The 1,057,254-nt window shown below is 32.8% G+C and overlaps 19 protein-coding genes, 7 long non-coding RNA genes and 1 other non-coding gene across 42 annotated transcripts; 10 read left to right on the forward strand and 17 right to left on the reverse strand.

Moving 5' to 3' along the window:
* Positions 1–21,743: 21,743 nt before the first annotated feature.
* LOC138184155 (uncharacterized) lies at positions 21,744–380,713 on the forward strand. 3 transcript variants are annotated; one of them, XR_011174265.1, is made up of 8 exons: positions 21,744–22,102; positions 61,077–61,172; positions 349,445–349,522; positions 361,995–362,176; positions 365,925–366,123; positions 368,481–368,587; positions 371,944–372,190; positions 372,266–380,713. XR_011174265.1 is itself a non-coding variant. In XM_069121862.1 (7 exons), the coding sequence occupies exons 2-7, from the start codon at positions 61,130–61,132 to the stop codon at positions 372,067–372,069; spliced, it is 735 nt and encodes a 244-aa protein (XP_068977963.1). In that variant the 5' UTR covers positions 21,744–22,102; positions 61,077–61,129; the 3' UTR covers positions 372,070–380,713. The 3 variants fall into 3 exon arrangements, 1 of the variants encoding a protein (XP_068977963.1); XR_011174266.1 differs by having other exon boundaries at positions 349,448–349,522; XM_069121862.1 differs by having other exon boundaries at positions 371,944–380,713.
* On the forward strand, positions 48,271–51,072 carry LOC138179902 (uncharacterized). Its single transcript, XR_011173158.1, has 2 exons — positions 48,271–49,109; positions 49,185–51,072. It is a non-coding gene; the product is annotated as an uncharacterized LOC138179902 (long non-coding RNA).
* LOC138183892 (golgin subfamily A member 6-like protein 25) lies at positions 108,016–251,072 on the reverse strand. Of its 2 annotated transcripts, none has more exons than XM_069121376.1 (5): positions 250,751–251,072; positions 128,458–128,717; positions 121,399–123,901; positions 117,623–117,785; positions 108,016–113,098 (listed from the first exon to the last, which is right to left on the reverse strand). In XM_069121376.1, the coding sequence occupies exons 2-5, from the start codon at positions 128,711–128,713 to the stop codon at positions 112,829–112,831; spliced, it is 3,192 nt and encodes a 1,063-aa protein (XP_068977477.1). In that variant the 5' UTR covers positions 128,714–128,717; positions 250,751–251,072; the 3' UTR covers positions 108,016–112,828. The 2 variants fall into 2 exon arrangements, with proteins under 2 accessions (XP_068977477.1, XP_068977485.1); XM_069121384.1 differs by lacking the exon at positions 250,751–251,072 and adding an exon at positions 131,884–132,174.
* An 820-nt stretch (positions 380,714–381,533) lies between the features above and the next one.
* LOC138184136 (dnaJ homolog subfamily C member 8) lies at positions 381,534–384,661 on the forward strand. Its single transcript, XM_069121838.1, has 6 exons — positions 381,534–381,657; positions 382,006–382,164; positions 382,244–382,310; positions 382,372–382,466; positions 382,549–382,688; positions 382,772–384,661. Exons 1-6 carry the CDS (start codon positions 381,580–381,582, stop codon positions 383,004–383,006), a joined length of 774 nt encoding a protein of 257 aa, XP_068977939.1. The 5' UTR covers positions 381,534–381,579; the 3' UTR covers positions 383,007–384,661.
* Positions 384,662–388,566: 3,905 nt separating this feature from the next.
* Positions 388,567–485,404, forward strand: LOC138183786 (uncharacterized). 3 transcript variants are annotated; one of them, XM_069121187.1, is made up of 18 exons: positions 388,567–389,049; positions 408,907–409,146; positions 410,445–410,569; positions 413,181–413,823; positions 414,631–415,429; positions 415,610–415,687; positions 417,052–417,254; positions 418,053–418,288; positions 433,825–434,246; positions 437,402–443,126; positions 444,124–444,534; positions 475,806–475,960; positions 476,667–476,854; positions 478,034–478,136; positions 478,246–478,407; positions 480,107–480,339; positions 481,880–482,091; positions 483,150–485,404. In XM_069121187.1, exons 1-18 carry the CDS (start codon positions 388,985–388,987, stop codon positions 483,302–483,304), a joined length of 10,155 nt encoding a protein of 3,384 aa, XP_068977288.1. In that variant the 5' UTR covers positions 388,567–388,984; the 3' UTR covers positions 483,305–485,404. The 3 variants fall into 3 exon arrangements, with proteins under 3 accessions (XP_068977288.1, XP_068977268.1, XP_068977278.1); XM_069121167.1 differs by lacking the exon at positions 388,567–389,049 and adding an exon at positions 406,104–406,318; XM_069121177.1 differs by lacking the exon at positions 388,567–389,049 and adding an exon at positions 406,104–406,318 and having other exon boundaries at positions 444,136–444,534.
* Positions 399,118–399,929, reverse strand: LOC138184222 (uncharacterized). Its single transcript, XR_011174290.1, has 2 exons — positions 399,696–399,929; positions 399,118–399,270 (listed from the first exon to the last, which is right to left on the reverse strand). It is a non-coding gene; the product is annotated as an uncharacterized LOC138184222 (long non-coding RNA).
* LOC138184229 (uncharacterized) lies at positions 452,507–454,496 on the reverse strand. Its single transcript, XR_011174291.1, has 3 exons — positions 453,651–454,496; positions 453,278–453,392; positions 452,507–453,192 (listed from the first exon to the last, which is right to left on the reverse strand). It is a non-coding gene; the product is annotated as an uncharacterized LOC138184229 (long non-coding RNA).
* On the reverse strand, positions 477,680–480,111 carry LOC138184232 (uncharacterized). The gene is made up of 2 exons (XR_011174293.1): positions 478,617–480,111; positions 477,680–478,582 (listed from the first exon to the last, which is right to left on the reverse strand). It is a non-coding gene; the product is annotated as an uncharacterized LOC138184232 (long non-coding RNA).
* Positions 485,347–490,519, reverse strand: LOC138184146 (leucine-rich melanocyte differentiation-associated protein). Its single transcript, XM_069121846.1, has 4 exons — positions 490,341–490,519; positions 490,016–490,243; positions 486,342–486,720; positions 485,347–485,764 (listed from the first exon to the last, which is right to left on the reverse strand). Exons 1-4 carry the CDS (start codon positions 490,398–490,400, stop codon positions 485,685–485,687), a joined length of 747 nt encoding a protein of 248 aa, XP_068977947.1. The 5' UTR covers positions 490,401–490,519; the 3' UTR covers positions 485,347–485,684.
* Positions 490,041–566,907, forward strand: Cad96Ca (tyrosine kinase receptor Cad96Ca). 4 transcript variants are annotated; one of them, XM_069121491.1, is made up of 9 exons: positions 490,041–490,142; positions 496,928–497,051; positions 550,755–551,005; positions 553,006–553,121; positions 556,174–556,573; positions 557,960–558,133; positions 559,348–559,698; positions 562,803–563,108; positions 565,869–566,907. In XM_069121491.1, exons 2-9 carry the CDS (start codon positions 497,006–497,008, stop codon positions 566,103–566,105), a joined length of 1,881 nt encoding a protein of 626 aa, XP_068977592.1. In that variant the 5' UTR covers positions 490,041–490,142; positions 496,928–497,005; the 3' UTR covers positions 566,106–566,907. The 4 variants fall into 4 exon arrangements, with proteins under 4 accessions (XP_068977592.1, XP_068977609.1, XP_068977600.1 ...); XM_069121499.1 differs by lacking the exon at positions 490,041–490,142 and adding an exon at positions 496,826–496,844; XM_069121508.1 differs by lacking the exon at positions 496,928–497,051.
* TRNAP-AGG (transfer RNA proline (anticodon AGG)) lies at positions 490,525–490,596 on the forward strand. The gene has a single exon. It is a non-coding gene; the product is annotated as a tRNA-Pro (tRNA).
* Positions 490,973–493,817, reverse strand: LOC138184076 (non-homologous end-joining factor 1). Of its 3 annotated transcripts, none has more exons than XM_069121756.1 (5): positions 493,332–493,817; positions 492,895–493,213; positions 492,664–492,820; positions 492,345–492,577; positions 490,973–491,671 (listed from the first exon to the last, which is right to left on the reverse strand). In XM_069121756.1, exons 1-5 carry the CDS (start codon positions 493,569–493,571, stop codon positions 491,490–491,492), a joined length of 1,131 nt encoding a protein of 376 aa, XP_068977857.1. In that variant the 5' UTR covers positions 493,572–493,817; the 3' UTR covers positions 490,973–491,489. The 3 variants fall into 3 exon arrangements, 2 of the variants coding, with proteins under 2 accessions (XP_068977857.1, XP_068977848.1); XM_069121747.1 differs by having other exon boundaries at positions 490,975–491,671; positions 492,345–492,580; XR_011174241.1 differs by having other exon boundaries at positions 491,536–491,671; positions 491,753–492,580.
* On the reverse strand, positions 493,943–496,488 carry LOC138184060 (uncharacterized). Of its 3 annotated transcripts, none has more exons than XM_069121740.1 (6): positions 495,941–496,488; positions 495,436–495,722; positions 495,070–495,316; positions 494,663–494,840; positions 494,208–494,596; positions 493,943–494,130 (listed from the first exon to the last, which is right to left on the reverse strand). In XM_069121740.1, exons 1-6 carry the CDS (start codon positions 496,025–496,027, stop codon positions 494,005–494,007), a joined length of 1,314 nt encoding a protein of 437 aa, XP_068977841.1. In that variant the 5' UTR covers positions 496,028–496,488; the 3' UTR covers positions 493,943–494,004. The 3 variants fall into 3 exon arrangements, with proteins under 3 accessions (XP_068977841.1, XP_068977835.1, XP_068977828.1); XM_069121734.1 differs by having other exon boundaries at positions 495,436–495,813; positions 495,941–496,487; XM_069121727.1 differs by having other exon boundaries at positions 494,208–494,840; positions 495,436–495,813; positions 495,941–496,487.
* A 4,885-nt stretch (positions 566,908–571,792) lies between the features above and the next one.
* Positions 571,793–573,902, forward strand: qm (geranylgeranyl pyrophosphate synthase quemao). Its single transcript, XM_069121801.1, has 7 exons — positions 571,793–572,009; positions 572,146–572,300; positions 572,457–572,601; positions 572,690–572,810; positions 572,884–573,023; positions 573,084–573,186; positions 573,260–573,902. The coding sequence occupies exons 1-7, from the start codon at positions 571,953–571,955 to the stop codon at positions 573,463–573,465; spliced, it is 927 nt and encodes a 308-aa protein (XP_068977902.1). The 5' UTR covers positions 571,793–571,952; the 3' UTR covers positions 573,466–573,902.
* A 2,783-nt stretch (positions 573,903–576,685) lies between these two features.
* Positions 576,686–930,293, reverse strand: LOC138184168 (uncharacterized). Its single transcript, XM_069121905.1, has 6 exons — positions 929,879–930,293; positions 616,031–616,091; positions 593,316–593,387; positions 587,531–587,670; positions 586,332–586,483; positions 576,686–577,628 (listed from the first exon to the last, which is right to left on the reverse strand). The coding sequence occupies exons 1-6, from the start codon at positions 930,000–930,002 to the stop codon at positions 577,557–577,559; spliced, it is 621 nt and encodes a 206-aa protein (XP_068978006.1). The 5' UTR covers positions 930,003–930,293; the 3' UTR covers positions 576,686–577,556.
* LOC138184032 (uncharacterized) lies at positions 642,248–647,367 on the reverse strand. Its single transcript, XM_069121676.1, has 3 exons — positions 647,328–647,367; positions 645,836–647,223; positions 642,248–642,348 (listed from the first exon to the last, which is right to left on the reverse strand). The coding sequence occupies exon 2, from the start codon at positions 647,185–647,187 to the stop codon at positions 645,841–645,843; it is 1,347 nt and encodes a 448-aa protein (XP_068977777.1). The 5' UTR covers positions 647,188–647,223; positions 647,328–647,367; the 3' UTR covers positions 642,248–642,348; positions 645,836–645,840.
* LOC138179012 (uncharacterized) lies at positions 657,007–662,126 on the reverse strand. The gene is made up of 3 exons (XM_069111418.1): positions 662,087–662,126; positions 660,595–661,982; positions 657,007–657,107 (listed from the first exon to the last, which is right to left on the reverse strand). The coding sequence occupies exon 2, from the start codon at positions 661,944–661,946 to the stop codon at positions 660,600–660,602; it is 1,347 nt and encodes a 448-aa protein (XP_068967519.1). The 5' UTR covers positions 661,947–661,982; positions 662,087–662,126; the 3' UTR covers positions 657,007–657,107; positions 660,595–660,599.
* Positions 671,766–676,885, reverse strand: LOC138179021 (uncharacterized). Its single transcript, XM_069111431.1, has 3 exons — positions 676,846–676,885; positions 675,354–676,741; positions 671,766–671,866 (listed from the first exon to the last, which is right to left on the reverse strand). The coding sequence occupies exon 2, from the start codon at positions 676,703–676,705 to the stop codon at positions 675,359–675,361; it is 1,347 nt and encodes a 448-aa protein (XP_068967532.1). The 5' UTR covers positions 676,706–676,741; positions 676,846–676,885; the 3' UTR covers positions 671,766–671,866; positions 675,354–675,358.
* Positions 708,459–710,220, forward strand: LOC138184214 (uncharacterized). Its single transcript, XR_011174287.1, has 2 exons — positions 708,459–710,051; positions 710,130–710,220. It is a non-coding gene; the product is annotated as an uncharacterized LOC138184214 (long non-coding RNA).
* On the reverse strand, positions 712,156–716,287 carry cutlet (chromosome transmission fidelity protein 18 homolog). Of its 2 annotated transcripts, XM_069121459.1 has the most exons (11): positions 715,834–716,282; positions 715,354–715,617; positions 715,154–715,289; positions 714,883–715,072; positions 714,361–714,785; positions 714,048–714,290; positions 713,627–713,967; positions 713,313–713,554; positions 712,957–713,219; positions 712,607–712,892; positions 712,156–712,528 (listed from the first exon to the last, which is right to left on the reverse strand). In XM_069121459.1, exons 1-11 carry the CDS (start codon positions 715,913–715,915, stop codon positions 712,352–712,354), a joined length of 2,649 nt encoding a protein of 882 aa, XP_068977560.1. In that variant the 5' UTR covers positions 715,916–716,282; the 3' UTR covers positions 712,156–712,351. The 2 variants fall into 2 exon arrangements, with proteins under 2 accessions (XP_068977560.1, XP_068977570.1); XM_069121469.1 differs by lacking the exon at positions 712,156–712,528 and having other exon boundaries at positions 712,717–712,875; positions 715,834–716,287.
* LOC138179465 (uncharacterized) lies at positions 764,414–767,863 on the reverse strand. The gene is made up of 3 exons (XR_011173060.1): positions 767,337–767,863; positions 767,095–767,211; positions 764,414–764,591 (listed from the first exon to the last, which is right to left on the reverse strand). It is a non-coding gene; the product is annotated as an uncharacterized LOC138179465 (long non-coding RNA).
* LOC138179082 (uncharacterized) lies at positions 777,903–783,022 on the reverse strand. The gene is made up of 3 exons (XM_069111523.1): positions 782,983–783,022; positions 781,491–782,878; positions 777,903–778,003 (listed from the first exon to the last, which is right to left on the reverse strand). The coding sequence occupies exon 2, from the start codon at positions 782,840–782,842 to the stop codon at positions 781,496–781,498; it is 1,347 nt and encodes a 448-aa protein (XP_068967624.1). The 5' UTR covers positions 782,843–782,878; positions 782,983–783,022; the 3' UTR covers positions 777,903–778,003; positions 781,491–781,495.
* Positions 930,294–930,571: 278 nt separating the features above from the next.
* Positions 930,572–933,060, reverse strand: LOC138184130 (uncharacterized; the record flags this gene model as incomplete). Its single annotated transcript, XM_069121825.1, has 5 exons — positions 930,572–931,464; positions 931,534–931,690; positions 931,780–932,015; positions 932,091–932,419; positions 932,569–933,060. Coding segments are annotated over 5 exons (1,464 nt in total), but the record flags the coding sequence as incomplete, so codon positions are not given.
* A 1,823-nt stretch (positions 933,061–934,883) lies between these two features.
* Positions 934,884–939,628, forward strand: LOC138184206 (uncharacterized). The gene is made up of 2 exons (XR_011174286.1): positions 934,884–935,018; positions 939,301–939,628. It is a non-coding gene; the product is annotated as an uncharacterized LOC138184206 (long non-coding RNA).
* A 727-nt stretch (positions 939,629–940,355) lies between these two features.
* On the reverse strand, positions 940,356–946,211 carry LOC138183886 (breast cancer type 2 susceptibility protein homolog). Its single transcript, XM_069121363.1, has 13 exons — positions 946,160–946,211; positions 944,676–946,087; positions 944,439–944,585; positions 944,280–944,368; positions 943,971–944,204; positions 943,744–943,894; positions 943,458–943,664; positions 943,173–943,383; positions 942,903–943,096; positions 942,558–942,817; positions 942,296–942,479; positions 941,951–942,226; positions 940,356–941,851 (listed from the first exon to the last, which is right to left on the reverse strand). Exons 1-13 carry the CDS (start codon positions 946,182–946,184, stop codon positions 941,474–941,476), a joined length of 3,768 nt encoding a protein of 1,255 aa, XP_068977464.1. The 5' UTR covers positions 946,185–946,211; the 3' UTR covers positions 940,356–941,473.
* Positions 946,212–946,906: 695 nt separating this feature from the next.
* On the forward strand, positions 946,907–949,916 carry Polr1F (RNA polymerase I subunit F). 2 transcript variants are annotated; one of them, XM_069110007.1, is made up of 4 exons: positions 946,907–947,260; positions 947,428–947,570; positions 947,631–947,835; positions 947,918–949,916. In XM_069110007.1, the coding sequence occupies exons 1-4, from the start codon at positions 947,070–947,072 to the stop codon at positions 949,485–949,487; spliced, it is 2,109 nt and encodes a 702-aa protein (XP_068966108.1). In that variant the 5' UTR covers positions 946,907–947,069; the 3' UTR covers positions 949,488–949,916. The 2 variants fall into 2 exon arrangements, with proteins under 2 accessions (XP_068966108.1, XP_068966118.1); XM_069110017.1 differs by having other exon boundaries at positions 946,920–947,260; positions 947,640–947,835.
* An 837-nt stretch (positions 949,917–950,753) lies between these two features.
* On the reverse strand, positions 950,754–1,040,931 carry cyc (basic helix-loop-helix ARNT-like protein cyc). Of its 2 annotated transcripts, XM_069121400.1 has the most exons (15): positions 1,040,553–1,040,931; positions 1,031,204–1,031,687; positions 1,011,276–1,011,710; positions 1,003,520–1,003,591; positions 992,893–993,130; positions 975,844–975,936; positions 974,286–974,403; positions 966,163–966,345; positions 961,764–962,004; positions 959,461–959,599; positions 957,595–957,713; positions 957,419–957,501; positions 955,962–956,122; positions 953,965–954,112; positions 950,754–953,438 (listed from the first exon to the last, which is right to left on the reverse strand). In XM_069121400.1, the coding sequence occupies exons 1-15, from the start codon at positions 1,040,566–1,040,568 to the stop codon at positions 953,254–953,256; spliced, it is 2,715 nt and encodes a 904-aa protein (XP_068977501.1). In that variant the 5' UTR covers positions 1,040,569–1,040,931; the 3' UTR covers positions 950,754–953,253. The 2 variants fall into 2 exon arrangements, with proteins under 2 accessions (XP_068977501.1, XP_068977510.1); XM_069121409.1 differs by lacking the exons at positions 950,754–953,438; positions 953,965–954,112; positions 955,962–956,122 and adding an exon at positions 957,104–957,311.
* Positions 1,040,932–1,057,254: the final 16,323 nt, after the last annotated feature.

Below are 1,057,254 nucleotides of genomic sequence, written 5' to 3' on the forward strand. Positions count from 1 at the left end.
TTTGTTTATTTGTCTCATCACGATGACATGCAAAATTACTCGTAATTCGTTTGCGTGGCTCCAAATAAGTAAGGACCGAAAGGAAAAAAGGGAAAAATGACGGACAGCTAAGATAATAAAATGAGCGACGAATGGACAAGACGTCTTTGCCGACGTTTCGCCGTACGTACACGATCTCTTTCCCTATAGAAGTAACCTCATGTGCACGAAGGCGCATATTATACATATATAAATAAATATAGATATAAGTATATTATATATAAATAAGTAAATATAAATATACAATGATACATGAATATGAGAAAACGAAGGACACACAATATTATTGTATATGTAACTAAAATATTTAAGAGAAACTGTGCGCGGATATCGCTACGAATTCTATGTTGCGATATATATGTATGATATTTATATATATAACAGTAATTATATATATAATGTTATATATATATATATATAGAACACATCATACATGTATATGATATTATACAAGGATAAAATATATTGAACATATTCTATAGAATATTGTACGTTTGCTAATGTTATGTATAGTATACAAAAGGAAAAATATATATAATTACGTGTATAATTATATATATATATATATATAATCTCTGCCTATATATATATATATATAGGCAAAGAGATAAGTACATAGGTTATGTATAAGATATAGGTACAATTAACGTTAAGTAAAATGCTACAAGTAGATATGTCTAAAAGAAGGATAAAGTTTTTAGTCAGATGGTTAGGAATCGAAGTTGACACGACGACGAAAGCTTATTCTGCGTGGCTTCTTTTAAATTTGTCGCGTCATCTTACAATAGAGGAACAGAACGGATAACACGTTGGTGCTTTTCGATAGGTGAACGTTTCCTTTTCGTTTCTTTCATCTTTTCTATTTCTTTTTTGTTATGTATTTTTTTTGTCTGCAAAACTGTAATCGTTAAATCGACGTGCTATTTAGATAAACGGGACTGACAGTATCATACACCGGCACTGTTCTTCACAGACAGGCATTTCATGCTTTTAGTAAAATATTAAACAAATTTTCCTATAAATCAGTGTAGACGATACGAAGATGTACGAGTACTTCGAAAATCGAGCATATTTGATCGAATAACCTTAATCGTACAATTCGTAAGAGGATTCCTATCGATCGTATCAACGTTACTTGGTTAAGATATATTTCCATCACTGTCATCCGAAATGTATGCATTTTTTGACAGTATCAGCCCGACGAATTAAAGGGTCCTGTACGATGTTCCTCGAGGATTGCGATAATCTTGTAGGCTGGTAAAAAAGAAGTGCGTGAGTCGAGATCAGTGTCTTTTACTATTGAAGAGCTTAGGTGAATTTAGTAGACTTTAATCGTCCGACGATCAAACGATACAAGAGCAGATCTTCGAAACGTCGAAGATCGCTATTAAATAGCTTTCAAAGTCTGTAAAGTACATGGTGGCTACATGTTAAGGGTATCTCGAGTACTGTAGTGAAGAAGAAAGTCAATTTTATCAACAAATATGATTAAGTCTAGGGTAACCTTTGCGTGTATGTATAAAACCAATAGCAGACCCCGTTCGACTGAAAAACACGTTTGCTATGGGGCTGGGTGACAAACGAGGTAAACCACTAACGACGACTGATCAATAATTTTTGCTACTTTGAGTTTATGCTCGTAACCATGCTTATATCATTTTAAGTTCAGATTTATTCATTATTAAGCGATTGGATTGGATGTTATAGTTAAAAAAAATAAAATCCGTGTTTGTCTATTAATTATTTTTTATTTTTACTCAGAATTTCTTTAACCAATTTTAAGCAATTAGGTAGTTCAAAAATGTTTTATTCTTTAGATGATTATGAGTTGGTTATAATATAGTAAACAATCGTCGTACATGAAATATTTATTATTTTTCAATAATTAGAAAATTTGATGTTCTTTAAGTTAGTAACTGAAATTAAATTATTTGTAACCATATATCTGGAATATAATGAATAAAAATTATAATATTAAATAGTTTGTCTCATACGAATAATTTTTGTTATATTGCAGCAAAAAAATACAAATTGATTTTAAACCATACATTAGCAACATGAACATCAACCGATAAAAGTGTCTTCAGTTTACTTGAATTAATTATGATTGCATCATTAGTACAAAAACCAGTCGATAAACTTTTTATTTTGTTGTACATATTGTTATAGAATGGATGTTATATAACAATTTTACACTTTGAATATTGCAGGTTATTGAAGTCGAATGACTTTTCTTTCTTGTATTACCAATAACGTCTCACTTTTTTTCGATATAAATACAGAACCTTACCGTAACTTCTACCCATTGATTGATATTGTTAGAAATTCGAATCTGAGATTATTTTCTATAAGATCTGTTTATACAGACAAAAATATAAAAATCTAAAGAAACGGTCAACGAACATGAATTTCGTGATCGAAAATAACCTATTTAATTATTACTTTAATTACGTGGTTAACATCAATAGGCGACCAAGGATGTCCAAGGATTCTTCATTCGATTATATATTATGTGTAATATGTAATATATATAGAAACTGCCATTTACTAAGTGCAATACGTATGTACAAAATGGAAGAGTCAGTCGACGTTTCGGTGTTACTATACTCGAGAGTCACCGATGGCACCGGTTTCCTTCTTCTGAGGGAGAACAGCGAAAAACGAGCTTCACCTACTGGCGTAAATATGTACGAAGCTAATCGTAAGTGTTCATAAAGTAATTACGGGAGGAGCTAATCTTATCGAGAAAACGATACGTGTGACTGAGAAACAGTTACTGTTTAATGGGAGGAACGCACGTTTCGGTTACAGTGGCGTATACAATGAGCCTCCAACGTGAAAGAAATGGAGAACATCAGTGAAAGTAGTTTGACATTGGGATCCAGAATGTTCGTAAAGTTATAATAAAGTTCATTATAACCTACCGCCAAATACCCCTAAATTATTTTTCTCATCTCGTCTAATAGCATTTCGCATATCACCTTACAAACAGTAAACTTGGTTTTATATTTTGAAATTGGAAATTAACACTTTCAGACTAATAATTTTCATGTATACTTTAGATTCTTTAAAGCTATACAAAAAAGTTGTATTTTTCAACTAAACATAAAATTTTGTTACGATTGTATTGTAGATGTTTTTTAAGAATTTTACCAAGAATATACTTGTAGGATTTTGAAATGTCCAATTTCAGTCGAATTTCTACTGTACTTTATATCAAAAATGAAGTCTTGATGTTCTGAAATTACAAACAACCGATTTCTATTAAATTTAAATTTTTTGATTAACATTTTTAAATATCAAATCTCATTATTGATAATTTTAAGTACACAACCGCATTATTGTAAAATAAAATGATGCTTCTGTATTAAGTTCATACACGTTAGGAATGTCCACAAGTAAGATATCGTACTGCGTAATAGCATTAAAGAATTGCTATAGCATTAAAGAAGAATGTCACGACCGATTTAAAAATAAAATTAATTATAGAAAATATTTCTACACTAGTTATGCATACACTAGTTGTGCAAGACATTCTAGATTCCAGTGTTAAGATGATTCTACCTGTACAGATTTCACAGGATAAACGTGTTCGTTCGTAGAATACCAATATCGCAAACGTTGCGCTTTATGCTCGGTCGAGAAGTCAAGTTTTCTTCGGCGATGAAGTCTGAACTACAAACCACGAAAAAAGCGTTCCTATTGAAAGAAATGTTTCCGAACGCTGTAAACTCCGCACGCAAAAATTAGTCAAAAACTACACGAAATTCTAGCTCGTATATCCGTCCACTGAATGTAGAATTTTGATTCGTTGGATTGAATATCGCGTCATTGCAATGCAGGACTATCAAACACAACATTAACATGTCGGCAATTCTAACAAAAATATTCTAATTTAATTTTATCGAGATGTAATTCAAGCTTCGTTATAACTTTGCAATTGAAAAAAAATTTAGTGCTTAATTTCCGGTTAAATCTTTGTGGTATGCGTGTTGTACATGTTCAATTTAGAATGTTGTTTACAAATATTTATGCAATTTGTTGCATATGTTTTATCTGCGATATATATATATATATCATTATCTTTTATTCCTTCCTCGTCTTTATAACTTCTTTATTTCTTTTCGTATTAATGTTACATCCTCCTTTAATATTTAACTGCCATATGTAAAAAAATATGTTGAATTATTATATTACATAACTAATAAATGGTTTGAAAGACTTACTGAAAATATCAGGAGTAAAAATATGTTCCTAAAAAGCACAACTTAATATTAGACTAAAGTCGTATAAAATAGCAGCAAAACATTTATAAACATTTAGGGATATCTAAAACATTTATACTGATGGTTCTTCATTGAACTCTATCGTTCACAATCTTTTATTATACAATTTTATTTTCAAGTAATAAATATCAGGGGTAAGTTTCTACAACTGTGATTATACTTGAATTATATGCTTTTCGTAGTTATATTACATCTTTATATAAATTATATAAATTCGAATATAGTATATTGAAAACAGTTTAAATTCGCTGAGTGACTTAATAAACAAGTGAGAAATGAATTTAAAGATATCCATATCTTTATAAATATATAATTCGTATTTCATACCACAAAGGTTTAGATATTACTCTGCAATAAAGAAACGTTTGTTTCATCATTTGACTCATGCTGATCAACTCTATGGATGAAATGCATAGAAAAATCCCGACTATAAACATTATTTTTAAAACATTACTTCGATATATGTTTCGCCAGATAAATATATTGATAAAAATGGAATATTTTTTATTTTTAAGATATTGGGTACTATGTAATTATTTATCTCTGCAATGAAGTTGAGAGTTTCATAAAAAGTGAAGTTGTGGGAAAGTTGATCAGTTTGACGTGCAAAAGGCTCATCTCTAGTAACATTTTTAAGCTTTCGAATATTGAGTTGAACTGATCGATCGTAGTCCTTACGCAAGATGCAATCGTTCCACGCGATTCGAGGCCGAGAATGACCATCGATGACGCAAACCGCGACGACGCTTGTGGAACGACCCTTAAAGAGACGAACCCAAGTATGTACTTTCCTCCACCGCGATTCGGCACACGTAAGCGAAGCGTTTGCTTAGTGAAATATCTTAGATAAATATGTTACTATCTAGAGGTATATTGAAATATTATATTATGTAGTCAATGTTAATAGCGCGATGGACAGCAACGTATAGAAGAGAAAGAGAGAAACGAATGCGAGTGAGAGAAAACAAGAGAGAAAGTATAAGAGCAAAACCAAACGAAAAATATTTCGAAATGATAAAATAGATCCTACTGAAAAATAATTTACGCTTAAACTCGTCAACAAATTTTCTCTCGTTTCTAGCACACGATGTAATTGCAACCCGAAATGTTCTTTCTTTTCTACACCACGAAGATACATAACGTGCATTTGTCCTCTTAGCGCAAGTTGATTAACCGATCGATTTCATCGTCGGGGTTAGCGAAAATAATCTTAAAAATGCGATCAGTACATTTAGTTAAAATGTTTTGTCTAGCATTTATTCGTCTTTTACTATATCGCACATGTATTACAAAAATATTACAACTTAAAATAATTCAGTCTTGCGCTAGAAAACCATCAAAATCATGAACGAGAGATGTCGCGGACAAGGAATGGAAAATTGCAGAAATAATATTTAACCATTGTCTGCTGTCCTTTTTGTCTTTTTGCATAATGACTCCTTAAACATTATGTGTTTAGTTAATAATTTTTTTGTAAACTTCCAAACTTGTTCGAGTTGTGTCGATTTTGAAATGCATGTGCCATATGTTAAAATATTTGAAGATCAATATATTTTTTGCCTCTTTAGTAAAAATATATGTATATTCTGCATACTGTTGCGGAATAATAACTAAGTATTTTAAATTGAATGAAAAAAAAACAAAGGCGAAAAGAACAAAAAGATATAAAACTTTAGCTTTCTCAGGTGTATCGTAATGGTAGATAGACATTTTAACTAAGAAGGGCAAACTATGCGTCTTATGAAGAAAGAATAGGAAAATCCGATAATCCTCTTCATGAGCGACTTTTCGAGCTTTTTTCGAAACATCCCGGTTCGTTTGACCCGCTGCAATTATGGATGTAGACGAATATCGTGCGTGTGATCGCGATAAAAATCGCGAAAGCGACGTCAGTCGATTCTGCGCTTAACGTTACGTATATGTCAATCGAATCACGATAATTTCTGTTAATAAAACTCATTAGCGATGCACAAAGCGTGAGTGTGTAAAAAGAAGAGAGAACAAGAATATGTGTGAATGAGAATGAGAGAGATAATCGTTAGGAACGTGGCTTTCTCATAGCGACGGTGTCCATTTCCTTTCATTCACGCGAGAATGCCCCTTGTTTTACAAAGCAATGTTACCGCAACAAGTCGTACGATCAGTGATTGTAATTCCTTGTAGCCCTATAGCATTATTATTTTTCTTTTCTTTTTTTTTGTTTCTTTTCTATCTTCTTCGTCGTTTCCTTCCTTCTTCCTTTTTTGTTTGCAGATTATGCGCGAGTAAGCACAAACATTTGAAAGAAGCTATATAAGATATGTAGACACATACTTGAAACTTGAGTTATATATTTAACACGAATACTATTTAATATATGATTCAAGCTTATAATAAACGGGTTGTATAGAAATATCGTTATTGTTGTTGTTAATGTATCTTTTCACTCCCGATTCCTTTTGTCTCATTCTTGATATAATTTGTCAAGACGAGGTTTTCTAACAGTAGAACTGCTGACCTGCAATACGTATAATTTCGTCTCGATATATTCATCACGCTCGAGACTGATCAGTTGTTCGTTACATTTTATAACGAGTCACATATACATTGTACATATATCTAAATATTCTACTATATACAGATAATTATAGTTAGAATGATAGGATGAAAATAAATAGTTATATATAATTATGTTTTTATTTCAACAAAAGTCAATATTAATTTCATCAAAAGCACTTGCATGTTTGCAGTAATCGTAAAAGAAAAGAATACGATGCGTTTGGTAGTTCTAATATTAACCTGTTTCTAATATGATGCTCTGTTTGTCGCATAGGCAGTATTCCAGAATTCATAGGTCCTTGCAGAAAGATTCAGGAATTTATAAGTGATTAAAGGAATTTTTTTTAATTATTTTTGTGCATTAGAATTATTATTTAATCTGAAGAATAGTTAAGATACATTAGTTAATTATTATTAATACGCAGAACATTTCATGGAAGGTGCTTTCCAGGTTATTATAAAATTAAAAATTGCAGTAATTTAACAGATTCCTTCTTATCGTTTATGTGTAAACTTGAGGTTGCTTCTTTTACAATTCTCAATAAAATTCGTTTTTTTTTTCAACAATAACAATTAAAAAGGTAAGAATCTTCGAATTTTATTAGAAGATTTAAAATTTATAAGATACAATAATTTAATACTGATATAATACTAGCTGATAATTGTGTTACTATTAATTAATTCTTTTAAATTAATATCTGTAACAATGAACGTGTTATAATCGATTTTAATAATGTTTTATAACAATTTTACATTTTTATATAAATTCCTCGCCTTTGATATAGAATTACCGTTATCTGACTATTCATGAATAAATTTTTAGATATTTATTAACTCGAGTTAGTTGTTTCTTCATAGTTTGTAACAGATTAGAAGAGTTTAGTGATTGAGAATAATTTTTCATTCAATAACATAAAAAATATGTCATTTCTCAGGTATTGCGTTGCCAACTAAGTGATTGCGGATTTTATCATTAGATGGTAATGGTACTTGCCAACCCAATAATTGTGATTTATAATAAAATTGAACAGTAGAAACAGCAATTTATGCCGACAGGACTTGAATTCTTCAGATGCTTTTCAGTCGTATCAACTTGCAAAAAATAAATTCTTCACTATAATTTCATGTTTATGTGGATACATACAGACTTTAATATATATAATATATGACTATTTTTATAGTATACTGGATAGATTAATTATGTATTATCTATATATTATATTCTCTATATATTAATTACCTATATCCTTCATGAAAATTGAACAATATCTAGGATAATACGTACATATGCATCAGAAGCTTTATATTATAAATATATTTATAACTTTGGCGTAAAATTCAGTATACAGGATGTCTCAGTTGAAGGAGACGATCTAAATATCTCCTTTGTTTTTCATGACATGAAAAATATTTGTGGCACAATTTGGATGGTTTCAACAGAGAAATACGCTGGAAGATAAATTTCTTTTGTTAGGTCATCTTTTCTTAATTTTTTCAAGGTCGTTGGTCTTTTTTATTTAAGAAACGTGTATTTTTTTTATTACATCTTATAGCGGAATAAATAATAGCTTTGGGCATTTTCTATTTTGTACTTGAACAACTACCCGCGAATAATGAGCCAGGCAACCATTATAGTGGTATCACCCGTCCAGGGTACATATTCCTGTATTGAAACCATTCAAATTATGCCATAAACATTTTTCATAGCATGAAAAATAAAGGAAACATTTAGGTGGCCTCCTTCAGTTCAGACACCCTGTATACTTGGTAATATTTATATCTTAAGTGTTGGAACGAAAGTAGCAAAAAAAATTTAAATTTTATAAACAACATTCTTCAAATATTTTGTTAAAGCTTCATCGGAAATATATTATAATTGTACCATGTGAATATTCGATCGTGTGAATTGGTTTTGAATAAAAAATATATTAATTATGATTGTTTATAATTTTGTTTTTAAAGATATAATTTTCATCTTTCTAATTAAATCTTGAACGCATAAAATACTCTAATGAAAATTGCAGTTCTAATTAGACTTATTACTAATTACTGTTATTGATTACTTATTGTATCGTTTTCTATCATAAGCTACAATTAATGCAGAAAATTGAAAAGGATAACTATTAACGTTAATGACATAAATACATTGCCGTAATACCTATTCATATTTCACTCGTAATAAATATATAACAATAAATCTTTGAACAAATTAAAATAAATTTTAGAATATAAAATAAAAAAAGTACAAGATTTTTACAAAAGTTATGAAATTAAGATATCATCGAACATTTTAGGGTTTTCCCTAAAAAGCTTATTAAACTATATAGAATTAGATTAAGTATTAAATTATAAACTTTGCCACTCGTTATTCTATATTTAGAAAATAAAGAAACCAAAAAGGAAATCACGGGAGATAAGAGGAAAAATAAAAATGACACGTACGCTCGGTATCGAGTGTAGACAAGCATAAGATTTCTATTTCTTGGAAAGCAGGATACGCCGGAGTTATGTTCAAAACTTTGAAGATTTCTCGCGACTTTCAAAATCTTTAAAGATCTTTGCGTTTCTGGTAATATTCGGAACGATCTTAAAACTTTCCGAATCGCCGATTTGCTCGAAAACTTTATTCTCACTTCTCTCTTTATTGTGCCTGATTTCGACGATCGGGAACCAACTGGGTACTAAACAGACATCGTTTGGACTAGGTTTAGCAGTGATAATTATCTATGACTTCCCCGATTTACTGATGATACAGTATTGCTGAATCATATAAGGATATGTACGTCTGTGGATATTTTAAAGCATATACAGAAGATGAAGATTTTTGTTGTTAATAATAAAAACTAAGAATATTAGAAATAAAAATTAAATGTCTAAAATTCTTTAACGTCATTCCAATTTGAAAGTGGGTAACCAATACGAAAACAGATTTTTGGAAATATGTTCTTAGAAACGTCTCGAATATTCTTGTCACATCTGCTTGTACCATGCTTGTACAGATGAAAAATAAATGTCTAAGGAGATAATATTTAATTTCCAGATAATATGATTTGATTCGTTGCATTAACTTCTATTTGTTTTTTATGTCAATTTAATGTGTTTGGATAAATATAGAGCGGTATGAAGAATGAGATTAATCATATATTTAAATTTATAGGAAGTTCATTTTCATTTTTAATAAAGGACTGTTGGTTTTCCAGTATTGTATCCATTTGATACAAAAGGTACAGGATAAAGTAATAAAGCAACAAAGTGATATAAGTTGGGACAATGAGGAATGAACGAGGATTAATGAATATCAAAGAAAGCTAAATGCTGTAGTTTTCTAACCATACTAAGTGTTAACACTTAGCCAATCGCGTGCGCCACAGCGAGCTATACGTTTCCACTGCGCTCGGACAAGCCAACCTATCCACCGCGCATTTTTCCAGTATCGAGGACTAATATACACTACTTAAAAAACAAAGAAGTCTAAAAATTATTCAAGTGGTCAATTATATTTTGCAGTAATGATTTTATTTAACGATTTCACATATTGTTTATACAAAACATCAAATTAAAAGTATATATTAAAAGTATAAAAAAATATAGGTAAAATTATAAACATTAAAGATGACTAATGATAAATAACACGATTTAAACGAGAAACTAAAAATTCTTAATGCATTTTTATATTTTTTTACAATGTGGTATCGTTCGATTATAACTTTATTTAGTCATAACTGATAGTATAACTTTTTAATTAACTTTAACACCACTAGATCGGTGTATTTTATTATATACTGTACTTCATAAAAGCAGAAAAAGTGGCGCAATTAATTGGGAACAATTCCAGGTAAACTGCTCACATAACTAATAATAACAAAAAAAGAAAAAAAAAGGAAAACGCGTTGCAAAAGTTAAAAAGGAAGATCTCCCCGTTCGATCACGCAACGATGTACTTCACAGAGGAGAGATTGGCTAAGTGTTAAGTTTAAACAGCAAAATATGCTATACAATATACAAGATTACTACAAAATATACAATATTTTCCATATTAATTTCAAACAAAATGCGTAAGCGTCTTTCTTAGGAGTAAACTTCAAATTATTAAATTAATAAATTATTCGCATATAATGTATTCTGGTCTTTCAACTTACGCTTTTACGAAGAATGTAGTTCAATAATAATACACGTAATTAAATTTTATTAAATAATTAAATATGTAATTAGTAATTAGTATAAAGCAGTAGCGATATGGTCGGCTTTGTAGCTCGGACGTTCGGTATCGGATCAGCAAAGGTGTTTGATGACCGATACCGCACTACCACGTGCATTTCCATCGGAGTGCACGTGGATGCACCGACGAAGACACGGCAGCGAATCAGTTTGTACAGTCATACGATAAAGTTGGAAAGTACAAATAATGTAAATAATGTATTGATATTAATTAATAATTATCTTGAATGTTATCAGGTCAACTATTACAATTTTCGAGATCCTCACGAATGTGTGAATTTTGTTCAAAAAGATAGTGAGATGAAGCAGGAAATAGATAGCAGCAGTAGCTCCCTTCTACACGCGTATATTTAGTTGGAAAATCGTTAATCATTGTCAAGGGGGAAAGAATAGTGCATTGTGGTATCAAACGAAAGGAAGGTAAGAGGTTTCGTAGGGTGGAGAGACAGGAAGGAAGACTTAAAATGGAACTCTTAAGTGCAAATGTACTTCTCTTTTTTCATTTCTCGCTACCATAAGAAAAATTCATCACAGATTCTTTTGCATAGTACTCTTTGATGGTAGTAACAATAAAATTACTACATACATATTACATTAATTGATTTTATAAAACACGTATTGTCACAAATTTGCATAATTTGCTTCAAATCGCTGTTCGAAATATTTTCAGTCGAGTTAGATTGATATATGTATATACTAGATGTCCATACTACTGATTCTCAATTTCTTTCGTAAGTAGCAAATTTGTCAAAAAATAAAAAAATAAGGTTCTTCTATTTTTTATACATAGTACGACCATCTGAATAAATTTCTTTTAATATATTATAATTTTTGCATAATAATGAGAGTATGAATATTTTTGGATTGATATACATTTTTTACGTTATACTATCTATTTTCTAAATCCATGATATGTACATATAATTGTATCAAAATACTTTAGAATTATGTATCTTTAAGTCGACGCTACTTTCGTCCAAAGAATATTTCACTATTGTACATTCTCACAGTATGCTCGTGCATTGCAGACGTGGACATGGAAAATATGCTAATAAACGGATTTAACACATGTAACGCATACAAATTGAAAATTAATCACGACTTATGTTAATTAAATTCATGTTTTGTTTCCATGCACAAATGATTAATACAGCTAGATTTTTTTTTTTTCTTAACTAACTTATACAAATTTTATACTCATCATACTCTTTAAAGGTTAGTGCATACATATTGTGTGTCAATTTTAATTACATGCATTTGAAATTAGAATATTATATTTATTTTGAAATAAAAGAATAAGTATATAAATATATATGCACTTTTTTATAACATCAATACTTAATTAAATTTAAGTTAGCAGAGTATGAATTGTTTGTAATTATGATGACTATACATCTTTCGTATGTCACAGTATGAATTAACCTTTTGTGTAAATCAGAAACAGTTCTAGTTCAATAGTAAAAAATTTAAATATCGATAAAACACAGTTTCCATATTTCATTCCTTTTTACGTAACTTACGATATTAAGTAACTTACGATCCGTTATTAAAATCTCTACTTTCATTCTATATCTTATTGCACACTTTTAATTGAAAGTCTCTGTTACTAGTTTAATACTTATCACTTGAATTTCGAAATTCGAAATATTAACGAAATTATCAGTTTCCAAATAAAATATTTGAAATCGTAAAGCATTGTACAGTACGATAACATTCTATAACGAGAAGAGTTTCTCTGAACGATGCCAAAAAATCGATAACATTCGTAATTTTTTTTAATAGAATGAAAAAAGATATTAATCCCTTCGCAGTCGCAGACATGACTTTTTGAGTTTTTATCTTCTCTAAGTGTTTAAAGGAAACATCACAATTCGAAGTCGTTTATTTGATGATTTGGATAAGATCTCTCGTTTACTCTGTATTTAATCATTTAACAATACTGACAGGATATTATGCCTATACCTACATTAATAATACACGGAAAAAGCAGTCTGTACTTCTAACAAAATCTTTTTATGTAATTTTTCTTTTACTTGGAATACTTCAAAAATTGTATTTTAAAAATGATGCTACGTTACAATACCGACATAATTATTTCTTTATTTTCATAATACAATCTATAATACAATTCATAATACAAATCTCATAATGTTTTGTTCGATGTTGTTTTGTAATCGTGAAAATCATTTCTACAGAAAAACATCGAAATTTTAAGCGAAATTATAATTTTTTACGAGATTTCTTTTCTAGATAATAAAAATTTTTTCCGATATAAAATGTCCCGTCAATAAACCAGGAACGATGTCTTCGCTTAATTCAAGAAAAATATTTCTCTTTTGGTGTAAACAAGTAACATATCGTAAAGAATCAAATACCTATGTATTATAGTATTAGTAAAATGCGTAGGATATGTTTTTATTGTATATTGTACTTGCTGAATGTTGATGCGAGTAAAAATTTATCTAAGATTAGAAATAATCTACACTATTGGTGTATTTACTATAGTAAAATGTTCTATTAAGCTTGTTTATACGTATATTGCAAGTTTACCTGAGGCAGGGAGTATATGCAATAATGAAAATGAAAAGTAGCGACTTGATACCACAATATCTCATCCGAAATATGAAATAAATGTCAAACTTCGTTAAATAAACGACTTCTTGACGATATCTCATTCAAAGTATTAGATAGGTAAAAATCAATTTGCCACATATCTCGTTCCTTCCCGCTTTATCTTATCTTTGTCGATATAAAAAAATTACGACTCTCTGTTCTCTCAAAATGAATTTTTCTCTTTATAATGACCTTATTGGCATTTTTAGCATAAAATTTTATTACTGTCTCCTTTTTCCATGATACGCACATGATGTTACTTTATCTTTATTAGCACTTCTGACCGCAAATTCTAATTTCTTTTCTTCAAAACCATCATATCATATATTTAAATATGTGCACATAGCTTAATCCTTAAATTCCAGTGCTAAATTTGTTTTAATATCGGCTTTTTTTACAGATACACTACAGTGGCAAGCGTATAAATATGAAAACAGTTACTTGTAAAATGAATTAATTGTACTATAAAAAGTTTTATTTCTATCTTTTTTCATAATATATGCTAAAATTTAGAATATTTATGATATAGAATTTTTTTTCAATAACATAACATCTAAAAATACATTCCTTGTAGTTTGAATCACTATAAATATACAATGGAACAACTTCCATATTTGTATTCCGTGTAATAATTGAAAAGTTTACTGGAAAAAAAGCTATAAAACAAAATGATAAATTGAGTAAATTGCATCGAAAGCTCTAGTTTTAACTTCTCAATATTAGCTATGTTTGAAATGACAAGTACATATAATGGTTGTTAAGAAAGTTATCTTTTTACTTATGGAATAACTAAAAATGTCATAATAAATCAATTATTCGACTAAAATATTTGTCACAGACAATTTTTAAATGATTCTCAAATTCAACCTGATTAAATTGAATGTATTATAAGCATTTTGCTATATGTTTGCCACTATACATATGTAGAACGTAAATCGACATTTTTTACAATATTAGTTTACATCTATTAAATTAATGATACTCCTGCTTTTCATTAACATAATTTAATTCCCTCGGCATTTATTTACATAATGTCTACTAACAACAAGGGTTTGACGAAATACAGACCACCTTATGATATCATGAAACAAACGCAAATAACGAGGCTTTACAACGAGAAAAAGTCTAATCCAAGAACTGCAAGATTTTCTTCGATTTAATTAGACGCGTAAAATAGTGTTATGATTCGCGGACTAATAGCGACATGCGTGTGCCACGACAATATGGTTCTCTCGTCCATGGAAAGATTCTTAATTAAATTCTCGTTGCTTTCTCAACCAAGCCACTGCAACTCCATCTGAGTTTTTTCATTCACCGTGTCGGGTTCGGAGTATTCAGAAAGGTCTCCATCCCCGTGTTACCTCGGCCTCTGTCTTGTTCCACGCTTTACCAATCCCTTTTCAGCCCTTAGAAACCCTCCTTCGTTCCACCGAGCCGGACCAAGCAACTCGAGATTGCGTTTGGCCTTCTTGAGTATCGTTGTAGCGAGCTTTATTCTAATCTGCCATCCCCTTCAGTCGCAAAACAATTAAGGGCCACCGTCTCGCGGTTCGGTTTTTCTCGTTTTTCGCTGCTGCTCTGTTTCTCTTCGTCGTTCTTTCTATCGCAATTCCCGTTCCATGCCCCTGGCTACCTTGTTCAGGCTATTGAACGTGGAAACTGTATTAACCATTGATATCCGTGATAACTGGCGATACCGCGCACTGAACGATTCTCTTTGAGGAAGATTTAATTGTTATGTATCGTTTCCTCTTTTTCCAGCTTCCAATGGCTTGCTTTTTTAATCTGTTCAGTGACGTTTCGAGTACAGGGGACGTTTGTTGTTTTGTTCGATGTTAGATATTTTTGATGAATACTGCTGAGAGGTAAATTGAGTTTAACACGTTCGCTCTTGATCATATTTTTAATTTACTATGCTAAACGTTAATAAATAATCTTTATACAAAATCTGTTCATTCAATCACGTTGTCATTTTCAACAATGTTTTATTTAATTCAGTCTGAATTTTTTAAATAAAGTTTAGATCAAGAAATTACATACCAACACACTATTAGCTCATTAATTTTCTATAATTTTTACGAATAAGTAAATTGTCATAAATATATACCTTTTTTATAATTTATTTCTATGTTTTAGATTATTATCTTACATAAATATAAAATTCCAATCACTTCAAATCGTTTCTCAAATAATCTGCATAAATTATTACGTTGTATACGAAACCTTTTGGATATCCTAGCACCTAATACTTAGAAACGGGGGTGTATAACTGTTATAAAAGCATATGTCGACTTGGATTTCAGATGTATACTGTATATAGAACGTTTCAATCGAAATAAATATGTGCTTGAAAGTAGAAATAATAGCTTCCATACAATAGAATTCTAGGATTGTTGTAATAAGCAGATAATATTATGTCGGGTTTTATTAACGAAGATAAGATTTAATGTTTAAAGTGTTGAACCGTCCAAATTGACGAAGAATGAAATGCATCAATCAGTTAACTTCTCGCATGATAAAAAATTTCAATGTAACAAAATTACAAAGTTAAAAGCTGTCCCCTTTCTTAGAAATATTTTTTAATTAGATTCATTATTCAAATCACAAATGTATTGTAAAAAGGTAGATTACACATAGAGTATACAGATTGAAAATTTATTTTTAACATTGCACTGTAAGCATTAATTAGAATTTCGTACAATTTGAAAGAGAAAACGAATAAGCAAAATTTTAATGAATTCTCATTTTAAAAAAATGTAACATTTAATAAAGGAAAATTTATAAAAGTCATAATAAACACGCTATCTGTTACCTTTTTCTTTTAAACAGCAGAATGTTCTGCTTCAAAAATTTGAATCCTATATGTAGTCCATGTTTCATTTATATAGAGAAACTTTTAAAATTCTTCACTTACTTCTAAGCATGATTGATATTCTATAATGTAACATATTCGGAAAATTCAATTTTCAGTAATAAAGAACGGTTAATTCTATTTCATTGTCGTTTGTTTCAACTAAGTGATTTTAAAAATGTATGTTTTGAAGATGGTAACATTATTGATTAAATAGTAATGAAAAGTACAGGTGATTCACATTTAATTAGAAATTCAATATCAAGGAAAATGTATTATACGTATATGTAAACATCAGTCTTCATGATTATCATACTTCATGTGTATTTGTCTTACATCTCATCTTTAAGAAGAAAATTTCATAGTCATCTGTAATTATTAGTATTTGAATCATTAATTTAAAATTATACAGTGGTTATATTGAATAATTATAATTTATTATAATACTTTAGTAATACATTATATTGAAGCATAGCATATTGTAATTAATTACTATCTATAATGAATAATAAGATTCGACTAATTTTTATTTTATTTTTATACTCGTTTTAAATAAATATACAACAACCAAAAAATCTTATTACTGTACTCAGCATAACTACTCTAAAGGCGATACAAATGCATAATTTTTTATTCATAATTTATAAGGGAATAAAATAAAAAAACGAATGAAGGACGTGGAGGGATTAAACAATGACAAAAATAAATGAATTGCTAATTTTAATATTAAAATATGTTTTGGACATACATAAATTAAAATGTCTACTGATCTTTAATCACGAATTAATCTTGTAGAATGACCTCGTTATTATTTTACTCGTATATATGCGGTTATATATGTGATAGTATGTAGCTGGTAATTTTTAATTTTGCCCCTAAATTGTAGGTCGTTAAATTTGTCTTGACGTCAACTATAATGCTGTGAAGTCCAAATACATATAATGCCATTTAAGAAAGTCAAGACAACCTTGATTTTTTGTTAAAAAAAAGTATTTTTCTTTTTTTTGACACGTTTCTAATATCCAAATATGACAACTAACATTTGTTCACAATATTTCTTTAAAAGGTTATACCAGAAATCGGAAATGCCAGGAAGATGGTGGTTAATTTTAGAGAATACACCCTGTATATCATATAAACTTCAAATTATATATTTAAATCTTTGTCAATAGTATATTAAAATTAGATAAAATTAGAATTATAATTCGTCGGTATGTTATCTCTCCTAAATACGATCGCTGAAATCAATCACAATAATTTCTTTATCAATTTAGACTGGAGAGTACGCAAGAACCTTTTCTAACTTATATAGAGTTTGACAACTAAACGAGCTGAGAATGATGCAATTCTTAAATAACAAAATTGTTTCACAACATTTGATTATTTCTATTCTACGTATTAACTTTTAGAAACTAGAAATTAAAGAATAAGCAAGCGTTCACAGACTCTTGAGCATAGCAGACGCACCTACTAACAGTTTAACACATTTGTATAAACGGCGATATGTGTTATTAACAGCTTGCAAATAAGCAATACTGGAGTGGTTTAATTCAATTCAACATTTAAACAAGAAAAATCCTTCTAAAGATCATCAGGATACAAATTAGTCGTCTACTATCCATTTCTCATCGTCAACAGTAATTCAAACTTGGAAACAGCAGGCGAGACTCGCGAATGATTACGAAGGCGGAAGTCAGGCGAATGAAGTCGAAAAAATATTTTAAGCGTGGGAAGGAAATCAGAGATGTATTGAGACAAACATGTGAGCATTTTATTTTTGAACTGGTTCTAAACACCTGTAAAGTGTGTAATGATAGTAAACGAAGAGCTGGCACACGCAAATATTATTTCGGAAGAAGACGTTTAACTAACTCAAAAAGCGTATCTAGCCTTGCCTTCTGCGGAGAAAGAATATCAATATGCATAAGGGTCTGAGGGGTATCTGGCGCCCGAAACTCTTTCCTAGCCGGATACTTCGTTCGTTCGCAAGCTATAACAAGCTATGAATTATGAATTGTACCAGAACGAGGGTTTCGTTTCTCTGTGTGTGCTCTCTTCTACTCCTCTTACGACTGTCCAATTTAACAGACGACCCGTACTCGTACGAAAATCAACAAATATTGTTCTTGCTACAGTTATAACTGGTGGCTCGTTATTACGTAAATATTTTGCACCGTGAAACTGTAATTAAAGATCTATTAAATCAGCTCACGCTGGACTAATTACATTGAAATTGCCGCCGCCACGCATCCCCACCCTTGAAATACCGTCGAATCAGTGAATACGGAAAACTTCTCGTCAGTAGCTTCATCCTTCTTTTCATTTCTCTCTTCCTGTTTTCTTTTCTTTCCGTGCCTCTCTTTTTCTCTTCTTCGTTTACTACTTTTTTTGTCGATTAGTTCACGCGAAAATCAGTAATTTTCCCGTTTTATGCATATATATGTATTTATGTATACGAATATAATTCTTCGATTGAGAAACGGTTTTTATACCAAATTTGGAAAAGAAGAAAGGTATCTCAATTGGACACGTATTTTCTTTTTTTTTTTTTTTTTGTGTGTGTGTATGTTCACCGATTTCTTCGAAATAACTTGACCAATCGATATGATTCCTTTTACATCTCGTAGAACATGTTCTCCCGCTGGTCCTGTTACCATATCTTTTCTACACAAGTCCAATTTTTATGCTTTTTCATCGACTACTCAGGATTGGGTTGAGCTATCAGGATGAAACATTTTGCATCTTCTAGGAGTAGTCCACCAATCGGTCCCGTTCGCAAAATTTTTTCTCGTTTCCTCATTCTTAACTGTTGTTATTGCAAATTCATCGATTTCATTTCATTATATCTGTGTCTTCTCTACAAATTTATCGCTGGTAGCGATGAAATTCGGCAGTTTCTTTACAAGATTGCTTCTGGAAATCTACATCGTCCGTTTTTATACGTAGGCTCGTCGCTCGAAGATCGTTTGACCCGTGTAGTTTTAAGCATATTTAGGTCGTTTCGTTACACATTGGTTGTAGACTTCAGCTGTTTCTTTGCAAAAGAAATCTTAATCTTTACATTTCTGCAAGTTGTTCTCTCGTCGTGCAGTTTATTGGAAATTTTGTGCGGTTCTACATCAAATATAGCTAGGCCGTATAAATTTCTCACACACCTAAGAGCGACATAAATTTTTCCCTTTGCAAAATTTTTTCTTCTGCTAAGGTCAATTACACCTCTATTTAGTATATGATGTATAGTGTCCCTTATAATTTATATACGGTTACTGCCCAGCTTACGATAATTAACGACATTCTTCGTTCAACGTCTTTATAACCTTCCGTCGCTAAAAAAGGTTGCTATTGCTGAAGATATCGGAATGTACCCATCGATATTTTTTAACAATTGCATTAAAATATATGAAATAAAAGATCTTTTGTCAAAAAAAATATTAACGACTTTGGAAAGCGCTAAAAAGTATCAAATAATTTCTATTTTATTTGTATTTTATTTAGACACATACATATGGAACATCGATTAGATTACCTTCTCGAAGGCGGCAGAAAATTAAAAATACTACTAATGTATAGTCTATTTTATTTGTAATTATATAACATCAGTAATAGTAGCGATTGTATCTTAAGTTAGTAGTGTATATAAATGTACATTGTATATTTAATTCCATTAATCTGTACACTATTAATACATTCAGCGTAGTTTATATCTGCACGGATACAAGCGGCACTTTCAATTTGGCCACTATTAAAACATGTTTTTAGTGACTTCGTGTTACAATATATTGCAATTTAATGCAATTACATGTAAATTCGTTGAGAATTAAATAATATAAATGTAAACAAGCTGATTGGAAAAATTCGAAGTGCGTTTGACAATACAAACATTAAAGTATGGTTTACATGTGACTGAAATAAAAGATTATTTTGAATGAAATGTAAAATTGAAACAAATAGGTACTGTTTCTAGACAGAAGGCAACAGAAAAAGTGTAATTTTTAATGAAAAAATTTTAGACAATATAGTCGTCAGACAATGTTACTTAAATAATTGAATAGGAGCAACATATGTGTGTATCAGTAGTGATATTAAACTAAAATCTTGATCTTTATTGTAGAGCTAATAAATTATTATTTAAAGAATAATAAAAAATTTAATATATAATTTATAATATATAATTTATATAATATATATTATATAATATATATTTATAATATATAATTTATATAATATATATTATATAATATATATTTATAATATATAATTTATAAATTTAATATATTTTGAATACATATAATACATATAATATATTGATGTTATATAAAATCATATATATATATCACTGTTCAAAAGTATTCAGATACTGACAAAATGTAGTTTAAAGCAAAAAATTACGGATAAATCAAACTGCTATATATATTTTACTTTTTATAATCGTTGCAGCAACATATAATAGAATATTACAACAAAAAATGTAAATTAATTTTGAAACCCGATGGCAATAATAAAATTGCAGCTTACAATTATAAAAATTTAAAAAAATACTTAGCTTTTTATTTACTAAATCTGCTTATAAAATCTCCTTATAAAAAGTTATGTGACATTACATTAACTTTTACATAAAGTTCTTACATTGTACATTTATTATTTTCCGAAGTACATGAGATTCTTAATACTGATTCTAGGAAGCTTAATAAATCGGTACATATATGCATATATATCATACCTATATGAGAATATGTTTTTTTAAATTATACCAACTGTATGGAAATTAAACAAGTATGATTGCCAGACTAATATGATTTCGACCATGCTTTCCGAAATTACTACAGTCACTTATAATTCCAACAGGTGAATGAGATGTAGGAAGTTGTAATGATCTGATGATAAACATTTAAAGTACGCATCGATACAGAAGAAAACACTCTCTGTCACATCGACTTCGACTAAAATAGAAATCTGTCTGTCGATAATGCAGAATTCTATCTCTGCAACAATCGATACTTTTGTATCTACTTTCATTTTTGCACAGATTTCACTGTGATTTTTCTTTCACACTTTCTCATATATCTACAATCGGTAAAACTGTAATTTCTTAGAGCGAACGACTGGCGTCTCTGATCGAGAAATATTAAGCGCAGGAGCCAGGGGCACGATTGTCCTCACGGGTTGCTAGTCAGCAGGAGTTTAGTCGGTGCCGGTCCCGAAACGCGTTCACGTCTGGACATTCTACGGGACACAATATCTAAAATGGCAACAAATATGTACATTTGATAGGGCAGTCTATTCGAGGAGAAATCCGATTCTGTTCGACCAGAACAATACGGCATGATGAACGGCTGACGAGGTATAATACGCGGCATGAACGGATAGTCGAGGGACCGGTGGTTGTCAGTTCATTCCTTAAAATTCCGAAACGAGTTCAGCTTCTCGGGGGTGTGATATCGCTTTCCGTTTAACCAACTTGCCATATACGGCTGTTACCTGCGCGAAATAGACGTGGTGTGTGGGAAGTTAGGCATTCCAATGGCACGCCCGTGACCAATGGTTCCACAGGATAGAGGTAAGCAATAAGTTGTTCACGTCGACTCCTTCGTCCTTTTTCACGCCACTTTTCTATACAGCACGCGCCAATCATTGTCACCGATTGGTGACAAATTTTGATTGAACTGTGTTTTTTCAAGAATCCACCGATTAATTGATAGTACGGTAGAATTTGCCTTTATATCGAAACTTTTGTTATTACTTGTAAGATTCAACAATGGTCAACGAATCTATAAGAAGTCTATAATTATTGAAAAACAAAGATAACATGCTTGTATTTTATTTAGAAATTGAATTTTGTAAGTTGAATTCGTTTATATCGAGATGTTTTGGTGCTATTGGTAACATTCCACGCTGATAAATGAATCTTGTGAAGGCTATAATTATTTTAAAGTGGGACAACATCTTAGTATTTTATTGAGAAAGTAAGCTTGATAGATCGAATTTTATAAAATGAAATTGCCTATTACGTTTGTATCAAAATATTCGTTGCCTCATATCGATAAGACTTAACAGTAATGAACAAATCTATCAGAAGTTCGTAATTATTTACAAAATATGCTTGCATTCGATTTAGCACGCGAAGTTTGCGAAAATACTTGTGTTGAAATTGTTTATCGTTTTTGTATCAAAATGTTTACCCTGATGTGATTTAACAATAATGAATATATATGAATCTGTATCTATTAAAAAAGAAACAACATGCTTGTTTAGAAAATAAGTTTTGTGAAAGATTTCTACGAAAATGATTTTATATAAATGGAGTTTATGGGCAAGTCTATTTTAGAAAACTTTTCTTCACGTTCTTACTCATATATATTGTACCATCAGTACTCCTTTCGAAATATTTAGATCTATGATTGAAAATATTGTCGGAGAATGTATGTTATGGAAAATTTTATAGTGTTTATCGCATTTAATAAAAGGATTAGAACTTATTAAGGGAATCGAATCGATAGTAACTTTGATCCCTCTTTGACTTACTCTGTTCGTCATTAAATTCCTCGTGGACATTGATCCAAGAATTGCAAGTAATCTCATAGTAAGATGAAAATTGACTGAATTAGTTCTAGACTGGATAATGTAGAAATCCTGCAATTAAAATTACAAGTTCGATAACTGCTCTTATCCAGCTCATTTCAATTAATCACTTATAGCAAATTGGATTTTCAATTTCACCAGATAAAGATGAAATGATATTCCTAAAACCATGTATACATTTCAAATACTTTTTATTAATGTAATTTTTCGTTAACAATTAAAAAATTTTTATAAAAATTAATTTCTAGCATTTAAAATTAAAATTATGAATAAATTTGAAAAATTTAGTTTATTAAATTTCGATATGAATATTAATTTTAGTGACGTTACTACATATGTATGTTTAATAAACATTCATCTTCAAAAATATTATATAATTCTTTAATATGACACGTTCATTAAGTGCGAAACCGGATCTTACTTTGAGGTAGACTACCTGTTTTCTGGTTAGACGGATACATCTATTTTCATCTTTGAATTACAGTTCTCTTTACTTAGTTTTTATAAGCGCTTAGTATATTAATTGCAGTAATGAATATTTTAAATAATTTTTCCTTGGATAAATTTTATAAAGTACTGGAATATTTTCCTTTAAAATATGAAAGGAAATATTAACTGATATGTTTAAATAAAATTTATGTAACGTATAATAAAAATGTCATTAACATAAATAAAGTTTGTAATTGTCAGAGAATCATTATTTTTACGCTTCTGTTTAAAAAATTAACAAGTTAGCACCGTTTATGAAATTATTTATTAATTAATTAATAAAGTATTATAATACATATTCATTATGAAACTCAAAAAATTACAAATTATAATTAAAGTTATGATAATTATTAATAAAATAGTATAACATAAATTTAGTTATTTATATTAAGTTTGGTGAAATAATTAGCTTTCTCCGAATGGGTGCTCCGTAGATTGTTGCTTTACAATTCTGGGACTATTTGCTTTATTTGAGTCTTTCCCTACTTGTGCACAGTGGGATTTCCATAACATTACTTTTAGAGTGTTATATTATTATTTCAAACTGATTCATTTAATTATAGTTTTCCATGAAGTCATATTATTATTTCAAAATAATTTTAGTCAATTGTTTGCGTTAAACAAATTTCAAAACGCAGTATACCCTATACTTGTAAAAATTTCATAAAAGCCGTCTAATCATCAACTTTCGTAGTACTATTACGTGTAAATTTATTTATGAATCACTATATACAGGGTGGTTGGTAACTGGTGGTACAAGCGGAAAGGAGGTGGTTTTTATTTTTTTTTTTTTTTTATTTTTCCATCGAGACAGCGATGTACAGTGAGATCCGTTATAACGTACCGCACGTGTACCGAGCGAAAATTCAAAGTCGATTTTCTCGAAAACAAAGCCTCAAACGAAAAATTTTTATTCTATATTTTCGACATATTTTTTCGCGTAGAATCACCCCCTTTCCGCTTGTACCACCAGTTACCAACCACCCTGTATATAACATTCATATTTCTACTGACTGATGTGATGAAAACAGTGCTCTATATTAATAAGTTATTTGGAGCATCTTTGCAGGCTTCAAAGAAAGTAATATCGCCATAATCTTATAAATTTGCTTTTATATTTTTAGTCTCTTTTAATTTAGGAGAAATTCAAAATAAAGGAGCCACTTCTGATTTCGGTAGTTCTTTAATATGTTGTCAAAGTATATATGCTTTAATTTATTTTATCCGATCATAATTCATTCATTTTTAACACTTTGACTGCTACGTCGAAATCACATGTTTCGCTCAGGACGCCACAGTGTTTTAACACAGTGTACCGTTAGATGCAAGATTTCTTCTGATTTTTTATTTATTAATGTTCTAATAAAAACGTTTAATCGTTCAATGGGACACTTCTTATTTCAAAATATATTCTATTTATCGGTTATATTCAAAATGCCCTAACTGAATTTTCATTCAATTTTTACAATTGTAAGATGCTCAAGCGCTCCGGTCACCAATGACCACGGTAGCGTCACAGGAGAAACCGTGGCCGGTCATATATGACCAACGTGGCAGTTAAAGTGTTAAGCAATAACACTAAAATTTTTTTAACTATAGCACTGTTTCTGAATATTAGAATTATCATATCAACCATAGGAATAACAGAAATCAAAATAAACATCAATGAAAGTAAAAAACAAATAATCAATAGTAACATAATTTGCTACGATCTCGTTAATCATAATGATTTTACTACAAGTAGGAGAGTTATAAAAATAATAAAATTTATCATACAAATATTAAGAAAAGACACCAACACTGAGAGACAACAACCAAGACAAGCAAAGAAAGAAATTATTCGAGTACTTCAATACTACCATAACTTGATATAATCTTGTCAATTATATTACCTTCAATCTTTACAAATTCTCACCAAAAACATTGGATAGTTCAGGAAGTTGCTAATGGCATTTAGAAGATATTTCATTAAATTTACTATATCTGTATGTAAGTATTCAACTTTTTATCGTGAAAGAATATTTTGTATCTATTTCTCATTGAAATGTATCTTCATCCTCATTGAAAAGATCTTTCTTTCAAATATCATCAAATATATCATATATAAATATATTAAATAAAATCGTCTGATCGGAGACACTCTAAATATTCTGAACAGTCCATTACAAAGCTACACTGGCTCTCATAACCAGCCGGGTACCTTAGCCGACTTATAGCAACAATAAAAATGTATAAAGTAGTGAAAAAATGGCTAAAACTAATATTTATCATCTTGCTATATACTCGGCTAATAATTAATTTTAATATTTGTTTAAGCATTAGTCAACAGTAAATTAAAATTGTGAATGTAGTTTTTATTCAAATTTCTTAAATATTACTGTTCGAACTAACGATAGTCTTTTCATGGGCTTAGGAGGACCTTTTTTATCTGATCTATATTGTCTGGAAGAACAGATATGTATTAGTCGGTCAAAACGGTCATGCAGTTTTTCACATGTAAATAAAAAGCGATTTTTTTAATAAAAGGGAATATTTTTATTCAATATTGTATTGTCATTTTGATTTATAATCTTCTCGCATTTTTCGAACAGTGTCAAAATCACATGTTTATAAAAATCCCCATCTTCCCCGCAAAATTGAATATTGCCACACGAACTTACTGGCCAACCTAATAATTTAGTGCTAAAGTACTTTTGGAGAATACTTTGTTACAAATCTCGTTGAAAAGTGTTGAAAATGACAACGTGAGTTCGTGCTCGCCATCCATATGCAGATGCGTTAGTTATAAGAAATAGTAACTAGAAGATAGTCCTAGTTACAATCGATAGATTTAATCGATAGGCTTAAGATGCTTTTTTGTTTTTATCCCTAGTTTTTGTAAGCGCGTGCAATAAAGGTTTTTTTTATCTCAGAACAGTGTGATAGATTTATCTATTCAATAAAATAATAACTATTGTGATCCTACCTCTGAGTATAGAAATAACAACAAAAAGTTATATTATAAGTTAATTTTTTGCAAATATTAATTTTTTATATATATTAATTTTTACTGCATATTTAATAATCCTTTAAATAATCTTTTACCATATCATAATAATAAAATAATAGTATAAACACATAATTTTCATCCGCAGTTCTGTAATTAGGTTATATCTTGTCAAAAATAAGTGTATAGATGTTCGGATACTTTTGATTGATAGCGCATCATCGAAAAAATGATTCCATTTCTACAAAAGCACCTTGCAGAATATCACCTAGGTATTTTCATCCCGAAAATCTTCGACTACCTATAGTACGGTTTTCACCGTATTACTTCGAAACAGAAGTTCGACATTATTTTTGCAAGGGCACTACATAGATTCATTTCAGACGGGACACGCGTCACAAAGTTTCTTATGAGGATTTTTTAAAAATTCAAGACAGACCGTAGGTGGGACAAGAATACATATATGTGTAGCGCAAATAACTACGTAACCAGACGCGATCTAGGAGAGCAGTGAATTTATGAATTCTCGTCCAACGTAATTTGCTTGAACCGTGAATAAAGACCGTAATTTACGGCAGGGAGATTGTTATCCTATTCTCTCTTGATATTATGCAGAAATTTTTGTAGCAAGGCGCTCTAAGGTTGCCATAGTTCGCGCGTTGTTGCCTGGTTCATTCGAGTTTGAACGAGACTTATACATTGTCGGAGATAAATCACTTTTTTCGGAGGAAAAATCCTGTGATATATGGGCAACAATAGAGCATTAATGCTTAGACTGTACACCGCGCAAGAATTGAAAGAAAAGCTTGAAATACGAGTATGACATTGGTTGTTTGGATTCTTGTAATTCAGTTGTTGGTGTAATTTATCGGCTATTTTCATGCATTTTGTATAACTTACTTCGGAACAGTCTTCGAAAATGCAAAATATTTATTGAAATTCTTATTCTAATTCTCGATATTTTGCAGATCATTGCATAAATTTTGTGATTCAAGGAAAAAGATTTACTGTGTAAACTTCACAGATATTGTATCAATTGTAAAAGATTTCTTGCCAAAAAAATATTATCGACTTCAAAATATATATATTTTCAGTAATTATTATAAGCAATAATTTCTATTTTATTTGTATTTTACGTAGACACATATGCAGCAAAGATTACATATTTACTTACTAAACAGCATATTAAATGTATCACAATCTTTTTCAAGGCGGCGCAAAATGTCGTAAAGTGCTTCTGGTATAACAATGCTTATGCACCACACTATAATATTTAAACTCGTTTATATTTATGTATATTATTCAAATTTCAACAAATTCATACCTAACTGCATTAAATTATGATGTATTGTAATACAGTCACCAAGAGCATGTCTTAGTAATGGCCAAATTGAAAACTTTTGCTTATATCCGTACTGATACAAATTGCGGTCAATGTAGTAATAGTGCGCATGTTATCTTAATTATACAGGGTGGTTGGTAACTGGTGGTACAAGCGGAAAGGGGGTGATTCTACGCGAAAAAAGAAGTCGAAAATATAGAATAAAAATTTTTCGTTTGAGGCTTTGTTTTCGAGGAAATCGACTTTGAATTTTCGCTCGGTACGCGTGCGGTACGTTATAACGGATCTCACTGTAGATCGTTGTCTCGATGGAAAAATTAAAAAAAAAATTTAAGAAAAGATTTTTAATCTATATTTTCGACTTCTTTTTTCGCGTAGAATCACCCCCTTTCCGCTTGTTCCAGCAGATACCAACCACCCTATTTATACATTAAACTTGTCTCTAACTTAAGATACAACCGTTACAATTACTGATGCTATACCATTAGAAATGGAAATAAGCTATAAATTAATAATATTTTTAATTTTGCGCCGTCTTCGAAAAGGTTGTAATATATTTAATATGCTGTTTAGTAAGTGATAAGTGACCTTAGCCGTTATCGCATATGTATTCAAATAAAATATAAATCAGATAGAAATTATTTCATATCTTTTAGCGCATTTCCAAGTCGTAAAAATCTTTTTGGCTATAAATCTTCCATTATCTTTTATTTTACATTTTTTATTATAGTGATCAATATTACAGGGTCAGCATAAAATAATCTTCATTGTCGTTAAAAAAACTTCATTTCTTAATTCTCATTAGGCTGCTCGCATGCGAATGAGGAATAAACCAGCTGTACTCAGTCACATATTATACCTCGAACAGTGATACAGAAGGATATTTCTATAACTTAATATTGTGTCATATACCATCTCGCACTGGAAGTAGACTTATGCTTGAAAACGAATCTAAAGGACATTATTTGTTGCGGCGGTAACGCGAATTGAAGCCTATATTGAGAAACAACCGTCACAACAACAAACAACAACAAACCGTCGAACAATTCGCTTATGTACAGCTAATTATTGAGGCAGTTTTGAATTAAGTACATAAAGAAGGAGTAATTGCGAAGGACTGTTGCATTCAATAACGTTAGCGGGGCGTGCACAATTTATTTTTTTTTTTTTTGCATGACTTATTTATAGTCGTATCAACTACGAGGTCATTAATGACTACTTAAGGCTATACACTATACCAGATATATCATTATGGTACTAGCGTTACACGGGTTCTAGTACTCTAGGATAGCACCAAGACACTACTAATCTAATGTTTTAGTACGTACTCCGAGAGTAAGCAACAATTTAGTACGATTTAGGACATGTGTGCCCTACAGCTTAAGGTACACTGCGAACTACCAGAGACTTCGCTGTAATGAGGACATACAATTCCGAATAAATCAAGTTGCAGAGGTGCCGGTTCCTTCAGGGTTCAAACCGGATACTTCTCAGTTGATCGCGAGTTATGTTGTAATGAAACATATTAATTTCTGATGGTTTGATAAATGATTCTATGGGAATCATAGAGAAATTTACACGGTCAGTACTTAAAAGAGATCAGCTGAAAGAGGGAAAATTGACGCACTCAGTACTTCTAAAATTTAATGATGAATCTATTGGAATCAGATTCAAAGATATCGGTAGCTACATTCCGAAATCTCCAGTAACAGCAATACTTCAAGTGTGAAGACATTGTGTAACACAGCAGGTAATGGAGACGTTAAGCGAAAAATGTTACAGCTCCTCCTAAGCTGAAATATTATTAAGTAACTATATACATTAATTACAAGGAACTATACTAAATAGAGCCTTAATTGATCCTGGCGAAGATAATTTTGTAGAGGTTCAAATTTACGTCGCTCTTAATCGTGAGAAGTTTAGACGATTTAACCATATCCGACTTAGTACCAAACAAAATTCTCAATAAACTGCATGGCGATACAACACTTGCAGTAATATAAAGATTTCTTTCGCGAAGACACAACTGAGATTGGTCTTCCTACGACCAATGTGTAAAGACACAATCTAGCTATACTTGAAACGAGGATTTAGTAATAAGAAAACACGAATCAAATCAGCTTTGAGCGACAAGTCTATGTACGGGAACGGATGGATTACGCTTCCTATACGGAGGAATCGAAAAAAGTTACTATTTCTACATGATGTAAAAGGTTTGATCCCGATAGCTTAATCCAATCGAGAGCAATCGACGAACATGCATAAAAATTAGATTTTTGCAAAGAAAGATAGTGTGCAAAAAAACAAATATAAAAATATTTTATAACTGTATATGCATGATAGATACAAAAAGAATGAAGATGAAAAGAATGAGAAATAAAAAAGAAGAATATACGCATCGAATTGAGACACATTCCTCCTTTTTCGAAGTCGGCATAAAAATGATAGATCTCTGCCTCTAATAGTTCCACACCAAAGTAATGAAGGTGATGAAAGTTAAACAGATAAAAAGTTAAACATCTAAAAAGGAAACATTAGATAAGAGATCTTATAACATTAACAATACCATTCACTATACATGTGTGATATATCAAACTAATTTTTTCTAAATTAGAAAGGTTCTATCTTTAAGAAATCAAATTCTTTAAATATATATGTAAACTATTATTTTTTGAATTATGCTATCAAATCAATAAAAAAAACATTACGACTTTTAACATGCCAAAAATACACTTTACCATTTTTATTGATATTATGGTATTTACATACAGCTGATAATTAATGAAACTTTTACAAATTACTTCTTATTTGTTTCGAAATTAACAAAATAGATATATTTAGGAGAAACGACAGAAAATCAATTCAAATGACTAAAGATTAGTTATTAATTTTCATTAAAACGATAGAAGCTACTTGTGATTTTTTGTTCCATGTCACAGTAACAGTGTATTAAATGAAAAATTGTGCAATTTTCCAAGCCGTAATTCACGTCGTAAAATTTTTATCTATGAATTTCTGTAATGTAATAAGTGTTCGATATGTAACGTATGCGGGACGCGATATTAGCTATTGAGAAAAATGAGAAGGCATTGAATATCGTGCTCCAGGGACAGCAAACTGGAAAGCCATTCTTCTTTTTTCGCTATTCGCTAGATTACCGGATATACTACGTCCTCATTTTTAAAAGTATGCATAAAAGACTATTATTATTTCTCTTTTCTGATAGAAAAGATCCGTTCGAGAACATATTCACCGTATTTGATTCCAGAGTTCTTTTTTATAAACAAACAATCTTTTATTTTCTAACTATTGTTCGAAGTCATTTATCATTTTACATCAATAAAGTAATCTGAGAATAGTCTGATAAATCCAATTTAATGTAATATATACAAGTGGCATCTGTTATTTGCCTCTACAGGTCATCCTACTCCAAGCATTAGTGCAGATCATAATATTAAAATTTACATTGATTCTCTTAGTACTTTTTTGTTTCCATGAATCTAACCCCAACCTAACCCCAAATACAAATATAGCAACTAAGTTTTGTATTCTCATAATTAAGAGAAAATATAACGAATTTACGCAAAAATCCGCAAATAATGTACGATAGTTTAGGATTTTTCTGAATTCCATCACATGGGAATATCAAACAACGAAAAAACCGATGTCCTGGTTAAAACAACAACTATAGAACAAATTGATAACTATATTTGTATTTCATTTACTGATTTTCGTGAACCATTTAAGTACGAATGTAATTAGAGTACGAAGAAGTGTATAAAAACTCAGGGATACATAACAGGCAAAGAATAAATCCAAGATTATTTTGAAGACGATAATAAACCATGGTTCGCAATAAACTCTCATGAGAGTTTGGCGTCACAATTAATTGACGTAAGTCAGATCATTACAATCTTTTTGCGTTTCATTCGCACGTTGAAATTATAAGTGATATAAAATGCAGTTACAACTTCGGAAAGTAGGATTTAAACTATAATCTGGCAATATCTCTTGTTTAATTCCTATAGAGCTGATTCAATGAAGGATTTAAGAAAATATAAACTGTACTCGTTACCGAACATGAAGCTTTTACTTTATGAACTAGATATTAAAGCTCGTCCTCGTGTATACTTTTTTCTTAAAAAATGTAATTTCTAAATATAAATTTTCTGTACAGTTAGTGTCTAAAATCTCATGTATCGGGAAATGGTAAACTGTAAGAACTGTATGTAAAACCTAATGTAACTGTATAAAAAGAGGTACGAAGATAGAAAGATGTAGCACGATAATGTGCACACACAACGAAATCTATTACGTGGTAAATTTATGAAGGAAATAAACATATACAGTTATTCACATTAATATCCGGACACAGCACTATCTCTGTATTTGCTATTTTATATGACAAGAGATGATTTAAATACCGCCTTATTTATTCTACGAAAATATGAACCATTTATTGTAGCTTGAAAATACATTTTACTCTCGTGTCACACTACTATTCTATCAATTCTTTAAAACAGTTCGAACTATATAAAATAGATTTACTTTGTATAATTAATGCCAGAAGAAATTAACAGAATGTAGAATAGATACATCAGATACAACACTTACCCATCGACAAACAAATTTTTGAATGTCTCTTTTGTGAAGAGATAATCAGCAGATTTTGATTAGGAAAACAACAGTTCCATCTTCATATTAGTGACAAATAAATTACAAATGTTTATGCAAATTCGTATTTTTATTAATATAACTAGAAAAAATAGAATCTAAATGAAAATTTAACTCTAAATAAATTTAAATATTATAACGAGTACATCAAGTACTTTATATACCTTTTAATATTATGTGTAATCTGTTCATTTTTGCATATTTTAATGTCCCATAAATGCATAAAAATCCGTAGTCTACCGATAAATATCTACTAATTTTTTTGATGAAAACTTTTATCTTAAAGTAATTTAATACATTTTACTATAAAAAATTTCTAGAATCATTTCTTCAAAATTTGTTTGCAAAATGAGATTTTTATGATATTCTTTTCAACAAATATTCATTTGTGTCCTTCTAAAACGTCTTCGATATTCTTCTGTTGGAAATAGTGTGTAGAATTTTTATTCGATCTTTTGAAAAACTCATAATTTATCTTTACGCTTCGCCATACGAAACGTAATACCGTTCCCCTTTTTATACGCGAAACTCTACAATTTACATTAATTTCCGAGTATTCCAAGAATAGAGCGCAACCTCTTGAAAAAACATGACTCTACTTTGAATTCATTCGATCGAGCTTCTAAGGGAATTAGTAACGTTGTTACTGATGAATGAAAATTACTTCAATAACAAAGGAGAAGAGAAAGCTTTGTATTTTGTTAAACGAAAAAACCTTGTTTTCTAGGAAAAGTTCAATTACTTCTGTACTACCTTTCAAGATGCAAATGTAAACAATTGAATATTTTATGATTTGTTGTTGTTTCGCAAAATGAAATTTCTCAAAAAGGAACAAGTAACGACTATTAAGCACTATTTTCTGTACAACAATTTGGAAGAAATATATAAAGTATATTTATATACACGATGGGGCAATAACTTTAATCACCTTGAGTATTCGTTTCTTTTAAAGATATGGAAAATATTTGTCTATAGAAGTTGTATGACACAGAGGAAACTATAATATTGCAGTAGTAATTTTTTTTATAGCTGGAGAACTTTAAGGAGCATTTCTGTAAATTGCATGTTGTACTTTGCTATTTCCGAGAGAGTAGAGAATGTTTAGACGATTTACAATTTACAGAACGACCCTAACAAAAGATCATTCGACAATAAATAAAAGATGTTCGACAAACTGCCTGCTTGCATTAATGCAACTCTCACATTGTCGGATTTCTCAAACCTTGCACTTGTTATCATTTCCGCATTGATTATTTTTAATATTTATTATATGTTTAAAATGGCTATTCATGGTGTATACTAATTCTCAAAAAAATATATGTTTGCAGTAAATATTTTGCAATTTCTATATAATGTACAGGATGTAAAGAAGATAAGTGAAAGAGGATTGTATAGATTCTACATCTTCGGATTGGTGGATATTTGTAAAAAAAATTTTGTGCAAAACCAACCTTGACATTAAAATTCAAGGTTCAATCTATTTATTGCAACGTATTTAACTCATCACGAAGAACGGAACTCTTAAAGAAACTAGGATGGTAAATAACCTTTCTCTCGGAAAAAGAATACTAAACTTTTAATAATTCTTTATTAAACGAGCTTTATTTACAATATGTCTATATCTATATATTTATATTTATTTTTAATAAAAGAAGTTATTTCTTTTATACATATTTAATAACATATTTAATAAAAGAAATAATTGATGAAGTAGCAGGAACTTACAGATATATCAGAATACAGTAATAATAGAAGACTCTTACGTGTATAAAAATGATTTTCAACTAAGTTAACAATTTGGTGATCAAGAATTAATATTGCGACATTTAAATCCATATCAAACATTAGACAAGGCTCAGCATTCCTAAAGAAAAACAGATTAATTGTCGTCCTTGCTCGTGCATGTTTCCTAATGAGCTTACATATTAGGTCGTCCGAAAAGTTTCTCTCGTTTAATGGATGCACAACATTTTTCATTTTATACCGTTTTATCGAATTACGTATGATCCATTTTGTTCTATCAAAATAAAGATCACATCGTTCGACAGATTAGGTTTCATGTTTGTATAAAGATGCGTTGTTGTAAAAGAAAGACACTTTTCGGACAACCTAATAAAATAGGTCGTCGACAGCGCAGCGAATACGAAAGGAAACTTATAACTTTCTAAAATTCGCCGCGTTCATGTACTCCAAATAGCTATATTGTCACTCCACGAAATTTTTGTTATTGGATACTACTTAATTTACAATTATGCTTTTCGGACCATATAATGAATGCAGTAGCAATGCAATGCAACAAGAAAAATGCAATGAAGAAAGGAACAAAGAAAGGGAGAAATGTAACACATAATGACAAGTTTATTAACCTGTATCAATAGAGCTACTTTTCTTGCACCTGACTACAAAATGTAAACGCATTGTTAATGAAGCCAATTATTAAAACTTTAACATTCTTTTGGAGGAGGAGTCAATTGCGACCCATAGTTCCTTTGAGACCTTTGCTCCTCGTGGTGAGTAGAATAAATTGCAATAAAAATTATGTTAGCCTTGAAAATCATGTCCAAGGTCAATTTTGCACGAACTTTTTTTACAAATCTCCTTCAGCCTACAACTTTAAAAAATAAATTTAAAAAATTGCAGAAAAGCAACTTTCTAAATTATTCTACATTACATACTATGAAAATCATTTTTTGCAGAAAATTAATTGTTGCTACTTTCTTTAAATATTTAGAAAAATATCCATTATTGGAGTACATAAGAGTTACACTCTTAATTTTTTTCACATAATTCCGTGAATTTATCATCTATTTCTAAAATCATTATATCAAGATACTCTTTTAGACATCAAATAATAAAATGAATTAATTTTTTTACAAATAATAAATAACTATTATGCAGATAAAATATTGGATTGAAATGAATTTAATCGGATAACAATTTTAGATAAATATTTGTTGGAAACAATTCGAATGGTCACAATTCTGTTTCCGATATCTTCAATTTATTCCGCAAGGAGCACTGCGTGTGTATGCGGATGTTCGAAAAGTGAAAACCGACCAATTCCAACCATTAGATAATGGACGTCCACTGCTCATTAAGGCTTTTCCAGGCACCGCGATGCGTCCGTCACACCGTGCCGTGAAAAAAGCTTTCCCGATCGGCTTCTTCGCTAGGGCTGCGTCAGCTAGGTAAAGCCCGGGTGGAACGAGCGCAAAGGGCTCTTGGTATAGATCGCCTCGTTAAAGAGAGTTTGGAACACGAATGCAATCACGGGATTGACTGGGAAAAAATCCTTCTCGATCCAGCTAGGAATTTTCGTGTGTGTACGCGCGTGCCTCCCTATTGAGAAAGGCACATAAACGTGTGGAACGTGAGAATGCCGACCGTTGATCTGGTTAGGTCGTCACCATCGAGAATTTCACAATTTCCGAACGAATCCAATAATTTCCTCGTTTCAGAGGAGCGGGTTCGTTCACATACAAAGTATTGGTTACGTCGGAGAACTCGATCAACTTAACGATGATAAAATGGATTTAAATTGTACCTCATTCACATGCACGCAAGACTCGAGAATATGTTGGGCACCATGAAGGAAATGGCTGACGGAAAGAATATTTTCGATAATGCGTTTTGGGGTTGATTATGAGAAAATATTTGAAGAGATTTGATGGTTAGGTGTGGTGATGGAAAAAAGGAATATGTGATTTGGAGTTTGTCCTTTTTCCTGATAAGTAATGTATGCATGCAAGTAAAGTTTTTTCGTTTGTATTTGGGTTTTGTTAAAGAATTTAAATTTTTGTATAAATATTTATAGATTTACTATACTAAGGTATAACCTTGATTTAATGAAATTTAAATGAGAGTTAAATTAGTTTATTGATTTTAGAAGTGTATTAAGTACTCAATTTAATAACTTATCATTTGAATTTAAAGCCAGTTTGCAATATGCTGCTAACACTCGATAATATTTAATGAATAACCTAATTAAAGTAATGGAATTATTTAACTAACGAAAGATACTGGAATTAATTAATAATATTACTTTAGCTAATTTTAATGTAAAACATTATTTAACAAAAAGTAATTAAAAACTAATGACAAAGTACTATGTAAAGCTAAATAATCAATAAGTGTATTACATAATATCAATAATATTATCATACACAGGACATTTCCTTCAATCTTGATATTTCATTTAACTTTCCAATTTTATAAAACTTACAACCAAAGATAAACAACCAAAAATAAAATTGCTTTAATATTTAGCATTTGTTTTAAATACTTCTATACTGTCGAGATCAGTGCTTTTGCAAAGTCTTTTACGTTTCTTCATTATGTTTTTTGTTGTTATACGTACAAATTATCTGATAAAAAATGACAATAAATGTAATGATATAAAATGGCAGGGCTTAGTCTTTTGGAGTGAATAACTTACCGGACTATTTTACGATAAAAATTATGTTACTGGTTTTCATTGAAATTACGAATTCTCAGTAATTTCAGGATAAATTTATTTTACTAGTCATGCGATAATATACTCAAAGCTTCTTATAGATAATTTCATAATTATGTTTCCTCGTGTAGATATTTTTTCTTCTATGTATATTTTATATTTATTCTATTTATGTATATTTGTATATCTGTATGTGTAGTATGTGTATATTTATGTTATATGCGTATTATTAATAATAAATATGGAAGCTTATAGTTACATTCTTTGCAAGTATTTATTTCTAATAATATCTAATAAGCACAAGATATAGTAAAATTAAACATATTATATGTGTAGTATGTGTATATTTATGTTATATGCGTATTATTAATAATAAATATGGAAGCTTATAGTTACATTCTTTGCAAGTATTTATTTCTAATAATATCTAATAAGCACAAGATATAGTAAAATTAAACATATTATATTCTTTGTTTACCACGTATTAGAGAAAAGGAATTATGAATGTTGAATTAGACTAAAAAGTAAAATAATTCTATTTATAATTCCGAGCCATATAACAAAATATTTTACTTTAAATCGCTTATAATTAGATATTTATAATTGGATATTAATAATTTCAAATTATATATCCAACATGAGCGACAAAAAGAAATTAAGATAGTTCGAATGCATAAAACTAGTAAAATTTTAATTATTAATATTTTGAACAATTCTATTAAACACAAATAAATTTTATATGTATTCTTTATCATTGGTATTTATCTGTTATAAAGTAAAATAACACTCATTACTTGAAATTTCCGATTTTTGCTGCAAAAGAATTCTCTAGTCTTAGGCTATTTTGCGTAATAGTTTAATCACTAAAAGAAAAATATTTAAATTAAAAAGACAACTCTATCCGTGAAGAGGAAAATTAAATGTTCGACGTTACTCGTATCATCGCACCGCCAATCGATCAATTTTTGCCCACATGAAACTACGCACTTGCCCACCGAAAATTTCTGTGGAGAAAAAGCAACAAAAAGAAGAGTAAAAAGAAAACACCCAATAGCCATCCATCTAACCGAAGAGGCGTCCGCGGCTCGTTTTCAACTGGCATCGACGACACAACAGGCACACAGAAGTGCAGGACATATATTGAAACCCAGAATAACTGGTAAAAAAATCGTGTCAACGATCAGCGCGATGAAGCACCTGAATTAACCGCAGTTTAGTGTTTACCGAGCCCTCAACAATGTCTAGCGAGCAGGCAATCGATAGAGGAACGTGCGAAAAAAGCTTTCGGGCCGCTTTTATCGACGAGTTTGACGAGGTGTGCACATATCGTCGAACGATGATCGGTAAAAGCAACATAAAGGCTGCGGCATTTCATCTATGCAGTGGATTGAAAATTACAGTGATGTAAGTCAGAATTTTAAAGATTTGAATCTAATTATGTATTTCAACTTTTAAAAATATCATCCCTTTATTTTTTTATTGAAGGAATTGGAATCTCCATATAGAGATTACTATGCAATACAGTGTACATTACACAGTTTAAAACAAATTACAAGTACGGTTAGAATCTGTACATAATTTTCTTATACTATTAAGCTACAGTTTTTTAAAAACGAATAACTAAGATTGCACTATCGTTATAGTATCGTAAGTAACATAGTTATTTATAGTATACGTATAGTATAGTGAGGTTGCACACTAAAATACTAAACAATGATGAGAAAAAGGTCAATCTCTGCAGTTGTTTAATTAATTTAGGTTTCCTATTTATTTATTACAAATATTTATTACAGCTGTACAAGTGTCTACAATGCCTGATATGTAGATGAACTCACAAAAGTGTTCAAATACTTGTTACATAAAACTTTTATGAATATATTATGTGTGTCGTACAAAACTCTCTGAAATTTTGCGCTGTGAAGCGGCCGATCAGCATTTGATTGCTTATGAATCGTCACTTTGTTGAATAAGAATCGCAATACAGACAATTTCGCTATCAATTGAAAAGGAACTGCTTACAACACTTTTAAGTGTTTATCACTTCTCTCTCCAGTCCCATGTGATATCAAACGTTCGAAGGTTCATGTTTCTTTATATGCTTCGGGTTTGAGTTTCGCCCGAACATTAGCATTTTTTCTCATTTCCATATGTCTTCTTTCTGTTTTCAGGTTATTGAGATTTAACGAATATATTCAATTATTCTTTGCACCAACGCAGGAAGTTACAAATTAAGCTTAAGCGATATGAACGACGCTATGACCCTTCCCTTGAACCCGTATACTTACTTGACTGTTTTCACTTCAAATTTTATTTTCATTTTTCCGAAACCGTTACTAATTGGTGCGTACCTAGCTTAGTTTAAAGATATGAAAGGAGCATAGAAATAGGCATTTATTCATCGCAAATCTATACTAAGTACAAGCATCGACATGATACTGTAGAATTGAAGAATAATTATACGAGAGTTCACCAAACTAACATACGCCTTACTTATTTTGGCTTCACCCTCTTCCGTTATTATCTCAAACCAAGAGAAATTCATGGGACCTAACATTTTGTAAAGTGATGCAGCAGTCAAGTGCTGGCTTTTGTCACGTAAATTTTTAAGGGTTGGTTGATGAAATAAAATAGCTGAGTCGTAACACAACTATTAACTTTGTTTCAATTGAACTTTATTATGAATTCAGCAAGCATAATGTAATACACACTGAATTAACATAAATCACAATTCACTCCAACCACGTTATGTAACACTTAGTACGCGACTGTTATAAGGGTAGAGACCGGTAAAGATATGTTGACTATTCCGAGGGTACAGAATAAGTAAGTTTTACTGACGATACTGTGTCTGAGGAAGACTAGGGGTGGGTGTGTCTAAGGACACGGGACTATCGGATTTGTTGATGACAATTTTGGTTAAGGAAGTGAGGGTAGTAGACATCGTCTCCGATTGGATAATAAGACAGTTGGTGGACCAGGAAGGGTTTTAGCCGCCCTCATGAGAAAGTTGCTAACGGAACATACCAGACGTGAGGAAAACCTACTTTCCGTGTTAACCCATAATAAACAATAAACGTAAAAGGAAATCTAAGAAATCTGGTCTCTGATGTGTATTGGCGTTACACTTTCTTCGATACTCCTATTTACGATAACGCCTGATTAACTAGATATAAGGATCTTTTTTGCATCAAGGTCAAGTGCTCTAAAACAGTTCTATGTGCAAGTGAATAAATACCTCAATGATTTAACGTCTAAATATCCGAATGTAATAAATCTGCAGAAGATCCGCTATACTTGCTGCATCTTCGTAATATGATCAAATTCTTCAACAATTGTACTAGATCGTCTACTGATCCACTATATTACAAATCAGTATTCTTAATAAATTCGATATATACTAACAGTTCCCGTTTTGACAAAGGCAACGGGTGTGTTGTTGTATATCAAGATAAAATTTTTAAATACAGTCTGGATGATACACGTTCAATTTTTTCTGCGAGGTGTATGCAGTAAGATCCACTCACCAAATCATTAAAATTGAAATTGAAATTGCTGATGCGAACAAATATTAAACTTTAATATTAAACTTAAATTAAATATTATACTCGCAGACTCTAAAAGCGTAACTAAAAGCATGAAAAATCAAATAATCAGTGAATCAATAATACAAAAAATTCATAACAGATTTCCTCTGGAAAAATAACAAAAAAGTCACACTAAGTTGGATCCTATACCATATGGGCCTTATAGGTAACAAAACCGCAGATAAAATAGCTAAAAATGCTTCAACCATACCCTTTCAAAGTACTTTAATTTTATACGGAGACTTCAAAAGTTTTTTGATTAACAAAATAATTAGAAAATGGAATGATTATTGGAAAGTTCATACATCTTGAAAGATTTTCATGGTAAGGAGCAATATTCATGAAAACGTTCTATCAGCTCAATTAAACAGACGAAACCAAACAATCCTTACTCGCTTAAGAATTGGCTATTGGTGGCCATCTGATGTCGCAGAATAAGTGTAACGAATTTAACATGAATATCACAAGCAACCATGTTCTCGGAGACTGTTCACCTTTAAATCTCACACGAAAAAGCTCTCGGGGGCAAAAAAGATTTAATAGCAATAGTTTCACTCATCAACGATATACGTGTTACATATATCTGAGAAACTATATTAAAATAATAAACTCAACTATGTTTCAAAATAACTAACTAGCAAGTATATAGTTGCTAATGAACTAAGATGTTAATGCTACTTCAAATTTCTAAATAAAAAAAAGAGTATACTCAAGTGTAAATCACTGATTTTAATGATACATATTTCACTGAATCTTTGTTGTAGTTTCCAAAGAAGGAATTCATCTACAATATCTAAACAACTTCGAAAAAATATTATGTTGTTTACAAATATAAACTTAAAATTTTGTAGAGAGTATAAGAAGACGCATTAATTAATACATAAAAAATATAAAATTTTATTTTTAAAAATACCGATGACATTGAAATTTCATAACAAGATGATCTTGAGAAAAAGTTTATTCTACAATTTTATATCCTAAGTTTAGTCTTAAAAATAGTGTAACAATAAAATAATGCAACTTAAAGTAGTATAACTTTGCCCTCAGGATGTTTTTGTAAAGTTATAAAAAAATGGAGATGTTTAGGTGTTCTGATTTAGATGTTGCAGTTTATACAGTTGGCGCAGTTGAATTGGTTCTTTTTTTTTCTCTTTCATCATTCTCCGCCAGAAACGAACGTAATATGTGTAGGAAAAAGCCTCAACTTCTTGCCGGTTACTCGCTGAAGCGATATTTTATTCGCGAAAATTTGATATTCTGAGTGTGGTCGGCGAGAAACACTTTCATACGTGCATGAAATTCGATGTAAGTCTGAATTTTTCAGGTGATAGTGAATGTCGCTAAATGAACCAAGAAAAGTTTATAATGTTGAAAAATTAGACAGCGGTATTCATCTATGGTTCGTTCATCCTTACGACCATCTAATTATTATATTCATTTCATGGTGATCATTGAGAATAAATGAGTGCAGATCAGGTTTATGATATGGTTAATGTATTAAATACGATAAGTAATATTTCGAACCGCGTCTTATCTAACAGTTAAAGGACGCTGTTATTAAATTGTTTCTTTAGTTTAGATGGAACAAAAATGTGTTATGTTATGCTTACGAAAGTTATCTCAATGACTATTACATACGTATGGTTTCTTTAAGGTGAATAAAATTCCATTTAATTTTAAGTTGTGAAACAAATAAATATATTTAACTGGCAAGATTGGTTTAAGAACGGAGTTAACTATTATAAATAATATATTATTACTTTTTTAAGGTTGTACCGACCTGTAGAAATCATTAGTACTCAACCACTTTGTAATAAAAGTATATCGTATTATTAAGTATCTACAATAAAAGTACAAAAGAAGTACAAGAAATTTGGTCCGTAATGTACGTTTTGCTCGAATCTACTGTATGGTAGCGATGTGTTAAAAGATAGACATAACAAATTGTAGGTTTATATATATATTAGTGACAACGTATTTTCTTAATATTATGACAGATTATTTAACCTGATCTGCCGTTATTTAATCTTACCATAATTTATAACTAAACTAAGGACTCTGTAAAGACCTTGGCAAGGTGCTTGAGTGAATGTTCAAAAGTCGATAGCCAGTGATTCGAACAGTCGAGCTATGAGGTATCAATGATATAACTATTTAAAAGATGCGTGACATAGTTTACTAGTAGATAGTTTACTTGATGGTAAACGACCTGACGTCGCATTGCGAAAGGTAGAGACTTTGTCCGAAGGATCTGTATAAAAGATGGAGTATAGAAGGCACTGATACCTTTTTGATAAGGAGGCTATAAGGAATCGCATGATATCAAGAAAACTCAAAAGAGTACAGTCGCTTTATAAGAAGATCTAATATACAAAATAAAATTGAAGACTCTTAAAACCACGTAGTACACAAAAAATTTTGATTGGGCTACTATAATAGAATAGTCTAAAGTAATCACGTTACATGGTCTATCCTGTATAACAATTGAATATCGAACAAAGTTTCGAACACGATAATAACTAACTAGTTTCGCGAACACTAGAAAAACAATATTTTATATACATTGACTACATATACCTTTCATGAAAGTTTTAATTAAAAGTGTGTTTTATAACTGGATCAAACTAAATAAACATGGTACAAATATGACTTTTTACAGTACTTTAATGATTGTCTGTATAATGTATCTAATAATTCTTCCAAGACTCCAAATGCAAATACATATGTATATACAACTAAATATTCTTTTAAGACTAACATTAATTTTTCAACTTATTATATTAATTTAAATGACTAAAACTAGTTGATTTGCAATTTCTTTGTACATCAAAATTACTAAAGCAAGGCCAAGATCCGAAAAAAGAGGATACATTGGGAAATGTTGCACAAAAAGAGGCTATTGTAAAAGATTTAAAAGAAGGTTATAAACAAACACGTGTTTGGAATTCACTTGCAAATATTGTTTTTCGTTGTATCCTATATAGGGACTTAACATACATAGAAATTAAATTAATTAAGATTTTATACTTTTGAATTGCTTTAAATTGATACAAAATGGTAAATACTGAAAAGGCGAATGTACTATCAAAACAAAATGACATTGTACATGTATAACAATTTTCAATTTCAGCAAGATTTGAATAGATTTCGGTCAACGTTTTACATCTAGGAGTGGTCAGGAAACAAACACGAACTGACGCGAATATTATGATGAGAAGTAACATATGTTGTACCGTCTCCTTAACAACATTTCTTAAGCGTAGCCGAACGTGATATGAATAGTACTGAAGTTCGTCCTCGAAGAAAATACGTGTCGTGCGTGAAAAGTTTGCGCGGAGATGTACGAATCTCGCGAAATCTCGAGAAGCGATGAATTCCATTTTTCTCATATGTCCCCGCGGAGACGATGTGGCGCAACGTGCTGATGTGTACGCAAATTCGCTAGGTATATCTGAAGATGTTACTGAATATCTAGTAAGAATATCTGGATAAAGAGACTTCTGCTCACTTTAGATACCTATTTAAAAATGGATGAAGTTTTAACATTGTTTTCAATTCAAAAAATCGTCCTTCACTTCTTCATCTTTAGACAAATTTCAATACTTGTAGAAATTTTTGATGAATATGTTATGTGTTTTATGCAAAGAGACATAGCAATTATAATTATATGGGTAAAGTTAGGAACAAATCTGTAGATACAGCTATATAGAAGTTAGAAGATATTTAGCATAAATATATGAAGGGTTCACGAGGGAAAGGAGAAATGTTAAGATTTGGCATTTCTCAGAACACGGAAATTTATATCAAAGTAAAACATAATTTTATTTTTCATTTTATTAGGCATCATCTTTAACTTTTACTTATAATTTTAAGTAATATATAACATGTTAAACTACAAAATGAAAATCATTTCCTTATTATACATCTCAATTTTCTATAGCTGCTGTAAGACTTTAATTTGCAATACAACATAACCAGTGATAAAGGGCACATACAGGAGCATACTCAAAATTCATTAAAATTGACATTCTCCTTTTTTTCCCCTGAATCCGTCATACTTATACTTATTCTAAGTATTTTAGCAAACCAATAATCCATTAATTAATAATTAACTAATATGCAGTATGACCATCTTGAACAGTTATATACAGGGTGGTTGGTAACTGGTGATACAAGCGGAAAGGGGGTGATTCTACGCGAAAAAAGAAGTTGAAAATATAGAATAAAAATTTTTCGTTTGAGGCTTTGTTTTCGAGAAAATCGACTTTGAATTTTCGATCGGGACGCGTGCACTTTATCACGACTCGTTATAACGGATCTCACTGTAGATCGTTGTCTCGATGGAAAAATTTAAAAAAAAAAAATTAAAAAAAGATTTTTATTCTATGTTTTTGACTTCTTTTTTCGCGTAAAGTCACCCCCTTTCCAATTGTACCACCAGTTACCAACCACCCTATATATTATTACATATAACAATTTCTATGTAAAATATAGTTATTTATATATATATTAATTTTTATTCAGTAATTAATTTCTTATTAAATATGTTTGCAATAAATGTCTTGTACCTTCTATATACATTTTCAGATCGATTGCAAATTTTACCAATATGCTCGCGATACACTTCTCGTCACAATCGTGCCTCATTACAATGCTAATGAAATTTCGAAATGCTTTGTATAATATGCAGCAAATATTTTTGTGAGCCTCTGTATATAGATATTATACAATAGAAAGAATGAGTATAGATAGAGGAAAAGTAAGTAGAAAAAGTATACGTAATATTAAATGAACTTGTATTTATAATATTCTTAGGTAAATGGTGAATTTATATAGTAAACGATATAAATGTCAAGAAAATTATATTTTTAAATTGAAAAGAATATTTCATTAGTAATAAAGGAAAAAAATTATGAGTGATGGAATAATTTACTTTAATGTTAAAGGATATAAAAAATAGAGCTATGATTATAAGTGTCATGTAGATTGCAGCCGTAAAAGATGAAAGTATAAACAAATAAATAAATTTAACTAGTTTGATATATTTTTCATCATTTATTATTCCTCCTCTAAATCTATAAAAATGGTAGATATTTAAACTCGATAACGCTTGAAAAATACATATATAATGTTATTTGCTAAATTACTGGGTTATTTTATTTCTATTGAAAATAATTACTTTTGATATTTTGTTTACAATTTCGACTATCCAGTTATCTGTTGCTGAGTTTATTTAACTACAATTATAACAGGTTGATAAATTCTTTATTAGTATATGTTGTTAACAGCCTGTATGGCCACAATTTATATATATATTATATATATATTATTTTATTATAACAGGTTGATAAATTCTTTATTAGTATATATTGTTAACAGCCTGTATGGCCACAATTTTAGTAAGAACTAGGAATCCTTTAGAAAATATCTGCTACTTACAGTTTACTAGACCAACTTCAACAGGATTATAAATTCTTAGTGAAGATTCACTACTGAAAATTCATGTCATCAAAATTTCAAGAGGATTACAAATTCTTTATGAACATACAGTAACTCACGGAAGCATTTGAATATTTAATGTAAAAACCTTTTTTGATATACAAAATATTTTGAAATTTCGTTGGCATTGTAATGGAACACGATAATTATAAATTCTTTCGCTACATCCTCCGTAAACAACGCCAGTGCTCAGGAAGACAACATATCAAAAGTGTACACATTTTATTTTATCGGTTTTATCTTGGTTATTTCGAATCACTTTGTGAAGAGCGAAGTCTATAAAAAAATATTAAAATAAGAAAACAATATACAAAATTGGAAAAATTAGTAGTCATACCTTCACCTTCATGTTTGGGTACAGCAAAATGACAACTGGTCCGGAATCGTTATCGGGATGGAAAACCGGGCATATTTATAACTTTGCAGGCCACTGTCTCTGCTGAGGTAGCGTTACCCGTCGGAGCGCTAGGGCCTGGAGCTCGAACGGAGGAGACACTGCAAAAATTATTTTTTTTTTTTTTTAACGTGGAGGAAATCTTCATAGACACCTTACTACCCTTGTGCAGACGGGCAGAAGGTAGTGCCGGATTCTTACCGGCTAAAACCTCCACGGACGGGACACGGTAGACAGTGCGCGAGAGTCGATCGCGTCGGCGGGCCCCTGTGTGCTTAACACCAAAGCACATTTAACCAAGTACTTCCAGAAAGTACACCCACAACACACGCAAGGGAGGGGCTGGCCGCTTGCCTGTAGTATATTAATTACTTTTAAGAGAAATTTTGTTTTTTCCGTCCTTTTTTTGAGTACGCCATGCCGAGGATTCGAACTCGCGATGCGTCGTCTTCAGTACTGGGCTTTAACGAGCTTAGCTGGCTGTCCCGCCTTACCAGATTGTCATAGTTCTTTTGCAATTTCAACCCATACTGCTTTTTTTCTCATTATCACTATATGTTTTATTTTACTGATCATATAAAGAAGTATTTCTAACAAGTTCAGTAAGTTTTTCAGAATCCAACATTAGTGTTCCTTTACTGTCACAATTCTGTCCAAACTGAATCGAAACATATGCACAAAGTCAGCACCGATACGTTTCGACGCCAGTACTGATGCGTTCTATGTTCGAAAAAGTATTCTTCGCGAGAATGCATTAAAAAATATTTGTCTGATTGGTGCTGAACGGATAGGTTCATAGTACGATTAGTTCATGTTAAATAACCATTGTTTTCTGTTTAATCCATTTATTATTAACTAACTACTTATTATATTTACGATACTACAATATACAGGGTGGTTGGTAACTGGTGGTACAAGCGGAAAGGGGGTGATTCTACTCGAAAAAAGAAGTCGAAAATATAGAATAAAAATTTTTCGTTTGAGGCTTTGTTTTCGACAAAATCGACTTTGGATTTTCGTTCGGTACGCGTGCACTTTATCACGTCTCGTTATAACGGATATCACTATAGATCGTTGTCTCCACCTAACCACGAGTTACCAACCACCCTGTATTATTATAGTACCATGGATGAGGAGCCTGGGGGTGTTGTGCGGATTATAAACAAGTGGTTGCTGAGCATGTACGTAGTGAGGCTAAGAAAAAAGACAAGGAGTTGCTAGGGGACAATAAACGAATTAATAGCAGTACGAGTTGAGATGTCAGAGAGTGCGGATTGCATTGATGAGAGTCGTCGATTAATTACTTAGTTGTGTTAATTATTATACGTTTACTGCGATTAGTTCATGTTTAACAAACATTATTTTCTGTTCAATTAACACCTGTTCAATCTACTTATCATTAATAAACTAATTATAGTAGTTACGATACTACATTATTAAACTGCAAGTACACGTAAGCGTCGCTAAGTTAGGAAACTCACACGCGCTCTCGATAAAACGTTTTCGAACCTTAAAGAACTCGTTAAACAAAAATCCGAGTAAATAGCAACATTATATAACATTCATGCGCAAATACGAACAACTATAACATATGATGAAGGTCGATCGCGACTCACTGTTCAAAGGATATTATCTTCCACATCACGTGGTGCGTAAAGTTAATAATTTAACCATGAAAATTCGGCTAGTCTTTGACGCATCCCCCAAAAGAAACTCTGGAATATCGCTAAATGTTCATGGTTGTTACCACGATCCAATCTCTTTGCGATAACCATACGTTTTCGCAAATATAACCTCGTTTTGATTGCCAAAATCGTGAAAATGTACTTGGGAATAAAACTTGTGCATGAAGACCGAAAATACCACAAAATATTGTGACGCGAGGAACCCAAGATTCAATTTCCACGTGCTTTCTAAATACAGTCACGCACAGAACCGCGACCGCACTATACTTAGCTATTAAATCGGTTCATCAGGTCGCTGACGCCAAAGAAACATGGTATCCTAAAACCGTGGCAGTATACAAATCAGATTTTTGTGTAGACAACTTCAAAGAAGCTTGCGATTTACACGACCAACTCACCGAACTCATCTGGAGAAGCGGTTTCGAATTGCGACAATGGTCGTCTAATGATTCATACGTAGTATCGTCGATTATCATTCCATGCGAAGACACACACATACCTATCACGTTAGACGAGGCAACAAAGATTCTTGGACTGTATTGGAATCACTCGATTACGGGTCATATGTAACAAATCGTTCAAGCAATTAACGAAACGGATCATTTCAGCACGAATTGCGTAACTGTTTGATTCGCTGAGACTTCTAGATCCCTTCATAGCAAAGACCAAGCTCTTTATGCAACAACTCTGGCAATTGAAAATCGATTGGGCCGAATCAATTCCAATCGCACCATACACCGTATGGAAATTATTTGAATTGCAATTAATTGCCATTGAACGGATCTCCGTCCCACATCGCATCCTCTTGGACAGATCAACAAGAATTGAAATTCACCCCATATGGCGCGTGCTTGTATCTGCATGTCGTCGGTTCCGCAGGTAATCACGTAATACGTTTAATATGTTTCAAATCACGCGTCGCTCGTCTTAAGACTTAACCGCTTTCACACTTAGGACTGTGCGCTGCGATGTTGCTAACGATGTTGCATTAGTTCCTCTTCGCGGTGCTCAAGCTCGACATTGACGCAAGTACCTTTTGGACGAATTCAATGATGATGCTTCATTGAATGAACATTTTACCTCATACTATAAAAGCTTTTGTTGTTAGTGAAATTCAACGGTTAACTCGCAAAATCACATGGCGCGACGTATTATCTTCTGATAATCCTTCACTCTGTCTATCGTGAAGCACAGAACTGCATAGTTTAATTGTTAACCCACTGTAGTATTGTGGTTCGCGATGATTATGCGAGGGAAAAAATGCATGACCAGTTACGATATGATTGCCTGTCGAAGTCGAAGTACCCGAACATCGATTCGTATTGAGCTTTATGGCACAAATTACTGATACCGTCGAGTTTCTGAAGCGTTTCTTGTCTGTAAGTAGATTCGAAACACTATCGCATACTATCTCCCGTTTTGTCACAACGCAAGACCCAATGAGAAACGAACCGATCCACTAACACCTTAATGTAGCTCTTTACACGATAGAAGTAATCCTTCGATCGGTATAAAGAGTAACATTTGTCATTGAATTGCGCAAGCTTGCAGCAAAGATGATATCCTATCAAGAGACACTAATCGCTCTCAACCTGTTCATCGACGAACGGGGACTTTTACGAGTCGGCGATAGAATAACAAACTTAACGGTCACTTACGATAACAAACATCCAATCTTGTTGTCTGCTAAATACCATCTCGAAACACTAATCATTCGAGATTCACGCAGGTATTCGGACAATCTTAAACGTCGTGCGACTACAGTACTAGTCGATCAATGCGATACAAACGGTAAAAATTTGTATTCACACATGCGTTATATGTTACCGTGCGAAACCAAATATATCAATGTATCAAATGAGCGACATTCCAAAATATCGTGTGTGGTTGAATTACCTGTTTCTTGCGACTGACATCGACTATGGCGGTTCGTTATTTATTAAACAGCGAATCAAGCGCAACATAAAGCGTATAAAGGTTTTCGCAGTTATATTTGCATGTTGAACTTCAAAGACCACCAACTTAGTAAGCGCCTTAACAACCAAAACCTTCTTAGCAGTGTTAAAAAGATTTTTCGGCGCGTGACGAGGCCACTAACTTATATTCGAACAACGCAGAAACGTTCGTAGGAACCGACTGCCAAATTCGAGTCATAAATATTACGGTTACACGTTTCTCCGCGTACAATCATGTCGATCATGCTCACATCACATTTCATTTGATATTTCAGCCTTTCTCGCGCATCGCATTTCTATGGCTTATGGGGGGGGGGGGGCAGCGGTGAAGTCCACGAAAAAACATTAAATACGTGTGATAGGAAAAACAGTATTATCATACGAATCCTGTATTATCAAGCGATACTCAACTCGCGACTCTTCACTGCGTTATCGTCTGATGCGACCAATCTGACTCACAACTCGACATTTTTTAATTGGTGACTTAATCGCTAGTATGCCTGAAGTAGTAGACGTTACAACACTTCTCATATCTCGTTTGTTAATATGGCAACACGCCCAGCAAATGCGTCAACATTTTTGGACTCGCTGGCACAAAAAATGCCTTAGTAGTTTCGCAATCCGTAGGAAATGGCACGTCAATACTACCATCACAATTAAGTAGGGTTCATTGGTGATCCTCCGAGAAAACAATGTTTCACATATACTCTGGCCGCTGGGACGAAGCGCCAACATACATCCAGGCACAGACAACATCTCACGAACACCGTCAAGATATCCAGCGGAGCGCACAAGCGAAGCACCAACACACAGCTATCTGCTATCGCTTGAATCAGATGTAACATAACCGCACTAATATCAATATAATCCTGTACATAGCGTTCAAACCATTGTAAATATTGTAATTCTAAAAACCTTTTGTACATAAAACAATTTCGTATAGCATCGACTTTATCGACATTGCATGTATTGACCACGTCTGGTCAAGTGAGTGACATGTTGCAGCGCAACAATACGATTATAAAGCCATCGAATTGGAAATAGTTTAAGATTTGACGACTGCCTATAATCAAAGAAAATCCAATGATGCGGAAGTTTTTACAATCAGCATGCACTTTTTTCCTTTCCTTAAACTCGGCGCGCTTTCTTATTTTATTGTCTGTGAACTGATCATCGGATACGCGAACACTGCGCGTTGTCGCCTCAGGATGGCGACCTGACGTAACCGATACGTAATAGAGGTTGGACTTTATTCTTCTTCGAAACGTACATTCACCAATTAAGTAATTGAGAGAATAAGTATTCTCTCTACAAAATGCCAAGTCAGGAAATTCGAATGGCCCCTCGCCCCTCCCCCATCAACTTGCCTAGCTTTAACCATTTCTTCTACCATCAGCCTGTAGTAGAACTACAACAAATAAACATGCATTTCTGCTGATCCTAGTTTTTTTTTAATAGTCCTTACGCTTCAAGGAGACTTGATAGCATTAAATTGCACGTTCGAAGATAGTTCACGTGAACGATCTCTCATAATGGAACAATTACTTAAAATGAATAATCAAAATTTGAAAATTTAAGAAAGACAATGTTTTCTTGAAGATGCCCTTTTTTCAATTAAATGAGGGAGAATTTGTAAAATATCAAGCTTAAAAAATATTAATAAAAATAAAATTACTAAAAATACTAACACTATTTGAATCTCCATAAAGAAATTATTTTTTCAATACATTATATATTTATTATAAAACTTTATTATAAAAACATTTATATCTTATTTAACAATTATCTCAATAACATGTCTGCTTTATGTTAAATTATACTGTACAATTCCTCTAGTCCTATAAGGTATACATTTATCTTATAACAAATAAGTTTAGTTAAATAATTTTTTGCATAAAATTATAAATATTAGGCTACGAAATTAACTATTTAAAATTTAAAAAGGTTAAATTTTATTTCTTACGTGAATATAATCGTGAAGGACTTACTAAATAGTACCTAATATTGGAAAACAATTACGATACAACTTAGAAATAATAAAAATTTTCTGCAAAGAAAATATTATCGACTTCAAAGAAATATAAAGTATAAATAAAAAGCACGAATAAGGAATAAATAAAAATATAATTTGGACAGTGATAGAGAAGAATATTTCTGTAACTTAATATTGTGTCATATACCATTTTGCAGTGGAAGTATACGTATACTCAAAAATGAATCCGCAGAACAATGTTTGCTGCGGTGGTAACATGAGTTGAAATGTATATTGAGAAACGTAACCGTCGAGTAATTTGCTTGTGCACAGCAAATTATTAAAGCAGCACTCGCCCAGACAGCTGCTTTGAATGCACTACACGAAGAAGGAGTAATTGTGGAGGACTGTTGCATTCAATAACGTTAACTGATAAACGGCACAATGGCAATCGTAAAGAAATTTATATGGTTACTTCAAAGAGATTAGCTGGAAGAGAGGAGAATCGTTAAACTCAGTATTTTTAAAATTAACGACGAATCCATTGGAAGCAGGTTCAAGGATACCAATCGCTACATTCCGATACTCTCAATAGTAGCAACATCTCAGGCAACGAAAGGTAATGGAAATATTGAGCGAAGATTGTTACCGTTTATCCTAAACTGGACAGCAACCGTACGTGAAGTACAAGGGGCTACGTTAAATAGAACTGTAATTAATCTTATCAAAGACAATTTTTGCATAGTACGACGCTCTTAGTTGTGTGAAATGTATAGATGGCCTAGCCATATCTGATTTAGGACTAAACAAAATTGTTACTAAACAGCATGATGAAAGAGTACTTACAGAAATGCAAAGATTACGAAGACTTTTTTCGTAAGAAACAGCCGAGGTCTACTTCCTATGACCAATGTGTAAAGACACAACGCAATTATATTTGAAACGAGGAATTACTAACAAAAGAAACAGACGAAGTACTCTACCAACTACACAGACAATTTTGTAAAGAAAGTGCCCAATCCCACCGCTTCCAGCGACTAGTTTGCGAAGAAAAAATCAGACACGGTGAAATGACCTTATTATTGATCTATTAATTGATCAATGGGAGAATATACTCTACACGATGTAAAAAGAATTATCTCGATATCAGTGTAACTTGTAGAACAGTCACTGAACACACGCAAATGGAATTGGTGAGCAACAAATTCTTTGTAATAGCAATAGTTAACAATGAATAAATTGGAAAAATTGTGGAAACGGAACCACTCGTTGAAATATCCCTAAAGATGGAAAAGATCTCATTCCGATAGCTTAATCCAATTCAAATTAATATGAATTATGAATATACATAAAAATTGGATTTTTGAAAAAAAAAAAAAGGTTTACAATGAACACAGCGAAAAAATTATTTAACAGGACCAGCGAGAGAACATATCCTATAAAATGCAAAAGGAATCATCCCGATTGATCAAGCTGTTACACAAAAATTGGCAAACATACGTTAGAAAAAGAAATATGTGTATATGTGTACATATATACTATATTCATTGAACTGGAATACTTCCCTCTTTTTTGAAGTCGCTAGAAAAATAGAATATCCAAAGCACTATCTATAGTTAGTGCAAACGATAGAGATATTATAACGATCAGTATCAAAGTGAACCAATACAAGTTCGTTTGCAGAGTACACTATTCAAAAAAATCAAGAGAACTTGAAAACGGTATTGGTTTCTGTCCTTTTACGGTTTATGTTTCCCTGAACATCCACTACCGAGTTAGAATTGATTTTAAACTAAAGTTATAGCTTGCAGTATTATGTTTCGTCATCGTATTTGATTGCGTGATATATTAATAATTTCTTTAAACTCGTTGTTTTTAGAATAATGGAGGCATCGTAGATAAAAGTGAAACGTGCAAAACTGTAAACATTGTTTCAAAACACAATTATTATAAAATATTATGTACATTATTAATGTTAATGAAAATGAACTATTACATTTCGTTAATCAGACGTAGCTTGTAGTTACTGTTACCTAATCTTTACCGATCACTTGAAAAATTAGTCGTAGTATCGCCTTTTACATAAAATCACCCCTCTTGTCTTAATCGAAAAAGGGGATCGACTGAATCGTGGCGTCGATTACCAAATCGTAACGGCAATTTACGACTCTTGTTAGCGCGATCTACCGCAAACGCATCTCTCCGCAAACGGTCGAACAAAATGTGAATATTTTTTGATGAGGGAATACGAAAACTCTTTAGCAGATGGACAAAGTGTATTGAAAAGTTGGGCGATTATAGAGCGCAATATGATGTTATGTCTCTTTTGAAAATTGCTTAAAATAAGCTCTAAAACGACGGTGCAGATAATTTTTATCTTACCTTCGTAAAATAATGTTCTATCCTGGGAAGAGAAAAATTAATTATACAGTAAAATAAGCAACAGGACTCCTCATTTAATCTCATTTTAAAAGATAAATAACTTACTTTTTTGCTTTCCCTTCACTTTAGAACTGCTTTCAATTATTGGTGAAACTGTAGAAACGCTGCCTACCCTCCTATTTCAATGATTTTTGGGTACCTTGTAAAAATCGATATTTTTAACAACTTCCTCCTATATAGAGATATTCGCAGAGAGCTACCGGTACTGTATTATTACCTATAGTTGTGCGTCTATATTAGTATATGCATCCGTATTGGTTGCCGGCCGTTTATCTTTTATTTATAAACGAGGGTCGAGCAAGCTTAAAGACACCCCGTGTATAACGTGCATATGCGAGATTGTAAGAGTCTGTTACAACTTATAATTTAATTAAATTAGAATATCATCAATATATTGGATTCTGGGTTTGGAATAGTTCTTTCAATCCGATCGCCGTGAATTGGCCGGCAACGCTACCGTAAAATAGGAACAATTATTGTTTTCATAAAATAATATCAATTATTCATTCGTCTACCATTTTTATAATTAATTTGTTATTATTTTACGCAAGTGTCGAGAGCCGCCTTGTGATGTGCAAATGCGGCTTGTAAATTGAAAGACCTGCACGAGACTGTTCACTGAGCGGTCATTAACTAAAACCATACTTCACTTCACGAATGCTTGGAGTTTATAGTTCAAGATCTCGCACTGGATTGTCAACTGATTATTACGACCGATGGACCGATTCTTTCTCGATGAATGTTTGAAGATGTTGACGAGTCGGTAAATGTGGATGGGTCTGTTCTCTCCGAATGCTGAGAGATTTTAAAACAGTTATTTACTCCACGTCTAGTAGAGAAGATGTTAACGATTCAAAGGTACGGATGAGACTCAGCTAATTGAATTTTCGAATAGTCTTCGAATGATTGAACGAGACTGATTCTATAATTGGTGTTCATGCTTGAACGTCTCAAATGACTATTGGACGTCATATTGGAATCGGAAGCGCTTCCAACAAGATTCGAAACGGAAGTCCAGAAGTATGCACGCCAATTGGTTGTCACCGAACGCAAGATAAATGGTGAACCCGTGCGCTCGAACCGCGAGAGGTCCTTGGCGGAAAGCGCCTAAACGATACCTGAAGGAGCGTGAGGCTTCGATATAAATTACATAAGGATCATGATAATTGCTTCCGTTGGCCCTCGCCCAATCGGACTATTACAAGCTGCTGAATTACCCTTCAGAAATAATTGCATTTATGACGCACTCGATCATAAAATCGAAAAATAAAAATACTGCTACTAATGTTGAAAGGAATCATATAAACATAAATCATTATGATCAAAATGATATGATGAAGATAAATAAATAATTGCCCAGACAAAAAATCTAAGATCTGTTATTTTTCAATTTGTTGTTCCATGATAAAAAAGATTCGCTTAAATGTTTATAATGAATGTTAGAATGAATGTTTATGCATTTATTGTATCTTTAAATGTGCAAAAATATACGCATATAATTTATAAAATATTTAAAATAAGGTTATAATATTTAAAAGTATTTAGCTTCTATTTCCTCAGTTATATTCATAAAAATTCGAAATTATATAAATATATCTATTTACAATTATACAAGCAGTTATTCGTCAGATCGAAGATGCAAATATATTGTAAAGGAAACATTGTGCATTCTTCTTCATTCTACATTCGCACCATAGCACTTCAAACAGTGATGACACGATTAGATCGATCAACATCTTTTGGTACTTTTGACTTTCCATCTTACGAGTCTGTAGTCGTTAACAATTTCCGGCGTCGATGACTGATAATGACATGCACGTAAGCGCTATGACGAATATCGATTTCCAATCGTAGCACTGATGAGTTCCTCGAGAAAATGTGCAAGCCTGGCCAATTTCCGTGCCAAATTCCACGCATCGTGCACGATTTTCCCGCGATTTCCGTCAATTTACGTTTCCTATGAATGCTACGAGCTCCATAAAGCCAATTAACTTGAAAACAAAACACATATTATGTCCCTCCTATAACAATATCATATCTCGAATAATTTGTTTGATACTTGATATTGTTTTATAAGAGTTGAAGAGTTTTTGTTGAAAGAGCCCACAAAATAAAACTTATGTTATAAATGTATTTTTTGTATTTGATATTAGAAATGCAAAAAATCTTCTTTTTATGCGGCAAAGAAATTATTATTTTCTGAATAATTCATTCTAAATACATATTTATTATATTACATTTTCAAAGTGTTACTCATGAATTCGAAATATAAATGAATTAAAGATAAAAATGGAAAGTAAGTCATGAACATACGAGAATATTTCGAAAGATAAGAGTATATAGCTAAATACAAACAAATATGAACATACAGCGTTGTATGTTCTCACAGTATTTTTAAGTGAGATTTAACCGCGTTTTTCTGGAAAACTTTCTTTTGGTTTCCTTTGGCAATATACATTCAAAAAATAAATTGTATACTGTATGCATAATCTCCACTCAGTTAAAACTTTTAAACGGGTCTTAAATTCTTAAATTTTATGCATGTTCTTGAAAGATTTAACACAAAAAAGTTTTCTACGTGTACAATTCCTGATCCAAAATTGAGCAAGAAGCATTAAAATGTGTTTTATCGGCGCGACCCTGTGTCTCTTCAAATTATAAAACTAATAAAAATCCTTGACTGCTACATTTGTGTTTTTAAAAGTAAATATTTCATATTTATTGTAAATGTAGGGTAGTCTACTTTTCTCAAAAGCTTACACAAAACTTTTCATATCATAGTTTTAGTTTAAATGAATGAAATCCTAGAACATAAAATTAATTTTTTCTTCTACAACAATAAAATACAATTAAATAACAAAATACATGCATGTATAATGATGGGTAGTAAAAAGTTAATAAACTATAATTAAATAATTATTAAGAGATAAATGAAAGAGATAAAGAATAATAGAGCGAGATAAATGAAAAATCATTTTAAGCAGAGATACATTTCCAAACAATGTTCTTTTTTAGTCTTCCGGAATAAAGAAGTTCTATCTCCATTCTTGACTTTTCGTTTACTTTATTGATGAAGTTTGCTGCACGCTCATTTTGCTGCGAGAATTACAAAATTGTTAAACTTTAATGAATCGTAAAAAAAAGGTCTAAAATATTTTCATAATTGAAAATTTATAGAGATTCTATTCATAGAATTCATACAACATTCAGTTTGTGGACTCTATTTGAAAATATTATTTATGAAGACAACAAGGAAAAGCAATAAATTATATCTTTCGTCTTTTATAGCAGAATACTTTTAAAATTACTGTCAACAAGTTGATAAAACATATTATTAAAATATTTTTCTTTCATCTAATTCAATATTTTGAGGTGAATGTGTGATAGGTATTGAAGGAATTGACTTGAATTTGTTTAACAATAAATATTTATTAACAACTATATTCGATGAGTACACTTGGCGTAAAACTCGCGGTTATTAATTTCAATTCGCGATTACAAGTTCGAACTCAGGTAGATACGATTCGATATGCGCTACGAGTTCGGACGATGATTGCCTGAGATGTCGAGCGATTCGGATCAGTGATTGCTGCCAACTACCAACTATCAATTCGGACAGGCGTCTCGCGACTGACTTTCCATCACGATGGTGCTGCATAGGAAAAACTATCGTGGGGTGTGTCTAAGGATACGAGATCATCGGATTCGTTGAGGAAAGCGTTGGTTCGGAAAGTGAGGGAAATGGACGTCGCTGTTAATTGGCTAAATTTTGAGTCGTTGGTTGGAAAAGGATACTAACCACCCTTGAGAGAAAGTTGCTAGCAGGAAGCGTCGTACGTGGGGAAAGCAAATTTGTAGTATCTTCCCGTAGTGGATGGTAGGTATAGGGACTGTTGAGACAAACACTATTTGTTCCTTTGGAGGGCCTTAGCTAAATAAATCCTAAGATTTATAGCGGATCCTTAAGTTAGCTGAAAATATTTTGGAAGTATGCATCGACATCTGGCAATTATCTTGTTCGAAAAAAACGATCAAGAAAGCGAACTTTCCTGCCCGCGCGCGTGGTGTAATGAATTCTTGAGTCCCCTTCGCTTTGTTCGTTTTGGACACCAGGCGGTATTATTACGTCGCGCTTTTCGGTGCTATGGTGTTCAATGTTTGTTGCGGGGAAGGAAATTTTCGTTCCCTTATCCGTAACGAAGAAGCGGCGGGATCCCAAGCCGTCGTTATCTGCCGCATCTACGGACGGCTGATCTCGTTTCCCGACTTCCAAGTGCATGGAAAACGACAGCCCCTCGCGCGTTCTCCGAACGTTGCATGGTAGAAACAAAGACGTCTTGCTGCGGCGGATCTCGGGAGCGCGAACGGCGATGGTATCGCGTACGCGAGCGTGATCGTGGTCGTGGTCGACGATGGTTATCGATGCTCAACGCTTCTATCTGTGCCTGCATCTGTGACATTCGCTCGCTCAACACATTGACTGTGGTGGCCAACGATTCGTTTGTTCCAGCGTTTTGCGCTGGTGGATCCATTACCGTTGTTATTCGGGCGGTGCGCTGATAATCCTCTCCGAATTCTTCAGCGATCAGGTCCGCTTGCCGCAATAACCTTCTCGGGTCCGAGTCGTCGACTTCGGCAAGGATACGCCTGATGCGGACCGGTAATTGGTTCCTCCACAGCCTGAGGATAAAATCATCGGGCGTGGAGGGGTTGGAGAGTTTTTTTTGGTAATACTGGGATGGCTTTCTATCGCCCATCTCTTCGCTTTCCAGCAACTTCTTTACCCGTGTCGTGACCGTATCGGTTAGTATGCGAATGAGCGCGTGTTTCAGTGTTTCATAGCGTCCCGTGTCTGGCGGGTTCATCATAAGGTCTTCGACGTCCTGTAGCTGTTGATCGTTGAGGCATTTGGCTAGCATCACGTACCTTATGTTGTCGTCCGAAATCCGCGCTGCCTTGAATTGCCTCTCCAGTAGGGCGAACCATGCCGTCGTGTTCGTAGGCAGCAGTGGACACATGCTGACCACCTGACTGGCTAAAGTTCCCTGATTATTATTTTCCATTGCGAAACGCACTTAAAATCGGTGATTGAAATGTTGATAGCACTATCACAGTCACCTCTTTCACTATATATCACGTTAAATCACGTCGGGTGGTTACCAATTTGAGGTGAATGTGTGATAGGTATTGAAGAAACACTCGAATTTGTTTAACAATAAATATTTATTAACAACTATATTCGATGAGTACACTTGGCGTAAAACTCGCGGTTATTAATTTCAATTCGCGATTACAAGTTCGAACTCAGGTAGATACGATTCGATATGCGCTACGAGTTCGGACGATGATTGCCTGAGATGTCGAGCGATTCGGATCAGTGATTGCTGCCAACTACCAACTATCAATTCGGACAGGCGTCTCGCGACTGACTTTCCATCACGATGGTGCTGCATAGGAAAAACTATCGTGGGGTGTGTCTAAGAATACGAGATCATCGGATTCATTGAGGAAAGCGTTGGTTCGGAAAGTGAGGGAAATGGACGTCGCTGTTAATTGGCTAAATTTTGAGTCGTTGGTTGGAAAAGGATGCTAACCACTCCTGAGAATAAGTTGCTAGCAGGAAGCGTCGTACGTAGGGAAAGCAGATTTCCAGTATCTTCCCGTAGTGGGTAGTAGGTATAGGGACTGTTGAAACAAAGACTTCCTTTGGAGGGCCTTAGCTAAGTAAATCCTAAGATTTAAAGCGGGTCCTTAGGTTAGCTGAAAATATTTTGGAAGAATGTATCGACATGTGGCAATCGTCTTGTCCGAAGGATAGGGTCTTTGTGTAGCGAGCCACGAGACAGAAACCGTTGGAAAGTTTGCTGTCGAGTGCCGCTACAATTTTTTGGCTGTCATAACACTACTGAAAATTCTCACTGCGAGAATTGATTGTAAATTTAATAAATAAAAAAAGAAAAAAAATAACACTAGCTATATAATTAATTTTTATTTTATAACTCCATGAATATATATATATATTTATCTATTTACATAAAAATTATATCCAGACATTACAGATTATTCCTACTTTTAACTATGCCGTACTAAAGTACTTCTTTTTAACCATAGCATAACATAAAGATTGAAAGATTCTTCATAAATAAATCTTTATACATCTTCTCAATGCATATTTTTAATGTATTATTTAACGAATGATCGTTCTGTAAATCCTAAAATTTCTTTTACTGACTATACCTTTGTGGAGACCAATTCTTACCCCCCCCCCCCCCCCCCGTTCTGGCATTCTGAGACAAATTGAATCAGGACCAGTTTGTGCGAAAGTACATACACAAAATAACGAAATGATGAAACATACGTATGTCACATTGCTTTTATAAGGCTCTTGTGTGTCAAGAACACAACATGGCTTGTATCGTGTAGGTACGGGCAAAACACGTAATAATTAAATGCACTTACATTATAATTGAATTTCAGGCGGGAGACGAAGAAAACGGTTCTCACCTTAGGGGTTAGAGGGAGAAGAAAATATGGGTAAAGGAGACAAGAGGGGTATCGCGCAGCGTAGCGATGGTGAGTACTTGTTTAATGTTAATTAAGTGATAACGGAGTGCAATTTTCGTACTTTAATGATTGTGCCTGCAGTTTCAATACCATATTTTTAATATCTAGCCTTATACAGAACCTCGATATCTATCACGATTATCTTTCTCGTAATAAATTTTACGAAAACACTAGATAAACTGTCGAATAAGTACCTTTTCACCGATTTCGATGCCCTTGAAATATATTGTCAAGATCATCATTTTGGATAATTTTTTCCTATATATATAATGGATGCTCAGTCTTGGTTTCCGAGTTGTAAACAAAAGAATAATTAACCTTTGCGATCGCATTAATTTTATACGAAGGTGACATACTGATGGTAATATTAATTTTCATTGAACGAACAGTAATACGTGAAAGTGGGTATAATGGGAGATTATAAATAATAAACCGAATTAATTATTTTTTAAACTTTATCTATACGTAACATTATAATATAGTTTTATTTTATATAAAAATTATATTTCATACAAAAATTATATTTTATACTGTTCCATCGTATATCTTTCATAATTTTGTCCAATGTGAAGTCATAATTTTTGAGAACATGTATTGCAAAAATAATTAGTTTGGTGTCTTCCTTCCTTAATTTTTCGGTTGGAACGCATCAACAATCTTTGCTCTTAATATCTTTATAGTGGCGTAATATACAGTTTGCCATTAATCCTTCCCTCTTTATTTGAAAACGATTGTCTTCCTGGTTTTCATTATTTTCTTCTATTTCACAGTTACTCCAAAATTCTAATTGCGTCACTCATCTCTATATGAACTGTATCACTTTCAGAATCACTGCCAAAAGTATTTTCAAAACAAATCAAAATAAAATTCATTTTCACTACTTTCAATTTCACGTTTTCCGCAAATTTTCTTTTTGTCATTTCAGAGTATTGTTTACCAGATATTCTAAAAGACGAAAATTTTTAATTACGCTCAACGAAACTTATATAGTCTTATCAAGAATCTATGTATCTCTGAAACGGTCGATTTGCTGTAATATGCAATCAAAATAATTGTTTGCTTTAGTGACTGAGAGCAAACATACGACCGCAAAGAGTTAAACTATTATCGTCTTTATCGTAATCTAGACTAAATTGAATTCATTTATATAAATTTCATTATTCTTTATTAATAGCATATTTTAATACATTTCTTTTATCCCTTGGATGGTCCTTGATGATCATTCATGATTAATAAAATCTGTTCGAACAACCACTACGTATTGGAGGCTAGAATTACCGTGCTTTACTTTTGTGCTAAACTATGGAATCTAAAATATGACAGAGTAGCGACTAACTATGAGTGATGGTCGACTACTACAATTAATGACATTAATTGAAGAATAACTATGAGATTTATTCCTAAAGGCAACCAATCCTCAGTTACCTTTTTCAGTGCGTCCGTAATGCAATATGTCCTTAGCGCGGGGGTGTAAAAGTTGGTCACTGGTGAATGGAAATTTAACAATAGTGTGACAGATGCTACCAGATCAAACAATCGGCACTTTGAAGTACCGAGATTTTTTGAGGTATGATTGTATAATATTTGATAAACTTAAACGGAATAATAACTGATCTCTAATAAATGGAATTTCACTAAAAGTACTAAATCACGAATGAACTAAAGATCTACGATGTTTGGCCGTATCATAAAGTCACCCCATTGCGTTTCCTAGTAATATTTCATTGTAATTGTTAGAATAATTTTGATAATTTACAGGAACTGCAGTTCTATTTTAAGTATAAATGAGAAACATAGATATACAGAGTAAAACTTTCATAAATTAATACATTGTACGAAAATACAGAATGACTTTCACAAATTAATATATACGTTTTATCCTTATTTAGAATATATCTACGATTGAACTCAGTTTCCAGAATCAGCCTCTTTAATATACTTAAAACACTAACTAATTATAATCAATATTTGAAAAGATGTTAATGCGCTTTTTTGTTATTGTTAAATATTTCTATAACAACGTGTATTAAAACTTTCGAGTAAAATAGTAATAATCAAATAATAGTCGAAAGTGCATCATTAATGAAATATATGCACGAATATAAATAATTACATGAAATAGAGCGAAAAGTTCTATGAATGCGAAATAAGTTTGACAGTGACAAATATCATTAACTTATAGTTGTACTTACTGTGGGAAAATGAATCAACACCGAAATGCTTGAGACTGCTTCTATTAGTTCTCTTACATAAATAATAGACATATTGTTATACTAAAACATATAGTTTGACTTCTGTGTAATAATCTTTTGCGTCCTTTATAATAATTTAACCAGTACAAAATTTGATAATATATTTTCAATGAAGGTGATACTTTAATTTTACTATTTTATAGTAAAATATTTAAGTGATTATAAATCGTAAATAATTATTTTTACATGCATTCTTTTAATAGATAGATATAACAATAAAGTTCGTACAAAATATACACTAAGTAACATACATTAGAAATGTATATGAAATACACAAAATGAGGATACAGATATTTCTAATATTGTACGTTATTTAACATAAGCCTTTAATGAATTATTCAAATGAATTAAACTTTACGTTTAGGAAAGTCATTCAAACCTTAAAATATTTTTCCATTTCTATTTCTATTATAAAAGAACTACATATAAGAACATTAATCTCGAGAATTAATATTCTTTGGAATTTTAAATTACTTAAGATTTAAAACAAAATGATTTTTTGTGATAAAACTAGCCAATCTTAAATTTTTTAGTGACAGTGCACTGCCAGTAAGTAATCCATTTATTACATTTAAATTTTACTGTATAAAGATGTCGAAAGAAACACTATTTATTATATTTTATCTTTTTGCAAACATTGCTGGTGTTTGCAAAATTTTGTTTCCAAATGGGATTTTTTCCTGCTAGATATGAGCAGTGTTCGAAGAATCTATTTTGATCTTTAAAGCGCTACAGTAAATATTCCGCATGTAGATACATACGTTTATGGATAATATCAAGAATAGGAAAGAAATTCTTCTTCCACTTTGGGAACTGTTACTTTAATGAATGTTTTAGTAATAAAATTCAGAGAAATAAAATATTCTTTAACAGAAGGAGAATTATGGTTTAACGCTGAATACAAAAGTGCATAATAGTATTATTTTTAAATGGCTGTAGCCATTTCACTTATATTATTTGAACATAGCATGATCAAAATTATATTATTTTTTACTGTTTAATTATATATTTAACACAACACACACTGCACATTTAATAATTTTTCTTTTTATACGTGGGGAAATCCTCGTGGACACCCCCCCCCCGCCCGCTCTTCTGCGAAGCGGTGGGGTAGTGTCGAACTTTACCGACTAAAACCCCACGGGGGACCGCCTGACGTTCACCTGGGATGCCCCGGGACCTCTTTCGAATTACTGCCACAGCACTCCTGCGTCTTCTCCTGTCTGAGGAAGTCGTTCTTTGGTTAGTTCGGGCATTGGGAAGGACCATCCCTCTCAACGCCATCCCCTGGACCGTCGTGCGAGTCTGAGGAGATCCACACCCTCCTCGACGTGTCGGCCCCCATGACCATTTAGGCGCGGAACCCTGCAAGGGTGGGATGTTCTCACCCTCTTCCGCTCTGTTCGTTCCTTTACGAGCATTACGCCTTCGCAATATGAGCGGACTGCGAGGAACTCTTCTTGCCCCCTCAGCATCGCTTTCACAGCTGACGAGAGGTCTAATCTCTCGCCAATCGCTAACCGTAGAATACGACGTGGGGTCTTCCACGCCGGACAAAATTTCAACGTGTGCTGGGCCGTGTCCTCGCCCTCACCACAGTGATGACAGGTGTTCGTCACCTCTCTTCCGATTTTCTGCAGGTATTCCCCGAATACTCCATGTCCTGTGAGCACCTGCGTGATCCGGAAGGACAGCGGAAGCCCTCCGCGGTCTTTCCAAGCCTCCCAGTTTGGCAGAACCGATCTAACGGCCTGGTGGCCACGGACCTGGTTTTCGGCGAGTAGGTCGGAGCGCCACCGCTTCCACACCTCTCGTCTAGCTTCCCCCCGAACGTCTTAAGCCGCCTGAGCTTAGGCCCCTCTGGTTGTACATTTAATAACTGCACATTTTTCGTTATTAGTGTCATTTCTTCTACAATTCCAATTTCTATGATGCGCATTTGAAATCACCTATTAAAATTGTATAATTCTTTTTATCAATGTTATCGATCATTTCATCACCTTATGTGTAATTTATAAAAGTGTCATTTCTAGTGCACTGTAGCATATAATAAAATCAATTATATATTTTTGTATTTTCATGTAATTTGTACTTCTTATTTTCAAAATCTAGAGAAGCGGTTTTTAATTTCATCTATTCATTTTTTAGAAACTATAACCTGACAATTTAAGAAAAGAATGAATGTACAATTCACTTTAACTGTGTTTTATAACTGAGGAAGTACAATGTATCGCAAAATAATTTCTTAATAAATCATATGATATATTATACAATTTTATTTTATGATTATTATATAAAACTAAAAATAAATTTTATAATTATATTATATAATTATATAATTCTTCTATAAATTACTTTTAAAAAATTGCATTTTTAGTTAAATATGGAACAGTTTAAATTAAATAGGATTATTCAATGGTAGACAAGTGTAGAAACCAATTCAATACGACGATAGAGGACAAAGCATTCGTTATTCATCGTATGTGCATTATAAATTGCACAATATGAGCTAGCAACAGATTTCAGTTCTAAAGAGAAGTAACTGGTAGTAAATAGAAGAGAAATCAGTACCACAGTTTGGAATCATTGCAAAAGTTTTACTTTCGATATGTCAGAAACATTTGTTGCAGTTCCAATGCGATGTTATCTCTGCTAATGAATGCAAAGCGAGTTCGTGTAAGTATATAGGACCTACAAATGCACATGTTTGTACATGTACGTATTTATTTATACATTCTCATCGCGAATTGTCTTCCATAGAACATTGGTGACCCATTTGAATTTCAAGCTGAAAAATGATTTATTTCTTACGTGTATTAGGTGACAGTTTCAAAAGATCGCTTTAGAGGGACGCCGTTTACGTGAAAAATGTACATGATTGGAAAATTGTACAGCGTACATTTTACATTTTTAATGTTTTATGAAAGTTGGTTTAGCTGAATTATTTCTGAAAACTTTATCGGGATGGAGATATTTAATTGCAAACAAAACAAAATTTTTAGGGACTTCTAGAAAGCAGAAATTGAATGTCTTATTTTTGTTTATATTCACGCAGCATCGAGTAATTTCCCATTATGCAAGTATGTATATGTATGTATTAAATTGCTTCTATTTTAATGTAAGTTGTTGCTTAAACGATTATGCTCTAATAGAATTGCTACTACTTTTACAAATATTATACTTATATATTATATAGTGTACACGTGCGCGAGCATGTGTCCAATATCGATGACAGTGTGTTATGCTTGTTACCCACTGAATTAACCTTTGGTAACTGATCCTTGAGAAGGAGTTGTGGTTGAATGCGCGATGAACAATCAACAACACCAAAAATTGTATTCAAAAGATGAGAAAGTTTTCGAATTGTCTCCGACTTGTGAGACGAGATTTATGAATAATTGTTACAAAGGAATATACGATACGATACGATTGCTGCGACGCGATGTACAAATGATTATTACGAACGGTTAACAATACACTACTCTGCAAACGCGCGTCAATGCTTCTTGCAATTGAAAGACCCGCACGAGATTATTCACTAATTGTTCACTGACTAAAAGGATATTTCACGAATGCTTGGAGATACTGCTTATAGTTGGAGATATAACACAGGATTGTCAATTGGTGTAAAACCTCGTTCTCTAAAATAACCTCTTGATTGCTAAAGTGAGCGTTATAAATGATCCACAAAAATCCTCACGTTTTTATTTCTTCGGCGAAACATATTGTCAGTAACAATATTGTATTATATACAGTAGTTACGGAAAGTATTTCGTACTCCTTATTTTCCTTATTTTCTAACGAAATGTTCTTTTAGCAACATCTCAATCTTACATCTCAATCTCACAGTATCAATTTTTTGTAGTCATGAAAATATTACTAAATGACACAAAATTTAATATACTTGAAAGTAATTAATCAGTATATAAATTCTATAATAAATACAGTGATGCAGAAATGTTTTCTGTAGCCTGTGCATTGTTACTATTATATACAGTTATTAATTAGTAGTGAACGTAGTAGTTCTTAGTTGTAGTGTTATTATTAACTCGAAATTTGTATTCAGAACAAGGTAGAAAAACTTTCCTTACAGTATTTTTTTAATCAATGTTCGGATAACCCAGCTATTTACTTATACAAATTGTTTAATTAACATATTCTCCAATGCTTGGTAGAATTTAGTAGAAAAACATTCTATCATTTCAATATTCGAAGATCAAATTGATCGAGAAGTTTTTTTTAAACTACACAAACAATTGGCTTTAACATGGAATTATTCACTGATTTCAAATAAGTTTTCTAAAATCGTTCAAAATTATACTTAGTGCAATGCAATGGAAAAGATAAAATAAGAAAATTAAATTATTTCAGTATTCTTGCTATATAGAACAGAACGCTGGAGGTATATCAGTTGACCGATAACCGTGAATATTTTGAATCTCCACACAAAAGATAAAGTGAGCTTTATTAAAGTCTTAGAATATAAGATGGGCTGAATTGATTAAGTAAGTTATGTAAGTTGAGAATATAAGAAGACATAAGTACATATTTTCACATACATATTATAATTTAGGTGTTTGAATTTAAGAATTCCTGTTAATTTAGGTTTCTGATAATCTGAACTTTAGATGTAACTTATATGTATACACTATTAGCTATAAATTTGAGATCATATATTTTTCAAGTATATGTTTCATGAATCTTAAGGATTGAACCAAAAAAACCAGCCATTGTCAGGATTTTGTTCCGTTACATAAAAAATCATCTCCTTTCTGAATGCAACACGATTTTGGAATCACTTCATATACCTATGTACATATGTATATAAATACGCACAGTGGCTCACGAAGTATTTGAATACTGTACATAAAAAGATTTTGTATCCATGTAAATTTTGAAACCAATCTGAAAATGTATACAGAAATTACAAGATATTTGCTGCAGATATATATTGAGTAAAAAATTAGTGGACAACATGAGTAGCCATTTAAAGCATATTATATATAATATAATACGTAGCTGTAACGTCAATTTATATCAGAGGCCGGACGTGTGCAGGTTTCACCGCGTACCCTCAATTACCCCAGGGACCCACCATAAACTTAAACCTTTAAGTTTATTATTTCTGTAACTGTTATCTGTTTATGGATGGTCCTTGAAACAGCCCTTAGGGTCCTTACTAATTACGGGGAAAGTAGGTAGTCACCTAATGGAAAAAACCCAATACTTGACTAACGAAAAAGCTGGTTTTCCCCATAAACAATATTATCTACTAGCCACGTTGGTAGGAGGCTTTCTCCTTCTATCTTCATTTATTAACATGGCCTATGACCAATTGGCATCGTGGATCGTTACCCTCACTTTTCCTAACGGAAGGTGCGAACAACGAATCCGCGTTGTTAATTAAAAGGGGCACACCCACACCGAGCTTTCCTCCGTAATGAGACGAGAACACCTAGGGAGAAATAGACAAAACCCTCGAACAGTGAACATCTCTTCGATCAGTGTAAACCTGTGCTGTGCTAGAAAGTAAAGACACTAGTTGTGTTACGACTCAGCCATTTTGTTTCATCAACCTACCCTTCAGTTTACGTAACATTTTGGCGATCCGTGCCAGGACCCATCAACTTTAATAAAACGGAATTACGCATTTTTACGAATTTACGGGCTACGGTCAACTTTGAAGATTGAGGATCAGCGAACCACTGCAACAGAGCAAACACTTTTGACGTTTTGACAAAGGAACACCGCAACGGAACGTTTCCTACGGGCTAAACGATCAAGGTGAGCAAACTCTGGATTTTTTTGTCAAATACAGAACGAGAAGAGACAGTACGATAATAATGGCAATGCGACAAAAGGATAAAACCGAGACTGTTAACACCGTATCAACTAGTAGTGGGATAGACCCAACAGTTAAGGCTATATTAGAGACTGTCACACAACAAATTAGCATACTCACACGACGTATTGACGAAATTGAACACGCAGCAATCGAAAGAGAAAAAAGACTCACAGCAGAGATCGCACGAATGAGGAATAATTTAGCAAGAATACAAATGGGAGATGTATCAGAAGCCAGTTCCCTAGTAACCATAGATGAAGTAAGTCACACTGCTAAAGATCAATCAGATCTTTCTCCTCCTCCAATACCTCAGACACCATCTCAATCATCCGAGGACAGAATTTTTCCTAAACGTTTTACGCGACCGAAGGTTAAAGCTAAAGACGCACTAAAATGTATTTCGACACTAAACGGAGAAAATGATGTAGGGGTAGAGGAATTTATCCATGAAATACAAGAAATAAGAATAACGTGCAGCGAACAAACATTGTTATTAAAAATGATTAAAACAAAGAAAATTGTGGGAAAAGCCGCAATGGCAATCCGCAATATCCGTATTACCGAATTCGAAACCCTGTACGAAGCGTTGAGACGTAACGTAGCTACTCAAGCATCAGTGAGAGAACACCAAGACGAACTAAGAGAAATAAGGCAAGGATTAACGGAAAGTGTGCAAAGCTACAGCATCAGATTTCGAAGTGCTTTTAATAAACTCCAGTACAGCATTGCCAACGAGTATAAAAATGATGAACTAACTCGACGAATGATGAACAATCAACTATACATGGACTCTGTGACCGACTATTTAAGAGGCCTTCATCAAGAAATAGGGCTGGTACTAATGGCTAATCCCCCCCCAAATATCATCGAAGCAGAAAAAAAAGCAATGAATATGGAAAAATACGTTCGCGAACACAACGCTCGCAGACGGATGACACAACAAACAACCGCCCCACCATCTTATTGTAACCAGACATCTCATCCAGTAAGTAACCGCCTTGCTATTACAAATAATATGTATAATGAAACTCCACGCACACGAAACTTTCAACCAAGAACGAACAATTTTACAAAGTTTGGGAACCAACCATTAAGCGAAAGGACACAAATGAAATGTTCCAAATGCAATCAATTGGGACACCTTCCCAATCAATGTCAAAATTTTCAAATACCGCCTCAAAGAAAAGCCCCTCTAGGAATAGATCATATTCAGGAACGATTACCCACAATACTACTACAATTACCAGGACGACGAGGATTGCGATTTCTCGTTAGCACTGGAGCAGGAGTCAACTTGCTTAAACGAGGATGCTACCCAGGAAGGACAATAATACCAGACACAAAGAAATTCTCCATGGGACATTCCAAATACGAATCTAACTCCAAAGTCAAGTTGAATTTTTTGAACAAACAGATAGACTTTTCATTGGTAGACGATAATTTCCCTATTCTAGAAGATGGCATATTAGGCTTACCCGGTTTAAATCAATACCAATTCGAACTCTCCAATAAAACTTTGAAATTAGATGATAACATCCTTCTGCTACAGCTAGAATAAATCCTCGCACCAGGAGAAACCGTTCAAAAAGTTGTATACCTCGAAGGAAAGCCAACGCCAGTATGCTTTATCAATGGTGGTAAGTCCTCAGTTCAAGTTTCTAACATTATTGAAAATACAAACACCGTTAATTAAAAAGGGCACACCCACACTGAGCTTTCCTCCGTAATGAGACGAGGACACCTAGGAAGAAATAGACAAAACCCTCGAACAGTGAACATCTCTCTGATCAATGTAAACCTGTGCTGTGCTAGAATAAAAAGACAGTAGTTGTGTTACGACTCAGCTATTTTATTTCATCAACCTACCCTTAAGTTTACGTGACATAGCCACGGTCACGCGATGAACGTTTTTCCTTAACAGTAGAAGTACCAATATTGAGGAACACACGCTGTATTAACAAACAAGCCCCGGGGCAGGAGCAATAACGGCTCTACGCAGGTCTGCCTAGTAACGGCGCCTGGAATTTTGTTGATAACCCCGGTCAATATGCAATTGACAAATGTGATCGTGTCAGTCTTTTATTCTTGTGATCACCTTGGAGATTTTACACACAACGTCTGGTCAATCGGTCAGAATAATACCGAGCGTCACAGCTAACGTCTCTTTGTGTTTCAAAATATATTCTATTGAACAAAGAGTTTTCCCCGTTGACCGTGGATTCGTTATTGAACCTAAGAACATTGTCTTTACATTAAGAGTGTCTAATTACCACGATTAATTGTTAAACCCTGTTAAATCAACACTTGTACATATAATTGTAAATATAATCTCCATTGAACAACTACGATGGTTTGTCCTAATGAAGATACGCAACGCGGCCCAAAGACTAACGCCAACCCGACAAACCCGACAAATATGTTATAAGTAATGTCAATAATTATATAATTAGTTAGTAAATATAATTGGTCAACGTAAATTGGCAAGTTTGCTCCTCATGATAAGTAGAATACAATGCAAGCGGAAGAGATTTGACCTTAAAATTCAAGGTTCAGATTCATTTTGAGGTAATTTTTTTTTACAAATGGCAACCGACCTAGAGGCGTAGAATTCCGCTGTGGTGGTCATGATATTTATCTTTTATACACCCTGTACATATATAACATATATAAAGTGGTTCACAAACGTGTTTGGAAGAACATTTGAACACACCTTTTATGAATGTATTATATTAGGTTGTCCGGAAAGTGTCTTTTTGTCACAAACGTGTTTTTTACGACAGTGCACCTTCATACAAACGAGAAACCAAGTCTGTGAAATGTCGCAGTGTTTATCTCAACAGAACAAAATGGATCGTACGAAATTCGACAAAATAATATAAAACAAAGTCGTTGTGTGTCTATTATTTCCTCATAAAAGGAAAGAAACTTTTCCGACAACCTAATATATATTATACGAAACATTTTCAAATTTCATTGAGATTCTACTCAGGTCCAACTATCATATATTAATATTACTAATGTTTAAAATAAATCTGAAAATACATATAGATAAACTATTACGGCTTATTAGAATAGAAGACATTTAGTGTAAATATATATATATATGTCGGGTTTACATTGGAATTAGGGTTAGGGGCGTGAAACGAATCTTCGTTTGGATTACACATTGTCGATAAGCAATAGAGAAGACATTGACTAGTGCAGATACGATTATTATAGAATTGGACAAGTAACCGTGGTAATTAGATACTCGAGAAACTAATGACAATGATCCTAGGTTCAATAACGAATCCACGGTCGACGGGATGATGGATGAACGTGCCCACAAAATCTAAGTCGGACTCTTTGTTAAAACGTGGAATATCCACCGAGCGTACAGACGCTAAGTAAGTCCCTAATACGATCTCGCGAGAGAATGACTTTTCGTCGCGATGATGCTGCAGAGGAAAACTATGATGGGGTGAGTCTAAGGACACGAGATCATCGGATTCGTCGAGGATAGTCTTCGTTCAGAAAGTAAGGGAAATTGACGTTGCTGCTAATTGGTCAATCTCCATATCGGTGTTTAGAAAAAGATGCTAGCCGCCCTTCAGGGAAAGTTGCTAGTGGGAGACGTCGTTCGTTGAAAAATAGGTCTCCTCTATCTTCTCGTAGTTGGGACAAAGACTGTTTGTTTGAAGGACTTTAGTTAGTTAAATCTTAAGATTTATAACGGGTCCTCAGGCTAGCTGAACATGTACTGCGGAGACGCATTGACATCTGGCAATTATCTTACTCGAAGAATAGAGTCTGCGTGTGACGAGTCACGGGACAGAGACCGTTGGAATATTTACTGTCGCGTGTCGCCAGAAATATTTCTTTTAAGGAGAGCTATAGAATTACTTCATACGTTTGTTAGACAAAGCGTTCATCCCGTGACCGCGGCTACGTTCGGCGACTGGTCTCGAGTCCAAGCTCATTATCATAAATCTTGAACGTAATCTAGATTACGGTGTTAAGGGATTTTCCCGGGGTTCCAAAGGGAAGGCTCCGATGTCCTTTCATCTCCGACATATATATATGTCTATTTCATAGAGAACACAAAAATATCCAAGTTGCATTTATCCATTATATTAATGGATATATTATCTCATATATTATTTCTGTATATTAATAAGGCTATTCATTGTTTGGAGAAAATATCTTCTAACTTCCAAATATGTACATTTTCAGATTAGTTTCAAATCTTATCAATAATCGTGACAGTTGTGTCTCATTACAGGTTTAATAGAAGTTCAAAATATTTCATACAATATATACGATGTGCATATAAATGTTTTCTTTTGAAAATTCAAGATGTTTTATATAATACACACAATACATATGTAAATGTTTTGTATGATAAGTGTTCAAATACTTTAGTTAGCTTCTGTACACGGCGAAGCATAAAAGCGTTCTATCGCGCAAATTGGAGCATCGTGATAGCGCGTATTAGCGGTTAATACCTCACCACCGACTTATCTGGGATGTATGTATATACGTCGAGCAAATTGCATCGTCGAGGAACAGACGAAAGGGTCGCTTGCATATTTGCAGTCACTCCTCATATGTCGCGTCGTTTCCTGCCACTCGCCGTTCTGTTTCGTTTGTTTGCCTGTCTCTATTTACAGCAAATGGTCCGATTTCTTACGGCAGCCGCGACGCGAGTAAAGCCGATCCTGCATTGCGTGTACACAAGGATGAACAGGGGAGCGTCGTATAGGGCTCCCGGACTTTTCGAGCTCCGAAATGTGGATTCATCGCTTTTCAGATTCGATTTCGTTACGCGTCATAAGTTTCACGTGAGAACAAGGAGTCACCACCAGAATTTTGCGGAAAGAAATAAAATTTTGAATTTAATTCTGATAAGGATTATTAATGTTATTATTTTTTAGCATTTCCACAATGAAAACATTTTCTAAACACAATTCTAATAAAATATATTTATATATTTTCTTTTTCTTTTTTGTAATCTGTATCAGAAATTTGTAGATCTTAACTTGTTCGAACTTTATGAATTATGAAACAAAGAATGTTTCTTCTACTAGAGACTAATTAGATACAAAAATATCAATCATTTATCAACTAATTGTGAGAACGCTTTAAAAAGTAGGCGGTATATTTGAAAGAAAGAAATATTTGATTTAATCGAAAGTCAAAACAATCTTTATATAGGGTAAAAGATAGTTAGAAATATTTGTGGAGGACTTGTGTAGGATGGTTGATGGTGAGATTTATTATGAAACCGTCAAGTATATCTAAAATGATAAATAAATTAGTACAGATAATGTCCGCAAAGACGCTACTAACGGATTCGCTAAGACAGTGTATAAGTCGCGAAATAAGATCGGTAATAACTCGTTCATAACTGACAGACACTCGGTAGACACTCGTAGATACTGAAATCCTTACGATCGCGTCCGTCTATTTATACTGGTTGGGGGAGAGCCGAAAAATTTGAATTCGAGTTCGCTCGACGGTTGCACGTAGCGGTGACATTGTTTTGCACGGAGTTTATTTATTATTACATTATGTGTATCGTAACAATACTGATACTCCGAGGCAAAATAACAACATGATTTGAATTGTCCTCAAGCTCATGTGCCGCTACATATTTAATCTGTAATTGAAGAGCATTTTCTTAAATTCTAATTACTGTTTCCAAGAAATGACTTTATTTGTTCATTTAGCTTAAGTACTATTATACCACTGTAAGTGATGCTAAAGGAAAATATTCTCTCTTAACTAACACGTCTTATTATTAGATTCGCTTTGGTTAGTTCAATAAAAATTTATCTCTATTTCTTCCTACACCTACAATGAAAGAAGATTAATTTGTTGAGTTTCTACCAAAACATACCTTTTCATTACATCTATAGATAATTACAATAAGTTCTAACTTATATGAATAGACAAAGAACTTGATTTATTACAAATTATGAACATTTTATGAACAATTATAAAAGCACATGACTATTTTCTAAAGTTGGGGATAATCACTAATATTTTTTTTAATTTGCGCATATTTGAAATACGTTATGCGGACACATATGAAATCATGTATTTCATATTATATTACATGAATATGTATACTCATATACATTCATAGGTATATAATAAGTTTTATTATTAATAATAGAAAGAGATGAAAGATATTTTAAAATCACATGTAGTCTAACAAAGCGATTAAATATTCATTTTTTATTCGATGTTATTTTTCAAATATGCTTTTATGTAGAAGTATACGTGTTGGACTAATCAATAATGAAAGGAAGAAAAATGTGATAATTAGCACTTAAGAACCTGTTCTTTTGTTCGTGATTTTGTCGCGAATGTAAATGCCAGATACTTATCCTGGACTTATCCTTCAGCGTTTTAGAGCAAGACAAGAAAAATCTTAATCCAACGAGGACACGGCTTATGCTCGATAGACATTCTATGAGTGTTGTTGGTCCATATAATAGCGAAGTACAGTTTTTGTAAATTTGTAGTTTCGCTTATTTCTTGTTTTAATAATGAAACCTTTTCATATAGGAATATTTTATTACATATAAATATTTTATCTATAAGTTTTTGAGAAGTGCATGCAGCATTTAGTAAAGAATAAAAATAGCGAATTTTTAATCTTTGTGAATAATTTAATTTAATTATCAATAAAAAAGTTAATAATTTACAGTTTAATGTCATAAACTTCATATAAGTTAATAAATTATAACTTATTTTACATAATTTTAAATAGAAAATTATATTTGGTTCATAAGAAAATTTGGTTTTAAGTTTTCAAACTTTGACCCTTTATACAACCTTGGTACGCTTGAAATAACAATTCAGTTTGTTCTGTTTATCTTAATATTGTCATTTTATAATGCTGGTAAGTATTCTTTTGTTTTTACTGTTAATTTATCTTCACTTTGTCAAGCCGAGTACTGTATTTCTTATTAAAAAGTAATATACTATATTTTTAAATTTATATTTATGTTTTATTTATATTTTATTTATATTTTAAAATATTATATTTTTATTAAAAAATATTTATACTTTAATTAAAAGACTTTTGTATGTACCTGTCATAAAAATTTAAGTTCTAAGATTCTTAAATAAGAGTATACTTATTGATATGTTACCAGATTTAATATAAAATATATGTATATAAAGCTACAATGATATTCTTGATAAAACATCGGTTTATACGGAAACAAGCGACAAGCACCGAATGACGTAGATTTTGCGCCATTCCCAACTGTTTTTTTTTCTTTTTATAACGTTTATTGACCAGTAGATGAGTATTACATTTGTATGTTGCTCACAATAAACAATGGACTTCGATTGTGGGGTGGTTTAGGCAAAGGTACCGATACGTGACGGTACGACATAGCCATACAGTGTTTTGTATGTCGGAATTACATTTTTTAGTGTTATAAATATATAACTTAAATTTAAGTCGCTATAGAGCGGTGTTTATATACGATATTGTTTTTTTCTTCCTATATCTGTCCTGAAAACCTGGTCGCAAAAACAGGACAGTTCCCATTCCGAACTGTTTGTAGCTGATAGTGACATTGACCGATATCCATTAAATTTTCAGCACATATTCTGTAATTGATATAAATTTTCAAAATGTGTCGTTTAAGATTTCGTTAGAAGCATAGGTGAAAAAGTTAAATAAAGCGACCTTTACTTTTTTCTTCATGATTGCGAGCAATTGCAACTTAAAAAAAAATGTGTCTTACTCAAACTAATCCTCCTAACTTTTCGCAGAAACCCAAATCATTTGGTTCAATTTTAAAAACATTATTTAATTCCAAAGCATGTTGCAACAGTTTTGGAAGTTACTGTAAGTATTTAGTCTCAAAGTATCTTATTTCATAAAGAAACTTTTAGTATATAAACATTAAAAAATTTCTATGAGCATAGTTAATATTAAATTGCATGATATTTTTGTATTATCCGAAGAATATAACGACAATAAATTCATACTGAGAGTTATTTGTTTGAATAAATGTTGTGATTATAGATTGTAAAACTCTTCTTGTAGAACATATAGATATTTACATCTGTATTTTAAAATGTTATATGACATTAATATTCGAAGTAAAAAACCTTGTTAATTGTATGTCAACCAATACAGTATTGTGTGATTTACTAGAGCTTTTTAGTGAATGTGAGACCAATAATGATAACGCTGGCTTATCCAATAAAAAGGTAGGATATGTCACGATATATAAATAATATACAGAGTGGTTGGTAACTGGTGGTACAAGCGGAAAGGGGGTGATTCTGCACGAAAAAAGAAGTCGAAAATATAGAATAAAAATTTTTCGTTTGAGGCTTTGTTTTGGAGAAAATCGACTTTGAATTTTCGCTCGGTACGCGTGCAGTACGTTATAACGGATCTCACTGTAGATCGTTGTCTCGATGGAAAAATTAAAAAAAAATTAAAAAAGAATTTTTGTTCTATATTTTCGACTTCTTTTTTCGCGTAGAATCACACCTTTTCCGCTTGTACCACCAGTTACCAACCACCCTGTATATAACAAGTATATATAACTTTTTCGCTTGAAAAAAAGGACAGACTACGAAATGGTCCCAATTCACAGCGAAGAAATAATAAATGAATGCGAAAGAACTATTAAGATGACGGTATATGTAGCATTTGGTGCTTTCAAAACCAAAAAGGATAGATAACGAGCCATGCTCTGATGTGATATAGAAGACACAAGCGTCTTACAAAAGCCACACGCATTTAACCGAGCAAAGAAAGATGCTACGTCCCAAAATTTAATTGAGTTAGTAGGTTCAACTCGATAATCCTATTCACAAAAAGAACAAAGTACCAGACTCAGCAAAAACTATTCATAGGGGAAACTAAATAAAAATTCGTTAACATCACTATACGTGGACTCATACTAGACGGTAAACTTACCTGTATTCAACATATGAAGTACGTGAAAGAATCCTGCGTGAAGAAATTGAATATTATTTAAATACAAGCTAACAACAACTGAGACTTAACAAGAAAATTCTTCTAAAAACATACAGAGTATTAATAAGATCAAACATCGACTACGGCTCGACCATATACAATTCAACTAACCTACATATGATACAAATAATAGAGCTAATACGCAACACGGGACAAAGGATAGCCACAGATGCGTACTATGCGTGCCCAGTAAGCGACATTTTGTGCGAAACTAATGCAACTGATCTTAAAATCAAGAAGAAAGTTCTTAAGCGAAAATATGCTTTGAAAATCGCCTCTATCTCAAATAATACCAGCATCAATTATATTTTCTCATATAGATAAGTATAGAAAACTGTACAACAGAAATTCGAATTACAATTCCCATTTCATATTAAACTTAACAATATTCCGCAACTACTCATAATGGGAACGCGACCAACCATTGAACAAAATCAAACAAAAATAACTCCCTGTACTATTAACATCCCTGTACTACCATACATCAACTTTGCTGATTTCCCCAGGGGTCAAAAAAACAGAACAAAATACAATATCAGATTCCTAGAATTAAATATTACTAATGCTCACTAAAACCAATTGTACACCAACGCGTTGAAATCAGATTCACGAGTAGGATATGCCGTTATCATAAATGATAAAATAACAAATTCTCCCTAAATTGACACTGATATTCACCGCTGAAGCGTATATCATATTGGAAGTACTGAAACTTGCACTCGCTAGAAACCTACAAAATCGTGCCATCTACTTGAACTCCATGAGTATAATCAAAGCTTAAATAACCACAAGTAACAAAAAGTATGAAATTACAACATACATATAAAAGACCAATACAGAACTATCTCTCAACAACAACGTGAATATAAACATTATCTGAAATTCAGGCCGAGGAAAAAGTCGATGTCGCAGCCAAAGAAGTTATTATCCCTCTCACAGACTGAATCAACGATCCCACTTGCATGTCAAGATTGTATGAATTATATAAAAATGATCATGAAAGAAGAATGAAATAAAGCTTGGAACACAATCAAAAGAACAAAAATTCGCAATGTGATTCAACATTTCAATCAATACGTACCATGTAGGAATATGAATGGAAAAGAAAGGACTGTGATTTCCCAGTTGAAGACTGGGCACACTAAATTAACGTCCGACTACCTAATGAAAAAATTAGATCTCCTCGTTACAACATATGCCAATACCAAACATTAACAACGGACCACATACTATATGTATGAATGTAAAGGAATAGAACAACAAAGACAGAAATACAACAAATAGGCGGATACAGTTCTAACGTCACAGGGTCACGGAAGGAATACAATAAGCTACCTTAAAAAAACAAATGCAGTTCCTTGTAATACGAATTTCGCGTTATATGAATACAAGAGCGCAAAAAACTGTAACTAAATAAATATGTAGTCTTTTTTTAATATAACAAAACAATATGCGTTTCACAATACACACTGTAAACAACCCCTTCTTATCGCACAAGAGTTAATGCAAAACTGTGCTTCGATTCAATACAAAGGTGCACATATTTTCATATCAGAAACGAGTCATTTCCAGCAACTTCTTAATCGCGTTATACGAGGGCAATGGCGCAATTTTTAGTTCATGTTATAGGACCAGCAGACCTCACAAAGGACACAACCTAACAAACACGAAGGTGGTATCCCACTGGGGGTAGCCACCCACATGATAATCTAACAGCTAAAAAATTCTACCAAATGTCCAAACTGGACAAATTGTGAATGTAAACAATTAAATAAAAAAAAATGTTATAGGAGTACCGCGTTATAGAGGTTCAATTGCATATACTACAAAATATAACCTATCTAGACGTAACATCCTCGCTAATAACCTCGCAGTCAATGCGACGTAAAACGCAGAAGAAAAAAGAGGGGAAACATTGCTATATACCTAAACATAAATCTCGTTGTATTTATATAAAACTTTATATTAGAATGTATAATAAACAGCATTTCTTATTTTTATCTGAAAGAATATCTTCTTTGAATAAATTTATTTGATTCACACACACATACAAGTTTTATAAAATTCACTTAGTCTTTTGCGTATATGTCCTAAGTATATTTATTATTTCTTTGTTTTTACTTACTAAATCATTTGAAGAAATAAATAATTAAATTTGTTAAAATATAAAAGACTAATTTTGAGATATTAAGAACTTTGTCTTTGAGATATTAAGACTTTGAGAGATATGAAAATGTTTTATGATTCCTTATAAAACATGAACTACTAATGAAGATATACATATATGTCGAAGATGAAAAGACATCGGAGCCTTCCCTTTAGAACTTCGGGAAAATCCCTTAACACCGTAATCTAAATTCTACCATAGGCGCAATTAAACGATTGTCGTCATTCAATCCGATTGTATTTGTTCGAGATTTGTGATGAGAGGCTTGGGCTCGAGGCGACAACCAGTTGCCGAACGTAGCCGCGGTCAAGGGATGAACGTTTTGTCTAACAAAGGTATGGAATAATAGTATAGCTCTCCATAAAAAGAAATTAAGAATTAAGAAGAAATAGTCGTAGCGGTACTCGACAGTAAACATTCCAACGGTTTCTGTCCCGTGGCTCGCCACACACAAACCCTATTCTTCAGGTAAGATGATTACCAGATGTCGATGAGACATCTCCACAGTACATGTGCAGCTAGCCTGAGGACCCGTTATAAGTCTTAAGATTTAGTTAACTAAGGTCCTTCAAACAGACAAACAGTCTTTGTCCCAACTACGGGAAGATAGGGGAAATTTATTTTTTACGCGAACGACGCTTAGCAACTTTCTCCAAGGGCGGTTAGCATCCTTCTCTGACCGCCAACATGGAAATTGACCAATTAGCAGTAACGTCAATTTCCCTCACTTTCCGGACGAAGGCTTTTTTCCACGAATCCGATGACCTCGTGCCCTTAGACACACCCCATCATAGTGACGCTCTACAGCGTCACCGTGACGGACACTCACTCTCTCGTACGAATTCATCAACGATTCAAGTAACGTTTTTGCCAGCAGTGATTACTCCACGTTGTAACATAGAGTCGAACTTAGACTCTGACGAAAAGTAAATTCGCTATCCCGTTGACCGCGGATTCGTTATCGAACCTGAGACCACACGTCATTAGTGTCTAATCACCGCGGTTACTCGATAACTTTGTAATACTTACGATTGTGCTAATAAACATTACCTCTATTGTATAACAACAATGACTAATCCTACTGAAAGTTCCTTAAACGCCTCTAACCTTATTCTTGACGTGAACCCGACATATATATATCGGAGATGAAAGGAAAGCCGAAGCCGTTCCTTGGAAATTTTGGGAACATCCTCTAGTACTCTAGCCTGGATTTTATCATAGCTGTAATTGTTCGAGATTTGTGATAGCGAGATTGGGTTCGAGGTGACAATTGGTCGCCGAACGTAGCGACGGTCACGGGATGTACGTTTTGCCTAACGGAGGTCTGGAGTGGTTGTATGGGTTTTCTGAGAAATGTGGTTGTGGCGGCATGCGGCCTCGGGAGCGGGCCTAGCCACGTGTGATACAATGGGTCATACATTGTATTACTAATCAAACTCCAGGCAGAAACTGCCTAACAACGGCGTTTGGAACTTTCTCGATGCTTCCAACGAGTCTGCCTAGCAACGGCGTTTGAAACCTCCTCGATGCTTCCAAACGGGTATAGAAAAACAAATGCAATCGTACAGCGAGAAAAATCTCCACGAGGCTGGCATTCTTGCGACTGCTTTGGAGAGTGACACGTCGAGTTTTCAACCATCGTATTTCTGTGCTTAAGATCAGTCTACGCTTAGTAAAGAGTTATCCCGTTGGCCGTGGATTCGTTTGAACTCAAAAATATTGTTAATAGCGTTTATTAAACTTATTGTTCGTAAATCATACTATTCATTGAACTTACTATTCGTTAAACTTATTATTCATTAGACTTATTATTTGTTAGACTTATTATTCGTTCAACTTATTATCCACTAACTTATTATTTGTTAAGCTTATTATTCACTAGACTTATTATTTGTTAATCTTTGTAGTAGACTTGTGTATACGTGTAAATATAATCTCGGTTGTGTAAAACAATGGTTAATTCACGTGAAGAGTTGTTACGCGCCCAAAATTCCAACCATAACCCGACATATATAATTTTTAAATTATATGATAATATCAAGCACAGATTATCTATCGAATGAGAGGACAGTTATCATCAAAATTTTCATTCAAACAACGTCCTCGAAGTTTAAAAAATACAATCTTTCCTATAAACAAACTTTTAATTATCCTGAAATCTTTTATAACATACGATTAGGTCGCTTAATTTTCAAATATTCATGTTCATTCGCAGACACGATAGGACACAGAATAATAAAAAATATATGTTTCAATAAAATATTTCAAAATTAACTTAAACAAAACTGTCGTGATTTTCTATGATTTAACAATATCACTTAGAAGTTGAACATTTTCCAAGATATAACATGAAGAAAGTAGAAAATATAGAACGTGAGACAAAGACATCGTAACTGACATTATCACGCGTAAAGCCCCAAAAAAGAGAGCAAGAAAAGAAATTGTATCTAATGGTTAGAGACACAGCAGAAGTTAGAAGAAACGTAGGGAGAACGAAGATGAACCGAAATTGAATGTACATATGTATATCGAGGTAGACAAGGAAAGATAAATCTTTGCAGATACTAAATAGATGATACGTCTAAACCCACCTATCTTGTCGATGCCTTATTGAGATATTCGCAAAAACTTCGAGAGAACGTTACTACCCAACTACTGTTAATTGTACTAAATTCTTCAAGGGATGAATTTAATCACATCCTATCACGCCTATAATAAAAAGTCATATCATAAAAAGTAATAATAAAAAGTCAAGCTGGAATGTCCGATGGACTTTTACATACTTAAATTAATATGTATTTCTTTCACCCGATCTTCTTGCTGACTTTGTGTAATAACATATTGCAATTTAATGTGATTTGACATAAATTTGTTGAGATTTGAATAATAAAACAATAAACGAGTTGAAATTTTTTACTATGTTAGAGGCATTTTACGGCATTTTGCGCGGCTTTCGAGAAGATTGTAATATATAGTATTTAGTATGCTATTTAGCAAGTAAATGGGTAATCTAACTGTTGTTGCATATGTATCTAAATAAAATACAAATGAAATAGAAATTGTTTTATACTTTTTAGCGTTTTTCGAAATCGGTAATATTTCTTTGCCATAAAATCTTTTATTTCATTGTCATGTTTATATATATTTTCAAATCTACCAGGTTATTCCTATATTTAACTATGCTGTGATAAAATATTTTCTTTTATTCAAGAGATATAAAAATAAAAAAATCAATACGAATAAACTTATCATTTTCTCCTTGTGGTCTACATAATATTGTAGCTTTAATAATATTATATGCGATTGACATTGGTTGCAATCGATGTAATGTACCTACGAAGCAGCGCAACAGCTGGTTAGTCAGGTCGGTGAGAGATTCGTTTATCTTGGCTTGTTATAAATCCATATCTACTAGAGAGTTAAACTAAATATAAATGCATCAGTCACGTTGCCTGTGACTGTATGGTATTATGCAATACTCGTATACACATGTTATTGTAAATTTTTGTTCAATACCCAGTATAATTGCGATTGGAATATATAGGAAATTAGATATCTTTAGTTTTACAACATATTGGCGAACTTGATTTTATCTTGGCATTCTTGTAATTAGTAATGATAAACAACTGGAATACTGATTCCTTATAATATTATATTGAATATCAATAAAGCAATTAAAAATAAACAGACAAAAGAGTTCCTTTTATAGTATAATTAAAGTTATTGTATGAACGCAAATTACAATTTAATGCAATTATGAAACTAAATTTTTTATCTACGTCTGACTTTGAATGTCGGTTATTTAATTTTTCATTGTTACAAAATGTAAAAAATGTTTCAAGAAAATATGTACAGTAGCGGACAAAAGTTTAGGACGATGATTTGTAAACCGGATTACAAACATCTTATACGCATATTGTTCTTCTACTCGGTTTGTTTCTTTGGAATAACATAGCTGTATGTTTGACCTTCGTAACCTCAGACCGTAAATTGTCAAATACAAACAATGTAGGAGTTACAACAGTTACCGCTATAGATAGTTACCGCTTAGCACTTGTAAACGGTGGACATTAGTTTAAGACGATCTGTGTAAAATGTAAATATGAGTACAGTTTTCGAACATTTTGATTCTGAAATGTCAAAATCATTGTTTAGTGTACCTTTTATTGCTTAAAATTCATTTAGATAGGAACAGACTATGGGTAAATCAAAGAATTTACTTGAAAACGGAAGGGAACAAATCGTAAGGCTGCGGAAGCAAAGTAAAACCTTCACCGAAATAGCAAATATAGTGAACAGGTCAGAAACGGCTTATAAGCAAGCTTGGTATAAATTTTTAAAGGCAGGCATGTATTGCGATCTACTGAAAAACGGAAGACCACGGAAAACAACGCCGAAAATGAATCGCCGGATTCATCGATTGAGCGAAAAGGATCGTTTTCGTAGTGCAAATAATATTGCTGCGGAGATAAACTACAAAAACGATACACAAATTAGTGCTAGAACTGTTAGAAGGTTATGAGGTGGTATGTCGTGATAGGTGTGTTAGAAATACTCAACTGTTTAACGAACAATAGTTTATTAAAAACAATTTAACAGAAGAGTCAACAAATAACAATTAACAGATACGATCAACAAATAACTATTAACGGTTAACAACTAACAATTGACACCGGAAGTTCAATCGACGCGTTTGCTACGGAGTGGCACTGAAGACTTTATTGTAATATCGGGATATATATTAAAGATGTAATTTTTCCCGATTAATTATAATTTATTAATAATGGATTAAAAATACAGATATTAGACAGAAAAAACGATGTTTGATTAACAGGAAAACTAAATGCAACGCTCGTATTTACATCAAATAACTTGACAACTATTTGGTAACTCTCTCTCTCTCTCTCTCTCTCACTGGCAACTCTAATACTCGACAACACTCACAACTCAACTCTAACGACTCTATGCTTCGACGTCTCGATCAACTCTCACGACTCTACTCTTCGACGTCTCGATCAATTCTCACGACTCTACTCTTCGACGTCTCGATCAATTCTGATCCTAGCAACACACTCGCTTTTCGACTCGCACACTCTGACCTCTCGGTCATCGCTCCTTGAACCCGAAACCGTCCTTTTTGTTCTAACGCTGTTTATCGTTTTTCCGCATACCTCTGCAAGAACTAGGTCACTTTAGTCACATAGGCGCTCTTAGATGTAAAGAAACCACAAAAAGACGACGTACACGGTGTTTTCTAATTTCAGCCGATGTCCAATCAAAGCTATTCTACGATATTACAATCGGCCTTTCCTGACAATCACATCTGCCCTCAGATGTGCTCATCATCGCCGCTCGTATTTTCATCACTATCGTCAGCATTTCACCACTTCATGTGATCAGCTGTCGTGGAAGTTGTACGTGGCCCTTCGTGCTCCCCCTCTCGCTGCACTATGTATCGGTCATTACGCAGGACTTTTATCACCCGATACGGTCCAAGAAACTTCGGATGCAGCTTTAGCCCGGGACCCCTCTGCATCCTCTCGATTGCCACTAGATCTCCCGTCTTGTATGTTGTCGCCTTCTTGCGTCTCTTGTTAAACGCCCTTCGCCGACAAGAGGTCGGATTGATAGCTCGCCTTCGCACTACCTCAAATTTTTCCGTAGCCGCCTCATTCTCGCTTTTCATTCACTTCTTAGAATTCGCGCTAGAACTTGTTTGTTCGTTTCTACAATTCGCACGATACTCTGTATATCCTACGAAAACTTCATCGCAACCGTCCGTGTCGTTTCCACCCGACGCTACCGCGGTTATGTTCCTCGCAACCGATTCATCTAATAAAATTTTGCTCATTACAACGGTGCCCTCGAGACAAGCACTCATGGGAACTACAACTGCCGTACATTCTCTACTATTCTTCTCGATAAGAACATGAAGAGATCCGTTCCTTTTTTCAACTACGATCGAGTTTGCAAAGTCAGATTGAGACTGATCTATTACTTCGTCTTGCTGTATTTCTATATCTACTTTAAACACCTCTGGGAGTCTATTGCAATCTTTTTCCTCTACTTTACGAATAGAAGCATTTCCTTCCTTTATGTTTAATTCGACAGTATCCAAGAAGTCTGTGCCAATTATCAACGAGTGTGGCATATCTGAAATTACATGTATCGTTATATCGTACGACTCATTATCTATAATAATGTTCCTCGAAAATTTCCCGAGCGTAAAATTCCTTCCGAAACCGACACCGCGAAATCCAACGATTTCCCGACTTAATCTGGGCGCTCCGATTTTCACATGCTGATCTGCTCGCATTAGAGTCAGCTCACTACCGGTGTCTATCAACGCGCTCAATTCGAAATTTCCGATCTTAACGTCTTTACCACGCTTCGTCGGTAATAATCGAAACACACTACCAACTTCTTTAAGGGACTCGCCCAAATTGTCGCATTTTGATGCGATGTGTCCGTACTCCCTACATTTGAAGCATTTAGGTCCTCTCGACTTGCTCGGACACTCCGCACACATGTGCTCCGCATCACCGCAATTGTAGCATCGCGCCTTCCTCGCATCTCCAGATCGACCGGGTTCCTTGTTCCTCTCGGTTTCGGACAGCTTCGCCACCGGCTTTAACCTGCTACTCTTTGGCTCCTCAAATTTCGTCCTCACCTCCATATCTCTTTTTATCGCTTCGTAGCGCCTGAAACGCTCTTTTAACTGCTCAATATTTCTGGCTCCGTATAGCACAGTCTTGTTCGCGACCTCGTCGGGAATGCCTTGAATAATGTAGTCTATCAAGGATTGCGTATCAACCCTTCCTTGTTTTGCGATCCCGCACATGTGATACATATATTGTTGCAGACTCTCATCTGCTTTCTTTTTCCTATGGGATAACTCGCGATGTATCTGTTGGTCGCTTACTACATTTTCAAACTCATTCCTCAACGCCTTTTTTAGCTTTGCCCAGGACTTCGCGCATCGTTCTTGTCGTACGAAGGCCTGAGCGGAGCCTGCGAGTAATTTCTTAGCATAGGCCACCATGTGGGCGTCCGACCAACCCCACACTTCTGCCATTTCCTCGAAGTCTTCCACCCACTGATTTACACTCAGCAGATCATCCCCGCTGAATTTCTCTAATGAGCCTTCTACGTCTTTAAGACTCAACATCGAACCGACGCATACCTTCTGGTGATACTCATCGCGGTCCTGATACACCGCTCGCGTGCCTCGCCTGTATTCTCGCGCGCCTCGTTTATCGTCCTCGCCTTCACTTTCGTCGGAGCTCTCTTCTTCCGACGATACATCGTTTCCTTCTAGGGCCGCCTGCAGCCGCGCGCGTAGTTCGGATTTTCTTCCCGTTACCTTCAACCCCAAGCTAACGAGACGCGCTCTCAGCTCTTTCATCCTCAGCTTCTCGAGGTCTTCCTCTTCACCCGACAATCGTTCGTCTTCAACGTTTGCCATTTTACTCTATTCTTTTTCTACTCCCGCACAAATAGCTCCGTTAAATCGTGTCGTTCTCTGTCTTATTCAATCCCGGACGAGCCCCCACTTGTAATATCGGAATATATATTAAAGATGTAATTTTTCCCGATTAATTATAATTTATTAATAATGGATTGAAAATACAGATATTAGTTAGACAGAAAAAACGATGTTTGATTAACAGGAAAATTAAATGCAACGTTCGTATTTACATCAAATAACTTGACAACTATTTGGTAACTCTCTCTCTCTCTCTCTCACTAGCAACTCTAACACTCGACAACACTCACAACTCAACTCTAACGACTCTATGCTTCGACGTCTCGATCAACTCTCACGACTCTACTCTTCGACGTCTCGATCAACTCTCACGACTCTACTCTTCGACGTCTCGATCAACTCTCACGACTCTACTCTTCGACGTCTCGATCAACTCTGATCCTAGCAACACACTCGCTTTTCGACTCGTACCTTGAATCCGAAACCGTCCTTTTTGTTCTAACGCTGTTTATCGTTTTTCCACATACCTCTGCAAGAACTAGGTCACTTTAGTCACATAGGCGCTCTTAGATGTAAACAAACCACAAAAAGACGACGTACACGGTGTTTTCTAATTTCAGCCGATCTCCAATCAAAGCTATTCTACGATATTACATTATTATTTAACGGCTCAAGACAGACTGCCTGTCCTTTTGTTCCGGATCAAACGAATTCTTCCCTTCGTTGCCCATCGATATCTCCCACTAGCGTGCGTTCATTAGATGTGCCGCCGTGGCTGGCACGTGAATGCTCTTCCGAGAATTCGGCGGAAATAGTGTGAAGATATCGATGGCACGTTGGGCACGTCGGTGTTGCGCTTTGACGGCGCTTTGTATCCGGAGCCGTCGGAAAGTTCCGTGGCCCGTGCCGCCACAGTTAGAAGACTAACTTAAGAGGGTGAAAACTCCAAAAGAAACCGCTGCTGAGTTCTAGGAATCGAAAAAGACGACTTGCATTTGCTAAGCTCGTAAGCATTGGACACATGAAGATTGGCAAAAGGTATTGTTTTCAGACGAATCGAAATTCAATCGCGTTTCTTCTGACGGGATACGGTATGTTAGACGTCGAATCGGCAAAAGTTTGAAAACACAATGCATTTTAAAAACTCTTAAACACGGTGGTGGAAACGTTATGATGTGGGCGTGTTTTTCTCGAGGCGGCCCTGGTCCGATATGTCGTATCAATGGAATTATGAACCGTTTTCGATACGCGGACATACTCAAGAACGCAATATTGCCTTTTGCACGCAACAATATGAGTGATGATATTATTCTTCAAAATGATAATGATCCGAAGCACACGACTCGGGTGAAACAATTCTTTGAAGAAGAAAATATTACCGTGCTGCCGTGACCGTCGCAATCGCCAGATATTAATTCAATCGAGAATTTGTGGAGCATCATAGAAAAGGCAGTACAAGGTTATAAACCGAAAAATTTAAATGAACTTTACAATTGAAACAGATTAGAGTGATATCACGGTAGATCAATGTAAAACATTAATAGATTCTATGCCAAGAAGATATACCGAAGTGATAAGAAATAACGGATATTGGACAAAATATTGAATTTAAACTAAAATTGTATATATTTTCTTACCAAAAATTAAAACTTTTTATGTAGTCTTGAACGTTTTACCGACGAAATATTATACAGATTTCGTTCCTTTTTTATAACTTAGCTACTGAGCAAAATATCAAAATGAAATTTTTTTTGTAGGAGTAGAAACAAATGTCCAATTAGTTAATACCAAAAGTAGAATACTGTATTTATATTTTTTATGGAAAGTAAATCAATTATTTATTTTTTCCATTTCGTCTTAATCTTTTATCCGCTACTGTAAAATAAACCTCACGGTACATAAATCGTGTTGACGATAGTAATTCATAATCTCTATGTATGCATTCTACTATAGACATAACCTACTTATTTACCATATCTTATACTATATTAAAAGTGTATTCGTAATTTTGTATGCTACACTTTTATGAATTATAAGGCATAGAATATTTATATTAGAGTATTATGAAGTTTAAATTATTTGTACAATTATTCTCGTATGTAAATATTTTTGAAAAGAAGTAAATGATGTAAACTTTGTAGTGGTACAATTAGTGAAAGAGTAACGTTTAGTGCAGAGATGTTGATTGATCTGTAGTCGTAGATCCAGTAAAGTTCGGTGATGATGCTGTTGCAGAGAAAAACTCTTGCTGGGTGTTGGTCGCCCCACCATCGGTTTCTTACAGGTCAAAATCCCGGGAAACATGGATAAACCCACGTTTCTCCACTTTTTATCTGATGGAGCAATAACCATAAGGAACATCTTGACTCGAAGATGTTCTATATACCACTTAACGGTCAAATCGAAATGCTTAGTTTTTGACAATTTCTTATGATTATTACGGTCCAACTAATTATCTTGACGGAGCGAGTGACCGTCTCGGCCGAGGGATAGATTCCGGGCTACGCAGAGTCACCGGACGAAACAATAGGTGTGTTTAGAAACAAAATATTACTGTAAATAAGACCTTATATTCATTATAGAACTTCGATTACTTTGACGCTTTCTTCAGTCTCAAAATTTGTATTCAACCAATTTTTTATAAAGTGTGCCCCTTCTTCATGTAAATCAGATGGTTACGCTGATAGTTCTCCACAAAATTAAAACCAACTATTTAACATAATTCAAAACCTCAGACGTTAATCATTTTATTTAAGTTCATTTTAGTAAATTAAGTCATTAACTTAATCATTGACTAGACTGCGGATATTTATGCAAACTCGTATTTTTATGAATATAATAAAGAGATGCGGTCTAAATAAAAAATTGTCCTATATACTAGCGATAGTATAGAGAGTATACTTAAAAAATATTTTATATATCTTTGCAGATGATGTGCATTCTGTATATTTGTTTATCTTTAAATTCTCCATAAATGCATACAAATTCACAGTTTCATCACTTCTAATATATTGTTAGAGAATAAATAAATTAAGTAATGTTACTACAATAGTAAAACTGTTAATGTGTAAGACACATTGAAATAAGTTTCTATGAACAAAACAGAATATGTCTAAAAGAAATATTTAACCGTTAACACTAATAAAACGTTTCAGTTCTAAAAATACTGAAACTGCATGACAATAATGATATAATTTATCGGCCGTCTATCACTAACAACTGATCACCGCATTTGACACAATTCAATCTTCTTTACAATTAAATATCACTGACGATAATACTCATCAAAACAATGAACCATTGATCACTGCATCCGATCTTTGACGAATTATTACATATAAAAATCAAATGACCTAACGAGTCCGATTACAGAAAACAAATCGTAAAAAAATAGGCAGCTGAATCATCGCCGGGTTATTTTCTTTAATTGTCATCATAAGGAAAAAGTGATAGTGTAGAAGGCATTTTCGGTAGTAAGAACAATGTGGTTGATTGGACAGGAAACGCTCTCGAGTCCTTCGTCCATGAATGTCCTCGTTATCGACTGATGCCTTTACGGAGGAAGAAAGCGAGCAAAGGGACGTCAGAGAGATGCAAATACCGGAAGTTAGTCGGATGTGACGGCGATTTTAGTTGCTGTTGCGAACGCTTGAGCTCTTTTTTTGTTTCCGAGCGTTGCAATGAGAATACGAAGAAACTTCTGTCATTTCACGGTGATTGATAAAACGCATTATCCTTTGACAGGACATTTTTTCTTTCGTTCCAGACTGCCTGAAGTTGCATAAGTTTCCCGTGGTGAACCGATGAGGAGCGCTTTTTTTAAATCGCGCCATACTTTTGCACAATGGTTTGCGGAAAGATATTTTGTAACCAAAATTAGACATATTTTTCTATCGATCTTTTTTCAATATAAATTTAGTTTCTCTGATATAATTCAACTACTGAACTTTATTAACAAAACACAATTATCGTTCATAAAAAAAAAAACAAACTGCATAGCTGAAATTAAAAGCATTTTTACATACTTTTAGACTTGAAACATTCACGATAGTCGGATAACATTATAATAGTTTTTGGGACAATCGTGTTTGCATTTTGCACTTGCACTTTGCGCGAACGTTTCGTAGACATTGCAGACTTCTTCCTCAGGGCAGACATCGAACTGGGGGTTTGAGACTAATTGTCCATTTATACTGAGCGATGTCACGATTGGCTGATCAAACTGATAGCTCAACTTGGACGTTTAAACTGCATGCTCAACCCGTAAGATCTAACGGGAAGTCGTTTAATTTGATTGGCCAATCGAATTAAACAGGCAGGAGGATAGGCTGCCAAATTGTTGATGTAATACCCACTGTTTCTGTTCAAGTTGCTCCAATGTCTCAAAATTTCGATTGCTTTGCGACCATTCGAATGATCATTGTTTTCGCGAAGTATATGGAGTGATCTATCTGGATATGGCGTTCTGCCAGGATAGATTGACTGAAATGTTTCAAGCGAATTTTGGTCTGACGTTCCTTCATTCTTTGACCATTCTTCCGATTCCTTCTATCTTTTAAATATTTGGAGCGTGAAGAGGGAGTTTCTTGTTTTCGGGATTGCGCAGGATTTCACTTATTTTGGTGGTCCTAGCGTGTTGTTGTAAATGAGGAAATCAAGGAAATGCAGCTTCCCGTTTCGTTTGACTTTCATGGTGAGTTTTATATGTATGTTGTGTGTTTAGATAGTTTAACTTTTTAATTTGATTGCTCAACTGAATTAAACAACTTCCGGTTAGATCTTCGGAGTTAAGTCATTAATTTGATCAACCAACACAAAACATGATTCAGCATAAATGCAGACAATGAGATCTGTAACTTTCAGTTTCAGGTCTACCCTGAAAAAGTAAGCTACAATGACTGTGAAATGTTGGTGCAAAGTTTGCACTTTGCGAGGTGCAAACAGGATTGCTCTCGAGAAACAAATATGGGATTTTTACATACATTGATTTTTTCAACATTTTTACGGATGAAGAACATCTAGACTCCACTCTTTAAATTCCTTGAAGAAAAACGTCTTTCATTTTAAAATATTCATATACATATATTCTAAGTAATACGGCACAGTTGCGGTTGTGCTGGATAACACGTAGGCCAGGATACGATCCGTGGTAAACTTCCGGAGCGTATTGTTCTCGGAAACCATGAAGTGTTACTTTCTCATACACACACAATAAACTGTTGATCCATAGACTTTCGAGATTTTCGCGATATACAGGGTGGTTGGTAACTGGTGGTACAAGCGGAAAGGGGGTGATTCTACGCGAAAAAAGAAGTCGAAAATATAGAATAAAAATTTTTTGTTTGAGGCTTTGTTTTCGAGAAAATCGACTTTGAATTTTCGTTCGGTACGCGTGCACTTTATCACGTCTCGTTATAACGGATCTCACTATAGATCGTTGTCTCCACCTAACCACGAGTTACCAACCACCCTGTATTATTATAGTACCATGGATGAGGAGCCTGGGGGTGTTGTGCGGATTATAAACAAGTGGTTGCTGAGCATGTACGTAGTGAGGCTAAGAAAAAAGACAAGGAGTTGCTAGGGGACAATAAACGAATTAATAGCAGTACGAGTTGAGATGTCAGAGAGTGCGGATTGCATTGATGAGAGTCGTCGATTAATTACTTAGTTGTGTTAATTATTATACGTTTACTGCGATTAGTTCATGTTTAACAAACATTATTTTCTGTTCAATTAACACCTGTTCAATCTACTTATCATTAATAAACTAATTATAGTAGTTACGATACTACATTATTAAACTGCAAGTACACGTAAGCGTCGCTAAGTTAGGAAACTCACACGCGCTCTCGATAAAACGTTTTCGAACCTTAAAGAACTCGTTAAACAAAAATCCGAGTAAATAGCAACATTATATAACATTCATGCGCAAATACGAACAGCTAGAAAATATGATGAAGGTCGATCGCGACTCACTGTTCAAAGGATATTATCTTCCACATCACGTGGTGCGTAAAGTTAATAATTTAACTATGAAAATTCGGCTAGTCTTTGACGCATCGCCCAAAAGAAACTCTGGAATATCGCTAAATGTTTATGGTCGTTACCACGATCCAATCTCTTTGCGATAACCATACGTTTTCGCAAATATAACCTCGTTTTGATTGCCAAAATCGTGAAAATGTACTTGGGAATAAAACTTGTGTATGAAGACCGAAAATACCACAAAATATTGTGACGCGAGGGACCCAAGATTCAATTTCCACGTGCTTTCTAAATACAGTCACGCACAGAACCGCGACCGCACTATACTTAGCTATTAAATCGGTTCATCAGCTCGCTGACGCCAAAGAAACATGGTATCCTAAAACCGTGGCAGTATACAAATCAGATTTTTGTGTAGACAACTTCAAAGAAGCTTGCGATTTACACGACCAACTCACCGAACTCATCTGGAGAAGCGGTTTCGAATTGCGACAATGGTCGTCTAATGATTCATACGTAGTATCGTCGATTATCATTTCATGCGAAGACACACACATACCTATCACGTTAGACGAGGCAACAAAGATTCTTGGACTGTATTGGAATCACTCGATTACGGGTCATATGTAACAAATCGTTCAAGCAATTAACGAAACGGATCATTTCAGCACGAATTGCGTAACTGTTTGATTCGCTGAGACTTCTAGATCCCTTCATAGCAAAGACCAAGCTCTTTATGCAACAACTCTGGCAATTGAAAATCGATTGGGCCGAATCAATTCCAATCGCACCATACACCGTATGGAAATTATTTGAATTGCAATTAATTGCCATTGAACGGATCTCCGTCCCACATCGCATCCTCTTGGACAGATCAACAAGAATTGAAATTCACCCCATATGGCGCGTGCTTGTATCTGCACGTCGTCGGTTCCGCTCGGTACGCGTACACTTTTCACGTCTTGTTATAACGGATCTCACTGTAGATCGTTGTCTCGATGGAAAAATTAAAAAAATAAAAAAAAAAAATTTTTGTTACATTTTTATTCTTCGACTTGTTTTTTCGCGTAGAGTCACCCCCTTTTCGCTTGTACCACCAGTTACCAACCACCCTGTATAATGGGCCAAAATATCATGCTATTCGGGCAGAAAGAACAGAATGTTACGAAAAGTGTCAGTGTGCTGCTTTGAATCGCGTTCGTTAAGAGCCGGTATAGTGAGGTAGGACTACAGTTTTAATCGAGCAAACATCAACCCAGAATCCGCGAGTCGATGTAAATTCTATGCGGAAACTTTTTAAGTTACTTTACTCCCGCATTGGCAGTGGATTAAAACCGACCAATCAGACTTTAAGGAAACACACATTACATTCACTTATTCGAGACACATATACACTTCTAACAATTTTTTAACTACTCACTTTGATTACTTACTAATATTCAAGCTCGCAATACTATACACCATAGTTGAACGTATCTACATAATACGACTTTATCGTTTGAGTCATATCAACTTTCATTAACCAAGTCACGATGTCCTTACTAACATTTCTTGCGATTCTCTGATTTTACATCGGATTCGTTCGCACATCTTAATCCAAAGGAAATCTCTGCAGTGAGTCTCTGGTCTCGTGTCGAGTTCATCCATGCAAACTAAACTCTTCCTGCGACTGCCTAATTTTGCATCAGGTTCGTTCGCATTCCCCAGGTCCCTGATTTCGCAAAAGGTCCCGTCTGTATTTTCCCCAAGCTTCTGACAGCTACCCAACTATAGATCGGGTTCGTCTGTGCTGTTTTCCAACCTCCCAGCAGCTCCTCGACTTCATATTGAATTCGTCTATACCGTCTTTCCCAGTGACTCCTTAATTTTGCATCGTGTTCGTTTATGCGTTTCAACTTTCTGCGGTTCCCTGATTTCGCACCAGATTCATCCGCATACTGATCAACACACCGCAATCGTATTCCACAAAATTACCATCGCCGAGCTTTCGCGCTGCTCAAAGTCTTGGTTTATAACAACATAAATCGACATTATGCATGCATCAACATCTAGTTTATAAAAGTTAATACCAACAATAAGTAAGATTCACACAATGAAAACATCTCACTCGCAGCAATCTATCTCTAATTGAAAGTCGCTCTTGAAGCTGTATAACCTACTATACTGTGTAGGCTGTACAAACTATATGTTAAAATTCATACAGAACGTTGCATTTAAATATGCATGCTCGTGTTAACAATTCGTCTTTCACACAAAAGCAAATTTGAAATTCAATATGTTGTCAAATAAATTACATGTCAAAACTATCCTCGCATTTGGTTGTGGAACTAAATATATATTTTTGTTACACTCTCTATCATTTAAAAAATGTTAGAAACATTATTTATATATAAACAAGTATTAATTATGTATAATTAACATAATATTGCTCGTCCTTCAAAAACTTTCGAAACCTACTATGACCTATTTTCAAAAAGCTCCAAAAGGTTTTTGTCTTTTTATTTTTTTCAACTATCAAATAATATCAAAATTAAAAATCAGCAAACACAGAATTATTGTATATTATCTTCGTAATATTTCATGGGATTATAGAATGATCTGAAAAGAGAAGTATGTGAGGATTTTGAAACTCAAAGTTTTGGAAATCAACAAAATTTTTTTTCAAGTGTCAAAGTTGAAAAATTAAATTTTGACCATAAAATACATTCTAATAGACCACTGTGCGCTGCTGACCAAACTCCACAAACTTGACTAGTTTTGGTAATTTCATGAAAACGACACCGCCGCTCGATGTACCGTAGTTTCTGTGCAAATTCGGTAATTATGCCACGGAGGGATACATTTATGAACTGTGGGGTTATCGTCGCGGAGTATTGCTCCGCAATTAGTATGTCAGAAACGCAACGTGCTGAATGAAACGAGATACCCAACTGCAGACAATAGTTTATCGAGCGGATAAGGCGAAGCTTAGGTAAAGAGATTGGATATTACTATATTGAGATACTTTGTCATATATAGAACGCCATAGTTTGGAATTTTTGCGGTATTTTCCATTTCCAAATCTTAAATCTTAAATGTAAGTTTTTAACATATTCTTCAAATAGTTTTAAGCTTCAATTATTAGCAAAATTAATATTGTAGAAAGAAACTGCTTCATTCTGATATGTTCTTTATATTAAGATTCAATCCCATTTTTTACCAAACTAAAAATTCCCGTTCTTTATTTTATGTTTGAGAAAAGTATAAAAGTACCATTGTTGATAAACGCGAGTTTCCACCTTAAGATTAGATATGCCAACATTTTTCTTAAAACATTTATAACAGGAGTGAGTTTGGGACATGGAACCTCGAAGATCGCAGCGGAGTTAATGTGTAATGGCTATTCAAATGTAGGAATGTAGTATAGTGTAATATCGTGGACGGGTTGCCTGGGAGATGTCGGGTTTGTGTTGTCAACGTTGTCATGGAGTGTTGTCAGCGTTGTCATGAAGTATTGTCAGCATATTTAAAACAGAACCGTTATAACAAAGTTAGTGAGTGACGAATAATGACTGCGTTAAGATAAGTTAGCGGAACATCAGACGATATTGTAACAAACATACCGTTATCACTACCTACTAGCACTATACCATTTTCTACAAATTGGGGGCTTAGCCGGGATCAGATCGTGTTAGTATTAAATTTTCCGGTGCGCGGTGTGATAAAAGACGATAACGTTGACCGTTGAACTTGAAGTAGTGTATCGTTTGAAGAATAGTGTCGAAAAAATAAAAATGGCCAATGTTGAAGACGGACAATTGTCAAGTGAAGAAAATTTGACGCTGGAAGAAGTAAGGAGTAAGCTCTGAAAGATGAATTTACCAATATCTAGTGCGAGATCAGTGTTGATTCCCAGGCTGAATCGAGTGTGTAGTGTTGAACAATCGAATCCTAAGGGATCAACAAGCGGTGAAGGGTCGACGGACCAGCGAGGCTCAGGAACCGCGCAGAGAGCTAAGCGCGATCGAGTCAAAGACGAAAATCTCGAGAAGCTGAAGGCAAAAGAGCTGAGAGCGCGCCTCGCTAGTTTGGGGCTAGAAACGACGGGGAAAAAACTGAACTATGTGCACGGCTACAAGCGGCCATGGATGAAAACAATACGTCGTTGGAAGAAGAAAGTGAGGACGAAAGTGAGGTTGAAGACGTAAGAGAACGCAGGCGAAGCACACGAGGTGTGCGCCAAGATTGTGACAAATACTGTCTTAAAGCACAGGTTGGTTCAACATTGAGTTTTAAGGACGTCGAGGACGCATTAGAAACATTCAGTAGTAACAAAAGTGAAAATGTCGATGGATGGTTCGAGTCGTTCGAAGAAATTGCAGACATGTGCATGTGGTCAAAAGCACAGAAGGAAATTTATGCGCGAAAACTGTTGAGAGGATCAACAAGGATATTTGTGAGTTTCGAATGCCATGATAGGACTTGGCATGAGTTGAAGCTGAGATAATGAGTTAATTAAAGAATTCTAAAAAAAAAATTAATAGTCGGCAAGTACACAAGAGAATCAAGAAAACGAAAAGAAGAAGCGTTGAAGCATGCTTGGCTTACATGTACCGCATGTTCGACATAGCTAGCCATGTGGATATGGAAGAGGAAGCAAAGGTAGAATATATCATAGACGGAATAATAGACGAAGAGAGTAATAAGTCTATACTACACAGCGCTACATCTGTCAAAGGGCTAAGGAAAAGATTAGTTATCTACGAAGAATAAAAGTGTCGCAAAAGAAAGTCGACTGCGAAGCCGGTCAAAACCGAAAACAACGAGTACAGTCAATCTGGAAATGTAGTGAAGGATAAAAGATGTTATAATTGCGGTGATAAAGAACATGTCAGTGCAGATTGTCCGAACAACTCGAAAGGCCCTAAGTGTTTTAAATGCAGGGGCTACGGACACATCGCAGAGAAGTGTAGCAACCTGAGTGAGTCCGCTAAAGAGGTTTGTAGTGCGTGGAGATTGTTACAGACGAAGCGTGGTAAAGACGTTAAGATCGGAGAATTCGAATTGCCTGCGCTAATAGACACCGGTAGCGAATTGACTTTAATGCGAGTGGATCAGTATGTTGAAAATTGGAGCGCCTAAATGAGATCAGGAAATTGTTAAATTTTGCATTATTGGGTCCGAAAGAAATTGTACACTCGGAGAATTTTCGACGAATGTTCTGATAGACGATGAGTCGTACGTTATAACGGTACATGTAGTTTCAGATACCTTGATGCAACATTCATTTATTATTGGCGCAGACTTCCTGAATACCGTCGAAGTAAACATAAAGAAAGGAAACGTTTCTATTCGTAAAGTAGAGAACAAAGGTTATAATAGACTGTCGGATGGAGACGACACGGACGGTTGCGATGAGGTTTTCGTAGAATTTACAGAGTGTCATGCGAATTGTACAGTCGAACAAACAAGACCTAGCACGAGTACGTCAGAAAGATGCGACGGTGCAACGTCTGAAGGTTCCTTAATATCTTCGAGCGTGATTCCGAAGATGGATGCAAATGAAGTAGCAGCCAAATCGAAGGAGTTTCGAATCGGTGACAAGATCATTCAAGTTTGTAAACGTAGACTGTGTGATGAAGAGCTAGGTAACACGTGGGACGATATTCTCGTGCGCAGTCGAAGCGACTCAGAAGTATCGACGCTGGAACAAGGGAAAACGGTTGATGTCTGCGATTCCATAAATGTCGTGCGACAGCAAATCCCTTCCAAGTGTAAGATAGTTGATACCTTGATGAAAGATGGCGAGAATAAGAGTCCTAAGGAGCGAGATCAGTCGCGCATAAAAGCAAAGAGAAGAATCGGGTAGATTCAGGCTGAAAACAGATGGGCGTTTAACAAGAGACGCAAGAAGGCGACAACATACAAAACGGGTGATCTAGTGGCGACCAAAAGGGCCAAAGCTTCGCTCGAAATTCCTTGGGCCGTACCGCGTGGTGAAAGTTTTAGGAAATGACCGTTACATGGTGCAGCGAGAAGGCGAACACGAGGGGCCGCAAACGACCTCCACGGCGGCTGATCATATGAAGTGTAACAATGATAGATGCGGAGTCAGTGGCAGATGGAACTGCTCTGTTACCATGCAACGTGGAACCGCACAGCCCCTGGAGACAAACTGCATCTAGTTATTTGGTACAAGGAGGAGGCAGACGCACCGATATACAGATCGCTACCAGGATCGCTAACATTCCAAGAAGTATTGTTAATGCAGGAAGGCCGAAGCGGTTTGATTGATCGAGTGCGTAAGGCCCAAGAAGAGGATCGGGAGGATCCCGTGACGTGACTGTCACCCGAAGCAACCATAGAAAGACTAGGGCGCGAGCGAAATCAATGATGATGAGTACATCTGAGGTCAAATGCATTTGTCAAAATGGCCGAATGTAGGATAGTGTAGTATCGTGGACGGATTGCCTGGGAGATATTGGGTGTGTATTGTTAACGTTATCATGGAGAGTTGTCAGCGTATTTAAAAAAGAACCGTTGTAACGAAATGAGTGAGTGACGAATAGTGACTGCGTAAACATAGGTTGACGGAGCATCAAACGATAATCATACCGTTTCCTACAGAAATTATATAATAGATGAATTATATAGTAGATGAAAGACATATAGACAAATTCTATTTTACAAAATCAAATAGTTGCACTGATTCTTTAAATAAGGAGTAAATCAAAGCTAAAACATGTTATATGTAGTTTTGATTTGTATTTTAGGATTTTACTATATTTAATCAATTTATTCGGTGAGTAAGTTTGATATCTCAACAATTAAAAAAATATATGAAATAACTGCTCAACAGTAAATATAAACAAAAAATTGAGAAATTACATCTTGCGCATGTTACAAATGTTTTTAAGAATTACATTCCATTTATATAACTGACATTTAACTAACTTACGTAGTTAATTATAGTTTAGGAAGTGTTGCTTTCTTGTTTATATTTATAGTTATAAAAATAGGTTTGTTCTAAAATATTCTCCATTCGTTTTATCTACATATGTGAATTAATGTAAAGGGTTTAAAGCGCTATTTTTATATAACTTATCATATGCTCTACATCGTGTCATATAGCTTCTTACAATTAAATTATTTTTTTTATGGTTAAATAAATTAATAAATTAAATTAATAATAATAAAATACCCTGAGGAAAATTAAAGTAATCATTAATAATAGATACTAATATTAATATGTAATATATAATAATATTTGTATTAATATACAGGGTGAGTTCAACTCATGAGTTTTAAACTGAAATATTTTCCATGCTATTAATTACAGTGAGTAACTTTAATATTCAGACACAACAAAATTTTTATTTTGATGCACTATAATTTTGTTCATAATGAAAAAAAACGTAAATGGTTCGGTATAATATTTAGGCATTGTGTCTAGTTATCAATAATATAAATTTTATTTACATAACAAAATTTGTTAAATAATACGTATTAAATGAAACAAAGTCTAATTTTAACGTTACTTTAATTCGGACACTTTGAAATATAAGTAATATCTTTTTAATTGTTATATCTTACAAATGATTTAATACCTTATAGCGATCTTGAATAATAACTTTCTTCAAACATTGGGCATATTACAAATGATTTTTTTCAGGTATTCGGTGTTAATATTATTCTATTTTTCCTTTGATCGCTGTTTCAAAACTTCTTTTGACGTAATTGTTTTTTTTTTCTAATTCGTCGTTCTAGTTCCCATAGGTTTTCAATCAGTTTCATATCCGGTGGTTGAGGTGGAGGGTATAACAATTTTGGACTGTTATACAATAAGTATTCCTGTACAATACGGACCTTATGTTTATGATCGTTGTCTTAGCAGTACTTAAAAGTATTAACAATGCCCATTTTCATTGCACTTTTGCGTAAATTATTTTTTAAAATGTTTAAATATTTATTTTTGTAAATAATGCTATCAATAAAAACTAATTCGCCCGTTCGAAATGTAGAAATACAGCCTCACATAAACATGTTTCCATCATCGTATTTTACAGTGGGTTTCATATTTTTAAATTTAAATTCTTCATTCTCCTTTCGCCATATTATTCGCCCATCTGAACCAAAAACTTTAAATTTACTTTCACCGCTAAAACTTACATCATTCCACCATGTATCTTCTTTTAGAACAAACTCTCGTGTATGATTTAATCTTTCATTTCTATTTGCTTTGTTTACAAATGACTTTATCCGAGCAACTCTTCTGTTGTAACTGTTAAAGTTATAATATGTTTTATAAAATACAGAATTTATATAGCAGAATAACTATCTTATACGTAACAGAATAACTTGGAGTATTAATGTACACCGCTCTATACTCTTATACATCTCAAACAGGAATGAATTTGTCTTATTGCACATTCATTCATTCGACACATACGCGATACACGTCTCATGGCGTTTTCCTTTTGTCTTCTTCTCTTTCATTCCTCGCTCGTACAATACACATGTACACACATCTATTTTCTAACAGTAACCACGTTTTTTCAGTGTTCTGCTTATGGTTTGAGGCTGCACTTTCTTCTTGTTTATACGACCTTTTCATTAGCATTATGAAAAATTATGAGCTGGTGTATATTACAACTGGTATTAATTTTTCATGCCATTATAAAATGTGAATTATACGAATATCGAAACGCAGCTGATGCTACGAGGCTTGATATGGTATAGTATTTACATACCGACTAGCATGTTTGTAAACAAAGATAGCGAATTCCCCAGTACAAAGTATCCTGAAAGTTGCTGCATCTCTGAATCCGAATACTAAAGTAATGTTAAAATCAGACCTTGTTTCATTTAAAACATATTATTTACCAAATGTTGCAAGTTATGGAGATAAAATTTATACTATTTGTTAACTGGGCACGGTGTCTTAATGTGATATCTGACCATATATGGTTTTTTTGTTGTAAACGAAATTATAGTGGGGCAAAATTAAAATTTGGTGGTATCCGCATATTAAAATGTTTCAAATAAAATTTAGTTGACTTCAAATAGGATATGTATTGATGTTATTAGTTTTTATGTATATGGGCACGTAAAGATCATGTGGAAGTCAACTTTGTCATAGTAGTCATTTAGTATATTAATCGATGTACATAGCTCGAGATTCTCTATAAAAAATCATTAATCTACCTATGTCGAAAAGTTATTGATTTAATAGATATTTTAACTTTCAGTTTGTAAAATTTACCACATAAAAGACAAGGAAAACAAATATAAAAGTAGTACTTTACGTCTTTCCACTCAACTTTTATATGAAACATTTTCCGATATAATCGATAGTATCCAAAATATTTCAGCTTAAACTCTTAAGTAACTCACCCTGTATAATATATAATAATAAGTACTTGCTTTAAAGTGGCAGGTTTTAGTACATATATGACATATAATATATAATATGTATAATAATATGTTCATCCATTAGTATATATTGAGTGATTTTTTGATTAATATTTTTTACTCAAGTAATAATTGGAAATTACGTATTTGTGTATGGACTCGAATATTTTATAAGCAAAGAAATAACTACCACTTGTAAAACGAGTATACGAGCATTAAAAAATCTAGCCAGTTTAAGTAAAATAAACTTTAAAAATTAAAAATAGAATTTACTAAAATTTCATAGATAACGAAAATTTGTATAAAAGAAAACTGTAAACCTTAATGGAATAATTGCTACAAAATTGAACTAATATTTTTAAATATTTCTAGATAAATAAATTTCATTTAATGAAAGAAAACAATTCGAAATGTTCAATACATTAAAACTCAAAAAATACAAAATTTATATGAATATTTACACCTATGTTGATAGTAATACTGCTAAAAATTTTCTTTGTTATATATCGTAAAATTTGTGACAGGTATCAAATTTTTTATATTATGTTAGAAGGAAAATTTACGGATTTAAATGATCTATTTTCATACAATTATAATTCCTGATTAATTTTCAATTTTTACATAATACTAGAATTTCTATTCTACTAATAAAATCTCTAAATATTTTACTTTCTTAATGTCCTGATAGCTCTTGTATAATATTACATTGTACTATAATAATTATATTATTTATTATTTAATATTGTATTAAGATTAAAGCGAGAAAGTCAATTGATTCTGTTAACAGATACATAATTAAAATCCTGAATACATTTGAATTTGATTTAGGATTGTAATCAGGATGTAACAAATCTACTAAAGTAGGAAGTGAAATGACAAATTGAACAGAAATCGAGTTATCAGTTATCCAGTACAACGGTCTCACTCACAATGATTTTAGAACGTATTGGGTGGGTCAAAGGAAACAAATTCTTCTCTTTGAGTTGCCGGTCACGTTGCTTTTCAATAGGCAATGCCCATTTTATGTCCGGTGAGGTGCGAGATTATTCTACTCACTCGAAAAGAGATGATTTAAGAACTTACACACTGAGCACCTCTCTGGCACCATTTTCGTGTTTTCTACTGAGCAGAAGAATAGTTGATTTTTAAAAAGCTATTTTTCCTCTCCATAGGAAAACGGAAGAATATATTCTACACGAAGTGCATACTGCATCTATAGTGAGTTCAGATTACCTCGCAACGCTCAAATATCTCGAAAAATATGAATTATAGCGAAATGATGTTTCAAAGAAAAATTGTATGATATCAATGGAAGCCTTCGAAACATCTTGTGAAGGTAATGTTAACATTTTTAAATGAAAACCTGCATCTTCTGTGTTACAACCGTTCGCGGAGAGACGCGGTCGCGAGGAAAACGTGTCAGCGAGAAGCGTAAATTCTCACTACGATTCTAATAATCGACGCCGCGAATCAGTCGTTCTCCTGTTTCGATTAAGATAACAGAGGTAGTTCAATGAGTTTAACACTAAATTAACAGGGCTAATATAAAACTTGTATATTTAACAATATTTAAGATTATATAATGAACACGTCACAATTTATGTACTGATGATACAATTGGTTTGTTACAATAATTCGACTCGACTTTATGATATTTCTTGATGTATTCGTTAGACTAAGCGACTTTAATTTTAATCGTCTGAACCTCTCGAAGCATTCCGTTTGAATCCTCAAATGATACTGATTGCCCTTCGACTTTTTCTTTGTCTTCTCTGGGAGACGACCCCCACTACGCTCGAGTCACGCCACCGTTCGCGCCTATGACACGATTCCAGTTTCTTTGTGTAGATGAAATAACGGACCGAAGGCGAATCGACGTTTCTAGAACTCGCTGCTTGATGAGAACTATACGCTTGTCGCTAGATTGTATATATTTCGCCGGTCATATAAGACGATCTGTCTATGACATTGTAGTACCACGAACGACGGTTAGAGCACGGCCTCGTGGCGTAACAAGCAAACTCCGAAAATGTTCACTGTAGTAAAATGTGTATAATCATAATCATATTCATCAATTTGCATATAGAGAATTATTTGACCTGTTCTACCAATTCTTTTTAATGCTTTTTAATACCTTTTTTTAAATGTATTCAAATGTCTAAAAATTCATCTACAAATTATTCAGTTTAGAATAAATTCCTTTTATAAATATTCCTGAAATATAATCTAGTAATACTACTAGTAATACTAGTAATACTTATCGGATCCAGCGATTACAGTGGAAATTCAATAAGGCTAGTTTAGTTCAATAACTGACAACTTTTCGTTTTATGTACATATGTAGTTCAAATTCAAACACCACACGATGGTAATTAACAAGGAGAAGCATTCTCATGTTGGAACAACACAAAATTTGTTACCTCATTACTGAAGTTACGGAACTTCCTCTATCTATCTTCAGAACACTATAAATAAAAAGATTAATGTTGTATCTTAATAATTTATCTTAATAATAACTAATAATTTTATAGTAGGGTAATAAATGTCTACAATTGAGTACTTTATACTTAAACACGTTGTAATACTGAAACTAAGATATCTTCAAAATCAATTTTTACATAAATAATTTAATATATCTTTATAGAAAATTATTAATTGCGTTAATTAATACTGCTTCTAGTATTGTTTTGACACATGAGATATAGAATATAAAAAAAGGTCTGATAAACAATTAAGTAACACAAAGCATCACGAGTAAATTTAATTAACTTTAGACAACGAATAATGTTTAAAGTTTTGTGAGTCACCTGTTGTCCGGAAAGTTCGTGCCGATTTTCGGTAGGTGGCGTTAAAACAAGTCATATATTCTGAAATGTAATATGTATGTAAAATGTATGTAATGTAAATGTAGAGGTGTACATACTCTAAAAGGTAATATTTCAAATACCTTTAGAAAAAAGTTAGGATACATTAATTCTTGTTAGTTTTATGTACTCTTAAATATGAAAGGAAACAAAGTGCACTATAGGCACTTGGTGCTTTTCTTTTACCAAAAAGGCAGAAATACCATACAAGCAGCAAACAAGATATACGCTGTTTATGGTGACGATGGTATAGCTAAAAGAACTGTGCGGGTTTGCTACGTTTAAAGCTGGTGATTTCAATCTTGAAAGTCAAGAACGCCCGGGTAGGCCCTCCACTACTGATGAAGATCGGTGTTGCGAATTCTTAACTAAGTGATCGGTTGATATCGCAAACCGTGAACGCTATTAACGCTCAAGGTGGAGGTACATTAAAGAAACAGAGTACTGTTATGTTTAGTTGATTTATTTGCACTGTTTAATATAACACGAAGAGTAAGACTGTCTGATAAGAGTAAGACTGTTTGAAGGCTGGTTGAAGAAGACTGGTCCCTTGAAGCGCCTGGTCCTTGCAGGGGGTGTCCTTCTCACCATGGTTTCTGTGTGATGGGAATCTATTCCTTCCAATCTTGTAACTGTGTACACTCGTGGCGCTTCTCCTCTGGTATTGCTGATTGATACTAGATATTCACTTTATAGCGGACCCATCAAGCACTTAGAATGTCAATTAGCCTCTTGATGAGGTCCGCATTGTAAAGTTCACAATTTGGGAGGTAGGAAATTCGGATTTTTCCAAAAAAGGCAGATGTGCTGTCCGAGTCGTAAACTGACGACCACTTCAAATCCCGAACAATCGGATCAGAGTACTCATCGAGAATAACCCACGCTGTACGGCACGTGAATTAGCAGAAATGAAATATGAAAATGCACCATCCACGGGCATTTTGTGAAGCTTGGCTATATAAACCGTTTTGATGTATGCGTTCTCCACGATTTATCGGAATAAAATCTGATGGACCACGTTTCCATTTGCAGCTCGCTCTATAAACGCAACGAGAAGACACCATTTTTTAAGCAAGTAGTGAGGGGGGATGAAAGATAGATTATTTACAATAATGTTGAGCGGGGAAGATCTTGAGAAAAGCGGAATGAATCACCTTGAACCATCCCAAAAGCCGGTCTTCGTTCGAAGAAAGTCTTGCTTTGCGTTTGATGGAACTGGAAAGGATCTCTGTATTATGAACTTCTACCAGGTAACCAGACGATAAATTCGGAAAAGTATTGCTTGTAATTAGTCGATTTTAAGACAGTAATTAAACAGAAACGTCCAGAACTAGCGAATCGGAAAACGTCATGTTTCATCAAGACAATGCGCGGCCTCATATGTTTTTGACTACTCGACAAAAACTGTTGGAGCTTGGTTGGAATGTGCTACCCCATCCGCGGTATTCATCAGACATGTAGCCTCATATTTACAGCTATTGAGATCATTACAAAATTCCCTTAATAGCAAAAGCTTTAACTGTTTGGTCGACATGAAAAATCATATCGAAAAGTTTTTTGCCGAAAAACCTGAGAGGTTTTGGAAGGATGGAATATTCAAGTTGCGTGAAAAATGAAGAAAGGTTGTTAAAACAAAATGGCACCTATATAATTCAATAAATGTGTATCGAAATTTGAGTATGTTTCGTTTGAATTTTCCTTAAAAATCGGAACAAACTTTCCTGACAAACCAATACTATTCCAGAATACCATTTGAGGGATACATTAAAAAATATTTATATATATTTAAATACGAAATTCTGTAACATGAATCATTCTGTGGATTGGTGTAAGGCGTAAAAATAAGAAATTACATTAAATTGAGTTAGACATTCATATTTATAAAGAATTATATTATAAAGTTAAATGTTAAATATGTTACAGCGAGCTAAGAATCTCTATAATCTTCTCACCAGTTCAAGCACGTATTATTACGTAGAAAAATATCGATCTTATCGTTGCTAGCGCTCTAAAATATTAATCAGAACAAGAAATATTAATATTCGCTTAACCATCTACAGTTGCAATCAACTAAAGTTTCCTGACGCTATTGTCACGTAATACATTAGCAAAATCTAATATATTGTATTTCCTTTGGGCGAACAAGTGCATACTGTACATATACACACACATGAAGAGTGAGGAAAAAACAAGGAAAATTGTTGAGAATAATCGATTATTAATACAGTAGAACCTCGATTATTGGAACATTGATTAATGAGAAATTAGAAGATAGTTCCTTGTAAGAAAGAATAGAAGAAAAGCATAAGAAGTGAAGGAAATTATTGCATTTTTATTCTAATGTTTTTATCTCGTCTGTGTTTGTTTGGTATTAATATGTATAAAATAGTTCAAAATAGATAATCTTTTCTCATATGAAAATAAAATTATCCTTCTTCTGTACTTTCACTTCGTAAGTGAAGAAACAAGAGGAATGATGAATTTAGCTATGCATATAAAATGTATCTACAATAGAAATAACAAAAATAAGTAAAAATAATTATTTTAAAATATTTAAATTTGTTCTTGTAGTTGAACACTGCAGAGTATTGGAACAAAATAAAAATGTCAATTTATACTGTTATTAAAATATGTTATTTGATACTATAGCCAGCAATTGTATTAATTTTTAAATACTTTATTTTCCGTTCACTCCTTACGCGTGAGACCTTCTGAACTTTTGAAGTTCACTACTGAGGAAATATAGATAAAGTAAATATAAATAAAGATAAAACTCATACTTTAATCGAGGTACTGCATATTTTAGAAAAATATTGTTGTGCATAAAATTTACAACAGAAACTTTTCAAAGAAAAAGAGAATATAAACAATTTTGCTCCTATTCGATTAATATAAACAAATAACAAGACTAAACATATAAAGATAATAATTCATTGTGTATCATGTTTTTCTTTTACCTTTGAAATAGCAACAGTACGTCACTCTTCAGTGCGACGTCTCACTTATAATTACTGGACACCGGATGTGTAACTAATAATATATAATAATATATGATAATCACTATTATATTGAGTTGCCAAAACAAATATCTGCTTAAATTTAATCTTTTTAATTGTTTTCATAAGAATTTGAATTTGCATAGATATTCGTAGTCTAATAATGAATCTACATAATTCTCTAATCTCATTTGTCACAAAATGCATTATATGTATATTGGAAGACTATTAAATAAATAGTTTTCCAAACCTTATTATTCTCTTTACTCTTCATATTCCTTTCAGTATTTCCATTCGTTTCGAAAGAGCTTTCGTTTTGATTCGCTATAATACTCGTGCATGTTCGGTTATATTATACAGATAAATATGTTACTATGCTATAGCAAATTAAGAGCCTATCTATTATATCACATGTGAGAAAGCTGCGATAATATAGCTCGACGACTACGTACAAGAGGAAAACAGCAAAGGACTTAACAGTTAATAACTTTACGTTCGTTAAACGAGAAGCGAACATGCTTAATTGCGCGTGCGTCTACTATGCGAACAGATGTCGCATTTTTCTTCCCTCTTTCCCTCTCTCTTTCCTCTCTCTTTTCTCTCTTCTTTTTCTCTCTCATTCATACATTCACTCTACCTCTCATACTTTCTTTATATCTATATTTTTACATGCTAACCGACTCGGCACTGAAATTGGCGATTGTCCAATTCTAAACGATCAGTTACTCTCTGTTGAATATTGGCTCCCTCTCAAAATTGTATCGCGTTCTGTAAAGCATAGCGATTCCTGTTTCGTTTGATCCTTCTGTGGCGAGTCTGGAAACGATTTAATGGTCCCAGTATTGCTTATTTCGCATAAAACGTTAATTCGCTGAACGAGGTATTTTCATTAACCCATTAAAGACCAATGTTGCATTACTGCAACGTTTTATTTGACATTCTCTTCAGTTTATGTTATCAAATTATCAAAATTATCAAAAGACATTGTAGCTCTCAAAGAAAATTCCAAGGATTCCCTTAATATATTTTTCATCATTATTTTAATAAATAAATGATCTCATAAAATGTAATTTTATAAAATGCAACAGGATTAATGTATTTATAGTATTATTATTAAGTTTTGTGAAAACTTAATGATAAATAATAGAGTACATTATATTCATACAGATGTAGATTATATAATTATGAAATATATTATATAATTCGTTTCAGCTTGGATTTATAAAGTTTAATATTGTCTTACTGAAAAAGGAAACCTGTTTTATTAACGAATTTTTTATGTTTGTCCGTAATTCTCTTTAGTATCTAACTAAGGGCAGTATTTTTTGGAATATTTTATTATTTGATAGAATTTTATAATAAAAACGCTGCACATTTTCATTACACACTTTCCATATGGATTCTACAATTTTATAAAAAGCAAAATTGATGTATTTTGTATCACTACGATAAAGGAATATTTGTCAATTATAAAAAATCCTTTTTCTACCTCCGATTTGAATAATGGGTTTCTGTAATATATTATATCTATTACTTTAATATATTCTTTGTGTAATTCTCTTGATAGCACAAAAATTTACTTTATATGCACATCTGGTTACTAGTAATGTTGTGCTTACTGAACTTTTATATATTATTTAATTTTTTGATCTTTAATGGGTTACGAAACGTTTCATAGTTTTCGTTAGACCTGGTAAGTATTCCCAGCAAACACTCCAACGCTATGTCCTATAATTAAAAATCGCTGAAGATTTTGTTTTTAATTTTTAATTGCGAGAAAAATTTCTAAGTGGCGTTTGAAACTCTATATAGATGTTTCAAGTTTTCTCCGCAAAACGAAGTAATGAGAAGAGAAAAATGTCATATAAACATAGATGTTCATGAAAGCTTCATTAAAAAATTATTAAAGAAATATAAAATAACAATCGACTGACTGCTTGTTTGATAAAGGAGAGAAACAGATTAGTGATATTCATGTACTTGATATTTTCACTTTTATTTCACTATTTCTAAATAAAAATGCAAAAACAAAATTTTTTATATTGACAATTTTTTCTAATTTTCTCTCAATTTCAGTCAATGCATTATGAATTCTATACATTAGTTTCTGAATTAATTCCACTAATTACTAATTCCTGTCATAGAAAATATGTTTTTAAATTCCATGTAAGTAGAATTATGTATGTAATCTACTGATCTACTGATTTTGGGTTAGGTTGATAGCAAGAATAACGTTCGTTTAATTACCAGATTTAAACAATTAAAGAAAAATTGGTTATTACTTTGTATTTCAGTTATAACTTTTTAATAAATATTTATGAGCTATAGATTCTATAAAACTTTTTACTTAGTTTCCCTTATAGAATATATTATACAGATTTGTTTTGTTTAGAAACCTGGGACATCCTTATTTCTCTCTGTGCTTTTATATTTTACGTTTGGAGCTTTTGCAAAGAATCATTTGTACCTAATACAATATTACACTATTTTTTGTTATTAAACTTAACTTGGAACAATTGCAATACTCAGAAAATATATTTGAAGTGATTGCAACCATCGCAAAATTTCTGATCCATCGATTTCACAAGAACACAGTGCACGATTTCGAAACTCTTGGCGCATTTGTTCGCTTTGTTATATTTAAAAAGGCTATCATGCATCGTTAACGACGATCTAAAGAAGCGAATAGAAAAATACCGAATCTATAATATAACTATAGGTAGGATTTACGATCTAAGAATACGAGAACAACGAAGAACAGGCTCTTCTTGCAATGTGCTACGAGTTATCTCATATTGAATAATTGAGTGGATCGAAAAAGCTGAATATTCTAATATAATTATAAACATAAATTTTGTATATATTCATATATTTGATAGAAGTGTATATTAGTGTATATGTTAATACACATCAGTACATATATTAATGTACATTGAACATGTTAACATATTTGACAAACTTAAGAAATATGAAATTGCCAATTTGGTCAAATGAAATAAAATAATTTGTTTTTTATGAAGGTACCTTTGTAAAATTAAATTTTCATATCAATAGATTTGGAGGAAGTTTTATATCATTCAGAATTTGAAAAACAGTTCGGTATAATTGACGATATTTTGTTTTACTATAATTATAATTGCAATTAATTATAATACGATATTCTGTAAATTTAGTTTTAAAAATTCTCAAATTTTCTAACAGTAATAATCATCTAAATGTTCAACTCAAACTTATTTCCAAAAGATTTGTTCATCCACTATTTTCATTTGCAGGTATAACCGTAAATTTAGACTAGGAAGAACAAACTTTATTTTATAAAAAATATTCTACGTATTGAATTTATCATGAACTTCCTAAGCCAATGGTATTATAAAAAAACTAAAATGAAAGGAAATGTATCTATTATCAATTAAAGCTAAAGTATCTATAATTATCAATATACCTATTATTTACCAACTATTAAGATTTATTATGTATTCGAAATTTCCATCAATAGGATCTTTTTATGTAATTAATCCTGCATATAAGTTGTTATTAATTATTCGATCCACTCACAGTAATTCCCTTCAGTTTCTTAAAAAACTAGAGACAATTTCTTGTAATCGATGCTCAAAAGATATTTGGATGATCCATAAAACCTTGGAACTTGGCACATTCCATATTCCACGTGTTTCCATTAATAAAAATCCTCTTCCTCGAGCTGAGCGTAAAATTTCGCCACCTGCTCCTTAGCGGCTTGTATAATGGAACCTTTGCATGGGTTAGGGTCCCAGTTAATGCCCGGACAACCCATGGATTCGAAACAGGTAACTAGACGATTGGTTTTTGACGGACAGCATTGAACGACCGCCCAAACACAGGGTGAAGGACTTTGTGCAGGTGGCTGTCGAGTTGGTGGCGCTGGAAAGTTTGGCACTTTCACTCCTTCTTGATACGGATTAAGTCGCTGTGAAGAAATAGAAATCTCAAGTAGATTTATGTACTGAATATATCACTTATCAGACTGCGGATTTTTATACATTCATCAAAAATTTAAAGGGACAAAATGCACAGAATGCATATAGTATACAAAAAATATATAAAATTTTCAAAATATAGTACTCGTTATTATATTATCGTTATTGTGGGAAAGACAAATCTTTGTATAGATTATATTTATTCATTCGTATTCATAAAAGTGGAAATTTGAATATAAATAAAATACGCATTCGTAGCATGAAAAGATGTATAAAAAAATATGCAGAAATATATTAAGTACCTAGTCAAGTAGAGTACTCGTTATAATTTATAGTAGAAAGCACGAATCTCTATTTAAGTCTTATTTCTTTAATTGTGTCCATAAAAATATAAGTTTGCATAAAAATCCGTACTCTGACCATCAATAATGTTTTAATTTGAATTATATCGAATTTAAATCTTGAATTTTAATAAAAATCGAGGATGTTTGGTAGGAACAAAAAAGACTTTCGTTGTGGATAATAATTAGTGGTAATCAAAAAACATTCACCACAGATAATGGTTATCAGTAAAAGTAACATCTGTCACCAACACTGTTTGTCAATAAATAAAAAGAAGTTTCATTATCGATAATGATTATTCGCATCTAAAAATAATTTCTATCATCGATATAGGTTATTACAGGTAAGCAAAAAATAAATGACTATTTATAACGATTATTCATAGCCGAAATCATTTAAACTAAGATATGAATTCTTATATTATATTTTAATTTTTTATATTTTTTTAGTTTGGGTTATAGTAGCTACGCTGCTATACTGTTTCTGTCAGGTAGATTCATATATTTTTTTATTTTATAAGCCGACCTATTTCTATTGAAAAATGTTCCGCATTATCCTATTTAATATCGATGTAATCAAAATAGAATATATGGATAAAATTAGCTTTAAGTAGAATAGAACTATAGATTACGAAAGTAATATTTTGCTTCATGATTACTCATTGATACTTACTCGTTGTTAAGACTTTGACGTGTTTATATCAGCGGATTGTTTCTTAATTTACTAATCGGTAATTAAAAATATAATTAAAATAGAAATATTGTGCAATTAATAAAACAAAAGTACATATAAAGTTATATTTCGCATCCAGTAGTTAAACATATTGAAACAATAAATTTAGCTATATTTAGACATATACAGTATAAGAAGAGATAACTGTATAAATTATAATCACTGTCCATTAATATATCTTGGTTTGTTCTTATATTTGAATAATTACTTATTCTTACCGATAACTCTGCATACTTTTGATATAATAATGTAATAAGTTATGTGAATGTGTTTATTTTCAACTATATAATTGACCATGGAAATTAATCTTCTAAACACATTAATTAATCCATTAAATTTTTTATGGAAATGTGGTAGATAAAAATAATGTTTCTAACATATTGCTCTTATAAATTATTATAGTTTTATATAATTTTAACCCCACTGCATATTAAATAAAACAAGTAACTTTAAAGGATATAACGAGCAATTTTAATATAGAAATTAGAAATATAATATTGTATCTCTTCATCATCTATATCATCTATGTTAACCATTTCGACAAATATTTACAAAAAACGGAGTTACTCACGATTTCGATACTTCCTTAATATGTTGTCAAAATCACCACCCTGAATTGTGTTCTGAAGGTTTTAATGCGGAGTATGTGTAGTATATGTATAGTACAGTATGTATAGTATAATCAAATACGTGGGCGTGGGACGGGTCTGTCCCTTATACATTAAATTTAGATTTGGGTTAGCTTAGATCTTTTTCTGGATGGGAATGCAGAGAAAAGTCTTTTGTCCACGATTTTACTTCATAATAGATATCATTTTATAATAACGAAATTAAATACAACGTTCGAGTACAATGATCTTTCAGTATTGACTATGAGTCAGCTTTTCTATTCAAATGTCATAAGAAGTCAATTTTGTTGGGGTCATAAGAAACATCAATAGCACAGGCTTCAGTAAGGAAGATAGATAACAGCATTCGATTTACTATATACTTTATCAAATGCAAATGGTGCCCGAAAAATTATATACTTTTTAATAAACGTTTTTCGAAAATAACGTTTTCAATAAAAGGCAAACACCAATTAAAATCTTTAGAACACTGCTCAGGGTGATGACCTTGATAAGATACTAAAAGATTATCGAGATCGGAGATGATTCCATTTTGAAAATACTACCATTTTTATTAACCAATCTAATAAACCGTTTCTATTTAGAGAATTTATGTACTTAGAAAGAAAATGCCCATTCACCTTCCGAGCGAAATTTTAGTTATACATATATGTTATTATACATTACATACATTGCATTATATACGTTACAAGCATAACTTTATATCCGTGCAATGTAATATTCTTTTAATTCTTTATTGATAATGAATAGCTTCAGTGTTTAATTTATAACTAACACATAATTAATTGCTACCGTTACAACAATTGGGAGAATACAAATATTCTACTATAAATTAGTACTTGCATGGAAGTCATATTGGATGCGGAATTACTCCACGTTTAACGATAGCAAGCTCCCATTACCAATCGATATCAACGATAATGATGCTCGTTTCGAAAGCCTACATATGTAGATATTAGATATGCAGATATTAGATATAACAGAAATGTACCGTTTCGGTTTCATTTCTCCGAAAACGACATGTTACAGAATTTTTGTGGAGTTATGAAAACTGGATTTTGAATTAAACTTTTATGGACATGATTATACCTGGAAATTATTGGCGCGTGAATTCGCAGAAATTCTCCTTTCAAAGCAACAGTTCATCATTTGATATATATTCGTCAATTCCATTAAAAATGAAGGTTACATGTGAAAAATATAATAATGATTTTCTAATTTCGCTATTTGATGAATTAAAAATATACACAGTTTAATATGAAATAGTTAAACTAAATAGATGAAAATAAGTGATAAATACATGATGTTTTATAATTAATAAGTAGTTTTAGCTTAATAAATATCAGTCTGCATAATTAACTAATGTTATTAATATTTTTTAAATGTTCAATAGAATGATACGAATCAGATGTTAGTCCCAAAACCATAGAACAAGATGTTTCTGATATAAATCTGTTCTAATCGCCTACATCCTTCAAATATAACAGAACATTTCTATTGATATTCTCAAGTACTCATAAATATAATTTCTATAATTAAGAAATCTAATCTTTCACTCAATTTTATTAAATTAAAAATTATATATAATATTCATATGTAATAGTTAAAATATTAAATAAAACATTGCTAAGATTCCATTTCCATTACATTCTCATTTCATAATTGTGTAAGAAATTAATATCAATCTCGATTCAAATATAACATAATATATCAATAAATTTATTAATACAACATTCAATGACATCATTTTTGTCAATGTTAAATTTATTCTTAAACAAAACATTCGTGTATAGTTACAATTTAGAAAATTACTCTACAAATTCATAATATTTAACTATAAAATTAACCTGTACAGGTTAACAAAATATGTAGAGGATATCTAATGGGACGATTCTAGATATTAAAACGCTAAAAGAAGTTCATATATAGACATTTTGTCTGAGGTTTATTTTTCAAGTTTTTTACTAAAAACTAGTTAATAAAATACTAGTTAATAAAACAACTAACGAACCTTCCTCTATCTCACTAATATTTTATATATCTCACTGTAAGATCCACAAACCAAAACAAATGACAATAGGATATCGGCTGCTTGTAACTTAAAAGTTAGCCTTAAATAATATTTTTGTAAATTTTTTCATTATTTTGATGCCTAGAATAGACATCAAATGTTACGTCCCTCGTATGTTTTATAACAGCCTACATAAATAAAATTTTGAACCTGAAATAAATCTTCAATCTGTCGCTTTAGTATTACCTAACAATACCGAAATATTTAAGATATATAAAACTAGTGAGTTTCATGCATTAAAATTTATTTTCTAATATCTATTAGAAGAATTCGCACGAAACCCGTATTCTCATTAAATTAACACATTTGGCAACCGTTCCATATTTTACTAATTTTCAAAATATCGCTAATTGTCTACAGAGAAAATATTTTAAAGTTTCTTAGTAAAATTAATTAGTTAGCTAAACAATGTGTTATCTCCTTATTTGTTACTATTATTTCTTTAACTATTATTTTACCTGTTATAGTTCATCAAAAGTAGAAATCGGCTTTACTTTTTTCATTGGTTATTTCGGATAAAATGTACATGAAAATGAAATGGATCGTCCGCGATACACATCCAAAGCATGTAATGTCTAAATTCGTCTTTATGGACATATATCATACATGTACGAGCGCGCCAGGATAATGCAGAACAATTATCGAAAGTCGACGATCGGAACGGTTTAATTCGAAAGCTTGGAACAATCGCGCGCTGGAACGTTTGAATTGGAACACATTTGTAGAAAGAGAAGGCTCACCATGTCGATATCGAAACCCGTTCTCGATAACATGTTAGGTACCACGGGTTGGACTATTATGCTTGCGCTCACAGGCAACGCGTTCAGCCTGGCCTCTTCCTGCCGTCTCCGATGCTCTTTCATGACCCTGTCGCGTTCCTCCTTCTCCCTTGCTTCCTTTGCTCTGTGTAGGATAAAGAGACACGTTATATTATCAACATAGACCGAAAGAGGAAGCTCATTGTGCACGGTGCGACCGGCCTGTTTGTTTCATTAACGTCGCTCGACTTGCAGCGCGTTAACTCGCAGCCTACTAGCATGTTTCGCACGGACGAAATTTTGAGACAGTATTCTCGTTGAATATTTATCTTGTCGGTAGTCGCAGCCGCGACGACACGTAATGAATCTTACGAGACGCAATAACTGCCGCGAAATTGTGTCATCTTTTCAAGCTGCTATCTTTCAAAACCAATCTCGATGCATATAAGTGATGCCACGTCGCGTTGTTGCAATTTTATTGCACATTTTACGTTTTCTTTATGTTTGCAGTAAAGGAGATATTCGTGTGTTTTATCGCTAGAAATACAAAGTTATTGAATTGTACAGTATCGTTGGTGCGAAATTGCAACGACGCACAGTGATTTAAACTGTTAACTGGGGAAGACAAAGTCATTCGAATTGCAAATCTCTTGGCCACATTAATTTTTTTATTTGGAGGTTTCTTATCTCTATATATGTGGTTTAATTTCTATTGGAAATAAATTACATCATGCTTACATTCGTAAACACTAAAACCACCAGCTAAATTAATTTGTCTTTATTACTTTTTAATTTCATAATTAAAAGAACAATATAACTCTGATTAAGGAACGATTCAGTTAATACATTTAAATGGTTATTTAACTCGAAAAAGGTCATCAGATTTTATGCCAATTAAGTTCGTTTGCTTGAGATTCAGATGTTTGATATGAGATGTTTGTTAAATAGATCATTATCTATTCAAATTACTTTTATTTCAATAATATATAAATCGTTACTTTTATTTAAATAATTTTTACAGATAAATAGAAACATTATAATAAAGAATCTTTGATGATATAGAAATTTAAAGCAATAAGGAATGGAAGATGTAGTAGAAAAATGATTAAAATTATGATTTTTTCGCAATTAAACAGCCATTTTAAAATTCCGTATGATGTGACGTCGCGTATTCATCTGCCGTTAATTGTAAATTGTAAGTAGCATACAGACCGGGATCCGATCACTGTATTCTATTAGTTGACTGACTACCATCGAACTATATTTCAGTAACTAAGTTATGTTGTCAAGTTATTTTAAACTAATTACATTTAATATACAATGATTTCCTTTGCTATTAATAAGACATTAATTTTAGGCTTCAGACTTTTGCAATATTTATCAGGTGAAATATTTGTGGCTTCTCAAGTTTCGATCGTGTTTTGAAACTTTCATTCAGATCTGTTTTGAAAAAATGAACCGGGGTGTTCAAGAAATGCCAGAACAAAGCGCAACGTACTATTAAAAACGCAATCGAAATCTGATAAATTATGTCGAGACATTAGTCCTTTCAGGAACGATGATACTAACCTTATAACATTATTACACAATTATTACATTTTAGTGGATATATGTATTTTTATAGCATTTATATGCTAATTAATTAGATTTGAGTATATTAAATTTCGTATCAATAATACTTTCGAATGATAAAGATGTTATATGTACTATAAAAATGTAGAACATAATGGAAAAATGTTTCATTGGAAAATAAGGATATGTGCTTTATACAACCATTTATGTAAGCAATGTTACTGTATGCAAGTATATAAAAAAAGTGTTTGATTTAATTATTGAAATTAATAAAGTATAATATTACTATAATTAATAATATTTAATATAATTAATAACATTAATATACTAATTAGTAAAATACAAGATAACAAGAAAAAACAGATGTAATGTTTTTATACTGGTAATGTTAAAATATTTCTTAGTATCTATATACAAAGGAGTTAAATTAAAAAAAGGAGAATGTACATATTCTTTGCATTTCTCAATGTGCACAACTCAATTCAACCCATTTAATGACTAAAGAATTCAGAATTTGCACATACAATGTATTTTCCTGATCTGTTATAGACCACTTTACACACGCGAGGTTGTTTGCAAGAGTTCTAAGCAAATAGCAAATACTACTGCGTGTCGTGTTAGGTCGTTACTATAATGGATAATGGGACGATTGTTGAGGTGCACATATTATTGTGTTCTATTTTGCATTAGAAATTAGAAAATTGTTTCATCGTCTACACTGGTAATTTTGCAAATTGTTATTGAATATTTCATTTTCAACTATGATTAACTTATGAATGCAATGTAAATATATTAAATCGAGTAATAAGTTTTTTCGTGTGTATTTTAAAGGGCGTGAATATGATACATCATAAATTATAACTGGAAAGAACATCGATTTAAAACATTTAGATTTTCAAAAGAATGGTAAATCGACTTGTAATTTAAATTACATGAAAATATTAATATAGCATAGTCTGTATATGAAAATGCTATTGATTAATTTTAAGAGGAATTGAGCTAAAGATGTAAAATGTCTGTATAATATTTTCTTACTATATTTATATTGGTAGTTTTGTCTAAAAATAAGATTTATCTAGAATTTATTATGAATTAAATTTAGATAAATTAGGATCTCCGTAAAAGCTAGATTAGTTATTACGAAGGAAATATTTGCATCAAAAATTATTTGATATAAAAATTATGTATGTTGTAATTATAAATATAAAATGTATACATAGTAACAAAGACAATGACTGTTATATTAAAAATCGTAGATGTGGACTTGGTTACATTGTTAAAGCTACAATAAAAGTGATAGAAAGATAACTATTTTAGCAGGAAGAATGATATATGACGGCGAAAACATTTTGAAACTTTAGTTTTAAAGGCTATAGGGTGGCCGTGGTGTCATAAATATTAGCAAGAGGACCAATGTGACGCAACTTGCGAGTTCTGTCTGGGGTATTTATCGCTTAAAAAAATCTATTGCGTCACAAAATATTCTTGATAGAGTTTAGTAACTCAGAATGTGATGTTTATAAAGACAATAAATTAGGACGTATCTTATTTTCCGCACTATGTGTGAATATCACGAAAGATTAAAGCTACAAAATAATTTATTTTAAATTTTTAAAAATTCTAAAAGAGATTTTATATATATATATAAACCCTTAACTCTACATATATAATATAAATTCTATATCTATAATAAAAGTTTAGAAGAGAATTTTTAATTTTTGCGAATTTATCTATATCTAAATATGTTATTCCATATTTCTATTTTTTTCTGATGTTGTGTAATTTTGACTTGAGTTTATTTCACATACATATTAATTTTATTTATTGCCAGATTTCTAGTATCAATATTTAAAATTGTTTCCCAAAGTTTCACTTGATTATCTTAGTTATTTCTCTGAACGGAATGATTACAACATAATAGTTAAAGATTTTAATCAAGATCAAAAACAAGAATCTCAAAAGTTCACCGAAATCAAAAATATTTCTAATAATATTTTTGCATACTAAATTCACTAATGTGATCATACTTAATAAAATAATTCTTATAAAAAAGGTCGGATGTCCTAATAAATAAACCTGTTGAATTAATACAATTTACCAATTCGTCATATTATAATCTAATATCTAATCGCTAAATTTCTGACTATCTTTCTCTTCGTTCATTTCATTACTTAATATCCTCTTACCTTCGCCTTTCAGCTTCCAGTTGCCTTTTCTCTTGCTCCTGTCTTTGTCTTTCCATAGCTCTCCTGGAGTCATTCAAAAGTAAATTGGCTGGAATAAGACTCGTGTCGTGTCTATCTCTATGCCCGTCGAATCGCCTACGAGCCGCATGGCTTGGTCTCGTCCTTTCAGCTTGATTTCTTCTGATCTCCGCTTCCCGCAGCTCTTTCGTATTTCTCTCCGCTTCTAACATCGTTGCTTCTTTCCTCCTTCGTTCCTCCTCGTATTTTCTCGATTGTATTCTTCTAACCTCTGCTTCTCGCCTCAAAGCTTCTCTCCTCAGCTGCTCTTGTTGCTGTCTCTGTCGCTCGCGGATTTCTTCCTCTTCGATCGCTTTTCTTCTCGCATCATCGTAAGCTCGTGGATCGATATTTGTCGGTGCTGATGGACCATGGTTTCTTCTACCGGTCTCTGGGCCTGGATATCTCGGCCGATTATATTGTCTAGCTTCTTCTAATTTCCTTCTATACTCCATCCAGTTTTTATCAGATGATTCGCTTTCTTCCGGAATACGCACTGGTTGATTTCTTCGAATGTAATCCTGTAACTTACGTTCTTCTTCGAGTCTTCGTCGCTCCTTCTCCTGCTTCCATCTATCCGCTTCTTCTCTTTGTCGATCTATTGATTTGTTTAAGTTAATCGGTCGATTACGTTGAATATACCCATCTAATTTCTGCTGATGTTCTTTTTCCTGTTGTTCTCTTATTCGTCTTTCTGTTTCTGGATTGTATAGTTTATTTGCGTTCGGACTATTTCGCGGAGAGTACAACAAATTAGATGGTTCGTTTCTGTCTTGCTGATGTCTTTTTCTCTGTTCTTCTTCCTCTTGTTTGCGTTTCAACGTCCACTCTCTTCTCCTTTCTTCTAAGCTTTTTCTATCCTGTTCTTGCTGCTGCTGCCTTCGCTTCATCTCTTCCACCCACCTATTCTGCTCTCTCCTACGTGATTCTTCTTCCTGTAATCTTCGTTGACGTTCTTCTTCTCTTAGACGATTTTCTTCTCGTCTTCTTATTTCCTCTGCTTGCTGCCGTTCTCTTTCTCTTCTTGACTCTTCTTCCTGTAAACGTCGTCTTTGTTCTTCCTCCAGATGCCACCTGTTTGACTGCTGCAATCGCCACCTCCTTTCTTCTTCTTCTCTCTCTCTCTGCTCCAACACTTTCTCGTATTCGTTCCTGATATTTTCTATGTCAGTATTTGTTTGATTCTTGATATAATTTCGTTTCTGCGCTTCCTGCTGTCTTCTCCATTCCTCTGCTCTTTTTCTTCGTTCTTCTTCCTGTTTCCTCCTCTCCTCTTCTCTTCTTCTTTCCGCATAATTCATTTTTCGTCGCTGATTCATTGTCTGCAGCTCATCGCTAGTCGCTACCCCTTCGTCCTCTCCGAAACCCCAAAGACGTTTAGTACGTTTCCCGTTTTTGTTATCCAACTGTTCAACGTCAGAATCTTCGAACCACAATATCTTACGACGATGATTATCTCTCAACGTCTCGTCAACGACGGACCTCGTCACACGGTAGTCGTCTCGCTTTCCTTTATTAAAATGCGAAACCTCGGCAGTCACCTTCCTTTCTTCCGTCTTTCGATTTTTTTGGTCATCCGACAAGATGGTCGACTCATTGCTCACGCTAGACTTGCCTAAGTCTCCACGAACAGGTAATTTCTCGGTGCGTCCTTTGTCCTTGTGAAAATCCGAATGAATAGTCGCGTCCATGTCGCCTCTACTCTGCTTGATCCTCTTCGTGGTAGTCTCCAATTTCTTTAGCTTCAGCAGCTCGTCCATCTCTTCATAATCTTCCTCGCCAGACAGCTCATAGTCCAGGTTTAAGGATATCGGAGTTACATCCGTCCACGGATCCACCTCCTTAGGATTCTTATCTTTACCGGGGGAGTCTATCGATCTTTTTTCTCTGCTGTGATCAGGTGCTTCCAATCCCTCACAACCCACCTGTAACTCTGGCACTCCTCCTATACTAAATGGGTCCGTATTTGCTGGAATCTCTGTACTAAAGTCATCGAACGAGTTGGACTGTTTGTGAAGTATATTCAAACTAGTAGCTTTGTATTCGGGCGTTTTAGACTTCCAATTCACGTAGCTGGTCTTTTTAGGTGCTTTGCTTTTCCCTTTCGATGGGAATCTCGTGACAGGCGTGGGGCTCAACAGAGGCTTCACCCGGAATACGTCCAATTTGTATATTTCTACGGAGCCTGGTCCTTGATCTTGGAACGTGTCGTCGGCTACAAAAGGGTCCTCCAATTCGGACGGAGGAGACAGCTCACGCGGCGCTGATTCGAGATCTTTTGAGTCTCTACTATCAGCTTTTTCATCCGTGAACTCTTGACCGGCAAAATTACGCGGCTGCTTATCTTCGACTAAAGGTGAAAAATTGTCACCGGAACTATTCTTTGATCGGCGGAGCAGCAAGTCATTTTTGAGATACTCGGTCCCGTGGGATTGTCTCTGGGAGCCTGGAATGTTGATGTATGAGTAAACGAGGGTTATTGTGAAATGAGGTTACGTTTAGTCGCGGATGGTCTGGCTTGTGATCAGGTTAGTGGGGAAGTCTTGGCATCCTTAAATTTTGACATAACAGGTCTATTAAGCTATTTAATATAGCTTGCGTTTTGTAAATGTAAGAATCTCATAAATTAAATGTAACCGTAAAAGAGAAAAGACACGTAACGTGATATATGACAGTAACTTAAGACTTTTCAAGAAAAAATATATAAAGAAACAAATAGAAGTGTATTTAGAAAAATAAATTCTCATATTCTTCTATAACTATAAGCACAACTTGAACATTATAATAAGTGAAGAGTATTGGAGTCCTATTATATTTTAGTAATAAAAAATTGTCTATAAATGTGAATGCTTAAATATTTTATTTTTATACACAGTGATAAGACAAAGGGATCAAAAATTTGAGATTAAATGATACTCTTCAGATTCAAAGGAATAAGTGTTACTCTATATTTTCTGTCTTAATTTGTCCGTGTTAATTAAAAAGCACGAGAAGACAATTAATTGAAAAACAAATTATTTATAGTTTTGAATATGTTAATTTTTAGATACATGTTTATTACGTCCTGTTTCTTCTATTTGGAAAATACTATCTACCTTTAAAGTTTTAAACTTTATTCTCATTACTTTGTACACTATAGAAGAATAGAGTGATAATAGTAGTACAATCCGATGTGATTGTATATGAAAAAATAAGTCAAAGCAAAAGAAAAAAATGCATCGTTCGAAATTCAGTTTTCTAGAAAATGGAGTTTGAAATTTTGTCAAGTATACTTTAACTTGGCTAATTATCGATTGAATATGAAGCAATTGGCGGGTTATTCTACATGCAAAAATAAGTAAAAATGTGGAATAAATTTGTTCCATGTAAGGCTTCATTTTGAAGAAAATAGAGTTTGAACATGACAGTTAAGAATTGGCATTTTCCGCGTATAATAAATTTTCAAATTTAATTTCCGCGAAGACAAAGTATCTTATGAAAAAATTATATTGTACATTGTTTACCTCTCTTTCCACGTAGAATAACATCCTGTTAATTATTTTATTTATTCCTGTTCAGTCCGAAATTAGTCATATTCAAATATACTCGACAAATTTGCAATATCGATTTTCTCGAAAATAAAGCCCTCTATAGTAAAATTCATTATTTTGCCACTGCTATTTCCACTCATCCTCTATGCATATAATGTATATTAAGAAATATATAACAAATTTAAAAAATTAAAAGTCATTTGGAGTAAAATTCATATTTAATATACAGTATGTTCATAATAATAGTAATAATAACTATATTTTAAGAAATTTTAAAATGAAATGGAAATAATAATTTTAAAAAACCAAATATTTCATTAAATTTCCCCATTAATTAGGTGAAACATGTCAACCTTGCTTAAAATTTGAAAGTACATTTTAAATTAAAGTCAATAATGAATTCAGATGAGTGTTTCAAATCATTTTAGATTAAGTCAAGTGACCTAATTAATCACAGTAAGAATAGAAAGTAATATTCTAAAAAATATTTCAAGTCATGTAGATTGATGTTTTCTAGTAGTTGTTTCAGGGATTAAATAATGTTAAATTGAAATTATAATGTACTAAATAGCAATTTTACATTATTATTTGTAAATGATGTGACAATTAGATTTCAAATCGAACGTGCAGTAAACAGATACTCGGCTGTACACCTGGCTCGAAGTTAAATCACTCTGTGGAAAATCTAGATGGTGTGTCATTTTAAGATTTTATATTTACTGTCTTCACTGTTGGTTTAGAATAACTACGGATATTCACGTTTTAAACTGTTCTCATTAAAATTGACTTCAGAGTTGGTAAACGTACTTCCAAAATAAATGAAATTTACGCTTACGTTTCAAGATTATTAATGAAATAAAAGTATTTTATGGTTAGCGAAAGCTTAACGCAATGTTTACCATAAATATTTCATTGTATTTTTAAAAATAATTACAAGCCGTTAAATTTTATAATAGCGTAATAATAACATTAGTAGTAGTAAAAATAAAAAAAGGATTCAGAAATAAAAAATTTGATTCAATAATAAATATTAATCGCTAGATTTAGTACAAGATTAACAGAAGTAAAAGTTCATAATATTTTTAAAAATAAATTTTGGCTTAATATTGAAATGTTAATAAGTGATTCTGTTCTATAAGAAATTACAAAACATTTTTTAAACTATTATCTTGAAAAATTTTGTTTAATCGTAAATTACTACTGTATCGTAAAAGTGTTACAATTCTCTCCAAATCAGTGACATTTATAAGAACGTTTTTCATTAAAATTCATATTTTTAATCACTTTTTACCTTATTAGAAATAGAAGAAAATTATAAAAAAGCTATTTGTACGAGCCTTTTTCAGAAATTTCAGTCCAAATTTTAGTTCCATAAATAAAAGTCACCTAATTCATTACGCTATATAGCCTCCAATGCACGTTTAATAAAATAAATTAAACAGTGTTAGCCCCTTAACCTACGATTTACGTTCGAGAATTTTGGGCCGAAAACGTAAACAAGCTATTATACAGGGTGGTTGGTAACTGGTGGTACAAGCGGAAAGAGGGTGATTCTACGCGAAAAAGGAAGTCGAAAATATAGAATAAAAATTTTTCGTTTGAGGCTTTGTTTTCGAGAAAATCGACTTTGAATTTTCGCTCGGTACGCGTGCGGTACGTTATAACGGATCTCACTGTAGATCGTTGTCTCGATGGAAAAATTAAAAAAAAAAGATTAAAAAAACAATTTTATTCTATATTTTCGACTTCTTTTTTCGCGTAGAATCACTCCCTCTCCGCTTGTAGCACCAGTTACCAACCACCCTGTATATTATATTTGGCCCGATCATCGTACTACGGACTATGCCCGTAATATTTACGTTTGGTCCGGTCATCTACTACGAGCCATGCCCGTAATATTTACGTTTGACCCGATCATCGTACTACGGGCTATACCCGTAGTTGTAGGTTAAGGGGTTAATTTTGTATATTATTATGAATTTAAAATACTAATGAAACTTGATGTTAGACTTATCCATGGAAATGTTCAGCGAATAACCGATTGAAATTGCTTCGTTTACATCGTTGCGTGCTTAATAATATAGTGACTTTTATTTATTTGATGTATTTGCAGCGATTGAAACAGGAAAACGATGATTATTTAATTAGAGCTTAATGTAGTAATGTAATACAACTAAAACAACTAAAGTCACTATAATTCTGAGGCTCGTCTAGGATTTCCCATCCTTTCCGGCCCGTCAGCACTTTCACTGTTTTATCTGAACTGTAGTTCATCGGGATTTTCCCAAACGGTTTACCACGATGTTACAATAATAACAAAACTGCAAAAAATATCAGAAATGAATTAAAACTGTAAACTTAATATTGAAGTCTTGATACATGACTTCGTTTCACCAGATCTAACAAAATTTTTGTGATCTTCAAGAACGAATAATTAATTTATAATAAATATTTTAAGAAAATTATACTTTTTGCCAAATAAATGACGTTTATACGAAAGTTTTTTGTCGAAGCAAAGAAATGAATAGCTCGTCACTCGCCTCTTGTTATACAAATATCATACATAAAGATATTCAAACGCGCACATTTAAAAATTAAATCGAAATAATGACGCTGTAAATGTTCATGCATGCATAAGGAATTTAAAAGTACAAAAATGCATGCAATGCGCATAATTTATAAAAATACGTAATAATGAAGATAAATCATTATTAGTCAGATTACTGGTGTTTATACAATTATGGGAAATTTAAATGTACAAAAATATATATAATGCAATAATATACAAAACTATAGAAAATATCTAAGATTGATTGCTGCTCATATTTAAAAGATGAAAACATACCTAAATATTTATAGGTTTCATTTCCTTAGGTGTATCCAAAAGATATGAATTTACATAGATATTTGTAGTGTAATTATAATGCTTAGTAATTATAATATTTTTTTATTGCGAATACATTCTTAAAAATATAAAATTGCAAAACATTAAGGTCCTAAGGTAATTACTTGTTCAATCTACAGATATTCCCCAACTGTCGTAGTAAGAGAAAAAAAAAAAAGAAATAAAAAGAAAACGACGTTTCTATAAAATCCATATCCACGAGACAACGATCTTAGTAATACCCAATTACAATCGAAATTATCGATATAAATTAGACGACGCGCAACATAATGTTGCGGCAAAGAGGCTCGACTTTTATTCCAGCGTTGAACGGTGTCAAGTAATCGCGGTTCTGATTAACTTGCATCGCGCTTATCTGAATCATACCGTAAGAGAACTTCATTATGCGTCCCTGACGTTTGATTCTCAGGGGCCGTTATATCAGAAACGAGCATGTTAACCAGAACGACATATTCCCCTGGCGTCAAGGTCACTGCTCTGTTTCTGCCATGCAGGGAACGAAGAGAGAGGGAAAAAGCCCAGACAGTGACAGAATTAAATTGCTGATGTAACGAATGCCAAACGTACCATTAGTGGTGTTTGTCGAGATCAACCTTCGCGGGCCGATCGAAAGGTCGAACGACTGATTCTCGCCAGGATTCTGATCCTTCCAGTTCGGTTGGCCCTCGACTCTTCGATAAACTTGGTGTTGCTGGTACTGCGGGGGCAAAGGGGTGTATTGATCGAGGGTAAGGCGGGAGGGATAGTGGCTAACTGTCCCCACCACATTCACGTACACCGCCAGCCAGACCGTGGCCAGAACCACCGTCACTCCTGGCTGCATCCTCCTACAATCAAACGAATATGTTTTTCGTTATATTTCTTTTTTTATTCAAATACTCGCAAAACGATCGACGTCCTCTTTTCTTTTTCACTCTTTCATTCTTGTTCTCTCCAGAGAGAGTAGAGCAGAGTTGTGTATTATACGCATTATTTCGAACAATTATTTACCTACGATAATTATTTTTCGTAATAAAAACTTATCATTTGTAAAAGACATTGTAACAACTATTTGTCCACACAATTCACTATTATTTATTCGAATAGTGATATACGAAGAATAATATATTTATAACATATTTGTTTTCTTTGTATTGCTGTTCGTTTTTACGAGTATCTGTATATGGATACATTCCGTACATAATAATCGGAGACAAAAATAAGTGGACACGTAATGGAAATAGGTATCAATGAAATTCCGTTACGTACAACTTGTTTGCACAAAAATGTTGATGTTAATTATTTAGATACTAAATAACCTATGTACTATAAAGATATATAATAAATAGAATTTAAGTGTATAATATTAGTTAATTTTTTTGATTGATACTTACTTCTACTACCTATGCACTTATCATTCCTTACATAAACTTTCTATTTTAATATTTGAAAAGGCAGAACGACGATTGAACAATAAAACTTGTGATATGGTATATTAAAATTTTTATCTGAATAAATTCTAATACGAATATGTAAGTTATTCGAATATATCTATTTAGATAATTTTGTCATATATGGTCTTTTAATCGATCAGATATTTATTCATTACTGCGAATAAGATTTCGTTCCTTATTTTTATTCGTTATCTGTTATCGAAATAAAATCTTACTCAGTTTTGCACTAGAGACACACGAGATAGTTCGATTCATATTGTTCGCTATCGCTCTAACAAACGCGGTGAACCGAGTTGGAAACGAGGACATTCTCGTATTTTTACTACGATTTCCCGGTTCGCGAGAAGGGAACGGTTTAAACGTTTCTGTCTTCTGAAGACCGTATTACGCTCAGTTCTCTTCCGCTTCGAGAATTCTGTATCCGCGCGAACGAAACGTGTGAGCAGTTGAGCACTTTGCATGCGATGAAAATTCTTATTAGGTATTCGTGTCACGTCAAAGGAGCATTTCGGCTATTTCTGAAGAACCTCAGGCTTGATCGGTTTAATGACTGCGATATCATACGACAGCGTCACTGAATTTTGATCGGACGCAAAATGATATATATTTTCCACACATCTTTTTTCTTCTTTGTTTTCTATTGTTTCTTTTCTCTTTCTTTCTTTAGATATAAGTTAGATTATGACTTGAATGAAAGGATAATAAATTAGGTAATGGGTTTGTAGAAAGATTTATCTACAAGTATATTGATTTTTATGCTTGAAGAGATTGATTAACATGTTGGAGGTAGGCGAGTTTTATAAAGCTCGCAAAGGGATCGATTATCGCGTTTGCACGTCCTATAACACTCGATTGTAGTGGTAATTAAAAGTTAATTGGCTATTCTGTGGCCGTTGCGATTAGTTATTAAACGGGCGAACAACCTTCCGAGCGAAAATAGGGGATATTCGTTGCAGTGCGAGAGACTGTTCTTTTAGGTATAAACGTTGTAAGTTACGATGTATAAACTCAAATCGAGATAATATTACATGTATATAAAATATACGTGCAGGCGTACGCGTGTATGTATAACTCACTAAAAGCAAAATTAATAATAATAAATTAAAACAAACTTATTTTGTGAATATTAGAATATTATGTTTAATCTAAGATAAATATATATTTTATTGAAATATGATATAATTACTATGATTATTGAAATATTAGGTTATTAAAGATTTTAGAAATATTGAAATATTATTTACGACATATAGCGTAATGTTTATAATAAGTTTGGAGCTGTTGTTCATCTACCTTTATTAATAAATATATTTAAATTTCTTAACCAACAATATTTAGTGAAAACATATATGTATAACATATAAAATGGGTAGATAGAGCGTATAAGTAATTATAAAAATTATGTTACTATTGTACTTTCGTGGACATAAGATGTGATAAATAATGTTGATATTTATTCCATAATTTTATTATTTCATTTATCTAACATAAAATTAATCTATTTAGATTTATATAAAATTTATAAAATTATTTTAAATAATATCAGTTATTATTATGTGCAAAAAATTCAAAGCTTCTAATTGAGCATGATAAATTTTATTTTTAATCTAATATTAATGATTATTGTATAATTTAATTAGTAATGTAATAATATTATATAATAATTACAATTATTATATTAAAAATGAAATAAGACCGAATGAGTTTGGAAATTCATAAAAATTTAATGGAAATGTTTTGAAAATTGCAACAAGCTCTGCTCGTTTCTATCAGAATAAAAAATGTTGAATAAATGTATAATATACTGAATGTCTATTTTATCGGGAAATTTTAAAATTTTATCTATAATTTAAAAAATTATATATTTGCGTCCGAGACTTTCCCTGGGTTATTTATAATGAATGAATAATCATGAGCTGGTAATAGCTAAAATAAATTAGTTGAAAATAATATGAAACATTTTATTCATTACCGATTTATTCTGATATAACTTAGAATATCATTTATAAAGTGCTATTTAACACTTTTTATTATTAATTATATAAAATATCATTTATAGACTGCAAGTATTTGTGCAAATTAATATTTTTACAAGTACAATTACAAAATCGAGCTCAAGCAGAAATTTATTTTACTTACCAAATATTACAACGAGCACTTTACTTTAGATATTTTATATATTTTTATACATTATCTCATTATGTAAAATTTAGCATATTCAAATTTTCCATAAATGTATAAATATCCGCACTCTAATCATTTACTGTAACGCATTACTCGAACATATTAAACCATCAAACACATAACATGTATTTGTACATTATTTTCCATTAATCACTTCTCGAAATCGACGATTAACAAAAATCCAAAAAGTTCTTCTCTCACAACATAAACAAACAAGAAACTTGTTACCCCTCTCGTACCAAAGAATCTGTTTCACAGATTCAACCACCACTTAATTTCGGCAATTTCACGAACTTCATGCCAGGAATGACAATGATCGTGCGTATACCAGACACCATGACCTTTCTTATGACTTGTGTTTCGATCGGTTTCATACCGGGTAACGAGATCACATTCGTCGGTGCACACGAACGCCAGCTATCGATTTCGGAACACTCGATTGCCTCTCGAAGAAACCGTGCGCTCCACGGTACCTCTTCTCTTGGGTAGGGTTCTCCTCTTGTCGCTTCTATCCTCGGGTTGCTTTAGTTGAAATTCTCCGCTTTGTACGCTCGGGGGCTAAATCTCTCCTACTGGCCGGTGGAAAGAGAAGCAACAATTGGCTCTCGACGCGTTCGAGGTGAAGGCGCAGAGGGATCAAGTGATCTTGACATACTGTCGCTGCCAGGTCGAAGTGGCTAAACTTAACGCTGGCCCGACTGCCTGTTGGCTAGCGACGTGGCGACCCTCACGCGAAATCGCGCGTATACAATGCTATACTTCCGGATAGTGACGTCAGATTCGCGAAGCCCGCTCTGGGGTCACTGGCAATTTCAAGTAATTGTGGAGACGTTTTGTCATCGACGCCAGGAATGCCTTCTACGACGGTACGACGCAACTACTTTAAAACCGATGTCTGACTGCGAAAATGTTATGCGATGCTATGGAGACCGATATCGACTAGTACTTAACTATTCGAATTAGTATATCCTTTTTTATCCGTTACGAGATGCCTTGTATAGTTTATAGATGATTGAAGAGTGTGCATTGCAAACAACAATAAGGAGGCAGCTCCAATACTTAAATTGTATTTATTGAAAGAGGAAAGAAGGCATATATTTCATATTCAAAAGTACAAAAGTTTATTACTATATGTATATAATAGAATAATTTTTTATTAAATGATAGCCGTAGGAGATCAACTACTAGATAATTTCACTTATAAAAACAAAATGAACGCATTTAAAGATTGAGTGCATGAAATTATAAATGTTATCAAATGGTTTTAATCTTTTTATTACAAAACATACATCTTCCTTTATAAAATCCATTAACAATTAACTGTAAATACCATTTTAGATTTTAAACTCTCACGACGTTTATTAGATGACATATTTATAGTTCCGGTTTTGATCGTATTTTTAATAGTACGTTGTGTTCTGATTCGTAAACATTCCTATTGGAAACACGATTAAAACCCGAAGAATCACAGATAGGTCATGTAAGTATCGTCTTTTACATGAAGCGAAAACTCGACCGCTAAATGATGTTCTTTAAAATAATAGAGATTACTAATTTTTATATACATATAGTAAGCAACATCCTAATTGAGAATTCTTAAAAATCGTTCTATTTCTTCTTATATACTATGGTATTCATCCCAAAAAGCATAGTGATTAACTCTTAAGAATGCCATAGAACGCCTTCCTTAGTGCAATACATACTGCGTGGCAGGTCACAAAGATCGAGTATTTTACTAAGGGGAATTTTGTTGGTAGAGTTTTCGTCAACCTGGTGGATGCCTAAGAATATACATATAGCCAATGGAAGAGATATGTATAGTCATAAAATCGGTTAGACGATAAAGTTTATATTTTTGAGATGGTAATTTCGGAGATATGTAATGCCTAACAAACCAATTATTACAATACTGTTATTGCTTTCCTTGTTTGTTTTTATTTGTTCTGCACACTTTGTCTAAGGGTAATAAGTACGATTTTTTAACAGAATATTATACTTTACTGAAATTTTACATTAAATAAAAACGTAAAATGTTCCCAATTACTTAGAGATCTAAAAAAACATGTTTCACACTTTGTTCCGATTGCCGCTTCTCTTCATAGTTTGGCAGTGTAGGGATTTGATATTTTATTCCAGCGAATATCAATTTAATATTGTGTTTCGTTTTTTATATTTAATACGTTCATTACCATCATCACATATGTGTTATAAATGTGTTTTAAGATTAATTTATATTTAATTCCAAGCTGCAAAATGCATTAATATATGTATAACTAATATGCTTAGTTTTAAAAAAAGCTCAAATTTTTCTCAGACATTTGTCGTTTATAATAGAAATATATTGTAGTATTAAATATATTATATAAAAATACAGTAGAAAAAAGTATTAACAGTACAGTAGAGTAGGAAGAAGAATGTGTTCACAAAATTTTATATAAATTACAATTTTGAAAGCAAGTTCTCAAAATACACCCATCGAAGCCGCAGCTTAATGTCTAATTTTTAGCCTCACTATATCGTTTCCATCGACTATGTCTTATTGGAACATTTATATTTAGTCTTCTACACATGTTTGTATTTTTAAATCATCTCATTTTGTTCTATTAGTATACTGGGAATCTTTGTACAAATTCATATCTTTAAAGAATAATTCAAGAAATCAAATCCTTACAGAAAATTATTTTATCCCCTAAATATTATAACAAGCATTTTATTTTGCATATATTGTACTAACACACATTTTCGCACATATATATTTGCATATTTAAATGTCCTATAAGTATGTAAACATCTGCAATCTATTTGTTAATACAGTATATTACTACGCCGAATAGGAAACAACCTATTTATAACGATTATCAATTCATAAATTTTATTCCACGTAATCAAACAAAATTCTGTTTACCAATGGATGGCTCTATGTATATATCTTGGAATAAATGAGAAACGTGGAATTAATTTATCGCAAACCACTGCGAGTTTTGTTTATTCAAGGTTATTGAAAGGGGAATCCCCAGAGTTTGTTTCCTGTGGCTTAGCTAAACAATGATTGTATGTGTATATTCATTACACAGAGATAATACTAACGAGAGGAAAGTAAAAAAGAGAAGGGGAAAAGACTAGAATGCCAGAATAAAAGAGCAAGAAAAGGACAAAGATCCCGTCTTGAAATCTAAAAACATTGATCCATTGTTCTGCCAAGGACAAAAATGATTGAACAATACACGGAGACGTTATTTAGACGCAGTTATGAATGCAGTTATTTAACACATCGTCGACCTCGCGGATTGGACCTGATTATATGCTAGCTATTGCACATTTTTTGTAAGCAATGTGTAATAACATTTTTAAATTTAAACATTCATATATCTTATACTTTATATTTTATTTCTATTTATATTACGCTTGATATATGACTTATATACAAGATACATGAAAGTAAAACTACATTACACAGTTCAGTATTTTGTTAAAGTATGATAACACGTATGCATATGCATTTATAGAAAATTTGAAGGTGCAAAATATATAAAATATTCAAAATATAGTACTTGTTATAGATAATAGAAATATTTGTATACATATAAATAGAACAAATCTTTGTACCGAGTCTACTTCTTTATTTGTGTTCATAAACACGTAAAGTATAAATATCCGCAGTCTAGTAATAATATTCTTCTTCTTCTTTTTTTTTTTTTTTTTTTGTAACAGTCACCGATTTCCTTTTTAACGCTTTTTGTTTAAAAATAATAATTTTTACAATTGTATCTTTAGGTAATTATACATTTTCTTTAAGTTAAATTAATGAAGCTAAATTTTTTTCGGAATGAAAAATGCCTCATTTAATTCAAGATATTAGACTTCAACTTGGACCCTAGATTTAAGCCCAAGACTTACATTTTGAAAGATTATTTCTTAAATATAGGAAGTTTACTTTCGTAATAATATTTCAATCAAACTTTTAAAATGGCTTAGCGTTGGAGACATCTTTCTATTTTTTCTCCCATGGCGAGGAAACTGTTTGTTTACATGAAATTATGTATTTATAAGCATATTTTTTAATATATCTCCCTATTAAAGCTCAACACTGCTATGACCTTGCAATCATTCTTCCAATAATCGTCGCTTATAACTTAAGCGTAATAAATTTAGGGAAGCAGATGTGTTGCTTTAAAAAACTTTTCGCCATAAATCTTACGGCCAGTTAACCAAGCAGTACTGTTTTGATGAGCGAAGCTGAAAACCAAGAGATTTAGAGCAGAAAGTATTTTGTAGCAGCAAAGGGATCTTGACGGCGACGTGAGATTGATTAGAAACAAAGTTCCTCGAGTGTAGAAGATAATTTTCCTTTGTGTTATTATTCATCAGAATTGTGTAAGATGATGATGAAATGGAACTGCGGTGAGAAATTCGACAGGAGGGCGGAAATGAGTCTTTCATGAAATATAGTCTAAATTTATACCGACTAAATTGATGGTGTGGTCTTAAACAAAGAGATGAAAAATGTTTGAACAATTAAACGAATTTAATACTTATTTTATACGAACTTTAAATGTATATTGTTCTGAAAAAAGAAATTTATCTAAAAGACTTTCATCTATAAATTTAGAAAAGTCTATTTATAGTCCCGAAAAGTATGAATGATACGAAAAAATGTTCCAAACAAAAATTTTATATCAAGGGGGACATACCTATACTCTCGTCTATTTGATCCTGCGATAGTTTGGAGCCTGTGACAATAATGTTAAAATTTTTTAAGGGGAACTTACAATTTTACAACATATATTTCTGTAACTAATAGTGAAGCATTTTCGAACACTATAGGCTTGCATCTTTCACATCATCTATTATGGAGATATGAACCTTTATGTTTGACATGCCGCATGCCGCGTTGTAGCCTTCATAATGATTATCAATTACCATTTGCGAGGACATCGTTTAAGTTAATATTTCAACATCGTTTAAATTCTGTTATATAATGAAAGAATAAATATTCGGTACATATTTCCGTTATTTTGTATCACGTTCATTTAATGTATTGCGAATATGTATAATATAATTACTATTTTGAAACATGGTAGTCGAGAATAAAAGTATCTTATTATTTACTCTATTTTGTGGTGTACTTTAAAGCTTTGCTGGATAAGGATTTATATACGAACCTATATAAAATTTTAATATTTAATTCTAATCTTTATAAGAAATTTTTATCACATTTTACAATTTTTATTGCTATTTTAATGAAAATGAAGAATTTTATCATAAACTTGTAGATATCATTGCAATTACTAACATATAATGATCGTTAAATGAGTTTTAATGATATTTAAAAAATCATAAGAAGATCGTTAAAAATCAGATCTAATCAAAATATAATTTTTCTTTTATAATTATTTCAAATGATGCTAAATTTAACGTGTTTTATTATAGATTATATTTTTAATCGCATCACTTTCAATAAAAGCATGACTGGAATCTTTTTTAAATATTTCAATCATGAGCTCCATAATGTGCTACCTTATTAGACACACTCTTCCGGATGTCTACTCAAGAGCAATTAATCACTGTCGGTAGAATTTTTGTAACTTGAAAAGAAAGTTTGGACAACATAATTCCTTCATTGGTCGCTTCTTGCAGGCTAGGATTACATTATCAACACGCACAATCGGAAATAAAGCATCCAAATTCCAGTAAAGGTCCAAGTCCCTTCACATTAGTAGTTAATGAACCAAAAAATAAGACGCAAAAGATAAAGTAAAATATTAACAAATATCTGGATTTAAAGATGTTTATTAAATAGATGATATTTATAAATATGAAATTTGGCAAAGGACAGGTATTGAGGCATGAACAAACATAATTTTATAATATTCTTGTCTTCTATAATGATATTGTAATACATTTTTCATAAAGAAAGTTACTAAACTAAAATTGAGTAAAAGATAAAGTAAAATTCGCTGTAATTTTATAATCTGCGTTATAATTAATATTTCATATTTGTATGTCGGAGATGAAAGAACACCGGAGCCTCTGGAATTTTGGATAATCCCGCAACATTGTAATCTAGAATCTACTATGACTGTAATTAAACAATTGTAGTTATTCAATCCGATTGTAATTGTTCGAGATTAGTGATAGTGAGCTTGGGCTCGAGGCGACAGCCAGTCGCCGAACGTAGCCGTGGTCACGGGATGGACGCTTTGTCTAACAAAGGTATAGAGTAATTCTATAGCTCTCCTTAAAAGAAATATTTGTGGCGGTACGCGACAGTAAACATTCGAACGGTTTCTATCCCGTAGCTCGCCACACGCAGACCCTATTCTTCTAGTAAGATGATTGCCAGATGTCGATGCGTCTCCACAGTACATGATCAGCTAGCCCGAGGGCCGTTATAAACACTAAGATCTAGTTACCTAAAGTCCTTCAAACAAACAGTCTTTGTCCCAACTACGAGAAGATAGAGGAGACCTATTTTTCAACGAACGACGTCTCCCACTAGCAACTTCTCCTCGAGGGCGGCTAGCATCTTTTTCTAACCACCGATATGGAGATTGACCAATTAGTAGCAACGCCAATTTCTCTCACCTTCTGAACGAAGGCTATCCTCGACGAATCCGATGATCTCGTGTCCTTAGACACATCTCATTATAGTTTTCCTCAGTGGCATCATCGGGACGGAAATTCATTCTCTCTCGCAATCTCATCGACTAAAGAGTAACGTCTTTACGATCAGTAATTATTCAGACTTAGATTTTGTGAGAACGTTCATCTATCATCCCGTTGACCGCGGATTCGTTATCGAACCTGAGACCATTGTCACTAGTGTCGCGAGCGCCTAATCGCCGTGTTTGATTGTCAAATCTGTATTATCCATACTTGTGTTAATAAACCGTACCTTTGTTATACCGCAACGATGGCTAATTTCAACGAAGATTCACCAAACACCCACAACTCTATCCACAACGCCACTCCGACGTGTATATTTGCTTATTTTTTATTATTTATTAGTTTCCATAAAAACGTTTCTGAAATTTGACAGATAGAAGGATTATAACAAATAATCGTTCGTAATTTTATAAAGTTTGAATATTCATGACTTAATTACGATTAAATTCGAAGTAATCATTTTAACAGTAAAAGATGATGTAACACAATGATAACAAGTAATACCAATAACAAATTTAAATAGTAGTATTTCAATAAAGTCTAGATATAAAGTTTAATAAAGATAGAAGTCAATAAATAAACTGAATATGACACAAAATAAATAGACACATAGGTAACTAATAGCGTAATTAAGAACATTCCACAAATTTTATGTATATCATTTGTTTCTTTGTATGTTCCATATCATATCAATAATTGGATAAAAAAGGTCTAAAATTCTCTAAAATTCTCTAAAACGTTTAAAATAAATAAAAAAGTTATAAATGAATAACATAAAATACTCGTTCATCACAAATAATACACACAGTTCGGTAGGAAAACAAGATGTTGTGAGTGATAAATGAGTTTACTATGACAATTTGTTATACAACATATGAACTTGTTCTTTGAAGATAGATTAATATATATTTTTAATAAAAGTAATGTAAATAATTTACGTATCTTGGATTACCGCTACACCAAGTTGCGCGACATCTCGATTTTTCCTTCTTCTTTTGGTGTCCCACTCGTAATTATCTTCAACTTTAACGGTACAGAAGTTAAGAGGTTTTAATTTTTGCTGGGAGAAATGCAAGATGGAATTGAAATACGCGGCTGACACGGCAAAATTATCAGCTGGAAAAGAGCCACTTGATATATAAGCTTATAATTATATATAGAAAAAGAAGTTCCTTGCAAATGAGTGCCCAGAACAACAGCAATATACACGTCGATGCATGTTTATACATTAGTTCGGAGAATTTTGAATTAATGTAATAGATGAAATTTCTTCATTGATATTGGTTAGATGTAAAGCAATTATTGGCGTATCCTGTTTCATTTCTTTTATTGAAAATAACAGGAACATTAAACATCTTAATAACATTATCTTAAATACTAATATTATTTTAATGGGTTAATACAATTACGTTTATAGAAAATTAAGACCTTTAGATTTTTAAAACTATTCTTTACAAATTTTTACATTCGTAGGTAAGTTAACTAAACATTGCGCTTCTAAATCATCGCATAGATTCTACAGCAATTGAAACCAAAATTACTTTCCAAATATATTTCATTTCAACTAATTTTCCTTACGATGAGGAAATTGTATATTACAAAAGAAGATACCCAAAAATTGAAGCGAAACACAATCTCGTTACAAATATTATACAGCACAGCTATAACACTATTCGCTACCAGTTAATTTGCGACCACAAACGAACTATTGAGATTAGGATGATTGATGCAGAAAGAAAAAAGCGCAGCCACAACGCTTAGGACGAAGATAATTAAAACAGGTAGTCACCATAACTCCAGAGATTAAGAAATCTTTGTCAAGCTAATTAGTTGTCTCAGCATGTCGCAATGTTGTGTATAATTGAAAATACTAGTTGAGAGAAGTGAAAAGGAAGAAGGCAGAGCAACTACGAACGCAAATTTAAATCGTACAAATTGTCGCGGTCGAAGAAATTAAAGTTACTTTTAAACATAAAAGACGATTCGGTTCAATCATAGCCACCCAGAAGCTTTTTCTCTTTTCTTTCTATCTTTAGTTTCCCTATCTTCGAAACCTTTTTCTCCCGTCGCTTTCTCCTCAATTGTCTTCCATCTTGCTTTTAGCGTGCCTCGTGGCAACGAGATGGAATATTACGATCGAGGATAAACGATAATGGGCGATCATATTATTACGAATACTTCGAAATTACTACTTATTTGAAGTCTAATTACAAATAAAATTCAAGATGCACTCTAAATGAGACCTCTTTTTATTATAAAACATATTATTACATTTTTAATAACATATGACAATTATATTTAAAATCTTTACAATTTCCAAAGAATATACAGACTGCTCGATGCAACAAATGATTTCAAGAGTAATACATTTACAGAGTCATATTTTTTTTACAAGTCCAGTTTGTTTCAGAATTGCATTAATTCTTTTAATAGAGATGCATATTTCTGTGAATAATAAAAAAGTATTGAGATGAAGTGGAGAAAAGTGATTAGTTTAAATGGTGTTTTATCTTTAATTTTGTAGAAGTTATCGTATGCAAAACGAGGAAAGACAAAGGGTGATACTCTATAATGAAACTTCTTCTGAATATACCATGTGTGTTATATGTATCAGCAATTCTATATGATAAAATGTAGAATTGAGTTGTAAAATCATTTTCGGCGTACATGAAAACGTATGACAACAAATTCACCAATGAATAAGAAAAATGATGTTATTATAGCAAATTTATAAGAATCTTACTAAATTATCGAATATAATCAGATTTCAAACCGAATAATGACTCTTAAAGATTTTGATAGTGTCCTAATAATTATTTAGGTTTACTCGTTATTGATGTTATTACACTATCCAGGGGTCCTAATACTTATCGTCACTCTGGTTCTTAACTGTTCTGAGTTCATTTAAAAAAGAAAATATCTTATTAACATAAAAAATACAAATTCATGATAATATGAAAATTTTACGTAGTAAGCAACAAATATTCAATTTTTTTTAATCCTAACTCCACACAATAGTATTAAATTTCATAAAGCTTAAACTCACTTTTCCAATTTATAAACTAGTGAAAAGGAAACAGTTAAGAATAAAGCATCGTTATAAAGAAAGCGTATACAAAGTCTGATATATGTACGTACGTACATTAAATACGTGAAGAAGAATATATTTTGTACATCTCACTATTATCGAAATCATAATATTACTGAACATGCAAAATATGTAATATCTTCATCCTACGTGTTCATAATAATTTGTTTACTCGCTGTATCTTTTCAGACCGAGACCCAAAGCAGAAAATTGATAAATTCGTGCTTGTTATAAGGTCGTGTTGTAAAAATCGACTTTGGATCGTGATTAATTCCGATACTGATTTACACGCGTGTCCGTAAGCGACGATGGAAAGGGATCAGCGATTATTGAGCAAGTGTCAATTGAATGATTGAATTCTGTAACAAGTAGCTAGCTTTGTATTTATTGAGTGAGATTTGCAGTTAATCGAATTATGTAAACGTAACACTTTCGCATTTGAAATATGAAGGTATGTGACCAATTGAAAATCTTTTGTGATATAAAAATGTTGGCTTTTGTAGGAGTTTCAAATTCTAAGAGTTCGTTGGTATAAGTATTGGAAAATATAGTAGAAGGTTAGTTATCTCTTTGGAACATAGTGAGATAAAAAGTAACTCGCCTTTTTAGTATTTATATATGCACAGCGGCTTTTAATATATCCCACCGACTTCGTGTTGTAATAAATCTGACTAATACAAAAAATATGTATATACTAATTCGGTCAGTATGTGTTCATAATTCACCTAGAGCGGTTTTAATCTTAAATAAAATTTCTGTACAATTAGTCTTTTTTTGTTTTAAAATCCTATGCCCCAAGGAGTTATTGAAATTAATTATAATACACGCTGTTCGAAAAAGCAATTTTTTCCTTATAATCAAATAACTTTGTTTTCATATGAGGAAATATTATCTATTTCGTAATACTTTATAAATATTATCTAATATTAAGCAGGAGTAAAAGGTTTCGGATAAAAATGCAATAATATCTTTCACCTTCTATTCTCGTTTCCCAATTTTTGTTACAAGGCACTACATATCTCTAATTTTTCGATTAATCAGTGGTCCATTAATCGATGTTTTGATAATTGCAATTCCACTATAATTAAAAGATATGTATATATAAAAAGTTTTCACATGCAAGCTGAACAAAGAATGGAAAATAAACATATGGGAAATAGGCTACACGTGAGAATAGAGAAAAGAATTTTTCATAATGACCTCATTGAATACTTAATTTATATAAAAATCGAAATTTTAGCATGATATCATACAAATATATGTTATTTTAATATAATTCTTCGAATATATACAATATTCAAAAAAAGTATAATTCAAGTATATTTCTGTAGCGGCACATGAATTAGAAGTCAATTCAAATCATGTTGTTGTTTTGCCTCGGAGTATCAAGATCGTTAGAATACACATAATGTAAGAATAAATAAACTTCGAGCAAAACAATGTCGCCGCTACGTGCAACCGTCGAACAAAGACGAATTTGAATTTTTCGACTCTCCCCTGAGCAGTATAAATAAGCGGACGCGATCGCAAGGAAATGAGTTACAGTCGATTATACGACTTATACACTGTCTCAGTGAACTGGTTAGTACGAGTGTCTTTGCGAGCATTATCTGTATACTACTTTATCATTTTAAATATATTCGACGGTTTCAACAACGAACAACCTCGTCCATTAACACGTTGACTGCCACGACACCCGTATTTTTGCGAAGGATCGTCGTAGGTATTTGAAAAGATATTCCATAATAATAAATTGTTACTTAATAATTAATTATAATAATAGTTGAATTGTTATAAAATAAAAATACGAAAATGGTTTATTAAAAAAATTATTTAGAATGTAAAACTTTAAAGCATTCTATACATAGCTGAGGTTGGTCGGGACAATTTGGACAATAAGTTGTTTTCTTCAAATTCTTTTGTGCCTTTGTTCGGTCCATTCGACTTCTTTTATTTGCATAACATAGTTTGCATGCGCGTCTAATGCATCTTCCGGAATCATTTTTCCGAACGGCAATATTATGCTGATTCCGTCGAAGACAAGGATTTTTTGTATTTTCAGACAACCTTAATAATTTTGCAACTAATAATTGTCTAAATATTCTAATATCTATATTTTTTCTTGTTGCAATTTTGTAAACCGTCAAAGCGTTTACAACAGATATTCCCAGAAAGAATCGAATGCCAAGTTTTCTGTACCATTTGATTCCTTTTCTAATTGTGGTGGCATAAGAAACCATTTGGTCGGAATAATCCATACCACACTTTCCTTCGTTATATTCAACAACAACCAGTGGTTTTAATGTTGCGAACAAATGAAACGAAAGATCACTCTTGAGACCACTTGAGCGATTCGTATTACTAAAATATCGATGGGAACACCTAGCAGAGAACGCTTGATACTGCTGTACGCGTGGTCTGACGGAGATTTCTTTGAAAACACGCGTGGCAGTCAACGTGTTAAACCTCACCGACCAATCGCCCTCTACACATAAACTTCTACAAATTGGTAACCCCGACGTGAGTTGAACATGACTAAACAATCTCTACATTGGTGACATCGACGTATGAAAAGTGAACATTCATAATGACCAGTAGCAACAGACAACTTCGTACAGAATTCGCAGACTCAAACGGTTCAAGACTACACTAGGAGTTCGAGAACGAAGAAATTGGCGATAGAACGCTGTCTTAATTCTATACGGATCTGAGGAAGCTTGCCGCCTCGTCAGCCTTCGACGACTTAGTGCTGGCGACCTGGAAGAAACACCTCCCAGCGAATACTCAACATGTACTAACTGCGCTGAGGATAACGGAAACGCCCCGATCAAGGTGGCCGACAACATCCACGGAAGGCACCCGGAAGCCGGAAGCACCCGAATCGCAACAGCTCAGCCCCTGTTACTTCCATGCAACGTTCCAGGGCCGCGCGAAGAAGTGCCGTTCCCCAGGCACCTGGAATCAAAAACGGAACCTACCACCACGACGAACACGAAACGACGTTTCACGGTGGCGGACGTTAGCATGCCTTTCATCGGCGTGGACTTCTTAAGCCACTACGGGTTACTGGTCGATCCTCGAAATCGACGCCACAGCGACAAGACCAGCAACCTATCGACAACACGGCACACGGACACGACAGAGGCTATATCGAGCAAAGCAATCGTCAGTGAGTCGACGTATCACCGACTTCTCGTCGAATTTTCGGACGCGACTCGTCCACTCGTTCAGTAGCAACAAAATACGACAGTGCCGTACTTCATATCGAAAACCACGCCAGGCCCTTCCATCTTCAACGAACCTCGACGTCTCGTCTCCGCTCGACGCGAGCAGTTGAAGGCGAGATTTGAGACGCTGACCGAGCAAGGAGTGATGTGGCCAGTGTATAGTCCATGGGCATCACCTCTGCACGTCATACCAAAGAAGAACGGAGGCCTACGACACCGCAGCGACCGTGTGTTGAACGCCTGCATCGTACCGACAGGTATCCACCGCCGCATATCGAAGATGTCGCGCAACATCTGCACGGGTTTGACAACAAGCGGCCGACGTTTTACCCCGCATCGAAACGACAAATCCGCAGATGTCGAACTTTCACAACCGCATACGAAAACGACGAGCGAAGTCGTACGACCGTATGTACAACAAAAGAACAAAAAACTTTGTAAACCGATTTCAACAAATATAAAAACGTTATCACTGGTAGGGGGGAGGGGTGATATAACGGCACATAAGTTACAATTCAAATCATGTTGTTGTTTTGCCTCGGAGTATCAAGATCGTTAGAATACACGTAATGTAAGAATAAATAAACTCTGAGCAGAACAATGTCGCCGCTACGTGCAACCGTCGAACAAAGACGAATTTGAATTTTCCGACTCTCCCTTGAGCAGTATAAATAATATCCGCGATCTAATTAACGAGTCATTAGCGATTCTATTTTACGACTTATACACTGTCTTAGCGAATCGGTTAGTACGAGCGTCTTTGCGAACATTATCTGTATACTAATTTATCGTTTTAAATATATTCAACGGTTTCAACAACGAGCAATCTCGTCCATTAAACCAACCATCCTCTACACATAAACCTCTACATTTCTTTAAAACTTAACTCGGTGAAAATATTGTAATACTTTTTAATGTCATTTAATTCGAAATATTGTTCCAAACATTTTATATAAATTACGAAATTAGCTATTTAAGTATTTTTAATTAAGTTTATTATATAAAACAGTACATATCTTCATAAATATAAGCTATATCTATACTAAAAAATTGTTTATGTTGAAGTGGTCACCACTTATAAGAAAACTCTACATCTGGTCTTTTTAGTTTCTCAAGCACTGAAGCCATCGACAGCGCGTAGACAAAAGACTGCGACGAAGTCAGACCACAAACAGTAGACAAGCGACGTTGGCTTCGGCGTTTTTCAGTTATTGGGTAACACAGCTAGCGTGCGGATCTAGACCAGCTCAAATTGTATTCTTACTTATAATTACATTTATATTTAAATATATTTTCTGCCTTACAATTTATCCACTAGTTTTCTCTACATCGAAGGTTATACATCGAATAACCTCAACAGTTTAACTTTGAATAAAGCTTTCAAGAGTTAATATTTATTAAGAAACGTTTCAATATTATGTAAAATTGATCGTAACAATATAGAATCTACATACAAATATCAAAAAGGCATATTTTATACATCATCATTTCTATACCAAAGCAACCATTAGTAAACTATCGATCTATAAAATTAAATTCTCTTTGCAGCAAGGTACCAACAAATATCAAGAGTATCTGATAAAATATTACCTTATTTTCATATGATGTATATGCTCTCAGGAGTCACGTTAGGTATAAAGCTCTCTGATTTTAACATTTCTTGAAATTCAGATCTTAAAATTCTGTAGTAAGTATGTGTATCTTTAGATTATCTACAGAATATATTGGAATTTTTCCTTATTGCAAATGTGACAAAAATATAGTTCTATGGCAATCTTAAAAAAATTGATACCCATCACTAATCATTTTCTGAATCTAGCCAGTGTTCAAACATCTTAACAATTATTGCACTTTCCTCTTTTTTTAGATAAATAATAATATATGGCTATTGTTATATATATAATTTATATATTATAATTGGACTGCCAATGTTTATATACTAATTGCAATATGCAAAAGTATGTATATGTATAAAAATGTATTACAGAACAAAATGGAACAAGTCCATTTTTACGATTTTTCTGATTTTAACGTGATTTAGTAGGTAAAAAGGAGAATAATATGTCAAATATAAGAAAGTAAGAAGTTTAAGAATAGTTGAAAAATACATGATCTTTTGCAAAAGAACCAACCATATTTCTGATATTAAAACAATTGATACTTTTGGAATGTTTAGGACGATAAAGAATAGTTTTAAAAGTTGCCTCAAAATGTGCCTTGCTTATTTCTAAATTACTGTTTTAGTTTAAATGTGCAAATAAAATTGTTTATTTCATAACGTGACTTATATATATTTCAAATTCTTCTCCTGTTCGCTTCATAGGATGTATACAGGTTACAGTAATCGTTATAGTATTTAGCAGTTGAAAGATATCTGAATTTAGGTTCTATTTCCTTAGTTACGTTTACAAAAATATGCATTTACATAAAAATCCATAGTCTACTCTTAACTTTATTAATAACTTTTTCCATTTCATATTTCACAATCCTGAATTTTTATGAAATATCTATTTACACTAAATAACTGACTAAACAATTAAAAAATTAGAAAATTATGGAAAATTAAAAAATTTCAATTGTACAGAATGCACATAATATGCAAAAATGTATAATGTATACAAATTATAAATATATACAATATACCTATGTGTATAATATATACAAATTATAATACGTAGGTCGTTATAATATTTAGTAAGCGAAACAAATCACAACTTAAGTTATATTTCTTTAATTATGCTCAGAAAAACATTAATTTACATAAAAATCCGCAGTCTTGTTTTATATTATTTTAATTTGTTCCAATCTCACTCTCATTAAAAGTAATAACCAAAAACACTTTGAATACTTAAGGAAACTTCTAGCGTACATTTAGAATGAAAGACGACACATATCAAGGACTTTTTCATAGCTTTTCCAAAATAAAAAATTGTTAATAACAAAAATTTAATAAACAATAATAAAACAAAAAAAATGCAATGGGATCTGAAACGATTTAAAAGATGCAGTGAGATTAATAACTTTAACTATTTCATATTTTACATTTCTAAATTTGTATGTCTTGTTCATTCATAATTGAACTATACAAAAACATCTCATACTAAGTCAGTATTAAAGTACCAGAAGAAAAATATTCTACTTTATAATGCTTCTGTGTAGGTGGATTATCTTAAAAAACAAAGAAAAAAAAGAACGGGGCAGTATTTTACGTTTCCTAGAATGCGAAGAATTCAAAGTCCTCCCTATGTATTTTCATAATATATGATCGAATTGGTTCGTGACCTACGGGATACGCATATAAATCTCATAGTCAACGAGCATTGGAATAATAATACTCACGGGTCTGATAATAAAAAACGGCACGATAAACTATATCGTTCTGTCATGCGCTCTTATCGATCGAATCCGTCTCTGCCTGACTTTTCAGAGATAACGTACTGAAATGTTGAAATGTCGTTTCGCACGAATCCTGTTGCCAGAATATACAAGATGGCACCAACGGGGAACGAGTTTTTCTTTCGTTTTATTTTATCACGAACACGACGTTTTTGTTACTATTTATGACAAATAGTCGAGCTATCGAGAGTCATTCGAATACAGAAACATTTTTTCGACGCGGAGTGATTTTGATCTTGCATTGAATATTCGCAAACGATATCAGCCTCGGCTCCTGTGTGAAAGTATTTGATAATCAATGTACAAAAAAAAAAAAAATATAAAATATAGTGTGGCTATAAGTTTATCGCTTTTCATTCTTTATCGAGATTGTTAATTCCTTGTAACTTTATGTAAATGTGCATTTTGTTACATCCTATTTTAATACATTTGTATTCTGTCATCTAATTTTTTCAGAAGAATTTAAACACGCATCTTTTCTTAGTTTGGCTCAGTAATGTTTCAACTTCGAACAATTTTCCTTCTGGTCATAATAAATCGTTTTTGAAAGATTAATGAAACGTATCGCTGCTTGGCATTAATAGTGGCACAACTCAAAATATTTCAAATTTGCTTTTACCGAATGGAGGATCTATATTATGTTCCTAATTTTATCCTGTAAAACAGCATATTTATGATTCCATTTGTTTTGTTTCAGAGGGCAGTTATATTAATAGGGCCTGTACCTACTTAGTATTTTCAAAAATGTAAATTTATGATCGATGATTTATTTATGATTTATGAGCGATGTATGAATCCTATTTTTTAGAAGCTCTTATGAAATGTCGATAATTATTAGGAAGAGTGGCGACTTTACCGATTTCAATGATCCTGAAATATGTTATCAACATCAGCATTCTGAATAACTTTTTTCTATACATATAACCGTCGCTTGGTCTTTGCAAAATATTCGCAAAAAACTTCAATTAAATTCAAGTTACGATTACAGTTCACTCTGGTGTTGGCAGCCGCATTTTTATATATTCAAACCTAAACTTAACTCATTCACGAGAGAGATAACTATTTTTAATATTGTATAAATATAAGAAAAATCAATAGCTTATAGGTTGAGCCAGAGTAATAACAGGCCACCATTAAGCGCTTGGCAATGTTAGCCTGAAACAATTTTCGATGAATCGATTAATATACGAGATGTGGCATTTTATTCTAATTTTCAATTGCTCGAGAGTGTAACAATTATATCTATCGTCATTGATAACTTATTTATAGAAAAAGATTTATAAAATAAAATGTTAAATAATATATATGGGCAATATTAAACATAAATTGCTTCATAATTCGAAAACTAAAGCCGAACGGCTATTATATGTATAGGAAACAGGTGTGCATAATATTGACGATATATTTCAAGATCACTGAAATCGGTGAAATCGTCGCCATTCTCAATGTAATAGCCGAAATTCCATTTGCCAAATATTGTATTTAAAGTTTACAGAATTTCTTATTTATAGATATATTTTACGCATACTCTAATGATTTTCATTATGTTTTACAAGATTTTTATGTATGGTTAATTATGCTTCGTATAATTTCCTTTCGCAATAAAATAAATTTAATCTTTTACAGTGAAAAACTTGAAAATAAATTCTTTTCTTGTCTCTTTCTTTGTAGATTAAAATATATTGTAATTTTTGTAATTTCCGTATATACTTTGAGACATATTGTCACAATGAAATTTATTAACCCCTTGGCCTATAACTACGAGCGGGACTCGTGGTAAAGAATTTGTGCCATAAACGGAACCCACGAGTCTGACTCGTGGTAATTTACAAATTGCTAGTGATTCATTATCCACTTTGAAATGATAAATTTTATACGACATTTCATAAGAGGTTATAAAAAATAGGATTCATATATCGCTGTTTGGCATTGATAATGACACAACATAAAAATGTAAATTTTATAGGAAAGGCTTAATAAAATTTACATTTTTGAAAATACTAAGTAGGTACAGACCATATTAATATAACTGCCCTCTGAAACAAAACGAATGGAATCATAAATATGCTGTTTTGCACGATAAAATTAGGAACATAATGTAAATCCTCTATTCGGTAAAAGCAATGATCATTGTTCTTCTTAACTGATCAATTGATCATGATTACGCCTTAGATGTTTTGAAAATACTATTTGTCCTCAAACGTTGTTTATTATTTCACAATTCCTTTTGTAGCCCCTAAATATACATGTATAAGAAGTATACATTTTGCGCCAGTTCGAGCACACGGCTGAACAGATGAATGGCACGACGCGCGACCGAACTTCTTGCTTACTATGGCTCGCGCGATCGGCAGATAGCGCGTAGGCCAAGGGGTTAAGAAGTAGTATATCTTAATTGAACAATTTTTACACAAAAGAATTTATGTATGAGGATTTGGACTGTGGAAAATAGAAGAGTAGCTTGAACAGGCAAATTGATGGCGATATGCTGCCTGTTCGGTAATTCGTATATAACAACTTATACATACATATATTCTACGTTCAAGAATTTCTGATCACATGGTCGGATAATCGGGAGTCAGCGCCTCAACGCGACGCGGCGTCCTAATCGGTATCTGGATAATCAACGTTCCACTGTAATTACACGTTAATTGAACGAAGAGATATCGTCGTACGATCATATGAGAAGATGACATATTAATTGATGTACTACTGTTCGTTTGAAATCACATATTACTTCCGCAAATTGTCGAAGTTAACTATTTCCTCTCATAATGATTCACATTCGCTAGGTTTTGTATTGTTTTTGTAACAGGTGTTCGGATTCATTTTAGTTTTCTGCCAAAGGTAAATAATATTTTAATTCATTATTTAAGTTCATAATTAATCATCTCTACAATTTGTAACGTTTTTGTGTTTCGCGTTTTATAGAATTAAAAGTGATCTGATATACATGTAGCTGTATTATTATACTGTTCAACAAATTTTTATTTTTTCCCGATTTTGTAATCTTCATTAGGTGATTCTTGTAGGTTGACTTTTGTGAGCTAAACACGAATCTGCAAACCGTTTTTTCTTAGACCCCACAGTTTTCGAAAAAATCAATTTTGCGAAAAAGCGAAAAGGCTTGGCAAAATACGTGGCGGCGGCAATAGGCGGCAATAGGCTGCTCGTGTTTGGCGACGAGGCATCCACCAACATTGAGTACTGACAACAGTTAACAAGAATCGCCTATTGAAGACTGCGAAATTAAATATTAATGTTGAACAATATTATTAAACTAGAAACAGTATCTTTTAATTCTTTTAATTGAGGATGAAAAACTAGTAATGAAGTAGTCGAGAAATTAAAATGAAAGTTCTAAATTTAAAATCAAAGTTAAAATTCATTGTTGTCCGTTGAAGTAAGTTCCAGTGAGGATATGTAGTATTTAATTTTGCGATAACATGATGTTTAACAGTATAAATACTAAAGTTTAAAAGGTAAACGTTAAATCTGAAGATCATAAACATGTCCAAAAAAGATACTACGTAAATATTTTTTAGATAAATATCATTATTAGATAAATGATCTCTCTTTAAACATTTACAAATACCCCACGCTATTTGAATAAGTAATAAGTAATTATTAACAATAAAAGAATCGTATAGGAAGACTTGTAGTATTTTATATAATTACAAGTTTCACGAGAAAAAGAGAAACGTGTATGAAGCATTAGCCCGAATTTGAAGCATAAGATGACCGCATGTGTGAATCTGCTCATGATATCCCGATTCATAATCGAGTTAGAACCTTCCGAAAATGCGAATCGTTTCCTAATCGGTGGAATATGATTACATATAGGCAGTGTTTTCCACAACGACCTAATTCGATTACTCATAACTACATACAAGAAGATATACAGAATTAAGTTTAATTATTATTCCAGTGAAGGAGCAACGGGACGGGCGCTTGATTGAGGTAACGATTACACTTTCGTAATAAATCGATTTTTATTTGATCACGTACATAAGTATATTGTGATGTTCATAGACATACGACTTTAATATTAGTTTCTTCTCCATAAAAGATAACTCGAAGAAGAACTTTTATTGAAATATTAGAAATGCTAAGATTTTTAAAACAAACCAATCTTCCTCAAAATTTAGAACACTCATACTATGACTTCAATTGAAAATGAAAGATAATACATGAAGTTGAAGTTTTACTTGAAAAATGACAACATAATATAGTACCATAAAATCAAATTCGTTTGCATGAAATAAATAATTAAAGAAAAATAACGCTATCGAAGGTTACTGGTTTGTACTGACACGACAGTCAAGCAGGATGTACTTGCTAACGGAGCGATTAGTGTTGAAACTAATTGAAGGTTGACGATGGTCGAGGGCGAGATAAAAAGTGTCACCTAATTAACGTGAACGGTAGCAACGTCGCTAATCGGTAGACTAGTTTGTGGCCGAACTAAGAGAGATTACTTATTAATGACGGATGATCTGCATAAGCTAATTCACCATATAATAAGGAGGTACTTCATAAGGAGAGTAATGGTTTCATTCATTTGATAACGTAATTGTCGGTGAGCTTCGTGACGAGCAAATAAAGGATTGTATTGTTGGGTGTCCCTTTTTACGAATTCACTGATGGAATAGACAAACGAACCAACGCTAAGAAAATTAACTCGATCGTACGATATTTCTCCATTAAACTATGCCGCGATGTGGTAAGCAAGAATTAATCAGAAATATTAAGATAAATTGTTAGTAATTGTAATAGTTACAAAGTTTTTCCAAATTGATCATTTACAGTAGTATCAACTACTTTAATGGAGACTACAAATTTTTATGAATTTTTGTGAATTTTAAACGTCAGAAATGTACGGAATGGGCATAATATGCAATATATGAAAATATATATAAAATATAAAAAATACATATATAAAATATCCAAAGTGAAAACCATTCATTATAACATTTAATGGAATTTAGTCGATGAAACAAATCCCTATGATTCTTTAGCCGTATTTATAAAAACTTGTGTATAAAACCCGCTATCTAGAATCACAATCGCGTATAAAAGTTCATTATCAGTTAGAATTATAATTGACTTTTCTGATTTTTAGGACAAATTAGTTTGATTTCAAAATTTTTTACAAGTATAGTGTTCGAATACATTTTTTACAGTATCTTTTATATAAGAGAAATTAATATTAAGGTATAACCTAATAGTAACATATTTGTGATAGTGTATCTTTCAATATTAAGATAGTTTGAGTTACTTCTTGCTAAGCACTTAGTTTAATAAGATTATGAATATTTTAAGATTTTCACAAGAATGTCTTATGAATTAAAATAGATTTCATCATTATCATTTTACTTATAAAAGTGTACAAGTGGAGAAATATAAAGACATTAAATATAAAAATATTAAAATTAATCAAAATTATTCATCTGAATTTTTATTTTCATAAAAAATTGTAGCATAATGTTGTTTAATTTCACTTTATATGATATAGCATCATACAACTGTTTGCATTAATATGAACTCAACCAAACCGAAACGTTAAGTAGCTATTCGTAAATATACAGACTTAGGCGTATATTAATGTATTAAGTTTTATAGTAAAAATAAGTGTCAAAGATATTCAAATATTAAAAATATATTGTGGACGCCTGTGTCTTGATAGAAAATTTAAATATACAAAAATGTACAAAATATCCAAACAAAGTACTCATTGTAATACTTTTAGAGTCAAACTTAGAGGGAAATTTCCTATTTGGATTGTACTTCTTCAGTTATATTCATAAAACTGTAAATTTGCATAAACATATGCGCAATTTAATTATACTTGTACATATAAAAATGTATATTCTATATATAAAAATACACTGAAAATACATATTGTGAAAATAATGAAGTCAAAATATTGAACATACTAAATATAAAACTGTCAATAATCATCAATCTAACGAAATCTATAAATAGTATATAATTAAATAATACTAAACAAGTTCATCAACTCTAGAAATAGGCAATAGAAAATTTCGAATGAAGCTAAATTTTATCTCGAAATACGATGTATGCATCATTATTTCATTATAGTGTGAGGCTTTCGCGAAAATGGACCCTTAAATTTAGATAAAATATCAGCAGTGAAAGTAGCGAGATTGTAATACACGAAGGGACATATAGACGGATTTTAAAAGTATCAAATGAAATTTGATTGGATCTTCATGAGAAAATATTCGGAGCATTCTATTAATTTTCTGTTATCTGGTAAATGATACACGATACAGAGAGAGCAAAATGTTATATCGGAAAAACAAAAAAATTACACTGCTGCCAGTCGCCTAGGAAGGCAAAAGAAATTTTCTTCGTTTGAATAAAAGAAAGTAAGGGAAGTAAACTGCATTGGGACAGCAATTTAGTACGTATTAAATTTTTATTATACAAATAAACATAGTTTTAATAAGAATGAAATATTTGTCAAGATCAGAGTGTTGTGAAGGGAAGCAATGAATTTTTTTTTAGTACCTTATACTTTAGATTGAAAAATATAAGAATACGTTTTTAGATGTTATTAAAAATTAAAATAAGCAAATAAATTGAGCAGTTTAATTATGAATTTTTATATTGGAAATTAGTAAGTATATTTGAAAGTACTTGTGTATGATAATAGTGGTGCTGTAATTTTTTATAATTTAAATTCGGCGATGATTTTATTTTACTTCATAAAATTAAAAACAGTTTTATTTTTTTCCTTTTGTATAATGTTTGTAAAATACAAAAGCAGTAAACTGCATAATGAATTAATTAAAAACTTATTATCGTTTAGTAAATGGTGGAAGATATAATATAAAGAAGCAAATATTGCCATAAGTTATATCGGGTGTACTGCACCACGGGTTTTCGGGTACAAATTCCAATATAAGAACATTTCAAAAACTTGTGTTTTCAATAGGAACTCAAGATCGCCTTGACTTTTTTAAACGACACTACGTATTTTAACTTCATATTGTTGTAGTTGATGTTAAGAAGAGTTTAACGACTTACTATTCTGACCCTGAATTTAGCCTGAATCTTGAAATGTCGGTTTAATCGAGGAAAATCTTACTGTTAAAAATTATTTCATTTCGATAAAATCACAGATTTCAAAATGGCCAGCCTTAATAAGAAAAATGCTAATTATACCCACATTACAAAAGGAGCATAAACAGCGTACAGAAATAAATATGCCTTGTGTTGTTTCTTATATCTTCAACCACCCGGAGACACCTTTCGAGGACAGTAAATTAAACTCTCCCTTTTCTTCACAAAACATTGCCCGTTAAAACAACACCGCAGAGTACCTAACAAAATAATGCGAACAGGCGTGGACCGAAAGCCCGCAACCAGTATAGGTGGGAGAGTTGACGTGCGACGAAACCGCGCCTAATGCAATCTCACATCCTCTCTCTCACATCCGAGGATTTCGGTTTCAAAGTACATACACATATATACATATACACCCTCTCCTTTATAAGTATTAAAACACGTACAGAAAATGAAGTTATCCTCAAGAATAATTAGAAAATTATTTAAGAATTGTTATCTAGTTTGAAACTTATATAAAAATACTATAAATCTTAAGATAACTTAATACTAGTAACTAATAATTAATCTTAAGATCACTATAAAATCTTAAAATAAATAATTCATACATTACAATATAATAAAAATGTGTATTGAGTAATATTTATAATAAAAACCTGACCCGTATGGATGGACCACTTAAATAATGCCATCTAAATATCTCTTCGAATGGTGATGATGCAGAAAATACCTTAAACGTAATGTGAACGGTATCAAAGGACTAATATTCGGCAAAAATATCTTTTTCTAAGGTTACTTTCTTCCGAAATTCTCAAAGTCATTGGTTTTTTGCACACGATTATATATATTTTTTATTGCATCGAGTAGCTTATCATAAAATACCTTCAAATATAAACAATAATATGACCTTGAAATTATTTTGGACTTCGAAAATTTAAGTTTTACGTGAAATTTATATCTATCGAGATTGCAGGTTTTGGCCAGAAAGCGATAAGGAGGAACCTGTCAATATCAATAAATATGTTTACTATCACAATCCTAATAATCCTTAAGAGTTTAAAATCCTGATCATTTTCAATTTGTTAATGTGTCCATGTAACATTCATAATGAATTAGTCATTACCCTCACTCTGCAATCTCGGTAGATATAAATTTCACGTAAAACTTTAATTGTCAGAATCTAAGATCATTTCAAGGTCATATTACTGTACATATTTGAACATGTTTTATGTTTCCCACAAAGGGTATTAAGGTACTCGGTCTAAAAGTGATTAGTTTAAAAGATATTTTAGCTTTAATATCGTAAAACTTATCGTATGAAAGACAAGGGAAACAAAAACAGAAAAATACTACGCTATCTTTCCTTGTCATATACACAAGTACATATATTTACATTAAGTCTATTTTGTGATTTCTATATATGTACATTTTTCGATTCGTTTCAAACTTGACGAATATCATCGTGATAGTCGAGTCTCATAACAATGTTAATAAAATTTCAAAATGTTTTGTACTATACACATAGTATATACATAAAAGATATGTAACCAAAGGGTGTCATAATACTTATGAATGAAAGTGTACATAGCATTGCTGACGATGAGGACAGTGTTATGCGAACGCGATTCAAGGTGGAAATTGAAATGCACGGAGATCAGTAGCGCGCTTAGAATGGAGGTCACGCGTGGCTAGGACGATGCAGCCGCAAATTATAGGATGATTATAAATTAATGCATTAGTATCAGGACGTGGCAGGCGTCAGAGGTGCGAGTGTCTGGCGACGTTATCACGTTAGTCGCGAGCGAGCGAGCAAAATAATTAGAACGAGCCGGTTTGTGTGTATATACTACATAGATGTAAGAGGGCTGAGAAAAGCCTATTTCCGACTAAACGGATAACCCCTGGGGTATTAATCGCTGGCGAGTAGGTAAACGATGCTGCTTAAGGTGACGGGATGATGCGACGTTGAATCTGAGAGATGATTCGCAATTTCTTTAAAATTGACCTTAATCCGCGTCCGTCTCCGCGCTGACCTCTTCTGCGCGCGTGTTAATTAAATTTGCGCGAATAGTCGATCTACTGAACGACTGGCAGTCCGAGGATAGGATGGAGTGGTTTCAATTATTGAATTGTGTCATTTTTATTTTCTGGGATACATAACTGTGATTTTTTAAACATAAGTTGTCAGTAAACATTGCTCGAACAATTCTTAATCGATCGATGATAATTTAAATAATTCTTAATTCATATTCATTGTGACATTAAAAAACATTGGATAAATTCTTAAAACGTTTATGGAAAGAGATATAATTTTTATACATTTTTAGATATTTAAACAAAGATTTTTTGGCTCTAAAAAAATAACGTTTGAATAGAAAAGTGTTATCAAGCCTGCATTCAGAATTATGAAACTTTATACATTTATTATTTTAAGATATTCAAACCTTTATTTATTTAAATTTAAGAGTTACAAGACTTTTTAAATAGTTAGTTCTGCTAAGGTATTTAAAAACTTTATACGTTAATCTGAAAAAAATGTATATTCAATCATTACATTCATTAATCTTTCTCGATTTCTATTAGGAAAGTAGTTTCTTGACTTAAAATCCCAAACACGCTGGTATTAAATCATTTAATGTTTAAAATGTAACTTTTGAAAACATTGATTTTTGGAAAATTTCAATTTCAATGTTATATACATATAGTTCGTTCCTTCATGTACATTCTAATATTACATTGGTGAAATGTTTTTTGAAAATTCAAGTATACATAAGAACACATGGGTAGGTAAGCTTTAAATTTCGTTTAAAAAATAGTAGAAGTTAATTTTACATTGAAAGTATTGTTTTAGAATCTATGTTGATGAAAGTGAAGACACTTTTTGCTTTCCTCGGTGAGTGCTGCAAGTCCTTTAAGTATCAGACTCTCATTTTATCACCCTGTACAGATTTAGCATATCAATGTAATTAATTTAGTATAAAATGTATTTGACAAATTTTAAACATTGTAATTCAATATTGATTTATTTAATTCAAGACTAATTTTTTTATGGAAAATAAACCACGAGGAAAGTTGAAAAAAATTACCGGAAATAAAGTTTTAAGATAGATACGATGATATTTGTGATTTGGCATACACAAAAGGAATAAAGAGAATAGACATATGAGTTCCGCATGATAACCATTATGCATAAATATAAAATATTAGAATTAAGTAATTGTTGAAAGAAATATATCCAATTATTATTTTAAAATTACTTTAGTAAAGTATATAATATTTTAACTCTTAAAGACTATTATGAGTAAAAGTTTATTTCTATATGTAAAGTCACCTTTTGTCAATTATTTAGTCCAATCCAATCTGGAATTAGCCATGTTGAAATATAATTAGCTATGTTGACAAATTTTCAAATTCGATTTTCTCGGAAACTAATCGTCGGTTGACAAAATTTTATTGCATATTTCCTTCGTATTTTTTGACAAGGAATCCTCTTCTATCCGCTTGACATGTTATTCAGCCGCATTTTGTATTTACATATGGCTAAAAATGTGCGTAAAAAGAAGAGTTATAGTCGCATTCTGTTGCCTTTCTTTATTAATTATCAACACAAATATAATAATATATTTAACGATAGTATTTTATAGTTTGTAATTCTCCAAGGTATGATATCTCTCGAAGCATAAAATAATGGTAGTGAAGCCCTCGAATTTGAAGACTTTTAAACGCCTTCGTAGTGGAGTCCTCTAGTGTAAATAATTAAATAAAAAAATTATTGAAGCTAAACAAACGCAATTCAATGTTTTATTATTCTATGAATAATAATAAAATAACAGTACGATAGTATTATTATCGGACGATAATATTAAAACAAAATTCACATGGGATGAAATTTCACCCATAAAAATCTTATTTAAGAAAAAAACGATATTTCATATGCGCAGATCCAATATTTTTCTAAAAATAATAAAAAATTTCATATCCAAATTTCCGAATCCTTCAACATTATTCCCTAAAATCACAGAATCCATCAAAGGATTCACATATAGCAGACTTCCTCCTTAATTCCACAAAAACGTATACATCTCAAACATGTCGAACCAGCCTCTTTTCCAACCAGGCATCACTCCCACAAGTAACAGTAAGCGAAAGCAGATTTAGGAAAATTCGATCGCACGCTGTGAATTTCTTCCGAGCAGATAACAAGAAATACTGGTGACGAAGTGTAACGGAAATTGCGCGACGATCGTTTAATATTCGATGGACTTTCAGCGATCTTTCTGTGGAAGATGACGACTCATTCGAAGGAGGGAAGAGGCAAAGAGAAAATCTCGTTATAGTGATGGGGCACGTTTTACGACTCAACGGAGTTGAACTGCTCCCGGAGTTTCGCAGTCAAAAGCAGCGAAATCGTTTTATTACCTCGGTCGAAAGCTCCTTGCCGCAATGTTTACGAGGACGAAAAGCACGTTGCACTTGCAAAGGTCTTTGCAATGGTGGTAGAAGTTCCGTTTAGCTTCGAAACAATCGTCACGAGACTGTTCTTACTCTACGTGCTCCTTTAGCACGGCTTGCTCGAATGACCACATTGCTATTTATGGGGTCACACGATCGTTTTTTGAACGACAGTTTGCGCATTGTCATGCTGGTTTTTATTACAAATCGTCAAAAGGAAATCGATATAGAAAAAGATATATATAGATATCGAAAAAGATTTATGTGAACATTTGGAGGTTTATTGCAGCGGTAACAAGTTTTAGTAGAAATTTAGTAAAGAGAATTTCAATTGAATTTGATTTTTGTTCTGCAATGGAAGCAAAAAGAGAAATAGACTGAAATTGTCTATAGAATGTTGTAGGAATATTGGGAAGAATGCCGACTGTAAATGCATGATATAAAATTAATTCGAATATAATTATAAGTTTTAGGGAAGCGAGCAAGTATAATAAATATCCGTTTTGAAATAGATGATGCAAATTAGGATGAAAATTTTTAATCAAAGAAAAGATTATCTGAATCAATACATTTTTTATAACTATTGTTTTGAGTTATTGATAATGAATATAATAAATAATAATATGAATAAATATAATAATATGAATAAATTTCGTAATAAACGTATAAATAAGTACGATATTTTTTAAAACGAATATTCTTAATCAAAGAAGAAATTGTCTGAATCAATTTATTTTTATATAATAATTGTAGTAGATTGCTGTGATCTTTAAAAACATTTTTAGTCAAGGTAAAATCATTTAAATTTTAACACATTTTTTTTAATTGTATAATTTTGTTGATTTTAGTTTTGTAAAAATAAGATATCCTTTGCATTTCATGGAAGTTTGGTCATTTTCATATTTATAAAGAAAAATAGCCTAAAAATTGCATAACCAGGTATATGTAATTGTATGTTACTGTAATAAATAATAAACCAGTAATAGTTCTTAACGCTTAAGACAGTAACGAACTTACTGAACTTGTTAAACTTTAATTTCTAATTATCGATTATCATATCATTAATCACAGTTACCTATTTTCTTTCAGTCGATAGTATTTTCATATCTTGTAACAGATACAATATTCTTTTTCTTAGACTGCGGATCCCATCAGCTGTCCTTTCTTTCGATATGCATATTAATATTTATGAATACCTCTAGAGTCGCAAGAAATCTTGTCAGGAATTTTATTTTCATCAAAGAAATAAAGACAGTTGTAGTACATTATACATTTTAGCTCTTGGTTTTAAAAATATTATCGCTGTATAGTTTCTTCGAAAAATTTTACTAATTTTAATTCCTAATTTTTAATGTTTACAAATGTGACAAAACATTTCTTAATTATCTCCTACAATTAAAAAAGAGAAACAGATATTATAAATACACAATCCATACGGTTTTACATACATATATGTAAATATGACTTTACAGATAAAAATAAAAATATATGCATGTAAAAATGGATTCTTTCTTCTCGTATGAGACATGAGAAGAAAAATCTTTTCTTTTTTTTCATCACTTTCCTATTTTGTGTTATTTGTAAAGTTCTACGATGCAGAAGTCTTATGATTCATTTTTATCGAATTTTATAGTATACTTGATGTCAACTCCCATAACTTAGAATTGTCCCTGTCAATACAAATAACATTTATGCTATTGTCATTACCTCCTCAGAGCATAATATGATCTTGGTATTTTTTGCGCATTAGAATTATCTATTTCATGAAATGACAAAATTTATTACTTAGATTCAAATTTTTTAAAATGTTTTGTTGAAAAAGAAACAAATAAATTCTTTTGTAAGATTATGGTTAAAATAACCTGTAAAGTTTTCAGCATAGGTTCTCACCATACTAATGAAACAAAATTTATGGAGGAGATCCGTGCAGTACTGACCGCTCTAAGTATTTTTATTATATCTTAGACAAGAATAACTAAAAATCAAAATTTAAAAAGTCGGTTTATAGTACAAATGGAACTTAATAAAAGAAGAGAAGTTCATTTTGTGAAATTCAATAACAAGAATTGATCATTTGCAAGACTAGAAACGTTGTAATTTGTAGGAAGCCAAAAATTGTCATCCGGTACTGACCAATTATTTAATTAGTAGGTTTTTCAGCCTAAATGATTAATAATATTAAAAAACACATTTAGATGCTGGATACACATTTCTATTTAAATTTTATTTTTATATATACCACAAGTAAAATAATTGATATCTCGTGTCCAGCTTTTACATTCGACATTTTTGTAACATTGAAAGCTTCAGTGGATTGTCTCTGGATTATTTTGTTTTCGAGAAGTAGCTTCGAAGTTGCATTCATGTTATTCTCTGTCTCTTGCTTTTTTCTACTTTGAAATTTCAGTCGTTTTTCTACGGGGAAGGTAGACGGAAGATTAAATAAAAATATTTTAATTTAATTGTAGTTGCCAACAGATTTAATTTACAGATAAAAAAAATGTCGTCTGTACTGATCGACAGCGGATTGATCGTTATTATTGACAGTTGAATATTTTAAATTGTTACGTACATAATATACAAAGAAAATCACAAAACTGGGGCTGGTCACTACACTTAATAGATAATATATAATATAGTATATTATATATAGTATATATAGCAAAAAAAATCATTTACTTACTTGAGAAACAAAATATTAGCTCTAGAAAATAATTTTTAACACTCGAAATGTCAACGTATACGTGTCATAACAGAACAGAACAGCGAAAACAATGAAATAAGCAATATGATTCCGAAATATGTTATACAGAATCATTATATTATTTGTTTATTCAAATCAAAATACTAAAAAAAAAACCAGAACTAATTTTGGTCGGTATTGTAATAAAAATTTCTCATTTGTTCGTTAAATACATTACCATTCTGTTAGTAGTAATGCTTCAAATTCAAAGAAACCACAAAATCAAATGGTCCGACTTTATCTATGCATTACAATATTTATAGAACCAATTTAATTTCTAATAACTTTCAGTTAAAGATAACTGACATTACTATACTATTATACTTAATAAAACAAACATATCCAATAGTTAAATAGTCTTAACTAATTTTAGTGTTGCATAATTTTCCAATAAAAAGAGGTTTTTACTTTATGTATCAAATCTTGCAGCCTGTCCTCGCACGTACCGTTTTCCTAAAAGACGTAATTTTTTCATATGAATTTGTACAATTGACACTTAAGACCTCATGTATGTATATCGAGAAATAGTAAACCTACAATGTAAATATTTTACATAAGAGTTAACGTAAAACGATTTAATTTTTTATGAGATTTTTTCTTGTGAACTTAATAAAAAAATCCAAGTACAATTTCCTTAATAAGTTTAAAATAATTAAGAAACAAAAAATTTCTCATTTCTCCTAACACAATAATTCTTCACCATATTTATCAGGATATTTACTGTTTTTGGGAAATAGAAATCAATTTATTCTAAGAAATTTAAAATCATAGTAGGGAAACTATCTTAGTAGAGGAAACACATAATTCACGTTTTAACGTATAGACATATATGGGAAAATTGCATGAACGTCACAGGCGTTCGTAAATGTGATTCGTCAGCCTCGCTCGTGCGTGTGAATGAAAGTAAAAGAAAACGACCGGCAGGATATTCGAGACACGAGTAGACAGCAGATCTAGATTCGAGAGGTATTTCTCATGATAATGGTAGATAAGGCGTTCGATTCGCGCGACGTTCCTTCTAATGGGAATTCCAGGAACGTCGTATGGAAATTCGTAAATCGGAATTTCCATCCGAGCAACTAATACGACAGTGTAGTATTAACGCATTTTATTTTTCTGTTGTAATGTATTGCCGTTTTCTCGATGAGTTAATTTCTAAAACTACAGTTAATAATTAAGTAATTGATTATACGAAACTATTAGATATGTGAAAAATCTGTAAAAGATGAATTTAAATTGAATTTTTCACAGCATTTTATAAAATTAAGATAGCAGAGATGGTATCAATTATATTATATTTAATTATTTTTATTTAACGTCGCATCGACTAGTGGGTTTATTGGTGGCTAGAAACAATCTCTAGTACTCTAGTGTCTTAGTACTTAGAATAAATAACAATGCATTTTTGTAAATGGTTGAACATGAGAGACGTGCAGTTTGAGGTGGATTCTGAACCATCAGAACTTCGCTGGATCAAGCGCAGTACAACTATGAATGAATCAAGTGGCAGAAATCAAGTGGCAAAAATCAACCGTGAACAGGATTTGAACTATGGATCCTTTGGTCACGAATTCGAGTTCCTGTCAACTGAGGCACTGCGGTTCCATCTGGATTGTGTTATAATTAGTGCATATATTTAAAACCAATGAATCAAAGAATATTTGTAAAAGATATTTGATATCGGACAAATTTTCCAGACGTTACATAAAAGTTCAAATCGAATGTATTATAGTATTTTTCAATTACTCGATATACGTTAAATGTCAATTTCAAAAGTTGACATCAATTTTGATGTCAAAAAATTACATCTACTGCGGAAGATAAAAAAGATTTTAGCCAAAGTAATGGATTTTATTCGCCGGAAACATTATTAGAAAATAAGAAAAATTCTATTTAGGGCGATCATCATTAATAATATCATCGATTTCTTTTGTGTGTGTGTGTGTGTGTGTGTGTGTGTGTGTGTTTGCCAAATTCAAAGCAGAGACAAACAATAGTAACGTAAAAGAATAACTGTTTCTATATATTTGCAATTATACCACGTCCGTCATGCTCATTGGGGGCCGACCTTAAATAAAAAGCGGTTGGCTCGACAATTTCCCACAAATTTTATTTTGCCCCCCTGCATCTAAATACAAATTCGATTGATTAATTGTTTGTTACTAGTTACTAGTGTTCACTATTCATTGTGACCTGTCGACGACCGGTAATCCGCTGTAGATTCGCTTTGTTTCCGCGGAACTTCTCGAATTAAGCGTCATTGTAATTTTATGAAATCACTGACAACGCTTTCTATCTTCATGATAGAACGAACTCTTCGAAGATCTGGCGTTGTTCATCAAAACTTCAACGACTGTTTGAGAAAGGCGTTCTTACCTTCACCCTTCTCACAGTCCAGTGATTAGTGGAATTGGTCAATTTACATGACCGCTCAGAAGTATTCAGACATTTACTTATTTTGTACAAAATATATTTTAATTACAACATTGCAAATTGCAATAATTTTATTTTTTATGATCATCATAGTTGCATATAATTGCAATATATTTACTATAAACATTACGGCATGGATAACCATCTTAAGCATATAATAAGTGTCAAAAGTGATTCTACTGAATATTGCGCCTTATTATTTTAATGAATAATTGACTATTTAAATACTTTCATAACCTTTACAAAATAATATCTACTTGTTTTAAATATCTTGTAGCTTCTATATGCATTTTCAGGTTCGTTTCAAATTTTAATGATGTAATCATAGTCGATTGTCATTAGAATAATGCTAATAAAATTTTTTAATGTTTCATCAATACATATTTGTAAAAAGTTTCTATAAGTGTTCAATATTTTCTTGACCTACTATACTATGATATGAAATACGAAAATTAATAGTATAAATAAATATAAATTAATGTAAATGCAAGAATCGGCTAACACAATGATCGAGAAACGCGGCGAAAATAGAAAATATTTCCATAATTTTATATTATATAAAAACTTTAATAACGATTTTCTTACTTTTATTATACAACGATTTTTTTTATTAGATAATTTTTAATTTACAACTGACCTATAGATCATTTAGTAAATCTGATACGTCAGTATAACGTGCGAGAAGGTACTACCTATTAATAGTCCTTCAGGAATAGACTTATTGTAATCAATTAATTATTTAATATTGAATCCGTGGACTTTTGTGCAAGCGGGGCAAGGGAGGGGAATGATAAGGTTGAACAGAGTGTTAAAAAGAAAGATTCGTGTACTTTGTCTTTTTCTAGCCGCCTGTATTCTGGTGGGTCGTTGGCTAATATATATGTCTACAACATACTGTAATGTACTAATATGATTATATCTTCCTACTTGAACTGTTTTGTATAATTCACTCTCTTTTGGACTAATAAGCGACGAAGCCCATTATACACAATTAATGAAATATTATGTAATATTTTACATTATTTAATCTACAATTTCAAATAAGATTTCATATCATTTTCCACAAGTGTCTTAATATTTATTAGTATGGATATATATTTATAATCTTCAATATAATCTAATGTAGTTTTATAGAGAGTTATAGGAATTAGGCTGTATTTAAACGACTTCATAGAGCTCGATCAATTAGAATGAATTAGACAAGGAACTAGTATCCGAATAAGTTCATGGTCACTGTATAACCGTATCTGAGATCAAGTACGTTTGAACGTCACTCATTGCAATTTGTAAAGATTTATGTTTATAACTGAGTAGTTTATTACGAGGGTAAATACCATCGTGATGAATGAATTTATTTACGAATTGTTCAGCTGGTATCGTCATTATTGGCGTGATTATCCACTAAATGAAAATTGATTGGGAATTTCAGATAATATATTAGTATTTCACGAGGTCATAGGCAATAAATTCTTGTTGAATTTGAATATTGTAAATCACTTGTATAATCTTGTTTTATCTATGTACCTGCTTGGGGTTAAGTATATTTCTATATTATTAGTTTATTATAATATCCAATACATTTAGTATAAGTTCGTATTCAGAAAAAAACATAATTTGTTGAAAACAAAAAGTAGATTGCTAAAATCATGAAAAATTCATAAAAGTGATAAAAGTCATTTTTGAATGACCTCAAAAAGTTTATTGATCACTTTGACCAACTTCAATACCGCTATAGAAGGAAATTCTTATCCACTGTTGAAAGTCGTCAGTAGCACAAAATATTTTTGCTCTTGTAAAGAGCTTTTTTTTTTACCGGTGGAGAGTTTATTTACAAGTATATACGAGTGGTACAAGGTGAGATTACGCGAGTTTTAACTGGCGAGTGTGGAACGTGTGTGATTTTATTCGCATCGAAGCAGAGTTCTAGTGTTTTTTATTCGGATAACTGACCACATAAGGAAGCGATTGGTCAGAGTAAAAAATATTTTAAGAGTAAGGTTAAGTCATGGAGGAGAAGATTCCTCAAAGTCGATTACCTTTTGGTTAATTTGTATGTTTACTTATACAAATTCGACAAGGCACCTCCGTAGCAACCAGCGGGCCGTATAGACAAAGCTAAAGGTTTTATAACCTTGACCTTTCGTCGTGATCGGCACGTTCGAGCAACTGCCGCCTCTAGGAAATTCCTTCTTGGTGTGGGCTAATTGATAAGTATGGCGGAGCGCAAGGGTATTGGAATCTGCGATTATTTGTCAGGAACCACGCACTCGATCGCAGCCTACGTTATTATCAATAGTATAGTATAATATAGGATTTTCGCTATATTCGATTATTTACAGAAACGCAACGTGCTACACTCTTGTATTTCGTGGACATAGTCGTGTATATGCTCGTATATTGGTAACTACTATATTTTGAACCAATCAACGATAATTCGTTATAATTCATTATGAATTAATTGATACATGTCAAATATATTTCAATATTATACTTTGTCTTTCGTAAAAATTTTTATCTATATACATTTTACATATCATTAATTATTAATTCATGAAATGTAAATACATTTTATATATATAGAACCGATTATCCAAAATACAGATATACATATGTTCAATATACATTATTCAATGTACGTTATAATTCTCTTTCAATACAGTAAAAATTATAATAGTAGAAAATAAAAAACAATAACAATGAAAATTAGATAAATATATATGATGAATTATATAATTTAATATTTATATAATATTTTAATATTTTAATATTTACATTAAGTTATTGAAGTGTTTCTACTAAATCTCTAGTTATGATTTCTATCTCTATAAATCATTTCTAAAAAAATGCAGTTTCTGCATCTTTACTATAAACTTTACTCAGTTAGCTAAAATGAAATCATTTTTTCATTTGAAATTTTATTTAACTTTTTTAAGATCGTATCCTGTATTAATTTGAATTATCAAAGATTAACTAGCACACTATTAATAATAAGGTATTGATCATCACTTCCATGTGTGAAAATAATGGTTTTTACGCTTATAAAGCAAAATAAATGAATCTAAATCTATCATATAAAATGGCAATAACTCTGCAAATGATGTCAAGTAGTGGATTACATGAACATTTATCTTATCTAACATCCACGACCATGACAGGCACTAATAATTATATTAGTTAAGTATATTTAAGTATATATTATTATTTAATTATATTATTTAATTATATTATATAATATTTCACGATGTAGTTGTTTTTTGCATGGCCTCAGTACTTTATTTGAACATTCGTAATAGAATGAGTGTAGGAACGAGTCAGTTGCATTCTAATTTACTGCACCGAGTTGTCGAGAGCAGGAAGCCATATCGTACATTAAAATAATTAGCAGTTAAAGTAATTAGCCGTTGGTAAGTTAGTGAATGGAACGACACGCCTTATTTTTTTGTAGGAGGGCGTAATCTTTTGTTCATGATCAACGAAGTATCACTCGAGAACGGTCTGCTAATATTTTAAGAAACCGCATCACTTAGATTTCGATTAAACCGAAGCTAATGGAATAACTATTGACTCAAACATTTAAGCACTTAGTGCATAGAAAATCAAGATGATTACAAATTACGCAGATAGTACTTATGGAATAAGTTTACGTGAAAAAGTATATAAAATTACATTATATATCTTACATGACTTATTATAGAAACTTATTATAGAAATTTATTATTCATAATTTTTAATTTATGTTTCATACCTAAATTGATATACGTTAATTATACACGTAGCGAATGTATTAGAAACGTTGACGTAAATACGAATTTCGCGAGTTTCTTTTATCGAAAGAATATTTCTATTTAACTAATATGACCTCTTTCAACGTAGAAACACAATTTGTACTTGCGAAAAGATATGAAACCCACATCAATCTTGAGACATTTTCAAGAAAAATTATCGAACTAATTTCAACGCGGTTCTAACGAGCTCCGTTAATAACAACGCCAGAGACGCTGTATTCTTTCAGCCTTAAATGTCTTAAATAACGACGTAGAAAACTTTAAATAAGTTTACGATGAGACACCGCACGACTTCTGAAATTAGCTCCCTAACAGTAATTAGCTTTAAACAAAAAGAGTTTCTATGCCAGGTAACCGTGCGAGCTCGAAGTAAAGAAAAACACAAAGTACATATAACATGGTATAATAAAACTTCATTTTAATATATTTTTTTATTTTTAAATGTTGATTCAGTTAGCAATTCATTATAAAAAACGATTAGTTTTGAATATTAAAATTATATTGTATTGGAATCAATTTTATATTAATTTCCAAATAAATTTTATAATATTTATTGAGTTTGTAGTTATCTGTAAACGGTCCATAAATCAATTAATATTTTCAATATTAAGATTATACAAAATATTATGTTGAATTACTTTGTTTCCAGTTAATGAATTTATTACTATCAAAATTTGTAGGAAATACATTGAATATTGTAAATTTATCTTGGGTATATTTGTACGTGTCTACTTTTTATAGATAAATGAGCTTTTAATTATTTATAAAACATTAATTAATTCATTAATTTTGCAGAACTAAATTTATTCTGAATATTCTATTGAAATCTCTTGTCGTTAATTGTTTAATATATAATAAATGAGGGCTAAATATGTGTTTGGGTGTATCTTGTTTAATAAAATATTTTTATTGTTTTCTAAAATATGAATTGTGCATTATGTTTCATATTTTACATAGAAAAGTACAACGTATTTGCTTTGATTTATATGCTATTGTACGCATATTATATAACAATAAATTCATGTATGCAGTTGTAACGATAATAATAGCATCGAAATTACGTACAATTAACATGCATAATATCACTAGAGGAAAAATGTAGAAGCTTAACGGTGAATAGTATGAAGTTAAAAAATATTAACGTTCTATTAATTATTATGTGGTTTTGGTTACAAATACTCATAAAAAAAATAAATGGAATTTCGTTCTTATTCATTATACAATTGTAAAGAGATATTATACAGGGTGGTTGGTAACTAGTGGTACAAGCGGAAAGGGGGTGACTCTACGCGAAAAAAGAAGTCGAAAATATAAAATAAAAATTTTTCGTTTGAGGCTTTGTTTTCAAGAAAATCGACTTTGAATTTTCGCTCGATACGCGTGCACTTTATCACGTCTCGTTATAACGGATTTCACTGTAGATTTTTAAAAAAATTAAAAAAAATTTTTTATTCTATATTTTCGACTTCTTTTTTCGCGTAGAATCACCCCCTTTCCGCTTGTACCACCAGTTACAAACCACCCTGTATATTTTGATACAAAATGTCTGAACCGTCCAAACAGAGATTTCATCCATTACGATCTAACATTTTCATTTCTTGAATGAGCCCATTCAAGAAATCATCATTCAAAAACTTATCCCCTCTATGTAGAAAAAAAGGAAAATGCAAGAAAACATAAACAGTGAAAAAATATAAAGAGTAAAGAGAGGGTAATTGTACGAAATAGACGGTGGAAACTGACATCACGAAACATCAGTGAACTTGTTTGTTTCCTATTATTCGAAGGCAACACTCGTGCGTCTATGAACCTCTATAACGTTAAAATAACGGGGTATAGAGTAGCCATAAATGTAAATAGGTTCCGAAGTCACTGTCAACAATTACTAGCCGATCTCATTTTGCTGTGTCACGCACGGTACACGAACCGGCTGCGTGTATGCATATTGGGATGGTTATGTACCATCCAGGAACAGAAATCCATAGTTCAAGCTATTGGCTTATTGCGAACTTCCTCTATATCCGGTGGAATTGATGCTAACGGAATGGTTTTATTATTCATTCGTTTTCTTTATGTAATTCATTCTTCGATTAAATAAAAATTGTGCGAATAAGTTTGTGACCCGCTATACATATGCAACTATAATTGTAATTCATTTGCTTTTTATACCTATAATTAAATTTTCATAATTGGTAATATTATATTGAATTCTCATATACAACGCACTGAAAGTATAAAATAATTCTTTATTTACAATAAAACATAGAGATATTTCCTTCATTATTAGTTCTATAATAGTTTAATAAATATAATATATTTGCTATATTAAATCGTTATTTCACATCAATATTTTACATAATTGAAATGATATAGATTTAAATATTTAAATAAAATACTTAAAATATAATTATTTATTTATTTCTTTGTTGAACATTTGAAACCTCAAGAGGTTTATAGAAAATGATAACTGTTGTGTTTGTGTATTAAGTGCAATATTATAAAATATTCAATTTTTTTATTTCATATCTGACCTTGTCTGACTTTGGTGGTCATACTGTACATGTTTAAATTCGTCTTGACAGTTGCTTTCATAACACACAAGAAGTATTCTATTTAGAAAATATGAATGTCATCTTCATATCTCAAGAAACATTGTAAAAATAAAAAATTTGCGTACGCTATCATGTTCCCCATAAAAAACATTGAAAATTTCCCCTTTTTCACTTTTATCGAATGCTTACCATTTTTCGAGAAAAATGCTGGTACAGTATACCGCGAGCAGTTTGTATAATAACAACTTTAACTTAGAACTAATATTTATTATCTAACAGCGAACAACGTTACATTTCATCAAATTATTTAAAAATTACGAACATTTGTTATTATAATGACAAGTATAAATGTGCAATACGAATATTTTAACACTGAAAATCGTTCATATGTAGGTATAGAAAATTTGTGAAATAAGACTTCTCTGAATTCCTATGATTAATATTTGACAAAAGCTACATTCCATTTCATAATTCTAAATATAACATACAACTTCCATGAACAGTAATAGCTTTAATGATCATGAATAGTAATCATTTTAAATTATATATTGTAAGTAATGATAAACTCAACTCATTCAGATCGTTCATCAATTCGTATCATTAATAACGTAATTAATGATTTAAAAAGTAATATTATAGTATAATATACTGCTGAAATTAGTTATAGTATTGATATTATGAACGGTCCAATTGTACTAATTAACTAAACAGAAGCGACGAGATCCTATAAGGTTTAGTAGATTAAATAAAGATACATTTGTAACCTTTATGACAATTAAAAAAAGAATGCAAGCACAAAAGGTGGGTATAAAAACCAAAATGACATGAGAAGTGTCTCTCTGACTATTTTTGGCAATATAATAATAAGTATATAAGCAATGAAGGAAAGAAAGTTAAATGAATATAATTTATTATAGAGTAAAATAAAGTGACTCCTTGCAACTGATCCTCTTTTTTTTTTTATTTAATTCTTTACATTCACAATTTGTCCAATTTGGATATTTGGTAGAATTTTTTAGCTGTTTGATTATCATGTAAGTGGCTACCCCCAGCGGGAATACCATCTTCGTGTTTGTTAGGTTGTGTCCTTTGTGATCAACTGATTCTTGTTCATACTTTTTCTCTTTCAACCTTGACCTTCACACAACTTTCCTTCTTCTTTTATTCTAAAGCATTCATGTATACTCCCTTCCTTTTCGTCTTAATTACTGGCTCAATTATCTCTGTTGTTTGAGCATGGCAGTAAAGGAGAAACTGCTGAATAAATCACATAAATTGTACATTTATTGCCTTGAATGAATGATGAATATTCTGACCTTTTTATAACACTACGTGACACTAGACTAGGCTTTGTACAGTAGTTTAACTAGAAATATCGCTTGTTTAACGTTCAGTGAAAAATGTTTACAACTGAAAATACACCAAGGACACTTGCTTTCAATACATCCATTGATTTTAACAACAGAATAATTTGGATTATGTTCCAGTGTTTATGCCACAACGTTCGATTTATAGTATTACAATCAACTTGTTATTTCTGTTCTTAGATATTTCAAATGTTACAACATGCAAGTTGTACTATAAACTTCTTTTCGATAATTTGTTGATCTATTATTAAATTTAAATTTAAAAAAATATGAAGTGTTACAAAATTCTTCTCACTAACTAATATTTAAAGAGGCTGTGAATATATCATATTATGTCTACAGCGGTTGAAATTAAATCAATTTGTTATCGTAAGCTTTCCCGCATGTGATATGGGTACTAATATTACGCTGCTATTATCTTACTTATTATTGATGCACAATTACATTTTTTCTATTAAAATTTCTATTAAATTTCTATTAAATTTCTATTAAAAAATAGTATTAATTACAATATTGTAAAATATGCAAATAAACGTATTATTAAAAATTATTCTTGTCACTAGCAAAGCGAGTTTTCCACATTACTATTTTTTTATCTTTATGCACCGACATGCGCAATAGCAGGTTTTCTTATCAGATTAATAGCATTCGCTCAGCAACTGCCACGCTTGTTTATCATAGTAAAAAGACGTTGAGATATGTTGGTTTAATGTGAAAAGTAGCTGGAACTCGCGACATCGTCATAGTAACACGGGAGAACTCACATGAATTTAGCTTCACGATGCTAAAATCACTCATTCACAATTACTCACAATCATTTGTAATAGAAATCAATAGCATTTGTATTGTAGTAGTAACCGTGCATGGATTAGAAATCAAGTTGTGTTAATTCGAATTAGGTCGCATTTATTCTCACTGTTCAATTTCTTGAAGTCCTCAGGTTGAGGAGTAACCGTAGTAAAATATAACCTGCATCCATCTGGAGGAAATGTATTTTATAACGGTGAAAGAATTATCCAAATTGGTTGAATAGTTTCTGAGATTATCTTGAACACAGATATACCTACATACGTACGGACCTCCCCTCTCTACAATATTAGTAGTGGAAGATGAGAGAAACACGAACATTAAAAATAAAATTTAAATAAAAACCAAATTACAGGTAATGATCACTTTTTAGTGTTTAAATATTTCTCTTTGGATCTTCTACAAACAAGGTAAAATAACAAATTATAGAAATTATCATAAAAACATAGAACTTTTACATGATAACAGAGACGTTACTGTCCATAATTGTCGAAAGCCTTTCGAATAATAGCAGTCGGTTATTTGGGTAATTACGGACAATACGAAGTAATTAAAAATGAGGTTCATTTATTATCATAAATATCACTAATATTTGTAGAACTGGCGCCAGTGCAGTCTTTATATGTCTATTTTAAATATGTGATGCATATTATTCAATCCTCCCTTGGAGGGGAAATATATTTCATTCATTGAAAAATATGCAGAAATATTCCTCTTTTTTCATTATTTTCCTCTATATCCTTCAAATTTTTCATAACCTTTTTTCTCTTAGTTTTTGGTTTCTACTCTATTGGTTTATTTTCTTTCTTTTTAGCTTGATTTATTACATATTTCCTTTTCTTCCTTCCCTTTTAATAATTTTTATTGGGTGGATTTTGTTGGCGTTAAAATTTCTAAGTGCTTCTTCCTTCTAAATACTTTTTTGGTTTCTATTACGGGAGTATCCATTATACCTTTCAACGCAATACTTTTGTGTCGTTTATTTTGATCGAAACAGAATTATTTTAACTACTGTCTACTATCATTGCAATGTCTATTATCAGCTGACTATCGAATTTATTTAGGATATAAGTGACTGCTGAAACGAAATCTGACATTGTTTCTTTAAATTTAGAATTCGTTGTGTCGGAAACCAGCTCCCTAGATTTGTCACCGTCAAATGAATAATTTATATAAATTTCCACATAAATAATGAGGCAAAACCAAATGTCAGTTATTATATGCAATATGCAAATTAATATAACTTAAAAAAGAACGATTGACTCAGAAAATATTCTTGAAAACATAAAAAAAGTACATATAACATTATTTTAAATCAAATAATAACGTATTGAAACTAAATTTGGCATGATATTTTTGCTTACAAAGTTATAATACGAAAATACAACGATAAAAGTATTTTTTAAAAATTGTCGAATATATATTTCGTGACTTACCTTGAAATGTACACATAACCTATCACCGAGAATATTTTTCTATTACTGAATGAATTGAGTTAGTTCGCGAGCTACAACGGCGGAGAGAGATCGCGAATATCATTTGGGGGACGTCCTGATTTATTCGACGTCTTTTATCATTTGTAACTTGTCATAGAAATACTTTCACAAAAGTTTAGTCACGAACTAGACGAGCTAATTTCGTAATTTATGTGTTGAATATATTATAAAATTAATAATAACATAAGTGTGCGTAATACACACATTCTAATAGATATGAAATAATGCGGTATTTTAGATACGATTGATTCTTTAAATAATTAATACTTTCGTTTAATTCATATAAATACAAATAATTTTGTATTTAATGTATTGTACAATTATAACAATCATATATTCAGTTAAGATATAACATCCTTATACGTATTACAATAATTAACAATTACTTCGTTGTACGAAATAAACAGTATTTGTTTTTAGTGTATTCTTTTAATAAATGAAATTTCCGCCTCAATTTCTTAATTTTATATTCTTATGACAATTGAATGCAAGATTTCACGTGAAACTTTTCAGACCTCTTGGCGAAGTTTAATGTTACTAATATTGTAAATCTTAGAACAGATGATTAAAATTATATTTTGAACTAGAAAATATTCAGTGGATTTAATACATGTCATACACACATTATTTTTACATTAATTACTTCTAAAATTTCCGTACGCTGTCCATCTAAATACAATACTAACTTTGAAATAAAGTTTGTCGAATAAACAAAATACAAATTTCATTATGGCAATAAATAAAGCTTTTGTAATCAATTTGTTTCTTTGCAAAATGTTCGTTTATTATTAAATAGGATATTCATTGTTCTCGAACATGTCTGGAAAACATTAATTACTTGTTTACTCGATTATTATTTACTATCAAACGCAAATACTAGCAACATAATTTTTATTGGGTCTCATTGACATTTCAGTGAATTACTTACATAACTATCCATTGAAATAGACCTTTAATTGTTACTGAAATAAATATAAGACAATTCACATCGAGCTGCTGAGCCGTCCAGACATATTTACATTGCTAATCGTAAGTGCCATACGATATAGAGCGACAACGTGCTAGTAAGTACTCACATACACGAGTGATTTTTAATACTTTTTAGTGAATCTTAACGTCAGGGTTAATAGCAATGTGGTCATGCCACCTGCGGAGGCAGGGTATGATCGACTACTGCAGTAAATAAATCCAAGCCAGAAACGAAGACGGTAGACATATTTCTGAGCACAGAAGTTTTGGAACTAACGTCACCAATGTTGGATCTAACTAAAGTCACTACAATCGAAAATACTCAAAACAATAGTCAACGCCCCATGGTATGTCAGAAACGAGAATATACGCAAAGACCTACAAATACCAATGATCAAGGAAGAAATCGGCAGATACGCAAAAAGATAAAAAAAAAAAAAAAAAAAAAATGGCAACACATCCAAACCAGCTGGCTGCTGAAATGAGCAAAACCTGTATAAAAAAAAGACTAAAAAGTAAACATCCCACTGACCTTGCTAAAAAAATAAAATAGGCAAATTCGAAAATGGTAACCCGCTGAAGGTAGTCATCCACATGCTATTTAGCAATAAGGTTAGAAAAATTTACCAAATGTCCCGCTGGACAAATTGTAAAACACAAATTAAAAAAAAGCAATGTTGGATCCAAAATATATATGTCGGAGATGAGGGGACATCGGGGCCTTTCTTTTGGAATTTTTGAGAAGATCCCCAATTCTTTAGTCTAGACTATTTATTATAGCTTTATTTACTGAAATGATAAAAGTTAGAAATAGTTGTTATGATTCAATCCTATTATGTTTGCCCGAGATTTGTGACGGTGGGCTTGGGCTCGAGGTGATACAACTGGTCGCCGAATGTAGCCACGGTCACGGGATAAACGTTTTTACCTAACAGAGAAGTGTCAATATTGTAGAACACACGTTGTATTAACAATCAAACCACGGGCAGGAGCAATGTCAGCTCTACGCGGGTCTGCCTAGCAACGGCGGCTGGAATTTTGTTGGTATCCCCGGCCAATATGCAACGGACAAACGCGATCGTAAGAAGAGGAAAATTTCCATCAGTCTTTTATTTTTGCGATCACCTTGGAGAATTTGCACATCGTCTTTACGTGCATTATTATACCGAGCGTCAAACGTTACTTTGTGCTTCAAAATATATTCTACGTTTAACAAAGAGTTACCCTGTTGACCGTGAATTCGTTATTGGACCTAAGAACATTGTCACTAACATCTCGAATGTTTAATCACCACGGTTATTTGTCAAACTTTGTAAAAATCAATATTTATACCAGTAAATATAATCTCTATTGTACAACAACGATGGCTAATCCGAATGAAGATTCGTTACACACCTACCTAAAGCTAACCCGACATATATATATAAAGGGAGAGGAAGAAAGAGTTTATGGAATTCCCTAGAGTGGGAAAAAATATTATAGAAGGCGTTAAAAGGCTGACGTTGTGAGTTTCTCTGGTTTTCGTCTCGACCAGGAGTTGTACCACATATGTCCAAGTCAAAGGCGTCTGTTCTTAAGCAATAGTTGTAAAAACGACCTTGACTACGTAACGGCTTAACACGACACATGTGGCTCCCAAATTCAAGGAAAGGCCAGAATACAACACCGAAAACACAGAGATTCTTGAAAAGTCTAACTCAATACCAACTTACGCATGGGTAATAATAAGTAACACATAATCAAGTAAAAAAGCAGTTATTTTAGCTGAATCTCCAAAATTTGCATCTGTATATACCTTGACAGTAAACAGATCTATCAACTCCTGTCAAGTAGGCAACAGAATCGGAATTCCTAGTGTAAAAACTACTCCGCATCACCCTCCCGATCATGTCGCTAGTAACCATGCTAATGCTATTTACATTAAATATTAATAGAAAAAGAAGATATATATATATAGCTTACTGAAAGTTATTTATTTACCATATGATATACATAAAAACTTACACTAATTCTGTATATTTTTAATAAATCTAGAAAAATATTCATTCATTACATATAGATATCTGCAAATATTCATTGGAATAAATACAGCGGAAGAAAACTTTACTAACTCCAATGAAGTTTAAGATAAAATAATTGATGGTGAGTTAGACACAGCAGATAGCAAAATCCTATTTATATATATCCTATTTGTCCTATTTATCCCAAAATCCTATTTATATATATTTTCATCCTAAGATTCACTATAAGTTCAATATACAATGTTTTATAAAGTCAAATAAATGGCGCATTAACCTTTCAAGAAAAACGTAATTCATTCAATTTTCCCTCTTTTTTTCGTTGTGTGATTTATATTCACATTGCGCTCGTAATACATGTACTTCGTTACTAAATGACATGAAATGAAAGTACGGCATTACCATAGGCACGAGTTATTGCAGTTTAATACCTTAATTTGGAGAACGACTTTGTAGTTGGAAATTTTGCGCAAAACCAAAAATTAGAACTTAAACGTAATTCATATAAAAAAATTTACATTTTGTTTCTTCAGTACAGCATTTTTGCCATTAAAGATTTTCGGATAAACGTTTTATAACGTAACTTTAATGAGTTATTTCCACAATATTTATTAATATATCATATGCTAGTACATCTATTTGTATCATATAGATTACAGTTAATGTTAATATGGATTAATTTAATATATATATTAATTCTATTTCATCTATTTTATGTATCTATTTTTGATCGTACAAATTTTTCAAGTAAAGTGATTAATTTTAAAATTAATTTATTTATAAATTAAATTAGTTCTATGATAATAAATCCTAGTGATCTTTACAAGAAAGAGATTTTACAATTTATAACACGAAAGTTTCAAATACTTCGTTCACATTGTTTAATTCATTGCAATTGAAAATAAGATTTATTGTCGTCGATGAATTTATTCCAGTATTTTATGAGCAGCTGATATTTATTCCTAAATTAGTATTTGTAAATAATTCACTACGTACACGCTTATTATTACAATAGTATGGACTTTATAAAATTAAACAAAATTAACTTAAATAAAAATCGGATAAAATTATAACTTAAGCGTAATTCATATCAAGAAAGATTTACATTTTGCGTTTTCAATACAGCATTTTTTCTATTAAATAAAAAGTGTTCGTGTACTTTTATCATCTTTTTAACATAACTATGATGTCGTAGCAAGAAAAATTGTGTCATTTCAGTCACTTTGTACCACTGATTAGTCAAACATTTGGTATGAATTTTTTCAATTAAAAGTTTTAATTAAATTTGCCGCTCTAATACCGTTGTAAAATTTCCTGGCGCATACAACACCTTCCATTGATCTTCGTCTTCCCGCTAGTCAATCAGTTTTATTACATTTTTTCTACCTCGTTATACGCTTGCTGGAATTCCAGAGTGCGAAGTATATTACACAGTACAATTTTAGCTTCCATAATATCGTAATGCTATAATATTGGCCTCTAATATGAAATTTTTGCATATTTGAAGGAACGTTATTTTCAATTTTTTAGGAAATTGAAATTAAAACCTTAAGATTAAAGTCTTAGCCTATAATGACTCATAATTGAAAGGCTCTTAACAAATTACTTTAGCACAATGAAAATTAATTTTACGATAAATAGAAAACCTAATATGATATGTTACCTCTTGGCTATTAAATAGTGTAGGAACTAAATTGATTTAATAAAAGATATACACATATAGTATACAGCTTAGTGTGATATGTATTACGCATAAAACAATTTTTTGATTAAAAGTATATATTCTCGTCGTTCAATTTATTCTTATGATCTTGCATTCGTATATTTACATACAATAAATATACTAATGTAAAAATCAATTGAGATCAAAGAAATATACAGGGTGGTTGGTAACTGGTGGTACAAGCGGAAAGGGGGTGATTCTACTTGAAAAAAGAAGTCGAAAATATAGAATAAAAATTTTTCGTTTGAGGCTTTGTTTTCGAGAAAATCGATTTTGAACTTTCGCTCGGTACGCGTGCACTTTATCACGTCTCGTTATAATGGATCTCACTGTAGATCGTTGTCTCGATGGAAAAATTAAAAAAAAAAAATTTTTTTTAATTTTATTCCATATTTTCGACTTCTTTTTTCGCGTAGAATCACCCCCTTTCCGCTTGTACCACCAGTTACCAACCACCCTGTATAATCAATATATTGAGTTTAGGCTCTGACTAGATCTTTCGATCTGGCCGCTTCGCGGTGGCTGTCGCCGTTGCGTGAAGTAACAACAAATTAGTTACTAGAATATAATAGACGAGTGAACAATTGATATCATTTTACAAAATAAAACCTCGCGGTGACCAGTTTGAAAAATGTAACCTACACCTATACTCAATATATTGATGTTATTCTCTTTTAATCGAGTTATAAATTATAACGAATATTTCGTGCAGCCTCGTATGTTCAATTGTGCACGTTAAGCGCACCCGACCTTCGTTTATAAACAGGAGTCAAGCAACCGCAACCAATACTGACGCATACGTTGCCTCACATGTGCAACTATAAACAGAAATACACTGCATTGGTATCGGTAATTGTTAGCGAATATTTTGGAAACTAAAGGTGATCACAGCCTGTTACATATGGATGGATGGGAAAAATTGTTCAAAATATTGAGGAGCTTTATGACATATTCAAAAAGCATCGAAGTCGGATGGGACGGAATGTTTCAAGAAGTTCATCGATATCCATTGTGAATATCATGCCCATTATACCGAAACAAATATTGTAGGTATCTATGATCACCCAATAGCAGACTAGATTTATATACACGATGTCTCAATTTTTCCGACCATACGTTGTCGGTATATTTTATAAGTCAGGATAAGAAAAAAATGTCATATAAACATGTATCATTGGAAGCAGTATTAAAGAATTATAATAAAGAACAAAAAGCATATACGAAATGGGCGGTAATGAACATGTGTTACTACGGTACAAAGTAGGAACAAATCAGAAATATTTACATCTAGTAATACAGTCAGAAGGTATAATACTTCTACAACTATATCTAACTCCATTTCAAAATGTTCACCATTTCTGTCAATACAAAATTGACTGTGGCAAAAAATTAAGTTTATTACTCTTTGAAGTCGTCGTTTAATGCTCGTTGAAATTAAAGTCGTAGAAATATTATGATAGCTTCTGACTACTATTGAACATAAATATTCCTGATTTATTCATACTTTAATTATTACATTTGTTTATTACATGTTATATTATAACATATTTCATTTGTTACATTTACTCCGTAACAACGCACGTTCGTTATCGCTCATTTCGTATACAAAAATTCATTCGTTAATCACTTCTTTTGTTTTTAAATTGGCTAGCCTCACTATTATTATATCAAATAATCATTGAAATGTTTGTGAAATATTTGATGCTTTTTAAACATTGACATATTTAATATTTAATCATTGATCACTTGTTTCTAAGGAAAGTATGGACTTTAATTTCATTAGAATATTCTGACAGAAAATTTTAAAAGTTGTAGCATTTGAGTATTTGCAATTGTAAGATGTTATAACATAATGATGTAATAAATGAAACTACTAAATAACCTGTGAAACTATTCATTTGTGGTAGTGACAAAAATACACATGACCAAAATTAGCATCAATAGAAACAATACATCATCGATATAGCATCCATAACATCAATAAATATTTCTAAATGAAAGACATTCAGTAACATCGATTATCTTTATAGCTTCAATCGCGGTTATGTATATATGTATTATTTTTTATTATCTTTCCCCGTTTTAACATCCTGCACGGACTTCACGCACGCAAACAATGTACTTAATCGATGAACTAAATTATTCAAAGTTTCGCGTGACAGGTAATAATAATGTTTTGCTGTTTCTTCGTCGAAGTATCTCGCAATCGGACTTTCTGACAGTCACTGATTCGAAAATTGACAAATGGATCACATTGATCTTCAATCTTCCGATCAAATATCAAACATATTTTGGCGACAACAAAATGACAATTACTAATGTAAAGCTACTTGACAAGGGAAAATGTTTATTAATTCGCTAACAATAACAGTTTAATGTAATGATTTATTTACAATCTTTTCCCATCAATTTATATTATCGAATTCTGTTTGTTTTTTAATATTATATTTATTATTATGGGAAGGGATCCTAAGCATTTACTGAATACTTTTCTCATCACTATTTCTTCTTCCATTTAGATCTTACAATTTTATGAAGTTCGAAAAACTGGAGGTTTATACCACGGCGATAAACTATTCTTTATTTAAATCAGAATAATGGAAACTTTTTCGGATCTTCGGTTTGCAATAAATCTCTATAAACTATCTATTATTTGAATAAACATTTTACACTTTAAAAAATCAAATTAAAACTGATTCATGTCATATACTATATGTATATAGGCATTTACATTCTTAATATTTAATTAATTTATAAATAATAAATAATTTAAAATAATTTATATTTTATTTATTTTACAATTTTATAGCATCTAGAATTTAGTTGTTTAAATTGCTCTCTTCCAAAATTTTCAACAAAATTTGTATCCTTTCTTAGTAACGTGATGAACAAAAGAAGTTTTTAAATTTTATTAGATTACTATAAGGTAGTCCCAAATTTAAAAATCACAAGTCATGGAAATAAATAACGATGTACTCTTGTATATATGTGCGTATATCAAAATATATCTATAATTGTTAAAAAAAAATGTTAATCCGTCCGCAAAATATTCGAATTATTAAACATGTATGATATGTATGTCCGTTCTGAACCAGTTAAAAAATGACTTCCTCCAGAAGATAGATATTTAAAAGCGTCTGGTACGGAACATATTTATAGAGCTCGATTTCACCAGATATACATGTCGTATACTATTAATTACAAGATAATTGTATATAAAAATACACTGACATAAAAATTATGAACGATAAAAGAATCTTATTACAAAATAGGATGCGATGTGAAAACATATGCAAGAATATTTCATTATGATAACAACTTTGTTAATTAGTATTATGAATGATTAAGAGGGAAAGAGATTTTTCCATATTAATTTCAGTTAATAACAGTTAATGATACAAAACATGGTATTTGAAAGAAAACTTCAAAATCTTATTCTTGCCTTAATTGTAAGATGTTATACAGATTCCTACCTTAGAAACTTGATGATATTTATTATCGGCCACGAATATTTTAACACTAGAACTGTCAAAGTAATCAAAAGAAGTCATTCATAATATCTCATAGAAATTGTATAGATTCACAGTGCTATGTTTTATAGAATTTCATAAGTACTAACAAATATTTATTTATTCATTTATTTATTAATAAATAAATTTTAATAACATTTTAGATACAAACTTTTAATCTGTTTAAGTATATATATAAAGCCATATTTCTTTCCTGCATTGTGTACTGTTTTATAAGCTTTCATTTCATAAGCTTTATTCTTATTATATCAGTAATTCTAGTAATAAATTAACTTATATTTATAAAATGTCCAAATCATGTTACTCAAAGAATCGTGAAACAAACGCGGGCCGAGAATATTAAACAAAACGTAAAAGCGTAAGGTTATCAAAATTATTAAACTTGCCATAAGCCATTGAATTCTCGTGTTTCTCGCGTTCTTGGTCGTCTATGAATGCAATATATCATCGAAATCGAGGTTGACGTGTTCCATTTGTTACTAAGAAATTACGCGGGTTCCATATCCTTTTCAATAATGCGATGATTTACAGCACCAGTAAGTTGTACCAGGCAAGTAGGCGAGAATAAAAAAAGATTAGGATTCACAGAAAAGATTGGAAAATTCACGGTAGAAAATGTAAATTTTCTTGTGTACAAACTGCGTGCAATTTGCTTGTAATTAAAATAAATCTCAATTGAAACACGACGTCCTTTAACACACAGTCAAGCAAGATGCATATTCTAACAGAAAAGACTTTTATGGTACTCATGAAGCAACCATGTTATGACCATTTCTTGAGAATATTCGTATCTTAATATTTGAAAATTATATTGGAAAATTATATTTGAATTATGTGAGTAATTTGTTATTTTATGTGATGTATATATATTTACGATTAGCTTAATAAAATATCATTTGTTTGCTGGAGAATTGATATAGCATAAAAATCATCAATTTTAACATATCTACAGAAATTATCTTCACATATGAGCCATGTACTAACAACAAGCAAGAAGTACGATTAAATAAAATTATACTGTTTTCCAAGAACAATGTTACAATTTAAGATCTTTCTTAAGATATGCTTCTAATATTTTTATTTCCACATAAACAAGATTTTATTACAGACTCAAAACCTAAACTCTTTAACCTAGAATATAGAAGAAAAGTTTATTACATTGTTAAATGGTTGAGATATTAATAATTTTCTATTTCAAGCATTGATTTCTTGAAAAACTTAATTTCCTTATTTATGTCACTGCTCTAGCAAACCGACAACATCAGAAGGACTTTATTTTATTTTATAGGATCAAATATTTCCGATATTTTGCTAGGAAGCGTGATCATTAATTTCTATGAATGTTTATTGAGTTTATATTGTGAAATAGATTCTATAGGAAAAGTACATACTTGCTATAATAAGGAACAAACACATTTTTAGATTTAAGAAGTTATTTCATCTTTTTAAAGTAATATAATTTATTATTAATTTTACATTTATCATATCTATGGAAGAAATATTTTATATTTAGAACAATAATTGTGTTCAATACAGATAGAGAATATCGAAGCTCAAATTTCTTCAAACTTAAATTTATAACAATTAACACGCGTATATTTCTCAAACAACAATACTATAATAAAATTTTTAAATATCCAAATTTTCAAAATTAGAAGAATATCTAGAAAACAATAGAAAGCATAAAATACTCATTAATCCACGTATCCCAATATAAGCAATTTTTCAAAATATTAAATCGCGCGTTTGTTTCTCATATATGCGGTTATGAAACAAGATAAAAGATATAGTTTTATCCAAATCCAAATATCGAAATATACCTAAATCAAAGCAAACGGGATAGAATTACAAACATTCAAACGAATCTATACAAAAAATATTTTAAATTTTATTTATTTTAACATTCAGATAAATCGCAAAATAATTATCATATGTATCGTAAAATTGTATCAAAATGAAATGAAACGAAACATTATGGTAACCTTAAAGCTGCAACAACACGTAGAATACACACAATATGCAGAGTAAAATACAAGTGTAATAAATCTTTATTTAGATTCCATCTTTTATGTTCGCAAGTATATAAATGTGCATAGGTATTTGTACACTGCTAGTGTACTAGTCATTCACTGCTAGTCATTTCATACGGTCACATTATACTACACGACTACACAATAGTTCTCAGAAAGAAATTTAAAAATTTGGAATAATTTACTATTCTATAAGCTCTTTAAATTTATTTTCCAAAAAATTTTGATAATTTGACTCACAATGTAATGTAACAATACAAATATAAAATTAACATTAAATATTCTTAGATATGTGTATAATATGTATGTTGGAATTTGAACCTACTGCTCACTTCTCATGTCACCTTGTGATTTCGTTTTCACAATGCTATTTTTACTTCGTTGACATATTCACATCGGCTTATCTATCGGATGGATATATTGTACTCTCTTTTTTCATTACGATTATTATAAATACTATCTATTAGATGCTATTACCATGTGTGTTAAATGTGTTTTACATTAATTATTTCCAAACAATCCTGCGCCTCTAACAATATACATATATAATTATTATCTTTTTCTTTGAGGAATTTATTACTACAAAACTCTGAATTATTTCAGCTTATTAAAAATCATTAACCATTGGATCTAGTTATATCCCCAATTATCTTTTATCACCAAAATTTATCACACTAAATGTAGATTAAAATAATTAATTTTCTATTTTTTCTATTCATCAATGTAAAACACTCAATTATTTCAAATTCCCCGAACAAAATTTAGATCGAAAGCCACAGTAAACCATGTTAGGAACTGAAGCTTTCCATCGTCAATTTGCTAGCCGCTATTTACCCTTAGCTTGAACTAATGAAATTGTGACGATAGGTTGGAACCAAAAAAATAAGCGGTTATAAATCGGCTAGCAATTACTTTTTCACGTCGGGATTGTCAGTGAAGCGAGAGGGAATCGACAGATATTACGATCTCGTTTGATCGAATCGAGGGTCATCACGCGATCAGTCGTAAGTAAAATGATAAAAAATGGAAATCGCGATAACGAAGGCAAGAAAAGAAAACTTGGAGAAAATCCAAGGCGTTTAGCCAAAACAGACGAAAGACAGAAAAATAAAGAGTGGAAAATAAGGAAGAAAAAAGTTCGAGGAGTAGATGGATTAGTTTTGTTATTTTTTAATTAGAAATAAGTTGGGTCAGAAATATGAGATAAATTGATTTTATGCAAATTGAGTTAAATTTTATGATAGCTTGACTACGCGTTCATTTTCAATAATATCAGAGCGAGATAATGAGTACAGTGTGATTGATATGAATGTGCTGCTCTGAACAAAAAGATAAATATATTGTACATACATCAATCGTAAAAGGAGAGGAAAAAATGAAGAATATTTATTTTTACTAATTTGATGTTACAAAGAAATTAACAGAAATGTGTTTAGAAGAACAAATTTCAATAAGAGTAGAAGATGACACGGAACATTTTATTTTAAAAATAAACGTGTATTATACACACGTTCATGAAAGTATTCGAAATATACATAAATATCTTTCATACGTAACATTTTGAAATTTCATTAGCAATCTTATAACATTCGACTATCGTGAGCATATTGGTAAAATTTGAAATAAATCTGAAAATGTAGAATAAAGATATTTAGCACAAATGTATATTTCGCAGAAATCGTGAAATTGTTTAAACGTATAATTATCCATTACGTTAATAAACCTACAAATTTAGTGAGACCATATTTAATATTTATCTATTACCTATTATTAACGCTGTATAATAATTTTTTACTAAATATATGTTTGCAACAAACATCTTGTGATCTCTATATACGTTTTCAGATTAGTTTTAAATTTTACCAATCATGATAATCTTGCCTCATTACGTTGTTAATGAAATTTTCCAAATTGTTCTATAACATACACAATATACACGTGAAAAATTTCTATGATAGGTGTTCAGAATATTTTCATCAGTCACTGTAGTATCTTCCAAAATTGAAAAAAGAAGTGTTGCTTCATATTTTCTGTCTTTATTTTTGTCTTACCTATCATACTTAATGCTGCGTATATGCAACATTATATATACTTTAGCAAGTTATCGATTAATTAAAAGACAAATGTATTTATTTTTAGTAAAACTGGTCCCAAATTTTTTATTTTATTATATCTTTTTTACAAACCCACTAAGTTTTGTATAAAAATAAATGAGAAAGACCGACCTCATTGGTAAAACTGATTTATGGCAAATCTTCGACACGTGTCGATTTCAGAGGGATAAGAACATGCGTATTTTTATGATTGCTTTTTAATGACTGTGGAACATTGCTGTTGTATAACACATCAGTTGAGATTAATGGCTAGAAGGCGATACAGTGAACAGCTTTATTTAAATAGCTGTGCAGTTTAATTCCTGTACGATGATATAGTATTATATGTTTTAGATTCAATGTTATAGGATTTTTATTTAAAATGCATTTTATTAATATTGAAATAGAGGTTTAACAAGATGAACTAATTCTAAAATTATAAACGACAGTTACTGAAAAATAATAAAGTTAATTCTTCTAATTTGACAAATGATATAGTAAATAGCAAGGTGTAATGTAATTATTTTTTAAAGGAAAAAGACAAATACTTTATTCTACAAAATACAGCTCCCTTTAATCTCATAAAAAGTTCTGACGAGTACTTTTGTCTTATAAGGACTAATAAGATACTTTCTTCCTTTTGAAACGGAGAGAAACTTTTGAAACTACTCGTAAACGAGATCAGAGATATTTATTTTAACAGATTTATATTAGCAGATATAAATGACTATCAACATAATAATAAATAATAAGAGGAAAGATAATTATAACCGTATGATATGATGTCACTTGCATTTTATAGAAAATAGTCAGTTTAGATTAGATTTTTTCATCGAATAACTAATTAATAAAAATGTAATCTATAATATATCTAAAAATTCGTATTATAAGTACTATTTCATCTAGAAAGTCAAAGTAAAAACTTAATTGTGTTATATGCATATTATAGCTAACTACATTCCGAGTTAACTCAATCAGATAAATAGTTCAACGTGAGGAATTCTAATAATATTTAGATACATGCGAAATGTATTTCAAAGATGAGGGTATGATTAAATCAGAATTGTGTTTAAATATTCATTAAAATATAATCTCATAAAGCCATTACCAAATACAAAAGCAAAAAAGCAAGCATAAGAACAAAATTTAGAAAATGTTTAAAGAATTAATATTTAAGAAAATAAAAAGGAAAAACTTATATGAACCATGTGAACCCGGTTTTCTTTATTAAATCAAATAAAATATTTCAATAATAATAGTAATACCTCTCATTAAAATAATAAAACACCAAAAGTTTAGAAAAATTTTAAAAATTTTACAGAAAACATCTTCCCATTAAGCTCTTAATCTTCGTTCTAATGAACAACTACTACCGTAAAACCGAGACAAGCCTGGCGGATATTTCAAAGAATTCGTTCGATAACGTGTAACGAAAAATCGAGAAAAACGAAGGAAAAACAATCACGTGATAAAGCGCGTCACTTGCAGCAAAAAGCAAAAAGAAGTTACAAAAGCAAACGCGTGCATGGCGTATGGCGTATGATGAAAAAAAACACGTCCTCATACACTTGGTCGCTTTTAACTTTTTCTAACGTTGGAAGAACAATGTTAAAGTTGCGGCGCAATTTATGTTCAGCCCAAAGGAAACAAGAGGAACGATTTGTTATTATATGCTCGATGCAAAAAACGTAATAACAAGGATGAAAAACTTGACATGTTAACGACAGAAAGAAAAAAAGTATTTCACTAGATGTTTCAGTCTTTTCTTGTCGCATATAAATTTATATTCTAATAAAATTCTATTCGTTGTGAACAAATGCGTAATAACGCATAAAGAAACATACAAACTGCATATAAACTATGCCATATACATGTACGTATACGCGATAATAGTAGTATAAGCAGGCAAGAGGTGATTCTACGTGAAAAAATATGTCGAAAATATACAAGGAAATTCTTTCGTATGACCCCTCATTTTTGAGAAAATTGAGTTTGAAAATTTGTGAAACACTTTAACTTGACTAAGTAGCGATTATACAGGGTGGTTGGTGATTGGTGGTACAAGCGGAAAGGGGGTGATTCTACGCGAAAAAAGAAGTCGAAAATATAGAGTAAAAATTTTTCGTTTGAGGCTTTGTTTTCGAGAAAATCGAGTTTGAATTTTCGCTCGGTACGCGTGCACTTTATCACGTCTCGTTATAACGGATCTCACTGTAGATCGTTGTCCCGATGGAAAAATTGAAAAAAAAAAAGAATTAAAAAAAAATGTTCATTCTATATTTTCGACTTCTTTTTTCGCGTAGAATCACCCCCTTTCTGCTTGTAGCACCAGTTACCAACCACCCTGTACATAGAAAGTTATAACACATGTGAAAACAAATCAAAAATGTAAAATAAAATTTTTTTGTTTGTTTCATTTTCAAGAAAATGAACATCTTTAATTACGAACTGGTATGGGCATGATACATTCTCAAATTTATTTTTCTCAAAAATGAAGCATCCTATGACAAAATTTTATTCTACATTTTTTACTTGTTTTCAAATGTAACTTAACCCCTGTTGATTATTTACTCTTGCTCAGTCCGGATTTAGTCAAGTTAAGATATATTTGTAGATTCTTTAAAGTCGGATTTCTACAACAAGAAACTTCGGATGAAGAAATGTTATACCACATCTTTTTTTCTCATTTTTTCACGCAGAATCACCCGCGCCCGGTTGTGCTACGACCATCACGTCACCCTGTATGTATATTATGCCACACAAATGACAAATTGGGGAGTTTGAACCAATAAGGATATAGCTTTAATATCTATCAAATGTAGAGATTAAAATTCAATGATTCTAAATCTATTATTTACTTGTTTTGTGTCTCGACCAGTCTTAGTTTTTCACTTTTAACTAAAAAGCGAAAATAACAGTTATTAATGTTTTTCGATATTATATCCATGCTCCGTTTTAGAAATGTTAAGGTCGATACTTTAAGATCCAAAAAAAGTAAGAAAATACTTCAATTTAAAATTTACTTACATTCCGTGACGAAACTATAAAACGCTAGATTATAAAATCATACACACCTGTGTTGTAAGAAAGAAATTTTCCTTCCTGTATACAAAGGCTTATTGTTTGCTTCAAGAAGATTTCTTCCACGAAGAGTTGTCATTTACGGTGCCAGCACTTATAAAAATAAGTATTATACATATATATGTATGTATATATGAAAACATCCACTGCAGGTATTTTTCATAAAAAGAAATTAATTTATAAACGTTACTTTTAACCTTTATTGATACTGGGCATTCTCACTCTTATCTTGTACAGGAACGAACTGTTTTATACTACCGGTACAAATACAAAGTATTGTACTTTTCAAAGCATATTTTTAATCTATACTGTTGAATATCTGTCCTACAGAATATGCTACTTGTCTAGTTAATATCCCCAAAGAATTGTCAATAATGTCTAGTTCCCGGAACTTTACGGTCCATGACAAAACACCTACTTATTTTTTGACTTGCAAAATAAGCTTTCATTGCGTTCGTAGTATGCGTACTTGAGTTGTCATGTCGAAAACTAAAGTTTCGTTTAGCTATGCTATCTGCATATTTTAATAGTTGTTCATTATGTATGTTTTACTATTCATTTTAATTGAGACAATCTACGTGTCTATTTTTCCGAGATACCCGATTGCCGCGCAAATTATATTACGATCACCTACCATCTACTTTTGGTTTTATAGTATGATTTATTCTTTTCTTAAACATCTGCTCCTTTCTGCCCCATCGAAAATAAGACATTTTTTAATTAAAAAATAACTCTTTATACGGTCCATTCCTTAGCAAATTTTAACCCTCTTCCTTCATAACGACTGTTTATTTGCTGCTTTTATAACATCTTACGTCCTTTTGAATGTTTGTAAACATTTATTATTCCTTAAATTATTCTAACACTAGCTTCAGCTGCTATTTGTTTTGCAATTGGACGTGCTATGAGATTACACGGCTTTCCGATGAATTGGTGGCTCTTGGGCGATTAACGCAATGTTTCTTAATGTAATTTGCACTATATTCTAAATAATTATACACTACACACCGACTTCTTCTTAATATTTCAGAAATATTTCAGAAATCAGTCGAATAATTTTTATTTTTTACATTATTAGTTAAATTAATTTCAATTTCGTTTGGCTTTCTTCCCTGGGACATTTTATATAAACAAAAATATAACACGATAATTATTATTTTTAATATTATACGCTTAATATTACGTATTTGACATCGAAACGCACACTGATCACTCTACCTGTTTGAAAGAAGCTGTCATATCATAGTTTTGTCGTAGCTACAAGAACATGACATGGAACTACACAGAGTAATATACCATACAAAGAACACACTAACTTTAGTGAAATACAGTTTCTTATTATATTGTTACATGTCTTACAGTTTTGTCATGGATTGTATAACTGCTTTAATGTAAAGGCATTAAATTTATTTCTATACCTAAATTGTTTTTATTGGAAGAGGAAGAAATGTATATTTAAAAGATTTATATTTAAAGAATGTAAAAGTTTATTATCTTTAATTGACTTTGAGTTGGTCTCCTTTGGTTTATCCAAATTACTGGAAAGTGAAGTTGTCTTCTTGTTACAGCAATGCCTTCAATTATCATCGGTTATCCAAAATATTATTCAAAATGTGTAAGAATAACCAGGTATATATAGCATTATTTAGTTTATTAGTATAGCATATCGAAGAAAATCATCTATAACTTGCATGAAGTCAAATAATAACAAATACCATGGTAACATGCAGGTCAAAATGGATCAAAATCATAATTAATATACGGGACACATATACATAGACAAGAAGAAAATTAATTTTGTTATACTGTATTGATGAGATTATTATTATGGCATTCAATATACGAGTTTTTTTATAGTTATTTAATGTTTCAAATGAAATAATCATACTTAAAGGTTTAAATAATTTCTTAATCATTTCCCGGATTTATTTAGGTTTTCTTAAGTGTTTTAATACTTATAAACGGGGATATAAGTATATAACACCTCAATGTTGAATAAACTTTATTGTTAGAATTGCATTTCGCTTTTAAATTTTACAACAAGAATGAAGAATATTGGATGTTTTGTATAGTATTATGTAATTCGATGACCTGAGTTGTTTTGCATAATTAATATTATTAGTGACATTTCATAAATTATGTATTGTGAGTTATTAGTAGATACTAATAAATTTTCTTGTATAATAGTAACAAACCCGGTAATAACGAATGAATGAAATTTTACAAATTATAAATTACCTGATTATTTCATACGACATAAAATTGCAAAATTATAAAAGGGAAGCCTGTCTCTACATGTATAACTTCTAACGTGTCGATTCATTAATATTATTGATCGACAAATTGCTGTGCAAGAGAACCCAGGGATTACAGATACTAGTAAGACATGCTTAAAAATATTATAAAAAGACATGAAAGTGAAAGTTGAGGATAAAAACGTTGGGCTATAGTTATTACATAGTTCTATGAGAGCGTTCGATAACGTGCAGAAGGAACAACATATGGTATGTGAAATAACAATATTTCGCACTTGTCACACCGAGATGCCATCGAAATTCAATCTGCTGTTCGAACGAACAACGCCTGGAAATCGAGTTTGCGGCTGAACGATGGTAGCAAAACACTATAACGCGACAATCAAACGGGTGAAGAAAAAGGAACGGCGGAAAACGAGGGGAGGACCTTTCCTGGAATAGAACGTCGTCGTTCTTTTATAGTACTTGAGTTAGTTACTAAAGCTGAAATATTTTCTTTATAAATGAACCGAACATATAGTGTCCGAAAATTTTTCCAATACCGACGTTGTTTTGGATTATGGGAAAAATTCTTTTTTATTAATCGTTAAAAATAGAAATATATTTTTGAAATGCTTTTATAAAAGAAGAGGCAATACGCTAAAATTTAAAGGGTATGAATCTATGAAATCTGTAGTATATTATACATATCACACTCTTGATTAAAAATGTGAAGGACAATCTTAGTTCTTTCTATTTCGAAAGAATCCAAAGAACGTTTCGAAAAAATCTAAAAACCTGGTGGGAAATAGTCATAAAACATGAAACGGTATCCGTGATAACGGCATTTATAATACATATACTATGTATCGACGTTTTGTAATTTGTTAATTAATTAATTAATTACAAGCAATTTTCACAAATATGTTTATCAACAAGATTGTCAACAAGGCTACAATTATCCTTGATAATCAAGAGTACTACAATTAAGAAATTGTTATATCTGATATACTTCAAACATCCCTTATCTTCTTCCCGACAAATCTGTCTATGGCTTTTACTAATTTCATAAAGCAATAAAATTTAATTGAGTTACTTAAATAATTATATAAACATCCTATACACGTAAAAAACTCCATAAAACAATTATAATTAAAATTACTTATACATATACAATTAGAAACTTAGATTATACATTGCATATAGATCATAAATTAATTAAAATGTCATATACAATCATAAATACCTTGAATGAGTATGTTAAATTTAAAACACTATCCTGTCGGTTAAATTTTGTCGTTAAATTAGCCGTTGCTTGTATGTAATAAATCATTCAATCTAAAATAACTGAAATTGACTAGTTTGCTCTACTGACACAAATGTGTAAGGACGACGTTTACAGGAAAGTATCAATCTTGATCACTTAAGTCAAGCTATGCCAACCAACCTTTATGTTACATTATTATTTGTGTCAATTTTTCATAACATAATTCAATTCTCAATCAACACTATCAACTCCGTATCAAATTACGTGAGTTAAATATTAAAAAATCAATTAATGGCTATCGAATATTTTTACTAGAAATAGAAAATCTATCTTTTAAGTATGTATACAAAAGATAAACATATGTAATCTTTGTGTGTTCAATCATTTTCTACTATAAAAAAAATCACTCTTGTAGAACGAAATATTGTTAAAGATTGACTACTATATTCATTTTTTATTATTTTTTAACATAATATCACTTGCATAATTTCATGTTTAATTTCTAATTTCTTCAATTCTAAATTTTAACTTTCCGAATTATTGAAATATGTATTCAAATCTTATTTTGTGGAATATTTTAACGAAAAATTACTTAATTCCTTGACTATTTAATTATTTTTTATTCTATATAACAGTCGTTTATTGAAGACTTAAACAATTTGAATTTGCTATTAATTAATTTATAAATAATTTATTGTTAATCAATTCCTATTTTCCAAATAAATACAAGATTTTGAGTACTAATTTACTATCCATATATTATCCTTTATGCGAACTTCTGATATTTACAAATTCTATTTTTTCGATATTTGTCGATCATTATCAATTTTATATATTATGTTGAATCCCTTCCTCTTGAATTTTTGCAATAAAATTATATTATTTATTTATTATTATTATATATAATTATAGTATGTTACTTATTCGATTTACTATTGTTCAAAATCAAAGAGTTCGTCGGTTGCCAAACGTCTCAATCAGTACCTATAATCAATTAATATCTATTAATTTAATGACAGAAATACACAACGTAATTGAAATGACACGATCGTGATTTCCATTTTCAATTTGCCTCGAAAAAGCAACATCTGTCGAACACTTGGATGAAGAAATAGATGAAAATGAAAAGGAGCAGTTCTCGATTCATATGCTTTTATAAGCGAGAATGATCGTTTCGCGCAAAATTATTATCATAAGGTTGTCACGTTCAACAGGCTATTAATTACACGTTTCATCGCAGTTCCCTCAGTGAAAAAGAGAAGGGTATGAGAAAGTGAGACTGATCTTAACAAGACGTCTACAAGGAGGCTTGCTTCTTGCTCCACTAATTTGCCTCTCTGGCAATTCCCTTTGAGACCAGTTTCGCCCGGTCATTCGTCTGTCCGTTCGAATTTCCACTTAAATTGGCTGACTGCCGCGGTAAATCTTCGCGCTTCAACCTAGAATTCTAATTTTCAGATGAGCCCGATTCGAGTTCTGACTAATTTGTCGGCTGCTTGATGATTGGACTACGTTAAAGCCAGTTCCGGTTACGAGAAAAAATTGACTATCGGTACAATTTGATGTCAGTGAAGGTTTTATCAACATCGAATCTGGTGTCAGAGAGTTTCGCATTATCAAGTTGTCAAGTCGTTGTTAATGAGAATCAATTAATTAGATAGATACGAAATGTGGTTCTTGAAATGGCAATGATGGTAAAGAAAATAACTTTAATATTCGGAGACTATGCAATTATTAGTTCGATGCATCGTAATTATGTTCGCAATGAAAAGAAAATTTTAATTGTAAACTGTATTACTATATATGGTCTAGTTAAGAATAGCATAAATATTGTTTATATGCATAATGAGTAATATATTAAGTGTTATTCGTGTAATGAATTTATTGACTATTACAGGTAAATAAAACTTTCATAGCTCTTAGTAGTCGAAAAAATAAAGTGTTAATAGCCTGTGAAGTATATATTTTACTATTACCACAGTTTTCTTAGATCCATTTTATATACATCACATTTTTGTAATACTTGAAATTTTATAAAGTTCTGGAAAAATTCTAAATTACTTACTAACACTTCTATTTCGTTATGCAAATTTTAAACTAAGTAAAAGGTTTTTTTAAATATAAATCGAAATATTTTTAAGAAATTCAAAAGTGAAATTTCATTGGATATTAAATGGATGTATTAATACTATGGGCACTTAATTTCGTATAAAACTCTAAACTATTAATAAAAATAAATTTCTAACAGTTAAAAGCAATAAATCGACAACAAGAAATTCCGGTAATTATTTAAAAAGCCGATGTGTTCTCGATTTCGATGATTTTCTAATATGTTATAAAAATCAACAGTTTTAACAACTTTTCTCTATACATGTTACCGCCGGACTCTCTCAGTTTTCGAGATATTCGTAAAAAAATGTTGGTATCACTACAGTGAATTTTGTCTATAATTGTACATTTACGACAACGCATGCATCAGTATTGATTACCGACCGCCGGCTTAACCCAAACCTAATTTTTATCTTTTGTTTATAGCTCATGTAAACGGAGATTAAGCGAGGCGACAAACGTATCGGCTATGCTTGTGGCTATATTGTAGATAGACACATATGGGTAGAATTTATTATAGTGGTACCGGCAGTTTTTTACTAATATTTTGAAAATTAAGAGAATGCGGCAATAACGTGTATCAGGAAAATTTGTCAAAGATGTCGATTTTTACAACATATTTAAAAATCATGGAAATGGAGAACGCATCTGCTTTTTACATAATTGGCCAGTTAATAATACCTTAACAATGATTTAACTGAAACTATCCATTAACTTACGTATGTAAAAAAATATTCACCCTTCGCGCTATTCGCTCTTTTTCACAGAAACTGGCCATTGAACCTTTCAAGTCCATAAATCTAAAATAATTATTTTCTTCTATCTGCCCGGTAACATCGTGTAACCTCTCTAGTTGAACGACTTACGAAAGCAAATCTTCGTCATGTGCTATCTCGACTGACATAAAATGAGTGGCGCGGCATTAACCCTGGCTGAAACTGCACGAGTAGCGTATGCAAAATAGAACATTAGCATGATGTGCCAGAACACTACATATACTTTGCATGGTCTGCTATTCCTCTCATATCTGGATTCTCTGTCTCTCGCTGCCAATGCGTTACTCTAGTCTAGGGCACTATTATGCAATGACACCGTTCCAGGGACATCAGTCCCTTTGGTAACAGTGGGCTGTTAGCTCGTAAATGCGCGTGTAAACACGCATCGAGGATTCTCGATTTTCTGAGGAGTTCATTTGTGGTGTGGGTCAATCAAACAACGTTTCTTGAAAAAGATTTCTCGTTCATGTTCTTTTCTTCTTTCAAAATGGGAATGAGTATTTGTCACACTCGTGGAAACTAGTTCACCGGTGGTTCACGATGTCTTTTTGTTTCTGATATTTAGGTGCTTGTTACGTCACTTTCGATATCTTATCCTCAGGTAATTTAGTTTATCTAGTTAATTCAGTCTAATTAAACTTTATCTAGTTAATTATTAGGAAGTAAATTATTATAGTTTCACTGTTATATTTACTATTAGTTATAGTATATTAGTTATAGTTGCACTGGTATATTTACTATTTATAAATATTTTTGTTGAATTAAGTTACAAAAAGTACTTCTTTTTAATAAGTGAAATTGCATGGAAGCAATGAACATAAAGAATATGTAACCAAAAGAAACACAAGAATGCGATCCATAATAAGTAAACACATACCTAGTCGTTAGAATATGTGAACATTCATAAAAAGTGAAGGGAATATTAATAAAATAATAGTTATCTAATGAATATTGTTGAATTAAAATAAATGAAGATATAGGAGCAAAATTAATATTTCTAACCTAAAATTTTAGCTTATACAGGTCATGTTAAAGATCCAATACAACTCAATAAAAAATTAATAGAAGATAAAATTGAGATTAATATATTAACTTAATATAAAAATATGTGAAAAAATATTCGATAAAAAAATTATATACTCTATTTTGTAATTAGTTATTTTGAAGTATAACTTAATGATTGCATTTGATCTTACATATTGCAATGCGAATGTATTTAAATATATTATAGATTACTACAGTTAATAAATTATATCATTATAATTGTATTATATATAGATAATGCTATATATAATGCTAGATTTTACCTAATATACCCCATAATATGAATTAAAGTTAATTACATTTGAACTTCCCCGTTATTATCTTATTATCGACTATCTTATTATCTAAATATGTTACAGAATGATATATATATATATCATTAGATTAGCAATAAAAAAATTTTTTTAATCGTAATATTGACGCTATTTCTTGAACTCGTTTAATGAATTCACTCAACCTTGAAGGACTTGTAAACAAACGTGACGCGAACACTGTTTCTAATCAGAGACTTTGATAGAAATCTAACAACCGTGCTTTGTTGCAAAGTTTCTTTCCATACTGTAGAAATTGTACTAGATATCTCGTCACTCTATTTGTTGCGCAAATTGTATCTAGTACACAGCACATATGAAAGAAATATCACGTAAATAGCAATCTATATAACTAATACATTTATTTCAACTGCGCGGTATATTTTTATCGTTACTTGATATAAAATTGATATTATGTAGATTATTCTTATGATGTACATATAATAACATAGGAGAGACATAGTATACTAATTGTTAGACTTAAGTAGAAAACACTTTAAAACCATAAAATAGTAATAAAACTGAAGGACAAAGTATATATGATTAAAGAAATTAAAATTCAGATGCTTTAACGTAGAAACAGAAAGTAATTCAATACAGTATACCATATTATGTTAAAAAATTAGTACAACTTAGTAGCAGATAGAATATGAGACATAAGTACCTAATTAAAAAGATATTACTATAATATTACGTGTATAACATATTTCATCTTTTACCATCATTAGTGATATTATTCTTCTTGAAATATCATCAGTAATATAATCATATAATACTATTTGCTTCATACTACTTCTCCTTCACTCTTTATCCCTACTATTCCTTTTTAAAATAGACAGTGTAAGGGATTCCATTATCTGATTAATATATTAATTTATTAATCCAAATCTATCATATAAACTTTCAATGATTCATTTGTATCATTTTGTACATAACAATTTGTCAAACAGTTTAATTATGATCACATCTCCCATTCTCCAATCCATTATTTTTCAAATAAGTAATCTTAAATCTTTGAACGTTAATATATCTCAATTACAAAGTGAAGAAATGAACGGTTAAATTTGCGTATGAAAATATTCAGCATGAAAAAAAGTATTCAGTCCTTACGCTGTGTTGCCGTAATAGCTGCACTGGTTACGTGTCAATAAACGGCGATTCAGAAGCAATTGCTTGTAAGGTAAAGCGTTTCTAAGCGATCTAAGTCGTAGACAACGATAACACGTCGTGCACTTGCACTTTTTAACGCCAACGCATTGTCTGGCTCGTGCATACGCATCGTGCGCCATCGAGATTCAAAGCACGTGGTAATGATATTTGAATGCCAATGGATTGATAGATCGATCACTTGTGCAACATTGACACGAAAATAAATTGGCCAACTGGCGAATGAAAATGGAGATGTACGCATAATAAATTCTCCTGTGATTGTTCCTATAATCATCATCTGTCTATTAAATAAATACAAACGTACAACAAGATATTAATTAACATCATGCCATGAGATGGCTCGTCGACTGCTCCGCTATGTTCTAAAATTCCAGTACGTCCTTGTGACGATTCTAGCTGGATACCGGCTGATTGGCTGATACTCAACAATTCCAATTACCAATCAGCGTATCTAACCAATGTCGTCCTTAACATGCCTTTCTCCGAAAAGGATAGGTACCAACATGGAATCGACGAAATTAAGCACCGTTACGAAATGTACTTCAGGTTCTACTTTTCGATTATTAAACTGTTACAATCAAATTTATCTTTCGGAAACTCCTGGTTCATGTAAAAGTTTTTACGATATTTGGAGCGAGAGACACGGATTTCTGAAAACGCTAGCGATCACATCGGATCATTTCAACTACCTTTTCCAGAATGTTCTTTGACGAGAATAAATGGGAATGTACTTTGATAAGACACTATATGAGAATGCTACATTCAAAAATAGCTTCACTTCATTATTGTGTCATATGTGGTAATAACGATGGCATCAATAATTCGAAATAAACTACGTATCATAACGTAAAACAATTGAGAATTGTTTTCGGTATTTATTTTTGTCTAAATACTTTTGGCAAACTGTAAAACGTTACTTTAATTCTTAAGTAGATGAATACAGTTGTTGCAAAAAGTATTTGTACGGATTCCTCTATTATAAAACTATTTCTTTCTGAAGTTATACGTTTCGTTCTTATAATGTAACATTTTTGTAATTATATGAAAATACTATTAAGTGATACGCAAAGTAATATACTTCAACCTAAATAATTCGTTCATAAATGCTAGAGTAATGATAAATGTTACTGTAAATCATGTTTCTTAGAGAAGTTTAAATTATTATTTTATTATCAAAATGTAGTAGAGAATTTGAATAATTAGGCTTTAATAGTTCTATTATTAAATATTTTAATTGTAAAAAAAATTTGACAAACAAATATATTTCCCTGAATAAAATAGTATATTAAGTTTTATAACACAATAACTTGATACATAAATAAGATAGTCAAATAATCGGAAAAACTATTCGTTTATGGCAATGTCTATAATACAGATATTTGTAATTAAAGATTGTGATCGACATATTTTTCTAATCATACTACCAAGTGGCGACATCCGACCGCAAAGGATTAAAATTTCTACGATTAGTAGATAATAATATGATGGTTTGAGTTCAATATAATGTTGATTTATTTATTAAATTTCTCTATCGTACAATGACAGAATTTTCATGCTCTATGAACAAAAATTTTTAAGATTTAGTAGATAGTATATAAATTTTAATTTAGATATTTCAGTATGGTAAACTTACATCAGAAAGAATTTTTTATCATACTGCCCAAAGTTTACTTCTACTATAACAGGTTTTGTTAGGAAATCCTACATTATCTCTGCATATGCAGTTACGTATGACACATAGTATTGTGATATTCTTAAAGCTATAAAATTCTTTCATGTTTAGTAACTTTACCTTGAATGTAATATTTAAACTGATAATTCAATATAATATCATAATTCAAGGTGAAGTTACTAAACATGAAAGAATTTTATAGCTTTAAGAATATCACAATACTATGTGTCATACGTAAGTGCATATCCAGAGATAATGTAGGACTTCCTAACAAAACGTGTTATAGTGAAGTAAATTTTGCGCAACATGGTAAAAGCTTCTATAGAGTTACCGTTCTAACAAATACTGTGTTAAAGATTTAAAGTACGAATTAACGTTATTGGCTTTTCATTCGATGCAATAATTAAAGGAACACTATTAAGCATTAATGAACAGGTCCAAGGGGACCGACCTTTTTCTAAATCACCAAATATTACATTATCGGATATTTATTTATCAAGAACTTTAGAAAAAGTTGTCGAATAAAAATGAATACGTGTTAGAGATTAATGTACAGTATTCGTAATGCATTTATTAAAATAAAAGAAATTTTCTACCTTTTAATCGTTCATCGCTACATTAATAATAGTAAAATATCTCATCCTGCTGCAGTGCAAGAAATATTCTCTCCACATGTACTACTCTATATATACAGGGTGGTTGGTAACTGGTGGTACAAGCGGAAAAGGGGCGATTCTACGCGAAAAAAGAAGTCAAAAATATAGAATAAAAATTTTTTTGTTTTAATTTTTTTTTTTTTAATTTTTCCATCGAGACAACGATCTACAGTGAGATCCGTTATAACGTACCGCACGCGTACCGAGCGAAAATTCAAAGTCGATTTTCTCGAAAACAAAGCCTCAAACGAAAGATTTGTATTCCATATTTTCGACTTCTTTTTTCGCGTAGAATCACCCCCTTTCCGCTTGTACCACCAGTTACCAACCACCTTGTATATAATAGACAGCAATACACAATATCATTGAATTTCATTTAGAGGCAATTTCAATTAGGGGCAATTTAAAAACTAGTTGATCAGTACAAGAATTACTAGATTACCTAAAATGTTCCAAATTATATAGTAATTTATAATCGTAGCTTTTAATTTGTATGCATTGCCAACAGCTTTTGCAAGCAGATACTATAACTATAGACGATTGAAGAAAAAAAGAAATTTCTAATATGATAGATACAATGTTTTATCTATTTCAATTTTCTATTCGTAAGAATGACCAATAATTTCAAATAAAGTCAAGGAAAATATCACAAATCATAATTTCTACGCTATATCAGATAAAAAGCAATCTATTATTATTTCATATTTATGATATAACATTTAACAAAATATTCATAAACCTATATTGGCACTATTTAGCGGCAAAAGCCTATAGAATATCCCGTATAGTATACACAAATACATACAACGCAATTTGATTTAATAATAGAAATTATCCTATGAAGCAACTTATACAGATTGATACAAAAGGAGATAATTTTAATAATGCCACAATTTTCCATTAATTTTATTAATTGGACTAAACCTCAATGTCCATAATTAAAAACAAACATATATACTAATGTGTAGGTAGCGCAAAAATATAATTTCGCTTATGAGCGAGATCAAAATATCTAACGCTAACAATAACAAAGCATATACAGATTTTAGTACATTAAAATTGTGACTTCATAGAAGAAAAATTTAGTATATAATATTCCATTGTAGTAATCAATTACTTTACTAACATATTTAACAAAATATAAGTAATAATAAAGTAAAGTATTAACATACATAATAAACTAGACACAATAAATACGTAACTACATTTGCAAGATTTAATGCACTAAAATCTGTTCATCCTCTAGGAAAGTGGTAGTGGGACAAATATCGGAGTCAGTACAATCTCGTTCGTTCGATACCAGTTAATTATCCGGAATTACGTAACGCGAGGAATTCTGATCGATACTAGGACGAATTTTGGGGCATTTGCTAAAACCAGACAGCCGAGAACGAGGAAAATAATCGAATTATACGGACAAGCACGCTTCAGAGTGACCGTTTAATTCAGTCGTTACAGTGTTCCGATATATATCGTACACGAGAAAACGTGTACCTATTCAAATTCATTACTTTTGTACCGATTTCAAGAGCATAAATTACAATGAGATTCGTTCTTAATCGCGAAAAATTAGGATAAATTCATGACGCGAATGAATTCGCCACAAGTAAGTCGTTGTAACTCATGAATGTGGATATTTAAATTATCATATGTATTTATACAGAATCTTCGAACGCCAGGCTTGATTTCATGATAAATCGCCATGACATAGAAGGGTTGAATGTTGGGATTGAATGTTTATGAATTATTTTATTCTAAGTAAAACGTGGATTAAAATATTTGTCTCTAAAACGCGTACATCAATAACCAAGAACAAGATTTATAAAGTTTGACTGAATTTGGTAAATTGAAATATTTTGCATACTCTGCAATACAATTTTATTACCGAACCATTTTTTCTAAAATGTATAAGACGAAATTTTTTATGATAATCATATCTATACATACAGTGAACGGAACAAAGAACGAAACAAAGTGAACATAAGAATATTGTTTGAATTATTTATTGTAAATGGGAACTTCTGAATTAAAATCAAAAGGTTAATTGAATAATTGTATATCGAAACATTTTTCATATTTAGTGATCCAATTTTTATTTTAGATAAAAATCTTTCCAAAAACCCCGTTAAACGAAATTTATATACAAAATAAAAAAATAAAAAAAGAGATCGAAAGTTCTAAATGCAAATATTTTTTAACAAGATCATTTTCAGTGATACAAGTTTTAACAATTATTTATCGCTGAGAAAGATATATATATCTCTATTTTGAAAATTGAAGCGTCGTTATAACAAAATAATTCATTAATAGAAAATTGTGGTACCAAAGCAACCAAAGCTTTATTGAAATAGTATTAAAAATAGCCTTCGACATATAAAAATTACTTTAAGTAATCAAATTGATGGTTTCTTATTTGATAAGAAAATTTGAAATAACATGATATGTAAATCAATGTATTAAATTTGTAATTGAAAATTGTAACATATTTTTGCAATGTTAAAAAATATCTCAAGTTTGAGCAGAAAATATTGTTGATATATTGGTGTATTGTTGGTATTGTCAAGAATCAATGTGGTTCTAAGATCAAGAGAAAGTCACTTCCATATCTTTAAGTGACGCAATTTGTTGAATGGAATGATAAAAGTCACTGACACAAATTCAAGTTATTAAATATTATTTTATACGTAATTTTATACAAGGACAACCACATGTAGGCCAACAAAAATTTCATAAAGATATCAAACTTCAATAGATTAAAGAATATCTCTATTTATGCCAACTTGACCTACACTGATATCAAATTATTACATTATATTACATACCTACATATCCAGTCAGTCACAAAAATCTAAATAAATCTTTCAAATTTGAAATATTATAACTATGATATTAACTTCAGAAATTTTGTTTTTCATTAAATTTTGTATTGATTGTGTTTATGCATATTATTTTTCTTTCAACTATATTATCACTTATTTCTTTATATTCTATTCCTCTTAGTTCTTTATTTAAACCCGTTATTATTCCCCCTTTTGCTCTTCCTTTTTTCCTTACTCTCATTGCTGTCCTGCATTTCCAGTCGAATTCTTTGGGTAGTCTATATTTTAATTTTTCCCATTTGCCTTCCTCTATCCATGTTTCCGTGAGTCCGATCACGTCGAATGTCTTCAGATATTCCCACACCTCGTTGTCCTTATTTATTAGCCCCGCTACATTCCAGAAGCACATTTTCATCCCCTTTGTAGCCCCCCTTTTCTCCTTTTTTCATTTTTCTTCCCCTCTCTTTCTTTCTTTCTCCAGCCTCTCTTCATTTTTGTTCCACCTGTACCATTTGTTTTCTATTTTTAATTTCTTGTATCCTATCTTTACATATTCGCCCTTTACCCTTCTTTCTCTGACTACCCTTCTTCTGTGTTGCTGTACCTCCCTTTCTTTTTATGGACTGACTATATATAATATGATAATTATATTAAAATGATTGAGAGAAATGCAAGTTTAATAAAAGTAATTAATGAACGAATTACGAATTACACGAAAATTGCTACAATTTTAACTAGAGAGTCATGGATTCAATGAAAGTCTATTTTAATTACATTGCAAATTTAATGAAACGTGTTACATACTGCCATCCGCATACCGCGGTCCTGTTTCGTATAATTAAAATGTCACTGCGGCTTGCTGACGGGTGAAACGAGTTTATATGTATTCCTTTATATTAACAAATCGCAAGGAAAAATCCACGTATGGAAATGAAATAATTCGCCGAATGGTAATGGGGAACGCATAAGCTTGATTTCTTCTCCGTTGCAGTTTATTCATGATTCATTCATAACATCAAGGCAAAACAATTTCCTTCTGAATGGAAGAATATCACATTTTTCAATAAACCGCCTTTTCTTATTGAGAACAAATATAAATTTAACATAGAAAATGTCGTTATATTCGACGTGTGGATGTTTCAGCTATATTTAGATAAGTAACAACAGTGACGTTGATATATAGTAGTTATAATATACATAAAGAGAGTTTGTGTTAAACTCTATTAATATATGAAATAATTTGCAAGAATAAAGTTTTTCTACTTTTTTATTTAAGAAAGGTTAAATATTTTATGTATATTACTAAATAACATGTTACTTTACTTTCTTCTTCCAAAATTTAATGATAATTTGAAAGTAATCTTAAATGAATATCTTTTCTTCTTTTACTATAAGATTATTTTTTTGATATTAAATACAGGACTTAAATGATTTGTAAATAAAAGTCTTTATTTTTCCTGGATATTAATATCAAGATAGATTACAATTAAATTTCACAAAATATTTAAGATTTATAAATACATATATTACATTTCAGTATATTTTATATGGGAAAAAAAAGGATTTGAATTATTAGAAATGTAATCTCATTTAATTTTATTAACTTAATTCTATTTTGATTAATTTTATACCTTCATAATCCAGGAAAAATACTTAATTTCTCATAAGACTTAATATTTCATTCTTTATGTAAATTCAATCAGATTAAACATAAATATAAATTCATACAGTAAGCAGAACTATATGAACATATGCTAGAAAGTATCAAACTATAACGGTGAAAAATTTTAATTTATTTAATATTATACATATATTTCCTAATCCTACAAATACTATTTGCAAATTATGTATTAACACTGATTAAACACAACATTACCCCTCTGGATCTCAATTTATATCGTATACTTTCAAATTATTGCGTATTAAAGGAACAAATTAATTATAACGTTTATATTGCTCCCTTATATGCTTTAATTCATCTATAAGTCAAACTAACATAGTTTGCATTACATCCTAGTTCTATTAAATCGTTCATTTAATCATCCAAAATTCCATTAAATCTATCCATAATTTTCAAATAATATTTCACAGTTTAATTACATTGTATTTTAATATTTTAGACCTCAGAAATTCACTTTTATTTAAATATTCGTTAACGTAGAAATAAATAGGATGAAAGAAGCTTATTGAAGAAAGAAGCTATACTATAGTAATACCCACATATTTATTTTTTAATTGATTATTTAGTCAATAATTTGTTATACAACATTTATTAAAAATATAGGTACTGTTTGGCATTTTTTCATGAAGTTATTATCAAGCTCCCCTTTTTTATATAATATCCCATATTGTTCCGTTTGAAGAAACAAAAACTGCAAGTATTTACATAAGTGACTTTATGACGCACGTTTTCACAGACAAGAAGCTATTTTTGAGTCGGTTCTTCAGCACTTAAAATGATTTTTGTCAGCTGTATCAACGTTTTTAATTTTTCTATCGTGTTTTCATTAAACGAGCACAAAGCGTAAAGCAGTTGTGGAGGATTAGTCGTTGTTAGGTTGAACGAAATAACGAGAGCAAAATATTATCGCAGTCCGTCAGTTATATTTTGAATAAATAAATAAATAAATTATTTACAGACGAATTTTGAGTCGTTGGTACAAATATAAGTTGCGGAATAAATCACTGTGGATCACTTTGGTACTCGTTTATAGTCTTTGACGCTCTTCGATATTGTTCGAAAACTCCTTCGCTCACGATCGCGTTCGTTTATTTATACTGGTCGGGGGACAACCAGAAAATTTGAATTTGTCTACGTTTGACGGTTGTATGTAGCGGCGACACTGTTTTGCCCGGAGTTTATTTCTTCTTACATACCTGTAACCTTACGGTTTTGATACTCCGAGGCAAAACAACAACAGGATTTGAATTGTCCTGACCCGTGTGCCGCTACACAGTTATTTCTGAAAGATCAGATAGAACGGTCTAACTAATCGAAGATCACACGGAGGAATTTCTACCACTTTTATCTAATTGAATCGAAGTCTCACAGAGACCATAACTATTATGACCAAATTAAAAAAATTGTAACTTAAGAAATGATATCTTAGTAAAATGATTTTGATTAGGATTACCCATTATAGACGATTAAAATCTTTTTTGGTTGCTTGTAACTACACGGTATTAATGACGGAAATTTGTTTTTAGTTTCGAATAATTATAACCAACGGTAAAAACACTTTTTGACTGTAGATAACCGGTATTGGTAATGAGAATTATAAAAGTTTTAACATTCGTTCATACCTATTAGAACAATTACTTGACATTTATATTATATCGACGTCCACCATATCTTGCTTCAAATTTCAATCAGAAAGTTTGAAATAAATTAGATAGGAAGTTTAGAGGAAATTATTGAAAATTTGCTCGTGAAGTCATTTATAAAATGAACACAACCAACGAAATATACTACATATAACGAAATATCTAATATTACAAATGTCAAGATTACTTAAAATCTATCAATGATGGAAAGAGAAAAATGCAGATAGGAAAAGCTTCTTTTATTTACAGTTGATGAAATTTTTATTATAGTATGGAATATATAGATTCCTAATTTTTCAATATTCCAAACAAAATAAATAGACTTCTAATAACTTTTCGTTTTATGTTGGTTTCCATAAGTATCCTAATATACAAGATATTCGGTTACAAGTGTAAACAAATTTAAGGGGTGATTTTTAAAGTTAAAATAAGATGAAAATCACGTATTAAAAAATTGCACTTTTGGCTTCGTTTTTTAATTATTGACAATTAAAAATTAGCCAAAATATCCTTGCACGCGAGCAGACTTCCTTACACGAACGAAGGTAAGTCAGCCTAAGCAGCGGGGTGCACAGGGATCCTCAAATCGAACGATACGTAGGCAGTAGCTTACTTCATACAAATCATAGAGAACATATGTCATTACTTCCACACTAGTCAATCTTAGTATTGGTGAAAAGTCTTCGGTAAAACAAATCTCCAACAGCTAGATCGACTACTGACAGATATCAGAATCAAACCGCAACAACCAAACAAAACGATATTTCAAGCGTCAAAGTCTTCATCTGGAATTCATCACTAAACCTATCATCTCTCTCACAGTATTTGTCAACACGTCAAGAAACTTGCAGGCCTCGAACAATATCAGAGCGATTCCCTTCCGCCCGGTAAGATTAAATTGTTGGAAAATTTAGCAGGGCATGGTTCTCGAACGGCGCATCACCCTTCATCATATCAGACGAGTTTCATAGAAACTCTTGCAACTATCTCCGGCACGAAACCACAGCTGGCCAACTTCTTCGAGCGACTTGGATAAACTGATCTGATTGCGTGCAACGATGGCTACGCGTGAATTTCCATTAGGGTGATTGATATCCATTCAGGAAATGATAACCATGTTAATAACCGTGGAGCGAGCGGCTGACACAGTCGCTGAAATCGTGTACTATGTTAATTGCAGTTCCGCAACACGATCTGTTCCAAGCGAAAATTCAGACTATCGATTTCTTGCATCGAGATCGATCACCATTTGGCTGCTTCTCGTAAGCAATCCAAGCGATCAGATAACTAGACACGAGGATGTGGCACGTATGAGTCGATGTTCCATAACATCTGACGTCAACTTGGGTGTCGATCGAATACCACCGTTGTTCGTTTTATCTTGAACCTTTCGAGATTGTATTTAGATAGAGGCACGTTCCAGCCTTTAAGCGTTAGCCATTTAGAAGTCACAACATAGGTGCAGATATTTTACAACGATGTCAGATCTTCATCGTCAGGTGAAGAGATATGAAGAAGGCGGGAAGATGTGAATATACTTTGCATTATTAAGTTTTGAAATGGGAATATATTACATCTCTATTCTGAAAAAGATTAGCTAAACATTTCGTCTTTATTTATTTACCTACTAAGTAAATGGAATAAATACATCCTTAGATTATAAAATTATGATTCACACCCTATCACCGATAAATCATAGAACACTTATTACTTTTAAACTTAAACTTTAATGGAGTGAACCCGTAATAAAATCGTCAAAATGTTATATAATATAATTTAATTCTTCTAGCATAAATATCAATTCATTTTGTATTTACATACAACATCCATATATGCTACCCTGAGTATGTATACTAAATGTACAATATGTTTACATTCCGCAGTCAGATAGAAAGTTCAAAATGTTTATTAATTATTTTAGCAGTTATAATAAATGTTCGAAATTCCTTCGTTTCGCAAGAATGAAGAGTCCATTTGTCGAACTCTTTCGAATATTCCTGATGTTACAGAAGTGCATCTTGGGTACAGGGACAGAGATTACCTACTGATTATTATAAAATGCATTACACTTTGTATATTTTACATATGTTTTCATATTGTGTGTATTTTTCAAATTTCCTATAAATGTGTAAAAATCCGCAGTCTGCTTATAACTTTTCAATAATGTATTTCAATAAAGTATGGAACATAAATTTATATGAATTTTTTTACCTCTTTAACTTCGTTAACACGTAATATGTTTTACTTTGACCTTTGCAGACACCCTGTATATGTAAATATACCACACCTAAACATATTGTAAATAATGAAATTTAACATCATTTTGCAAGAGAACAGTTGAGTTACGAATAAAGCAATTAAAACATTCTTGAAACAAACAGTTGAACGTAGTAAGAGTGTAGTAAAAATTCAGTCGGGCGTCTGAAAAATGTGGATTTCAAACTTATTAAGTAATATCCTCTCTTGAATCTTTCAAGATTGTATTTAGAATGCGGCATAACATTCAACAGAGGCGTGTTCTACAATATTTACGCGTTTAGAGCTGAGGCATTCCAGCTGAACTGCACCAACGTAGACATATTTATAAACCAATATACGTATAAACGTATGAATAATAAGTATATATTACTATAATGTACACGTTATTTATTTATGAAAGCGAATACTTTCTAAGATTTTTTGTTCTATTTAAACGTGACTTAAATCAACAAAACCTTTTTCTTTTCGTTTCACCAGATTTGAACTAGTAGTTGAACAAACAACGAGCTCCAACTAAGTTTTACAGAGACATCGTTTTCAATTTTCGTCTTATTCTGTGGTGTTTTATTCCGCGTGCTTCTGTTTTCGGTGTGTCACAGGCCAAGGTTTTTTCACTTAATCAAGTAAACCTGTGCTTGGCGAAGCAACAGCTATCGAGTGGAAAGGTTTCAAAAAGAACCGAGCAACTGAAGACAAATAAGAACACAGCTGGGCCGTCGAATATTATTAAGGGAATTAACTTTGATCCAGCCGAAATTTTGCAATGGCCTTAATTCGATGAAGTTGTACGAGTTGAACGAGCTGCTTAGAGACATCATGGAAAAAAGAGTTGTTTGTTGTCATTGGTTGTTCGGTAATTGCTCTGATTAAAATCGACCGAGAAATCATGCTTTCCTTATCATGCCTTCTTTAGCGCATTACTTTCCCAAGATTCTTTTTGAATAACCATTACAATTAGACTAACAATAATAATACAAATAAATAATATTTCCATTCGAATTTTGTTCGTGATTGGTCATAAATAGTGATTTCGTTTATAAGATAGATCTTTATAATACTGATTTGATACTGATTTAATAATAATTAATTTTTTAAATTATTGAACTTGTTTCTCAAGAAACAACTAACGATACAAAAATGTATTCATTTTATTGATCGACCCTGACACGTGAATGTTGATGTAGATCCTCGCATATGAATGCTGTTCAATCAATATTAATCTATTTCTACTTGTACTTGTAATTCATGTATGATTTGTAATGTATACACTGTGTGTAAACAGTTATGTTAAGAATTATAAACGAGTGGGATTTATTTTGTAATTTCTTAATCAAAACAATATCATTACATAATTTCTAAGAATACATTGTACATGTGCACTACTTAACATATGATAGAATAAATTAAACAAATTTGTGTACTTTGTTTAAAATTTATATTAAGAAAAAACAGAAGACAAGTACACAAAAGTGGTTATTGCTAAATTTATATTTGAAATCAATTGAAGTATCTAGTAGCATAAATAAAAGTAAAAGCACACCATATTTAAGAAATAAAGCTGACCTGCTTTATCTTATTAACCTTTTTTGACAGAACAAAAGTATTACTATCAGACCGTGATCCTCATAACTAAACTTTTGTAGAAGACAATTATAGGAAATATTAAGTGTAACACAAATTTTAAGTGTGAAAAATTAGACGAAGTATCTTATACATTAATAAAATTGATGTAAGTTAAATGAATTTTTCAAAATGTTCGAATAATATTTCTTGGAGATTTTACTTAATCTTTATGTTCAAAAAGTTAAAGACAAACTTTATTTTGTAATTTTACATGAAATTGTTAACAAGAAATTTAGGTTTAATATAAAATTAATTATTTTCGTGAAAATTTCTTTAAAAAGAATTTTTTATTTTATTTTGCAAGGATTAATAATTAGAATAAATTGCAACATTTCCCAGTCAATATTTGTTACGATTAGTATGGAGAATTTATCAAATATCCTTTTCTTAAGAAGTAGTACTTTTATTTTTAACATTTGTTTTTCAGGAATTTAATAAATATAAACTCAATTTCGAATGTCAGTACACTTTTTTATTTTTGAATTTTTACTCACTTCGTTTATTTTAAAATTAAAAATAATTGAAAGCTCTTGCAAATTTCACAAAAGTATTCTGTTCAAAATAGTAAAATGTTCACAGTAAAATGAAATTTAATTATACGAGCAATATAAATGATTTGTATTTTTTCTTTCAATTTTTTTGCATGTCATTAATGTACTTAACCAGTCAAAAATCTAAAGTCCCTTTGAATATATACATGTCGGAGTCAGGTTGGACTTTCGGGGCGTTCGATGATCCTTCACTTACTTTACCATCGCGGATGTAGCGAATGTTGATTGGTACGAATGTGGACACTACAAGAGGCTATGAGTAATAGCAGCGATAGGATGGTCGAGATGATGGTGACAACGAGTTCAGGTTCGATAACGAATCCACGGTCCACGGGATGACGAGTACCAGCGTGATACATGATGCGGATAACTGTCTTAATAACTTAATCAGCAATGCGCCCAACAACTAACTAACTAACGATCTGCGTAACTCACACCTGCTCCAAATGAAACTGTCCTTATATACTCCTGTCTTCACTTCTCGGGTCGATCTTTGTTCTTAATGAGGCCATATAATCATTCCGTACCTTTGTCAGGTACACGTCCCTCCCGTGACCGTGGCTACGTCTAGTGACCCGCTATGTCACTTCGAGCCCGAACCCATCGTCATAAAGTCGGATTGAAACATTAGAACTATTGTTTATTTTTATTACTTAAGTGTAACTATAGTAAAAGTCTGGACTAGGGTATTGCGGTTTTCCCAACATTCCAGCCGGGAAATCCCGATGTTCTTTCATCTCCGACATACATATTATACAGAAATTTAGTACAATAGAACTCTACGATCATAAGAGAAGAGGAAGAATTGTACACTACATATTCAAACTTTTTACAAATAAAAGAAGAAATATTTTATTTTCATCTATGTAGCCGCACAAAACTACAATAAATTATCGATGTCAGGAAATATGTACCTACATCGACTTTTCAAAAAATACATTGCAATGTAGAATTTTAGTGCTTCCAATCTGTGATCCTCTGGTTTCTACTTTCAATTCAGTGGATGTTTCTAGAGAAAATAAATATTGAACACGCAACGTGCCACGTTTTACGCTACTCATCCGCGAAAAATATTTTCAACGCTCCGCCAAATAGAAACTACGTTTTGAAGATATTCGAAATTCTCTGGCGATATCGAATATTTCAAACGCACGATCATTTTTACAATACAACATGACAGGTCTACCTAATCGTATCATCAATAATGCAAACTTTCTGATGTGTTCCGAATACAGGAACAAGTACATTACTTGTTCCTGTATTACAACTGTACAATTACTGTGGTACAACTGTACTTTATTCCTATCTGAATAACCCAAATGGTTCGTTAAAATCGATACTTTTAACGTGTTTTTGGATAAGGTGGTAAACGTAATGCATTTTTAAAATTACTAACTCGATATTTACGTATGTTTCGATATCTCTTACAAAGAAGAAAATATATTATTGTAATGTTAATAGGATTTGATACATGTACTTAAATTTCCACAAAATTCGTGGAATCTCTTGCGTAAGGCATAAAATATTACTTTTATGTATAATTTATTTCCATTATAAATACAATAAGTAACTTGGAATGTTGGCGAGATTCGTGAATTGTGTGATTAAAATCCAGGAGTTTAGGAAAATATTGATTTTAAGTACGAAGCAGTTCTGTTCAGTACAATTTAGAGCTCTGGATTCTGTCCCCTAATGTGACCGTTATATATATAGATAATATTTACTCATTATTCACCACTATCCACCAATATAACCGAAGTAATTTAATTTTGATGTCTATTTTATTGAGCGACTCGTTTAGGTGTAGCTTATTTTTAGTAATTTTAACATTAATATGTTTGATTTCAATAAAGTTATATGTTGTTATTACATACGCCAATGAATTATCCGTATAAAAACGCATAGATTAAATAAAACGACGTACACGTGAAAAATTCCAATAGTTAAATAAATAATCCTTTATATACACTTAATGAACTAAATATAGTAATATTGTGAGGCTTGCATTGGAATGTGTCCATTAACTATATATTATAAATCAATTTTAAATAATTATAGCAAAAAAAAAAGAAGAATGGAAATACTTCTATTTAATACTGAAAAGTTTTGTACGTTTTATTTAACAATAACGAAGATAAAAGTAAACTATCGCCGGAAATTGTAATAAAAGTAAAACAAATTTACAGATATTGAAAGAAATGGTACAATATATCGGTATTTTCGGTATCTTTCCCACACACCAGTATTTTTAGCGTGAAAGAAATATTGATATTTTTATACGAATTGTAGAAAGGCGTTCTCATGTATTTATTCAAACTTTCCAACGATACGTGTACCGTAACGAAATTTGTATTCAAACTAAAAAGAGCGTTCAAATTCTTATCTTTTGTGGAATGCATAACAGATATTTTCTCGACACACGGTGAGTTTGCACGTTCGAGAAATCGGAACGCAGTTCTCGAGATATTGTTTCAAAAGCGAAATAAATTATCGTTCGAAAATTCACGCCTTAAAAGCAAATGTTACACAAAGATAGCCACTGAAATTTTATTTCCTACTTTGCCCCAGTTACGCATATAATCGTTCATATAAATGTACAAATATTTCTTCTTAAATCGTTGTATGAAAATGTAATGTGTATAGAATAATGAAACATTTTTGGAACTTTTAAAACTTCAAATGTAAACGACCTCCGTCAAGTGGAATAATAAGTTCAAATAAAGATTAGTCAAACAATTAATATTTCCAAAGTTACAAAAATATATGACATGTACCTATGGTATACCTTTGACATGTACACATATCCATATAGGATATGATATAATTGTATTTCCAATATATTTATACTGTATATTTAAAGGATTTATTTATTAAAGTTCATTACTACATTAACAATCATACATATTATATGTCGGAGAAGGATTGGAATTATGGGCGTTCGATGATCCTTTACTTACTTTACCATCGCGGATGTAGCTAATGTTGATTGGTACGAATGTGGACACTACAAGAGGCTATGAGTCGTAGCAGCGATAGGATGGTAAAGATGATGGTGACAACGAGTTCAGGTTCGATAACGAATCCACGGTCCACGGGATCCTGATTATCAGCGTGATACATGATGCGGATAACTGTCTCAATAACTCAATCAGCAATGCGCCCAACAACTAACTAATTAACGATCTGCGTAACTCACACCTGCTCCAAATGAAACTGCCCTTATATACTCCTGTCCCCACCTCTCGGGTCAATCTTTGTTCTTAATGAGGCCATATAATCATTCCATACCTTAGTCAGGTACACGTCCCTCCCGTGACCGTGGCTACGTCTAGTGACCCGCTATGTCACTTCGAGCCCAAACCCATTGTCATAAAGTCGGATTGAAACATTAGAACTATTGCTTATTTTTATTACTGAAGTGTAACTATAGTAAAAGTCTGGACTAGGGTATTGCGGTTTTTCCTAACATTCCAGCCGGGAAATCCCGATGTTCTTTCATCTCCGACATATAAATACAATGCAGTATAAATATTTTTACGTCTACCAACATGTGAATTTACGTACCGCTAGGGAAAACGGTATCGAGAAAAATAGATCACGTTTTTCGATATTTGCGTCGTTGCACAGATCACACGTGCTCCCCTGCGAAGACGGAAAAATTATTCTATCTGTCAGCGCACGCCGCGCTGCCTGTATAGGGAATAGGAGGAAGGACGCGATAACTCGGACGATCCTAGCAAATATATTGCAAATAAAATAATACCATATAAATATATGTACAGTAGCGGACAAAAGTTTAAGACAAAATGGAAGAAATAAATAATTGATTTACTTTCCATAAAAGAAATATAAATACAGTGTTCTACTTTTGGTATTAACTAATTAGACATTTGTTTGTACACTTACAAAAACAATTTCATTTTGATATTTTGCTTGGCTAAGTTATAAAAAAGGAACGAAATCTGTATAATATTTCGTCGGTCAAAAGTTTGACTACACAAAAAATATTAATTTTTGGTAAGAAAATATACACAATTTTTGTTTAAATTCAATATTTTGTCCAATATCCGTTATTTCTTATCATTTCGGTACATCTTCTTGGTTAATAGAATCTATTAATTTTTTACATTGATCTACCGTAATCTACCCGCTAGACCTAAACACTAGATTTAATTAGTTATTTATATTAAGTAATATTTACTTATTTACAACAACATTTCTCAATGCGAGAATTGATTGTAAATATCAATAAATAAAAAAAAAATAATCTACCGTAATATTACTCCAAGCTGTTTCAATTATAGAGTAAAGTTCATTTAAATTTTTCGATTTATAACCTTGTACTGCCTTTTTTATGATGCTCCACAAATTCTCGATTGAATTAATATCTGGCGATTGCGACGGTCACGGCAGCACGATAATATTTTCTTCTTGAAAGAATTGTTTCACCCGAGTCGTGTGCTTCGGATCATTATCATTTTGAAGAATAATATCATCACTCATATTGTTGCGTGCAAAAGGCAATATTGCGTTCTTGAGTATGTCCGTGTATCGAAAACGGTTCATAATTCCATTGATACGACATATCGGACCAGGGCCGCCTCGAGAAAAACACGTCCACACCATAACGTTTCCACCACCGTGTTTAAGAGTTTTTAAAACGCACTGTGTTTTCAAACTTTCGCCAATTCGACGTCTAACATACCGTATCCCGTCAGAAGAAACGCGATTGAATTTCGATTCGTCTGAAAACAATACTTTTTGCCAATCTTCGCGTGTCCAATGCTTATGAGCTTTAGTAAATGCAAGTCGTGTTTTTCGATTCATAGAACTCAGCAGTGGTTTCTTTTGGGGTTTTCACCCTCTTAAGTTAGTCTTCTAATCTTCTAACAGTTCTAGCACTAATGTGTGTATCGTTTTTGTAGTTTATCTCCGCAGCAATATTATTTGCACTACGAAAACGATCCTTTCTGACCTGTTCACTATATTTGCTATTTCGGTGAAGGTTTTATTTTGCTCCCGCAGCCTTACGATTTGTTCCCTTTCGTTTTCAAGTAAATTCTTTGATTTACCCATAGTCTGTTCCTATCTAAATGAATTTCATGCAATAAAAGGTACACTAAACAATGATTTTGACATTCCAGAATCAAAATGTTCAAAAACTGCACTCATATTTACATTTTACACAGATCGTCTTAAACTAATGTCCACCGTTTCCAAGTGCTAAGTGGTAACTGACTGTTGTAACTCCTACATTGTTTGTATTTGACAACTGACGGTCATACAGCTACGTTGTTCCAAAGAGACAAACCGAGTAGAAGAACAATATGCGTATAAGATGTTTGTAATCCGGTTTACAAATCATCGTCTTAAAATTTTGTCCGCTACTGTACATATTTCGTTATCATTTAGAAAATCTATGCAAGGTAAACATTATTCCTTGAAAACAGAGATACTTTAAAAAGTTTTATTTACACAAATATATGGATTTTTCACTTATTACTAATAAACATTCATTTGAAATATTATTTTCTTAGATCATTAGAAATCAGAACCAGTTCAGATATTGTAACGACTGATTCGTGATTCGCATCCATATATATGAATATATTGTGAGCGTTGTGGGAGACTATACAAAGTCGACTTTGCTCGGGCATTACACATTGTTACTCGGCAAAGTCCGAAGAAATTATTGAGTAGCGAACATGGTCCGCTATATTGTAAGCAAAATTGATGTTTCCCATCACTGCGTGGATACGTGGACAGTGTTGCGAACTATTATTTCTTTGTGAACTTTGCCAAGTTTTAAGTGGATACTGTGGAAACTGATAAATCCATGTCGATAGCGCCGCGCTAAGTTGTTTCTGTTTTTGAATACCATTCCATTTGAAATGAAATATCGATATTGGATTAGGCATATAAAAATCTGCGGCTGATCTGCGGGAGCCTACTTTGTATACTACTAGACTTTGTATACTTTGCGAATTACGCTCGTAACCAAAACATATATATCTAATCATATTCTATTAGAATTAATATACGAAATGGATATTAGGGTTAGATATGACAACACCAAATTATATATTGATAGAAGAATGCAAGATAACAGAAATAAAAGAAAAAGCATTAAAAAGAGCAGTAAGGTATGAAGAGAAAGCCCTAGAATCAAAAAAGGAATTAGTAAAGAAGTGTATAAAGGAAAGAGAGAGAAACTGGGGAAATGGTCATGAAGGGAAAAGAGCAAGAAAGAGAAAGAAGGGACTAGAAGAGGTGAGAAAGGGGGGGACGCAGATAGAAGCAGGAGAGGAGCAAGAAAGGATGACAGCAGACCCAATTATAGAAGAAAGAAGAAAGAGAGAAGCAGAAGAGAGGGGGAAAAGGATAAGGGAATTCAAGTATAATATACACTACAGAAACATAGTCAAAGAAAAATTACCAAAGTACTTAGAAGGGAGGATGAAGTGGAAGGACAGATGCAAACTATGTAGAAGGAAAGAAGAAGACCTGAGATATGTAATAGAAGAATGTGAAATAACGGGAGGACCAAAGGACATAGGAAAAACGCTATATGAGACTGGAGAAAGTTTAACAGGACTGAAAGTAATAATAGAGAAGAGAAGGGCAAACGACAGGAAGAATGCACAGCAAGGAGGCTAAAGATCAAAGTTGCAATAGTTTTTAGTCATTAGTTGCTAATTTGTAGTTTCTAGTTTTAGTTTTTAGACCTAGAATAAGTAAGGTAGTGCAATAGAATAGAGTGGAAAAGAGGGGAGGTAGACATATAAGAAAAGAAGTAGACATAAGAGATGTAAACCCGAAAGTTCGTCCAAAGCCGAAAGGCACGGACTAAGCAATAATAATAATAATATTAGAATTAGACTACAGATGTTTATGCATTTATGTCTTTTATGTTTATTATGTAAAATTTTCGATAAATAGGGACCGCCATTTTATTCTTAAATGAAACGTATCTTCCTTTTCATAGGTTTCATTTATCATAAGTGTTTATTCATAAAAATTTGAATTTCCATAAACATTCGTTATCGAGTTTTATATTTGATGCTCCTATTCGCCATTCGTCAAGCTTGCAAAAATCATTTGTTGATAATCATAAATAGTTATCTGTCATTCTTTTACGTGTCACGTGACAAGTAAGCGTTTCATATAAATATTTTGAAATGTAGGCATGCATAAAGAATATTTACAAATGGAATAAAATTTATTTATAGTTCAATAAGCAGTATCAGATAAGAATTATATGCTACTTTATAATTCTGAATATGCAGTCATACGAATACTATGGGAATAATAATATTAAAAGTAAAGAATAATTTCCATATTTGCATTTCGAAGCACATATTAGAATATTCAATCGGTTGCTTGATATTCGGTGCTTACTGGCTCCTTGAAACTGGTATTTTTTAAGGAAAGAATGTAAATGTGAGTTTTATTCGTGCTGAAATGTAAAATACACAGATAGGAGCGATATTTACATTGCAATGTGCAAACTGGATAGTGAAAAGCAAAACAAATAATATTACTTCTCTGACTTACATTCTAGTACGATAAATAGTGACGATAAATAGATTAAAAAGTTAATACTTAATTGATATACTTTGTATTGACAAAAAAACGTAGTTATGGATATTTTTTAATTCGAGAGAAATTTTCTGTAAATAAGAGTTTTATAAAGGGAAAGAGATGGTCATGGATACTTTTTAATTGAATAAAAATGTTGTCTGCGAAAAATTCACATTAAATTAAAAAGTAAAATTTACGTATAAAGAAGCTAGATATTACAAAAATATAGCAATAAGCTACTATGAGGCATTGTTATTTTTTTATAAGTCTGACAGTTTTATACCTAAGTTTGTATTCACCGAGCTTTTAAAATGCAAGCTTTTTTATTATTTTTCTTTAAACTTTCTTTAAACTTCCTTTATACTTGTTTAGTAGATCTCCTTAAAAGTAATAGATTTATTAGTATTTCGGTACTGTTGGTTTAATTAGTATATTGTCCTATTCTACACAATAGAAATTTTTACTTGCGATAAATTAATATTTATAATTAATCTGCACGTGTAACAACCGAAGTTTGACATAAATGTTCAGTAAATAACAAAATTTATTAATAAAAGATATACAACCAAGAACTAACGAAATACATCCTGCATTTTTATAATAAATTAGCGAACCCCTAATGTTTGATCTGTTGAACATAAATTTAACTAATCTTATTTCATTTCTTCGATTTTCGTTATACGTTACTGACAATGTTGACTAACAAGTAATGACTATTACTCTTTCATTTTTTACAAACACCGTTTTTGCACTATACATATATATTATATATATATATATATACACATATATATGTATATATATATGTATTATATATATATATATATAAATATATATTTATATATCTGTATGTCGGAGATGAAGGGGCGCCACAGCCTTCTCGCGGGACTTGAAACAAAACACCTTGGATGATGTAGCTGGTCGGCTTCCTTATAGGCGTCGTGCATAAATCTGGTTCTCGATCTTTATCCTCTTGCGGCAATTCGCTATTTTATGTCCGGGGACACCACAGTAATGGCACTTATATGTCGGCCAATAGTTTGGCCTGTATCGTTTGACTTCGGAGGGCGTTGATGTGTCACATGTCCAAGATGCCGGCCTCTTCGTGATAGTGAGAGCTTTCATTTTATTTAGAAACTGGTCCTCGGTCTTGATATCGTTTTCAAGTGCTATTTGTCCAATGCGCTGATCTTGTGCGCCCACTTGACAAAGAATGATAGCGTTGATTACTTCCGCCACACTTACATTTTGCCACTTCGCCTTCAGGAGAGAGCGGAGACGAATGGCGTAAGCTGCTACGTCTTCGTCCTTCTGCGGTTGTTCGCTGGATATATTCATTAGCGTCGAGGTTGCTGTATCTTTACCACCAAAATGCGTAGTAAAAAGTTCCTTAAACATTGGCCAGCTAAGCTCTTCGCCGTTCACTATCTGCGAAAACCAATGCGCTGCAGAACCCTTTAGAGCATTTTTTAAAGCAAAAACTAGCGCGCTGTCTTGTAAAGGGTTGTCCTTCATAAGCAGATTAGCAGCTGCGCACCATGCGGCTGGATCGGTGCCCGCGATTTCGGGGTTAAAACATGGTAGCACTACATTTATAGGTTTCGCACTCGGTTCCAGCATCTTTGTCTGAATAAACTCGCGCACGACAGTCATATGTTGTTGCATTGTTATAACCGGCATTGATCCCACTTCTGATGTCGAGTTGGCGTTTGGATTAGGGTTATGGACGCTTGATGAATCTCCACTGGTATTAGCCATCATGGTGATACAATGAAGATAGAGTTTAATAACGCGATAACGCGATAACGAAACCGCGGTCAACGGGATGGCGAATTTATGACATTCGTCAAAGTCTAAGTTGGACTATATGTGAAATATTACGTGAAATATTCACGGATCGTAAAGACATCACTTAACTCGTTGACGAGACCGTACGCGAGAGAGTGTCTCTCCATCACGGTGACGCTGCAGAAGAAAACTACGATGGGGTGTGTCTAAGGGCACGAAATCATCGGATTCGTGGAGAAAAGTCTTCGTTCGGAAAGTGGGGGAAATTGACGCTGTTAATTGGTCAATTTCCATGTTGGTAGTTAGAGAAGGATGCTAGCCGCCCTTGAGGTAAGTTGCTAGTGGGAAGCGTCGTTTGTGAGAAAAAAATAAAGTTCCCCTATCTTCCCGTAGTTGGAACAAAGACTGTTTGTCTGTTTGAAGGACTTTAGGTAGTTGAATCTTAAGATTTATAACGGGTCCTCGGGCTAGCTGAACATGTACCGTGGAGATGCGTTGACATCTGGTGATCGGCTTGCCCGAAGAATAGGGTCTGTGTGTGGCGAGCCACGGGACAGAACCCGTTAGAATGTTTACTGTCGAGTGCCCCTACAACTATTTCTTCTTAATTCTTAATTTCTTTTTAAGGAGAGCTATACTATTAACCCATACCATTGTCAGACAAAATGTTTATCCCTTGACCGCGGCTACGTTCGACAACTGGTTGTCGCCTCAAGTCCAAGCTCACTATTACAAATGTTGAACAAATGCAATCGGATTGACTAACGACAATTGCTTAATTGCGGCTATGGTAGAATTTAGATTATAATTTTAAGGGACTTTCCCAAAGTTCCAAAGGGGAGGCTCTGGTGTCCTTTTATCTCTGACATGTATTTAATACTAACCGTGAAGCAGACGCTAGATTAAAATTCCAATAAATATTTCTACATTTTTAAATAATTCTTTCAAAGACTACAATTTATTTTACTATTTATGACATTATTTAATACATACTCTTATACATAAATTTACTGTCGGATATAACATTTTTTCGTTTTAATCGTTACTACCGATATACATACACAGCTAGTTACGAAAATATTTGAACCCTTTTCACTTTTGGCAGATATATAAAATATATTTACACATGATTTATGTTTTAAAAATATATCCTTTTAATTTGTTTTAATCACAAATAAATAAAATATAACTGTTTAAAATAATATGATATCTATAATAAGAAGGGAACATCAAGATTATGTCAACTGTCACGTCCCGCGCTGCGCACGCGCCGTAACGTAGATTAAAACTACCAATAGCGTGAGTGAGCGTTTCAATTTGAGATTCAAATAAAATTTGACAATTTGTATAGAAACCAAATTCGAGCTTCACAACCCCTACGGAATAACCCACCACATGACGACCCCTCCACGATAGACCTAATTATAAATAAGCGTAGCGACATAGAAGACACTCAGAGACAGAGAGAGATAATTCCTTAGTTCAAAGTAGTTAATTCCTCGGTTCTGTGTGATTAGTTCCTCAGTTCTTGGTGATTAATTCCTTGGTTCTTGGCGATCAGTTCCCCAATTCTTGGCAAGTAATTTCTTTGTTCATAGCGATTAGTTCTCAATTCCTTTAGCTCTTAATTTCTCAGTTCCTTTGCCTTTCAATTCTTTAGTTCCTTAGTTTTTCAACTCTTAGTTCCTTTAGTTCTTAGTTTTTGCTCTTAGTTCTTAAGGTCTTTAGTCCTTTAGTTTTTAGCTTTTAGTTCCTTGTTTCATTAGTTCCCAGTTCTTGTCAGTTTGTTAATCGACGTGTTTGTATTTGTCAAGTTGTAAATTATTGAAAATCAATTAAATTAAAATCTTGTGATCAATAAGAGAGAAAACGTATCGCGAACGATTGTAACTTCGAACATTCGAAATCTCAACGACAATTCTGTCAATACCCAATCAGAATTAGAATAAACATTTGTTGTGGAAGATATTTGTCTAATAATATAATAGGATTAAGCGAACATTTATTTTCACCAACCTTGATCCTCTCCCGTGCCAGTACTCCTGCGCGTAGCAGGTTAGCCGAAACGTGGAGTTTAATCGCCAATCGCATTAAACATCAGACAACGCTACCATTTAATCTAAATTCAAAAATTAACGGCAACACAACCAAAACAAATCAAACAAAAACTTAACACAACAAAACTCTAAAATAATTCAACAACCTACATATACACATATATGATATTTATAGTATTTACATTTATTATACAAACGTGGATTATTGGAGGATCATAAAAGTATTCGAACCCTTTTAGGAATAAATAGTATTTTCAAATATAATAATTGTAACACTTAATTGATATTAAAGTATTGTTCAATTAGTTTCCCCATAATTATCGAGCAGTAGAAACTAAAAGTACGAGAAAGTTGATATCTTATTCTAGAACTTTACCGCAAAACTTATAATAAAAGAGAATCCGACATTTTGAAACTATACATATCTACGTATGTATATGACTATATAAGTATGTCGAGTTAAGGTTGGAATTTTGGGCGTTTGACGAACCTTCACTCGAATTTGCCATCGCGGTTATAGCTGATATTTATTGGTACAAATGTGGTTATTACAAGAGGCTACAAGTAATAGCGGCGATCGGATGGTCGAAATGTTGATGACAATGAATTCAGGTTCGAATCCACGGTCAACGGGATGACGAATGCGATGTGATACAGGTATGACTCAACGTACAAGTAAAACTTTATCTCAATGAACTCCCCACCTCTCGGGTCAACCTTTGTTTTTAAGGAGAGCTATATAATTATTCCATACCTCTGTTAGGTACACGTCCCGCCCGTGATCGTGGCTACGTTCAGTGACCCGTTATGTCACTTCGAGCCTAAGCCGATCGTCATAAAATCGGATTAGAACATTAAAACTATTTCTTAGTTTTATTACTTAAGTGTAGATATAGTAAAAGTCTGGACTAGGGTATTGGAGGTTTTCCCAACATTCCAAAAGGGAAGCCCCGATATCCTTTCATCTCCGACAAGTATATATGAAGAAATTGTGTTTTTATTGTAGAATACATTAAAAATATATCTAAATATAAAAAAGTTGATTTTTTTATTGTGGGGACTACAAATATATGAAAAAATTTATTTTTCATCGTTTAAGCCATGAATGTAAAGAAATCACAGAAACGCGAATGAGAATTGATATTAAAATTTTATAACGCAAGAAAATCTTACAAACAGATAATTCAATTTTCCTTATTATTAGTAGAAGGAAGTCTATAAACTTATATACATATTATGAAGAAAATGGGAAACTACAGGTACTCTTACAAATGAAGCACGTAAAAGCCAAGCTCTTACATGCATAAAATTTACTGTCGCTGAATTCAAAAGTGATACACACTAACCCTTTCTCCGCCATTTATCTCCTATTTTCTTCCATGTCTCTACTAAAACACAACCCCCTTTCCAAAAAAAAAGAGACAATATGAAGTAGTATATGCATGTACATTTCTCGTGTCTCTGCTCGAACATCCATTGGAAGGCGCGCAGACCGATAGAGCAATCGATAGACGAGCACTCTCTCGTAGCTGTAAATACCTGTTTCCGATAACCATCGTATTCCCACTGGTAACTTTGTTTAGACCACGAGAAAAATCTCGCCTCGTAGATTTAACCCAGAAAGATTGTTGACTTGAAGGCGTTTGAATTCCAATAACATAACTTCAGATGGATTTAATGGAAAATAAATAAAAAGGTTAAGATAGCGTTGAAGAAAATGATACACAAAGAGATAACATTTTATAATGTTCTGTTGTGTTTTATAATGTATTTTGTAATGTAAAAATTCATATTATTTAACAATTGATGTTCTTTGCAAATTAAGGAACCTTTGAGACAAATTTATTTTCACTTGAAACCTGAAGGAGCATTTCAAGACAAATAAAATGACATGTAAATGTTTATTAAAGCGAATTTAAGCTACATGATTGAATATATTTATGTAAATGATGTGAAGTAAAGTCGCGTGACTTACGAGAACGAATGTAAGCCTTCTGAACTGCCTAAACCAGAATTTAAACAACTTAATACGATTTTGTGAACTTATTATTTAATTTGACATATTTTTTCAAGTTTCTGTACTCACTTCTATTAACTAATTGGATTAGTTCACTTCAAATAAAGAAACTTACTTAAAAATTTATATCTGTACCATATTTATATTAGCCAGGTTTACTTAACTTGAAATTTGTATTTGTACAAGCCGAATTTGATTTGGTTTGATTGATTTGAATTTGTTTGACTTCAAATAATCTGGCTTCAAGTGAACATCCCATAGGAAACAGATACCTGAATTAACGAAGTGATTATTTAATAGTATTTAATAGTATTTATAAATATTAATTATAATTATAAAACATAAAGTACACACAAGTTTCTTATAATACAGTCCCCTGAAAACACAGTTTCGACATAGTGCAAAAATTGCAACGGTCCTCCTGTAATACGATATTCTTATAACATGGTTTCCATATAGCACAACTTAATAAACTTGCACAACCTTCCTATAACACAATATTCTTATAATACGGTCTCGATACAACGCGAAACGAATTAACCGTGTTATAAGACAGTTGATTGTGTATAACTAAACATAAAATTCAAATATGATAAAGTCGACTTGGTTTGGAAATTCAATATCAGCAAAGACGAAATATGTAATAAAATTACATTACCTAGTTACTTATTGTTAGTAGGTTCTTCTAAATCAAGAAATGCTTGAGATAACCTCAAATGCTTTTAAGATATGAAAATACATAAAGGGCTCACAGTTGTAAAGTCGTTTGGAATTACTTACGATCAAGCAACACAAAGCCAACGACTCTACTCATGAGAATGGAAGAACGTGGAAGCAATTGCGAGTCAAGTAAATTGAACAACTGCCCAAAACTGAGTATATTGCCACCATTATCATGTAATCTAACCTATATGTACAATTTAAGAAAATAATGTATCTGCATTATTAATCTCACAACGAAAAATGTACAATATACATATGTATGTTACTACAAAATAATTTCTTTATAAAGATTCACGCTATTAAAAAAGTTCTAAATTGCTTGAATTCGGGTAACTTGGCTAATCTGAACGAAGTTTTAAATTCGAAATTCCACAGCATGTGCAGGTGCTTCCAGTTCAATTTTTTCCAAGCTAACTACGAATGAATATACGTATATACATATGTAGTCCTAAAAAAATATAGTAAAAAGGCATAGGTGGAGGAGAAATTGGTCCACGGTGCTTGAAGCGTGTCCGAAATTTATTGTCTATTTTACAGAATGACACTCACGCGTTCCCCTCCGGATAAATTCGAGCATCCATTCGAACGGACGCGAGATTGTCGATAAGCCTACCCGTGGACATTAATCTGCACGTGCGGAACCAAGGGACCGCGCGAGAGCAAAGCACGAGCACGAGCGACCCTTGCCCTTTCGAATTATTCCCGCGTTTATCTCGACCCGTCACGTTTCGTACGCCTTGTTGTTACGACCGGCTACAAGCAATTTCGTGCAATGCCATGAGAGGCAAAATTTCGTTCTCTAATTTTCCGGGTAATTTGGAATACTTGAGTCGGTTTTAATGACTAGGAGCGAATTAAAAATAATCCGAACACGAAGTTGAAAAGGGGGGTTGTAAATTTTGACGAGTTATAATAATTGTTTAAGCCGAATTATGGCGACCTAGGAATTTACAACTATACTGATGATGTTACCATAGGAAAATTCATTGTGAAATGTGTAAATAATTGTAAGAATTGTACTTTTATAAAATGAACTTTTTATCAGTCAAAATATAGATTGTTTTTTTTTCATTTCTGCTAATTATTTAAAAATCAAGCAGGTTTATGGTCACTTTTGAAAAATTGTTCTTTTTCGGTAATGGATTTTTCTAAATTGTGTTTTCAAACTTCAGGTTTATATAATCTTTTATTGTTAAAGAAAATTTTGTAAAGACCTGAATAAATAAGACAGCTTGACTATAATCAATAAATGTATTGAATGAATCGAAGCACTTCGGTTGTTAAGTATGGAGTATTGAATTATATGTCAAAGCATGAGTATATGTCAAAGTAATATGTACATTTGAAATACCATCAGTTACCTAAAATGTAAAAATAGAAACATAAATTATATACAGTATTATTAAATGCACGTTTTATAAAAGATAGTGTATAATAAAAATATTGATTAAAGAGCATGAAAAAACAACTATTGAATGGACTAAAAATTATATTATAAAAAAATGGTAGAAATGCAATTTAAATTTCCGTTGCCATAGTTGCTTGAGTGCTATGTATTTCTATTTCATGTCATCTCTTTTAAGCCTGCTGCGTTCTTTGGATCATTTGAGATCAGCCTGTATTTTTCTATTAACAAATTTTTGAAGTTTGAAGAACAAATAAAAAAGTTATTATTGATGTGTGTAATTTTTTGTTTTAATTAATATTAAAGATTTTTTCGAATATAAAGGGATTTTTGCTTGTTAAAACAAGAGTGAGATTAAAGACATAAAAACTCGAGGACAGCAACACGATTAATATCTTACATGGTTAACATTATTTTTTATATAGATACTCTACGTACATCTACTAGACATCTACAAATTCTTTTTCAATTGGTACATTATCGCATAAAATATTTCTTACTTTATTTTATTTTCACATTATAATTTTTAGCCGTTTCAAGCTATTGAAAAAAAAACTCACTAAATTGTGAAACACTGGACGGACGATAAGGGTTACTAAAACATTATTGATTGCAATAGGAATTTTTAATTATTATATTTTCTATCTTTTAATCAGTTCCTTCGAAATGGTTTTCCAATCAAATATTCGAATTACATATCTGCCGTTACTCATTTTACGTTCCGTGTTAATTTCCGTGAATACAATTGAATGTAACTTCGCGTCATACAATGACGGAGAATGAAATTTAATACGGACATACGTTGACCAATTGTTAATTAATTCGATCTTGTTAGTAAACAGGCGTGACAATAACTGTGCCCATTCAGAGGTCTGTCAATGAACATGTTGACAAGATTTTATGTAGCATGTTTCAAACATCATTTTAATATCCCCCGCATTGCATAATTGATTCTTTGTGTTATATGTTGATTCGTACAGCGTTTTCTCAGTGAAAAACGTGAATGTAATCGAGGAAATGTATCATTAGAATTTTAAACATCGTTTAATTCTATTTTTAACTATAATGAATAATATTAGAATAATAGTGAAGTTTATGATATTATTACAAATTAAAGTAGCATATATTTCATATTATTTCTTAATTATATTTTATATTTATTAATTATATTTAGTTCTTCATATTGTGTATTTATTCTTAAAAATTGTTGATATTGTTTTCGTATTTATAACCAGATAAATCAAATAAATTTGTTTTAAATACATACTTACAATTGACAGATTATTTAATCAATTTATTGATAACATAATTAATTGTAATAATTAAGCACCAGGGGAATATTTTTAATTCATTTTCAAATGTATCAAAACTATATAGTAGATTATGTACATAAGTAAAGGTTTACATATAATAGAGTAGAAATAGAGATTAAAGAAGTGGATTAAAGAACTCGGCCTTCAGTTAATCAATCAGTAAAAGAAACTTTGTATCGATGTACAACTATATAAGTAACTATTGTAAATATAATATGAGGACAAAAAATACCGCTCTTCAAACATACGTATTACATATTACGTAAACGTTTAAGGTTTATGTTAAAATAAAATATTCCAGAAACACAACTGATTCTGTGTAAAAATTATATTTATTATTATTTTATATTATATAAAATTATATTTAAAGAACTTGACGTACCTTCTGTTGAATGCTCAACTGCTAAAATATTTAAAGAACTATTATATAAACAGATTAATTCTACAGATTAAAGTCCCAATTTTCAACAAGTTCTGACGTTTAAGTTATTTAAATTATTAAACCAGATTATTAATTCTAATATTATCAATGAGTATTATTGTCTCAATAAAATTTATTAGAAAATATCTATTGATATTTAATTTATTCCTCCAATATTTAATTTATTCCTTTCCCGCAAATCGTTAATAATCTCACAATCAGTCACAACAGCCTTCATACATCCTATACAAATATTTTTTTTTGTTAAAGTAACATGTATTTTACAGCAGAGTTAGTGTGTTCGATGTCTATGACGACGAAAATCTGTTTTAGAGATGAAAAAAATATAACGAAATGTTAATGTACAAATGTAATGTTAATGATGTAGTAAATATTTCTTCAAATCTTTCTATACTAATACGTAAAATAGCTTTTTTTATTTCATACATTGATAAATAGATATACTATTATTCCTTTTGCGTTGTTTAAGTCATTTTCAACTTATTTTTTTTAAGGGCTAAGTTTAAGTTTGAATAAAATATGAAAAAATTCTTACTGATATTCTCATTTACATCTTATGTTAAATATCTTCTTAAACCGTTACAATTTCCTTCTATTTGTTAAAACGACAGTAAGATTGAAATATAAAACTACGAGAATCGCAACATAATTAATTAAAATTATGTTTTATTTGAATAAATATAGTCATTGGTAGCGTTAAAAAATTTTAGTATTGAAAACATTTGTGATAAACTATGTACAATAATATATGACTACCTGGTAGTAATGTAATTACCATATACAATGTGAAAGTATATGTACATAATGCGGTACATGCTAAATACGTAGTAGTGAAAGTTCTTCGTCCTATTACATGTAAACAAGCTTAGATCATCATAACCTTGATGAAAATATTTCAAGATCGTTGATCAGGGTCGCAACCTTGTTACCGGGTTTTACGTTGTTGACATTACATACTTTTAGTGACATCAAAGAACGTCGTATCGTTTTATGATGTTCATAGCATGAACAAAGCATTACAGCATCGAGAAGTGAGACTCCAATGATATCACTGGCTTCTTCGGTTTACAGTGGCACATATACTCCAAGCCAAGAAAAATAAGTGAACGTTACAACGTAGTGCCTTTCCTTGAGCCGCAATCCTTACAGAACGAGGTCAGATCGAAGTTCAATTCGACTTTGACACGTATACATGTTTTTTTATTCTATAATTGTATTGCTGACACTTTAAGTCGAAAAAAAAACACTTTAAGTGGCTATTGAATTTAGTTCCTTACCTGATATGTAATAGGTAGTTGTGACAAGTGGTTGTGAAAAATGTTTGAAAAAGCTATTGCGTCGAAGCAGAATAATTATTTAGATTAATAATATTATTGCTTTTAAACAATTAGAAATGTGAAATATTCATTAAGTAAAGCAGACATAACGGCTTTTAATATTTGAGCCTGCTATTGAAATGACTTGAGTTTGGAAAATAAAAAAAGATAAAAAATTCAAATATAGTGAAAGATACCTAGTTATTACATGAAATTAAATATAACTAATAACTAATATAACAACTACTGTACAAAGAATTTTTGTAATGAATGATTTGATATTTCAAAATAGAGTAAATTTAATGTGAGCAGATACTACATTATTAAACAGTTTAATACATGCCAAGCTGAAGTATTTTAAAAGTGACAGCTAAATATGTTTGAAATATAATTATAGAGATATACCTAATACGATTTAATTTGTTTAAGTAATCATGTTTTTCTATCCCATAACTATTTCAATTTTTAAGTGTTTATGGTTTTTAAGTACTTTTTTCTTTTACGTTTATAACATCTAGCTATCAGTCAAACCCTTAATTCTAGTTATATGTTCTTAGCTACAGAATATTGAAGTTATAAATGTGTATTGCAAACACATTTGTATATGTGTATCAAAAATAGAAATAAATAGATAAAAACGTAGAACGTTATTCAAACGAAATAGGAAGAAAATTGACAGTCATGAAAACCACTTTAATTTTAGTATAAATTAAATTAAGTAAGACTGAAATAAGGAATACGCACGTTGCATGTAAAATTAATAAATTCTACAAAATTTCACATATGTGACCAATTATTCTACACTTGAGCATTTATCTTAATCGAACAAATTGTGTTAATCGAATAAAGATACTAATATTAATGTAATGTAATAATACTAATAGTAGTAATAGTTCATGAGTTACTAATAGTATTAATAATTCATGAGTTACTATCAGTATCTCTAGACTGTATAACTGCGACGAAAGTGAAGGGTTTGAAGCAATAACGAGATAACTCCAATACTTAAATTGTATTTATTGAAAGAGCAAAAAGAAAAAAAAATACAAGTTTCATATTCAAAAATCTATTACAACAAACACTAGTTAACTATAAATTTTGTTTAATTTTGAATCGGTTTTCATTAGTTTACAAAAATTACTGGGAAGTGGAGGAATCTCCTTGGTGCAGCAACCTCGTCAATTCATAGACAATAATAAGAAATAACCTATAACTCCTTCAGAATTCCACATTTATCACTCACATGCTCGCATACATGTTGCCTACGAAGTCAATCAAATGAACTTATCACGCGATCACCTGAAAGTAGGAAGAATAGTAACGCTCGATGAAGAACGGAAGAGGAGGAAACGCGAATCTCGGTTCTATTATTCCACAACCGATAAACGTGTCTATAACTAGCGAAAAATTTGTTTACAGAACATCAATGGCATGTGTTGCAGTCACTGTTATCGCGTTTGTGGACTGCCGTTTCTCCAGTTTTCGCATGAACAATTACACATATACACATAATTACAAATATACATGACAGACAATAGTACCGATACGAATCCACTGTCCCAGACGACGACACGCGACGCATAAGTCGTGTTCTACACGTATGTACGACGTTACCACATAACACGTATCCATGAACAATTTGCGCAGGAATACACCCGGTTATTATCGTGGCAATTAATCGATCGAATAATAAATTACACAGTGCTTACTTCGAGCAAATTCAAAATAAGACATATAATTGAATTGAATAAGTATTCAATTCAAAATATTACCCTATTTGATTTATGTAACTTCTTAAAATAATTATCATCCGCTGTTCGTACTGACTAATGCGGAGAAAAATACTTGAATTAATTTTAACTTTTACTTTGCCGGCACAGCTCTAGCAAAACCACGTTTCATGAAGTATAAAAGATGTACATGCTTACATGCATAAGGTAAGAAAACATTAAAATTATTTTGCAAGAAACTATTACTGAAATATCTCACAATAAGAATCTTCGTATTCTAATTGATTTGATGAAAAGTTTCTTTCGTTTCATAAGGTGATAATAGATGAACAACAATTTCTCTTTTATATTATTTTATTGAATGTTATTGAACATGATCCATTTCGTTATATTTCTATTATTATGTTCGTGCATAATTCAATAAACTAATATAAAACAAAAGACATTGTACGTCTATTATTTCCTTATAAAACGAAAGAAACTTTTCGGACAACCTAATACATAGATCGGAAAAGTCTGATACATAGATCAGTAAATAAATAGTATAGCAAATTTTTTTTTTATTTACTAGTACTTTACAATCAATTCTCGCATTGAGACTTTTGAGTAAGTTTCTCTGGCGTGGCGCAGTGACATGGCTAGTTATTTATAATAAGTTAATAAACTTATTAACTCATTATAAGTATAATTTATAAATAATAATATTATAAGTACGTAAATATTACTTGTTAGAAATATCTAGCTGAATCTAGTGCTTAGGTCTAACGAATAGTGTTTTCTTAGCCTGCGGATCTGGTCCGACGTATCAAGTAATTTAGTAATTAGGGGGTTTCGATGTTTGTTAACTCTTTTGATATAAGTATAGCAAATAACAACGGAACCCAAGCATTGCAGAAAGCAACCTATAGAAGAATGAATAAGACCAAAATGAAAGGAACAATACGTAACTCGTGAGATATTGTTTATAGTGATAAAAATCTGATTGATTTTTCGCGGGATGTATATTATACATCGTACTAAATTTCAGACATTTCGATGTACACAGTAACGTTTACGCATTCGTCTACGATGCTCGTAGAAATAGTGTGGCAAGCGTATGCACGCATGTCAGCTACATATTACGCGGCAGGAATCAATATTATCCAGCAAAATTTATGGTCTTACGTTGGTCGAATCATCGATTCGTGTAATGACCTCGTACGGCACAACTAGCTCGGTAAACGAGACGTCGCATGATACCGGATAGTCACGCATATCAACTAGAAGACTAGTAAGAATCATGTCTGTTCCGAGGAAATCCTCAGAGAAGATTGATAAGCATCGTGAATCGTGACATAAAATCGAGAATTTAATTGCTAAAGTCATAATCACTGGTTTCCTTTTATACATTAAGTAACATTGTGTTTCTTCTTGGTCTGACAGATAAGGTATAAATATTAAAAATGGATCTGTTCTGTGTTAAGAATCGTTTTGTTAAACCTTGTAACCTAACCATTTATTAAAAATCTTTCACAAATACATATAAGTATGTATTTCGCATTAAAAATCATTTTACTAAATATTGAACATTTTTTCCTTATATGTTTAAACATTTTATAAAAGCCTTTCACACATATTGATCAGAAAGAACATGTTTCGCATTTGGTATGAATGTAATGTAAATCTAAATGAAGAGTTTTTATGGTTGAAGAAATTAGACCTTTTGAATTCGATTGAAGAAGCAAATATCAATTAGAAGATTTTTAAAAACAGAAATGTTATCATACCACATATTCAACATTGTACCACATTTTGAATACTTAATAAAATAATTCTTGCTAACTTCTCCAAAATAAAAGCAACTTTTCTAATAAATATTACTAGTCCGACGTTCGACAATAACGCATATTCCACGAAATAAAATAAGGTTACTATAATACTATAGGTTAATAAAATAAAAGATTATTATCATTCTATTAAGAGAAACGAGTTGAGTATTTTTATGTTTGTCTTAGGAGAAACTTGTCTCAAATTGATTAAAACTGTTTAGTAATCGATCTATTTAATTTAAAGAAAGAAAAAGCAGCTAATACCTCTAACTGCTTCGATGAAAACAGTTTATAACTGCTATACTATACCATATAAGCTTACGTGACTAATTCTGTTTATGTTACATATGCATACATATATGTAGCCATTTAATAATAACATTAACATTCTTCATTCTTAGATGTTATAAGTAAATTTAATAGAATCATACAAGGAATTGTAAATTATTTAACAGAATTTGTATACACATACACGCACTTCCTGCCTCGTGTCGAGTTCTGTATGAACTCGAGATAAGGAAGCAAAACATCGCAGGAATAAACAAAAGACGAAAACGGAGACCCAATGAGGCTAAGCCAATCCAAGCTCAGCCAGGCCAGCTGTGCGGCGCTAAATTGCCACAGTTCTTGACACAGACCCTTTGCACATATGTGTTTCAAAAGGCACGTGGCCGGATTCACAATATACAATTGATCGCTAACTATGTTTTCTCAAAAAAAAAAAAAAAATGTAATATATTCAGTAGATTTTAAACAGTACAGTATTTGGGCCAACGACCACTGATGAGTATGGTACACCGTTGGAAAGCTTATAAATAGAGAAGTCCAATAAGAATGATCACAACTACCGTAATCATCTCATTTAAGGAATATAGGTGTAAATGTTTACACCCGGTATGATACAGGTGTAGGCTGCCGTTCGGTAGCGAGACGGCGCGATGTGGCGCAGCAGCCGAAATCTAACCTCAATCTAAATCAATCTGGTAACGTAGATCTTAACAATACGACACGAATATTATAGTAACGCCAGTCGTTACGAAAACCGACGATATTTAACACCATGAAGCATTGTAGTATTTACGATTGACAATTGTCACACAATTATCCTTCAGCTGTGCGCGACATAACCTCTCTTGAATACTAGTGGCGAAATTATCTATATTTTCTGAACGGGACATTTGCGGTAGCCATGACCATCTTTGTCGGACTCTTCTACTCATAAGCTTTTCAACGCAATGGTGTGCTATGCCCTTCAATGATCGTTCACTTAAAAATAATGGTATTGTTAAAAATGTAATATTTTAAACTATCATTTTTACAATACGTGCGTTAAGTGTCTATCTGCACAAAACAGATTAATATGTATATGTTTATACGCGAATGATGAAAATAGTATTTAATAGAGAATTGGTTACAGTAAATTTTCCAAAATTTGTCATGTTTCCAAAAATCTCATGACAGTGTCACATAAACTTGAGGATTATATGATGAAAACAACCGTAACACAACTATTAACTTTGCTTTTTATTAAACTGTATTTTTCACTTAATATTCACAATTGAGTATACACTGATCAAGTACGCGACTGGTCTAAGGGTAGAAACCGGTAAAGATATGTTGACTATTCTAAGGATCGAGAATAAGTGAGTTTTAGTGACGACACTGTGCTTAAGGAAAGCTAGAGGTGGGTGTGTCTAAGGACACGGGACCATCGGATTTGTTGATGACAATTTTGGTTAGGAAAGTGAGGGCAGTAGACAACGCTTCCGTTGGATAATAAGAAGGTTGGTGGACCAGGAAGGGTTTTAGCAGCCCTCGAGAGAAAGTTGCTAACGGAAGATACCGAACGTGAGAAAAACTAACTTTCCCGTGTCAACCCGTAGTAAACAATAAATGTAAAAGGGGCACTTAAAATAAAAGATACTTGTTTAGTCTGAAGGACCTTATCTATGAAAAATGCCAAGACTCATGATGAGTCCTTAAGACTATTGAGGGTACGCGCCAAGGATGTGTAGACATCTGGCTACCATCTCGCCCGCGGTGTGTGGCCTGGTCTCTGATGCGGATTATGTTACAACAGCTACCTACCTACACGAACATTTTTGGCCAATTAATTACATTCACTAAGCTATAATATTTTACCAAATGTCCTACTGGACAAATTGTAAAATTTAAATAAATAAATAAATAAAAATTAATTACATTCTGTTGGTAGAAATAACTTCTAACAACACCGCATTTTACGTCATTGACTTTGTGTCCGAGAATTACGAAGTCAAATAAATTTTTTATTTCTAGCTGTAAAAATATTTCAAAACATTCTATCAAATGTTTATTTTGCAGAATTTCCATAGATATTATTTGGGTAGAAATGCATAATAACGAACTTGCTACGAATCTTCTTTGAGTTTTAAGCCCGAATTCTGTTCCTGTTTCTATACACGAAACCTTTAATATTTTAAGAAAATTTTTTGAAGAAAATTATAACGAAAAATCACGCATATAAATAACTATTCTTTCCTGTTTTACTCTGTGCGAAAATGTTTTGAGGATAGAATGGCACAATTGCAAAAAATAATTAGCAGTGATTCTTCATTCACGACCGCGATTATGTTTTGTTTATCTTTAGTAAATTTGCTCATTATGATCGTAATTCGTAATCTCGATTGAATTATTTCTTATAGAACACTTCAATATAGCTCGCATAAAAATACTTGGATATAACGTTTTCTTCATATAACGTGAATTTATTCGATGCTGCAAATGAAAAATAATTCTATTTTCTTTTCTTTATCTTATATCAGCATCTTAAAGAGTAAAATATTAATTCTTATCCCCCGATTTCAGATTCGTAATATTCATTTGACATCGTTAATGTAAAATATACAGATTATGTGATGCATGCAGAAGAGTTACGCCCTCCAATCAGAAGCGATCAAGTAAAATCAGAAATCACTGTGAAAAATCACGGTAATTGGGAACGAACATGATCGAATCACTTGTGATTCACAAGTAACAGTTCACGCCACCTCTAGACGTAACGCGTTCAATAAAAGTTAGATTAGTATTGTCACGGACTTGGAATATTTAAGCTCATAACGACAAAAAGAAGAGCAGACTGAAATGGATTTTTACTTCATAATAACTAAATTTACATAAAAAATAAAATCGTTCATATATAATAAATTGATAGAATGGTAATTTGTTAGAAAGTAACAAACGTGAAATAACTGCATGAGACAGAATTGATCCAATTATTAGTAGAAAATTTATTATTTGTACATAATATTTATGGTTTTGTTTGATTACATCTATATTTTTGTGCGTGTTGATAAAATAATACATAACATTTGAAATTTCATGAGAAGTTTGGTTAACAATGAATACGTTAAACGAATTTCACGCAGTTTACTTTAATTATTAGTCAATTATGTCTTTGCCAAAGAAATTTATTCTTTTTCGCATGATAGATGAATTTAATGAATGAATTTAATATCAATAAGAACATCGTGCATAATTATCTATGTGAATTTTTATCAGAGTCATGTTTTGTGAATTGTAATATGCGATATCAATTGCTCAAAGCTTGATCGGTATGTATAATGAATTGATTAATTGCATTAGTGTTCCGGTGATATAAATTCCGATCCGTGTCAGGACAATTTTAATGATCATTTATAAGGCGAATAGTCGCGTGACATTATACGGCCTTGTTACCTATTGAATGCGCATAAAAATTAAATGCTCAACCGATTTATGTACTCATCCATCCTGTAGTTCCATCGTAATCTTGCTATCATGAAATGTTACCGAAAAATAATTGCATTAATTATAGTGTATATAGTATTACCAATATTACCAATAAAGTATTTCTGAAATTCTAAATTATACTCATGCAGAGTAAACATAAAATTAATTCTATTAATTAATAATTATTAAAATTAATCATTTATACTACTAGCAAAAATAATAATTTTAAATCTATATTAAGTGTATTCGCTGTTCAAACAAATTCCACTCTCTTGTATCTTCAAGAAAAACAAAAATGTCACTGTGAAAAGATTTAAACTGCTAACGTTGCGGAAAAAAGTAATTGCAAAATTAACCAATTATTAAATAGAAAATGTGCAATATTGTATTTTGTCACAAATATATACGACTCTGAAGAAAGTTATAAATTTTAGAAACAAATTTTTATACTGGAGGAATATTGAATAGTTTGTACTCTAGCATAGTTTGTGCTCTAGGGTGAACTTTCGTAAGAATTAATCCTCAATGTTACACGCGACCCTGGGTGATCAATCGGTTCCTCCATTCTATACCACATATCTACTATTCTACGAGGATATTCTACAACGATGCAAACAAACTTTGCAAATTTGAGTGATTATTTTGAAGATAAAATGTTATATAAACATTAAATTAGTTCAGCTTCATTATTGAGATGTGATGGACTGAAGTGCTTGCTAATTAATTAATTAGTTAAGCTCTCACGCAAGACAATATATCATATGAAGTCAAAGGAGTCCATAAATAAAAATTTTGATACACATAGGTCAGTTATTAGGAAATAGATAATAAATAAAAAACATCAATAAAGCTGCTGTTAACATAACAATGAGTTTGTTGATACTCATTATTAGTATATGAAGTCAATACAATGTACTACGGAAGACGGCTATTTACGTATACATATAAAGACACAAAGTAGTCATTTTGAAAAACATATGCACTGTTCTGTCGTTTTGAAAGAAGCATTTGAGAAGAGCATGGATCTAGTTGACTACTTCTGATAGATCCAAGAACAATAAGAATAAGCACGTAAGTATATTGGTTGAAAGTTTTATATCTACAAATAAGATTGTAGCGAATCAGGTTACGGTGAGCAAGCAAGTAGAGTAATTATGTATTCCACTCATTCTCGTATCGTCTCAAATACTATTTTCTGAATGATGAACACAAAATATCAGTTTAATCAGGTGTTTAATCAGATTTTATCATTTTATGTAGTATTTTGGAGTTCGCGTACGTGTAAACTTATTCCTCAATTTATTTTTATAGATGATGGTTCTATGAACAAACATGTCGAAGTATGTTCTAAAATTAATAGAAATCATCGTGCATATTTTGTAAACAGAGGTACTAAGTATACATGCAATACCTTTCTTATGAAAACGTCTCCTATAACTCTGAAACTAGTGATATCTGCATCCATATCTATCAAGACATATTTGTTTGATTTGATGAGTACTGCATACTTCTCAAGTTTGATTCCAACTTCTTGAAACTGCCCGGATACCATTTTTTATTTCGAATAATATTCCCACCATGCCGGAAAGAATTAATTATGTAATACCTTGTATACTTCACAATTTCGCTATATTTCTACCACAAACTATATATCATAATGGTACTCACAATTGATTCGGTTCAGTAAGCACAACTGACTCACGCACACGTGATTCAAGGTCTCCCGTGGTCTCGTTAGGCCACGATGACTTTCGTTAATCACGATAAACGACCGGTGCCATATTCCGTGGCTAATAATTAAGTTCCCTCCGCTGACGGAGAAGATGCACGCCGGACCGCTGGAACGTCAAAATTCACTCTCGTTACCGAACTTTGTACCGCTCCCAGTGGCACTAAACACTATATCCCGTAAACCGTAAGATAGCCCCAGCGTTTTAGCGGCAATCCAATTTGCCACGATCGATGCGACGGCAGCCACGTTCGTGCCGGGCTTTCTCCACTCGTAATCCTGTCCTGCATGCTGCAAATCTTTTGGGAACGAACAGACGCCATGAGACTCGCGGCAACCGTTCGCCTACAACGCAATCTGTTCTTCATAGTTTAACTACGTGTATAGCGAATTACAACAGATTGGTGGAAAAGACATATTGAGGTCATAAAATTGGCGCATTATTAAAATTTATATATTTCAAAAATCAAAATAATAATTTGAGACATACAATAGATCCGAACATTTTTATAACTCTCTTATGAATATATTATGTTTATTATGTGAAACGTTATGAAAATTTATTAACATTGCTGTAGTTAGCAGCAAGTACAATAGGCACGACTGCCATGGCTATATTGATAAACTTTGAAACCAATTTGGAAATATATGTCGAAGTTACGAGATATTTACTGTAAACATATATTTAATAAAAGATTAGTAAATAGCATGATAGCCATCTTAAACATATAACAAGGTTTAGAGACGATCCCATTGAATATTCAGACTTAGAATAAAATGGATAATTGACTGTTTAAATATTTTTGTCGCCTCTGCAAAATTCATACTGGTATTAAACATCTTATAATTTCTATTGTTTATATAAATATCTTAAGATATTTAATACAAGTATGAATTTCGCAGAGGCGACAAAAATATTTAAACAATATATATAGTATACATTACACAAATTTGTGCACAATTTGTGTATATTAATTCATTAATGACTTTTGCCATTTAAAGTTCAAGGTGCTTTTGTGAAATGGATATAGCAGTTACACTAATCGATATCGCTAATTAATACTTCAATTTACTACCTCGCTATATCTGTTATACCAAATATGCCATTATACTATACGTTATGTACAATTTTATGCAAAATACACCTTCGAAGCTTCCGTTAAATCGGGCATGTGTCTGCAGCGGAATTCGATTTCGAATCAGCCTTACTTGAATTTTGTTATTCGTAAACGAATGAGATTGAAATTTTAACGAGTTTTGAGACCGAGAATGAATGTATTGATTGAAAAATTGTTTTTGGAGAAGGAAAGAAGGAAAAGGTACTTTCTTACAGAGGTATTGCTGACTATGATTCGCGTACCTTTTTTTTAATAAACGTGACGCAACGCCAGACGTGTCCTTGCTGGGGAAGTTCAAGGGAGACTGCTGGTTCACATGTGGAATATGTGTGAAAATTGGTTTGTAATTCAATAAATGAAGTGAAGATGATATTGGGATGTTTGGAAAATTTATAGCTGGATTTAAACAAAATTTCAAGGCACTATTTTTATAGAACTGTTGAATGATTTTGTTGTTGATGTATCTCTCTCTTCAGTGCATTTTTGTTATTTCTGCGTTACTTCATTAACACTTTTTCGATTAATGCTTCGTTTTATAAAGTAATTAATTCTTTTTAGTATTTTGGAGATTTTTCACGTGTTCAATTTGTTGTCATTAAAAAACTGGTAAGAATCAGATTAAGTGATAATGGAATCATGTCCAATGAAATATGTTCAATGAAAGAGATGGATGAAGTAGTTCAGGCGAACATTATGTGTCTCCTCTTCGTCGACATGTGAAGCTCGATAACCAACTATTTTTTTCAAATTGAACGTTTCGTAATTGCACAGAAGACTTTAACAAGAATTTCCAGTAAATAATTCCTTTCGAATTTTTTTAATACATTAATTGTTAAAAATGCTACAAACTTTCCAAATCCAATATCTTTTACAAATTTTAATGCGGTGAACAAAGATGCCGTGGCGTGTAGGAATACTGTCCAACGAAACAGATGTTCCTACATGTACGAACTCCATACTTCACGCGCGTTGTGGTCAAACGGATCTTTTGTGCAATTTGCATTCACCCAATATAAAGAATGTCGTTATGATCAATGCCAAAACCACAAAAACCTTCACCAACACCATAATCTCCAAATATATATCTCCAAATCAGAACAAATGGTTAGTCGAAAATCAAGAGTCAAACGATCTTAACGACAATCTTAACTGTCCGGTCCAATATTGGCAACGCATGAGTAAGTTAGCCGCAACCATCGTAGTACATATACAGGGTAGCTGGTAACTGGTGGTACAAGCGGAAGGGGGGTGATTCTATGCGAAAAAAGAAGTCGAAAATATAGAATAAAAATTTTCCGTTCGAGGCTTTGTTTTCGAGAAAATCGACTTTGAATTTTCGCTCGATACGCGTGCGGTACGTTATAACGAATCTCACTGTAGATAGTTGTCTCGATGGAAAAATTAAAAAAAAAAAAAAATTAAAAAAACAATTTTATTCTATATTTTCGATTTCTTTTTCGCGTAGAATCACCCCTTTCCGCTTGTACCACCAGTTACCAACCACCCTGTATATAATTATATTTGATACGGCTTGAGTAGATGTTACGCATCTGTTTCATATTCTTTCGTTGTGCGTTGGAATCAATACTTTCAGACAAGTTTTTATAAGAGTGCGATATTCCTTTTTCCCTTCCTGTATGCGGAAGCTTTTTAGTTACGGCTAATCAGAAAACAAAAAGTGTGGAGGTAGAGATCCTGTGGAAAAAGTTAAAAAAGTGACAGGAATGGATGGATATTCGACAGACAAAATAGCGAAGTAACAGGTCGGATACAGATCGTGACGCCACCAACGATAGCAAATCAGCTGAAGATTACGATGTAGAGGGCAGCGAGGCTGAAGAAGGGAAAATCGACATAGTAGGTGCGAATAAAAAATCTCAAAGAAAGTATTACGAAATTCTGAACATTCTTTATAGCATTCATCGAAAAAAGGAAAAGACCGGACGACGTGTTCCGATTCTCGAGCAGCGTTGAGTGCCCACCTCCTCCCTCTTAAGGAGAATTCTACACGAACGCTCGCATGACCTGCGTACAGAACAGTACAGAGCTCCCCTGTTTGCATTGACGACCACACAGGCACTCGCGTGACATTTGGTATGTACACAAAAAGAGTACAAAAAGGAAGAAGAAAGAACGGTATCCTACGTACCTGTACAGGCTAGAGAGAATTTGGGGTTTTTCTGCCCTCTTCGTTAAGAGATAGATTACCACATAAAATACAATAATACAGAACAGTATACGCTCGCATGACGTATATTGAGGTCTCAAACAAAAGAATATCTGTGTTATAGATGACAAGGAAAATGTACAAAACAACGAAAAAGTCAATGGGTACACCGCGGAAGAAGAACCGTTGGACACTGAGCTCGAAGAAATTCTAAGGAAAAGCTCTTTAGCCTGAAATACGTTTAATACAAAACGGCAGCCCCTATCCACAATAGGTGGAAATACTGGTGCCAAAACGGAATCCAGTAAGAGGTTCTATCGGAGAAATACCCACGTCTGGCGAGGTTAGAAGTGCTGAGAGTTAACCCATTGATCGCCTTGAAGTTGAGCAAGAGACAACAATTACAGCATCAGTCATGACTACCATTGACTGAGCCATGTCTGCCTTAATCGAAAAGAGAAGAAGCATACACAATGTTTCTAATTGGGAAGTTAAGCGATGCTGGAAGTTAGTCACGGACATAATTTATAGGCAGACGAAGTCCAGAATCACATTCATTACAGCGGGAGTAGGTAAATTCTATTCAGAAAAAATCTATCAGACAAAATAAGGGAAGCAAAAAACATCGATAGAAAAAGACAATGGCTAACTCTATAAAGAAGTCGAGCACTAATAAGCTTCTGATACCTCTGACATCAAGGCAAGATTTAAATTCAATGAGGCTGCGGTGAGGGAGACTGTTCCCCAATCAAGCGAACCCCTCACAGGACGACCCACGTCATCGATCTTAATCAAGAGCAAGATTATTATTCAGAAACAAATATCAAACTCAGTTGACAAATCAAATGTCCCCATACCAGAGCTACAACGAAAGAAATCAGAACGGATGCGAAATTAAATATAAGTACTGTTGAAAATGACAACGTGAATTCGTGCTCGCCATCCATATGCAGATGCGTTAGTTATAAGAAATAGTAACTAGAAGATAATCCTAGTTACAATCAATAGCTTTAATCGATTGGCTTAAGATGCTTTTTTGTTTTTATCCCTAGTTTTTGTAAGCGCGTGCAATAAAGGTTTTTTTGGCTCACAGCGGTGTGATAGATTTATCCATTCAATAAAATAATAATTATTGTGATCCTACCTCTGAGTATAGAAATAACAACAAGTACAAAAGCTGGTAAACCATTGGCAGGAAATAATGTCATATAACTCTATTTTAAATTGTGTTTAGGGATATAAGGTAAGGTTTGACATAGAGGTTATCCAGAAAAAGGTATCCCGAGGTACACTAGGTCAGTTAGACCACGAAACATTTCAACAAACTATTAATTCGCTTTTAATGAAAGGAGTAATAGAACTATGCAGAGCGAGCAAAACATCAATTCTTATCCAGCCACTTCCTACACCAAAAGCCATATGGTTTGTTTCTTTTTATTCTAAATCTAAAGAAATTAAATAACTTCATCCGAGCCGATCATTTTGAAATGGAGGGTATACGACTGTCAGAAAAGGTAATTAGCCTGGGTTGTTACATGCGTACGATGGATCTGGAGAATGCTTACTATATAATTACAATATATAAGAAGAGTCGGAGATATTTCAAATTCGAATGACTAGGAAAATTTTCCCCATTCACATGCCTACCCTTCGGTCTAAAGTTAAGTCCATTTATTTTTACAAAACTACTAAAATCCGTTCAATTGTCTACTTAGACAATTACGAGGCGTGTAAAACGAATATCGCAAGGACGACAGAATTGCTGCAGTCCTTAGACTTCCTGATTAATGAAAGAAAAAGTAATATAATTTCGAACGATAGGTGTAAATTTTTAGATCTAATTACCAGTATCGAACTACCTGGAGGCAAATAGAAAAAATCTAGAACCGATCTAGGATTATTCTTGGTTAAAAAGACGAGGTCAACCTAAGAATTTGCACAAATAATAGTTTAATGACACGTCGGATATCTAGAGAAGGAAAATATTTCAGCATTAAGAGCAAATAACTTCGACCATAAGAAAAAGATTCCTGTAGAGGTATTCTATCTGACCTAGCTTGATGGGTTAGTAAATAGGTTGCCAGTAGCGCAGAAGGGTATCAGAACAGCTGACTGTAAAAGGGAAATTTATGGGGACGTGTGAAGCACGAGTTGGAGAGCAACAGATGGTTCCAATAACATCTCCGACTTTTGGAACGAGAAACAGAGAAGATATCACGTAAACTACAAAGAACTACTAACAGTGAAATTAGCTTTAGAATCTTGCTAATGGGTGCTACTGAAAATTTACAATGCAACCGCAATATCTTACGTGAATAGGATGGAGAGATTTCTCTCATATAATAATTTAGTAAATTGATTTGACAGTGGGCGGAGGAGAGAAAAATCTTCTTATTTTGAGTCATTTATTGCGTCGGAGAATAATAAAGAAGCAGATGCTCCATTCAGTCGTAGCATTATGAGAAACATCTTCATGTGACCTCGCGGTGCACATCGGGTAACGTTAATGCCGGCAGCATGTCGATTTTGAATGGTCATATATATACATATACAGGATCTAGCCGAATAACACGTAAAAAGGGGCACGATATAATTCCTCGTGGAAAAATAAGAAAAATATATAGAATGAAGTTTCTTCATTCTTGGCTTAGCTTTCGAGAAAGTCGAGGTTGAAAACTTATCAAGTATAGTTGAACATGGCTAATTCCAGACTGGACAAATCTAAGTAATCGTAGTAATTCTATACGTGAAAATAAACCGAAAATGTACAATAAAATTTTTCCGTTTAAGGCTTCATTTTCAAGAAAATAGAGTTTATACCTGTTTAATTAAGAATCGTTCTAGTACATGCATATAACAAAATTTTTTAATTTATTTTTCTCGAAAACAAAGCTTCTTGAAAGAATTCCAACGTCGATTATTTAATCCTGTTCAATCAGGGAATTAGTCATGTTGAAGTATACTTGATAAATTTTAAACTTGGTTTTCCCAAAAACTAAGCCGAGAATGAAAAGATTTTTCCTACATTTTTTTCTTACTTTTCCACAAGGGATCACATTACGCACGTTTTTACATGTTATTCTACCGGATCCTGTATATATACATCAATATATGTCGGAAAATCCCACATATATGTAAATCGCAAAAACTTTTTCACATTAATCTCAACCAGACAAAATCGAATAAAAGAGAATTAAATGAATTATATTATAATAATACAGATTAAATAAAATTCAATATGTTTTAAATAAAACTTCAAGACAAATTCAAGATATTTAAGAGGTCATTTCACTGTTGCACCCTAAAATAATGGGAAACCTAATCGGTAGGAATAAAATGTTGATTAACAGCAGCTTCCAGCAATCAGTTACCTCCGATTAAAATCCTCTCTCGAAGCTCGTTCTCTGCAATTCCAACGCTTTCAGCATGATCCGAAAGAATGTTTGTGGTGAAATGGTATTCTTCGTTAAAATGTACCACACCAAGAATTCTAGGTGTTTCCGAAATTGGCAAGTATTATTTGTTTTCACTCTTGAATCAAGTACTTTTTTCAATTTACGAAATAGAAACGAAATAAATCAAGGACTTAAGAATTGAATAAATATTTTTAGAGAATTCCTGAGAGAAAATTTTCGATTTAAAGAAAATTTATTTCTGTCCTGTATTTTGTGAGTTTTTGTATTACGCTGTATATATATTTGGAATATTTTTATTATTTAATATATTTATGGTTGGTCGAATCATCATTACCTATATTATTACTAACAAATAATTTTCAAAAAGATTTATTTTTGCATTCTGAAATCTATTATAATTTCCAAAATTTTATGATTTTTAATTTACGTTCAAATTAGTGTACATGATTAGTAAAATAATTTCATTATGTACTTTTAATAAAATCGAGTACACACAGAATTAATTAGAATTTAATTTAGTTTTTAGTTGCCCAAATTGTCTACTTAACTTGTTTAAAAATACAAAAATATTATAGAAGGAAAACTTAATTACATATTACACATGCAGACTCAGATATTTTTCTTTACAATGAAACTATATTTTATTTAAGAATATTCTTTCTTTTCTGTCTCATATACTGCTGTATATTAACGAAACACGTGCTGTATTTGAGATGTATAAGCATTGCAATCACGTAATACAAGTACGAGTCATTTTTCTTGTATACTTTATTAGTGACACATGCGGAATATAAGTCAGAGTACATTTATTTACAGTTATTTACAGTTATTTATATACACCTAAAATAAGCATAAATGAGTATTGCAATTATCAAATGAAATTGATTCTGATTAACCGAGTGTATTGTTAGAAAAATTAAATTATACCATATTCTAAAGATTTAATTACAGTTTAAGGTTTCAAATTAGCAAGACTTGCTAATTTTAATTAAACGGGAATTTCTGTGACTTATTGATAAGAATGTATATTATTGTATATTTTACTATGTCAAATGCTATTTACACATGTTTAACTTTTTTTCTTTAATTTTTTAAATATTTTGAATGTAAACTATAATTTATATACTTATATTTTACATATAAATTATAAAATAAATATAAATGTTTTTCCAACATACTAGAAAAATTGAACTCCACGTTTATTATTTTATTATGGTATTTTCCACACGCAAAATATAAGAAATTTTAATTTAAAAAAAAAGTCATTTCACTGAGAAAACTATACAAGTACACTTCGCAAATATATCATAATTATTCTGATTATAATAACGACAGAGTAAAGTCTGGTATAATTCTTTTACCTAACAAAAAATATGATGCGTTCTAATTAGGTGACTCATATTGCTCTTCTGACACAAAAAGAGGTAATAATTAAGCAATATGTCGTTAGACTGAAATCCCATTAATGATTCTTAACAGCAGTCGAACAACTGATATTTAATTATATGTTTCCTTTTAGATTGACCCAACTTCCTCAAATTAATTGTAATCAGTCCATATTTCGTAATAAATTGAAAATATGTTATATAATTTAGATCAAGAATTTCTTGAATTATTTAAGTAATTAACAACGAATATTACCTAATTGATTTTGTATAAACTTTTTTATGTGAATTGAAAGAATATATTACAAAATTCATATTGTCAAAAATTGCTATTGTCAATTAATTTAGGATGTTTTTATGTATCTTTCTTTGTAGCTTAGCTTAAAAGAAAGTTACGTTCCTGTACAGTAACTACAAGATTATACATGCATTACAATCGCACGTATATTTCTTTTTAAAAAACAAAATTGTTTATATTCATTTAAATGTGTTGTAATAGATGAAGTCACGAAAATTATCAATAACATTCCTTTTCAATACTTTTGCGAGTTATATATCGTCTTAATTCATACAAAATAATCTATGCACTATTCTATTATGAAGGCGTTCTTTGGAAAAGTTTAAAAAATAAATTTGAAAAAAATAAAACAGTATATAACTAGGGAAAATGTCTATGCCTGTATTGTTATTACTTTTTTAAATTTATTTCGCCGATGACATACTGAAATAATATTTGAAATACCAAGCAATTTAAGTCTTGAATTTCACGATACTTACATAACATAAATTTCTCAAAATGGCACAAGCAATTAATATAGTTTTTCCAAGTGTCATTAACTCTATAATCAAGAACTTAGAAACGAAGAGTAGTTATATATAAATAAATCATTTATGTTTCCTTGAAAACTTTGAAACTACTATTTTAAAGCTATAGAAATTATGGAAGCTATGGACACTAACTAACCGGAAAAGATTTCATTTACATATGCATGATTGATACTGACATTAATGAATATTTTATATTCAGCGGTTAATTTTTTTATCACTTAAGTAAGATTGCAGAAGTAATGAATGACATAATAGAGTTACTAACAGATTTCATTAACTCCTTTTGGAATTGTTTTGCAAGAAAATTTTCAACAAAATAAGATTGTACTATTTTAAAGATAAGGATTTTATATATGTACATATGTGTGAAAATAGCTCGTTTTAATGAAATAATTTAGAAAGAGAATTTTTTAGCAGAATACAAAATAACATAAAAAGAAGATTTCCAAATTACAATTACAACTATTATTCATTAGCCTATATTTATAATTTTAATATAATTATCTTAATATATACAAAGAATGTATGACAGACTTATTCAATATTTCCAAATAAAATCACTCTAGTAAATTACCTTTCAAGTGTATAACTTAACTCTATGTCCTGATATGTATTCCTCTTAAGTATATTTTCGTTATATTTCGTTATATTTCGTTATATATATTTCGTTATATTTGGAATAAAACACAGGAAAATATCTATTTTCCTTTAAAGTTCCAAAACTTGCGAATAATTATACTTATTGGTAAATATAATAATTGCGGATGATTTAACGAATCTAATATTAATCTGTGTAAAATGATATCGAACAAAAATAAATGAAAGAAGTATTTATATCTATGAAATGTTCTCAACTTATCGATAAATATACGATAGTATACTATCATTTCTATTCAATAAAACGATAGATGAATGGAACCATTAATGAAACTACAAATAACCTTCTAAGTAAATATTATACTTACTGATATATCTACTGACTATCTCACGAATGTTGCATCATCTTTCACGAATTATGTGATTTCCTGGCATTATTCTTTTTTTGTTTTTGTAAACGAAATATCATATACACACTATGAAATGTACGTAACCGTACATTAGATACAATTGATTATTTTTGTTTATTTCTAACTTATATCGGTACTCTTAGCTCTAAGCTTAAGACTTTGATACTCAATGACTTGATATCTCTAGTATGTTTGTAAAATATTCTACGCGCAAAATTTCATAGTACAATCAATACTTCTTAAGGATCTATGATATTTTAAGTATAAATTCTAATCAGTGCGAAGTATACTAAAACATAAATGAAAGATAAATAAAATATAAGTAAATTTTATTTATATATTTCATTAAGAGTTATTATATCTTAATTTCATATTACCTCATTATGTATCGAATTCTAAATAAAACACTCTCCATGGCCATTTAAAACTATTATATCTTCGTAACTTAATATGAATTCATTATCTAGTACATTCTAAATAGAACATATTGATTGTTTGAAAGTATATATAAAATGACTGGATATTCATTCTCCAAATTTACATAATACATCCAACATTTCAGTAAAAACATTTAATTCACCATGAAACTAATGAAAGAAGATATTAAACATGATCTGACAGGACAGTCTCCGATACTAACATTTATTACTAAACTGCGGATATTTATAAAGTGAAAGAAATATTGTGAAATATAGAACTATACTATTATACACTATAATATTTAGTGGGTAAAACGATTCTTTTCTTAAATGCTATTTCATTGAGCTTTTCAAACCACATTTTCCATTCAACAATAAACGCAACAATATAATAGTATAGACACTTATACATTCAAGTTTGAAAAAATACTAATCATAGTTTTTAAGATAGAATATACATATTTTTATAATGAGATTCTATGCCCTAATAGATTTCAGTCATATTAAAAAAATTATAGAAATCTTCTGTTATCTATTTTATGTATGGAAAATTATGGTTATCTATTTTCGCATTAAAAATTATCGTTATCTATTTTCGTATTGAAAATTATCGTTATCTATTTTCAATGATTCATATCTTCGAATCTATCAAGTTACTCATTTCTCCAAGTATCTCATGTTTAAAATACTCTTTCTTAGTCGTCACAAGTGATATACAAGTTAAAAAGTTAACAAGAATGGATATATCATATTTTTCCCGTATGCCCTCCATTCATTAATCAAGTTTTTTTTTTAAATCATCTAAATGACACTAGCAAAGTTCTAAGTAAAATCAAATATTCCTTATTCTAAGAAGATATTCTACAAAATCGATCACTTACGTTTACGACGAAGTAGCTTCTCGAGACAGATCGATCCTCGCTGATACTCTTCTGATCGAAACTAGTCGTATCCACAAGATTTTCTCTGTTGCACGTTCTTGGTTTATATACTTTTTTTTTCAAGCACTCTATAACATGTATTAAGCTTCTTGGAAAACTTTGTGTGCCGTATGTTGACGAAACTGAACACTCGCGAATCGGTTCGCGACGAGCACGTGGATATCGTGCGAATTCGTCGAATCGGCAGTACCAGTACGATCGATCGCAGTCGAGGTGTCACTGGTTCGGCACCGGCGAACATCCTCGAGATTTATAAAGCCTCGTCCGCTCTCTGACTTCGCTCCGTGTCGTCCGGCTCGTTATTATTCCCCTGCCAGCTAGCTGATTCCCCCGCCAGGTCCGTGTGCGAGCAACATTCTACACACTGTGTCATACATTCGCTCGAAAGCGCGAGATCATCAGCTCCCGCGAGAAGAGTCGTCTTTCGCCTTTGATACTCTCCTTTAATCGTCCAAAATCTTGCGAGATCGGCTTGGTACCCGATGATTTAGAATAATATTGTTTGAGCGAGAGATAGGTCAGTTTCGACATAGGAATCGTTATTAGAATTAGAGTCAAAGACCTCGCTGCTGTTTCTATCGTCTGTTGATAAATATCTTTGTCCTTTACTCGGTACATTTGGGTATATTTTCTTTCAATTTGTTGTTTCATGTTTGGTGGAATATTATATTGGTGTTGATAATTTTATTTAGATTGATTAAAGTTAAAGTATAATTTCGTTGTAAGATATTAATCCTATTGTCTTTGAGTCACGTTCAAAGCCAGTGATGTTTTTTTATTTTTTTGGAAGATACAAATTCGAAGGTCATAATAAGATTAATACATTTTATAGAATACTCTCACAGAATATTATGTTCAGCGTTGTTGGGAGATTGCACTCGCAGTACTTCATTATCAATCGCTATTAACAATATATGATCCCAACTGATAATTAAAATAGGCATTTAATTGTTAATTCTTTCGCACAATTAATATTTAAGAATACATAATTATCCCTATCATTTCAAATATTTTCAAATAAATAAGAAACGAACAGACTTAACAACTGAATTATGATCGGTGTACTTTTATTACTCTAATGTTACATGTAAACATGAAGTGAGACATGGGTTTGTGTACATACAGTACATATCATATAAGCGTGGTATTTAACATAGTACTTAAATAGTATAACGAGTATAAATAATATATAATAATATATAAATATATGAAAATATACATATAAATAAAATATAAATAATAATATAATAGTATAAATAGTACTTAAACATTTGTATACATCAAACTGAATTTTAATGAAATTTCAAAATTGCAAGTTAATAATTGTCGACTGACGATTTCAGTAATTGAACAATAATTTTATTTTGGCGATTTCGTATAATAATAAGAATTAAACAATCAATTGATCAAATAAAAAATTTGAAGTGATTACTACCTATGAGTCATAATTAATGTTGGTTGAATGGGAAAAATGGATACGCTTAAAAATAGGTGTGTTTGAAAAGATATAAAATGATGAAGCGGCAGTTTTTAAAGTATTATAATAAATATTAACTGCTGTGGTTAGATTGGGATTATAATTATCGAATTAAAAATAATCGTTTAGAAATTAAAAACATAAAAATGTTCTCCTTATTTTTTTTAATTGTAAGATTTCGAATTTTTATAACAATCCATTTGTAATTATAAGATATTCACTATGCTTAATACTGAAAAAAGTTAATAGAATTTTGGGATAGTCCGAATTAAAAAATATACATTAATTGATAAGTCACGTAGTTTTAGAAAATATTGTAAAGATAATATTTCTGTATCAATATCATTATTTATCATTTATTTATATTATAGTATACATAGTTGAAAAATGAGCATTTTTTATAATGTACCCAAGGAACAAATATTAATCAAACTTACAATGTCTCCATACACGTAAGAAAAATTACGAAAACAGAATAAAAAATTATGTAGTAATTAATACATTTTGTTGCACAAAATATTAGAATTTCTATTACAAAAATATTATAATATTATGCGTGTAAATATTTATTTCATAATAGTTCCTGTTTATCGTTTTTAATGATGTCTTTATAATCACGTAGCAATGAATGTAATGGTACATCGCAAAATATTACGTTGAAATATTACGATAGTGTAATATTTCCTATATGTGCGTAATTATCAAAGTTTGAAGTCGAGTTTAACTCGTTATACATATCGCGTATAGATGTTCTCAGATATACGATAACTGCGACACGTAACTCCAAAAGGTAATTCGTAACAAGTTAATAAGCAGAGCCATTAAAATTGATAACCACTTCTACAATAATTACTTATTAAAATTCCAAAAACGTCGCAATATTTGACGATCCACAGACATCAGTTAAATCAAATGCTTCTTTTAATTAACTTTATTTTATTATTTCATGTAACAGTAAATATTTCTTCATTTTGTTGCTTCATGTATTTTTTCGTTGTTAATTAATTGTTTACAATCGCATTAATCATTATAGTAGATTACTAATGGTTGAGATCAAATTATTACTTAAGTTTCATAACGTTTGAAAAATATTGCTTATGTTCAAACATGTTCACAGTTGTAATATTTACAAATAAAAATAATTTAATTATATATATTATATCTATTATATATATTTCCTTAATACAAATTAATCATAAATTAAAATTACCTATACACTCTCAAACAAAAATTTCCTATTAAAATATTAATTTTATGATTTAAAAATTAAATTAATTGCATAAAAATTTTTAATTTTCACATTCCATACTCCTAATGCTTTATAAAAATTAAAAAGTAGTTTAACGAAAAGTTGACCTTTTTCTGTAGAACTTTAATGTGGAGTAATCGAAGATTCGATATAGCCGTGATATTTGCGAATTGGTAAGATTTAGAAGAATGAAAGAATTATAAGAGTAATTTGATAAAGTATAAAACACGATTGGGGTAAACTTTGCATTTAAGTACAAAGTATGTATGTATATACGTTTAATTACGTCAGTTCTATGAAGACCACTAAAGTTTTCAGCTGCTTCGTGAATATATAATTGAACAACGTTAACACTTTCAAGCAGAGATAAGCTTAAAACGATCTGACTAAAAATAAAACGTAAAACTCGTATATCAGTATGTATAGTGGTGTTTATGTTTCACGATACTCGTCGTGAATGACAGCACAACACGAGTGAAATGTAAACTTGCATTCAACGAGATGCATAAACATAATAAACATACTGAGCAAGAAATCTGAAACACGCTTGTGAGCCAATTTTTATCGTTGAATTATAAAACAGCTGGAAATATCAATCGAAGTGCGGAAATTATATGCTATATGGAAATACATTTATGAAGGTTAATATTGTGAATGAAAATGATTTAAGGATGCAACGATGAAATGAAAACGCAAATAATATAATGAGATAATAACATTTATATTGAAATGTTTTATGCAACACGTGTATCCACGCGAGAATAACGTAAATACAAGGTATGCATATTTTTAGTAAATTATATTCTACAAAATTACATTTAGTATTATATCATAGGCTTGGATCTAAGAGAGTAAGAATACTAACATTGATCAAATTTATTAAAATGTTCATTGTATAAACAAAAGGAGATATACCATCTGACACTAAAAATTTGTGGAATTTACAAATTTTATATAAACAATAATATGCAGTAATAATACGTAGTACTTCTATTTATATCTTGAAAATCTATAATCGATCGTACAAGGTGTTAGGTGACTTACATAAATAACAATGCACCATTTACTATTATATTTTCAACAAATGCTTAAACATTTTTTGTATCTGATATATTAAAAGGGCAGGAAATTTTGAAAACAAAAAGATAATTATTTTCTAAATCGTTAATGCTGAATTCTTTGTCATTTTGTTACAGCTCCGAAGGGTTAAAATTCGTTTGTGTATCTATAAGACTTATGATTGAACATCAACTTTATAAAAATTATTTCAAAATATCAAATTTTCGATATAAATAAATTTATGAGAATCCAATATCAATCTGAGAAAGATTAAAAAGTCATATATAAGTTACTATATTTATTTTGATTTATTTGAGCATTTTTCTATTTGGAGGATTTGAAGCGTCTCTTTTATGAATGGCGGTACGACTCGCGTATCTAGATTATTCCAGTGCAGACATTTGCACGTTACAGTGGTTATCTCCTTTCCGACATAAAAAAGTTCGTTGCTGCTCGTCTGTTTCCTCCCATGCGTCATCTTGCGTGGGAAAGTTTGTTTAACAAATCTCGGTTCTAGCTATCTCAGTGCCGTCAAACTATACGGTACAACTTTCAACATGAAATTCACCGGTATAAATATAAAATATCAGTTCGATGTAGTTGTCTCAGATTCTATTGATTCATTCCTTACAAGTACGCTCTAGTATGCTTTATTCTCACGAATTGCTCACAACAGACGATGAATAAATGAGCTTGTTAATTATTGCTTTTCGTATTTTCCATTATCTTAATTATTATGGATGTAGTTTATATACTAAATAGTTGACAATTTATGTGCTTTTACACACATTTATTTTAAATACGTTCCACTATATGTATTTTAAGATTTAGATTATTAAATCGTATCGCCATTTGTTGTAATATCTAGAAATATGTTTCATCATCATTCGGCTCGATATATTAGATACCACTATTACTTATTAAAATGCACAGAAATATTAATTTATTAAACCACATTAGAATATATTGCGATAGAATATACAAGATTGTGAACTAATATAAATTTAAAAATTATTTTTAGATGATGACTATAAAAATGTAATAATAATTCAAATAAGATTGAAACATATGATTTTATGTTGCATTTTGAAGATAAATACGTATAATACGTAAAATGTTCTTTCTATTTTATTGGTTATAATTATTAATCTTTTGTATTACATGTGCGAAAGGGAATTACGAATCTGGAGATCTGTTTAAGCAATACATAATATATCATATTACGTTATATATAACGACTATTTCAGAAATTTATCATCGACTCAGTCTATGAAAGGTAAAACTACCCTCATAGCGCAGAATGAAACAGTATCTATGAACCCTAATTAAACTCATTTTGAGATTTTCATTTTATATAAAGATTTAACATCGCATCAACACAACAGCCATGCCATTAGCGACTGGATCTTGTGTGTTTGGCGTTCATATTTTATAATATAAATTTGAGTCGATCAGGGATTCAATGGTATTTTTTGTATGTTTGTGGATGATCATAACACTGTCCGGATTAATCTCGTGTTGCCACCTTTGCAGTTCAAACCTTCCTTATTCGTATAGGAGATAGTATACTGTTACGGAGATGAATGGGGTATGATAGCTGTAACAGGATAGTTCCGCTTTTGAGTAAGTGTTTATGCGTGATTCTAGTCTGTCTTGTGTCCTCAGACCAGACAGTATTTTCTCTTGCTTGTTCACGTTGCAGTTCAGGATTTGTTGATAAAAATCCTTGACTGTGCTATGGATTCTTATTCTGTTAGATGCGATCCACAACCGCTTATATTCTTCTCTGATATTGAATTCTGCATAGTTTACGAATCCCTAATAAGCGATAGGGACCTCAGCTTCATTTGGAGGAATGAATTGTTTCTTTAGAGTTAGTGTCTGCTTTTTCATTGCCGATAGTTCCTTGGTGGGAGAATACCCAGATAATGGTATATTTTTGTTCATATTAACAAGCTAGGAATAAATTGTAAATATATTTTTGATGATATCATTTTTGTTTCTTTTGACTGAATTTGGCAATCTTTGAATTACACTCATGAAGTTTGTGTAGATAGTGCGATCATAACATTTTTAAGGCATCTGCTTAGATTTTATTGTAGTGCCTATATCTGCTATTGAGTTCCAAGGATTTGGCCTTATGTTTGTGTCTACACTTTTGATTCTTTGCAGAGTCAGCAAGATCTAAATTGAGGCTTTTGATGGTTCAAGGGGTTAATTCTTCTTGCTTGCGTTTGGTAGCGAATGTCTTTTTTTATTATAGTTATGAATAAATTTGTTGGTATATGGTTTGTAAATATGTCTTTTTGTTTTATCTCTAGTAGTTGGCAAATCAATTGTGTCTAATGGGTCGACAATGTTTCTCTTTCCTTTATATATTAACGATGACGTTTGATTTTTTATTAACAATGCTGGCGCTTGGTTAGACGTTGTTATGTTTTCGTTGCTATAGGTCAATTGCAGATGTTTATGCAATTTGATATTCACGTGAACAAAATTAAAGAAATGGGATCTACATAGAAAGTTATTTCATCCACTAAGAATTATAAAAAATATTCCACGTTCAATATTTTGTATATTTTTGTGTACTATATGCGACCTGTGAAATTTTGCACCTTTAAATTTATTACAAATGCATAAAAATCCGCAGTCTAGCCATAGGGATATTATTCCAGGACATGTCCCTCTTATTTGTACAGGGTGCGTCGCGGGAAACGGACGATTTTCAAATGAATATTACGAAGCAGGTAGTGGGGGGTAGGGGCTTGAGTGGGGCAGGGCATATAACGCGCCAGGTCATGCTATTTCATTTGTTATCATGTCGCTATGGACATTAAAGCATCGAGATTTGTATACGATAGTTTCGCAAAAAGTGGCGAGTCGGTTATTGAAACTCAGCGACTCTCATTGTCGTTTCAATATTGGTCGTTATGGGGACATTCACAAGTCGCAATACCATCTCGAAGTGGGTCACATTTTTTCGAACAAGAGGAACAGTAATGAAGAAGAAACCACCTGGTCCTGTAGCAACTGCAAGGACACTGAAGAACGTGAAAAGAGTGGGAGAAGTCGTCATAAGGAGTCCAACTTGTTCTGCTCGGTGACATGCTGCTGAATTGAGTAATGAGCAAATAGGAAAGGGATTATCAATAACATTCAGTCTCTGCCGAGCTAATGCTCGAAATTATCGAAGAACGCGAGGACGCGACCATCATGATGAGTGATGAAGTAGATTTTACATTCAGTAAATAAACAGAACTTCCGGTAGTGGGCTCCACAAAATCCCTGTGAAGTGAATGAAACACCGTTGTACCACCCAAAAGTGACGGTTTGGTGTGCTATTGGTGGATTTGGCAACATTGGCTCGTACTTTTTTTGAGAAAAACGGAATCGCCACGATCGTAAACTCGGCTCAATCAATATGGCCAACAATTTCTTGAAACCAGAACTGCAGAGGTGAAGGATTAACAAACAAAATATGCGATTTCAACAAGGTGGGACCACCGTTTATACAGGCAGGGCCTCAATGGCTGTTCTTCTAAAATTTAAAGCTTAATGTTTAAAATTAGAGTTCTATTCTAAAATGGCATGTAATAACATTCTGTATGGCATGTGTATCATTTCGTAACAATAAATTAATTTTACGCTAAAAATTAACGAAGGAATGTTTATTTAAAAATCGTTCGTTTCTCATGACGCATCCTGTATAAGAAACAATTTCGTTCCTTCGTTCGTTCCTTCGTTCGTTCGTTCGTTCGTTCCTTCGTTCGTTCGTTTGTTCGTTCCTTCGTTCGTTCGTTCTTTCGTTCGTTCGTTCCTTCGTTCGTTCGTTCCTTCGTTCGTTCGTTCCTTCGTTCGTTCGTTCCTTCGTTCGTTCGTTCCTTCGTTCGTTTCTTCGTTCTTAATCATTTTGAGTCGCGTCAACTGCCGAAATTATTAGCGACTGTTTTTAGTACAATGAACTTTTGTGGAATCAATTTTAGGTGAATTCCGAATCATCGCACCGTACTGAAATAAGCATTGTGTAACTACGAATGAATCGAATAGCAGAAGTGCCAGCCGAAAATCGACTGGGAAAAATCAACTCGCAAATCTTTGATCACGAATCCCAGTCCCAGCTAACTTAGTCAGTGTGATTTTAAGAAACAATTCAATTTGTTTATTGTGATGAAGATTCAATAGGGTGTGTCTTCTAGGAATATATATTACGAACACGTCATGAATCTTTTTAATATCGTCTCGAGTTTAGGATGTACAAATACTCAAGATCAGACATTCCTGCTTTCAAAAGGGTTATTCGCGAACAGAGTCGAATGTTGTTCTTTTTAAATATATTTCCAATATTAGAAATTTTAAAGTAGGTGTTGGACAGAATACCATATTGTTCTGACTGTATTGGTCTTATTTCAATTTCAATATCGTTTATTGTTATTGTTTTGTATTTAGTGGTTAAAAATGTAATTTCTTTTTACCCAGGTAGATACAGATTCTGACGTTTGAAATTCTGGATATAAATCTGATTGTCTTGGAACATCGGATATTTCTTGATGCTGAAACCCTCCATCGATTTAAGAACAATAGTTTGGTTTTTGGCAGGAATGGATTTAAATTTTACAATGTTCGCACAGGATTTTATTGATTCCGTGAGGTTAGTACATTCTGAGATTCTTTTCGTGGTGTTTGAGGAAGCCAGAGTCCGGTACTGAAACATTTCACTTATTGTTAGTTGCTGTATCTTTGTAGACAGCATGTTGCTATATAATGTCGAATATGTGGGAATGGGATTGGCCGCCATGTCAGCACTAACATAACACGGCACAAACACCAATACCACTACCACTATAGCTATCCATTACCACTATGTTGCTGCGATTTAGCACACATGTTTAAAAGTTGTTAACAGAACACATATCAATATTAGCGTTCCGACAGCTCGGATGCGACTGTTTATTCATTTTCTTTTCTTCTTTGTTCTTTTATATAGATTTTAACGTCGCATTAACTGCACCTAATTTTATCTAAACTTTAATGCATATTTATCGTCATATTTATAGAATATATATGAACCTAAAACTCAATTAATCGAATGCCCAATACATACATCTATTAAAAATTGTAGGTATTACATTAAATAAAATAAATAAGTATAAGAGATATGCATAATTACATAGCTATTACTCATAAGTCAGAGTAAAAATTAGAATAAAGGTTTGAATGATTTATAAACAAATACAATGTAAAATTTGCAGAGACTGTAATATCATAAAGAATAAGGAAAAACATAAATAGGCATTAGGAGAAATATTTAAAATAACTTTTTGTTCGCTAATTTTAGATAAAATGTATTGTACTCGACGAAACTCACTGAAAGCATTTTTTCAGCATGATATTGTAGTTCATAGCGAAGCAGTTCAGTGATCTACTACATGACATTGACCGGCTAACAGCGAATCCTTGAAATTTTATTTTTAGCAAAGAAACGAGAAGGTATTTGTGAGATCTTACCAGCAGAAATGTTAAAATAATTAAGAATATAGTATGACAGGAAAGGAGAACAATATTTTTCTTGCTATTCATTGTGCGAAATTTAATTATATTATTGAAAATTTTTAACATAATTTACGATTTGTAAATGATACTATCATACTATACGTATAATATTCTTATGTTATCTTATGCAAGAGCAATAAAAGATTGCTATACATTAATCACTTTGCATTAGTATTTAAGACATTACAATAATGTACAGAATAACAGAAGTATGATGTAGAGTAAAACGTGTTAAAAATTAGAAATCAATGAATAAGGAACTTTGATTAAGCAACAATAATCTTAAATTCACTTGGTAACTGACTGTCATAATAATCGTGAAATTAACATCTTCCTGTTAATGAAGTAAGCCAAGATCAACTTTACGTATAACTTATATAATATAATAAACGCAACTTTATTGACAAATTTAATATTTATTATTAGTTTGAACGTATTATTAATTACAATATTATATACGGAATGCTATATTTTGATTTATTAGTGCAAATGCTGCAAAAATTCTTGCATATAGTTAACAAAAATATTGGAATTGATAACAAATGATGTCAAAGATAACACACATAATACAGAGATATTAATTCGAATAAAAGAAGTTTTTTTTTTTGTTTTCAGCCCCGCTATTTTTTTTAATCAAATACCTAAGATTTCTTCTCGAATTCGGATAAAGCATCAAATTATACGTAAAAAAGGTATTATACGTGACAGGGTCTAGAATTAATAATTACTGAAATATTCTCAAATTAACCATTTAAAAAAATATGCACTATTGGGCTACAAAATTTAAAAGTTTCGTGCGATATAATTAGTTACTACATCATTGAATTACCAAGCTTAATGTGTACGACAGCCATCATTCTGATGTCTTATTTTCGAACGTATTAAAGACAGCATATTTTTTAGTAATGCTTCAGACAGAAAAGTAAAGTATGTTTGACCTGTTAACGATCTATTAATAAAGTGCGTTGCAATGATCTAGCGACTACGTTCAGATTCCACCGATGTTGGTGGTAGATTTCAATGAAGTAAATGAAGTAAATGAAGATATGCTGTTGCCTAATACAACATATTTTTTAAAATGGTTAATTCGAGAATATTCTCGTAATATTGGAGAATAATCTCAGTAATTAGTACTTATTAATTTTAGTCACTATCTTACATAATATCTTTTTACGTAAAATTTGATGCTCGTTTGGAATTTTGAGTGGCCGTCCGTTTATAGCACGTGAAGGCCCATTCCCTTCTTTAGGAAATTCCCGAATTACGTGTTCTCCCCGAGCTGTAAACCTAATGATTTCGAGGTTATGTAAAAGACCCCGGGAAAAGCCCAGCCGGAAAGGCACGAGGGGCAGACGAAATCCAACGGCTGGTAGGGAGAATCAGCAACTTAGGAGTTCAGTTCATCATTAGACATCGTACCATACGGGTAAGATACTTCACTCCCAACAAGATCCTACCATCGCCGTGTTCATAACATCACATTTTACTTTTATACAAGTGCAAATACAGTGCTAGATTACTCTAACACTCGATCTATTAAACCTCCTCCACCTTGAGCGTTAATTCATTCGATATTGTACGCGATATCGACCGATCGGTTTGACCTGACCGGTTGCTCTTTAGTCGAGAATTCGCAACAATGCTTTATCTGAATTTAAGAATGGGTATCCCATTTACGAAAGTAAAACGAAGTAAAAACAAATTATTTACAACACTGCATATCGAAAAGCATGCAAGTTTTGTTTAAAACATTTTATTGTACAACATATAATTTACGAGTTATTCGAAGTCTTCATTTACGAGACTCATGCTGTATGTTTGATTACATTCTATAAATTTTACTTTTCTTCTAAGTATTTAAACTAAAACGTCAGAACTTTATAAAGTCGAAAACTAATAAATCTCCTCAAAGAACATAAGTTACTTAATAAAATAATGCGCTATGTATTCTAAAGCACGATATTCTTCGATACATTTTATAAACGGACTTTTATTTTCCTTTTAAATCCGTGAATTAAAACATTTGAGTTTTGTAAAATAGAAATGAATAAGAATCTACTTTATTTCAGTGAAAAATTTAATCCAATTAATAATAAAATAGTCCACCACATGTTCCAGAAGGATCAAAAAACGAAAGCATTTATCTTGAAACATCTCGAAAGTGCATTCGGCTAGATCTTCACATTTTCACCATATGGAGCGAACGATAAAACAAATTCTTTTTCTTTCGACGATACCGATACGGTCAAATACTTCTGCAATAATTTACATAACCTGATTAAATGCACGCGTCGCGCGCGTAAAGCGAGCTCGTTAATCAAACACTCGACTCAAATAGCAGTTTCACGTCTACGACCGTGCAGAACATGTACATAAGTTCGCTTTGTGCACTTTTCTCGCTTACCGTGCTTTATGAGTCGCTCTTTTACAAATCCAGCTTTATTTATGCTTATTACATCGTGGTTGGTGGTAAATTCGACTAGTACAATGAATTCGTTTAAACGATCACCAGCGTTTTCCTCTCTTTCGGTTTTCACGGAACTACATGCAAAAACAGCTTTAAATGTTCGCTATCTTCGTACTCTTTTTGTTGTACACTAGATATTTATGTATTTTAGATGTATTTTAATTTCGTTTTAATATTTGACTCTGTTGAATATTTAAATCGGGGAATGTGAAGATAATTATAGTAATGGTTAGATTAGAACAAAATTTAAACTACATATATAGCTTGAAATTGGAAAATTAAGTTATTATATCGTAATAAAGGGTGGGACAATGACTTTGAGTGTATAACAGTCACCTCGACTGGAGAGTTTTCTCGAGATATAAATCTTTTCTTAGAGATGTAAAGAAACTTTATTTACCAACGTTGTACAGTATAGAGAGAGAAAGACATAATATAGGTTATACATATACATATAAGTGCTATGGGAGACAAATGTACATATGTAAGTGTTACATTATCTGTTAAATCAATTGCCTAGTCCTAGTACTACCAGAAAATAATCACTAGTTCACATAAAAGAACAAATAAACAAAAATAAGTGAAAAGAGTAATATAATACTAATAAAAATTATATAACAAAGATATCACATTATAAACAAAGTATACCTCGCCATATATAATAAAGGTAATAATTAGAGCATTCTTACACAATTGAATCAATAGCATCACTCGTATTAGTGAAATTTTATAAGTCACAAATTTTAAGCTGTCAATAGTAATAAATTCTCTTAAACAGAGTGAACCACCAAACGTGATCAGCTTAGATTATTTTGTTGTTAGTGGGCTGATGGAGACATTTTTAGGGTAGAACATGGTTCAAAGAAAGCTTTAGGATCGTTAGATTTGAAGATCACATTTTTATGGATAAGTCTATAGTTTTTATACACTTATTTCTTACTGGACGTTGAAACGAATTCGCCAAAAATCATGACAAATATCCTTTTCCTATCTGAACCGAGGAAACATTAAAAAATATCTTCCAATCAGTCAACTAACAATCTATACATGTAATCATCAAACTTGTTCTTGTTATAAACATATACATATATAGGATGAAACACAAAACGTGATCACCTTAGATTATTCCTTAGACTATATATATGTACAAAACAAGTGAAGTTTTGTAAATAAATTTTGCAAATTTCGCATTATATGGTTATTCTTTTCTAAACGTGAAATTATATAAGAGATGTGTATGGCCTGCTACTTGTTACATCAATTCACTAATAATAGCTAAAAAATTATTGTGCAAGAGGTGCAAATTATAAATACTTAATGTAGGAATGTAGGATAAAGGTATAACATGTAATTTAGAAATGAGCAAGTACAATGATTTAATTGGAAAACATGACTAAATTGATTATTTTTAAAAAGAATTGTCTTCAAACTGAGACATTTCTTTTATAGAGAGTAAAAAAGTTATTTGTCACCATCCCGTAGCATTGTTTTATACTCCTGATCGATGGAAATTTGTAGAAAAGGTTGCATAAAAATATAGGAAGATATGAGAGGAAATAGGATATACGTAATATATGGAACTGAAGGAAACGATTGGAGTAAAACTTGTTCAGTGTTTAATAAGTATGCTTTAGAAAATTGAATAAAGATGATTACATGCATCGTAATTAACAATCAGTAAGTTTTCAACATATTTTGTTTTTATGTATACACATATCTATGGTATAGAATACCATTACATGTTAACAATATTTTTACAGTAATTAACTGTGTCAGTAGAATGAAATAAAATTATACTACGATAATGTATTCTATCATCAATTTCGTATATCAGAAAGGTAACCAAAATTCCAAACAAACTACGTACGTAATTCACCTAATTCAAAATTCCACAAATATTAGAATAGATTCTAAACTTTAACAACATAATCTGCTAAAAATTCCGCGAATTAAAAAGATTACTAAAACGATGATATTGATGTGACAATCACTAATTCCGAAGCAAATTCTATGTTTCAATTATGTAGGAATTGCTCATTCCCCGACTTAAATCAACGTGAACGAATGCAGTAATTATTTTCAGATGACATCGATAATTATTTTAAAACGGTTAATAGTCACGTTGATGGTGATTCAAATAAGTGATCGAACACGCATTACTCGGCAGCGGCTGATCGTAGAAGCCCATCGTTATTAATACTTCATCCATAGCTACGAATTGAAAAGCGGTTGAACGACAATTCGCTGCAATCGGATTAATTTGTTGGTCGCAGTGCAGCATCGAATACGAAGAATTGATAATCTTGTAATCGCATGAACTGTTAGTGATGTCGTATACGCGATATGTTAGCTATTTTTTTTCATTTTCATTTAAAGCAAAATTATCTACGCACTCGCGTACATTCAACATAGTATGATTTAGACGTTCCGTTTAAACGAGATTTGTTGTTATCGGCTATGATACGACATTAATTTTGATATTAATAACCACACTGCGAATATTTATGCAAATTCATGTTTTTATGAAAATAATAAAAAGAATGAAACCTAAGTAGAAATTTTGCCTGTTATAATATTTAATAATACAACGACTGCTATGTTTTGAATATTTTATACATTTTTCCGATTTAAAATATTAACACACTTTTTCTTTCTTCAATTTTATATCACCGTGCTATTTTAGACAATTAAATGCCAGTGATGGACATAAATGGTAATTTTTCTTAATTTTGTAACAAATCTTTTTTATTTAGCGTATTAATGACTATTTAATGTTAATGAAGTTGACAATACAAGTATTTCAGGATCATATTCTTTTCTATGTAGCGTTGTATAAATCCTTTAATAAATGATTTGTTATGATATGTAATAATATAATGTGAAACCATGATTTGTATAATTTTATGTATAGTACACTAACGAGCTAAACTGATTATGTTTATTTTCTTTTTTTATTTTAGAAGTAAAATACATGATTTAGTTGTTTAATTTTTCAGGAACAAAGCGATTAACATCGATCAGTGTAATGTGGCTTCTCTGTGATTTTCCCATATAAAATATGATATAATGGACATCAGGGAAACAATTGAAATCTGTTATTTTCCCAAATTTGAAATTCACACAAGATAACGGTTCAAAGTATTCGACAAAGATCTGTGAAAGTAATTTGTATGAGTTACAAGAAAATAATGATTAATATCTATTAAAATAAGAATTAATATCTGATAATTATATTACAATCTACTATACTAATCTAAACCACACTAGAAAGATTTATGATGAATTAGATCTGAATCTGACTTATGAAATTGCGAGCACCACATACGTGAACATAATACTAGAACAAATAATAACGATAACAGAAGACTTGATAATACACAGTAAAAATTCTTACTTTTTATTGTTATATATCTTATCGTAGATATAAAATTGTTCAAATAACATACATTTCATAAATATAAAATAATAGTTATATATAACATATAATATTTTTACAGTCCTTAAAGTGGCATTAAATATATTTCTATACATGTAATGCTGTTTTAATGATTGTAAAAATATGATATGCTATATATAAATATTATTTTATATTTATGAGATGTATTATTTGAACGATTATACAGAGTGGTTGGTAGCTGGTGGTACAAGCGGAAAGGGGGTGATTCTACGCGAAAAAAGAAGTCGAAAATATAGAATAAAAATTTTTTTTTTTTAATTTTTCCATCGAGACAACGATCTACAGTGAGATCCGTTACAACGAGACGTGATAAAGTGCACGCGTACCGAGCAAAAATTCAAAGTCGATTTTCTCGAAAACAAAGCCTCAAACGAAAAATTTTTATTCTACATTTTCGACTTCCTTTTTCGCGTAGAATCACCCCCTTTCCGCTTGTACCACCAGTTACCAACCACCCTGTATAATATAATACGAAAGTAGTACTTACAGCAAATATCAGGGTTCTAAGTAAGCATATTTGGTTCATAATAAAAAGTTAATTATAGACTGCGGGTAGTGTTTTAATAATTTAAAAAAACCTTATATTGTATTGTATACATGTATATAATATATAACACGATCTTTTTTAAATTATTATTTTTATTATATATTATTACATATTCATATACACTCATATATATATAAAGCAGCAATACAGAAATGTGGAAAATCTAGATGAAAATATAGATTTAATTTTATTATACATATATAAAGAGATCCTTATCAATATCAATTATAAGTATCGGTTAATATCGAATATATAAAATATTTTATAATTCATGGTTCCAAAAGAAAGAACAATTCTGCATTTAACGATTTCCTAATATTTTTTAAAATTTACACCACCATTCATAAGACACGAGATACTTACAATTAGCACATTTAAGATAGACATAAGTAAATACATTATAATTAGAAAATGATGTTACTAAGTATCAACTATTGAGTATTATAAAAGATATCTTAATAAATATATAGATATAATATATTTCTATATATTTTATATATTCTGTATATTTATGTTGTTATAGATAGCTTAATAAAAGCTTATGTTAAAAATTAGCACGTATCTCATGATTAATGTCCGATAATGTATCTCATTTTTCATAAATGTTCCAATACCTATAAATGAGGATGTAAATTTTCTTAATTAGGTTCATTTGACGTTTATTGGATAGCATTCCTAGCTCCGCGGCAGCCAGGTGAATTGTGTCATATGGAAATTCCCCGCGCGTTTCAGCACAACAATGAATTATAATATATCAGACGAATATTAAGCACTTACATATGTACGTGGCTTCTACGTCTGTATATGAGAAAGCTTACCTGGAATTGATGTAGAAACAGAGCACGGAGAAGAGGGAAAAGTGAACAGGATACTCAGAATGGATGAAAGAAAAAGAGAAAACAAGAGAAAGAGAACGGCTGAAAACAGCAGGAAAAGGTTTTTACGAGAGTATAAAAGAAGACGGAAAAAGGAAGAAAGGAGACAAGTCTAGAGCATCCAAGACAAATAGAAAACTTTTTTCTTTTTCTTATTCTCTGTTTATACAAGATTTTAATTTTATGGTAATTTTAATAATAAATTGACGAAAAGATGCGGAGATTACCAGTCAGAAATGAAAAAACTTTGCATTGAATTCTAAGAAACGTTTAATGGTACAATAACTATGATTAATAGGGTTTCTTAGATCAATATGGACAAGGACATAACCGCGGAGAAGTAAAAGATACGCATTGATGAATGCAATCACATGATAGACAGTAAATTATTTAAATGCACTTAGGAATTGTTGGGAATATGAACGACCGTCGTATTGCAATATGTATTAAGTAACCCAGATGACAAAATCTACAAAACATTTAAGAGTATACTAAATCATAAAGAATTCAACAGATATTTGTAAAATTTTAACGAACTTACATTACCCTGTTTTATTAATAGGTTAATTGGTTGTTAGTAGGTTCCGAACGTTTTGTTTGTAACATTTTTTATTAACATAGGATATTATTATAGAAGTAAATGTCTAATCGTTCGACTTTTAAACATTTTTTTATTATGTATTTATGATTGTGCCAGAAGATTTTCTTTTATTATTGTTTTGTGATTTATAAAAATACTTATATTGTACCTGTAAACTCACTATTCGTTGTTCATCTTAATCATCTAAATCAGCATAAAAGTTTAATTAATAATGAGAATTTAATTTATGTGTATAAAAATCACTCGATTTCTTCATTAGGCTTTAGATAAATCTGACAACATTTATAAAATATAGTAAGAACAGTTGTAATATTGTTTAAAAATCCTATTATATATATTTTCAAATTTCATTTTAATCGTTTAAGCGACGAGTCTATTATGATAAATTAAATAATAGATATTTCATTACAAAAATTTATTACTATCCTGCTAAAGATATAAGTGCAAAAGAATATCTTGAACTACTTATAGCTAGTATCTAGAAACGTCTAATAGTAAGACGTATAGAAAAATTAGATTTCTTAACCTGTAGTATCATAATTGCTCTTAAACATATTGCTGTAACAGATAATAAAACGTAAACTATATGTGTTCAATAACATCCTTGGAAATTATGACATAAATATCAAGTGATCAAGATGTATACTATACTACAATCAACAAGTGTGAAAAATTAATATGACAATGATTATAACTGATTATTCAACTTTTCTCTACTGTGAACAGTGTCTCTTCTTAAACACGCAGAAAGCTATGAAATGTTCTCATACATTTTAAGTAATATCACCAATAAATAATACTTTCGTAAAAAGAATAATTTGAAAAAAGGAAAAAAATTATAAATAGTAAAAATAAAGTAAAACTTCCTACAATTTCAATTGAATGAAACAGAAGTCTGGACATTGATTAGCTAACATGCTGTAGCATGCAAACTTCCCGTCGCTTGTCCGATGCAATCATGAGGTTTCGGTTCAAGGGTGCACCATGTAAATACGCAGCGAAGAAAAAATGAAAAAGAACGAGAATGATCGAACACTGACTCGATGACATACGCCGAGAGCCGGAGTCTTTAAGGTGCAAGGTCGATTTGCGCTGGCAATTGTGGTTGACATTGCATCGGCTTGATCCGCAGTTGAATGCGATTTCGCTCGACCGTGTATCGATCATTTCGCGTGGCGTCTATTGAAACATACGTCATAATTACAATTCGAGTATAAGCGAAAATAGAATGCGAAAATAGAATTTTATGTCGGAGAAATGTATCCTTTGGCTGTAAATTATAATAGTACAAGAAAGTTGAAACGTTACTACAATCAGATTAAAAATGTGAACTTTTTCACAGAAACCTATAATTTTATCTTTTCACATTCGATGTTACGTATACGTAACATTATACTTTAAAAAGTTATTGATTGTTTAAATGATAGATGTATTTGTTTTTAATAAAATTAGTTTTCCTCATATTTTAGCGCATTATGTCTTTTTTAAAAAATTACTTAAGAAACTATAGTTTCTGTTATTAATAATATTATAAAAAACAACATTTTTCTTAAACTCTTGAGAAAGTTGGTTTTGAAATAGCTAAATAAGATACTTAGTGTTGCAAATGTTTCTTCCAAAAATGGGTTGAGTACAGGAAACGATATTAAATAAATATGTATTCCAGCTCGTTCATCTATTTATCAAGTTTTACAAAATTCTAATCTGAAAATTTAAGACACTACCAAAAAATTCATGTACTCTTTGCTTATGCAAGTTTTGTAAATGCTTGTATATATAGCTGAAATAAAATTCGCGTGGCATTTGAGATATTTAATTTAAAAAATAATATTCGTATTTATTTAGGCTTTGTTATGAATTTTAAAATCTTCATAAATGTACATAACAATATATTTTAATGGTTAGAGACACGTGGTTAAAGATTTTCCCATTAAAGTTTTACTTTATTGTCAGTTTGAGGGCTTCAAATAACGACGTGTAATTGTCATTCATAAGTTTGGCCATTTAATATAATAGAAATCACATGTGACATAATTCGCAATTATTATTCGTTTACCTTATACATAGATATAGATAAGATTAGATACCTTACCTTACCTTACCTTATACCTTTTTACCTTATGCATAGATATTGATAACACAAAACTAAAAAAAAAAAAGAAAATGAAAATCGTAAAAATGAAATGTAAAATATGAAATATTTTATGAAATAATCATTTATTTCTAATTTGTCTATTTTGCAAACTCTCATTAAAGAAGTTTATTTTCGTTAATGTGTACGCAGTTTGGAAAGATCTTTTGGGAAGTAGCTCGATCATAATTTTCCATTTTGTTAACAAACTTGTTACTATTAATGGACACATTGAATTTAGCATTGATAACTTCTACTTTATAATTTATAAGATTTCATTAGTAATATTTAATAATATTAGTTTAATGGTAAAAAGAAGGACCTAGTCATTGATCAAGTACCTTTTCAATTTCATTGTAAAGGTAACTATATTAACACTCTAATCGTAAAATTTAATCGTAAAAATAAGTAACACAGTATTAACATTCTTAGCGTGTACAATGATTTTATTCAAATTGTATATTGTAAATTAATCATGATATTATATTAGCTCATTGTTTTTTTCTCTTCATCACATCTAATATAGTAGCATTCTAGCTTAGAATTTGAATGCATAAACCAATCCACTACTGTTATAATTATTCTTCGAAATAATAAATTTTAGCTTTTTAGTATCATAATTGGCAAACAAAATTATTTTTGAATTCGTAAATATTTCACTGATCTAGAATAAAAATAATATTATGTATCTCTTTGCAATTTTTCATTACTATTCTTAAACGACCTTAACATTTTCGTGTTGCAACGTTATATTGCGTTATAAGTTATAATGCGTTATTGTAGATTCTTACTTTTATAGTATGTACTTTACAAAAATATACTCAATGTTCTTGGATCAAAGAAAGGAAACCTTGAAATAAGCATATGCTGTGCTTTAACAGTTCATTTTATTAAACATCTATTATGCCGATACGAAAATTTAAATTTTTTCCTGGATGTGATTTTAACAAGCGAGATTGAATATAGGGTTTTGAAATTCATAACGGTGTTCTAACACTAGATGTATGTCATAAAACGGTTGAATTCAAATACAAAATAAAATCTTGTGTATATCCCTTCCTCCAACACAGATATCCAAAATCTACTAATATTATTATATACATAATTACCACCTTAAATAGTACTTGTATATAGAGCAGTTCACATTAACATTGCGACACTTTTTAAGACACAATAATTCTTTTAACATTGGACCAAACATGTCTTGAGTCTTTTATATAAATTATACGATTTAATGTATTAGGTGACGCGTAAACAAACATTTTGAAAAATTGCAACCAATCGGAATCGCGAAGAAAATAGTGGAGATCGCTTTTTACGATTTTTTAATTTGTGCCTATGAAGAAAATTGATACAATATGCTTTGTAGATTTATGTCAATTATGTACATGCTAAAAATTTTGTCGAAGTCAATTAAAATTAAAAAAATTGGTTAAAAGAATTGTGAAAATCACAGTTATTCGTGACTTTCAGCCTATAACTATAATAAATCTAAAGATTCTTAACTTAGTTCAGATTAATAATCTTTCCATAGACAAAAGTTATAATTTTGTTATTACGAGTAGAAATCTTAGCTAGGCAAGAATCTGAAATAGAAAAGTTAGGAAGGAAGGAAGTCGGCGGTCTAGGTAGTTTAATTCGTAGTGTGAAGATCTGATAAGTAAAAGTTCTGGGTTCAAATCTTAGTCAAGAAATGCCGCGAGTTCATGTCTTTCCTTGGTACTCCAAATTTTAATTAGAACACGGAATGCTTGAAATCCTGTTTCACTCAATAACGAACGACGTATCATGAATTTACAGGAATGCCAAGTGAAAAGGAATGGACGTGAATTATGGAACTAAGGGATAATTTTAAAGTTATCTGATCTTACCTTTGTACTTCGTCAAAAGGGATCGGAAACAACAAATGTTTCTAATTATTTGGAAATAATCATTCGTTCTAGTAGTACTTGTTAGAAATATACGAAATTTATAATCATTTTAATTAATTTTATATAAACTAAAAATTATAACGGCCAATAATATAGAAATTAAAATAATTGGAAGGATATCATCTAAATGTACCACTCCCATTTCAATGAATATGAAATAGTTGTTGAAAGAATATTTGGCACTATTTTCATCTAATTCTATAGGACGAAAACTACTTTCGGGATTGAAAAATAGATTACACTTTTCAGAATATCTAAATATACATATTTGAAACTATATCTCCAATCTGAATTATATTGAAATCATTTTTTTTAGGGGGGGGGGATAAGTTACGAACTAAGAGATGCAAAGATATGTTTTCTGTTATAATTGTATATTGTTGAATAGAGAATAGAATTACATAAAATATGTAGAATTATTTAGTAATTTTTCTTGCTATTTATTAATCCATTTCTCCATATAAACTATATGTATATATTGTAATTGTATAGGTGAATTAAAGTGAAGTATACGTGTTATCAGAATAATTTTTGTTATATTAGAAATATCGCTTCATAAAATACAGATGGTAGTACAGATGTAGTTTACAAACTACAAATACATTTTGTGAAAAAATGTTGTATTGACTTCTCCAAGGTTCAGACGATAGCGGCATCCATACTAATTAAGAATCCATTCGCATTTTTTGTTTCAAATGACCAGAAGGGTTGATATCATGCACGCCACGACACACCATTTTTTTGGCAGCACCCACTTTGCCAGCTCATAACTTTTTAAATATTGAGTTTTTTTTCAGTGAATTTTAAACGTAATCTCGAAATATCAATAAACAAATGCTAAAAAGAAGGATAGTAGAAGGATTTGTTTCGCTTGTACAGAGCTTCAAAAATCGCCCGAAATTCATGCCTCTAGACCAGAATACCCCCTTAAAAGAAATATTTGTGGCGGCACTCCATTATTTTGTGTCCGTGAGTACCAGAGTAATGGCACCTCACCTGGTGGCCCGATAACTTGCGTCGTTTGGCTTTGGGTCCCGCCGGTGAATTTCTTGGCGAAGATGTCGGCTTCTCCTCGTAACAGAAGGGTCTCATTTCGTTCCGAAATTGGTCCTTCGTTTTGATGTCACTCGTGAGAGTCAATCGTTGATAACATTGGTAATGCAAACTTGATGGGTAGAGAGGGTTGGCGTTAAGTATTTCGTCCTTCGTAGAATGTTGCCACCTCGTCTTCAAGAGGGAACGGATACGACTGCAATACGCCCCTGCGGATTCGTTCTTCCCCAGTACTTCCCTGGATACCTTTATTAACGATGAGGACGTTGTCTCTTGTTCCTCTCGTTCCTTAACAGTAGACCAGGTAATCTCTTCGTCCACCGTCGTTTGCATTAGCAAATGTGCTGCAGAACCCCCTAAAGCTTCACTTGAGGCAGAGTATAACGCATCGTCTCGCACAGGGTTGTTCTTCACAAGCCGACTAACAGCCGAGCACGACGCGGCTGGATCGGCGCCCGCGACTTCGGGGTTAAAACATGGTAGTGATAGTTTCTCAGGTTTTACACTCGGTACCTGCTCTCTCGGCTGAGTTAAGTGACTCACGATGGCTGCGTGCCGTTCCACCACTGTTACAAGGCCCACTTCTAATGTCGGGTTTTGACTAGGAGTAGGGTTGTGGGCGTCAAATGAATCTCCACGGGGATTAGCCATTGATACGGTACGCACAGGTGTAGTTTATTACAATAATAGAGTTGTTACAGCCTTGACAATTGATCACGGCGATTAGGCACTCGCGACACTAGTGACGATGGCCTCAGGTTCGGTAACGAATCCGCGGTCAACGGGATGATAGATGAACGTTCTCACAAAATCTAAGCCTGACTCTTTGTTGGCAAAACGTAAGAAAATCACTGATCGTAAAGTCGCTACTCTTTAGTCGATGAGATCGCGAGAGAGAATGAATTTCCCGTCCCGATGATGCCACAGAGGAAAACTATATTGGGGTGTGTCTAAGGGCACGAGATCATCGGATTCGTCGAGGATAGCCTTCGTTCAGAAAGTAAGGGAAATTGGCGTTGCTGCTAATTGGTCAATCTCCATATCGGTGGTTAGAAAAAGATGCTAGCCGCCCTCGAGGGGAAGTTGTTAGTGGGAGACGTCGTTCGTTGAAAAATAGGTCTCCTCTATCTTCTCGTAGTTGGGACAAAGACTGTTTGTTTGAAGGACTTTAGGTAACTAGATCTTAGTGTTTATAACGGCCCTCGGGCTAGCTGATCATGTACTGTGGAGACGCATCGACATCTGGCAATCATCTTACTCGAAGAATAGGGTCTGCGTGTGGCGAGCCACGGGACAGAGACCGTTGGAATGTTTACTGTCGCGTGCTGTCACAAATATTTCTTTTAAGGAGAGCTATAGAATTACTCCATACCTTTGTTAGACAAAGCGTTCATCCCTTGACCGCGGCTACGTTGGCGATTGGCTGTCGCCTCGAGCCCAAGCTCATTATCACAAATCTCGAACAATTACAATCGGATTGAATAACTACAATTGTTTAATTACAGTCATAGTAGACTCTAGATTACAATGTTGCGGGATTTTCCAAAATTCCAAAGGCTCCGGTGTTCTTTCATCTCCGACATATATATAAATATATACATAAATATTAACATAAAAAGAAAGAGATAAGGGTTGATCAACAATTAACTTTTCTTAAAAAGGAGACACAGATCAATGTTATGTATCAATGAGTGTTAAAAGCAGACAATTTAAATTTGGGCAATGAACGAGAAAGTCAAAGTCGCTCGTTCTTAGTACTATCGTGAATAAATCAAATGTATCAATAACGCTACTCGACCTGCTTTTCGTACAACTGTTTCTATTTCTTCTCCCCTTATGACTACTTTTCAACTTTCTTGTCAAAGTAACACGGGGCGCGGTAGGAAGGATGTCGCAAACGTACAATATCAGCTCTTAGCCATCTACTCTAATTCTAATTACAATAAATCCGATTTTAATTACGTGACCGACCAGACTGTGTAGTCGGGTCCACGTAGAGGGAATAAGCGAACAAGAGTCGAGAATGAGAAAAAAGAACTTTGTACGTGTCTAATGGACAGCTGGAGAAAAGAAAAGAAGGGAAAATTTTACAAAAGAGAAGATCTTTGCACAAATCGTTTCGTGGAAATTAAGTTTCCTTTATATTTCTCTTTTGTAAACGAATTTCATGGAAATATAATCTAGTATCTATATAAACATATTTACTTAGGATGGTAGAAAACGCGTGGAAGAGTCGATTTCGCTCGCCCGATTTGGCTATTTTACAAAGAATACTCGAATATATTAGGCGTCGCAGCCGTGAAATCATTGAAGCCAGTTAACCTGTGACGCAGCAAACAGGATGGCATAATTTATGACACCCTTAAGTGTCTTCGCTATCCTCTCCCTAGAACCGGGAATGGCGAAATCTGGGCGATCGCTGGAGCGTTTGAAACCTTGTTTTCTTACACTTTGGTGTTTCAGATTTACATTTATAACTGTGCATGTGTGTTTAAATTGCTAAAGGTTTTTGAAAAATTATTAAGATATTGAAATGGTAAACGATATAATTTTTTTTTATCATATTTAGAATATGTGTAGATGTATATTTGGCAAATTCATCGAGTAAAGGTATAAGTGCCAAGAAATTAAAACTTGATGTTTTTCATAAGAAAGAATTTAATTTCACGCGAGAAATCTTATTAATTTCTCGAAGGTAATGTTAAGTGCCAGAATCTTTAAGGGATGATATATTAAATATTATAAAATATTACTATACATGCCAGAATAATTTATTTTAGGTTTGAAGGCTATCGTAAGACTAGAAATCCACTGAGATTAAGCCAAACCAAGCTAAGTCAGTCTAAGCTGTGTTACGCTAAATTGCCACAATTCTCAACACAAATCCTTTACTACATCACTATACTATAAAAAGATATTTCACAATAAGCAACTGATCGGGAGATGTATTCCTTTTGGTTTGTAAGAGCAGGCAAAAAATGCCTCATCCTTAAGAAAGGACCCTGAGGGTCTGATGCTTGATACGCACGGACCGCCGGAGTCATTAGAATCGCCGCAAGGCCCATTGTAATAGAAACAACAAATTGATTTGGAGCTTTCTAACTTATGAATCATGGATCACAATTATATAACTTATTTAGTATATACAATTAAAATCTGCTACGTGTTACTTATTTGTATATTTATTAAATTTGCTTTTTTGTAGATTAAAATGTTTAGTGATTAAATATAAACAAACTATTTTTTAGATACTTGAATAATAGTCAAAAAACAAAAAATGTTTTAGATATATTAAAAAACATAAATAAAATCCTTAAATTTTACATTTCTATCAAATATTAATAACCAAACACGTGTACATTTTCATCATTATGATATTATTTATCAATATGATATGTTAGTTGTGTATTTATTGTTTATACTTTTTTTTATTCGTCATTCGAATAAATTTTGCTTGCAATCGTAACAAGCTTATAAACTGATAATTAACAAACAGAAACAGCAGTATGATGAATAGCCGATAGTGACATGAACTAGGTGTGAGGGGGAAAGGCCCCTTGATGGACCTTTGTGAGGTCTCTGAAAAATTGCTCATAGCAATTCCGTGCTAATCCCAGCTAACTGGGTCTTCAAAATATTTGAACTTGACTTCAGTAGAAACCGTCCCATGTATTTGTACAGAATCAATTTTTCAAATAGTTGGACCAGTTTAGCTTGCCAATGGAAACGGTTCCATTTAAATACATTGAAACAAATTCCCTTAAAATGGCTTAGCCTGCCAGTAAATCTCTAATAAGATAAAGCGTTATTCAGAAAGTATTTACTTAAATTCTAGTGACCAAAAGTCAAACAATTTGATTAATCGGGATGAACATAGAAATTTTAAAGGATACTTCAAGTTATACTAATACAGTGATTTCAAATTGCTTGAATTCAGGTAATTTTGACTAATGTAAACTGTAAACAAAAATGTAAACATAATATAAAATTAGTAAACATTTATAAAACTGGTGTAGTATCATGGATGAGGGGCCTGGGATGTGTTATGCGGATTATAAACAAGCGGTTGCTGAGCATGTACGTAGTGAGGCTAAGACGAAAGACAAGGGGCTGCTAGGGGACAATACCGGGGGTATTCTGGTCTAGAGGCATGAATTTCGGGCGATTTTTGAAGCTCTGTACAAGCGAAACAAAAAATATTTTTGCTATCCTTCTTTTTAGCATTTGTTTATTGATATTTCGAGATTATGTATAAAATTCACTGAAAAAGAACTCAATATTTAAAAAGTTATGAGCTGGCAAAGTGGATGCTGCCAAAAAAATGGTGTGTCGTGGCGTGCATGATATCAACCCTTCTGGTCATTTGAAACAAAAAATGCGAACGGATTCTTAATTAGTATGGATGCCGCTATCGTCTGAACCTTGGAAAAGTCAATACAACATTTTTTCACAAAATGACGGCCGTTTGAAAAAAAATTTCATATTTCGCACGTTTTCTTGACAATTCCGAACGTTTAAAAAATAGTAATATTAAAAATTTTGAGCTGAGCGTGGTCCGGACGATAGAGGAGTATATAAGGAATATTCAGACCAAATTTAAAATAAATCGGTTCATTAGAACTTGAGATATCGTGCACGCCGTCTTGAAAAAAGTAGTTTCGAGAAAAACGCGTTTAAAGTTTTGAGACAAGTTTACTCGGACAACGTCTACCGTCTACTATTCATTTGTTCCGGTCAGACCGGAGCAGATGCCGCGTCTCAAAAATGGCTGTAACACATAAAATAATTGAAATTTTGAAAAATCCTTTTAAGGGCATATTCTTGAATGTCTAAACTTTGGAAATATGAAAAAAAAAATTTTTCGATTTTTTCAAATTTCTAGACCAGAATACCCCCTTAACAGCAGTACGAGTTCAGATGTCAGAGAGTGCAGATTGCGTTGATGAGAGTCGTCGATTAATTACTTAGTTGTGTTAATTATTATACGTCTGCTGCGATTAGTTCATGTTTAACAAACATTGTTTTCTGTTCAATTAACATCTGTTCAATCTACTTATCATTAATAAACTAATTATAGTAGTTACGATACCACATTAGAATATAACTACGAATCACGAGATATATGCTTTGTACAATTATCGAAGAAGATAAACGTTAAAAAATACATCTAGCGACGCAAATATTTAGTTTCATTGACAAATTTTATAAGCATACTCAACAGGGTATCTCCATTCGGAGCCCTCGATTTTAGAGAATTTATAGGATAAAAACCTTTTAGGTTATTTTGTAGATCCGCGGAGGGGGCTCGTGATGTCATGCTTATGAGCGGTTCCAGGGCCCCTTCCGCCATGCGCCAAGTACGGCCACCGTGGAGATTTTAGTCTTTATGAAGGTTTCCTCCACGAAAAAAAAAAAAGAAAAATGGTTATTTTGTAGATCAGGGGTTTTGAAATTTCATATATATGTTTATGTATTCATGTATTTGTTCGTGTTTCAAGATAATACAGTGTAATTTTAATGAAATTATTATTATTATATATTTATTTTATCATATTTCTTGAGGTTATTCGATGTGTAAACGGAGAAAACTCGTGGATAAATTGTAAGGCAGAAAATATATTTAAATAGAAGTGTAATTATAAGTAAGAATACAATTTGAACTGGTCCAAATCCGCACGCTAGTGTCACGACCGGCATACTTCAAATCCGATGGACTGACGATGGAGATAAAGATGTGGCGGCACTCAGCGACAATGTATATCGCTGAAGTGCCTAATGAACTATCAACATCCCAACGGTCCTTCCACCGAAGGTTCTAGAAGAAACAGCACGTGGCAACGGTCTCGAACGCCTAGCAAATGCATGGACGGTGGGGATGTTGAGGGATGACAAAAGAAAGTAATCGGATCCGATCGAAAGTGAAATTGTAAAAGCTTCAGTCTTGGAAAGTCACGCCTAGAGTTCGGAAGTGGATTGTTGTTAGAAAAATAAAGTTTCTTTTTTTATTTTTCACTTCAAATCTCTTTTTTTTATTTTCTTTTTGTTATTTTACGTGACACTAGCTGTGTTACCCAATAATTGAAAACCCCGAAGCCAACGTCGCCTGTCTACTGTTTATGGTCTGACTTCGCCGCAGTCTTTTGTCTACGCGCTGTCGATCGTTTCAGTGCTTGAAAAAACTAAAAAGACCAGATGTAGAGTTTTCTTATAAGTGGTGATCACTTCAACAATATTATGCATAGATTATTATATATTTTCTGTATATCATTTTTAATGGCTGTGATGATTTAGTTGTATACTTCTGACAAAAAATCGAAGACGGTCCTGATCTATATGAAAGTGATTATCTTGTAAACTAGAATGAAGCAAACTAAAATTTCTTTAACAAAATGACAGTTATATACTGCAGAAGTTCATTAAATTTGTAACTTCTACAGGCAAAAAGGAAGAAGTCATTGTCGACATTAATATAATTCTAGTTCACATAAAGAGACATCAATTTGATATGTCTGTAAAATTTGAAAAACATTTATCGATTCGTTATTGAAATATCATGGCAGTCAATTTGAGAAGCATGGTTTGGAAAAAATTGCGTCCAAATTTTGCGTCCTGTTTCGGCACATGTAACTCAAAATTAACTGACTTTTTCTCTTATGATCATTTAACTGTGTAAAACATCACACATGCGTTCTTATTACCTTATACATGCATTCGCACACTTTCAAATACATGAGATAAAGTACATCTCCCCATGCATTCTAGTGCCTCGTTTACACTAACAAACATTGTTCGCCGACAGCCGCCAAAAGATGTATGTAGACTGTCTGCAGGCAATGTCGTTTGTCCATTAGGAGTGTGCCGAGTACTCTAATCTACTAGTGTCGATGAGTTGAGGATGTGTTGGAGATGAACACACAGATTGTTGAAATCTATCTTTGTAGAAATATCACCATCATCAAACGGACGGCCCCTCTAAAATATGAAGAAAAGTACTTTCAACTTTTTAAATCCTGATATTTAAGCAATAAATACATACTTCCACTTTTGCAGTCAGTTATCTAAATATAAACAATTAATATTATGATGACGACAAAGTCTTTTGCTATAAAATACTACACGTATATATGGTTGTTAATATTTAATAGAAACTCAAAATGTAATGATTATATCTATGTTTTTCAACACTTACAAAAATTTTTTCTTCAATTTTCATCTCTCTCTAATTGATAGTTTATTATATAGATACATAGGTTAATAACTTTTTATAAAAAAATGTCGTGACATATTGACCAATGTATTAAAAAATGTATAGTTCGATTAAGAAAAGTGAAGTTGCCCTTTGTGCGATTTGCGAATAATTTTGTACGACATATCCACCGAGAGATGGTACTTTGCAGTGACTTCGACAACATTTTTAAATTTTCTACTTTCGCCTTTTCTTGCCTCAATAGCAAATACCGTGTCATAAATCTTATCATCGCACAGCGGGATTGTTACATCCCAAACGGGGTAAAAAACACATTCCATTTGCTCACAGACGTCGTCTTCTGTTTTCCATTCCAATGAAAAAGCAAATTACTTGTCCGCGGGCGCGTATTTTACGAGGATTTCCCCGGACGACGCATATCTGCTGACAATTGTCTGTCAGTGTGGACGTGGATTTTATCCACGAACTGTGTTTAGACTTGAATTTTGTTTGCGTCGTCTGCGGTTTTTCCATGAAAAACAAATGCCGATTGGCTACAACACCTGTCTGCAGACAATTGTTTGTCAGTTTGGAACTAGATTAAAAACCTACTATGTTTGGTAACTTGACACCGCATATCGTAGCAATGCACCGTATAAATCGTATTTAGTCTGGAATGGTGTATCGTACTCTTAGAATTGTCATTATTTTGTGATTTCCATGAATTTAAAAATTAAATTTTGAGGTGAAACTATAGAAACGTTAACTACTCTGCAATTTCGATGATTTTTGAATATATTGTAAAACTCGACATTTTGAATCTTTTCTATATAAATGCATAACAGGTGAATTCGCTTAGTTTTCAAGATATTTACAAAAAATTACCAATTACAATGTTTTATGCTTATATGTGTTTGTGGCAGCGTATGCATTAATGTTAGTTGCCGGCCGCTTTATCTTCTGTTTATAAACTAGGGTTGGGCGAGTTTAAAGGCTTCGTGTACAATGTACACACGCAAGACTGCAAGAGTTTGCATTATATAAAGTTATTCAAAATATCGATTTCTACAACATATCCAAAAATCATCGAAATCAGAAGATAGTTAATTTTTCTACTGTTTCGCTAATTTTGGGAAAACATTTTCAAGATGTTATGCTTTAAGAAAATACAGTAAAGAGATCAATTTTTTAATCCCTCCAAATCGGAGTAATCCCTTAAGAAAATAGAAAGTGAAACTCTAAAGTTTATAATTCATAGAAACAATAATTTACAAATGTTTATACCAATAAATGAATTGGATTGAATTGAAAATTATATAGCAAAATATTAAAACTTAGCGCGGCATGAAAGGCACGAGTGAGAAAGTGTGCGCGAATACGGATGAGAAGTACAAAGTGTGTAGGAGGTAATACGTGAGAATGCAAAATATCCAAGCAGGTGTGCATGGTAATAGAGAGGTCGATGAGTTCAACTCATGATAAGTTCAACTCATGAGAGATGAAGAATATGACAAGTTCAAGTTTCAGTTTGGGTCCTGAGTTTCCTTATTTTATTAACAAAGTAAAATTCCAAAAATATGACATATATATATAACATAATATAATATAATATAACATGTATATATGTTACATTCTTGGAATTTTAATTTGTTAATAAATATATACAGGGTGGTTGGTAACTGGTGGTACAAGCGGAAAGGGGGTGATTCTACGCGAAAAAAGAAATCGAAAATATAAAATAAAAATTTTTTTTTAATTTTTTCCATCGAGACAACGATCCATTATAACGAGACGTGATAAAGTGAACGCGTACCGTGCGAAAATTCAGAGTCGATTTTCTCGAAAACAAAGCCTCAAACGAAAAATTTTTATTCTATATTTTCGACTTCTTTTTTCGCGTAGAATCACCCCTTTTCCGCTTGTACCACCAATTACCACCCTGTATATGTTGAAATTATCCACGTTGAATCGACGCACGTCATGGTTAGTTAATGGAATGAATGAATTTTGCTATCTTATCCCAGAAACAGAATCAATAAAAAAAAAGACGTGCAATTAGTGATAAAAGATAAATTAAGTGATTTTGTCGATAATTTTTATATTAAATTAAATCAATATTTGTAAAAATCTACACTAACTAACAAAATTACTAGAAATCTTCACTTCCCATACATTTACTCCTTACGATTTTAGTTCTTTGACTTAGGATGTTATAATAAAAAATTTAATTTCTTTACTTCTTGATATTTTTCATCTTTTTCTGCTATGCCGATGTTCTACTATAATATTCTATTCGGTCAATGAACTCAACACATTCTTTTAATCGCAAATCACAGGTATTACGCGTTGTCAATTCTTCTTCTTCCTGTCTAGATCGCCATTAACAGGATATTTGATACACGCCCACACAGACAACTGGAGGATCGTCTTCATGCTTCATTACGGAGCGGTTTCGATCGTAATCGATATAATCGGTATGGAGAATAATCGGCATGGTCGTGAAAAAGTGACGCGAGCAAATATTATATTATCAATGCTGAGAGCATTGAACTTTAACTTGTTCAAGCCGGCGCGCCTTTTTCATACACGCCTTCTCCAATAACATTTGCATTTTATTCCAGTTTTCATTAAATTATATTTTTATAAATTAAAATTGGAAACATGAATAGCATAAATATAGTCGTCCAGCCATCCAGTCGAATTTTCTTACAGTTCGTGAAAAGGAATCATATTTATACTAATCATTTGCCAATACAGTTTAACTAAGGTACTTGCAATTCTATGCATATAATATAATATTTTTACACGATTTTGATTTGATCTGAAAAAATCTAATTTTTTCTTATACGATTTGATTTAGAACTTTTTTGTACACGTATTACCATCGCTCGGCTTTAGTTTACGAGATATTAGCAAAAAAACCTCAGTTAAATGTAGATTAAGGTTACAGTACCTTTCGACGTATGGAGTCATCCTCCATCTTAACATGTGAATTATTTGACCACTTAATTACTGCATTAAGTAATTAACTAGATTTGAGTTTAATGTACCGAGTTCAGTTTAGGTTATGTTGATAATTGAAAATGTAAGCCTAACTTGAACTAAAGCTGATCTAAACCTAACCTAAACCTAATTCAATTTAAAACAAATCTATTCCAAACACGAGAAATAAGATACATTCTACCTAACATATGTACTTTTGCATATAACTTACAATGTAAATCCAAATGGTGGTGGAATGATGTAAACATATTTCAAGATCATCGAAATCGGTGAGACGGCCCCTTTTCTACATAATTACCCATTATTTTAGTAATAAACTTGACTACACTATAGTATTTAAGCTAACATTAACTAGAAAGTATGCTAAATTTTTGGAAAACTTACGAGTAGAGGAGTCCAACAAGGGAAAACTACTGAAATCTAACCCGATCCTAACTCAATTTGATAACGTAATCCTATATATAACAATACTACAGTAATTATAATATCAATTTGTTTTTCAGAGGTTATAAGATGTAATACAGTTTATGAGAAATATACTCTTGTAGATTTACCGCTCGAACACTGATGCGAGCGACGCAAACGTGCAACGCCTAACCATTACGTTATTGTCCAAAAGAATAACGGAATGTGTCACAATCTCTATATATAATTTACCAATGACCTCGATTATAAACAAACCGCGATAGAGACAAAACTGACGGACCAATCAGTATTTCCAAGCACAGTATTTGACGGGCACGACAATTGTTGAGAAATTTGTATGATATATCAGGACGAAAAATATATGGAAGAAAGACAGATTGGAGGTGAAGGTCATATCGCGTAAATAGGTGAGATGAAAACTGGTAAAAGAAAGTGCAATCGAGAGTTAATATGGAATGTAAAGTGGCCGGATAAAATGACACTTAACTCAAATCTATATAAACTATTATATAATGAAAAGATAAGAAATAGGTTAGGCGTTATTTTATCCGACCGCCGTCAGGCGGCCGACAATCAATACTGACGCATACGCTGCTACGGACGCACAATTATAGGCAAAATTGACTGTAGTAGTACCGACGGCTTTTGCGAATATCTCAGAAACTAAAGCCAAACGGCGGTTATATGTATAGGAAAAGGTTGTCCAGAATTATGTTCTGGACAACATATTCAAGAATGAGGTAGATGAGATATATCAATAATTATCCAATTATCAGCTCCTTCTTGAAAGTTATTTAATTTTTACGTCACACGATGACTATTTAATATTTTGGAAATGAAACAAATTAACTGTGATCAATCAATGATATTAACATAGTTATATAACCATGGTTAATAAAAAATAACAGTGGTTGAACATTGAACATATATAACCAAAATCTGCAACAGCAATATAATTAAATTATGAACTGTGAAATTACTGCTTCATATTCTAAAGAAAAGAAACATGTTGCCGTTCCAATAATGTATCTAATAAAAAAAGAAACATCTGATAAAAAAAGCAACGATAAACTTTTCCTTCGCGTTGATCTTACGTTGCATAAACACGCAACTGGATACTCAATCTGCCTGTGATAGATGAAAGAATGTTCTACTTGTCATGGACGAGGAACGGATCTGCAGTAAAAAAATCATGACTCGTTTATCTGCTGAAAATGCATTTTCATGATAAAAGCAAGCTGTTAAAGCAAGCTGTTCTAAAACGTGGCGAACCGCGAGCATAAATCGCGCAGGCTGCTGAGAAAATTAGCGATCGTTTTTAACAATTTCGCAGTAATTGCCGCTCACGTGAACATAAGATACTACCTCCAGCTGTACTATAAATGCCATCACGGCTGGAAAATTCCTTTCTCACATTTTTGCAATTTTTAACATATCATGTAAGAACCACAATGAATTCATTGATTAATTAAGCGCGATGTTGTTTAATGTTAGTCATCAAGGTCGATTTATGAACGTGTGATTGTGAAGTAAGAAAAATATATCTGGGAAATCAGGGGAATATTCAGTATAATTAAGTTTATTGTAGAAGACAACTATTAAATTTCTTATAGGAATCCCAGATTTAGATTTAATATGGTAGCGTTTTAAATTTATGAATTACAATGAGAAAATGTTACAGTCGGGAATTAGATCGTTGTCGATTCTGATAATATTTATATAAGCTTACTATGCAAAATTTTTATCTCTAACTCTGCGTTTTTTTTTAGGTACTCTCAATAACTTAGCAAAAAACAAGTTATGAATAACATTTATAGAAGACGCAAACATGCATAGAATGTATGTAAAATGCAAAAATACATAAGATAATCAAAGCAACGTATTCATTATAATTATTTTACTCATTTGTGTAATGTCTTTATAAAAATATAAGTTTGCATAAACATCCGCAGCCTAATTATTACTTAATTGGTAAGCCAAATTGTAGTTTAAAAGCTGCCAAAATATTTGTTCTTCAATAAGAAATTAAGTTGAGTATTCCCGCTTTAAAAAAGTATAATATAATTTTTACTGTTTAATAGTGTAAGTAAGTGCTATGAAGACAAATGCAAAGTAGATACATTTTTTTTCTTTGATAATTTGAGAAAATCATTCTTAAATGTAAGAAGGTTTTTTTATTTAAAAAAGAGGAAAAGAGGAGCATAAAAGGATTTATAAGGAAGAGGGGCATAGAAACAGTGAAAAGCAGAAGCGATGTATAAGAATATCGATAAAAGCAGTTTTGAGTTAAGTTTTCATATAAAAAGGATTAAAATTTTGTTTAAAGCTTTAGAAATGTTATAAATAACGCAATACTCGAAGCTTCAGAAATATGTAAAAGATTTATTTATATTTTACATTTTTTGAGGAGTATCTACAGAGTGTCCCACTAACTTTATTACCTCGAATATCTCCCTTGTTTTCGATAGTATTAAAAACTGTTTCAGGAAAAAGTTGAATCGCTTCGAGGGGAACATAATTTAACGTGATTAATTCTTTGTGAACACGCAGAGCACATATGAAGTTCACCGATGTCCTTTTTAATGGAATCATATTTTATTATTTAATACATTATTCGATCCAGTTGGACATTCTCTACAAAGAAACGTTAAACTATTTATATCGAAAAACTATTAGTTTGGCAGATATTTTAATTTTAATTTGTCAAATTTAACGTATAAAAGACAAGGAAAGATGTGAAGTGGTATTCTTATGTTTACGTTGTCTTTGCCTTCATACGCTAAATTTGACAAATCAAAGTTAAAATATCTGCTAAAGTAATAGTTTTTCAACATAAATAGGTTGATACTTCTTCGTAGAGGATTTACAGTTAGATCAACTATTGTATTAAAAGACATATGATCCTATTAAAAAAAAAAAACATCGGTAGTCTTCAATAATAACAAAATGTTGTATACACGTTCATCTACGAAAAATATTAATAACGTGAAATCAATTTTCCCCTTAAAACCATTTAATTTATTCTTAAAACATTCTTTAATATTATCAAGAACAAGCGATATATTTCAAGTGATTAAATTATCTTGGCTACTCTATATATGCAACACGTCCCTAGCATATATATGATTTCTGATATCAAATATTTTATTTTTATTGTACATAATAATACGAATGATACACTGCTTTAGTATGCAACGTATTTATTATTGAATACTTTATTTAATAAGACAATCGAATAATTAATATTCTATTATATTTTCACAAAATTATTTATTACAAAATTTGTTTCGACAACCTTTTACAATTTTTTAAAACAATTTTCACAGTATTTACTGAAGTTTTTATTAAACAATTAAATCCTACAATTAGCATTTTATCTCATTATAAATAATGCGCAAATAAGAAGTTCTTAATGTGAGGTAAGTTCCTAAGGGATATAAGGAAAAAGAATCGTACAATTAAAGTTATAGATCGGTGCTACAATGGAGGGATACAGTTTTAGTGAACCTTGAATAGGTGAATGCCTGACAGCTCGTACCAAGAAACAAAATTTATGCAAAAATGTTGGAATTAGAATTCTATGTATATCGAAGCGTTCGTCGAAGATACGTAATAACGTGCATTTTGTAGTAATAGAAAAAAATGGATCATGCATAATTCAATAAAATAATATAAAACAAAAAATGTTGTGCATCTGTTATTTCCTTATAAAACGAAAGAAACTTTTGGGACAATCTAATATAAACCAAGATAATATATATAAGTACAAATTAAAATCATAGATAATCTACTTTAATACTCAAAAACGTAATAATCATGCTCTTCAGTTCTAAACACAAAATCATTCAATCTATTTAATTCGTATTGTACATATTAAAATACCTTGAACTTTACGGGACATGTTCGATACAACGTCCATTTCTCGTTCACAGAACTATCTGTCACTGACGATGAATTATACATCACTTAACATCTATGTAATCCGGTTATAGACAAATAGTAACGCAATGTGCAATCTATTTTTACTATAGGTTTGTAATGGGCACCGCCCTATTTGTCATCGATACGATACGAAAGATATATATCACTTTTACGATATAATATCAATGTTTTGATCATATTTGTAATCCAGAATTAATGTTTGCGTCACATTTTACTTACATAGTTCTTTGAGAGATCGGATTTGCATACGTCATTGTGGCAACTAGAGCAAATTGGTTCTTCTAGAGTTTCTAAATCACTTATGTTCCCCCTTCATTGGCGCGAAACTTGCCGGAAAGACTGGGATTTGGAACAGAGTGCGCGGTTCCGAAAAAATTTCGTAACCCAGCGAACCTCTGTGGTATCTACGTAGACAACATAAATACAATGCAACTCGAAACACAGCGGGTAATGACAGAAAGTTTAAATATAAAGGATGGACGAATGACTTGATGGGATCGAAACTTACTCTTAGCTACATTAAAACTTTTCAAGGCAAAAATTATTCCTCTTTACTCGAATAGAATATTTTTGCGAACCACATTTATTTTCTTTTCATTGAAAATAATGATACAATTTCGGGTTATATCTAATATAATTTACATATCCTTACAGCAAACAGAAATGCATATATAAAATGTATATATATATTCACAATATATAGAAGTGAATATAATATTAGAAAAAGTCTTTAATCACTGAATTCCGTTATCACTATGTTTTATCTTTAACAGTTCTCCACATGTTCTCTTTTCTATTACTTTCCTTATCCATTCTATTGTTATTCCTTCTTTCTTCTTTGCTCTTTCTATTGGTTTGTCTGTCCTTGTGATACATATAGTCATTACGTGCTTCCTAGTTTCTATTTCTTTTCCACAGATTCTATATACTTTCTTGTCTTTTCTCATTCTTCTGCTGTTTTCCAATTCTTTCTCTTTATACTTACTCCTTTACTTTGTTATATTTTTTCCTGCGTCATTTCTTGTTTCAGCTTCCCACCTGTTCATGCCGACTTTGCAACCTTTCTATTTTTTCTTTATATTTTAGAACTCTTTCTCCTGCTTCTATACATACCTCTCTTATTTTCGTTTCCTCTCTTATTAAAAAGTCTGAGTTCCATCTGTTTAACCCTAGTGCCACCTCTTTTATTTTCTTGCTCCTCGACCTTCACTCCGTACCTATATCATGATACTTTTGATTATTACATCAAAAGCATTAACATTCTTTTGTCGAAGTTATCGCCAAATTTTCTTTCTCCGATCCCCCAGATCTGTCATTGGTGCCATCTTTTCTACATACGTCTCTCATGCGAGCTTCATCTCCGTTGTTCTTCTTGAACGTGTATTCTAAATATTTGAACTCTGTCACTTCTTCAATTTCTTTGTTCTTCCACTTCTATTTTCTACTATAAACTCTTCGTTTGCTAAACATCATGATGTTCCATCAGGGTAAATATTTTCTTCCTTCTTACAATAGTATCTCCTTCTTATCTTCTTTCACAGTAGCTATCTATTTCCATTATAAATATTACAAACAGTAGCGGGCTTAAAGGGCAACCGTGTCAATCTTTTTTTCTCCAGAATACTTCTGTCTTTGAATTTCATACTTGTCCTCCATTTTTGGTTTTCTTATAGATTTCCTCGATTATCTTCAGTAGTATAGAGTCTATTCCTTTACTTCTTATGATTTTTACATTTTTTTCCTGTTTTCCTTGTCAAATGCAGCTTTCAAGTCCGTAAAGAATAGAGAAGAACTTATCAGTTTTTGTTTCAATTCATGTACATTATTTCTTCCTTCCAACCTTCGGGCCATCCTTCTCCTTTCCATATCTGATTAATAATTTCCTTTAATTTCTCTTTGATCTTTTTCTATTGCGAACATCCAGGCTTCATCTTCCAATCCATCTTCTCCTGCTACTTTTTTCTCTTTGAGTTCACTGATAACCATCTCGATTTCTGATCATGCTGATGTTCTTCCTGCTTCTCTTTAGTTCCGCTTCCTTCTTCTCTATCTTTTCGTTCTTATTTATACATATCTACTCCTTCTGATAGAGTGAATCATATTTATTTTGTTTGATTAGGCTAACTGTTGTTTGTTTGTTATTGTTTTTAAATCGCATCGACTAAGGCGCAATGTTGTATTAATGTAATAGTTGATTTGCCATTTTATCTCAGTCGGAAAAGTTAGGGAATTGTTTTCCGAGTGATTACCATTTTTAGATCTATTATTTACACTTGTATATACATATATATTTTTTTAATGGTTTAGAAACTATTTTTACTACAATATCATATGGATAACATGTCGGTCTATCAAGCTTATAGTATCCTTTTATTTTAGTTTACTTGATTAATGCAATGAAATATATAGACCTAAAATTATAATAGTGAACTCCTAATTATTTTGAATAATGTAACTATGAAAAAAATTGTTAAAGGTTGCCTTAAGATTTGCTCCATTATTATTTCTTCTTCTATTTTGATTCTAAAATCGTATGAAGTTTGAACGAATTGAAGTAACAATATAAATTACTTCTTTTTTGAATAATGGAAATCTTTTTTATATCCCTGGCTTGTAAAGCATTTGCTTTTTGATATATTTTTTATACTTTGACAAAATAATATGTAAGTGATGTATATCATTTAGATTTTTAAATAATGTATTATTTCCGAAATCTTGACGTATTATTTCCCTGGTTTATCTGTAATGGATTAACAAATTCTTTTGAGTAATAATTTTACTTTTGAGTAAGAAAATAATTGCAGATAAATGATATAGGGTGTTCAACAAAACTTTAAGAGGGATCTTAAATGTGAAATAAGATAGATATTAAAAATAAAAAGATGGCGTTTTCGGTTTTGTTTTTTCGTTAAAGCAAAGCTCCTTACACGAACGAAAGTAGAGCAGCTCGAGCAACGGGGTACACAACGATCCTCAAATTGAACGATACATGGAAAAATCATATGCACATCGCGAGTGTCCGGCTGTACAACAAAAAGTCGTAACGAAAATAGCAATTGCTTTATATTATAGTAAATGCAGTTTTTCTGCAAATATATCCAGCATATACAGTTCATATATACAGCAAATGTCAATAAAACATTACATCTTTAAATCCTTAATTACTGCAGGCATCAGAAAATTTAATGGCCGATTTTTAAAGCAGAAATAAAACGAAAATCAAGAATAAAAAAATTGCGATTTTAGCTTTGTTTTTTTATTATTGACAATTAAAGACTAGCCAAAATATCCCTGCGCGTGAGCAAACCTCCTTACACGAACGAAAGTAGGTCAGTCTAAGCAGCGGGGTGCACTGTAGAGTTAATTGTAGATTTAATATAAGTTTAAGTTATTCCACTTTAGATCTCTTTGAACTTTCTCATTTTTAGTTTTTAGAACTCTTTTGTTCCTTTTAATTTTGGATTCTTGTTATCTTTTTAATCTTTTTTTATTTAATTTCAACGACAGTGATTTGAGTGTGTAATGTATATAGTGTGTACAGTACGAGTTGTGTGTATCGTGTTCATTGTGTACTTTGTTCACCAGAAAACGGAGACTATATTGAACATTTACTGTAACATAAAACGATTGTTATTTTTGTTGCGATTTTTCTGGAAACAGTTTGGGTACTCGTGATGCATATGTGATGACAATCGCGGTGCGAGTATGAAATTTGTATAAACATTGTCTATGTGTACTATTATTTATTAATTATTCATGGAAGCAAAGGATTAGAAGAAACATTAGTCCTCTCCACTCAGGAATTCCATGAGGCAGTTTTCGATATGCTGTTATGGATTTTAATGACTAGGCAGGTATAATGTTTAATCTGCCTACGATTTTTCTTACAAAACGTCGCGCAAAATAGCTTACGTCTCCAAATGTCATAATCTTCTCTACGACTTGAACGAGGTAACTTACTGCCCATGTATCTTTCGTTCGTGTAAGCAGGTTTGCTTGCTTGCGCACAGGGATATTTCGACTAATTTTTAATTGTCAATAACTAAAACACAAAGCCAAGAACGCAATTTTTTTTATTCTTCATTTCCATCTTATTTCGGCTTCAAGAATCTGCCATTAAATTCTCTGACGCCTGCAGCCGAACATCCTGTATGTATTAAAAAATTGTTTGAAGAATATCTCAGCAATTACAAATTTTTGAAGTTATTGCGCGTATAGATTATGCATGTTACAAATATACCACATGTATTACGTAAAACGTTTTAAAGTTTTATTAGCGTTGTAGTCAAGCAACATGACTATCATGATGGATATTTCTAAAATTTGAAATCGATTTCGAAATATATATAGAAATTACACCATATTCAGTGTAAACATAAGTTCCGCAGAGATAAAAATAGTATTTTGTATGAACACAATCAGTTATTCATTGCGTTAATAACCTTCAGTATTTGGTAGAACCACTTTTAGCATTTTTATGTGCTTATAAAAAGGTTTCCCATTATGATAAATGTAATACATACTTGCTTTATTTTACTATCCACTCTTTACAGCTTTGTATAAGATCTGTTTTTAATTTTTCTCAACTCATTTTACTCGCAACCATACCATCTTCCTCTATATTCTTTTATCCTCTCGCTCGCTCTCTAGCCAACTGTCAGTCTACTCTCACTCCATTCGATTTATCACTCACTACCGATTTATGCTACCTATGTTACCATCTATCGATACCATCTATCGATACCATCTATCGGTACCGTCTATTGTCATTTATATACCACGCGGCAAATCCAAATGTGTGAAACATAACAACATATATATACAATAATTATATATGTATATCGGGTTAGCGTTAGGTTTATGGGCGTGTAACGAAAATTCATTCGGACTAGCCATCGTTGTTGCACAATAGAGATTATATTTACTGGTATAAATATTGAGTTTTACAAAGTTTGACGAATAACCGTGGTGATTAAACACTCGAGATGTTAGTGACAATGTTCTTAGGTTCAATAACGAATCCACGGTCAACGGGGTAACTCTTTGTTAAACGTAGAATATATTTTGAAGCACAAAGTAACGTTTGCTGTGACGCTCGGTATAATACTGTACGTAAAGACGATGTGCAAACTCTCCAAAGTGATCGCAAGAATAAAAGACTGATGGAAATTTTCCTCTCCTTACGATCGCGTTTGTTCGTTGTATATTGGCCGGGGATACCAACAAAATTCCAGCCGCCGTTGCTAGGCAGACCCGCGTAGAGCTGACATTGCTCCTGCCCGGGGTTTGATTGTTAATACAACGTGTGTCCTACAATATTGGTACTTCTCTGTTAGGCAAAAACGTTCATCCCGTGACCGTGGCTACGTTCGGCGACCACTTGTGTCACCTCGAGCCCAAACCCACCGTCACAAATCTCGGGCAAACATAATAGAATTGAATCATAACAACTATTTCTAAGTTTTATCATTTAAGTAAATAAAGCTATAATAAATAGTTTAGACTAAAGTATTGGGGATCTTCCCAAAAATTCCAAAAGAAAGGCCCCGATGTCCCCTCATCTCCGACATGTATATGTTTAAGATAACTATTCGAGCTATATAACTGTATACTAATCTTTTATTAAATGCATATCTACAGCAAATGTTTTGTTCAACATCATCTAAAACATCTTTAGATCGGTTTCAAAACCAATCTAATTATAATAGTCGAGTCTCATTGCAGTGTTAATAAAATTTGTACAACACACATAGTACATTCATAACAAATTTTCCATGATAAATACTTTTGTACCTTAGTAAAATCTAATTATAATGCTAATAAAATGTCATAAAATTTTCTTGTGTTTCAAAAAGTGCCCAAATACTTTCATGAGATACCGTAGATGCGACATGACAAATGACTATGTTCAGAATGATTAGTAACAATATAACGGATGCTTCTCTTGAAACACAACAATGAAGCCAGAGTGATATTCCACAATTGTAGAGGCAACCTAACCTATGCATAGACCTCTTGGCGAAGGTCAAACAATAGAACTAGAGTATCTGTTCAGATGGACGGAAGATGTAAACGTAACCATAATCATAATCCTAATGGGTCTACGCGGTTCGTGTGTAACCATAATCCTTCTGCTGAATTACCCATTTGCACATTTACCGAGATTCGACGAAAATTTATTGAAGGTTAAAAGAGTATATATTTATAATTTCATTTTTACTTATTTCTAAATTTTAATCCTTGGGTAAATTTTAGCGTTAAACAATTCCTGGAAATTTTTGCAATTTTTTCCAATTTTCTTATTCTGTTTGATGTTCTGTTTCTTTGGTTAGCATAACATTTTAATCAACTTTAAATGATTATATTGCATACGGATGTGTACAAGTGCAAATGTGTACATATGAAATATCAAAAATGAAGTAGGTACTATTACATTTAGGTAATGAAACATTCTTTCATTCAATTTGTAATTTTTTATCTGTATCTGCAAAAATTTAAATTTGCATAAAGATTCGCAGTCTATATATAATTTCATATACAATAACAGTGAAATTGAGAAATTGAAATGGTAATATAATAGTAATGAAATGTAAGTATTGGAAGTGGGAGTAAGTATTGGATTTAGGGAGAAAAGAGATGGCAAAAATGTTGTCGAATTAGTTAAAATTATTCATTTGTATACTACATCTACATTCATATTCTATTGAAATTGTAATTAATTGAACTTAAAAATTCTATTTCTCATATAAATATGTACGTTATTTATCATATAAAATTAGTTATAAATTGGTACGTTTGCATTTTTCTTTTTCGTTTTTATTAAACCCCTAAATTCCTTGCAACCTGTTCAACGGACATTTGGCAAGTTAGTATAATATTAGATGGGTATCGCTTAGATACTACTTCTTTAAGTATCATCTTCATATGTTGTACGTACATGAATGTGAATGTATCTTTTGCTTTTATGTTTGTATTTGTATCTGAGTCTTCTGTTGACGTTGTTTTCATACAGAGTACTGGCAAGTGGGTTTGGATGATTTGTTATCCTTGTTTTATATCTCTCAGACATTCGTTACACCTTGGCATCCACAGAGGGGACTTGTAGATCTTTGCGTGATTCTTCGTTTTTAACGTACTACGGTTCATTAACTATTGTACGAAGAATTATTGACTGCGTTGCTTCCATTTTTAAGATGTGACTTTTGGCCGCTGTTCCCCATAACTGTATGTTCAGATGGGTTTGATTATGGTTTTGTAAATTAGAAGTTTGTTTTCAGAACTTAGCTTTGACTGACGACTCATTAGCCACTTGATGTCTCCTCTTTTGGCTCCGATTTGCTCAATTTGTTTGCAGATGCATTACTCCCAAGTAAGTTTTATGTCTAGATGCAGTCACAAATATTTGAGTACCTCTCTTTGTAGAATCGTGTCATGGGGTTCGTGGATTCATGCAGTGTAATCCTTAGTACCTTGTCTTTACAGAGGGTGACAGTTATGTGGTTACATTTGTCTTTGTTTATTTTTATTTTTCGTGCAGCCAGTCATCTTTCCAGTAGGTGTATATGTTTCTGCAGGATATTCGTTATTTCTTGCAGGTTTTCGTGTACTCTCTGTTTGATGTGAGTTCCAGTACACTTTCTTGAGATACTTCAGCATTGATGAATTTTATGTTAGAGTGTGAATGCTTTACTTTAACATAGAATGTTCTATTGGTGAGGTAGGATTTGAGAAGTTTGTATAGTGTATCGGGGAGAAGTTTCTTTGTGACTTGTAAAAGCCCTTCATACCAAACTTTGTCAAACGCTTTTTCAATATCTAGGAATAAAGTTGAGCAATATTGTTTGTTCTCGAGGGTAGTTATGATTTTTCTCTAGTACTCCGTGGATTTGTTCTATGGTAGCACGATTTTTGGTAAAACCAAACTGTTGACTTGGGGTTAGTTGTCTTTTTTACGATTATTTCCTTTAATCTGACCAGAACTACTTTTTCAAGATTTTTTAATAATGTTGGTATTAGAGATATCGATCTCTATGAAGAAAGCTCACGCACACTTCTTTTTGGTTTGGTAGCAAGATGATTTCAGCCATTTTTCACGTGCTTGGAAAATATTTCAATTTGAATACAGCGTTGAATATTATTGTTATTATTCTTACTGCTTTATCTGGAAGTTCTTTGATTATTTTTCCACTTATTAAATCATATCCTGAAGTTTTATTAGTTTTGATTGATTCGATAAGTTGTTTAACTTTCTTTTTCGTAGCGTTTCGTACTCTGTAGTTACAGTCTATGCTTTCCACCGGATTATCTGTTATTTCGTCTTCATGTTGTAGGTTGGAAAGCTTGATGCAAGTGTTCCGCAAATACCATGTCCTGTTCAAATGAAGTTCTAGCCCAAGATCCATCTGGTTTTCTTATTGTTTGTGTCGGGATTATCGGTCTTTTGAATCTTTTTGTCGCTTTCGAGAACGAATAATTCGTATCTTAATTAGGTATCAAAGACGCGAGGAATTTATTAAATTCTTTGTGACTGTGGTCGCGTATGATTTTCTTTAATTATTTGGTGGCTTTGTTTAGTTAATGTTTCTTATGCGTTCTTTCGTGTTTTTAATTTCCTTTTCTGTTTTATTTTCTTCAAAATATAGTTTGGATAAGAGAGTCCATTTGTTTTATTTTCAGCTGTATTAATAGATATCTAACCTGCTTCTTGAATAATTTGTGTTATATGATCTCAATCTATTCTGAAGTTTTTAGTGGAATGTTGCAATTAAGTTTTTTATTTATTGCTAATCCAAACTTTCCCCAGTTTGTGGTGTAATTCTACAGTGTGATAATATCGTATTTTAGAGCAGAGATTTGGAAGTTGTCTATCATTACATGAGTGGTCTGAGCTCAGGTCAGGGCTGGATGATAGCTTAATTTGACTTTTATTCTGTGCTGTTGACCAATACGTGGGTTCACCGGTTGATAATGGTGTCAGAGACAGTTTCTCTGTCACTAAAAGTAGTGTTGTAACTCTAGATGATAGTTCTTTTATCGACGCTTAGCATTATAAGCTTCCGCGATTAGAAATTTGTTACCTACAGTTTCGAAGAAGTTCTGGTATTGTTCTGTACTAAGTTTGTGCTTTGGGGAAAAGTATACGGTTGATAATTGGATTGCTTGTTTTGTTGTTTCTACTGTTGTCGTTGTCGCCTGTAGATATACTCGTGAAGTGGTTCTGTGTAAAGTGATGACTAATGGTATTTTTTATAACAGCTGTTCCTTCATGTGCTCTTTCAGATAGGTGTTATGGTATATGCTATAGTGTAGAATTTTTACGCAATTTTTGTTGATGAAATGCGTTTCTGAAATTAGTATGTCAATTTCACGTGTGTGAATGAATAGTTCTTGTATTCTTTGTTGTAACGTGTTGTTGTTCCAAACCACTATGTTGAGTGTATTGCTCATTATCCGATGTTGTTATTGACAAGTTTTGTTAGTAGTTCAATCATGGCGATAATTTGTTGAGATTGTTGTTATAGTAGTGAAGTTTGTATTGATAACTTGTTGGTAACTAGTTCTGTGTTTTTAATTGATTTCCATCAGAAGTCGCGTAAGATTAGTTATGGGAGCAATAGTATTGTGGTCTTGCAACGGATAGAGAGTGGGGTTATATCTAGTCGTTACTTATGCATAGCTTTTTTCAACTACATTCGCTTGGCAGCTGAATTTGATTGAAATAGTTGGGGGTAGCGTGAATTCTTATAGCGGTCTGATTTATATTTGTTAAGCTGGTAGGAGTTCGTTTCTATTTCTAAGGGTGGGGAATAGTATTTGTTGTAGTATTTCCGAACTATGGATCCTTTGTGACTTATGAGGTGATTTCCTTGAAAATTCCGACATTTTACGTTTTCTACTTTCCTTTGTTCGATATACGACGTTGTTAAGTGATTTCCTGTGTTACGTTTTTGTTTGATTTGTTTTGCTTGTGTTGCCGTTAATTTTTGAATTTAGATTAAATGGTAGCGTTGTCTGATGTTTAATGCGATTGGCAATTAAACTCCACGTTTCGGATAACCTGCTACGTGCAGGAGTACTGGCACGGGAGAGGATCAAGATTGGTGAAAATAAATGTTCGCTTAATCCTATTATATTATTAGACAAATATCTTCCACAACAAATGTTTATTCTAATTCTAATTGGGTATTGACAGAATTGTCGTTGAGATTTCGAATGTTCGAAGTTACAATCGTTCGCGATACGTTTTCTCTCTTATTGATCACAAGATTTTAATTTAATTGATTTTCAATAATTTACAACTTGACAAATACAAACACGTCGATTAACAAACTGACAAGAACTGGGAACTAATGAAACAAAGAACTAAAAGCTAAAAACTTAAGGACTAAAGACCTTAAGAACTAAGAGCAAAAACTAAGAGCTAAAGGAACTAAGAGTTGAAAAACTAAGGAACTAAAGAATTGAAAGGCAAAGGAACTGAGAAATTAAGAGCTAAAGGAATTGAGAACTAATCGCTATGAACAAAGAAATTACATGCCAAGAATTGGGGAACTGATCGCCAAGAACCAAGGAATTAATCACCAAGAACTGAGGAACTAATCACACAGAACCGAGGAATTAACTACTCTGAACTAAGGAATTATCTCTCTCTGTCTCTGAGTGTCTTCTATGTCGCTACGCTTATTTATAATTAGGTCTACCGTGGTGGGGTCGTCATGTGGCGGGTTATTCCGTGGGGGTTGTGAGACTCGAATTTGGTTTCTATACAAATTGTTAAACTTTATTTGAATCTCAAATTGAAACGCTCACTCACGCTATTGGTAGTTTTAGTCTACGTTACGGCGCGTGCGCAGCGCGGGACGTGACACCTGCACGTTTGACACAAGTTGTTACAGTGTGTATAGTAGTTCTTAGTGTGACCGAAGGCTTATATATCCTGTGATCATATTTCAGAATTTATGTCTATTGTGACAGCTGTTAGATCCTTACCTGGATAGATTTTTCTTTTCTTTATTTGCTTAGAGCACGTTGGACATTTTTCTGTATTCATTTTGATATTGTTTGATGCTGTGTTTGCATTTAATTGCGTGATACAGGAATTACCTAGCTTTAAAATTCTTAGTTGTATTTGTTGTCGTTACCGGCTGGATTTCCATGTGTTAAGACACACGGATATCTACCTGTAATAACAGTTTGTGTACACACAGATTTCAAAGTGAGCTAGCAGTTCACGAGTGTTGTAAACAGATGACCGATTGGCTCGACGGCTTATCGGGAACTGTTTGCATATATACAGTGGCTCACGAAAGTATTCGAACGCTTACACTTACAAATTTCAATTAATAAAATGAGGTGTAGTAAACTAATTTGTTAAAATAATTTCGTATCTATAGTGACGGGAAGTCTCAAGACTACATCCGTAAAATCTGAAAACGATTCAATAATATGGACAGGAGTTATGATACATTTATTAGAAACATTCATAATAAGTGTCTCACAAAAGTATTCGAACGCTGTAATAAAATGATAGTTTTTCATCTTCCTTTGCATCGAATGTAAACATCGTTGCTAAATGAAAATATTGGTAGGATATCGATTCGGTAACAGTACCATAAAAGTGTGCACAATAGTATTTAAAATAAATACCAAAAAGTCTGAAACAAAAGTGTGAAAGAGAAATAATATTCCGATTACATGAGAACGGCAAATCATATAACGAGATTACCGGAATTGTGAACAGAAGTAAGTCCACAATACATTATATCATAAAAAAGTCAAAGAATGAGGGAACACTTGCAAACAAAGCTCGATCATGTCGACCAAAGAAATTGACTAGAAGAGAGGAGAAAGTTATCATTCGCGAATTAAAAAAAAATCCTACTACATCCCCTCCTTAACTCGTAAGTATGGTAGCTGATATGTTTCATAAAGAAGTTCATCCGGAATTATGTCGACGAATCTTACGAAACAATGATTTTCATGGCAGAGTACCGCGAAAGAAGCCATATATTAATGCGATAAATCATAAAAAAGATTGACTTTTGCAAAAAAATATATTAATAAAGATAATTCCTTTTGGGACAAAGTCATCTTTTCGGACGAGCCAAAGTTTAACATTTTTGGCTCAGATGGTCAAAATTATGTGTGGAGAAAACCAAATACGGAATTGGAAATTCGACATTTACATGAAACAATGAAACACGGAGGTGTTATGGTGTGGGGGTGCTTAGCTGCCAGTGGCGCCGGAAATTTGATATTTATTGATGGAATACTTGATAAATATAAGTATTTAAATATTTTAAAAAATAACCTTAAAGAAAGTGCCCGTAAATTAGGATTATTGGAAGATTTCCACTTCCAACATGATAATGATCCTAAGCATACTGCTAGAATTGTGAAAGAATGGATCGTATATAACACGCCACACATGTTAATTACTCCACCGCAAATTTATGGGCTGAAATCGGAAAAAGATTAAATAAATTTCAGATAATCTCAAAGCAAGTATCGAAAGATAAAATTATAGAAATATGGAACTTCATTGAGTGTAGTTTTACAAAATCATTGGTTTACAGTATGGAACGTCGATTGAGACACACTATTGCTGCTAAAGGTGGTCCAATAAAATATTAATATTAAATAATTTAATAATATATGTAGCGTTCAAATACTTTTGTAAGTCACTTACAATGCGTGTTTCTAATAAATGTATCCCAACTCCTACCTACGTTGTTGAATCCTTTTCAAATTTTACTGACATAATCTTAAGACTTCCATCTTCTTATTGACATTTGCTTGTCTAAGCAAATTACTTTAATGTACATTATTTCGACCATTCAAGTTTGTATATGTAAACGTTTGAATACTTTCGTGAGCCACTGTACATTGAATGTTTAATATATAAATTGAAGCAAAACATAGAAACTAGAGCGGAAGCGTAATTGGCGTAAAAAATATTTACAATACTGGTTTCACGTAGTTTAGCGAATATGCAGTAGCTTGCACTTTGCTTCTACCGACATTTTTATTTGAAATCACTGAACCGAAATCACCCAACTGAAATTACCAACTTGTGTACTATTTGTATACTGTTTAATGTCGCGTAGCGCCACTGACATACAGTTTATTATTTTGCGGTGCAATTCGTACACTTCAGAGTTGAGCCCGAGGCAATATTATTCTTTGAATAAATAAAAAATTTATACATTCATGGATTAACACATATTATTCGCATGAGTATTTGCAATTCAATGGATACATTTTTTACTGCTATATTTGTAACATGAAATTTAACAAAAATTAAAAGTTGAATATTCTATTTGATGATAAAATTATTATTTAGTGTTTTTAACGGTGCTATATGCTTTATACATACTTTGATGAAAATATAGTAGAATCTTGATTATTCAAACTGATTATGATGCACACTATTTGGACAATAAAATAAATATGTTTTCATATAAGGAAAAATCATTTACTTCGAAATACTAGGCTATGTAATAAGTTCGTTCGCATTTCTTTAAGTAGTTACATAACATTTATTCAATTAACGATGCGTGCATTACGTTATCCTTTATACACGGATTAAGTAATTTCTTTACCTTACCACTTCAAAGCTTTTATACTTTTATTCAAAAATCTAAATATACATATATTTGTTTTTATATTCTTTAAACTATCTAATGATTACTCGTGAACAATATCTCCAAATATTGAATCAGTTGATAATATAGTAAATAGTGTGCTAAATATTTCAATAATTTTAAATATCGTACACTCGAACGAATTGTATTTGATAATTTCGTATTTTGTAGCTCAGTATTTTATAAATATTAGGTAACATTGAACGGAAAAGAAAGTTTTGGAGAAAAGTATGTGTCTAGCAATTTCTTACAATTTATATTACTGTCTTTTAATTTTTGTAAAAGTGTATCACCAAATTTTTCTATATTGCTGTAGAAATATAATGTAATTAGATGCTATAAGCATTCACAAAGGCGAAACACCCATTTCAAGTAAATACATCTCCCTGATAACATAATAAATCTATTAAATTTAATGATAATGTTGTCTTAACAACAATTTTGTTAATAATTATCCTTTAACGCCGCTATCTATTTACATTTAACCTATTTGCATAAAAATGTAATATAATCGTAACATCTAAAATATTTAAATAATACTTTTCTAATATATTATAATTAAATGTAAACAATCAATGGCAACAAATACGAAGTTCTACATATTTTTCTTTTTTTTTTTTTTTAGTGCTTACCTGACTTTTAATTAAAACAAAAATAGTCCCATTCAATTAAAATATAAATAATTTCTTCCAATATTTTCGAATAACGTAACATTGAATTCTTTATAAAATTTGGCGATTTATTTCTATTTCTTTCAATCTCATGGTGATTTCAATAATACCATCATTTATTCATAATTATTCAACGATACCATCGTTTCTTCACAGATAATTTGATAATTTGTTGCAATAAATAATCCGTCACTTTTGTATCAAGTCGTTTTTGTAAAGATAACGTGTTTATTGAAAATATTACGCAAAGGAAGTTCTCCAAACATAAATAAAGCTAATATCTAAGTTCACATCCGGAATACGTGTACAAATCAACGCAATGGAAAATAGATTTGTGACGTTGTAAAGTCATTCCGAACTTCATATATTGTATAATGCAATTTGTGATCTCTAATTGTACTATTCATATTTAATAGCGTTAGAGTTGCACTGACTCTCGAATGTTAAGTGGTCAATCAAATTATTCGAAATTTATCAATATTAAATTCCAAATATATAAAGATAAAATTCTGTCATTAAATTTTAAAAAAGTTATATGATTATATTTTCAATGCAATATGTTAGTAATTAGCAATATTATTATTATAAGATTGCGATATTTGATAGCCATAAAAATATCTTTATGATTAATTGCGGTATCATAAAGGTTCAAAATTTATTAAACTTTTGAAAATATTTTAATTATTCAATTCATCTGATAAACTACTTAAAGGAACAGTAAGATACTAAAAATGGTGAAATATATAAAAATACTTTTAACGTTAAAAATCAACTTATTGAAACAATATAAGTTATTGAAGTAATATTATATTTGGCAAAAAGAAAATTCCAAGTACATAAGTAATTATAATATGATTGTACCGTCATTTTTTTTGTCGACTGCATGTACTAACTAAATTTTTTTAATTCTGGCAACTTTTTCTTTTGATATGCTATCAGTTTCATTTATGACTATATCTAGAATTAGCTTTTTCGTGGACATTAAAATATGTTATTAAAGTAAATAACTTTCATTTTTTTTTACTTCAAATATTAAAGTGTGTAACTTTTTTTTCTGTTGATTCAAAACATAAATTGTTTTGTTGTATAGAAATTTATTTGTAGAATATATAAAATAACAGAAAAAGATAAAAAGATATGGATATATAAGATATAAATAAAATAAAATGTATAAATACCTTTTGTTATATAAATAATAAGATAATAGACTAACGTAGATAATAAATACATTGCTTGTTTTCTAATTGCTTGCTTTCTACCCCTACTGTGGGCTTATGATTCCATGAATTATGCACATAATTTGGTATAAATTAAATATACTACCCTAAATACAATACCTTTTTTATCATTATTTGTATTACAAGATCGTTTTTATATTGTAATATTTTTCCTTCGCTTATCATGGTAGTTTCGCGATATTTTATCTTCTCGCTATACGTCTAACACCCTTAAAACAATTTCACGAACTAAAGACAGATTTCATTTCGACATAGACGACACTCGTTAAATACAAATCATTTAAAAACTTGTTTAACTTCCGATAGCATTATTAGTTTTTATCGTTGTCGTGTGGTGTTAAAGTGGCATGTCCGATATTCTCTGCACTCTAGTCATAGGAAACTCAAATATTTGCCAGTTCTATGTGCAAAGTTGATTCAACGGTAATTCTCTTCAATGGGCCTCGCGTGAGTATGTTTGTGAAGTAAAATATATGAATGTTTATCGTACCGAATCAGCTCGATTAAACTTCAACGGTATGCAAATAAGATTTGAACGATCTTCAATTTGGAATGCAAGTGCAATTACAATTTGCATTCCGCCGCAGCAATACCGGCGTAATAATCATAATAATAATTTACATTTCCGATTTTGCTGCTCTGATTCAGTTTATTTTTTCTAAAAGATATACGGTATTTTTACTGTTCTAATAGATCTACAACCTAAATATGTTTTGTTAGAAATTTTATACAAATTGTATAGCGAATATAATAGAAAACAAATGTATTTTTCCTGATATGCATTTTAATAAAGATAATTATGCTTAAATTAAACATAAATTATATGCCAACGATAAATCATTATAAATTATATACATATATGAACAATATACAGGGTGGTTGGTAACTGGTGGTACAAGCGGAAAGGGGGTGATTCTACGGGAAAAAGAAGTCGAAAATATAGAATAAATTGATAAAAACAAAAAGGCATCTTATGCCTATCGACTAAATCTATCGATTGTAACTAGGATCATCCTCTAGTTACTATTTCTTATAACTAACGCATCTGCATATGGATGGCGAGCACGAACTCACGTTGCCATTTTCAACAATATATTTATATTATATTATATTTATTAATTAGTATCCAAGATACTAATTTTATTAATTGCTATCTATTGCTAATACTAACAATCGTTACTACCTGAAAAAAGTTAATAGTAGTTGAGGCAGTAAGCATATAACAACTAAGGTGACTTATTCAAGTGACTTTTGTATTTATTTATTCTAAATAATTCTTATGTATGATTATATATTATTATGATTATGTTGTTACTGATACGTAGAATACATGTATACATAGAAAAGAAGTTTTAGAAGTTATAGGATTAAGAATCAGAACATATGAGTTTTTTGCGTATCTATGTAACAAAGACTGTTCGATTTTTAGTGTAATTAAAAACTTTCGATAATATTAGAACATATGATGACTGTGAAATCTTTAAACTGTTTCTATTTACAGAATATACATATGCATCATTCGTTCCAATTTCGTTTAACTTTCATTATATTGCAATGACAGTTCAGTTTAATTTCAAAGGACACCCTGAATATATAAGATAACAAAATATGAATAATTATATTAGCTTGTGAGGATCATCACTCGCAAAAGTAAAAGAGTTTCATCATTTTGTCATATATTCATTTCGCTATAAATCGTACACTCGGATATATATGTGCGTACAATACTAAAACGAATTTAAAATGAACCCGCTATTGGACGAATTGTTATTTGCATGTCTTCGCTAACTGTCGCAACAGTCTCGTTCAACAATGGAGTTAATGAAAACTGAATCGATAAGGATCGAAGTAATTTCAAAAGCAATCTGTTCCGGGAAAGCTTCAACAAATCGTTTATCCGTGTCGAACGATGATTAAAACTGCACAAGCTCCAGGAAACGAATTGAAGGTAATGATTGTCATAGACTATGTTGTGTTACCGATTTCGTTTCATGATGATATAAGTGATGTGATAGATATTAATTATCAAAATTTTTTACCGACACTTTTAGAGATAGTTTCTTGTAAGGAAAATTAGGAAATAAGAATAAAAACTGAAAGCAGCTGCTACATCCTTATTTAAAACTTCTTGTTTTTCTATAGTATTAATATTTATAAAATAGTTCAAAGTAAATGGTGGTAAATTGGACATAAGGTCCAATTGGTAAGTTGACAAAAGGGGGTCCAGCTTCAACGAGCTTGACCTCAACACATGTTATCAATTCTCCTGAGTTACTTTCAGAAGGTTTTAGTCGTCGCTCGTTATTCCTTAAAAAGTTATTAATAAAAATATATTGCTACTACTAGGTATGTACAGCATGTAAAAAATTAAGTGTAAAGTGGATCGTAGCGTGATTCTACACCTTCAGATCGGCAGAAATTTGTAAAAGAAGGTTTGTGCAAAACCAATCTTGATTTTGAAATTTATGGCCAAATGTTTCTTGTTGCAACGTATTTCACTCATCACGAGTAGCGAATGTCTCAAAGGAAACAGAGATCACAAATGACCTTTTCTCCGGGGAAAAAATGTTAAAGTTTTAATAATTCTTTAACTGGTTTTATTCACAATGTGTTTACATTTTACAGTCAGATGCAAAAATTATACATTGCGTACCTTTCTTCCTTTTTTGCTTTGACTTTGTGTACCTTTTTATCTTTTTATCTCGCTATTTAAGTAATCCCGAATTTGCACATTTCATTTCGATCGTTTCTTACCAAAATTCCGTATAATTCTCCATTATACATATATAAACACAACGATGATAAAAACAACATTCAATTCAATGTAGGCATACTATTCCTGGCCATTTTTTATTAAATCCTCCAAATTATTGCATGTGACCTTTTATGAGTCCAAATCCTGTCATTTATTGATTGAGGATGCTATTGCATTCATTATACGATCTAAAAAGTATAGTTGCAAATTAAATAGCATCTAACGGCAAAAATTTCGTGCAGTGATATAGCTATTTGGAGTGCTTGAACGCGGCGAATTTTATAAAATTGTAAGATATTCTCGTATTCGTCGCGATATCATGGGATTGAATCGACGACCTATGTAAGCTCATTAACCCCTTAACATACAACTACGGGCATAGCCCGTAGTACGATGATCGGGCCAAATATGATATATAATATAATATACAGGGTGGTTGGTAACTGGTGGTACAAGCGGAAAGGGGGTGATTCTACGCGAAAAAAGAAGTCGAAAATATAGAATAAAAATTTTTCGTTTGAGGCTTTGTTTTCGAGAAAATCGACTTTGAATTTTCGCTCGGTACGCGTGCACTTTATCACGTCTCGTTATAACGGATCTCACTGTAGATCGTTGTCTCGATGGACAAATTTAAAAAAAAAAATTAAAAGAAAACTTTCATTCTAAACATTTCATAACTTCGAAGGAAGAACATGGTCAGTGGCAAAATTTGATGGAGGTATTTCTTTCGGTGTTCCGAGATTGTTTTATTTTGTTTTAATGAAACAAAAGGTTGGCTTTCCATGCAGCTCAATGCAGGTGATGGAACTGACAGGTGAAAATAGGCTTAATTCTATTTCATGTGGATGTAAAGCTTTCAAATAAAATATGTTTACGCTTGAATATTCGTACGCGGTATACATCAGTCATTTCATTTTATGTACTTTATATGTGATGAGATAAAACAAAATTTGTATTCGAAGATTTATATTTAAAACTAACCTTACCAGGCCCGGTCAAATGATCGGTTTCAAAATTTAACTTAAAATTGCACATTTATTGTTATTTCTTTTGTTCATCTAACTTTATGTAAATTCTTATATTAACAAAAATTGACAAATTGATTAATCGGATAACATAAGAATTTACATAACGTTAGATGAACAAAAGAAATAACGATGAATGTACAATTTTGAATTAAGCTTTGAAACCGGTCATTTGATCGGGCCTGGTAAGGTTAGTGTTAATTAATTTTCAATTCCTACAACAAATGCTATATAAATATTCTTATTTAAATTGTATGTCTTCATCCTAACAGTTATTATTTCTTTTTTTATATAGATTAGAATTTAATCCTTTATATGTAAGGATATATTTTTAAAGTATACTCATATTTATACACATGATCTTAAAAATAATCGATATATTAATGATAATTCACAAAAGTTTAATTATTGACATGTATTATAAATATATAATACATAATTATAAATATTTATTAATAATAAATCAATTCTGAGAAATTTATACTGAGAACTTCGATTAAGAATTCAATGTTACGAAACACAAATTTTAAAACGTTCGTGGAAATTTACGACGTTCCTAAGATCCAGGAATAAGTCTCCTTAAAGTTGACTATGAAAATTCTGCTAAAAATCTAGTAACAAGTTTTTGTTTAAAGTTCAAATAAAATCCTTTTGAAGCTTAAATGAATTTGTTTTTAAACTCCGAATATAAAACTCTTTTGTCTAACAGTTAAGTTTTCGTTTTCTCTAGAAAAGGTCCAATAGACCATTGTTCGTATGTTCATTTAGTCCTTATTCCGAAGAATAAAATTGTAAAGATATAATATACTACAATATACTTTAAATATACAAGTTATATGGCAACTCCGTTATGTCAACCAATTGGGGACGAAATTGTTCACAGAAGAAAATTTTCACATAATAGAACGGTAACCGGCTAGCATTCAAATTGATTTAATACTTAAGATAAAATTGTAGAAGCTCGCTATTAGCACGTTATCGTCTTCATGAACGACCGGCTCATTACTGAAAATTCTCAATGCGAGAATTGATTGTAAATTTTAATAAATAAAAAAAAAAAAAAAATGGACGACCGGCTCGTTGTAAACTGTCCGTCACACCCTGATCGGGTTCGGTGATCGACGCGATGCTGACAAAGGCAAAAGTCGCGGCAGCTTGGCTGCTGATGGCTCAACAATGTCAGGCGTGTCGGCTTGGCATACACGCACAATAAATACAATTTATTTGTAGATAATTTCACACATAGAATACAAAATCAAAAGGACAATATTGTTCAATTCTCGTACTTTTTAATGAAATTAAAGAAATCATACGGATTATATGGACTCCAATTTCTTTTAATAGTTAAATCATTGGCCTCAAGCCATCTCAGTCTTGCTTCCAAATTTCTGAATGCCTCAAAATGAGATATCTCTTCGTTACTGCTGGTATTGATTTCATATTGACCATGCTTTTTCGGTGTTTCGTTTTTTATTCTCAATCAGGCATTTCCCACCACATTACTACAGTCTTTTAAACTAATTTTTTTTTTTTGAATTCTAATTACGTGTTCGTTCATTAATTACGTCTATGGTTAGCAGAAATCGTACAAAAGAAGCAAATATGTAAACACTTTCTGTGTTTAGTAGTACTGCAATAGGATATACAGGGTGGTTGGTAACTGGCGGTACAAGCGGAAAGGCGGTGATTCTACACGAAAAAAGAAGTCGAAAATATAGAATGAACAAAATATAGATGAACAAAGGAAATAACAATAAATGTGCAATTTTAAGTTAAATTTTGAAACCGATCATTTGACCGGGCCTGGTAAAGTTAGTTTTAAATATAAATCTCCGAATACAAATTTTGTTTTATCTCATCACATATAAAGTACATAAAATGAAATGACTGATGTATACCGCATACGAATATTCAAGCGTAAACATATTTTATTTGAAAGCTTTACATCCACATGAAATAGAATTAAGCCTATTTTCACCTGTCAGTTCCATCACCTGCATTGAGCTGCATGGAAAGCCAACCTTTTGTTTCATTAAAACAAAATAAAACAATCTCGGAACACCAAAAGAAATACCTCCATCAAATTTTGCCACTAACCATGTTCTTCCTTCGAAGTTATGAAATGTTTAGAATGAAAGTTTTCTTTTATTTTTTTTTTTTAAATTTGTCTATCGAAACAACGATCTACAGTGAAATCCGTTATAACGAGACGTGATAAAGTGCACGCGTACCGAGCGAAAATTCAAAGTCGATTTTCTCGAAAACAAAGCCTCAAACGAAAAATTTTTATTCTATATTTTCGACTTCTTTTTTCGCGTAGAATCACCCCCTTTCCGCTTGTACCACCAGTTACCAACCATCCTGTATATTTATTTATATATATTATAAATATAATTGTAATACTCAGTTAATAACAAATACAATTATAAATATAAATAAATATTGTATATATTTACCTGTTTTATATACATATATATATGTCGGAGATGAGGGGACATCGGGGCCTTTCTTTTGGAATTTTTGGGAAGATCCCCAATACTTTAGTCTAGACTATTTGTTATAGCTGTACTTAAATGATAAAACTTAGAAATAGTTGTTATGATTCAATCCTATTATGTTTGCCCGAGATTTGTGACGGTGCGCTTGGGCTCAAGATGACACAACTGGTCGCCCAACGTAGCCACAGTCACGGGATGAACGTTTTTACCTAACAGAGAAGTACCAATATTGTAGGACACACGTTGTATTAACAATCAAATCCCGGGCAGGAGCAATGTCAGCTCTACGCGGGTCTGCCTAGCAACGGTGGCTGGAATTTTGTTGGTATCCCCGGCCAATATGCAACGAACAAACGCGATCGTAAGGAGAGGAAAATTTCCATCAGTCTTTTATTCTTGCGATCACTTTGGAGAGTTTGCACATCGTCTTTACGTGCAGTATTATACCGAGCGTCACAGCAAAAGGGTTACCCCGTTGACCGTGGATTCGTTATTGAACCTAAGAACATTGTCACTAACATCTCGAGTGTTTAATCACCACGGTTATTTGTCAAACTTTGTAAAAATCAATATTTATACCAGTAAATATAATCTCTATTGTACAACAAAGATGGCTAGTCCGAATGAAGATTCGTTACACGCCCATAAACCTAACACTAACCCGACATATATATAAATATATATGTCGGAGATGAAAGGACACCGGAGCCTTCCCTTAGGAATTTTGGGGAAATCCCTTAACACTTTAATCTAGATTCTACGTGTGTGATTCTAAGTGTATTCCATTGTAATTGCTGAATTCATAATAAAGTTTAATAAAAGCAAAGTTGATAGTCGTGTTACATCATAACATCACACAACATGGTCTTCAAATCTTTTAACTGTTTTGATTGTCAAGTAGATAATCTGCCAATTACTTGTTAAATCATTATCTAATCTAACAAATAAATAATACTTAATTTACCTCAAACATAAAGTTAATTAAATCGAAAATCAATAACAACTATATTAACTTAACCCAACCTAAGTTATCATAAAATCTATCAAAGTTTCTATAACTATCCGATATGCCTGGACACACTTGACAGTTACATAAATCCCCTATAACTGGTGGAGTATCCAGCACTTTGACATAACAAATATCGTTGCATCCGATTCGTGACACACGCATCAATCTCCGTTATAAGCGGAACCCATTGAAAGCATCGTTCAACATAGAAAGAAAGATTTACGTTGATGCAGATAATTGCGAGTCCCAGCAATGTGCTTACTTAATTGTCCCAACAAAACTGTTCCTTTTTGTGACGAGAAATACATACTTACACACATAGCGAATGACGCGTCAGCACGCCTTTTTCGAATGGAAACTTTCCATGAAAACGCTGAAAGGTTTCTATCGGCTGGATCGCCGCTAGGTTTTCATTCTCTTTTTTCGTCGTTTCTCCGTGTCGCATTCTTTTTACCGTGTGAACATACGCGCCACGTGAGCATTCTTTCCACATGTATGTATATGTGTACGTATGTATGTGCATGGAAATGTAATGGTTGAAACCGTACCATGGAAGAACTATAACGTGGTCTGTGAGACTTTCTGTGCAATTCGTGGTGAAGTTGGATATATATGGAAGACAACGAATTGACAAAAAAATAATGTAGCGCTTAATTAACAATAAAACTATCTGAGTAGTGAAAATGACTGTCAATTCATAATTGTCCATGAAATAAAATAATTTTATAAATTTTCAACGATACATCTTTGGGATTTGATTGATGTTTAATACGATATATGAATAATGATAAGTTTTGTCCTTTGCATCACGGATGTTTTTCTTTCATTTTCTTTCATTTCTTTAATACAAATTTTATTCTTTAATTAACGGTAGGTTTAAGGTTAAAACTTTAACACTATATATGTCCAATTGATAATTTTTTATAGCAATTTTATAGATTTATACCGATACATCTTTGAACATTTGAATGATTTTTAACAAAGTATATGGATAAAAGCTTTTTTCCTCTTTATATTATGTATTGTTCCATATACATCTCATTTCAATTTCTTTAGTACAAATTTTATATCTTTATCAATACTTCTAGTATTAAAAAAGATTTGCTGTAATGGTTATTTTATTCTGGCAGGAAAAGTAACAGAGTTAATTTTAAGTATGTACAAAGGATATCGAAGTTTTAAAATCTGTTACATATGATATCCTGTAATATAAAATAGGAATTATAAATTATAATATTATAATATTGGAATAGTAGTTAAGTACTGTTTTATGTTAAAGAGACAATATCATTAAAAATGTGTCCATGTTTGATGTTTTTTGACTCAGTAAATTTTTGGGAAGATTTTATAATTAATTTAAGGATTTAAGGATTTAAGGATAAAAAGAGGATTTAACATAATATGATTTTATAATACGATTAATGTATGGTAACACTCAGTTTCCTGTAACAGGTGATCTCTGGGATTAGATTCTAACTGGTATAAATTTCACGATAAGATCAGTTCTCATATCACGGACAAGACGTAACAAAATTTCTCTCTCATCAGTAAATTAATAATGGTTCTCTATTCCATAAGCAAAAATTATTATTATGCAGTTTCAGTTACAAAAAAAAATTATTGTTATATTAAAAATTATACTGTAATCATAAAAACTTATGAATTCCAAAAGATTTATTAATTGTGACTAATGAAGACATCAACATGGTCTAATTTAGTACTAATATTATAGTTATGAAAAATAATTCACATCGCTTCGTTAATATCTATATTAAATTAAAAGTTCTGAAAAGTGTTTAAATAATGGTTCTTATTCGATGAAAACTTATTTCACAATTTTATAAGAATTTTATCACTTTCTGATACCATTATATGCACAAAATAATGAATTAGTAAATGTGATTAGAAAACGTTCAGAGTTTTATTCTTATGCAGGTTTCTTCATCTTAATGTTTGTTAAATGATTCTACTGGTAGTAGTTACTTATCAAATTAATTTTAATTTTACGTTATTTTTGGATAATTGGTTATTCCAAGTCCAACTGAATATGTTAATAATTGAATCGTCGAAATGTCCTCTTAATCTATATATGATTTATATACAAGGTGGTTGGTAACTGGTGGTACAAGCGGAAAGGGGGCGATTCTACGCGAAAAAAGAAGTCGAAAATATAGAATAAAAATTTTTCGTTTGAGGCTTTGTTTTCGAGAAAATCGACTTTGAATTTTCGCTCCGTACGCGCGCGGTACGTTATAACGGATCTCACTGTAGATCGTTGTCTCGATGGAAAAATTAAAAAAAAAAAAATTAAAAAAAAATTTTTATTCTATATTTTCGACTTCTTTTTCGTGTAGAATCACCCCCTTTCCGCTTGTACCACCAGTTACCAACCACCCTGTATATGTATATTACATTCTCTTATTTTAGATTGTAGTTGATGATGCTTTGAAGAAGAAACAGTGGAAGCGAAAATCTCTTCTTTAAAAAGTCAAACTGCTTTTAATTGCCAAAAGCATTTCTCAAACGTGGGACGGTTTACGAAAGAATTGTTTCGACGAATCGGTAGTAGCTAATGATGCATATGCTTATCTAGCTGGCGTATCAGTAGCCTGCAGAATAAGTAAGAGTATTGCTTGATTGAAACATACAAGTGGATTTAAGGATTTAAAGTTTTTTACGACATTCATGCTGTTTCGTCGATTAATGCCTTGTCGAATTTTGCTACATATTCTGTGTAAAAGGTAGAAAAAAGATTTACAGTAAATATGACTGTATACGATCTTTAAATACATATATTATGTCTTCCCCTTTGTTTTCAAGCATATAAAGATTAAATTTCCTTTTTTTAAATTTGGTGAAATCAAACATTCCTATTCTTTCTTTCTTTTACCCCCTAACGACATTTCTAGCTATCAATTTTTCTCACTTTTAAATTATTTTTATCACATAAATATTAAGACACCTTTTGATATTAAACAGAACGTGGTGTGTAACTAATTTAGGTTGTTAGGAAAATAATTATTCATATTATTTTATGTTTTGTTATACATAAACGTGAAATTTTTTATCATAATATTGAATATATGAATTCCTTACTTATCGAAGAGTTTGGTACCTTTATATATATTTATGTAATGTTTCAAACAAGATAATAGTTTTTAAACATTTTAACAATTTCCTAATAATACTTGAAACGTTTCACAAACATAGACGACGTTCTCGCAGTGAAGTCGCACGAAATTTCTCCACAAAATAATTAGGGGCTACGTGGTCGAACGGTTTCCGTAGATCTGTGCAGATGCGGTAATTAGATCCACGAAGCGCATAGCTGTCGGTGCTCGACTGGTCTGCCACTTACACGGATCGTATGAAAACCACAGAATTGCGGTCAATACGTTTGATCTGTGCAACCAGGGCCGAGCAAGTTGGCCGTATTCAAACCACTCGACTCACGCTGCTGCTTCCGATAAAAAGCACAGTTTACTGATTTTCAAAGCTCCACAATGTCTGGAAATAGCGTTTGCTCACCACAGTCTCGCGGACAGAGAAACCGGTAAACACTAGCAGTAGTATGTATTTTATTTTTTAAAATGTCCATTGGGACACATTCACACTTGACTCGTGCAATTACGTGTACCGTATTTTTATTATACAGAATTCTCTTGTAAATAAATGCAGATTATTTAACAATATTCGTTTGATTTTTTAATTTCTATGTTACTTGGTAACTAAAAGATAGTATTTTAATTTGATTTATGTAGTGGAACAAAAAAAAACGACTCCTTGTGTGCAAACCTTAATTTTAAAAACAGATGACAATTAAAAAAAAAAAAAGATTGTATAAAACACACACAATAAGAAAATTATTTCTATGTTATTATAATAGCTATAAATATAGTTATAAATAACCATAACAATTTCGCTCAATATTTTTACAATCATTTTATGATATCTATTATTCTTAGATTGCTGTTTCAAATAATTTATTTACATATAGTTTTCACTTTCATCCTTTTATGGCTTATTCCAAATCATTTTATAGATGTTTTAGGGAATTTCAATTAAGACTGTTTTTATTGAAATATTTCTAAAAAATTCATGAAAACCGGGTAGACAGAAAGAACTACAGAAGAACTATCCAAAAAGTCACTTGTATTGTACACAACGCTATGTGGAAACATTTTTTAAAAACATTTATTGCTTCAATAGGATCGTAATCGTAGGCGGCTGGACACTTTTGCACACTGATGCATGTAGTGCCATTTTATTCTATAAAATACTGTTTTAAATCCCGATAAAGACACATGTTCGACTTGTAAATTTTGTGAATTTTCAGAAATTTTTTGTAGCTAGAATTGTTATGGAAAGACTAAAAAATGGAAATAAAGAGAATATACATACCACATGTTATACCTACCTGAAATCACGAAAAGAGGTAAATTATTACCTACAGTAATATTTTGTAACTTTTCTGTAGATGTCGTATAACCAATCTTCTTGACATTGATAACATTAAAGTATTTTTAATTCCTGATAAATTTTGCCATGAGAAATTAAAATCTTGGCTTCATCTAAAAATATGTTAATGAGTGCATTCAATATTACTTTATGTTGCTATGTATATAAAATACCATAAATGAAAAAAGAATCAAAGTAGTGAAGAATAAAAGAAATCAATAGCTATATATGAATGTTCACAACTAATTATTATAAAATCATTTGTTTCGTTATCTCTTATCCTATTACATTACTTTATTGATATCAATTATATATCTATTTTCTCCTATTTTAGATTGATAAATATCGAAATTTCTTAAGATTTTCTTCTCCATTCTTATGTAAAAACAGTTTTTATCAAGTGCCAATTAATAAGATCTACTTACATTAAATAATAAGAGAACGAATAAAAATACATTTAACGATTGATATTTTTCATCAATAAGTGCATAAAACTGTGATATAATTAATATAAAACGTATCACTCTTTAATGAATCAATAACAGCAATAGAAGACGTCATATTTACATAATGTTAATAACAGCACTGTGCCTGTCTTCGACGCTTGTACCTTTTTACGCGAAACGCGGAACAACACGACAGACTTTAGTTCCTCGTTGCGAGAATATTACGAAGAAAGTTTCCTTCTAAGATGAAATTGTACTATTCGTCAGAACCTTGCCTCTTTCAATTGTAAATGTTCCGCGACGTCTATTGAGCAGTTGCATTTCCATGTTTTGTACGTTGTCCTGTCTTTTTTTTTTTTTTTTTTTTTTTTTTTTGTTTAACGTGGAGGAAATCCGCGCGGACACCAGGTCGCTTCTGGGGAAAAGCGGCGTGGTAGTGCCGGACTCCAACCGACTAAAACCTCCACGATGACCGTCACGGCTGCGATCGAGAGGGGCCCGGGAACCGGTGTAAGCGATACACCGGGCCCCCCTCCGCGCTCAATACGTCACATAGTGAAGCGGTGTGCGGCCACGTCACACCGCGCCTCGTCGCCGGGGCCGCCGTGCCAGGCAGTCCGGTTCCCCTACCGGGCTGCTCTGCGGCCCCGGGGGCGCTGAGCTGCCAGCGCCTAAGTTTGTACCCCGCCGGGGGACGCGGCGGACCTAGTGCTTCTCACCGAAGCGCGTCCATGACCCCTGCCGCGCCCTCGCCGGTCGTTCCTTTCAGGGTGAGAGTACCGCACCCTCACCCTCTCCGCAGCCTCTTTTCGAAGCATGACCTGTTCACAGAAGGAGGTCACGGCCCTCCTCCTTCTCTCGTTTGTCAACAGTGCTTCGAAAATCACCGGAGGCGAAAGATCCCCGCCGATTTCCACGATGAGGTCGTGGCGCGGCCGCGCCCACGCCGGGCAGTATTCCAGCGTGTGCTGCGCCGAATCCACACTCGCATCGCAGTGGTGGCAGCGCGCGGTCGCCTCCTTCCCGATTCGGTGCAGATACTCACCGAAGCAACCGTGTCCGGTGAGCACCTGCGTCACCCTGTAGGTCAGGGGAGGCCCGCCGCCGTCCAACCAAACGTCCCAGTTTGGAAGGACGGCCCCGAGGACTCTTATCCCCGGCGCACCCGCTCTCGTGTCGAGGCTGGCGCGCCATCTGTCGAGCAAAGTTCGCCGAGCCCGAACCCCGACGTCGGCGCCCCCCGGGCCCGCCCCGTCCGACAGACCCCGAGTGTGGAGATAAATCTCACGGCACCTCAGGGCCTGCAATTCGAACGGGGGAAATCCGGCGAGCACCGCTGCCGCCGCCGCCGAAATGGTGCGGAAGCCCCTCGCTATCCTGATGGCCACTGTCCTGTGCAGTCTCCTGACTACTAGGAGACTGCGACGATTGGTCATCAGGTCCTCCGCCCAGACCGGAGCCCCGTAGAGGAGCCTCGATCGCACCACGCCGGCGTACAGCCGGCGCACCCCGACGCCGGGCCCGCCCAGCCGAGGCAGCAGACGTCCTAAGGCGTTCGCCGTCGCCTCGACGGACGGCGCCAGGCGCTCAAAGTGAACGCCGAAGGTCCAGTGGCTGTCGAGGGTCAGGCCCAGATACTTCATGCTGGTCCCGACCCCGATCTCAGTCCCTTCCAACCTCAGGCGGTAACCCGCTGGGGGCGTCCCGTGATCGGCCTTGCGGCAAAACCACATTGCCTCGGACTTCTCAGGGGACACCCTCAGTCCCAATCGCTTGATTTCGGCGACCACGCAGGCCACCGCCAGCTCCGCCAGGCGGACGGTTCTACCCCATGCCGTGCCCCAGACCAGCACCAACGTGTCGTCGGCGTAGCACGTCAGCGCCGAGTTCGGAGGCATCGGCGACCGAAGCACCGCGTCATACGCGATGTTCCACAGCAACGGGCCCAACACCGAACCTTGCGGGACCCCGCGGTGTACAGCCCTCCCGGTCACCCCCCCTCCCCGGACGGTGTAGACGATACTCCGGTCCCGGAGGAAAGCCCGGACCACATCCCGCAGATACGCGGGTACGCGATGAAATTCGAGGGCCCGGCATATTCTGTCCCACGGGATGCTGTTGAAGGCGTTGACCACGTCCAGCGATACGGCCAACGCCACGTAACCACGCCGCTCGGCCCCCCCGACAAGGGAGCGGACACGGGCGATAGCGTCGGTCGTAGACCGCCCCCTCCGGAAACCGAACTGGCCATCGTGCAACCCGGGCACGCTCCGGGACAAATGCGACTCCAGGCGGGCAGCTATCACTCTCTCCAGCAGCTTGCCCGCCTCGTCCAAAAGGCACACCGGCCGGAAGGCGGAAGGCGAGTCTGGAGAGCGCCCCGGCTTCGGCAGTAGGACCATCCGCCCCTCCTTCCACGAAGTAGGGAATTCACCTCGAGACAGGCATCCGTCGAACAGACGCATTAGTCTCGGGGCCAAGACCCCGGCGACGTCCCTCCACAGGCGGGCCGGGACTCCATCAGGACCCGGAGCTTTCCGCGCTCCGATCCTCTCGACGGCCCTGGCCAGTTCTTCCTCGGTGACCCTCGATTCCGGGCTCCAACTCCCCGCAGTGACCCGTGGTTCCTCTTCCAGCGGCTGGGATTCCTGCTCCTCCTCTTTGGTAAAGGTGCCCACTCCCTCATTCGCTGCTCCCGGAAACAGGGTGCCGACGACCTCCTCCAGGAACCGAGGGTCCATGCTCTCCGTTAAGGGAGGCGCCCATGGACGGAGTTTGTTCAATACCATCTTGTAAGGACGCCCCCAGGGATCAGAGTCGAGGCTGGCCAGAAGCTCGTTCCAGGCCCGCCTCTTCGCCTCCTTGATGGCTCGTTGGAGGGGCCTCCGCGCTTCGCGGTAGGCCTCGTACAGGCGAGCCACTGTGCCTTCGTCCTCCCGCCGTCTACGGCGGGATCTGGTGTATTGGCGCCGAGCGTGGATACACGCCTCGCGGAGACGAGCGATCCCCTCGGACCACCAGTACACAGCGCCGGCGCGGCGCGGCGTTCCAGACCGCGGCATACACGAATCACAGATCGCGTGCATGTCGCGTCTCAGCCGGGTCGCTCCTGCTTCCGCGTCCTCCTCGGTCGGGGATTCTTCTAACCAAGCCACGGCTATAGCGGCCGCCGCCATGAAGTCCTCGTCGCGCCGCGTCACCGCCCATCGCGGGAATTTTCTTCTCCTTCCCGGTGGGCCGGTAGGCCCGCGCGCATCCGACGAACGGTAGCCCGTCGCGCCGCCAACCGCCACCTCCATCACGATGTAGAGATGGTCCGAGAGGGTCTCCTCCGGGGAGACCTCCCAACCGGAAACGCGGCGGGATGCGGCGGGGTTTGCCCATGTGAGGTCCACTATGGACTCGCCCCGCCACGCCACGCACGTGCTGGACGACCCCCGGTTCATAAGTCGGAGGTCGAGTGCGGCCGCCCAATCCTGTACATCGCGCCCCCTTCTGTTGGTCCGGCGGGAGCCCCACGCCGTTGAGTGGGCGTTGAAGTCCCCGAGGACCAGTGACGGGCAGGCGCCTAAACGTCTCGTGCAAGCCGCGAGTCCGTCCAGAAAGGAGGCGTATTCTGCCTGGCTGATGTTGGGCGACACGTAGATGGCTACCACGGCCAGGTCGCCCCATTTCACGGCCACGAAGCCCCGTCCGCGCTCAATTACCGAGCAGGAAGGGCTTCCCGCAATTCCAGTCCAGAATATGGCGACCGAGCCGGTCAGATCTCCAGCGCCTCGCGACGCGTCGGGAATGCAGTATGGCTCAGCCACTGCCGCCAGAGCAATCCGCCGCTCCGCCAAGCTCTGAAACATTAAGTCCTGAGCACGGCGGGAGCGGTTAAGATTGCACTGCAGGAGCAGTTGTCCTCCTCCTCTTCCTCCGCTCACGTTGGGGAAGGCTCCGTCTCCATAGCCTCCTCCGGGCCGTTCCCCTCGCAGTCGCCGTATCTGACTTCGCCATCCTCTCTTCCGTCCTTCGTGGGGTCAGTTGGCGGCGGTATTCTTTCTTTCCTCGTCGCCGCATCCCCACCGTCGCCTGGAACGGTCCTTGCTTCCTGTGCGGCCCTCCTCCTACGGGCAGGCGGCTTGCATGCCGGTGATCCCATACGGTGCGACGCGGGCAGTCCCAGGTCCGCGCACACCGGACACGTGGGTACTCGCGCCGAGCAGTCCCTGGCGCGATGTCCTTCCGCCCCGCACCGGTAGCAGCGCTCTGACCGGTCGGCCGTCGATGTGCAGTCCCGGCGCACGTGACCCGACTCCATGCACCTGAAGCATTGGAGTCGGCGCGCAGGGAGAGGGGAAACCCTCGCCGCTGACCAACCTATGTTGATCCTACCTCCTGGTCCAGCATCTCTTCCTCTGCTGATTCTCCTGGCCGCTGTTAGCGGGCAGCGTAGCCATACCGACCCGAGGCCCCGAGGGGCGGAACGTATAACACCCACGTTGACCTCGTCGGCGTGGCAGCCCCCGGCCTCAGCAACGGCGGCTGCCACCTCCTCTGCGGTGACCGAGTCCTCCAGTCCGGTCACTCTTAGTTCGGCCGTCCTTCGCGGGACGGTTACCTTGGCGGGCAAATCTTTCAGCGTGGCCGCCATCCGCTCGGCCAGTCGTGATGCTTTACTTCCAGCGTCCTGGCCTGGGATTTCGAACAGCAGCGCCCCCGTGATCGTCCTCCTCGGTCTTAACTCCGTGATGTCGAGTTCGGAGAGCTTGACTTCTCTCTTCACCACTGACATCGCGTCCTTGTATGTGAAGCCCGAGCCGTCCCTCACGGTGAGCGATACCGCGGCACACCGTGGGGGTCGGGGAAGGTCCGGCACTTTCTCGCTGTGCGCGTCCCGCCCGCTAGCGTTGCGTTTCCCTCCTGCCCCGATAGCTCCGAGTCCATTGCCGCTGCCTGCTGCTCGCATGGAATCCCTTCCCGTGCGGGGGCGCACCGGTGGCCGAGCGGCCGCCTCCGCGAAAGTCCTTGTCCTCGTTTCGCTGCTTCTGGTCGCCGTCCAGGGCGCCAAGGCTCCTATTCGCGATGTCGACGTCGGAAGAGACGATAATACCCTTCTCTTGGTTCTTGCGTCCTCGGTCGGCGCATGGACCGTTGAAAGAGGTTGCACCGTGGGCTTCCTGTTCTTCCGCCTCGCTCTACCTCTTCTTCCTCTTACCACAGTAGTGAATCCTGCCTCGTCGGCCGACGACTCCATAGTCGACCGCGAGGCGTCCCTCGCCGACCGCGATCGTGCTTGTACGATTCCTGTGGCGACTCCAGTATCCGTGGCCGGGGGAATTGCCGCCGCTGGCAGTACTTTTTGCCGACATTCCTCCAACTTGCGGAGGATCAGGATCTTGAAATCTTCTAGTGGGTCTCGAGGTCCTGAGCCACCGAATCTATCCGTTCCCTCGGTAAGCGTTTTTTGTGCATCACGTGTACTCCCCGACCCGTCGGGACAGCGGAGACGGCACGACGCTGACCAGGGGTGTTGGGGAGGTGGGGGAGGGGGACCCATGGCCATTCCCGCTGCGGCCCGAGGAGCATTTTCTTTCGTCCTCCTCGTAGAGGTGATCCCCACCTCTTGTCCTTTGCCGTCGGTGTTACCAACTTTGGCTGTCCTCTCCGCGCGATCCCTGGTCAGCCGTTCCACCGTTTCTTGGAGACGACTGACCTCTTCCTCCAGAAAACGCACCCTCCTTCGCAGGTATGCGACGTCCTCCTCTTCCCGATCGTGGGTCGGTTCCGCTTCTTTCCCGGTCGCTTGTTTGCCGACCGGCCCGGTCCTCGCTTCGTCCCTCCGCATGCCGTCGCCGCCGTCGGCACCGCCGCGGATGGTAGAGGCGGCGGCGGCGGCGACCACGGTGACAGCCTCGGCGTCGGTATCGGTGTCGATATCCGTCCTGCGCCTCACGCCCCTCTTCTTCCTTTTACCGGGAGCCGGAAGCAGCGCGGAGTCGGGATCCCCCGCGGGCGCGTCCCCCCGCCGTGTGCGACGTCCCGCGCCTCCGCCGCGGCCGTTGGCGGCTGAGGCGATGTTTTCTGTAGACTCGGCAATCCTGCGGTACGACCGCTTGCCGAGTGTGCCCGCGACGGTCGAATAGGAAGAGCATGACGACATTTCGTCGTCGGATCTCAACCCCCCGCCGCCCCCGCGGTGCCGCCGCATCCCAGTCCGCGAAGGTCCTGGGCCGATAGCCAAAACGTCGGGTTCCTCCAACCCTCTACGGGACTCCCCAGTTCGCGAGTCCCCTTCGCCAGACGCATGAGCGCGTCCAGGGGCCTGGCGGCTCACCCCCGGACGGCCACGGTTGCTCGATGACGACGCAGCGGGGCCCGCTTTACAACCCGCGGCTGCGCCGGTACTGGGGTATCCCTCCCCTGCACCGTAAACGATTTTTAGGTTCGTTTTCTTATCCATTGTTAAATTGTAATTGTATAAGATTGCCGAGGTCGTCAACAAGGGTTTCCATCCTGGTGCCACTCACTCTTTCGCACCCTGCCCCGGTCAAGGCCGGTGCAGGGTGACGGGGAGCCCCACGAGAAGGTGAGGTGAGTGGTCTTGGCGGATACGGGCCCACCAACTTCTCCGAGGTTCTCCGCACCGGATCGGCAAACTGGCGGGGGCCAAAGGCGCCGACCAGTCACCGTCCGGCTATAGGAGAACATCAGATTCATCGGGGTTTCCCAGGGCGTGGTCCTACGCCCTGAAAACCCGCAGCCACCTCGTGCTCCCCACGTTGTCCTGTCTGCGACCGTTTCAACGTCATTGCTGCCTTTACTTTGCGTTTAAAGAAGCGTTCTCATTTGGAGAACAAAAAATTAAAGAGACCATAACATGTTGAAATTCTTCATGTCATAAGAAAATATGTACATTTAATAAAACGTTTATATGTAATTATCTTGCATATAATAATTTAATAGTGACAATTTCGAAATAAGGGAAAGTATATAATAAGGAAAGTTTCTAAAACAATTGGACTAAAGCACTATAATATGTGAAATAGAACACAATTTGTTTATTTGAAAATCTGATTTAGCAATTTTTAATAGATATAAATTATTATTTATTTTATATTATTCTATTATTTTATATTAATATTTTTTTTATTTATTCTATATTAATTCTATATTAATATTATATATTATATACATATATATTAATACACATTATATATTATATATATATTTGTATATAATTATATAATTTGTATATAATAAGTATTTAAAATTATATTATGCAATAATTATTAACGATAATTAATATTAAAAAAATGATGTTTTAATTTATACTACTATAGTAACACTTCTATTATAAATGAAACGCTGTCACATGAATAATATGACTCGTATTATTTCTTCAAAATTTTTTTAATTCAACTTTAAAAGCATGTTTAGCATAAGGCATAATAAAAGAAAAATCGACATTTTATTTCTCTCCTTTAATACAAGGTACCTATCATCTTCAAAAGTCATATCAAAGTATCAGAAAGTAAAAACAATTATTTCATCTTTTAAAATTAATATATTTAAAAAACAGATATAAATATGAAAAATGAATAAATATACAAAACCAGATGTGAAAAGAAAATGTATGTAAGAAATAAATATAAAAAAGTAAATAAATATAAACAAGCAAATATAAAAAAATAAATATTTTCATTTCTCTAAATATATTCTAAATGAGAATATTTCTTTTTAGAAGAATAAATTTTAAGGACAATATATTTTTATCTAATATATCTTTGAAGAAAGTGCAGCTTTCCGTTCTGAACGCTATATCCCATGTATTTTCCATTACTTCCAAAGTCGAACGTGACGCTTTTGTTGAGAGGACGAAGTGTCTTTAGCGCTGCAATTGGTTGCAATCGCTTCACGCTCCTAACTCAATTTTAACTTTGCAAGCTCGTTTATACCTTTAAATTCTCCAATAATATCACAGAGCTATCACGACAGATTCATGAGACTATCATTTCAGGATCACATTACAAGTATGCTTTGTGAATCGATTACTTAGTTACTTCAATCTTTATTTTAATTAACTCACAATTGCAAATCTCAATTTTGTTTTAATTAATAAATACTTATTACATTTTGTATTATGCTTATTAATATTTTCTTGATTTTCATTTTCCTAAATACAAAATTCTAAACATTTGTGCAAAATTCAACTTATGATTTTATAAAATTAAAATGAGAACAATAGTTGTACAATTCATTAGTTTTTTATCGTTTCATTATTCATTTATTTATTTCTAATCTAATAATGTTATGCAGGAATGATAAAGGAATGAAAAGCAATATAACTTTAAATTATTCAAGTATTATTCGTTATATTATTATTATCTTCTAAATTACTTGGATTTATTGTCATTTTATATATTTTAACTATACTTTTTATTTTCTTTATGTTATTTGATATCACTATTTGCCATTATATCAGTGTAGATGTTTACCATAAAACTTTATTGCAACCTTTCGATTATTATACAGTTCTTTATATTTATGAATTTTAGTGTCGAGTAAATATATGTATAAGTTTTGATACTTTAAAACTTAAAATTTTTGGTAAATAATCACAAAAAGAGGGCCACTTTCGATTTCGGTCATTTTTTAATATGTTGTCAAGATCATCATCCTGAGTAATGTTTGGAAGATTGCAGTTGGAGGTCACCGTTTATTAAAAAGTTATTATAAAAGGAAGTTTATACTAAAAATTTTGTATTTTGATACAGTAGTATCAATAAATAAAAACGTGACGAGAGACCGGCTCCGCCTCACCTAAAAAAATGGAAAAAAAATGCTACCTAGAGACAACTTCTGTACTGGTGTAATCAGGCATGCATACTGACGTCTCTCATGGATCGGTATTACATTTACATAATTACTTACACTAATTAATTAATTAACTAATTACATAATTACACTTTTACTGTACGAATGTGCATGTATTATGAAATAAAGACACAAGGTGTCTTCTGCAGCATTTTCTTCCTTTCTTTTACTACTATATCACTTTTCAACGTGTTCACGCATTCCATTTTAGGTCTGGGTTAGATCTGAGTTATCTGAGTTTCCTAAACAAAAAGGTTGCGATTATTCTTAACTGTATTAAATGTAGATAATGTCTAGAAAATTATATATTTTTGTGTAAGCCTTTTTTATAATAACTGTTTAGTAAACTTTTTAATAAAAAAATGTTTGCCCTAAAAATATCGACTACTTTTATAAAATAAATTAGCTCTTTAATTATTAAATTAAATTATTGATTACACAATTTATGCATTTATAATTATAAATTAAAATTTATAATTAATTTTTAATGAATGTGAAGCGAACAGTATAACTATAATTTCATAATTATAGCAAGAAAAAAATGTTCGATATTCATATCTAATATATTTATTACTTTATACATACATATATTGAATATATTGACGTTAACGTAACAATTAAATAACAAGAAAAAAAATGAAAACCGTTTCCAAATATTTGAATTCCTTAGGAAAAGCAAGAAATAAGAGATTTTCTAGTCAATTTCTTCACTAGAAGTAAAGTAATGTTAACTTAAGCTGAAACAGCTAGAGTAAGATTATAAATAATACTCAGAATAAGTCTGAAATAACACCACCTTATGATTACAGAAAATAAATCAATAGAAGTGTAATGAATAACTGCACTTAAAGATCAACTCTATTAGTATCAACGAAATTACCACTAAACGATATAGGAAGCTATAAACCGAACACCAGTTTACTCAACAGACGATACCAAGTGGATATTACACGTGCAATAATTGGCTACACCAGAGTGTTACAGTATCTATTTTCAAAAAGGCTTATATCTAAATGTACTCTCTATGTAACCAAACTCTCACAATGAAACATATTCTCTTTGATTGCGGTCACTTAAAAGAAATTAGTAAAAAATTTTAATCAAATACAATAACGATGACACCATGAACTTACGCGAAAATATTGACAATCTCCAATTGCATTCCTCAAAGAAATTGAAATGTATGCCCTGCTATAAAAATAGAAATATTAAACATATATGTACATGTATACAAGTTTATAATAATGTTCGGCTTTCTCCTATGTATGTATCATATAAAATCATATAGGTAGAAAATTTTCCCAATCTATTTACACTCCAACATAAATAAATATAATTGTGTCATCAAGTCACTCATGGCCTTAATAGTCAGTCTGACTATAAGCCTTAATAAAAAAGGAAGATTATAGATAAAAATTGTTTGAAATTGGTGACACCGATTAATAATTGTTGTTTAATTCTTTAATTTATAGGAATAAAAGATCAAAATTTATTATATAACAATTATAGTATCAAGAATTGATTCGTATAAGTTGCAAAAATTTTTCTTTGTAATTTAAATATTCTTTATATTACGAAGAAATGAAATCAGTAACTTAATAATAGTAAATAGTTCACTACACGGTTTAATTATAACTAAATGTTTTAGTTAAAATATGACTTTCCATATATTTTGAAAACATCCTCTTTAAGAAGTTAATAGATTACACAAATAGCCTAAAAAGCTTTGAAAGCATACTTTATATAGGAGAATATCTTCTCTTTTTATTAAGCAGCAAGAGACCAAACTGAATGGAGGTTGATGAAACCGTTATAAGAAGTTCTTTAGAAGTAAAGACTCTGGTCATTTTAATACCACTTTAACCACTTTAGTATTTCCAGTGAGTGTCTCTTACCAGCCTTTCCTAGTGAATTATACGTACTTATTATCATTGGAATGTATAATATACAATGGAAGTGATAAGATTTGACAGAAAATATTTTTATCTAAAGAGAAAGAAGCGTTTGTTGCTTAAAATAGTAATAAGACTGAAGAATAGTACATTATAGGAAAAATATAGATATTTGCTTTGCTTTACACGAAGAGATGTTTTATTTTTTAAAAGATTTGGAATGAAAATAAAATAATGAAAGTATACATACTTTACAATATATCGATATAAACATATCAATTTTTGATTATCAAAATTTTAATACGAGGAAAGATACAATGATCTCTTCAATCATTTTATAATATAATATTCGGTTAGGCTGAGATAATAATACACGAGTTGCATTATATCTAACGAAAACTAAAATATGTTAGAATTAGAATCCAGAATAATAATTTTCACACTACTATATATCAAAAGTTTTATTACTACACATTATGTATCCCTATTGATAAGAATATACCTATATTATTAAAGAACATTAACTATTTGAATTCCATAAATTCTGCACATATTCTTCTATAAAATTTTGTGTATTCAATAAAATAATTCTTAACCCAAAATGTTCTGACAATGCAGAATACAATGTAGTCCATTCAACACTATAAGTCAACTGTACAGAATAAAAAGAAATATTTTAAATAAATATCTTCGACTGTAAAAACGATGTCCATATATTGAATAAAAAATTGATATAAAGCTCGAATATAATAAGTATATAAGTGTTAAATGTCGTTACTGAATATTGAGACTTATTAACATAATGAATAGGTGACTATCTAAATATTTTTGTGATCTTTAAGAAATATCATATGTATTTGTATTAAAAATCTGGTAGGTTTATGTAATTTTATTTTATTTTATTTCGCGATAATTGAATCTCATAGCTGATGGAATTTTAAAATATTTCATATAACACATATAATATATTCATAAAAGTAGTTTATAAGTGTTCGAATACATTCGTCAGCCACTGTACCAAGTTACAGTTATCCCTGTTAATAACATAATAATTAATAAATCATCTATAAGGAAATCGAATGTTAACTTCTGCTAAAACAATAGAGCTAAATAACTAAGGAAATTACACTTATCTGTTATAATTTTATCTGATAATTTCTACAGTTGCGAGTAAAATAACATTTGTGGTTATATTAATCAATGTTGAAGCTGGAAAAATCGAATAACCGTCTTACAAAAATTCTTAACGATTGTTCTGCTCTGTTAAGCTTACAAAATTGAGGTTACAATGATTATTATGTGTTATTTACTAATACATCTAGTATTGTTAATTACTTAATTTCCTTTATAAATTCCTGTTCTGTAAACAATTTTTTAAGAGATACGTTTTTTCCATTTTTTAGCAATTAAATATCAAAGTAAAGTGCAACATTCCATGTATCAATAGCTTCATCGAAAGCGCTGCGTTATAAAGGGCCGTCAGGCGCCCAGATACTACTTTCGTCCAATCCACAGCCCATTGAATTCCTCTTTTATTTATACAATATTAAAATGGTTACCTCTCTCATGAATAAGTTTAGATTGGCTTATATAAAAACAGAAACTACAACTACAACTACAAAATATATAGAACTCGGCCTAATATCCAGGATGAAAATGTGCGGAATGTGCGACGGAAACTGTCATGGCTTCTACCTTTCGTACACCACAAATTTTGGCAATTCTACAACATAGTTTCCGACCAACATTATATACCGAAACCGTCAACAATTATGTCGTGAAAATTGAAGATGAAAGAGAAGAAAGTTTTCGTTCTGCGCATGTGAGACATGCTATGAATGTCTCAAACAGAGACGGAGACGCTCTACTTATCTCTGTCTGTTTCACAGAACGAGAATCTTGTCTTCCATGTTGCTTTTTTCACGATTCAGTTTTCGGACAGCTTCACTAGAGAGAGTTCAGATCTCTTTATATGATCATGCATCACGCACTTTCATGTGAAAGAAGAACAGGAAGGAGATGAGCGATAGCTGGACGAAACTTGAAGTTTCAAAACGAGTAGAGTCATAGTCGGGGTAACCTTCGACCGATCAGATCGCTAGAATTAGCTACCTTAACTTTCGGCAGTATCCGCGTTTATGACACGTTCGACTATTGAGAACACGATGGAAATGGAAAATTACAGGAATTGTTAACATTACCAGAACCGTCCTAAATGCTAATATCTCGACTCAGAGATAATATCTAGTTTCTGAAAGCTGGTGTCATAAAATTATCTTTTTTCCTCTTAACTTTGTATAACGGTTTTGAAATTTCATATTAGAATTGAATATTGTTTACAAATTTATATGGTTATAATGCAGAATGTAATTTTGTGATATTTACACATAAGTCTCTTCATAAATTTTCTATTTTCTATAGTTTATTTGATTGATAATATTGCTTAATTATATATTGTTGAGATGAAAGCTGTAGGTTATGTGGAAAATAAATAAAGTTTGTAAATAAAAGAGTCCTGAAGGGTACAGTTTACCCCTACATTTTGTGACTCGTTTAACGTATTTGGGTAGTTAATCTGTGCTTGCATTTACCAGCATTAGGAGAATATAATTTGGGTTCGTGAATTTGGGTGCATGCCAATGTGGAGGATAGCGTAATGTCAACGTACGAACGAACAATAATCTTTTTCAACGAATGATCATGGCAATTTATCCGTTATATGATTACTTTTATTCAACGAGACCTTAGCAATTTGCAATGTTTAATAAATTTTACCATTCTTTATTAACGTAGATTATTGTATAAAAATTGAGTTTAGAAAAATTAAAATATTTCAAGCAATTGAGTTAAGTTTCAAGTAATTAAGTATGAAAAATATATTTGAATTAGAATAATTTAATACTTTTTTCTAGAGTAGATATAAATGAAGTACATATTATGCTTATACTAGATGCACGATAAAAAGTATAATTTATGTATTTCTAAACATCCTTGTTTGAAATGTTGTCTGTCGCAATAAACTTGCTGCAATATTTTTTCTAATAATATTTTAATATATTTCACAAATAGTAATTAAAGTGTACAATATTGTATGTAAAATACGTATAAATTATTTTACATTGTTCGTTGTATATGATTTGCAACATTCTGCTTCCAATTTAAATGTAATCAAATTTACTAGAGAAGATTAGCATTAGAGTAACTAATATAACGAAGCATGTCTAAAATAATAAGATATAAAATATATTCATTTAAATACATATAAAATAGTAGCAAAGGAATATAGTAATACAAAAAAATGTAATTAAACATATGTCGGAGATGAAAGAACACCGGAGCCTTTGGAATTTTGGATAATCCCGCAACATTGTAATCTAGAGTCTACCATAGCTGTAATTAAGGGGGGAGGGGGAGTAAGGTTAATTCGTACAAAATAAGGCATGTTTTTGTGAATTATTTGTGACGACACAGTTAAAATCTCTTTATTAAAACCAATAGTATATTAAAGTATGACATTATAAGAATATTGTATAAAATTTTCACGGAGAAATATTAAAAAATACGGCAATGGCAGCAATTATTCGGACGTGTCTCGGAAAAAAGTAGAATCTCGCTGACCGCGGATTCGTATTCGAACCTAAGGCCATTGCCACTAGTGTCGCGAGCGCCTAATCGCCGTGGTTAATTGTCAAGTCTGTGGTATCCATGCTTGTGTTAATAAACCGTACCTTTGTTATACCATAAAGATAGCTAATTTTAATGAAGATTCATCAAACACCCACAACCCTATCCACAACGCCACCCCGACACATATATTAGGTTGTCCGAAAAGTTTCTTTCGTTTCATAAGGTGATTATGAATGAACAACAATTCCTGTTTTATATTATTTTATAAAGCAAGGGAATACTGGAAAGAATATGGAGAAAAAAGATGCAGACTATGTAGAAGGAAAGAAGGAGACCTGAGACGCGTAATAAAAGAATGCGAAATAACGGGAGGAACAAAGAACATAGGAAAAACGCTAAATGAGACTGGGAAAGGTTTAACAGAACTGAAAGCAATAATAGAGAAGAGAATAACTTTTGCAATAGTTTTTAGTCATTAGTTGTTAATTTGTAGTTTCTAGTTTTAGTTTTTTGAAATAGAATAATTAAGGGAGTGCAATAGAATAGAGTGGACAAGAGGGGAGGTAGACATATAAGAAGCGAAATAGAAGAAGAGATGTAAAATCGAAAGTTCGTTCAAAGCCGAAAGGCACGGACTAAGCAATAATAAAATAAAAATATTATTTTATTGAATTCGGTATGATCCATTTCGTTCTATTTCTCTTATTATGTTCGTGCACAATTCAATAAACTAATATAAAACAAAAAACATTGTGCGTCTATTACTCCCTTATAAAACGAAAGCATAAAACCTAATAAAATATGCATGGTATTCCATTCCCACCATATTTAATATTTATCCTTAAGTAAAGATAAAAGTTAATTAAATATGCAAAAAGAAGAAGAAAAAAAAATGAGGACCTAAAAGTTTCTCTTTATGTCCTCTATTTGTCGAGCAAGCAGGATGTAGCGTCAAAGATAGTAGCATCACGTAGAGGTCCTGCTGTGAATTTTAATATCCATGTCCAAACTCTGGAAGGTGCAACAGGGGACAAATTCTGGATGACATAGCCCTTACGATTTCGCGATGGGACAGCATAACGCCAATTCACCGATGCCATGTTCTTGCTTTAAAATGTCTACTCGTTCCTGCGTAGCCTTTCTTCGAAGTAACCTGCTCGCAAAAACCAAAGCTAAACAAACGACGGATAAAACGTTAGTCGAAACGTGTCAACGTGTGACATTTGATTTTAATTTAATGCGCCTGTTTAGGACATTATAAAATGTGGAAAAAAATGGAAAAAATTATTTTCTTTTTTAATTAAAAGCTTTTTCTTGAAGTTTATCTATTTCATTTTTATCTTAAATATATGTGAAAATTAAGTTCTCTGCAAAAATAAAAATGGAATAATGATAACCAACATGGATAAAATAGAAGGCTGTAATAAGATCATAGGGTGTATACTGCTGATTATTATCGGTACTACAACACCTAGCTATATTTATTCAAAACTCTAGCAAATTTTCCTTTATTTACTATTTTACAGATTTAACATTGTTATGAAAGTAGCAGATTTAGAATATAATAATTAGGAAATAAAAATAACGAAAAATATTCTATCCATGCTAAACTTTAATAGATATTCGAATACGCAATTTGAAACGATATATTCTATAAGATACAAAAGTTAATACACATATTCCAATGTACAAATTCATTTACAATCTATTCGAATTCTATCTTATATGCCTCAAACACAGTATAGAATCAAAAATTATGTTAGATTTTTTAAAAAAATTCTCTAATCAAAAATTTATTGGAATTGAAGAAATTTGTCTTTTTAAATATATACATAAATCAACAAACAAATATATTTTTTCATACTTTTAATATAATTTTCACCATTCATTTCTTTGAAGAAGAAATTTTTGTTTTTGCCAATTGTGCTGTGATATTGATAAATACTATGTATATTTACAGAGTTAGTGATTCGAATAGAGTTCGCAACGAAGCTTTTATTCGTTTCTTTGGTAATTCACTTTTTGGGTTAGATACCAGATACTCGTTTAATTGCTTGCAGATAAAACACGTTTATGTTAATTATTTACGTTGAATTTATTTGAAAAGTTTTTCTTCCTTTTTTTTCGTCAGATAATTTGAATCTTTATAGAGAGAAGTGCATTGTACATTCTTCGTTACAAAAGAAATTGCAATTTTTTATTTGATTTCGGGGTGTGTGTAAGAAATTTGTATAAACATTTTTTATGTGTGCTTTATTTATTAATTATTTATGGGGACAAAGGATTTAGAGGAAACATTAATCCTCTCTACTCGAAAATTCCATGAGGCGGTTTTCGATATGCTGTTATGGATTTTAATGACTAGGCAGACATAATGTTTAATTTACGACTTTTCTTACAAAAAAACGTCGCGCAGAATGGTTTACGTCTTCAAATGTCATAATCTTTTCTACAACTTGTACGAGGTAAGCTACTGTCCATGTATCATTCAATTTGAAAATCCCTGTACACCCCGCTGCTTAGGCTAACTAACTTTCGCTCGTGTAAGGAGGTTTTCTTGCGCACAAGGATATTTCGAATGAGTTGGCTATATGTACTTTAGATGTTTTAGGTTGATGGAAAAACAAGTCCAACAGGATTTGAGTACGTGGCCCCATTGTTTTCAAGAAATTAATGTTTTTCTTATATCTTGCTCTATAAAATTCTTTTAATATTAATATTATGTCTTTTTAATATTAAATTTTTACAATTTATTTTGAGAAATTTTTTATTACTTTTATTTATTATGGTACTCTTTCACGTTTTTACAATTTTATGGACGTAATAAAAACATTTCAAACACAAGAAATTGCTGCGCTAAAAACATCATTTCTCGAAAACAAAGGACCATGCACTCAAATCTTTTTAAGGTGTGTTACTATTAATCTAAAGCATCGAATGCACGTATGTATAGATAACTCATTCGAGATATCAGAATTTTCGTCACCTCCTTGTAAGTATGGATTCTCAACATACTACGATACTAAAACGCGCCTTGCATCTTGACCTATGGCTATTAATCGATTTCCGTTTTTTGTTTCATTCAATAAATATATTTTGTGGAGAGCTCGCGTGCGTGATTGTATCGCACAAAAACTGTGTAAGACAAAGATCATATTATTAAGTATAGTGTCATTTATACCCAAAACATTCGCGATTTATTTAGAAATAATTATATTAACATCAGTAGTAATTTTTTAATTGGTTTTTTAAATGTATGTATACATAATAGTTATATACTCTTGCAAAATTATTTACATTTTCCTACGATTAGAATTAAAGATATTAATTAGATTTCAAATTGTTCGAAATATGTGAACAATATCTTACAATAGTACCATTTCAAATAACAATTTTCGTTAGTGTTAAGGATAGTGATTTAAATAATATTTCGAGTATTAACTGAAAAATTGAATAATAGTTTTAAACTTCTGATATCTTCTGTTCAATAACAATGAGCTCCCATTTTGTGAACGTTCTATTATGTAAACAATATACAGGGTGGTTGGTAACTGGTGGTACTAAGCGGAAACTGGGTGATTCTACGCGAAAAAAGAAGTCGAAAATATAGAATAAAAATTTTTCGTTTGAGGCTTTGTTTTCGAGAAAATCGACTTTGAATTTTCGCTCGGTACGCGTGCACTTTATCACGTCTCGTTATAACGGATCTCACTGTAAATCGTTGTCTCGATGGACAAATTAAAAAAAAAAAAATTAAGAAAGAAAACTTTTGTAAGATCGGAATATATTAAAGGTATAGTTTTGTCCGCTTAATTATAGTTTATTAATAATGGATTGAAAATACAGATATTAGTTAGACAGAAAACGATGTTTGATTAACAGGAAAACTAAATACAACGCTCGTATTTACATCAAATAACTTGACAACTATTTAGTAACTCTCTCTCTCTCTCTCTCTCACTAGCAACTCTAACAACTCTACAACACTAACAGCTCAATTCTAACGACTCTATGCTTCGACGTCTCGATCAACTCTACTCTTCGCAACACACTCGCTTTTCGACTCGCATACTCTGACCTCTCCGTCACCTCTCCTTGAAAACCGAAATCGTCTTTTGTTCTAACGCTGTTTATCGTTTTTCTCATACCTCTGCAAGAACTAGGTCACTTTAGTCACATAGGCGCTCTTAGATGTAAACAAACCACAAAGGACGACGTACACGGTGTTTTCTAATTTCAGCCGATCTCCAATCAAAGCTATTCTACGATATTACAATCGGCCTTTCCTGACAATCACATCTGCCCTCAGATGTGCTCATCATCGCCGCTCGTATTTTCATCACTATCGTCAGCATTCCACCACTTCATGTGATCAGCTGCCGTGGAAGTTGTACGTGGCCCTTCGTGCTCCCCCTCTCGCTGCACTATGTATCGGTCATTACGCAGGACTTTTATCACCCGATACGGTCCAAGAAACTTCGGATGCAGCTTTAGCCCGGGACCCCTCTGCATCCTCTCGATTGCCACTAGATCTCCCGTCTTGTATGTTGTCGCCTTCTTGCGTCTCTAGTTAAACGCCCTTCGCCGGCAAGAGGTCGGATTGATAGCTCGCCTTCGCACTACCTCAAATTTTTCCGTAGCCGCTTCATTCTCGATTTTCATTCGCTTCTTAGAATTCGCGCTAGAACTTGTTTGTTCGTTTCTACAATTCGCACGATACTCTGTATATCCTACGAAAACTTCATCGCAACCGTCCGTGTCGTTTCCACCCGACGCTACCGCGGTTATGTTCCTCGCAACCGATTCATCTAATAAAATTTTGCTCATTACAACGGTGCCCTCGAGACAAGCACTCGTGGGAACTACAACTGCCGTACATTCTCTACTATTCTTCTCGATAGGAACATGAAGAGATCCGTTCCTTTTTTCAACTACGATCGGGTTTGCAAAGTCAGATTGAGACTGATCTATTACTTCGTCTTGCTGTATTTCTATATCTACTTTAAACACCTCTGGGAGTCTATTGCAATCTTTTTCCTCTACTTTACGAATAGAAGCATTTCCTTCCTTTATGTTTAATTCGACAGTATCCAAGAAGTCTGTGCCAATTATCAACGAGTGTGGCATTAAGGTATCTGAAATTACATGTATCGTTATATCGTACGACTCATTATCTATAATAATGTTCGTCGAAAATTTCCCGAGCGTAAAATTCCTTCCGAAACCGACACCGCGAAATCCAACGATTTCCCGACTTAATCTGGGCGCTCCGATTTTCACATGCTGATCTGCTCGCATTACAGTCAGCTCACTACCGGTGTTTATCAACGCGCTCAATTCGAAATTTCCGATCTTAACGTCTTTACCACGCTTCGTCGGTAATAATCGAAACACACTACCAACTTCTTTAAGGGACTCGCCCAAATTGTCGCATTTTGATGCGATGTGTCCGTACTCCCTACATTTGAAGCATTTAGGTCCTCTCGACTTGCTCGGACACTCCGCACACACGTGCTCCGCATCACCGCAATTGTAGCATCGCACCTTCTTCGCATCTCCAGATCGACCGGGCCCCTTGTTCCTCTCGGTTTCGGACAGCTTCGCCACCGGCTTTAACCTGTTACTCTTCGGCTTCTCACATTTCGTCCTCACCTCCATATCTCTTTTTATCGCCTCGTAGCGCCTGAAACGCTCTTTTAACTGCTCAATACTTCTGGCTCCGTATAGCACAGTCTTGTTCGCGACTTCGTCGGGAATGCCTTGAATAATGTAGTCTATCAAGGATTGCGTATCAACCCTTCCTTGTTTTGCGATCCCGCACATGTGGTACATGTATTGTTGCAGACTCTCACATGCTTTCTTTTTCCTATGGGATAACTCGCGATGTATCTGTTGGTCGCTTACTACATTTTCAAATTCATTCCTCAACGCCGTTTTTAGCTTTGCCCAGGATTTCGCGCATCGTTCTTGTTGTACGAAGGCCTGAGCGGAGCCTGCGAGCAATTTCTTAGCATAGGCCACCATGTGGGCGTCTGACCAACCCCACACTTCTGCCATTTCCTCGAAGTTTTCCACCCACTGATTTACACTCAGCAGATCATCCCCGCTGAATTTCTCTAATGAGCCCTCTACGTCTTTAAGACTCAACGTCGAACCGACACATACCTTCTGGAGATACTCATCGTGGTCCTGATACACCGCGCGCGTGCCTCTCCTGTATTCTCGCGCGCCTCGTTTATCGTCCTCACCTTCACTTTCGTCGGAGCTCTCTTCTTCCGACGATACATCATTTCCTTCTAGGGCCGCCTGCAACCGTGCGCGTAATTCGGATTTTCTTCCCGTTACCTTCAACCCCAAGCTAGCGAGACGCGTTCTCAACTCTTTCGTCCTCAGCTTCTCGAGGTCTTCCTCTCCCTCTTGACTGCGTTCGGCTCTCTGCTTGCTTCTTAGACCTCGCTGATTTGTTGGTTCTTCACCACACTTCGAATCCTTAGGAGTAGATCGACCAGGCTTGCACGCTCTGTTCAACCTGGCGACCAGCACCGATCTCGCACCAGATATAGGCAGATTCATCTGTGCGAGCTTACTCCTCAGCTCCTCCAGCGTCAAATCCTCTTCACCCGACAATCGTTCATCCTCAACGTTTGCCATTTTACTCTATTCTTTTTCTACTCCCGCACAAATAGCTCCGTTAAATCGTGTCGTTCTCTGTCTTATTCAATCCCGGACGAGCCCCCAAGTTGTAAGATCGGAATATATTAAAGGTATAGTTTTGTCCGATTAATTATAGTTTATTAATAATGGATTGAAAATACAGATATTAGTTAGACAGAAAACGATGTTTGATTAACAGGAAAACTAAATACAACGCTCGTATTTACATCAAATAACTTGACAACTATTTAGTAACTCTCTCTCTCTCTCTCTCACTAGCAACTCTAACAACTCTACAACACTAACAGCTCAATTCTAACGACTCTATGCTTCGACGTCTCGATCAACTCTGCTCTTCGCAACACACTCGCTTTTCGACTCGCATACTCTGACCTCTCCGTCACCTCTCCTTGAAAACCGAAATCGTCTTTTGTTCTAACGCTGTTTATCGTTTTTCTCATACCTCTGCAAGAACTAGGTCACTTTAGTCACATAGGCGCTCTTAGATGTAAACAAACCACAAAGGACGACGCACACGGTGTTTTCTAATTTCAGCCGATCTCCAATCAAAGCTATTCTACGATATTACACTTTTATTCTAAACATTTCATAACTTCGAAGGGAGAACATGGTCAGTGGCAAAATTTGATGGAGGTATTTCTTTTGGTGTTCCGAGATTGTTTTATTTTGTTTTAATGAAACAAAAGGTTGGCTTTCCATGCAGCTCAATGCAGGATCATAAAATTCAATAAAATAATATTTTTATTTTATTATTGCTTAGTCGGTGCCTTTCGGCTTTGAACGAACTTTCGGTTTTACATCTCTTCTTCTATTTCGCTTCTTATATGTCTACCTCCCCTCTTGTCCACTCTATTCTATTGCACTCCCTTAATTATTCTATTTCTAAAAACTAAAACTAGAAACTACAAATTAACAACTAATGTCTAAAAACTATTGCAAAAATAATTCTCTTCTCTATTATTGCTTTCAGTTCTGTTAAACCTTTTCCAGTCTCATTTAGCGTTTTTCCTATGTTCTTTGTTCCTCCCGTTATTTCGCATTCTTCTATTACGCGTCTCAGCTCTCCTTCTTTCCTTCTACATAGTCTGCATCTTTTTTCTCCATATTCTTTCCAGTATTCCCTTGCTTTATAAAATAATATAAAACAGGAATTGTTGTTCATTCATAATCACCTTATGAAACGAAAGAAACTTTTCGGACAACCTAATATATGTGTCGGGGTGGCGTTGTGGATAGGGTTGTGGGTGTTTGATGAATTTTCGTTAAAATTAGCCATCTTTATGGTATAACAAAGGTACGGTTTATTAACACAAGCATGGATACCACAGACTTGACAATTAACCACGGCGATTAGGCGCTCGCGACACTAGTGGCAATGGCCTTAGGTTCGAATACGAATCCGCGGTCAGCGAGATTCTACTTTTTTCCGAGACACGTCCGAATAATTGCTGCCATTGCCGTATTTTTTAATATTTCTCCGTGAAAATTTTATACAATATTCTTATAATGTCATACTTTAATATACTATTGGTTTTAATAAAGAGATTTTAACTGTGTCGTCACAAATAATTCACAAAAACATGCCTTATTTTGTACGAATTAACCTTACTCCCCCTCCCCCCTTAATTACAGCTATGGTAGACTCTAGATTACAATGTTGCGGGATTATCCAAAATTCCAAAGGCTCCGGTGTTCTTTCATCTCCGACATATGTTTAATTACATTTTTTTGTATTACTATATTCCTTTGCTACTATTTTATATGTATTTAAATGAATATATTTTATATCTTATTATTTTAGACATGCTTCGTTATATTAGTTACTCTAATGCTAATCTTCTCTAGTAAATTTGATTACATTTAAATTGGAAGCAGAATGTTGCAAATCATATACAACGAACAATGTAAAATAATTTATACGTATTTTACATACAATATTGTACACTTTAATTACTATTTGTGAAATATATTAAAATATTATTAGAAAAAATATTGCAGCAAGTTTATTGCGACAGACAACATTTCAAACAAGGATGTTTAGAAATACATAAATTATACTTTTTATCGTGCATCTAGTATATGCATAATATGTACTTCATTTATATCTACTCTAGAAAAAAGTATTAAATTATTCTAATTCAAATATATTTTTCATACTTAATTACTTGAAACTTAACTCAATTGCTTGAAATATTTTAATTTTTCTAAACTCAATTTTTATACAATAATCTACGTTAATAAAGAATGGTAAAATTTATTAAACATTGCAAATTGCTAAGGTCTCGTTGAATAAAAGTAATCATATAACGGATAAATTGCCATGATCATTCGTTGAAAAAGATTATTGTTCGTTCGTACGTTGACATTACGCTATCCTCCACATTGGCATGCACCCAAATTCACGAACCCAAATTATATTCTCCTAATGCTGGTAAATTCAAGCACAGATTAACTACCCAAATACGTTAAACGGGTCACAAAATGTATGGGTAAACTGTACCCTTCAGGACTCTTTTATTTACAAACTTTATTTATTTTCCACATAACCTACAGCTTTCATCTCAACAATATATAATTAAGCAATATTATCAATCAAATAAACTATAGAAAATAGAAAATTTATGAAGAGACTTATGTGTAAATATCACAAAATTACATTCTGCATTATAACCATATAAATTTGTAAACAATATTCAATTCTAATATGAAATTTCAAAACCGTTATACAAAGTTAAGAGGAAAAAAGATAATTTTATGACACCAGCTTTCAGAAACTAGATATTATCTCTGAGTCGAGATATTAGCATTTAGGACGGTTCTGGTAATGTTAACAATTCCTGTAATTTTCCATTTCCATCGTGTTCTCAATAGTCGAACGTGTCATAAACGCGGATACTGCCGAAAGTTAAGGTAGCTAATTCTAGCGATCTGATCGGTCGAAGGTTACCCCGACTATGACTCTACTCGTTTTGAAACTTCAAGTTTCGTCCAGCTATCGCTCATCTCCTTCCTGTTCTTCTTTCACATGAAAGTGCGTGATGCATGATCATATAAAGAGATCTGAACTCTCTCTAGTGAAGCTGTCCGAAAACTGAATGGTGAAAAAAGCAACATGGAAGACAAGATTCTCGTTTTGTGAAACAGACAGAGATAAGTAGAGCGTCTCCGTCTCTGTTTGAGACATTCATAGCATGTCTCACATGCGCAGAACGAAAACTTTCTTCTCTTTCATCTTCAATTTTCACGACATAATTGTTGACGGTTTCGGTATATAATTGTCATGGCTTCTACCTTTCGTACACCACAAATTTTGGCAATTCTACAACATAGTTTCCGTCGCACATTCCGCACATTTTCATCCTGGATATTAGGCCGAGTTCTATACCGCGTATGCCTACCTGCTATTCTTGAGATTTCACTACTTTGCGTAATTTATGAATTTTCGGCAGAGCTTAGAAATGTCCTACGCTATCAATAGCGATCGGCGCATCGTGGGCCCATACGCGCCACAGATGCTCATACAAAAAAATCCACACATGTAACCTTCACGCTGCGAAAACAAACCTGCCCTCAGATGATCATTAACTACCCGCTAGACCTAAACGCTAGATTCAATTAATTATCTAAATTAAGTAATATTTACTTATTTATAATACTTACAAATTATACTTATCTATAATAAGTATTAACTTATTATAAATAAATAATTATAAATAATGAAAATTCTCAATGCGAGAATTGATTGTAAATTTTAATAAATAAATAAAAAAAAAACCATACAAAAAGCTGTGAGATTTACCAAGAGTGGTCCTTTACAAAATCAAACGACGCGAGTTGGCACTATTGTGCAAAAGTTTCCCCACGCTAAAATCGAAGTCAAAGGGATTGGCGGCAGCGCGTGAGCGTGAATAATCCATCATTTCGAAGCTAATCCACTTCTTTGAATCACTCATGTTTATTCGGCGGATGACAAGTGTTGTGCATCGAGTGAACGTCACAAACGTGCACACAATATTAATATTGTCCGAAAATATTTTATAATTTTGTGCAATCATTGTATTTACTGATATTAAAATGTAAAGTTGTTATTGAAATTTATATAATTATGTTTTCAATCTAATACTACGAACGAAAGTTACTTATCACCCATCTCCTTTTCTTCTTATTTACAATAGCCTTACGGTATTAAGAGTATTCTGTATTGAGTCTTTATCCAGACTGCTAAAGTACCTGTTTTGTTCAGAGTGTCACCTCTTGTATAATATTTCTTTGTTTATAATGTCTATGTCTGACGTGACAACTAATATGAGACGAAGGGTTCCATTGAAATATATTGACTTACCAATTCTCCTGACCTTCACATGTACACACATGAAGAAAATTCTTATAAGTATGCATGATAAGTAATTGCTCGTTACATAAATTTACATTGTTATTATTATCTACAAATTATTATCATTAATTATATAAAAAAGTATAAAATCGTGTGGACAATAGAAGATATTGTGCCGACATTATGTATATGTATAAGAAAATTGATCAATGTAACATAATCAGACTATTGTTTGACGACAAAATTGTTGATTGATTATTATTGACAATAAAAGTCTGAAAGGAACCATAGGTCACAAAACCTCTTCTTTTGGAAAAAAATGTTAAAGTTTTAATAATTTCCAAAGTGACTTTATTCGCAATATATTTCAATTTATATTCACATTTAATGAGGAAGTATCATGCTATTTACGAAGCAATAGGAAATTACAGATTTGCTCGTGAAATATATCAGAATACAGGAATAATGGAAGATCTTTACACGCAGAAGATATTTCGTGACAATTCAATTTTCAACAACTATATGTTATGTTAACAATTTGGTGATGAGGAATTAATATTGCGGCATCTGAATGCATAAAGAACTTTAATTATCGCTTCTGTTCATGCTTATCCATCATTGGACTTACGTAAAATAATTCGTAGAGTGGGAATCAATCACATGATAATTCAAGAAGAAGACTTACGCGACTTTAACAAATTTGCCGCTTTCAAACCTTCCAATCAGATGATTATGCTAATCGACGAAGTTTTTGCCGTTGGAAGCTACATGGTCTACGCTTTTTAGGGTGTGTATTGTTTATGGATGTTGAGGTTATTCGATGTATAATCAGAGAAAACTAGTGCATAAATTGTAAGGCAGAAAATATATTTAAATATAAGTGTAATTATAAGTAAGAATACAATTTGAGCTGGTCCAGATCCGCACGCTAGCTGTGTTACCCAATAACTGAAAACCCCGAAGCCAACATCGCTTGTCTTCTGTTTATGGTCTGACTTCGTCGCAGTCTTTTGTCTACGCGCTGTCGATGGCTTCAGTGCTTGAGAAACTAAAGAGACCAGATGTAGAGTTTTCTTATAGGTGGTGACCACTTCAACACCCTCCCTAAAACTCTACATCTTCACAAACAATCATCTCAAATTTACAAATTATCTCTTAATATTTTTCTAATTCTTGTCGTAAATATCTGAAAATTAATTTGTCAATGCCTTCACAAGTACATTTGCCAGACGCCTTTCTCTTTTTCATTCAAATTAATTTATTACAAAAAAAAAAAATACTAAAAGACTAAACAGATCATGTAGAGTTTTTCTTTTTTTTTTTTTTTAGAAGTGACAACCACTTCGACTCCCTCCCTAAAAACTCTACATGTCTACAAACAATTACCTCTTAATATCCTTTTTATTTTTCAAACCTAACTTTTGTCTTAAATATTCAAATCTTGGTTTTGGCAACGCCTTTGTACATATATCTGCCAGTTGCTCTTCGCTTGTTACATACGTTACATCAATTTCGCCTCTATTGTATAAATCTCGCAAGAAATGATATCTTACGTCAATATGCTTAATTCTTTGATGGAATTCTGGATTCTTAATTAATTTCACGGCACTAGTATTGTCTACACATAGCATATACTTAAGGATCTCTATTTTACATTCAAGAAATATTTTCTTTAACCACATAATTTCTTTCGCTCCTGAGGCTGCACTGACATACTCAGCTTCGGTCGTAGATAGAGCTATACATTGTTGTCGCTTACATTGCCATGTGATGGCCGCATTCGCATACTTACATACAACGCCTGATGTCGACTTTCTTGTTTCTTTGTCGCCTGCATAGTCAGCATCGCTAAAGGTTTCGAGACTGCCTGCTTTTGTATATAAGAGTCCCATGTCCGCGGTCCCTTTTATGTAGCGCAAAATTCATTTGACTAATTTCCACTGATACTGGTTTGGATTCTCTAAATGTCTCGCCGCTATATTTATTGCAAAACTAATATCTGGCCTACTTACGGTTTGTAAAAACATTAAGTTCCCTACGGCTTCTCTGTATGGTGCGTTACAATCATTATTGCCTATGTTACTTTCGTTCCAATTAGTCTCGATAGGTGTAGAAACACCTTGCCTCATTCATATTAAATTTTTCTACAAGAATCCACGTCTTATTTTCATGGTGCGATTTTATTTCATCGTTCATAGCCGTTTCCCGTAACTTTTTCTTTTCGGAACTCATCGCTTCGTTAAAATCCACCGGTAATTTTTCCGCTACGTACGTTACTGGGCTACCATAAAAATCGGTTCGTTTGATCTTAGCTCTATCTCTCAATTGTCTCACATTGTCGCTAGTTCCAGGAGGTTGTTTTTCATGTTCACTCTCTGCACTTTCATACGTACATGCTCTATCGCTCCGCGCACACACATCTTCGCGCTCGACAATTTTCGGTAAACTTAAATTAATAAATTTCGCACTTTCTAGTTCGGGCTTAAATATTACGTCACGGCTTAATATTACATTTCTTACTGTCGGCACATACACTCGATACCCTCGTCCGTCATCTAGATAGCCTACCAAATATCCTTTGTTCGCCTTTTTGTCAAGTTTTCTCTTCTCCGCAGGTATGTGTGCAAAGCACTCAGTACCGAAAACCCTAAACTTTTCTAAATTTGGCGGTTTCCCGTACCACAGTTCATACGGTGTTATCTTGTCTTGTCTCGTCGGCCCGGTCTTATTTATGACATGTACTGCTGTGTTCATGGCTTCGGCCCATAAAAACAGCGGTAGATTTGGTTTCAAATATAGCATCGATCGACCTGCCTCTACTATTGTTCTATTTTCCCTTTCTGCGACACCATTTTGATCAGGAGTGTATGGGACGTTAATTGTGTGCCTAATTCCCTGACTTCTTAAAAATTCTTTAACTTCTTTATTTTTGAATTCTTTCCCTCCATCACTATGAATTTCTTTAATCTTATCGTTGAATTGATTCTCAACTTCTAGGCAAAAAGTTTTTAATTTTTCGATTACTTCTGACTTATGTCGTAAGAAGTAAATCCTTGTGAATTTTGAAAGATCATCCTTAAATGTAAGAAAATACAGTTTCTTGCCTAATGACTCGACTTCCATAGGTCCACATACATCCGTATAAATAATTTTGCGAGGTTTAGTCGCACGATTGATTTTCTCATGAAAACTCGATCTATGCTGTTTCCCGTACGCGCAACCTTCACAGAAAAAGCTACTATCCTCCACGACTTTCATATTCGAATTTTTTAAAAACTCTTTAACATGTCTGATGTTTTGATGACATAGCCGTTCGTGCCATAACTGCAATGTGTCCGCATTTGACTCTGCTCTATTGCTAAAATTACAAACTGACGGTATGATAACTCGCATATCTATTTTATACAAATTTCCGATAACAGAACCTTTTGCTATTATTTTCTGGTTTTGTAAAAACATACAATTGGTCCCTTCCTTTAAAACACAGAAATCTATGCCCCTTCTCGCAACAGATCTAATGGAAAATAGGTTTCTTTTCATACCTGGTACGTACAGAACATCGTTCATTGTACATGTTACCCATTTACCGTCCACAAAAGTCTTTACTTTGATTTTTCCTTTGCCGCACGCATCCATGAACGTACGATCTCTATCTTCACCGTGTTATCGAATTCTTCAAAGACGCTGAACCATTCCCGTCGTCCTGTCATATGATCCGTAGCTCCTGAGTCGATTATCCAAACATCAGGGTTTGCCGCTTGTATCGCTGAGGTGCTTCCTAATAGACCAATTCCGCTGTGATCACGATTTTGATTTCTAGGTTCCTGGTTGTTTCTACTGTTGCTTCTTTTATTATTTTTAAAACAATTTTTACTGGTGTGGCCTTTCCTTTTGCATATAAAGCATCTAAAGCAATCCTTCTTTAGATGGCCAACTTTTCCACAATTGAAGCAGCTTGGTCCTTGTTTCTCGTATTCACATTTGCTTGACTGTTTCTGCTGTTCCCTTTTATAATTGTTACCCTTTGTTACCAGCGCCACCGATGTTTCCTGGTCGTCATTCTTCCATCTGGTTTCTTCTGTCATCAGCCTGGTACTAAGCCTGTCTAGGGTCTTCTTTCCTTCTTCCACCGAATCCCATGCACTGTGAAAATGGTCAAATTTGTTTGGTAACCATATTTAGATTCTCATCTGACTTCATGTCATATACTGTATTCATCTTTTTCACATTTCATGTGCTGTTGTGCAACATAAAAGAAGATCCAACGGTTTCTTTTCTACTGAAGTCACGATTAATTTTCTCGCTAACCGATCTGCTTTCAAAAATCTTTCACGAGCGATTTCTTTCTCCGCGCTGTTACCTGGATGACACAGATTCCCTTCACACACGTTGATCAGGTCGTCATCTTCCTCCAAAAGTGTACGCATAACAAAACGCCACTGGAGCCAGTTTTCTTCGCCGCGTAACATCTCGATCTTCGCACTTGCTGATTCCATTTTAGCACTATCCCTTACTTTACTAAGCACAACACTTTAACAATTTATTTACTTTACGTTGCTGCCTTGCAATTTACAGCTCTGGGCCCATAACCTGTTGAGGTTATTCGATGTATAATCAGAGAAAACTAGTGGATAAATTGTAAGGCAGAAAATATATTTAAATATAAGTGTAATTATAAGTAAGAATACAATTTGAGCTGGTCCAGATCCGCACGCTAGCTGTGTTACCCAATAACTGAAAACCCCGAAGCCAACATCGCTTGTCTTCTGTTTATGGTCTGACTTGGTCGCAGTCTTTTGTCTACGCGCTGTCGATGGCTTCAGTGCTTGAGAAACTAAAAAGACCAGATGTAGAGTTTTCTTGATGTGCCCATCATTACTAATTTCACTTGTGTTCCTAATTTCTTGCTATTCTGCATCGACTATCAATCTCAATGGATGACGATTATCCTTCGTTGCCTTCAAAATCGTCATCATCTTCAGTATCCTCATCAAATTCGAATGGTTTAATGTGGAAAATATTTTTGCATTTTATCTATCATTTAGTCTATTTAACTGGTCTTCTATTAATGGTAACAGGTTCCTATCTTTTACAATTTTTCTGTTTAATAATTTATAGTCTACACACAGTCGCGGTTCACCATACTATACTGGTATACTGGTGCATCATCTTCAAGTGTGATTTTCATACATACCCCTGTGTCCTCTGTTTTCGTCACTGTATATTCACCAATTAAATTTTTAATGTCGTCTCGGTTTTTTTTATTTTTAACATGGCCCAACTCGACTAGATTTCGGTCGTTTTGTTCACTACATATGTCCATATTTAACACTTCATTCCATTCACTAACTTCGGCAGCACACTGGTTTTCACGTAGTTTTTTTTTTTAATTTGTTTGAGCTTTACTTGTTTATGTTTCACTCTTGCTTCCACTTGTTCAGTTAATTCAATACCTAATAGTACATCGTGTCCCAAGAAGTTATCGTGTGTACGTCAATGGCGCCTATACTATCGAATCTAATAATTTTTTTCTCAAGTTGAGGTGCTCCTAAACGCGAATACATATTCATTCGTACTAAATTAAGATCACTTCCTGTGTCTATCTTTGCCTCTACATTCATGTCCATAATCTTTATTTGCTTGAATCCTCTTTTATTTTCATTCCACAACCCATCACAACGCGTCTTGTCCTTTAGTATATTAGCACAGTTTGATGAAATGTGTCGGAATTCTCTACATTTGAAACATTTAGGGTCTCTCGATTTTTTCGGACAATCTGCACTCACATATTCTCTATCACCGCAATTATGGCACCTTTTATACTTCACTACACTTCCAGATTGCCTGTATTTCCTGTTGTCCTCAGCTCTGACCGGTCTCACAGTTGACTCCATTATGCGGGATTTTTGTTCCTCATAGATGATTAGATTTTCCTTTAGTTCTTTCATTGATTTAGCCCCGTATAGTATTGCTTTGTTGACTTCTTTGTCTCTTATTCCATCTACGATGTATCGCATTTTTGCTACTTCTTCCATATCCATGTGACTAGCTATTCCAAGCATTCGGTACATGTACGCTGGACATCCTTCATCTTTTTTTTTTTTTGTTTCTTGAAGTCTATGATGTATTTACCAAGTATTAAGTTTTTTTGAAAATTCCTTTATTAGTCCTCTTTTTAATTCACGCCAAGTTCTAGCATGGCACTCATGATTCACAAATATTTTTGCTCATCCTTTCATCAGCTTTTTTGTACAAATTACTTTCTGCTCTTCTGTCCACATACACATGCTTGCAGTTTTTTCAAACGTCTTGAACCATTGATTGATATTTTCATTGTTTTCGCCCGTAAAAACTTCTAAGGCGTCTTGGACATATTGAAAGCTTAATGTTGAACGCCTACGTGTTTTTCTACGGCATTTGTCACAATTCTGATGTACATCTCGCGCGTTCCTTCTGCGTTCTCTTTCGTCTTCTTCATCGTCTTCCGTTTCACTTTCGCAGTCACTTTCTTCTACCGACGACGCACCTTCTTCTTCCTTGGCTGCCTGAAGTCGCTCACGTAATTTAGCTTTTCTTCCTCTCGTCCCTAGCCCCCTACTAGCAAGACGTTCTCTTAATTCTTTTGTCCTAAGCCTCTCGAGATTTTCGCCTTCATCTCGATCACGTTTAGTTTTTGGTATGGTCCCCGAATCTCGCTTCTCCGTGGACCTTTCACCGTTTGCTGGCTCTTTGAGATTTGGTTGTCCAGCGCTACACGCTCGATTTAGCCTGACAACTAATACTGACCTTGCACCAGATATTGGTAGATTCATCTGTGTAAGCTTGTTAGATTTTTCTCACTTGAAAATTGTTCCTCTTCACAATTTGCCATCTTAGTCTTTTCAATAATGTCTTTTGAAAACACACGATATTATTCTCAACGGCTAACGATATTGTCTTTTATCACACCGCTTACCGATAAAAAACAATAAAAAATTTTAGATTGGCACGGTTTAAATCCCGGACGAGCCACCAATTTTGTAGGAATGTTACATTATTAGTTTGTAGGTAACAGTATGATTTATACAATATCGTTTGCACTCACACGAAGTCGAATATAATACCCCGTTTTCGTATTCGTAACGTATTCGTTACTCACTACTTCTACGACACAACAACGCAATGATCTTCACACGACAACGATAAATTCAACTCTGACTCTCTCAACTCTCGTTACAATGTTTTCCATGCTCACTTTTTCCTTAACATACTTTGGTAACGCTCACAATACTCCTTGACATCCTTAACATCTTTTCCCGAGAGAAGGAGTTATTTGCGATTCATGGTACCTGTGAGAATTTTGTTCTTTGTTCTTGAGAAGTTTGTTTGTTGTAACGAGTAGGATACTTTGAAATAAAAGCAACTTTGGCCTCGAAAATCATGTACGTCAATTTTGCACGAAATTTCTTTTACAAATTTCCACCGATCCAGAACTACAGAATCACGCTACCGTGTTTTTTAGAGTCACTTCTTATACATTATCGGACAAATTGTGAAAGTAAACAACTAAATAAAAAAAAAAAAAAAAAAGGAAGCGTCTTAGGAGCAATACTATACACACTATACACGACCAACATACCAACAACTACCAATAGCAAAATACTGACATTCGCGGACGACACAGCTGTACTAGTCAGGCATACTAACCCAGAAACAGCAGTCAAATTACTACAAGAACATATCACAAAAATGGAAAAGTGGCTGCAAGATAAACAAATAAAAGCAAACCCCGATAAATGCAACCATATTACAACAAGGCAAGGCCATAAAACAAGGCAAATCAAATACCTAGGACTCCGCTTAGAAACACAACTCACATGGAAACAGCATATTAAATCAGTAATTGACAAAATACAGACAACAAGGAGACAAATGTATTAGCTAACAAGTGGAAAATCCAAATTAAGCATAGAAAATAAATTAAAAATATTGTCCTATCGCATTTTATGGCATCCAACATAAACATACATCGACACACATTACTGCTTCTGACGAAAACGTTTACCTCCTGAATATGCAATATGCAAATAGCGCAATAAACAAAAAACAAACCATTTGTCTTTCTAATGCTAACACTGATATAAAAACCAACTCTAATATATAGAATCGAAACAAATGTAACGACCATATAGGTTGATATTTAAAAATTAATAATTAATAAATTAATAATTAATAGATATACCTCATCTTTCTTTTAACCCTTCCAAGATCAAATCTCTTTTATTCTATAAAAGAAATTCTTCCTTCATCACTCATTAATGGTACTCATATTCATAAATATTATAAAAAAGTCATAATGCACTGAGATCAGTTTCATTGATAATAAATACATTTATTGTTCTGTTAATTAACAACTTACTAAAGCACAATGTTATACATACAGCATCGAGCTTTATGAAATTAAAAATGTAATTATAGAGTAGAAATACTTTCTTCAATATATTTTTGATAAATTTTGTAACATCTTTATTTATACTTCTCTAAGTAATTGTTTGTTAATATTTTTTAGCAGGCACGAATCTCATGGGCAAATTCACACAGAGTGTCCGGAGAATCGTTCAGGATGTAAAGGATGAAGGAACATCAAGTAAGTTGCTGTAAAATATTATATACATAGTATTTTTAAAAGAATATATAGATGTATATATGTACATATAAATTTGTAAATTATCATTTGTAATTGATTTCTAAGAACTATATAATTTATTTCAGTAACTCACTGTATTTTATTGTAGAATAAAATCTATTGTGCTAAATCTACTTGTACTAAATTGTGCAAATTATAAAATGTTCTCTCATATGATAATTTATTTAATCACAATTATTTATATTTAATCATAACTATCTAGTCAAAATCAATTCGACTATTATTTAATCCTTTAACAGTGTAACTCAAAGAAGATTTAAAGCTATGAATTTCCTTATTATATCTGCTATTTTCTTCATATTTTCCTCACGTTTGTATCTCTCCAAATATCTTTTTTTAAATTATGAACTACTTTATTCTTAAAAAGTATAGAGTATACAAAAAAGAATATTATTCCTAAAGGCACCGCTAACCGACCGAGATGAAATTTGGTGAGCATCGTTGGACGAAGCAATAGATCTGAAAGATGAAATTTAAACTTCGGGAAATCATGCGTTTGGAAGATATAAGCCCCTATATATATATTTAACAGATCTTCCGTTCGATGTTTTAAGCGAAATTACTCATCCTAACTTAATCTAATCTGCCTTACTTATCTCTCATTTCCACTTTCTAAGAATGAGTAATGACTGATAGTTTAATATCCGATTCCTAGATAAACTACTCAAATTGATCGAATCATTTTTGAATTAACAAATTAAGCCCTTTCTTCTTGTCTTCTCTTTGGCATAAATATTCATAAAGGTGATAATCTAAGTTGTTCCTGGAACACATCTCCTTTGAAGCCGTAATCGAAGTGGTCTCCATTGAAACTCAAGTGTCTGAGTGTAGGCTCCAATTTTAACAACTATGAAGTTGATAGAACGGTTGATAGATAAATGTTGATATTCTTCGTCTCTCAAAAAATCGTATGCTTTCAGCAATCGATGGCTCCAAATATTCATCTATTGTATTTTCGACTACGTGACCTTTTACGTTTTTTCGCCAGCCTTCTATCTTTCTCTCTCCGAACTTCATTTTATCAATTTCTACTATCTTTCCTGGTTCACTAATCGATCCGTCAGTGCTGATCACTCTATAAACTATTAATATGCAGATCTCTCTACAATAAAAGTAAATATTTGCGATGGATCCTAGCAAAGCAACATTTCTACCTAAGCCTCTGGATATTATGGACGTCTTGACATGTACTTAAATCCACAGGATAAATAACATGTGAGCCTTACAATGTCTTTCATTAGAACGCCACTCACAAAGTGTTTATAACATCTTCATCGCTTACCTGGCACCTCTCGAGAATTTTCCGCTAATTTCATGCTACGTCTGCCATCTTTTGGCATTTTTGCTTAGATGATAATAGTCCCACACTTAGCACCGAGGAACGAATCTATCACTAACACTTCCAAAACTAATCTCTCAACATTCCGAGACGTTTGTTGAGGCAGCCATCACAAACGTTATTCACACACGACGATACAATCTGAACTGCCGCTTATTTACGGAAGGATCATCATTTATCTATCCCAAGCCAATATCAATAATCCTGCTTAAAGGCCACTGGTTGTTTGTTTCTTCACTCATAGAACGTTTTTAAGCTAAATAGTATATAGATAAATATACACATTTAGTTATACAGGGTGGTTGGTAACTGGTGGTACAAGCGGAAAGGAGGTGATTCTACGCGAAAAAAGAAATCGAAAATATACAATAAAAATTTTTCTTTTGAGGCTTTGTTTTCGAGAAAATCGACTTTGAATTTTCGCTCGGTACGCGTGCACTTTATCACGTCTCGTTATAACGGATCTCACTGTAGATCGTTGTCCCGATGGAAAAATTGAAAAAAAAAAAAGAATTAAAAAAAAAATGTTCATTCTATATTTTCGACTTCATTTTTCGTGTAGAATCATCCCCTTTCCGCTTGTACCGCCAGTTACCAACCACCCTGTATACCACATTTACAATGTCGTACTAATTGCATCTAGTAGCAGTGAGGATCTATCATATATATATATGTCGGAGGTGAAAAGACACCGAAGCTATCCCTTCGGAACTTTGGGAAAATCCCATAACATTATAATATAGATTCACGACCGGCATACTTCAAATCCGATGGACTGACGATGGAGATAAAGATGTGGCGGCACTCAGCAACAATGTATATCGCTGAAGTGCCTAATGAACCATCAACATCCCAACCCTCCACCAACATCCCTCCACCGAAGGTTCTAGAAGAAACAGCACGTGGCAACGGTCGCGAACGCCTAGCAAATGCATGGACGGTGGGGATGTTGAGGGGTGACAAAAGAAAGTAATCGGATCCGATCGAAAGTCAAATTGTAAGAGCTTCAGTCTTGGAAAGTCACGCCTAAAGTTCGGAAGTGGATTGTAAAGTGGATTGTTGTTAGAAAAATAAAGTTTCTTTTTTTATTTTTCACTACAAATCTCTTTTTTTTATTTCTTTTTGTTATTTCACGTGACACCAGCATCTAACCACCAACATGGAAATTGCCCAATTAACAGCGTTAATTTCCCTCACTTCCCGAACGAAGACTTTTCTCCACGAATCCGATGATGTCGTGCCCTTAGAGACACCCCATCGTAGTTTTCCTCTGCAGCGTCACCGTGACGGAGAGACACTCTTTCGAGAACAGTCTCGTCATCGAGTTAAGTGACGTCTTTGCGATCCGTGAATATTTCACCTGTTAACATATAGTCTAACTTAGACTTTGACGAAAGTTTTAAATTCGAAATCCCGTTGACCGCGGATTCGTTATCGAACCTGAGGTCATTGCCGTTAGTGTTAATTGTTAAATCGGTTGTATCCATACTTGTGTTAAAAAACTCTATCTTCATTGTATCACCATGATGGCTAATGCCAGTGGAGATTCATCAAGCGTCCACAACCCTAATCCCAACGCTAACCCGACATCGGAAGTGGAATCAGTGCCGGTAATAGCAGTGCAAGAACATATGAACATCATGCGCGAGTTAATTGAGACGCTGGTGCTGGAACCGAGTGCGAAACCTATAAATCCAGTGCTACCATGTTTTGACCCTGAAATCGCGGGCGCCGATCCAGCCGCATGGTGCGCAGCTGCTAATCTGCTTATGAAGGACAACCCTTTACAAGACAGCGCGCTAGTTTCTGCTTTAAAAAATGCTCTAAAGGGTTCTGCAGCGCATTGTTTTACGCAGATAGTGAACGGCGAAGAGTTTACCTGGCCGATGTTTAAGGAACTTTTTACTACGCGTTTTGGTGGTAAAGATACAGCAGCCTCGACGCTAATGAGTATATCCATTGAACAACCGCAGAAGGACGAAGACATGGCAGCTTACGCCATTCGTCTCCGCTACCTCCTGAAGGTGAAGTGGCAAGATGTAACTACGGCGGAAGTAATCAACGCTATCAATTTTCGTCAAGTGAGCGCACAAGATCAGCACATTGAACAAATAGCACTTGAAACGGATATAATTGGTCCTCTTGTCGAAGACACCGTTTTTATAGAAAATGGGTCCTCGGATAAGACCGAGGACCTATTTTCTCGACGTTCGTCATCGAAATCATAGTTTCTCCTCCGCAGTGACGGACAATAAGGCCCGATATGATCCTCCCCGCGACTCTTGAAGCAACTAACCTTGGAGGATATACTTGGTTTCTTCCAGGACTTGCTTCCTTCTAGGCGTTGCCTATCCTTCCATTTTTGCCGGGCTTCGAGGCCAGTTAATGTATTACTTATCGAAAACACCGTTTTTATAGAAAATAGGTCCTCGGTCTTATCCGAGGACCCTTTTAATTGGCCTCGAAGCCCGGCAAAAATGGAAGGATAGGCAACGCCTAGAAGGAAGCAAGTCCTGGAAGAAACCAAGTATATCCTCCATGGTTAGTTGCTTCAAGAGTCGTAGGGAGGATCATATCGCGCCTTATTGTCCGTCACTGCGGAGGAAAAACTATGATTTCGATGACGAACGTCGAGTCTACTCCTGCGTAGTGGAGTTCCCAACTGGTACGTTAAGTCACCTGGGTGAGTTCTACCCATTTTATTTCGGTTCTGGAGCCGAATGCTCATTAATTAAACAATCTCTATCCTCGAAATTTTCTGGCAAACGAACGACTGATATAGTAGTAATGCGAGGAATAGCAAATACTCGTGTTAAAAGTACGTGTCAGCTATTGTCCACTGAATGTATTAACGGGTTTATATTGGAGATAACTTTCCACATAGTTGCTGATAAGTATTTAAAATACGATATCATGATTGGCCATGAAATTTTTAATCAAGGTTTTGGCGTAAATATTACGCGAAACAGCCTCGTTATTTATAAAACAAAGACAATTAGTGCCTTTAGCAAAACCGCGGAAGACGAGGTCAATATTAACGAGGCCGATACAGATGTAATCGGTAACGATAAAAGTTGATTAATTTCTATTCTGAACAAGTTCAAAGATTCGTTCATTGCGGATTTCCCATGTACTCGCGTAAGTACGGGCCAATTAGAAATAAGTTTAATCGATTCTAACATCACCGTCCGAAGAAAGCCTTATAAATTTAGCAAGGAAGAGCGGAGAATAATGCATGAAAAGATAGAGGAACTAATTACAGCAAAAATCATAAGGCCTAGTAGGTCACCATTCGCGAGCCCTATGTTACTCGTGAAGAAACAGGACGGCTCAGACAGATTGTGTGTCGATTTTCGGGAGCTAAATAGGAATACGGTCACAGATCAGTACCCTTTCCCTCTTAAAATTAGTTTGATTAGGAGGCTGAAAAAGGCGAGATACTTTACTAGCCTAGACATGGCCGGCGGGTTTCACCAAATTCCCATTCATCCTAATTCGATGCAGTATACAGCGTTCGTTACGCCCGACGGACATTATGAGTACATGGTGATGCCGTTTGGATTGAAAAATGCACCGTCCGTTCTTCAGAGGGCCATCCTCAATGCCTTAGGCGACCTCGTTTATTCATACGTTGTTGTTTACTCTGATGATGTTCTAATCATTGCCGACTCGATAGATCAAGCTTTAGAAAGATTGGATACTGTATTAAATATACTTGTTAAAACTGGATTTTCTTTTAATTTTTCTAAATGCTCTTTTTTAAAGACGTCGGTATTCTATTTGGGATATATAATTCATAACGGAAGAGTTTGTCACAACCCGGGTAAAATACAAGCCTTGCGTTCTTTACCCCCACCAACGACCGCCGGAGAGCTTAGGCAGTTCATAGGTTTAGCCTATTACTTTCGAAAATTCATTTTTGAATATGCATATTTAATGAATCCCCTGTATGCACTTGCACATGCTCCCAGTAAAAAAATAGTAGCTTGGATGTATATGCATGAAACAATAAGGCAAAGGGTAATTTCCATCCTGACTAAAGCGCCGGTGTTAATTACGTTCGACCCCAATTACCCGATCGAACTACATACCGATGCTAGTGCGAAGGGATATGGTGCCATTTTGATGCATAAAGTTGAAAATAGAAATAGGGTAATAGAATACTATAGTAAAAGAACTACCCTTGAGGAATCCAAGTATTCCCCCTATGAATTAGAGACGTTAGCAGTTGTAAACGCCGTAAAATATTTTCGGCACTATCTACGTGGACGAGAATTTCTTGTCGTCTCTGATTGTAAGTCCCTGACGGCAAGCATTAATAAAATATATTTAATTAACAGAGTTCACAGGTGGTGGGCTTACCTACAAACTTTTACCTTTGACATTCAGCATCGAAAAGGCAAAGAAATGGCCCACGCAGACTTCTTTTCGCGGAACCCCGTAGACTGGGATCACCATACAATCAATATGATTACAAAGAAATAAATCAATATACCGAAATGTCGGCAAAATTATGTCGGAAAATGTCAAATAAACAATTCCTCAATGCCATTGCGTGGCAAACGTGCCGATCGATCCCTTGGCCTTAATTGTAAATTGTTAGTTGTTAATTGTTACCAGTTATTTGTCATATCATATCTGTTAATTATTATTTGTTGACTCTGTCTGTTAAATCGTTTGTTAATAAATTGTTGTTCATTAAACATCATGAGTAGTTCCTTGAATGCACTATCAGCTACCAAACACCTCAATTTAAACACTATCACTATTCAGGTTATCACAGGCATCAAATCCTGTAACCGTGATATATGACAAATAATCAATATTTATTTCCTATAAAAAGTGAAAAGTGCTGTATATATTTTTTTGTATCCGATACCAATAATGCAGGAAACATTCGGATTAAACACGTAATTAATTTCTAAATCATTAATGTAAGAATGGAATATAACCGCGTCAAAAGTGTCAAGCATCTTTAAGGTGCTGACAGTGAAGTCCAGATCGGGTGTGACTGTCGTGTATGCGTGTGAATGCGAATCTGACCGCGCGGTCAACAAAGAAAACAATTTTCAAACTGAACAAAATGTTTCTATATCAGGCAAAAAGAAAAAAAATACATATATAAAGAGTGGTTGGTAACTGGTGGTACAAGCGGAAAGGGGGTGATTCTACGCGAAAAAAGAAGTCGGAAATATAGAATAAAAATTTTTCGTTTGAGGCTTTGTTTTCGAGAAAATCGACTTTGAATTTTCGCTCGGTACGCGTGCACTTTATCACGTCTCGTTATAACGGATCTCACTGTAGATCGTTGTCCCGATGGAAAAATTGAAAAAAAAAAAAGAATTAAAAAAAAAATGTTCATTCTATATTTTCGACTTCATTTTTCGTGTAGAATCACCCCCTTTCCGCTTGTTCCGCCAGTTACCAACCACCCTGTATACCACATTTACATTGTCGTACTAATTGCATCTAGTAGCAGTGAGGATCTATCATATATATATGTTGGAGGTGAAAAGACTCCGAATTAAGCGTAATTAACCGTAAGTAACCGTAATTAAGCAATTGTCGTCATAAAATCCGATTGTATTTGTTCGAGATTTATCATAGTGAGCTTGGGCTCGAGGCGAGAACCAGTCGCCGAACGTGGCCGCAATAAAGGGATGAACGCTTTGTCTAACAAAGGTATAGGGTAATAGTATAGTTCTCCATAAAAAGAAATTAAGAATTAAGAAGAAATAGTTGTACACAAACAGACCCTATTCTTCAGGTAAGATGATTACCAGATGTTGACGCATTTACCACTATCAACTTTCCCTCAAGCTAGTGTCACGACCGGCATACTTCAAATCCGATGGACTGACGATGGAGATAAAGATGTGGCGGCACTCAGCAACAATGTATATCGCTGAAGTGCCTAATGAACCATCAACATCCCAACCCTCCACCAACATCCCTCCACCGAAGGTTCTAGAAGAAACAGCACGTGGCAACGGTCGCGAACGCCTAGCAAATGCATGGACGGTGGGGATGTTGAGGGGTGACAAAAGAAAGTAATCGGATCCGATCGAAAGTCAAATTGTAAGAGCTTCAGTCTTGGAAAGTCACGCCTAAAGTTCGGAAGTGGATTGTAAAGTGGATTGTTGTTAGAAAAATAAAGTTTCTTTTTTTATTTTTCACTACAAATCTCTTTTTTTTATTTCTTTTTGTTATTTCACGTGACACCAGCATCTAACCACCAACATGGAAATTGACCAATTAACAGCGTTAATTTCCCTCACTTCCCGAACGAAGACTTTTCTCCACGAATCCGATGATGTCGTGCCCTTAGAGACACCCCATCGTAGTTTTCCTCTGCAGCGTCACCGTGACGGAGAGACACTCTTTCGAGAACAGTCTCGTCAACGAGTTAAGTGACGTCTTTGCGATCCGTGAATATTTCACCTGTTAACATATAGTCTAACTTAGACTTTGACGAAAGTTTTAAATTCGAAATCCCGTTGACTGCGGATTCGTTATCGAACCTGAGGTCATTGCCGTTAGTGTTAATTGTTAAATCGGTTGTATCCATACTTGTGTTAAAAAACTCTATCTTCATTGTATCACCATGATGGCTAATGCCAGTGGAGATTCATCAAGCGTCCACAACCCTAATCCCAACGCTAACCCGACATCGGAAGTGGAATCAGTGCCGGTAATAGCAGTGCAAGAACATATGAACATCATGCGCGAGTTAATTGAGACGCTGGTGCTGGAACCGAGTGCGAAACCTATAAATCTAGTGCTACCATGTTTTGACCCTGAAATCGCGGGCGCCGATCCAGCCGCATGGTGCGCAGCTGCTAATCTGCTTATGAAGGACAACCCTTTACAAGACAGCGCGCTAGTTTCTGCTTTAAAAAATGCTCTAAAGGGTTCTGCAGCGCATTGTTTTACGCAGATAGTGAACGGCGAAGAGTTTACCTGGCCGATGTTTAAGGAACTTTTTACTACGCGTTTTGGTGGTAAAGATACAGCAGCCTCGACGCTAATGAGTATATCCATTGAACAACCGCAGAAGGACGAAGACATGGCAGCTTACGCCATTCGTCTCCGCTCCCTCCTGAAGGTGAAGTGGCAAGATGTAACTACGGCGGAAGTAATCAACGCTATCAATTTTCGTCAAGTGAGCGCACAAGATCAGCACATTGAACAAATAGCACTTGAAACGGATATAATTGGTCCTCTTGTCGAAGACACCGTTTTTATAGAAAATGGGTCCTCGGTCTTATCGGATAAGACCGAGGACCCATTTTCTATAAAAACGGTGTTTTCGGTAAGTAATACATTAACTGGCCTCGAAGCCCGGCAAAGATGGAAGGATAGGCAACGCCTAGAAGGAAGCAAGTCCTGGAAGAAATTAAGTATATCCTCAATGGTTAATTGCTTCAAGAGTCGTGGGGAGGACCATATCGGGCCCTATTGTCCGTCACTGCGGAGGACAAACTATGACTTCGATGACGAACGTCGAGTCTACTCCTGCGTAGTGGAGTTCCCAACTGGTACGTTAAGTCACCTGGGTGAGTTCTACCCATTTTATTTCGATTCTGGAGCCGAATGCTCATTAATTAAACGTTCCCTGTCCTCGAATTTTTGTGGCAAACAAACGACTGATATAGTAGTAATACGAGGAATAGCAAATACTCGTGTTAAAAGTACGTGTCAGTTATCTCCAATATAAACCCGTTAATACATACAGTGGACAACTTACCACATAGTTGCTGATAAGTATTTAAAATACGATATCATGATTGGCCATGAAATTTTTAATCAAGGTTTTGGCGTAAATATTACGCGAAACAGCCTCGTTATTTATAAAACAAAGACAATTAGTGCCTTTAGCAAAACCGCGGAAGACGAGGTCAATATTAACGAGGCCGATACAGATGTAATCGGTAACGATAAAAGTTGATTAATTTCTATTCTGAACAAGTTCAAAGATTCGTTCATTGCGGATTTCCCATGTACTCGCGTAAGTACGGGCCAATTAGAAATAAGTTTAATCGATTCTAACATCACCGTCCGAAGAAAGCCTTATAAATTTAGCAAGGAAGAGCGGAGAATAATGCATGAAAAGATAGAGGAACTAATTACAGCAAAAATCATAAGGCCTAGTAGGTCACCATTCGCGAGCCCTATGTTTACTCGTGAAGAAACAGGAAGAAAAACTCTCCAGCGTTACCTTGTAAATTAGGTACAAAAATAGTGTTCAAAATTTCGGAAGAATCGGTGCAGTAGTTTTGAAGTTTTGTGGTCCACCGACTTTGAAAACGTGAGTTGTGGGGGAAACGCTTTAAAGTTTTGAACACTAAAAAATCTGGTATAAAACGTTCATAAGCGAATTTTATCGGCTTACCTCACACTGAATCATCAATGTCAGGTCCATAAAGGATGTTGCTATCATCCATGATGTCTAAAGCTTCTTTTTGCTCCTGTCTACGACGAATCCTACCTTCTTTAGTTTGTCTTTCAGCTTCTTGCTCTGCTCGGCTTATACGTATGGAGTCACTTAATCGCGCCCAGTCACGAGCACTTGGTCCACTACTGATTCCCATGTCTTGCATGAAGGTTAGTAAAGCAAAAAAACCTTCATTGAAGACACTGGCTGCCACATAAGCTGCAATTTCAACGATGACAGGAGGTTCCACTCTAGTGCTTTAGTGAGATTTTCCAAATAAGTTGGTTCAAACTCTCATTGTTGTTCTGCGTGAAGCCTCCGACGCATTGCTCCAGGAGAGCATCTTTGCTCAGATCTTCATAGATAGGCTTGATGGCATTCAAAAGATCCTCGGGAAGAGCACTGTACGTGTGTTTGGACGAATCCAATGCATTAGCTGGAGCTTTTTGCCATTCGCACCACGAGTCCACTCCGCTCGAGCATTTTTTATGCTGTGGATTCTCGTCCGTCGAACTGTAGTGAAAGAACGTTGCCCAGATAGCATTCTTCATATTTTCCATGGAATCAGAGTAACGTCTAATAGCCAAACCGTAGTATACCGTCAGTTTATCAATCATTTTAGCCGTAAGCTTCCCTTTACCAGACAGACTCTTTCTTTTGATCTTCTTTCCAGCCTTAGTTTCAGTATCGACAACGGTATTTTTCACTATTTCACGTAGTGCCCATTCTTTTTTTAACATGTCCTACACACTCTTTTTTCACTATTGAAAAATCATCACCATAGGGTTTAGAATTCACTAACCCGGAGTATGCTTAAGAGTCACCGTCGGGTAGGTATTAAAATCCGACATGTATAAAAATACTCGTAACTTCGTCAATTTTGCTCCAATCAACTTGAAATTTTGACACAATATTCTTAAGATATTATGCATTCAATTAAAAAAATAAAAAAAATGCAAAAAAAATTTAATACCTTATCCCCCCCCCTTCCCTTAAAGTCAAACCTACGATTTGTTTACTTTTTTAGAATACGTATGTGATAGAATAATATACGTTCCCATTCTTGAAGAACAATATTTTCGTAGAAAACAAAATCAGATATATCTATATATACCAATAAGATATTGTTAATTAAAAATAGTAAAATTTGTTCAGATCTCTTTTACTAGATTTGTAATTCATTAAACGTATAGATTTTTGTAAAAAGGATCTAATGTGTATGTGTGTGTAATGTGAAAAATTGTATATATGACAAAAAAATATTGTTAATTAGAAATAGTAAAGTTTATAAGATTTCCCCTTATTACATTTTTAATTAATCAAATATGTAGTCATGGTCAAAAATAAATGGACAGGTGTGGAAGTAAATATCAATAAAATTTAATTAAGCTGGTACTAGTGTTATTGTATATTTAAGCTTTATTTATTGTATGTATGTCCTCATAGATATATGTATGTCATACATAGATCGTTTAATAAATATGAAAATTACTAATTTACATTTTTGCAAACTAGTTATATTTAGCGAAAATGAAACATATATTCATATTTGTTTAATCATCACTTTTAGAAATATTCATTACAAAATTATAGAATATTATTAATTTCCAAATTCAAAATAGTACTTGGGCAAATTATTATCTCACAAAATGATAAATATTGTTCTTAAGAATGCTGATCCTAGTTCTGATGCATTATGACTTCTCAAAAAGTCAGAGTAAGATGTTTTTATTATTAATAATTAATGAAAAAGAATATTTGACCACAGTTCAAAAAATGCAAGGCTTAATATCTTGCTTATTTCTTCGATAAAACATGCATATATAGCAATGTATAACCTCAAAAGGTGTCATTGAATCATAAGTGATAAATAGACTACGAGTGTTTATATATGAAAAGATATTTAAAATACAATACCGTAATAATATTGTTGAGATATGTGTAATTTTCTATGCTGCACTGGGTCAAATGCGTAGTAGAGATGCTTGTATATGAGTGTCAGTGTGTGGAGGTATGTGTGTGCACGGTGTCCCGAAAAACAGATGACTGTAAACTAGTCAGTCGGTTAAGAGTCGGTTAAGAGTCGGGTATGGAAAAAAGTGCTGAGACGCGTGCAAGTATGTATCGATGAATATATAAGGAATCGTCCATGAAATAAATATATTACTATTTTAATATGAATCGTTAGTGTAAATTTAGTGTTCCTATAACATTATCTCGGCTCCAAAGATCCACAATTCTCAACAAATATCTAATAAACAGATACAGATTTCTAGTTAGATTCCACTTCTTTAATTACATTCATAAGAATATGAATTTGCATAAACATTCATAATCGACTTATAAGAAATACTCAGCAGTTTGGATTATGTTATATAATTTTTGGAACCTGATCTTATTTTGTATTCTATATTTTACATAATAAGAATACATTAAAAAATATCTGCAAAATTATATTAAATTAAACTAGCCTACTAAAAAACATTTTAAAATTAAGGAACCTCAATCACACTGGTAGAATTACTTTTGGATTATTAGTAAACTGCGGATGTTTATGCATTTATAAGAAACTTGAAAGTTCAAGAATATATAGAATGTACGTAATATGCAAAAATATCTTATTATATTTGTTAATGTAGGTGGACAAACTAAAGAAGAGGTGATTGAAACAAACGAAAGATTAAGAATCGTAAGGATACGCCTCGACGGAAGCTACGAGATCGCTAAACGTGCCCTTGTTGAACTCATGTGCAAATATACTGATAGCAAGCAAGTTCGTAACGTATTTCAACGTTACAACCTGTTAAAACTAATGATTAAGGTAATTATAATATTGTATTCTTAAAGATTAATAAATTAGTATTCAAAGTTATCTAACGTATTCATGAATTCTACGTAATTTATAACATACTCTTCAACGTGAAACATTACTTAATAGATTTCAAATATCAGTATAATTAACATTAACGGTATTTCTATATTTATTTATACTATAAAAACCATATTTTATCAATTTTTGATATGAAGTGAATCGCTGTAGTGTTAATATTTAAATAAAAAATATTAATTTTATTAAATGGCATATATTAGATAATATTGCTTTTATTCATTAATACTAGACTAAACAGGATTTCTATGAAAGAAAATGTAAGTAAACTTTTCCAGTGTATTATTAAAGTCTAGTAATCTAGATTGCGTTACATTCTAATAGGATTATCTTTAGTTTCATAACAGGTACATACCACAAATGCAATCCAGACATTTATGAGAGATAATAAATTATTTTTGTGGTTCCGTTAATATGAATAGTATACGAATATAGGTACGTGAAAATATAGCGAACAAAAAGCAATTTCGTTCCTAACACAGTTGCACATCTTTGTCTACAATTGTCCAGTGAAATCCATTGACCATATTCTCTTCCGTATATCTTTTTGTCTAGTGACGTTACAATTGAATACTGATAACATTGGTATATATTAACTGAGTTGAAAAGTGTAAAGTACACTTTGATTAAGATCGTAGATATAAACTTCAGGTTCAATTTCCAACAATAAAATTAATATTTTAAAAATCAATTCGTCATCAGTACTAATTATTAAACAACTAATTATGTAAATTCACTTTCAGTCCTAATACTCTGATACCTACAATTACAAATGTATATACAGACAATATCATCAAAACATCAACGATAAATAATTTTTAAACACAAATAATACTTGAAACGATAAATCTTTTAACAAATATTCTTACAGATAAAAAAGACATGAATCATTCGAAGGATTTCTATGTTTGAAATTAGGAAAGAATCCTAATAAAATAGTTGGTCTGAATCAATACATACATATATAGCTTTCTTTCCGAACTTTTCCGAACCTTTCCGAACCGAATAGAAGCTATGGTTTTCTTTGCTTTTATTCGTTTCATATAACGTGTCAATATACGTAGATGAAAAGATGGGATATTCTGTAACAGCCAATTACTTTGGACACTAATTCATTCTGAACTCTTTTCCTTGTATTTCTTTTCTCAGAATTTATGAAAGCGTTTACCTACACTTTCCAAAGAAATATTCCTTTCTATCAATATGTTAACAAAAGTACAATTTGCAGTAGATAAACAAATGATATTTTTTGATATTTTATTAAAACTATATAAATGTAAGTAATTAATTAATTTAATTAAACCAAAATTCTTGAATTTAGTAGATAAAATTTCAAAAAAAGATTATTTTTATTTTTTCAAGAAACTTTGTTTTTCAATACGACATTATGCATTTTATATTATCTATTTATTAGAAGTATTATGTAGTTTAATAGAAATTCTTTAGGATTTCCAAGTAACTGTGTATGTGCTCCATATTCTCTGTATACCTTACATTTTTTCTCCCTAAACGCCTTTTTCCCTGCTCTTTCCACATTGTCACACTTTATTCTCGGCTACCGCTCATTATGTTTCTCTTCCACCATTCTGTCTTCCAGATACTCTTCAATTTCCATTCCTATCTTGCACCAATCACAATAGCTTGACTTGTCAGGTTTGCTCCAATCATCCTTCCCTGTTCTTTTATTTTTAACCCTCTTTTAAGCTCTTTTTTCTCTTCTTCAAATCTTTCCTGCTTTCTTGTCATCTTCTATGTTGTTTCAGTTTCTACTTCTTCCATTACATCAATTACTTCTCTTTTCTATACTGATGGCGCTTCATTTTCAATTCTGCGGAGGTTTGCAATTTGATGAATTGTGGCTCATCTGCCTGCTCCCATCTGTAATATCTCGAGGATATAACTCGCTGCCCTTTTACATACTTATACCTTAATTCTCCTAACGTCAGACTCCATTCTCCATATGTATTCTGGAATATTGGTATTTGATCCTACTTTCAGGAACTACTTTCAGGCATCTTCTCTATGCCCTTTCAATTTCCTCTTCTTCCTTCTCTTCCAACCCCGTACTTCCACTCCATACATGAACCCTGTACTGGTGTATCTATTAAGTACAACTTTCTTTTCAAGCCTCCAATTTCTATTCTTCTCACCAAACTCCCTATTGTATTCGCGGTTTTTCAGACTTTCGCTGCGATGCGGTGATTCTTAAATGCTTAGTGAACGTGTTACCCGTTGATAACCAATGCGCCAAGTATTTATACCTATTGATTACTTCCATTCATTTTGAATATCAGTTCCCTGTCTCAGATAAATCGAAGACCTTGAAATCTTTAAATGCAATATATAGTTTTCTGCCTTTTTTTTAAATTTGTTATCGACTAGGCCACATAAGACAAATGTATGATCTCGCATACTTCTCTTTTATCAAAAGCTTGCCTGACTTTCCTTTAGTATCTTTTCATCTTCTGATTCTCCCTCTCAAAATCTTTGTTGATAACTTAAAATCGTCATTAACTCATATTCAACGATCGGGAGGATGACTCCTCTGTAATTGGAAGCTACTTCCTCGTCCCCTACTTGATATGTATATTATTGGAAAAATCCTTATCTCTCCTCAGTTTTTCGCTAGCTGTTCTTTCATCCACATTTCATTAAGAAGTCCTCTCAATTTTGGCATCCATTTTCTGAGTAGGTTCCCAAAAATTCAACTTTAAGTTCATCTTCTTCTGCTGCTTTATTCTTTTTCGTCAATTTCAGAGATTTCCGTGCTTCTTCCTCTTCTATGTCTTTGTTTAGTGTTTCTTCATTTCCTACCATTTTTCTTTCTTTATCCTCCTGTGTTTCCCTTACCCGTTTCTCATTCCTTTGCTTCTCCCTTTTCTTTCTTTCTTTCGTCCCCCAGGAATCGCTCATGAATTTGCTTTTCCCTCCTCCTTCCATTTTTTCTTGTTTTTCCTCCTTCTTTTCCTTTATCACCCTCACCCTTTCCTCTTTGACAATCTTTAGTTCGTCCTATCGTTTTATTTTTAGATATTTCTTGGACGTGTTCCATACTTATTTTATTTGCTCTTTACAATCTTTTACAAAGACTTCCCTGCTTTTCTTGTCGATTATGTATTTTATATTATATATACTTCTAATTATGTAACTAAAATCCATCGAATTGAAATTATTTTTTGGTTACTAACTTAATTTTATGGAAAAGTTTCTTATTAAAAAATTTTGAGTAGATCTACCAAACTGAAAATATTGGAACATTTTTTAAATTTAAGGTATAATATGCTTCAAAAACAAAGTTTCTGCAATACATTTGTATATGGTTAATTAATCTTTAAACGTGAAAATAAAGAGGTTGATGTAGAAATATTTGTATTAATGTATAAATAGTTTTGACTAAGTTTAAAATATTAAAATGTTTTTAAACCAAGATATAACATTTTTCAAAAACAGAAAATTCAATATGTTTTTATTTTACTAATTAATTACTAAATATCGTAACAATGAAGTTAGTGGAGTTAATTCAGATTAAGATATTAAAATATTCATTTAAAATAAAAAATCTAATATGTTTCTATCTAACTAGTTAATGCTTAAATGTCACAGTAAACAAGTTGGTGCAAAAATATGTCAAATGATCTATGTTTCCAAACATTCAAGGGTATCTATGACTTTATCTTTCTAGGACGTCATCAAGTTGGAGACTCAATACTGGACACTGGTGGATATACCTAAACAGGAAAAACAGGAAACGGTGCCTGCCTTTGTTCTACGCGCATGTTCCATTATGGAGAAGACCCACAAAAGCGGTGAGGGTGTGAAAACTTCGGCCCGTCTGGCCGAGGAAGCTGATACCAAAAGAGAACGCATTGAAAGACTCGAAAGTGAGTTGAAATTCTATTACAGAAGATCAATTTTCCAAATATGGATTGTTCCAATGTATAAGGTGTTTAAATATAAAGTTGAAAATCAATAGATTAGAGATACAATTGCTAAACATACATATGTTTACTTTTCAAGGAGGTATCTATTTTAACACGTTGACTGCCACGCGTGTTTTCAAAGAAATCCCCGTCGGAGCGTTCTCTGCTAGGTGCTCCCATCGATATTTTAGTAATGCGAATCGCTCAAGCGGTGGTCTCAAGAATGATCTTTCGTTTCGTTTGTTCGCAACATTAAAACCACTAGCTGTTGTTGAATATAACGAAGGAAAGTGTGGTATAGATTATTCCGACCAAATGGTTTCTTATGCCACCAAAATTAGAAAAGGAATCAAATGGTACAGAAAACTTGACATTCAATTTTTTCTGGGAATTTCTGTTGTAAACGCTTTGACGGTTTACAAAATTGCAACAAGAAAAAATATAAATATTAGAATATTTAGACAATTATTGGTTGCAAAATTATTAGGGTTGTCTGAAAATACAAAAAATAATAAATACAATAAATAATATCGCCGTTCGGAAAAATGACTCCGGAAGAAGCATTAGACGCGCATGCAAACTATGTTATGCGAATAAAAGACGTCGAATGGATCGAACAAAGGCACAAAAGAATTTGAAGAAAACAACAATTCATTGTCCAAATTGTCCCGACTGACCTTAGCTATGTATAGAATGCTTTAAAGTTTTACATTCTAAATCATTTTTTTAATAAACCATTTTCGTATTTTTATTTTATAACAATTCAACTATTATTACAATTAATTATTAATTAACCATTTATTATTATGGAATACCTTTTCAAATACCTACGACGATCCTTCGCAAGTAGTCAAATAAGCGACACTCGAATATGGATTACGTGGTCTGACCAGAAACTTTGCTGACACCCGAATACGGGTGTCGTGGCGGTCAACGTAATAATAAAAATAATAATAAAAATAATATTGTTAATTTATAATATTATATTATAATGTTACTATCTATATATAATATCATACGAAATGCTTATATGAAAGATTTATAAATATTTCAAAAAGATAACTAATCACGAAAGAATTATGGAATGTATATGATTTCAATGATATCGTTAGATATAGCATAACATAGTTCAATAAAAATGTTACGAAAATAAGTTATAGCGATTATTAGAAAATATTACGAAAATAAAAATAAAAATAAATAAAATATATTTGAAAAGTTATCGCAATGATTCCAGTTATGCCGCTATGAATTGAATTCGAATTGAAATTAGACTATCTTCTAAATTAATGGTCCTATGTTATGAATAGATTTATTCTTTTTTACGCAAAATTACGAGCTGGATCGGCTAACGTAATGAAAAATATATGATTTCATCTCAAAAAAACAAACTTGACCTACATATGTCCACTACGCATATTCTTACAAAAATTAATTACGTCAAATTATGTCCCCCTTGAAACCATTTCAAACATCCATTTCATCAGAATTGACACTACAATTTGAAGACAAACATGATCATTTGGTAATAATAAAATATTTTACTAACTTAGTTTTCTTGTTAAATATATGTTTTTAAAATAAAATTTTAATAAAGTATAATAGATGAATAACAGTTTTGAAACAATGAAGTTCTTCGCTGTTCTTACCTAAGATCTATACGTATATAACTATACACATATTGCTTTTTCTTACTTTCTATATAATATAAATACACCTATTACAAATTATGGTTAATTACGACATACTTTTCAAAGCCATTAAGACTACTATTACCGACGTCCAAAATACAAAATTTGCACCAAAGAGATCAAAATGAAAGGTGTGTAAAAATATATGTATTATATATGTAAATATGTAAATATATGTAATATATTTTACAAAAAATCACACGAGTTCCCCAAAATACATCGTTGTGAATACATAAACATACATACATATAGTGCTACAAAAATTACTATGAAAAATTGCAAATTGGTCATTTTAATTGTTAAGATAATTTTTGTGTTAAAAATTATCTATATTATAGACGATTCTGTAGAATAAAGCAATTAGAAAGAAAATAAATATAACTGGAATGAAATGTCATATAATGTGTAAAACATTGAGATTCAACTTTTTATAGAAAATATTAAACGTGTCATAAAAAGATAAAGCCCAATATGACTAAAATAAATTACTGATTAAGTCAATTAGGCATTGCATCAAATAGCATATACGTTATATACTGAACGTAATAGGTTTTACATTTGTTCTCTATCGATTTATTCCTCTGTATATATATATATATATATCATATTTATTTGTATGTATTATAGGTATGACAACAGCTCAAATTGAAGCAGAGAACACTCAAATGACTAACGATCTGTACAGATTATTGAAAAAGTACACGGGACTGAGAAATCTCATTCGAGACTTAAAGGTATTTATAAACTAAGTAAACCAAATTATTCTTTGTTTCACATGTCATTTTTTCTTTCTTTTACATGTATCGAAACTGAATAAGTTGGTAAATAATTCCTGAAAAACATGTTCGAAAACATAGAGAAAACATCGAGAACCTTCCTTATGTTTTTATCATGCAAACACACATATATACATATCTTATATGTAAATCCCACTTTATTTCCTCGTCCTTCATTATCCAAACAGAATAACTATAAAAGAAGTTATTCAACAGAGAAAGGAAATGGCTGTTCGTAAAATTATGAAAATTTGTTTCAAGTCAAAAACGTTTCTTCACATTGTCTTATAAATGCAAAAATGCCGGTCAGAGATTTTTATATGCCGTACCCACAATACCGATACTTCGTTTAAGAAGAAATGGTACGACCGAGATGAATAAAGTAGGAATAACTTAGCGCTGCGCTGCCCACATAGATTTATCATTGTCCACAATGCTCACTTCAAACTGGACAAAGTTCGTAAAGAAATAATAGTTCCCGGCACTGATTGATCAAGATTTTTTCGCGTTGCTTTTCTTAGACAGACAGTTCCTTAACGTATTGCTTGAAACAAATTCTAATCTACATCTTATTAGTCTAAAGCTTCTAGAAAAATGTGGAACGTACCTTTTAGAATAAACAATGTATCCAAGTATATCATAATTTACAAATACAGTTAAACGTCTGTAGAGGTGAAGTTTAATGGACGAGATTGCTCGTTGTTGAAACAGTCGAATATATTTAAAACAATAAATTAGTATACAGATAATGTTCGCAAAGACGCCCGTATTAACCGATTTACTAAGACAGTGTATAAGTCGTAAAATAGGAACGCTAATGACTCGTTAATTAGATCGCGGATAATTCGTTGATAACTGGTTGATAACTGATCGACAACTGACTGTAACTCATTTCCTTGCGATCGCGTCCGCTTATTTATACTGCTCGGGGGAGAGTCGGAAAATTCATATTCGTCTTTGTTCGACGGTTGCACGTAGCGGTGACATTGTTTTGCTCGGAGTTTATTTGTTCTTACATACCTGTAACCTTACGGTTTTGATACTCCGAGGCAAAACAACAACATAATTTGAATTGACCTCTAACTCATGTGCCCCTACACGTTTACTTTTTGTTTTTCTCGTTTTAATATTGCTTTCCAAGGTTATTGGCAATCTCATGTACCTTTCCTTGTTCCATTTTTAATACAGGGTGATTATAACTGGTGGTGGAAAAAAGAAGTCGAAAATACAGAATAAAAATTTTTCGTTTGAGATTTTGTTTCCGAGAAAATCGACATTGAATTTTCGCTCGGTACGCGTGCACTTTATCACGTCTCGTTATAACGGATCTCACTGTAGATTTAAAAAAAAATTTTTTAAATTAAAAGAAACATTTTTATTTTATATTTTCGACTTCTTTTTTCGCGTAGAATCAGCCCCTTTCCGCTTGTACCACCAGTTACCAACCATCCTGTATATTTACAATGATTCTAAATGCATAAACATCCACATTATTATTATGAACTATATGAAAGGTTTCCTATATAAATTTCTTATATAAATTTAGTTATCACATAGTAGTAAAGGGCCTCTTTATTTGCTTTTTCACTTTATAAGATAAAAAAGATATACAATGTGACAACATTGATAGTAATCTAATAGTTATTCTAGATATAAAAATATAATCACAATGTTCATTAATTCTTTCCAAATCGAAATTATCGAACTTTTCCTTACCAAGCAAATGACAGATCCAGTACAATTAAGAGGGTTGATAATAAAAACAATACTTGTAAAATTTTTTTACTTCCTAGATAATAACGCAAACTCACAACAGGGTGGAATTAATGTTATAAAAAATAATCTATACTTTAACTATCAAATGAAAATTAACCAGTTCTATAAAAACCTCTGTCACGGGGGCTTTATGGCTTTAATTAAATAAGTATAGTTTTTCTGCGATGTGATTATAAATGCACCCACTCAGGAATTGTGTACATTTTACATATTATTATACAGGGTGGTTTGTAACTGGTGGTACAAGCGGAAAGGGGGTGATTCTACGCGAAAAAAGAATTTTTCGTTTGAGGCTTTGTTTCCGAGATAATCGACTTTGAATTTTCGCTCGGTACGCGTGCGGTACGTTATAACGGATCTCACTGTAGATCGTTGTCTCGATGGAAAAATTTGAAAAAAAAAAAATTAAAAAAAAAAATTTCTATTCTATATGTCGGAGATGAAAGAACATTAGTATTTCCCAGCTGGAATGTTGGAAAAAACCCCAATAGTCCAGACTTTTACTATAGCTACACTTAAGTAATAAAAATAAGAAATAGTTCTAATGTTTCAATCTGGCTTTATGACGATGGGTTCGGGCTCGAAGTAATATAGCGGGTCACTAGACGTAGCCACGGTCACGGGAGGGACGTGTACCTGACAAAAGTATGGAATGATTATATGTGTCGGGTTAATCGGGTTTGTTGGGTTGGTGCTGGTTCTTGGGGCGCCTTGTGTTTCTTCATTAGGACTAGCCATTATAGTTGTTCAAAGGTTTATATTTACAGTAATATGTACAGGAGTTGATTAAACAAGGTTTAACTGTATAACGTAAAGTCACTCTTAAATAAACAATGTTCTCGGGTTTAACGAATCCACGGTCAACGGGACAACTTTTTGAACATTTAGTTATAAGCTATTCTTGAAATGACGTTAGCTATGACGTTCGGTATCTTTTAGACTAATCGTTTTACGTTGTGTATCAACTCTCCAAGGTGATCATACAAATAAAAGACTGACACGATCACACTTGTCAATTGCATATTGATCAGGGTTATCAACAAAATTCCAGGCACCGTTACTAGGCTCGCGTAGAGCCGTTATTGCTCCCGCCTCGGGACTTGTTTGTTAATACAACGTGTGTCCCTCAACATTAGTACTTCTACGTTCATCCCGAGACCGTGGCTACGTTCGGTGACCGGCAGTGTCACCTCAACCTCAAGTCCACTGTTATAATACTATATTGAACAGCTTAAACAAACAGTTTAACCGAAAGTATTGGGAATCTTCCCAAAATTCCAAAAGAAAGGCCCGCTATCCCTACATCTCCGACATATGGCCCTCATTAAGAACAAAGATTGACCCGAGAACAGTATTGAACAGAAATTAAAAATGCTAGAGCAATCTGTCGTTGTCATGGAGAAAAACAAACGTGTACAGAAATTGTTTTTGTCATGAGTTCTTTAATTTTTTCATTTACCAATTTACAATTACTCACTATTTTATCATAGACCATAATCTACTTTATGTTAATAATACTAATGCTCTGTCTCCCACAGGAGGAATACAATAGCTCAAAAGTGTATCCAATCTTTCCCCGTTATCCGATCCTAAAGGACATGATAAAGGATATAATGCATAATCCAGACTATATGGAAGTTTGTCACGAGGTGGACCAAGCATAGCGGCCAGACCCCCTCCACCGCTCGCCACGCATGACCTTGTAAAAAGGATCTTAGCGTGGACGTTGGTGAAGGGGGTGTACCAGAAACGAGCCTGAGCAAGACTTTCACTTCTCCATTCATGGTGACTGATTACCGCAAATTCTGTTTTATTTCACACTTACGGTCTCTATAAAAATCTACATATCTGTGTTTATAGCACGTTTCGTCTGATGATATTGAGCCGGTACATATTTAGAAGAAATCATGCATCACCTTGTGTGTACGCTAATTGGAATCATGTTTGTTAATTGAATGCCCGAAGAAAATATGCGTGAATGTAAAGTAGGGAAATATAACATTGAGTTGTGAGGGGAAAAGGAACAGAAGATAGATTTTATCAAAAAATATATAATTAAACGAACATTCCTTTGAAGATTCTCCGTATGTTGGAATAATGCTTTTAGTATAGTATTTTTCGTGGTATCACGAGAGATCTGCTACTTGGCGACAATAAATAACAATACAAATGCAGAAATTAATTTTTGTTGCATTTTTATTGAATAAAGAATTTTTAGAATTATAAAATAACTTGTTAGTATTTCAAGAGAGAAAAGGATAATTCATCAAAAATGAAATTGTGTAAAATTATGTCCTTGTTGTGATTCTAAAATTTCATCTTTTCGATCTGAAAAATAAAATAATTATCAAAAGGATTCTTTAATGTGGAAATTCATCAAAATGAAAAACGATATATTTCGACAGGAGCACCAAGTACTACAAGAACAACTAATTCCAACATAGGGAAGAAATAAAATTGATCATCTTAGTTTCTGATTACGATCGGAATAGCCGCTTGCACGTTGAAACACAAAATATAAAAATTACACCAGTACGTTTCACACGTAAACGTTGTGTAAACGTGGTGTAAAATTTCTGTTAAGGCAGTTCATAATGGAGAAAATCCTGAGAAATGTTAGATTTATAAGATGTGTCCCCATCGTCGAGTGTTGTGCATCTTTGTATACAAATTATATCGTATGCGCGTGCATATGCTTATCAAAATAAAAAAATGATTTAAGTGATTAAGTGTAAAATGCAACACTCTGCTTTCTGCTACTCGATGGTCGTAATACATGATGCCGTCATTACGCATTGTCAACTTAATAAGAGTTTGTTGAACAAAGGAGACCTCTCTTTACCTACGAACAGGACAAACGGTAGCAATTTAGTAAGATAATATATTTATTCTGCGTCAAATATCGCTTTGCGAATGATGACACTCTTTTTCGTAATACAGAAACATTTTTGCTTCGACTACGGTGGGAACTAGATATTTAGGTATAACATCATTAACTCATTAATAATCGTTGTCGTACACGATGGTGTAACCGTAACCGATGTAATACAGGATGTATAGCATGGTGATGTTGCACAGAGAAAAATTTATTGTATCCATTATTTTATGTTATAATTTTTTCTATAGAGTTTATTGAAGTTTAATATCGTACCAACTATAAAATTATTAGCGGTACTATAGGAGGATATATTATAGTGCGAGATATTAATTTGCACTAATTTATCAAGCAATTTTGTATCCTCGATAGATATTAACAAACTTGATTTCACTTTATTCGTGCATATTCAACACACTTAAGTTTAAATAGCGAATTTTTAAATCTCATACTGGAAGTCATTTGAAAAAGAAGAAGTCATTAAAAGTTCAATACAAAAGATTTGCCTTTCACTTCTATCATGGTTCTCAAATTTCTTCTCGTCTTTTTCTTTCGTAAAATTTTAAATTCTGCAGGAATAATCTTTTCTATTTTATGAAACAAATGATTCTATACCTTTGTATTTTGTTGTATCTATACTTTATTTAACAATGATTTAGATATATAACATTATACACATAAAATATTTCTTAAACTCCTAAAAGAAAAATGCCTAACAGTGTAAAAATTTATTTATCTTGAACATATAAAAGCATATTTTTTCCGTCTAGTGAAAGCGGAAAATTGCTATCAATATCTTTACTTCGTGCAGAAAGCAGTTCACTTATAATATCCTGTACGAACTTCTTTTCATCATCAGTTGAAAAACTACAAGATGTATGTGCTGTATTCACATTCGACTCCAATTAAAACGGAATGACTGCTTTGTATATCTTGGTTGAAACAATGCTAACCATAGATCATACACATTTACGTTATTGTATAATAATGCAGAAAGAAGAGGATGTATTCTTTAAGAAATTTGACGTAATAAACATATCTCATCATTATCACATTTACATATATACAATATAAATATAAAAGCACCTACATGATATAAACAGACACACGTGCGTACTTTTACAACAAATTGAAATAAAATATTTCACTTTAGTCAACCTCTACATCTTCAGAAATTATAAAATTATCCATTGTTCTACGTAACGTCGATTCATCTTATATTTCTTTGTTAGCGAAGTACATATGTATGTATGTAAGCAAGATATGTTTATCTACTAACATAATTATATGATGCACTATAGTTTTTATAAAAACTGTTAAATCAATAAAATATCGTATTCGCTATAATTCATGAAAAATATTCGAGTTCGTGTATTAACATAACTTGACACGAACATTATATGAATTAACTCGGCTGAAAAGATTAACTTTCCACCAAATTTTTCAATTTTTAATTAAAAAAATAAATTTTAATAAATTTAAAAAAATGAATAGACATGAAAAACTGAGAAGTTTCAGCGTACATAGCTAATAAAATACCATAAATTCTATGACGTTATTTATTTTTCATTTGCTTACTTCATGAAAGCTTATGAAAGCTTAAATTGATTGTGGAATATAATTAATCGATTCATCTATCACGCTATTAGAATAAGCAACGGTGCATGAAATGATAGCAAAAACTAATATAATACGAATATATAAACTATAAAACATTTTGCTACGTTATCTTAATATTTAAAAATCTAATAATGAATTATGGCGAACTTACGATTTAAATGTATAAATTATAAACTAGATAATCAAACGAATTTCTGTAAACGTCCGTTTACGAGAAAAATTCGCGGAATATATCATAATTTGATATCAAAATTTCAATTACTTAAATTTATCAAAAATCTCTGACAAACATCTGCAATATTTCATATATATAAATAATCATAGTTTGCATAATATTTAAAATAAGTACTTCTCGGAATGGAATATTTATTTTAATACACATTATTGTGATATTGATTTACATTTCAAGTGGAACACGTAACAGCCTTGGAAAAATCTATACAGAGCGTTTAAATCGTTAAAATCTAGTCGTAAAAGAAACAAAAATATGAATCATCTACTACGTAAGTAATGTGTAAGAAAAAAACCAATGGCTGACAGCTCGAAATCAAAATGCACGTATATGTAATGCACGACAGACATTGAGACGACAAGACGATCTATTATCAAAACGTGGATCCTTTTCAATGTATGTCGATGCCTAGTGACCCATAATCCCTTCCTCTGTATGTTTAAAATGATTCTTATATCCCAATCAAAAGCCTGTTACAAACAAAGAAAATAACGGATCAGTTCAGAGAAATGCTGGGTACAGGCATATACAGAAACTAAAATGATGATTAAGTGGTCAAATGACATACTTGATGATTAATATCGAAAAGGTAATTTATGATCTCGTAATGCGCATTCCTCTTCAAATTGATTCATATCTGAAAACAAAATGAAATTTACGATACTTATGCGAATCAAATTTTGCAGGGAATAAAATATTTTTCGAAAAGTGTTCTTTTCTATCACACCGATCGCCTTCAGTTTATTGATATCAAAAGTAACACGTACAAAATAAAATTTAAGCAACCCTAAATAATGAGCTTACACGAACAGTACTTTAATTTTTACAAATTTCATGATAATTTTGCATTGTAATATACTTTTTTCGCTGAAATCAGAAGAAATTTTGCAATGAATCAAACTTGAGAAGCTTCGAATGAAATTTATACAAATATTAATATTAAGGTATATTGGAAATGGAAATTTCAAAAATTATATCAAATATCAATCATGCGCAAGATTATATCGTATAAAATTGTGAAGAAGACGAATTGAAATTTATTTGTCTGCATTCAGCAAATCTACGTAAAAGGGGAATACATACATACTGTAGCTATTAACTGTCTAGAATAGTGCTTTTGTCGTAGATATTTATCTTCTTCTATGATCTATGTATATGTATAAAGAAACGTACAATATTTGAAGAAATTTCGACACAAAAAACTACGCTGCAGCTAAATAATTTCCAATTTATTTTCCATTAATATTTCCTAATTTCGTTATCTAGCATATATACTTAACCCTTTCTTTAAATTATTTAGTTATTCTTGCAAATACATTAGCACATAATCAAATATTTACTTGTGCTATAAATCAAAAAAGAATCTGAATACTTAAAGATCAAAGTTTAGAAAAAATCGCGAACATTATTTATGCAATGTTAATTGACTATATTATATTCTTAACGTTAATATAAAGACCAAAGTTAACTGAAGAATCACCACGAAATGTACACGTTACATAGTCTATACAAATTCATTATTAAACTTTGTTTCTGAAACGTTGACTGGTTAAATTATATTTATAATTACTCTATGTATATTCAGATGCATCTACGATTACCTTGAGATAATTTAGTCGCGACATAATTCATATCTTTTATGTAAAACAAAATACCTTTTTAGACCAATGATCGCATAATATTAAGGAGAACTTAAGGTATAGTATAAAGCGGAATTACATGTAGCGAAGGAGTAAAGCTATACTCGATGCAATGTCTTTGAATTGATGAATATAGCAAGTGTGCTCGCCTTTTTGATGAAACTAGGAGAGTGCCAAATAGATTTTGAAAGTTTATACGTGTGCGTAAGTGCGAATATGACGTTATGCAATGGCGTATACATATATATTTGCGAGTGTTACTGTAAGATTTTTATATAGTGTATTGTACGTAATAATGTTGACGTAGTTTTATTTTGCTGGACTGATGGTTAATTGTACGTAAAAATTTGTTATGACTATATAAAACAGAAACTTTTACCTATACATAATGCATATAAATTAAATTATTTGTTGTATACAGGGTGGTTGGTAACTGGTGGTACAAGCGGAAAGGGGGTGATTCTACGCGAAAAAAGAAGTCGAAAATATAAAATAAAAATTTTTTTTTTTATTTTTTTTTATAGATTTTTCCATTGAGACAACGATCTACAGTGAGATCCGTTATAACGAGACGTGATAAAGTGCACGCGTACCGAGCGAAAATTCAAAGTCGATTTTCTCGAAAACAAAGCCTCAAACGAAAAATTTTTATTCTATATTTTCGACTTCTTTTTTCGCGTAGAATCACCCCTTTTCGCTTGTACCACCAGTTACCAACCACCCTGTATAAAATAAAATCTATTTTAATTTCAGTAATTAAAACTATTTTCAGTAATGAAGATATTTAGTAAAATTCGTTATTTATCGAAAGAGATATTGAAAATAAGTTATTGAAGTGTGCGAAAACCGGGACTCACTCCAGCGAAAAAAACTATCAATGATATAAGTATAATTACTATGAACATACACATACGGATGTCTGATACGAGAGATCTACCTAACGTGTTTAAGAGTGTGTACATGGTAGACGTAATAACCGTGTTAATGTCCTATAGAAATGTATAACATTCAATGGTGCTTTGGTTTCTCATGGAATGCTATTAAGAGAGATCTTTAAACCTTTAAAGATACCTTATTTCTATACGTATAAAACACGATAAATATACAAAGAAGCATTTTTTAATCTTTATCCCTCCTATTCTAATAGCAATATGACCGTAAAGTAATAAAACTTGTACGATCTAAAAGAAACTAGATTTGCTTCAATCTATGTATGTACATGTTTTTATACAAATCGGCACATAATGATTGAAAATGTTCAGCACATGTCATATTGTAAACAGACTAAGTTTATTCCAAAAATAATATCGGCAAGTTTAAGATCAATAAGGTACATGAAGATCAATTACGAAATCAAAGGACCATTATCCACTGATTCAATATACATAAGTGTACAATAATCGAATGGCAAATAAAATTTATGGCTTTGAGTAAGAATTCAATTTTCGAAACTTTATCTCGCGTTCTTGATAAGTGTATGTTTATGGAATCTATCAATGAAAATTCGACCAATCTGTATGTCTATAACCAGTAATCGTACGCTGTATGACACACGTTTCATGTACGCATCTAAACGATGTATTTCTGTAAGTGGATAGAGAATATGTATACATATTCGCTTTATTACGATAAGCTTCTGGGTGCATATCGATAAGTTACATAGACGTAAATTTTTACGGATAAAAAAATAAATATAAATATATATATTTTGACAGGAACTTCATAAGGAAGTTAGCGAAAATCTTGTGGAGGACCTTCACTGAGACTATTCGTTTAGCGTACAAGCTGTGAAACGATGCAAACGTTTACAAGCAAACGATTCGTTGCTGAACGTTCAATATTAAACGATCATCGTATGTCCCTATAAAAGAATTCTAATATCTTCGTGATATTTTCTGATATAATGTACGATGCCGCGAATTGAATTATTTCGCACGTTTTAGACCCGATTGTGTGAATGTCTTTAAATACTTTCGTATTGTGAACGAAATTGTGGGGTCACAGTCCATCTCAAAAAACAAAAAGGTGTCGTAAAGAATTTGAAGATATAGTATTTTATAATTTCATAATCATTAGTACGTGATCATAGGTTTTCGTCTTTTTACTCACAATTATATTATACCTATGATAAGTTGCCCTAAACAAAATAATTCGTTTTACGCACTATTAGAATACATACTAGCATAGAGCAAGAGATGTCAACGTATTATTAGTACAGCTAGCATTGTGTACTTCATTGTAAAATGTGCGATTTAATGAACAGACTACACATAAATTAATAAGTCAATCACCAGGCTAGATCGACTGAGAGAACACATTATACATATAAGATTATACACATAGGTCGTCTGTTATGATTTATATTGTGCAATCTTTGCAGTGAATAGTTATCGAAATATAGATTTTCAGATCAATATGTGAAGTTTATTAAGCGCGCACGTTTCAACGTCGCAAGCAATTCACAAATGTTTCTCGAACTTCGATCATTGATACCACTAATCGCTAGTCCGTGTAGAATTTATAATATACATATAATCACTTGTGGTAACATGAAAAAGAGAGATAAGCTATTGTGATGTTTGTATGTTCGTTACGGTAGAATTGCAAAGTGGAATTATTTAGGAATGCATAGTGTATAGCTATACTATAATCATGTATGATATCGTTTAGATTTTTATCAGTTCTATTATTATGTGTATGGTAATTTATTGAAGTACAGTTAGAGTACAATGCTCACGTTGATCAATTGTAAATTATGTCATGTACTTGATAAATTTATACACACACGCGTCTGTTCTTATTTATACTGGCTTTTATTTCTATTAAAATTCTTTACGTCTGATCATAATATATGAACATGAAATATCTGACTGTATACAAATTATGTTTAAAGAATGAAGGAAATCAACGTTCATTATCAATATATGCATAAATGATGCGTTTAATACAAACTATATATATACTACTCCTCGTTAAAGAAAAACGTCGATGTCCTGACTGTTTCGTGTTGAGAACTAAAGTTTTTGATGTTTTAATAACCGCTTCGTTAAAAAAAAAACAGAATCTTAACGTCAAATTATAATGCTGCTAATCGTTGTTAAACTTTAATGTACAGAATATAAAATATTACGAAAAAATAATCAAAAATCTTTTCATTTAAACACAATTTTGCATTAAATCTTTGCGTGTCAAATTTTGATATATTATTTCTCATATGTTGATATACGTATATATATATATATTTATTAATAAAAATTATAGTTATTAATGGCATTTAATACAAATGTATATATATTTATATACATTTAAATATATACATTAATATATATATATATTACTTTTCCAAAAAAAAAAAACTTTTAGCACTGTAAAGGACGTTAAGATTCTTGAAAAAAGGTAGAGTTAGAAAAAACGAGAATAGTCGACGAATCGCATAATGTTGATGTGTGTAAGTAAAACTATTAGTTTGCAATTCATGTAACTAGATATCCGATGAATGTGACGTATGTTAATAAGCAAGTAAAATGTTACAAGGAAATTGTGTGCGTTTGTAATAGCGTTCCTTAAACGGACTGGCCCTTATAGATAACATTTAAAGAAAATGCATTTATGTATGAACTGGTGTTCACTAGTACACGACTAACTAGTAGATATCATGCTAGATTAGTTAAAATGTAATGTATGCTAGATGTTATAGTGTTGTACTAGTGTTTACACCTTCCTATTTATGCGTTCTGTGTTTCCTGGTGGAAAATAGCGAGTAGTTACGTGTACAAGTAGTTTTAAAAACGATCTTAGTCCATTGATTTGAACAGAATTTTATGCTATAGTATATATTGAATGTACGATTTTAATTTCCCTGTAATACATCTTTGTTACCGCTATAAAACTTCACTTGTTTATTGGTTGTTAAGCTTTGTTAATAAAATACTATAAAATTTTACATGACTTCTTTACTCGATTTTCCGAACCTATTTTCTGAAACTTCATTCTCTGTTATTAGGTTGTCCCAGAAGTTTCTTTCGTTTTATAAAGAAATAATAGATGCACAACATTTTTTGTTTTGTCCATGTTTTGTATAATCCATTTTGTTCTATTTCTACTATTATGATCATACGTAATTTAATAAAATAATATAAAGCAAAAAATGTTTTACTGGTATTATTTCCTTATAAAACAAAAGAAACTTTGGGGACAAGTTAATACATTTCCCATATTATATATAACTGAGTCGGTGATTATGCAAGTGTCCTATGTCTCATTTCGAGATATTTAAAGTTTTGCGTCTGGCGCATAAATTGAGTTCTGTTTAATGACACAACATCCAACTCAATTCAGCTGTTTCAATATAATATATAATATGGTTAAATTTCTACTACTTTGAAAAGTACTATGCAACGTAAAATAAGTGATAAATCCAATTTTTTTAGATATTTGACTTATCCACTTTCATAATCACCGGAACAATTGGAATGCGGATTTTTCTGCACTTATGAGAAAATTAAATGTAAAATATCTAAAGTATTCGTAACCTGATTATAAAATATACATGTAAATTTATTAAACTTTTATATTGTATAAGTATAAAATATTTTTCACTTGATTTTAATAATTTAATTTATTAATAAATTCTGTTATGCATTGAGAGAACTTTAGCGATAAGATTAGTGCATATGAATGCAATAATACATAAGTCATATTGTATCAGTTCCTCTAAATAAGCGGGTCGCAGATTAGTCCTTCCGAAATACATATCAATTTTTCACAGGCGGCACCACTAGTAGCATGGAAGTTAGTAACAATCAAGATGGCTGCTACCAACTCGAATATATCCAGTGATAGTCCAACCAAGAAGGAGGACGAATTCAATGAATTTTATTCCGAAGTATGTAAATCTCGAATGACATCATATCATTAGAACACTTATCTGTGTAAAAGTCAGTTTTTGATACAATTCTTGGTTATATAACTGTAAACACTTGTACCTTGTTTTAAGGGTTAACAAACGTCACTATGTATGCATTAAACAATAATAATAAATCGAATTTGAAGTACAATTTACCATTAGTTTTTCGTTATTTGATAAGTGATACCTAACATTTCTTAAAACATCATAAAGTAAATTGTTTTCTCAGTAAACTTTTGAGTTATAAATAAGCCTAACCTATACAACTGTATTCGCGCCCTAAACAAATAGTTGTTTTGCATTGTACGAAATTTTATTTTTCTTCAGGTGAAAGAAATAGAAAAAAGAGATTCGGTATTAACTCCCAAACAACAAATTGATAGACTACTTCGGCCTGGCTCGTCGTATTTTAATTTAAACCCTTTTGAAGTATTACAAATTGATCCATCCACATCTATAGATGAAATAAAAAAGAAATATCGGCGTGTAAGTTAACATCTTTCTCGTCTTTAATATAATGTGTAAATTTTAAAATATACGTTATTAAATTATTTTTGTTATGTAGATGTCAATTCTTGTGCATCCTGATAAAAACCAAGATGACGCAGAACGTGCACAACAAGCATTTGAAAGTATGTATTAATTTTCACTTTAAGAACTGATGAATTTTCAAAATTGTTTCTTTCATTATAGTTGTTAACAAAGCATGGAAAACATTGGAAAACGAAGAAACTAGAGCTAAATGCATGGATGTTATAGAAGAAGCAAAAGCTAGAACGGATCATATGGTATGAATAATAAACAAATAAATCCTTCTCATTTATAAGAATATATGTGTAATACATTTATAAATGTCGAAAAATTTGTTAGATTGTAGAAAAGAAGAAAAAACTGAAAAAAGAGGGAAAAACAGAAAGTGCAAATATACTTGAAGAGGAAACAGAAGAAGGTTATAGACATGCAGTTTGGGTTATGACAATGAAACTCTTTGCTGACATGGAGAGAAGAAGGTAAATTTGAATAATAATAGTATAGTTTATGAAATTGATCCTATTATCTGTAAATAAAAGTTTGTGATTTTTTTTTTCTGTAGAAGGGAATTAGCTACTCGAGATGCAGAACAACGTAAAAGGAAACGGGAAGAAGAACTATCTGCAGAAGCACAAGCTGCGTTAGAACGTGAGTGGCAAAAAAATTTTGAAGAATCTCGACAATCAAGAGTTGATAGTTGGAAAGCTTTTCAGTCTGGTGCTAGTGCCACAAAACAAAAGAAAGCAAAAAAATTGAAAGCTTTCAGGCCTCCTAAAACGAAAGCTGAATCACGATAATTAAGTAATTGTTCTTGACACCTGACGTAGATTCTTTTATTTGATCAGCATTTTATATTTCTTGCAAAAAAAGTAGTTTAAATAGCATGTTTTCACTATGTGACAGATTATTGATTTTATTAGAACTAATTGGAATTGTTCTCATTTAAAATTCGTTTCTTAATTAAGAATTTGTTATTTAAAACTAGTTAAAAAAATTAAAATCAGGTGTCAAAGTAGAGAATGAATTGTAAACAGAGTGATGAGTACATTGAGCAGCAAAGTGTGAGAATGATTAGTGTATGTATCGTTCAGAAATAATTTGTGTGTTTGTTGAATCTACATGTATGTATGAACGTACATAGTTGTGATATATTTACATGGCCCGAATAAGTTCGACTTTAAATAAAAGCTTGGTCTAATGAAATTATTGTATGAAATGTAAGACAATTTCCATTTGTACTATACATACATTATATTCGTATTGTTGGATAACAAATGTCAATTTTATGATATACACGTACCTCATATTTTTATCTGAAATATACAATCACATGACACAATGCTTTAAAAAAAGACAACATTTAAGTTATACAATGTGTTAAATGAAATTTAGATTAATATTTCTTACTTTTTCATATACTTTTATAAATTACTGTGGAAAGTTTGCATATATCGTACCAATAATTGACAATTAAAAAGATATTGCTGTTTTAAAGCTACAAGATGATTTGAAATAAAAAATATAAAGATAAAGGTAAAGTATGAATATTCTTCTGCAGAATACAACCTCTGCTTACATATTGTTATAAAAATTCGACATTATGTATTGGTGTCATGTGTGCACAAAGTATATCGATCTAACAATGTATAATATAATTGCTACATTATACTAAGGCAAAATATTTCATCTGTATTTTATACATAATGCGGATGAAATTGTGACGCTTTTATATACCTTTGTTTCTTTATTCACTTTCTTTTTCAATTTTGGTAAATAGTTTGTCGCTGCACTAACAATCATATTTTGCACCTTGAGTGATATTACAGTAGTCATATTAACATCTGGAATTTGTTAATCGCTGATTTTAAATATGCTACGAACAAAACCATATATAAAATAATTTAGCGTATGTTTCGTTTGGAAATCAAAAAATATAACATATTACATTCCTTTTAATTTAACAAAACACGTAAGTAAGTGATACGACAATATTTTACGTTCATTGCCATCGAAATAGTTTAACGGGCCATGTAGTTATAATTTCCGGTTTTCAATAGATACTCGCATAATGGATGTTATATCGCGACGTACACTTGGTCCAACTGTAATTTGTAAGATTATTGTAAGAAGACAAATTTCTAAAGCATAAGTTTCTCATTGCAAGTCAGTTTAAATAGTCTTACTAATATATGAAAGTCAATGTTGTACAAGTGCCGATAAGAATAAACGGCGAGAAAGTGTTTGTGTGTAAAAGATAAAATCGTAAGATAAAATTTTTATCAAAGATATTAAGCTGAATAGCTGATCATAACGTGAAATAACATTTATTTCCAATTTTTTTCTATTTTGTTTTTGTAATATGAATTTTTCTATGATGCCATAAACTTTATTAATTCCAATTTATATATATATATATATATATATATATATATAAATAATATTTTTATTAATATTATATATTATATAATATTATATATAATATTATATAATATCATTATTTTATTAATATATATATATATTATATATATATATATATATATTATATATAGATATATATATAGATATATATATCAGCGCAATATTAATAATCAGTTTACTATCATTAAGTAATACCAAATAATGGATTAAACAATACACACTCGAAGAATGCCTCGTTTATTTATAATATATGTACGATACTGGATGGTAGAACAAAATCTATTCGTGGCTTTTATTTATATGTACAAAAATTTTATTATGTCACAACAAATGATATTATATGACCACACATTCTGTATTAGGCGGAATTGTTTGAAAAATTAACTTTTTTTTCTTAAAATTGATTTCAACTTTTCATTCATTCGCGAAAATGTAACAACGGATATATTATAGTATTATTTAATGCTATAAAAAATTCATTTTATACAAGTAGTAGATTACAAGTCGTCAATGATAATAATTTGTATTGTTCTTTATTTAGTTCGACCATTTGTTATTAATGTATTCGTCTTGTATATTATGACGTCCATGGGATATAAAATGTAAATATGATACACATCGAGTATTCATAATTTAATAACTCCACTCAGGGTGTATGAAAAACATGATAACATTTATGTGACTGAATTGATTCAATATGAAATATCTACGAAAACTTTTTGCTAAAATTAATTTGGATAAATATATCCTAAATAATGTGATATGCAAATATGAAATTAAAGGTGCGTAAAGTGTAACGTTGTAGAAAAATCGAACAAGTCGTGTTCTATTTATTCGTTCACGTGAATGTACCAAATTTTTATGCACTCTACATTCGTAATTACTGGAAGAAAGAAGAATGAAGACTCTACAATTTTTATATATAATCATATTTTATATTTCACAACTTCCTCATCAGGCTTTTTTAGGTTTACATCATAACTCAATAAGAATATTACAAGAAATAAATTACTCATATTTATAGATATTTACTAGTATGTTTACTAAAAATTTTCGAGAATAAGAAACTGCAAAAACGAAACACAGAACACAACTATCCCTATTGTAATTAATCTTAACATAATATCCTTTAATTTTATTAAACTTCTGTTAATAGTATCAAACGTGCTAATAATTATTCATCGTCTCGTCTCTTTTACTCTTTGCATGATCACACTGACTAAAATTAGCACTTTTATTTCTTTTATAAATAAATATAGGAGTGTGGTATAATGCAATTTTTATGTGCAATGTTTATTTTTATCTGTACTTGCTAAACACTTTGTCGTCATAATGTCTTTCAAAGCTGCTGCGCTAGCAATGACGATGAAATGCATTTTACGTGACTGTACACTTCCATCCGGAGTGTGTACGTGAGTCACATATAGAAATATATTGACCGAAATTATACACATATCGAAACATATTTTATTTATTTAATTTTAAAATATAACTTACAGCAGTACTAATATTTTCTCTTGTAAGTTATACTTCATCTTACATATATTACAATAATTAGAAATATTCTAAGCATTTTTTTATTACTTTTACAGTGATTGAAAAATGTAATTTTATAATAATATATTTTTGCTATAAATAATACATTTTTATATGCGACACTATTATTAAAACTAAAAAGGTTATTATTTGTACTTTAGTAAAAAGAAAATCTACAAATCCTTGCCTTGAAAAATATATATCTTTCGAACTATTATCGACAGCAAAAAATATAAAGTTAATTCGTTAATACCTTTTAGTTATTGAAAATAGCCTAAATGAACTGAACAAGAAGTTCTGAATAGAAAATACGCTGCTCGACGATCTATACTTTCTTCAAATATTTGCGTTTTCTATTTAAGTATTTACTATAATTATTCAAATATTGTACTCTTTCAAAAAGATTATAGTACAAATAGAATATTTAAATTTTATATAAATATTCTACTTGTATTATATCATTGATTTAACGATACAATTGATTGCCAATATTATGAATAGATTATATTAATTTGTTTAGAATTTGTAAAAATGTATGATACAGCAAGAATATTGATATTTAGCATTGCATTTGCAAACTGCGCATGCGCGAGGCATATGTGTATACGTACCACGCACCATGCGCAACAGGTAACAATTCGTCCTTTCAAATTTTCAGTTCGATCCGTAGGAAATCGGTTCCTCTCTATACTGGTAATTGCAATAAATTGATTTGCGATTGAGGACCTAGAGAGTGAAATTCCACTTGGAAGAAGAATGATTCACAATATGATAATATAAGTGAATGAAATCAGAACCGAAAAAAAATAAAATTGTACGAATTGAATATCTTCAAAAATCATGAAATCGGCAAATTCTCCTTCGATAAAGATTTTAATTTAAAGAATACACAAAAAACTAATATTCAATTATAGATTTATTTTATTCATAGTATTTACTAAAAACGCCATTTATTAATAATAATATACATTATGCAGTACAATATAATTTACATTAAACTTTCAAATATTTTGGAAAAAAATGTAAAGGATACTAAAATTCATAAATGTATTTATAAATAAAATAGTATTAAACAATGTAAAGGGATATTCAGAACAGGCAAAAGTAAAAGGCACAACTGCCGTAAAGAGAGATTATATTAACAATTATGGTAATAGAAATTACACAAATAATACCTTCATCGTATAAACAAATATATTATATGTTTTTCTCTTTCGAGACATACAAACCGTATAAAATACATGCATTATTAATGTTGCACAGAATAATACAAGATCTTCCAAGTTCAGTTCATATGGTGAAGATCGTAACGCGATTGCCCCGAAAGAACTCCGTATTCGAATAGCTGAGTTGCGTACTAACATGTACATATATAATGGTACTCATGTATACGTATATAATAAGCAAGTTTTTACCGTATGTGTGCACGGGTAATGGAAACGTATTCATATACGTTTATACACGAACCGGCCAGGATAAATATCGACGTATAAGAACCGATGCACGGCAAGAGGAAACCGTTCTTATAGTGCCTTTCTCACACACAGTTTAAAGAAATGTTATTTCTGCGCATATAGCGCGATCCTTGTGTTTGTGCGATCGCTTCACGAATGGAACGTAATGTTTCTACTTGTTGACGTGAACTGTTACACAGATGGAAACCAGACACCGGTGTGTGTCCTTAACAACAGGTAAACGGAAATGCATCTAGACGGACACGATCGCAAGAGACCTGTACCCAAAAATGTCAGTGTGTATATGTATGTCTGAAAGAAACACACTAACATAATCATAGCAAGCAAAGGATCCAGTCTGCATCGGTGACATAGTGAAAAGAAAAAGTTCCTTTGCGTGTTTTTTTCTAAGCCAAAGAAAGCAATATGCAGACAGGTACGAATACGTAAACACTAATGTCGATAATATACGCTTACGACAGTATGCAAATGAAAGAAATACCATCTACCTGAGACGCGTGCGTACGCAAAAGACACGTGTGTTCATCGTGCAGCACAAGCGTGACTACGTCACGCGGCATATTCATATATATACAATCGCGTGGAACCTGTTCACACATAGAAACGTAACGAGAGATAAATGTTCGTATACCTAAATAGACAATCACGGCGCGGCGAAGCAATAGAGGAGAAACTCGTATGTATGAAAATACACAAACAGCCGAAAGATAGCAATGTATAGAGATTAATAGCATCTCTACGAAAGCACCGACTATGGTATGGTGGCGTGTACGTGCGCGCAGATAGAAGGAACGCGTTTCGTCCGTGGACAAACGAGCGTCTATGGTACACACAACTAAAAGAAAAATGATGGTGTGCGTGGCTGTGCACAGGTAGAAGGAAGAGAACAGAACGGCAACAGAAGTAGAGGTGCGGCGTGACCGCTTCGCCGCGACACTACACGAGACTGCAGTGAGTTAGTCGCTGTCGTGCGTTGCTCTTCACTACTTTTGGATCGCCGTGAACGATCGATAGCTACGGCGGATCCAGCCGGTCGTGGATCGTGGAAAATCTGTGTGGACTCGCAACCTGTTGCGCTACCGGCTTGCATACATCGGCTTTTGCACGCACCATTCTCACAGCACACCACGGCACCAGTGTTAGCCTTGACGGGCGCCAGCCAACCTGGACACGTACTTAGCTTACACGACTAGCGCGCGTTCACACGTGGATCGCGCCGAGTGCGCGGCATCACTACGTGGATTCGAATCAAGGAAAATATCCTCGACGTTGGATAATTGGAGGAAAGTGGCGTCGATATGTGACCCGTGATCGTGTGTTAATAGTGTGCTGGCCAGCGGAGCACCATGTCGACGACGGACGTGTTTCGCATCGCGCAACAGGGACCGCCGACTGCCGAAGAGGAACGAGGGTAATGTTCAACAGTGTTCTCTCATCGCATGGTTTACCATTTACAATTCGTTTTGTCAGCCCGCTGCTTTTATGTAAAAAATTACGATCTTCGATCAATCGTTGTCCGAGGATTGCAATTTACGTGACCGGTAGATCATCAACGAATAATCGTTCTAGAAGTCCGACAGAAATGTTTTTGTTCAGCTTTTAGTTACGTTGTTGCATGACTTGTGTAATCGGAAATGCGTTCTTAAAAGTGATCGTCTTAAACAAGGAATCGTTTGATTTGATCGGTCGTGTAGTCGGTAGGGTGTTGAATCGTCGTATTGGAATGTGATTTAGTCAGGTGTTTCTGTGCGCAGTTTGACGGATTAGATTAGATTTTCGTGTAAAATTTATACATCGTGCACGCACACGTATTTTTCATTACTGTTACGTGAATAATCGAATCCTACTATGAAATAGATACCTGGATGAACGTATATCGAGGACGAATCGCACGGTAGAATCTTACTTGCTTATTTTTGTAACTCATGATCATTTAAGGTTTATCAGAGGGATTTGCGTTATACTTTCTTCGCTGCTCGAGGCAATAAACCTCGACGAATACGAGCCAGCAGAGCGACTGTCGAATACTGAATCGTCGAGAGTAAGACGTTCGCAAGAAACCTGTTTTAGCACTATCCAGAATTTCTACACCAACCAAGTAAATTAAACCATAGCAAATCGTGGCTCTGTTCCAACATTCGAAAGACTTTAAATACATAACTGTCGATGAATAACAATTAAAAATTTTCATCAACAAAAAATCTGTGAAATATTTTTTTAGTTCCCTTTCTTTTGTCGTCAACAATCCGCAGTATGATAATGAAACCATGATGTCCACAATTTTTTTACAACGAACGTATCAATTATGTTCTTTAGGATATTGCGCAAAGTTCCAAAGACGGTGTAAATGTGCATTTTTTACCAGTTAAACCTATTTGACGCTAATTAAACAAATGCTGAGATAATGTGCGTGTACCTTTTAGTGTTACTCTACCGTATAATTTACCTGATGTTGCAGTTACTACCATAACGATTCGCATGCTTTAGTCGTACCTTTCTATTCCATCTTACTTTTCACGAGCTAAAGTACTTTATTTCATAAACGTTATATAAACTCAAATCTCTAATCTACAATGAACTGCAAAAATTTGAGTTATGATATGTAGCTGAAGGAACAAATTTATCATATATCGTACAAAAGAAAATTATCTTTCAATTTAAATCGACCTCGTGATCAGCGATTCTACAGGTGGCTATCGGTGAATAGAAAATACGAAAAGCTTCCATACAGAGGTAGCCACAATATTAGTCACGTTTCTCGACGGTCTCTCTCCCTCCCTCTCTCTCAATGTCAATGACTGCTCCCTCAGGGCTAGCTGTGACCCCCCATGCGAACAAGAGTCTCGTCTTTCTGTATGTTGTAGCATATAGACGGAGTCGAATGGAATGGCGCTTTCACACGAAGCTATAAGGAACTCACGATATTTATATGTACATATCGTGTCCGACATGTCGGTCCAAGTTTCTAGCTATATAAAATGGCTTTAAAAATTGTCGGTAAATATATTTTTAATTGAAATTTTTGCAATCTTAGCGGATGGTCACTCGAAGACATAAACTGTTGTCTCTACGACTTTAATTTGTTATCCGGAGAGGAGGTCGAGGTAACTCGTTATTCGGCTTGTTAATTTCTTAAACGCAATAATATTTTTATTTAATGATTTTCTATTCAAAAACAGCTAATTAAAACTGATTTGTTCTCGTTAATTTTTAATATTTTAGTTATAGAAGTTTCTGTTTAAGGAATGTCCTTTAACAGATTCGGAAACGATTTTCTCGGAGTATATTTGATTTAAATCCTCTATCGTCCTTTGTGTCATTCTCGATCGAATCAAGTTTTTCTACCATTAACAAATTTCTTAAATTTGAAGAAAAAATGAAATAATCAATATTGATTTTATTGAATATTAAATGTCACTCAAACGCAATCAAAGTTTGCAGCAAGATCAATGTAATTCACAATAATATCGAATATCTCGTTAGTAACAGGACTTCGTGAAATTGTTAATTTCGATAATATTTGTTAATTCTTAAAAGAACTTTGCTTAATAGGAGCTTTCGTTAGGAATTTCCCTGCGACTTATCAAGTTAATATTAGAAGACATTATCGAAACCAGTTCGAGTTTTATACAACTTTCACTGAAAATTATCTATACATAAATACCGACAATCCTTGACGATAAAAGGAGCAATAATGAGTAGTCTAACAACATTTCCACCTAATTTAATGGGATAGTTCTTAAATTTCTGGACGTGGTCGTAACTCTCTAATCGACAGAATTTACGGTAATTATGGCGACAGAATTTTATCAACTAATTCGACAATTATCTATGAAACAGCTTACACGTGCAAGCACGAGTCAGTACTCGGAGAAACGAACCTTAAACCTTAAGGTTGACTAACGGGACTTCCGGCGTCCGTACGTACCTACAGTGCATACGATGATTGCAATTCTTGTGAGCCGTGGTATATATACTATAGATTTATCGAGATAATGATAAAAAGTGAGTTACATATGTATATGTGCCACTTTTTGCCCTCTCCATGCAAATATCGTAGACTGTTACTATTTTTATCTTTACATCTATTTATCGATCCTTAAAACCAACTTCTTTTTTATAATCTTTATTAACACTCTTATACATATAATTTAGGCTCGTTATGTTTGATTTTTTATTCAAGCATAGTGACAAATTGTCGGTATATGTTAATCAATCATAATCGTTTAGAATACGCAATATGTATACAATAGCTCGCAAAAGTATTTAACACTCGTAGAAATATTTCGTAAATAGGTATACATATTGTGTATTATTTGAAACATTTGAAATTTTATTGGTACTGTAATGAGATCGGATTATCACGATTATATTCTTAATGTTTTGGTCGAATCTAAAGATATGCAACAAAGCTACAAGATATTTAGAGAAAATACAGTGGCTCACGAAAGTATTCGAAGACACTTTAAGACAAAATAACTTTTTAAAGATTGGGTCGAACGATGTGAACCTTTTCGAGAAGATAGAAGGATGAGTTTACTGGATGACGTATAAGAAAGATGGAAAAAGTTGCAATTGGTTGGAATCGCGAGGATAGATATGATCACATTTTTATAATTTTTTACCTAAGTTTCTAAATAAAATTTAAAAAATTCATTTTACAGATTTATGTCGGTTATATACATGCTGAAAATGTCATCGAAATGGGTTAACGTTGCTATGAGTTATAAACGGTTAAAAATGATGATAATTGCAGTTTTTCACGACTTTCGGTCTGTAACTATATATGATAAACCAGTTGGTTCTTATATCCTTCGATGCCTGTCACTTGTTTTTGCATCAGCCAAACCATTCATGCTGTATACTAATCTTTTATTAAATATATGCTGCAGTAAATATACAGGGTGGTTGGTAACTGGTGGTACAAGCGGAAAAGGGGTGATTCTACGCGAAAAAAAGAAGTCGGAAATATAGAATAAAAATTTTTCGTTTGAGGCTTTGTTTTCGAGAAAATCGACTTTGAATTTTCGCTCGGTACGTGTACACTTTATCGCGTCTCGTTATAACGGATCTCACTGTAGATTGTTGTCTCGATGGAAAAATTAAAAAAAAAAAATAAAAAAAAAATTTTTTTTATTCTATATTTTCGACTCCTTTTTTCGCGTAGAATCGCCCCCTTTCCGCTTGTACCGCCAGTTACCAACCACCCTGTATTGTAACTTCTATATACATATATAAATTTTCAGATTGGTTTCAAATTTTACCAATATAATCATGTCAACAATATCTCATTAAGTGTTAATAAAATTTCGTTTGATATGCATAATATATACAATATGTAGGTATATATAAAAGTTCTTTGTAATAAATATTCAAATACTTTTGTAGGTCTCCGTAGTTGTAAATTGCATAACACTGGTAGCAAGGCGAATTATTCGCGTAGTAATTCGATTTTCTTTTGTACGTCGGGCCGGGATTCTAATTCAATGTGGCGGTTATAAAGTGCAAGTGAAATTACCCGTGTAATGGACTGATTTCCATTTACATATGAGACAGAAGTATCAGATACAGTATAAAAGAATATCTATACTGATTCTGATCTGTACTGTACGTTTTCGCGTTTTATAAACAGCGAGGTGGGGAGAAAAAATTGATGGAATAATAAAGGACACTGTATGATGTATTTTATTATGTGTCTAATAATTAATTATATTAACGTCCAGGGAAAGCTATTGTCCTCTCTTGCGTGAAGTCTGGATGACAGAGTGCAGTCGTCGGTGTAGTTTTAAACATAGATACGCTTCTCCGCGTTTCCGCTCCACTTTCCGCACTAATATACTAAAAAACTTGTCATCGATCGGTATATCTATATTTTTCCAGAGCACTGCAAAGAATCTTGTGATCGATTAAAAGCCGTTTGATATGAAACCGCGTCGTGAAAGCATGAGAAAACATTGAATTTTAAATGCAATTTATTAATATCAGAGAAAACTATTTTAATTGTAGTCGTGAAGAATATCAAATCGAATATCACTATCCAGTAGTATATTTTTACTGGCAATTATTTGTCGCTTGTAACAGAACAATGCGCCAATTAGGATGTGATACAGTGCATCTCATAACTGCAAAACTACCCACAACATTTCAATTCTTATATGTATGTGTTAATATAACAAGGAATAAAGTTTGAAATGTTTGAAATCATATTAGGAGACTATGTTTTCAGAAATTGTCAGAAAAGGATAAATCACTGAGGAAAAGAGAAGAGAAACGATAGCAAGCATCATCGTAATTTTAAGTTTTTTGTCTTATATTATACTTTCTCACGTTATGTTAGGGGATGAGTTGGAACACAGAGTTCGTAAAATATTAATACATTTTTAAAAAGAAATTGAAAATTAAAAGAAAAATGAAGTTTTACTACATTTGGATATTTAATATAAATCATTTCAAGTATGCCTCATTGTTTGAGGATCGTTATTAAGTAGAAAGATTACGCAACAGCATACTATGAATTTTAGTTTAATTTAGCATAGTTAAAAAAGCTATACACATGAAAAATTAATTTTCTTAATCTGTCCGAGTATTGTTGTAACGTGAAAATTGATTATTATTTCAGTTATAATTTATTATACACTATTATATATTATATACTATAATAATAAACTACAATTACGAAGAAACTGATTACATTTCTGTCACCTGTAATAAATAATCTCTAAACGTAATACGAAGCAACTGAATAAATATCTTAATTTGCGCAGATAAATTAACAAACATGAAAATACTGTAGTGTCCAAATATTAAAGTGGTTAATTATATCTTATTTTTGTTAACTTCTTTTATAACTATAGAAACATCGTATTTATATACAGAATATTCTATTATATAAAAATTGAATTCAAACTATAGTAAGATGAAATTGCAACAATAACTTGGAAATGTCTTAGGTTTCTCTTTATTTACAATAAGTTTGATCATTGGATTTTGCAATACTTTCACTTAGATTTTGTCGTGTTGTATATATTTTCTACCGTATACCTATATATAAGAAGTGAACATTTTAGACCTGAAGATACACATAACGGAGGAAGTGCATTTACTAAAGTTGACGTAACAGGTTATCTTCGTATACTAGAACGGATAACCGGATACTCGTTTCCTCCTGAAGGTACGCCATTTATGGGAAATCGCGACAGGGCCACTCTTCCTGGTGGTATCTGTAAACGGTATTATCGCGATTAGAGGTGTACTTGTGCAATAGAACGCTATCTAAATGAGAATCATTGGTATTAGTATCTTCGTGTGTTTGCATATTAATAAACTTGAATGAATGTAGCAACTCGTGCTTCAAATCGGTTGACTTACCAGTTGAAATATCGCTAATAAGAACTTTTACCATCACATTAACAAGGTTTTGTTTCTCCACAGCGACGCTACTTAGAGGTGTATTTTATGATTATTACCCTCGCTAAAAATATATTTCCTGAAGACGTTAGCTTACTCCCGTTACTATCATTCGTATATCTTCGCAGAGCAAATGTCGCTACTACCAACAAGAAATTATAGTAACACGCTAAAGTATATTACCCTTTCCACACAAAATGTTTGATTTGTCCCCTTTGTATTTCAATGGAATATTTATATTCATAAATTATAAATCATATATATATATACCTGAATATATTATACATTTTTTATGCGTTGTTGTACCCCGGTTAAGTTATTTATCAATAAAGTTCAACGAATATTCTTATCAGTAGTTACAAGACTGAATTTTTCATCAAGAGTAGTAATAATTTAAAATATCGATGAGATATTTTTGTATTCCTTTTGGTACGTACTGTTCCTTTTTCTTCAATACCTTATATAGAATGTATAAATAGTTAAATGTATAGAATGCTCAATCGTAAATAGAACTAATTATTATGAAAATTTTATTTCCATCTTTGCGTCCATAATACAAAATTTAAAAATTCATTTCGTATACTCTGAAGTACTACAAATATAGAACAGCATTCGGACTTTTATTTCGTGTAATAATTATAAATTAAATGAAATTAAATGAATTTGGTATAAGGATTTTTCTTACTTATATGTTCGCCACTGTATATGAAATAAAAATTTGATGAAACCTGCGCTAGTTCTAATCATTATTCCAAAACACGATCCCGATATATAATTATTCAATGTAACTTACCTTGTAATTAATTTAAAAATCAGAGAAACCGAAGCTTTACGCTCTTTGATATAAATTATCGAGACACAAATACGAGTGAATACAATTACGTGATCTCGATCACAGATTAGCACCTGACGCAGTTACACATGTTAAGAAAGTTATTCTTTTAATTGTCGTGATTAATGTGGCTGCCGTTACAATGTTCATATATATAGGTATAAGGTAGAATTGATATATTACTGAGAACTATTGCGACGATGCAAAGCTATGTCATTGCAGATATAAATCTGCACGTATCTGACAACATATGTGCGTTAATTCTTTGCGTGAAATCACGCAATATTTTACTTGAAATCTCATACGAACAATGTAGCGTACGTGACTGACGAAAAGAGAAGGGGAAGATAATCGAATAATAGAGAAAAAGTTTTATTTCGATTTATAAAAGATTTTATAACAAAAATTAACACTAAATCTACAGACATTTCTTGTATGCATATCTATTTCGACCGTGCTCGGTCAAAATGACCGGTCCTTAAAAAAAGATTATTGTTTTCATGATTAAACGTAAATAGTTAATTTGTTGCTGAATGAATTAGCATATGAACAACTTTCATAAATCGACGATACAAATTTATTAGTATATAATTTCAATTATAAACTGAAAAAGAGGATAAAAAATGAATGGTAGTTATATAGTTTCTTTCGTTCCTGTACACCTTATATACACGTACATACACATTTTCCTAAATATACAGGGTGGTTGGTAACTGGTGGTACAAGCGAAAAGGGGTGATTTTACGCGAAAAAAGAAGTCGAAAATATAGAATAAAAATTTTTCTTTTGAGGCTTTGTTTTCGAGAAAATCGACTTTGAATTTTCGCTCGGTACGCGTGCACTTTATCGCGTCTCGTTATAACGGATCTCACTGTAGATCGTTGTCTCGATGGAAAAATTAAAAAAAAAATGAAAAAAAAATTTTTTTCTATATTTTCGACTTCTTCTATCGCGTAGAATCACCCCCTTTCCGCTTGTACCACCAGTTACCAACCACCCTGTATGAATAATATAAAGCTTATTCGACTTTACTGCATTTTTTACAAATTATTTTATTCTCAAATGTACATTTGCTGCACACATATTTTTTGCATCCCAAACAGATTTTGGTAGTTTTATAACCCTTATAATATTTTACTTAACAAGTTTTTCGTACATGTGAATCCGAACTCGAAATTTGTTTATGTCTTTGGCACATTTCCTTTTCTCCGCAATTCTTGATACGCAGCGTCAAGTTCTCTAACTAACTGGAATAAAAACTTCTGCCTTGACATTTTTTTTCCAGTTATTTCTTTATATAAAACCCACGCATCTATTCTAGCTAGGTCCAGAATATTGAAAAACAGCTGAAGGAACCACCTACAAGATTTCGAATTGACACTGCATTTTATTGCCATTTCATCATTTCTTTTGAGTTGGCCATGCTACATTCAGATAGCCTTTCTTTTATACTGATTGTTTAGAAGACTAAATACCATATTATCTCGAGCAGTCAAATAGACCGGTGGAGCTAGGTAGGACAGGCTACATATATTTCTTGAAAAAGAAAAAATAAAACTAGAAATAAATACTGAAAACTACATTGTATGCATATTTTAAAAAAAGCTGTATAGTTTGATGTGATAATGTTTAAATATGTGAAAGCTGTACAAAAGCTTGAAAACTGTCAAATTGGCCGATAGTGGTAGGTTTAGTGTTAATACAAATAAAACCTTAATAAAACAAATTTTATTACTACATACAATAACGTATTAGCATAATAAAACAAATTTCATTAACATAATACAATAAAAGACAATATAATATCATATAAATGCAAGAAATAACATTAAGAATTATCTTTGAAAATGATTTAATAGCAAATTTGAAATATTAACCCCTTAACCTACGATTTACTTTCGAGAATTTACGTTTGGTCCGATCATCTACTACGGGCTATGCCCGTAATATTTACGTTTGGACCGATCATCGTACTACGGGCTATGCCCGTACTTGCAGGTTAAGGGGTTAAATATTTTGAGCTCCATACGGCCATGTAACACTCTATTTATGGCCATAGTTCGTGCTCTATAGTGAAACCACAAACTATGCGATGCTTCTGTATGAGGTATCGATTAAAGAAAAATTATCGGTGATGTGATTCACTATGAACGCAACGAGGAAAAAAGGTTGCGTAAAGGTAATGAATCACGAAACTTGAATTCAGTTCAAAGTACAGAAAGAAGAAGATAAAACATTTAGTAGTCTGCCTTTCGCAAAATAATTGTCACCAATAATGCACGATTATCAAAGTGCTGTAGGCAGCATACTTTCACCAATCACTTTTCTAACGGGATTCGAAATTTCCATCAATTTCATATCATTATTAAAAAGAATTTATTAGAAAGCATTAAGACGTTTCATAAATCAAGTAATCTAAAGAACTATCTGTTGTTTCTGAATTATGTTTATCGTCCCCCATTTTCTATAACTGTTTGTCATTTTTCTACCAAGTTTTTTGTCCCTCTTTTATAAAATCCCGTTTTTAAATCAACTTTCAGAAAAACCGCATGATTTATAGGACCGTATTTAATTTAAAGATCCTATCTAGCAGTTTTTCATTTTTCATTGAAGTACGTCGAAATATTTGAAATTTCTCGTGCTTCCTACCTTTTAACACTGAAACTGTCAAATATACTATACATAATTAATTTAGAATTGAAGTAATATGACAAAAATAAATAAGTATATATATGCAATTACGTTTCTATCTCAATAATAATTATTACCAAACAAAGATGGCAGGAAAAATAACAAAATTTCAGGTTTCTTAAATTTTAAAATAGTAGATTAAAAAAGGGAATAACTTTACGTGATAAAATAAAATCGGAAATATAGAATAAAACTTTTGGCAAAGGCTTCATTTTGGACAAAGTAAGGTTTGAACACGTAATTACAAATTAGCCCGGCAATCGACAAATTTTCAAATTCGATTTTTTTTAAAACCAAGCATTATGTGAAAAAAAGGTCATCCTACATTTTCGATTTACTTTTTTTTTTACATAGAATTATTCTTTCATCGATTGTAGTATGATTACTGAGAAACTTTATATAACGTTATTATGATAGCATGAACGTTATAAAACTTTATTGCAGTCCGCTATTTGACAACGAATCAATACCATCTAAAAACACAAAACAAGATTAAAATAACGTTTAGAAAGCACAAAACGAAAAGATAAAATAAAATTGTCAAAGGAATCTTAGACGCGTATTCTTTAATCAAAGCATTTAAAAACCACAAGGCTGAGAAATATGTTTAGTCTGTTTTTGTTGATTTTCTCACTATTATGTCCTTTGATAGTTAAAACGAAGTATTTGAACATTAAATATGTAGCTGAAGAAGGAAATAACCTGGAAAATTCGAAAATGTAATCTTTTAAAATTAAGCGATAAATCCGCGATGTTTATTAGGACACGAGTAATATTTGTTTAATTGCTACATAAGCTCTTTTTAAGATTAATAATAGTTCACGTAAATAATATTATTGATATATTTTAAGTGTGCAAGGGGTTCACAAAGACACATTTTTAATTCGAAAATTAAATGTAGACGATTTTGATGTAGAATTAAATATATTTAAATTGAACTTTAAAATTGCTCTTTTATAAAGGATGAGAAATGTAACTTATCATGCGATTCACCTGTGCCCTTCGATTTAAAAAAATCGACAAGTATTCCACGTGGAGAAAAAGCTAACCGAACAAGCCAAATAGAACCCGCAATCGTTAACATCGATAGACAGAGCCCTACTGTCATCGTCGTCTAATGTACTTACGTGGAGTCACGCCCCCGCTAGTATGAGGCAAAAGCGAACCGAGGGTAACCGAAGTAAAACGAAGCGTTCCGAAGAAACCGCGATCTCTCTACGCTCGCGAGGAGCTGAAGTTCGCGGTGTTCCCTCGATCGAATCGCGCGGCAAAAGCCGCAATCCCGCCGCGTGCGGATAGCTGAACACAACCGATACGACACGCCGATACCTTTGCCCGTGTGTATGTATATCGGTGCACATACACACCTACATCGTGTCGCTTGCACGCCGCGTCAGCGATAAGGAGCGCCGATTGGTCGCTTCACCGGTTGCTTCTCCGCTTGGTTCACCAAGACCTAAAGCGGCTGCGCGGTCCAGGTAAGTAAGCACTACGTACCTGGCTGTGCAATGTTTCCCAGTTTACTGTCACTGGCTCTTATGTGCTACACCGGATCTCGAGTTTTTCGGGAACTTGTAGATCTGACGTGAAGCTAGCTGCTGCCGCAGCGTAATCCTCGATCTTCGAAACCGAAACGGAAGTGGACGGACGGCCACTAGCGGCCGCGCGACCAATGCCACACGCTCCTCTCTGGATACACCAGTGCGCCCTTAATATCGGCTCAGTAATGGTGGCGGAAAGTGACACCAGCTTGCACCGCGGTTGGCTCGTTTTATTGTGCGAACGAACATCGGTGAGTCGACGCCGATCCCCAGTCTAGCGGCTGTGTTTCGCTCGACCGGATGCGGTCAACGTAGTCTTCGTGTCTTCGACCGATTGAATCTCGCTCTCTCGGAACTAGAGGGACGCGTAGGTGTATCGAGCAGTCTCGGTTCTTTCGCGTGTTTTTGGCACGACGGAGATCGGTGAAAGCCGATCTTACTGGGGGAAAGAACTCGATTCGTCAACCGTTTACACATCGTCGATCACTTTTGTTTTAATGTAATTGCCGTTTATTTGGACCATTTTATATAGAATTTATGTAGTTTTGTTGGAAAACTGGTCAAGTTGTGCAGTGTCGTGACCATTTCCATGTCGCTGATTTCAAAGGAGGAATAATACGCTTGTCAGATTAGTAAGTTGATAATATAACGAGTATACAAGCATAATATGACGAGTTACGTTTAGTGGAAGGTACAGCTGTTTTAAAGTTCCGTTTGAATGAATGGATGTTGCTTGATTAAGTCTCGAATGTTCTTCGATTATGAAAGACTAATATATCAAAATGATGAATCTGTGATAATCCTAGCATTTATGAATACTTCTTTGGTACTAGTATTTACTCTTTAATAAAAGATAAGTTAAAATGTTCTTCTATCTAAGAATTAACTTTACTTAAAAATATATATCGATGAAATTTAGATTTGTTTGGCGATAAATGAAATCCAATTATCCGTCATTTATTACTTTTATTTTTGACAGAATTAATTGCGATAAACTTTAATTTACTCAAAAAGAATATTCTACTGATGGAATAGTTAAGTACGAAATCGGTACATTCTGGTCACGTTATAGTATCACACTAATTACTTCTTGAGCAGGAGGATAGTAACCGCAACTTTATCTTGGAGCAATCTATCCTCGAAGATGAAGCTGTTCAACCAGCTTCATCGTACACACTGTTTCCAGGTTGTTCTGCGTGAAAGACGTTAATTCTTAGTTAGGATTCCGCCTCATCGAAACTCTTCAATTTTGTATGCAAATCGACGATTCAAAGTAGCTTTCATACTGCAATTGTAATCACGTATATTTCCTGAAAATTGTTAGTCCTTTCATGAAGCTCAATTCTTTCTTTCAGATTTCTTTTTTATTTCCATAATAGTATTCTACTTTATTATGTACTATATCTTTTAAAAGAATATAGCTTTAGCAATAAATGATATAAATTTTACAAAATGAGTATTCAAAATAAAATGATCATTTAAATGAATTTTGTTAACACAACAAGATTGTCTATAAATCGTATTCTAATATTTCTGTTTTATATAGATAAAAAGACATAGTTTTGCTATTAGTAACAAATAAAATAAATGTTACAGAAGGCATGTTTATAAAAGAAAGCTTCGTTTGAATGAATATTATTAAAATGACAAGATTATTCACAAGTCATGTTCCGATATCTCCGATTTTTTAGGGAAAATGTATATACAATATATAACGTAATCTTAATAATAAACAAAATAAATTTAACAAGAGGAATACTTACAATGAAAAACTCCGTTCGAATGATTATTGTCAAAGTGACAAATTATTAATACTACATATATTTAGTTTAATAATTTATGTGATTTTAGACAAGGCATTTATCAAGACCATTGAAGATAAAATTTTTAAATTAATACATAAATCTGCACAGCTTTTAATGCCCTTAAGGCAGATGCGTGGGATTGGCGCGCAGTGATTCTTTGTGGGTTTGCTTCTACTACTTTCGTCTTTTGCTGATCGGATGTGACAACTGTGTCCATTCTTCTACTTTACACGTTTACTGGTTTCAACAAATGCTGATTTAAACTTAACCTAAATCATTCAAAACTTTATGGTAATTCTCAGTTATAAATTTGGTTTTATAAATGTATTCAAATAAGTGTGTGAAATTAAATTAGTTAAAGAAGCACATTAACTGGCTATTTGGTTTAGTTAAATTAGAAGAAAATATATTGCAATATATTAGAAATTTAGTTAAATTGGAAAAGGTATATTTATGTATATATTGGAATTGGAAATACGTTTATTTATAGATACATCTATTTAATATAAGTAATTTGTAAGTAACTACTTTTAGATAATTACTTTTATAAATAATTTTTAATAAATCTACTCTGTTGCAGCTTTTTAATCCATACTATTCAGGACATAAACATTATTGTATGAATGAACTTAATTTTCAAAGTTAATATTATTCGTTAAGTACTAGGACCTTTTATAAATTGTTTTAGAGACATTTTTACAGATATGTAATGAAATGTAACGACTATATAAAAATATCTATTTGCAATCATTTGATGTATATCTGTAAATATGTTATAAATGAATTTTTTGCCAGATATTCCGTTAAATAATATATCTAATGAATTTGATAAAATATTTGATAGTTAAACGCTTCAAATGTAAAGATTGTTCGATTCATTGTTTCGCTTGTGTTAAATGTAGCAAAAATTATGTCAGGATTATATAAAGCAATAAATTAACACATTCTAGAAATTTGCTTACTGTATTCTAATCATATAAGAGTAAATGTTTGCATCGGAAATTCTATCCTTCATGGATAGAGGTTAAAGGTATGTAGGCTAACGGTATATGTATATATACGTATATATATAGAAATAAAAAAAAACAACGAAAAGAACTAGAAGGAAGCTACGTTTACGTTATGAAGCTAATTTATGTTTAAATACTATAATTTTGTTAAATACTATTTGATAAATTATCTTAAGAATTGTGATGAATTAAAAATTTGAATTACATATAAAATTATATAAATGTAAGATTTTCTATTTTTTAAATATTTGTGCTATTATACATTAGATGGAATTAATAACGTAAACAAATTGAATTATATAAGTAATTTAATTATGTTTTCTATAATGGGGATAATAAATTGGCCAAATTTTTATTACAGGTAGTAAAAGCAACGTGGAAAAATATATTTTCACCGATTATGTTAATTATTAATTAATATAAATTGTTAATATTGTTAACTTATATTTTCTATTGCTATTAAGCAGGTTTGAACAAGGAATGAGAATTAGAGAAAAAAGTTAAAAATAAGGAATACAGATACATTTTTGCTTGGATATATACATATCCAAAAGCTTACTTATCAAAATAAGTACTTAATAAACCGTACATACTGTATTTTCGAACAAAAAGGAAAATAAAAGAATAATAAAATAGAATTTTCCATCTTCACGTACAGCAACAAGTTAATGTTTCACAGTTTCCTAAAAATAAAGTACGATGATAATTTCTGCATGAATATTTTGTGCGCATCACGTATAAATTTTACTATGTATTTGTTTTATAATTTACAACGCAAAGTGCAACATCCCTGTCTCTGGACGTACAAACAAGCATAAATAATACTTGTGGACCAAAATATTAATTAAATACAAATATAAAAAAATACTGCATTTTAGATAGAATCAAAAAATTTCAAATCTTTTAAATGAATACTATATTTAATAATATAAATAATGTAATACTTAAAAATCAATGAATATCAGTTAATGCGAACATCTCAATTACTTATTTTAGTATTTTGAACATGGAAACACTTACCATAGGAAACTTTTATATCATAAATTTATATAAAACATTTTTAAATTACATTAGCACAGTAAAATTTAAACATATTAAATATAAACATATAAAACATATTAAACACATAAAATTTTAAACATATATTTAATAAAAGTGTTATACAGCCTGAATAACCATCTATAGCATATAATAGATGTTAAATTTGGTCCAACTGAATATGTATTGAGGTTTTCAATATAATGGATAGTTGACTGTTTAAATACTTTTGTGATCACTGCGAAATACAGACATATTTGCACTAAATATCTTGTAATTTATATATGTATATATAAATTATAAATTATTAAATTATCATTATTAAATTATTATATATAGTGCAAATATATCTGTATATGTACATACATATATATATATATATATATATATTTCGTATTTTAAACGTTACCAATCTAATTATAATAGTCAAGTCTCACAACGGTGCTAATGAAATTTTAAAATGTTTTGTATAGCACACATAATGTATTCATAAAGGGCATCTACAAATGTTCGAATACATTCATGAGCTTATATACATCTAATACGTAGATGTTTATTCTTATCGTATTTTGTTCCTATACTACACGCACAAACACAATTCCAGAAAAAAGAGAAAAAAAGAGATAGAGAGAAACAGGAGGAAGATATTCGAGTACTCGATCGGGTTGTCTAAAAGTCAAAGAAAATATCGTTCACTGTTATTTGGTCGTGTCCATTGCATCGTATACATAGTATGTTACGTTAATATGCTCTATCAGTATGCGACGGGAATGAAAACCAGATATATGCCACTTGGTGGAACACCTACGAGGTACACTAACGCAACATTGGCACCAACCAGAAAGATGTAGCAATCTTTCTTGCGTGGTGTGTCAATTCTTTTTTTACAACAAAAGAAGCTAGATACGAGCGATACGGCAACTGCGCGATCGTCCAAGAGTTACTGTCCTCGGACCAAAAGTCAGAGAAGCTGTCGTTTTATTTATCCGAATTATTCTGTTAACACATTGCAGTCTCAAGTGCCTTTTATGCTTTCTGCTTAATATTCGAGGACATGAGATATTTCGTGGATTAGATTGTGATCGATAGATTGTGTAACATTTTTAATTAATTTGTGTGCGAAATATACTGGAATTTGTGGAAAAATGGGATAATTATATAGAAAAGGGTACGCTTCATCGATTTTAATGACCTTGAAATATATTGTCAAAGTCATTCTTAACAACTTTTTTCTATACGTGTTACCGCCATTTGGCCTTAGTTTCCGAAATATTCGCAAAAAACTAGTACAATTTATGTTATGATTACACTTCTGAAGTAGGCGAGCGCATTTTTATGTAGTCCCATTTAAACTTAATCCAATGATGAGAGAGATAACCAATTTTGTGATGTTATATAAATGAAGCTAAATTGATCAACTTCGCACATTTTGTAAATTTTTTTAATTCATTATTTATGATACATGATTTAATATATGATTCAGTCTCTCACAAAGAAAACAAATGACGTATTTCCATAATTTTATTTATAGTAAAACCTAAGAAAACCATTAAGAGACTAATACCTATAAATAATCGTAAATCTTAAGTTAAATGTAAACAAATAATATTTATAATATTTGATCAATTTACTGTATCTTCCAATATATAGAGTCGTTTAATAATCTTTCTATAAATTGCAATGTCTTAGTATTCTATATTATTCTATATATAGTAGGTGTTAGTTTTTTGACATTCAAAATGTTATTACGTTAAAGTACATTGAAAATTATAGTATACTATCAAAAGTACCCAATTTATTATATGTTTATAATAATTAGGTTTCGATTTGTTTTCATATTTAATATATTAATATTATATTATGTGGTATTTTCATATTTAACATCTATAATATTATACGTACACATTAATAAGTAATTAAGAAATAAGAAACAATGAAATAATTGACAATTTCAAAAGGTTTTCAATGTTTAGAAAAATCATGCATTTAAGGAACGCATTTCTGAAAATTTCTAAACGAGAGAATATAAGTGCTTATCTCTCACAATTTCTTATACATATAGCAACTCCATTTCAACATGTTTTCAATTAACAATAAACATGAATGTGTTATAATTAAACGTTATGTAATAAGTGCGATAATTAAATAAGATACCAATGCAATTTTTCGATATATTCAATACGTGCTGTACTTTACACACTTCTCCTCTGCCTAATGTCAAAAGCGAAGATCGCTTTCTGGTGTTAACTGAGATACCAAACGTGGTGACGCGTGTTTCGGCGGGATGTACGGTGAGCCGTAGAACAGTCATTGATTTCCACAGGAATACATCACGTGCGTCAGTTGCGTTCATTGCGTGAGTACTGTAGCATTAACGGGGCACAATCGTGATACTGTGGTGTGTGCATGTCACTGGTCATAACTTGTTCGTTTTCATCGATCAATAAAACTAATGCAACGATCGCATATCGACTAGTCAATAGTGCATAATAAACGTTAAAGACTCGCTAAATAGTAGATTATGCATTTTTATAAACTTTAAAGTTGAAGGGATGAAATCTAAAGAGAGATTTGTTTCATTTGCTCTAAATATTATTCAGTTATACTTTGGTTATTTTATGTACTTTTGTCTCCTATGTGAATTCTGTATTTACATTTCTGCATCTTTGAACTTTTCATAAATGCACGAAGATTCGTAGTTTATTAATTTCTCCTAGCATGTTCGACGAATAATAAATAATAGCTTTCGCAAAACACCTTTTTTCTTTATTTTATATTGAGATCAGTTGCAATATGATTAATTTAGAAGATCATTTTCCTGAAAAGCAAGTAGCAAGCTTTAGAAATGTTGTGAAATTGGTATGTATGGTCGAAAAGGCGCAAAACCTCCTTCAATTAATTGTCGTTGTGTAATAACAAGAAATTGATACAATAATCTTCGAGTTAATGTAACGATTAGGCAGCGAGTTTTTATGCATTTGTAGAAAACTTAAACATGCAAAAATACACAGAATGCAAAACTTGGCACCTATTATAATGTTTAATATGTAAAACAAATTTCTGATTAAGTTCTATTTCTTTATTTGCTTTTTTAAAAATATAAATTTACTCAAATATCCGCAGTCCCGAGGACTATAAATATCCAAGGACCCGATACGATTATTTTGATTTTTTGATAAGCATTCATATAATGGTAGAGCTTGAAGAACTGAAACTAATTGTATTCTTACTCCATAAGATAAAACCGCAGGTAACTTCAACTTTTTATGGTCCAAGCAGTAGTTGACATTTAATTCCAGGTGATTTATAAGCAATAATCAATCTATTTTAAAAAATTATTTAGAATTTAAACGTGCTTTGTTCTTTTGTGCTTGTGTGCTTGTCTAGGATAACATTTTTGCGATAAATGAAGGTATAGCACAAAAATGTATGTTTTATACAAGGTGGTCGGTAACTGGTGGTACAAGCGGAAAGGGGGCGATTCTACGCGAAAAAAGAAGTCGAAAATATAGAATAAAAATTTTTCATTTGAGGCTTTGTTTTCGAGAAAATCGACTTTAAATTTTCGCTCGGTACGCGTGCGATACGTTATAACGGATCTCACTGTAGATCGTTGTCTCGATGGAAAAATTAAAAAAAAGAAAAAAAATTTTATTCAATATTTTCGACTTCTTTTTTCGCGTAGAATCACTCCCTTTCCGCTCGTACCACCAGTTACCAACCACCCTGTATATTTAAAAAATGTCGAGTTGAGCGTAGTTAACCGGAGAAAGTTAATGTTAATATCTAATAAACTATTAATATCGTTAGTTCCAATTTTCCAAACTCTTGTCACAAAATCAGGTGTAGTACCTTATAAATCAGAGTTTGGGAAACTCATCACCATTTCGAATAGAGTATTTACGAGTAAGCTGCGGATGCTTACGCATATTTATATTTTTATGTATAAAGTTAGATTTATTAAAGTTAGATTAGTTTATGTATAAAGTTACAGAATCAAAATCAAAATGGATCGCTTCACTCTCAAAATATTTTTGTATATTATGCGTAGTTTGTATGCTTTTGCATATTTAGATTTCCTAATTCATTGATATTCAAGCAAATCTACCCTATCCTAAAATTATAACTTATTTTATCCTAGAACTAGTCCTCAAAAAGACAGGTTCCAAATGTTTTGTTTTGCAACTTATTTGTTTCGATTATAATCATTTACGTTTAATATTTAGAAGCTGATAATTGTAATCTTGAAAAGAAACTAAATCGAATAATGAACATGTGCTATAATACATTTAGTGAGATGTAACAAGATATTTTTCTACTTGATTTTAGTCAATGGAACGTATTGATATCGCTTAATTACTTTATCTAAAAGTGTCTTATATATACATATACATATATTCTACTACATTTATACTATTGCTAAAATAATCCGCATATGTATGGTTTTCATGGATTCAAGTAAAGATATTTGGAGAGTGAACAAAATAAAGTATCAATTATATCTGTTTCAATCAATGACAATTGGTCGTTTATTAATTGTGCTATCTTAGAATAAAAATGTTACACTAATTCGAGGAACATGTTATCTACATTTTTCTTGTATTGCTATTCATAGTAGGATCTGCAATAGTATTCAAGAGTTTCTGAAACGTTTTTTCGTTTCATATTCCAAAGATGACGCTCTTAAGAATTTTAATTAATATTATATAACTATATTATACTGTCTATTGATTATACTATTTTATCTTGCTACTATTACTTACCATGTTCTTATAGTCAATATTATTGAAAATTCTTAGATATCATCTTTGGAATAGGAAGTGAAAAATCTATCTGACTGGAAACTTTTGCACACCACTGTAATTAATGCAAGTACGATGTTATCGTAAGCCGACAGTAAGGTGCAATCGGGAGGGTAATGCAAAGGAACTGTACGTTTTACAGAAGACTGAAGGCTGATCTGCAATACCTCCGAAGGAGGGGACTACTGAAGGCGTCGGGTGAACTATCGTACCAAGGACGTAAATGCACCAGATGCGGTGCACCGTTTGGTAGATTTTACAACACCGGTGCTCTGTGCACACGCTGCAGGCACAGAGTTTGCAGACAGTGCCGTATCGAGGTCAGGAGCCCTGCCGATAACAAAGACGTCGAATGGATCTGTAACATTTGCTATAAGATCGCGTGAGTAATTCTTCCATTGTTACACCGTTTCCTTTTTGCATAGCTTACGTTGTTCGCAACTTTACTAAGATTCAGTCCGACATTTCCTTGATTCTTTGTGCTTTTCTGGTTTATAAGATCGCTTATCTTCTTCTTTATAAAATAATTGACATAATTTAAAATCGTTTGAAAGTAATGCAGTTTCGATGCATATTAAAAGTAAGGTTTAAAATACTCTATATTATAAAGCAATTTTTTTTTTGTATATAGTAAATTTGCTAAGATTTAATATCGTACAAAATATTATATTAAATGTAGATTTTGTCAAAAATTATATTAATCTCTTAAGCCACCATAAAAATAAATTTTGATGGATTCTGTTGGTCGCTGTAAATTTTTGTATCCCTATATCGTAAAATTAATAAAATGCAATCTATATAAAATTCTAGTGTATTAAATATAGATTTATAAAAATAAAGTTAACAAACTCTTTTAATATTTTCCAAGTAAGCGACAGGCTTCAATTAAGCATTTGGCTTTGTAGTTGATCGTATTATTAAGAGTACTAGTTATTATGGTCATTTTGTAAATTTTTATACGTATTGATTACCTATGAAGTATGAAAGACATTAGATCATTTTGTAAGTAATGTCGTATTATATGCATTATACGTGTAACTTTAAATCTTTGAAAAATGGAGTTTATCGTATGTATTAATGGATAAATGGATTAATGGATGTATCAATTTTTTGGCAATTTAATCACCCTGAAAAATTGTTAAACTTTTGACAATTGATAGGTTACTCTCGTTTGATTATCGTCCTCAAATTCCGGATTCTATTGAATTTTTTCTATTTCTTGGAAAAGCTCTTGCGGAGCGCAAAGTAATTAAAAATTTAAAGATTAGAGAGATTAATATACAGATTTCAAATTATACTCTTTTATAGTTTACTCTTATAGTATACTCTTTTATAATTATACTCTTTTTATATTTAATATTTCTGCTTTTCATCTGAACATCGCTATTTTCTGAGTATTTTCGTCACGATTCATTAGTATTGATTATTTCTATATATATATATATACGTATTTATAATTTTTCTAATTACTGATTGTACTGATTTCCTTACATACGACCTAATTTTGGATACAAAATTTAAGACAAGTAAGAAATAACGTTCCTTATGGAATGGTTTGATATGGTAATTGAAAAGTATTTCCTCTTGTTAGTGTTGCTGTCTTTTTTCTACTAAAAAATTAGGTATTTTTGCTTCTACCTTTCTTCTGCAAAAATTGAACTTGTACTTTTGTTTCTTTAGGGAATTACACGTTGTTACTGAGAAATGGACTTATGTAAATTCAGTATGTAAATCTGTAAATGGAAAAGCAGCGTCACCTGTGGAATTATTGAAAAGCAGCATCCGACGAGCTTGGACAATCAACGGTTTGTTGAATATTATTCTTTATTCTATATATGTTATATTTATAGTTCTAATGTCAAGTTCGACATTTTATTACGATCTTAGAATCGTAATAATATTATTGTATAAATTCATATGAATTAAATACATACAGATTTGAGCGTAATAGCATATTCCATATAAATAATTAACATATCAATGTGAAATATCAAATATAGTATATCTTCTATATACTATATACTATATAGCGTATACTATATACGATATATTCTATAGTGTATAATATACAGGGTGTTTGGTAACTGGTGGTACAAGCGGGAAGGGGAAAAAAGAAGTCGAAAATATAGAATAAAAATTTTTTTTTAATTTCTTTTTTTTTTTTAAATTTTTCCATCGAGACAACGATCTACAGTGAGATCCGTTATAACGTACCGCACGAAAATTACCGTACCGAGCGAAAATTCAAAGTCGGTTTTTTCGAAAACAAAGCCTCAAACAAAAAATTTTTATTCTATATTTTCGACTTATTTTTTCGCGTAGAATCACCCCCTTTCCGCTTGTACCACCAGTTACCAACCACCCTGTGTATAGTATTATCTTCTTACTTTCACATTAAATGCCATAAATAAGTAAATAGTAGTTATGTAACAGTAGTTACATGTGGATTTGTATACATACATATAGCAGCAAATCATTTCATTGAATTAATGCAATGTCTTATCAATTTAGTTTTTCAAAAAGAGAACTTGAATTTCATCTAAGAAATAAAAAAGAGGAAGAATGTTGTTTTTGGAAAACATAAGTCAAACGTGAAAAATAAAATCATATATATTTGAAAACGCTATTTTAGAAGCATGTGGGAAATATATTCACTGAATATAACTCAACGTTTATAATAGATGTTTATAATGGAAATACAGACTGCAACAATTTAATGTATTACTAAATTTATTATTCAAAAAAGAGCTTATTCAAATTTCTGATTGTTTTCCAATTCTTGACAGAAATTTGTAATAACAAAAATTAAGCGTTCATAAAGAGTTAATTGAAACTAAAATATTAGGTCGTCCGAAAAGTTTCTTTCGTTTTATGAGGAAATAATGGATGCACAACATTTTTCGTTTTATATTATTTTATCGAATTACGTATGATGCATTTTGTTCTATCAAGATAAAAATCACAACGTTCGACAGGTTAAGTTTCATGTTTGTATAAAAATGCATCGTTGTAAAAGACGTGTGTGTAAAAGAAAGACAGTTTTCGGACAACTTAATATTTTACCATTCCATTATATTTTTTCATTAGAGCCATCCAATTTCTACTATATCTTATGCAATAGAAATATTAAATAGATATACAGGGTGGTTGGTAACTGGTGATACAAGCGGGAAGGGGGTGATTCTACGCGAAAAAAGAGGTCGAAAATATAGAATAAAAATTTTTTTTTAATTTTTCCATCGAGACAACGATCTACAGTGAGATCCGTTATAACGTACCGCACGCGTACCGAGCGAAAATTCAAAGTCTGTTTTTTCGAAAACAAAGCCTCAAACAAAAAATTTTTATTCTATATTTTCGACTTCTTTTTTCGCGTAGAATCGCCCCCTTTCCGCTTGTACTACCAGATACCGACCACCCTGTCTATAAATTTTGTCATTATCTTACAGCCAAGAAATAGTTAAAAAGATTTTAAGGATTATAAATTTGTTTTCTATAAACTTTTACTCCAATATTTCTGTTCATTAGATCCAATACTAACTACATTAGATATAGTAAAATTATTAGGAATAGCGTAAAATATATCATAATTCATACATGCACACATATATATATATACGCGAGGAGCAAAACCGATGTAACATTATTTGAAACTGAGTAACTTTTCCAAAATTGGACTAAACGACCTGGATTTTTTTTTTTTTTTTTTTTAAGAATTTAGAAGGATTAATTTACCACGCGATGTATAAAAAAATGGGAAGAAATTGCCATTGGTTGGAAAAAAAAGGAAAGGTCACTTTTTCAACTTTTTTTTTATCCAAACCTGTAATGATAATTTAAGCAATTTGAAGATTTACGTTAACGATCACATTTTGTAGATTTATGTTAATTATATACGTGCTGAAAATTTCATCAAAATTGGTTAACGTCGCTATGGACTATAAAATGGCGAAAATCACAGTTTCCACGTCTTTTGGCCCAAAATCTACATCTTTCGATGCCTCTCGCTTGTTTTTACATCAATAAAATTTTCAGCATATATATAACTGATATAAATCTATAAAATGTGTTGTTTAAATTTTTCTACATGCTCAGATAATAAAGTTGAAGTTCGGTCAATTGCAGTTTTCCCAAAATTGTTTTTGTACGTCATTTAGTAAACTAATCTCCGTAACCTTTCAAAAAGATCTGTATCGTTTGGTCCAATTTTAAATGTTACTCAGTTTCAAAGGCTTGCATCAAGTTTTGCCCTCATTGTAAATTGTCGTACATTTAGCAGACCAACTGATTACTATAATAAATCTAAAAATTTGAATTCATTTTCAATGCAAGTACTTTCATCGATATTTGACGTATCGAAAATTTTACTTTCTTATCAAAAGAATCCAATAAATTGTTTATACGTTCTGTGCATAGGTCCACCCACACGTTGGTCCGCAGCAAGGAAATCGCCAGAATTGCGTATATATCGAAGTTTGCCGTCTCGTCATCAAGAATATCGGGAAATCATTAGCAAGAATGAAATCGTAAAGTCCGTTGACAGAGAAACGTGGAATTCTGATGAAAAGGAAGCAGTTGCCAAGGATGCGAATGAACAGTTCGATGAAAGTAATAGTTCCACGAAAGGCGATCCATGCAAAGATGCGATAACAAAAAACGAATCGATTTCTCTCGAAAAATTGACGTCACGAGTCGAAACTAACGAACGAACGAATGCGAAACGAATAGAAAAGCTGTTTAATAAACAGGATGAGGAAGTGCTATCGTCGAATGCTATAAAAACGAAGAAAAACGACCGATCCGCTGCAACCACCAGCTGCAATAAAACAAAGGTCGAAGAGCCAGACGAGACGACAGGTAGCCAAGAGCAAAGTATACCAAGAATTTCATTGATAAAACCACCGAGAATATTGTCGAAGTTTATTTCACCAGAGATAAAATCTCCAATTAAACATGGAGATAGAAAATCGAATATCCCAATATTTAAAAGAAGCTGCAAGGAATTCGAGGATATTAGAAGCCCCCAAGAATCATCCAAACGTTCTCTCATCCCTCAAAGGTATTTATTCAATCACGGATTCAATCAAGGTTTCGTTTATATAGCTCGTTTTATGTTTGATTTAATTTCGAAGGATGTATACTCATTCGAGGAATCGTTTCGAATAAAACAAAAATTTCGTTACACACCCATAAGATTCATCGAAATATTCCTCAAAAGTACCCTGATTTTCAGTGATTTTCAATCATGACCTAGGTATTATTTATGCGATTCGTCATGATAATTCACGTTTTGTTTAGTTTCAAAGCAAGTAAATCTGTTCGAGAAATCGTTTGGACTAAAACAAAAATTGCAAAGTTAAGATTGTTAACGTTCAAAGGAAACGTGAAAATGTGTAATCGAGTTATTGACACCTGCTTAGTTTGCATTCCATCGTTTTGGAATTATAGTGGTGTCATATACTTTTTAGCGATTATTCTACATAAAATATTTACGTGTTTACAAACAATATATGAAGACAAATTAGGGAAACATCGGATATGAAATACTGAAACTCAACAAGGATTGATTTAAAAAGTGAACTGAAGATCAGTAGGAAACATGTATTAAAAATAAAATGATAATAAAATAGCTTGAACAAAAATGTTTATATTCCCACAATTAATGCGCAATACTGAGAATGCTATCTCAAGAATTGATGTCTCAAAACAAGAAATTGAACCGAAATAAGAGGGGCTCTACCGTACTTGAAAATAACACATCCATGATATAGATATCTATACATCATTGTAGATGTTACACATACAATAGATTATATTATTATATCACGTTATGCATCTTACTAAACAGCATTTGAATTTCTTCCAGATACCGAGGTAGTACCGACGACTTGCGTCGAAGTCGCGAGGACATAAGCTTACCTAGCCTGATCCCCAAACTTTTATCTCCAAAAATCAAGGAAGACCGACTAAAGCGCCAAGATAGCAAGGACGATATCCGCTGCGTATTCAAGTCTAACCGAAAAGAGTCGAAAGAAGAAACCCGAGCATCGTTCTTCAACCAATCGACAGGGAAGGAGGACTCTAAGTACGGCATTCGGCTATTCCGGCGGGACAACAGCCGCGAAGACGTGGGTAGGGAGAGCGCGAATTCAAATGCGAATAACGCGGCTGTTGCTGCAAAAGGAAAGCAAGCCGGGAAAGAGGAGAAGCAGGAGAGGACGGAGGAACGCGTGGGCGTCTCGACCACGTCGAAATCGAAGTCGACGGTACACGAACAAGGCAGGACGAGGGCACCGGACAGAGAGGGCAGTAAGGAAAGCCTCTATGGCAAGTCGTCGAGAAATGACGAGGAAGGGCCACGCGTGAACCAGCATGAGAGAGTGAAAGCCGAGGCGGCGGCCAACGAACAGACGATGCTCGACGTGGTCGTCACCGACGAGAAGCTGTTGGAAGAACAAGAAGGCGTGAAGAAAGGAGAAAAGGAGGCGAACAAAGAGGAAAACTTGATAGTCGAGGAGACAGAAGCATTGGAGAACGATAAGAACACGGACTCTATGAAGGAGATCGCTGAAAGCCTGATCGAAAATTCCGAGGCCGATACCGCGTTTGGAACGTATGACAGGAAAGATTCTGCATGTGGGAGGAAATCCGACGATTTTCAAGTGGTTAGTATCTGGTGGCTGTGTTATGAAGGATTTGGTAGTTTGAAGATTTGATTGAGTTTCAATTTGTTGTATAATTTGAAAGTTAATTAGATTTTTATGAGGCTAATACTTTCAAGTATTAATACATATTAAGTTGAGTATAAGTCTAATTTTACTTTGTATTAACTGTATTCGATATAGGTACGTCGGAAGTTTTCAAAGGAGGAGTTTTCCAATCCTGATGATACGGATGATACTCCAAATAAACGTTGCTCCAGTGTAAGTTAACTATATTTTATGTATTTTATCGTTGATTTTAATATACTCGTTTTAAGAGTATAGTAGTCGATGCATGAATAACGATGCTCATAATAATCGGAGGAAAACAATATATAAAGTGAAAGATAAAACTTATCTATATGTCCAACATTATTTCGTGTACAACATTTAACGGATAAGTATAAGTATGATTTAATGGATCACTATCTGAATCACGTGGCCTAGTTTATAATCATAGCAAAAGCAAATAGAAATTTATTTTTGTAATTGAATACGCACCTGAAAAGTTTCGGAGTTGATAGTATTTAATAATATTTTATTATATAACATTTTATTATTAAATACTATAGTAAAATTAATATAAATAAATACTATAATATATTATTATTGAATATTATACAAAACAACTTTTCCCTGTACTCTTCATTATATAATACCTATATGTGGAATTACCATTGTCTTCTGTACCTATGAATACGACCATTAAATTCAATGTCTACATAGCAATCAAGTTATAGTCAACAAAACGTGGCCATCGTTATTTTCAAACAGAGTGGTTTTGTAAAATGCTTAAGTCACGCAAATAAATAAAGCAAACAGCATTAATTATTTTTATAGCATTTAACTAATTTGAATTCTACAACAGTATGTCCAATATTTTATGTACTAAAAATAGTTTCGTAAAGTTAAGGATCATTCACAATTGTTAAGGTGTTTAGAAGATATAAACAAAGGTTCAGATAGGACAGATGTAAAAACAAGAAAATTGTATGTAATTTCTAAATAACTCTTTCTAATTCAAACATAATCTTTCATTCTGGCCTAACATTCTATGGATATAGATTCTGCTTAAAAAATATATTTCTTATCAGAATTTCTTTCTCTACCATATAACATGACTGTTTTATTTACAATTATTTAAACTACTAAAAAATACTTAAATCGTTTGAATAATAATTAAAATTTTCTATCTTTGAGGATATCAAATGCGACACTACTTAGATTACTAATACAAGTAATACTAAGTAATACTTACATTACTTAAATAAAAAATATTCCAATGTACAATGTATGTACAAATATTAACATATATTGTATAATATATGGTATAATATATTATGGTATAATATATATTATATCATATATAATATAATATTAATATATTATGGTATATATTATGGTATAATATATTAATATATATTATATCATATATAATATAATATTAATATATTATGGTATAATATATATTGTATAATATATTACCATATATATGATACAGCCATATTATTTCTTTTATAGACTTTTCTATTATTTATTATACTACAATATAGTAGAAATACAAACAAATATTGAATTCCTTACAGCACTTATCTCCGGAAGCAAGTCCACTGAGCACTAGATCGTCGAGATACAGCCCAAGGGAGAGTGAGAGCGAACCAACTCCTGCACTTCCACGGAAAACGGGTGACTCGTGCTCCGCGTCCCAAAGAATACGAGATGCGATTACAAGGACCAGAAGGGAATCTAATAGCACTAGATACGAGAGCAGCGGTAGCGAGAGTGTCAGGTGTGTGTAAATTAAATCACGCGACGCTTCAAGTCGCGAAATTTAATTTACCACTTAATTTACCGTATCTAACACGCACTTCGAATAATCAACTATTTACTACCGGAATAATCGATCATTAGCAAGTAGTGGCGGAAATTTCACTCTTATACATGAATTAGAAATCGATCCAGTGAAAAGAATTTCAATAATTGCGGTGAAACGTAGTTCTACGTCTGAAGTGACAGATTTTTAAGTCTAGCACATTTTCTTAGAATCTTTTGTCTTTGCTTTGAATAAAAGAAAGCTGAACCGTAGAATTTCGCTTTATAAAGTTGTTGATATTTGAGAGACATGCAACTTTTTATTATTTTGTGTAAAAAGGTAAAAGCAATGTTAATACAAATTTATTGCTTTTTTCAATACATACTTGAGTCTCTCAAATTTTCTATTTTAACATTAAATTACTATTATTTTGATATTAAACCATTTGCATATCGTATTTAGATAGAGATAATGTTACAGTTGAAAAATTAGTGTATTTATTGTTAAGATTTCATTTGAAAGAAAAGTGCATCAAGAATATCTGTGAAAATCGTGTTATAAGACAACTTATCAAACAGTGAAAAACTTATTTTTATAATTTTCATTTCCAACAAAACCTGAATTAGTAATAATATTATTAATATTAATATAAAACACTTGCTATAAATAACATTGAATAATTATTACTTATTTCGATAATTAATATATTAATTATCTTAATATGTTTTTTAAATTTTCTGTAATACTTTTATTTTGTTTCTTCTTCCCGATTAGATTAAGCGAAACTGGTCTTCATGGATACGTGGAACTGGCTAGGAAAGTGAAGTTTTTCGGTGGAAACGGAAGTAGTGCGGTTCCGTCGACGATCGGAAGTGATGAAGTAGTGCAACGCGATAGCGCAACAAGTGCAGGTGAAGATGAGCCACACGACGATAATCATGGGAGAACAGGTCCCATTTCATCTCAAGGAAGAAGCATGCTTCGTAGAAGACGACAGTTTGACGCCCAAGGTATGTAAACATGATCTTTTATTTATTTTTATTACCTGTATTATACTAACCTAATTTTTAATCCCGTTGTGCACGCATAATAGCAAATACATTCTACATATGATTATTTGTGCAAATATGTAATATATTTTTTATATCTTCATTTAATTTTATAATATATTCCAGAAAACTTAAAACATAGATAATTACGAATATCAAGCAAAGTTTATACATAATAGTTGAAAAGTATTATTACATATTACCAAAATATTTGAATTCACATATTGAATAAACAATTAAATATAAACAATTAATAGTTGATAAATATATTGATAAAATACTAGTCGTTAATGGAATGAAATTAATAAAATAAAGATACAGATTCATTCTGTAGCATTCTCCAGAATATACATATATGTTCTGCTCTATTTTGCGATAAGGTATATTGAAATATTTTAGACAAGTGTGTGCAGAACAAAATTCAAAATTTAATAAAATTAATTTTTAATTTTAATATAGCTTCTCATGGTTAACGCAGTGTTTTATATTGATAATAATTTCCTCAATTTAAATCCATTTATATTAAAATAAATTATACAAGTCAATTTTTAATTTGATATTCTAATAAACCATTATTTTATTAAGAAATACTTTCGTAGATAGTCTCCAAATAATGTGTAGAATTTTAAATACATTTATTATAAAAATGGAATTTACATTCAATTCTAATGAGTTACCAATTATTTTCTTTCGACTGTCGTGTTATAACAATAAATTCTACCAGTAGTCAATGATTTCGAGCACAATATCATCTTTCTTGCTGTGCAGTAAGCAAAATTCACTAACGAAGAAACAAACGAAAGAATACGTAACGATGAAGAAGAAGAAACAACGATGAAATCTTTGCAATGCAAACAATGCGCGAAACAATTCATGTCTCTATAATTGAAAAGAATTGCACTTTCAATCTAAACAGCAGACTATTTTCTCGCGATTGTCAACAATAATCTTTTAGCGAACAATCGGGTATACAGGGTGGTTGGTAACTGGTGGTACAAGCGGAAAGGGGGTGATTCTACGCGAAAAAAGAAGTCGAAAATACTCAATAAACATTTTTCGTTTGAGGCTTCGTTTTCGAGAAAATCGACTTTGAATTTTCGCTCGGTACGCCTGCACTTTATCACGTCTCGTTATAACGGATCTCACTGTAGATCGTTGTCTCCATGGAAAAATTAAAAAAGAAAAAAAAATTTTAAAAAAGAATTTTTATTCTATATTTTCGACTTCTTTCTTCGCGTAGAATCACCCCCTTTCCGCTTGTACCACCAGTTACCCACCACCCTGTATAAATCGATATTACATACGACGTATAATTTGCCGAATTTTCTTCAATTTCATCAATCATAACAAACTGTTAAGGGATGCTATAAACCAGAAGAACGACACAGAGAAACGCTATCGGTACTTGAACACGAAATCGGTAGTGATTTGTTCATATTTGTATTCTATAGCTTCTTAGAAGGCATAACCATAACTAATAGTCGCAGTTCATACTAACTATCGTAGCAGCAAGTAACATTTCGCTTTCGTGCCTGTTTCCCCCTATTCGAGTCTTTTACATACAGGGTGTTCAAAAATTACGTCATGTCTTTGACAGATGATTCTACACCTTCAGACGTATTATGACGATTTGAAATTCATGCTTGCTTTGAGACTTTTGTTCCTCGTGACGAGAACTACACGATGCAATAACAAAATTTGCCTTTGAAATTGAAGGTTTCCATTCATCCGAGGGTATAGAATCATCTGCCAGAGCCATAACATATATAGGGTGGTTGGTAACTGGTGGTACAAGCGGAAAGGGGATGATTCTACGCGAAAAAAGAAGTCGAAAATATAGAATAAAAATTTTTCGTTTGAGGCTTTGTTTTCGAGAAAATCGACTTTGAATTTTCGCTCGGTACGCGTGCAGTACGTTATAACGGATCTCACTGTAGATCGTTGTCTCGATGGAAAAATTTAAAAAAAAGTAAAAAAAAAAATTTTGTATTCTATATTTTCGACTTCTTTTTTCGCGTAGAATCGCCCCCTTTGTGCTTTTACCGCCAGTTACCAACCACCCTGTATTTTTAAATACCCTGTACGTTAACATTCAAAGAGGTATTCTAATCGAAGACCACAGAGTAAAATGTTATAAGTAGTATTTTTTCAGTTTTATATAACTTTAAAGTGCAGAATACTGTTAATTAATTGTATATTATCGATATCATATTTTTTTTTTCTTTTTTTGGTTTCTTCATATAACCTTCAACTAGTTGTCTGTGGATTTTTATGCATTTATACAAAATTTGAAGATATAAAAATATATTTTATATAGAAAAGCGTATAAGATATGAAGAATAGGGTATTCATTACAATTTTAATCTGTCAATCAAGAGAAACGACTTAACTCGTCATTCGGGTAGTAATTTATGTATCTATTTAAAGATACCTATCTTTTCACGCGTAGTTTTAATTTTGCTACAAATAAGTTGTATCATATTACATCGCATTTACATTTGCAAGGTTTAAAACTGACTTAACTGAAGTTGATTTGTTTTTACTTTTATCAATAAATCTGATTAATGGACGTCACGGTTAACAAATTAGTAGGTTAATAAGTAAAATAAATCTTCTATTTCTTTAGCCGTGTCCATAAAAACATAGATTTTCATAAAAATCTGTAGTCTATTAAGTCAGGATATCACAATGAGTTTATTCTTCATAACCATTGTAGTTAGTATACCGTACAATGAAATGTTATGATTAGATTAAATTTATTTTTAATAGTTATTATACAAATAACTTTCCAGAACAAATAGTAAATATACAGTGCTGTGAATAATTATAGACTCAAACACCTCAAATTGGATGCTATAGGAATTATATATAGGAGATATTACATGACGGATTATTGCCCGTTACAACAGGAATTGAAACCAAAAAGGCATTTTACAGCGAGATAATGTTCTTATTCATACAATTGCCACTAGAAAAATGTGATTTCAAGATTTCGGAAATTTCATTATTACCGTGGCTAGCATCGAGACTGAATTCGATCGAGAACCTGTGAAGAGTTTTAGCAACAAAAGTTTACGATCATGGGAAGCCACCTATGGAAAATATCATTAGAAAAAAATATAAAATCCGTGTGGCAGGATACTCAAAATGAAACTTTAAATAAGATAATGCACAGTATATCTAAGAAATTAACAGAAGAAATAAAAAATAAAGGAAAATCCGCTAAATGTTAGACGAAAACGTAACAAAATTAACATTGAGTTTATACTTTTTCACAGTCAGAAACGCAATTGTGAGGGAAAATTTAATTTTTCCTAGACTCCAAAAGAAGAAAATTTTTGTTTGTTGTATCTTCAATTTTGTTTTATATTATAATATGAAATTGTATAAACGATTTTGTCAATTTTTGTGTTAATATTATGAAAAATCTAAAAGTAGGTTTGAGTTTATAATTATTCACGGTACGGTATGTAGTAGAAAAGATGTGTTCTATATTATACCGAAAAATTTGATAGTGTAAAAATCAATATCTATAACAAATTTAATTGTTTTCACTATAAATTCTATCACAATTTATAATACTATTTTAAACTACCATAAAAACAATGTTTAATAAATTATATAGTATATCGTAAAATTTTATAATATATATACAGTAAATTTAAAATTCAAAATGTATACATATAAACTATAGTAGTAGAAAATAATATTTCTCTAATATGTAAGTACCTTCAGCATGACCTTTAATAATACACAAATACATTAGTTTTCTTAATAGGTAATTTTTTATAATGTACTAATTCCATATAGAAATAAATGTTATTTTTAATTATTAATTCATCGTGGATTTACATAATTTTATTAAATTCAAATATTAGTACTACGAGTCGATCAAATTATTCAAATATTTATGGACGACAATGTATGTACTATTATGCAGCATACAAGAAGTATGATACATGCAGGATCAACATGAATGTAAATGAAACTTTGATCCTTTTGTTTCAATATTGTACTGGAAGCAACGGCATTAATATGTAAGTCGAAATAGAACTGATTATGTTCGTGAATGTATGTTCTAATTCGTGATATTATAACATACTTCTAACGAATTACGATCATGTGAAAGATATCGGTGTAATACTTAGATCGGCCGGATAGGAATTTTAACGAAAGTAGAAACATTATCTCTCGGTGGCTTCGAAACTGTGCTTTACGACCCATGTGGAGTAACACGCGTCAATTCTCCTAACGGCTTTATACAATTGCATTGACTTACAATCTATCTTTGCTCATTTTAGACGTTAATAGGGTCTCCTCTATGAACAAGAAATTGGCTAAAAAAGAAAATTAAGTAGCTTTCTGTAAAAGGAGCCCATAAGAGAAAATAAAGAATTGAATAAATTATGTTGGAAATTTAATTCTAGTTTTTTAATATTATCTGCGTTTGAAGTGATAGTTCTAATGGCTTTTAAAAAATTTTGTTTACTTGCAGTTTAACGTCGCATTAACTACAAGGTTGTTAATACTTCATATGTGTATCTATTACTCAGTATTCTTATACAGATATAAGATCATAAACAATTCTACCCTAAAACAATTTAATAAATTTTTTCTCCTTTTTAATCTGAGCTTTATGTCGCGAATAAATTTTGTTTCGTGTATAAAACGCTTGACAGTCCAAGTTTTAAATAACCACGTCCCTTCATTATGTAAATATAAAAATTATATTGTTAAAAAATTTGAAAAATTTCGTTTAGTAAACAGTTAGATTTCAAACTTCCCAATATGTACGTTCATTATTTTAAAATATTGTACAGATATAAGAATGCTACCTTAGGAAGAATTTAAAGTTTAATTTCAAGTTTGTTTCATTCATTCAAATGTATACAAACTTTGAAATATCTTTTCCGTCTATCCACTGCACATAATTAAAAACACACATTACCGACGTGTCTGCCAGCAACACCACCACGGTTTTGTATTTCAATAAGCCTATCGATTATCGAAACCATTGGCATACTAGCCCGTATGAAACCAGTTGGAGTTCTCTCTGAAACCCGCGAACGCCAGGACAGTATTATCAGCGTAGCCAGTGCGGTATCGTTTCCGTATCAGAGTTCAAACACGAAATTGTTGATAAGAAAAATATTATTCGCCGTCCCTGTCAGTGAACGTGCAAAAGATACGTAACATATATAAACACGCGATCTGAAGTAACAGATACTCGCTCGAAACGACCACTTACTAAATTGTCTTTTCGTCTTTTTTTGATAAAATATGATTTCTGAAATTAAAATTGCCTGAAACGAAATACATAAGATATTTGAAAATTTGAGGTTTAATTGTTCGATGAATGAAATAAAATTATATTAAATATGTTTAATTCTCTTTTTTTTTAAATAGTATTGTTATATCTGTACGAGAGTTTAAAATAACAAACGCGCACGCTGAGAAGACATATAGAAACATTTTTAAGTTTAACTATTAATTACAATTTTCGATCGATAATGGAGAAAAATTCAACGTACTCGAAACAAAATCCACGTCCCGTTGTTCCTATGCTTTTCGTCCCCGAGTTCGCATGATATAAGCACGAACAAACGGCCGAGTTGAATGCAAATCACGCGTTTCACGGTGTGAGATATCCATCCTATCTGGAGGGACGAACATCCTGCAAACATGGATGTGAGAAGAATATGCCAACTATTAATCACGGTCTTCGTGTCCATGTATTTCTTGCTCTTCTACGCCGGGATCGTTGTTTTTCTCTATTTTCTGTGGATAGGCTAGCCTAGCCACGAAGGTAGTCGCGTGTTCAATGTACAGAATTTCTTGAAAATCGCGCAGAGGAATCTCCTTTTCGATTTAAATGGATGTTCTTTGAAACGAAAAGAGAAAAAGAAACTAAATAGAAACGAATCTGGGACTCTAGGATTTTATGCAGTTTCATTGAGAAAAAGTAGATCAGCGATTATATCACGAGTTAAAGTGTCATTGCGTCTCTCGTTTCTTTCTTCGCCTCATTATAATTTATTCCAAGTCATTGGCTGTGATTTCTTCAATTTCTTTCTTTCAATTGGCTGTGTAGAAAATTTCATGTGAAAATAAGAAATAGTGTCTTTAGCTGTAGAATCGCATACTGTTATTGTGTCTATTTGCATTCTAACAACTAGGCATATTTTGAGATGTACGTTGCGACTCTTTCTACCTCTTTGTTACGGAATTTTCCTGAAAAAATGACAAAGCGGTATCACAGAAAAAATAATGTCATTAAACGTAAGTTCATTCATTTGACTCGTATGAGCTTATTTTATCGTATCATTCATCGCAAATTTTTCCTATATTTTTTCTTTTGTCATTTCTTCGAAATATATGATAATATTATTATATAAAATAATATGAGATATAATCCACATCATAGGATGGTTTATTGTTCATATTGCATCTAATATATTTCAAGGCATTCATTATGATTTTCTATATTTCGTTGTTACAATAGCTTCTCTAAATTAGTACCAAAACACAAGGCTAACTTTATTAAACCATAGAATGTTTGTATGGTATTTATTTCAATACATTTATTGATCATTTCTTCTATATTCATATCTGACTGTTTCTCTGAAATATCTTACGTAAGAGTACAAGATACGTATTGTCCAATTATCTGAAATACGTAATACTACTATCATTCTATGCTTGCATTATCTATTCGACGTCAACAAAGCTGTAGTTGTACTTTTCCCATAAAAGAATAAGATTTGTTAAATCAGGCAATATTAATATATACATATAATATATGTTATATTGTAGCAAAAAGTTCGCTATAATTTCTTTTTCTGTGTTTCAATGAAATCCTGAGTAGTACGTAAGATTTATTTATAATATATAGCAATAAATAATGTATATATCTATTATAAAATGATTTATTATGCTTGCATTTTAATATATTCTAATAAATTTTCGTATTTCAATAGTTCTTCTTGAACCGTACCAAAATGGCATCACATAAGACACTATAAAATTAGTTTATTATCCATTACTTTATTATCCTATGTACATTACCCTTACTTATCCGTTATAAATATAACTATTATTTTAATATTATATATCATTATTATGTTTAATTATTTTATATAATTATATATATAATTATGTATAATTGTATATACAATTATCGTATCTATAATTCCTTGCACTTCTTTCTTATCATTCTCCGAAAAATCACAACAGCGTCTCATCAGGGTTCAGACGATGGCATTGACTATGAAACGATTTACCACGATTTCATCGAAGGGAACTCGTATAATTAGGAAAATTCTGATAATATAATATTATCATAGAACACGTTCGTCTGAAAACAGACATTACCTGAAAACGTGAGAACAGTACGCCCACTTATAATCCGCTTTTAATTAATTAACAGCACCGTCGGATAATGCTTCTGTCGGTTACAAGGAATAGGAGGAAACCCGGTGTCTCGATTGTTTCCTTTCGTGCGGCAGACGCAAATTTTTGTTTTGTTATATATATATATACGTGTGTACCTACACGTAGAAACGTGGAGAGCTGGCTTTTGAGCGCGGGAGAAGCAAGCGAGCGAGCAGGTGAGACGAAGCGAAGCGGGGCTGAGGGAAACAGCATAGAAATAATAGTATAACAACGTTCTCTGTATCGCACTATAGTCCGCTCACCTGCGACGTTTATACAAGGTGTCACGAACTCATCGTAGAGTCGCCGTCGTTGCTAACATTTTTGTTTTCTTTCTGCGTATTTCATAAATTCTTACATTTCTTCTCTTTATTTTCTACGTATTATAATTATATGTTATACGTTCTTATTTTCTGTTTAAATTTGAATTTCTAGAGATTTTCTTTGCGTAGACGAAAGATCTCAGAAACTGTCCTTTGTAGAATTTTTGTCTTCTACGTTCCTAATAAGTTTTCACGTCTCTTTTTTTATTTCTTTTTGTTTCGTAACTTTTGTAATTATATTTTGCATACTCTTATTTTGCGTTTAATTTATTATTTCGAGGAATTTGATCTTCTTTTGAGATTTTGGAGGAATTCGCGAACTTCTGTCTTTTTCTTTTCATTTCATATGCATTGTAATTGCATGTTGCACATTTTCATTCTGTGGAAGTATATTTAAATCAACATTTCAAGGATTTTGCTTGATTTTGAAAGTTACATTGGGAAGATTTTTATTGTGTTTATTCGTATGGTAAAGAAAAAGATAACAAGAGAAACTAAAATTTTTATACCGTGTCTTAAACATTCTCGAATTGTTACACATGGATTTATGTACTTCTTTATCTAACCGTACTATAATATAAACTGTAATATAAATATATCGTTCTGTATAATATAAATAAGAATTTATATATATCGTAAAGATAAATAAGGAAGTAAAATTGAAAATGACACTTGCAAAATTATTTGTTATCGTTTAAGTAGTTTATAATAAATATGGTGTTTTAGTTTGTTTTCTATATAACGCCAAGGTTATTTTCATTATTGTTTCGATATAATTGATATTGAGCCGAAAATTAAAATGCGACGTGTAATATTTAAACTGTTTTTCTACTAAATTAAATATAACGTCGCCGTATTAATTTACATTTTAAATATTGTACAGGATATCAAAATTAGAGATATTGCAAGCGGACTTATTATTGCGAAATATGGTTGTCTTATTCCATTTTTTACCCAAAATTGAAGAAGACTTAATCAAATATGCATATTTACACCTGAATCAAATATTACATAAAAAATTGGAATTGAAATTACTGCCGAAACTTTTTTACTTTTTAAACAAGATTGATAATCTGTAATCTTGATTTCAATTAAATGAACGACGCGATATAATTAATCTTCTACGACGCTGCATAACTTAAAAATACATCTGTATAGCTATATTTAAATATATCTATATATTCTATATATTCTAGTGCTATATCATTACGCCAATGCAATACTAATGCAATACTAAGCAATCTAATCAGAAGAATTATTGATTTCTATTTTTCCAACAAAAGTAAAAACGTACAATATTACTGGACTGCAGATATTTGTACAATTTCATATTTATGCGAACATAATTAAAGAAATGAAAGGTAAATATTACTAAATATTGTAACAAGTACTTTACTTTCGACGTTTCATATATTTCTACTATTATATGTATTGTGTGCATTTTTGAGTAGTAAATTAAAATCGTTTTTTTTTTCTTTTTAATTTTTAAGTTACATTTTACCATAAATGTATATATAAATATTCGCAGACTGAGTACTAAATTACCTATTACATAAGAAATCAAAGTTAAGAAGACGCAATTGAATTCATTATCCCCTAATCATCGTGCAACGTAATTTTCTTCCTTCTCCTACATTTTTACAAGCTCTTGCAATGAGACAATCAAAAAATACTAGTCAATCATATACCATCGATATGAATCGCGATTGCTCAAACTAAACTCCAATTCTAAAGCTACTTTTTTTCTTTTCCTCGGTTTAGTTAGTTATTTGGTGTTGGTCAAGGTAAATGAGATAAAAGCAGCGGCGTATTAATCGTGGCTGTCAACTGTGGGGCATTATTATCGTCGCTCTTCACGGACGCGGATGCCACGGTCGAGCGAATGTTGTTCCAGCTACATTCGCTACGCACCACCCGGTGTACATATAATATACGCTATAACGACGCCACTATAGAGATTGTTCGGTGCCGTAGTAAGGTAGTGACCGATGCTGTGGGATTCAGGTGTGCCTCACGGCTCACGGTGCAAACGCTCTCAGTTTAGCGGCGGTAGCCCACGCGAATCGCCAGTGCTTTCTTTGACAGTGTATCGTTTGCCTCGAAACGATGACGAAAAGCCGAGAATACGTAATGGTTTCCGTCGTGGTACGTTACCATCGGTCCTCGCGAACTTTCCAAACAGTTCTGTGACAAAAGTTCGTGAACTTGATTAGTGTGTGCCACAGGTGCGCAACGCCGGATCACCACCGATCGTTGCAAGGGAAACCAACGACCGAAGAAGCCCCTGACAACGAGAATTAACGCCCAGGCAATTGTAAACAGAGTGATACTCGTGCTTCTACACGATCTTGCCTGGTACGACCAGCATCGGTACTTACATGTAATACGTGATTAATATTTACTGTTAGTTTGGCCACTCTTGAAGATTTTTAGTGATTTTTCGACACCGTGTATAGATTGGATTTACGCGGAGTTAAATTTGATAGCCTCGAACGAAAGGATTTTTATAGCGTCGCGTTTCTTTAAAGCTTCTTTTGTTCAGGACTACTTACTTTCCGTTTTGGATGCGTCAAGTTAAAAGTTGTGAGTCCTTGAATGTTCTTAATTGTTAACTGATATTATCGCGCCCTTGATAGTCTCGATAGCTCGGGTTACATTTAAGTTTGGATTAGGAAATTTTGAGACATTTTTAATTTCGATTTCAAATAGGTTAATATATTGGGCTAGTGTAATACTTAATTTTTATAACTTCATCCTATTGCGTTGTTCGCATCATTTTTGATCCAATATTGTTTCCTTATTCTTTATAAATTACTTTAGTTTACGAAAACTATAAAAAAGATCAAAACTGATGTGTGTGATTTTCCTTTTCAATTTTAAGCATAAAAATTGCCTTTAAAAGTCTTTCTAAATATTCAAATGAGAGCAGTACAAAGAGGATAATTCAAAGATCGTAGTAAGATTAACACAATAATCATATAACTAGGTATATCATTATATATCTTATAGAGTAATTCTAATTCGTATTTTATACTCTGCGCAATGAATTTCATTTACATAATTTTCGTCGCGTAAAACACAGAATATAAAACTCACATTAAAATTAAGTATAGTGGGGTCCTCTGTAATCTGTAAAATCAAAGATAATTATATCCCGCGTTATACGAATCCGTTCATATTTGCGTGTTCAAATATTTCTTTCGCTTTATTTCCTTAACCATTTCACTCTCATTGTTATTTTCCAAATCGCGTTACGCGGGGGCAATAGCAATTTTCTACATTTTGTTTTACTGCAATTAAACTCTTGTGGTTTACCTATTATGCAACAATATATCATCGAGGGTTAAGGTAATGTTCTCAGTGGTAGGATAACATTCACCGAGTTAAAGCAGTAAAAAAGACTCAATTAGTATACATGTAATCTTATGCGATACTATTTAGAATTCGTATGATCAGAGTGCATGAGATTAAGCAAATAATGAATACGACGGAGAATTGTCGACAATTTTAGTGCAACGCGTTCTATCTTGGAAGATTTTTAACGACCTAGCAAAATTCGGAGCGGAAAAAGATGGAATGCGGAGATAGAGGGAATTAATTGTAACATATAAACGCACGTGGGGAGAGGTAACATAGCAGGTTATTCTTTATTCCACAAAAGTAGGCTATTTTCAGTGTATTATTGCTACCGATGAGAAAAAAATATCAGTCTTACCGAGCGCCTTCTAATTGCATTTTGCTTACATTTTTTTATTAATTCGTCCATCACTCCGAAATTCAAAATAATAAGTCTTCGTTCAAATCATATAAAGATTCATTCCAAGATATCTTTTACTTCGTCCATTATTAAAGCAACTAAAATTACATATTTTCGATCATTCATAAATTGCCAACGATATAGCAACAAGGTGTAGCGCTAAATTTAGCACACGATTCGCAGGAATACCTTAGACGGTCATTTACATTTCCACCAATGAGAAATGTCGTACTCACGAGTTTCTCAACCAGTGTCAGCAAGTCCAATGAGTTTTTCTTCGTTGTTAACTTCCATTAGAGGTTCAAATGATCTGCTTTTCATTCTCACATCCATATCCATTCATAATTCATTTACGACGCTTGCCCCTTCCTTTCTTCTTTGCTCCTTATTGTTCCTTTATTTTCTCGTAATTGTTTCCATGTTCTGGTGTCTCATGTACGCGGATCTGAACGCAACCATTCATGTTGGAATCTGAACATGGTCACAGGACGTGGAGAATCATATGCACGTGGACAAATATTAATTCGTGCCATTGACCAGGTAATTCATCAGTGCGTAAAAAGCGCACACTGAATGTGTCGGCTACAACAATGTTCAGGTCTTCTTGTTGTTTCTCGTCGCGTCAAACACCACCTCCACGGTGTCGTCTTTATCTATTGTGAGAAACCAAGAAGTAAAATAAACACACACACATGCACCGATTATGCCTATCCTAGCGTTACGTGGATTGTGCGAGGTTGCAATCGCGACGATCGATATAGAGGATCCTGGTCTAAGAAATTTAAACAAATATGGATTTAGTGAGTTTCTGGAAAATTACGAGATTTCATTCTCTGAGATACAATGTTAAAAACTTAGAAATTTGGATATCTTGTTGTAAGTGCAACTAGTTTTTAGTTCTTCTTATTCTGTATTAAAAGGAAATTTATCTTTTTATTAAAGCTCGGAGAAAAAGATTAGTTTCTAAAATTTCTTTTAAATTAGGTAACTGTTTATAATTACATCAGTCGCCATAGTGGGTTATTACCGATTTAAATAGAATTATAGGTTGAGTTTTATCGCTCTTAGAACAGATCGATGTGTTTTAAAAAAAATTTGCAGTTATAACGTTTGATTTAAATTTTTGGACATGAAGTGAATCTATTTTAAAATTCAAGGATACAGATCCTACATTTTAGTTCTTCTTCGATTCATTCGTTAATAACTTGCTTTCCTTGGTATGGAACAAAATAATTATCTGAATGAAAATAACTTTTGCAGCCAGATAAACATAGATCTTTAATTAGTATTGTGATTTTTATAAATATTATTCTATGAGCATAAACGACAGAATCGAGAAGGAGCTATCTCCAGTGAAAGGGAATAAGGAAACGTATTCGGTTAAATGAATTTATTTCATTCAGTCTCCTATCATGTTTTAGTATTTTTGCAATTCACTATATGAAGTGACACCTAATAAACGCGATATATAAATAGTTGGAATAATTGTGTATCAAACATATTATATTTATTATTGTTCCGTTCGGAACATACAAAACAGTATTTATTTAAAACAGTAAGAAAGAATATTTTTGACTGGGAATTTTAAAATATTAAGAGAGTAATAAACAGCGTGCCCTCTAGAATTCACACAAACTTAATATATCCAAACGGTACAGAACAATACAGGAACTTTATCGAAAAGCCGATCACTTCTTGTTCCTGAGTCACAACCCACGTCACATTTTACTATGTATTAGTTAAGCGTCAAGGAACAAATTATAAGGGAACACTGAGAACAAAAATTAAGATTATACTGTAAAATATTTGGTCTGTTTTGTTAAAAGAAACATTTATTGCAAAAAATACAATATGTTTATAATAATGAAAATAATTTTTAATAAATAGCAAATAATTATATTTCTAGTATAATTAAAAGTAGAATATACAGGGTGGTTGGTAACTGGTGGTACAAGCGGAAAGGGGGTGATTCTACGCGAAAAAAGAAGTCGAAAATATAGAATAAAAATTTTTCGTTTGAGGCTTTGTTTTCGAGAAAGTCGACTTTGAATTTTCGCTCGGTACGCGTACACTTTATCACGTCTCGTTATAACGGATCTCACTGTAGATCGTTGTCTCGATGGAAAAATTAAGAAAAAAATTTTATTCTATATTTTCGACTTCTTTTTTCGCGTAGAATCATCCCCTTTCCGCTTGTACCACCAGTTACCAACCACCCTGTATACAGAGTTTCTTATCTCAGAGTATCTGTTACAAAGCTATATCTCGATAATGATTAATAATGTGAAAAAACGGTACAGGGATAAATTGTTCGGTTCTGTGGCGCGCGTATTATAGGCTAATGCGTTTTATCAACGTTGTTATACCTTTCAAGATTTTATATTTTTTTTCATGAAACCTTATATCTTTTGTTTGATATCCTTTCAGAGCATGAAGGAACAAATTCATCGATCTTATAAACCATATTTCAATTCACATATTTTGAACGTACCAGAATTGTTTTCGTACAATTCGTTTGTTATGGGAAAATAATGTGTCAGGTAAAAAATAAATACTAGTCAACGATCGTGTTGTAAACATGGTAATATGATTCAGAGGTTATGCTATTGGCTATTACACATGTGACGAAACGAATAGAGATTAAAAAGAAGGTTCACCCATTTACTCGATTTATTTATTTATTTACTCATTTTACCTTTCCTTCATTAAAAACTTACGTTATACTATATACTATTATGCTATAAACAATATACTAATGAGGGGAAAGTAAAATGATTTCCGATAAATGGCTGAACCTTTCGTTTTAATCATTGTTTATTTCGTCACACATATAATTGCTAATAGCACAACCTCTGAGTCATGCTACCATACCGCCTGTGGCTCATTAGCAGCTCAGAGTAATTCGTTCGTTACCTTCATGAAATATCATTTAGGACCCTCATTTGTCGATACACAAATCACCACATTGTTTTACCACAATTGTTGGTAAAACAATCAAATGGACTAACTCGATTTTAATAAATTATTTCCGCTAAACAATCGATGTCCTAGTCACAAATAGATTACAAATAGGTCTTTTACAAAGATGTCTTTTGCTATATTAATTCGATTTATTAAGTACATAAATAGGATATAAATTTTTTCTGGAAGTATAGAAGTATTTATTTAATCGTAACAATATCCCATAATAAAATGTGTAAAAAAGTATTCAAAGTATTCAAAAGTATTCAGTGTTTAATCAACATAAAATAATTATATTTATAAGTGCACACAATTTTTGCAATGTTTTAAATAAATTTATGTGTTAACGCATTATTATTTCAAAAAATGACAAATTTGCATGTAAGTTCTGAAAAAATAAGTACGATAAAAACGATTAACATTCTGTCCAAAAACATACTTTTAATTTAATTCGTTAAAAATGTTAATGGATAATCTTAAAGAAGATTCGTGATAAATCACGATATGCGAATTCAAACTGCACAAAATGTTAAATCAATTTTTGATTTAAAAGAAAGTAAAAGCAAAAATTTAATCCAAACTAAAAGAAAAACAAACTGCTTGTAATTAAAAGTACTTTGCATCTAATATTATATATTTTCAAAGACATTACATATTTCTCCTATGAATCTTTACTTCCACTTGTCTATGAAATAATCATACACATGTAAATACTTGTATCTATCATTTACAGAAAATGCTCGTTTACATTCTTCCTATCGAAAGGATAACGATATTCTGCTTAAAGATCCCAGTTAAAAAGACAAATTTTCATAGATTTCTATTCGAGGTATTGAATAGCTCTATTCTTTGAAACCGGTTGATCTATAACGGTGTGCACTACGCGATAACATTTCAATCAATAGCGATAATTATTGCTAATACCAGTGATAAGTCACGATATCGGAGCATTTTTTTCTTTGATCTGGAACTTATCGAACAACGAGTAAACTAATGATACGCAAACCATCGTGTATTTTCAAAAGGTTCTCGACGAAGGGGACGATCGCACGCGAGGACCTGCTGCGCGGAGGAACTTCAGAGCTTCCAAACGTTACACGTGATCGGGCGTGACGGAAGACAGCACAGTCCAACCGGAAGTCAGCCACAGGATCAGCCATTGGTCGACTACAGACGATTGGTATTCATCAGTTCGGATTCGTCTTCTGGTCGTGAAGAGGACGACGCTGACAGCAGTTGCTCGAGTTCCTCGTTTTTGAACGGGCTGCCACGTGCTGGCAGCCACACGCAATCTTTGGAGGACTGCGATTGGGATTACTTTGAGAGCGGATCCTTGCCTCTGCCAGCCGGTGTACCTGTCACTATCGGCACGAGCAACGTGGGCGCAGAAACTAGCACCAGTCAGGACTGGAGCTGTTGTCCTGGACGTGGTTCCACTGCTTGTCAGGTAGATTGTTTTGTAAAAGTCGAATTCAGGTGGAGAGATAAGAGTTTTTCGATTACTTGTGAGATTTTTATCGAAGATTGAGTCAGAGAGGGATAAAGTGTAAGCCAGGAAAATATCGTGAGACGTATGGGAGGAGTGTATATATAGATATACTGGTGGTTAGCTACTCGTTGTTTTTATCAGAAAACTCCAATTTTACTTTATTTCATGTTTTACAGAATAAGTTTCGCTAATCTTATTTTCTACTTATCTTATTATAAATATCACTCATCTCGCATATTCCTTATAAACAGGTTGCACATGTTTATACATTTATGAAGAATGTAAAAATACAAAAATGCATATAATGCATCAACATGCAAAAATATAAAATATACCAAAAATATAGTACTCGTTATATTAGGTGAAGTAAAAAGTTCTGAGCGCTTTTTCGCTTTATTTCGACGATGAAATTAACATAGTCAAGATTATTCGATTTAGATTAAATATGCGCCGTTTTGTTCGATTACTTTTGTCCATTTTGAAGGCAATTTCATAATTCCGCGGTTGAAGAAGTCCTCGTCCCTATTGGTAAAAAACTTGACCAGCTCATTTTCACAAGCCTCTCTTGAGGCCAGTTTTGTACCATCAAGAAAATTTTGCAAAAACTTAAAAAGGTGATAATCGCTTGGTGCCAGGTCTGGACTGTACGGCGGATGCGATAGAACCTCCCAGCCAAGCTCTCGGAGCTTCTGACGCGTCGTTAAAGATGTGTGCGGCCTGGCGTTGTCTTGATGGAACACAACACCTTTCCTATTGGCCAATTCTGGCCGCTTCTGGTCGATCGCCTGCTTCAGTCTGGTCAGTTGTTGACAATAGAGGTCCGAATTAAGTGTTTGCCCCGATGGGAGCAGCTCATAATGGATGATTCCCTTCCAATCCCACCAAACACACAATAAAACCTTCTTGGCCGTTAATCCACGCTTGGCGATCGTTTGGGCCGGCCCACCGCGATTGGACCACGATCTTTTTCGGCTGTTGTTCTCGTATGTGACCCATTTTTCATCGCCAGTCACCATCCGCTTCAAAAATGGGTCGATTTCGTTACGTCTCAACAAAGAATCGCAGGCATCAATTCGGTCCAAAAGGTTCTTTTGCGTCAATTCATGTGGCACCCATACGTCGAGCTTCTTCTTGAGACCAGCCTTATGCAAATGGTTCCAAACGGTTTTCTGGCTAATCTTCAGTTCCTGGGCAATGGAATAAGTGCTCACATGCCGGTCCGACTCGACGATTTCCATGATTTTATCCACATTTTCGACGATTGGCCTACCAGAGCGTGCCTCATCTTCGACGTCCATATTACCAGAACGGAATCGTTGGAACCACCGCTTTGCTGTTGCATTCGATACTGTACTGGGTCCATAAACAGCACAAATTTTTTTGGCCGCCTGCTCCGCCTTTTCACCTTGGTCGTAGTGGTACTGAAGAATGTATCGAATTTTCTCTTTTTTTATCTCCATTTTCGAACGCTGTAACACACAACTGGCTTCACCGAACACAAAACTGACAAAGAACCTTTTTGATGCGTAATATCACCTTGAAATCGGTGTATACTATGACTCGATGCGATGTGCACATCGTGAGATATGGCTCACTAAAGACATCTAGCGAAAAACGCTCAGAACTTTTTACTTAACCTAATAATATCTGACAGAAGAAATAAATCCTTGTTTACGTTGCATTTTGCTTAGCTTTCCTCAGTTATGCTCGTAAAAACATCAATTTGCATAAACATCCATAGCTTGGTTACAAGATACACACATACTTACAACGTGAATGATGTGAGAAATTTAGAATAAAATAGAAACCAAAAATATATACATGACGAGTCAATAAAAATTACCACTTGAAATGACTCGTTATCTATGGACTTTATAAAGAAATGTTTCAAATGAAATTTGTTGTATTCGAGAGGACTGATGAGAAGAATATATTGTAATTCTTTTTATATATTACATTTTCTGAATTATTAATGCGATCTCGAATTTTTTAAATGATATTTCATATTTTTTACTACTATGTAGTCACTAAAAAGATGAATTCGATCTATAATAAGGTAACCTTCAGTTAACTTTGAATTTCACAAAGAAACGAAGATTTGTGGAGATTTAACTGCTTCTGTATCAGCACTAAGATCGACTCAACTTCTCCACAAATCTTCCCAATAATAATTTTGTTTATCACATGAAGCAAAATATGTGATTACAAATTATGCTGTATATTATAAAAAATTTGATTGCGTAACTTTCATTCCGTGTTTGTATTTTAAAATAAAGATAAATTTAAGTAGCTCGATATCATTTCATGTAATTCCCTTGCACTTTCTTGTCTATTCTTATCTCTTATCGACATCTGACAATAATCTGTAAAAGCAACCAGTGTCTATTTAAACGTAATTTTATGACTACCAGTGCTCTTCCAATTCGTAGTTTCATGACAGACGTGAGATACGAACTCGCTATGGGATGCGAAATATACATTAAATATTCGGAAATTTTGCAAAAAGATTGCCATAACGACTTATACAAAGTGTGAACAATTTTGCAATTTCAATAAAAAGAAAAAATATTTTTGAAATATATTATCGCTTAATTATTCGAACGTCTCTAATAGATAATGTATATTTGTTTTCTAATAATTTCAATTTAAGATACATACAACTTATAACCAGTAATACAATCGAAACAGTTTTGATTGTTTCTAAAAGATGTCGTATGTATTACAATAGCAAGGAACTCTTACCTAGCTTTTATAGTACAAATGAAATAATCTGCAAAGAAGTATTATTCGAATATCAATGAATATAAACACTGCTGACTATAAATATTGAAACATGTATTAATATTTCATATAAATTGAGTGTTATTCATTGCTTTCATCTTTTAGTTATTTTATAATAAATTGTTACTTCATTTGGATCATACATGTTTTATCATGTAAAATAGAATTCAAAATAAAATTAATTAAAGTTTTTCAATAAATGTAAATGATATTTATAGCCGATAGTACACATGTATGTATACCTATATAGGCAATGCGTAGAAGAATGATAAATAAATAAACGAGTCTAAATATATATAAAATCTTATATTTTTCATTATTCTTTTGCACAGGCCTGTGGAGGTTCCCGAAGCGCGAACGTGTTACCAGTTCCAGTACCAATCCCCGTGCCGGTGCCATATCCGGTACCAGTTCCAGCATCTCTGTGGACGAGCGACTTCGCAGCAGCTGCCTCCTCCATGATAAGCCGTAACAATGATGCTCACGCGGAACCAGGAACACTGAGGTTGAGAGGCGACCCAGCTACACCCTGGTTCGCTTGGCATCCACGATTCAACCAGCCTCTACACGGAACCAGGCTCGATCCACGACTAACTGGTGTCTTCGATCCGACAACCTGTACTTTTAGACCTGACCAAATTCTAGCACCGCCATTATACGGCTCCACCATTGAAGCTTCGTCCATTCCATCGACAGAGGAACTTCGTCAACGAGTGAGCAGCTTGCATGTGAACCAAGATGAAAACGACGACGCTGCAGTAAGCAGTACGACAAAATCTATAGAGGAAGCTGTGTTGGACGTTTGCAATGAATCGAAAACCGCAGAGCAATCTTCCACGAATGGATGTGGCAAATTAAACGAATCGAAGGCCGGAGAAGAACAAGAAAGTAACGACGAGGCGAACGAGACAAAGAAAAGCGAGGAAATGGATTGTCTAGATTCCGTGAGCGTGTCCTTCGAGAGCAGAAGAGGACAAAGAATGTTCCAGCACGATGATTCTGGCAGCTCTTCTGGTCGATCTTCAGCGGATAGCAGCGATTTGGAAGAAGATTCCTCTTCTCATAGGTTCTCGAGAGTCTTCGTTGTTAACGATGATTCCCTTACAAGCGATAACGATATAGAGGATAATGAAGACGAGGATGAAGATTCAGATTCTGCTACTGAGGATGGTATCACCTTGAAGAGGGTCAAGGCTCTTCCTGACCAGGAACCCGTGGTTTTGCAGTATGTGCGGTTTTTTAGCGAAGATGGGAATTGTGAAGACACGAATAATGATAATGATAAAGGAAATAATAACAAGCAAGATTTAGAGAAAGAGAAAAGGTCGATTTGCGAAAATGATAGTTCAGAAGCTAATGATAAGTTTGAAGGAGTGGACAACATTGATGAGAAAAGAAAGTCTCGTGGAAAGAGGCACAATTTGGAAGTGAGTAATGATAAGCGAATATCTCTATCGTTATTACAGCGTGAGATGCCTGAAGAAATGTACATTGCGAGCGACAATGATTGTTCAGAAAATCAGATAGAGTTAAAGTCTATAAAAACCTTGGATCCCGATAGGATCGAGCCAGCTATTTTCAACAATACCACTGAAAATATTGCAGAAAAAGAAAAAATAATTACGAAGGAGAAGATGTTTGGTAAAATAGAAAAGGATAGTCCAGTAATTGACGAATCCATGTTATCAGACCAAATACCGTCTAATACCGAAAATACGGATTCGGATAATCAAACGCAGCTGTCATCGACGGACACCTGGGATTTAAATATAATTCCAGACTCATTAGAAATGTCTGGACAGGAAATGGTAGACGATACTGGTTCGTCTGTCGAGAATACCGAAGAGAACCCGAAATTTCACGCTTTGACACCGTTGATAATTCCCGGAGCCGAGAATGGTACTGATTGCAATGAAATAAGTAATAGCGATTATCGTGAAATCGATAACACTTTATCAGATATAATGACCGTGGAGAATGTAGATCACAACAATGATAATCAGAAGCATGACGCACCAGCCGATTTGAATTCGAATTTAAACACTACGAACGTTTCTTCAGGGTCGGAAAGTTTTACTAGCAACGAGACGAATACAACAAGCAGCGAGGTGAGCAGCGACGAACTGCACGAGTACGAAGTCACGTCCATCAACGCGTCTTCGTCTTTTGAGAACAACGAGTTCTCCTTTTCAGCGACGAACAACGAGCTGCTGTCAAGATTGAATAAAAAAAACGAGGAAAGAGCACCGTGGCAGCAGAATCTACGAAGCAACGACACCGTGAAAACAGTCAAGGACAATCATTGCGAGGAGCCTGACGTTACCGCATCGGACAGAGCGAAATGGAACGCACAACGCGAGGCAACAACCGTTGAGCAATCGTCGGATTATACGAACGACAAAGGTGTCGCAAGCTTTTGCACGGAAAGTGATTCGATGACAATTGCAACGGAGGATGATCAATCCGTTGCACATAAATCAAGAAAATCGACGGTATTGGAGTCCAAAGATGGTGTGGTGGAAGACAACGACCTGAATCACGACGATGGAATCGAGTTGAAATCAGCGGGCTCTGACGTGGGCGACATGATAACCAACAAGATCCAAGAGATGTTCAAGAGTAGCACTGACAGCGCAGGTAAAGCGGAAAGTGCGCATGACAGCGGTGGTTTGGTGAGAGGCGAGAGTCCTGCTTCCAGCCAGGTGGTAGGAGAAGTGGAAGTTGGCGGTAGAGGTGGTGAATGTAGTAGTAGTATCGATGGTGGTGGCGCCGCTGGATTCGCGGAGGGGATAGAAGGGGGATCGACACGGTTTCGCTCAGTCGAGCGACGCCCGTCTACTCGAAAGGAGAATGGATTCCCTCCTGCCGCGTCGACGAAGGATTCAATCAGTCAACAATTTCCCCCAACGATACAAAACAACAATCTCAGCAACAATAATAGCAACAAATATAGAAGCCTTGTGATGATCACTCAGGAAGCCTCGTATCAGCCAGTGAGTGTGATCACCTCGGACACAACGACCTTGTTGCAGCCGGATGAAGTGCATACGGCCAGCCAGGGTCTAGCTGGGTATTTCCAGCTGGCGCTGGAAGCAGTGTCTGAACAACCGCATCGTAAGAATGGTCAGGGTCCGAGGAAACCCTTGATGGTGAAACGGTTGGCTAGTGTAACTGCGAATCATTCGGAAGCGGAAGTGGACAGCGGATTGAGTGTCGGGAGTGCTAGTGAAAGCGACGACGTGTCGGTGAAAAACACAACGAAAATCGGTGGTCGACAAGAAAATGAAGATACGAAGGAGCGTTTGGGTGGCGAACAGCGCGACGGAATACGGACACGTGCGTCATCGCAGTCCTGCGATGACAATTCCGCCAGCGGTGCGGTCGTGATCCTCGAGGAAGGTCTGGCAGACGATGATTCGTGGGTAGAAGAAGTTTCGCACGATGAAGACGAACCTGGTGCTACGACAGCCACCGAAGAAAGCTCCGAGGATGAAGCGAATAACCTTGGAGATCGCGAAGAGGAACTTCGTGGTTACCATAGACAGGCTATCGACTTCACTTTGCACACGATCGTCGAAGAATCTTGCGAGGAAAGCGAAGCAGAGCCTAGCATGGCTGCAGGTAGTCCATCCAAGAAACAAAGACCTCCATCTGCTTCTGAATTGGAAAAATATTTCTTTTTTGGCCTCGGAGGGGATGGTAATAATTCGAGCATGGGTTCCCGCGAAGTTGACAGTCTTTCGGAGACTTCGTCGATTTATTCCGAAGGTTTGGAATCCCTGGGACAGGACGAAACTCCAGGGAATGGACAGAATCAAGAGAAATCAAATTCTGGAGAAGGATTTTTGAATTCTTCGAGACTCGAAAAATACTTTCTATCAGAGTTTCTGGGATTTGATCAGGATAGACGTGACTCAGATGGTTCAGTAGGCAGTGATTCAGAAGGAAGACCAAGTCCCGAAGCGCAGAGAAGAAAGAAACTGGTTCGCGCCAGAGGAACCGGTAGATCGCACAGTTCCTCTTTGGACAATTTATTGGCTCTTACTCAAAGTTCACAGAACTTGAGTTCGCAGAATTCTCTTCAAGATCTAAGTTTAAATCAGGATGCACAAGAAACCCAATCAGAAGGTTCTTCCACTGAAACTGATGGAGCGGATGATGGTCAAACTGCAGCGTTTGGAACCGATGGACAGTTTGATACCGTGAAACGAAAGAAAAAGAAGCCTAGAAATTTAGGAACGCAGAGTCCACGTGTTCCAGATGATAGAAACAAAACGCCAGAACCGAATAGAGAAATGATTTTGGTGGGAGAAGTAGTGATGGAGAACGAGGCAGAAGCAATCAATTCGGAAGATTCGGAGAGAGCAAAAACTCCTCAACCAGAGTGTATCCTGTCTTCCTCTTCCTCTCCATTGACTGCTGTTAATGCTTCGTTAACATCGGCGTCGCTGATCGATTCAAATAGAAATATACAAATGAGTTCGGGAGAGTCTCTGAACTACAATCAAAGATCGAAACAACAATCGCGAGACTCTGGATTTGTAGGAAGCTGCGATGATCTGTTACAACACCAGAAACTACCTGACGATGGTCAATCCGGTACGGAACTCAGTCAAGAAACTGGGAAAGATCGTTCTAATAACGAGATCGGTGAGAATGCTCAAGATACGAGTCAAACCTCCATACAAGGTGTCTCTGAAGTTGAAAAAGGAAACGCAGCTAAAGTGGATCACCACCTAAGCCATACAACACTGCCTCACTTGCCAAACGCTTCTTTATCGAGAAAGGATAGCTTCAACAATTGGTCCAGCGACGAGGAAACAAACTTAATGATGTCAAAAATGAGGCAGTTCTTCAAAACCATGGTTGCAAATTCGAACGGACAGAATCAGAACACCTCCAGCGCAAACTCAAGTGGGGCTTCACCCGCCCCAAGTCCTAGGTTACCTGGTTACTCCGCAAAAGCCAGACTATGTTCTCAAAATCGTACGAAACCGCCACAATTGGTATACTTCGAGAACGAACTGACTAGGTTGATGAAAACCGTGCCTGGAATTCGAGACGAACAAGTACGAGAGATCGTTGAATACTTGAGTTCTGAGGACACGTGGTCTGATTCGTATGACAGTTCCGATTATACCAGCTCCGATTTGGAAGGCGCAGCGGGCGGCCGTCGATCAGCACTGCAGGAACAGATCTCTCAAAGCTGCCAGCAGATTATCAGTAAATTCGATACCACGTCTGGTGACAATATGCTGGACAAGGAGAGGGAAGATAAAACCGAACCGACTGGAGTGCAGCCTCCCTGCCTAGGCAAAGATACCGCATTCGTGTATCAGAAACTGGTTCAGAGTTTCACGAAAATGGCCGGTGATAGTGCAAGCTCCGACGCCAATTCGACACCACATAGTAGTCCACCGTTAATTGCTAAGGTGATGCACCATATCGGTAGTCGGTTGGTTGCTTTAATGCATGAGGTTTCTGAAGGTGGTCCAGCTGTTCAACATCATTCGAGCTGGAGACGCTACACGCAACATCATCGTACACCGTCTTCAGCGTCAACTACAGAAGACGATGATTCTACATCAGATTCAACTAACGCTCCTTCGTCGACGCACTTGCAATTACCCAGATCGAAGTCTCACGATCCTCTATTGCTAATTAACAGTCATCCAGCAGCTTCAACTGGACAAGAGGGTGAAGAACGTGAAGCTAGTGATTACGAAAGATTCTCTTGGCGCGGAAGCTTCGAATCTGCGTTAATGGCGGCGGATTCTAGGACGAAATTGAGTCTCCTGGCGTGTTCCGGAGATAGTGTCGGTGCTAGTGTTAGTGCTAACGCCTTGGCCATGGCTGCTAAGCGTCGCAGTGCCGGAGATCTGTTGTTCAATCCGAAAAGTTTCTCGAGGGAACAGTTGGATAGAGTTAGAAGTTGTGGATCCATTGGTGGTGGAAGTGGAGGTGCTGCCAGTGGATGCGGAGGATCCGTGGAGGAGAGGATCTGGAGTAACAGGAGAAGGTCTTCCGTTCCTGATGCCAATACTAGAGGAGAATCTGGTAAATTTTTTATATCATTTTACAAAAAATACATCAATCAGTATTATATATTATTATATGAAGACCACAGGGGAAAAATATGATATTTCTATGACCGATTATATTCAATTTTTCATCATCTGCGACTGACCAACAATATAAAATCATTACGTATCCAAACCCAAGTTCCTTTGTTTCTTCAGAAAATTTCAATCAAGAATCTATCGAACTAAAGAATTATTATCAATTGCACATCACACAATAACATAACATCACACAAAAGTTTGGAATTACTTTTTCAGTTGTACATATACCAACTAAATCTCTTGCTATTTGTGATGGTGTACCTGACTTGGATAGTAAATACGCCTATTCACTTACACCTGCTTATCTTTGGCAAATAAATAAAACTTGAAAGAAGATTATATTTTAGAAAGTTGATATATTATATTGAGTCACTTTGGTTTGGTACAAATGGGAGAATAACCTTTGTAAAGAGGATGTTTGACACAGTAAAATTTTTAATCTTGTCTAAAAAGTAGGACAAGCTTTGTAAGACATTAGTTTCGATTTCAATTTTCTATATATATAGTACATAGTATATATATCTAATTAAATATCTTTTAATTTTAAGTAAAGATTCCTATATTTATAAACACAAATTACATACTCGATAGTGTTTTATCAAATTATTAAAGAAATTTTTCCCTCTTCGTTGAATCCACTTTTGTTCGACGAGTCAGTAGATTGCTATTACATGACCTTCAGTTACGTAAATTATTCGTTTGCCGACAAGTTCATATAAATGAAGTATTAGTGTTCAAAAAGTGTGAAATTCAATTAAAAAAGAACATTGTACCGTTCCAGGGTTAATTGGCTCTTATTGTGTTATCAATTTACAAATCACAACTTCTACAATTTACACCTTCCATCTTTTATATACATTTTTTATTTTCATTCAAACACTTTCCAATTAAAAATCTTCACCATATTAAAATCCAAAATAATACATCAACAGAGACATCCACAGGTGACGAGGACACCGAAGATGAACTAGAATATACGGGTGAATCTCGGGCAACGACTCTTCCACGCGGAATGCAATCGGCTATTACAGCGGCAACCAATTCTCTACCGCGTTTACCAGCTTCCACAGCACCAGCTGGGTTAACGACGACGTCAACTACGTCTTCGTCGACGATGCACAAAGCACATAGCGTCTATCATTTCCTACCGCAGCATTCTGGTGTAAAATCTGCCAGATATCGTCCACCAGGATTTGCTAGAAACAGCAACGTTTCTGGCGCTATCGGCGGACCAAAACGTGCGGTTAGTGCTCCAGGTCTTCAAGTTTCGGGCTCTCAGTCTTCCGCTGGAAAACGAGACAATTCGAGATCGAGGAGGCAACAGGCTATGTCTCTCACACCTGGTAAGCCACTGTTTTATGTGTCTTCACGATTTACGATTAAAAAACAGATGACAATTATAGTACATTAACAAATTATTAACTAATTAAACGATTTCATGTATTGGATTGCTGCATAATCTGTGTCTATCACTATACATTTGCAAAATCTTTTTTATACAAATTCTTTTGCATTTCTCATTAGAAGAAGGATTTATTTCATTTTTACGACCTCAAAATTATTTCATTCTTTTCGTCCGAACTATTTTGTTTCGTTGGTGTCAGATTTGTCATGAAACACTTCTGACTATACATACCTAATTTTATCTAATCATTAAAAGACTAACGAAAATATATCATTCTCACTTTCCATAAGTTCTACAAACACGATTTATTATCAAATTATATAGCAATGTTATACTTATTATAACATTGAGCTTATACGAGCCAAGAGGCAGACAAAATTTATGCAACAATCTAATATTTATTTTCAGAAAATACGATCTTAAATTTTAGTGAATTGTGTTTCCTTTGTAAAGACAAGAAAAAAAGTGTTTTTCTATTATTAATAATTGATAAAGAAAAAATTCGTTTTGCGAAAAAAGAAACTTAACCCTGAAATAGTCGAAACATAATAACAAAATCATTAATTGAAATACATATTAGGTAAAAATTGTTAAATTTAATACTGTTATTTTTACTAGAAACCAAATAGTTTAATAGAAGACTGAACGGTGGGTAACTGAAAAAGTAAATGAACCAATGAATAGACGGGTACAAACTAAAAAAGTTTAGGATAATGAATATGGGATCGTTTAAGTAATTAGTAGGAGCCGTAAACAGAAGTAACACTATGAAAATCTGTGCACAAAATCGATGTTGGTATAGGTACACTATAGTGGGAAAGCAATTGTATCGAACTGAAACGATTTCGTCGAAACTAGACTGCCTGTTAAAGTGAAAATTCATTAACACGGTATTCGCGAACAAAAGATAAGCTGATAAGTATACTCTAACCAGAATGATTTTTATCAGAGTATTTTTTGGCTCCATAATATCTTGCTAAGAGAAAAGCAAAATGTATCGTGTAATAGTATTTTTCTTACGATTTATAGCCGAAAATTTATTTGGATGTATTAGGGATTTTTTTCAATTCAAATGTTTTACAAATTCGAAACACGTTTTACTTGTAAATTTTTATGAAGTTTTATCGCTAGTTGTTAATTGTTAAAAGTTGTTAACGAGAGTTGAAAATGAAATACAGCGTGTCATGTATCCTTTGTTGAGATTTAATTGAGATAATTTTTAAATCAGATAACATAATATGTTAATATGTCATAAGTTAATAATATATTCATAAGAATTTATATGAAATTGGATTTCATACACAATTCTATAAATAATTTTTATGTATTTATACGAAATTTAATGGTGTAAAAATGCATAAAAACCATAGGTATAATATGTAAAAGTAAATAAAAATCCAAAATAGATTATTCCTTACAATTTCTGTTTCGATCTTTTTCTTCTTTGCTCTTTATTTCTTTTTATACAGATATAAATTTCTATGAATAAAGTAACAATACTTTTCTAAAGCGTGTGCTTCCAAAGTTTATCCAAAGAACAGTTACATATAGCGTGGTTTTCTGTTTACCATATACATTTGACACGTATTATGTATGTATACCTGTTGATTTTGTTTCAATTACTCAACTACACGCGATTTCGCTGAATAATCAACACTCTCTTATTTGTTTCCTCGTTTGATCAACGCGATTACTTGTGAAATTTAAACCAGAGTGAAATTACGAAAGTTCTTGGTTCCAAGAAATTTTCCATCATGTATATGTACAAAATTGTTTCTTGCAATTTACTCTTTTGTAAAATGTAACAATAGAAACGATTTCTACGTTTCATTTTTCGTTTCATTTAAAGATATGTAAAATCAACTCGGTAACAACAGTTTAGACAAATTTTCCCCTCGTATATTCATAAAATTATTCTTTGCAGTTTATTTCTTCACGGAATGAAAAACTTTAACAATTTCTAGAATTTTCATTAATTAATTAATTTATTTCATTAATTCCATTAATTTATTTTTCATTAATTTAAAAACATGTAGAATTATAATTTTTACTGCAAAAAATAATATTGATTACTGACATTATTATTGATCTTAGCAGAAAAAATTCGTGGTATCAAAAATCGACGATAGAAGATCTGATGTGAAAGTTATTTTCATGAAATTTATCAGTGACGCTCGGTTTCAAAGATCATAAATATACATAGATGCAAGTAGAACGCGATTTGTAAATGAACATTTTAAAGTATTTACTGGAGTGTAACAGGTGTAACCGTTTTATTACGAGGTTTCCCTTCTTTTTCATTCTTTAACATTCTGCTTCTCGTTCTAGCCAAGGTAGAATAATCGATAATCTGGTACAACGTTGTGTCCCGCGTATGCGTACTGTCGGATTTCTCTGGTCTGTCACTTTTTTCTTTCGTACGTGCGATTATACGTCGCTTACACGGTAATATGCTAAAATCCATTTTTCATGCCACTTTCTAGTCAACGTCGTTCTGTTTAGCGTTATTAGCATATTATATTGTCAGGTTTAATCGTTTAAGAGTTCAGAAAATTTTAAGAATGTGTGGTGAAATAAAAGCACTTATTTTCGTTTTACTATTACTAGTATCGTTTAATATTTAATATTCATTATGAAGTAACATAAAAAGTTACTGTTTGAAAAAAATTCAATTTTGGTATTTATGACAAAATATTAAAAATTTAATTAGTGTCACGCAAGTGAGTTTTATGTATCATTTTAAATATTAAATGTTTCTGCTGGACAGAGATAAATTCCTATTCCAGCACTTCAAACTGTATCTGTCGTTGATAGTGGGAGTTTTTAATTGAACGTAGTGTATCTAGAATCGAAAAGTGTATTTTATTTAAATCATATTAAGTTTATTTGCTTTTTGGTTATAAATTATACGGAGAATTTTAAAACTTTTACTTTTGTTCAAGATTATCGTCTCGTTTAAGATTAAAAGTGTCACTAACGTTTTCAATTTTTTTTATTTTATGCTACTGTTTTGGCAATGTTTTGTGTTTTATTCTATTGTTGTAATATATTCTGTCGGTTATAAGAATCTTTGAGCATGCCATATGTTCTAGCACTAAATATTACGTATACTTAAATTATTGAATTTCTTCAATTCCAAATTTTAGATAGTATTTATTATCGACGAATAATATTAATTTTAACCTGTGAGATAACAATTTTGGGAAAGACAAAATTTCGCGTAATTACTTGTAATTGTAAATTAATTTCAGCGTAATGGTTTAGAACTTCATTTTTACAAACAAAATTATATAACATTGAACAAGATTTATTGGACACATTATGTTGATGACATTAGACATCAAATAATTCATTTCTCTATACAAAAGATATTTTAAATGCAATTCAATAACAAGGCACATGTATGTTCATATATCTTACATTTTATTTGTATTAGCTACAGTTACTCATAAAAATTCTATACTCTGTAAAAGGCGAAAAAGCCATTTTTATTAAATCAAAATATTTCCAAATTTTATTGTGTAGTTGGTACGTTCTATGCTAAAAGCTGCCCCATTATTGCTATGTACGTTACGTTCGACAAAAGAAAACTTATTACATTGAAGAAATTATTTTGAAATGAATATACAGGGTGGTTGGTAACTGGTGGTACAAGCGGAAAGGGGGTGATTCTACGCGAAAAAAGAAGTCGAAAATATAGAATAAAATTTTTTTTTCTTTTTTTTAATTTTTCCATCGAGACAACGATCTACAGTGAGATCCGTTATAACGTATCGCACGCGTACCGAGCGAAAATTCAAAGTCAATTTTCTCGAAAACAAAGCCTCAAACGAAAAATTTTTATTCTATATTTTCGACTTCTTTTTTCGCATAGAATCACCCCCTTTCCGCTTGTACCACCTGTTACCAACCACCCTGTATAAGATATCTAAAATGAATTTCTTATTACGATACTGACAGAATGAAATAAATTTATTCTTAGAGTCCATCCCTTGTGAACTCGCGCAAAAATCCACAATCTAATTGCGCTCATTACTCCGAAAACAGTATTTTTCATTATTACATTGCTGTGCATTTGTACAAGACTTTTAATAAAAAATAAATGAGTATTCTCAAAATTGATCGCAATTTAAAACCTGCAATATAATATATTTTTAGCGTATGATTAATGTAAATAAACTGTTGTTTATATTAACTATCGATCTAAAACTATCGATTATTTGACTTCAACTCAAGTTTCAATGAAACCCTGCATATATTATTGTCTTTTTATATATTATTAAGTTTAATAAGAATAGTGTTTTCGCAGAAAATATAAGACTTTTCAGTATACACTTTGTGATCTATCTAATCACATTATACATGTCCAAGTGCCTCGATACTTTTCCATACGTTTCCATTTCGTATTCTATTTTTCAAATGTAAATCCTGTTATTTTTTAGGTAGATCTATAAAACGAAACATCAAAGTAACATCACGATATAAAAGCATGTTTCTAATAACACGCCTGTGGCCGTCATACTATCATGTGTTACGATTGATGTTTCGCTGCACACTCATTTGCATTCTGGTCGCGCGATAACGGAAAACCGAACTATGATACAAGTTCTGACATTAACGGAAAGGAAGAACGTAGAACGGACAAAATCACTGCTGCAAACTGCATTTCCGTCGTTTTCAATTCAGCCTGGATCACGCAAATCGGTGGTTCGTGGGACCATTCCACGATCAAACTTGGGTGATCTAGATTCATGTCACGTACAGAATCTCTATCGAAATCGTGTGGCGGCAATATGCTGCTCATATCAATATCTTACTACCCATAAGTATTTAGACACTTTGATAGATTTCTGATAATAGTAGGATGAATTTTAAAGGCTCCCATACCTTCAGTATTTCCGATACGTATTTTGTTTCAATGTTATCGTTTCGTAATAGTTTATAACTACTGCTGACAATAATGTTTTTACTGTTATATAATATTGAATATGATGGTATTTGTGTGATTTCTTTTGATGATAACTTTTAAGAACGACTAAGAATCATGTATATCTACTTACTTATTACCTTTTTATAAAGTTAATAAATTATAAGTTGGATATAATGATAATGGAACTTGTCTCATCCGTTCAATTTGACGAATGATCACGAAAGTTTTGATGATTTGTGAAATTTGTTTAAAAGAATGATCAGTTTCTTCGCAATGAAATTACTATTTATAATTAATTTTTAATTAAATTGTGTTTATTTACTGTTTGGAATAATTTCGATGATCTTTGTGTCATTAGAAGAAGAATCCCTTTCATGTAACTTGTAATTCAACAAGTTAAACAGTTTAAAAGTTTATCTGAAGATAAGGAGCTTTCCAAAAAACAAGATAGAGTTCCACAACCTTTGACAAGTTATGAATACCAATTTTGTTATTGCAGATTAGGTTTTAAAAATCAATTTTGTCACTTCATAATATCCCAATTTTATTTTAGTGAATTTTATCGAATAAAATCTTTTTCCCATAAACTTACGAAGAAAGATAAAATTATCCGGATATTTATCTTTTATTTCAACACTTGACTTTCAACGTTTTGAGAAAAAAATTGTAATGAGGAATTACATACATCAATAACAATAAAATTCACTTTATCCTTAAATTTAAGAGATTTTTAATAGAGGAATAGGATTTGATTAAAATTAACTCAAAGTGCGTAACAGAGTTAAAGATATTTAGAAAATAATTTTAACAGTGATATGAAAAGAAACGGCAGACATTCTTCATTCTATAGACTGATGAAATTATTTTCACTGCCACTCCCCATTGCATTCGTGGCTCGCGCGGATCAATAACCGAGACGACCACTCTAATTTGTAACTGCTTAATTAATTAGAGCGTGGTCTTAAAAATGAAATCTTTGTAATGGATATGTTTCTTGTGGTTATTATATCTATTTTTCTGTAGCTGTTAATCTTGACTTAGAGGTAGTTAATAGCTAAATAACTGGCAGTAGTGAATCTCTGAAATAATTTTTGAAATTACATGTACGTATATATAATTAACATATTAATTTCTGATATTAAATATATACATATATTTTGTTTTGTGGATTCAATTTCATTCAAGACAGCATTCGTGCGATTTTAATTTTTCTGTTATCGATACATATATGAAATATATAAAAGTATAACAATCTTTACCGCGAATAAAAGGCATGCACGGATGAAAACTAATAAAACAGCTGTTTCAAACGTTTTGTTACCATGTGAAAGTATTCTTTATATATACTCTAAAGACGTGCTGAATGTGAATTGTAAATTATGGGGAATATTTAACTAAAATGCAATAAAATAAACAATTAAAACTTTCTTAAATTGCCTAAGAAGAAATATGATAATATTAAAATAATATAAAAACACACGTAAATATGAAATAGGTATGGAAGTATGTTTATGGACTTTTATCTAGTATGAAAGTAAATGGACTTAAATATAAGAGGAAAGATATACACTTAATTCTCTTATGACACTGTACTGGCGTGAAAACGCGATTTCGATATAATACGGTGCAAAAATTATGACCGCCCTCTTATAATCCGATATTCTTATAAAACGATTTCCATGTAGCACGAATTAAGAAAATTTAACCTAAGCTTGGGAAACACTCTTATAACACGATATTCTTGTAACCCGATTTCGATACAACACGGAACGAATTAACCATATCTTAGAATCTGGACTTTGTTACATATAGAGGGAAAAAATTAATTAGATGTCCTTTTTTATAAACCAAGCAAGCAAAAATAAAGAAGAAAACTGTAAACTAATGTACGTTTCTTTTTAGTTAGGATAAACATGAAATAATGATTTAAACTGTCTCATTGTTATCAGCAATTCAGCTCCATCTGGACTATTTTTGAGGTGAATTAACCCCTTAACCTACAACTGTGGGCATAGCTCATAGTACGATGATCAGGCCAAATATAATATACAGGGTGGTTAGTAACTGGTGGTACAAGCGGAAAGGGGGTGATTCTACGCGAAAAAAGAAGTCGAAAATGTGAAATAACATTTTTTTTTTAATTTTTCCATCGAGACAACGATCTACAGTGAGATCCGTTATAACGAGACGTGACAAAGTGCACGCGTACCGAGCGAAAATTCAAAGTCGATTTTCTCGAAAACAAAGCCTCAAACGAAAAATTTTTATTCTATATTTTCGACTTCTTTTTTCGCGTAGAATCACCCCCTTTTCGCTCGTACCACCAGTTACCAACCACCCTGTATAATAGCTTGTTTACGTTTTCGGCGCAAAATTCTCGAACGTAAATCGTAGGTTAAGGGGTTACACGTGTAGGTTTGCTTGATAAAGAAACGAATGGATGAATTCGTAATAGTCCGATGTATCAAAATCAGTATAATTACAAGCGGTAGTGTATGCCGGTTGTAATCGTCACTCGCTCAATGCTCTATGCCGATCGAAGAAAGGATAACAATACTCTGTCATAGGGAGCACGTTCATACATTTATATCGACGGACGTTACCACAAAAAGTTAACCTTCTTATATAACTCTGGCTGAAGATTACAAGAAACGGCAATAACAATCTGTCCATAGTTCATTTCACACAGACCTTGTAAACCAAAACAATCTTTAGTATTCAAAGGTACAATAATATGGGTCTCTCCCAGATTCGAATTTTCCGTTTCCACTTGAACTTTTTTACGCTCATTTGCCGCTATACTTTTTTAGGAATTTATCTTAATCGACATGGGAAATCATGTTATGCAACACAGGAAATACTTTTAAAAGAACTGGTACACGCGAGTAGGAACGTTGCGAAATCTAAGCCATAGGTTAAAAAGAGTAGACAAACATCCATGAATTACAGTAACTGTAACAATCAGCAAACGAAAGCACGAATTCCTTTTTAAAAGAGCGACTAGTCAAGGAAAAGTGGAAATTAATTTTGTGCAATTACTTAGAGTATGAGAACGATTGCCAGACATTCCATTTTCTGAAGCAAATCATTTCCCGTGAAGACAGTACCCTTTCTCGACCGCTTCTTCTTCCAACGATACTCGTTATTCTGTGCTTTGCAAGAAAGTAACAGAATTATTTCACCTACGCTGTTCCACTTACAGAATGAATTCGTTCTTCAATCGTTTAATAACACTTGTATTTCACTACAAAAATAACACGTTAATACTTGATATCTTATATCTTATATCTTATATCTCACAACTAGTTACTCAATATCGATTTATTGTGTCTAGTTTTTGTCGTAGAAGATTTTCACATCTGCTTCGAAAAAGAGGATCACCTTTTCATAGAAAACGGCTTGGAGTAGTAACAATTGCTTTGCAAAACAAGTATTTTTAATGTTGATTGTAACAAAGTTAAACTTGTTCATTTGATTTTCAATCATATTAAACATCAGTTTATACCAACTTAGCAAAAATCAGTTAGCTTCCGTGTATCACTTAAATAATAAATCACTTATATAACAAATTTTTTTTCCTCAATATTGCTTCTCAATAATTATCATAATTAGTTGTTTACATCAATTATTATACTAGATTGTTAGGGACTCGGCAGAAATTATAGGCTGCGTGTAAGAGATGCAAAAATCACTTTACCAATACACTCGGTTAATCCCCGACTATAAATCATTTACGTACAGATATGTTTACCTTGTCGGAAATAATTAATCCTACTGTAAAATACAAGGATCTTGTAATCTCGTCCGTGATGCAGACTCTCCTGTCATCCTTTGTCCATTGTTCTATGCTTTTGTATGTGGAATATCTGTGAAAAACATAAATCTTCGGACAGAGTCGTTGCGAGAAATATTTTCTTACATGAGTTTTGTCATTTTTAAGGATTAGCTTGTTAAAAAAGAAGATCGTGATTGTAATGTTTGATTAAAATTTTGTACGGTATCTCTTCAATATTATTCAACATTGAATATTATTATTCAACATGTTCAAAAAATTTTAATGTACTGTTTGAGATATGAATATCTATGTTTAACACTTATGATAAGAAAGGATAGATAGATTATACCTTGGCATTTATACCTGAAGAAATAGATGGATTTTATAGTTCTCAGAATGTATTCATTCTTCAATCGAATATACGTAAACTCTACTACAGAACAATCCTGCACAGCTTATATAAGCTGTTTGCTATCCATTCTGAAGCTACGTAAACAGTAAGATCGCGTGCTCTACCTCGGAATGATACTCATTATACTTTTTTCCACAAAAGAAGTTCGTCAACCTTCTGAAGTTTCTGCCTTTATCCTACTTACCTTAGGTTTGCCTTGTTACGAGTTTATACCATTATCTATCCACTTACGTTTACGTTGCTTATTTACATCGTAATCATTCATTTCTATTATCTGGATATCTATGGATATGTATTATTCATGTATAACTCTTTCTAGTTGAGCCTCTTCTGCGACTCACCGATCTCTTGAATGAAGTTTCAATATACGATACGCTGTTCGATATCAATTATTATAATATCATGAAAATGGATCAAAGATATTAGCTAAGCACACTATTATGTATATTTTCATAACTGTTCTCTCTTTTTTTAAACCGACAATTTAACGCTCTTAACTGACTCTTAACCCTTCTGTTCTTTTTTAATGTATAGGACGTTTCTATCATCTCAGATTTCTTAATATCTTAGCTACTTTAAACACAAAAAATTGTGCTAAGAAAATGCTGGATGGTTCAGAACGATAAATATCATGATTCGTCATTTTTCCTTTCCAGGTCATACCTTTTCTATTTTTCAAGGACATTGATATTGACATTTTTTTACATAGAACTACATATTTCTGTATACAATAGTCAATGCGCTTTTCTATCGTCTACAAGAAGGTAATACGGTACTTGTGTCCAAAAATAAGTAGTGTATAAAACATCTTAACTATTTTGTTTGACTTGCCTGTGATAGACAAGGAGAACAAACACAGGAATATTATTTTGCGTTCTTTCTTCTTTTTCACAAGTAAGTCTAATAAGCGACACTTTTCAATCAGAACTATGTTTACACCACGAATGTATACAATGTATACATAAACTGAATGTACATGTAGCTGAAATTACATATATACTTTACGTCTTTCGGTGTTTTTCATTTTTTCTAATGAGATTTCCTTGTATCTCACTTTTAGTACCGTATAGTGTTGTTATATTGAATTCGGGGATAACATTTCTTATGTGTGAATGGTAAATAAATAAATAAATAAATAAATATATATATATAGAATAAATATAATATATTATATATATATTTATTTATTTATTCATTTACGAATTCAGTATAACAACACTATACCATACTAAAAATGAGATACAAGGAAATTTCTTTAGAAAAAATATATGTTTATTTAGTTACTAATATGTTTAGGATAAGTCAAATTGTAATATATTTGTTTAACGAATGCCTATTTCGTTAAATACCTAATATTACATATATTAAAATTTACGTATATAGAACCTATTGACTAATGCTATTGTCACATTCAGTATATAAAGACTAATTTATATTTAATACCGAAAACATAGTACATGTATATTGTCCAATCACGTAAATTACGATATAAATTAAGAAATGTAGTATTTAAATACAAATTAGATACTTTTGAGACTGTATGATAAAAGTAAAAAATTTATTTCAAAGACAAGAATTTACTATGCAATTTTAAACAATAAGAATTATTAGAGAACCATAGTACTTGAATATTAAGGAAATCTCCTCAGTTTAGTTATATTAAATAAATTAATTAAATAAATATACTTGTAGAGCTAAATACTTGTAGAACTAAATAATAATTTATCCATAATCATATTTCTCTAGCAGGAAGTCGTATTCCCTATTACAGAATGAAACTTGTTTTACAAATGATTTAAAATTGAAATCGGTTTTGAATTAAGTTCAATTCAAGCTGAATATCGAATCTGTGTTTCACGCACAATCGTGTAACACCTGAAAATTCATTTTATTTAAGCGAGCAGTTGTGGTCAAAGTCACACAATTAGCTGATGTTTGCTTTCATCATAACAAACTGATGCTCGTATATCGATTTTCTGTCTGTACTAACTTAGTTTGAAGCGAACACATCTAACAAAATACGTTCTAATTCTGTTTTCATTTGTCCCTGTTTTCTTTGTTTCCTTTTTATTGATAGTACAATATAATTTTTGTTCATTTATTGTATAAGATTCAATCGCATAATATGTATTTATAAAAACAGTAATATTTAATTAATTTACTTTTGCATATTTTCGAATATTCTCAAACCAAAGAATATTAATAAAGATAATTATAAAGATAAAATATTGATTTAGTCCTCGATATAATTTTATATAAAAGGATTTAACAAATATATTTGTCAAAATGTAATTTTTTAAGATATTGGTAAAAAAGTTTGAACAAGATGAATACAATAATATTTATGTATTTAATAATTAAAAGACCAAATCCCTCCAAACATTATACACTTTTATCAACATAAATCGGCTATTATTTAGTAATTGTCAATTGTAATTGTGAGATATACATATGAGACATATATATTTGTATGTTTAGTTTTTCTATAAATTCAAATACAACTTCAGAAGATTTATTGAATATTCTTGTAAATAAATATTTTCGAGCATAAGTGTACATTATTCTTCAAAAAAAAAATTATTTTTTTCTAGCATTGATTAATTCCCTTCACATTATTTTATCATAGAAAAAGCACAAGTAATTATTCTAAAAATTTAAGTCCTACAACTGGACGCTGTGCATTCATATAAAATTTAATGAAGCGCGTAATGAACAATATTAAACATTCATAATTCTATGGTTAAAAGATTGAGTATAAAGACAAAGAATTTTGTTCGACCTGAATGCCTTAAACAATGTAGTTATCAGAATAATGAAATATCCTTATCCTAATCTTACTTTAGATTTTTAATTCGTTAACTTTTTCTTCTCTTTCATTTTCATAGAAGTAAAAGATGAATTCGATTTCAGTGAATCGTCCAAAAGATGAATATGATCAGCAAAATCAATCAAACTAAATTATTACAAGTACTCTTGTAAAAATATTTTAAGTTTCTGGTTAAATATTATAATATATATAATATTATAATATTATAATATTCTGGTTAAAGTTAAACTAATAAGAATATTATGAAACGTGATCAGCTTCGATTAATCTGTTGCTGGTAGGCCAATCGAAAATTTTTTCGTCCGGTATAATATGTTCAAAGGTAACATTAACATGGTTATAGTAATTTTCTTGTCAACTTTTCTTCCCGGAGTTTTCAACATCATCTTCAGCATTTTATAAATGAACTTATAATCTGTTCACACCGATCTTTTTAACAGAATAATCGAAGCTGAGTACACTTCATGGTTCAGCTAATTATTCTACAAATAAAAATAAGATCTAAACTATGTTACGTGTTACAATATTTATGCGTGGAAAATTTGTTTAGAAGTTTTGGTGATATTTCATTCAACTAACCGGGTATATAATATAGAATCTAAAATTTACAGAATTACAGAATAATAGAACATCATTTTCATTTACATAACAAATAAGCTTGTATAATTAAAAAACATTTCTCTCTCTCTCTCTCTCTCTCTCTCTCTCTCGAATCTTAATTCCAAGTTAACTCTTTATTATTTGCATTCAAATTTTATTGAAAAATAAATTCATTCTGAATTCCTTTTTCAATTGTTCTCTAACCTATTTATATACAAATACACATACGTTTGATATACTCCTGCTATATTCATAAAATATTTCTACAAGCGTTCAAATTATTTTTCCATGAACCAGCGTAAACATTTTTTAACTTAAGCTATTCTCTCATCATACTCTTCGCATCAATCACTTAATTTTCTTTACACTCTGCCAAGGATTTATCATTAACAAGAAAAGTTCATTCACTTTAAAGATCCGACAAGTTCGTTCACCTTCTCGTTATCTAATCTTTAATTGATACATCTTTATTTAGATACCTCTCATGTATAAATGTTTCATTTCTTTGTTTCGTTTCGGAAAGTACTTTCAAAATGAACGCTTTCTGGTGCCTCTAGAAGTGCGTCTTCATCGCTGTAATTACCATTATTCGCCGAAAACGGTAATGATTAAGATGTTGCCGTATTATCCACGTCGTACAATAGTTTAACCAGAAAAGAACAATGAATATCTTTGTACGTTCCCTGCGCAGTTAATATGATCAAGTTTGCCGCGAAGCAATTAAATACAACGGTTAAGTAGAAATTAAGTTTCTGTAACATCACTTCCCGGTACCAAGCGCGATCGTTCTTCTGCTCTACTAATTTGTCGGAACCATGGCGGCGAACAATGCAATTTCACTTACACGTTAAACACAACAATAAGAACCGGAGGACGTTTGAGCTCGTACAACTCTTTCCTTATCTTTCTTTGTGGAACACACTAAATGGATTAAACACATGCGCATGTATGTACAATCTACACTGTCGGCAGGAAGTTTGGAAATAATATGGTTATTAAAGGTGGGTTGTGTAAAACAGATCGGCCAAGCAATTATTTTTATTTTTATGTTTTTTTTATTAAGGCAATCTTAAGTATATTGTACATACATTGTACATTTTTCGTTACAGAGCAAAGTATGAATTACAGGTACACTTAAATACTAGATAAAGTTTATCTTAAGTGGTACGTGGTAAACACAATAAATGAAAATAATAAGTTTACGATTGATGAAAATGATAAATGAAGAAATGTTTAAATACTTTCGTGAGTCATTAAAACCGAAAGGCCTTCAAATTTATCACTGCAAGAGTGATTATACGATAGAGTATTCCATAGATAGAAGAAAAGATATTTGCACTACATAACGCATTTATGTGACATTACCGCAAAAAGCTTCGAATACATGATCGTCTGATTATTTTAAAAGGTTCATCCAAAGTAGGAGATTCCAAGAATCTATAATATCAAGGGAAGGTATATACTTGAAAGCTTTATTCTAAAATAGCCAAATAAATTATTAATTCGTAAAACTAATATCTCTATTAGTTTATGCTTTATTATCATGTGAAAAATGTTTCAAAGTTTCCAAACTTTTTGTCATTGTATGTATTAATATGTATTAATATTGTACTATGTAATAAGAATGTGAGAATCGTCATATAAAATTACGAGTCATGGTATAAGGTGGAAGAACGTGGCGCATATTTGACCTATGTCCGGACCGTTTCTCCGCGAATTATGCAACCCTTGCCCCTTGTTTCGTAGTTTTGGTGATGCTTTCTCTTTTGTCGACTTTGTAGATGTCTAGCTCAAAGAGCCAAACGTTACTTACCAAAAGAGCTTGTAACATTTCGTTCAATGATGTCAAAGTGATATAAATGATTATCTGCTATGATTAAGCAAAATCTTTATAACAAGATTATATGTAACGTGTCGTATAATTTGTATTATAAATTCAATAATTTTTTATTGTCACAATTTTTTTAAATTAAAAAAAGTTTTATAGCATTAATACCGGCCAATTTTAAGAATTCTGTATTTTACTGAATCAAATTAATGATAAAAGAAAGCATCTGTTTTATTCAACTTCAGTTATATATACAATTAAAATTAATACGAAGAATTTTAAAATAAGAATGTGCTTGATTATTAATGTCTTATTCGTAGTATTAAGCTTGTAAAATTGCACATAAATATATGTATGCTCGTTTTGAAGTTGCGTGGTAGGTACTATACATACAATCTCTTATATATTATAGTACTATATACAGGGTGGTTGGCAACTGGTGGTACAAGCAGAAAGGGGGTGATTCTACGCGAAAAAAGAAGTCGAAAATATAGAATAAAAATTTTTTTTTTTATAATTTTTCCATCGAGACCACGATCTACAGTGAGATCCGTTATAACGAGACGTGATAAAGTGCGCGCGTACCGAGCGAAAATTCAAAGTCGATTTTCTCGAAAACAAAGCCTCAAACGACAAATTTTTATTCTATATTTTCGACTTCTTTTTTCGCGTAGAATCACCCTCTTTCCGCTTGTACCACCAGTTACCAACCAGCCTGTATATGGCAGTATAATACTATAGCTTCTATATGGAAGCATTAAAGAACGCTATGTAGAATAAATGTTAGATTTTTATAAGTTTTGTATAAAATATAGGAATTTATTTTGAAAGTTATTAAAACTCAACAGAAGTAATAAAAAACGCTTAAAGAGGTGTGCTCGTAGTTAAAGAATATTTTATTTCAATTTTTTGTTATTTTGGAAATTGCGAAACTTACAAACAATATCATGTTCTTCTAGATATACATATACAGTATACAGCAAGATAATTGTATTATTCATTTCATGATTTAATTTGAAATGTAATTTCGTTTTATTTCTAATTTCTTCACTCGAAGCGCTTGAATCTTGATTTATGCGGTAAAAGTCATTTTCCTTGAATTTATCAAGTTAACGCTTGCAGTTTGTAACGCATAACAAGAAGCTAGTTTACAATTCCTGTAACCTTCAAGGATTTCAAATCAATTTTAAATTCATATAATATTGCTCATTGCATAGTATACGTGTCATCAGTAGTTTGATCATTCATCCTAGCCAATCTAATAATTTTTATGTAAAATTGAAAGTATTTAATGTAATACTAAGAGTTAAGAGTTACTAAAATATGTTAAGCAAAAGGATAGTTGCATCAAGTAATTTAGAAAGTTTGAAATTCATCATATTTAGATGTGTTTTATATTTTTAAATTGTTAAAAAGTTAGAACGTACTGAAATTACTTACATTTAATTAAAAAGTTAAGAAATGCTAAAAGGTTTTTTAATGCATTATAATTAAATAATTTCAAACTATAAACATATATATCGAATTGCAAATTAATTTTATTACATTCTATATAACAAAGACTTGCACTAGTATGGTATATTATATTTTCATATTTTACATTCTTTTCCATCTTTTAATTGATTCCTTACAGTCGCATCAACTACTATAACGATCTGTTAGTCATTAAGTCACTGGATGAGTTTTCTTTGTGGGAAAAATGTATTCCTATTAAAAAGTTTTTTAACGATAATTTTTAATTTGAATTTTTCAAATCGTTTCTTATTAAGCAAGAATTAATTAATAACCAGGCATGTTTCCCAATAGAAAATTTGTTTCATTCTAAGATGGAAGATAAGGTGATTGGAAGTAATTTTTTTATTGCATACATTACATGATGTGTTAATTTTGAGGACCCCATTCTGATTTTTAAGGTTCAATTTAATTTCTTAATAAAAAAAAACGAATTAACTCATCTTTTATATGCATAGTAATCTCTATTACGACTAAACCAGATTATTAACTTTTAATTTCATAATTATGGAACTTTCTGGTTGAAGGCTGATTTCTTTCCATAAAAATTATCTTTTATGTTTAATATCAAATAGAATAAATTATATCTAATAAGCGTGCAATAGTTGTAAATTTACTTGTTCCAATAATTATGAGTTCATATATTTTATTTGCATATTTTGAAATATTTTATATGTGTAAACACCCACAGAGAGAAAGGGAGAGAGAGAGGAGGAAAAAGAGAAACTGTTACTTATTTTTTGAAAACAAAAATATTAAAACAGTTTCAAACTTCGAACGCTTAGAAGGCAATAATCGCGGCTAGCTTTGAGCTAGTATCTCAAAGTATTTCAGCTCGTCGTATACAGTCGTGGCGTTGCGATCTGGAGAACTTTATGTCGATCCTTCCAACTGCCTATGTCAGGCGTGCTTGGCATAATTCCGTGCGTTCCAACAACGCACCGTATATTTTCCGCACGTAGTATACTTTAAACACGTTCCCCGTTTACGAGTACACGCGTGAACTGAGAGAAAAATTCGAGGAATATCTTAGTGTCACGGAGAACAAACGTACATTGTAACCGGTCTAGCCGATATTAAATTTGAGCACGTGTCGCAACAAAGCTAAGCCGATTGTACGCAAGCTATAATTACCAGCAAAATCATTAGGAATTCTTTGTTGATTACAGAGTACAGAGAATAGGAAAAATTGAAATGATTTTTCAGTAGATTGTAAATGTAGTAAAATTCTATGTATTAAAATGAGATATTATACAAAAATAATAAATTCCTCCACTTATCTGGACATAGAATCTTATTATTTAAGTGAGCGTACAGACAGCGTAAAGGATATTTAAAACATCTTTTTAATGAATTCTAAATAGAGTACAGTTCCAAATCCATTTAATAAAACGAAATTTTAATTAAATAAATTTCTTCAAAATTCAAAAATTTATGCATCTGAACGTGACATTTTCATGTTTAAATGAGAATGAGGATAATAATAAAAATTGGAAATATTCTTTGCAATGAATTTGAAATATAATAGTATTTCGTTTAATAGTAATTCACTTATATACACATGAAATTCTATTATTTGTACAAGAAATCAGACTAGCGAAGAGAATCAGTGAATCCCTATTTGTAAACTCCAGTTATACGAACTGTTTGTTTTCTGGCAAGTTTAGACATATGGAGTATTGTATAGAGATTGTACACTGTATGGAGATTTGTCATAGATTGAGATTGAATTGAAAAGCAAATAGATTTGACAGTGGTGGAAATCCTAGAGGATTGCAGAAGTTTGAAAATATTCAAACTTTAGAAGTAGGATATCAGGGAACAATGCTTGTGAAATATAGAAACTATATTTTATATAATATTGAAAATTTACCAAATCGGATAAAGTTATATGACAAAAACTTTTATTTATTATCGTTTGCATCGTTATTAATCACACTATTTTTTATACCACCAATAAAATTAAGAATATACGAGCTTTAAAACTTTCAAAGTTTACAAAATTGTATGAACTGTGAATGTAGGAATGTTATATTATTAGTTTGTAGATAACAGTATGATTAATACAATATCGTTTGCACTCACAGGAAATTGAATATAAAACCCCATTTCACGTATTCGTTACTCACTATTTCTACGACACAACGACACAACGATCTTCACACGACAACGACAAATTCAACTCTGACTCTCTCAACTCTCGTTAAAACGTTTTCCATGTTCACTTTTTCCCAAACATACCTTGGTAACGCTCGCAACACTTTTTAACAATGTCAACGTATCTGGAAAACGCTAATAAACAATTACCCCTCACGCCACGTCCTTCCCTGATGTCACACTATTCCACGTGAATGTTTACCTATACATTTATTTGATCAAAAAATTCAAATCTGCAGTAATGTGCAAGACACGCACTCGTTACAATGTTTAAAGAGTGAAACGAATGTTTTACTTTTATTTTTTCTTTATTTTTATACAAATTTGAATTTACATAAACTAAAGTATCTATTATTAGAATGTCTCGATTGCTATTAGGTAACAAGACTTATACCGTCGTTTCTACGCCAATAATAATGCTGTATACATTTCATAGCACGATTCGTGCATTGTACGCAAGTGTAGCATGTTGCTCCCAAACCGCTTTCTCGCAGTGGCGACTCGAGAAGCCTTTCTTGGGAGACAAGGCGAGAGCGAAATGCGTAAAAGTATATAAAGGCTGGTTGGTAACTGGTGGTACAAGCGGAAAGGGAGTGATTCTACGCGAAAAAAGAAGTCGAAAATATAGAATAAAAATTTTTCGTTTGAGGCTTTGTTTTCGAGAAAATCGACTTTGAATTTTCGCTCGGTACGCCTGCACTTTATCACGTCTCGTTATAACGGATCTCACTGTAGATCGTTGTCTCGATGGAAAAATTAAAAAAAAAATGTTTCTATATTTTCTATAATATATAATGTTCTATATATAATGTTCTATATTTTCGACTTCTTTTTTCGTGTAGAATCACCCCCTTTTCGCTCGTACCACCAGTTACCAACCACCCTGTATATTAGTACAAGTACATATTTGAATCTCCCTTTACAAAATTTAAACTTTACTTATAATTTCTATTTTAATATCTCTATTATTTATTTCAATATCTTCGATTCTATATAGCCTAAGTAATTAAATTCACATTAATTATATACCTAACAAATTTTTTAAAATTCTTAAAAATTATAAAAAATATAATATTTTTATATTTCATTACTCTTGGAGGATAGTGGTGATCGTCGATATCGCCCCTCCGTCTATAGATTCGCAACTCACGCTCCTCGCGATATTCTTTTTACACGTTAACTTGTTAAGCTGCCATGCGATAGAACTATGTATTTAGGATTTCGTTCGGTGTAGGAAACTAAGACGCACGTGTTTCCGTTACTCAATTTCGAATATATTTCCCGTAAAGAAACTGTGTTGCTCATGTTTTGCAACATGGACACTTCGATCTATTAGATGTTTTATTTTAAAACTCTTTTATAAGCTTTATTTTATCGTTTTTAATCTCGTGTTAGCTTTATTTCATTTCAATAGAAAATTCGATTTTTATTCAATTTCATTAACGTTACTGTTAAGTATTATTTCATATTAAACATAATTTTCAAACTGTAATAACCAAAATATTTTACTTAAAGTGTTACACATGATAAACTACTCTGAAGTTATAAAAACGTAATGATTGCAATTAGTTGCAGCGGAATTATTTTAATAAAATATGTAAATGAAATATTGTTTTTGCTTGTATTCAACTATACTTCACATATATTAAGTACAGATACAGTTCTAATAAGTATGATAAATTATTGAATTTCAAATTTTTAAGACTAGTAGTAAAATACCAATATAATAATCACTTTTGCAGCTTTAATGTTACTAACATGTGTAATAATAAATTATTGTGAATAGACATAATTCTATTTACACAAAATCTTGGCAACAGTACTTTAATTCAGAGCTTAAAATACATTTTTCAGTAAAAGATGAGATAAAGATTGAAATGGAATGAAATGAAAAAAAATATGCATCAATAAAATTGCAAATGTTAAAGACGAACTTCAAAATCTTCTCTAAAAGTAGGACTGAAGAAAAGGAGCATTAACTTTGCACTAGAAATGCAATTGATTTCCGTTATAATCATGGGAATAAAAAATATTTGATAGTGATTATAGCACCTTTTGCTTTTAATTATATAGGTGCGCGAGAAATAAAAAGCAACAGCGTACAATTAATAACAATAATGCGTTAAAGCCTAATTTATCTTCGAATACACCTGCCTTTCAACATAGGCACGTGCATTTTCTGTAACGTTAGTTGGAAAGTCAATGGACAGAGCCGGTATGCCGCTGCCAACGACTTTTGAAATGCGTGTCACCTTTTTGCTGATCAAGAAAACGGTATTCGACTGACGAGCCGAAGACCTAATCTTTTTCCCTCGGTTTTTTCTTCGGTTAAACTCTAGTGTGCACATTATGACGGGACAGATGCTACGTCAGATTCAAATTGCACTGCGATTTAACGTCATTGCGTTTAATGGAAATATTTTCTAACATGTTACAGAACAACTAAATTGCATTTTATTGGATATTTATTAACTCGAACTTCGACTACTTCAGTAGCGGCAAATTATTATGGTTAAAATTTTTCAAGAGTAAATAATTCAGTGTTGATCTTCTGCAGCTGCAAAATTCTATATCCTACTATGATACAATATTACATAGCATTTGAATGAAATATATGGGCCAATAGATACCATCTGTTGAAGAATTGTAATTAATTTTAAAAAGATTGTTGATTCGAGAATCGTTAGATATAGTTTTGACTCAATATTCGGATGTTTGTAGATATCTTTTATAAATATATTTAGCATGTCACTTATACTCGTCATATTGCAATGAATTATATACAATTATGTTATATGAAATACTTAGAAATTTCATTGGGACTGTTATGAAACTCAACTATCGTGACTATATTGACAAAGTTTCTGATAAATCTGAAAGTATTCATAAAAATTACAAAATATTTAGTGCAAGTATGCATGCAGGGTGTTCGTTTGCAGGTGTCAAAATGTAAAATAAGATGAAAATCAAGAATTAAAAAATTGCGTTGTCAGATTTGTTGTTTAGTTATTGTGAATTAAAAATGAGGCGAAATACCCCTGTGTACGGGCAAACCTCCTTACACGAACGAAAGTAGGTCAGCCTAAGCAGCGCGGTGCACAGGGTATATTTCGCAGAAATCACAAAAGTATTTAAACAGTGTTAAGTGAGTCTTCAAAATGTTTTATTTAACACATTCGATATGAATATAAGATTTCTATCATTCTCAATGCGAGAATTGATTGTAAATTTTAATAAATAAAAAAAAAAAGTTTTCTATGGTAAGTGATCAAAGACTTTCACAGTCATTGTATATGGAAACAATCTATAAAGAGAAATGATTGAAGAAACCTTTTATTACAATACGAGATATTCTTGTTAATATGGATAACATTGTTATGATATATATAACATTATTATGAAAATAATATTATCATTTTTTGTTTACATAATAATAAAAGATATAAAGCTTCCAAGAAAAATTTCAATTTAAAATGAAATCATCCCAAATGAAATAAAAGAAACAGAATATAATCGTCTTTAGCAGAACTTTTTGGAATATAATAAATAAACCACGAATGTTTATGCAAGTACAATATGAAGAAATACTGTATAAACTAAAACACGGAATATATAGAAAATATACTATATGAATGCCTGCCTGAAATATAATTCTCATTTTATTATATTATTTAAATAACAACGTGCAATAGTCTTGTGAAACAATAGTCTTTTCAGTGTACATCAGTGTCTTTTACATATCAGAATTACTTTGTAAACTGAAAGTATTGTTTTGTTACTTATGTAGGATCCAATATCGTGTGATAATATTACATATCGTGGTTTTAAAATTATAATTAACTTTTTGTCCAAGATAGCATTAAGCATATTGAAAAAAGCTTTTAATTTATACCAATGTCTCTAATAATATTCTTGAATGAGTATCGATAAATATTGTAATTTGTTAAAAATATCAATGTGAAGTTATTGATATTTTATCATTGACAGATATGAAATATATGGAAGCTATAGAAGAAGTATTCGGAGACTCTACGAGAAATACCTTTGTAATATACAAAAAGTATGTAATGCGTATAAACATGTATTATGGAAAATATGCAAAATGCAGAACATGTCTTTGGAACCTGTAATGATAAAACAAATTTCTATTTAAATATCTTTATATACATATACAGGGTGGTTGGTAACTGGTAGTACAAGCGGAAAGGGGGTGATTCTACGCGAAAAAAGAAGTCGAAAATATAGAATAAAAATTTTTTTTTCTTAATTTTTCCATCGAGACAACGATCTACAGTGAGATCCGTTATAACGTACCGCACGCGTACCGAGCGAAAATTCAAAGTCGATTTTCTCGAAAACAAAGCCTCGAACGAAAAATTTTTATTCTATATTTTCGACTTCTTTTTTCGCGTAAAATCACCCCCTTTTCGCTTGTACCACCAGTTACCAACCACCCTGTATATGTATATCATAATGCATTCGCATATGTATCGTATTCCTGAAACTATATCGCATACAAATTTGCATATAATCAGTCATTTACATACATATAGGAAAAATATTCCTAGTCAGCAATTAAATATATAAATAAATTAAAATTAACAATACATCATACAGTAATCTACGTTATCCTCTATTACTATTCAATGTTGTTAAAGACGCAGTATCGACAACATAACCACGATAAGTTTAAACATTTTGTTTTAAACAATACTTTCCAAGCATAATAAAATTAGCAGTGAAATATCTAATGTGAGATTATAAATTTATATCTAATATCTAAAAATAAAATTAAATTACACTTAAGCTGGTACTCATATTCAATAGTTTTAATAATTTCTAACGATACCTGAATAATTATTAAATAATATCTGAAAAATGTCATTCAATCCTTAATTATTAATATCTCTTATATTGATATAATTGCATACGAAGTGTTAGGTAACAAATGATAGAAAATTATAGTGATTTAAGTTTCTACAAGCCAGAATAAACCGAATATACGAATACCTACATATAGTTGCCCACAAAAGTATATTTGTAAAAGTATATTTGTATATTTGTATATTTAAAGAAATCTTCTATGAATACGTTTCGTGTGTTATTCAAAACATTTTGAAATTTGATTAAAAACTTATAAAGTTTAAAACAAATCTAAAAATGTACAGTGTGTTCGAAAGTGATCTGCCACCTCTACATCGGCGAAGATCTATAAAAAAGAAGCTAGAAATTCACTTTGACCTTGAAGTTCAAAATCAAATTTTGTTATTATATCGCATTGTACTTATCATGAAGATGAAAAGTTTCAAAAGAATCATACCTGACACCTCAACCGGTCTGTTGGAAAAATATGTTGAAGTTCCATTAATTTTCGAGCTCATCTTATTTGCAATCTACTTATATTTTAGGGTCAAGTGCAGGGAAAATATCGTTTAATATCGTACATAAGTACTGTTCTTGATTTTAAAAGGTTTTGACAAAATTCTAGAACTATTAGCAATGTTCTATATAAGAATATCATATAATCCTGTAACACAGATATTTAGACAAATAAATAAAATTTTTGTCGATATAAATAGAAGATCGGAGAAATCTAAATTAAGGGTATATCTTCAATCCACAAAGATACAGTTTGCCTATAGGAGGCTATTATATCCATATGTATAATTATGTACTGGTGCTTGTAATTTAAAATTCTTAGTCGCAATACTCGACATCAGCAATCTCAGAATCTTGGTATTTGATATTCACGTCAAGATATTCAACGTTAACAACTTTCAAATACTGGTATGTGATATTAACAATCTTTCTGTGTATGAGAAATATTCAAAATGTATTGGATATAGGTAAATCGATTTTTAACTCTAACGTTCCTCCAAGCAGAATACCTCGATTATCGTAGTTTAATATTTATTTCGATCTGTTAGAAATAACTTCAACTTAATTTACACTTGTAAAAAATAATAAATTCATGTGTACCGACTTTTCTTATTTTAATTCCATTCGATGTCTAAAAATAGGGAACACTTACGAAATTCTTTTATGAATATATCATGTGTTTTACTAAACATTTTAAAATTTCATTAACGCTGTGATGAGAGTCGATTATAGTATTGGTAAAATTTGAAACAGATCTGAAAATGTAGAAGCTACTTACAAAATATTTAATGCATGTATATATGTATATATGCAATTGATATAGGTTGAATAACCGCGAAAATTTAGGCTGCCACGGTTTAAACGAATTGAACACCAAAGTAAATAGATTTTTCGCAAAGCTAGCAGAAACTATGGAATTCGATTAAAAGCGTAGAAGTAAATTAAAACCACACGTGGCTTCTATTCGGTGTGCATTTCCTTCATTTAAAAGTCGACTTTGTACTTCTACCACTAATTAGATCAATTGGCGCGTTAGTTAACAGGCAAAGCTATGTAAAATAATGTGGATTAATTAAATAAAGGAATAGAATTCTATCTTACAAACAAATGCTGTTGCATTATAGTTATCGGATTACTCTATCGAAGCGTGACTTGAATTGGCCAAAAGATAATAATCACGAAAAAGCATACTTGAAGTGAAAATATGCCGTTATTCGTACATACAGTCGGTCTCGAAAAAAATTCGAATACTAGCATAACTTTGACTTCTATATTCTATATCTGAAATAAATATAGATAAAAGAACAAAAATGTTTCACAGTACATTGAAGTATAGTATATAGATGTCAGAGAGTAAAAAGCTTTTGACGTAAAAGAAACTGTTGTTTAAATATTAAAAGAAATGTTGAAAAAAAGACGTTAAAAAATGTAAAATGGCAACTTTCTATAGAAGTTTTAATATTTTCTTAATATTTCCCATATCCTTTTGTTCAATAACATGTTTTAAACCATTTAATATGTTGAAGATTATTTTCTGTTAATAATTAGCGCTGCATTTTATTCCTGTATTAGAGGAATGTATCATTTCTCTTTAATGTTAATTGTATTTCCATCTCCGTGTTGTAAATGCAACTACATGCTTTTGACAATCTGATTGAAATTATTTTTTTGTTTATATATACATCTCAAATATATTTTTGTCTAAAGCCTTATGTAATTATAATAATGTAATTATGTCTAAATGTTTACCACTACTTTTTTTATATATTCATATTAATATTTAATATTCCTTACATATATATCCTTTTCTCATTGTTAAAGTAGATATAAATGGATATTGTAATAGTAAAATGAAGAAGTTGATGCTTATCCTTATAATCATGTGTATTGCAAAGAAAGCTATAAATTGTAACACGTTTGGAAAATTTTATACCAGATTTATTATTATTACGTATTTTATATTTTATTAAATTTATATTTATTTATTATATGTATCGTGTTAATGGTTATGTTTAAAATTAGCATGAGTGTGTATATAAAGAAGAAAGAGAAATATCTCTGAAAAAAAGTCATTAGTGTTAATTCCAAGTGAGTATATTGAATAACTTCAGTGTATCATCAAGATGTGTATCAATTCCTTTACATACATGTGTATCAGTTCATGTTACATACAGACATATACACGCACACATACGCTGATATAATTATAGATAATTCTTAATCTTTAAAGAAAGTTTATAATTAAAATTGAGAAAATGATTAAGAATTTATTAAAACAAATATACGGCATAAATTACAAATGTTATTTATCTAATAGGTGCTTCAGGAAAGTAATATTATCATGTGTTACAATGTCCATATTCTTGATATTAATTTGAGCACGATCAACTCATTACGACGAAGTTCATGAACATACGTTTAACCCGATATACTAGTACTTTGTTGCAATTAATCTTGATTATTAAGCATGGAATAAAGAAAGTGTGACGAACTAAAGGAACTTAATAACGTCATACCTTATTAACATGAGAAGTCTGAAATTAAGAAATGTAGACATTCCATCATTGTTGCCAATAATCACGTACAGTTTACTGATATTTAAAAAAAAAATCCATTAATCCTAGTATATAAGTCTTTGTAATTCTTTTGATATGAAGTTTCATTCATGGCAAATAATATATTTAATAATTCAATTATTAATCAAATAATATAATAATGATGATAATAATAATATTTCTTATTTGGTACTACTATATTTAATCAAATAATGTATTCTATTATTAAAAGAAATGCAAAAATAAAATACACAATATCGTATCATAAAAATAAATATCTAGAGAACGTCTTAAATTTCAGAAACATTTGTATTTTACGTATAAGAGATATTGATTTATCATTTTCAATTTATATTTCAATCCTTCCAAATACAGTATTATAAATTTAAAACCGGAAAATTTAATATCACATATTTAAAATCAATTGCATATTTAAAAATATAGTACTATAAATGTCAGATTTTAAATATCATTACACCTAACGCAATTATTTTCTGTGAAATGTCGAAAGAATGTATCATTCTTTATACCATTCTGGTATCAGAATCTACTTACACGATTTAATTAATATTATTAATAAAATTTCACAAGCCAGTAGTTATAAATTACTATTAGTTATATCAATAATAATATATATTTTAATTATAATACAAATTATATTAATGATACAAACTTTTACAAGAAAATTTCACAAATGACAAATTGTCAAATTATCTTATTTGACGTAAAATTGTAGAATTATAGAAAAGTAGCCTGTAGCTTACAACTTACACCTATCAAAAGAGATAATTATGTTCTAAAAAATAGTTCATTCTAAATTCTTCGTTATTTTATCGCACCGTCAATCACCCGTCAATCACTCGTCATCTCCTACTAATGGGTTTAAATACTTCAAGTTCCTCCATAGTCTGCCACAAAATTCAATTCCATACATATAGACAGATAGATAGATAGATAGATAGATAGATGTATACATAGGAATATACAGGGTGGTTAAAAGAAAAAGAAGTCGAAAATATAGAATAAAAACTTTTTCTTTTTATTTCTTTTTTAATTTTTCCATCGAGACAACGATCTACAGTGAGATCCGTTATAACGAGACGTGATAAAGTGCAGGCGTACCGAGCGAAAATTCAAAGTCGATTTTCTCGAAAACAAAGCCTCAAACAAAAAATTTTTATTCTATATTTTCGACTTCTTTTTTCGCGTAGAATCACTCCCTCTCCGCTTGTACCACCAGTTACCAACCACCCTGTATATAAGTCCGTGTAAAAACATGAAACAAGTGACAACATTCCAAAATGATATAATGTTTCTCTTACAAACTTATCGCACTATATCGATGGCAGTTTGAAAATGATATTCCAGTGTCTAGGAGAACTCTAGGATAGGCTTTCATCTATCTACGCATACTCGTGATACTTAGGTGGCTCATGTGCATCGCGTATCGGGAACGGTGTTTACCGATCGCGTGGGTGTATGCTCACACATAATTGTACAGATGTCAAAGGTTCACTCGAATAACACAAGTTACCTTTCCAGATACTTTTTCGAGTGAATCATGGGAGTGGAAACGTTATATTGATTCCACTGACTATACTATACTTACTTAACGTGTTTTCACTGCTGTGTACACACGAAAATAGGGCAACTCGGTGTGAAACTTTAAACGAGACGATCGTCTTCGTATTCTTTTTTCATGTCTTCTTTGCGTTTCATTTTATAGTTCAACACTTTTAGTTGGTGCTAATACAAATATTGGATTGTTTCTATTATTTGGACAGCACGCAACAAAGTGTATAGAATTAAATGTCATGATTTCATATGTATCGATTATTTGAAATACAAATATAATCACTATCATTAACGCAAGAAAATGTTTAGTCGATGTCAAGAAATTGATAGAATCAGAAGCCTAAAATGTAATATTAAAATATATTATTACGTAAAATTAGAATATAATGCGCCGATAAAAAGAACAAGCTACTGTACTTCTTAAGAATAGAAAATAGTAAAGCTTTAATCGATGAGACTTCTAAATTACTAGATTGTGAAATAAATTGTCACGTACCATGATCACTCAATGACTATAATCTTATATATATCTAATATACTTTTGAATATAATACATATGCATTTTATTCTTTTAGCCATTCTACAAATAAAAAATTATATCTACTTACATTTCTCAATAGCTTTTACGCTTACTTCATTTTTCAAAATAATTTCAGTGTCCCGTGAATTAATTAAGTAATAATAAATTTAATTATACAGTAGAAATTGCTGTTTAAAAATTATCGAACTATTTAAAAGTATCATAATTCATAAAAGATATATATTTCAACTCAAATGTCTTACATATATTATTGGAAATAAGTTGTACGAAATACTAAGAATATACAAAGATGTGCTAAACTATTCTGCAAAAACTAATCTTCCTTGTGACATAAAAATAACTAAAAACAATCTACAATTATCATCTAACTTGCTCAATGAATTCCAATATATTTAGATTAGCTATTTATTTTTTATCAACTTAATATATATATATATATTGAAAATTTACACTTCACTTTTCGAACTAATATAAAGGAATCGTAAAGAAGCTGCAAATCAAATATTAATAAAATCCATTTATTGTCGTATCATGTTTTCACTTAATTTTATTTTTCAAAAGGAAATAAGTAGGTATAAGGATAATAATTTCGAAAACTGTGTAACATATTTTTAATAATGTGGTATACAATAAATGAAAATGTTAATATGCTAAAATTTGAAGTATAAAACGTACGAGTTACAAAGGCTTTTTCTTACCTAGCAGCATTCACCTTGGCACACATTTCTTGTAGTCGCTCATAAACATTGCACCTGAAATGCGAATATGATACGAAAAAATGCTATGATCCTATAAATGAGTCTGTTGATCGTAAACTTTTATTATAACATATCTAGTTTCAATTCGAGTAAGTATAAGTTTCATTCTATATCTCATTCAAGTAAAATTTTATATTAATCGTTAACACTTACATAAACTCTAAAGATAAATCTAAATATTTACAAACATAACTAAAAAATGGAACCTGCGTAGAGATTTACTTTATTCACTAAATATTATAACAAAAACATTTCTTTAGATATTTTATGTATTTTCGCATGTTACCTATATTGTATTCTGTATATTGTTGCATCTACAAGTGTCAGGAAAATGTATAGATGTCCGCAGTATATTAATAATTAAATCAATACAATTATTCTACATCACAGAATAATAATTAATATATCACTATCATTAGATTTATAAATATAATATAGAAAATGAAATTTTGGTAGCAAATCGTTTCATCTATCAAGCCATTCATTCTGTCCACTTTTGTATTTTGAACTTTCCCATACTTATCTAATTATCATTAACCCCATCGTACTTGCCATAGAAACTGTACTCCAAACCTTTGTATAACAATAGAATTCAACGATCTGAGCAATCGTGTCTTTCGTAGGAAATTTTCAAATATATTTTAATTTTGTTCCTTATCGTAATTCCATGGAGGCGGAACCTTGAACGTGAAAGCCCCTACACATTCAGTACGGAAAACAGGAAGTAAAAATCAGTTTTATCGTAGTGCTCGTTCCCCTCGCTACATTATCAGAAACGACCATGGACATAAACGAACTCGTTAGTATCGAGAATGTTTCGCTTCTGTTTGCATTTCGTTCCACCATTTCGCGTAAATTGCCCAAGGGTTGATCGCGAAATTGCGCGAGAAATTACACAAAATTACTTGCACATAACTATAGCAATGAACGAAAACGAATACGAGTGGCATTTAACGAAGTTCGACACCGAAAACGATCCTAATGCACATCTCTAATTGTTCACCGGCTAACGATATTCTACTTCATTAGAATTTTCGAGAAAATAGGAAGAACGATCGAAACGTACGAGGCAGGTTTTCATGAAACACTGCCTCGTGGCAAAGGATCTCCTCCGTTGGAAGTTATCGAAGTGAAACGAGCGAACTTCCGGCAGATTCTCCAAGCAAAAGAAAGTGTTGCAAGCAACGAGTTGCTCGTGGAGAAGTTTCCGACGTGTCTGAAGGGCGCAGAACGAGAAAATCGCGCGTGAAAATGACAAAGGCTACTGGTTATACCACTTTCAACGTGCCAAATCGGTCCTGGACAGTGAGGGATCTAGCGCGACGTATCACTTCCAATTTATTCTTTAACTGTTGTGGTGCATCTTGTTATCCTAAATGTAGAAATCACGTCGAAGAAGAATTATCAAATGAGAAGATTTTACAAAATGAAGATTTGGAAAGAAAAAAGGATCTGATGGAGATGAAACGAATGGCATCGGATGATTCATTGACAAAGAATGAAATTCCAGCAAACGTCGATGGTAATCGTGCGTTAATACAGCAAAGTAATTACAGACCGAGAGAATTGGAGGAAGGTGCATTAACGATTAATTCTATAAGTTCCGAAGATAGAACTTATACACGGAACAGTCCTTCGTTCGGCATAAAACGCAGTTTAACGATACTTTCTAAAACTAGTAAAAAGAATGATTCTGACGAGAGGAAGGAGTTTGAAAGCGACAGTGAATCTTCCTTCCCAGAAATATTTTCAAAAAATACGATTAGAAAATCGGACGAACGGAGGAATTTATCTTCGTATTCTGAGTTGTTTCCCAAGTGTCGAATACGAAAAACAGGCCAGCAGAAGAGCTGCGATAACAGTTCTGAAGATGGAATAAGTCAGTTTCATCGTGTTGTAATTTTCTAATAATTTGCTTAGTTTTTTATTACATTCATTTCTTGTTCTCGGCTTAAAGGTGTACATTTTTAAATATGTAAAATATTGCAATCATTAAACTTTGTACTTTTAACAGAGATACATAATTTCTTGTTTTTATTAAAATAATTTAAATCTCTGCGAAGAAATTATTTTGTAGTAAATTGTAGATTCTTTCGTGCAAGATAAGATACAAATAACAAATATATTATTTTCTAAAAGTAGCGAAACAAATTATTGTGATTTTCATAGAAACACTTATATTTCGTGAATTTTATATTTTTCTTGTAGATTGCATTCTTCTATCGAGTGGAAACATAAATATCGTTCAAATACACGCGAAATTTGAAACGAAAACGAAAAACCGTTTAGAAAGATGAAAACGGTCGGCTTATTAATTAATGACGTGTCTAATTATATTATTCGTATATTTTATGTTACAGATGATGGAAGTAGTTTGTCAGAAGCATGTAGTACTCCAATCATCGGTGCAGGATCGCGAGCAGGCTCTAGTCACACAGTGATCGATGTAGATGACATGGATTCCGGGCTACATTCTGGACACCTTGCAACCCGTGCATCTTTGTCGAGTCTTGGAGTAAGTAGCAGATTTAAACCAGCTTTAAATCTAATGTGTTATTGGAATACTAAATGTTGAATCAGAGGCGAACATATCTTATATTTGATTACAAATACGACAAAAATATTTAAAAATAAAATTTTGTTTTATTTAAACTGATTTTATTTTTGTTTGAAAAATTTTCTGGAATGTCTGAAATATCAAATTTTCCTGGTTCTGCATATTTATGACTAAGACGTCTAAATGCGTTCTATTATGACGTAAAAATGTTTTTCACTGATTAACTTGTCCAAGTAGTTTGATAAAACTCTTTGTTTCTTTTAATTGTACATTGCAAAATATCTATAAAAGAAAAGAAAAGAAACGATCTACAACTAAAAGTAATTGGTTTGAAGGATTTTAAATTTGTCTTTAATATTATAAAATAACATGTAGATAATAAAGAAACACGTATAGAAGAAATACCTTCTTAATATAGATGCACATAAGCATAAATAAAAATTATCATCTATGAAGAAACCATACTGTAACGATTTCCAAATTTGAGTTTCTTAAAGACGAAAACCTCTCTGAGAGAGGCTGTTAAAGGAAAAAGAGTTATTAGAAAGAAGAAAACTTCCAATTCACTGTTATCCGCAATCCCTTTTGGTATATTTGTCGATTACAAATTATCTTGCGTTGTTGGAGTATGAATATACATAAATACTTAATATATATTTTTCAGGCACGTTCAGATTCTATGGCGTCGGTTTATAGCGGTGCTGGTGAAGGACGGTGCTGTCGCTCGGTTGTCGTCACAGGAGAAGTCGAATTCGCTTTGCAATACGATTATAAGCACCTAACATTCGAGGTGCACGTAACAAAATGCAAAAATCTAGCTCCTGTTGACGTAAAACGCAAACGATCCGATCCGTAAGTAACGCATGACTCATGAAAGAAAAATCATTTGTCAGATTAATACTACCGATTACATGTCTCGCCCAATATAATTAATCACTATATAATATATATAATTAAAAAACTAATTATCCTCTTGCTTATGAATAGTTATAGCCAAATTGTAGGAGTTTTCAACACGTTAGTACATTTCTTTTCTTACAGACGTAGTATATCAGACAACGAAAACTACTCTACAATATACTATATGCACAACAGATTGAAATTTTTACAAATTTATCATAAAAATTAGAAATTTCTTTAATCGTATTCCTTGGTAACAAAACATCATAAGAAAAATATCAGAATATCGTAAGAAGTTGGAATGTTTAGAAGAAACTGTATAATAGGATCGATATTTCAAATTTATTTATAATTCTTTGCGTTCTTTTTACAAATATTCCTATTTTAGTATCGGCGAAAAGACAATAATTACAAAAGCATATTTTTCAAAAATCAAGAGAAAACAAGATTCATAATTAAATTGTAATAATTTGAAATATGTAGTGTTATTATACAGAGTGTTAAAAATATTTGGGTGATATTTATAAACAGTAATTCTAGATATCAAAATAACGAAGAAAATTTCTCTACCAAATTATGTCTTAGATTGAGATGTACTTGTCAAATTATAAACAATTTAATTTTGCATTAAAAATATCTATACACATGTCATCCGTTTTATACCATTATACACATTTCACTGCCTTGATGTCTAAATGCCACCTATAAATATCACCTACATATTTTTTAATATTTTTATTATTTCAAAGAAGCATAAATTCGTAATATATTTTATACTGTAATATGTAGAGTATAGTCACAATAATGTATGTTGTAAAAGCAAAAGCAGTTTCTTCTATACAATGGAAATTAAAAAGTTTCAATCAAACACAAATTATAAAACATGACCTATAATTTATTATAGTGGTTAATGCGTCTCTAGACAATCAATTTAAAAGAAAAGCAATGTAAATATTTTAGAAACATATTTCCAAAATTTTATTAAATTTATATCTCTATTGCTATAAAAATGATCTTTCAACGAACATATTAATTTAAATACAAGCGATCCTAATATACACTTTATGTACATCGAAAACCAACAATTTCCTATAAAATTACATTCTTCTTTGATATAATCCACTTCAACAGATATGTGAAAGTATACTTATTGCCGGACAAGTCGAAGAGCGGCAAACGGAAAACTAAGGTGAAGAAACACACGTTGAATCCCGAGTTTAACGAAACATTGAAGGTAAGCTTTTTCATTTGAGACCAGTCTTGAGCACAAATGTTTTGCCTGTTGCTCCGTTGTTCCTGCATGAAAGTTAGAGCTTGGATGGTTCGTCACCACGACATTTCAGTTCCATATGAGTCTGAGCGGCCTAGAAACCAGAACCCTGTGGCTGACAGTTTGGCATTCAGACATGTTTGGACGCAACGATTTCCTTGGCGAGGTTCGAATGCCCCTGGAGAACAAGATCTTCGACGATCCCACACCGAAATGGTATCCGCTTCAGGAACGAGTAAGTTTACGACAGCTTGTCTAGCACAAGTACGTTACTAAGCATAAATGTACGAAATGTTTTATTATTGCTGGAAGAAATACAAGGCGACTAACGAGAAATCTATTAGTATTAAATATCGATATGTTTAGACTTTAGGGATAGGGGAGATGAAAAAAAAAGACGAATAAAATAGCTGACTATTATTTTAAGATATTAGTTTCTTGTACGTATAATAGTAAATCGTGAAATGCATTTAGCTTAAATCATCTAATATCTATTGTAAATTAAAAACATTAACTATTTATGCTTCTCCTCTATGTCTCATAGTAAATAGAAAAATCAATTTTAATAATAATTAATAAATATTTACTAATTGCATATTTCTTAAAAGAATTTTTTATTTCTAGTAAGTAACTAAATAAAGATAATATTTCCCAATTTCCCAAAATTTGTTGACAATCTTAGCCTACTTTAATTTCGTTTTCGTAGTTCTATCTTGAACTACTATTGCAGCTTTTATTCCACTAATAGAAACAAAACTCATCTTCCATTTAAGATTTATTAATTAGTCGAATTTTTTGATTCGCATTGTATCTCTTTTTCAGTAATTTTTCACAATGCGCACAATTTTACACAATACAGATCATTCTAGATATAAAAGCGCGGCGAGAATGGGCCGGGGAAAGTAAGTCTTCGTACTGACTCAATTATTCTCCAGTATGTAATTAGAGCCTCTTTTTATTTGTTTTTATTTGCGTTAATAAAGCTAATTGACACACTTCGCGGTAAGAATGCAATATTGCACGAGTTATTATACTACCTGGCAAATTATTCGTATTCGGCTATTCGTTTACATGCAGAAAATTCAAATTCGAACAATAGCATGAAGGAAGAAAGCATTTCTATGGAAATACGTGATATTCTTGCAAACTAACTTCTAACTACACAATTTTATGATGTATTTGCATGTGCAAGAACTAGAATCTTTGCTAGAAACCTCCAATTTTTATCACTATACGGTATTACAGCATATAATTTTTTTATCGAATAATTAGTATTAAAGTTTGCATATTTACTTTAATTAGTCATTCACTTCTTTTTAATTATTCGTGTCTTAAAGTAAGAAGAATTATCCTCAAAATTTGAGAATACTTGAGGTATTACTATTATTAAAATCTACTTAAGACATATTGCTTGCTTTATTTTATTATCGCCTTGATCTTTAATTACTCCATAATCATTACTTATCGTACGAGAGACAATAAAACATACAGAGCATTATTCCTGTGTTTATGTTTCCCTTGTCTTTCATACGATAAGTTTTACAAAATTAAAGCTAAAATATCTTTTATACTGATCGTTCTTAAATACAAGAGTCTTAATACTTTTTTATTGAGAGTAAACAAACACATCGATCGAAGTATATCAGAATATCTGATCCCGTATAAAAATATGTCGATAAACTTGAGAGCTTAGAAACGAAAATCACGAATCAGACGTCGTTCCGAGTCAATTAATTTTGTCTTGGTGCATTTTTTTCTATCGGTAAAATAAGCGAAACATTCCCTACAAAACAATACATATAGAAGTATTACACAAAAGAATTGCATCGTTCCTCCTGTCAAAATTTCTTGATACGATTCGAATGATTTTAAACAATAAAAATATGTTTCTCAATAATTATGTATTCAATACTCATTGTAATTATAAATTTTAGACAGAGCCATTCGACGATCCTGTTGCATACAAAGGTGAGGTAATCGTCGGTCTAAAGTTCGTACCACCAGATCCTACACAACTAGAACGAGATCGAGAAATAGGAACAGATCGTAGTGCTTCTAAATCGAAGAAGAATTGGAGTCGCGGTGCATTACACGTGCTTGTAAAGGAAGCAAGAAATTTACAAACCAGAGCAAAGAATTCAGGAACATGTGATCCGTTTTGTAAAAGGTATACCATAATTATTAGCGAAATATCAATGTACAGTTTACTTCTAATTTCATTTAAACACTTAATTTCATCTAATTTTGAAAAAGGATAGTAAAGAACTAAAAAGAACTTCAACTATATATTTCTCTAAACTAGATATATTTCTATAAACTAGAAGGTATATATAGTATCTTGATTTTTATAACTTACAATTTCAAGCTCTTAAATATATTTATTCCTACATTAAATTTTCTTTCTATGGTTTATACATATAAACTTTTTATTTCTATATTATAAACGTCATTAACAGTAAGTAAATATTTCCAATATTTCAAAAAGTATACAAAAAAATAGCTTCAAACCTCTAATGATAATGCATATGTCGGAGATGAAAGGACATCGGAGCCTTCCCTTTGGAACTCCGGGAAAATCCCTTAACACCGTAATCTAGATTCTATCATAGGCGTAATTAAACTATTGTCGTCAATCGATCCGGTTGTATTTGTTCGAGATTTGTGATAATGAGCTTGGGCTTGAGGCGCCAATCAATCGCCGAACGTAGCCGCGGTCACAGGATGAACGCTTTGTCTGGCAGAGGCATGGAGTAATTCTATAGCTCTCCTTAAAAAGGAAATAGTTGTAACACTCGACAGTAAACATTCCAACGGTCTCTGTTCCGTAGCTTGCTACTTGCAGACCCTATTCTTCAAGTAAGATGACTGCCAGATGTCGATGCGTTTCCACAGTACACGTGCAGCTTTCCCTCGAGGGCGGCTAGCATCTTTTTCTAACCACCGATATGAAGATTGACCAATTAGCAGCAATGCCAATTTCCCTTACTTTCTGAACGAAGGCTATCCTCGACGAATCCGATGATCTCGTGTCCCTAGATACACCCCATTGTAGTTTTCCTCTGTGGCATCATCGGGACGGGAAAGTCATTCTCTCTCGCGATCTCATCGATTAAAGGATAACGTCTTTACGACTAGTGATTATTTCACATTTTACCAACAAAGAGTCAGACCTAAATTTTGTGAGCACGTTCATCTATCATCCCGTTGTCTGCGGATTCGTTATTGAACCTAGGATCATTGTCGTTAGCTCCTCGAGTATCTAATTACCACGGTTACTTGTCAAATTCTGTAATAATCGTATTTGCACTGGTCAATGTCTTCTCTATCGCATAACGACAATGTGTAATCCAAACGAAGATTCGTTTCACGCCCCTAACCCTAATTTTAAATTCCAACCTACTCCGACACATATATATATTATTAAAAAATGTATCAAAAGGAACGAAACAAATTAATATTTTTTAATAAAATAAATGACAATTATGAATTACAATCCACAATTAATTTTGTTTATATACGTCAATAATTTCCCTAAGTTTTGATAGTCATCACCTGGCAGTAAAAATTCATATAAATTCATCAAAGTTAATAAATAATGATATTCTGTTGACCAAAAATCAGTAAATTCGCCTATCTTTACAAAAAGTCGTGTAACGTATTTAAGGCAGGAAAAGCTACATGTTCATTATTATCATAAATACTTTCAGTTATTTATTACCTGACAAGGGACGTTCAGGGAAACAAAAGACTGGAGTAGTTCGCAGATCTGGTGGTTCACCAGTATGGGGTCATACTTTCATTTATAAAGACGTTAGTCTACAAGAACTAGCAGAACGTGGACTGGAATTGACAGTCTGGGACCATGATCGTATTGCTAGCAACGAATTTCTAGGCGGAGTTCGATTCAACCTTGGCACAGGTACATATCACCACAGCTCAAAGTACTCTTATACTTTACGTTTTACTATAATTTTAGTATTTAAGAAACTTATTATATAATTTATTAGAAATTATTTGGATGCTATCTTAAAAATTAGTGTTTTTTGATCCTCATAATATAATATAATAATATAATAATTAGTTATTCACCCCTTTTTCGAGAATATAATGGAATAATACACATTTCATTTATAAAACTTCAAGATAATCAATATTAAAAATTATATTCATGACATGCGGCTTTGATTGAAAAGATTTTTTCATGTAACAATTTTTAAGTAATTTATGATGTTAGACGAATCACCCTATATAGATTCTACTGAAGATTTTTATTTTATATATCTTTCTATAGCGTAATGAAAACGATCATAAATTATTATGATTCATATATTATGACTCATATGTACATTATGTCATGCTATGAGAAGCATATTAATCTTCCATCTCTTTTTTCTATTTAAAATGTAATTTTCAACACTATGACTTTTTTTATAAACGAAACACACAATTTGCATTCTGAACACATTTCAATTTTTAACATGTTTTAAAATCTACATACATGTATACTAAAGTTAGTTATTACAGTTAATACACAATAATCATTGATATAAGACAAATATAATATTTCATGTTCATATCTAATATTCCAAAATTGATTATTAATACATATTATACATATTATACAATATACATATATTATTACTAATACTATATTTTAAGATATTAAAAAAGCATACAAAATACCGCAACATTTCTCTTATGATTTTTATACAGACTTCTTATACAAATTTTATAAGGGATCATATAAAGAATTTGCAGTATTAGATTATCAGGACTTTACACTATTAAATAAATCGTAGTTAAATAAAAAGTATTTATTAAATAAATCGATCCCACGTACTTGTGAGAACCAACAATATTTAAAATATATCTTATTCTTCATTAATGCGAATATAACACCGCATGATTATACATGTAAATTTTTCAATTTGAATAGTCATAATTTGATATATTAAAGAAATTAATTAATCTTTCCAGGAAAACACTACGGAAAACCAGTTGATTGGATGGATGCAACCGGTCGAGAGCTGTCGCTTTGGCAGAGCATGCTTGAAAGGCCTAACTTCTGGGTCGAGGGAGCCGTGACCTTGAGGCCAAACCTGCATAATCACGGGAAAAACAGCAACTCCTAAGCATGTCGTGCCCTCTTAGTGATTTCTTTTGTACTTAAGTGACATGTTCGTTCGCGGACCTTATGGGTCTCCATCTCAAGGAAGCTCGAAACGCTTCGGCCTAGTTAAACTTAAATATATACGTATCATGTATATACGTGGTAGTGCAAACACACTACACATCGATTAGTTTCAAAACAACTTTCGAAAAAAAAAAAAGAAAAAGAAAAAATAATCAGTGCCTTTAAGGCCAATGCGGACGCGTTGCATTCTCTTTACAGTGCACAGTCTATAATTTAGACTCTAAATTCTGCGGGACACAATACCACATGTGGCCGTCAAGAGGTACTAGCTCTGGACATATGCAAACAAGTTCCGAGTAATCTAATCTTGGTTCTAAAATTAGTACTTACCACTACTCCAGTCTAATTTGTAAATGTTCGTAGCTGCGCGATAATTAGAATTTCACTTCGCAGTTTTCGTTTGCTTTTGATATGTTACTTTGTAGGTATTGTTTCGAACTATGTTTTTCTTTTGTTTAGATTGCTGTAGATATGAAAGATCATACTTTATACAATTTTCTTCGAGTAATTTTTCTTTGTACCACTGTATCCTTCTTGTACGTTTTCGTTACTTTCGTTTCCTTTTTTGTTTAGTCGCTTTCATTACCTTTCTTCGTTATCACCTGTCACTTTTTAATCTCCCATTTTGTTTTTGTAATATCCATTCTTACAATGTAAAACAAATTCTAGCCAGGTGGTCAACATCGATATATCGGCGTGCAAAATTCGTGCAATATTGTGAAAAGGCGTGTCTCGTTCTTCTCTTCGAATAAGAACTTTTTTGATGATAGCGGAATAAAATTTTTTAATCGCGGCCATCCGTCCAATCGCGAGGCGTGATGACTATTGAATATTTATCATACATGAGTATCCTTCGTGGCCAAGCATATTATCGAAAGTAGGAAATAAAACTTGAGTAAGTAAGGCCTCGTTCCAAACGTGCACATTCTTAGGAAATGGTTCGTCGATCGCAGCAATAGAATGAAATTTTAATAATTCTATCCTTCAGCGAACGAAAAGAAAAAATACAAACGATATATATATTTTATAAAGTATATTTTACTTGACATTAATTGAAGAATAAAAAGTTTTAGCGTTTGGAACGTGGCTTGCGTTGTAGACACTTTCCTTTCTTGGAGAGAAAGATGCTTCCAGTGTATACAATACTTGAAACGATTTCTCACGCTGAGCATTGCCAGACCCATGGAACGGTGTATTTAAGGAATTAAATATGACCGGTTCCCATTCTATAGAAATATATGTAATCATATAAATGTTATATTTATACAGTCACGTACGATTACACAATATACAATAAGCCATGGGGCTTTTGATCAGTTGTTCGGCAACAGATGAAAATCTTAAATAGAATAAAAAAAAAATCAGTGTTTCAAAAAAAAAGAAGCGTATGCCAATAGAGAACGCTTATGATAATACGAAACATGTAAGAAACACTAGACCGCGTATACTTCCTTTTAATACTAATTGTATCCGGAATGAACCGAAAGGCTGACGTAATCGTACTTAATTAATTATTACAATGCCGAGTTTCCGGTTTATTGCATATAGGCAATTATAGAGCGTAACATGGATCGTTTAAGTACCTATCCGTAAGGTTCTTCCTAAATACAGGGTTAACAATTGAGACTATTTTAAACTGCCTTTGACGTAAGTTCTCTTCCTAAACACGTGTCAAGGAACCGAGTATGAAAATTTGTCAATATGTCTATAAAAACGAGGGTGTCAGCTGGATGAGCTGTATTTGTTCGCTGTTTGTCAGAAAAAAAACCCGATTTGTTGCGCATAGAAAGTATTGTTGCAAGACTATGTTGTGTACGTTTAAGGACCAATAATATTAAATTATGATAATAAAGTCAATGAGCAGGAAGAAAGAACCGAAGTGTTGGAATTCATGACACGTGCACGTTTTCTGTTTCCGTTCGAGACTGTGTCACGTAACACTCGGATCGAATCGTTCGATCAATTAGAAAGGAACAGAGATACTAATTTGGACATTTATTTATACCAGTGTACATGATAATAAAATTTTGTATGTTTACTCATGGTGAATTTATATTTTATTCGATGTGTATATATATATATATTTGTTTATTTATATAAAAAATTAACATTTAGCAGATAAATGCGTACAAACGCGATTTCAGGCACGTAGATGAGATTTTTTGGTAATAAAGAAGAAAAAATATCGAGAAGGTAAAAAAATTGTGCATCATTTCATTCAGTACGTTTCTATGAGCCTGATCGCTGTTTTTATCATTGATTGGAAAAAACGATCATAACTTACATTCAAAAGTTAGTTTGACTTACTAAATGGGAATTCAAAGATCGTTATTTGAAATAAACCGATTTCCTTCCGAATTTTTTCCTGAGTAACGGTATTTACACTTTCCAAATGCTCCTGAAACAAAAATATTCTTATTGAAACAAGTTTGCAGAAATATTTTAATTTACTCTTAGATAACGTAAATAGACTGGAACTTAATTAATGATACTGCATCTAACATTTCATAAAAGAAACTAGGTATTTAAAAGATACTGTTTTATCGGAGAATTAAAACTGAAATTGAAATAAAAATTAAAATTGAAGTATAAATGATAGATAAAGTAAATATTTTACTTATAAAATACTCTAAATATAATTTTGTTTATACAATTTTACGCACATACATTATATACACTTTAGACTTGATTTCCTAATCAGCATTTTCATGACACGTTGCTTTACTAATAATAGGAGTACGTTCAAACACTTACTTACTTGACATTTAACAGGATAAATACATTTATCTCTAGTGTTAAGATTAGACCAGTTCCACGCATTGTTAGTTTTTATATAATAAATATTTTACTCCATTTCTTTCTTGAGTGAATCATTTCTTAATGAAATATCACTACATATTGAACTTCATTGGAATAATTCTCTTACAGAAGGAAATGCTTAAAAAATAATAAAATATACCATATAAAAATCGTACCTTTGTGATCAAGAGGATCGCGAATTGACCTTGGCAAAGGCGTATAATGAACATTGAAGAAGATATCGTCGAACTCTTCCATCGGATTCGGAAAGAATTTCGGTGACAATTCTGGGGCCAATTTCACAGTCCTTGAGAATTTTCCTCTTCTTTCGGCATCATTTCGTTCATGTCGCGTTACAGTGCGTGAATCAAGAAAGCGAAGAGTCGAAGGTAATACGTATATCGCGTACAGCCTGTAACGATTATAATCCTCGTCGTCGGTTGATGTTGGGTTAGTCAACTGATCGGGACATCCTGGATTGCCAAGCAGGCTTACATACACCACATTTGGACAACATTCCTGTATCCTTCTCAACGTATGGTCTATGTCTGTTATCTACAAAATTTTTCACAATAATCAAACCAAATCGTATGATGATAGAAATGTGAAGTTTCAGTACTCAAATAAATTGGATACAAAAGATAAGTACATATAATTAAAAGGTTGTACAGGAACGTAAAATATTTGATTAATATATGTCTTATAGACATCAGAATATAAATATTCAAATAAACAATATTACAGATAACATTTATATTTTAATAATATCTTAGATGGAATGCAAGTTGCATGAACGAAATGCGGAAAATACGCACAAATAGGTTTAGCAATATTTAATTTAACGTTTAATGACGATCGAAATAAATCGTATAATTAGTTTAGTAAAAAATTTTCAATATTCATGTAGAATTACATTCTATCTAATTTAATATTTAATTTATATTTAAATGAGGTACCATATAGTATAAAATTAATTAAATCCTATAAACATATAAGTACATTTTAAATACTCAGATATTGTAATACATAATACATTTTATTAATATATATGTCATAATTTTATAAATTAAGACTTCAGTTTATTTTATAAAAACTAAACTTATTGTTATTATTTCAAGAATACTTATTTATTATTCGTTAAATTAAAATCCACAAAATTCAATTTATATGATTTTAAATGAACATTGAAATTATTATAATATTTTATAAATTAAGTAAATTTGCAAATAATATTCAAAATGTATTGTTAAACATCTAAATGTTAAATATTTCAACATCAAAATTAAAAATATAAATATTAAAAATTTTGTTATTTAGAACATAGCACGATATATTGCAATTTGTAATTTAAAATACGGAATTTTGTTTAATAGAATTTTGTATACATTACACATAATTATGTAATATATATAATATAATAATAATATATATAATAATAAATATAATACATATTTTTTTATATATTAGCTTTATATGTACATGTATAAAGTCATAGTTTCTTCAAATATTATACTTGGCAATTATTATTGCTTGCGATACGACTGTATCGTGTAGTAGCACAGTAGCGAAATATATCACACAATAAATACATATACTGAAAATTCACAACTCGCATTATTTATAGCTGTAACAGGATAGTATAGTTATCAAATTAATTTGTAGCTCTTTTATTTATATCTGTTTATCTATACTATCCTAATAAAGAAACAGTGCAGCGTTTATTTGTCTGCACTGAGTAGGCTCAGAAACTACTGCACCGGTTTTTACGAATTTTATTCTGTTGCCTCCTTACATTCCTTCTTGTAACTTAACTTTTTCGGAGTGTTATAGACTACGTAATATTGCAATGTCTTATCAGTGGGCTGGGAAATAAAAACATGCATCTAACTTTCGTGCAGAAATCGGCTGGCGTAACACGGCCAGCATACGTTTCGTGTGGGTGATGTGGTTCACGATGTTTCGTCAAGTGACGGAAGTACTGTAACTATATACGCGATAGTATCAGCCGTTTTGCAACTATTTAATGAAGCACAGCGCATTCTGTGTGTGATACGCATGCACAGTACAAAATGTGCTGCATTTTACGACCAGAGACCTTTCCACGTTGATTTTACTTTTAGTATAATAATTTTTTATTTTATACACATAAGTTTGCTTAAGGTATATTAAGCCATGAGCATAAGTTGGAAACCAAGTAGTGATTATAATTTTATATTTTATGAAGTAATATTTTGTATATATATAGATATATACAATAATGAACAATCAATAAACATGTAATTAACTAAATATAATTAACTAAACAGATTTAAACTCGCTATTTTGAAATAATAACGGATAAACAAATATGTCCGACTCTAAATACAAAATAAATGCTAAATACGAATAGTAAATGTTTTTAATTAATTGGCCAATTTATATAAAATACTACTGTTGCTGACGAAAATATGTTAATATGCGTCCTGATTACATCACCGCAACTTATTCACAAGGTGAATGGCATAAGTGTCATCGAACTAAACATTCTCGATGACATAAGATACCAAAAGTAATATCATCGATACACATCCGGAATTTTAATCAGGGTGAATCAGTTACAAGCTATTCCTTTAAGAGTTTCCTGATCGAAGTGAGTACAGTTAATTCAACGAAGAACGCAAACATTTTATTTTACCTTTATCTTTTGCATATTTTCGGAAAACGGACGAGATATTCTTAAGAATCTGCATACATTCGGAAATTTGTTCCAAACCGTTACTCAATACATAAGTAAATACAATTTATTTGAATATTAGCACATATTTAAATAAATAATTAATTGATTTGTTAAAGTACATAAATCATATTGCGTTTCATTAGAAAAATAAGCGTTTCTTTCAAGCGCTATATATTTTGAACTTTTCCTGTAATTTCCGTAGAAATATTTTCAATACATATCAATAAAACTACAAAGTATTTAATAAATTAGGCAAAATAAATTCTCAGGTTTCATTCAGAACTGTTATCTTTTTGTTAAAAAAAATATAATTCACACTGGAAATGAAAAGTAAGATAATATTAAAAAGAAGTTCATCCTGTAATTAAGCATCGAATTGACCACATATAATATTACTATAAATAGAAATTTATTAACATTTGAACGCGCTGAAAGATAAATCTGTTGTCATACATGATAACGAACACGTCACAACATTATGCTAAAATCTATTGAAATGTATTTCATGAATGTTTCGAAATAAAATTTTAGTGAAATAAATAAGAAATTTGCCAATAGATAAAATATCACGAATTATACATAAAACATTTTATACGTAATTTATTGTAAACGACGATGCTCGAAAATAGAATAACATAATTAAGATTATTAAGTACATGATACAATATGTTGTCAATACTTTAAAATTTGAAAAAAGTAGTTTTTACATTAACTACTCTCTAACGTCTTTCTATATTCAATGTTTTAAGTCTTGTTAATAATAAGCATTTTTTTATAACGGATAACAATTTGTTCTTTCAGCAATTCTATGAGATTTAAAGAACATTAATTAACGTTTATTATTTACCATTCATAAAAATTACGTAGATACTTTTGCTAACTATGTACTTAAGTATGTAAGTACATACTTACTTACAAGATAACATAGAACGCCATGCATATAAATAACTGACTAACCTGACTAAAAAACTAGAATAGAATATTATATTTAAAAGATCACTGAAAAATCATTAAATCTATAATTCTCACAACATACAATCGTCAAGTAACTCGTGTTTATACCATAAGTGACAACTTTAATATAACAAAATATTGTCTCTAACACAAAAAGTAGCAAAAACAAATAAAACAAACCTTGTTATTATTTACACTGAGTGTGGTCAAACTTGGTATACAAGGTAACGTCTTTAGGTCCCGCAGTTTATTATTGTCGAGTATCAATTCCTGTAGTCTGCAGAAGTGTTTAACAGAGCTGATAGAGGTTAGTTCATTATATGACAAATCTAAACTCGTACAATCATTACCAACGACACCCACTAATCCTCCGGGTATCTTTTCTGCTCGTTGTCCCGTATACCAAACCTAGATAATTGAAACGACGTGTAAGAGTTTGTATATGGAACAAAGTTCACTAAAAGAACACTTCAATTGTCTGTTAATAATAATATACGTTAATTACCCGCCCACGTCGTACTGTCAATGCACTCCTATTAAAATCTTGTTGGCTCCGTTCCGCCATCTTGCACGTAAAGTACTATATGATGAGAAATTATCATTAAACAATAAGAATGACAATACTTTGAATTGACAGTGGAGTCGCCATTACGAAAGATATTTCTACCAATGAGTACAATATACAACACGGCTCGTTGGTCTAGGGGTATGATTCTCGCTTAGGGTGCGAGAGGTCCCGGGTTCAAATCCCGGACGAGCCCGGTGGTTATTTTTTTTTAATCATTTTAATTATATTTCATTATTCATAATACATAGCTTCTCACGATATACATAATATAATTTTATTAAAAGTAGATTATCGTTTTTAGTATAACAAATAAATAGTAAACAAAAAGACACAGGCAATATAGATAATACATAATTTATATTTCTATATGCATATATTCTTTTTCGTATAAATTTTACATAAATAATTATTATATTTATTATTATATATTATTTATTTAATAAAATAGTTATTTTTGTAAATCATATATGCAATTCATATTTCTTATTCTGAAGTAACAAATTCATATTTCATATTCCAATATGTACAATTTTACATCAAAATAACAAATTTATCGATATATAAATATACAATTGAAGTAATATCCAGAGAAAGGGCTTAAAATTCTATATATATTAATTAAATGTTATTTAATTATATTTTAGATTTTTATAAATAATTTATATATACAAATGAAGTTAATTATCATTAATTCATTTGAAATCAGGTTCTATACATACATATATCTTTTTATAATATAAATTTTGTATATCAGAAATTTTTTGTGTTAACAAAATGAGAGGAAGAAAAAAATTTTAAATAAAAATAAAAAAAGAAGATAAAACATAGTTTACTGCTTTAAAATCTGTTACTACTCAACAAATGATTGATGCAAAAAACCAATGATGTATCATATTCGTCAGTCAATATACTTTTGGAAGTAAATATAATTAAAATGAAAAATAATATCATTTGGAATTTTTTGATATTAAAAGATAGGAAAGGTTAGAAAACTGTATGTTAAATGACAAAATTATTGTCATTGTTTTGTGCAAAAGTAGGTAAAAGTAATAAGTAGAGTTAAAACCTGTAAATTAATGTTAAATATCATGTAAGTTTATGATATTCCTTAAAACATTTGCCTAAACACAAACCAGGATTATCTCTACAGCCAGAACAGTAGTAATTAGTTTCTTTCCGTAAACCATTGACAGTGCATTGTCGACACCTTTTCCGTTTTATCTTTTTATTTTCTCGTCTGGGTAACATTTCAGGTAGATGTTCAGGTTCTAGTGAAATAAGACATATATTTTTCTAGTAATTTTCAAACAAAATATTATCAATAATATTCAGACGAAAGTTTTCATCACCTCCATTATCTTGTCCTAATGTCATTCTGCTACTTTCACTATCAATTTTATTGTAATTTTCATTGCTGTCTTGCATATTATCATCATCATCATTATCATTATTTCCTATGATGATTTCTTACTTCTTTCATTTATCTTTTAGTGGAAGGGCATTTTCATTGTGTCTATAAATCTCTATGTTCCTGGTTGTCCTTTTGACATGATGTTACCTCTCTTTAATAGCGTTTTAAATACTTAATGATAACATTAATTTCATTATAAAGTGTATATGATGCATCACTGGTCGTATTGTACAAATAGCCCAGAATTTTAGGACGTACATAGTACGTCGTTGGTTTTGAACAAATTAATCTATTATAGGTACTCCATTTTGTATATATTTATTATACACACATATATATCAAGATTTTTACTATAATTAATCTTTTCTAATTTTGTTTTAATTATTGTTTAAGCTAATAAATGTAGGAGAGGAAAAAGTATTCTAAATAACAATCTTTATTAATTAGCCTTTCCTCTGAATATTATATGTATTTAAAATATTTTCTTATTTTTTTAGATATTATACTTCACAATATAAAATCATTCAAACCTTTTTTTAACTTTTTAGGCCTATGTACCATATTTGTGGTTCCTGTTTTATTCTTAGTTATTTTCTTGCTAGATGTATCTTTGCCTTGCTGTTTATTTTCAGAATGTATAAGTTCTGTGCTCTTGTGTATAAAAGTATCCTCATGTTTACACATACTGTTATCATCATTCTGAACAGAACTAATAATATTCTGCTCCATTTTGTGCATATCATCAGCATCATTAATGCTGCTACTGCTGTAATATATCAGAAATTATATAAACTTTTATTGCAACTTTTTAAATTTTCTGTAAAGAAATAATGTTTTGCTCAGTAATACCTTGTAGATTCTCTAGGAATTGTACTACATTTGTATAAATTAAGTTTATTATAAAAATTCACCATGGTTTGGAATGCATTTTTGCAATCAATAATACTTGGATTAGAAATAGTTATTTCAAACTGTTCCTCTTTAAAAGGTTTTGTTTCAATATTCTCTGTATCAGTTAACAAAGCATGAAATCTTATATCAAAATTATATTTTTAACATAATATGTCAAAAGAAACATACTTCTTATTAATTTTGCACCTTCTGCTTTATATTCAGCAATTTCTTCATCTTTCCTTCTCATTAAATCTAAAAGAAATTTGTGCTGATGAATAATTTCCATCGATGATATACATAGAGGTTTAGTTACAAAATCCCAAAAATCTTCTGATGTTCCTTTTGTTAAATTTAGTTCAAATTTCATTAAACAACGTTCTACTTGTACTTGCAACTCGATATGTTCCACAGTTGCATTGATAATATATTTTGACATATCGTTCAAAATATTTAATATAATGTCATTATAATCAAGAGCTTCAATATTTAAAAGTCGATTTAACTTCTAGAAAAAATAATTAAATGGAATTTAATTCATCTCGTTTCATAATAAATAATACATTAAAATTACTCAGAATGTAATATAATGTTATAAAGTACATATTGCATAGATATATAATTACCCGACATCTATCCAAAATAATTTCTTTTGTCAATGTGTCAATCCATATTTCAATAAGATTAGTTAGGAAAACTTTAATTATGTCATCTTTTTGTGTAATAGAAACCATGTAAATATCATTATTTATTTTTATGTTATTCCATGTATTGTGTTGTTTATATTCATCAGAAATCATGCTGTTTGTTTTTATTGATAGAGTAATGGAAAAGATTAGAATATCTTTAGAAAATTGTTGAAGCATAAATCATAATGCGTTTTAACGTGCAAAAACATAACCTATCTTGCTGTATCAAATGTTTCAGTTTCTTCATAAATGTCTGTACTTAAATTAGAGTTTTTCCGTTCTAATAACGTACATTTTTCTATACATTACATACTATAAATACTCGTATGTTTCTTTTTACTTGATAAGATTTAAATACATTTTGCACTATTACATCCACCAAACTATCGTAAATATAAATAGCAAAATATCTATATTTATATGCATAGTGTATACATATACAAAAACAGATAAAAACTACGCAAGAAATATTAAAGAATAATATTTACTAAATGTAAAAATAAATAAAAATTAACTAAAAGTACTAAAATTAGAGGAAGTAGAACAAATTTAAAATAGTATAAAAATATTTATTACATAGGAATATATCGAGATATGAAAAATAGAAAAGTTACACATTTTTTTTACTTTTTTTTACAATTCGGATATTAACTGTATGAAACTTTGTATTCGATATATTGTTAACTGTGTTATAGTTAATAAATTCTCCTTGTTTAATTTTGTTTTTCGCGTTAGCCTGTAATTAAAAAGTGATAATTATAAATTATAATTACGTTACAAGTTTCGTTTCCAAAATTATATTATTGAACAAACCATTTGTTGTGATTCATAAGGAAAGATAGACAATGTTTTATTTTTGGATTGTTTCGATTTTGAAATTTCTTTCCAATTAGTAAATGTAACTGGACTATGGTTTTTTAACTTTAACTGATTTGTGTAATGTTTATCATCACTGAATCTTTCGACTATGCCATGTTTATGTATGTCATCACGTTTTTTTAATTTGGGGGTTAACGATTCTTTTGATGTTTTTTTCTTTCTCATCATTAAATGATTACAAATTGAAGAAATACTAGATGATGTTGAATTTGAAGTGTTTGTTTCCGCATTCCTTCGCTGAATGGACGTGTCTTGTTCGTATTTTGATTTCATATTTCTCTCTTCAAGTGTTAGATGACCTTTATCCAAGATTCGTGTTTTTGCTACATACATATGCATAAAACTTTTATTTTTGTTTAAATTTGTTACAAAATAATTGTAATAATTACAATTTTTACTGTGCAATTCCTTCGTAATATATTTACTTTTGCATAATGTACTGTCAAAATCCTTAACAACTTGCTCAGTCATACACTGGGTTTCAGCATTACTAAAAAGTCTCAATTTTAAACAGAGATTACCTTTACTATCTACATACTGAGATGCTATTGCATGTTTTGAAGCTGCCTATAAAATATAATGACATATATAAATTATTTTTCTGTATTTTATATGAATTAAACATTCACAAGTTAAGAGAGTTAAGTTATATTTAAAAAAAAATCTAATACAAAAATAGTTATATACACACATTATTGCTTATATAAGAGTTTTATGTATATTTTGTGTATATTACTTTTATTAAGTGTATATAAGAATTATAAATTATATAACAAAGTATTTACAAATTACATACCAAATTTTTAAGAAGGTGATGCTTTCTTTGATTTTTCTTTGGTAAATAACTTAATATATCTTTTGTATATGTAGTTATTCTATTTGCAATATCAGTTAAATCATTGTATTCTTTCTTAAGATGCTTAATCAGAGTTTTTGTTTGAGGAAGTTGTATTTCAAAAGTATTCTGCTTTAAAAGCATACATGATACACCTACATCTTTTACCAAAACTGCATCAGGGTATTTGCTATCACTTCTATTGCTCCTATAAATAAATAAATAAATATATATATATATATATATATTTATAGGCATTAGTTATATATGTACCTAACAATTAAAGTAAATAGTTAAATATAAACAAAATATAATAACAGGTGTAACCTATAATAGGGGAATTGGCAGGTATCATTAATTGTAGAATTGCACATCTTATCAAAAACATTATTTTCCATTAAAACTGTGTGTCTGTATGCATCTTTATTCATACTATTAGTGGAATTATAATTCGATACACCCATTAGAGCAGTTTGATTAGTAGCATTTCTTTCTGGTATTGTGGAAACGAAACTCGTAGCAGGTTCTCCAGAAATAGCAGAATGTTTCTTCATTTGCGGTATAATGTTAATGGATGCATCTCCTGCTTCCGGAGAAGCAATAAGGACACCCATCTCAAAGTGATGATTAGTAAATTATCCAATAATTGTTAAATTACATATAAATATCAGTTTTACCATATGTATAAATTTATATCTCTCAATACTGTGTATGTATATCATAAAGAAATAAAAAAAATGTTAATAAACTGATTTACAATAAAACGCTATATATACATAGTAGGTAACCAAATAAATAATAGTAGCATAATAAAAATAGCATTATAAATTACCGAAACTCTAAATCTTCTTTGTCCCATTACTGAAAAACACAGGCATGTGTAATGTTTGTATCTCTGCTGGTTTTTAGAAACATCCATTACATTACAAAATCTCAAAGTTACCAATTAATTTTGAGACTTTAACGCCTGAAGAAGGTTATGTTTATATCGTTCAAAATGTATAACAAAATAAAATCATATTTTTTACAGGATTAAGAACATAATTGCTGTGTTCACATTGATAGTACAATTGGGAATTAACGTAACTAATATACTGTATAGTGTATAGAAAATGTAAGTCTTTTTGCTTAATAAGAATTTATAGCAATCGTAATAGACATATATTACTGATAAAAAAGAGAAAATGGTGTATTAGTAAAAAACTTCCTACAATGTATTTAAATAGTACTTAGTATTTAAAACTTTAAATAGTAATTTCTCACTGTAAAGGAGCACATATAATGACAAACTACATGTTATCTTTTATATATTATGATTTTTCAATGCACAATTCCAATTTTGGTTGGCTTAAGATATGTTTTAGTTTCTTTATAAAAGCACAGCTATAGGATCTTGCTGATTTATAATATTGTATATTTTCTTAGGTAACATTTCTTCGTTGTAGGAATGAAAATTATTTTACTTTTATATTTACTTTAAGACTGTGAGGTTTACAGCTATTTTTTTTTAAGTTATATATTCTTGCATATAAAACAATATTTATATTTACAGTTAAAATTAATTTTTAAATCAAGTTTAAATATATTTATATAATAATATATTATATAATTGTATATTAACGAAACTTTATTTTGAAGAAAGAGAAGTGCTTTTCGAAAAATGTAAAAAATACATGACATTTATATATTTCTAGAATATTTTGTTTAATCGACTCCTGATTACTCATACAATATAGGTATTCATTTACTACATGGCTTACTACATATAAAAGTCGTTCTATCTTCTTTGATTAATTTAATTACTGCCTGTTGAATATAGACTTCAGGACTATGGTCATATAAACAAATCTGGACTCTCGTTAGGGGAAACCAGTCTGTCTATTGAGCCGAAGAAATCATGATGGAGAGCAAGAAAAGATCTCGTTCTGCGACATTGACCATAGGTGAGAACTGATGAATGATCGTATGCACGATCGTATAAACAGGTCTCAACACCCACTAGGGAAAACTGTCCGAAAATTAAGTCCTAAAAAACCAACATTGAAGACAATAAAGTTCTCGTTCTTGCGAGACAGACAAAGAGTGTCTCTATCTGACACTTATAGCATATCACGCATGCGCAAAACGAGAACTTTCTTGCTTTCCATGTTGATCTTTCGCAACTAGTCACGATTGAATTTTCGGTTGGTTTTCTCTAGGTTTTAGTACATGAGTGTCGAGACCTGCTTACATGATCGTCTTTGAGACATTTATAGTATCTATGTATGTGTATAATATGTACGTATCATGCATGCGTAGGACGAGATCTTTTCTTCCTCTCCATCTTGATCTTCTTCGATCCAAAAAACAGACGGTTTCGTCAATGTTTTCAGTATAGAAGTGCCCAGAACCAGAAGTTTATATTACCGTGTGCAGGACGGAATCTTAATTAAAGCAGTGTTTATCCGTGACAGAAAATATAGCATGTCAACAACCTATGCAACATTTTAAACGTTAACGCCATTTAATATAATATTTAACATTTGTATATATTGCCCTATTTTTCTATATGATAGGAATATGTTATTTTAAGTTATATGAGACTAAACAAAAAATTGTGAAGCTATTAAAATATATTGTAAAATATTAAGAAAAAAATAAGTAATGAAAGTAAACACATACAACAATAACAGTACCCATTTAATTGTGATTGGTTGGTGCGTTATATCTGTAACTACCTGGGTAGGTGACTTCCAGGAATTACTGACTGTCTTTCTTTCTGTGAATCGCTCGTCTTTCAATAAATTTCGAGTTGGAGTGAAAAGCAGTGAGTGCTAATAAGATATGTTAAAGACAGAACTACGGTGTGGCCACCGCTAAACAATTTTTGTAGTAGAATTAAATAAATTTTATTTTTCTTTTTTGAATCTATCATACATTTATATATCTCTACAAATTTTTAGACTGTATATAAAGCAATAGATATTTTTTAAATTTTCATTACTGTTTAGGAAAAAGAGACAAATTTATTAATAATTTTAGTAATAATTAAATTTAATTTACTTCGTTGTAATTTTTCTCATGAAATCGATAGAACTTTTCACTTTATAAATACCGCATAAATAAAGTATATAAAAATTAGATCTTTTTTTAGTTAGAAATAATACTTTAATACGTCGTTTAAAATGGTTAGGAAGTCTCATTATAAATATAAGAACATATTTATTAAAATGTAATATATAAAGAATCGTAAAATTATAAATATAAAAATATATAAATAGTAAAATCGTATACGTATACGTGTATATATAGAATAATTGATTTAATTATTAAACTTATTAATAATTTTAAATCACATTTTTTGCATCACAAATAAAAAATATGTTTTCTTTAATAAATCAATCATTCAATTCAATTGTCTGTTTGAAATAGGTCATAAATTTTTAAAGTATTTATTAAATACACATGCATTGTGTATACATTTAGTATTGAACTTTTTGTACTATATATTACAATGAGCTTTTCTCGCATTATATAAAACTGACAATGAATTAAAAACGTGGTATCACATAAAACTTAAAGAAATTTCAGAAATATTAATACTGCTTCAAATAAACCATTTTACCTGTCATTTCAATCTACTAAAAATTTATTTTCACAACTTAGAAAGCTAACTTATCGAACTTTTAATTTCATTTGAAATAAATTTTAAATTTTACAAAATATTTCTAAAACAGTAATTTTTAATTAAAGATTATCCAAGAAGAACAGGGATAAAATGAATAAATCTTAACCTTTGGGATACAAAGAATGGATCAATCTTGATTTATATAGATATTTTACGTTTGTAATTTTGTAAGTTAAATTTGCGTACTATTATTTTATTAAGTTATATGAACGGTCTTACTCTTCAAATTACTTTAGTTATTATATATAAATAGGAAATTAAAATTAAATATTCCATAAAATATTCATGATAACAATAGTTCCCTAGGCTAGAATTAATCGAATTGTTTGACTAAACAACTATCGGGGGAAAAGTGCACTACACGATTCTCAAGATACTACGCCAATGGCATGCGTTCTTACAGTTTGATCGGCATGGCTGCCGCGGCACTCGTGAACAGATCGCGTCGCGCCGCAGGTAGAGTCAGTTTGATCCGCGAGCGGCATCATTGCGGAGTCGAAAGGCTCTAAACGCGAACAATTTCATTTGAAAGATGCGCAAGATCGGTTCCCCAAATTTGGGTCAATGATCCAACCAGTAAACTGTCAATTCTTTTCTTAAATTTGAAATCAGTATAAAGTGATCGAGAAACCGATTGACAGGAGTATAATGTTGTCCGCGTTAAGGTGAACGAGAATCGTGATGAGCTTGGAGACGACGTTGATGCCTAATACGGCACCGATCGAGGTCGATAGATTCCAAGCGTTTTTCGAAATTCACGTCAGTGACGATTTGCCAACTGCATTCAGTGCATTCGTAATTGGTGTTTTGCTGTAGTCGTTCTAAAAACCTGTGCCGGTTAATTATCCGACTCGAGAGAAAGTCGATGGCTACTTTGCGTGCTCCGACCGGTCGACAGATACCTAACGCGGCGATTCTAACTTGGGTGAAACTTTTGAGCTGGTGTTTTCAACTTATGTGACGTTGTACTAATAAAATAAAAAATTTTAATACTTTACATTAATTAAACTAAAAAGATTCGAATTTGTAACATAAATTTCATCACAGAAACGTGTGTGTATTGCGGGTACAGGTGAAAAGTTCATAAAACATAAAAGAAATCATGTGTAAAAATTGTTTCGAGATTTTCAATGAAGGAAACGTTTGTTCTAAATAATCGAGGAATGCGTATTGTACGGATTTGCAAATGTTCCACATCGTACCTAGTGATCGGCATCAGGTATGAAGAAATCGACAAGTCATCGCAAAAAAGAATAACAACAAATGCGTTTGTATAAATGACAAATGCGTGTTTGTATAGACGCGATTGGTCGTGCAACCATTTGATAAATGTCATCGAGGGAACTAACTATCAAAGTGTTTCGGTTTACCGTGGCTCGGTTCGAGCATATCGAACCATGTATCGGCGAGTTGAATGCGGTCCCGTTGACATTTCACGTATCGTAGACCAATGTAGCGCGATGTTTGTCAGATTGACCATCGTTATTGCGGCGCTATGCCTGTGGAATGGAGTTGGTAAGAAATAACTTCTACTCATTTTACGTAATTCATCGCGATGATATATTTTAATTAGTATAGGAGTTGCATTGTGATTAGTAGACTGTGAATGGATATACTTTAGATATTTTATGTATTTTCATATGCATATTTCTAGAGATTTGTTTCATCTATTAAACATTATAACGAATTATCTTATATTGGATATTTTACATATTTTTGCACCTTTAATTCTGTTACTCTCTTTAAGTTATTTTCAACCCAATCGTATTTTTCTATCGTTAACAAATTTCCTAAATTTAAGAAAAACATGAAATGATCGTTATTGATGCGTGTAAGTTTTCATTTCAAGTTTTCGCCAGAGCTTTTATTAAAATATTAAGCTTCTTTTTGTTTATGAAGACAATAACATTGTCAAACAATGTCATTGTTAACAAAATACAATTTGGGAATTGCAATAGATAAACATTTAAGGTTAATGAAGCTTAACTTAAGTTCGATTATTTGGTCAATAATCAAAAAATAAATCTTACGGAAACTATTTCAAAAAATCATCATAATACTCTAATAAAAACATTTGCTTCAGTAGTTGGTAGGTTTTTAACAGTATAGATCATTTTGCATAACTATGATGATTGTATTCATTTGTTATTAAATATGCGAAGCAAATCGAGAATGTTTAGGTATTTTAGTGACATTAAAGCGAAGCATCATTGATCATTCGAAGTTTCGCAAACTATTTTATGTACCAGTAATTTACGGTATTTAATCGTATTTGTGGTTTTTTAGCTACGCTCTTGTAGTCTGTACTTTCTAATATATCCCGGAGAAAGCGTCGAAAGACTTCATCCAATGCACGCTTCAAACCAGCGCGAAATCAGAATGTAGAGGAATAAATTCAACGAACAAATGATATATATGTAGATGAATTAATTTGGCACTATTTCATTGTTAAAATGCAATAATAACATAATATTTAAATAACAAATGAAGATGAATATACGTCACAAGTAAATATAAAAAATTAATATTTATATTATACATAAACTGTTGTAAGAGTATAAAAAGATTAGTATATAAATAATTATTTAAAAACAGAATTAATTTAATTCACTTGACAAGAGAATTAAATTCTTTATTGGACTAGCTAGCTACAGAAAGTTCCACACACATATTACACAGACAATATTTTTTTTATTTATTAAATACATTTACAAATGTTACTATGTTATATACTATGCTATTTTTAAGGCAAGTATAGTAAACAGGATAATATGTATGCTTAAGGCATATTCTACAGGATGCTGCCATGTGTCCATTGGCAATAAATTCGTTACAGCTTTCAACTTATAATAGAAATTCTCAACTGTTGTTCCGAGGAATATTGTGGCTTGAAACAGCATATTATAATGTGTGTCACAGAATATTGGTACGTTGTGAAATAATAAATATGAGTTGTCATCTTATGATGATAACTGTGACAAACTTATCGTTCATGTTTATGATGATGTCTCGTAAAAAGATGAAGCAAGTATTATTGACTTCGTTGAATTTAGTCAAAATGATTTTACGCTATATATATTTAACTATAGACAAAGTTGGATCTGTGATTAATTTTGAATCAAATGTTTAGTTCTTTTCTTATTTTTTATATAAATAGTTCAATTTTATTAATTAACAAATATTTTGTTTCAAGCGTTATCCTTTAAAATATTTATTTGTTTTATCATTGATACATTAGATTGATAATGTAAATGTTATTTTTCAATCCTATCGAAAGTTATATTCACGATATATGATTATATTTGTTTGCTATTCTTCTTAATTTCTTTTTATTCTGTTTAGCTTTTTTCCCTTCTTGCTTCAACGCTAAACGAAAGTTGTGAAATACATCAGTTTTCTTTCGTGTCTTGATTTTCGAGAAAATTTTCGAAAGTTTGTGGGCGTGTACGCGTGAAATTGCTTAGTGATTCTCCGGATCTTTTTGTATTTTATCTTATAAAAATGTAACTCTTCGTAATAAAAATAATAATAATAATAGTAAAAAGGGATGAAGTTTCAACACTAGAAACAAATCTATATTACTGTATAATAGTGATTCCTGGAAGATAAGCTTCTTTTTTAATTATCGAAATATTTACAAATTTTGGATACTTTTTCTTTTTTAAACTCGAAATTCTTGAACATAAATTTTATGTCATCCTGCCGTTTGAGTACGAAGACTGTAAAATTTTAAGATTAAAGTAAATTTTAAGACTTTAAAATATTTTTTAAAACTATTCTATTCCAAAGAGAAGAACGACTACGTTTTCTCTTCCACTAGAAACCACATTTCATAATATTTTCCTTTCTAGTCATATGCCGAAGTAGACTCTACATCCTATTTTATTTGATTCTCCTTAGTTTTAGCACAAAATATATTTCTTATATCATAAATGGATATATTAGAAATATTCCATTAAAGATATGTTATTTGTTACGAAAATATAGAAATTCATATAAATCATGAACAGGTTTATCGAGAATGTGAACCAATTGGACTGAAATGTAGAATCCTTCTCAAATACTAAAGAGTTAATACATATCTAAATATTGAACCAAATTTACTTTTTCGGATAGTTTTGTAAAGAAGACATAATGCTAGCAATAATATAAATTGATAATAATATAGAATACACATAGAAAACATAAAATAAGATTCTACCGAAAATAAATATATTTATCATTTAGTTAATTCGTAATTAAATAAACAAAATTTGATAGAATCTATATTTAATATAAACAATTTTATACACATACTGAATTTTATTAAATTTGTTTTATATGATAAATTTTACAGTAAGATTATAACGTAAGTTTATAAAGTAAATTTATAAAGTTTTATATTGACATTGAGTTTTTCTACATTTGCCTTGTATAATAAATTTTGCAGAAAGGTATAAAATTTATTAACATTTCTATATCTAGGCGTGAAAGGCTTATCATGTCGAAAGATAAAATTTCTCATATCGATAGAACTTGCAATATGCCAATTGCTTTCTGCATTATATTTGGTCTGTAGATTGTTTATCCAGATACGCATTGCTTTATATAATAAATTTTGCAGCAAGGCATTAAATCTATTAAAAATTATTTATTCATGAAAGATCCAATATTGAAAGATAAGATTCTTCGTGTCGATAGAATTTGTAATACTCTAACTGCATTCAACATTGTGTCTAGTCTCCAAGGTATTTAGCCAGGTATACACGTTGCACCTACGCGACATTCCTTTCGTATAGCATTAAGTTGCCGTCTTCCACACAAGATTCTGCCTGTTATTCAGCCTCCGAACGATTCCTTTCTCTTTGACATCGATATCACAAATAAAAACGTGATCGCAAAAATCGCCATCAAGCGTGTCGATCGCGTTGCGGTACGGTTAAATAAGACAGAAAGGAGATTGGCAACGCGTGAAGCAGATTAATTTGAATGCGCAAACCCGTCACGTCATGGAATCCAAGCCTATGATTTACAGATTTAAATACGGATTTTCCAGCCACGACACGACGGCGAGTGTTGGTTAGCAATGTTGGATTCTCTTATGAACGAGTCTGCACGAGTGATTTAGACTGGTGAAGGGTACAGGTGAAAGTTGCTTAAAACATTTATCCAATTTATCCTACTCATAGTTTGTTTTATCGCTTTGTTTCTTTCATTCGCTCTCGATCTTCCTCTACCTTTCTTTGAATATTAATTTTGGGCGTGAATTTTTTTATTGATTGTTATAGACATAGATTTAAAAAAAGAAGTCTTTTTAACGCAATCTTTTTTCTTAGAGCGTTAACTTTAAGCGCGAAAATTGGAAAATGAATTGTCTGTGATTATTAGAGACATACATTTTTAAAGAAAAATTTGTTTTGTCGGCTTTTTCTTTTGTTTTCCCATTTTTCTTTCTTCCCCTATGATCATGATAGTTATGTTTCATTATAGTATTAAGAATTCCACCAAATGTCCAAATCGGGCAAATTGTGAATGTAAACAACTAAATAAAAAAAAAATTATAGTATTAATGTAATTTTAAAAAGTTTCATATAACGCACATAATACACATTATTACATCGATAAAAATGTTATCGTATCTATAAGCGTTCGAGGACTTTCGTAAGGTACTATGAGTTAAATTTAGTTTAATGTACAGTTATGTATAGTGTTTTAGTTATATGTAAGTTCACTCTAGTTGAATGTTTCAAATTCGTTTAATAATCTTTAGTGTATATTTAATGATGGTTGTATTGCTGTATTACGATTTATAAAAAGCTACTTATTTGATTGCTATACTTTTAAACACGAACAAATAATCGTAATTAACACGAAGCTGTAGAATTTAATAGATGGATTATCGTTTAATAGCATGTTAAGTTATGTTTTGATCGTTTATGTGCTTATATGAAATAAAGTAAACAACAGTTAAACAACTAATGAATTTTAAAAATTAGTAGAGGTGTAATCATAGGAAATAGATAAATAAAAGTTGAAATATAAACAATATCAAATTGGAAAATAGGAAAAGATGGATAGACGAAGATTTATTTGTAACATGGTATAAAAACACATTAAAAGAATGCTTATAATAATGTTCATTACTGTAAAAAGTAACGGTGGTTGGTTCGACTATACAATAGAGCAACGGCATCCATACAATGAAAGGAGAAACGTGTCAAAGTTGTATAAATTAAGAATTTGTGCTCTGATCCGTAATTATAAAAGTGAAGTATCAAGGGAGTGGAATTCTCACGAAATTATTTTTGGTGTAGTGAACGGTAATTTCAAGTTCATCCTATATCTGTGAGTATCTTTTTAGTTTCCTGTAATACGAATAATTGATATTTCTAAAAAATATATACCGATGAACATTCTGTTTATTCATAAATTTTTATTATATGTTGTTTAAGAACTATAAAATACTAACGAAAAAGGTACAGGTTTTTGTTTAATTTTATCATGATTTATAAAAATTTATCAACTTATAATGTGTTAAAATTATTACTAAATGTTTTCTTTAATGTTTCTTAACAAGTTAAAAAATTGCAGTTTTTGCAAATATATTTATGACTTGCAACAAGTGTCTATTAATTGTAAAAAAGGTCACAAATATCGCTTAACTTAGTTTCGTATTGCTAATATGATATTATTATTAGTAATATTCAGTTTGACATATTTCTATTATAAAATAGATATTTCATTATTAATTAAAAGACTCGGTGAATGAAAGACACGTATAAAATAATTTTGCATTTGAAGAAACTATAAGTAAAATTAGATTTTAGATTGAACTTTAGAAGTAGATCATATCATTAGTCGAAAGGGTTTGCTAATTTATAACAATATTGTTTAGACAAATGTACAATTATGTATAAGTATATTACGTACATTACATACATAAATAATCGTCTACTTATTTTATTTGTAGGAAAAGAATTGTTCCATCAAGCCTTCCTATTGAATTTTACTTCACTTTATTAGAATCGTTTTCGAATATATTGCAGTATTTACGTTCATTCACAGTTATCTGCATACTGTACAAAACCGTTTAAAAAGATATTTGTTTAACTTTGATAAGATGTAATTTTGCCACACGATTATAGATGAAAAAGAATAACAATATACCACAAAAACAATGAAACCGTAAGAACATTGTTTTTTATGAACATTGTAGTTATATATAATTAAACATTATGATGATCAAATTGTCTTTTAAAAACTAATATGCAATAATAAAATCGATGTACACGTTTATCAAAGATTATGGAACTACCTCGCTATTTCAACAGATTCGTATCTACCGAGCTATTAGAATTTCATTGATTGTTTAATTTCTAAACTATGAATTAGATAAAAAATTTTTTTCTCAACTGATACATATTTAAAATCAGTGAGTAGATCAAAGTTATCGTGGAGAAAGAAATATATTGATTATTATTATTAAATATTTTCTCCTAATAGATAATATAGGTTTATAGTCTGTTAACTAAGTAATAAAATAGTAAATATTGCTTTTACATATTTATACATTTTGATACAATTTATATACTAATGCTACAAATCCGCCGAAAATTTTTAAAGAATAATTTCTTTTCTCGTCTATTAGTTAAAGAAAAAGAAGCTTGAAACTCAATGTTAGCATTGAAATTCTCCAAACATCAATCTCGTTATCTAAAACGAAACCCAACGTTTCCGAACAGAGTTAAATAGAAAGTCGTTGTCGCAACTTGTGAAAGAGACTTGCACCTAGAATTCTTTTAACCCACTCTTTCGTGAGACTGAGGTTGAAGGTACAGACTATGTATGTACTTATGCCTGTGAAAGAAAGAACAGCTACTTAGTCGATAACCGATAACAGTTGCGACATGATTGCCAAGATGCACGACTCGAGGTAGTCGAAGAATGTGTCACGTAAAATTGATACTTGGGTTGTAAGAGAAAAGAAAGCTGAGTCGTAACCCAACTATTAATTTTCTTTTATCGAACTTTATTATAATTTTATCACTTACAATAACTGAACCGTAAAAAGGGGGTTGCATAAGAACAGCGACTAGAACAAGAACTGCCCGAACTGGGTGAAGTCTCGGTTTATATACGTTTTGGTTTGAGGATGTTGAGGGGCTCTGTGTAGGTTATGATGTGGACTAAGGTACGTCACAGCCTTGATGTAGGCTTTGATGATAAGGTGGTGATGTGTCCAAAGGAATCCGAAGCTCGGGGTTGATGTCTTATCTCTGATGTAGGTTGAGATGTGATTGATGTCACAAATGCAAAGAGATCGTTGGATAAACGTGCGGCTATCCAATTTACACGTTCCGAGTTTGCGTTAATAGATAGACGAATAAAGGGTGTCCCAACATGTAACAGCCAAGCTTTGTCCTATAACCAAGCAAAAATGTTATACAAATTTTATTAACAAGTTATAGTAAAGATACGAAATACAAAGAGAACGGATTTTTAAATTGAGTATAGAAATTCTTCTTCTACTTCCGATTTATGTGACAAGCTTTTGTAATTTATCTCGACATGGAATATTCGTAGAAAAATGAAAACTTCTTTTATTTATGCTTTGAAATAATATTTACGTAATTTTTACACGTTAAGTTACTCCTTGATTCTTAATGGAGCAATGAACCAATCGATTTTTTATATGAGTTTATCATACGTGTTAAGATACTTTGATATGGAAGTGGTTCACGGAAGTATTCAAACAATGTTGCAAAAATTTTTTATGAATATGTTATATGTTATACAATATTTTTTGAGATTATATTGATAAGGCGTGAAACAAATCTGAAAATGTATATATTAAAAGAAACAGGATACTTACTGTAAGTAACTCAATATCTTTAACATTTATTAACATTTATTTATTATGTTTAAGATGGCAATTCATGCTTCATACCTACTAATCGTTTACTAATTTTATGTTTGCAATAAACATACTGTTGTTCTACATTTTTATATTAGTTTCAAATTTTATTAATATAATCGTGGCAGTTGTGCCTCATTATAGTGTTAACAAAATTTCAAAATATTTTAATACATACCCATAATATATTATACAGGGTGGTTGGTAACTGGTGGTACAAGCGGAAAGGGGGTGATTCTACGCGAAAAAAGAAGTCGAAAATATAGAATAAAAATTTTTCGTTTGAGGCTTTGTTTTCGAGAAAGTCGACTTTGAATTTTCGCTCGGTACGCCTGCACTTTATCACGTCTCGTTATAACGGATCTCACTGTAGATCGTTGTCTCGATGGAAAAATTAAAAAAAAGAAAAAAAAATTTTTTTATTCTATATTTTCGACTTCTTTTTTCGCCTAAAATCACCCCCTTTCCGCTTGTACCACCAATTACCAACCACCCTGTATAAAGCTTTCCTATACTCGTATAGTCTCGTGAGTCACTGTATGTCTTTGCAATGTAGGATATTCTTGACGCGATTTTATGTCGTATGGCAACGGTGCTCTTCGTTAAAAGAACGCATTAGGGAAGTTTATTTCGCTTGCTCCGTACAGGCGTGCGTTCTTTCTCATCGTTTACTTCGCACGCTTGCCTACCTTCTTTCATTGTTGCTTTGAACTGCACGTGTTTCCTGTTTAGATGTTCCTTACAGCTTCGGGCATTTTTCTGTCTCCCGATTTCTTTCCTGTTTTCGTTTCTTCTACTTGTTCATGTTGCTTAAAATTCTCTTTGTTCGACAAAAAGATAATTGGAATTCATTTTTTTGTGAATTGTTCTGTGAAAAATGTCGTGTTAAAGTATAGGAAAGTAAGAATGAATGTTAATCTTTCCAGAAGCGAATTTGTTTTTTTAACAGTTATTCATAGTAGAAACGCATTGCAGAATTGGTTTCTGTAAAGAACATATAACGCACTAAATAGAGATCGGTTTTGTCGGAAATAAATACATTTATCATTTAGTTAATAACTTATTTAAGATACGATCTGAATAGAATCGGAGTTTCGATTAAATTTATAATATATCTGTATGACTAAGTATGTATAGATATTCTTATTCTGTTTAAATAAAATATTATTTTGTATAAATAATTTTGTAGTTTAATTATCACTTTCAATTTTAATGCTTATGATCGTATCGATATATCACAAAAAGAGTAACAAAATATTAATAAGTTTTATTTACGTATTATAATCCAATGATCCAAAATGATCATTTTTTCAGCTAAATGCATGTAAGAAATAGGATTGCTTTAAACGTGCATTACGTGATACTATAAGTACCTATTGTATATTCTTAAAAGTTTATAATGTACTCTAAGGATGTTAAATATTATCACAGTCATATTTTTTAAAATACTTAGTAGAAAATAATCCTTTATTCTGCACAGATTCATTTAGAAAAAGTTTTCTTCATTATTTTATTATAAGAAGAGGAATATTTCTAGAAATTTGTATAAATAATTATGTATATTTCTATATATAATTATAGAAATATTGAATTTTCACTTCTTTGCAAAATTCCACTGTTGCACATCACACATTCTTACATTCAAAAGCTTATAAGTCACTAAAATTTTTAAGTTTTGAAAAATTGAAAAGATAAGGAAATTTCTATCAGACTCCAGAGATTTCTTTTACGTCAATATATGTTTAACACACTAAACCATATCTTAAAAATCTTCTATTGTCCCAAGAAAATCTCAAGTATTTGAAAAACTTCTTAGAGATTTCCTTAATAAAAGAATCATCGGTTGTGTATCGTCGATAAACGAGCGCCCGTTTGTTAAACCAAAAGAACGCATGACTGGTAACCCGCAAACTCGTACTTTAATCGATAATCCAGGAATGTGTTCCGGGAACGATTTTTCCGCGCTTTTTCTGCTACTTGTTGCAACGGTTTTCCTTCGCGAATGAAGACGAGCAAGCACGGCCGTGATGGCTTTTTTCAACGTAAGGAATTCAAGCGAAAAAATGTTCAACGAAGCCGTGTGACAAAATAAAGCGGCGAACGACTCGGCTACTCGCCAGATGAATTAACGTTTAAAACAGCCGGCCACATAATCGGGTCGCCAGACACCAAACAAGAAATCGCATCCAACCTTCACCGATAATCGCTTGCCTGCAGAAGGCCTGGTCGAAATACACGTTATGCTTGAAGAACCTCATTACGTTTTCGAACAGATTTTCATCATTTAATGTATATGATAATTGTTGAGTATTAATATACATTGCGGAACAAGTAAAATACTGACATAAACCAAATTTTCTTCTAAAATACGATATAAATTTGTAAAACATACGATTCTTTATAGGATATAGTTTTCAAATTTAAAGTTCAAGTATATCGTACCATAATTTATTATCGTTGAGTAGATATACAATAAAAATAAATAATAATAAATACATAATATGTGCGGACTATTTCAAAGAAAATATAAAATTTCAATTATTGTAAAATCGATACGAACATTGATTTTAAGGTCGTTTTAGGAACGATAAAATTAGAATATAACATTTATGTTAGAAATTATAGTTTTCAGGAAAATTAAATAAGTTGCGTAGGATATACAGGCTTTCCTTAAAGCTATTCTGTGCCAATATTTTATTTGTACTGTTATATACAGTTTCTGTCTTCTGGATAAATGTAACGGTAATTATTTGGAACAGGAGCGACCTCACCGATTTCAGTGACCTTGAAATATGTTGTCAAGGTCATCATTCTGAACAACTTTTTCTTATACCTGTAACTACCACTCGGTCTTAGTTCCCGAGATGACGGGGAAAAACTGTCGGTACCATCACAGTAAATTCTGCCCATATGTGTAAATCTGTGACACAGTACAAGCGTAGCTGACACGTTGATCGTTTCGTTAACCACTTAGTAATCTATTTACATCTATCAACTATCGAACTCTTCGTCTTTGTATTATATTTTACGAATTTAGACAAACAGCTTCACCGAAAACCTCCTTCACAACTGCTTATACGAGGCTGCAAGAAGCGTCTTCGAAAATTTTATTTTAACATCCCACACGTTACTTGTTTTCTCCACTCGCTTATAAAAATCCATGTAGTAGCATTATCAGTAGATTATCAATTTCGCATACGAGCAAAGGTGGTCCGATTTTTGACCAAATCAGTTTTTTCTTCAAAATTCCTTGCTTACATGCCCCGCTCACGTGAAAGATTGGTATCAGGTTGGACTGGATTTTTACGAGCGAATGGAGTGAACAAGCAACGCGTGCGATGATGAAGTAAAATTTTCGAAGGCATTTCTTACAGTTTCGCATATGCTGTTGTGAACGAGGTTTTCGTTGAAGCTATTTATTTAGATTTACCGACGACATAGTTTTCACAATCGAATAACTGCGTTTTTTAATATATTGGCATAAATATTTCCAGTTATACAGGGTGTTTGGTAACTGGCGGTACAAGCGGAAAGGGGGTGATTCTACGCGAAAAAAGAAGTCGAAAATATAGAATAAAAATTTTTCGTTTGAGGCTTTGTTTTCGAGAAAATCGACTTTGAATTTTCGCTCGGTACGCGTACGGTACGTTATAACGGATCTCACTGTAGATCGTTGTCTCGATGGAAAGATTAAAAAAAAAAATTAAAAAAAAATTTTTATTCTATATTTTCGACTTCTTTTTTCGCGTAGAATCACCCCCTTTCCGCTTGTACCACCAGTTGCCAACCACCCTGTATAGCATCGATAATGGTAAATCTTGACAAATATAACTTAAAATTAACTTCAATTTAATTTAAATCTAACCCAAATGCTACATATCGTTGAATATATAGCGTCAAAAATATTTTTGCCTACATTTCGGAAACTAAAACCGAGTGGCGGTAACATGTATAGGAAAAAGTTGTTCATTATGATGACCTTGACAACGTATTTCAAGATCACTGAAATCGGGGAGATCGCGCTCAAAATATAATGTAACGAACATCAATATGATCAATAAGAAAATAATACACTATTCTATTAAATCGTATAATAAATTTCTTTGACTTTATCTAAAAAATATCAACGATCGTTCTTCTTATGTGAAACATATACTTAATTAATGTTATAAGCTTTGTTACATTATCTATTTGCAAATGGATTAAATAATCTTTTACTCCGTCACTCTAAAGTCCTTATCCTTTTATGAAAGAATTGCAATTATATAAAAATACATGTATGTATATTGTCACGTCCCGCGCTGCGCACGCGCCGTAACGTAGACTAAAACTACCAATATCGTGAGTGAGCGTTTCAATTTGAGATTCAAATAAAATTTAACAATTTGTATAGAAACCAAATTCGAGCCTCACAACCCCCACGGAATAACCCGCCACATGACGACCCCTCCACGGTAGACCTAATTATAAATAAGCGTAGCGACATAGAAGACACAGAGAGAGATAATTCCTTAGTTCAGAGTAGTTAATTCCTCGGTTCTGTGTGATTAGTTCCTCAGTTCTTGGTGATTAATTCCTTGGTTCTTGGCGATCAGTTCCCCAATTCTTGGCAAGTAATTTCTTTGTTCATAGCGATTAGTTCTCAATTCCTTTAGCTCTTAATTTCTCAGTTCCTTTGCCTTTCAATTCTTTAGTTCCTTAGTTTTTCAACTCTTAGTTCCTTTAGCTCTTAGTTTTTGCTCTTAGTTCTTAAGGTCTTTAGTCCTTTAGTTTTTAGCTTTTAGTTCCTTGTTTCATTAGTTCCCAGTTCTTGTCAGTTTGTTAATCAACGTGTTCGTATTTGTCAATTTGTAAATTATTGAAAATCAATTAAATTAAAATTTTGTAATTAATAAGAACGAAAACGTATCGCGAACGATTGTAACTTCGAGCATTCGAAATCTCAACGACAATTCTGTCAATACCCAATTAGAATTAGAATAAACATTTGTTGTGGAAGATATTTGTCTAATAATATAATAGGATTAAGCGAACATTTATTTTCACCAACCTTGATCCTCTCCCGTGCCAGTTCTCCTGCGCGTAGCAGGTTAGCCGAAACGTGGAGTTTAATTGCCAATCGCATTAAACATCAGACAACGCTACCATTTAATCTAAATTCAAAAATTAACGGCAACACAATCAAAACAAATCAAACAAAAACGTAACAATATACATCTAATTATACATAGAATGTGTAGACAAGCCGAACTACTTGAAAGGAAGGGGAGAAAGAGCAAGCTAAAATTTATTAGCCAGAGGGAAATGCGGAAACCGAGAGGAAGATAGCAATTTATGAAGAGAAGAGAAAGATAGGCTACGCGGCGTATGTGAATTGAACATAGGCATACTAAAACATCTGCTGGAAGATTGCATTTACATAGAAATAACTGAGCTGGCACTGAATGAAATACGAAACGCGGAGGCCATGATAGATTGGTTAAGAAGAGTAGCTCGATTAAGAGAGGAAAAAGTGAGAGAGAGGAAATAACAACGATGTCAAAAGGAAATTGTAGTGATAATGCCGCGCCAATAATAGATTCTTTCGTGATCGTTAGCTACAGATGTAGATTTAAATGTCAATAAGTTTAGATGTAAATGGATGCGTGAGGATCAGAGTCTGAGAGATGAGTAAGTGTGAGTTCATTGAATACATCAAGTAAGTATACTGTATTATACATGTAATTCAGGTTTATTTCCTGACTGCGAGATCCAAATGAAACAAATAGTTAGTATATTTAAATTATACTTATAATGATTGTTGGTTATAATTATAACGATTGAATATATTGTTGATAATAATATTGTCTAAATATTGCAATAATCAACGTCACAATAATAATAATACAGTAAATGCTCCAATAATTTTGAATATCGTAAACACGAACGAAATTGGAAAAATTTCTGCTCTGTTATAAAAGGAGAAGTCCAAAATGTGTATAAATATGAACAAACAGTTCTTTTGTGAAACACTCAAATGTTCATTTTTCCTCCAGTGTTGTCGTTAAATGATATATCTAATCATCATAAATAATATTTAGCTATATTATTTGTAACTATTTCCACTGCAGTCAACATAAATAATGCTTCTATAATAGATATTCCTTAAAATGTAACACCTAAAGATGATGAAAATATATTTGTTTAATTATAAAAACCTATTTTTCAATACATTTTTTGACTAAAAATAATGGTTTTATGAACTTTTTGTACTTTTTAGAAAATTTCCTTTTTTTTTCCCGAAATAATTTACAAAGTTATTATTAATTATGTATGACGATCAACTTTTATGTTATTCTTGAGATAAGATGATTCGTAAAGAATAAAAGAACAGTTAGTAGCATATATTTACTTACTTACCTTACTTACTTACATATATAAAAAGTAGCGGTATTTCTGCGAATCTAATTGATGTTTGAGAGGAATTTTAATGAATACACTTCCACGCATATATTTTTTAATTGTTCGTTGTATTAGAATGTTGAAATCATTGTTATTAGTTATGAAACATGAAGATTTATTTCTGAAGAAAATAGCGAAAAGTTTCAGTTTTTTGTTACATTAAAGTTCACATATTAGATTTGTAATAGAAAACACTTCATTTTCGCTTATGTAAAAATTCAACATCAATTATTAAATGAAACAAAAAATGCTCCAATTTCTATTTTATCCTTTGATTTTTCAGGTGATACTTTTTATGTTAGCAAATCATCGATACTTCATTAATTATATTTATATAATTAGAAATTGTATCCCATGAGAAATGGAAGATATATTTATCATACAATTTTCCATATCATTTTAATCTGTAATTAATGTGCTTTTTTTGAAACTAAAGAATTTGTATTATTCATATAATTGTAGATAAAAGGTAGAATAAAACTAGTAGTAGATAATGTAACGCATTATTGTGAAATGAAAATTAAACACTAAACAATTTAACATTTTATGCATTATGTTATTACTAAAAAAAATTATACTAAGATATGAACGTTACAAAATTATAATTTAATTAGGTAGCGGTTTTCTCTTGATTATAGTGAGTATAGCATTTTTAAATTATTAAAAATTATTAACAAATTAATAGTATTAGAATAATATTTAGGTAATATTAAAAACAAATTTTTATATATGTGAAAATTATAACTATATAATAACTATCTTCGTCTGAAATGAAAACCTGTTACACGCATACTGTATAACAATTCACTAAAAAGGTTCATTCTTGTGTCAGCATTCATGTCTCTGAGAAAGATGCATACTTCTTTGTGCGTGCAATAATTCAGGCTTCTTTTATACAGTTTCCATGAAGCTTCATGCAGCACATAATTGATTTCTATATAACGCATTTACATATTAAATAAAACATTATTAACACATATGATACAATGTAGATGAATCATAACGTAAATAATTAATTCTTAGGCTGTGGAAATTTATGCATAGATGTTATGCAAAAATGCATCTTAAATGCAGAATGTAGGTATATAATATTCAAAAAATGTATAAAATAAAATAAAAGTGTATAAAGTATAATAATCGTTATAATATTTAATAAGTGAAGTATTTTCGCACGAGTCCAATGTTTTTAATTGTCTTCATAAAAATATAAATTTACATAAAATCCGCAATCTATTGATTATACAGGGTGGTTAGTAACTGGTGGTACAAGCGGAAAGGGGGTGATTCTAGGCAAAAAAAGAAGTCGAAAATATAGAATAAAAATTTTTCGTTTGAGGCTTCGTTTTCGAGAAAATCGACTTTGAATTTTCGCTCGGTACGCGTGCACTTGTCACGTCTCGTTATAACGGATCTTACTGTAGATTTAAAAAAAAAATTAAAAAAAAAAATTGTTATTTTATATTTTCGACCTCTTTTTTCGCGTAGAATCACCCCCTTTCCGCTTGTACTACCAGTTACCAACTACCCTGTATATATAGATATATACTTTACAAACACAATTAGTTACAAAAGTTTATATACTTTCATATAACTTAACTTTCAAATAACTTTCATAAAACTTTCAAATGAAATTAGGCATACGTTAGAAATTTAAAAATCCTTAATTTATTAATGTTTATTTTAAGGGACCTAATATATTTTGGGTAAGATATATGTAATGCTACATTTAAAAAAGTTATCTTCATTTCGAAATCCTCTTTGCTGCTCTTGCAAAAGAATTATTAATATCATTTAATCATTTATTAGTACCCGGATACGTTTAATAGACTTTTAAAAAATAACAATGTTCTGCGCAGCAATATCATAAAACTATAACTATTGTCTTTCATTCCTGAATAGCTACTCTCAAGATTCGAAAGTGGTTCGTATGTCAGACACAGATCTTTAATAGTAATATTACTTTGTATCCACTTGAGAGTAAATTACAAAACGGACACTCTGTAGTAGTTGAATCACAGTTCTAGACAGTTATTCTCAGATACAAATGTCAATTCGTAATAATTTTTCTATCAAATGAATACGTACTTTTAGAGTTAAATATTCGCGAATCAGTCGCGACGTCTGACCATAAGGCTGACTATTATCAACCGAGTCTATTGATCGACGCTTCATTCCTTGTCAGTACGTTCTGAGTCAAGACTTATGCCTTTGTATTGCCTTTGCATTTAAGTAAAATCAATTCGTAACGCAACATATTAATTAAAACTTAAAAATAAATTAATTTATACAAATTATTAATTATACTACAAAATTAAGTTTACAATGAACCTAATACCTAATCTTACTTTATTAAATGTTAATAATTATAAGGCATATTATTTTGTAATATGATTTGATTTAAATTAATTTGATTCAAATATAAGCAAGAAAGTAGTAAGTTATTTGTTGCACTATCCGTACATTTCAATGTTTTCCAATATAATACACAGTATAAGTCTAATAATACTCTAACAATCTATAAAATATCCAAACAAAAGAGCCATTATGCTGTTCGAATATTTGAGCCGTTCTCCTTGTTCGATTGCCTTTCCCTCGCCCTTTCCTGTGTTTGTCTTCTTACTTCCTCTTCTTGGCAATTTCCCTCTCGTATATCCTCGTCTATCGCGCACTTTGGCATTTCGTCTCGCCTTCAACATCTCTATCCCCTCCTCTAGTTGCCTCTCCACTCCTAGACCATTCAGTTATTCCAGCAACTTCTTATTTGTTTTTTTTCGTGCACGCTATAAGCAAGAAAGTATTCAATTTGTAAAGTTATAGCGATAGATATATTTTAAAAACTATAGAAAAATGAATATGTTAGAAAAATTATGTAAAAACAAATATACTGCATAGTAAATATTTTAGTTTGAGTATGAAATTAATATGAATTTAAGTAATCCAGAAATTATGTGAGAAAGGAATGTTTATTTTCATGGAGATATTTTAACTGAAAAAGAGAATCAAGAAGCAATACCTTCGGTGATCGGCAGTATAAAACCTTGAAATCTTTTCATCAGATTGCCTTGAACGGGTCTTGAAGTAACTATATGTGCCTTGTAACATTATATTCTGGCACAAATATATGTTTCGCGGTTTTATGAGTGCGAACAAGTTAAAATTTCACAAGCTTTTTCTCGTTTCAGTTGCCTTAAATGGGACACAAATCTCATTTATTATTTGACATATTACGTTCACAAAGTTATTTAATTATAATAATACAAAATGCATAAATGTTAATTGAATAATTTATTGAAGTAAAAATTACCATAGTATACAGCTTGAAGCCTTCAAAAAAGTAGGAGAGAGAGAAGAACGTACTAGTCTAAATCCAATAGAATTTAAGGAAACGATGATGATTATGTGTTTCATATTGTTTTACAGAATACATAATGAGAATATAATTCTTTTAAACGTACATACCTCTATACCGTTTTGAAATTAAATATGAAAAGCGAAACAATTTAAAAGTTAGGATATTCAATTTCATGATTCTAGGAATGAGCTATTATCAGTGTTCTAAAAGTTGCGAAAAATATTATATATTCCTGAATTGCAAAATTCATGCTTTACATGTATTTTATTCATAAAAATTGTATTAACACTGTTAATATCCCTGTTAAAATAATAATTTTTTATCTCCCTGACAATTAATTTAGTACAAATATTTGCACATACATTTTAAAACTGTTACCCACAAATGTCGCTTATTCTAGATTTATTTTACATAAAATTTATAACAGTTTGATCTGTATTTTCTCTTTCGCAATTCTAAAACAACTTGAGCAAGTGAGGGAAAAACATAAACTATCGCAATTACTTATAAGGAGGAAAAAAATATGTCAAAAAAATATATTTCTTTCGCCAAACATTTGCACATTAAATAAAAGGATTCGTGTAATTCGTCTCTAAATGAATTTTTCGTGCGTGTCGCCGTGCATGAAAGTGAAGCGTCATGCTAAGGAATATTTAAGGACCGACGATGACCTCACCGAAGTGAAAGTTCTCCGATTCAGTTCCCTGTAGTCGTTAAATGAGCAAAAGGTAAAAAGCAGAGAAAAAAGGCTCGCACGGCCTCTTTCGATTCCCCATAAGCCTCCAATGTATCCACTTCCGGAAGGTAACACGTTCCTTATTGACGTTACGACCTTGGTCGATCCCACGAAATCGATCGTTTCGAAACACCAGCCTCTAATTAACAGTTTCTCTGCCTTTTTCTTTCCGTCATAGACAGTCATAGATAATGAAACGATATTAAATTATGGTTCTTTTCGTTTTGAGCGAAGCAACTTCCTCCCCTGGCATTTTGTGATGTAAACAGAATTCTCTATGTCCTTTTCAAATATGGCTTTACTAAGGCTTTTAACAGGATACAAAGATACATATTGTAAAATAATGTATAAAAGCAAGATAAAAATGTTATATTCCAATTCCGCATGATAAATGTTATAGTCTAATACCTAGATTTCGTTAAGGATTTCAAATTATTTTATTGTATTATTGCATAGCGTTTTTTATTTCATAAGAATAGACAGTTTCTTTATTGATTGTTTAATATCACACAAATCATTATAAATAAATTATATTCATTTGTAATTATAAATTGAGCATTACAAATTTTGGAAAAGAATTTAATTTTTGTTATTATAGTATTAAGTAATACCTTGAATTCTAATTTTTATTTGGTGAACCCAATTCTTGAAAAGACAAATTAATTCGTGTGTCTACGTATATTTATAGCTTACCGATGTCCTAAGTTTAATAATTTATTATCCAAGAATCCTTTGTTTTTAGGTTTAATTTATTTACTTGCATTCCTATTATGTGAATATTAGATGCTAAGCCATATTTAATACTTATATCTGTGAAGGCTACAATTAGTCCACACCATTGAATAATTTTTAGCTTCGAGTTAAATGAAGTTTTGACTAAGAAATATGCTAGTAAGATATTTAGATTATTATATTAATATTGGATTAAATTAACAATAGTAAGCAATGTCGATATAATGTATAATTCATTAAACATAATTTTTTATAACATGTAGATACAATATATTAGAGTTTTGTGTAGGTATTCAATTTTACTGAATTATCTGTATATAATATATTAAAATTCTGCAGTATTGTATGGTCTCTTATTGCTAATTATTTATAATATACTTGTTCGAATTTCTCATCAATACAGTAAAAGTGTGTAGGATTTCTATATTCATTTTGCTGAATTCGTGATTCATTTTGCGATCGTGTTCTAAAAATCTTTCGATGGCTTGCGGTGAAATTTTATGCAAGAAATGAGAAACCATCGCAGGTATAGTTTTGCAGTGTCCGAGCGAAAGATGGAAACCGAATAGCTCACTTTCAGATCCTGTTGCGTCTCACATTACTTATTTACCGATCTAACCATTCTCTATGACTCACTTTTAAGACCTGCAACCGTAATTGCTGCAACAGACAAGTATGTTTCAACTATATTTTCAATGAATAAATTCAATAAATAATTAGATATTACGTAGAAATTATTTAACAATATACTTATGAAGATACCCGTAGATATGAGACGAAAGACTTGTAGATAATTTAATATTGTGTATCGTCTTTTCATTAGTTTCTAAACAATATCTATTTATTTTTATCAATTTGAAAATTTGATTTATTCATTTATTTAACGGGCATAAGGTCTTTGATATCGGATACATGAGTGTAACAGCTGATATAAAGAAGAATAAACACTAAATATAAGTAACCATTTTTACAATTTCATCTGATATATTATGGGTGTCTGGAAGGAGGTTGCAGATCCGTGAAAGAAGTCGACGATTACACTAATGTTGTTCGCAGTTGAGCACGATCTATTAATACAATTAAGATTATTGAAGTTAGTTCGGTATGGAGCGACATGAAAAAGTTGCCTCCTTCTAATGGGAATCATCCCATGGGAATATCGGGTTCGCTATGGTTCTACGTTATTCAAGAGTGAACATATTCAAAGCGATAAGAATATTTTTATATTATGGAAATTTTTGGGTATCGGTTTATTAATCTTGGAGGCGTCATGTGTTAGAAATCTGTGTTGCATATTTTCAAGCGATTTGATGTAATTCGATTGGATTCGGATTCCATATTTGAAATGCGTATGATACAATTAGAGACGAGTAAAGTAGTTTAAAGGTGAGAGGGTTTTTAAAATCTGTGGCGTGCCTAGTAATGAAACCCAGTGATTTTAAGGCGCTGCTTTTTTTATGGTTAATATGGTTGGTAAATGATAACGAGGAAAAAGTAATCCCTAAATCAGTTGTTGTTTCTCATTTATCTAATGGTGTATCATTTATGGAGTAGGTGACGTCAAGTACTATCTTTTCTCGCATGAAACGTACATTTCGAGATGAAATGATATCTGTATCTTTATAAATAAAAATTTGGACTACTTATTTATTTATGACAATAAGTAATAATTAATTAACGAATAATAACAAAAAATAATTTAATGAATGTATTGAAAACCAGAATTAGAGACTAAAAATCGAAATAAATTTTTCGTGGATTTTAAATTTACATAACTAGGTAATAAATAAGTGCATTAATGTTATTAATATATAGCAATGTTTATTTTTTATACTATTTTCTTTTACTTGGCACACCTTTAATATTAATATCGATATAGGTACTTAATATTAGCGATTCTTTTAGATATTCTTTTAGATAACAGTTTTGGAATATATATAAAGAGAAATCTGTCTGAAAACTTTTGTATACTATCGTATATATAAAACAGAAAAATATCACCTATGTTAACCTCAGTTTCTATTAAATTCATCAACACAAATGAAAGTGTGCCAGGAAGGAAACAAATGTCCAGTTTCAGGAAACGTCGCTGGAACATTTTCTTGGTCCGCAATTAAATAAGTGGAACGGATCGATTGACAGTTTCGCTAATGATCTCGATTCGTACACGACACCTGACTCGAGAGAATAGACAAGCGAACAAGTAGACCCTGCATTTCTAATACCAGTGAAAAAGCCATGATTCCACGCCGGCCACATCGTTCATGCACACAGACAATGTCAGTCCACTCGTTTGGTCGCACTTTCATCGTCCCACTTTCTCCGTCTTGTTCGGCCTGTTCGTTGACCAGACGCTGCCATGCTGTCCAATCAACCTTTATGCTCGATCAAGTTTTCTTTTTTTTATGCCTTCCTGTTTTCGCATTTTGTCTCCTTTTTTTGTCTTTTTCTTTCTTTTGTTAATGGAAGATTGTAACTATTATGTGGAGGTGAAGAAAAAAAGATGAAGCTGTTAATTGTTAACGAATTATGTTTATTATATGGATTAATTTTACTATAGAATTTATAAAACAGCAATATTAACACTATGAGTGTTGAATATTCTGAACATAAATGTTCTTTATAGACGACGTGTAGTCTGTTATGATTAAATTACGGATTTTTATACATTTATGAGAAATTTAAGTGTGCAGAAATGAGCAGAGTATACATGGTATGCAAAATAAAAATATGCAGGGTGGTTGGTAACTGGTGGTACAAGCGGAAAGGGGGTGATTCTACGCGAAAGAAAAGTCGAAAATATAGAATACAAATTTTTCGTTCGAGGCTTTGTTTAAAATTTTTTTTTAATTTTTAATTTTTAATTTTTCCATCGAGACAACGATCTACAGTGAGATCCGTTATAACGTACCGTACGCGTACCGAGCGAAAATTCAAAGTCGATTTTCTCGAAAACAAAGCCTCAAACGAAAAATTTTTATTCTATATTTTCGACTTCTTTTTTCGCGTAGAATCACCCCCTTTCCGCTTGTACCACCAGTTACCAACCACCCTGTATAAGATATCTAAAATGAATTTCTTATTACGATACTTACAGAATGAAACAAATTTATTCTTAGAGTCCATCCCTTGTGAATTCGCGCAAAAATCCACAATCTAATTGCGCTCATTACTCCGAAAACAGTATTTTTCATTATTACATTGCTGTGCATTTGTACAAGACTTTTAATAAAAAATAAATGAGTATTCTCAAAATTGATCGCAATTTAAAACCTGCGATATAATATATTTTTAGCGTATGATTAATGTAAATAAACTGTTGTTTATATTAACTATCGATCTAAAACTATCGATTATCTGACTTCAATTCAAGTTTCAATGAAACTAGTCTACCTTGATCTTTTAAGTTAATAGAAAAATTCCATTGTATGTATCATCTTTATTGTGTGATACACATGAAATTGTATATTTGAGAGATAGTAATGTATATAATGTGATATATTGATCTGTTTCATCGTTGAAATTTTTGTCACATATATGATTAATATATAATTAAAAAATTATTGTATAACTATAAAATTACAGATGTTTAAAATATATTTGAACATATTATAGAGTGATATAATTTAAAGAAAAATTAATGTCATCGAAATATAAAGTACAAGTTATGTGTCTGCATTAATTTTTTCATGAATACAACGGACATTGAAAATTTGCGTATAAGCAATTCTCTTAGGATAATTGACAATAATTAAAAGGAAATCTTTGAGCATTATATATATTACATACACACATGTTCAAAGATTTATATAATAAGATATATATACTAATAAATACGCAATTATTGAATTCAATTTTTAAAAACACATAATATTTGCTCGTATAATCATTTTTAAATAATATAGTTATTTTCTATGAAGTATAAGACAAATTTTTAATCATAGTATAATTAGAAGCAACAATTAAAAAATTGTTAGTACTACTATGAACGATTTTATTGCATCAACCATAATACTGTGATAAAAAGTAACTTTAAGTTAATGAATAAAATAAATTAACAGAATTTTTTAACTATTTCGACTAGTGTAATATGCGATAAAACAAAATGGTGAAATTATAAACAAAATCTATCAGTCGCGGTATAAAGCGAACAGAATCCTTCGTTCTCAAACATTAAAACCAAAATCAAGAACCAACACCTTTTTGTTTCAAAGCAAGAAGTTTAATTTATGGCAAAGAATGATCGGTACGGCTGACTTCTGATTATCCTAACCTATAAATCCTATAATTCAATAGCGCCTATAACATCTTACAAGTGAATGATTTTCCAGTTATCGGCAAGGAATCACTTTAGTAAATTGCATGGCGGAATCCAACGTGAAAATATGCGAAATTTCCCCTATCTTTTTCCTTTTCTTTTGTGATGGAAAGATAGAAGAGATGAGATAGAAGAGTAAGATAATGATACGTGTATCTAATGATTCAATTAGCAGGCTTCGTAACAACATCGACATTTACTGAGCATTAATTCATGGTCGACGGTTTAAGAAACGGTATTACCTACTGGCGATCGTTAGTCCTAAACAGTGGATGATTGTAGCGCATAAGAATATATATTGTATATTTACATATTTATTTTTTTATACTAGCTTATTTATGTTTTTAGTTTATTTTCAATAGAACTGTCTTAGTTTTAGAACTATGTTTTAGGAGTGTCTTTTAATATTTAAATCATGAATAATAGTTTCCTTTTATAATGAACTTCATTTACATATCTATTTTTTTATACTAGCTTATTTATGTTTTTAGTTTATTTTCAATAGAACTGTCTTAGTTTTAGAACTATGTTTTAGAAGTGTCTTTTAATATTTAAATCATGAATAAAAGTTTCCTTTTATAATAAACTTCATTTACATATCTATTTTTTTATACTAGGTTAGTTATGTTTTTAGTTTATTTTCAATAGAACTGTCTTAGTTTTAGAACTATGTTTTAGAAGTGTCTTTTAATATTTAAATCATGAATAAAAGTTTCCTTTTATAATGAACTTCATTTACATATTTATCTTTTTATACTAGCTTATTTATGTTTTTAGATTATTTTCAATAGAACTGTCTTAGTTTTAGAACTATGTTTTAGAAGTGTCTTTTAATATTTAAATCATGAATAAAAGTTTCCTTTTATAATGAACTTCATTTACATATTTATCTTTTTATACTAGCTTATTTATGTTTTTAGTTTATTTTCAATAGAACTGTCTTAGTTTTAGAACTATGTTTTAGAAGTGTCTTTTAATATTTAAATCATGAATAATAGTTTCCTTTTATAATGAACTTCATTTACATATCTATTTTTTTATACTAGCTTATTTATGTTTTTAGTTTATTTTCAATAGAACTGTCTTAGTTTTAGAACTATGTTTTAGAAGTGTCTTTTAATATTTAAATCATGAATAAAAGTTTCCTTTTATAATAAACTTCATTTACATATCTATTTTTTTATACTAGCTTATTTATGTTTTTAGATTATTTTCAATAGAACTGTCTTAGTTTTAGAACTATGTTTTAGAAGTGTCTTTTAATATTTAAATCATGAATAAAAGTTTCCTTTTATAATGAACTTCATTTACATATTTATCTTTTTATACTAGCTTATTTATGTTTTTAGTTTATTTTCAATAGAACTGTCTTAGTTTTAGAACTATGTTTTAGAAGTGTCTTTTAATATTTAAATCATGAATAATAGTTTCCTTTTATAATGAACTTCATTTACATATCTATTTTTTTATACTAGCTTATTTATGTTTTTAGTTTATTTTCAATAGAACTGTCTTAGTTTTAGAACTATGTTTTAGAAGTGTCTTTTAATATTTAAATCATGAATAAAAGTTTCCTTTTATAATAAACTTCATTTACATATCTATTTTTTTATACTAGGTTAGTTATGTTTTTAGTTTATTTTCAATAGAACTGTCTTAGTTTTAGAACTATGTTTTAGAAGTGTCTTTTAATATTTAAATCATGAATAAAAGTTTCCTTTTATAATAAACTTAATTTACATATCTATTATTTTATACTAGGTTAGTTATGTTTTTAGTTTATTTTCAATAGAACTGTCTTAGTTTTAGAACTATGTTTTAGAAGTGTCTTTTAATATTTAAATCATGAATAAAAGTTTCCTTTTATAATGAACTTCATTTACATATTTATCTTTTTATACTAGCTTATTTATGTTTTTAGATTATTTTCAATAGAACTGTCTTAGTTTTAGAACTATGTTTTAGAAGTGTCTTTTAATATTTAAATCATGAATAAAAGTTTCCTTTTATAATGAACTTCATTTACATATTTATCTTTTTATACTAGCTTATTTATGTTTTTAGTTTATTTTCAATAGAACTGTCTTAGTTTTAGAACTATGTTTTAGAAGTGTCTTTTAATATTTAAATCATGAATAATAGTTTCCTTTTATAATGAACTTCATTTACATATCTATTTTTTTATACTAGCTTATTTATGTTTTTAGTTTATTTTCAATAGAACTGTCTTAGTTTTAGAACTATGTTTTAGAAGTGTCTTTTAATATTTAAATCATGAATAAAAGTTTCCTTTTATAATAAACTTCATTTACATATCTATTTTTTTATACTAGCTTATTTATGTTTTTAGATTATTTTCAATAGAACTGTCTTAGTTTTAGAACTATGTTTTAGAAGTGTCTTTTAATATTTAAATCATGAATAAAAGTTTCCTTTTATAATGAACTTCATTTACATATTTATCTTTTTATACTAGCTTATTTATGTTTTTAGTTTATTTTCAATAGAACTGTCTTAGTTTTAGAACTATGTTTTAGAAGTGTCTTTTAATATTTAAATCATGAATAATAGTTTCCTTTTATAATGAACTTCATTTACATATCTATTTTTTTATACTAGCTTATTTATGTTTTTAGTTTATTTTCAATAGAACTGTCTTAGTTTTAGAACTATGTTTTAGAAGTGTCTTTTAATATTTAAATCATGAATAAAAGTTTCCTTTTATAATAAACTTCATTTACATATCTATTTTTTTATACTAGGTTAGTTATGTTTTTAGTTTATTTTCAATAGAACTGTCTTAGTTTTAGAACTATGTTTTAGAAGTGTCTTTTAATATTTAAATCATGAATAAAAGTTTCCTTTTATAATAAACTTAATTTACATATCTATTATTTTATACTAGGTTAGTTATGTTTTTAGTTTATTTTCAATAGAACTGTCTTAGTTTTAGAACTATGTTTTAGAAGTGTCTTTTAATATTTAAATCATGAATAAAAGTTTCCTTTTATAATGAACTTCATTTACATATTTATCTTTTTATACTAGCTTATTTATGTTTTTAGATTATTTTCAATAGAACTGTCTTAGTTTTAGAACTATGTTTTAGAAGTGTCTTTTAATATTTAAATCATGAATAAAAGTTTCCTTTTATAATGAACTTCATTTACATATTTATCTTTTTATACTAGCTTATTTATGTTTTTAGTTTATTTTCAATAGAACTGTCTTAGTTTTAGAACTATGTTTTAGAAGTGTCTTTTAATATTTAAATCATGAATAAAAGTTTCCTTTTATAATGAACTTCATTTACATATTTATCTTTTTATACTAGCTTATTTATGTTTTTAGTTTATTTTCAATAGAACTGTCTTAGTTTTAGAACTATGTTTTAGAAGTGTCTTTTAATATTTAAATCATGAATAAAAGTTTCCTTTTATAATGAACTTCATTTACATATTTATCTTTTTATACTAGCTTATTTATGTTTTTAGTTTATTTTCAATAGAACTGTCTTAGTTTTAGAACTATGTTTTAGAAGTGTCTTTTAATATTTAAATCATGAATAAAAGTTTCCTTTTATAATAAACTTCATTTACATATCTATTTTGTTATACTAGGTTAGTTATGTTTTTAGTTTATTTTCAATAGAACTGTCTTAGTTTTAGAACTATGTTTTAGAAGTGTCTTTTAATATTTAAATCATGAATAAAAGTTTCCTTTTATAATGAACTTCATTTACATATTTATCTTTTTATACTAGCTTATTTATGTTTTTAGATTATTTTCAATAGAACTGTCTTAGTTTTAGAACTATGTTTTAGAAATGTCTTTTAATATTTAAATCATGAATAAAAGTTTCCTCTTATAATAAACTTTATTTACATATTTATCTTTTTATACTAGCTTATTTATATTTTTAGTTTATTTTCAATATTTAAGTATACATTGAAGCGATAGATCGAAGTATATAGATTAATTCTATTAATATTACGAAGTTTTAGAATTGTTTTTTAATATTTAAATCATGAATAAAAGTTTCCTTTCATAATAAACTTCATATTGATACAAATTATATCGTTGAACTTTGTCAATAAAATTAATATTTTATTTTACATTTAAATAAAATTGTTATTAGTTTGTTATATAATTGAAATAATATAAATGAATTGAGAATATAATGAGAGTCGAATATTGTCAAAGTTTTATTCAATATTTTGTACATTAATTTTCTATTAATCAATGTTACATATAATTTCTAGTTTGATAAAATTAAATGACAGACTAAATGTTTTAATTACAGAAACTATATTTATAAGTATAGAATGTCGATAGGAACATTCTATTATTATAGTTGTAAACGTATTTATTGCATCACCTGTATATTATTCAATAATTTTCGGATATGTAGTACATATACTGGAAACATTCTATTATATCCTTAATATGAATAATAATAAATCGAAGAATGCGATAGGATGATGTTTTAGAGATGATATTTGAATATGCCGAAGCAGATGAAAATTAATGAACGCATATCAAATTCACATATACATCATATATAATTTACAAATCGATTTTTTCATGTTCTATAATGAAAAAGTTTCATTAGTTCAATATTTTAAAGATATAAAAAAAGATAGGCTATTTTTTCTATATATGTATAATTATTTCCTTCTCCTGAAAAAGAAGAGATTATTTAATAGAATTGCTTAGAAATTATTTTTTATTTGTTAATGTAATTGTTACTTGTTACTTGCTAAGTTTAGAAATGGAAAGTTTAATCTTAAAGATCAAGAATGTCGTGAAAGGCAAAATATAAATATAAAATAACGCACAGTACATACATACATTGTACTATATGAGAATTAGTAAGAAGATTATACAGAGAAATTAATTAAGTTACATAGAAAAATTATAGAAGAAGATGCTAATATCTTACTGGATAAACAAATAAGTATATTGAAATATGTAGCTTCCTTATTCATCTACAATTCATATGAATTGTTCGAGTCACCCAACATATGTATAACGATTTTTATTTTTAAAGAATGATTCGGGCGTATGCCTGTCTGTAAGAATTCATTTGTTGTTCGCGCATCGTCGCGTGAATAAAAGTTCACACAAATTTGTGTCTACTGTGATCATCCTTAGAATAGTTGCTAACATCATGACGCGACGGCACGCTGTGCCGATAAATTTTATAGGTCGAACGGCGCCCGAACAAATGAGCAATAAACATAAACTGCGCTCTGCAGCTTCTGTTATTGCGGTCGTTGCATTACAATGCCGAGTCGCGACACCAGTGCACGCGGCGCTTCTTTATTTCGAGCACCGCGCCGCACCACACTGCACCGCACCAAGCGGCACCGTGTTATAGCGGTATTGAAGTCACTGCACCGTGAGAATACAGTTACGTGGTATTCTTGTGAATAATGCTGACCATTAGTGCGTACGGGGGAGAACGTAATGCCATCAGAACTTTCAATAAGTCTTTTACCACGGAGCACACACACGGGCAAGACACGTTTATGCTTTTAAATTTGCTACTGTATAAAGGTAGCTGATCGATTAGATATTTTTCTTACTTCTTAACGAATTTTTATCAATTTATAAGCACCAAAATTAGATTCCTAAGGAAGCTTTTTAAATTTATTGTACTCTTTGTGCTTCAGTGACGCTGTTAGAGAAATACCGATGTTTTCTTTTTTATTTATTAATATTTACAATCAATTCTCGCATTGAGAATTTTCAGTAATTTTTTCTGGCGTGGCGCAATGACGTGGCTAAATATTTATAATAAGTTAATACTTATTATAGATAAGTATAATATTTAAGTAAATGTTGTAAATAAGTAAATATTACTTAATAAAAATATCTAATTAAATCTAGTGTTTAGGTCTAACGGGTAGTGTCTCTTCAGCCAGCGGATCTGGTCCGACGTATCAAGTAGTCCGGTAATTAGGGAGTTTCGATGTTTGTTGACTCTTTTGCTATATCTCTCGCTATATTTTGCTATTTCCTCCTTGACTGTGGGTATCTTAAGGTCGCGATGTATAAATTTTTGATTTCGTTTTCACTGATTTCAAACTAAGAAACGAAAGAATCGTAATTCAAGAATGTTTTGACTCAGAATTGAAATTTTCTTTCAAATATCCCGGTTATCACCTTCTATGCTTTAGTGTGTATAATATAATATAATAATATTGTCATTCAGAATAAGAAATGCAAGAAGAATGTCGTGTTAATCGTGCATTTTATCGGTTGTCACGATTAGAGTGCTAAAGACACGCTAAGAGGCGATAAGATATTTGAATTTGAATTTGAAATAATAAAACACGATACACCGGAGGAAAAAATTCGTCCACGATTAATAGTTTATTAGTTTTCAATATTTTATTAATTTAGAAGGTATAAGGGAAAAAGTTGATTAAATACTGAAATATTAAAGATACATTTGAAATTTTGTAACAAAACAGTAAGGTTCTTGCCTTGACGTTTTAGGAATTATATGGAATTTATAAATATGTTTTACTGTATAGGATAGAAAAATAGTTATTTTGTTGGTTTTAAAGTGCTGTGAAGAAAAAACTGATTAACAACTTAAACTTCTTGTTTTTATCAGAGATGGATTTTAGAGAAAATATTAGCTGTTTATAATGATGTAATTGAATTTATGTGATAGGCTTCTTACTATACGTACGTATATAATGAGGAAAAGTTTATTCTCTTTAGAAAGCGTTGAGCTTTCAAATTATAAATTAAAAATGTTTAACATAATAATATTTAATGCTTAATTTAATTGTAATTATTATTTAATTTAATTTAATTTAATTGTATGATTAAAATTAAAATATATATGATTATTAACACTATCACGTCCGGTGGTCAAGTGCAGGAAAAATATTAGTGTCCCGAGACAGCACATTGGCATCACTCGCAGTCGACTGTGTATGCAAAGTTTACGAACTTGAAGTTTTTTATCAAAAAACGCCGCTTACTGATTAAAGTTATTAGTAAATTTATACAGACGGCAAACTCTTAATACTATAATATTTTAATTTAGTCATAAACACTGAGATAAAAAAATTAACAAAAATTTTCTTATCTTGTTTTTCTCTTGTGGTTTTCAGTGGCACAAAGCCTTTACAGAATTTAATGAATTCATTCAAATTAATTTTGATTTAAGTCATTAGTTTCATGCGTAATTATCGGTTATGTTTAACGCGTCAGAAATAGCGAATGGTTTGCACCAGCACCTTGACATTTCAATCAAAAGTTAACGTGTTTCAGATTTATTACGTTCAGATTTATAACTAAATACACATATTGTCGGGTTAGCGTTAGATTTATGAGCGTGTAACGAATCTTCGTTCGGACTAGCCATCGTTGTACAATAGAGATTATATTTACTGGTATAAATACTGATTTACACTAGCAGATCTTGCACGAAACACTCACTTTCTCTGTCTTCTCTCGTTGTGTCTAAGGTATAGGTCTGTTAGGTGAGAACCTTACTGAAGAGTCCACACTAAATACTGATTTTTACAAAGTTTGACGAATAACCGTGGTGATTAAACACTCGAGATGTTAGTGACGATGTTCTTAGGTTCAATAACGAGTCCACGGTCAACGGGGTAACTCCTTGTTAAACGTAGAATATATTTTGAAGCACAAAGTAACGTTTGCTGTGACGCTCGGTATAATAATGCACGTAAAGACGATGTGCAAACTCTCCAAGGTGATCGCAAGAATAAAAGACTGATGGAAATTTTCCTCTCCTTACGATCGCGTTTGTTCGTTGCATATTGGCCGGGGATACCAACAAAATTCCAGCCGCCGTTGCTAGGCAGACCCGCGTAGAGCTGACATTGCTCCTGCCCGGGGTTTGATTGTTAATACAACGTGTGTCCCACAATATTGGCACTTCTCTGTCAGGTAAAAACGTTCATCCCGTGACCGTGGCTACGTTCGGCGACCACTTGTGTCACCTCGAGCCCAAGCCCGCCGTCACAAATCTCGGGCAAACATAATAGGATTGAATCATAACAACTATTTCTAAGTTTTATCATTCAAGTACAGCTATAATAAATAGTCTAGACTAAAGTATTGGGGTCTTCCCAAAAATTCCAAAAGAAAGGCCCCGATGTCCCCTCATCTCCGACATATATATATTTATAAAACTGCAATATTGACAATACTTACCATACGCAGAAAAGGGGAAAAAGCATATCATCGTCTACAATCTACAGCCTTGATAAAAGATCTCCGAATATCGAGTACCATATATCTTTTTGAATTGGATATCTCACGGAATCTAATCTTTCACACCTTAATACAAAGCCAGCGTATCTACCGCCTATTACAAACATTGGCAAATGAAACATTTTGCATTTTTGCAATTGTTTAGGCGAATGAAGAGAGTCATCAGAGATAGTGTTTACAAACTTTAACGATTCCATGCTTTAAGTTGCGGCTAAATTTATTAGTCATGTACGACTATTCCGTCTTCCTCGAATCGAGATTCCAATCCACGAATCCTTCGTGCAATCATCTTGCTTCACTCTTATTAAGCAAGTAAGTAAGGCCACCATTTCCTGGCATTACCATTTGATCTTCTTCCTTTCCATTTTTCTTCCTTCATCATCGTCGTTACTAAGTTACTTATTTTTGACATTAACTGATCGACAATTTACGATATTTGTTATGGTTCTTGTATGAACGAACGTCATCCGATACTTATTAAATATATAGGTCGTTTAATACTTTTTCGTCCAAATCTTGCTAATACGTTCTATAAGTAAGAATAAAACTAAAATGTTATGTAGTAAAAAATCCATAAGCTTTTTATTTAGAAGTTATAACAAAAATGTGAAATGTAAAGAGCACGATAATGCCTAATGAACACTATTTCCAACGATAGATTATAAATTTCAAGTTTTATTTATGGTCACCCCAAAGAAAAAGTGTATAATACAGAAATATTTACATGAAATGAACTAATTACGAGAATTAATATGTAAAGAAATTAGAAAAAATCACGAACAAATTCAACTTACATTAAATACAATGATACAAGTAATATCGACAAGTAAGATCGATAAAGGCGAACGACGCTTTGAATTGGAATCAAAGATAAAGCGTTTACGTCACTTTCGATATTTCTGTTATAACTTCTCGATGAAAAATTTATTTGGTTAATTACGTATATATTATGTATATTATGTACGTCATATGTACATTATGCACATTAATATTTTATTCTAAGTCAAATTCAAATAAAGTACTCTAAAGTTACTCAGTTTTCGTTTATGAAAACCAGGAAAATTTGTTTTATTGCATCTTTTGTATCATCTCTGTAAAAGTGTAACTGATGTATATGTACATGTATATATACATATGTATAAATAGTTAGGTTGATAGGGTACGTTACAGGAATCTAGCAAGAATGAATATATCTCTACTTTAAGGTGTAATTAAAACTACATCGAAGTTGCGAAATTATCCACTGTAAAGGAACAGGCTAATAACAAGGACTTTCTCTTATTCATACGAAAGCTCATTGGTATGCTTACGCAGAACAAATGCCGAGCCTTTGGAATGGTGAACAGTGTGCCATAACATTAACGAATAATTACTGAGATCACGGCTTGTTAATGACCTAACGGAACTGTGTTACTTAATTTTGTTGTTTCCACAATCAATGGAAAGAAGCATTATTTCAGACAAAAATGTTGAAGAATATTCGTGAAAGATAAAAATTAAAGTCCTGTAATTTAAACTGTGAAGCTTATTAATATTGTTAATTGAGACGAAATTACGTATTATTTTAGGTACGTATTGCAGTACATTTTTTAAAGATAAAATATGCTTCGCAAATACATTTGTATTTATTAATATATCCATAATTCTGTGCTGTGCATGCAAATGTAGAAATAATAATTCTTGATCCAAGAACAATGGATTGATAAATAGGAATTATAAAGAAACAAATATATGATAAATAAATAAATAATAACGCGTGTTTCAGAAACATAATTTTAAGCAAATTGGAAGTTAATAAACTAATCAAGCGGATATGAAGTGAGAATATAATACCTAGCTTGTTTTAGGACAAAACATAGTTTTTCTTACCAAATTTTCCTTTGAAAACAGCGTTATTAAGTAACATATAATTTGAAATTATTAAAAGCATATAAAATTTTAAAATGCATATATGTACAATAATTATAATTATATTTTAGTAGATTTCGTTCCAACTAAAATTTCCACATTTCCCATTTCCACATTATTAGTCATTATCTACCTTAAATTAATTAAAAAGTTCTCATAAGAAACATAATAATAATATAAGATTTTAGTTTTATTGATGTTTTGTCAGTGAGAAATATCTTACCATTTTAAGAACTACAAATAAAAGTACCATTTTGTGTAATTAGTTTATAATATATGTATATTCAGTAATCGAATAAACGGTGACATAGTCTTTTCAATACGTTATGAAAGACCAGAATCAATTGCTTTGAGTCTAAATTGGATGCACATTGGATGAAACATATAACAGATAATTTTATTTCACCGAGTCTCTCAGTTTTCTGTACATGTTGATTTTATATTTCTATACTATACGTATTTCTATAATAAATTTGTAATTTGATCAACTTTTAAATAAATGTATCGATTATCGATGATTTAATTTTAATTCTAAAAAGGTTCTAAAATCACATTCTGTCTAATAACGATATTTATTAAACCTTATGAATTACAAGAATTACGAGAATATTTCTTATATAAAACTTTGCGATATTATTTAACAATTGCATTTTTATATAATACTTTCTGAAAATATATTACATAAAATATTACATCGTTTTTATTGTAATGGCAATTGATATATGGAAATATTAGGTCATCCCATAAGTTCGTGCCGTTTTTCGAGCGGTTATATATGTTAAGATTGTTTACATACCTTTTAGTTTCATGAAAAAATGTAATCCCCCTCTCGTTGTACAACTTCTTCCCATTTTTCTGGTAGGGCCATTATTCCGTCTCGATAAAAGTTCTCTTGTTTTTCTTTAAAATAATTTTCTAAGCTATTTTTGAGAATGTCAATATTTTCAAATTTTTTACCTACTAAAAAGTGTTGGAATGCTCTGAACAGGTGGTAATCAGATGGGGCAATGTCTGGGGAATATGGAGGATGTGGTAAAATTTCCCAATTAAATTCAGACAATTTTTTTTGTAACGCTCTTCGCGACATGCGGTCTAGCGTTGTCGTGATGGAAGATAACGTTGTTCCTATTCACTAAACGTGGTCGTTTTTCAGCTGGTGTTTCCCTTAATTTTTCTAACTGAGTGCATTTGACATCTCTTGAACTGTCAAACTTCGTGATTTTTCAACAAGATCCCGAATTTTATCATCGTCTGTCTGAGGAGGACGCCCGGAGCGTTCCTCGTCTTCTAAACAGAAATTCCCAGCTCTAAAACGTTGGAACCACTTCCTACAGGTGCGAGATGAAAGCGCATTTTCTCCGTAAACAGCACATATGTTTTCCGTGGCAATTGTTACAGAACTTCCTTTCCGAAATTCATATAACATGAGATGTCGAAAATGGATACGCATTTCACTCATGATTTTTTACTGTTAGAAGTCACTGTGTTCACTATATTACCATCTTATACCCACGAAAATCTGCTCTAGCCTGTTCTCGATCAGCTAAGCTCAAGTGCATTGGTCCCTTATCGCCGTATGTTTATAAATCGACACATGAAATGTATACACAAAAGTCGGCACGAACTTATGGGATGACCTAATACTAAATTAGACTAATTTAATTTATAAATTTCGAAATTAATATAATGGCTCACCTAAATCGTTAAAAAATGCATTTATTTTTTAATTATTGTAATAATTATATTAAAACGTAAAAATTTCTCGGTGTAAATTTTTTTTTGTGATGTTCACTTGACAAGTTTGTATTAAAAGGTTTCTAAACTTAATAATCGTTTTTAGAATTAGGCGAATATCGCATATCTTGAGTAGATTATTTTTTCCAGGATTTTGGACATGGCTGGGAGAAGAGAAAGGTCGATAATTCATCGATGTAATTGATGGTTTTCTTGGTTCTGGTATCAACATGGTTTTTACACATTTCCATGCTGTAGACAAATAACTGAGTCTTAACATAGCGCTCTATAAGTTGGTTAGGTATTTAATTACTCTGCCTGGTAGTTAGATGTCCGGTAGCTATCGTAAGAGCTAGCCAGTTATTAACTCTATTCCTGATGCTTTCCCAGCACTAAGTGTGTTGATTAAGTCTTTGCTGTTCTTAATGTGGCGAATTTTGGATAGCGCGTCAACGAGAGTCGTAAATTCCCGTTACGATCAGATAATCGACGCCACGAACTGATCGATCCCTTTATTTCTGTTAGGATAATAGGGGTGGTTCGATTGAGTATACACTGAATTAACAGGTATATAAATAAATTACAGTTTGTTCAAACAACTTGTTGACTAGAGAGATATAAATTGATAGAGTATAGTTAGGTTTCGATTAGTAGACAAGATTACAGTGTAGAGTACACGACGTAAGCTTATAAATGTATAACGACTGATTTTCTGTGAAGATGATGCTGCGGAGGAAAACTTGCGATGGCTGGGTCTAAGGACACGAAAAGAGCTGATTTGTTCAGGACGAGTTTTCGTTTGGTTCATCCTGCAGTTGGTCTTATCGCGTTTATACAAACGCCCATTTGTTTTGCCGCGAATGCCGACGCATGTCGTGTGTTATAAGTCGAAAAACAAAAGAGCAGCAAGGTATGAGGAGAAAGCCTTGGAATCGAAGAAGAAATTAGTAAAGGAGTGTATAAAGGAGAGAGAAAGGAATTGGGGAAAGGGCCAAGAAGGGAAAAGAGCAAGGAAAAGAAAGATGAGGTTAGAGGAGGCGAGAGAGGGAAGGACACAAGTGGAGGCAGGAGATAGACAAGAAAGGATGACAGCGAACCAAATCATGGAAGAAAGAGGGAAAAGAGAAACAGAGGAGAGGGAGAAAAGGATAAGGGAATCCAAGTACAACAGATATTACAGGAACATAGCAAAAGAAGGGGTACCCAAGTATCTGGAAGGAAAGATGAAATGGAAGGACAGAAGTATGGTAGCAAGATTCAGATGTGGCAACGAAACCAGGGCAAGGGAACACTGGAAAGAGGAGGAAGAAAGAAGATGCAGACTATGCAAGAAAGGAGAGGAAGACTTAAAGCATATAATAGAGGAATGCGAAGTAACAGGAGTAGCGGGGAGCATAGCAGAGGTACTAGAGGAGACTGGAGAAGGACTGGCAGAACTAAAGGTGATAATAGGGAAGAGAAGAGTAGCAGAAGAGGGGAAGGAACGACAGGAAGGAAGCACAGCAAGGAAGCGAAAGACAAAGACAGAATGAGTGCTAGAATAAGAATACATGTGTTGTAAGGCATTAAATGTAAAAAGGAAGTCGTCCAAAGCCGAAAGGCACGGACTAAAATAAATAATAATAATAAATATAAGCCGAAAAATGTTACTTATTCGCCTATTACATAAAACATTTTTCATTAATCTCTACTGAACGTTTGAGTACTCGCTGATTTACGCACTGGTTCTTTAGACGAGGTAAAGAGCGCGCCTTCGTTCTTACATACGTCCTTTGTCCTTTTAAGATAATGTAGGAGCGTTTGAGCAGCGCCAATCTTTTCATTTTCATAAGATGGCAACATTAACAATGGTTGGTTTCGTATTGGTTTCAAAATTTTTGTTAAAGCTAGAATCTTTATCTCGAACGAAATCGCAATTCTCCTTTTTTCGAAATTTCATTCGAACGCACGTTGCCATGGGCACATTTGATAAAAGAGAAACATCGTCGATGACTGCCAGTGAGAAGGAACTCGACGAATAATCTGCAAAATGTTTTTATGACAGGTTGTGAGTGTGCTCGCGTATTTTTAATAAACAATTCAAAACTCTTTTGAACTCGAATCTAACTCTTGTTCTTGTATAGCCATTTTATTTATTTATTTATTTATTTTGTACAGTTCAAAATTCTTTGTTCGTAAGTCTAATCTCCGAACTTCTGACTGTTGGAAAAAAAAGCGAATGGGACGATCAGATGATCACCTGCTTGTATTAGGTTGTCCGAAAAGTTTCTTTCGTTTTATAAGGAAATAATAAACGCACAATGTTTTTTGTTTGATATTAGTTTATTGAATTATGCATGAACATAACAATAGAAATAGAACGAAATGTATCATACCTAATTAAATAAAATAATATAAAACAGAAATTGTTATTCGTCTATTATCACCTTATGAAACGAAAGAAACTTTTCGGACAACCTAACACAAGAAACAGTTAAGAGTACCACTCTATTTGTACGATTCGATTCCTATACATCCCAAGCACAATAAAAAGCAATTTGAAAGCAAAAAACATAAATAAGTTTATGCCTTTTTCTATCTCGATGTTCTTGTTTCTTCATTTTCTTCAGATTCCTCTGCAATCGATATAGCAGACTCTTCAACCAGCTCTGCTTTTCTTCTTCGCTCGAAAGAATGCAACGTTTCCTTCTATTAAAATAATCTTTATTTTGTCTACAAATTCCGTGTGGCTTCATTCATACAAAATGGAAGAATGAGACAAGCAGAGGTGCAGCGCTGAGAAGCTGTTTCAGACGCATTCCTTTTTTTACTGTAAACCTGTGGCACTAATTCAGCTCGAAGTGGAGCACTACCGAGTAGTCTCGAGGAAGAGGTACGAAATACAATACTGTTTTTTGAATGGTGGTGTCTCCACATATTCTACGAGTTGCAGAAGGAATTGTATTTTGGTATCCACGCACTCTATAAAAAGATCTATCCGTTTCGTATGGTTTTTATAGCGTGCATATAAGAATGTCGCGGAGTGAGGAAAGCCTTGAATTCATCAATTTTTATTTGGAGAGCGTTGCAGTTCCATGTTATCAGCTTAAATTTGTCTATTACTGGTTACTAGCCTGGTTCTATTAGGAGTTCCACGACACATTGTTTGTTCCACAAATAAGGATATTTTGTTGAACAATTTCTCAACCAATGCATTGAAATTGTTATTCATATCTTCGTTTTGTTCAACCTTTGAATTTTAGTAATGTCCATATATAATTTGTTAAAACTTATAAGTGTATACTTATAAGTGTAAGATAGTTTATTGTGTGGCTACTGTTTGTCGCCTTTCTATTCGGTGTATATGAATTATTTGTTTTTTTTTGAGGCCACGTTTTGGGCCTTTGCCTGGTTATTTCCGCGATTAGTTCTTCCCTTAGTTTATAGTCTCTACAATTAGTCGGATGAGCTTCTTTGCAGTTACTGCAAGTAAGTTTATCTAATCTGTTTACACAGTTTTTATAAAGATGTTGTTTTGCACATTTTATGCATTTATATCCTTTATTTCAACAATTGCTTGTATGACTTGGCAGTTCAATTTGTATTATTGTGTGAAGCAACCTCGGAATATTGAAGATTACCGTGTTATTTTTAGCTGATTGAAGTTCTATCGAAAGCATCGAAGAGGCCTGGGTAGTTCTTTTGTTGATTGTAATACTGTATATCCATAGAGCTGCAGTTCACGCTTGATTTGATGAATAGAGGTGATGTAGTGCAAAGCTTTAATCGCTGCCTCGTATCTTCTTCCTTCTTTCGGTGCGGGAAATGTTCATAGATGACATTTAGATTTCTGTCTCTTGGTTAGTGGTTTTAACCCTTTAACCTACGATCTACGTTCGAGAATTTTGGGCCGAAAACGTAAACAAACTATTATACAGGGTGGTTGGTAACTGGTGGTACAAGCGGAAAGGGGGTGATTCTACGCGAAAAAAAGAAGTCGAAAATATAGAATAAAAATTTTTCGTTTGAGGCTTTATTTTCGAGAAAATCAACTTTGAATTTTCGGTCGGTACGCGTGCACTTTATCACGTCTCGTTATAACGGATCTCACTGTAGATCGTTGTCTCGATTGACGTTATTTTTTTAATTTAAAAAATTTTTAAATTTTTAAATTTTTATTCTATATTTTCGACTTCTTTTTTCGCGTAGAACCACCCCCTTTCCGCTTGTACCACCAGTTACCAACCACCCTGTATATTATATTATATATTATATTTGGCCCGATCATCGTACTACGGGCTATGCCCGTAATATTTACGTTTGGCCCGATCATCGTACTACGGGCTATACCCGTAATATTTACGTTTGGTCCGATCGTTATACTACGGGCTATGACCGTAGTTGTAGGTTAAGGGGTTAAGGTTGTATATGTCGGGTTGGTAGGGTTGGCGTTAGACAGGGGCGCGTAGCATATCTTCATTAGGACAAGCCATCGTTATTGTTCAATGGAGATTATATTTACAATTATATATACAAGTATTGATTTAACAGAGTTTAACAATTAAACGTGGTAATTAGACACTCTTAATGTAAAGACAATGTACTTAGGTTCAACAACGAATCCACGGTCAACGGGAAAACTCTTTGTACAATTGAATATGTTTTGAAACACAAAGTGACGTTAGCTCTAACGCTCGGTATCATTCTAACTCAAAGACAAGACGATGTGTGTAAACTTTCCAAGGTGATCACAAGAATAAAAGACTGACACGATCACATTTGTCAATTGCATATTGACCGGGGTTATCAACAAAATTCCAGGCGCCGTTACTAGGCAGACCCGCGTAGAGCCGTCATTGCTCCTGCCCGGGGCTTGTTTGTTAATACAGCGTGTATCCCTCAATATTGGTACTTCTTCTGTTAAGTAAAAACGTTCATCCCGTGACCGTGGCTACGTTCGGCGACCAGTTGTGTCACCTCGAGCCCAAGCCCATTGTCACAAACCTCGGGCAAACATAATCAAATCGTATCACAACTACTACTTCTAAGTTCTATTATTTAAGTACAGGTATAATGAATAATTTAGACCAAAGTATTGGAGATCTTCCCAAAATTCCAAAGGAAAGGCTCGTTGTCCCTACATCTCCGACATATATATTTTCGATGTATTTATTTAGAACTTCGATTAATGGATAAATGACATCGACAAAGATGAGTATCGAAGGAGGAAATGTGGTTGGTTCGTTAGTTGAGGGTGAACTGGTTTCGCCAGTGTTTGGACATGCGTCTTGCAAAGCATTGTATCTATTGATGACCAACATATTGGAATTTATTAGCTATTTTTTGGATGCTGGTGTTTGTTTAGATGTTATAGGTAGGAAGTTTAGAACTCGTTCTTTATTAGACATTTTCCTCTTCTTAGTCCTTTTCTCGGATGCTCCAGATGTTATGGATATTTCTCTGTTCGTTACATTTCGATGTCGTTTATAGTGTGATTAATTTCTTGTGAGATATATTTATCTTTGCTATTTTCAAGAGACAGTTTTGTGGATTTTCCGTTTGGACATCTCTGTCCTACTCACGGTTATTCTTCAAGAAAGTATTCACTGGTTGAAGTGTTCCACTATTACGTATCGTTACTTTCTATTTACTAACTACACAGGTGGTGTTTATGTATATATACTTACGTGTGTGTGTATTTATGTGTGTGTGCGCCTATATTTGTGCTCTCTCCGGTGGTAAATTAGGAACACACATAAAATCACTTATTTTCGTTAAATATTTAATATACAAACAGTTGAAGAGTTACAAAGCACTTTATTCATATCATACAGATTTGTATAACCATTCCCGTAAATCCAATGTTAGATTTTTTGTAGATGAATTCTTTCGAAAATTGTAATTAAATCTCTCAATTATTAGGATATATAATATATCACAAACAAGAAGTACAAACCAAACATCGAAGAAATATACAGATATATGACAACATAAAAGAATACGAAACAAAAAGTAACGAATTTTTAAATAAAATTACTTTAAAAATTCTATCTAAACACAATTCGAAGAAAAATGATCAAACAAACGTAACGTGAAACATGTCAAATGAAATACGATCCAAAAGTCTACAAAAATAGAAGTTCGAGAAAAATCAACGAAACGAAAATAAAATCAGCTTACAGAAAACTGGCTATTTTTGTGATAATAAAATGTCTCTCGATGCATGGACATGAGAGATACACTTTCTATTTTTATCATGTTTGTATATTTAATATCACGGCATCTGATCTGATTGTGTACTCGTACGATTGTAAATAAATTGTCACAACTTTCTATTGTGACGAACATACAAAATATTCTGTTCTGGTAGCAGCCTAACACTTTCGCGACTGATAACGTAGCGACACGTCTTTTGACTTTTAATAAGCCGGAAGTGAAGTAGTACGTAAGAACGTACTTATCTCAACTGGTAATTATTTTCATTTGAATATTTTCTGTTCGTGTAAAGTGGTGGGTTCGATAATTCAATTCACGATACAAAAGCATTAATTTTCGATTCCTATATTTAATTTTATCTAGCTAAAAGTTATTGTTGAGGTTATTCGATGTGTAAACAGAGAAAACTCGTGGATAAATTGTAAGGCAGAAAATATATTTAATTAGAAGTGTAATTATAAATAAGAATACAATTTGAGGTGGTCCAGATCCGCACGCTAGCTGTGTTACCCAATAACTGAAAACCCCGAAGCCAACGTCGCCTGTCTACTGTTTATGGTCTGACTTCGTCGCAGTCTTTTGTCTACGCGCTGTCGATGGCTTCAGTGCTTGAGAAAACTAAAAAGACCAAATGTAGAGTTTTCTTATAAATGGTGACCACTTCAACAGTTATAAATATTATGGAGGTAAACTACTATTATCGATTTCACATTGCATTAAGATAATTTCTATTGGAAAATTTTATAATTATTTGTTGAGAGGGCAAATATCTCTAAAAATGAGAAAGAGAGTAAGAGAAACAAATAATTTTTGAGATAAAAGTCCGTAAATATAGTGTGTTGTCGTGAAAGTAGGTAAAACTTACATTTAAAGGTCTTTATTTCTAAGCATATTGGGGATCAGAAAAATGATGAGTTAAACCTCCTCTGATTTTATATCAGCTATATTATATTTGAATCTTAATAAATTGCTAACATTAGGACCAAGAGCTGACCAATTTGTTATAGAATGGTATACTAGAAAAATCTGTTAATAAATTTAGTAAAGATAAAAAATAATTACCTATGTACGTAATCTTTTATGTTGCTCCCTTTCATAATCTACGAATATTGGAAGTAATGTCAAATTTCTGGATAAGATAATCCCAATGTCGTTGCATAAATCTTTAATGTAACAAAAATCGTCGATATAGGACTCAATTTTTAACTTGTGTTTAATTAAACTTGATTAATGAAATATTATTTTTAATTTATGATATTTCCAGTATTGTGCACTATAGTATCCATAACATATTTAACAATTTAGTTCATTCTTATTTAACAATTTAGTTAAAATTCTTCATGTACAATAGATTGTAAATTTTAATTATAAATGAAAAAATTACAATATATTAAAATCTAAGACTTATGAAGCTTTAATTTATAAGAAGTTGAAAGAAGCTGACTTCTCTTATACTTCGGATAAATTTATGTAGGAAATGATATAAGAATCTTGGATTAATGCAGTATAAACATTGAATTTAAGTATTATTGTAGATAAAATGCACTGTACAGATCCTGCTATTGCACTACAACGGGAAGAGTGATAAATTAAAGAAGTTAAAAAGGTTAAATATCTAATATCTATAAACAAACGCATCGGACAGTAGTCAGTCAGTGTGTATCTTTCGTAATTAGTAATTAGTCACGGCGTCTGTGAGTGATTTCTGTAATCATTCATAGAGTCAAGTATCGTTTTAGTTAGTGAAAAATCGTGAACAATCTCGTGCAGGTCTTTCAACTGCAAACAGCATCAACAAACATTCGCGCAGTAGCCTGTCGTTAACCATTCGTGGCAATCATTCGTACATCGCGTCGCAGCAGTCGTATCGTATCGTATAATCATTCGTAGCAATCATTCGTAAATCTCGTCTCAGCAGTCGGAGAAAATTCGAAACCTTCTCGTCGTTCCGAGAAGTACAATCCTTGGTATCAATGATTAATCATCGTGTATTCAGCCACTACTCTTCCTTAATCGATCAATTGCCCAAAGTTAATTCGGCGGTGTCATAAGTACAGTGTCATGGATATCAGACACACGCATACAAGCAAATAATATATGCGTAATAGCGACAAGAAGCTTTTTATATACAAATCAGAGTTTCTTTTATTCTCTATACGAGGCATTTGTGCCTGAACATGCTTAATGAAAAATCTTTTTGTGCAACGTTAAATAAGACATTCAGCTGATGTATCTTGTATACAGGGTGGTTGGTAACTGGTGGTACAAGCGGAAAGGGGGTGATTCTACGCGAAAAAAGAAGTCGAAAATATAGAATAAAAATTTTTCGTTTGAGGCTTTGTTTTCGAGAAAATCGACTTTGAATTTTCGCTCGGTACGCGTGCACTTTATCACGTCTCGTTATAACGGATCTCACTGTAGATTTAAAAAAAAATAAAAAAAATTTAAAAAAAATGTTTATTCTACATCTTCGACTTCTTTTTTCGCGTAGAATTACCTCCTTTCCGCTTGTACCACCAGTTACCAACCACCCTGTATATTATATTATATGTCGGGTTTGTCGAGTTGGCGTTAGTCTTAGGGGCGCGTTGCGTATCTTCATTAGGACAAGCCATCGTAGTTGCTTAATGTAGATTATATTTACAATTATATGTACAAGTGTTGATTTAACAGGGTTTAACAATTAATCGTGGTAATTAGACACTCTTAATGTAAAGACAATGTTTTTAGGTTCAACAACGAATCCACGGTCAACGGGGAAAACTCTTTGTTCAATATAATATATTTTGAAACACAAAGTGACGTTAGCTGTAACGCTCGGTATCATTCTAACTCACAGCCAAGACGATGTGTGTAAACTTTCCAAGGTGATCACAAGAATAAAAGACTGACACGATCACATTTGTCAATTGCATATTGACCGGGGTTATCAACAAAATTCCAGACGCCGTTACTAGGCAGACCCGCGTAGAGCCGTCATTGCTCCTGCCCGGGGCTTGTTTGTTAATACAGCGTGTGTCCCTCAATATTGGTACTTCTTCTGTTAAGGAAAAACGTTCATCCCGTGACCGTGGCTACGTTCGGCGACCAGTTGTGTCACCTCGAGCCCAAGCCCACTGTCACAAATCTCGGGCAAACATAATCAGATCGTATCACAACTACTACTTCTAAATTCTATTATTTAAGTACAGCTATAATGAATAGTTTAGACCAAAGTATTAGGGATCTTCCAAAAATTCCAAAATGTCCCGATGTCCCTACATCTCCGACATATATATATAAATGTGTGGTTTCAATATATTTAGTATGCTGTTTTGTAACTAAATTTGTAATCTAATCGTTGTTGCATATGTACGTAGATAAATCCTATGTACGAAAAAATGTCTCGTAATTAAGAAACATATTACGAGTATTATGTAATTTCTTTCTAAATAAGAACCATTATATCTATGTATATTTGTCACATAATTGTTTAATTGATGCAAGCAATAGTCTTGCAACTTATGGTATTACAATTTCAAAATATGTGTAACTGAATCTATATACTTAATTTATAAATAAGCGACTGTTTTTATTTTTTTCTGTTTAATTATATCATAGTTTATTAATTTTACCTCTCAGCTGCAAAAGGAGATTCGTTTACATATCTGATTGCGCTCTCATTCATTTGCAACAAAGAGTAGAGCAACTGTTTTTATGTAACTGTTTTATTAGAAATTTTTCCATATACAGGTTATTTCATTTAACTTGGCCATCTTAAATATCTCGCTTATTTTTTTCGATGGGAAAAGATATCAGAGGAAGAGAATATTCGATTCGAAGGGGCAGAAGTGATAGGCAAAAAAATTTGTCTCAAGGTCACTTTTTCGAGACTTCAAGATCATCGAAGTACTTTCAAATGGGACTACATATTTTCATTACAACAGTCTTATAGCTCATAAAAAAAACAAATTGGATGATGTGCAATATGTTGACCTTCACGTGACTTTCAACAAGAAAATCATGAAATGTTTGAAAATCCTAAAATCATGAAAGATTTGTTGGAATCTCAATTTCATTGGAACAATGCGTCGTATAATTGTCCTTGATGTTTATAAACAGAATGTTCGCCGATCGTTGGATAGGACGTGATGCAAGAATTTGTTTTCCAGCGCGATTGTCGGACTTACGCTACTTGATACTTAAAAAAATAAAATCTATAATGATACACTCACAACACCAGAAAACATACGAGAAAAGGTTCTACACAGATGTACGACAATTACTATAGAAGTACTTAAAAATATAGAGAAATCATACATTTGCCGCCTCCAAAATTGAGGTTAACGATGCACATTCTCAACACATTCTGAAATAAATATTTTGCAGCGAAACATACAAATCTTAGCTTTACCTTCTATTCATACGAACATAATTTTCCATACTATGTTTTTATGATATAAATTATCATGTCAAATTTGAGGAATTTGTTTTTGATTTTTTTAACAAAGATGTTCTTTATTTCCTAGAAAAATTTGATACTAAAGAAATTTGAGATAAAGAAATGCTATAACAATAAAAAAACCTATAGATAATAAGAAATAGATAGTATTTACAAAAAGAAATAAAAGAGATAAAGAATGTTATCATAACAGTGAATTGAATGGTTTATTATGAAAACTATAATTATGAATGTTCTTACTTATGTATTTAAATACATGTAGACATGAATGTAAATTATTCTTGTGCATTTTGAATAATTTTAGAAATGGAAATAAATAATAGTATTAGGTTGCCCGAAAAGTTTCTTTCGTTTTTGTCGAATTACGTACGATTCATTTTGTTCTGTTGAGATAAACACCACGACATTTCACAGACTTGGTTTCACGTTTGTATGAAGGCGCATTGTTGTAAAAAACACGTTTGCGAAAGAAAGACACTTTCCGGACAACCTAATATGTAAAGTAATGATATATAAATAATAATGTAATAATATATGTAATAATATAATAATAATATATGTAATAGTAGAAATAATAACGTAATAATAACATATAATAGTATATAAATAAATGAAAATAAATAAAAATAAATAAAAATAAATATTAAAAAAAATTTGTTTAATATTTATATGTAGTAATATTTATTTAATATTTATGTAATTTAATTATTATGTAATTTAATATTTATGTAATATTTATATGTAGTAATAGTAGAAATAATAACGTAATAATAATATATAATAGTATATAAATAAATGAAAATAAATAAAAATAAATAAAAATAAATATTTAAAAAAATTTGTTTAATATTTATATGTATAAATATTTTAAATGAGTACATGCAGTTGCACTGAATTTTCTGTAAACGCGTGAAACAAAGTGAAAGGTACCAATCAAGAAAAAAGAAGAAAAGAAAGAAAGAGAGAACGAAGGTAAAACGTGAGCAGCTTTTGAAAACAACATTCGCAAATTAGCTTTTGCTAACAATTTATTTTAAAAAAGTACCTACTGCAATGTAACAGCATAAAACCTTTAAAAAGGCTAGTTGTCATAAAATACAAGTATTATAGCTGACGATTCGAGAGAATATTTCAATCACTAGAATCGTTATATCTGTTGGAAAAGCACGAAAAATCTCGAGACTTCAGGCTCTTAGAGCAAAATGAAAGGTTACACTCTACTTGACAATATGGACTCGAAATCCAGGAAGGAATGCATATCAAGGTCGATCTCTCAAGCCACCCGCGGCTCTCTCTCATTATCGTTCAGTAAATCTGAAGTTAATTAGAGCTCAAGTGGAAAGCCATTTCGTTCTGTACGAACTAATCGAGTTCGAAGGAAAGATGTACATACATAAAAAATTCCTCTGGATCAGAAATGGATTGTGCATCCAAACTGCTATAAGAGTTACGAAAATAAAAGATACATAAATGCACATTGAACGCTTTTGTCGATATTAGAAAAATGGTTAAAGTTTTATATCATTTAATACATTCGAAAGTATTTGGAACTGTGTACATATGTATACACTGTGCGTAAACTAGTGTAGCAAACACTGTGTAAAGTATAATGGCTGTTTAATATATAAAGTATCTCGACTATGAGAGTATGCCACTCCGTTGTGTACGGAAAATTAGGAAAAATCGGTTTACGAGATTTTGGCTCTGATGCACTTCTCTAAGAAATCTGAAGAGAATAATTTAATAATCTAAGCTACTAAAACTATAAAAACATTAACATAGTCACAGCAAAAACTAAGGCAATAATATAGACAAATACTGTTGAAAATGACGACGTGAGTTCGTGCTCGCCATCTATATGCAGATGCGTTAGTTATAAGAAATAGTAACTAGAGGATGATCCTAGTTACAATCGATAGATTTAATCGATAGGCTTAAGATGCTTTTTGTTTTTATCCCTAGTTTTTGTAAGCGCGTCCAATAAAGTTTTTTTTGGCTGAAAACGGTGTGGTAGATTTATCCATTCAATAAAATAATAACTATTCTGATCTTATCTCTGAGTATAAAAATAACAACAAATACAATTTTCCGAACCTCTAGAAAATCGATTTTTCAACTACAAATTTTAGAAACATTTATAGACATGTACGCCACTATGTACAACATCTCTGATTTTTTTAATAATTTTTCATTAAGTAGAGCAAAAGAAATGGAGTTTAAACTGTAAATTGTGTTTTGCCCTATAACTACCGTTACAGTAAGGATAGCAGCTTGACACTTTCCGGAATGCGTTTTCTTCGAGAGGTCTATTGAATGATATGCACCCAGATGAAATTGCTTTGGAGACAATTTTATCATGCTTATTCGGCTATATCCTTCGCGGTTACTTTTTTCCGTAGATCTTCACCCATCTGGAGAATAACGTTACGATGCTGGTGACAAGTCATTTTTGTCGCCGTGTACATACATTTGTTTTCTACTTTCAACTCTTTTAACTTTGAAGTTAACCTATTTTCAGGTAATCATATTATAAAAATTTGTACAATATAAATTAATCAAATTCATATACATCAAATATAATTATCTTTAATAATCAACAACTTAACCATTAAATTTTCCAACCAATCTAACATGTAATTAACATTTCATTCAACGAATTCTTAATTAATTTTTAATCTTAATGCAATTTTATTTTGATTTTAATAACTACATTCAATCAATAATCAATGATCAAACATATAAATAGATTAACAACCTAACTAATATCACTTTATGTATTACTAGTAAGTAAAATAGTGCATCTTAATATATGTATATGTCGGAGATGAAAGGAAAACCGGAGCCTTCCCTTTGCAATTTTGGGAAAGTCCTCTAATGCTTTAGCCTAGATTTTATCATAGCTGTAATTAAGCAATTGTTGTCATTCAATCTGATTGTAATTGTTCGAGATTTGTGATAGCGAGATTGGCCTCAAGGTGACAACTGGTCGCCGAACGTAGCCACGGTCACGGGATGGACGTTTTGCCTGACGGAGATGTGGAGTGGTTGTATGGTTCTCCCTAGAAATGTGGTTATGGCAGCATACGGCCTCAAGAACGGGCCTGGCCACATGGGATTGTACCTCGGAGGTGTCAATATAATGGGACACACGTTGTATTAATAATCAAACTCCAGGCAGAAACTGCTTAGCAACGGCGATTGGAACTTTCTCGACGTTTCCAACGAGTATATAACAAATAAATGCAATCGTACAGCGAGGAAAATTTCTATCAGTTTATTATTCGTGCGATCGCCTTGGAGAGTGACACATTGGGCAGTTTATACCGAGCGTCTCAGCAATCGTATTTTGTGCCGAAAATTATTATACGCATAGTAAAGAGTTATCCCGTTGACCGTGGATTCGTTCGAACCCAAGAATATTGTTAATAGCGTTCATTAAACTTATTATTCGTAAAACATATTATTCGTTAATCTTATTATTCGTTAATCTTATTATTCGTTAAACTTATTATTCGTAAAACATATTATTCGTTAATCTTATTATTCGTTAAACTTACTATTCGTCAAACTTATTATTCGTTAATCTTATTATTCATTAAACTTACTATTCGTAAAACATATTATTCGTTAATCTTATTATTCGTTAAACTTATTATTCGTAAAACATATTATTCGTTAATCTTATTATTCGTAAAACATATTATTCGTTAATCTTATTATTCGTTAAACTTACTATTCGTCAAACTTATTATTCGTTAATCTTATTATTCATTAAACTTACTATTCGTAAAACATATTATTCGTTAATCTTATTATTCGTTAAACTTATTATTCGTAAAACATATTATTCGTCAAACTTATTATTCGTTAATCTTATTATTCGTTAAACTTACTATTCGTCAAACTTATTATCCGTTAAACTCAATATTCATTATACTTTGTAGAAGTCTTGTATATTCGTGTAAATGTAATCTCTGCTTCGTAAAACGATGGCTAATTGAATATGTAATATACAGCGGCTACAAAAAGTATTTGTACATCATTGTGTTCACTATAGCGCTCTCGTACCATATCGTATCATTTAATAGTGCTTTCATATGATTATTATAAAACCATAAAAAAAGAGCTTCATTGAAAAATAAGAATTTGTGCCCTTACAAGCAATTAATTTCTTTTTCACAAATGAACCAACAAAGCTTCTCAATCAACCAAATACGTAATCAATACTTTAATTAATTTAACGGATTCCACCTTAACACTTTAAATTCTTTACAATGATCGAAAACTTTTTTTGCATCTATAGCAAAAAATTGGCGAAACTAATCAATGTAGGAATAAAAGAAAAACACATTTTAGACAATTTTTATTTAAAAATACGTCATGACATACACGGTATGTCAGTGGGCGTTCGTAATAATTTTAATATCGGATGACTATGTGACATACTATATATAGGTAGTATGAGTAACATAACGTTTTAGTTAAAATTTCTAAAAGATAAACACCCAAAAGGTTATTACTTTATTAATTTAATTATTTCAAAAATGAGAAAATTATACAAAATGTATATAATACACACAAATGTATATAATATAGTAAACACACACAATATACAAATTTTACTATAATATGAAGATATATTTATACATATAGCAAAATAAAAAAAATTGTTTGAAGTAATATAGATCATAAATAATCTTTATAATAGTTCTTGAAAGTCTCTTCGAAACATAAACCTATCTTATCTTTACAGCCATTGTTCTTCTGACCGGTGTTTGAGAATTGACTAAAAATATTCATCATGAGGTACATGTGTTATCGCGTGTCATCGGCGAGATATCGTATGACATACATACAAATATGCTATATTATCTGTTTCAAACGTGTTAATGCAATTCCATTCTGATATCTGATCGATAGATAGAAACGAACATCACTCACCTTGCAATTAATTTGCATTGTAGAAAGTCAGTTCAGCGACAACACACCTCCTGTAATGTGGATAGATCGAAATTTGGTGCTTCTGGATACAGAACCTGTAGGAAGTGTGGTGACTAGAGCCCGTGCGGAAGACAACGAACAAGATCAGCTAACTTATGGCTTGGAACCTCTTGGACACAACTATAACGGAAATGACAGTCCGCAACCGCCGCTTCCTTTCTTCATCGACAATAGCACCGGCATTATCTACGTTAATGAAACGCTCAAAGGCAAAGTGAGTGCCACTTTTAATCCATCTTAATCATTTTCGTGTTTGTAAACACACTACCTTTTTTACACCCTTTTACTCTCCTTTCTTATATATGAACAGCCCATTTCATCTTAAGTAAATATTGTTTAATTATTGGATAAAATTTTACACCATTATTCGTAAATAGTGTTTTCTTGTTGTCATTGAAAATTTGGCGATTTAATTCGGCAAAGAATAACATTGCTCGTGCAGTGAGGAAGAGGCAACAAATACAGTAATTTTGTTTTTGACTTTTGACTTTAACTGACTTAACCGGCTTTGAATGTCGGTGAAATATAACGAATGAAACAATATTAATATTTCTTAATATTTTTTCAAATAATATTTAATTAATCTATTTGATTGATAAAAATAATGTAATTAATGCTTAAATATAAAAATAGAAGATGTTGGCACGTACCGTTTCTGTAACAAATTTTATACCTGTTTGGATAATAAAAAATTAATATATTCCATGTTTGGTGATAGTTACAAAAACAAAATTTTTGGAAATTTGAGATTAGATGAAAGAAAGTCTCAAATGATGAAAAATTAATGTTTCGTGAGTCGTTAGTAATATATGTACTATAGCCAGTATACACGGATAAAATTTATTTTACGTCAATAAGAATATTTAACCAGGAAAAATTCAAAAGTATATTGTGTTGTATTTAAATCGTATATATTTTAAACAGCTTAATTCCTAAAAATTAATAGATTTTTAACTAAAAAAAAAATCGTAGTGATACCCTAATCTTATTCCCCAGATTTCAGCTGTCGCCACATCTTTTTATTTCTTGAAATTGAAAATCGTCTAAAAGCTATAAAGAACTTAACTTCAGCGTTACTTCAAAAAATGAATAAGAAATATCTACCGGTATATCATTTTGGAAGGGAATTACTTTTGAAATATTTACAGTTAGCTATGAAACAGACTACACAGATGCCAGACTAAAATTAAAAGGATATTATATAATAATAAATACAATATTTAATTTCCAATAAAAAGTTTGAAATCACTAATCTTTTTTAAGATCTATGTGGTGTTAAGCAGAGGAAGAGATAAAAGAGAGACTAATTTTATAAATCAATAATTTATTTGACTATCATGTTTATATTTTTGTACTTTTATTATATTACTATTTTTGTCTATTTTATAAATTTATATTCTTTATTAATAAATTTTCCTAATGTAACTAGAGTTTATGTAATAGGTGCTCATTGATTTTCCTCGTTACTAGTGATTTTTCGTTCATACAGAGTGTCCTAAAAATCATGACAAAATCGGCAAGGGGTTCTACACACAAAAATAAGTCGAATACAATTTTTTTCCACAAATCCAAATTTGGAAATTTATTCAATATTTATCACCAAGGCTAATTATCGATTGAGTCGCGTAAGTAAACAGCAGCAAGTTATTTTACACGTGAAAATAGAATACAATTTTTTCGTTTAAGGCTTTATTATAAAGAAACTACAAGTTGAACATGTTTAGTTAAGATTTCATGTATCTGATACATGCGTACTTGATAAATTTTCAAATGGAATTTTTTAAAAAACGAAGTGTTCTATGTAAAAATGTCTACATTTCTGACTTATTTCTTTATGTGGAATCGAATAGAATAGAATAATAAATAATATGATAATAATAAGAGTTGGCGTTCAGCTAAATGAATTCAATTGACAGAAGTTCAGATGACTAGATACTAAAGTTTTGTTTCTATAAATGAAGTTTAGATAAATAAAGTTTTATTGTGTTCTTTGTTTTCGTACTTTTTATAGTCATCGCCTAATTAGAAGTCATGGTATGGTAGCACGCAATGTCATGGTGGTGCATTTAAGTGGTCAAGATCTCGTCGTTAGACGAGGGCAAAGTACGCAGCACGGTCACCTTTTTTCCCTGTCCGAGACGATGAGAACGTAACACAAGCTGCGTATGGTCGACATTGAGGGATTGAACGACGTTTCTTGTTTCTTCTTTCCAGGGAGGGCAGAACCTGTTCCTTTACGTGACCGTCTCCGACGGTCAGCTCACGACAAAGACCGAAGTCTACGTCACTATCAAGAACACTTCGGGTCCCAAGGAACCCGACTGGACCAGGTAGGTTCTTCGTCGAGGACAAAATTGTTCGCACATCGATTGATGAACCGATTCCGATCTTCGATGTCACGCACGATCACTCACTCAGAACGTCGCTTCTATCCGTAGAAGTGATATAACAACGGAACCTTCTTGTCGTTTGCTAACTTTGCTGTTTGATTTTTGATTCTTGGAATTTCTTCTTTTTTTTCTTCTTTAAAAATAATCTTTAAAGTTGCATTAATTATACAAAATTTATTATTATTGACGATACCTTGGGACGAGTATGTTGTAGGGAGTTAGATTTTGTTTTAGAATTTTGAATCTTTCAGAATATTTGTAATATTTGTTTATGATCGTTGAGATTTTTGTTGAGAATTTTGAATGTAGGTTGAATCTCGATATATTTGCAGCAGTTCAAACGGTTGTTCTACTTTAAGATTTTTATTTTTAGGCCATTTTCAGCATCTTTTTTACGAAAAATTCATATAACGATCATCTGTGTCGATATTTTGGGCAATATCGAGAAATTTTTTTAAAGAAAAGCGATACCTGGCAGTAATATAAACCTTCAAATGCATTCACTTTAAAAAGGAAATATTTTTATGATTTTCATAGTTTCGGTCGTTCTGTATATCATTTTTTTATATATTTTCAGCCACTGATCCAGACATCCTTCAAACCTAAAACAGATTAACTGGGAATCTTACATGAGTTACGAAAGTAAAATGTTCCTATTTATATTGTCGCCGCTGTAGATCCATCACGATTATTTTTCAAGTACACACATTACAAATTGAAAGATCAACTTTAGGGTATAAACCTATTTTGAATTTATGTTACGCTATTTGTACTAGATTGAATATTAGCAGTAATTATATCTCTGTTGAGAAATCTTTCATTAATTTGTATCGTATGCAGTATTACAGAATCTTTACATTCATTATTCGAGAAAAGTTCACGTTATTTTTGTAATGTATTCAAAGCCAGTTAATGGAATTTGTCGTAGAATTCGGTGTTAATGAAACAGTAATAGCTTCTTTTTGTTGGCCTGTCTATTTCTTCTCAGAAATACCCAGATATGATGTTATCCAAACAAAGCTGCAATTATCTTTAATTGCTACACTACAACTACAATTACACTACAATTTTTAATTTTATCCTTTATGAACAGAATTGCATTTTTATTGATATTGAGGATAATATATTTCTTATAATATTTTTGATGTTATTCATTAAGAAACGTTCATGACGATTTTCTAAAGTTTTCTCACAGTTCTTTGGAGGAGTTTTAAGATATTTAGATGTTTGTCGTCTTATTCTGACTAACACTATTCGATAATGCCAGTAATGCGTTTGCTTTTTATGTTGTACTGTAATATTGAACATACCGGCTTGAGAATATAGAATTCTAATGAAAATTTATAGCTATGTGACTAAGTCTACTTTGAATAATTTGACGAGAAAGCTATGACAGTTATTAGAAAATATTGATTTCTAAGTGTACAAAATTTCAATAATTTATTGAAATGAATAATTATATAACATAGCAAGTCGGAAATACATACAATTTTATAGATGTCTAAAAGATTATAGATTTCTAAAGATAGAAAAACATTTATTGATTTTGTCAAATGTATTTGTGTATGATGAAAAATGAGAATGGTTAAGATTATAAAATACAATTGTCTTTATTTCGTAAATTATACTCGTAATTTAAAGTATGAAATTTTCACACAGGCTATAGGTTTTAGTAATCAACATCAGTACCTAACTCTTACATATATATATCGTATAAATTTAAATTCGTTGTACTTTTTTAAAATCACAGCTGTAAATTAAAGAAAACCATTCTTTAAATTTGTAACAACGTATTAATAAGTAGAAACAAAAACTATAGTAGAACATAATATCTTAAGATATTTCAAATATTCAAGATATTTGTGCAGAGTTCCTGCGTTATAATTTCCTCGGTTAAAGGAATTGTTGCAATAAGGATCAGCTCCATTTTCCAGTAATTTAATCCATTTTCCAAAATTTAATATAGTCAACTAATATTCCTAGAAATATAATTCTGCATTTTTGAATATAAAACCTACACAATTCTTTTCCTTCTAATAAATACAATTTAGATGCAGATCAGATGCACATTTTTATTGATCTTCTGAGTATTACGTTATTAAATGATTAAAAACAATTATTTTAAAGTGAAACAATTGAAGAAAAAAATAATCTGATGGATTCGAAGATATGTCCTTTGAACAGTCTTTTAAATAACTTTTAAATAACTGCTCACAACGTGTTTTAAGAAACGAATAATATTAATTTAAGTTGTTAAGTTTAATTAATATTAATCTGTATACATAGTTTAGAAGTTATTAATACTTTTTAAATGTTTAAGAACGCAGCACAGAATTTCAAAATCAAATAGAAAGATAAACTTGAATTTAAAAATTGTTCTTCATTTGCCGCTTTCATCATCGATTGTAGTCCTGTTTCACTAGATTACAATCGAAGATTTATCAATTGGAAGATTAAGCTGATAATAATACACTTCATTAATTACAAGCTAAACTGGTATCAATATTATAAAGAATTATCTATATTTTAACTTATCATCGAATGAAAATTTTTCAGTCCTATGAAAATCTTTCTCATAAGATCCACAACTTCATGATTTGATTAAATACAGTTCTTCTGCAACATCATGCAACCTAATTATTGCAAGTCTTACAAGACTTGTAGTCTTCAAATATCAGGGCTACTTTCTCATTGTTGCAAATCCTCCAGTTACCAATCTGTATAGTGCTCCCAAACCAACACCACAATTTTCCTTAAACTGTCCCGTCGATCGAGCAGAGAAGCCACAGACTTGGACGAATCTACAAGTCTCAACCAACTTGCTAGAAAGTTTCGTCGATAAATCACGAGGAACGGTGTATGACCTTTCAGAGAACTACCAGTAGCCCGTTCCATTATTCATGCTCCAGTTCGTTAACAATATCTTTGAATCGACTGGAAAACGTTTCGGTGACCGACATGTCTCAACTCTATTCCAATTTTTCCTCGGCAGGAGCCCTGTAGGTTCTGCTGGCAGAAGACGCCCGCCATTGTTACCAGGAGTAGTTCCTGGACAGGGATTATTCCGTAAATTGGGGATACCGCCGTCACCAGTGGCTGTGCCACCCAATATTCCGAAAACGACGAAGTTACAGCCTGAAGACGCGAAGCAGTCCGAGGTTGATCCCGGTCCTGGCACCACCGGTGTTCCGCAACAGCCCATGGAAGAGAACGAGGTCGAGGGGCCACCTCTCAGCTCGAAAATTGCACCTGCCGAGGCACCGCCTTCCCAAGATATAGCGATGACGTTGGTACCAGTCACGGCGGTCTGCGTGCTCGTCGTGGGCCTCGGTATGGGTGCGTGGTCCCTCAGAAACAAATTTTGCAGGAATCGGAAATCCAAAGAAGACACGGTATGGAAACACGTTCTGTAGATGAAATCGTTGGAAACACGCCGTGAGCCTAAATTCATAGTACGAGCGAAGTTAGAAAGATTGTGTGGCTCAAAATAAAACGAAAATCAAAATTAAGTTGAACTCTTCGTTTTTGAGAAAGTATACAGGGTGGTTGGTAGCTGGTGGTACAAGCGGAGAGGGGGTGATTCTACGCGAAAAAAGAAGTCGAAAATTAGAATAAACATTTTTTTTTAATTTTTTTTTAAATCTACAATGAGATCCGTTATAACGAGACGTGATAAGTGCACGCGTACCGAGCGAAAATTCAAAGTCGATTTTCTCGAAAACAAAGCCTCAAACGAAAAATTTTTATTCTATATTTTCGACTTCTTTTTTCGCGTAGAATCACCCCCTCTCCGCTTGTACCACCAGTTACCAATCACCCTGTATATACAAGCATACGTGTATTCGAGATAATTCTTGACAAAACATGTTCGAGCTTCATTCTCTTCAAAACGGAGCGTTATCGTAGTTCTGTTATTCTTGATTCTAGTTTACATCGAGCCATAGAATCTCCTTAAATTTCACTTGTATCACTAATTCAGGCTCACGATGTATAGTAAAATATACAATTTTATCTTATTGCAATTCTCGAATTTTTACGTAGCTCTTGAATGTTGCTCTCATTTTAACAGATATTTTTAATACAATTTTTTAATGTTTTAAGAAAATGTTTCACATAGAGTTGAAACAAGGAGTCATACATTAGACCTTTAAAAACCTTAAAATTTGTCAATTGTATGAGTTTCCTGGTCTTTTGCTGAACATTAATAAAAATTCCAAAAATCGAGTTAATCTATAATGAAGTTGATAAATGCATTGCTTCGTTGAAACGCAATAGTGTGAAAAAGATTTAACGATTTTTAGTTGAAATTGTTATATTTATTTCAAATATCCTTTTGTTATATTTTTACTACAGTATTTTTTATGCTTTTTTCAAATAACTTTTATTATACGTTTTGACAAACAATTGTAGTATATATAATAAATAAATTTTATAAAAATTCTTAGTTTTGTATTATTATTGTAATAATATTTTACACTATCGATGAAAAGGATCATGCATGAAATAATGACATAATTAAACATTGAAAACACTTTTCATAATATAAATCTTTAATATAACATTTTATACATTTCTCAAATATTTTTCTAATTTAATATAGTTATCTTTAATATAAATCTTTTAACAATTCTTTTTTCAATAATTAAAAAATAATCTATTCATTAACATTTACAAATTTTAGTATGCATGATCAATTTATTGTAAAAGAAGTGAAGTAATTGAATACAATTTTTTTAAAACTTTCTGAAACAATAATTTTCTTATATTTGTTTATATAGAAAGAACAAGCTTCAGTCAGTGTCTCAAATATATCAGACGATCCATCGCTTGTCTTAAAAAGATGGCGAGGGCCAAAAGCGCATAACAATCGGTATGAACCCTGGGAAAAAGAGAATCAAAGTGCACAGAACAAACAAGAAGACAAATGGGAATTTCCACGGCATCGTTTAAAGGTTGGTAATTATAACAATTTAGAAACAATTCGCTTCGAAACAAATATGGTAATTATTTGATTACAAATTTACATTTTCCCACAAGTTACAATTTAAGGGGGTATTCTGGTCTAGAAATTTTTCATATTTCCAAAGTTTAGACATTCAAGAATATGCCATTTTTGTGACGCGGCATCTGTTCCGGTCTGACCGGAACAAATGAATAGTAGACGGTAGACGTTGTCCGAGTAAACTTGTCTCAAAAAATGCGTTTTTCTCGAAACTACTTTTTTCGAATTGGCGTGCACGATATCTCAAGTTCTAATGAACCGATTTATTTTAAATTTGGTCTGAATATTCCTTATATACTCCTCTATCGTCCGGACCACGCTCAGCTCAAAATCTTTAATATTACTATTTTTTAAACTTTCGGAATTGTCAAAAAAACGTGCGAAATAAGAAATTTGTTTTCAAACGGCCGTCATTTTGTGAAAAAATGTTGTATTGACTTTTCCAAGATTCAAACGATAGCGGCATCCATACTAATTAAGAATCCGTTGGCATTTTTTGTCTCGGATGACCAGAAGGGTTGATATCATGCACGCCACGACACCCCATTTTTTTGGCAGCACCCACTTTGCCAGCTCGTAACTTTTTAAATATTGAGTTTTTTTTCCAGTGAATTTTTTACGTAATCTCGAAATATCAATAAACAAATGCTAAAAAGAAGGATAGCAAAAATATTTTTTGTTTCGCTTGTACAGAGCTTCAAAAGTCGCCCGAAATTCATGCCTCTAGACCAGAATACCCCCTTAAGATATACAATAAAATCATTCAAATTTAATTTTTTCATAAATTGCCGCAGAACCCAAATACATATTTTATATTTTCAATGTTCCTGATATATAAAGTTATTTTCATACATTTTGATCTTAATACATTTTATAATAATTACATGCATGTATAAAATATAAACTACGCGATTAACTGCAACAAATCCACTTTTTGTTATGAAACAGCTAAAGAAATGGGATCTATAATAATAATTAATGTCTAATCACTGTGACAATTTTGAAAATAATTCCTTTTTTATAGGTTTTATTAATGACTTGAAATGCAATAAATACATAAATATCTACAGTCTAACAATTAACCTCCGAAACAACATTTTTACATATTACCATTTTCGTCCAAGGAATAACTAAATTCCTTATTTTTCAAATCTTGTTCAACAGGTGTTTAATATTCTTGGCGAGGGTTGCTTTGGTCAAGTTTGGAAATGCGAGGCCTTAGATATTGATGGGAAATCAGGAGCAACTATCGTGGCGGTGAAAACGTTAAAAGAAAATGCCACTGAAAGAGAGCGGCTAGATCTTGCACAAGAGTTACGAGTCATGAAAAATTTGGATCCCCATCCCAACGTAGTCAGATTGTTAGGTTGCTGTACAGAGCGCGAACCGATGTTCGTGATTTTAGAATACGTAAGCGGTGGAAAGCTACAGAGCTTTCTAAGAGCGTCTAGAGAAGAAAGAAATCATGGTGGACCCGGATTGACGTCCAGGGACTTAACTGGATTTGTTTACCAGGTATAATATTTTATCAAATCACATTTTATCCGTGTTGCGTCATTCATGACTTGCAATTGTTTCAATTGTTGTTTCTCTAGCTGTTAGGAAATTCTATAATTCATGCTTTTCTGTCAATATAAAATATACCTTTAGGAGATAAAATAATTTGTATTTTGTATTGTACTTTGTATTTACTGATACTGTTTTGTATTTTGAGCATTAATTGGATTATCGTCGCGTTTGCCATATATTTGATTCGATCATATCAATTGTTTGTATCATCTGGGAACTAAGTGATATTCGAAATATCGGAAGGTTTAACTGAAACTGTTTTAATTTTAACGAATGTAAGCGATACTCAAATATGGATTCAAAATGAATACGATGATGCTTTCAATGAAATAGATATACAAAGTAAACATTCTGACGATGTGGAGGTGATGATGAAGAAACTTTTAATAGAAAAGACGAAAGAGAGTATTTTATAGTCGTAAGCGCTTTAAATGGTCTAGATCTTCCGTCTGTAAGAACTAGACTTGAAAATATGTATTATAAATGCGTTATTTGGATTACGAGAAGACTGTTACTAGGAACAAGTCGAGTACATTTCTCGAATCATTTTTTAACGGATAAAATTCCTTATATAATTATTAATTATATAAATAAGTTCTACATACGGAGAAACTGCCAAACCGTTTATAAACGATATGGGTGAAATAGAAATGAAAGTTTCTGAACAGAGAAACAATATTGCAATAAACAAAGAGTGCAGCATATTAATAAATGTAACATTACGAAATGTTCGATTTAATTTTTTCACTTCTAAATTTGTCTGATCTTAATACCACACGGTTGAATTTATCTTGACAGTTTCTTTCATAAAATATAAAAAACATGTAAACAGTATTCCATTTAAAACACTGAAGGTCACTTTCGTTTCTCAAAAAATATTACAAGAATAAAAAGTTCGCCTATGCTATCATATTTGCTATAGAAAACATTAGAACTTCTGCACATTTCACCTTTAGTAAATATTTACTATTTGAAAAAAAGGCACTAGTCCTGAATATCGTGAACATCGTGAATATCGTGTATAATAATTTTTTCTTCAAACGACAACCTTTTGATAACATTCATCTTTAAATACCAATTTTATAAATTATTTTGTATAAAAAATTTGATAAAGATATAATGAAACATGATTTTTCTACATAAGAGGAACATAATCATTTTAAATGATAACTATAAAAATGAAAATATCGTTAGATAGCGTTATATGCGTAATATGCTTGTTAATTTCTTTCCGTTCTTGAATTTTGGTCAGCTAATATGTTGATTTGGTTACATAGCTACAGTATTTAGAAACTGAAAATAAAATGATTTGGAAGTTAAAAGAGTGACAATAAATATACATAATATATTATTGGTAATTTAATAATTTATATTATTGAATACTATTTATATAACGTAAAAAGATTTTTCCATAAACATCCTGATACTACATATTACTTTTTAGCTTTTTAAATCGTTCTGAATGTTATGAGATATGGAATAGAAAATCAGAAACTAGAAAAGGAGCCAAATGTAGAGTTGGTTACGTAGTAAAGAATGAGCCAGTAATTGATCATACATATAAAAAATAAAAAATATTATTTAAATGAATAATAATTATAACATATATGTTTATGAAAATACATAAATTAAATTTTATATATCTTTATCATACAAAGCTTACTACGTAATACATGCCAATTGGTTAAAATTTACATACACGTATCTCATTATTAACTCCTAAGAATACGATCCTTCGTATAATACGATAGTTCACTTTTGAAAAATCCCGCGTTTCGCAAGTCCGTATTATACGAAAAAAGAAATTAATACAAAAAATAAAGTTATAAAAATAAAGTTCCAAAAATTAACAAAAATATACTACTTTCTTCTTGTAACTAAAAGAAATATGCTTATTAAAACTATCAATAATTAATTAAAAGTATTACATGTCAGTATTACATAGGCAACAGTTTCTTCTTTATCACTGTTAAACATTATTAAACAAAAACCTTCTTTTCCTGGTAAAATGTCTTCATCTTCTGAGCTTTGTTAATTTATGTATGGTTTCTACTTATATCAGTTTTAAAAAATTTTATCGATTTTTTATTAAAGAAGCCTTTAGTTGCTGTTACTCTACAGCGAAAAAACTCTGAGGTGCAAAACGTTAATATTCCACGAACTAAAAGCAAATTTGAAATTTCAATATTCATATTATATTCAAAATTATTATATTTAAATAATTATTATATTAAAAAATTCATATGTTATTTTCTATTTGTATTATTCCATGCTGTAACTCAGTTTGTTCACTTTAGTTACAGTACGATTAATACAAGTAAAACACTAATATATATTTTTTCAATTACTAATACATCTAATAGCAAGAGAAAAACATTATTTCTACCATAATTTCTATGAAAGAGAATATCATTATATTTAATAGCGCAAGAACAAAACAAAATATAACTGGTTAGCTGAATCCATTATTAAAAGTAGATATTTTTCAACGGTTTTATACAGGCTGGTTGGTAACTGGTGGTACAAGCGGAAAAGAGGTGATTCTACGCGAAAAAAGGAGTGGAAAATATACAATACAAATTTTTCGTTCGAGGCTTTGTTTTCGAGAAAATCGACTTTGAATTTTCGGTCGGTACGTTATAACGGATCTCACTGTAGATCGTTGTCTCGATGGAAAAATTAAAAATTAAAAATTAAAAATTAAAATAAAAATTTTTTTTAATTTTTTTCCATCGAGACAACGATCTACAGTGAGATCCGTTATAACGTACCGTACGCGTACCGACCGAAAATTCAAAGTCGATTTTCTCGAAAACAAAGCCTCGAACGAAAAATTTTTATTCTATATTTTCGACTTCTTTATTCGCGTAGAATCACCCTCTTTCCGCTTGCACCACCAGTTACCAACCAGCCTGTATACTTAATAGCTTAACAAAAAATAAATTCAACTAAATATATGATCTCTCAGGTCATTTGTATAATTACAATAACTATATTTCAGAAGCAAACATTAATGAATGTTATATTCAAGTACTATTTACATATTATAGATAGCCAAGGGTATGGAATATTTGGCTTCGAAAGGAATTATACATAGAGATCTAGCCGCGAGAAATATATTGATAGACGAGAATCATGCATGCAAAGTCGCAGACTTCGGATTTGCCAGAGATGTGGCTGCTAATCAAATATACGAAAGGAAGTCCGAAGGTCGGCTGCCCATCAGATGGATGGCTCCGGAGAGTCTCTACGATAACATCTTTTCCGTGAAATCGGATATATGGAGTTTCGGAGTATTAATATGGGAAATTGTAACGCTGGGTTCTACGCCTTATCCCGGCTTAGCCGCCGCAGAGGTACGCTATTTTAGAATTTATTAAAATTCCAAAGATTTTCTTTCAAGTAAAGATTTCTAAACAATAAGATCAAATATTTTTCAATTAATCCACCATTATGTAGCTCCGCACGGTGTGATTACATTGAAAGAGTGGATTTATTTTTGATGAAAACAATCGCATAAATATTTGATACTTCATTTCAATGAGGATTAAGACACATGTAAATTATTACAATAAAATATACTATCAATAGGTTGAATGGAACTAGTATAAATTATACATTTTTTATGCGAAAAATGTCTAAATTCTGTCTTGCGAGAATGATGCCAAAATGGATCTACATTTTGTAGTAAAAGTGTAGAAAAAATATCGTTTGTTTCAATCGTGTGAAAAAAAAATTTACAATACATGTATTTTTATACATATTTAATTCTAGAATATTATGTAGAGGATGAGTTATATGCATGCCCATACTTTAAGGGATGAATGTACGCACTAGAATAAGCAGAAAACGTCATATGAACACATGCCTTACGCACCATATTTTTCGAGTTAGGTATAAATAATTAAAGAAAATGTTTATGAGCTTTCCTCTTGTTTCGTTTTTACCGTAAGAATATTCAGCATCTTCGCGAAGTGATGGATAGGCTGAGGTGGATGGCCGTCATGACCTAAATCCATTAAGCTTTTGTTTCTCAAGCCATTTCGAATGTATTATGTATTCAACGCAGGTGAACAATGATCCGCGAAGACGGATACAAAATAGATTTAAGACTATTTGAAGAATTCTTGGTATTTTCGAGCGAGTATTGAATATTTAATTCCTAATGTTAAGATGTATAGTGGCATATGTTGTGGCACGAGACGTACTCTTCGAACATTTTCTGTAATAGCTGCCTATAATTCGAGAACTAAGGTATATGCGACTGTCACGTAGGAGACACAGAAATCACGAAATTAACAGATCACCGGTGATCCTCTCGCGTCGTAGTTTGAACGTTTCACTAAGGTAAAAAATTTGAACTTTAGATATGGTAGTAAAATTTATTGTACGAATCCAACAGAGCGACGGTTCAGACTGTTATAACAAAAAGGGTGTTGAGTGCTGATTTGGGAGGGTTCTTATACTAAGGTTTGATCCCTCTGAAAGGGTTATCGTCGGCTGTATATCAGACGTGGTTGTTCTGTTACTATCTGATTATTGTTTCGATGGCTATGTCATGCAGGATGTTTTGTCTACCCTATTACTGCTTCTGAACGTGTGACACGACATATGTTCATTACTTCATCTGTGTGTAGGTTCACCTCCTGAAGTATGGACATGCGTTTATGACTCATCCTGTACACTGTAAATACATATAATATCGTATTATACTGGAGAGAAAAAGGTCAACAATTGTTTGTCTTAAGTCAATCAAGACAATTTTGATTAAACCAATTTCAATGAAAAAAATGTCCGAAATATTAATTTTAGAATTATACAGGGTGGTTGGTAACTGGTGGTACAGGCGGAAAGGGGGTGATTCTACGCGAAAAAAGAAGTCGAAAATATAGAATAAAAATTTTTCGTTTGAGGCTTTGTTTTCGAGAAAATCGATTTTGAATTTTCGCTCGGTACGCGTGCACTTTATCATGTCTCGTTATAACGGATCTCACTGTAGATTTAAAAAAAAATTAAAAAAAAAATGTTTATTCTAATTTTCGACTTCTTTTTTCGCGTAGAATCACCCCCTCTCCGCTTGTACCACCAGCTACCAACCACCCTGTATAATTCCTTTATATTAGATTTGGAAGTGCTTCACCTCTAAAGTAAATATAAAGTTAATTATAATATTAGCATTAAAAATATTTTACGTGCTAAACATTCCACACAGTATTCACTTTAGGGAACGTTTTATCTTTATTCTATCTTAGTTTTATCAGATAATCATCAAAGTGTATTTAATTACCATATTACAATATTTCGATAAAATAAATCGAATAATTGAATTTTTCATATAATAGAATAACTTTGTTTTCATATGAAAATATAGTACTAATTTTCAACTGACTTGTAAATATTAATAATAAGAAGAAACAAAGACATAAATATAAAACAAAATTACAATAAAAATATAACAATTTCTGAAAGAAAAATATAAAATTTATATAAGAATTTAATAATTTTAGTTTCCATTCTTATTTTTTAATCTTTGAAAGGACTACCCCCAAAATTTTTCATTAATACATATCCTGATAGTCGATATTTTGATAATAGAGCTTCTATTGTGCTTAAATGAAGAGTGCTTGTAGAAAACACTGTACTGTAGTAAGAAAGTACTAAAATTGAGAAACTTTTATTGGAAAATGTACTAATTGTAAAAATACTAATGAAAATACTGTAGTATGGAATTTAACTACAATCTCCTGTTCTAAATAGTTACTAGTAATGCTGAAAGATGGCGTCACAATGTCGTCTCTATAGAGAAAGATATAACTGTCAATAAATTAATTGTTTCTTGGCTGTTGTCTATAGCGTCTATCTAAATGAATAAAATATTGACTTTCTTTACAGCTAATAGGTGGCACATACAGGATTTTCTACAGATATATTTTTCTGTTTTATGAATTTGGATTACATTAATGCTTAAGGATCTTTTTCCCCCTGACAAACTTGTTTCTTGGCATTTGCAGTGTTTTCTATAAGAACTTTTCAAATATTTGTATACAATACTTCTACTAGCTATTTGATTAGGTATTTAATTAAGATATACTGATATATAATCTTTTTTTTTGTAGGTAATGAGGAGAATCAAAGAGGGCTACAGACTAGACAGGCCAGAACACTGCAAGAGAGAGCTTTATAACATTATGTATTATTGCTGGGACAAAGATCCAGCATGTAGGCCATCCTTTGGGGAACTCGTCAGTTTAGCAGAAGGCCTTTTACTCGACGAAACCGATTACATCGAATTAGATAGGTTCCCGGATCATTCGTATTATAATGTGCTCAATCTCAGCGGGGAGAAATTGTAAATGATGTACTCATAATAGTATATTAAGTACAGTGTGTACCATTGACATTCGTCAATTATTCTCAAATAATAAAAATCGTGTACAGCTTTAAAGTATAGCTAATAAATATTATTCAGTTCGAAAGATTTTATTGAATCAAGTACAGAATACTAAAATTTGATTCTTAAAAAATTGATACCTGCGTTATTTCGTCAAACATGACTGATTTGTATGAATGTTCAATATTATAATTAGGTTTGTAATTATAAATGACCCGATTATATAGTTTTTGAAGTCTTTCAGTCTGTAAATACGCAAAACAATTTATAAATTTATTTTGTTATCATGACTGGTTAATGAAATCCAATAATTGTACATAAATTCATTACCAATATAGGTATTTCAAAACCAGTTTACACTCAAATTAAGTTAATCAAGAAATTACCTGAATTATGTCAAGTTGTATATAATATAACAAACGAAACTTCTGAACGTTTCACACGTTGAACGAATTACAAGTATGAATTCCGAAGAGAAACGAACGTCGTGAACTAGTCAGAGTTCAAATAAATTTTTAATTTATATTCGCATTAAACTTTAAGCACAAATAAGTATACTATATTCTAGAAACTATATGAAAAGAAACGATATGAAATTCAATAATTGAATGCAGAGAAAACGTTATGTACTAGTTAAGAAACAATTACTCAAATAATGAGAACTTTTTATATATCGTCGTTCAAGCTTAACAGTGATGCAATTGCAAAACAGTGATTTTTCAGGAGACGGGAAACACTAATTTCATTTATTAAAGCTTATAATTAAACAATATTGTTGGCATGCTATAATTACTTTTAAATAAATATATTATTTTGGTCAGAATAAATGTCTGCGATGCAACTAACACTTACGTCAATATTACCACAGAGTGCGACAGCAATAATGAATATTTCTGTAACACTCAACGTCACTTAAGGAAAGGACCATTCGTTTATTTGGACGTGCGCGCATTTAATATCGCGACTATTTCGTTATTAAGGAGAAATTGAACTTTTGATTGATGCGAGCGAGATCGATAAAACTGTTGCGGGATAAATTGTTGCTACTGCACTCATAGCCTTACTACCATCAGTGGTTCGGAACATTCGGAAAATTATGAAACTTTCATACTGAAGAGATTAGATCCTGATATATCTGAGACTAGTAACGTACTTACCTTAAAATTTATAAATTTGCAATTACGTCATTATTGCGTTGCAACAGCGATATATATTGGTGCAATTTGTACATATGTATTAAGTAAGATCTTTTGTAAGTTATTGTATAGTTATTTTTTATAAGAATAAATCACTCAGTACTGCAATTTGTTTTTGATGTAGCCATTGTAGCAATTATGGCAAATGAAAGTATCGTGGCTTACAGGTATGCATTCCAATCAGGTCATTGTTTGCACGCGCGGTTACCGTACACGCGTTCATTCAGAACAAAAAATAATGTTACCGTGATCAGAGACAATGCCACGCGTATCTCTGCCAACATCATAAATACACTCAGGGTAAAAACAGTTGAGAATTGAACGGTTGAATGGTCAGTTATTGTGGTTAGGCCATTCTTAACGCGCAAACAATGCAAACCGTGACTACCATAATTAAGGAATTATTTGGAATAGCTGTCACAATTGTGTTCTGAAATATCCAAAGTTGAAACTCTATTCCGTTTATAAAATCGCGATATTTATGAAAAGCCTACAAAATCGATACTACACAAACTTCAGATTTAATATTCCAATAAAAAATGACATGGTTTTAAAAAAATGATTTTGGGTAGCCTTCTCTGAATGCCTTTCCTTACATTATAACACTGAAAATAATTAGATACTTGCAGCATCTCCTTGAACGCACATTTAGGTATATTTAAAGCAATAAAAACAGATATAAGTATTTTCAAACACATTTATTGAATAGAAAATATGAGAAAAAAATTACATTTGTACCTTAATTTGATGTTAAATTATATCAATAATGAAAGAAATATTTATGTACTCATTTTCTGTGTATTAAAAATTTACTTTTCAATAATTTTTTGTAATTTTACAACACTTTTTTATATAGGAACGACAATAAGCTTTTAATGGCTTGAATCGTGACACTTTTTAACATAATTACAAAAGCAGGTTTGTTCAAGACTCTGGACTCGAAAGAATGTAACAGCAAAGATTATTTGCCATTGGAATAATAAATTGACAGAGTACTTACCAGTAAAATAAATGGGCTGACAAAGAGTATTTGCCACCAAATAAAGGGTGATGGTCAATTTAATAAGTTTAGTAAATTTTCTTCTGCAGGTAACTATTCTTACCTTGCCGGCTCTCAGAGGTAGGGAACGATCTGTGAAAGTCTGTAGGGGAATTTCGCGAGTTTTTCCCAGCGGTCATCACACGCAATAAACCTTTATGAAGTGTCCCAACCTACTGCTTCTTCCCCCTCCACTTTGCTTCTTCCCCTCCACTTTGCTTCTTCCCCTCCACTTTGCTTCTTCCCCTCCACTTTGCTTCTTCCCCTCCACTTTGCTTCTTTGCCGCTCTTTTCTCAACCTCACAAGAATAAAAAATAAACTACCAATTATGTACAATGTTATCAGCACATTTTCAGGACAAAAGAAGAAAAATAGGCAATATTGTATAAAAGTGCCGCTTATGAATAGCTTAAATGCAATCAGTTACTATAATGCAAAAGCTATACAAATCCTACACGAAATATTGTGACTACGTCGTGCCGTCGCATTAACAACACTTTTGTCAGAGCCACTTCTGAACTGAAATTCCTTGTTTATTGAGAATGTAACATATGTAATTTGTATATTCTTGGGCATTAAACGTTATATTAAAGGAATCTTTATGAAGTGCGTACCAATACAAACACCTGAGTCCCTAACAGGCTGAGTCCTTACAGGCAACTGTTAACAAATAACGACGGAATAAGTATTCAATAGCTTCATAAAGTTATTTTGACTTATTTTATTGACTTATTTTATTGAGTTATTTAACACTAGTAGCTATGGTACTAGAAAAGTCAGAATCTCTTGAGTTTATAAATATAAACGTATAGAGGCATAAAAATATAAATATAAAAACACAAAACATAAACAATGTATAAAGATATAAACACATAACAATATAAATGAATAAAGGGACAAAAATATAGATCCAATCTTATTATATGAGCGTAAGAAGAAATTCTGACTTTGTATATAAAAAAACTTCGTATATAACGAAACGCGAAGAATATCTGTGTATTTATTGAAAATACAAAAAATAGACTTAAAGAAATACATGTTTGTTTGGAAATATTAAGAAGTTAAAATTTGTTTAAAAATGTTTTTTTTAATTTGGAATATATTAAATCGGAAAATGGAATTATTGTAATACAATATGGGTAATTTAGAAGCATATATAATAAGATCTACAGACCTTATTTATTCCATAATCTACAGATTATGGAAATGCGATAATTGGAAAAAGGGTATATCTCAATAAATGACTGTAATCCGAAGAGTTCTTCAATTTAACTGTCGTAGTCGTAGTACCTAAATTAAATCTTGGTTACAATAAATATTATTTAGTTTTAATATAAACACCCATTTGTTTATTCCGTAACGCACTTGTCCAGAATCCCTTCAAAATTACTTCATAAACACCTAAAAATCAATTATTAACAAGACACTTGTCAAGGTATAGTTTGTACAAATATCTGTTATACAAGTAAAATTTTAATTAAAAATAAAAGGTACTTTGTTGATATTAACACCTTTCATAATGTTTAGCCACAACTTTTTATCATGAAGAAAGATAATTTCAGCGATTTTAGTAAATTTATTAATAATAATAAAAAATGTAATGAGAATTTCATATATATATGTATGTATATGTAGAATGACCCGTACTGCAATATCAAAGATATTGAGCCATTGAAGAACAATTTCCTTTTTTATAACATTGTTCGTGAATTTTATTTCGGTGAGGCTGCAATAAACATGCTAAAAATAAAATTAACAGATGATGGCATTATTAATTTCTGAAATCCACTTACAATATTTTCATAAAATTCTTGTGATTTTGCAATTTCCTTGATTTTATTTAATAAATAAACATAAAAACAAAAGATATAATCTATAATTGGACTAAACCCTAACGCGAAAATACAAAAGAGAATTTAAATTAAGTAATTAAAAACGTTAAGTAATTAAAAAATGTTCTCAATATTCATTTTTGGAGTACTCTGGTAAATACACATCTTTAATATATTTATGTAAACAATTTGTAAAACAAAAATATAAATCTCGGGTTTCCGGTAATAATATATATATATATATATAGTAACATTTATTAACAATTATTTGATTAAATTTTATTACATAAAATTATATTGTTTATCTTATATACATTATTATATTATATTATATAAACATTATTACATTATTTTATATATATAAAATAATATAATAATGTATATAAAATAAACAATATAGTTTTATGTAGTAAAATTTAATCATTGTTAATTTTAATACAAAAGGCTGTGGTATATATATAAATTTCATAGCAAGGGATAGTTCCTATTGGGCATAAGAATGTTCTCAACACGTAAAAGGTCGTTCAAATATGATAATAACGTATACTTCGTCGTAAATTCTGCAACTAGCAAGTATAATATTTTTTGCAAGATAAGATAGATAGATGAATAAAATGAAATAGTGATATTCGATGTAGAAAACTCTACTTATTTGAATGTAATTTTATTTAATATCCGATTAAATGAACTTTTATCGATTGAATCTATTTATCTGTATGTGAATTCATATTGTATAAACGAAAAATCATATGAAGTGGAAATAATTGATAGATGTTTATTTTATATGAACACAAGTTATAGAGTTGCTTATCTTTCGACAAATTTACATAAGGAAGACAGTTTAATGAAATGATAAAAATAACCGGTCAAAATGTAAGGTAAAATGTGTCTCCGATCACGATGCAAAGAAATATTAAATTGATTGATTGTATCTTCCACTATTTACAAGAGTCTAAATCAAATCGTAATTGCAACTCAACCATATACGTTGAAAAGTCCATATGCATACAATTTACTTCATTAATTTCGTCACATTCTTAGTGTTTACTATACGCACAGAAGAGAAATCAGGTAAAGTATATATTTTTTCTTCACAAAAATGATTTTCCTGATTTTCAATAACACATGTTGCAAATTTTTGTAAAGCAAGAATGCAAGATATACGTTTCAATTATTGAATATTATTTTCTATTTAAAGTTGGAATAATTAACGAAATTAAAATCGTCTATAATGTATGCATCATTATTTTTTAATTTCGAATGTATTCTGATTACTTTCTCGAATAATCTGTCAGAATTGAATGAGCCTCCTTGAGAAAAAGATATAGTAACAATTTACTTAGTTTACATTTATTAGTAGATGCAATGGTGTGCGAATACTTTTTGCAGACATAAGTAGTACATAATAATTATACGAATTACATATACTACTATTTTACAATGCTAAAACAGGTTTTTAATTCATAACTAAATTGTAATATTAATAAACGTATTTTTAGATCTCAAGTACGTATGAAATACACAAGTACTTACGTAACGTTACTCCTGGGTCCTGTACATAAACACCACATGTGATCGCGTAGCAGACGACGCAGCGTACAGTCAGTATCGGGATATCGGCTTTTATGCGCGTGGAAGCTCGACAGTTCGTCAGTATAATTGATTTTCTCGTATGTGTTAGTCTTAACTGATTGCATTTAGTAAAATAGTCACGATTTAACTCGAAGTGCTGGAATATATTATGGAGCAAAATAAAAAGACACCTTATTCGCATTCCGGTGACAAGGAAGAAGATGAGGTTAGATTATGTTTCGTTATGAATCGTGGACAATGAGGTTAAGAAATGTGTCAAAATGACAAGAATGAATCTCGTATACTATCATATTGCGTATGATCGTGTTTTAATACTTCAAAGCAAGTATAATCTTTTGTAGATATTATTGCTACCAGTTACTTATATTCTCCAAATTCCTGGGAAACAAATCAGGGCCAAATTAATACAAGCTTTCAATTACTGGTTAAAAATACCGCAAGATAAATTCCACGCTGTCGAAGATATTATACAGCTACTTCATACCTCCAGTCTCCTGTAAGTTTACGAATCACATATATTTTGAAAATATAAAATATCAACCAACATCTTCCCATTTTTTTCGATATTTTCCTCTTATCCGTGATTACATTAAAAATGGAAGGAAAAGATTATTGTAGTATTTACAGAATATTTATTTATTAATATTTCCAGAATTGATGACATTCAAGATAATTCAATTTTAAGAAGGGGCATTCCTGTAGCTCATAATATTTATGGTGTAGCAAGTACAATAAATGCTTCAAATTATGGTTTATTTATCGCTTTAGAAAAAGTAATCGCTTTAAATCATCCTGAGGTAAACATGCTGTATAAAAATTCTCCTATCTTTGTTGTAGATTTTAATATTAATAAAATTATTTTAATAATATTAAAATTGATATTAGGGTACACAAGTATATTTGCAGCAGTTATTAGAACTTCATAGAGGCCAGGGTATGGAACTGTATTGGAGAGATAATTATATGTGTCCCTCTGAAACAGCGTATAAACAAATGATAATCAGAAGTAAGTTTTACGTAATTTATGTTAATTAATTTCATGTGATTTTGATAACATATTTTTTCATTTTTTCTTATAGAAACTGGTGGGCTTTTTAATATGGCTATAAGATTAATGCAATTATTTTCTGACTCTAAAGAAGATTACGTATCTGTAGTTAGTATGTTAGGACTTTATTTCCAAATTCGAGATGATTACTGTAACCTGTGTGTAAAAGAGGTAAGTTTCTAGATCTAATGAATAAATTGATATTGTAATATATATTAATAAATTTTATAGTATGCCCTTAATAAAAGTTATTGCGAAGATCTCTCAGAAGGAAAATTTAGTTTTCCCATTATACATGCTTTACGGACTCATCCAGAGGACAGACAAATATTAAGTATCCTTGACTCATAGATGTTATTTTTAAAATATATTTGAATATTATTATTCCTTAATTATTCTTAATAAAGATATTCTTAGACAGCGCACTAAGGATAACGAGGTAAAACGGTATTGTGTTAGCTTGCTAGAAAAGTTTGGATCTTTCGCCTACACAAGAACCGTATTGGAAGATATGGACAAAGAAGTAAGGAAAAAGATTCAATGTCTAGGTGGAAATCCTTTATTAGTACGACTGTTAGATGAATTGATGAACTGGAAACATCATGATTCTTAGCAACATGATAGAAATGATAAAAAAGAAGCACTTTGATTATATTTTACCAGTTTCAATTATGTATATACGTATCTAAGTTATGTATATTTCATATTTCCTATGATTAGTAGATATCTGATAATTAAGACCAACAATCTTATATAATATTTGTAAGAGAAAAAAGTTATAGAGGTGCTTCTGATTCTTTTTCTTTGATATGTAAATAATACATATCATTAATGATTAAAATTATTTTAAAATTTATATATAAAGGATAATAGGTCAGTTTTTTCCTTAGGTCGTTTATTGGGTCATTGTAGTTGAAGTTCAAATGCTAGTTGCTATATAAAGTATACTACATGAAAATATTAACATAATATATGAAATTTTATAATACAAAATGCAATGAATGAAATACTTTCCAGTAATACAAATGACTTAGTGTTTTAGTATGTCTGTTGGCATTTTTTTAATAAGTAAATATTTACTTTTTAAATTAAGTTTGTTATTATGATTTCATATGTTTTTTACAAACAGTACAAATGTAGATTACTAGTTTTGCTAAACATGAAACTTAATAACTTGAGATTGTTTTCAGTTGTCTTTTAATATATATTCCATAACAGACTACTGTATATTGATTCTGATGGAATATTTTTAACAAAAGATTATCTCGATCATGGTAAATATCTAAAAAAGTTTAAGAATATTTTAAGGATATTGTATTTATATGCGTTGAACAATTAGAAGAAAAATGAAATTAATATATTATTTTATATAACTACTAATATGTTTATTGAACGAAGTGACCATCATTACTGTATCATATTCTTTATGTATTCGGAATGAAATAATGATAATAAATAAATCTGAATTTTCTTGTTGTGAATGAAATGAAAGTTATTATAATAAAGAAGTAGTGTGAAATGATTTTAGCAATTACGTTTTCGCGACCTTTTATCATCATGTACAATAATTTAGTAAGTGCATTAAATAATATTGAATCTATAATTAGTATCAACTGCTTGTATGGAAATTTTATCACTGATTTGTACCTTATGTACGAATTAGTAATGTGATATACACAACATGTATTATTGCATACAAAACCATTTGTAATGAATAAATACATGTCGGGTTATGGTTGGAATTTTGGGCGCGTAACAACTCTTCATGTGAATTAACCAATGTTTTACACAACTGAGATTATATTTACACGTATACACAAGTCTACTACAAAGGTTAACAAATAATAAGTCTAGTGAATAATAAGCTTAACAAATAATAAAGTTAGTGGATAATAAGTTGAACGAATAATAAGTCTAACAAATAATAAGTCTAATGAATAATGAGCTTAACGAATAGTAAGTTTAATGATTAGTATGATTTACGAACAATAAGTTTAATGAACGCTATTAACAATATTTTTGAGTTCAAACGAATCCACGGCCAACGGGATAACTCTTTACTAATCGTAGACTGATCTTAAGTACAGAAATACGATGGTTGAAAACTCGACGTGTCACTCTCCAAAGCACTCGCAAGAATGCCAGCCTCGTGGAGATTTTTCTCGCTGTACGATTGCATTTGTTTTTCTATACCCGTTTGGAAGCATCGAGAAGGTTCCAAACGCCGTTACTAGGCAGTTTCTGCCTGGAGTTTGATTAGTAATACAATGTATGACCCATTGTATCAGCACCTCCGAGGCAACTTCACACGTGGCTAGGCCCGCTCCCGAGGCCGCATGCCGCCACAACCACATTTCTCGGAAAACCCATACAACCACTCCACACCTCCGTTAGGCAAAACGTCCATCCCGTGACCGTGGCTACGTTCGGCGACCAATTGTCATCTCGAACCCAATCTCGCTATCACAAATCTGGAACAATTACAGCTATGATAAAATCTAGGCTAGAGTACTAGAAGATGTTCCTAAAATTTCCAAGGAACGGCTTCGGCTTTCCTTTCATCTCCGACATACATATATCTTCATTAAATTTAAGCAACACATATACGGGGTGTCCCATTTTAATCTCTCCAGGAAAATATATCGGGAGATATGAGAAATGTAAAAAGAATGTTTCAACCGAAAGTTGTAACATATTGAGGAGGACAGATTGCGTTGTCATTGTAATTAACCTGGCAATGATACTGAAAAATCTTCTTGAGGTTAACTTCGAATTTTTTAATTAGAACCTATATTTTTCAAACTTCTTTCACGAAATAACTTTCCTTCCTTTCGACCTTAAGGCATAAAATGACACATAAGAATTATTTGTAGTCGGAACTATAGTCGTATGAAACAAAATCAATCTCGAAATTTTGTTTGGGTTTTCGAAAATCTCGAGATTTCCGATTCTAAGGTATTTTCGGGATCTGTTTTATCCAACCCGATCTCTTTCCGATCTGTCCCGAACATTGGATTCCCAACATTTTCGGTATCTTGCACACCCTTACAAAAAGATTATGTTTTGTACCCGAATATGTTTATGCGTCGACAAACTTTCGGAATTCTGACCGGCAGCGGAAAGAAATTTTCGACCCGACCCGACCCGAGTTTGTAATTTTGGGTACTCACACACCCCTAATTGTAGTATCAATAAATACGTGATATAAATGTTGTATAATACTGAGTATTAGAAATTTTTATTTTTACGTAATAGTCATTTGAAGAATTGTATGTTGTACTAAATATAATGATATAGGTGGGTTTATTTCTGTGTCTCCATTCGAGCAAGTAAAAATATAAATGAACACTCACTCATACAATTGTTAACAAATGTAACAACGTGTTGCATAAATAGTAAGTTGTAACAGACAATTACAGTGTTTTTTCGAAGCTATTTAAATACAAACGTCTACTTTAGGCTCTATAAGCTATTATTATTTCTACAATTACATGTTTATAAATTAGTATGACACGCATAAAACTAAATGTGCCGTTTACTAACGAAATGTGTCACTCTATTAATCACTTATATTATTATTCATCATGAATTTGAGATTGCATTTTTCGTTACTATATTTTAAACGGTAATAAATAAAAAATTTTCGCATAATAAAGTACCAACATTTAATGAGATTTCATTGACATCGTTTTTCATTAGAAATTCTATTTTGTCATTGTTTATTTTGAAATATAAAATTTCACGAATAAAAATTATTTTAGCAAAATTTATTCTTATTTTAAGCAAAAGATATAAAATTACATTCATATATAAGTGAAAGATGTATAGTTTTGTTAAAGAAGTGTTTTAATTCTATAATTTTCTCTATCATATGTAAGTTTTTTTAATCTTTATAAAACCATATATATTTATTTTATTAAGTAAAAGCTCTCAAATTTATGATTGTATTTCTTATACATAACTTTTTTTTTTAGAGCGCATCTACATACACCGAACCTCTTTTTACATCGTTTTTCACACAAACTACAACAAATTACACAAATTACAATTAATCATTTAAAAACATCTATTAGTGATATATAAACAAAAATATTATATTATACCTCAGAGTACGACAGACTGTTAACAGTTTTCTTTTAATTAACATCCGAACGAACGCTTAACGCAGTGCTCACACTTATCGAAAGGAACTCTGATCGATTAAAGGCCGATTTTGCAGGAATCTTCCCTTTCTCTATTCTACGTCAACAGTATATATCGACTCGTAGGAAGTCGGAGCTACGCAAAAAGAAAACAATAAACCTCGACTAACCTTCAATTTCACGTATTTCTGTTTTACTGCGTGGATCTTTGGTCGAATTTTTCAACGTTACTTGTAACTTGTTTCCGTTTATCCGTCCTCGAACATCATTTTTCGCCCGTAAACTTCGTTCAAAAAGTTCCACTGTTCCTATTTTTACAAACTTTCCAAACACGCAGACCTCCCGCTCTTCTTCCTGTATATTATGTTTTCGTAAAGACATCAGCAGCCTTTGCACGACGCGGAAAAAGCCAAAATTTTGGTGTTGCTTGCGAAACGTCAAAATCAGCAGCATTCCCTCTGTCCGCCATCAACGACTAAGATACCGTTGCAATTTGACATGTCCTTTGTTCCGGTTCACTGTTCTCGTCCGATTCGCTGGCCCACGAGGGTTGACGTTCGTGTCATATTTCCCCGTCGCTATCTCCCACTCGGCCAGCTGGTCCCGACACGCCGTCGTCCAACACTTCCGTCACCTTGCACCATATACTTGCTTTTAGAAAACGATCTTTTCTTTGTAGTTGGGAATTGATATTAAATAATTAATTAATATTAAATAATAATAATTGATAACGAATTGATATTATGTAGGATTAATAAAACATTAGGAGATGAACTGAATGATAAATACCTTACATTTACGAAAAAACAGTGAGCGAGACGGCAAGTGAAGACTAGGTGAATACTCTTTTTCACTCACCGTTACGCATTGCTGTATGATCTTATTTGTACAGCTACAATAATCGTGGAAAGATTTACAATAGTAATCATTTACAAAAATATTTGTTTTAAAATTCATTTTTTTCCAAAATAATAAAACATAATTTATGAAGACTCTGTTGAGCTATGTATGAAAAATCATGTTACATAAGTGTTTGTCACTTTCAGCTTCATAAACTTGGCCTGGAATCGCGTTCAAGCAACTGAAATGTGAAGACATGTTTTTTTTTTTTTTTATTATTTAATTTGTACTTTACAATTTGTCCAGCTGAACATTTGGTAAATTTTTCTAACTTAATTGCTAAATAACATGTGGATGGCTACCCCCGGCGGGATACCATCTTCGAGTTTGACTATTTTATTTCTTTAGTGAGGTCAGTGGGGTGTTTTCTTTTTAGTTTTCTATCTATGAGAGTTTTGCTCGCTTCAGCAGCCAGCTGGTTTGGATGTGTTGTTCTTTTCTTGTATGATATGTATTTACGTTTCTTTTTTCTAGTTCCAAGTAGTTATACCAAGTGCATACGTTCAGAATGTGGATTTAACGTCCCTGTTAATCTGCTGGCAATGAACAATTTAGAAAATTACCATCGTGAAACTCTTGAATATAGGGTCCACGATACTGGTGAAAATAATCAAGTACTCGCAGACAGATTGAGCTTCTTAGGACAGAAACCGATTCAATTACATGCATTCACTACCAAAAATGTTATATTTCCTAGCAAAAAACAAACTATTATAATCGATTCTGTTGAAGACGTCAATAAAAAATTACGCTTGTATCTTAGATAAAATAATTGACCAAGATGCTATATGATTTTGGAAGTCGAAAACAATTCTAGAATAAATCTTAGTAGCAATTTCGAGACTAACAGAAACGATTCAGAGAACATAGACGAATTACAAAAAATAAAAACTATTGTCAACAATTTAGTTAAAAATTTTAATCGCATCCCGATTGGTGAACATCCTTGCGTAGATAAAGAAATAATACCATTTAATAAAGAAAGTGCTGCTTAAAACAATACGTGCCCAGAAGACCAAAGAAATGGTGCTATAAGGCTTTTTTATTGTGCGATTCCACTCGATTTCGACTTCGATTTATATCAAGGACGAAAAAGGAATCAGTAGGAAAAGAGGGCGTCCTAGTTCAACTTCAATAGGTAAACAAATGGAACAAAAAAAAAAGAAAGAGGACTAAGTGCAACAATTCCATTGAAAAACGTGCGAATGGATGAAATAGCGCATTGGCCAATCTTTTCGGATAAGAGGGGAAACTGCAGAAAACCAGGATGCAAAGGGATACCAGCGTAACCGTTGTACGCCGTTGTGACTCCAAAGTTACAAAGCATAATCGTTATAATAAAATCGTTGAAACTATTAAATTCATCGTTAATTTGTATTCAGGTATATACAGGGTGGTTGGTAACTGGTGGTACAAGCGGAAAGGGGGTGATTCTACGCGAAAAAGGAAGTCGAATTTTTTAATTTTTCCATCGAGACAACGATCTACAGTGAGATCCGTTATAACGTACCGGACGCGTACCGAGCGAAAATTCAAAGTCGATTTTCTCGAAAACAAAACCTCAAACGAAACATTTTTATTCTATATTTTCGACTTCTTTTTTCGCGTAGTATCACTCCCTTTCCGCTTGTACCACCAGTTACCAATCACCTTGTATATTTATTGATTGAGAAAGACTGAACATTTTGTTACTTAAACTACAAGTTTAAAATATTCCATCTTTTGTTCTATTTTTCAAGTTCAGATATTTAAATATCTTTTTTTTTTAGAAAAGTAAAAATATTTTACTTAATGTAACGCAAATAAATAAATGAAATAGTAACTTAGTGGTATAGTATAAAGCAATAGAGTAACTTGTGTAGTTACACGTTACAGAGTCAATCGGTACCTCGGTAAAATATGGTGTACGCGAGCAAACATTACCTTCACAAAGTACGTTTACGTATGAAGTTAAAAAAATTGTCTACCTTCGTAAGATGTTTTAAGTACGTAACGACTTGCATTATTTTACATATACTTTATGTTGCAAAATAATAACTAATTGCATAGCAAAGTAAAATGATTTTGTAAGATTTTTTGTTAGAATATGTTAGAATTTCATATCAATTGGAATAACAAAAAGGACTTATTGAATATGCACAAATATACTGACGTCAACATGCTTGTATAATTTAGGCAAATGAGAAGACTAAAAGAAATAGAGAATGTTAATGTGGCGGCACTCAACAGAAAATACCATCACTCGACACTAATTATTGTCGAACGACGGCAGCGCAGTGGTTAGCGTCTTAGGTTACGAACGTTCGGAACCCGGGTTTAAATCCCGGCGACAGGAGTCCGATTTTTCTTCTACGCATCAAAAACGGAAGAAAATCAGCAGTACCCCAGCAGCGACATCTGCAGCCAGCAGCTACAATTATCACGGACAACACTTTTACACCTCATTAATATAAATATTAATTTTATTTCATTTGAAACCATCCTTGAAATTATAATTAACAGCAGCGTCTTTATTCATCATACACAGCATTATTATGTTTGTATTATATACATTATTATGTATTATGTTTGTATGCAACAAAAAAGTTAGCGAAAGAAATGTTGTAAATCTCAACTGACTTTTGCTGAATAAAATTACAAGACACTTATCGCTTTTTTGTTTGTCGCTTCTCATGTGGCATGATAAGAAATTTATTTCTGTTTTTTCAAAATTGCCGTCGTCTATTTGAAGGAAACTTCGGCCTTGATCATAGAGAGCGGTAAATGATAAGCCATAAGCAGAAAACAAATAATGGCACAGCCACCAATGTCAAGTGCTCCAAATGCCAATTTTATCGCTTACCGCCTATCACTTATCTTTCTTTCTGTACGTTCAGTGTCTACGTTTCTCTTCCCCTCAACACGCTGAACGTTGATAATGCAAACGTAGCATTATTTGCTACTAAAAGCAATCACACCACCGTGGAGTTATCCGTATTCAACATGTTGAGATCATGGAAATAGTAAACTCCATCCAACAAGGCCGTCCAACTTGAATATTTTTTCATCGTTAAAAATGGCACTTTTCCATTTTTTCATCCAGTGGAATATTCAAATTTTTGCGTTTAATATACTTGCTTTCTTGTAGAATACGATGATTTATTTCGCATTCCTTTTAAAATTCGAAGTAACACGCAGAACTGCTCGTTTATAGCGTTCAGGTGTAACAGAAGGTCTCTCATTCCTTTTAGTTTTCCTATAAGCTCCTGGCGTTTTTAATACAATATATATATACCGGGCACAACATATTTAATAATTTCACAATTTTATTATACCCTTTTCTCTCTCGTAATTTAATCTTCTCAAGTTTTTAATACAATGTACATATACTGCACACCACACATATTTAACAATTTCGAAATTCTGCTATACTTTCCTGTCTGTAACAAAAAGATTTAGTTGACTTCACTTTTTAAAAAATTTTCTTCGACCCATTACATTTTTTTCTTTTAAATAAATGCATTAAATATCATGAATAAATTATATATTTCCATTTCTGTATCTACTCGCAATCGAATAATTACTGATAGAAATGAGGGGTACGTGTTTGTAGTGGTTAGTTGTGATGATAGTGCGTCACTGCTGGAGTAGTAGCCGGGATAGGTTCTGCTGCGAGTGTAGAAGATGTCGTCGCTGCTGAGGCACTGTGCTGTTTTTCTTCTCATTTTTGTATCGTGGAAGAAAAATCGGACTCCGGTCGCCGGAATTTGAACCCGAGTCCCGAACGTTCGTAACCTAAGGCGTTAACCACTGCGCTGTCGTCGTCCGACACTACTTGGTGTCGAGTGCCGCCTCAGAAATAAGGATGGAAAATTAGTCAAGTACCTTATAATTTTGTCCAACCAAAGTCAATTCCAATTTACATACATCTCTTTGCCTAACTTTTGTATTGTATATCATATGAGGAAGTTTTGTATGTCCATTGTGCAGATAATACATAACATAAAAACACCCTTATTGAGCCGTGAGATCCCGAACAATTTAACATGGACAACAAACGTGCTAGATAACCTGTGAGTCATACTTAAGGCTAGTAACATTATTGCTTTTTCTGTCTTATGTGAAAATAGGTCCAGTATACAAATATTTCTGTAAAGTGTCATAATTTTGTCCAGTACTGTACCTCTAGATTTTGTTCTAATATTACAATTATTCAAATTGTTATAAAAATTTGTTAGTAATTTAATTTTTACTTTTTTTCTTTATTCTGTTACTGAAAGTGCTTGATTTTTTAAAATAATTATTTAATAATTATTAGAAGTGTCTCACTACGCAATGCTATTCGAGAGAAATGATACAATTATTGAAATGTAATAAAATATCTTCAAAATAAGGTTCAGTTAGAGAAATTTCTATCGAATTTATTTATAAATATTTTTTTTTAAATATCATATTTTTGCAGAAATGAGCTAATTGCGGTATTGAGTTTATAAACAATAGTATATTATATATAAAAAACATAAAATAAATCTTCCGCAAAAAATGCCAAAATAAACATAAAAACACAAATAGCAAAAGTTTTAATTCTCTCCTGTTGTATTAGAAAGAAAAATTGAAATAACGGAGACTTCTGCGCTCGAAATTATTCGTACATTAATTTTTTAACATATTTAAGTGCTAATCTCAACTTTATAAATTGGTACTTCTTGCACCAAACTACAAATATAAACTTCCATTTTTTATATTTAGTGTTGTACTTCTAACATCTTTTACTAGATATATAAATTAATCCAGCGCTTTCAGATTTATCTATACCTAATTAATGTTTAGATTAGTGTAACAAACTAGTGTCTTATGGCGATTGTAAAAAATCCTATTTATGTAATTTATATTAAATTTTAACATATGCAAGAAATACAATTTACGAATTTAAGTGATACTTGGATTGCAATTTTAATATTACTAACGTACAATTGGAAAAACAATTGTTGAATTTTATATTATAACTTTCAAGAATTAATTATATTCGAGACAACTCATTAGCAAAACGTATACATATTAAACACTTGTTTGTATCTTCATTTTTTATATTCTATATGGAATTCATTGTACAGTCTATGAGAATAAAGATAAAATGAAGTAAAGTAAAATAAAATAAAAGTAATAACAAATTTTTGTAAAAAATGTAAAATAAAAAATAGATATTATTACGTGAAGCTACTAAAATTATAGTAAGGAAATTAATGCTAATATAGTGACTAGAAAATTAAGTTTATTTAAAATTTAGGTTTCTCTAGCATTCTTCAGTGAATAAGTTGTTTAATAAACTGATAATGAAAAAGATCACTTCATGCTGTTTTCTAACCATTATTCTTCTCACAATAAATTGATTAACAAAATAATGACAGTCTGGACATATTTTCGTTTAACATCTCTGTGCGTCTCTACGTATTTATATTAGTGGCATATTGCGAAAAGTGACTTGCAATTTCTAAATATTTGATACGTTTTATCGTACTATTTGATCAATTTGATTCAGATTGATAAATTTTTTACTATTAACTTAAATCATCAAATGTACACATAGCCATCAAAATCCAAAATTTTTCGCGAAAAGGAATATCAAAATTACTTCTAAGCTTACCTTTCTAAGAGCAACTACCCAAGAACTCGGCATCAATCACATCTCAAGTTTTAGGAGACAATTACATATCTAATTCCAAATTATATATCCAAGAGACATAAAAACTCCTAGAATTTTTTTTAATTAAGCACGATAATACACAGCACCGTATATTTATATCTACGGAAGAAGTTGGCCATTTTCTATGCAAGATGAAGACGATGTAGTAAAACAATGTATTATTAATCCTTAAACTGTAAAGATAGGTATTTCATCGCCAAGTTTCTCACAAGATAGCAGGTAGAAAACGTCTTTCCATCTTTTTTGCCTAAAAAGGTTATTGGGTATGAAAACCTATGTTTGCAAGAATAGATATATGCATCAGTTTATCGTCAAACATGTGAAGTGAAACCTACAGAGGACGCAGAATACCAACGTTTACACTTTACCTATACATTTTATGTAGGTAAATAGTTTCGTTGACAAATTTATGTTGTGATTAAATTTACCTATAGATTATTACAATTATTATTTATATTTTTTGCATCAACGTTTATGTTGAAAATGACAACGTGAGTTCGTGCTCGCCATCCATATGCAGATGCGTTAGTTATAAGAAATAGTAACTAGAAGATAATCCTAGTTACAATCGATAGATTTAATCGATAGACTTAAGATGCTTTTTTGTTTTTATCCCTAGTTTTTGTAAGCGCGTGCAATAAAGATTCTTTTGGCTCAGAACGATGTGATGGATTTATCCATTCAATAAAATAATAACTATTGTGATCCTACCTCTGAGTATAGAAATAACAACAGTTTATAATCAAACATTTCTATTTGAACATTAAACATTTTTTATTTAGGGTACCTTTAAAATTTACGGTTCTGTGGGCCGCAAATCCAAGCATTTAATTTGAATGAATAAATGCGACATACTTCTTTCTTATCAAAGCATGGTCCTTAAACATATTAATTTGCCGATGGATTTTTAGATTATAATAATTCATTTAAAACTTATAATTGTTTATCCATACCAATGCACTTCACATGTTTTACTTTGTATTCTTTACAATAAGATGTATTTGAATAAAGTATTTTGCAAAAGTTTTATGATAACCTTAATTTAGGATATCTGAAGATGTTATACAGGGTCATTGGTAACTGGTGGTACAAGCGGAAAGGGGGTGATTCTACGCGAAAAAAGAAGTCGAAAATATAGAATAAAAAAAATTTTTTTTTTAATTTTTTTAAAAATCTACAGTGAGATCCGTTATAACGAGACATGATAAAGTACACGCGTACCGAGCGAACATTCAAAGTCGATTTTCTCGAAAACAAAGCCTCAAACGAAAAATTTTTATTCTATATTTTCGACTTCTTTTTTCGCGTAGAATCACCCCCTTTCCGCTTGTACCACCAGTTACCAATGTTCCTGTATAAATTTTGGGAGATTTTTTTAACAAGTATTACCTACTGAAAAATGCGCCGAACACGAGAAAACCTACGTTTACAGTTTCAGAATATGTAAAAATGTTTATAGTCTAAGAATGAAAAAAAGATCTCAAAATTAATCAACTAGCGATAATCTTACTGCTTCAAGCGGCAATGTCACAGCTTTCAACTCTGCCATTAACAATAACAGCAATAATGATATTATCGATAATAGGAGCGTCAGATCTACCGCGGCAGTAAGTTTTTGGAATCTACGCGTGGAAAATCGGAGCATCTTGGGACAAAAGAAATTTATTCATATCTTCTAAAATCTCTGTTGACAATTCTGATAATGGAAAATCGGTATCCTCTGATTAAAAATAATGCTATTGTAAAAAGCAGAAAACACTCTTATATCAAAAGTAACAAGAAGCCCAAACGTAATCAATTATTAAATAGTTTAAAAAAAAATGGATGATATGTTTAAGCCTAACAAATAAAATTGAGTAATAAAGTCGATAACGGTTTCATATTAAATTATGACCAATTTCAAAGCTTTTTAGAAAACACGTTCGGTGCAGAAAATCCGACCATTATTGTTAAAGAATACAGCTTTAATATAAGCCACGATATATTATAAATATTAAAAAATTAAAAGATATCTATCTGAAACACCATCTTGTTAACCTAAACAATGCCTGAATGAAGGTTCATTGAATTGGTTATCCGAACGAGACAATGATACATTTAAGTTAAAGTTAAGTTAAAGTCCTTTTATGTCTTTTCTAATCTCCTGGAATGTGGCCATTTGTTTTCTCTTTTCCTATCTTCATGTTATTAAAATTTTATTAATGGAATAGGAATGGTGTATAAAACTTTGTATCTAATGAAATATCAGTGTAGTAACAGCGATATTGAAATTGTTTTCTAATAGTAAAAACAGAAGTAAACAGTAAATAACAACAAAAGATCAATCACATTAAATTGCACATTAAATTAACATTAGATTACATTTTCTTCACGTCAAATGCTAACAAATTTCAAAAATCTATTCCATTTTTGAAATAATATATTTATAATATAGTTAATATACTTATGATTTCTTAATTTTTCTTAACTTTTTATTTTTATACAGTCTTTACCATTGTTTAGTATATTGTTATTTTCATTGATATTACTTAAGAATTTCGTATTTTTGAATACTTCGTATCTTCAGTTTAGAATAAATGTTTGATTCAAATGATGTGTAGGATGCATTACTAGAACAATGAAAGAATTAGCCACGTCTGTAGTAATATTTGTAATGATATTAAATTACATTTCCACGATAGTGACTCCAAGATTTTCAATTTCAATCTCCTAATGCAAAGGGCAGGAACTTACGTGTTTACCTCATTCACTTACCAGAACTTCTTCGAAGCGATCATAATTTTCGGGCCTAGTACTTAGAAGACTCTCGCCAACCGAATCCATGGCATTACTCATCTGGCAGGAACCACGGCCCACCAAAGCACTGGACGCAATATGCAGCAAGGATAGTACTGCCAAAAGTCCGGCTGCGGATATAACAACAGGAGGAAAATAACGAGAAATATTTTTTTCATTTCGATCTGCTTTCGACGTTGCTACTTTGCATTAAATTCTTGCCAGGTTTCTTTCAACATCTCGTTGAATACGTTTGCTCTTACCAGGACACAGAACGTTGCTATGTTGCTGATAAGAGTAATTTTCAAGTTATTTTTTCTTATTTTTTAATTGATTGTTTACAGTCTCATTAACCACTATGATACACTGTGTTCCACAATTATAAAATCACTCGAAATTTTCAATTTTTGTGTGTTTTATTCTACAGGGTGGTTGGTAACTGGTTGTACAAGCGGAAAGGGGGTGATTCTACGCGAAAAAAGAACTCGAAAATATGGAATAAAAATTTTTTTTTTTTCATTTTTCCATCAAGACGATATATACTGAGATCCGTTATAACGAGACGTGATAAAGTGCACGCGTACCGAGCGAACATTCAAAGTCGATTTTCTCGAAAACAAAGCCTCAAACGAAAAATTTTTATTCTATATTTTCGACTTCTTTTTTCGCGTAGAATCACCCCCTTTCCGCTTGTACCACCAGTTACCAACCACTCTGCATATCTTTATATTATGTTAATGTGATAAGAAACAAGGTAACGCGCGTTTAAAACTACATCCCACAAAAAGGATAATCACATAAATATATAAGTTAATGTTATTTGAAGATAGAATAATTCATTTTTATTTGCCAATAGCTCAAACTTCATTTTAATTATAGTTAACTGTTCTTGTAGAAAACAAAAAAAAAAAAAACATTTCGACAACATAGTATAATTTCCGGGTAATCTAATTTCCTTTAATAAAGCAATGTTCAAATTTCATCAATACGTTACCCGAAACTGATTGAAAATTAATATGACCCATGACATTAATGACCAGAAAATAGAAAACATAACAAGGAAACGAGCGAAATATTAATCATTACAATATAATGTGAATCGTTTTAGACAATTCAAAGATTTCAACTGCAACGAAATGTATAAGGAAAATATTTAAACATTTAGTTTGTCGAGTTACCCGCGACATAGGACAACCGAAGACTGTGCGGTTTCCATGCCAAAATACAGGATAGTGGTAGATAAAACAATGCTCTTCGCCAACCCCTCGTTATCGCCACCACTGCCGACCAATAGCATGAGCAAAGAGACTCGTCATTTCTGAAACAAAATATGTACACGGTGTTATAAAGCTACGTGTCATTTTCGACAAGAATTGTCTTTGCAAATTAGATGTATGGAAGCAATAAACTGTGCTGAAATAAATATTGTTTGCGATTAAATTTAAAATAGAATAATTGTAATTATTTGAGTAAAAATGTTAAATATAAAAATATAATAGAGAATAAATTTATTTATATGAATATCTATATGATGTATATTATATGGAAATTTAAATTTATTTTTTGGTTGTACTGTTTTAGAGGAATATAAGCTTTCATGTAATATATGGTTTATATGAAATTCTTGAGAAAGTTCTTCCAGTATCATTTTATAAGTTTCGTTTGAGTATTGTTTTATACATTCTAATTTATGGTGCAATTGAAAATGATATTTTCCTTTGTGATATTAACACATTGTTGTTCGGATATGATGCAAAGCTAAATTCTAATATTTTGTAGAAAATTCAATAAATTCAGAAAGCAAACTTGTAGGTAATGAAAAATTACATAATTTTGTACTAATGATATGCAAGATAACCGCTTTCCGATTGTTAATTTGCACTAACTCGGACGGTCTTTTTCTATATTGACAATGTTTCAGGTAAATATTTACACTATAATTCTTTATCCATAAGTATATATTTAAAATATTGTAAAAAATATTATATATGTGGATTTTTTAAAAAGTTGTATACATGAAACGTATAGATTTATTGAACTATTTATTTATTTATTTACTATTTATTTATTTAATTATACTTAATTAACAAAAATTAATTCATTTAAAGATTCCTGTCGTATATACTTTTTAAAAACACAAATCTCCTCCTTTATATTTTCTTTCAGTATGCCAACAACATATTTTTAAAAATAAAAATTAAAAATTAGATCTAATTAATAAATAATTACTAAATAATCTAACATAAGGATGAGTTAAATAGCAGTAGAAATAGTAAAAACTTCGTATATTTGAAAAAGTACAAAGTTCTAATTGTCATACTTAAAAATTTAAAATAGTTCCTTTCGTATTTAAATATATTTCAATATACATATTCAGTATACATCACAAAAACTTGAATTTAGTTATATTACTGTATCTAACGAGTAATGGAAGTACTGGAAATCGAAACCGAAGACGTAAATACGCGTTATCGCGATTCCTTATTTTCTTGCAGATGACGTTTGGATAAATGGATAGAAGAAAAATGGACTTCCGCCACTAGGGGCTCTTTCCTATTTTATGTGCGGCATTGAACGTGTTAATTAAAACGTCCCTCGTAAATTAAAAGGAAATCCATAAAAATGATAATAATAGCACGTTAAAATTTTTTGTATGCTAAACTATATATATGTACTAACATATTTATTGTTTAATCTTACTATACAGGGTGGTTGGTAACTGGTGGTACAAGCGGAAAGGGGGTGATTCTACGTGAAAAAAGAAGTCGAAAATATAGAATAAAAATTTTTTTTTAATTTTTTTTTAATTTTTCCATCGAGACAACGATCTACAGTGAGATCCATTATAACGTACCGCACGCGTACCGAGTGAAAATTCAAAGTCGATTTTCTCGAAAACAAAGCCTCGAACGAAAAATTTTTATTCTATATTTTCGACTTCTTTTTTCGCGTAGAATCACCCTCTTTCCGCTTGTACCACCAGTTACCAACCACCCTCTATCTAAAACCAATTATTTATAATTTTGTTTGTAAGGAACAATGTTTACGATAGATGTTAAAATAAATACTTTTTTTAAATGAATAGAAATTAGTAGTAAATTAAATTACATTGGGCTATGTTTCGTTCACATTTTGCTGTTTCTTATATGTTAATAGACATCTCATCAAAAATGAAACTGAATGTTTACGAATATTTTAGCTATGAAAGAAAGTATTATTCTTGACAATATTGATATGTAATAACACAAACAGTATTGAATCATGTGGGCTGGCGATAATATACAAATTAAACAACTAACTTTTTTGTTATGAATTGGATATGATATAAAAGAAACTAATAAGTTCATTGAGATATGGAATAATGAAAGGAATGAGATGTTGGTAAGATTTGACAATTTTTAGTACGTACAATATCATTGACTAAATTTTGTTATTCATGAAATACTATTTATTATTAAATAACATCATTGTCAGTAAATATACGTCTTTTTAAAACCATAAAATTATGTTTCAATTTAACTCTAACATTTTATTGTACCAAATAGAAAGCTATTTTTGAAGTTTCCAACAAGATAAAATAAAAATAATTAGAATGTAAAATTATATATAATAATCATAAATAAATTAATGTTATTAAATAATAAATAATATTGAGATAATGTTTGGTGTAAAGTGCCAAAGAAATACTCGGCGGTGTTCAATAATATATTTATTTAACATAAATTTAATTTATAATAATTTATTTAACTGGTTTCGTACAATCTTCGATTACCACTGACTTTCTCGCTTCTCGATTATACTTAGCTGTTAAAACTCGACTCTCCTCACTTCACTGTTCAAGCTCGAATGTCTCTTTTAACCGATTCGTTTCTTTTGTTGCCCCTCGATATTCCCGCTACGCACGCGTTCGTTAAGTGTCAGCGACTGTTGCCGCGTACGCTTTCTCGCAAATATTCGGCGGAAGAACCGTAGGGATATCGATGGCTCATTAGGCACGCCGATCTTACGTTTCGGTGATATGCTTTGTATCGCGAAGCCGTCGGAAAGTTCCGTCGTCGGGTGCAGCCACAATATCAAAATAATAAATTATGATAATAATACGTTTAATGTTTAATTAGAATTTACGAATGAAACTGTTTAGTGTATTGTCTCTACATTTTCATGCATACATAAATTAATAGGAGACAATTAGTCATAACTGGAGTAATAATTAATTATAGCGATACATATCTGATGGATATGAATATTATCAACAGTACTGTATCAATTACCATGATGTTCTCTGAATTTAAACACTGTTACATTGCGTAGAAGCAAATAGGGTGGTTGGTAACTGGTGGTACAAGCGGAAAGCACAAATTTCTTTTTTAATTTTTTTCTTTTCTTTTTTTAATTTTTCCATCGAGACAACGATCTACAGTGAGATCCGTTATAACGAGACGTGATAAAGTGCACGCGTACCGAGCGAAAATTCAAAGTCGATTTTCTCGAAAACGAAGCCTCAAACGAAAAATTTTTATTCTATATTTTCAACTTCTTTTTTCGCGTAGAATCACCCCCTTTCCGCTTGTACCACCAGTTACCAATCACCCTGTATATATGTTTCAAAGATATGTATCTATACAATATGTACACCCTATTCAGTTTTTATTTTAGACTGATTTTTTCTTAGGAAGATATACAAATGTAATTTTAATATAATTGTTATTATTTAAAATCATTTAAAATTGTGCTGTATCAAGTAATATAATTCGAATTATTTAATTACAATATCATGTAAAATTATTTATACAATTAATTGTTAATCGTTATCATTTATGCTATTACCTATATATTGGGCAACTGTTTTTAACTCTATTTTAAATGTTAATTCTAATTGATAAAGAAGTATATGTATAAATCATTTTTGATCCCAATATACAATAACCATAATTAAACAGCAATATTTTTTGTATAAGAAAGTGTTTTACTTTTTGTATTACGAAAAACGATATTATTTTATTAATCTTACTATTCACTGTATTTACAGTTTTTTTCAACTTTGTTTAAAGTACATATTAATTTTAAATGATAAAGAGACGTATGGTATTTTCATCGCAATATACTTACAACACGATATTCCATTTAAAATCCGAAATATTTTCGAATTTTTCTACTTCCTAAATTCTTAAATTTTCTACTTTCTAGATAACAAATTCTCTATAAGTTTCTCTAATTTATTTTATTAAAACTTGATCAATTATTATGCAAAGCCTTGTAGAATTCCATCCTACAAATAAGTTTACGTATTTCTCCAAAATACGAATTTCGTAGTATTATGTAATTCCATATTTTTACAAATATAATTAACGAAACTGCGAATTTACAGTTTTATGTATGTAATTTAGAACAAACTAGTGAAAACATTCTTTCATTAAATATTCTAAAGGATACTCTGCTTTGAATAACGTATATATTTTTACGTACTATATGGATTTTGTGTGACTTCTTGCACCTTTAAATTTCCTATGAATACATAAGAATCGACACTCATAATAAAATAATATCTCAAAATAATTACACACAATTATTCAACCCGGAAGAAACGAACCACCCTTTGAATCGTCATTAAAGGGATGCCATCGGCGGACAAATAAAGAAGAGAAAGAAAAATAGTCCGCGTACGCGGCATAAAGCATCTCATTTTCATTGGTCGTAGTAAGAAGACCTTGATGACCGACATTCGAACCACCGTTCCCTTTTAATCGACAAAGATATAAACTCCCGAAAGGAGTAGTGTCGAGTCGAGATAGATTGGCGGAAGTTGGTTCGCCAATAAAATCACTTCTTCCTTTAGAAACTGCTTTTTCGCTGTAGTCCCTCGGCCTTGATGAGACTAGACTTCTAGTGACTTCACAATCCTCAACCCCTCTAACGCGTTCTTGCATATCTTCCTCGTTCACCTTTCGAATTCTTCGGCCAGTCTTTACACATCGAGCGAATTCGCGATCGAACGTCGAGAAAATTGGGACAAAGTTCAGACCTGGTAATTAACAGTCTGCTTCTCGTCTCTCTCTCTCTTGCTCTCTGTCTAGTAGAAGGTACTTTTTCTTCGTATCTTCGTATTCTCGTTTGCAGATAGTTGCTCGATTTCGTCGATGTTTTTGCGTTTATTGGAATATCTCGAATGGTATTAGAAAATCAATGAGATTCGGCTGAAGCATTCTCAATAGACAATGAGAGGACACAAGAGAGAAAAGAAATAGGTGGGTCGGGATAACACGTGATTTATTTGAAAGAAACTATAGAATTCTCATAAAGAAGTGTGAAAAAACTGGTCATGTTCGAATTGTTGTAGGTATGTTGGAAATTGGAAAATATTAAACGCGCCCGATTCTCATAGTGACAGATCTAAAAGAATTTATAGGATAACATAAAATAAAATATAATGAATAAACTGCGGATATTCATTTAATTTTATTTTGAGGAATTTAAAGCTGCGAATATATGCGAAAATATATAAAATATGCAAAGCATAGTACGCGTTATAATATTTAGTGTATGAAACAAATCTCTGCTTAGATTTCATTTATTTTATCGAATTTAAATGAATATAAATTTGCATAAATATCCGCAGTCAACAGTAACAATAACATTAACACTATAAAATAGAAATAATATGATGAAAATTTGATAAAAATATGTAATTAGGTATGTGAGGCGTTTAAAATTTTTTAAATCCCATTTTTCACGCACACATAATTAAATAATATTAATTTCTATTTGAAATTTGAAAAACTTGAAATTCTTCAATGTATTTTAAAATACATGTCCTATACAACAGTACATTTTTCATATATATGTATTTTTAAATATACCCAAATATAAGTATAATATTATCCAATATATAATCATTATATATTATTTATTGTTTTAATGGGAATAGAATATAGAAGCATGCTTTATAAAGTTAAATATGTATACCTGACGCAGATCTGTACGAACAGCGTGATGGCCCAGGTAATCTCCAGGAAGAATATCAAACCAGATGCTACTCTGAAATAGAACCACAAAAATTTCCATTTAACGAGCAGAAGGAAAAATATTTTTGCGAGTTGCAGTTTTAATTTTAAATTCATTTTTCATTGTGAATATACTTTTATTCTTTGTAGAAAACTGTAAACCTTAAAATAATTACTACTTTAATATGGAAAGATTACCGGATTTAACTCCTAATTTTGAAAAATACCCTATTTCATCCTCATAATTATTTAACGTTGGTTTCTTAAAAATTAATCCCAAGGTACGTAGGCATTTAATCGTAGATTTTTGGCGTTTCAACAATATTTGTGACATATGTAATAAATTGTACATTGCAAAGTTCGTTCGAAAAATCGTCTTAAAGTCAATCTTTATTATTGTGTCGTACAAATAATATGCTAGTTCACAAGACTGACCTTTTAGTTGCTCAAAATCGTCACTGGTTATAATTTTTTAATAAATATTTGTATATTTATTTACTAATTGAATTCCATTTGTATGCAAATAACAATCAAGTAAATTGAAGAGAACGTGTTGATGTGATTGCAAAGATGCGAAAAGAAAAAATTGCATGTATTTTTTGTACTATACGTGACTATTTTGTATATCGCTTGTGTTAATTTATGATATTTTAATTTCATTGAAATGATACATTTTCCTTTTTCTACAAATGTCCCTATGTTTCTTTAAGTTTCTAATCTAAATTGGATACAAACGTTTTATACTACATTTATGTTATTTAGTTTGCAAAACGTTAATTTTCTACATTTTTCCAACAAGCTATACACAGCACGAAAGTATTCGAATATATAGACAATTTTTATGCATGTATATAGTATCTATATTATACGAAACATTTTGAAATTTCATTAGCACTGCAACAAGGTGGGATTATCGTGATTATGTTGATAAAATTTAAAATGAATTCGGAACTATGTATAAAAGTTACAAGACACATATTGTAACTGTGAACTTGATAGAAAATTAATATAACAACATTGGAATATGATCTTAAATATTCAATTAGTGTTAAAGATGTTCTTAGTAAAATTATTGAGGCTTACTAATACAAAGAATAACATACGATTCAAATATTTTGGTAATCAGCAAAATGTATGCTTGCAATAAATAATTTGTAACGTCCACATACATTCGTTTTAAATATTACAAATACGATCACGATAATTGTTATTGTAGTTCTAGTTAAATTTTAAAATGTTTTGTATAATACACGTATAGTATTTATAACATTCATACCAAATACAAGTGTTCAGTACTTTCGTGAACTATTGTACATACTTGTCCAAACTTTGCCCAACCGTCTAGCCTTTCTAATTAACATGATACACACAAATTTATATTCAACTTCATTAACCCCTTAATTATCGGACCAAACGTAAATATTACGGGCATAGCCTGTAGTACGATGACCGGGCCAAATATAATACATATGTCGGAGATGTAGGGACATCGGGCCTTTCTTTTGGAATTTTGAGAAGATCCCTAATACTTTGGTCTAGACTATTTATTATAGCTGTACTTAAATAATAGAACTTAGAAGTAGTAGTTGTGATAAGATCTGATTATGTTTGCCCGAGATTTGTGACAGAGGGCTTGGGCTCGAGGTGACACAACTGGTCGCCGAACGTAGCCACGGTCACGGGATGAACGTTTTTACTTAACAGTAGAAGTACCAATATTGAGGGACACACGCTGTATTAACAAACAAGCCCCGGGCAGGAGCAATGACGGCTCTACGCGGGTCTGCCTAGTAACGGCGCCTGAAATTTTGTTGATAACCCTGGTCAATATGCAATTGACAAATGTGATCGTGTCAGTCTTTTATTCTTGTGATCACCTTGGAAAGTTTACACACATCGTCTTGGCTGTGAGTTAGAATGATACCGAGCGTTACAGCTAACGTCACTTTGTGTTTCAAAATATATTCTATTGAACAAAGAGTTTTCCCCGTTGACCGTGGATTCGTTGTTGAACCTAAAAACATTGTCTTTACATTAAGAGTGTCTAATTACCACGATTAATTGTTAAACCCTGTTAAATCAACACTTGTACATATAATTGTAAATATAATCTACATTAAACAACTACGATGGCTTGTCCTAATGAAGATACGCAACGCGCCCCTAAGACTAACGCCAACTCGACAAACCCGACATATAATATAATATACAGGGTGGTTGGTAACTGGTGGTACAAGCGGAAAGGAGGTAATTCTACGCGAAAAAAGAAGTCGAAGATGTAGAATAAACATTTTTTTTAAATTTTTTTTATTTTTTTTTAAATCTACAGTGAGATCCGTTATAACGAGACGTGATAAAGTGCACGCGTACCGAGCGAAAATTCAAAGTCGATTTTCTCGAAAACAAAGCCTCAAATGAAAAAGTTTTATTCTATATTTTCGACGTCTTTTTTCGCGTAGAATCACCCCCTTTCCGCTTGTACAACCAGTTACCAACCACCCTGTATAATAGCTTGTTTACGTTTTCGGCCCAAAATTCTCGAACTTAAATCGTAGGTTAAGGGGTTAAACAGCTCGTTTGATCGCAAGAAGTACAAAATAATTCGAAGCAAAGCAAACTTCCAATAATCCAAGCCTGTAATTCGAACTCTTCTTTCACAATGACTGACAAAAATACGCCTGTCAGGACGCGACAGCCGAAGAACGTTGCAACAAGATCGTTTAAATCTTTTCTAGCGTGAAAAACCGCTGTTCGACAGTTATTTCCCTGTAAATCCTGCTTTATCGTCGTTTGTATCCCACCTCGCGGAACGGCGCTTATTTTATACCGCAAATAAGTCTAGCCCACGAATTATTCGCAGTCTCGTGACTCTTTGTCGTCGTTGTACGACCATACTCGCGAACATAAAACTACGTCGCGATGTTTTACGCCTTTCATTGTTGTTCATTTCCAAACAGATAGACAACAGATGCCCGTACAAGTTCTGCACCAGGAATTTTGCAAAAACGAGCATCGTGTTGCATCACGCGATTTCTCTATTCACACCTTTGGGAGGGAAGCCGAGTGAAATTCTGTTGATTGATGGAAAATTTCGCTGTGAAAGGGATAAACCATACTGCGAGATATTGGAACGTTAAAAATTCTGTTTCCCAACCAGATGTTACAGGGATGTTATAAATGTTAATGAATTTCGATGTGAGAAAATTGATCATAAATTTTTGAAGAGCGGAAAATTTTCAGGTCAAGATTCGTAAATATTTGGACATGATTTTGAAAAGTGTTGAGTCTTCTCAAACTTTTATAGACCAAGACCACTTTCGAAAATCGTGATTTTTAACAACTCGCTCGAAAATTACGCGAAGCGTGATTGTCGTCGAGAATTGATTTGATATAGGTATGTAAGCTAAGAGAAAGTATAAAGAAATAGTAATTTTCATGTGATTTCTAACTCGACTTTCAGCTATTTATTCGATGGTTTCCGATCGGAAAAACTCATCTAATGGACATATAAACTAATCCTATATTTTAATATTTAATTCTACCTAAAATTAGCTCGCAACTCACGCTTTGAAAAATGTATGATTCGATATTCAAGGATTTCTATGAATGTTCTATCTATAAAGAAATCTATTAAGATCGAAGAATTATGTTGCAGCGCAACAACACAACTATAAAGCCATCGAATCTTTAGTGATAGTTTACATAATCGATGACCGCTTGTAACTAAGGAAAACTCAACGACGCGGAATTTTTGTAAATATAGCATACTATTTCATTTCTTTAAACTCGGCGCGCTTTATTATCTTATTGCGTGCGAACTGTTAGTCGAATACGCTGATGTTCCGCCCAGTCACCTCAAGGCTTATCGCTGCCTGATATATGACCAGTACGTCTCTCTCTCTCTCTCTCTCTCTCTCTCTCTCTCTCTCTCTCACCCACACTCTCAAATACTAAATCAAGAAATTCGAGTGTCCACCCTCAGCAATTTGCCTAACTTCAACCATTAGTCCTACCATCAATCTGTAATGGAACGTCAACAAACAAACACGCAATTCTTCCACAAGTTATGCGCTTATCCTGTATTTTTTTCTAAACCATCCTTACGCTTCAAAGAGAATCGATTTCACTAAGTTGCACTTTGAGGTAGTCGAGCGATATCTCGCAAGAACTATCTCTCATATTGCAAGAAATGAAAGAATTAAAAATTTGTAAATGTCGAAATATAAATCTGAGAAATTTAGAAAATTAGGAATTTATATTGTTGTTATTGTATTTTTATATCTATCATACTATATCTTTATTTGCTGTATATAAAATACTGTGTATGAAATGTACTCTTCAGATTAATATAGTCTTAAACACTAGTTTCCGGGGATGCATTAATATCTGTATGTAATACCTTTGTTATAACTGAATTTCTTTTTATTATCAGACACTTAAACGTTTTCTTGAATATATTACAGAAGATACTTATCTTTATTTAATGTACATATTGTGACTAAGAAAATAATAAAATAAAACTCTGAATGTAAGTTTTAAAATAATATACTCGAATAGATAGTATTTCAATTTATGGAATTCTACAGTAACTTTTGATAACAATAACATAATGGGATTTATACATAACTGGAATTTATATAAAACTATATTATTATGCAAATATAAATGATAAAACAGTTCATTATTGCTACTTTGTATCAATTATGTTTATATTTTAAATATACAATTTTTTAATCGCCCTTTAAAAATGTAATAACTTTATAAACGGTAAGAAAATATTTTATATCATTTTATAATATCAAATTTATAAAGGATGAATGTTAAACGGCCAATAAAATATTTTACAATATAAACATTAAATGCGAAATTTATAAGTAATTAAATGGTAAACAATAAACAATGTGCTCGAATAGGAATAAAAAACGAGTTCTAATAATTGCTTTAACAATTTAATCGAGATAAAATCTCACATTCATTTATTCATCTTTTTGTCTCGATTTCCTGTAATTTCCACGATTTCACGCGGTACATGCTTAATTTTACACTACATGGTAGAAATTCGCAGTGAAATTCAGACATTTCGCGCGTATTATAGTAATTTTGCGGAAGACAAGATGCACTAATGTTACTTGTAGTGCATGGCCATGCGTGGATAAAGCTAATACGAGAAATATGCACTGGACCGTTGCGTCGAATACACATGTACAATAATATACATGTATATTTCGTACTACCAAGTGGCTGATCATACCGCAACCGAATGCACTGCAAGTGCTGTCCACCAGTTGTATCGTGTAACGTACTATTGCTATCCAAATGAGAACCCACCAACAAATGAATCAATATGTCCATACATTACTTGTACTATTGGGTTTCATGCCTGCCTTATATTGGAATATTTGCTTCCTGTCGTAGTGTGCACAATAACTTTCCACGTTAATGTTCAACTTAACGCGTTTTATTATTATTTTTACTTTATGTGTATTCTTATTTATATGTTTTAATAAACATATGACAAATTATTTTCCTTTTTTTTTTTTAGTTGGTTATTTATACTCGCATTAATCATTATAACATGTTATCAGTGGACTGTGAATGTTTTTGCAAATTCTTATCTTTATAAATATGAATAAGGAAATAGAATCTAAATAGAAATTTGTTTCGTTCACCATATATTATAAAGTGTACTATACTTTTGACATTTCATGTACTTTTGTATATTTGATACGTTCTGCGTTGTATCTTTAAATTTTCTATAAATGCATGAACATTACTAGCGAAGCATATTCTTTGTTGGAATCACACGTTGAGTTTTATCATTTTTGAAACCGTGTGATCTGTTTAAAAAGTTACTATAGAAGATAATGTATTAATATCAATAAGTGGCAAATAATTTGCAATTTGTAAAATTTCACTGATAATATTAATTTAATTGTGCAGGACAGTTCAAATTACTTATTCTGTTATTATTGTGGCTTAACCTCTTAACCTACGATTTACGTTCGAGAATGCCCGTAATATTTACGTTTGGCTCGATCATCGTACTACGGCCTATGCCCGTAGTTGTAGGTTAAGGGGTTAAGAAGATTTCTCTTCTTATACCTATAATGGGGATGTTTATTAATATACAGGGTGGTTGGTAACTGGTGGTACAAGCGGAAAGGGGGTGATTCTACGCGAAAAAAGAAGTCGAAAATATAGAATAAAAATTTTTTTTTAATTCTTCCATCGAGACAACGATCTACAGTGAGATCCGTTATAACGAGACGTGATAAAGTGCACGCGTACCGAGCGAAAATTCAAAGTCGATTTTCTCGAAAACGAAGCCTCAAAGGAAAAATTTTTATTCTATATTTTCGACTTCTTTTTTCGCGTAGAATCACCCCCTTTCCGCTTGTACCACCAGTTACCAACCACCCTGTATTTGTTATGTTTCTTGTTTACAGAGTTTCTGTATTAAAATTGCTCATGCAACTTACTTTATAACTTTTTTTACTTTTCTTGTACAATGTTTTCATTATTCGATATTGCAATGTAAATTAGGTGACGTAAATGTTATTTATATGATTCTGAATTTAGTCTAAAAATATGCAATACAGTTTCCTAAATTACTGTCTTTCATCTGTTTTTCTTTCTTTTGCCAATTTTTAATTATTTTGAGTGATTTAATAGGAAATAGTAATAAAGCACATTTAATAAATGAAACAGAATTAATTTGAACAGTAGCAAGGAAATGTGCGTTGTATAAATTAAACAAATGTGCGTAGGGAAGTTGCTTTAAATTCTTGGAATTTACCAAATGTCCAGCTGGATAAATTGTAAAGTACAAATTAAATAATAAAAAAAAAAAATTCTTGGAATACCTTGAAATCGAATATTTCTTCTACTATTTTGTTTTCCTAATACAAAATCACGATTTCGATCAAAATTACAAATTCAAGCTTTCATCAATTCCTGGAATTTATTTTGTTGCAATCATATTCCAATTTAAAATCGATTATTTCTTCTACTATTCTATTGCCCTGGTATAAAATCCCGATTTTCATCTTTGAACAGAATTTCAAAACCTGAAATTTACTTTTCTAATATAAACTTGGGATTTTCAATAAAATTGAGAACTTTGGACAATTTCCAGAAATTGAATATCTTTTTCGCTGGTATGTTTTTTTAGTACTTACAAAGCTTCGATTTTCAATAAAAGTTTGAAGCAACTTCTCTTCGTGTCAATGCTATAACACGTTCTGTATGTACAAAATAGTATCTGAAGTATCGAAAATATATATTGACTTTAAAAACTAATAATATGTGCATAAGTAATCCTAACAGTTCAAAATCCAAATATGTCTGAAAAAAGAAGAGAAGTCACTCGATCTTATAAAAAAATATCATAATAAACTCGAGTTTATAAAAAATACATAATTTAAGATATTTTGACTTTTTAAACATAATAATACGTTTTGTTCGTAAGAGTATAAAATTTTCTTTCTATATTTAATAAACACCTTTATCATATTAATTATTCACTAAAAATTTCGTTTTAATAAAAATGTTCTCTTTCTAAATAGATTTGTCTTCATGAAAAATGTAGTTGCTTTGTTCTTTTATTCGTATTTTCACTTCTTCCCCCAAATGTATAAGTATAATCCTGTTTAGAGGAATTAATTTCAACATTAAAATTTTCGTGCATTTCAGTCTTGCAAAAAATCCTGCAATTAACTTTTATAACATTAAAGGAAGAAAAATATTATCATTAATCATTTGTTTTTAAATCATAACGAAAATTAATAAATAATTCCATGTTAGATCTAAAATTACTATGAACTTCGTTTTCTCACAATTACTTACTTGCTATATTCTTTGCAATAAATTAGTATCAAGAAGAAGATTTAGATTCAGTAGCAGATTAAAACCAACACTATCTTCCGTTCTACCTACGCATTTATTTCCTTAGTAAGAAAACATAATCTCTGCCATAAATCATACAGGTACAAATTGGATATTCTTAGCTAAATAATTTTTCTTTTTTATTTAATTACCCACTCATACCTTCATTATACAATAAACGAGAGTGAGATTACTTCATAATTCGATAACTTCAAATTTTAATTAAACTTGCATTGTAATATTTTAACCTTTTACCATCAGGACATTTTTATAAATTATACTTTTTCCACCATTATAATTTCCTTAACAAAAGTGCAAATGATCGAAATTATAGCGTAAGTGAAAATCGGTTGGAAATAAATTAGGGGAATACGATAAGATAAAGGAACATAAGATAAAACTTAACTGCTGGAATTATTTATCAATACTTAATTGATAGAATTTTTGTAAAATTCGCTTCCTCTTTGAACTTTGACCTTTGAAGTATGCTAAATAAAAGAAAATCAGCTACTTGCTATTTAAAACAAAAGAAGTGTGAGTTACTGCAAATATATACATATGTATACAAGATGCCAACAAATTTTTGCCTTTGAAATAGCTATCAAAAGATAAATAATACGAAAAAATGTCAATATTATTTTTTATATAGATTACGTTGCGTCTATGTAAATAAAAGATTGAATCGCATATTTCTAAAAATTATATTTTATTATATTTCTAAAATTGTAGTTTTGCATTGTTACTTTTCTATTTGCCCTAAAATTCTTTAAATCGCTTTATTACTCTCTACGTTTTCTTTTGATACAATACGAACTTTGCACTAGAAGTCTATTTTATGGTTACATTGTACTTAATTTAATCTTTAAATCTTTCAAATATGTTACATGAATTTCAATATATTTTTCTTTCAAAATTGAGATTAACACATCGAATAACGTATGAACACAATCGCATTGCCATAAGGTCGAAGATCGTCACCCTTCGAACAGTCACAGCAGCATCATACATTAAATGTAACGTCCCCAAACGCGATTTATTGCTCGCAACTGCGTTAATCAGACTAGACGATCTTTCCTCGTAAATTTCAAACTCGTTTCATAGAGTTATACAACCAAAGATAAAAGAAACATAACAACGTGACGATATTCATGATAAATTAGACGTTTTCGCAAGACTAGTGGATATTTCTTGAAAAATTTATAAAACCATTAAGTAGCAAATAAAATATAAGATTCTTTAAAAATTGTTGACATTGACTGATAGAAGAACGAGTGGATGAATTTGTAATAGAAAAATGTATTGAAATAAATAAAGCTGTAAATATCTCACACTTATAGTGTTACAATACAATAGCAGAAGCTATGATAGAGAGCACGTTCATATATTTATAGTATTAAGCTAGAAAAAATTACCAAATGTCCAGCTGGACAAATTGTAAAGTACAAATTAAATAATAATATATTTAGAGCAAAAGACATTACCAAAGAGTTAGCCTTGTAGCTCTAGCTGAAGGCTACAGGAAACAGTAATAGAAATCTACTTATAACTCTTTTGTTTACAGATATTGTAACACAAAATATAAAATATATTCAAGAGCACAATAATATGGACCTCTCCTTATTTCGAAATTTTTTGCTTCACTAAATTCTATTCTCTTCGTAACAGCGGTCTCCAGGTCATGGATGTACAAAAGTAAAGATGTAGAGTTTTCTTTTTGAAGCAATTGCTTCAACAAAAATTAAGAAAAAGGAACAACTTTGAATTGTACCCATAACAAAATAATTTATTATTATATAAATACCTACTGATCAAAGCTACATATAATAAATTTTCTCGATCATAATAATGAATGTTGTACTATCTGTTAGGATTCGTTCAGACACGTCGTTTTTAGCTTGAGTGACGGGTAACTTTAACCCTTAGAGTGCTATGGTCGCATATATGCGTCTGGCGAAATGCATGTATAGGCGTCTACGCATTTTCTGTAAGTGTGCGGCATGGACTAAGGACGTATATATGCGTTTGTCAATTTTTCCAAACACCTACGCAGAAGTAATACTATTACGTTTGTGTGAGATAAATATAAATGCATTGCTTATATATAATGCATATATTTTATATCAAAAATCTACTGCTTCGAAACAAAAATTTAGTGAATTTCATTTAGCGTTGATAAGAGACATTTTACGAAAATATTTCCAACGTAGAAGCATGGTAGGAGGAGGGAAGAGAAAGTCTGAGGATTTACCATTTCGTTTAATCGATAGGCATTTTCCATCAAAATGCCCTAATCGTGCCGGCACAACGCAATTATCAAGAAGAAAATGTGTTGTTTGTGTGAAAAATAAGAGAAGGAGCGACACGCGATACGAATGCAGAAAATGCGATGTCGGATTATGTATCGATAATTGTTTTGAAATTTTTCACACACAACTGAATTATTAACTTGTGTTATATTTACTAAATTTAGTTTTCTAGTTTATCGTTTTCTAGTTTATTACCCAAATTCTAGTTTATTGTAAATTTCAATGTTTATAATAAATAATTAATACTAAAAAATAACGCTCTTGAATCATTTAATCTCGTGCAAAAGAATTACTATAACTTATTACGATTTGCGCTTTGAATAGTCAATCAACAGAGTTCAGTCTAGCGAAAAAGTACTCCGTCCACAGCGATCGCCAGCGCTGGCCGCGCGCCGTCCGTACGGACCGCATAGGTTATTATATATATATATATATATAATATATATAATATATATATATTTTCGACTTCTTTTTTCGCGTAGAATCACCCCCTTTCCGCTTGTACCACCAGTTACCAACCACCCTGTATATGTATAAACGAAGGCTCGGTGGAGTATTCCACGGATCCTTAAGGGCATTACAACCCCATGCACAACTATGTATTAAAAGTGGTTACCATTAATGATTTGGCTTAGGGTTGGACTAGTTTTCATATCATTTCAACTATGATATCAAAGAATTGAATTACTCGACTACGAAAATCATGTTGTTGTCAGAACAGATTTTTGAAAACATTGCCTGTAATCCCGCACGTGCAGTTTTGAATGATTGAGGTTTGTAAAGTATGGTACAAACATAAAAAGATTCACAGCTAATGCATGTAAACAGATCGTCAAACGGCGAACGAAACGGCGAACGAAACGATGAACGTGCCGGCTATGCTTATAACTGTGTCACAGTTACATACGTAATATGTGTAAGCAGAATTCGCCATGTGGTGCCGACTGCTTTTTGCAAATATTTCGAAAACCAAAAAAGTTTTTGGTTTTAAAAAACCAATAAAAAAAATTATTCAAAATGTTGAATTTTACAATACATTTGAAAATCATTGAAATTCAGTAACAGCTTTCTAAATAATTACCAAAAATTTGGTTTTTGATTCATTTCCAAAAATGTCAGAAATTGCTCGAAAAATGAGCATAATCTATAATCACTAAATATTATAGTTTTAAAAAATGCCAATTTTAACTGCGATCAGTTGCGACCTCGAAGGGAATTATTAAAATTGTGTACCCATATAGGATGAAACGCGATTCAATATATTCTCATGAAAATTAATACTATTACACGAGCGCTGGAAATTTTCTTGTATAATTATGTATATACAGCTATATATTTTACAATACATAATAAAATAAGGAACATCTCAGGATAGATACGTGTCTCGGTATAAGATGTAAGAAAAATCCACATTTCTGGGCACTAACTGGTATCGCACGATAACATTATTTGCTCATCTCTCGAGAATTTTAAAGCTTAACTATACTATTCAGACATTTTCTACGCATTAAACCATTAATAGTCGAGTGCCGAGTAGTCACTCGACTATTGGTCCTGCCTGTACGAGCCTTCGCTCAAGTTTAATTCTCCACCAAACACCACACTGGTTTTTGAAAGAAATTTGAATTTGAATTTTATTACTACATTTTAAAGAATTTTCGAAGTTACATTGATTTAATCAGTGTTAGATTAATACACAGTAACTTAATAGAACACAGTAAACAAAATACCAAATAATCTCAAAGACTACACTTTGTGTCAAAAATATCGACGTTTGTGTACAAAATTATTTATCAACCAACATCAAAAATACCAGAGGCTTGATCTGAAAGTTATTATTCCAAAGTTGTCATAAGTTTGCCCTTCATTGCATGTGTAAATACGAATGAATACAAGTATCATATAAATATGTGATTATTTGTTTACCAATTGCTGTACATATATTATTATGATATTATTATTATGTTTCTAAAATACATAATTATCGTTCAGTATTATTCAGCTATGGAAACCAAAACTTAGTTAATTAAAAGTTAATAGGAAGAAGTTGATATACATATTAAATTTTATTATAAATAGAATTTTCATATGTTACATGTAAACCATAATAAATTGTTACAAATGTTACTTAAAATTTTAATACGGGCAAATGTCGCATAAAATTAAGTGTATAATTAAGGGTATAATTAATTGATCGACTTATATTTATTAGAAACATGTTAAAAATATGTTAGAAACACAAATTTAATTTCTTCGGTATGAACGTCGACTATAGATAGAAGAAAATCAAAGTTTAATTCGTATGGTAAAATTTTACAAAAATTTTAAACGAAAGAAGTACATTGATAGCAAAGAATATTTTATAAAAGATACAACAAGAAAAAAATTGAGCTTGTATTATGGCGAAAACGTTTTCTAGAATTAAGAGAAAATATTTATTTGTTTTAATTTGAAGTAGCTTACGTTTATTTTCCTTTCCGTTTGTATGTAAGAATATAGTAAATGTAGACATTTAAATAATTTAGTTTGTCAAAAGGTGTTTTCTGAGAATATTTAATTAGAAGAACTGAATGAAGCAAACTTTATTTAAAACTTGAGTTTAATTCGAGGACGGGTGTTCGAGTTAAAAAAAAATAGCCTGATAAAAAGCGTTGGTATGGAAAGCGGAAGTTTATTTTAATTTGTTCAAATACTTTTACGTTATAATTGATATTTCCAGTTTACCTTACACCAGCACGCAGTCTTTATTCAGAAAAACCAACGAATATACTGTAAGAAAATAAAGAAGGCTAAATTTTCATATTATGGTAAAATTTCCATATCTAGCTTAACTCTTAAACGCATTATTTCTGCAAATACAAAAATCATTCTGGAAATGATCAAGAATATAATGTGGGGATGTAAATAGAAAAGGCTAAATATACTTATTGAAATAAATTCTGAACATTCCAAATATTCTAAAAATTCCAAGTATTCCAGTATATAAATTAATGCTTAAAAGCATGATTTATGCAAATATTTTGTACGTATCTTGAAATGCCATTTGATTTAAAAACTAGAATATAAAAATTATTATAAATAGATCAATTACTTTCAGATTTGGTAATAAGAAAGGAAAATAATACAGTTACGTGGATCTAATGAAATGCGTTAAGAAGATCAAGTAAAATATTAATGCGCATACATTTTTTCCATATCTACAATTTTTATGTATGAACTATAGTATTTGAAGTGTTCACTTTTAAAGGGTTCGTTAGAAACTCGTCAGTGGATCCAATAAACTGTATAATCTTATATTGATTATATCAAAACGATATGTTCATACATTATTCTAAAAATATACAATTTAAATATGCAATTTAATCAAACAAATTTGAAGTAAAAAATAAAAAAAAAAAAATGCATAGGAAAGGGGGGAAAAAGAAAAGAGAAAGAGAAATCTAGCGAGAATTCAGGAAATCATAATACGACGACGATGGTCGTAAAATCAAATTTTCTTTCAATTCTTACTCAACGTGCGTGCAGCTCTTAATTTGCAACATACCCATTCGATCATATTTCAGTGCTCAATATGCATGGAAAACACGCATTTCCATAGAGACTAACGGAATGCAATCTGCAACGACGAGGCATATCTGCGAATTTGCAATTTGTCAAACGCACTACGATAAGTACACTTAGAATTGTGATTCTGTATTGACTTTTCCCCACGCTAAATCCCGCTATAGGCATATTTAGCAATAAGTTAATGCGATTCGTTCAATAAAGAATAACGAACTTTGTTCGTTTCATTCGTTTTACTCGTTGGATTCGATTACCTCGATGTACTTTCCGACATTGATTGTTTACCGCATACTCATTGATAGCTTCTTTGAGTTTTTGATTTGTTCGTTAAGTAAGATGACAGCAAATAGTTAAGTTAAATGTGAGAGTATTCATACTTCGTAAGTATCTGAACACTTCAGTGTGTTTGTAGTAACAATGTATGAATTGTACCAACATGATAAGGTGAATTATGGTATTAACAATTAGAAATAGTCCTGTTGGTCTAGCTTTATCGCTTGATGTATAGAAAACGTTAAGTATCACTAACAAAACTACGAATTGATCATACAAATTTCACTCTCTTGCTCCAATAAATATCCAACATTTGCAACATACAAATTTCGACTAATTACATCATATTCGTGGAAAAAGCTTATATCACATTAATGGCGATTTCAAAGAAATACTAAAAATATAAAATCATGTTCGAATATCTTTAAAGGCTATCGCCGAATAAACATGATAAAAGCGCCTCTAAATCAAATTAAACATGTGATACATCAATCGAAAGAGTTTCCTAGAGAAACCATTTTGTCAAGGTTTTGGCCCCCTATGATCAGGGTAGTTGTTGGTCTAAACATAATTTACAGTTAATGCTTGATTTCTGTTGTTATATCCTATAAAGAATTATGCAAAACATCTGAAATACTATAATCAATATTACACATCTGAGAATTTTCCCAGATTTTTCTGAATGGAAAATCTATTTTTAGAAAGTTAAGAAAGTTTTAAAATGCCAGTTTTTTTATTGAAGTTATCAAGTGATAAAACTTATATTTTTACAGTAGTAGCTTCCTGTCATGTTTATTAGATTTTTTGAAACAATGGTGCTGTATGTAGACACTGGTTGATTTGTAGTAACAGTATGTGAATTGTATCAAAGCATACAGAATTAGTAGTAAATCAGTAATAAAAAGAAAGTGACAGAATTAAACAATACATGCGTAAAGATGTTGAGGATTGTTTTTGACGTAACGACATATTGTTTTGCTTATTGAATGTATCGATAAAAAGAATAAAATAATAAAATAATGCTCATAAAACAAATTTTATTTTACTAGAATCTATTTTCAAAATTCCTATTTTCCGTTTATAACCTTACAGAACTCTAAAGAATTTTTCTTGTAGCGAATTCTAAAAACTCTTAAGGAATTTTCAAATAACTTCGTTCGAGCTATGTCACTTTTACAGCGATACGTTTTTATCTCCTTCGCGAAAGTTTCATTCCGAATAAGATTAAATTTACTTACTTTCGCAATGTAGAAACTGTAATTTCTGGAGATTTATTTTATGAAATAAATAAAAGTGTCTGAGGTTAACAGATTATCTGTTGAAAATGACAACATGAGTTCGTGCTCGCCATCTATATGCAGATGCGTTAGTTATAAGAAATAGTAACTAGAAGATAATCCTAGTTACAATCGATAGATTTAATCGATAGGCTTAAGATGCTTTTTTGTTTTTATCCCTAGTTTTTGTAAGCGCGTGCAATAAAGGTTTTTTTGGCTCACAACGGTGTAATAGATTTATCCATTCAATAAAATATTAACTATTGTGATCCTACCTCTGAGTATAGAAATAACAACATTATCTTTATCAAGAAGAGTTCATTCGCGTCAATCTTGTTTACTCTTTCTAACTTTTCGATAAGCATTATATCGCACACAGATCATGTGTCTATTCAAAACAAGATGAGTTGCACATTTAATTTGCTTGATATATCTAGAATTAAGATGATGGAATATTTTAGTTTCTTGTTGTTTTTATACTGACACAATTACAAAATATTTTTCCAGAAATTGTAAGTTGATCACTGTATTATCAAGGCAGGATAAAGTATCCACGTGTTTCGCACATTAGAACTAGTCATCCTAAAATTCTAAAGAAATTATTAGAAAAATAAAATTTATTATTAATCTGAAGCTGTTCAAATTATAATTTAATTTAAATATTCCATCATAGATATAAACTAAAGCTTTCTCTTAAAGACAACTTAAAGGAATACAAGATTTGTTAAAATTCATAAAGGAAACAAAAATATTTGTAATATAAAGCATTTCTTACAAATTGATTGATATGACATTAACTGTTAATAATAATTGAAAAAAGTACGTATTAATATTTCGACAATAAACTTTAATATACAAAATTTATAATATAAAAATACATGATAAATACAGTTTTTCTAGTTTCTTTATTTTAATGTCATTTTATGATTAAGAATGAATTAAATACAAAATAGTTAAAAATGAGAAAAACCTACTCGGTGTATGCCAAAGACATAATTGTTAAAACAATATTTTAACATCTTCAATATAGTATAATTTTCAATATTTTAATATTACGACGAATAAAATTCTTAAAATTATAAATAGGTTGGGAAAATACATGTTTTCCTCCGAAATCTAATAAAATTACAATTTTGATAACATAAAATTAATTGAAAACGTACTGGACTCTAAAACTACTGCCCTGAGAAAAAATAAAAAATGTGAAACACCCACATTTGTTGCGTTTCTCTCCTGTAGTCTTGCTATGTAGTTTGCATCTAATTTTGGCAAATAAAATATTCTGTAACTAAAACTAAACTCTAAATCAAAAGGAAGATCCACGAAAGATCCTATTTGATATTACACGGCAAAGTATGATCGTCGAACGAAAGCTGTGATCGTCAGAAAGGAAGCATCGAGTTCCAAATTCCTATAGAGGTATTCGACTACGTTACACGAGGAGCACCGATTTCCTGGTCCGAAAGTAATGCAATAACGTTGAAAATGTAAAACATTTTTCTCAATTTCTTCCCTCGCATGATATTCTCTGTTGCACGTGTACGATACGTTTCGCCGTAAAAATAATGCCGGTAGAACGGTAAACTACAGACACAGGCCATTTCTCTCTTGAAAATAAGCTTCGCGGCGCGCTTCAGTGATCTGCGTGCGTGTTTTTCCGCATGCTGACCCACGACTATGGAAGATGCTCTTTACGATCGATGTCACGGTGACGCGAGCGGAAAAACGCCAGTCTGTACGGGATATCGGGAAATTTCGGTAATCGTCGCCGATAACCTCATTCGAGCGGTTTCCGTTGGCGAAAGCTTCCGCTTGTCGCTAATTTAATCCCAGCATCGAAATTAGATTTTTTGTGGATTCGATTCACGAGTGGCCGGCTGCGTTCCAAAAAAAATTAAAAATATTCTGGCTAGATTGCCTTTTTGGTCTTAATTCTTTCTAGTGTCAAGGTTTAGCGTTTAACGAAAGAATCTCGAACTTTATAAAGTTGGAGTATCTATCGAGTTCCTCTTTCTCTTACTTTTTTTACTTTCTTTGATCGTAAGCATCGTAAATTTGCCGAAAATGAAATTATAGAATTGAAGAATTATTAGCATTCTCTTGCTCAATCGAATTAATATTCTCGGCATTTTATAAGTTACAGGTTACAAGATTTCAGTGCTAGTATTATTATATGTTATATTGTTAATTAATCACATATGTATACGCAATCAGTTAGAAAAGTCTGCATACGTAAAAACATTAATTTTACGAATTTTTTTGATTTTGATTATGAAATAAAATAAAAATATAAAGTGCAATATTACAAATATTACATATACCTATTTTATGTAAATGATATTATACAAATAATAGGCATAACATTATATTGATATCTTGTAAGCCCTACGTAGACATCAATAATGTTCTGGTATCTTATCGGAGCTGAAAAAATTAGAGGTTTGCAATTTCTGATGTAGTTCTATGCCAAAATTTTCGTGAGTAAAGTGCTTTAAGTTTTGTAATTTTTTTTAGAAATACGTTAATAATAATTGTATTGATATGTAAATATAAATAATTTTGTGACAAAGTAATTTTGTGGGTTTTTAGTTTCTCTGGTAAGTCAGCTACACGAAATTCGCGATATTATCCTCTACAATGGATAACTGAAAACATTTTAATCAAACATTGCAAAAATTTTCGAAATAAACCGATCATTTCTAACGATTATAAAATTCAACCTACGGTTTCAACTGAGTTGGTAATACCATAAGCTATTATAGATGGATTTTGTAATTGTAAAAAGCTGTACTTAAAATATTCAAAAATATTTTATTATTGATATGAAGCAAAAATATTTTCTAAATTAGTTAGTCTTCGACTTATATGTTTTAATATTGTTTTTATAAAAAATAAAAGGATGGATCAATGGGCGTATACAAAATGTATAGGTCAGTATAAAAGCGAGGTGGATTATTATACGTGTTTGTTTATTAAAGCGACGAGTGATAAGAATGTAATAGTCAACGCATATTAAAATCACTTTTAATACAAGTATAGAGATAATGTTTGCCGGTCGTTATCGTCGCTTGCTCAATGCTACTGTTCAACTCTCGCTCGCTATTCGACTGCATGACTCGCTATACTAACTCGCTATACTAACTCGCTATACTGACTCGCTATACTGACTCGCTATACTGACTCGCTATACTGACTCGCTATACTGAATCGCTATGCTGATTTTCCTAGAGAGCACGTTCATCTGTTTGTATCGACCGGTGGGTATTATAAAATGTTCGAATGTAACTCCGGTTGACGATTACAAATTATTTAATGGCGATAATATTTTGTCCCGAGTTCGTTTACTTTTGAACCTAGCAAACCAAAACAACGTTGACGCAACAATGTAAGTCACTCCTGATTCGAATCTTCCGTTGACTCAAGCGCTGCTACAAGAGTTTTTTTTTTTATTTATTTATTTAAACTTTACAATTTGTCCAGTGGGACATTTGGTAAAATATTATAGCTTAGTGGTATAATAATATAACATGTGGATGGTTACCCCCAGCGGGGTTCCATCTTCCAAGTTGTTTATTTTATTTCTATTGTGAGGTCTGCGGGATGCTTCTTCTTCAGTCTTCTTTCTATTATGGTTTTATTCGTTTCAGCAACCAGCTGGTTTGGGTGTGTTACAAGTCTTTCTTTATACTTTTTTGCATATCTAGCGATTTCCTCTTTGACTGTTGGAATTGCTATAAAAGTGATCTTAAAATCTTCAATACTCCCCTTATCGTTTTGCTATAAACGTTTGTAAAGTGTAGTAATATTAGTGATTTAACTTGAAGTCTGTAAAATTGTAAAAACATTTCGCAACAAAATTCTACAAGCCAGATTTTATAACCTGTAATTTCACTAATATTCCTTTCACTACGGGCGGCATCTCCGCAGCGGCATTCCCGCTGAACGAACCGCCGCGCCAAAGCAGTGCACAGTGCGCGAGAAAAATCTCAGCAGCCGCGTTACTGCAAACCGAGCTGCTCTGATGGTGTTTTTCGAAGAAAAAAGCTTTCCTCAAAACAGAGTATTTATAGCTTTTTAACACACTCACTTTTAACCCTTTCACTTCGACAGTCCAGTCCGCCTAAGTGCTCTCCCTATACGGAGGCGCGCGCCACAAATGCACACAGTGGCGTAATTGCTGTATAAATGTTTTCCTAAGTCTTAAATAACAACTGTGCTGAATAAAACAATAATAAAACAATCTTTGCTTCGCTGTCAATGGATTTAATAGATTTTTTAGCATGAAACACTATACGATCGTTTGGATATATGAAATATATTGCGTGAAATGTTTTGATGTTGTTTCAACAATAAGTAACTTTTAAGAAGCGATTAATCCAATATATCAATAAAATCAACAGAAAATGCTCTGCCGGTAACGAAAAAATATATTATTGACTACAGATGGCATTGGTGTATACCTGATATATGGGGTGCCGATCGTCGCGTGGTTGCCGCCTATAAGCGGCAGCCGTTACCCACAGGTCATCTAGCTGGCGCCGCCTATAAGCGGCACCCGAAACGAAAGGGTTAATCACAATTTGGAAACAAATAACATTACAGAATATGACAATATGATATAATATAATATAATTGTATGATACTAATAGCTTTTAATAATAGTATTGCGTGTGGTATCTTTCGAAATATGGTGTTACACATAGGCCAACATCGCAAATCTGGCACTGGCATCGCGATTCGCTCCACAGTTCCCATCAATCGATTATAATCGACAACACACTTCGGTTTTTTAATAATTTTTTGTGTGCGATGATGACGTTTCGTGTCAACCAATTCTTCATTGTGGAAAGTGGACAACATATACACTACCCTCTTGTTACACCATTTTATTGTTAATAAAAGACTTGAGGATGTACAATACTCGTATGTACAATAGGCGGCATCTTACGCAAAGCGACTATAGTCGCCCGTAATACGTCAGTGGCATCTTAAGCAGAGCGACTATAGTCGCCCGTAGTATGTTACTGACATTTTGCGGAAAGCGACTGTAGTCGCCCGTAGCAGCGAAAGGGTTAAAACTTCCCGAATAGTCTGTCTTGGTACGTGCAATTAGCTCTGGCTAGAGCTAACTCGTCTCAATACATTTCGTTCGAGTTCGACCGCGTACAGATTACTTTTGAATTAATTCTATGACTTTATAGGGTCGATACGGGCAATGGTCTAAGAAGATAGTGGAAAACTGATACTCGAAGTCGTTACTCGAGTGTTGTTCTATCTGTGTACCAATTTCTCTATCAATCTATCGTATTACGGAGGAAACAATCAGGCAAAATGAAAACGCATTCTATTGGATATGAGATAATTATATTAATTTCGAAAATAAGTTGTCGATCAAACGCATTGATATGAAGTTAAATAAAGGTATTAAAGTTTCTCAAATGTAAAATACTATAAATATAAAATACATAGAAAATTTAAATCGAATGAATCGTTGAATACTAACGTTGTTTTGGGTTACAACTTCTAGATTGTTATTGCTGTTTCTTGTAATGTTCAGCTGGAGCTACACAAGAAGGTTAATTTTTTGTGGTAATGTGCTTCCTACTATATTCCTTTGGTATTGTAGCATTGAGTGAGCGAAGATCAAAGTCGGCATACATTATCTCTATACATATACATACTTCTTTCAATATATCTTGTTATTACAAATTCATCCACTAGTTTCTTTATCAAACAACCCTACACGTTATTCACCTCAAATAAATTAAAAATCTGTATCATCATTGTGAGTTTTAATTTAAATTCTCAACATAAGTTGTAATATATGTATAACTGGATATGGAATAATTCATAAATAGTAAATAAGGATTTCTTTTAAAAATAATGAAAGTAAAAATGATGAAGACAAAAGACTAAAGAAGACTGGTTTTCTGTTACTTTCTTTTTTTAGACATTTATTATTTTTTATCTTTTCTCAGCTTTCTTTCGAGACACTTCTTCCAGAAAATTAATATCCAAATTTTTCTCAAATTCCAATTCATATAAAAACTGTTCATCTATGTAATTTGTACTTAATATGCATAATGACCCTTCTGGCTCTAAATTTGAAAACAAATAATAAGAGCAACTTCTTTGATAATAAAGCCATTATTATTTCCAGTTAAAATTCTATCTAAATTATTACTAACATTGTATCGTTAGTCGTTACTCAAAATTCAAACGATCAAATACAAAATTGCAACGTTAAAATGCAAACATTAAAATACAACTGCTGTAATCTGTATTTAAATATTTCTATTAAAATTAATTTGTATTCAAAATAAAACTTATAATACTGAATACAATATCACTAAAACTTGTATTATAAGTAGAAAATGTAGTTTTATTCAAAACAGTATCACAAAACATAATTTTAGAATCATTTTCTAATAAAAATCATTATCATTTCATCAATCATTTTTATCTTTGCTACTGCCTTATTCTATCGTATCATAAATATAATAAACAAATGAGAAATTAATTGTGTAAATTATTTTACTGAAATAAATATTAACTTTTCACTTTTATACAAATTTATTCAAACATTGTTGAAACACTTAACCCCTTAACCTACAGTATCGTGTGAGAGATGTGATACGTCGATGTTATTGATTTATTATTTACTTCAAGATAATAAATCTTTCTTGTTCAATGATCAATTGCTAGTAACTATCTATCAAACATCTTGCAAAATAAAATTAGTTGTACCTTACACATGCATTTATACAGGGTGGTTGGTAACTGGTGGTACAAGCGGAAAGGGGGTGATTCTACGCGAAAAAAGAAGTCGAAAATATAGAATAAAAATTTTTCGTTCGAGGCTTTGTTTTCGAGAAAATCGACTTTGAATTTTCGCTCGGTACGCGTGCACTTTATCACGTCTCGTTATAACGGATCTCACTGTAGATCGTTGTCTCGATGGGAATATTTAAAAAAAAAATTTTTATTTAGAATCACCCCCTTTCCGCTTGTACCACCAGTTACCAACCACCCTGTATATCAAAAGATATGTGCGATTTGCACAACTTCGAGCGCTTAGTCAAACCGTGAAATGACTCGACGTGTAAACAACTATGTTGTTGCTTATGGCTTGCACTATTGGAACTTCGTAAGGCAAAGGTTAATAGATTTTTTCCATTAAATTTCATATTTTTCGATTATGAAAAGAAATTATATTAATCGTAAATTTGTCACCATAATAAAGGATGTTGTAAATAATGAAACAAATCGAATAAGAAATCTTTCTGCCTCTTTTTCTCTCTTTCTCGATACTTGGACCTCGAAATCTGATAATTGAGTTGAATTACGGTATACGCATGTTGAATTATCCTCACGTAACGTAAAACCCCATGACGTGCTGACGGTACGCCACATCCACCCCGACGCCGCACACAACTGAAACAGAAAAATATTACGGATCAACAGGAATGGTTGAGAATTCCACTATCTCAGTAATGAATTTTGTCTTAATTGGATATTCGATGATACATTTATCGAACGAGTGTTTTTTCACATTTTCACAGGCTATAGCGGGCAAAATGGGATACGTTTTATGGAAATGCAAAACACCACGGGGACAAGATAATAAAACAACCCCATGTGAGCGGAACGTGTTACGGCAGAAACGATTTATCGCGTATTATCCGTATAAGATTAATTACAGATTAAAAAAGCGAGTCCATTCGTGAATTGATCAAAGCTTTATGGAACAGTTTATATTTACGATAATATTTTAATCGCTTTATCCTCTTTCTTTAAAAGATGGAAACTGGTTATTATAAATTTTTTTTTATCGAAGTCCACATTGTTAAATAGTATAAATGTATTTTTTTCAAAAATACATACATATCTAGAAAATTTTATTATGAATTCTCACAATCACTTACATAGTCTTATGGTTTCGCATTTTACAGTATTGTATAATATTTAGAAGCATAGATTTTTTAGACAGGTATAATTATAGAATTTAGTTAATTTTTGCATTAGAACGCATTTTATACACAGTTCCTTCAGATTAAAGATTTTGTCACTTGTACTACTTTCCCCCGAGCTCCTTAATTACTTTCCTTGGTTTATCAATTGCATTATGATCAAAACATTTATACAGGGTGGTTGGTAACTGGTGGTACAAGTGGAAAGGGGGTGATTCTACGCGAAAATGGAAGTCGAATTTTTTTATTTTTCCATCGAGACAATGACCTACAGTGAGATCCGTTATAACGTACCGCACGCGTACCGAGCGAAAATTCAAAGTCGATTTTCTCGAAAACAAAGCCTCAAACGAAAAATGTTTATTCTACATTTTCGACTTCTTTTTTCGCGTAGAATCACCCCCTTTACGCTTGTACCACCAGTTACCAACCACCCTGTATATACACGATATATGGAGGAATGATAGAGCGGATAATTGTTATGGAAGGTTGTACTATTACTTAATTGAAACATGACTTCATGTTCTAATAAAAATTTAAGGTAGAACAAATTTAAAGGAGGATTCGGTAAAGCGTTTTCATTATTTTTTAAATAGCGTATCATTTGTTTATACTTCGGTTTTCAATTGTTATATAGTAACATTTATTTTAAATATCCTCTATATTGCGCAATATGCGTAGTTAAAGTATTATGACAATGAGGATTTTTCTCGGTAAAAGCTGAAAGGTTCAAGGGGAACAAGTTAAATAATCTAATTCGCGGTAGAAAGGTTAAAAAATTGTTAAATATTTGTTATAATATTGTGAATATTATATATCTAATATTGTAATTCAGAAGAATTTTCGTAATATTCAAAAGTATGTATATCTTAATTTCTTTCAAAATTTTCTGCGTCAGTTTAATTCCGAATTTCTTAATTATTTAGGGGCATTGCTTATGCTGTTCGAAGAATTGAAGATGCATTATGTGCAGCTCTATAGCACGCATTCCAAGTATAGAAAAGTAGCTAATTCAAGAGAGAATTAGAGAAATATTATCGAGTATTATTATATGTATAGTATATGTACTTGAGTATATCATTTGAAAACTATACTAAAGACAAAATTTTAAAAATTCAAAGAGAGAAAATTAATTAGAAAGGTAAAATTGTATTAGAAGACAGACAAAATGCGATCTTTATATTTAAATTTAATTATACGTTTCATATTCGTTTAAGTTAATGTTACAAAATTCTTCAATACTCTTAAGTCTTGTCTTGCTTTCATTAATCCTAGAATTTAAGAGAAAATTTATACGAAGTATGAAAAGGATAATTAAATTTATATACATAGTTGTTATCTCATTTGCATTTAATTACAATATTTTTAAATCTATAGATTTTGTACATTACTTGCAAACTAATCTCTTTACATCCAGTATCATTATACTACTTCAATAAGTTATTAATTACCCAAATGATAAATGTACTTTTTTTATTTTTGGTAAAACTGATCTCAAAGTAGAATATATTATGCCTTTCTTACAAAATCCTCCGAAAAAGGTCGGGTCTGAAGGGATTAAATTAATGTTTTTATAATATTTGCAACATAACTGAAAATATTCGCTTACGCAAAATGAATTAAAATAATCTTGACATTTTTCGAGAATGGAATTGTTTTAATTAGCAAAAAATGGGTATATGAAATGTAATAATAATAAATGAATAATAATATAATAAATAATGGCGTATAAAAAATGTAAGAAACTTGTAAAAAAACTTGTTCCTTCCTTTTATACGAGATTTATTCAAGTACGTAAAAAGTTGCAACATTAAAAGTTACGTCAGTTTCCTTTCAACTGCCGAGTGTGCAGACATGTGTCTAGTTCTCAGTGAAGTTCACAATACAATAAGTGACGACCCTTCGTCGAAAGTGAGTTGAAACAGAAATAGACCAAGTGTTTTCCAAACTTACTCGTGAAAAATCCAACACTTCTAATCTCTAATCCAAATCATAGCCACTCGACTAGTTATTTCAATTTATTATTATAGTTATCCCAAATTAGTTATCCCAAAATTATTATTTTAATTTAAACTACTTTATGTATAAAAATTATTATCTTATTATTATTAAATATTCTTATATTAATAACTATACTTATTTCAATAAATCAAACTAAAATAATTCTTAAAAATTTAAATTTTAATTATTCTACAAATAATAAAATAAGTATTATTAACAAATTATATTTAAAACCTAATTATTGTATCTTATTAATATTTATTATTTTTTTAATTATAATATTATTAATTATACTATTAACTAGCCCGATAGAATTAACTAGCTCGAAGATGGCCCAAGTAATTAGATCAGGCTGTTATCTTTTTTTTTTTCATTTAATTCTTAACATTCACAATTTGTCCAGTTTGGACATTTGGTAGAATTAGGCTCTCATGAACAAAACTACAACCGCACGGTTCTACCTCCTCCGTGGCAAAAGGATAATATATCCCATCTTTCAAACCACACAAACAACATCAAAAAACGTAAGCTTGATTCAATAAAAAAAAATGTAAACACTAGACAGAACGAACCGTCAACAAGCCACGTTATCACTTACAACACATTTGCAATATTCGAATCTACAGACGATTCTGTGGACGTAGTTGAAACATCAACAAATCAACACATACACAAAAATCCTCCTCCCCCACCGATTTTCATTAAGGATGTTATCGACATTCAAACAATGATAAAGTCCATCGAGAAAGATATTAGCAAAGAGGATTGCATATTAAATTAAGTAATTATACATATTGAGAATAATCAGGTTACAATCCTGCTGGCCAACCCAGACTCCTATGGAAAACTAACAAAGTTACAAAAAACCCTGAACGCAAACTTTAGATGAACTAAAACTTGAACTCTTAAATCATAGCCATGAAGTAACCAACATTAGCAATATAAGGCATAAAATCACAAAAAACCCGCTATCCTTATTCTTTATTGACTTAAAACAAAAGCCAAATAACAAAGAAGTCTAAAATATCAATCGTTTAATGAATTCTGTAGTAAAAATTGGACCTCCTTTTATAAAAAGAGAGATAGTTCAATGTAAAAGGTGCCAAAGGTACGGCCACACGCAGAAATATTGCAACTACAATCACCGCTGTGTTAAACGTGCAGGTATTCATTCTACAGATCAGTGCACTAAATCTTCAGAAACTCCTGCGAAGTGCATCCTCCGTGAAGGAGAGCATCCTGCGAACTATAAAGGTTGCACAGCCTACAAGACTTTGTATAAAAACAAGTACCCCAAAGCCAGAGTTAAGGATCTAACCAACCAAACACTTAATCCACAAAAATTCACTACTCCTTCAGTCTCTTATGCACAGGTAGTTCAAGGAAATCAAAGCAGACGGAAAATCTATAGTGATCAACCACAAATTAGTGCTCCCAGTTCACAAAACACGGCTTGAAAAATTAATCGTGAAACAAACAGAGCAAATTAATAACTTGCTATCATTGCTTACAATCATTGCGTAGCTCTTTGGAATGCTTACGGTCTAGCTCAGCATAAATACGAACTAGTACTCTTCCTAAAACAACAAGAAATTGATGTAATGTTTATATCTGAAACTCACTTCACCGATAAAAATTACCTGAAAATAAATGATTATAACTTTTACTATACCCAACATACCAGTGGGAAGGCCCACGGCGGCACCGGAATTATCATCAAGACGAGCATAAAGCACTATAAGCTTCCATCATTCCAGAAGGACTACCTCCAAGCTACAAACGTAGCAATAGAAGATTGACATGGTCCAATCACCACATCAGCAGTATATTGTCCTCCTAGACATTCTATTTCCAAAGAAGACTTTGATAAATTCCTCGAAGACCTGGGCAATAGATTCATAGCTGGAGGAGACTATAACGCTAAACATACGCAATGGGGCACCAGACTTATCACAGTAAGAGGCAAAAATCTTTTGAAATGCATAAACGCCAACAGACTTAACTACCTCAGTACGAACGAACCCACTTACTGGCCCACTGACACTAACAAACTACCTGACTTATTAGACTCCTTTACAACTAAAAACATCTTGCCAAGATATATCCAAATCAACTCCTCTGTGGAACTCTCTTCAGATCATTCAGCCGTCATAGCAACAATTAACTCAACAATTATCGAAAATCAACTTAATGGCTTTATTCATAACCAACTCACAAACTGGCAGCTCTTTAGGGAAGTATTCGATCATTCATCAGCCTCAATATCCTTAAAGACAAACGAAGATATAGAAGCAGCCACGGAATATTTAAACCCCAGCATAATAATCGCGATCCGTTCTTCCACCCCCACTAAGTGTTTTGTCAATAAACAGGAATACCCCCATTACATAATAATAAAAATCGCAGAAAAATGCAGACTTAGAAGAGTATGGCAAAGTCCTAGAACACCTGAAGACAAGCGTATGCTAAATAACGCAACAAGAAAACTAACCAAAATCTTTAAAAATTACAAAAATGACTGTTTTTGAAAATATCTTGCTAATCTGTCTCCCACAGTTTACACCAATTACTCACTATGGAAGGCATTTAGAAAACTCAGTCGTCCTCCGCAAATAATCCCTCCAATTCGCTGTCCGCAAGGTGGATGGGCGCGTAGCCCTATACAAAAGGCCAACTTGTTTGCAATTCACCTAACTAATGTCTTCAAACCGTATTCCTCCACTATTGCCGCCGAAATAATGGAATACTTGTACTCTCACTTCCAGATGTCTCCTCCTATTAAACCTTTCTCATTTCTGGAAGTTACAGAGTTAATCCGTCGTCTAAATCCCAGGAAAGCATCGGGACATGATCAGGTAAGTAACAAAGCTATCAAGGAGCTTCCCATAAAAGGGATTGCCTTTCATTACTTCTATTTTTAATGCAATTCTTCGCCTTGAATACTATCCTAAGTCCGGGAAAATATCATTAATTACTCTAATTTCTAAAGCTGGAAAACCAATACACGAAACCAGCTCTTATCGCCCAATTAGTCTTCTACGCACTTTGTCCAAACTATTTGAGAAGATACTAACGAAACGACTCCTTCCACTCTTAGAGGATTTGAAAGCAATGCCAGATCATCAATTCGGTTTTCGGAAGCAACATTCTACGATAAAGCAAATTCATCGTCTAACTGATAAAATCAGTCAAGGTTTAGAAAAGAAAAAATATTGCTCTGCGATATTCCTGAACATTCAGCTGGCGTTCGACAAAGTGTGGCATGAAGGACTTTTGTTCAAACTAAAGAAAATCCTACCACACACCTACTACTCCATCTTAAAATCATATCTAACCAATAGGCTGTTCATGATTAGATACTTAGACGCTATAACTGCAACATTCCTAATAGAAGCTGGCATATCCCAAGGCAGTGTCCTCGGACCTCTGCTGTTGATCGCCTACACTGCCGATTTACCAACCTTAACAGAGATAACCATAGCGACATTTGCTGATGACACAGCGCTATTAGCATCCCGCTCAGACCCGATAATTGGATCTTCAACTCTCCAGCGAGGTCTCGAGTCTATGGAAAAGTGATTCCACAAATGGCACTTCAAGATAAATGAAAATAAATCCAGTCATGTAACTTTCACGCTGCGAAAACAATCCTGCCCACAGGTGACAATAAATAATATTCCAATTCCAAACAAAGGTACAGTCAGATATCTGGGCATGATTCTGAACAGAAGAATGACATGGAAACGGCACATCGTAGATAAAACTAAACAATCGAAATCAAAACTAAAAAAATTCTACTGACTCGTTGGTAGACGCTCCAACTTAAACATGCAGAGTAAAATAACGCTATATAAAGCCATATTAAAACCTGTTTGGATCTACGGGATCCAACTATGGGGAACAGCGAATAATTGCAACATAGAAATTCTCCAACGATTCCAATCAAAAACTCTAAGATCCTTAATAGATGCACCTTGGTATGTTACCAATGAAACAATACATCGCGACCTTAAGATACCCACAGTTAAAGAAGAAATATCCAAGTTCAGAAACTGATACCAGGTCTGTAAGTATGAAATCGGAATTTGCTTATAGATGGCCCTAGCTGATAATGTAGTTATCACTAAACTGCGTCATTGATGCCAAAAGTCTTTGTTGACATCTCACAAACATTTTCGACTCAGAACAATACAAGTTTCATACAACAGCATAGTTTGTATAGCGTTGAACATGTCAAATTTTGTGCCTGGAAACTACGATTTGCGGACAGCATTGATTTTCTGTTACCATTTGAAGAAAACTGCCGCAGAATCGCGTCGAATGCTTGTCGAAGCTTACGGTGAGCATGCTCTTGGTAAATCACAGTGCTTTGAGTGGTTTACAAAATTCAGAAATGGCAATTTTGACGCGAGGAACGAAGAACGTGGAAGACCACCGAAAAAGACCACCGAGCTGTTAAAACCTGGCTAAACCGTTAATACCGAGCGCTACCGACAACAAATGATCGATTTGAATCAAGCTTTGCGTGAAAAACGACCAGAATATCAAAAAAGGCAACACAAAGTAATTTTGCTTCGTGATAATGCACCATCACATACAGCAAAACCGGTCAAGGACACGATCGAAGCGTTCAGTTGGGAAATACTTTCGCACGCGGCTTACTCACCAGACTTGGCTCCGTCCGATTACTATTTATTTGCATCGATGGGACACGCACTTTCTGACCAGCACTTCACTTCTTACGAAAATGTACGAAAATGGCTCGATGACTGGTTTGCCTCAAAAGAGCGACAGTTTTTTTGGCGTGGCATCAACCAATTGCCAGACAGGTGGGAAAAATGTATAGCTAGCGATGGGCAATACTTCGAATAAAATATTTTTAATCATTTTCATACAATAAACGTGTATTTTCTATACAAAAATTCCGGTTTCATATTTACATACCTGGTATAATATAAGAGTTAACAACCACAAAAACCCATTAGTTACCCAATTACTTAATACGACGGATCAGATCCGCAGACTAAAAAGATAATACTCTTTACGCTTTAATATGAAGCATTAGATTCAACTAGAATCAAACATACTGTAAATTCTTATAATCCAAGTTACAGTACCACGCCAAAATAATTTACTTATAATTCTCAATGAGAATTGATTGTAAATAGTCTACCAAATAAAAAAAAAAAGTTACGTAACTTTTGTTCAAGAATGTTTCAGGTACTTTCGGTAGTTCTAAAGATATCATCAAAGCAATAACATTTTCTAGCATAATTTAAACCTTTAAACTTACGTTTCGCTAGATGAGTTACAATTTCCCAGAATTATGTTTTCTACACTGAATGCATTCTAAATCTTGTAAAATTTTTACTAAACGTTTTATACAGCGAGTCTTAATATTTATCCTTAAATAAAACTTTGCCGATTGTCATAAAAAACAAAAGATTAAGTATATGTTGAAAATGTTTAACATAATAAGTTTCTTTTAATACTTCATTTTATATATTTATTATTTATATTTTAATTTATTATTTATATGTCCTTTGAAATATTGTTAAATATAAAGGTTAAACCATGAAACGTGATCAGCTTAGATTTCGTTCTGAGCGGGACGAGCGAAAAATTTGGTGTCTACTATAACATGATTAAAAAATTTATTAAAAATTGTTGTGCTTCAGATAAAAAAGATACTTGTTATGCTAATTACAGAATTCGTCTCAATATCCGTCAAGAGATAAGTGTACAAAATTATTATATAATAAAATAAAAATACTAAATAAAATTATCATATCATCTTAAAGTACTCTTTGAACCATGTTACACCAGACAAAAAATTATCGATCGGGCCACTAAAAACAGAATTATTTAAGCCAATCACGTATCATGGTGGATCACCCAGCATAGAAATTACCAGTAACACACAAGAAAATTATATATACATATATTATGTGGTATATAAATATATAAATATTACATAAGTACTATGTTATATTTACAGATTTAGTTATATTTTATTTCTATTTTGTTACATAAACGATCTTAGAATATTTTATCCATTTGCATATGTAATTTTTATTTGTTATTAATTCACATTATTATTCATACGTAAATCTTTACATTGTGCACATAATTTCAAAATGCTTCTAGAGCAAATCAGCATTCATCTTCTGATAACAAAATATAAATAGAAATATTTCACAATATTTCTTAGGATAATAAATAACTTGCCGAAAATCATGATTAAATCGTATTTATTATTTCTAATTATAATATTGTTCTACAACATTTCATTTTATGAAAATAATAAAAATATTTCAATTATCTTTTATTATCTACTATCTAATTAGTCATTTATTTCTCTTTGTCTAAATATTTTCCAATGTATTTTGTACAATAATTTACGATTGTGTTCCTTCATTTTTCAATTCCTTGTACGATATATCATCATAAACAATAATTTTCTTAATTAAAAAACGAAACAAAAGAGAAAAGGAAGAAATACAATTTGCTTCAGTAAGCATTCTTTGAGGTAAAAAGCCAACCACGGTAAGCAATCCTGATGTTATATTATCATGTCTAATTCTTACATTACCTTGCGTAACAACCTCTTAAATATTCATTAAGAAAACAAAATTGCGTAAGAAGACGAATCGTTCGTAACGATTTATTAAACATGTACAACAGGAAGCTGATGTGACATAAATCACATCTCAACCTACATCACAGATAAGACATCGACCCCGACCTTCGGACACCTTCCACATCATAACCTACACCGAGCCCCTCAACATCCTCAAATCAAAACGTATACAAACCGAGACTTCCCCCAGCTCGGGTAGTTCTTGTTCTAGTCGTTGTTTTTGTACAACCCCTTTCTCCGGTTCAGTGTTATTCTATTATTGTAAGTGTTAAAATTTATAATAAAGTTCGATAAAAGAAAATTAATAGTTGGGTTATGACTTAGCCTTCTTTTCTCTTACATTCCAAGTATCAATTTTACGTAACACTGACCTCGTCCAAAATCTCTATGTACATATATTTGAACATTCGCCGTTCCAATGCAATGACGTAACTACGAATTTGCAAATTTTGAAATAAAAGTCTTTAAACTCAGACATATCTAATTTTTATACTTTTATAAGCTTCATAGTAATTCCGAACATCTTTGGCCACTAGATGACAGTAACATCTGAGGTGCAGTTGTGTTGTTCGTGATACTTGTAGCTGCTGGCTGAAGATGTCGCTACTGGGGTACTGCTATTATTCTTCTAATTTAAAAAAATTTTAAATTTAAATTTAAATAAAAATTCTTTTTTTTATTTTTTTTTTAATTTTTCTGTCGAGACAACGATCTACAGTGAGATCCGTTATAACGAGACGTGATAAAGTGCACGCGTACCGAGCGAAAATTCAAAGTCGATTTTCTCGAAAACAAAGCCTCAAACGAAAAATTTTTATTCTATATTTTCGACTTCTTTTTTCGCGTAGAATCACCCCCTTTCCGCTTGTATCACCAGTTACTAACCACCCTGTATATGTCGGGTTCACGTTAGGGTTAGGGTTAGGGGCGTGTAACGAATCTTCATTTAGATTAGACATTGTTGTTATGCAATAGAGGGGATATTCACTAGTACAAATATGATTATGAGTACAAGTGTGGATATTGTAGGAAATCGATAAAAATAATTAGCAAAGATGAAACATACTACATAAACAAAGCAACAAACATATCAAAACCAAGCCAATCACTAAACGAAGAACAGGAGTGCTCAGTTACAAACGAAATTGAAATGGAACTAATGCAAAACAATGACGAGAATAAAACTAATAACGAGCTAACCCACCAGGATGAAAGCTAGAAGGTGGAAAGTTACAACAAAAAACGAAAATTAACACCAAGCACAAACGTTAGGAAAACTATAGAAGCAGAAAAACAACAATGGCTACAAGAAATTACACTCTGAAACTCCTTCAGCGCACTGCCAGAAGAGAAAGAAATAGACTCAGCCGGAAAACCAACAACCCACATCGCCAAACCACCACCAATTTACATTGAAGCCCAAATAATAGACTCCCTCATTGAACTACTGAACAACACGGCAGGAAAAGAAAATTACAGTATAAAACAATTAAAACAAGGCCAAGTAAAAGTACAAACGAACACCCCAGAAACTGTCAGAAAAGTGACAAAAGCACTAAAAGAAGAGAACGCCAGGTATCACACTTACCAGCTCAAAACTAATAAAAGTTACAGAGCAGTAATCAGAGGATTACATCCAAAAACAAATACAAATAACATATGCGAGGAACTAGTTAAAACTAGGTAACTGCAATAAACAACATAACCAGGTATGATACTAAACAACCATTACCGCTATTCCTAATAGAACTCGAACCTAAAAATAATAACAAAGAAATTTTTGAAATTAAAAAGGTTCTAAACACGATAGTAACAGTGGAACCACTTAGACATAAAAAAGACATACCGCAATGCATACGGTGTCAGCAATATGGACACACAAAAAATGACTGCAACAGAATCCCGGTGTGTGTCAAATGCGCAGAAAAGCACCTAACGATAAACTGTCCATACATAGGAAAAATAAATGAAGTAAAATGTTACAACTGTAATGGAAACCACTCAGCCAGCTATAAAGGATGTGAAATCAGGAAACAACTACAACGTAAACTGTTTCCACCACTTCGCAATAGATCAGTCCATAACTACCAACCATAACAAAGTTTAACGGATAATGAAGCAACATTGAAAGCACAAAATGAACCAAAAGCTATAAACAGAAACACAGGTCCCCAAGGAAACCGAAGCTACGCGCAAGTAACCCAAAACATTAGACAAGCAACGCCCACAAACAATCAAAATCAAAGCAACAACACCGAAGGCGCTACAGAAATCAAAGAACTACTAAAACAATCTATCAAAAACACCGAAATGCTAACAAAAATGATAAGCGAACAAAACGCAGTTCTCAGACAGCAAACGCAACAAATCACAGTCATGATATGAAAATACCATACTACACCATATATGATACCAAACATCCCTCAGGAAAAGCACACGGAAGGACCGCAGTGATAATAAGAAACGATATCAAACATCACTTACACAGCCAAGTAAGAAAGGAATATACCCAAGCAACCACCGTTACAGTACAAACTAGTAGCAACCACTTCCAGTTGTCAGCGGTATATGTACCACCGCGACACAAAATGACAACACAAATGTGGGAAGTGTACTTTCAACACTTAGGTGACAAGTATATCGCAGCGGGAGACTACAATGCAGAGTACACGCTATGGGGATCAAGAATTACCACACCTCGAGGTAGAACCCTGGAAAAATACATTAGAAACAACAACCTCAATATATTATCCACAGGAAGACCGACATACTGGCCGACAGACCTGAGCCAAATTTCTGACCTACTCGATTTTACAGTTACAAAGGGACTAAACGCAAATAAACTAAAAATGACACCCAGCCTCGAGCTTAGCTTCGACCATACACACATAATAATTACATACAGAAAAAAAACCAAAACTTCAAAACAATTCAGAGACACTATGCAATAAAACCACCAAATGGCAAACATTTAAAGAAATAATTGAGAGCAAAACCAACTGCAACATCCCATTGAAAACACCTGAACACATCGATCAAGCAATAACAACATTTACAGAAACTATCCAAGAAGCAGCATGGACAACCACTATACCTGAACCAACCAACAGACAAACAAAAATAATTCCACCAGACATACCTGAAAAAATTAGAGAAAAAAGAAAAGCGAAAGCAAAATGGCAAAAACATAGAACACGAGAAAACAAAAAACACCTAAACAAACTTGCAAAGGAAATAAAAAACAAAATAAAAGAGCACAACAATAACGAATTCACAAAATTCATAGAGTCACTCTCTGCACACGAGAACTAAAATTACTCCCTATGGAAAGCCACGAAAAAAATAAAGAAACCAATAAAACTAGTCCCAGCAATCAGAAAAGCAAACAACACATGGGCAAGAAGCAACGAAGAGCAAGCTGAAGAATTTTCCAACCACCTTTACAACACATTTACACCACATAATATCAACAACAACAACCCCAAATGCCATACGGACGAGGATGCGCAAACCACTAGTACCTCAACTGACAAACACTACACCATACCTAAAACAACAGCACAAGAAATTAGAAACATAATCGAGAAAACAAAAAATAATAAAGCATCAGGAATCGACCTAATCAATGGTAAAATCTTGAAAAACCTTCCGCCAAAAGCGATGAGTACTAATGACAATAATATTCAATGCAATACTAAGAATTCAATACTTTCCTAAACTATGGAAACTGGCACAGAGCATAATGTTACCTAAACCAGGCAAAGACCCACACCAAACTGCATCTTACAGACCAATATCGCTACTTCCTGTGTTTTCCAAAATACTAGAGAAAATAATATACGACCGCATAAAACCAATAATGGAGAAGGAAAAATTAATACCAGATCACCAATTTGGATTCAGAAACAAACAATCAGGAAACAATTCCCAGAGCAAATATACCAATTAATAAAATCTTACTTAAGCAGCAGAACCTTCGTAATAAAAGTCAAGGACACATACTCTGAAGTTAAAGACATCAAGGCAGGGGTTCCGCAAGGAAGCGTCTTAGAACCAATACTATACACACTATACACGGCCAACGTACCAACAACTACCAATAGCAAAATACTGACATTCGTGGACGACACAGCTGTACTAGTCAGGCACACTAACCCAGAAACAGCAGTCAAATTACTACAAGAACATGTCACAAAAATAGAAAAGTGGCTGCAAGGTAAACAAATAAAAGCAAGCCCCGATAAATGCAACCATATTACATTCACACTGCGAAAACAGACACCACCAAACATCCTACTGAACGGCACACACATACCGCAAACAAGGCAAGTCAAATACCTAGAACTCCATCTAGAAACACAACTCAACTGGAAACAGCATACTAAATCAATAATGGACAAAATACAGACAACAAGGAGACAAATGCATTGGCTAACAAGTCGAAAATCCAAATTAAGCATAGAAAATAAATTAAAAATATACAAAACGATCATAAAACCAATCTGGACGTACGGAATACCACTATGGGGAACAGCAGCAATGAGCCATATAAACAAAATAGAGATAATCCAAACTAAAATCCTCAGAACAATAGTAAACGCACCATGATACGTCAGAAACGAAGATATACGGAAAGACCTTGGAATACCATCGATCAAGGAGGAGATTAGCAGATACGCAAGAAGGTATAGAGAGAGAGTAGCAACGCACCCAAACCGGCTAGCTGCGGAAACGATCAACACCTCAAACATGGATAGAAGACTGAAAAGGAAACATCCAGCAGACTTCACAAAGGACACACCTAACAAACACGAAGATGGTATCCCGTTGGGGGTAGCCACCCACATGATAATCAAACAGCTGAAAAATTCTACCAAATGTCCAAACTGGACAAATTGTGAATGTAAAGAATTAAATAAAAAAAAACACAATCGGATTGAATGATGACAATCGCTTAATTATGGCTATGGTAGAATCTAAATTAAAGTGTTAAGGAACTTTCCCAAAATTCCAAAGGGAAGGCTCCGGTGTCCTTGTTCATCTTCGAACTATATATTCGATAAAAATAACTACAGAATACAGAGTTGCTTATCTCAACATTATAAAACATTTTCTTCATTATCTTGTGGTGGCACTCGATAGTAAATACCACCGGACGACACCAACTAGTACCGGACAACGGCAGCGCAGTGGTTAACGCCTTAGGTTACGAACGTTCGTAACCCGGGTTTCAAACCCCGGCGCCTGTAGACCGATTTTTCTTCCACAACATCTAAATAAGAAAAAAATACAGCAGTACCCCAGCAGCGACATCTACAGCCAGCAGCTACAATTATCACGGACAACACTTTACACCTCAATCTAATATATAAATTTTACCGACTGAAATTGGTTTTCTTCGGCGTTTGAAAAATCACTTGTTCGCAGTTGCGAACATATTGTTATGCTGGAATGGCGATCTGTATGTATGTACATGTACATATAAGCTATAGTTTAAAAATGTTTGGACACTTTACTGCTTATCTTTAGGGGGATGTATATAATTCAAGCAGAAAATTACGAATAAAAGAATCTGCAGTAATCTTAATTTTTTATGACCATTGTAGTTGCATATAGTAAATAAATATATATAAAAATCATTACAATAGAACGGATTTTTAAAAGCTAATATTTACAAATTTTACCAGTGCATTCTGTAAGTAACAAAAAAATTAAAATGTCAGTAGTAAAAAGTCCATAAATGCTTCAGTAAAGAGGCTTTTTTTTTTATTTAGTTGTTTACATTCACAATTTGTCCGATTTGGACATTTGGTAGAATTTGTAAAGAGGTGTAACGAAAATATGAAACGTAAAGCTACGTATTACTTATGGATGCGTTTCGAAGTTAAATGATATCGATGTGAATTTATCGTAGATTGAATTTCATGGCGATTTTATCTCATTTCTTCATATGCAATTTTGATTTTTGTGATTTTGGTAGATGACATTGGACAAGATAGACCCGAACTATAAAATCTTACTTTCAGGAAATTATGTGTTCGGAAGATATAGATTCCTATACGCACTACTCCACAAAATTAAAAGTTAATCAGTAAATTTTGATCGAAAAGTTGTCGATTTTTGAACTGTTGCAACTTCGTAAAAAAATATCGTACAACAGTCTATCTAGGCTTATTTTCAAAGGGTAACTAAATTAAACTTTTCCACAGATTCTTTTATATCATAAAATGAAATAGAAAACTAAAAATGCGTTTTTCTTTTTCAACAAATTCCAACGATTCTATGAAGTATAAATAATTGGCTTGCAAATTCGTTTTAACATCATACATCAACTTTTTAGAGTTTGTTGTAAAAAACGAATCTCGAAATAAATTTTTTAAACTTCATAGAATCGTTCGAATTTGTAAATTTCAAAAAATAAAAAAAGAAAAAGAGAAGAAAAAGAAATACATCATCAGTTTTCCATTCGGTTCAACGACATAAAAGGATTTTTGAAAAAATTCAATTCAGAAATGTAAACGTAGGGGGCTGTAAATGATCCCATGGTAGACTATTGTAAGATTTTTTCACTAAATTACAGCAGTTTAAAAATCGCCAATTTTTCGGCAAAAATTCAGTGGTCCTTTAATTGTGTACAGTAGTGTATGATGATGTAGATCTTTGCTAAGCGCTATCAAGTACTCCTTTTGACATTTTGGACGAAATTATTCACCCTAAATTAACGGAATCTGAGATTATCCACCTCTCTCTTCCCCTTTCTGGCAATGAGTAATGGCACTAGCTTAATACCCGACCCCGGATAGACTATTTGGATTAACCAAATGATTTCTGCCAATGAGTTAAGCGCTTCCCTTTTAATTTTTCCCGATCATGAAAACATAAACGGATCGAACTGATCACATCGCTCGTCATATAGTATTCCTTTGCTGATTTTTGTTTCATATACAGTGCTAAACAAAAATATTTTTTTTTCTATTTATTTATTTAAATTTTACAATTTGTCCAGTAGGACATTTGGTAAACTGTTATAAAACAAAAATATTGGCACAGCCTGGGAGTTCGGATAGAATTCTTTGAAAATCTGTAAAGAATATGATTCTCTACTTAAAGGTTTTGTAAAATCTTATTGTCGACTCTAAAGTTTAAGTATACCAGGAATTATGAATTTTAAAAATAGTTATAATGAGGAAAAAAAAATATATATATATATGTCGGGTTATCATTGGAGTTAGGGGCGTATAATGCATCTTCATTCATTGGCCATTTTCAATTCATCTTCAATTGGCCATCGTTGTGATGTACTATAGATGATATTTACTGATACAAATGTGATTATTACAGAGTGTGACAAGTAATAACGGCGACTGAATGGTCGAGATGTCGATGACAATGAATTTAGATTCGATAACGAATTCACGGTCAACGGGATGACGAATGCGATGCGATACACGATTCTGGTGTTACTCAACGTACAAGTAGAACTTATCTGAATGAACTGAACTGAACTACAGTCCAAGTGGAACTGCCCTTATATACTCCTCTCCGTACCACTCGGGTCAATCTTTGTCTTTAAGGAGAGCTATTTAATTACTCCATGCCTCTGTCAGGTACACGTCCCTCCCGTGACCGTGGCTGCGTTCAGCGACCTGTTATGTCACTTCGAGCTCAAACTCACTGTCATAAATCTCGGGCACCCATACTCGAGTTAAATCATAGACAACTATTTCTCAGTTTTATTATTTAAGTACAGCTATAATAAAAAGTCTGGACTAAAGTATTGGGGACCTTCCCAAACATTTCAAAAGAAAGGCCCCGATGTCCTTTCACCTCCGACATATATATAAAGGTTCATTTTCAGCAGAATAGAAATATTGACACATTTGAAAAATGTGTTATTACGTATATTGTACCTAAATATTTCAAATATTGGTACACTTGTTATGTCGCTGGAAGTTTCTATGTTTAAATGGATCCTCATTTTTTCAAGTTAGTAAGAATATTTTGTAAAAGGAAAAAGAACGTGAACAATGAGAAAGGAAACAAAATTTGTATGATTTGTATGAACAAGGTAAATCTTGTTCTCAAATAGGAGAAAGAATTTTTAATAGAATTTACCGTAATAAAAGTGATTAAACAATTTCTTGGCAAAAGAGATCTAACAAATGCCACACGAAGCGAACGTCCTCCGAGATATTATAAACCGAGAAAGAAAAAAAATAGTCAATGTAATAGAAAAAGAACGTAAAACTACACTCTCGGAAATAGCTGGAATATTAAAAGATGAAATCAAAATTTCAAAATCTGCTAGATTTTATATGAAAATCCGGAATGTGTCAATACTTTTGTCTGACACTGTACATGTAAATATACCTATGGTCGATTCTATCTTAAAGTAAACTAACCTTAAAGATCGAAAACGTTAGAGAATGAAAAAAATCAGAGGTATTAAAAAATATCATGACATCAAATTCATCTAATAACAGTCAACCAAAAAATTCTATCAAATGTCCAAATCGGACAAATTGTGAATGTATACAACTAAATTAAAAAAAAATCTAATAACAGTGTTTACAGCTGTGACTTATCTAATCCAAACCAACACCGAAAGTAGCCAGTTGTATTTTTTTTTTATGCATTGACCCTAACACATGTATTTATCCCTCAGTCATATAGTTCATTCATACTCACATTATTATACTTATCGCTGAATAATAAGTCTTTCAATAGTAAAGAACTATTATACATATAATATAGGGATTTGTATCTTTCAAATGTATGATTTTCTACCTTTTCTACTACCTCATTCCACGATATCCATCAAATTTCGTCTACATCAGCTACCGGGAGTTAACGAACATCGAAACCCCCTAATTACTAAATTACTTAATACGTCGGACCAGATCCGCAGGCTAAAAAAACACTATCCATTAAACCTAAGCACTAAATTCAGCTAGATATTTCTAACAAGTAATATTTACGTATTTATAATATTATTATTTATAAATTATACTTACTTATAATGAGTTAATAAGTGTATTAACTTATTATAAATAATTAGCCATGTTACTGTGCCACGCCAGAGAAACTTACTCAAAATTCTCAATGCGAGAATTGATTGTAAAGTACTTGTAAATATATAAAAAAAGAAAATCAGCTACCGGTGCTTTTTGAAAATATATTTTTTTTTTTTATTTAATATTTCACATTCACAATTTGTCCAATTTGGACATTTGGTAGAATTTTTTAGCTGTTTGATTATCATGTGGGTGGCTACCCCCAGCGGGGTACCATCTTCGTATTTGTTAGGTTATATCCTTTATGATTTTTGATTTTTTGAAAATATAGCAAAATTATCTTATTTGTTTAAAATGTTGTATATCTTCAGGTTGTCCAATTATAAAACTGAGAGTCAAATAAAGAATACTGCTCTAAACTGGCATAAGGACTATTAATATCATTTGAACTAGTGATTTAAGAATAGATGGGTAGGTAAACAATATGACCATAGAAAAATAAGTACATATGATGCGAAAGCAGGTATCATAAAATTACTTACGAAAATTCTCACGTTTTTGTTCCTTCTATTGTTAAGTTTTTTAATAAATAATTAAAGTTCTGTATTTCTCACTGCGTAAGAAAGTATATAATAAATACTACTTCTACCTACTAATCTGCCATTAATTTATACGTTTTAATAAAATTCGTAATTCGATTTAATAAAATTCGTAATTCAATTTAATAAAATTCGTAAAATTTACGATCGAAACTTTTCCTTAGATGGAAAAGTGACACGATCCTTTCAACAACTGATTGCATAAAGGGAGACCGTTTGTGACTATAAATTTCACCTCGAATAATCATAAAGGGATATGCACAATGCGAGCGTGTATGGAACAAGTCTAAGTAATCGGTTTAACGCGATGGATCTTATGACTGTGGATAGTGGCTGCTTTTGAGATGTCTCGAAATTTCAGGAAACTACTATGCGTTTCAAGACGCTCTTTATCGAAAAGGCTAGGATAAAGGGTTGAGTAAGGAAATACTCGTGTAAGTACGTTATTTGCTTACGTGATTAATAACGCCCTGAGATTATTATGAAAATTAATTTTGTTGCTTTAATGCATTTTTTAGTCGAGTATGAATCACGTGTAACGTTTTGCAAGATAAGTTGTTGCTAACTTATTAAAATTGTGGACAACGTGATGTTTCTGTTGGTATAAATATTCTTAAAGTAAATAAAGGTACCAGAACTTTCCAGCGTATCTGTTGTTGTTGACCATTATTCATTGTTATATATGTGTATATGTTATATTTTTGTTATGAACGTGATATGATTCAAGAAAGCTCGTGGAATATAGTTCATCTTAACGTGTTAGAGGGAGTCATTTCGTATTTCGGTAATGTTCGTAAGTGATGTCATCTGTATGTGTAAGTATGTGACTTAACCCCTTAACCTACAACTACGGACACAGCCCGTAGTACGATGATCAGGCCAAATATAATATACAGGATGGTTGGTAACTGGTGGTACAAGCGGAAAGGGGGCGATTCTACACGAAAAATGAAATCGAAAATATAGAATGAACATTTTTTTTTAATTCTTTGTTTTTTTCAATTTTTCCATCGAGACAAAGATCTACAGTGAGATCCGTTATAACGAGACGTGATAAAGTGCACGCGTACCGAGCGAAAATTCAAAGTCGATTTTCTCGAAAACAAAGCCTCAAACGAAAAATTTTTATTCTATATTTTCGACTTCTTTTTTCGCGTAGAATCACCCCCTTTCCGCTTGTACCACCAGTTACCAACCACTCTTTATATATGTATTTTTTTTTTTTTTGCCTGATATAGAAACATTTTGTTCAGTTTGAAAATTGTGTTCTTTGTTGACCGCGCGGTCAGATTCGCATTCACACGCATACACGACAGTCACACCCGATCTGGACTTCACTGTCAGCACCTTAAAGATGCTTGACGCTTTTGACGCGGTTATATTCCATTCTTACATTAATGATTTAGAAATTAATTACGTGTTTAATCCGAATGTTTCCTGCATTATTGGTATCGGATACAAAAAAATATATACAGCACTTTTCACTTTTTATAGGAAATAAATATTGATTATTTGTCATATATCACGGTTACAGGACTTGATGCCTGTGATAACCTGAATAGTGATAGTGTTTAAATTGAGGTGTTTGGTAGCTGATAGTGCATTCAAGGAACTACTCATGATGTTTAACGAACAACAATTTATTAACAAACGATTTAACAGACAGAGTCAACAAATAACAATTAACAGATATGATATGACAAATAACTGGTAACAATTAACAACTAACAATTAACAATTAACATCAAGGGTTCGATCGGCACGTTTGCCACGCAATGGCATTGAGGATTTGTTCATTTGACAGTTCGAGACAGACTGTCCTTTTGCTCTATAAATCGAACGGATAGTTCGCGTCATTGACCATCGACATCCCCACTAGCGTACGTTCATTAGATGTACCGCGGCGGTTGGCGCGAATGGCCGCGAATTCGGCGGAAGAAGCGTGAGGATATCGCTGACACATTAGGCACGTCGGTGTTGCGCTTTGACGGCGTAGCGATTTAACAATTAACTGCGGCGATTCGGCACTCGTAACACTAACGGCAATGACCTCAGGTTCGATAACGAATCCGCGGTCAACGGGATTTCGAATTTAAAACTTTCGTCAAAGTCTAAGTTAGACTATATGTTAACAGGTGATCTCAGTCTACGGGGTTCCGCGAAAAGAAGTCTGCGTGTTCCATATATTTACCTTTTCGATGCTGAATGTGAAAGGTAAAAGTTTGTAGGTAAGCCCACCACCTGTGAACTCTGTTATTTAAATATATTTTATTAATGCTTGCCGCCAGGGACTTACAATCAGTGACGACAAGAAATTTTCGTCCACGTAGATAGTGCCGAAAATGTTTTACGGCGTTTACAACTGCCAAGGTCTCTAATTCATAGGGCGAATACTTAGATTCCTCAAGGGTAGTTCTTTTACTATAGTATTCTATTACCCTATTTATGTCTTCAACTTTATGCATCAAAATGGCACCATACCCCTTCGCACTAGCATCGGTATGTAGTTCGATCGGGTAATAGGGGTCGAACGTAATTAACACCGGCGCATTAGTCAGGATGGAAATTACCCTTTGTCTTATTATTTCATGCATATACATCCAAGCAACTATTTTTTTACTTGGAGCATGTGCAAGTGCATACAGGGGACGCATTAAATGTGCATATTTAAAAATGAATTTTCGAAAGTAACAGGCTAAACCTATGAACTGCCTAAGCTCTCTGGTTGTCGTTGGTGGGGGTAAAGAACGCAAGGCTTGTATTTTACCCGGGTTTTGACAAACGCTTCCGTTATGAATTATATATCCCAAACAGGATACCGACGTCTTTAAAAAAGAGCATTTAGAAAAATTAAAAGAAAATCCAGTTTTAACAAGTATATTTAATACAGTATCCAATCTTTCTAAAGCTTGATCTATCGAGTCGGCAATGATTAGGACATCATCAGAGTAAACAACAACGTATGAATAAACGAGGTCGCCTAAGGCATTGAGGATGGCCCTCTGAAGAACGGACGGTGCATTTTTCAATCCAAACGGCATCACCATGTACTCATAATGTCCGTCGGGCGTAACGAACGCTGTATACTGCATCGAATTAGGATGAATGGGAATTTGGTGAAACCCGCCGGCCATGTCTAGGCTAGTAAAGTATCTCGCATTTTTCAGCCTCCTAATCAAACTAATTTTAAGAGGGAAAGGGTACTGATCTGTGACCGTATTCCTATTTAGCTCCCGAAAATCGACACACAATCTGTCTGAGCCGTCCTGTTTCTTCACGAGTAACATAGGGCTCGCGAATGGTGACCTACTAGGCCTTATGATTTTTGCTGTAATTAGTTCCTCTATCTTTTCATGCATTATTCTCCGCTCTTCCTTGCTAAAGTTGTAAGGATTTCTTCGGACGGTGATGTTAGAATCGATTAAATTTATTTCTAATTGGCCCGTACTTACGCGAGTACATGGGAAATCCGCAATGAACGAATCTTTAAACTCATTCAGAATAGAAATTAATCGACTTTTATCGTTACCGATTATATCTGTATCGACCTCGATAATATTGACCTCGTCTTCCGCGGTTTTGCTACACTCACTAATTGTCTTTGTTTTATAAATAACGAGGCTGTTTCGCGTAATATTTACGCCAAAACCTTGATTGAAAATTTCATGGCCAATCATGATATCGTATTTTAAATACTTATCATCAACTATGTGGAAAGTTATGTCCAATATATATCCGTTAATACATACAGTGGACAATAGCTGACACGTACTTTTAACACGAGTATTTGCTATTCCTCGTATTACTACTATATCAGTCGTTTGTTTGCCACAAAAATTCGAGGACAGGGAACGTTTAATTAATGAGCATTCGGCTCCAGAATCGAAATAAAATGGGTAGAACTCACCCAGGTGACTTAACGTACCAGTTGGGAACTCCACTACGCAGGAGTAGACTCGACGTTCGTCATCGAAGTCATGGTTTGTCCTCCGCAGGGACGGACAATAGGGACCGATATGGTCCTCCCCACGACTCTTGAAGCAATTAACCATTGAGGATATACTTAATTTCTTCCAGGACTTTTTTATAGGAAAAGGGTCTTCGGTCTTGATATCCGTTTCAAGTGCTATTTGTTCAATGTGCTGATCTTGTGCGCTCACTTGACGAAAATTGATAGCGTTGATTACTTCCGCCATAGTTACATCTTGCCACTTCACCTTCAGGAGGGAGCGGAGACGAATGGCGTAAGCTGCCATGTCTTCGTCTTTCTGCGGTTGTTCAATGCATATACTCATTAGCGTCGAGGCTGCTGTATCTTTACCACCAAAACGCGTAGTAAAAAGTTCCTTAAACATCGGCCAGGTAATCTCTTCGCCGTTCACTATCTGCGTAAACCAATGCGCTGCAGAACCCTTTAGAGCATTTTTTAAAGCAGAAACTAGCGCGCTGTCTTGTAAAGGGTTGTCCTTCATAAGCAGATTAGCAGCTGCGCACCATGCGGCTGGATCGGCGCCCGCGATTTCAGGGTCAAAACATGGTAGCACTAGATTTATAGGTTTCGCACTCGGTTCCAGCACCAGCGTCTCAATTAACTCGCGCATGATGTTCATATGTTCTTGCACTGCTATTACCGGCACTGATTCCACTTCCGATGTCGGGTTGGCGTTGGGATTAGGGTTGTGGACGCTTGATGAATCTCCACTGGCATTAGCCATCATGGTGATACAATAAAGATAGAGTTTTTTAACACAAGTATGGATACAACCGATTTAACAATTAACACTAACGGCAATGACCTCAGGTTCGATAACGAATCCGCGGTCAACGGGATTTCGAATTTAAAACTTTCGTCAAAGTCTAAGTTAGACTATATGTTAACAAGTGAAATATTCACGGATCGCAAAGACGTCACTTAACTTGTTGACGAGACTGTTCGTGAAAGAGTGACACTCCGTCACGGTGACGCTGCAGAGGAAAACTACGATGGGGTGTGTCTAAGGGCACGACATCATCGGATTCGTGGAGAAAAGTCTTCGTTCGGAAAGTGAGGGAAATTAACGCTGTTAATTGGTCAATTTCCATATTGGTGGTTAGATGCTAGCTTGAGGGAAAGTTGCTAGTGGGAAATGCGTCAACATCTGGTAATCATCTTACCTGAAGAATAGGGTCTGTTTATGGCGAGCCACCGGACAGAACCCGTTAGAATGTTTACTGTCGAGTGCCCCTACAACTATTTCTTCTTAATTCTTAATTTCTTTTTATGGAGAGCTATACTATTACCCTATACCTTTGTTAGACAAAGCGTTCATCCCTTTATTGCGGCTACGTTCGGCGACTGGTTCTCGCCCCGAGCCCAAGCTCACTATCGTAAATCTCGAACAAATACAATCGGATTTTATGACGACAATTGCTTAATTACGGTTACGATTGGAATCTATATTATAATGTTAAGGGATTTTCCCAAAGTTCCGAAGGGATAGCTTCGGTGTCTTTTCACCTCCGACATATATATATGATAGATCCTCACTGCTACTAGATGCAATTAGTACGACAATGTAAATGTGGTATACAGGGTGGTTGGTAACTGGCGGTACAAGCGGAGAGGGGGTGATTCTACACGAAAAATCAAGTCGAAAATATAGAATGAACATTTTTTTTTTAATTCTTTTTTTTTTTTTCAATTTTTCCATCGAGACAACGATCTACAGTGAGATCCGTTATAACGAGACGTGATAAAGTGCACGCGTACCGAGCGAAAATTCAAAGTCGATTTTCTCGAAAACAAAGCCTCAAACGAAAAATTTTTATTCTATATTTTCGACTTCTTTTTTTCGCGTAGAATCACCCCCTTTCCGCTTGTACCACCAGTTACCAACCACTCTTTATATATGTATTTTTTTTTTTTTTTGCCTGATATAGAAACATTTTGTTCAGTTTGAAAATTGTGTTCTTTGTTGACCGCGCGGTCAGATTCGCATTCACACGCATACACGACAGTCACACCCGATCTGGACTTCACTGTCAGCACCTTAAAGATGCTTGACGCTTTTGACGCGGTTATATTCCATTCTTACATTAATGATTTAGAAATTAATTACGTGTTTAATCCGAATGTTTCCTGCATTATTGGTATTGGATACAAAAAAATATATACAGCACTTTTCACTTTTTATAGGAAATAAATATTGATTATTTGTCATATATCACGGTTACAGGACTTGATGCCTGTGATAACCTGAATAGTGATAGTATTTAAATTGAGGTGTTTGGTAGCTGATAGTGCATTCAAGGAACTACTCATGATGTTTAACGAACAACAATTTATTAACAAACGATTTAACAGACAGAGTCAACAAATAACAATTAACAGATATGATATGACAAATAACTGGTAACAATTAACAACTAACAATTAACAATTAACACCAAGGGTTCGATCGGCACGTTTGCCACGCAATGGCATTGAGGATTTGTTTATTTGACAGTTCGAGACAGACTGTCCTTTTGCTCTATAAATCGAACGGATAGTTCGCGTCATTGACCATCGATATCCCCACTAGCGTACGTTCATTAGATGTACCGCGGCGGTTGGCGCGAATGGCCGCGAATTCGGAGGAAGAAGCGTGAGGATATCGCTGACACATTAGGCACGTCGGTGTTGCGCTTTGACGGCGTAGCGATTTAACAATTAACTGCGGCGATTCGGCACTCGTAACACTAACGGCAATGACCTCAGGTTCGATAACGAATCCGCGGTCAACGGGATTTCGAATTTAAAACTTTCGTCAAAGTCTAAGTTAGACTATATGTTAACAGGTGAAATATTCACGGATCGCAAAGACGTCACTTAACTCATTGACGAGACTGTTCGCGAAAGAGTGTCTCTCCGTCACGGTGACGCTGCAGAGGAAAACTACGATGGGGTGTCTCTAAGGGCACGACATCATCGGATTCGTGGAGAAAAGTCTTCGTTCGGAAAGTGAGGGAAATTAACGCTGTTAATTGGTCAATTTCCATGTTGGTGGTTAGATGCTGGCGTCACGTAAAATAAGAAAAAGAAATAAAAAAAAAGAGATTTGTAGTGAAAAATAAAAAAAGAAACTTTATTTTTCTAACAACAATCCACTTTACAATCCACTTCCGAACTCTAGGCGTGACTTTCCAAGACTGAAGCTCTTACAATTTGACTTTCGATCGGATCCGATTACTTTCTTTTGTCATCCCTCAACATCCCCACCGTCCATGCATTTGCTAGGCGTTCGCGACCGTTGCCACGTGCTGTTTCTTCTAGAACCTTCGGTGGAGGGATGTTGGTGGAGGGTTGGGATGTTGATGGTTCATTAGGCACTTACATACATACATACATTGTTGCTGAGTGCCGCCACATCTTTATCTCCATCGTCAGTCCATCGGATTTGAAGTATGCCGGTCGTGACATACCCCCCTGGTTAGATTGATCTTGGTCCTCTAAGATCGTAGTAGAATGGAATTATTTATATGTAGATCGAAGGATATGTTTACACCCTTTTTTTCTCAGGGATCGCTATGAATTGATTTTCTGCATGTAATGGTACAAAAGTTATTTCGTTTATCTTAAATATAGCAATTTTACAATATTTGATAGTGTTCGAGAAGCTAATAATTTCAAATCAGGTTGTAGTTTTTGATCGTGAATTGGTTGGGTTTGTTTACAAAGCGTAATTCCTATCCCGTGAATTTAAGGCAACTGATTAGGAGTATTATTACTAGTGCTAGGGTCAGTATTATCCTGAAAAAAGTACGCTTTCAATCGGTTACCATGTATCTTTTTCTTAGCATTGTCGATAGAAATAATGTGATAAGGAGTTTTCACATCGTTAATCCTGTAGGGTCCTAACCATTCAATGTCCAACTTATCTCTTTTATGGTCGTTGTGAATTAAAACAAAGTCTCCTTTCCTAAACACGGTCTGAGTTTTAACAATCTTTCTTTCTTGGTCTCGCTTGTACCGTTGCTTATTCTCAATAAGTGTTTTGTGAGCTGTTTCCCAATATTTATTCAACTGTTTTTGCCAAAGTGAGTACATATCATCATAGGTAAGTGTGGGGAATTTGGATATTGCGGAAGGTAAGTTAGCTTTTCGCCCAAAGGTCAATTCAAAGGGAGAGAATCCTGTTCCTTCATGTTTCGCGGTGTTGTACCCTAAACAAATGAAATTAAGTACTTCGTCCCATTCTTTGTCATTGTCGTGTAATGCAGTACGAATTAAATCTTTAACTGAGGCATGTGTTCTTTCGAGGGATCCGTTACTCTGTGAGTGAAATGAAGTTGTCTTGACGTGTTTGATTTTAAAAGCTTCTTCAAATTTCGTCATTAAATCGCTAACAAAATTTTGTCCCTGGTCTGTTAGGATCGTTTTTGGTGCCGAAAATATGTAAATATAGTGTTCAATGAGCGCGTTAATTATGGATTCAGTTCGTTGCGTTTTAAGGAGAACTAGTATCAGATATTTCGTAAGTTCATCGTGAATTGAAAGTATGTATTGGTTTCCGCGTTTGGTTTTCGTCATCGGTCCTATGATGTCCATAGCGATTTTGTCGTTAGGGTTAAGTGGCGTGTCCGAGATTTGTGGGGATTCTTTGGGTCTGATACGCGTTAGTTTCTCCTTTTGACATGTGTCGCATGTTTTCACGAAGTTTTCTACTCTTTCTAAAAGTCCGGAAATTTTGAATTTATCCTTGATCCGTTGATACGTTTTTTGTATCCCTAAATGTCCTACGGTGTCGTTATGGTTTTCCTTTATTGCTTGTAGTATTTCGTTTTCGTCTAGTTTTAAGATGGGATTAGGCGCATAAGTAATTTTCTTGTACGTGTCGTTAAAATATATTAGCATGAGTTTAATCTGCGTTTTCTCTAATTCAGTGAAATCGTTATTTCCTATGCCGATTTTTGTCATATCTTTAAGAATTTTGTAAAGTCTTCTAATCCAAAGTGTCTCGTCGTATTCTCCTAAGTCGTTTCGAGTTAATTGGTAAAATGTTTGGTCATTCGGTTTAATTTCTAAGAGTTTCGGATTCTCGTTGTTGTCTTTCCATGCGTTGAATGAATTAGTGTGATCAATTACTAGGTCGAGGTTAACTACTTCGTCGCGAGCTACCGCGTGAACTCTAGATAAAGAGTCTGCAGCTGTGTTATCTTTACCCTTTGTATATTCGATTTCATAGTCATATTCTTCGAGTTTAAGTCTCCAACGAATCAGTCTGCTAGAAGGGTCTTTGCAATTGTGTAGCCACTTAAGAGCTTGGTGGTCGGTTCGAATAATGAAGCGTCGTCCTAACAAGTATTATTTTAATCTTTTCACGGCCCATACGATGGCTAAAAGTTATTTTTCCGTCGTGGTATAGTTTCGTTCGGGTGGATTCAGTGTTCTTGAAATGTAACAACAAGGACGACCGTCCTGTGACAGTATTGCTCCTAATCCTTCGTTACTTGTGTCGGTAGTTAAGGTAAAGGTTTTGTTAAAGTCTGGATAAGCTAATATTGGGAAATTACAGAGTTTGTCCTTTAAAGTATCAAAGCTCGTCTGGTGTTTGTCAGTCCAATGGAATGGTGTGTCCTTTTTTGTTAAGTCTGTAAGGCTCTTCGCGATTTTGGAAAAGTTTCGAATGAATTTGCGATAATAACCTGCTAAACCTAAGAATGACTTCACGTCCGTGGCATTGCGGGGTAATCGAAAGTTTTTTACAGCGTCTAATTTCTTGGGGTTTGGTTTAACTCCTTCGGATGAAACTACATGGCCTAAGTATTCTAGTTCCGGTTTTACGAATTCACATTTGTCCGGTTGCAATTTAAGTCCTAATTCCCTGAGTCTCTGAAATACTATCGCGAGGTTTTCGTTATGTTCTTGAATCGTTTTTCCGAATATCACTATGTCGTCCAAATAAACAAAGCAGTGTTTTCCTACAAGTCCAGTTAAGGCTCTGTCCATTAATCTTTGAAAGGTAGCGGGTGCGTTTTTAGGTCCGAATGGCATTCGATTGAACTGAAAATGCCCTTGCGGTGTCGAAAAAGCGGTATATTTTTTAGATTTCTCGTTCATTGGAACTTGATGGAATCCTGAGGATAAATCAAGTGCCGAAGAGAATTTTGCGTTTCCTAGTTGTGTTAATATGTCGTCTATATCAGGTAAAGAGTAAGCATCTTGTTCCGTGAGTTCATTTAGTTTCCTGAAATCGATAACTATCCTCCATTTCTGTTTTCCTGAGGCATCTAATTTTTTCGGAACTACCCATACCGGAGAGTTATAAGGGGATTCGGATTCTTCTATAATATTTTTCTTCAACATGTCTCCTATTTGTCGCGAAATCTCGTCACGGTGACATTCCGGTGGTCTATACGATCGTGTGTTAATAATTTTGTCTTTGGTTAACGAAATTGTGTGCTGAGTTAAATTAGTACAGGGCAAAAGATCGGTTTCTAAATTAAAGATGTCGATATAATGGAGAATAATCTTTTCGATGGATTCACGGATTGGTTTTTCAATGTGATCTGTTCTCACTAGGCTTTTTAGTTTTGATACGTTAGAAAAGTCATGAGAATTTTGAATATTGCTAGAAATTTCAATGTTTTGCTCACCAGTGTTGATAAAACATACTTTAGTTGGTTTGCCTTCCAAATAGATTGTTTGAACTCTGTTTTCTCCAGGAGTCAAATGTATTGGTTTCTGAAATAAAATGGTTTTGTCGTTTAATCGGATTTTGTCGTTGGATATTGAATAATTATACTTCTCTAAACACGGTAGCCCAATGATTCCGTCTTCGATAATAGGGAAATTGTTCGGTACTATGTGAAAAATGTGATTTTGTCCAAAAATTCGTTTCGTTACGTATTCGTTAGTTTCGTATTTGTCTCGTCCCATAGAAAATTTTTGTTTAAGCCCTATTTGTATCGCGTTGACAGTGTTGTTACGTTTCACCAGGTTTATCCCTGCTCCTGTGTCGACCAGAAATACTCGCTCTTCGGTTCGGGTTGACAAAAATATTGCGAGTAGTCTTCCTGTGGCGATGTTGACTCGTATGTCTCGTACGGTTCGTCCATCTCCTGGTTCGATGTTGTTTCCTGTATTTCGTCCCTTTTCTGGACTGCCTGAATCCTTGCGGGTGGTCGATCGCGCTGGCTCGGTGGTAGAAAATTTTGACACTTGTTGGCAATATGTCCCAGTTTTCCGCACTTGAAGCACTTGATCTGCGCGCGTTCAGCAGGTGGTCTATTTTCTATTTGGTTAAATGTAGCAGGTTTCTCAGCTACTGGCGTGTTAGGCGATCTTGATGGTACATTAGATCGTCTTACCTGCATTAGCTGGTTGTTGGGGCGATTACTAGCGAAAGGTAAGCGATTACATGACCAATTAGGTTGTCGTTCTTCTCGCAAGTAGCGTTCTACATCGGCTGCCTTTTTTTCAGCTTCCGCAAGATTCAAGGGTTCACTGCTTAATAGTATTCGCCCTATGTCGCGTCTGAGTCCCATTAGGTACACACGAACAGTCTTCTTCGTGATTTCTTCGGTCATAATTTTACGTGTCAGTGGTTGTGGGTACTCATTGGTTACTGCGTACAGCAAACGGTTGAGTATTCTTCTAAACCGAATATTAAAACATTGCACTGATTCCTCGCTCCCCTGTCTCAACTCTCGCAATTGTTCTTGGTACTCATCCGAAGTCACTTGTGCTGCTAAATTATTTCTCAGTGCGTCGTACAGATCACTGTAACACTCAATAGGAATGTTGCGAATACTTTGGGCTGCTTTCCCCACGATCTTTTCCACTTTTATTGCTTTTAGCAATAGATCTTGCTCCATACAGCGACCCTTCATACTTCTCACTTCTTTGATGAAGTCTTCAACTCCTACATCATCATCTCCGTTGAGCGTTGGGATGTAGTGTATTGCATCCTTAGCTCGTAGAGTGGGAGGAGCGGGCGGAAAATAGCCTCTTTCTTCCACCTCGGATTGTTCGATGTCGAGGTGGACAGGTGGGATGTCTGGAGCTGCTAACCCCGACAGTTTGCGTGCTTTTGCCATATTCCCGGAGCGATTGATTGCTGTCGATGCACTTTCATTGTCTTCGGTGATAATGGAAGCAAAGTCATCGGTCGTAGGGGATTCGAACCCAGTCCGTAGCGCTGCGACGGTTTTCCCGAGATTCTTGATTTCTGCTGTCCTGTGTCTATTCTCTTCGTCATTTTGCATAGACACACGTAACATTTCCTCTCGTAAAAGGGCAATGTTCTCGTTCTGTTTCTGAATACTGTCCCATATTGCTCGCAACATTGGGTCAGTTGAGGTTGAAGTTTGAGATTCCTTTGCCTTACACATTATTGCGCTGATTTTACTATTTTCAGACGAAGACGAGTCTTGGCTACTGAAGCTAAATTTTCTTTCACGGTAACGTACAAAGGAATCCAGTTTACCTTTTATTGTCACTTCACTTGGTCCGTGATAGTTACTTTGTTGTTGCGGATGACCGTAGTCCCAAATAATTCTATCATCCATAGATGATGAATGTCTTTTGGTTTCCGAACAAACACTTTTCACTATCCTGGCAGGATCGCCAAAATGTCACGTAAATAACAAAAAGAAAATAAAAAAAAGAAATTTGAAGTGAAAAATAAAAAAAGAAACTTTATTTTTCTAACAACAATCCACTTTACAATCCACTTCCGAACTCTAGGCGTGACTTTTCAAGACAGAAGCTCTTACAATTTGACTTTCGATCGGATCCGATTACTTTCTTTTGTCATCCCTCAACATCCCCACCGTCCATGCATTTGCTAGGTGTTCGAGACCGTTGCCACGTGCTGATTCTTCTAGAACCTTCGGTCGAAGGACCGTTGGGATGTTGATGGTTCATTAGGCACTTCAGCGATATACATTGTCGCTGAGTGCCGCCACATCTTTATCTCCATCGTCAGTCCATCGGATTTGAAGTATGCCAGTCGTGACACTAGCTTGAGGGAAAGTTGCTAGTGGGAAATGCGTCAACATCTGGTAATCATCTTACCTGAAGAATAGGGTCTGTTTATGTACAACTATTTCTTCTTAATTCTTAATTTCTTTTTCTGGAGAACTATACTATTACCCTATACCTTTGTTAGACAAAGCGTTCATCCCTTTATTCGGCGACTGATTGGCCTCGAGCCCAAGCTCACTATGATAAATCTCGAACAAATACAATCGGATTTTATGACAATTGCTTAATTACGGTTACGATTGGAATCTATATTATAATGTTAAGGGATTTTCCCAAAGTTCCGAAGGGATAGCTTCGGTGTCTTTTCACCTCCGACATATATATATGATAGATCCTCACTGCTACTAGATGCAATTAGTACGACAATGTAAATGTGGTATACAGGGTGGTTGGTAACTGGCGGTACAAGCGGAGAGGGGGTGATTCTACACGAAAAATCAAGTCGAAAATATAGAATGAACATTTTTTTTTTAATTCTTTTTTTTTTTTTCAATTTTTCCATCGAGACAACGATCTACAGTGAGATCCGTTATAACGAGACGTGATAAAGTGCACGCGTACCGAGCGAAAATTCAAAGTCGATTTTCTCGAAAACAAAGCCTCAAACGAAAAATTTTTATTCTATATTCTCGACTTCTTTTTTCGCGTAGAATCACCCCCTTTCCGCTTGTACCACCAGTTACCAACCACTCTTTATATATGTATTTTTTTCTTTTTGCCTGATATAGAAACATTTTGTTCAGTTTGAAAATTGTGTACTTTGTTGACCGCGCGGTCAGATTCGCATTCACACGCATACACGACAGTCACACCCGATCTGGACTTCACTGTCAGCACCTTAAAGATGCTTGACGCTTTTGACGCGGTTATATTCCATTCTTACATTAATGATTTAGAAATTAATTACGTGTTTAATCCGAATGTTTCCTGCATTATTGGTATCGGATACAAAAAAATACATACAGCACTTTTCACTTTTTATAGGAAATAAATATTGATTATTTGTCATATATCACGGTTACAGGACTTGATGCCTGTGATAACCTGAATAGTGATAGTGTTTAAATTGAGGTGTTTGGTAGCTGATAGTGCATTCAAGGAACTACTCATGATGTTTAACGAACAACAATTTATTAACAAACGATTTAACAGACAGAGTCAACAAATAACAATTAACAGATATGATATGACAAATAACTGGTAACAATTAACAACTAACAATTAACAATTAACATCAAGGGTTCGATCGGCACGTTTGCCACGCAATGGCATTGAGGATTTGTTCATTTGACAGTTCGAGACAGACTGTCCTTTTGCTCTATAAATCGAACGGATAGTTCGCGTCATTGACCATCGATATCCCCACTAGCGTACGTTCATTAGATGTACCGCGGCGGTTGGCGCGAATGGCCGCGAATTCGGCGGAAGAAGCGTGAGGATATCGCTGACACATTAGGCACGTCGGTGTTGCGCTTTGACGGCGTAGCGATTTAACAATTAACTGCGGCGATTCGGCACTCGTAACACTAACGGCAATGACCTCAGGTTCGATAACGAATCCGCGGTCAACGGGATTTCGAATTTAAAACTTTCGTCAAAGTCTAAGTTAGACTATATGTTAACAGGTGAAATATTCACGGATCGCAAAGACGTCACTTAACTCATTGACGAGACTGTTCGCGAAAGAGTGTCTCTCCGTCACGGTGACGCTGCAGAGGAAAACTACGATGGGGTGTCTCAAAGGGCACGACATCATCGGATTCGTGGAGAAAAGTCTTCGTTCGGAAAGTGAGGGAAATTAACGCTGTTAATTGGTCAATTTCCATGTTGGTGGTTAGATGCTGGCGTCACGTAAAATAACAAAAAGAAATAAAAAAAAAGAGATTTGTAGTGAAAAATAAAAAAAGAAACTTTATTTTTCTAACAACAATCCACTTTACAATCCACTTCCGAACTCTAGGCGTGACTTTTCAAGACAGAAGCTCTTACAATTTGACTTTCGATCGGATCCGATTACTTTCTTTTGTCATCCCTCAACATCCCCACCGTCCATGCATTTGCTAGGTGTTCGAGACCGTTGCCACGTGCTGTTTCTTCTAGAACCTTCGGTCGAAGGACCGTTGGGATGTTGATGGTTCATTAGGCACTTCAGCGATATACATTGTCGCTGAGTGCCGCCACATCTTTATCTCCATCGTCAGTCCATCGGATTTGAAGTATGCCAGTCGTGACACTAGCTTGAGGGAAAGTTGCTAGTGGGAAATGCGTCAACATCTGGTAATCATCTTACCTGAAGAATAGGGTCTGTTTATGTACAACTATTTCTTCTTAATTCTTAATTTCTTTTTCTGGAGAACTATACTATTACCCTATACCTTTGTTAGACAAAGCGTTCATCCCTTTATTCGGCGACTGATTGGCCTCGAGCCCAAGCTCACTATGATAAATCTCGAACAAATACAATCGGATTTTATGACGACAATTGCTTAATTACGGTTACGATTGGAATCTATATTATAATGTTAAGGGATTTTCCCAAAGTTCCGAAGGGATAGCTTCGGTGTCTTTTCACCTCCGACATATATATATGATAGATCCTCACTGCTACTAGATGCAATTAGTACGACAATGTAAATGTGGTATACAGGGTGGTTGGTAACTGGCGGTACAAGCGGAGAGGGGGTGATTCTACACGAAAAATCAAGTCGAAAATATAGAATGAACATTTTTTTTTTAATTCTTTTTTTTTTTTCAATTTTTCCATCGAGACAACGATCTACAGTGAGATCCGTTATAACGAGACGTGATAAAGTGCACGCGTACCGAGCGAAAATTCAAAGTCGATTTTCTCGAAAACAAAGCCTCAAACGAAAAATTTTTATTCTATATTTTCGACTTCTTTTTTCGCGTAGAATCACCCCCTTTCCGCTTGTACCACCAGTTACCAACCACTCTTTATATATGTATTTTTTTTTTTTTTGCCTGATATAGAAACATTTTGTTCAGTTTGAAAATTGTGTTCTTTGTTGACCGCGCGGTCAGATTCGCATTCACACGCATACACGACAGTCACACCCGATCTGGACTTCACTGTCAGCACCTTAAAGATGCTTGACGCTTTTGACGCGGTTATATTCCATTCTTACATTAATGATTTAGAAATTAATTACGTGTTTAATCCGAATGTTTCCTGCATTATTGGTATCGGATACAAAAAAATATATACAGCACTTTTCACTTTTTATAGGAAATAAATATTGATTATTTGTCATATATCACGGTTACAGGACTTGATGCCTGTGATAACCTGAATAGTGATAGTGTTTAAATTGAGGTGTTTGGTAGCTGATAGTGCATTCAAGGAACTACTCATGATGTTTAACGAACAACAATTTATTAACAAACGATTTAACAGACAGAGTCAACAAATAACAATTAACAGATATGATATGACAAATAACTGGTAACAATTAACAACTAACAATTAACAATTAACATCAAGGGTTCGATCGGCACGTTTGCCACGCAATGGCATTGAGGATTTGTTCATTTGACAGTTCGAGACAGACTGTCCTTTTGCTCTATAAATCGAACGGATAGTTCGCGTCATTGACCATCGACATCCCCACTAGCGTACGTTCATTAGATGTACCGCGGCGGTTGGCGCGAATGGCCGCGAATTCGGCGGAAGAAGCGTGAGGATATCGCTGACACATTAGGCACGTCGGTGTTGCGCTTTGACGGCGTAGCGATTTAACAATTAACTGCGGCGATTCGGCACTCGTAACACTAACGGCAATGACCTCAGGTTCGATAACGAATCCGCGGTCAACGGGATTTCGAATTTAAAACTTTCGTCAAAGTCTAAGTTAGACTATATGTTAACAGGTGATCTCAGTCTACGGGGTTCCGCGAAAAGAAGTCTGCGTGTTCCATATATTTACCTTTTCGATGCTGAATGTGAAAGGTAAAAGTTTGTAGGTAAGCCCACCACCTGTGAACTCTGTTATTTAAATATATTTTATTAATGCTTGCCGCCAGGGACTTACAATCAGTGACGACAAGAAATTTTCGTCCACGTAGATAGTGCCGAAAATGTTTTACGGCGTTTACAACTGCCAAGGTCTCTAATTCATAGGGCGAATACTTAGATTCCTCAAGGGTAGTTCTTTTACTATAGTATTCTATTACCCTATTTATGTCTTCAACTTTATGCATCAAAATGGCACCATACCCCTTCGCACTAGCATCGGTATGTAGTTCGATCGGGTAATAGGGGTCGAACGTAATTAACACCGGCGCATTAGTCAGGATGGAAATTACCCTTTGTCTTATTATTTCATGCATATACATCCAAGCAACTATTTTTTTACTTGGAGCATGTGCAAGTGCATACAGGGGACGCATTAAATGTGCATATTTAAAAATGAATTTTCGAAAGTAACAGGCTAAACCTATGAACTGCCTAAGCTCTCTGGTTGTCGTTGGTGGGGGTAAAGAACGCAAGGCTTGTATTTTACCCGGGTTTTGACAAACGCTTCCGTTATGAATTATATATCCCAAACAGGATACCGACGTCTTTAAAAAAGAGCATTTAGAAAAATTAAAAGAAAATCCAGTTTTAACAAGTATATTTAATACAGTATCCAATCTTTCTAAAGCTTGATCTATCGAGTCGGCAATGATTAGGACATCATCAGAGTAAACAACAACGTATGAATAAACGAGGTCGCCTAAGGCATTGAGGATGGCCCTCTGAAGAACGGACGGTGCATTTTTCAATCCAAACGGCATCACCATGTACTCATAATGTCCGTCGGGCGTAACGAACGCTGTATACTGCATCGAATTAGGATGAATGGGAATTTGGTGAAACCCGCCGGCCATGTCTAGGCTAGTAAAGTATCTCGCATTTTTCAGCCTCCTAATCAAACTAATTTTAAGAGGGAAAGGGTACTGATCTGTGACCGTATTCCTATTTAGCTCCCGAAAATCGACACACAATCTGTCTGAGCCGTCCTGTTTCTTCACGAGTAACATAGGGCTCGCGAATGGTGACCTACTAGGCCTTATGATTTTTGCTGTAATTAGTTCCTCTATCTTTTCATGCATTATTCTCCGCTCTTCCTTGCTAAAGTTGTAAGGATTTCTTCGGACGGTGATGTTAGAATCGATTAAATTTATTTCTAATTGGCCCGTACTTACGCGAGTACATGGGAAATCCGCAATGAACGAATCTTTAAACTCATTCAGAATAGAAATTAATCGACTTTTATCGTTACCGATTATATCTGTATCGACCTCGATAATATTGACCTCGTCTTCCGCGGTTTTGCTACACTCACTAATTGTCTTTGTTTTATAAATAACGAGGCTGTTTCGCGTAATATTTACGCCAAAACCTTGATTGAAAATTTCATGGCCAATCATGATATCGTATTTTAAATACTTATCATCAACTATGTGGAAAGTTATGTCCAATATATATCCGTTAATACATACAGTGGACAATAGCTGACACGTACTTTTAACACGAGTATTTGCTATTCCTCGTATTACTACTATATCAGTCGTTTGTTTGCCACAAAAATTCGAGGACAGGGAACGTTTAATTAATGAGCATTCGGCTCCAGAATCGAAATAAAATGGGTAGAACTCACCCAGGTGACTTAACGTACCAGTTGGGAACTCCACTACGCAGGAGTAGACTCGACGTTCGTCATCGAAGTCATGGTTTGTCCTCCGCAGGGACGGACAATAGGGACCGATATGGTCCTCCCCACGACTCTTGAAGCAATTAACCATTGAGGATATACTTAATTTCTTCCAGGACTTTTTTATAGGAAAAGGGTCTTCGGTCTTGATATCCGTTTCAAGTGCTATTTGTTCAATGTGCTGATCTTGTGCGCTCACTTGACGAAAATTGATAGCGTTGATTACTTCCGCCATAGTTACATCTTGCCACTTCACCTTCAGGAGGGAGCGGAGACGAATGGCGTAAGCTGCCATGTCTTCGTCTTTCTGCGGTTGTTCAATGCATATACTCATTAGCGTCGAGGCTGCTGTATCTTTACCACCAAAACGCGTAGTAAAAAGTTCCTTAAACATCGGCCAGGTAATCTCTTCGCCGTTCACTATCTGCGTAAACCAATGCGCTGCAGAACCCTTTAGAGCATTTTTTAAAGCAGAAACTAGCGCGCTGTCTTGTAAAGGGTTGTCCTTCATAAGCAGATTAGCAGCTGCGCACCATGCGGCTGGATCGGCGCCCGCGATTTCAGGGTCAAAACATGGTAGCACTAGATTTATAGGTTTCGCACTCGGTTCCAGCACCAGCGTCTCAATTAACTCGCGCATGATGTTCATATGTTCTTGCACTGCTATTACCGGCACTGATTCCACTTCCGATGTCGGGTTGGCGTTGGGATTAGGGTTGTGGACGCTTGATGAATCTCCACTGGCATTAGCCATCATGGTGATACAATAAAGATAGAGTTTTTTAACACAAGTATGGATACAACCGATTTAACAATTAACACTAACGGCAATGACCTCAGGTTCGATAACGAATCCGCGGTCAACGGGATTTCGAATTTAAAACTTTCGTCAAAGTCTAAGTTAGACTATATGTTAACAAGTGAAATATTCACGGATCGCAAAGACGTCACTTAACTTGTTGACGAGACTGTTCGTGAAAGAGTGACACTCCGTCACGGTGACGCTGCAGAGGAAAACTACGATGGGGTGTGTCTAAGGGCACGACATCATCGGATTCGTGGAGAAAAGTCTTCGTTCGGAAAGTGAGGGAAATTAACGCTGTTAATTGGTCAATTTCCATATTGGTGGTTAGATGCTAGCTTGAGGGAAAGTTGCTAGTGGGAAATGCGTCAACATCTGGTAATCATCTTACCTGAAGAATAGGGTCTGTTTATGGCGAGCCACCGGACAGAACCCGTTAGAATGTTTACTGTCGAGTGCCCCTACAACTATTTCTTCTTAATTCTTAATTTCTTTTTATGGAGAGCTATACTATTACCCTATACCTTTGTTAGACAAAGCGTTCATCCCTTTATTGCGGCTACGTTCGGCGACTGGTTCTCGCCCCGAGCCCAAGCTCACTATCGTAAATCTCGAACAAATACAATCGGATTTTATGACGACAATTGCTTAATTACGGTTACGATTGGAATCTATATTATAATGTTAAGGGATTTTCCCAAAGTTCCGAAGGGATAGCTTCGGTGTCTTTTCACCTCCGACATATATATATGATAGATCCTCACTGCTACTAGATGCAATTAGTACGACAATGTAAATGTGGTATACAGGGTGGTTGGTAACTGGCGGTACAAGCGGAGAGGGGGTGATTCTACACGAAAAATCAAGTCGAAAATATAGAATGAACATTTTTTTTTTAATTCTTTTTTTTTTTTTCAATTTTTCCATCGAGACAACGATCTACAGTGAGATCCGTTATAACGAGACGTGATAAAGTGCACGCGTACCGAGCGAAAATTCAAAGTCGATTTTCTCGAAAACAAAGCCTCAAACGAAAAATTTTTATTCTATATTTTCGACTTCTTTTTTTCGCGTAGAATCACCCCCTTTCCGCTTGTACCACCAGTTACCAACCACTCTTTATATATGTATTTTTTTTTTTTTTTGCCTGATATAGAAACATTTTGTTCAGTTTGAAAATTGTGTTCTTTGTTGACCGCGCGGTCAGATTCGCATTCACACGCATACACGACAGTCACACCCGATCTGGACTTCACTGTCAGCACCTTAAAGATGCTTGACGCTTTTGACGCGGTTATATTCCATTCTTACATTAATGATTTAGAAATTAATTACGTGTTTAATCCGAATGTTTCCTGCATTATTGGTATTGGATACAAAAAAATATATACAGCACTTTTCACTTTTTATAGGAAATAAATATTGATTATTTGTCATATATCACGGTTACAGGACTTGATGCCTGTGATAACCTGAATAGTGATAGTATTTAAATTGAGGTGTTTGGTAGCTGATAGTGCATTCAAGGAACTACTCATGATGTTTAACGAACAACAATTTATTAACAAACGATTTAACAGACAGAGTCAACAAATAACAATTAACAGATATGATATGACAAATAACTGGTAACAATTAACAACTAACAATTAACAATTAACACCAAGGGTTCGATCGGCACGTTTGCCACGCAATGGCATTGAGGATTTGTTTATTTGACAGTTCGAGACAGACTGTCCTTTTGCTCTATAAATCGAACGGATAGTTCGCGTCATTGACCATCGATATCCCCACTAGCGTACGTTCATTAGATGTACCGCGGCGGTTGGCGCGAATGGCCGCGAATTCGGAGGAAGAAGCGTGAGGATATCGCTGACACATTAGGCACGTCGGTGTTGCGCTTTGACGGCGTAGCGATTTAACAATTAACTGCGGCGATTCGGCACTCGTAACACTAACGGCAATGACCTCAGGTTCGATAACGAATCCGCGGTCAACGGGATTTCGAATTTAAAACTTTCGTCAAAGTCTAAGTTAGACTATATGTTAACAGGTGAAATATTCACGGATCGCAAAGACGTCACTTAACTCATTGACGAGACTGTTCGCGAAAGAGTGTCTCTCCGTCACGGTGACGCTGCAGAGGAAAACTACGATGGGGTGTCTCTAAGGGCACGACATCATCGGATTCGTGGAGAAAAGTCTTCGTTCGGAAAGTGAGGGAAATTAACGCTGTTAATTGGTCAATTTCCATGTTGGTGGTTAGATGCTGGCGTCACGTAAAATAAGAAAAAGAAATAAAAAAAAAGAGATTTGTAGTGAAAAATAAAAAAAGAAACTTTATTTTTCTAACAACAATCCACTTTACAATCCACTTCCGAACTCTAGGCGTGACTTTCCAAGACTGAAGCTCTTACAATTTGACTTTCGATCGGATCCGATTACTTTCTTTTGTCATCCCTCAACATCCCCACCGTCCATGCATTTGCTAGGCGTTCGCGACCGTTGCCACGTGCTGTTTCTTCTAGAACCTTCGGTGGAGGGATGTTGGTGGAGGGTTGGGATGTTGATGGTTCATTAGGCACTTACATACATACATACATTGTTGCTGAGTGCCGCCACATCTTTATCTCCATCGTCAGTCCATCGGATTTGAAGTATGCCGGTCGTGACATACCCCCCTGGTTAGATTGATCTTGGTCCTCTAAGATCGTAGTAGAATGGAATTATTTATATGTAGATCGAAGGATATGTTTACACCCTTTTTTTCTCAGGGATCGCTATGAATTGATTTTCTGCATGTAATGGTACAAAAGTTATTTCGTTTATCTTAAATATAGCAATTTTACAATATTTGATAGTGTTCGAGAAGCTAATAATTTCAAATCAGGTTGTAGTTTTTGATCGTGAATTGGTTGGGTTTGTTTACAAAGCGTAATTCCTATCCCGTGAATTTAAGGCAACTGATTAGGAGTATTATTACTAGTGCTAGGGTCAGTATTATCCTGAAAAAAGTACGCTTTCAATCGGTTACCATGTATCTTTTTCTTAGCATTGTCGATAGAAATAATGTGATAAGGAGTTTTCACATCGTTAATCCTGTAGGGTCCTAACCATTCAATGTCCAACTTATCTCTTTTATGGTCGTTGTGAATTAAAACAAAGTCTCCTTTCCTAAACACGGTCTGAGTTTTAACAATCTTTCTTTCTTGGTCTCGCTTGTACCGTTGCTTATTCTCAATAAGTGTTTTGTGAGCTGTTTCCCAATATTTATTCAACTGTTTTTGCCAAAGTGAGTACATATCATCATAGGTAAGTGTGGGGAATTTGGATATTGCGGAAGGTAAGTTAGCTTTTCGCCCAAAGGTCAATTCAAAGGGAGAGAATCCTGTTCCTTCATGTTTCGCGGTGTTGTACCCTAAACAAATGAAATTAAGTACTTCGTCCCATTCTTTGTCATTGTCGTGTAATGCAGTACGAATTAAATCTTTAACTGAGGCATGTGTTCTTTCGAGGGATCCGTTACTCTGTGAGTGAAATGAAGTTGTCTTGACGTGTTTGATTTTAAAAGCTTCTTCAAATTTCGTCATTAAATCGCTAACAAAATTTTGTCCCTGGTCTGTTAGGATCGTTTTTGGTGCCGAAAATATGTAAATATAGTGTTCAATGAGCGCGTTAATTATGGATTCAGTTCGTTGCGTTTTAAGGAGAACTAGTATCAGATATTTCGTAAGTTCATCGTGAATTGAAAGTATGTATTGGTTTCCGCGTTTGGTTTTCGTCATCGGTCCTATGATGTCCATAGCGATTTTGTCGTTAGGGTTAAGTGGCGTGTCCGAGATTTGTGGGGATTCTTTGGGTCTGATACGCGTTAGTTTCTCCTTTTGACATGTGTCGCATGTTTTCACGAAGTTTTCTACTCTTTCTAAAAGTCCGGAAATTTTGAATTTATCCTTGATCCGTTGATACGTTTTTTGTATCCCTAAATGTCCTACGGTGTCGTTATGGTTTTCCTTTATTGCTTGTAGTATTTCGTTTTCGTCTAGTTTTAAGATGGGATTAGGCGCATAAGTAATTTTCTTGTACGTGTCGTTAAAATATATTAGCATGAGTTTAATCTGCGTTTTCTCTAATTCAGTGAAATCGTTATTTCCTATGCCGATTTTTGTCATATCTTTAAGAATTTTGTAAAGTCTTCTAATCCAAAGTGTCTCGTCGTATTCTCCTAAGTCGTTTCGAGTTAATTGGTAAAATGTTTGGTCATTCGGTTTAATTTCTAAGAGTTTCGGATTCTCGTTGTTGTCTTTCCATGCGTTGAATGAATTAGTGTGATCAATTACTAGGTCGAGGTTAACTACTTCGTCGCGAGCTACCGCGTGAACTCTAGATAAAGAGTCTGCAGCTGTGTTATCTTTACCCTTTGTATATTCGATTTCATAGTCATATTCTTCGAGTTTAAGTCTCCAACGAATCAGTCTGCTAGAAGGGTCTTTGCAATTGTGTAGCCACTTAAGAGCTTGGTGGTCGGTTCGAATAATGAAGCGTCGTCCTAACAAGTATTATTTTAATCTTTTCACGGCCCATACGATGGCTAAAAGTTATTTTTCCGTCGTGGTATAGTTTCGTTCGGGTGGATTCAGTGTTCTTGAAATGTAACAACAAGGACGACCGTCCTGTGACAGTATTGCTCCTAGTCCTTCGTTACTTGTGTCGGTAGTTAAGGTAAAGGTTTTGTTAAAGTCTGGATAAGCTAATATTGGGAAATTACAGAGTTTGTCCTTTAAAGTATCAAAGCTCGTCTGGTGTTTGTCAGTCCAATGGAATGGTGTGTCCTTTTTTGTTAAGTCTGTAAGGCTCTTCGCGATTTTGGAAAAGTTTCGAATGAATTTGCGATAATAACCTGCTAAACCTAAGAATGACTTCACGTCCGTGGCATTGCGGGGTAATCGAAAGTTTTTTACAGCGTCTAATTTCTTGGGGTTTGGTTTAACTCCTTCGGATGAAACTACATGGCCTAAGTATTCTAGTTCCGGTTTTACGAATTCACATTTGTCCGGTTGCAATTTAAGTCCTAATTCCCTGAGTCTCTGAAATACTATCGCGAGGTTTTCGTTATGTTCTTGAATCGTTTTTCCGAATATCACTATGTCGTCCAAATAAACAAAGCAGTGTTTTCCTACAAGTCCAGTTAAGGCTCTGTCCATTAATCTTTGAAAGGTAGCGGGTGCGTTTTTAGGTCCGAATGGCATTCGATTGAACTGAAAATGCCCTTGCGGTGTCGAAAAAGCGGTATATTTTTTAGATTTCTCGTTCATTGGAACTTGATGGAATCCTGAGGATAAATCAAGTGCCGAAGAGAATTTTGCGTTTCCTAGTTGTGTTAATATGTCGTCTATATCAGGTAAAGAGTAAGCATCTTGTTCCGTGAGTTCATTTAGTTTCCTGAAATCGATAACTATCCTCCATTTCTGTTTTCCTGAGGCATCTAATTTTTTCGGAACTACCCATACCGGAGAGTTATAAGGGGATTCGGATTCTTCTATAATATTTTTCTTCAACATGTCTCCTATTTGTCGCGAAATCTCGTCACGGTGACATTCCGGTGGTCTATACGATCGTGTGTTAATAATTTTGTCTTTGGTTAACGAAATTGTGTGCTGAGTTAAATTAGTACAGGGCAAAAGATCGGTTTCTAAATTAAAGATGTCGATATAATGGAGAATAATCTTTTCGATGGATTCACGGATTGGTTTTTCAATGTGATCTGTTCTCACTAGGCTTTTTAGTTTTGATACGTTAGAAAAGTCATGAGAATTTTGAATATTGCTAGAAATTTCAATGTTTTGCTCACCAGTGTTGATAAAACATACTTTAGTTGGTTTGCCTTCCAAATAGATTGTTTGAACTCTGTTTTCTCCAGGAGTCAAATGTATTGGTTTCTGAAATAAAATGGTTTTGTCGTTTAATCGGATTTTGTCGTTGGATATTGAATAATTATACTTCTCTAAACACGGTAGCCCAATGATTCCGTCTTCGATAATAGGGAAATTGTTCGGTACTATGTGAAAAATGTGATTTTGTCCAAAAATTCGTTTCGTTACGTATTCGTTAGTTTCGTATTTGTCTCGTCCCATAGAAAATTTTTGTTTAAGCCCTATTTGTATCGCGTTGACAGTGTTGTTACGTTTCACCAGGTTTATCCCTGCTCCTGTGTCGACCAGAAATACTCGCTCTTCGGTTCGGGTTGACAAAAATATTGCGAGTAGTCTTCCTGTGGCGATGTTGACTCGTATGTCTCGTACGGTTCGTCCATCTCCTGGTTCGATGTTGTTTCCTGTATTTCGTCCCTTTTCTGGACTGCCTGAATCCTTGCGGGTGGTCGATCGCGCTGGCTCGGTGGTAGAAAATTTTGACACTTGTTGGCAATATGTCCCAGTTTTCCGCACTTGAAGCACTTGATCTGCGCGCGTTCAGCAGGTGGTCTATTTTCTATTTGGTTAAATGTAGCAGGTTTCTCAGCTACTGGCGTGTTAGGCGATCTTGATGGTACATTAGATCGTCTTACCTGCATTAGCTGGTTGTTGGGGCGATTACTAGCGAAAGGTAAGCGATTACATGACCAATTAGGTTGTCGTTCTTCTCGCAAGTAGCGTTCTACATCGGCTGCCTTTTTTTCAGCTTCCGCAAGATTCAAGGGTTCACTGCTTAATAGTATTCGCCCTATGTCGCGTCTGAGTCCCATTAGGTACACACGAACAGTCTTCTTCGTGATTTCTTCGGTCATAATTTTACGTGTCAGTGGTTGTGGGTACTCATTGGTTACTGCGTACAGCAAACGGTTGAGTATTCTTCTAAACCGAATATTAAAACATTGCACTGATTCCTCGCTCCCCTGTCTCAACTCTCGCAATTGTTCTTGGTACTCATCCGAAGTCACTTGTGCTGCTAAATTATTTCTCAGTGCGTCGTACAGATCACTGTAACACTCAATAGGAATGTTGCGAATACTTTGGGCTGCTTTCCCCACGATCTTTTCCACTTTTATTGCTTTTAGCAATAGATCTTGCTCCATACAGCGACCCTTCATACTTCTCACTTCTTTGATGAAGTCTTCAACTCCTACATCATCATCTCCGTTGAGCGTTGGGATGTAGTGTATTGCATCCTTAGCTCGTAGAGTGGGAGGAGCGGGCGGAAAATAGCCTCTTTCTTCCACCTCGGATTGTTCGATGTCGAGGTGGACAGGTGGGATGTCTGGAGCTGCTAACCCCGACAGTTTGCGTGCTTTTGCCATATTCCCGGAGCGATTGATTGCTGTCGATGCACTTTCATTGTCTTCGGTGATAATGGAAGCAAAGTCATCGGTCGTAGGGGATTCGAACCCAGTCCGTAGCGCTGCGACGGTTTTCCCGAGATTCTTGATTTCTGCTGTCCTGTGTCTATTCTCTTCGTCATTTTGCATAGACACACGTAACATTTCCTCTCGTAAAAGGGCAATGTTCTCGTTCTGTTTCTGAATACTGTCCCATATTGCTCGCAACATTGGGTCAGTTGAGGTTGAAGTTTGAGATTCCTTTGCCTTACACATTATTGCGCTGATTTTACTATTTTCAGACGAAGACGAGTCTTGGCTACTGAAGCTAAATTTTCTTTCACGGTAACGTACAAAGGAATCCAGTTTACCTTTTATTGTCACTTCACTTGGTCCGTGATAGTTACTTTGTTGTTGCGGATGACCGTAGTCCCAAATAATTCTATCATCCATAGATGATGAATGTCTTTTGGTTTCCGAACAAACACTTTTCACTATCCTGGCAGGATCGCCAAAATGTCACGTAAATAACAAAAAGAAAATAAAAAAAAGAAATTTGAAGTGAAAAATAAAAAAAGAAACTTTATTTTTCTAACAACAATCCACTTTACAATCCACTTCCGAACTCTAGGCGTGACTTTTCAAGACAGAAGCTCTTACAATTTGACTTTCGATCGGATCCGATTACTTTCTTTTGTCATCCCTCAACATCCCCACCGTCCATGCATTTGCTAGGTGTTCGAGACCGTTGCCACGTGCTGATTCTTCTAGAACCTTCGGTCGAAGGACCGTTGGGATGTTGATGGTTCATTAGGCACTTCAGCGATATACATTGTCGCTGAGTGCCGCCACATCTTTATCTCCATCGTCAGTCCATCGGATTTGAAGTATGCCAGTCGTGACACTAGCTTGAGGGAAAGTTGCTAGTGGGAAATGCGTCAACATCTGGTAATCATCTTACCTGAAGAATAGGGTCTGTTTATGTACAACTATTTCTTCTTAATTCTTAATTTCTTTTTCTGGAGAACTATACTATTACCCTATACCTTTGTTAGACAAAGCGTTCATCCCTTTATTCGGCGACTGATTGGCCTCGAGCCCAAGCTCACTATGATAAATCTCGAACAAATACAATCGGATTTTATGACAATTGCTTAATTACGGTTACGATTGGAATCTATATTATAATGTTAAGGGATTTTCCCAAAGTTCCGAAGGGATAGCTTCGGTGTCTTTTCACCTCCGACATATATATATGATAGATCCTCACTGCTACTAGATGCAATTAGTACGACAATGTAAATGTGGTATACAGGGTGGTTGGTAACTGGCGGTACAAGCGGAGAGGGGGTGATTCTACACGAAAAATCAAGTCGAAAATATAGAATGAACATTTTTTTTTTAATTCTTTTTTTTTTTTTCAATTTTTCCATCGAGACAACGATCTACAGTGAGATCCGTTATAACGAGACGTGATAAAGTGCACGCGTACCGAGCGAAAATTCAAAGTCGATTTTCTCGAAAACAAAGCCTCAAACGAAAAATTTTTATTCTATATTCTCGACTTCTTTTTTCGCGTAGAATCACCCCCTTTCCGCTTGTACCACCAGTTACCAACCACTCTTTATATATGTATTTTTTTCTTTTTGCCTGATATAGAAACATTTTGTTCAGTTTGAAAATTGTGTACTTTGTTGACCGCGCGGTCAGATTCGCATTCACACGCATACACGACAGTCACACCCGATCTGGACTTCACTGTCAGCACCTTAAAGATGCTTGACGCTTTTGACGCGGTTATATTCCATTCTTACATTAATGATTTAGAAATTAATTACGTGTTTAATCCGAATGTTTCCTGCATTATTGGTATCGGATACAAAAAAATACATACAGCACTTTTCACTTTTTATAGGAAATAAATATTGATTATTTGTCATATATCACGGTTACAGGACTTGATGCCTGTGATAACCTGAATAGTGATAGTGTTTAAATTGAGGTGTTTGGTAGCTGATAGTGCATTCAAGGAACTACTCATGATGTTTAACGAACAACAATTTATTAACAAACGATTTAACAGACAGAGTCAACAAATAACAATTAACAGATATGATATGACAAATAACTGGTAACAATTAACAACTAACAATTAACAATTAACATCAAGGGTTCGATCGGCACGTTTGCCACGCAATGGCATTGAGGATTTGTTCATTTGACAGTTCGAGACAGACTGTCCTTTTGCTCTATAAATCGAACGGATAGTTCGCGTCATTGACCATCGATATCCCCACTAGCGTACGTTCATTAGATGTACCGCGGCGGTTGGCGCGAATGGCCGCGAATTCGGCGGAAGAAGCGTGAGGATATCGCTGACACATTAGGCACGTCGGTGTTGCGCTTTGACGGCGTAGCGATTTAACAATTAACTGCGGCGATTCGGCACTCGTAACACTAACGGCAATGACCTCAGGTTCGATAACGAATCCGCGGTCAACGGGATTTCGAATTTAAAACTTTCGTCAAAGTCTAAGTTAGACTATATGTTAACAGGTGAAATATTCACGGATCGCAAAGACGTCACTTAACTCATTGACGAGACTGTTCGCGAAAGAGTGTCTCTCCGTCACGGTGACGCTGCAGAGGAAAACTACGATGGGGTGTCTCAAAGGGCACGACATCATCGGATTCGTGGAGAAAAGTCTTCGTTCGGAAAGTGAGGGAAATTAACGCTGTTAATTGGTCAATTTCCATGTTGGTGGTTAGATGCTGGCGTCACGTAAAATAACAAAAAGAAATAAAAAAAAAGAGATTTGTAGTGAAAAATAAAAAAAGAAACTTTATTTTTCTAACAACAATCCACTTTACAATCCACTTCCGAACTCTAGGCGTGACTTTTCAAGACAGAAGCTCTTACAATTTGACTTTCGATCGGATCCGATTACTTTCTTTTGTCATCCCTCAACATCCCCACCGTCCATGCATTTGCTAGGTGTTCGAGACCGTTGCCACGTGCTGTTTCTTCTAGAACCTTCGGTCGAAGGACCGTTGGGATGTTGATGGTTCATTAGGCACTTCAGCGATATACATTGTCGCTGAGTGCCGCCACATCTTTATCTCCATCGTCAGTCCATCGGATTTGAAGTATGCCAGTCGTGACACTAGCTTGAGGGAAAGTTGCTAGTGGGAAATGCGTCAACATCTGGTAATCATCTTACCTGAAGAATAGGGTCTGTTTATGTACAACTATTTCTTCTTAATTCTTAATTTCTTTTTCTGGAGAACTATACTATTACCCTATACCTTTGTTAGACAAAGCGTTCATCCCTTTATTCGGCGACTGATTGGCCTCGAGCCCAAGCTCACTATGATAAATCTCGAACAAATACAATCGGATTTTATGACGACAATTGCTTAATTACGGTTACGATTGGAATCTATATTATAATGTTAAGGGATTTTCCCAAAGTTCCGAAGGGATAGCTTCGGTGTCTTTTCACCTCCGACATATATATATGATAGATCCTCACTGCTACTAGATGCAATTAGTACGACAATGTAAATGTGGTATACAGGGTGGTTGGTAACTGGCGGTACAAGCGGAGAGGGGGTGATTCTACACGAAAAATCAAGTCGAAAATATAGAATGAACATTTTTTTTTTAATTCTTTTTTTTTTTTCAATTTTTCCATCGAGACAACGATCTACAGTGAGATCCGTTATAACGAGACGTGATAAAGTGCACGCGTACCGAGCGAAAATTCAAAGTCGATTTTCTCGAAAACAAAGCCTCAAACGAAAAATTTTTATTCTATATTTTCGACTTCTTTTTTCGCGTAGAATCACCCCCTTTCCGCTTGTACCACCAGTTACCAACCACTCTTTATATATGTATTTTTTTTTTTTTTGCCTGATATAGAAACATTTTGTTCAGTTTGAAAATTGTGTTCTTTGTTGACCGCGCGGTCAGATTCGCATTCACACGCATACACGACAGTCACACCCGATCTGGACTTCACTGTCAGCACCTTAAAGATGCTTGACGCTTTTGACGCGGTTATATTCCATTCTTACATTAATGATTTAGAAATTAATTACGTGTTTAATCCGAATGTTTCCTGCATTATTGGTATCGGATACAAAAAAATATATACAGCACTTTTCACTTTTTATAGGAAATAAATATTGATTATTTGTCATATATCACGGTTACAGGACTTGATGCCTGTGATAACCTGAATAGTGATAGTGTTTAAATTGAGGTGTTTGGTAGCTGATAGTGCATTCAAGGAACTACTCATGATGTTTAACGAACAACAATTTATTAACAAACGATTTAACAGACAGAGTCAACAAATAACAATTAACAGATATGATATGACAAATAACTGGTAACAATTAACAACTAACAATTAACAATTAACATCAAGGGTTCGATCGGCACGTTTGCCACGCAATGGCATTGAGGATTTGTTCATTTGACAGTTCGAGACAGACTGTCCTTTTGCTCTATAAATCGAACGGATAGTTCGCGTCATTGACCATCGACATCCCCACTAGCGTACGTTCATTAGATGTACCGCGGCGGTTGGCGCGAATGGCCGCGAATTCGGCGGAAGAAGCGTGAGGATATCGCTGACACATTAGGCACGTCGGTGTTGCGCTTTGACGGCGTAGCGATTTAACAATTAACTGCGGCGATTCGGCACTCGTAACACTAACGGCAATGACCTCAGGTTCGATAACGAATCCGCGGTCAACGGGATTTCGAATTTAAAACTTTCGTCAAAGTCTAAGTTAGACTATATGTTAACAGGTGATCTCAGTCTACGGGGTTCCGCGAAAAGAAGTCTGCGTGTTCCATATATTTACCTTTTCGATGCTGAATGTGAAAGGTAAAAGTTTGTAGGTAAGCCCACCACCTGTGAACTCTGTTATTTAAATATATTTTATTAATGCTTGCCGCCAGGGACTTACAATCAGTGACGACAAGAAATTTTCGTCCACGTAGATAGTGCCGAAAATGTTTTACGGCGTTTACAACTGCCAAGGTCTCTAATTCATAGGGCGAATACTTAGATTCCTCAAGGGTAGTTCTTTTACTATAGTATTCTATTACCCTATTTATGTCTTCAACTTTATGCATCAAAATGGCACCATACCCCTTCGCACTAGCATCGGTATGTAGTTCGATCGGGTAATAGGGGTCGAACGTAATTAACACCGGCGCATTAGTCAGGATGGAAATTACCCTTTGTCTTATTATTTCATGCATATACATCCAAGCAACTATTTTTTTACTTGGAGCATGTGCAAGTGCATACAGGGGACGCATTAAATGTGCATATTTAAAAATGAATTTTCGAAAGTAACAGGCTAAACCTATGAACTGCCTAAGCTCTCTGGTTGTCGTTGGTGGGGGTAAAGAACGCAAGGCTTGTATTTTACCCGGGTTTTGACAAACGCTTCCGTTATGAATTATATATCCCAAACAGGATACCGACGTCTTTAAAAAAGAGCATTTAGAAAAATTAAAAGAAAATCCAGTTTTAACAAGTATATTTAATACAGTATCCAATCTTTCTAAAGCTTGATCTATCGAGTCGGCAATGATTAGGACATCATCAGAGTAAACAACAACGTATGAATAAACGAGGTCGCCTAAGGCATTGAGGATGGCCCTCTGAAGAACGGACGGTGCATTTTTCAATCCAAACGGCATCACCATGTACTCATAATGTCCGTCGGGCGTAACGAACGCTGTATACTGCATCGAATTAGGATGAATGGGAATTTGGTGAAACCCGCCGGCCATGTCTAGGCTAGTAAAGTATCTCGCATTTTTCAGCCTCCTAATCAAACTAATTTTAAGAGGGAAAGGGTACTGATCTGTGACCGTATTCCTATTTAGCTCCCGAAAATCGACACACAATCTGTCTGAGCCGTCCTGTTTCTTCACGAGTAACATAGGGCTCGCGAATGGTGACCTACTAGGCCTTATGATTTTTGCTGTAATTAGTTCCTCTATCTTTTCATGCATTATTCTCCGCTCTTCCTTGCTAAAGTTGTAAGGATTTCTTCGGACGGTGATGTTAGAATCGATTAAATTTATTTCTAATTGGCCCGTACTTACGCGAGTACATGGGAAATCCGCAATGAACGAATCTTTAAACTCATTCAGAATAGAAATTAATCGACTTTTATCGTTACCGATTATATCTGTATCGACCTCGATAATATTGACCTCGTCTTCCGCGGTTTTGCTACACTCACTAATTGTCTTTGTTTTATAAATAACGAGGCTGTTTCGCGTAATATTTACGCCAAAACCTTGATTGAAAATTTCATGGCCAATCATGATATCGTATTTTAAATACTTATCATCAACTATGTGGAAAGTTATGTCCAATATATATCCGTTAATACATACAGTGGACAATAGCTGACACGTACTTTTAACACGAGTATTTGCTATTCCTCGTATTACTACTATATCAGTCGTTTGTTTGCCACAAAAATTCGAGGACAGGGAACGTTTAATTAATGAGCATTCGGCTCCAGAATCGAAATAAAATGGGTAGAACTCACCCAGGTGACTTAACGTACCAGTTGGGAACTCCACTACGCAGGAGTAGACTCGACGTTCGTCATCGAAGTCATGGTTTGTCCTCCGCAGGGACGGACAATAGGGACCGATATGGTCCTCCCCACGACTCTTGAAGCAATTAACCATTGAGGATATACTTAATTTCTTCCAGGACTTTTTTATAGGAAAAGGGTCTTCGGTCTTGATATCCGTTTCAAGTGCTATTTGTTCAATGTGCTGATCTTGTGCGCTCACTTGACGAAAATTGATAGCGTTGATTACTTCCGCCATAGTTACATCTTGCCACTTCACCTTCAGGAGGGAGCGGAGACGAATGGCGTAAGCTGCCATGTCTTCGTCTTTCTGCGGTTGTTCAATGCATATACTCATTAGCGTCGAGGCTGCTGTATCTTTACCACCAAAACGCGTAGTAAAAAGTTCCTTAAACATCGGCCAGGTAATCTCTTCGCCGTTCACTATCTGCGTAAACCAATGCGCTGCAGAACCCTTTAGAGCATTTTTTAAAGCAGAAACTAGCGCGCTGTCTTGTAAAGGGTTGTCCTTCATAAGCAGATTAGCAGCTGCGCACCATGCGGCTGGATCGGCGCCCGCGATTTCAGGGTCAAAACATGGTAGCACTAGATTTATAGGTTTCGCACTCGGTTCCAGCACCAGCGTCTCAATTAACTCGCGCATGATGTTCATATGTTCTTGCACTGCTATTACCGGCACTGATTCCACTTCCGATGTCGGGTTGGCGTTGGGATTAGGGTTGTGGACGCTTGATGAATCTCCACTGGCATTAGCCATCATGGTGATACAATAAAGATAGAGTTTTTTAACACAAGTATGGATACAACCGATTTAACAATTAACACTAACGGCAATGACCTCAGGTTCGATAACGAATCCGCGGTCAACGGGATTTCGAATTTAAAACTTTCGTCAAAGTCTAAGTTAGACTATATGTTAACAAGTGAAATATTCACGGATCGCAAAGACGTCACTTAACTTGTTGACGAGACTGTTCGTGAAAGAGTGACACTCCGTCACGGTGACGCTGCAGAGGAAAACTACGATGGGGTGTGTCTAAGGGCACGACATCATCGGATTCGTGGAGAAAAGTCTTCGTTCGGAAAGTGAGGGAAATTAACGCTGTTAATTGGTCAATTTCCATATTGGTGGTTAGATGCTAGCTTGAGGGAAAGTTGCTAGTGGGAAATGCGTCAACATCTGGTAATCATCTTACCTGAAGAATAGGGTCTGTTTATGGCGAGCCACCGGACAGAACCCGTTAGAATGTTTACTGTCGAGTGCCCCTACAACTATTTCTTCTTAATTCTTAATTTCTTTTTATGGAGAGCTATACTATTACCCTATACCTTTGTTAGACAAAGCGTTCATCCCTTTATTGCGGCTACGTTCGGCGACTGGTTCTCGCCCCGAGCCCAAGCTCACTATCGTAAATCTCGAACAAATACAATCGGATTTTATGACGACAATTGCTTAATTACGGTTACGATTGGAATCTATATTATAATGTTAAGGGATTTTCCCAAAGTTCCGAAGGGATAGCTTCGGTGTCTTTTCACCTCCGACATATATATATGATAGATCCTCACTGCTACTAGATGCAATTAGTACGACAATGTAAATGTGGTATACAGGGTGGTTGGTAACTGGCGGTACAAGCGGAGAGGGGGTGATTCTACACGAAAAATCAAGTCGAAAATATAGAATGAACATTTTTTTTTTAATTCTTTTTTTTTTTTTCAATTTTTCCATCGAGACAACGATCTACAGTGAGATCCGTTATAACGAGACGTGATAAAGTGCACGCGTACCGAGCGAAAATTCAAAGTCGATTTTCTCGAAAACAAAGCCTCAAACGAAAAATTTTTATTCTATATTTTCGACTTCTTTTTTTCGCGTAGAATCACCCCCTTTCCGCTTGTACCACCAGTTACCAACCACTCTTTATATATGTATTTTTTTTTTTTTTTGCCTGATATAGAAACATTTTGTTCAGTTTGAAAATTGTGTTCTTTGTTGACCGCGCGGTCAGATTCGCATTCACACGCATACACGACAGTCACACCCGATCTGGACTTCACTGTCAGCACCTTAAAGATGCTTGACGCTTTTGACGCGGTTATATTCCATTCTTACATTAATGATTTAGAAATTAATTACGTGTTTAATCCGAATGTTTCCTGCATTATTGGTATTGGATACAAAAAAATATATACAGCACTTTTCACTTTTTATAGGAAATAAATATTGATTATTTGTCATATATCACGGTTACAGGACTTGATGCCTGTGATAACCTGAATAGTGATAGTATTTAAATTGAGGTGTTTGGTAGCTGATAGTGCATTCAAGGAACTACTCATGATGTTTAACGAACAACAATTTATTAACAAACGATTTAACAGACAGAGTCAACAAATAACAATTAACAGATATGATATGACAAATAACTGGTAACAATTAACAACTAACAATTAACAATTAACACCAAGGGTTCGATCGGCACGTTTGCCACGCAATGGCATTGAGGATTTGTTTATTTGACAGTTCGAGACAGACTGTCCTTTTGCTCTATAAATCGAACGGATAGTTCGCGTCATTGACCATCGATATCCCCACTAGCGTACGTTCATTAGATGTACCGCGGCGGTTGGCGCGAATGGCCGCGAATTCGGAGGAAGAAGCGTGAGGATATCGCTGACACATTAGGCACGTCGGTGTTGCGCTTTGACGGCGTAGCGATTTAACAATTAACTGCGGCGATTCGGCACTCGTAACACTAACGGCAATGACCTCAGGTTCGATAACGAATCCGCGGTCAACGGGATTTCGAATTTAAAACTTTCGTCAAAGTCTAAGTTAGACTATATGTTAACAGGTGAAATATTCACGGATCGCAAAGACGTCACTTAACTCATTGACGAGACTGTTCGCGAAAGAGTGTCTCTCCGTCACGGTGACGCTGCAGAGGAAAACTACGATGGGGTGTCTCTAAGGGCACGACATCATCGGATTCGTGGAGAAAAGTCTTCGTTCGGAAAGTGAGGGAAATTAACGCTGTTAATTGGTCAATTTCCATGTTGGTGGTTAGATGCTGGCGTCACGTAAAATAAGAAAAAGAAATAAAAAAAAAGAGATTTGTAGTGAAAAATAAAAAAAGAAACTTTATTTTTCTAACAACAATCCACTTTACAATCCACTTCCGAACTCTAGGCGTGACTTTCCAAGACTGAAGCTCTTACAATTTGACTTTCGATCGGATCCGATTACTTTCTTTTGTCATCCCTCAACATCCCCACCGTCCATGCATTTGCTAGGCGTTCGCGACCGTTGCCACGTGCTGTTTCTTCTAGAACCTTCGGTGGAGGGATGTTGGTGGAGGGTTGGGATGTTGATGGTTCATTAGGCACTTACATACATACATACATTGTTGCTGAGTGCCGCCACATCTTTATCTCCATCGTCAGTCCATCGGATTTGAAGTATGCCGGTCGTGACATACCCCCCTGGTTAGATTGATCTTGGTCCTCTAAGATCGTAGTAGAATGGAATTATTTATATGTAGATCGAAGGATATGTTTACACCCTTTTTTTCTCAGGGATCGCTATGAATTGATTTTCTGCATGTAATGGTACAAAAGTTATTTCGTTTATCTTAAATATAGCAATTTTACAATATTTGATAGTGTTCGAGAAGCTAATAATTTCAAATCAGGTTGTAGTTTTTGATCGTGAATTGGTTGGGTTTGTTTACAAAGCGTAATTCCTATCCCGTGAATTTAAGGCAACTGATTAGGAGTATTATTACTAGTGCTAGGGTCAGTATTATCCTGAAAAAAGTACGCTTTCAATCGGTTACCATGTATCTTTTTCTTAGCATTGTCGATAGAAATAATGTGATAAGGAGTTTTCACATCGTTAATCCTGTAGGGTCCTAACCATTCAATGTCCAACTTATCTCTTTTATGGTCGTTGTGAATTAAAACAAAGTCTCCTTTCCTAAACACGGTCTGAGTTTTAACAATCTTTCTTTCTTGGTCTCGCTTGTACCGTTGCTTATTCTCAATAAGTGTTTTGTGAGCTGTTTCCCAATATTTATTCAACTGTTTTTGCCAAAGTGAGTACATATCATCATAGGTAAGTGTGGGGAATTTGGATATTGCGGAAGGTAAGTTAGCTTTTCGCCCAAAGGTCAATTCAAAGGGAGAGAATCCTGTTCCTTCATGTTTCGCGGTGTTGTACCCTAAACAAATGAAATTAAGTACTTCGTCCCATTCTTTGTCATTGTCGTGTAATGCAGTACGAATTAAATCTTTAACTGAGGCATGTGTTCTTTCGAGGGATCCGTTACTCTGTGAGTGAAATGAAGTTGTCTTGACGTGTTTGATTTTAAAAGCTTCTTCAAATTTCGTCATTAAATCGCTAACAAAATTTTGTCCCTGGTCTGTTAGGATCGTTTTTGGTGCCGAAAATATGTAAATATAGTGTTCAATGAGCGCGTTAATTATGGATTCAGTTCGTTGCGTTTTAAGGAGAACTAGTATCAGATATTTCGTAAGTTCATCGTGAATTGAAAGTATGTATTGGTTTCCGCGTTTGGTTTTCGTCATCGGTCCTATGATGTCCATAGCGATTTTGTCGTTAGGGTTAAGTGGCGTGTCCGAGATTTGTGGGGATTCTTTGGGTCTGATACGCGTTAGTTTCTCCTTTTGACATGTGTCGCATGTTTTCACGAAGTTTTCTACTCTTTCTAAAAGTCCGGAAATTTTGAATTTATCCTTGATCCGTTGATACGTTTTTTGTATCCCTAAATGTCCTACGGTGTCGTTATGGTTTTCCTTTATTGCTTGTAGTATTTCGTTTTCGTCTAGTTTTAAGATGGGATTAGGCGCATAAGTAATTTTCTTGTACGTGTCGTTAAAATATATTAGCATGAGTTTAATCTGCGTTTTCTCTAATTCAGTGAAATCGTTATTTCCTATGCCGATTTTTGTCATATCTTTAAGAATTTTGTAAAGTCTTTTAATCCAAAGTGTCTCGTCGTATTCTCCTAAGTCGTTTCGAGTTAATTGGTAAAATGTTTGGTCATTCGGTTTAATTTCTAAGAGTTTCGGATTCTCGTTGTTGTCTTTCCATGCGTTGAATGAATTAGTGTGATCAATTACTAGGTCGAGGTTAACTACTTCGTCGCGAGCTACCGCGTGAACTCTAGATAAAGAGTCTGCAGCTGTGTTATCTTTACCCTTTGTATATTCGATTTCATAGTCATATTCTTCGAGTTTAAGTCTCCAACGAATCAGTCTGCTAGAAGGGTCTTTGCAATTGTGTAGCCACTTAAGAGCTTGGTGGTCGGTTCGAATAATGAAGCGTCGTCCTAACAAGTATTATTTTAATCTTTTCACGGCCCATACGATGGCTAAAAGTTATTTTTCCGTCGTGGTATAGTTTCGTTCGGGTGGATTCAGTGTTCTTGAAATGTAACAACAAGGACGACCGTCCTGTGACAGTATTGCTCCTAGTCCTTCGTTACTTGTGTCGGTAGTTAAGGTAAAGGTTTTGTTAAAGTCTGGATAAGCTAATATTGGGAAATTACAGAGTTTGTCCTTTAAAGTATCAAAGCTCGTCTGGTGTTTGTCAGTCCAATGGAATGGTGTGTCCTTTTTTGTTAAGTCTGTAAGGCTCTTCGCGATTTTGGAAAAGTTTCGAATGAATTTGCGATAATAACCTGCTAAACCTAAGAATGACTTCACGTCCGTGGCATTGCGGGGTAATCGAAAGTTTTTTACAGCGTCTAATTTCTTGGGGTTTGGTTTAACTCCTTCGGATGAAACTACATGGCCTAAGTATTCTAGTTCCGGTTTTACGAATTCACATTTGTCCGGTTGCAATTTAAGTCCTAATTCCCTGAGTCTCTGAAATACTATCGCGAGGTTTTCGTTATGTTCTTGAATCGTTTTTCCGAATATCACTATGTCGTCCAAATAAACAAAGCAGTGTTTTCCTACAAGTCCAGTTAAGGCTCTGTCCATTAATCTTTGAAAGGTAGCGGGTGCGTTTTTAGGTCCGAATGGCATTCGATTGAACTGAAAATGCCCTTGCGGTGTCGAAAAAGCGGTATATTTTTTAGATTTCTCGTTCATTGGAACTTGATGGAATCCTGAGGATAAATCAAGTGCCGAAGAGAATTTTGCGTTTCCTAGTTGTGTTAATATGTCGTCTATATCAGGTAAAGAGTAAGCATCTTGTTCCGTGAGTTCATTTAGTTTCCTGAAATCGATAACTATCCTCCATTTCTGTTTTCCTGAGGCATCTAATTTTTTCGGAACTACCCATACCGGAGAGTTATAAGGGGATTCGGATTCTTCTATAATATTTTTCTTCAACATGTCTCCTATTTGTCGCGAAATCTCGTCACGGTGACATTCCGGTGGTCTATACGATCGTGTGTTAATAATTTTGTCTTTGGTTAACGAAATTGTGTGCTGAGTTAAATTAGTACAGGGCAAAAGATCGGTTTCTAAATTAAAGATGTCGATATAATGGAGAATAATCTTTTCGATGGATTCACGGATTGGTTTTTCAATGTGATCTGTTCTCACTAGGCTTTTTAGTTTTGATACGTTAGAAAAGTCATGAGAATTTTGAATATTGCTAGAAATTTCAATGTTTTGCTCACCAGTGTTGATAAAACATACTTTAGTTGGTTTGCCTTCCAAATAGATTGTTTGAACTCTGTTTTCTCCAGGAGTCAAATGTATTGGTTTCTGAAATAAAATGGTTTTGTCGTTTAATCGGATTTTGTCGTTGGATATTGAATAATTATACTTCTCTAAACACGGTAGCCCAATGATTCCGTCTTCGATAATAGGGAAATTGTTCGGTACTATGTGAAAAATGTGATTTTGTCCAAAAATTCGTTTCGTTACGTATTCGTTAGTTTCGTATTTGTCTCGTCCCATAGAAAATTTTTGTTTAAGCCCTATTTGTATCGCGTTGACAGTGTTGTTACGTTTCACCAGGTTTATCCCTGCTCCTGTGTCGACCAGAAATACTCGCTCTTCGGTTCGGGTTGACAAAAATATTGCGAGTAGTCTTCCTGTGGCGATGTTGACTCGTATGTCTCGTACGGTTCGTCCATCTCCTGGTTCGATGTTGTTTCCTGTATTTCGTCCCTTTTCTGGACTGCCTGAATCCTTGCGGGTGGTCGATCGCGCTGGCTCGGTGGTAGAAAATTTTGACACTTGTTGGCAATATGTCCCAGTTTTCCGCACTTGAAGCACTTGATCTGCGCGCGTTCAGCAGGTGGTCTATTTTCTATTTGGTTAAATGTAGCAGGTTTCTCAGCTACTGGCGTGTTAGGCGATCTTGATGGTACATTAGATCGTCTTACCTGCATTAGCTGGTTGTTGGGGCGATTACTAGCGAAAGGTAAGCGATTACATGACCAATTAGGTTGTCGTTCTTCTCGCAAGTAGCGTTCTACATCGGCTGCCTTTTTTTCAGCTTCCGCAAGATTCAAGGGTTCACTGCTTAATAGTATTCGCCCTATGTCGCGTCTGAGTCCCATTAGGTACACACGAACAGTCTTCTTCGTGATTTCTTCGGTCATAATTTTACGTGTCAGTGGTTGTGGGTACTCATTGGTTACTGCGTACAGCAAACGGTTGAGTATTCTTCTAAACCGAATATTAAAACATTGCACTGATTCCTCGCTCCCCTGTCTCAACTCTCGCAATTGTTCTTGGTACTCATCCGAAGTCACTTGTGCTGCTAAATTATTTCTCAGTGCGTCGTACAGATCACTGTAACACTCAATAGGAATGTTGCGAATACTTTGGGCTGCTTTCCCCACGATCTTTTCCACTTTTATTGCTTTTAGCAATAGATCTTGCTCCATACAGCGACCCTTCATACTTCTCACTTCTTTGATGAAGTCTTCAACTCCTACATCATCATCTCCGTTGAGCGTTGGGATGTAGTGTATTGCATCCTTAGCTCGTAGAGTGGGAGGAGCGGGCGGAAAATAGCCTCTTTCTTCCACCTCGGATTGTTCGATGTCGAGGTGGACAGGTGGGATGTCTGGAGCTGCTAACCCCGACAGTTTGCGTGCTTTTGCCATATTCCCGGAGCGATTGATTGCTGTCGATGCACTTTCATTGTCTTCGGTGATAATGGAAGCAAAGTCATCGGTCGTAGGGGATTCGAACCCAGTCCGTAGCGCTGCGACGGTTTTCCCGAGATTCTTGATTTCTGCTGTCCTGTGTCTATTCTCTTCGTCATTTTGCATAGACACACGTAACATTTCCTCTCGTAAAAGGGCAATGTTCTCGTTCTGTTTCTGAATACTGTCCCATATTGCTCGCAACATTGGGTCAGTTGAGGTTGAAGTTTGAGATTCCTTTGCCTTACACATTATTGCGCTGATTTTACTATTTTCAGACGAAGACGAGTCTTGGCTACTGAAGCTAAATTTTCTTTCACGGTAACGTACAAAGGAATCCAGTTTACCTTTTATTGTCACTTCACTTGGTCCGTGATAGTTACTTTGTTGTTGCGGATGACCGTAGTCCCAAATAATTCTATCATCCATAGATGATGAATGTCTTTTGGTTTCCGAACAAACACTTTTCACTATCCTGGCAGGATCGCCAAAATGTCACGTAAATAACAAAAAGAAAATAAAAAAAAGAAATTTGAAGTGAAAAATAAAAAAAGAAACTTTATTTTTCTAACAACAATCCACTTTACAATCCACTTCCGAACTCTAGGCGTGACTTTTCAAGACAGAAGCTCTTACAATTTGACTTTCGATCGGATCCGATTACTTTCTTTTGTCATCCCTCAACATCCCCACCGTCCATGCATTTGCTAGGTGTTCGAGACCGTTGCCACGTGCTGATTCTTCTAGAACCTTCGGTCGAAGGACCGTTGGGATGTTGATGGTTCATTAGGCACTTCAGCGATATACATTGTCGCTGAGTGCCGCCACATCTTTATCTCCATCGTCAGTCCATCGGATTTGAAGTATGCCAGTCGTGACACTAGCTTGAGGGAAAGTTGCTAGTGGGAAATGCGTCAACATCTGGTAATCATCTTACCTGAAGAATAGGGTCTGTTTATGTACAACTATTTCTTCTTAATTCTTAATTTCTTTTTCTGGAGAACTATACTATTACCCTATACCTTTGTTAGACAAAGCGTTCATCCCTTTATTCGGCGACTGATTGGCCTCGAGCCCAAGCTCACTATGATAAATCTCGAACAAATACAATCGGATTTTATGACAATTGCTTAATTACGGTTACGATTGGAATCTATATTATAATGTTAAGGGATTTTCCCAAAGTTCCGAAGGGATAGCTTCGGTGTCTTTTCACCTCCGACATATATATATGATAGATCCTCACTGCTACTAGATGCAATTAGTACGACAATGTAAATGTGGTATACAGGGTGGTTGGTAACTGGCGGTACAAGCGGAGAGGGGGTGATTCTACACGAAAAATCAAGTCGAAAATATAGAATGAACATTTTTTTTTTAATTCTTTTTTTTTTTTTCAATTTTTCCATCGAGACAACGATCTACAGTGAGATCCGTTATAACGAGACGTGATAAAGTGCACGCGTACCGAGCGAAAATTCAAAGTCGATTTTCTCGAAAACAAAGCCTCAAACGAAAAATTTTTATTCTATATTCTCGACTTCTTTTTTCGCGTAGAATCACCCCCTTTCCGCTTGTACCACCAGTTACCAACCACTCTTTATATATGTATTTTTTTCTTTTTGCCTGATATAGAAACATTTTGTTCAGTTTGAAAATTGTGTACTTTGTTGACCGCGCGGTCAGATTCGCATTCACACGCATACACGACAGTCACACCCGATCTGGACTTCACTGTCAGCACCTTAAAGATGCTTGACGCTTTTGACGCGGTTATATTCCATTCTTACATTAATGATTTAGAAATTAATTACGTGTTTAATCCGAATGTTTCCTGCATTATTGGTATCGGATACAAAAAAATACATACAGCACTTTTCACTTTTTATAGGAAATAAATATTGATTATTTGTCATATATCACGGTTACAGGACTTGATGCCTGTGATAACCTGAATAGTGATAGTGTTTAAATTGAGGTGTTTGGTAGCTGATAGTGCATTCAAGGAACTACTCATGATGTTTAACGAACAACAATTTATTAACAAACGATTTAACAGACAGAGTCAACAAATAACAATTAACAGATATGATATGACAAATAACTGGTAACAATTAACAACTAACAATTAACAATTAACATCAAGGGTTCGATCGGCACGTTTGCCACGCAATGGCATTGAGGATTTGTTCATTTGACAGTTCGAGACAGACTGTCCTTTTGCTCTATAAATCGAACGGATAGTTCGCGTCATTGACCATCGATATCCCCACTAGCGTACGTTCATTAGATGTACCGCGGCGGTTGGCGCGAATGGCCGCGAATTCGGCGGAAGAAGCGTGAGGATATCGCTGACACATTAGGCACGTCGGTGTTGCGCTTTGACGGCGTAGCGATTTAACAATTAACTGCGGCGATTCGGCACTCGTAACACTAACGGCAATGACCTCAGGTTCGATAACGAATCCGCGGTCAACGGGATTTCGAATTTAAAACTTTCGTCAAAGTCTAAGTTAGACTATATGTTAACAGGTGAAATATTCACGGATCGCAAAGACGTCACTTAACTCATTGACGAGACTGTTCGCGAAAGAGTGTCTCTCCGTCACGGTGACGCTGCAGAGGAAAACTACGATGGGGTGTCTCAAAGGGCACGACATCATCGGATTCGTGGAGAAAAGTCTTCGTTCGGAAAGTGAGGGAAATTAACGCTGTTAATTGGTCAATTTCCATGTTGGTGGTTAGATGCTGGCGTCACGTAAAATAACAAAAAGAAATAAAAAAAAAGAGATTTGTAGTGAAAAATAAAAAAAGAAACTTTATTTTTCTAACAACAATCCACTTTACAATCCACTTCCGAACTCTAGGCGTGACTTTTCAAGACAGAAGCTCTTACAATTTGACTTTCGATCGGATCCGATTACTTTCTTTTGTCATCCCTCAACATCCCCACCGTCCATGCATTTGCTAGGTGTTCGAGACCGTTGCCACGTGCTGTTTCTTCTAGAACCTTCGGTCGAAGGACCGTTGGGATGTTGATGGTTCATTAGGCACTTCAGCGATATACATTGTCGCTGAGTGCCGCCACATCTTTATCTCCATCGTCAGTCCATCGGATTTGAAGTATGCCAGTCGTGACACTAGCTTGAGGGAAAGTTGCTAGTGGGAAATGCGTCAACATCTGGTAATCATCTTACCTGAAGAATAGGGTCTGTTTATGTACAACTATTTCTTCTTAATTCTTAATTTCTTTTTCTGGAGAACTATACTATTACCCTATACCTTTGTTAGACAAAGCGTTCATCCCTTTATTCGGCGACTGATTGGCCTCGAGCCCAAGCTCACTATGATAAATCTCGAACAAATACAATCGGATTTTATGACGACAATTGCTTAATTACGGTTACGATTGGAATCTATATTATAATGTTAAGGGATTTTCCCAAAGTTCCGAAGGGATAGCTTCGGTGTCTTTTCACCTCCGACATATATATATGATAGATCCTCACTGCTACTAGATGCAATTAGTACGACAATGTAAATGTGGTATACAGGGTGGTTGGTAACTGGCGGTACAAGCGGAGAGGGGGTGATTCTACACGAAAAATCAAGTCGAAAATATAGAATGAACATTTTTTTTTTAATTCTTTTTTTTTTTTCAATTTTTCCATCGAGACAACGATCTACAGTGAGATCCGTTATAACGAGACGTGATAAAGTGCACGCGTACCGAGCGAAAATTCAAAGTCGATTTTCTCGAAAACAAAGCCTCAAACGAAAAATTTTTATTCTATATTTTCGACTTCTTTTTTCGCGTAGAATCACCCCCTTTCCGCTTGTACCACCAGTTACCAACCACTCTTTATATATGTATTTTTTTTTTTTTTGCCTGATATAGAAACATTTTGTTCAGTTTGAAAATTGTGTTCTTTGTTGACCGCGCGGTCAGATTCGCATTCACACGCATACACGACAGTCACACCCGATCTGGACTTCACTGTCAGCACCTTAAAGATGCTTGACGCTTTTGACGCGGTTATATTCCATTCTTACATTAATGATTTAGAAATTAATTACGTGTTTAATCCGAATGTTTCCTGCATTATTGGTATCGGATACAAAAAAATATATACAGCACTTTTCACTTTTTATAGGAAATAAATATTGATTATTTGTCATATATCACGGTTACAGGACTTGATGCCTGTGATAACCTGAATAGTGATAGTGTTTAAATTGAGGTGTTTGGTAGCTGATAGTGCATTCAAGGAACTACTCATGATGTTTAACGAACAACAATTTATTAACAAACGATTTAACAGACAGAGTCAACAAATAACAATTAACAGATATGATATGACAAATAACTGGTAACAATTAACAACTAACAATTAACAATTAACATCAAGGGTTCGATCGGCACGTTTGCCACGCAATGGCATTGAGGATTTGTTCATTTGACAGTTCGAGACAGACTGTCCTTTTGCTCTATAAATCGAACGGATAGTTCGCGTCATTGACCATCGACATCCCCACTAGCGTACGTTCATTAGATGTACCGCGGCGGTTGGCGCGAATGGCCGCGAATTCGGCGGAAGAAGCGTGAGGATATCGCTGACACATTAGGCACGTCGGTGTTGCGCTTTGACGGCGTAGCGATTTAACAATTAACTGCGGCGATTCGGCACTCGTAACACTAACGGCAATGACCTCAGGTTCGATAACGAATCCGCGGTCAACGGGATTTCGAATTTAAAACTTTCGTCAAAGTCTAAGTTAGACTATATGTTAACAGGTGATCTCAGTCTACGGGGTTCCGCGAAAAGAAGTCTGCGTGTTCCATATATTTACCTTTTCGATGCTGAATGTGAAAGGTAAAAGTTTGTAGGTAAGCCCACCACCTGTGAACTCTGTTATTTAAATATATTTTATTAATGCTTGCCGCCAGGGACTTACAATCAGTGACGACAAGAAATTTTCGTCCACGTAGATAGTGCCGAAAATGTTTTACGGCGTTTACAACTGCCAAGGTCTCTAATTCATAGGGCGAATACTTAGATTCCTCAAGGGTAGTTCTTTTACTATAGTATTCTATTACCCTATTTATGTCTTCAACTTTATGCATCAAAATGGCACCATACCCCTTCGCACTAGCATCGGTATGTAGTTCGATCGGGTAATAGGGGTCGAACGTAATTAACACCGGCGCATTAGTCAGGATGGAAATTACCCTTTGTCTTATTATTTCATGCATATACATCCAAGCAACTATTTTTTTACTTGGAGCATGTGCAAGTGCATACAGGGGACGCATTAAATGTGCATATTTAAAAATGAATTTTCGAAAGTAACAGGCTAAACCTATGAACTGCCTAAGCTCTCTGGTTGTCGTTGGTGGGGGTAAAGAACGCAAGGCTTGTATTTTACCCGGGTTTTGACAAACGCTTCCGTTATGAATTATATATCCCAAACAGGATACCGACGTCTTTAAAAAAGAGCATTTAGAAAAATTAAAAGAAAATCCAGTTTTAACAAGTATATTTAATACAGTATCCAATCTTTCTAAAGCTTGATCTATCGAGTCGGCAATGATTAGGACATCATCAGAGTAAACAACAACGTATGAATAAACGAGGTCGCCTAAGGCATTGAGGATGGCCCTCTGAAGAACGGACGGTGCATTTTTCAATCCAAACGGCATCACCATGTACTCATAATGTCCGTCGGGCGTAACGAACGCTGTATACTGCATCGAATTAGGATGAATGGGAATTTGGTGAAACCCGCCGGCCATGTCTAGGCTAGTAAAGTATCTCGCATTTTTCAGCCTCCTAATCAAACTAATTTTAAGAGGGAAAGGGTACTGATCTGTGACCGTATTCCTATTTAGCTCCCGAAAATCGACACACAATCTGTCTGAGCCGTCCTGTTTCTTCACGAGTAACATAGGGCTCGCGAATGGTGACCTACTAGGCCTTATGATTTTTGCTGTAATTAGTTCCTCTATCTTTTCATGCATTATTCTCCGCTCTTCCTTGCTAAAGTTGTAAGGATTTCTTCGGACGGTGATGTTAGAATCGATTAAATTTATTTCTAATTGGCCCGTACTTACGCGAGTACATGGGAAATCCGCAATGAACGAATCTTTAAACTCATTCAGAATAGAAATTAATCGACTTTTATCGTTACCGATTATATCTGTATCGACCTCGATAATATTGACCTCGTCTTCCGCGGTTTTGCTACACTCACTAATTGTCTTTGTTTTATAAATAACGAGGCTGTTTCGCGTAATATTTACGCCAAAACCTTGATTGAAAATTTCATGGCCAATCATGATATCGTATTTTAAATACTTATCATCAACTATGTGGAAAGTTATGTCCAATATATATCCGTTAATACATACAGTGGACAATAGCTGACACGTACTTTTAACACGAGTATTTGCTATTCCTCGTATTACTACTATATCAGTCGTTTGTTTGCCACAAAAATTCGAGGACAGGGAACGTTTAATTAATGAGCATTCGGCTCCAGAATCGAAATAAAATGGGTAGAACTCACCCAGGTGACTTAACGTACCAGTTGGGAACTCCACTACGCAGGAGTAGACTCGACGTTCGTCATCGAAGTCATGGTTTGTCCTCCGCAGGGACGGACAATAGGGACCGATATGGTCCTCCCCACGACTCTTGAAGCAATTAACCATTGAGGATATACTTAATTTCTTCCAGGACTTTTTTATAGGAAAAGGGTCTTCGGTCTTGATATCCGTTTCAAGTGCTATTTGTTCAATGTGCTGATCTTGTGCGCTCACTTGACGAAAATTGATAGCGTTGATTACTTCCGCCATAGTTACATCTTGCCACTTCACCTTCAGGAGGGAGCGGAGACGAATGGCGTAAGCTGCCATGTCTTCGTCTTTCTGCGGTTGTTCAATGCATATACTCATTAGCGTCGAGGCTGCTGTATCTTTACCACCAAAACGCGTAGTAAAAAGTTCCTTAAACATCGGCCAGGTAATCTCTTCGCCGTTCACTATCTGCGTAAACCAATGCGCTGCAGAACCCTTTAGAGCATTTTTTAAAGCAGAAACTAGCGCGCTGTCTTGTAAAGGGTTGTCCTTCATAAGCAGATTAGCAGCTGCGCACCATGCGGCTGGATCGGCGCCCGCGATTTCAGGGTCAAAACATGGTAGCACTAGATTTATAGGTTTCGCACTCGGTTCCAGCACCAGCGTCTCAATTAACTCGCGCATGATGTTCATATGTTCTTGCACTGCTATTACCGGCACTGATTCCACTTCCGATGTCGGGTTGGCGTTGGGATTAGGGTTGTGGACGCTTGATGAATCTCCACTGGCATTAGCCATCATGGTGATACAATAAAGATAGAGTTTTTTAACACAAGTATGGATACAACCGATTTAACAATTAACACTAACGGCAATGACCTCAGGTTCGATAACGAATCCGCGGTCAACGGGATTTCGAATTTAAAACTTTCGTCAAAGTCTAAGTTAGACTATATGTTAACAAGTGAAATATTCACGGATCGCAAAGACGTCACTTAACTTGTTGACGAGACTGTTCGTGAAAGAGTGACACTCCGTCACGGTGACGCTGCAGAGGAAAACTACGATGGGGTGTGTCTAAGGGCACGACATCATCGGATTCGTGGAGAAAAGTCTTCGTTCGGAAAGTGAGGGAAATTAACGCTGTTAATTGGTCAATTTCCATATTGGTGGTTAGATGCTAGCTTGAGGGAAAGTTGCTAGTGGGAAATGCGTCAACATCTGGTAATCATCTTACCTGAAGAATAGGGTCTGTTTATGGCGAGCCACCGGACAGAACCCGTTAGAATGTTTACTGTCGAGTGCCCCTACAACTATTTCTTCTTAATTCTTAATTTCTTTTTATGGAGAGCTATACTATTACCCTATACCTTTGTTAGACAAAGCGTTCATCCCTTTATTGCGGCTACGTTCGGCGACTGGTTCTCGCCCCGAGCCCAAGCTCACTATCGTAAATCTCGAACAAATACAATCGGATTTTATGACGACAATTGCTTAATTACGGTTACGATTGGAATCTATATTATAATGTTAAGGGATTTTCCCAAAGTTCCGAAGGGATAGCTTCGGTGTCTTTTCACCTCCGACATATATATATGATAGATCCTCACTGCTACTAGATGCAATTAGTACGACAATGTAAATGTGGTATACAGGGTGGTTGGTAACTGGCGGTACAAGCGGAGAGGGGGTGATTCTACACGAAAAATCAAGTCGAAAATATAGAATGAACATTTTTTTTTTAATTCTTTTTTTTTTTTTCAATTTTTCCATCGAGACAACGATCTACAGTGAGATCCGTTATAACGAGACGTGATAAAGTGCACGCGTACCGAGCGAAAATTCAAAGTCGATTTTCTCGAAAACAAAGCCTCAAACGAAAAATTTTTATTCTATATTTTCGACTTCTTTTTTTCGCGTAGAATCACCCCCTTTCCGCTTGTACCACCAGTTACCAACCACTCTTTATATATGTATTTTTTTTTTTTTTTGCCTGATATAGAAACATTTTGTTCAGTTTGAAAATTGTGTTCTTTGTTGACCGCGCGGTCAGATTCGCATTCACACGCATACACGACAGTCACACCCGATCTGGACTTCACTGTCAGCACCTTAAAGATGCTTGACGCTTTTGACGCGGTTATATTCCATTCTTACATTAATGATTTAGAAATTAATTACGTGTTTAATCCGAATGTTTCCTGCATTATTGGTATTGGATACAAAAAAATATATACAGCACTTTTCACTTTTTATAGGAAATAAATATTGATTATTTGTCATATATCACGGTTACAGGACTTGATGCCTGTGATAACCTGAATAGTGATAGTATTTAAATTGAGGTGTTTGGTAGCTGATAGTGCATTCAAGGAACTACTCATGATGTTTAACGAACAACAATTTATTAACAAACGATTTAACAGACAGAGTCAACAAATAACAATTAACAGATATGATATGACAAATAACTGGTAACAATTAACAACTAACAATTAACAATTAACACCAAGGGTTCGATCGGCACGTTTGCCACGCAATGGCATTGAGGATTTGTTTATTTGACAGTTCGAGACAGACTGTCCTTTTGCTCTATAAATCGAACGGATAGTTCGCGTCATTGACCATCGATATCCCCACTAGCGTACGTTCATTAGATGTACCGCGGCGGTTGGCGCGAATGGCCGCGAATTCGGAGGAAGAAGCGTGAGGATATCGCTGACACATTAGGCACGTCGGTGTTGCGCTTTGACGGCGTAGCGATTTAACAATTAACTGCGGCGATTCGGCACTCGTAACACTAACGGCAATGACCTCAGGTTCGATAACGAATCCGCGGTCAACGGGATTTCGAATTTAAAACTTTCGTCAAAGTCTAAGTTAGACTATATGTTAACAGGTGAAATATTCACGGATCGCAAAGACGTCACTTAACTCATTGACGAGACTGTTCGCGAAAGAGTGTCTCTCCGTCACGGTGACGCTGCAGAGGAAAACTACGATGGGGTGTCTCTAAGGGCACGACATCATCGGATTCGTGGAGAAAAGTCTTCGTTCGGAAAGTGAGGGAAATTAACGCTGTTAATTGGTCAATTTCCATGTTGGTGATTAGATGCTGGCGTCACGTAAAATAAGAAAAAGAAATAAAAAAAAAGAGATTTGTAGTGAAAAATAAAAAAAGAAACTTTATTTTTCTAACAACAATCCACTTTACAATCCACTTCCGAACTGTAGGCGTGACTTTCCAAGACTGAAGCTCTTACAATTTGACTTTCGATCGGATCCGATTACTTTCTTTTGTCATCCCTCAACATCCCCACCGTCCATGCATTTGCTAGGCGTTCGCGACCGTTGCCACGTGCTGTTTCTTCTAGAACCTTCGGTGGAGGGATGTTGGTGGAGGGTTGGGATGTTGATGGTTCATTAGGCACTTACATACATACATACATTGTTGCTGAGTGCCGCCACATCTTTATCTCCATCGTCAGTCCATCGGATTTGAAGTATGCCGGTCGTGACATTCGCGTGACCAGGTAACTAGCCCTTCCTTTGAAATTGGTAAATCGCTTAAATTCTACTTAAGATAATGAAAAAATAAATATTAGGAAACACAACACAACAGAGGAAGAACAACTAAAAAAGGAAGCGGTAAGGAAGAAAATGAACCGAAAGAACGCAACTATGTATATATGATACGTATATGAAAGACACAAATGGACACTTCGAACACACTGAAAGAACTGAAAAAACTGTTATCTGCAAGCTGTAGGACAATCGAGTTATTAGGTACGTTAGGACAGAAATCCAAACATGTGCAAAATACATATTGCTAAAAACATTTGACATATCGCAACAAATTGTGTGACGTATTTTGTGTGACGAATTGGACTCATCTTTACATACGCATAACTTCTGAACCGCTGGATTTCTGAAATTAAGACTTGCATTTTTGGATTTTCCGCGTCGAAAATTATTATGATAAAAAAAGTCAATAATTTTATGTCCCCTAAAGTAAAGTATAGCCAAAATTCATTTTATTAAGTGTTTAAGACGGCGACTGTTTACTTCTAAACATTTATTTATTCTTAATACATGATGTTATTTCATACATTTACCAACATTGTTGCAGGTATCGATTTGTAAGTATCTTGTGTAGCGGCACTCGACGAGCAAACTTTCCAACGGCTTTGCGATACAAAGCATATCACGGAAGCGTAAGGTCAACATGTCTAATGTGCTATCGATATCCCTACGGTCCTCCCGCCTAATATTTGGAAGAAAGCGTACGTGGCAACGGTCGCTGACGCCTAACGAACGCGTACGTAGTGGGGATATCAAGGGGCAACAAAAGAAACGAATAAAAGAGACATTCGAATTTGAACAGCGAGGTGAGAAGAGTCGAGTTTTAACAGCAAAGCATAGTCGAGAAGCGAGAGAGTCAGTAGTAATCGAGGATTGTACGAAAGCAGTTGAAGGCGAGGATTGTTGATTGTTAACCCCTTAACCTACAACAAACGTAAATATTACGGGCTTAGCCTGTAGTACGTACTACACAAGTCGTGCGAATGGCTCGAAGGATGCGCGAGCTTGTTTACGTTTTCGGCCCAAAATTCTCGAACGTAAATCGTAGGTTAAGGGGTTAAGTAAATATATTGTTGAACACAGCCGAGTATTTCTTTGGCACCTTACACCAAAACACCACCTCACTTGTACTCTTCTCTTTATACCTTTTTTTCTTGCAATTGTTATATTCGTAACTTATAAGTGTTTGATATTGATACATTATTACATTATATGACCTTGATTCAACATCGATACATCATTTTTTTACACTGTTGCAAAAAAAAGGAGTTAAACATCGTTTCGGGCATCACTTCGTTTAAAAAATATTTTTGCATCTTCTCACATTATTATCTTCTCATTATTCGACGAATAAAGACGAAATACAACAGTTTTGATTAAGGGAATCAATTGATTCAAAATTTACGATCAATATATGAATCGATTTGACAAATGTCATTCTGGACGAGATCTTCCGGCGCGGCCAGAAAAATAGGTATGTAGCCAAACCAGTACATACTTATAGCGATAACGTTCAACAAAGTGTCAACAAAGATTAACGCTTTAACAGTCTATCTCAAATGCATAAGACAGAATAAGCCATACACAATAGATTAAAAGTATCAAAATTTAACTGTTAAATTAAAACCGTTGTATTAGATTATGTAAGTTTAGACAAAGTAGTGTCCCATAACGAAATCTAACCTAAAAAAATGAAACACATAGCTTCTTTTCGACTATCTCGACACGTAAGCATATTTCAAAATAAACGTTTTTAAATCATGCCGTTATTCTTTCGAAACAAAAATTGCGATATATGTAACATTTCTAATATAATATAAGTATTTTATTCAAACATTCTTTCTGATTTATAAGATATCGATATTAATATTACTGTTATCGTGTTTTATAGTATTATTATTTTCATGCGTAATATGAAACGTATTACCTTTTCTATTTGTTCAATTTACATACAATATATCTGTATCTTATGCTTTGCTGAGCAGGATAGGTGGAAAGTTGAAGATCACAGAACGGCACACGTAATTAAATTAAAAAGTTTCTATTATCTTGTACAAATATGCATACAATTGGCTTGTTGATCTTTCGGTAAATGCAAACGAACGGAAACTAAAATTAACGGACGTGTAAAGAAGAAATGTCGTAACGTTAGAAGGATCTAATCCCAATAGATGGCTCTTCTTGTATAAAAAGAATTTCTTTTCTTTGTTTTATTTACGTACTTTATGTATATTCAGTAATTTATAGAGTAGAAACAGTTATATGTATCATATTATATATATGATAAAACATAATCTTTAAAAAGGCTTATCTAAAATTGTATTTATTAAAAGGGAGTAACCGAACGAAAACTTGTTTCAATCAGAGTTAAGAATTCGTAAAGTATCTTATTTTACCTTTTCCAGTGGAAATTTTGGATTTTAATTTCACAGAAACTATTATTCTACGCCAGTTTTATTACAAGAATTTAAGATATTATTATTCCATTTTGTTGATTAATTATATGTATAATGAAATTAACTTATCTATATGTTTAATGAATTAATTAGTTACAGTTGATTTACAATTGGTTTTTGTAATTATTAACTATTTTGCATCCATAGAGGTTTAATAAATAAACATATGTTTTTCGACAGTAATTTTATAATAATAATCACAACAAATGTATAAAAAATTAATGTAATACATTTGATATATTTTATAAAGCAAACATTTTGGAATTACTGTGAAAAAGAAAGCTTAATTTTATATTGATGAAAAATGCCAAAAGACTAATTTTAATCTGGATATTTTAATTTCTTAATATAATTATTGTTTGCATCGATCCATGAATTTTATTAATTATTCAAATTTTTCAAAAATATTCTTCCTCAAGTTTTATAACGGTTACAAACATAAAAATACTATTTATATTGCATTCATTAAACATTAAAAAATATTTCTTCACAGAAAAAACAATACTTACAATTGAAAAGGATACGCAAGAGGCTGTCAATAAAAAACTAACAGTGCAAGATTTGTGAGTTATATTTGCTTTAAACTAATACAAATGGTAAAATATCATATACGATACGTGTAACACAATATGCGCATATTTGATATCAATTTGAAACGTTTCATTGTGTATTTTTGATATTCTTAGTTTTCAAATGTTAGGCATACCAAGGGAAATAATAAACAAGTAGGATTTCAGTTACATCTGCGTGGTGAAAATTAAATTTCAAAAGCTGGTGAAAAGCTAATTTAGAAGTTCAATACAAGGACTTCGAAACGGTTTCGAAAGTTTTATTAAGTTTCGGCGAGGAATTTAACTTATACACCCTAGGGATGAACGGCATATGTAAATAAACCGTAATCGTCAAGTACGTGTACGACTTACACAGCTATCGATTGACACTCTCGGAATAACTTTTTCGTCCTGAAACATTAACACAATTAATACTACATAACACACTAAATATCAGAAGAACGTGTGCCTTCTGACCTTGACTCGAAGAGTAATTGAAATTACGGTTAAATAACGAAGAAAAGTGTCGAATGCGATAAATGCAATTTTAATTAATTCTTCGATTATTTATTTTAACTATTTGTTGAAAAGATTCATCTTAAAACTTAGTGAATTATTTATATTATTATTGGACACTCGCGATTGACAGTTTCACGGACTAAAGCGCAGAATTACAAGATTCTGCAATTAAGAGAAACATAAACATAAATAATAAACATTCAAAAGCATTCTGTGACTTACATATAAAATATTACAAAATTAATACTCATTTAAGTTTTAGTAATTAATACGTTATTAGTATAATAATTGATATCATTAATGATTAACGATCATTAATATTATTATAGCATCATAATAATCATTAATATTAATATAATGAAGTTATTGTTCTACTGTAACAATAACAAATAATATATGAAAGCAAACACGCTAGATATATGACATATTTATAATGATAATATATTTAATAAATTTGTTTTTATGTTTTACATTATTTATTGAAACGTTATTCGTTGTTACAGCAGAACTCCACTTATTTTTTTTTTTTTTATTTACAAGTACTTTACAATCAATTCTTGCATTGAGAATTTTGAGTAAGACTCCACTCATTGTAACGGAATTTGGTTAGTGTTCGACTCATTGAATTCCTATCTGAAAATGAACTTTACTATATGAAAGGAAAATCATAGCAGAGAGAATTGGTGAACTCCTATTCTATATAAATCGATAACCTCGGAATTTTACCATACTAAAAATATAAAAAAATTTTCTTTCTTTACAATCACTGACAATTAATATATCTAGCCTCATTACAGGTATAAAGAAATATACGTCTGCAACTATTAACACGTTGAAAAACACGCAAGTTTTACAGGAATTGCCCGTGGCGTCACGATGAATTTTTTATTTTGCGATACATATAATGTTGAAATATTGTTTCTTCGCGTTGCTAAATAATTGTTCTATGTTGTTACGTCCCGGGACCTACCAGAATGTACCTACCAATGTTATTTTCACTGACAAAGAGAACTGCTTTATAGGGAATATCTCTATAAGAAAATACTAAGAAGTGAATTCAAGGCAGTCGCGATTACAGCACGTTCTGTAAATTCGAAAATGCCAAACTCGCGGCGTTTTATTTCGACGTTTGTCCATGTCAATGACTGTAGAAAAAATACTTGCAAAACATCGAAGCCTGCTGGCTCACACGCCATTTATGGCAATCCTCAAGCGTTGACGCCTTCTCGTTTTACAGCCGAAAATGACGAAGGGCAGATAGCTGCCCCAGGCGTTCGAGATTCATATTTTCACATAACATTTATGGATTTGATAGAAACATTAAAGCAATCAAAGAAAGAGAGATGGAGGGGTGTTAATAGCGGTTCGAACATCTTTAATAGCTGACGCATTGACAGTGAGGAAAATGGCATTGAACAATTACACGTTAAAGTAAGCCGTCTGATGTTATTTGCATTATTAGATATGTATACTTACCCCTTTATTTGATGTTCTCTTCGATGATAAATATTATGTGAAAGGGAGAAAAATTTTGACATTACATCCTAATGCGTATGTTTGTATTTTGGACGATTATAATCCTCCATTTAAGTGGCTCTGTTATCGCGTTTTTTTTTCTTTGACAACTTCGTTTGCACAAATTAAATTTGATGTCCTATGCGTTTATTTTTATCCGCTTAGTTTATCTCAGGAAATATGTTTCAGATCGCTTGATCTGTTTTCCATTAACTACAATTCAATATCCACATAGAGAGCTTCGGACTCGCTTCTTCCTATTGATAAATATCATTCGCCACTTTTCTTGTAATTAAAACACGATTCGAAAAATCACCCTATATATAAACTGATAACTCGCCTAAACGCCGATAGAAACACTATCTTTAATCACAGACCAATCTGTGTGCTTGAAGTCAAACTTTCGAAATTCGCGTGTTAACGTTCGCCACTACAAAATGCCACTTCAAGGCTCGTCGAAAATACAGGTTCGTACTCATTCCCGTTCGTGACACCGCGTAATCTGCTGCCCAAGTACACGCATAGGTCGGGTTCAATATCCACGAGGAATTTCCGCTTGCATTTCCTTGTTTTCAACTACATGGGGGACGGCACCTTGTTACGCAACTTTGGAAGGTTCCGTGGTAGTAACATAGGCCCAGGTGCTGCATCCTTTCTCTGGAACGCGATCGGCGGCGTTTCCAACGTCGTTTTGGAGGGCGTCGGCTATCGATGCTGAGTGTCTACTTTCCGTTTACAATTGGTTTAGCCCGTCTCGTATCCCGTCGCAGTCCTAGTTCCGTGGTTTTTTTGCCACTGGAATTCGTCCTGCCTCTGCTGTTATCTCGTATACCCGGTCTGCGACCTTGGTCAGGACGTTTGGGTCCGTTTCGTTCCTGACGGCCAGGATTTGCTGCAGGTACGTCGGAAGACGGATTTTCCACATCGCCAGGAGGAAGTCGTCCGGAGTCGAGGGGATGGCCAGGCTCTTCAATACCCTATAAAACTGCGACGGCGTTCGATCTCCCATTTGTTCTTTCTCGAATAACCTCCACTTTTTCGCAGCGTCAGGAATCTCGTCGGTGTCATCAACCGAAGGAAGTACTTCGTCAACACTGTCTTCATTAATGTCACTAGCGTGTATTGGCGGAGCCGGATTTTTGCGTCGCGGTTCCTCCTTGTTCAAATAAGTCAGTCTTTGAATAAGTTCGTTCTTCAACAGTTCGTATCGTCCCGTCGCCGGCGGGTTGAGCACTATGTCCTCGACTTCTTTCATGTATTGTCCCTGTAGGTTTCCGATGATGATGTTATATTTCATTTCGTCACTCACGATGCGCGCACTCTTGAACTGCATGTCTAACACCATAAACCACCCCGTGACGTTTTTCGGCCAAAATTGCGGTATCCAGAGTTGGCTCACTGCTTTCACAATGTTGATGGCGTTCATCGCACTTTCGGGCACTTCCTCGCCGGCATTTGCCATCTCGAACACTCGTGATTCGTGGAAACGACGTCTATGTGACACTAATACGTTCACCTCCTTCGCTTGAGATCACGACAGTGTCACCAATTTGAGGCGTAAGACGCGAAGGGAGCCAAAGGAATAATCGGCATATTAATTTTACAGTGTGTTTATTAATGTTACTAGCGCTCAAGCTGTTGCCCGCACTCTCCGTCACAAGCTATCTTAGTTTCCCCCTTTTATAGGGTGGCCTCTGAAGTAGGGGAACAGTTTTTTCTCTTGCCGAAGACCCTTGCGCTTGTCACACGCTCAAGAAAGCTACCCGCTCAGAAACAGTAATCAAGTAGACGAAATAATAACAAAACAGTAACTGAATAGCCGCATCTGATATACATCCGACGATAACCTCTCCAAAGGGATTAAAACATCAATATAGAAACCCTCCTAAATTAGCCCTCAACACATTTTGTTGTAACACTTTGAACCGTCACTCTGTTGGATTTATATAATAAAATTTCCATCATCTTATACGAAGTTTAATTTGTTCACCTTATTCGTGAAACGTTCGAACTGCGACGCGAGGAGATCACCTGCGATCTATCAGTTTCGTGATGTCTTGTGTCTCCGACGTAACACGCTCTTCCGTAAGTTCCAAGGTTTTCTTTTTTACGATGTCTTGGCCTCGGATTTCAAGACTGAAACTTCTTTTACGGCCTTGTGCCGCCATTATATTTACGTATTCGATACCAAAGGGCCTATGCTTGTTAAATAAATAAATAGATAGATAAATAAATAAATAAACAAACAAATAAATAAATACTGTAATAATATTTTAACGAGGAAAGTACACAAATTTTAATAAAACATCCTAATTAATTTAAACTACAAATATTGTTACATGAATTTTATTCCATTATTATTAGAAATTAATTAAAAATATGCATAACATTCGAAAAGCTTTTTATATAACTCCACTGAAGCTTTATTTATGACATATTCAAAATAAGAGAATATAAATTTAAACATTACGTTCGTTGAAACTCTACGAATCCGTTTTCTTCTTTTAGTGCATTTTTGTATTTACTAATTTCATTTAAATAGTTGATGCAACATTTAATATGTCATATATTAATTTAAGATAAATTTTTTTAGTCCTCCAAAGGAAAATCTAAGTAAACTATAACGAAGTTGCCTTATTCGAATACTATACCGTGTTCAGTAATTAGTATAGCCCCAATAGGTTCACCATCATATCTAATGGTTAGGTAAGATTACCAATTCATTTAGAATTAGTTTTTCATTTGTTCTATAAAGAAAATTTTGAAATTGTGCTACTTTAAATTGATATTGATATTTACTATTAGAACATAGTATACCAAAACACTTTTATATAACAAAACATTTTTATTACGTAACAATAGTGTAGTAATTTTGTCATATAATAAATAAAATAATTACTGCTATTTTTGCTTACTATCGTCAATATTTTACAAAGTTTCCGTTGACAGTAAATGTATTGCATCTTCCATATACATTTTTGAATTTGTTTAAAATTTTGCTAATACAATGATGTCTCAATAACATGTCTCTCATTCCAGTGCTAACGAAAGTTCAAAAAATTTCAATAATTAATATAATATATTTATAAAAGTTCTCTATATTATACGTTCAAATGTTCTTGCGAGTCACTGTATGTAAACAAAATTAATCCACTTTTAACAATAGCTCATAGTCTTTGTCAAAAAAATGTTTTTCTCGGAGAAACAGTTTAGTTGAAAGGGTAGAGCTACAAACTTTCTTTACTTTGGCGAATTAATTTCATTTCAAATTAACCGAATATTGAAATTAAATACTAAAACATTGAAATTAGATATTATATACGCAGCAGCCCAGGGCCGTAGAAAAAATTCCAGCGTTGAACCGAAAAAAATTCAAAACTGGAAGAGATCCATATTATTGTGCCGTTCGATACTAACCTTGTTTTGGGTTACAAGGTCCAAAAACAAAAAAAAAATATGAATAGATTGTTATTGTCGTTTCTTGTAATCTTCAGCTAGAGTTACACAAGAAGGTTAACTTTTTGTGGTAACATCTGTCAATATAAACGTATGAACGTGCTCCTTATATTTTTTTTGGTATTGTAGCACTGATAGAGCGACGATCCAAATCAGCATACACTACCTCTGTACTTATACTTATTTCAATATATTTTGCTATTACGAATTCATGCACTCGTTTCTTTATCAAACAAGCATACACATTATTCACCTCATACATATATGTCGGAGATGAAAGGAAAGCCGAAGCCGTTCCTTGGAAATTTTAGGAACATCCTCTAGTACTCTAGTCTGGATTTTATCATAGCTGTAATTGTTCGAGATTTGTGATAGCGAGATTGGGTTCGAGGTGACAATTGGTCGCCGAACGTAGCCACGGTCACGGGATGTACGTTTTGCCTAACGGAGATCTGGAGTGGTTGTATGGGTTTTCCGAGGAATGTGGTTGTGGCGGCATGCGGCCTCGGGAGCGGGCCTAGCCACGTGTGATGCTGCCTCGGAGGTGCTGATACAATGGGTCATACATTGTATTACTAATCAAACTGCAGGCAGAAACCGCCTAACAACAGCATTTGGAACTTTCTCGATGCTTCCAACGAGTCTGCCTTGCAACGGCGTTTGGCACCTTCTCGATGCTTCCAAACGGGTATAGAAAAACAAATGCAATCGTACAGCGAGAAAGATCTCCACGAGGCTGGCATTCTTGCGATTGCCTTGGAGAGTGACACATCGAGCATTTTCAACAATCGTATTTCTGTGCTTAAGATCATTTTACGCTTAGTAGAGAGTTATCCCGCTGACCGTGGATTCGTTTGAACCCAAAAATAAAAAATATTGTTAATAGCGTTCATTAAACTTATTATTCGCAAATCATACTATTCATTAAACTTACTATTCGTTAAACTTATTATTCATTAGACTTATTATTTGTTAGACTTATTATTCGTTCAACTTATTATCCACTAACTTATTATTTGTTAAGCTTATTATTCACTAGACTTATTATTTGTTAATCTTTGTAGTAGACTTGTGTATACGTGTAAATATAATCTCGGTTGTGTAAAACAATGGTTAATTCACGTCAAGAGTTGTTACGCGCCCAAAATTCCAACCATAACCCGACATCAGAAGTGGGATCAGAACCGCTTAAAGTGATACAAGAGCAGATGGCCTTTATGCGCGAGTTAATTCAGACGCTAGCGCAAAAACGAGGAAGCTTGAACCGAATGTGAAACCCGGAAAATTTTCGTTACCACGCTTTAATCCCGAAGTCGCAGGCGCCGATCCCGCCGCATCGTCCAAGGTGGTTTGCTTCAAGTGTCGTGCGTAGGGCCATATCGCACCTGATTGTCCGCTACTGCAGAACAGAAAACCCGGCCCCAAGAACAAACGTCGAGTCGACTCCTGCGTGGTGGAGTCTCTAGCTGGTAGTTTAAGTCATCTGGGTGAGTCGTTCCCATTTTGTTTCGATTCCGGAGCCGAATGCTCATTAATTAAAGAATCTATATCCTCGAAATTTTCTGGCAAACGAACGACTGATGTAGTAGTAATGCGAGGCATAGGAAATACTTGTGTTAACAGTACATCTCAGATCTTGTCCACTGTATGTATTAACGGTTTTACATTGGAGATAACTTTTCATGTCCTTGCTGATAGCTACTTAAAATACGATATCATGATTGGTCGTGAAATCTTGAGCCAAGGTTTTGACGTGAATATTACACGAAATAGCGTCGATATTTACAAGACAAAAATGGTTAACGCCTGTAGCAAAGTCGCGGAAGATGCGGTCAACATTAACGAGGTCGACACTGATGTAGTTGGTAACGACAAAGATCGATTGATCTCTGTTCTCGAAAAATTCAAAGAGTCATTTATTACGGGTTTCCCGCGGACTCGTGTAAGTACGGGCCAGTTAGAAATTCGACTAATTGACCCTAATGTCACCGTACAAAGAAGTCCTTACAGACTTAGCGAGGAAGAGCGGAAAATAGTGCGCGAGCGAATAAGTGAACTGATTAGGGCAAAAATTGTAAAACCTAGTAATTCGCCGTTCGCGAGCCCCATGTTACTCGTGAAGAAGAAGGACGGATCAGACAGATTGTGCGTAGATTTCCGGGCGCTAAATAAAAACACGGTCGCGGATCGGTATCCTTTACCCCTTATTGCTGATCAAATCGCGAGATTGCAGAGTGCGAGATACTTCATTCGCTTGGACATGGCCAGCGGATTTCATCAGATTCCCATTCACCCTAACTCGACTGAATATACAGCGTTCGTCACCCCCGACGGTCAATACGAATACGTAACGATGCCGTTTGGTTTGAAAAATGCACCAGCCGTTTTCCAGAGAGTCATTTTCAAAGCCTTAGGTGACCTCGCTTATTCATACATCGTTGTTTACTTGGATGACGTCTTAATTATTGCTAACTCGGTAGATCAAGCCCTAGAAAGATTGAACATCGTATTAGATACCCTTGTAAAAGCCGGATTCTCTTTCAACTTTTCAAAATGTTCTTTTCTAACGACCTCGGTACTCTATTTGGGATATGTAATTTGTAACGGAGAAGTTCTCCCCAACCCGGGTAAAATACACGCCTTAAGCTCTTTACCCGCACCGACGACCGTTACACAGCTTCGGCAGTTCATCGGTCTAGCTTCTTATTTCCGAAAATTAGTTCCTAAATTCTCACAAGTAATGAAACCTTTGTATGCACTCACTTCCGGTAACAAGAACATAAATTGGGCGGATAAATACGAAAAGACAAGGCGAAAGGTAATTTCTATTCTGACCGATGAGCCGGTGCTAATGATATTTGACCCCAATTACCCGATAGAGCGTACTATGAGCACCTTAAAAAATATGTTTTCGACGGTAGAAACGACCGGGCGATCGTGGCAAGACGCGATTGACGAGATACAGTTAGCCTTGAATTGCACCACCAATCGTGTAACTAAATCAAGTCCTCTGGAATTATTAATTGGCAAGGCAGCAACGCCCTACGGCTTATCGTTGCCTGATAATGTCGAGGAAAAGGAAGTGGACATCTCCAGTGTAAGGCAACAGGCGATACAGAACATGGAGACTTGCGCTAGCTATGATAAAGACAAGTTCGACAAAACGGAAGCCAAGATAGTTAGGTTTAACCTCGGTGACTTTGTGTTACGAAAGAACGAGGAAGGGACCAAACAAAGTCGGATCCGAAATTCAGGGGTCCATTCGTGATAGCAGAGATTTTAGAAGGAGACCGATATACTCTAAAGACCTTAGACGGTAAACGGACATACAAGGACAGACATGACAAACTAAGAATAAGCTTATTATTCACTAGACTTATTATTTGTTAATCTTTGTAGTAGACTTGTGTATACGTGTAAATATAATCTCGGTTGTGTAAAACAATGGTTAATTCACGTCAAGAGTTGTTACGCGCCCAAAATTCCAACCATAACCCGACATATATATACATATATTTTAAATTGAAAAATAAAATACGCCTATCACCGAACGTAATCTACGTAACCATCCGGAAAGTAGGATGCAAAGTGGTTTCCGGTATGAATTCTTTATACGGTGCACGTGGTCGTGACACTAAAATGAGATTTCCGCTTTAAAAGCCACGTTGACCGGCAGAAAAATTTTGCATTCTGTCCGTACCTTTAGCATACGAGCATAGCATCAATTGTGAATTTCAAAATTTTCGACTGCCAACTTCGAACGATCAGAATATATGTGCTGAATCGAGTGTATGACAAAGATTAAAAATTCAACAATTTCATCCGGTAAAATTCGGTGCGAAATAACAAAATTAAACATCTTTCTCGTAGAGGTGTAAAAAAGATTTTAACAAAAAGAGACGATGCAGAATTCCAAATTGGGTTGAGTCAAATTGATTAGAAGTTCGAGATGGATAATAATGATTTTATATCAGATACACTCGATTAAAAGTATTCAATTACTTGAATATTTAATAGTGTGTTTCTATCATATAATTTTTCAATGCAAATTCTAGTTTATTCTTAAACATTATTTTTTCTATTATCGTCGATTCTATTATCAGAATAAAATACATAAGAATACATAAATAAATTGTAATAGTAAATAATGTAGTATAAATTAGTAAATAAAATAAATAAATAGAGAAAAATGGATAAATATTATAGAATAATAAGTATTTGTTAAAAATAGATTTAAAATTATTTTCTATATTAATGATTTACATATAATTTTATACACGATATAGTGTAGATCTAACATATTGTGCATACTTCTGTAATCAACTGAAATTATACAATTCTTAACGAAAGGGAAAAAGGAATTTTATACTTATTTGAAGAAGAATATTATGTGTTTGAAGATGAGGCAACATGATAAAATATAAAATAGTATGCATATTATACCTATAAAATTGTGAATGAAATATAAAATAGAAGAATAAATGAGTATAAATAATGAATACATGATATTGTATATCATATAATATGGATTAAGAGTGATAATATTTAATGACGAAATGAAGGGGGAACGGCAGAAAGAGATAAAAATAAGAATTTAAAAATTACTATCTTATAGGAAAATGGGAAATGCGAGTTGTCATGTTTTTCACCCATGGCCTTCGATTGATAAAATAATGTAACAATATAATAATATCCGTTACTGTTGCTAACAATCGGCTACAGTTAATTAACTATTAATTTGACTTGACTGAATACAGAAACCACTTTCTTTTCAAACCTCTTCTACATTGCCTTCCTTAATAAGTTGTACCTCAAATTTGTCTTACGTTACTTCCGTTTCTTTGGCCGCTTTGTCTCGTCAATTAAATTCGCGTTTTTCAGCTGCAGCTTTGCAGGAAAACGGGTCAACCAGAAAGTAGCCCACCCTAGAAGCAGAAAGGAGACTACCCAGTGTACAAACACATCTAGGTGTGCGTACGAGAATCGCGGGCCATTCGAGCAAAATAATGGCGCTAGTGGAAGTGCATCGGCTAATTTACGAGTCGACATGGATGAAAACACGAGCTCTCCATTCTACGTATATAAGTACTTACACTATTCATCGTGGAGAAATGGCGTCAGCGGAATACCTCTACGAGGTAGTTCTTTGAATTCTGAATCGAATTCATTCGTCACACGAGTATACCTAGACTTTAGACTAGAGGAATGTGTTCAAATCTCATAATTTTTGTGGCATACGCTACCGTCTATAAGTATCTCGGATATTTCATACAATTCTATAAGAAGACAGATGTATTTGCTATATTTTCAAAGTTATAATTTACGAACGTTCCTTTACTATTAATTTCGTATCTTTAGCATAACTAGAATCCAATATCCTGCTCTATCCAAACTAAAACAAGGAATATATCACTCCTTTTATACCACTCACCAATTTTATGCTTATTTATAGCGAATATCTGAATCGTCATATAAAATATCGAAACTTTCAGAATGTGGCTAAAAAACACATATTTCTATCTACTTTCAATTATCAATATATATTAATATTAATATTAATATATATATTATTATATATTATTATTATTAATTATTAATTATATAATATTATTATTATATACAGGGTGTTTGGTAACTGATGGTACAAGTGGAAAGGGGGCGATTCTACGCGAAAAAAGAAGTCGAAAATATAGAATAAAAATTTTTCGTTTGAGACTTTGTTTTCGAGAAAATCGACTTTGAATTTTCGCTCGGTACGCGTGCGGTACGTTATAACGGATCTCACTGTAGATCGTTGTCTCGATGGAAAAATTAAAAAAAAAAAAAATAAATTAAGAAAAAAGAAAATTTTTATTCTATATTTTCGACTTCTTTTTTCGCGTAGAATCACCCCCTTTCCGCTTGTACCACCAGTTACCTACCACCCTGTATGTATATTAATTAATATTTACTATTATTTTTATCAATATGTACTAACTATACATAAGAAGATTATAGGAAAAGAACACATGATAGGTCAAATTTCTTATTTTCTAAAGGACAGCAGTTTTAAGATTCAGTACTTTGTCTATCGGTTTCATATTACCAAAATTATTCCTATATTTGATTCCAAAGTTAAACGTATGTTTTTTCATTGTCAAAAAAATTTTCAAAATATTGAAGTATTGCTTGTCTTAATAATGTTACCTTTCATTTTTACAAAACTTAAAACTCGATTTATCAGTTTTTAAGAAATTTACGTATATCTGTAGTATCGTGGACGAAAGGCCTAAGAGATATCGGACCAACTATAAACAATGTCGCGAGAAAGCAGAACTGCCGACAGGCCCAACAATGTATCGTCTGTGCTTCAATCGAATAGTTTCGCGGAAAAGGCTTGCGTGATCCTGGCCACGAGCGGTTGAGGAGCACGTGCGTGGTGGGGCTAAGAATAAAGACAAAGGGATGCTAAGGGAGAAAGACGAATTAACAGTCAGTGTTAGTTGAGAAGTCAAAGAGTGTGAATCGAGAAGTTAGAGAGTGCGAATTGCATTGTCGAGATAGTGTTGCTAGTGTTGTCGAGAGAGTGTGGGCCGCGTAAGAGAGAGCGTTGGAACCGTAATGACGAGAGTTGCAAATTAATTGTAGCTGTCTAAATTATAATACGTTATTGTGATTAGTTCACGTTAAACAACCATCGTTTCCTGTTTAATCGACATCTGTTTAATCCATTTATTGTAAATAAACTAATTGTAGTAAAGATCCTGCAAATCCAACAGATTATTTTCACGAATAATAAAGTGATTTTGAATTAAAAACTGTTCAATTTATTAGTACTTTGTTTGGTTCTATTGCTTTCTATTTTTTATGAAATAAATTAATTCATTTTTATAAGTGCCTCCTTTATAAATAGGTTATGAATGTTGAAGTAAATTCATATGTGCAATAGAGCTTAAGTATCGTGGAGAAATAAACGACGACTTTATTCTAAACAGAATAAATAGAAAAGTTATGTTAAGATTGTGGAAAACCTTTACGAGTCTCTTTCAAATGTGAATTGAATTCGCTCGTCATGGGTGCACCTATGCGACTGCACTCCGTCACGGAAAATAGTTTGCCGCTCTCGTGGTTATGTTCAAACGATATTAAATCGTTCGTCGATCGGTGGTCGACCGACTGATTTAACGCTGAACGATTTGAACTTTAATCCTTCCGCTACGGGCGGCTTCTTCGCTGCGGCACTCTCGCTGAACGAGCCGCGGCGACAAAACAGTGCACGGTAGGCGAGAGAGATCTCAGCGGCCACGTTTACGCCTCACTGCAAACCAAGCTGCTCTGACGGTGTTTTTCGAAGAAAAAAACTTTCTTCAAAACAGAGTATTTATAGCTTTTTAACACACTCACTTTTAACCCTTTCACTTCGACAGTCCAGTCCGCCTAAGTGCTCTCCCTATACGGAGGCGCGCGCCACAAATGCACACAGTGGCGTAATTGCTGTATAAATGTTTTCCTAAGTCTTAAATAACAACTGTGCTGAATAAAACAATAATAAAACAATCTTTGCTTCGCTGTCAATGGATTTAATAGATTTTTTAGCATGAAACACTATACGATCGTTTGGATATATGAAATATATTGCGTGAAATGTTTTGATGTTGTTTCAACAATAAGTAACTTTTAAGAAGCGATTAATCCAATATATCAATAAAATCAACGGAAAATGCTCTGCCGGTAACGAAAAAATATATTATTGACTACAGATGGCATTGGTGTATACCTGATATATGGGGTGCCGATCGTCGCGTGGTTGCCGCCTATAAGTGGCACCCGTTAACCACAGGTCATCTAGCTGGCGCCGCCTATAAGCGGCACCCGAAGCGAAAGGGTTAATCACAATTTGGAAACAAATAACATTACAGAATATGACAATATGATATAATATAATATAATTGTATGATACTAATAGCTTTTAATAATAGTATTGCGTGTGGTATCTTTCGAAATATGGTGTTACACATACGCCAACATCGCAAATCTGGCACTGGCATCGCGATTCACTCCACAGTTCCCATCAATCGATTATAATCGACAACACACTTCGTTTTTTTAATAATTTTTTGTGTGCGATGATGACGTTTCGTGTCAACCAATTCTTCATTGTGGAAAGAGGACAACATATACACTACCCTCTTGTTACACCATTTTATTGTTAATAAAAGGCTTGAGGATGTACAATACTCGTATGTACAATAGGCGGCATCTTACGCAAAGCGGCTATAGTCGCCCGTAATACGTCAGTGGCATCTTAAGCAGAGCGACTATAGTCGCCCGTAGTATGTTAGTGACATTTTGCGGAAAGCGACTGTAGTCGCTCGTAGCAACGAAAGGGTTAAAACTTCCCGAATAGTCTGTCTTGGTACGTGCAATTAACTCTGGCTAGAGCCAACTCGTCTCGATGCATCTCGTTCGAGTTCGACCGCGTACAGATTACTTTTGAATTAATTCTATGACTTTGTAGGGTCGATACGGGCAATGGTCTAAGAAGATAGTGGAAAACTGATACTCGAAGTCGTTACTCGAGTGTTGTTCTATCTGTGTACCAATTTCTCTACCAATCTATCGTATTACGGAGGAAAGAATCAGGCAAAATAAAAACGCATTCTGTTGGATATGAAATAATTATATTACTTTCGAAAATAAGTTGCCGATACTATAAATATAAAATACATAGAAAATTTAAGTCGATCTAATATGAAGAAAATTTTTAAGGATTTAAACTTTCCTCTATTATCAAGGAGAAAATAGTGACAAAGTGAATAAATAAAATGTTGTTGGGAAAAAAGTATTTGTTGTTTCTCAAAGTTCATTTTTATTTTGTAACATTTAAGAAAATTTTTCACGTTGTCCATCTCATCTATAAAACTGCTAAAAAATCGAATCTGAACTATTGGTTAACCATTTTATTATCTTGATTTTGTCATTGTATAAAGAATATTGAAATATTTTGCTGCGGTGATAAAACTTAGTACGATATTGGAAGACAAGTAGGAAAGTTTCCGAGCATTTGTGTCTCTGTTTGAATACGAATAACTTTTTCTGTACCTTCCTATGTATTTTTATGTATCTGATGTACAATATAATGTTTGTACATATGTCTTTTCATGCAGCCAATTGGATACGAAAGATGGGAAAGAAAATAGGATCAATATAAAATCTAGAAAAAAGTAACGAACTACCAGGTATAAAATACTCATTTTCAGAAATACTATGACACTTGTTACACGAGCTGTAGTGTGTAGTGTTTTGGAAACGCCTCAATATCAGCTGCAAGCATATGTTATAAAAAAAGCAGGTTCATATTTAAAAATGTTAATATGACCTTCACAGGACCATTTCAATATCGTTACAAGGTCAAATAGACAAGGGTATAGTATACCACTCTCGATATCATACCTAAACTTTATGTCTGAAACATTTCATTCATTTCGGATTATTTCAGTGTTTCGAGTTAAATCAGTCATATTGCATAAGTTTGAATTAATTATTAACATAACATTTATATCTTTCATTATAAACATTTCTAATATATCAGAAAAGAAAATATTAATACGTATACAAAATGTTCCTTTATTCTTACTTAAATCCTGAATAGAAATTTTTTCTTATTAAAAGCTTTTATTATCATAGTAAAGATACTAACTATGAAAAATAAAATGTTAATTTTTGTAAAATTACAATATTCATAAACCATTACTATGCAAATTCTTATTGGTTTCATCTTTTGAATCCTCACATCACTCTATTCATTACTTTTCATATTCTCTTTTTATCATATTCACGCGATCATTGTCACTCATACAAACCAAATAAATAAATGATATTAAACGAACTTATTGCTGGAATTGGCCAAGCTAGATTTAAACATATACACATTTAATTTTTAAATCTGACCCATCAACGTGTGATTACCAAAGCATCATGAAACACATTTACTTAAATTATCCTAAGAATAAGTAGATAGAGTTTCGAACTAAATTCCGAATTCCTTCTCCACTGAAACATAATTTTTTACGACATTTAATCTCCATACTATTTTCATCCATTATATACGTAGTCGACGTGTGACATTAACGCTTTGATGCTCGCATAAATTTACTAGTAACCTTAACCAGTAACCGACGTTTTCTGGTAAAAAATTTCAAGTTCGTAAACTTTAGATATCTTGCGCGTAACACCAACGTAGTTTCACCGGACACTAATAGTTGTTCTGCACTTGATATCACATTGGTGCCACAGGACGTGAAAGTGCTAAAATTTATTTAACAAAGCTATTAATATATTCTATCCATGTGATCTAACAATTTACTAAATAAATTAATTATATCTACGCTTACATTATTATCTCAAATTCAAAAAGATATTAATTATAGAATAAAAAGAAAATAGCATAAGTATTTCTTACTCAATGCAGAAAACAGTATCTGTACACTATTTGTAGTAATATTTAGATAAAAATTCTAATAATAATTCTAAGTAGGAACATTTAAATAAAGATTTAATTATAATTCTTAATAGTAACATCTAAATAAAAATTCTAAATGATAATTTTACATGACAATTCCAAAATAAGTTTTCACCATAATTTAAAGAATTTTCGTCGAATGAAAGAGAATACTATCCTTTACAAGATCCTTTCGTTTCAGGAAACAAGATACTAAGTTAAATTCATTTAAAATGCAAACACGTAAAGTTTCCTCTGTATCTTTTTCCGTGTCTCGTAACAAAGGAAATTTTGCACAAGAACAAATTGTTTCAAGGGTCCGCTGATGTTAAGTAATTAATCAATTTCCAATTGCACTCGATACGTCCGTGTTATTCTCGACCGAATTACTTGATTCCGATAGAGAATCGAAGAAAAAGAGAGAAAGAGAGAAAAAAAGGGAAAAGAAGAGAAAAAAAAAGAACGAGCTTAATCTCTCTTTCGTTGGTGGCGTTTTTCATTCTGAAATTGAGTTCATCGACTTGACGCCATTATCCTTCTCATTACGTACTAATTAAACCCTCTTCATCAGTTCTGACAATAAGAATAAACGCATAAACGAATGAAGAATTACACGAAACGCATGGGAAGATATTAATTCGATCTCGATTCGCGATACCGTTCAACTTTTATTTCCTTGAGTTTTAAAGCATTTGTCAGCAATTGACATCTGCATGACTTCTTTTCAATTCTTAAATAAATATTACTACCTATTTTTAATTGAATATTGCTACTAGATCGAGTGAAGATGTGTAAGTTATTACTGTTCAAGACAATAGAAAAGGTAAGGATCTATGACACTGCTGAGTGAATCCTAGGAGGAGTCTAGAACTCTTGAAGGGCCAACAGTGTTACAAACCACTCGGTAAAAGAAGCAAACTTCTATCCTTCACCCTCATCGTAAGCGATCAACAACCGGGCAGATGCGTGAAATCGATTCTCAAGAGCTGTTGTCTTCCATCTGACGTAAACTAAAAGTCGTGGTCTGACCGCCGGACACGACAGTCAGTTACATATAGTTAGTCGTAGATTACGGTCCATTTGCATCTTACAAAGATCAACGATCGTGGTCCAACCGCCGGGCACGACAGAGTCACTTATGCGACGTCAATAGTAGAGTACGTTTCATCTCCGTCTTACGAAGTTCAAGGGTCGCTGTTTGACCGCCGGACACGATATAAAGTCGATATTGTGTATGATATTCAGAAAGGACAGTCCCTTAATAGTCACGCATCCAATAAATTCATATAGTTCACTATGTAATCATGTAATCATCAAGCCGTCTGGCTTGCAACTCCTTTTCTCCGTCATTCCATTTACAACCGTGAGCGTTCGCACGCGTACAATTACTATGATTTGTTTTCTTAATGTTTTCACAGTGTAAATGTAATAAAACGATGAAGAATTTATAATGAAGGATTTGGAAAATAAGTATCTCTTTATTCTCAACATTTCGTACATTTCTATACAGAGTGGCTGGTAACTGTGGTACAAGCGGAAAGGGGATGATTCTACGCGAAAAAAGAAGTCGAAAATAAAGAATAAAAATTTTTCATTTGATGCTTTGTTTTCGAGAAAACCGACTTTGAATTTTCGCTCGGTACGCGTGCGGTACGTTATAACGGATTTCACTGTAGATCGTTGTCTCGATGGAAAAATTAAAAAAAAAAAAGAAATAAATTAAGAAAAAAGAAAATTTTTATTCTATATTTTCGACTTCTTTTTTCGCGTAGAAGCACCCCCTTTCCGCGTGTACCACCAGTTACCAACCACCCTGTATATTAGACATAGAAAAATCAATGCTTTCAAGTCTTTATAGGAAATATGTGAAATTATTAATTGTATTGCTGTATGATAATATTTAAAAAATGTTTATGTATGTGCATAATGGTACAAATATAATAATATTTATAAATTTGACGGCCGTCTCTCTCTATTTCTCTCTCCCTCGAGAAGAGATTATCCCAAATTAGATATGCAAATTAAATCTTATCTTAACTCCCATTTTCTTTGCGCGATAGTAGAGAATGTGCAAATTTCTGATAAAATTGGTTGACAAATTTATCGGAAATTAGCAACATCTAGAAACAAGTAAGCGTCTTCAGAATGCTGAAGCGATGTATATATCGTCTGATTTAAAGAGAACCAGGATAACAAAATGTACCGATAGCATGCAACAGTACGCCTTAAGTGCTGTAAATAACTCGCAAAACATCAGAAATAAAATGTTGCATCACGCTGTATTGATTCCCAATGATTTAACATCTCAATTATTCCTAAGTATCTTATCGGTTCGTCTATTCGAGGTAACAGAAAAATAGATTACTGGGAAGAATACATCGGTTATAAGAAAAATGATAACAAGTAGATGGTATTCGATGTGATGACAAAGGAAAATCAATGCAGACCCAGAACCGACCACCATTGAGTAACTTTTTCATCGTTAAGACTGTCAGACTCCAGACACCGGATACAAAGCCGATCATCCGGATTGAACGCGATTGCCTTCTGGAAAATAGATGATTCTTCGACTCGGGACAAGGATATTGCATTGTAATGATATTGCATTCGATCTATGGGAATTAGTAGTAACTATTGTTAGGTAACAGTTGCCAACGCGTCTCAATACCAATGGTCAAAGGAGAAATCGGCAGGTATGCAAATAAATACAAGAAAAGAACTTTCATAAAAAAAAAAACACTAAACAGAAAACACCCCCCTCACTAAAAAAAACTCACTGAAAAAATCACTGACCTCACTAAAAAAATAAAATAGACAAACTCGAGGATGGTATCCCACTGAGAGTAGCCATCCACATGTTAATTAGCAATAAAGCTAGAAAAATTTACCGAATGTCCAGCTGGACAAATTGTAAAGTACAAATTAAATAAAAAAAAAAAATAATGGAGTGAAAAAAAAGACTTTCCCGAGCTTCCTTGGCAAAAGATAGGGTTAGACTTATGCCATAAAGACCACTGGTTTTTGATCATAACAGACTATTACTTCAGATTCCTTGAAATTTGCTCACGGATAATAGAAAACTGTAAAAAAGCATTCGTTAGATTTGGCATTCACGAAATTGTAAGAAGCGAATACCACACACAGTTTTAATTCAGATTCCGTCGGTTTGTGAATGACTTCAACCTTGTATGTAACAAGTTCGCCAAGGCTCTTACGGAGCAATGGTGCCAATATAAAAATTGCTAAAAGTACTACAACAAAATGCGATGATATTAATACTTAGTCAACCGCGCGCGCCACTGCGAGCTATACGTTTCCACGGCGCTCGGACAAGTCAACCTATACGCTTTCGACCGCGCATTTTTCCAAGTATCGAGGACTAATATTCACTGCTTAAAAAATAAGGAAGTTTAAAAATTATTTGAGTGGTCAATTATATTTTGCGGTAATGATTTTGTTTAGCGATTTCACATGTTGTTTATACAAAACATCAAATTAAAAGTATATATTAAAAGTATAAAAAATATAGGTAAAATTACAAACATTAAAGATGACTAAAGGTAGATAACATGACTTGAACATGAAATTAAAAATATTTTTTTACAATGTGGTATCGTTCGATTATAACTTTATTTAATCATAACTGATAGTGTAACTTTTTAATTAATTTTAACACCACTAGATTGGTGTATTTTATTATATACTGTACTTTATAAAAGCAGAAAAAGTGACGCAATTAATTAGGAACAATTCCAGGTAAACAATAACTAATAAAAACAAAAACAGAAAAAAAACGCGTTGCAAAAGTCAAAAAGGGAGATCTTATTATTGAGTATTGTACTTTACAGAGGAAAGATCTCACTATTCAGTTGGTTAAGTGTTAATATAGGTCTCTTAAGCTACAGAACAGTATTGTTATTCGTTAAAAAATGGTTATTCGCCCGCAGAATTAATATATTCAAGAAAGATTCGATCTCATATCCTTATTATTTAAAAAAACTTAGGTCCCCTTATAGAATACGACAGAGTAGCTCTTAAATAAAATGCCAGAAAAAATAAACAGGAGAAAATGTACAATAACCTATACGTGAAAAAACTTTCTGTATTAAAAAGAAGCGATAAGATTTGAATCATAGACATGTGATTGTACACCAAAATTATAGATCAGGATGATAGTAATTCATACTTCATTGGGACAGAAAGTGGTGGCAAGGTTCGACGAAATCGATGACATCTCGTCTCGGTTCCGTACAAACACAGTTTGAAGATGAATGGCGTTAGTGTACCAATAATAACTCCTGAGCCTGCGCGAGCCAGTACACCGATATCTTCAAGTGTAAACGACAACCGGAACATGAACAGCGAAAATCCTCGCGCACAAGGCAAAGTGGTCCGAAATGACAATCTCGACGATAGCGTAGGTTATCTCGGAATAGAAAACCTCCCGAAATACTGATCTGTTCTGTGTGAATGTATAACATTTACTACTTGTAAGGTTACAAATAAGGACAACAACGCCCTATGGACAAAAAGAGTTAGACACGAGAGGTCACGCTATGCTTGAACAATTCCGAAACCATAACACCGAACAAAAATAAAGGAAGAGACGATCAGCGACGACGAATACGAAACCAAAGAAGATGAACAGCATTCATTAACAAGAAGAGCCTTTACAGATTGCTCGACACTGAAGTAACCATGATATCTAGACGATCATGTTATGTTAGTGATAGAATTTGTCAACGGATCGGAAGATCCAGAAACGTTTAAAGTTGCTATGAACAGCAAAGAAAGCGCTAAATAGAGGGAAGCCGTGAATGTCGAAATGTTCTCCCTACAAAAAAATCAGATGTGAAAGTTAATGGATCTACCAAGAAATGTGATGCGGTACCGTGCAAATGAACTATTCGCGTGAAAAGAAATCCCGATGACACGATCGACAAATACAAGGCAAGGTTAATCATTAAAGGATTCAATCAGTGTCAAAACATAGACTACAGTCAAACGTTTAGCCCAATTGTAAAGATGAGCACAATATGTTCAGTTCTGAGTATAGTAAACAGATATATTTGACATTCAATGTGTTAATGGTATTCCTATATTCAAAATTCGACAAGACCATATGCATGGAACAACCAGAACGTTATAGCGATAGTACCAATAGGGTTAGCCTACTCAGTAAAAGTTTGTATAGGCTGAAATAGGTTTCAAAAACAAGCGCTTTGCAGAATTGCTTGTGAGACTGGGATTGCAAACAAGCGATGTTGTACATCCGAGATAAGAATGGCAAGGAACTCATACTGATCCTATATGTAGATGACGGATTGCTAGGAACGACCGATTCAGAAGAATAATTAATTTTTATGTAAAACGTAAAAGATTGTACGGTAACATAGTAGGTTCATAAAAGAAATTAAATTCGTAAGATGATTATGCAAAATCCAAAAATACGTAAGTGCCCGAATATTTATCAACGGAGTATATAGCGTACATCAAATATATTTAATGGTTTCACAGAGAAAACATTTTTTAAATCTGATGTTACTCCTTTTCGTAAGCAAATGCATAGACGATATACGAATATTACATATTTTTCTATTATGGATATGAGAAATTAAATTAATAATAAATAAAATTTAGGTTATTGTGGAAACTAATGGTTTTCATTAAGATAGAAAGAAAAAAACACACAAATAATCTACTGAAAGTTGAAATAAGTAATATCTGGTTTCTTCTTTCCATGAGACACAAGAAATAAACTTTAATGAAACTATTTGGGTTTGAAGAAAACTTGTGCAGAATATGAAATAAAGTCGGATGAAAAATCGATTTAATACTACAATTTCGGTTGGGTTAAACGAGAAGCACGTAGCATAGATATCACAAAAGCAACATTAATCGTGACAAGATGTTTTATTCGTAAATTGTTCACCGATCAAAAAGTGTTGCAACAACGATGTACCGGATATATCAATGAAATATCATAAATTTCACATAAAGAATACATCACATAAAGAATATTTCATCGATACACTGTTCAAAGAGGTCTATTTCAAATTGGGGCGTTTGTTTGAAAGGTTCTTTGTCAACGCTGCAGTGATGGATTTTTACGTGTACGGGCGTAAAAGCACACCCGGCGTTCCGTTTTTCGAGGAACCATGCTAATCTAAGTATTGAATCTAAGTATTGAAGAATGAGTTAACTAAATCATTCGTATCTGTTTGTTTAGATGAAATCAATAATTTCTAACTCAAAGTTATATAGAATTAGAATTCTATACAAGGTGTTCATTATAATAATCAACAACCAAAGTTAGTTAGAAATTAATTGACAATGGACTAAAATATACAAATTAGAATATTTTCCAATTAAAAATCGGGGTCACATATGTACACTTTTCAAAATATATGTGAAGAGTCAAGAAAAGGAAATGATAAATACATTCTTGCTTATTTTTTTATTTTTATACCGATGTATGTCTAAGAGGAAATATTTTAATATAAAGGAGCTAAAAGTGGAATCTGTTAGGTCCAAAAATATAGTTGATGAAGTTTTTTAGTAGTCTAAGGTATATTTGTTATAACAAACAATGCTTTCACATATATGAGGAGTTTGGAAAAATACATGTCAAGCTCTGAAATCAAATAAAAGCACACTTTTTATAACACAGAATAATGATGATAATAATAAAAATAATAAAAAATTAAATTTAATAATTTAAAGAAGATTCCTCATTTTAACTTTTCGGCGAACTGCATTGCTAAAACCTTCTTTGTATTTATACCATACACCATTCTTTGTTAAACGATTTAACGAATTAATTGATTCTTTATCCAATTTGTTGTGTTTATCTTGATCGATTGTAATAATTCTTCCAAAGAAATCCTTATATTTCTGTAATTATCATTATTTTTGTAATATTTATGTTGAAAAGGAATTAAATAACATTAAAAGAAACGTAGAAATTATTACTGTTTCTGTTGTTTTCGTTTGAAGATTTTTAGATTGCTCTATAACATTAGTATTGCTAGCTGCATTATTGCATATCTTGGTGACAGGATCTGATGTTGAATTGGTTATAACATTATGATTTGTAATTCTTTCATTTTTACTTTGAATAGATCTTGTATTTTTTACTGCATTTTCAGCTCGTCGTAATCGTTCAGCTTCTAACTCTTGAACAATTATTTGTTTCACTGTATATGTGAGTGTTCGATGATACTTACAATCCGGAAAAATGCCTATTTCAAATATATTACTGAAAAAATATAATTAATTTGTACATTTTACATACGAATCTAGACTACACTTTTCTAACTTACGGATCTAGTTTGTAGTCATAACTTTCATCAAGATTCTTTTCTTGAATGAATGTGAGGCCAATATCAATTAAAATATTCACTAATCGATTAAGATCATCCTTCTCTTTGTCTGAGTGTAAATGTCCAGAAACTGTTCGTAATTGCGGAGATAATAAATCCGGAAGAAAAGGAGCAATGTCGATTGTTAAAATTACACTGTTACGACCACTACTTCGTTGAACAGCAGTTAGAATACCAACGTTCCTTGCATGTTTCTGACTCATCTAGGAAAATTGAATTTTTTAATTAAATTTATGAGTCTAGATCATATCATATGTATATATGATAATTATATATACAATATATGTAATTCTTACTTCATATGCAATGGAAGGATAGGATAATTTAATATTTCCTGCGGTTGCAAAATATAAATGCCAGGCAACGAATGTATAATTTATATAAGGCATAACAGACCAAGTTTGAAGACTTGCAACAAGAGATAAAATTTCATCAAAAAGTTGAAACCATTGTAAACATAATGCTATATAACTCAAATTATCACTACAAGTTTCTGGATAATTATGGAATATGCCTTGAGCTAATTTTTCTGTTTCTCCTAAAGCAAAAAATAAATGTTACTAATATCTTAAAAATTTGTATTAATAATATTACTATAAAAATAATTTACCATTTTGCACAGTCTTTAGTACAAGTTGAACTCTTTCTGAAAGAGGTAGTATACCATTTCTATTCATGGGTATTTTTAATATTTGTTTCCACGAGTCGAACAATCCTTTTCTACTATCTTTTAATGCAAAAGATAAATTGTCGCCTAAACTAATACCACCCATATATTGTAATGCTCCTAGACATGATCTAATATCGCAACCAGATACTTTTACTAATCCTAAAAGTGCATCAGGATTTACTTTTAAATTTTCTTTTTGTGATATTTCCATTAATCTGTCTGCTACTTTTGTAGCATTTACTTCTGGTACTGGTATAATGAGGGCAACTGCTCTAAGAGCTCTATAATAAATATAAAATAAAATTAATATTCGTGCATAGAAGTATATGAATCATACAAATAAGTTGTATTAGAAATTTACCTTAAGGAAGGAGTATATGGTTCATTACAGATGCATATTACAGGACGGTGACAAGAATTTGATTGTTTAGCAGTTTTCGTCTTATCTTTCTTTCCTTTTGAAACTAATTTACCTTGTACGAACTTAAGAAGAAGATCAATTGATGCAGCTGGTGCACCATCAATTTCATCTAAAACTAAACAATTTGGCTTTGGATCGTTTCCCATTACTGCTTTCATTTGTGTTGATGCAAGAAGGACTTGTCTATATTTAACAATACATATCTATACAAATTTGCGATTTTAGTTGGATATTAATTTTAATTGTAAATTACCTAAATGCATCTGGACTTCTTTCATCACTTGCATTAATTTCTACTACATTATAGCCAGCATGTTTGGCTGCTAAATGGGCTAACGTAGTTTTTCCTAATCCAGGTGGTCCGCTAAGTAGCACAATTCTCTGAATTGGGAAACCTTTACTATCTACTTCCTGAAAAGCTTTTTCATCCATAAATTTTTTATTTCTAAATGTAAAATTTACTTTTTTCTTCTTGTTATTAACATAATTTCGATTAAATACTATTTTATCCCAAAGTTTTATCCAATGTAATAAGTGTCTGTTTACACTTTCATCTGAAAGTAACTCCATGTAAGATCTAGGTCTATATTTATCAACCCATAGTTCATCATCTTTAGCAGATTTTGTAGCAGCAAGGTAGGGAATTTCAGAACTGGCACGCTTAACATTCTGTAATATCTACAAAAAGACTTGAAATTCTTACAATATGCATGTCATTAAAGTTATTGCAATATATGTTGAAAGAAGAGATAATATATATCTTCAAGTCACTTACAATTTCTTCAGCTGCAGTTTTAAGTTGACTATATGGTACTGACAATAAGTTAGAAATTGAATCTGTATTTTTTTTAATTTTACTTTGCTCATTATTTTTTACTCTTATATAAATACGTTGTGCATCATGTGGCCTAGTTAGAGCAATAAAATTCCAACGGGGAACTCTCAATGATATTGACTCTCTCTTGCTAAATAAAATTATGAAGCAAATAATATGAATCTTTTACTACTTTCAAGTATAAAAGTTAGCGTATTCTCTTTTAACATACTTTTCAACATCTTTTCTGTTAAAAGAAACTCCACTGTCACATTCATTAAACTTAACCTTAGCATCTACTACCACTTTGATAATTTCTTGAGGTTCATTCCATCGTGGTTTCTTTTCTTTTGGTTCCTGAATATTAGCTATAATTCAAATACAATGATTTATCATATATATGAATGTTTTAATTTATATGAAGATACATACCAAAATCATTTACATCTAATATATCTGAGATATCACCAAAAAGTTCATTATAATTTCTCTTTTTTGTAATATCTGTACCAAAACTGTCATTGCTTTCAATAATTTTACTAGTACCGGAAATACATAATTCATTGTATTTACTAGATGTAGGAGTATTTAATTCCTTATATAGATTTGATATAACAGTATTCAATTCATCTTCTCTCGGTTTCTCCTGCAAATTCTGAACTTCTTGAGGCTGTTCTCCTTTTTCTTTTTCAAGCTCTAAAAGTAATTTAAATTTGTAATTACATTTATTTTGTGACTTTAATTAACTTACACTTTTTTTTACTAACTTTTTACATTAATAAACAAAAAATTTATTAAATAATAGGATAGAATATCCTATTAAACAAAGTTTCCTATTTCTTATACACAAATTCTTAGATCATTTACATAAATTTATAAGAAGTTATGACAGCAAGGTTATAATTCGTATACCTTCAATTTCTTTTAAAACTTCATATTCATCTTCGTGAACTAAATCAAATTCTTCATCAGGATCGGGAAATTCAGAATCCATAATTGCAATTTGTTTTACAAATATTTTAATTGTTATATATTGGTGTTCTTCAAATTTAATCCTAGTTGTACATTTTTGTATACGTATACAATATTATCTATTATATTTTGCCGCGTATTTTTCCGCGGGAATTTTAAACCGTAACACATGAGTAAATAAACAAATATGATTTCGTAGTCAATGAAGATAAGCGACATCAATATATATTTAATTGTATTAATATCTATTTTATTTCTGTTAATATCTATTTTAATAATACATTTTCATATACAAATTTTTTCGACATTTGTTTCGACGAACTATGGGTCGTATATTAACCATTCTCTTGGAAAATGATATTAAAATTTCATTAATTCTATACGAATATACATATGTATATAAAACTGACTTTTTTATAATATATATAAATATATTACAGTCACATATTTACGTAGCGTGCCATTACTGAAACCGCTGCGGTTCAGCGAACACTTTTACGAGCTTGTGTACGGTACCAAATAAAAATATTGACACACTCCGGATCTTCGTATAAAATTCTTCGTAAATCTGTAAAGAATGTGATTCCCTATTTAATCTTTTTGTAAAGTATAACTGTCGATTCTAAAGTTTACCATGGTATACCATATAATTACAAATTTAAAAAATAATTATAATACAGAAGAAAGGTAGAATACACACAGTGTTCAGCGAAACAGAAGTATCGGCACACTTGCGATTTTGTTACATAAATTTATTATAATAATTGATTTAATATTTAGTATGTAATCCTACTTCTTTATGTCAATTTTCAGACGATTTGATATTGAATGTACTAATTTTTTTGTGACTTTTTGATCTATTTTATACCATTCCTCAAGGAGCACTTTCTTCAGATCTTACTTATTAATATTCTTTTTCTATTTATTTATTTAAATTTTACAATTTGTCCAGTAGGACATTTGGTAAAATGTTATATCTTGGTGTTGTAATAATATAACATGTGGGTGGTTACCCCCAGCAGGGTACCATCTTCGTGTTTGTTAGGTTATGTCCTTTGTGAGATCTGTTGGGTGTTTTCTTTTTAGTCTTCTTTCTATGTTTGATGTGTTGATCGTTTCCGCTGCCAGTTCGGGTGCGTTTATTAATATGATGTGTCTTAATCCTTCTTCCTAATTCAAACCAAAGATGCTGAATAGAATTTAGGTCTGAGGATTGTGAGAGTCATTAACATATACGGTGTATTAAAAATGATTTTTAAAAATTGTTTAATAATATAGGTTATGTGTGTGGAATCATTATCCCGTTGAAAATAATAATCTTAACATAAATTTTATTTTTCCGCCTTTTTCCAAACTTCTGCTTCCAGATATTTAACTAATTATATTTGTCCGTGGTATTTTCGATAAAAATAAGCTCTCCTACACGAGAAGAGCACATACACCTTCATATCATCACCCCATCTCACCCGTATTTGACGGTTTGGATATAGTTTTTTTTATCTAATTCAGTATTCGATTTTCACCAAACTAAAACCTATTCACCACATTAAAAAATATTCGATTTGCTTTCGTCTGAAAGCAGTATCTTGTTCCAGAATGTTTTTTTTGTACATAATTAATAACAAACTTCAATGACTTTTTTTTATTAATTTTTTTACTGCATGATTTTCGTTTTGCAACTCTTGATTCATATCCAGCAGATTTTGAGCGTTCTTCGAACTATTGAAATTGGGATCTATTTCTGTGTTAGATTTATTTTTGCACTGTTCCAGATATTTCCGAGGACTTTTTTCTCGTCTATAAGCTCTCGGAAGACATCCGTTTCGTGTAGCATTTGTTAAATCTTCTTCGCAAAAAAATTGTTTAATCATTTTTTCTACGGTAAAAGGGCTTCTGTTAATAATAATTGTCTAATTACACTTTTTACGGCAAAATGGCTTCTGTTAATAATTTATTACGGACAAGATTTTCCTTGGTTATATAAATTTAAAATAATATTTCTTTTACCATTTATTGCTTCTTTTGTTTCATTTCTCATTATTTTCCTTCCTTTCTGCAAAATATTCTTACTAACTTCGAAAAATGACGATCGGTTTGAATGGTATTACCCGTAGCATTACCTGTGGCATAATAAGTGTAAGACAATGAAGACCGCCTGTCCTTCGACCTATTGTCACATGCCATAAATTAAGGATTAAAGGTGCCATAAATTAAGGCTTCAACCGACTAGTTCGGACGTCGTGCAATTACGACTCCTGAAAATGCAAGATTTTGAACGTTCTTACACGGACGAAAGTCAAACTGAGCAGCTGAGTGCACAGAAATCCTCCAATTGAACGATACATAGACAACAGCTTACCTGGTACAAGTCGTAGAGAAGATTATATTCGAAGGCGTAAACCATCCTGCGCGATGTTTTGAAGAAAAATTGTAGATTAAACATTATACCTATCTATTCATTAAAATTCATAACAGCACATCGAAAACCTCATGAAATTTTTGAATAGAAAGGATTAATGTTTTTTCTGATCCTTTGCCTCCATAAATAAATAATATATGATAGTACATGTAAACAATGTTTATACAAATTTCACGCATTCAAAGCTGTACACTGGTGTCCAAAATCACATACGCATTCAGTATTCTTGAGGATTTTTTTTTTATTTACAGTTTGTCCAGCTGGACATTTCGTAAATTTTTTCTAACTTACTCTTATGGTCGAACGCTATCTTGCATGAACCACACACTTTCTATACAAATTATTGATCACTATACAGGGTGGTTGGTAACTGGTGGTACAAGCGGAAAGGGGGTGATTCTACGCGAAAAAAGAAGTCGAAAATATCGAATAAAAATTTTTTTTTTATTTTTTTTTTAATTTTTCCATCGAGATAACGATCTACAGTGAGATCCGTTATAACGTACCGCACGCGTACCGAGCGAAAATTCAAAGTCGATTTTCTCGAAAACAAAGCCTCAAACGAAAAATTTTTATTCTATATTTTCGACTTCTTTTTTCGCGTAGAATCACCCCCTTTCCGCTTGTACTACCAGTTATCAACCACCCTGTATATGAAATTGTATCATGTAATTAATTCCACAAAGAGGTATTAGGAGAAAATTGTCTGAAACATTGTAACTCGATAACACCAACATATACGAAGGTGTGTTATGCACGATTCAAGAGGTTCTTCAATTAATTTTAACGGAATTCTGATATGCCATTAACAATCTCGAACTTCAATGGAGAGAAAATAATATTCAGTCACAATTCTATTTTACCTCCCTTGAGTGACGTTGAGCAGCAAAGAAAATGGCGTTATACATACCTATACATATATATTCTATATATCCTCAAAATTTCATAATTTTCTGTATTTCCGGGTTGAAGATTTTTCCTCGTAAATTCTTACATTACACAAAGATTTGTAGGTATATGCAATTTTACTGTACTAAAGATTAGCAAATTCTTTAAATAGATATTTCTGTAATTAATTTAACAATATGTTTAGACATCTCATTTCTGAATTTTACAGATAAATTAAACCACGAGTTCTAGACCTGACATCATTTCTTGGATATTGATATCCAACTTTGATAGAAGTAAATTTTGAAACTGTCAATAGTCACGCGAGTTTCGAGACAAGAATCAATCTTGTTGATTCATAATATCATATCTAATCTGCGGATGTTTATGCATTTTTATATTTTTATGAGCATAACTAAACAAATAGAATTTAAATAGAAATTTTTTTTTCATCTACTAAATATAATGGCATTTTATTTTCGATTTATATTTTTTGGATTTTATATGTTATTGAACACTATATGCATTTTGTGGAGTTTTTCACCCTTTAATATTTTGGAAATGTATAGAGATTCGCAATGTAATTATAATAATTTTAAGAATACCGGAAATTAATCGTAGGTATTAATAATTTGATGGAATTAACGCTTTTACGTTCTTCACTTTACGTTCCATCAAACATAGAAAGAAGACTAATAAGGAAACTCCCAACAGATCTCACAAAGGACATAACCTAACAAACACGAAGATGGTACCCCGCTGGGAGTAACCACCCACATGTTATATTATTACAACACCAAGATATAACATTTTACCAAATGTCCTACTGGACAAATTGTAAAATTTAAATAAATAAATAGAAAAAAAAACTTTACGTTCTTCTTTTACGTTGAAATGAAAGCTACATTGAAACATAAAATATTCCTGGATGGCAACAGAATTAAAAATGGTAATTGATCAATGCCCAATATCGTTTATTAGTTTGCTCATAGAACGTTCTTTACTGAACACTCTGTATAATCATAAAACTTCCATCGTTATTATATAAAAAAATAAATATCCAAAAAAGATAGCACACGTTTGCTGGTTCGATCATCGAGGATCACACTTACGACAGCAGTATCGTCTTGAAAGTTCACATAACGAGGTACGAACCGATATAATCGTTGATTAGCTAAGCCAAGAATATCCTAAAGGGGATGATTAATGGGGATTTGAAGGGACACGACATTAAAAGTACATATACAGGTATCCAGTAACCGTGCGATACATTATTCAAAAGGCGGAACACGATGCTTTAATAAAAGCAAAAAGTAACCAACGTGCTGGTAGTTTTTAATGCCATCGTGAAAGCGCAGTCGGTGATATTTTTGTCATCGCGGGGGAAATATTTGCTGAAAATTTCATCTCTCTTACTCCTGCTTTATATCATTTCCGCCAAAAGTTTTTTACCATTTCTGTCAGATTTTTTTCTTTCACTGTTTTGATCAAAGACCCGGAAAAATGCATGTTTAATTCCTTTGAAAGACGAAATTCTAATTTTCTTTATCTTTAACGTGGTGAATGTTGCAGGGTTGAAAATATGTCATCTAGAAAAGGCGAGTTTCATTTTAGTTGGAGTAAATTAAATAAATTAGAAAGTAATAGTTGATGGAATTATTGAATTTAAAAATGCAACGTCATTGCTTATAAAATTTATTGTGGAACATTTATGCTTTAACTGAAGTGTTGATGTTCTGCATTATAGTGATATTATGTTGAGGAATATTATCCACATATATTATAATTTTATTTGTGACTATAATATCTGTCATATTCCGTATATTATTATTTCCTACGATGGTTTAATCAAGATATCAAATCAAGATCATACACGTTTCTTGCAATTTAATCTAATCTAATTTCATCTTTTACAATGTTTTTAAATGGAATTTGAATTATCCATTACTTTATTGCAATAAACATCATTAGCGATATTTTATTTTATGATCCTTAAATATTTAGGGAAAGTTATATTTTTATATAATAAAATATGTTATATTCCGTATATTATTTTTTCCTACGATGGTCTAATCAAGATATCAAATCAAGATCATACACGTTTCTTGCAATTTAATCTAATCTAATTTCATTTTTTACAATGTTTTTAAATGGAATTTGAATTATCCATTACTTTATTGCAATAAACATCATTAGCGATATTTTATTTTATGATCCTTAAATATTTAGGGAAAGTTATATTTTTATATAATAAAATATGTTATATTCCGTATATTATTTTTTCCTACGATGGTCTAATCAAGATATCAAATCAAGATCATACACATTTCTTGCAATTTAATCTAATCTAATTTCATCTTTTACAATGTTTTTAAATGGAATTTGAATTATCCATTACTTTATTGCAATAAACATCATTAGCGATATTTTATTTTATGATCCTTAAATATTTAGGGAAAGTTATATTTTTATATAATAAAATATGTTATATTCCGTATATTATTTTTTCCTACGATGGTCTAATCAAGATATCAAATCAAGATCATACACATTTCTTGCAATTTAATCTAATCTAATTTCATCTTTTACAATGTTTTTAAATGGAATTTGAATTATCCATTACTTTATTGCAATAAACATCATTAGCGATATTTTATTTTATGATCCTTAAATATTTAGGGAAAGTTATATTTTTATATAATAAAATATGTTATATTCCGTATATTATTTTTTCCTACGATGGTCTAATCAAGATATCAAATCAAGATCATACACATTTCTTGCAATTTAATCTAATCTAATTTCATCTTTTACAATGTTTTTAAATGGAATTTGAATTATCCATTACTTTATTGCAATAAACATCATTAGCGATATTTTATTTTATGATCCTTAAATATTTAGGGAAAGTTATATTTTTATATAATAAAATATGTTATATTCCGTATATTATTTTTTCCTACGATGGTCTAATCAAGATATCAAATCAAGATCATACACATTTCTTGCAATTTAATCTAATCTAATTTCATCTTTTACAATGTTTTTAAATGGAATTTGAATTATCCATTACTTTATTGCAATAAACATCATTAGCGATATTTTATTTTATGATCCTTAAATATTTAGGGAAAGTTATATTTTTATATAATAAAATATGTTATATTCCGTATATTATTTTTTCCTACGATGGTCTAATCAAGATATCAAATCAAGATCATACACATTTCTTGCAATTTAATCTAATCTAATTTCATCTTTTACAATGTTTTTAAATGGAATTTGAATTATCCATTACTTTATTGCAATAAACATCATTAGCGATATTTTATTTTATGATCCTTAAATATTTAGGGAAAGTTATATTTTTATATAATAAAATATGTTATATTCCGTATATTATTTTTTCCTACGATGGTCTAATCAAGATATCAAATCAAGATCATACACATTTCTTACAATTTATTATAATCTAATTTCATTTTTTACAATGTTTTTAAATGGAATTTGAATTATCCATATTGCAATAAACATCATTAGCGATATTTTATTTTATGATCTTTAAATTTTTAGGGAAAGTTATATTTTTATATAATAAAATATGTTATATTCCGTATATTATTTTTTCCTACGATGGTCTATTCAAGATATCAAATCAAGATCATACACATTTCTTGCAATTTAATCTAATCTAATTTCATCTTTTACAATGTTTTTAAATGGAATTTGAATTATCCATTACTTTATTGCAATAAACATCATTAGCGATATTTTATTTTATGATCCTTAAATATTTAGGGAAAGTTATATTTTTATATAATAAAATATGTTATATTCCGTATATTATTTTTTCCTACGATGGTCTAATCAAGATATCAAATCAAGATCATACACATTTCTTGCAATTTAATCTAATCTAATTTCATCTTTTACAATGTTTTTAAATGGAATTTGAATTATCCATTACTTTATTGCAATAAACATCATTAGCGATATTTTATTTTATGATCCTTAAATATTTAGGGAAAGTTATATTTTTATATAATAAAATATGTTATATTCCGTATATTATTTTTTCCTACGATGGTCTAATCAAGATATCAAATCAAGATCATACACATTTCTTGCAATTTAATCTAATCTAATTTCATCTTTTACAATGTTTTTAAATGGAATTTGAATTATCCATTACTTTATTGCAATAAACATCATTAGCGATATTTTATTTTATGATCCTTAAATATTTAGGGAAAGTTATATTTTTATATAATAAAATATGTTATATTCCGTATATTATTTTTTCCTACGATGGTCTAATCAAGATATCAAATCAAGATCATACACATTTCTTACAATTTATTATAATCTAATTTCATTTTTTACAATGTTTTTAAATGGAATTTGAATTATCCATATTGCAATAAACATCATTAGCGATATTTTATTTTATGATCTTTAAATTTTTAGGGAAAGTTATATTTTTATATAATAAAATATGTTATATTCCGTATATTATTTTTTCCTACGATGGTCTATTCAAGATATCAAATCAAGATCATACACATTTCTTGCAATTTAATCTAATCTAATTTCATCTTTTACAATGTTTTTAAATGGAATTTGAATTATCCATTACTTTATTGCAATAAACATCATTAGCGATATTTTATTTTATGATCCTTAAATATTTAGGGAAAGTTATATTTTTATATAATAAAATATGTTATATTCCGTATATTATTTTTTCCTACGATGGTCTAATCAAGATATCAAATCAAGATCATACACATTTCTTACAATTTATTATAATCTAATTTCATTTTTTTACAATGTTTTTAAATGGAATTTGAATTATCCATATTGCAATAAACATCATTAGCGATATTTTATTTTATGATCTTTAAATTTTTAGGGAAAGTTATATTTTTATATAATAAAAGTAATTATTAAAAATAATATTTTTTATTAACCGTAATTATTTTATCGCAAAGTAGAGATCAGGGAAGATTTACTATATGATATTATAATTTAAAATGTTATCCATCTGACGGTTTTAATTTTGCAAATAATCTAAATAAAATTATAGTAAGAAATGTAGAAGTTGTCACGAGAAAAATGATTTCATCATTATATTGGATAATTTATCAGTGTCTAAAACATATAAATATTTTCATTTTGTTACAATATAAACAGGAGTTGTACGTTCTGTAACTCAACCATAATATTCTCATTCATCCATCGGTCAAGATGGTCAATATCCGTTCAAATATATTGTCTCGGACCCGGGGTAACCCAAGGAAGCATTATTGCCCCATTTAAAATTCTCTTTATTGCAACTAAGTCTATTGCATCCTTCAGGTTCCAGGCTCCTAATGTTCATTGCTCTTTAAGGTATAATACGGGACAAGCGGGATTTCCCCTGTACGGTACTCCAAGGCCGTTTTCAGACAAAGTGCGACCTTCGGTCGGAGGCGGCCAGTACCCTTCCTTCACCCCCCAACGCATTTCTTCAACCAATTGGCAGGGATAGTCGTTACCCTCACTTTCTTAAAGAAAATTGCCATCAACCAATCCGCTCGTCTCGGGCTGTAGACACACCCATCGATAGTTTTCCTTCTCAATATCACCATCGTCGAACTTCACTAGTCATCCACTCTTCGGTCAGGATACACTTTCATTCGAGTCTCCGAAAAAACATATACGCACTCAACACGCATCGTTACAGAGACTCCTAGTCTTTAAAAAGTGTTGCGAATAAACAGTTGTGTGTGTTAAATAGTCAAGTCAGTGACGTTCGGCCAGCATGAAGAGGCTCTTTTAAAGTGAAATCACACATCTATCGACGACACGTAAAGCCTGGTATTATCCAGGACCAGCTAGAAGAGTTCGACGACGATGAACACGCCAGACAATCCGATGCATTACGCGAATATCACGCCCTGGTGGCATGATTAACGAATCTCATCGAAAATGAGCGACCATCATCCCCCTCGACATCCATAAATGGCAGATCATCCGCGATCTCTGGGCCGATGGCAATGAAAGTGACAGAACTACATCTACCCGCATTCGAAGCAGCCATCGAAAATTGGAATATTTTCTACATCTTTTCTGTAACAATGGAGCGCAACGACTAATCGACACCCTTACAAAAGCTACAGTATCTCCAGTCCACTGTAATGGGAAGAGTCGCGTACTGCATTCAATCGTTGAACACTACTGACGCTAATTACATCGACGCAATCGCCATTCTGAAGGAGAAGTTCGATTGTTCATAACCTAACCTCAATCTACGCCACTGGGATGCGATTCAAAACTGTCCGAAACTGACCAAGGAATCATCGAAAGGCCTGGAGTGTTTGGTCGACACGATGAAGCAGTATCTAGGCGCGTGGAAGAACTTAGGAGCGCCAACACATCAGACACCGTTCTTATGAACATCATACATTCCAAGCTAAGCACAGACATCATTCAACATTGAAAACTCTTGGCGTCTTCTGGAACGCCATCGACAATTCCATCCTCTACTCAATTAAGGCTACACCCACCATTTCCCTACTCACGAAACAAGTAATCAATTCCGACATAACCAAACTTACTACTCGCTCGAGTTGTTCGCGCCGCTGATCGAGCAAAGAAGCTGCTACAACGAATTTGGTAATGGAAGATCGATTGGGACGAATGCCCTCCAGTAGACATACATTCAGAGTGGAACAGATATTATCCCCAGTTATCACTACGGAACAAGACCACGTTCCAACGTAGGAGAATAATCGAGTCCGCAAAAGAGATTTAATTACACCGCTTCGGCGACGTCAGCGAGAAGACGTATGAGGCTTGTGTTTGGATCCGCAACATCAACCGTCACGCCCAACGTCTAGAGGCAGATTCTCATAGCTAAGTCGGAGGTAGTACGGCTCAAATATAGACTACACCACGGCTGGAGCTAAACGGAACACTTCTTCTCGCGTCTTGATCAATACGATTCATCAAGTTTTACCAGACGAGATTACTCGGACCTTTTATTGGACTAATTCCACTATCGTCCTCCAAGTTAATGGCTGACTGAGCCATTCGCCGATGCCCATCCCTCAAAAACATTTCATCATCCTGCCGAAATCATCCGTCACAGCTGCTAGTACGAATCTGGGGCATAAGGAACAAAGTTATCTCCCAGCTAATCCTGGGTCCCTCTACGGCTGAGTAGACGATGACGACGACAACCGACGACTCCAATGAAGACCGAATCACCGAATCAGCGCTATCTCGGACGCATCATCTGAAAGGAGCTGCTCACCATCCAAGACCTAAACACACTCAAGCAACACTTCTGGAGCCGCTGGCTTCGGGAGTACCTGAAGAAGTTGAGTAACAAATGCAGCAAGGCAGTCTCAACATTCAAGAATGGCATCCGAACTGCAACTTTTAAACTTCAACGAGCGTCTTGCATCGAAGCTCAAACGGGTGATGCCACCGAAGACCCAACTAATTCCAGCACCTGTTGGCGTTGCTGTACGCTGCACACACAAACTCAACTAACTTCAGGTAAACAAAATATCAAATTAAAAGTATCAAATATATTAAATGTATTAAAAGTATATATTAAAATTATATATTATAATATATATATTTTATATGTAAATTACAATTATAATTTTTATTATATATTATAATTATAATTTTAATTATTATATATTAATTATACAGGGTGGTTGGTAACTAGAATAAAAATTTTTCGTTTGAGGCTTTGTTTTCGAGAAAATCGACTTTGAATTTTCGCTCGGTACGCGTGCACTTTATCACGTCACGTTATAACGGATCTCACTGTAGATCGTTGTCTCGATGAAAAAATTGAAAAAAAAAAAAAAAAAGAAAATTTTTACCAACCATCCTGTATATTATTAATTAATTATATATTATAATATATATATAAGTATATATTAATAATATATTAAAAGTATAAAAAGTATAGGCAAAATTACAAACATTAAAGATGACTAAAGGTAAATAACACGACTTGAACATGAAATTAAAAATATGTTTTTATAATTTGGTATCGTTCGATTATAACTTTATTTAGTCATAACTGATAGTGTAACTTTTTAATTAATTTTAACACCATTAGATTGATTTATTTTATTATATACTGAACTTTATAAACGCAGAAATAGTGACTCAATTCCAGGTAACAATAACTGATAATAATAGAAAAAAATAAAACGCGTTGCAAAATTTAATAAGGTAGATCTCTCCGTTCGGTCACTCAGAGATGTTTTTTACAGAGGGGAGATCTTCCTGTTGGGAGATAACCTTAAGTGTTGAAACGTTGATCTGAGCAATCATTAGAGTAGGTCGTTGTGGAATGGGTCGCATGAAAATATTTTCGGTGATTCGGAATTTTTTCAAGTCGTCGGTTGTCCTCGTTATTGTCTACTCAGCCGTAGAGGGACCCAGGATTAGCTGGGAGATAACTTTGTTCCTTATGCCCCAGATTCGTACTAGCAGCTGTGACGGATGATTTCGGCAGGATGATGAAATGTTTTTGAGGGATGGGCATCGGCGAATGGCTCAGTCAGCCATTAACTTGGAGGACGATAGTGGAATTAGTCCAATAAAAGGTCCGAGTAATCTCGTCTGGTAAAACTTGATGAATCGTATTGATCAAGACGCGAGAAGAAGTGTTCCGTTTAGCTCCAGCCGTGGTGTAGTCTATATTTGAGCCGTACTACCTCCGACTTAGCTGTGAGGATTTGCTTCCAGACGTTGGCCGTGAGGTTTGATGTTGCGGAGGCAAATGCAGGTCTCATACGTTCTATCGTTGACATCGCCGAAGCGGTGTAATTAAATCTCTTTTGCGGACTCGATTATTGTCCTGCGTTGGAACGTGGTCTTGTTCCGTAGTGATAACTGGGGATAATATCTGTTCCACTCTGAATGTATGTCTACTGGAGGGCATTCGTCCCAATCGATCTTCCATTACCAAATCCGTTGTAGCAGCTTCTTTGCTCGATCAGCGGCGCGAACAACTCGAGCGAGTAGTAAGTTTGGTTATGTCGGAATTGATTACTTGTTTCGTGAGTAGGGAAATGGTGGGTGTAGCCTTAATTGAGTAGAGGATGGAATTGTCGATGGCGTTCCAGAAGACGCCAAGAGTTTTCAATGTTGAATGATGTCTGTGCTTAGCTTGGAATGTATGATGTTCATAAGAACGGTGTCTGATGTGTTGGCGCTCCTAAGTTCTTCCACGCGCCTAGATACTGCTTCATCGTGTCGACCAAACACTCCAGGCCTTTCGATGATTCCTTGGTCAGTTTCGGACAGTTTTGAATCGCATCCCAGTGGCGTAGATTGAGGTTAGGTTATGAACAATCGAACTTCTCCTTCAGAACGGCGATTGCGTCGATGTAATTAGCGTCAGTAGTGTTCAACGATTGAATGCAGTACGCGACTCTTCCCATTACAGTGGACTGGAGATACTGTAGCTTTTGTAAGGGTGTCGATTAGTCGTTGCGCTCCATTGTTACAGAAAAGATGTAGAAAATATTCCAATTTTCGATGGCTGCTTCGAATGCGGGTAGATGTAGTTCTGTCACTTTCATTGCCATCGGCCCAGAGATTGCGGATGATCTGCCATTTATGGATGTCGAGGGGGATGATGGTCGCTCACTTTCGATGAGATTCGTTAATCATGCCACCAGGGCGTGATATTCGCGTAATGCATCGGATTGGCTGGCGTGTTCATCGTCGTCGAACTCTTCTAGCTGGTCCTGGATAATACCAGGCTTTACGTGTCGTCGATAGATGTGTGATTTCACTTTAAAAGAGCCTCTTCATGCTGGCCGAACGTCACTGACTTGACTATTTAACACACACAACTGTTTATTCGCAACACTTTTTAAAGACTAGGAGTCTCTGTAACGATGCGTGTTGAGTGCGTATATGTTTTTTCGGAGACTCGAATGAAAGTGTATCCTGACCGAAGAGTGGATGACTAGTGAAGTTCCATCCTAACATCCTAACATTAGCATCCTTAGCATTAACATCCTTAGCATCCTAACATCTAGTTTGTTCTTAAACCTAGTTTTGAATATCTCAATCCACTCATTCGTCCCAAACACAAGGATGTCGTCCACATACACAGCTACAATCAACCTTTTAGACGCATCCACATACACACATGGATCACTCACGCATGAGCTCAGACTCATACCCCTTAAAATGCTATTGATGTGCCTAAACCACATTCTTCCAGCTTGTTTTAGTCCATACAGGCTCCTTTTGAGCTTACACACAAATTTAGTTCTGTCTTTGCCTGGAACTCTAAAGAGTTCTGGTTGCTCCATGTATATATCCTCATCCAGAGGGCTGTTGAGATATGCACATTACACATCGATGTGCTTGTAAACCCACTCATTCTCCGCACATAGAGCAAGCAGAATTCTTAGAGTTCTGCGTTTTACTATCGGATTAAAGGTTTCTGAATAATCTACTCCAGGCCTCTGCCAGAATCCCCGAGCTACTAATCTAGCCTTATATCTATCAGGGTCTCTCTTTATCGCAAGCACCCACTTACAGTCTATAACGTTTTTATCTAAGGGTCTTTGCACGATGTCCCACACATCCTTACTTTTTAGATTGTCTAGTTCCTTTTTTATTGCATCAGTCCACTTTTGAGCGTCTGGCCCTCTCAGGGCTTCATGCACATTCACAGGTACACACATGTTCTGAGATTTACAAACAATCGCGGTGCGAGCACAACAATCACATGTTCTTGGCTTGTGTAGCCTTGCCGACCTCCTCGGCACAAACGGTACACTCACAGTATCCACTGGATCGTCCTCACACGTTAAACTATCCATAAAGTAGTCGGTTTCCCCTTCGTCGTTTTCTCCGTCACTCTGTGTCTCGACGTCAGTTTGACCGGCTTCTCCCCTATGTTCAAAGGTTTCTACATCCCATATCCATTCCGAGGACTTATCCTTTATATGGTTCGTTTCCACCTTAGCGCTCTTGTAGGGGAACGTGTTCTCTTCGAATCTGACGTGACAGGATATTATCACCTTTTGGGTCTTCGGTAGGTAAATCCTATAACCCTTGACCTGTCTGTCATATCCCACAAATATCCCCTCATCCGCTCTGCTCTCGAATTTTCCTCCGCTTGGACTCTTTAGATACCAGACTCTGCATCCAAACACTCGCAGTCTGTTTATCTCCCCTTGGAGGTCACATCTCTTACCCCTCCATAATTCCAGTGGGATCTTGTCTCCGATGGCAGCGGATGGGCATAGGTTCCTTATGTGGCATGCCGTGTTCACAGCCTCCCCCTCCGCCTGGTACTCCTTGAAACACTTGAGTACTTCATTCTTCCTACTGATGATCCTGACGTGCGTGAACCGGGAAAAATCATGTATGAACGTTACGAAATAATTACATCCGCCCAGCGACTTGCATTGTGTTCTGCCACTAATATCGCTGTGAATTATTTCTAAAGGACGCCGACACATGTGGTGGGCAGTCTTCGGAAAAGGTACTTTTGTCATTTTCCCTTTCACGCAGACCCCGCATGGTTCCTCGTGCATCCTAGAGTCCTCCTTCACGCTCCTTACAGGGATTTTTCTCATCGCATTCCCATGTAGATGACCTAACCTCTCATGCCATGATACGATACCCTTGTACGCCTTAGCTTCAATAACCTCGGCGTGGTCATTGTCATTTCCAGGTTCTTCTTGATCGTTCTCCATGGAGACGTTTGCTGCATGCCTCTCAGGTGGTATTGTCTCTAGGTAGTACACGTTGTCTCCTACCTTTGAGTTGAATACCATGTCCCCATCATCATGTGTGCCGACGGCCTCATCCTTCGTACATACTGTGGTAACGCCTTTCACTGCCAATTGCCTGATCGATATTAGATTTACATCTAAATCGGGTACCCACAGGGCGTTCGACAAGGATAGACTCCACCCGCCGCAAGCCTTGGTCATCTTCACGACGATCGTGCCTTTTCCTTTGACTTCCAGGTACCCCTTACCAATCCGAATCTGTCCGGCCGCAGGCACGAAGTCCACGAACCGATATCTATCCGGTTTGAGGCTCCCGAGTCGAGATAGCTGATCCTGTCTCTTTCCACGTGGTTGATAGATGATAAAGCCAGTGTGGAGATAAGTCCCTTGGACTTCGGTTTATCTTCCACCTTGTTTTCTGGGTCTTTCCCTTCCTTGTCTTCCTTTCCCTCTTGGCAGTTGTACGATATGTGGCCTCGTTTTCCACATTTGTAGCATTTTTTATCTTTTGGGTTTTTGTACTTCTTCTTAGCGCCATCTTGACCTTGTTGGGGCTTGGTCTGCGATTGTCTGCAAGCCGCCATTGCACTATTCTTTTCGGATGGACCCATAGCCGCTTCCATTCTCCTTTCCTCAAGTAGGAGATCGGATTTCACGGCCCTCGATGTTAGATTCTTATCGAGCCTTACCGTCCTGAGGTATGTCGCGTAGTTTGGGTCCGACACGAGGCCGGCTAAGATGAAGCACGCCATCACGTGATCATCGATTCTTAGACCTGCGTTGGAAATTTTTTCGCATAGGTCGTGTATCTTACCGCAGTATTTTCCGATCTTCATATCGGGGGTTTTTTCCATGGTACCCAGTTCCCGTATGTATAGGACAGTGTCCATCGACGTGGACCTCCCATGGACATCCTCCAGCGTCTTCCAGCAATCCCTCGCTGTCTTCAAGGACTTAATATCTCCGATAAATTCGGGGCGAACATGTCGGAAAAGATACGCACGTGCCATGCTGTCCTTCCTCATGCATTCTGGGTCCAGCCTTTGCGCTGCCGTAAATCCTGGTTCTATTGCCTCTCAGCAACCCAGGAAAACCAGCGAGGCTTCCGTCATTGTCTTCCAATACTCGTAATTGTCACTTTTTAGGACCGGCTTCATATCGCTGTCCACATCACTTAGTCTGTCGTGATCGGCCATAGCGTGGTCTCTTCTCGGATTATCTCGTAAAACACAGAAAAAACTCAAAAATAATAACGTTTTTCCCCGCAGTTTACTGCCCTGGGCCCATAACCTGTTATTTAATAAGGTTTTGGGTTTATAAAATAACGATTCACTTAGATTCGTTTTCTCCAATATATTTAGTCTAACAGTTCAGTCTTATAACACGTCTTACCACACAGGAGTCTTCAAGTCAATAGAACAACGTGGTCGACTTCTAAGACAAAAGAGCGTCGTTAGAAGTCGTACCAACTTAGTTTGTAGCAACCAGCGATCATACCAACTTAACATTTCTCAACATTAATACATATGTAAATGCACATACGCAGTATTTGTGGATATTGCTCTAAAATATAACTCGATAGTATATATAATGTATTCTATTTCGTTCTCCACATAATTAGTTGGTATTTATTGAACGTGCTATGTTTAATATGGCACTACTTGAGCTCTAAGCAAATTGTCTAATTTATTAGGATTGTCGCGATCGCGTTAATTTATTCTGCAGCAGTAATTTAAAAATAAAAAAAAAGTTTGTATGGTGTAGGTGTTTAGAGAAATTCCTTATTTTTAGCTACATATACACACCCGAAGTGGACTCTAAACGAGCATATATCTTATTTATTAAAGTCCACTTTTGTTTAGCTATTTTATGTATTAATACATATGGAAGTGCACATACTCAGTATTTGTGGATATTGCGTTAAAATATAACTCGTTGGAATATTTAATGTATTCTATTTTTGTTTAGATGTTTTATGTATCTATAGATATTAAGTATGTATAATACAACCTATGTTGTAAAATATTGTAAAGCATTGTAAAATATTATAAAATATTGTGAAATACTTATTACATACTATATTTTTGTATATTATGTATTTTCTGTACGTTTTTACAACTTTTAATTTAAATATGTAATTTATAATCTGCACTGTTTTCCGTGAATTACATTGAGATATTCAGGATACGAATAAATGTGTTAAATCGTAACCTCAAAATGAAGTCAACGCCTGTTAATCACTTTCATTAGAAATGAACCATTTGCATAAATTATGTATCTTAGCTTATAATTTCGTGTAGGTAAGATGCTTGTACTATATGTTTCGAGAAGCGTATTATATAACTTAATATTATTATTAATTAATAAGCATTATGTTTAAAATTATATTGTCAATAATTTATCTATAACGTGCCCTTAGCCAAATTTTTTAGATATAAATAATAAAAAATTCTATAATTATAAGGACTAGTTATTTTGTATCTATAGGAGATTATATGGTACTGATGTATTTTCAAAAAATAAACGTATTTTTCATGTAATAAATTGGCCATTTTGTTATTTATAACCAATTTTCGATTAAATAAAAGAAATCAATGCGAAACCTGTAAAACACCGAATTTGCTGACTTCGTCTTTTTGAGTTTCCATGTTCCTTCTGAGAAAATACGTCTGATTTAAGTGCTATAGGTCACCGACGGCGCCCTTCGATTATCAGACCAGTTCGAATGCTTTCACTAAAGAGGTTACTGAGATCCGGTCATCGATCCTTTGCCACGCTCGTCCAATAGACATTTCTAAGGGTTCTGCCCATGACACATGAATAACCATCAGCGCTGATACTTCCCCGCAAGCTGCTTTTCGTGTAATCATGTCCTTAAAGATGTTTAAGTAAACGACCATTATCATTTGATCGAAAGTCTTTCCACACGTAGAAACTCCTTAAAAATTCTTTCTTATCCATGCATAGATTCAAGATTTAAAATATTTGATTTAATTTTCATTAAATATGCAATATGTTAATTAGTGATGTTCGTGTAAAATTCTGTATTTGGCCACATGCTGAACAATTTTACATTTATTTTCTTAAATTGTTGTTATTATTACGTAATTTAATAAATCATTATTAAAATCTCTGCTTTAAAAATTTTAGAAGCATGTAATGGATATTGATAATGTATAAATATAGATTTCTATATATTCTTTATAAATCCTACATGTAATTTTTTTTAAGTTACATATTCGTATGATAGCTTTCGATACGTCAAAAATATTTTAATATTTCGTTTCTCGTTGAACTTCAATTTGCTTACGTAAGTATTTATTATAATAATCTACAGGTGTTTTCTTATTAACTTGCAAAATATCATAAAATCTTGTAAGTAGAAACAATCATCTATCAAAAGAATATTTTGAAATCTCTAAACTACATTTGGAAAATGTAATAATATATTTTGTACGAGACATAGAATTAGAAAATATTTTGTACTTTATAAAATAAATTGCAATAAATCACAATTAGCTTTAGTATCTGAGATATTCAATGCGAAAGTGGTGTAAGTCAAAGAAGTTGATTACTGGGTGATAAGGAATAAAGTAAAACCGCAATAATCGGGTGGACAATTCTCACTTATACTCCTACCCACTGAGAAATTAATAAAACTATATACTTACACCACTTCTGCACAAAACAGAATGACGATTACGATTTTGAGATGTGGTGTTAAAAGAAATAGGCAAAAAATAAAATATACCACTTTTGCATTAAAGAAATAATTCATATTTATTTCAAATTTATCACTTAAAAATTAATTTTATAAAATCGTGAAATTATTTAGTTTTGTGTATGTATTTGACAATTAATTTTACGACATGTACAGTGACAGTTATATTTTCTTCCCTTCAGCGTTTATGAAAAATTCATCCAGTAGAATTAAAGTCACGCTTTTATCCATTCTTTGTTATGTCACTTCATTTAAGAACTATTAAAACCAAACTATTAAACTATTAAAATAAAACACTAAGGTATATATATATAAATATTACACATATATTATATTATATTATATGATATAGTAATGTCATTTATGTAGTATTATATTATGTAGTTACATAACGTATATGGTAAACATGTCATATTACATATAAAGGGCGTACATGAAGAATATGGCAAGTGCATTTTTGTTAATTTCTTGATCTTGAACAATTTGTTAGGTTCATTAATATATGTTTCTTAAAAACAGATCATACATTTTTGAAATTTTGTAAACAATCAAATAAATAATGAATTTCAACACGATGCAAAAATATATATATAATATTACGGCCAAGTAAAAGTGAGTTTAAAATTGCTTATCATAGTTTTGCCTATGGTCTTTATATATTTTACTATAAATACAACATATCCACAAACTTTTAGTTCTCCAAAATTTGTTTTAATATTGCTCAATGAAGTCAATATACTATAGTATAGTAACTGTAGGGTAAAGTATGATTATTTGACTTACAAAGATATTTGAGTAGAGCAAAGTAGTTCGCCTAATTTGGTTATAAGCACTCTTTAAATAATGTACATTTGAAAAACATTATTTGACTCGTCATTACTAGGATGGTAAGCATATACATTGACAGCCCGACAGTCATACATTTCGAGGATATAAGACAATGTAAATTATATTGTGTTATTAAAATATATGTATGTGTATTGGTACTCATCAAAAGAAAATAAGTTTGTTCGATCTTAACTTAACTCAGTTGTAATTATCATAATTCAGTAGCGTCATATTATTCTATTTCTAAAAGTTATTTTGTTGTCTATTTTATTAGTCTTTATGTAATACCTGTTCATTGATTCAAATAACCCTCCCATAGAATTATTTAAATCATTCTTCTCGGTCATAAAGCTTTCTTCTGTTGGACATAAAACTCACGATATTTTCTCATTGGTTTGTTATTATATCAAAGACTAATGGTGTTACTAATATACAACGAGTTTGATTATTCAGCAAAGATTTGACATTAAGATTGAATTTTAAGACATTGAAACAAATGACTTAAATAACTATCATATACAAGAGTCAATAAAAGTTATTATTTAAGAAAATTTGTTACCTATGGTTGTATCAAAAAAAGTTTTGCATAAATTATATCGCATTTGAAGGAACTCATCGGATGGGCACAATTTGGTTCTTCCATATCTATTAACATGACCATGACTTGTCTCAAAGTCAATATATTTTATTTTAATGTTACGTCATAGCCGATGCAAAGACGAATTCAACGATTTGTAATAAGTTGATCTTCAGTTAATCTTGAATCTCAAAATACGCTGTAGCATATTTTCTGCAGTACTGCAGCTGGTACAAGATATTGTTCGATTTTGAGGTCGAAGGTCCTCACTTTAAGAATCACTTTAATGTTTCAGAAAATATAAGATATGAAAGAAATCAGTCTGCATCCATTCGATGAGTCTTTTCGAATGCAACATAATTCATGTTATGTCGCGTAAGACATCTGCACTCCACCCCTCGTTGCTTGACAGCCAACGGTCCACGTACCGTCATTCCGACCCCCAATAAACCCACTATGAAACTTTAACTTTTTAACTTCATTGTTTCAACACATGTTTTGCAGTTAATCTGTTTGTCCCGAAGGTTTTTCTAATCCTAGAAATGTTTTATGTCTGGTTTTTAGAAAGGTCCTTAGGTTTATTATGCGCTCTTAAAAATTACGGAGAAAGGGGGTAGTGACGTAACGAAAAAAGCGGATATTTATCTAACGGAAAATCCGATTTTTCTCTTAAACAATGACACCAACTAGCAACATTGGTAGGAGGTTTCCTTCCCCTCTCATCGCTCATTAACATCGACTAGAAACAATGAACATCGCAGATCGTTACCCTCACCTCACTAACGAAAAGTGTGAGCAACGAATCCGCTTTCTTCGTTCAAAAAATCACACACACACCGAGCTTTCCTCCGTAATTGCATGAGAGCGGAATATCAGTCTATTCAATTGCTACTTCTGTTACATCAAGAAAGTCACCTTCTTCTTATATTCAACAGTAAGGACCTTGTTCTACTACGAAGGAACATCCAGTGTTCATCTATCGGAGTTTCATATGTTAAAGTATCGTCTACGACATTTATATCATACTGTTTAACTGTTGTAACTGTTTAGTGTAATAAGTTATTGGAAATATAAATTTTATAATCCTGTTAATCGCAGTGTTATACCACCTCAATCATTCCTATTATCCCACAAGAAATAAGAGGATCGATCTGTTCCTGGTGTCGATTCTTATAATCGTAACGGGAATTTACGACTCCCCTTGTCGTGCTTCCCCGCGATAGATCGAAAGTACATGGTCCTTCGAGCCGGATCACGTGCCACTGAGAAGTACACTTACCAGTGTCCATACAGTGTCGCGTGAAATCAACATTCCATCGACTTAATCACCTAACCAAACGAGCAGTCATCGGAAATGAACTCCTCCCTCGCTAAGCATATACGCGACCGCACGCCGTACAGTAACGAGTAGCGACCGATTCCCGGACCAACGTCCAGTTCTTCAAGATAAGATCGTTCAAGTTATTAAACTAAAACATGGCCCACGCTGAACAGATCAGCACATTGCGGCGGAGACGAAGCGCCTTAATCGGCCGATTGACACTCGCGAAGCGTCAACTCGACGAATATGAAGAGTCCGGACAGGTAAGTAAGAACTAGCTAATATCTTGCCGCAAATCGTTCGACGAGAATTGGATGAAAATAATCGCGGTCCAAGGCGAATTGGAAGCGTTAGATCAGGAAGAAGCTGAGCGTATTTCGTAATTCTTATTGACTTACCCTGTATCTCCATTTACCTCGTTTATATTTGTATAAGTTTCATCGACCAATATCCAATCGTTTCAGCTTCGATTCCGAAAAAGATTTTAATTGCAAAAATTATTGCAGGCGAACCTGCGTCGAAACTATTGCAATCTCTCGGAGATTTTCATCTAGAGCTACTTTTATCTCCAACTGGAACTTTACTTTGCTTAAAAAGACTTGTTGGAAACAAGTTCCCTCGAAGAAGTTCGTGAATGCTTGAAAAACAAATTGATGGTAGGTTATGGAAGAAAAATCGTGCTGCGCCATAAATTTGCAATGCGAGAAAGTGTCGAAAGACAGAGTACGACAAGGTGGTAAACAGAGAAATTTCTGCTGCTCGTTGCAAGTTTATGTTCGACGTGGAAAACAATTTAATATTAACGCGCTATCGGTTATTCATTTGATGCTATTGCCATTCTAATCCGGAACCTGTGTTCGCGTGTACGCTACCTTGCTCAGCTGTCGATTCGCGGATTATCAGGGACCAACGCGTCTACGGAGCGTATGTTAGCTCCAAGAACTTCTAGATTTGCGGTACATCCACGAATTCGTTTCGAGAAACATGCAGACGTTAAGCAGGAACGACGGATATTCGTGGTTTCGAAAGGAGAGGAAAGGATTTAACTTCGATGGATACAGCAATTCTCTTGAATTTCGCGATCGCGTATGTCTTTAAGCTATAATGCGCTCAAAATATTGCAAATTATTATTGAATGGAGGATATTTATGTAAATTCATATTTTTATATATAGTGTTAAACAAATGAAATCTGAATGGAATTTCCTTCGTTCTTATAATATTATAATTAGACTGCAGATTTTTATGACTTTATGCAAAATTTAAAAATATAAAAATGGGAAAAATGCATATAATACACGAAAATGTATAAAATATCTGAAGTAGAGTACTCGTTATAATTGAAAACGAGTTACTATTTAAATTCTACTTTTTTGCTTATGTTCACAAAATTATAAATTCACATAACAATCCACAGTCTAATTATAATATTATTTTCGATGTCTTATTACTTCTTATACTTTTTTATATACGTGGGGAAATCCTCATGAACACCTCGCAGCTCTTCTGGGAAGCGACGGGGTAATGTCAAATTTTCCGACTAAAACCCCATGGTGTCTACCTAGCGCTTAACAGAAGTATCCTGGAACGTCATTATTACTTCTTATATTCCTTACCTTTGTTTTAGGTTTCGAAATGCTTAGATGATCGGAGAACTATGCTTCTATTTATAGTATTGTTGGATGTGAATTTATACTTTTCAAGCTGATGTTATACCTATCGTTGCCCTACTTCTTAACTGTCCCAACTCTATTTAACAAACTGACCCACAGTCAAAGAGGAAATAGCAAAATATAGCGACAGATATAGCAAAAGAGTCAACAAACATCGAAACCCCCTAATTACCGGACTACTTGATACGTCGGACCAGATTCGCAAGCTGAAGAGACACTACCCCTTAGACCTAAACACTAGATTTAATTAGATATTTATATTAAGTAATGTTTACTTATTTACAACATTTACTTATAAATTTAACAAACTCCTATCCTAACTCCTGTCCTAACTCTATTTAAACAAATATAATTAATCAATCCATGTATGTCTCATCGGTATAAAAAATACAAATTCATGAAGAAATAAAGTCCTAATTTCATTTAATAATATTAACCTTCATAAACCTTAAACTCAGTTCTCTCAGCTTACAACCTGGCGGTGGTAGAACAATTAAGAACCAGAGTGAATATATTTATATCATAATTCGGACTGGAAGGTTTTTGAATGGTAGAACAACTATATGACTTGTTACATTCTCAAAACTATTATAACTTTATTTTGGATATTTTGTATGTTTTTACACATCATATACATTCTGTACATTTTCTTATATTTACATTTCACATAAATGGTCAAATATTTACAGCCTAATTATTATGCTAGTAGAAGATGTAAACAATTTAACATACTGTAGGTTTCGCTATCAATAGACAATTTTTTATATTTTATTATTTTTATATCATTGTTTTTATTTATTTTTGTTAGTGTGGCCACCAATGTGGCAGATACGCTACTAGGCGACCGTGGGAGCCTAGGTAGAAGAAATAGAACAGTAGAGCGCGTAAATGAATGATCTAGAGATCATGACAAAAACTAGAGGTGAAGCACATGAGCGAATAATAAATAGAGTATCTTGTAATAAACTGTTGAAAATGACAACGTGCATAGTAACTAGAATAGTAACTAGAGGATGATCCTAGTTACAATCGATAGATTTAATCGATAGGCTTAAGGAGGGGCTAAGGTTAATTCGTACAAAATAAGGCATGTTTTTGTGAATTATTTGTGACGACACAGTCAAAATCTCTTTATTAAAAGCAATAGTACATTGAAGTATGACATTCGAAGAATATTGTATAAAATTTTCACGGAGAAATATTAAAAAATACGGCAATGGCAACAATTATTCGGACGTGTTTCGGGAAAAAGTAGAATTGCTTATAACTTGGTGCTGGATCATCTGAAATCAAAAAATCAAAGTTCATTCGTTAGGTAACAGTTTTCCTCAGGTAACGCTGGGAGGGTTTTTCGAAATTTCAATTTTTCACTTTTTTGGAACACTTTGAAGGGAAAATTAGCCGCAAATTTTCGCAAAATCGGTTAATTTATCCCTTCAAAGTGTTCCAAAAAAGTGAAAAATTGGAATTTCGAAAAACTCTCCCAGCGTTACCTGGGGAAAACTATTACCTAACGAACGAACTTTGATTTTTTGATTTCAGATGATCCAGTACCAAGTTATCAGGGACACCGCAATTCTACCTTTTTTCCGAGACACGTCCAAATAATTGCTGCCGTTGCCGTATTTTTTAATATTGCTCCGTGAAAATTTTACACAATATTCTTCGAATGTCATACTTTAATGTACTATTGGTTTTAATAAAGAGATTTTAACTGTGTCGTCACAAATAATTCACAAAAACATGCCTTATTTTGTACGAATTAATCTTAGCCCCCCCTTAAGATGCTTTTTTGTTTTTATCCCTAGTTTTTGTAAGTGCGTGTAATAAAGGATTTTTTGGCTCAGAACGGTGTGATAGATTTATCCATTCAATAAAATAATAATTATTTTGATCTTACCTCTGAGTATAGAAATAACAACATAAACAGAAGTTACACTAATTATTTTAATGTTATGTATGCATTAAGTGCTATAATAAATACTGATACAAAGACAAATCTACCATTTTTATTATTATTTTTTTACTAGACTATTAACTTGATATTCAAAAGTTATTAAAAAGTACTCTAAACTACTCATCAAAAGTAATATATTGATTCGCGTTCAAGCAAAATATAAAGGCAAAGTAAAATAATGTTTCATAAAAATATATTATATATAAAATATAGCCATTCTAATTACAAAAGGAAACTATTATCTTCTGTAACATTAACTTTTGATAAATTAAGATTTTCAGAACTTTTATTTAATTCTAAAGCTCCATCAAAGTTGGGAAATTAATATAAATGCGCTCATCATGTTTTCCTCCTATGATCTTTAACCGTTCTAGCGCCACTCAGCGCGATCGCTGTCCGCGTACTGTGATGAACTCTGTCACGATGTTTGGTCACGATCGTCAATTAGCAACGCGCTCGGTTTCCGAATGTAGCTCGTTGCGAGTCGTATCAGAGCATCCTCTCGTAATTACTTTTTTTTCAAATAATCGTAAACCACCTGCATAAATAAGCTGTTTTTATTGAATTTACTTTTAGTTACATATACTTCTGCATAGTATAAGATATGTTGCCAAGGTTTTTGAAAATTAAAAAAAAACATAATATAATATTTTATTTATAATAAATATAAAACTGGATTACTAATGTTCCTTGTCATGTTTAGAAGTAGGTCTTTTATTTAGTTCACCCATTGCCCTTGTTTCTTTCTATCTTTTCATGCTTTTAGGATGATAAATGAAAAAAATAAACAACATACAGGGTGGTTGGTAACTGGTGGTACAAGCGGAAAGGGGGTGATTCTACGCGAAAAAAGAAATCGAAAATATAGAATAAAAATTTTTCGTTTGAGGCTCTGTTTTCGAGAAAATCGACTTTGAATTTTCGCTCGGTACGCGCGCGGTACGTTATAACGGATCTCACTGTAGATCGTTGTCTCGATGGAAAAATTAAAAAAAAAAAATTTTTTTTAATTTTTGTTCTATATTTTCGTATAAAATCACCCCCTTTCCGCTTGTACCATCAGTTACTAACTACCCTGTATATTATATTTGGCCCAATTATCGTAGTACGGGCTATGCCCGTAATATTTACGTTTGGCCCGATCATCGTACTACGGGCTATGCCCGTAGTTGTAGATTAAGGGGTTAATGTTAGCAGGAATGAATCGATGAACAGATCAAAATAATCGATAGGTTTAGATTCGTTAGATAGAGATGACTGTGGCCCATTGCCTTCAGTAAAGGAAAATAAATTCTCTTGTTCACCTATATCATTAATAGAAGTATTTGCAGATGTAGCAGAATAGAAAAAATTGGGTGGAATATTATCTTCGCTACTAGATGTATCAAAAATGTCTATTCTTCTTCTTTTTGAAACTGGAACGATCTTACTACTGCTATCGTCCGATTCAAAAGTTGAATTAGGTCTCCAACTTGACTTTGTTCTTTTCTTTTTCGTATCCATTGCCCTATAAGGGATACACGAAAATAAATAATCAAATTAATTAAAAAAAACTAATGTATAAATTACTAAATTCTGTATTATAGAATGTTATCTCGCAATCAAAACGTAAAGCACGAATATTTCGCAAGCTTTTGAGTGTTTAGTACAACGTTTCTGATATGACTGATGAAATGAAGCATGACCGCGTCGATCGGCATTTCTCGCAAATAAATGAACGAAGCGCTATCGCGCAGCATGGCACAATCCGACACGGATTCTTAAAAACCCCTGGCACTAAAACGGCTAAATTCAATTTGTACACTATCTCGTAAATTACGAGTCATAATTCATATTATCTTTATTGTATTATTGAATAAACTTTAGATGGGAACAAAAGGAGTCAATTTATTTACGCGTGTGAAACGAACGATTAAGTGAAACTGCTGTTTTAAGGATGAGACAGAGTTCTCGAGTGATTCTCCTGGAAGATGCTTATTCCTTGCAGAAACAGCCGGACTGTTTACAAAGAAGAACGGAATCACAAAACCCTGGCAGAGAGAATTAAGTTTTCACAAGTAAAAGCATCGAAATGGCTTGGAAAAGTGTGAGGGAAAGTTGGTGGGCGCGAACAAAACGGAAGCAGAGATAGGAGAAGGAACCGGAAACGACACGAAAAGACAGGCTCCTCTCTTTCTACTGCGAATGCCTCTCGGTTGAATGGTGCTCGATATTCCCTTTTTTACCTTTAATTCCTTTTTCTGTCGCAAGAATGAAGACAGATTGCCACAGCGTGGTGCTCCGGTTTCCTTTGCTTGTGTCTTCCAACTTCGTTCCATCCAATTGCTTTTCTCTTTTCATTCGTATCCATGAAACGCGTTCTATCCGTTCATTCCTATATTCTTTCTCCCTTTATTCGTATCTCAATGAGAGAAATCCTACCTTTTTCGTCATATCGATTACGACCACAATGTATGTTTAGTCGGCACTAAGTACCTTATTCGACAAAGACCACATAGTTCCAGGGTGCAGTTTCAATTAAAGCAACGCTGTCACACCCCCTTTAGTGCTCTTTGGCAATGCAATTAGCCAGGCACAGCACTTCTACCAAGGGTATCCCTTAAAAGGGCTGAAAGCGCGTGATAATTAAGATGCTACGCCACTTGCAAGAATAATTAAGTACTGACTCTGGATAGCGGTCGATGCTTCTTTTCTTGGAAAGTATATGCGTACACCATCACTCGTGAGTATTCGGACAGTTGCTTTTTTTGACAAAACGCAATTTAATGAAACCTTTCAAACTTAATGATTCCTACTCGCAGCATTGTATTTCTAGAAGTTTCTTCGAATATTTGTTTTTAGTAAAATTAGTCTTTAATTTTAGTACGTAACACATGATTTACACAATCATTAAAAAAATATATTTTCACTACGAATAATTGAAAAAAAATTTCTTTCTTACGAACTAAACAGAATACCGTCTAGGAAGAGTTAGATTAATGCATATGGCATAATTTTATTCTTTATTATTATTGCAATAGGATAATAAGACGATACGAGTTACTTTCTTAAGTTAATATACAGGGTGGTTGGTAACTGGTGGTGCAAGCGGAAACGGGGTGATTCTACGCGAAAAAAGAAGTCGAAAATATAGAATAAAATTTTTTTTTTAATTTTTTTTTTAATTTTTCCATCGAGACAACGATCTACAGTGAGATCCGTTATAACGTACCGCACGCGTACCGAGCGAAAATTCAAAGTCGATTTTTTCGAAAACAAAGCCTCAAACGAAAAATTTTTATTCTATATTTTCGACTTCTTTTTTCGCGTAGAATCACCCCCTTTCCGCTTGTACCACCAGTTACCAACCACCCTGTAGAATAACAGAATTGACATCGCATTTCGTGGAACTGTTTCATTGTTTGGAAAGCCCTTTGACTTTGCTGGTTTTGAATACACTTCATTTTTTTTCAAAACGAGATAAACGAGATTATTACAGATTTCCATTTTCGGGAATACGCATAGTAATATGTATATCATAAAGATGAAAATTATGTATCCTCCCAAGTTGAAGATTTTATTGTTTATATCACATTTCTCTCGATGCTCTCAATTCACACTGTCAATCTTAACACCTGTGGATAGGACAACCATTTGAATCATGTACTGTTTTGATACACAGTTCAGAAATTTAATTATATTATTTGTGTTAATTTTGAATTATTCTTCTCAAAATGCTTTATAACTGTATAAATATAGACATAATTCGATGGTATAATTAGAGGAAAATTTTTAGTCAAAATTCAGTTTATGAAATATTTATTACCTATTTATAAATTAAGGACAATTTGTTTTAGTGATTTTTCTATAGATTATTTCCACAAATTTATTCAAATGCTTCACATATATTTCGATTCCACCGCTGTATATTTATGTATGATATCAGATACAGGAAATAAAAGCTTCATATCGTATACATTTCAATAATTTATGACAAAATAACTTTCCTGCAATTATTACTAAAACATTTTACATCTAACAAGGTTCAAACATTTACTCGATAAGCACATATTTTACCCAAGCGTACTATGAAACCGTTTAACCGAAACCCAAATAAATTTTATAGCACCCTTTCTAACATCCATTATACAACCTGGCCATAAATCTAATTCTGTATTTATTGTACGATGGATTCAAGTACTACAATAGTTGCCTAGAGTGGAAACGTTCCTTTGAAACAAATGCATTTACAAATTAATACATTCGTAACCGCTAACGTAAAATTACGTGTGCTCGTATGATATAAAATCACATCATTTTATAATATTACGAAAAAATGTAGGAAATTTCGGCTATTTATAAATTGTGCTAATGATCAATTCTCTTTTCCTTTTTTTCAATAGTAAGTGGTTATAAGCAGTTGGTTTATGTACATTGATATGTACGAAGCATAGGACATTTATGTATGTAGCCAGGTGGTCTTGTACGACGACCCGTGGGTGGGGTGGGATGCGCGACCACCGCGGCCCCCAATGCAAGTTGTGCACTCGAATGCCTTTAAGATTGCGTTAGATCAAGATCAAGATCAAGTCGGCGGACTTCAAGCGTGGTGGCGGCTCGGGGAGAGGGGCCCGCCTCCCCGAGGGACGCGGGTTGTACATGAGGATTTCCCCAGGTAGAAAAAAGAAAAGAAAAGAAAAAGAACATTCATGTATGCAAAGTGTTCAAATACACAATAATAAACAAAATATGTCAATAATATCTTCGATTGTATAGTATTAATACATCGAATATTATCTACAATATGATATTTAATATTATTAGGTTGTCCGAAAAGTTTCTTTCGTTTTATGAGGAAATAATAGACGCGCAACGTTTTTTGTTTTACATTATTTTGTCGAATTACGTACGATCCATTTTGTTCTGTTGAGATAAACATGTGACATTTCACAGACTTGCTTTCATGTTTGTACGAAGCTGCACTGTTGCAAAAACACATTTACGAAAGAAAGACACTTTCCGGACAACCTAATAAATAGTTTCCAATATTTTTATAGCTCGCTAATTAATAATTTACAGTATGAATTTTACGAAAACCGCGTACAACACTTTGTGAAGAAAACTATATATACTATAATACCTTGATAATATACTTGATACTTTTTTTTTTTTTTTTTTTTTTTTTTTTATTAACGTGGAGGAAATCCGCACGGACACCAGGTCGCTTCTGGGGAAAAGCGGCGTGGTAGTGCCAACCGACTAAAACCTCCACGATGACCGTCCCGGCTGCGATCGAGAGGGGCCCGGGAACCGGTGTAAGCGATACACCGCCCCCCCCCCGCGCTCAATACGTCACATAATGGAGCGGTGTGCGGCACGTCACACCGCGCCTCGTCGCCGGGGCCGCCGTGCCAGGCAGTCCCGTTCCCCTACCAGGCTGCTCTGCGGCCCCGGGGGCGCTGAGCTGCCAGCGCCTAAGTTTGTACCCCGCCGGGGGACGCGGCGGACCTAGTGCTTCTCACCGAAGCGCGTCCATGACCCCTGCCGCGCCCTCGCCGGTCGGTCCTCTCAGGGTGAGAGTACCGCACCCTCACCCTCTCCGCAGCCTCTTTTCGAAGCATGACTTGTAATATACTTGATACCTAACCCTACCTTTATCTTATCTTTAGTGAGTATCACAACGATGATTTAAAATTGAAATGACTGTAAATGTAGATGTCAAGGAAATAGCAACATCAGTAGAAGATGTTCAACATACCTAAAAAAAAATCTTAAATAAAATGGAATTTTGAATGGAAGTTATCTATTCAGACGAAATACCATTCAAAATTCCATTTCTATTATCTATTCAGACGAAATAAGAAATAATATACATACACTCAATTAATCCAGCTTTCTCCATATCAAGAAGAGAATTAGTCACACTAAATTAACCCACCAGCAGTTAATATTTAAGTCTGGTTAACCTTACCATAGAAGCTGTAATTAGTGCTATCCGCTAAACACATCTTACAAGAATGTCCTGTTACTAATGGTATTAAATCAAAAGAAAGACTGTTTGAAAGTATTTAAGCAATGTTTGAACAACAACAAGTATATATTACAACAACTTATTTCAAAAAAATAAAAATATTTGGGGACGTATCTTATAATATATAATTTGGTTTAAAAGATATATACAGCCTACAATTGCCTACAATTATTAGTCTGCCTGTACGATTAAAAAATTGTTAAAAATATGAATTTGCATAAAAATCGCACTCTATTGACGATGTTTATATGCAAAATATAATGTTTGCTACCTTTTCGAATATTCTACATTCCTTACATTTACTTTTTGTCTTATTTATTTATCTTAGATCTATGTCACCAAATATTAATGTATATATAATATTAAAAACAAAATATAAAAATCATTAACTATTCCGTACTGTTTCATCATTTCAAATACAAATAAATAAATTAATTCCTCCCGCATTTGCGAGAAATTGAGAAGCGCAAAAGTACACAGAATGTTTAAAACGTAAAATATCAGATTTGAAATATTTCAATTATAAAATGATTTTCAGTTATTAAAATTCAAATGTTAAAATATTTCAGATCTAACATCCGAGCTTCAAACATTTTGTGTATCTTCGCATCTTGAAATTTTCCACCGATGCGCAACAATTTTCAATCCGACAATTGCCAATAAATTATCGATTGCAGAAGTGTCAACATCTCAGCTAACCAATATCATCCTGCCACGTAAGGTCAAACAGTAATTTTTCCAAAAACATGATTTTATAACCACCCTGTTTATCGTATCAGTTCAAAGACCTTCCTCCTTCTTTTTTTCTTTTGTTGGGAGGAACACGATCGAATGTTATTGGCCGGAGCCAAAAATTGCCGGTATCGCTTGTCTTGAATCTCGAGCGAAAGATGTATCACGATAAACGAGCCGATAAAAGGGGTTGGAAGGAGGTCGTGGCGTGGGTCGGTCGCCACGATAGGGCGATGCAAAAACCACTTCGTCTTGACGGTTTAAGAGGCAGCCGCTCGTGAAGCTGTACGCGTCAAACGCAGCGTCGCGTTTTCGATGATAGAAATTGAATTTTCCCAGTTTTCCAACGTGCCGATTCGATTTGTTCTGTGATGTCAGTGTCCGGTGAAACTCTGGCAAGTTAACGACTGAACGTAGTCGATTCTACTCCGAAGGAAAGAAGATAAGAACGGCAGAAAGAGTCGAATGTGAATTGGAACAATCAAATAGTAAACACGACGGGTGTGTTTCTCGATAAAAGAATAAAATGAGAGGTTAAAGAAACTGGACAGAAGGGAAAGTTTATTAAGGAAAAGTTGTGTTTTTTATTCACGCAAGCTATACAAGATAGGGTAGATATATACAGAAATATACATAATGTTTTGTATACTAGTAACTTTTGTAAATTAGAACGTAGAGCACATTGGAAAATTGTTTGTGAGAGCATCTTGATTGAAAAATAACGTGTTGTATAAATTTACAGCTAGCCACAAGAGTTTATATACAGGGTGCGGCCGAATAACATGTACAAGCGAGCACGAGGTGATTGCTTATGAAAAAATAAGAACAAAATATGCAATCAAATTTTTTCATTTAAGGTTTAGTTTTTGAAAAAATCGCACGCAATTTTAAGCGCATTCAAGTATACAACTTGGATTCAATTGAACAAATCGAATTTATTGATTATTAACTTCTTTGTTTAAGAATTAATGATTCACTTATCATCTTCAACTTCTTAATATTACTACATTTATTAATTAATTAAATTAATCTAAATCAATTTAAAATACAACAATTTATGTAATAAGACGAAATCTTATCACGGACTTTTTTGGACAGATGGAAAACGTTTGCAATAACTTTTATGTACATTTTTAAATTCATTCCAAATTTTACTGACATAATCATGATAATTGTCTCTCATGACAGCGTTAATGAAACTACAGCAAGTTTTATGTAACATACATAATCATACATACATATACAGGGTGGTTGGTAACTGGTAGTACAATCGGAAAGGAGGTGATTCTACGCGAAAAAAGAAGTCGAAAATATAGAATAAAAATTTTTCGTTTGAGGTTTTGTTTTCGAGAAAATCGACTTTGAATTTTCGCTCGGTACGCGTGCGGCACGTTATAACGGATCTCAATGTAGATCGTTGTCTCGATGGGAAAAATTAAAAAAAAAAGAAAAAAAATTAAAAAAAAAATTTTTATTCTATATTTTCGACTTCTTTTTTCGCGTAGAATCACCCCCTCTCCGCTTGTACCGCCAGTTACCAACCACCCTGTATAATATATGTGGGATAGTGTGACATCAGGGAAGGACGTGGCGTGAGGGGTAATTGTTTAATAGCGTTGTCAAGATATGTTAATGTTGTCAAGGAGTGTTGTGAGTGTTACCAAGGTATGTTAAGGAAAGAGTGAACACGGAAAACATTGTAACGAGAGTCAGAGTTGAATTTATCGTTGTCGTGTGAAGATCGTTGTGTCGTAGAAGTAGTGAGTAACGAATACGTGAAACGGGGTATTATATTCGATTTCGTGTGAGTGCAAACGATATTGTATAAATCATACTGTTACCTACAAACTAATAATATAACATTCCTACATATATTATTACATAATATATCCACAAAAATTTTCTAAGATGAGAGTTTAATAATTTGTGAATTAATCAATATTATCAATTCCTGCTTAGATTCCAATCCCAAAAGTAAAGTGTAAATTAAAACGAAAGAACTTTCTCTTTGTTTTAAAAATGGGTAAATTTTAGTACTCATTGGAAGCGAAAGGTTCTTTTAAACAATGCGATTGTAAGAGATAAATGAAATAGTCATTTATCTGAAAAATGATGTGGAAGTTATAAAAAATGTGGTTTAGTACAAAATCATGATCGTGATTGTAACTCATTCGACTATAATTTATCGGTCTCATCTTTCATTCATTAAAAAGTAAGAATCATATTGTAAAGTAATTTTCGTTCCCAATAACAAAAATTCGCCTAACTTTAATTGTCTTGTTGCCTTATAATGTCTTGTGACTTACATTTTGCCTTCTTTTTTAGAATTGGACTTTATAACTTGGTATAGTTCATAAAAGAGATGAAGAATTCATTTATATTAAATATTTGTAAACAATTCGAAAAGAGATTGTATGTCTTTGGGTAAATGAATTATGTTCTAAACTATACAGTTAAGTTAATACAACATTCGTCCAGTTCTAACATTGTCGTTTGTTTATTTTATTTTTAAGTTAATACAATATTCGTCCAGTTCTAACATTGTCGTTCGTTTATTTTATTTTTAAGTTAATACAACATTCGTCCATTTCTAGCATTGTCGTTTGTTTATTTTTACTTACTACTAACTACTTATTTATATACTTACTATTAATTACTACTAACTATTAATTACATTCGTTACGATTATTCTAAACTATTTTTTTTTTTTATTATCTCTACAATTTCTTGTTTCTCGATGTTTTTAACCTCACAGTTATTTCTGCAACAATTATTGTACATAACGTGAGAATCGTTTAACACATATCGGATGATATTTCTCAAATGAAATTACCAGAAAAATTTCAAGTGAAGTCACCTTCATTATAACAGCATTACTCGTGACATTATCCCCTTTGGTACTTGAATATCGTGCTCTTTCATGTTCCCGCTTTTCTGTCGACATTTTCTTGGCAATGCACTTAGACGCCATTACTGACAACAGCGTGGCGTCAAATAACGTGTCGACAATAAAATTAAAACTACCCCGTCGAATGGAGTTGAATGTGCATTCAAGCGCCTTCAGTGTAAAACATCGCGACAATATTTTGTCGAATCCAGATATGTTTTATTCCAGACATTATTCGATCCGCTTTATGAGATATTGATGACATCATTCGCTCCTACTAAAAATCTTACCTTCTTAGCCCCGCTACGGTCTTCGAATTTTTATGTCCGAATCACGCTTTGGTTTTAAGAAACAAAAAGACGTTTAATGTTTGAAGAAGGTTTCTAACAAAAAATTGGAACGAAAGATCAATGATGAATTATTCCATTTTTTGTCTGAAATTTAGGAAATTTGTCAGGGATGGAAAAATACGATTGGATCGAAAATAATTCAAAAAAGAAAACAGCGGACTTGAGTATTTATTCGTTCTATACTTCGATAATTCATAATTAAACTACTAAGTATTTCATTTATAATATTTTTCTCGGTTAACTTATATTTTCGAACTTTGCTTCTTGATATTGTAATTATGTAAGGGGATTCCGAGAATATTTTTTTTTATTTATTTATTAATATTTACAATCTATTCTCGCATTGAGAATTTCCAGTAATTTTTTCTGGCGTGGCGCAGTGATATGGCTAAATATTTATAATAAGTTAATATTTATTATAGATAAATATAATTTATAAGTAAGTGTTGTAAATAAGTAAATATTGCTTAATATAAATAACTAATTAAATCTAGTGTTTAGGTCTAAGGGGTAGTGTCTCTTCAGCCTGCGAATCTGGTCCGACGTATCAAGTAGCCCAGTAATTAGGGAGTTTCGATGTTTGTTGACTCTTTTGCTGTATCTGTCGCTATATTTTGCTATTTCCTCTTTGACTGTGGGTATCTCGAGGTCGCGATTTATTAGTTCGTTGGTGACATACCAGGGTGCATTTATAATGGATCTTAGCGTTTTCGATTGGAAGCGTTGAAGTATTTCAATGTTGGAATTACTTGCTGTTCCCCATAGTTGGATTCCGTAGGTCCAGACAGGTTTTATTACGGTCTTATAGAGGGTAATTTTATTCCGTGTGCTTAGGTTGGAGCGTCGGCCAGTGAGCCAATAGAATTTTTTGAGTTTGTCCTTGAGTTGCTTCGTTTTGTCTGTGATGTGATTTTTGCAAGTTAATTCCGAGAATATGTTTAATATTTTCTCGTTATTATTTCTTGTTCCATTTAGCAATTACGATTTTGTAAAGATGAAGAAGTATTTACGGTATTATGATAAAGAAACCATTTCTTTTAAGCCAGACAAATTTTGCTTATATCTTTGATTCGTGCAGTGAGTTTCTTTGAGTTTTGCACAATTTTTAATCGTTGATGCGCGCAAAATAATTTTTAAGAAGGCATTAACGTACAATTCAGTTCTGTATTAAATGCGGACAGTCAACGACCGAAAATATAAATATATAACTACAAATTAATAACATAAATGTAATTTAAAAGTAAGTGATTTTAATAACTGACATTCAAAAGTAATTGCTTTCATTTTAATTGTCACATAAAAGATAATGGTTGTAGCATTCGTTTACTGAAAAAGTGATCCAATTATTATTAAGTTAATGCATCGCTCGTAAAACTTTGTTTATTTCGTATGGATTAAAATCGATTAAATAAATTGTTTTAAATCGCACTTCCAAACTCGACCTCAGTGATTTGTATTCATTTTAAATACATTAACACATTAATACCTTATTGAACAACATACTTAGAAAGTACAATTAAAACATAATTTTACGTTGAATGCAATAATGAAAAGTTAATTAAGTTTGATTCCATTTCTAAAGATTTTCTACAAATAACAGTAACAACAAAAATAAGAATAATAAATTCTTTAAGTAAATATCGTCTTTGATTTCACCCACTAATACTGGCAATTTTAGTTGCACTATCGTGCAACGTGTTGGCAGTTATTTCTAACTTAACATAAATCTCTTTTTAACTATCAACCTTCGAAAAGCAACCGCAACAACGATGCATCGACTTGTTTAATCTGTTCTATGTTACCCATGAAATTTATGTGATGCAGGTCGAAAACTTTAATAGCAAGTGTTTTATGTAGTTTTAAGAAAAATGAGACATCGAAAGTTCTATAACGTCAAACTGTACACGCAACAAAACCTATAAGTAAGCCACCAACCGAGCTAGTAAGTGTTCCATAAATTTTGCTCTGCCACGTTCGGTAGAATGCTCTTTCAAATAGCGATCTTTCGAATACAATCTTTCCAATTTCCAATAAGAAAGAAAGAGAGTCAATCAATTTTTCACTCTCTTCGCTACCATCTTTTTCTCTTGACTCAGAACGTCGAGATCTGGCAAGTTTACTTGAACCAAATTTTCCATTTCTTTTAGAAAAAGTTTTTTGTCATTTCAAATAAAACTATACGCTTATAATCATATTTACTTATACTTTACTTATCGCTGTTTGGTAATTGCAATTTAACGTTGTTTGAATACTTCAAAACTTCAAACAAAGCAACTGTATTTTGATTTGCATACAATACTTATATTTATATTGATCAGTCTATATAATTAGACAAAATGAGATTTATCAATACTCTTTGGAAATACTTCTAGTTTGACGTAAATAAATTGATAAATATAGATATAACAACCAATAATGAATATTACTACTAATAATGAATATTAATCCCTACTCTTATTACAATATGTTTTAAAAAATAAAATTTTTATTCATTTATCCAAGCATCCATTGAACCTGTTGCAACATGTAGTACATTAATTTGTCTACAACAATTCCTTTACAGATAGCGCTATTTTACATATTTTCGATATTTGTAGGGAACTAGAAGGAAAGATCATAAATTATAACGCTCGTCATTCTAAACCATCAAATTTTGTCCTCGTACGAGAACAGTTGTATCTATTATTAAAGTTATTGGTCAGTAAAGTTATCAAGATATTAAACAATCCAAAATAAACAAAACGTACTGTATACAGAGAAGGAAACTAGATGGAAACCGTTAGGGCCCTCAATTGTTATAAAATGTATTCAAATCGAGACGTGCCTTATGGTTATTGTTGTATCAAGTGAAAATGTGAAGGTCGGGTTTTTCTCATGTTCGTCGGTCATTTCCACCCGCAAGCGACCGGTGGTGGGGCGACCAACACCCAGCAGTAGTTTCCCTCTGCGACAATATCGTCACCGAATTTCACTGGTTTATCTGCTTTAGATCAGTTGTAACTTACTATTTACACGTCTCTGATAATATGTCTATACACATGTCGCGTAAATATTTATACCTACAAAGTTGTTGGAATAAATTATACAGGGTGGTTGGTAACTGGTGGTACAAGCGGAAAGGGGGTGATTCTACGCGAAAAAAGAAGTCGAAAATATAGAATAAAAATTTTTCGTTTGAGGCTCTGTTTTCGAGAAAATCGACTTTGAATTTTCGCTCGGTACGCGTGCACTTTATCACGTCTCGTTATAACGGATCTCACTGTAGATCGTTGTCTCGATGGAAAAATTAAAAAAAAGAAATTAAAAGAAATTTTTATTCTATATTTTCGACTTCTTTTTTCGCGTAGAATCACACCCTTTCCGCTTGTACCACCAGTTACCAACCACCCTGTATATTATAACCTTTTTTTTTGTACGTGGAAAAATCCTCATAGACACTCCGCTGTTGCTAATAATCGGATAACAGCAGAGTAGTGTCGGACTTCTACCGACTAAAACTCCACGATGACCATCCTACGCATATGACAGGAACCTCTTATAAATTATCTTCTGTTGCACCCCTTTCCCGCGTCCTCTTGTTCGAGCCAGTCCTAAAATTCTCCGTCTGTTTAATTTGGCATTACGGGGGGCCATTGTCCCTAGCGCTATATACAGGGTGGTTGGTAACTGGTGGTACAAGCGGAAAGGGGGTGATTCTACGCGAAAAAAGAAGTCGAAAATATAGAATGAAAATTCTTTTTTTTAATTTTTCCATCGAGACAACGATCTACAGTGAGATCCGTTATAACGAGACATGATAAAGTGCACGCGTACCGAGCGAAAATTCAAAGTCGATTTTCTCGAAAACAGAGCCTCAAACGAAAAATTTTTATTCTATATTTTCGACTTCTTTTTTCGCGTAGAATCACCCCCTTTCCGCTTGTACCACCAGTTACCAACCATCCTGTATATTATAACCTGTTACTTCAGTGTTATAATCAGTCAACCGCCTCTATTATTCTAAACGAAATAGGCGATCGACCAATTCGTGGTGTCGATTATCGAATCGTAATGAGAATTTATGACTCTCGTTGACGCGATCTACCGCGAACGCGTCTCTCCGCGAAGAGTTGAACAGTAGATATAAAGGATATTTAAAAAGAATTGGAAAGACCAATGGAGAATTCACAGAGGAATTACTCAATTGATCAGGATAATTATTTATATAATACTATCTTTCTCAAAATATTGATTAGTGAACATTCTATGGCTCATAATGCAATTACTTTAAATTCCAATCCTCCTACCAAAAATTTTTCTTCTTCTCGAATGAATTTCTACACAAGTTACACGGTACGAGGATTAATTGTGCAAGAAAAAGGAGCATATCAAAAGCAAGTAGTTCGTACGGAGTTTGGACGATCGATGAAAAGGGAAACGAGAAAGACGAGACGTGACCGAACAAAATTTCGAACCGACTTCCCTCAGAAGTCGGCAGAAGAAAAAGAAGCAAAATGTCTGACGAGAATGCCGGATACAACCAGGTCAAATGATTCTGATCCAGAGTCGATTGCCCCCAAAGTTCATGAAGAACTTTAAAGCAATCCTAACTCCATATGACTGTTCTCAAATCGTGACCGCAATTTGTCTTCATTCGTCTCGTTCGCAACAACGGTTCCCAAAGTTTCGGTAGAAACGATGTTTCGTTGCTATTGACGTACACATACACAGTCAACTGTCCTTCAGCGTCGGCACAAAGAATTTGATTTTATATAAAATAATTTCAACGACGAAATCAAATCGTTTCCACGTAACGCTTTGTTCTTTCAACTTCTTTTAATTTCATTTCATAGAAAAATGGGGACGAGAATTCGATTGAAAAATTACGTTGATAGCAGTTCAATGGATTAAACGTCTTTGATTGTATTGTGTGCATACACAATTTAGTTCGTCCGCGATATTCAATTGCACACTTGGTAAAACGCAGTGTAAATTGTTCCGATGTAAATTATCCATAGCCTTGGATTGCTAAAAATTTTGCTAAATCCTGCAGATTCTCGAATTTTAATTCCGTTCTTATTTTAACAAACAAAGAGATTTGTCATATTTCAGGAAATTGTTAACTATCAAATTAAAACGAAAAATTATGCAGAGAAATAGTAATTTTTTCATATTTTACTCAATCCTGAGGTATATTTTAACGCGAGAAAAATACAATTGGGTTCGAAATGACCAAAAGAATCAGAGTTGAGTGCAGTTTAAAGAAAGAATATTTTAAGCAGTTACTATATTAGATAATAGTTATTTTACAATAGTAATTTTTTCATATTTTACTCAATCCTGAGATATATTTTAATGCGAGAAAAATACAATTGGATTCGAAATGACCAAAAGAATCAGAGTCGAGTGCAGTTTAAAGAAAGAATGTTTTAAGCAGTTACTATATTAAATACTAGTTATTTTACAATTCAAATAACATAGTATCCATCGGCAAATAAACTATTTTTTTTTTCGGTAAGCTATATCATATTTAAACTTTGTATTTGAATGTGCACTTGAATTATTTCTTAGCAATAAAAATAAATCAAGGAAATAATATTTATACGCAAAAAATAACAAATACTTTGCACCCATGAATAATTATCGCTTAAATATTGCAATACTATAACTGCTTTTTCCAGAAAGCAAAAGAAATTAAATAGCACGAGGTTAATATCTTCATATTAATATCTTCAGAATATTTGTTCATTATGAATAAAGATAATATATAGTATAATAGATATAACAGATATAATATTGTTGCCAATTCTCAACTAAGTGGCGATCAGTCAGGTTGCAACTGATCGGTTGATATCGCGAACGAGATTAATGTTCAAGGTGGAGGTAATGGGTTTTATGGGATGAGAATCTATTACTTCAAATCTTGTACTTGTGTACTCTCGTGGGCGCATATCCTCTGGTATTGCTGATTGATACCAAATGTTTACTTTAGACTTAGTATTAGCCTCTTAATGAGGTCCGCATTGTAAGGTTTATAACGTAGGAGGTAGGAAATTAGGATCTTCCCAAAAGAAGCAGAGGCGAGGCCCGAGTCATAAACGGACGGCCACTCCAAATCCCAAAAAAATATTTCAAAATAAAATCCTAGAAATTGTAGAATCCTTCAAATAAAATAATAGATATGTTTAAATATTATTTTAGAAACCTCGTCCAAAAAATAAAATATTTTATTTTCAAAATTAAATGTATGATAAAAAGCAAAATAGACTATTTAATATCTACTATTTGAAATATTATTTTATTCAGCCCCGAAAAGAATGCAGCAGAGTTAAACAAAGCTTCAAGCTTGACCTGCTAGAAACATTTTTTAAATCGTTGATTTTTTAATATTTATTAATATTCTTCCTTCTGGTTATAACTTATAAATATTTTGCGATAATTACATTTTTCAAATATATATTTTTATTGCACTTGTAAGATAGAATTTTCTTAAGAAATTTGTATAATTGGTATAATTTGAATAATTTTTGTATCAAGTACATAAGATAGAATTCAGTTGTATAATGTGAATCATTTAGATGTATTAAAAGGTGTTTCCTTTGAAAGTACTGTTAATAAGTAACGGGACACCTTTTACTGCTTTATAACTTACTGGCATACCTTTCATGGTAAATAGAGAAGTGCGAAAGTTCTTCCTGCTCTTTAGAGGTTTCCTTTCATTTCTTTGACACAGAGTAACATTTTATTATATATTAAAAAGAAAAAATATTGAAGCGATATTACTTATTCAATGCAAATTCATCAAAAGGACAAAGAATTTAAGACGTTTGATAATTTGAATTATTAAAATTATCAGAACGATAATAACGTAGTTTTTCTACTTTTAAGCGATTCACAATTAAAATGTATAACGTTATTCAATTAACATTATTTAAATTAACTTTATCCACATGAATATTATCTACATAATGTATTAATATCTACATAAATATATGTATAAGAACAATATACAGAAATATATAATTATTTACAATTTAAATATTAATCCACGCTTTTCATTCCCAAAATGATACAGAACTAACAACTAAATATTTAAAAACAAATTACTTGCGAGAAATAGATAAAAAATATCTAACACCGTGTCTATCTTTATGACACTACAATAAATCTATTTTTACCCAAATTATATTCCTCGAAATTATTTCGAAACTAGATATAAATATATCGAATTCGTGGATATTTAATGTAGTATAAATATCGATCTTTGTCAGAATATTGTAGTATTGTTGACAGATTGTCTAAGAAATATCCGGTGAACAATAAACAATGTTGCGAGAAATCCTAAATGCCGACAGACCGAAGGGGTCGGGAAACTTCAATGAGCCAAACGGCTCATCAATGCGTCGTCCGTCCTTCAATCGAATAGTCATTCAATCGATGGAAAAATTAAAAAAAAAATTAACAAAAAAGAATTTTTATTCTATATTTTCGACTTCTCTTTTCGCGTAGAATCACCCCCTTTCTGCTTGTACCACCAGTTACCAACCACCCTGTATAATATAATATATAATAGTTTGTTTACGTTTTCGGCTCAAAATTCTCGAACGTAAATCGTAGGTTAAGGGATTAATCCACTGTAAATAGATCGATCTATCAATAAACTTATCATATAGGATAGAAATTATTGGAAATCCTAATTTCTAATATTTCTGAATAAATAATCCTGTACTGTTTTACTTTTATCTTATCAAATTCAAATTCCTTTATTTATTATTTGAATATATTATATTTATATAAATATATAATCTGCGTAAATAAACAGTGCTTATAGTTTATTTTATGCACGATAAAACCAAATATAGATATATATATAGTAAGTTGTATATTATTTTAAAATTACATAAAAGTTGATGAAAATTTATACAGCATGGATTATTTCTTTTTGACATGTCACAAATTCACAAAGAAATCTTCGTAAGTTGTTTCAATGACGTTATAAGGCTGACTTAACATAAGATACGCTACTATTCAGGAAAGTAGTATAACCTTTTTTTAGCGCCACGTAGCGCGATCGTGCTGTTCGCGTTCTGTGGTGAATTGTGTCGCGATGTTTGGTAACGATCGTCAATTCGCAACGCGCTCGGTTTCCGAATGTAGCTCGTTGCGGGTCGTATCAGAGTCTCCTCTCGTAATTACTTTTTTTTCAAATAATCGTAAACCACCTGCATAAACGAAAAAAAGAACAGCGCGATCGCATCGATCGACATTTCTCACAAATAAAAGAACGAAGTGCTATCGCGCTGTATGATACAATCAGACACGTATTCTTAAAAACTCCTGGCACTAAAACGGATAACTTACTTGTAGCGTCACAAAATAACTGAAGATGAACCAGTGCTGTTGTAAAATTAAGGACAGATTGATAACGCCACAAGTAATAATTTTTCTCCTCTGACGACATACTGATGCAATTACAAATATACCGTTTTACGTGACAAAAATAGAAATATTATATAGATCTCGTAATTCGATAAAAGCAAATTTGAAATTGTTTGAGTTGTACCAGTATCAAATCAAAGCAACAATATATTGTAAAGGGTGCGTTTGGTACATTCCTAACTAACACACACTGTGAATTTTACGGCTACTTTTAATTTTTGAGATATACAATTTTAAAATAGGTTTTATAAATATAATATTCTTAGAAAAAAGAATTTAGTCTCTATGACCTGCTGTAAGCTAAATGCCTCGACTGGACAAGAGTGAAGCATTCAATTGTAAGATCAGATTACAAAGATATGTATAATTTTTGTAAATTATATATTTTTATTTTACAAGTCGTTATTATAAAAAGTTCTTTATGATAAAAAAATATATTAAAAAAAATTTATTACTAGTTTTACTATTTGTTTTTATCGCTTATCACGAGAAAATCAACGTATTTTTTTAAATAATAGCATGTCGTAGTGGAGAAAATATAATTTAAAGTTACAATTTTGTTGAGACTAAAAGTTAACTAAAAACTGAATGGATAATGCCTTCAGTAACTCAAGAACATGATTAATTAAAATCTTAAAATTTGTACTTACATTATTGTAATTCTCATCTCGTTAATTACAAATGCACTACAGATATTTACGCATTTATGAAAGGTTTAAATCTACGAAAATGAGGAGAATATGCGTAATATGTGAAAATATGCAAAATATCTAAAATAAATGCGCTCGTTACAATATTTTCAGAGTTAAACAAATATCTGTGCAAGTTTCGTTTCTTTATATCCTTTCGTAAAAACATAAATTTGGATAAGCCTTGCAGTATAATTATAAATGATTGTATATGTTAAGCATCTTATTAGCATCTAATGTTTTTTAATCTCTGCACGTTCGTACAGGGAGAAATTCAACATGCTCACGGAATCCCACTTTAATAAATCGATCGTTAGTTCGAGGAAAAATCAAACGAATAAATCGTCTTCATTACCGTGTCCCCAATCTCGATTAATGATGTCAGATTGCACTTCATAATCGTGGTAATGGTACACCTAAATTCGTGTTCGTCTCGTGCATACTGAACGTTACTGGTATGATAAATCAGCGTAAGTAAGCAGCACCTGGAGTCTTTTTTTACGAAAAACACAAATTACTGCAAATTAATTATTGGAAAAAGGAAAAAATAAGGAAAAGTTCAATAAATAAATGCGGTATGTTCGACTCGTTGGTTTATTTGCTAATGTGAAACCAAGAAATACATGCTTTTTAAGAGTATAAAACATAGAGTTATGGTGGAACTGATACGACAATCTCCATATATAAACAATAATATTTTCATTGTTGTTTTTATTATTTCTGCGAATGATTTAAAACGATGGAAACTATATCGATAACCATTTTCATTCTATTTTTCCATTGAATAAAGTAATACATTTCATCAGTAAAAATAAGAGATTTGATTAATGTCAATAATTATTGTTTTTTAATTTGTTTATAAAACTTTCGATAAATCATTTCCTATCAATAAAACAATTCATTTCCTTTCGCATCGTCAATCGGAGAATTATTTTCGGTGAAAGAATTAACAATTTGTCCAATGTTTATTGAACTTCATTAAGTTTAAAATTGCGCTGGGTACAATTGGTACTTAAAGAGGTGACAATCGAAGAACATCAAGTGTTGATGGAGCTAGTTGGTCGAAGTACCTACATCTAAACTGCAGCAGTTTCTTGACTACAATGGTTGGCCTTAGCTAACAGCAGGAGTAAAGATGAAGAAATAAAGATTTCCTAAATTGCTTGGCAAGGTAGATACAACTAAAGCTTTGTAAAATTGATAAACATTTGTAAGGAACTGTATACATACATACATACATATATATGTCGGAGATGAAAGGAAAGCCGAAGCCGTTCCTTGGAAATTTTGGGAACATCTTCTAGTACTCTAGCCTAGATTTTATCATAGCTGTAATTGTTCGAGATTTGTGATAGCGAGATTGGGTTCGAGGTGACAATTGATCGCCGAACGTAGCCACGGTCACGGGATGGACGTTTTGCCTAACGGAGGTGTGGAGTGGTTATATGGGTTTTCCGAGAAATGTGGTTGTGGCGGCATGCGGCCTCGGGAGCGGGCCTAGCCACGTGTGATGTTGCCTCGGAGTATAGAAAACAAATGCAAGCGTACAACGAAATAAATCTCCACGAGGCTGGCATTCTTGCGATTGCCTTGGAGAGTGACACATCGAGCATTTTCAACAATCGTATTTCTGTGCCTAAGATCAGTTTACGCTTAGTAAAGAGTTATCCCGTTGACCGTGGATTCGTTTGAACCCAAAATATTGTTAATAGCGTTCGTTACACTTATTATTCGTAAATCATACTATTCATTAATCTTACTGTTCGTTAAACTTTTTATTCATTAGACTTATTATTTGTTAGACTTATTATTTGTTCAACTTATTATTTCACTAACTTTATTATTCGTTAAGCTTATTATTCACTAGACTTATTATTTGTTAATCTTTGTAGTAGACTTGTATATACGTGTAAATATAATCTCAGTTGTGTAAGACAATGGCATATATATATGCCATTTTAGCGTTAGGTTTATGGGCATGTAACGAATCTTCATTCGGACTAGCCATCATTGTTGTACAATAGAGATTATATAGAGAGTATAAATACTGATTTACACCAGCAGATCTTGGACGAAAGACTCACTTTCTCTGTCTTCTCTCGTTGTGTCTAAGGTATAGGTCTGTTAGGTGAGAGCCTTACCGAAGAGTCCACACTAAATACTGATTTTTAAAAAGTTTGACGAATAACCGTGGTGATTAAACACTCGAGATGTTAGTGACAATGTTCTTAGGTTCAATAACGAATCCACGGTCAACGGGGTAACTCTTTGTTAAACGTAGAATATGTTTTGAAGCGCAAAGTAACGTTTGCTGTGACGCTCAGTATAATAATGCACGTAAAGACGATGTGCAAACTCTCCAAGGTGATCGCAAGAATAAAAGACTGATGGAAATTTTCCTCTCCTTACGATCGCGTTTGTTCGTTGCATATTGGCCGGGGATACCAACAAAATTCCAGCCGCCGTTGCTAGGCAGACCCGCGTAGAGCTGACATTGCTCCTGCCCGGGATTTGATTGTTAATGCAACGTGTGTCCCACAATATTGGCACTTCTCTGTTAGGTAAAAACGTTCATCCCGTGACCGTGGCTACGTTGGGCGACCAGTTGTGTCATCTTGAGCCCAAGTCCACCGTCACAAATCTCGGGCACACATAATAGGATTGAATCATAACAACTATTTCTAAGTTTTATCATTTAAGCACAGCTATAATAAATAGTCTAGACTAAAGTATTGGGGATCTTCCCAAAAATTCCAAAAGAAAGGCACCGATGTCCCCTCATCTCCGACATGTATATATATTTTGCGAATAGTTGCAAAGAAGAAAACATTATTGGAGTAGAATTAGAATATTATAAATTACTCCCATGATAATTTTGTTTAGCTGTGGTCGATTTCTAAAATTGCAAACAATTTTGTTCTCGATTATTAGTCACCGTATCCATTAAATGTTATTTTGAAATAATTAAACGTCGATTCACTTGAATAAATAAATCACATTTCTTTGAATTATTTCATTATTGGGCTATTCAATGAAATAATATTTATTATATTAAATACACTTATTGTATTTAAATAATTATTTTCTGGAATATCTTAAATAATTCTAATTGTACACATTGCATTTTCCAGATACCGATTTAAATAACTTTGTCTTTTTATACGAAAAGATTTATTTTAATTTGATTTATTAGTTATTTCTTTAACTATTTTATAAATATTAATATCAAACAGAAAGAGAAATCTTATAACAAAAATGTAATAATTTATTTCAGTTTTTATTCTTGTCTTTCAATCTTTTTTAAATGGAATTATCCTTAAATTTTCTACTAATCGATCGTTCTTTCTCTCTCTCTCTCTCTCTCTCTCTCTCTCTCTCTCTCTCTCTCTCTAATTCACTAATATAAATATACGCGTATACGTAACAACTTTTTCCTCTAAAATGAAATGAAATTGTACTTCTACTTGTTTCATTTATTCGACTTTATGCTTTCATTTCATATGTGGATATCTCATATAACGCAACGATAGCCTTAGATCGTTCGATTGCTTGGTGTAATGATCCTTTTAAGAAAATGGTCTTCGGCTCAAGTATCCATAAACCGATCCGTTTATATCGTATATGGGTATACAGTGGTGCTAGTCAGTTTACGATCAGACATCTCCGATGTAATATTTCAAGCGAACTTCTGAACTTCTTGAGATATCTTCTAATAAAGCGTTTCACAGTGACATAAAAATTATAACGCATAAAAGCAAAAAATATACAGGACGTTCATTGCACGATAAACCAGTAACAATAGCTAAAAATTGTACTGAATAAGGTTATATAAAATACAATGGTTTATGACCGACGATTTAAATTTTATTGTTGTATCTAAGTGTATTTTAGAATTCGACATATAATTTCTAATTTTAATAACGTTATTATTTTTATTATTATAATTCCCATGAATAATTGATGAAACTGCAATAATTAGTTTCATATTCATACACGATACCCTTAACAACGACACGATATCCTTAAAATTTATATTTTATAAATACATAAATAAATGCGCTGATATTTATAATATAAAAGTCATATATAGAATTTTACAATATCATGCTTGGTTTGTAAAGTAAAATGCGTGTGACATCTTTGAATTTGTGAAAACATTAGTTGAAAATAAACTTCATTAGTTGAAAGAAATTTTACTTGTATCAAAAGAATAATTATTATATCATAAAAATATTAAGTATCCAATAAAGAAATTGCTATAAATAAATTGTTAAAAATTCATGATTAGAATTTTGATAGAACTCCAATCTACGTGATAAAATCAATACATTTTAATCAAGTTTTTAAAATTCCATGTAAAGAATGGAAAATAAGATAGAAAGAACAGTTTAAAATAGAAAGGCGGTTTAGCCGTCGCGTCGTACCGTACGAACGTCCGATGAGTTTAATCTGAAAGGAATGCGCACCTGATTGATTATTTTTGACAGACAACACAATTGTACAGTTAAGCATGCGTATTGCTCGAAAGTGTCGCATATAGAAAACAACGATGAGTGGCAAATCGATGTTAATGAAGTTGACAATGAGGTACATGGTAGCGATAAAAGTCGATTAATCTTTCTTTTCGAAAATTCAAAGATTCATTCATTACGGGTTTCCTACGTACTCGCGTAAATGTACGTCACGTACGTGAAGACGAACGATGGTTCAGATAGATGATTAGTAGATTTTCAAGAACTAAATAAAAAAAATACGGTCGCGGATCGGTATCCTTTACCCCTTATTGCGGATCCAGTCGCGAGATAGCAAATGCGAGATATTTTACTAGTCCGACATGGCCAGCGGATTTCGCCAAATCCCTATTCATCCTAATTCTAGAAAATATACAGCACCGGACGATTTGGACAATAAGTTGTTGTTTTCTTCAAGTTCTTTTGTGCCTTTGTTCTGTCCACTCGATGTCCTTTTATTTTCATGATCGTTCTTCCGGGCGGCGATATTGCGCTGACTCCGTTAAAACAAGGATTTTTGCATTTTTTTAGACAGCCCTAATAATTTTGCAACTAATACCTTTCTAAATATTCTAATTTCTTCCTTGCTGCAATTTTAAAACCGTCCAGGCGTTTGCCACAAAGGTCTCCGGAAGTAGTCGTACCAAGCCTTCGGTACCATTTGATCCCTTTTCTAAGAAGGCATAAGAAACTATTTATTCGGAATGATTTATGCCGCACTTTTCTTCGTTGTATTCGACGACGGCTGACGGTTTTCATGTTGCGAGCGAACGAAGTGAGAGATCGTGCTTGAGATTCCTTTGGAAACACGTATGGCAGCCAACGTGCCATTCGTACATTGTTGTTTATTTGGATGATGTTCTAATTGTTGCCTACTCCATAGATCGAGCTCTAAAAAGACCATACACCGTATTAAATACCCTCGTAAATGCCAGATTTTCATCTAATTCTTCTAAATGCTCTTTCACCAGTGGCTGACACCACGATCACAGCTGCATCGTATCGGTCAAAGTAATTGCCATCGATCGCGATGTACGCGTTTCGATAACGTTTGCTCGTTCGCCGACGCTTAGCGCGCTTCGTACATTTCGTAGGCGCGTTCGTCCGATCGAGACGGTATTCGTGATTTTACGACAAAAAAAGAGAAAGAAGAGGTAAGCGAAGAAAAGAGACGGGACGAAGAAGAGGAATCGCGGTATCGACGCCTCGCCGCGATGTACCGTTATTATTAGCGAGCGAATGTCGGTGTGTAGGTCAGTTGAGTAGCTGGTGTAAAGAGAGGAAAAGGTGACCGCGGTCGGTTCGGCGAGACCAGCGCGCAGGCGGTGGTTCGTATTTTGCCGGTGCTTTCGTAGTTTAGAGCGACTTGGTCTCCGTCTTGCGTTCGATCGGACGTCGGCCGACCGAGCAGCGCTCGATAAATTGAGATCGCCGGCGAATCGGATGAGGACCGAGGCGTAAACGCGTGGGAGAAAAGGCGAGCTCGAGCGGAAATTGGAGTGCGCCGCGTTGCGTGCCGTTGGTTCGCCAAAGGGTTGGGGGTCGGTGCGAGCGGGACAGGAGGCCGAGAGCAAAGAGAGTCAAAGTAAGTTTTTACTCGTGTTCCTGGCCGGTGGCCGACTAGCTAAGATTAGACGAACGTTCGCTATATATAGGATGACATTTATATACGCACCTACTAAACGCGACGGTACACGCGCCTCCCCTTTCTCCTCCGCCGCACCGCTGCTCGCCCACACGCACGCACACACGCAACTTTCTCCGTTCGTCCCTACGTTCTCCTTTCGACGAACGTTCGAATTATGTTTGGTCCGCGTCACTTTTCCTTCCAACGTGTCGCAGATTCCGAAATACGTAGCCGATTGTTCCGCGTCACTCTATTCTTCGTCCGACGCGTAAAGTGGAAGCGCGACCGCCTATCGTACGCGTTGCACTAGGCGACGCGCGTTAACGCGATCGCGCAACGTACTTGCCTTTACCGATTGCGACTATCGCGTTCAAGCGTCGATCGAATCGCATCGAACGCGGTGATCGAAACAACGCCACGCACGCACCACGTTCTCGGCACCTTGGAAACGACCTAACACGATCGTCCCGTGCCGTTCGATTTACACGACCACGATAAAATACTCGACCGCTCGAAGCGTCGAAAAACGTCCGGTGGTATCTTGCGTCGCGAGTAAAATTCAAGATTCCGCGCGACACTGGCGTTTGTTACGTACCGCGTGAATCGAATGGCTGTGGGCGCTAACTCTGTTCGACGGGATATCGACGCACTTGAGCAATCTCTGCCATCCTCGTAATTATTCGCTCCTCGGTTACGCTCGAACTTCTCTTTTCCTTCTTTCTTGTCTTCTATGCGCGCGGTTGCGTATATTTTCTATTAAAACGAGCAACAAAGCTAAGAAAATCGCGCGACGGTGAGTGGTAAAGAGCAGTACCTCCCTTGGCAGTCATCTCACGGAACATCTTTTCATTTCGCTGTTATACCCACTCATATAAAGTCAGTGTAGGCGTAAGTTTTAGTGACAACAGCGCCGATTTCGCACATCTAGACACTGTATGTAGCACAACAATGAACATACCGGATTAATCAACACGTACCAACCGAGACTTCTGAGCACAAGGATTTCATGTCTTCAAATCTAACGGAAAGTGAGCAAATCTGTAACATTTTACTCACACGCTATAAAACTTGCTTCTTCAGCAGTCAAGGAGCAAGCCATAATTATTGTAGTATGGTGGACAAAAAGGCCTAAGAGATATCGGGTAAACCATAAACAATGTCGCGAGAGCGGAGGCGTCGTCGGATCCATCAATGTGTCATCGGTCCTTCGATTGAATAATTTCATAGAAAAGGCCTACGTGACCCTGGCCATGAGTGTTTGCGGAACACGTACGTGGTGGGCCTAAGAAAAGACAAAGGGATGCTAGAACAGTCAGTGTCAGTGGAGGAATCAGAGAGTGTGAATCGAGAAGTCAGAGAGTGCGAGTTGCGTTGTCGAGATAGAATGTTGCTAGCGTTGTCGAGAGAGTGTGGTCCGCGTAAGAGAGAGCGTTGGATCCGTTGTGACGAGAGTTGCAAATTAAATATTGAGTTGTCTAGATGACAACTTAGAGTGCTATGGACGCATATATGCGTCTGGCGAAAGCTATCGGTGTGAACTAAGGACACATATATGCGTTTTCTGTAAGTGTACGGCATGGACCAAGAACAATTTTTCCGAACACCTACGCAGAAGTAATACTATTACGTTTGTGTGAGATAAATATAAATACATTCCTTATATATAATGCATATATTTTATATCAAAAATCTACTGCTTCGAAACAAAAATTTAGTGAATTTCATTTAGCATTGATAAGAGACATTTTACGAAAATATTTCCAACGTAGAAGCATGTTAGGAGGAGGAAAGAGAAAGTCTGAGGATTTACCATTTCGTTTAATCGATAGGCATTTTCCATCAAAATGCACTAATCGTGCCGGCACAACGCATTTATCAAGAAGAAAATGTGTTGTTTGTGTGAAAAATAAGAGAAGGAGCGACACGCGATACGAATGCAGAAAATGCGAAGTCGGATTATGTATCGATAATTGATTTGAAATTTTTCACACACAACTGAATTATTAACTTGTGTTATATTTACTAAATTTAGTTGTCTAGTTTATCGTTTTCTAGTTTATTACCCAAATTCTAGTTTATTGTAAATTTCAATGTTTATAATAAATAATTAATACTAAAAAATAACGCTCTTGAATCACTTAATCTCGTGCAAAAGAATTACTATAACTTATTACGATTTGCGCTTTGAATAGTCAATCAACGGAGTTCAGTCTAGCGAAAAAGTACTCCGTCCACAGCGATCGTCAGCGCTGGCCGCGCGCCGTCCGTACGGACCGCATAGGCCGCGAGTATTCAGCACTCTAAGGGTTAAAGCACGTTATTGTGATTAATTCACGTTAAACAACCATCGTTCTTCTGTTTAATCAACATCTGTACAATCCATTTATTGCAAAATAAATCATCATCAATAAATAATATTTTATTCCCGATATTACGTTATCTATGCAATCGACGAAGTAAGCATCCAAGATTATGTATATGTAATAGGAAAAATAAGTGGCCTTAAAGCTATGAAATACGTTTCAAAATATATATTAAGCAACCGAGTATGTGCATACCTAAAGAAAAAAGAAACAGTCGCACAACTAACTATGGTATATTACACAAATCAAACATCATAAGTAATAAATGTGTAAATGTAACCTATGCTAACGCCGACCTAAAAAATAATTCTCTCCAATGTCTCTTCACTCGTAGTAAACTCGTAGTAAATTGAAAACACCTTTAACATATTGACTGCCACGCGCGTTTTCCGTCAGGCCACGCGTACAACAGTACCAAGCGTTCTCTGCTAGGTGCTCCCATCGATATTTTAATAATGCGAATCGCTCAAGTGGTGGTCTCAGGAATTATCTTTCGTTTCATTTGTTCGCAACATTAAAACCACTAGCTGTTGTTGAATATAACGAAAGAAAGTGTTGTATAGATTATTCCGACCAAATGGTTTCTTATACCACCACAATTAGAAAAGGAATCAAATGGTACAGAAAACTTGGCATTCGATTCTTTCTGGGAATTTCTGTTGTAAACGCTTTGACGGTTTACAAAATTGCAACAAGAAAAAATATAAATATTAGAATATTTAGACAATTATTAGTTGCAAAATTATTAGGGTTGTCTGAAAATACAAAAAATCCTTGTCTTCGACGGAGTCGGCATAATATCGCCGTTCGGAAAAACGATTCCGGAAGAAGCATTAGACGCGCATGCAAACTATGTTATGCGAATAAAAGACGTGGAATGGACCGAACAAAGGCACAAAAGAATTTGAAGAAAACAACAACTTATTGTCCAAATTGTCCCGACCAACCTCAGCTATGTATAGAATGCTTTAAAGTTTTACATTCTAAATAATTTTTTTAATAAACCATTTTCGTATTTTTATTTTATAACAATTCAACTATTATTACAATTAATTATTAACTAACAATTTATTATTATGGAATATCTTTTCAAATACCTACGACGATCCTTCGCAAGTAGTCAAATAAGCGACATCCGAATATGGGTTATGTGGCCTGGCCAGAAACTTTGCTGACACCTGAATACGGATGTCGTCGCGGTCAACGTGTTAAAAGAAAATAATGTCATGTTATGTTCAGAAATATCTTCTTTAAAAGCAGGGACGACCGATCCAGAGTGTGCCCATGCTTCAGAAGGCAAGTATTCATAGATTCTGATAATGACAAAAGAATACCTGACTCTTTTCTACTAACCCTTGATGACACCATGTATCGGAAAACCCATCAAAAACAAAGGACGCTAACAATAAGTCAACTTTTGCGCCAGCAAATCCAAACCGTCAAACCGCCGGTAATGAACATCAGAAAAACAAATTGGTCAATTTATCCAGCAAACATCACTCATCAACTCGCAGAAAAAGGAATAAGCTTCGAAATTGATCTAACCCGGGTTAACAGAGCAATAAATAAATTCCAATCAGTTATAAAATCAACAACATATAAAACCTTCGAGACTACCACGCATAAAATGGATAGGAAAGGAATCGTTCCTCGATGGAACGAAGAATGTAAAATCGCTATGTACAAAATGTAACAGAATGCAGAATACAGAAGCACAATCGCCAACGTTATGGCATAAAAATTCGAACTCTAATGGTAGTAACTGCAGCCTATCATTTTTTGTGAATGAGTCTATTTGCAAAACCTAGAAAAAAGACACTGTGAAATTCTCAGACAAAAACAAAATCAACCTCACACTACATTTGCAATAATATACAAAATAATAATATATATACTATCAAACGATCAAATTAACTCCACTTTCTTATTAAGAAAAAACTCCGCTCCTGACTCATATCCATAATCTATTAGGTCGTCCGGAAAGTTTCTTTCGTTTCATAAGAAAATAATGGATACACAACATTTTCTGTTCTATATTATTTTATCGAATTACGTATGATCTATTTTGTTCTATCAAAATAAAGATCACAACCTTCGACAGATTAGGTTTCATGTTTGTATGAAGATGCATCGTTATAAAAAATGGGTCTGGAAAAGAAAGACACTTTTCGGACAATCTAATATTATTAAAAATGCTCCAAGAATCTGGAATAAAATGCCTTCTAAAAATCTACAACTGTATTTGGATCCACCGTGCCTTCCCCGATAACTAGCGAAAAGCTATAGTAATTCCAATCCTTAAGTCGAACATAAAATAAATAAAATAAATAAAAAAAATAAATAAAATAAAAGCTAACATAATTCCAGTAACTATTACTCGATTGCGCTAACCGACACTATGTGAAAACTACTAGAGAAAATCTTAAATAGCAGTCTTCGTTGGTACCTTGAATCCAATAACGTACTAAATCCAACCCAATATGGTTTCCGACAACATCGTCCCGATATAGACGTATTAATAAACATGGAAACTTGCACGCGTGACGCTTTCCAAAAAGATAAATATCTAACTGCGATATCTATCTAGCCTCGAAGAAACATTTGACATGATTTTGAAAGCCAAAAATCGTAAGCATATCCCTCAAGCTAAAGATTGACAGTAATATGCTGGCTTTTATAACCAGTTTTTTAACAAACAAGTTCATTTAAATTAGATAAAAATTGTAGAATACAAAATGTCAATCATGAGCGTCACTTTATTTCTAATCGGAATTAATCATATACAGGTGGTTGGCAACTGGTGGTGCAAGCAGAAAGGAGGTGATTCTACGCGAAAAAAGAAGTCGAAAATATAGAATGAACATTTTTTTTTTAATTCTTTTTTTTTTTTTTTCAATTTTTCCATCGAGACAACGATCTACAGTGAGATCCGTTATAACGAGACGTGATAAAGTGCACGCGTACCGAACGAAAATTCAATGTCGATTTTCTCGAAAAAAAAGCCTCAAACGAAAAATTTTTATTCTATATTCTCGACTTCTTTTTTCGCGTAGAATCAGCCCCTTTCCGCTTGTACCACCAGTTACCAACCACTCTTTATATATGTATTTTTTTCTTTTTGCCTGATATAGAAACATTTTGTTCAGTTTGAAAATTGTGTTCTTTGTTGACCGCGCGGTCAGATTCGCATTCACACGCATACACGACAGTCACACCCGATCTGGACTTCACTGTCAGCACCTTAAAGATGCTTGACGCTTTTGACGCGGTTATATTCCATTCTTACATTAATGATTTAGAAATTAATTACGTGTTTAATCCGAATGTTTCCTGCATTATTGGTATCGGATACAAAAAAATATATACAGCACTTTTCACTTTTTATAGGAAATAAATATTGATTATTTGTCATATATCACGGTTACAGGACTTGATGCCTGTGATAACCTGAATAGTGATAGTGTTTAAATTGAGGTGTTTGGTAGCTGATAGTGCATTCAAGGAACTACTCATGATGTTTAACGAACAACAATTTATTAACAAACGATTTAACAGACAGAGTCAACAAATAACAATTAACAGATATGATATGACAAATAACTGGTAACAATTAACAACTAACAATTAACAATTAACATCAAGGGTTCGATCGGCACGTTTGCCACGCAATGGCATTGAGGATTTGTTCATTTGACAGTTCGAGACAGACTGTCCTTTTGCTCTATAAATCGAACGGATAGTTCGCGTCATTGACCATCGATATCCCCACTAGCGTACGTTCATTAGATGTACCGCGGCGGTTGGCGCGAATGGCCGCGAATTCGGCGGAAGAAGCGTGAGGATATCGCTGACACATTAGGCACGTCGGTGTTGCGCTTTGACGGCGTAGCGATTTAACAATTAACTGCGGCGATTCGGCACTCGTAACACTAACGGCAATGACCTCAGGTTCGATAACGAATCCGCGGTCAACGGGATTTCGAATTTAAAACTTTCGTCAAAGTCTAAGTTAGACTATATGTTAACAGGTGATCTCAGTCTACGGGGTTCCGCGAAAAGAAGTCTGCGTGTTCCATATATTTACCTTTTCGATGCTGAATGTGAAAGGTAAAAGTTTGTAGGTAAGCCCACCACCTGTGAACTCTGTTATTTAAATATATTTTATTAATGCTTGCCGCCAGGGACTTACAATCAGTGACGACAAGAAATTTTCGTCCACGTAGATAGTGCCGAAAATGTTTTACGGCGTTTACAACTGCCAAGGTCTCTAATTCATAGGGCGAATACTTAGATTCCTCAAGGGTAGTTCTTTTACTATAGTATTCTATTACCCTATTTATGTCTTCAACTTTATGCATCAAAATGGCACCATACCCCTTCGCACTAGCATCGGTATGTAGTTCGATCGGGTAATAGGGGTCGAACGTAATTAACACCGGCGCATTAGTCAGGATGGAAATTACCCTTTGTCTTATTATTTCATGCATATACATCCAAGCAACTATTTTTTTACTTGGAGCATGTGCAAGTGCATACAGGGGACGCATTAAATGTGCATATTTAAAAATGAATTTTCGAAAGTAACAGGCTAAACCTATGAACTGCCTAAGCTCTCTGGTTGTCGTTGGTGGGGGTAAAGAACGCAAGGCTTGTATTTTACCCGGGTTTTGACAAACGCTTCCGTTATGAATTATATATCCCAAACAGGATACCGACGTCTTTAAAAAAGAGCATTTAGAAAAATTAAAAGAAAATCCAGTTTTAACAAGTATATTTAATACAGTATCCAATCTTTCTAAAGCTTGATCTATCGAGTCGGCAATGATTAGGACATCATCAGAGTAAACAACAACGTATGAATAAACGAGGTCGCCTAAGGCATTGAGGATGGCCCTCTGAAGAACGGACGGTGCATTTTTCAATCCAAACGGCATCACCATGTACTCATAATGTCCGTCGGGCGTAACGAACGCTGTATACTGCATCGAATTAGGATGAATGGGAATTTGGTGAAACCCGCCGGCCATGTCTAGGCTAGTAAAGTATCTCGCATTTTTCAGCCTCCTAATCAAACTAATTTTAAGAGGGAAAGGGTACTGATCTGTGACCGTATTCCTATTTAGCTCCCGAAAATCGACACACAATCTGTCTGAGCCGTCCTGTTTCTTCACGAGTAACATAGGGCTCGCGAATGGTGACCTACTAGGCCTTATGATTTTTGCTGTAATTAGTTCCTCTATCTTTTCATGCATTATTCTCCGCTCTTCCTTGCTAAAGTTGTAAGGATTTCTTCGGACGGTGATGTTAGAATCGATTAAATTTATTTCTAATTGGCCCGTACTTACGCGAGTACATGGGAAATCCGCAATGAACGAATCTTTAAACTCATTCAGAATAGAAATTAATCGACTTTTATCGTTACCGATTATATCTGTATCGACCTCGATAATATTGACCTCGTCTTCCGCGGTTTTGCTACACTCACTAATTGTCTTTGTTTTATAAATAACGAGGCTGTTTCGCGTAATATTTACGCCAAAACCTTGATTGAAAATTTCATGGCCAATCATGATATCGTATTTTAAATACTTATCATCAACTATGTGGAAAGTTATGTCCAATATATATCCGTTAATACATACAGTGGACAATAGCTGACACGTACTTTTAACACGAGTATTTGCTATTCCTCGTATTACTACTATATCAGTCGTTTGTTTGCCACAAAAATTCGAGGACAGGGAACGTTTAATTAATGAGCATTCGGCTCCAGAATCGAAATAAAATGGGTAGAACTCACCCAGGTGACTTAACGTACCAGTTGGGAACTCCACTACGCAGGAGTAGACTCGACGTTCGTCATCGAAGTCATGGTTTGTCCTCCGCAGGGACGGACAATAGGGACCGATATGGTCCTCCCCACGACTCTTGAAGCAATTAACCATTGAGGATATACTTAATTTCTTCCAGGACTTTTTTATAGGAAAAGGGTCTTCGGTCTTGATATCCGTTTCAAGTGCTATTTGTTCAATGTGCTGATCTTGTGCGCTCACTTGACGAAAATTGATAGCGTTGATTACTTCCGCCATAGTTACATCTTGCCACTTCACCTTCAGGAGGGAGCGGAGACGAATGGCGTAAGCTGCCATGTCTTCGTCTTTCTGCGGTTGTTCAATGCATATACTCATTAGCGTCGAGGCTGCTGTATCTTTACCACCAAAACGCGTAGTAAAAAGTTCCTTAAACATCGGCCAGGTAATCTCTTCGCCGTTCACTATCTGCGTAAACCAATGCGCTGCAGAACCCTTTAGAGCATTTTTTAAAGCAGAAACTAGCGCGCTGTCTTGTAAAGGGTTGTCCTTCATAAGCAGATTAGCAGCTGCGCACCATGCGGCTGGATCGGCGCCCGCGATTTCAGGGTCAAAACATGGTAGCACTAGATTTATAGGTTTCGCACTCGGTTCCAGCACCAGCGTCTCAATTAACTCGCGCATGATGTTCATATGTTCTTGCACTGCTATTACCGGCACTGATTCCACTTCCGATGTCGGGTTGGCGTTGGGATTAGGGTTGTGGACGCTTGATGAATCTCCACTGGCATTAGCCATCATGGTGATACAATAAAGATAGAGTTTTTTAACACAAGTATGGATACAACCGATTTAACAATTAACACTAACGGCAATGACCTCAGGTTCGATAACGAATCCGCGGTCAACGGGATTTCGAATTTAAAACTTTCGTCAAAGTCTAAGTTAGACTATATGTTAACAAGTGAAATATTCACGGATCGCAAAGACGTCACTTAACTTGTTGACGAGACTGTTCGTGAAAGAGTGACACTCCGTCACGGTGACGCTGCAGAGGAAAACTACGATGGGGTGTGTCTAAGGGCACGACATCATCGGATTCGTGGAGAAAAGTCTTCGTTCGGAAAGTGAGGGAAATTAACGCTGTTAATTGGTCAATTTCCATATTGGTGGTTAGATGCTAGCTTGAGGGAAAGTTGCTAGTGGGAAATGCGTCAACATCTGGTAATCATCTTACCTGAAGAATAGGGTCTGTTTATGGCGAGCCACCGGACAGAACCCGTTAGAATGTTTACTGTCGAGTGCCCCTACAACTATTTCTTCTTAATTCTTAATTTCTTTTTATGGAGAGCTATACTATTACCCTATACCTTTGTTAGACAAAGCGTTCATCCCTTTATTGCGGCTACGTTCGGCGACTGGTTCTCGCCCCGAGCCCAAGCTCACTATCGTAAATCTCGAACAAATACAATCGGATTTTATGACGACAATTGCTTAATTACGGTTACGATTGGAATCTATATTATAATGTTAAGGGATTTTCCCAAAGTTCCGAAGGGATAGCTTCGGTGTCTTTTCACCTCCGACATATATATATGATAGATCCTCACTGCTACTAGATGCAATTAGTACGACAATGTAAATGTGGTATACAGGGTGGTTGGTAACTGGCGGTACAAGCGGAGAGGGGGTGATTCTACACGAAAAATCAAGTCGAAAATATAGAATGAACATTTTTTTTTTAATTCTTTTTTTTTTTTTCAATTTTTCCATCGAGACAACGATCTACAGTGAGATCCGTTATAACGAGACGTGATAAAGTGCACGCGTACCGAGCGAAAATTCAAAGTCGATTTTCTCGAAAACAAAGCCTCAAACGAAAAATTTTTATTCTATATTTTCGACTTCTTTTTTTCGCGTAGAATCACCCCCTTTCCGCTTGTACCACCAGTTACCAACCACTCTTTATATATGTATTTTTTTTTTTTTTTGCCTGATATAGAAACATTTTGTTCAGTTTGAAAATTGTGTTCTTTGTTGACCGCGCGGTCAGATTCGCATTCACACGCATACACGACAGTCACACCCGATCTGGACTTCACTGTCAGCACCTTAAAGATGCTTGACGCTTTTGACGCGGTTATATTCCATTCTTACATTAATGATTTAGAAATTAATTACGTGTTTAATCCGAATGTTTCCTGCATTATTGGTATTGGATACAAAAAAATATATACAGCACTTTTCACTTTTTATAGGAAATAAATATTGATTATTTGTCATATATCACGGTTACAGGACTTGATGCCTGTGATAACCTGAATAGTGATAGTATTTAAATTGAGGTGTTTGGTAGCTGATAGTGCATTCAAGGAACTACTCATGATGTTTAACGAACAACAATTTATTAACAAACGATTTAACAGACAGAGTCAACAAATAACAATTAACAGATATGATATGACAAATAACTGGTAACAATTAACAACTAACAATTAACAATTAACACCAAGGGTTCGATCGGCACGTTTGCCACGCAATGGCATTGAGGATTTGTTTATTTGACAGTTCGAGACAGACTGTCCTTTTGCTCTATAAATCGAACGGATAGTTCGCGTCATTGACCATCGATATCCCCACTAGCGTACGTTCATTAGATGTACCGCGGCGGTTGGCGCGAATGGCCGCGAATTCGGAGGAAGAAGCGTGAGGATATCGCTGACACATTAGGCACGTCGGTGTTGCGCTTTGACGGCGTAGCGATTTAACAATTAACTGCGGCGATTCGGCACTCGTAACACTAACGGCAATGACCTCAGGTTCGATAACGAATCCGCGGTCAACGGGATTTCGAATTTAAAACTTTCGTCAAAGTCTAAGTTAGACTATATGTTAACAGGTGAAATATTCACGGATCGCAAAGACGTCACTTAACTCATTGACGAGACTGTTCGCGAAAGAGTGTCTCTCCGTCACGGTGACGCTGCAGAGGAAAACTACGATGGGGTGTCTCTAAGGGCACGACATCATCGGATTCGTGGAGAAAAGTCTTCGTTCGGAAAGTGAGGGAAATTAACGCTGTTAATTGGTCAATTTCCATGTTGGTGGTTAGATGCTGGCGTCACGTAAAATAAGAAAAAGAAATAAAAAAAAAGAGATTTGTAGTGAAAAATAAAAAAAGAAACTTTATTTTTCTAACAACAATCCACTTTACAATCCACTTCCGAACTCTAGGCGTGACTTTCCAAGACTGAAGCTCTTACAATTTGACTTTCGATCGGATCCGATTACTTTCTTTTGTCATCCCTCAACATCCCCACCGTCCATGCATTTGCTAGGCGTTCGCGACCGTTGCCACGTGCTGTTTCTTCTAGAACCTTCGGTGGAGGGATGTTGGTGGAGGGTTGGGATGTTGATGGTTCATTAGGCACTTACATACATACATACATTGTTGCTGAGTGCCGCCACATCTTTATCTCCATCGTCAGTCCATCGGATTTGAAGTATGCCGGTCGTGACATACCCCCCTGGTTAGATTGATCTTGGTCCTCTAAGATCGTAGTAGAATGGAATTATTTATATGTAGATCGAAGGATATGTTTACACCCTTTTTTTCTCAGGGATCGCTATGAATTGATTTTCTGCATGTAATGGTACAAAAGTTATTTCGTTTATCTTAAATATAGCAATTTTACAATATTTGATAGTGTTCGAGAAGCTAATAATTTCAAATCAGGTTGTAGTTTTTGATCGTGAATTGGTTGGGTTTGTTTACAAAGCGTAATTCCTATCCCGTGAATTTAAGGCAACTGATTAGGAGTATTATTACTAGTGCTAGGGTCAGTATTATCCTGAAAAAAGTACGCTTTCAATCGGTTACCATGTATCTTTTTCTTAGCATTGTCGATAGAAATAATGTGATAAGGAGTTTTCACATCGTTAATCCTGTAGGGTCCTAACCATTCAATGTCCAACTTATCTCTTTTATGGTCGTTGTGAATTAAAACAAAGTCTCCTTTCCTAAACACGGTCTGAGTTTTAACAATCTTTCTTTCTTGGTCTCGCTTGTACCGTTGCTTATTCTCAATAAGTGTTTTGTGAGCTGTTTCCCAATATTTATTCAACTGTTTTTGCCAAAGTGAGTACATATCATCATAGGTAAGTGTGGGGAATTTGGATATTGCGGAAGGTAAGTTAGCTTTTCGCCCAAAGGTCAATTCAAAGGGAGAGAATCCTGTTCCTTCATGTTTCGCGGTGTTGTACCCTAAACAAATGAAATTAAGTACTTCGTCCCATTCTTTGTCATTGTCGTGTAATGCAGTACGAATTAAATCTTTAACTGAGGCATGTGTTCTTTCGAGGGATCCGTTACTCTGTGAGTGAAATGAAGTTGTCTTGACGTGTTTGATTTTAAAAGCTTCTTCAAATTTCGTCATTAAATCGCTAACAAAATTTTGTCCCTGGTCTGTTAGGATCGTTTTTGGTGCCGAAAATATGTAAATATAGTGTTCAATGAGCGCGTTAATTATGGATTCAGTTCGTTGCGTTTTAAGGAGAACTAGTATCAGATATTTCGTAAGTTCATCGTGAATTGAAAGTATGTATTGGTTTCCGCGTTTGGTTTTCGTCATCGGTCCTATGATGTCCATAGCGATTTTGTCGTTAGGGTTAAGTGGCGTGTCCGAGATTTGTGGGGATTCTTTGGGTCTGATACGCGTTAGTTTTTCCTTTTGACATGTGTCGCATGTTTTCACGAAGTTTTCTACTCTTTCTAAAAGTCCGGAAATTTTGAATTTATCCTTGATCCGTTGATACGTTTTTTGTATCCCTAAATGTCCTACGGTGTCGTTATGGTTTTCCTTTATTGCTTGTAGTATTTCGTTTTCGTCTAGTTTTAAGATGGGATTAGGCGCATAAGTAATTTTCTTGTACGTGTCGTTAAAATATATTAGCATGAGTTTAATCTGCGTTTTCTCTAATTCAGTGAAATCGTTATTTCCTATGCCGATTTTTGTCATATCTTTAAGAATTTTGTAAAGTCTTCTAATCCAAAGTGTCTCGTCGTATTCTCCTAAGTCGTTTCGAGTTAATTGGTAAAATGTTTGGTCATTCGGTTTAATTTCTAAGAGTTTCGGATTCTCGTTGTTGTCTTTCCATGCGTTGAATGAATTAGTGTGATCAATTACTAGGTCGAGGTTAACTACTTCGTCGCGAGCTACCGCGTGAACTCTAGATAAAGAGTCTGCAGCTGTGTTATCTTTACCCTTTGTATATTCGATTTCATAGTCATATTCTTCGAGTTTAAGTCTCCAACGAATCAGTCTGCTAGAAGGGTCTTTGCAATTGTGTAGCCACTTAAGAGCTTGGTGGTCGGTTCGAATAATGAAGCGTCGTCCTAACAAGTATTATTTTAATCTTTTCACGGCCCATACGATGGCTAAAAGTTATTTTTCCGTCGTGGTATAGTTTCGTTCGGGTGGATTCAGTGTTCTTGAAATGTAACAACAAGGACGACCGTCCTGTGACAGTATTGCTCCTAGTCCTTCGTTACTTGTGTCGGTAGTTAAGGTAAAGGTTTTGTTAAAGTCTGGATAAGCTAATATTGGGAAATTACAGAGTTTGTCCTTTAAAGTATCAAAGCTCGTCTGGTGTTTGTCAGTCCAATGGAATGGTGTGTCCTTTTTTGTTAAGTCTGTAAGGCTCTTCGCGATTTTGGAAAAGTTTCGAATGAATTTGCGATAATAACCTGCTAAACCTAAGAATGACTTCACGTCCGTGGCATTGCGGGGTAATCGAAAGTTTTTTACAGCGTCTAATTTCTTGGGGTTTGGTTTAACTCCTTCGGATAAAACTACATGGCCTAAGTATTCTAGTTCCGGTTTTACGAATTCACATTTGTCCGGTTGCAATTTAAGTCCTAATTCCCTGAGTCTCTGAAATACTATCGCGAGGTTTTCGTTATGTTCTTGAATCGTTTTTCCGAATATCACTATGTCGTCCAAATAAACAAAGCAGTGTTTTCCTACAAGTCCAGTTAAGGCTCTGTCCATTAATCTTTGAAAGGTAGCGGGTGCGTTTTTAGGTCCGAATGGCATTCGATTGAACTGAAAATGCCCTTGCGGTGTCGAAAAAGCGGTATATTTTTTAGATTTCTCGTTCATTGGAACTTGATGGAATCCTGAGGATAAATCAAGTGCCGAAGAGAATTTTGCGTTTCCTAGTTGTGTTAATATGTCGTCTATATCAGGTAAAGAGTAAGCATCTTGTTCCGTGAGTTCATTTAGTTTCCTGAAATCGATAACTATCCTCCATTTCTGTTTTCCTGAGGCATCTAATTTTTTCGGAACTACCCATACCGGAGAGTTATAAGGGGATTCGGATTCTTCTATAATATTTTTCTTCAACATGTCTCCTATTTGTCGCGAAATCTCGTCACGGTGACATTCCGGTGGTCTATACGATCGTGTGTTAATAATTTTGTCTTTGGTTAACGAAATTGTGTGCTGAGTTAAATTAGTACAGGGCAAAAGATCGGTTTCTAAATTAAAGATGTCGATATAATGGAGAATAATCTTTTCGATGGATTCACGGATTGGTTTTTCAATGTGATCTGTTCTCACTAGGCTTTTTAGTTTTGATACGTTAGAAAAGTCATGAGAATTTTGAATATTGCTAGAAATTTCAATGTTTTGCTCACCAGTGTTGATAAAACATACTTTAGTTGGTTTGCCTTCCAAATAGATTGTTTGAACTCTGTTTTCTCCAGGAGTCAAATGTATTGGTTTCTGAAATAAAATGGTTTTGTCGTTTAATCGGATTTTGTCGTTGGATATTGAATAATTATACTTCTCTAAACACGGTAGCCCAATGATTCCGTCTTCGATAATAGGGAAATTGTTCGGTACTATGTGAAAAATGTGATTTTGTCCAAAAATTCGTTTCGTTACGTATTCGTTAGTTTCGTATTTGTCTCGTCCCATAGAAAATTTTTGTTTAAGCCCTATTTGTATCGCGTTGACAGTGTTGTTACGTTTCACCAGGTTTATCCCTGCTCCTGTGTCGACCAGAAATACTCGCTCTTCGGTTCGGGTTGACAAAAATATTGCGAGTAGTCTTCCTGTGGCGATGTTGACTCGTATGTCTCGTACGGTTCGTCCATCTCCTGGTTCGATGTTGTTTCCTGTATTTCGTCCCTTTTCTGGACTGCCTGAATCCTTGCGGGTGGTCGATCGCGCTGGCTCGGTGGTAGAAAATTTTGACACTTGTTGGCAATATGTCCCAGTTTTCCGCACTTGAAGCACTTGATCTGCGCGCGTTCAGCAGGTGGTCTATTTTCTATTTGGTTAAATGTAGCAGGTTTCTCAGCTACTGGCGTGTTAGGCGATCTTGATGGTACATTAGATCGTCTTACCTGCATTAGCTGGTTGTTGGGGCGATTACTAGCGAAAGGTAAGCGATTACATGACCAATTAGGTTGTCGTTCTTCTCGCAAGTAGCGTTCTACATCGGCTGCCTTTTTTTCAGCTTCCGCAAGATTCAAGGGTTCACTGCTTAATAGTATTCGCCCTATGTCGCGTCTGAGTCCCATTAGGTACACACGAACAGTCTTCTTCGTGATTTCTTCGGTCATAATTTTACGTGTCAGTGGTTGTGGGTACTCATTGGTTACTGCGTACAGCAAACGGTTGAGTATTCTTCTAAACCGAATATTAAAACATTGCACTGATTCCTCGCTCCCCTGTCTCAACTCTCGCAATTGTTCTTGGTACTCATCCGAAGTCACTTGTGCTGCTAAATTATTTCTCAGTGCGTCGTACAGATCACTGTAACACTCAATAGGAATGTTGCGAATACTTTGGGCTGCTTTCCCCACGATCTTTTCCACTTTTATTGCTTTTAGCAATAGATCTTGCTCCATACAGCGACCCTTCATACTTCTCACTTCTTTGATGAAGTCTTCAACTCCTACATCATCATCTCCGTTGAGCGTTGGGATGTAGTGTATTGCATCCTTAGCTCGTAGAGTGGGAGGAGCGGGCGGAAAATAGCCTCTTTCTTCCACCTCGGATTGTTCGATGTCGAGGTGGACAGGTGGGATGTCTGGAGCTGCTAACCCCGACAGTTTGCGTGCTTTTGCCATATTCCCGGAGCGATTGATTGCTGTCGATGCACTTTCATTGTCTTCGGTGATAATGGAAGCAAAGTCATCGGTCGTAGGGGATTCGAACCCAGTCCGTAGCGCTGCGACGGTTTTCCCGAGATTCTTGATTTCTGCTGTCCTGTGTCTATTCTCTTCGTCATTTTGCATAGACACACGTAACATTTCCTCTCGTAAAAGGGCAATGTTCTCGTTCTGTTTCTGAATACTGTCCCATATTGCTCGCAACATTGGGTCAGTTGAGGTTGAAGTTTGAGATTCCTTTGCCTTACACATTATTGCGCTGATTTTACTATTTTCAGACGAAGACGAGTCTTGGCTACTGAAGCTAAATTTTCTTTCACGGTAACGTACAAAGGAATCCAGTTTACCTTTTATTGTCACTTCACTTGGTCCGTGATAGTTACTTTGTTGTTGCGGATGACCGTAGTCCCAAATAATTCTATCATCCATAGATGATGAATGTCTTTTGGTTTCCGAACAAACACTTTTCACTATCCTGGCAGGATCGCCAAAATGTCACGTAAATAACAAAAAGAAAATAAAAAAAAGAAATTTGAAGTGAAAAATAAAAAAAGAAACTTTATTTTTCTAACAACAATCCACTTTACAATCCACTTCCGAACTCTAGGCGTGACTTTTCAAGACAGAAGCTCTTACAATTTGACTTTCGATCGGATCCGATTACTTTCTTTTGTCATCCCTCAACATCCCCACCGTCCATGCATTTGCTAGGTGTTCGAGACCGTTGCCACGTGCTGATTCTTCTAGAACCTTCGGTCGAAGGACCGTTGGGATGTTGATGGTTCATTAGGCACTTCAGCGATATACATTGTCGCTGAGTGCCGCCACATCTTTATCTCCATCGTCAGTCCATCGGATTTGAAGTATGCCAGTCGTGACACTAGCTTGAGGGAAAGTTGCTAGTGGGAAATGCGTCAACATCTGGTAATCATCTTACCTGAAGAATAGGGTCTGTTTATGTACAACTATTTCTTCTTAATTCTTAATTTCTTTTTCTGGAGAACTATACTATTACCCTATACCTTTGTTAGACAAAGCGTTCATCCCTTTATTCGGCGACTGATTGGCCTCGAGCCCAAGCTCACTATGATAAATCTCGAACAAATACAATCGGATTTTATGACGACAATTGCTTAATTACGGTTACGATTGGAATCTATATTATAATGTTAAGGGATTTTCCCAAAGTTCCGAAGGGATAGCTTCGGTGTCTTTTCACCTCCGACATATATATATGATAGATCCTCACTGCTACTAGATGCAATTAGTACGACAATGTAAATGTGGTATACAGGGTGGTTGGTAACTGGCGGTACAAGCGGAGAGGGGGTGATTCTACACGAAAAATCAAGTCGAAAATATAGAATGAACATTTTTTTTTTAATTCTTTTTTTTTTTTTTCAATTTTTCCATCGAGACAACGATCTACAGTGAGAACCGTTATAACGAGACGTGATAAAGTGCACGCGTACCGAGCGAAAATTCAAAGTCGATTTTCTCGAAAACAAAGCCTCAAACGAAAAATTTTTATTCTATATTCTCGACTTCTTTTTTCGCGTAGAATCACCCCCTTTCCGCTTGTACCACCAGTTACCAACCACTCTTTATATATGTATTTTTTTTTTTTTTTGCCTGATATAGAAACATTTTGTTCAGTTTGAAAATTGTGTTCTTTGTTGACCGCGCGGTCAGATTCGCATTCACACGCATACACGACAGTCACACCCGATCTGGACTTCACTGTCAGCACCTTAAAGATGCTTGACGCTTTTGACGCGGTTATATTCCATTCTTACATTAATGATTTAGAAATTAATTACGTGTTTAATCCGAATGTTTCCTGCATTATTGGTATCGGATACAAAAAAATATATACAGCACTTTTCACTTTTTATAGGAAATAAATATTGATTATTTGTCATATATCACGGTTACAGGACTTGATGCCTGTGATAACCTGAATAGTGATAGTGTTTAAATTGAGGTGTTTGGTAGCTGATAGTGCATTCAAGGAACTACTCATGATGTTTAACGAACAACAATTTATTAACAAACGATTTAACAGACAGAGTCAACAAATAACAATTAACAGATATGATATGACAAATAACTGGTAACAATTAACAACTAACAATTAACAATTAACATCAAGGGTTCGATCGGCACGTTTGCCACGCAATGGCATTGAGGATTTGTTCATTTGACAGTTCGAGACAGACTGTCCTTTTGCTCTATAAATCGAACGGATAGTTCGCGTCATTGACCATCGACATCCCCACTAGCGTACGTTCATTAGATGTACCGCGGCGGTTGGCGCGAATGGCCGCGAATTCGGCGGAAGAAGCGTGAGGATATCGCTGACACATTAGGCACGTCGGTGTTGCGCTTTGACGGCGTAGCGATTTAACAATTAACTGCGGCGATTCGGCACTCGTAACACTAACGGCAATGACCTCAGGTTCGATAACGAATCCGCGGTCAACGGGATTTCGAATTTAAAACTTTCGTCAAAGTCTAAGTTAGACTATATGTTAACAGGTGATCTCAGTCTACGGGGTTCCGCGAAAAGAAGTCTGCGTGTTCCATATATTTACCTTTTCGATGCTGAATGTGAAAGGTAAAAGTTTGTAGGTAAGCCCACCACCTGTGAACTCTGTTATTTAAATATATTTTATTAATGCTTGCCGCCAGGGACTTACAATCAGTGACGACAAGAAATTTTCGTCCACGTAGATAGTGCCGAAAATGTTTTACGGCGTTTACAACTGCCAAGGTCTCTAATTCATAGGGCGAATACTTAGATTCCTCAAGGGTAGTTCTTTTACTATAGTATTCTATTACCCTATTTATGTCTTCAACTTTATGCATCAAAATGGCACCATACCCCTTCGCACTAGCATCGGTATGTAGTTCGATCGGGTAATAGGGGTCGAACGTAATTAACACCGGCGCATTAGTCAGGATGGAAATTACCCTTTGTCTTATTATTTCATGCATATACATCCAAGCAACTATTTTTTTACTTGGAGCATGTGCAAGTGCATACAGGGGACGCATTAAATGTGCATATTTAAAAATGAATTTTCGAAAGTAACAGGCTAAACCTATGAACTGCCTAAGCTCTCTGGTTGTCGTTGGTGGGGGTAAAGAACGCAAGGCTTGTATTTTACCCGGGTTTTGACAAACGCTTCCGTTATGAATTATATATCCCAAACAGGATACCGACGTCTTTAAAAAAGAGCATTTAGAAAAATTAAAAGAAAATCCAGTTTTAACAAGTATATTTAATACAGTATCCAATCTTTCTAAAGCTTGATCTATCGAGTCGGCAATGATTAGGACATCATCAGAGTAAACAACAACGTATGAATAAACGAGGTCGCCTAAGGCATTGAGGATGGCCCTCTGAAGAACGGACGGTGCATTTTTCAATCCAAACGGCATCACCATGTACTCATAATGTCCGTCGGGCGTAACGAACGCTGTATACTGCATCGAATTAGGATGAATGGGAATTTGGTGAAACCCGCCGGCCATGTCTAGGCTAGTAAAGTATCTCGCATTTTTCAGCCTCCTAATCAAACTAATTTTAAGAGGGAAAGGGTACTGATCTGTGACCGTATTCCTATTTAGCTCCCGAAAATCGACACACAATCTGTCTGAGCCGTCCTGTTTCTTCACGAGTAACATAGGGCTCGCGAATGGTGACCTACTAGGCCTTATGATTTTTGCTGTAATTAGTTCCTCTATCTTTTCATGCATTATTCTCCGCTCTTCCTTGCTAAAGTTGTAAGGATTTCTTCGGACGGTGATGTTAGAATCGATTAAATTTATTTCTAATTGGCCCGTACTTACGCGAGTACATGGGAAATCCGCAATGAACGAATCTTTAAACTCATTCAGAATAGAAATTAATCGACTTTTATCGTTACCGATTATATCTGTATCGACCTCGATAATATTGACCTCGTCTTCCGCGGTTTTGCTACACTCACTAATTGTCTTTGTTTTATAAATAACGAGGCTGTTTCGCGTAATATTTACGCCAAAACCTTGATTGAAAATTTCATGGCCAATCATGATATCGTATTTTAAATACTTATCATCAACTATGTGGAAAGTTATGTCCAATATATATCCGTTAATACATACAGTGGACAATAGCTGACACGTACTTTTAACACGAGTATTTGCTATTCCTCGTATTACTACTATATCAGTCGTTTGTTTGCCACAAAAATTCGAGGACAGGGAACGTTTAATTAATGAGCATTCGGCTCCAGAATCGAAATAAAATGGGTAGAACTCACCCAGGTGACTTAACGTACCAGTTGGGAACTCCACTACGCAGGAGTAGACTCGACGTTCGTCATCGAAGTCATGGTTTGTCCTCCGCAGGGACGGACAATAGGGACCGATATGGTCCTCCCCACGACTCTTGAAGCAATTAACCATTGAGGATATACTTAATTTCTTCCAGGACTTTTTTATAGGAAAAGGGTCTTCGGTCTTGATATCCGTTTCAAGTGCTATTTGTTCAATGTGCTGATCTTGTGCGCTCACTTGACGAAAATTGATAGCGTTGATTACTTCCGCCATAGTTACATCTTGCCACTTCACCTTCAGGAGGGAGCGGAGACGAATGGCGTAAGCTGCCATGTCTTCGTCTTTCTGCGGTTGTTCAATGCATATACTCATTAGCGTCGAGGCTGCTGTATCTTTACCACCAAAACGCGTAGTAAAAAGTTCCTTAAACATCGGCCAGGTAATCTCTTCGCCGTTCACTATCTGCGTAAACCAATGCGCTGCAGAACCCTTTAGAGCATTTTTTAAAGCAGAAACTAGCGCGCTGTCTTGTAAAGGGTTGTCCTTCATAAGCAGATTAGCAGCTGCGCACCATGCGGCTGGATCGGCGCCCGCGATTTCAGGGTCAAAACATGGTAGCACTAGATTTATAGGTTTCGCACTCGGTTCCAGCACCAGCGTCTCAATTAACTCGCGCATGATGTTCATATGTTCTTGCACTGCTATTACCGGCACTGATTCCACTTCCGATGTCGGGTTGGCGTTGGGATTAGGGTTGTGGACGCTTGATGAATCTCCACTGGCATTAGCCATCATGGTGATACAATAAAGATAGAGTTTTTTAACACAAGTATGGATACAACCGATTTAACAATTAACACTAACGGCAATGACCTCAGGTTCGATAACGAATCCGCGGTCAACGGGATTTCGAATTTAAAACTTTCGTCAAAGTCTAAGTTAGACTATATGTTAACAAGTGAAATATTCACGGATCGCAAAGACGTCACTTAACTTGTTGACGAGACTGTTCGTGAAAGAGTGACACTCCGTCACGGTGACGCTGCAGAGGAAAACTACGATGGGGTGTGTCTAAGGGCACGACATCATCGGATTCGTGGAGAAAAGTCTTCGTTCGGAAAGTGAGGGAAATTAACGCTGTTAATTGGTCAATTTCCATATTGGTGGTTAGATGCTAGCTTGAGGGAAAGTTGCTAGTGGGAAATGCGTCAACATCTGGTAATCATCTTACCTGAAGAATAGGGTCTGTTTATGGCGAGCCACCGGACAGAACCCGTTAGAATGTTTACTGTCGAGTGCCCCTACAACTATTTCTTCTTAATTCTTAATTTCTTTTTATGGAGAGCTATACTATTACCCTATACCTTTGTTAGACAAAGCGTTCATCCCTTTATTGCGGCTACGTTCGGCGACTGGTTCTCGCCCCGAGCCCAAGCTCACTATCGTAAATCTCGAACAAATACAATCGGATTTTATGACGACAATTGCTTAATTACGGTTACGATTGGAATCTATATTATAATGTTAAGGGATTTTCCCAAAGTTCCGAAGGGATAGCTTCGGTGTCTTTTCACCTCCGACATATATATATGATAGATCCTCACTGCTACTAGATGCAATTAGTACGACAATGTAAATGTGGTATACAGGGTGGTTGGTAACTGGCGGTACAAGCGGAGAGGGGGTGATTCTACACGAAAAATCAAGTCGAAAATATAGAATGAACATTTTTTTTTTAATTCTTTTTTTTTTTTTCAATTTTTCCATCGAGACAACGATCTACAGTGAGATCCGTTATAACGAGACGTGATAAAGTGCACGCGTACCGAGCGAAAATTCAAAGTCGATTTTCTCGAAAACAAAGCCTCAAACGAAAAATTTTTATTCTATATTTTCGACTTCTTTTTTTCGCGTAGAATCACCCCCTTTCCGCTTGTACCACCAGTTACCAACCACTCTTTATATATGTATTTTTTTTTTTTTTTGCCTGATATAGAAACATTTTGTTCAGTTTGAAAATTGTGTTCTTTGTTGACCGCGCGGTCAGATTCGCATTCACACGCATACACGACAGTCACACCCGATCTGGACTTCACTGTCAGCACCTTAAAGATGCTTGACGCTTTTGACGCGGTTATATTCCATTCTTACATTAATGATTTAGAAATTAATTACGTGTTTAATCCGAATGTTTCCTGCATTATTGGTATTGGATACAAAAAAATATATACAGCACTTTTCACTTTTTATAGGAAATAAATATTGATTATTTGTCATATATCACGGTTACAGGACTTGATGCCTGTGATAACCTGAATAGTGATAGTATTTAAATTGAGGTGTTTGGTAGCTGATAGTGCATTCAAGGAACTACTCATGATGTTTAACGAACAACAATTTATTAACAAACGATTTAACAGACAGAGTCAACAAATAACAATTAACAGATATGATATGACAAATAACTGGTAACAATTAACAACTAACAATTAACAATTAACACCAAGGGTTCGATCGGCACGTTTGCCACGCAATGGCATTGAGGATTTGTTTATTTGACAGTTCGAGACAGACTGTCCTTTTGCTCTATAAATCGAACGGATAGTTCGCGTCATTGACCATCGATATCCCCACTAGCGTACGTTCATTAGATGTACCGCGGCGGTTGGCGCGAATGGCCGCGAATTCGGAGGAAGAAGCGTGAGGATATCGCTGACACATTAGGCACGTCGGTGTTGCGCTTTGACGGCGTAGCGATTTAACAATTAACTGCGGCGATTCGGCACTCGTAACACTAACGGCAATGACCTCAGGTTCGATAACGAATCCGCGGTCAACGGGATTTCGAATTTAAAACTTTCGTCAAAGTCTAAGTTAGACTATATGTTAACAGGTGAAATATTCACGGATCGCAAAGACGTCACTTAACTCATTGACGAGACTGTTCGCGAAAGAGTGTCTCTCCGTCACGGTGACGCTGCAGAGGAAAACTACGATGGGGTGTCTCTAAGGGCACGACATCATCGGATTCGTGGAGAAAAGTCTTCGTTCGGAAAGTGAGGGAAATTAACGCTGTTAATTGGTCAATTTCCATGTTGGTGGTTAGATGCTGGCGTCACGTAAAATAAGAAAAAGAAATAAAAAAAAAGAGATTTGTAGTGAAAAATAAAAAAAGAAACTTTATTTTTCTAACAACAATCCACTTTACAATCCACTTCCGAACTCTAGGCGTGACTTTCCAAGACTGAAGCTCTTACAATTTGACTTTCGATCGGATCCGATTACTTTCTTTTGTCATCCCTCAACATCCCCACCGTCCATGCATTTGCTAGGTGTTCGAGACCGTTGCCACGTGCTGTTTCTTCTAGAACCTTCGGTCGAAGGACCGTTGGGATGTTGATGGTTCATTAGGCACTTCAGCGATATACATTGTCGCTGAGTGCCGCCACATCTTTATCTCCATCGTCAGTCCATCGGATTTGAAGTATGCCAGTCGTGACACTAGCTTGAGGGAAAGTTGCTAGTGGGAAATGCGTCAACATCTGGTAATCATCTTACCTGAAGAATAGGGTCTGTTTATGTACAACTATTTCTTCTTAATTCTTAATTTCTTTTTCTGGAGAACTATACTATTACCCTATACCTTTGTTAGACAAAGCGTTCATCCCTTTATTCGGCGACTGATTGACCTCGAGCCCAAGCTCACTATGATAAATCTCGAACAAATACAATCGGATTTTATGACGACAATTGCTTAATTACGGTTACGATTGGAATCTATATTATAATGTTAAGGGATTTTCCCAAAGTTCCGAAGGGATAGCTTCGGTGTCTTTTCACCTCCGACATATATATATGATAGATCCTCACTGCTACTAGATGCAATTAGTACGACAATGTAAATGTGGTATACAGGGTGGTTGGTAACTGGCGGTACAAGCGGAAAGGGGGTGATTCTACACGAAAAATGAAGTCGAAAATATAGAATGAACATTTTTTTTTTCATTCTTTTTTTTTTTTAATTTTTCCATCGAGACAACGATCTACAGTGAGATCCGTTATAACGAGACGTGATAAAGTGCACGCGTACCGAGCGAAAATTCAAAGTCGATTTTCTCGAAAACAAAGCCTCAAACCAAAAATTTTTGTTGTATATTTTCGACTTCTTTTTTCGCGTAGAATCACCCCTTTTCCGCTTGTACCACCAGTTACCAACCACCCTATATAATCTACAGCCACCAGTTACAGCTCACATATTCTCTGATAACCTCACTATGACACGTGGCAGAAAAAATTGAAGTTCCATGAATAAACTTCTGTCAACAGCCACCAGAAATCTTCTCGCTCAAAAAAACCCAAAGTATCTTATTCACTAAAAAAAACAACAACAAATGATTAGCCTCTGTCTGAATTACTCCTGAAAGACACTGAAATTAAATTTGTGGATACCATCATATTACTTGACCTCATCTTTGATCAAAAGTTGATTTGGGTACCTTATCTGAAATACATAAAAGATTCCTGCATTAAAAAGTTAAATACCATCAAAATGTTTGCCAATAATAAATGAGATGCTAACCAGAGATTTCCTTTAGAAACGTACATATATAGAGTATTAATTCGTTTCAAACTCAGTTATGATTCAACCATCTACAACTCAATCAAGGACATAATAAAAATAGTAGAATCAACTCGCATGTAGCACTAAAATTAGTCAGGTGACAGGTGTATACCGTACTTACTAAGTCTTAAATACTAAAACTTTCCACCACCCCAAACAATCCTGTTTATATTCATATCTTTTCCAACAGACACAGATAACTCTCCAATAACAAACCCATCAAACTACCTTCTCTCTTCTATTCCAGACTCTCCAAAATCTTACAATTACTGTAGTATCGGGGGAATTTAGGTATAAATTTTTCCCCGACTATTTACAATTTATTTACAATAAATTGACTGTACAGATATTAATTGGACAGAAAACAATGGTTGTTTAACTGGAACTAAATACAAAAATCGTACTTTATCTCAAACAATTCTCGCAACTCAACAATACTAACAACTCTATCTTTCAACAACGCTAACAACTCTACTCCTCGACTTCTCGACTAACTCTAACTCTCGATTCACACTCACTTCTCGATTCGCACACTCTGACCTCTCGGTCAATGCTCTTTGAACCCAAAATCGTCCTTCTTCTCTAGCGTTCTTTTCTTTTTTCTTAAATCTCACCACGCCCATGCTCCGCAAGAACTAGGTGACCTTAGTCACATAGGCTTCCTTCGATGTAAACTAACAACTGAAGGGCAGACGACACTGTTTTCATGACTCGATCGATCTCCAATTAGGCCCTTTTTTTCACGATACTACATTACTAAATATCGTAATGTTTCCTATCATCGAACGAAGACAAACAAAAAGAAGTCCCTTGGATTGTAAAATTTCCCAATCACCAACTTTGCCGAACATCCTAAAAATACAAAAGATATAGCAGAATACAGGAACCGATTCCCAGAGCTTAATAGCAACTATCTCTTCTTCATCCAAAACTAAACTAATCAGTTGATCATCATTAATGGGGTACTCTGCAAACATGCCGACATCAACGACATTACAAACTTTTTCATTTATATAGACTTCAAGAGCGCAAACAAAGTTCTAATGAACACGTATGTAAATAAACATCAACATATAGCAGTTCCATTCCGATTTTTCAAATAACAATGTAAGCATCATTTGGATCCCTGCTTACCAAAGAATACAAGATAATGAAAAGGCCGACGTTACAGCGAGAGATGCCGCAATCCTTAAATCTACCGATTGAAAAAAGGATCGAAATGTCTCGTCTAAGGACCGGACACATCAAAATAATCCACGAAGAACTAGTTACAAAGACAGAGCCGCCTTATTAAAATTTATGTCGCAACTAACAATTAACGATCGCTCAGATATTCTCTAAATATAAATATACAAAAATGGAAGTAGAGGCGCGGAATAGAACCTGACATAGCTTTCAGCTTTCATATCACAAGACTACATATACATTGACAAAACTATACCGAAATCGATACCGTACCGAGATACGTTAAGTACCAAAACCAATATATTACCGAGAACAGAAATAAATCTTTTTTTTCTTTTTTTTTTTTGTTTTTGTTATATGGTGGGTAAAAATTTTTCGATAATACTTTTATAGATCTTACAGATTTAAAGCTATTATATAAAGATACCGGTTTTACAGGGTGGTTGGTAACTGGTGGTACAAGCGGAAAAGGGGTGATTCTACGCGAAAAAAGAAGTCGAAAATATAGAATAAAAATTTTTCGTTTGAGGCTTTGTTTTCGAGAAAATCAACTTTGAATTTTCGCTCGGTACACGTGCGCTTTATCACGTCTCGTTATAACGGATCTCACTGTAGATTTTTAAAAAAATTAAAAAAAATTTTTATTTTATATTTTCGACTTCTTTTTTCGCGCAGAATCACCCCCTTTCTGCTTGTACTACCAGTTGCCAACCACCCTGTATATTTATACAAAAATAACTGCATATTAGTATACATTTTAGTATATACTTTTATCGGTAATTACTTCGGTTTCGTATTTCATCGTTTCTAATTTATAAGGTATTTTTAATTACATTTTTACGGTATTTTTAAGATACCCTTAATTTTTTGTTTATATTTAAGCTTTCAAATCTTGTCCGGATTTATTCGCTATACATTGCAAATGTATATACAGGAAACGTTCGATAATTCTAATTTAATATATGATAATTTAAATATCGGGACCTAAATATTGCAAATATGCAACACTTCTATTCTTGCAATAATGTATCTATGTAATAATTCTATTACTCGAAATTGAGATCTTAGATATGCTCGATGTAGAAAAGGACAACGCAAGTGAAAAATCTAGGGACTGAGAGTCGAAGCGTTCAGTAAACATTAGAGGGTCGCGACAAGCTAAGACCTTTAACTCAAAAATCAAAATTTTTTATTTTTGATTTGTGATGAATAAAACTTTTACCAATACGTTTGTTACATTTTTCTGATTAAAATAACACCAAACACGATATAATTTGAAGCATATTTGCTTATTTAACAAACGATAATTAAATAAATATCAATAAGTAAATATAATCCAAATTATATCATGTTTAGTTTCATTTTAATTAAATAGATCTCGCAAATACGATAATAAAAGTTTAATTTGAAAAGAGTAAAAAATAAAAGACTTTTAGTTTTGGATTAGTACCTAGATTCATTGCCTCAGCGATATCTGTCATTGGATCGTGCTACGCTATTCGATCGCAGCGGGTCGTCGAACTTTTTGGTGCGTCAGTAGAATCTCCCCTCTGCAGCGGGGCTGACGACTCTTCAATTATGCAGAGGATCTTTTTGTGCAATTATGAAATGTTTGATGTACATATGTAGACTTACGTTTTGATAATACAGTCTTTGAGAAACGACAAGACACAATTGCACATAGGTACATTTGATTTGGCAAGTAGAACAGTCATATTCAGCGTACTTGTAACTTCAGTTCCAGAAGTTGTAAACCAATTTTATTCTTCGGGTGGCAAGCAACGGATATTGCCATACAATATAGTCAATATCTTGATAGCTATATGTGCATGAACATTTCGGATCGTTAACTATGCGAACTCGAGCGAGAGACGCAGCAAAATTGTAATGATTAGCTGTGCAGCGATTGATCGTAACAATCAATTAGCGAGATAACTTTTTATTAAAAAATCAAACTCTTGTCTGATCACTGTAAAAATGTTGGGCAAAGTTTTCCTCTTTCTTTAAATTCAGTTCGATTACTGTATTCTTAGGGCTACATGTTAGTCACAGTTTTTTTAAATATATCCTCAATTGTATTAAGTAAAACAACTTGGATACCAATTTAAAAGAAAGTGTAGAGTACACTTACACTACATACTTACACTACATACGAGAAACACAGTTGGTGATGAATTTTTGTCTTTACGTTTTTGATCGAAATAAATTATTAAATAATTAAGATATTTTAATAATTTTAATCTATAAATTTACCTCTTTGATATCAGCTCGAAGTACTAAAATATCGTCGAAACATCACTGGTTAACCCCTTAACCTACAACTACGGGCATAGCCCGTAGTACGATGATCGGACCAAACGTAAATCAGTCCAAAATTCTCGAACGTAAATCGTAGGTTAAGGGGTTAAATTGTTACGTAAATAAGTATATCTCAAAGAAGAGAATAATCTCTTGATACTAACTCACATTGAAGTACTGAAAAAGCTATCTTAGCTAATTCGTACAATCCTGGCATATTATTTTTGTTTTTGTGTCAAAATTTTAAAATATTTTCTTTCGAATCCAAACGAAGACATTCTAAAAATTTTCCCATCATGCTCATAACGTGTAAGCTGTGTAGAGGAATATTCTTATTTAACTCCCTTAACATTTTTTCGACATCGACTACCTCATATTTATTTTCACATACAGTTGAAATATTCGGTGTATGGCTAGCTACTACGCGACATTTGATGTTCTTTTAATAATTTTTCTTTGTATTACCAAGTATGTATTAAATGGTTATTACATTATATTATTTGTGCTTGCGTTAATACTATGTTAAATCGCGAGTTGAAAAGTCTCTCCTAAGAAGACATCATTATTAAAGAGATTCTTTTCTCGACATATTATCGCTTCAACAAGGCTACATGCCAACGATATTTGGTCCTGGCAAATTCCAATTTACATTATGATCACGTTCGATAAAAGTCTCTAATCACAAGTTATTTCAACTTTAGTAGCTTTCTTTTGTTGAGATACGTGCTGGGATTAGAGAACACGTTAAATCTTCAGCTTATAACCATGTCAGTGGATGTAAATGTTGGTCTTTATTTGATTCATGGCAGCATTTTTTTAATTCTAAAAGATGTTCCAACATATCCAATGTTCAGTGCCAGCGTGTAGGACGATCTATTATTGGCTTTCTCTTTTGCATTTAATACGCTTTTTACTCTTGTTGCTTCTAACTGTTTGCGCACTCCTCTGCCCTCATTTATTATAGCTGCAGTTTTTCCTCTTTCGAAACATCTGAGACAATTAACTGGACTGTATGAGCTGCACAACGAATAAATCTAACTTGACATTTCAATTTTTTAGTATTTTCGTCTTTATCTTCAAAATTTAAAGTGACTTGTTTGTCACACCTGATGGTGAAAATTATATTATTACGTCAATATGTAATAAATTTCTATCATCGTATCATCTATCGTGTTTGCTATTAAAATATTCTAAGTGAATCTGTAAGTTTTACGAGCTTAATCATGTTCGAGCCGTTATCAGTTATAACACATCTGATGCGTAAATATTCTGTAAATAAGGACATTTTTGAAAATTTATTTTATATTTAAAGCAGTATATCTGTTGTAAATTTCTTTTTCCTGCTAGAGTTTTTAAAACAAGTTTTATTCCTTCCATGTATTGTACATTTATACTTAAAAATGAAGGATTGATACAGATCGCAGCGTCATACTAATGCCAATAATTTGCTATTGAGTTTCTCCCTAAGTCGATTATGATACAAGTTTGCTTTCGTAATAACAGCATTACGCACTTCTTTTGAAGAAATATTTAAATTTGAATTTGAACATGACGAAACTATATTGATAATATTATGAAAAGCGGTATCATTAATTGAACTGAAAGACCACCGATGTAATCGTCATTAGATTTACGCATTCGTCCTACAAGCCTTGCTGAATGCGTTTATTCCTATTATTAGAATCTAGTGGTTGCTCTATTTTTCGCTTTTGATTGCCAAACATGACCGATATAAATTCAGCAGAATAGTTCAAAGATAAACGTGACAATAAATTAATGTCGTGCTTTTTCTAAAAGTATGCAAATATAACTCATAGAATAATAATCAATTATAAATACTTGCTGTAACTTCATGACATATGTTGAATCGTAATTGAAATATTCGTGCAAAATATTTGTTTCCCTCCTGCTCATTTCTTCTATATAGATATTAGAATACTGACACTATATACTAACCAATGATTCAAAAATAAAGTAATATACTAATAGCATATTAATACACTAATAATATACAAATAAGAAATAATGATAATGAACAATAATAATAAATATTAATAGAGTAAAGTAATAAATTCTGAAATAAATTAAGAAATGTCAAAACTCTTTCTCCGCCGTTAGTGCCTATTCGCTCGCTGCTCGATCATCGGATTGATGAGTCTCCATGCTCTTGTCACCGATTTCGAGAACAAATTTTCATTTGCTTATATCCATTTCGCATACATTTTGTCGTTAAACCTGGTCGCGAGTCAGAGTCGCGATGTTCATGTTTGGGCCAAAATCTTCATCGCGAGTCTGACTCGATAAAGTACAGGAAGGGGTTAAGGTATGAAATCCTGCATAAATTGACAAAGCTCAGTAGATGAGGATACTTTGCTAGAAAGAAAACAACCTCGTTTAATGATATTTAGCAGAGACGAATGTTCGACCGTTGGCGGAGAGACGCGGTCGCGGTAGAGCGCACCAACGAGAGTCGTAAATTCTCGTTACGGTACGATGATCGATGCCACGAATCAGCCGATCCCCTATTTCGATTAAGATAATAGGGGTGGTTGAAATGATTATAGTACTGAATTAACAGGTTAAATATACACTTTATTGCAACAATTTTTCCCCGAAGAATATAAAGTGAAGAGATGACTAATAAGTTGAAATGTATGCTGTTTGAACATGGGGAAACTTTTCTCATTTTTTACTGGATTGAATAATAACACTAAGGGACTTCTAGACTTGAACGATGTTTTATAGCCATTAAGGGCCTTGACGGTAAAGTAAAAATGCTTAATTTTATGACAGTTCCTTAGGATTATTGCGGTCCAACTAATTATATTTGTATAACTGGTGTGTGTCTTGACCAAGGGATGGATTCTGGTTTATGTAGAGGGTAATGGGACGTAACAACGAAAAAGAAAACACTGTAATACTATTGACTAAGAACAGGATAGAAGTGACATTAAATGGAATTCCGTGTCTCATGTTCTGAAATATTACAGTGCACTTCACGTCCCCTATAATTTATAAGGTCGTGTTGCGACGACTGTAATTATGTCAAACAGTAGGGATATCCCTAGTCTTTGATTATCCGATACGTTTGAACGCGCTCCGTTTATTCAAACAAAACTTTAGTTAATGCTCGATCAAATAAACTTCATTGAATTCATTTATCTGAGCGTGAAATACCATTATATGAACGACAGATTGTAAGTACATAGTAAAGACAGTAAGCATTTGTGGCAGGATTTTCAAATTAAGGAGATTCTCATGCATATTAAATAGAAATTACAGACGTTATTAAATAAAATTGTTAAGATATAGAGAGGATTCGGAAATACAAATAGTTTACTTTATTCAGCATACAACAGTTATACACATATCTTATACTCTGAAGACCTCGTAATCCTACTCGCACACACGCTTGTTATCAACCGACTCTTCCAGATGCTTCTTAACGACTGCCAACGGTCCTTTTTCTCAACTCAGCCAGGACACCCTCTAACGCTTACACACACATTCACATGTACAGTGTAAATGTATCATCTTCCTAACAAAAATAAAGTGAGTAATTAAATGAATAGTTGAACTGAAACAATACTGTGACGTAATCCTATATTAAAAAGTAAAACAGAGTTATGTGAGGTATGTGTGAAAACATATTAGTTTTATATATTTAATAATTAATTGTTGAACAATGGTGTATGCGTACAATCAACTTAAGAAAATTTATAACTTGTTATAAAATATTATGATGGATCGTAAAAATCACAAATATATGTCGGGTTTGTCGGGTTGGCGTTAATCTTTGGGGCCCGTTGCGCATCTTCATTAGGACAAGCCATCGTAGTTGTTCAATGGAGATTATATTTACAACTATATGTACAAGTGTTGATTTAACAGGGTTTAACAACTAATCGTGGTAATTAGACACTCTTAATGTAAAGACGATGTTCTTAGGTTCAACAACGAATCCACGGTCAACAGGGAAAACTCTTTGTTCAATAGAATATATTTTGAAACACAAAGTGACGTTAGCTGTGGCGCTCGGTATCATTCTGACTGACAGACAAGACGATGTGTGTAAACTCTCCAAGGTGATCGCAAGAATAAAAGACTGATACGATCGCATTTGTCAATTGCATATTGACCGGGGATATCGACAAAATTCCAGGCGCCGTTACTAGGCAGACCCGCGTAGAGCCGACATTGCTCCTGCCCTGGGCTTGTTTGTTAATACAGCGTGTGCCCCTCAATATTGGTACTTCTTCTGTTAAGTAAAAACGTTCATCCCGTGACCGTGGCTACGTTCGGCGACCAGTTGTGTCACCTTGACCCCAAGCCCACTGTCACAAATCTCGGGCAAACATAATCAGATCGTATGACAACAACTACTTCTAAGTTCTATTATTTAAGTACAGCTATAATAAATAGTTTAGACCAAAGTATCGGGGATGTTCCCAAAATTCCAAAAGAAAGGTCCGATGTCCCTACATCTCCGACATATAGTAAGAAAATTTCGAAAAATTTGTAATTATTATTATATAAATTGAAATATTATATATGTAAATTCTTCTCCCCTTGGAATGGGTGAACATTCTTCATCACTGGTAAACTTTATAGTATTTATTATTTTAATAGCATATTATAGCACAATTATTTCTGTCATAAAGTAAAATATTTTTGTTACAGTACTTAATAGATTGACACAATCCGAAGTAAAAAACTAGTACCATGAAAATGTAAATTTAGTTTTAGCTTGTAAAAGATATGAAAATTATAAAAATCATCATTGCAACAAATTGGTAAAGGCACCAGTTTACAATACAAATTAAAAATACACAATTTGATTGTGTTATAATAGAAATATCACTTTTCATGAAATCGAGAAACATCGCGCATTGTGAGTCGCACCTGACGAACAATTTTCCGGGACGTTGTCAACGGTATGTCTAATCTAACTACGTATAATGCTCATCTGCTCGCACGCGGGCCCACTTTTGCTTCACTTCCGCAAGATCGAAAAAAAACTTTTACTTACATATTAATAATTTAGTTATTAATTTATGACATTTAAATCATTAGTTTGTACATTTATGTTATTAATTTATACCACTCAACAAATCGTTAATTTATAACATTGAAGTCATTAATTTATAATACTCATGTCATTAATTCAGAACAATTCTACTCTTAATTTGTAAAAATTACACCATTAATGTATAACAATTTGTTATGCATTTGCATTAATTATATTATTAATGTGTAACAGCGCTATCGTTAGTTGAAAAGAATCCTACTATTAACTTAAAAAAATACCATCAATTCGTAACAATTAAATTACACTTCACGCATGTGTACGCATACAGTGGGACAGGTACATCCTAATATTAATTAATTAGTTTCAATAATCTTTGTAATAATCTGTGGGATAATTCTGTGGGAAATGGATGTATGTAATGCTTACTTTTAAATTTGTAAAAATCCATAAATCGTTGTGTGGGAGACATATGTTGCCTGATGTTATTTTAAGTTTCATTGTAGTTTTAACTCTCAGCATAGACAGCCAACGTGGGATGCATGCCTCTTAGCTTTAATCAATCATAAGATAGATACACCTTACTAAATTATTAGGATCCGTCGTGGGTTGTCGTGGAATATTGCAAGGACAGTGACGGATGTGTATGTTTTGGTTTTAATTAATTTTAAGTTAAATATATCTAGGCTAAGTTCATTGTGCGCGCTTTTTTTACAAACATACATTTTTTAATTTAAAGCGAAAAGTTAAAAGTTCCATTATCTAGTCCTTTTAAATAATAAATTATTCCTAATTTTAAATAATAAATTATTAAATAGGACAAATTGATTTAACAAAGTGTTTACAGTTTTAATTTTTTAAATTTCGCTCCAAGATAAAGTCTTTGATATAAAATGCTGCCAGTAGGGCTACGATCTAATGTACTTTAATTCAAGTAGGTTATAGAGGTAAGATTTAGATACAGTTAATTTTATGGCTCATTATTGGACAGCGAAGGACGATGAGGGACTTATTCTACGTTTCACGTTTTATTGTTATTTCTAAACCTTAGTTTTAAGCCTTAATTTTGAACCTAAGTTTCAAGCCTTGGTTTTAAGTCCAAGTTCTAACGCCTAATTTTAAATCTTAGTTTTAAGCTTCACTTTGAAGTTTCAGTTTCAAACTGGGTCGTTAGTTTTAAATATTATTATTAAGTTTTAGTTTTAAACCACGTTTGTTTTGAGCCTTAGTTTTGGTATATTTGTGGAGATCGAATATTTGATCCATTTATGTATTTATTTACAAAAGTTAGATGTTGATGATCTTTTGCTGTTTTCGTTGGTCTTTGTTTGGAGGTCTTGATTGGGAGTTTGTAAAGGCGAAGATAGAAAACATTAAAAAGTTCACAATTTTATGTTTCAGACATATGAAATTACAATTTTATTTGAAATTAATTAAACGAATCATTCAATTATTACAATGCAGTAATTTATTATTTTGATAGCATGTAGTGTTTTCTACAATATTATAAAGAAATAAAATTCTGTATTAAACGAATCATTCAATTATTACAATACAGTAATTTATTATTTTGATAGCATGTAGTGTTTTCTACAATATTATAAAGAAATAAAATTCTGTATTTTGATTTTTGATTATAGGATATTTTGTTCTATATTTTATTTATAATTTTACACAAGACATTAGTTTTAATTCAAATCAATACTACCAGCACTATACTCAATCGATAACATCACATGCGACACGAAAACAATATGGGGGAGAAGGTTAGACGATTCCCACAAGGTGGGATTTGAAAATCATTCAATGTCATGTCCGTTTCTGTATAATTAAACAAAAGTATTACGTGTTAGTTCCACATTACCTCATGTGTGGTAACACTAATATGTAACGCTTTTATTTAATTATTGATTGTTTTAATAAACTTATTTCTCTTAGTTATGAGAAGAAAATAATATACTTTTGTTAATTCGTGAATCTTAACCTTATTTCTTTTATCAGTTCTTTGTTTCGTGTACTTAACACGGATTCGTATAACAGATATTTCTTGGGAACCTAATAACCTAATTACAGCGTTATACAGGAAATATCTTGCTACTATTGAAGTATCAACTTTTAACATACTATTTGGATACTAAATAATTAAATATATGTATATGAAATATACCTACAAAAAGTGTACATATACATTTATATATGTTATATTGAATATTCTATATTAAATTAATATATATATTTGAAAAATTTCTCAAAAAGAAATTAAAAATCGAATTATCATATGTATATGGTACTACAGCCAATAATGCATAACGAGAAACTCTGATTCAGATCTATAGACAGAAATAATTTTAGTCATGTAAAATTGTTCATTTACATTGGAGATGTACTTCATTTATATCGCATAAACAAATGTTAATCATGAAAATGACGATTCATTATTTCAAATTACTATTCCCAACGTTAATTTCGAACATCTCATTGAACGACGTATATATCATGCTGTAAAATTTTTCATATGGTTTCAGATGTATGTGTCGCGCAGTTAATGACTAAATCTCGCTGATTTATAAAATTAATATACAAAATATTTATTGGATTGGCAACTAAGTGATTGCCGATTTTGCCATTAGGTGGTAATGACAATACATTACACGAATGAAGTAATGTAATTTTATTACAAATGAATTGTAGAGGTTTATGTGTAGAGGATGGTTGGTCGGTGAGGTTTAATGGACGAGATTGCTCGCTGTTGAAACCGTCGAATATACAGGGTGGTTGGTAACTGGTGGTGCAAACGGAAAGGGGGTGATTCTACGCGAAAAAAGAAGTCGAAAATATACAATAAAAATTTTTCGTTTGAGGCTTTGTTTTCGAGAAAATCGACTTTGAATTTTCGTTCGGTACGCGTGCACTTTATCACGTCTCGTTATAACGGATCGTTGTCTCGATGGAAAAATTAAAAAAAAATTTTTTTTAATTTTTATTCTATTTTTTCGACTTCTTTTTTCACGTAGAATCACCCCCTTTCCGCTTGTACCACCAGTTACCAACCACCCTGTATATCAAATAATAAATATACAGGCTGCTGTCCACACAAGTGTAACGTTTCTATTCCATAGTTACATAATCTATGGAACAGGTTTATGTAGAACTTATGCAAAATTTAAGAACTTGCTCAAAAACTTTTCCATGTATGTCCAACTATACTCATAAATCTGTAACGCAGTTTTCAAAAGCGAACATGTGGTTTATACCTTGCAATGAAGGAATATAAAAAATGTTCTTTTTCTCTTAAAATTATTATTCCAATTTTTTCTAAAATTTTATTTATTAAGCTTTTATCAAATTTTATCAATTGATTTGTTTCTTCTTTATTTTCTTAAGATAATTGTTTTCAACTTTTATACTTTTAAATGACATCACGTCACCAAATACTGCTTTAACTTCGTATATATACATACATATGTTGTTAATGAACAAAATATTCGAATAAATATTTTTATTGAATTTTATTAGATACTTTATTCCTTCCTCATCTTCGTCAAATAGAAATTCTTTTCATTTATATGCCTTCAAATGACACCGGTTTTCCAAGTCTTTAACTCTATATGTATACGTTAGAAGAATCAACAATGATTTAAAAGGAAGGAAAGTAAAAGTAGCAAAAATGAATTGTAACGGGGATGGTGAAAGCAACTTGCGATCACAATTTAATCATCGTGACATTTCACAGCAATTTAGCTACGTACAAATAACTCTTCGCACAAAAAGAAAAAAGTAAAAAAAAAGGCGGAGCAGGAAAAAACAGAGCAGGAAAAAGATAAACTAGATGCACGACGTAGCACGAAATACGATCTGATGACGACTTTGGTGAGACAAGGGCTTGTAATTGACATAGCAATTAATTTAATTGGACCGCTCTAGGGTTTTTGCTTTCTCTTCTTTTTGGAGGGATTTTATCTCCACTCTTTCAATTCCCTTTTGTGTTTTCGTCGACTCGAATCACTGATCATGGCGAATTTGTTTCTTCATTGCTTACAATGCTGTTCAACTATGAAAAGAGACCTCATCTGTTAAAGAATCAATTTCTGGTAAATCGACGTAGATTTCTACAGTTTCAACCATTAACATTTGAAAATCACAGAAGAAAAACATAATAAATCATATTTCTGATGTTTTACAGAGAGATAATCTTAAAATTCCAGGGTAAATCGTCGGGAAAATGATATTTCATTAATATTAATTTGTTTAATTTAATTTATAATACAGGGGTTTCTAGTCCGAAGAGTGCGAATCGTAAGATTTTAAATTTAAGGCGATAAAAAGATTAGTATAGACGAGGTTTCTTGACGATACTGCAGAATTTAGCATAATTAGTTATCTTCTGTCTTTTAGTAATGTAGCGGTACTCAACAACAAAACTTTCCAACGTTTCGTCGGTACAAGTATCATCGAAGCATAAGTGCCGACAGGCCTAATGAGTCATCGATATCTTTACGGTCCTTCCCCCGTATATTTGCAAGAAAGCGTACGCGGCAACAACGCCTAACGAACGCGTGCGTAGTGGGGATATTGAGGGGCGACAAAAAGAAACGAATCGGATCAAGAAGACAGTTGAGTTGTAACCGAGAAGGGAGAATGGTCAGTAGGAATTGAGAATTGTACGAAAGAGTCGAAAAGTAAAGATTGTTAATAAATATACTGTTGAACACCACCTAGTCTGGCACCCTACACATCCTACACTAAAATCACCTCAGTAGCACTTTGCTGGATTTTAGTAAGATATCTAGGGCAAGGCAAGATGAAACTTATATGAAACGCACTTATTACAAGTTTTAAGACAATTTTATTCATAGGGTATAGGATTCTTAGAAGCGAGTTTTTGACTGTACCGTAATAATTTTTGTACAGGGTGGTTGGTAACTGGTGGTACAAGCGGAAAAAAGAAGTCGAAAATATAGAATAAAAATTTTTCGTTCGAGGCTTTGTTTCCGAGAAAATCGACTTTGAATTTTCGCTCGGTACGCGTGTTTATCACGTCTCGTTATAACGGATCTCACTGTTGATCGTTGTCTCGATGGAAAAATGAAAAAAAAATTAAAAAAACAGAATTTTTATTATATATTTTCGACTTCTTTTTTCGCATAGAATCACCCCCTTTCCGCTTGTACCACCAGTTACCAACCACCCTGTATAATAATAAGAATAATTATATAATGTAAATAATAATATTGATAGAACTATGAAGTATTTTCGGCGAAGAAACGTAATTTCAAAGCAAAAATATCAAACATGATTCTTTTAGTTTGTTATAAGGATGTAATTAAATAAGTAATATAGTATAATATTAATATAGATGACGTAGCAGGTATCTCAGTATTTTAAATTTCTTAATCGATCGATTTCATTTAATTGAAGCGAGTATCAGATAAATCAGGAAATCAAGTTTTTCAATCTAGTAATTGAATCTGTTGATTTCCTGCCCAATATCCTAAATCTTAATCAACGATGGTTGATAGAGTGAAATATAAGTGAGCTTTCAACAGAATATCACGTATTCCAACATAATAGAAGAAATATGTATCCGTTTATACACAGTTTATCTCATTTTTGTATTATTAATTTAACAGTTCATTTAATCACTTTAATTATCAAATACATTTTTATAAATCTTATTATTAACAGCTATAGAATTAAATCAATGAAAGTAACTATTGTAAAGCTAAACCCCTGAAAATTCATAAAATGATAGAAAAGCCATCATATTTTTTTTTCTTTATTTATTAGTATTTACAATCAATTCTCGCATTGAGAATTTTCAGTAATCTTTTTCTGGCGTGGCGCAGTGACATGGCTAAATATTTATAATAAGTTGATATTTATTATAGATAAGTATAATTCATAAGTAAGTGTTGTAAATAAGTAAATATTACTTAATATAAATATCTAATTAAATCTAGTGTTTAGGTCTAACAAAGCCATCATATGAAAAGGAAATGATAGATAGATCTATAGAGTACATATTTAATTTTGATATCTTTTTCTACAACTAAGAAATGCTGTAAGAAAACATGTAATAAAATGAAATACTCTAAAGTAATTATACATAAATAAATAAATATTATTGATTGTTGGAATACAACGATACAGATGAGGTGATCGATCGATCGGATTCTTCCCTTCGTTGCCCAGCGCTATCCCCACTAGCGTGCGTTCGTTAGATGTACCGCGGCTGCTAGCGCGTGCATGCTCTTCCGAGAATTCGGCGGAAGAAGTATAAGGATATGGACGGAACATTCGGCACGTCGGTGTCGCGCTTTGACGGCATAGCGTTTTGCATCGCGAAGCTGCTGGAAGGTTCCGTGACACGTGCCGCCACAAAGCATCCACATAGGTCACACTCATTACTGCATAGAGAGTGGGGATTCAAAATCTTTTCAGAGGGCCATGGATCACTTAGTCAGTCTGAGAATAACTAGCCAACTGTCAACATTCATAACGTTTACTTGTATTTTACTATAACTTTGTTTAATAAAAATCATATAGTATTGTTTCAATACAAACATTGTGTCTTCCATAGTTTATTAATCTTAATTCCTAGATTAAATTCTAACATTGATTATGTCAGAAAAGAAACTGTTGATACAGGTGTTTCGTAGAACATAATCAGAATTTCACTTAGATGAAAATAAGCAGGATTCATGTAAATGAGAGGTTCTGCTTTAGCTTCGAAAGATTGACCGGGCATGCTCCAGAAGCTCTATCTCTTGAAAAACAATTTTTACATATAAAAAGAAGTCAAACTACTGCAAAATCACCTAGAAACATTCATAAAAATGCAAAGCAAGAACATGGCATGGATTATTGCTCTGTGATATGGTAAGCATCGAATAATATAATTAAACAAATGAATTGCTCTTCGAATTGTATTACGAACAAACTTTATTATGTAATTATCTAATTAGCAAATTGTATTATGAAAATTAATTATTTACATAATTGGTAATTACCTAATTATACCTTTATCAATTATAAACACTTTGATACAATTATCCTTTATACAACTAACCTTTTACATAATTATCAATGTTTAAATTTTTGCATTTTGACAAATATATTCGTCTAACGTATAATATATTATAACTAATATCTTCATATATATGTATGTCGGAGATGAAAGGAACCTTCCCTTTGGAATTTTGGGAAAATCCCTTAACACTTCAATCTAGATTCTACCATAGCCGTAATTAAGCAATTGTCGTCATTCAATCCGATTGTATTTGTTCGAGATTTGTGATAATGAGCTTGGCCTCGAGGTGAAATCAAAATCGTGGAGCACTTTATTAAATCTATTGACTCCACTCGACTTTTAGGTATAAATTTTGTTTATACAATGGCTTTTATACCTCATTTACATTATGTATAAAAGAAGTGTATAAAGACCTTGAATACTGTGAAGTTTACGTTCACGTATTGATTGCAGAAAAATATTTTTAACGAAAAGGAACATTTTATTAACAGAATCAAAACTGTCTCTTACCAGGGATTGTGCTACATTTTTGTGCAATAGTTTCCTGATCAAGGTCCTCTTTAATTATAATAATTACAAGAATTAACAGAACTATAACAAAAGACAGCAAATAATACAATAGTAATTTAGTTTTGTTTTCACATATAGGTCGACTTGGCGATAACGAAGAAGCCGGTACTCTGGTTAAAACAGCAACTACAGAGCAAACGGATAACTGTATTTGTATTCTATTTGCTGATTTTCGTGAATCATTCAAGTACGAATGTAATTTGAATACAAAGGAATAAATAAAAACACAAATAAAAGGGAAGGAAGGGTAGAAAAATAATACGTTCAATATTATTTTAAAGACGATAATAAATCATAGTTCGGAAATAAAGATCTCTTAGAAGAGTTTGTTGTTATTATCAATCGGTGTATCAGGTGTATCAGAAGTCAGATCATTACAACCTTTCTGCGTCTCCTTCACGTGCTGCAATTATAAGTAGTGCAAAATGCAGTTGTAATTTCGGAAAGCAGGATTTAAATCCTATATTTTGACAATATCCCTTATTCAGTTTCCATAGAGTTGATCTAATAAAGAATTTAAATAAAAATAAACTGTACCCACCACTGAGTAGGAGATCCTTTATGAACTAGACATTGGAGTATGTTGTCATGTACCACCGTTTTTTTTTTTAATTTAATTTCCAAACTATTCTTGCTGAATAATTATTGTAAATAGTAAATAAATTAAAAAAATATATACTCTACTGATTAATATACATTATTAAATGTACTAATTGATAAATAAATTGGATAAATATATTCTATGGAGGAAATGCAGTTAATAAATTTTCAGACATTCATGTTAACAACAAAGATTGCAAAATATACAAAATGAGAAAAAATTTCAGTACAATATAAAAAACAACGTATATATAATTTATCTATAAGAATTTATTAGCAGTAAAATAAATACTACTATACTTTTTGTAAAGCAAAGGTATTAGTGAAGAATTATTGCTATTAATACAAAATAAATGGTCAAATGTGACGATAATTAACGCAACTTTTACATTTGATTGTATTATTATTAGGATATTTTGGCGCGATTTATGTGGAACCTGTGCAAAGACCTCGCAAGATGTTTCAACAGATTCATTTTAAAACAAACACACGATGATATAAGAAAAACAAACTTTAATCCACTTGCGAAACAATGACAATGAAACTGGAAAGTTCTTCTGTAAAGTTTTTCAAGCAGAAGCTATGCTCAACGCGAAACTGCTGTTCTTTTCAGTCTCTATTTTCCTTTCTTCACTACTGTTGTACTTTGAAATTATGAAATTAAAATAATCTGCTTTAACTCGAACTGAAACTTACTTTCAAACGAATTTAAATTAACTCAAATGGGTTTGGTTATGCGTTTCAATAAGAAACCGCTTGAAATATGCTTGATGAATACTAATGTTCTTTTATATCAGTTTTGTAAAATACTTCTAGATCGCTTATGTAATAACAATAGAAATATTATGTATATAAATTGCTGTTGACGATGTAACTTTTATTTCCTCCAATAAATAATAATTAGTATGGCGCCAATAAAGTAGATATCAAAAATAACTAGTTCTAAGAGAAATTTGACCCACCCGTGGCAGCTTCTGACCTACTTACTGTTTCTATTACAATAGGTCATGTGCGGCAGATTCATTGACCGTGCGCATCACTGCCTTCAAGGAATTTTCCCGAATTTTTACCACACCCTTGCGGAGGGCTTTTCTTAGTAACGAGACGAGCCTTCGCGTGTCCTCGTTAACGAAAGTCACCGATCTCAAACAGTTAAACATTGTACCGACGCGGAAGACGCGCTTTCACAAAGAGATTATTCTATACTCGTTTTCATATGTTTCTCTAGCATAATTTTTACTTTTTTTAAATTCAATTAAATTTTAAGCAGAATTTAATCCGGATATAGCGACTTTTTAATTAAAAATTTGTCAAATAAATAATTTACTTAAATCGAACTGTAATGACTTATTTTTTATAATTATCATAACTATGTAGCTATGACAGAATATTATGACAACTAACTTGGTTTTCAGAGTAAAATTAGTATTCATAATTGTCAAATTTCATAGAAGTATTTTGTTACGCGACACGTTAATTCTTTCATTGAATTAGAAGTTAGATTAAGTAAGGCTACTTCTAAGCTGATTGAAAGACTAGGTATTGATGTAAACAGTGATATTTAAATAGTAATTATATGTATCAATATATGTAATAAATAGTAAAAACTATTATTGCTTTTTCAATAAGTACTTCAGATTTATATGTAGACTAGTGACTATAGGAATCATAGTAAACGATACCTCTAATTATTAAACTGTACTAATAGAGAACATGACAGTAGTTGATCCAGATTATCAAGGAAACGATTCGTCGGCCAAAATAATATATTTATGAAAATTAGGGATTTAGAATGTATAGAAAAATTTGTAAAGATGATAAATTAACAGTTGCGTGTTGATGTGCACAACCCTTTGAATTAAACCTCACTAAGGAGTTTTTTTTATAAATATGGAATATGTACAGATTCCGTTTCATAAATTATGACAAGAAATATATAGATTTTCCATAAATATTTTCATATTTATGGAAACCTATGTGACTTGCATAAAACATTTCGAAATTTTATTAGCACTGTAATGAAAATATACATAGGAACTATGGGATATTTAATGCAAGTATATATGTATATCAGTATCAAAAATGTATTTAAGCAGCCAATAATCCATTATATCAATAAACCTGAATATTTAATAGAATCATCTTTAACTTTTATTATACAGGGTGGTTGGTAACTGGCGGTACAAGCGGAAAGGGGGTGATTCTACGCGAAAAAAGAAGTCGAAAATATAGAATAAAAATTTTTCGTTTGAGGCTTTGTTTTCGAGAAAATCGACTTTGAATTTTCGCTCGGTACGCGTGCGGTACGTTATAACGAATCTCACTGTAGATCGTTGTCTTGATGGAAAAATTAAAAAAAAAAAAAGTTAAAAAGATTTTTATCACTCCCTTTCCGCTTGTACCACCAGTTACCAACCACCCTGTATATTTAAGACTTAAATCTTAATTTCTTCTTCTTAAATTATAAGATGTCTATTCATGCTGTATACTATTTTTTCTAAATATTTATATGTTTGCAATGAATATCCTATACTTCCTACATATATTTTCTGATTGATTTTGAATACGAATATAATTCAGATAGTTATATGTCATTATAAGACTAATGAAATTTCAAAATGCTTTATATAATACATAGAACATATTCGTTAAAAGTTTCTATAAGTGTTCCTTTGTGAGCCGTTTTACATATGCGTTTATTGTATAAAAGTGAAATAAAATTAAAGAAGCAATGTAGTTTGTCAAACTGTGATTAAAAAGTATGGAAATATGGCAGGAGTGCATCTGTGTACGAATTCTCCCAAGCAAGTGCACCCTTTGATACTGGTAGTGCACTATATACGCAAGAGCCCATACGGACTTTTTGCACGAATTACGAAAGCTCTTCTAACTGGCTCTTCAAACCTGGAAAACTTACTTCTGTCCATATGCATAACACTCATTTTTGTTTATGGATAAAAGCAAACGCATTGCTCTCCTTTGCTATAGTCTTGCGTAATATGTCCGACTTATGCTTGTTTACTCCTTAGGAGATTGCTAAGACACGGAATGTATAGTCGTTTATTTGAAGCGATAGCAGGACAGGGAATTTTTGACGAATAATAAAATGATGTTCCGGGAAATGTATAGTGCTTTGTCTTTATAGCTTTCTCGCATCTTGAAAGATGAGAATAGAATGTTATTTGCAAAAGTACTTGTTCATTTTCCTTCACAGTGTACTTAATCTTCAGTTCACATCATCGGATTATTTAATTCTACAGCATTTCATTTTAATTTACAATAACGTGACATTTATCGAACAAAATATACAATAGGAATTAAAATTAAATACCGTAGAGTTAAGAACCGAATTCGAGGATCATCCATTTAAAATTTAAATTGTGTTTTAAACAGTATATAATAACAATGCAAGTAAACATTCATATGATCTTCTAAATTAAATTTATAGGGCGTCAGAATTATATATGTTTATTATAAATGTATTTATTATAAATAACAAATGCGGAGAGAGAAATACTATTATTTCATAATATCATTACTTTAATTTGAATATTTTATATATTTACCTTTATGTCTTATAGAATCTGAATCTTTCCACGTTTAAATTATCCATAAATACATAATATTCGCAGTTTAATTACTACTGTCCCCTTTCTGACATTTCATTTATGCAACAAAGTATTAAATTAATACATTAATTCATTATTCATGATCATGATTCCAGAATAGCTTTTCAAATTCAGAATTTACACGTTATTCCTAAATTAAGTTGTATCTACAAAATTCTTACGAGATTATTTAAAATATATTTTTCTTTAATTCATACGTTTATTCTGTTTATATTCTACAATTATTATGTTATCATAGTATTGTTATTACATCCAGACTTGAGAATCATTTAAATAAAATAAAGGTATCCCCCGTGTAACACGGTGCTCTTACAACACGAATATGCACTCAGATAATACACAGGTCAAAAATTGGCCAAACTTCTGTATTTGCACCAAACGGTGCGCAATGAGATTTTTTAAGAACTGTTACTGTACATTTCGACCCTCAATGAACCTAAGGACTAACCATAACTTTTCTCTTTCATTGTGTACACATGTATCTTCATTCAATCCGTTGTCCTGAAAGATTTCTTAAGGCTAAAAATATTTACGACGCACATCAGGTTTTTAGAGAGGTCCTTGGGTTTATTAGGCGCAATTAAAAACACGGAGAAAGCGGGTACGCACCCATTAGAAAAAATCGAACATCTATCTAATAGAACAGGCTGGGTTTTCCCATGCACAAGGTCACTCACGAACCACGTTGGTCGGAGGCTTCCTACTCATGACTTCTCCTACGACTCTAGGAGGGTCAAGTCGCAGACTTCTCCTGCTACATCAGGAGGGTCAAGTCAACTTATTTCGTCAACACCGCAAGGTCAAGTCAACTTGCTTCTTCTACATACTACAACGTGGAAGTCTAACATCAAAATCTCACGTCTATTAAGTATCCTCGAGTGCTACGTCCACTAACATACGAAATTCGACTGTACGAACCTTGCTCTACTATTCATATCTATCTCCTCTTCGTGCGACAAGTTGTTATCGACGATTTATATCTACTCAACAGTGTAGTTTAAGTGTTGGAAATATATATTTTTATAATTCTGTGAATCACAGTGTTATATAAACTTAATCACCCCTATTATCCTAACGGAAATCAGGGGATCGATCAACTCGTGGTGTCGATTAGTATAATCGTAACGGGAATTTACGACTCCCGTTGACGTCTCTCCTCGCGATTGCGTCTCTCCGCGATTGGTCGAAACTACAAGTACGAACACAGCTATTTGATATTTTTCATTCAAGAAAACGTGTGTGTAGAAATATTAAAATTTGTAATTTATTTCTAGTTCATTCTAGTGGAGTATTAACCATTTGCACTATGAAAATCTGTTCACTGTATCGAAATAGCAACTGAGAGCGTTTCAGATAAAAAGTTAATGTTAAGTTTTATTTCTCTTTTACAACTAACATACATCACGTTAATACGCAATACTTTAAATTAATTACCAATTTTTTTAGTAAAATATTTCTTATAATTATGAAAATATAATATACTTTTGTTAACTGATGGAACCTAACCCTCATTTTTGCATTAATTCTTTGTTTCGCATAACAGGGATTAGCATTACATGACATTCTTTCGGAACCTAACTGCCGTTTTATGGGTGTCACCTATATTTGAAAAATAATAATTTAAATGATATATCACCTACCTTATTTGGTTAGATGTTGTTTTGAAATAATATTTAATGTTGGTTATTGTATTTGAAAGAGAATTAAAATAGAAGATTTTGTTGAAAATTATTATTTAATTATTTATTTAATTTTGACACCAAATAAAGTTCCTTTCGCTATGTCATATCTAAATTAAAAGTAAAGTTAAAATAATCCATTATTTTAAATAAAATTTACCCAAGTATACATTTAAAATCCCATTTATAATTATAAAAGCATAAATTAAAAATTTCAAATATATCATGGAATTATATAGCTTTATATGAATGAAAAGCATCGAGTTATTTTGTACAATATCTTCTCAAATTATTTTATATAAATTCAACTTTGAATCGTTCAAATAATATTAGTAGGCAATAATATCGATTTCAGATTTTGCAAGCTTCTTGAATTTTGAGATGTTTCAATATCATCTTAAAAAGTTTAATAAACTTTTTAATCAATTATTTCCAAAAGCATTCTCTAAAAAACACGAAAAGACTTTTCCTTTATTTAATATTATACAGTTCGTTCCCTTTGGGTAGAATATGTTCGTAATTAAGTAAAATTAGCAATTACCTCGTTCACTTCAAATCCTAACTTATGGTATCTAATTGGGTCGTATCAATCGTCTCATATTCCAGTTGACTAGTTCGTCGATCTTCAAATACCCTGCAATTACTTAGTCACGCATCAACTCTTATACCGACCAATCGCGTATTAAACGCTTCCACTTAATGGCTGCACTTCAAATCAATCAAAACACCTTGATCTTCAAGTTCGAACATCTAACAGCATCTTGCTACGATTAGAGCAAGAGATTCACCAAATATCAAATTAAATTAATAATCTAATTAAAAAATATATTATTAATTCACAATTAGTTAACAAATAAGGAACATGTAACAAGATTCCCTACAAAATGTCAGAGCAACACAAAACACTAGATTATACATTTCGTTTTCTGATATTTCATATACTAAATTTGACAAAATTAAAGTTAAAACATCATTTAAAGGGGTATTCTGGTCTAGAAATTTGAAAAAATCGAAAAATTTTTTTTTCATATTTCCAAAGTTTAGACATTCAAGAATATGCCCTTAAAAGGATTTTTCAAAATTTCAATTATTTTATGTGTTACAGCCATTTTTGTGACGCGGCATCTGCTCCGGTCTGATGGGAACAAACGGTAGACGTTGTCCGAGTAAACTTGTCTCAAAAAACGCGTTTTTCTCGAAACTATTTTTTTCGAGTTGGCGTGCACGATATCTCAAGTTCTAATGAACCGATTTATTTTAAATTTGGTCTGAATATTCCTTATATACTCCTCTATCGTCCGGACCACGCTCAGCTCAAAATCTTTAATATTACTATTTTTTAAACGTTCGGAATTGTCAAAAAAACGTGCGAAATAAGAAATTTTTTTTCAAACGGCCGTCATTTTGTGAAAAAATGTTGTATTGACTTTTCCAAGATTCAAACGATAGCGGCATCCATACTAATTAAGAATCCGTTCGCATTTTTTGTCTCAGATGACCAGAAGGGTTGATATCATGCACGCCACGACACCCCATTTTTTTGGCAGCACCCACTTTGTCAGCTCGTAACTTTTTAAATATTGAGTTTTTTTTCAGCGAATTTTTTACGTAATCTCGAAATATCAATAAACAAATGCTAAAAAGAAGGATAGCAAAAGTATTTTTTGTTTCGCTTGTACAGAGCTTCAAAAATCGCCCGAAATTCATGCCTCTAGACCAGAATAACCCCTTAAACTAATATTTATTTCCTGATTCCGAAGCAGGTAGTGAAGTACTTCCTATGGGATTTATCTCTTGAGATTACACGTTAAATGGATTTTTTAATTGATATGTCCAAAATATTAATTTTTTGATGAAAATCAATTTTAATCAGTTTGCATAGTAAGGGCGCAAGTCGCAGGTTATTTGGCTATTATAAAAGAGGTTTATGATTCAGAAAAGGGAAAATATTAGAAAAGAGAATAAAAAGTCGCATCGATTAGTACAGCGGTTTTCAACCTGGGAGAAGCGGACTATTGCCGGAGGAGGCGTCAATATTTTTTAATAAAATACTAATTTTCATACCATAATATCTACAAATAAATAAAGCTTCATATCGTAACGCACGTATATGGTATAGCGAAACCTTGTTATTATTCTGTTAATTGTAGTTTTCAGTTTTTTTTTTTTTTGTAACAAAAGTTTTTATTATTTAAAACGTGTCCATGTTATTATATCTATTAAAAAAATAAAAGGTAGGGAGGCGCAGAAAAATTTTTTTTTCGGGGAATTGAACATAGAGGTCAGCTGAAAAAAATAAAAGTGGCTTTGAAGCTTTTTAAGCTTCTTCAGTTCTATAACACGCATATGCACTATTTAATTTTACGTCACAAAAACTTTTTCTAGTTCCTATTGGTTTGAAGCTTTAACAAGCTTTAGCTACTTGTGTGGGACCTTGAATAAAATGTCAATTTAACATCATATCAAGGTAGTCATGGAAACACACATGACGCGAATAATGTAATTCACCGTGAAAGATTAAGATGGTATACAAACGTTATTATTATACAGGGTGGTTGGTAACTGGTGGTACAAACGGAAAGGGGGTGATTCTACGCGAAAAAAGAAGTTGAAAATATAGAATAAAAATTTTTTTTTAATTTTTCCATCGAGAAAACGATCTACAGTGAGATCCGTTGTAACGAGACGTGATAAAGTGCACGCGTACCGAGCGAAAATTCAAAGTCGATTTTCTCGAAAACAAAGCCTCAAACGAAAAATTTTTATTCTATATTTTCGACTTCTTTTTTCGCGTAGAATCACCCCCTTTCCGCTTGTACCACCAGTTACCAACTACCCCGTATATTTCGTAAAATCAGTTTCATTATTACTTAATTCTGTTGCACTTTTGTACATGTACATTGAATGTTTGTACATAGAAACAGAGAAAATGTGAGGAGACTTCTCGTGGGAATCGAAATTGTGACCTTCCTGGCTACAAAACTGGGATTTTATGTCTATTGTCAAGCGAGGTTTCTAATTCTCTATTGTTTTTGCTCCTCTTTTCTTTTGTTTTATTATAATATATATTTATTTATCAAACACAGTGTATTACATACAGTTATTAGAATGATATACATATTATACTTTACTTCACTTTTATTATAGCAACTAAGTGAGCATTCCTTGCTGTTGTTAACAGGTACGATCCTTTGTTGGAATAACTCTGGAATAACTCTTCGAATAACTTGGAAAATACTCTTTTGGTTGTATTTTGGTTGTTAAAAGTTGTACATAGCTTTAACCCCTTAACCTACAACTACGGGCATAGCCCGTAGTACGATGATCGGGCCAACGTAAATATTAAGGGCATTCTCGAACGTAAATCGTAGGTTAAGGGATTAAATTATTCAAACAATATTGATTGTTAAAGTTGTATAAATATAATTATGGCTATTATATTACTTATTAAATATTCAAGGTCATTTATTTTCACTACCATTCACTTATTTTTGTTTCTCGACTGTATTTCAATGTATTTCAGCATTAAAAAATAAGATAGAAAAGAATAGTTACTCCACTTTCAAAAAATAGTAGTGACCTTAGAAGATTTAAGAAAAAATGAGCGTGCAAAATCTCTTTCTCCAACAATACTCTACCTTTCCAATTATTCATACATGTTATATGCTTTAAAGATGCTGAGGTATCATTAAAAATAAAAAAGGTGTTTAAGTGTCCATGCACATTGTATACATATATTATTAATTCATTAAACAATAAATATGTTTTCGATAAAATTAGTCTCTCGAATTTTAGTGCATTATTTCCTTTTTACAGAAACTCTTCGGGAAATATGTTTCTATGGTTAACATATAATTAAAGTCAACCCCTTTCTCACGAGCTAAAAAAATATTCGGTACTAAACGCGTTAAACATGCCTTTAATGCTACATTCATCTCATTTTCTTATAAAAATCGTCACATAACTAACTCTATAATTGTACTTCATACTCTGATAAAACATTACAATATTACACACGCCAGGAACAAACAAATCCACTCTGAAGTGGAAATATTTTCCGAGGAGCGTAATATACATGAAAATTACTTGTCCAACTTAATTCGCATTTTTCAAATTGAAATATTTTTCTTTCTCTTCTCTCGAACTTGTTTAGCCACAAATTACTCCTTTTATACACTCGCGTAATTAGCGTGGTAATTTGATAAAAATCCAGAAGAAGCGTTTTTGAAAGTTGTTTAAATTATCGTTAATTATTTATGAACAGAAAGTTGTAATATTTTATAATTTAAAACGAGATTATTGATAGAAGGTTATCTTATTTTGATCATTCTAACAAAACGTCCTTGTTAATTAAGTCGATAGATGGGACAAAAATGTGAGTGGAAACAACTAATCATAAGGAAACGACGTTTGAAAAATAGAAGGTAGAATGGAATTATGGTTTTTAAAATTTGTATGAATGAAAACACATATATTAACTTTTGATTTCACTTGTTAAATATAACTGCATGCAACAATTTTTTAAAGGTACTGAACATTTCTAAAGGTAGAACGGTTTAACGTTTCTTATTCTTAACAGCAAGTATTAATTTTAAGAGCAACATAATTTATCAAACAATTGAGTCCAATCACACATATATGTAAGATATAGATATACTGTCAATGATTTTGGAATTTGATGTTCAGGCGAGTAACAAATTCCTGACATATTCATCGAATGCAATATTTACCTGTACAAACATTATTTAACACAATTCATACACCACGCAATCTTACCTTTTTTCTATCTTACTTACATTTATTTCCTTCATACGTGATCCTTTCATACGTGAAAATTATTATTGACAATTAGTATGTATGTTAAACTTTATTTAAAGTCTATTGAGTTAAAGTTATTTAGTTAAAGGTTATTCTACTCTATTTGCCAATATTCTAAACACTAATAGCACTCTTTAAAACGATTTATGTCCTAAACATCGTTTACAAAGTAAAATGCTCACACGTAATACCATTTAGTCCAATAAACACAATGCCAATATCGAAGAGAATGAAATAATTGGTGTAATGAATATTGTAGAGAACTTGTTGAAACAGATAATTTAGTAGAAGTGTATTACGAAGCTGGAAATTTTGCACAAATTTTTATTGTAGGAACCTAAATTTCTAGAAGTAGGACAAAATTAAATTATGCATATACCCAATGCTTAAGATTAGTGCGTGAAAGAAGAGCGCATGGCTATCTGAGGTTCTAGGTGGATGTAACATAATATACCCTGAAAATATTTACCTAGTTTGCCTCAATTAAATGAAAGAACCCGTAAAATAGAGAAAGAGAGAATACACGGGTGTTAGTACGTATTATATGGGAGATGAGTGCACGAGTTAAACCTCCTCGCCTTTTGTACATGGAAACGAGTTTTTAAAAGTTTTCCCTCGTGAAATTAATCCAAGTTACTAGCTTTTCAGTAGCACATCCCAAGCATTAAGAAAGTGGGTCACAAATTCAAATAAGGTATCATAGAACACATCATAAACAATAGCAGAAGAAACGATTTAAAAAAGATGTATCAGTCTTATAAATAAAATTAAATCACTTTACTATGGTGTATCCATACATTGAAACCATTGAAATTTTCTATAAGTTATTTAAAATTGTTATGTGATGTATTGTATCAGTAATTATATGTGTTTATATTTACTTATCAAACTGATTGAAAGTCCTTGTACATCTTATAACAAGGTTATTTTTATTTAAATTAATTGTATAATAATGAAGTATAATAAGATATTTATTTCTTAACATACAAATAAAAAATAATTGTTTATGCAAATATAAACATTATTTCATATAAATAAAAGAACAGAGCTTTCGTTATATATATATATATATATATGTCGGAGAAGGACCCAGGCTAGGGCCGGGGGCGTTTGGTGAGCCTCCTTCGGAGTCGGCCATCATAACCTTATCCCGCGTACTTGAACTCGTATTCCGTGAGCAAGCACTCCAGACGCGACAATCAAAGACGGTGACTACACTCGCGATAATCGAATTGGTATCCCTATGTCCCTAACGAATCCGCGACCAACGGGATACACTTACTCGGATCAGAAGGCGCGACTACCTTCGTAGGCGAGCTCTCCAGAAAGAATGAATCTCGTCTCAATCATGCCACCGAGGGCAACTCTGATGCGGGTGTCTCCCAGGACAAGAAATCATCGGACTCTCCCAGGATAGCCCTCGTTCTCGAAGTGAGGGAAGTTGACGTCGCTGTCTATTGGTCAACTTGAGACAAAGACTACTTGTCCGTTAGAAGCATCTTAATTACCAAAAAAACCCAGGTTTTATAGCCGGTCCTAGGCTAACTGGACTTGTGCTGTGTACGTGCCTCAATATCTAATATTCCTTGTCCGAAGGAACCGTTAGCGTGTTTTACTGCCGGGTACCTCTATGGGTGTCCTTTTAATGAGGGTCATACTATCGCTCCATGCCTTTTTTCTAAATCGCACGCCCGTCCCGTTGGCCGCGGCTACGTCCGGCGACGGATGGTCGCCTTGGGTCTAGGCTTTACTATCGCAAACCAAATACGACTAGATCGAGTAACAGTACTTTATTTAATTACTTTCGTTACATGTTCATAGCTTTTTCCGAGGTTCCGGCGAGGGTTCTGGTGTCCTTTTCGTCCCCGACACGGCCATCCTGCCTAACACACGTCCCTGTGTGTATCTAAAATGTCGAGTTTTCTAACGTTAGACTTGGTACGGATACCCTTATTTACAACCTAGCTAGACCGATGGTCCGGTTTGCCCGTAATTTTTGTTCAGAGATTTGGTAATGAGAGGAATACGAAAAACAAATTACTAACGTCATGATTGGTGTTCGAGATGCTAGTTGCATCCTGCAGGTTGTTAATCTGGTCGCAATGACGTGATGGACCATTTTGATTTCGCACCCAAGTGAATCTCGTTTACTGGATCGCACGACCGCCCAAAGTTTTATTACGTTATCGCCCAATGATACATTTAATCCATTGCTCGGCCTTCCTGGCCCTTCTTACATTATCACCCAATGGTCCATTTCACCCATTGCTCGGCCTTCCTGGCCCTTCTTACATTATCACCCAATGGTCCATTTCACCCATTGCTCGGCCTTCCTGGCCCTTCTTACATTATCACCCAATGGTCCTTTTAACCCATTGCACAGTCTACATCCAATGGTACATTTAACCCATTTCACAGTCTACATCCAATGGTACATTTAACCCATTGCACAGTCTACATCCAATGGTACATTTAACCCATTGCACAGTCTACATCCAATGGTACATTTACCCATTGCACAGCCCACATCCAATGGTACATTTAACCCATTGCACAGTCTACATCCAATGGTACATTTAACCCATTTCACAGTCTACATCCAATGGTACATTTACCCATTGCACAGCCCACATCCAATGGTACATTTAACCCATTGCACAGTCTACATCCAATGGTACATTTAACCCATTTCACAGTCTACATCCAATGGTACATTTACCCATTGCACAGCCCACATCCAATGGTACATTTAACCCATTTCACAGTCTCACTGACCTTTCCTACATTACTTTGCTAGGCGTTATTATCATCGTGCTTGTGATCCTCCGAGATCGGGGCGCTCATGTCGCTATGGTCACCGTTCTCGCCATCGCTACAGACGTCCAATTCCGCAGGGATACGACTATTCGGCATCTTTCGCAACCTATCGTGACTATATTTATAGGATCGCTTACCGTCTACTGTTTTCAACACATATCTATCCCCTTCTAAAATTTCCGTTATTACAAAAGGGCCCCTGAATTTTGGGTCTAGCTTGGTCTGATTCCTCTCTTCGTTTTTGAGTAATACGTAGTCGCCGGGGTTAAACTTAACTATCCTAGCTCTAGTTTTGTCCCACCTGTTTTTATCGTATTTGGCGTACGCTTCCATGTTTTCTTTCGCCTGCTGCCTTACGTTGTCAAGGTCTACCTCTCTTTCTCCGATACCGTCGGCTACGACCAGTCCGTATGGTCTTGCTACTTTCCCGATCGCGTCTTGCCATGAACGCCCGGTCGTTTCTACCGTTGTGAACATATTTTTTTTTTTTAACGTGCTCATAACCCGTTCTACTTGCCCATTGGCCCTACTTGCACCGGTCGCGATCAAATGAACTTTGATTTGTTTGCTTGCACAGAATTCTTGAAATTCCCGGCCCGTGAAACATCTACCCTGATCTGCTATTATCCGACAGGGACTACCGAACAAAAACACGGTGGACTTAAGTGCCTTGATAACGCTAAGCGAATCCAATTTGCGTGTGTGGTGTAGGTGCACGAATTTCGTAAAGGCATCGATCAAGACGACGACATACTCTTTCGAGTCATTCTTGCCACTCAGCTTGCCCGTTATGTCCATGTGCACCGTATGCCACGGTATGCCGGTCTTAGGTATAGGATGCAGTTCAGCCTGTATTTTACACGAACCAGCCTTCGAAACTCTACAAGCATGGCAGTTCTCGACGAATTTGCGAACATACTTCGCCATTCCCTCGAACCAATAATACTCATACAGTTTCTCGAGCGTTTTATCCCATCCTAAGCGCATAATTGACTGATGCACATGGTTGATAACGGACCATCTAAAACCTCTCGGAACAATGGGTAAGCAAAGGGTTCTGCCCTTTCGTTGTATTTTACGGCAAAGTGTACCGGATCGCAGTTCGTAGGTATTCGCGATATCTTCCGCGAGCTCTTCGTTCTGTAATTTATTAACGATTTCGGAGATTTGCGGATCGCGACGTTGTTCCGCTAATAGCCAATCTTCAGAGATCTCGGCCAGATTAATCTCTTTCTCTGCGACCTTGTCTATCATACGGCGATTCAAGTCTACGGGGTTTCGCGAAAAGAAATCTACGTGGGCCATTCGTTTACCCTCTCGATACATGATGTCAAAATCAAACATTTGTAGATACGCCCACCACCGATAAACCCGGTCATTTAAGTTTACTTTGTTGCTGGAGGCCTTCAGCGAGTTGCAGTCGGTAACAACTAGGAATTTCCGCCCGTGTAAATAGTGTCAGAAATGCTTGACGGCGTTCACTACTGCTAATGTCTCCAGTTCGTACGAATGATACCTGGATTCCGCGGGGCTGGTCCTTTTACTATAGTATTCAATGACCCTGTTTTCCCCTCAACTTTGTGCATTAAAATAGTCCCATAACCCTCCGAGCTAGCGTCTGTATGTAGTTCTATGGGGTGGCTGGGGTCGAATATCATTAACACTGGCGCGTCAGTCAGGGCGGAGATCACTTTTTGTCTTATCGTTTCGTGCCTGTCCGTCCAAGTTATGTGTTTGCTACTAGGAGTGAGTGCATACAGGGGTTTCACCACTTGCGAAAATTTAGGAATAAATTTTCGGAAGTACGAGGCCAAACCTATGAACTGCCTCAGCTGTGTGACGGTCGACGGTGCAGGTAAAGAATTCAAAGCTTGTATTTTTCCCGGGTTTGGACGAACTTCTCCGTTACGAATCACATATCCCAAATAAAGTACCGACGTCTTCAGAAAAGAACATTTAGCGAAATTGAAAGAAAATCCGGCGTTCACGAGAGTGTTTAGTACAGTGTGCAACCTTTCTAGAGCTTGATCTATTGAGTCGGCGATTATTAGAACGTCGTCCAAATAAACAACGACATACGAGTAGGCGAGGTCGCCTAAGGCTTTGAAAATGGCTCTCTGGAAAACGGCCGGTGCATTCTTCAATCCAAATGGCATCGTTACGTATTCGTATTGACCGTCGGGGGTAACGAACGCTGTATATTCCGTCGAGTTAGGATGAATAGGAATCTGATGAAATCCGCTGGCCATATCTAGGCTAATGAAGTATTTCGCGCTCTGCAATCTCGCGATTTGATCGGCAATAAGGGGTAAGGGATACCGGTCCGCGACTGTATTTTTATTTAGCGCTCGAAAGTCTACGCACAATCTGTCTGAGCCATCCTTCTTCTTCACGAGTATCGCGGGGCTCGCGAACGGCGACTTACTAGGCCTTATAATTTTCGCCCTCATTAATTCGTCTATCCTATCGCGTACTATTCTGCGCTCTTCTTCGCTGAGCCTGTATGGGCTTCTTTGCACGGTAACGTTAGGGTCGATCAGCCGTATTTCTAACTGGCCCGTACTTACGCGAGTACGCGGAAAGCCCGTGATGAATGAATCTTTAAATTTTTCAAGAACGGAAATTAATCGGTCTTTCTCGGTACCAATTACATCGGTGTCAACCTCGTTAACGTTGACCTCGTCTTCCGCGATTTTGCTACAGGCGCTAATCACTTTCGTCTTACAAATATCAACGCTATTCCGTGTAATGTTTACGTCGAACCCTTGACTCAAAATTTCACGTCCTATCATGATATCGTATTTTAAGTAGCTATCGGCCAGGACATGGAAAGCTATTTCCAAAGTAAAACCGTCGGTACATACGGTGGACAAAATTTGGGATGTACTTTTAACGCACGTGTTTCCTATTCCTCGCATTACTACTACGTCAGTCGTTCTTTTGCCAGCGAATTTCGCGGCGGCGGACTCCCCAATTAACGAGCATTCGGCTCCGGAATCGAAACAAAACGGGAACGACTCACCCAGGTGGCTTAATTCGCCGATGGAAGCTTCTACCCGGCAGGCATCAATCCGTCGTTCCTTCCCGGGAGCATGGCCTTCCTTTCGTGACACTGGGCAGTGAGGGGCGATATGTCCCTCCTCATGGCACTTGAAGCAAGTCGCCTTCGACGGTGCGGCGGGTCGTTTTTCCCTTGAATTCCGTCTATCCTGCTCCTTCAGGTTCCGCACTTGGCACTTTCTCCTTCGGCTTTTGCGTTAGCGTTTTAATCATCTCTTGCATGATGGCCATCTGCTCTTGTAGCGCTTTAAGCGGTTCTGATCCCACTTCTGATGTCGGAGAAGGACCCAGGCTAGGGCCGGGGGCGTTTGGTGAGCCTCCTTCGGAGTCGGCCATCATAACCTTATCCCGCGTACTTGAACTCGTATTCCGTGAGCAAGCACTCCAGACGCGACAATCAAAGACGGTGACTACACTCGCGATAATCGAATTGGTATCCCTATGTCCCTAACGAATCCGCGACCAACGGGATACACTTACTCGGATCAGAAGGCGCGACTACCTTCGTAGGCGAGCTCTCCAGAAAGAATGAATCTCGTCTCAATCATGCCACCGAGGGCAACTCTGATGCGGGTGTCTCCCAGGACAAGAAATCATCGGACTCTCCCAGGATAGCCCTCGTTCTCGAAGTGAGGGAAGTTGACGTCGCTGTCTATTGGTCAACTTGAGACAAAGACTACTTGTCCGTTAGAAGCATCTTAATTACCAAAAAAACCCAGGTTTTATAGCCGGTCCTAGGCTAACTGGACTTGTGCTGTGTACGTGCCTCAATATCTAATATTCCTTGTCCGAAGGAACCGTTAGCGTGTTTTACTGCCGGGTACCTCTATGGGTGTCCTTTTAATGAGGGTCATACTATCGCTCCATGCCTTTTTTCTAAATCGCACGCCCGTCCCGTTGGCCGCGGCTACGTCCGGCGACGGATGGTCGCCTTGGGTCTAGGCTTTACTATCGCAAACCAAATACGACTAGATCGAGTAACAGTACTTTATTTAATTACTTTCGTTACATGTTCATAGCTTTTTCCGAGGTTCCGGCGAGGGTTCTGGTGTCCTTTTCGTCCCCGACATATATATATATGTCGGGGTGGCGTTGTGGTTAGGATTGTGGCCATTGGGGTTAGGTTGGTCATTGAAATTAGCCATCGTTGCGATATAATAAAGATACAATTTATTAGCACAGGCACAGATGATACAAATTTGACAATCGACTACGGCGATTAGGCACTCGCGATACTAGTAACAATGGTGTCAGTTTCGATAACGAATCCGCGGTCAGCGGGATGATGGATGAACGTGCTCGCGGAGTCTAAGTCTGAACAATAATAATTCGTAAAGACGTTACTCCTTTAGTCGATGAGATCGCGCGAAAGAATGCCTTTCCTGTCCCGATGATGCCACAGAGGAAAACTATATCGGGGTGTGTCTAAGGGCACGAGATCATCGGATTCGTCGAGGATAGTCTTCGTTCAGAGAGTAAGGGACATTGGCGTTGCTGCTAATTGGTCAATTTCCATATCGGTGGTTAGAAAAGATGCTAGCCGCCCTCGAGGGAAAGTTGCTAGTGGGAGACGCCGTTCGTTGAAAGAAATAGATCTCCCCTATCTTCCCGTAGTTGAGACAAAGACTGTTTATCTGTTCGAAGGACTTTAGGTAACTAGATATTAGTGTTTATAACGGCCCTCGGGCTAGCTGATCACGTACTGTGGAGACACATCGACATCTGGCAATCATCTTACTCGAAGAATAGGAACTGCGTGTGGCCACGGGACAGAGACTGTTGGAATGTTTACTGTCGTGTGTCGCCAGAGATATTTCTTTTAAGGAGAGCTATAGAATTACTTCATACCTTTGTTATGACAAAGCGTTCATCCCTTGACCGCGGGTACGTTGGCGACCGACTGTCGCCTCGAGCCCAAGCTCACTATTACAAATCTCGGACGCTTACAATTAGGTTGAATAACTACTATTGTTTAATTACAGCTATAGTAAACTCTAGGTTACAATGTTGCGAGATTATCCAGCATTCCAGAGGCTCTGGTGTTCTTTCCTCTCCGACACGGCCATCCTGACTATCATACGTCCTCGTGTGTAGCTAAAATATTGTATCTTATTAACATTAGACTCGACGTAGCTGATATTATTTACCATTCAATTAAATGTTCCAAATAAGTCAAAGGTCCATTTCGGCAACAAGATTCTGTTCAGAGGTTTGACAAGCAAGGAAATGAAAGAGAACTAGAATTACTGGACATATTACGAAGGTGCAGAGCACCACACTGGATGCACGGCCACAACGTGGTATTAATGATCCTCTGAGGTCCGTGAACTTGCATCGTTATTATCACCGTCGTTGTCATCATCGTAGACGTCTAACTCAGCAGGAACGCTGCTGTCTGTCATCTTCCTCAGTCTGTCATGTCTGTCCTTATATGATCTTTTGCCGTCTAAGGTTTCTAAGGTGTACCTATCTCCTTCCAAAATCTCTGCTATCCTGAATGGACCCCTGAATTTCGGATCTAGCTTCGTTTGGTTTCTTTCCTCGTTTTTACGTAATACAAAATCACCAAGGTTAAACCTAACTACTTGAGCCTTATTTTTGTCGAACCTATCCTTATCGTATTTGGCACTTGCTTCTATACTTTTTATCGCCTGTCGTCGTACGTGGGAGATATCTCCTTCTCTTTCTTCGATGTTGTCGGGTACGGACAAGCCGTAGGGTCTCGCTGTTTTACCGATTAACAGTTCCAATGAGCTCGACTTAGTTACGCGGTTGGGGGTACAATTTAAAGCTAGTTGTGTTTCCCCGATCGCGTCTTGCCAGGACCGTCCGGTCGTTTCTATCGTTGTGAACATATTTTTTAGCGTACCCATGATACGCTCTACCTGTCCATTGGCCCTGCTAGCACCGGTTGCTATTAAGTGGAGTTTAATATGTTTGTCTCTACAAAAGTCTTGAAATTCTTTGCCCGTAAAACATCTTCCCTGGTCCGCTATTATCCGGCAGGGGCTGCCGAATAAGAATATAGCGGACTTGAGTGCTTTAATGGTATTAAGGGAGTCTATCTTACGGGTGTGGTGCAAGTATACGAACTTGGTGAAGGCGTCGACCAACACGATGACATATTCCTTCGCGTCGTTTTTACCGCTTAGTTAGATATCCATGTAAACCGTGTGCCAAGGTATGCTGGTCTTAGGTATGGGGTGTAGTTCGGCTTGTATTTTGCCTGAACTAGCCTTAGAAACTCGACAAGCATGACAGTTCTCAACGAATTTGCGAACGTATTTCGCCATTCCTTCGAACCAGTAATACTCGTACAGTTTCTCGAGCGTTTTATCCCATCCTAAGTGCATGATTGACTGGTGTACATGGCTGATCACGGACCACCTAAAGCCTCTTGGGACAATGGGCAAGCAGAGAGTTCTGCCTCTTCTTTGTATTTTACAGTACAGAGTGCCGGATCGTAGTTCGTAGGTGTTCGCGATGTCGTCCGCAAGCTCGTCGTTCCGCAACTTATCAACGATTTCGGTGATTTGGGGGTCGCGACGTTGCTCCGCTAAGAGCCAATCGTCGGAGATTTCGGCCAGATTGATTTCTTTTTCGGCGATTTTGTCGATCGTACGGTGATCCGAGTCTACGGGGTTCCGCGAAAAGAAATCGGCGTGAGCCATTCGTTTGCCTTCCCGATACATAATGTCGAAGGTGAAAGTTTGCAGGTAGGCACACCACTTGTAAACCCTGTCGCTTAAATGTACCTTATTACTGGATGCCTTCAGGGAATTGCAATCAGTGACAACGAGAAATTCTCGACCGTGTAGGTAATGGCGGAAATGTTTGACGGCGTTTACAACCGCCAACGTCTCCAGTTCATAGGAATGGTATCTAGATTCCGCGGGGCTAGTCTTTTTACTGTAATATTCTACTGCTCTATTTTGACCTTCGACCTTATGCATCAAAATAACCCCATATCCTTCAGAACTAGCGTCGGTATGTAGTTCTATCGGGTAGTTGGGGTCGAATATCATTAACACCGGTGCTTCGGTCAGGACGGAAATTACCTTTTGCCTTATTTTTTCATGTTTATCCGCCCAAGCTATGCTTTTGTTACCGGAAGTAAGCGCGTACAAGGATTTCATTATCTGTGAGAATTTAGGGACGAATTTTCGGAAGTAAGAGGCTAGACCTATGAATTGTCTGAGCTGTGTGACGGTCGTTGGCGCAGGTAAAGAGCTCAAGGCTTGTATTTTACCCGGGTTGTGACAAACTCTTCCGTTATGAATTATATATCCCAAATAGAATACCGACGTCTTTAAAAAAGAGCATTTAGAAAAATTAAAAGAAAATCCAGCTTTTACGAGGGTATCCAATACGGTGTTCAATCTTTCTAGGGCTTGATCTATCGAGTCGGCAATAATTAGACCGTCATCCAAGTAAACAACAACGTATGAATACGCAAGGTCGCCTAAGGCATTGAGAATGGCCCTCTGAAAAACGGAAGGTGCATTTTTCAATCCGAACGACATGGTTAGGTACTCGTATTATCCGTCGGGTGTAACGAACGCCGTATACTCCGTCGAATTAGGATGAATGGGAATCTGATGAAACCCGCTGGCCATGTCTGAGCTAATGAAGTATCTCGCCTTTTGCAATCTCGCGATCTGATCCGCGATGAGGGGTAGGGGATACCGATCCGCTACCGTGTTTTTATTTAACGCTCGAAAATCTACACACAGTTTATCTGAGCCGTCCTTTTTCTTCACGAGTATCATGGGGCTCGCGAACGGCGAACTACTGGGCCTTATGATTTTTGCCTCGATTAACTCGCTGATTCTCTCTCGCACTGTTCTTCGTTCTTCCTCGCTGAGTCGGTAGGGACTTCTTTGTACGGTGATGTTGAGATCAATTAATCGAATCTCTAACTGGCCCGTATTTACGCGAGTACGCGGGAAGCCCGTAATAAATGACTCTTTAAAATTTTGGAGAATAGAAATCAATCGGCTCTTATCATTACTACATACTTCGGTGTCTACTTTATTAAAATCAATCTCATTTTCGACGGTTTTATGGCAAGCATTGACTGTCTACGTTTTGCTGATATTGAGGCCGTTGGGCGTAATGATTACATTGAATCCTTGGCTTACTATTTCGCGACCAATCATAATATCGTACTTTAAATGACAATCGTCAAGGACGTGAAAAGTTATCTCCAATGTAAAATCGTTAATACACACGACGGACAAAATCTGGGACGTACTTTTAACGCAGGTATTCCCGATTCCTTGCATTACTATTACATCAGTCGTTCTCTTACCGGAAAATTTCGAGGCTACGGATTCTTTAATTAATGAGCACTCGGCTCCGGAATCGAAGTAAAACGGGAACGACTCACCCAGATGACTCAAACTACCAATTGGCGGCTTCATCCCACAGTAGTCGACTCGGGGTTTGTTCTTGGGGCTGGGTTTTCTGTCTTGTTGCGGACAATCTGGTGCGATATGGTCCTCCGCCTTACACTTGAAGCAAACCACCTGGGGCGATGTTGAAGGTCGTCTTCCTTCCGGGCGTTGTGTATTTCCTCGCTGTTCTCTCTGCATCCTACTGCGGCACTCCGCTATTCTGTGTCCGTGTTTACCACAGTAGAGGCACTTCACGTGTTGGGCTGACGGCTTGTGTCTTTTGGCTTCAGGGCCCGTGGAGGTGTCGCTCGTCGAAAATGCGGGCCTCTTCGCGAAAGCAACAGCTTTCATTTCGTCTAAAAATTGGTCCTTGGTCTTGATATCCTTCCCCGCTGTTATCTCTTCGATGCGCTGATCCCATGAGCTCAGGTGACAAAGAACGGTAGCGTTGATTATTTCGGCCATAGTGGCATTTTGCCACTTCGTCTCCAGGAGGGAACGGAGACGAATGGCGTACGCAGCCATGTTTTCGTCCTCTTGTGGTGGTTCCCTGAGCGTCTTCATTAGCGTCGAGGTTGCCGTATCTTTGCCACCAAAATGTGTAATGAAAAGTTCCCTAAACGTTGGCCAGGTAAGCTCTTCGCCGGTCACTATCTGCGTGAGCCAATGCGCTGCAGGACCCTCTAGAGCACTATTTAAAACAGAAACTAGCGCACTGTCTTGCAGAGGATTACCCTTCATAAGCAGGTCCACAGTCGAGCACCATGCGGCTGGATCGGCGCCCGCGATCGCGGGGTTAAAACGTGGTAGCACGAGGTTCTTAGGTTCCACACTTGACTTCGACGCCAGCGTCTGAATTAACTCGCGCATGAAGGCTATCTGCTCTTGTATCACTTTAAGCGGTTCCAATCCCACTTCTGATGTCGGGGTGACGTTGTGGTCAGGATTGTGGGTGTTTGGTGAGTCTTCATTGAAATTAGCCATCGTTGCGATGTAATAAAGACACGGTTTACTAGCACAGGCGCGGATGATACAAATTTGACAATCGACTATGGTGGTAAGGCACCCGCGATACTAGTAACAGTGGTCTCGGGTTCGACAACGAATCCGCGGTCAACGGGATGATGGATGAACGTGCTCGCGGAGTCTAAGTCTGAACAATAATTCGTAAGAACGTTACTCCCTTTAGTCGACGAGATCGCGTGAAAGAATGCCTTTCCTGTCCCGATGATGCCACAGAGGAAAACTATCTAGGGGTGTGTCTAAGGCACGAGATCATCGGATTCGTCGAGGATAGTCTTCGTTCAGAGGGTAAGGGAAATTGGCGTTGCTGCTAATTGGTCAATTTCCATATTGGTGGTTAGAAAAGATGCTAGCCGCCCTCGAAAGAAAGTTGCTAATGGGCACATCGACATCTGGCAAACATCTTACTCGAAGAATAGGAACTGTGTGTGGCAATGGGACATAGACCGTTAGAATGTTTACTGTCATGTCTTACCAGGGATATTTCTTTTAAGGGCAGCTATAAAATTACTTCATACCTTTGTTAGACAAAGCGTTCATCCCTTGACCGCGGGTACGTTGGCGACCGACGGTCGCCTCGAGCCCAAGCTTACTATTACGAATCTCGGACGAGTACAGTTAGGTGGAAATAACTACAATTGTTTAATTACAGCTATAGTAAACTCCAGGTTACAATGTTGCGGGATTATCCAGCATTCCAGAGGCTCCGGTGTTCTTTCCTCTCTGACATATATTAATCTTACAATGAAATTTTACAACACTTAATTTTGATAAAAATTGACTTTTTATAAAAAGTACGGAAATTTTCATAGGAAACCGCATACGTCTCATATATGTACGCTTATTATTATACGACATTAATATTTTAAGTAAAAATAAGAAAAAGATATTATAAATATAGATTCGTAAGTACTTTATTAAACAATTATGACAAACATTCGAAACAATAATAATTAATCTATAATTATTAATCTATGATAATTAATAAATATCAATATAATCGGAAGAATAAAAAGAAATTGACGATATTTATATTAATTGTCAATCTCATTTGAAAGCGTTGAAAGACAAAATTGTAATCCATTACATTGCGAACTTGTTTTCTTTATACTCTTTAACTTCTCAAATCATTTTGTGGAAAAAATCGATAGGAGGGATATACTGTATAAATAGTCTTATTTTTTTTTAGACGTCATGTTAAGAATTACTTCGAAACGTCAAGCATAATATAATATCAACCTCAAGTACAAAAATATAAGTATAGTAAATGTTCTTCACACCAATAGTTGTATTTACGTCTTTCTTAAATTCATATAACATGATTGATCGAGTATAGACATATACTTGTGTTTTGCAACTGCTTAATTTGGTACTATCTGTTCAATACATACTGATTTCTAAATTAAGACAAGAGAACTAGGAGTCCTATGAATATCGTCACCCTAATAAAATGAATTGATCACAACAGCGATGTGTATGCAATTAATTTGATATCCTTTCTCTCAGAATCAAACGTGCACATAACTTTCTTATATCTAAAATTAAACTTCTCTAATATTTACAACTGAAGAGCTATCTCAGAGAAAGATTCGTAAAACAAAATGATGAATTGATCCATCGGAAGTTTCTGTTGTACATTTTTAATACTAGCTACATTTTAATTGATAATTATAATGGAATTATAGAATGGAACTCTGTTTTTCTAAATCTACAAAGAACATGAAAATTTCATAACAATTCAATTATTTGACTAAAAACTGCATTTGATACTCATATATGTATTTAATATAATGATGGAATTAATTAATCAATCGTAAAGGTGTAAAAAAAGAAAGTACAAATATATTTAGTAAATAGAAATAACATTGTACACGAGGCAAGATAATATATATATATATATATATATATTGTACATTATAGAATTTACATCATTGTACATAAAAGATTTACATATATATAAGTTATACATAACCTGTAATGTCTCTCTTCAAGAATATAATAATAAGAATAATACAATAAATATCTCTTAAAGAATAATACAATATATATATATATATATATTCTATAATGTACAATATATATATATATATGTCGGAGAAAGACCCATGCTAGGGCCGGGGGCGTTTGGTGAGCCTCCTTCGGAGTCGGCCATCATGACCTTATCCCGCGTACTTGAACTCGTATTCCGTGAGCAAGCACTCCAGACGCGACAACCAAAGACGGTGACTACACTCGCGATAATCGAATTGGTATCCCTATGTCCCTAACGAATCCGCGACCAACGGGATGCACTTACTCGGATCAGAAGGCGCGACTACCTTCGTAGGCGAGCTCTCCAGAATGAATGAATCTCGTCTCCATCATGCCACCGAGGGCAACTCTGATGCGGGTGTCTCCCAGGACACGAAATCATCGGACCCGTCCAGGATAGCCCTCGTTCTCGAAGTGAGGGAAGTTGACGTCGCTGTCTATTGGTCAACTTGAGACAAAGACTACTTGTCCGTTAGAAGCATCTTAATTACCAAAAAAACCCAGCTTTTATAGCCGGTCCTAGGCTAACTGGACTTGTGCTGTGTACGTGCCTCAATATCTAATATTCCTTGTCCGAAGGAACCGTTAGCGTGTTTTACTGCCGGGTACCTCTATGGGTATCCTTTTAATGAGAGTCATACTATCGCTCCATGCCTATTTTTCTAAATCGCACGCCCGTCCCGTTGGCCGCGGCTACGTTCTGCGACGGATGGTCGCCTTGGGTCTAGGTTTTATTATCGCAAATTAAATACGACTAGATCGAGTAACAGTACTTCACTCAACCACCCTCGTTACATGTTCATAGCTTTTTCCGAGGCTCCGGCGAGGGTTCTGGTGTCCTTTTCGTCTCCGACATATATATATATATATATATATATTCTATAATGTACAATATATATATATATATATATATATATTGTACATTATAGAATTTACATCATTGTACATAAAAGATTTACATATATATAAGTTATACATAACCTGTAATGTCTCTCTTCAAGAAGCTCCTTCATTGATATTGAAAGTTTCGTGTCCTTAAATTATTTTGTTACATCTTCTGTATCGTTAAACTGCAGTATTGTATTGAACTTTATATTCTAAGAATATTCTTTATATTCTATTTGATGTATTTACTTATAGTTCTATTTGTGTGAGAAATCGTTTTACAACCTAACCCCTTTTCAGCTTTCCAGAACTGGTGTAAATAAAAATTCCAACAGTACACAAAGTATGAAAATACACTTCTATCTTCGTTCCGCTGATCAGAAGTTCATGGCTCTTGCGCTCGCATGAGCATATATTATAAAATAACGAGAGCTTTCAATGTCATTAGATCATTATTTCACCGACACTCTCGTACGCTTTTAATTCAATTAAAACTGACATCATTTTCCGATTTCATTGTTTCCACGATATATATGAAAACATTCACTCATCATACTGTGAAAATACGGAAATGTGCAAATAATGAAACGTTAATTCTCGCTAACATTTTTACACTTAATTGTTGCTGCGCGTATTCACAGAGTCTCATACGAATGGTTTTCTACAAAATTTAACACGACTATTCGGTGCAATGAGAAGATCGATTCGAAGCAATATTGAAACTCTGGTTTGTAGAACGGAGGAATGCTGAACAATAGAAAACGGTTAGTAAACCAAATTACTGGAAGGTTTTGGAGTTAAACAAGCACTTTCTGTTTGTTGAAAGATTGGAATTTTTAAACAATGCGGTTAATGCTTTTAAATAGTTGTACAGAGAATGCTTTAGAATAATAGACTTGGTTAGCCTATATAATCAGATCTTATTTCTGAAGAGTAGATACATACATATGTATAGTTTTCACGAATTATTTCTGGAATATAATACTATGCAAATACATAACGTAATTAATAATAAGTTTTATATGATTACTGTGGCGAAATCATTTACGAAAATAATGTTTCTTAATAAGATAAACAGAATTTCAAAATCCATTTAGACACAATAAATCTGAAACATCTTAATAAAAAATTTTATAAGAAATTAACTTAGATATATAAACTAACTAATAAATTATTAACTTTATTACTTTATAGTAAATTATAATGTAAAACAATATGTATATACGTTTATAAATATTTATATATTTTTATGTATTATATTTATATGTATTTATATATATGTATATAGATTAAATTACTTAAGCTATTTTTTTGATAATAATTCTGTAGATTTATTTTTTCCATCATCCATAATATTCACAAATAATATTGTATGTAAAAGTCTTGCATATATATTAAAATGTATAGTATTAGTAATATTCTATAATTAATATAAAATATTACTAAAGAAATAGGTATCAGACAGTTCTTTTTCTAGATTTTTTTCTAGATTTAAAATAGAATAAAATTCATTCTATTCATGAAAGATCATATGGTTTAATTAAAAGTCTTTATTTATATGTCATAAATACATATAGATTCATATAAAAACTGCAAACTTCTCTTTGGAATATATGAAACTTATCAAGTTAATTACAAAAAAGCGATAATTGATTTATTTTCTGTAAACTTGTTCGTAATTTGTTCGTATCATTTCACAAAGGAATTAGTAACGGTGTTAATCGAAGATTGTCTGAAAAATGTCTAGATAATAAGAGGAGAATAAAAAGGAATTCTTCAGACGGAAAATTAATTACTATGATGTAGAACTAACATAGAAGGATAGCCTCGAGCCGTGTAGCTCGCTGGTTGCCACTTGTCACGGTGCCTAGCGTCGACGACTGGACCATAGTGTAACCGGACGAATAGGACGAGGGCATCTATCTGTGGCAAAATGTTGACGACTACTATTCCAAGCTTGCGAACGAGGAAGTTTTCCCCAAAGTAACTACTGAGCACTTGGATGACACGTTCACGCTGTCGTTAATCAAATTTCTTGCATCACTTATTTTAATAACTATTCCATACAGTATAGGATTTCAGTATGAAATTTCAAGCTTTTCCCACTTTGTAGTAATATCTATCACAATAAAATTTAAATGTTCTGATTTCGTCACTTAACTGCACTACTTACTTTTTTTATAGAGTTTGAAATTATTTTTGTGTAAATACAAAATGATAAAAGGTGAAAATGTGTATAATAATTTTCTTTTCTCTTTTAACTCCAATTTCTATCTTTATTATAACATTAAGTTACTTTTGTAAGATGTTAAGAAGATGTTGGAGTTTTACAATTATACTTTCTTTTTCTAAGTAAATGGTGAATGATTATATACCTATTACCCAAAATTTTCAAATTTATTTCATTAATATTATTACACACAGGCACTAAGTACATATACTTATTAGTAGAATATTTAAAGACATAAAAATGCACAGAATACACACAATCTAATATATGGAATATTATATATTCAAAGTATTCGTTATAATATTTATTAGATAAAATAGATTTTTATAGAGATTTCACTGCTGTAACAATATTCACAAAAATATCAATCCGCCTAAATGCCTATCTAAATACCTAGTGTAATGGTATGCATAGTAATAAAAAGTAAAAAATATCTTACAATATACTATACCAAACTCAATATCGAATAAAGTAGTAGATAAACTTACAGTTTGTTTGTATAAACATTGGATAAATTTTCCTATCGTTTCGATCGATAGTGTAGTAGGAGTAAATAGAGTCCCATTGAACAGTATCTGTTTCGTCTGTTTGTTTGAGTTTGCTGTAGTAATGTTAAATAATTGTTGGCCAGTTCAATGAGTTCAGGTTGATAGTCAGGCTATTTCAATGATTTTCTAGTCGATAGTCTTTCCTTATATTTGTCTGCAAAGCGTTCTATTTCTTCTTTGACTGCTTTAATACCTACATTTTTTCTCAGATCATCATTACGAACATACCACGGAGTTTCATAATTGCGCGAAATATTATCGACTACGTCGATTGTGTTTTCATAATTATCACCTGCCATTCGGCATAGTTACTTGCCAGGTAGGTCCAGATGGGTTTTACGATAACTTTGTATATTAATAACTTGTTCCCAATTCAGAATTTAGCTGCGAGTGTCTTTCTGTCTAATACATGTGTATTCTTCTTGTTTTTATTTACTCTATCTTTTTCTTGTATACGGCGTTTCTATGTCAGCCTCTTGTCTAGGTATATTCTGAGATATTTTACTACTTTCGATTTTGGTATCTTTTATCTTCTATTTTCTAAAATACTCTTAAAATATTCTCTCTTTTCTAACACTTTCTTTTTAAAATACTCTCATGTCCTATCCAGTGTTTCTTGAAATATTTTTGATGCTCTCATTGCGTTTTCGTGGATTGCTAAAATAATGGCTGAGGTGTTTTAGTTGTTGTCCGTGATACTTGTAACTTGTTGCCTGAAGATGTAGACGTCGTTATAAGCTACTGGCTGCTTTCTTCACATTTATGTGCCATGGAAGAAAAATCGGACTACGGACGCCGGGATTCGAACCCGGGTTCCGAACGTTCGTAACCTAAGGAGCTAAAACCACTGCTATTAGTCAAGTGTTATCATGCTCTAACGAGAGACGACTAAATTTTACTAACGTATTACAATAGTCTCCCGTTTCATTCCCGTGCTAATGAAATTTCAAAATATTTGATATAATACACGTAATATATTGTTGTATGTTTGTATGATGTCTTTAAGATATATGACATCTGTTGTGTGTAAGATGTATGTGAGGTGTAGGTGTTTGTCCGTGATACTTGTAGCTTCCTGGCTGAAGATGTAGATGTCGTTATAAACTACTGCGCTGCTTTCTTCTCATTTATGTTCCATGGAAGAAAAATCGGACTACAGGCGCCGGGATTCGAACCCGGTTCCCGAACGTTCGTAAGCTAAGGCGCTAACCACTGAGCTACCTTTTTTTTTAATGATGTTTATTTAACCAAGGATACAATTTTCGTTACATTTTGGTATTCATAATAAACTGTGAATAATTCATAATAAACTGTGAATCCACTGAGCTACCGTTGTCCGGTAGAAGTTAATATCGAGTCGCGGTATTTTGTAGTCAAGTGCCGCCACATGACCGTATCATTAGCAAATGTTAAATGTTTTGGAGATAGTAGGCATATCTGCAATATAGATGGTATGTAGTGGCACATGAGTCAGAGGACAATTCAAATCATGTTGTTGTTTTACCTCGGAGTATCAAGACCGTTAGGTTACAAGTAATGTAAGAACAAATAAACTCCGGGCAAAATAATGTCGCCGCTACATGCAACTGTCGAACGAAAACGAATTTGAATTTTCCGACTCTCCCCTGACCAGTATAAATAAACGGACGCGATCGCAAGCAACACAGTACATATGAGTTACAGTCAGTTGTCGATCAGTTATCAACCAGTTATCAACGAATTATCAGCGATCTAATTAACGAGTCATTAGCGATCCTATTTTACGACTTATACACTGTCTTAGCGAATCGGTTAGTAAAAGCGTCTTTGCGAACATTATCTGTATACTAATTTATCATTTTAAATATATTCGACGGTTTCAACAACGAGCAATCTCGTCCATTAAACCTCACCGACCAACCACCCTCTACACATAAACCTCTACAGGTATATAGAGTTGATTTTAACAAAACTGCGTCAAGGAACCCCTGCTTTTGCCTTGAAGATATCAGAGATTTCCCCTTGAATTTTTATTACGAAGCTTCTGTTGGATAAGTACGATTTGAGTAGGTAGTAGCAGGAAGTTAGCTTCTGTTTTTGTATAATGTTTTGCGTAATAAATCATGATGCTAGACTTTACAGAAAGTTTTTTTCGATATCAAGAAATACTGCTGTACAATACATTTTATTCTCGCGGCCTGCCAAAACTGTGCACTTATTCAATTTTAGCCTGTTTGTTTCGGAAGCCAAATTGCTGGCTAGGTTTTTTTGTGGATTTTTTCTATTTTGCATATGGTTGGTAGAAGTGAAATTAATCTATATGATGTGGCTTTTAATGTGAGTCTTTTTCAGGTTTTTGCAGCAAAAGGATTTGAGCTGTTTTCCATCGTTTTAAGAAGTATTTCAGTATATAATAATTTAAAAGATAAACATAAAAACATCTGTGCATACATGTAGCACTTTTATAAAAATATAATCTTGCTTCTTTATGCGAAGTATATCAATAAATATTATACTAGCTATATAAAAAGGAATTAGAAAAGAAAATGAAATTATTCTATATTTGATTGTAAAAGATGTCGAGATATGTTTTTTTCGATAAACAATTTTGTAATGACAAGTAGCTCTATAAAAAGAGAGCTTGATAAATTTTGTTCCTGGCCGTACAATTTACTATATAAAACGATTTTAACATATAAAATATTTACATATGTATAATAGAATTCTAAAATATAAAATTTGTATAGAATGCACAAATACGAATGCACTAAAATGTCGCGAGTGATATATATTAGTATCATTATATTCTATATAACACAAACTAATTTTAAGTGAATGTATCCAATTTTCAGAAACTCCAAATACATTCATCGACATATACCGCTTTAACATTTTTCTTTTGTCTAAATTGATTGATTTCCGTCATGTCCTATGATAGAATTTAATCAAACATTAGCCTGATACGTTTTATTGGATCCCATCCTATCGTCTATCTAACGTTATGGAAAAAGCTATAGAGCTACGGGGAGCTTACTGAAGATGAAAACATCGCCGACACCACGCATGGGACTGGAAACAACGATGGCAGGATATTACTTGAACAAGAAGGAAGAAAAGGACAAACCGGTCCAGACACTCCCAAGCATGGAAAAATTCAACGTCGAACAACTTTTCTATTTATCCCTTGTCCTCGTATGTGAACTCTTAATGATGCTGAATTATTCATGAAAGACAAACTTTTCGCTTTCCTTCCACATAACTTTTTTCCTTCCTCCTGCTAATGTTTTCTCATTCAATATCTTCTCTTCTTTTTGTGTACTTCTGTTTGTTATAAATTAATGATATATATGGATATAATCAAGTATTCAAATTCTACAAATATTTTCCTTTGTGTTATTAATCTGTTAATTGGGCAAGACAACTTAGATGAAAATATATACAAAAAGATAGAGAGCTTGCAAATGAAGAAATTATTATGTTTGAAAGATTGATAATTCAAATGATAGCTTAAGTTGTCTTCCCCAATTAACAATAAATTTTAAAAATAAGTTTTAAAATGGATTATATTATTTTACACCCCCGTTCATAAATATTAGAGCATTTAATTAAAAAGAAGTAAGTAAACCTAAAAAGTCATTAGGAAAGTACAAGAAGCTTTAATAAGAATTATTACCTCATATATTCGAGATCAACTTCATGATCGATCGGTGACAATAACTTCACAAAACAACAGTGAGCACACTGAGCAGCGGCGACAGCGATAGGCAGCATGTGGCTCGAATATCCTTAACTTGGACCAAGAAGTTCTTCTGTATGTGGCATATTCTCCAGATTTAGCACCGACAAATTATCACTTATTCAAGTCGCAGGACTGCAGCACTCATTAGCTAGGCAGCACTTTCAAAATGTTGCAGAAGTATAATAATGTTCAGTATCAGTTTTTCATGAGCGAATCCGAAATTTGACAGGTAAGTGATAGGAAGTCATGCAAAATAGGGGAAAATATTTCGAACATTAATTTGCAATCTAATATGACATTTTGAAATTTCAGTACTCTAATGGGACATGACTATCATGATAATATTGATGAAATTTTAAACCAATCTGAAGACGTATACGACGAGTGTATAATTACATTATATTATAAATATTTATTGCAAACATATATATAAAAGACTAATATAAAGCATGAATAGCCATTATTCTGTTGAATATTGAGGCTAATTAATATAATGAATAATTGAATGTTTATGATTACTTAATATGATGAATATTTGTTTAACCCCTTAACCTACGATTTACGTTCGAGAATTTTGGGCTGAAAACGTAAACAAGCTATTATACAGGGTGGTTGGTAACTGATGGTACAAGCGGAAAGGGGGTGATTGTACGCGAGAAAAGAAGCCGAAAATATAGAATAAATATTTTTTGTTTTAATCTTTTTTTTTTAATTTTTCCATCGAGACGCGTACCGAGCGAAAATTCAAAGTCGATTTTCTCGAAAACAAAGCCTCAAACGAAAAATTCTTATTCTATATTTTCGACTTCTTTTTTCGCGTAGAATCACCCCCTTTCCGCTTGTACCACCAGTTACCAACCACCCTGTATATGTTTCACTTAATTTTTAATTATTTTATACATACCTGTTGCCAAAAGTTTCAGTGTTACATACAATCGTTCTCCTACCGAAAGAGCACGATACATTTTTGCATTACTTTTCGTTATCAGATGTTCTACAAGTTGCAAAAGATACTCAAAATAATTTGTACTCATACGTAAGAAATTATTGAGTACTATAGGATTTATAATTCTCAATTCGGATAATAGGTTTTCATAAACATCGAGCTCACAACTTTTCAATATCTAACTTCTCATCCGACTTTCTTTCTTTTTTTTCTTTTTTGAAGTAATTACTGTATACGTAGCAAGACATCGACAACCTGTCAAGCGAACATTTTCATCGACAGAAATAACAGAACTAAACTTTGTTGCAGCAGTTTGTACTCTGAATAATGTAGTCACCTCCGACATTTATTGAGAAGAAAGCTCAGAGATCACTATTACGAATTATTGCAGAGAGTGAGTTGCAACAATATCTGCAAACAGATTTACATGACATGCATTCTCCCGTCTGGAGGAACAGAAACGTGGTAATTTTCGTGGTTTATTTATGACGCTCACTTTCCCACTGAAGAATCTATTTTAGAGAACGGGACTTTAGCAGCTAAAACGATTCCTTTCAATATTCTTAGCAGTATTTTTAAGTTTTCTGTGTCCATCGGAGTTTCAATAGCTGAGTGCGTCATAAACGTGGTTATTTCTGAAGGGTACTTGGATTGTAACGCTTCGATCGGTCGAGGGCCACCCAGAAGAAGTACTACGACCCTCATCTAATAACATCGACGCCTCACGCTCCTTTAGGTAACGCTCACACGCTTTCCGCTAAAGATGCTCCGCGCTTCAAACGCACGGAAGGGTAGTGAGTGACACCTTGTGAGCCAATATGCTAATTGGCCATCTTCCTGCGTTCGGTGAAAACCAATCAGCGCGTGTATTTCGAGTTTCCGTTTGGGCTTTGCTGGAGACTTGGTCGAACTGTGAACATCAATCACAGAATCAGCCTCTTCTAATGATCATTCGAAAGGATTAGTTCAGTCCCGACGTGTAATGAGAATAATTTAGAGAGAGACTTCAGAGAGAAGAATTTCACATACTCTCCCATCTACGGTAACACCTTCTCCACCAGACAAGGAGGAAAGAAACACTTCAATCTCTCAGCATTCGGAGAGAGCAGTCTCATCTGTATCTCTCGACTCACCAACATCTCCAAATGTTCGTGGAGACAGAATGGTTCCATCAGTCGCAACGATCAGTTGACCGTCTTTTCAATCACATTCCTCGATTCGTCAATGTCTCCAATCGTTCGTGGAGATAAAATCATCCCATCAGTCGAAAGGATCAGTTGACGATCCTGCGCGAGATCTTCAACTGTGAACAGTATCTGCAGGCATTCGTAAAGTCAAATATCGGCTTGGCCAGTGAACGATCAACTCGTGCCGGTCTTTCAATTGCAACCAACGTTTGACACGCGTCCGTGGACGAGTGTGTCTTTAACCATTCGTATTGGCTCATTGGCCGACGCTCCAACCTAAGCACACAGAATAAAATTACCCTCTACAAGATCATAATAAAACCTGTCTGGACCTACGGAATCCAACTATGGGGAACAGCAAGTAATTCCAACATTGAAATACTTCAACGCTTCCAATCGAAAACGCTAAGACCAATTATAAATGCACCCTGGTATGTCACCAACGAACTAATACATCGCGACCTCAAGCTCAAAATATAGCGAGAGATATAGCAAAAGAGTCAACAAACATCGAAACCCCCTAATTACTGGATTACTTAATATGTCGGACCAGATCCGCAGGCTAAGAAAACACTACCCACTAGACCTAAACACGTTTCCTCAGCGTGAAGGTTACTTGTGTGGATTTGTTTTCGTTAATTTTGAAGCCCCATTTGTGAAACCACTTTTCCATAGAGTCGAGACATCGCTGGAGAGTGGATGATGCGATTGGCGGGTCTACGTGAGATGCTAATAGCGCTGTGTCGTCAGCAGATGTTGCTATAGTCATTTCTGTTAATATTGGTAAATCGGCAGTGTAGATGGAGAACAGCAGAGGTTCAAGAACACTACCTTGGGTAGAAACGTGAAAATATAAAGTCACGCTTCGATATGCACGAAGATGGTACTCCGCTGGGGGTAGCCACCCACATGATAACCAAGCAACCAAAAAATTCTACCAAATGTCCAAATCGGACAAATTGTGAATGTAAACAACTAAATAAAAAAAAAAAGGCTTCGATATTGACCCATTAAGGACCTGCATGAACTCAATATCTTTCTTAGAATTTTTCTTATTAATTTACGTTATTAAATTTAGCTTTTGAACATTGTGATTATAAAGAAAAGATTTCACGGATATGTCTGATATTATTATTTCTTCTTTCATTTAGATACACGATTTTATATACATTAAAAGAAATTGAAGTACTTACAGCAACGTACTAAAATATACTTCTTTTCTAATCATGGAAATCTTGTTTGTGTCTTTTATTGTATTTGCATAGTGAATTTTAGTACGGTACTGTATAACGCGCCTATATAGACAGGGCAGTGTATATTAATCTTGAATCATATACGTTTTTCAATAATATTAAGTTGACATAACTTTTAGGCATTATTTCACAATTTACATCGTAATGTATTAAGGGATATCTAGTTGCAACTTTATTATTTGCAGGTTCTTGATCAATTTTGCTCTTTCAGATTCATTTCAACAGTTTATGCATTTTTTCATATCAATTGTTAAACTTTTCCTCTCTGTTTTTCTTCTTTATCGTATGTCAATCTATCTTCATCTTTACTTCTCTATCACTTCACGAATATTTTTCACGTTACCATAGCATTTCGCGAACATTTACTTTTTTGATAGATCTTCGTCCATATCCAAGCAGTAGACGTGAATCTTGATGGATTCGTTCACCATTTACACCGAACTAATATCGTGATGCAACGTCGAATAACAATGGATCGCGTTTCTGCTATCCGTATCCCTTAATGCGTTTCAATATGCTAGTGCAAATCTGGTTTTAATATTGTTATACTAATAGCGCGGGGAAAATGATCAGATAAGCGAATTGTAATATAAATGAGTTACTTAGGAAAAATAGTAAAAATAAATTGTTAGTAAAATAATATTTTAACAATAAAAAGAATTTATAGATTGGTAAATTGTAATTGCAGGAAATTGAAAATATGATTCGCGTTTAATTTTATGATACAAACTCATTGAATATAAAGTATTTATGAGATGTGTAAGCTACATTCAAATTATAATAATTATCAGCAAATATAAATCATTAACATACTAAATATAACATCATTATAAAACATATTCGCAAATAATTAAATGTTAAAATCAACATTCTAAAAATTACATAATTATAATTATAACATATAATTCATAAAAATAAAGCTAAAGAGGCGAATATACATAACTATAAAGTTGATTCCTTAATTATGTTTGTTTGTGAATGTGTTGAAACATAATTCATGTGTGTAATTATTCGTAAGACGAAACATTAAATAAATACTTTTTAAAGAATATTATACAGAAGATCATATAAAAACATTTTTACATAAAAATACTATATTTTTATTTCAGAGAATGAGAAGTACTTTTAAAACAAGTTCAATGGCGTGATGCGCATAATGAAGCGCTGTCGAGAATGTAATTTCTTCCACCATTTTTCGCGACAAACATTTAACGTTTCTATTTATAATATGTCGAGAAAAAGTTCTCTCGAATAGCTACTTTAGAAACGAAAAATGAAACAGACAATTAACATCACAATTTTATACCAGAGGTTTCTTGTTATTTTAAACTCTAATTGGAATAACAGCGCAAAGGTTTTAAGTTTATCTTTTTGTTAATATGTCATATATTTTTCCTGTCTCTAAATAATTTAAAAAAATACTTGTAATATTAGATCAAATCTGTGGAGATATCAATTTAATGTCAATTATTTTATTAAAGTTATTCAAAGATATCTTATGTTTCCTGCATAATTTATGTATTATTAGTTCTTATAAACAAAACGAATTGGAGATCGTTAGATTTTATTTATAATAAATTTACTTCTACATTTTACCTAAACCTTCTTTGTTTACTTTTGCATACGTTTGTATTCAAATAATAGATTTTATTTATAATAAATTTACTTCTACATTTTACCTAAACCTTCTTTGTTTACTTTTGCATACGTTTGTATTCAAATAATAGATTTTATTTACAATAAATTTACCTCTACACTTTATCTAAACCTTCTTTGTTTACTTTTGCATACGTTTGTATTCAAATAATAGATTTTATTTACAATAATTTTACCTCTACACATTATCTAAACCTTCTTTGTTTACTTTTGCATACATTTATATTCAAATAATAATTTTTTCTTTATAAAATAGATTATCCTTTTCTACTATAATATACAGGGTGGTTGGTAACTGGTGGTACAAGCGGAAAGGGGGTGATTCTACGCGAAAAAAGAAGTCGAAAATAAAGAATAAAAATTTTTCGTTTGATGCTTTGTTTTCGAGAAAACCGACTTTGAATTTTCGCTCGGTACGCGTGCGGTACGTTATAACGGATCTCACTGTAGATCGTTGTCTCGATGGAAAAATTTAAAAAAAAAAGAAAAAAATAAAAAAGAAAATTTTTATTCTATATTTTCGACTTCCTTTTTCGCGTAGAATCACCCCCTTTCCGCTTGTACCACCAGTTACCAACCACCCTGTATATATGTCGGGTTATCATTGGAGTTAGGGGCATATAGTGAATCTTCACGTGAATTGTTGTGATATACTATAGATGATATTTACTGATACAAATGTGATTATTACAGAGAGTGACAAATAATAACGGCGATTGGATGATCGAGATGTCGATGACAATGAATTTAGCTTCGATGACGAATTCACGGTCAACGGTATGACGAATGCGATGCCATACACGATTCTGGTCTGACTCAACGTACAAGTAAAACTTATCTGAATGAACTGAACTGAACTACAGTCCAAGTGAAACTGCCCTTATATACTCCTCTCCGTACCTCTCGGGTCAATCTTTGTCTTTAAGGAGAGCTATTTAATTACTCCATGCCTCTGTTAGGTACACGTCCCTCCCGTGACCGTGGCTTGGAGGCACTTGGAGCCCAAGCCTACTGTCATAAATCTCGGGCACCCATACTCGAATTAAATCATAAACAACTATTTCTCAGTTTCATTACTTAAGTACAGCTATAATAAAAAGTTTCAAAGGGAACTTCGGGAAAATCCGTAAAATTGTAATCTAAAGTCTACCATAGCCATAATTAAACAATTGTCGTCATTCTATCCAATTGTATTTGTTTGAGATTTGTGATAATGAGCTTGGGCTCGAAGCGACAATCAGTCGCCGAACGTAGCCGCGGTCACGGAATGAACGTTTTGTCTAAACATTCCAACAATTCCTGTCTCGTGGCTCGTCACACGCAGACTCTATTCTTCGGGCAAGACGATTACCAGATGTCGATGCATCTTCACAGTACAAGTTCAGTTAGCCTGAGGACCCGTTATAAACCTTAGGATTTTGTTAACTAAGGTCCTTCAAACGGACAAACAGTCTTTGTCCCAACTATGGGAAGATGGGAGAAATCTGTTTTTCTCACGAACGATGCTTCCCGCTAGCAACTTTCCCTCAACGGCGGCTAGCATCCTTCTCTAATCACCAACATGGAAATTTACTATTTAACAGCAACGTCAATTTCCCTCACTTCCCGAATGAAGGCATCTCTCCACGAGTCCGATGATTTCGTGCCCTCAGACACACCCCATCATAGTTTTCCTCGACAGTGTCACGTAAAATTGATACTTGGGTTGTAAGAAAATAGAAAGCTGAGTCGTAACCCAACTATTAATTTTCTTTTATCGAACTTTATTATAATTTTGGCACTTACAATAATAGAATAACGCTGAACCGTAAAAAGGGGTGTTGTATACGAACAGCAACTAGAACAAGAACTGCCCGAGCTGGGTGAAGTCTCGGTTTATATACGCCCTGGCTTGAGGATGTTGAGGGGTTCGGTGTGGGTTCCAAAGGAGTCCGAAGGTCGGGGTCGATGTCTTTTCTCTGATGGGGACTAAGGTGCGTCGCAGCCTTGGCGTCCGAAAGTCGGGGGTCGATGTCTTTTCTCTGATGGGGACTAAGGTGCGTCGCAGCCTTGGCGTCCGAAAGTCGGGGGTCAATGTCTTATCTCTGATGTAGGTTGAGAAGTAATTGATGTCACAACAGCGTCATCGTAATGGAGAGACACTCTCTCTCGTGTACGAGTTCATTGACGAGTTGACTAACGCCTTACTATCTGTGATTACTCCACGTTTGATATAAATTCCAACTTAGACTTTGACGAAAAATTAAACCAACCATCCCGTTGACCGCGGGTTCGTTATCGAGTCTTAGACCAGTGTCACTAGTGCCTAATCAGCGCGATTCCTTGTCAACTCTGTAATATCCTTATTTATGTCAATAAACGTCACCTGAACTGTGTAAGAAGAATGGATAACTCCAGTGAAGGTTCATTACATACCCCAAACCCTTACTCCGATAGCGACCCGGACCCGTATTACGACGATGATACGACATATATATACTTACATACATTGTTTAAAATTTTTTACATACCAAGCGTTCTTCTATTAGCTCCTAATGTTAGAAACGATTCCATCAAGTTTCACAAGAACTGACACCAACTGTTATTCCAATATAGTAAAACATGTCTGTTTTTCTCAGAAATAAAATACGATTTATTAAATTATTTATAATAAATGGCTAAATTTGGAAAACTGTTGCTATTAGACTGCAAGTTGTTACACATTGTACAAACATTATATGAAAATGTGCAAGGGTAAATATAAATAAAATCACTCAAAAGGTGCAAAGAGTTTTTAATTTCTAAGAAATTTACTGATAAGAGATATAGTGTCGATAAGACAACTCAATTTTTTTACTCAGCTGCAAGTAATAGTATTGTTACAAGTATAATCTTAAAGAATTTTAAAACACTTTTTAAAAATAAAAAGATAATTTGGTTAGTATTATTTACGAAGCGAGGATTCCATGTTACTGCCGTTCATAATTATGTGAATACGTACAATTAATCACAGTCTCTCTAATAATTTGGAAGAACCTTCTCTACTTTATTTATAGTTAGCTACACAACCAAACAAGTTGAGGATACTAAACTACTTAAATAACAAAATTCTTCCATGCTTAATATTCACAAAATAAATAAATTAACAAGTTAAAAATGGATTTTGTTGTATCATAATATTTTAGGATAGTTTTAATCTCTTGAGTCTGTCTATTTGTGATTTTGCAACTACATTATATTCTATCCAAGATAAACAAGTGTCCACATATCTTTAGGCGGTGGTGTATGTTATTACACTTAAAAGACACGGTATAAGCTTATTTATATTTTGTTTCCTTAGCAGTCTGTTTGTGGAAATTTGCATTTGCATAAATATCCATAGTCTAGTTATTATTTCTAAGTTAAAAGTTATACTTACAAGTTCTGTATACAATTGTTCTTGTTTGCAAGCAAAGTACCCAGTTAATTAGCGAAATTAAATTGTCACTATGAACGAGCTTGTTGCCCAAGTTTTTGTCGCTTTCGCAGCAGAGAAAAAATGAACATGAAATGCAGGAGGAGGAGAACAATGGCAAAGCGCGAACCCTTGTAAGTGCAACATAAAGTCGTACGAAGAAAAACTGACTAGCGTAACCTATTGTTGACATAAAATCGATATAAATAGTTGACATAAAATTGATATAAATAGTTGAATATATTTTCAAGTGCAAAATCTTTATCGTTTCAATTTTCTCTTAAAATTTTTTCACAAACGTATTATTATACTTAAATTAAATGAATATTAATAGTAGAAAATGTAAAAATAAAGTTTGGATTAACTCAATTAATTCATATATTTCATTAATTTAATCTTTTTCAATTATTAAATTCAATGATATTATCCTAGGATAGTTTTTAGGAAATACCAGGATTTCTTCATGCTTTTTTCTATACAACAATGAACAAAGATATTGACACAAATCAGATTTGTCCTGTAAGATGATAAATCTATAAACCATACAATTCTTTATTTAATTTTTTAATGAAAGATAACTTTCCAACATGAAGGTTAAGTATCTGATAATTTATTACACAATTAAGCAGCAGTGCAATAAAATTTTTTTTACAAATTTATACAATATTATTATTTTTTATTATTATTCTGTATAATTATACAATAATAAACAAAATATAAAATAAATAAACAAAAATTATATATAATACTTTTGTTCATCACTGTATATCATGACGCACTTCCATAACATTTACAATTTTTAATGTTAGAATCGCACGCGCGATTTATTTTATTTTATCTAGCAACTTCGAAATGTTTTTAGAATATTATCAATTATCCATTTAATTCGTTGTCAGTGTTAAAGGAAAATAAGAATTTCATTGAGTATTTATAGGAAAAAGTAGAGAAGATCAAATTTATTCAGCTTTCAGCGTACCTCCAAATACAAAAGATGCAACTTGCTCTGAACATATTATAATTTATCATGTCAATATAAATATTTAGTGCAATAGAACCATCATTTCAAGCAGAAACTATTTTCAAGGAAACGATCTATCCTATAAGGGTTAAAAACGTTTCTGATGTTACATAATTTTCGTAACACAAAGCTAGTAGTAGACCATTCGTTAATTACACGTTTCAAACAGCACACTTCACCACGATTACCATAATTTAACATAACACAATTTCATCATAATTGGGATGGACCTAATTGGCAGTTTCAATATTTGCAAGATTCATCGACGTTTTGTTATCGAATGCATTCGAACGGATAAACTCGACCCGATTCCGGCCAAACACTTTGAAGCTTATGCATAATTATTCCGGTCACTTGAAACGATCATGCCGTGGTGATACCGATGCGAAACCACTGAAGAAAACGCGATCAACCTTAGACGATACCGAGATCATTAATATAAATACTAAGAGCTCCAAGGGAAATTCTTGATGTTAAGTGGAAAGAGAGAAGAAAACGTGCAGGCTTTTTACTTTTACGCCGCCTGAAGTAAGATCACAGGAAGAGAGATTTGTATACCCTGCTAGACGTGTATCTAGGTCAGGTTAAGTCTGGACCGGTAAAATTTAAAAGAACGATTACTCTCGCGTTTCGCCAAAACCTAGCCACCGTGTCTTTTGAAATGTTTTAACGAGACTCCTCTGTAGACTTGTCTTCATCACAGTTAAAGCCTATTCAAACGACAATATCCTAAGGCCTTCGTAAGATCTTTTGTGGTAACTCAGGCTACAGGATAATTACCTTTATGCTGAACGATAATGCAAAGAAGAAACATCTACTAGACATTTATATTGTCGAGAATTGTGGATCTTTGAAGCCGAAATAATATTACAGGAACACTAAATTTACACTTGCAATTAATATTAGAATAGTTATATATTTATTTTATGGACGATTTCTAAGATATTCATCGATACACACTTGCACGCGTCTTAGCACTTTCTTCTATAACCGACTGTTAACACGTTGACTGCCACGCGTGTTTTCAAAGAAATCTCTGTCAGGCTACGCGTGCAGCAGTACCAAGCGTTCTCTGCTAAGTGCTCCCATCGATATTTTAGCAATGCGAGTCGCTCATGTGGTAGTCTCAAGAATGATCTTTCGTTTTGTTTGTTCGTAACATTAAAACCACTAGCTGTTGTTGAATATAACGAAGGAAAGTGTGGTATAGATTATTCTGACCAAATGGTTTCTCATGCCACCACAATTAGAAAAGAAATCAAATGGTACAGAAAACTTGGCATTCAATTCCTTCTGGGAATTTCTGTTGTAAACGCTTTGACGGTTTACAAAATTGCAACAAGAAAAAATATAAATATTAGAATATTTAGACAATTATTAGTTGCAAAATTATTAAGGTTGTCTGAAAATACAAAAAATCCTTGTCTTCGACGGAGTCGGCATAATATCGCCGTTCGGAAAAACGATTCCGGAAGAAGCATTAGACGCGCATGCAAACTATGTTATGCGAATAAAAGACGTGGAATGGACCGAACAAAGGCACAAAAGAATTTGAAGAAAACAACAACTTATTGTCCAAATTGTCCCGACCAACCTCAGCTATGTATAGAATGCTTTAAAGTCTTACATTCTAAATAATTTTTTTAATAAACCATTTTCGTATTTTTATTTTATAACAATTCAGCTATTATTACAATTAATTATTAATTAACAATTTATTATTATGGAATATCTTTTCAAATACCTACGACGATCCTTCGCAAGTAGTCAAATAAGCGACACCCGAATATGAGTTGAGTGGCCTGACCAGAAACTTTGCTGACACCCTATTGCGGGTGTCGTCGCGGTCAACGTGTTAAACCGACTGAATAGTTTCCATTCAACTGTTTTCGAGACGCCGCGCAAACACATACCTCCACACACTGATACCCACATATAAGTATCTCTACTACGCATTTAACCCAGTCCAGCACGGAAAATTATACATATCTCAACATCTATCTCCGACGAATATTGGTAAATAATAATTATACAACCTTTGGGATGCTTCTTATGCATGAAGCTTAACACACTTGGGTGGCTTTTCGTACAATCAATCTCGTTGCACTTTATGCCACCTACCGATAGGCGAAGAAACGATACTTAAGGTGAAAATTACAAAAGGTGGCCTAGTGTAAGTACTTCTGTCTTAAGGCTGATGATGAAATTTTCGGAAAGTTGGGAATTTTTTTTCATATTGTTATATATGTTATCAAAGTTGAATTTGATTACATATTTCTATTACTACTGTAAAAAGTTATACATTGCTTTCACAAAATTATATTGTTTATAACATCGAAGTTGAATTTTATTATTTATGTTACTAATGTAGCTAATTGAAGATATCTTTCAATTTTATCATTTGTGTTATCAAAATTAAATTTTATCATTTGTGTTATCTGTTGAGGTTATTCGATGTATAATCAGAGAAAACTAGTGAATAAATTGTAAGGCAAAAAAATATATTTAAATATAAGTGTAATTATAAATAAGAATACAATTTGAGCTGGTCCAGATTCGCACACTAGCTGTGTTACCCAATAACTGAAAACCCCGAAGCCAACATCGCTTGTCTTCTGTTTATGGTCTGACTTCGTCGCAGTCTTTTGTCTACGCGCTGTCGATGGCTTCAGTGCTTGAGAAACTAAAAAGACCAGATGTAGAGTTTTCTTATAAGTGGTGACCACTTCAACATTATCAACATAGAAAAGATAAATGAAAAATAAGTAATTAATTAGCATTAATATAAATTCTAGTTTCTAGACCTTTCATTAGTAATGATAATTTAATATATTATTGAGTAGGTATTTTATACGAAAATTAACGCGTCACCAGATATTTTCATAGTAAAATTGTCGTTATATCTGTATTTAGAGGTAGGATCGCGTTAGTTATTACTTTATTATTCGGATGAAAAAAAACCACACTTCTCGGAGCCGAAAAACCTTTATTGCACACACTTGGAAGGGACACGAACGAATGAACGAAAAGGAAGTCTTAAACTATCGATCTGGTCTATCGACCGTGTCTAGTAATATCTTCTAGTTACTCCTTTTTGTAACTAGCCGTCAGCATATAGATGGCGAGCGAGAACTCACGTTGTCATTTTCAACAAAAATAAGATCCTTAAATTTAAATGAATTTCATTAACCTTGTTTGGACATAATTCAGTTACAGAAATTTAATTAGAGAAATTTGGTACATGTCGTAATTACACTGTCCTAAGATTCGAATCGTAATTACGTCGATATACAAATATCGATTTGGTTTAATTAATTCGATCCTTTTCGTTTCACGGTATCATATGTTATAAACGAGTCATTATAAAAAAACATATATATATATATATATATATATATATATATAAAATATGTTATAAAAAATACTAATATAATTTGACATTTGTCGCCAATTTTGCACAATGATATTTGTGAAATTATTGTTAAAACATAATCATAATACACGATATGTATTTCGAAATGTATAATAAAATGGCTATAATAAAAATATGTACTTTCATTTACAAAAAAATAAATTTATATCGATATATATCTGAATAGGATGACAGCCAAAGGGAAGCGTTTGCAGAATTAAAGTTAGTTTTACGAAAGACGAGGCAGAGGATAGGTTTCATCCAATCCAAATATAGTAAAAAGATGACTGACATCGAGAAGAACTGTCATTCTTATGAATTAGAAAATTTGGCAATAATTAACGCAGTTAAGAGACTACGTGTAGGCATTAATACTTGAAGAATATGAATATAGCATAGGATATCGGAACGGATCACGACTTAACACGAACATGCACTTTGTAGATATCCAGCATTAGCTATGGCGAATCAGTTATAAACAATGATAAAAAGGGAACAATTAGAGGATAAGAGGTCATTGGAGGATAACATGCCATTAGAACTATACTTGAGAAGGAGCCGTACAAATCTTATTTTGTAGAAAACGACATTGTAATGAAGCAATAATCGAAACTTAATAATCGTACCGAATTGTTTGCAGATGGAAATAATACGTGGTGCATGTGAAAATGGGCATTTCGGAATTGAAAAATGAAAGAAGGTATTGTGAAGCAGAGTACTATATTCCATCGGTTAGAATAGTTTTTATTTTTTTTTTTTTATTTATTAAAATTTACAATCAATTCTCGCATTGAGAATTTTCAGTAATTTTTTTTGGCGTGGCGCAGTGACATGGCTAAATATTTATAATAAGTTAATACTTATTATAGATAAGTATAATTTATAAGTAAGTGTTGTAAATAAGTAAATATTACTTAATATAAATATCTAATTAAATCTAGCGTTTAGGTCTAGCGAGTAGTGTCTCTTCAGCCTGCGGATCTGGTCCGACGTATCAAGTAGTTCAGTAATTAAGGGGTTTCGATGTTTGTTGACTCTTTTCCTATATCTGCCGCTATATTTTGCTATTTCCTCTTTGACTGTTGGTATCTTGAGGTCGCGATGTATTGTTTCGTTACAAAAATAACATAAGAATGATACAGGGATCGAATGAGACCGTTAACTTTTATAGATGAAAATTATTTACTAAAGTTTTAACTCTTTAATAATTTATTTTCTGTTTTAAGCTAACTTTATACATTAACACTTTAATTCCGACGTTAAACTTCAGTTATAACAGTTATTTTGTATTACATTAATAAAAGTTTTCGAGGGTCATATAACTTTTAACAGGTATTCTAGTATAAAATATGGAAATTAGAATAATTTTTAATTAACATCATTTAGAAAATTTGAAGCATAAAAGAGGGAGTGTAAAAAAGAGAAAGCAAGTTGTGATTGTTATGAATATAACTCATTCCACTAACAGTAAGAGGAAACTTGGACGAAACAGAAAGCAATTAATTACATACGTGTATCCTCAGAGTTTGAACTCTGAACTTGAACTTTCAAGATTAGTTCTAGCAGTAATATATTGTATTTTCCAAATTACATTCATTAATGTTCGTTCCAATATTACTAAGAACACTCAACTTTAACTTTTTCAAGGAAAAATAAATGTTCCTGTTTAACTAGAACACGTTCCTAGTTCTACGAACATACAAATTTCCTATTTATGCAAAAATGTATGCAATAAAGGTTTCAGTGAATACACTTTACTTTATAACTGTTTTCTTGAAACAGAAAAGGTAATAGTAAAAAAAGTTATTGTTATTTCATATCGAATTGAAAATTTTAATAGTGTCACTCGATCCCTGGAATAATGCTATTAGGTAGATGTCAGGGCTAGAGATACTAAAAAATCATTAGTGTGAAAGCGTTGCTATCGGTCCAGTGACCAGTAAATGTTACGATATTTTATGATTTGTACCTGAAAAATCACGATTAAAGATTACTCTAAATTTCTGATCCTACTTATATAAATTACACATTTTTTGTGACAAATATTGTTTTATAATTATTTGTATTATAATAATATGTAATAGTTAATAAAGATTTCATAAATTTTAATGAACTTTAATAAATTTCGATATTTTTTAAAAATGTCTAAAGATCATCTTGAATATTCCCTTGAAATGGAATATTCCATCTGCACAGAAGATATATACTGACGTTTTACGTATCTAGTCATGCATACGAATGTCAATTTTATTTATCCATTTGAAACCGTTATTTATCAAACAAACACATAAGCTCATAAGTAGAATAAATAGAGGCAAAACACGAAATAGCCACGATTAAACATTCCGATCACTTTTCGTCAAATAGATAGCTAAAGAAATAATTAGTTTCTATCATCACATAAACTGTATCATTACTACGCATTCACAGCAATCCATTTTTTAATATTAAAGTTAAAAAATGATGTATGATTCCTACCTTGGCTTCTCTTGTACTTTTTATTTCGCAGAAAAATTACTGTAGTTTCAAACTCGTAATTTATCTTTATAACACCACATAACCTTATTTCCAGAATTGTTTATCGTCTTGTATTGGTTATTCTACATGTACGAGTACAAAGTTAAGTTTTCACTACTCCTCCTAAACTAGTTTCATCCAAGCACATCCAGAATCTTGATATATTTCACTCGATAGAACAAACTGCTTATTAGGAGGAAACCAGAAGTTTTCAGAATTGCCAACTATTAAAGGAAAAACTGAAAGTTCCCCGAATAAAAGCTGACGAAAACGAATTGATAAAGAAATTTTTCTTTTCATGATTTTCTTTTACGACTATAATTAGTAAACAGTGGATATTTATGCATTTATAAAAAATTTAATTGTACTAAATGATACAAAATGTATATAATATGTACGAATCTACAAAATCCCCTAAACAAAGTATTCATTCCAATACTTAGGGGATGACATGAAAATTCTTATTATTATCTTTTAAATTTGCATATCTTCATTCACATTCTTGTGGTTTTAAAGATGATATGACGGGGTCTATTTCACTAAGAAGGAAGATTAAACAACCCGGAAATTCGAAAAATTCTTAAACTTTGGGTACAAGTGAAGTATGTCATCCGCAATATAGTTCTAGTTTGTTTTCTTGCCATAATTCGGTTTCAGGGGATGGAATCACCGTTTGAAGAAAATTCAAGATTTTTTTATTTGTGAAATACTCCAAGAACGGTGAAAGATACCTAAAAAAGTGTTTCAACAAAAGTTGCATCATTCCATTATGTCTACTAAACTCCGTAGGAAAAATTTCTGAAGTATCCATGATTTTCGAGTTATTCCTATCATCATTTCTACAAAGCATCTTTTTTAATATACATATTGAAGTATCTCTAAATATTTCCTTTTCATATTTGTCAATGACTTACGTATTAAACATTTCTTTCAATTAAATACATCAATTATTATCGAATTTGATGTCCGTTTTAGCAGTTTCTTTCACCACAAACTGATTTCAGGACGCAATACCTGAATAATTTACATTTATTTTAAGTACATTTACATGATACTTATTAATATTAAATTTAATTCTATTAACGCGACAGTTTTAATTAATAAAATGAATATATAAGCATTGACATTCTTGCTTTGTATACTTTTACATACCGAAGAATTATGTAAGTAGCAAACTATAAAAACAACGATAAAGCAATAGTACCTATGCTTATATATTCTTTATTATTCATATATATACAGGGTGGTTGGTAACTGGTGGTACAAGCGGAAAGGGGGTGATTCTACGCGAAAAAAGAAGTCGAAAATATAGAATAAAAATTTTAAAATTTTAAAAATTAAAAAAATAACGTCAATCGAGACAACGATCTACAGTGAGATCCGTTATAACGAGAAGTGATAAAGTGCACGCGTACCGAGCGGAAATTCAAAGTCGATTTTCTCGAAAACAAAGCCTCAAACGAAAAATTTTTATTCTATATTTTCGACTTCTTTTTTCGCGTAGAATCACCCCCTTTTCGCTTGTACCACCAGTTACCAATCACCCTGTATATATTCAAATTAAAAAAGATTTTTTGAAGAAATGCTGTTGGGGATAACTCGAAAATCATGGACGTCCAGAAATTTTTTTTACGGAGTTAAGTAGACAGTACGGAGTTAAGTAGTGCTTCCCTGGATATTGTTACTGTTTATATTATTGTTTATTATACATTATTATTACTTATTATTATTTATTGTTATTTACTTATACAGACAAACCTCCTATGATACGGTTAATTCTTCACGTGTTGTATCAAAAGCGTGTTATAAGAATATCGCTACTTTTAATAATATATTGTTATAAGAATGTAGTTACACAAGCGCTGTCGCAATTTTTTCATCGTATTATATCGAAACTGTGTTATAAGAGAGTTAAGTGTATTTACATTATTACTATTTATTATAGTTTAAGTTCCATTTTTTGGTCATATTTACAGAAATAATGAATTTATGCAAACATCCGCAGTCTGGTAATTAACATTACGTATGTCAAAAATTTGCACTATTGTGAGAAACAAAAATGTAAAAATTACTGTGGAATTTTTTGCTGCTGGATCACATTTTAATATTAATTCTTCTTTTCTAAAAAGCTAATTTAACAACTTTTAAGCAAACAGTACAATTGTTAGAATTTTTAAAATAAACAGATCTTTTTCAAAAATTCTAAAACTTCATCTATCATTTCAACTGAGTCACTTAGTCGCAGAGTGATTTAGTGTTTATTATCGTATCATCCATTAATTATATAGAAATAAAAAAATATCAGAATTTCAGGTGTGTATAAGTATCTATTGAATATTAGTAAAGATAATTAATAAAGTTCTTTTTGTCATTTAGTTATATCCCTCTCTAGTAACAAAAAGAAATATAGTAGAAGATATTATTCTCCTCCGCAAAAACGTTTTTCTTAATAATATAAAATAAAATTGAAAATAAAATTGGAAACAATGTCAAATTTTATTTTAATGAGGATACGCGATGGCTTTACACAGCGTAATCAGCAAATTTTATTTTTGCGGGCGCTCCTAAGGTATCGTTTTGCAGAGAGAAATTCAAGAAATAAAATGATACTGTAAATTGTACTGATATTGATACTGATATCGTAAAATATTGTAAATAATTTTTTACAGATAAAAAATAATTATTAGGATATTATTAAATATATGTAAAATATTTTTTAAAAAAGTCGTTTATCTTAGAAATAATAAAAGAACAAAATATGTAACTTTATTGAAAAATGGAAAACCAATTAATTTTTCATTGTTCTAGTTTTTCTTATTTATATTAAAATTTATTTATGATGTTCTTTTCAATCAATCAAGGTCCAAACAAATCTCAGTCAAACCATTATAAAATATTTTGTTATGGTACTGCATAGTAGATTTATTAAATAATTACGATTAATATATATTACGGAACTGCATCATTTACTGCTTCGTTGCATTCTTGCAGCAGAAAATAATCAGTTCTTTCAACAAACTTATTTACGAACATTTATTGAACATTTCGCTGTTAATTTCATCTAATAATATTTTATTTATTTTAATCAGCATTAATACCTTGAAATTTTTATTTGATGATATGTATCAGAGCTAATAAATATTAAACCATAAATTTCAAAGAGAGACGAACAGAACTGTGTTGCATTTATCATATTTCTAGAAAATTTTCATATATCGTATAGACGTACTTTCTAAAAAATTGTTCGTTTAAATTACGAATCATGTCAGATACGTGTTGCCGGAACAATTCTGTGGTTTCAACTAGCTTTAACTAAACAATTATCGTGACAAGCACCGTTGCAGGTACAGCCGTGAATTAAATGCATTTCCCTGTAGATCATTTCAACGAATAAGGAAACATAGTTAACGCTTATTGAATATTTCACCAAAGGAAGCACCAGTATCTCTGTGCAAACGCTTACTTTCAACTTCACAGTGACATCTTGAACAAAATTATCAACAAATTGTTAACACCCGTAATAATAGTACTTACAACGACAACTTATCCTAATAGCACTTTAATTCAGAAGAAACTTAAACAAATTTTTATTATATAATAATATACAATAAACTTTTTATTTTATTTTCCGATAAAGATATATTCACTACAAATCTCAATTATAAACATCAGATAATATTAAACAGATTTAGAATTTGTCACATTAGATCTATACATACACATTTAATTTTTAAATTTTATCTACTAACTTGTGTTTTCAAATTAATGATTCCTTTCTTTAAACTGTGCTAAAAACATTGAATCTTATTTTAAATTCTAGATTAAGGTTAGATTGAATGAAATCGCAGCGATAAATTTCAGAAACTTTCTTCTTTTAAAAAAATATAATATTTTATAACAAGATTTAATTTCCACACTTACTTTCACCTTTTATCAATATCGATAATAGCTACATATGTACATACAGCTGAAATTATTAAAAGAAAAAAATCTTCGTCTAATGTTTCACAATACAAAAAGTTCCAAATAACACATTCAATGTTCTTAATAACAAAACATAACATGTTTTGACATAAAAGTTCAGACAAAAGCCTATGTTCTTAATTCTATTACAATTCTTGAATTTCTACGTTTCCATTTTGTTAGAGTACACGTTTGAATTCGCCGCATATAACGAATTGGCACAGAGAGACATTAATTTTCTTTTGTTCCTTCTTTTTAATTCCTCTCTTCTTTTTAAGTTCGCCACCTTCACTTCTCTTCCTTTTCTTTCCGTATCAGCTATGGTGACGCGTGCGCGCGTTTTATAAGAAATTTTTATCCAAACAATGCGTTAAGAATTCTGTATTATCTTTGTATTAAAATTAAGGCGTCTTGTGAAATATAGCTACGTCCAACACATTTTGCTTTAGTGAGCTAAAAAGATTTTTAATACTTTAAGAAAATATTTAACATACAAAGATTGAAACGGAAGATCGTACGTACAGATAACAATTATTTAATATTTTGCAAAATACAACCGTGTTGTAAATGACACGAAACAACCAAAAGGACAAAAGAGGTTAAACTACACAGAGTAGAATATTTCTACTTCGATTTAAGTACTTTTAAAGATAGGTTCAGAGAAATAAAGAGAGAAGGAGAAGATAAAAGACGCATGAAAATTTCGACAGCGTAAAACATTGGAAAATTCAGCGTTAAGACAATACAACTGGACCGGTGCCATTTGCATACATTACGTCCATACTGTCTAAACACAATATACGAACGAGACTGATCATATTCCCAAAATGCAATGTCTCGACATTATGTGTACATTAATGCATATATTTGCATAATTTTAATTTCAATGCAACGCTTTGCTTCCATGGATATAGATAAAATCGCGCATGTTCAGTAATAGAGTGCAATATCTTTAGTAATAGTAACCTACATACATACATATATTTGTATATAAGACATAGAAACTAGATGCATATACCGAAAATTACGGAAGAGTTAAAATAAATTCAATAAAATAATCCATTTTAATTAATTACGCAATATGATGCGACTGCTTCGACGCGATATACGACTGAACGTTGTAAATGGTTAACGATACACTCGTCCGCGAACGCGTGTCGATGCAGCTTGGAATTAAAAGATGAACGAAACTGTTCATTGATCGTTCATCGACTAAGCCGATACTTCACGATACTCCACGAATGCTTGAAGATACAGTTTACAGTTGAAAATCTCACACAGAATTGTCAACTGATCGTTACGACTGATGGAACGATTCTGCTTCTACGAGAGCTTGGATATGCTAATGAGTCACGAAATGAATATGGGACTGCTTTTCCGAATGTTCAGAGATAGGAATGGTTTTTTACTACACGTTTGGTGAAGAAGGTGTTGATGATTTGAAGTTACGGACGAGATTGGACAAACCGTTTCTAACGATGCGACTGACTCTCTAAATGATGTTCACGACTAAACAATTTAAGCGAGACTACCGATGCCATGTTGGACTAGACCGTGCGTTTAGTAAGACATGAAACTTAGGTCCTGAAATATGTACATTGATTGGTTTTTACCGAACGCACGAAAATGGCCAATCAGCGTATTCGCTCGCAAGGTGTCACTCACTGCTCTTCCGTACGTTTCAAACGTGGAGGATCCTTAGCAGGAAGCGCGTGAGAGATAGTTGGAGGAGCGTGAGGCTTTGATGTAATTAGGTAAGAATTGCGGTCAACCGGTCAGAGCGCGATCGATCGGGTAGTTACAATCCGCCAAATTACTCTTTGGAAAAACTTGCGTGTAAGACGCATTCGGTTATCGAAACTACGACGGGCATAGACAATAAAAATGCAAAGGCTTTAGAGGCTAATCACGACCGAGGTAGACATTATTCTCAGCACTATAGAACTACTAAACTCGCCAAAATGACGGATTTCAAATTTTATTGTGCTTTTATAATTACCGAAAATATGAAAGTGATTTTGATAAAATAAATGTTGTCTTTTATTCAGACAAAAATATAATTGTACATTCAATCCTCTTATGATACGGTTCTCTGAAAACACGATTTCGATATAACACGGTGGAAAAATTGCGACACGGTTGTGACATAACACGGTGCAAAAATTGCGACACGCTTTTGACATAACACGGTGGAAAAATTGCGACACGCTTTTGACATAACACGGTGCAAAAATTTCGACACGGTTTTGACATAATACAGTGGGAATTTTTCGACACGGTTCCATATAACACGGATTAATAAACTCGAACAACGTTTTAGTTTCGCTTAACACGATTTCGATACAACGCGGAATGTATTAACCGTCTCTTAGAAGAGTTAACTGTATATGCTTATTTTCACCATTTATTTGGAGATAGAATATTTAGGTATGTGTTATAGATTGATAATTCTGGCGTTAAAAATATTTTATTGGTGATATTATATAAATAAATTGCCAGTTTAATAATTACGATGAAAAGGAGGACTCGAATCCAATTTTGCTGAATTTCTGATACCGAGATTCTTTCTAAATATAATGTGAATCTTTTCCTAAATATACGAATCTTTATTGAGATATAATTTAGTTTAATATATTTTTATTGTCATTATAATTGTGAGTTTGTGTTATATGCATAAATATATCACACAAGTGTAATAGCGAATATATATATATATATATATATATATATATATATATATGATATATGAGCCAATTTAACAATTTGCAGCATACATCTACGCATACAATCTACGCATACATTCGATCTCATGGAGAACGTTTCAAATATTAACCCTGAATTCAGTTAATACTTAGTTACCTACGTGTGCTTACAAAAATTTTCTTGTGTACGCAAAAATTGCATCAAAATTTTTAATTTATTTCAACCTATTTGATACATGCTGTATACAAAATCTGCATATCTTAACTAGTATAGTTACCTGATGGATACCGTGCAATTTTTCGCAGAACAATGATAATATCATTGCCCTCAGAACATTCGCCATAACATTCCCGTTTAATCTTCAATTTAAATATTAAAACGTACCGTGCAATAAAACGACCAAGGCAATATTAAACATATTCATCGGACCAGTTGCTTTCATCTGTTCTCCTGCCGGAAAAAACTGAACGTTTATTATGATCTAATACAGCTGCAAATATACAGACTATGACACAGATGGTACCCTAAATATTGATTGATAATCTAAATTTTAATGATCTATACATAATTATTCAAAATAATAAAAAGAATTGGAAATATTTTTATTGGAAAATACAGTATTATGATTCCAATTTTTTGGAAAAAGTTATATAAATAATGATATAAAAATAAACACTGAAACATTTGATATTTTCTAGCTGTTATTCGTTAAATTTCCTTTGACATTATCTCCTTCATTTAACCCATTTTTAACATATTTCAGTCTCACTCGACCTATTAGGAAACCAAATAATAATTTATCACAATGTTATAAATAGTTATAGCAACAATGTTAAAAAACCGAATTTGATACTGTATATTAATGTAAAAAATTAAAAATGGAATATATGCATTGACATAATATCGGTCGTCAATGGGTTAATTTCAAATTATTCAAATTAAATTTATTTTTTTTTTTTAAATTAAATTTATTTATTTTTCTCAAATTGTATTTCATTTCGTTTACTTTTGATATTTGCCTGGTTTAATCTGTGTGAAAAGCCATTTACTATTCCACAAAAATGAAAACACCGTTTTTATTTCTAACTCTATAACTGAAACGGAATTTGTGTTTATTAAAAAAATTTTACTTTTTCCTCGGTATTTTAATAACAAGTTACTTTGTAGCGCCGTTAAATTTGCAGAGGTATTCCAGTTATTGGGCTTAAATGTCTTTTTTATTATGCGATGAAATTAAGAAACGACTATTAAAAACAAAAATACGGTTTACATTCAAATTACTCTACGTACATCTGGCGTGTACCTGTATTCATATATTTCATTTCCAATATAAATATTTATATTTCCGTTTAGATATTTACGTTTCCAGTCTAGTTTTTCTCTGTTGACTTTCATGGAGAACATCCATGAGAAAACAAAACGAATTACAAAAGTTGAAAATATAGAGACAACTGTAAGTGTAGTAAACGTTATTGAAACGTTAAATATGCACTCCATTTAGTTTTTATTCACAGCGTTGCGGAAATTCGCTTGCTCTCTAATCTAAATCTGAAAAATCATAGATTTCCTCTACGATTTGTAATTCTGTAGATTTTAGGAACTGTTTTAAGATTCTTATCTGCATTGATTTCCATGCATACATAATCATTATTAAAAAATTATTTGACGATAAATTTTTTTTTCAAATTTCAAAAAGATGTAATTTTATAGTCTTTCAAAAAATTTATAGAAAGTTTGATACATTCTTCCGAGATATTCAAATATATGTTCAACAATTTAATATAATTGTAATTATTACATTTTACATGCATTACATAATGAATACCATGAATGTAAAAATTGAGATATAATTAAAACAACGTAACATAATTAATAGCAAATAGCTGTCGAAGAATTCATAAATTTGTTGAAGGAATGTCAAAAATATGCGATGGAATATATTTGGAAAAATGTTACCTTGATAAAGATGGAACACACTAGATTTGCTTCGAAGATTTTTCATTTTTTTGTCGTTACTAAGCGAATTAAAGTATTCTTTAAGATTTATTGCCCAGATATGTATAATGTATTCCAAATATACAGGGCGGTTGATAACTGGTGGTACAAGCGGAAAGGGGGTGATTCTACGCGAAAAAAGAAGTCGAAAATATAGAATACAAATTTTTTTTTAATTTTTTTTTTAATTTTTCCATCGAGACAACGATCTACAGTGAGATCCGTTATAACGTACCGCACGCGTACCGAGCAAAAATTCAAAGTCGATTTTCTCGAAAGCAAAGCCTCAAACGAAAAGTTTTTATTCTATATTTTCGACTTCTTTTTTCGCGTAGAATCACCCCCTTTCCGCTTGTACCACCAGTTACCAACCACCCTGTATATAAAGTTAATTAAAACAATTTTTATTATTGTAACATGACGTAAATAAGAACATTTGTAGTATCTTGAAATTATTAAAAATAAATATTCATAAAAAAATCATTTTTAAGACAAGAAATTAAAAGCTAAATGACCTCCCGTCTTTTTAACAAATTATTTATATATATTGCATATGTTTCCGATACTCAGGTAATATTCTTCCATGAAATATATATGACATAAAATAAAATTATAATATCCAGTAGAGTAGTATGAATGAAAAATAGGAGAAAAAGAAAGATAATTAGAAGAACATCTGCCAAGTTTTTTATATCTAATGGATAACTACATTGTTCTCTGGCAACGTTATAAATTAATTAATTTCAGAGAGCTCAAAGTTTCCTTTCTTTACGTTATTTAATTCCCTATACATTAGAACGATTTTATGCTTTTCAGATTCAATTATAGAATGCGTAAGTTTGAAGATGAACTGTATATAAGTATATTAATTTCTTTTTAATGAATATTTCGGCTAGGAAGTTTAACCCTTAATCCGTAAATCTTTAATTTTGAATTCTAAAATTCTTAATCGTTAATCCTTGATCTTTAAACTCTTATCCCTACGAATGTCAAGATCTATGTGTTAAACAGAATCCTTTCTCTTAGCTTATGAACACATACGATACAGAGTGAATTAGCTAACCGTAAAATAATCTGCATATAAACGTATACAGAATGAAGTAGCTAAAATACTTGTATCTTCATTGCTTGTAGAAATTTGATTCGAAAAGACAGATATTTGAATTCAGATTACGAATATAATTCGCCGGTTTTTAAATACTCTGTTGATGTTGACGTATGACGTAAAAAGTAATTAATACCGTAGGTGTAAAATATGTTGTTGGAATAGCTTTAATCCTTTGCGACCCCACAAATTTCTATAGAATGGACCAACACATTTTTACAGGATTTTTTAGAAGCATGAGTTAGATATCGAAAAGGAAAAGATATAAATATTCTATAGAAAGGTTAAAAATTTAGAATGTCTTCTTGCATTTTTAAAATAATAAAACTTGTATTTTTTCACATTATTAACATCACTGTATCGTTGCGCTGCTATGGTAATACAAAAGATTAATATTGCTTACACAACAATAGTCTCCGATTTTATCATGTATTATTCAATTTTCTACATACAAATAGCTGCACGTGCTCTTAATTTAAGTAAAATAAATTTTTTACATTTCTAAGATTATTATTAATCTTCTATGATTATACTATATTCTAAATTAAGCCTTATAGTATACAACCTTTATTTCTAATTAATTGGCTACGAATTTTTGTACATTTATGCGAGACTTAAATAAACAAAAATGCACAGAATTCACATAATATACAAAAACATGTAAAATATCTGAAGTAAACTACTTGTTATAATATTTTGTAGCTGAAACAGATTTCTGCTTAAATTCCTTAATTTTTTTAATCGTATCAAGAAATATATGGATTTGCATAAGTATCTACTATTTAAGTAAAATAATCTAATAATTAATTTATTACAAAGTTGGAAAAATCGACGATTATTAAAACTCGTCACGTAACGTAATGCAGATTATACAAAAGAACCACGGCGAGTATCAAAACATCAAGACAGTTTAACAGTTCTAACAGCTGTAAAAGAGGGAAACTAGATACCGAACTTCCAACCGACAACATTTCTCAAACTACGGTTTATGTGTGTAGTTAAACCCTAGTTCCTACGTACTGAAGGCAGTCGTAACTTCATTGCTTGTGTTGAAATTGTCAACTTACTCACTCTCGATACTATCAACCACAATGCAAACAATTTCCATATTATTCTTCCATAATTTTAAAATAAAGTGTCCTCTTGATCCACAGAAACGAACATTTCTACGATTTGTAACATTACCATTTCTTCACTCGATTTACACTGACTCTTATTAATACCCAGACACTATGATGTTCGTGAAATTATTCTTGTATATACAGTCGATGTAGAAAGTATTCGTACAGTAATGAAGTTCAACAAAAATATTGTAGAACATCATTTGTTAACAAAAGTTTAACAAGTAAAAAATATGTACATCTTCTTGTAAGTCTGCGGAATAATTGTCATACAAGAAAGATGGGATATCTACATTTTTTGTGAAAAAATTAACAAATGTTTAACACGTTGACTGCCACGCGTGTTTTCAAAGAAATCTCTGTCAGGCCACGCGTACAGCAGTACCAAGCGTTCTCTGCTAGGTGCTCCCATCGATATTTTAGCAATGCGAATCGCTCATGTGGTGGTCTCAAGAATGATCTTTCGTTTCGTTTGTTCGCAACATTAAAACCACTAGCTGTTGTTGAATATAACGAAGGAAAGCGTGGTATAGATTATTCCGACCAAATGGTTTCTTATACCACCACAATTAGAAAAGGAATCAAATGGTACAGAAAACTTGGCATTCGATTCTTTCTGGGAATTTCTGTTGTAAACGCTTTGACGGTTTACAAAATTGCAACAAGAAAAAATATAAATATTAGAATATTTAGACAATTATTAGTTGCAAAATTATTAGGGTTGTCTGAAAATACAAAAAATCCTTGTCTTCGACGGAGTCGGCATAATATCGCCGTTCGGAAAAACGATTCCGGAAGAAGCGTTAGACGCGCGTGCAAACTATATTATGCGAATAAAAGACGTCGAATGGACCGAACAAAAGCACAAAAGAATTTGAAGAAAACAACAACTTATTGTCCAAATTGTCCCGACCAACCTCAGCTATGTATAGAATGCTTTAAAGTCTTACATTCTAAATAATTTTTTTAATAAACCATTTTCGTATTTTTATTTTATAACAATTCAGCTATTATTACAATTAATTATTAATTAACAATTTATTATTATGGTCAACTGAATTATCCACATTATTATCATGCTCAATATTTATTATACGTTTAAAGCAATTATTCATATTATATATTAAATTTTTACTAAGATAAAAAAAGGCAAATTTTGCATATTTTTATGTAGCATTTCAATGCTCTTTGTATTATTTAATATTCCAGCTTCGTCCTGTCTGTTTCCAGCCTTATCAGATAGTCTGGATATCAGTCAGACACGATCCTGGTGATTTGTACGATTTCAGTTTCTGCAGGATTTTCTTCGCCTACCTCCACTTGATTTCTGCATCCAAAATCGAGTATCTACTATAAAATCTGTCGCGCCTATTATTCTAGGTGGGTACATTGATTTATAGAATCCTCCGACTTGCTCCTTATTTATCACTGATTTCGTTCTTCTTGGTGATAGGAATTTTTTTACTTTTTTCAGAATTCGTGACTGCTTTTTGTATTGGCTAGTATCTTTGAGGATCCTTCCATTGCCTTTTACTATTTTTTTTTGTTGCTTTCTCCTTATTTTTAGATCCAATTTCTACTTACTTTCCTAACTGAATTCTTCAGCGTTTTGCATTCTTCTGTGAACTACAGTTTTCCTCTATAATGACTTTTCTGTCTGCTTGTATCCCATAGATCAAACCCAATTCTTTTCCTGTATCTTCTATTGCTTTGATTAAGATGTGTAGCATTTCATTTGCACCTTCGTTTCAAGTCGTATTTATACATATTTTATAATATTTCTGTGTAATTTCCTTTTCCTTTTTTGTTCTTGAAATTTCTTAGTCTTGAATGGTTTATTCTGATTATTTTCCATCTTCCTGTTTCATTTCTTTCTTCTTTATCGATTATCATTACCTTTATATTTATGAACAGTTGATCCGATGTGCCTATATTCATTACTTTCAGATAAATAATCATCCACATTTTGTAAATCTATTAGATTCGTGTCTGTTGACTCTATGTGGGTGCAATATCCATTCGTGTTCGATTTATTTCTTCCATTTACTTCACATTCTTACTTCACATTCTTACTTACTGTTTCGTCGATTGTGACTTTTTCCCAGAAAGTTTATGCCTTTCGTCATCATTGTTCTATGTAAATTTTCCTGTTGCCTAATACGCTTTCATTTTCCATGCTTTTTAATCTAGTGTGCTAACTGGCCAGTTCTACTCTAGATATTTATATCTTTACCTTGAATTGTTTCTATTCTGTGCGTAGTTACAATTGTACAGGATGCAAGGAAATTATATGTCGCGGCCATCATAGTGTTGTTCTACACCATTGGTTTGAAGAAGATTTATAAAAAAAGCGCCCCAAAATTAACCAATAAATCTACGTAGTATTATAGTATTACTTCATCGTTTATTACTGCGCTTATTTGCTGTATTTATTTATTATTTATTTATACTTAGTCCATACCTTTCGGCTTTGGACGACTTTCGGTTTACGTCTCTTATACAGGGTGGTTGGTAACTGGTGGTACAAGCGGAAAGGGGGTGATTCTACGCGAAAAAAGAAGTCGAAAATATAGAATAAAAATTTTTCGTTTGAGGCTTTGTTTTTGAGAAAATCGACTTTGAATTTCCGCTCGGTACGCGTGCACTTTATCACGTCTCGTTATAACGGATCTCACTGTAGATCGTTGTCTCGATCGAAAAATTGAAAAAAAAAAAAGAATTAAAAAAAAATGTTCATTCTATATTTTCGACTTCATTTTTCGTGTAGAATCACCCCCTTTCCGCTTGTACCTCCAATTACCAACCACCCTGTATAATTCCATTACATCGCTTATATATCTCTTACACTAGCTCTTCTATAACTATATACAACTGCTTATACTTAACTAGCTTATTTGCTGTATTAGACTGTTATATTGTCTTTTATACTTCTTTTCTTTTATAACTCTTACAATCGTGTGCCCTATCCAATATAATCCTCCACTATCCAAATTGTTCGCGTTGTACTTCAGACATCATTTTCAATAGAAAAACACTGTAGTATTTTGTATGCGGTCACTATGGAATGTTTGGTTATTCGTGATACAATGGGAGGGAAAAAAGAGAAGCAATTTCTTTCGAAAAAACGAGTCGAAAAAGTAGAACAAATTTTTTTCTCTACGAATCTCTATTTTCGAAAAAATTGAAAATACGAAAATATTTTTCAAGATAGAAGGCTATTCACAGACTTTAATGAACTTTACCGGATATATTTATCATGGTAGCAGCTAACGAATAAAGACAGTATTTAAACATCGTTATTTTCTAAAGATGTTAAAAAAAATTATGGTAATTAAAAAATGTCGGGCTCGAATTTTTTGCAAGAAATTGATGATATTTTGACGACTGGATTGACGACGATGAATAAATCTTTTCTCATGAGCTTCTACTTTTGAAAAATCGAATTTATGAAACATTGTTGATAAAAAATACACGAAATTTAACAAACTTTGTTAGCGCTATTGTTCATAACTGGTGATGTATAAAAATGATAAAAAGTGTTGTGGGATTTGTAGAAATAAAAAAATTATGAATTCATAAGTTCAATAAATATTTGATGAGCATTTTATATCAGTTTTCGTTAATTCTACGTATTTAGCGCTTTATGATATTATCAAATTAAATTAATAAAGAAATATACGTAAATATTAATAGAAAGACAGACAGTTTTAGGTAGAGGAACTTTTGCTGATTATTTTATATCTTAAAGGAAATAATGTAACTGGTGCTGGCCAAAAATACTGGCGTATATTTTTAATTGATTCGTTCCATAGCTTTATTGCTGCCAAGTCACACAAACTTTTAGAAATATTAAATTGCATAGAACTACAGTTGAGTTCCATTTATCTACGGGCACATACATCTCCCCAGAGACGAACAATTTATATAACTGAAATTCGTACAATAGAAGTTCACTGCCTATGATTTCTCGTTCGAATACAAGTAATAGGAATTCACATTCAAATGAATAAATTCACTAGTCGAAGTTCATTTAATCGAGCACTAACTAAAATTTTGGAATTCTATTGTAGTGTATTTGTACCTTGAAACATTAAAACGTCCCTTTGGTAATATGAATGCTTTTAAGTGAAAGCTCCTCCACTAACTTCTAGAGTGTGTCGTTTATTTCATTTCGTCAGTTCGTAACATTATTATACGCATTAATGCATACGATACCGATTTTATACTAAATTTAAAATTTGAATTACTTTAATTTATATTATTATTACTTTAATTTATATTATTATATTTATATAGTATTAATAAATACTTCTAAATCTAAAATTTTGTTTAATGAATTATTCTCAAAAATTATGAAACTCAATTTGTAATTACAACTGAATGACCAATAACCAATTGCAGTAGTTAATGCGACTCAAGTAATTAATTACAATTTTTACGCATTTTTTATTGTTCCATCTAGTTGTTTAGAACAGATTACGATAGATGATTTGTGCTGTTTGAAAAGGCTGGGATAGCGCTTAGGATGTAAAAATGAGAGTAATGTTCCAAAAAAAAAATCTAAGAAATTTAGCTCTGATTGATATAATAACTGTTCTAAGAAATTCCTTTTTTTCTGTAAAATACCCTTCGATACAAATATTTAGCGCTATTTATTTCGAGACTTCGTTGCAAGATTCTTACAAAACTGTTTCAAATATCCCAGTATTCGTACAGAATTATTATTATTTATTATTTAGAAGAAAAGTGTGAAGAGCTTTAAATTTGTGTGTTGTTGCTAATGAAAAATCATATTTAGGTGCAAAAAAATCCTTTCTGTGAACTCCATTTAATCGAACAAAATTTTAATTATTGTTCGATTAAACGAGCTCTTGTCGGTTAAATACACTTATCCAAATATTACCTTCTATCATACAAATAAAAGATTGCAACTAATAGGAAGAATCGGTAGGAGGTTCCTATCGTATGACTTAATTATACAGGCTGGTTGGTAACTGGTGGTACAAGCGGAAAGGGGGTGATTCTACGCGAAAAAAGAAGTCGAAAATATAGAATAAAAATTTTTCGTTTGAGGCTTTGTTTTCGAGAAAATCGACCTTGAATCTTTGCTCGGTACGCGTGCACTTTATCGCGTCTCGTTATAACGGATCTCTTCTTCTTTCGACTTCTTTTTTCGCGTAGAATCACCCCCTTTCTGCTTGTACCACCAGTTACCAACCACCCTGTATAAACTAGTTATCCTGCAACAAATTTATATAAACGGAATTTGGTTCTGATAATATTCAGAATGTCCGCATAAGTTTATGCATGGAATTTATAATGCCAAATAATTTAGAACATTCGTATACTAGATCGCCTGAATATTAGAAGATTTGATTAATAATTGTTCGAATAATTGAGACTCTACTGAAATTTAATTTACTCAATACACAAATCGTCTACCTTAAATTGGATTTTCAACATTCATGGATCACAAACACGAGGACGAAAAAATTTCAATTCTGCCTGTGTCAAACAAAGACTTTATACTAAATTGAAAAACGAATACACCGAAACGTGGTTGTACACTACTCTAATGAAAGTCCATTTAGTAATAACATTTGTCTGGACCGCGGTCATGGATCTATAACGGTGGCATAAATCAAGGCTTAATAGAATCCCGATTACCCCAGCTAAAGTAGATCGAGTGTACGTTGTACAATGAAAAATGGGGATAATGCAGCGGAATAATGTACGACGTATAAACCATGAAATACGTACGTTGCACTGTCATAGTGGGAAACTGCTCATTCCTGCAGCAATATGCGACACCACGGTACATTACGACATCCGAATGCGTGATGAACATAATCCTCGATGACTCTTTGCTTCACTAACGTTAGCAGCTACGAGCACGCGTAAAAATACAAATTTTCTCCTATTTCGAACAATGCAAGTTCCAGGAAGGATTTATTTCGCTTCAGCAACGACTGTAAAGCTCCAGTCATTTAAACTCTAGCAAGCTGTAACACGTTGTATATACATACGTAGGTTGCAAGCTACCTTGTGTTCAGTGAACCGAATATCAAGGAAAAGATGTCGCGGTTTCGTACTATGATTTAATAATGAAATGTTCACAGTAATTACATCGTTGAGAAAAATATGACAATTTGAGAGAAATTTTTAATATTCAAATAGGGACTCAGTTACGTATTTTTGAAAAATGCTCGATTATTTGAAAGATATTACTATTATTAATATTACTATTTTTTAGGAAAGATATCTGACCTTAATGTCGTAAACGTTTTGACGTGTTGAACATTATGATATTCTGATATGATACTATTATAAAAGTTATTGTAAAACACTGCTATATATAATTCGTGCATTCATACAAGGACTATACACGTATAAATATGTGTAAAAGGAAAGATGAACCTCCATTGAGATTCAAAATCCTCAACAAGGAGATTTATTACAATATAAATAAAAAAATTTATTATATCTAACATACTAGTATAAAAACTAAATGTACAATTAAATAGAAAAGTAGGTAGCTGGAGTAGAATATTGAGAGGAAGAAATTAAAGCAAAATCTTATCTAGATTCCACAGCATACGTGTATGATGCCTTGACGTAATTCAATTTTTTCTATATCTCTAAACATATATACAGGGTGGCGCAATAATGTTGATTACCTTGAATATCTATTCTTTTCAAAAATATACAGACACTTTATTTACAAAAGTTGTATGACACGAAAGGGACCATAATACGGTAGTAATAATTATTTTGTAGGTGGAGTAGGTGGAACAATTATTTTTTGATAATTTCAAGATCACCTCCATTTCTTTAAATTGCTTGCCGTATTTATTTCTAAAAGAGTAAGCAAGAAATCATGTCGCAATTGATATTCGAACTTTGAAATCGTCGAATTGCCGAGGTCAGTGCATTTGCTATCACTTCAAAAATGTAAATGAGATACATGTACATACGCATGTACAAGGTATAAAAGAATTATTTGTCAAAACCGTAGCGTTATTCTACATCTGTAGATCGGTGGAGATCTGCAAAACAGAGTAGCTGCGAGATTTATCTTAATGTTGAAATTTCAAGTAAATATTTTTGTATTACATCGTATTGTTATCATGAGGATCAAAAGTCTAAAAAAAGACAAGGGTCGCAAGTTGCAACTGAAACTATCTCTTGGTAAAATATATTTAAATTTCGCTAATTCTGTATATACAGAATGTTCGAGGTAATTTGGACCAGCGTTTTTCTCATAGACGAGAAGTATGAGGAAAAAATGAAAGAAGGAGAAGATGAATGATTCGAAGTAAACTAAATATACACGATAATATTCTTTTCGCAAGTGCAAAAATGCTTGTGCATGTTAGATGGAAACTTCCCTTTTTCCGCATAGACATTCTCCTCGTTCTATGAAAAAACTATTATGCTGATATAAAAAATAACTTAATCTGAATTTTGTAGAATATCATATAAAAAACAAGTAAAAATCAAACGCAATACTCTAGTACTTATATCGTTTTTGTCTTACATACGATAAATTTGACAAAATTAAAGTTCAAATATGTTTCCATACGCGAAATAAAAGGAACGTTTCTATTTAAGAGAATAGTGCAACTATAAAATACACATGCATTTTTGCACCTGTGAAAAAGATATTATCATGAATATGTAGTTTGTATTGGACCATTCATTTTCTTTTTCTTCCATTTCTTTCTCATATTTATCGTTTACGAAGAAAATGCCGGTCTAAATTACCGCGTACATTCTACAGGGTGGTTGGTAACTGGTGGTACAAGCGGAAAGGGGGTGATTCTACGCGAAAAAAGAAGTCGAAAATATAGAATAAAAATTTTTCTTTTGAGGCTTTGTTTTCGAGAAAATCGACTTTGAATTTTCGCTCGGTACGCGTGCACTTTATCACGTCTCGTTATAACGGATCTCACTGTAGATCGTTGTCTCGATGGAAAAATTAAAAAAAAGAAATTAAAAGAAATTTTTATTCTATATTTTCGACTTCTTTTTTCACGTAGAATCACCCCCTTTCCGCTTGTACCACCAGTTGCCAACCACCCTGTATATGTACATAACATTGATTTTGTTTATAATACGATTTTACGTCTAGTCGCTCGCGAATTGTTCAGATGATAAATCATATAGTAAGTATTGTGAATAAACACCGACCGTAAGAGTGCAGCATAAATCGTCTGTGTATACGCATAGTTACATACAACTTAGAAAACGAAAAGGAGAATAAGAAAGGAGAGAGCATATCTATCTTAGCTGCCGGAATGCAGGAAAATAGTGAAAGAATTGCATCGATGATGGCAATCTCTTCCAATACTATTACTACGGCTACCACAACTACTACATCCACAGCTCTATATCATAGCTGGTGATATTCAAATCGAGTGTCTCTCATAACGCCAACAAACGTGAATTACATGTACAATATACAACTAAACGTAGGTAATATAACACAGCAATATCAATACAGCAACAGATACAAAAATAAAAAGACGAACGAAAGTGTGCAACTGCTATAAATACATTTTTTAAAGATTATTTTTATTTAAAAATATAATAAAAAGAAGAAGATAATTTTTCTAATCAGGTATCATTAACCCCTTAATCTACGATTTACGTTCGAGAATTTTGGGCCGAAAACGTGAACAAACCCGATCATCGTACTACGGGCTATGCCCGTAGTTGTAGGTTAAGGGGTTAAGTAATTGAATCTAATGGCAATACATAGGGAAACCTGTATGTAGTATCGTGGAAAAGGGCCTAAGAAACATCAAGTTAACCATGAACAATGTCGCGAGAGCCGAAGCACCGTCGGGTTCATCAATGTGTCGTCGGTCTTTTCAATTGTATAGTTTTTTCTTTTTTTTTTTATTTATTGATATTTGCAATCAATTCTCGCATTGAGAATTTTCAGTAATTTTTTCTGGCGTGGCGCACTGACATGGCTAAATATTTATAATAAGTTAATCCTTACTATAGATAAGTATAATTTTTAAGTAAATGTTGTAAATAAGTAAATATTATTTAATATAAATAACTAATTAAATCTAGTGTTTGGGTCTAACTATTGTATAGTTTTGTAGAAAAGGTCTACGTGACCCTGGCAACGAGCGTCTGCGGAACACGTGCGTGGTGGGCCTAAGAAAAGACAAAGGGATGCTAGAACGGCCAGAATGTGAGTTGAGAAGCGACGATGTCGGTGGAGGAGTTAGTTGAGAAGCGACAGTGTCGGTGGAGAAGTTAGTTGAGAAGCGGCAGTGTGTCAGTTGAGAAGACACAGAGTGTGAGTTGAGAAGTCGCAGTGTGTCAGTTGAGAAGCGGCAGAGTGTCAGTGGAGCAGCCGCAGAGTGCTATCGTGAGTGCGACGATATTGTAATCAGTTTTTTGTATTGAGTATTGCTTGTTAAACTAAACTTAACTCCAAATAAAACATCATTACTTGTCCTTACTCTAAGACCCATTAAAGTTACCACATCTATATGTTGAGCACACGCGATAATCATATACCTAATAGGGTATCACTTAATTTTTGAACTCACGTCGCTAAAAGTAAGAACCTGGTGGATTCATTGTACTAAGTTTGAGATGCAGTAGGTTCTATTGCATCTTTAATTGCATATCTACAACCTCTCCTGTTCTCTTGGGTTGAACAAATTTTTAATAAAAGCGAGGGAAGCAATTTTCTAACTATTATATTTAACTCTAATCGTGAATCTGAGATTTATCGAATCAAATAGGGAATGTTTGAAAGTTAAAATTCCGAAAACTTTGATACTAAGCTAATATGAACCAGCCAGGTTTTTATTTTCAGTAATATGATTTCACCAATTGAGTGATATCAGGTATGTAAATACGAAACCGGAATTTTTCTATAGAAAATACACGTTTATTGTATGAAAATGATTAAAAATATTTTATTCGAAGTATTGCCCATCGCTAGCTATACATTTTTCCCACCTGTCTGGCAATTGCTGGATGCCACGTCAAAAAAACTGTCGCTCTTTTGAGGCAAACCAGTCATCGAGCCATTTTCGTACATTTTCGTAAGAAGTGAAGTGCTGGTCAGAAAGTGCGTGTCCCATCGATGCAAATAAATAGTAATCGGACGGAGCCAAGTCTGGTGAGTAAGCCGCGTGCGAAAGTATTTCTCAACTGAACGCTTCGATCGTTTCCTTGACCAGTTTTGCTGTATGTGACGGTGCATTATCATGAAGCAAAATTACTTTGTGTTGCCTTTTTTGGTATTCTGGTCGTTTTTCACGCAAAGCTTGATTCAAATCGATCATTTGTTGTCGGTAGCGCTCGGTATTAACGGTTTCGCCAGGTTTTAACAACTCGGTGGTCTTTTTCGGTGGTCTTCCACGTTCTTCGTTCCTCGCGTCAAAATTGCCATTTCTGAATTTTTTAAACCACTCAAAGCACTGTGATTTACCAAGAGCATGCTCACCGTAAGCTTCGACAAGCATTCGATGCGATTCTGCAGCAGTTTTCTTCAAATGGTAACAGAAAATCAATGCTGTCCGCAAATCGTAGTTTCCAGGCACAAAATTTGACATATTCAACGCTATTACAAACTATGCTGTTGTATGAAACTTGTATTGTTCCGAGTCGAAAATGTTTGTGAGATGTCAACAAAGACTTTTGGCATCAATGACGCAGTTTAGTGATAACTACATTATCAGCTAGGACCATCTATAGGCAAATTCCGGTTTCATACTTACAGACCTGATATGCATTATATTATTATTACTGTATATTATTACTAGATTCAATTAAAAGCAAATTAATGATACACGATTAGGAAAATTATTTCCTTCTTTTTGGTACATTCTTAAACAAAAACTATTCTCTTTTAATCTTATTATTTAATTTATTAATTTAATGTTTCATTTTTTAACTTTTTAGTCATTAGCTATCATTTAATAATATATGTTGAATATCCCATTGTGGAATAAAAAGATTTTTTCAGATTTCATCTCAACTAGCTAGACAATTATTTCCAATAAAAAGAAATTGTCAACTTTTTGAAATTATATTAGATTATCATGGGAAATGAGATTGTGTTCCAAATTTCAACTTTCTAGCTGGTTGGGAAGTTGAAATTTCGTTCACAAAATTCCACCCAGACAAACAGGGAAACGGAAAAGTAAACCAAATAAAATCCATTGAAATACATCGTACTATCCTTACAAGCGACATAAAACAAAAATTAGAAAACAAAAGACAAACTTACAAACGTAGCCGTATCAAATATATGCAGCTGGAAAACAGAAGGACCTTTACCACTATTTTTTATGGTCCAGAAACCAAATGAAAACAATAAGAAATTATATCAAGTTGAGCATATAATAGGAACGAAAGTAGTAAAAGGAACAAAAACATACTGTACAGAAGATATTATTGCATCAGGAGTGTAAAACAGCATTCCATTAAGGAATACGCAAAAAGTAAGGATTTTCTTGTCAAGTGCATTCTCTGTGATGGTCCTTATCCAGCGAATAACAAACATTGCAGTACATATGGAGAATTTCAAAACGTAAGAAGTGAGGTGTAGTTGTCCGTGATACTTGTAACTTGTTGCCTGAAGATGTAGACATCGCTATAAGCTACTGCTGCTTTCTTCTCATTTATGTGCCATGAAAGAAAAATCGGACTACGGACGCCGGGATTCGAACCCGGGTTCCGAACGTTCATAACCTAAGGAGCTAACCACTGCTATTAGTCAAGTGTTATCATGCTCTAACGAGAGACGACTAAATTTTACTAACGTATTACAATAGTCTCCCGTTTCATTCCCGTGCTAATGAAATTTCAAAATATTTGATATAATACACGTAATATATTGTTGTATGTTTGTATGATGTCTTTAAGATATATGACATCTGTTGTGCGCAAGATGTATCTGAGGTGTAGTTGTTGTTCGTGATACTTGTAGCTGCTGGCTGAAGATGTAGACATCGCTATAAGCTACTGTTGCTTTCTTCTCATTTATGTGCCATGGAAGAAAAATCGGACTACGGGCGCCGGGATTCGAACCCGGGTTCCGAACGTTCGTAACCTAAGGAGCTAACCACTGCTATTAGTCAAGTGTTATCATGCTCTAACGAGAGACGACTAAATTTTACTAACGTATTACAATAGTCTCCCGTTTCATTCCCGTGCTAATGAAATTTCAAAATATTTGATATAATACACGTAATATATTGTTGTATGTTTGTATGATGTGTTTAAGATATATGACATCTGTTGTGCGCAAGATGTATCTGAGGTGTAGTTGTTGTCCGTGATACTTGTAGCTTGCTGGCTGAAGATGTAGACATCGCTATAAGCTACTGTTGCTTTCTTCTCATTTATGTGCCATGGAAGAAAAATCGGACTACGGGCGCCGGGATTCGAACCCGGGTTCCGAACGTTCGTAACCTAAGGCGCTAACCACTGCGCTACTGTCGTTTTTAAATTATTATTAAATCACGTTTATTTAAACCAAGATACATTTTAGTACATTTGGGTATTCACAATAAACTATGAATTTTGATAAGATGTGTTAGGCAAAAGTACCGACACGCGACGGTACGACGTAGCCATACTATGTTATGTGTCGGCGTTTTACATTTTTTGTGTTTTGATCTATTCTTTGGATTTAAGCCGCTGGGGAGCGGAGCTTTTATGTGATTTTGTTTTTGGTTGTTTTTTCTGTCCTGAAAACTTGGTCGCAAAACAGGACGCTTCGGTAGTCTACTTTTTGGGTGCTGTGTAACTTTGGGGAGGGGCGGGATGATAGGGAGGGGAAGGGGGATATTAAATAGGTTATTTTACAAAAATTTACAATATATACAATGTTTACACCTGTGTTATACGGGGGCAGAATTGAGTTCTGTCGGTTTAATGATTTTCTCTATTATTTTATTATGGATTCGGTATCCACCAATATTTTTTTGTGTTTTTTCTGTGCTTGTCTTTAGTGTCTTTCAGAGGGAGGGCCATGTTGTATCTCCACCTAGTGTCTGCGGTCTGTCCGTTTAAATTTTCTTCGTATAGTTTTGGTCCCCATTCTTCTTTTTATGTGATAGATTATTGGGATATTATTTTGGTCTTGGAGGTAGTTTTTTTCGTCTAGGCATAGGAAAGCTTCTGGGGGGATGTAGCCTGTTGTCAGAGTGTTTTTGTAATATGCGTCGTTTGGAAATAAGCAACTGAAGATTAAGCTGTTTTCTTTTATCTTTGCCGCTTGCGCGAAGTGGTTTCTTATTAGTTTGCGCTACTGTCGTCCGACGCTAGTTAGTGTCGAGTGGTGGTATTTGCTGTTGAGTGCCGCCACAGAAGCAAGTCAGGTAACAAAGAACGCACATTTCGCGCCCAGAAAATAAGAGAACGTAAGCAATGCTCAAGCTGCAAAACTTACATCGGAGCAAGATGAAAAGGTAAATCAAAAATAACACAAATCAATATACACTTAATCAATTTCTGGATAAGTTCGGAGCTATTTTCAATCAGATTATGAATCAGAACAATCTGATTAGTAACCTTCTAACCTTTCCCCATAGTATCTATCCTTTGTTTCTACAATATAATATACAGGCTATTTCATCAATTTCGTCCTGAAATATTTTCGTTATTTCAAACAATACTATTTCGAATAAAAGTTATAGAATTTAAAAGAATACATAATATGGTAATAGCAGTTTCTTGTTTGTGGATGCATAAAAGAGATTGAAAGGTTACTTTCGTTTTTTAAATGGAATCATATGTTTCTCAATACGTTAGTCGATTCATTTCGGCATTCTCCAACAAAAAAGTATTAATATATTTATGTCGAAAAACTATTAATTTACCAGATGTTTCACCTTTAATTTATTACATTTGACGTATTAAAGACGAGGAAGAGGACAACTTAAAGTTAAAATATCTGCTTAATTAATAGTTTATTAATAGTTTACTATAAATAGATTAATACTTTTTTGTATATAATGCCAAGATGGATCGACTAATGTATTAAAAAATACATAAATCCATTTAAAGAAACAAAAGTGACTTTCGTATCTTTTCTACACAGAAATCGCTATTACCATATTATATATTCTTTTAAATCCTATAACTCTCATTCGAAACGTTTTCGCGTATCGTTTGAAGTAAGGAAAATATCAAAGTTGGTGGGACATCTAGTGTACACGAGTGTTGGCCCAGTTTAAAGCCCCGTGTGCAACTGCTTGCATATGCAACACTGTAAGAAATGTCTGTTATAATTCAATTAAAAATGAATATCATCAATATATTGGATTTGGGTTTAGATTAATCTTTCCAATCCGGGCAGCGCGAGATGGCCGCTGACGCTTGCGTAAAATAATAACAAATTAGTTATTATCATTAATATTAAATTAATAATTGTTAATATTGAAATAATAATTAATAACAATAATAAAATGAATAATTGATATTATTATACGAAATAGAAGAATTATCAACCTAATGAAATATTGATTGAATATATAATTTTGTCGTTCACTCGTTCTCGTCCACACAAATTACCTTACCAGATGTTGCCAACATTTAAAGACTGATTAATTGTAATTATTGTTAATGTTAATTAGCCTACAAAACAAATTAGTTTAAATTATAGACTAAGACATCAATGTATAAAACATAGTATATAAACAATGCTCGTGCAGTGCAATAAAGAAATACCATAGAAATCGTGTAATTTCTTTTTATTATTTAATTTGTGCTTTACAATTTGTCCAGCTGGGCATTTGGTAAATTTGTCTAACTCAATTGCTAAATCCCCCTAATTACTAAATTACTTAATACGTCGAACCAGATCCGCAGGCTAAAAAAACACTATCCGTTAGACCTAAGCACTAGATTCAGCTAGATATTCCTAACAAGTAATATTTACGTATTTATAATATTATTATTTATAAATTATACCTATTTATAAATTATACTTACTTATAATGAGTTAATAAGTGTATTAACTTATTAGAAATAATTAGCCATGTCACTGCGCCACGCCAGAGAAACTTACTCAAAATTCTCAATGCGAAAATTGATTGTAAATATTAATAAATAGAAAAAAAAAATTGGTAAATAACATGTGGAAAGCTACCCCCGGCGGGATACCATCTTCGAGTTTGACTATTTTATTTCTTTAGTGAGGTCAGTGGGGTATTTTCTTTTTAGTCTTCTTTCCATGAGAGTTTTGCTCGCTTCAGCAGCCAGCTAGTTTGGATGTGTTGCCGTTCTTTCATTGTGTTTTTCTGCGTACCTGCCGATTTCTTCTTCGATCGTTGGTATTTTTAAGTCTTTGCGTATATCCTCGTTTCTGACATACCATGGGGCGTTGACTATTGTTCTCAGTATCTTCGATTATAGCGAGAGAAGAATGGTAATTTAGAACTTAGAAAATCGATCCTCGATTTTCCAGGTAAAATTTCTAGTAGATTTAATTTAATTATTCCTAAAATAAACTCGATTTTTCAGAATCGATCGTCTGATTTACCATAAGGATTTACGTTATTATACAGGGTGGTTGGCAACTGGTGGTACAAGCGGAAAGGGAGTGATTCTACACGAAAAAAGGAGTCGAAAATATAGAATACAAATTTTTCGTTCGAGGCTTTGTTTTCGAGAAAATCGACTTTGAATTTTCGCTCGGTACGCGTGCACCTTATCACGTCTCGTTATAACGGATCTCACTGTAGATCGTTGTCTCGATGGAAAAATTAAAAAAAAAAATTGTATTCTATATTTTCGACTTCTTTCTTCGCGTAGAATCACCCCCTTTCCGCTTGTACCACCAGTTACCAACCACCCTGTATATGTATATAACATTGATTTTGTTTATAATACGATTTTATGTCTACGATTATATTTGGCCCGATCATCGTACTACGGGCTATGCCCGTAGTTGTAGGTTAAGGGGTTAATAGGCCTCATGAACAGCTCTATATACCTGATATGTTGGTCGAATGTTTAAGAAAAAAACTAAGATGTCATCGATGTAGTTTATGCAAAATTCTTTCAGTCCGTTCCTTCTAAGAATATTTGCAAGCATTCGTTGAAAAATAACGGGAGAAATTTTTAATATGAAAGGTAAGCATGTCCATTGCCAATGACCACTTTGTGTTATGAAAGCTGTCTTCTCCCGGTCCTCTCTTTTTATTAGAATTGACCAGAACGCTGAATTAGTATCAAACGTTGAGACTATAACTATTTAACTATAATATCTTCTATTCTTGAAAACGGTTGTGATTCAGGAACCACAATTTTGTTTACCTCACGGAAATCGATACAGAGTCTATTCCGTCGATTCGATCCTCTTTTGAAAGTTAATGCTACAAACGGTGAACTCGATTCCTCTATGAGATTGTGTTCCTATAATTTCGTAATTTGGAATTCTATTTCTTCCCGATCCGGAATCGAACACCTGTATGGTTTTTTTTATACATTTTTATTTTCGATTAATTTGATAGAAGCCTCTTGGAATTTCACAGTTCCCACATCAAATTTGTGTTTGGCGAATACTTCTTTGTATTTCTCTATAAGATGAAGCACTTCGTTTTTCTCTGGACTGTTTAAATGTTCAAGGTTGCCAACAATTTGGTCATTCTCCATGTACTCAGTGACGTTTATCTCTCTTCTCGTCCGATCATTCTTTCTTTCTTCTTTCTTCCCGAATATTATTTCTTCTTCTTTGTAATCTACTTTTTTATAACAATTTCTATAAACTTTTTGAACAATTCTCAAATTCTCATCTTGTATTAATTTGAACCTTTTTATGGCATCCAACCCTAGGATAAGGTCGTATGTGAAATTATCGTTGCGTACCACAAAAACATCCATTATTTCTTCTATTTTATTTATCTTCATTCGAAGTTTCTCCCGGCCACTCGTGCAGTCGTTGCCACTGATAGTTTTGAAAACATTCTTACGTTCGGTTAGATCTGCTTTTATTTAGTCAATAATCTTTTGATTAATAAAACTTGCGTTGGCTCCAGTGTCATAAACACATTCAACATCTTTCTGATCATTGATTCTAACTCGGAGTTTTATCAGTAGTTCATACTTCTCCAGGCCTTTTAGCTTTTCTCATTCTCATTCAGTCTTATTGACTTCTCGTTTTCGGATGCGAGTATTTCAAGTGAATTTACCTGTTTGAAATTCTTCTGAGCATTCTTGTTTATGTACCTGCATAGTACTGTCAGATGGAATCGGCCAGGAAAATTCAGTGATTCGCAAATACCGCAAGGTTGTTTCCTGAATGATGGATTTGAATGTCTGTCAGGACGTACCCTCATCTCCTGCAGTTCTTTTCCTTTCATGTGAACTTCGTTATTGAATTTTTTTTTTTTTGTGATAAGTACTTTCATACTGTCCCAAAATTCTGGTCAAATCATCTGTTGAGTGTATCATTTCTTTATCGATTCCATCTTGAATGGGAATAGGTAATCCGATAACAATCAAATTGATTCTTGTGTTTTCAATAGTCAATATTAAGCGTTCTTTTTCCATTGCATAATCAACGAACGAACCCCTGAAATATATTTGAAATTATAGGCGTATCGTGATGAAGACCAACCTTTATGGCTGAAAACTTTGAGAAATGAAGTCCTCCGATCTGTGGCTTTTTGAATTCCATCAAATTGCTTTAAAGTGAAGTTCGTTCCTTCTCTTTCATGATTATCTCGTTTTTGAAGAATTTCCAAAAGTCTTTCCATGTAAAAACTAGACTTACTTTCAGTCTTTGTTTTCATTTTAGAGACGATTTCTGATTCTTCTAAGCAAGTATATTGAAATACGAAGTTTAAGTCCGTATCGATCTACGACGCAACAGTCTCATCATCCATCCTGAGTGTGATATCTTTCTATTGACCTATCTTGGTTAGACTATTCGAGGCGTTCTTAACAATTGATGAACTGAATAATCGAGGATGATAACTTCTTAGTTGATATTCCAGCGGAAAAACATAACTCACTTGATCTTCTGGTTTTCTTATAGATTCTACTCATTCTATTCTTTCACGTTTTGACTTTTCGTTAATGATGATACGGAGGATAACCTTCAACGGCATGGCGTAGAGAAAATCGATTTGTAATAACGTAAATGCTTAGGGTAAATCAGACGATCGATTCTGGAAAATTCTGGAAATCTACTACAAATTTTACCTGGAAAATCGAGAATCGATTTTCTAAGTCCTAAATTACCATTCCTCTCTCGTGATCTATTCTATTCAACAAATGACTGGCGGTAAAATAAAACAAAAGTAAAAATGTCGATTGACATTACATATATAATTTACATGTATATTTTACATATATATATATATGTCGGGTTAGCGTTAGGTTTAGGGGCGTGTAACGAATCTTCATTCGGACTAGCCATCGTTGTTGTACAATAGAGATTATATAGAGAGTATAAATACTGATTTACACCAGCAGATCTTGGACGAAAGACTCACTTTCTCTGTCTTCTCTCGTTGTGTCTAAGGTATAGGTCTGTTAGGTGAGAGCCTTGCTGAAGAGTCCACACTAAATACTGATTTTTAAAAAGTTTGACGAGTAACCGTGGTGATTAAACACTCGAGATGTTAGTAATAATGTTCTTAGGTTCAATAACGAATCCACGGTCAACGGGGTAACTCTTTGTTAAACGTAGAATATATTTTGAAGCGCAAAGTAACGTTTGCTGTGACGCTCGGTATAATAATGCACGTAAAGATGATGTGCAAACTCTCCAAGGTAATCGCAAGAATAAAAGACTGATGAAAATTTTCCTCTCCTTGAGATCGCGTTTGTTCGTTGCATATTGGCCGGGGATACCAACAAAATTCTAGCCGCCGTTGCTAGGCAGACCCGCATAGAACTGACATTGCTCCTGCCCGGGATTTGATTGTTAATACAACGTGTGTCCCACAATATTGGCACTTCTCTGTCAGGTAAAAAACGTTCATCCCGTGACCGTGGCTACGTTCGGCGATCAGTTGTGTCACCTCGAGCCCAAGCCCAGCGTCGCAAATCTCGGGCAAACATAATCGGATTGAATCATAACAACTATTTCTAATTTTTATTACTTAAGTACAACTATAACAAAAAATCTAGACTAAAGTATCGGGGATCTTCCCAAAATTCCAAAAAAAGCCCCGATGTCCTTTCATCTCCGACATATGTATGTCCCTTCTTTGGAAATTTTGGGTACATCCTCTAGTACTGTAGCCTAGATTTTATCATAGCTGTAATTGTTCGAGATTTGTGATAGCGAGATTGGGTTCGAGCTGACAATTGGTCGCCGAACGTACCCACGGTCACGGGATGGACGTTTTGCCTAACGGAGGTGTGGAGTGGTTGTATGAGTTTTCCGAGAAATGTGGTTGTGACGGCATGCGGCCTCGGGAGCGGACCTAGCCACGTGTGATGTTGCCTCGGAGGTACCGATACAATGGGACATACATTGTATTAATAATCAAACTCCAGGTAGAAACTGCCTAGCAACGGCGTTTGGAACTTCCTCGATGCTTCCAACGAGTGTGTATCAAACTTCAGGCAGAAACTGCCTAGCAACGGCGTTTGGAACCTTCTCGATGCTTCCAAACGAGTATAGAAAACAAATGCAATTTTACAGCGAGAAAAATCTCCACGAGGCTGGCATTCGTGCGATTGCCTTGGAGAGTGACACATCGAGCATTTTCAACAATCGTATTTCTGTTCCTAAGATTAGTTTACCCTTAGTAAAGAGTTATCCCGTTGACCGTGGATTCGTTTGAACCCAAAAACATTGTTAATAGTGTTCATTAAACTTATTATTCGTAAAACTTACTATTCGTTAAACTTATTATTCATTAGACTTATTATTTGTTAGACTTATTATTTGTTAGACTTATTATTTGTTAGACTTGTTATTCGTTCAACTTATTATTCACTAACTTTATTATTCGCTAAGCTTATTATTCACTAGACTTATTATTTGTTAAACTTTGTAGTAGACTTGTATATACGTGTAAGTATAATCTCGGCTTTGTAAAACAATGGCTAATTCCCGTGAAGAGTTGTTACGCGCCCAAAATTCTAACCATAAACCGACATATATAATTTTATAAAAATGATTTTCAATTTACCTAATATTTTTTTATCATTCTTTATCGTTTTTTATTGATAAATGTAAATGAGCTTGTAACTATTGCACATTTTTAACTGCTTTTAATAACGTTAATGCCCAACATTCAATAAATCTATGTAAACTTCAACGACTAACCACTTAAAATGAAATATTAAATTTACCTTGTGCTGGCATATATCTCTGTAACAAGTGAAACAAAAAAACGGGCGCTGAAAATAAATTCGGAGAAGAGAAATATCGCAATTTCACGGTAACACGATCACAATGCGTTAATGATAATAAAGAAACAGGTGGAAAACGGATGGACCGAGAACATGGTCTAATCATCGAGTTGGTAATCATTTTTTCAACCTCCTGTCAATAGTATTTCTATGCTTGGGATCATGTTTCCGCGATTAAAAACGGAAAAGCAAAAATGCAAATTACAGGTTGATGTAAAAACTCGATTCCACGTGTAACCCCCTTTCGAGGCGCATGCTAGTCGCGACTGATGTGAATGCGTGCTGATTCTATTGTCGGAATAAAATTGAACGTTTTCTCCGCTACCTTTTTTTCACCTCCCTATTTCGTTTTCCTTTTTTTAAAATTCCACGAATCGTGCAATTCATTTCCGATAGAAAACATCACGATAGGAAAACGGTCATAGTTTCGAGAGAAACTGAAAGGAGTTATTCACCACATATACCACATTCTGTAAGATACAATTTTAAATTTAAATTGCATGACACAGCTATATCCGTCTGACTGAAATGCTTTAAATTTAAGTTATAGAATCTAAAATGTTTTATCGCCTTCATAATTCAGAAATGGGGAAAATGTATGGTGAACCGACCATTGCCAGTTTCCTGACGTTAATCGTTTTAACTTATTAATTGTTATGGTATCCACTTAAGGGTTATAGAAACAAATGTTATAAATTTTGCAGTATCGATTGTGACCTCTAAATACGAATTTTCTTTTCAAACAAATGATGTTTAGGAAATATATGTATTTTTATTAAATTTGTATACATTTTATAGAAAGTAATTTTTAAAAATGAGAGAAAATAATATATTAATAAAATAATATAATTATTTCGCAAAGTATAAATAAGAAATCTGTGTTCTTAAAAATCAACTGTTTTCAATTTACTAGATCTTTGATTTTCTAACATCCTGTTATTTGTTTTTAACGCTATTATAAGATTAAATAATTTTAGAATTATCTAACTTTTATTAATTCCTTCATTACTCCTCTTTTCTCTGGTGTGAAGCTAACAAGGACAAAATATTTTAAAAAATATTTTACATGATTTTACATGATAAGTAGTATCCTTTCCTAATTAACATCGAAGCTTCAGGCAGTCCCACGTATCGTTCACGCACTTCCCGCCAAGAGCTTTCCGCGCTTCGAGCGCATGGGAGTGCAGTGAACGACTGATTGGGTATTTTCTTGCATTTGATGAAAGTTACTCAGCGTATGTATTTTGTCAATCATGTGTATTTATCAATCATAGATTCAGTCTCGATCAATCATTCGAAACGATTAGTTGAATCTCGTTCCTAGTTTTGAATCGTTAACATCTTCAACATCAGACATGGAGAAGGAGTAGTTTATTCTCTCAGCCTTCAGAGAGAACAGTTTCACATAACCTCCCTTTTACGGTACAATACTCTCCACCAGACATGCAGTGAAGAACCGTTTTAATCTCTAAGCATTTGGAAAGAGCAGTCCCATCTGGATTTCTTGACTCGTCATCTCCAAGTATTCGTAGAACTTAGAAGTATCGCTTTAGTTAGTGAATGATCAGTGAAGAGTCTCGTGTAAGTCATTCAATTGCAAGCAACATCAACACGCGTTTGCAGAGGCGTGTATCGCTAACCATTCATAACGTTCAGTCGTATATCACGTCGTAGTCGTACCATATCGCACAATCATACGTCGTATCCATTCGTAAATCTCGTCTCAACAGTCGCAGACAACTCGAACACTTCTTATCATTCGGAAAAGTACAACCCTTGATGTTGTTGATCGTTCGTCGCGTTTTTAATCACTGCTGTCCTTTGCGAATCAGTTGTCCAAGATTAATGTTGAGAAAAGTTAAGTTGGCATGATCGCTAGTTACTACAAGCTAAGTTGGTACGACTTCTAACCACGCTCTTTTGTCTTAGAAGTCGACCACGTGTTAATTGACTAAGTGTATCCTGCGTGTTAAGACGTGTTGTACGAGGCGGAGAAATATAAAGAAAAAAATCGAATCTGTGTGAATCGATTAATTATCAAACCTACATCAATTAACAGTTAATTCGACGGATAAGAAGTTACAGCGCAGAGTCATCGATAACGGACACACACGCACGTAATACGCGCAGAGAAGATTTGTAATTGAGAAATTAGCTAAGCTTAAAAAAAGGCTTATCAAGTAGCGAAATAGCTAAACAAAATTTCCAGAATTACAACGGGCAATTAGGAATATAAGTTGGTTTTTATAATTTTTAGATAATTTTATTATTACATATTTGATTGTAAAAATCAATTTAATCGTGTCGATTAGGCTGCGAAATGTATTTATGTATTTATACAAAATTTGTATAACATTTATATAACATTTACATAAATACATATATATAATTGGGTATAATGATGATGAACACAAAAATTGTTGCAATTATATGCTTAACCCTTTCATATATAATAATATGATATGGTATGATATTATTTATACATATGTTTATATTTGTTTTCTTTGTCTTTCATGCGATAGCTTTTATGAATAAATAAAAGTTAATATAATAATATAATATAATATAATAAATAAATAAATAAAAGTTCAAATGTCTTTCACGCTTAATAATAAAGTAATAATACTGTGTATTAATTCTTTCCTAAATATATGTTTATAACAAACCCCTTGGAATTTTTATATGTATTTTCAGATTGGTTTCAAATTTTATCGGTATAATCATCGAGTCGTGCCTCATTATACTTGGAATTATATTTGCTAATTTAGCTCATTCCACTTGCTAATGATATTTTTAAATGCTTTATGTAATATAATATAATACAATATAATACGATGCGAGCATAAAAATTATCTATATTAAATATCCTTAATTAACTTTAAAAGATAATTTTGAAGGTCAAATACTTTCATGAGTCAATGTACATTTTATCAACGACAATCGAATATTCAAGTATTTTTGAACAATAGTGCGCCTTATTTCGGGTTTAATAAACAGCGTAGCCAAAAAACTGCTACTTATAAATTAGAGAAAACAGCAGAAACCTCTAAAAGCCTTTTCCTCTTCTTATACACTGGAATCGTTCGTTTTCACGTTGTATACTCGTAGAGACTACTAAATCGTCTTCGTCAAGCTTGCTGGCAAAAGGTCGTTTTGCAGGATTTGCTACAGCAAATAGCTCTCCATAGAATTGGTTGACTTTTCTTGCGCTGTTTTTGCAACTACTTCCCACTGCTCGTTCCATGTTTAGAACTGTTCTTAAGACCCTCTTCGTCCAGAAAAAACTCCTTGTCCAACAACGCGTCGCTTGCAACTGTCGCGTATCGGATCAACTCTTCTAAAACTTTCTCCGAAAAAAGATAAAAAATAAAAAGAGAACATGCGTGGAACATGTTCCACACAATTTATTCGATATTCTCTATGCATCGATTCTACTTTCGCAAAGGCCGAACTCGAGGTTATGGCAGCTTTCCAGGTTGTTTGACGTTGCTTCTGAATATTTTATTCTGCTACGTTTTTTGTTTCTTTTTTACATTTTGCAAAGTTTTGTTAAAGATTTCTTTTTGTTTATTAAGTATTTTTGGTAGCTAGTAAAATTATTAGGAGAATTAGTATTTTTACTTGGAATTAATGATTTTTTAATATTGTCTTGTAAATTGTTGATACTTTTTAAATTAGTGTCATTAGTGTAAACTAATCAATTTTAACTTTGATCTTAAGAAACTTACCACATCAAAGACAAGGAAAAACATATTACGTTTATGTTTCCTTTTATACACTCGAATGATGGAATTAAAATTCAAATATCTTTTAAACTAGGCATTTTCAGATCCAAATACCCTAGTACTTTCATTAACAGAATAAAAAAGTGCATAAATTTATATATAAATGATATCAATTTAAAATCTTTAAAATGCCATCACTCCCAAAATGGATATACATATGTATACACCAAACTGTGTATTATTTGAAACTATTTAATTTTGTCTAATAAAATCTTTTTATCTTTCATCGTTTCGAAGCTGTAGCTTGTCCTAGTTACGTGGGACATTCTGTATAAACTGTGTATACTCTAGATCTAGATAAACGATATATTCCTTATAGTCTGAGTAAATGTAACGCTTTCAAACCAACATTTCATATATTACAACATAATGTTACAGAAAACTTCTGGCAATCTTGGAAAAATCTGGCAATCTTGGAATTTGGAACACATATTTTTCAATTCAGAGGAAACATTATAGTTCCAAAATGGATATAACGAAATTATTCTGCAACTCGACAAAACCAACTATCCACCGTAAATCGAGGTTAAAGCCTTTATGTCGGATCGAAGAGACAGAGAAACCACAATAAATCTACATGTCCCTACGCTTGTTCCTGTATATCGAGCTACAATTCCAAAGCAAAATTCGTAACGATATTACAGATTCAGTGATAGTACCGCAAAGTGTTACCGTTTCCATGTCAAGTGCACAATCGAGGGTTTCAAGCTATCACTTTATACTATACGACGTTAGATAAACGGAACTTCGTACTCCAAACAGTCTTTGCGAGAAGCTTGTCGCACGATAGGACACCATGATCCTGTTGTCGCGGGCCCATCAAAAACCGTACTCTAATCTTTTGGTCTAGTTGTTATTCCCTAGCATAGCCGAGAATTCGGAGAGTTACTGAAACTAATTGATATGCAACGATATCTATGAAATATACCACGAGAAAGAATGCAATCTTTATATTTAATTATCATTATAATATTATATATTTAATTTATTAAATATTATATTATATATACAATATAAAAAATACGAAACATGTTTAACAGAAAAGTGTAGCGAATAGTGTAAAAAATAACAATCGAAAGAAACAGATTTCAAATGTTTTATTCTAATATAACCTAATATTCGAGAAGTTATCCGAATTAATTAATAATTATTTATACAAATTTATTTAATGATATAAAATATATCAACGAAGTGATATTTATACTTGTAATTATAATTTATTTATGCTTGAAAATATGGAAAGCACAAAAGAAAGATGATAAATAATATAAAATGCTGTTAGAAAGTAAAAATGTGTAAATATATAGGAATATAAGTTACTAATAAATAGAAATACAAGACTATAAAATTCTGAAGGACAGACATTTTTAACTGTTGTATCTTGTTATAACTAATATGTCAAAAAGATCAATCTTACATTTAATTATATCCAATCAGAATTAATAATATAAGAAATATAAAACAAATTTAATAAAAATGTGCAAGAAATAACAAAAGATTATTAAAACCTAAAAATATCAAATTTTATATCTTATAAATTTGTACTCGAGATAGTGTAACGTAAAATAAACGATCGTTATTGCAGAGCTATATTATTTATATTTAAAAGATATGTAAAATTTTCAATGTTTAAATAATTTATATTCCAACGTGTGAAATGCAATCTTTATTATTTTATATGAATTGTTTCATATTTCATCCATTATATTACGCTTCATGAATTATTTAATGTCTATAAATATTCCATATGATTTCCGTACTAATCAAGAGAATTAATTTTTAATAGATTGCACAACATACTTTTTATCAAATTCAAATATTCTTCAATAAAGTATAATTTATACGAATTTTCTCTTCATCAATACATCAATTACAGCTTTTAATATGAGAAACAGAAAGGAGACACAGAGGAAAACAGAGTCTATTAAAATTTTGAACGTTAGCTTCCTTTTCAAAACTTTTTAATAAATACATACATTGTTGAGAAACGTTAAGTTGGTATGATCGCTAGTTCCTACAAGCTAAGTTGGTACGACTCTTAACGACGCTCTTTTGTTTTAGGAGTCGACCACGTGTTAATTATCTGAGTGTATCCGACATGTTCAGACGTTTTGTACGAGGTGGTAAAATATAGAAAGTAAAATTCAATCTGTGTGAATCTATTAAATATCAACCCCAAACCTATATTTAATAACATACATGTCGTCCTTTTCCATCTTATAATCAATATAAGCAAGAAGAATAACTAAAAACTTGACTATTACAAAACTGTTGAAACATTTTCCTACATAAATGAAAATTAGTTACGAGTAGCTGCAACTATAAGTGTTAATTCAAATCCATTTCGTTTCATAAAAATTCTCATTTATTTTAACTTTCACGTTAAACATGGCTAAAATATGTAAGGATTTCAAAACCGGAAGAGGGAAAAAATTGTATAAAACCGAAAAAGTCCTCGTCTATTAATAATAACTAATAATAAGTCTTCTTGCTTTACAGCTTTGCATCAAGGTGGACTAATTATCTATCCTCTTCCTCCTGCTTTAGTATCAACTGCATCAAAAGGAAAGTTACATTCTTTCAATCTCTTTACTTTAAAAAATACCTTTTCAAAAGCAGTGTCCAACTTCGATTAATGGAACGTACGAAAATCTTATTTTTCACAAAGTGGTCTCTTAAATTAAACAAAGGGAATTTCTCTTGCATAAACATGTTTACGCCATTTTGTCATGATCTCGTGACTAACTAACAAAAAGAGAACAAAGAGGAGAAAATGTTGGAAATAACCCTGAACATTTATAACCATCGCAGTTAAACCGATGGATGAAAGCGTCGTCTCTGCTCTACATTGTTATCGTGTACGGAAACAAACAGCTTTCTCTTATCGACGCATTATCAATTGTCAAACACATTGAACAGTCGTGTTAGGTCCTAGAGCACAGTTGCAAGATATAATTTGTATCAGCCTCTGATTCCCGGTAACGTAATCACATTGAACGTACCCAAATTAGCCGCGGTTTACGCTTTGATACGAATACCAAATGCGGTCTGGTACAGCCGATAAATTATCGTAGCTCGTGTAATTACTATCTCATTTCGTCCTCGTGTAATTTCTACGAGCTACTTAAAATCGTGACACATCCAAACGTGAACAAGCTATGCTGTGGTGCACTATAACGGGCATCGCTATGGTGTCCTTACTGACCGAATACATTTTTAAGGATACTTTATTGATGGAAAAAGACAAGAAAATTGGTTATCGATATATTGATGTTAGTTTCTTGTTTTCAATCTCCCATTTGCATCGGAAATTAAAATGTACGTGTCGCTTTAATTATTTCAATCATCGGTTTATTATTGGGTTATTTGCATCATAAATAGTATAGCTGATTTGTAACACAAAGAAGGATTGTTTATAGTAAATAAGAAGGTCTATGGATTTATTCACATAACGATCGAAAGAAAAACAATATGTGTGTTTATCTTCTTTTTTTTCAGGAGGTGCAATTTTAAAATTCGATACATTACCAATTAATCTGTGTACTATCAAAATTATTCTTTCATTTGATTTTACAATGAAATATAGATTTTCGTCAAATATCTTTTGTACATTTTAAAAACATTTATCATATCATTAGTGACACCTCTGGTTTTTTCTAAAACTGCATAAAATGTATCGCGTATTTTATATACAGAGTGGGCGGTAACTGGTGGTACAAGGGATGATACAAATTTTCTTTTTTAATTTTTTTTTTTTTTTAATTTTTCCATCGAGACAACGATCTACAGTGAGATCCGTTAAAACGTACCGCACGCGTACCGAGCGAAAATTCAAAGTCGACTTTCTCGAAAACAAAGCCTCAAACGAAAAATTTTTATTCTATATTTTCGACTTCTTTTTTCACGTAGAATCACCCCCTTTCCGCTTGTACCACCAGTTACCAACCACCCTGTATATATTGCTATTTGTTCTTTTTGAATATGCTATAAATGTAAAGCTTGCACTATTTGTTCTACTGTTTTATTAATTTTTATTGCAACTTTACAAAGGTAATAATTAAGGTTATAAAAGTCTCTTTACAGCTATAAAAATTATTCAATTTCTATAAATATTCATATCCGGAAATATAAATCTTTCTCCACATGTACGTACATACGCTTTTTATTGTTGAATAAATATTTTATATTTAATTGTCATAATTATAATTAATATATATCAAATAATTTGTCTACAAAACGTTTATAATAATGATGACACAAATATCATCGTAACAATGTGTATGCAAATGAAGATAAGTTTATAATGTTAAAATACTACATATTTTTTCGAGGAGAATTATACAGGCAAATTTTTTCTTTGTGATAAAACTGTGGCTCAGTAAACATAAATCCTGCAAACCAAAGCCACTAAAAATTTTAATCCTTTTTCATGCTACCACACTACACATACTAATGACACAAATTAAGAATAAAAAGCAACAGAATAATGTCGAGAAACTACGTGTATAAATGTAAGCAAAGTTAAAAAAATAATTAGGTTGCTACAATGTACAATGTAAATACATAGAAATTCTATAATGATACAAACCTATAATGAAATGAAAAAAAAAATGATCTTATATATAATTACAAAAATATATTAATTACTGAATATATAAATATATTATCTTAAATGTTAAATATATAATTACTATTGCATAATTAAATTTTGATAAAAATGGAGAATTTTAAAGAAGAAATATCTTAAATCCAATCTGTCATAAGATCCCAAATCTATTAAGAAAAATTATTACATCCTTCTCTTCATTAATTTCTGACATTTTATCAAGTAATACAATATATCAAATTTTCTTCCAATACGGAAACAATATTTTCAGAACTTTAATAACTATTCAAACTGCTTTACAATAAGCTTCACATGCTTTCTCTCACGATGATTTCGAAAAGATTAACTTTAACGGGAAATTACCCTTTTTCCCCTATTTACACAAATCTTCGGTGACCCATCTCTGTATATTGATTTCTCCAATCGATGCCCTTTGCTATCCATCTCGAATTAATTTAATCCACAATCTCATGCATTTTAACAATACCTTACATCACCCCTAGATTTTCTATGAAATTCTATTGGAATACACAAAAATATCAATGTATTTTCATGAAAATATTGTTTCTATTTTTCAGGCTTGTAGGAATACACTCAGCTACACTTTTTGTTATACGTATTATTGATATATTTACTTATTGAGTTGTGTAATAAGTTTGTTTATCTCTCATAATCGGTATTATATTTTGCAGAATATGTAAACAAATATGCGGTGAAAAATGGATGAATATGGGGTGAATAAATATTGTTTAGAATTGCCTATATCATCTAATAACTTTCGTAAGCGATTTGCTTCGTTACTTTACATTCTACTAAACTAACTTTAGTAACTTTTTTTTTCTAATAACAATATTCTAAAGCTTTTCTTACGTTCGTGACTATTGCACGGAATTTTCCTTAAATGCCTATGAAACAGTGCACGTTGCACGTTGATGCACATTAGTCGTAAAATATGCGTTTAAAATTATTCCAATTTCCGTATTTGAAATTATTGGAAAATCGTTTGTTTATTGGGAATTATTGGAATACCTATCTGGGAAATTTTGTTCATAAGTGATCATTATAGGTATAATTTAAAGAATATAAAAATACATATATGCACGTAGGTATATTGGAATTTTTGCATAAAAGGATTACAATTTATTCATAATGTATATTCCGGATTAAATACATCTTGTATTCAATTAACAATCTTTGATACTCTTTTGAAAAAATGCAAAGAGTTACGTAAATTAATGGTATCTAGATATTCCCATAATCAATAAAACGATAAATTTATATTTATTCAAATTGATCCATTTTACAAGTTGTATCGTTGTTTTAAAAACGATATAAATGTCGCATGATTTTAATATATTTAATACAATAGCGATTTAATAAGTTTCACATGCATTAAAGTTATATTATTGCTCGACATATCGCTTTGTTATTTAAAATGCTTTGATGAATATCGTTGCGATACCGTGTACAAACCCAACAAAATTAAACACAAGTCAGTAACGGGTCAGTAAATCGTTTAATCACGGAATACGAAAAAGCATATATCGAAAGGCAACAGATTTAGAACAAATCATTAAAATAAATCATCGAGGAAAATATTACAATCTCCGTACGAAATTGGCCTGGCCATAATCCGTTTAACGCAAACCGTGTTGTACAACTAATTAAACCGCAACATAAAACGCGAGTTTACGAAACTTGTTTCATTCTGGCTCGAACAAGTTGGGAACAGGAAGCAACTGACTTTCTGTTTACACCGGACAAATTGTCGCTGGGTGTCTCACGGTCGAGTCCTCTTTATCTCATTGAACTACGGCTTAATTCTCCAAACAAAACACACAATGGAGACTATCGTCGTAATTTCTACGATATTCTACCTGAATTCATGTTATCTTTACAGAGAAAAGTAGCAAAAGACAACAATAAATAAAACAGCGTATATATATATTTCTGTGAGAAGAATTTGAACCATTATAAAACTTAAATTGATCGATTTCATTCTTTGACACTTTCTTAACCCCTCAACCTACAAGTACGGGCATAGCCCGTAGTACGATGATCGGGCCAAATATAATATACAGGATGGTTGGTAACTGGTGGTACAAGCGGAAAGGGGGTGATTCTACGCGAAAAAAGAAGTCGAAAATATAGAATACAAATTTTTCGTTTGAGGCTTTGTTTTCGAGAAAATCAACTTTGAATTTTCGCTCGGTACGCGTGCGGTACGTTATAACGGATCTCACTGTAGATCGTTGTCTCGATGGAAAAATTAAAAAAAAAAAGAAAATTTTATTCTATATTTTCGACTTCTTTTTTCGCGTAGAATCACCCCCTTTCCGCTTGTACCACCAGTTACCAACCACCCTGTATAATAGCTTGTTTACGTTTTCGGCCCAAAATTCTCGAACGTAAATCGTAGGTTAAGGGGTTAACTATTTGGTGAACTATGAATGTTTAAGTGAATTTATATACCTATTTATAAATACGTCTGGAAAAATAGAACTTACATAGAGATTTGTCTTAAATATTAATGTTACGAACATCGCTTCTAAATTAGTCTAATTTCAATTACTGTACGGATATTATTTGTGTAAATAATATTTCTTAATAAGATAAAAAGTGTTTCAAAGCCGAGAGTGAGAAACGTAGTAAAAGTGAGCGTTGTGTATGTGTGCGCCTGACGACGATGACACTGCACTACTGTACTCGCTAGCCGCTAAATTAACCTTGGATAACATCTTCACAAGAGAGAGAGAGAGAGAGAGAGGGAGGGAGGTAGAGAGAGAGAGAGGGAGGTAGAGAGAGAGGGAGGGAGGTAGAGAGAGAGAGAGAGAGAGAGAGAGAGGGAGAGAGAGGGAGGGAGGGAGAGAGAGAAAGAGTAGTGGATGAATTGATAAACTCAACGGCGTTAAGAGGTGACCTTCTCTGAACGATGAGAAAATTCTCAGTCGTCTGCGACTGCTGAGACAATGTTTACTAATGAATAATCCTCTCCGACTAATGAGAGAATGATTGTTGTCTCCAAATGCTGAGTCACTACGAGCTGATCGTTATGGTTGGTTAAGGTTAAACCATATTATACTCTCCGACTGCTGTGAGTTGAATTCGATTGGAGATGAAATGCTGAACTGAGACTGACAGCCGATCGCTTCGATATCGCTGATCGACTTAAACGATATTGACTCCACAAGAGTTTGGACATGTTGACGACTGAAAGACTGACGGATGAGACTGTTCTTTCCGAAAACTGTTTGGTATGTTAAGGTTTGAAATGCTCGCACAAGATTGATGACGATTGAAATTTAATTGTTACCGCAAGTCAATAAGATTTCATTTGTACTAAAACTGATATAAATTGTGTATGAAAATTAATATTAATAATCACAAAACAGCTACTTTATCTAATCTACCTATCAAATCTTACAAATCTACTAAATCCTTGAATTTTGTTCTAATACTTCTACATAATTTAGCATTAATTTTGATTGCAACACTTTTAAACCAATTAACATTGTCGTATCGGATGCCCATATAAAACAAGCATAGTTAATCACAAAATCGTCGTTTTGAAATAGTATAACTTCTTTTTCCCAAGCTAAAAAAGCTTGGCGTTTATTTCCTGATTTTTCTCCGTACAATGTAACTCCATCCTGTCTACTCGTTGTTTTCAACAAAAAAAGGTTGAGAAATTTTTAATAACTACAGATACGAAGCGCATGGCTTTCCAGAACGCAATATTGCACGCGCGCGGAAACACGATTTCTGCGAGAATGAAACTCTTCGGCAGTAGTAAAACCTATGATTTGACCTCCTTTCAGTAATTACCATGCATATGGCTCAGACAAGTACGTCGGTTTATCCGCGCAGAAATGAAGACGCGAAGCGTTTCCACTGAAGCAAACATCACTGGATACATAAAAAATTTTATTACAACACATTCGAGCTTTTTTTACGTATGTGATTTGTTTCCGGATTATAAAGTTCAACAAATCTGTGACCTGACGAATAATACAATCTTTTATTCCGTACATTGTACTTTCATCTTCCTTTGTGTTTTTGTTACATTTGTTTATAAATCTCTATAATACCATGTTTATATATAAATATAACGTAATGATATTAATTTAAAGGTTACTATTGTTATATATACTGTATTTTATATATATTTACATGCACCGTATCTAAATATTGACATAAATAGATAAGATAATAAATTTACATTATCTAAATCGACAAATTTTATATATTATCTTGTTCTTTTTAAAGATGTATAAATTTCATATAATTTAATATTAGGCTTCTTATTAATTAAAAATGACACAAGTTCCAAAAATAATGTACACTTCCGCTAAAAAATATTAGGACAGTTGTTGTGCTTATTTCAACAAGGGGAAAAAAGTCGTTAAAAGATTTTAAGAAATACTATTTAATTTAATACGTCATATCTACGATAAAGAGAGCAGATAGTATAGGGAATGATAATATATTAACAATTTTAATAAAACAATGCACATAATTTAAAATTAGCAATCTGCATGAAATTTTGTCGGGAATAAAAGGTATCCTAATAATTTTGATTTTTTAGTATTTATAAGAAATCCAATATAAAAATAAAATAAATTTTAATGCATGTATAAAAAATAATATACGAGATTCCTATTTATCTACAGGATTTGGTATACATATGTTATACTTTCAAATCCTTGTGAATATATACAGTAATGTGTTTACAAGTAAGTACATAATTTTTATTATTAAACATGACTTTCCTTACAATGTTAACTAAAGTACTTTCGTCTAAAACTTTCAATAAAAAAGGTACTGCACGTACATGTGGTCTCTTTCGTAAAAAGATATTGTTATCTATGTAATCCTTCTGCTTTCTATTGTTATTTACTACATTTTAGGAATGCAATATTATATTGTAATGAATCGTTACCTGCATGTGTTAAAAGGAAATATTCAAAGTCTCTCGTGTGATATTTTTTTCTTCTCAATACATGTGATTGTGAAGTAATTGATCTCCAAAAAAAATTTAATATTAAAAATAACCAATATCATTTAAAAATTATATGTAAAAGAAAACGTTATAGTTAATTTTTAAAAAATTTTAACAAATTTAAAAAATTGTAATATTTAATAGCATTATTTTCCCGCAACTTGAACCAATCTCATAAAAATAATATTTTGTTCGTCAAAATATAAATTTTTCAATATGTTTCCCAAACATATGTAATTGACATAGCTTGTAATTATGAGATATTATGTTTCGCATTCGAATCTACTGAGAGAAAAGAGAATTTACCTCAAAACAAATATCGATTCAAAGGAAATTTATCGAGTTCGCTTTATTCCAGAAAATTTTGGAGAATATAATTGAAATGCAGTTCACTTGATTAATGGGAACAATTTCGAAGCATAACAAAACCAAAGAAGTCACTTATGTCTGGAGAAATTACCATTAAATCGGACGGAAGCGTAACGAGGCTCATACGGAACGATGGTTTTAAACTGAAAACGAGGAGGACAACCGGAGCGAAAGCAGAAATGAGAGAAAATGGATAGTGTCAGCGTCAACCAATCTACTTGCACCCGAGGGGATAAACTTTCAATTGCTGTAACTTGGTAACAAGGATAAATTGGATATTTTGTTACGGACTTGCAGTTTTGACGTCACGTTGCCCTGCATGGCGTTGTATCGCACCATGATATTCCATTCAACTGACCAGAAACTGAAATTTTTGTTTAATAGACACCAGATGACGTGTAAGGTTCGTGCAAATGTCGTATCGATTTAGCAAAGTAAAGAGGATAACACGTTTTGTGGAACAGAATTTTCATATTAACGTACAAAATGAATGGTTTTCAAAATAAATTAACTAAACATATGCATACTAAAATTTAACTTGGCGATACTGTGGGGAGTCATGATATTGTACATCAATACTTTTAAAATTGAAGTTATGTATTCTGTATTGTAAGATTTAGAAATTAATTCAGTGCCCTCTGTCTATAAATTTACCATTTATTTATCGGTTTTGTTTTTGGACTAATTCCAGTTTATGCGCATGATAGAAAATTGCTTTCTCCGATACCATTTCTTACAACTTTTATTTTATATCATTGCATTTTAGTCCAAAGCAGAACAAATCATTACATTGTTATTCATGTTTATCGCGATGTTATTGGTTTTGGAAATTTATACTATATTTAATAAATGTTAACATTGGTCCTTGAAAATCCCAAAGTGGTTAGAAAGTGCTTAACCCCTTAACCTACGATTTACGTTCGAGAATTTTGGGGGAAAACGTAAACAAGCTATCATATACAGGGTGGTTGGTAACTGGTGGTACAAGCGGAAAGGGGGTGATTTTACGCGAAAAAAGAAGTCGAAAATATAGAATAAAAATTTTTTTTTTAAGTTTTCCATCGAGACAACGATCTACAGTGAGATCCGTTATAACGAGACGTGATAAAGTGCACGCGTACCGAGCCAAAATTCAAAGTCGATTTTCTCGAAAACAAAGCCTCGAACGAAAAATTTTTATTCTATATTTTTGACTTCTTTTTTCGCGTAGAATCACCCCCTTTCCGCTTGTACCACCAGTTACCAACCATCCTGTATATATTTGGCCCGATCATCGTACTACGGGCTATGCCCGTATTTGTAGGTTAAGGGGTTAAATTTAGAATGGATTACTTATAATTAATCCAATGTCAATATTAGTATATTTGAAAATGAAGAAAAACTTCTATCAAGCTATTTTCTGCATAGATGAATTCGATATTATGTTACTCTATAAGTGTCGCCTTTTATTTTGCATTTTTGATTTCTAAGATAAAATCAAATAAAACGTACGACTAATAATTACAAAGATTAACAGTAATATTAAAATGGAAATGATCGATACTAATAAATCAGAAAGGAATTTTGTTGTATCACAACGATCAGTCGAAAACATGACATAAAAATATAATATATGTAAATACAAGAACACATTTGATATCATAGCAGAAACTGACGTGAGCCGGATTAGAATTTTTCAAAGAGTTAAAAATAAAAATTTAAAAGTTGACTGTGGGCACATCGTCATACAAAATATTTCTCACCACGCAATCTTCTGGTTAAAGATTATTTTCTGTGTGATGTAGAAAACAATATAGGAGGAATCTCGTTGACGCTATGCGAAGTCAACGCTGTTTATGAAAAGGCCAGATACTTCCTTATCCAAGGCAATATAGTTAATGAGAAACGAAATTATTTTCTTATTACAAGCATACATGCTGATGACAATATTTGTACTGCAATTTGGTAAACTTTAAGCTACCTCAATTGAAAAATTTTTTTGTATCTTACCTATATTTTTATCTTATTCCAAATAACTTAATATCGTCGTAATACTGTACACATCGCAGAGTTGGAAAATAAAATTCAATTTCATTTCATCGAAAACAACTTGTATGCATTTAAAAAACGATTAGTTATCGTACAGCAAGTAAGGAGCTCTTTTGAAAAACGATTCAAAACAAAATGCAGAATTGCGTAAATTGCATGGGAAATTTCAGTATTGGTTTCTTAATATTAGCTACATTTAAATTAATAGTTATTGGACTACGAATATTTATGTATTGATGCGAAATTTTAAAGTGGAGAAATACATAGAATACTCATAAAAATACAAGAAAAAAACATATGTATATGAAAAATAAAATATATAAAATACCCAAAGTATGGTACTCGTTACGATATTTAATAGATAAAACAAATCTCTCCTAAAATTTCATTGGTTTTACTCTGTTTAGAAAATACTAATTTTAATAATTGCAATGGCTCTTAAAGAACTTTGTTAATAAAATTTCCGTAACATTCAACTATTTGACTGAATAGAGTCGTCACTTATTTATAGTATACTTATCATACACCCATAAGCCTTTTTTTTAGAAAGCTTCTTAATTATAATTTCGAAGCTATAAACAATCGTTTGCCAAAGTGCGATAAATTTTCAACTAGAAGTTCAACTTCCTTCCATCGAAAACAATACATACAATACATAATATTAAGCATCACAATCACCACAAAATGATTGTTTGATGCAGATTTGTTTAAAAATGTTGCCACAAAATTGACCTTGGCTTTGCAATTTAAGGTTAAATTTTTTTATTTGCATCGTATTCTACTCACCACGAGGACCTTTGTCAAAGGTACAGGTTACAACTGAACTGCTCTCCCTAAAGGTGATGTTAAAGTTCCATTAGCTATTTATACATAATTTACAATATGTCTACATTTCGCAGTCAGATAGAAAGTAAATAACGAGATATTAATGAGGAAATAGGTAATTATTGAAGCAACAAACTTCGTGATTTCATATTATTACAAAATTACTTACTGTACGAGAAAAACTTCTCTAACAAGAGTAGAATAACATCGAAAGAATGGTTCCTTTAACAAATTCGGACCTCGTGATGAGTAGAATATGATGTAAAAAAACCAATTTGAACTTGAATATCAAGGTCAACGTCAATATTGCCGCAACGTTTTTTAACAAATCTCCAACGATTCAGAAGTGTAAAATGACGCTGTGCTAGTCATGGCACTTACTTTCCTCGCATCCCGTAGATAACAAAAGAAACGATTAGCAATTGCATAATAATTGCAAATTTGAATCCATAGATTACACAATAGTTAGGCCAATGCTGATGAATCGGTAACCAAAAACACACGAACCTTTTATAAATTAGGGGTTGAACACAGACAAAATACAATTGAAATTTCAGTGGGGGAATGAATGCATAATATATAGTTCTATATATAGCGTTCGCTAAGCAAGACAGGTACCAGGTCTGTAAGTATGAAACCGGAATTTGCCTATGGATGGCCCTAGCTGATAATGCAGTTATCACTAAACTGCGTCATTGATGCCAAAAGTCTTTGTTGACATCTCACAAACATTTTCGACTCGGAACAATACAAGTTTCATACAACAGCATAGTTTGTAATAGCGTTGAATATGTCAAATTTTGTACCTGGAAACTACGATTTGCGGACAGCATTGATTTTCTGTTACCATTTGAAGAAAACTGCTGCAGAATCGCATCGAATGCTTGTCGAAGCTTACGGTGAGCATGCTCTTGGTAAATCACAGTGCTTTGAGTGGTTTAAAAAATTCAGAAGTGGCAATTTTGACGCGAGGAACGAAGAACGTGGAAGACCACCGAAAAAGACCACCGAGTTGTTAAAACCTGGCGAAACTGTAAATACCGAGCGCTACCGACAACAAATGATCGATTTGAATCAAGCTTTGCGTGAAAAACGACCAGAATATCAAAAAAGGCAACACAAAGTAATTTTGCTTCGTGATAATGCACATCGCATACAGCAAAACCGGTCAAGGAAACGATCGAAGCGTTCAGTTGGGAAATACTTTCGCACGCGGCTTACTCACCAGACTTGGTTCCGTCCGATTACTATTTATTTGCATCGATGGGACACGCACTTTCTGACCAGCACTTCACTTCTTACGAAAATGTACGAAAATGGCTCGATGACTGGTTTGCCTCAAAAGAGCGACAGTTTTTTTGACGTGGCATCCACCAATTGCCAGACAGGTGGGAAAAATGTATAGCTAGCGATGGGCAATTCTTCAAATAAAATATTTTTAATCATTTTCATACAATAAATGTGTGTATTTTCTATAGAAAAATTCCGGTTTCATATTTACATACCTGGTACATGCCAGGATTCTAATCAAGCTTAAACGGGTGGCTTTCACTCTCTTATAAACAATGTGTTTCGAAAATTACACAGTCAACACTAATTCACTAGTTAATTAAATCTTACTGCCAAGCCAGCTGCGAAGGGAGAGGAAAGAGAAAGGCGAGACTACTCTAACGCGAATTTCATGAGAACTGGTGCATTTGTTTATGGATGTTTAAACAGCGTTTGCTTAAACCTGTGAAGTGTAAAGAAGTATAACGAATGTTTCGCACGTTCTTTCTTGAATACTTTTTCAATGAAAATACAGTAGTAATGGCCAAGGGTAGTAATTTAGAGCTCAGTTTTCATTATTCACTTTCGGGTTGCAAATACTTGCAGTTATCAAAGATAAATGGCTCGCTATTAGATTGGTAGATATCAGAAATATCCCTCTTTTTAAACAAAATTTTAATTGTGTTACGATTTTTTAATTTTTATCACACTGTTGCTCTTGCTTCAATAATGGGAAAGAATTTAGCACAAAATCTAATCGAGAAATTATTAATACCAATAACGATATTTTCATATTTTTCTGAACCTTAAAAAAATTTTTTTAGTGGTAGAAAAATACGATTATTTTGAAAATAACACAAAATACATATAACATAGTTAAACAAAATATTCATTTTCCCTTCGAAACAGCATATTTTTAGTGAAGATAATATTCACATAATTCTATATAGTGTTTCCAACAATTATCTATTTTCATTATTTTGTATGGAAAAGCTTATCGATTCTAGAGATTTAAAAGCCATCGAAGTCTTGTATTTTAAGCTCCTATAGATTATAAGCGTGAGTCTTCCCTAAAAGTACTTCCATATCAGCAGATTGTCTAAGTTTTTATAAATATTTTCATAGCACACTACGTCACAAAATTAAATTAATCGTGAAATTTTGACCGAGAAATTGTCAATATGCGAGCTGATGAAAAAAAAATCATACAACAATCTCACTTTAAAGAAGAAACTTTCGCTTTCACAGCCTAATTTTTCTTCAAAATAATTCTTCAAAATAATTTAACTTTTTCAAAGATCCTTTTTCGTTGCAAAATAGAGTGGGAAACTAAGGTTGTCGTTTTCTATCAAACTTTTACAGATTCAAGCTACTCTACAGAGTCAAAAATTACTTTTTTGGGACTCGTTTTAAAATGAAGGGAAGTCACCTCTTTACGACGACGTCTAAAAAGTTGATGTACGATCTTTTTTCGCTGTTTTATCGCTCTTTAAATAAAAAGTGTGCCGCTGGCATTGGCATAACAGAAGCTACAGCACGAGGTTTCATGGTCGGACTTGTACCTCGTGTGTAATATGTGTGTTTAGTATGTATCTAGTATGTGTGTTTAGTGAGTTTGCAGTATATGTCTGTCTAGCATGTGTTTTATAATAGCGATGGGGTAAAGGTCTTCACCCTTTAAAATGAGAACAGATAGACTGTTGGTATGTCTTTGTACACAAGGTTATAACAGTTCAAATATCGACAATTTTTCGCTCAAGATATATGAGAAATGTATGAGATGAGAGAAGCATAGCGATTCTTCAATTTTTTGGTATACTACGTAAGAGCAGAGAACTCCCTAAATTGATTTGACCGTCACAGTTGATCTAATAGGACTATTATGGGATCAATTGAATTGGAAAATAAAGAAGTATTACTCAAATCAAAGGAATTCATAGAAGCTTTTATAGAGTAATTGGAAAGCAATAAATAAACAAGAAAGTTATAAGGATTAATACAAAGGAAGCCAAAATCGTATAAAATAGACACAGAGAAAAATATTTGTTACTTTAATCAATGGAATATTTACAAATATGTAAAATTTTGTTAGCAGCTACTCCAACGATTTTAATGTATTTTATTATTTTTTGTGTATATACGTAGAGGAAAAAAAAAATAAAGCAGTACCAGGTAGAGTAAAAAATTTAAGAATATTTTCTGCTTATTCGCACATGTACACTGAATACTGGACAATACGTTTAACAGCATAGAAATTTTTACATATTCCTTTTCTTTTATAATTTTTTATATTTTTTTCTATTATACGCTTTTTTATATGGACATCTAAAAAAAACAGAAATTGCTAAAAAAATCTCATAGATATCTGTAGGTGAGTACATATCAAGGAATCGCTGTATCATATACATATGTATATACACTATACGAGTAGGTGCATTGGTATGTGAAAACCGATAGCTGCGGTTGTCCACATGAGGACGGCTGCTCGTGGCTACCCCAGTACCCCATCCTTCGTTTAACAGAGTAATGAAACGCCGATATTCATACCTTCGTAAAAATCCAGATATTTATATTTAATGGCCTCTCGAGGGACATTTTCATGGACAATTACCAATGTTACTTGTTAAACGACTAGCTACTATCGCAGTTAAATATATGTATATACGTTCGAGTATGAAATATCAAATAGTAACAAATTTGTTTTATCATATTCCACAGATTCTGGAAGCAAAATAAAATTTCGTACAATTTGGCCCAAAATCTGCTAGTAATAGACAAGATTTCGTGTAATTTTAAATAAGACTAATATTAAAGTAAAATATTGAAAATATACTTCATGTTTCTAGTTGATCAGAACCATAAAAAGCTTTTTGGTATGAATATTGTAAAAGATAAAGGAATTATTTGTTTGTATTTTATGAAATATATTTCTATTGTATCTTTTATTACATTTTGTTTATCACGTTTTTTACGCCTTTTTTAAATCATTTTTTCTAAGAAAATTATAACGTCGATCAATGAAACAAGAATAAGAAGTAATTAGTGTAAAATAGACTATTTCTTAACTATTCCACGAACACAGGAAAATATATCATAGCATTCTATGGTTAAAAACAACGATTATTAGTAACATTCCGCACTATTATTACAAAAATTGCGTAAGGCACAGTTTATAATAAAACTTTTCGTTCATAACGAAACATAAGTCCATGTGCTTAATCATTTCCAGTTATCCATTAAAAATTGTTATAATAAATAAATGTACACTTCATGATGTTAATATATTACATTGAAAAAAATATATATATACTTATATACATATAATACACACTATATATGTAAGTAAATAAATAAATATATATATGTCGGGTTATCGTTAGAATTTAGGGCGCGTAACAATTCTTCATTTGAATTAGCCATCGTTTTGTTCAACAGAGATTATATTTACAGGTACGAAAATGACTTTTACAAAGTTTAACGAACAACCGTGGTGTTTAGACACGCAAGATGCAATTGACAATGTTCTTGGGTTCGATAACGAATCCACGGTCAACGGGAAAACTCTTTACTAAGCGTGGAATACTTTTAAGCACAAAATACGATTTGCTGGGACGCTCGGTATAAACTGCTCGATGTGTAACTTTCCAAAGCGATCGCACGAATCACAGACTGATGAAAATGTTCCTGCCTTTACAATTGCGTTCGTTTGTTAAATACTCGTTAGAAGCATCGAGAAAGTTCCAATCGCCGTTGCTAGGCAGTTTCTGCCTGGAGTTTGATTATTAATACAACGTGTGTCCCATTATATTGGCACCTCCGAGATAAAATCACACGTGGCTAGGCCCGTTCTTGAGGCCGTATGCCGCCACAACCACATTTCTAGGGAGAACCATACAACCACTCCACACTTCCGTCAGGCAAAACGTCCATCCCGTGACCGTGGCTACGTTCGGCGACCAGTTGTGTCGCCTCGAGCCCAATCTCACTATCACAAATCTCGAACAATTACAATCAGTTATAGCAAAAATTAAAGATTCATGCTCTGAAGTTAAATATATCAAGGCAGGGGTTCCGCAAGAAAGCGTCCTAGGACCAATGCTATACACATTATACACGGCCAACATACCAACAACTACCAATAGCAAAATATTGACATTCTCGGATGACACAGCTGTACTAGTTAGGCACACGAACCCTGTAACAGCAGTCACATTACTACAAGAACATATCACAAAAATAGAAAAGTGGCTTCAAGATAAATAAATTAAAGCAAACCCCGATAAATGCAAGCACATTACATTCACACTGCGAAAACAGATACCACCAAACATTATACTAAACGGCACGCAAATAACACAAACAAGGCAAGTCAAATACCTAGGACTCCACCTAGATACACGATTTACATGGAAACAACATATTAAATCAATAATATACAAAATACAGACAGCAAGGAGACAAATGCAATGGTTAACAAGTCGAAAATCCAAACTAAGCATAGAAAACAAATTAAAAATGTACAAAACAATTATAAAACCAGTCTGGACGTACGGAATACCACTATGGGGAACAGCAGCAATCAGCCATATAAACAAAATAGAGATAATCCAAGCTAAAATCCTCAGAACAATAGTAAACGCACCATGATACGTCAGAAACGAAGATATACGGAAAGACCTTGGAATACCAACGGTCAAGGAGGAGATCAGCAGATACGCTAGAAGGTACAGAGAAAGAGTAGCAACGCACCCGAATCGGCTAGCAGCGGAAACGATCAACACATCAAACATAGAAAGAAGACTAAAAAGGAAACACCCAACAGATCTCACAAAGGACACAACCTAACAAACACGAAAATGGTACCCCGCTGGGGGTAACCACCCACATGTTATATTATTACAACACCAAGATATAACATTTTACCAAATGTCCTACTGGGCAAATTGTAAAATTTAAATAAATAAATAGAAAAAAAAATTACAATCAGATTGAATGACAACAATTGCTTAATTACGGCTATGATAGAATCTAGGCTAAAGTATTCGAGGATCTTCCCAAAATTTCAAAGGAGAGGCTGCGGTTTCCTTTCATCTCCGACATATATATACAGGGTGGTTGGTAACTGGTGGTACAAGCGGAAAGGGGGTGATTCTACGCGAAAAAAGAAGTCGAAAATATAGAATAAAAATTTTTCGTTCGAGGCTTTGTTTTCGAGAAAATGGACTTTGAATTTTCGCTCGGTACGCGTGCGGTACGTTTTAACGGATCTCACTGTTGATCGTTGTCTGGATGGAAAAATTAAAAAAAAAAAAAAATTTTATTCTATATTTTCAACTTCTTTTTTCGCGTAGAATCACCCCCTTTCCGCTTGTATCACCAGTTACCAACCACCCTGTATAATAGATACATATGAAGGAATTTTATTACAATCATGAAATGTTAAAGTTACTTCCATTCATACATGTATTTATATCCTTTCCATATTGGTATTAAATATAAAATTTTGATTACCAATTATTAATGAAGAAGTTTGTTTAAAACTTAATAACTATCTATTCAGATAATATACTAACAGTAAGACAATATTTTTATAAACTGTCCCTAGTAGAGAACTAATAATTTTATGTACGAACTAGGTGTGGCCCATGACTTCTTCTGCGTGGAATTGGACAGAACTGATAAGAATTTAATTTCGCGATTCTCAATCCACTGTCATTTATGACAGAATTCAATATAGTAAATAATATTCGTGAAATATTTATAGGAAGTGACTATCGACTGTCGACTGTCGATTCAACAAAGCGTAACCGTGTAGTGGAAAGCTGTTAATCCGACTTGGCCATTTATGCTCATTGCTCTGTTCCCTGAGGAGTAAGCGCAATAAAATATAGCCTATGCCCATCCGGAGGAAATACACTTTCCAGTGGTAAAAAAATTATCCAAATCGGCTAAATAGCTTCTGGGATTATCTCGGACACACACGCACATATATGCAGACCTGCTCTCGTTATAATATTAGTATAGATTATGAATGTTGTAAATCTGTAATTTAAGCCAATACGATAAAATTCCTATAATTAATCATTTTATAAATCTGTTAGAAGAACTTCCAACTTGTTTTAAAATAGCCCGTCCAGAAATTGTTCAGAAATGTCGAAATATTCAAATATTTCACAGAACAAAAAGATCAAATATAACAATCTATAATCAGAATCTTATTTTACTCGGTACGAAAAATGAAATAATCGACTGTAATTCTATTACGAATGAATCAATCAATATCAATAAAAAGGTATATTAATAAAACGTAGTATTATAGTGAATAATACATAAATATGATTTAAAAAATATGGATATAGATATATATATATAACTTCTTATTATTAACTACATAATTTATACTTACATGTCTAAATAATTTACGATTATTCTTTATAAAAAAAATCACTAATGGTTTTATTTTCTTTTGGAAATGCAATAAAAAAATTTCTATTTTCTTATTGTTCCTTATTACTATTTCAATCTTAAAATACAATACTTTCTTACACTGAATATTTTGGAAATGATAATCGTAAAATTATTTTATTATTAATTTCATTTAAATTATTTATCATATCGAAGCGGCTGTTTCTTATATTTATGCAGTTCAAATACTTGTACAAACTATTTTTCATTTAAGCAGCATCTTTTCTACTTTTCCTCGTCGCTTCCATTCCATTTATCGTCACATGCCGCCTCAGATTACGTCCAACAAATTTAATTTCAGCCCATAATTCACAAAGATTAAAGCAGAACAGTGGTTTAATTAGGAGCGACGAAAAAAGCACGGTTGGAAACTACTTTTCAAATGATATTGTACCGAATCCAGCACTGCCAAGTTTTTAATGAGAACCGTCGACGCTTTCTATCGTCAAAATGAAATTCTATCAGCCATTCTTCTTACACATTCAAAAGATTTTGTATAAAAATTTCTTTTCATGCTCCATTCTGTGACTCGTACCCTCAACACAGTAGATCATCTTTTCCCGGAAATATTTTTCACAACGCGTACTTATTAAATTACATATTCGGTTTCAATTTCAATTAAATTTCCTGTCAAGGTGATCTATATCATAATTAATTGCGCGAAAATTTATCACACTTATTTATCATGTTAGTACTACGTCATTTTTTACCATTATGTAGTCGGGTGGCTAGAAGAGCGATATCTTTAGAAAAATCGCCAATTTTGAAATATATAGAAAAATTAATTCCAAAGTTGTGGTATGTACTAAAATAAAAGTATCCTCGTTAAACGATAAAATTAGACTACTTAACATTCGTCTAAAATCAATGAGTAAACTTACAGAGAAACTTGGTCGGAATGTACAATAAAAGTATAGGAACTATACAAAACTAAGGAGATACAAAGTCAGGGACTGGATAAATAGCGAAAAATAGGAAAAGGACAAAATGGATGGGATATACGATAATGGTGGATCTGGAGTAATTACGTACGACAATAAATGCAATTTTCCCCGCATCTGACTGCAGAATGTAAGCACGTTACAAATAAAGTGAGTCTGAAAGCTAATGGACTTTAAACATTTTTTTTCCAAGAGAATGGTTGAATTGCGACCCATGGTCTTTTTGAAATTTTTGATTTTCACGATGAATAGAATACGATGCCATAATAAATGCGTGACCTTGAATTTTAAGGTCTGTCAATTTACCTTTTTTCGCAGATCTCCACCGATTCTGAGGTGTAGAATACATCCGTGATAATTAGGACAAACATTTTCCTACATCATATTATTTACATACCTAAATTATCCAATTTTGTGTCAACCATGTATATAAAAAGTAGTATATTTCAGAAAAGCGGAGTTACCAATAGAATGAGTTTGAATTATCCGTATGTTCACTTAAGTTTTAACATGTTTGTGTTTAACTGCAACGAGTGTTTATTCGGTCTGTCGTTGTTTGTTTCTTTTTAAGAGCGTTTATTAACAAAGACTCTTACATTGTCCAATTATATACAGGAAAATTATAATAAACGCAGACTTACACAATTACTATTATATGTAACATGTAACATCATATGAAACATACCCATTTAATTATTCAACACAACAAAAGTTTACGATTCTTATTTAATTAACAACTACTCTGCCGGTGTCTATTCACAGGTACAGAACCATAAATTTAGTATGAATTTTTAATTATGCGACGTATTATTAATCTTCCTTTCATATCGCGTATGAAAGATATTTTCCGATGCAGCTTTTTGCGATACCAGATGTAACTGTCTAAGAAAATAAAAAAGCAATTGGCTTTTAGAGCGGAAAATTAAATAGGTTTTATTATGATTTTAAAAACATTCTTTCGTTTAGAATTCCGATTTATATGTCATTTTCATTTCACATATGTATATAAAATAATAAGCTAAACATGAAACAAAATTCTGCGATAAAAGCTCAATTGGTAATTATGTATGACCGCGAAATGTGTTGACAAAGTCAACATTCTGAACAACTTTTTCCTGTACATACAACCGCTGCGTTGCACCACTCGACTATAGTTCCCAAGTTGTACAGGGTGGTTGGTAACTGGTGGTACAAGCGGAAAGGGGGTGATTCTACGCGAAAAAAGAAGTCGAAAATATAGAATAAAATTTTTTTTTTTAATCTTTCCATCGAGCCAACGATCTACAGTGAGATCCGTTATAACGAGACGTGATAAAGTGCACGCGTACCGAGCGAGAATTCAAAATCGATTTTCTCGAAAACAAAGCCTCAAACGAAAAATTTTTATTCTATATTTTCGACTTCTTTTTTCGCGTAGAATCACCTCCTTTCCGCTTGTACCACCAGTTACCAACCACCCTGTATAGTAATTTTCCACTGATATATTCAAAACTACTATATGTATTACTTAATATTGTGCTGTATTTTATAAATTTTTATACTGCACTGGATTTTTATTCTTACAACTTTGTATTATCGGTAGGTATACTTGTAACATTTTTCAACAATTGAAAATCAGATAAACTGCAACATTCCATATAACAGACGATTCATCGAAAATTATTTCACGCCAGCGTTGCCGGTTGCCTGATGACGGGCGCATACTACTCTGCCTCAACTTGTAAACAGCGATTTTTCTTCTTTATTTGTACAATTTTAAAAATAGTTATTTTTTATAAATGGGTTAAGTTTAGATTAGGATATATAATAGTGTAATTATAACCTAAATTTAATTCAAAATTTTTGTGAATATTTTGGAAACTAAGGCCGAGCAGCAGTTATATGTATAGGAAAAAGTTGTTTAGAATATTTCAGAGTCATTAAAATCGGTAAGATCTCCGCTATTCCCAAAATTGTCTAAATATTATAGCTAATATAAAATAAATATTACGAAATATAAAATAATAATTTTTAAATTTTACGACATTTCTAGTACAATCTCTGATAATATCGTTCGAAGAAAATCGAATTTCTTATTGTATAGAATCTTAATATAATGTTTTATATAATTTTTAAAAATTCATATAAAAATGAAGTAAGCATAATGGAAATAGTAGTACAAAATTGAAAAGTAATATTTGTAATCTGTACGTGATTAATAATAAGTGGCCGGTTCACTGATAATTATATAGATTTGTTTAATACTGATTAAATACAAAGATTATCGACAAAGCTATATATTTTATAACTCATTATGCATTACATTCTTATTTGATTATAAGATAAATTAATCAAATTGTCCCTCAGTAACTAATCTGATTCTTAAATGAAAACCTAATAAATAGTTTGCAATTAATCTTAATCTATTTCTAATTAGTTTATAGTACTTATAAATGATTATGTTGCTAATTGTAAACGTTTGAAATGTACTTCTTGCTTTCTTAATCATAATTAAAGAAATTTTAGAGCGATACTGTATAGAGATCGTAATATTGTATTTGATATTATATTAATATAATTGTGATTATATTAATTCTTTGTAGTACAGAAAACAAGAAATGTTCGTGGACCAGTGTCGTTCCGAAGCTTAACAAACAAAAATAATAAATAAATAATTAAAGGAAAGGTTTGGTTATATGTGTATAGTACATAAAAATATTTTGCCAATTATTGGCAAGTTCTTGATATTTGGCACATATGTCTTGTGTCTGGATGTGACTTGAACCATTTCTACTTTAAAGGTCGATGGGCTTTTCGTCTTTTAGCTATAAATGATAAGTGACTAAAATGCCACAGGGGACATCAAGGGGTTGTTTGTGTTTCAGTGGTTTAGGAACGTACGTGGAATTTTCAGAGCTAGTAAATGCATGATATGAGTCTGGTATGTGTACGACGCTGGTTTAAAGATACGGTGAGACTCCTGGAGTAGAAAAAGGTCAAACAAAGGAAGAGCAAAGATCAGGATTGAAATTGTGAAATGAAAATTAAAAGTCAAGACGTTAGCACAGAAACGCGAAAGATCTTTTAATTAAAGTTCAATGTTATAAAGTTAACCAAATATTAAAATATATATATTTTTAGACCTTTCAGTCATGTTACTAATTTTTATTCCTTGGCCCTATGGCAAAAAGCAGTCTTCGATATTTAAATGAATCTTATACTGGTATTGTAGAGGAAAAATAAATTTTTATATACAGTAGGAAACAAGAATGGATGGACAAGTATCAATGAAGTTTTGTTAAATGGTGCTTGTTTATGCAAAAATATAAATATCAATTTCAATTATGTACTAAATAATCTATGTACTGTAAGAATATATAACAGATAAAATTTAAATATACGTACAACATTAGTACCAGTCCAATTAAATTTCATTGATGCAGTACTTTTTTTACATCGTTCTTTTAGAAGTTATTGGCTAATTGAGTGAGAAATATATTTATTTCTCTACAAAAAGCCTCAGAGGATAAATATTACCTACTATTATTAATAATTGATCAATCAAAATTTGTCTTACATCTCAAAAGGAAAATTCGAAAATTTCTTAAAAGAAATAAGAAAAATATACCTCGTATCTTATATTCTCGTTTATAACTTCAAAATATTTAAAACTTTTATCTAACAATTACTATATTCGCATTGACAACAATTGAAATTTTCTCATATGTACAAAACACGTATTTTTATGATAAATATAAAATTACCTTGGTACTTAATAACTGAATTACGGATACTGGACTGTAAAAATAAGGAAGTTAGACTTAAATAAAAATTTTTCTCACCTTCTACATTTTATAACCAGTACTCTACTTTGAATATTTTGGATATATTCACATATTGCATTCGATATATTTTCGTACATTTAATTTTTCCAAACAGCAACCTATCAATAATTTTGATAAAAATAAAAAATATATATTTACATATATATATATATATTTACTAAAATATATACATATAATACAATTACAAGAATTTATCAGTTATCTCTTATTACTGATCTACTCGCACAAGAAACTTTCATTATGCTCCCTCGAGAAATTCCCCAGTGAATTATAAATTAGAGATCTAGTTCAGATGTCTACATTAATTATAAAGGAGCGTTGTTTTCGAAGAAATATTTTTTCTCGTGATAATTCCTGTGTTTATGAATATTCAAGAACAAATTGCACTTAAACATAAATCATTCGCTGCAGTTTATTTTATGCTTTCTTAGCAGCTTCCCAGTATTAGTTATTTCAAAGTGAAGAACATGCCTTTTCATTATGAGAGCATATCTTTTCAAAAAACTGAAGGATTTTTCTGCGAAGTAAGTATAATCTGTTTGTTACAGGAAAAAAGATTATAAGAAACAAGATTTTAAGAAATTATATATGGCAAATTTCAATGAAAAATTATGAATTGGTCATTTCGGCTACTGTGATAATCCTATTGTATTTATTTATTATCTTGTTTCTATCTTGTTCTGAATATCTTGTTCTGAATAGCATGGAAAATATCTGAAACCAGATCTACTCGTCATCATCAGGATAAAAATTCAAATTGTTTATATCGAGTATATGTATAACACTTTAGGAATTAATAAACTTTTGCATCAGAATGTGGCCATGTTATCCATTTTATTTAAAATGAGTGAAAAATATTGATGGATTGTCTAACATCTTACTTAAGAACAATACAACAATAGACCTGAAAAGAATTTGATAGAACCCAGATTCCTCGCCTATTAATTCCTTTTTAGTAGCAAGACTTTCAGAATACATACTTATATAAGTCATAGTCCTAGTATCAGAATAGGGTGTACAGCCTTACATCCCACAATACCAAGCAGTGCTGTTTGCAACCATTATATTGTTCCCACCAAATGTTCTCAACTAAACCCAGTGCTCTTAAACTCTAACTCTCTCTTTGTTAACACTGTGTTTACAAAGGTGTAGAAACAATAAGCAGGAAAACAATAAGTGTAATAAAGCATCTTCGCCTGATCTTGAGAAATAAGGATCAATTTTATCTAACTGAATATCCAACGTAATTTAAGACAGCAAAAGTTCTATACTAAATCTAACTCGACATAATACTATGTCGTAGATATATGTATATCTACTATGAATATACTCGCATTAATGTTTGCAACGACCTACGGAAAACGAGGAACTCGGGTTGAATGTAAACGTTACGAATACCTGTTGGTCTCATAGAAAACATAATTATTAGGTTGTCCGAAAAGTTTCTTTCGTTTTATGAGGAAGTAATAGACGTACAACGTTTTTTGTTTTACATTATTTTGTCGAATTACGTACGATCCATTTTGTTCTGTTGAGATAAACACTGCGACATTTCACAGACTTCGTTTCATGTTTGTATGAAGGTGCACTGTTGTAAAAAACACGTTTGCGAAAGAAAGATACTTTTCGGACAACCTAATATTAAGGCCGGATGAAGCACATTATCAAGGAAACAATTAATAAGAACTTTTCGTCCATATAAGAGAATCCAAAATATGTGAAAATTTATGAAAATTATTTCCAAGATATACAAGAAAATAATTGATTCATAATTCTAGTTACGTTTTGATTTGCTGTGATATGTACTTTTAGAAAATTCTGATACTAATTCGAATGTAGGGCACAAATTAGAAATCACATAAAGGGAAAAAATCATAATATTTTGTACAAAATATGTATAAAGCATAAAAATAATACAAAAAAAATTATTTCCATGAAAGTTGTTCATCTTTAAGAAAATCACGTTCTTCTAAAGGTTGAGGTGCAATCATGTTGATAAGGAAAACCATATGAATGGTGTAATTCCTTTGTCTTACTAATATTTATAAAAATATTCGACAAATTATTATTCAAACATGGGTACGTTTCATAATTCATATATAAGTGCGTATTATTCAAAGTATCCTGAAATACCTAATAAAAATTAACAATAATAAAGATATATAATTTCATTAAACAATAGTACATTGATATTAAAATCACTGCAACATTGCTGTTGCTACTCATAAAAATGTTTATGCTGGTGATACTTACGAAATGTGAATAATTAGGAAATGTGTATAATTAATAATACACATAATATTATATATACAGATGGATAGATAGATATTTAAAAATATTATACATATACAGGGTGGTTGGTAACTGGTGGTACAAGCGGAAAGGGGGTGATTCTACGCGAAAAAAGAAGTCCAAAATATAGAATAAAAATTTTTCGTTTGAAGCTTTGTTTTCGAGAAAGTCGACTTTGAATTTTCGCTCGGTACGCGTGCGGTACGTTATAACGGATCTCACTGTAGATCGTTGTCTCGATGGAAAAATTAAAAAAAAAAAGGAAAATAAAAAAAAATTTGTATTCTATATTTTCGACTTCTTTTTTCGCGTAGAATCACCCCCTTTCCGCTTGTACCACCAGTTACCAACCACCCTGTATATAATTATTTACATATACAAATAACAGTCAATGAAATCATTCAGATATTCTATTAAATCTTAAAATCAACAGAAAAAAGATTTGCATGAACAATTCTTTCACACTTCCAATAATTAATATTAATTTTCATAATTAATAGCATCAACTGGATATCATACGCTTAATCCAGAGGATACTGTATATCTATTATATGTAATTTGACGACACAAGAATAATTATTGTATAAAAGTTACTAATTAATATTTCAAATAAGTAATAAAAATCTGATCTGCTATGGAGATATTGTACCACTTCAATTTCTAGATTACTCATAAAACGTTCGAAACTATCCAGTCAGATTCGCTGAGCTCTTACTAATATACATATATTTGTATATATGTATGTACTTAGATAGAATACTTGGATCCTCCATATGCAGAAACGATACGCGAGCGTGCTAACGGAGCCGCAATTGGTTCTCACACGATTGGTCGACTTAATTGCTCGTGCCGGCGATTCCATTTACCCGGCATTAGCTATTATCAATTAAGACTGACTAAATCGCGATTGTCATGGGTAATTAATACCGGTGAGGCTTGATGGGAACGGTGATTCAGCGTTCCTTAACATTGCCGATGCCGGGTGTCGTGCAACGACGCGCGTCACGACGACACGTCCTGGAAAAAGCTCACCCAGTCTCCATTCATCCACTGATAATAGGTCGTGAGCATTACGGTGCAACGGGTCGCTACAAAACTTCTGTCTTCAACTATTTACCGTTTCGCGTCTATGAATTAAAGAGGAACTACACAGGGCCAGCCATAGTTTCCTCTGGAGATTTCGCGTCGTCTACCATGCTCCTCTTTCGACAATGGCTATACGAAAACGATATAGCAGCTCGCTTCGGGTACACCGTGAATTACGAGCACATTTGCAACGAGCTGCTCTCTCTGTGTTCGTTCTTGGAAGTGATCCCTTAAGACGTACGTTGAAAGATAAATTATTATAGGAGATAGAATATTAGATAGCAGTAATTGGTTGTACAACAATGTACAGTACAATAATTTTAAGCTGTTTATGCTATTGGGTCGAATGAAGATATTTTTAAGAAACGTTTTCGTATATGCGACTAAAACTTTAGATATTTCTTCTATAGTGCTGGTTTTTTTCTGATTCATAAATTTATTGAACACGGTGAAATAAATACTATCTTGCTATCTTAATATTATCTTGATATTGTAGGACAGATGTGGGAAATATGTAAAAAAAGAAAAAGTAGGGTTTTAGAATAAATGAAAATAAATAAATGAATAAATAAATGAATTTAATAGAAAACTATTCAGCAGCATCTCTCACAAAGCTGTTTCTTTTAACAGATAATAAATACCAAATTATTCTGTAGTAACCAATATCTTTCGATTCATTATAATTACTAATGCGTAGATTAAATACTTTAGAAATAATAATAAAATCAAAATAATGATAAATATCTTCTTATATACATATCTTCTTTTCTCAAAATACTTATGTTCGAAAACAAGAATAAATAAATCTAAAAATTAACCTATCACTTAAACATTACCTAATTAAAGAAGAGTAAAAGAATCAAATTATAATTATAATTGTAATTGTAATTATATTTCCCCATCTTGTGTTTCAAAGCAGGTAAATATGCGAATTACTCGACATTCCGTAGATAAACAGTACTTATTATTATATGCACATTTTTACGTGTTTCATTTTTTTAATTCTCACTAAAAATCTTTATATTTCAATCGTTTTAATCTGATATATGCATAAAATGCAAAGAATGACGTAAAGACTTAAGAATATACAGGGTGGTTGGTAACTGATGGTACAAGCGGAAAGGAGGTGATTCTACGCGAAAAGAGAAGTCGGAAATATAGAATAAAAATTTTTTTCTAAATTTTTCTACAGTGAGATCAGTTATAACGTACCGCACGCGTACCGAGCGAAAATTTAAAGTCGATTTTCTCGAAAACAAAGCCTCAAAAGAAAAATTTTTATTCTTTATTTTCGACTTCTTTTTTCGCGTAGAATCACCCCCTTTCCGCTTGTACCACCAGTTACCAACTACCCTGTATATAACATCCAAGAATAATATATAAGACGTAAAAATTATATGAGAAATAACTTATTTATTTTTAACAGAATATTTGAGCTTCAATATTGTAGAATGTTAAACTAGTATACTTATCAACACTTACATTTTTTCTATCACACGTGATATTTTATTTTACAAAAATGATACAAAGTATCAAAACAACTTTAAAAACATTTACTATGTATTTCCTATTCTATATATCTTATTTTGAAAATATATGTATAATATTTGTTGGTTTTTTAAATGGATATGTATGAGTAGCTATGAGATCTATATTAGAGTTGAACAAGTAAGTCAATCAATGGTTTTGGTTGACATGTGTTACAAAGGTCGAAAAAATTTCATAGAAACATACAATAAACTCGAGCTTAGGTAATTTAGTCAATTTCAAAATTGGTTTTCTCTCTCTGATAAAAGGTGCATTTTTAAAAAGATTCTTTTTGATAGTAGCAATCAATATGCAACTGTTAAAATGGAAATTGATGATTATAAATAATTCAATCTAAATACTTCACAACAGAGATTTCTACATGATATAAAATTACTGATTCTACTAAATGTTTTCTTATTCAACCTATATATTTTTGTTATAGAGTTTGTTAATCTTAAATTCATTTTATTAAACTATATAATAAAAATACAAATTTCTTCATTTCTTTTTCTTTAATTTGGATTTGAATTTAACTTAAGAAGTCTATGTTCTCAAGAGGAAGAATCAAATCATTTTTTAACACAAGTCATACTGCAAATCGTTTATAATAAAATGTTAACTTTACTCTCCTTATTTAAAATATCCTCTCTAAACCCTCCATTTTAAAACGTCTCTGAGGATTGAAATTGTACTACTTTTTTATACGGTGTATGTTTTTCTTCGTTCATAATTTGAGATATTTAGTTATTTGTTCGCAACAGTTTGTATAACATAACTTTATTTACAGAACACGAAGAACTTCAAATACTCCGACATATCTAGAAAAATGAAAACAATACTATAACGGAATAACATCTTTCTATTTCAAATTTTTACGTAAATCCATCATTTTATTAACAGACAATATAACACTGGTATGGTAAAAGTACTTTACTTTTTTATGGTAAAAGTATCATAAAAACCTTTTATGTCCATATTGTATCTCCTATATAAAACATTTTGAAATTTCATTAGCATTGCAATGAAACGTAACTATCATGATTATATTGATAAGATTTTAGATCAATTTGAAAATGTACATACATAGAAATTACAAGATATTTATTGTACATATATATATATGTCGGGTTATGGTTGGAATTTTGGGCGCGTAACAACTCTTGACGTGAATTAACCATTGTTTTACACAACCGAGATTATATTTACACGTATACACAAGTCTACTACAAAGATTAACAATTTTTTCGAGAACAGAAATCAATCGATCTTTGTCGTTACCAACTACATCAGTGTCGACCTCGTTAATGTTGACCGCATCTTCCGCGACTTTGCTACAGGCGTTAACCATTTTTTGTCTTGCAAATATCGACGCCATTTCGTGTAATATTCACGTCAAAACCTTGGCTCAAGATTTCACGACCAATCATGATATCGTATTTTAAGTATCTATCAGCAAGGACATGAAAAGTTATCTCCAATGTAAAACCGTTAATACATACAGTGGACAAGATCTGAGATGTACTGTTAACACAAGTATTTCCTATGCCTCGCATTACTACTACATCAGTCGTTCGTTTGCCAGAAAATTTCAAGGATATAGATTCTTTAATTAATGAGCATTCGGCTCCGGAATCGAAACAAAATGGGAACGACTCACCCAGATGACTTAAACTACCAGCTAGAGACTCCACCACGTAGGAGTCGACTCGACGTTTGTTCTTGGGGCCGGGTTTTCTGTTCTGCAGTAGCGGACAATCAGGTGCGATATGGCCCTCCGCACGACACTTGAAGCAAACCACCTTGGACGATGCGGCTGGTCGTCTTCCTTCCGGGCGTTGTGTATTTCCTCGCTGTTCTCTCTTCATCCTACTACGGCACTCCGCTATTCTGTGTCCGCGTTTACCACAGTAGAGGCACTTCACGTGGTGGGCCGACGGCTTGTGTCTTTTGGCTTCAGGGCCCGTGGAGGTGTCGCTCGTCGAAAATACGGGCCTCTTCGCGAAAGCAACAGCTCTCATTTCGTCTAAAAATTGGTCCTTGGTCTTGATATCCTTCCCAGCTGCTATCTCTTCGATGCGCTGATCCCGTGAGCTCAGGTGACAAAGAACGATAGCGTTGATTACTTCAGCCATAGTGGCATTTTGCCACTTCGTCTCCAGGAGGGAACGGAGACGGATGGCGTACGCAGCCATGTTTTCGTCCTCTTGTGGTGGTTCCCTGAGCGTCTTCATTAGCGTCGAGGTTGCCGTATCTTTGCTACCAAAACGTATAATGAAAAGTTCCCTAAACGTTGGCCAGGTAAGCCCTTCGCCGGTCACTATCTGCGTGAGCCAATGCGCTGCACGACCCTCTAGAGCACTATTTAAAACAGAAACTAGTGCACTATCTTGCAGAGGATTACCCTTCATAAGCAGGTCCACAGTCGTGCACCATGCGGCTGGATCGGCGCCTGCTACTTCGGGGTTAAAGCGTGGTAACGAAAATTTTCCGGGTTTCACACTCGGTTCAAGCTCCCTCGATTTTTGCACTAGCGTCTGAATTAAATCGCGCATAAAGGCCATCTGTTCTTGTATCACTTTAAGCGGTTCTGATCCCACTTCTGATGTCGGGTTATGGTTGGAATTTTGGGCGCGTAACAACTCTTGACGTGAATTAACCATTGTTTTACACAACCGAGATTATATTTACACGTATACACAAGTCTACTACAAAGATTAACAAATAATAAGTCTAGTGAATAATAAGCTTAACAAATAATAATTTAGTGGAGAATAAGTTGAACGAATAATAAGTCTAACAAATAATAAGTCTAATGAATAATAAGTTTAACGAATAGTAAGTTCAATGAATAGTATGATTTACGAACAATAAGTTTAATGAACGCTATTAACAATATTTTTGAGTTCAAACGAATCCACGGCCAACGGGATAACTCTTTACTAAGCGTAGACTGATCTTAAGCACAGAAATACGATGGTTGAAAACTCGACGTGTCACTCTCCAAAGCAGTCGCAAGAAGAATGCCAGCCTCGTGGAGATTTTTCTCGCTGTACGATTGCATTTGTTTTTCTATACCCGTTTGGAAGCATCGAGAAGGTTCCAAACGCCGTTGCTAGGCAGACTCGTTGGAAGCATCGAGAAAGTTCCAAACACCGTTGTTAGGCGGTTTCTGCCTGGAGTTTGATTAGTAATACAATGTATGACCCACTGTATCACACGTGGCTAGGCCCGCTCCCGAGGCCGCATGCCGCCACAACCACATTTCTCGGAAAACCCATACAACCACTCCAGACCTCCGTTAGGCAAAACGTACATCCCGTGACCGTGGCTACGTTCGGCGACCAATTGTCACCTCGAACCCAATCTCGCTATCACAAATCTCGAACAATTACAGCTATGATAAAATCCAGGCTAGAGTACTAGAGGATGTTCCCAAAATTTCCAAGGAACGGCTTCGGCTTTCCTTTCATCTCCGACATATATATATATATATTTAATAAAAAATTAGCATACCGCCATGGACAGATATCTTAAGCATATAATAAGTACTAGTAAGTGTCAAGTCCATTAATTAATATAACGGATAATTAACATTAAAGGTTTGTGATCTCTGCGAAATATAGAATCGTGAAACAACCGGCTGGATGACGATTCTACATGCAAAAATAAATCGAGAAGAAAGAATAATATTTACTTTATAAGGCTTCGTTTCTGAAAAATAAAAATGAATCATCAGTTACGTTCTGCTTTCTGTTATTGCTGTTATTTCCACCATATCGATCTGTACTATTACTTTCCTTTATTTTGCATTTAATTTCAATGGTATCATAGATAAGGATAAGATTAGTACTTTTTGAGAATTTGAGAATCATTTTATTAGTGTAACAAGTGTTTAAAATGTTAAAATGTTGCATACAGCTCTGCCCGTTAAACTAAATTATAGCACGCTTCTTGTTTTCTTCACTTCACTTTTAAATCTTTTAATGCTAAAATAACGTTTACTTTTAAGTCTGTTAGTATGCTTGGAGTACACTTTAGACTTGATAAGACCCCATAACAAAACGTCGGCGAATGGGGAGGGGAATGTTAGATCCGGCAAAACGAAAAAGATTAATAGTACAACACACGACATCGCTGACATAAGGTAACAACACTAACCGCAAGTAGATCGTGACATCGTCCATATTTTAATAATATAAACACGAGCAGAAACACAAGTTTCATATCTCAAAATTTGCATTTGATCCACGAGTACCTGATGGGCTTTCAAACTCTTTTCTTCGAAAACGAAGCCTTAAATGAACAAATTGCCTTTTTTTCTTTTTCGACATTTTTATTTTTGCATGTAGAATCACCATCCGATCGATTGTACCACGATCTTGCAGACACTCTACATATGATAAATATTCATACTAAATATGTATTTTGTAATTTCTATATACATTTTTAGATTTATTCCAGACTTTATATATATAATATAATATAGTAGTACAATTTGAGTACTATTAACAGCGGTAATAAAATTTCAAAATGTTTCGTATAACACACATAATATATTTATAAAATATATCTGCAAATGTTCGAGTATTTTCGCAAAATTGTGTAGTTCAGTCCAATTAATAACAGAAGCATATGGTACTTTATTTACAAGTTCCACGTAAACGAAGTGAAAATAATACTAGAGAAAGAAAAAGTGGAAAGGAAAGGTAAATATACATGATCGTCGAGAGAGTTTGACGCAAACACAGAGAAAAATGAAATTTCAAGCACGAAAGTCTCAATAGGCAAACAGTAATTGAAGAAGATTTGCAAGAAACACGTGGAAAACGTTACTACCATTTTATTCTTGCGATATTTCTATCTTGGTGGTATCACTGGTAATTCATTTGCCTACGATATTTCAAAAAAGTATAAATATGCCATCGAGAATCGTCATGGCTATGGTATCATATAACAGGGATCGGTGGTAGCAAAAAGAAATATTTTGCAACGAGATCATTTTCCATTTGGCCGTTTCAGCGACACAACGTTAGAGAAAATATTTTTCCGCGGCGAGAACGTGAAAACCGTAAGCGAAAAATACTCGACGTTAATCCACGCGATTTTTCTTCTTCACGATCGACGCGCTCCAATGAAATGATACATGCAGATCCGGTGAAAATGCTTGGAAAAACTCGATTGCCTTAAAGTTCTGCAAACACTGGGGAACATCACGGAAGAACGAACATTCCAGGAACATTTCGAAACATTTCGGTGAACGAAACGCGGACGTCCTCGATGCCCTTCTTCTCCGCTTCTCGTTTTTATAACGTCGGGAGATTCGAGCTCGTCTATCGCGCGAGCCCCTTTAGGCGCACTAAATATTAATAGACGGGAATTGCTTCGAGCTCGTTCGCGCTAAGTCAGCGAACTGGACGGTTTCGATTAAATGCTCCTATACCTGCATTGCTGGTAACTTCTCCCATTTTTTTGTACTTTGATACACAATTAAGATTGCTGTTATATTCAGAAAAATTTCTTACTGTTAGAGTGATTTTGTAGTTTTCATAGGTTTGCTTCTGTAGCTTCATTCTATATACACAATAGAAAGAAAACAGTTCAAAGATTAAAACTTCAAGGAAAAATTTAAACGCGCAAGAGAGCATGCATATTTTCCTTACAAAATTATACAGGCTGGTTGGTAACTGGTGGTACAAGCGGAAAGGGGTGATTCTACGCGAAAAAAGAAGTCGAAAATATAGAATAAAAAATTTTTTTTTTAATTTTTTTTTTAATTTTTCCATCGAGACAACGATCTACAATGAGATCCGTTATAACGTACCGCACGCGTACCGAGCGAAAATTCAAAGTCGACTTTCTCGAAAACAAAGCTTCAAACGAAAAATTTTTATTGTATATTTTCGACTTCTTTTTTCGCGTAGAATCACCCCCTTTCTGCTTGTACCACCAGTTACCAACCACCCTGTATGTATTCGAAGAACATATTCCTATCATGTATTAAGCCTTTTGCAGTATAGTCAAAGGAAGAATAGGGCAAAACCTTTAAATATAGTATACTATAAATTTCACATCTTAAATATCATTATATATAAGGCAGTTATTAATATCCATTGCTTATAAAAATTTGAAGGTAGATATGTATTTTTTGTATGTGATACCAGGAACGCAGAAAATCTTAAAAGCATTTAATTTATTCGCCAAAGTTACCCAAAATCACTGTTGCTTTTTAGTTCTTTTGTACGTCGTCCTTGCTTATTTGTCATTTGTTACAAATAATAACAAATAAATATTTTAACGTTAAGTTATGACATATACAACGATGATTATAAATATTTTAACCCTTGATAAATTTATGTAAGAGACAACTTTTTCGTTTTCTCTTAATATAATTTTTTTTACCTTGATCTTATGTAGCAACTTATTATAATTAATTCCTACAATAATAATTATCTTAAGCAGTATTATTTAAATAAAAAGTATTTTCGATATAAATTCATGATCAGTTTTAAAAATTTATTTTCCAGCTCTGAAATCCAAACATTTTAAGTTTTACAACCCGACGATATATTTTATGAAATCGCTTGGCTTCATGTTAGTTGTGACGTTTTCTTACTGTTCGTAATATTATAAACGAAAAAGGGCGTATAAAAATGTACAATGTCCTTACAGTATGAATTTATCTTGTTTTGTTTTTCATTTAAAATAGTCATCGTTTATAGTTGTTTTAACAATTACACATTCTACAATCTTAAAATAAGGATTATAAAACAACGAAAAAATGTGTGCATCTTAGAATAATATCTTTTAGCTTATTCTTTATTCATTTTAAAATGTAATTAACATAAAAATGTGGTGTACCATATCGTATTTATACCTATATATACTATCACATATATTTCAATGATGTTAGTTCATGTCTTCGTAAAGTTTCGGTTTAGAAATTTCATAAAATTATCTTTACGCAAAACTGAAAATGTTTTAATCTTTTAAGAACACACGAAACCTCTTTATAACGTGACATACCATAATATGCCTGGGTATCAGATCGTGTTCCATTGACACTTTGGAGATTTTCATTAGCATTTTTATAAAAAACTTTAAGATTTATATTTCGAGCATGTCACACTATATTTCATATTTATATTTCAAGAATATTAAAATTTAGTGTAGAAAATAATGTTAATATGAATTTTAATTTTAATTTTGAATTTTGAATTTTGAATTTTAAATTTTAATTTTTAAACTTTATATTTAATTTTAAAATCTTAATGCAAATTAAATATAAGATATCCTATATGCTAAGATTTAGATCGACTACGAATTTTACAATAAAGTAAAATATATAGGAAAATAAAAAATATATAATCACTATTTATTTTGTTTCTGCGACAAATTCGATAGATGCAGAATGAGCACGAGATAGTAATATCTCGAGTTGAATATCTCAAAAGGCTGATCAATTTTTTAATTTCATTACATAAGTATAGAATTAATATTCAATTTTCAAAAAATTAAATTACTTGGTTTCATGACTTCATTTATAACAAGAAGATGACATAAATAATAGTAGACTTGCAAAATAAATTTAAAAAATAATGTTTACAACATCATCACCTTTTCCCGGTCTTTAATCTATGAAGTTGTCAATGTGGCTCCTAAACGGCTCACTCATAAATTTTTATTTCGTTTATTCCAGGTTTCGATTATTCGGTGAGACTCGCTTTAGTCGAACTATCTCGGTTTCAATGAATCTGGTTAATTCTATATAGTTCCTACTATAGTATATGCAATGTAAATATCTTAATATATGTATATATGTGTATATAAATACTACCAAGATGAATTACATTTTTTAATAGATGATGGTGTACATAGTAAATACATAAATTTGAGCTATATTTTGCTTCTTTTATAAATGAGATACATACATTCAGATTATTCCCCAAAATACAAATTTAAATGTACATAAAACTAATTTTGAGGAAAAGGATCTAAATATGGTTAAATCGTTAGTGTTTAATACGCATATTTCTGCGCATATCGGAATCTCCATGAAACAATAAAAGTTTAGAGTTACTAACGATGGAAATTTGAAATTTATTTTTATTTTCTAAATTATCAATGCAAAGTAAGGAATCAAGCTTTATGTTCGTCTATATAAAATCAACAATTTACACTAACAGAAATTAAATACTTAAAAACTGTAAACAGAAACTAGATTATAACCTTTTAGCATTATAATTAATAATCGAGTGTCTAATCTGTGTAGCATATTTAAGGTAGCTATTAGAAAAGACAAAAGTTTAATGTCTTTTACGAAATGTTACGAAAAGTTCGATTCAATATCGAGTGCCTAGGCAATAAGCTATACTTTTTAGAAACGAAGCACTTGAAAAACTTTATTTCACAAACTGAACATTTAATTTCCGAGGAATAGAGTTTTAACGCATTTCCATAAATACATTCAATATACATAAATATACGCTAAAATATAATGGAAGAAAATAATTTTTAAATGCATTGTATAATAAACATTGCATTAGAATTCAATATATCACATTTGAATAAAATTCTTTTCATGTCATGCCTTCTGAACGATTTACTTTTTTTTTAGCAACCCTTTTATATGAAAAGTTAATATTCACTGGAGAAATAGCAAAAATCTTTTTACATTAACAAAAGAAATTATTTTTTATGTATGTTCAATAAACTGAAAAACATTTAAATTTTATTAAAATGTAATGATGTTATAATGCAAAATACTCGTACGTCAAAATTATTGAAATTCTACTTTGAATATGATTGAATATGATATAATAAAATATAGTTTATTAAGTGTATTTTGTTAGTTACACTATTATATAGTAATAAATAAAATAAATGAAAAATGTAAGCTATTAATTGTATAAAAGAGTAGTATAGAATAATGTTCTATGCCATATATTATGGCATTTTTAGTTACAAAATATTTAAAAGGAAAAGATACATACAACCAACGTTGACATAGGTAAAATTTTAAAATCGTTCTAAATTAAATTTTAAAGAATAATAATTCACTTACCAATCGCAGTACACACGCCCAAGATCCTTGTCAACGTTGACAGATGAGTGCCAGTACTTCTAACGTATGTAGACATGCCGCCAGGTTCCGAAGATACGTTAAAATCCTTCATGTGCGACACCATATGATAAACAATAAATTTATCAATTTGTTATAGTATACAATGTAAAAAACACTCGTGAATAAATAAAAAGGAATTTAAAAACATTTAATATATAATAAACAACGCGCTATATGATTATCAATTTCAATACGCTATGCATTACATCCATCCTCTTTCGGAGACCACGCACAACTGAAAGCACAAGTCCTTTCAGAGAAAGCTTTTGCTGTCCCCGCGCTGAACTTCACACATGCGCAGTTTGCATTTTATCCGAATTTTTCTCCAGCGCACATACTTCTCAAATTAAATATGATATAAAACTAATGTTGAATATAATATATAAATTTCATATAACGGAAGTATACGATTTATCAAAATTTATGTTAACACTTTATATGAATATCAAATTAATCAAAATATAAGCTTTATAACCAAATGAAATAACATGGACAATAAACTAAAATAAAGTTTAAAAACAATATTATTATTTTTGAAGATAAAGTTATTTTTAAATGATGAAATTAAAAATATGAAGTATTATTGAGCTTAAAATTTGTGTTACATATGACATGTGTATGAAATGTAAATACATTTAAACATATTAATTATTATATATTTACAATAAGCACGTCCAATACAGATATGTGCATTACAAAAATATATTCACCTGCGCACTTAAGCGTGTGCATCAATCAAATAACACATAGAACTGAGTGAGGTAGAGATAGTTACAACAATATATTCGCTTCTGAAATAACAGGAGTATTTAAAATATACATTTTTAAAATTGGAACACTAGCTCGTATCATTTTTAATACAGTGTTTAAATATTCTTTTTGTTTATGGTGCAAACACTTCTTATAATTAGAGCACATTTTAATACTGTAATACAATAAGATTTCTTATTATTATATAACAATAACGATATATTTATATATCATATAAAATGTTACTTTTTACAACACTTAGATTATAAATGTTATCTGAACTTTTAAATCATCAATTTTAGCTCAATTGTCAATAAAAAATAAATAGAATTTTTATCGTACATGATTTTTATATCACAAACGCAATCACGAATGTCCGCTTTAAATGTATAAATGGTAATTAACATTCCTTCAGTTGCGTCAGCTGCATTTTACCGGATTATTATTTGTGTAAAATAATGAAACACAATTTTAATTAATAGAGATAAAAATAATTTTATGAGATCAATTTTTGTAACTAACATAATTAGTTGTAATTCATTGCAGTTTTGTTTTTGATTAACTTCTTCTTTCTGCTTTTGCTACTCCCAGCATTCTCCGAACTTGTAGCAGGCGCACTTAACTTAGGAGATTGTCCAGGAATTAGATGTTTTCCTTGAATTTCTAAACCTTCGTAATTATTATTATGAATAGTTTGTACTGGTGGAGTAGATCGAGAAATAGGACTTAAAGGTTTCCTGTTACGTGATACTGGTACCGATGATGATGTTAAAGATCTAAAATTATAAAAATAATATGAAAGATATTCTTCATAGATAAAAAGAAGTTGAACGCTTTCATCATACCTATTTTTGCTACTCGAAAGTCGTGTCGTGTCGAGTGGAGCAAGCTTTATATTTTTTGGCCACACAGCAGGAGAAACAGGAGCATGCCAAGCAGAAATTTTAGCTGAAGTTGAATTTTTTCCCGAATTTTTAAAATAATTAATATTTTTACTTGAGCCTAATACAAAATAATATTCACACATAATGCTACAAATATTTTTAACATTCCATATGTAATACATAATATTAAAAAAAAGTATGACATGCCTTGAAAGGAAGAAACTTCTAGAGACTGTGCCATAAACTTGATTGGAGTAGTTTTTACGGTAGAAAAGCTTTCTCTGGTTGATAAAACATAAGGCACAGGACTAACTACAACCTTTTCATTAAAAACAGTTCCAAGTTTATTTCTACTAGTGTGTGGCCTTAAAAGCTTATCTTCCGTAATAGATTCATCCTTCTGATTTCTTATTTTGTCATTATTCATAGGATTATCATGTTTTCTATAAGTTGATAAATAATTAACATTCTGCATTTCTGTATTTGTTTCATTATTCTACAATACAGTCTATACGTACTTCTGAATTTCTTGTGTATATGTTTGACCACTTTCTTTTCTCATAGGTAAGGTATAATCTTCTCTTCCTTTACTATTACTATTTGGAAATCTACTTTCCAGAGATATTGTTTCCTCAAACCAATTTACCTTTATACTTTTTGCAGAACTTTTATTACTGTGAATAGTAGCTGTATGTATTTGTAAAACATCATTGAAATCATCATATAATGAATCAATTTCATTTCCTTTATTTGGAAACAGCTTGGATATTACATATTCATAAAGCATATCAAATATCTCATCTTGCGATGTTTTCTGTAATCTTTGCTTAGATGAATTTTTCCTTTTCTACAAATAATATATGTATATAGTCTTTTCAAAGATTGAATTTTTTTACTAAATAATTTTCTTTCTAGGGACAAAGGAATCTTTAATGACAAGTATTGTTATTTTTAAGTCTATTAGGTTATTTTAATAATATGTAAAATATTCAGTACCTTTAATGAAGTATTATGTTCTGGAAATACCTCCTCATTATTAGAATCAAAATTATTCTTTATCTGATTATAATTTACGTTCAAATCTTGATAGTTACTTTTAGGTGAAAGAAACGGATTCTTCCCAAGTATTCTTAAATGAGGTATTTGCATTCTCCATTGTATACATTCTTCCAAAACAGGTGTTTGAGTTACTTGATTACCATCTTCATATAATGTACTTTCGATAGCTTCCCACTGTTCCATAGCTTTCTTCGTTGCAATATTTTCAATTTCTGAAGAACAGGATATATCTGTTGCAGTACTATTTTTATCCCAAGTTGATACATTGTCATCAACATCTTTCCAAGTTTTCTTCTTTTGTAAACTTGGTAATTGAAAATAATCACTTGATTTATTTTGATTATCTCGAGAATTATTCACTCTTGGTAAAATTTCAGAAGTTTTTATATTTTGTAATCTATAGAAAATAATGTTTGAAATTCTCTCACAATAAATTATATATAAAATAGAAATTTAAGAATAAAAGTAATTTACAAATTATGTTTATATGTAAACATTTAGGTAAAATGAATAGAATGTTATTACAAAACATACGTGTTGCGTTTAAGTTTCCTTTTATGCATTTCATGCTTCTTAAAACGGGTCTTTAATCAACTGAAATTGCTTTTAATCATTTATCTGAAAATCTTTTCGTCGTACTTATTACACGAAACCTACACTGACCACGGTAATTTTATTGATTATTTCCTTAAAAGAAGATCTTTAGTTTAAACCTTTAATTTGAAGCATTCTACCGCCATCATATTATGAATGATTTATTATTTTCTTTGAATAATTAAAAAAACACAACTTTACCATGAGGTAACATCTGATGGATTAAAATTTATGATTCGTCGCACAATTTAGGTATATCTTATTTACTTTCGTATAACATATATTCTAGTTCTAAATCGCATATTCACTATTGGTCAATAAATGAAATGATAAATTTTTCTACAAATTTAGTATGAAAGACATTGTATCGTGTGTTGATATCGTGTTTAGGATTACATAAGTAATTACTGTAAAACGTATAATAATATTATAATGTATAAAATCGAAAATAAAACTAATTTGTAATATTACGCTATTGTATGAACTCGCTTTTGACATAACTGCGTGAAGTTTGCTTCGACGAATGTATTTAGTTAGAAATATCCCGTATGGACCGAGGGTGAAACTTAAATTAACTTATATAATCATGTATAAGTTATATCGCTTATATGTGTATGTTTATTGTTTTCCTTCAGATTATAGACTTTCTACAGCTTATGATATATATATCTTGCTTATAAACTATTGTAACACGGTGCATCTATGAACTTTTGTAAACTGTTATATATAAATAATAAATATAAATATAAATAATAATATATTAGTATATAAATAATAATGTATGTTACATATAAGTAGTACAGTATAACGTAAAATCGTAAATGATGCAAGTTATAATGTGTGTAGCCGTTCGTTTGCGTAGATTATTACAAGTCCCTTGTGCTTCCCACCTGAACGTACAGGTAGCCAAGATCATAAAAGCCTCGTGTTCTGCCATGCTCATCGCTGATTGCGAAGCTGTCTCCAAAATGTTATATAATACAGGTTCTAATTAAACAGAAGGGAATTCGATTTTACAACGGAGAAAACTAGAAAGACTCTTACTATTCTCGGTTCACTGAACTTTTCTAATCTCTGCAAAGATCTCGTACTCAAGTTCTTAGAATAAACCAGCGCGTTTAAAAGTATTGACTATTTTCAATTCTCGCGCATTTTGGTGAGCAATGCGACCAGCGCTCCACGACTAGCACCAACCCACTCGTCTTATCCCTAAAACTGCAAAGTAAAACATAACAGTAATAATTACTTCTTTTACGTTATATAACCTGTACAAGACCGTTTAAATATACCGTAGAATAGTTGGTGAAACTGTGTAGTGAATCAGGATAGGAAAAACAATAATTTGAAGAGTTGTATATAATTTATGACAAAAATTGAAAATATAAATGGAGAAAGATACGTACTTTAATTTTTTAAAATACATGTCAAAAAATACTTACGGTATATTTATGTTTTATATAATCTGAACATTATTTTGTTGTGTTCTTTTTGAGGATTTTTTCAGGAAAAAGGTACGTGGGTTGGTGCCCATGAAACGCTAAACCACCCTGCTCGCAGAATTGCGCGAAAATTCAAAAAGACCGGTGTTTCTAAACGATCGTTTATTCCAACTTGTACGTTTCGATTACGACAGAAAGAAATAAACGCTTAGAAGTCAAAAATTGAATTGAATTAAGAACTCACTTTTCTATTTTCGATCTTTGGTTCCTGCCCTTTCTTCTTTGTTTAGGATCCCCTTTCTTTGTGCTCTTAATCCAATGATTCAATGGGTCTCGTATTTCTAAGTAGACGGAGTTTCTCCTTCCTACGACCATATAAACATGTTTCGAAATTCGCTAGCCATGAGAAATCAACATGGAAGACAACAAAGTTTGTATTCTTGCGAGAGAGATAGAGATGGGTAGAATATATCTCTCTGTCTGACACATTCATGTCAAACATGTGCAGAACGAGAATTTTCTTATCTTCCGTGTTGACTTTTTACGGTTCAATTTTCGAACGGTTTTCACTAGATTTCGGTATATGAAAGCCGAGACCTGTTTACATATATGATCGTGGTCCTTTCGAGAAAAAGGTTATACTTGCGAGTATAAGAGAGAGAGAAACAGCACAATTTGTAAGAAAGTTTACATGGGCCGCCGAAAATAGGATATTGAGAAATTATGTTGAGAAATTTCGGCTGTCAATTTGTGCGACCTGTAATAGTTAATGTAAAGCTAAAGTCTTAGGAAAGTTTATGCAAAAGTAATTCTTTGATTATCTTATCTTACCCTCGTAAGATGTCAACAAATATTACTAAGAAATTTGAACTATTAATTTGATGCTATAATAAATAATTTAAAGGTATTTATCAAAGTGTCTGTTTCCCGCGCCACTTTCTCCCCTTATCCGGTTACCTTCCGTCAATAACTGGTCAATGTATTGGGTTGGCAACTAAGTGATTGCGGATTTTGTAATTAGATAGTAATGACAAACAATACAATTACAATAATGACAAACGATACAATTTTCCATCCGCATGTATTAGGTTGTCCCGAAAGATTTTTTCGTTTTATAGGGAAATAATAGATGCACAACATTCTTTGTTTTATATTATTTTATTGAATGATGTATGATCCATTCTGTTCTATCGGAATCTAATACAATCAGTCAGTTTAAATTTCGTTCTTCATTTATATCGGTTGTTTTTACTCATTTAATGGGAAGGACGAAATTTATTTATTACAAAAAAAAATCAATCCAAACAATGAAATAACAGAACTAACAGAGGAATTGATAAAATATGAGGAGGAAGGAAAGGAATAGCAGAACATGGATGCAATAACAAAGACATGGAGAAGCACACAAGAAATGTGATTGTATAGAATACAATTATATAGAATATAATTATTAGAGTATATTATAATAAATATCGAACAGAAAAGAAAATAGCAACCATGAGAGAAAACAGAAACAATCAAAAGAATTCTTCATAATAAACGTTTTAGGAGCAGCATACAAAAAGGAGATAAATATGTCGGAGATGTAGGGACATCAGGCCTTTCTTTTGGAATTTTGGGAAGGTCCCCAATACTTTGGTCTAAACTATTTATTATAGCTATACTTAGATAATAGAACTTAGAAGTAGTAGTTGTGATACGACCTGATTATGTTTGCCCGAGATTTGTGACAGTGGGCTTGGGCTCGAGGTGACACAACTGGTCGCCGAACGTAGCCACGGTCACGGGATGAACGTTTTTACTTAACAAAAAAAGTACCAATATTGAGGGACACACGCTGTATTAACAAACAAGCCCCGGGCAGGAACAAAGACGGCTTTACGCGGGTCTGCCTAGTAACGGCGCCTGGAATTTTGTTGATAACCCCGGTCAATATGCAATTGACAAATGTGATCGTGTCAGTCTTTTATTCTTGTGATCACTTTGGAGAGTTTACACACATCGTCTTGTCTGTCAGTCAGAATGATACCGAGCGTCACAGCTAACGTCACTTTGTGTTTCAAAATATATTCTTTTGAACAAAGAGTTTTCTTCGTTGACCGTGGATTCGTTATTGAACCTAAGAACATTGTCTTTACATTAAGAGTGTCTAATTACCACGATTAATTGTTAAACCCTGTTAAATCAACACTTGTACATATAATTGTAAATATAATCTCCATTGAACAACAACGATGGTTTGTCCTAATGAAGATACGCAACGCGCCTCTAAGACTAACGCCAACCCGACAAACCCGACAAATATAAAAAATTACAGTTTGATTAAGGACTTAATTGTAAAGGTAAAGATGGATCCAATATGGACAATAAAGTATTACACTGGTGGGTCGAAGAAGCGAAATGCCTATACTAACGGGATTGGAATTATCAGAAACGAAGGAAGAGAATAGAAAGAAAGCGGAATCAGCATTCACAATAGGACAACCATTTTCACTACAGTGACAACAGCAGTTCACGAAGAATTAAAAAGGGGCAAAAGCCGAAACAAAGATAAACAAGTCGCAATCCTAACTGATTCAAGAAACATATTAAATACCATAGCACACAGGTTGATAGGAACAAGAACAAGAACACCAAAGAAGGAGGAAAACATCTGCATCGATAAGATCGCCGAGTAACTGATAGAGACAGAGAAGGAAAAAATGAAACGACCCAGAAAAGGGCAAACAAGGAAAAAGAACAGACAGATATAACAGAAAAAAAATTTGTTTGATATGGATATCAGCACATGTAGGGATAGAAGGTGATGAAAGGACAGACCAAAAGACGAAAGAGTAAACAAGAGGAGTAGCGGACAACAGCTACAAAATTTCGACAATGAGTATCGACACCACCTCAAAAAAGAATCATGGAAATGAAAAGAACTAGTATGCTTAAACGGATATGCGTACGTGAATAAGGAAACATGCTTCCCTATTCTCGCTAATCAGACTAAATTATTTATTTTAATTGTATAATTTATAAAATGTATATGTATAGTTATATCTATACGCGACATACCAGGTAAACAAAGAAGAAGGGGATAATGATATATAGCTCCTCGAGGTAGCTGATCGTTACTTGACGGAGCTAATTTCCAAAAATACTACAAAGAACGCCGAGAATTATACAAACTATCAGTCCATTAATCTAATACTGTCTAATTTAACTAAAACTACTTGCACAAGATTAATTCGTCGTTTGAGGTGTCACCTACGACTTGCTCAACAACGAATTGATCACTGTACGCAACAACATCAAAGAATAAAAATTAATTCAGATATAGTTATATTCGATATCATTTTATTCGTAAAAATCTCAATAATTCAACTGAAACTAACTTATGACAATGAAATAAAAAATATAAAAACTGCACTCTTCTTGCTTCGACGATTTATGTCACCGTCGGTACGAATCATAGGTAACACCGGAAATTGTTTCAAATAACCGGTTTCATATGTAAGTGCAAGTTTCAAGTGCAAGTGAGGATGGTTCGTGAACAAATTCTAGGCGTGTACGAGTACACATTTACAACAGCAGAAGAGAAAGGGAAAGAGAGAGAATCGCTCCGAAATTATCCGACAACATCAGTATTCAGGCGGGATTGAACCCATACCTATGACATACGGGTAAAAGTAGCTTGACTCGTCGGTTCTTTTTGATTTGAGCGAGATTGCCCGACTTTCTTCTGTGATGACACCCGAAGATAGATTGTCGCCATCTTAATTATTTCCACCGTCGCGATAGCGTGCGTTACCTAAACATTTGAAGAGCGTAAGAATCGCTTTTAACTTTTGACCTGACAGTAATAAAGGCATCCTTGGTGAAATACTCAACTAGGTTAGGTGGTCACTTGAGTAGGGAAAAATCCATAAATAAAAATGCAGCTAGAAGCAATAAAAGAGGACAACCGTGATGTATCGAGTAGTTCCTCAACGTGTATAAACCTTAGCCTTCTTAAGTGAGGAATGCGAAGAAAAAAGGATCTTTTGACAAAGCCCTTTTCGATAGTAACAATTTAGAGTCGTGTCACACACAGCGCTCACATATGCACTTCTACACTACTTTCCCTTGGATCATGCCACGAATCAGGGAACCTGGAGAAGGGATTGGTCCTCATGAACTCTCACCGAATTTCATATTTTGCTAAATCAGGAACCATAACGAAGGAACGGAGAGAATCCTCAGAATCACTTTGGCTTCGATACCAACAAAATACACAGCAATCTCCAAATCCATTTCATTCTTATCTTTTTCGATAAAAGTTCTAACCTTTATCTCGCGCATTCAGCAGTTTAATGCTTCAGCATTTTAAAGTGGTTGTCTCCACCCGCGAACTTTCATCTCTAAATTAGGACAGCTCGTGCCATCTAAGCGACAAGTAGAATATTATTAAGCGACGTGAACATAAAATTGCAAGCCTGCTCGAAATCGTAATAGCTGCTAATAGTAAACATACATGTTACACTTCTGCCATTCTCATATGTTCTCGTGAGCGCGGGTCCCAAGTGGTTAACCCTGTACTTTTGTTCGCATAAAAACGTAATAAATATTTATTCACATGTCTCATAAAGTTATCAGACCAGTAACAGTACAGTTATTAATATTCAATAGTAATAACATTAATGATATACACTCCTCGTCAAAGAGATAGCCCAGGTGTGCTATCTTTAATTTCTCAATGACGCGTGTAAAGTTTTTCATCTGTAACGCATAATATCAAAACATTATGAGCTCAGGATATGCGGTTCGTTGAAAATAATTAAAAATATTATGAGGTTTAGTGTGTAACAAAAAAAAAATCGTTTTATTTTAAGAACGAAATGATAGCACATGTACAATAAGAAAATAATCAACATAAATTGTAACTAACAATAATTACTTATCAAACATATATACTTGTTTAATAATGGGTACATCCCCCTTTATTTTCTATTACTTCTATTATACGATTTGGTATCGATTTATATAGTTCCTGGATATAATTTGGCTTAACGTGTCCCATTCGCGTACAGTTGCATTTTTTTAATTCTTGTACGTGTTGATACTGCTTTCCATTCGCGTATAACGCCGTGAACAAGTTCTGCCCAGCAATTTTCAATAATATTAAGGTCCGTGAAGCGTGCATTATCTTGTTGAAAGATGTAATCAGGTCCACCAGAACCACCAGAAATGCGTTCTGCATGATTATTTATTTGTTCTTTGATTAAATTTATGTATCGGACACTATTCATTCTCCCATCGATAAACTTGATACTTGTCTTGTCGAAGTAACCGATGCCGGTCCAAACCATCACGCTGCCTCCTTCTATTTGTCGTCGAATTGCTGAAATTGTCTCTTTTCTTATGTCATGAAAATAATATTACAATCCATCAGGACCATCCAAGTTTAATCTTTTTTCGTCTGAAAATAGTACCTTCCTCCATTTCTTTTTCCAATGCACTCTTTCTTTTGCAATGCGTAAACGTTCTACTTTGTGTTTCGTTGTTAACGAAGGTTTCTTTTTCAATTTTAGCCTCTCAATATTTTTGCAAGATAGTAGAACTCGACGAACACTTGAAACACTGGCACTAACATTAGATTTCTCCATTATTTGCTTCGTTGTTAACTGTGAGTTGGAAGCTACACGCAAAATTGCTCGCTTATCACGATCGGATAACGATGACGGCCGACCAGTACTTTTCTTTTTGCCATAATCTTCAACGTTTTTTAAGAAATTGTGTATTACTCTACGACTTCTTCTTATTACTTCCGATATTTTCGCTACTGATAACCGTTGCTGTTTTAGTTCAAGAATTTGCTTTTTTTCAGACTCGCTTAATCTTTTTCCGCGTCCCATAGTTACAAATTTATGTAATATTGTACTGTAATCTTTACTCGCTGATAGATTACGAACTACTGAGCAATTTCTAAACATATTTACAGAGTGTGCTATCATTTCGACCTTAGTATTGTAGTATCGTTGACGAGGGGCCTGGAGGGTGTCGTGCGAATTATAAACAAGCGGTTGTTGAGCATGTGCGTGGTGGGACTGAGACGAAAGATATGAGGCTAAGACAAAAGATAAGGGGTTGCTAAGGGACATAAACGAATTAAAAGCAGTATGAGTTGAGAAGCCAGAGAGTGCGAATAGCGTTGTCGAGATAGTGTTGCTAGCGTTCTTGAGAGAGAGTTAAATCCGTGGTGACGAGAGTTACTAATTAATTACCTGGTTGTCTTAATTATAATATGTTGTCGTGATTAGTTCATGTTAAATAACCATCGTTTACTGTTTAATCAATATCCGTTTAATCCATTTATTGTAAATAAATTAATTATAATAGTTTACGATACTACAGTATGGAACAGTTCTTCTTTGTTGTATACAAACATCTATGACATTGTGACTTATTTGCAGCAAGTCGCATATCCTGAGCTCATAATGTTTCGATATTGTACGTTACAGACCAAAAACTTTATACGTATCATTGGGAAATTAAAGACAGCACACCTGGGTTATGTTTTTGACTAGGAGTGTAATTATTAATATAGATTTGTTTACATTTTTGATCACAGAATTTGTACTTTGTTCTGTTAATTTTAATACTTTTATTTTATTATAAAGAATATCAAACAAATTTTAGTAAATAAGATCAGAATCATTACTATATATTTAATAAATATTAAAGTATTTAACCTGTATAATAAAGGATCTTAACAATTTATTATACAAGTATACTATAAACAGCTAATACATACTTAGATAAAAGAACTTGTAAAATATGCACTGTCATGTAGGGTTTTGTGTAAGTCTTGCATGTAATGTTGTATGAACTTTTGTACATTTTCCACTTCTTGATTGTATGGGAGATTGAAACTCCAATGATACTCGCTTGGAGCTGTTATTAAGCGTAATAGGGGATAGACTAGATGGCTCACCATAAGATTGTAATTTTTCAAGCCGTTTTTGTATGGCTACAGATTTTGCTAGTTGATTATGTGTTAAACTCCTTCCTTGGAATTCCTGAGATACATGATCATTAAATTGCTTGTTAGCATTAATATTGTCATTTGATATATCTCTGTTGAAATTATTTCTCATCATTGATTTCTTTTGTACTTTCTCCGAAATTTCTACCACACAGGTATCTATATACGTACTAATATCCTTTGAAAATATGATTTAAAAATATGATTTAGTAACTTAAGATTATAAAGTTATTAAATTTATCACACCGATATCTTCTAATATATTCAAAACATTTACCGTTATCAAACGTTTTAAATTTTCTAAAGGTTCCTGAAGGTGACTGTCTCGAGGATTATGCGTAAAAATACTTCGTTCTGTGCAATATGCCACTGGTATATTCCATGATGTAGCTCGACGCCATTCTAAATTGCCACAGGCAACAAGAGATCCTATAGTCAAAATTTCTGCATACCCATACGAAGATATCCCATGCCAAAAGAGTATTGATAAATATGAAGACACAGAATCCGCATGTGGATATGCTAAATAAACAGCTTGAAAATTTTTCATACCCTAACAAATAAATAGAAAAAATTATCATTGTAAATCTTCAATCTTACATATATATTTACAATAACTTACATAGGGTTCGTTTCCAATAGAAGCAATAATTCCTACTGTATCAAATTCTCCATAAGCTGGAGTGAAGGTTTGCTTACTTATTTCACATAATGCTGTATATGTTCTCAGACGAAAACTATTATCAGAAATGTTTACTTGGATAAATGATGCATTTCGATTTGCAGTCAATAGCAACTCATTACCTCTATTACAATAAATATTATTATGCTACATTTGATTAGTAATAAAAAATAGTAGAGAAATATAATATAGAAATTAATACCTTTTTGCTGAGGGCATAACATTACAAAGTGATATACAATTTCCTTCTTTTAAAATATCTATAACTTCTTCACTGGGGGACCAAACTGAAAGAATAGCATTTGTTTCTTCCTCAATTACGCGAATTTTTAAAAGAGGTGTAACCTGTCGCGGTAGAGGTAAGCTTTCTTGTAATCGAGACTCTAATTTTTGTCTAAATTTCTCCTGTTTCATGCGACAATCATTCTTTAATTGCTCTAGCTCTTGTTCCGAACGAAATTCCTATGACAAAAATATAAATTTGCAAACAGTTATAACACAGAAAACAATTATTGTATATTGTTGTTGTTGTTATATTAGTTAATACCTCTTTAAATAATCTGTCGCAATCTTCATTCCATTCAACTGCTGCTAAATCGATACTGTCTGTATTTAAATTACTTTTGCATTTTCCAGTATGAAAATATTTCTCTGCTTTAGCATAAAATGCTTCTATCATTGACCGACATTCCTTTTCATAGATATTGCTAGCTTTTTCTTCGCATCTAGCATTTCGAAAAACTAGAATCAGGAAATGAAATTGTTTAAAATGATTAGAAAGAGCTGAAAATATTAAAAGCACGCATGCATATCTTACTAGATTCTCCTGCTGAAGTTTTCTCATGATATAACATTGGATATACCCTCGCAACTATAACTTTAATTTTCCCAATTAAGCCACCATTTGGATAAATGGTCTTTAATTTTGTGCACATTGGTCCCGATGGTACTGTATACCCTAACTTCATATCCCATCTTGCTCTTCTTGTTGAATTTGTATGTAATTTTAAACATACGTTCTCTGCAATCTAAGAGATAACAATGTTTAATGTATTAAATATTCTTCACTAAAATTTAAAGAAACTTTTGAAACTATGTTTACTTCCAAAGGTGAGCATCCTTGATCACAATTTAATAATTCAGATCCATATGTTAATAATTTTGTTCCCTCTTTTATTTTACCAGATATTATATGTTTCATCATTGCCTGATCAATTGAAGCTTGAATACTATACCATCCATCTGTTAATATCAATTTTTGGGATGATATTTTTAATTGATTTTTGTTTTCGATATCAGAATCATCACACTACATACAAAAAGAAAGAAAAACCTGAATATTGATTCTTAATAAAAAAAAAAGATTCATCTGCATTAAACAAAATTACTTTATTAATAGAAGACACACATAAAACCATTCTCTTGGTTGCAACATCATCTTTCTCTAATATTTTTCTTAAAGCCGATCTTTGAGATCTATCAATTTCCCTGTCATAACGATATTTCAATTCCATCATTACCCTGGCAGGAGTTAGAGCTCTAAAAAGTAACTCTTTTTTATAGTAATTTATATTTTTTAACATGTTCAAATTATAAAAATAATTCAAAGTTCTACCTTGGTAAAATGATATAACCTAGTTTTATTCTATCCATTGATGCTAATTTCCATACAATCCATTTGTAATGATTTTCTACCCAACCAATGGGAAGTAAGTTAGGATCTACACCTGGACTTGCTAAAAAAGATCTTTTAATTTCTGTTATTCCTACATAACCATTTTCATCCAAAATTAAACAAGCTCCATCTTCCAATTTTATACCATCAATATTATTTTGCACAATATTTTGCCTAAACAGTGTAGACCAAATTTGTAATCCAGTATCTAATGTACAAAAAGTCATTTTTGACCAAAATATGTCTCACCCGTAAAAATCTGCACAATGAAATTTATATATTGTCGCATTATCAGCTCTTAGATCCAAAATTTCAGGTGGTAATTTTCTGTTAACAAGCTAATAAACAAAGATCAATAATTAAAATTTAATTGTTTAATAAAAAATTATCTTTTTTCTTAAACCTTACCTCTTCATATGTACATAGAATAGGTTTTTCTCCCTTACTAATTTCTTTCCATGATATACGATTATTGGAATTACTCTTTCTGTGAAAATATAATTTACTGATTGTTGGTTTAGGCTTACTTTTTTGCTTCATACTAATTTGTTTTTCCTATAAGTATAAATTAAGATATCATTTTTTGAAGTTTCTTTTAATAATAACATTAATAGTAACGATAAGACATATTATATTGAAGCTTACTTGTTCTAAAGCGGCTTCTAAACGTTTCTCTAATACAGTTACAGATTGATTTATAAAGTCTATCATTAATTGAGAGTCACCAAAATCATTAACGACTGCAGAGTCATACTGATCCTGTTTATCTGTTAAATCTTGCTTCTCTGTTAAACAATTATCTTTTTTATTTATATATTGGTTCGGACTTGCATAATCATCATTTAACTTTTCTACATTATCTATACATTTATCTGCTTTATTACATAAACATGCCAACTTATCTACTTTATTTTTTGAGGTATTTGTAGTTTCTCTTCTACCTGTACTCCTTCGCTTTTTACGAATAAATTGTCCTCCTATTACTGGGCTAGATGGAACATTTACAGTTACATCATTTTCTTTAATTTCCTTAGGAGATATTTGTTGCTCCGTGAAATCTAAATCCTTCTCATCAGCTAAAAGTGCAGCTGCACTAGCTATTTCATGTGAAATTACATAGTTATCTATTATTTCATCACTTTCCTTGCTTGTTTCAGTAATATTAATCATAATATTATCATTTAATTTAAGTTCATCACAATTTAAAGTTACTTGCATAGATACTGAAGATGTGCTTTGATTTCCTTTTTCTTCATTATTCAATGAGTTTCTATGAGTAGATTTTAAGACTTGAAACTCATTACTAAATCGTAACTTTTTAAACTGACTAGATTTTGCTTTGTTGTTCAAAGATACACTGTCATCTACATCTTTAATTTTTCGCTTCTGCAATGGTTTAGGTAATGCAAGAATAGTTTCAAAATCTTTGGAGATTTCTTCTTGAAATATTGCTTTTGCTTTTGATAGTGCTTCATTGGTCACATTAACGCATTTACCACTTGCAGTTTGAAATCCAACATCTGGTATTTGCGCATTAAATGTATTAATTTCATTTTCAGCTTTAAATTTTTGTTCAAAGTTGTCACTTTCTTTAAACTCATTATTAAAGAATTTCTTTGCTTTTGATAGTGCTTCATTGGTCACATTAATGCGTTGACCACTTGCAGTTTGAAATCCAACATCTGGTATTTGCGCATTAAATGTATTAATTTCATTTTCAGCTTTGAATTTTTGTTCAGAGTTGTCACTTTCTTTAAACTCATTATTAAAAAGTTCTCTTGCTTTTGATAGTGCTTCACTGGTCACAGTAATGCGTTGACCACTTGCAGTTTGAAATCCAACATCTGGTATTTGCGCATTAAATATATTAATTTCATTTTCAGCTTTGAATTTTTGTTCAGAGTTGTCACTTTCTTTAAACTCATTATTAAAGAGTTTCTTTGCTTTTGATAAAGCTTTCTCAGACACATGGATTGAATTACCACTGGCAGTAGCGAAACCAAATGAGAAACCATCACTTTTATTATGCATATTTATATATATTAAACTTTTAAAATCTGCACGAAAATATATTTATTAAATAGATTGATATTAAAACAATGCCAACACTGAAAATCATTTGTTTTTACATTTTGATTGATGATATTTAAGCATTTTTCATAATTACCATTTTCCAGGTATTAAGACGAATTTTGCGATAAACACATGTTGTCAAAGGATGCCATCTGTAGAAGTATCTGACAAATCAAATTTTTTTGTGGGAAAAATGCCATCTACATATTATATTATAAAGTCAGATTAATACTATCTGATATTATTTTAACTCTCATAAACTATTAATTGTACCAAATTTTATAGGTTAAAATAAAGTAATTCATTTGAAGAAGATAAGTTGTTATTTTGCCAAATAAATTAAAAATATAATTTCAAAAAATATTTATTGCTTGTTAGTAATATTTAAGCGAAAATTAGATATATATAAATATATAGAATTATTTAGCTAATCTATTTTAAGAAAATTTATATTTTAGAAATTTCTAATTTTCTATGGATATAGTCAAATTAAATTGCATTACATATCAGTATATTATAAGCATAGCATGTATAAGCTGACATAAGTATCATACATCAATATATTATAAAGAAAATAATTCTCGTAGTTTCTTAATATAGGTAATCAATATTCTAATTTCAAGTTTTCTTCAGCATTTTATGAGACAATAATTTTGAAATTAATATGAATTATAGATATCATAATGTAATACTAAATTTTTATTTTCTTTCATAAAAAAGATGTTTTTACTTTCCTAAGAAAATAATTATACTACAATTTTATGCTTTGAATAATCAAATATTAAATTTCATTCTATATTTAAATAAAAATTTTAGGCAAGATCCTGTCTTGGGAAACGTGAATATTGTCAATAATCTATAGAACCGGCAAAATACTGGTCTAACCTCATTACGTTTTTTGTATTAGTGCATGTGATTTTGCGCGGGAGACTAAGATTAATATATTTAATATATTAATCAGTTAATATGAAATTTAAAGCGTATACTGGAATTACATGGTCCGTTTTAGAACTTACGGGCCTTATAGAAGATGAAGATTCTTGTGTATATTTTGAGAAATTTAAGAAACATGTTGGTTTGCATCCATTTCACTTAACGAACTTAAATACCGCATTAAATGAAATTTTAAGTTCGAATTTGAATTCCTACGATCCTGAGTATGTATATAATTTTCATTAATTGTAATAAGATACATTCTTTATATAAATTTTTATTCAACATCTATTTAAATTAAATGTAAAAAGCAAACATATTTCTTGGTTATGTTTATATTCTGACGCTAGAAATATTTTTTAGTGCATTTTCAAAATTATATTTATTACAGCTTGAAAGGATTTTTATTGGCTTATAAAAACCCTAAATTATTAACACCTTTGGGAGAAATATTTTATGATACATGTTTTATTCATGTTGATACTGAAGCAGACTTTTATATATTTAGACCAGAAGTTGGGTGTACATTGAAAGGTAAAACTATTTTATCATAACATAGTTCTTAAATTGTCTAGTTGTTATTAATGAACATAGGGTTTGTAGGAATAGTGAATAAAAAGGGGCTAGATCACATTGGGATTCTCGTACATAAGGCATTTAATGTATCAATTCCAAAACCAGATGACGAAGAAAATTGGCCAGGTGATAATCTTGAAATTGGACAAGAAGCAAGATTTGTAATAACACTTCTTGATTTTAGTAGTAAATTACCTTTTATTCGTGGTGTCTTAAATGCAGAGTAAGTATATCTAAATTTTATTTTGTTTAGGCTTTAAATTCTTTTCATTTGTTTTTATATATTCGAAACTTTCTTATTTCAGTGATTACTTACGTGGTTGTAGATTAATGCCAAACAGCAATAGTAACAAAAGATTACCTTCTGAGAATACTATTCAAAATAATAATCAGGTTTTGGAAAAAGATGTTAAGCATACTAAAAATCATACATTTTTTGCAACTGATTCTGAAAATACCACTGATGAAGATGTAGCAAAAGTAAAGAAAGAATCTGTCCAATGGAAAAAATCAGAAAAGAAATTAAAACATGAAGAATCAATCACATACAGTGAAAAGAAGAAGAAAGATAAGAAACATGATAAAGAGTTTAAAGAAATAAATGAATCGAAACCTAAATCGATCAAGGTAGAAACTGTACATGATCACTATACAAATAATCTTTCCTTAAATAGTAAATTAATGGAAAATGAAGAATTAGAATCTATTAATTTAAAAAGTAAAGTTAAAAAGAAATCCAGAGTTCAACATTCTCAAAGTTGGATAAATGAAGATGATGATGAAAAGCCTGCACAACATTTACCTAGCGAAATATCAAATAAATCTATTTTAGAATCTAAGGATGATATCATGAAAATTAAGGTCGAACATAATGTAGTGATTGGAAGTGATATTGAAATTATACCTGAAAATAAGCCCAAGCTAGAGAGAAAATCTATGAAAAGAAAGAGTTTAGATGATAATGATACTTCCTTAGCTGATTTGAATGCAGATAAATGCATAGTAAGTTCAAGGAGTATAAATAAAAGAAGTTCAAAGAAAATAAAACTGGAAGAATCGAATGATAAATACACACATGAAGTAAGCGATGATGCACAAGATTCCCCAAAGAAGCAATTTAAGAAACATAGAGATTCTTTAAAGTTGGAAACCTCTGAAAGTGACCAAGTCTCAATGAAAAGATCTAATATTTTAGATTCTGAAGTTGTGTTTCAAAATATAAAAATTAAGAAAGAGAAAATTATTAGTGAATCTGAAAACACACAAGACGAAGATTTTGTAGAAATAAATAAAATGTCAGAAAAGGATCCTGACTTAAACACATTTAGTTCTACTTATGATGTAGAAGAAGATAAAAATAATGCTATTAAAAAGAAACGGAGAAAACATTCGAAGAAAGTTATTATAGATACGAGCACAATTAAAGTAGAACCCGAATTTGAAGACGTAATTAAAATAGAACATGGATTTGAAGAAACTGCAATTAAAGTGGAAAATTCTAATAATAATGATGATATAAATGAAGACGTCTATTCAGAACAAGATGTAAAAGCAACGACTAGTTCACCTAGGAAAAAACATAGTGTCAACTTGAGTGATGATAATAATAGAAGTAACATAAAACGTTCGAAAAAGAAAGAAGTAGATGAAGAGATACACAGCGGAAAAGTAAAAACGGAGAAATTTGTAGTAATTGATGGATCGGATATTGACAACAATGATGCTAATCTTCAAAATACTGAAAAAAAGAAAAAACATAGTAAGCGATCATTACATAAACAACTAAATAAATCTAGGGAATTTGAATCAGGTAATGAGTCTGAGTTTGACTTTAGGAATGTTAAAATTAAAACCGAGAGGTTTTCAGATAGTTAGGAAGATTAGAAAATACATATATAATTAATAAAAATTAAACTGTAACACATAATTTCATTTTATCTTCCTTTTTTTAAGAAAGACATACTTAAAGTCACATATACATTTATAAAAAAGGTTATAATAAACATACAATATGACATATTTACAAGAATATATATTTAATATGTATATATATGAATTTTATTTTGCTATGCTAGCAATGACCATATTGAACATATTTTGTACATGTTACTGATAGATTATTTTTTTATTCCATGAATTTTAACCTGTATACTTCATCCTTTTCTTATATGAGTAAATTTCATTTACTTATAATGTATCATGTTGCAATAAGACTTTATGGCTGAATAAATATATCATTATTTTGCCATATATCATATTTTGGAAAATTGGAGTACAAATGTAATTTGTAAATGATATGATGATAAAATTATTTTACGTATACAATTTTACGTAAAACTTATGTAAAAACGTAATGTAAAACTTTTTCTATTGTAAACCATAAGAATGTAAAATTTACAAAACTACTTTATATAAATACGTGAATAGATTTTCGTAGTATATACCTTATAGGTTTAAGAGAATGTGCAAGAGTGAATATTGTAACAATGAATATTAAGAAATATAAAAATATGTTTATTAGTACATACAGATTTATTATTTTACATCACAGTTATTGCAAATTTTAATTCTTGTTGCGTACTAAATTTTGGAAGATATCAGGGAATTGAATTTTAATCTCAAAGTAATCACCAGCTTATAAAAAAATGTAACCACAACTTTGTTTTTAGAAAATATTAATGTAATTTATACACGTATGATGCTCTGTTCCTTATAAATTTATTATAAAACAGAAAGTTTTCGCGAAATAAATAACTAATAAAATTATTAGTATCTTCATACTTAAGGAGTTCAATGCAAGTTGTGTTTTAGCATTTTCCTTGTACGTTATGTCATATGATGATAGAAATACATATAAATTAGACACTTTTATGCAATGTCCATACTTTATTTTTTAAATGAGTCGTTTAAACATATAAAAGAAGGTACTGGTAATTTAATTGTTTGAAACTTTTTTTTTATTCCTCACTTATATCAAGGAATTCTTGTAAAAGCAGTAATCTGTTTATTTCGGAAAATTTACAATGAAAAATTTTATATAAAAACAATTACAACTTTCAAGCATTTTCCTACGCTTAATGGTGTGATCAAATATTTTGTCCTTACATATTAACATTTATTTTTAAAGTACCATTTATACTATATTGTTTGATGATATATATTTATTTACATATACACGCTTTATGTACATTATTCTTATATAACATACGTAAATTATTGTTTTTATTCGATCGGTTCACCTAGCTGCATCGTGAAATAATTTCATCAGTTTCATCTTTCGGTATAAGAATATTCTTATCTTCCTGGTTTTTGCACAAAAATATAAGAAACGGTATGACCAATATTTACGTGAAAAAATTACGTCGAAATGTTTATAAAAAATGCAAATCAAGTTCACAATCAAGTTCTGAAAGAAAAATATAATTGAAAAAGAAGCTCATAGGAATGAGATCTGTTCAAAGGAAGATTTTAACATCTACTTTTATAATAAAATTGTAGTATGGAACAATGAACGGTCGAAATACATTCAAGAGCATTACAGAATGTGATATTCAAAAATGTTTCTTAACTGTATTTTTATAGTTTTTAGAAATTCATTTTTCATCACTGTGTAAGGATAAAAAATAATTAGTTATCTTTAAAAATAAAACTTCACTTATTATAATAAATTAAATATCGAGTTTTGTTTTAATCTTGTAATGCTTGCAAATATTTGGAGAACATTTTCAGAAATTCCAGCCAGAAAATTTTAGTATTGTCATAAGATATCGAGTATTTTATATTCAAAATAATTTCATATTGTGTATATTCAAAATAATTCATCACAGTATACGCTGACGAGGTTCTAATCCCTATATACCTGATTTGTATCATTGTTGTATGCCCTCTTAAAACAACATATGACATGTGAAGAGATTGTGTGTTCACGTTGCAACGTGCACTGCTTGTAGCTGCTGGAACGTTCGTTATTATTCTGCGGTTTCTTATAATTTAATTAGGTACGCTTTGCGTCATATATTACGCGTTCTGTGAGAATACATATATACACGCAACGTTAATTTGTCGCTAAAACAACGAACAGGAACTTGGACCTTAACGCCTGCTAGCGTTCGTTCCCTGGTGTTCGCCGGAACTATCTAAATTTCATCCGATGCGTTCAATAATTGAAAGATGCTCCGTTGATTTGTATGCAGTGGCACGATAAAACATTTATACTGATTACTGTGAAAAAGATTTCAGATACATGTATGTATGTACAGTATTAACTTAACTGCTCGCCTTACGAAACGGACAGTGTACAATGAATATATTATATACATATAAATATCTATGTAATTGATTCTTGAAGCAATAATCGATGTACGATATCACTGTCTATTGTCTTCTAAATGTCTTCGAAACTATGTAAAACAATTCATTAAATACAAGATGCGTCGTTTGAAGGAAAGACTATCCTATGTGCGATGATTTTATTGTAGATTCAGTCACTCTTATTCTTCTTTTTAATAAAGTTATGTATTTTTTGTATATACTTCTGATACTTATGCAACAAGAAAAGATTTTTACGTTTGTATAGAAATTAATTTAATTATTTCGTAATAATAAATTGAAAATATTATTATAGGAAGTATACTTTTAAAAGAATTAAACTATCGTGATGTTAAAGTCATAAATTGGTCCTTTATAAACTGCTTAAATAATATTCTTAATAAATGATTAATAAATGTTCCCCTTTATCTATCATAGTTTCGATGAAGTTTAGAGGATAAGAGCCACCGAATGATCCTGGGTATTACTTTTGATGGAGATGAAGAATAGACGGAAATAAATCAGTGGATTAGGATGAAATACAAATTGAGGTAGGAGACCTAATATAATCGCGCGAAGCTCCTGAGCGAAAAATTCGAAATTGACATCTCTAAACAACTAGTTAATTAACAATAAATTGAACTAAAATATTGAGATAAAAATAACATTCTTACAATATTTAAATCGTATTTAATCTTGTACAAAAACAGCAAACGTTTAATTATAAAATTACGAAAAAAGCCATTTAATCATCTATTTAAGTGATAAAAAAATATTGATTTGATTCTCAGATGGCTATAACTCTATGTACGAATTATTCTGAATTATCCTTGTTTACAATGCTTCATAATCGTTTGACGACCATAGCTAAAGAAATTCTGGATCAGTCTCTGTTTACTCGTTTTCAAAATGAACGTAGACATTCATTTCAACTTAGTAGTAGATTATAATCGTTCTGTACGTTCGATATTCCATTTTTTTGATCACAGAAATGATATGTCTATAAAACTAAAACGTACAACGATTTGACGCGTTTTCTAAACAGCACCATCTCAGCACCAAGAATATCTATTTTAATTGTTTCAAAACATCAATCAAAAAAGATTTGTAGTGATGTTCGTGCACTAGTTTCCGGATAGTTGAAACATGGACACAGCTGGTGAAGTTTGATCAAGTACTCAAGCACGATGAAAATAAAACAACGAAACGAAAGAACGTCATCTTGATCCTCACTTGATATCATATGTACACACACTTCTAGTTTCTGTAAAACAGTTGGCGTAAGGTATCTTCATTGGACACTTGGAAATACGACTCAATTAAAACGTATGTACTATGGAAGCGGCCAGGGTAAACCAGAAAAGTCCACGGGACCACCTAAACCTGCATCCGCCTCTAGGAGGCTCATTATCACGGCCATTGCTGCTTCGTCGTTGCCATCAGATGGCACTGGGTTCGGTGATTCGTTAATCGTCGTACCACCGATCATGTCCATCATATCTTCGTCTGGTGACGCTCCTAAAACGAGGTGGATATTATGTTATACGCCACGATCATTTAAAATAGTTCGCGCGGTGTTGCTATGCACGCTACTATTGAAATTATAACGCTATGCTAGAAATATGAGCACTATACTGAAGGTTTGATTGCTGGATGTTCGAACCGTTGGAAGATCACTAATGCTAACATCGTTTTACCATTCTTGTTTTCTTTTATCGAAATTGTTTTAAAATACAAAATAGCCCTTAGTGGTGAGATGTATAACGAAGTAAAGTATTCGCAATAAAACTAATTCATTTTGAAAGAAATTAAGGATTAAAAATTTCTATTAAATACTACGTTCAATATGAAAATTCTTGAGGTATCAGAACGAACGCCCCTCACCCAATTTCGCTCAGAGAAAACCATTGTTTCGCGTTTGAGGACGATCGATCAAATTTTTGATCTCCTTTTCTCTGAGCGACCTGATCTTTTTTTTTGGTAAATCCGGCAATTACACTACACACCAAGAAAACGACTCCTTAGAGACAGTAATAGCTATGACCTTGGTCGTTCGCGATGCTGTTCAGCTGCAAGTTGTTTGCTATGTGGTTGTATGTTGGCGTAGGATTACTGCTGCTGTTGTTGCTGCCTCTGGTTGACTGCGTCATGTCTTGCACTCTCTCTGGCGATGCGGTGGTAGTGATCTGTGTCTTGTAACGAAAAGAAAATATTGTAGAAAAACATCATCAAATACATTGAATACTTTATTTAATCCTTAAAATATTTATTTGACTCTTAAATATTGTTTATTAAAATATTACAAAATGGACAATTAATGTTGAAACGTATTAAATTAAATTTATTTTAATTTAGTTGCTCTTACACAGATGATATTATCGCTTAGCTGTTATATGTATATATATGCAAAATAGAATTACTCGATTTATAAAAATTCTTTCCCCGTGTAAAAAATTAAGTTCTATAGATTAAAATAAAAATATTATTAAATATCCTTGAGATCTAGATAGAAATATAGCACAATGCACAGTATATTTGAACATTATTTCTATTGCAACTCCGAATACAGTCGATATTTCGCTTATGTCTAAGGTATACAAGGAAATGTTCTATAAATGAAAGTGTATTATTTTAGAATATTCTCATTTAATTACTTTATTAAATCGATTTGATTTAAGCTTCTATTATTGTACATATTATATAAAATATTAGTATTATATTAGGAGTGTGAATTAGTTTTGGGGACTAACAAGAATGTGCTTTAGTTGTAGGTTTCAGCGAGTGCATCAAATTACAATGTGGCAAAGTGTTGATATTTATGTTTGATGTCTAGTATGTTAGAAGTAACAGACGCGTAAACAATCGAATTTTAAAAGCAGCAAAAGGGAATTTATAAATTTCCCAGTCGAAAGATAATACTCTTTATTTGGTGAGACCAAGAAGGTGTGGACTACGAGCTATTGAAACCGAGCGAAGCTGTTACCGAGGATCGTTATCGACAATAACTGTATAACTTGAAGCGTACTTTAAGCCAAGAATGTCCACAAATATCAAATAAACGACGCAAAGTCATTCTGTTGCGTGACAATGCACGACCACATGTTGCAATAACAGTGAAACGAACGTTGTTGCAGCTCGAATGGGAAGTCCTTCCACAACTCGCATATCCTCTAGACCTGGATCCATCGGACTACCATCTTTTCCAGTCATTGCAGCACGTACTAGAAAGTACACACTTCTCAAATCTCGAAGAAGTGTAAAATTAGTAAATGAATAGATCAATCCGACAACTAAACCGTTCTATCATCGCAGTATCCATTAGTTGCAAGATGGGCAAAAGTTGTAGAAAACGGAGGAAAATATTTTGATTAATGTAACTCCATTGATTTTCTTTAAATAAATAATAAACCTTTTAATCAAAAAAATCCCTCGAGACCAATTCATACTCCTAATATTACTATTTCATATCAAATAGGTTCTAATTAAATTCATTTTTGTTCTTTTAAGATTGTAGTAAACAAAACTCAATACGGTTATACAGGGTGGTTGGTAACTGGTGGTACAAGGGGAAAGGGGGTGATTCTACGCGAAAAAAGAAGTCGAAAATATAGAATAAAAATTATTTTTTTTTTTTAATTTTTCCATCGAGACAACGATCTACAGTGAGATAAGTTATAACGTACCGCACGCGTACCGAGCGAAAATTCAAAGTCGATTTTTTCGAAAACAAAGCCTCAAACGAAAAAATTTTATTCTATATTTTCGACTTCTTTTTTCGCGTAGAATCATCCAATTTCTGCCTGTACCACCAGTTACCAACCACCCTGTATATTCTGGTAGATATCGATGATAACTTTGTCATTTAAGGTATGATTGCAGATAACAAAATGACTGCAAAGATAGAGAGATAGAATATTAAATAATGTATGTTACATACATTATATAGATATATATTGCTTTTACTATACACTGGTTTTCTGTTAATAATCATTTTCTAAATGACAAAGAAATCGAGGGTGCAATTTCTGTGGCTATAACTACCTCGGTGCTTAACAAAGCAGGTTCCGGTCCTGGTCCGGGACTGCTACCGGAAGAAGAATCCTCACCGCGTCTTTGAAGATCCAAAACCTCTTCAGCTATTTGCCTTCCGATTTTACTTACCTCTACGTGACTCGAGATCAATCTCTCTAATCCGCCGTTACCTAAAATTATTTTTTGAAATATTAAGACTATAAAATAGTAGAAACAATAACAGAACAATAACGTACTAACAGTTAATGAAATTACAAAAATTACAACAATAAGAGCTTCGACGAATATTTTTTACTTTGTACTAGTAAATGCAGTTGAATCCATTCGTTATGAATAGACTGCGAATGTTTACGCATTTATGGGATATTTAAAAGTGCAAACATACACTTCATTACTTTACATTATATGGAATAATATATGAAATATTCAAAATCTAGTACTTGTTATTCAATTAATAGATAAAATAATTCTTTGTATAGGTTCCATTTCTTCATTTCTGTTCATAAAAAGATGCATAAATATCCCCAATTTAGATATAATGGTGTTTGAAAGTATTTGAACATTCATAGGAACATTGTCTAAGATTTTGTATAGCATACAACCTGATACGACTATTATGTCCACATTAGTGGAGTACAAAACAAATACGAAAATATACGTGGAAGTTACAAGATATTTCTTGCAAACACACTTCCCAAAGGTTACAAAATTATTTAAACGGTTTTAATATCTAATAGAACCACTTTTGTCATTAATTATATGTTTAAAGTAACTATAAATGCTATGTTCTTTTTACCAATTAACAATAGGTATCTTGTAACTTTTATATACATATTTTCAAACTGGTTCCAAATTTTGTTAGTGTAATTATGATAACTGTGCCTTGTTACAACGTTAATGAAATTTCGAAAGGATTTATATAACGCAAATAATTTATTCATAAAAATTTTCTACAGTAAATGTTCAAATATTTTTGTATCAAAGGATAAACAGTTATAAACTCTGTAATTGCTATGAACTATGAATTGAATTTAGAACTAAAAGTGAAGTGTTTCGTCGATTTACACTATAAATTATTTTCATATGTAAATCGAAATTAGTATTTACATGGAAGGATAGGTTTCAAGGTTTTTGTAATATTTTATTGTTCAGCGTAAAGTGAACGATTTATTTATATATTACATATAATTCTTATACATGAAACTGTTTTTAAAGCTTGTTTCTTTCTTTGATGATCTTCTTCATCTTTTATTAGAGAAAGATGACACAATATACATATACGTATTTATCAATGAGAATATATTCTAAAATACTGCATTGAACCGATTAATCTTTTCATATTTTTTCAGCAATATCCGACTGAAATCATGCAATTGATATATCGTGTAAATCGAGAATTAAATGTTTATTAAACATATACGTAAAATTATATCAAATATACATGTATCTATGTATATTTTACTTACTTTGTGTAAAGTAGTCGTAATTGCCTTGAACACTGGAATCCTCAGATCTGTTTCCACTGTTTGTGATCGATCGCGAGTCACAGCTAGATACGTTTATTTTCATTAATTTCAATGTTTTATCCGAATGTTATAGAATTATTACATTATAATAAAAGACCAATACTATCAAAACTTACGAAGTAACAGAGTTTTTTGCTATTAGGTACTCAATATCTTTGGTCCATGGATTTCTGAAAGATTTCCATTCGGATTGAAGCTTCACGAAACTCGCACCTTTGGTCCTAAATCTGTATATCTAAACAGAAATATCGTTCTTGTTGCAAAATTCTCATTCTCCTTAGACATAGATGCGATAATTAATCTAATTAATCTTTAGAAGCTACCTTGGATGGAAGTTTACTGCAGAAAATCTTTTTTAAATTGAACGATTAATAAAGTTATACACAAGAAGAATTAAATCTTTCATTATTATTCAATACTGTATGAATAAAGAGAAGAAACATTATTGTTTGCAGCAGTTACAAATATTAATATTTATTATATTTAATATTGTTATAAGATGATAATATTAAAATAAAATTCACATGAGGTGTAACTTCATCCACGATAGCGTTTGAGGATTATTTTTGATATTGTTGATAATGATTCTTTATTTAATTTTATCAAATGTTGTGTTTATTATAAATTTGAAATAATGATTAGGAAAGAGAAAATGTATTTTGAAACTCCCACAATAAACGCTATTCAAATGATGATGGAATCTTAAACTAATTGTTATTAAGTGTATTCGTTGGAATCATGTAAAAAAAAATCACCAATTAAATAGTGTTCTTTGTCAATGGTAACTGTTATTACGAAAACTGAATTGTTGGCAACAGAGAATTTTTTGTTTTCGAGATAGATTCAAACCTTAAAGTCAATCATTTTTGAAAAAAAAATATAGACGGTGCTTGGTAACTGGTGGTACAAGCCGAAAGAGGGTGATTCTACTCGAAAAAAGAAGTCGAAAATATAGAATAAAAATTTTTCATTTGAGGCTTTGTTTTCGAGAAAATCGACTTTGAATTTTCGCTCGGTACGCGTGCACTTTATCGCGTCTCGTTATAACGGATCTCACTGTAGATCGTTGTCTCGAATTTAGAAAAAAAAGAAAAATTAAAAAAAAAAATTTGTATTCTATATTTTCGACTTCTTTTTTCGCGTAGAATCACCCCCTTTCCGCTTGTACCACCAGTTACCAACCACCCTGTATAATAGTTTACTAGTATATGGAGATATTGTTTCAAAATATAATTTGTTGTAGTATATTGTCTGAAACATTTTGTGATCATTTTTCTATATGATTAACAAGAATTAATACAATCTTGACTATGAAAGAAATATTTTATATTTAATATTTATTTTCACTAAATGTTTGTTTTATTTCAATTTTTGCAATTATATGCCTTATTCTGGCCCAATATATACAGGGTGGTTGGTAACTGTGGATCTACAGTGAGATCCGTTATAACGTACCGCACGCGTACCGAGCGAAAATTCAAAGTCGATTTTCTCGAAAACAAAGCCTCAAACGAAAAATTTTTATTCTATATTTTCTACTTCTTTTTTCGCGTAGAATCACCCCCTTTCCGCTTGTACCACCAGTTACCAACCACCCTGTATATTAGATACATAATTAGTGAACTGCAAAGTTTTATGAGAATCTATATTTTTATGAAACCCAAATAAAAAAATGGAAGCCTAAGTAAAGATTTATTTCATCCAAAACATATTTTTGAATGTCTAAATTTCACGGAAATGCATAGAAATTCTCAGTCTAATTATTAGCTTTATCAAATGTCGCCTACTATTGGCTTTAAGTGCTTTATTTAAAATTTATTAGCAGATAGAAGTGTAAATATCCAGTTGTAGCAATTGAGAATGCATGTAACGGGGAATAACGACTGCGTCGATAACGTAACGGAAATTAAAATTTCAAATAGTGATCATTATCATTGCAAAAGACTCAGATAGGAAAGAGTTTCATGAATGTGGTGACTTACTTGCGTGGTGGCGCACTCGGATGCTTGAAGAGCAGCTTTATGAGATTCCGCTAGATGAGGGATATCATCGTGATGATAATATTCGTACATACTCGTACCAAGTAGCTCTTGTGGTAGGAACCCTAACACTAAAGTAGCCCTGCGAACGTTTCTTATTTATCATTAGGATCATTTAAACTTTAAATCATTATCATTATTGCTATATAGTATAACTCTATTTATCTGAACCCATCGGAGAGCAAACACCCTTATTTTCCAAGGAAACGTTTCTCTATTTTCTATAGGTTCTACTAAGCAATAAATTTTTGTAGTCATAGATACTACTACGTGATGAGAAATTTAATGCATTTGGACTTAATTAATCAGTATGTAGATGTTATAATAAATACAGTGATGTGCCAATGCTTATAGCCATTGTAATTAGATACAGAAATGTATTAGATACATAATTTACTGATTTTTCCATTCAAATAAGCGAATTCAGTCTGCAGGAATTAATTTAACGTGGTAATTAAAATTTTGTACCAATAAATGGAGTTCTAATAAATGGGGTTCTGATAAATGGAATTTTATTATATTGTTAGTATTAGACTGTGGATACCTATGCAAATTCATATTTTGATGAATATCATTTTTTAAGTTGAATCTAGGTAAATAAGTATCTTACTAATTAAATCTTATAATAAGTGTTACATTAGATATTTTATATACAGGGTGGTTGGTAACTAGTGGTACAGGCGGAAAGGGGGTGATTCTACGCGAAAAAAGAAGTCGAAAATATGGAATAAAAATTTTTCGTTTGAGGCTTTGTTTTCGAGAAAATCGACTTTGAATTTTCGCTCGGTACGGTACGTTATAGCGGATCTCTCTGTAGATCGTTGTCTCGATGGAAAAATTTAAGAAAAAAAAAAAATAAAAAAGATTTTGTTCTATATTTTCGACTTCTTTTTTCGCGTAGAATCACCCCCTTTCCGCTTGTACCACCAGTTACCAACCACCCTGTATAATATTTTTATATATTATGTAGATTGTATGCATTTTTGTACTTTACAATTTTCAACTATTGTATACAAATCCGCAGTCTAGATGTTATTGTTAATGATTCTGGTATATGTACATATGTGTACAGAGTGTATAAAAAGTAAGCTTAAAAATCGCCATTCGCTTAATTCTACACCTCTGTATCGGTGGAGATTTGTAAAAAAGAATCTGATGCCAAATTAACCTTGAGCATGATTTTCAAGGTCAACATCTTTTTACTGCAGTGTATTCTACTCATCGCGAAGAACAAAAGTCTCGAAGAAATCATGAGTCGCAAATGACTTGTTTTCTCGGAAAAAGATGCTAAAGTTTTAATAATCCTTACAAACTTCTTTTTACAAATCTCCAGCCATCCTGGTGTACGGAATCACGCCACGATAGCTTTTACACTTGCTTTTTATACACCCTGTTCATATAAATTTACGACATCTTATCGTAAAGTTTTAATTGACGAAAGAAACTTGAAATTGGAGCGAAGCAATCATTTTAGATAAATATGAAGCAATATTTGTTACATATTTTAGAATTCTTTCTACTTGTAAGTGTGATTGTAGAATACGTACAAATTTAAAAGGAATATAAATCTTCTTTTTGTTGAATTATTGATATCTTTGAGTAATATGCGAAGAAAATTGTGTTTTTAATACCATCAATGAACAGAAAAGTTAATTATGTACTAGTTATATTTAAAAAATCATGTTTATAGCGTAAAGCCCAAACAATATTCGTATTATAGGCAAATAATATTTTATAAGTCGTATTTTGAAGCGATATATAGGTTGGAATGCTCATACATATGACGTATAAATGTGAAATAAGTTGGTTGATAAATTCAATATTGAAAATAAAAAATGCAATATACCAATTACATGTTGGAGTGTAGAATGTACAACGCTGCGAGAAGAGCAGTTAACGAGTCAACTTGTCAAGCAATGTGAACAGTATATTTAAATGCAGACGAAAATTTAATAAGTCTCGGTCAATTTCTATCCGAAACAAAACAGTACTAAAAATCATAATTTTGAACAGTGTTGCTAACGATTTTCGATGTTGAAACGACATTAAAACCAGAGAAAAGAAACAAAATTTGAATACAGTACATATAAAAATTGGATAAAAATTATATAAAAAGTACATCAATTATTTCCCAAGAAATTAAGTGTTATGATTTGACATTTTACACAAAAATAATAAAATAGATACGTTAAGTGTTCTGAAGTACACATATAAGAATTATCGTTGAAATATTTATTATCATTTACCTTTGGTCGACGAAGAGGAATTTGCCATCCATCGCGTGTCGCGAGACGAACTTTATCGGTCTCAAACGTGGCTTTTTAGGCAAAGATGTAGGTAACGTTGACTGTAACCGACCAACTGCTACTAAACACGACAGATTGCAAGTTTCTCCGTCTCCGTCACCTTCGTGTTCTTCGAGGTCGATTTTTGCAGGCGCCCAGGACTTCAGATATCCAGTACATTGTATTACACAATATTTCCAATCTGTAAAAATATGCAACAGGATTCATTTATTGAAATTGTTATATACGGTATACAATATTATTAGTTTGTACGATTTTCAACTGTATCTTCCTTTGATATTTGTTGAAAATGACAACGTGAGTTCTCTCTCGCCATCTATATGCTGACGGCTAGTTACAAAAGAAAGTAACTAGAAGATATTACTAGACACGGTCGATAGACCAGATCGATAGTTTAAGACTTCCTTTTCGTTCATTCGTTCGTGTCCCTTCCAAGTGTGTGCAATAAAGGTTTTTCGGCACCAAGAAGTGTGGTGTTTTTCATCCGAATAATAAAGTAATAACTAACGCGATCCTACCTCTAAATATAGATATAACAACAATATTTAATGTTACGTACACGCAGCATTGCATCCCCATAATTTATTAACTAACTAAATGGTAGACATTTCTGTTTCTGATAAAATTAATTCTCAATTTTAGCAGATAGTTCTTTGCACAAAAACATTCAAAGAGATGTGTTTCATGTGTTTCTAATTTTAATGATTAGCGAAAAACGATTTTCAAAGGACTAATAGAACAAATTGATATAAGGTTATGTAAAGTTGATAATTCATTTTCCTCAAGAGATTGAATTCTCGTAATATTTATAAAGATTCATGAGATTGATAGAAAATTTATTCTTATTAATATATAATTCTTTTCTTGAGATTGAAAACTTAGTTGCATATTATTCCTATGAAGAATGAAAGATAAACGACATATACAAGATGTTTTTTACTTTAGTTGATTAAACATATGATCTGTGGTTATGAAGAAGGAAAATATGTTATATAAACATAGGTCGTTCGAAGCTTTATTAAAAGGTTACAAAAAGAATACCGAATACGAGAGGAATAAATTACTATTACCATGCAATATAATTAATGTAATCAGTGTAGTTATTAACACCCCCTTTCAAAATGTTTAACGTTCACATTTATAAAATTGACAACGGTAAAAGATCGAACTTATTACTCTATAAAGCTTGTATTAATTTTAATTTGTTTTGTTTTAGTAAATCAATAATCAATTGTTTCGTACTAATTCAGCATGTATATTAATAATAAATTCGCAATAGATGCCTCGTACCATGAAATATTGTCCTTTTTATTTTTGTTATAATTTCTGAATATTTGTCTTATTTATATAAGTTATACTCTTTTCTTACTTATACCCACAAAATATATGAGAAACATAAGCTGAGAGAAGCTGAAACGTTATGTATAAATTTGTGGCGGCACTCGACAACAAATACCGCCACTTGACACTAACTAGCACTGGGCGACGGTAGCGCAGTGGTTAGCGCTTTAGGTCACGAATAATCATCGGGACCCAGGTTCGAATCCCGACATCCGTGTCCGATTTTTCTTCCACGCATCTAAATTAGTAGAAAAATAACAGTGCGTCAGCAGCAGCGACATCTACAGCCAGCAGTTACAATCAACACGGACAACACTTACACATCAAACTGGTGGTGACCCCGACGTGATAGAAAACATTAACAAAACATGGGCGGCGAACTACGAAAGACGATGTTAAGGCTACGGCGGGTAGTGGTCGCGGTTACAATGCCCCTCCGCTGCAACCCTCCAACATATTTACTGTTTGGTTGCATTGTTGGAACGCAACTAGATGCGGCGGACGTTTAAGGTGTGAGGTTCGCGACTCTTGCAAAGAGAGCCTCTCGACCCCGGCCACCAGCTCTCCTCCAGCAAGTAGAGAGCGTTATGACGGACCCCCAGCCACAACCGGACACGATACACGAAATTAAAAAATGAACTCAATTCGCATCCTTACGAACTCGGATGATAGCGATCGCGTAAAAAAGTTGGTGGAAAGTGAAGAAATATGGACGATAGGAAACCGGCCCAATTTTACCACCAACTGAGGAAGCTCGCCCAGCCCCTCCACACCAGATCAGTTTGTCCGATCGTTGTGGAGAAATCGGCTCCCCGTCAGCATGAGGCGCATACTTGCTGCCGTCGACGATTCCGACCCACACAAACTGATGCGATCAAACGACCTCATCGCGGAGGAGTTCAAAGAAGATACGGGACACATTTCGCAGGTAGCAACGATGGTTGGAGCACCCGGCGCACGTGGAACCCGCTGAAGTTCCCAGGCTCACGCTTTTTTTTTTTTAATACGTTTAACGACCAGATAAACCAATTAAAAGTCGAGGTGTGTGTGTTCGGGATTTGGAGTGGCCGCCTGGTAATTGCCGCGACGCTTTATGTGAACCAGATGCGATCCTCGGGCAGGACGACCGTCAAGGGTCTACGCTACCCTAGTGCGGACCCATCATAAACAGTGGGCCTATTGTACAGTCAAGGTACTTTAGGACCCCACGGAAAAGACTCATAAGTCACGAAACTTCTTTATTTTATGCTACATCTCAGGAAGACCGGACGCGCGGGTTTCCCCAAGTGCAAGGTCACCCGCGCGCGAACCTTCATGAAGGTAGCCAATTTTTTCAAATAGCTTCCTCATTCATTATAACATCTTTGAGAAAATGGCCTGAAAGTTTATACGAACATGAACCAACTATTTATTTATTGTAATCTTACGATTTCTTTTTTCAATTTATATTCTAAAACATACCTTTGTTATCATTTTTACGGCACAACAAAGAATTAGCTATAGTTATAAATAATTACTTTGACAGACTTGAATTTTAGTTGTTTGTATGCAAATGGTTAATGGCATCTAATTGTTTACAGCAAAACTAGTTTATGATATTTAATGAAGTCAGCCTTTTTAATTTTAATTGTAGATGTATTTCAAAAGTAAAGTCACTCGGCAATTAAAAAGCCTGTTTTAAAAATGAAAATAGATGTGCACGGTCAACTAATGATGAGTAGTAAATTAAGGTATTATGTAAAACGAAAACTTGACAAGAGATATCGCAGCAAATGTTAAATTCTAAGACAAAACTTCTATTTTTAGTATTAATCATAATAATATGGATGCTTGTATCATTTTTAATTAGTGTTAAACCAGAATATGAAAAACAGAAGATCTGCCTTGCGAACAGTAATAATATGATAGAAATTCTTAAATATTTAAAATTATCATCAATTTCTTTAGCTACAAGTATATAATCTTACTTCTACTGTGCTATAACTGACAGAAAGAAACAATTTTTATTATAGAATATATAGAATTTATAATCTCGTATGTGGGATTATAGGATATATGGAAAATTTGTATTCACTGTAGATTGTATAATGAAATACATTTCTTGAAAAATTGTATAAAGAACACGAATAATATGTATTTATAAATATTTTAGTTAAAGGAATAGAAGAACATAAATAGTTAAAGAAACAGCATTTATATGAAAATATCTTATGTCCTCTTTAAGGATTCTTTCTGTTTTCCTGGCTACTACACTTATTGTAATACTTCTAATTTATTTTACATAATTCATAATTTCTTAATCTTGAAAAGTAGAATACATATTTGTATATGGCTAAAAATATAAAGCAGTGAAAAAGAATGAAAGGAGAAGGTATGTAAAGCGACTCTTTTACCTGTCTTTGAAGTAGTGTCTACTTTTCGCCTTTGATAAATCACGCGGCAAATATTCAAGTCGTAAGATCTTGAGGACTGATGACAAAGGACTAGCGATACTGTACATATTTCACTGATATATTTTTAACATTCTTTCACAGCAATACATATCTTTAACAGTACATATCTTTAATACATATCTTTTAAAATCTTTTTATGATTTTATTTATATTTCATTCTTTTTTATGTAAAAGAATAAAATATCCTCTTGTTAAAATTACTAGAAGTATATGTACACAATTCTGTGCGAATAGGTTTTTCAAAATTGTTGTGGTCGTATCTTTTACTTCCAGAGTTATCAATTTTGAGTGTATAAATATATGTACATGTAAATAGAAGCATACCTTACTATGTTTATAAATAAAAATAAAATAAAGTAAAATTGGATTGAAGTGTAAGAAATAAGTTGGCACGTATAATTATTACTTTACTTTGACGAAGGACAAAGTAAATTTTGCACAAGTCCCCCGATATGTTCATGATTAATTGCAAAAAAAAGAATATACATTTAGTAATTGTAATCTAATTATTTTACAGCGCCTTATAATGCATAAAAAATACTTACCGACATTTTGTTGCTTTTTTCGTCGATGACATCCGCCAGCAGTATCAGTCTCCTCTTTCACTTGTAATTCACTGCAACGAACCCCTTCGACTTTTCGTTTCATTCTACAGAAAAAAGATCTTCGTGCACCAGGACATAATCTTGATACACCCTGAGGCACATCAGTTTTCACCGGTAACATCGCTAAAACAATGTTAAACAAACTTGAATATATTATTCTTTAATGCTAATCATTCATTTGTCTAATATTGTACTTTGTTCAGAAGGCAAGTTTAGAAAATAGTTTGAGAAAGATAGAAAAAGGCAATCGTGAAACATAGTATTATACAATTTCACATCTCAAATGTAATTACGCATGACGCGAATACTAATATTTATTTTCTATAAGAAACTGAAGATGCGTGCTTATCGTATCTGATCTTAAAAATGCAAGAAATTTTTACTGGCAAAGAAATAATTATTTTCTATATCGTTCATTCTGAATTCCTCGTTATTTTATCATCCTGTCAAAGAGTTAAAATTAGCGATTTAGGTATTTACTTCGTGTCTCGCTCAAATAAAATTTGTTCAGGTAATGATTTTATGTTTCCAAATAATTTTATTGCATTCGTGTTTTCAAGTTACTCAAAAACAGATTTTCACATTTTCTTCAGTTTAATCAATTTCACGAAGGAAAACATATACCTGTTTTATGAGCAAAACGTATAAAAGAAATTAAAGAAGATTGCATAAAGAAAAAATTAATTCTATTCAAACGAAGATGCGATAACGAACACGCATCTGTTAGTATTTTATTTAACCTCTGTGAAACATTATATTTTTGAATATAATCATATCAAAATTTCGATGACTATGTTACAGAGAATGATAAAATCCGTTTTCAAAAGTATAAAGCTGCTTTCGTTTCCTTTTTCTATTCGCGACCGTATTGACGCCTGCAAATATCAAGTTCTTCGCATAATTTCCCGAGGGGAAATGTTACGTGTGCATGATGCGTGTCGCATACTTGTAGCTAAATCGACCTTGACAAAAGGAAGAAATGTAAAGTTCGAAGACGTGATTCATATAAGCAAATATTAAGTCGATAGGTAAATGCATATTAATCCACAACCGAAAGGCCGAAAGATGTGGCTTAGGTGGGTTGGGTTAGGGTTGGTGTTAGGGGGGCTGTTTATACTGTTCCCAAATTTTAAGCTTACAACGCTCATCATGTAAAATTCTGTGAATATAACTTTAGTTTTGTATTAGTATGTTTTGTTTTAATGTGCGTGTTAATTATTATTTGTTATTATTTAAACTTTAAAATCGATTGTTAATTAACTTTTTTCTCACACGACGAAAGTTACTACAATTTAGCCTGCTTTTTGTGAGATTTAGAATCATCGAGATATTTACTTGTACTACTATTTACTAAATACTCTATCTTCATCCAATTTTTAATCTTTCCCAAGCTTGCAAAATAATTTACGTACAAAATACACATTTGAATTTTTTTAATGAAAATTCATATAGGAATGTAGTGTAGTATCGTGGACGGATTGCCTGGGAGATATCGAGTGTGTGTTGTCAGTGTGACATCAATCCACATCAGAGACCAGGCCACACACCTTACTGGGTACCCTCAATAGTCTCAGGGACCCACTATTTATCTGGGCATTTTCATAGTTAACCCTTAACCTACAACCAAGGGCATAGCCCGTAGTACGATGATCGGTCCAAACGTAAATATTACGTTTTCGGCCCAAAATTCTCGAACGTAAATCGTAGCTTAAGGGGTTAAGGTCCTTCAGACCAAACAAGGATCTTTTATTTCAAGTGTCCTTCATATTTGTTGTTTACCACGGGAAAATACGGGAAACTTGGTTTTTCTCACGTTCGATATCTTCTGTTAGCAACTTTTTCTCGAGGGCGGCTAAGACCTTTCTTAGTCCACCAAACTTCTTATTACCGAATCAACTCACTTTCCTAGCCAAAATTGTCCTTAACGAATCAACTCATCTCGTGTCCTTAGACACACCCATCACTAGCTTTCCTCCGCCACAACATCGTCACTAAACTTTACTTATTCTCTATCTTTAGAATAGTCAATAGTCTTTTTACTGAGTTTCTACCTTTAGACCAGTCGCGTACTTAATTTACATATACGCATCAGTGTAACTAGGTTATATATAAAAAGTTGTTGGAGTAAACTGTGATTTATACGTGTCAATTCAGTGTGTATTCAATTGTGATTACTGAATTCATAATAAAGTTTGATAAAAAGAAAGTTAATAGTTGTGTTACGGTTCAACCTCCTTGTTTTTATTATCTAAGCCTTAAGTTTACGTGACATCAGCGTTGTCATGGAGTGTTGTCAGCGTATTTAAAAAAGAACCGTTGTAAAGAAGTTAGTTAGTGAGGAATAGTGATTGCGTAAACATTGATTAACGGAGCATCAAACGATATTATAACAATCATACGGTTACCAAGTCTATTAGCACTACACCATTTTCATACATTCATGAAGTTTTAATTGATAAATTGGAATGGTATGTCATGCTCATCTTCATGACTAATTGAAAACAATTAGCGATCATTTTGCAATTACTTTGCAACATATCGAAGTATTGCCAACAGAAAATTACAAAACACGTAATTGTAGTAAACGTACGTAAACTGTAGTAAATTATGAAGTTTCTTGCGTTTTCGAATGTACTGATCTTATTTTCTATGGTTCCCGAAAGTGTAGATATTATATCAATCAATAGGTAAGTTAAACTCTTCGTCAAAAAGATAGCCCAGGTGTGCTATCTTTAATTTCTCAATGACGCGTGTATAGTTTTTCATCTGTAACGTATAATATCAAAACATTATGAGCTCAGGATATGCGGTTCGTTGAAAATAATTAAAAATATTATGAGGTTTAGTGTGTAACAAAAAAAAATCGTTTTATTTTAAGAACGAAATGATAGCACATGCGCAATAAGAAAATAATCAACATAAATTGTAACTAACAATAATTACTTATCAAACATATATACTTGTTTAATAATGGGTACATTCTTCTTTATTTTCTATTACTTCTATTATACGATTTGGTATCGATTTATATAGTTTCTGGATATAATTTGGCTTAACGTGTCCCATTCGCGTACAGTTGCATTTTTTTAATTCTCGTACGTGTTGATACTGCTTTCCATTCGCGTATAATGCCGTGAACAAGTTCTGCCCAGCAATTTTCAATAATATTAAGGTCCGTGAAGCGTGCAGGCAACGGCAAAATAGATATATTATTTTCATTAAAATATGATTGTACCAATCTTGATATGTGTACAGATGCATTATCTTGTTGAAAGATGTAATCAGGTCCACCAGAACCACCAGAAATGCTTTCTGCATGATTATTTATTTGTTCTTTGATTAAATTTATGTATCGGACACTATTCATTCTCCCATCGATAAACTTGATACTTGTCTTGTCGAAGTAACCGATGCCGGTCCAAACCATCACGCTGCCTCCTTCTATTTGTCGTCGAATTGCTGAAATTGTCTCTTTTCTTATGTCATGAAAATAATATTACAATCCATCAGGACCATCCAAGTTTAATCTTTTTTCGTCTGAAAATAGTACCTTCCTCCATTTCTTTTTCCAATGCACTCTTTCTTTTGCAATGCGTAAACGTTCTACTTTGTGTTTCGTTGTTAACGAAGGTTTCTTTTTCAATTTTAGCCTCTCAATATTTTTGCAAGATAGTAGAACTCGACGAACACTTGAAACACTGGCACTAACATTAGATTTCTCCATTATTTGCTTCGTTGTTAACTGTGAGTTGGAAGCTACACGCAAAATTGCTCGCTTATCACGATCGGATAACGATGACGGCCGACCAGTACTTTTCTTTTTGCTATAATCTTCAACGTTTTTTAAGAAATTGTGTATTACTCTACGACTTCTTCTTATTACTTCCGATATTTTCGCTACTGATAACCGTTGCTGTTTTAGTTCAAGAATTTGCTTTTTTCCAGACTCGCTTAATCTTTTTCCGCGTCCCATAGTTACAAATTTATGTAATATTGTACTGTAATCTTTACTCGCTGATAGATTACGAACTACTGAGCAATTTCTAAACATATTTACAGAGTGTGCTATCATTTCGACCTTAGTATTGTAGTATCGTTGACGAGGGGCCTGGAGGGTGTCGTGCGAATTATAAACAAGCGGTTGCTGAGCATGTGCGTGGTGGGACTGAGACGAAAGATACGAGGCTAAGACAAAAGATAAGGGGTTGCTAAGGGACATAAATGAATTAAAAGCAGTATGAGTTGAGAAGCCAGAGAGTGCGAATAGCGTTGTCGAGATAGTGTTGCTAGCGTTCTTGAGAGAGAGTTAAATCCGTGGTGACGAGAGTTACTAATTAATTACCTGGTTGTCTTAATTATAATATGTTGTCGTGATTAGTTCATGTTAAATAACCATCGTTTACTGTTTAATCAATATCCGTTTAATCCATTTATTGTAAATAAATTAATTATAATAGTTTACGATACTACAGTATGGAACAGTTCTTCTTTGTTGTATACAAACATCTACGACATTGTGACTTATTTGCAGCAAGCCGCATATCCTGAGCTCATAATGTTTCGATATTGTACGTTACAGACCAAAAACTTTACACGTATCATTGGGAAATTAAAGACAGCACACCTGGGCTATCTTTTTGGCGAAAAGTGTATATTATCGCTCTCTATTTATATTATATTGAAAGAGTTGTTACCGCTCATTTCCGCCTTGATATTTAGTTGTAAGCAGGAGATTATGTTCGTACACTTTGCGGCACAATTATACAGGGCAAAAAGGGCATGTAAAAGATTTTCTTTACAACTCCACTGTTCATAAATTACTGTATAATTCTATAGCAATAACAGTAAAAAACAAAAGTTGATGAATAGAAAAATTAAAGCAAAAGAATCTAAGCGAAATAACAATGAAAATCACTTTTGCTTACCTACACATACTGTTACGAGAAATATGAGGGGAAATATATAGTATTTATACATATAACAAGGAATATATAAATGACAATTGCATACGAGGTAGTGTATAAGATGCGATGAATGGACTAACGATTGACTATGGATACGAGGAATTTGACGAGGACGTAGGGAATTTTTGAGAATTTACGCAGTTCATGGACCGAAATCGACAGAAGAAGAAATTTGATCTTATCGTTAATTTGATTTACTATGTCTGATCTCATGAATTCCATTTTTGTTATCTTATGTTTATTATGAAGGAATTTAATAAATACGATTACAGAATTTTCTCATAAATGAAAATGTTACAAACTTAGAATTTTCAGTATTCGGCTTTGTATAAATTTCTTACGTTGTTTTATTCTTCAATAATAAAGCCAAGTTACTATAAGCAAAAATATTGCAAAACCAAGTCACACGTACACACACATATATATACATAATTTCGACCAATTACTTTATTCGAATCTTTATTCGAAACGCAATGGATGGCAGATACTCGCGTGTTATTTGCATACAAATCTTGCAATTACCGGCATTCTTACGGTGTTACCGTTATAATGACGCTTCGACACTTGATCAATTAGCCATCAAAAGTGTCAGCGAATGCGCGATGCCGACCATTTTCCAGCTCAGTCGCCGGTTTATTAATTCCTTTGCAACAAGCATCGATGATTAACGACCGTGAGACTTCGTCTCGAAGTCCTCCGCGCGTAAATCGTACCAGCACGTAACATCCTCGAGATCCTGGCCGCGTATAAGCAGTACCGCTTTTCTCTCCTTTAAACGAGTTTCTTTCGTAAGCCGCTTATCTCGCGGCGCTAATTCGAAGATGTTTATCGACAGGCAGATGCTGCCGAACGACTGACATTTATCAGAATGTAACTCGCATTGACGAGCAACAAGTACTTAACGGTCCTGGAACCGACCGACGGAATGTCGAAAGGTGTCATAATTAATGGATTCGTGAAGGGAAAGTCGACGCATGTAGCTGACTGATAAAAACCATTTCGTCAGGATTGTGATATTTTTGAAGGAACATTACTTTCTCGCCTTTAACGTGCTTCTTATTTCTCTAAAATGTTTTTGAGTAATATATTGAGTTGATCGGAAGCTTCTTATTTCTCTAAAATGTTTCTGAGTAATATATTGAGTTGATCGGAAGTTTTGTAGCGATTTAAGGAAAACCTGTAAGCAATGTGAGCCTCATACAGACCAAATTGACCAATTACACTTTTTGTACATTTGTCAATTTTACTATAGAAGAACACCATTTATCTGAATTAATCGGGCCATAAGTAATGTAGATAATAGTAGTTCATTGATTCTCACCATTACGTATGATCTTTCGTTTATGATAGGAGTTTACGTTCAAATAATTTGATCTAATCATCAGGAGTTCATTTATGGATACCAATTAAGATTTCGTTCTAATAAAAAGAAATCTACTATATTAATCATACCAGTATATGAATATTAAAAATATACAAATTGTTATGTACAACATGAATGTATGAATTAATAGACCGAAAATATTTATGTAAATTTGCATTTTTACAAACGCTAATAAAGCAGTGAAATTTGAATAAATTTGTCGTATCTTCTACGTATTTTATACAGGGTGGTTGGTAACTGGCGGTACAAGCGGAAAGGGGGTGAATCTACGCGAAAAAAGAAGTCGAAAATATAGAATAAAAATTTTTCGTTTGAGGCTTTGTTTTCGAGAAAATCGACTTTGAATTTTCGCTCGGTACGCGTGCACTTTATCACGTCTCGTTATAATGGATCTCACTGTAGATCGTTGTCTCGATGGAAAAATTAAAAAAAAAAAAATCAAAAAAAAATTTTTATTCTATATTTTCGACTTCTTTTTTCGCGTAGAATCACCCCCTTTCCGCTTGTGCCACCAGTTATCAACCACCCTGTATATTTTTGTATTTGATGTATTATCCGAAAACATTGAAATGTACGGATGGTGCAATAAATGCTAATACCAATATAATACTATATTTTTATATGTACGTTTATCTTGTCCAGTTTTGCATATTTACAGATACATTGGCAACTAAGATTCTATTTCAAAAGATAATGTTTGTAACGTCGTTAGTTTCCTGTATTCTATAATTTGTCGAACGGATCAGTAGACTTTTAAGCAGCTCATATCAATGATATTTTCCTAAAATTAACATTTTATCGAATAATGTATTTTTGCCATTTATTGCTGAGCTCCACGATATTCCTTTAAAATATTTTGGTTTTGCAACAATAAATTGTTTGAAATAATTTTGTACACTTTCAGCTTCTTTTTCATGGATTTAACGACCACGATAAAAATGTATAAATTGAGTTTGTCGAATTGTTAATTGTTCTATAGCAGAATAAGTAGTGTTGATCATCGATTGCAAATCGTAAACGTTATAAATGGAAGATTTAAAAACGCATTTTAGGCATTTGCTACTTGTTTCACTTGATTCGATCGAAGCTCGGCAAAAGCTTAATACAATTTTAGAGAGATTACACTGATAATAATAAGACCATTTTAACTTTTGTACTTTTGTTTATGGAGAATTGCAACAATGGATCGCTATAAATAATAGCAAGCGTGTTAGAAGTCGTGATCTACCAATTTATTGGAAACGTTAAACTAAAAGGAGCGTTTAAAAGAAGTGTATGATTAAGCTGTTAAACCTATCATAAAATTATAAACGCATCATGCAAGGTATTATTAAATTGCTCTTACAATGAAGATACTAACAGCATCTCTTGGATTACTCTACCTAATAATTTTTACCTTTTAACATTACTAAACGGCACACTATTATCTCGAGAAACTTTGTATTTTTAAATACTGGCAGGTTAAGAAGATATTAATTGTTATTATTGTTGTATTAATTGTGTTATTAATTTATATCACTATTGTAAATTTCTCTCGATTAAATTATCCAAATTCTACGTGAGAAAATACTTTTCAAATATATGATACAAGTTATAAGAAGTAATTTTTACTAGATATAAATACGGAGGATCTTAAAATAAAGTCAAGAGATTATTTAACAGTCAACACGTGTTAACACGTGGACACAGACAAATCGTGTTACATTGGTACGTACTTTTGGCATCTATTAATCGCTCGCGTGGACTAAGATCCGAAGAGGACAACTGCTCCTTTACCTTGGCAACATCTTTTGGATGCAGGATATCGAACCAACTTTGACCCAACAGGTCACCCTGTGCAGACATAAAAAATTCATTTCTATAATATACAATCTTTCTATATTTAAAATTTTCATGGTATCAAGCTATAAATTTTACTAATTGTTTCATCCCCAAGGTTCAGGTAAAAGGAAGAAAAGAATTGTAATTGATTTTGTTTAGGAAACTGTGGACATATAATCATTCACAAAATTGTTTGTACATTCTATAAAAGGGCTATCTATGTAAAAAAGGTATTACATCTTGTACGTGTAAACGCAAACAATTTTTCTACATAATATTTTTCAATCAAATTTTACAAGCATTTATATAATAAAATAATGTAATAAGGAAAAATCATTTATTTTGATACGTTTTTATAAAGTTTAGTGAGATTTCAAATCTAGCAGGCTTCTAGATTTTTTTCTATTTACTTTCAATGTTACCCGACATGTACATGGTACCTATCGTACACTGTAGTTATATATAATATAGTATAGTATACTTATTATATACTTATTATACAGGGTGGTTGGTAACTGGTGGTACAGACGGAAAGGGGGTGATTCTACGTGAAAAATGAAGTCGGAAATATAGAATAAAAAATTCTTTTTTTTTTAACTTTTCCATCGAGACAACGATCTACAGTAAGATCCGTTATAACGAGACGTGATGAAGTGCACGCGTACCGAGCGAAAATTCAAAGTCGATTTTCTCGCAAACAAAGCCTCAAACGAAAAATTTTTATTCTATATTTTCGACTTGTTTTTTCGAGTAGAATCACCCTCTTTCGGCTTGTACCACCAGTTACCAACCACCTTGTATGTTTATAATATAAATATGAAGTAATAATAGTCATTTTATAGCACTACGTGTATAAATGTAAATATTTTACGAAAATATTCAAATAAATGAGAAGAAAGAGATTATATTTCCGCAATCATGTTATTTCAATTTGTAGACTAAGTTAACATTTTCTGAGTTCCTTGGTTTACTTTTAAAGTAATTCCTATTTTGCTTTTAAAGTAATTTTCCAACATTCTTTGTATCATCAATCCTATCTGTGTTCTTAATTTTAATTAACTTTTCAAATACGTTAACTTCACTGTGAAATTTGTTGCAATCGTATTTTAAATAAAGATAGCCTTGTTATAGAATGTAGATAGTTTGGAAAAATTCCTGGTGGGCCAGCAAGGATTTGGAGTCTCTCAGGAATTTAATTTTTATAAGAAAAATAATGTGGATAAAATTACAATTGTAAATTCTTTCTAATTGTCGCGAATAACGAGAGAACATATATGCTAGACATCATATACGTTACGGACAGTATTATATTGCACAATTTACAGATCACAGAGAGTAGATTTATTTTATTACTAGGTATACTATTTCTATTTTAAATATAACGCTGGAAGAAATTTATTTTATTACTCGTGTTTTATTACCAGTGCATCGAAAGAAACAGAGACTGGATACCTGAGAATAATTGAGTGTCTGCAAAACAGACTCGGATACATAAAGAATTCTTCCACGATCACAGCCCACCACGAAGACAAAACCCTCCGCAGCCTGAAACAAGAGAAGGCGCCTTTGATTACGTCACCTAGATCAAATATTAATTGCGATTATGCAATGAATATCATGGGAAATCGATGGATATTGTTATTGATAATTGTTTGAAGTTATTTCAATTTTCTGGGCTTGAAAAAAGCAACCGACGAATTAGTAATTTGATAATTGTTCTAACTTTAATGAACTCTACAAATGGAGAAGCGTTTTGTAAATTATGTAGCAAATTTCCTTTTGTAAGGTAAAAATAAAGTAGTGTAAGATTGGAGAGATTGTTTAGATGATACACTTTGACAATACAAATATTTTTCTTTTACTCAAATCGGTTTTAATTGTTACGAGTTCAGAGAATTATTCAGCTTTCATGTAAAATTTTTTATGCAATGAATATCATGGGAAATCGATGGATATTGTTATTGATAATTGTTTGAAGTTATTTCAATTTTCTGGGCTTGAAAAAAGCAACCGACGAATTAGTAATTTGATAATTGTTCTAACTTTAATGAACTCTACAAATGGAGAAGCGTTTTGTAAATTATGTAGCAAATTTCCTTTTGTAAGGTAAAAATAAAGTAGTGTAAGATTGGAGAGATTGTTTAGATGATACACTTTGACAATACAAATATTTTTCTTTTACTCAAATCGGTTTTAATTGTTACGAGTTCAGAGAATTATTTGGCTTCCATGTAATAAAATTTTTATTTTCTGCTGTTTCTTTTTTAAACTTTAGAAAATTTTTTATTTTTTCTAACGTTTTACCTTTGTATTTCTATTTTACGTAAAAAGTGTATATCATTTTTTTGAATATTAATAAAGCTATAGGAAAATCTACACACCTGATAATAATAATCAACAGAATTTTATAAAGAAATATTTTCTTACGAATTCTATATACTATACGTGAAGCACAGATGTTTCTATAAATTCATATTTTTATTAATGCCATTGAATCTAAATAGAGATTTATTTCTCTTTTTAAATATTATAACACATATTTACTTTACTTGTATTTTGTTCTATTATGATAAGTATAAAAACTATTTTTTCTTTTTACGCAATTTATCCACTATACAACATAACTTGAATTAAGAGTGTTGAAAATGCACTGAGTAGTTAATAGTAAAATTGAAAATTATAAAATAAAAACACCTTGAAGTAAGTAAAACAATTTAATCGTCTAGTATAGAAATAGAAAAAAGAAAAATAGATAGAATAAAATAAATAAATAAATAAATAAATAAATAGATATATAAATCATGTTACGTTTACATCTACATATTCATTCAATATATAATTTAGAGCTTATTAACATGTACTTGGGTATTTGTTTTATTAAAAATCCATCAATCTTTTAATAAATTCCAATTCCTTAAAATCACTTTTGAGAAGGAATCTCGCCAGTGTCATTTAAATAGACCTATTTACTGTTTATTTATGGCTTTTTGATCAATACCTTGACACATAGTGAAAAAGAATTTGCACGTATGTAAATACTATCTAACTTGTGTCGAAACTTGTCTAATAAATTACAGAATTAATAGCCATTACTTGCACTATCAACGACTAAAACATAAAATTTGTACCAAAGAAATTAAGACGTAAATTGCGCGAATATATACACATTGAAAAGAAGAAGTATGTAATTCATACTGAAAGGAAACATTTCTGAACTAAAAACCGTATGGTGAGTTTGCTACTTTGACACTGTACTTGTGATTACTCGTCCGTAAAATAAATTTAGGAACCGACAACATTTTCTATGGAAAAACTCAAAAATAAAATTAATCAAATTACATGATTATCGAATTTTCCTTGGGAATATCCTTTATTCTTCTATGAACAAATAGATATCATCTGATGTGAAGGGATTAAATAAATGAATATATCCAATGATATCTTTCGTTAGTAGCTAACTCTGAAAAAGCTTTGAAATGATACATTCCTGAGTTAGGAGGTTTTAACATTTTTCTAACTTGAGACCATGTCGGTTAATCGTGTTGTTGCAATGTTAGTAATCAATCAATGAAATTTGTTAAAGGTTACAGGAACAAGATTCGAAAGTAAAACTATTTTACATAGTTGTAAGATTTTCCCAGCAAATGTTTCATCCTTCTACTATCCCACGTACATTATTTGATGCCTAATAATTTGTTAAATAAACAAATACACGATAGCATCTTTCACTCTGTACCAATTAACCGTATCTATTCTTGACTCGATGGTAAAAGTCAATCTGAAAATCGAATAGGTTCCAGCGACGAGTGTTTCCAAATGGATCACCAGGATACCCGAGGCGACTCATCCTGATCGCAAACGTGAAATTCGATCGCATGTAAATTGTGTAAATCTCGTAACGGCGAATGGACTAGTTTAAGTACATAGGGGCGTACGGACGTTAATGAATGTTGTATAGAACCGAAGATATATCGTCACAGGCTTCGCAAATGTCGATTACGCAACGACAACGCACTTAGTCTGGCTGGTTTACCTGCCAAGGAGATTGACGATACGCATACGAACATTGACGCGCTGCTGCTCTCGCACTATCGCGATCATTCGATAAGGATCCATGCGCGTCAGGCTTTCAGGGTAACAAGCAAAAGTTGTACACGTCGTACCGGATGTCTGATCAATTTCAACCGATTGTTTCTTGCTAAACCTAGTCTCCCTTGTTTTATTTTTGCTCGTTAATGGTTGTAGGAGGTAATTGTTCAAGATATTAGTTTGGCTAGTGGAGTGAAGAATGTCGAAACGAATGTTGAAATTAAACGTTATTTGCTTTTGATGCGATTAAACACAGGAAGACCTAAGTTGAGATTAAAATTACATTTTAACGTGATTGTATTAGGTTGTGTAACAAATTCATTCTACCGTGTCATGAGAGATGAAAGTCTTGCTGTAATCTAATGTATCTGCTAATAAACAATTTTGTACTAACCACACATACCGTTCATTTTTTCTCAAATGGTATTATTAAATGACGTAATGTGTCTATTCATACTATTTGTACATATTCAGCGTGTCACATTATTCTGAACATTTAATAAAATAATTCTGAATGCACAACATATTTATTTTTACAGAGAGTATTCGCCATCATAGTTAATTATATAGAATAACAAAATATTTCAAATAAATGTTACTAAATGTGACAATAGCCGGATAAATAATAAAACAAAAAATGACACTTTACTTAAAGAAATTTGAACGCAGGGTTTACTCATCTGGCAGTTTATCTGATCAAAATTGATTACCCAGCTTTTATTCCATTTCATTAAAAAATCGTGCGTTGATATCTGGCATCGTTTCGAGACATACAGGGTGGTTGGTAACTGGTGGTACAAGCGGAAAGAAGGTGATTCTACGCGAAAAAAGAAGTCGAAAATATGGAATAAAAATTTTTCGTTTGAGGCTTTGTTTTCGAGAAAATCGACTTTGAATTTTCGCTCGGTACGCGTGCGGTACGTTATAACGGATCTCACTGTAGATCCACAGTTACCAACCACCCTGTATATATTGGGCCAGAATAAGGCATATAATTGCAAAAATTGAAATAAAACAAACATTTAGTGAAAATAAATATTAAATATAAAATATTTCTTTCATAGTCAAGATTGTATTAATTCTTGTTAATCATATACTGATCACAAAATGTTTCAGATAATATACTACAACAAATTATATTTTGAAACAATATCTCCATATACTAGTAAACTATTATATTATATATAAAAATTGTTTTTTTAATTTTTCTTTTTTTTTCTAAATTTTTCCATCGAGACAGCGATCTACAGTGAGATCCGTTATAACGAGACGTGATAAAGTGCACGCGTACCGAGCAAAAATTCAAAGTCGATTTTCTCGAAAACAAAGCCTCAAACGAAAAATTGTTATTCTTTATTTTCGACTTCTTTTTTCGCGTAGAATCACCCCCTTTCCGCTTGTAGCACCAGCTACCAACCATCCTGTATAATATATAAAAAATATAGAAAATGTTCAAAGTAAAACACTTCAAAGTCGATTTTCTCGAAAACAAAGCCTCAAACGAAAAATTGTTATTCTTTATTTTCGACTTCTTTTTTCGCGTAGAATCACCCCCTTTCCACTTGTACCACCAGTTACCAACCACCCTGTATATTAACGCATTGCATAACACCTATTATAGTATAAATATGAAGTATACAATTTAGTAGATTAACGATAAAATTTGTTATCGAGATTAGATGTGTTTCCATAATTTAATTAAAAAAATTATTGAAAAAATGGATCAATAATTATTGTGATTCAATTCTCATTATCATTGTAATTATCATTGACATATCGTTTGCTGCTTGCACGATTTCTGTCTTTTAGTATTAATCATATAAATGATTTCTATTGAAAGTAACAGAAAAGATTCTGTACAAATTTCCCTACCAATTTTCTTAAAACTTTAAATTTCGAAAATGTTGAAGTGGTCATCACTTCTAAGAAAACTCTACATCTGGTCTTTTTTAGTTTTCTCAAGCACTGAAGCCATCGACAGCGTGTAGACAAAAGACTGCGACGAAGACAGTATTCTTACTTAAAATTACACTTCTATTTAAATATATTTTCTGCCTTACAATTTATCCACGAGTTTTCTCTGTTTACACATCGAATAACCTCAACAGAAAGCAATAACAGGAACTGAGTTTTAGTACAATATTTACAATAAAAATAAAAATGTGTAATAAAAAAATAAAAATAACATATAAAGTAAGATAAAGATATCAGAGTCGACGAAAAGAATCATTCGCACAATGCACAATGATTTTTTTTCTATAATAATTTTCTGTAGCAATTTCTTTGTTACACAATTAATATCTTTGAATAAAATGAAAATAAATTTGTTTCGTTTAAACACTGAACTATAAGAAAACCTCTGCAGAACTTAAATGGCATCGCAGATATGGTTATGATGCAGTATCAATCAATTTAATCGGCAGATGTCCCGTGAGATAAGTTGCATTCCCTATTACTCCTCGGAAAGATGTTGTAACGTTTATGGGCTGAAGATGCGTATCTCTATAATTGCATGTTATGATGCTCTTTGATATAAAACGTTAATAAACAAAAATGCCTGGATGAAAGAAACTTAATTCCCGTTTAATACTTTGATGTCCAACAAATCTATATTTGATCACGATTCTGATTAAATATCAGACATGTTATTTTTCTGCGATTAACTGAAAATTCTGTCTATTGATTATCCCCTACAAATTTATCGGCAGAGAATACACATTCCCTTTCATTATAATAATAATAATTAGAATACCTGCTAGTTCTATATAAAATATGAAAATTAATCTACGTTACCATGAAAATAATTATTAATTAGTTAGTAGTTGTGATCTAATATACTATGTAGGTATGTAGTAAAAATTAAAGCTATTTGGAAGAGTTACCGTAGCATAATAAATCATAATAAATTCCTACATATAAATTAGGTACAGGTAAATTATACAATGTGGATTCCTACGATTGTTTAACTTGAATCCTATTAAATAGGTAAATTATATCAAAACTGGTCAAAGTAATGACACGAAGATGGGGCAGAGATAATGAAAAGAGAAAGATAAATTTTGTTATTATTGCAAATTATGAAATTATTATTATAATATTGTATTATGCTATTATTTCGAATGAGATAATAATCCTTGAAGGTTTTCATAATCTCCTAATGATGCTTTTAATTTATTTAAGTTTCTGTAAGTACCCTAATATTTATGAACGAGAGTGTACATCTAGAAATTGTATTTTCATATTAACATGTTTAAACAAAATTAAATTTTCTGTATTTGCCACAATTTTTATAAATTTTTCTAGTGCTGTACCTATAAAACCGCAACTCATATGTTGTAGTTTAGATGTTATATGTATGGTAATCCAGTTACAATTCTAACTTTTCATTCTTCTAACGATAACATTTATAATTTGCTTGAATTCATTAAAGAAGCCAAAATAACGGACAAAATAATATAATAATATAGCAGTAGCTGTATCCTAATAAAATAAATATCCGTTACTAATAACCATACAGTTGATGAGATGTAAGAAAAAATTACTTATTGCAATATGTAAAGGACGAAACAACTCTCTATCTACCTTCTATTCTTTTTCAGTTACGTTCACAAAGATATCAAATTGTACAGGCGTGTGCAATCAAATTGTCATGCTCGAATGCAAACACGCATTATACATTAAGAAGAAATCTTCCAACGATTTGATTGTCTTTAAAATCATTGGAAATGAAAAATCATTTGTCGTTCAACAGCAGGTACCTGGACCTTAGCCGTCAAGAATGCAAAGCTTACAATTAACGTCTAAATATTATAAAGAATACTTTTTTTTATTTAAAGGATGGAATGATTCCCTATTTAGGTTTTATTCTTTTTCTTTTTTGGGCTGTTATATTAATAAAAAAATGATATTGCACAAACATCTGTGGTCCGATCGTCACGCAACACACGATGATAACAAGTTTCTGAACGATTTTATTCTCTTGAAACTTAACGTCTAGATCTTAACCGTCAAGGATGCAGAGTTTATAGTTAACGTCCGTCGCACAGTAGAAATGTTAATTTATCCGTGAACCGGATACTAGTGGTATCGACGGCGGTAATAAACGTGGAGCAATTCACAATGAAAGTTCCTGCGGATAATAATGGAGCCGGTGTCGATCTGAGCTGGTATGCCGGGTGTGGTCACTCGTTCGAATATTTAGTCGAGCCGGTCGGGATAGAGCAAAGGAAAGTCCCGATAAAAGATAAACCTATCTACGTACTAGTACGCGACAATGAAAAATGCTCACCAGCCACCGACACGAACTTTGTGCTCAGTCGCGTGACGGAATCTAGAGTGAAAAGTAACTATGCCCGTTCCGTTTTACGAGACTCATTCTTAAAGTTTCGAGACTCGCAAGCGATGTATTCGATCGACGTACGCGTTGTGCAGTTTCTGTACAACTGTCTGCATCTCTGCACCCGAAACGACGATACCGTTATATGCTTGTTACTTGTTACGAGACGTTTATTTTGTTGGTTGATTTAGCTTGGAAATTGGATAAGAGTTTAACACTCGTTCAGTGGAAACTGGATTATTATTCCAATGAGAGTTGATTATTTTACTTTGTAGCGATAAAGCGAAGAACAGAGCTAAGAAGTTTGTTATGTGACAATTAAATTTAATATAGTCTGATAAAATAACAATATGTAAATGTAACGTAGGAAATAATTCCACATGAATCAAAATTGACTCAGTCTTTGTCGTTTGAGGATCAAGGGAGATATTCATAAGCTTGTCTGGCGTCGAAAACGTTTTAACGAAATCAGTGGTCTATTTTGGCATAGCTTTCTACTGGATGTACAGAAAAGTCTTGATATATTGTACATACTAAACTCCAGAGATACGAAAGAAAGGTACTAAAGGGTTTTTTAGAATAAAGAGATGAACCTGTTGCGGCCCTTGAACGTATTATGGTTCAATCTTCCTCTCGCTTTAACCAAGAAAAGGACACTTCATGTAATAAGAATATTTTTTTCATAACATTTAAACGAGAAATTAATAGTTATTAATTGTATTATTTATTAATTATTGAATTTATATAATTAGTAACGATTCTTCCTTATTTCCTTCAGAACTCAAGAAATTTTCTAATGATAGGAAAATACGATTTGTTCGAAAATGTCTTAAAGAATGCAAGAGGATTGAGGATAACGAAGAAATAATCAAAGACTGTTTAAGTCTTAAGAATAATTAACAGTAAACTGCGGATTTAACCAAACTCAGATTTTTATAAATTCGGATCAGAAAATGGAATTTACATAAAAATTCCTTTCATCCGCTAATATTGTAACGAAATCACTTATTTTCACGATACTCTTGTAAATGCATTTAAATTTTCTATAAATGCACAAACATCCCCAGTTTAATAATTTCGAAATAATTCATAACTTTGAGTTTAGTATGGTGTTCAGTTAAAGATTCATGGAATTTCAAAGAAGCGTTTAGAAAATTTTCTAGGCGTTAAGAATAATTAGGGGGTAATCGATAGGTATAGAGAACAATCAGAAAATGATATTTCGAGTCTGTCACAATTTCCCCGATATTGGCAGTTTCTAGATATCGCGAACGATAACAAAATAATTGCTAGCTTCCTAGATATAGAGGGTAATTCTAAAATAATTGACGATATCCTAGGTGACGAGCGCAATTAGAAAATATTATATAATTTCGCTTTTGACGCAGGTTTTCAGCAATATTAGAAGTTTAGAGAATTTCAAAATGACTTGTGAAGATTATAATTCGATGTGGAATTTTTCTGCTAAACATGAACCTTGACCTATGCTACTGAAAGTATTTATTGATCATTCTAGAAAATGAATTATTGATATCTTACAAGATTTATTGTTTGAAATAAAAATGCAGCATGAATTAAAATCTAGTTTAATCTAAACCTTGTCGCTTGTTTTTAAATCGTATTCAACTTAACTTTAAGACGGTTGTTTTTAAATAGTATTCGTAATCGTATTTTAAATCGTACTCAACTTAACTTTAAGTCATAATTAACTATAACAAAATATGATATATATTATATATTATTAATACAATTATATATATATGTCGAAGATGAAGGGACATCGGGCCTTTCTTTTGGAATTTTGGGAAGACCCTCCATACTTTGGTCTAAACTATTTATTATAGCTGTACTTAAATAATAGAACTTAGAAGCAGTTGTTGTCATACGATCTGATTATGTTTGCCCGAGATTTGTGACAGTGGGCTTGGGCTCGAGGTGACACAACTGGTCGCCGAACGTAGCCACGGTCACGGGATGAACGTTTTTACTTAACAGAAGAAGTACCAATATCGAGGGACATTCGCTGTATTAACAAACAAGCCCCGGGCAGGAGCAATGACGGCTCTACGCGGGTCTGCCTAGTGACGGCGCCTGGGATTTTGTTGATATCCCCGGTCAATATGCAATTGACAAATGTGATCGTGTCAGTCTTTTATTCTTGTGATCACCTTGGAGAGTTTACACTCATCGTCTGGTCAGTCAGTCAGAAAGATACCGTGCGTCACAGCTAACGTCACTTCGTGTTTCAAAATATATTCTATTGAACAAAGAGTTTTCCCCGTTGACCGTGGATTCGTTGTTGAACCTAAGAACATTGTCTTTGACATCTAGAGTGTCTAATCACCACGTTTAATTGTCAAACTCTGTTAAATCAACATTTGTACATATAATTGTAAATATAATCTCCATTGAACAACAACGATGGCTTGTCCTAATGAAAATACGTTACATGCCCCTAAGTCTAACGATAATATATATGTATATATAATGTTATCTCATATCGTCCTAATTTTTGTTGTAGATTTTTCACGTAACAAAAGTACAAAAAGTAATTCGTTAAATTCTATTATTAAGAATAATATAGTAGACTAACCAGCTAAGCAGTGCGAGTCACTCGTGATAAAGGAAGTGGATAAGTAATAAAAATAGTAAGATAAGTATACTTCACGAAGATAAGAGGAAGAGTTACCTTTCGTTTATCAGTTTAATTAATTTACAATTAACACTTGAAATATTATCAATAATGATAATTGCTATGTATACAGTATTAAATGATTTTATCGAAATGAAAATTTTCATTTATCTCACTCGGTATTCTAAACACTAATATGTCAAAAAATGGATTAAAAAACAGAAACTCGATGACAAAATCGAATCTTTGTTGCATATAAGACGCTCCAGAGTTTAGTATTTAAAACTACGATTAATATCTTTTTTTTTTCTTAGAAATTGAAGCATTATCTTTGATCAGGTTTTGTTGCAAAGTTTGTTATCAATATACGGTGCTTTTGTATATTTAGAACCCGATATCGTTAAAAATTTCTTTATATATAAATATATATAAATTTCTTTTAATAAACTAGATTACAAGTATGTATAACATACATAAATAGGAGGACAAAAATCATATACTTTTTGATTTATAAAACAAATTTATTAAGTGGTTTTAACCACTAAGCATAAAATAATGGAAACAGAATTGGAAAGTTCAGACGTGACACTTAAATTAATAGTAAGAAAGACTTTTTCTTTCTCAGATTTTGGTCTACGAGTCAGGTAAAGTCGTATGTATGTATACTTGTACACGTATGATATTGCCTTTGATCTAAATTAATACCTATTACTTTGAGAATCACTAAATAATTTGGATTCTTCACTGCTGCAGATATTTTCTTATCTTCTATTTTGTTCTTTTACAAAAGAAGCATTTCGTTATATATTTTATACAATAAAATTTTTTTATTATATAAAATATATAACAATTCTCATATATAACAATATATAACAGTTCATATATAACAGTTATATAAAAATTCCAAATTTGCCTATCGCACGTGCGATAAAAATGTGCTTCAATTAACATTTAACTGACGGGTAATGTAACGCGTTATGAAAGTTTATGTTTTGCCCGATATCTATTCTTATGTCGTGTAAAAACCAAATAACTCAAAAATCCCTAAGACTAGTTATTAGTTAACTAATTACGCGAACGATTTTCAAGTAATTACTTTTTAAAGTAAGATAATATTCCTTTTTTCTATCGTAATGATCCGTATAGTATTAGGTTGTGCGAAAAGTTTCTTTCGTTTTATAAGGAAATAATAGACGTACAATGTCTTTTGTTTTATATTAGTTTATTGAATTATGCACGAACATAATAATAGAAATGGAACGAAATGGACCATACCTAATTCTATAAAATAATATAAAACAGAAATTGTCGTTCATCTATCATCACCAAAGGACACAACCTAACAAACACGAAGATGGTATCCCACTGGGGGTAGCCATCCACATGATAATCAAACAGCTAAAAAATTCTATCAAATGTCCAAACTGGACAAATTGTGAATGTAAAGAATTAAATAAAAAAAAAATCTATTATCACCTTATGAAACGAAAGAAACTTTTCGGACAACCTATTACTATACGAAAGTCTCAGACCATCTACCAAACGGAAATGTTTTATTTTCATAAACGAATATAAAGGTATTTGATATTATTTTTAATCAGCTGTTGCTTTTTAAAAAGTGTTGTTTAGAAAAATGCTTAATTCGAAATAATTCATACATCGAACACATCTGCTTTGGTTTCGTCGAAAACTTTGTCAAATAATTTTTCAATCAACTTATTCTATGCTATTTATTTTTAGTATTTTAAAATATCATTCAAAATATTATTAAATATTAGAATCTTCGATCTACAATTCCATTTATTAAACCTGTTCCTATAAAATTTGCGAACCAGGAAAAATTACAAAACAAGTGGCACTATAAAGTGAACATCTAACGATTCGCTTTTATATAACATTATGAGGAAAAACATTTCTTAAAAATATGATCAGTTATCATTATTAGTATAATTTTGTAGTATTAGTAGTAGTATTTTGCATAATAATGTATAACAATTTAATAGATATACAAAAATATGCAAGGAAACATAGAATGTATTATATATCGTAAAAATATGTAAAACGTGTAAAGTATTGTAGTCGTTATGATAATTACTGAATTAAACAAATTTCTGCGCAAACTTTATTTTTCGTTTATTTCTGTTCACAAAAATACAAAATTGCGTATGGATCCGTAATTTAATAACAATATTATTTCCTAGTTTAATTGCAGAATATTTGCCACAAAGATCGCTGGTGCCGCGGGGATTATTAACAAATAGCAACCTGTTTGATGATACGAAATCCGTCGATAATCGATCATCAGAAGCGCGATCGATGTAAACGTCAAGAGCAAACGTATTATCAACGGCGTAATTGCACATCTACATGATTCGAACCCTTCTCTTTCACCCGTCACGAGACCGATCTCTGTGAAAAATGTGTAGCACGCTGGAGAAAGGTTAGCCACACGGTTATTAGACACACAGAGTCAGTCTCATACGAACCGATTGCAAAACGCACGGACGGCCTTTTACAAGTGACGCAAAAACTTTTCCCCCGCATTACTTCCAATTAGCGGATTAATGACTTTGGCTTTAACGCGATCACACATGCGAGCTCGCATGGGAAACCGAACTCACCAACGAGGAGGAAAGTGAAACGATTCGAGTAAAGGATCGCGACCGAATCACCCTTTGATAGAAAATTGCAATTTTACCGCCAAGTAAATCGGCCGCGTCACTTTTTTTCTCGAGAAAACAGACAATTTATAGCGGAAAATCATTCCACCGGATGAAAAAAGTTCAAGGAAATTGTCAGCGTATCTTGTACGCCGGCGCGGTGCGGCGTACAAATCGAGCTATTCGAATTACGCAAGTGATTCTGAAATACCAGGAAGTCTTACCTGAATGGTATGCACAATCGTATCTGCTATCTGGTTTTCCGAATACGGAATCAGTAATGGCGTATAATCTCATCGTCGGAATCGGTCGCTTTCAGACTTTTAGCTGAACGATAGTCGTTTCGCGCGCCTTTTGCAATCGTCGTAATAACGCTATCAACCACGACTCGATGCGTATTATGTCATCATTATTAGTACCTTTTTATTTAGTTCCTTTTTCCTTTTTAATGACGATATTTTGAAATCGTTAACGATCAAGGAAGAAATTTTCTAATATTTTATTTGCCGAATTTTCATGGTCATCGATTGTATTTTCTCATCTTGTAGTATTTAATCTCCGGCTATTATTAATACTGATTTCTTATTAATAAATATTGATAGTATCGAAATTTTATGAACAGCTCGTTATATTGATAATATCGTCGAGATATCGGTAAATTGAATTGAATTGACCGCGTAAAGAGTACACTGCCGTTCAGAAGTTTAGAACACACTTTGCTTTTTCGGGGAAACAAACTTTATCCTACATTTTTCCGAGAAATAAGAATATTATAATTATAACTGACGTTTTTAAGCATGGTTGATCATAGCTTCGATACCGTAAAGGAATAATACTATGAACATAATAATTACTTACTTAATCCCAAGTCGCTTAAGGGAGAAGCAAAAAATGTCTACAGAATTCAAGGTCTTAGCATCTTAGGGTTAAGAAAGTTATTATTTCTCGAAGTTGTAGCATCCTCCAAACTTTTGACTTACATTCTGCTTCAATTATTTTGTGCCGGTCATGCTATGTACCTTAGCGATATCTTAAATATACAGGGTGGTTGGTAACTGGTGGCACAAGCGGAAAGGGGGTGATTCTACGCGAAAAAAGAAGTCGAAAATATAGAATAAAAATTTTTCGTTTGAGCCTTTGTTTTTGAGAAAATCGACTTTGAATTTTCGCTCGGTACGCGTGCGGTACGTTATAACTTATCTCACTGTAAATCGTGGTCTCGATGGAAAAATTGAAAAAAAAATTTGTTTATTCTATATTTTCGACTTCTTTTTTCGCGTGGAATCACCCCCTTTCCGCTTATACCACCAGTTACCAACCACCCTGTATAATCAACATATCGAAAAGTATTGTAATATCGTGGAGGAGGGGCCTGGGGGATGTCGTGCGAATTATAAACAAGCGTTTGCTGAGCACGTGCATGATAGGACTTAAACAAAAGATATAAGACAAAAGACAAAGGGCTGCTAAGGGACATAAACGAATTAACAGCAGTATGAGTATGTTGTTAGCGTTGTTGAGGGAGAGTTGAATCTGTGTTGACGAGAGTTGTTAATTAATTATAAACGTTGTTACGATTAGTTCATGTTAAATAACCATTGTTTTCTGTTCAATTCATTTATTACTAGTAAACTAATTATTATATTTACGATATTACAGTATTATTAAAGTAGACTGCCGATGTTTACACAATCTTATATTCTTATGAACAGAGCTAAAGAAATGAGACTCGAACAGTTTTATCTACTAAGTATTTGCTAAAGATCATAAAACTTTATTTTGAACGTTTCATATATTTTTGTATATTATTAGCATTCTGTAGATTTTTGGAATCTTAAATTTCTTGAGAATGCATAAATACTATAGTCTATTAATAAGTTCTATCTACTAAGTATTTGCTAAAGATCATAAATCTTTATTTTGAACGTTTCATATATTTTTGCATATTATAAGCATTCTGTAGATTTTTGGAATCTTAAATTTCTTGAGAATGCATAAATACTATAGTCTATTAATAAGTTCTATCTACTAAGTATTTGCTAAAGATCATAAAACTTTATTTTGAACGTTTCATATATTTTTGCATATCATATGCATTCTGTAAATTTCTGGAACCTTAAATTTCCTGAAAATGCATAAATACTATAGTCTATTAATAAGTTCTATCTACTAAGTAGTTGCTAAAGATCATAATACTTTATTTTGAACGTTTCATATATTTTTGCATATTATAAGCATTCTGTAGATTTTTGGAATCTTAAATTTCTTGAGAATGCATAAATACTATAGTCTATTAATAAGTTCTATCTACTAAGTATTTGCTAAAGATCATAAAACTTTATTTTGAACGTTTCATATATTTTTGCATATTATAAGCATTCTGTAGATTTTTGGAATCTTAAATTTCTTGAGAATGCATAAATACTATAGTCTATTAATAAGTTCTATCTACTAAGTAGTTGCTAAAGATCATAATACTTTAGTTTGATATATTTTAGTTTCATATATTTTTGCATAGTATAAGCATTCTGTAGATATTTGGAATCTTAAATTTCCTGAAAATGCACAAGTGCTATAGTCTATTAATAAGTTCTATCTACTAAGTATTTGCTAAAGATCATAAAACTTTATTTTGAACGTTTCATATATTTTTGCATATTATAAGCATTCTGTAGATTTTTGGAATCTTAAATTTCCTGAAAATGCACAAGTACTATAGTCTATTAATAAGTTCTATCTACTAAGTATTTGCTAAAGATCATAATACTTTATTTTGAACGTTTCATATATTTTTGCATATTATAAGCATTCTGTAGATTTTTGGAACCTTAAATTTCCTGAAAATGCACAAATACTATCTATAGTCTATTGATAAGTTATCAATAATATGTATATCGGTAACTATCGATTATAATCATCGATGCTATAGCATTTCTAGCGTCGACAAGCGATGAAAGACATCGTTGCGATTTCGCATTAGTGACGTTGTTCGCATTCGACAGGTTTATGTTTCTATTTTTAATGATGTAACACACAAGCATGTAATAGCGAGTTTGTATACTTGTCTGCATTGCATCACTAGAAATATTCATCTGCTGAATCGCACGAGGTCATCGATGTGAAATTACAACGTCACATTGCTTATTTATATGGGGTCGTAATCCTTTGATATATTTCCACGATCTTTCAAAAATTTATTTCGTTATTTCTAGTTTCACGCTTTCTAAGACTAGTTTCTGTATGTAAACTGATTGTGCTTCACATTTTACTTTAGATATCTATTTTCCATTTCAAAGAATAATTTTAAATTGAGTAACTTTCTTTGTATGGTAACAATACCTGAAATTAGATTCCTTGATTTCAAATGATTTCTAGTAACTTCACTTATATGGACACAAACTGAGAGTAAAGGCAGATTAACCTCGATACTCAACAATCTGAGTAATTCGCTGTCTAAAATAGACAGTAAACACGAAATATTCAGCACCACGATTGATTTCATCACGTTATCTAGATTTTATTTAGGAAAGAATGAATTCCACCACTTTTCTATGATTAGTACAGCTTATTGGAAATAAATCAATACTACTAACTCACGTTTAGAAGCAGTGTGATTTAGTCTGCTATTACTTTCAATGTCTCAATTTTTAATCATTTTACTTGCGTTCGATTCACTTCATTAGGTTTTAGATTCAGTGAAATAAATGATGCGATGTTGCTAAGATTTCTATTTCTAAGGATACAATACACACGTGTGTGTAATCCATTATTATATAGCGTTACTTATTATCACTTTTTTCAAAATATTAATTTGTAGAATTGTACGATGTTATCAGTTTAAAGTCACAACAAGAGAAGAACATCGAGTAGCCTGATCAGCGCTACAAAAATCGCAAAATATAATAGACAGATTTTGAAGCATTTATGGGACATTTGAGGATACAAAGATACACACAATGTGTATAATACGTAAAAATATATAAAATATTTTCAATGTAAAATATTCCTTATAATATGTGATATGTGAAAGAAATCTCCACTTAGGTTCCGTTTCTTTAATTCTGTTCACATGAATTTGAATCTGCATTTTTCTATCATCCTTTCCAAAGAATAACAGTTAAGCAGCGAATTCTTAAATAAATTCATATTTATACGAACTACAGTAAAGCTGTAAAATATAGAATCTAAAGAAATGTTTGTTTCACTCTATAAATATTATAGCACGTGTTTTACTTTGAACATTTTCTATATTTTTTATATATTATACAGGGTGGTTGATAACTGGTAGTACAAGCGGAAAGGGGGTGATTTTACGCGAAAAAGGAAGTCCAAAATATACAATAAAAATTTTTTTTTTAATCCTTTTAATTAATTCTTTAATAAATTCTTCTAAAAAAATTTTTCCATCGAGACAACGATCTACAGTGAGATCCGTTATAACGTACCGCACGCGTACCGAGCGAAAATTCAAAGTCGATTTTCTCGAAAACAAAGCCTCAAAAGAAACATTTTTATTCTATATTTTCGACTTCTTTTTTCGCGTAGAATCACCCCCTTTCCGCTTGTACCACCAGTTACCAACCACCCTGTATATGTCCTGGTCATTTTTGTATATCTAAATTTTCCATGAAGCTGTAAACACCTATAGTTCGATGATAGGCATGCTTGAATTAAATTGAACCAAACATCATCTACATTCTACATCAGATCTAAACAACAAACTTTTTAGAATGAAAACCTATGATCAGCTGGTGAAAGGATAGTAAATTTTTGATCGAACTCACTTGAAGTATGAGCGTCTTAAGCTCTTGATCGCTGAGAAACGCTGGCTTATAATGACCTTCCGTGTATGAGGTAACAGCGCCTAATATGGTTTTCAAGTGCTGCACAGCCATCCTCAGCACGGTCAGTTTATCGAGTTTACGAGACATCGCGTGACACATCGGTACCATCGCTGAAAGCTCGGTGATATAAGTGTTCATCTTGTCCCTTCGTCTTTTCTCGATTTCGCTGTGATTTTGCCTGGAAGATAATACGAAACAGAAAAATATTAGCATATATTCTATGATTCAGTGATTTTCAGAAAGATAGTAGTATGAATTAGGTTCAATATAGCTCTTATTATTAAATGAACTTTTATATTTTTTTATACTGATGCTTAATCCTTTCCACTCTAATGAGATGATATAGCCGAAAGTAATTTTTAAAAACACTGCTAAATTGTTAAAGATGTCCTAACATCACTGAAACCCATTTATATGAAGTCATGCGATTCTATTTTAAAAACTATCTCCAATATGTGTACATTGTTTTTAATCAGAATGAAATATAGTTAGTTTCAAAAGAAATATCCATCTCAAACGGATTAGTTTTCAAATCCAAAGAATATCTGTGGGGAAAATTACTTCTAAATCCAGATTTAAATTGAAAAATTATATGTTTTTATAATTACTACCACAGTTCTTCGAAATAAAAACTAGAGTGTACTTATGAGTCATAAATCACAACTCGCAAGAATGATTTCCGATTGTAATTAATTATGTTGAGTGGTCAAATAAATCATTCGTGTCCATATCGTGGAATTTATTAATTCCAAAATTCTTATTACAGGCTTATTTATCATTGCCTATAAAATAGTAATATAAAAAATTATTAAAAATCGCTTTATAAAAATTTTCTTAAAAACCTCAACAATTAATGGAATATTCACTTCTCATACGTTATATTCACCCTTATGATAAAGTAGTATAAGTTTAAACATATACATGCAGCAAGCTAAATATAATTCGAATTAATAAATTTCAAAATTTCAAAGACGCTAGAGTATTTTTCGTGCCATCTTTAAAATATCATTTCTATTCTATATTTTCTATTCCCAACATACTCAATTTCAGAAAACAATTTTGAAATCTTCGTTTACGAGTGTCAAAACCCTTGTAACATGATCATTAGAAAATTATCAAAGCGAATTATTGTCGTATTAAAAATCTTATCGTGTATATATCGTAATCCTCCAGTTCTATTTTATTATTCAATTTTCACATTCGTATTATTTATTTTCCTATTGTACGTGTATTTTGCCGTAAGTTTTGCACAGGCGTCACAAAGTTTTCTGTGTAATTCATCTGAAATTTTTTCAATGGAATTTTTATGTTTGTATAACTTTATAATTTTTATATATAGGATTCAGATTTATAAACCAGTTATAAAGAGTAACTAGTTACAAGAGCAAAATACAATGCCGAGGTATAAAATATACAGGGTGGCTGGTAACTGGTAAGCGGAAAGGGGGTGATTCTACGCGAAAAAAGAAGTCGAAAATATAGAATAAAAATTTTTCGTTTGACGCTTTGTTTTCGAGAAAATCGACTTTGAATTTTCGCTCGGTACGCGTGCGGTACGTTATAACGGATCTCACTGTAGATCGTTGTCTCGATGGAAAAATTAAAAAAAAAATATGTTTATTCTATATTTTCGACCTTTTTTTGCGTAGAATCATCCCCTTTCCGCCAATCACCCTGTATAAAATATAAGATATAAAATATAATAATAGTAACACACATTCGTCACTCTTCTGTCTTCGTCGTTCGAGTACACCTTGCGTTTTAAAAACAAATGGTACAAATGTTCGAACGACGTCTTCTACATCCACAGACGCGCATAATCTATATTCATCTATAATTCTTATTACTTAAATCTGTAATAGTTTCTAAAAGTTCTTCCTACATAAGTATAGAATTTTATATTTCGGTTACTATGTTTCTTACGAAGCCAAACAAATGTCCCAATATTTATGAATGTGAATGTATGTATATCTTCAACATCCAAGAATATAGTAACGAGAAGTACCAAAATGAAAGAAACTCCTCGCGATAGTTGATCCGTCGATGAGGAAAAAATCGCACGAGGTCATTGGTACATTAAATTTCTCGTTCTTCTTCCTCGCAAGCCTCTGTCATCTTCTTCAGAGTCGTGACCCGTCTCGCGGTGAATAAATTATAAAGGCGATTCAGCTAATAAATGACGCTTTTGTGAGCGAACATCGGTGATTTGTCTAACAGGAATTCGCATTCATGTCCTGTAGCGATCAATTGCCGGGCGGAAGTCGCGGCTACAAGAAACCAGTTTTGGTTTACGGGTTGCGCGCCGCTTTATTAATTTAAAAAACATGCCATCATTGTAACGCCCTGGTCTATAAGCTCGGTCAACAGTCGCGTATAACACATTTTAATATGATTTTAATCGTTGTCTAGGTATCGATTAAGCTTCGTTTTTCACTCTTACGTTCTTACGCAACCATGTTTACTTACATGCTGTAATCATCATTGCGAGAGAGAAAGTTAATTAATAATTGATTCTCTTATTAGTGGTTAAAGATTCAGGCAAGTTAAAGGAATCTTCTAATGGTCCCTGTTCCTACTTGGGTATTTTACTTCTTATTCGTAAATTTTGATAACATTTAAGAGTCGATAATGTATTATCGTGCTTATGATTAGCTTATCGTGCATTGGAACTTTATTTCTTCATGATATATGTATATACCAGGTATGTAAATATGAAACCGGAATTTGCCTATAGACGGTCCTAGCTGATAATGTAGTTATCACTAAACTGCGTCATTGATGCCAAAAGTCTTTGTTGACATCTCACAAACATTTTCGACTCGGAACAATACAAGTTTCATACAACAGCATAGTTTGTAATAGCGTTGAACATGTCAAATTTTGTGCCTGGAAACTACGATTTGCGGACAGCATTGATTTTCTGCTACCATTTGAAGAAAACTGCTGCAGAATCGCATCGAATGCTTGTCGAAGCTTACGGTGAGCATGCTCTTGATAAATCACAGTGCTTTGAGTGGTTTAAAAAATTCAGAAGTGGCATTTTTGACGCGAGGAACGAAGAACGTGGAAGACCACCGAATAAGACCACCGAGCTGTTAAAACCTGGCGAAACCGTTAATACCGAGCGCTACCGACAACAAATGATCGATTTGAATCAAGCTTTGCGTGAAAAACGACCAGAATATCAAAAAAGGCAACACAAAGTAATTTTGCTTCGTGATAATGCACCATCGCATACAGCAAAACCGGTCAAGGAAACGATGGAAGCGTTCAGTTGGGAAATACTTTCGCACGCGGCTTACTCACCAGACTTGGCTCCGTCCGATTACTATTTATTTGCATCGATGGGACACGCACTTTCTGACCAGCACTTCACTTCTTACGAAAATGTACGAAAATGGCTCGATGACTGGTTTGCCTCAAAAGAGCGACAGTTTTTTTGGCGTGGCATCCACCAATTGCCAGACAAGTGGGAAAAATGTATAGCTAGCGATGGGCAATACTTCGAATAAAATATTTTTAATCATTTTCATACAATAAACGTGTATTTTCTATACAAAAATTCCGGTTTTATATTTACATACCTGGTATACAAGGTATCCAACTAGCCTAAGAGTATTAAATAGGATGACGTACAAATTAGCATCATTACAGATTTAAATAGCACTACTAAAGTTAAATATCTTTTGTTTCAACAACTTTTTGTACTTTGCGTAATTGTAATAAGTACAGAACACACAAGAACCACATCTAGGGAGCTTTTAAACAAGTAATTTATGCATACGTTCTGTCAATTATCTCAGTGGATCAATGAATTTAAAGAAATTTTTTTTCTGTGCATAATAGATTATGTAAAAACAGTTTGTGAAGCTCTTAATTGGATATCATCTATTCAGTATATATGTTGGATCGTCGGATAAGTTTTGCATCTTTTCTAGTATGAACTATAAATTTTATTCCAACACTTTGTAACAAGAGAATTAAACTAAATATGTACTATTCTGTTCGATAATCTTCTACTATGTATTAAGTAGTGCCATTATTCTATTCATGTAAAATTTTTGCAGTTTCTGCGTAAAGACGTGACCTCAGAAAGGCTTCAGACTTATCCGACAAAGCAATATCTTATAATGTTATGTACTAGATGCGTTAATGTCTCATAATATAGTTATATTACATACCCATACATATATCCATATAAATATACGTATTATATATATATTATACTAAAATAATAATATCATATATATAATAATATAATAATATATAATAATAACAATATCAATGATAGCATTATATGTGATTCACTATCCATCGTTATAGTTAAAGTTTTATTATTTTATATTTGTTTGTGTATAAATCGAGGATCAGTTTAAGATCATATAAGAGAAAGCATCTAGCAAAAATTGATACACGTAAAAATAAAAGTCAATTTACATATATCCTCAATGATATCTGATGATATGATCTATGAACAAAATGACCTTTACATAATGTAAACCAATTTACATTACAAATATAAAGAGTTCGTGTAACAACCAGTTATACTCATGCCGTCATAATGTTATGATATCAACTTGAATGATCTATGATTAATAATTTATATATTTTTTATCTCGTTGTTTGGTACTTTAAATTAATTTTTTAATCATAATTTCGATACATGCGTATGTGTTTGTTTAACATGTTTAACGCGGAGTTGATTTCGGTTGATCTTTTATTCATGCGGATCACATTTTAAGTAAAAAATTCTTTGATTAAATACTATATATTTAAATTACATTAAAATATGTAATGGAATTTAAATTACATTAAAATATGTAATGAAATATATAATTAATGTTGTACTATCACCACAATACAGAAATACATGTATTACGTATTCAGAGTAGTTTTGTTTCGAATAGAAAATCTTTCAACACCACTTTGAAAATGTTCGAAAATGTGTATTAAAATGACGAAGAATTCAAAATGAACCTTATAGATATAAAGAATAATTATCTTTTCGTCTACGACTACTTTTACTGTTTTATGCATATAAGTATTAGAAATTTGAATAACGTGTAATGACATTTAGAATGTGAAATTTATAGTACCTATTATATTTGACATTATTCACTGTTAAAAGACTAAAATTCATCTTGTCACTATATATTTATCTTTCTTGCATATTTCCTAGCGTTGTAGAAATTTCATTATAAACTTGACTGTGTCATTTAGCGGCGATATCGACATTCACAAATCCTGTGAAAGTAAGTAGATGCAATATGTCCTACGATTTCTCCAACGAAGATCGGACACACAGGGAAATATTTTATATTATGTATTCGAAAATAGCTTAAACACAACAGAAATCATATTGCACATTTGTCGTAGCATAAACAGTTTGCGCACAAAACAGAGAATACTAATTTGTCGAATCTCACCTAAATTTAATTTTTTCATTCAACATCACTTGAAGGCTATGATGTTGTAGATTGTTGAATTTATCTTGATGTACGCTACATATGATAAAAAGTAGATGATCGATATGTCGGAGATGTAGGGGCAACGGGCCTTTCTTTTGGAATTTTTGGAAGATTCCCAATGCTTTGGTCTAAACTATTTATTATAGCTATACTTAGATAATAGAACTTAGAAGTAGTTGTTGTCATACGATCTGATTATGTTTGCCCGAGATTTGTGACAGTGGGCTTGGGCTCGAGGTGACACAAGTGGTCGCCGAACGTAGCCACGGTCACGGGATGAACATTTTTACTTAACAAAAAAAGTACCAATATTGAGAGACACACGCTGTATTAACAAACAAGCCCCGGGCAGGATCAAAGACGGCTCTACGCGGGTCTGCCTAGTAACGGCGCCTGGAATTTTGTTGATAACCCCGGTCAATATGCAATTGACAAATGTGATCGTGTCAGTCTTTTATTCTTGTGATCACCTTGGAGAGTTTACACACATCGTCTTGTCAGTCAGTCAGAAAGATACCGAGCGTCACAGCTAACGTCACTTTGCGTTTCAAAATATATTCAATTGTACAAAGAGTTTTCCCGTCGACCGGGGATTCATTATTGAACCTAAGAACATTGTCTTTGACATCAAGAGTGTCTAATCACCACGTTTAATTGTCGAACTCTGTAAAATCAACATTTGTACTTATAATTGTAAATATAATCTCCATTGAACAACAACGATGGCTTGTCCTAATGAAGATACGTTGCAAGTCTAAGCCCCTAAGTCTAACGTCAACCCGACCAACCCGACAGATATTCCTCTTTTTGTCCATGGACCCTTTAAATGAAATATGTTGGTGCTCTCAAAAATTCGGAAAAATAGTTTTGAGAGAAAGAAATCACGAATTACAATATTAATCGTTCTGAATCAAACAACTTTACCATGGGACAATATTATGATAAACACAAATTTGGTACAGATGAAGGTGCCTCGGAGATCTCCAAGTGATGATTGTTTTTTCAAATGAAACTAAGTATATTCATTAATCTATAATATGTTGATCTTTGAAACTTACCTTCGTTAAATATTTTTCAAATTTTGCATTCGAAAGGACTTCCACCTTCTCGAAAATTACATATCTAATCTGTTGGCAGCCGTCCCTAATGTGTGCCTTTATATTCCCTCTGAATAAGGAGAAGTGAAATTTCATTTCCACAAGGTTTCCAGATCTAACATCTTAGATTTTTCCTTGTGAGGCTTTATACAAGAAAAAGTTTATCGAGAAGAACCTACTACTCCCGACAATATGAATGATCGCATACATCGTTCTTGAGGTGTGCAACTTTTGAGAGGATATCATTTAAGGATAGAATAAATCACCGTGTTAATGTCCAACACTGTCCTTTCGAATGCTGGAGAACAATTTAAAAAACGTTTAACGAAGCTAAGTTTTGAATGGCAATGAATGGTCTTGCATGACTTACAAAGACCAACGTATTATAGATCAATGAATTTGTCTCAGAATGAGCTATATAATTGGTTAAATGAAAGCATATAGTTCCATTTGAAAAAACAGAGATCACCCAGAGATTTCGGAAGCACCTCCATCTACACTTGTCTTTATCATGTTTATGTGAAACATTTTTCACATTCATTTTCTCCCTGAAACAGAACAAATTCTATGTGAAACATTTTTTTGAATAACGAATAGTTTGAGATAATTACGTGAATGAATAAAAATGAGACACGCTGTATGCAGAGTATATATGAAAGTCGAGGATAAGCTCTAGGAGCATCTAGTACTCATCGAACCAAACAAAAAAATCTTAGTCTTAAATAATCTTAATAAACATTTAAAATCATAATAAACACGCCATAGAAACCATTAGTTTCAGAACATGAACATAGGAATATAGAGACCAGCAATAATTGAGGCGTCGAAGTTCTTTTCAGGGATGGGGGCATGGTAGTTTTTTATTGAGCAGGGGCAATCTTATTTTTATCGAGTAAGAGTGACTAGTAGTCGACTGGTAACTGGTTTATTTCCTCCTTTTGTCATATATCGTTTTAAGTCAGTTTAAGAATGCGTCACTGAGTGTGCGACACATATTTAATAAACTAATTTTATTTAAAGGTCAATAAATATAATAAATAATAAAATCGATAAAAAATGTTGTTTTGATAATTATTAATTATTATATATTATTAATACATCGTACTCACTTTATTCAATAGATATTAACAGTTGTACGATTTATTAAAAAATGTATTACCAGTATAGTTATGAATTTAGGTAATTAAATTAACATCTTATAATAAAATTTTTAATATAGTTATGAATTTAGGTAATTAAATTAACATCTTATAATAAAATTTTTAATATTCATTATAAATCTGTGACCAACGTTTACTTTCACGGTGATAAGTTATATATTGTTGTAAAATTCGTTAGATCAAATCCTTAAGTGTTTACTTATGTTAGTTTAGTTATATTAGTATATTAAAATAATATTGCAAAACTTACTTAATCCATTGAGCAGTCGCAAAACTAAATACCAAGCGAAAATTATACAAACTTTTCATATGTACAGATTTCAGTTTTTAACCACTCGTAATTGTAAACAAATTAATTTGAAACTTGAAGCCTGAATATCTTGAAATTTCGCGAATTAATCTCGGACCGATGACCAATGCGGCTCCAAAGTACCACGTAACCGTGTTTCCCACTCGCTGGAAATGATTTCACATCTCTCGTTTAAAGTACAGGTTTATGGTCGGTCCCTATATTTCTATATCTATAATTTCCATAAATTTATAATTTCCAGAGTTACGAGTTGCCTAGTATATACAAGTATAGTATATAGTAAACTGGTTACTTCGTTAAATGAGTTAATATAATTCGAATCGAACTGCTGCCAAGAGATAAGAGGAATGCCGAAGATCTTTCAACGTGTTCATGCTGCTATGAGGGAACGAGCTAAAGTGTTGAAACGAACGAAGGACATATTGAATGTATGCTGTGAAGGTAATGTCTTAGTGACAAAAACATCTTGAAACAGCGAGTCTAATAGTTTTTAAACCCACGTATATTAAGATTCTTTTTCTTGTGTATGATGAGCACATGCTCGTAAATTTTGTCCCCAACTTTTACACACACCCAGTATTTGTGTATTTTGTATTTATTTTATGACATACAAATGTAATATATATATATAAATATACGCAATTATCTAAAAACCATTATCTTGCTCTTATATTATTATTATTGATAATAATATAAGAGCAAGAATAAATGAAATATACGATTTTAAACTTTTATGCTTAATCAACTAATGATTTGGTTAACTGGCTGTACTATTTACTATTAATAAACTTACTACAGAGCAAAATGGCTGTTTAAATATTCCCAAGATAGAAGATAAACTGCGCTGTCACTTTTTGTCGTCTTTTTAATCTACGTTGGCGTACATTGGATTAATGATGTCGTCAATGAAGCCAGAGTAAAGAATCAAGGCAGGTCAAGGTGGCACTTACCTTGGCAATACCTGACATAATACTACATAACCGCTGACCAAGATTAAACTTTGTACCATAATGAGGTTTCTTGCTACGTTGAAACCAACTCGTGCATGCTTTACGTATTCCCCTTAGCCCCTAACTTATCATACTTTTCGAGTATATACATATAATAGAATCTTGGTTATTAACCCCTTCCCGCACTTTATCGAGTCAGACTCGCGATGAAGATTTTGGCCCAAACATAAATATCGCGAGTCAGATTCGCGATGAAGATTTTGGCCCAAACATGAATATCGCGAGTCTGACTCGCGACCAGATACTTGGGCCAAACGTAAACATAACAAGCCGAGCTCGCGGACTGTTTTTTTGCCCATTACGTTCGTGACTGAATGTTAGTACCTGTCAGTATCTCATGACAGTTAGTCACGATTCTTATCGTTGCTGTTACGAAGCAGTTCAATTATTAAAATGTAAGAAACCCCTTCAAAATGGGAGATACAAAAGTGTTAAATGAAGGCAGTGATAACGAATCCTCTGATAGCGACGTGATTATGCCAGTCGCAAAGCGTGTAAGGCGTATGATTATACATGAGAATAGTGAAGAGGAAAGTACGACACGACGATCATGGATTTGGCAAAAAGTAAAAAACACACCAATAGCTTGGAAGTATTCTGAACATCATGGAACAAAAGCGTCTGTCTTAAATAATGTAAGCGACAATCCAAGAATACTAGACCTATTCTTTATTACACTTGATAACAAGTTTTGTGAAGTATTGCGACTGTTTACGAGCATCAGTCTGGTCTGTTTAGCGCGCGTCGATGTCTGCTGCTTGGGCCCGAGTTTCGTCGAAATGGCACGGGAAGGGGTTAAAATACATTTTACCGGAATATCGAAATGGAAAATTTAGAGGTTGTCCCTTAAAAAACGATAATAGGCAATGGAAGAAATTATTACAGTTTTGTTCAATAGCTTTTGTTCCTAATAAATATCAATATTTATAAAATAATTGAAAATAAATATTTGTCTCTCCCATAGAAATTCGTTATTCGATTATCTGAATAGCGATTAACAGAAAATTTAGGGATAGTCCCTTATAAGAATATAATTTTAATATAATCTTAAATTCCCTATAATCTTAAAAGGATAATATAAAATTGCGAGACAAGGAAGAAGTTATTACATTTTTATTCAACAATTGTCATGCCTTTTGAATATTAATATTTTTAAAATAAATTAAAATAAATATCTTTAATTGCCTCTTGCATGGAAACAAAATGTGTGGAACAGCGCATGCCATAAGTAACTCACGTAATGTAGGTTCTACTAAACTTTCACTGGATAGAATGCGCGGATCGTAATGAGGATAGTAACTTTACATAATATTTGTTTCTTTTCTCATCATTTACAACCGCATTAACCGTTTGCATAAATTACTAGCGATGAAAAGGAATAAGAAGTTAGTATTACAAATTATTATATCATTTAGTAATCTATATCGATTAAAGCAGAGCTGGACAAATTTGACTATCTAAATATCTTTCTATTTATGAAATTCGTATAGCTTGTTAGATATTCTTGTTATACTTTACTTACTTTTTGCTATCGTCGTTTGTGCGAACAGATTTGGCATCGTCTCCCGTGTCGTCCAATAAATCACTACTGTCGCTGAAACAGAAAGTGAAACGTTGATTGTAAAAATATCATTTTAAACTTTTATCAGAAAAGCATGTAGGTGTGTAAATTAATTTCATGGCCTTTTCAAGCCAAATTTAAATTTTGCTTATTAATTATTTAATTATAAAATTCGTTTAACTAAATTACATTAAATTTAATTAACAAAGTAAATTTTATTGCTTATCTGTTATAAAGCATGTAGTCGTAAAATGATAGATAGTTCTGCTTTAAAATCATTGCAAGATGGGAAATCTTTGAATCTAAATCATTGTCCAAAATAGATAAATGAAGACATTGAAATTAATTTATTATCTATTATTATAATTACATAGAGCAAATAGAAAATAAAATATAATAAAATATAAATAAAATATAGTATCCTGATGTACGTTTAATATTAGAATATCAAACATATTAGTATAAGATTTATTGTTGCTTTTATACTAGATACATCGTTATTTTAATTAATTATTGATCATAGGAAAAATTGACTGATTCGGTTTTTAGTTTTGTTTTCACTCTATGAGTGTGAAATAATATAGTCAAATAATAATTGATGAAGACCTACTCGAGTCCTGAGACGTCGAAACACCAGGAAACCAAGTATATACTGAATCAATTTCTTCGGCGTGTACACCTCAAAAGGGGCGTTACCCCTTTTGATGTAAAATTTCACCAAGTTTAGTTTGTGTACAGCTTCGTCGTAGAAACTTCAAGAGGCACGCATAATTTTCATACCTTTATTACGAAGAGTCTTTAATTCGTTTCTAAATGCATTATTCTATCTCAAATTATATATTGCTTACAAAATGGAATACATCTTTTGCTTGTAATATATAATTTCATTACACTTGGTGTACATCGAATGAAGTTAAACATGAATTTGGACAATTTCAAAATTGTATAGGTATCTGAACTTAAATTAAAATTTTCGTATACATAAATCGATCTAATTCAATAAGATTCAAGCAAAAGAATAATGTGCAAAGGCATTAATGTAATTTTGTCAAGATATAGAAGATATATACAAAAGCCCACTATCCAAAAACAAATTTTCATGGTTTATACAAAGTAGCTTATTATAAACATTAGAGTGCAGATAGATATTTCTGCATTTTTTAGTCATTTATAGATGCAGAAATATCAAAAACACGCATAATACACGAAAATATGGTATTCGTTGTAATACATATTTAGTGACTGAAACAAATCTTTGCTTAGATTCCATTGCTGTAGGTTGTATTTGCAAAAATATGAATTTGTCTAAATATCCACAGTCTGGTTATTATACTGCTATAAATAATTGAATTCCTTCAAAGTCCACAATATCGTATCACCTAAATGAATGAAGAGAAAACAATGAAAAAAATATTAAACTAATTCATAATAAGTGAAACGAATTGCGTTGAAAATAAATTGCAAATGTCGAACGATGTTGCATGAGTAATGGTGTGTAATTTAATCAAATCTAATCTAATACAAAATAATTGCCTCAAGTCCAAAACAAAATATATAACTTCTATGTAGAAGAAATATTTAATACTATGGGAAGCATTGGAAAATCTAAAACACTACTGATCAAAAGGAAGCTTTGTTCTGATTTTGTCCAAGGTTTCGACTTCATGGTTCATGAACTCTCTTAAACACGCGAAATTGGATAGATTCCGGTCAGAGGTAGCACAACCGTGCTGGTGACTAAAGGCAATTTCGACTAGCCATATCCCGAGAGACGCAAATCTTCGGTTCTGTTAATGATTAAGTTAACCCTTTGAGCGGGTAACCGACACCTTGATTGGTAATTACTTGGAGTTGCGTTCGTTTAATGGGAATGTCAAAGCGGAAGCAGGAGGGTGAAACAGGCCAGAAAGATGTTTGTAGATGGAAATATCACTCTTGAATACATTTAGGTGGCTTCGTTTCAACGTATTCTCCATGGGTGGCAGGTTAATATGTGTAATAGTTCAATACGCTGTACGACTTCCACTTACGTCTATAGTCAAACTGGCTTCGTACGGAACAAAGTGGTTCTCTTATATTTGATTCTTTTGGGAGTCTTGCTTTGATCATATCAATTCGGTATAATGCTACCAAGGCTTACTATTATGGCGGAAAAATCTTATTTTTGTTCCATATTTTCTGAATTCCTCTAGAATTTAAAAACTGTATATTCCTTTCAGCGTCATAAAACAATATCTTTTATTTTAAAATCTGAAATTTTAATATCTATGTAAACTCTCTAAGAGTTCAAATGCGGATAAACAAGGGGACTTTCTCTGTTTTACGGACAGCACGACTTCTTTTGTTTCACGGACAGAGCGGCTTTCTTTGTTTTACGGAGAGTCATTTTGAGACACACGCATTTCCCAAACGGACGGACAGAGATCAACATCGAAGGTAGACAAGATCACAGAAGAAAGAGTAATTATTTAAAACATTGAAGATTGACGGAGAAAGATCGGTAGCTCAGGACGTTGAAAATCGATTCTCGATTTTCAGGTAGACATTGCACAGAACTTGCTATTTATTGTTTACTGTTATTAATTGGTTGTTGTTTATTTAATTATTACTGTTATTAATTGTTGTTAATTATTAATTGTCGTTTACTCCTGTATTTCATTTAAGTATTTTCACAATAAACTCGATTTTCAGAATCGATCCCTGAATTATCCTAGAATTGAACCTTATAAATCCATTTTCAACGTATACATGATTATGAAGTACTCTAGTGTAAGACATATTTTGTATCAGCTAGATACATTGTTCTATGTTATTTCATTTGATTCCATTGAAGTTTCAATTTCATAATAGTTCGTATGAGACTGATTTGATACAAACGATACAAACGTGGAAAACTAAATTTCGCGTATTTAATGTATTATTTTGATTTATAGCAGATAGATAAACACCTTATTATCAACTGTTAAATAATCAGAACATCTACAATATTTTATTTGCCGGGTTTGTCGGGTTGGCGCTAGATAGTTGCGTATCTTCATTAGGATAAGCCATCGTCGTCGTTCAATAAGGTTTATATTTTCAATTATATGTACAAGTGTTGATTTAACAGGATTTAACAATTTAACGTGTTTATTAGACACTCTTAAAGTAAAGACAGTGTTCTTAGGTTCCAACGAATCCACGGTCAACGAGATAACACTTTGTACAATTGAATATGTTTCGAAACTCAAAATGACGTTAGCTGTGACTGATTGACCTGACGATGTGAGTAAACTCACCAAGGAGATCATAAGAATAAAAGACTGACACGATCACACTTGTCAATTGCGTATTGATCGGGGTTATCAACAAAGTTTCAGGCGCCGTTACTAGGCAGACCCGCGTAGAGCCGTCATTGCTACTGCCCGGGGCTTGTTCGTTAAAACAGCGTGTGTGCCTCAATATTGGTACTTCTTCTGTTAAGTAAAAACGTTCATCCCGTGACCGTGGCTACGTTCGACGACCAGTTGTGTCACCTCGAGCCCAAGCCCACTGTCACAAATCTCGGGCAAACATAATCAGATCGTATGACAACAACTACTTCTAAGTTCTATTATTTAAGTACAGCTATAATGAATAGTTTAGACCAAAGCATTGGGAATCTTCCCAAAATTCCAAAACAAAGGCCCGTTTTCCCTACATCTCCGACATATTAATACGGTCGATTATAGGATACGACAAATACATGTACTCGGTGGAACAGATGTTCTTAGGAAGCTCCTTATCCTGTAAAATTTTAAAGAGAAATTTCAAGCTTTCTTATCTTCAGAGGAATTTACGTAAAATATTTAATGTGAAAAATATATATTGCTATGAATATTTGTAGCCTACTAGTAATCGAAAACATTCAAGGCAATAGCTTGATAAAGATGAACATGCAAAATATACAGGGTGGTTGGTAACTGGTGGTACAAGCGGAAAGGGGGTGATTCTACGCGAAAAAAGAAGTCGAAAATATAGAATAAAAATTTTTCGTTTGAGGCTTTGTTTTCGAGAAAATCGACTTTGAATTTTCGCTCGGTACGCGTGCTCGTTATAACGGATCTCACTGTAGATCGTTGTCTCGATGGAAAAATTAAAAAAAAATTTTTATTCTATATTTTCGACTTCTTTTTTCGCGTAGAATCACCCTCTTTCCGCTTGTACCACTAGTTACTAACCACCCTGTATATGAGAATCATTGCTTCATTCCAAGAAGATAACAATAAGTAGTGATTTGTAGAACTTACATATTACTACTCCATACGATGCTGGCGTATAATTACGGTAGAAATCCAAATTAGTGAACAAATGAAAATTAATGCTGTTATACAATAATGCAAAAGCTTGTGTAATGAAAATGAGGTAATTATTGAGGATAAGGGCAACCTTACCGACCTGAACGTTCTTGAAATATGTTGACGAAGTCTTCAAGGCTTCACCTATCCCACCAGTAACACTTGATCTTGAAAAATATTCCAGGAATAACAATTGCTCACGAAAGTATTGAAAATAGAATAGAGAAAGAAAGAAATAACGAATGCAACAGAACTCTCGAAGCTACTGCAATCACAAGAAGCACTCTCGGTATGCGAACGAAGAAAAAAGCCAACTTTGAAGTAAGAAATGAATTATACATATCGAAAAATGATAAAATTAATAGATTACCAGATAAATTCTACGAGCAATCAAGAAGAAAATCGTCACGTATAATTCTTTAAACGTCCTTTAAATTGATTATTAGAATTTCAAGTTCGAGTTATAAGTTTAGTACAAAGCATTATAAAAAAGGCACAAATGAACGCCAACGTGATATATCGCCATTATTAATTATCAGTACAAGGACTGAATCTGTCGAAAATCAGGACTCCGATTATTCAACTATAGGTATGCTTCGACTACCTGATTAATTATTGTATACACGTCACGATTGTAATTTAAAAATTAGCGTTAATGTTACTTGAAAACTCACAGCTCTATTACGGTATCCTAACTGTTAGATATTAAGTTAGAATAAATAACACTTTCTAGGGGTTTCCGAGATTGCCGAAAATAAGCGTCGTTTTTCACGGAAATAAAGCGTAGAACATTTCGATCAACTTGTTGATATGTGACGTCTTCGTGGATTTTGACGACACCTTTTCTAAAAGTCGGTGCTCTGAACCTGCTGTATGGCTTACTATGTACGCATTTGAATTATGAGTGTCGGATTAAGTATGGATCGTTTTTTATTTTCTAACCGCCGTACTATGAGGCGGCCGGTTAGCCTGCGATCATACAGAGCACGGTAAACGGTAAGCTGTAAGCGGCAAAATTGGCATTTGGAGTATTGACACTGGCTGTGCCATTACTTGTTTTGCCGCTTACGGATTTTTGCAATTAAAACCTTTGTCGGCCAAATGTTCATAAGGCCAAATTTTCAAAACCTCAAAAAATTTTCATCTCCGTGAAAAATGACTCGCATTTTTGGCTTTAGCTACCTATGTGAAAAGACACATTTAGACACTAGACTTTATCCAAAATTAGCATTAATTACAAAATTTAATAAAAATGAGTTATTTACCTCAAGCATACCATGAATTTTTTTTCGGCACTAATACTTATAGTTACTTATTCTTACAGTTACGCTCTCTTTTGTTAAATTTTTGTTTATTCTTTTTAACAAATCGTCGAAAATAGATATCGATAAGAACGTGATTCAGACCCAATCGATACCTATCTTTTACAATAGGATGTACTAAATATCTTCTGTTAATCCTTTTTTGTGACGATGACAATACTAAAGTATAATAAAAAACACATTCGTGTCCATTTTGTCAAACTGCAAATAGTAATAGACAAACGAACAAAGGAAGTAAGGATACGCGAGAGAGTTGGATTTTCGGTGAAGATACGGAATTATACGATCGCTGCTTTTGGCCGTTTTACCGATTCGGCAAAAGTACCGATCAGTCAAGAAACTGCACCGTCTGAGCTCGAATATCTTTCATATCGTAACATACTTTGTGCCATATAACATTGCTATATAGTCATATTGCATAACTTTCTCTTCCTTTATTATTGACCTAACTTTAACTCCTCTCATTCCCGTAGTTCAGATTATGAAACAATATGGAAATTTTTATTTCTATCGATAAAAAATAATACGTTTGAAAAGTTCGTTCTGAAATATCGTTTTCCTATTTTTATTGGAAATTACATATTTTTCTCCCGTATAGCATATAAAATCTTATTATACTTATTGTTAGATCAACCAATTATAATGATGTAAATTTAAAACATATTTTATATATATGCATGTCTTTACCTTGAACAATCAAGTAACATTAAGTACATTTTCTGTAATAAAATACTAAAAATAATCGAAGAATAAATGAAACCATGAATAAATAATTCTGTCTTATTTTGTAATTCAATACTAAACAAAGCGTTTTGTCGTCGTGTTGAACATTTAAAGAATATTAAGGATATTAACAACGCTAATCAAGTTAAGCTAACAAAACAACTAAACTAATATATACTACTCGTTTTTTGCAAAACGCTGTGGATGTATCACTTATTTTCAAAAGTCTAACATTTTCAAATCTGTCAGCTTATTTCTTTCTTTAATTATTTTGTGCCAAACACTTTTTTCACAATTGAATTATCATATGTATTGTTAGCAAAATTCTATAAGACAAAAGTTACAAATTACTAATATTAACAAACTTCGTTGCATAACATTAACAATGGTAATTTTACAAGTAAATTCCATAAATGGCAAATTATCTGATTTTTTATTTGTCGAAAAGTTATAAAATCGTAAAAAAGAAATTAATAACCTGTAACTTATAATTTGTTAATTTACTAATTATTAGTTGATAAATTATTATTGTGAATGTGCAAATCAGGAAATCAATCAAAGTGAACTCGTCATATTTTCCCCACGTATTTCCCCTCATATTCAAATCGCTACTAAACTCCTACCACTAAAATACGTTAAAATGTATAAATTATAAATTTGCCTTTGTTATAGAATAAATAAAAAGTGATACCCGTATATGCCTATGAAAATTGGAGGGTTAACCTGTTAATCAGGAAAGACGGGTTAACTCGTCACTTAGACTTTTAATCTTTACGATACAATAATTTCATTATTTATAGATCTTCTATTTTTTAGTAATTTTGATCGTTTTCTATTATCTAAAATTTTTCTCTCTGACTCAAATAGCCAACTGTTAGACAATGTTAGCCTACTCAGTATCAGTTCCCTTTAAAAGTCAATATGTAATTACATCGTGCTTATATTTCAAAGAACTCATTAAAATTAACCTGTCTTTATTCGCTTTCAATCCTAAAATTATAGAAGTTTCTGGTTAGAAAATTACTCGACTAACAGGTTAATCCATCATAATAGACACACTATACTACAGATATTTATGTATATCGATGTTTTTGTGGACATAACTAAAGAAATGGAACCCAAGCAAAGTTTTGTTTCACCTACTAAATACTACAACGAGTATTTTATTTTCGATATTTTCTGTATTTCTGCAGATTATATGGATTCGGATTAAATGGACTAAAACTTATTATAGATTATATGGATTCGGATTAAAAAGATTATACGGACGGTGCATCTTTAAATTTCCCATTTCACAAATGCATAAAAATTCGCTAAATCCAGTCTAATAAAAATGAACGAAATCGATTAACTTACTGGCAGGAGAGCTTCCGTTTTCTGGAAACGGCGACGAATTCATCGGAAGTATCGGTGGTATTTGGTCCATGGCTAGGAGTGGTGGATGCGCTGCGTTGATGATGATGCTGATGATGGTGGTGGTGACGGTGGTAGTGATGGCCGGGGGCGGGTGCCTGGTCGGGGACCATCGTCGAGGGTGTCTCCATGTGCTGGGGCGGTTCAGCCCCCGTTACGATCTGCGGGGTGGTGTCGTTGGAGGTGGTGGTGGTAGTGGTGATGGTAATGGTGGTAACGCCAGTGGTGCTGGGGGTGGCGGTAGTTGTGTTGTTGCTGTTGCTGGCGGGGGTTGGAGTCAGGCTGAGACCTTCGCCACCCCCCGCCGAGGCGGTGGTTACTTCTCCCACCCCCGATCCCGTACCTATGTCGCCGAAGTAAACCGTGGAACACGAACTTCTGGAAAAACGATAAATCTCAGATTCATTGTAAATTCTTTGCTAAGATATCGTTAGTTTTATTTACTTGGAACATATTCATCCAACACTCAATGAAATGAGCGTGGACAAAACTGACACCGATAAAAGCCTGGATTTTTGTTTTAATTACAAGTTTAACGTTACATGCACCTTCCAAGCGTATTTGATGACTACGGTGAGAATAATCAGCAGAACACACTATCTATCTATAATCAGTAGTAAAACCCAATATCATTTAGAAAAGTTAGAACCTTTTCTTTGCAGTGTGTTTATTAAATTTGGTAAGCCATATTTCGTGTTCTTTGCGAATAATACGTTATAAAGTTCACTTTGATCTCGTTTCATCTCAATAAATTAAGTGGCTCCTTGTTTACATTCACCATACGTAGTATTTGTTTGATATACATCTTTTCTCAAGGTTACGCACACATAAAGATCTACTAATGTATTGTAAAAGCTGAGCGACTTTGTAAATATAAGCCTGAGTATTTTCTCTTCGTATTTTCGGTTTTTGTTTTAATTAGATCGTGAATGTTTATTTAAATTTATATTTTTATAGACGTAAGTAAAGAAATAAAACGTAAAGTAAAATAAAAAATAAAAGTAAAACAAATAATAAAAGAATAGAAAATTCATTTATCTATTAGATATAGTAATGTATATTGTAATGTATATTATAATGCATAATATTTTGAATATTTTATATAGTTGCGTACATTATATACATTCTATGTATCTTTATATTGAAATTTTTGATAACTGAATATATGTTTACGCATACGCATAGTGAAAAGCAAATAAACAGACAACAGTTTATTTTCGTCTAAAACACATAGCTAAAAGCTTACGTTCTGTATGAGACTAGTTAGTATACAGGTATTGGATAATACGAAACATCGCATAGTTTCAAAAGTATTTTTATGCTAACCACGGTTGCTTGTTTATTTCGAATCTAAATTAATTTTAAAATAATGAAAAATGTTACGAGTCACTGCAATATACTTGCACCTAAATAATTCTTTTAAGGATTCATATTTACATTTTAAATTATAAATGTGATAGGATGCTTCCCCGTTTACTCCGATGATAATGGAAAGTACATTGCATATGAATATTTCAGATAAAGATTGTATGTTTACTTCTAGAAATTCCACTGCAGTCGATGACCTGTGACCCTTTATTATGTGTCTTTTAATTCTTTGAGCCTAAAACTTGAACTACAGTAGACGCAAGACACAAGATAAGATATAGACTACGTTTCAGCGAGTATGATAAAGTGTGCTCGATGTGGGTACTTTTCTACCTATTTTTATATTTGTATATTTTTCAATTAATAAAGCATAGAAGCTTTATTAATTAAGGTTGAGATGATTTGTATTAAGTTTCGGAAAAGAGTTCAATGTTTGCAGCTATTTTTTCTCCGCAAAGTAAAGATAAATAATAACAAATGAATTTGTTGAAAATGACAACGTGAGTTCGTGCTCATCATCCAATTGCAGATGCGCTAGTTATAAGAAATAGTAACTAGAAGATAATCCTAGTTACAATCGATAGATTTAATCGATAGGCTTAAGATGCTTTTTGTTTTTATCCCTAGTTTTTGCAACCGCGTGCAATAAAGGTTTATATGGCTCAGAACGATGTGATAGATTAATTCATTCAATAAAATAATAACTATTGCGATCCTACCTCTGAGTATAGAAATAACAACAAGGTTATGTAAAAATACAATTTTTGAATCAATATAAGATTGACTAAATTTTTTAAAATGCTTTTAATTACATAATAATCTACAGTGGTATATAACTTTCCTATTTGCATATAAATTTCATAAAATTTATATACAAGTTATATGAGGTTCGTTGAAAATGACAACGTGAGTTCGTGCTCACCATCCAATTGCAGATGCGCTAGTTATAAGAAATAGTAACTAGAAGATAATACTAGTTACAATCGATAAGCTTAAGATACTTTTTTGTTTTTATCCCTAGTTTTTGTAAGCGCGTGCAATAAAGATTTATCCATTGAATAAAATAATAACTATTCTGATCTTACCTCTGAGTATAGAAATAACAACAAGGTTATGTAAAAATACAATTTTTGAATCAATATAAGATTGACTAAATTTTTTAAAATGCTTTTAATTACATAATAATCTACAGTGGTATATAACTTTCCTATTTGCATATAAATTTCATAAAATTTATATACAAGTTATATGAGGTTCGTTGAAAATGACAACGTGAGTTCGTGCTCGCTATCCAATTGCAGATGCGCTAGTTATAAGAAATAGTAACTAGAAGATAATCCTAGTTACAATCGATAGGCTTAAGATACTTTTTTGTTTTTATTCCTAGTTTTTGTAAGCGCGTGCAATAAAGGTTTTTTTGGCTCACAACGGTGTGATAGATTTATCCATTCAATAAAATAATAACTGTTGTGATCCTACCTCTGAGTATAGAAATAACAACAGAATTTATAGAGAATGATATTAAGTATACTTATAGATAAGTATGCTAATATATACTTTGTACAGAATGATTTAAAATGAAAGGCATTTTACAACTGAAAAATACAGAAACTTAAAATCTGAACAGTTACGAGATTTAATTTGGGCTGCAGTTAATATTTTATGCAGTCACCTTTAGTTTCAGGCATAGTATACAGGGTGGTTGGTAACTGGTGGTACAAGCGGGAAGGGGGTGATTCTATGCGAAAAAAGAAGTCGAAAATATAGAATAAAAATTTTTCGTTTGAGGCTTTGTTTTCGAGAAAATCGACTTTGAATTTTTGTTCGGTACACGTGCGGTACGTTATAACGGATCTCACTGTAGATCTTTGTCTCGATGGAAAAATTAAAAAAAAATAAAAAAAATTTTTTTATTCTATATTTTCGACCTCTTTTTTCGCGTAGAATCACCCCCTTTCAGCTTGTACCAGCAGTTACCAACCACCCTGTATATCCTAATTGGCATACTCTTTACCAATGTTTGTCCAAATATTTCTTCAGTTTGGCTGCGCTCTTCCCAACATTGAATTGATTCAACTTTGAAGCACGGTTGTTAAAGTCAGTTGTGGACTTTTTCAAGAAATCTTACAGATGTTCTAAGGAGTTTAAATTGAGAGATTGGAAAGGTCATTAACCCCTTAACCTACGATTTACGTTCGAGAATTTACGTTTGGTTCGATCATCTACTACGAGCCATGCCCGTAATATTTATGTTTGGCACGATCATCGTACTACGGGCTATGCCCATAGTTGTAGGTTAAGATAATAGTATTTCAAACTCCAAATCATAATATTGTCTTATAATATTATAATAACATTATAAAAACATCAACAATATTATAATATTGTTCTCTATGGTTTTGCTCGTCCTTTTAAGTCCGCATCTCTCAATACGTGTCGAATTGTTCTTGCACTCACGTCTATTTCGCCAAAGTTTGAGAAATCATTTTGTATCTGTACGACATTATCATCTCACAAAGTATCGCGCTCTCGTAGTGTTGAATAATTTCTTCCTTAGATTTTTAGATTTCTTTAATTTTGATATTTTATCAACAAAACGATAGAATTTTATTATAATTATATAGTAGAATAGTCTTTCCTTAAGAGATTTAATGATCGTTTTTTCGAATTTTGTGACACTGGTTTCATTCTATACTATGAAAGTTTATTTAGTAAATTCATAATAGGTTACAAAAACAAATACGTTAATTTTTTTTATCTGCGGAACATAAATTTGTGAATGTGTTATTAAAAAATTATAACGACAGTACAAAATAATAATCAATCAGTTTTTGTTTAAATATAGTGATTAAACGAGCGTTGCTCTCATTAGTGAATAAATCGGGAAAATCATTTCCTGGCTATCGAGATCGCCAACCAAGTATTACGCCATCGAATTTTTAATCGTGGGAAAATTTAACAGAGAGAAATGACGCAATAAGAATTAACACAAGAATTTCGTAATGCATTCACTGAAATTAGAAGAAGCGAAGTTCAATACTTCTAAATAAAATTAATATAAATGTCACCAATCTGTGTCTATCGTAGTTTATTACTAACTAGCTTTTATCTCGTATTTTTTCCTTATTTTAATATGTGAAACAAACTATAACATTCTAATTAATATGAATTACAAGGTAAAACATTTTTGTAAAACAATCTTGGAAGAATAGAAGAAAGAGAACTAATTTCTGTTCTATCATACGATAAAATAATTGTGTATATTTCTGACTAAAAAAATTTTTTCTTGAATAGTTAACACAGTATAATAGAAAAAGGTAACTAACAGTGTTTTGAATATTTTCATAATCAATCAAATACGAATGACCAGTCCAGTATAGTGGAGAAGGAATCCAGGCATCAAGTATTCGAATCGTTTGATTAATGCAGCTTTTGCATCGATAAGCGATAATGCAAACTGGTTTTTCGTTTCTTACATACGATTTTTTTATGTTAAGCCTCGATCGGGTGACAACGGTATACAAGTTCTGTCGTTCAAAATAAATGATCGTTTACCTAAGGAAAATTACGATAACGCTACTGTAGAAACTATGATGAAACATGTCCCTTTATACAGATAATTTATATTGATTTATGTCTTTTTATATTATTTACTGATGTTTACATTTTATTTGTTTATTAGGTTTATCTTTCAAGCGTGTTTTCTCTAGTTGTCTTAAATTATGTAAACATGTTTAAATCGTGTTGATAATTATCAATAACTATGTTAATAATGACTTGTATAACTATATTGTATACTAATAATTGAACGGAGTAGGTGAAAAATTGAATTATCAATTTATTTCAAGTATTTATAACACTAATAAGTAATGCTATTATTCCGATAGCAATATGTGCTAGTATTCTAATAACAATAATGCCACAATTTACTGAAATTTTATCGAAATACAAAAAAGCATCGTAACGATAGAATTGTTAATAACGTTTCGTGATTCATACAGTTTTAATGCAGTTATTGTATAATTTCTGGCCTTAACGTTGGACAATTGTGACATTATCAGAGAAACAAAAAATAATTGTAGCAGTAATTATTCATGATAACCTTTCAATAAATTATGACAACGAACATATAAATGATTTTTGCCTATCATGTACGAATTTCAATTCAAGGTATACCAGTCAAACGTATGCAAATTAAAAATTCAACGTGTTGTCATTAAATAATCAATTTTTTCTATATTTAAAATATCTATGCCATGCAAGTATAGAAGCATAAGTATAACGTATTAAATATTTCAAAAATATTTCAAAAGTTTGCAAATTATTAAACTGAATTAGATCGATATGTTTAATATGTTAATCAAAATTTCACAATAATAATATAAAATATACAAAATTAATATATTACAAGTACATTATAGTAATTAACGTTCTGAATATAAAAAATAAAGCCCAGCTCGCAAATTATTAAATTTCTTATTCAGATCAATGCATCGGATAATATTAACTGAAATTTGATGGAGAAATCAATCATTATTAGCAGTAAATCGTGGCAACCGAGTCTTAGAGTCTCTCAGAACAGTGAAAGAATTTAACGTACCAATCTTGTTAGCAATTACCGATCTGGCTGCAGATCACATATACCTATTCCTAGGTTCGCATATTTTTTTATCAACAATATCGACGTATTTCCTTATACTGTTTCATTCATGCTTCACTGGACACCAATCTTTTCTGCACACACATAATCTCAAAGTTTCTCAATACACGTTTAGGTGGCGAATCACGTACATGTAACACGAAAATATGCGGGAACAGTTTTTTCGAATATTACTGTTAACATGAAATTTATGTTTCGCGGCGAGTCGAATAATTACAATGCAATTGAATTACTTAAGATGTCATGACGTTGTGAAATTGCAACGTTGGTATGTCTTTCTGACATGCAACGTGATAAGCGTATATTATATAATTTACTCGATACTTTAAAATTAGTGCAACTAATTATTGGCGAAATTTATGCTACTATCTTTGAAGGATATTTAACGATAACGACGGTTGCAATAATAAAAAGAGTATTAAAATGTTGTCTATTTTGTCAATAGTAGCAGGAATATTAAAATTTAACATTTTAGACATTACGAAAAATAAACGCCGAAAAAGAAAGTTTCCGTATGCTGTATATTGATTATTGCTGCATTTCTTTATATATTTTTACATACATTTATTGGTTATTTTTCTGTAGTCACAAGAAAAGAGGGACAAATTTAATAATCATTATTTTTTGATCTTTCATTTTTCATACCTATTCAGTTTTTTTAATTCTAAACGTAAATGGGGGGGGGGGAAATGAAAAATAATTTTGTTAATTAAGATAGTAATCACTATAAGCGTTGGAGTAATATATTTTAGTGTTTAGAGTTGCCGTGAATTGTAATTTATAAACTTTTGAAATAATTGCAGCTATAAGCGTAGAAGCTTGTTTGTTCATATCGAATACCTTCGCTTATGACACTTGTTTCTTTTTTTCGAAACATGCTACATTCTTTGGACCATTTTTGACCAAATTGCGTTCTTTAGTGTTAAAAAATTTATTAAATTTAAGGACAATAGGAAGGAGTATATATGCGTGTGTGATTTCTTGGTACAATTTTATGCACAGGTCTTTCTTGAAGTACCAAAAGTGTTCTCGTTTGTTGAAACGCGAACGGGATTGAAATATAAAAATTCGGAGACCGTAACAGGAGTTTTAATTTTCTGACTATAAGTAATTTCCTTCCTTTGTCGCGATATGAAACAATAAAATTGGAATGAAAATATGACGCAGGAATATAATCATCTTAAATGTTAATAAAGTTGAAATCCAAACTATTTTTTTCTAAATATTACTACATTATTAGAATATTATCACGATATTATTAGCTACCTTTTTAATTAAATTTTTAATTTACAAGTTTCAAGAACAACTTGGTGACAATTCTTTCCGACGTAGTCATAAAAAAAGACGTGACGAAGGTCGGCCACGTATCTACGTCGGCAGTGTAAGAGTAGTTCCGTATATTATGATGTAACCTACACGATTAGCGTAATTCTATTTATTCATAGATACGTCAGTGCACGCGACGTTCCTGGTATCACACTATCCGCTTTTGCACGACGGCAAAAGTTGCACGCGATATTTCCTCAAGTTCTATGTCCGCGCACCAAACATTTTCTCACTTAAGAGGCAAGGCATTAAATTTCCTTGAAATAAAAGTTGATAATATCTGGATACAAAATTTTCAATAATTATTGTATTATTGATAACGAACTTATGTTTTAATGTCTTTTTATTATTTTAGGTGATCAATGGATATATCCGGCTTGCGCAATTTAAATATACCAAGACATTTATGCAATTGGAGATTAATACAATGTAGTTATTATTAGACTGTGGATGAATATAAATTTAAGATAAATTTAAATGTGCAAAAATATACAAAATACGTGTAACATGTAAGAACGTACGAGCATCCAAAATATGTAAAACATTTGCTACAATATTTGTGGATAAATTTTTGCTGTCCAGTTATTATTTGCTTCGGTATATCTACTTTTTCAGAAGATTTTTATTTGTATTTCCTGGAATCCAAAAACTTAGTAGTGTGACTCAACTTGTATTTTATGAATTTATGGAACTAATTTAGAGAAACGCAGTGATATATTTCACTGCGCTGATTACGAATGCCCACAGACATGATATCAATATTAATTGGTATTCTTCTGAATATTAAAATTATAACTCCCAGAAAATCTTAAGAATCAACCGAGTATCAGGTACTTGTAATTCATAATACAAAATTTCATTTGCTGTATGTTTACAAATTTTTCTATGCATTTACGTATATGTACGTATATTTTAATTTACTTCATTTCTAAATTTCTTTCTTTTAAAATAAGCCTTTGTTTTAAAAATATGTACACACGTTTTATTATAAAAATAAAACTTCTCAATTCTTTAATTATCTAACCTTTCACTAAAGCAAATCATGAAATATAAAAATAACTAATCACACCATCACCATCTTTGTTTTACAAATAAACTTTCTACAAATAAATTATTTACTTCTTATGTCCTGTATACAAACATTTTTTGATAAAACTTTAGATCTTGGGCAATGAAATTTAAGAAAATTTATTTGCGCAACAAAGATGCTGATAATATGATTAGTTATTTTTATATTCTACGATTTACTTTAGTTAAAGGTCAGATAATTAGAAATTTGCGAAAGCTTCATTTTCGTAATAAAACATTTGAATAAAAGTATGATTTTGTATTTTAATATCCCAATGTACATCATTACAAAGTTGCGTTATTTCTGTGACAAATAATGAACCTTTTAATAGACTCGATGGAATAACGATATATTCAATGGTAAATAATAAGATTATGCGAAATTCATTAAGTTTTATAAATGTCATAAAAATACTGATAAACATAAATTCAGAATAAAGGAAACCCTAAGCCATGCCCCAAAGAGTTAGCTCCGCAGTTACGATATCGATTTATTGTAATCTCGAATTCCTATCGACAGAATATTCAATTGAGTATATCTCTTGCACGTCATCACGGATTAGAAAATATGCACGTACGATCTGTTACATAATTTCACGAAGATTGCGGGAAGACTGTAACACGAAGGTATATATTTCATTCGTGTTTTTCCTGGTGGTAAACTCCATCAAGAATATATACTTCAAGATATTCGATAAATTTATTGTCTTACTAACCATTATTTTTTAACTTATATTCCTTTTCTACAACTTCATTTCTTTATTTTTGTTTCACGGATTATCGACCGGCATATAAAATGATTTATGAAAACATTTGAAAGTATTTGAATCTATCGTTAAAAATTTCTATGAACGTATTATCTGACGGATAGTAAGTTTCGATGAATGTATCATCTATCGAATGATATTTATGTGTTATGACGTTTATGCGCATTCATATTTTTCTGAATAATTACTGATGATAAGAGTTACTAATTACTGATTGATTAAAACAACAGGAACCCGCGTATAAACTATTGTTTGACTTACAAAATATTATAACGAGTACTGTACTCGATACTCTATTTTGTATAGTAATGAGAGATAATTATCGTGATTATATTGGTAAAATGTGCAACCGCTTAACATATGCATATAGAAGTTACGAGTTATTCACTGTAAATATTCACTGATAATTAGTAAAAAATTAATACATGGTATTCAAATAATAGTAGTCACTAGTATACAATAAGTGTCAAAAGTCTGATGATCCCATTAAATGTGGAGACTTATTGATATAATGGACAATTGAGTGTTTAAAACTTTGGTAATTTCCATGAAATGTATACAGTGTGGTTGATAACTGGTGGTACAAGCGGAAAGGGGGTGATTCTACGCGAAAAAAGAAGTCGAAAATATATAATAAAAATTTTTCGTTTGAGGCTTTGTTTTCGAGAAAATCGACTTTGAATTTCCGCTCGGTACGCGTGCACTTTATCACGTCTCGTTACAACGGATCTCACTGTAGATCGTTGTCTCGATGTAAAAATTAAAAAAAAAGAAAAAAATTAAAAAAAAAGAAATTTTATTTTTTCGAAAACAAAGCCTCAAACGAAAAAATTTTATTCTATATTTTCGACCTCTTTTTTCGCGTAGAATCACCCCCTTTCCGTTTGTACCACCAGTTACCAATCACCCTGTATAACAAGAGGGCACATCTTCTATAGCAGACAATCTTCTAAAGTGGGTTCTATGCTCGTGCTGTAAAGCATATGCAGCTTCTTTTAATGCAGTTAAAGTTTTAAAACAAGAGAAATGTATATACTTATATAAATATATGTAGTTTGAAACTCAAAATATTTTGTATAAGACTTATAATATTATACATATATTTGTCATAAAAATTCATTCAAATAAACTGAATACTTTTTCATATACGTTTTCCTGCATTTTTGCATTAATAACATGTTTATTTTAGAAATAGTTTAATTTGAATATTTGTGGAAATTTAAATATAAATTGTGTTGGTTATATTAAGCTAAGTTAAGAAATTTTTCATTTTTCATTTACTAATAAGAGTGTAATGTCGAGATAGATATTAATAATAAATCTCATATTTCGTTTATTAAATCTAAAGCAGTATATTTACGTCATATAGCTTGATTAAGTCTTGACAGACTTACAGAGTTAATTACTGTCTACCAACTAATGTATTACATAATGAGAAACTTGAATTTATTAATTTTAAAACAGTTATAAAAAACAGGATAATTCCACATAATCATGCTGCATTAAATCTTGAAGTTTGGAGTGCAGCAGTATATAGGATGAAACATGTTATCATTTTCAGTAACATTTTCGTTTACAAAATAAACACAGTGGTAGTTGTGTCCTTTTTATTTGCATATTAATATTATCACAGAGACAGAGAAACGTCATGATGCAGACAGTTTGTACAATTATGTAATGTTGACTGTATATATATACATTCACTTCACAATAATATAAGTATCAATGATAGGAAATATTTTTTGTACTTGTTTGATGTTTTTGTTGAGAAAAGTTAAGTTGGCATGATCGCTAGTTACTACAAGCTAAGTTGGTACGACTTCTAACCACGCTTTTTTGTCTTAGAAGTTGACCACGTGTTAATAGACTAAGTGTATCCTGTGTGTTAAGACGTGTTGTACGAGGCAGAGAAATATAGAAAGAGAAATCGAATCTGTGTGAATTGATTAATTATCAACCGCAAACCTACATCAATTAACAGTTTTGACAGTCTTCGGATAAATATAATTATAATCTGTAAACGAATATAATTACAATTTTTATAAAAAAGTTAGTTATACATCTTTCAAATTGTGGTTTTTAACAAAATTTCTTTCTTACTCTGTTGTAAAATTAGTTAAATATTAAATTTAATGCTTACTGAATAAGTATTTGTTTTTCAGTTATTAAACAAATTATAATCTTAATTTATTTCACTCTACATAATATATAATAACGAATACACCATAATATGGCAAAGATGATCATATGTAAAGCTTGGTGAAAATTATTCGTGACATTTATTTATTGTGAAAACTATTCCAAAGTGCTTCAAATTAACAAAATTGTCTTCTTTAGTTTAATAAAATTGTATAGGCCAAACTTTTATGCAATCTTTGTACAATCTTTTAAATTCGATTTTCACACATTTTGCAACTTTTCCTTTAACAATTATCACTGTTTAACAAGCCGTATTCTTCTGTGAATTGATCTTTAACGAAAATACATTGATATAATTGCAAAACACAAAATTTCCATTTTCCTTTATCTTTTCTTTATGTTCATCCAGATCGCAAGTGTAACATAGTCTTTTTGCTAAGAAATCGTCTTTTATAATTTGAGAAATATAAATTTTTTGCGTTTAAATCAATAGATTCCTTTCGAAACTTGTTTCCTTAACGTTTCTGCATTTTCATAATCAACACGCACGTGCATCAAGTAAAAAAGGAAACATAGAGAAAAATGAAGATGCAATCGCGTCTTCATTTGCTATCTCTGCCATTTACCTTTCAACAACATTTGAACTATCTTACCAAGTCTGTCCGATCTTCGCTTTAATACCACATGATTATCATCCATTCCGATGACTAATTATACGAAGTGAAATGCGTCTTGAAGGACGTGGAGAATCAAACGATAAAAATGAACTTCTTTATCCCTGACGAAAAACGAAGCGATCGAATCCGGATTAATCGTACAACAATCGATAATAAAAGGTCACATTGCTTATATCGTCCAAGTCCGTTAGTTCTATCTAATACCTTTTCATGTTCAAGATATGTAGAAATATGCGAAGTTCTTCATGCTTTTGATTTCTTCAGTAAAATTATATCGAACAGACTGTTGGAACGTAATGATTGAATGAAATTGATTGGAGAAAAGCAAAGCTACCATAAAGACAGTGATGGTACTTCAGTTTTCTTCTATATCGAAATAGTAGCTAGAATATTCGAGCTATTTCTAAGAAAGGCAGATCTATGGACGAAGGAACAAGAAACAAGTTACAAACGGTTTCTTTATATTTTTGAATAGTAACGAACATTTTGTATTTTGATTTATTGCAAAATTAAAGTTTTTTTTTTATTTAATATTTCACATTCACAATTTGTCCAATTTGGACATTTGGTAGAATTTTTTAGCTGTTTGATTATCATGTGGGTGGCTACCCCCAGCGGGGTACCATCTTCTTGTTTGTTAGGTTATATCCTTTATGGCAAAATTAAAGTAAAACAAAGTAAAGCAAAGGCAAAGTAGGTACAATATTCCTTCAGAAAGTCAGGTTTAGTCGATCACAAAGATTCGGATACTGTATAATTTTAATTTTAAAGCTCTATATTCTCAGCAAATGAAAAAGGACCAACAAAAATATATTACATCATGTTATACTACACTGTACGTAGATAACAGCAGAAAAGAGCTTTTGAATTATTATTTATTATCGCCTAAATATTAAAAGAAACGCTGAAGAAGAGATATTTTTTATTTCACGAAAAGTTTCGATTTCTAATATTAATTATACGCATAAAACTGAAACTAACAACGGTTATTCACGAAAGTTAAATATTTAGTTGGGTAGCTCATATGCTTGATGACATAGCGTAAACGTTTTAACGTAATGGAAATAAATTTTTTTATATAATTGACATTGATATGTTTTTATATTACATTCCTCTTACAAATGTATTTGTAATTATTCTTCAATATACCCGCTGTTTTACGATCTGACTTTTTCTCTCCGTTGTGAAATATTAGTAATCGTCGCATTTCAAAACTTTCGCTATTCATTCCGAACAAATCTTTAATGAAGCTAATGCATAGTTGCAATCTGAGCTCAGGCTTGAACCAAGTACTTTTTACAAACGTTGTATACAAACAGTGGCAATGCTTAGTGGAGAGTTAAACTAAGAAGTTCCTCCAGGTACATCTTGTATTAAACTTCGAAACTTTTTCTGGCATAAGAATTCGCCCTTTGTCGATATTTCTTTCAATATTTAGACAATAACAAATAATAACACAGAAGTTTTCTTCCACTGTTAGTTATGTAGTGAAGTGTAACATAGTGTAATATATGTTTGTTGGTCCTTGTACATTTACTGTAGATATAGAGCTTAGAAATTGAAATCGTACACTGATCAAATCTTTTTGACACCGACGTACTTACGCCCCTTAAACAAAACGTGATAGAGATAAACAAAAAAGAACGGTAATTGTAATGTAAAATATTAGGTTGATGCATTTCAAATGTCGTTTGTCCGAAGGCTAAGTTTAACAAGACGATACAAGACTATCATCAGTGGTTATAGATCACATCGAAGAAGAAGTAGAAGTGTGTTATAAATTATCTTCAGACGTTAAATATTGCGAAGATTTATAATAAAAATATCAGAAACTTACTACCAATTATTATGAATTATCATAATATTCGTGTAATCTTCCAATATGAGTTTAAATTTGGTAAAAATGAATGGAAATAAAATTAACATTGTTAAAAGCATCCTCTATTTCATCTGCATAATTTTTTAACGGAAAAATTATTTTGAGGGGAACTGTAAATAAAAAAGGTAGAACAATTCGATCGAAAAAATTTTTGTAATTCTGGAACCTAGGGTGCAAAGTTACCTCAAGTTACAAATTTAAGACAAAACTACTTAATCGTATAGAAATGATCATTATTTAATATGGTCTCGTAAACTTTTATTTGAAAAGTCGACGTTTTATTTGCATTAGCTTAATATCATCGTTTAAGATGTTCATAGCATGGCGGGGCAGCCAGCTACGCTCGTTAAAGCTCAGAACTGAAGACAACGCGTCGCGAGTTCGAAACCTCGGAATAGGAACTATTATATTTACAAAGGATGGAAAAACCAAAATCTCTCTTAAAAGTAATATACAACAGGCAAGCGACCAGCCCCTCCCTTGTGTGTGTTGTGGGGTGTACTACCTTCTGCCGCCCCCACAGGGTGGTAAGGTGTCTATGAAGATTTCCTCCACGTAAAAAAAAAAAAAGACTGGCCGACGCTCCAACCTAAGCACACAGAATAAAATTACCCTCTATAAGACCGTAGTAAAACCTGCCTGGACCTACGGAATCCAACTATGGAGAACAGCAAGTAATTCCAACATTGAAATACTTCAACGCTTCCAATCGAAAACGCTAAGATCCCTTATAAACGCGCCCTGGTATGTCACCAACGAACTAATACATCGCAACCTCAAGATACCCACAGTCAAAGAGGAAATGGCAAAATATAGCGACAGATATAGCAAAAGAGTCAACAAACATCGAAACCCCCTAATTACTGGACTACTTGATACGTCGAACCAGATCCGCAGGCTGAAGAGACGACACTACCCGCTAGACCTAAACCCTAGATTTAATTAGTTATTTATATTAAGTAATATTTACTTATTTACAACTTACTCAAAAATTATACTTATCTATAATAAGTATTAACTTATTATAAATATTTAGCCATGTCACTGCGCCACGCCAGAAAAAATTACTGAAAATTCTCAATGCGAGAATTGATTGTAAATAATAAATAAAAAAAAAAGTTGTTCATGACTAAAGCTATAAAGAATTATATCAATTTATCACGAATTGATTCTTCAACAGATTTCATTCACAGTTGGATAGCATAGATCTGCAGGATAGTCGTAAAATCCGAGGATTATGTAATAAAGTTTCATAAATTGGTTTGCGCGGGTCAGGAACTTATAAGAACCAGAGAAAGAGTGGAAAGTAAGCCCTGGAGGGCAGCGCGCGTTCGATTGCGCCACTCCACTCTTAAACTTCTCTCTTGTGCACAACTGCGCTAAACTTGGAAACGGGTATATACAAGTGGCAATTATTAGAAGAACATTCGATATCTCGTTGCTGCGGAAAGGCGCTCGTTTAATCTACTTTTACGGGCCTCTAGTAAAACATGCTGGTTGGTTCACCGATCTCGAAAGGCTGCGGCACGACGACGTCCGACGTCGATATCTCTTGCCTGATCGATCGGATTTATATTTCCTTTTACCGATTTATGTCAAACTTTAATTAATAAGAAATTGTTTTTTTCCTTATTTTATTATCAATGAAACGCTTTTTTTCAAATACATATTATGGTTGTTAGATATAGGCAAATGGCTACGTACATAGAGTGAATCACGAAACTATCCGAACACTCTTAGACACCTTTTATGAATATATATTATCTATGTTACATAAAACATTTTTAAGTTTCATTAGCACTGTGATGAGATCTGAGTGTCGCGATGACATTGGCAAAGTTTGAAACAAATTTGAAAATAACACATATATACAAATTATGAAATATAATAAATATTAGAAGCATGTGTATATTTCATGTACGTTATAAAAATTATTTAAGGTAACTGCTCGTGCTGTATATTAATTTTGTATTAAAAAAATATTGTATTCGCAGTAAATGTCTTGTAACTTTTATACACATTTTCAGATTAATTTCAAATATCAATATATTATGGCAATCATGTGATACTGTAATGCTAATGAAATTTCAAAATGTTTCATATAATGTACACAATATATGCATAAAAGCTTTCTATGACGAGTGTTCAAGTAGTCACAATATAGCCACTATGTATAGCTCTAATGAAAGTTTTAATGTTTATAGTTTTGAAATATTAGATTGCTCGTTATTGTATTATGAATCTTATTGAATAATAGGAGTAAGTGTACATATAAATGTGTAAGATATTAATCAACATCAATATTATCCAATAACATGAACAATATGAATAATGTTGAAGTTTGAGACTGATGTGCATATAACAAATGCTATCCAGCACATTATACATAGATTTTACACGTACGTAAAATCAAAGCATTCAAGATTTCTGTTTAGAAGCGCTAGAGATAATTAACCTAGAAATAAACGATGTGAAAGATCTAAATGCTAATTTCACGCGATACTAGTACAATTAATTTGATAGAAATCTCTGACGTCCTGGGAAATAAAGATATAAAGTGTTAATATAAAAACTACCCTCTATTACAGTGCAAATGAAATCTGTACTGAACAAATAAGAAATAAACTAAATGGGTTTAAAGAGTCTTAATAATTTATTAATTAAATTAAACCTTTAATGTTCTGTATACAGACTGCTTCAAATATCGAGATATTAGAATCAAAGTTAAGATTAGATTAATCAACAGTTTTAAAAAGCTTCAAATCAGATGTCTTATGTTATTCTATATAAAACTTACAAATGTTTATATATTATTTCTTCTTACTACGATCCCAAAATTACTATATTATCATTGAACAGTTGAAATTGCAGTTCTCTAACTTAACTCTTAGTTGTTAACTTAAGTTTTATCATTCTCTTTGTGCCGTCCCTCTTTTCTTTCTTTTTTTTCTTATTAATTTAGAATATTAAACATTATTCCGTAACTGTCTATATAATATAATATAATTTTACTTAAAAAGTAAAAACACAGGGAACTTCAAATATTTCAATATATCTTCAAAAATGAAAAGATACTAAATAAGACATTTTAACTAAAACAGACAGTATACATACTCGATATATGTATGTACATAAGTAGCATTAACTAACCAATTAAGTATGATAACAACATAACATTTAATTAACTATTTATAAAAACAAGTGAAATATATATTAAAGGTAAAAAGATGATGTAAATAACGAAAACTGGTAGATATTGGAATCATATGGATATGAACGCGACTGACAAAGTTTTCATGTTCTGTGAGGTAAGAAATCGAATGTTTAGGAGTAGTGGAGTTGAACAAGTAACAATGGACGTCATTAATGTCTGTCTGTGAATGATAACGGCGATATCACAGTCTTATGTTTAGTATTATGCATGAACGGTATTCTATGAAGAGTGGCGCCGTCCGCTACGCGTTTCATCTCGGCTGCTAACTACGAAAGAACACTCCTTCAAGATCCCATTGTTCGCCGTATATTTCATACAGTCAATGCTGTTAAACCATTAGACGTTCTCACTTATTCTTTTATCCTTGTATTCGTCGGTTTAAAAATATATGTAAACTGCTAATATTAAAACTACTAAATGATTTCACAGGACCCATTTCACCAAACATTCGTAACAATTTCTAAGAATTCTGTTTCATAGCTGATTTTTGAATTCCAAATATTCTAACTGTATCTAACTTTAGATCCTCAAACTTTCATGTTTCAATTTTGCTTGCATTTTAGGAAACAAAATGTGTTTGTTATGTTTTAAGAAGACGTTTAAAATAAAATTGAAAGGAAAAATCATGCGTACCATTTTTTTCATACTTTGAGATTTTTCTTAACGTTAGAGAAACAGAATTACAGCGAGAACAGCCAAAAGAACGCATCAGGATTAATAACGTCCCACTGATACGTTATGAACGAAATAATTAGGACGAAAACCACTTGTTTAATGAGCTGATAGAAAAAAATGGCCCTCTACATATCAGGTAAGATTTTCAAACGATTCGGCTTTATTTATGTTTCGTGTTTAATATTTAATAACGTTTAACGACATATAATTATGGCTATATATAATTTGGTTAATGAATTGGCAAAGGAAGAAAATAGCATACTAAGTATCTGTTAGGTAGGATGCATCAGTCGGAAGATTTATTAGTATTTAATAAGGAACATGCAAAATCAACTTCTTCCAAGCGAATAGTTATTGATAATTACATACAGAGGCGGATTTGAAGCGCATATTCTAGATGTTTAATGGAAATCAAGGAATCAGGAATCACAACGATTAATGAGGTCACGTGCTAATTCAAGGCTAACCGATAACACGAGTAATCGTCTTATTATATCGTAGATACATCGAGTTATGTCATAATCTGAAAACCGATTTCCATAGAATTTTTATTATCAACTCGTCGGCTGATTAGAGATTTCGATGCTGACACACCAATCATGTCACAATTATGAATAATGATAGACAGAACAAATTCAATCGAGCATCATACTTTTGACCACGTACATATGACAATAACAGTACACAGCAAATACGACAATAAAAAATTATTCGTAAGCGTCTATGAAAATTTACCAAAGATGCATTAACAATATGAAGAGCTAAAGGAAGAATCAACTGTCAATGACTGATAATATACTAGCGCCATGTGTAACTTATCTATTTATGTATTTCTTTAATTACTTGCTACCGCTATTTCTTTATTTTTCAAATATTCGAAGTCATCGAATTTTGTTACAAATATAACAAAATCATATTTTATGAGTTGTTGTTCGGAACTAGCTGGTTGTTGTACATAGTGTTAATTCTTTGCACTCAGAATGCCAATTACGCTGCCACGATCTTTTTGCTGTTACGAATATGAGACATTGCATTTATAATACAAAGCTGATGATAAGGGGACACTTTATTCTTCTCAAAATGAAACATTTTATTTTAGAAAAAATTTCTTAAACAGAAGCGTATAATAGTTCCGGGAACGAATTTCTTATCATTATTACTCGTCTGAGTAATTGTTAATAATAATTTAAATTAAACAATTGAAAATTGGTAATAATTAGAAACATTGTGAGATATAAATGTATATTAATACAATGATATACATGAGTATATGTATACAGGGTGGTTGGTAACTGGCGGTACAAGCGGAAAGGGGATGATTCTACGCGAAAAAAGAAGTCGAAAATATAGAATAAAAATTTTTCGTTTGAGGCTTTGTTTTCGAGAAAATCGACTTTGAATTTTCGTTCGGTACGCGTGCACTTTATCACGTCTCGTTATAACGGATCTCGCTGTAGATCGTTGTCTCGATGGAAAAATTTTTATTCTATATTTTCGACTTCTTTTTTCGCGTAGAATCACCCCCTTTCCGCTTGTACCACCAACCACCCTGTAGATGATAAAAACTAACGTTTCTTAATCATAGCAAACTGATAAAGGAAATAAAGTAATCGTAAACTTTCTGTCAGAAATTCGCGTTTCAATTAACGAGTTGATGAAAAGAGACGTTGAAATGGTTTCCAAGTGCAAAGCGTCAGTATTTGTTCTACTAATCTGAAAGAAGTTCTACTATATTACTTCAGACCAAAGCTGAATCACCGAAAAATGATTTCCATCGCGCAGATGAAGCGTACAACTATAAGAATGTACAGTGGAACTCCATTTATTTGAACACGTCATGGGCAAACGATTCATTCAAGTTCGCTAATTTTCTTCTCTATCTATTATTTTTCATTCGCAGGAATTCATATTCAGATTAATGGGGTCAGTTAATCGACTATTAACGAAAATGTCATGCGAGTAAATAATGGAGTTCTACTGTCGTAATTGCCTGAACTAAAACGCTTATTTCCAGAACGTACGTAGCCATGATGAACGGAGAGGGGCACAAACGATAACTATTTAAACATGACAACAACGCATAGCTTTTATCACTTACTCTTGAACAGCGGAGAGATTATAGTAATTCCCTTGTTGTTGTTGTTGTTGTTGTTGATGATGATGATGCTGGTAGAGTTGGGTATCGGACGATAAGATCGTTGAGACTATCCGACCGCGGTTATCGTGAACACGATGTTCCTGGTGAATACGCGGATGAAGCTCCTCCAGCGAAATGAATTCCTGTGGCTCCTGACTCGGGTGGAGGAGCTGCGTATAACTCTGTGCCATTTCTTGGGCCACCATCTCCTGATCCGGTGGTCCACGAAAGTATAGAAAATCTTCCAGCTCCTCCTGCTGACGTTGTTGCTGATACTGTTGTTGTTGCTGTTGCTGAAGTTGCGGTTGTTCTTGGCGATAACGATGACCTGGAGAATGTTGCTGTTGATGTTGATGGAGGCCGCAGGTATTCACGCAGGTGCCATCGCCGACCATAACATCGTTCTCCACGACACCACCGCTATCTGGCAGTAATCCACCCTCGTCTGAAGATTCATAAAGCCGTGTTCTTTTATCCGGATCCTGATTTCGCTACGGCCGCGTCCTAAAGTGGTTGCAACATGCGAATAGATCGGGACAAGACGAGTTCACGTGTTCGTGGAACGTGAACGATGCGCGTTTGAATCTCTTTGACCGAGCCATCGGAATGTCCCTATAAGGGAATCGTTTCATCGCGCTAAAGAATACTTTTGAATCTTGAAATCGACGACTCTGCGCTGGAGAATATTTTTGAATCTCGATATCAACGACTCTGCTCGGAGCAAATGGTCGAAGATTCGTTTCCTCGTCGATCTATTTTAACGAAAACAACGATGTAACGACAGGAGTGACAATGAAACGACGATTTAATGACGGAAAGAATGAAAATTTGCATGCAGGCGAATTTGATAGTAATCGGTTTTCTAGTTCGAAAACTGGAATGGAATCGATTCGTATCACATTAGTGAATAGATCATGCAAAAATGAAAAGAAATCAAATCTTGGATGGCTGAGAAATTATGGTAATGGATTCGTGTCACGTTAATGAATTTGCCACTCAAAAACTAAAAAAATTAAGATTATTATTAGAAATTATAGTAACTTCTTTATCGTTACTGTTAATATAATGATCTTTATATTGTAAGGAAAACTACCAATGGTTTTAATCAACAAGAACTTGGCACAATTTGTACATCGAACTTTTTTTTCGAATCCGCACGCAGTCAACGATGTGATAAAATTCCTCGTACTAGGAGCTACATTTTTTGAGAGCGGTGAAATTTTTACTGGCGTAATTATACAAGGTGGTTAGTAACTGTTGGTACAAGCGGAAAGAGGGTGATTCTACGCGAAGAAAGAAGTCGAAAATATAGAATAAAAAAATGTTTTTTTTAATTTTTCCATCGAGACAACGGTCTACAGTGAGATCCGTTATAACGAGACGTGATAAGGTGCACGCGTACCGAACGAAAATTCAAAGTCGATTTTCTCGAAAACAAAGCCTCAAAGGAAAAATTTTTATTCTATATTTTCGACTTCTTTTTTCGCGTAGAATCACCCCCTTTCCGCTTGTACCGCCAGTTACCAACCACCCTGTATAAATCGACTCATAAATGTTGGTAACAATCGTTGATTCTAATTTGCATATTGTACATATTTACAGGTATTTTAAATGATTCGTTTAAATTACTTGATTCACCGAATCGCAATAAATGTTCTTTGAGTTCTTATCGCCAACACGATTAAAGAGAAATAAATATGCTAATGATATATTATGCATTTGCTACTAAATCATGTAATGAATTATGTAATAAATTACCTCTACACCATTAATTAGTTTTACGTATAATTATTACTATTTAAAATTGATGAAACTATGAACCATATTATGGACGCTGTTTTTAAACACGAAGAAGATTTTTTTTTACTTTTTGTTTACTGTTCTTATCTCCAGCCGTATCTCCAACTCAATTATGACCGTGTTTATTTAAAACATTTCTGAACTTCGAAAATAATATTAAAACTTTTAAAATTAATAATAATATAATTAGAAACTATCATATTCTACTATAATACACAAAATTGGGACTGTAGTTCTCGATAAAGGTAATGGTATATTGTATGTGTATATTGTAATGAAATTAAATAGTTTTACTATAAAAATAGAATAATCTCAAGTGGAAATTCAAATTACATTATTAAAACAAAAAGGTTAGTGCCATATTATTATCAAAGATTAAATCATCATATAAAGTGAATCGAAGATAGTACGAAACAATTGCAACTCGAGAAGAAGAACAAATTGTCGAAAATACAATAAATGAAAGAGATTAAATATTAATAATATACAAGAGATAAATTAATACATGACGAGCATTGTATGATAGATCTGCTGAAATAAATTTCAAGCCGAAATTCACGTAAATTATTATGCGTCCCATTAGCAAAGACACATATATTGGTTCTTGTACTTTCACAATCTGGTAATTATAGAACAGGATGAAAATATGGTCTGGCCTGTAGCGGAATAATCATGCAAAACTGTATTTGTACGTTAAAGCAAAAACAATTCTGGATTTCGATATTATTGTTTCTTGAAGAAATAAACTTTATTCTATTAGCCTCTGTAGCAAATAATTAACCTGGTTTCTCACGCGTTAGGAAATGTCAATTTTCTGCATCTGCGGATGGCGGAAATAGAGAACCAGACCTTCGACATTAGGTTGTCGTACGATGATTAACGAGAAAGAACTAAGCGAATATTCCGAGCCATTATCGTCACGATTGTAATAATTTTTGACATGAAACAGCCTACATTATGTCGCTTAAGAATTGGCATTAACATTACAGTACACCGTTAATTTTTCTAGCATACGGGATTTGTACGCCATCCAATTTTTCGAATTTAAAGTGATTCTAATTTTAATACACATGCGGTTGTATGAAATGAATGCGAGAATCGACAAAATAAAATGATAAAATTTACGAAATGGTAGATAGAATATTTTCACTAACGAGTACAACGCCTTGCATGTACGAAGAATGTTATGATCAATTATAATACTCATTAAGCTTTAGTAAAAATATAAATTGCTCCTCCTCCGTTGTTCTGCGATTTACATTTTCTCCTCAGCTAAAGCTAATCATATTTCAATTTTTAACTCACATGCTCACATGATAGACAGGTATCATCTTGAAGAGATAACTATTATATGTGGTTAATTTACGTCCTGTATCGTGAAGAATAGCCAGCAGATACTCGTTTAATGGACTTCGAAAAATCGTTGAGATAATTAAATTTTCACGGCAACAATGTTTTGCGATTGTGCGAAGACAACGAGGTTCGGAATCATTAGCGCGTTGGTAGACGGATAACAAATTGGCGAAGAATCAGGGGGCTAACATGGTCTATGGCGAATCGTACGCCTTCAACCGCACATTAATTGCACCTCTCTGGCTGACAGACAATTTCGTATTTTTATGGCATTTCGCCTGTGTGCACGTGCTAATATGTCAGTGTAAAGCGACGGCTGTTGCAAGAGCCCATTGACCCTCCACGTATTATAGAATGCCTTAGTGATACGAAATGATGTAATTCTCTCCTAATTAACACTACCTCCATTGCTTTTAATTTGATAAAAGAATCATTCATTTGATGAGCGCACTAGATGTTGTGAAACGGGTATCATAAAATTGTTGTGAATGAAATTCAAGGAAGAAACATAGATGAATGTTGTGTTTAGTATAATAGGGAAATAAATGTAATTTCAATTTTTGACTTCAGAATAATAACATAGTTTCCTCTGTTTTATTAAATAGTAAAGAGAGAGACGTTTTTAAAACTACAATTCTTGATTTTTAATTAAAAGTATAGTTTTTTTCATGAGCAGCAAGGTACGAAGAGAAAGCCCTAGAATCAAAGAAGGAAATAGTAAAGGAGTGTGTAAAGGAAAGAGAGAGAGAATGGGGGAATGGTCATGAAGGGAAAAGAGCAAGAAAGAGAAAGAAGGGACTAGAAGAGGTGAGAAAAGGAGGGACGCAGATAGAAGCAAGAGAAGAGCAAGAAAGGATGACAGCAGACCAAATTATAGAAGAAAGAAGAAAAAGAGAAGCAGAAGAGAGGGGGAAAAGGACAAGGGAATCCAAGTATAATATACACTACAGAAACATAGCCAAAGAAAAATTACCAAAGTACTTAGAAGGGAGGATGAAGTGGAAGGACAGAAGAGTACTGGCAAGATTCAGATGCGGAAACGAGACCAAAGCGAGGGAATACTGGAAAGAAGAGGGGGGAAAAAGATGCAGACTATGCAGAAGGAAAGAAGAAGACCTAAGACATGTAATGGAAGAATGTGAAATAACGGGAGGACCAAAGGACATAGGAGAAACGCTAAACGAGACTGGAGAAGGTTTAGCAGAACTGAAAGCAATAATAGAGAAGAGAAGGGCAAACGACAAGAAGGAGGCACAGCAAGGAGGCTAAAGACCAAAGTTGCAATAGTTTTTAGTCATTGGTTGCTAATTTGTAGTTTTTAGTTTTAGTTTTTAGAGATAAAATAATTAAGGGAGTGCAATAGAATAGAGTGGAAAGAGGGGAGGTAGACATATAAGAAGAGAAATAGACATAAGAGATGTAAAACCGAAAGTTCGTCCAAAGCCGAAAGCCAAAGCAATAATAATAATAATAATATAGTTTCTTTCATTCATTTCTAACTAGATAGAGAAAGGTTAAGAAAAAAGCTGCAGTCTAGAAATTTGAAATATTATGAAAAATATGTATATACTCTGTGTCTATGCAAATCTTCTAGATACAAGCTTGTACATCATGTGTGTGGAATATATGAAAGAAAATGTTAAGTTATTTCTGACATAAATAGGAATAAACTTTAAAAATAGCTAGAAGTGAGTTTAATGAATGAGTTGTTCATCATACTTTGTATTATGAAATATTCATTATGCAATTTGCTCTTCATGAAGTTCTGTAAAGAAACGAAGACAACTGTGTTCCAAATCAAGGACGAGATCAAGCAATTTTAACATCAAAGTTTAAAAATAGTCTTTCTATTTTTATTTATGCACGTAAAAAGACAAATAATTGCATCAAATATAAAATAAAGCGTAAGGAAAATATAATTGCTCATTATTCAAACAGTGAAAGATAAACTTTATATAATTTGTATGTAACATAATTCTATCATAATATATAGTTTTGTATATGTCATATAAATTTTAGTACAATCCCAAAAAGAGATTAGAGTGGATTATAAAATTTTCAAGCAATGTCAGAAAATGTTTTTAAGTGATATATAAGTGTTACGTAAATGAAAATATGTTAAGAAAATATACTCCGAAATTTGCCAGGCAAAGCAAGCAGTATTTTAAGAAATAATGTAGGATCAATGTCATTTAGGAACAATAACATGATTGTGAAAATTGATCGTATAAGAAGAATCAAGATTCTAGGTTGTAATCACTCCAAGCAACTTCTAGCAGAACTCTTAATCGACTACATTTGGTTAGAAAAACATGTTTAACCCATGACGCATGTGTATACTGGGTCGTTTACGACCAGTAGTTTTAAGTAATTCTTCATTTTTTTCCATATTTTCATTTAAATTTTGCTTTGCTTAAAAAGATTAATATAATATGTAGCAGTAAAGATTATTGCACTGTATTCTAGAATGCACTTGGAAGCTGATTCACGAATTTTGGGGAATTTTTTGAAACACAGAAACTTGAAAAATCTACATGAATTTAAACGACCCAATATACAGACAAGGTCAGTGAAAATAAGATTGCAGACATTCGAGTCAAATATCGTTAAAATCAATGTTTAAATTCAATTAAAGACATCGTTAGCATAAAATTCTTAAAAAAAAAAAAAAAAATGAGACTAAATTTATTTTTTGAAAATTAAATTAATTAAATTATATAACTAAATTAATTCCTTGTGCTTCTTATAAGAAAGATATCGTAAGGTTCTAATTTCCATAAATAAAATCAAATTAAAGTTAGTAAATAACTCACAATAAATAGTTAACTCTTTACGCAAAATTTGTCACATATAACTTCCAGGATCCCTTCAGTTATTTCAAATTTAAACTTTCATTAAAAATATATCAAATGTTTTATCTTATCTATTCTAATGGTGTGTCGCATAATGTGGTCAACAGGTTAGAAGGGGGAAGGGGTTCTCGGTGCATAAATAAGTCAAAAGTATAATACATTTTTTGGCATATTAACCAGGCTTCGTTCTCGAGAAAATCGAGTTTGAACATTTTTCAAGCATACCTGAACTTGCATGATTAACAAATGGGTATGAACAAAAACAATCAGCAGGAGATTTGAGTAAACTTGAGTAAATTTGAGTAAAATCAGCTGGAGATATATGAGCGAACAATCCACATGACAAAATAAGCCAAAAATGCAGAATGGAAGTTTTCCATTTAAGGCTCCATTTGTAAGAAAGTAGACTTTTAATATATTTAAATGAGGACTCACCTAATGCATATATGTTAACACGCAAATAAATTCAAATTTAGTTCTCTCGGAAACGAAGCATTTTGTGAAAAAATGTCTTATTTTTACACGTACAATCACCCGCTAGTCGGTTGACCACGTTATCTGGGTCATCCTACAAATTATTCTATGTGTCTACTATTTCTATGCGTATTTCTATAGTATATTATCGAAAAAAATGATTTTACTGGAATTGTTAATAATGAAATTCTCGTCCAGTAATAAGCAAAACTAAATGAAATATTATACTTCATTTAAAATTCAAGTGCAAGATCATTAAATATTGTTTGCACAACACATCTGGCGTAAAATTCATTCAGTAATTCGATACAACAACGAAAGAAAGAAACTTGCAGACTAATGATTATCATTCCGCGCGATGTTGTAATGACACCGACAGTAATTTTCTAATACGACCAGTGTCGTTTAGAAACGTTTCAATGACTTTTCTCTTGCGTAAAAGACGTCAGGAACTAGTGATCTTTTCATCCTATTACATGACACGCAGAAATTTACGCAATTACGAATAAAATCAATAATGATAGCAATGCCGATTTATTACGCGAAAAGAAAAGATGATTGGCTTGAAACAATTTATAGTCTTAAGCCGAATTTACACAGTGTCAAACACGGATGAAACGAGGGTGAAAACAGCGTTCATCCGCCATATTCAACAAAGTGAAATAGTGTAAATTCGGCTTTAAATTCAATAATACAGGGTGGTTGGTAACTGGCGGTACAAGCGGAAAGGGGGTGATTCTACGCGAAAAAAGAAGTCGAAAATATAGAATAAAAATTTTTCGTTTGAGGCTTCGTTTTCGAGAAAATCGACTTTGAATTTTCGCTCGGTACGCGTGCGGTACGTTATAACGAATCTCACTGTAGATCGTTGTCTCGATGGAAAAATTAAAAAAAAAAATTTTTTAATTTTTATTTTATATTTTCGACTTCTTTTTTCGTGTAGAATCACCCCCTTTCCGTTTGTACCACTAGTTACCAACCACCCTGTATACGTGTTAAATGCTTTTGTCTTTGATCTAGAATCAATATACACGTTTTGAGGTTCTACTATTTAACAAGAAGTTAACACGTTATAAACTGCAAAATATATAATTCTATATTTTAATATTTCTACATATTTAAATACTCATATTCCTTACTCTTTTAGGAGTTAAAAATTATTTTAATTATCTAACGGAATTTCTACTTTGCCCTGCTATAGCAATTTTTTTTACTATCTTGTATAACAAGGGCACTAGTAAATGGATTTACATTTAACGCTCGATAATAGCGTTTAATATCCTCTAAACAATACAAGTTTAAAGAATTGTATTCACCTGTCACGAAGATAATGTTGAAATGTAACGTTAGCTTTCGTTTAACCTCGAGTAATGTACGCGTTCGACGCAATTGCAGTAATAAAAGACACATATTTTAAGTATATAATTACATTAGGTTATCAAAGAGAGACATTTATAAATCCACAAAATTATAAAAATTATGAAAAGTACAATATTTCAATTTTCACTTTATTCGTCATCATTGCACAATCAACCTATCGAATATGTAAAATTAAACAATTGAATAATGTTAGAAACGTAATTGCATTTTACAAGTATCTTCTCGAAAAGTGTAATTGAAAGAAAAGAGGACGAAAGGAGAAGGGGAAAGAGGAACTCAGCAAAGTAACAAATCCTAATCGTAATAATAAATATTATCCATTAAAGTCAAAGACGCTTAAAGAAAATATAACAAACTTTTAGATATGTACGTGTATGCTTCTAAACCCGTGCAAAATCTCTTTTTTAATTTTAGAAATTAATTGTTTGTAGCAAACGTGCAATTATGATATGATCGTTCGCGTTCAATTCACCTTGAGAAATCCAGAAAAAGGGTGCTGCTCATGATATAGAATGTAATAGTCAGAGATAAGAAGATAATGTCAGCCCGTATCAAATCAGAAGAGAGCAATATTAGACGAAGAACACTATTATGATTATTGAAGAGAATTATCAACCTTGCATTCAACAACGAGAATGGGATAAGATGAACGTTCTGCGCCAAGGAAGAGGCATTCGCTTAAGATATAAATAAAGCAGACATTTTCACATTGATCTCTGATTACGATAAGAGAAGATATAAAAGAAGAAGGAAAGAAAAAATTTGATACGGAGAATAGAGAAAGAAATTTAGAAATTACCAGCAATTGAAGAGACTCGAAGATAAGCTGATTTCTACATGGTCTGACAAACATTCGAGCAACAATATGTAAATCATATTTACAATATGATTAGATCGTTGCAACGGACAGTCATAGGCGATGTTAATGAAGAAAGTAGGGAGATACCTTGGATGCGCAACGTGAGATTCCAGAGGCACGTAGTTCGTCGACAAGCGTTAATTTTATGTCGAGATCGAAGCATCCTAGAAAGACGGTGCACATTTTCACTGACACGTGTCATTCCACCAAATATTCACCGAGTATTAAATGCTTTCTAACAATACAGAACACCACTATTGCACTCGAGGAATATAAGACAAACCAGGAAATAACGCGATCGTGCAACTCGAATCACGTTGCTCGAGATGAACTGAAGAAACAATCTGTCGATCCTTCATGAACAGATAATACGATAAACTTAATTTAACGTGTTTTCTGATAAATAAATACATTTAATTCCTCGTTGTTTTAGCTGAATTTCACCAGCGACAATTTCAACGTACAGTCCTTGCGTTTCAAACAACGGAGCAGAATTTTTCACGAACACTGAGACACTTGTTTACACGTTGCAACCACGTTTCGACTCTTGATTCTACGTTTTCCTAATATTTTATCGTCGTTTAGAGCTTACCGAGAAGCGCGTACATCCACGTCGTCGCCGACGACGAGGAAGCGGCGTCATCCTCGAGGAGCGCAGAAGGCCTCACGCCTTCCCTCCTCTCAACCGATGCCCTCGTGCTTCGAGGGTGCCTCTTCGACGACGACGAGGTCGTGCCGCTCGCGGACCACTGAGTCGAATATCGCGAGTTCTTCGATGCTACCACGTGCTACCGAAAGAAGAGGCGGCCACCTCGAGAACCATACGATACACGAGGAACGCCACAACCGTTGGCAACCTTCGCGATCGTTTACCGTGCCACTACTGTTCCATTAGAGAGGTGGTGGTTGTAGTGGTGGTAGCAAACGACTTTACGAACTCACGCGCACTCTTCACCCGAGGCGGCAAACGAATACTGAGCGCGGGTGGTGGTAGTGATGGTGGTGGTGGACTAGCCGGAGGTGGAAGTGGAACAACACCGATGATAGATCCTGACGCAATACGGATTACCGCTGTTCTGGACCACGTGCTCTTCTGGCCCACCGCAGCAGGTGGGAGTGACTAAAACTATCGCTTGCTTCTACGTTTATGCCAACTTCTCTCTCTCTCTCTCTCTGTCTATTCCCTTCTCCAAAAGCTCCGACAGTTGGTCGCTCAATTAAGTGCTTTATTCTTCTTGTTTAATCGTATGTTACTCTTTGAAATAATGTTCTTTGAAAAATGACCTTTATCGACCTACTTCTGTTGCCACTATAATAGCACGAATGGTACTACTAGTACGTTTAAGTCGATTTTCTTCCAGTCTTTTTGCACTAAGTAGAGTTGCTTTTTCTTATGTCATCGATTACGGTATTGATATCGCTGTCGAGTTTTCAGATAACCCAGCCAACTCGCACGATAATTTCCTGTCTCTTGCGGTGAAAATGCTTTATCGATGTGTTTTTTCTACGGCCGCAAGAAGCTTTTAATCTTCGTTACAATGACATCAATGAGTTTTTTGTGTTTCAAGGAGACCTTTACATATCAGGGGGTGCGTATCAATTGGTACGTGTCAATTTGATAGAACTTGACGTTATTGAATACACGAACATCTTACGTTATTATATCTTTTCAAATCTTTACAATTTCAGCAAAACAAAATTCACGCGATTAAAATTATCACAATCTTCACTTATGCGTTTACACTTCCATTTTTAAAGCTTCCAAATTTTTATATTTCTAAATCTCTGGAACTAATTTCTGTGTTAAGAGGTCCCGAATTTTTCAAATTTCCCAAAGAACGAACACTTTGAAAATTCGCGGCAAATCCAGACACGAGGGAATAGACCACGCGGTCGCGTGTCGCCGGCGCAAGTGGGAGTGACTAAAACCGCCCTACACCTCGGCGCTTATACAGCGTCGATGTCGATGGTACCGTGATCATCATACGCAGGTCTAATCCCTCGGGAAGGTTCAACAGGAAACCAATAAGGTCTTCGCGCAACCACTTCATCGGAATCGCTCAAAATTTGTTTCGAAAGCTAGGACTTTCGTTTTCGATTGTTCAATTAGAAGAAATATCGCCACGTTTTATCCCCAACCTTCTGGCGTAAGAGTCTCTCAAAGGCCAAACCGGTCAATTTCACTTGTTTATTGCTTAATTTCATTGCATAAATACGCGATTAATGTTTAATTCTCAGAAAACGAATAACTTGTGTCCATAAGTTTATTTGTTAGAAGGAAATTATATGAATAATAGCAAAATTTATAATAAATTAACAAAACAGTATTTATAACGTTGTCACTAGTTCTCCTATACTTTTCAATTTTTGGAGTTGACCGTTGCGACTTTTAAACGGTTAGTAAGGTAGATAAACAGAATTGGATTTCATTACGTATATGCAAATTACAGGGAGAAGTTGCAATAGCTGGCATTTTTCGGGCTTTACAGAGGGAGAATTTTAAAATTCAAATATTAATTACTACTATATTAATTAATGTTATATTTTTATTTGATTTTCCAACTAAACATGTATCTTTGTCGCCCCTTTAAAGATTACAAATGATCGATATGCATAAAGTTAATTGAAAGCTATCTTTTATCAATTTTCATCTGAATGCTTCTAAAATTAAAACAATTATTTTAAAAACCTATCTTTTGCATCTATAATAATAGGCAATAATTTTGATACGTAATATATTTTGAATTCACATTCAAAATTAGTGATGCACAATTTTTGTCTATATAACTTATAATCTGTGTGAATTAGTACCGTAAAGTTAGAAAAAATGAGTATACATAAAAAATGAGTTTATAGATAATCTTGACATGAAATTAAGCTACGAATGTAATACTTTTCTCATATTTGTTTTCTATTCAATGGATGTTTTAAAAAGCTCCTATATCTGATTTTATCGCTTTATGTTTATCTGAATCTGCGTTTAATAAAATATTGCGCACGTGTAACTACTTTCAATGTAGTAATGTAACGAGGAAACTCGATATTCGGAAGAAGAGCGTTCAAAATCATATTCTTCAAAGCTTTATCACTTTTTATTAGGAGTAAAGATTCATCCTTTTTATTATTTTAGTGTATGTTAAAGACGAAGTTTATGTATTATTGAATTTATAGGCGTCTCGTAAATAAAAAAAAGTTTCGACTTCGAATATTTCGAAACATGATTTTAACAGATACATCAATTATTGCAAATAACTCCTTGATCTTGAATTATGTTGTTGGTTTTGGGCACTTTTAATATTTCGTGAATATAAATATCACCTCTTTTTGCAAAACTTACATCGACTCGCGAAAGTATTTGAGCACTTACTATAGAAAATGTTTAGTTTCGTATACAATACGAAATATATATAAAATATTTAAAATATATATTATATATTATATAAAATATTATATATAAAAATATATAAAATATATTATATTTTATATATAATATATATATATAAAATATAATATAAAAAATTTATATAAAATATTTAAATTATAAAATTTAAAATATTTAAAAGTATCATTAGCATAGCGTTATATAAAATATTTAAAAGTTTCATTAGCATTGTAATAAGACACAACTGTTACGAATATATTAGTAAAATTTGAAATCTATCTGAGAATGTATATATGTAGAAATTGCAAGATATATTGCAAAGAAATATATATTTAGTAAGATATTAGTATACAGCATGAATAGCTATGTTAAGCATATACTGAGTGTTAAATACGGTCTCACTGAATATTGACGTTTATTAATATAACGGATAACTAGTCTTTATGAAATATATATTTGTACTAAATACCTTGTAATTTCTCTATATTTTTTCAAATTTGTTTTAAACTGTCAATATAATATATTCGTAAGATATACACACATAATATATTCGTAAAATGTATCTATGAGTATTCGAATACTTTCGTAGCTTGTGCATATCTTTAAGTCTAACAAATCGTTCCTTTCCCAATGATATTAATTTAAAATAAGTTTTCTTCAACAAATAGCACAAAAATTCGAAAATCGATAAAAATGACTTATGGTTTCCACTATAATTTTAGTACAAATTGTCTGGATTTAAGATGCGTGTCTTTAAAAATGTTAATGATGTTTTTGCACACTAAGAGGTATATGTACATTAGGAAGCATTTCCGTAATGGAATATTACGTCGATTATTTTCATTTTTCTGTCTGTTTTCCTATTGGAAAATACAGGTTTCGTTAATTACAGTGCGAAATCGCGATAATAGTTTGCATCTTAACGATATTGTCATTCGAATGGCTTGAGAACTGTGTATTCTGCGAAACACTGAGGAATGTCATCGATATCTTGTAATTTCACGTCTTATCGTTGATACGACACTAATTGACTCGAATGGAAGATTAACAGTACATACTTTCTTTCTTGTCTCAAACATACATCGGTAAAATCTTGCCAAAGTCAGTGAACTTACTTGAACTTAAACTGTTTGAAAAAAATTTTTTAATTGAATAAAAAAGATAAGAGGAAGGTAGTCATGAAAGTATTTAAATACTTGTAGAAACTTTTTATGAATCCCATATTATGTACGTTATGTTTACAAACCATACTGAAATTTTATTGCCACTGCAACGAAACACGATTGTCGTGATAGTAGTATTAATCTTTGATATGAATTTAAAAATGTAGATGTGTGTTACAAAATATTTATTGCAAACATATGTACATCACACAGGTCACCGAATTATTTGCCTTGCATTATTATATATTTATTCGTTATATTTAATGGGATTATTGTTAAACTATGTTTGAAATTACTTTTATGTAGATACATTCTTGGAATTGTTTGAAATTTTTCCATTATAATCATGGTAATCGTATCTCATTACAGTGCTAACGAAAGCTCAAAAATTTCGTATATCACACATAGTATATTTATAAAAATTTTCGTAGAAATTTATTTGAAAATATTTATAAAATGTTAGTAGTAATTATAAATAGAGTAAAGATATGATAAAGTTCAATTAATATCAATAAATGCGAAACTAGAAATATTATTACATCAAATCAAGGAATAGATGAAATGGATCAATATCTTTCGAAACTTGAAAGCATATCCCAAGTCACGTAAATTAATAGATTCATAGGAACAAAGTGTTCAAAATGACTAGAAATCCAGTGATTTGACTAATAAAGATAAGTATAGAAACTTGTAAAGATATTTAAACAAGAAAATGACAATTTCCTGTTGGCAACGATGTTTTAACTTATTCAAATTTGAATTGCCCGAATTCCAATAACTTGACTAATTTAAACGAAATTTAATCGATCACTCTGCGATTCTCAAAATTTTTGTATCTTAAACTCGCTTTCATTTCAATGTAGGTAATTTTTTATATTGTAAGAAAATTTGTAGCACAAAATCGAAGTGAGAAATCATTCACATCAATAATGATTCTTGCATAAATTCCTCAAATTTGAGAAATTTTCTAAGAACAAAAAAGCATGCTTAGGTCGAAAATCTCTCCAAGAAAACAACAAATTAGTATCTCGTTTACTACGTTTGTGCAACCACCTTCATTTTTATCTATTCTCTGAATCTGACGTAAATTAGCAACAATGTGTTTCGATCAATTTTACAAAATATTTTCAGTCAGGACGTAATACGAGTGAAAGAAAAAGAAAGTAGTTAAAGAAAATGATATACCCACGATTCTGTTGTCCCGAAATTCGAATAAAATCGAATGTGCGAAGAATCAGGGTCCCAACCCTGCGAATTTCTTCCCCTTAAAGGTATAAGGGGTCATTGGAAAATTTCCAATAAGGTAACGCGAGGGTTACTTCTATTCGAGAGAAGCGCCGGGTAATCCAGTATTGAAATCAAATGAGTGTAAAAATTCTATAATTAATTGAATCAAACAGAGGAAATTTACAATAGTTACAAAATTTTGTAACATATATTTAATAAGCAAATGAATAAAATATAAGAAGGAAAAGGATAAATATTATGGCGAATGAAGATTAATTTAAAGAGATATTTAAGAAAATGTTTTGTTGATTTCCTAGTTTCCAAAACTAAATGTTGAGATTACACTTAAAATGAAATATACTTAAAAACGTGTTATGTAAAAATAACAATGTGAGCCTCTATTATATTAAAGAAGAAATTCGAAAACATTGTAGTATGGAACACTGAGAAGAATATAATTGAAAATCATAGTAATCTAAGATTTTGAGAATTTAGTTATATACATCAGTTTTTAAAAGTATCATCCTTTTAGTCTCATGGCTAATCGAGTCAAAATTTTACTTCCTACCGACATACATTTTCACGTTTTGAAACAATATATTGATATATAAAATATAAAATAGTGAAGGTAGAATATTGTATGAAAAATAGCATTGACTTGACTTACATTACAGCCAGCTAATTGAAAGTAAAACTAAAATTGAGCCAGGAAATAAACAGAATAATCATATTAAATGTATAAACAGAATAATCGTATTAAATCTATTATATAAATTTATATATCGTATTAATCTTTTCAATATTAACATTATGAATTAACCAAATAATATAGTTCATAATTTTATGAAGATCGCAAAGATGTTTCGATGAAAACATTAGAGAAAAATATATTGCATGTATTTGAATAATTTTTTAAAATTTTCTCGTCGAGATAACTAACTCGTTTGATATTTATAACACGTGTACTGCTTACATCGTTTGTTATGACTTTTGTATGACAGTTTGTCTGGTATTATCACCTTTAAAATGTGCATTTTAAGGAATTTCTTCCCAATATCTATCACAGGAAGCCAACAAAATGTGAATTGTTCAGGCCAGACGCTAATACCAGTATACCCACACTGCGTGTGTGTACAGGATTCAATATGAGAGTAAAAGAAACCATTATTCATCGAGCATATCAATCGAGTCAATAAATACGCATGAATTTCACGGAAAAGTAACGCAACAGCGAAGTCATAATAAATATCGACACGTATCCAAAAAGATATCTAATATTTTTCATTCCTGTGTTTTCGGTTATGTTCACATTATCAATGAAAAATTTAATTCTTCCTCTGTATATACATATGTATGCGTGCACAAAATACTATTTGCTCGATTTAAAAATGCAGCTACATGCAACTCATCGTAGCAGTCCTTACACAATGAAGAAGATGCCGAATGACGTTTGCGGACTTCTTGTACAGGCTCTTCGTAAACAGGAACAACTCGAAAGATACTACGGGAGGGAGCGTGGATGTTTTATGAAAAAAGTTTCTCTTATTATTTTGTAAGAATCGTGGTATTGTCGATATTCAATCGGGTCACAGCAAACATGTATACTATAAAATCACTCTTTGTTATATTCCTCAGTTTGTAGTCATAATTGATCAAAGTAAATTATATTAACACAACGTTAGGAATGTAAATTAATCTTCATAGGAATTAGATTTTTCTTCGTTGACTTGAAAATTTACACAATATGTATATGACCAAAAATTACCATTCGCCTTGTTACGCTTGATATTATTTATTTGTAACATAGCACTTGAGTAAATCAGTAATTAATTAAACGATAAATATATTCATATATAGATTTCAATTTTACTGCATGATGTCATTTTCATAGGAACATCAGAAGGAACATGTTCCTATGATTGATAATTAATAAAAGAATAATTTTTCTCACAGAGTAAAAGAATTCTGTTCTAAGAGAGTCAGTTATAGTTATTCGCATTAATAGGGAAATCGTTGACAAAACAGTACATAGTATGATGATAAAAGAAAATAGAATAGTAAGAAGGATACAAAATAATGTTAAAAACATACAGATTGGTAGTTATGTAACTTTTAAATCATATGGCATTATACAGAAATAAAAATAGTTTCCTTCAATATTTTAGCTTAAATTCGCCTTGTTACGCTTGATATTATTTAATTGTAACATAGCACTTGAGTAAATCAATAATTAATTAAACGATAAATATATTCATATATAGATTTCAATTTTACTGCATGATGTCATTTTCATAGGAACATCAGAAGGAACATGTTCCTATGATTGATAATTAATAAAAGAATCATTTTTCTCACAGAGTAAAAGAATTCTGTTCTAAGAGGGTCAGTTATAGTTATTCGCATTAATAGGAAAATCAAGTATTAATAACGATGAATTGCTTGTTGACAAAACAGTACATAGTACGATGATAAAAGAAAATAGAATAGTAAGAAGGATACAAAATAATGTTAAAAACATACAGATCTTTTAAATCATATGGCATTATACAGAAATAAAAATAGTTTCCTTCAATATTTCAGCTTAAAATTGATTATTTCGCACACTAATAGTTAACGATACCACACGACCAAATAACATTATGAAAGAACGTTTTAACGCATATCGAATAAATATAAAATACGCAATTTATATTAGAATTTCAGTATTTAAATACAACGACTCACGAGTGTATTCAGACACTTGTAGATATCTTTTATGAATATATTATTGTGTTATACGAAACATCTTGAAACATTAGCACTGAAATGAGACTATATTGGTAAAGTTTGAAACAAAACTGGAAACGTACGTAGATAGTACAAGTACATATTTCGTAGAGATCACAAAAGTATTTAAACAGTCAATTATTTATTATATAGTATTAATAAACCTCAATATTCAGTGAGATCATATTTAACACTTAGTACGTGCTTACAATGGTTATTCTAAATACAATTTTTACATACATTTTTAGATTCATTTCAGGTGAATATAATTATGATAATCGTAATCTCAACTTTCAGAAGAAATTTTAGAAAGTTTCGTGTATAATGTACATGTGGCATTTATAAAAAATTGCTATGTTATGTGTTCAAACATTTTCGTGTGCCAGCCGTACGCAGTATAAATATGAGTATGATACATCATGAACTCCTGAAAAAAGGTTATAACAAATAATAAATATAAGTTAACGAATAGAGAGTCAAACGGTAGTATCACGTATGAATATTTTTTATTGTAACGTTTAGTACATATATGAATTTCCAGCTTGGTTTCAAATTTTGTTAATATAATCACAATAAAATCGTATTTCATTGCAGTACTAATGACATTTCCCAAAGTTTCGTAGAAGGCATACAAAATATTTATAAAAATCCTCTATAGTAAGTATTCGAGAACTTTCATGACCCGTTGTATTTTAATCAGCGAAGACTGATGTGTAGCATCTACAAAATGATCTTTTGATCCCTTGATCCCTGATCAATGCTAAGATCTTGTGAGAGTTGAGTATATTGTATTAATTAGTGCTAATTACACGAATTAAGCTCGAACGTCGGTCCGTATGTACCGATCTGTTTGTAACGCAACGGTAATTGTCATCGTCCCCATCGTATCAGCCCCCAATTTATGATCGACATCGACGTTTGAAGTGACCACAGAGACCTTCCTCGACCCCTTCTCTAAATCGGCCCTACATACTCATTAGCGTGATTTTTCAGTAACCGGAGATCATCCTCGATTAATTTACGCTGATTTCGCACGCTGTTGCCTTTTCTGTTTCTCTCTTCCTCTTGCTCTCCCTCTCTCTCTCTCTCTCTCCCTCGTGCATCATGCTTATCCAATTATTCGCCGAGAAACAATGTATTTCAAACAACGATCTTTAACCTTTGTTAACGGGCCTCATCGGCTTACCGGCGGCCGTAAATTTTCGAACTGAAATATTTCGCTCGGGAATAATCCTCAAATGTGACAAACGCGGATCGGGCGCCGCGCTGGTTAGTTTATAGTTTACAGGGAAAAATTGCAGCAAGTGCGATCTCTCGTTGAAGAATTTGTCGCGTTTTCAAATTTTTAAGATGGTTTACACCACAGAGATTTTATTTCATAACGATAGAAAGATTCTCTTTCTGGACCGTCTTGCATCATAGTTTGCCTATCATTAATATCTCTTTCTTACAATTTTATCACGTTTCGTCGAATAAAATAAGGAGATAATTTATGATTTATAAAATTGGCGCGCAACATTTCATTTTATATTATAAAACCTGTTAAAGTGTCACGCAAAAATTTTTACTAACGACAGTAATTTGTAATTTGTGAAATTTGATAAGAATCTTAATTCGATTATGCCCTAGAGTTTTAAAATGCTGTGTGATATATTCGTATGCAATATGTAAATAACTGATGATTGATATTGAAGATTATGAGTTCCGCATATGTACACATGCACAGTAAGTCATTCTGAAAAGTACTGGTGCCACCAAATCATTGATCCTGAACGATTCATATCTTTTTATAATACAAAATACAAAATTCTTAGCAATGAGAATGCTCGTTAACTGACTTTCATTGATTAGAAATTTCAAATTTGTATTGTAAAAAAATATCAGTTGTTCAAATTAAAGATATGAATAGGTACTCTGACTCGCTGTATACATATATGTATTTATTATATATTTTATATATTATATATTTATTAGATATTTTTAATTCTGAAACCTTAAAGCCATAGGCATAGCTACTCATTGCAAGCTCGATTATTTAATTTTGAGGCATGTGACTATATTTTGTTCTATATTGTATCATATTGTATCTGATCGTGTTCTCATAGTAATTAATTTCCTATTCTTTTCTATCCTACAGATATAGTAATGTTATGATAAATACGCAGATATTTCAAATTATTTTTTCAAAATTTTACGATACCTAAATTAATCTGAATTTTCTATATGTTGATTTACGATTATTTCCATTTTCTACAATTAACTTACTATTAAAGATTATGGAAGTCAAGTTTCATCTATCAAGTTATTTTACATAGTGAAATTAATGATGTCTACTCGGATAGAATCTATTAGATTCATTCACTCAGTATTCTTTAGTTACTAGCAGCACATCAAGGTATCAATTATTTTCTCCGATTTCTGAGTGACCAGAGATTCCGAAAATCAGTTCTTTCCGTTGATTGGTAAGATAACACTGGTCAATCTTGTGTAACTCAATATTTTTCCGGAAAAGCTGCAGCCTGTGAAAACATATTCTTTCGTCCCTTGATTATGCTCATATAACGAACAAGTACTGAGCTGTAACTACCTACTATAATTCGAAACTCTTGACACATCTATCCTTTTACTATTTTCTTAATTTTAATTCTAATAATTTGTTTTTCATTATTTACAAATTCTTTCCTGTATTAATACAATCAATCTTGACTGTGCATTTATATTATGTGACAGAAAGTCACGTGATTTACTACATTAATATGTACATGCATATGTACATTAATATGTACATAATACAATGCATACAATTATTTCGACGTATTTTTGTGTAAAATCAATTGTATACACATATACAAACAATCGCATGTGAGTAATATAATATGACAAAATTCAAGCCTAAATGTGAATTATTTCATATTTATTTTAAAAAGCGTGTAATAAGTTATGACTAATATTCTAAATCAATCTATTCGGAAGTATTTCAAAAATCAAATAAGTAATAAAACGGAGTGTAATAAATTAACATTTACGACGTTATGATAAGTCAACCTATTAAGAATATTTTGAAAATTATATAAGTAATAAAAGATGGAAAATCGGACAATTAAGAGATCAATCGGACAATTAATAATAATAGTAAATATCGTAATTAGTAAAATGTTGATATATGTACCAGACTTATTTCTGATAATGTGATAGTTCTCTCTCTCTCTCTCTCTCTCTCTCTCTCTCTCTCTCTCTCTTTATATATATATGATATATAGTTCTCTATTTCTTTTAATTGTCGAAATTAGTAATTTGTTAAAATAAATATTAAAACTCAATATATCTATATACTAGCTTAAAATTATGGAGAAAAGTAAGCATACCCTCAAATCTACTTCGAGCAGTTCCACTTGGCCCTTCATTTGGCTGCATGGCCCAATTATCTGCAAGTAAAATGTTTGATTATGCCACGATTTACAAAATATTTTAAGAACGTACATAAATAAATTTTTTAATAATAACTTTTTCAAAGAATATTGTCAAGACATAATCGTGTTTCATCGTCATTTTCCTTGTTAAAGAATTCTTAATTTCCTTGTTAATAATTGTTAAAGAATTTATTACGTGTGAAAAAAAGGATGCGTATACGTTTGATTATAACAGAAACTTGTAAGTATTATTTCAAACCCTCTATCGAATTTGTCGATGTGTAGAAAATTTGAGACTCGTCCCAGAAACGTGAACGTTAAATAAATTTCGCAAAAGAAGCCTAATATTACGTCCAGTATAGACGATGTGGCGTTGGAACACGAAATATGTGTTAGACAGCAATTAAATTGCAAGGAACGACATATCGTTCCATGAGAATGGCTCATATTACGTATGTTTTTCAGCTTATAAATAATCTGATTTGAGTAGACTCGTGGTACTTCGAAAGACTACGTTACTGTTAAATAAAATATACGATGCAAACAAAATACAAATTTTAAATGAAATTATTTAATAAATATAATATCTATCGCAAATAAAATTGTTGTTTGATTGGCATCGCAATAATTATTCATGTGCTATATAAAAAAATAATAAGACTTTCATTTTCATTTTTTACTGATTTATGAAGGATCAATGTCGTATTAAAGCAGAATTTTAATTGCAAATTTTTGCCAATAAATTTACATTTTGTTTTCTAACATTATCGTTATGAAAGAGAAAATTCCAAGAACTTGTTAAATGTTTTTTTCACCATTATTCCTTCCTTCGCATATATACTATAATTTTCTAAATTCTGGAAAAATGTTTAACACTATGATGAATTTCATTTTTTAGATTGTTGAAGTCCTTTTTCTCTGATTTATTACTTCACTTAATATCTTTCGATAAATTACAAAGCGTTGTTTTACTATTTAATCGTTAGTAGATTAATAAAAAATATTTTATATGCATAGTTTGAATTGACAATTATTAATAAAGAAAATGAAATTAATATTTACGAAGCGCCGATATCCATAACGTTGGCAAAAGGGTCGTAAGTCAAATTAGAGGATCACCTTCCTTCGGGCAATTGTACGTTTTTATAATTGGCTCGATAACTTGTTAATTAAGCTCCGAATTGTTTGCTCAGACGTAAACGAAACACAACGAACGATTCTCATCTTTAAACGCGCAGGACGTCAAATTAAGGAACACCCGCGAGGTGACCAATCGATAAGGAAATAAATTACTAACTTCTTCAACTACCATAAATATTGAAAAGGAATACGATCAAATCGTACACGAACAACGCAGCGTACAAAAGTATTCTGGGACTTGTAAATATTTTTTATAAATGTATTTTATAAATAAAATGAAATTTCATTAAAATTGTAATGAGACAAGCTACTATGATTACTCGAATCCGTTGGCAACAATCACACGCCTCGCCAATAAATACAAGGTGTTAAGAAAAGAGTGCGAGACTTTAAGGGCTTATTGTATTGACTAAGAGGAACAAAAGATGTCCAATTAACCTACCTTAAATCATCTACGAACATTCGATGTCGTAAAGCTTGTTCCTTGAACGAGTTTCTTCGTTGAACGTAAACAAAAAGATTTGTTTAAGAGAAGAACTCAGTTGTCAACACAAACGACCTAAGATACGTAGATATGAGTTTTGCGTTGCAGTAGAAGGAAAACACGTCGAACATTTACTATAAGAAAGAACGATTTTACTTAGTTTGCATGTATGAAGTAACCTCTATCCATATTAGTAACAATTTTTTGCTAATAACCTTAAGCTAACGTACTTCTGACTCCATCTCTTTGTTTACGTTCGACGAAGAAACTCATTCATAACAAAATCGAAACTTCGTGAATGTTAATAATCGATTTTACGTCCAAAGGATTGATTGTAAGGCCTATGTTGATTCGACTTTTGTTTGCTCTTCTTGGTGAATACTACGAATTTTTAAATTCTTAGATTCTTCTTTGTTGAAAATGACAACGTGAGTTCGGCTCGCCATCTATATGCAGATGCGTTAGTTATAAGAAATAGTAACTAGAGGATGATCCTAGTTACAATCGATAGATTTGATCGATAGGCTTAAGATGCCTTTTTGTTTTTATCCCTAGTTTCTGTAAGCACGTGCAATAAAGGTTTTTTTGGCTCAGAACGGTGTGATAGATTTATCCATTCAATAAAATAATAACTATTCTGATCTTACCTCTGAGTATAGAAATAACAACATTTTTTTTAACACCTTATATAAACAACGAATAGAAAGCCACCCAAATAGTCTAGCACTCGGTTTATATAGTACATCTATCTTGAAAAGACTACGTAAAAACAATTCAAATGATTCAACTATCATTAATCGTTAAATAGTTTCACTTATCCAACAGTTACTTATATCTGCTCGTAAACGAGATATTTGAAGGTACGAACCAATGGAAAATTACCTATATGCTGTTATTTACAATACACCAAACCAATTTGCGGAATGTTTTTTGCAAACGAAATGTAAATCTTAATTAGAACGATAAGAAAAAGAAAAAGCTATTATGATTACGTTGATAAAGTTTGAAAGAAATACGAAAGTATACGTAGAAATTAAAGGATATTTAGTGTATGGTAAGTATGCGTATATTACTCACTGGAACCATTTATATCTTTAAGATGGCTATTCTAATTCTGCTGCATTCTGATTTCATTAAATATACAGGGTGGTTGGTAACTGGTGGTACAAGCGGAAAGGGGGTGATTCTACGCGAAAAAAGAAGTCGAAAATATAGAACAAAAATATTTTTTTAATTTTTTTTTAATTTTTTTTTTTTTTTTTTAGTTTTTCCATCGAGACAACGATCTACAGTGAGATCCGTTATGACGTACCGCACGCGTACCGAGCGAAAATTCAAAGTCGATTTTCTCGAAAACAAAGCCTCAAACGAAAAATTTTTATTCTATATTTTCGACTTCTTTTTTCGCGTAGAATCACCCCCTTTCCGCTTGTACCATCAGTTACCAACCACCCTGTATATTAGTGTTTGCAATAAATATCTTATAACTTCTAAATACATTATCAGATTGCTTCCAAATTTTGTCAGTATAACCATAATAGTTCTATTTCATTACAGTTTAGCCGAATTTTTAAATCTTTTATATAATACACATAATATATATGTACATAGAAGATTTTGACAGCAAGTATTCAAATACTTTCGCAAGTCATTATAAATAACATACAACAGATTATTTAACATAACTAGCGTGTCTGCATATTACATTGAAATAATTATTTGAAGCTATAAAGAACTTCAAATCTGTTCGTTCATATGTAAAAGATACTATCGATTAACGTACTTTTGACGATATTATATATGTTTTCTGTAACATGACCTAATCAAACTTGATCTTAAATGTAGATAACACGTAACGTAAAAAATCCACATTTCTTATAACAATACAGTGAACGAGTTGTGAAATAGTAAATAGGAATGTCTTTTACGTTCACGTAGTTGTATGTATTTATTGTTACTCTTTGACGAAGGGATTACATAAAAATTTGCAACAATATTACATTTAAAACTACATGTTCTAAAAACAATAGAAATATACTTGTTCTCTAAGTCAAGGTAAAGTAACTCATCTAGCAGTTGAGCGATAATAGATAATAGATAATAGCGATAATAATAGTGCGATCTACTTGAAAACAGACTATTTAACTTGTTATTAATCGTATACATTGATAACTCGATGGTCGCAGTTTTCTATGAAAATATAACTTGCATTCATTAAAAGAAAAGAAGCTTATTTAACTAATATTAATATCCCCAGTTTTAATTATCATAATTTAGTAGCGTGTATATCATCTTATTTCTGCCAGTTATTTTGTTGCTTATTTTATTGGTTGTTATTGTAATGTTCCCTGGCTACCATAGAGTTATTCGAATCATCTTTCTGTTATTGATATTTTCTCTTGCTAGACCTAAAGTACACGATATTTCCTTACTCTTGTTATTACATTAATGATTAATGGTGTTTAATAATCTACAACAAGTCATGTTATTTTGTACAAAGCTCAAGGTGGAATTTTAAAATGTCGAAGTTTCGCTGATTCAAGTAACTTTACCTTCTATCTATTTTCAGATTGCTTAGCTTACTATATTAAAATAACGTAAAAATTTCACTTCTCCTTTAGGTAGTTTTTAATCATGCACTCGTTTCAACTTAAAGGAAGGTCCAATATCAATGTTCGATCCGTAATACAAGTTAACAATAGTGAACCGATATGCACTGAAAATTGCAAAATGTCACGAGATAAAGTATTTATCATCGGTGGATCTAAATCATTATCCATAATTCGAAACTTTAATACAGAAATATATTGAATACATTGAGAAACCTGCCAAGAATAGCACCGAAAGTGAAATTTGGGATAATGATTAAATTTAATAAACTCTTTTTGTTAGGTATAATGTAGAATAAATTACTTAATGATCTCCAAAACAATATAGAATCTTTTCTACGATTTTGCAAACCTTTTTATATAGAAGGTGATTATGTAACTTAAAAATATAAACATAGTGAAAATATATGTATAAACAATGTTGATAAGAAAACTTAAGAAAGTTAATAATGAATTGAAGAAAGTAAATGAAAAAGAAAGCGACTTTCTGGAAATGTCGGATCGGTGGATTCGCTCTCTTTTGGAATTCAAGGTTTCGATTTCTGGATATAAAAGGTTTAATGCAATATATTTATATACACACGTGTGTAGCGCAGAAACAAACACGCGCAAATAACAAAATAATACTGCATGTTCATAGCACACATTTTCGTGCTTTTCCGGAGAATGCTGCTGAATTCCAGTTACATAAGAGTACTGACAACAGTACGTTTAACCACGTGATTATATAAACGTCATCAAGCCTGCGCTTGACAGATTATGTCTTGTCGACGACATCCCCTATCGTCGCATTGGCGAGTCATAAAAACGGCCCTTTCGTTCACTAAACAATGGTGATATAGAACATCGAAACCGGGAAGGAGGATGGGAAAGCAAAACACTCTTCCGGCGGAAATATTTTGCGCAAGTTATTTCTTGCGCGCGCCTCTTTATCAAACATTTTCTGCCTCATACGTGCGTCCCAAATTAAGCGATACAACATGTATTATCGTAGAATTTCTGTCGGATAGACCAATATAATTTCATAGAAAAAAATTTGTTTTGTACGAGTTTATTAAGTTCATTGTTAGCTCAAAATAACTCTTTGTCAAGCATTTTCTGCCTCATACGTGC

The sequence above is a fragment of the Bombus flavifrons genome, chromosome 1 (assembly GCF_040668555.2).
Source record: "Bombus flavifrons isolate JBK064 chromosome 1, iyBomFlav1_principal, whole genome shotgun sequence".
Taxonomy (NCBI): domain Eukaryota; kingdom Metazoa; phylum Arthropoda; class Insecta; order Hymenoptera; family Apidae; genus Bombus; species Bombus flavifrons.

What these genes read in the sequence shown, in the direction of transcription:
- Polr1F (XM_069110007.1), top strand. Translation starts at nt 947,070, where the DNA reads ATGAAATTTAAAGCGTATACTGGAATTACATGGTCCGTTTTAGAACTT. An exon ending in AGTTGGGTGTACATTGAAAG is followed by an intron (nt 947,571 to 947,630) that starts GTAAAACTATTT and finishes TAATGAACATAG; the next exon opens with GGTTTGTAGGAATAGTGAAT. An exon ending in CGTGGTGTCTTAAATGCAGA is followed by an intron (nt 947,836 to 947,917) that starts GTAAGTATATCT and finishes TTCTTATTTCAG; the next exon opens with TGATTACTTACGTGGTTGTA.
- LOC138184060 (XM_069121740.1), bottom strand. Translation starts at nt 496,027, where the DNA reads ATGGATGTTTCTAAAAACCAGCAGAGATACAAACATTACACATGCCTG. An exon ending in TGCCAATTCCCCTATTATAG is followed by an intron (nt 495,317 to 495,435) that starts GTTACACCTGTT and finishes ATTTATTTATAG; the next exon opens with GAGCAATAGAAGTGATAGCA. An exon ending in GGAATTGCACAGTAAAAATT is followed by an intron (nt 494,597 to 494,662) that starts GTAATTATTACA and finishes ATATGTATGTAG; the next exon opens with CAAAAACACGAATCTTGGAT.
- LOC138184136 (XM_069121838.1), top strand. Translation starts at nt 381,580, where the DNA reads ATGGCTGCTACCAACTCGAATATATCCAGTGATAGTCCAACCAAGAAG. An exon ending in TAAAAAAGAAATATCGGCGT is followed by an intron (nt 382,165 to 382,243) that starts GTAAGTTAACAT and finishes TTTGTTATGTAG; the next exon opens with ATGTCAATTCTTGTGCATCC. An exon ending in AAGCTAGAACGGATCATATG is followed by an intron (nt 382,467 to 382,548) that starts GTATGAATAATA and finishes AAAATTTGTTAG; the next exon opens with ATTGTAGAAAAGAAGAAAAA.
- LOC138184155 (XM_069121862.1), top strand. Translation starts at nt 61,130, where the DNA reads ATGGGTAAAGGAGACAAGAGGGGTATCGCGCAGCGTAGCGATG. An exon ending in TATCGCGCAGCGTAGCGATG is followed by an intron (nt 61,173 to 349,444) that starts GTGAGTACTTGT and finishes AATATTTTTTAG; the next exon opens with CAGGCACGAATCTCATGGGC. An exon ending in ACGCATTGAAAGACTCGAAA is followed by an intron (nt 366,124 to 368,480) that starts GTGAGTTGAAAT and finishes TATGTATTATAG; the next exon opens with GTATGACAACAGCTCAAATT.
- LOC138184076 (XM_069121747.1), bottom strand. Translation starts at nt 493,571, where the DNA reads ATGCTTCAACAATTTTCTAAAGATATTCTAATCTTTTCCATTACTCTA. An exon ending in TTATTTTGGATAGATGTCGG is followed by an intron (nt 493,214 to 493,331) that starts GTAATTATATAT and finishes TATTTTTTCTAG; the next exon opens with AAGTTAAATCGACTTTTAAA. An exon ending in GCCTAAAAAGTTAAAAAAAG is followed by an intron (nt 491,672 to 492,344) that starts GTTTGAATGATT and finishes TTATTTCACTAG; the next exon opens with AACCTGAACATCTACCTGAA.
- cyc (XM_069121400.1), bottom strand. An exon ending in ACAAACGACGATAGCAAAAA is followed by an intron (nt 993,131 to 1,003,519) that starts GTAAGTAAAGTA and finishes ATTATCTTCCAG; the next exon opens with GCAAAATCACAGCGAAATCG. An exon ending in CCGAGTGCGCCACCACGCAA is followed by an intron (nt 957,714 to 959,460) that starts GTAAGTCACCAC and finishes ATTTCTGTTTAG; the next exon opens with ATATACAGATTTAGGACCAA.
- LOC138183886 (XM_069121363.1), bottom strand. Translation starts at nt 946,184, where the DNA reads ATGCTTAAATATCATCAATCAAAAT. An exon ending in TAGAAGCCGCTTTAGAACAA is followed by an intron (nt 944,586 to 944,675) that starts GTAAGCTTCAAT and finishes TTATACTTATAG; the next exon opens with GAAAAACAAATTAGTATGAA. An exon ending in AACTTCAGCAGGAGAATCTA is followed by an intron (nt 943,097 to 943,172) that starts GTAAGATATGCA and finishes TCCTGATTCTAG; the next exon opens with TTTTTCGAAATGCTAGATGC.
- LOC138183892 (XM_069121376.1), bottom strand. Translation starts at nt 128,713, where the DNA reads ATGCAGCCAGGAGTGACGGTGGTTCTGGCCACGGTCTGGCTGGCGGTG. An exon ending in CTCGACAAACACCACTAATG is followed by an intron (nt 123,902 to 128,457) that starts GTACGTTTGGCA and finishes TCAACATTCCAG; the next exon opens with GCTCCCAGAGACAATCCCAC. An exon ending in CGGGTTTCGATATCGACATG is followed by an intron (nt 113,099 to 117,622) that starts GTGAGCCTTCTC and finishes ATTTCTTCACAG; the next exon opens with CGACTTAATCCGTATCAAGA.
- LOC138184146 (XM_069121846.1), bottom strand. Translation starts at nt 490,400, where the DNA reads ATGGCGGAACGGAGCCAACAAGATTTTAATAGGAGTGCATTGACAGTA. An exon ending in TGACAGTACGACGTGGGCGG is followed by an intron (nt 490,244 to 490,340) that starts GTAATTAACGTA and finishes TCAATTATCTAG; the next exon opens with GTTTGGTATACGGGACAACG. An exon ending in CGATCCTCTTGATCACAAAG is followed by an intron (nt 485,765 to 486,341) that starts GTACGATTTTTA and finishes TTTTTGTTTCAG; the next exon opens with GAGCATTTGGAAAGTGTAAA.
- LOC138179012 (XM_069111418.1), bottom strand. Translation starts at nt 661,946, where the DNA reads ATGTTGCGAGCAATATGGGACAGTATTCAGAAACAGAACGAGAACATT.
- cutlet (XM_069121459.1), bottom strand. Translation starts at nt 715,915, where the DNA reads ATGGATTCTGAATTTCCCGATCCTGATGAAGAATTTGATTTAGTTCAC. An exon ending in ATTAGATGTAAATGATTTTG is followed by an intron (nt 715,290 to 715,353) that starts GTATGTATCTTC and finishes TTTGAATTATAG; the next exon opens with CTAATATTCAGGAACCAAAA. An exon ending in TATGACTACAAACTAGATCC is followed by an intron (nt 712,893 to 712,956) that starts GTAAGTTAGAAA and finishes ATATTTTTTCAG; the next exon opens with TAATATATTTGAAATAGGCA.
- LOC138179082 (XM_069111523.1), bottom strand. Translation starts at nt 782,842, where the DNA reads ATGTTGCGAGCAATATGGGACAGTATTCAGAAACAGAACGAGAACATT.
- LOC138184032 (XM_069121676.1), bottom strand. Translation starts at nt 647,187, where the DNA reads ATGTTGCGAGCAATATGGGACAGTATTCAGAAACAGAACGAGAACATT.
- Cad96Ca (XM_069121482.1), top strand. Translation starts at nt 500,053, where the DNA reads ATGACAAATGCGTGTTTGTATAGACGCGATTGGTCGTGCAACCATTTG. An exon ending in GGAAATCCAAAGAAGACACG is followed by an intron (nt 556,574 to 557,959) that starts GTATGGAAACAC and finishes TTGTTTATATAG; the next exon opens with AAAGAACAAGCTTCAGTCAG. An exon ending in CCGGCTTAGCCGCCGCAGAG is followed by an intron (nt 563,109 to 565,868) that starts GTACGCTATTTT and finishes TTTTTTTTGTAG; the next exon opens with GTAATGAGGAGAATCAAAGA.
- qm (XM_069121801.1), top strand. Translation starts at nt 571,953, where the DNA reads ATGGAGCAAAATAAAAAGACACCTTATTCGCATTCCGGTGACAAGGAA. An exon ending in CTTCATACCTCCAGTCTCCT is followed by an intron (nt 572,301 to 572,456) that starts GTAAGTTTACGA and finishes TAATATTTCCAG; the next exon opens with AATTGATGACATTCAAGATA. An exon ending in TCGCTTTAAATCATCCTGAG is followed by an intron (nt 572,602 to 572,689) that starts GTAAACATGCTG and finishes AATTGATATTAG; the next exon opens with GGTACACAAGTATATTTGCA.
- LOC138184168 (XM_069121905.1), bottom strand. Translation starts at nt 930,002, where the DNA reads ATGGTGTCGCACATGAAGGATTTTAACGTATCTTCGGAACCTGGCGGC. An exon ending in GGGCGTGTGTACTGCGATTG is followed by an intron (nt 616,092 to 929,878) that starts GTAAGTGAATTA and finishes TTTCTGTTTCAG; the next exon opens with TTGTGTGCGGCGTCGGGGTG. An exon ending in ATCGCTTCGAAGAAGTTCTG is followed by an intron (nt 577,629 to 586,331) that starts GTAAGTGAATGA and finishes ATATGGTGCAAG; the next exon opens with GTGACGGAAGTGTTGGACGA.
- LOC138179021 (XM_069111431.1), bottom strand. Translation starts at nt 676,705, where the DNA reads ATGTTGCGAGCAATATGGGACAGTATTCAGAAACAGAACGAGAACATT.
- LOC138183786 (XM_069121167.1), top strand. Translation starts at nt 406,119, where the DNA reads ATGCAATTTTTCGATATATTCAATACGTGCTGTACTTTACACACTTCT. An exon ending in GTGGTTCCACTGCTTGTCAG is followed by an intron (nt 434,247 to 437,401) that starts GTAGATTGTTTT and finishes TCTTTTGCACAG; the next exon opens with GCCTGTGGAGGTTCCCGAAG. An exon ending in GGCTATGTCTCTCACACCTG is followed by an intron (nt 444,535 to 475,805) that starts GTAAGCCACTGT and finishes TTTATGTTACAG; the next exon opens with ATGATGGAAGTAGTTTGTCA.